The 826,316-nt window shown below is 40.9% G+C and overlaps 235 non-coding genes and 214 pseudogenes across 235 annotated transcripts; 288 read left to right on the top strand and 161 right to left on the bottom strand.

Annotated features, from left to right (window-relative positions):
* Nucleotides 1-1,504: 1,504 nt before the first annotated feature.
* LOC149938510 (5S ribosomal RNA) lies at nt 1,505-1,623 on the bottom strand. Its single transcript, XR_016482050.1, has one exon. It is a non-coding gene; the product is annotated as a 5S ribosomal RNA (ribosomal RNA).
* Nucleotides 1,624-2,775: 1,152 nt separating this feature from the next.
* On the top strand, nt 2,776-2,862 carry LOC149938509 (U2 spliceosomal RNA; annotated as a pseudogene).
* A 1,693-nt stretch (nt 2,863-4,555) lies between these two features.
* Nucleotides 4,556-4,747, top strand: LOC149938508 (U2 spliceosomal RNA). Its single transcript, XR_016481665.1, has one exon. It is a non-coding gene; the product is annotated as a U2 spliceosomal RNA (small nuclear RNA).
* A 1,971-nt stretch (nt 4,748-6,718) lies between these two features.
* LOC149938507 (5S ribosomal RNA) lies at nt 6,719-6,837 on the bottom strand. Its single transcript, XR_016482049.1, has one exon. It is a non-coding gene; the product is annotated as a 5S ribosomal RNA (ribosomal RNA).
* A 1,152-nt stretch (nt 6,838-7,989) lies between these two features.
* LOC149938506 (U2 spliceosomal RNA) lies at nt 7,990-8,181 on the top strand. Its single transcript, XR_016481496.1, has one exon. It is a non-coding gene; the product is annotated as a U2 spliceosomal RNA (small nuclear RNA).
* A 1,971-nt stretch (nt 8,182-10,152) lies between these two features.
* LOC149938505 (5S ribosomal RNA) lies at nt 10,153-10,271 on the bottom strand. Its single transcript, XR_016482048.1, has one exon. It is a non-coding gene; the product is annotated as a 5S ribosomal RNA (ribosomal RNA).
* Nucleotides 10,272-11,422: 1,151 nt separating this feature from the next.
* Nucleotides 11,423-11,504, top strand: LOC149938504 (U2 spliceosomal RNA; annotated as a pseudogene).
* A 1,482-nt stretch (nt 11,505-12,986) lies between these two features.
* Nucleotides 12,987-13,174, top strand: LOC149938503 (U2 spliceosomal RNA). Its single transcript, XR_016481617.1, has one exon. It is a non-coding gene; the product is annotated as a U2 spliceosomal RNA (small nuclear RNA).
* A 1,971-nt stretch (nt 13,175-15,145) lies between these two features.
* LOC149938502 (5S ribosomal RNA) lies at nt 15,146-15,264 on the bottom strand. The gene has a single exon (XR_016482047.1). It is a non-coding gene; the product is annotated as a 5S ribosomal RNA (ribosomal RNA).
* Nucleotides 15,265-16,413: 1,149 nt separating this feature from the next.
* LOC149938501 (U2 spliceosomal RNA) lies at nt 16,414-16,524 on the top strand (annotated as a pseudogene).
* Nucleotides 16,525-18,820: 2,296 nt separating this feature from the next.
* Nucleotides 18,821-19,003, top strand: LOC149938500 (U2 spliceosomal RNA). The gene has a single exon (XR_016481688.1). It is a non-coding gene; the product is annotated as a U2 spliceosomal RNA (small nuclear RNA).
* A 1,971-nt stretch (nt 19,004-20,974) lies between these two features.
* On the bottom strand, nt 20,975-21,093 carry LOC149938499 (5S ribosomal RNA). Its single transcript, XR_016482045.1, has one exon. It is a non-coding gene; the product is annotated as a 5S ribosomal RNA (ribosomal RNA).
* Nucleotides 21,094-22,243: 1,150 nt separating this feature from the next.
* Nucleotides 22,244-22,400, top strand: LOC149938498 (U2 spliceosomal RNA; annotated as a pseudogene).
* Nucleotides 22,401-23,968: 1,568 nt separating this feature from the next.
* On the top strand, nt 23,969-24,161 carry LOC149938497 (U2 spliceosomal RNA). The gene has a single exon (XR_016481681.1). It is a non-coding gene; the product is annotated as a U2 spliceosomal RNA (small nuclear RNA).
* Nucleotides 24,162-26,132: 1,971 nt separating this feature from the next.
* On the bottom strand, nt 26,133-26,251 carry LOC149938496 (5S ribosomal RNA). The gene has a single exon (XR_016481435.1). It is a non-coding gene; the product is annotated as a 5S ribosomal RNA (ribosomal RNA).
* Nucleotides 26,252-27,402: 1,151 nt separating this feature from the next.
* Nucleotides 27,403-27,594, top strand: LOC149938495 (U2 spliceosomal RNA). The gene has a single exon (XR_016481495.1). It is a non-coding gene; the product is annotated as a U2 spliceosomal RNA (small nuclear RNA).
* A 1,971-nt stretch (nt 27,595-29,565) lies between these two features.
* Nucleotides 29,566-29,684, bottom strand: LOC149938494 (5S ribosomal RNA). The gene has a single exon (XR_016482044.1). It is a non-coding gene; the product is annotated as a 5S ribosomal RNA (ribosomal RNA).
* A 1,152-nt stretch (nt 29,685-30,836) lies between these two features.
* On the top strand, nt 30,837-30,995 carry LOC149938493 (U2 spliceosomal RNA; annotated as a pseudogene).
* Nucleotides 30,996-32,780: 1,785 nt separating this feature from the next.
* LOC149938492 (U2 spliceosomal RNA) lies at nt 32,781-32,971 on the top strand. Its single transcript, XR_016481702.1, has one exon. It is a non-coding gene; the product is annotated as a U2 spliceosomal RNA (small nuclear RNA).
* Nucleotides 32,972-34,942: 1,971 nt separating this feature from the next.
* Nucleotides 34,943-35,061, bottom strand: LOC149938491 (5S ribosomal RNA). Its single transcript, XR_016482043.1, has one exon. It is a non-coding gene; the product is annotated as a 5S ribosomal RNA (ribosomal RNA).
* A 1,152-nt stretch (nt 35,062-36,213) lies between these two features.
* Nucleotides 36,214-36,372, top strand: LOC149938490 (U2 spliceosomal RNA; annotated as a pseudogene).
* A 1,785-nt stretch (nt 36,373-38,157) lies between these two features.
* LOC149938489 (U2 spliceosomal RNA) lies at nt 38,158-38,348 on the top strand. The gene has a single exon (XR_016481701.1). It is a non-coding gene; the product is annotated as a U2 spliceosomal RNA (small nuclear RNA).
* Nucleotides 38,349-40,319: 1,971 nt separating this feature from the next.
* LOC149938488 (5S ribosomal RNA) lies at nt 40,320-40,438 on the bottom strand. The gene has a single exon (XR_016482042.1). It is a non-coding gene; the product is annotated as a 5S ribosomal RNA (ribosomal RNA).
* A 1,149-nt stretch (nt 40,439-41,587) lies between these two features.
* LOC149938487 (U2 spliceosomal RNA) lies at nt 41,588-41,660 on the top strand (annotated as a pseudogene).
* Nucleotides 41,661-43,531: 1,871 nt separating this feature from the next.
* Nucleotides 43,532-43,710, top strand: LOC149938486 (U2 spliceosomal RNA; annotated as a pseudogene).
* A 1,971-nt stretch (nt 43,711-45,681) lies between these two features.
* Nucleotides 45,682-45,800, bottom strand: LOC149938485 (5S ribosomal RNA). The gene has a single exon (XR_016482041.1). It is a non-coding gene; the product is annotated as a 5S ribosomal RNA (ribosomal RNA).
* Nucleotides 45,801-46,950: 1,150 nt separating this feature from the next.
* On the top strand, nt 46,951-47,072 carry LOC149938484 (U2 spliceosomal RNA; annotated as a pseudogene).
* A 1,705-nt stretch (nt 47,073-48,777) lies between these two features.
* On the top strand, nt 48,778-48,956 carry LOC149938483 (U2 spliceosomal RNA; annotated as a pseudogene).
* A 1,963-nt stretch (nt 48,957-50,919) lies between these two features.
* Nucleotides 50,920-51,038, bottom strand: LOC149938482 (5S ribosomal RNA). Its single transcript, XR_016482039.1, has one exon. It is a non-coding gene; the product is annotated as a 5S ribosomal RNA (ribosomal RNA).
* Nucleotides 51,039-52,226: 1,188 nt separating this feature from the next.
* LOC149938481 (U2 spliceosomal RNA) lies at nt 52,227-52,364 on the top strand (annotated as a pseudogene).
* A 1,733-nt stretch (nt 52,365-54,097) lies between these two features.
* LOC149938480 (U2 spliceosomal RNA) lies at nt 54,098-54,273 on the top strand (annotated as a pseudogene).
* A 1,971-nt stretch (nt 54,274-56,244) lies between these two features.
* On the bottom strand, nt 56,245-56,363 carry LOC149938479 (5S ribosomal RNA). The gene has a single exon (XR_016482038.1). It is a non-coding gene; the product is annotated as a 5S ribosomal RNA (ribosomal RNA).
* A 1,150-nt stretch (nt 56,364-57,513) lies between these two features.
* Nucleotides 57,514-57,651, top strand: LOC149938478 (U2 spliceosomal RNA; annotated as a pseudogene).
* A 1,693-nt stretch (nt 57,652-59,344) lies between these two features.
* LOC149938477 (U2 spliceosomal RNA) lies at nt 59,345-59,523 on the top strand (annotated as a pseudogene).
* A 1,967-nt stretch (nt 59,524-61,490) lies between these two features.
* On the bottom strand, nt 61,491-61,609 carry LOC149938476 (5S ribosomal RNA). The gene has a single exon (XR_016482037.1). It is a non-coding gene; the product is annotated as a 5S ribosomal RNA (ribosomal RNA).
* A 1,150-nt stretch (nt 61,610-62,759) lies between these two features.
* Nucleotides 62,760-62,862, top strand: LOC149938475 (U2 spliceosomal RNA; annotated as a pseudogene).
* A 1,629-nt stretch (nt 62,863-64,491) lies between these two features.
* On the top strand, nt 64,492-64,683 carry LOC149938474 (U2 spliceosomal RNA). Its single transcript, XR_016481675.1, has one exon. It is a non-coding gene; the product is annotated as a U2 spliceosomal RNA (small nuclear RNA).
* A 1,959-nt stretch (nt 64,684-66,642) lies between these two features.
* LOC149938473 (5S ribosomal RNA) lies at nt 66,643-66,761 on the bottom strand. The gene has a single exon (XR_016482036.1). It is a non-coding gene; the product is annotated as a 5S ribosomal RNA (ribosomal RNA).
* Nucleotides 66,762-67,912: 1,151 nt separating this feature from the next.
* On the top strand, nt 67,913-68,024 carry LOC149938472 (U2 spliceosomal RNA; annotated as a pseudogene).
* A 660-nt stretch (nt 68,025-68,684) lies between these two features.
* Nucleotides 68,685-68,864, top strand: LOC149938471 (U2 spliceosomal RNA; annotated as a pseudogene).
* Nucleotides 68,865-70,831: 1,967 nt separating this feature from the next.
* On the bottom strand, nt 70,832-70,950 carry LOC149938470 (5S ribosomal RNA). The gene has a single exon (XR_016482035.1). It is a non-coding gene; the product is annotated as a 5S ribosomal RNA (ribosomal RNA).
* A 1,151-nt stretch (nt 70,951-72,101) lies between these two features.
* On the top strand, nt 72,102-72,293 carry LOC149938469 (U2 spliceosomal RNA). Its single transcript, XR_016481494.1, has one exon. It is a non-coding gene; the product is annotated as a U2 spliceosomal RNA (small nuclear RNA).
* Nucleotides 72,294-74,264: 1,971 nt separating this feature from the next.
* On the bottom strand, nt 74,265-74,383 carry LOC149938468 (5S ribosomal RNA). The gene has a single exon (XR_016482034.1). It is a non-coding gene; the product is annotated as a 5S ribosomal RNA (ribosomal RNA).
* A 1,151-nt stretch (nt 74,384-75,534) lies between these two features.
* LOC149938467 (U2 spliceosomal RNA) lies at nt 75,535-75,678 on the top strand (annotated as a pseudogene).
* A 1,421-nt stretch (nt 75,679-77,099) lies between these two features.
* LOC149938466 (U2 spliceosomal RNA) lies at nt 77,100-77,279 on the top strand (annotated as a pseudogene).
* Nucleotides 77,280-79,250: 1,971 nt separating this feature from the next.
* On the bottom strand, nt 79,251-79,369 carry LOC149938465 (5S ribosomal RNA). Its single transcript, XR_016482033.1, has one exon. It is a non-coding gene; the product is annotated as a 5S ribosomal RNA (ribosomal RNA).
* Nucleotides 79,370-80,519: 1,150 nt separating this feature from the next.
* Nucleotides 80,520-80,711, top strand: LOC149938464 (U2 spliceosomal RNA). The gene has a single exon (XR_016481493.1). It is a non-coding gene; the product is annotated as a U2 spliceosomal RNA (small nuclear RNA).
* Nucleotides 80,712-82,678: 1,967 nt separating this feature from the next.
* Nucleotides 82,679-82,797, bottom strand: LOC149938463 (5S ribosomal RNA). The gene has a single exon (XR_016482032.1). It is a non-coding gene; the product is annotated as a 5S ribosomal RNA (ribosomal RNA).
* Nucleotides 82,798-83,949: 1,152 nt separating this feature from the next.
* On the top strand, nt 83,950-84,141 carry LOC149938462 (U2 spliceosomal RNA). The gene has a single exon (XR_016481492.1). It is a non-coding gene; the product is annotated as a U2 spliceosomal RNA (small nuclear RNA).
* Nucleotides 84,142-86,112: 1,971 nt separating this feature from the next.
* Nucleotides 86,113-86,231, bottom strand: LOC149938461 (5S ribosomal RNA). Its single transcript, XR_016482031.1, has one exon. It is a non-coding gene; the product is annotated as a 5S ribosomal RNA (ribosomal RNA).
* A 1,151-nt stretch (nt 86,232-87,382) lies between these two features.
* On the top strand, nt 87,383-87,520 carry LOC149938460 (U2 spliceosomal RNA; annotated as a pseudogene).
* Nucleotides 87,521-89,213: 1,693 nt separating this feature from the next.
* On the top strand, nt 89,214-89,392 carry LOC149938459 (U2 spliceosomal RNA; annotated as a pseudogene).
* Nucleotides 89,393-91,359: 1,967 nt separating this feature from the next.
* LOC149938458 (5S ribosomal RNA) lies at nt 91,360-91,478 on the bottom strand. Its single transcript, XR_016482030.1, has one exon. It is a non-coding gene; the product is annotated as a 5S ribosomal RNA (ribosomal RNA).
* Nucleotides 91,479-92,629: 1,151 nt separating this feature from the next.
* Nucleotides 92,630-92,707, top strand: LOC149938457 (U2 spliceosomal RNA; annotated as a pseudogene).
* A 520-nt stretch (nt 92,708-93,227) lies between these two features.
* LOC149938456 (U2 spliceosomal RNA) lies at nt 93,228-93,405 on the top strand (annotated as a pseudogene).
* Nucleotides 93,406-95,372: 1,967 nt separating this feature from the next.
* Nucleotides 95,373-95,491, bottom strand: LOC149938455 (5S ribosomal RNA). The gene has a single exon (XR_016482028.1). It is a non-coding gene; the product is annotated as a 5S ribosomal RNA (ribosomal RNA).
* A 1,683-nt stretch (nt 95,492-97,174) lies between these two features.
* On the top strand, nt 97,175-97,362 carry LOC149938454 (U2 spliceosomal RNA). Its single transcript, XR_016481616.1, has one exon. It is a non-coding gene; the product is annotated as a U2 spliceosomal RNA (small nuclear RNA).
* Nucleotides 97,363-99,317: 1,955 nt separating this feature from the next.
* LOC149938453 (5S ribosomal RNA) lies at nt 99,318-99,436 on the bottom strand. Its single transcript, XR_016482027.1, has one exon. It is a non-coding gene; the product is annotated as a 5S ribosomal RNA (ribosomal RNA).
* Nucleotides 99,437-100,588: 1,152 nt separating this feature from the next.
* LOC149938452 (U2 spliceosomal RNA) lies at nt 100,589-100,780 on the top strand. Its single transcript, XR_016481490.1, has one exon. It is a non-coding gene; the product is annotated as a U2 spliceosomal RNA (small nuclear RNA).
* Nucleotides 100,781-102,747: 1,967 nt separating this feature from the next.
* Nucleotides 102,748-102,866, bottom strand: LOC149938451 (5S ribosomal RNA). The gene has a single exon (XR_016482026.1). It is a non-coding gene; the product is annotated as a 5S ribosomal RNA (ribosomal RNA).
* A 1,186-nt stretch (nt 102,867-104,052) lies between these two features.
* On the top strand, nt 104,053-104,199 carry LOC149938450 (U2 spliceosomal RNA; annotated as a pseudogene).
* Nucleotides 104,200-105,817: 1,618 nt separating this feature from the next.
* LOC149938449 (U2 spliceosomal RNA) lies at nt 105,818-105,997 on the top strand (annotated as a pseudogene).
* Nucleotides 105,998-107,968: 1,971 nt separating this feature from the next.
* On the bottom strand, nt 107,969-108,087 carry LOC149938448 (5S ribosomal RNA). The gene has a single exon (XR_016482025.1). It is a non-coding gene; the product is annotated as a 5S ribosomal RNA (ribosomal RNA).
* Nucleotides 108,088-109,239: 1,152 nt separating this feature from the next.
* Nucleotides 109,240-109,434, top strand: LOC149938447 (U2 spliceosomal RNA). Its single transcript, XR_016481769.1, has one exon. It is a non-coding gene; the product is annotated as a U2 spliceosomal RNA (small nuclear RNA).
* Nucleotides 109,435-111,846: 2,412 nt separating this feature from the next.
* LOC149938446 (U2 spliceosomal RNA) lies at nt 111,847-112,026 on the top strand (annotated as a pseudogene).
* A 1,971-nt stretch (nt 112,027-113,997) lies between these two features.
* On the bottom strand, nt 113,998-114,116 carry LOC149938445 (5S ribosomal RNA). Its single transcript, XR_016482024.1, has one exon. It is a non-coding gene; the product is annotated as a 5S ribosomal RNA (ribosomal RNA).
* Nucleotides 114,117-115,268: 1,152 nt separating this feature from the next.
* On the top strand, nt 115,269-115,406 carry LOC149938444 (U2 spliceosomal RNA; annotated as a pseudogene).
* A 1,693-nt stretch (nt 115,407-117,099) lies between these two features.
* LOC149938443 (U2 spliceosomal RNA) lies at nt 117,100-117,278 on the top strand (annotated as a pseudogene).
* A 1,967-nt stretch (nt 117,279-119,245) lies between these two features.
* On the bottom strand, nt 119,246-119,364 carry LOC149938442 (5S ribosomal RNA). Its single transcript, XR_016482023.1, has one exon. It is a non-coding gene; the product is annotated as a 5S ribosomal RNA (ribosomal RNA).
* Nucleotides 119,365-120,515: 1,151 nt separating this feature from the next.
* Nucleotides 120,516-120,707, top strand: LOC149938441 (U2 spliceosomal RNA). Its single transcript, XR_016481489.1, has one exon. It is a non-coding gene; the product is annotated as a U2 spliceosomal RNA (small nuclear RNA).
* A 1,967-nt stretch (nt 120,708-122,674) lies between these two features.
* Nucleotides 122,675-122,793, bottom strand: LOC149938440 (5S ribosomal RNA). Its single transcript, XR_016482022.1, has one exon. It is a non-coding gene; the product is annotated as a 5S ribosomal RNA (ribosomal RNA).
* A 1,150-nt stretch (nt 122,794-123,943) lies between these two features.
* Nucleotides 123,944-124,046, top strand: LOC149938439 (U2 spliceosomal RNA; annotated as a pseudogene).
* A 1,577-nt stretch (nt 124,047-125,623) lies between these two features.
* LOC149938438 (U2 spliceosomal RNA) lies at nt 125,624-125,803 on the top strand (annotated as a pseudogene).
* A 1,963-nt stretch (nt 125,804-127,766) lies between these two features.
* On the bottom strand, nt 127,767-127,885 carry LOC149938437 (5S ribosomal RNA). The gene has a single exon (XR_016482021.1). It is a non-coding gene; the product is annotated as a 5S ribosomal RNA (ribosomal RNA).
* A 1,680-nt stretch (nt 127,886-129,565) lies between these two features.
* LOC149938436 (U2 spliceosomal RNA) lies at nt 129,566-129,753 on the top strand. Its single transcript, XR_016481615.1, has one exon. It is a non-coding gene; the product is annotated as a U2 spliceosomal RNA (small nuclear RNA).
* A 1,963-nt stretch (nt 129,754-131,716) lies between these two features.
* Nucleotides 131,717-131,835, bottom strand: LOC149938435 (5S ribosomal RNA). The gene has a single exon (XR_016482020.1). It is a non-coding gene; the product is annotated as a 5S ribosomal RNA (ribosomal RNA).
* Nucleotides 131,836-132,984: 1,149 nt separating this feature from the next.
* Nucleotides 132,985-133,111, top strand: LOC149938434 (U2 spliceosomal RNA; annotated as a pseudogene).
* A 1,632-nt stretch (nt 133,112-134,743) lies between these two features.
* On the top strand, nt 134,744-134,922 carry LOC149938433 (U2 spliceosomal RNA; annotated as a pseudogene).
* Nucleotides 134,923-136,893: 1,971 nt separating this feature from the next.
* LOC149938432 (5S ribosomal RNA) lies at nt 136,894-137,012 on the bottom strand. The gene has a single exon (XR_016482019.1). It is a non-coding gene; the product is annotated as a 5S ribosomal RNA (ribosomal RNA).
* A 1,152-nt stretch (nt 137,013-138,164) lies between these two features.
* LOC149938431 (U2 spliceosomal RNA) lies at nt 138,165-138,308 on the top strand (annotated as a pseudogene).
* A 1,476-nt stretch (nt 138,309-139,784) lies between these two features.
* On the top strand, nt 139,785-139,972 carry LOC149938430 (U2 spliceosomal RNA). Its single transcript, XR_016481677.1, has one exon. It is a non-coding gene; the product is annotated as a U2 spliceosomal RNA (small nuclear RNA).
* A 1,979-nt stretch (nt 139,973-141,951) lies between these two features.
* Nucleotides 141,952-142,070, bottom strand: LOC149938429 (5S ribosomal RNA). Its single transcript, XR_016482017.1, has one exon. It is a non-coding gene; the product is annotated as a 5S ribosomal RNA (ribosomal RNA).
* A 1,153-nt stretch (nt 142,071-143,223) lies between these two features.
* On the top strand, nt 143,224-143,415 carry LOC149938428 (U2 spliceosomal RNA). Its single transcript, XR_016481488.1, has one exon. It is a non-coding gene; the product is annotated as a U2 spliceosomal RNA (small nuclear RNA).
* Nucleotides 143,416-145,394: 1,979 nt separating this feature from the next.
* LOC149938427 (5S ribosomal RNA) lies at nt 145,395-145,513 on the bottom strand. The gene has a single exon (XR_016482016.1). It is a non-coding gene; the product is annotated as a 5S ribosomal RNA (ribosomal RNA).
* Nucleotides 145,514-146,666: 1,153 nt separating this feature from the next.
* LOC149938426 (U2 spliceosomal RNA) lies at nt 146,667-146,858 on the top strand. Its single transcript, XR_016481487.1, has one exon. It is a non-coding gene; the product is annotated as a U2 spliceosomal RNA (small nuclear RNA).
* Nucleotides 146,859-148,837: 1,979 nt separating this feature from the next.
* LOC149938425 (5S ribosomal RNA) lies at nt 148,838-148,956 on the bottom strand. Its single transcript, XR_016482015.1, has one exon. It is a non-coding gene; the product is annotated as a 5S ribosomal RNA (ribosomal RNA).
* A 1,151-nt stretch (nt 148,957-150,107) lies between these two features.
* LOC149938424 (U2 spliceosomal RNA) lies at nt 150,108-150,299 on the top strand. The gene has a single exon (XR_016481486.1). It is a non-coding gene; the product is annotated as a U2 spliceosomal RNA (small nuclear RNA).
* Nucleotides 150,300-152,278: 1,979 nt separating this feature from the next.
* LOC149938423 (5S ribosomal RNA) lies at nt 152,279-152,397 on the bottom strand. Its single transcript, XR_016482014.1, has one exon. It is a non-coding gene; the product is annotated as a 5S ribosomal RNA (ribosomal RNA).
* Nucleotides 152,398-153,548: 1,151 nt separating this feature from the next.
* LOC149938422 (U2 spliceosomal RNA) lies at nt 153,549-153,726 on the top strand (annotated as a pseudogene).
* Nucleotides 153,727-159,126: 5,400 nt separating this feature from the next.
* Nucleotides 159,127-159,314, top strand: LOC149938421 (U2 spliceosomal RNA). The gene has a single exon (XR_016481614.1). It is a non-coding gene; the product is annotated as a U2 spliceosomal RNA (small nuclear RNA).
* A 1,979-nt stretch (nt 159,315-161,293) lies between these two features.
* On the bottom strand, nt 161,294-161,412 carry LOC149938420 (5S ribosomal RNA). The gene has a single exon (XR_016482013.1). It is a non-coding gene; the product is annotated as a 5S ribosomal RNA (ribosomal RNA).
* A 1,154-nt stretch (nt 161,413-162,566) lies between these two features.
* On the top strand, nt 162,567-162,703 carry LOC149938419 (U2 spliceosomal RNA; annotated as a pseudogene).
* Nucleotides 162,704-164,433: 1,730 nt separating this feature from the next.
* Nucleotides 164,434-164,609, top strand: LOC149938418 (U2 spliceosomal RNA; annotated as a pseudogene).
* A 1,971-nt stretch (nt 164,610-166,580) lies between these two features.
* Nucleotides 166,581-166,699, bottom strand: LOC149938417 (5S ribosomal RNA). The gene has a single exon (XR_016482012.1). It is a non-coding gene; the product is annotated as a 5S ribosomal RNA (ribosomal RNA).
* Nucleotides 166,700-167,851: 1,152 nt separating this feature from the next.
* Nucleotides 167,852-167,963, top strand: LOC149938416 (U2 spliceosomal RNA; annotated as a pseudogene).
* Nucleotides 167,964-168,623: 660 nt separating this feature from the next.
* LOC149938415 (U2 spliceosomal RNA) lies at nt 168,624-168,803 on the top strand (annotated as a pseudogene).
* A 1,963-nt stretch (nt 168,804-170,766) lies between these two features.
* LOC149938414 (5S ribosomal RNA) lies at nt 170,767-170,885 on the bottom strand. The gene has a single exon (XR_016482011.1). It is a non-coding gene; the product is annotated as a 5S ribosomal RNA (ribosomal RNA).
* Nucleotides 170,886-172,037: 1,152 nt separating this feature from the next.
* On the top strand, nt 172,038-172,229 carry LOC149938413 (U2 spliceosomal RNA). The gene has a single exon (XR_016481485.1). It is a non-coding gene; the product is annotated as a U2 spliceosomal RNA (small nuclear RNA).
* A 1,971-nt stretch (nt 172,230-174,200) lies between these two features.
* On the bottom strand, nt 174,201-174,319 carry LOC149938412 (5S ribosomal RNA). Its single transcript, XR_016482010.1, has one exon. It is a non-coding gene; the product is annotated as a 5S ribosomal RNA (ribosomal RNA).
* A 1,151-nt stretch (nt 174,320-175,470) lies between these two features.
* On the top strand, nt 175,471-175,662 carry LOC149938411 (U2 spliceosomal RNA). Its single transcript, XR_016481484.1, has one exon. It is a non-coding gene; the product is annotated as a U2 spliceosomal RNA (small nuclear RNA).
* Nucleotides 175,663-177,625: 1,963 nt separating this feature from the next.
* LOC149938410 (5S ribosomal RNA) lies at nt 177,626-177,744 on the bottom strand. Its single transcript, XR_016482009.1, has one exon. It is a non-coding gene; the product is annotated as a 5S ribosomal RNA (ribosomal RNA).
* A 1,151-nt stretch (nt 177,745-178,895) lies between these two features.
* LOC149938409 (U2 spliceosomal RNA) lies at nt 178,896-179,049 on the top strand (annotated as a pseudogene).
* A 1,492-nt stretch (nt 179,050-180,541) lies between these two features.
* On the top strand, nt 180,542-180,719 carry LOC149938408 (U2 spliceosomal RNA; annotated as a pseudogene).
* A 1,971-nt stretch (nt 180,720-182,690) lies between these two features.
* LOC149938407 (5S ribosomal RNA) lies at nt 182,691-182,809 on the bottom strand. The gene has a single exon (XR_016482008.1). It is a non-coding gene; the product is annotated as a 5S ribosomal RNA (ribosomal RNA).
* Nucleotides 182,810-183,958: 1,149 nt separating this feature from the next.
* Nucleotides 183,959-184,126, top strand: LOC149938406 (U2 spliceosomal RNA; annotated as a pseudogene).
* Nucleotides 184,127-185,760: 1,634 nt separating this feature from the next.
* Nucleotides 185,761-185,940, top strand: LOC149938405 (U2 spliceosomal RNA; annotated as a pseudogene).
* A 1,967-nt stretch (nt 185,941-187,907) lies between these two features.
* Nucleotides 187,908-188,026, bottom strand: LOC149938404 (5S ribosomal RNA). Its single transcript, XR_016482006.1, has one exon. It is a non-coding gene; the product is annotated as a 5S ribosomal RNA (ribosomal RNA).
* A 1,150-nt stretch (nt 188,027-189,176) lies between these two features.
* LOC149938403 (U2 spliceosomal RNA) lies at nt 189,177-189,320 on the top strand (annotated as a pseudogene).
* Nucleotides 189,321-192,551: 3,231 nt separating this feature from the next.
* Nucleotides 192,552-192,730, top strand: LOC149938402 (U2 spliceosomal RNA; annotated as a pseudogene).
* Nucleotides 192,731-194,697: 1,967 nt separating this feature from the next.
* On the bottom strand, nt 194,698-194,816 carry LOC149938401 (5S ribosomal RNA). The gene has a single exon (XR_016481461.1). It is a non-coding gene; the product is annotated as a 5S ribosomal RNA (ribosomal RNA).
* Nucleotides 194,817-195,967: 1,151 nt separating this feature from the next.
* LOC149938400 (U2 spliceosomal RNA) lies at nt 195,968-196,121 on the top strand (annotated as a pseudogene).
* Nucleotides 196,122-197,616: 1,495 nt separating this feature from the next.
* LOC149938399 (U2 spliceosomal RNA) lies at nt 197,617-197,794 on the top strand (annotated as a pseudogene).
* A 1,967-nt stretch (nt 197,795-199,761) lies between these two features.
* Nucleotides 199,762-199,880, bottom strand: LOC149938398 (5S ribosomal RNA). The gene has a single exon (XR_016482005.1). It is a non-coding gene; the product is annotated as a 5S ribosomal RNA (ribosomal RNA).
* A 1,150-nt stretch (nt 199,881-201,030) lies between these two features.
* Nucleotides 201,031-201,222, top strand: LOC149938397 (U2 spliceosomal RNA). The gene has a single exon (XR_016481483.1). It is a non-coding gene; the product is annotated as a U2 spliceosomal RNA (small nuclear RNA).
* A 1,963-nt stretch (nt 201,223-203,185) lies between these two features.
* On the bottom strand, nt 203,186-203,304 carry LOC149938396 (5S ribosomal RNA). The gene has a single exon (XR_016482004.1). It is a non-coding gene; the product is annotated as a 5S ribosomal RNA (ribosomal RNA).
* Nucleotides 203,305-204,455: 1,151 nt separating this feature from the next.
* Nucleotides 204,456-204,596, top strand: LOC149938395 (U2 spliceosomal RNA; annotated as a pseudogene).
* A 1,793-nt stretch (nt 204,597-206,389) lies between these two features.
* LOC149938394 (U2 spliceosomal RNA) lies at nt 206,390-206,579 on the top strand. The gene has a single exon (XR_016481709.1). It is a non-coding gene; the product is annotated as a U2 spliceosomal RNA (small nuclear RNA).
* Nucleotides 206,580-208,554: 1,975 nt separating this feature from the next.
* On the bottom strand, nt 208,555-208,673 carry LOC149938393 (5S ribosomal RNA). Its single transcript, XR_016482003.1, has one exon. It is a non-coding gene; the product is annotated as a 5S ribosomal RNA (ribosomal RNA).
* A 1,152-nt stretch (nt 208,674-209,825) lies between these two features.
* Nucleotides 209,826-209,928, top strand: LOC149938392 (U2 spliceosomal RNA; annotated as a pseudogene).
* Nucleotides 209,929-211,505: 1,577 nt separating this feature from the next.
* On the top strand, nt 211,506-211,685 carry LOC149938391 (U2 spliceosomal RNA; annotated as a pseudogene).
* Nucleotides 211,686-213,652: 1,967 nt separating this feature from the next.
* Nucleotides 213,653-213,771, bottom strand: LOC149938390 (5S ribosomal RNA). Its single transcript, XR_016482002.1, has one exon. It is a non-coding gene; the product is annotated as a 5S ribosomal RNA (ribosomal RNA).
* A 1,152-nt stretch (nt 213,772-214,923) lies between these two features.
* On the top strand, nt 214,924-215,069 carry LOC149938389 (U2 spliceosomal RNA; annotated as a pseudogene).
* Nucleotides 215,070-216,742: 1,673 nt separating this feature from the next.
* On the top strand, nt 216,743-216,921 carry LOC149938388 (U2 spliceosomal RNA; annotated as a pseudogene).
* A 1,973-nt stretch (nt 216,922-218,894) lies between these two features.
* On the bottom strand, nt 218,895-219,013 carry LOC149938387 (5S ribosomal RNA). The gene has a single exon (XR_016482001.1). It is a non-coding gene; the product is annotated as a 5S ribosomal RNA (ribosomal RNA).
* A 1,149-nt stretch (nt 219,014-220,162) lies between these two features.
* Nucleotides 220,163-220,274, top strand: LOC149938386 (U2 spliceosomal RNA; annotated as a pseudogene).
* Nucleotides 220,275-220,934: 660 nt separating this feature from the next.
* LOC149938385 (U2 spliceosomal RNA) lies at nt 220,935-221,114 on the top strand (annotated as a pseudogene).
* Nucleotides 221,115-223,085: 1,971 nt separating this feature from the next.
* On the bottom strand, nt 223,086-223,204 carry LOC149938384 (5S ribosomal RNA). The gene has a single exon (XR_016482000.1). It is a non-coding gene; the product is annotated as a 5S ribosomal RNA (ribosomal RNA).
* Nucleotides 223,205-224,355: 1,151 nt separating this feature from the next.
* On the top strand, nt 224,356-224,467 carry LOC149938383 (U2 spliceosomal RNA; annotated as a pseudogene).
* A 660-nt stretch (nt 224,468-225,127) lies between these two features.
* Nucleotides 225,128-225,307, top strand: LOC149938382 (U2 spliceosomal RNA; annotated as a pseudogene).
* Nucleotides 225,308-227,282: 1,975 nt separating this feature from the next.
* LOC149938381 (5S ribosomal RNA) lies at nt 227,283-227,401 on the bottom strand. The gene has a single exon (XR_016481999.1). It is a non-coding gene; the product is annotated as a 5S ribosomal RNA (ribosomal RNA).
* Nucleotides 227,402-228,554: 1,153 nt separating this feature from the next.
* On the top strand, nt 228,555-228,666 carry LOC149938380 (U2 spliceosomal RNA; annotated as a pseudogene).
* Nucleotides 228,667-229,326: 660 nt separating this feature from the next.
* LOC149938379 (U2 spliceosomal RNA) lies at nt 229,327-229,506 on the top strand (annotated as a pseudogene).
* A 1,975-nt stretch (nt 229,507-231,481) lies between these two features.
* LOC149938378 (5S ribosomal RNA) lies at nt 231,482-231,600 on the bottom strand. Its single transcript, XR_016481998.1, has one exon. It is a non-coding gene; the product is annotated as a 5S ribosomal RNA (ribosomal RNA).
* A 1,924-nt stretch (nt 231,601-233,524) lies between these two features.
* LOC149938377 (U2 spliceosomal RNA) lies at nt 233,525-233,704 on the top strand (annotated as a pseudogene).
* A 1,971-nt stretch (nt 233,705-235,675) lies between these two features.
* LOC149938376 (5S ribosomal RNA) lies at nt 235,676-235,794 on the bottom strand. The gene has a single exon (XR_016481997.1). It is a non-coding gene; the product is annotated as a 5S ribosomal RNA (ribosomal RNA).
* Nucleotides 235,795-236,947: 1,153 nt separating this feature from the next.
* Nucleotides 236,948-237,059, top strand: LOC149938375 (U2 spliceosomal RNA; annotated as a pseudogene).
* A 660-nt stretch (nt 237,060-237,719) lies between these two features.
* LOC149938374 (U2 spliceosomal RNA) lies at nt 237,720-237,899 on the top strand (annotated as a pseudogene).
* A 1,962-nt stretch (nt 237,900-239,861) lies between these two features.
* LOC149938373 (5S ribosomal RNA) lies at nt 239,862-239,980 on the bottom strand. Its single transcript, XR_016481995.1, has one exon. It is a non-coding gene; the product is annotated as a 5S ribosomal RNA (ribosomal RNA).
* A 1,152-nt stretch (nt 239,981-241,132) lies between these two features.
* On the top strand, nt 241,133-241,244 carry LOC149938372 (U2 spliceosomal RNA; annotated as a pseudogene).
* A 660-nt stretch (nt 241,245-241,904) lies between these two features.
* LOC149938371 (U2 spliceosomal RNA) lies at nt 241,905-242,084 on the top strand (annotated as a pseudogene).
* Nucleotides 242,085-244,055: 1,971 nt separating this feature from the next.
* Nucleotides 244,056-244,174, bottom strand: LOC149938370 (5S ribosomal RNA). The gene has a single exon (XR_016481994.1). It is a non-coding gene; the product is annotated as a 5S ribosomal RNA (ribosomal RNA).
* Nucleotides 244,175-246,044: 1,870 nt separating this feature from the next.
* Nucleotides 246,045-246,220, top strand: LOC149938369 (U2 spliceosomal RNA; annotated as a pseudogene).
* Nucleotides 246,221-248,191: 1,971 nt separating this feature from the next.
* Nucleotides 248,192-248,310, bottom strand: LOC149938368 (5S ribosomal RNA). Its single transcript, XR_016481993.1, has one exon. It is a non-coding gene; the product is annotated as a 5S ribosomal RNA (ribosomal RNA).
* Nucleotides 248,311-249,463: 1,153 nt separating this feature from the next.
* LOC149938367 (U2 spliceosomal RNA) lies at nt 249,464-249,655 on the top strand. Its single transcript, XR_016481482.1, has one exon. It is a non-coding gene; the product is annotated as a U2 spliceosomal RNA (small nuclear RNA).
* Nucleotides 249,656-251,622: 1,967 nt separating this feature from the next.
* LOC149938366 (5S ribosomal RNA) lies at nt 251,623-251,741 on the bottom strand. The gene has a single exon (XR_016481992.1). It is a non-coding gene; the product is annotated as a 5S ribosomal RNA (ribosomal RNA).
* A 1,152-nt stretch (nt 251,742-252,893) lies between these two features.
* Nucleotides 252,894-253,005, top strand: LOC149938365 (U2 spliceosomal RNA; annotated as a pseudogene).
* Nucleotides 253,006-253,671: 666 nt separating this feature from the next.
* LOC149938364 (U2 spliceosomal RNA) lies at nt 253,672-253,851 on the top strand (annotated as a pseudogene).
* A 1,973-nt stretch (nt 253,852-255,824) lies between these two features.
* On the bottom strand, nt 255,825-255,943 carry LOC149938363 (5S ribosomal RNA). Its single transcript, XR_016481991.1, has one exon. It is a non-coding gene; the product is annotated as a 5S ribosomal RNA (ribosomal RNA).
* A 1,150-nt stretch (nt 255,944-257,093) lies between these two features.
* On the top strand, nt 257,094-257,243 carry LOC149938362 (U2 spliceosomal RNA; annotated as a pseudogene).
* Nucleotides 257,244-258,932: 1,689 nt separating this feature from the next.
* LOC149938361 (U2 spliceosomal RNA) lies at nt 258,933-259,111 on the top strand (annotated as a pseudogene).
* A 1,979-nt stretch (nt 259,112-261,090) lies between these two features.
* Nucleotides 261,091-261,209, bottom strand: LOC149938360 (5S ribosomal RNA). Its single transcript, XR_016481990.1, has one exon. It is a non-coding gene; the product is annotated as a 5S ribosomal RNA (ribosomal RNA).
* A 1,150-nt stretch (nt 261,210-262,359) lies between these two features.
* Nucleotides 262,360-262,509, top strand: LOC149938359 (U2 spliceosomal RNA; annotated as a pseudogene).
* A 1,689-nt stretch (nt 262,510-264,198) lies between these two features.
* LOC149938358 (U2 spliceosomal RNA) lies at nt 264,199-264,377 on the top strand (annotated as a pseudogene).
* Nucleotides 264,378-266,348: 1,971 nt separating this feature from the next.
* LOC149938357 (5S ribosomal RNA) lies at nt 266,349-266,467 on the bottom strand. Its single transcript, XR_016481989.1, has one exon. It is a non-coding gene; the product is annotated as a 5S ribosomal RNA (ribosomal RNA).
* Nucleotides 266,468-267,619: 1,152 nt separating this feature from the next.
* LOC149938356 (U2 spliceosomal RNA) lies at nt 267,620-267,769 on the top strand (annotated as a pseudogene).
* A 1,689-nt stretch (nt 267,770-269,458) lies between these two features.
* On the top strand, nt 269,459-269,637 carry LOC149938355 (U2 spliceosomal RNA; annotated as a pseudogene).
* Nucleotides 269,638-271,604: 1,967 nt separating this feature from the next.
* Nucleotides 271,605-271,723, bottom strand: LOC149938354 (5S ribosomal RNA). The gene has a single exon (XR_016481988.1). It is a non-coding gene; the product is annotated as a 5S ribosomal RNA (ribosomal RNA).
* Nucleotides 271,724-272,873: 1,150 nt separating this feature from the next.
* On the top strand, nt 272,874-273,065 carry LOC149938353 (U2 spliceosomal RNA). Its single transcript, XR_016481481.1, has one exon. It is a non-coding gene; the product is annotated as a U2 spliceosomal RNA (small nuclear RNA).
* A 1,971-nt stretch (nt 273,066-275,036) lies between these two features.
* LOC149938352 (5S ribosomal RNA) lies at nt 275,037-275,155 on the bottom strand. Its single transcript, XR_016481987.1, has one exon. It is a non-coding gene; the product is annotated as a 5S ribosomal RNA (ribosomal RNA).
* Nucleotides 275,156-276,308: 1,153 nt separating this feature from the next.
* On the top strand, nt 276,309-276,457 carry LOC149938351 (U2 spliceosomal RNA; annotated as a pseudogene).
* Nucleotides 276,458-278,164: 1,707 nt separating this feature from the next.
* LOC149938350 (U2 spliceosomal RNA) lies at nt 278,165-278,356 on the top strand. Its single transcript, XR_016481661.1, has one exon. It is a non-coding gene; the product is annotated as a U2 spliceosomal RNA (small nuclear RNA).
* A 1,971-nt stretch (nt 278,357-280,327) lies between these two features.
* LOC149938349 (5S ribosomal RNA) lies at nt 280,328-280,446 on the bottom strand. Its single transcript, XR_016481986.1, has one exon. It is a non-coding gene; the product is annotated as a 5S ribosomal RNA (ribosomal RNA).
* A 1,151-nt stretch (nt 280,447-281,597) lies between these two features.
* On the top strand, nt 281,598-281,751 carry LOC149938348 (U2 spliceosomal RNA; annotated as a pseudogene).
* A 1,464-nt stretch (nt 281,752-283,215) lies between these two features.
* Nucleotides 283,216-283,403, top strand: LOC149938347 (U2 spliceosomal RNA). The gene has a single exon (XR_016481740.1). It is a non-coding gene; the product is annotated as a U2 spliceosomal RNA (small nuclear RNA).
* Nucleotides 283,404-285,374: 1,971 nt separating this feature from the next.
* LOC149938346 (5S ribosomal RNA) lies at nt 285,375-285,493 on the bottom strand. The gene has a single exon (XR_016481984.1). It is a non-coding gene; the product is annotated as a 5S ribosomal RNA (ribosomal RNA).
* Nucleotides 285,494-286,644: 1,151 nt separating this feature from the next.
* Nucleotides 286,645-286,836, top strand: LOC149938345 (U2 spliceosomal RNA). Its single transcript, XR_016481609.1, has one exon. It is a non-coding gene; the product is annotated as a U2 spliceosomal RNA (small nuclear RNA).
* A 1,971-nt stretch (nt 286,837-288,807) lies between these two features.
* LOC149938344 (5S ribosomal RNA) lies at nt 288,808-288,926 on the bottom strand. Its single transcript, XR_016481983.1, has one exon. It is a non-coding gene; the product is annotated as a 5S ribosomal RNA (ribosomal RNA).
* Nucleotides 288,927-290,077: 1,151 nt separating this feature from the next.
* LOC149938343 (U2 spliceosomal RNA) lies at nt 290,078-290,215 on the top strand (annotated as a pseudogene).
* Nucleotides 290,216-291,944: 1,729 nt separating this feature from the next.
* LOC149938342 (U2 spliceosomal RNA) lies at nt 291,945-292,120 on the top strand (annotated as a pseudogene).
* Nucleotides 292,121-294,087: 1,967 nt separating this feature from the next.
* LOC149938341 (5S ribosomal RNA) lies at nt 294,088-294,206 on the bottom strand. Its single transcript, XR_016481982.1, has one exon. It is a non-coding gene; the product is annotated as a 5S ribosomal RNA (ribosomal RNA).
* A 1,150-nt stretch (nt 294,207-295,356) lies between these two features.
* On the top strand, nt 295,357-295,494 carry LOC149938340 (U2 spliceosomal RNA; annotated as a pseudogene).
* A 1,693-nt stretch (nt 295,495-297,187) lies between these two features.
* On the top strand, nt 297,188-297,366 carry LOC149938339 (U2 spliceosomal RNA; annotated as a pseudogene).
* A 1,975-nt stretch (nt 297,367-299,341) lies between these two features.
* On the bottom strand, nt 299,342-299,460 carry LOC149938338 (5S ribosomal RNA). The gene has a single exon (XR_016481981.1). It is a non-coding gene; the product is annotated as a 5S ribosomal RNA (ribosomal RNA).
* A 1,150-nt stretch (nt 299,461-300,610) lies between these two features.
* LOC149938337 (U2 spliceosomal RNA) lies at nt 300,611-300,692 on the top strand (annotated as a pseudogene).
* Nucleotides 300,693-302,190: 1,498 nt separating this feature from the next.
* LOC149938336 (U2 spliceosomal RNA) lies at nt 302,191-302,368 on the top strand (annotated as a pseudogene).
* Nucleotides 302,369-304,343: 1,975 nt separating this feature from the next.
* On the bottom strand, nt 304,344-304,462 carry LOC149938335 (5S ribosomal RNA). Its single transcript, XR_016481980.1, has one exon. It is a non-coding gene; the product is annotated as a 5S ribosomal RNA (ribosomal RNA).
* Nucleotides 304,463-305,614: 1,152 nt separating this feature from the next.
* On the top strand, nt 305,615-305,717 carry LOC149938334 (U2 spliceosomal RNA; annotated as a pseudogene).
* A 1,629-nt stretch (nt 305,718-307,346) lies between these two features.
* On the top strand, nt 307,347-307,538 carry LOC149938333 (U2 spliceosomal RNA). Its single transcript, XR_016481673.1, has one exon. It is a non-coding gene; the product is annotated as a U2 spliceosomal RNA (small nuclear RNA).
* Nucleotides 307,539-309,497: 1,959 nt separating this feature from the next.
* On the bottom strand, nt 309,498-309,616 carry LOC149938332 (5S ribosomal RNA). The gene has a single exon (XR_016481979.1). It is a non-coding gene; the product is annotated as a 5S ribosomal RNA (ribosomal RNA).
* Nucleotides 309,617-310,768: 1,152 nt separating this feature from the next.
* LOC149938331 (U2 spliceosomal RNA) lies at nt 310,769-310,927 on the top strand (annotated as a pseudogene).
* A 1,786-nt stretch (nt 310,928-312,713) lies between these two features.
* On the top strand, nt 312,714-312,904 carry LOC149938330 (U2 spliceosomal RNA). Its single transcript, XR_016481699.1, has one exon. It is a non-coding gene; the product is annotated as a U2 spliceosomal RNA (small nuclear RNA).
* Nucleotides 312,905-314,859: 1,955 nt separating this feature from the next.
* LOC149938329 (5S ribosomal RNA) lies at nt 314,860-314,978 on the bottom strand. The gene has a single exon (XR_016481978.1). It is a non-coding gene; the product is annotated as a 5S ribosomal RNA (ribosomal RNA).
* A 1,153-nt stretch (nt 314,979-316,131) lies between these two features.
* On the top strand, nt 316,132-316,275 carry LOC149938328 (U2 spliceosomal RNA; annotated as a pseudogene).
* Nucleotides 316,276-317,761: 1,486 nt separating this feature from the next.
* Nucleotides 317,762-317,939, top strand: LOC149938327 (U2 spliceosomal RNA; annotated as a pseudogene).
* Nucleotides 317,940-319,914: 1,975 nt separating this feature from the next.
* LOC149938326 (5S ribosomal RNA) lies at nt 319,915-320,033 on the bottom strand. Its single transcript, XR_016481977.1, has one exon. It is a non-coding gene; the product is annotated as a 5S ribosomal RNA (ribosomal RNA).
* A 1,149-nt stretch (nt 320,034-321,182) lies between these two features.
* LOC149938325 (U2 spliceosomal RNA) lies at nt 321,183-321,332 on the top strand (annotated as a pseudogene).
* A 1,689-nt stretch (nt 321,333-323,021) lies between these two features.
* On the top strand, nt 323,022-323,200 carry LOC149938324 (U2 spliceosomal RNA; annotated as a pseudogene).
* Nucleotides 323,201-325,167: 1,967 nt separating this feature from the next.
* Nucleotides 325,168-325,286, bottom strand: LOC149938323 (5S ribosomal RNA). Its single transcript, XR_016481976.1, has one exon. It is a non-coding gene; the product is annotated as a 5S ribosomal RNA (ribosomal RNA).
* A 2,777-nt stretch (nt 325,287-328,063) lies between these two features.
* Nucleotides 328,064-328,243, top strand: LOC149938322 (U2 spliceosomal RNA; annotated as a pseudogene).
* A 1,971-nt stretch (nt 328,244-330,214) lies between these two features.
* On the bottom strand, nt 330,215-330,333 carry LOC149938321 (5S ribosomal RNA). The gene has a single exon (XR_016481975.1). It is a non-coding gene; the product is annotated as a 5S ribosomal RNA (ribosomal RNA).
* A 1,151-nt stretch (nt 330,334-331,484) lies between these two features.
* LOC149938320 (U2 spliceosomal RNA) lies at nt 331,485-331,622 on the top strand (annotated as a pseudogene).
* A 1,693-nt stretch (nt 331,623-333,315) lies between these two features.
* LOC149938319 (U2 spliceosomal RNA) lies at nt 333,316-333,494 on the top strand (annotated as a pseudogene).
* A 1,971-nt stretch (nt 333,495-335,465) lies between these two features.
* Nucleotides 335,466-335,584, bottom strand: LOC149938318 (5S ribosomal RNA). Its single transcript, XR_016481973.1, has one exon. It is a non-coding gene; the product is annotated as a 5S ribosomal RNA (ribosomal RNA).
* A 1,150-nt stretch (nt 335,585-336,734) lies between these two features.
* LOC149938317 (U2 spliceosomal RNA) lies at nt 336,735-336,837 on the top strand (annotated as a pseudogene).
* A 1,629-nt stretch (nt 336,838-338,466) lies between these two features.
* On the top strand, nt 338,467-338,658 carry LOC149938316 (U2 spliceosomal RNA). The gene has a single exon (XR_016481672.1). It is a non-coding gene; the product is annotated as a U2 spliceosomal RNA (small nuclear RNA).
* A 1,967-nt stretch (nt 338,659-340,625) lies between these two features.
* Nucleotides 340,626-340,744, bottom strand: LOC149938315 (5S ribosomal RNA). The gene has a single exon (XR_016481972.1). It is a non-coding gene; the product is annotated as a 5S ribosomal RNA (ribosomal RNA).
* A 1,151-nt stretch (nt 340,745-341,895) lies between these two features.
* On the top strand, nt 341,896-341,998 carry LOC149938314 (U2 spliceosomal RNA; annotated as a pseudogene).
* Nucleotides 341,999-343,627: 1,629 nt separating this feature from the next.
* Nucleotides 343,628-343,819, top strand: LOC149938313 (U2 spliceosomal RNA). The gene has a single exon (XR_016481671.1). It is a non-coding gene; the product is annotated as a U2 spliceosomal RNA (small nuclear RNA).
* Nucleotides 343,820-345,782: 1,963 nt separating this feature from the next.
* On the bottom strand, nt 345,783-345,901 carry LOC149938312 (5S ribosomal RNA). Its single transcript, XR_016481971.1, has one exon. It is a non-coding gene; the product is annotated as a 5S ribosomal RNA (ribosomal RNA).
* Nucleotides 345,902-347,055: 1,154 nt separating this feature from the next.
* On the top strand, nt 347,056-347,158 carry LOC149938311 (U2 spliceosomal RNA; annotated as a pseudogene).
* A 1,555-nt stretch (nt 347,159-348,713) lies between these two features.
* On the top strand, nt 348,714-348,902 carry LOC149938310 (U2 spliceosomal RNA). Its single transcript, XR_016481650.1, has one exon. It is a non-coding gene; the product is annotated as a U2 spliceosomal RNA (small nuclear RNA).
* A 1,955-nt stretch (nt 348,903-350,857) lies between these two features.
* On the bottom strand, nt 350,858-350,976 carry LOC149938309 (5S ribosomal RNA). The gene has a single exon (XR_016481970.1). It is a non-coding gene; the product is annotated as a 5S ribosomal RNA (ribosomal RNA).
* Nucleotides 350,977-352,127: 1,151 nt separating this feature from the next.
* LOC149938308 (U2 spliceosomal RNA) lies at nt 352,128-352,277 on the top strand (annotated as a pseudogene).
* Nucleotides 352,278-353,966: 1,689 nt separating this feature from the next.
* LOC149938307 (U2 spliceosomal RNA) lies at nt 353,967-354,145 on the top strand (annotated as a pseudogene).
* A 1,963-nt stretch (nt 354,146-356,108) lies between these two features.
* Nucleotides 356,109-356,227, bottom strand: LOC149938306 (5S ribosomal RNA). Its single transcript, XR_016481969.1, has one exon. It is a non-coding gene; the product is annotated as a 5S ribosomal RNA (ribosomal RNA).
* Nucleotides 356,228-357,378: 1,151 nt separating this feature from the next.
* Nucleotides 357,379-357,481, top strand: LOC149938305 (U2 spliceosomal RNA; annotated as a pseudogene).
* Nucleotides 357,482-359,895: 2,414 nt separating this feature from the next.
* On the top strand, nt 359,896-360,075 carry LOC149938304 (U2 spliceosomal RNA; annotated as a pseudogene).
* A 1,967-nt stretch (nt 360,076-362,042) lies between these two features.
* LOC149938303 (5S ribosomal RNA) lies at nt 362,043-362,161 on the bottom strand. The gene has a single exon (XR_016481968.1). It is a non-coding gene; the product is annotated as a 5S ribosomal RNA (ribosomal RNA).
* A 2,243-nt stretch (nt 362,162-364,404) lies between these two features.
* Nucleotides 364,405-364,583, top strand: LOC149938302 (U2 spliceosomal RNA; annotated as a pseudogene).
* A 1,963-nt stretch (nt 364,584-366,546) lies between these two features.
* On the bottom strand, nt 366,547-366,665 carry LOC149938301 (5S ribosomal RNA). Its single transcript, XR_016481967.1, has one exon. It is a non-coding gene; the product is annotated as a 5S ribosomal RNA (ribosomal RNA).
* Nucleotides 366,666-367,814: 1,149 nt separating this feature from the next.
* LOC149938300 (U2 spliceosomal RNA) lies at nt 367,815-367,892 on the top strand (annotated as a pseudogene).
* Nucleotides 367,893-369,607: 1,715 nt separating this feature from the next.
* On the top strand, nt 369,608-369,798 carry LOC149938299 (U2 spliceosomal RNA). Its single transcript, XR_016481657.1, has one exon. It is a non-coding gene; the product is annotated as a U2 spliceosomal RNA (small nuclear RNA).
* A 1,963-nt stretch (nt 369,799-371,761) lies between these two features.
* LOC149938298 (5S ribosomal RNA) lies at nt 371,762-371,880 on the bottom strand. Its single transcript, XR_016481966.1, has one exon. It is a non-coding gene; the product is annotated as a 5S ribosomal RNA (ribosomal RNA).
* A 348-nt stretch (nt 371,881-372,228) lies between these two features.
* LOC149938297 (U2 spliceosomal RNA) lies at nt 372,229-372,331 on the top strand (annotated as a pseudogene).
* Nucleotides 372,332-373,913: 1,582 nt separating this feature from the next.
* LOC149938296 (U2 spliceosomal RNA) lies at nt 373,914-374,093 on the top strand (annotated as a pseudogene).
* A 1,963-nt stretch (nt 374,094-376,056) lies between these two features.
* Nucleotides 376,057-376,175, bottom strand: LOC149938295 (5S ribosomal RNA). Its single transcript, XR_016481965.1, has one exon. It is a non-coding gene; the product is annotated as a 5S ribosomal RNA (ribosomal RNA).
* Nucleotides 376,176-377,325: 1,150 nt separating this feature from the next.
* Nucleotides 377,326-377,517, top strand: LOC149938294 (U2 spliceosomal RNA). Its single transcript, XR_016481479.1, has one exon. It is a non-coding gene; the product is annotated as a U2 spliceosomal RNA (small nuclear RNA).
* A 1,963-nt stretch (nt 377,518-379,480) lies between these two features.
* On the bottom strand, nt 379,481-379,599 carry LOC149938293 (5S ribosomal RNA). Its single transcript, XR_016481964.1, has one exon. It is a non-coding gene; the product is annotated as a 5S ribosomal RNA (ribosomal RNA).
* A 1,153-nt stretch (nt 379,600-380,752) lies between these two features.
* LOC149938292 (U2 spliceosomal RNA) lies at nt 380,753-380,930 on the top strand (annotated as a pseudogene).
* Nucleotides 380,931-382,474: 1,544 nt separating this feature from the next.
* Nucleotides 382,475-382,654, top strand: LOC149938291 (U2 spliceosomal RNA; annotated as a pseudogene).
* Nucleotides 382,655-384,617: 1,963 nt separating this feature from the next.
* LOC149938290 (5S ribosomal RNA) lies at nt 384,618-384,736 on the bottom strand. Its single transcript, XR_016481962.1, has one exon. It is a non-coding gene; the product is annotated as a 5S ribosomal RNA (ribosomal RNA).
* A 1,148-nt stretch (nt 384,737-385,884) lies between these two features.
* Nucleotides 385,885-386,076, top strand: LOC149938289 (U2 spliceosomal RNA). Its single transcript, XR_016481478.1, has one exon. It is a non-coding gene; the product is annotated as a U2 spliceosomal RNA (small nuclear RNA).
* Nucleotides 386,077-388,039: 1,963 nt separating this feature from the next.
* Nucleotides 388,040-388,158, bottom strand: LOC149938288 (5S ribosomal RNA). The gene has a single exon (XR_016481961.1). It is a non-coding gene; the product is annotated as a 5S ribosomal RNA (ribosomal RNA).
* Nucleotides 388,159-389,309: 1,151 nt separating this feature from the next.
* On the top strand, nt 389,310-389,412 carry LOC149938287 (U2 spliceosomal RNA; annotated as a pseudogene).
* Nucleotides 389,413-390,988: 1,576 nt separating this feature from the next.
* Nucleotides 390,989-391,168, top strand: LOC149938286 (U2 spliceosomal RNA; annotated as a pseudogene).
* Nucleotides 391,169-393,131: 1,963 nt separating this feature from the next.
* On the bottom strand, nt 393,132-393,250 carry LOC149938285 (5S ribosomal RNA). The gene has a single exon (XR_016481960.1). It is a non-coding gene; the product is annotated as a 5S ribosomal RNA (ribosomal RNA).
* A 1,151-nt stretch (nt 393,251-394,401) lies between these two features.
* On the top strand, nt 394,402-394,479 carry LOC149938284 (U2 spliceosomal RNA; annotated as a pseudogene).
* Nucleotides 394,480-396,194: 1,715 nt separating this feature from the next.
* LOC149938283 (U2 spliceosomal RNA) lies at nt 396,195-396,385 on the top strand. The gene has a single exon (XR_016481655.1). It is a non-coding gene; the product is annotated as a U2 spliceosomal RNA (small nuclear RNA).
* A 1,963-nt stretch (nt 396,386-398,348) lies between these two features.
* LOC149938282 (5S ribosomal RNA) lies at nt 398,349-398,467 on the bottom strand. Its single transcript, XR_016481959.1, has one exon. It is a non-coding gene; the product is annotated as a 5S ribosomal RNA (ribosomal RNA).
* A 1,150-nt stretch (nt 398,468-399,617) lies between these two features.
* LOC149938281 (U2 spliceosomal RNA) lies at nt 399,618-399,795 on the top strand (annotated as a pseudogene).
* A 5,400-nt stretch (nt 399,796-405,195) lies between these two features.
* LOC149938280 (U2 spliceosomal RNA) lies at nt 405,196-405,383 on the top strand. The gene has a single exon (XR_016481612.1). It is a non-coding gene; the product is annotated as a U2 spliceosomal RNA (small nuclear RNA).
* A 1,943-nt stretch (nt 405,384-407,326) lies between these two features.
* Nucleotides 407,327-407,445, bottom strand: LOC149938279 (5S ribosomal RNA). Its single transcript, XR_016481958.1, has one exon. It is a non-coding gene; the product is annotated as a 5S ribosomal RNA (ribosomal RNA).
* Nucleotides 407,446-408,600: 1,155 nt separating this feature from the next.
* LOC149938278 (U2 spliceosomal RNA) lies at nt 408,601-408,792 on the top strand. Its single transcript, XR_016481477.1, has one exon. It is a non-coding gene; the product is annotated as a U2 spliceosomal RNA (small nuclear RNA).
* A 1,971-nt stretch (nt 408,793-410,763) lies between these two features.
* On the bottom strand, nt 410,764-410,882 carry LOC149938277 (5S ribosomal RNA). Its single transcript, XR_016481454.1, has one exon. It is a non-coding gene; the product is annotated as a 5S ribosomal RNA (ribosomal RNA).
* A 1,149-nt stretch (nt 410,883-412,031) lies between these two features.
* On the top strand, nt 412,032-412,143 carry LOC149938276 (U2 spliceosomal RNA; annotated as a pseudogene).
* Nucleotides 412,144-412,803: 660 nt separating this feature from the next.
* Nucleotides 412,804-412,983, top strand: LOC149938275 (U2 spliceosomal RNA; annotated as a pseudogene).
* A 1,967-nt stretch (nt 412,984-414,950) lies between these two features.
* Nucleotides 414,951-415,069, bottom strand: LOC149938274 (5S ribosomal RNA). Its single transcript, XR_016481957.1, has one exon. It is a non-coding gene; the product is annotated as a 5S ribosomal RNA (ribosomal RNA).
* A 1,150-nt stretch (nt 415,070-416,219) lies between these two features.
* Nucleotides 416,220-416,297, top strand: LOC149938273 (U2 spliceosomal RNA; annotated as a pseudogene).
* A 1,715-nt stretch (nt 416,298-418,012) lies between these two features.
* LOC149938272 (U2 spliceosomal RNA) lies at nt 418,013-418,203 on the top strand. Its single transcript, XR_016481654.1, has one exon. It is a non-coding gene; the product is annotated as a U2 spliceosomal RNA (small nuclear RNA).
* A 1,963-nt stretch (nt 418,204-420,166) lies between these two features.
* LOC149938271 (5S ribosomal RNA) lies at nt 420,167-420,285 on the bottom strand. Its single transcript, XR_016481956.1, has one exon. It is a non-coding gene; the product is annotated as a 5S ribosomal RNA (ribosomal RNA).
* A 1,154-nt stretch (nt 420,286-421,439) lies between these two features.
* On the top strand, nt 421,440-421,581 carry LOC149938270 (U2 spliceosomal RNA; annotated as a pseudogene).
* Nucleotides 421,582-423,057: 1,476 nt separating this feature from the next.
* Nucleotides 423,058-423,235, top strand: LOC149938269 (U2 spliceosomal RNA; annotated as a pseudogene).
* Nucleotides 423,236-425,198: 1,963 nt separating this feature from the next.
* LOC149938268 (5S ribosomal RNA) lies at nt 425,199-425,317 on the bottom strand. The gene has a single exon (XR_016481955.1). It is a non-coding gene; the product is annotated as a 5S ribosomal RNA (ribosomal RNA).
* Nucleotides 425,318-426,466: 1,149 nt separating this feature from the next.
* Nucleotides 426,467-426,575, top strand: LOC149938267 (U2 spliceosomal RNA; annotated as a pseudogene).
* Nucleotides 426,576-428,033: 1,458 nt separating this feature from the next.
* LOC149938266 (U2 spliceosomal RNA) lies at nt 428,034-428,211 on the top strand (annotated as a pseudogene).
* Nucleotides 428,212-430,174: 1,963 nt separating this feature from the next.
* On the bottom strand, nt 430,175-430,293 carry LOC149938265 (5S ribosomal RNA). Its single transcript, XR_016481954.1, has one exon. It is a non-coding gene; the product is annotated as a 5S ribosomal RNA (ribosomal RNA).
* Nucleotides 430,294-431,443: 1,150 nt separating this feature from the next.
* LOC149938264 (U2 spliceosomal RNA) lies at nt 431,444-431,597 on the top strand (annotated as a pseudogene).
* Nucleotides 431,598-432,871: 1,274 nt separating this feature from the next.
* LOC149938263 (U2 spliceosomal RNA) lies at nt 432,872-433,052 on the top strand (annotated as a pseudogene).
* A 1,963-nt stretch (nt 433,053-435,015) lies between these two features.
* Nucleotides 435,016-435,134, bottom strand: LOC149938262 (5S ribosomal RNA). Its single transcript, XR_016481953.1, has one exon. It is a non-coding gene; the product is annotated as a 5S ribosomal RNA (ribosomal RNA).
* A 1,150-nt stretch (nt 435,135-436,284) lies between these two features.
* LOC149938261 (U2 spliceosomal RNA) lies at nt 436,285-436,394 on the top strand (annotated as a pseudogene).
* A 1,455-nt stretch (nt 436,395-437,849) lies between these two features.
* LOC149938260 (U2 spliceosomal RNA) lies at nt 437,850-438,029 on the top strand (annotated as a pseudogene).
* A 1,935-nt stretch (nt 438,030-439,964) lies between these two features.
* On the bottom strand, nt 439,965-440,083 carry LOC149938259 (5S ribosomal RNA). Its single transcript, XR_016481951.1, has one exon. It is a non-coding gene; the product is annotated as a 5S ribosomal RNA (ribosomal RNA).
* Nucleotides 440,084-441,232: 1,149 nt separating this feature from the next.
* LOC149938258 (U2 spliceosomal RNA) lies at nt 441,233-441,344 on the top strand (annotated as a pseudogene).
* A 660-nt stretch (nt 441,345-442,004) lies between these two features.
* LOC149938257 (U2 spliceosomal RNA) lies at nt 442,005-442,184 on the top strand (annotated as a pseudogene).
* Nucleotides 442,185-444,147: 1,963 nt separating this feature from the next.
* On the bottom strand, nt 444,148-444,266 carry LOC149938256 (5S ribosomal RNA). Its single transcript, XR_016481950.1, has one exon. It is a non-coding gene; the product is annotated as a 5S ribosomal RNA (ribosomal RNA).
* A 1,150-nt stretch (nt 444,267-445,416) lies between these two features.
* Nucleotides 445,417-445,519, top strand: LOC149938255 (U2 spliceosomal RNA; annotated as a pseudogene).
* A 1,581-nt stretch (nt 445,520-447,100) lies between these two features.
* LOC149938254 (U2 spliceosomal RNA) lies at nt 447,101-447,280 on the top strand (annotated as a pseudogene).
* A 1,963-nt stretch (nt 447,281-449,243) lies between these two features.
* Nucleotides 449,244-449,362, bottom strand: LOC149938253 (5S ribosomal RNA). The gene has a single exon (XR_016481949.1). It is a non-coding gene; the product is annotated as a 5S ribosomal RNA (ribosomal RNA).
* A 1,152-nt stretch (nt 449,363-450,514) lies between these two features.
* LOC149938252 (U2 spliceosomal RNA) lies at nt 450,515-450,663 on the top strand (annotated as a pseudogene).
* Nucleotides 450,664-452,453: 1,790 nt separating this feature from the next.
* On the top strand, nt 452,454-452,643 carry LOC149938251 (U2 spliceosomal RNA). Its single transcript, XR_016481708.1, has one exon. It is a non-coding gene; the product is annotated as a U2 spliceosomal RNA (small nuclear RNA).
* A 1,963-nt stretch (nt 452,644-454,606) lies between these two features.
* On the bottom strand, nt 454,607-454,725 carry LOC149938250 (5S ribosomal RNA). Its single transcript, XR_016481948.1, has one exon. It is a non-coding gene; the product is annotated as a 5S ribosomal RNA (ribosomal RNA).
* A 1,150-nt stretch (nt 454,726-455,875) lies between these two features.
* LOC149938249 (U2 spliceosomal RNA) lies at nt 455,876-455,953 on the top strand (annotated as a pseudogene).
* A 1,715-nt stretch (nt 455,954-457,668) lies between these two features.
* Nucleotides 457,669-457,859, top strand: LOC149938248 (U2 spliceosomal RNA). Its single transcript, XR_016481653.1, has one exon. It is a non-coding gene; the product is annotated as a U2 spliceosomal RNA (small nuclear RNA).
* A 1,967-nt stretch (nt 457,860-459,826) lies between these two features.
* Nucleotides 459,827-459,945, bottom strand: LOC149938247 (5S ribosomal RNA). The gene has a single exon (XR_016481947.1). It is a non-coding gene; the product is annotated as a 5S ribosomal RNA (ribosomal RNA).
* Nucleotides 459,946-461,094: 1,149 nt separating this feature from the next.
* Nucleotides 461,095-461,230, top strand: LOC149938246 (U2 spliceosomal RNA; annotated as a pseudogene).
* A 1,440-nt stretch (nt 461,231-462,670) lies between these two features.
* Nucleotides 462,671-462,856, top strand: LOC149938245 (U2 spliceosomal RNA). Its single transcript, XR_016481632.1, has one exon. It is a non-coding gene; the product is annotated as a U2 spliceosomal RNA (small nuclear RNA).
* A 1,991-nt stretch (nt 462,857-464,847) lies between these two features.
* LOC149938244 (5S ribosomal RNA) lies at nt 464,848-464,966 on the bottom strand. The gene has a single exon (XR_016481946.1). It is a non-coding gene; the product is annotated as a 5S ribosomal RNA (ribosomal RNA).
* A 1,149-nt stretch (nt 464,967-466,115) lies between these two features.
* LOC149938243 (U2 spliceosomal RNA) lies at nt 466,116-466,224 on the top strand (annotated as a pseudogene).
* Nucleotides 466,225-467,682: 1,458 nt separating this feature from the next.
* On the top strand, nt 467,683-467,860 carry LOC149938242 (U2 spliceosomal RNA; annotated as a pseudogene).
* Nucleotides 467,861-469,819: 1,959 nt separating this feature from the next.
* Nucleotides 469,820-469,938, bottom strand: LOC149938241 (5S ribosomal RNA). The gene has a single exon (XR_016481945.1). It is a non-coding gene; the product is annotated as a 5S ribosomal RNA (ribosomal RNA).
* Nucleotides 469,939-471,089: 1,151 nt separating this feature from the next.
* On the top strand, nt 471,090-471,192 carry LOC149938240 (U2 spliceosomal RNA; annotated as a pseudogene).
* Nucleotides 471,193-472,811: 1,619 nt separating this feature from the next.
* On the top strand, nt 472,812-472,989 carry LOC149938239 (U2 spliceosomal RNA; annotated as a pseudogene).
* Nucleotides 472,990-474,952: 1,963 nt separating this feature from the next.
* LOC149938238 (5S ribosomal RNA) lies at nt 474,953-475,071 on the bottom strand. Its single transcript, XR_016481944.1, has one exon. It is a non-coding gene; the product is annotated as a 5S ribosomal RNA (ribosomal RNA).
* Nucleotides 475,072-477,657: 2,586 nt separating this feature from the next.
* Nucleotides 477,658-477,837, top strand: LOC149938237 (U2 spliceosomal RNA; annotated as a pseudogene).
* Nucleotides 477,838-479,800: 1,963 nt separating this feature from the next.
* On the bottom strand, nt 479,801-479,919 carry LOC149938236 (5S ribosomal RNA). The gene has a single exon (XR_016481943.1). It is a non-coding gene; the product is annotated as a 5S ribosomal RNA (ribosomal RNA).
* A 2,590-nt stretch (nt 479,920-482,509) lies between these two features.
* On the top strand, nt 482,510-482,689 carry LOC149938235 (U2 spliceosomal RNA; annotated as a pseudogene).
* Nucleotides 482,690-484,636: 1,947 nt separating this feature from the next.
* LOC149938234 (5S ribosomal RNA) lies at nt 484,637-484,755 on the bottom strand. Its single transcript, XR_016481942.1, has one exon. It is a non-coding gene; the product is annotated as a 5S ribosomal RNA (ribosomal RNA).
* Nucleotides 484,756-485,904: 1,149 nt separating this feature from the next.
* LOC149938233 (U2 spliceosomal RNA) lies at nt 485,905-486,063 on the top strand (annotated as a pseudogene).
* A 1,784-nt stretch (nt 486,064-487,847) lies between these two features.
* LOC149938232 (U2 spliceosomal RNA) lies at nt 487,848-488,038 on the top strand. The gene has a single exon (XR_016481698.1). It is a non-coding gene; the product is annotated as a U2 spliceosomal RNA (small nuclear RNA).
* A 1,959-nt stretch (nt 488,039-489,997) lies between these two features.
* LOC149938231 (5S ribosomal RNA) lies at nt 489,998-490,116 on the bottom strand. Its single transcript, XR_016481940.1, has one exon. It is a non-coding gene; the product is annotated as a 5S ribosomal RNA (ribosomal RNA).
* Nucleotides 490,117-491,264: 1,148 nt separating this feature from the next.
* LOC149938230 (U2 spliceosomal RNA) lies at nt 491,265-491,373 on the top strand (annotated as a pseudogene).
* Nucleotides 491,374-492,831: 1,458 nt separating this feature from the next.
* LOC149938229 (U2 spliceosomal RNA) lies at nt 492,832-493,009 on the top strand (annotated as a pseudogene).
* Nucleotides 493,010-494,964: 1,955 nt separating this feature from the next.
* Nucleotides 494,965-495,083, bottom strand: LOC149938228 (5S ribosomal RNA). The gene has a single exon (XR_016481939.1). It is a non-coding gene; the product is annotated as a 5S ribosomal RNA (ribosomal RNA).
* Nucleotides 495,084-496,233: 1,150 nt separating this feature from the next.
* LOC149938227 (U2 spliceosomal RNA) lies at nt 496,234-496,377 on the top strand (annotated as a pseudogene).
* A 1,491-nt stretch (nt 496,378-497,868) lies between these two features.
* Nucleotides 497,869-498,046, top strand: LOC149938226 (U2 spliceosomal RNA; annotated as a pseudogene).
* Nucleotides 498,047-500,005: 1,959 nt separating this feature from the next.
* On the bottom strand, nt 500,006-500,124 carry LOC149938225 (5S ribosomal RNA). The gene has a single exon (XR_016481938.1). It is a non-coding gene; the product is annotated as a 5S ribosomal RNA (ribosomal RNA).
* A 1,151-nt stretch (nt 500,125-501,275) lies between these two features.
* On the top strand, nt 501,276-501,419 carry LOC149938224 (U2 spliceosomal RNA; annotated as a pseudogene).
* Nucleotides 501,420-502,840: 1,421 nt separating this feature from the next.
* On the top strand, nt 502,841-503,020 carry LOC149938223 (U2 spliceosomal RNA; annotated as a pseudogene).
* Nucleotides 503,021-504,955: 1,935 nt separating this feature from the next.
* LOC149938222 (5S ribosomal RNA) lies at nt 504,956-505,074 on the bottom strand. The gene has a single exon (XR_016481937.1). It is a non-coding gene; the product is annotated as a 5S ribosomal RNA (ribosomal RNA).
* A 1,149-nt stretch (nt 505,075-506,223) lies between these two features.
* Nucleotides 506,224-506,301, top strand: LOC149938221 (U2 spliceosomal RNA; annotated as a pseudogene).
* A 2,580-nt stretch (nt 506,302-508,881) lies between these two features.
* Nucleotides 508,882-509,064, top strand: LOC149938220 (U2 spliceosomal RNA). The gene has a single exon (XR_016481687.1). It is a non-coding gene; the product is annotated as a U2 spliceosomal RNA (small nuclear RNA).
* A 1,959-nt stretch (nt 509,065-511,023) lies between these two features.
* LOC149938219 (5S ribosomal RNA) lies at nt 511,024-511,142 on the bottom strand. Its single transcript, XR_016481936.1, has one exon. It is a non-coding gene; the product is annotated as a 5S ribosomal RNA (ribosomal RNA).
* Nucleotides 511,143-512,293: 1,151 nt separating this feature from the next.
* On the top strand, nt 512,294-512,402 carry LOC149938218 (U2 spliceosomal RNA; annotated as a pseudogene).
* Nucleotides 512,403-513,860: 1,458 nt separating this feature from the next.
* On the top strand, nt 513,861-514,038 carry LOC149938217 (U2 spliceosomal RNA; annotated as a pseudogene).
* A 1,963-nt stretch (nt 514,039-516,001) lies between these two features.
* On the bottom strand, nt 516,002-516,120 carry LOC149938216 (5S ribosomal RNA). The gene has a single exon (XR_016481934.1). It is a non-coding gene; the product is annotated as a 5S ribosomal RNA (ribosomal RNA).
* Nucleotides 516,121-517,269: 1,149 nt separating this feature from the next.
* On the top strand, nt 517,270-517,372 carry LOC149938215 (U2 spliceosomal RNA; annotated as a pseudogene).
* Nucleotides 517,373-518,927: 1,555 nt separating this feature from the next.
* On the top strand, nt 518,928-519,116 carry LOC149938214 (U2 spliceosomal RNA). Its single transcript, XR_016481649.1, has one exon. It is a non-coding gene; the product is annotated as a U2 spliceosomal RNA (small nuclear RNA).
* Nucleotides 519,117-521,079: 1,963 nt separating this feature from the next.
* Nucleotides 521,080-521,198, bottom strand: LOC149938213 (5S ribosomal RNA). Its single transcript, XR_016481933.1, has one exon. It is a non-coding gene; the product is annotated as a 5S ribosomal RNA (ribosomal RNA).
* Nucleotides 521,199-527,769: 6,571 nt separating this feature from the next.
* On the top strand, nt 527,770-527,957 carry LOC149938212 (U2 spliceosomal RNA). The gene has a single exon (XR_016481630.1). It is a non-coding gene; the product is annotated as a U2 spliceosomal RNA (small nuclear RNA).
* Nucleotides 527,958-529,920: 1,963 nt separating this feature from the next.
* Nucleotides 529,921-530,039, bottom strand: LOC149938211 (5S ribosomal RNA). The gene has a single exon (XR_016481932.1). It is a non-coding gene; the product is annotated as a 5S ribosomal RNA (ribosomal RNA).
* Nucleotides 530,040-531,188: 1,149 nt separating this feature from the next.
* Nucleotides 531,189-531,298, top strand: LOC149938210 (U2 spliceosomal RNA; annotated as a pseudogene).
* A 1,454-nt stretch (nt 531,299-532,752) lies between these two features.
* Nucleotides 532,753-532,930, top strand: LOC149938209 (U2 spliceosomal RNA; annotated as a pseudogene).
* Nucleotides 532,931-534,885: 1,955 nt separating this feature from the next.
* Nucleotides 534,886-535,004, bottom strand: LOC149938208 (5S ribosomal RNA). Its single transcript, XR_016481931.1, has one exon. It is a non-coding gene; the product is annotated as a 5S ribosomal RNA (ribosomal RNA).
* Nucleotides 535,005-536,154: 1,150 nt separating this feature from the next.
* LOC149938207 (U2 spliceosomal RNA) lies at nt 536,155-536,275 on the top strand (annotated as a pseudogene).
* A 4,800-nt stretch (nt 536,276-541,075) lies between these two features.
* On the top strand, nt 541,076-541,266 carry LOC149938206 (U2 spliceosomal RNA). Its single transcript, XR_016481721.1, has one exon. It is a non-coding gene; the product is annotated as a U2 spliceosomal RNA (small nuclear RNA).
* Nucleotides 541,267-543,225: 1,959 nt separating this feature from the next.
* Nucleotides 543,226-543,344, bottom strand: LOC149938205 (5S ribosomal RNA). The gene has a single exon (XR_016481930.1). It is a non-coding gene; the product is annotated as a 5S ribosomal RNA (ribosomal RNA).
* Nucleotides 543,345-544,493: 1,149 nt separating this feature from the next.
* LOC149938204 (U2 spliceosomal RNA) lies at nt 544,494-544,623 on the top strand (annotated as a pseudogene).
* Nucleotides 544,624-546,043: 1,420 nt separating this feature from the next.
* Nucleotides 546,044-546,223, top strand: LOC149938203 (U2 spliceosomal RNA; annotated as a pseudogene).
* Nucleotides 546,224-548,182: 1,959 nt separating this feature from the next.
* LOC149938202 (5S ribosomal RNA) lies at nt 548,183-548,301 on the bottom strand. Its single transcript, XR_016481928.1, has one exon. It is a non-coding gene; the product is annotated as a 5S ribosomal RNA (ribosomal RNA).
* A 1,149-nt stretch (nt 548,302-549,450) lies between these two features.
* On the top strand, nt 549,451-549,528 carry LOC149938201 (U2 spliceosomal RNA; annotated as a pseudogene).
* Nucleotides 549,529-552,108: 2,580 nt separating this feature from the next.
* On the top strand, nt 552,109-552,291 carry LOC149938200 (U2 spliceosomal RNA). The gene has a single exon (XR_016481686.1). It is a non-coding gene; the product is annotated as a U2 spliceosomal RNA (small nuclear RNA).
* Nucleotides 552,292-554,254: 1,963 nt separating this feature from the next.
* Nucleotides 554,255-554,373, bottom strand: LOC149938199 (5S ribosomal RNA). Its single transcript, XR_016481927.1, has one exon. It is a non-coding gene; the product is annotated as a 5S ribosomal RNA (ribosomal RNA).
* A 1,149-nt stretch (nt 554,374-555,522) lies between these two features.
* Nucleotides 555,523-555,652, top strand: LOC149938198 (U2 spliceosomal RNA; annotated as a pseudogene).
* A 1,420-nt stretch (nt 555,653-557,072) lies between these two features.
* Nucleotides 557,073-557,252, top strand: LOC149938197 (U2 spliceosomal RNA; annotated as a pseudogene).
* A 1,959-nt stretch (nt 557,253-559,211) lies between these two features.
* On the bottom strand, nt 559,212-559,330 carry LOC149938196 (5S ribosomal RNA). Its single transcript, XR_016481926.1, has one exon. It is a non-coding gene; the product is annotated as a 5S ribosomal RNA (ribosomal RNA).
* Nucleotides 559,331-560,478: 1,148 nt separating this feature from the next.
* Nucleotides 560,479-560,556, top strand: LOC149938195 (U2 spliceosomal RNA; annotated as a pseudogene).
* Nucleotides 560,557-563,136: 2,580 nt separating this feature from the next.
* On the top strand, nt 563,137-563,319 carry LOC149938194 (U2 spliceosomal RNA). The gene has a single exon (XR_016481685.1). It is a non-coding gene; the product is annotated as a U2 spliceosomal RNA (small nuclear RNA).
* A 1,955-nt stretch (nt 563,320-565,274) lies between these two features.
* Nucleotides 565,275-565,393, bottom strand: LOC149938193 (5S ribosomal RNA). Its single transcript, XR_016481925.1, has one exon. It is a non-coding gene; the product is annotated as a 5S ribosomal RNA (ribosomal RNA).
* Nucleotides 565,394-566,543: 1,150 nt separating this feature from the next.
* On the top strand, nt 566,544-566,652 carry LOC149938192 (U2 spliceosomal RNA; annotated as a pseudogene).
* A 1,458-nt stretch (nt 566,653-568,110) lies between these two features.
* LOC149938191 (U2 spliceosomal RNA) lies at nt 568,111-568,288 on the top strand (annotated as a pseudogene).
* A 1,963-nt stretch (nt 568,289-570,251) lies between these two features.
* On the bottom strand, nt 570,252-570,370 carry LOC149938190 (5S ribosomal RNA). Its single transcript, XR_016481924.1, has one exon. It is a non-coding gene; the product is annotated as a 5S ribosomal RNA (ribosomal RNA).
* A 1,149-nt stretch (nt 570,371-571,519) lies between these two features.
* LOC149938189 (U2 spliceosomal RNA) lies at nt 571,520-571,649 on the top strand (annotated as a pseudogene).
* A 1,421-nt stretch (nt 571,650-573,070) lies between these two features.
* On the top strand, nt 573,071-573,250 carry LOC149938188 (U2 spliceosomal RNA; annotated as a pseudogene).
* Nucleotides 573,251-575,213: 1,963 nt separating this feature from the next.
* Nucleotides 575,214-575,332, bottom strand: LOC149938187 (5S ribosomal RNA). Its single transcript, XR_016481923.1, has one exon. It is a non-coding gene; the product is annotated as a 5S ribosomal RNA (ribosomal RNA).
* A 1,150-nt stretch (nt 575,333-576,482) lies between these two features.
* On the top strand, nt 576,483-576,560 carry LOC149938186 (U2 spliceosomal RNA; annotated as a pseudogene).
* Nucleotides 576,561-579,140: 2,580 nt separating this feature from the next.
* LOC149938185 (U2 spliceosomal RNA) lies at nt 579,141-579,323 on the top strand. Its single transcript, XR_016481684.1, has one exon. It is a non-coding gene; the product is annotated as a U2 spliceosomal RNA (small nuclear RNA).
* A 1,963-nt stretch (nt 579,324-581,286) lies between these two features.
* Nucleotides 581,287-581,405, bottom strand: LOC149938184 (5S ribosomal RNA). Its single transcript, XR_016481922.1, has one exon. It is a non-coding gene; the product is annotated as a 5S ribosomal RNA (ribosomal RNA).
* Nucleotides 581,406-582,553: 1,148 nt separating this feature from the next.
* LOC149938183 (U2 spliceosomal RNA) lies at nt 582,554-582,691 on the top strand (annotated as a pseudogene).
* A 3,055-nt stretch (nt 582,692-585,746) lies between these two features.
* LOC149938182 (U2 spliceosomal RNA) lies at nt 585,747-585,933 on the top strand. Its single transcript, XR_016481629.1, has one exon. It is a non-coding gene; the product is annotated as a U2 spliceosomal RNA (small nuclear RNA).
* A 1,955-nt stretch (nt 585,934-587,888) lies between these two features.
* LOC149938181 (5S ribosomal RNA) lies at nt 587,889-588,007 on the bottom strand. Its single transcript, XR_016481921.1, has one exon. It is a non-coding gene; the product is annotated as a 5S ribosomal RNA (ribosomal RNA).
* Nucleotides 588,008-589,158: 1,151 nt separating this feature from the next.
* Nucleotides 589,159-589,334, top strand: LOC149938180 (U2 spliceosomal RNA; annotated as a pseudogene).
* Nucleotides 589,335-590,873: 1,539 nt separating this feature from the next.
* On the top strand, nt 590,874-591,066 carry LOC149938179 (U2 spliceosomal RNA). The gene has a single exon (XR_016481628.1). It is a non-coding gene; the product is annotated as a U2 spliceosomal RNA (small nuclear RNA).
* Nucleotides 591,067-593,013: 1,947 nt separating this feature from the next.
* LOC149938178 (5S ribosomal RNA) lies at nt 593,014-593,132 on the bottom strand. The gene has a single exon (XR_016481920.1). It is a non-coding gene; the product is annotated as a 5S ribosomal RNA (ribosomal RNA).
* A 1,147-nt stretch (nt 593,133-594,279) lies between these two features.
* Nucleotides 594,280-594,382, top strand: LOC149938177 (U2 spliceosomal RNA; annotated as a pseudogene).
* A 1,577-nt stretch (nt 594,383-595,959) lies between these two features.
* On the top strand, nt 595,960-596,139 carry LOC149938176 (U2 spliceosomal RNA; annotated as a pseudogene).
* Nucleotides 596,140-598,146: 2,007 nt separating this feature from the next.
* Nucleotides 598,147-598,265, bottom strand: LOC149938175 (5S ribosomal RNA). The gene has a single exon (XR_016481919.1). It is a non-coding gene; the product is annotated as a 5S ribosomal RNA (ribosomal RNA).
* Nucleotides 598,266-599,412: 1,147 nt separating this feature from the next.
* LOC149938174 (U2 spliceosomal RNA) lies at nt 599,413-599,550 on the top strand (annotated as a pseudogene).
* Nucleotides 599,551-601,284: 1,734 nt separating this feature from the next.
* LOC149938173 (U2 spliceosomal RNA) lies at nt 601,285-601,470 on the top strand. Its single transcript, XR_016481712.1, has one exon. It is a non-coding gene; the product is annotated as a U2 spliceosomal RNA (small nuclear RNA).
* A 1,963-nt stretch (nt 601,471-603,433) lies between these two features.
* Nucleotides 603,434-603,552, bottom strand: LOC149938172 (5S ribosomal RNA). Its single transcript, XR_016481917.1, has one exon. It is a non-coding gene; the product is annotated as a 5S ribosomal RNA (ribosomal RNA).
* Nucleotides 603,553-604,701: 1,149 nt separating this feature from the next.
* Nucleotides 604,702-604,845, top strand: LOC149938171 (U2 spliceosomal RNA; annotated as a pseudogene).
* Nucleotides 604,846-606,266: 1,421 nt separating this feature from the next.
* LOC149938170 (U2 spliceosomal RNA) lies at nt 606,267-606,446 on the top strand (annotated as a pseudogene).
* A 1,963-nt stretch (nt 606,447-608,409) lies between these two features.
* On the bottom strand, nt 608,410-608,528 carry LOC149938169 (5S ribosomal RNA). Its single transcript, XR_016481916.1, has one exon. It is a non-coding gene; the product is annotated as a 5S ribosomal RNA (ribosomal RNA).
* Nucleotides 608,529-609,681: 1,153 nt separating this feature from the next.
* Nucleotides 609,682-609,784, top strand: LOC149938168 (U2 spliceosomal RNA; annotated as a pseudogene).
* Nucleotides 609,785-612,841: 3,057 nt separating this feature from the next.
* Nucleotides 612,842-613,022, top strand: LOC149938167 (U2 spliceosomal RNA; annotated as a pseudogene).
* A 1,959-nt stretch (nt 613,023-614,981) lies between these two features.
* On the bottom strand, nt 614,982-615,100 carry LOC149938166 (5S ribosomal RNA). The gene has a single exon (XR_016481915.1). It is a non-coding gene; the product is annotated as a 5S ribosomal RNA (ribosomal RNA).
* Nucleotides 615,101-616,248: 1,148 nt separating this feature from the next.
* LOC149938165 (U2 spliceosomal RNA) lies at nt 616,249-616,347 on the top strand (annotated as a pseudogene).
* Nucleotides 616,348-617,812: 1,465 nt separating this feature from the next.
* On the top strand, nt 617,813-617,998 carry LOC149938164 (U2 spliceosomal RNA). The gene has a single exon (XR_016481611.1). It is a non-coding gene; the product is annotated as a U2 spliceosomal RNA (small nuclear RNA).
* Nucleotides 617,999-619,953: 1,955 nt separating this feature from the next.
* LOC149938163 (5S ribosomal RNA) lies at nt 619,954-620,072 on the bottom strand. The gene has a single exon (XR_016481914.1). It is a non-coding gene; the product is annotated as a 5S ribosomal RNA (ribosomal RNA).
* Nucleotides 620,073-621,222: 1,150 nt separating this feature from the next.
* Nucleotides 621,223-621,353, top strand: LOC149938162 (U2 spliceosomal RNA; annotated as a pseudogene).
* A 1,517-nt stretch (nt 621,354-622,870) lies between these two features.
* Nucleotides 622,871-623,059, top strand: LOC149938161 (U2 spliceosomal RNA). Its single transcript, XR_016481749.1, has one exon. It is a non-coding gene; the product is annotated as a U2 spliceosomal RNA (small nuclear RNA).
* A 1,955-nt stretch (nt 623,060-625,014) lies between these two features.
* LOC149938160 (5S ribosomal RNA) lies at nt 625,015-625,133 on the bottom strand. The gene has a single exon (XR_016481913.1). It is a non-coding gene; the product is annotated as a 5S ribosomal RNA (ribosomal RNA).
* A 1,150-nt stretch (nt 625,134-626,283) lies between these two features.
* LOC149938159 (U2 spliceosomal RNA) lies at nt 626,284-626,427 on the top strand (annotated as a pseudogene).
* Nucleotides 626,428-627,902: 1,475 nt separating this feature from the next.
* On the top strand, nt 627,903-628,080 carry LOC149938158 (U2 spliceosomal RNA; annotated as a pseudogene).
* Nucleotides 628,081-630,043: 1,963 nt separating this feature from the next.
* Nucleotides 630,044-630,162, bottom strand: LOC149938157 (5S ribosomal RNA). Its single transcript, XR_016481912.1, has one exon. It is a non-coding gene; the product is annotated as a 5S ribosomal RNA (ribosomal RNA).
* A 1,150-nt stretch (nt 630,163-631,312) lies between these two features.
* On the top strand, nt 631,313-631,456 carry LOC149938156 (U2 spliceosomal RNA; annotated as a pseudogene).
* A 1,485-nt stretch (nt 631,457-632,941) lies between these two features.
* Nucleotides 632,942-633,119, top strand: LOC149938155 (U2 spliceosomal RNA; annotated as a pseudogene).
* Nucleotides 633,120-635,082: 1,963 nt separating this feature from the next.
* LOC149938154 (5S ribosomal RNA) lies at nt 635,083-635,201 on the bottom strand. Its single transcript, XR_016481911.1, has one exon. It is a non-coding gene; the product is annotated as a 5S ribosomal RNA (ribosomal RNA).
* Nucleotides 635,202-636,349: 1,148 nt separating this feature from the next.
* On the top strand, nt 636,350-636,493 carry LOC149938153 (U2 spliceosomal RNA; annotated as a pseudogene).
* A 1,421-nt stretch (nt 636,494-637,914) lies between these two features.
* Nucleotides 637,915-638,094, top strand: LOC149938152 (U2 spliceosomal RNA; annotated as a pseudogene).
* A 1,959-nt stretch (nt 638,095-640,053) lies between these two features.
* On the bottom strand, nt 640,054-640,172 carry LOC149938151 (5S ribosomal RNA). The gene has a single exon (XR_016481910.1). It is a non-coding gene; the product is annotated as a 5S ribosomal RNA (ribosomal RNA).
* Nucleotides 640,173-641,323: 1,151 nt separating this feature from the next.
* On the top strand, nt 641,324-641,515 carry LOC149938150 (U2 spliceosomal RNA). Its single transcript, XR_016481476.1, has one exon. It is a non-coding gene; the product is annotated as a U2 spliceosomal RNA (small nuclear RNA).
* Nucleotides 641,516-643,482: 1,967 nt separating this feature from the next.
* LOC149938149 (5S ribosomal RNA) lies at nt 643,483-643,601 on the bottom strand. Its single transcript, XR_016481909.1, has one exon. It is a non-coding gene; the product is annotated as a 5S ribosomal RNA (ribosomal RNA).
* A 1,149-nt stretch (nt 643,602-644,750) lies between these two features.
* LOC149938148 (U2 spliceosomal RNA) lies at nt 644,751-644,860 on the top strand (annotated as a pseudogene).
* Nucleotides 644,861-646,400: 1,540 nt separating this feature from the next.
* Nucleotides 646,401-646,589, top strand: LOC149938147 (U2 spliceosomal RNA). The gene has a single exon (XR_016481748.1). It is a non-coding gene; the product is annotated as a U2 spliceosomal RNA (small nuclear RNA).
* A 1,943-nt stretch (nt 646,590-648,532) lies between these two features.
* On the bottom strand, nt 648,533-648,651 carry LOC149938146 (5S ribosomal RNA). The gene has a single exon (XR_016481908.1). It is a non-coding gene; the product is annotated as a 5S ribosomal RNA (ribosomal RNA).
* Nucleotides 648,652-649,800: 1,149 nt separating this feature from the next.
* On the top strand, nt 649,801-649,938 carry LOC149938145 (U2 spliceosomal RNA; annotated as a pseudogene).
* Nucleotides 649,939-651,671: 1,733 nt separating this feature from the next.
* LOC149938144 (U2 spliceosomal RNA) lies at nt 651,672-651,847 on the top strand (annotated as a pseudogene).
* Nucleotides 651,848-653,794: 1,947 nt separating this feature from the next.
* On the bottom strand, nt 653,795-653,913 carry LOC149938143 (5S ribosomal RNA). Its single transcript, XR_016481906.1, has one exon. It is a non-coding gene; the product is annotated as a 5S ribosomal RNA (ribosomal RNA).
* A 1,150-nt stretch (nt 653,914-655,063) lies between these two features.
* LOC149938142 (U2 spliceosomal RNA) lies at nt 655,064-655,201 on the top strand (annotated as a pseudogene).
* Nucleotides 655,202-656,934: 1,733 nt separating this feature from the next.
* Nucleotides 656,935-657,110, top strand: LOC149938141 (U2 spliceosomal RNA; annotated as a pseudogene).
* Nucleotides 657,111-659,069: 1,959 nt separating this feature from the next.
* On the bottom strand, nt 659,070-659,188 carry LOC149938140 (5S ribosomal RNA). The gene has a single exon (XR_016481905.1). It is a non-coding gene; the product is annotated as a 5S ribosomal RNA (ribosomal RNA).
* A 1,147-nt stretch (nt 659,189-660,335) lies between these two features.
* Nucleotides 660,336-660,444, top strand: LOC149938139 (U2 spliceosomal RNA; annotated as a pseudogene).
* A 1,458-nt stretch (nt 660,445-661,902) lies between these two features.
* LOC149938138 (U2 spliceosomal RNA) lies at nt 661,903-662,080 on the top strand (annotated as a pseudogene).
* Nucleotides 662,081-664,039: 1,959 nt separating this feature from the next.
* LOC149938137 (5S ribosomal RNA) lies at nt 664,040-664,158 on the bottom strand. Its single transcript, XR_016481904.1, has one exon. It is a non-coding gene; the product is annotated as a 5S ribosomal RNA (ribosomal RNA).
* Nucleotides 664,159-665,309: 1,151 nt separating this feature from the next.
* LOC149938136 (U2 spliceosomal RNA) lies at nt 665,310-665,418 on the top strand (annotated as a pseudogene).
* Nucleotides 665,419-666,875: 1,457 nt separating this feature from the next.
* Nucleotides 666,876-667,053, top strand: LOC149938135 (U2 spliceosomal RNA; annotated as a pseudogene).
* Nucleotides 667,054-669,020: 1,967 nt separating this feature from the next.
* LOC149938134 (5S ribosomal RNA) lies at nt 669,021-669,139 on the bottom strand. Its single transcript, XR_016481903.1, has one exon. It is a non-coding gene; the product is annotated as a 5S ribosomal RNA (ribosomal RNA).
* Nucleotides 669,140-670,289: 1,150 nt separating this feature from the next.
* Nucleotides 670,290-670,433, top strand: LOC149938133 (U2 spliceosomal RNA; annotated as a pseudogene).
* Nucleotides 670,434-677,266: 6,833 nt separating this feature from the next.
* On the top strand, nt 677,267-677,453 carry LOC149938132 (U2 spliceosomal RNA). Its single transcript, XR_016481659.1, has one exon. It is a non-coding gene; the product is annotated as a U2 spliceosomal RNA (small nuclear RNA).
* A 1,943-nt stretch (nt 677,454-679,396) lies between these two features.
* LOC149938131 (5S ribosomal RNA) lies at nt 679,397-679,515 on the bottom strand. Its single transcript, XR_016481902.1, has one exon. It is a non-coding gene; the product is annotated as a 5S ribosomal RNA (ribosomal RNA).
* Nucleotides 679,516-680,664: 1,149 nt separating this feature from the next.
* Nucleotides 680,665-680,767, top strand: LOC149938130 (U2 spliceosomal RNA; annotated as a pseudogene).
* A 1,576-nt stretch (nt 680,768-682,343) lies between these two features.
* Nucleotides 682,344-682,523, top strand: LOC149938129 (U2 spliceosomal RNA; annotated as a pseudogene).
* A 1,947-nt stretch (nt 682,524-684,470) lies between these two features.
* On the bottom strand, nt 684,471-684,589 carry LOC149938128 (5S ribosomal RNA). Its single transcript, XR_016481901.1, has one exon. It is a non-coding gene; the product is annotated as a 5S ribosomal RNA (ribosomal RNA).
* Nucleotides 684,590-685,736: 1,147 nt separating this feature from the next.
* LOC149938127 (U2 spliceosomal RNA) lies at nt 685,737-685,873 on the top strand (annotated as a pseudogene).
* A 1,734-nt stretch (nt 685,874-687,607) lies between these two features.
* On the top strand, nt 687,608-687,783 carry LOC149938126 (U2 spliceosomal RNA; annotated as a pseudogene).
* Nucleotides 687,784-689,730: 1,947 nt separating this feature from the next.
* Nucleotides 689,731-689,849, bottom strand: LOC149938125 (5S ribosomal RNA). Its single transcript, XR_016481900.1, has one exon. It is a non-coding gene; the product is annotated as a 5S ribosomal RNA (ribosomal RNA).
* Nucleotides 689,850-690,999: 1,150 nt separating this feature from the next.
* LOC149938124 (U2 spliceosomal RNA) lies at nt 691,000-691,143 on the top strand (annotated as a pseudogene).
* Nucleotides 691,144-692,671: 1,528 nt separating this feature from the next.
* Nucleotides 692,672-692,857, top strand: LOC149938123 (U2 spliceosomal RNA). Its single transcript, XR_016481620.1, has one exon. It is a non-coding gene; the product is annotated as a U2 spliceosomal RNA (small nuclear RNA).
* A 1,959-nt stretch (nt 692,858-694,816) lies between these two features.
* Nucleotides 694,817-694,935, bottom strand: LOC149938122 (5S ribosomal RNA). The gene has a single exon (XR_016481899.1). It is a non-coding gene; the product is annotated as a 5S ribosomal RNA (ribosomal RNA).
* A 1,149-nt stretch (nt 694,936-696,084) lies between these two features.
* LOC149938121 (U2 spliceosomal RNA) lies at nt 696,085-696,228 on the top strand (annotated as a pseudogene).
* A 1,503-nt stretch (nt 696,229-697,731) lies between these two features.
* On the top strand, nt 697,732-697,917 carry LOC149938120 (U2 spliceosomal RNA). The gene has a single exon (XR_016481619.1). It is a non-coding gene; the product is annotated as a U2 spliceosomal RNA (small nuclear RNA).
* Nucleotides 697,918-699,884: 1,967 nt separating this feature from the next.
* On the bottom strand, nt 699,885-700,003 carry LOC149938119 (5S ribosomal RNA). Its single transcript, XR_016481898.1, has one exon. It is a non-coding gene; the product is annotated as a 5S ribosomal RNA (ribosomal RNA).
* A 1,149-nt stretch (nt 700,004-701,152) lies between these two features.
* On the top strand, nt 701,153-701,279 carry LOC149938118 (U2 spliceosomal RNA; annotated as a pseudogene).
* Nucleotides 701,280-703,003: 1,724 nt separating this feature from the next.
* On the top strand, nt 703,004-703,192 carry LOC149938117 (U2 spliceosomal RNA). Its single transcript, XR_016481652.1, has one exon. It is a non-coding gene; the product is annotated as a U2 spliceosomal RNA (small nuclear RNA).
* Nucleotides 703,193-705,155: 1,963 nt separating this feature from the next.
* LOC149938116 (5S ribosomal RNA) lies at nt 705,156-705,274 on the bottom strand. The gene has a single exon (XR_016481897.1). It is a non-coding gene; the product is annotated as a 5S ribosomal RNA (ribosomal RNA).
* A 1,148-nt stretch (nt 705,275-706,422) lies between these two features.
* On the top strand, nt 706,423-706,525 carry LOC149938115 (U2 spliceosomal RNA; annotated as a pseudogene).
* Nucleotides 706,526-707,995: 1,470 nt separating this feature from the next.
* On the top strand, nt 707,996-708,173 carry LOC149938114 (U2 spliceosomal RNA; annotated as a pseudogene).
* A 1,963-nt stretch (nt 708,174-710,136) lies between these two features.
* Nucleotides 710,137-710,255, bottom strand: LOC149938113 (5S ribosomal RNA). The gene has a single exon (XR_016481895.1). It is a non-coding gene; the product is annotated as a 5S ribosomal RNA (ribosomal RNA).
* Nucleotides 710,256-711,404: 1,149 nt separating this feature from the next.
* On the top strand, nt 711,405-711,507 carry LOC149938112 (U2 spliceosomal RNA; annotated as a pseudogene).
* A 1,579-nt stretch (nt 711,508-713,086) lies between these two features.
* LOC149938111 (U2 spliceosomal RNA) lies at nt 713,087-713,266 on the top strand (annotated as a pseudogene).
* Nucleotides 713,267-715,233: 1,967 nt separating this feature from the next.
* On the bottom strand, nt 715,234-715,352 carry LOC149938110 (5S ribosomal RNA). Its single transcript, XR_016481894.1, has one exon. It is a non-coding gene; the product is annotated as a 5S ribosomal RNA (ribosomal RNA).
* Nucleotides 715,353-716,502: 1,150 nt separating this feature from the next.
* Nucleotides 716,503-716,654, top strand: LOC149938109 (U2 spliceosomal RNA; annotated as a pseudogene).
* A 1,547-nt stretch (nt 716,655-718,201) lies between these two features.
* On the top strand, nt 718,202-718,394 carry LOC149938108 (U2 spliceosomal RNA). The gene has a single exon (XR_016481680.1). It is a non-coding gene; the product is annotated as a U2 spliceosomal RNA (small nuclear RNA).
* Nucleotides 718,395-720,341: 1,947 nt separating this feature from the next.
* On the bottom strand, nt 720,342-720,460 carry LOC149938107 (5S ribosomal RNA). Its single transcript, XR_016481893.1, has one exon. It is a non-coding gene; the product is annotated as a 5S ribosomal RNA (ribosomal RNA).
* Nucleotides 720,461-721,608: 1,148 nt separating this feature from the next.
* On the top strand, nt 721,609-721,711 carry LOC149938106 (U2 spliceosomal RNA; annotated as a pseudogene).
* A 1,576-nt stretch (nt 721,712-723,287) lies between these two features.
* On the top strand, nt 723,288-723,467 carry LOC149938105 (U2 spliceosomal RNA; annotated as a pseudogene).
* Nucleotides 723,468-725,410: 1,943 nt separating this feature from the next.
* LOC149938104 (5S ribosomal RNA) lies at nt 725,411-725,529 on the bottom strand. The gene has a single exon (XR_016481892.1). It is a non-coding gene; the product is annotated as a 5S ribosomal RNA (ribosomal RNA).
* Nucleotides 725,530-726,677: 1,148 nt separating this feature from the next.
* On the top strand, nt 726,678-726,780 carry LOC149938103 (U2 spliceosomal RNA; annotated as a pseudogene).
* A 1,576-nt stretch (nt 726,781-728,356) lies between these two features.
* LOC149938102 (U2 spliceosomal RNA) lies at nt 728,357-728,536 on the top strand (annotated as a pseudogene).
* Nucleotides 728,537-730,499: 1,963 nt separating this feature from the next.
* On the bottom strand, nt 730,500-730,618 carry LOC149938101 (5S ribosomal RNA). Its single transcript, XR_016481891.1, has one exon. It is a non-coding gene; the product is annotated as a 5S ribosomal RNA (ribosomal RNA).
* Nucleotides 730,619-731,766: 1,148 nt separating this feature from the next.
* LOC149938100 (U2 spliceosomal RNA) lies at nt 731,767-731,908 on the top strand (annotated as a pseudogene).
* Nucleotides 731,909-733,384: 1,476 nt separating this feature from the next.
* On the top strand, nt 733,385-733,562 carry LOC149938099 (U2 spliceosomal RNA; annotated as a pseudogene).
* A 1,905-nt stretch (nt 733,563-735,467) lies between these two features.
* Nucleotides 735,468-735,586, bottom strand: LOC149938098 (5S ribosomal RNA). Its single transcript, XR_016481890.1, has one exon. It is a non-coding gene; the product is annotated as a 5S ribosomal RNA (ribosomal RNA).
* Nucleotides 735,587-736,726: 1,140 nt separating this feature from the next.
* Nucleotides 736,727-736,870, top strand: LOC149938097 (U2 spliceosomal RNA; annotated as a pseudogene).
* Nucleotides 736,871-738,291: 1,421 nt separating this feature from the next.
* On the top strand, nt 738,292-738,471 carry LOC149938096 (U2 spliceosomal RNA; annotated as a pseudogene).
* A 1,901-nt stretch (nt 738,472-740,372) lies between these two features.
* LOC149938095 (5S ribosomal RNA) lies at nt 740,373-740,491 on the bottom strand. The gene has a single exon (XR_016481889.1). It is a non-coding gene; the product is annotated as a 5S ribosomal RNA (ribosomal RNA).
* A 1,140-nt stretch (nt 740,492-741,631) lies between these two features.
* On the top strand, nt 741,632-741,785 carry LOC149938094 (U2 spliceosomal RNA; annotated as a pseudogene).
* Nucleotides 741,786-743,216: 1,431 nt separating this feature from the next.
* Nucleotides 743,217-743,402, top strand: LOC149938093 (U2 spliceosomal RNA). Its single transcript, XR_016481631.1, has one exon. It is a non-coding gene; the product is annotated as a U2 spliceosomal RNA (small nuclear RNA).
* A 1,901-nt stretch (nt 743,403-745,303) lies between these two features.
* LOC149938092 (5S ribosomal RNA) lies at nt 745,304-745,422 on the bottom strand. Its single transcript, XR_016481888.1, has one exon. It is a non-coding gene; the product is annotated as a 5S ribosomal RNA (ribosomal RNA).
* A 1,140-nt stretch (nt 745,423-746,562) lies between these two features.
* On the top strand, nt 746,563-746,743 carry LOC149938091 (U2 spliceosomal RNA; annotated as a pseudogene).
* Nucleotides 746,744-750,068: 3,325 nt separating this feature from the next.
* On the top strand, nt 750,069-750,248 carry LOC149938090 (U2 spliceosomal RNA; annotated as a pseudogene).
* Nucleotides 750,249-752,149: 1,901 nt separating this feature from the next.
* LOC149938089 (5S ribosomal RNA) lies at nt 752,150-752,268 on the bottom strand. Its single transcript, XR_016481887.1, has one exon. It is a non-coding gene; the product is annotated as a 5S ribosomal RNA (ribosomal RNA).
* A 1,140-nt stretch (nt 752,269-753,408) lies between these two features.
* LOC149938088 (U2 spliceosomal RNA) lies at nt 753,409-753,490 on the top strand (annotated as a pseudogene).
* Nucleotides 753,491-754,990: 1,500 nt separating this feature from the next.
* Nucleotides 754,991-755,168, top strand: LOC149938087 (U2 spliceosomal RNA; annotated as a pseudogene).
* A 1,897-nt stretch (nt 755,169-757,065) lies between these two features.
* LOC149938086 (5S ribosomal RNA) lies at nt 757,066-757,184 on the bottom strand. The gene has a single exon (XR_016481886.1). It is a non-coding gene; the product is annotated as a 5S ribosomal RNA (ribosomal RNA).
* A 1,140-nt stretch (nt 757,185-758,324) lies between these two features.
* LOC149938085 (U2 spliceosomal RNA) lies at nt 758,325-758,456 on the top strand (annotated as a pseudogene).
* Nucleotides 758,457-763,558: 5,102 nt separating this feature from the next.
* On the top strand, nt 763,559-763,745 carry LOC149938084 (U2 spliceosomal RNA). The gene has a single exon (XR_016481658.1). It is a non-coding gene; the product is annotated as a U2 spliceosomal RNA (small nuclear RNA).
* A 1,885-nt stretch (nt 763,746-765,630) lies between these two features.
* Nucleotides 765,631-765,749, bottom strand: LOC149938083 (5S ribosomal RNA). The gene has a single exon (XR_016481884.1). It is a non-coding gene; the product is annotated as a 5S ribosomal RNA (ribosomal RNA).
* Nucleotides 765,750-766,889: 1,140 nt separating this feature from the next.
* LOC149938082 (U2 spliceosomal RNA) lies at nt 766,890-767,084 on the top strand. The gene has a single exon (XR_016481768.1). It is a non-coding gene; the product is annotated as a U2 spliceosomal RNA (small nuclear RNA).
* Nucleotides 767,085-768,820: 1,736 nt separating this feature from the next.
* On the top strand, nt 768,821-769,011 carry LOC149938081 (U2 spliceosomal RNA). Its single transcript, XR_016481697.1, has one exon. It is a non-coding gene; the product is annotated as a U2 spliceosomal RNA (small nuclear RNA).
* Nucleotides 769,012-770,908: 1,897 nt separating this feature from the next.
* LOC149938080 (5S ribosomal RNA) lies at nt 770,909-771,027 on the bottom strand. The gene has a single exon (XR_016481883.1). It is a non-coding gene; the product is annotated as a 5S ribosomal RNA (ribosomal RNA).
* Nucleotides 771,028-772,167: 1,140 nt separating this feature from the next.
* On the top strand, nt 772,168-772,326 carry LOC149938079 (U2 spliceosomal RNA; annotated as a pseudogene).
* A 1,778-nt stretch (nt 772,327-774,104) lies between these two features.
* Nucleotides 774,105-774,295, top strand: LOC149938078 (U2 spliceosomal RNA). The gene has a single exon (XR_016481696.1). It is a non-coding gene; the product is annotated as a U2 spliceosomal RNA (small nuclear RNA).
* Nucleotides 774,296-776,227: 1,932 nt separating this feature from the next.
* On the bottom strand, nt 776,228-776,346 carry LOC149938077 (5S ribosomal RNA). Its single transcript, XR_016481882.1, has one exon. It is a non-coding gene; the product is annotated as a 5S ribosomal RNA (ribosomal RNA).
* Nucleotides 776,347-791,569: 15,223 nt separating this feature from the next.
* LOC149938076 (U2 spliceosomal RNA) lies at nt 791,570-791,758 on the top strand. Its single transcript, XR_016481732.1, has one exon. It is a non-coding gene; the product is annotated as a U2 spliceosomal RNA (small nuclear RNA).
* A 1,870-nt stretch (nt 791,759-793,628) lies between these two features.
* On the bottom strand, nt 793,629-793,747 carry LOC149938075 (5S ribosomal RNA). The gene has a single exon (XR_016481881.1). It is a non-coding gene; the product is annotated as a 5S ribosomal RNA (ribosomal RNA).
* A 1,743-nt stretch (nt 793,748-795,490) lies between these two features.
* On the top strand, nt 795,491-795,670 carry LOC149938074 (U2 spliceosomal RNA; annotated as a pseudogene).
* Nucleotides 795,671-797,575: 1,905 nt separating this feature from the next.
* On the bottom strand, nt 797,576-797,694 carry LOC149938073 (5S ribosomal RNA). Its single transcript, XR_016481880.1, has one exon. It is a non-coding gene; the product is annotated as a 5S ribosomal RNA (ribosomal RNA).
* A 1,743-nt stretch (nt 797,695-799,437) lies between these two features.
* LOC149938072 (U2 spliceosomal RNA) lies at nt 799,438-799,617 on the top strand (annotated as a pseudogene).
* Nucleotides 799,618-801,506: 1,889 nt separating this feature from the next.
* LOC149938071 (5S ribosomal RNA) lies at nt 801,507-801,625 on the bottom strand. Its single transcript, XR_016481879.1, has one exon. It is a non-coding gene; the product is annotated as a 5S ribosomal RNA (ribosomal RNA).
* Nucleotides 801,626-802,765: 1,140 nt separating this feature from the next.
* LOC149938070 (U2 spliceosomal RNA) lies at nt 802,766-802,919 on the top strand (annotated as a pseudogene).
* Nucleotides 802,920-804,319: 1,400 nt separating this feature from the next.
* LOC149938069 (U2 spliceosomal RNA) lies at nt 804,320-804,508 on the top strand. Its single transcript, XR_016481626.1, has one exon. It is a non-coding gene; the product is annotated as a U2 spliceosomal RNA (small nuclear RNA).
* A 1,905-nt stretch (nt 804,509-806,413) lies between these two features.
* On the bottom strand, nt 806,414-806,532 carry LOC149938068 (5S ribosomal RNA). Its single transcript, XR_016481878.1, has one exon. It is a non-coding gene; the product is annotated as a 5S ribosomal RNA (ribosomal RNA).
* Nucleotides 806,533-807,672: 1,140 nt separating this feature from the next.
* Nucleotides 807,673-807,831, top strand: LOC149938067 (U2 spliceosomal RNA; annotated as a pseudogene).
* Nucleotides 807,832-809,624: 1,793 nt separating this feature from the next.
* LOC149938066 (U2 spliceosomal RNA) lies at nt 809,625-809,815 on the top strand. Its single transcript, XR_016481695.1, has one exon. It is a non-coding gene; the product is annotated as a U2 spliceosomal RNA (small nuclear RNA).
* Nucleotides 809,816-811,704: 1,889 nt separating this feature from the next.
* LOC149938065 (5S ribosomal RNA) lies at nt 811,705-811,823 on the bottom strand. Its single transcript, XR_016481877.1, has one exon. It is a non-coding gene; the product is annotated as a 5S ribosomal RNA (ribosomal RNA).
* Nucleotides 811,824-812,963: 1,140 nt separating this feature from the next.
* On the top strand, nt 812,964-813,107 carry LOC149938064 (U2 spliceosomal RNA; annotated as a pseudogene).
* Nucleotides 813,108-814,679: 1,572 nt separating this feature from the next.
* LOC149938063 (U2 spliceosomal RNA) lies at nt 814,680-814,859 on the top strand (annotated as a pseudogene).
* A 1,918-nt stretch (nt 814,860-816,777) lies between these two features.
* On the bottom strand, nt 816,778-816,896 carry LOC149938062 (5S ribosomal RNA). The gene has a single exon (XR_016481876.1). It is a non-coding gene; the product is annotated as a 5S ribosomal RNA (ribosomal RNA).
* Nucleotides 816,897-826,316: the final 9,420 nt, after the last annotated feature.

Genomic DNA, 826,316 nt, shown 5'->3' with positions numbered 1-826,316 from the left:
AAGGAGTGGATGCTAGACTCCCCGTTTAGGGCAGAGGCAATGGCCGACGAGCGGGAGGCAAGTAAGAGGGGTAAAATAAAGGCGCGAAAAGAGGTTGTTCTGTGTTATTCCTGTGGTTTTATTCGTAACCCAAGGTTCGTAAATCGTGCATGTTCTAAGTGGTTGGCTGAAGGAACCGGTTTTCATAACGTAAATTCGCGGGTTTCGGTATGGTGGGTAGAGACAGCGCGCCCCTCATTTTTAGGTCATTGGGTTCCAGCCAAGATGTTCCGCGTAAAGAGAAAACACGAAATAAGCCCCTCTCCATTTTTTCTCTCTTCCCGTCTTCCGTGGACAGTGAGTCGCCGCCGGGGGCCCGCCGCCCGCGGCAGCTACATTACCAAGATATAAAGTGGCAAGGCTTATTTTTGGTAAGTACAAAATCATTTATTATATATTGCTCTATAATTAACTATATTTGGAATTAAACATTTTTGTTCTATTTATCTCAAAGTCATGATTATTCCTAACATTAATAGTATTAAACTTAATATGATATATCTTTTGTTAAAGTAGATTAGGAATTTATAATTTTAATATTTATAGAGGAGTTCGGATTTAAAATGTTATATTTTTTTAATAATGATCTCAAAGATCTGACTTTTGAAATGTTTGTTACTTTTTCTAAGTATCAATAAAACATGACATTAAATTTATATTGTGCCAAGGTTCATTTTTATATTTTACATAAACTACATCACCTAAAACAATTAATAGATAAAAGTTAGCTATATTATTTTGTTTAAAAAATATATCTCTGTCTCCGTTTTATTATTTAATTTCGTGGTTTGTTTTGATATTTTGTATTTTTGGGTTACTCCCCTAATCCATGCGGCTGTCCCATGATAAAACCTTCTATAAAACATTTTCCAAAAGTCCTTTTTTAGATTCAACTATTTAAATTACATTTAAGATTAAAATTTAGAACAAAAAATATATTTCACAATTAGAATTTGTTAATAAAATTTTAACTTTGGACTTCATTCCAAAACCAGAAAAGGCCATTTCAGAGTGGATTTTACCGCGGAAATGTTTTTGTTTAGAGATAAACGTTAGTTAGTTAGTTAGTTAGTTAGTTAGTTAGTTAATTAGTTAGTTAGTTAGTTAGTTAGTTAATTAGTTAGTTAGTTAGTTAGTTAGTTAGTTAGTTAGTTAGTTAGTTAGTAAGTAAGTAAGTAAGTAAGTAAGTAAGTAAGTAAGTTAGTACTATTTTAAGTACAAGCCTTAAGTAGAATAAAATGAAAACCAATTTTCTCGCCATTTTATTTTGTTCAATTTTGATACTAACATGTATTTTATTCACGGAAAGATGCTGCCAGTTGTTAAAAAAAGGCCAAGAGTTGACCGAAATAATATTATCGTCTGGGCGAACTTTTAATTGCATAAAAAAGCAGCGTCAAAATGATAGGATGAAGGTATTTTCCTGTTAAAAGACGCAAATCCCATCCCGCGAAAATAAATGAGTAGCCAACGGCACGCGGTGTTCCCAGGTGGTCTCCCTCCCAAGTACTGACCGCGCTCGACGCTGCTTAACTTCGGTGATCAGACGAGAACCGGTGTATTCAGCGTGATATGGCCGTTGCCGCTAGAGTGTAATTGATAGCGGTGGACAAGCCGCGACTAGCCAGGTCCTGGTAGGTTGGTGATCGCCGAGGGCCACCGGCTGCATGCGGCTCCAATAGAACGTTCTATACACTCTTTTTAGAAACGTTTACTGGGCGCCGATATTATCGTACAGACAACCAACGAGCAAGCCCTTTACCGCAGAAATTTCATCCCCCCCCCCCCCCCAAACCAGTTTTTTCATCACCCTCCCCGTAGACTGTAAGGTGATGGCGGTCGATTGGGAAGGCGCGTTTACGAATCTATAAAATTGGTGTGGTGTGCTTTCCCCCTTTGGAGTTCGGAGGAGGTGAAGGTTTGGCCGGTTTTTCGTCTTAGAGAAATATATTTATCTGGCAAACCCGTAAGAAATTGAGAGCAGTCAATTTTTATTAGTAGCGTAGTTGCTAGCCTAGGCTTCACATATTTCCGGCTTTGCTTTCCGCGCCTTTTTTCTTATTTTAAATGATTTTTGTAATAAATGTATGATGGCAAATAAGCAAAATTCTAGAAAATACTAGTCCCAAATCCACGTGTTTAAGATGAAACTTAGATCATGAAAATATCCTTAACCCCAAACATACTTCAACACCTAGGGTGCCTCCTACAACTCCTAAAAGGTACGTCTCTAAAATATTCATATAAAGACAGGACATAAGCCGAATTCTCTTAAACCAAAGAATAACAAAAGTTGTTAGTCCTGCTGAACCAGCTCTATAGTCTGTATGAAAAGTGACCGGTTATGGTCCACTTTTATAGAACGCTCTATTCGCTTATAATAAATTTTTCCTAAATGGTCATTTAAACGCGTTTGACGTTTCACGTAGAATCTAGTACACTTAATACGTTATTTATGGTCCTATAAACCACCATTTAGATTTTTTTTCCATACGGCCCGGTAAAGTGGCCCACTCTACTGTCTCTAGCCGATGACCCCAAAAGTGCCAGTCCGGGCCTGGCGGTGTACCTCTATTTCACGGATTCAAGATATCGTCTTCTCCTTTGTTCGCGCGATGGCTACAAACGTTGTCATCTCCCACCAGGACCAACATTCGGTGACGTAATTATGAAATATTTGAAATGCTCGAATTCTCTCTTTTTACTTTGTTAAACAGTGACGGCTCCTAGCGGGTTATCGCTTCTCGGCCTTTTGGCTAAGATCAAAGTGTAGTATCTGCTCCTTTTTTCGAAGCCAAAGGCTGGGAATCGTATTTACCCGTTCAACGGGAAGTTTACTTACCTGCCTTGCCGAGTCAGTATCCTGTTGCTACAAGTTCCAGTTCCAGTCCAGTCTTGGAGTCTCTACCTGAGGGATCGCCAGCTGGCGCATCCGGAAGTCCGCCAGTTTTCCTGTCGTCTGAAGAGCGGGTCATCATGTCTCCTATGACGACAATGATCCCGAATCAGCCAACCCCAGTTCCAGTTCCGGCTTCAGCTCCAGCTCTAGTTCCGTCTTCAGCTCCAGCTCCAGCACTCAGGGCCGCTACAGCCCGGATCAAGTTTGACGGTGTCAACGTGGAAGAACTAGCTTTAGCTCTTTTCGATCACGTTGGACCGAAGAATGTGACAGTCTTCCAGATGATCTCCAAATCGGAAGCCCAGATTACTTTCCGAGACCAAGCCAGCTTTCAGAAGGCTGTCGACTGTGGAATTGTCGTCAATGACAAACCACTTGATGTTGTAAGCGTAACCGATCCAGTATCGTACATAACAATAAAAGATGCCCCGAGTTGGTGGGAATTGGCCATATTCCAAAGGGCGTTAAAGTCAAGCTGTACCGTAATCTCCGAAACCTGGGAAACTTACCAGAGTGGCGTCCTAAAAGATCTCCGAACGGGAACTCGTCGGCTTCAAGTTAAGGTCAAGGGTCCAATCCCGAACCTGATGACTATCAATGGGCATAGAATACAAGTAACTTACCGTGGAGTCCAGCGGATGTGTTTTTTCTGTCACAAAGACACGCATCAGGTTCGGGATTGCCCGAGAAAGAAAAACCGGACTCAAAGAAATTCGGCCAGCCAGAAGCCACCAGCCGAAGATCCAGAGAACGTTAGGGAGGCAACACAGAGACCACCTGGGAATACCACCATTAATGCAGACAATCCCGAATCGAACATGGAGGTAGTAGCAGAGAACTCGGGGAGTCCCGGCGATGGCTGGGACTTGGTGACACCAGACTCTTCCCCTCAGAATCTGGAAAATGTGACGAAAGCCAAAGGTTACGCCGATGTGCTCAAGTCGCCAAACAAACAAGGCCCACCTGCGCCAGAATCTGGTAGAGAAGTAAAACATCACTGTGAAAAAGAATTTGAGTACTTCGTAGGTAGTTGGAACTGGGAAACCCTTCCTAGAGAAGATTTAGAAGAGTTCTGCCGGCGAGCCAAAGCCTTTATTTCAACTGACCCTCAAATCATGAAATCGATAAGCGAAGCATTGAGGGATGCACAACGTGCGCTTCAATGCCGATTCAAACGCCGTGGTAGTCCATCTCGGGAAAGTGACACCAAAAAGGGGAAGAAATAGGACACTGCCAGAGTAATTATATATTTTACGAATACGTTCTTATATTTTAAAGATTTTATTTTTAGAATATTTGTGTTATACAACCAGTAATGTTTTAAAAGTTTTATTTATAAAAAAAAAAACGTTTTAAACTTAACGTGTAGATTTTGAATCTTTAATACCCCGTAAAAATGGAAAAGAAATATTAGAAAATGATGCCTAAAAATGTGGTTACGCGTACCTTGTTGAAAAAATATAGTGAAAAACAGTTAAAAATTGTATATATACTTTGTTAAAAATATTGTGAAAAATAGTACTTACCTTGACGCCTTGTTGTACAAAAAAAAAGAAAAGAAAAAATTGCTGTTTGACAAATGTTCGCGCTAATTTAAACCTAATAACGCGAACAATTGTAACTTTTGACCAGAATTTCAAATAAACAAATTCAGTATCTGTTCTTATCAGCTTAATATCTGATACGGGTCCCATCGGGGCCCAAGATATTAAACTTATTTTTGGACGGCGGCGGAGTGGTCGGAGCTTGCTCCACCTCCGCCACGGGTCGGCCTGGTATTGCAGTAAATCCGGGATCGGCCCACTTCTCTCTTGAAATCAAAAATCAAACGCTCTTATAATGGCGCACTGCGCAACACAGTATTTCCGGGAAATGTTATTTGGCTGTCTTTATATATATTTCTTTATTATAATATATTGCCCCTCTGACGTCATAAGTGGTAAAATCCTTATTGTCGAATAGTTAATAATGAAGAATCGGAAAGATTCCAGTTTTTGAATTTTCTTTTACCTAGTTATACACTCTTTTTCGCGGTATTTTCACGGAGGATAGGAAGGGAGGCGAAGTAGGAGGGATGAATGGCGGCAAGATTGCGGCAGCTACGCTACGTCTAGCCGCCATTTTTCCGAAATTTTCCCGCCGCTAAGCTTCTTACAAGGATGCTGCCGCGTTCATCCCTCCTACTTCGCCTCCCTTCCTATCCTCCTTGGTATTTTCCTGGGCGCGTCCATGCTTGGTTTTCCCCCTTTCAGTCCTCTCCTCCATTATGGATACCCAAGGAGTGGATGCTAGACTCCCCGTTTAGGGCAGAGGCAATGGCCGACGAGCGGGAGGCAAGTAAGAGGGGTAAAATAAAGGCGCGAAAAGAGGTTGTTCTGTGTTATTCCTGTGGTTTTATTCGTAACCCAAGGTTCGTAAATCGTGCATGTTCTAAGTGGTTGGCTGAAGGAACCGGTTTTCATAACGTAAATTCGCGGGTTTCGGTATGGTGGGTAGAGACAGCGCGCCCCTCATTTTTAGGTCATTGGGTTCCAGCCAAGATGTTCCGCGTAAAGAGAAAACACGAAATAAGCCCCTCTCCATTTTTTCTCTCTTCCCGTCTTCCGTGGACAGTGAGTCGCCGCCGGGGGCCCGCCGCCCGCGGCAGCTACATTACCAAGATATAAAGTGGCAAGGCTTATTTTTGGTAAGTACAAAATCATTTATTATATATTGCTCTATAATTAACTATATTTGGAATTAAACATTTTTGTTCTATTTATCTCAAAGTCATGATTATTCCTAACATTAATAGTATTAAACTTAATATGATATATCTTTTGTTAAAGTAGATTAGGAATTTATAATTTTAATATTTATAGAGGAGTTCGGATTTAAAATGTTATATTTTTTTAATAATGATCTCAAAGATCTGACTTTTGAAATGTTTGTTACTTTTTCTAAGTATCAATAAAACATGACATTAAATTTATATTGTGCCAAGGTTCATTTTTATATTTTACATAAACTACATCACCTAAAACAATTAATAGATAAAAGTTAGCTATATTATTTTGTTTAAAAAATATATCTCTGTCTCCGTTTTATTATTTAATTTCGTGGTTTGTTTTGATATTTTGTATTTTTGGGTTACTCCCCTAATCCATGCGGCTGTCCCATGATAAAACCTTCTATAAAACATTTTCCAAAAGTCCTTTTTTAGATTCAACTATTTAAATTACATTTAAGATTAAAATTTAGAACAAAAAATATATTTCACAATTAGAATTTGTTAATAAAATTTTAACTTTGGACTTCATTCCAAAACCAGAAAAGGCCATTTCAGAGTGGATTTTACCGCGGAAATGTTTTTGTTTAGAGATAAACGTTAGTTAGTTAGTTAGTTAGTTAGTTAGTTAGTTAATTAGTTAGTTAGTTAGTTAGTTAGTTAATTAGTTAGTTAGTTAGTTAGTTAGTTAGTTAGTTAGTTAGTTAGTTAGTAAGTAAGTAAGTAAGTAAGTAAGTAAGTAAGTAAGTTAGTACTATTTTAAGTACAAGCCTTAAGTAGAATAAAATGAAAACCAATTTTCTCGCCATTTTATTTTGTTCAATTTTGATACTAACATGTATTTTATTCACGGAAAGATGCTGCCAGTTGTTAAAAAAAGGCCAAGAGTTGACCGAAATAATATTATCGTCTGGGCGAACTTTTAATTGCATAAAAAAGCAGCGTCAAAATGATAGGATGAAGGTATTTTCCTGTTAAAAGACGCAAATCCCATCCCGCGAAAATAAATGAGTAGCCAACGGCACGCGGTGTTCCCAGGTGGTCTCCCTCCCAAGTACTGACCGCGCTCGACGCTGCTTAACTTCGGTGATCAGACGAGAACCGGTGTATTCAGCGTGATATGGCCGTTGCCGCTAGAGTGTAATTGATAGCGGTGGACAAGCCGCGACTAGCCAGGTCCTGGTAGGTTGGTGATCGCCGAGGGCCACCGGCTGCATGCGGCTCCAATAGAACGTTCTATACACTCTTTTTAGAAACGTTTACTGGGCGCCGATATTATCGTACAGACAACCAACGAGCAAGCCCTTTACCGCAGAAATTTCATCCCCCCCCCCCCCCCAAACCAGTTTTTTCATCACCCTCCCCGTAGACTGTAAGGTGATGGCGGTCGATTGGGAAGGCGCGTTTACGAATCTATAAAATTGGTGTGGTGTGCTTTCCCCCTTTGGAGTTCGGAGGAGGTGAAGGTTTGGCCGGTTTTTCGTCTTAGAGAAATATATTTATCTGGCAAACCCGTAAGAAATTGAGAGCAGTCAATTTTTATTAGTAGCGTAGTTGCTAGCCTAGGCTTCACATATTTCCGGCTTTGCTTTCCGCGCCTTTTTTCTTATTTTAAATGATTTTTGTAATAAATGTATGATGGCAAATAAGCAAAATTCTAGAAAATACTAGTCCCAAATCCACGTGTTTAAGATGAAACTTAGATCATGAAAATATCCTTAACCCCAAACATACTTCAACACCTAGGGTGCCTCCTACAACTCCTAAAAGGTACGTCTCTAAAATATTCATATAAAGACAGGACATAAGCCGAATTCTCTTAAACCAAAGAATAACAAAAGTTGTTAGTCCTGCTGAACCAGCTCTATAGTCTGTATGAAAAGTGACCGGTTATGGTCCACTTTTATAGAACGCTCTATTCGCTTATAATAAATTTTTCCTAAATGGTCATTTAAACGCGTTTGACGTTTCACGTAGAATCTAGTACACTTAATACGTTATTTATGGTCCTATAAACCACCATTTAGATTTTTTTTCCATACGGCCCGGTAAAGTGGCCCACTCTACTGTCTCTAGCCGATGACCCCAAAAGTGCCAGTCCGGGCCTGGCGGTGTACCTCTATTTCACGGATTCAAGATATCGTCTTCTCCTTTGTTCGCGCGATGGCTACAAACGTTGTCATCTCCCACCAGGACCAACATTCGGTGACGTAATTATGAAATATTTGAAATGCTCGAATTCTCTCTTTTTACTTTGTTAAACAGTGACGGCTCCTAGCGGGTTATCGCTTCTCGGCCTTTTGGCTAAGATCAAAGTGTAGTATCTGTTCTTATCAGCTTAATATCTGATACGGGTCCCATCGGGGCCCAAGATATTAAACTTATTTTTGGACGGCGGCGGAGTGGTCGGAGCTTGCTCCACCTCCGCCACGGGTCGGCCTGGTATTGCAGTAAATCCGGGATCGGCCCACTTCTCTCTTGAAATCAAAAATCAAACGCTCTTATAATGGCGCACTGCGCAACACAGTATTTCCGGGAAATGTTATTTGGCTGTCTTTATATATATTTCTTTATTATAATATATTGCCCCTCTGACGTCATAAGTGGTAAAATCCTTATTGTCGAATAGTTAATAATGAAGAATCGGAAAGATTCCAGTTTTTGAATTTTCTTTTACCTAGTTATACACTCTTTTTCGCGGTATTTTCACGGAGGATAGGAAGGGAGGCGAAGTAGGAGGGATGAATGGCGGCAAGATTGCGGCAGCTACGCTACGTCTAGCCGCCATTTTTCCGAAATTTTCCCGCCGCTAAGCTTCTTACAAGGATGCTGCCGCGTTCATCCCTCCTACTTCGCCTCCCTTCCTATCCTCCTTGGTATTTTCCTGGGCGCGTCCATGCTTGGTTTTCCCCCTTTCAGTCCTCTCCTCCATTATGGATACCCAAGGAGTGGATGCTAGACTCCCCGTTTAGGGCAGAGGCAATGGCCGACGAGCGGGAGGCAAGTAAGAGGGGTAAAATAAAGGCGCGAAAAGAGGTTGTTCTGTGTTATTCCTGTGGTTTTATTCGTAACCCAAGGTTCGTAAATCGTGCATGTTCTAAGTGGTTGGCTGAAGGAACCGGTTTTCATAACGTAAATTCGCGGGTTTCGGTATGGTGGGTAGAGACAGCGCGCCCCTCATTTTTAGGTCATTGGGTTCCAGCCAAGATGTTCCGCGTAAAGAGAAAACACGAAATAAGCCCCTCTCCATTTTTTCTCTCTTCCCGTCTTCCGTGGACAGTGAGTCGCCGCCGGGGGCCCGCCGCCCGCGGCAGCTACATTACCAAGATATAAAGTGGCAAGGCTTATTTTTGGTAAGTACAAAATCATTTATTATATATTGCTCTATAATTAACTATATTTGGAATTAAACATTTTTGTTCTATTTATCTCAAAGTCATGATTATTCCTAACATTAATAGTATTAAACTTAATATGATATATCTTTTGTTAAAGTAGATTAGGAATTTATAATTTTAATATTTATAGAGGAGTTCGGATTTAAAATGTTATATTTTTTTAATAATGATCTCAAAGATCTGACTTTTGAAATGTTTGTTACTTTTTCTAAGTATCAATAAAACATGACATTAAATTTATATTGTGCCAAGGTTCATTTTTATATTTTACATAAACTACATCACCTAAAACAATTAATAGATAAAAGTTAGCTATATTATTTTGTTTAAAAAATATATCTCTGTCTCCGTTTTATTATTTAATTTCGTGGTTTGTTTTGATATTTTGTATTTTTGGGTTACTCCCCTAATCCATGCGGCTGTCCCATGATAAAACCTTCTATAAAACATTTTCCAAAAGTCCTTTTTTAGATTCAACTATTTAAATTACATTTAAGATTAAAATTTAGAACAAAAAATATATTTCACAATTAGAATTTGTTAATAAAATTTTAACTTTGGACTTCATTCCAAAACCAGAAAAGGCCATTTCAGAGTGGATTTTACCGCGGAAATGTTTTTGTTTAGAGATAAACGTTAGTTAGTTAGTTAGTTAGTTAGTTAGTTAGTTAATTAGTTAGTTAGTTAGTTAGTTAGTTAATTAGTTAGTTAGTTAGTTAGTTAGTTAGTTAGTTAGTTAGTTAGTTAGTAAGTAAGTAAGTAAGTAAGTAAGTAAGTAAGTAAGTTAGTACTATTTTAAGTACAAGCCTTAAGTAGAATAAAATGAAAACCAATTTTCTCGCCATTTTATTTTGTTCAATTTTGATACTAACATGTATTTTATTCACGGAAAGATGCTGCCAGTTGTTAAAAAAAGGCCAAGAGTTGACCGAAATAATATTATCGTCTGGGCGAACTTTTAATTGCATAAAAAAGCAGCGTCAAAATGATAGGATGAAGGTATTTTCCTGTTAAAAGACGCAAATCCCATCCCGCGAAAATAAATGAGTAGCCAACGGCACGCGGTGTTCCCAGGTGGTCTCCCTCCCAAGTACTGACCGCGCTCGACGCTGCTTAACTTCGGTGATCAGACGAGAACCGGTGTATTCAGCGTGATATGGCCGTTGCCGCTAGAGTGTAATTGATAGCGGTGGACAAGCCGCGACTAGCCAGGTCCTGGTAGGTTGGTGATCGCCGAGGGCCACCGGCTGCATGCGGCTCCAATAGAACGTTCTATACACTCTTTTTAGAAACGTTTACTGGGCGCCGATATTATCGTACAGACAACCAACGAGCAAGCCCTTTACCGCAGAAATTTCATCCCCCCCCCCCCCCAAACCAGTTTTTTCATCACCCTCCCCGTAGACTGTAAGGTGATGGCGGTCGATTGGGAAGGCGCGTTTACGAATCTATAAAATTGGTGTGGTGTGCTTTCCCCCTTTGGAGTTCGGAGGAGGTGAAGGTTTGGCCGGTTTTTCGTCTTAGAGAAATATATTTATCTGGCAAACCCGTAAGAAATTGAGAGCAGTCAATTTTTATTAGTAGCGTAGTTGCTAGCCTAGGCTTCACATATTTCCGGCTTTGCTTTCCGCGCCTTTTTTCTTATTTTAAATGATTTTTGTAATAAATGTATGATGGCAAATAAGCAAAATTCTAGAAAATACTAGTCCCAAATCCACGTGTTTAAGATGAAACTTAGATCATGAAAATATCCTTAACCCCAAACATACTTCAACACCTAGGGTGCCTCCTACAACTCCTAAAAGGTACGTCTCTAAAATATTCATATAAAGACAGGACATAAGCCGAATTCTCTTAAACCAAAGAATAACAAAAGTTGTTAGTCCTGCTGAACCAGCTCTATAGTCTGTATGAAAAGTGACCGGTTATGGTCCACTTTTATAGAACGCTCTATTCGCTTATAATAAATTTTTCCTAAATGGTCATTTAAACGCGTTTGACGTTTCACGTAGAATCTAGTACACTTAATACGTTATTTATGGTCCTATAAACCACCATTTAGATTTTTTTTCCATACGGCCCGGTAAAGTGGCCCACTCTACTGTCTCTAGCCGATGACCCCAAAAGTGCCAGTCCGGGCCTGGCGGTGTACCTCTATTTCACGGATTCAAGATATCGTCTTCTCCTTTGTTCGCGCGATGGCTACAAACGTTGTCATCTCCCACCAGGACCAACATTCGGTGACGTAATTATGAAATATTTGAAATGCTCGAATTCTCTCTTTTTACTTTGTTAAACAGTGACGGCTCCTAGCGGGTTATCGCTTCTCGGCCTTTTGGCTAAGATCAAAGTGTAGTATCTGTTTGCTCCTTTTTTCGAAGCCAAAGGCCGGGAACCGTACGCACCTGTAAAGGGAAGAATACTTACCTGTATTGCCGCTCCAGTCCGTCGCTGATCCAGCCGTTCCAGTTTACCGCCATCTTGGATCCACTACTCGAGGGATCGCCATCCGGCGGTTCCAGTTGCCACCCATCCAGTCAGATGTCGAAGCCAGACATCATGCCACCTGCATCGTCGAAAGCCGATAACCAGCCAGCTCCTGCTACATCCTTGGCATCAGCTCCAGCTCTCAAAGCCACCACAGCCCGAATTAAATTCAACGGTGTGGGAGTGGAGGATCTAGCGCAAGCTCTTCTCAACCACGTGGGCCCGAAGAACGTTACCGTGTTCCAAATGATTGCACAATATGAAGTTCAGGTCACCTTCCGGAATGCAGCGAGCTACCAGAAAGCCATAGACAGTGGAATAATCGTCGGCGAGAGGGCGCTAGATGTTATAGGGGTTGCTGATCCTGTCACCTACATAACGGTGAAAGACGCTCCTAGCTGGTGGGAGTTGACGACTTTCAAGAATGCGCTGAGGTCCTGCTGTGACGTCATCTCGGAAGTCTGGGAGACCTACCAGACAGGGGCTCTGAAAGACCTCTACACGGGAACTAGACGCCTGCAAGTAAAAGTCAAGGGACCAATCCCGAACCTGATGACCATCAATGGACATCAAATCCAAATCACCTATAGGGGAGTCCAAAGAATGTGTTTCTACTGCCACAAAGACACTCATCAGGTTCGGGATTGCCCGAAAAAAAAGAATAAGGCTCGAAAGTCTCAAGAATCCACTGGAGATCAGAACCCGCTACCAAAAGACGCTACAACAGTAAGAAATTCGACTCCTACTCCATCCGGGGGGAGTATCACCAACGCCACCATCCTTGAAGAAAACCTAAAAGAAAAACCAACACCAGAATTAAAACTTACCTTATCAGATGACTCCAAAAGTTCCGAAGAAAGCTGGACTTTGACCTCACCAGTGCCGTCCCGAAAGATCGTTGAACCTCCCGCTCAAACCATCTGTTACGCTGATGCTCTGAAAGCGCCACCACATCATGAACCTGCACCAGCAGCTGAAAGCGAACCTGAATCCGATGATCCTGAAAACAACTCCGGTCCTAGATACAATCCGACAACCTGGAAGTATGGTGAAATGCCAGACCTAAAACTGCTAACAAAATCCGAACTCCAGACTCTATCCGAAAAAATTAACTCCAGACCTCTCACACGTGCCAGCCATTTAAACCGACAAGCAGACGAACTACAAGACAGAATCAGCGAAATCTTGAAAAATTACCCAAAAAGACGACGAAGTTTAACTCCTGAAAAAGAACTCAAAAAAGGCAAAAATATGTATTAAATTTAATTTTAATTTTTTTAGTTTTATACACGATTTTAATATGCACTATAATACTTGTTCTCTTTAATAACGACTTCGCGTTAATTTAATTAATTTTAACACGCGAACAAAGCAAACGACAAAACCTGTAAATATGTAACCTTTACTGAAAATTAATAAACAAATTCAGTATCTGTTCTTATCAGCTTAATATCTGATACGGGTCCCATCGGGGCCCAAGATATTAAACTTATTTTTGGACGGCGGCGGAGTGGTCGGAGCTTGCTCCACCTCCGCCACGGGTCGGCCTGGTATTGCAGTAAATCCGGGATCGGCCCACTTCTCTCTTGAAATCAAAAATCAAACGCTCTTATAATGGCGCACTGCGCAACACAGTATTTCCGGGAAATGTTATTTGGCTGTCTTTATATATATTTCTTTATTATAATATATTGCCCCTCTGACGTCATAAGTGGTAAAATCCTTATTGTCGAATAGTTAATAATGAAGAATCGGAAAGATTCCAGTTTTTGAATTTTCTTTTACCTAGTTATACACTCTTTTTCGCGGTATTTTCACGGAGGATAGGAAGGGAGGCGAAGTAGGAGGGATGAATGGCGGCAAGATTGCGGCAGCTACGCTACGTCTAGCCGCCATTTTTCCGAAATTTTCCCGCCGCTAAGCTTCTTACAAGGATGCTGCCGCGTTCATCCCTCCTACTTCGCCTCCCTTCCTATCCTCCTTGGTATTTTCCTGGGCGCGTCCATGCTTGGTTTTCCCCCTTTCAGTCCTCTCCTCCATTATGGATACCCAAGGAGTGGATGCTAGACTCCCCGTTTAGGGCAGAGGCAATGGCCGACGAGCGGGAGGCAAGTAAGAGGGGTAAAATAAAGGCGCGAAAAGAGGTTGTTCTGTGTTATTCCTGTGGTTTTATTCGTAACCCAAGGTTCGTAAATCGTGCATGTTCTAAGTGGTTGGCTGAAGGAACCGGTTTTCATAACGTAAATTCGCGGGTTTCGGTATGGTGGGTAGAGACAGCGCGCCCCTCATTTTTAGGTCATTGGGTTCCAGCCAAGATGTTCCGCGTAAAGAGAAAACACGAAATAAGCCCCTCTCCATTTTTTCTCTCTTCCCGTCTTCCGTGGACAGTGAGTCGCCGCCGGGGGCCCGCCGCCCGCGGCAGCTACATTACCAAGATATAAAGTGGCAAGGCTTATTTTTGGTAAGTACAAAATCATTTATTATATATTGCTCTATAATTAACTATATTTGGAATTAAACATTTTTGTTCTATTTATCTCAAAGTCATGATTATTCCTAACATTAATAGTATTAAACTTAATATGATATATCTTTTGTTAAAGTAGATTAGGAATTTATAATTTTAATATTTATAGAGGAGTTCGGATTTAAAATGTTATATTTTTTTAATAATGATCTCAAAGATCTGACTTTTGAAATGTTTGTTACTTTTTCTAAGTATCAATAAAACATGACATTAAATTTATATTGTGCCAAGGTTCATTTTTATATTTTACATAAACTACATCACCTAAAACAATTAATAGATAAAAGTTAGCTATATTATTTTGTTTAAAAAATATATCTCTGTCTCCGTTTTATTATTTAATTTCGTGGTTTGTTTTGATATTTTGTATTTTTGGGTTACTCCCCTAATCCATGCGGCTGTCCCATGATAAAACCTTCTATAAAACATTTTCCAAAAGTCCTTTTTTAGATTCAACTATTTAAATTACATTTAAGATTAAAATTTAGAACAAAAAATATATTTCACAATTAGAATTTGTTAATAAAATTTTAACTTTGGACTTCATTCCAAAACCAGAAAAGGCCATTTCAGAGTGGATTTTACCGCGGAAATGTTTTTGTTTAGAGATAAACGTTAGTTAGTTAGTTAGTTAGTTAGTTAGTTAGTTAATTAGTTAGTTAGTTAGTTAGTTAGTTAATTAGTTAGTTAGTTAGTTAGTTAGTTAGTTAGTTAGTTAGTTAGTTAGTAAGTAAGTAAGTAAGTAAGTAAGTAAGTAAGTAAGTTAGTACTATTTTAAGTACAAGCCTTAAGTAGAATAAAATGAAAACCAATTTTCTCGCCATTTTATTTTGTTCAATTTTGATACTAACATGTATTTTATTCACGGAAAGATGCTGCCAGTTGTTAAAAAAAGGCCAAGAGTTGACCGAAATAATATTATCGTCTGGGCGAACTTTTAATTGCATAAAAAAGCAGCGTCAAAATGATAGGATGAAGGTATTTTCCTGTTAAAAGACGCAAATCCCATCCCGCGAAAATAAATGAGTAGCCAACGGCACGCGGTGTTCCCAGGTGGTCTCCCTCCCAAGTACTGACCGCGCTCGACGCTGCTTAACTTCGGTGATCAGACGAGAACCGGTGTATTCAGCGTGATATGGCCGTTGCCGCTAGAGTGTAATTGATAGCGGTGGACAAGCCGCGACTAGCCAGGTCCTGGTAGGTTGGTGATCGCCGAGGGCCACCGGCTGCATGCGGCTCCAATAGAACGTTCTATACACTCTTTTTAGAAACGTTTACTGGGCGCCGATATTATCGTACAGACAACCAACGAGCAAGCCCTTTACCGCAGAAATTTCATCCCCCCCCCCCCAAACCAGTTTTTTCATCACCCTCCCCGTAGACTGTAAGGTGATGGCGGTCGATTGGGAAGGCGCGTTTACGAATCTATAAAATTGGTGTGGTGTGCTTTCCCCCTTTGGAGTTCGGAGGAGGTGAAGGTTTGGCCGGTTTTTCGTCTTAGAGAAATATATTTATCTGGCAAACCCGTAAGAAATTGAGAGCAGTCAATTTTTATTAGTAGCGTAGTTGCTAGCCTAGGCTTCACATATTTCCGGCTTTGCTTTCCGCGCCTTTTTTCTTATTTTAAATGATTTTTGTAATAAATGTATGATGGCAAATAAGCAAAATTCTAGAAAATACTAGTCCCAAATCCACGTGTTTAAGATGAAACTTAGATCATGAAAATATCCTTAACCCCAAACATACTTCAACACCTAGGGTGCCTCCTACAACTCCTAAAAGGTACGTCTCTAAAATATTCATATAAAGACAGGACATAAGCCGAATTCTCTTAAACCAAAGAATAACAAAAGTTGTTAGTCCTGCTGAACCAGCTCTATAGTCTGTATGAAAAGTGACCGGTTATGGTCCACTTTTATAGAACGCTCTATTCGCTTATAATAAATTTTTCCTAAATGGTCATTTAAACGCGTTTGACGTTTCACGTAGAATCTAGTACACTTAATACGTTATTTATGGTCCTATAAACCATCATTTAGATTTTTTTTCCATACGGCCCGGTAAAGTGGCCCACTCTACTGTCTCTAGCCGATGACCCCAAAAGTGCCAGTCCGGGCCTGGCGGTGTACCTCTATTTCACGGATTCAAGATATCGTCTTCTCCTTTGTTCGCGCGATGGCTACAAACGTTGTCATCTCCCACCAGGACCAACATTCGGTGACGTAATTATGAAATATTTGAAATGCTCGAATTCTCTCTTTTTACTTTGTTAAACAGTGACGGCTCCTAGCGGGTTATCGCTTCTCGGCCTTTTGGCTAAGATCAAAGTGTAGTATCTGTTCTTATGGATTACACCGAGCGGGATCGTTGCGGCTTCCTTCTCGCTGTAGACTTCGAAAAAGCCTTCGACCGCGTTAATCACCAGTTTCTCTGGCAGACTCTCGCGCGTTTCGGCTTCGGTCAGCGTTTCGTCAGCATCCTGAAAAATATGTACGAAAAAAACATTAGTCAACTTACCATCAACTCGCATCCGTCGGAACCATTCCAGATCAAAAGGGGCGTTCGTCAAGGCTGTCCCCTATCACCCAGCCTGTTCTGCCTCGCTCTGGAGCCGCTCCTCTTTGCAGCGAGCCACAGTCTGGACATTCGTGGCCTCCACTGCCCGGGAACGGCCGTCTCTAGTCAACAAATTTATGCCGCTCACGCGGACGACGCCAATTTCATGTTGGAGGACATCGCTTCGGTTCGGGGTACGCTACGGCTCCTCGACGACTTTTGCGCTGTCTCCGGCAGCAAGTTAAACGCCACCAAGAGCCAACTTGCTCGAATCGGTGGCAAAGCCCTCGAGTTGATTCCCGCGACGTTACCAATAAAGGAAACCACAGAACCAGTGAAAATCCTAGGTGTACTGTTCTCAGCCCACGGAGTAGCCCATAGTAACGAGACTCGCTTTGTTGAGAAATTCTCAACTTCTTTGGACGCGTGGGCGGACAACACTTTTTGTTTCCGCACCCGCGTCCAACTCATCAAGCAAATCGCCCTACCAAAATTGACTTACCCAGTTCCTCTCGTGGTTTTCTCGCCTGCCACGATTGCAACAGTCAACAGGAAGATTTTCTCATTCGTTTGGGGAGACAAGCAAGAACTTATCGCGCGGCAAACTCTTTGCCTCGACTGTAACGATGGCGGCCTCGGGGTTCCGCTCCTCGAAAACGAGCTTCACGCTCTCGCCTTGACCCGGTATTCGTCGTGCTTAGCAGCGAAGGACCATCCAGTTAGCGCCACAGTTTCATTCCACCTTTCCACGAGTTCAAAGACAATTTTTAAAGTACCTTGGGACGTGTCCGCTATGCACGCTCGCGACGTTCATCCAAATTATGTACCTTCAAAAACAACGGCGGCTTTGGTTTTGAAGTCAAAACCCGACACTGATCTTCTCAAGATTTCTAACAAGAGTGTGAAAGCTCTTCTCCAGAGACCAGTTGTACCACGGATATTTACGCTTCAGCCGCACGTCAAGTGGAAAACGGCTTTTAGCCGACTTTCCAACAAAGCACTTACCGGTTCTCGTCGCGATTTCGCGTACAAAGTATTCCACGAAGTTGTCCCAGTTCGTGACGTTCTATACGACCGCAACATGTGCGCTACTCGCTCATGTCCGTTCTGTCCCAAAAATGAGACCATCCAGCACCTGTTATACGACTGCGACATAGCAAAACTCCTCAGAAACCGTGTCCGCGAGTTCTTGGGAGTTAAGTTTATCTCGTGGCAGACTGTGTGCCACTTCGTACCCCTTCCGGTTCCCGTGTCACTGATACACGCAACACTAGTATTGTTGGCGGAAATCAACTTCCAGATATGGAAAGCGAGAAACCGCTTAATTTTTGAAAAAAAACGTGACACTGCACTCGTCGTATTAGAACGCGTTCGCCTCCATATGGCTATGAGGGCACGGGCAGATAAATTACGTCTCTCACGAGACAAATTTGAAGAATACTGGCATAACCCTGTAAAACCTTTTTTTGCAATTCGTGATGACACAATTAAACTACTTTTTTAGCTTTTAACGCGTAAAGTTGTAAAAGTCTTTAATTATAGACAAACCCATAGTACAAATAACATAAACAATGTATAACAAAGGATTAAATCCACGTAACTGAAAAATGTTTAAAAAATAAAATAATATAAAATCGTACCTGCAATAAAAATGTAAAGAATTTAAACTTACCTGGAAAATTAATTAACTTAGCCTAACGTACCTGAAATTATAAAATGTTATTAAAATGAAAGTACCTGGAAAAAAAAATTTTACTTAGCTTAACTTACCTGAAATTTAATAAATGTTATTAAAATAAAAGTACCTGAAATACAAAATGTTCAAAATATTACACGTACCTGGCAAATATGATATAAACGTACCTGGAAAATGTTACACAAACGTACCTGTAAAATAGAAAATGCAAATTAAATGTATCTGAAAATTATTTGAGGGTACCTAAAGACGCACCTGAAAAATAAAAAAAATATATAAAAAGTAAAAATTTAAATTTAAAAGTTTAAACTTACCTTGAAAAATAAGAACTTGTTGTTAAAAATAGTCTATGCAAATATTAACTTTTCAAAATTTATCAATTAAATGTAAATATGTAAATTTCTTTAATCAATTTGTGTTCAGAATCCATATGAGGATCTGTTCATGTATATGTGCTTTTCTTTAATAAACTATTTCAGTATCTGTTCTTATCAGCTTAATATCTGATACGGGTCCCATCGGGGCCCAAGATATTAAACTTATTTTTGGACGGCGGCGGAGTGGTCGGAGCTTGCTCCACCTCCGCCACGGGTCGGCCTGGTATTGCAGTAAATCCGGGATCGGCCCACTTCTCTCTTGAAATCAAAAATCAAACGCTCTTATAATGGCGCACTGCGCAACACAGTATTTCCGGGAAATGTTATTTGGCTGTCTTTATATATATTTCTTTATTATAATATATTGCCCCTCTGACGTCATAAGTGGTAAAATCCTTATTGTCGAATAGTTAATAATGAAGAATCGGAAAGATTCCAGTTTTTGAATTTTCTTTTACCTAGTTATACACTCTTTTTCGCGGTATTTTCACGGAGGATAGGAAGGGAGGCGAAGTAGGAGGGATGAATGGCGGCAAGATTGCGGCAGCTACGCTACGTCTAGCCGCCATTTTTCCGAAATTTTCCCGCCGCTAAGCTTCTTACAAGGATGCTGCCGCGTTCATCCCTCCTACTTCGCCTCCCTTCCTATCCTCCTTGGTATTTTCCTGGGCGCGTCCATGCTTGGTTTTCCCCCTTTCAGTCCTCTCCTCCATTATGGATACCCAAGGAGTGGATGCTAGACTCCCCGTTTAGGGCAGAGGCAATGGCCGACGAGCGGGAGGCAAGTAAGAGGGGTAAAATAAAGGCGCGAAAAGAGGTTGTTCTGTGTTATTCCTGTGGTTTTATTCGTAACCCAAGGTTCGTAAATCGTGCATGTTCTAAGTGGTTGGCTGAAGGAACCGGTTTTCATAACGTAAATTCGCGGGTTTCGGTATGGTGGGTAGAGACAGCGCGCCCCTCATTTTTAGGTCATTGGGTTCCAGCCAAGATGTTCCGCGTAAAGAGAAAACACGAAATAAGCCCCTCTCCATTTTTTCTCTCTTCCCGTCTTCCGTGGACAGTGAGTCGCCGCCGGGGGCCCGCCGCCCGCGGCAGCTACATTACCAAGATATAAAGTGGCAAGGCTTATTTTTGGTAAGTACAAAATCATTTATTATATATTGCTCTATAATTAACTATATTTGGAATTAAACATTTTTGTTCTATTTATCTCAAAGTCATGATTATTCCTAACATTAATAGTATTAAACTTAATATGATATATCTTTTGTTAAAGTAGATTAGGAATTTATAATTTTAATATTTATAGAGGAGTTCGGATTTAAAATGTTATATTTTTTTAATAATGATCTCAAAGATCTGACTTTTGAAATGTTTGTTACTTTTTCTAAGTATCAATAAAACATGACATTAAATTTATATTGTGCCAAGGTTCATTTTTATATTTTACATAAACTACATCACCTAAAACAATTAATAGATAAAAGTTAGCTATATTATTTTGTTTAAAAAATATATCTCTGTCTCCGTTTTATTATTTAATTTCGTGGTTTGTTTTGATATTTTGTATTTTTGGGTTACTCCCCTAATCCATGCGGCTGTCCCATGATAAAACCTTCTATAAAACATTTTCCAAAAGTCCTTTTTTAGATTCAACTATTTAAATTACATTTAAGATTAAAATTTAGAACAAAAAATATATTTCACAATTAGAATTTGTTAATAAAATTTTAACTTTGGACTTCATTCCAAAACCAGAAAAGGCCATTTCAGAGTGGATTTTACCGCGGAAATGTTTTTGTTTAGAGATAAACGTTAGTTAGTTAGTTAGTTAGTTAGTTAGTTAGTTAATTAGTTAGTTAGTTAGTTAGTTAGTTAATTAGTTAGTTAGTTAGTTAGTTAGTTAGTTAGTTAGTTAGTTAGTTAGTAAGTAAGTAAGTAAGTAAGTAAGTAAGTAAGTAAGTTAGTACTATTTTAAGTACAAGCCTTAAGTAGAATAAAATGAAAACCAATTTTCTCGCCATTTTATTTTGTTCAATTTTGATACTAACATGTATTTTATTCACGGAAAGATGCTGCCAGTTGTTAAAAAAAGGCCAAGAGTTGACCGAAATAATATTATCGTCTGGGCGAACTTTTAATTGCATAAAAAAGCAGCGTCAAAATGATAGGATGAAGGTATTTTCCTGTTAAAAGACGCAAATCCCATCCCGCGAAAATAAATGAGTAGCCAACGGCACGCGGTGTTCCCAGGTGGTCTCCCTCCCAAGTACTGACCGCGCTCGACGCTGCTTAACTTCGGTGATCAGACGAGAACCGGTGTATTCAGCGTGATATGGCCGTTGCCGCTAGAGTGTAATTGATAGCGGTGGACAAGCCGCGACTAGCCAGGTCCTGGTAGGTTGGTGATCGCCGAGGGCCACCGGCTGCATGCGGCTCCAATAGAACGTTCTATACACTCTTTTTAGAAACGTTTACTGGGCGCCGATATTATCGTACAGACAACCAACGAGCAAGCCCTTTACCGCAGAAATTTCATCCCCCCCCCCCCCAAACCAGTTTTTTCATCACCCTCCCCGTAGACTGTAAGGTGATGGCGGTCGATTGGGAAGGCGCGTTTACGAATCTATAAAATTGGTGTGGTGTGCTTTCCCCCTTTGGAGTTCGGAGGAGGTGAAGGTTTGGCCGGTTTTTCGTCTTAGAGAAATATATTTATCTGGCAAACCCGTAAGAAATTGAGAGCAGTCAATTTTTATTAGTAGCGTAGTTGCTAGCCTAGGCTTCACATATTTCCGGCTTTGCTTTCCGCGCCTTTTTTCTTATTTTAAATGATTTTTGTAATAAATGTATGATGGCAAATAAGCAAAATTCTAGAAAATACTAGTCCCAAATCCACGTGTTTAAGATGAAACTTAGATCATGAAAATATCCTTAACCCCAAACATACTTCAACACCTAGGGTGCCTCCTACAACTCCTAAAAGGTACGTCTCTAAAATATTCATATAAAGACAGGACATAAGCCGAATTCTCTTAAACCAAAGAATAACAAAAGTTGTTAGTCCTGCTGAACCAGCTCTATAGTCTGTATGAAAAGTGACCGGTTATGGTCCACTTTTATAGAACGCTCTATTCGCTTATAATAAATTTTTCCTAAATGGTCATTTAAACGCGTTTGACGTTTCACGTAGAATCTAGTACACTTAATACGTTATTTATGGTCCTATAAACCACCATTTAGATTTTTTTTCCATACGGCCCGGTAAAGTGGCCCACTCTACTGTCTCTAGCCGATGACCCCAAAAGTGCCAGTCCGGGCCTGGCGGTGTACCTCTATTTCACGGATTCAAGATATCGTCTTCTCCTTTGTTCGCGCGATGGCTACAAACGTTGTCATCTCCCACCAGGACCAACATTCGGTGACGTAATTATGAAATATTTGAAATGCTCGAATTCTCTCTTTTTACTTTGTTAAACAGTGACGGCTCCTAGCGGGTTATCGCTTCTCGGCCTTTTGGCTAAGATCAAAGTGTAGTATCTGTTCCCAGCTATTTCGCTAAAATCTTGGCCGAAAGGCCGTCAAGCGAGTTTTCCCAGCTCTCCAGCTGGTTCCTGCGATGCTGTCTTACCTGCCGGTATCCTGACGTCACTGTTCCTGTTCCAGTTGCTGCTCCTGAAGCTGTCGCTGCTGTTGCCGGTTCCGTTGCTGTTCCTGACTCTGCTGCTGTTCCTGTTCCTGGTCCTGGTTCTGCTGCTACTTACCTGTCGCTGCTAGTTCCTGGTCTCCTCGCCGACGCCTCTCGGGGATCGCCCTCTGGTGGTTCCTTTGTCCGTCTCCCGTTGTCTCTTGACGTCCGCAGTGGTGGAAGCCATGCCCCCTGCTTCGTCCAAGATGCCTGACTTGTCCGCTGCTGATCTGAAAAAGAATACGGCGAGAATTAAGTTTGAAGATGTTCCAGTTGATGATCTGGCCTCGGCCCTTCTCAACCACATTGGCCAGCAATGCATTGACGTTTTCCAGTTAATCGGAAAGTCCGAAGTGCAAATCACGTTCAAGGACGTTGAAAGTTTTCAAAAGGCTGTCGACTCCGGAGTCATTGTCGGAGACCGTCATCTAGATGTCACGAGTATCGTAGACCCTGTCCGCTACATCACTGTTCAAGGAGTTCCAAGCTGGTGGGCCCTGTCAATACTAAAGACAGCCCTCCGTAACCACTGCGATGTCCAATCGGAGACATGGGAAACCTTCCAGAAAGGTCCTCTAAAGGGTCTCAAGACCGGCACGAGACGCTTGGCCGTAAAGTTCAGGTCCGCCATCCCGAACCTCATGACAATCCAAGGTCAACGTATTCAAATCACGTACGAGGGCGTGCACAGGATGTGCTTCTATTGCCGCAAGGACAGCCACCAGGTGCGTGACTGTCCGAAAAAACGCCGAAAGGCTCTCTCAGCTGGGGAGCCGAATAAGGAGTCACCACCCGAAAGCGACGGACCAAGTGGGGAAGACGCTGATGGCGGTGCTCCGGAGACCAAGGTCGGAGACGAAGTGGGGGAGATCCCGGACCGGCCAAATCTGGAAACTAGCGACAATACGGCTCAAGAGCATCACCCATCCGATTTATCCGTCAACAAAATAAGCAGACACTGCACCGATCTTATATGGACTGTTGAGGACGAAAACTTTCTTAAGAAGTTTTTGCCCAATGACTTCGAAAAATACGTGGCGGAACTCAACGCATTTAACGACTTATCATCGGCCAGGAGGCTTTTCCTGATCAAGCGAGCCACAGCCTTAAGAAAGACAATCAACAAAAGGCGCCAGAGTTCTTCTCCGGGGGATAAATCCAGGACTGAAAAGAGGGTTAACGTCGGAAGCAAGACCGCGGCCGACGCCGTTAAAGCGAAAACCAGTGCCGAGGTGTACGATGACTACGTAACGTACTGATTTTTATGAATTTTTTATATTTCGCGTTTTTTAGAAATATAGCTTGAATTGTTCAATATGCTTATTGTTTTTAGTTACATTATAAAAAGTAAAGTCTGAATGAGTTTTAAATTAATTGTACTTACCTGAATTTTACAAACAAAATACCTGTTAAAAAAAAAACATAGTTATACTTACCTTTTGTGACAACTCTGTAAAGAGAAAAATTGTATTAGTGTTTTTGAAAATTTGACCTGTTTTTTTCCGCGATAATTTAATTTTAATTTAACCGCGGAAAAATGTATTTTTGACAAGAATTTCAAATAAACAAATTCAGTATCTGTTCTTATCAGCTTAATATCTGATACGGGTCCCATCGGGGCCCAAGATATTAAACTTATTTTTGGACGGCGGCGGAGTGGTCGGAGCTTGCTCCACCTCCGCCACGGGTCGGCCTGGTATTGCAGTAAATCCGGGATCGGCCCACTTCTCTCTTGAAATCAAAAATCAAACGCTCTTATAATGGCGCACTGCGCAACACAGTATTTCCGGGAAATGTTATTTGGCTGTCTTTATATATATTTCTTTATTATAATATATTGCCCCTCTGACGTCATAAGTGGTAAAATCCTTATTGTCGAATAGTTAATAATGAAGAATCGGAAAGATTCCAGTTTTTGAATTTTCTTTTACCTAGTTATACACTCTTTTTCGCGGTATTTTCACGGAGGATAGGAAGGGAGGCGAAGTAGGAGGGATGAATGGCGGCAAGATTGCGGCAGCTACGCTACGTCTAGCCGCCATTTTTCCGAAATTTTCCCGCCGCTAAGCTTCTTACAAGGATGCTGCCGCGTTCATCCCTCCTACTTCGCCTCCCTTCCTATCCTCCTTGGTATTTTCCTGGGCGCGTCCATGCTTGGTTTTCCCCCTTTCAGTCCTCTCCTCCATTATGGATACCCAAGGAGTGGATGCTAGACTCCCCGTTTAGGGCAGAGGCAATGGCCGACGAGCGGGAGGCAAGTAAGAGGGGTAAAATAAAGGCGCGAAAAGAGGTTGTTCTGTGTTATTCCTGTGGTTTTATTCGTAACCCAAGGTTCGTAAATCGTGCATGTTCTAAGTGGTTGGCTGAAGGAACCGGTTTTCATAACGTAAATTCGCGGGTTTCGGTATGGTGGGTAGAGACAGCGCGCCCCTCATTTTTAGGTCATTGGGTTCCAGCCAAGATGTTCCGCGTAAAGAGAAAACACGAAATAAGCCCCTCTCCATTTTTTCTCTCTTCCCGTCTTCCGTGGACAGTGAGTCGCCGCCGGGGGCCCGCCGCCCGCGGCAGCTACATTACCAAGATATAAAGTGGCAAGGCTTATTTTTGGTAAGTACAAAATCATTTATTATATATTGCTCTATAATTAACTATATTTGGAATTAAACATTTTTGTTCTATTTATCTCAAAGTCATGATTATTCCTAACATTAATAGTATTAAACTTAATATGATATATCTTTTGTTAAAGTAGATTAGGAATTTATAATTTTAATATTTATAGAGGAGTTCGGATTTAAAATGTTATATTTTTTTAATAATGATCTCAAAGATCTGACTTTTGAAATGTTTGTTACTTTTTCTAAGTATCAATAAAACATGACATTAAATTTATATTGTGCCAAGGTTCATTTTTATATTTTACATAAACTACATCACCTAAAACAATTAATAGATAAAAGTTAGCTATATTATTTTGTTTAAAAAATATATCTCTGTCTCCGTTTTATTATTTAATTTCGTGGTTTGTTTTGATATTTTGTATTTTTGGGTTACTCCCCTAATCCATGCGGCTGTCCCATGATAAAACCTTCTATAAAACATTTTCCAAAAGTCCTTTTTTAGATTCAACTATTTAAATTACATTTAAGATTAAAATTTAGAACAAAAAATATATTTCACAATTAGAATTTGTTAATAAAATTTTAACTTTGGACTTCATTCCAAAACCAGAAAAGGCCATTTCAGAGTGGATTTTACCGCGGAAATGTTTTTGTTTAGAGATAAACGTTAGTTAGTTAGTTAGTTAGTTAGTTAGTTAGTTAATTAGTTAGTTAGTTAGTTAGTTAGTTAATTAGTTAGTTAGTTAGTTAGTTAGTTAGTTAGTTAGTTAGTTAGTTAGTAAGTAAGTAAGTAAGTAAGTAAGTAAGTAAGTAAGTTAGTACTATTTTAAGTACAAGCCTTAAGTAGAATAAAATGAAAACCAATTTTCTCGCCATTTTATTTTGTTCAATTTTGATACTAACATGTATTTTATTCACGGAAAGATGCTGCCAGTTGTTAAAAAAAGGCCAAGAGTTGACCGAAATAATATTATCGTCTGGGCGAACTTTTAATTGCATAAAAAAGCAGCGTCAAAATGATAGGATGAAGGTATTTTCCTGTTAAAAGACGCAAATCCCATCCCGCGAAAATAAATGAGTAGCCAACGGCACGCGGTGTTCCCAGGTGGTCTCCCTCCCAAGTACTGACCGCGCTCGACGCTGCTTAACTACGGTGATCAGACGAGAACCGGTGTATTCAGCGTGATATGGCCGTTGCCGCTAGAGTGTAATTGATAGCGGTGGACAAGCCGCGACTAGCCAGGTCCTGGTAGGTTGGTGATCGCCGAGGGCCACCGGCTGCATGCGGCTCCAATAGAACGTTCTATACACTCTTTTTAGAAACGTTTACTGGGCGCCGATATTATCGTACAGACAACCAACGAGCAAGCCCTTTACCGCAGAAATTTCATCCCCCCCCCCCCCCAAACCAGTTTTTTCATCACCCTCCCCGTAGACTGTAAGGTGATGGCGGTCGATTGGGAAGGCGCGTTTACGAATCTATAAAATTGGTGTGGTGTGCTTTCCCCCTTTGGAGTTCGGAGGAGGTGAAGGTTTGGCCGGTTTTTCGTCTTAGAGAAATATATTTATCTGGCAAACCCGTAAGAAATTGAGAGCAGTCAATTTTTATTAGTAGCGTAGTTGCTAGCCTAGGCTTCACATATTTCCGGCTTTGCTTTCCGCGCCTTTTTTCTTATTTTAAATGATTTTTGTAATAAATGTATGATGGCAAATAAGCAAAATTCTAGAAAATACTAGTCCCAAATCCACGTGTTTAAGATGAAACTTAGATCATGAAAATATCCTTAACCCCAAACATACTTCAACACCTAGGGTGCCTCCTACAACTCCTAAAAGGTACGTCTCTAAAATATTCATATAAAGACAGGACATAAGCCGAATTCTCTTAAACCAAAGAATAACAAAAGTTGTTAGTCCTGCTGAACCAGCTCTATAGTCTGTATGAAAAGTGACCGGTTATGGTCCACTTTTATAGAACGCTCTATTCGCTTATAATAAATTTTTCCTAAATGGTCATTTAAACGCGTTTGACGTTTCACGTAGAATCTAGTACACTTAATACGTTATTTATGGTCCTATAAACCACCATTTAGATTTTTTTTCCATACGGCCCGGTAAAGTGGCCCACTCTACTGTCTCTAGCCGATGACCCCAAAAGTGCCAGTCCGGGCCTGGCGGTGTACCTCTATTTCACGGATTCAAGATATCGTCTTCTCCTTTGTTCGCGCGATGGCTACAAACGTTGTCATCTCCCACCAGGACCAACATTCGGTGACGTAATTATGAAATATTTGAAATGCTCGAATTCTCTCTTTTTACTTTGTTAAACAGTGACGGCTCCTAGCGGGTTATCGCTTCTCGGCCTTTTGGCTAAGATCAAAGTGTAGTATCTGTTCTTATCAGCTTAATATCTGATACGGGTCCCATCGGGGCCCAAGATATTAAACTTATTTTTGGACGGCGGCGGAGTGGTCGGAGCTTGCTCCACCTCCGCCACGGGTCGGCCTGGTATTGCAGTAAATCCGGGATCGGCCCACTTCTCTCTTGAAATCAAAAATCAAACGCTCTTATAATGGCGCACTGCGCAACACAGTATTTCCGGGAAATGTTATTTGGCTGTCTTTATATATATTTCTTTATTATAATATATTGCCCCTCTGACGTCATAAGTGGTAAAATCCTTATTGTCGAATAGTTAATAATGAAGAATCGGAAAGATTCCAGTTTTTGAATTTTCTTTTACCTAGTTATACACTCTTTTTCGCGGTATTTTCACGGAGGATAGGAAGGGAGGCGAAGTAGGAGGGATGAATGGCGGCAAGATTGCGGCAGCTACGCTACGTCTAGCCGCCATTTTTCCGAAATTTTCCCGCCGCTAAGCTTCTTACAAGGATGCTGCCGCGTTCATCCCTCCTACTTCGCCTCCCTTCCTATCCTCCTTGGTATTTTCCTGGGCGCGTCCATGCTTGGTTTTCCCCCTTTCAGTCCTCTCCTCCATTATGGATACCCAAGGAGTGGATGCTAGACTCCCCGTTTAGGGCAGAGGCAATGGCCGACGAGCGGGAGGCAAGTAAGAGGGGTAAAATAAAGGCGCGAAAAGAGGTTGTTCTGTGTTATTCCTGTGGTTTTATTCGTAACCCAAGGTTCGTAAATCGTGCATGTTCTAAGTGGTTGGCTGAAGGAACCGGTTTTCATAACGTAAATTCGCGGGTTTCGGTATGGTGGGTAGAGACAGCGCGCCCCTCATTTTTAGGTCATTGGGTTCCAGCCAAGATGTTCCGCGTAAAGAGAAAACACGAAATAAGCCCCTCTCCATTTTTTCTCTCTTCCCGTCTTCCGTGGACAGTGAGTCGCCGCCGGGGGCCCGCCGCCCGCGGCAGCTACATTACCAAGATATAAAGTGGCAAGGCTTATTTTTGGTAAGTACAAAATCATTTATTATATATTGCTCTATAATTAACTATATTTGGAATTAAACATTTTTGTTCTATTTATCTCAAAGTCATGATTATTCCTAACATTAATAGTATTAAACTTAATATGATATATCTTTTGTTAAAGTAGATTAGGAATTTATAATTTTAATATTTATAGAGGAGTTCGGATTTAAAATGTTATATTTTTTTAATAATGATCTCAAAGATCTGACTTTTGAAATGTTTGTTACTTTTTCTAAGTATCAATAAAACATGACATTAAATTTATATTGTGCCAAGGTTCATTTTTATATTTTACATAAACTACATCACCTAAAACAATTAATAGATAAAAGTTAGCTATATTATTTTGTTTAAAAAATATATCTCTGTCTCCGTTTTATTATTTAATTTCGTGGTTTGTTTTGATATTTTGTATTTTTGGGTTACTCCCCTAATCCATGCGGCTGTCCCATGATAAAACCTTCTATAAAACATTTTCCAAAAGTCCTTTTTTAGATTCAACTATTTAAATTACATTTAAGATTAAAATTTAGAACAAAAAATATATTTCACAATTAGAATTTGTTAATAAAATTTTAACTTTGGACTTCATTCCAAAACCAGAAAAGGCCATTTCAGAGTGGATTTTACCGCGGAAATGTTTTTGTTTAGAGATAAACGTTAGTTAGTTAGTTAGTTAGTTAGTTAGTTAGTTAATTAGTTAGTTAGTTAGTTAGTTAGTTAATTAGTTAGTTAGTTAGTTAGTTAGTTAGTTAGTTAGTTAGTTAGTTAGTAAGTAAGTAAGTAAGTAAGTAAGTAAGTAAGTAAGTTAGTACTATTTTAAGTACAAGCCTTAAGTAGAATAAAATGAAAACCAATTTTCTCGCCATTTTATTTTGTTCAATTTTGATACTAACATGTATTTTATTCACGGAAAGATGCTGCCAGTTGTTAAAAAAAGGCCAAGAGTTGACCGAAATAATATTATCGTCTGGGCGAACTTTTAATTGCATAAAAAAGCAGCGTCAAAATGATAGGATGAAGGTATTTTCCTGTTAAAAGACGCAAATCCCATCCCGCGAAAATAAATGAGTAGCCAACGGCACGCGGTGTTCCCAGGTGGTCTCCCTCCCAAGTACTGACCGCGCTCGACGCTGCTTAACTTCGGTGATCAGACGAGAACCGGTGTATTCAGCGTGATATGGCCGTTGCCGCTAGAGTGTAATTGATAGCGGTGGACAAGCCGCGACTAGCCAGGTCCTGGTAGGTTGGTGATCGCCGAGGGCCACCGGCTGCATGCGGCTCCAATAGAACGTTCTATACACTCTTTTTAGAAACGTTTACTGGGCGCCGATATTATCGTACAGACAACCAACGAGCAAGCCCTTTACCGCAGAAATTTCATCCCCCCCCCCCCCCCAAACCAGTTTTTTCATCACCCTCCCCGTAGACTGTAAGGTGATGGCGGTCGATTGGGAAGGCGCGTTTACGAATCTATAAAATTGGTGTGGTGTGCTTTCCCCCTTTGGAGTTCGGAGGAGGTGAAGGTTTGGCCGGTTTTTCGTCTTAGAGAAATATATTTATCTGGCAAACCCGTAAGAAATTGAGAGCAGTCAATTTTTATTAGTAGCGTAGTTGCTAGCCTAGGCTTCACATATTTCCGGCTTTGCTTTCCGCGCCTTTTTTCTTATTTTAAATGATTTTTGTAATAAATGTATGATGGCAAATAAGCAAAATTCTAGAAAATACTAGTCCCAAATCCACGTGTTTAAGATGAAACTTAGATCATGAAAATATCCTTAACCCCAAACATACTTCAACACCTAGGGTGCCTCCTACAACTCCTAAAAGGTACGTCTCTAAAATATTCATATAAAGACAGGACATAAGCCGAATTCTCTTAAACCAAAGAATAACAAAAGTTGTTAGTCCTGCTGAACCAGCTCTATAGTCTGTATGAAAAGTGACCGGTTATGGTCCACTTTTATAGAACGCTCTATTCGCTTATAATAAATTTTTCCTAAATGGTCATTTAAACGCGTTTGACGTTTCACGTAGAATCTAGTACACTTAATACGTTATTTATGGTCCTATAAACCACCATTTAGATTTTTTTTCCATACGGCCCGGTAAAGTGGCCCACTCTACTGTCTCTAGCCGATGACCCCAAAAGTGCCAGTCCGGGCCTGGCGGTGTACCTCTATTTCACGGATTCAAGATATCGTCTTCTCCTTTGTTCGCGCGATGGCTACAAACGTTGTCATCTCCCACCAGGACCAACATTCGGTGACGTAATTATGAAATATTTGAAATGCTCGAATTCTCTCTTTTTACTTTGTTAAACAGTGACGGCTCCTAGCGGGTTATCGCTTCTCGGCCTTTTGGCTAAGATCAAAGTGTAGTATCTGTTTCCAATATCAGTTCTATACCGCGATCTTAGTCTAAGCCGAGAAGTGTTTATACGCCTTTAAGGCGAGTTATACGTGCCTGCTCGTCTACCTGCCAAGCTGATTCGGCATTCTACACCGACCCAGTTCCTGTGCCAGTTGAAGTTCCTGTTCCTGCTCCTGCGTTCCAGTCGCTGTTTGGCTCATCCCAGCGGTTCCTGAGTATCCGGTTTCCGCTTCGGCGGTCACCACCATCGTCGCCATGCCTGCCGTGTCGTCGCTGCCGTGTAAACCACAGTCCGAGCCTTCGTCCTCCAAGAAGGCCACGGCAAGAATCAAGTTCGACGGGGTCAATGTAGAAGATTTGGCTGTAGCTCTTTTCGACTGCATTGGCCCCAAGAGTATCACCGTCTTCCAGATGATTGGAAAAGCGGAATGCCAGATCACCTTTAAAGATGCTTTCTGCTATCAGAAGGCTGTGGATGCCGGCATTATTGTCGGTGACAAGCACCTCAACATCGTTGGAGTCGCCGATCCGGTTACGCAGATAACAATCAAGGATGCTCCCAGCTGGTGGGAGCTACCCTTTCTGAAATCTGCCTTAAAGAATTATTGTGAGGTACTCTCAGAAACATGGGAAACATTTCAAAAAGGCCCGTTAAAAGACGTCCGCAATGGAAATCGGCGGCTAGAAGTAAAGATCAAGAGTCCAATCCCGAACCTGATGACCATCAGCGGGCATCGCATCCAACTTGTCTATCAAGGTGTCCAGCGAATGTGTTTTTACTGCCGTAAAGACAGTCATCAGGTTCGGGATTGCCCGAAGAAGAAAAAGAAAAAGGCGCAATCAGCTCCAGAAGATTCGGACATCCTAGGGCATATTCCAGCCCCCGAAGACACTGGCAACTTACGAAACTCGACCCAGCACCACTGGCAGAACGGGAAACCGCTACCGATGCTGCTGACCATCAAGAACAGATGGACGAATCTATACCAGAAGTAGGGTGTTTTGAGGGGGGTGAAGATGGCTGGAGTCTCTCTTCGCCAAAGTCTTCCCTTAAAGCATCTGAATTGCCAAAAATGTCTAACGGCTACGCAAACGCTGTGAAGACTCCGCCACAGCGCACACCCGTTCCAGAGTCATCTCCCAACTCGAAACACCCAGTATACGAGAGTCCGATCTACGAACGAGATTGGCAGTTTTCAGAAATGACCGATTGCGAAATAGAGAACTTTTGCCAGCGTGCAGGAAACTTTGTCACGGAGTCACCTGAGCTACTCAGATGGCGTGAAGAATTCTTAACTGAGGCACGTCAAACTTTGCAGACTCGCAGGAAACGAGTACAGACTTCCCCATCAGGAACATTTACCAAAAAAGGGAAAAAATAGGCCCTTATGGTGATATGTAAATATGTTTTTAAATTACTTTCTTAGTTTTAAATACGCTTTTATTGTAAATTTTAACTTTACAATTTTAAAAGTTATTTTTATATAAATTTTAAAAGATTATTGTATGCTTAATATGAATAGCTCACCTGATACGTACCGCGGAACCTGTTTACCCTGTAAAAGAAAATTTAAAAATTATTTAGAACCTATTGTTAAAAAAAAAAAACTTACCTGATATACTTACCTTGAAAACTGTAGAACCTGAAAAACAAAAAGAAAAAATTAGAATTGTATGCTTAAATTTAAATTAATTTATAGGATACTAATACCTGAAGTAAATTATATTTACTTACCTTCACTCGACATGTAGATAACTGTAAATAGTATTGTAAATTATCGCGTCTAATTTTATTTTTGGAACAACAAGTATTTTTACGCTCGTTTAGCGCTTTGACTGATGTATGCAACAATCCATTTTTTTGTTTAATACAGTGTTCGCGATAATTTAAATTTTTTAATAACGCGGACACTTGTAACCTTGACAACGAATTTTAAATAAACAAATTCAGTATCTGTTCTTATCAGCTTAATATCTGATACGGGTCCCATCGGGGCCCAAGATATTAAACTTATTTTTGGACGGCGGCGGAGTGGTCGGAGCTTGCTCCACCTCCGCCACGGGTCGGCCTGGTATTGCAGTAAATCCGGGATCGGCCCACTTCTCTCTTGAAATCAAAAATCAAACGCTCTTATAATGGCGCACTGCGCAACACAGTATTTCCGGGAAATGTTATTTGGCTGTCTTTATATATATTTCTTTATTATAATATATTGCCCCTCTGACGTCATAAGTGGTAAAATCCTTATTGTCGAATAGTTAATAATGAAGAATCGGAAAGATTCCAGTTTTTGAATTTTCTTTTACCTAGTTATACACTCTTTTTCGCGGTATTTTCACGGAGGATAGGAAGGGAGGCGAAGTAGGAGGGATGAATGGCGGCAAGATTGCGGCAGCTACGCTACGTCTAGCCGCCATTTTTCCGAAATTTTCCCGCCGCTAAGCTTCTTACAAGGATGCTGCCGCGTTCATCCCTCCTACTTCGCCTCCCTTCCTATCCTCCTTGGTATTTTCCTGGGCGCGTCCATGCTTGGTTTTCCCCCTTTCAGTCCTCTCCTCCATTATGGATACCCAAGGAGTGGATGCTAGACTCCCCGTTTAGGGCAGAGGCAATGGCCGACGAGCGGGAGGCAAGTAAGAGGGGTAAAATAAAGGCGCGAAAAGAGGTTGTTCTGTGTTATTCCTGTGGTTTTATTCGTAACCCAAGGTTCGTAAATCGTGCATGTTCTAAGTGGTTGGCTGAAGGAACCGGTTTTCATAACGTAAATTCGCGGGTTTCGGTATGGTGGGTAGAGACAGCGCGCCCCTCATTTTTAGGTCATTGGGTTCCAGCCAAGATGTTCCGCGTAAAGAGAAAACACGAAATAAGCCCCTCTCCATTTTTTCTCTCTTCCCGTCTTCCGTGGACAGTGAGTCGCCGCCGGGGGCCCGCCGCCCGCGGCAGCTACATTACCAAGATATAAAGTGGCAAGGCTTATTTTTGGTAAGTACAAAATCATTTATTATATATTGCTCTATAATTAACTATATTTGGAATTAAACATTTTTGTTCTATTTATCTCAAAGTCATGATTATTCCTAACATTAATAGTATTAAACTTAATATGATATATCTTTTGTTAAAGTAGATTAGGAATTTATAATTTTAATATTTATAGAGGAGTTCGGATTTAAAATGTTATATTTTTTTAATAATGATCTCAAAGATCTGACTTTTGAAATGTTTGTTACTTTTTCTAAGTATCAATAAAACATGACATTAAATTTATATTGTGCCAAGGTTCATTTTTATATTTTACATAAACTACATCACCTAAAACAATTAATAGATAAAAGTTAGCTATATTATTTTGTTTAAAAAATATATCTCTGTCTCCGTTTTATTATTTAATTTCGTGGTTTGTTTTGATATTTTGTATTTTTGGGTTACTCCCCTAATCCATGCGGCTGTCCCATGATAAAACCTTCTATAAAACATTTTCCAAAAGTCCTTTTTTAGATTCAACTATTTAAATTACATTTAAGATTAAAATTTAGAACAAAAAATATATTTCACAATTAGAATTTGTTAATAAAATTTTAACTTTGGACTTCATTCCAAAACCAGAAAAGGCCATTTCAGAGTGGATTTTACCGCGGAAATGTTTTTGTTTAGAGATAAACGTTAGTTAGTTAGTTAGTTAGTTAGTTAGTTAGTTAATTAGTTAGTTAGTTAGTTAGTTAGTTAATTAGTTAGTTAGTTAGTTAGTTAGTTAGTTAGTTAGTTAGTTAGTTAGTAAGTAAGTAAGTAAGTAAGTAAGTAAGTAAGTAAGTTAGTACTATTTTAAGTACAAGCCTTAAGTAGAATAAAATGAAAACCAATTTTCTCGCCATTTTATTTTGTTCAATTTTGATACTAACATGTATTTTATTCACGGAAAGATGCTGCCAGTTGTTAAAAAAAGGCCAAGAGTTGACCGAAATAATATTATCGTCTGGGCGAACTTTTAATTGCATAAAAAAGCAGCGTCAAAATGATAGGATGAAGGTATTTTCCTGTTAAAAGACGCAAATCCCATCCCGCGAAAATAAATGAGTAGCCAACGGCACGCGGTGTTCCCAGGTGGTCTCCCTCCCAAGTACTGACCGCGCTCGACGCTGCTTAACTTCGGTGATCAGACGAGAACCGGTGTATTCAGCGTGATATGGCCGTTGCCGCTAGAGTGTAATTGATAGCGGTGGACAAGCCGCGACTAGCCAGGTCCTGGTAGGTTGGTGATCGCCGAGGGCCACCGGCTGCATGCGGCTCCAATAGAACGTTCTATACACTCTTTTTAGAAACGTTTACTGGGCGCCGATATTATCGTACAGACAACCAACGAGCAAGCCCTTTACCGCAGAAATTTCATCCCCCCCCCCCCCCCAAACCAGTTTTTTCATCACCCTCCCCGTAGACTGTAAGGTGATGGCGGTCGATTGGGAAGGCGCGTTTACGAATCTATAAAATTGGTGTGGTGTGCTTTCCCCCTTTGGAGTTCGGAGGAGGTGAAGGTTTGGCCGGTTTTTCGTCTTAGAGAAATATATTTATCTGGCAAACCCGTAAGAAATTGAGAGCAGTCAATTTTTATTAGTAGCGTAGTTGCTAGCCTAGGCTTCACATATTTCCGGCTTTGCTTTCCGCGCCTTTTTTCTTATTTTAAATGATTTTTGTAATAAATGTATGATGGCAAATAAGCAAAATTCTAGAAAATACTAGTCCCAAATCCACGTGTTTAAGATGAAACTTAGATCATGAAAATATCCTTAACCCCAAACATACTTCAACACCTAGGGTGCCTCCTACAACTCCTAAAAGGTACGTCTCTAAAATATTCATATAAAGACAGGACATAAGCCGAATTCTCTTAAACCAAAGAATAACAAAAGTTGTTAGTCCTGCTGAACCAGCTCTATAGTCTGTATGAAAAGTGACCGGTTATGGTCCACTTTTATAGAACGCTCTATTCGCTTATAATAAATTTTTCCTAAATGGTCATTTAAACGCGTTTGACGTTTCACGTAGAATCTAGTACACTTAATACGTTATTTATGGTCCTATAAACCACCATTTAGATTTTTTTTCCATACGGCCCGGTAAAGTGGCCCACTCTACTGTCTCTAGCCGATGACCCCAAAAGTGCCAGTCCGGGCCTGGCGGTGTACCTCTATTTCACGGATTCAAGATATCGTCTTCTCCTTTGTTCGCGCGATGGCTACAAACGTTGTCATCTCCCACCAGGACCAACATTCGGTGACGTAATTATGAAATATTTGAAATGCTCGAATTCTCTCTTTTTACTTTGTTAAACAGTGACGGCTCCTAGCGGGTTATCGCTTCTCGGCCTTTTGGCTAAGATCAAAGTGTAGTATCTGTTTCCAATATCAGTTCTATACCGCGATCTTAGTCTAAGCCGAGAAGTGTTTATACGCCTTTAAGGCGAGTTATACGTGCCTGCTCGTCTACCTGCCAAGCTGATTCGGCATTCTACACCGACCCAGTTCCTGTGCCAGTTGAAGTTCCTGTTCCTGCTCCTGCGTTCCAGTCGCTGTTTGGCTCATCCCAGCGGTTCCTGAGTATCCGGTTTCCGCTTCGGCGGTCACCACCATCGTCGCCATGCCTGCCGTGTCGTCGCTGCCGTGTAAACCACAGTCCGAGCCTTCGTCCTCCAAGAAGGCCACGGCAAGAATCAAGTTCGACGGGGTCAATGTAGAAGATTTGGCTGTAGCTCTTTTCGACTGCATTGGCCCCAAGAGTATCACCGTCTTCCAGATGATTGGAAAAGCGGAATGCCAGATCACCTTTAAAGATGCTTTCTGCTATCAGAAGGCTGTGGATGCCGGCATTATTGTCGGTGACAAGCACCTCAACATCGTTGGAGTCGCCGATCCGGTTACGCAGATAACAATCAAGGATGCTCCCAGCTGGTGGGAGCTACCCTTTCTGAAATCTGCCTTAAAGAATTATTGTGAGGTACTCTCAGAAACATGGGAAACATTTCAAAAAGGCCCGTTAAAAGACGTCCGCAATGGAAATCGGCGGCTAGAAGTAAAGATCAAGAGTCCAATCCCGAACCTGATGACCATCAGCGGGCATCGCATCCAACTTGTCTATCAAGGTGTCCAGCGAATGTGTTTTTACTGCCGTAAAGACAGTCATCAGGTTCGGGATTGCCCGAAGAAGAAAAAGAAAAAGGCGCAATCAGCTCCAGAAGATTCGGACATCCTAGGGCATATTCCAGCCCCCGAAGACACTGGCAACTTACGAAACTCGACCCAGCACCACTGGCAGAACGGGAAACCGCTACCGATGCTGCTGACCATCAAGAACAGATGGACGAATCTATACCAGAAGTAGGGTGTTTTGAGGGGGGTGAAGATGGCTGGAGTCTCTCTTCGCCAAAGTCTTCCCTTAAAGCATCTGAATTGCCAAAAATGTCTAACGGCTACGCAAACGCTGTGAAGACTCCGCCACAGCGCACACCCGTTCCAGAGTCATCTCCCAACTCGAAACACCCAGTATACGAGAGTCCGATCTACGAACGAGATTGGCAGTTTTCAGAAATGACCGATTGCGAAATAGAGAACTTTTGCCAGCGTGCAGGAAACTTTGTCACGGAGTCACCTGAGCTACTCAGATGGCGTGAAGAATTCTTAACTGAGGCACGTCAAACTTTGCAGACTCGCAGGAAACGAGTACAGACTTCCCCATCAGGAACATTTACCAAAAAAGGGAAAAAATAGGCCCTTATGGTGATATGTAAATATGTTTTTAAATTACTTTCTTAGTTTTAAATACGCTTTTATTGTAAATTTTAACTTTACAATTTTAAAAGTTATTTTTATATAAATTTTAAAAGATTATTGTATGCTTAATATGAATAGCTCACCTGATACGTACCGCGGAACCTGTTTACCCTGTAAAAGAAAATTTAAAAATTATTTAGAACCTATTGTTAAAAAAAAAAAACTTACCTGATATACTTACCTTGAAAACTGTAGAACCTGAAAAACAAAAAGAAAAAATTAGAATTGTATGCTTAAATTTAAATTAATTTATAGGATACTAATACCTGAAGTAAATTATATTTACTTACCTTCACTCGACATGTAGATAACTGTAAATAGTATTGTAAATTATCGCGTCTAATTTTATTTTTGGAACAACAAGTATTTTTACGCTCGTTTAGCGCTTTGACTGATGTATGCAACAATCCATTTTTTTGTTTAATACAGTGTTCGCGATAATTTAAATTTTTTAATAACGCGGACACTTGTAACCTTGACAACGAATTTTAAATAAACAAATTCAGTATCTGTTCTTATCAGCTTAATATCTGATACGGGTCCCATCGGGGCCCAAGATATTAAACTTATTTTTGGACGGCGGCGGAGTGGTCGGAGCTTGCTCCACCTCCGCCACGGGTCGGCCTGGTATTGCAGTAAATCCGGGATCGGCCCACTTCTCTCTTGAAATCAAAAATCAAACGCTCTTATAATGGCGCACTGCGCAACACAGTATTTCCGGGAAATGTTATTTGGCTGTCTTTATATATATTTCTTTATTATAATATATTGCCCCTCTGACGTCATAAGTGGTAAAATCCTTATTGTCGAATAGTTAATAATGAAGAATCGGAAAGATTCCAGTTTTTGAATTTTCTTTTACCTAGTTATACACTCTTTTTCGCGGTATTTTCACGGAGGATAGGAAGGGAGGCGAAGTAGGAGGGATGAATGGCGGCAAGATTGCGGCAGCTACGCTACGTCTAGCCGCCATTTTTCCGAAATTTTCCCGCCGCTAAGCTTCTTACAAGGATGCTGCCGCGTTCATCCCTCCTACTTCGCCTCCCTTCCTATCCTCCTTGGTATTTTCCTGGGCGCGTCCATGCTTGGTTTTCCCCCTTTCAGTCCTCTCCTCCATTATGGATACCCAAGGAGTGGATGCTAGACTCCCCGTTTAGGGCAGAGGCAATGGCCGACGAGCGGGAGGCAAGTAAGAGGGGTAAAATAAAGGCGCGAAAAGAGGTTGTTCTGTGTTATTCCTGTGGTTTTATTCGTAACCCAAGGTTCGTAAATCGTGCATGTTCTAAGTGGTTGGCTGAAGGAACCGGTTTTCATAACGTAAATTCGCGGGTTTCGGTATGGTGGGTAGAGACAGCGCGCCCCTCATTTTTAGGTCATTGGGTTCCAGCCAAGATGTTCCGCGTAAAGAGAAAACACGAAATAAGCCCCTCTCCATTTTTTCTCTCTTCCCGTCTTCCGTGGACAGTGAGTCGCCGCCGGGGGCCCGCCGCCCGCGGCAGCTACATTACCAAGATATAAAGTGGCAAGGCTTATTTTTGGTAAGTACAAAATCATTTATTATATATTGCTCTATAATTAACTATATTTGGAATTAAACATTTTTGTTCTATTTATCTCAAAGTCATGATTATTCCTAACATTAATAGTATTAAACTTAATATGATATATCTTTTGTTAAAGTAGATTAGGAATTTATAATTTTAATATTTATAGAGGAGTTCGGATTTAAAATGTTATATTTTTTTAATAATGATCTCAAAGATCTGACTTTTGAAATGTTTGTTACTTTTTCTAAGTATCAATAAAACATGACATTAAATTTATATTGTGCCAAGGTTCATTTTTATATTTTACATAAACTACATCACCTAAAACAATTAATAGATAAAAGTTAGCTATATTATTTTGTTTAAAAAATATATCTCTGTCTCCGTTTTATTATTTAATTTCGTGGTTTGTTTTGATATTTTGTATTTTTGGGTTACTCCCCTAATCCATGCGGCTGTCCCATGATAAAACCTTCTATAAAACATTTTCCAAAAGTCCTTTTTTAGATTCAACTATTTAAATTACATTTAAGATTAAAATTTAGAACAAAAAATATATTTCACAATTAGAATTTGTTAATAAAATTTTAACTTTGGACTTCATTCCAAAACCAGAAAAGGCCATTTCAGAGTGGATTTTACCGCGGAAATGTTTTTGTTTAGAGATAAACGTTAGTTAGTTAGTTAGTTAGTTAGTTAGTTAGTTAATTAGTTAGTTAGTTAGTTAGTTAGTTAATTAGTTAGTTAGTTAGTTAGTTAGTTAGTTAGTTAGTTAGTTAGTTAGTAAGTAAGTAAGTAAGTAAGTAAGTAAGTAAGTAAGTTAGTACTATTTTAAGTACAAGCCTTAAGTAGAATAAAATGAAAACCAATTTTCTCGCCATTTTATTTTGTTCAATTTTGATACTAACATGTATTTTATTCACGGAAAGATGCTGCCAGTTGTTAAAAAAAGGCCAAGAGTTGACCGAAATAATATTATCGTCTGGGCGAACTTTTAATTGCATAAAAAAGCAGCGTCAAAATGATAGGATGAAGGTATTTTCCTGTTAAAAGACGCAAATCCCATCCCGCGAAAATAAATGAGTAGCCAACGGCACGCGGTGTTCCCAGGTGGTCTCCCTCCCAAGTACTGACCGCGCTCGACGCTGCTTAACTTCGGTGATCAGACGAGAACCGGTGTATTCAGCGTGATATGGCCGTTGCCGCTAGAGTGTAATTGATAGCGGTGGACAAGCCGCGACTAGCCAGGTCCTGGTAGGTTGGTGATCGCCGAGGGCCACCGGCTGCATGCGGCTCCAATAGAACGTTCTATACACTCTTTTTAGAAACGTTTACTGGGCGCCGATATTATCGTACAGACAACCAACGAGCAAGCCCTTTACCGCAGAAATTTCATCCCCCCCCCCCCAAACCAGTTTTTTCATCACCCTCCCCGTAGACTGTAAGGTGATGGCGGTCGATTGGGAAGGCGCGTTTACGAATCTATAAAATTGGTGTGGTGTGCTTTCCCCCTTTGGAGTTCGGAGGAGGTGAAGGTTTGGCCGGTTTTTCGTCTTAGAGAAATATATTTATCTGGCAAACCCGTAAGAAATTGAGAGCAGTCAATTTTTATTAGTAGCGTAGTTGCTAGCCTAGGCTTCACATATTTCCGGCTTTGCTTTCCGCGCCTTTTTTCTTATTTTAAATGATTTTTGTAATAAATGTATGATGGCAAATAAGCAAAATTCTAGAAAATACTAGTCCCAAATCCACGTGTTTAAGATGAAACTTAGATCATGAAAATATCCTTAACCCCAAACATACTTCAACACCTAGGGTGCCTCCTACAACTCCTAAAAGGTACGTCTCTAAAATATTCATATAAAGACAGGACATAAGCCGAATTCTCTTAAACCAAAGAATAACAAAAGTTGTTAGTCCTGCTGAACCAGCTCTATAGTCTGTATGAAAAGTGACCGGTTATGGTCCACTTTTATAGAACGCTCTATTCGCTTATAATAAATTTTTCCTAAATGGTCATTTAAACGCGTTTGACGTTTCACGTAGAATCTAGTACACTTAATACGTTATTTATGGTCCTATAAACCACCATTTAGATTTTTTTTCCATACGGCCCGGTAAAGTGGCCCACTCTACTGTCTCTAGCCGATGACCCCAAAAGTGCCAGTCCGGGCCTGGCGGTGTACCTCTATTTCACGGATTCAAGATATCGTCTTCTCCTTTGTTCGCGCGATGGCTACAAACGTTGTCATCTCCCACCAGGACCAACATTCGGTGACGTAATTATGAAATATTTGAAATGCTCGAATTCTCTCTTTTTACTTTGTTAAACAGTGACGGCTCCTAGCGGGTTATCGCTTCTCGGCCTTTTGGCTAAGATCAAAGTGTAGTATCTGTTTCTATTATCAGTTCTATACGGAGGTCTTAGTCGGGGGGCGAGAAGTGTTTTTACGCCTGTTAGGCGAGTTTGCCTGCTCTGCCACGTTGAATCGTCAGTCGCTGCCGTTCCTGTCTCCAGTCCAGATCCAGTTCCGGCTACTGTTCCTGTTTTCCTGTTGCCGCCTGCTACAAGCCAGCGGTTCCTGAGTACCGGTCTCCGCTTCGGCGGTTTCCACAAACGTTCGCCATGCCTCCTGTAGCGTCGAAGTCGACTCCAGCGGAGTCCTCGTCTTCGAAACAGGCCACTGCACGAATCAAATTCGACGGGGTCAATGTAGAAGATTTGGCTTTTGCTCTTTTCGACTGCATTGGCCCCAAGAGTATCACAGTCTTCCAAATGATCGGGAAGTCTGAGGCGCAGATATCCTTCAAGGACATCGTATCGTACCAAAAGGCTGTTGACGCTGGTATAATCGTTGGGGAGAAGCATTTATCCATCGTTGGAGTGGCTGATCCTGTAACCCAAATCACCGTGAAAGGCGCACCTAGTTGGTGGGAATTAAGCTTTTTAAAGGCTGCTCTGAAAAATTACGGAGAGGTTTTGTCCGAAACATGGGAAACATTCCAGAAGGGACCGTTGAAGGACGTCCGTAATGGAAATCGGAGGCTGGAGGTCAAGGTCAAGAGCCCAATCCCGAACCTGATGACCATCAGTGGACATCGCATTCAAATTGTCTATCAAGGAGTCCAGCGAATGTGCTTTTATTGCCGAAAGGACAGTCATCAGGTTCGGGATTGCCCCAAGAAAAGGAAAAAAGTGCGTTCCGCTCCACAGGACGCGGATATTCAAGTCCAGATCCCGTCACCCGAAGGCTCAGACAAACCCGGAAGTGTGGTAATGCCACAAGTAGCAGACACTGCAGCTATCACGGACGCAGGTGAGGACCTGGAAAAAATGGATCAAGAGGAACAAGACGCAGGAAACTTCGTTGAGGGCGAAGATGGCTGGGGCCTTTCTCTGTCAGGACCTTCCCACAAGTCTTTTGACTCACCAAAAAATTCCGGGAGTTACGCCACAGTTGTAAAAACTCCATCACATCACGAACCTGATTCGAAGTCTTCACCGCAATCACAACATCCAGTATACGAAGAACCGATCTACGAACGAGATTGGCAGTTTTCAGAAATGACCGAAAATGAAATAGAGAACTTTTGTCACCGTGCACGGAACTTTGTGACAGAATCACCAGAACTACTTAGCTGGCGGGAAGAATTCCTGGCTGAAGCACGCCTCACCTTGCAAACTCGAAGGAAGCGAGTACAGACATCCCCATCCGGATCATATACCAAAAAAGGGAAAAAATAGGCCCTTATTGGGATATGTAAATATGTTTTTAAATTACTTTCTTAGTTTTAAAATCGCTTATATTGTAAATTTTAACTTTACAATTTTAAAATTCTCGTTACATACATTTTAATAGTTTATTGTATGTTTAAATGAAAAATTCACCTGAGATGTACCGCGGAACCTGTTTACCCTGTAAAAGAAAAATCAATAGACAAAATTATTTAGACCCTATTGTAAAAAAAAAAAAACTTACCTGATATACTTACCTGGAAAACTGTAGAACCTGGAAAAAGGGGGGGGGGAATTAGAATTGTATGGTTAAATATAATTAATTTATAGTATACTAACACCAGAAGTAAATAATATTTACTTACCTTCGCTTGACATATAGTTAATCTGTAAATAGTATTGTATTTTATCGCGTCTAATTTTTATTCTTGGAACGACAAGTATTTTTACGCTCGTTAATTGCTTTAACTGATATATGCAACTGTCTTTTTTTTCTTGTTTAAAACAGTGTTCGCGATAATTTAAATTTTTTAATAAACGCGGACACTTGTAACCTTGACCAGAATTTTAAATAAACAAATTCAGTATCTGTTCTTATCAGCTTAATATCTGATACGGGTCCCATCGGGGCCCAAGATATTAAACTTATTTTTGGACGGCGGCGGAGTGGTCGGAGCTTGCTCCACCTCCGCCACGGGTCGGCCTGGTATTGCAGTAAATCCGGGATCGGCCCACTTCTCTCTTGAAATCAAAAATCAAACGCTCTTATAATGGCGCACTGCGCAACACAGTATTTCCGGGAAATGTTATTTGGCTGTCTTTATATATATTTCTTTATTATAATATATTGCCCCTCTGACGTCATAAGTGGTAAAATCCTTATTGTCGAATAGTTAATAATGAAGAATCGGAAAGATTCCAGTTTTTGAATTTTCTTTTACCTAGTTATACACTCTTTTTCGCGGTATTTTCACGGAGGATAGGAAGGGAGGCGAAGTAGGAGGGATGAATGGCGGCAAGATTGCGGCAGCTACGCTACGTCTAGCCGCCATTTTTCCGAAATTTTCCCGCCGCTAAGCTTCTTACAAGGATGCTGCCGCGTTCATCCCTCCTACTTCGCCTCCCTTCCTATCCTCCTTGGTATTTTCCTGGGCGCGTCCATGCTTGGTTTTCCCCCTTTCAGTCCTCTCCTCCATTATGGATACCCAAGGAGTGGATGCTAGACTCCCCGTTTAGGGCAGAGGCAATGGCCGACGAGCGGGAGGCAAGTAAGAGGGGTAAAATAAAGGCGCGAAAAGAGGTTGTTCTGTGTTATTCCTGTGGTTTTATTCGTAACCCAAGGTTCGTAAATCGTGCATGTTCTAAGTGGTTGGCTGAAGGAACCGGTTTTCATAACGTAAATTCGCGGGTTTCGGTATGGTGGGTAGAGACAGCGCGCCCCTCATTTTTAGGTCATTGGGTTCCAGCCAAGATGTTCCGCGTAAAGAGAAAACACGAAATAAGCCCCTCTCCATTTTTTCTCTCTTCCCGTCTTCCGTGGACAGTGAGTCGCCGCCGGGGGCCCGCCGCCCGCGGCAGCTACATTACCAAGATATAAAGTGGCAAGGCTTATTTTTGGTAAGTACAAAATCATTTATTATATATTGCTCTATAATTAACTATATTTGGAATTAAACATTTTTGTTCTATTTATCTCAAAGTCATGATTATTCCTAACATTAATAGTATTAAACTTAATATGATATATCTTTTGTTAAAGTAGATTAGGAATTTATAATTTTAATATTTATAGAGGAGTTCGGATTTAAAATGTTATATTTTTTTAATAATGATCTCAAAGATCTGACTTTTGAAATGTTTGTTACTTTTTCTAAGTATCAATAAAACATGACATTAAATTTATATTGTGCCAAGGTTCATTTTTATATTTTACATAAACTACATCACCTAAAACAATTAATAGATAAAAGTTAGCTATATTATTTTGTTTAAAAAATATATCTCTGTCTCCGTTTTATTATTTAATTTCGTGGTTTGTTTTGATATTTTGTATTTTTGGGTTACTCCCCTAATCCATGCGGCTGTCCCATGATAAAACCTTCTATAAAACATTTTCCAAAAGTCCTTTTTTAGATTCAACTATTTAAATTACATTTAAGATTAAAATTTAGAACAAAAAATATATTTCACAATTAGAATTTGTTAATAAAATTTTAACTTTGGACTTCATTCCAAAACCAGAAAAGGCCATTTCAGAGTGGATTTTACCGCGGAAATGTTTTTGTTTAGAGATAAACGTTAGTTAGTTAGTTAGTTAGTTAGTTAGTTAGTTAATTAGTTAGTTAGTTAGTTAGTTAGTTAATTAGTTAGTTAGTTAGTTAGTTAGTTAGTTAGTTAGTTAGTTAGTTAGTAAGTAAGTAAGTAAGTAAGTAAGTAAGTAAGTAAGTTAGTACTATTTTAAGTACAAGCCTTAAGTAGAATAAAATGAAAACCAATTTTCTCGCCATTTTATTTTGTTCAATTTTGATACTAACATGTATTTTATTCACGGAAAGATGCTGCCAGTTGTTAAAAAAAGGCCAAGAGTTGACCGAAATAATATTATCGTCTGGGCGAACTTTTAATTGCATAAAAAAGCAGCGTCAAAATGATAGGATGAAGGTATTTTCCTGTTAAAAGACGCAAATCCCATCCCGCGAAAATAAATGAGTAGCCAACGGCACGCGGTGTTCCCAGGTGGTCTCCCTCCCAAGTACTGACCGCGCTCGACGCTGCTTAACTTCGGTGATCAGACGAGAACCGGTGTATTCAGCGTGATATGGCCGTTGCCGCTAGAGTGTAATTGATAGCGGTGGACAAGCCGCGACTAGCCAGGTCCTGGTAGGTTGGTGATCGCCGAGGGCCACCGGCTGCATGCGGCTCCAATAGAACGTTCTATACACTCTTTTTAGAAACGTTTACTGGGCGCCGATATTATCGTACAGACAACCAACGAGCAAGCCCTTTACCGCAGAAATTTCATCCCCCCCCCCCCCAAACCAGTTTTTTCATCACCCTCCCCGTAGACTGTAAGGTGATGGCGGTCGATTGGGAAGGCGCGTTTACGAATCTATAAAATTGGTGTGGTGTGCTTTCCCCCTTTGGAGTTCGGAGGAGGTGAAGGTTTGGCCGGTTTTTCGTCTTAGAGAAATATATTTATCTGGCAAACCCGTAAGAAATTGAGAGCAGTCAATTTTTATTAGTAGCGTAGTTGCTAGCCTAGGCTTCACATATTTCCGGCTTTGCTTTCCGCGCCTTTTTTCTTATTTTAAATGATTTTTGTAATAAATGTATGATGGCAAATAAGCAAAATTCTAGAAAATACTAGTCCCAAATCCACGTGTTTAAGATGAAACTTAGATCATGAAAATATCCTTAACCCCAAACATACTTCAACACCTAGGGTGCCTCCTACAACTCCTAAAAGGTACGTCTCTAAAATATTCATATAAAGACAGGACATAAGCCGAATTCTCTTAAACCAAAGAATAACAAAAGTTGTTAGTCCTGCTGAACCAGCTCTATAGTCTGTATGAAAAGTGACCGGTTATGGTCCACTTTTATAGAACGCTCTATTCGCTTATAATAAATTTTTCCTAAATGGTCATTTAAACGCGTTTGACGTTTCACGTAGAATCTAGTACACTTAATACGTTATTTATGGTCCTATAAACCACCATTTAGATTTTTTTTCCATACGGCCCGGTAAAGTGGCCCACTCTACTGTCTCTAGCCGATGACCCCAAAAGTGCCAGTCCGGGCCTGGCGGTGTACCTCTATTTCACGGATTCAAGATATCGTCTTCTCCTTTGTTCGCGCGATGGCTACAAACGTTGTCATCTCCCACCAGGACCAACATTCGGTGACGTAATTATGAAATATTTGAAATGCTCGAATTCTCTCTTTTTACTTTGTTAAACAGTGACGGCTCCTAGCGGGTTATCGCTTCTCGGCCTTTTGGCTAAGATCAAAGTGTAGTATCTGTTTTCAATAGTGCTATACCGAGATCTTAGTCGGGGGGCGAGAAGTGTTTTTACGCCTGTTAGGCGAGTTTTTACCTGCTCTCTACCACGCTGCCGCGCCAGAAATTTCCGTTCCTGCTGCCAGTCGAAGTACCAGTTCCAGCTGCTGTTCCTGCCTCCAAGTTGCCGTCTGCCTCTCCTCAGCGGTTCCTGAGATCCGGTCTCCGCTTCGGCGGTCGCCACCAGTCGCCATGCCTGCCGTGCAGTCTTTGCCGTCCGTTTCGCAGTCCTTACCTTCAACCTCGAAGAAGGCAACTGCAAAAATCAAGTTCGACGGGGTCAATGTAGAAGATTTAGCTATTGCTCTTTTCGACTGCATTGGCCCCAAGAGCATCACGGTTTTCCAGATGCTTGGAAAAACTGAAGCTCAGATAACGTTCAACAATCATGTCAGTTACCAGAAAGCTGTTGATGCTGGAATCATCGTCGGCGAGAAACATTTGAATATCGTGGGGGTCGCAGACCCAAAGTCTTATATCACAATTAAAGATGCTCCAAGCTGGTGGGAGCTTTCGTTTTTGAAATCCGCCCTAAGGAATTATTGCGAAGTTCTTTCTGAAACGTGGGAAACGTTCCAGAAAGGCCCACTTAAAGACGTTCGCAATGGGAATCGGCGTCTGGAAGTCAAGGTGAAGAGTCCAATCCCGAACCTGATGACCATCAGTGGACATCGTATCCAAATCATGTATCAAGGCGTCCAGCGTATGTGCTTCTACTGCCGCAAGGACAGTCATCAGGTTCGGGATTGCCCGAAAAAGAAAAACAAGGCTCGACCATCTCCAGATACCGCCACTTACCAGAACCCGTCCTCTAACGAACCAGAGAACGTTAGGAGCGGAACGCCGATTCCAGTCGAGGATGTCGAAGAAGCCAGCACCCACGACGAAACGATGGCGGAAACCTCACCATCACGAGAAGAGAATGGAGTAACCCCCTCACCAAGAGACTTTCAGGGTTCGAAAGAGGGTTGGTCGCTTGCAACGCCAGAGCCATCCCCCGAGAAACCTGAATCTTCCACTATAGTCAAAGGCTACGCCAATGCTGTCAAGTCACCCCAGAAGCAAGTCCACTGCACGCAAGAAACTGTTCCAAAGGAGCCTAAAGAGATACCAATTAATGAACGTCATTGGAACTTCGGGACCCTAACGAAAGACGAACTAGAGGATTTCTGTCGTAAAGTCAGCGAATTAAATAACACGGAACCTAAGGTCCTGGCGTGGTGCGAAAAAGCATTGGGAAAGGCAAAAAATCAACTCCATCTGCGTTCCAAACGACGGCATAGTCCTCCTAGTGAAAAAGATCCCAAGAAAGGGAAAAAATAGGTCTTATGCTAATTGTGTAATTATGTTTTTAATTATACCTTTTTCGTAACCATCTGTTGTAAATATATGCAAATAATTTTACAAGCCTTAATTGTTTTTATCATGTTAAAAGTATAATTTTAGTTTTACAAAACTCCGTGTGTTCGGTTTTTCTTAAATTGTTTTTAGCCTTAAATTTTATTGGATTTTCTCCGCCTTAATGCCCCTTTGTAGATTATGAAAAGTTATTCATTACTTATTTCAAGCTATTTAATTAAATTTGAAGTTAAAGAAAAAAAATGGAAAAAAGAAATATACTCACCTTGATGCATTGTAAAGATCCAAACCTGAAAAGAAACAAAAGATTATGACATTTTTATTTTTATTTGACAAATGTTCGCGCTAAATTAAAAAATTAATAACGCGAGCATATGTAACCATGACAAGAATTTCAAATAAACAAATTCAGTATCTGTTCTTATCAGCTTAATATCTGATACGGGTCCCATCGGGGCCCAAGATATTAAACTTATTTTTGGACGGCGGCGGAGTGGTCGGAGCTTGCTCCACCTCCGCCACGGGTCGGCCTGGTATTGCAGTAAATCCGGGATCGGCCCACTTCTCTCTTGAAATCAAAAATCAAACGCTCTTATAATGGCGCACTGCGCAACACAGTATTTCCGGGAAATGTTATTTGGCTGTCTTTATATATATTTCTTTATTATAATATATTGCCCCTCTGACGTCATAAGTGGTAAAATCCTTATTGTCGAATAGTTAATAATGAAGAATCGGAAAGATTCCAGTTTTTGAATTTTCTTTTACCTAGTTATACACTCTTTTTCGCGGTATTTTCACGGAGGATAGGAAGGGAGGCGAAGTAGGAGGGATGAATGGCGGCAAGATTGCGGCAGCTACGCTACGTCTAGCCGCCATTTTTCCGAAATTTTCCCGCCGCTAAGCTTCTTACAAGGATGCTGCCGCGTTCATCCCTCCTACTTCGCCTCCCTTCCTATCCTCCTTGGTATTTTCCTGGGCGCGTCCATGCTTGGTTTTCCCCCTTTCAGTCCTCTCCTCCATTATGGATACCCAAGGAGTGGATGCTAGACTCCCCGTTTAGGGCAGAGGCAATGGCCGACGAGCGGGAGGCAAGTAAGAGGGGTAAAATAAAGGCGCGAAAAGAGGTTGTTCTGTGTTATTCCTGTGGTTTTATTCGTAACCCAAGGTTCGTAAATCGTGCATGTTCTAAGTGGTTGGCTGAAGGAACCGGTTTTCATAACGTAAATTCGCGGGTTTCGGTATGGTGGGTAGAGACAGCGCGCCCCTCATTTTTAGGTCATTGGGTTCCAGCCAAGATGTTCCGCGTAAAGAGAAAACACGAAATAAGCCCCTCTCCATTTTTTCTCTCTTCCCGTCTTCCGTGGACAGTGAGTCGCCGCCGGGGGCCCGCCGCCCGCGGCAGCTACATTACCAAGATATAAAGTGGCAAGGCTTATTTTTGGTAAGTACAAAATCATTTATTATATATTGCTCTATAATTAACTATATTTGGAATTAAACATTTTTGTTCTATTTATCTCAAAGTCATGATTATTCCTAACATTAATAGTATTAAACTTAATATGATATATCTTTTGTTAAAGTAGATTAGGAATTTATAATTTTAATATTTATAGAGGAGTTCGGATTTAAAATGTTATATTTTTTTAATAATGATCTCAAAGATCTGACTTTTGAAATGTTTGTTACTTTTTCTAAGTATCAATAAAACATGACATTAAATTTATATTGTGCCAAGGTTCATTTTTATATTTTACATAAACTACATCACCTAAAACAATTAATAGATAAAAGTTAGCTATATTATTTTGTTTAAAAAATATATCTCTGTCTCCGTTTTATTATTTAATTTCGTGGTTTGTTTTGATATTTTGTATTTTTGGGTTACTCCCCTAATCCATGCGGCTGTCCCATGATAAAACCTTCTATAAAACATTTTCCAAAAGTCCTTTTTTAGATTCAACTATTTAAATTACATTTAAGATTAAAATTTAGAACAAAAAATATATTTCACAATTAGAATTTGTTAATAAAATTTTAACTTTGGACTTCATTCCAAAACCAGAAAAGGCCATTTCAGAGTGGATTTTACCGCGGAAATGTTTTTGTTTAGAGATAAACGTTAGTTAGTTAGTTAGTTAGTTAGTTAGTTAGTTAATTAGTTAGTTAGTTAGTTAGTTAGTTAATTAGTTAGTTAGTTAGTTAGTTAGTTAGTTAGTTAGTTAGTAAGTAAGTAAGTAAGTAAGTAAGTAAGTAAGTAAGTTAGTACTATTTTAAGTACAAGCCTTAAGTAGAATAAAATGAAAACCAATTTTCTCGCCATTTTATTTTGTTCAATTTTGATACTAACATGTATTTTATTCACGGAAAGATGCTGCCAGTTGTTAAAAAAAGGCCAAGAGTTGACCGAAATAATATTATCGTCTGGGCGAACTTTTAATTGCATAAAAAAGCAGCGTCAAAATGATAGGATGAAGGTATTTTCCTGTTAAAAGACGCAAATCCCATCCCGCGAAAATAAATGAGTAGCCAACGGCACGCGGTGTTCCCAGGTGGTCTCCCTCCCAAGTACTGACCGCGCTCGACGCTGCTTAACTTCGGTGATCAGACGAGAACCGGTGTATTCAGCGTGATATGGCCGTTGCCGCTAGAGTGTAATTGATAGCGGTGGACAAGCCGCGACTAGCCAGGTCCTGGTAGGTTGGTGATCGCCGAGGGCCACCGGCTGCATGCGGCTCCAATAGAACGTTCTATACACTCTTTTTAGAAACGTTTACTGGGCGCCGATATTATCGTACAGACAACCAACGAGCAAGCCCTTTACCGCAGAAATTTCATCCCCCCCCCCCCCCAAACCAGTTTTTTCATCACCCTCCCCGTAGACTGTAAGGTGATGGCGGTCGATTGGGAAGGCGCGTTTACGAATCTATAAAATTGGTGTGGTGTGCTTTCCCCCTTTGGAGTTCGGAGGAGGTGAAGGTTTGGCCGGTTTTTCGTCTTAGAGAAATATATTTATCTGGCAAACCCGTAAGAAATTGAGAGCAGTCAATTTTTATTAGTAGCGTAGTTGCTAGCCTAGGCTTCACATATTTCCGGCTTTGCTTTCCGCGCCTTTTTTCTTATTTTAAATGATTTTTGTAATAAATGTATGATGGCAAATAAGCAAAATTCTAGAAAATACTAGTCCCAAATCCACGTGTTTAAGATGAAACTTAGATCATGAAAATATCCTTAACCCCAAACATACTTCAACACCTAGGGTGCCTCCTACAACTCCTAAAAGGTACGTCTCTAAAATATTCATATAAAGACAGGACATAAGCCGAATTCTCTTAAACCAAAGAATAACAAAAGTTGTTAGTCCTGCTGAACCAGCTCTATAGTCTGTATGAAAAGTGACCGGTTATGGTCCACTTTTATAGAACGCTCTATTCGCTTATAATAAATTTTTCCTAAATGGTCATTTAAACGCGTTTGACGTTTCACGTAGAATCTAGTACACTTAATACGTTATTTATGGTCCTATAAACCACCATTTAGATTTTTTTTCCATACGGCCCGGTAAAGTGGCCCACTCTACTGTCTCTAGCCGATGACCCCAAAAGTGCCAGTCCGGGCCTGGCGGTGTACCTCTATTTCACGGATTCAAGATATCGTCTTCTCCTTTGTTCGCGCGATGGCTACAAACGTTGTCATCTCCCACCAGGACCAACATTCGGTGACGTAATTATGAAATATTTGAAATGCTCGAATTCTCTCTTTTTACTTTGTTAAACAGTGACGGCTCCTAGCGGGTTATCGCTTCTCGGCCTTTTGGCTAAGATCAAAGTGTAGATCGCTTCTCGGCCTTTTGGCTAAGATCAAAGTGTAGTATCTGTTTTTCAATAGTTCTATACCGAGATCTTAGTCGGGGGGCGAGAAGTGTTTATACGCCTTTGAGGCGAGTCATACGTACCTGCTCGTCTATCTGCCAAGCTGCGTCGGCATTTTACACCGACCCAGATCCTGTTCCAGTTGAAGTTCCTGTTCCTGCTCCTGCGTTCCAGTCGCCGTTTGGCTCATCCCAGCGGTTCCTGAGTATCCGGTTTCCGCTTCGGCGGTCTCCACCATCGTCGCCATGCCTGCCGTGTCGTCTCTGCCGTGCAAGCCACAGTCCGGGCCTTCGTCCTCCAAGAAGGCCACGGCACGAATCAAGTTCGACGGGGTCAATGTAGAAGATTTGGCTGTAGCTCTTTTCGACTGCATTGGCCCCAAGAGCATCACCGTCTTCCAGATGCTGGCTAAATCTGAATGTCAGATTACGTTCAAGGACGCCATCTGTTATCAGAAGGCCGTAGATGCCGGTATAATTGTCGGCGACAAGCATCTAAGCATCATAGGAGTTGCAGACCCGGTGACTCAAATTACCATGAAGGATGCGCCTAGCTGGTGGGATCTACCGTTCCTGCGAGCCGCTCTGAGGAACTACTGCGAAGTGGTTTCGGAAACATGGGAAACCTTCCAGAAAGGCCCGCTTAAAGATGTCCGAAACGGAAATCGCCGCCTTGAAGTCAAGGTCAAGAGCCCAATCCCGAACCTGATGACCATCAGCGGACATCGCATTCAGCTCGTATATCAAGGTGTCCAAAGAATGTGCTTCTACTGTCGTAAAGACAGTCATCAGGTTCGGGATTGTCCTAAGAAGAAAAGAAAGGCGCCACCAGCTCCAGAAAATTCGGTCATCCAGGGCCATATTCCGGCCCCCGAAGACGCTGTCAATCTATGGAGCGAAACCACACCACCACCACAGGAAGGGGCAGCTATCACAGACGCTGCCGTCCACGAAGAACAGATGGAAGAATCTGTACCGGAAGCAGGATGTTTTGAGGGGGGTGAAGATGGCTGGAGTCTCTCTTCACCAGGATCTTCCCTAAAACCATCTGATTTGCCGCAAATGTCCAACGGCTACGCAAACGCAGTGAAGACTCCGCCACAGCACACACCTGTTCTAGAGCTCTTTCCCATTTCGAAAAACCCAGCATATGAAGAACCGATCTACGAACGAGATTGGAATTGGTCGACAATGACCGAACAGGAAATAGAGAACTTTTGCCGTCGTGCACGAAGCTTGGTCACAGAGTCACCAGAAATACTTAGATGGCGTGAAGAATCACTGACTGAAGCGCGCCTCACCTTGCAAAGTCGCAGGAAACGACCACAGACTTCCCCTTCAGAATCGCACATCAAAAAAGGGAAAAAATAGGCCCTGAATATGATATGTAAATATGTTTTTAATGACTCTTTACGTTTTATCTTTAGTTTTAATACGCTTTTAACTTTACATTATTTAAAGTTTTGATTTTGTAAATATTAAATGTCTATAGTTTAAAAAAAAAATGGTATGCTTAAATGTTATACTTACCGTATACTTACCTCGGATCCTGTTTACCCTGTAAAAATGAAAAGAAAATTGTTAAAACTAAAAAAATATGCCTAGAATGTGAAATCAAAAAAAAAAACCACTTACCTTGACCAAAACAAATCGGTGAAAAAATAACTCTTTTGTATTTTAAAATGTTTCAGTCCCGTTTATACTTGAATAATTGTAAATACTTACCTTTTAACGATAGAGGCGACGTCAGAAATTCTGGAATTTTGTGTGTAAAACAGTGTTCGCGATAATTTAAATTTTTTAATAACGCGGACACTTGTAACCATGACAACGAATTTTAAATAAACAAATTCAGTATCTGTTCTTATCAGCTTAATATCTGATACGGGTCCCATCGGGGCCCAAGATATTAAACTTATTTTTGGACGGCGGCGGAGTGGTCGGAGCTTGCTCCACCTCCGCCACGGGTCGGCCTGGTATTGCAGTAAATCCGGGATCGGCCCACTTCTCTCTTGAAATCAAAAATCAAACGCTCTTATAATGGCGCACTGCGCAACACAGTATTTCCGGGAAATGTTATTTGGCTGTCTTTATATATATTTCTTTATTATAATATATTGCCCCTCTGACGTCATAAGTGGTAAAATCCTTATTGTCGAATAGTTAATAATGAAGAATCGGAAAGATTCCAGTTTTTGAATTTTCTTTTACCTAGTTATACACTCTTTTTCGCGGTATTTTCACGGAGGATAGGAAGGGAGGCGAAGTAGGAGGGATGAATGGCGGCAAGATTGCGGCAGCTACGCTACGTCTAGCCGCCATTTTTCCGAAATTTTCCCGCCGCTAAGCTTCTTACAAGGATGCTGCCGCGTTCATCCCTCCTACTTCGCCTCCCTTCCTATCCTCCTTGGTATTTTCCTGGGCGCGTCCATGCTTGGTTTTCCCCCTTTCAGTCCTCTCCTCCATTATGGATACCCAAGGAGTGGATGCTAGACTCCCCGTTTAGGGCAGAGGCAATGGCCGACGAGCGGGAGGCAAGTAAGAGGGGTAAAATAAAGGCGCGAAAAGAGGTTGTTCTGTGTTATTCCTGTGGTTTTATTCGTAACCCAAGGTTCGTAAATCGTGCATGTTCTAAGTGGTTGGCTGAAGGAACCGGTTTTCATAACGTAAATTCGCGGGTTTCGGTATGGTGGGTAGAGACAGCGCGCCCCTCATTTTTAGGTCATTGGGTTCCAGCCAAGATGTTCCGCGTAAAGAGAAAACACGAAATAAGCCCCTCTCCATTTTTTCTCTCTTCCCGTCTTCCGTGGACAGTGAGTCGCCGCCGGGGGCCCGCCGCCCGCGGCAGCTACATTACCAAGATATAAAGTGGCAAGGCTTATTTTTGGTAAGTACAAAATCATTTATTATATATTGCTCTATAATTAACTATATTTGGAATTAAACATTTTTGTTCTATTTATCTCAAAGTCATGATTATTCCTAACATTAATAGTATTAAACTTAATATGATATATCTTTTGTTAAAGTAGATTAGGAATTTATAATTTTAATATTTATAGAGGAGTTCGGATTTAAAATGTTATATTTTTTTAATAATGATCTCAAAGATCTGACTTTTGAAATGTTTGTTACTTTTTCTAAGTATCAATAAAACATGACATTAAATTTATATTGTGCCAAGGTTCATTTTTATATTTTACATAAACTACATCACCTAAAACAATTAATAGATAAAAGTTAGCTATATTATTTTGTTTAAAAAATATATCTCTGTCTCCGTTTTATTATTTAATTTCGTGGTTTGTTTTGATATTTTGTATTTTTGGGTTACTCCCCTAATCCATGCGGCTGTCCCATGATAAAACCTTCTATAAAACATTTTCCAAAAGTCCTTTTTTAGATTCAACTATTTAAATTACATTTAAGATTAAAATTTAGAACAAAAAATATATTTCACAATTAGAATTTGTTAATAAAATTTTAACTTTGGACTTCATTCCAAAACCAGAAAAGGCCATTTCAGAGTGGATTTTACCGCGGAAATGTTTTTGTTTAGAGATAAACGTTAGTTAGTTAGTTAGTTAGTTAGTTAGTTAGTTAATTAGTTAGTTAGTTAGTTAGTTAGTTAATTAGTTAGTTAGTTAGTTAGTTAGTTAGTTAGTTAGTTAGTTAGTTAGTAAGTAAGTAAGTAAGTAAGTAAGTAAGTAAGTAAGTTAGTACTATTTTAAGTACAAGCCTTAAGTAGAATAAAATGAAAACCAATTTTCTCGCCATTTTATTTTGTTCAATTTTGATACTAACATGTATTTTATTCACGGAAAGATGCTGCCAGTTGTTAAAAAAAGGCCAAGAGTTGACCGAAATAATATTATCGTCTGGGCGAACTTTTAATTGCATAAAAAAGCAGCGTCAAAATGATAGGATGAAGGTATTTTCCTGTTAAAAGACGCAAATCCCATCCCGCGAAAATAAATGAGTAGCCAACGGCACGCGGTGTTCCCAGGTGGTCTCCCTCCCAAGTACTGACCGCGCTCGACGCTGCTTAACTTCGGTGATCAGACGAGAACCGGTGTATTCAGCGTGATATGGCCGTTGCCGCTAGAGTGTAATTGATAGCGGTGGACAAGCCGCGACTAGCCAGGTCCTGGTAGGTTGGTGATCGCCGAGGGCCACCGGCTGCATGCGGCTCCAATAGAACGTTCTATACACTCTTTTTAGAAACGTTTACTGGGCGCCGATATTATCGTACAGACAACCAACGAGCAAGCCCTTTACCGCAGAAATTTCATCCCCCCCCCCCCCAAACCAGTTTTTTCATCACCCTCCCCGTAGACTGTAAGGTGATGGCGGTCGATTGGGAAGGCGCGTTTACGAATCTATAAAATTGGTGTGGTGTGCTTTCCCCCTTTGGAGTTCGGAGGAGGTGAAGGTTTGGCCGGTTTTTCGTCTTAGAGAAATATATTTATCTGGCAAACCCGTAAGAAATTGAGAGCAGTCAATTTTTATTAGTAGCGTAGTTGCTAGCCTAGGCTTCACATATTTCCGGCTTTGCTTTCCGCGCCTTTTTTCTTATTTTAAATGATTTTTGTAATAAATGTATGATGGCAAATAAGCAAAATTCTAGAAAATACTAGTCCCAAATCCACGTGTTTAAGATGAAACTTAGATCATGAAAATATCCTTAACCCCAAACATACTTCAACACCTAGGGTGCCTCCTACAACTCCTAAAAGGTACGTCTCTAAAATATTCATATAAAGACAGGACATAAGCCGAATTCTCTTAAACCAAAGAATAACAAAAGTTGTTAGTCCTGCTGAACCAGCTCTATAGTCTGTATGAAAAGTGACCGGTTATGGTCCACTTTTATAGAACGCTCTATTCGCTTATAATAAATTTTTCCTAAATGGTCATTTAAACGCGTTTGACGTTTCACGTAGAATCTAGTACACTTAATACGTTATTTATGGTCCTATAAACCACCATTTAGATTTTTTTTCCATACGGCCCGGTAAAGTGGCCCACTCTACTGTCTCTAGCCGATGACCCCAAAAGTGCCAGTCCGGGCCTGGCGGTGTACCTCTATTTCACGGATTCAAGATATCGTCTTCTCCTTTGTTCGCGCGATGGCTACAAACGTTGTCATCTCCCACCAGGACCAACATTCGGTGACGTAATTATGAAATATTTGAAATGCTCGAATTCTCTCTTTTTACTTTGTTAAACAGTGACGGCTCCTAGCGGGTTATCGCTTCTCGGCCTTTTGGCTAAGATCAAAGTGTAGTATCTGTTTCCAATAGAACTATACAGAGATCTTAGTCGGGGGGCGAGAAGTGTATATACGCCTTTAAGGCGAGTTTACCTGCTTCGCTACCTTACCTGCTCGTTCCTGTGTCCTGGCTCCGGTTCCTGCCGCCGTATCCTGTTTCCGGTTCCTGCCGCTGTATCCTGATTCCGGTTCCTGCCGCTGTACTGTTCCAGTTTTTCCGCCACCTTGGACCCACTTTTTGAGGGGTCGCCGCCTGGCGATACCCGAAGTCATCCGGTGATCTCGACGTCAAAGCCCGTCACCATGTCTTCGTCGTCGACGAAAATGGACAAAGTAGCTTCAGCTTCGGCTTCCGCTACAGCTTGTAAGGCTGCTACAGCCCGCATCAAATTTGACGGTGTCGCCGTGGAAGAATTAGCGCTAGCTCTTTTTGACCACGTCGGCCCCAAAAATATCACCGTATTTCAAATGATTGGCAAGTCCGAAGTACAGATCACCTTCCGGGACGCAGCTAGTTATCAGAAAGCCGTGGACTGCGGAATCGTCGTCGGTGAGAAGCCGCTCGATGTTATTGGAGTAGCTGACCCTGTTACTTACCTAACAGTGAAAGACGCTCCCAGTTGGTGGGATTTGGAGGTTTTCAAGAAGGCCTTCAGAACGAGCTGTGACGTTATATCCCAGACGTGGGAGACCTATCAGAAAGGGGTCCTGAAAGACCTTCGTACCGGAACACGACGTCTCCAAGTAAAAGTCAGGGGTCCAATCCCGAACCTGATGATCATCAATGGACATCGCATACAAGTCACGTACCGGGGAGTACAGAGAATGTGCTTCTTTTGCCACAAAGACACTCATCAGGTTCGGGATTGCCCGAAAAAGAAAAACAGGGTTCGCCCGCCTCTCCAGAACACGGGCCTTGAATCCCAACTTCCGCCACCAAATGATCCAGAGAGTTCAAGACGTTCGCCATCATCCGCAGAAGATGGAGATCAGGAAATTATGGAGGCTACTGATGATCAGTTAGCGATTAACGAAGATGTACCAAGTGCAGGCGACTTCGAGGAAGGTGATGAGGGCTGGCGGTTGCTATCGCCTACGTCATCCCCCAAGGTCACCGCAGCAGCAGCCAAGGGCTATTCTGAGGCAGTTAAATCGTCACCACAGAAAGTCATAGTCTCGCCAGGATTTGCTAAAAGAGTGGCAGATTTCGAACGCAATTTTAAATGGGCGGATCTTTCCGACGCCAAACTTGATCAATTTCTTCGGGACGCCAAGGATCATGACACTACGGACCCAGATAAGCTGATCTGGCGTGAGAAAGCGCGAACGGGCGCAATGACAGAAATCCAGAGGCGGGCTAAACGTCGACAGAGTCCATCCATTGAAAAAGACCCAAAGAGAGGCAAAAAATAGTTCTTACGATAATTGTGTAAATATGTATTTATTTATATCTTTTTCGTATCTATCTGTTGTAAATATAAGTAATTATTTTTACAAGTCCAAAATGTTTTTATCGTGTAGAGTATGATTTTAACTTTACAAATGTCGTGCTTTCGGGGTTTTAATTGTTTTAGCTTTAAATGTTATTGGACTTTTTCCGTCTTATTGCCATTTTTTATGGAAAATTATTTGTTATTTACCCAAAGATATTTATTTAAATTTAAAAAGAAAAAAGAAATATACTTACCTGACCGCATTGTACAAAAGAACTAAACCTGGAAAAAAGATCAGAGAATCAGACACCATTTTTTTTGACAAATGTTCGCGCTAAATTAAAATATTAATAACGCGAACATATGTATCAATGACAAGAATTTAAATAAACAAATTCAGTATCTGTTCTTATCAGCTTAATATCTGATACGGGTCCCATCGGGGCCCAAGATATTAAACTTATTTTTGGACGGCGGCGGAGTGGTCGGAGCTTGCTCCACCTCCGCCACGGGTCGGCCTGGTATTGCAGTAAATCCGGGATCGGCCCACTTCTCTCTTGAAATCAAAAATCAAACGCTCTTATAATGGCGCACTGCGCAACACAGTATTTCCGGGAAATGTTATTTGGCTGTCTTTATATATATTTCTTTATTATAATATATTGCCCCTCTGACGTCATAAGTGGTAAAATCCTTATTGTCGAATAGTTAATAATGAAGAATCGGAAAGATTCCAGTTTTTGAATTTTCTTTTACCTAGTTATACACTCTTTTTCGCGGTATTTTCACGGAGGATAGGAAGGGAGGCGAAGTAGGAGGGATGAATGGCGGCAAGATTGCGGCAGCTACGCTACGTCTAGCCGCCATTTTTCCGAAATTTTCCCGCCGCTAAGCTTCTTACAAGGATGCTGCCGCGTTCATCCCTCCTACTTCGCCTCCCTTCCTATCCTCCTTGGTATTTTCCTGGGCGCGTCCATGCTTGGTTTTCCCCCTTTCAGTCCTCTCCTCCATTATGGATACCCAAGGAGTGGATGCTAGACTCCCCGTTTAGGGCAGAGGCAATGGCCGACGAGCGGGAGGCAAGTAAGAGGGGTAAAATAAAGGCGCGAAAAGAGGTTGTTCTGTGTTATTCCTGTGGTTTTATTCGTAACCCAAGGTTCGTAAATCGTGCATGTTCTAAGTGGTTGGCTGAAGGAACCGGTTTTCATAACGTAAATTCGCGGGTTTCGGTATGGTGGGTAGAGACAGCGCGCCCCTCATTTTTAGGTCATTGGGTTCCAGCCAAGATGTTCCGCGTAAAGAGAAAACACGAAATAAGCCCCTCTCCATTTTTTCTCTCTTCCCGTCTTCCGTGGACAGTGAGTCGCCGCCGGGGGCCCGCCGCCCGCGGCAGCTACATTACCAAGATATAAAGTGGCAAGGCTTATTTTTGGTAAGTACAAAATCATTTATTATATATTGCTCTATAATTAACTATATTTGGAATTAAACATTTTTGTTCTATTTATCTCAAAGTCATGATTATTCCTAACATTAATAGTATTAAACTTAATATGATATATCTTTTGTTAAAGTAGATTAGGAATTTATAATTTTAATATTTATAGAGGAGTTCGGATTTAAAATGTTATATTTTTTTAATAATGATCTCAAAGATCTGACTTTTGAAATGTTTGTTACTTTTTCTAAGTATCAATAAAACATGACATTAAATTTATATTGTGCCAAGGTTCATTTTTATATTTTACATAAACTACATCACCTAAAACAATTAATAGATAAAAGTTAGCTATATTATTTTGTTTAAAAAATATATCTCTGTCTCCGTTTTATTATTTAATTTCGTGGTTTGTTTTGATATTTTGTATTTTTGGGTTACTCCCCTAATCCATGCGGCTGTCCCATGATAAAACCTTCTATAAAACATTTTCCAAAAGTCCTTTTTTAGATTCAACTATTTAAATTACATTTAAGATTAAAATTTAGAACAAAAAATATATTTCACAATTAGAATTTGTTAATAAAATTTTAACTTTGGACTTCATTCCAAAACCAGAAAAGGCCATTTCAGAGTGGATTTTACCGCGGAAATGTTTTTGTTTAGAGATAAACGTTAGTTAGTTAGTTAGTTAGTTAGTTAGTTAATTAGTTAGTTAGTTAGTTAGTTAGTTAATTAGTTAGTTAGTTAGTTAGTTAGTTAGTTAGTTAGTTAGTTAGTTAGTAAGTAAGTAAGTAAGTAAGTAAGTAAGTAAGTAAGTTAGTACTATTTTAAGTACAAGCCTTAAGTAGAATAAAATGAAAACCAATTTTCTCGCCATTTTATTTTGTTCAATTTTGATACTAACATGTATTTTATTCACGGAAAGATGCTGCCAGTTGTTAAAAAAAGGCCAAGAGTTGACCGAAATAATATTATCGTCTGGGCGAACTTTTAATTGCATAAAAAAGCAGCGTCAAAATGATAGGATGAAGGTATTTTCCTGTTAAAAGACGCAAATCCCATCCCGCGAAAATAAATGAGTAGCCAACGGCACGCGGTGTTCCCAGGTGGTCTCCCTCCCAAGTACTGACCGCGCTCGACGCTGCTTAACTTCGGTGATCAGACGAGAACCGGTGTATTCAGCGTGATATGGCCGTTGCCGCTAGAGTGTAATTGATAGCGGTGGACAAGCCGCGACTAGCCAGGTCCTGGTAGGTTGGTGATCGCCGAGGGCCACCGGCTGCATGCGGCTCCAATAGAACGTTCTATACACTCTTTTTAGAAACGTTTACTGGGCGCCGATATTATCGTACAGACAACCAACGAGCAAGCCCTTTACCGCAGAAATTTCATCCCCCCCCCCCCCAAACCAGTTTTTTCATCACCCTCCCCGTAGACTGTAAGGTGATGGCGGTCGATTGGGAAGGCGCGTTTACGAATCTATAAAATTGGTGTGGTGTGCTTTCCCCCTTTGGAGTTCGGAGGAGGTGAAGGTTTGGCCGGTTTTTCGTCTTAGAGAAATATATTTATCTGGCAAACCCGTAAGAAATTGAGAGCAGTCAATTTTTATTAGTAGCGTAGTTGCTAGCCTAGGCTTCACATATTTCCGGCTTTGCTTTCCGCGCCTTTTTTCTTATTTTAAATGATTTTTGTAATAAATGTATGATGGCAAATAAGCAAAATTCTAGAAAATACTAGTCCCAAATCCACGTGTTTAAGATGAAACTTAGATCATGAAAATATCCTTAACCCCAAACATACTTCAACACCTAGGGTGCCTCCTACAACTCCTAAAAGGTACGTCTCTAAAATATTCATATAAAGACAGGACATAAGCCGAATTCTCTTAAACCAAAGAATAACAAAAGTTGTTAGTCCTGCTGAACCAGCTCTATAGTCTGTATGAAAAGTGACCGGTTATGGTCCACTTTTATAGAACGCTCTATTCGCTTATAATAAATTTTTCCTAAATGGTCATTTAAACGCGTTTGACGTTTCACGTAGAATCTAGTACACTTAATACGTTATTTATGGTCCTATAAACCACCATTTAGATTTTTTTTCCATACGGCCCGGTAAAGTGGCCCACTCTACTGTCTCTAGCCGATGACCCCAAAAGTGCCAGTCCGGGCCTGGCGGTGTACCTCTATTTCACGGATTCAAGATATCGTCTTCTCCTTTGTTCGCGCGATGGCTACAAACGTTGTCATCTCCCACCAGGACCAACATTCGGTGACGTAATTATGAAATATTTGAAATGCTCGAATTCTCTCTTTTTACTTTGTTAAACAGTGACGGCTCCTAGCGGGTTATCGCTTCTCGGCCTTTTGGCTAAGATCAAAGTGTAGTATCTGTTCCCAGCTATTTCGCTGAAGTCTTGGCCGAAAGGCCGTTAAGCGAGTTTCCCAGCTTTCCAGCTAGTTCCTGAGATGCTGACTTACCTGCCGGTATCCTGTCGTGCCTGTTCCTGTTCCTGCTCTTGAAGTTGCCGCTGCTGTTTCCGGTTCCGTTGCTGTTCCTGATTCCGCTGCTGTTCCTGTTCCTGGTCCTGGTTCGGCTGCTACTTACCTGTCGCTGCTAGTTCCTGGTCTCCTCGCCGACGCCTCTCGGGGATCGCCCTCTGGTGGTTCCTGGGTCCGTCTCCCGTTGTCTCTTGACGTCCGCAGTGGTGGTAGCCATGCCCCCTGCTTCGTCCAAGATGCCTGTCTTGTCCGCTGATCTGAAAAAGAATTCTGCGAGAATCAAGTTTGAAGATGTTCCAGTTGACGATCTGGCTTCGGCCCTTCTCAACCACATCGGCCAGCAATGCATTGAGGTTTTCCAGCTAATTGGAAAATCTGAAGTGCAAATCACGTTCAAAGATGTTGAAAGTTTTCAAAAGGCTGTCGACTCCGGAGTCATTGTCGGAGACCGTCATTTGGATGTCATGAGTATCGTAGACCCTGTCCGCTACATCACTGTTCAAGGAGTTCCAAGCTGGTGGGCCCTGTCAATTCTAAAGACAGCCCTCCGTATCCACTGCGATGTCCAATCGGAGACATGGGAGACCTTCCAGAAGGGGCCTCTAAAGGGCCTCAAGACCGGCACGAGACGCTTGGCCGTTAAATTTAAGTCTGCCATCCCGAACCTCATGACAATCCAAGGTCAACGCATCCAAATCACGTACGAGGGCGTGCACAGGATGTGCTTCTATTGCCGCAAGGACAGCCACCAGGTGCGTGACTGTCCGAAGAAACGGCAAAAGGTTCTCTCAGCTGGGGAGCCGAATAGGGAGTCACCACCCGAAAGCGACGGACCAAATGGGGAAGACGCTGATGGCGGTGCTCCGGAGTCCAAAGTCGGAGACGAAGTGGGGGAGATCCCGGACCGGCCAGGTCAGAAACCTAGCGACAATACGGCTCAAGAGAGCGATACAGTAGAGCATCACCCATCCGATGCATCCGTCTACAAAACAAGCAGACACTGCACCGAGCTTATATGGACTAAAGAGGACGAAGACTACCTTAAGAAGTTTTTGCCTAATGATTTCGAAAAATACGTGGCGGCACTGAGCACCTATAACGACTTATCATCGGCTAGGAGGCTTTTCTTGATCAAGCGAGCCACAGCCTTAAGAAAGACAATTAACAAAAGACGTCAGAGTTCCTCCCCAGGGGATAAAGCCAGGACTGAAAAGAGGGTTAACATCGAAAGCAAGACCGCGGCCGACGCTGTTAAAGCGCAAACCAGTGCCGAGGTGTACGATGACTATGTAACGTATTGATTTTTAGGAATTTTTTATATTTCGCGTTTTTCGGAAATATAAATTAAATGGTTTACTACGCTTATTGTTTTTTAGTTACATTGTAAATAGTAAAGTCTGAAGGAGTTTTAAATTTATTGTACTTACCTGAATTTTACAAACATAATACCTGTTAAAAAGAAAAACCATAGTTATACTTACCTTTTTTGACTACTCTGTAAAGAGAAAATTGTATTAGTGTTTTTTGAACATTTGACCTGCTTCTTCCGCGATAATTTAACTTTAATTTAACCGCGGAAAAATGTATTTATGACAAGAATTTAAATAAACAAATTCAGTATCTGTTCTTATCAGCTTAATATCTGATACGGGTCCCATCGGGGCCCAAGATATTAAACTTATTTTTGGACGGCGGCGGAGTGGTCGGAGCTTGCTCCACCTCCGCCACGGGTCGGCCTGGTATTGCAGTAAATCCGGGATCGGCCCACTTCTCTCTTGAAATCAAAAATCAAACGCTCTTATAATGGCGCACTGCGCAACACAGTATTTCCGGGAAATGTTATTTGGCTGTCTTTATATATATTTCTTTATTATAATATATTGCCCCTCTGACGTCATAAGTGGTAAAATCCTTATTGTCGAATAGTTAATAATGAAGAATCGGAAAGATTCCAGTTTTTGAATTTTCTTTTACCTAGTTATACACTCTTTTTCGCGGTATTTTCACGGAGGATAGGAAGGGAGGCGAAGTAGGAGGGATGAATGGCGGCAAGATTGCGGCAGCTACGCTACGTCTAGCCGCCATTTTTCCGAAATTTTCCCGCCGCTAAGCTTCTTACAAGGATGCTGCCGCGTTCATCCCTCCTACTTCGCCTCCCTTCCTATCCTCCTTGGTATTTTCCTGGGCGCGTCCATGCTTGGTTTTCCCCCTTTCAGTCCTCTCCTCCATTATGGATACCCAAGGAGTGGATGCTAGACTCCCCGTTTAGGGCAGAGGCAATGGCCGACGAGCGGGAGGCAAGTAAGAGGGGTAAAATAAAGGCGCGAAAAGAGGTTGTTCTGTGTTATTCCTGTGGTTTTATTCGTAACCCAAGGTTCGTAAATCGTGCATGTTCTAAGTGGTTGGCTGAAGGAACCGGTTTTCATAACGTAAATTCGCGGGTTTCGGTATGGTGGGTAGAGACAGCGCGCCCCTCATTTTTAGGTCATTGGGTTCCAGCCAAGATGTTCCGCGTAAAGAGAAAACACGAAATAAGCCCCTCTCCATTTTTTCTCTCTTCCCGTCTTCCGTGGACAGTGAGTCGCCGCCGGGGGCCCGCCGCCCGCGGCAGCTACATTACCAAGATATAAAGTGGCAAGGCTTATTTTTGGTAAGTACAAAATCATTTATTATATATTGCTCTATAATTAACTATATTTGGAATTAAACATTTTTGTTCTATTTATCTCAAAGTCATGATTATTCCTAACATTAATAGTATTAAACTTAATATGATATATCTTTTGTTAAAGTAGATTAGGAATTTATAATTTTAATATTTATAGAGGAGTTCGGATTTAAAATGTTATATTTTTTTAATAATGATCTCAAAGATCTGACTTTTGAAATGTTTGTTACTTTTTCTAAGTATCAATAAAACATGACATTAAATTTATATTGTGCCAAGGTTCATTTTTATATTTTACATAAACTACATCACCTAAAACAATTAATAGATAAAAGTTAGCTATATTATTTTGTTTAAAAAATATATCTCTGTCTCCGTTTTATTATTTAATTTCGTGGTTTGTTTTGATATTTTGTATTTTTGGGTTACTCCCCTAATCCATGCGGCTGTCCCATGATAAAACCTTCTATAAAACATTTTCCAAAAGTCCTTTTTTAGATTCAACTATTTAAATTACATTTAAGATTAAAATTTAGAACAAAAAATATATTTCACAATTAGAATTTGTTAATAAAATTTTAACTTTGGACTTCATTCCAAAACCAGAAAAGGCCATTTCAGAGTGGATTTTACCGCGGAAATGTTTTTGTTTAGAGATAAACGTTAGTTAGTTAGTTAGTTAGTTAATTAGTTAGTTAGTTAGTTAGTTAGTTAATTAGTTAGTTAGTTAGTTAGTTAGTTAGTTAGTTAGTTAGTTAGTTAGTAAGTAAGTAAGTAAGTAAGTAAGTAAGTAAGTAAGTTAGTACTATTTTAAGTACAAGCCTTAAGTAGAATAAAATGAAAACCAATTTTCTCGCCATTTTATTTTGTTCAATTTTGATACTAACATGTATTTTATTCACGGAAAGATGCTGCCAGTTGTTAAAAAAAGGCCAAGAGTTGACCGAAATAATATTATCGTCTGGGCGAACTTTTAATTGCATAAAAAAGCAGCGTCAAAATGATAGGATGAAGGTATTTTCCTGTTAAAAGACGCAAATCCCATCCCGCGAAAATAAATGAGTAGCCAACGGCACGCGGTGTTCCCAGGTGGTCTCCCTCCCAAGTACTGACCGCGCTCGACGCTGCTTAACTTCGGTGATCAGACGAGAACCGGTGTATTCAGCGTGATATGGCCGTTGCCGCTAGAGTGTAATTGATAGCGGTGGACAAGCCGCGACTAGCCAGGTCCTGGTAGGTTGGTGATCGCCGAGGGCCACCGGCTGCATGCGGCTCCAATAGAACGTTCTATACACTCTTTTTAGAAACGTTTACTGGGCGCCGATATTATCGTACAGACAACCAACGAGCAAGCCCTTTACCGCAGAAATTTCATCCCCCCCCCCCCCCAAACCAGTTTTTTCATCACCCTCCCCGTAGACTGTAAGGTGATGGCGGTCGATTGGGAAGGCGCGTTTACGAATCTATAAAATTGGTGTGGTGTGCTTTCCCCCTTTGGAGTTCGGAGGAGGTGAAGGTTTGGCCGGTTTTTCGTCTTAGAGAAATATATTTATCTGGCAAACCCGTAAGAAATTGAGAGCAGTCAATTTTTATTAGTAGCGTAGTTGCTAGCCTAGGCTTCACATATTTCCGGCTTTGCTTTCCGCGCCTTTTTTCTTATTTTAAATGATTTTTGTAATAAATGTATGATGGCAAATAAGCAAAATTCTAGAAAATACTAGTCCCAAATCCACGTGTTTAAGATGAAACTTAGATCATGAAAATATCCTTAACCCCAAACATACTTCAACACCTAGGGTGCCTCCTACAACTCCTAAAAGGTACGTCTCTAAAATATTCATATAAAGACAGGACATAAGCCGAATTCTCTTAAACCAAAGAATAACAAAAGTTGTTAGTCCTGCTGAACCAGCTCTATAGTCTGTATGAAAAGTGACCGGTTATGGTCCACTTTTATAGAACGCTCTATTCGCTTATAATAAATTTTTCCTAAATGGTCATTTAAACGCGTTTGACGTTTCACGTAGAATCTAGTACACTTAATACGTTATTTATGGTCCTATAAACCACCATTTAGATTTTTTTTCCATACGGCCCGGTAAAGTGGCCCACTCTACTGTCTCTAGCCGATGACCCCAAAAGTGCCAGTCCGGGCCTGGCGGTGTACCTCTATTTCACGGATTCAAGATATCGTCTTCTCCTTTGTTCGCGCGATGGCTACAAACGTTGTCATCTCCCACCAGGACCAACATTCGGTGACGTAATTATGAAATATTTGAAATGCTCGAATTCTCTCTTTTTACTTTGTTAAACAGTGACGGCTCCTAGCGGGTTATCGCTTCTCGGCCTTTTGGCTAAGATCAAAGTGTAGTATCTGTTTCTTCTGCGACCAGGAGGGACATACGGCGTCCGCATGCGAGGCAAAAAAGGCCAGAAAGGAAGCAACCGAGAGGTCCGAGCACGTCCAGGAAGGGGAAAGCTTGGAAACCCAAGAAAAGATTGTGGCACCCAAGGAGCAAGAGCTCGCAACGGTATCAGCGGAATTGGCGGACCCACCCAGCGACCACCAGGAACCCCAGCCCAAGAAACGCAGCAACAGTACATATGTCCATCCGCAACAACTAGAGAAATTAAAGAACTATTCACAGGCAGAACTACGAGATTTTAGGGAATTCCTCGAGACTACCGAAACAATAGGCGACCGCAGGAAACAAGTGTATTTCGCGCTGATGAACAAGGAACAGGAAAAATTCTCCAAAAGACGAATGACCAACTCTCCAGGGAAATCAATAAAGAAAGGCAAGACAGAAGACGTTGAGAAGACATTCGCTAGCGCCACCAAAACCACACCGGAGCAAGATCTTTACGCAGATTACGTTACATACTGAATTTTTTAATTTTACTCAAATGTTTTAAAACCTGAAAAAATAGAAAAAAAGAAAACAAATACTTACCTTGATCGTATATGAACTTGGACACTCCTAGAAATTAGAAAATGTAAATACTTGATTTTTTTAGCTTATCCGACTTTGTTCGCGCTAATTTAACTAATTAAAAACGCGAACAAATATAACAAATGTAAAAATGTAAATATGTAAAATCAAACGAAGCTTTTAATAAACAATTAAAAGTATCTGTTCTTATCAGCTTAATATCTGATACGGGTCCCATCGGGGCCCAAGATATTAAACTTATTTTTGGACGGCGGCGGAGTGGTCGGAGCTTGCTCCACCTCCGCCACGGGTCGGCCTGGTATTGCAGTAAATCCGGGATCGGCCCACTTCTCTCTTGAAATCAAAAATCAAACGCTCTTATAATGGCGCACTGCGCAACACAGTATTTCCGGGAAATGTTATTTGGCTGTCTTTATATATATTTCTTTATTATAATATATTGCCCCTCTGACGTCATAAGTGGTAAAATCCTTATTGTCGAATAGTTAATAATGAAGAATCGGAAAGATTCCAGTTTTTGAATTTTCTTTTACCTAGTTATACACTCTTTTTCGCGGTATTTTCACGGAGGATAGGAAGGGAGGCGAAGTAGGAGGGATGAATGGCGGCAAGATTGCGGCAGCTACGCTACGTCTAGCCGCCATTTTTCCGAAATTTTCCCGCCGCTAAGCTTCTTACAAGGATGCTGCCGCGTTCATCCCTCCTACTTCGCCTCCCTTCCTATCCTCCTTGGTATTTTCCTGGGCGCGTCCATGCTTGGTTTTCCCCCTTTCAGTCCTCTCCTCCATTATGGATACCCAAGGAGTGGATGCTAGACTCCCCGTTTAGGGCAGAGGCAATGGCCGACGAGCGGGAGGCAAGTAAGAGGGGTAAAATAAAGGCGCGAAAAGAGGTTGTTCTGTGTTATTCCTGTGGTTTTATTCGTAACCCAAGGTTCGTAAATCGTGCATGTTCTAAGTGGTTGGCTGAAGGAACCGGTTTTCATAACGTAAATTCGCGGGTTTCGGTATGGTGGGTAGAGACAGCGCGCCCCTCATTTTTAGGTCATTGGGTTCCAGCCAAGATGTTCCGCGTAAAGAGAAAACACGAAATAAGCCCCTCTCCATTTTTTCTCTCTTCCCGTCTTCCGTGGACAGTGAGTCGCCGCCGGGGGCCCGCCGCCCGCGGCAGCTACATTACCAAGATATAAAGTGGCAAGGCTTATTTTTGGTAAGTACAAAATCATTTATTATATATTGCTCTATAATTAACTATATTTGGAATTAAACATTTTTGTTCTATTTATCTCAAAGTCATGATTATTCCTAACATTAATAGTATTAAACTTAATATGATATATCTTTTGTTAAAGTAGATTAGGAATTTATAATTTTAATATTTATAGAGGAGTTCGGATTTAAAATGTTATATTTTTTTAATAATGATCTCAAAGATCTGACTTTTGAAATGTTTGTTACTTTTTCTAAGTATCAATAAAACATGACATTAAATTTATATTGTGCCAAGGTTCATTTTTATATTTTACATAAACTACATCACCTAAAACAATTAATAGATAAAAGTTAGCTATATTATTTTGTTTAAAAAATATATCTCTGTCTCCGTTTTATTATTTAATTTCGTGGTTTGTTTTGATATTTTGTATTTTTGGGTTACTCCCCTAATCCATGCGGCTGTCCCATGATAAAACCTTCTATAAAACATTTTCCAAAAGTCCTTTTTTAGATTCAACTATTTAAATTACATTTAAGATTAAAATTTAGAACAAAAAATATATTTCACAATTAGAATTTGTTAATAAAATTTTAACTTTGGACTTCATTCCAAAACCAGAAAAGGCCATTTCAGAGTGGATTTTACCGCGGAAATGTTTTTGTTTAGAGATAAACGTTAGTTAGTTAGTTAGTTAGTTAGTTAGTTAGTTAATTAGTTAGTTAGTTAGTTAGTTAGTTAATTAGTTAGTTAGTTAGTTAGTTAGTTAGTTAGTTAGTTAGTTAGTAAGTAAGTAAGTAAGTAAGTAAGTAAGTAAGTAAGTTAGTACTATTTTAAGTACAAGCCTTAAGTAGAATAAAATGAAAACCAATTTTCTCGCCATTTTATTTTGTTCAATTTTGATACTAACATGTATTTTATTCACGGAAAGATGCTGCCAGTTGTTAAAAAAAGGCCAAGAGTTGACCGAAATAATATTATCGTCTGGGCGAACTTTTAATTGCATAAAAAAGCAGCGTCAAAATGATAGGATGAAGGTATTTTCCTGTTAAAAGACGCAAATCCCATCCCGCGAAAATAAATGAGTAGCCAACGGCACGCGGTGTTCCCAGGTGGTCTCCCTCCCAAGTACTGACCGCGCTCGACGCTGCTTAACTTCGGTGATCAGACGAGAACCGGTGTATTCAGCGTGATATGGCCGTTGCCGCTAGAGTGTAATTGATAGCGGTGGACAAGCCGCGACTAGCCAGGTCCTGGTAGGTTGGTGATCGCCGAGGGCCACCGGCTGCATGCGGCTCCAATAGAACGTTCTATACACTCTTTTTAGAAACGTTTACTGGGCGCCGATATTATCGTACAGACAACCAACGAGCAAGCCCTTTACCGCAGAAATTTCATCCCCCCCCCCCCCCAAACCAGTTTTTTCATCACCCTCCCCGTAGACTGTAAGGTGATGGCGGTCGATTGGGAAGGCGCGTTTACGAATCTATAAAATTGGTGTGGTGTGCTTTCCCCCTTTGGAGTTCGGAGGAGGTGAAGGTTTGGCCGGTTTTTCGTCTTAGAGAAATATATTTATCTGGCAAACCCGTAAGAAATTGAGAGCAGTCAATTTTTATTAGTAGCGTAGTTGCTAGCCTAGGCTTCACATATTTCCGGCTTTGCTTTCCGCGCCTTTTTTCTTATTTTAAATGATTTTTGTAATAAATGTATGATGGCAAATAAGCAAAATTCTAGAAAATACTAGTCCCAAATCCACGTGTTTAAGATGAAACTTAGATCATGAAAATATCCTTAACCCCAAACATACTTCAACACCTAGGGTGCCTCCTACAACTCCTAAAAGGTACGTCTCTAAAATATTCATATAAAGACAGGACATAAGCCGAATTCTCTTAAACCAAAGAATAACAAAAGTTGTTAGTCCTGCTGAACCAGCTCTATAGTCTGTATGAAAAGTGACCGGTTATGGTCCACTTTTATAGAACGCTCTATTCGCTTATAATAAATTTTTCCTAAATGGTCATTTAAACGCGTTTGACGTTTCACGTAGAATCTAGTACACTTAATACGTTATTTATGGTCCTATAAACCACCATTTAGATTTTTTTTCCATACGGCCCGGTAAAGTGGCCCACTCTACTGTCTCTAGCCGATGACCCCAAAAGTGCCAGTCCGGGCCTGGCGGTGTACCTCTATTTCACGGATTCAAGATATCGTCTTCTCCTTTGTTCGCGCGATGGCTACAAACGTTGTCATCTCCCACCAGGACCAACATTCGGTGACGTAATTATGAAATATTTGAAATGCTCGAATTCTCTCTTTTTACTTTGTTAAACAGTGACGGCTCCTAGCGGGTTATCGCTTCTCGGCCTTTTGGCTAAGATCAAAGTGTAGTATCTGTTCTTATCAGCTTAATATCTGATACGGGTCCCATCGGGGCCCAAGATATTAAACTTATTTTTGGACGGCGGCGGAGTGGTCGGAGCTTGCTCCACCTCCGCCACGGGTCGGCCTGGTATTGCAGTAAATCCGGGATCGGCCCACTTCTCTCTTGAAATCAAAAATCAAACGCTCTTATAATGGCGCACTGCGCAACACAGTATTTCCGGGAAATGTTATTTGGCTGTCTTTATATATATTTCTTTATTATAATATATTGCCCCTCTGACGTCATAAGTGGTAAAATCCTTATTGTCGAATAGTTAATAATGAAGAATCGGAAAGATTCCAGTTTTTGAATTTTCTTTTACCTAGTTATACACTCTTTTTCGCGGTATTTTCACGGAGGATAGGAAGGGAGGCGAAGTAGGAGGGATGAATGGCGGCAAGATTGCGGCAGCTACGCTACGTCTAGCCGCCATTTTTCCGAAATTTTCCCGCCGCTAAGCTTCTTACAAGGATGCTGCCGCGTTCATCCCTCCTACTTCGCCTCCCTTCCTATCCTCCTTGGTATTTTCCTGGGCGCGTCCATGCTTGGTTTTCCCCCTTTCAGTCCTCTCCTCCATTATGGATACCCAAGGAGTGGATGCTAGACTCCCCGTTTAGGGCAGAGGCAATGGCCGACGAGCGGGAGGCAAGTAAGAGGGGTAAAATAAAGGCGCGAAAAGAGGTTGTTCTGTGTTATTCCTGTGGTTTTATTCGTAACCCAAGGTTCGTAAATCGTGCATGTTCTAAGTGGTTGGCTGAAGGAACCGGTTTTCATAACGTAAATTCGCGGGTTTCGGTATGGTGGGTAGAGACAGCGCGCCCCTCATTTTTAGGTCATTGGGTTCCAGCCAAGATGTTCCGCGTAAAGAGAAAACACGAAATAAGCCCCTCTCCATTTTTTCTCTCTTCCCGTCTTCCGTGGACAGTGAGTCGCCGCCGGGGGCCCGCCGCCCGCGGCAGCTACATTACCAAGATATAAAGTGGCAAGGCTTATTTTTGGTAAGTACAAAATCATTTATTATATATTGCTCTATAATTAACTATATTTGGAATTAAACATTTTTGTTCTATTTATCTCAAAGTCATGATTATTCCTAACATTAATAGTATTAAACTTAATATGATATATCTTTTGTTAAAGTAGATTAGGAATTTATAATTTTAATATTTATAGAGGAGTTCGGATTTAAAATGTTATATTTTTTTAATAATGATCTCAAAGATCTGACTTTTGAAATGTTTGTTACTTTTTCTAAGTATCAATAAAACATGACATTAAATTTATATTGTGCCAAGGTTCATTTTTATATTTTACATAAACTACATCACCTAAAACAATTAATAGATAAAAGTTAGCTATATTATTTTGTTTAAAAAATATATCTCTGTCTCCGTTTTATTATTTAATTTCGTGGTTTGTTTTGATATTTTGTATTTTTGGGTTACTCCCCTAATCCATGCGGCTGTCCCATGATAAAACCTTCTATAAAACATTTTCCAAAAGTCCTTTTTTAGATTCAACTATTTAAATTACATTTAAGATTAAAATTTAGAACAAAAAATATATTTCACAATTAGAATTTGTTAATAAAATTTTAACTTTGGACTTCATTCCAAAACCAGAAAAGGCCATTTCAGAGTGGATTTTACCGCGGAAATGTTTTTGTTTAGAGATAAACGTTAGTTAGTTAGTTAGTTAGTTAGTTAGTTAGTTAATTAGTTAGTTAGTTAGTTAGTTAGTTAATTAGTTAGTTAGTTAGTTAGTTAGTTAGTTAGTTAGTTAGTTAGTTAGTAAGTAAGTAAGTAAGTAAGTAAGTAAGTAAGTAAGTTAGTACTATTTTAAGTACAAGCCTTAAGTAGAATAAAATGAAAACCAATTTTCTCGCCATTTTATTTTGTTCAATTTTGATACTAACATGTATTTTATTCACGGAAAGATGCTGCCAGTTGTTAAAAAAAGGCCAAGAGTTGACCGAAATAATATTATCGTCTGGGCGAACTTTTAATTGCATAAAAAAGCAGCGTCAAAATGATAGGATGAAGGTATTTTCCTGTTAAAAGACGCAAATCCCATCCCGCGAAAATAAATGAGTAGCCAACGGCACGCGGTGTTCCCAGGTGGTCTCCCTCCCAAGTACTGACCGCGCTCGACGCTGCTTAACTTCGGTGATCAGACGAGAACCGGTGTATTCAGCGTGATATGGCCGTTGCCGCTAGAGTGTAATTGATAGCGGTGGACAAGCCGCGACTAGCCAGGTCCTGGTAGGTTGGTGATCGCCGAGGGCCACCGGCTGCATGCGGCTCCAATAGAACGTTCTATACACTCTTTTTAGAAACGTTTACTGGGCGCCGATATTATCGTACAGACAACCAACGAGCAAGCCCTTTACCGCAGAAATTTCATCCCCCCCCCCCCCCAAACCAGTTTTTTCATCACCCTCCCCGTAGACTGTAAGGTGATGGCGGTCGATTGGGAAGGCGCGTTTACGAATCTATAAAATTGGTGTGGTGTGCTTTCCCCCTTTGGAGTTCGGAGGAGGTGAAGGTTTGGCCGGTTTTTCGTCTTAGAGAAATATATTTATCTGGCAAACCCGTAAGAAATTGAGAGCAGTCAATTTTTATTAGTAGCGTAGTTGCTAGCCTAGGCTTCACATATTTCCGGCTTTGCTTTCCGCGCCTTTTTTCTTATTTTAAATGATTTTTGTAATAAATGTATGATGGCAAATAAGCAAAATTCTAGAAAATACTAGTCCCAAATCCACGTGTTTAAGATGAAACTTAGATCATGAAAATATCCTTAACCCCAAACATACTTCAACACCTAGGGTGCCTCCTACAACTCCTAAAAGGTACGTCTCTAAAATATTCATATAAAGACAGGACATAAGCCGAATTCTCTTAAACCAAAGAATAACAAAAGTTGTTAGTCCTGCTGAACCAGCTCTATAGTCTGTATGAAAAGTGACCGGTTATGGTCCACTTTTATAGAACGCTCTATTCGCTTATAATAAATTTTTCCTAAATGGTCATTTAAACGCGTTTGACGTTTCACGTAGAATCTAGTACACTTAATACGTTATTTATGGTCCTATAAACCACCATTTAGATTTTTTTTCCATACGGCCCGGTAAAGTGGCCCACTCTACTGTCTCTAGCCGATGACCCCAAAAGTGCCAGTCCGGGCCTGGCGGTGTACCTCTATTTCACGGATTCAAGATATCGTCTTCTCCTTTGTTCGCGCGATGGCTACAAACGTTGTCATCTCCCACCAGGACCAACATTCGGTGACGTAATTATGAAATATTTGAAATGCTCGAATTCTCTCTTTTTACTTTGTTAAACAGTGACGGCTCCTAGCGGGTTATCGCTTCTCGGCCTTTTGGCTAAGATCAAAGTGTAGTATCTGTTCCCAGCTATTTCGCTGAAATCTTGGCCGAAAGGCCGTTAAGCGACGTTTACGCTTCTCAGCCTGTTCCTGCGATGCTGACTTACCTGCCGGTACTCTGACGTCTCTGTTCCTGTTCCTGTTTCTGCCGCTGCTGTTTCCGGTTCCTCTGCTGGTCCTGTTTCCGCTGCTGTTCCTGGTCCTGGTCCTGCTGACACTTACCTGTCGCTGCTGATCCTGGTCTCCACGCTGTATCCTGACTTGGCTGTTTCCTGCCACTGCTGCTTGACGCTGTTCCTTCCTGGGACTTGCCTTCATCCGACGATCCTCCCATAGCCATCATGGCTATGGAGGTGAAAAAACGCACTGCTCACCTTCAGGTCGACGCTGGATTCCTGGACGTCGCTCGGACCTTCCACGATAAGCTCGGCAGTGACTGCCTTGACACGCTACAACCTCTTGGTAAAGACAAGTTTTTAATAACTTTTACAACCCTGGCCTTCCTGCAACAGGCTCTCTCCTACAATGACCTCGTTATCAACGATAAACCTTGCCGACTCACCAGCGTCGAAGATGACGGCGTCTGGGTTACCATAAAAAACCTACCTCGCTGGATCCAATGGGACTCTGTCCTCACCACCATGAGACAGTATGGAACCATTAAAGCTCACCGTCTGGACGAGTACCCTCAACTGAAAGGACTCAAAAATGGAGACAGATCGGTAAAAATTAAAATTGAGAAACAAATACCCAATGTTGTTTTTTTTGGGCGTAGCCGAGCGCTAGTATATTACCAAGGGGTCGTGAAGAAGTGTTTCTTCTGCGACCAGGAGGGACATACGGCGTCCGCATGCGAGGCAAAAAAGGCCAGAAAGGAAGCAACCGAGAGGTCCGAGCACGTCCAGGAAGGGGAAAGCTTGGAAACCCAAGAAAAGATTGTGGCACCCAAGGAGCAAGAGCTCGCAACGGTATCAGCGGAATTGGCGGACCCACCCAGCGACCACCAGGAACCCCAGCCCAAGAAACGCAGCAACAGTACATATGTCCATCCGCAACAACTAGAGAAATTAAAGAACTATTCACAGGCAGAACTACGAGATTTTAGGGAATTCCTCGAGACTACCGAAACAATAGGCGACCGCAGGAAACAAGTGTATTTCGCGCTGATGAACAAGGAACAGGAAAAATTCTCCAAAAGACGAATGACCAACTCTCCAGGGAAATCAATAAAGAAAGGCAAGACAGAAGACGTTGAGAAGACATTCGCTAGCGCCACCAAAACCACACCGGAGCAAGATCTTTACGCAGATTACGTTACATACTGAATTTTTTAATTTTACTCAAATGTTTTAAAACCTGAAAAAATAGAAAAAAAGAAAACAAATACTTACCTTGATCGTATATGAACTTGGACACTCCTAGAAATTAGAAAATGTAAATACTTGATTTTTTTAGCTTATCCGACTTTGTTCGCGCTAATTTAACTAATTAAAAACGCGAACAAATATAACAAATGTAAAAATGTAAATATGTAAAATCAAACGAAGCTTTTAATAAACAATTAAAAGTATCTGTTCTTATCAGCTTAATATCTGATACGGGTCCCATCGGGGCCCAAGATATTAAACTTATTTTTGGACGGCGGCGGAGTGGTCGGAGCTTGCTCCACCTCCGCCACGGGTCGGCCTGGTATTGCAGTAAATCCGGGATCGGCCCACTTCTCTCTTGAAATCAAAAATCAAACGCTCTTATAATGGCGCACTGCGCAACACAGTATTTCCGGGAAATGTTATTTGGCTGTCTTTATATATATTTCTTTATTATAATATATTGCCCCTCTGACGTCATAAGTGGTAAAATCCTTATTGTCGAATAGTTAATAATGAAGAATCGGAAAGATTCCAGTTTTTGAATTTTCTTTTACCTAGTTATACACTCTTTTTCGCGGTATTTTCACGGAGGATAGGAAGGGAGGCGAAGTAGGAGGGATGAATGGCGGCAAGATTGCGGCAGCTACGCTACGTCTAGCCGCCATTTTTCCGAAATTTTCCCGCCGCTAAGCTTCTTACAAGGATGCTGCCGCGTTCATCCCTCCTACTTCGCCTCCCTTCCTATCCTCCTTGGTATTTTCCTGGGCGCGTCCATGCTTGGTTTTCCCCCTTTCAGTCCTCTCCTCCATTATGGATACCCAAGGAGTGGATGCTAGACTCCCCGTTTAGGGCAGAGGCAATGGCCGACGAGCGGGAGGCAAGTAAGAGGGGTAAAATAAAGGCGCGAAAAGAGGTTGTTCTGTGTTATTCCTGTGGTTTTATTCGTAACCCAAGGTTCGTAAATCGTGCATGTTCTAAGTGGTTGGCTGAAGGAACCGGTTTTCATAACGTAAATTCGCGGGTTTCGGTATGGTGGGTAGAGACAGCGCGCCCCTCATTTTTAGGTCATTGGGTTCCAGCCAAGATGTTCCGCGTAAAGAGAAAACACGAAATAAGCCCCTCTCCATTTTTTCTCTCTTCCCGTCTTCCGTGGACAGTGAGTCGCCGCCGGGGGCCCGCCGCCCGCGGCAGCTACATTACCAAGATATAAAGTGGCAAGGCTTATTTTTGGTAAGTACAAAATCATTTATTATATATTGCTCTATAATTAACTATATTTGGAATTAAACATTTTTGTTCTATTTATCTCAAAGTCATGATTATTCCTAACATTAATAGTATTAAACTTAATATGATATATCTTTTGTTAAAGTAGATTAGGAATTTATAATTTTAATATTTATAGAGGAGTTCGGATTTAAAATGTTATATTTTTTTAATAATGATCTCAAAGATCTGACTTTTGAAATGTTTGTTACTTTTTCTAAGTATCAATAAAACATGACATTAAATTTATATTGTGCCAAGGTTCATTTTTATATTTTACATAAACTACATCACCTAAAACAATTAATAGATAAAAGTTAGCTATATTATTTTGTTTAAAAAATATATCTCTGTCTCCGTTTTATTATTTAATTTCGTGGTTTGTTTTGATATTTTGTATTTTTGGGTTACTCCCCTAATCCATGCGGCTGTCCCATGATAAAACCTTCTATAAAACATTTTCCAAAAGTCCTTTTTTAGATTCAACTATTTAAATTACATTTAAGATTAAAATTTAGAACAAAAAATATATTTCACAATTAGAATTTGTTAATAAAATTTTAACTTTGGACTTCATTCCAAAACCAGAAAAGGCCATTTCAGAGTGGATTTTACCGCGGAAATGTTTTTGTTTAGAGATAAACGTTAGTTAGTTAGTTAGTTAGTTAGTTAGTTAGTTAATTAGTTAGTTAGTTAGTTAGTTAGTTAGTTAATTAGTTAGTTAGTTAGTTAGTTAGTTAGTTAGTTAGTTAGTTAGTAAGTAAGTAAGTAAGTAAGTAAGTAAGTAAGTAAGTTAGTACTATTTTAAGTACAAGCCTTAAGTAGAATAAAATGAAAACCAATTTTCTCGCCATTTTATTTTGTTCAATTTTGATACTAACATGTATTTTATTCACGGAAAGATGCTGCCAGTTGTTAAAAAAAGGCCAAGAGTTGACCGAAATAATATTATCGTCTGGGCGAACTTTTAATTGCATAAAAAAGCAGCGTCAAAATGATAGGATGAAGGTATTTTCCTGTTAAAAGACGCAAATCCCATCCCGCGAAAATAAATGAGTAGCCAACGGCACGCGGTGTTCCCAGGTGGTCTCCCTCCCAAGTACTGACCGCGCTCGACGCTGCTTAACTTCGGTGATCAGACGAGAACCGGTGTATTCAGCGTGATATGGCCGTTGCCGCTAGAGTGTAATTGATAGCGGTGGACAAGCCGCGACTAGCCAGGTCCTGGTAGGTTGGTGATCGCCGAGGGCCACCGGCTGCATGCGGCTCCAATAGAACGTTCTATACACTCTTTTTAGAAACGTTTACTGGGCGCCGATATTATCGTACAGACAACCAACGAGCAAGCCCTTTACCGCAGAAATTTCATCCCCCCCCCCCCCAAACCAGTTTTTTCATCACCCTCCCCGTAGACTGTAAGGTGATGGCGGTCGATTGGGAAGGCGCGTTTACGAATCTATAAAATTGGTGTGGTGTGCTTTCCCCCTTTGGAGTTCGGAGGAGGTGAAGGTTTGGCCGGTTTTTCGTCTTAGAGAAATATATTTATCTGGCAAACCCGTAAGAAATTGAGAGCAGTCAATTTTTATTAGTAGCGTAGTTGCTAGCCTAGGCTTCACATATTTCCGGCTTTGCTTTCCGCGCCTTTTTTCTTATTTTAAATGATTTTTGTAATAAATGTATGATGGCAAATAAGCAAAATTCTAGAAAATACTAGTCCCAAATCCACGTGTTTAAGATGAAACTTAGATCATGAAAATATCCTTAACCCCAAACATACTTCAACACCTAGGGTGCCTCCTACAACTCCTAAAAGGTACGTCTCTAAAATATTCATATAAAGACAGGACATAAGCCGAATTCTCTTAAACCAAAGAATAACAAAAGTTGTTAGTCCTGCTGAACCAGCTCTATAGTCTGTATGAAAAGTGACCGGTTATGGTCCACTTTTATAGAACGCTCTATTCGCTTATAATAAATTTTTCCTAAATGGTCATTTAAACGCGTTTGACGTTTCACGTAGAATCTAGTACACTTAATACGTTATTTATGGTCCTATAAACCACCATTTAGATTTTTTTTCCATACGGCCCGGTAAAGTGGCCCACTCTACTGTCTCTAGCCGATGACCCCAAAAGTGCCAGTCCGGGCCTGGCGGTGTACCTCTATTTCACGGATTCAAGATATCGTCTTCTCCTTTGTTCGCGCGATGGCTACAAACGTTGTCATCTCCCACCAGGACCAACATTCGGTGACGTAATTATGAAATATTTGAAATGCTCGAATTCTCTCTTTTTACTTTGTTAAACAGTGACGGCTCCTAGCGGGTTATCGCTTCTCGGCCTTTTGGCTAAGATCAAAGTGTAGTATCTGTTCTTATCAGCTTAATATCTGATACGGGTCCCATCGGGGCCCAAGATATTAAACTTATTTTTGGACGGCGGCGGAGTGGTCGGAGCTTGCTCCACCTCCGCCACGGGTCGGCCTGGTATTGCAGTAAATCCGGGATCGGCCCACTTCTCTCTTGAAATCAAAAATCAAACGCTCTTATAATGGCGCACTGCGCAACACAGTATTTCCGGGAAATGTTATTTGGCTGTCTTTATATATATTTCTTTATTATAATATATTGCCCCTCTGACGTCATAAGTGGTAAAATCCTTATTGTCGAATAGTTAATAATGAAGAATCGGAAAGATTCCAGTTTTTGAATTTTCTTTTACCTAGTTATACACTCTTTTTCGCGGTATTTTCACGGAGGATAGGAAGGGAGGCGAAGTAGGAGGGATGAATGGCGGCAAGATTGCGGCAGCTACGCTACGTCTAGCCGCCATTTTTCCGAAATTTTCCCGCCGCTAAGCTTCTTACAAGGATGCTGCCGCGTTCATCCCTCCTACTTCGCCTCCCTTCCTATCCTCCTTGGTATTTTCCTGGGCGCGTCCATGCTTGGTTTTCCCCCTTTCAGTCCTCTCCTCCATTATGGATACCCAAGGAGTGGATGCTAGACTCCCCGTTTAGGGCAGAGGCAATGGCCGACGAGCGGGAGGCAAGTAAGAGGGGTAAAATAAAGGCGCGAAAAGAGGTTGTTCTGTGTTATTCCTGTGGTTTTATTCGTAACCCAAGGTTCGTAAATCGTGCATGTTCTAAGTGGTTGGCTGAAGGAACCGGTTTTCATAACGTAAATTCGCGGGTTTCGGTATGGTGGGTAGAGACAGCGCGCCCCTCATTTTTAGGTCATTGGGTTCCAGCCAAGATGTTCCGCGTAAAGAGAAAACACGAAATAAGCCCCTCTCCATTTTTTCTCTCTTCCCGTCTTCCGTGGACAGTGAGTCGCCGCCGGGGGCCCGCCGCCCGCGGCAGCTACATTACCAAGATATAAAGTGGCAAGGCTTATTTTTGGTAAGTACAAAATCATTTATTATATATTGCTCTATAATTAACTATATTTGGAATTAAACATTTTTGTTCTATTTATCTCAAAGTCATGATTATTCCTAACATTAATAGTATTAAACTTAATATGATATATCTTTTGTTAAAGTAGATTAGGAATTTATAATTTTAATATTTATAGAGGAGTTCGGATTTAAAATGTTATATTTTTTTAATAATGATCTCAAAGATCTGACTTTTGAAATGTTTGTTACTTTTTCTAAGTATCAATAAAACATGACATTAAATTTATATTGTGCCAAGGTTCATTTTTATATTTTACATAAACTACATCACCTAAAACAATTAATAGATAAAAGTTAGCTATATTATTTTGTTTAAAAAATATATCTCTGTCTCCGTTTTATTATTTAATTTCGTGGTTTGTTTTGATATTTTGTATTTTTGGGTTACTCCCCTAATCCATGCGGCTGTCCCATGATAAAACCTTCTATAAAACATTTTCCAAAAGTCCTTTTTTAGATTCAACTATTTAAATTACATTTAAGATTAAAATTTAGAACAAAAAATATATTTCACAATTAGAATTTGTTAATAAAATTTTAACTTTGGACTTCATTCCAAAACCAGAAAAGGCCATTTCAGAGTGGATTTTACCGCGGAAATGTTTTTGTTTAGAGATAAACGTTAGTTAGTTAGTTAGTTAGTTAGTTAGTTAGTTAATTAGTTAGTTAGTTAGTTAGTTAGTTAATTAGTTAGTTAGTTAGTTAGTTAGTTAGTTAGTTAGTTAGTTAGTAAGTAAGTAAGTAAGTAAGTAAGTAAGTAAGTAAGTTAGTACTATTTTAAGTACAAGCCTTAAGTAGAATAAAATGAAAACCAATTTTCTCGCCATTTTATTTTGTTCAATTTTGATACTAACATGTATTTTATTCACGGAAAGATGCTGCCAGTTGTTAAAAAAAGGCCAAGAGTTGACCGAAATAATATTATCGTCTGGGCGAACTTTTAATTGCATAAAAAAGCAGCGTCAAAATGATAGGATGAAGGTATTTTCCTGTTAAAAGACGCAAATCCCATCCCGCGAAAATAAATGAGTAGCCAACGGCACGCGGTGTTCCCAGGTGGTCTCCCTCCCAAGTACTGACCGCGCTCGACGCTGCTTAACTTCGGTGATCAGACGAGAACCGGTGTATTCAGCGTGATATGGCCGTTGCCGCTAGAGTGTAATTGATAGCGGTGGACAAGCCGCGACTAGCCAGGTCCTGGTAGGTTGGTGATCGCCGAGGGCCACCGGCTGCATGCGGCTCCAATAGAACGTTCTATACACTCTTTTTAGAAACGTTTACTGGGCGCCGATATTATCGTACAGACAACCAACGAGCAAGCCCTTTACCGCAGAAATTTCATCCCCCCCCCCCCCCCAAACCAGTTTTTTCATCACCCTCCCCGTAGACTGTAAGGTGATGGCGGTCGATTGGGAAGGCGCGTTTACGAATCTATAAAATTGGTGTGGTGTGCTTTCCCCCTTTGGAGTTCGGAGGAGGTGAAGGTTTGGCCGGTTTTTCGTCTTAGAGAAATATATTTATCTGGCAAACCCGTAAGAAATTGAGAGCAGTCAATTTTTATTAGTAGCGTAGTTGCTAGCCTAGGCTTCACATATTTCCGGCTTTGCTTTCCGCGCCTTTTTTCTTATTTTAAATGATTTTTGTAATAAATGTATGATGGCAAATAAGCAAAATTCTAGAAAATACTAGTCCCAAATCCACGTGTTTAAGATGAAACTTAGATCATGAAAATATCCTTAACCCCAAACATACTTCAACACCTAGGGTGCCTCCTACAACTCCTAAAAGGTACGTCTCTAAAATATTCATATAAAGACAGGACATAAGCCGAATTCTCTTAAACCAAAGAATAACAAAAGTTGTTAGTCCTGCTGAACCAGCTCTATAGTCTGTATGAAAAGTGACCGGTTATGGTCCACTTTTATAGAACGCTCTATTCGCTTATAATAAATTTTTCCTAAATGGTCATTTAAACGCGTTTGACGTTTCACGTAGAATCTAGTACACTTAATACGTTATTTATGGTCCTATAAACCACCATTTAGATTTTTTTTCCATACGGCCCGGTAAAGTGGCCCACTCTACTGTCTCTAGCCGATGACCCCAAAAGTGCCAGTCCGGGCCTGGCGGTGTACCTCTATTTCACGGATTCAAGATATCGTCTTCTCCTTTGTTCGCGCGATGGCTACAAACGTTGTCATCTCCCACCAGGACCAACATTCGGTGACGTAATTATGAAATATTTGAAATGCTCGAATTCTCTCTTTTTACTTTGTTAAACAGTGACGGCTCCTAGCGGGTTATCGCTTCTCGGCCTTTTGGCTAAGATCAAAGTGTAGTATCTGTTCTTATCAGCTTAATATCTGATACGGGTCCCATCGGGGCCCAAGATATTAAACTTATTTTTGGACGGCGGCGGAGTGGTCGGAGCTTGCTCCACCTCCGCCACGGGTCGGCCTGGTATTGCAGTAAATCCGGGATCGGCCCACTTCTCTCTTGAAATCAAAAATCAAACGCTCTTATAATGGCGCACTGCGCAACACAGTATTTCCGGGAAATGTTATTTGGCTGTCTTTATATATATTTCTTTATTATAATATATTGCCCCTCTGACGTCATAAGTGGTAAAATCCTTATTGTCGAATAGTTAATAATGAAGAATCGGAAAGATTCCAGTTTTTGAATTTTCTTTTACCTAGTTATACACTCTTTTTCGCGGTATTTTCACGGAGGATAGGAAGGGAGGCGAAGTAGGAGGGATGAATGGCGGCAAGATTGCGGCAGCTACGCTACGTCTAGCCGCCATTTTTCCGAAATTTTCCCGCCGCTAAGCTTCTTACAAGGATGCTGCCGCGTTCATCCCTCCTACTTCGCCTCCCTTCCTATCCTCCTTGGTATTTTCCTGGGCGCGTCCATGCTTGGTTTTCCCCCTTTCAGTCCTCTCCTCCATTATGGATACCCAAGGAGTGGATGCTAGACTCCCCGTTTAGGGCAGAGGCAATGGCCGACGAGCGGGAGGCAAGTAAGAGGGGTAAAATAAAGGCGCGAAAAGAGGTTGTTCTGTGTTATTCCTGTGGTTTTATTCGTAACCCAAGGTTCGTAAATCGTGCATGTTCTAAGTGGTTGGCTGAAGGAACCGGTTTTCATAACGTAAATTCGCGGGTTTCGGTATGGTGGGTAGAGACAGCGCGCCCCTCATTTTTAGGTCATTGGGTTCCAGCCAAGATGTTCCGCGTAAAGAGAAAACACGAAATAAGCCCCTCTCCATTTTTTCTCTCTTCCCGTCTTCCGTGGACAGTGAGTCGCCGCCGGGGGCCCGCCGCCCGCGGCAGCTACATTACCAAGATATAAAGTGGCAAGGCTTATTTTTGGTAAGTACAAAATCATTTATTATATATTGCTCTATAATTAACTATATTTGGAATTAAACATTTTTGTTCTATTTATCTCAAAGTCATGATTATTCCTAACATTAATAGTATTAAACTTAATATGATATATCTTTTGTTAAAGTAGATTAGGAATTTATAATTTTAATATTTATAGAGGAGTTCGGATTTAAAATGTTATATTTTTTTAATAATGATCTCAAAGATCTGACTTTTGAAATGTTTGTTACTTTTTCTAAGTATCAATAAAACATGACATTAAATTTATATTGTGCCAAGGTTCATTTTTATATTTTACATAAACTACATCACCTAAAACAATTAATAGATAAAAGTTAGCTATATTATTTTGTTTAAAAAATATATCTCTGTCTCCGTTTTATTATTTAATTTCGTGGTTTGTTTTGATATTTTGTATTTTTGGGTTACTCCCCTAATCCATGCGGCTGTCCCATGATAAAACCTTCTATAAAACATTTTCCAAAAGTCCTTTTTTAGATTCAACTATTTAAATTACATTTAAGATTAAAATTTAGAACAAAAAATATATTTCACAATTAGAATTTGTTAATAAAATTTTAACTTTGGACTTCATTCCAAAACCAGAAAAGGCCATTTCAGAGTGGATTTTACCGCGGAAATGTTTTTGTTTAGAGATAAACGTTAGTTAGTTAGTTAGTTAGTTAGTTAGTTAGTTAATTAGTTAGTTAGTTAGTTAGTTAGTTAATTAGTTAGTTAGTTAGTTAGTTAGTTAGTTAGTTAGTTAGTTAGTTAGTAAGTAAGTAAGTAAGTAAGTAAGTAAGTAAGTAAGTTAGTACTATTTTAAGTACAAGCCTTAAGTAGAATAAAATGAAAACCAATTTTCTCGCCATTTTATTTTGTTCAATTTTGATACTAACATGTATTTTATTCACGGAAAGATGCTGCCAGTTGTTAAAAAAAGGCCAAGAGTTGACCGAAATAATATTATCGTCTGGGCGAACTTTTAATTGCATAAAAAAGCAGCGTCAAAATGATAGGATGAAGGTATTTTCCTGTTAAAAGACGCAAATCCCATCCCGCGAAAATAAATGAGTAGCCAACGGCACGCGGTGTTCCCAGGTGGTCTCCCTCCCAAGTACTGACCGCGCTCGACGCTGCTTAACTTCGGTGATCAGACGAGAACCGGTGTATTCAGCGTGATATGGCCGTTGCCGCTAGAGTGTAATTGATAGCGGTGGACAAGCCGCGACTAGCCAGGTCCTGGTAGGTTGGTGATCGCCGAGGGCCACCGGCTGCATGCGGCTCCAATAGAACGTTCTATACACTCTTTTTAGAAACGTTTACTGGGCGCCGATATTATCGTACAGACAACCAACGAGCAAGCCCTTTACCGCAGAAATTTCATCCCCCCCCCCCCCCAAACCAGTTTTTTCATCACCCTCCCCGTAGACTGTAAGGTGATGGCGGTCGATTGGGAAGGCGCGTTTACGAATCTATAAAATTGGTGTGGTGTGCTTTCCCCCTTTGGAGTTCGGAGGAGGTGAAGGTTTGGCCGGTTTTTCGTCTTAGAGAAATATATTTATCTGGCAAACCCGTAAGAAATTGAGAGCAGTCAATTTTTATTAGTAGCGTAGTTGCTAGCCTAGGCTTCACATATTTCCGGCTTTGCTTTCCGCGCCTTTTTTCTTATTTTAAATGATTTTTGTAATAAATGTATGATGGCAAATAAGCAAAATTCTAGAAAATACTAGTCCCAAATCCACGTGTTTAAGATGAAACTTAGATCATGAAAATATCCTTAACCCCAAACATACTTCAACACCTAGGGTGCCTCCTACAACTCCTAAAAGGTACGTCTCTAAAATATTCATATAAAGACAGGACATAAGCCGAATTCTCTTAAACCAAAGAATAACAAAAGTTGTTAGTCCTGCTGAACCAGCTCTATAGTCTGTATGAAAAGTGACCGGTTATGGTCCACTTTTATAGAACGCTCTATTCGCTTATAATAAATTTTTCCTAAATGGTCATTTAAACGCGTTTGACGTTTCACGTAGAATCTAGTACACTTAATACGTTATTTATGGTCCTATAAACCACCATTTAGATTTTTTTTCCATACGGCCCGGTAAAGTGGCCCACTCTACTGTCTCTAGCCGATGACCCCAAAAGTGCCAGTCCGGGCCTGGCGGTGTACCTCTATTTCACGGATTCAAGATATCGTCTTCTCCTTTGTTCGCGCGATGGCTACAAACGTTGTCATCTCCCACCAGGACCAACATTCGGTGACGTAATTATGAAATATTTGAAATGCTCGAATTCTCTCTTTTTACTTTGTTAAACAGTGACGGCTCCTAGCGGGTTATCGCTTCTCGGCCTTTTGGCTAAGATCAAAGTGTAGTATCTGTTTCCAATAGAACTATACAGAGATCTTAGTCGGGGGGCGAGAAGTGTATATACGCCTTTAAGGCGAGTTTACCTGCTTCGCTACCTTACCTGCTCGTTCCTGTGTCCTGGCTCCGGTTCCTGCCGCCGTATCCTGTTTCCGGTTCCTGCCGCTGTATCCTGATTCCGGTTCCTGCCGCTGTACTGTTCCAGTTTTTCCGCCACCTTGGACCCACTTTTTGAGGGGTCGCCGCCTGGCGATACCCGAAGTCATCCGGTGATCTCGACGTCAAAGCCCGTCACCATGTCTTCGTCGTCGACGAAAATGGACAAAGTAGCTTCAGCTTCGGCTTCCGCTACAGCTTGTAAGGCTGCTACAGCCCGCATCAAATTTGACGGTGTCGCCGTGGAAGAATTAGCGCTAGCTCTTTTTGACCACGTCGGCCCCAAAAATATCACCGTATTTCAAATGATTGGCAAGTCCGAAGTACAGATCACCTTCCGGGACGCAGCTAGTTATCAGAAAGCCGTGGACTGCGGAATCGTCGTCGGTGAGAAGCCGCTCGATGTTATTGGAGTAGCTGACCCTGTTACTTACCTAACAGTGAAAGACGCTCCCAGTTGGTGGGATTTGGAGGTTTTCAAGAAGGCCTTCAGAACGAGCTGTGACGTTATATCCCAGACGTGGGAGACCTATCAGAAAGGGGTCCTGAAAGACCTTCGTACCGGAACACGACGTCTCCAAGTAAAAGTCAGGGGTCCAATCCCGAACCTGATGATCATCAATGGACATCGCATACAAGTCACGTACCGGGGAGTACAGAGAATGTGCTTCTTTTGCCACAAAGACACTCATCAGGTTCGGGATTGCCCGAAAAAGAAAAACAGGGTTCGCCCGCCTCTCCAGAACACGGGCCTTGAATCCCAACTTCCGCCACCAAATGATCCAGAGAGTTCAAGACGTTCGCCATCATCCGCAGAAGATGGAGATCAGGAAATTATGGAGGCTACTGATGATCAGTTAGCGATTAACGAAGATGTACCAAGTGCAGGCGACTTCGAGGAAGGTGATGAGGGCTGGCGGTTGCTATCGCCTACGTCATCCCCCAAGGTCACCGCAGCAGCAGCCAAGGGCTATTCTGAGGCAGTTAAATCGTCACCACAGAAAGTCATAGTCTCGCCAGGATTTGCTAAAAGAGTGGCAGATTTCGAACGCAATTTTAAATGGGCGGATCTTTCCGACGCCAAACTTGATCAATTTCTTCGGGACGCCAAGGATCATGACACTACGGACCCAGATAAGCTGATCTGGCGTGAGAAAGCGCGAACGGGCGCAATGACAGAAATCCAGAGGCGGGCTAAACGTCGACAGAGTCCATCCATTGAAAAAGACCCAAAGAGAGGCAAAAAATAGTTCTTACGATAATTGTGTAAATATGTATTTATTTATATCTTTTTCGTATCTATCTGTTGTAAATATAAGTAATTATTTTTACAAGTCCAAAATGTTTTTATCGTGTAGAGTATGATTTTAACTTTACAAATGTCGTGCTTTCGGGGTTTTAATTGTTTTAGCTTTAAATGTTATTGGACTTTTTCCGTCTTATTGCCATTTTTTATGGAAAATTATTTGTTATTTACCCAAAGATATTTATTTAAATTTAAAAAGAAAAAAGAAATATACTTACCTGACCGCATTGTACAAAAGAACTAAACCTGGAAAAAAGATCAGAGAATCAGACACCATTTTTTTTGACAAATGTTCGCGCTAAATTAAAATATTAATAACGCGAACATATGTATCAATGACAAGAATTTAAATAAACAAATTCAGTATCTGTTCTTATCAGCTTAATATCTGATACGGGTCCCATCGGGGCCCAAGATATTAAACTTATTTTTGGACGGCGGCGGAGTGGTCGGAGCTTGCTCCACCTCCGCCACGGGTCGGCCTGGTATTGCAGTAAATCCGGGATCGGCCCACTTCTCTCTTGAAATCAAAAATCAAACGCTCTTATAATGGCGCACTGCGCAACACAGTATTTCCGGGAAATGTTATTTGGCTGTCTTTATATATATTTCTTTATTATAATATATTGCCCCTCTGACGTCATAAGTGGTAAAATCCTTATTGTCGAATAGTTAATAATGAAGAATCGGAAAGATTCCAGTTTTTGAATTTTCTTTTACCTAGTTATACACTCTTTTTCGCGGTATTTTCACGGAGGATAGGAAGGGAGGCGAAGTAGGAGGGATGAATGGCGGCAAGATTGCGGCAGCTACGCTACGTCTAGCCGCCATTTTTCCGAAATTTTCCCGCCGCTAAGCTTCTTACAAGGATGCTGCCGCGTTCATCCCTCCTACTTCGCCTCCCTTCCTATCCTCCTTGGTATTTTCCTGGGCGCGTCCATGCTTGGTTTTCCCCCTTTCAGTCCTCTCCTCCATTATGGATACCCAAGGAGTGGATGCTAGACTCCCCGTTTAGGGCAGAGGCAATGGCCGACGAGCGGGAGGCAAGTAAGAGGGGTAAAATAAAGGCGCGAAAAGAGGTTGTTCTGTGTTATTCCTGTGGTTTTATTCGTAACCCAAGGTTCGTAAATCGTGCATGTTCTAAGTGGTTGGCTGAAGGAACCGGTTTTCATAACGTAAATTCGCGGGTTTCGGTATGGTGGGTAGAGACAGCGCGCCCCTCATTTTTAGGTCATTGGGTTCCAGCCAAGATGTTCCGCGTAAAGAGAAAACACGAAATAAGCCCCTCTCCATTTTTTCTCTCTTCCCGTCTTCCGTGGACAGTGAGTCGCCGCCGGGGGCCCGCCGCCCGCGGCAGCTACATTACCAAGATATAAAGTGGCAAGGCTTATTTTTGGTAAGTACAAAATCATTTATTATATATTGCTCTATAATTAACTATATTTGGAATTAAACATTTTTGTTCTATTTATCTCAAAGTCATGATTATTCCTAACATTAATAGTATTAAACTTAATATGATATATCTTTTGTTAAAGTAGATTAGGAATTTATAATTTTAATATTTATAGAGGAGTTCGGATTTAAAATGTTATATTTTTTTAATAATGATCTCAAAGATCTGACTTTTGAAATGTTTGTTACTTTTTCTAAGTATCAATAAAACATGACATTAAATTTATATTGTGCCAAGGTTCATTTTTATATTTTACATAAACTACATCACCTAAAACAATTAATAGATAAAAGTTAGCTATATTATTTTGTTTAAAAAATATATCTCTGTCTCCGTTTTATTATTTAATTTCGTGGTTTGTTTTGATATTTTGTATTTTTGGGTTACTCCCCTAATCCATGCGGCTGTCCCATGATAAAACCTTCTATAAAACATTTTCCAAAAGTCCTTTTTTAGATTCAACTATTTAAATTACATTTAAGATTAAAATTTAGAACAAAAAATATATTTCACAATTAGAATTTGTTAATAAAATTTTAACTTTGGACTTCATTCCAAAACCAGAAAAGGCCATTTCAGAGTGGATTTTACCGCGGAAATGTTTTTGTTTAGAGATAAACGTTAGTTAGTTAGTTAGTTAGTTAGTTAGTTAATTAGTTAGTTAGTTAGTTAGTTAGTTAATTAGTTAGTTAGTTAGTTAGTTAGTTAGTTAGTTAGTTAGTTAGTTAGTAAGTAAGTAAGTAAGTAAGTAAGTAAGTAAGTAAGTTAGTACTATTTTAAGTACAAGCCTTAAGTAGAATAAAATGAAAACCAATTTTCTCGCCATTTTATTTTGTTCAATTTTGATACTAACATGTATTTTATTCACGGAAAGATGCTGCCAGTTGTTAAAAAAAGGCCAAGAGTTGACCGAAATAATATTATCGTCTGGGCGAACTTTTAATTGCATAAAAAAGCAGCGTCAAAATGATAGGATGAAGGTATTTTCCTGTTAAAAGACGCAAATCCCATCCCGCGAAAATAAATGAGTAGCCAACGGCACGCGGTGTTCCCAGGTGGTCTCCCTCCCAAGTACTGACCGCGCTCGACGCTGCTTAACTTCGGTGATCAGACGAGAACCGGTGTATTCAGCGTGATATGGCCGTTGCCGCTAGAGTGTAATTGATAGCGGTGGACAAGCCGCGACTAGCCAGGTCCTGGTAGGTTGGTGATCGCCGAGGGCCACCGGCTGCATGCGGCTCCAATAGAACGTTCTATACACTCTTTTTAGAAACGTTTACTGGGCGCCGATATTATCGTACAGACAACCAACGAGCAAGCCCTTTACCGCAGAAATTTCATCCCCCCCCCCCCCCAAACCAGTTTTTTCATCACCCTCCCCGTAGACTGTAAGGTGATGGCGGTCGATTGGGAAGGCGCGTTTACGAATCTATAAAATTGGTGTGGTGTGCTTTCCCCCTTTGGAGTTCGGAGGAGGTGAAGGTTTGGCCGGTTTTTCGTCTTAGAGAAATATATTTATCTGGCAAACCCGTAAGAAATTGAGAGCAGTCAATTTTTATTAGTAGCGTAGTTGCTAGCCTAGGCTTCACATATTTCCGGCTTTGCTTTCCGCGCCTTTTTTCTTATTTTAAATGATTTTTGTAATAAATGTATGATGGCAAATAAGCAAAATTCTAGAAAATACTAGTCCCAAATCCACGTGTTTAAGATGAAACTTAGATCATGAAAATATCCTTAACCCCAAACATACTTCAACACCTAGGGTGCCTCCTACAACTCCTAAAAGGTACGTCTCTAAAATATTCATATAAAGACAGGACATAAGCCGAATTCTCTTAAACCAAAGAATAACAAAAGTTGTTAGTCCTGCTGAACCAGCTCTATAGTCTGTATGAAAAGTGACCGGTTATGGTCCACTTTTATAGAACGCTCTATTCGCTTATAATAAATTTTTCCTAAATGGTCATTTAAACGCGTTTGACGTTTCACGTAGAATCTAGTACACTTAATACGTTATTTATGGTCCTATAAACCACCATTTAGATTTTTTTTCCATACGGCCCGGTAAAGTGGCCCACTCTACTGTCTCTAGCCGATGACCCCAAAAGTGCCAGTCCGGGCCTGGCGGTGTACCTCTATTTCACGGATTCAAGATATCGTCTTCTCCTTTGTTCGCGCGATGGCTACAAACGTTGTCATCTCCCACCAGGACCAACATTCGGTGACGTAATTATGAAATATTTGAAATGCTCGAATTCTCTCTTTTTACTTTGTTAAACAGTGACGGCTCCTAGCGGGTTATCGCTTCTCGGCCTTTTGGCTAAGATCAAAGTGTAGTATCTGAAGAGAGCTGGACTTTAACATCACCAGAACCATACAAGAGAAACGCAGAACCTCCAGTCCAAACAAGCCAATACGCCGACGCCTTGAAATCTCCACCACATCACGATGACCTAGAACCCGAAAGCGAACCCGAATCCATTGACTCCGACAACAACTCCAGACCCCGATTTGATCCATCAGAGTGGAATTATACCGATCCGTCACAACTACATTTACATCTATTGAGGAAAACCGAACTTCAAGCCCTTCTTGCAAAAATCAACTCCAGAGCACCCACACGTTCACCCATCCTAACCAAACGAGCAGAAGACCAAGCGGCACAAATCATCGAACTTTTAAAAAACTATCCAAAGAGACGACGTAGTAAAACTCCAGAAAAAGAAGTGAAAAAAGGCAAAAATATGTTTTAAATTTAATTTTTAAATTTTCACATAGTTCTTTACTCGTTTTTTTTTTTACAATGTTTCTTTTTATCTTTTAACGAGTGTTCGCGCTAATTTAAATTAACTTAAAACGCGAACAAATGACTTGAATGTAATTTTTGTAACGAAACGAATCTTTTAATAAACTATTAAAAGTATCTGTTCTTATCAGCTTAATATCTGATACGGGTCCCATCGGGGCCCAAGATATTAAACTTATTTTTGGACGGCGGCGGAGTGGTCGGAGCTTGCTCCACCTCCGCCACGGGTCGGCCTGGTATTGCAGTAAATCCGGGATCGGCCCACTTCTCTCTTGAAATCAAAAATCAAACGCTCTTATAATGGCGCACTGCGCAACACAGTATTTCCGGGAAATGTTATTTGGCTGTCTTTATATATATTTCTTTATTATAATATATTGCCCCTCTGACGTCATAAGTGGTAAAATCCTTATTGTCGAATAGTTAATAATGAAGAATCGGAAAGATTCCAGTTTTTGAATTTTCTTTTACCTAGTTATACACTCTTTTTCGCGGTATTTTCACGGAGGATAGGAAGGGAGGCGAAGTAGGAGGGATGAATGGCGGCAAGATTGCGGCAGCTACGCTACGTCTAGCCGCCATTTTTCCGAAATTTTCCCGCCGCTAAGCTTCTTACAAGGATGCTGCCGCGTTCATCCCTCCTACTTCGCCTCCCTTCCTATCCTCCTTGGTATTTTCCTGGGCGCGTCCATGCTTGGTTTTCCCCCTTTCAGTCCTCTCCTCCATTATGGATACCCAAGGAGTGGATGCTAGACTCCCCGTTTAGGGCAGAGGCAATGGCCGACGAGCGGGAGGCAAGTAAGAGGGGTAAAATAAAGGCGCGAAAAGAGGTTGTTCTGTGTTATTCCTGTGGTTTTATTCGTAACCCAAGGTTCGTAAATCGTGCATGTTCTAAGTGGTTGGCTGAAGGAACCGGTTTTCATAACGTAAATTCGCGGGTTTCGGTATGGTGGGTAGAGACAGCGCGCCCCTCATTTTTAGGTCATTGGGTTCCAGCCAAGATGTTCCGCGTAAAGAGAAAACACGAAATAAGCCCCTCTCCATTTTTTCTCTCTTCCCGTCTTCCGTGGACAGTGAGTCGCCGCCGGGGGCCCGCCGCCCGCGGCAGCTACATTACCAAGATATAAAGTGGCAAGGCTTATTTTTGGTAAGTACAAAATCATTTATTATATATTGCTCTATAATTAACTATATTTGGAATTAAACATTTTTGTTCTATTTATCTCAAAGTCATGATTATTCCTAACATTAATAGTATTAAACTTAATATGATATATCTTTTGTTAAAGTAGATTAGGAATTTATAATTTTAATATTTATAGAGGAGTTCGGATTTAAAATGTTATATTTTTTTAATAATGATCTCAAAGATCTGACTTTTGAAATGTTTGTTACTTTTTCTAAGTATCAATAAAACATGACATTAAATTTATATTGTGCCAAGGTTCATTTTTATATTTTACATAAACTACATCACCTAAAACAATTAATAGATAAAAGTTAGCTATATTATTTTGTTTAAAAAATATATCTCTGTCTCCGTTTTATTATTTAATTTCGTGGTTTGTTTTGATATTTTGTATTTTTGGGTTACTCCCCTAATCCATGCGGCTGTCCCATGATAAAACCTTCTATAAAACATTTTCCAAAAGTCCTTTTTTAGATTCAACTATTTAAATTACATTTAAGATTAAAATTTAGAACAAAAAATATATTTCACAATTAGAATTTGTTAATAAAATTTTAACTTTGGACTTCATTCCAAAACCAGAAAAGGCCATTTCAGAGTGGATTTTACCGCGGAAATGTTTTTGTTTAGAGATAAACGTTAGTTAGTTAGTTAGTTAGTTAGTTAGTTAATTAGTTAGTTAGTTAGTTAGTTAGTTAATTAGTTAGTTAGTTAGTTAGTTAGTTAGTTAGTTAGTTAGTTAGTTAGTAAGTAAGTAAGTAAGTAAGTAAGTAAGTAAGTAAGTTAGTACTATTTTAAGTACAAGCCTTAAGTAGAATAAAATGAAAACCAATTTTCTCGCCATTTTATTTTGTTCAATTTTGATACTAACATGTATTTTATTCACGGAAAGATGCTGCCAGTTGTTAAAAAAAGGCCAAGAGTTGACCGAAATAATATTATCGTCTGGGCGAACTTTTAATTGCATAAAAAAGCAGCGTCAAAATGATAGGATGAAGGTATTTTCCTGTTAAAAGACGCAAATCCCATCCCGCGAAAATAAATGAGTAGCCAACGGCACGCGGTGTTCCCAGGTGGTCTCCCTCCCAAGTACTGACCGCGCTCGACGCTGCTTAACTTCGGTGATCAGACGAGAACCGGTGTATTCAGCGTGATATGGCCGTTGCCGCTAGAGTGTAATTGATAGCGGTGGACAAGCCGCGACTAGCCAGGTCCTGGTAGGTTGGTGATCGCCGAGGGCCACCGGCTGCATGCGGCTCCAATAGAACGTTCTATACACTCTTTTTAGAAACGTTTACTGGGCGCCGATATTATCGTACAGACAACCAACGAGCAAGCCCTTTACCGCAGAAATTTCATCCCCCCCCCCCCCCCCAAACCAGTTTTTTCATCACCCTCCCCGTAGACTGTAAGGTGATGGCGGTCGATTGGGAAGGCGCGTTTACGAATCTATAAAATTGGTGTGGTGTGCTTTCCCCCTTTGGAGTTCGGAGGAGGTGAAGGTTTGGCCGGTTTTTCGTCTTAGAGAAATATATTTATCTGGCAAACCCGTAAGAAATTGAGAGCAGTCAATTTTTATTAGTAGCGTAGTTGCTAGCCTAGGCTTCACATATTTCCGGCTTTGCTTTCCGCGCCTTTTTTCTTATTTTAAATGATTTTTGTAATAAATGTATGATGGCAAATAAGCAAAATTCTAGAAAATACTAGTCCCAAATCCACGTGTTTAAGATGAAACTTAGATCATGAAAATATCCTTAACCCCAAACATACTTCAACACCTAGGGTGCCTCCTACAACTCCTAAAAGGTACGTCTCTAAAATATTCATATAAAGACAGGACATAAGCCGAATTCTCTTAAACCAAAGAATAACAAAAGTTGTTAGTCCTGCTGAACCAGCTCTATAGTCTGTATGAAAAGTGACCGGTTATGGTCCACTTTTATAGAACGCTCTATTCGCTTATAATAAATTTTTCCTAAATGGTCATTTAAACGCGTTTGACGTTTCACGTAGAATCTAGTACACTTAATACGTTATTTATGGTCCTATAAACCACCATTTAGATTTTTTTTCCATACGGCCCGGTAAAGTGGCCCACTCTACTGTCTCTAGCCGATGACCCCAAAAGTGCCAGTCCGGGCCTGGCGGTGTACCTCTATTTCACGGATTCAAGATATCGTCTTCTCCTTTGTTCGCGCGATGGCTACAAACGTTGTCATCTCCCACCAGGACCAACATTCGGTGACGTAATTATGAAATATTTGAAATGCTCGAATTCTCTCTTTTTACTTTGTTAAACAGTGACGGCTCCTAGCGGGTTATCGCTTCTCGGCCTTTTGGCTAAGATCATGTTACACTTACCTGACAAAAATGTTAAACTAACCTAACCTTAAAAAATGTTACACTTATCTGAAAAAACTGTTAAACTCACCTGGAAAAAATGTTAAACTTACCTGGAAAAAATTTTAAACTTACCTGGAAAAAATGTTAAACCCAGCTGGAAAAATGTTAAACTCACCTGAACATTTTTTAAATTTAACTGAAAAACGTTAATCTTCCCTGACAAAAATGAAAATTTTGATAGTTAACTTTAAACTTACCTGAAAAATTTATATGAATAAATTTAAACTTATCTGAAAAAAATGTTAAACTTCTACTCACCTGAAAACTAATACGTCACAATTAAACTTACCTGGAATATTAAATGTTAAATTAACCTAGCCTGCATCTCAAACGATAAAATTAAACTACCCGTTTGAACCCCTTTTTAAATTTCAGTCCAATTAATGTAAATACCTAATTAATGCGAATCAATTTCTGTCCATGATCTATTGAAAGATCTGTATCTGTATATATTTGTCCTTCATTAATAAACAATTTCAGTATCTGTTCTTATCAGCTTAATATCTGATACGGGTCCCATCGGGGCCCAAGATATTAAACTTATTTTTGGACGGCGGCGGAGTGGTCGGAGCTTGCTCCACCTCCGCCACGGGTCGGCCTGGTATTGCAGTAAATCCGGGATCGGCCCACTTCTCTCTTGAAATCAAAAATCAAACGCTCTTATAATGGCGCACTGCGCAACACAGTATTTCCGGGAAATGTTATTTGGCTGTCTTTATATATATTTCTTTATTATAATATATTGCCCCTCTGACGTCATAAGTGGTAAAATCCTTATTGTCGAATAGTTAATAATGAAGAATCGGAAAGATTCCAGTTTTTGAATTTTCTTTTACCTAGTTATACACTCTTTTTCGCGGTATTTTCACGGAGGATAGGAAGGGAGGCGAAGTAGGAGGGATGAATGGCGGCAAGATTGCGGCAGCTACGCTACGTCTAGCCGCCATTTTTCCGAAATTTTCCCGCCGCTAAGCTTCTTACAAGGATGCTGCCGCGTTCATCCCTCCTACTTCGCCTCCCTTCCTATCCTCCTTGGTATTTTCCTGGGCGCGTCCATGCTTGGTTTTCCCCCTTTCAGTCCTCTCCTCCATTATGGATACCCAAGGAGTGGATGCTAGACTCCCCGTTTAGGGCCGACGAGCGGGAGGCAAGTAAGAGGGGTAAAATAAAGGCGCGAAAAGAGGTTGTTCTGTGTTATTCCTGTGGTTTTATTCGTAACCCAAGGTTCGTAAATCGTGCATGTTCTAAGTGGTTGGCTGAAGGAACCGGTTTTCATAACGTAAATTCGCGGGTTTCGGTATGGTGGGTAGAGACAGCGCGCCCCTCATTTTTAGGTCATTGGGTTCCAGCCAAGATGTTCCGCGTAAAGAGAAAACACGAAATAAGCCCCTCTCCATTTTTTCTCTCTTCCCGTCTTCCGTGGACAGTGAGTCGCCGCCGGGGGCCCGCCGCCCGCGGCAGCTACATTACCAAGATATAAAGTGGCAAGGCTTATTTTTGGTAAGTACAAAATCATTTATTATATATTGCTCTATAATTAACTATATTTGGAATTAAACATTTTTGTTCTATTTATCTCAAAGTCATGATTATTCCTAACATTAATAGTATTAAACTTAATATGATATATCTTTTGTTAAAGTAGATTAGGAATTTATAATTTTAATATTTATAGAGGAGTTCGGATTTAAAATGTTATATTTTTTTAATAATGATCTCAAAGATCTGACTTTTGAAATGTTTGTTACTTTTTCTAAGTATCAATAAAACATGACATTAAATTTATATTGTGCCAAGGTTCATTTTTATATTTTACATAAACTACATCACCTAAAACAATTAATAGATAAAAGTTAGCTATATTATTTTGTTTAAAAAATATATCTCTGTCTCCGTTTTATTATTTAATTTCGTGGTTTGTTTTGATATTTTGTATTTTTGGGTTACTCCCCTAATCCATGCGGCTGTCCCATGATAAAACCTTCTATAAAACATTTTCCAAAAGTCCTTTTTTAGATTCAACTATTTAAATTACATTTAAGATTAAAATTTAGAACAAAAAATATATTTCACAATTAGAATTTGTTAATAAAATTTTAACTTTGGACTTCATTCCAAAACCAGAAAAGGCCATTTCAGAGTGGATTTTACCGCGGAAATGTTTTTGTTTAGAGATAAACGTTAGTTAGTTAGTTAGTTAGTTAGTTAGTTAATTAGTTAGTTAGTTAGTTAGTTAGTTAATTAGTTAGTTAGTTAGTTAGTTAGTTAGTTAGTTAGTTAGTTAGTTAGTAAGTAAGTAAGTAAGTAAGTAAGTAAGTAAGTAAGTTAGTACTATTTTAAGTACAAGCCTTAAGTAGAATAAAATGAAAACCAATTTTCTCGCCATTTTATTTTGTTCAATTTTGATACTAACATGTATTTTATTCACGGAAAGATGCTGCCAGTTGTTAAAAAAAGGCCAAGAGTTGACCGAAATAATATTATCGTCTGGGCGAACTTTTAATTGCATAAAAAAGCAGCGTCAAAATGATAGGATGAAGGTATTTTCCTGTTAAAAGACGCAAATCCCATCCCGCGAAAATAAATGAGTAGCCAACGGCACGCGGTGTTCCCAGGTGGTCTCCCTCCCAAGTACTGACCGCGCTCGACGCTGCTTAACTTCGGTGATCAGACGAGAACCGGTGTATTCAGCGTGATATGGCCGTTGCCGCTAGAGTGTAATTGATAGCGGTGGACAAGCCGCGACTAGCCAGGTCCTGGTAGGTTGGTGATCGCCGAGGGCCACCGGCTGCATGCGGCTCCAATAGAACGTTCTATACACTCTTTTTAGAAACGTTTACTGGGCGCCGATATTATCGTACAGACAACCAACGAGCAAGCCCTTTACCGCAGAAATTTCATCCCCCCCCCCCCCCCAAACCAGTTTTTTCATCACCCTCCCCGTAGACTGTAAGGTGATGGCGGTCGATTGGGAAGGCGCGTTTACGAATCTATAAAATTGGTGTGGTGTGCTTTCCCCCTTTGGAGTTCGGAGGAGGTGAAGGTTTGGCCGGTTTTTCGTCTTAGAGAAATATATTTATCTGGCAAACCCGTAAGAAATTGAGAGCAGTCAATTTTTATTAGTAGCGTAGTTGCTAGCCTAGGCTTCACATATTTCCGGCTTTGCTTTCCGCGCCTTTTTTCTTATTTTAAATGATTTTTGTAATAAATGTATGATGGCAAATAAGCAAAATTCTAGAAAATACTAGTCCCAAATCCACGTGTTTAAGATGAAACTTAGATCATGAAAATATCCTTAACCCCAAACATACTTCAACACCTAGGGTGCCTCCTACAACTCCTAAAAGGTACGTCTCTAAAATATTCATATAAAGACAGGACATAAGCCGAATTCTCTTAAACCAAAGAATAACAAAAGTTGTTAGTCCTGCTGAACCAGCTCTATAGTCTGTATGAAAAGTGACCGGTTATGGTCCACTTTTATAGAACGCTCTATTCGCTTATAATAAATTTTTCCTAAATGGTCATTTAAACGCGTTTGACGTTTCACGTAGAATCTAGTACACTTAATACGTTATTTATGGTCCTATAAACCACCATTTAGATTTTTTTTCCATACGGCCCGGTAAAGTGGCCCACTCTACTGTCTCTAGCCGATGACCCCAAAAGTGCCAGTCCGGGCCTGGCGGTGTACCTCTATTTCACGGATTCAAGATATCGTCTTCTCCTTTGTTCGCGCGATGGCTACAAACGTTGTCATCTCCCACCAGGACCAACATTCGGTGACGTAATTATGAAATATTTGAAATGCTCGAATTCTCTCTTTTTACTTTGTTAAACAGTGACGGCTCCTAGCGGGTTATCGCTTCTCGGCCTTTTGGCTAAGATCAAAGTGTAGTATCTGTTCTTATCAGCTTAATATCTGATACGGGTCCCATCGGGGCCCAAGATATTAAACTTATTTTTGGACGGCGGCGGAGTGGTCGGAGCTTGCTCCACCTCCGCCACGGGTCGGCCTGGTATTGCAGTAAATCCGGGATCGGCCCACTTCTCTCTTGAAATCAAAAATCAAACGCTCTTATAATGGCGCACTGCGCAACACAGTATTTCCGGGAAATGTTATTTGGCTGTCTTTATATATATTTCTTTATTATAATATATTGCCCCTCTGACGTCATAAGTGGTAAAATCCTTATTGTCGAATAGTTAATAATGAAGAATCGGAAAGATTCCAGTTTTTGAATTTTCTTTTACCTAGTTATACACTCTTTTTCGCGGTATTTTCACGGAGGATAGGAAGGGAGGCGAAGTAGGAGGGATGAATGGCGGCAAGATTGCGGCAGCTACGCTACGTCTAGCCGCCATTTTTCCGAAATTTTCCCGCCGCTAAGCTTCTTACAAGGATGCTGCCGCGTTCATCCCTCCTACTTCGCCTCCCTTCCTATCCTCCTTGGTATTTTCCTGGGCGCGTCCATGCTTGGTTTTCCCCCTTTCAGTCCTCTCCTCCATTATGGATACCCAAGGAGTGGATGCTAGACTCCCCGTTTAGGGCAGAGGCAATGGCCGACGAGCGGGAGGCAAGTAAGAGGGGTAAAATAAAGGCGCGAAAAGAGGTTGTTCTGTGTTATTCCTGTGGTTTTATTCGTAACCCAAGGTTCGTAAATCGTGCATGTTCTAAGTGGTTGGCTGAAGGAACCGGTTTTCATAACGTAAATTCGCGGGTTTCGGTATGGTGGGTAGAGACAGCGCGCCCCTCATTTTTAGGTCATTGGGTTCCAGCCAAGATGTTCCGCGTAAAGAGAAAACACGAAATAAGCCCCTCTCCATTTTTTCTCTCTTCCCGTCTTCCGTGGACAGTGAGTCGCCGCCGGGGGCCCGCCGCCCGCGGCAGCTACATTACCAAGATATAAAGTGGCAAGGCTTATTTTTGGTAAGTACAAAATCATTTATTATATATTGCTCTATAATTAACTATATTTGGAATTAAACATTTTTGTTCTATTTATCTCAAAGTCATGATTATTCCTAACATTAATAGTATTAAACTTAATATGATATATCTTTTGTTAAAGTAGATTAGGAATTTATAATTTTAATATTTATAGAGGAGTTCGGATTTAAAATGTTATATTTTTTTAATAATGATCTCAAAGATCTGACTTTTGAAATGTTTGTTACTTTTTCTAAGTATCAATAAAACATGACATTAAATTTATATTGTGCCAAGGTTCATTTTTATATTTTACATAAACTACATCACCTAAAACAATTAATAGATAAAAGTTAGCTATATTATTTTGTTTAAAAAATATATCTCTGTCTCCGTTTTATTATTTAATTTCGTGGTTTGTTTTGATATTTTGTATTTTTGGGTTACTCCCCTAATCCATGCGGCTGTCCCATGATAAAACCTTCTATAAAACATTTTCCAAAAGTCCTTTTTTAGATTCAACTATTTAAATTACATTTAAGATTAAAATTTAGAACAAAAAATATATTTCACAATTAGAATTTGTTAATAAAATTTTAACTTTGGACTTCATTCCAAAACCAGAAAAGGCCATTTCAGAGTGGATTTTACCGCGGAAATGTTTTTGTTTAGAGATAAACGTTAGTTAGTTAGTTAGTTAGTTAGTTAGTTAATTAGTTAGTTAGTTAGTTAGTTAGTTAATTAGTTAGTTAGTTAGTTAGTTAGTTAGTTAGTTAGTTAGTTAGTTAGTAAGTAAGTAAGTAAGTAAGTAAGTAAGTAAGTAAGTTAGTACTATTTTAAGTACAAGCCTTAAGTAGAATAAAATGAAAACCAATTTTCTCGCCATTTTATTTTGTTCAATTTTGATACTAACATGTATTTTATTCACGGAAAGATGCTGCCAGTTGTTAAAAAAAGGCCAAGAGTTGACCGAAATAATATTATCGTCTGGGCGAACTTTTAATTGCATAAAAAAGCAGCGTCAAAATGATAGGATGAAGGTATTTTCCTGTTAAAAGACGCAAATCCCATCCCGCGAAAATAAATGAGTAGCCAACGGCACGCGGTGTTCCCAGGTGGTCTCCCTCCCAAGTACTGACCGCGCTCGACGCTGCTTAACTTCGGTGATCAGACGAGAACCGGTGTATTCAGCGTGATATGGCCGTTGCCGCTAGAGTGTAATTGATAGCGGTGGACAAGCCGCGACTAGCCAGGTCCTGGTAGGTTGGTGATCGCCGAGGGCCACCGGCTGCATGCGGCTCCAATAGAACGTTCTATACACTCTTTTTAGAAACGTTTACTGGGCGCCGATATTATCGTACAGACAACCAACGAGCAAGCCCTTTACCGCAGAAATTTCATCCCCCCCCCCCCCAAACCAGTTTTTTCATCACCCTCCCCGTAGACTGTAAGGTGATGGCGGTCGATTGGGAAGGCGCGTTTACGAATCTATAAAATTGGTGTGGTGTGCTTTCCCCCTTTGGAGTTCGGAGGAGGTGAAGGTTTGGCCGGTTTTTCGTCTTAGAGAAATATATTTATCTGGCAAACCCGTAAGAAATTGAGAGCAGTCAATTTTTATTAGTAGCGTAGTTGCTAGCCTAGGCTTCACATATTTCCGGCTTTGCTTTCCGCGCCTTTTTTCTTATTTTAAATGATTTTTGTAATAAATGTATGATGGCAAATAAGCAAAATTCTAGAAAATACTAGTCCCAAATCCACGTGTTTAAGATGAAACTTAGATCATGAAAATATCCTTAACCCCAAACATACTTCAACACCTAGGGTGCCTCCTACAACTCCTAAAAGGTACGTCTCTAAAATATTCATATAAAGACAGGACATAAGCCGAATTCTCTTAAACCAAAGAATAACAAAAGTTGTTAGTCCTGCTGAACCAGCTCTATAGTCTGTATGAAAAGTGACCGGTTATGGTCCACTTTTATAGAACGCTCTATTCGCTTATAATAAATTTTTCCTAAATGGTCATTTAAACGCGTTTGACGTTTCACGTAGAATCTAGTACACTTAATACGTTATTTATGGTCCTATAAACCACCATTTAGATTTTTTTTCCATACGGCCCGGTAAAGTGGCCCACTCTACTGTCTCTAGCCGATGACCCCAAAAGTGCCAGTCCGGGCCTGGCGGTGTACCTCTATTTCACGGATTCAAGATATCGTCTTCTCCTTTGTTCGCGCGATGGCTACAAACGTTGTCATCTCCCACCAGGACCAACATTCGGTGACGTAATTATGAAATATTTGAAATGCTCGAATTCTCTCTTTTTACTTTGTTAAACAGTGACGGCTCCTAGCGGGTTATCGCTTCTCGGCCTTTTGGCTAAGATCAAAGTGTAGTATCTTTCTCGGCCTTTTGGCTAAGATCAAAGTGTAGTATCTGTTCTGCAATATTATACCGAGATCTTAGTCGAGGGGCGAGAAGTGTTTTCTACGCCTTGAAGGCGAGTTTTGCTGCACCGCTGCACGAGATGTTCCTGTCCTGAGCCGCTCTGCTGTTCCCTGTTTCCTGAAAGAAAGTTACTTACCTGTTCTTGGCTGTCCTGTTCCGGTCCCAGAAGAGTATCCAGTCTTGCATCGATCTTGCATTACCATCTCGACGACCGCAGACGTGCCTTAATGGCCCCTGCCCAGTCGACGATGTCCTCCTCTCCAGCTGAAGCCTTGAAAAAGATGACAGCTCGGGTCAAATACGAAGGCGTTGCTCTCAACGACCTTGTTCCAGCTCTCTTTGGTCTCGTCGGACCAAATGGAATCACCGTGTTCCAGCCTGTGGGAAAAGAAGTCGCTCAGGTGACCTTTAAAGACGCATCCTGCTTCCAGAAGGCCATTGAAGCCGGCATCATGGTCGGAGATAATCAAGTTGAAATCGTTGGTGTAGCTGATCCGATTTCATACATCACGTTGCGAGATGCCCCGAGTTGGTGGGAGCTATCTTTCCTCAAGACCGCTCTTCGATCCTTCTGCGATGTCCTCAGCGAATCCTGGGAAACTTACCAGGAGGGCCCTCTCAAAGACCTCAAGAACGGTACCCGCCGCCTTGAAGTCCGTATGAGGTCCACAATCCCGAACCTGATGACCATCAGTGGTCATCGTGTCCAGATTACATACCGGGGCATTCAGCGAATGTGCTTTTACTGTCGCAAAGACAGTCATCAGGTTCGGGATTGTCCGAAGAAAAAAATCAAGACTCGTACGACTCCAGAGAGCACGAATGATCAAAGGCAGATTCCGGCACCTAAAGGTGCTGACAACCCCGGAGGTTCTACAACCCCACAAGAAGCAGACACGGAAGCTGTCACTGACACCGGTGACAACTTAGAAATTATGGATGAAGAGGAACAAGCAGCAGAAAACTTCATTGAGGGAGAAGATGGCTGGCGCCTCTCTCCACAAGGGCCCCCCCGCAATACTTTGGAATCACCAAAAAAATCTGAGAGCTACGCAACGGTAACGAAAACTCCACCACAGCAAAAACCAGATTCGGAGTTCTCTCCAAATGCAAAACAACCAGACTCAGGAACTCCAATCTACAAACAAAAGTGGATTTGGTGGGAAATGTCCAACCAAGAAATAGAGGACTTTTGCCGTCGTGCACAGGACTTAGTCACCACATCACCTGGAATCCTTAGTTGGCGTACAACCTCATTGCGACAGGCGCACATAGTCTTGCAAAATCGCAAGAGACGCTCGCAGACTTCCCCAACTGGAACACTCGCCAAGAAAGGGAAAAAATAAGCCCCCAATGCAATATGTAATTATGTTTTTAAATTACTTTCTTAGTTTTAAATTCGCTTTTATTGTAAATTTTAACTTTACGATTTTAAAATTTTTTGTGTAAGTTTTAATAGTTAATAGTTTTAAAAAAAATGTATGCTTAAATTTAGTACTTACCTGATACTTACCGTGGAACCGGGTTACCCTGTATAAACGAAAAGAAATATAGGAAAAATATTTTTAGAACCTATTGTAAAAAACTTACCTGATATACTTACCTTTAAAAAAACTGTACATCTTGAAAACCTGTAAAAATCTGAAAAAATGCTTTAACAATGTTCGCGTTAAGTTAATTAATAATAACCGCGAACATTTGTAACCTTGACAATGAATTTCAAATAAACAAATTCAGTATCTGTTCTTATCAGCTTAATATCTGATACGGGTCCCATCGGGGCCCAAGATATTAAACTTATTTTTGGACGGCGGCGGAGTGGTCGGAGCTTGCTCCACCTCCGCCACGGGTCGGCCTGGTATTGCAGTAAATCCGGGATCGGCCCACTTCTCTCTTGAAATCAAAAATCAAACGCTCTTATAATGGCGCACTGCGCAACACAGTATTTCCGGGAAATGTTATTTGGCTGTCTTTATATATATTTCTTTATTATAATATATTGCCCCTCTGACGTCATAAGTGGTAAAATCCTTATTGTCGAATAGTTAATAATGAAGAATCGGAAAGATTCCAGTTTTTGAATTTTCTTTTACCTAGTTATACACTCTTTTTCGCGGTATTTTCACGGAGGATAGGAAGGGAGGCGAAGTAGGAGGGATGAATGGCGGCAAGATTGCGGCAGCTACGCTACGTCTAGCCGCCATTTTTCCGAAATTTTCCCGCCGCTAAGCTTCTTACAAGGATGCTGCCGCGTTCATCCCTCCTACTTCGCCTCCCTTCCTATCCTCCTTGGTATTTTCCTGGGCGCGTCCATGCTTGGTTTTCCCCCTTTCAGTCCTCTCCTCCATTATGGATACCCAAGGAGTGGATGCTAGACTCCCCGTTTAGGGCAGAGGCAATGGCCGACGAGCGGGAGGCAAGTAAGAGGGGTAAAATAAAGGCGCGAAAAGAGGTTGTTCTGTGTTATTCCTGTGGTTTTATTCGTAACCCAAGGTTCGTAAATCGTGCATGTTCTAAGTGGTTGGCTGAAGGAACCGGTTTTCATAACGTAAATTCGCGGGTTTCGGTATGGTGGGTAGAGACAGCGCGCCCCTCATTTTTAGGTCATTGGGTTCCAGCCAAGATGTTCCGCGTAAAGAGAAAACACGAAATAAGCCCCTCTCCATTTTTTCTCTCTTCCCGTCTTCCGTGGACAGTGAGTCGCCGCCGGGGGCCCGCCGCCCGCGGCAGCTACATTACCAAGATATAAAGTGGCAAGGCTTATTTTTGGTAAGTACAAAATCATTTATTATATATTGCTCTATAATTAACTATATTTGGAATTAAACATTTTTGTTCTATTTATCTCAAAGTCATGATTATTCCTAACATTAATAGTATTAAACTTAATATGATATATCTTTTGTTAAAGTAGATTAGGAATTTATAATTTTAATATTTATAGAGGAGTTCGGATTTAAAATGTTATATTTTTTTAATAATGATCTCAAAGATCTGACTTTTGAAATGTTTGTTACTTTTTCTAAGTATCAATAAAACATGACATTAAATTTATATTGTGCCAAGGTTCATTTTTATATTTTACATAAACTACATCACCTAAAACAATTAATAGATAAAAGTTAGCTATATTATTTTGTTTAAAAAATATATCTCTGTCTCCGTTTTATTATTTAATTTCGTGGTTTGTTTTGATATTTTGTATTTTTGGGTTACTCCCCTAATCCATGCGGCTGTCCCATGATAAAACCTTCTATAAAACATTTTCCAAAAGTCCTTTTTTAGATTCAACTATTTAAATTACATTTAAGATTAAAATTTAGAACAAAAAATATATTTCACAATTAGAATTTGTTAATAAAATTTTAACTTTGGACTTCATTCCAAAACCAGAAAAGGCCATTTCAGAGTGGATTTTACCGCGGAAATGTTTTTGTTTAGAGATAAACGTTAGTTAGTTAGTTAGTTAGTTAGTTAGTTAGTTAATTAGTTAGTTAGTTAGTTAGTTAGTTAATTAGTTAGTTAGTTAGTTAGTTAGTTAGTTAGTTAGTTAGTTAGTTAGTAAGTAAGTAAGTAAGTAAGTAAGTAAGTAAGTAAGTTAGTACTATTTTAAGTACAAGCCTTAAGTAGAATAAAATGAAAACCAATTTTCTCGCCATTTTATTTTGTTCAATTTTGATACTAACATGTATTTTATTCACGGAAAGATGCTGCCAGTTGTTAAAAAAAGGCCAAGAGTTGACCGAAATAATATTATCGTCTGGGCGAACTTTTAATTGCATAAAAAAGCAGCGTCAAAATGATAGGATGAAGGTATTTTCCTGTTAAAAGACGCAAATCCCATCCCGCGAAAATAAATGAGTAGCCAACGGCACGCGGTGTTCCCAGGTGGTCTCCCTCCCAAGTACTGACCGCGCTCGACGCTGCTTAACTTCGGTGATCAGACGAGAACCGGTGTATTCAGCGTGATATGGCCGTTGCCGCTAGAGTGTAATTGATAGCGGTGGACAAGCCGCGACTAGCCAGGTCCTGGTAGGTTGGTGATCGCCGAGGGCCACCGGCTGCATGCGGCTCCAATAGAACGTTCTATACACTCTTTTTAGAAACGTTTACTGGGCGCCGATATTATCGTACAGACAACCAACGAGCAAGCCCTTTACCGCAGAAATTTCATCCCCCCCCCCCCCCCAAACCAGTTTTTTCATCACCCTCCCCGTAGACTGTAAGGTGATGGCGGTCGATTGGGAAGGCGCGTTTACGAATCTATAAAATTGGTGTGGTGTGCTTTCCCCCTTTGGAGTTCGGAGGAGGTGAAGGTTTGGCCGGTTTTTCGTCTTAGAGAAATATATTTATCTGGCAAACCCGTAAGAAATTGAGAGCAGTCAATTTTTATTAGTAGCGTAGTTGCTAGCCTAGGCTTCACATATTTCCGGCTTTGCTTTCCGCGCCTTTTTTCTTATTTTAAATGATTTTTGTAATAAATGTATGATGGCAAATAAGCAAAATTCTAGAAAATACTAGTCCCAAATCCACGTGTTTAAGATGAAACTTAGATCATGAAAATATCCTTAACCCCAAACATACTTCAACACCTAGGGTGCCTCCTACAACTCCTAAAAGGTACGTCTCTAAAATATTCATATAAAGACAGGACATAAGCCGAATTCTCTTAAACCAAAGAATAACAAAAGTTGTTAGTCCTGCTGAACCAGCTCTATAGTCTGTATGAAAAGTGACCGGTTATGGTCCACTTTTATAGAACGCTCTATTCGCTTATAATAAATTTTTCCTAAATGGTCATTTAAACGCGTTTGACGTTTCACGTAGAATCTAGTACACTTAATACGTTATTTATGGTCCTATAAACCACCATTTAGATTTTTTTTCCATACGGCCCGGTAAAGTGGCCCACTCTACTGTCTCTAGCCGATGACCCCAAAAGTGCCAGTCCGGGCCTGGCGGTGTACCTCTATTTCACGGATTCAAGATATCGTCTTCTCCTTTGTTCGCGCGATGGCTACAAACGTTGTCATCTCCCACCAGGACCAACATTCGGTGACGTAATTATGAAATATTTGAAATGCTCGAATTCTCTCTTTTTACTTTGTTAAACAGTGACGGCTCCTAGCGGGTTATCGCTTCTCGGCCTTTTGGCTAAGATCAAAGTGTAGTATCTGCTCCTTTCTTCGAAGTCAAAGGCCGGGAACCGTATTTTCCTGCGCCGGGAAGTTTACTTACCTGCTTGTTGTGCCTGCCACGCTGTCTCGCCAGACGTCGCCGTTCCAGTACCAGTTCCAGTTGCAGTACCAGTTCCAGCTGCTGTTCCTGTGTTCCAGTTGCCGTTTGCCTCCATTCAGCGGTTCCTGAGCTCCGGTCTCCGCTTCGGCGGTCGCCACATTCGTCGCCATGCCTGCCGTGCAGTCCTTGCCAGCAGCATCGCAGTCCGCCTCTATGTCCTCGAAGAAGGCAACTGCGAGAATCAAGTTCGACGGGGTCAATGTAGAAGATTTGGCAGTAGCTCTTTTCGACTACACTGGCCCCAAGAGTATCACCGTCTTCCAGATGATTGGAAAAACGGAATGCCAGATCACGTTTCAAGACGGCTTTTGTTATCAAAAGGCCGTGGATGCCGGTATCATTGTTGGTAACAAGCACCTCAACGTCGTAGGCGTTGCCGATCCAGTTACCCAGATCACAGTCAAGGATGCTCCCAGCTGGTGGGAGCTATCATTTCTGAAATCAGCATTAAAGAATTACTGTGAGGTACTCACGGAAACATGGGAGACCTTCCAGAAAGGACCTCTGAAAGATGTCCGCAATGGAAATCGTCGCCTAGAAGTCAAGATAAAAAGCCCAATCCCGAACCTGATGACCATCAGTGGACACCGCATCCAGCTCGTGTATCAAGGCGTCCAGCGCATGTGCTTTTATTGCCGCAAAGACAGTCATCAGGTTCGGGATTGCCCGAGGAAACGAAACAAGACGCAACCAATTCCAGAGCAAAAGAACATTGCTGATCAGACTCCGGCCACCAATGATCCAGAGAACTCGACCCCACCACCTCCACTAGCAGGTGCTGAAGATGGCGCTGAGGAAACTCAAGTCGAGATGGAGAAAAGTCCATCAGAAACCAACGAACCCAAAGAGGGCGATGGCTGGTCCCTGCTGTCTCCAGTACCATCACCAAAGAAAACTGAACCCTCCACCATAGTCAAAGGGTACGCCGACGCCGTTAAGTCTCCTCAGCGTTCCCCGAAATCTGATCCTCCAACACCAAAGGAACCCAAACAAGAAGTAGAAATTTACGCCCGCGATTGGAATTTCGCTATAATGTCAAAACAAGAAATTGAAAACTTCATTCGGCGTGCTAAAGCATTAACATCCAAGGACACCAAAATCATAAACTGGCGAAGCAACACTCTAGCGATGGCTGAGAGAATACTGAAGAACCGTTCTAAACGACCTCATAGCCCTCCTCGTGACAAAGACCCAAAAAAAGGGAAGAATTAGTACCTCGTTTTGAGCTGTAAATATGTTTTTAATAACTCTTTTAAGTTTTATGTATACTTTTAATTCTTTAATTTTAAGTTTACATTTTTATATGTTTTGGGCCTTTTAATTGGTATTTAGTTATAAATAGGGGACGTTTTGTAATCTGGTACGCTGGATCTCTGTAAAAAAACATATGAATAATTTTTACGTTAAAGTTAAAAAGAAAAGGAAAAATACTTACCTTAGTTTAAAATACAGAAAAATAAAATATAGTTAAAATTTATACTTACCTTGTTAAAACATAGAGAAAAATAGTTAAAAATTATACTTACTTGCTTTGTTAAAAAAATATAGGAAAAATAGGTTAAACTCATACTTACCTGGACGTTTTTTACAAAAAACAAACCTGAAAAAAGAAATAACTGTTTTTTGACAATGTTCGCGCTAATTTAAATGTTAATAACGCGACCATTTTTGTAACCATGACAAAAGAATTTCAAATAAACAAATTCAGTATCTGTTTCTTCTGCGACCAGGAGGGACATACGGCGTCCGCATGCGAGGCAAAAAAGGCCAGAAAGGAAGCAACCGAGAGGTCCGAGCACGTCCAGGAAGGGGAAAGCTTGGAAACCCAAGAAAAGATTGTGGCACCCAAGGAGCAAGAGCTCGCAACGGTATCAGCGGAATTGGCGGACCCACCCAGCGACCACCAGGAACCCCAGCCCAAGAAACGCAGCAACAGTACATATGTCCATCCGCAACAACTAGAGAAATTAAAGAACTATTCACAGGCAGAACTACGAGATTTTAGGGAATTCCTCGAGACTACCGAAACAATAGGCGACCGCAGGAAACAAGTGTATTTCGCGCTGATGAACAAGGAACAGGAAAAATTCTCCAAAAGACGAATGACCAACTCTCCAGGGAAATCAATAAAGAAAGGCAAGACAGAAGACGTTGAGAAGACATTCGCTAGCGCCACCAAAACCACACCGGAGCAAGATCTTTACGCAGATTACGTTACATACTGAATTTTTTAATTTTACTCAAATGTTTTAAAACCTGAAAAAATAGAAAAAAAGAAAACAAATACTTACCTTGATCGTATATGAACTTGGACACTCCTAGAAATTAGAAAATGTAAATACTTGATTTTTTTAGCTTATCCGACTTTGTTCGCGCTAATTTAACTAATTAAAAACGCGAACAAATATAACAAATGTAAAAATGTAAATATGTAAAATCAAACGAAGCTTTTAATAAACAATTAAAAGTATCTGTTCTTATCAGCTTAATATCTGATACGGGTCCCATCGGGGCCCAAGATATTAAACTTATTTTTGGACGGCGGCGGAGTGGTCGGAGCTTGCTCCACCTCCGCCACGGGTCGGCCTGGTATTGCAGTAAATCCGGGATCGGCCCACTTCTCTCTTGAAATCAAAAATCAAACGCTCTTATAATGGCGCACTGCGCAACACAGTATTTCCGGGAAATGTTATTTGGCTGTCTTTATATATATTTCTTTATTATAATATATTGCCCCTCTGACGTCATAAGTGGTAAAATCCTTATTGTCGAATAGTTAATAATGAAGAATCGGAAAGATTCCAGTTTTTGAATTTTCTTTTACCTAGTTATACACTCTTTTTCGCGGTATTTTCACGGAGGATAGGAAGGGAGGCGAAGTAGGAGGGATGAATGGCGGCAAGATTGCGGCAGCTACGCTACGTCTAGCCGCCATTTTTCCGAAATTTTCCCGCCGCTAAGCTTCTTACAAGGATGCTGCCGCGTTCATCCCTCCTACTTCGCCTCCCTTCCTATCCTCCTTGGTATTTTCCTGGGCGCGTCCATGCTTGGTTTTCCCCCTTTCAGTCCTCTCCTCCATTATGGATACCCAAGGAGTGGATGCTAGACTCCCCGTTTAGGGCAGAGGCAATGGCCGACGAGCGGGAGGCAAGTAAGAGGGGTAAAATAAAGGCGCGAAAAGAGGTTGTTCTGTGTTATTCCTGTGGTTTTATTCGTAACCCAAGGTTCGTAAATCGTGCATGTTCTAAGTGGTTGGCTGAAGGAACCGGTTTTCATAACGTAAATTCGCGGGTTTCGGTATGGTGGGTAGAGACAGCGCGCCCCTCATTTTTAGGTCATTGGGTTCCAGCCAAGATGTTCCGCGTAAAGAGAAAACACGAAATAAGCCCCTCTCCATTTTTTCTCTCTTCCCGTCTTCCGTGGACAGTGAGTCGCCGCCGGGGGCCCGCCGCCCGCGGCAGCTACATTACCAAGATATAAAGTGGCAAGGCTTATTTTTGGTAAGTACAAAATCATTTATTATATATTGCTCTATAATTAACTATATTTGGAATTAAACATTTTTGTTCTATTTATCTCAAAGTCATGATTATTCCTAACATTAATAGTATTAAACTTAATATGATATATCTTTTGTTAAAGTAGATTAGGAATTTATAATTTTAATATTTATAGAGGAGTTCGGATTTAAAATGTTATATTTTTTTAATAATGATCTCAAAGATCTGACTTTTGAAATGTTTGTTACTTTTTCTAAGTATCAATAAAACATGACATTAAATTTATATTGTGCCAAGGTTCATTTTTATATTTTACATAAACTACATCACCTAAAACAATTAATAGATAAAAGTTAGCTATATTATTTTGTTTAAAAAATATATCTCTGTCTCCGTTTTATTATTTAATTTCGTGGTTTGTTTTGATATTTTGTATTTTTGGGTTACTCCCCTAATCCATGCGGCTGTCCCATGATAAAACCTTCTATAAAACATTTTCCAAAAGTCCTTTTTTAGATTCAACTATTTAAATTACATTTAAGATTAAAATTTAGAACAAAAAATATATTTCACAATTAGAATTTGTTAATAAAATTTTAACTTTGGACTTCATTCCAAAACCAGAAAAGGCCATTTCAGAGTGGATTTTACCGCGGAAATGTTTTTGTTTAGAGATAAACGTTAGTTAGTTAGTTAGTTAGTTAGTTAGTTAGTTAATTAGTTAGTTAGTTAGTTAGTTAGTTAATTAGTTAGTTAGTTAGTTAGTTAGTTAGTTAGTTAGTTAGTTAGTTAGTAAGTAAGTAAGTAAGTAAGTAAGTAAGTAAGTAAGTTAGTACTATTTTAAGTACAAGCCTTAAGTAGAATAAAATGAAAACCAATTTTCTCGCCATTTTATTTTGTTCAATTTTGATACTAACATGTATTTTATTCACGGAAAGATGCTGCCAGTTGTTAAAAAAAGGCCAAGAGTTGACCGAAATAATATTATCGTCTGGGCGAACTTTTAATTGCATAAAAAAGCAGCGTCAAAATGATAGGATGAAGGTATTTTCCTGTTAAAAGACGCAAATCCCATCCCGCGAAAATAAATGAGTAGCCAACGGCACGCGGTGTTCCCAGGTGGTCTCCCTCCCAAGTACTGACCGCGCTCGACGCTGCTTAACTTCGGTGATCAGACGAGAACCGGTGTATTCAGCGTGATATGGCCGTTGCCGCTAGAGTGTAATTGATAGCGGTGGACAAGCCGCGACTAGCCAGGTCCTGGTAGGTTGGTGATCGCCGAGGGCCACCGGCTGCATGCGGCTCCAATAGAACGTTCTATACACTCTTTTTAGAAACGTTTACTGGGCGCCGATATTATCGTACAGACAACCAACGAGCAAGCCCTTTACCGCAGAAATTTCATCCCCCCCCCCCCCCCAAACCAGTTTTTTCATCACCCTCCCCGTAGACTGTAAGGTGATGGCGGTCGATTGGGAAGGCGCGTTTACGAATCTATAAAATTGGTGTGGTGTGCTTTCCCCCTTTGGAGTTCGGAGGAGGTGAAGGTTTGGCCGGTTTTTCGTCTTAGAGAAATATATTTATCTGGCAAACCCGTAAGAAATTGAGAGCAGTCAATTTTTATTAGTAGCGTAGTTGCTAGCCTAGGCTTCACATATTTCCGGCTTTGCTTTCCGCGCCTTTTTTCTTATTTTAAATGATTTTTGTAATAAATGTATGATGGCAAATAAGCAAAATTCTAGAAAATACTAGTCCCAAATCCACGTGTTTAAGATGAAACTTAGATCATGAAAATATCCTTAACCCCAAACATACTTCAACACCTAGGGTGCCTCCTACAACTCCTAAAAGGTACGTCTCTAAAATATTCATATAAAGACAGGACATAAGCCGAATTCTCTTAAACCAAAGAATAACAAAAGTTGTTAGTCCTGCTGAACCAGCTCTATAGTCTGTATGAAAAGTGACCGGTTATGGTCCACTTTTATAGAACGCTCTATTCGCTTATAATAAATTTTTCCTAAATGGTCATTTAAACGCGTTTGACGTTTCACGTAGAATCTAGTACACTTAATACGTTATTTATGGTCCTATAAACCACCATTTAGATTTTTTTTCCATACGGCCCGGTAAAGTGGCCCACTCTACTGTCTCTAGCCGATGACCCCAAAAGTGCCAGTCCGGGCCTGGCGGTGTACCTCTATTTCACGGATTCAAGATATCGTCTTCTCCTTTGTTCGCGCGATGGCTACAAACGTTGTCATCTCCCACCAGGACCAACATTCGGTGACGTAATTATGAAATATTTGAAATGCTCGAATTCTCTCTTTTTACTTTGTTAAACAGTGACGGCTCCTAGCGGGTTATCGCTTCTCGGCCTTTTGGCTAAGATCAAAGTGTAGTATCTGTTTCCAATAGAACTATACAGAGATCTTAGTCGGGGGGCGAGAAGTGTATATACGCCTTTAAGGCGAGTTTACCTGCTTCGCTACCTTACCTGCTCGTTCCTGTGTCCTGGCTCCGGTTCCTGCCGCCGTATCCTGTTTCCGGTTCCTGCCGCTGTATCCTGATTCCGGTTCCTGCCGCTGTACTGTTCCAGTTTTTCCGCCACCTTGGACCCACTTTTTGAGGGGTCGCCGCCTGGCGATACCCGAAGTCATCCGGTGATCTCGACGTCAAAGCCCGTCACCATGTCTTCGTCGTCGACGAAAATGGACAAAGTAGCTTCAGCTTCGGCTTCCGCTACAGCTTGTAAGGCTGCTACAGCCCGCATCAAATTTGACGGTGTCGCCGTGGAAGAATTAGCGCTAGCTCTTTTTGACCACGTCGGCCCCAAAAATATCACCGTATTTCAAATGATTGGCAAGTCCGAAGTACAGATCACCTTCCGGGACGCAGCTAGTTATCAGAAAGCCGTGGACTGCGGAATCGTCGTCGGTGAGAAGCCGCTCGATGTTATTGGAGTAGCTGACCCTGTTACTTACCTAACAGTGAAAGACGCTCCCAGTTGGTGGGATTTGGAGGTTTTCAAGAAGGCCTTCAGAACGAGCTGTGACGTTATATCCCAGACGTGGGAGACCTATCAGAAAGGGGTCCTGAAAGACCTTCGTACCGGAACACGACGTCTCCAAGTAAAAGTCAGGGGTCCAATCCCGAACCTGATGATCATCAATGGACATCGCATACAAGTCACGTACCGGGGAGTACAGAGAATGTGCTTCTTTTGCCACAAAGACACTCATCAGGTTCGGGATTGCCCGAAAAAGAAAAACAGGGTTCGCCCGCCTCTCCAGAACACGGGCCTTGAATCCCAACTTCCGCCACCAAATGATCCAGAGAGTTCAAGACGTTCGCCATCATCCGCAGAAGATGGAGATCAGGAAATTATGGAGGCTACTGATGATCAGTTAGCGATTAACGAAGATGTACCAAGTGCAGGCGACTTCGAGGAAGGTGATGAGGGCTGGCGGTTGCTATCGCCTACGTCATCCCCCAAGGTCACCGCAGCAGCAGCCAAGGGCTATTCTGAGGCAGTTAAATCGTCACCACAGAAAGTCATAGTCTCGCCAGGATTTGCTAAAAGAGTGGCAGATTTCGAACGCAATTTTAAATGGGCGGATCTTTCCGACGCCAAACTTGATCAATTTCTTCGGGACGCCAAGGATCATGACACTACGGACCCAGATAAGCTGATCTGGCGTGAGAAAGCGCGAACGGGCGCAATGACAGAAATCCAGAGGCGGGCTAAACGTCGACAGAGTCCATCCATTGAAAAAGACCCAAAGAGAGGCAAAAAATAGTTCTTACGATAATTGTGTAAATATGTATTTATTTATATCTTTTTCGTATCTATCTGTTGTAAATATAAGTAATTATTTTTACAAGTCCAAAATGTTTTTATCGTGTAGAGTATGATTTTAACTTTACAAATGTCGTGCTTTCGGGGTTTTAATTGTTTTAGCTTTAAATGTTATTGGACTTTTTCCGTCTTATTGCCATTTTTTATGGAAAATTATTTGTTATTTACCCAAAGATATTTATTTAAATTTAAAAAGAAAAAAGAAATATACTTACCTGACCGCATTGTACAAAAGAACTAAACCTGGAAAAAAGATCAGAGAATCAGACACCATTTTTTTTGACAAATGTTCGCGCTAAATTAAAATATTAATAACGCGAACATATGTATCAATGACAAGAATTTAAATAAACAAATTCAGTATCTGTTCTTATCAGCTTAATATCTGATACGGGTCCCATCGGGGCCCAAGATATTAAACTTATTTTTGGACGGCGGCGGAGTGGTCGGAGCTTGCTCCACCTCCGCCACGGGTCGGCCTGGTATTGCAGTAAATCCGGGATCGGCCCACTTCTCTCTTGAAATCAAAAATCAAACGCTCTTATAATGGCGCACTGCGCAACACAGTATTTCCGGGAAATGTTATTTGGCTGTCTTTATATATATTTCTTTATTATAATATATTGCCCCTCTGACGTCATAAGTGGTAAAATCCTTATTGTCGAATAGTTAATAATGAAGAATCGGAAAGATTCCAGTTTTTGAATTTTCTTTTACCTAGTTATACACTCTTTTTCGCGGTATTTTCACGGAGGATAGGAAGGGAGGCGAAGTAGGAGGGATGAATGGCGGCAAGATTGCGGCAGCTACGCTACGTCTAGCCGCCATTTTTCCGAAATTTTCCCGCCGCTAAGCTTCTTACAAGGATGCTGCCGCGTTCATCCCTCCTACTTCGCCTCCCTTCCTATCCTCCTTGGTATTTTCCTGGGCGCGTCCATGCTTGGTTTTCCCCCTTTCAGTCCTCTCCTCCATTATGGATACCCAAGGAGTGGATGCTAGACTCCCCGTTTAGGGCAGAGGCAATGGCCGACGAGCGGGAGGCAAGTAAGAGGGGTAAAATAAAGGCGCGAAAAGAGGTTGTTCTGTGTTATTCCTGTGGTTTTATTCGTAACCCAAGGTTCGTAAATCGTGCATGTTCTAAGTGGTTGGCTGAAGGAACCGGTTTTCATAACGTAAATTCGCGGGTTTCGGTATGGTGGGTAGAGACAGCGCGCCCCTCATTTTTAGGTCATTGGGTTCCAGCCAAGATGTTCCGCGTAAAGAGAAAACACGAAATAAGCCCCTCTCCATTTTTTCTCTCTTCCCGTCTTCCGTGGACAGTGAGTCGCCGCCGGGGGCCCGCCGCCAGCGGCAGCTACATTACCAAGATATAAAGTGGCAAGGCTTATTTTTGGTAAGTACAAAATCATTTATTATATATTGCTCTATAATTAACTATATTTGGAATTAAACATTTTTGTTCTATTTATCTCAAAGTCATGATTATTCCTAACATTAATAGTATTAAACTTAATATGATATATCTTTTGTTAAAGTAGATTAGGAATTTATAATTTTAATATTTATAGAGGAGTTCGGATTTAAAATGTTATATTTTTTTAATAATGATCTCAAAGATCTGACTTTTGAAATGTTTGTTACTTTTTCTAAGTATCAATAAAACATGACATTAAATTTATATTGTGCCAAGGTTCATTTTTATATTTTACATAAACTACATCACCTAAAACAATTAATAGATAAAAGTTAGCTATATTATTTTGTTTAAAAAATATATCTCTGTCTCCGTTTTATTATTTAATTTCGTGGTTTGTTTTGATATTTTGTATTTTTGGGTTACTCCCCTAATCCATGCGGCTGTCCCATGATAAAACCTTCTATAAAACATTTTCCAAAAGTCCTTTTTTAGATTCAACTATTTAAATTACATTTAAGATTAAAATTTAGAACAAAAAATATATTTCACAATTAGAATTTGTTAATAAAATTTTAACTTTGGACTTCATTCCAAAACCAGAAAAGGCCATTTCAGAGTGGATTTTACCGCGGAAATGTTTTTGTTTAGAGATAAACGTTAGTTAGTTAGTTAGTTAGTTAGTTAGTTAATTAGTTAGTTAGTTAGTTAGTTAGTTAATTAGTTAGTTAGTTAGTTAGTTAGTTAGTTAGTTAGTTAGTTAGTTAGTAAGTAAGTAAGTAAGTAAGTAAGTAAGTAAGTAAGTTAGTACTATTTTAAGTACAAGCCTTAAGTAGAATAAAATGAAAACCAATTTTCTCGCCATTTTATTTTGTTCAATTTTGATACTAACATGTATTTTATTCACGGAAAGATGCTGCCAGTTGTTAAAAAAAGGCCAAGAGTTGACCGAAATAATATTATCGTCTGGGCGAACTTTTAATTGCATAAAAAAGCAGCGTCAAAATGATAGGATGAAGGTATTTTCCTGTTAAAAGACGCAAATCCCATCCCGCGAAAATAAATGAGTAGCCAACGGCACGCGGTGTTCCCAGGTGGTCTCCCTCCCAAGTACTGACCGCGCTCGACGCTGCTTAACTTCGGTGATCAGACGAGAACCGGTGTATTCAGCGTGATATGGCCGTTGCCGCTAGAGTGTAATTGATAGCGGTGGACAAGCCGCGACTAGCCAGGTCCTGGTAGGTTGGTGATCGCCGAGGGCCACCGGCTGCATGCGGCTCCAATAGAACGTTCTATACACTCTTTTTAGAAACGTTTACTGGGCGCCGATATTATCGTACAGACAACCAACGAGCAAGCCCTTTACCGCAGAAATTTCATCCCCCCCCCCCCCCAAACCAGTTTTTTCATCACCCTCCCCGTAGACTGTAAGGTGATGGCGGTCGATTGGGAAGGCGCGTTTACGAATCTATAAAATTGGTGTGGTGTGCTTTCCCCCTTTGGAGTTCGGAGGAGGTGAAGGTTTGGCCGGTTTTTCGTCTTAGAGAAATATATTTATCTGGCAAACCCGTAAGAAATTGAGAGCAGTCAATTTTTATTAGTAGCGTAGTTGCTAGCCTAGGCTTCACATATTTCCGGCTTTGCTTTCCGCGCCTTTTTTCTTATTTTAAATGATTTTTGTAATAAATGTATGATGGCAAATAAGCAAAATTCTAGAAAATACTAGTCCCAAATCCACGTGTTTAAGATGAAACTTAGATCATGAAAATATCCTTAACCCCAAACATACTTCAACACCTAGGGTGCCTCCTACAACTCCTAAAAGGTACGTCTCTAAAATATTCATATAAAGACAGGACATAAGCCGAATTCTCTTAAACCAAAGAATAACAAAAGTTGTTAGTCCTGCTGAACCAGCTCTATAGTCTGTATGAAAAGTGACCGGTTATGGTCCACTTTTATAGAACGCTCTATTCGCTTATAATAAATTTTTCCTAAATGGTCATTTAAACGCGTTTGACGTTTCACGTAGAATCTAGTACACTTAATACGTTATTTATGGTCCTATAAACCACCATTTAGATTTTTTTTCCATACGGCCCGGTAAAGTGGCCCACTCTACTGTCTCTAGCCGATGACCCCAAAAGTGCCAGTCCGGGCCTGGCGGTGTACCTCTATTTCACGGATTCAAGATATCGTCTTCTCCTTTGTTCGCGCGATGGCTACAAACGTTGTCATCTCCCACCAGGACCAACATTCGGTGACGTAATTATGAAATATTTGAAATGCTCGAATTCTCTCTTTTTACTTTGTTAAACAGTGACGGCTCCTAGCGGGTTATCGCTTCTCGGCCTTTTGGCTAAGATCAAAGTGTAGTATCTGTTCTTATCAGCTTAATATCTGATACGGGTCCCATCGGGGCCCAAGATATTAAACTTATTTTTGGACGGCGGCGGAGTGGTCGGAGCTTGCTCCACCTCCGCCACGGGTCGGCCTGGTATTGCAGTAAATCCGGGATCGGCCCACTTCTCTCTTGAAATCAAAAATCAAACGCTCTTATAATGGCGCACTGCGCAACACAGTATTTCCGGGAAATGTTATTTGGCTGTCTTTATATATATTTCTTTATTATAATATATTGCCCCTCTGACGTCATAAGTGGTAAAATCCTTATTGTCGAATAGTTAATAATGAAGAATCGGAAAGATTCCAGTTTTTGAATTTTCTTTTACCTAGTTATACACTCTTTTTCGCGGTATTTTCACGGAGGATAGGAAGGGAGGCGAAGTAGGAGGGATGAATGGCGGCAAGATTGCGGCAGCTACGCTACGTCTAGCCGCCATTTTTCCGAAATTTTCCCGCCGCTAAGCTTCTTACAAGGATGCTGCCGCGTTCATCCCTCCTACTTCGCCTCCCTTCCTATCCTCCTTGGTATTTTCCTGGGCGCGTCCATGCTTGGTTTTCCCCCTTTCAGTCCTCTCCTCCATTATGGATACCCAAGGAGTGGATGCTAGACTCCCCGTTTAGGGCAGAGGCAATGGCCGACGAGCGGGAGGCAAGTAAGAGGGGTAAAATAAAGGCGCGAAAAGAGGTTGTTCTGTGTTATTCCTGTGGTTTTATTCGTAACCCAAGGTTCGTAAATCGTGCATGTTCTAAGTGGTTGGCTGAAGGAACCGGTTTTCATAACGTAAATTCGCGGGTTTCGGTATGGTGGGTAGAGACAGCGCGCCCCTCATTTTTAGGTCATTGGGTTCCAGCCAAGATGTTCCGCGTAAAGAGAAAACACGAAATAAGCCCCTCTCCATTTTTTCTCTCTTCCCGTCTTCCGTGGACAGTGAGTCGCCGCCGGGGGCCCGCCGCCCGCGGCAGCTACATTACCAAGATATAAAGTGGCAAGGCTTATTTTTGGTAAGTACAAAATCATTTATTATATATTGCTCTATAATTAACTATATTTGGAATTAAACATTTTTGTTCTATTTATCTCAAAGTCATGATTATTCCTAACATTAATAGTATTAAACTTAATATGATATATCTTTTGTTAAAGTAGATTAGGAATTTATAATTTTAATATTTATAGAGGAGTTCGGATTTAAAATGTTATATTTTTTTAATAATGATCTCAAAGATCTGACTTTTGAAATGTTTGTTACTTTTTCTAAGTATCAATAAAACATGACATTAAATTTATATTGTGCCAAGGTTCATTTTTATATTTTACATAAACTACATCACCTAAAACAATTAATAGATAAAAGTTAGCTATATTATTTTGTTTAAAAAATATATCTCTGTCTCCGTTTTATTATTTAATTTCGTGGTTTGTTTTGATATTTTGTATTTTTGGGTTACTCCCCTAATCCATGCGGCTGTCCCATGATAAAACCTTCTATAAAACATTTTCCAAAAGTCCTTTTTTAGATTCAACTATTTAAATTACATTTAAGATTAAAATTTAGAACAAAAAATATATTTCACAATTAGAATTTGTTAATAAAATTTTAACTTTGGACTTCATTCCAAAACCAGAAAAGGCCATTTCAGAGTGGATTTTACCGCGGAAATGTTTTTGTTTAGAGATAAACGTTAGTTAGTTAGTTAGTTAGTTAGTTAGTTAATTAGTTAGTTAGTTAGTTAGTTAGTTAATTAGTTAGTTAGTTAGTTAGTTAGTTAGTTAGTTAGTTAGTTAGTTAGTAAGTAAGTAAGTAAGTAAGTAAGTAAGTAAGTAAGTTAGTACTATTTTAAGTACAAGCCTTAAGTAGAATAAAATGAAAACCAATTTTCTCGCCATTTTATTTTGTTCAATTTTGATACTAACATGTATTTTATTCACGGAAAGATGCTGCCAGTTGTTAAAAAAAGGCCAAGAGTTGACCGAAATAATATTATCGTCTGGGCGAACTTTTAATTGCATAAAAAAGCAGCGTCAAAATGATAGGATGAAGGTATTTTCCTGTTAAAAGACGCAAATCCCATCCCGCGAAAATAAATGAGTAGCCAACGGCACGCGGTGTTCCCAGGTGGTCTCCCTCCCAAGTACTGACCGCGCTCGACGCTGCTTAACTTCGGTGATCAGACGAGAACCGGTGTATTCAGCGTGATATGGCCGTTGCCGCTAGAGTGTAATTGATAGCGGTGGACAAGCCGCGACTAGCCAGGTCCTGGTAGGTTGGTGATCGCCGAGGGCCACCGGCTGCATGCGGCTCCAATAGAACGTTCTATACACTCTTTTTAGAAACGTTTACTGGGCGCCGATATTATCGTACAGACAACCAACGAGCAAGCCCTTTACCGCAGAAATTTCATCCCCCCCCCCCCCAAACCAGTTTTTTCATCACCCTCCCCGTAGACTGTAAGGTGATGGCGGTCGATTGGGAAGGCGCGTTTACGAATCTATAAAATTGGTGTGGTGTGCTTTCCCCCTTTGGAGTTCGGAGGAGGTGAAGGTTTGGCCGGTTTTTCGTCTTAGAGAAATATATTTATCTGGCAAACCCGTAAGAAATTGAGAGCAGTCAATTTTTATTAGTAGCGTAGTTGCTAGCCTAGGCTTCACATATTTCCGGCTTTGCTTTCCGCGCCTTTTTTCTTATTTTAAATGATTTTTGTAATAAATGTATGATGGCAAATAAGCAAAATTCTAGAAAATACTAGTCCCAAATCCACGTGTTTAAGATGAAACTTAGATCATGAAAATATCCTTAACCCCAAACATACTTCAACACCTAGGGTGCCTCCTACAACTCCTAAAAGGTACGTCTCTAAAATATTCATATAAAGACAGGACATAAGCCGAATTCTCTTAAACCAAAGAATAACAAAAGTTGTTAGTCCTGCTGAACCAGCTCTATAGTCTGTATGAAAAGTGACCGGTTATGGTCCACTTTTATAGAACGCTCTATTCGCTTATAATAAATTTTTCCTAAATGGTCATTTAAACGCGTTTGACGTTTCACGTAGAATCTAGTACACTTAATACGTTATTTATGGTCCTATAAACCACCATTTAGATTTTTTTTCCATACGGCCCGGTAAAGTGGCCCACTCTACTGTCTCTAGCCGATGACCCCAAAAGTGCCAGTCCGGGCCTGGCGGTGTACCTCTATTTCACGGATTCAAGATATCGTCTTCTCCTTTGTTCGCGCGATGGCTACAAACGTTGTCATCTCCCACCAGGACCAACATTCGGTGACGTAATTATGAAATATTTGAAATGCTCGAATTCTCTCTTTTTACTTTGTTAAACAGTGACGGCTCCTAGCGGGTTATCGCTTCTCGGCCTTTTGGCTAAGATCAAAGTGTAGTATCTGTTCCCAGCTATTTCGCTGAAATCTTGGCCGAAAGGCCGTCAAGCGAGTTTTCCAGCTATACAGCTAGTTCCTGCGATGCTGACTTACCTGCCGGTATCCTGACGTTCCTGTTCCTGTTCCTGCTTCTGAAGCTGCCGCTGCTGTTTCCGGTTCCTCTGCTGTTCCTGACTCCGCTGCTGTTCCTGGTCCTGGTCCTGCTGAGACTTACCTGTCGCTGCTGTTCCTGGTCACTACGCCGTATCCTGACTTGGCTGACTCCTGCCATTACCTTTTGACGCCGTTCCTTCTTGGGACTTACCTTCAACCGACGACCTCTCCACAGCCTTAATGGCTGCAGAGGTAAAAAAACGGACTGCCCGGCTTGAAGTCGACGCCGGATTCCTGGACGTCGCTCGGACCTTCTACGAAAAACTTGGACCACAGTGCTTGGAGACTCTTCAACCTGTTGGAAAAAGTTGTTACCTACTCACCTTTACCACTCTGGCCTTCCTCCAGCAAGCTGTCTCCTATGGAGAGCTGTCCATCAACGAAAAACTATGCAAGATTACCAGCATCGAAGACGACGGTGTCTGGCTCACAATAAAGAACCTCCCCTCCTGGATACAGTGGGACGCAATACTTACCACACTACGACAATATGGAACCATCAAAGCCCACCGTCTGGATGAATACCCCGAATTAAAAGGTTTAAAAAATGGTGACCGTTCGGTAAAAATAATCATGAGCAAAACTATCCCGAATGTCCTCTTTTTTGGACGAAGCAGGGCACTAATATACTACACAGGCGTCGTCAAAAAATGCTTTTTTTGCGACGAAGAAGGTCACAACTCTTCCACGTGTGAAGTCAAACGAGCCCGACTAGCAGAGCAGAACCAACCCATGGAGGAAGGCCAGAAAGAGTCTCCAAAGGAACAGCCCGAGCGCGTCCAGGAGCCACTCAACAGTACTTCTGCTAAAGAACACGATCCATTAGCAGAAGCAGCAACACCACAAGAGGCACCACCCAGCGACCCCCAGGACTCATACGTCAACCCAAAAGCTCTAGAAACCATCAGCAATTATTCACAAGCGCAACTTCAATCATTGAAAGAACACCTCGAGACCATGAACGGAACAACCGAAACCAGGAAACAGCTGTATTTAAAGATCGTCAGCAAGGAACAGGAAAAATTTTCAAAACGACGCATGTCCAACTCTCCAGGAATTGCTGCCAAGAAGGGAAAGACCCTGAACGACGAGAAGAAGACTTTCGCCAGTGCCACCAAATCCACGCCAGAACAAGATTTGTATATAGAATACGTCACATACTGAGTTTTGTAAATATATTTCTGATGCCTTTTAATATGCTTTTTTTAAAGTATATTTTAATGTATTGTTCATATATTTTATTTGCCACCTTTTTTAGTTTTTATCTCGATCATTTATAGTGTTTTGTTTTAAAAGTTTTTAACTTTACTCAACCCCTTTTGTTTTAAACCTGAAAAAAAAAAAAAGAAAATTAGTTATATGCTTAAAAACCTATAACAAAAGTGTATACTTACCTTGACTATGAACTTGACTCTGTTTCGCGATAATTTAATTAATTTAAAACGCGAACACATATAAAAAATGTAAAAATGTCCAATGTAAAAAACAACGAAGCTTTTAATAAACAATTAAAAGTATCTGTTCTTATCAGCTTAATATCTGATACGGGTCCCATCGGGGCCCAAGATATTAAACTTATTTTTGGACGGCGGCGGAGTGGTCGGAGCTTGCTCCACCTCCGCCACGGGTCGGCCTGGTATTGCAGTAAATCCGGGATCGGCCCACTTCTCTCTTGAAATCAAAAATCAAACGCTCTTATAATGGCGCACTGCGCAACACAGTATTTCCGGGAAATGTTATTTGGCTGTCTTTATATATATTTCTTTATTATAATATATTGCCCCTCTGACGTCATAAGTGGTAAAATCCTTATTGTCGAATAGTTAATAATGAAGAATCGGAAAGATTCCAGTTTTTGAATTTTCTTTTACCTAGTTATACACTCTTTTTCGCGGTATTTTCACGGAGGATAGGAAGGGAGGCGAAGTAGGAGGGATGAATGGCGGCAAGATTGCGGCAGCTACGCTACGTCTAGCCGCCATTTTTCCGAAATTTTCCCGCCGCTAAGCTTCTTACAAGGATGCTGCCGCGTTCATCCCTCCTACTTCGCCTCCCTTCCTATCCTCCTTGGTATTTTCCTGGGCGCGTCCATGCTTGGTTTTCCCCCTTTCAGTCCTCTCCTCCATTATGGATACCCAAGGAGTGGATGCTAGACTCCCCGTTTAGGGCAGAGGCAATGGCCGACGAGCGGGAGGCAAGTAAGAGGGGTAAAATAAAGGCGCGAAAAGAGGTTGTTCTGTGTTATTCCTGTGGTTTTATTCGTAACCCAAGGTTCGTAAATCGTGCATGTTCTAAGTGGTTGGCTGAAGGAACCGGTTTTCATAACGTAAATTCGCGGGTTTCGGTATGGTGGGTAGAGACAGCGCGCCCCTCATTTTTAGGTCATTGGGTTCCAGCCAAGATGTTCCGCGTAAAGAGAAAACACGAAATAAGCCCCTCTCCATTTTTTCTCTCTTCCCGTCTTCCGTGGACAGTGAGTCGCCGCCGGGGGCCCGCCGCCCGCGGCAGCTACATTACCAAGATATAAAGTGGCAAGGCTTATTTTTGGTAAGTACAAAATCATTTATTATATATTGCTCTATAATTAACTATATTTGGAATTAAACATTTTTGTTCTATTTATCTCAAAGTCATGATTATTCCTAACATTAATAGTATTAAACTTAATATGATATATCTTTTGTTAAAGTAGATTAGGAATTTATAATTTTAATATTTATAGAGGAGTTCGGATTTAAAATGTTATATTTTTTTAATAATGATCTCAAAGATCTGACTTTTGAAATGTTTGTTACTTTTTCTAAGTATCAATAAAACATGACATTAAATTTATATTGTGCCAAGGTTCATTTTTATATTTTACATAAACTACATCACCTAAAACAATTAATAGATAAAAGTTAGCTATATTATTTTGTTTAAAAAATATATCTCTGTCTCCGTTTTATTATTTAATTTCGTGGTTTGTTTTGATATTTTGTATTTTTGGGTTACTCCCCTAATCCATGCGGCTGTCCCATGATAAAACCTTCTATAAAACATTTTCCAAAAGTCCTTTTTTAGATTCAACTATTTAAATTACATTTAAGATTAAAATTTAGAACAAAAAATATATTTCACAATTAGAATTTGTTAATAAAATTTTAACTTTGGACTTCATTCCAAAACCAGAAAAGGCCATTTCAGAGTGGATTTTACCGCGGAAATGTTTTTGTTTAGAGATAAACGTTAGTTAGTTAGTTAGTTAGTTAGTTAGTTAATTAGTTAGTTAGTTAGTTAGTTAGTTAATTAGTTAGTTAGTTAGTTAGTTAGTTAGTTAGTTAGTTAGTTAGTTAGTAAGTAAGTAAGTAAGTAAGTAAGTAAGTAAGTTAGTACTATTTTAAGTACAAGCCTTAAGTAGAATAAAATGAAAACCAATTTTCTCGCCATTTTATTTTGTTCAATTTTGATACTAACATGTATTTTATTCACGGAAAGATGCTGCCAGTTGTTAAAAAAAGGCCAAGAGTTGACCGAAATAATATTATCGTCTGGGCGAACTTTTAATTGCATAAAAAAGCAGCGTCAAAATGATAGGATGAAGGTATTTTCCTGTTAAAAGACGCAAATCCCATCCCGCGAAAATAAATGAGTAGCCAACGGCACGCGGTGTTCCCAGGTGGTCTCCCTCCCAAGTACTGACCGCGCTCGACGCTGCTTAACTTCGGTGATCAGACGAGAACCGGTGTATTCAGCGTGATATGGCCGTTGCCGCTAGAGTGTAATTGATAGCGGTGGACAAGCCGCGACTAGCCAGGTCCTGGTAGGTTGGTGATCGCCGAGGGCCACCGGCTGCATGCGGCTCCAATAGAACGTTCTATACACTCTTTTTAGAAACGTTTACTGGGCGCCGATATTATCGTACAGACAACCAACGAGCAAGCCCTTTACCGCAGAAATTTCATCCCCCCCCCCCCCAAACCAGTTTTTTCATCACCCTCCCCGTAGACTGTAAGGTGATGGCGGTCGATTGGGAAGGCGCGTTTACGAATCTATAAAATTGGTGTGGTGTGCTTTCCCCCTTTGGAGTTCGGAGGAGGTGAAGGTTTGGCCGGTTTTTCGTCTTAGAGAAATATATTTATCTGGCAAACCCGTAAGAAATTGAGAGCAGTCAATTTTTATTAGTAGCGTAGTTGCTAGCCTAGGCTTCACATATTTCCGGCTTTGCTTTCCGCGCCTTTTTTCTTATTTTAAATGATTTTTGTAATAAATGTATGATGGCAAATAAGCAAAATTCTAGAAAATACTAGTCCCAAATCCACGTGTTTAAGATGAAACTTAGATCATGAAAATATCCTTAACCCCAAACATACTTCAACACCTAGGGTGCCTCCTACAACTCCTAAAAGGTACGTCTCTAAAATATTCATATAAAGACAGGACATAAGCCGAATTCTCTTAAACCAAAGAATAACAAAAGTTGTTAGTCCTGCTGAACCAGCTCTATAGTCTGTATGAAAAGTGACCGGTTATGGTCCACTTTTATAGAACGCTCTATTCGCTTATAATAAATTTTTCCTAAATGGTCATTTAAACGCGTTTGACGTTTCACGTAGAATCTAGTACACTTAATACGTTATTTATGGTCCTATAAACCACCATTTAGATTTTTTTTCCATACGGCCCGGTAAAGTGGCCCACTCTACTGTCTCTAGCCGATGACCCCAAAAGTGCCAGTCCGGGCCTGGCGGTGTACCTCTATTTCACGGATTCAAGATATCGTCTTCTCCTTTGTTCGCGCGATGGCTACAAACGTTGTCATCTCCCACCAGGACCAACATTCGGTGACGTAATTATGAAATATTTGAAATGCTCGAATTCTCTCTTTTTACTTTGTTAAACAGTGACGGCTCCTAGCGGGTTATCGCTTCTCGGCCTTTTGGCTAAGATCATGTTACACTTACCTGACAAAAATGTTAAACTAACCTAACCTTAAAAAATGTTACACTTATCTGAAAAAACTGTTAAACTCACCTGGAAAAAATGTTAAACTTACCTGGAAAAAATTTTAAACTTACCTGGAAAAAATGTTAAACCCAGCTGGAAAAATGTTAAACTCACCTGAACATTTTTTAAATTTAACTGAAAAACGTTAATCTTCCCTGACAAAAATGAAAATTTTGATAGTTAACTTTAAACTTACCTGAAAAATTTATATGAATAAATTTAAACTTATCTGAAAAAAATGTTAAACTTCTACTCACCTGAAAACTAATACGTCACAATTAAACTTACCTGGAATATTAAATGTTAAATTAACCTAGCCTGCATCTCAAACGATAAAATTAAACTACCCGTTTGAACCCCTTTTTAAATTTCAGTCCAATTAATGTAAATACCTAATTAATGCGAATCAATTTCTGTCCATGATCTATTGAAAGATCTGTATCTGTATATATTTGTCCTTCATTAATAAACAATTTCAGTATCTGTTCTTATCAGCTTAATATCTGATACGGGTCCCATCGGGGCCCAAGATATTAAACTTATTTTTGGACGGCGGCGGAGTGGTCGGAGCTTGCTCCACCTCCGCCACGGGTCGGCCTGGTATTGCAGTAAATCCGGGATCGGCCCACTTCTCTCTTGAAATCAAAAATCAAACGCTCTTATAATGGCGCACTGCGCAACACAGTATTTCCGGGAAATGTTATTTGGCTGTCTTTATATATATTTCTTTATTATAATATATTGCCCCTCTGACGTCATAAGTGGTAAAATCCTTATTGTCGAATAGTTAATAATGAAGAATCGGAAAGATTCCAGTTTTTGAATTTTCTTTTACCTAGTTATACACTCTTTTTCGCGGTATTTTCACGGAGGATAGGAAGGGAGGCGAAGTAGGAGGGATGAATGGCGGCAAGATTGCGGCAGCTACGCTACGTCTAGCCGCCATTTTTCCGAAATTTTCCCGCCGCTAAGCTTCTTACAAGGATGCTGCCGCGTTCATCCCTCCTACTTCGCCTCCCTTCCTATCCTCCTTGGTATTTTCCTGGGCGCGTCCATGCTTGGTTTTCCCCCTTTCAGTCCTCTCCTCCATTATGGATACCCAAGGAGTGGATGCTAGACTCCCCGTTTAGGGCAGAGGCAATGGCCGACGAGCGGGAGGCAAGTAAGAGGGGTAAAATAAAGGCGCGAAAAGAGGTTGTTCTGTGTTATTCCTGTGGTTTTATTCGTAACCCAAGGTTCGTAAATCGTGCATGTTCTAAGTGGTTGGCTGAAGGAACCGGTTTTCATAACGTAAATTCGCGGGTTTCGGTATGGTGGGTAGAGACAGCGCGCCCCTCATTTTTAGGTCATTGGGTTCCAGCCAAGATGTTCCGCGTAAAGAGAAAACACGAAATAAGCCCCTCTCCATTTTTTCTCTCTTCCCGTCTTCCGTGGACAGTGAGTCGCCGCCGGGGGCCCGCCGCCCGCGGCAGCTACATTACCAAGATATAAAGTGGCAAGGCTTATTTTTGGTAAGTACAAAATCATTTATTATATATTGCTCTATAATTAACTATATTTGGAATTAAACATTTTTGTTCTATTTATCTCAAAGTCATGATTATTCCTAACATTAATAGTATTAAACTTAATATGATATATCTTTTGTTAAAGTAGATTAGGAATTTATAATTTTAATATTTATAGAGGAGTTCGGATTTAAAATGTTATATTTTTTTAATAATGATCTCAAAGATCTGACTTTTGAAATGTTTGTTACTTTTTCTAAGTATCAATAAAACATGACATTAAATTTATATTGTGCCAAGGTTCATTTTTATATTTTACATAAACTACATCACCTAAAACAATTAATAGATAAAAGTTAGCTATATTATTTTGTTTAAAAAATATATCTCTGTCTCCGTTTTATTATTTAATTTCGTGGTTTGTTTTGATATTTTGTATTTTTGGGTTACTCCCCTAATCCATGCGGCTGTCCCATGATAAAACCTTCTATAAAACATTTTCCAAAAGTCCTTTTTTAGATTCAACTATTTAAATTACATTTAAGATTAAAATTTAGAACAAAAAATATATTTCACAATTAGAATTTGTTAATAAAATTTTAACTTTGGACTTCATTCCAAAACCAGAAAAGGCCATTTCAGAGTGGATTTTACCGCGGAAATGTTTTTGTTTAGAGATAAACGTTAGTTAGTTAGTTAGTTAGTTAGTTAGTTAATTAGTTAGTTAGTTAGTTAGTTAGTTAATTAGTTAGTTAGTTAGTTAGTTAGTTAGTTAGTTAGTTAGTTAGTTAGTAAGTAAGTAAGTAAGTAAGTAAGTAAGTAAGTTAGTACTATTTTAAGTACAAGCCTTAAGTAGAATAAAATGAAAACCAATTTTCTCGCCATTTTATTTTGTTCAATTTTGATACTAACATGTATTTTATTCACGGAAAGATGCTGCCAGTTGTTAAAAAAAGGCCAAGAGTTGACCGAAATAATATTATCGTCTGGGCGAACTTTTAATTGCATAAAAAAGCAGCGTCAAAATGATAGGATGAAGGTATTTTCCTGTTAAAAGACGCAAATCCCATCCCGCGAAAATAAATGAGTAGCCAACGGCACGCGGTGTTCCCAGGTGGTCTCCCTCCCAAGTACTGACCGCGCTCGACGCTGCTTAACTTCGGTGATCAGACGAGAACCGGTGTATTCAGCGTGATATGGCCGTTGCCGCTAGAGTGTAATTGATAGCGGTGGACAAGCCGCGACTAGCCAGGTCCTGGTAGGTTGGTGATCGCCGAGGGCCACCGGCTGCATGCGGCTCCAATAGAACGTTCTATACACTCTTTTTAGAAACGTTTACTGGGCGCCGATATTATCGTACAGACAACCAACGAGCAAGCCCTTTACCGCAGAAATTTCATCCCCCCCCCCCCAAACCAGTTTTTTCATCACCCTCCCCGTAGACTGTAAGGTGATGGCGGTCGATTGGGAAGGCGCGTTTACGAATCTATAAAATTGGTGTGGTGTGCTTTCCCCCTTTGGAGTTCGGAGGAGGTGAAGGTTTGGCCGGTTTTTCGTCTTAGAGAAATATATTTATCTGGCAAACCCGTAAGAAATTGAGAGCAGTCAATTTTTATTAGTAGCGTAGTTGCTAGCCTAGGCTTCACATATTTCCGGCTTTGCTTTCCGCGCCTTTTTTCTTATTTTAAATGATTTTTGTAATAAATGTATGATGGCAAATAAGCAAAATTCTAGAAAATACTAGTCCCAAATCCACGTGTTTAAGATGAAACTTAGATCATGAAAATATCCTTAACCCCAAACATACTTCAACACCTAGGGTGCCTCCTACAACTCCTAAAAGGTACGTCTCTAAAATATTCATATAAAGACAGGACATAAGCCGAATTCTCTTAAACCAAAGAATAACAAAAGTTGTTAGTCCTGCTGAACCAGCTCTATAGTCTGTATGAAAAGTGACCGGTTATGGTCCACTTTTATAGAACGCTCTATTCGCTTATAATAAATTTTTCCTAAATGGTCATTTAAACGCGTTTGACGTTTCACGTAGAATCTAGTACACTTAATACGTTATTTATGGTCCTATAAACCACCATTTAGATTTTTTTTCCATACGGCCCGGTAAAGTGGCCCACTCTACTGTCTCTAGCCGATGACCCCAAAAGTGCCAGTCCGGGCCTGGCGGTGTACCTCTATTTCACGGATTCAAGATATCGTCTTCTCCTTTGTTCGCGCGATGGCTACAAACGTTGTCATCTCCCACCAGGACCAACATTCGGTGACGTAATTATGAAATATTTGAAATGCTCGAATTCTCTCTTTTTACTTTGTTAAACAGTGACGGCTCCTAGCGGGTTATCGCTTCTCGGCCTTTTGGCTAAGATCAAAGTGTAGTATCTGTTTCTAATATCAGTGCTATACGGAGATCTTAGTCGGGGGGCGAGAAGTGTTTTTACGCCTTTAGGCGAGTTTGCCTGATCTCTGCCACGCTGAATCATCAGTCGCTGCCGTTCCTGTCTCCAGCCCAGTTCCAGTTCCGGCTGTTGTTCCTGTCTTCCTGTTGCCGCTTGATACAAACCAACGGTTCCTGAGTTCCGGTCTCCGCTTCGGCGGTTTCCACCAACTATCGCCATGCCTGCCGTACAATCGGTGCCGTCAGCATCGCAGTCAATGCCCTCGTCCTCGAAGAAGGCAACTGCAAAAATCAAGTTCGACGGGGTCAGTGTGGAAGATTTGGCTGTTGCCCTTTTCGACCACATTGGCCCCAGGAGTATCTCAGTTTTTCAGATGATCGGAAAATCTGAGGTGCAGATAACGTTCAAAGACAATCTCTGCTATCAGAAGGCTGTTGACGCCGGAATTGTCATTGGCGAAAGACATCTCAGCATCGTGGGAGTGGCGGATCCGGTGGCCCAAATCACTATAAAGGATGCGCCCAGCTGGTGGGATTTACCGTTCTTGAGAAACGCTTTAAAGAACTACTGCGAAGTCCTGTCGCAGACATGGGAGACCTTCCAGAAAGGTGCACTCATAGATGTCCGTAATGGCAATCGGCGCTTGGAAGTCAAGATTAAAAGCCCAATCCCGAACCTGATGACCATTAGCGGCCATCGCATTCAGATAGTATATCAGGGAGTGCAGCGTATGTGTTTCTACTGCCGAAAGGACAGTCATCAGGTTCGGGATTGTCCGAAGAAGAGGGAAAAAACACGTCAGATATCTGAAAATACGGAAATGCAAGAGCAGAATCCTGCACCGGAGGATCCTGAAAATTTAAGGAATTCGACACCACCACCAGCAGACCCGGTAGCCTTCACTAGCGATGGTGAATTCCAAGAAAAAATGGACGGCGAAATCTCAAGCGAAGGTCACTTCGAGGAGGGCGAAGACGGCTGGCGCCTATCCCCGCCAGGCTCTCTCCCCATCGTACTCGATACACCAGTAAATTCAAATGGTTATTCCAACGCAGTTAAAACTCCCCCGCGTCAAGACCCAGATTTGGAGTCTTCTCCAATCGCACAACATCCAGTTACAGAAATTCCGATATACAAACAAGAGTGGACCTGGTGGGAAATGTCCAACCAAGAATTAGAGGACTTCTGCCGTCGTGCACAGGACTTGGTCACCACATCACCAGGAATCCTTAGATGGCGTACAAAATCATTGCGTCATGCGAACATCATCTTGCAAAATCGCAGGAAACGTTCGCAGACTTCACCATCTGGAGCGCTCGCCAAGAAAGGGAAAAAATAAGCCCTCAATGTAATATGTAATTATGTTTTTAATTACTTTATTAGTTTTAAATATGCTTTTATTGTAAATTTTAACTTTACAATTTTAAAATTGTTTTTTGTGTAACTTTTAATAGTTTGTAGCTTAAAAATACAATGTATGCTTAAATATAGTACTCACCTGATACTTACCGTGGAACCGGGTTACCCTGTATTAACGAAAAGAAAAATAGGAAAAAAAAACTATTTTTAAAAAACTTACCTGATATACTTACCTTTAAAAAACTGTACACCTTGAAAACCTGTAAAAATCTTAAAAAAAATATTTTGACAATGTTCGCGCTAATTTAAAATTTTAATAACGTGAACAATTGTAAACTTGACAACGAATTTAAATAAACAAATTCAGTATCTGTTCTTATCAGCTTAATATCTGATACGGGTCCCATCGGGGCCCAAGATATTAAACTTATTTTTGGACGGCGGCGGAGTGGTCGGAGCTTGCTCCACCTCCGCCACGGGTCGGCCTGGTATTGCAGTAAATCCGGGATCGGCCCACTTCTCTCTTGAAATCAAAAATCAAACGCTCTTATAATGGCGCACTGCGCAACACAGTATTTCCGGGAAATGTTATTTGGCTGTCTTTATATATATTTCTTTATTATAATATATTGCCCCTCTGACGTCATAAGTGGTAAAATCCTTATTGTCGAATAGTTAATAATGAAGAATCGGAAAGATTCCAGTTTTTGAATTTTCTTTTACCTAGTTATACACTCTTTTTCGCGGTATTTTCACGGAGGATAGGAAGGGAGGCGAAGTAGGAGGGATGAATGGCGGCAAGATTGCGGCAGCTACGCTACGTCTAGCCGCCATTTTTCCGAAATTTTCCCGCCGCTAAGCTTCTTACAAGGATGCTGCCGCGTTCATCCCTCCTACTTCGCCTCCCTTCCTATCCTCCTTGGTATTTTCCTGGGCGCGTCCATGCTTGGTTTTCCCCCTTTCAGTCCTCTCCTCCATTATGGATACCCAAGGAGTGGATGCTAGACTCCCCGTTTAGGGCAGAGGCAATGGCCGACGAGCGGGAGGCAAGTAAGAGGGGTAAAATAAAGGCGCGAAAAGAGGTTGTTCTGTGTTATTCCTGTGGTTTTATTCGTAACCCAAGGTTCGTAAATCGTGCATGTTCTAAGTGGTTGGCTGAAGGAACCGGTTTTCATAACGTAAATTCGCGGGTTTCGGTATGGTGGGTAGAGACAGCGCGCCCCTCATTTTTAGGTCATTGGGTTCCAGCCAAGATGTTCCGCGTAAAGAGAAAACACGAAATAAGCCCCTCTCCATTTTTTCTCTCTTCCCGTCTTCCGTGGACAGTGAGTCGCCGCCGGGGGCCCGCCGCCCGCGGCAGCTACATTACCAAGATATAAAGTGGCAAGGCTTATTTTTGGTAAGTACAAAATCATTTATTATATATTGCTCTATAATTAACTATATTTGGAATTAAACATTTTTGTTCTATTTATCTCAAAGTCATGATTATTCCTAACATTAATAGTATTAAACTTAATATGATATATCTTTTGTTAAAGTAGATTAGGAATTTATAATTTTAATATTTATAGAGGAGTTCGGATTTAAAATGTTATATTTTTTTAATAATGATCTCAAAGATCTGACTTTTGAAATGTTTGTTACTTTTTCTAAGTATCAATAAAACATGACATTAAATTTATATTGTGCCAAGGTTCATTTTTATATTTTACATAAACTACATCACCTAAAACAATTAATAGATAAAAGTTAGCTATATTATTTTGTTTAAAAAATATATCTCTGTCTCCGTTTTATTATTTAATTTCGTGGTTTGTTTTGATATTTTGTATTTTTGGGTTACTCCCCTAATCCATGCGGCTGTCCCATGATAAAACCTTCTATAAAACATTTTCCAAAAGTCCTTTTTTAGATTCAACTATTTAAATTACATTTAAGATTAAAATTTAGAACAAAAAATATATTTCACAATTAGAATTTGTTAATAAAATTTTAACTTTGGACTTCATTCCAAAACCAGAAAAGGCCATTTCAGAGTGGATTTTACCGCGGAAATGTTTTTGTTTAGAGATAAACGTTAGTTAGTTAGTTAGTTAGTTAGTTAATTAGTTAGTTAGTTAGTTAGTTAGTTAATTAGTTAGTTAGTTAGTTAGTTAGTTAGTTAGTTAGTTAGTTAGTTAGTTAGTAAGTAAGTAAGTAAGTAAGTAAGTAAGTAAGTAAGTAAGTTAGTACTATTTTAAGTACAAGCCTTAAGTAGAATAAAATGAAAACCAATTTTCTCGCCATTTTATTTTGTTCAATTTTGATACTAACATGTATTTTATTCACGGAAAGATGCTGCCAGTTGTTAAAAAAAGGCCAAGAGTTGACCGAAATAATATTATCGTCTGGGCGAACTTTTAATTGCATAAAAAAGCAGCGTCAAAATGATAGGATGAAGGTATTTTCCTGTTAAAAGACGCAAATCCCATCCCGCGAAAATAAATGAGTAGCCAACGGCACGCGGTGTTCCCAGGTGGTCTCCCTCCCAAGTACTGACCGCGCTCGACGCTGCTTAACTTCGGTGATCAGACGAGAACCGGTGTATTCAGCGTGATATGGCCGTTGCCGCTAGAGTGTAATTGATAGCGGTGGACAAGCCGCGACTAGCCAGGTCCTGGTAGGTTGGTGATCGCCGAGGGCCACCGGCTGCATGCGGCTCCAATAGAACGTTCTATACACTCTTTTTAGAAACGTTTACTGGGCGCCGATATTATCGTACAGACAACCAACGAGCAAGCCCTTTACCGCAGAAATTTCATCCCCCCCCCCCCCCCAAACCAGTTTTTTCATCACCCTCCCCGTAGACTGTAAGGTGATGGCGGTCGATTGGGAAGGCGCGTTTACGAATCTATAAAATTGGTGTGGTGTGCTTTCCCCCTTTGGAGTTCGGAGGAGGTGAAGGTTTGGCCGGTTTTTCGTCTTAGAGAAATATATTTATCTGGCAAACCCGTAAGAAATTGAGAGCAGTCAATTTTTATTAGTAGCGTAGTTGCTAGCCTAGGCTTCACATATTTCCGGCTTTGCTTTCCGCGCCTTTTTTCTTATTTTAAATGATTTTTGTAATAAATGTATGATGGCAAATAAGAAAAATTCTAGAAAATACTAGTCCCAAATCCACGTGTTTAAGATGAAACTTAGATCATGAAAATATCCTTAACCCCAAACATACTTCAACACCTAGGGTGCCTCCTACAACTCCTAAAAGGTACGTCTCTAAAATATTCATATAAAGACAGGACATAAGCCGAATTCTCTTAAACCAAAGAATAACAAAAGTTGTTAGTCCTGCTGAACCAGCTCTATAGTCTGTATGAAAAGTGACCGGTTATGGTCCACTTTTATAGAACGCTCTATTCGCTTATAATAAATTTTTCCTAAATGGTCATTTAAACGCGTTTGACGTTTCACGTAGAATCTAGTACACTTAATACGTTATTTATGGTCCTATAAACCACCATTTAGATTTTTTTTCCATACGGCCCGGTAAAGTGGCCCACTCTACTGTCTCTAGCCGATGACCCCAAAAGTGCCAGTCCGGGCCTGGCGGTGTACCTCTATTTCACGGATTCAAGATATCGTCTTCTCCTTTGTTCGCGCGATGGCTACAAACGTTGTCATCTCCCACCAGGACCAACATTCGGTGACGTAATTATGAAATATTTGAAATGCTCGAATTCTCTCTTTTTACTTTGTTAAACAGTGACGGCTCCTAGCGGGTTATCGCTTCTCGGCCTTTTGGCTAAGATCAAAGTGTAGTATCTGTTCCCAGCTATTTCGCTGAAATCTTGGCCGAAAGGCCGTTAAGCGACGTTTACGCTTCTCAGCCTGTTCCTGCGATGCTGACTTACCTGCCGGTATCCTGACGTCTCTGTTCCTGTTCCTGTTTCTGCCGCTGCTGTTTCCGGTTCCTCTGCTGTTCCTGTTTCCGCTGCTGTTCCTGGTCCTGGCCCTGCTGACACTTACCTGTCGCTGCTGATCCTGGTCTCCACGCTGTATCCTGACTTGGCTGTTTCCTGCCACTGCTGCTCGACGCTGTTCCTTCCTGGGACTTGCCTTCATCCGACGATCCTCCCATAGCCATCATGGCTATGGAGGTGAAAAAACGCACTGCTCACCTTCAGGTCGACGCCGGATTCCTGGACGTCGCTCGGACCTTCCACGACAAGCTCGGCTCTGATTGCCTCGACACTCTCCAACCTGTTGGTAAAGACAAGTTTTTAATAACTTTTACGACCCTGGCCCTCCTGCAACAAGCGCTCTCCTACAACGACCTTGAAATTAACGATAAACCCTGCCGACTTACCAGCGTCGAAGATGACGGCGTCTGGGTGACCATCAAGAATCTACCCTCTTGGATCCAATGGGACTCCATACTTACCACTATGCGACATTACGGCACCATCAAAGCACACCGACTCGACGAATACCCTGAACTTAAAGGACTAAAAAATGGCGATAGATCGGTTAAAATTAAAATAGAAAAAACTATACCAAATGTTCTTTATTTCGGACGCAGCAGAGCGCTGGTCTACTACCAGGGAGTCGTAAAGAGATGTTTCTTTTGCGACAAGGAGGGACACAATGTGTCCTCATGCGAGGTGAAACAGGCTAGGAAGGAAGCCGAAGCGCGGAAAATCGCTGAAGGCCAGGAGATGGAACCAACAGAGAGGTCAGAGCACGTCCAGGCAGTGGACATGGTCGACCCGCCCCAGGCACCCGAGAAAATCAACGAAGACCACAACAGAGACCTATATGTCAGTCCCAAAAACCTAGAATACATAAAGAACTACTCGCAGCAGGAACTCAAAGAATTCATGGAATACCTAAGGACTACAGACGAATTGAACGACAGGCGGAAGCAGGTGTTTCTCACGCTCGCCAACCAAGAACTGGAAAAATATACAAAACGACACATGCCCAACTCTCCAGGCAAAGCCGCCAAGAAAGGAAAGACACAAGCCGAAGAGAAAAAGACATTCGCCACCGCCACCAAAAACACACCTGAGAAGGATGTATATACACAATACGTAACATACTAAATCTTTTTATCTCGTAATGACAAAATTTAATTTTAAATTATGCAGAACTCATTTTTATTCATTTACTTCTGTTTACACTTTTATTTGGTTTTAACTTTATTAACCCTGAAAGCAATTAGATTTTTTATTTTTAAGAAAAATAATTATACTCACCTTGTGATGTTAAAAGAAAAAAAACCAATTAATACTTACCTCGACGTTGGAAAAAAACCAAACCTAGGAAAAAAACGAAAAATGTAACAATTTTTAGCAATGTACGCGCTAATTTAATTTAATTAACCGCGAACATTTTAGAAATTTGTATTTTGACTGAAAATTAATAAACAAATTCAGTATCTGTTCTTATCAGCTTAATATCTGATACGGGTCCCATCGGGGCCCAAGATATTAAACTTATTTTTGGACGGCGGCGGAGTGGTCGGAGCTTGCTCCACCTCCGCCACGGGTCGGCCTGGTATTGCAGTAAATCCGGGATCGGCCCACTTCTCTCTTGAAATCAAAAATCAAACGCTCTTATAATGGCGCACTGCGCAACACAGTATTTCCGGGAAATGTTATTTGGCTGTCTTTATATATATTTCTTTATTATAATATATTGCCCCTCTGACGTCATAAGTGGTAAAATCCTTATTGTCGAATAGTTAATAATAAAGAATCGGAAAGATTCCAGTTTTTGAATTTTCTTTTACCTAGTTATACACTCTTTTTCGCGGTATTTTCACGGAGGATAGGAAGGGAGGCGAAGTAGGAGGGATGAATGGCGGCAAGATTGCGGCAGCTACGCTACGTCTAGCCGCCATTTTTCCGAAATTTTCCCGCCGCTAAGCTTCTTACAAGGATGCTGCCGCGTTCATCCCTCCTACTTCGCCTCCCTTCCTATCCTCCTTGGTATTTTCCTGGGCGCGTCCATGCTTGGTTTTCCCCCTTTCAGTCCTCTCCTCCATTATGGATACCCAAGGAGTGGATGCTAGACTCCCCGTTTAGGGCAGAGGCAATGGCCGACGAGCGGGAGGCAAGTAAGAGGGGTAAAATAAAGGCGCGAAAAGAGGTTGTTCTGTGTTATTCCTGTGGTTTTATTCGTAACCCAAGGTTCGTAAATCGTGCATGTTCTAAGTGGTTGGCTGAAGGAACCGGTTTTCATAACGTAAATTCGCGGGTTTCGGTATGGTGGGTAGAGACAGCGCGCCCCTCATTTTTAGGTCATTGGGTTCCAGCCAAGATGTTCCGCGTAAAGAGAAAACACGAAATAAGCCCCTCTCCATTTTTTCTCTCTTCCCGTCTTCCGTGGACAGTGAGTCGCCGCCGGGGGCCCGCCGCCCGCGGCAGCTACATTACCAAGATATAAAGTGGCAAGGCTTATTTTTGGTAAGTACAAAATCATTTATTATATATTGCTCTATAATTAACTATATTTGGAATTAAACATTTTTGTTCTATTTATCTCAAAGTCATGATTATTCCTAACATTAATAGTATTAAACTTAATATGATATATCTTTTGTTAAAGTAGATTAGGAATTTATAATTTTAATATTTATAGAGGAGTTCGGATTTAAAATGTTATATTTTTTTAATAATGATCTCAAAGATCTGACTTTTGAAATGTTTGTTACTTTTTCTAAGTATCAATAAAACATGACATTAAATTTATATTGTGCCAAGGTTCATTTTTATATTTTACATAAACTACATCACCTAAAACAATTAATAGATAAAAGTTAGCTATATTATTTTGTTTAAAAAATATATCTCTGTCTCCGTTTTATTATTTAATTTCGTGGTTTGTTTTGATATTTTGTATTTTTGGGTTACTCCCCTAATCCATGCGGCTGTCCCATGATAAAACCTTCTATAAAACATTTTCCAAAAGTCCTTTTTTAGATTCAACTATTTAAATTACATTTAAGATTAAAATTTAGAACAAAAAATATATTTCACAATTAGAATTTGTTAATAAAATTTTAACTTTGGACTTCATTCCAAAACCAGAAAAGGCCATTTCAGAGTGGATTTTACCGCGGAAATGTTTTTGTTTAGAGATAAACGTTAGTTAGTTAGTTAGTTAGTTAGTTAGTTAGTTAATTAGTTAGTTAGTTAGTTAGTTAGTTAATTAGTTAGTTAGTTAGTTAGTTAGTTAGTTAGTTAGTTAGTTAGTTAGTTAGTAAGTAAGTAAGTAAGTAAGTAAGTAAGTAAGTAAGTAAGTTAGTACTATTTTAAGTACAAGCCTTAAGTAGAATAAAATGAAAACCAATTTTCTCGCCATTTTATTTTGTTCAATTTTGATACTAACATGTATTTTATTCACGGAAAGATGCTGCCAGTTGTTAAAAAAAGGCCAAGAGTTGACCGAAATAATATTATCGTCTGGGCGAACTTTTAATTGCATAAAAAAGCAGCGTCAAAATGATAGGATGAAGGTATTTTCCTGTTAAAAGACGCAAATCCCATCCCGCGAAAATAAATGAGTAGCCAACGGCACGCGGTGTTCCCAGGTGGTCTCCCTCCCAAGTACTGACCGCGCTCGACGCTGCTTAACTTCGGTGATCAGACGAGAACCGGTGTATTCAGCGTGATATGGCCGTTGCCGCTAGAGTGTAATTGATAGCGGTGGACAAGCCGCGACTAGCCAGGTCCTGGTAGGTTGGTGATCGCCGAGGGCCACCGGCTGCATGCGGCTCCAATAGAACGTTCTATACACTCTTTTTAGAAACGTTTACTGGGCGCCGATATTATCGTACAGACAACCAACGAGCAAGCCCTTTACCGCAGAAATTTCATCCCCCCCCCCCCCCCCAAACCAGTTTTTTCATCACCCTCCCCGTAGACTGTAAGGTGATGGCGGTCGATTGGGAAGGCGCGTTTACGAATCTATAAAATTGGTGTGGTGTGCTTTCCCCCTTTGGAGTTCGGAGGAGGTGAAGGTTTGGCCGGTTTTTCGTCTTAGAGAAATATATTTATCTGGCAAACCCGTAAGAAATTGAGAGCAGTCAATTTTTATTAGTAGCGTAGTTGCTAGCCTAGGCTTCACATATTTCCGGCTTTGCTTTCCGCGCCTTTTTTCTTATTTTAAATGATTTTTGTAATAAATGTATGATGGCAAATAAGAAAAATTCTAGAAAATACTAGTCCCAAATCCACGTGTTTAAGATGAAACTTAGATCATGAAAATATCCTTAACCCCAAACATACTTCAACACCTAGGGTGCCTCCTACAACTCCTAAAAGGTACGTCTCTAAAATATTCATATAAAGACAGGACATAAGCCGAATTCTCTTAAACCAAAGAATAACAAAAGTTGTTAGTCCTGCTGAACCAGCTCTATAGTCTGTATGAAAAGTGACCGGTTATGGTCCACTTTTATAGAACGCTCTATTCGCTTATAATAAATTTTTCCTAAATGGTCATTTAAACGCGTTTGACGTTTCACGTAGAATCTAGTACACTTAATACGTTATTTATGGTCCTATAAACCACCATTTAGATTTTTTTTCCATACGGCCCGGTAAAGTGGCCCACTCTACTGTCTCTAGCCGATGACCCCAAAAGTGCCAGTCCGGGCCTGGCGGTGTACCTCTATTTCACGGATTCAAGATATCGTCTTCTCCTTTGTTCGCGCGATGGCTACAAACGTTGTCATCTCCCACCAGGACCAACATTCGGTGACGTAATTATGAAATATTTGAAATGCTCGAATTCTCTCTTTTTACTTTGTTAAACAGTGACGGCTCCTAGCGGGTTATCGCTTCTCGGCCTTTTGGCTAAGATCAAAGTGTAGTATCTGTTCTTATCAGCTTAATATCTGATACGGGTCCCATCGGGGCCCAAGATATTAAACTTATTTTTGGACGGCGGCGGAGTGGTCGGAGCTTGCTCCACCTCCGCCACGGGTCGGCCTGGTATTGCAGTAAATCCGGGATCGGCCCACTTCTCTCTTGAAATCAAAAATCAAACGCTCTTATAATGGCGCACTGCGCAACACAGTATTTCCGGGAAATGTTATTTGGCTGTCTTTATATATATTTCTTTATTATAATATATTGCCCCTCTGACGTCATAAGTGGTAAAATCCTTATTGTCGAATAGTTAATAATGAAGAATCGGAAAGATTCCAGTTTTTGAATTTTCTTTTACCTAGTTATACACTCTTTTTCGCGGTATTTTCACGGAGGATAGGAAGGGAGGCGAAGTAGGAGGGATGAATGGCGGCAAGATTGCGGCAGCTACGCTACGTCTAGCCGCCATTTTTCCGAAATTTTCCCGCCGCTAAGCTTCTTACAAGGATGCTGCCGCGTTCATCCCTCCTACTTCGCCTCCCTTCCTATCCTCCTTGGTATTTTCCTGGGCGCGTCCATGCTTGGTTTTCCCCCTTTCAGTCCTCTCCTCCATTATGGATACCCAAGGAGTGGATGCTAGACTCCCCGTTTAGGGCAGAGGCAATGGCCGACGAGCGGGAGGCAAGTAAGAGGGGTAAAATAAAGGCGCGAAAAGAGGTTGTTCTGTGTTATTCCTGTGGTTTTATTCGTAACCCAAGGTTCGTAAATCGTGCATGTTCTAAGTGGTTGGCTGAAGGAACCGGTTTTCATAACGTAAATTCGCGGGTTTCGGTATGGTGGGTAGAGACAGCGCGCCCCTCATTTTTAGGTCATTGGGTTCCAGCCAAGATGTTCCGCGTAAAGAGAAAACACGAAATAAGCCCCTCTCCATTTTTTCTCTCTTCCCGTCTTCCGTGGACAGTGAGTCGCCGCCGGGGGCCCGCCGCCCGCGGCAGCTACATTACCAAGATATAAAGTGGCAAGGCTTATTTTTGGTAAGTACAAAATCATTTATTATATATTGCTCTATAATTAACTATATTTGGAATTAAACATTTTTGTTCTATTTATCTCAAAGTCATGATTATTCCTAACATTAATAGTATTAAACTTAATATGATATATCTTTTGTTAAAGTAGATTAGGAATTTATAATTTTAATATTTATAGAGGAGTTCGGATTTAAAATGTTATATTTTTTTAATAATGATCTCAAAGATCTGACTTTTGAAATGTTTGTTACTTTTTCTAAGTATCAATAAAACATGACATTAAATTTATATTGTGCCAAGGTTCATTTTTATATTTTACATAAACTACATCACCTAAAACAATTAATAGATAAAAGTTAGCTATATTATTTTGTTTAAAAAATATATCTCTGTCTCCGTTTTATTATTTAATTTCGTGGTTTGTTTTGATATTTTGTATTTTTGGGTTACTCCCCTAATCCATGCGGCTGTCCCATGATAAAACCTTCTATAAAACATTTTCCAAAAGTCCTTTTTTAGATTCAACTATTTAAATTACATTTAAGATTAAAATTTAGAACAAAAAATATATTTCACAATTAGAATTTGTTAATAAAATTTTAACTTTGGACTTCATTCCAAAACCAGAAAAGGCCATTTCAGAGTGGATTTTACCGCGGAAATGTTTTTGTTTAGAGATAAACGTTAGTTAGTTAGTTAGTTAGTTAGTTAGTTAGTTAATTAGTTAGTTAGTTAGTTAGTTAGTTAATTAGTTAGTTAGTTAGTTAGTTAGTTAGTTAGTTAGTTAGTTAGTTAGTTAGTAAGTAAGTAAGTAAGTAAGTAAGTAAGTAAGTAAGTAAGTTAGTACTATTTTAAGTACAAGCCTTAAGTAGAATAAAATGAAAACCAATTTTCTCGCCATTTTATTTTGTTCAATTTTGATACTAACATGTATTTTATTCACGGAAAGATGCTGCCAGTTGTTAAAAAAAGGCCAAGAGTTGACCGAAATAATATTATCGTCTGGGCGAACTTTTAATTGCATAAAAAAGCAGCGTCAAAATGATAGGATGAAGGTATTTTCCTGTTAAAAGACGCAAATCCCATCCCGCGAAAATAAATGAGTAGCCAACGGCACGCGGTGTTCCCAGGTGGTCTCCCTCCCAAGTACTGACCGCGCTCGACGCTGCTTAACTTCGGTGATCAGACGAGAACCGGTGTATTCAGCGTGATATGGCCGTTGCCGCTAGAGTGTAATTGATAGCGGTGGACAAGCCGCGACTAGCCAGGTCCTGGTAGGTTGGTGATCGCCGAGGGCCACCGGCTGCATGCGGCTCCAATAGAACGTTCTATACACTCTTTTTAGAAACGTTTACTGGGCGCCGATATTATCGTACAGACAACCAACGAGCAAGCCCTTTACCGCAGAAATTTCATCCCCCCCCCCCCCCCCAAACCAGTTTTTTCATCACCCTCCCCGTAGACTGTAAGGTGATGGCGGTCGATTGGGAAGGCGCGTTTACGAATCTATAAAATTGGTGTGGTGTGCTTTCCCCCTTTGGAGTTCGGAGGAGGTGAAGGTTTGGCCGGTTTTTCGTCTTAGAGAAATATATTTATCTGGCAAACCCGTAAGAAATTGAGAGCAGTCAATTTTTATTAGTAGCGTAGTTGCTAGCCTAGGCTTCACATATTTCCGGCTTTGCTTTCCGCGCCTTTTTTCTTATTTTAAATGATTTTTGTAATAAATGTATGATGGCAAATAAGAAAAATTCTAGAAAATACTAGTCCCAAATCCACGTGTTTAAGATGAAACTTAGATCATGAAAATATCCTTAACCCCAAACATACTTCAACACCTAGGGTGCCTCCTACAACTCCTAAAAGGTACGTCTCTAAAATATTCATATAAAGACAGGACATAAGCCGAATTCTCTTAAACCAAAGAATAACAAAAGTTGTTAGTCCTGCTGAACCAGCTCTATAGTCTGTATGAAAAGTGACCGGTTATGGTCCACTTTTATAGAACGCTCTATTCGCTTATAATAAATTTTTCCTAAATGGTCATTTAAACGCGTTTGACGTTTCACGTAGAATCTAGTACACTTAATACGTTATTTATGGTCCTATAAACCACCATTTAGATTTTTTTTCCATACGGCCCGGTAAAGTGGCCCACTCTACTGTCTCTAGCCGATGACCCCAAAAGTGCCAGTCCGGGCCTGGCGGTGTACCTCTATTTCACGGATTCAAGATATCGTCTTCTCCTTTGTTCGCGCGATGGCTACAAACGTTGTCATCTCCCACCAGGACCAACATTCGGTGACGTAATTATGAAATATTTGAAATGCTCGAATTCTCTCTTTTTACTTTGTTAAACAGTGACGGCTCCTAGCGGGTTATCGCTTCTCGGCCTTTTGGCTAAGATCAAAGTGTAGTATCTGTTCTTATCAGCTTAATATCTGATACGGGTCCCATCGGGGCCCAAGATATTAAACTTATTTTTGGACGGCGGCGGAGTGGTCGGAGCTTGCTCCACCTCCGCCACGGGTCGGCCTGGTATTGCAGTAAATCCGGGATCGGCCCACTTCTCTCTTGAAATCAAAAATCAAACGCTCTTATAATGGCGCACTGCGCAACACAGTATTTCCGGGAAATGTTATTTGGCTGTCTTTATATATATTTCTTTATTATAATATATTGCCCCTCTGACGTCATAAGTGGTAAAATCCTTATTGTCGAATAGTTAATAATGAAGAATCGGAAAGATTCCAGTTTTTGAATTTTCTTTTACCTAGTTATACACTCTTTTTCGCGGTATTTTCACGGAGGATAGGAAGGGAGGCGAAGTAGGAGGGATGAATGGCGGCAAGATTGCGGCAGCTACGCTACGTCTAGCCGCCATTTTTCCGAAATTTTCCCGCCGCTAAGCTTCTTACAAGGATGCTGCCGCGTTCATCCCTCCTACTTCGCCTCCCTTCCTATCCTCCTTGGTATTTTCCTGGGCGCGTCCATGCTTGGTTTTCCCCCTTTCAGTCCTCTCCTCCATTATGGATACCCAAGGAGTGGATGCTAGACTCCCCGTTTAGGGCAGAGGCAATGGCCGACGAGCGGGAGGCAAGTAAGAGGGGTAAAATAAAGGCGCGAAAAGAGGTTGTTCTGTGTTATTCCTGTGGTTTTATTCGTAACCCAAGGTTCGTAAATCGTGCATGTTCTAAGTGGTTGGCTGAAGGAACCGGTTTTCATAACGTAAATTCGCGGGTTTCGGTATGGTGGGTAGAGACAGCGCGCCCCTCATTTTTAGGTCATTGGGTTCCAGCCAAGATGTTCCGCGTAAAGAGAAAACACGAAATAAGCCCCTCTCCATTTTTTCTCTCTTCCCGTCTTCCGTGGACAGTGAGTCGCCGCCGGGGGCCCGCCGCCCGCGGCAGCTACATTACCAAGATATAAAGTGGCAAGGCTTATTTTTGGTAAGTACAAAATCATTTATTATATATTGCTCTATAATTAACTATATTTGGAATTAAACATTTTTGTTCTATTTATCTCAAAGTCATGATTATTCCTAACATTAATAGTATTAAACTTAATATGATATATCTTTTGTTAAAGTAGATTAGGAATTTATAATTTTAATATTTATAGAGGAGTTCGGATTTAAAATGTTATATTTTTTTAATAATGATCTCAAAGATCTGACTTTTGAAATGTTTGTTACTTTTTCTAAGTATCAATAAAACATGACATTAAATTTATATTGTGCCAAGGTTCATTTTTATATTTTACATAAACTACATCACCTAAAACAATTAATAGATAAAAGTTAGCTATATTATTTTGTTTAAAAAATATATCTCTGTCTCCGTTTTATTATTTAATTTCGTGGTTTGTTTTGATATTTTGTATTTTTGGGTTACTCCCCTAATCCATGCGGCTGTCCCATGATAAAACCTTCTATAAAACATTTTCCAAAAGTCCTTTTTTAGATTCAACTATTTAAATTACATTTAAGATTAAAATTTAGAACAAAAAATATATTTCACAATTAGAATTTGTTAATAAAATTTTAACTTTGGACTTCATTCCAAAACCAGAAAAGGCCATTTCAGAGTGGATTTTACCGCGGAAATGTTTTTGTTTAGAGATAAACGTTAGTTAGTTAGTTAGTTAGTTAGTTAGTTAGTTAATTAGTTAGTTAGTTAGTTAGTTAGTTAATTAGTTAGTTAGTTAGTTAGTTAGTTAGTTAGTTAGTTAGTTAGTTAGTTAGTAAGTAAGTAAGTAAGTAAGTAAGTAAGTAAGTAAGTAAGTTAGTACTATTTTAAGTACAAGCCTTAAGTAGAATAAAATGAAAACCAATTTTCTCGCCATTTTATTTTGTTCAATTTTGATACTAACATGTATTTTATTCACGGAAAGATGCTGCCAGTTGTTAAAAAAAGGCCAAGAGTTGACCGAAATAATATTATCGTCTGGGCGAACTTTTAATTGCATAAAAAAGCAGCGTCAAAATGATAGGATGAAGGTATTTTCCTGTTAAAAGACGCAAATCCCATCCCGCGAAAATAAATGAGTAGCCAACGGCACGCGGTGTTCCCAGGTGGTCTCCCTCCCAAGTACTGACCGCGCTCGACGCTGCTTAACTTCGGTGATCAGACGAGAACCGGTGTATTCAGCGTGATATGGCCGTTGCCGCTAGAGTGTAATTGATAGCGGTGGACAAGCCGCGACTAGCCAGGTCCTGGTAGGTTGGTGATCGCCGAGGGCCACCGGCTGCATGCGGCTCCAATAGAACGTTCTATACACTCTTTTTAGAAACGTTTACTGGGCGCCGATATTATCGTACAGACAACCAACGAGCAAGCCCTTTACCGCAGAAATTTCATCCCCCCCCCCCCCCAAACCAGTTTTTTCATCACCCTCCCCGTAGACTGTAAGGTGATGGCGGTCGATTGGGAAGGCGCGTTTACGAATCTATAAAATTGGTGTGGTGTGCTTTCCCCCTTTGGAGTTCGGAGGAGGTGAAGGTTTGGCCGGTTTTTCGTCTTAGAGAAATATATTTATCTGGCAAACCCGTAAGAAATTGAGAGCAGTCAATTTTTATTAGTAGCGTAGTTGCTAGCCTAGGCTTCACATATTTCCGGCTTTGCTTTCCGCGCCTTTTTTCTTATTTTAAATGATTTTTGTAATAAATGTATGATGGCAAATAAGAAAAATTCTAGAAAATACTAGTCCCAAATCCACGTGTTTAAGATGAAACTTAGATCATGAAAATATCCTTAACCCCAAACATACTTCAACACCTAGGGTGCCTCCTACAACTCCTAAAAGGTACGTCTCTAAAATATTCATATAAAGACAGGACATAAGCCGAATTCTCTTAAACCAAAGAATAACAAAAGTTGTTAGTCCTGCTGAACCAGCTCTATAGTCTGTATGAAAAGTGACCGGTTATGGTCCACTTTTATAGAACGCTCTATTCGCTTATAATAAATTTTTCCTAAATGGTCATTTAAACGCGTTTGACGTTTCACGTAGAATCTAGTACACTTAATACGTTATTTATGGTCCTATAAACCACCATTTAGATTTTTTTTCCATACGGCCCGGTAAAGTGGCCCACTCTACTGTCTCTAGCCGATGACCCCAAAAGTGCCAGTCCGGGCCTGGCGGTGTACCTCTATTTCACGGATTCAAGATATCGTCTTCTCCTTTGTTCGCGCGATGGCTACAAACGTTGTCATCTCCCACCAGGACCAACATTCGGTGACGTAATTATGAAATATTTGAAATGCTCGAATTCTCTCTTTTTACTTTGTTAAACAGTGACGGCTCCTAGCGGGTTATCGCTTCTCGGCCTTTTGGCTAAGATCAAAGTGTAGTATCTGTTCTTATCAGCTTAATATCTGATACGGGTCCCATCGGGGCCCAAGATATTAAACTTATTTTTGGACGGCGGCGGAGTGGTCGGAGCTTGCTCCACCTCCGCCACGGGTCGGCCTGGTATTGCAGTAAATCCGGGATCGGCCCACTTCTCTCTTGAAATCAAAAATCAAACGCTCTTATAATGGCGCACTGCGCAACACAGTATTTCCGGGAAATGTTATTTGGCTGTCTTTATATATATTTCTTTATTATAATATATTGCCCCTCTGACGTCATAAGTGGTAAAATCCTTATTGTCGAATAGTTAATAATGAAGAATCGGAAAGATTCCAGTTTTTGAATTTTCTTTTACCTAGTTATACACTCTTTTTCGCGGTATTTTCACGGAGGATAGGAAGGGAGGCGAAGTAGGAGGGATGAATGGCGGCAAGATTGCGGCAGCTACGCTACGTCTAGCCGCCATTTTTCCGAAATTTTCCCGCCGCTAAGCTTCTTACAAGGATGCTGCCGCGTTCATCCCTCCTACTTCGCCTCCCTTCCTATCCTCCTTGGTATTTTCCTGGGCGCGTCCATGCTTGGTTTTCCCCCTTTCAGTCCTCTCCTCCATTATGGATACCCAAGGAGTGGATGCTAGACTCCCCGTTTAGGGCAGAGGCAATGGCCGACGAGCGGGAGGCAAGTAAGAGGGGTAAAATAAAGGCGCGAAAAGAGGTTGTTCTGTGTTATTCCTGTGGTTTTATTCGTAACCCAAGGTTCGTAAATCGTGCATGTTCTAAGTGGTTGGCTGAAGGAACCGGTTTTCATAACGTAAATTCGCGGGTTTCGGTATGGTGGGTAGAGACAGCGCGCCCCTCATTTTTAGGTCATTGGGTTCCAGCCAAGATGTTCCGCGTAAAGAGAAAACACGAAATAAGCCCCTCTCCATTTTTTCTCTCTTCCCGTCTTCCGTGGACAGTGAGTCGCCGCCGGGGGCCCGCCGCCCGCGGCAGCTACATTACCAAGATATAAAGTGGCAAGGCTTATTTTTGGTAAGTACAAAATCATTTATTATATATTGCTCTATAATTAACTATATTTGGAATTAAACATTTTTGTTCTATTTATCTCAAAGTCATGATTATTCCTAACATTAATAGTATTAAACTTAATATGATATATCTTTTGTTAAAGTAGATTAGGAATTTATAATTTTAATATTTATAGAGGAGTTCGGATTTAAAATGTTATATTTTTTTAATAATGATCTCAAAGATCTGACTTTTGAAATGTTTGTTACTTTTTCTAAGTATCAATAAAACATGACATTAAATTTATATTGTGCCAAGGTTCATTTTTATATTTTACATAAACTACATCACCTAAAACAATTAATAGATAAAAGTTAGCTATATTATTTTGTTTAAAAAATATATCTCTGTCTCCGTTTTATTATTTAATTTCGTGGTTTGTTTTGATATTTTGTATTTTTGGGTTACTCCCCTAATCCATGCGGCTGTCCCATGATAAAACCTTCTATAAAACATTTTCCAAAAGTCCTTTTTTAGATTCAACTATTTAAATTACATTTAAGATTAAAATTTAGAACAAAAAATATATTTCACAATTAGAATTTGTTAATAAAATTTTAACTTTGGACTTCATTCCAAAACCAGAAAAGGCCATTTCAGAGTGGATTTTACCGCGGAAATGTTTTTGTTTAGAGATAAACGTTAGTTAGTTAGTTAGTTAGTTAGTTAGTTAGTTAATTAGTTAGTTAGTTAGTTAGTTAGTTAATTAGTTAGTTAGTTAGTTAGTTAGTTAGTTAGTTAGTTAGTTAGTTAGTTAGTAAGTAAGTAAGTAAGTAAGTAAGTAAGTAAGTAAGTAAGTTAGTACTATTTTAAGTACAAGCCTTAAGTAGAATAAAATGAAAACCAATTTTCTCGCCATTTTATTTTGTTCAATTTTGATACTAACATGTATTTTATTCACGGAAAGATGCTGCCAGTTGTTAAAAAAAGGCCAAGAGTTGACCGAAATAATATTATCGTCTGGGCGAACTTTTAATTGCATAAAAAAGCAGCGTCAAAATGATAGGATGAAGGTATTTTCCTGTTAAAAGACGCAAATCCCATCCCGCGAAAATAAATGAGTAGCCAACGGCACGCGGTGTTCCCAGGTGGTCTCCCTCCCAAGTACTGACCGCGCTCGACGCTGCTTAACTTCGGTGATCAGACGAGAACCGGTGTATTCAGCGTGATATGGCCGTTGCCGCTAGAGTGTAATTGATAGCGGTGGACAAGCCGCGACTAGCCAGGTCCTGGTAGGTTGGTGATCGCCGAGGGCCACCGGCTGCATGCGGCTCCAATAGAACGTTCTATACACTCTTTTTAGAAACGTTTACTGGGCGCCGATATTATCGTACAGACAACCAACGAGCAAGCCCTTTACCGCAGAAATTTCATCCCCCCCCCCCCCCAAACCAGTTTTTTCATCACCCTCCCCGTAGACTGTAAGGTGATGGCGGTCGATTGGGAAGGCGCGTTTACGAATCTATAAAATTGGTGTGGTGTGCTTTCCCCCTTTGGAGTTCGGAGGAGGTGAAGGTTTGGCCGGTTTTTCGTCTTAGAGAAATATATTTATCTGGCAAACCCGTAAGAAATTGAGAGCAGTCAATTTTTATTAGTAGCGTAGTTGCTAGCCTAGGCTTCACATATTTCCGGCTTTGCTTTCCGCGCCTTTTTTCTTATTTTAAATGATTTTTGTAATAAATGTATGATGGCAAATAAGAAAAATTCTAGAAAATACTAGTCCCAAATCCACGTGTTTAAGATGAAACTTAGATCATGAAAATATCCTTAACCCCAAACATACTTCAACACCTAGGGTGCCTCCTACAACTCCTAAAAGGTACGTCTCTAAAATATTCATATAAAGACAGGACATAAGCCGAATTCTCTTAAACCAAAGAATAACAAAAGTTGTTAGTCCTGCTGAACCAGCTCTATAGTCTGTATGAAAAGTGACCGGTTATGGTCCACTTTTATAGAACGCTCTATTCGCTTATAATAAATTTTTCCTAAATGGTCATTTAAACGCGTTTGACGTTTCACGTAGAATCTAGTACACTTAATACGTTATTTATGGTCCTATAAACCACCATTTAGATTTTTTTTCCATACGGCCCGGTAAAGTGGCCCACTCTACTGTCTCTAGCCGATGACCCCAAAAGTGCCAGTCCGGGCCTGGCGGTGTACCTCTATTTCACGGATTCAAGATATCGTCTTCTCCTTTGTTCGCGCGATGGCTACAAACGTTGTCATCTCCCACCAGGACCAACATTCGGTGACGTAATTATGAAATATTTGAAATGCTCGAATTCTCTCTTTTTACTTTGTTAAACAGTGACGGCTCCTAGCGGGTTATCGCTTCTCGGCCTTTTGGCTAAGATCAAAGTGTAGTATCTGTTCTTATCCGCGGAGAGAGCAGACGTGCGTCCGCATCGCTCCGTCGACGCGTTTTTTCTCTCTCGTCTCGCGCGTCGTTGCCTTTTTCAAGGCGGCGGCCGTGTTTCCCGTTTTCGTTGCCCGGCGCTAAGCCTAGTTTCGCGTTTTACTGCGTTTTCGCGTTTCGTCGTATCTGGTGTGTTAATTTGTAACCCCTTTGGGGGAGTTTTATTTTTTGTGTCGTAGCTGTTCGTCATTAGTATGGCGACAGCGGAGAGGGCGCGGACTGCGCGTTTGGTGGCCGATAAGTCCACCTCTTGCGTGGATGTTGCGCGGGCTATTTACGCCCAGGCCGCCAACCGAGTACTGGATACCCTTCAGCCCTTGGGCAACGGCATCTTTTTGATTACGTTTTTGCAGCAAGCCATTTACGATCAGTTTATGGAAAGTAACTGTTTGTCAGTTAACGGGAAGGATTTTGAACTTCAGGAAATTGACTCGAATACCAGATGGATTACCATCCGCAACGTTCCGAAATGGATCCAGCCTAATACAATATGTACAGCCTTAAAAGTGTACGGGGAAGTTAAGTCCCATGAATTCGAGGTACACAAAGAGCCGGATTTGGCGGGAGTCCGTAACGGCAATCGGCGTGTAAAGATTAAGATGGCGAGGCCTGTCCCCAACATCTGGACCTTTAATCGCCAAAATTACCTGGTGACGTATTCCGGTGTAAAACAGCTGTGCTTTGGGTGTAAAGAACCTGGGCACAACAGGGCTAATTGCCCAAAGAAAAATAAAAACTTACCTGAGAAGGAGGTCCCGGATGTCGGCAACGCGGCAGCGAGCGGCGATCCCGAGGGCGAGACAGCCGTCAACACAACAGCGGTCACGGCAGCAGATGCTTCGGCCGGCGAAAGTTCGGAGAGTTTCATCTCCGTCGAGGAACAGGCGGGGCGCGATCTCACGGAGGAAGAGAAAGGAGAGGCAGCCGTTAATTTGTTCGACGCTATCATGGCTGAGAATATGGTTTCAAGCTACGCCAACATACTTTTGAGCCCTAAGAAAAATCAGAATGACGACCAACACCGTCCTGCACCTGTAATCCCTACCTTCACGACCCTAAAAAGGCACAAGACGTCTCCTACCTTGATCGGCCAGACAACTCCGAAGAAAATACGCAACGCATCTCCATCGAACATTGCACCCGGGTCTTCTAACGCGTCTCCCAAGAAACCAGGCAGCTGCTCCGACGGCGACTCGGATTGTGAGATAAGGTTTTAATTTGTTTTTTCTTTAGTATTTAAGTTTCATTAATTCGCTTGTCATGGTTAATTTCTTAATGTTAATTTTCGTATTTCTTAACTTAATTTTAATGTCCTATTATTTTCTAAATTTTTGCACTTTTAATGGTAATGGTTTGAGAAACAGACTCAAGGCTGTGGACACTGCCGCGTTCGTCAGTGCACACGGTCTTGACTTTGTTTTTCTCCAAGAAACTCATTGGTTGAACTCTGATAACTGGCTCACGATCCGATCGCTTTTCGCCGGTTATAAGATCTTTTACTCGGGCGCCGCCTCAGTATCTAGTTGCGGTTCGGCCATTTTGGTGCGTGACGTTTTCGCGCCCTCTGTCACTGGCTTCCGGTGTGACAACCAGGGGCGTGTTGTCAGTTTGAATGTTCGCGTTCATGACCAACTTTTCCGGATCGTTTCGGTCTACGCTCCTTGTCGGCCGAAGCAACGGCGCGCGTTTTTCGAACATCTCCCAGATTTTTTCGGCGGAAAGTTTGACACCCTCGTTCTCGGTGGTGACTTTAACTGCGTCATCGACCCGAACCTCGATCGCGACGTCCTTCCTGTTGGCCCTCCAGACCTCAGTGCTTCTTCCTTGGCTTCCGTCGTAACCGACTTGAACCTTCGCGATGCCTGGCGGCATCTCCATCCGACCGCCAGGGCCTACTCTTGGCATTCGAATCGGGCCAACTCGCGACTGGACACGTTTTTCGTTTCTATCAGCGATTATTTCGTCCCGTCACGCGCCGATTTTTTGCCTTTGCGCCATATTTCGGATCATGACGCAGTCCTTCTGTCCGTCCGTGTTTCACCACCACGTCCGCGCGGTGCAAGTGTTTGGCGCCTAAACACCGCTATTCTACTCGAAGACGATCGCGAAGCTCACAAAACCGAGCTTCGACGTATCCTTGCCAAGGTCGATTCTGTTTCCGCCTGGGAAGTCGCCAAGCTTGAATGCGCGGGTTATTTCCGTCGTGTCGGGAAAGAACGCGCGACGAAACATCGACAAGAGACCGCGTTCCTCAGATGGACGCTCCAGAAAGTTTCTCGGGTGACACCGGAAACCACCGAAACTGTCGCGGCCAAGGAGGAGATCCTGTCTCTTCTTCGCGCCGAATATCAATCGCAATTTCGCGACAAACAGGATCGCGCTTCGGCGACGATCTTAGCGGAAGAGGAAAATTTCAATTCTTCCTTCTATCGTAGAATGAAGGCCCCAAAACATCGTGTCGATATTACCTCGGTCACCACGGCAACCGGTATTTCGACCATTGACTCGGTTATTCACGATGAATTCGTTCACTTCTATGAGACTTTGTACAGAAAAGACAATTCGGTAATCGACGCAGACGCGTTCTTCGAGCGTCACACCGCCGCTTTACCGACTCTCACTGAAATCGACCGCGACTTTCTCGACCGTCCGATCGCGGAAGAAGAGTTAACTCGCGCGCTTCACCGCCTGAAAAACGGTAAAGCTCCCGGCCCAGACGGCTTACCCGCGGAGTTTTACTCGTTTATGTGGCCCGAATTACGTCCCATACTCACCAATGTTTTTAATGATTTCTTCGCCGGTTCGGACTTACCTGAATCGTTTAAGGATGGCAACGTAACGCTTCTCTGCAAGGACGAATCCCTGAAAGCGTCTCCCTCGGCTTGGCGACCTATCACGTTGATTAACAGCGATAGGAAGCTCTACGCGACGGTGTTGGACATCCGAGCTTCCAATGTTACTTCCACCATCATTGGACAAAACCAGACCTGTGGCGTCAGAGGCCGTCAACCTATTTATAACTTGGTGGCTCTCCGGGACATTCTTGAGGATTATCGAGAACGTCAGCAGGCGGGTTTTTTACTAGCGGCTGACTTTGAAAAGGCTTTTGACCGCGTCGACCATTCTTACCTTTGGAAGGTCCTCGGTCATTTCGGTTTCGGCGTACGTTTTACGAACGCCATCAAGATTATGTATAGCGACACCAGGAGTAGGCTCGTCATTTCCGGTCATCTTAGTGCCTCATTTTCCATCGAGCGCGGCGTCCGTCAAGGATGTCCGCTGTCCCCAAGCCTGTTTTGTCTGTCGATCGAGCCTCTCCTGTTCGCCGTAAGTCACTCCGCTACCATCAGAGGTCTTCACTGCCCAGGAACTCCAGCGTCTTCTCAGGAAGTTTACGCGGCTCACGCGGACGACGTTAACTTTCTCCAAGATGACATTGCATCCGTCCGCCACACCCTGTCGCTACTCTGTGAGTTTTGCACGGTCTCTGGGGGGAAATTAAACACCTCCAAGACTCAACTCGCTCGAGTGGGTACCGTCGCTCTGGAGAAAGTACCAGCCTCACTTCCTATAAAGGAGACCCGCGATCCGATCAAGATCCTAGGCATTTATTTCACGCCTTGCGGTGTGTCCTCCGACAACGACAAACATTTTATACAGAATTTCATGGACGCCCTTTCCTTATACCGAGAAAATCAATTCTGCTTCAGAACCCGAATCCAACTTGTGCAACAAATTGCCCTGCCCAAGTTAACTTACCCCGTCCCGTTAGTAACCTTTTCCGAGGAAGCTAAGACCACGATCACCCAGAGTATTTTCTCCTTCGTTTGGGGCACCAAACATGAGATGGTGTCCAGACGGACAATGCACCTCGACCCTAAAAACGGTGGCCTTGGCGTTCCCGATATCCACCGGGAAATAAGAGCGCTGACCTTCACCAGATACCAGTCTTGCCTGACCGCTACCGACCATCCAGTACGGGCGTCGATCTGTCACCACCTGTCGACGACCGCCAAGACACTTTTCGATATTCCTTGGACTTCAAGCGCCACTCACGCGGGCGAAGTCCACCCGACATACTTACCTCTGATGAACACTGCTACGCAACTCCGCACGACTAACCCAAAACTCGCCCTACTTCGAGTGACCAACAAAGGCGTTAAGCAAACGCTCCGTACGCCTCACGTGCCAAGAATCATCCGCCTCCAGCCCCACGTTAACTGGGACGTGGCTTTCGGGCGTCTGTCAAACAAGGCCATCACGGGTTCGCGTCGAGACTTCACTTTTAAAGTGATACACGACGTGGTCCCGGTTCGCGACGTCCTATTCGTTCGCAATATGGTGACGACGCGCGCGTGTCCTTTCTGCGGCAAGTCAGAATCGCTCGCGCATCTCCTGTACGAATGCGAAATTCCGACCTTGCTGAGGAATCGCGTTCGCCAGTTCCTCGGAGTGAACTACGTATCCCTCAACACCGTTTGCCATCTCGCGCCGCTTCCCGTTCCCAAAGAAATAATTTACGTGACGCTCATTCTACTCACGGAAATAAACCTCCAGGTTTGGAAGGCTCGCAACCGCCTACTTTTCGAAAACAAACGGGACACGGCCACCGTGGTCATGCACCGTGTCCGAAACCTCCTCGCCGCGCGTGCTCGTGCGGACCGACTTCGGTTCACGAAAGGAAAATTCCGAGAACTGTGGTGCCACGACTTAAAGCCTTTCGTCACCGATAATGGCGGTGAAATTTCGTTGTTGTTTTAAAATTAACCATATTTTAAGACAATGAACATACCTGAAAATAGTATAACGTTTAAAAAGGTATAAGAATACCTGCAAAAAAATGTTAAATTTACCTTAAAATTTTTTAAACTTACCTGAAAACAATGAAACTTACCTGAAAAAACTGTTAAACTTACCTGGAAAAATTCTAAACTTACCTGGAAAAATGTTAAACTTACCTGGAAAAATATTAAACCTACCTGAAAATATGTTACACTTACCTGACAAAAATGTTAAACTAACCTAACCTTAAAAAATGTTACACTTATCTGAAAAAACTGTTAAACTCACCTGGAAAAAATGTTAAACTTACCTGGAAAAAATTTTAAACTTACCTGGAAAAAATGTTAAACCCAGCTGGAAAAATGTTAAACTCACCTGAACATTTTTTAAATTTAACTGAAAAACGTTAATCTTCCCTGACAAAAATGAAAATTTTGATAGTTAACTTTAAACTTACCTGAAAAATTTATATGAATAAATTTAAACTTATCTGAAAAAAATGTTAAACTTCTACTCACCTGAAAACTAATACGTCACAATTAAACTTACCTGGAATATTAAATGTTAAATTAACCTAGCCTGCATCTCAAACGATAAAATTAAACTACCCGTTTGAACCCCTTTTTAAATTTCAGTCCAATTAATGTAAATACCTAATTAATGCGAATCAATTTCTGTCCATGATCTATTGAAAGATCTGTATCTGTATATATTTGTCCTTCATTAATAAACAATTTCAGTATCTGTTCTTATCAGCTTAATATCTGATACGGGTCCCATCGGGGCCCAAGATATTAAACTTATTTTTGGACGGCGGCGGAGTGGTCGGAGCTTGCTCCACCTCCGCCACGGGTCGGCCTGGTATTGCAGTAAATCCGGGATCGGCCCACTTCTCTCTTGAAATCAAAAATCAAACGCTCTTATAATGGCGCACTGCGCAACACAGTATTTCCGGGAAATGTTATTTGGCTGTCTTTATATATATTTCTTTATTATAATATATTGCCCCTCTGACGTCATAAGTGGTAAAATCCTTATTGTCGAATAGTTAATAATGAAGAATCGGAAAGATTCCAGTTTTTGAATTTTCTTTTACCTAGTTATACACTCTTTTTCGCGGTATTTTCACGGAGGATAGGAAGGGAGGCGAAGTAGGAGGGATGAATGGCGGCAAGATTGCGGCAGCTACGCTACGTCTAGCCGCCATTTTTCCGAAATTTTCCCGCCGCTAAGCTTCTTACAAGGATGCTGCCGCGTTCATCCCTCCTACTTCGCCTCCCTTCCTATCCTCCTTGGTATTTTCCTGGGCGCGTCCATGCTTGGTTTTCCCCCTTTCAGTCCTCTCCTCCATTATGGATACCCAAGGAGTGGATGCTAGACTCCCCGTTTAGGGCAGAGGCAATGGCCGACGAGCGGGAGGCAAGTAAGAGGGGTAAAATAAAGGCGCGAAAAGAGGTTGTTCTGTGTTATTCCTGTGGTTTTATTCGTAACCCAAGGTTCGTAAATCGTGCATGTTCTAAGTGGTTGGCTGAAGGAACCGGTTTTCATAACGTAAATTCGCGGGTTTCGGTATGGTGGGTAGAGACAGCGCGCCCCTCATTTTTAGGTCATTGGGTTCCAGCCAAGATGTTCCGCGTAAAGAGAAAACACGAAATAAGCCCCTCTCCATTTTTTCTCTCTTCCCGTCTTCCGTGGACAGTGAGTCGCCGCCGGGGGCCCGCCGCCCGCGGCAGCTACATTACCAAGATATAAAGTGGCAAGGCTTATTTTTGGTAAGTACAAAATCATTTATTATATATTGCTCTATAATTAACTATATTTGGAATTAAACATTTTTGTTCTATTTATCTCAAAGTCATGATTATTCCTAACATTAATAGTATTAAACTTAATATGATATATCTTTTGTTAAAGTAGATTAGGAATTTATAATTTTAATATTTATAGAGGAGTTCGGATTTAAAATGTTATATTTTTTTAATAATGATCTCAAAGATCTGACTTTTGAAATGTTTGTTACTTTTTCTAAGTATCAATAAAACATGACATTAAATTTATATTGTGCCAAGGTTCATTTTTATATTTTACATAAACTACATCACCTAAAACAATTAATAGATAAAAGTTAGCTATATTATTTTGTTTAAAAAATATATCTCTGTCTCCGTTTTATTATTTAATTTCGTGGTTTGTTTTGATATTTTGTATTTTTGGGTTACTCCCCTAATCCATGCGGCTGTCCCATGATAAAACCTTCTATAAAACATTTTCCAAAAGTCCTTTTTTAGATTCAACTATTTAAATTACATTTAAGATTAAAATTTAGAACAAAAAATATATTTCACAATTAGAATTTGTTAATAAAATTTTAACTTTGGACTTCATTCCAAAACCAGAAAAGGCCATTTCAGAGTGGATTTTACCGCGGAAATGTTTTTGTTTAGAGATAAACGTTAGTTAGTTAGTTAGTTAGTTAGTTAGTTAGTTAATTAGTTAGTTAGTTAGTTAGTTAGTTAATTAGTTAGTTAGTTAGTTAGTTAGTTAGTTAGTTAGTTAGTTAGTTAGTTAGTAAGTAAGTAAGTAAGTAAGTAAGTAAGTAAGTAAGTAAGTTAGTACTATTTTAAGTACAAGCCTTAAGTAGAATAAAATGAAAACCAATTTTCTCGCCATTTTATTTTGTTCAATTTTGATACTAACATGTATTTTATTCACGGAAAGATGCTGCCAGTTGTTAAAAAAAGGCCAAGAGTTGACCGAAATAATATTATCGTCTGGGCGAACTTTTAATTGCATAAAAAAGCAGCGTCAAAATGATAGGATGAAGGTATTTTCCTGTTAAAAGACGCAAATCCCATCCCGCGAAAATAAATGAGTAGCCAACGGCACGCGGTGTTCCCAGGTGGTCTCCCTCCCAAGTACTGACCGCGCTCGACGCTGCTTAACTTCGGTGATCAGACGAGAACCGGTGTATTCAGCGTGATATGGCCGTTGCCGCTAGAGTGTAATTGATAGCGGTGGACAAGCCGCGACTAGCCAGGTCCTGGTAGGTTGGTGATCGCCGAGGGCCACCGGCTGCATGCGGCTCCAATAGAACGTTCTATACACTCTTTTTAGAAACGTTTACTGGGCGCCGATATTATCGTACAGACAACCAACGAGCAAGCCCTTTACCGCAGAAATTTCATCCCCCCCCCCCCCCCCCAAACCAGTTTTTTCATCACCCTCCCCGTAGACTGTAAGGTGATGGCGGTCGATTGGGAAGGCGCGTTTACGAATCTATAAAATTGGTGTGGTGTGCTTTCCCCCTTTGGAGTTCGGAGGAGGTGAAGGTTTGGCCGGTTTTTCGTCTTAGAGAAATATATTTATCTGGCAAACCCGTAAGAAATTGAGAGCAGTCAATTTTTATTAGTAGCGTAGTTGCTAGCCTAGGCTTCACATATTTCCGGCTTTGCTTTCCGCGCCTTTTTTCTTATTTTAAATGATTTTTGTAATAAATGTATGATGGCAAATAAGAAAAATTCTAGAAAATACTAGTCCCAAATCCACGTGTTTAAGATGAAACTTAGATCATGAAAATATCCTTAACCCCAAACATACTTCAACACCTAGGGTGCCTCCTACAACTCCTAAAAGGTACGTCTCTAAAATATTCATATAAAGACAGGACATAAGCCGAATTCTCTTAAACCAAAGAATAACAAAAGTTGTTAGTCCTGCTGAACCAGCTCTATAGTCTGTATGAAAAGTGACCGGTTATGGTCCACTTTTATAGAACGCTCTATTCGCTTATAATAAATTTTTCCTAAATGGTCATTTAAACGCGTTTGACGTTTCACGTAGAATCTAGTACACTTAATACGTTATTTATGGTCCTATAAACCACCATTTAGATTTTTTTTCCATACGGCCCGGTAAAGTGGCCCACTCTACTGTCTCTAGCCGATGACCCCAAAAGTGCCAGTCCGGGCCTGGCGGTGTACCTCTATTTCACGGATTCAAGATATCGTCTTCTCCTTTGTTCGCGCGATGGCTACAAACGTTGTCATCTCCCACCAGGACCAACATTCGGTGACGTAATTATGAAATATTTGAAATGCTCGAATTCTCTCTTTTTACTTTGTTAAACAGTGACGGCTCCTAGCGGGTTATCGCTTCTCGGCCTTTTGGCTAAGATCAAAGTGTAGTATCTGTTTCCAATAGTTCTATACCGAGATCTTAGTCGGGGGGCGAGAAGTGTTTATACGCCTTTAAGGCGAGTTATACGTACCTGCTCGTCTATCTGCCAAGCTGAGTCGGCATTCTACACCGACCCAGATCCTGTTCCAGTTGAAGTTCCTGTTCCTGCTCCTGCGTTCCAGTCGCTGTTTGGCTCATCCCAGCGGTTCCTGAGTATCCGGTTTCCGCTTCGGCGGTCACCACCATCGTCGCCATGCCTGCCGTGTCGTCGCTGCCGTGCAAACCACAGTCCGGGCCTTCGTCCTCCAAGAAGGCCACGGCAAGAATCAAGTTCGACGGGGTCAATGTAGAAGATTTGGCTGTAGCTCTTTTCGACTGCATTGGCCCCAAGAGCATCACAGTATTTCAGATGCTGGCTAAATCTGAATGTCAGATCACTTTCAAGGACGCCATCTGTTATCAGAAGGCCGTTGATGCCGGTATAATTGTCGGCGACAAACATCTAAGTATCATTGGAGTTGCAGACCCGGTGACTCAGATCACTATGAAGGATGCGCCTTGCTGGTGGGATCTACCGTTCCTGCGAGCCGCTTTGAGGAACTACTGCGAAGTGGTGTCGGAAACATGGGAAACCTTCCAGAAAGGCCCGCTTAAAGATGTCCGAAACGGAAATCGCCGCCTTGAAGTCAAGGTCAAGAGCCCAATCCCGAACCTGATGACCATCAGCGGACATCGCATTCAGCTCGTTTATCAAGGTGTCCAAAGAATGTGCTTCTACTGTCGTAAAGACAGTCATCAGGTTCGGGATTGTCCTAAGAAGAAAAGAAAGGCGCCACCAGCTCCAGAAAATTCGGTCATCCAGGGCCATATTCCGGCCCCCGAAGACGCTGTCAATCTGGGGAACGAAACCACACCACCACCACAGAAAAGGGCAGCTATCACAGACGCTGCCGTCCACGAAGAACAGATGGAAGAATCTGTACCGGAAGCAGGATGTTTCGAGGGGGGTGAAGATGGTTGGAGTCTCTCTTCGCCAGGATCTTCCCTTAAACCATCTGATTTGCCGCAAATGTCCAACGGCTACGCAAACGCAGTAAAGACTCCGCCACAGCACACACCTGTTCTAGAGCTCTTTCCCATTTCGAAAAACCCAGCATATGAAGAACCGATCTACGAACGAGATTGGAATTGGTCGACAATGACCGAACAGGAAATAGAGAACTTTTGCCGTCGTGCACGAAGCTTGGTCACAGAGTCACCAGAAATACTTAGATGGCGTGAAGAATCACTGACTGAAGCGCGCCTCACCTTGCAAAGTCGCAGGAAACGACCACAGTCTTCCCCATCAGAATCGCACATCAAAAAAGGGAAAAAATAGGCCCTGAATATGATATGTAAATATGTTTTTAATGACTCTTTAAGTTTTATCTTTAGTTTTAATACGCTTTTAACTTTACATTATTTAAAGTTTTGATTTTGTAAATATTAAATGTCTATAGTTTAAAAAAAAATGGTATGCTTAAATGTAATACTTACCGTATACTTACCTCGGATCCTGTTTACCCTGTAAAAATGAAAAGAAAATTGTTAAAACTAAAAAATATGCTTAGAATGTGTAATCAAAAGAAAAACCACTTACCTTGACCAAAACAAATCAGTGAAAAAGTAACTCTTTTGTATTTTAAATTGTTTTAGTCCCGTTTATACTTGAATAATTGTAAATACTTACCTTTTAACGATAGAGGCGACGTCAGAAATTCTGGATTTTTTTGTGTAAAACAGTGTTCGCGATAATTTAAATTTTTTAATAACGCGGACACTTGTAACCATGACAACGAATTTTAAATAAACAAATTCAGTATCTGTTCTTATCAGCTTAATATCTGATACGGGTCCCATCGGGGCCCAAGATATTAAACTTATTTTTGGACGGCGGCGGAGTGGTCGGAGCTTGCTCCACCTCCGCCACGGGTCGGCCTGGTATTGCAGTAAATCCGGGATCGGCCCACTTCTCTCTTGAAATCAAAAATCAAACGCTCTTATAATGGCGCACTGCGCAACACAGTATTTCCGGGAAATGTTATTTGGCTGTCTTTATATATATTTCTTTATTATAATATATTGCCCCTCTGACGTCATAAGTGGTAAAATCCTTATTGTCGAATAGTTAATAATGAAGAATCGGAAAGATTCCAGTTTTTGAATTTTCTTTTACCTAGTTATACACTCTTTTTCGCGGTATTTTCACGGAGGATAGGAAGGGAGGCGAAGTAGGAGGGATGAATGGCGGCAAGATTGCGGCAGCTACGCTACGTCTAGCCGCCATTTTTCCGAAATTTTCCCGCCGCTAAGCTTCTTACAAGGATGCTGCCGCGTTCATCCCTCCTACTTCGCCTCCCTTCCTATCCTCCTTGGTATTTTCCTGGGCGCGTCCATGCTTGGTTTTCCCCCTTTCAGTCCTCTCCTCCATTATGGATACCCAAGGAGTGGATGCTAGACTCCCCGTTTAGGGCAGAGGCAATGGCCGACGAGCGGGAGGCAAGTAAGAGGGGTAAAATAAAGGCGCGAAAAGAGGTTGTTCTGTGTTATTCCTGTGGTTTTATTCGTAACCCAAGGTTCGTAAATCGTGCATGTTCTAAGTGGTTGGCTGAAGGAACCGGTTTTCATAACGTAAATTCGCGGGTTTCGGTATGGTGGGTAGAGACAGCGCGCCCCTCATTTTTAGGTCATTGGGTTCCAGCCAAGATGTTCCGCGTAAAGAGAAAACACGAAATAAGCCCCTCTCCATTTTTTCTCTCTTCCCGTCTTCCGTGGACAGTGAGTCGCCGCCGGGGGCCCGCCGCCCGCGGCAGCTACATTACCAAGATATAAAGTGGCAAGGCTTATTTTTGGTAAGTACAAAATCATTTATTATATATTGCTCTATAATTAACTATATTTGGAATTAAACATTTTTGTTCTATTTATCTCAAAGTCATGATTATTCCTAACATTAATAGTATTAAACTTAATATGATATATCTTTTGTTAAAGTAGATTAGGAATTTATAATTTTAATATTTATAGAGGAGTTCGGATTTAAAATGTTATATTTTTTTAATAATGATCTCAAAGATCTGACTTTTGAAATGTTTGTTACTTTTTCTAAGTATCAATAAAACATGACATTAAATTTATATTGTGCCAAGGTTCATTTTTATATTTTACATAAACTACATCACCTAAAACAATTAATAGATAAAAGTTAGCTATATTATTTTGTTTAAAAAATATATCTCTGTCTCCGTTTTATTATTTAATTTCGTGGTTTGTTTTGATATTTTGTATTTTTGGGTTACTCCCCTAATCCATGCGGCTGTCCCATGATAAAACCTTCTATAAAACATTTTCCAAAAGTCCTTTTTTAGATTCAACTATTTAAATTACATTTAAGATTAAAATTTAGAACAAAAAATATATTTCACAATTAGAATTTGTTAATAAAATTTTAACTTTGGACTTCATTCCAAAACCAGAAAAGGCCATTTCAGAGTGGATTTTACCGCGGAAATGTTTTTGTTTAGAGATAAACGTTAGTTAGTTAGTTAGTTAGTTAGTTAGTTAGTTAATTAGTTAGTTAGTTAGTTAGTTAGTTAATTAGTTAGTTAGTTAGTTAGTTAGTTAGTTAGTTAGTTAGTTAGTTAGTAAGTAAGTAAGTAAGTAAGTAAGTAAGTAAGTAAGTTAGTACTATTTTAAGTACAAGCCTTAAGTAGAATAAAATGAAAACCAATTTTCTCGCCATTTTATTTTGTTCAATTTTGATACTAACATGTATTTTATTCACGGAAAGATGCTGCCAGTTGTTAAAAAAAGGCCAAGAGTTGACCGAAATAATATTATCGTCTGGGCGAACTTTTAATTGCATAAAAAAGCAGCGTCAAAATGATAGGATGAAGGTATTTTCCTGTTAAAAGACGCAAATCCCATCCCGCGAAAATAAATGAGTAGCCAACGGCACGCGGTGTTCCCAGGTGGTCTCCCTCCCAAGTACTGACCGCGCTCGACGCTGCTTAACTTCGGTGATCAGACGAGAACCGGTGTATTCAGCGTGATATGGCCGTTGCCGCTAGAGTGTAATTGATAGCGGTGGACAAGCCGCGACTAGCCAGGTCCTGGTAGGTTGGTGATCGCCGAGGGCCACCGGCTGCATGCGGCTCCAATAGAACGTTCTATACACTCTTTTTAGAAACGTTTACTGGGCGCCGATATTATCGTACAGACAACCAACGAGCAAGCCCTTTACCGCAGAAATTTCATCCCCCCCCCCCCCCCAAACCAGTTTTTTCATCACCCTCCCCGTAGACTGTAAGGTGATGGCGGTCGATTGGGAAGGCGCGTTTACGAATCTATAAAATTGGTGTGGTGTGCTTTCCCCCTTTGGAGTTCGGAGGAGGTGAAGGTTTGGCCGGTTTTTCGTCTTAGAGAAATATATTTATCTGGCAAACCCGTAAGAAATTGAGAGCAGTCAATTTTTATTAGTAGCGTAGTTGCTAGCCTAGGCTTCACATATTTCCGGCTTTGCTTTCCGCGCCTTTTTTCTTATTTTAAATGATTTTTGTAATAAATGTATGATGGCAAATAAGCAAAATTCTAGAAAATACTAGTCCCAAATCCACGTGTTTAAGATGAAACTTAGATCATGAAAATATCCTTAACCCCAAACATACTTCAACACCTAGGGTGCCTCCTACAACTCCTAAAAGGTACGTCTCTAAAATATTCATATAAAGACAGGACATAAGCCGAATTCTCTTAAACCAAAGAATAACAAAAGTTGTTAGTCCTGCTGAACCAGCTCTATAGTCTGTATGAAAAGTGACCGGTTATGGTCCACTTTTATAGAACGCTCTATTCGCTTATAATAAATTTTTCCTAAATGGTCATTTAAACGCGTTTGACGTTTCACGTAGAATCTAGTACACTTAATACGTTATTTATGGTCCTATAAACCACCATTTAGATTTTTTTTCCATACGGCCCGGTAAAGTGGCCCACTCTACTGTCTCTAGCCGATGACCCCAAAAGTGCCAGTCCGGGCCTGGCGGTGTACCTCTATTTCACGGATTCAAGATATCGTCTTCTCCTTTGTTCGCGCGATGGCTACAAACGTTGTCATCTCCCACCAGGACCAACATTCGGTGACGTAATTATGAAATATTTGAAATGCTCGAATTCTCTCTTTTTACTTTGTTAAACAGTGACGGCTCCTAGCGGGTTATCGCTTCTCGGCCTTTTGGCTAAGATCAAAGTGTAGTATCTGTTTCTTCTGCGACCAGGAGGGACATACGGCGTCCGCATGCGAGGCAAAAAAGGCCAGAAAGGAAGCAACCGAGAGGTCCGAGCACGTCCAGGAAGGGGAAAGCTTGGAAACCCAAGAAAAGATTGTGGCACCCAAGGAGCAAGAGCTCGCAACGGTATCAGCGGAATTGGCGGACCCACCCAGCGACCACCAGGAACCCCAGCCCAAGAAACGCAGCAACAGTACATATGTCCATCCGCAACAACTAGAGAAATTAAAGAACTATTCACAGGCAGAACTACGAGATTTTAGGGAATTCCTCGAGACTACCGAAACAATAGGCGACCGCAGGAAACAAGTGTATTTCGCGCTGATGAACAAGGAACAGGAAAAATTCTCCAAAAGACGAATGACCAACTCTCCAGGGAAATCAATAAAGAAAGGCAAGACAGAAGACGTTGAGAAGACATTCGCTAGCGCCACCAAAACCACACCGGAGCAAGATCTTTACGCAGATTACGTTACATACTGAATTTTTTAATTTTACTCAAATGTTTTAAAACCTGAAAAAATAGAAAAAAAGAAAACAAATACTTACCTTGATCGTATATGAACTTGGACACTCCTAGAAATTAGAAAATGTAAATACTTGATTTTTTTAGCTTATCCGACTTTGTTCGCGCTAATTTAACTAATTAAAAACGCGAACAAATATAACAAATGTAAAAATGTAAATATGTAAAATCAAACGAAGCTTTTAATAAACAATTAAAAGTATCTGTTCTTATCAGCTTAATATCTGATACGGGTCCCATCGGGGCCCAAGATATTAAACTTATTTTTGGACGGCGGCGGAGTGGTCGGAGCTTGCTCCACCTCCGCCACGGGTCGGCCTGGTATTGCAGTAAATCCGGGATCGGCCCACTTCTCTCTTGAAATCAAAAATCAAACGCTCTTATAATGGCGCACTGCGCAACACAGTATTTCCGGGAAATGTTATTTGGCTGTCTTTATATATATTTCTTTATTATAATATATTGCCCCTCTGACGTCATAAGTGGTAAAATCCTTATTGTCGAATAGTTAATAATGAAGAATCGGAAAGATTCCAGTTTTTGAATTTTCTTTTACCTAGTTATACACTCTTTTTCGCGGTATTTTCACGGAGGATAGGAAGGGAGGCGAAGTAGGAGGGATGAATGGCGGCAAGATTGCGGCAGCTACGCTACGTCTAGCCGCCATTTTTCCGAAATTTTCCCGCCGCTAAGCTTCTTACAAGGATGCTGCCGCGTTCATCCCTCCTACTTCGCCTCCCTTCCTATCCTCCTTGGTATTTTCCTGGGCGCGTCCATGCTTGGTTTTCCCCCTTTCAGTCCTCTCCTCCATTATGGATACCCAAGGAGTGGATGCTAGACTCCCCGTTTAGGGCAGAGGCAATGGCCGACGAGCGGGAGGCAAGTAAGAGGGGTAAAATAAAGGCGCGAAAAGAGGTTGTTCTGTGTTATTCCTGTGGTTTTATTCGTAACCCAAGGTTCGTAAATCGTGCATGTTCTAAGTGGTTGGCTGAAGGAACCGGTTTTCATAACGTAAATTCGCGGGTTTCGGTATGGTGGGTAGAGACAGCGCGCCCCTCATTTTTAGGTCATTGGGTTCCAGCCAAGATGTTCCGCGTAAAGAGAAAACACGAAATAAGCCCCTCTCCATTTTTTCTCTCTTCCCGTCTTCCGTGGACAGTGAGTCGCCGCCGGGGGCCCGCCGCCCGCGGCAGCTACATTACCAAGATATAAAGTGGCAAGGCTTATTTTTGGTAAGTACAAAATCATTTATTATATATTGCTCTATAATTAACTATATTTGGAATTAAACATTTTTGTTCTATTTATCTCAAAGTCATGATTATTCCTAACATTAATAGTATTAAACTTAATATGATATATCTTTTGTTAAAGTAGATTAGGAATTTATAATTTTAATATTTATAGAGGAGTTCGGATTTAAAATGTTATATTTTTTTAATAATGATCTCAAAGATCTGACTTTTGAAATGTTTGTTACTTTTTCTAAGTATCAATAAAACATGACATTAAATTTATATTGTGCCAAGGTTCATTTTTATATTTTACATAAACTACATCACCTAAAACAATTAATAGATAAAAGTTAGCTATATTATTTTGTTTAAAAAATATATCTCTGTCTCCGTTTTATTATTTAATTTCGTGGTTTGTTTTGATATTTTGTATTTTTGGGTTACTCCCCTAATCCATGCGGCTGTCCCATGATAAAACCTTCTATAAAACATTTTCCAAAAGTCCTTTTTTAGATTCAACTATTTAAATTACATTTAAGATTAAAATTTAGAACAAAAAATATATTTCACAATTAGAATTTGTTAATAAAATTTTAACTTTGGACTTCATTCCAAAACCAGAAAAGGCCATTTCAGAGTGGATTTTACCGCGGAAATGTTTTTGTTTAGAGATAAACGTTAGTTAGTTAGTTAGTTAGTTAGTTAGTTAGTTAATTAGTTAGTTAGTTAGTTAGTTAGTTAATTAGTTAGTTAGTTAGTTAGTTAGTTAGTTAGTTAGTTAGTAAGTAAGTAAGTAAGTAAGTAAGTAAGTAAGTAAGTTAGTACTATTTTAAGTACAAGCCTTAAGTAGAATAAAATGAAAACCAATTTTCTCGCCATTTTATTTTGTTCAATTTTGATACTAACATGTATTTTATTCACGGAAAGATGCTGCCAGTTGTTAAAAAAAGGCCAAGAGTTGACCGAAATAATATTATCGTCTGGGCGAACTTTTAATTGCATAAAAAAGCAGCGTCAAAATGATAGGATGAAGGTATTTTCCTGTTAAAAGACGCAAATCCCATCCCGCGAAAATAAATGAGTAGCCAACGGCACGCGGTGTTCCCAGGTGGTCTCCCTCCCAAGTACTGACCGCGCTCGACGCTGCTTAACTTCGGTGATCAGACGAGAACCGGTGTATTCAGCGTGATATGGCCGTTGCCGCTAGAGTGTAATTGATAGCGGTGGACAAGCCGCGACTAGCCAGGTCCTGGTAGGTTGGTGATCGCCGAGGGCCACCGGCTGCATGCGGCTCCAATAGAACGTTCTATACACTCTTTTTAGAAACGTTTACTGGGCGCCGATATTATCGTACAGACAACCAACGAGCAAGCCCTTTACCGCAGAAATTTCATCCCCCCCCCCCCCCCAAACCAGTTTTTTCATCACCCTCCCCGTAGACTGTAAGGTGATGGCGGTCGATTGGGAAGGCGCGTTTACGAATCTATAAAATTGGTGTGGTGTGCTTTCCCCCTTTGGAGTTCGGAGGAGGTGAAGGTTTGGCCGGTTTTTCGTCTTAGAGAAATATATTTATCTGGCAAACCCGTAAGAAATTGAGAGCAGTCAATTTTTATTAGTAGCGTAGTTGCTAGCCTAGGCTTCACATATTTCCGGCTTTGCTTTCCGCGCCTTTTTTCTTATTTTAAATGATTTTTGTAATAAATGTATGATGGCAAATAAGCAAAATTCTAGAAAATACTAGTCCCAAATCCACGTGTTTAAGATGAAACTTAGATCATGAAAATATCCTTAACCCCAAACATACTTCAACACCTAGGGTGCCTCCTACAACTCCTAAAAGGTACGTCTCTAAAATATTCATATAAAGACAGGACATAAGCCGAATTCTCTTAAACCAAAGAATAACAAAAGTTGTTAGTCCTGCTGAACCAGCTCTATAGTCTGTATGAAAAGTGACCGGTTATGGTCCACTTTTATAGAACGCTCTATTCGCTTATAATAAATTTTTCCTAAATGGTCATTTAAACGCGTTTGACGTTTCACGTAGAATCTAGTACACTTAATACGTTATTTATGGTCCTATAAACCACCATTTAGATTTTTTTTCCATACGGCCCGGTAAAGTGGCCCACTCTACTGTCTCTAGCCGATGACCCCAAAAGTGCCAGTCCGGGCCTGGCGGTGTACCTCTATTTCACGGATTCAAGATATCGTCTTCTCCTTTGTTCGCGCGATGGCTACAAACGTTGTCATCTCCCACCAGGACCAACATTCGGTGACGTAATTATGAAATATTTGAAATGCTCGAATTCTCTCTTTTTACTTTGTTAAACAGTGACGGCTCCTAGCGGGTTATCGCTTCTCGGCCTTTTGGCTAAGATCAAAGTGTAGTATCTGTTCTTATCAGCTTAATATCTGATACGGGTCCCATCGGGGCCCAAGATATTAAACTTATTTTTGGACGGCGGCGGAGTGGTCGGAGCTTGCTCCACCTCCGCCACGGGTCGGCCTGGTATTGCAGTAAATCCGGGATCGGCCCACTTCTCTCTTGAAATCAAAAATCAAACGCTCTTATAATGGCGCACTGCGCAACACAGTATTTCCGGGAAATGTTATTTGGCTGTCTTTATATATATTTCTTTATTATAATATATTGCCCCTCTGACGTCATAAGTGGTAAAATCCTTATTGTCGAATAGTTAATAATGAAGAATCGGAAAGATTCCAGTTTTTGAATTTTCTTTTACCTAGTTATACACTCTTTTTCGCGGTATTTTCACGGAGGATAGGAAGGGAGGCGAAGTAGGAGGGATGAATGGCGGCAAGATTGCGGCAGCTACGCTACGTCTAGCCGCCATTTTTCCGAAATTTTCCCGCCGCTAAGCTTCTTACAAGGATGCTGCCGCGTTCATCCCTCCTACTTCGCCTCCCTTCCTATCCTCCTTGGTATTTTCCTGGGCGCGTCCATGCTTGGTTTTCCCCCTTTCAGTCCTCTCCTCCATTATGGATACCCAAGGAGTGGATGCTAGACTCCCCGTTTAGGGCAGAGGCAATGGCCGACGAGCGGGAGGCAAGTAAGAGGGGTAAAATAAAGGCGCGAAAAGAGGTTGTTCTGTGTTATTCCTGTGGTTTTATTCGTAACCCAAGGTTCGTAAATCGTGCATGTTCTAAGTGGTTGGCTGAAGGAACCGGTTTTCATAACGTAAATTCGCGGGTTTCGGTATGGTGGGTAGAGACAGCGCGCCCCTCATTTTTAGGTCATTGGGTTCCAGCCAAGATGTTCCGCGTAAAGAGAAAACACGAAATAAGCCCCTCTCCATTTTTTCTCTCTTCCCGTCTTCCGTGGACAGTGAGTCGCCGCCGGGGGCCCGCCGCCCGCGGCAGCTACATTACCAAGATATAAAGTGGCAAGGCTTATTTTTGGTAAGTACAAAATCATTTATTATATATTGCTCTATAATTAACTATATTTGGAATTAAACATTTTTGTTCTATTTATCTCAAAGTCATGATTATTCCTAACATTAATAGTATTAAACTTAATATGATATATCTTTTGTTAAAGTAGATTAGGAATTTATAATTTTAATATTTATAGAGGAGTTCGGATTTAAAATGTTATATTTTTTTAATAATGATCTCAAAGATCTGACTTTTGAAATGTTTGTTACTTTTTCTAAGTATCAATAAAACATGACATTAAATTTATATTGTGCCAAGGTTCATTTTTATATTTTACATAAACTACATCACCTAAAACAATTAATAGATAAAAGTTAGCTATATTATTTTGTTTAAAAAATATATCTCTGTCTCCGTTTTATTATTTAATTTCGTGGTTTGTTTTGATATTTTGTATTTTTGGGTTACTCCCCTAATCCATGCGGCTGTCCCATGATAAAACCTTCTATAAAACATTTTCCAAAAGTCCTTTTTTAGATTCAACTATTTAAATTACATTTAAGATTAAAATTTAGAACAAAAAATATATTTCACAATTAGAATTTGTTAATAAAATTTTAACTTTGGACTTCATTCCAAAACCAGAAAAGGCCATTTCAGAGTGGATTTTACCGCGGAAATGTTTTTGTTTAGAGATAAACGTTAGTTAGTTAGTTAGTTAGTTAGTTAGTTAGTTAATTAGTTAGTTAGTTAGTTAGTTAGTTAATTAGTTAGTTAGTTAGTTAGTTAGTTAGTTAGTTAGTTAGTTAGTTAGTAAGTAAGTAAGTAAGTAAGTAAGTAAGTAAGTAAGTTAGTACTATTTTAAGTACAAGCCTTAAGTAGAATAAAATGAAAACCAATTTTCTCGCCATTTTATTTTGTTCAATTTTGATACTAACATGTATTTTATTCACGGAAAGATGCTGCCAGTTGTTAAAAAAAGGCCAAGAGTTGACCGAAATAATATTATCGTCTGGGCGAACTTTTAATTGCATAAAAAAGCAGCGTCAAAATGATAGGATGAAGGTATTTTCCTGTTAAAAGACGCAAATCCCATCCCGCGAAAATAAATGAGTAGCCAACGGCACGCGGTGTTCCCAGGTGGTCTCCCTCCCAAGTACTGACCGCGCTCGACGCTGCTTAACTTCGGTGATCAGACGAGAACCGGTGTATTCAGCGTGATATGGCCGTTGCCGCTAGAGTGTAATTGATAGCGGTGGACAAGCCGCGACTAGCCAGGTCCTGGTAGGTTGGTGATCGCCGAGGGCCACCGGCTGCATGCGGCTCCAATAGAACGTTCTATACACTCTTTTTAGAAACGTTTACTGGGCGCCGATATTATCGTACAGACAACCAACGAGCAAGCCCTTTACCGCAGAAATTTCATCCCCCCCCCCCCCCAAACCAGTTTTTTCATCACCCTCCCCGTAGACTGTAAGGTGATGGCGGTCGATTGGGAAGGCGCGTTTACGAATCTATAAAATTGGTGTGGTGTGCTTTCCCCCTTTGGAGTTCGGAGGAGGTGAAGGTTTGGCCGGTTTTTCGTCTTAGAGAAATATATTTATCTGGCAAACCCGTAAGAAATTGAGAGCAGTCAATTTTTATTAGTAGCGTAGTTGCTAGCCTAGGCTTCACATATTTCCGGCTTTGCTTTCCGCGCCTTTTTTCTTATTTTAAATGATTTTTGTAATAAATGTATGATGGCAAATAAGCAAAATTCTAGAAAATACTAGTCCCAAATCCACGTGTTTAAGATGAAACTTAGATCATGAAAATATCCTTAACCCCAAACATACTTCAACACCTAGGGTGCCTCCTACAACTCCTAAAAGGTACGTCTCTAAAATATTCATATAAAGACAGGACATAAGCCGAATTCTCTTAAACCAAAGAATAACAAAAGTTGTTAGTCCTGCTGAACCAGCTCTATAGTCTGTATGAAAAGTGACCGGTTATGGTCCACTTTTATAGAACGCTCTATTCGCTTATAATAAATTTTTCCTAAATGGTCATTTAAACGCGTTTGACGTTTCACGTAGAATCTAGTACACTTAATACGTTATTTATGGTCCTATAAACCACCATTTAGATTTTTTTTCCATACGGCCCGGTAAAGTGGCCCACTCTACTGTCTCTAGCCGATGACCCCAAAAGTGCCAGTCCGGGCCTGGCGGTGTACCTCTATTTCACGGATTCAAGATATCGTCTTCTCCTTTGTTCGCGCGATGGCTACAAACGTTGTCATCTCCCACCAGGACCAACATTCGGTGACGTAATTATGAAATATTTGAAATGCTCGAATTCTCTCTTTTTACTTTGTTAAACAGTGACGGCTCCTAGCGGGTTATCGCTTCTCGGCCTTTTGGCTAAGATCAAAGTGTAGTATCTGTTCTTATCAGCTTAATATCTGATACGGGTCCCATCGGGGCCCAAGATATTAAACTTATTTTTGGACGGCGGCGGAGTGGTCGGAGCTTGCTCCACCTCCGCCACGGGTCGGCCTGGTATTGCAGTAAATCCGGGATCGGCCCACTTCTCTCTTGAAATCAAAAATCAAACGCTCTTATAATGGCGCACTGCGCAACACAGTATTTCCGGGAAATGTTATTTGGCTGTCTTTATATATATTTCTTTATTATAATATATTGCCCCTCTGACGTCATAAGTGGTAAAATCCTTATTGTCGAATAGTTAATAATGAAGAATCGGAAAGATTCCAGTTTTTGAATTTTCTTTTACCTAGTTATACACTCTTTTTCGCGGTATTTTCACGGAGGATAGGAAGGGAGGCGAAGTAGGAGGGATGAATGGCGGCAAGATTGCGGCAGCTACGCTACGTCTAGCCGCCATTTTTCCGAAATTTTCCCGCCGCTAAGCTTCTTACAAGGATGCTGCCGCGTTCATCCCTCCTACTTCGCCTCCCTTCCTATCCTCCTTGGTATTTTCCTGGGCGCGTCCATGCTTGGTTTTCCCCCTTTCAGTCCTCTCCTCCATTATGGATACCCAAGGAGTGGATGCTAGACTCCCCGTTTAGGGCAGAGGCAATGGCCGACGAGCGGGAGGCAAGTAAGAGGGGTAAAATAAAGGCGCGAAAAGAGGTTGTTCTGTGTTATTCCTGTGGTTTTATTCGTAACCCAAGGTTCGTAAATCGTGCATGTTCTAAGTGGTTGGCTGAAGGAACCGGTTTTCATAACGTAAATTCGCGGGTTTCGGTATGGTGGGTAGAGACAGCGCGCCCCTCATTTTTAGGTCATTGGGTTCCAGCCAAGATGTTCCGCGTAAAGAGAAAACACGAAATAAGCCCCTCTCCATTTTTTCTCTCTTCCCGTCTTCCGTGGACAGTGAGTCGCCGCCGGGGGCCCGCCGCCCGCGGCAGCTACATTACCAAGATATAAAGTGGCAAGGCTTATTTTTGGTAAGTACAAAATCATTTATTATATATTGCTCTATAATTAACTATATTTGGAATTAAACATTTTTGTTCTATTTATCTCAAAGTCATGATTATTCCTAACATTAATAGTATTAAACTTAATATGATATATCTTTTGTTAAAGTAGATTAGGAATTTATAATTTTAATATTTATAGAGGAGTTCGGATTTAAAATGTTATATTTTTTTAATAATGATCTCAAAGATCTGACTTTTGAAATGTTTGTTACTTTTTCTAAGTATCAATAAAACATGACATTAAATTTATATTGTGCCAAGGTTCATTTTTATATTTTACATAAACTACATCACCTAAAACAATTAATAGATAAAAGTTAGCTATATTATTTTGTTTAAAAAATATATCTCTGTCTCCGTTTTATTATTTAATTTCGTGGTTTGTTTTGATATTTTGTATTTTTGGGTTACTCCCCTAATCCATGCGGCTGTCCCATGATAAAACCTTCTATAAAACATTTTCCAAAAGTCCTTTTTTAGATTCAACTATTTAAATTACATTTAAGATTAAAATTTAGAACAAAAAATATATTTCACAATTAGAATTTGTTAATAAAATTTTAACTTTGGACTTCATTCCAAAACCAGAAAAGGCCATTTCAGAGTGGATTTTACCGCGGAAATGTTTTTGTTTAGAGATAAACGTTAGTTAGTTAGTTAGTTAGTTAGTTAGTTAATTAGTTAGTTAGTTAGTTAGTTAATTAGTTAGTTAGTTAGTTAGTTAGTTAGTTAGTTAGTTAGTTAGTTAGTAAGTAAGTAAGTAAGTAAGTAAGTAAGTAAGTAAGTTAGTACTATTTTAAGTACAAGCCTTAAGTAGAATAAAATGAAAACCAATTTTCTCGCCATTTTATTTTGTTCAATTTTGATACTAACATGTATTTTATTCACGGAAAGATGCTGCCAGTTGTTAAAAAAAGGCCAAGAGTTGACCGAAATAATATTATCGTCTGGGCGAACTTTTAATTGCATAAAAAAGCAGCGTCAAAATGATAGGATGAAGGTATTTTCCTGTTAAAAGACGCAAATCCCATCCCGCGAAAATAAATGAGTAGCCAACGGCACGCGGTGTTCCCAGGTGGTCTCCCTCCCAAGTACTGACCGCGCTCGACGCTGCTTAACTTCGGTGATCAGACGAGAACCGGTGTATTCAGCGTGATATGGCCGTTGCCGCTAGAGTGTAATTGATAGCGGTGGACAAGCCGCGACTAGCCAGGTCCTGGTAGGTTGGTGATCGCCGAGGGCCACCGGCTGCATGCGGCTCCAATAGAACGTTCTATACACTCTTTTTAGAAACGTTTACTGGGCGCCGATATTATCGTACAGACAACCAACGAGCAAGCCCTTTACCGCAGAAATTTCATCCCCCCCCCCCCCCAAACCAGTTTTTTCATCACCCTCCCCGTAGACTGTAAGGTGATGGCGGTCGATTGGGAAGGCGCGTTTACGAATCTATAAAATTGGTGTGGTGTGCTTTCCCCCTTTGGAGTTCGGAGGAGGTGAAGGTTTGGCCGGTTTTTCGTCTTAGAGAAATATATTTATCTGGCAAACCCGTAAGAAATTGAGAGCAGTCAATTTTTATTAGTAGCGTAGTTGCTAGCCTAGGCTTCACATATTTCCGGCTTTGCTTTCCGCGCCTTTTTTCTTATTTTAAATGATTTTTGTAATAAATGTATGATGGCAAATAAGCAAAATTCTAGAAAATACTAGTCCCAAATCCACGTGTTTAAGATGAAACTTAGATCATGAAAATATCCTTAACCCCAAACATACTTCAACACCTAGGGTGCCTCCTACAACTCCTAAAAGGTACGTCTCTAAAATATTCATATAAAGACAGGACATAAGCCGAATTCTCTTAAACCAAAGAATAACAAAAGTTGTTAGTCCTGCTGAACCAGCTCTATAGTCTGTATGAAAAGTGACCGGTTATGGTCCACTTTTATAGAACGCTCTATTCGCTTATAATAAATTTTTCCTAAATGGTCATTTAAACGCGTTTGACGTTTCACGTAGAATCTAGTACACTTAATACGTTATTTATGGTCCTATAAACCACCATTTAGATTTTTTTTCCATACGGCCCGGTAAAGTGGCCCACTCTACTGTCTCTAGCCGATGACCCCAAAAGTGCCAGTCCGGGCCTGGCGGTGTACCTCTATTTCACGGATTCAAGATATCGTCTTCTCCTTTGTTCGCGCGATGGCTACAAACGTTGTCATCTCCCACCAGGACCAACATTCGGTGACGTAATTATGAAATATTTGAAATGCTCGAATTCTCTCTTTTTACTTTGTTAAACAGTGACGGCTCCTAGCGGGTTATCGCTTCTCGGCCTTTTGGCTAAGATCAAAGTGTAGTATCTGTTTCCAGCTATTTCGCTGAAATCTTGGCCGAAAGGCCGTTAAGCGACGTATACGCTTCTCAGCCTGTTCCTGCGATGCTGACTTACCTGCCAGTATCCTGACGTTCCTGTTCCTGTTCCTGATTCTGAAGCTGCCGCTGCTGTTTCCGGTTCCTCTGCTGTTCCTGATTCCACTGCCGATCCTGGTTCTGCTGCTACTTACCTGTCGCCGCTGTTCCGGGTCCCCACGCCGTATCCTGACTTGGCTGTTTCCTGCCATTGGTACCTGACGCTGTTCCTTTTTGGGACTTACCTCCACCTGACGACCTCTCCACAGCCTTTATGGCTGCTGAGGTGAAAAAGCGGACAGCCCGGCTCGAAGTCGACGCCGGATTCCTGGACGTCGCTCGGACCTTCAATGATAAACTCGGCTCTGACTGCCTTGACACTCTCCAACCTGTTGGTAAAGAAAAATTTTTAATTACATTTACGACCCTGGCCTTCTTGCAACAAGCGCTCTCCTACAACGACCTCGAAATCAACAATCAACCCTGCCGACTTACCAGCGTCGAAGACGACGGCGTCTGGGTGACTATCAAGAATCTACCCTCTTGGATCCAATGGGACTCTATACTTACCACTATGCGACACTATGGCACCATCAAAGCACACCGACTCGACGAATACCCTCAACTTAAAGGACTTAAAAATGGCGACAGATCAGTGAAAATTAAAATCGAAAAAACCATACCAAACGTACTTTATTTCGGACGCAGCAGAGCGCTTGTCTACTACCAGGGAGTCGTAAAGAAATGTTTCTTTTGCGACAAGGAGGGACACACAGTGTCCTCCTGCGAAGTGAAACAGGCCAGGAAGGAAGCCGAAGCGCGGGCAGTCACAGAAAACCAGGAGATGGAAACAACTGAGAGGTCCGAGCACGTTCAGGAAGTGGACATTGTCGACCCGTCCCAGACAGATGAGAAGATCAAGGAGGATCATAACAGCGACCTATACGTCAGCCCGGAAATACTAGAAGACATCAGGAACTACTCCCAGGCACAACTTAAAGAATTCATGGAGTACCTCAAGAATACTGACGAAATAAACGATATAAGGAAGCAGATGTTTATCACACTCGTAACCAAGGAACAGGGAAAATTCTCAAAAAGACGTATGCCCAACTCTCCAGCAAAAGCAACCAAGAAGGGAAAAACACAAAACGAAGAAAAGACATTCGCCAGCGTCACCAAATCCACACCTGAGAAAGATATGTATAACGAATACGTCACATACTGAATTTCTGTAAATATATTTCTGATACATTTTTAATATATTTTTTTTAAGTATATTTTAATGTATTATTCATATATTTTATTTGTCACTTTTATTTTAAAATTCAGTTTTTATCCCGATCATTTATAGTGTTTTGTTTTAAAGTTTTTAACTTTACTTAACTCTTGATGTTTTAAACCTAGAAAAAGAAAAATTAATTATATGCTTAGAAACTATAAAAAAAAAGAATACTTACCTCGACGGATTATGAACTAGCCTTGTTCGCGATAATTTAACTAATTAAAACGCGAACAAATATAACGTATGTAAAAATGACCAATGTAAAAACGACAATCTTTTAATAAACAATTAAAAGTATCTGTTCTTATCAGCTTAATATCTGATACGGGTCCCATCGGGGCCCAAGATATTAAACTTATTTTTGGACGGCGGCGGAGTGGTCGGAGCTTGCTCCACCTCCGCCACGGGTCGGCCTGGTATTGCAGTAAATCCGGGATCGGCCCACTTCTCTCTTGAAATCAAAAATCAAACGCTCTTATAATGGCGCACTGCGCAACACAGTATTTCCGGGAAATGTTATTTGGCTGTCTTTATATATATTTCTTTATTATAATATATTGCCCCTCTGACGTCATAAGTGGTAAAATCCTTATTGTCGAATAGTTAATAATGAAGAATCGGAAAGATTCCAGTTTTTGAATTTTCTTTTACCTAGTTATACACTCTTTTTCGCGGTATTTTCACGGAGGATAGGAAGGGAGGCGAAGTAGGAGGGATGAATGGCGGCAAGATTGCGGCAGCTACGCTACGTCTAGCCGCCATTTTTCCGAAATTTTCCCGCCGCTAAGCTTCTTACAAGGATGCTGCCGCGTTCATCCCTCCTACTTCGCCTCCCTTCCTATCCTCCTTGGTATTTTCCTGGGCGCGTCCATGCTTGGTTTTCCCCCTTTCAGTCCTCTCCTCCATTATGGATACCCAAGGAGTGGATGCTAGACTCCCCGTTTAGGGCAGAGGCAATGGCCGACGAGCGGGAGGCAAGTAAGAGGGGTAAAATAAAGGCGCGAAAAGAGGTTGTTCTGTGTTATTCCTGTGGTTTTATTCGTAACCCAAGGTTCGTAAATCGTGCATGTTCTAAGTGGTTGGCTGAAGGAACCGGTTTTCATAACGTAAATTCGCGGGTTTCGGTATGGTGGGTAGAGACAGCGCGCCCCTCATTTTTAGGTCATTGGGTTCCAGCCAAGATGTTCCGCGTAAAGAGAAAACACGAAATAAGCCCCTCTCCATTTTTTCTCTCTTCCCGTCTTCCGTGGACAGTGAGTCGCCGCCGGGGGCCCGCCGCCCGCGGCAGCTACATTACCAAGATATAAAGTGGCAAGGCTTATTTTTGGTAAGTACAAAATCATTTATTATATATTGCTCTATAATTAACTATATTTGGAATTAAACATTTTTGTTCTATTTATCTCAAAGTCATGATTATTCCTAACATTAATAGTATTAAACTTAATATGATATATCTTTTGTTAAAGTAGATTAGGAATTTATAATTTTAATATTTATAGAGGAGTTCGGATTTAAAATGTTATATTTTTTTAATAATGATCTCAAAGATCTGACTTTTGAAATGTTTGTTACTTTTTCTAAGTATCAATAAAACATGACATTAAATTTATATTGTGCCAAGGTTCATTTTTATATTTTACATAAACTACATCACCTAAAACAATTAATAGATAAAAGTTAGCTATATTATTTTGTTTAAAAAATATATCTCTGTCTCCGTTTTATTATTTAATTTCGTGGTTTGTTTTGATATTTTGTATTTTTGGGTTACTCCCCTAATCCATGCGGCTGTCCCATGATAAAACCTTCTATAAAACATTTTCCAAAAGTCCTTTTTTAGATTCAACTATTTAAATTACATTTAAGATTAAAATTTAGAACAAAAAATATATTTCACAATTAGAATTTGTTAATAAAATTTTAACTTAGGACTTCATTCCAAAACCAGAAAAGGCCATTTCAGAGTGGATTTTACCGCGGAAATGTTTTTGTTTAGAGATAAACGTTAGTTAGTTAGTTAGTTAGTTAGTTAGTTAGTTAATTAGTTAGTTAGTTAGTTAGTTAGTTAATTAGTTAGTTAGTTAGTTAGTTAGTTAGTTAGTTAGTTAGTTAGTTAGTAAGTAAGTAAGTAAGTAAGTAAGTAAGTAAGTAAGTTAGTACTATTTTAAGTACAAGCCTTAAGTAGAATAAAATGAAAACCAATTTTCTCGCCATTTTATTTTGTTCAATTTTGATACTAACATGTATTTTATTCACGGAAAGATGCTGCCAGTTGTTAAAAAAAGGCCAAGAGTTGACCGAAATAATATTATCGTCTGGGCGAACTTTTAATTGCATAAAAAAGCAGCGTCAAAATGATAGGATGAAGGTATTTTCCTGTTAAAAGACGCAAATCCCATCCCGCGAAAATAAATGAGTAGCCAACGGCACGCGGTGTTCCCAGGTGGTCTCCCTCCCAAGTACTGACCGCGCTCGACGCTGCTTAACTTCGGTGATCAGACGAGAACCGGTGTATTCAGCGTGATATGGCCGTTGCCGCTAGAGTGTAATTGATAGCGGTGGACAAGCCGCGACTAGCCAGGTCCTGGTAGGTTGGTGATCGCCGAGGGCCACCGGCTGCATGCGGCTCCAATAGAACGTTCTATACACTCTTTTTAGAAACGTTTACTGGGCGCCGATATTATCGTACAGACAACCAACGAGCAAGCCCTTTACCGCAGAAATTTCATCCCCCCCCCCCCAAACCAGTTTTTTCATCACCCTCCCCGTAGACTGTAAGGTGATGGCGGTCGATTGGGAAGGCGCGTTTACGAATCTATAAAATTGGTGTGGTGTGCTTTCCCCCTTTGGAGTTCGGAGGAGGTGAAGGTTTGGCCGGTTTTTCGTCTTAGAGAAATATATTTATCTGGCAAACCCGTAAGAAATTGAGAGCAGTCAATTTTTATTAGTAGCGTAGTTGCTAGCCTAGGCTTCACATATTTCCGGCTTTGCTTTCCGCGCCTTTTTTCTTATTTTAAATGATTTTTGTAATAAATGTATGATGGCAAATAAGCAAAATTCTAGAAAATACTAGTCCCAAATCCACGTGTTTAAGATGAAACTTAGATCATGAAAATATCCTTAACCCCAAACATACTTCAACACCTAGGGTGCCTCCTACAACTCCTAAAAGGTACGTCTCTAAAATATTCATATAAAGACAGGACATAAGCCGAATTCTCTTAAACCAAAGAATAACAAAAGTTGTTAGTCCTGCTGAACCAGCTCTATAGTCTGTATGAAAAGTGACCGGTTATGGTCCACTTTTATAGAACGCTCTATTCGCTTATAATAAATTTTTCCTAAATGGTCATTTAAACGCGTTTGACGTTTCACGTAGAATCTAGTACACTTAATACGTTATTTATGGTCCTATAAACCACCATTTAGATTTTTTTTCCATACGGCCCGGTAAAGTGGCCCACTCTACTGTCTCTAGCCGATGACCCCAAAAGTGCCAGTCCGGGCCTGGCGGTGTACCTCTATTTCACGGATTCAAGATATCGTCTTCTCCTTTGTTCGCGCGATGGCTACAAACGTTGTCATCTCCCACCAGGACCAACATTCGGTGACGTAATTATGAAATATTTGAAATGCTCGAATTCTCTCTTTTTACTTTGTTAAACAGTGACGGCTCCTAGCGGGTTATCGCTTCTCGGCCTTTTGGCTAAGATCAAAGTGTAGTATCTGTTTTCAATAGTGCTATACCGAGATCTTAGTCGGGGGGCGAGAAGTGTTTCTACGCCTTTAAAGGCGAGTGTTCCTGCCTTGCCGCATGAGTTGTTCCAGTGCCGATCCATTCTGCTGCTATCCTGACGCTGTTCCTGAAAGTACTTACCTGGTACTTACCTGCCGTTCCTGCTGACGTGCTCCATCGACGCTGCTCCTGCTTGGGGCTTCTCTCACCAGACGACACTCTCCTAGCCTGAAATGGCTACGGAGGAGAAGAAAAGAACGGCTCGGCTGGAAGTCGATGCCGGCTTCCTAGACGTGGCTCAGACCATCTACGACCACCTTGGACCTAAGAGTATAGATACTCTACAACCTATGGGTAAAGAAATTTACTTGATAACGTTTACGACCCTGGCCTTTCTCCAGCAAGCACTCTCCTGTGATGACCTAAAAACGAATGGAAAAAAATGGAAACTTACCTCAATGGATGATGAAGGGATTTGGATTACAGTCAAGAACCTACCAAAGTGGATCCAATGGGATGCAGTTATCAGTACCCTCCGACAGTATGGTAACGTTAAAACCTACCGCTTCGATGAATATCCCCAGCTGAAAGGTGTAAAAAACGGAGACCGTTCGGTCAAAATCATAATGGAAAAATCGATTCCCAACGTTTTGTTTTTCGGGCGTAGCCGCGCATTAGTTTACTATCGAGGCGTAGTAAAAAAATGTTTCTTTTGTGAAGAAGAAGGTCACATGGCTTCATCCTGTGAAAAAAAGAAGTCACCACAAGCAGAAAGACACCCAATTCAGCTTGAGGGCCAGGGTCTGTCTCCGAACCTCGAGCCCGAGAACGTCCAGACGCCATTAGCCGATGACAACCCGACAGCAATATCACAACCGCAGAATGTAGCCGACTCCAGTAAACCTGACCAAGAGGCCGAGGCCGCCAACCTAGAAGAAAATCAAGTAAACCAACCAAGTAAACCACAAATACTTACCACAGCTGACGACTCCAGAGGCTCTGAAGAGAGCTGGACGTTGATGTCACCGGAACCTTCCAACAAGAACGCAGCACCTCCAGTCCAAACCAGCCAATACTCCGATGCCCTGAAAACGCCGCCACAACCTAACGAACCTGAAAATAAACCTGAAGCACCAAACAGTGAACCTAATCATACCGACTCCGAGACTAGCGACAACGAGACCACTACAACTACCGGGCCCAGGTGGGATCCAACTACCTGGACGAATGTTACGAGACCCGACCTTACAAAACTTACCAGAACGGAGCTTCAAATCCTCCACAAGCGTGTTGCAATGGAACCTTCCTCACATTGCAACCAGATGAATATAAGCCTCGACAGTTTCCAAGAGGAGATTGAAGAGCTCCTCAACAGCTACTCCAAACGTAGAAGAAGCACCACTCCCGTAAAAACATCAAAAAAAGGGAAACCTTCTCGGTAAAATTTAATTTTAAAATTTTAAACTTTAACTATACTTATTTTTATGCGCAACATTGTTTACTCAACCCGTAATGTTTTTTTTTAACCTGAAAAAAAATGGAAATAAATTAATTATATACCTAGGATCTATAACAAAAAAAGTATACTTACCTTGCTTGATTATGAACGTGGACACCCCTAGAAAGTTTAAATATTAATACTTATGTAAATACTTGTTTTTTTAGGTTTATCCGACTTGTTCGCGATAATTTAATTAATTAAAACGCGAACAAATATAACAAATGTACAAATGTAAATATGTAAAATCAAACGAAGCTTTTAATAAACAATTAAAAGTATCTGTTCTTATCAGCTTAATATCTGATACGGGTCCCATCGGGGCCCAAGATATTAAACTTATTTTTGGACGGCGGCGGAGTGGTCGGAGCTTGCTCCACCTCCGCCACGGGTCGGCCTGGTATTGCAGTAAATCCGGGATCGGCCCACTTCTCTCTTGAAATCAAAAATCAAACGCTCTTATAATGGCGCACTGCGCAACACAGTATTTCCGGGAAATGTTATTTGGCTGTCTTTATATATATTTCTTTATTATAATATATTGCCCCTCTGACGTCATAAGTGGTAAAATCCTTATTGTCGAATAGTTAATAATGAAGAATCGGAAAGATTCCAGTTTTTGAATTTTCTTTTACCTAGTTATACACTCTTTTTCGCGGTATTTTCACGGAGGATAGGAAGGGAGGCGAAGTAGGAGGGATGAATGGCGGCAAGATTGCGGCAGCTACGCTACGTCTAGCCGCCATTTTTCCGAAATTTTCCCGCCGCTAAGCTTCTTACAAGGATGCTGCCGCGTTCATCCCTCCTACTTCGCCTCCCTTCCTATCCTCCTTGGTATTTTCCTGGGCGCGTCCATGCTTGGTTTTCCCCCTTTCAGTCCTCTCCTCCATTATGGATACCCAAGGAGTGGATGCTAGACTCCCCGTTTAGGGCAGAGGCAATGGCCGACGAGCGGGAGGCAAGTAAGAGGGGTAAAATAAAGGCGCGAAAAGAGGTTGTTCTGTGTTATTCCTGTGGTTTTATTCGTAACCCAAGGTTCGTAAATCGTGCATGTTCTAAGTGGTTGGCTGAAGGAACCGGTTTTCATAACGTAAATTCGCGGGTTTCGGTATGGTGGGTAGAGACAGCGCGCCCCTCATTTTTAGGTCATTGGGTTCCAGCCAAGATGTTCCGCGTAAAGAGAAAACACGAAATAAGCCCCTCTCCATTTTTTCTCTCTTCCCGTCTTCCGTGGACAGTGAGTCGCCGCCGGGGGCCCGCCGCCCGCGGCAGCTACATTACCAAGATATAAAGTGGCAAGGCTTATTTTTGGTAAGTACAAAATCATTTATTATATATTGCTCTATAATTAACTATATTTGGAATTAAACATTTTTGTTCTATTTATCTCAAAGTCATGATTATTCCTAACATTAATAGTATTAAACTTAATATGATATATCTTTTGTTAAAGTAGATTAGGAATTTATAATTTTAATATTTATAGAGGAGTTCGGATTTAAAATGTTATATTTTTTTAATAATGATCTCAAAGATCTGACTTTTGAAATGTTTGTTACTTTTTCTAAGTATCAATAAAACATGACATTAAATTTATATTGTGCCAAGGTTCATTTTTATATTTTACATAAACTACATCACCTAAAACAATTAATAGATAAAAGTTAGCTATATTATTTTGTTTAAAAAATATATCTCTGTCTCCGTTTTATTATTTAATTTCGTGGTTTGTTTTGATATTTTGTATTTTTGGGTTACTCCCCTAATCCATGCGGCTGTCCCATGATAAAACCTTCTATAAAACATTTTCCAAAAGTCCTTTTTTAGATTCAACTATTTAAATTACATTTAAGATTAAAATTTAGAACAAAAAATATATTTCACAATTAGAATTTGTTAATAAAATTTTAACTTTGGACTTCATTCCAAAACCAGAAAAGGCCATTTCAGAGTGGATTTTACCGCGGAAATGTTTTTGTTTAGAGATAAACGTTAGTTAGTTAGTTAGTTAGTTAGTTAGTTAATTAGTTAGTTAGTTAGTTAGTTAGTTAATTAGTTAGTTAGTTAGTTAGTTAGTTAGTTAGTTAGTTAGTTAGTTAGTTAGTAAGTAAGTAAGTAAGTAAGTAAGTAAGTAAGTTAGTACTATTTTAAGTACAAGCCTTAAGTAGAATAAAATGAAAACCAATTTTCTCGCCATTTTATTTTGTTCAATTTTGATACTAACATGTATTTTATTCACGGAAAGATGCTGCCAGTTGTTAAAAAAAGGCCAAGAGTTGACCGAAATAATATTATCGTCTGGGCGAACTTTTAATTGCATAAAAAAGCAGCGTCAAAATGATAGGATGAAGGTATTTTCCTGTTAAAAGACGCAAATCCCATCCCGCGAAAATAAATGAGTAGCCAACGGCACGCGGTGTTCCCAGGTGGTCTCCCTCCCAAGTACTGACCGCGCTCGACGCTGCTTAACTTCGGTGATCAGACGAGAACCGGTGTATTCAGCGTGATATGGCCGTTGCCGCTAGAGTGTAATTGATAGCGGTGGACAAGCCGCGACTAGCCAGGTCCTGGTAGGTTGGTGATCGCCGAGGGCCACCGGCTGCATGCGGCTCCAATAGAACGTTCTATACACTCTTTTTAGAAACGTTTACTGGGCGCCGATATTATCGTACAGACAACCAACGAGCAAGCCCTTTACCGCAGAAATTTCATCCCCCCCCCCCCCAAACCAGTTTTTTCATCACCCTCCCCGTAGACTGTAAGGTGATGGCGGTCGATTGGGAAGGCGCGTTTACGAATCTATAAAATTGGTGTGGTGTGCTTTCCCCCTTTGGAGTTCGGAGGAGGTGAAGGTTTGGCCGGTTTTTCGTCTTAGAGAAATATATTTATCTGGCAAACCCGTAAGAAATTGAGAGCAGTCAATTTTTATTAGTAGCGTAGTTGCTAGCCTAGGCTTCACATATTTCCGGCTTTGCTTTCCGCGCCTTTTTTCTTATTTTAAATGATTTTTGTAATAAATGTATGATGGCAAATAAGCAAAATTCTAGAAAATACTAGTCCCAAATCCACGTGTTTAAGATGAAACTTAGATCATGAAAATATCCTTAACCCCAAACATACTTCAACACCTAGGGTGCCTCCTACAACTCCTAAAAGGTACGTCTCTAAAATATTCATATAAAGACAGGACATAAGCCGAATTCTCTTAAACCAAAGAATAACAAAAGTTGTTAGTCCTGCTGAACCAGCTCTATAGTCTGTATGAAAAGTGACCGGTTATGGTCCACTTTTATAGAACGCTCTATTCGCTTATAATAAATTTTTCCTAAATGGTCATTTAAACGCGTTTGACGTTTCACGTAGAATCTAGTACACTTAATACGTTATTTATGGTCCTATAAACCACCATTTAGATTTTTTTTCCATACGGCCCGGTAAAGTGGCCCACTCTACTGTCTCTAGCCGATGACCCCAAAAGTGCCAGTCCGGGCCTGGCGGTGTACCTCTATTTCACGGATTCAAGATATCGTCTTCTCCTTTGTTCGCGCGATGGCTACAAACGTTGTCATCTCCCACCAGGACCAACATTCGGTGACGTAATTATGAAATATTTGAAATGCTCGAATTCTCTCTTTTTACTTTGTTAAACAGTGACGGCTCCTAGCGGGTTATCGCTTCTCGGCCTTTTGGCTAAGATCAAAGTGTAGTATCTGTTCCCAGCTATTTTGCTGAAATCTTGGCCGAAAGGCCGTCAAGCGACGTTTACGCTTCTCAGCCTGTTCCTGCGATGCTGACTTACCTGCCGGTACCCTGACGTCTCTGTTCCTGTTCCTGCTTCTGAAGCTACCGCTGCTGTTTCCGGTTCCTCTGCTGTTCCTGAATCCGCTGCTGTTCCTGGTCCTGCTGACACTTACCTGTCGCTGCTGTTCCTGGTCACTACGCCGTATCCTGACTTGGCTGATACCTGCCATTACTAATAGACGCCGTTCCTTCTTGGAACTTACCTCCACCTGACGACCTCTCCACAGCCTGTATGGCTGCTGAGGTGAAAAAGCGGACTGCCCGACTCGAAGTCGACGCCGGCTTCCTAGATGTCGCTCGAGCCTTCCTCGAAAAACTCGGAGACGAATCCATCGAAACACTACAACCTGTTGGTAAGGAGTCTTTCCTACTTACCTTCACTACCATGGCTTTCCTTCAGCAAGCGGTCTCCTATGGAGAAATAACAATCGGTAACAAGCCCTGTAGAGTCACCAGCGTAGAAGAGGACGGCGTCTGGTTGACGATAAAAAATTTACCTCCATGGATCCAATGGGACGCAATACTGACCAACCTTCGACAATACGGAGAAATAAAAGCACATCGATTAGAAGAATACAAAGAGCTTAAAGGGATCAAGAATGGCGACCGAGCGGTTAAAATAAAAATGAACCAAACTATACCAAATGTGCTGTACTTCGGACGTAGCCGGGCCCTCGTATACTATACTGGGGTTGCGAAGAAATGCTTTTATTGTGAGCAGGAGGGGCACGTTGCCTCTAACTGCGTAAAAAAGATACCCCAGATGACCGAGAAGACAAAAACCGGAACCAAAGACGACTTACCCAAAGATCCTGAAATAACCAGAAGCTCAACACCTACACTTACCAACGCCACCACTCACGACGATAACCTGAAAGAAAAACAAGAAAAACAAACAAGCCAAATACCCATACTTACCTCTGCCAACGAATCAAAAAGCTCTGAAGAGAGCTGGTCACTAACATCACCAGAACCATCCAAGAAAAACGCAGAACCTACAGTCCCGACCAGTCAATACGCCGACGCTCTGAAATCTCCACCACATAAGGAACCTGAACCTGAACCAGAAGTGGCAATTTATGCCCGCTATTGGGATTTTGATGTTATGACGAAATCCGAAATTGAAGATTTCTGCCGGCGCGCTAAAGCATTAACCTCCAAGAAAAAGCTAATCATGGACTGGCGGGATAACACTCTAGTGATGGCCGAGAGAACCCTCCATAATCGCTCCAAAAGAAGTCAAAGTCCCCTAGATGTAAGAGACCCTAAGAAAGGGAAAAATATTTCATAAAATTTAACTTTTAAATTTTTGAGTTAGCTTCCAGCTCGTTTTTAAATTTTCCAATGTAAATTTTTATTTTAACGAATGTTCGCGTTAACTTAAATAATTAAAACCGCGAACAATAATGTCATATATGTATATAGTTTGTATCAAACCGACCTTTTAATAAACTATTAAAAGTATCTGTTCTGCAATATTATACCGAGATCTTAGTCGAGGGGCGAGAAGTGTTTTCTACGCCTTGAAGGCGAGTTTTGCTGCACCGCTGCACGAGATGTTCCTGTCCTGAGCCGCTCTGCTGTTTCCTGTTTCCTGAAAGAAGGTTACTTACCTGTTCTTGGCTGTCCTGTTCCGGTCCCAGAAGAGTATCCAGTCTTGCATCGATCTTGCATTACCATCTCGACGACCGCAGACGTGCCTTTATGGCTCCTGCCCAGTCGACGATGTCCTCCTCTCCAGCTGAAGCCTTGAAAAAGATGACAGCTCGGGTCAAATACGAAGGCGTTGCTCTCAACGACCTTGTTCCAGCTCTCTTTGGTCTCGTCGGACCAAATGGAATCACCGTGTTCCAGCCCGTAGGAAAAGAAGTCGCTCAGGTGACCTTTAAAGACGCATCCTGCTTCCAGAAGGCCATTGAAGCCGGCATCATGGTCGGAGATAATCAAGTTGAAATCGTTGGTGTAGCTGATCCAATATCATACATCACGTTGCGAGATGCCCCGAGTTGGTGGGAGCTATCTTTCCTCAAGACCGCTCTTCGATCCTTCTGCGATGTCCTCAGCGAATCCTGGGAAACTTACCAGGAGGGCCCTCTCAAAGACCTCAAGAACGGTACCCGCCGCCTTGAAGTCCGTATGAGGTCCACAATCCCGAACCTGATGACCATCAGTGGTCATCGTGTCCAGATTACATACCGGGGCATTCAGCGAATGTGTTTTTACTGCCGTAAAGACAGTCATCAGGTTCGGGATTGCCCCAAGAAGAAGAAAAAAGTACGTCCGATAACTGAACGTACGGATCAAAAACACGCCCCTGAAGATCCTGAAGTTGTAAGGAGCCAGACACCACCACCAGGAGTAGACCCGTCAGACTTCACTGGCGATGGTGTAATCATAGAAAAAATGGACGAAGGAGGCTCAGGAGAAGGAAACTTCGAAGGATGCGAAGATGGCTGGCGCCTATCCCCGCCAGGGTCTCTCCCTAAGGTCCTCGAGCCACCAGTAAAATCAAATGGCTACTCCAACGCAGTAAAAACTCCACCGCGTCAAGAACCAGATTTGGAGTCTTCTCCAATCTCAGAACATCCAGTTTCGGAAATTCCGATATACGAACGAGAATGGACCTTTTGGGAGATGTCCACCCAAGATTTAGAGGACTTTTGCCGTCGAGCACAGGACTTGGACACGACTTCGCCAGAAATCCGTAAATGGCGTGAAAACTCACTGAGGCATGCGCGCATATGCTTGCAAAATTGCGCGAAACGTACACGGACTTCACCATCTGGAACGCAAGCAAAAAAAGGGAAAAAATAAGCCATCAATATGATTTGTAAATATGTAATTATGTTTTTAATTATATATTTTTTTAGATTTTAAAATCCGCGTAAGGTTACAAGTAACTACGTCACAAATGTTTTAGTAAAATTTTAAATTTCATCATTTTAATTTTACATCTTTAAGTGTTTTGGCTTTCTAAGTGTTTTTTTTTTGTTATTTAAAAGCAAATGGTTATTTTGTACGGTATTGCCCTCGTTTTTTGTATCGATAGACATATATATTTTTTAACGTTAAACGCTAGAAAAGAAAAAAAATGAAATATACTTACCCTGTTAAAAAAGAAAATAGTAAAACAATACTTACCTTGACACCGTTTATAAAAAGACAAACCTGAAAAAAGAAATTAAGTTTTGACAATGTTCGCGCTAAATTAATAATTAATAACGCGAACATATGTAACCATGACAAGAATTTAAATAAACAAATTCAGTATCTGTTCTTATCAGCTTAATATCTGATACGGGTCCCATCGGGGCCCAAGATATTAAACTTATTTTTGGACGGCGGCGGAGTGGTCGGAGCTTGCTCCACCTCCGCCACGGGTCGGCCTGGTATTGCAGTAAATCCGGGATCGGCCCACTTCTCTCTTGAAATCAAAAATCAAACGCTCTTATAATGGCGCACTGCGCAACACAGTATTTCCGGGAAATGTTATTTGGCTGTCTTTATATATATTTCTTTATTATAATATATTGCCCCTCTGACGTCATAAGTGGTAAAATCCTTATTGTCGAATAGTTAATAATGAAGAATCGGAAAGATTCCAGTTTTTGAATTTTCTTTTACCTAGTTATACACTCTTTTTCGCGGTATTTTCACGGAGGATAGGAAGGGAGGCGAAGTAGGAGGGATGAATGGCGGCAAGATTGCGGCAGCTACGCTACGTCTAGCCGCCATTTTTCCGAAATTTTCCCGCCGCTAAGCTTCTTACAAGGATGCTGCCGCGTTCATCCCTCCTACTTCGCCTCCCTTCCTATCCTCCTTGGTATTTTCCTGGGCGCGTCCATGCTTGGTTTTCCCCCTTTCAGTCCTCTCCTCCATTATGGATACCCAAGGAGTGGATGCTAGACTCCCCGTTTAGGGCAGAGGCAATGGCCGACGAGCGGGAGGCAAGTAAGAGGGGTAAAATAAAGGCGCGAAAAGAGGTTGTTCTGTGTTATTCCTGTGGTTTTATTCGTAACCCAAGGTTCGTAAATCGTGCATGTTCTAAGTGGTTGGCTGAAGGAACCGGTTTTCATAACGTAAATTCGCGGGTTTCGGTATGGTGGGTAGAGACAGCGCGCCCCTCATTTTTAGGTCATTGGGTTCCAGCCAAGATGTTCCGCGTAAAGAGAAAACACGAAATAAGCCCCTCTCCATTTTTTCTCTCTTCCCGTCTTCCGTGGACAGTGAGTCGCCGCCGGGGGCCCGCCGCCCGCGGCAGCTACATTACCAAGATATAAAGTGGCAAGGCTTATTTTTGGTAAGTACAAAATCATTTATTATATATTGCTCTATAATTAACTATATTTGGAATTAAACATTTTTGTTCTATTTATCTCAAAGTCATGATTATTCCTAACATTAATAGTATTAAACTTAATATGATATATCTTTTGTTAAAGTAGATTAGGAATTTATAATTTTAATATTTATAGAGGAGTTCGGATTTAAAATGTTATATTTTTTTAATAATGATCTCAAAGATCTGACTTTTGAAATGTTTGTTACTTTTTCTAAGTATCAATAAAACATGACATTAAATTTATATTGTGCCAAGGTTCATTTTTATATTTTACATAAACTACATCACCTAAAACAATTAATAGATAAAAGTTAGCTATATTATTTTGTTTAAAAAATATATCTCTGTCTCCGTTTTATTATTTAATTTCGTGGTTTGTTTTGATATTTTGTATTTTTGGGTTACTCCCCTAATCCATGCGGCTGTCCCATGATAAAACCTTCTATAAAACATTTTCCAAAAGTCCTTTTTTAGATTCAACTATTTAAATTACATTTAAGATTAAAATTTAGAACAAAAAATATATTTCACAATTAGAATTTGTTAATAAAATTTTAACTTTGGACTTCATTCCAAAACCAGAAAAGGCCATTTCAGAGTGGATTTTACCGCGGAAATGTTTTTGTTTAGAGATAAACGTTAGTTAGTTAGTTAGTTAGTTAGTTAGTTAATTAGTTAGTTAGTTAGTTAGTTAGTTAATTAGTTAGTTAGTTAGTTAGTTAGTTAGTTAGTTAGTTAGTTAGTTAGTTAGTAAGTAAGTAAGTAAGTAAGTAAGTAAGTAAGTTAGTACTATTTTAAGTACAAGCCTTAAGTAGAATAAAATGAAAACCAATTTTCTCGCCATTTTATTTTGTTCAATTTTGATACTAACATGTATTTTATTCACGGAAAGATGCTGCCAGTTGTTAAAAAAAGGCCAAGAGTTGACCGAAATAATATTATCGTCTGGGCGAACTTTTAATTGCATAAAAAAGCAGCGTCAAAATGATAGGATGAAGGTATTTTCCTGTTAAAAGACGCAAATCCCATCCCGCGAAAATAAATGAGTAGCCAACGGCACGCGGTGTTCCCAGGTGGTCTCCCTCCCAAGTACTGACCGCGCTCGACGCTGCTTAACTTCGGTAATCAGACGAGAACCGGTGTATTCAGCGTGATATGGCCGTTGCCGCTAGAGTGTAATTGATAGCGGTGGACAAGCCGCGACTAGCCAGGTCCTGGTAGGTTGGTGATCGCCGAGGGCCACCGGCTGCATGCGGCTCCAATAGAACGTTCTATACACTCTTTTTAGAAACGTTTACTGGGCGCCGATATTATCGTACAGACAACCAACGAGCAAGCCCTTTACCGCAGAAATTTCATCCCCCCCCCCCCCCAAACCAGTTTTTTCATCACCCTCCCCGTAGACTGTAAGGTGATGGCGGTCGATTGGGAAGGCGCGTTTACGAATCTATAAAATTGGTGTGGTGTGCTTTCCCCCTTTGGAGTTCGGAGGAGGTGAAGGTTTGGCCGGTTTTTCGTCTTAGAGAAATATATTTATCTGGCAAACCCGTAAGAAATTGAGAGCAGTCAATTTTTATTAGTAGCGTAGTTGCTAGCCTAGGCTTCACATATTTCCGGCTTTGCTTTCCGCGCCTTTTTTCTTATTTTAAATGATTTTTGTAATAAATGTATGATGGCAAATAAGCAAAATTCTAGAAAATACTAGTCCCAAATCCACGTGTTTAAGATGAAACTTAGATCATGAAAATATCCTTAACCCCAAACATACTTCAACACCTAGGGTGCCTCCTACAACTCCTAAAAGGTACGTCTCTAAAATATTCATATAAAGACAGGACATAAGCCGAATTCTCTTAAACCAAAGAATAACAAAAGTTGTTAGTCCTGCTGAACCAGCTCTATAGTCTGTATGAAAAGTGACCGGTTATGGTCCACTTTTATAGAACGCTCTATTCGCTTATAATAAATTTTTCCTAAATGGTCATTTAAACGCGTTTGACGTTTCACGTAGAATCTAGTACACTTAATACGTTATTTATGGTCCTATAAACCACCATTTAGATTTTTTTTCCATACGGCCCGGTAAAGTGGCCCACTCTACTGTCTCTAGCCGATGACCCCAAAAGTGCCAGTCCGGGCCTGGCGGTGTACCTCTATTTCACGGATTCAAGATATCGTCTTCTCCTTTGTTCGCGCGATGGCTACAAACGTTGTCATCTCCCACCAGGACCAACATTCGGTGACGTAATTATGAAATATTTGAAATGCTCGAATTCTCTCTTTTTACTTTGTTAAACAGTGACGGCTCCTAGCGGGTTATCGCTTCTCGGCCTTTTGGCTAAGATCAAAGTGTAGTATCTGTTTCCAGCTATTTCGCTGAAATCTTGGCCGAAAGGCCGTTAAGCGACGTATACGCTTCTCAGCCTGTTCCTGCGATGCTGACTTACCTGCCAGTATCCTGACGTTCCTGTTCCTGTTCCCGCTTCTGAAGCTGCCGCTGCTGTTTCCAGTTCCTCTGCTGTTCCTGATTCCACTGCCGATCCTGGTTCTGCTGCTACTTACCTGTCGCTGCTGTTCCGGGTACCCACGCCGTATCCTGACTTGGCTGTTTCCTGCCATTGGTACCTGACGCTGTTCCTTTTTGGGACTTACCTCCACCTGACGACCTCTCCACAGCCTTTATGGCTGCTGAGGTGAAAAAGCGGACAGCCCGGCTCGAAGTCGACGCCGGATTCCTGGACGTCGCTCGGACCTTCAATGATAAACTCGGCTCTGACTGCCTTGACACTCTCCAACCTGTTGGTAAAGAAAAATTTTTAATTACATTTACGACCCTGGCCTTCTTGCAACAAGCGCTCTCCTACAACGACCTCGAAATCAACAATCAACCCTGCCGACTTACCAGCGTCGAAGACGACGGCGTCTGGGTGACTATCAAGAATCTACCCTCTTGGATCCAATGGGACTCTATACTTACCACTATGCGACACTATGGCACCATCAAAGCACACCGACTCGACGAATACCCTCAACTTAAAGGACTTAAAAATGGCGACAGATCAGTGAAAATTAAAATCGAAAAAACCATACCAAACGTACTTTATTTCGGACGCAGCAGAGCGCTTGTCTACTACCAGGGAGTCGTAAAGAAATGTTTCTTTTGCGACAAGGAGGGACACACAGTGTCCTCCTGCGAAGTGAAACAGGCCAGGAAGGAAGCCGAAGCGCGGGAAGTCACAGAAAACCAGGAGATAGAAACAACTGAGAGGTCCGAGCACGTTCAGGAAGTGGACATTGTCGACCCGTCCCAGACAGATGAGAAGATCAAGGAGGATCATAACAGCGACCTATACGTCAGCCCGGAAGTACTAGAAGACATCAGGAACTACTCCCAGGCACAACTTAAAGAATTCATGGAGTACCTCAAGAATACTGACGAAATAAACGATATAAGGAAGCAGATGTTTATCACACTCGTAACCAAGGAACAGGGAAAATTCTCAAAAAGACGTATGCCCAACTCTCCAGCAAAAGCAACCAAGAAGGGAAAAACACAAAACGAAGAAAAGACATTCGCCAGCGTCACCAAATCCACACCTGAGAAAGATATGTATAACGAATACGTCACATACTGAATTTCTGTAAATATATTTCTGATACATTTTTAATATATTTTTTTTAAGTATATTTTAATGTATTATTCATATATTTTATTTGTTACTTTTATTTTAAAATTCAGTTTTTTATCCCGATCATTTATAGTGTTTTGTTTTAAAGTTTTTAACTTTACTTAACTCTTGATGTTTTAAACCTAGAAAAAAGAAAAATTAATTATATGCTTAGAAACTATAAAAAAAAAATAATACTTACCTCGACGGATTATGAACTAGCCTTGTTCGCGATAATTTAACTAATTAAAACGCGAACAAATATAACGTATGTAAAAATGACCAATGTAAAAACGACAATCTTTTAATAAACAATTAAAAGTATCTGTTCTTATCAGCTTAATATCTGATACGGGTCCCATCGGGGCCCAAGATATTAAACTTATTTTTGGACGGCGGCGGAGTGGTCGGAGCTTGCTCCACCTCCGCCACGGGTCGGCCTGGTATTGCAGTAAATCCGGGATCGGCCCACTTCTCTCTTGAAATCAAAAATCAAACGCTCTTATAATGGCGCACTGCGCAACACAGTATTTCCGGGAAATGTTATTTGGCTGTCTTTATATATATTTCTTTATTATAATATATTGCCCCTCTGACGTCATAAGTGGTAAAATCCTTATTGTCGAATAGTTAATAATGAAGAATCGGAAAGATTCCAGTTTTTGAATTTTCTTTTACCTAGTTATACACTCTTTTTCGCGGTATTTTCACGGAGGATAGGAAGGGAGGCGAAGTAGGAGGGATGAATGGCGGCAAGATTGCGGCAGCTACGCTACGTCTAGCCGCCATTTTTCCGAAATTTTCCCGCCGCTAAGCTTCTTACAAGGATGCTGCCGCGTTCATCCCTCCTACTTCGCCTCCCTTCCTATCCTCCTTGGTATTTTCCTGGGCGCGTCCATGCTTGGTTTTCCCCCTTTCAGTCCTCTCCTCCATTATGGATACCCAAGGAGTGGATGCTAGACTCCCCGTTTAGGGCAGAGGCAATGGCCGACGAGCGGGAGGCAAGTAAGAGGGGTAAAATAAAGGCGCGAAAAGAGGTTGTTCTGTGTTATTCCTGTGGTTTTATTCGTAACCCAAGGTTCGTAAATCGTGCATGTTCTAAGTGGTTGGCTGAAGGAACCGGTTTTCATAACGTAAATTCGCGGGTTTCGGTATGGTGGGTAGAGACAGCGCGCCCCTCATTTTTAGGTCATTGGGTTCCAGCCAAGATGTTCCGCGTAAAGAGAAAACACGAAATAAGCCCCTCTCCATTTTTTCTCTCTTCCCGTCTTCCGTGGACAGTGAGTCGCCGCCGGGGGCCCGCCGCCCGCGGCAGCTACATTACCAAGATATAAAGTGGCAAGGCTTATTTTTGGTAAGTACAAAATCATTTATTATATATTGCTCTATAATTAACTATATTTGGAATTAAACATTTTTGTTCTATTTATCTCAAAGTCATGATTATTCCTAACATTAATAGTATTAAACTTAATATGATATATCTTTTGTTAAAGTAGATTAGGAATTTATAATTTTAATATTTATAGAGGAGTTCGGATTTAAAATGTTATATTTTTTTAATAATGATCTCAAAGATCTGACTTTTGAAATGTTTGTTACTTTTTCTAAGTATCAATAAAACATGACATTAAATTTATATTGTGCCAAGGTTCATTTTTATATTTTACATAAACTACATCACCTAAAACAATTAATAGATAAAAGTTAGCTATATTATTTTGTTTAAAAAATATATCTCTGTCTCCGTTTTATTATTTAATTTCGTGGTTTGTTTTGATATTTTGTATTTTTGGGTTACTCCCCTAATCCATGCGGCTGTCCCATGATAAAACCTTCTATAAAACATTTTCCAAAAGTCCTTTTTTAGATTCAACTATTTAAATTACATTTAAGATTAAAATTTAGAACAAAAAATATATTTCACAATTAGAATTTGTTAATAAAATTTTAACTTTGGACTTCATTCCAAAACCAGAAAAGGCCATTTCAGAGTGGATTTTACCGCGGAAATGTTTTTGTTTAGAGATAAACGTTAGTTAGTTAGTTAGTTAGTTAGTTAGTTAATTAGTTAGTTAGTTAGTTAGTTAGTTAATTAGTTAGTTAGTTAGTTAGTTAGTTAGTTAGTTAGTTAGTTAGTTAGTAAGTAAGTAAGTAAGTAAGTAAGTAAGTAAGTAAGTTAGTACTATTTTAAGTACAAGCCTTAAGTAGAATAAAATGAAAACCAATTTTCTCGCCATTTTATTTTGTTCAATTTTGATACTAACATGTATTTTATTCACGGAAAGATGCTGCCAGTTGTTAAAAAAAGGCCAAGAGTTGACCGAAATAATATTATCGTCTGGGCGAACTTTTAATTGCATAAAAAAGCAGCGTCAAAATGATAGGATGAAGGTATTTTCCTGTTAAAAGACGCAAATCCCATCCCGCGAAAATAAATGAGTAGCCAACGGCACGCGGTGTTCCCAGGTGGTCTCCCTCCCAAGTACTGACCGCGCTCGACGCTGCTTAACTTCGGTGATCAGACGAGAACCGGTGTATTCAGCGTGATATGGCCGTTGCCGCTAGAGTGTAATTGATAGCGGTGGACAAGCCGCGACTAGCCAGGTCCTGGTAGGTTGGTGATCGCCGAGGGCCACCGGCTGCATGCGGCTCCAATAGAACGTTCTATACACTCTTTTTAGAAACGTTTACTGGGCGCCGATATTATCGTACAGACAACCAACGAGCAAGCCCTTTACCGCAGAAATTTCATCCCCCCCCCCCCCAAACCAGTTTTTTCATCACCCTCCCCGTAGACTGTAAGGTGATGGCGGTCGATTGGGAAGGCGCGTTTACGAATCTATAAAATTGGTGTGGTGTGCTTTCCCCCTTTGGAGTTCGGAGGAGGTGAAGGTTTGGCCGGTTTTTCGTCTTAGAGAAATATATTTATCTGGCAAACCCGTAAGAAATTGAGAGCAGTCAATTTTTATTAGTAGCGTAGTTGCTAGCCTAGGCTTCACATATTTCCGGCTTTGCTTTCCGCGCCTTTTTTCTTATTTTAAATGATTTTTGTAATAAATGTATGATGGCAAATAAGCAAAATTCTAGAAAATACTAGTCCCAAATCCACGTGTTTAAGATGAAACTTAGATCATGAAAATATCCTTAACCCCAAACATACTTCAACACCTAGGGTGCCTCCTACAACTCCTAAAAGGTACGTCTCTAAAATATTCATATAAAGACAGGACATAAGCCGAATTCTCTTAAACCAAAGAATAACAAAAGTTGTTAGTCCTGCTGAACCAGCTCTATAGTCTGTATGAAAAGTGACCGGTTATGGTCCACTTTTATAGAACGCTCTATTCGCTTATAATAAATTTTTCCTAAATGGTCATTTAAACGCGTTTGACGTTTCACGTAGAATCTAGTACACTTAATACGTTATTTATGGTCCTATAAACCACCATTTAGATTTTTTTTCCATACGGCCCGGTAAAGTGGCCCACTCTACTGTCTCTAGCCGATGACCCCAAAAGTGCCAGTCCGGGCCTGGCGGTGTACCTCTATTTCACGGATTCAAGATATCGTCTTCTCCTTTGTTCGCGCGATGGCTACAAACGTTGTCATCTCCCACCAGGACCAACATTCGGTGACGTAATTATGAAATATTTGAAATGCTCGAATTCTCTCTTTTTACTTTGTTAAACAGTGACGGCTCCTAGCGGGTTATCGCTTCTCGGCCTTTTGGCTAAGATCAAAGTGTAGTATCTGTTCTTATCAGCTTAATATCTGATACGGGTCCCATCGGGGCCCAAGATATTAAACTTATTTTTGGACGGCGGCGGAGTGGTCGGAGCTTGCTCCACCTCCGCCACGGGTCGGCCTGGTATTGCAGTAAATCCGGGATCGGCCCACTTCTCTCTTGAAATCAAAAATCAAACGCTCTTATAATGGCGCACTGCGCAACACAGTATTTCCGGGAAATGTTATTTGGCTGTCTTTATATATATTTCTTTATTATAATATATTGCCCCTCTGACGTCATAAGTGGTAAAATCCTTATTGTCGAATAGTTAATAATGAAGAATCGGAAAGATTCCAGTTTTTGAATTTTCTTTTACCTAGTTATACACTCTTTTTCGCGGTATTTTCACGGAGGATAGGAAGGGAGGCGAAGTAGGAGGGATGAATGGCGGCAAGATTGCGGCAGCTACGCTACGTCTAGCCGCCATTTTTCCGAAATTTTCCCGCCGCTAAGCTTCTTACAAGGATGCTGCCGCGTTCATCCCTCCTACTTCGCCTCCCTTCCTATCCTCCTTGGTATTTTCCTGGGCGCGTCCATGCTTGGTTTTCCCCCTTTCAGTCCTCTCCTCCATTATGGATACCCAAGGAGTGGATGCTAGACTCCCCGTTTAGGGCAGAGGCAATGGCCGACGAGCGGGAGGCAAGTAAGAGGGGTAAAATAAAGGCGCGAAAAGAGGTTGTTCTGTGTTATTCCTGTGGTTTTATTCGTAACCCAAGGTTCGTAAATCGTGCATGTTCTAAGTGGTTGGCTGAAGGAACCGGTTTTCATAACGTAAATTCGCGGGTTTCGGTATGGTGGGTAGAGACAGCGCGCCCCTCATTTTTAGGTCATTGGGTTCCAGCCAAGATGTTCCGCGTAAAGAGAAAACACGAAATAAGCCCCTCTCCATTTTTTCTCTCTTCCCGTCTTCCGTGGACAGTGAGTCGCCGCCGGGGGCCCGCCGCCCGCGGCAGCTACATTACCAAGATATAAAGTGGCAAGGCTTATTTTTGGTAAGTACAAAATCATTTATTATATATTGCTCTATAATTAACTATATTTGGAATTAAACATTTTTGTTCTATTTATCTCAAAGTCATGATTATTCCTAACATTAATAGTATTAAACTTAATATGATATATCTTTTGTTAAAGTAGATTAGGAATTTATAATTTTAATATTTATAGAGGAGTTCGGATTTAAAATGTTATATTTTTTTAATAATGATCTCAAAGATCTGACTTTTGAAATGTTTGTTACTTTTTCTAAGTATCAATAAAACATGACATTAAATTTATATTGTGCCAAGGTTCATTTTTATATTTTACATAAACTACATCACCTAAAACAATTAATAGATAAAAGTTAGCTATATTATTTTGTTTAAAAAATATATCTCTGTCTCCGTTTTATTATTTAATTTCGTGGTTTGTTTTGATATTTTGTATTTTTGGGTTACTCCCCTAATCCATGCGGCTGTCCCATGATAAAACCTTCTATAAAACATTTTCCAAAAGTCCTTTTTTAGATTCAACTATTTAAATTACATTTAAGATTAAAATTTAGAACAAAAAATATATTTCACAATTAGAATTTGTTAATAAAATTTTAACTTTGGACTTCATTCCAAAACCAGAAAAGGCCATTTCAGAGTGGATTTTACCGCGGAAATGTTTTTGTTTAGAGATAAACGTTAGTTAGTTAGTTAGTTAGTTAGTTAGTTAATTAGTTAGTTAGTTAGTTAGTTAGTTAATTAGTTAGTTAGTTAGTTAGTTAGTTAGTTAGTTAGTTAGTTAGTAAGTAAGTAAGTAAGTAAGTAAGTAAGTAAGTAAGTTAGTACTATTTTAAGTACAAGCCTTAAGTAGAATAAAATGAAAACCAATTTTCTCGCCATTTTATTTTGTTCAATTTTGATACTAACATGTATTTTATTCACGGAAAGATGCTGCCAGTTGTTAAAAAAAGGCCAAGAGTTGACCGAAATAATATTATCGTCTGGGCGAACTTTTAATTGCATAAAAAAGCAGCGTCAAAATGATAGGATGAAGGTATTTTCCTGTTAAAAGACGCAAATCCCATCCCGCGAAAATAAATGAGTAGCCAACGGCACGCGGTGTTCCCAGGTGGTCTCCCTCCCAAGTACTGACCGCGCTCGACGCTGCTTAACTTCGGTGATCAGACGAGAACCGGTGTATTCAGCGTGATATGGCCGTTGCCGCTAGAGTGTAATTGATAGCGGTGGACAAGCCGCGACTAGCCAGGTCCTGGTAGGTTGGTGATCGCCGAGGGCCACCGGCTGCATGCGGCTCCAATAGAACGTTCTATACACTCTTTTTAGAAACGTTTACTGGGCGCCGATATTATCGTACAGACAACCAACGAGCAAGCCCTTTACCGCAGAAATTTCATCCCCCCCCCCCCCCAAACCAGTTTTTTCATCACCCTCCCCGTAGACTGTAAGGTGATGGCGGTCGATTGGGAAGGCGCGTTTACGAATCTATAAAATTGGTGTGGTGTGCTTTCCCCCTTTGGAGTTCGGAGGAGGTGAAGGTTTGGCCGGTTTTTCGTCTTAGAGAAATATATTTATCTGGCAAACCCGTAAGAAATTGAGAGCAGTCAATTTTTATTAGTAGCGTAGTTGCTAGCCTAGGCTTCACATATTTCCGGCTTTGCTTTCCGCGCCTTTTTTCTTATTTTAAATGATTTTTGTAATAAATGTATGATGGCAAATAAGCAAAATTCTAGAAAATACTAGTCCCAAATCCACGTGTTTAAGATGAAACTTAGATCATGAAAATATCCTTAACCCCAAACATACTTCAACACCTAGGGTGCCTCCTACAACTCCTAAAAGGTACGTCTCTAAAATATTCATATAAAGACAGGACATAAGCCGAATTCTCTTAAACCAAAGAATAACAAAAGTTGTTAGTCCTGCTGAACCAGCTCTATAGTCTGTATGAAAAGTGACCGGTTATGGTCCACTTTTATAGAACGCTCTATTCGCTTATAATAAATTTTTCCTAAATGGTCATTTAAACGCGTTTGACGTTTCACGTAGAATCTAGTACACTTAATACGTTATTTATGGTCCTCTAAACCACCATTTAGATTTTTTTTCCATACGGCCCGGTAAAGTGGCCCACTCTACTGTCTCTAGCCGATGACCCCAAAAGTGCCAGTCCGGGCCTGGCGGTGTACCTCTATTTCACGGATTCAAGATATCGTCTTCTCCTTTGTTCGCGCGATGGCTACAAACGTTGTCATCTCCCACCAGGACCAACATTCGGTGACGTAATTATGAAATATTTGAAATGCTCGAATTCTCTCTTTTTACTTTGTTAAACAGTGACGGCTCCTAGCGGGTTATCGCTTCTCGGCCTTTTGGCTAAGATCAAAGTGTAGTATCTGTTTTCAATATCAGTTCTATACGGAGATCTTAGTCGGGGGGCGAGAAGTGTTTTTACGCCTTTAGGCGAGTTTGCCTGCTCTGCCACGTTGAATCGTCAGTCGCTGCCGTTCCTGTCTCCAGTCCAGTTCCAGTCCCGGCTGCTGTTCCTGTTTTCCTGTTGCCGCCTGCTACAAGCCAGCGGTTCCTGAGTTCCGGTCTCCGCTTCGGCGGTTTCCACAAACTCTCGCCATGCCTCCTGTAACGTCGAAGTCGACTTCCGCGGAGTCCTCGTCTTCGAAGCAGGCCACTGCACGAATCAAATTCGACGGGGTCAATGTAGAAGACTTGGCTATTGCTCTTTTCGACTGCATTGGCCCCAAGAGCATCACAGTCTTCCAAATGATCGGGAAGGCTGAGGCGCAGATATCCTTCAAGGACATCGTAACATACCAAAAGGCTGTTGACGCTGGTATAATCGTTGGGGAGAAGCATTTATCCATCGTTGGAGTTGCTGATCCTGTAACCCAAATCACCGTGAAAGGCGCACCTAGTTGGTGGGAATTAAGCTTTTTAAAGGCTTCTCTGAAAAATTACGGAGAGGTATTATCCGAAACTTGGGAAACTTTCCAGAAGGGACCGTTGAAGGACGTTCGTAACGGAAATCGGCGGCTGGAGGTGAAGGTCAAGAGCCCAATCCCGAACCTGATGACCATCAGTGGCCATCGTATCCAGCTGGTCTACCAAGGGGTCCAGCGAATGTGCTTTTATTGTCGAAAGGACAGTCATCAGGTTCGGGATTGCCCCAAGAAAAGGAAAAAAGTCCGTCCCTCTCCGCACAACACGGATACTCAAGACCAGATCCCGGCACCCGAAGGCTCGGACAAACCCGGAAGTTCTGCAACGCCACAAGTAGCGGACAAGGAAGCTGTCACTGACGCAGGTGATACTCTTGGAAAAATGGACGACGAGGAACAGGAAGCAGGAAACTTCGTTGAGGGAGAAGATGGCTGGGGCCTTTCTCTATCAGGACCTTCCAACAAGTCTTTGGAATCACCAAAAATTTCCGGGAGTTATGCCACGATTTTAAAAACTCCACCACATAACGAATCTGATTCGAAGTCTTCTCCGAATTCACAGCAGTCAGCATACGAAGAACCGATTTACGAACGCGATTGGAATTGGTCGGAAATGACCGAAAATGAATTGGAGAACTTTTGCCATCGTGCACGGAACTTTGTCACAGAGTCACCAGAACTACTTAGATGGCGTGAAGAATTCTTGACTGAGGCACGCGCCACCTTGCAAACTCGCAGGAAACGGGTACAGACTTCCCCATCAGGAACATATACCAAAAAAGGGAAAAAATAAGCCCTTATTGTGATAAGTGATTATGTTTTTAAATTACTTTCCCAGTTTTAAATACGCTTTTATTGTAAATTTTAACTTTACAATTTTAAAAAGATCTGGTTATATAACTTTTGCTAGTTTATTGTATGCTTAAATGAAAAACTCACCTGATACGTACCGCGGAACCTGTTTACCCTGTAAAAGAAAATTTATTAGAAAAAACTATTTTGACCCTATCGTAAAATGAAAAAAAAAAAACTTACCAGATATACTTACCTTCAAACTGGAAAACCTGAAAAAAGGAAAAAAAAAAAAAAATTGTATGCTTAAATGTAAATTAATTTTATAGGATACAAATATCAGAATTTAATAATATTTACTTACCTTCGCTCGTCATGTAGATAATTTGTAAATAGTATTTTATATTATCACGTCTAATTTTTAAATCTTGGAACAAGAATTGTAACGCTCGCTAATGCTTTGACTGATGTATACAACAATTTTTTTCATCTTGTTTAAATACAGTGTTCGCGATAAATTAATTAATATTAACGCGGACATTTGTAACCTTGACCAGAATTTCAAATAAACAAATTCAGTATCTGTTCTTATCAGCTTAATATCTGATACGGGTCCCATCGGGGCCCAAGATATTAAACTTATTTTTGGACGGCGGCGGAGTGGTCGGAGCTTGCTCCACCTCCGCCACGGGTCGGCCTGGTATTGCAGTAAATCCGGGATCGGCCCACTTCTCTCTTGAAATCAAAAATCAAACGCTCTTATAATGGCGCACTGCGCAACACAGTATTTCCGGGAAATGTTATTTGGCTGTCTTTATATATATTTCTTTATTATAATATATTGCCCCTCTGACGTCATAAGTGGTAAAATCCTTATTGTCGAATAGTTAATAATGAAGAATCGGAAAGATTCCAGTTTTTGAATTTTCTTTTACCTAGTTATACACTCTTTTTCGCGGTATTTTCACGGAGGATAGGAAGGGAGGCGAAGTAGGAGGGATGAATGGCGGCAAGATTGCGGCAGCTACGCTACGTCTAGCCGCCATTTTTCCGAAATTTTCCCGCCGCTAAGCTTCTTACAAGGATGCTGCCGCGTTCATCCCTCCTACTTCGCCTCCCTTCCTATCCTCCTTGGTATTTTCCTGGGCGCGTCCATGCTTGGTTTTCCCCCTTTCAGTCCTCTCCTCCATTATGGATACCCAAGGAGTGGATGCTAGACTCCCCGTTTAGGGCAGAGGCAATGGCCGACGAGCGGGAGGCAAGTAAGAGGGGTAAAATAAAGGCGCGAAAAGAGGTTGTTCTGTGTTATTCCTGTGGTTTTATTCGTAACCCAAGGTTCGTAAATCGTGCATGTTCTAAGTGGTTGGCTGAAGGAACCGGTTTTCATAACGTAAATTCGCGGGTTTCGGTATGGTGGGTAGAGACAGCGCGCCCCTCATTTTTAGGTCATTGGGTTCCAGCCAAGATGTTCCGCGTAAAGAGAAAACACGAAATAAGCCCCTCTCCATTTTTTCTCTCTTCCCGTCTTCCGTGGACAGTGAGTCGCCGCCGGGGGCCCGCCGCCCGCGGCAGCTACATTACCAAGATATAAAGTGGCAAGGCTTATTTTTGGTAAGTACAAAATCATTTATTATATATTGCTCTATAATTAACTATATTTGGAATTAAACATTTTTGTTCTATTTATCTCAAAGTCATGATTATTCCTAACATTAATAGTATTAAACTTAATATGATATATCTTTTGTTAAAGTAGATTAGGAATTTATAATTTTAATATTTATAGAGGAGTTCGGATTTAAAATGTTATATTTTTTTAATAATGATCTCAAAGATCTGACTTTTGAAATGTTTGTTACTTTTTCTAAGTATCAATAAAACATGACATTAAATTTATATTGTGCCAAGGTTCATTTTTATATTTTACATAAACTACATCACCTAAAACAATTAATAGATAAAAGTTAGCTATATTATTTTGTTTAAAAAATATATCTCTGTCTCCGTTTTATTATTTAATTTCGTGGTTTGTTTTGATATTTTGTATTTTTGGGTTACTCCCCTAATCCATGCGGCTGTCCCATGATAAAACCTTCTATAAAACATTTTCCAAAAGTCCTTTTTTAGATTCAACTATTTAAATTACATTTAAGATTAAAATTTAGAACAAAAAATATATTTCACAATTAGAATTTGTTAATAAAATTTTAACTTTGGACTTCATTCCAAAACCAGAAAAGGCCATTTCAGAGTGGATTTTACCGCGGAAATGTTTTTGTTTAGAGATAAACGTTAGTTAGTTAGTTAGTTAGTTAGTTAGTTAATTAGTTAGTTAGTTAGTTAGTTAGTTAATTAGTTAGTTAGTTAGTTAGTTAGTTAGTTAGTTAGTTAGTTAGTTAGTTAGTTAGTAAGTAAGTAAGTAAGTAAGTAAGTAAGTAAGTAAGTTAGTACTATTTTAAGTACAAGCCTTAAGTAGAATAAAATGAAAACCAATTTTCTCGCCATTTTATTTTGTTCAATTTTGATACTAACATGTATTTTATTCACGGAAAGATGCTGCCAGTTGTTAAAAAAAGGCCAAGAGTTGACCGAAATAATATTATCGTCTGGGCGAACTTTTAATTGCATAAAAAAGCAGCGTCAAAATGATAGGATGAAGGTATTTTCCTGTTAAAAGACGCAAATCCCATCCCGCGAAAATAAATGAGTAGCCAACGGCACGCGGTGTTCCCAGGTGGTCTCCCTCCCAAGTACTGACCGCGCTCGACGCTGCTTAACTTCGGTGATCAGACGAGAACCGGTGTATTCAGCGTGATATGGCCGTTGCCGCTAGAGTGTAATTGATAGCGGTGGACAAGCCGCGACTAGCCAGGTCCTGGTAGGTTGGTGATCGCCGAGGGCCACCGGCTGCATGCGGCTCCAATAGAACGTTCTATACACTCTTTTTAGAAACGTTTACTGGGCGCCGATATTATCGTACAGACAACCAACGAGCAAGCCCTTTACCGCAGAAATTTCATCCCCCCCCCCCCCCCAAACCAGTTTTTTCATCACCCTCCCCGTAGACTGTAAGGTGATGGCGGTCGATTGGGAAGGCGCGTTTACGAATCTATAAAATTGGTGTGGTGTGCTTTCCCCCTTTGGAGTTCGGAGGAGGTGAAGGTTTGGCCGGTTTTTCGTCTTAGAGAAATATATTTATCTGGCAAACCCGTAAGAAATTGAGAGCAGTCAATTTTTATTAGTAGCGTAGTTGCTAGCCTAGGCTTCACATATTTCCGGCTTTGCTTTCCGCGCCTTTTTTCTTATTTTAAATGATTTTTGTAATAAATGTATGATGGCAAATAAGCAAAATTCTAGAAAATACTAGTCCCAAATCCACGTGTTTAAGATGAAACTTAGATCATGAAAATATCCTTAACCCCAAACATACTTCAACACCTAGGGTGCCTCCTACAACTCCTAAAAGGTACGTCTCTAAAATATTCATATAAAGACAGGACATAAGCCGAATTCTCTTAAACCAAAGAATAACAAAAGTTGTTAGTCCTGCTGAACCAGCTCTATAGTCTGTATGAAAAGTGACCGGTTATGGTCCACTTTTATAGAACGCTCTATTCGCTTATAATAAATTTTTCCTAAATGGTCATTTAAACGCGTTTGACGTTTCACGTAGAATCTAGTACACTTAATACGTTATTTATGGTCCTATAAACCACCATTTAGATTTTTTTTCCATACGGCCCGGTAAAGTGGCCCACTCTACTGTCTCTAGCCGATGACCCCAAAAGTGCCAGTCCGGGCCTGGCGGTGTACCTCTATTTCACGGATTCAAGATATCGTCTTCTCCTTTGTTCGCGCGATGGCTACAAACGTTGTCATCTCCCACCAGGACCAACATTCGGTGACGTAATTATGAAATATTTGAAATGCTCGAATTCTCTCTTTTTACTTTGTTAAACAGTGACGGCTCCTAGCGGGTTATCGCTTCTCGGCCTTTTGGCTAAGATCAAAGTGTAGTATCTGTTCCCAGCTATTTCGCTGAAATCTTGGCCGAAAGGCCGTCAAGCGAGTTTTCCAGCTATACAGCTAGTTCCTGCGATGCTGACTTACCTGCCGGTATCCTGACGTTCCTGTTCCTGTTCCTGCTTCTGAAGCTGCCGCTGCTGTTTCCGGTTCCTCTGCTGTTCCTGACTCCGCTGCTGTTCCTGGTCCTGGTCCTGCTGAGACTTACCTGTCGCTGCTGTTCCTGGTCACTACGCCGTATCCTGACTTGGCTGACTCCTGCCATTACCTTTTGACGCCGTTCCTTCTTGGGACTTACCTTCAACCGACGACCTCTCCACAGCCTTAATGGCTGCAGAGGTAAAAAAACGGACTGCCCGGCTTGAAGTCGACGCCGGATTCCTGGACGTCGCTCGGACCTTCTACGAAAAACTTGGACCACAGTGCTTGGAGACTCTTCAACCTGTTGGAAAAAGTTGTTACCTACTCACCTTTACCACTCTGGCCTTCCTCCAGCAAGCTGTCTCCTATGGAGAGCTGTCCATCAACGAAAAACTATGCAAGATTACCAGCATCGAAGACGACGGTGTCTGGCTCACAATAAAGAACCTCCCCTCCTGGATACAGTGGGACGCAATACTTACCACACTACGACAATATGGAACCATCAAAGCCCACCGTCTGGATGAATACCCCGAATTAAAAGGTTTAAAAAATGGTGACCGTTCGGTAAAAATAATCATGAGCAAAACTATCCCGAATGTCCTCTTTTTTGGACGAAGCAGGGCACTAATATACTACACAGGCGTCGTCAAAAAATGCTTTTTTTGCGACGAAGAAGGTCACAACTCTTCCACGTGTGAAGTCAAACGAGCCCGACTAGCAGAGCAGAACCAACCCATGGAGGAAGGCCAGAAAGAGTCTCCAAAGGAACAGCCCGAGCGCGTCCAGGAGCCACTCAACAGTACTTCTGCTAAAGAACACGATCCATTAGCAGAAGCAGCAACACCACAAGAGGCACCACCCAGCGACCCCCAGGACTCATACGTCAACCCAAAAGCTCTAGAAACCATCAGCAATTATTCACAAGCGCAACTTCAATCATTGAAAGAACACCTCGAGACCATGAACGGAACAACCGAAACCAGGAAACAGCTGTATTTAAAGATCGTCAGCAAGGAACAGGAAAAATTTTCAAAACGACGCATGTCCAACTCTCCAGGAATTGCTGCCAAGAAGGGAAAGACCCTGAACGACGAGAAGAAGACTTTCGCCAGTGCCACCAAATCCACGCCAGAACAAGATTTGTATATAGAATACGTCACATACTGAGTTTTGTAAATATAATTCTGATGCCTTTTAATATGCTTTTTTTAAAGTATATTTTAATGTATTGTTCATATATTTTATTTGCCACCTTTTTTAGTTTTTATCTCGATCATTTATAGTGTTTTGTTTTAAAAGTTTTTAACTTTACTCAACTCCTTTTGTTTTAAACCTGAAAAAAAAAAAAGGAAAATTAGTTATATGCTTAAAAACCTATAACAAAAGTGTATACTTACCTTGACTATGAACTTGACTCTGTTTCGCGATAATTTAATTAATTTAAAACGCGAACACATATAAAAAATGTAAAAATGTCCAATGTAAAAAACAACGAAGCTTTTAATAAACAATTAAAAGTATCTGTTCTTATCAGCTTAATATCTGATACGGGTCCCATCGGGGCCCAAGATATTAAACTTATTTTTGGACGGCGGCGGAGTGGTCGGAGCTTGCTCCACCTCCGCCACGGGTCGGCCTGGTATTGCAGTAAATCCGGGATCGGCCCACTTCTCTCTTGAAATCAAAAATCAAACGCTCTTATAATGGCGCACTGCGCAACACAGTATTTCCGGGAAATGTTATTTGGCTGTCTTTATATATATTTCTTTATTATAATATATTGCCCCTCTGACGTCATAAGTGGTAAAATCCTTATTGTCGAATAGTTAATAATGAAGAATCGGAAAGATTCCAGTTTTTGAATTTTCTTTTACCTAGTTATACACTCTTTTTCGCGGTATTTTCACGGAGGATAGGAAGGGAGGCGAAGTAGGAGGGATGAATGGCGGCAAGATTGCGGCAGCTACGCTACGTCTAGCCGCCATTTTTCCGAAATTTTCCCGCCGCTAAGCTTCTTACAAGGATGCTGCCGCGTTCATCCCTCCTACTTCGCCTCCCTTCCTATCCTCCTTGGTATTTTCCTGGGCGCGTCCATGCTTGGTTTTCCCCCTTTCAGTCCTCTCCTCCATTATGGATACCCAAGGAGTGGATGCTAGACTCCCCGTTTAGGGCAGAGGCAATGGCCGACGAGCGGGAGGCAAGTAAGAGGGGTAAAATAAAGGCGCGAAAAGAGGTTGTTCTGTGTTATTCCTGTGGTTTTATTCGTAACCCAAGGTTCGTAAATCGTGCATGTTCTAAGTGGTTGGCTGAAGGAACCGGTTTTCATAACGTAAATTCGCGGGTTTCGGTATGGTGGGTAGAGACAGCGCGCCCCTCATTTTTAGGTCATTGGGTTCCAGCCAAGATGTTCCGCGTAAAGAGAAAACACGAAATAAGCCCCTCTCCATTTTTTCTCTCTTCCCGTCTTCCGTGGACAGTGAGTCGCCGCCGGGGGCCCGCCGCCCGCGGCAGCTACATTACCAAGATATAAAGTGGCAAGGCTTATTTTTGGTAAGTACAAAATCATTTATTATATATTGCTCTATAATTAACTATATTTGGAATTAAACATTTTTGTTCTATTTATCTCAAAGTCATGATTATTCCTAACATTAATAGTATTAAACTTAATATGATATATCTTTTGTTAAAGTAGATTAGGAATTTATAATTTTAATATTTATAGAGGAGTTCGGATTTAAAATGTTATATTTTTTTAATAATGATCTCAAAGATCTGACTTTTGAAATGTTTGTTACTTTTTCTAAGTATCAATAAAACATGACATTAAATTTATATTGTGCCAAGGTTCATTTTTATATTTTACATAAACTACATCACCTAAAACAATTAATAGATAAAAGTTAGCTATATTATTTTGTTTAAAAAATATATCTCTGTCTCCGTTTTATTATTTAATTTCGTGGTTTGTTTTGATATTTTGTATTTTTGGGTTACTCCCCTAATCCATGCGGCTGTCCCATGATAAAACCTTCTATAAAACATTTTCCAAAAGTCCTTTTTTAGATTCAACTATTTAAATTACATTTAAGATTAAAATTTAGAACAAAAAATATATTTCACAATTAGAATTTGTTAATAAAATTTTAACTTTGGACTTCATTCCAAAACCAGAAAAGGCCATTTCAGAGTGGATTTTACCGCGGAAATGTTTTTGTTTAGAGATAAACGTTAGTTAGTTAGTTAGTTAGTTAGTTAGTTAATTAGTTAGTTAGTTAGTTAGTTAGTTAATTAGTTAGTTAGTTAGTTAGTTAGTTAGTTAGTTAGTTAGTTAGTTAGTAAGTAAGTAAGTAAGTAAGTAAGTAAGTAAGTAAGTTAGTACTATTTTAAGTACAAGCCTTAAGTAGAATAAAATGAAAACCAATTTTCTCGCCATTTTATTTTGTTCAATTTTGATACTAACATGTATTTTATTCACGGAAAGATGCTGCCAGTTGTTAAAAAAAGGCCAAGAGTTGACCGAAATAATATTATCGTCTGGGCGAACTTTTAATTGCATAAAAAAGCAGCGTCAAAATGATAGGATGAAGGTATTTTCCTGTTAAAAGACGCAAATCCCATCCCGCGAAAATAAATGAGTAGCCAACGGCACGCGGTGTTCCCAGGTGGTCTCCCTCCCAAGTACTGACCGCGCTCGACGCTGCTTAACTTCGGTGATCAGACGAGAACCGGTGTATTCAGCGTGATATGGCCGTTGCCGCTAGAGTGTAATTGATAGCGGTGGACAAGCCGCGACTAGCCAGGTCCTGGTAGGTTGGTGATCGCCGAGGGCCACCGGCTGCATGCGGCTCCAATAGAACGTTCTATACACTCTTTTTAGAAACGTTTACTGGGCGCCGATATTATCGTACAGACAACCAACGAGCAAGCCCTTTACCGCAGAAATTTCATCCCCCCCCCCCCCCCAAACCAGTTTTTTCATCACCCTCCCCGTAGACTGTAAGGTGATGGCGGTCGATTGGGAAGGCGCGTTTACGAATCTATAAAATTGGTGTGGTGTGCTTTCCCCCTTTGGAGTTCGGAGGAGGTGAAGGTTTGGCCGGTTTTTCGTCTTAGAGAAATATATTTATCTGGCAAACCCGTAAGAAATTGAGAGCAGTCAATTTTTATTAGTAGCGTAGTTGCTAGCCTAGGCTTCACATATTTCCGGCTTTGCTTTCCGCGCCTTTTTTCTTATTTTAAATGATTTTTGTAATAAATGTATGATGGCAAATAAGCAAAATTCTAGAAAATACTAGTCCCAAATCCACGTGTTTAAGATGAAACTTAGATCATGAAAATATCCTTAACCCCAAACATACTTCAACACCTAGGGTGCCTCCTACAACTCCTAAAAGGTACGTCTCTAAAATATTCATATAAAGACAGGACATAAGCCGAATTCTCTTAAACCAAAGAATAACAAAAGTTGTTAGTCCTGCTGAACCAGCTCTATAGTCTGTATGAAAAGTGACCGGTTATGGTCCACTTTTATAGAACGCTCTATTCGCTTATAATAAATTTTTCCTAAATGGTCATTTAAACGCGTTTGACGTTTCACGTAGAATCTAGTACACTTAATACGTTATTTATGGTCCTATAAACCACCATTTAGATTTTTTTTCCATACGGCCCGGTAAAGTGGCCCACTCTACTGTCTCTAGCCGATGACCCCAAAAGTGCCAGTCCGGGCCTGGCGGTGTACCTCTATTTCACGGATTCAAGATATCGTCTTCTCCTTTGTTCGCGCGATGGCTACAAACGTTGTCATCTCCCACCAGGACCAACATTCGGTGACGTAATTATGAAATATTTGAAATGCTCGAATTCTCTCTTTTTACTTTGTTAAACAGTGACGGCTCCTAGCGGGTTATCGCTTCTCGGCCTTTTGGCTAAGATCAAAGTGTAGTATCTGTTCTGCAATATTATACCGAGATCTTAGTCGAGGGGCGAGAAGTGTTTTCTACGCCTTGAAGGCGAGTTTTGCTGCACCGCTGCACGAGATGTTCCTGTCCTGAGCCGCTCTGCTGTTTCCTGTTTCCTGAAAGAAGGTTACTTACCTGTTCTTGGCTGTCCTGTTCCGGTCCCAGAAGAGTATCCAGTCTTGCATCGATCTTGCATTACCATCTCGACGACCGCAGACGTGCCTTTATGGCTCCTGCCCAGTCGACGATGTCCTCCTCTCCAGCTGAAGCCTTGAAAAAGATGACAGCTCGGGTCAAATACGAAGGCGTTGCTCTCAACGACCTTGTTCCAGCTCTCTTTGGTCTCGTCGGACCAAATGGAATCACCGTGTTCCAGCCCGTAGGAAAAGAAGTCGCTCAGGTGACCTTTAAAGACGCATCCTGCTTCCAGAAGGCCATTGAAGCCGGCATCATGGTCGGAGATAATCAAGTTGAAATCGTTGGTGTAGCTGATCCAATATCATACATCACGTTGCGAGATGCCCCGAGTTGGTGGGAGCTATCTTTCCTCAAGACCGCTCTTCGATCCTTCTGCGATGTCCTCAGCGAATCCTGGGAAACTTACCAGGAGGGCCCTCTCAAAGACCTCAAGAACGGTACCCGCCGCCTTGAAGTCCGTATGAGGTCCACAATCCCGAACCTGATGACCATCAGTGGTCATCGTGTCCAGATTACATACCGGGGCATTCAGCGAATGTGTTTTTACTGCCGTAAAGACAGTCATCAGGTTCGGGATTGCCCCAAGAAGAAGAAAAAAGTACGTCCGATAACTGAACGTACGGATCAAAAACACGCCCCTGAAGATCCTGAAGTTGTAAGGAGCCAGACACCACCACCAGGAGTAGACCCGTCAGACTTCACTGGCGATGGTGTAATCATAGAAAAAATGGACGAAGGAGGCTCAGGAGAAGGAAACTTCGAAGGATGCGAAGATGGCTGGCGCCTATCCCCGCCAGGGTCTCTCCCTAAGGTCCTCGAGCCACCAGTAAAATCAAATGGCTACTCCAACGCAGTAAAAACTCCACCGCGTCAAGAACCAGATTTGGAGTCTTCTCCAATCTCAGAACATCCAGTTTCGGAAATTCCGATATACGAACGAGAATGGACCTTTTGGGAGATGTCCACCCAAGATTTAGAGGACTTTTGCCGTCGAGCACAGGACTTGGACACGACTTCGCCAGAAATCCGTAAATGGCGTGAAAACTCACTGAGGCATGCGCGCATATGCTTGCAAAATTGCGCGAAACGTACACGGACTTCACCATCTGGAACGCAAGCAAAAAAAGGGAAAAAATAAGCCATCAATATGATTTGTAAATATGTAATTATGTTTTTAATTATATATTTTTTTAGATTTTAAAATCCGCGTAAGGTTACAAGTAACTACGTCACAAATGTTTTAGTAAAATTTTAAATTTCATCATTTTAATTTTACATCTTTAAGTGTTTTGGCTTTCTAAGTGTTTTTTTTTTGTTATTTAAAAGCAAATGGTTATTTTGTACGGTATTGCCCTCGTTTTTTGTATCGATAGACATATATATTTTTTAACGTTAAACGCTAGAAAAGAAAAAAAATGAAATATACTTACCCTGTTAAAAAAGAAAATAGTAAAACAATACTTACCTTGACACCGTTTATAAAAAGACAAACCTGAAAAAAGAAATTAAGTTTTGACAATGTTCGCGCTAAATTAATAATTAATAACGCGAACATATGTAACCATGACAAGAATTTAAATAAACAAATTCAGTATCTGTTCTTATCAGCTTAATATCTGATACGGGTCCCATCGGGGCCCAAGATATTAAACTTATTTTTGGACGGCGGCGGAGTGGTCGGAGCTTGCTCCACCTCCGCCACGGGTCGGCCTGGTATTGCAGTAAATCCGGGATCGGCCCACTTCTCTCTTGAAATCAAAAATCAAACGCTCTTATAATGGCGCACTGCGCAACACAGTATTTCCGGGAAATGTTATTTGGCTGTCTTTATATATATTTCTTTATTATAATATATTGCCCCTCTGACGTCATAAGTGGTAAAATCCTTATTGTCGAATAGTTAATAATGAAGAATCGGAAAGATTCCAGTTTTTGAATTTTCTTTTACCTAGTTATACACTCTTTTTCGCGGTATTTTCACGGAGGATAGGAAGGGAGGCGAAGTAGGAGGGATGAATGGCGGCAAGATTGCGGCAGCTACGCTACGTCTAGCCGCCATTTTTCCGAAATTTTCCCGCCGCTAAGCTTCTTACAAGGATGCTGCCGCGTTCATCCCTCCTACTTCGCCTCCCTTCCTATCCTCCTTGGTATTTTCCTGGGCGCGTCCATGCTTGGTTTTCCCCCTTTCAGTCCTCTCCTCCATTATGGATACCCAAGGAGTGGATGCTAGACTCCCCGTTTAGGGCAGAGGCAATGGCCGACGAGCGGGAGGCAAGTAAGAGGGGTAAAATAAAGGCGCGAAAAGAGGTTGTTCTGTGTTATTCCTGTGGTTTTATTCGTAACCCAAGGTTCGTAAATCGTGCATGTTCTAAGTGGTTGGCTGAAGGAACCGGTTTTCATAACGTAAATTCGCGGGTTTCGGTATGGTGGGTAGAGACAGCGCGCCCCTCATTTTTAGGTCATTGGGTTCCAGCCAAGATGTTCCGCGTAAAGAGAAAACACGAAATAAGCCCCTCTCCATTTTTTCTCTCTTCCCGTCTTCCGTGGACAGTGAGTCGCCGCCGGGGGCCCGCCGCCCGCGGCAGCTACATTACCAAGATATAAAGTGGCAAGGCTTATTTTTGGTAAGTACAAAATCATTTATTATATATTGCTCTATAATTAACTATATTTGGAATTAAACATTTTTGTTCTATTTATCTCAAAGTCATGATTATTCCTAACATTAATAGTATTAAACTTAATATGATATATCTTTTGTTAAAGTAGATTAGGAATTTATAATTTTAATATTTATAGAGGAGTTCGGATTTAAAATGTTATATTTTTTTAATAATGATCTCAAAGATCTGACTTTTGAAATGTTTGTTACTTTTTCTAAGTATCAATAAAACATGACATTAAATTTATATTGTGCCAAGGTTCATTTTTATATTTTACATAAACTACATCACCTAAAACAATTAATAGATAAAAGTTAGCTATATTATTTTGTTTAAAAAATATATATCTCTGTCTCCGTTTTATTATTTAATTTCGTGGTTTGTTTTGATATTTTGTATTTTTGGGTTACTCCCCTAATCCATGCGGCTGTCCCATGATAAAACCTTCTATAAAACATTTTCCAAAAGTCCTTTTTTAGATTCAACTATTTAAATTACATTTAAGATTAAAATTTAGAACAAAAAATATATTTCACAATTAGAATTTGTTAATAAAATTTTAACTTTGGACTTCATTCCAAAACCAGAAAAGGCCATTTCAGAGTGGATTTTACCGCGGAAATGTTTTTGTTTAGAGATAAACGTTAGTTAGTTAGTTAGTTAGTTAGTTAGTTAGTTAATTAGTTAGTTAGTTAGTTAGTTAGTTAATTAGTTAGTTAGTTAGTTAGTTAGTTAGTTAGTTAGTTAGTTAGTTAGTAAGTAAGTAAGTAAGTAAGTAAGTAAGTAAGTAAGTTAGTACTATTTTAAGTACAAGCCTTAAGTAGAATAAAATGAAAACCAATTTTCTCGCCATTTTATTTTGTTCAATTTTGATACTAACATGTATTTTATTCACGGAAAGATGCTGCCAGTTGTTAAAAAAAGGCCAAGAGTTGACCGAAATAATATTATCGTCTGGGCGAACTTTTAATTGCATAAAAAAGCAGCGTCAAAATGATAGGATGAAGGTATTTTCCTGTTAAAAGACGCAAATCCCATCCCGCGAAAATAAATGAGTAGCCAACGGCACGCGGTGTTCCCAGGTGGTCTCCCTCCCAAGTACTGACCGCGCTCGACGCTGCTTAACTTCGGTGATCAGACGAGAACCGGTGTATTCAGCGTGATATGGCCGTTGCCGCTAGAGTGTAATTGATAGCGGTGGACAAGCCGCGACTAGCCAGGTCCTGGTAGGTTGGTGATCGCCGAGGGCCACCGGCTGCATGCGGCTCCAATAGAACGTTCTATACACTCTTTTTAGAAACGTTTACTGGGCGCCGATATTATCGTACAGACAACCAACGAGCAAGCCCTTTACCGCAGAAATTTCATCCCCCCCCCCCCAAACCAGTTTTTTCATCACCCTCCCCGTAGACTGTAAGGTGATGGCGGTCGATTGGGAAGGCGCGTTTACGAATCTATAAAATTGGTGTGGTGTGCTTTCCCCCTTTGGAGTTCGGAGGAGGTGAAGGTTTGGCCGGTTTTTCGTCTTAGAGAAATATATTTATCTGGCAAACCCGTAAGAAATTGAGAGCAGTCAATTTTTATTAGTAGCGTAGTTGCTAGCCTAGGCTTCACATATTTCCGGCTTTGCTTTCCGCGCCTTTTTTCTTATTTTAAATGATTTTTGTAATAAATGTATGATGGCAAATAAGCAAAATTCTAGAAAATACTAGTCCCAAATCCACGTGTTTAAGATGAAACTTAGATCATGAAAATATCCTTAACCCCAAACATACTTCAACACCTAGGGTGCCTCCTACAACTCCTAAAAGGTACGTCTCTAAAATATTCATATAAAGACAGGACATAAGCCGAATTCTCTTAAACCAAAGAATAACAAAAGTTGTTAGTCCTGCTGAACCAGCTCTATAGTCTGTATGAAAAGTGACCGGTTATGGTCCACTTTTATAGAACGCTCTATTCGCTTATAATAAATTTTTCCTAAATGGTCATTTAAACGCGTTTGACGTTTCACGTAGAATCTAGTACACTTAATACGTTATTTATGGTCCTATAAACCACCATTTAGATTTTTTTTCCATACGGCCCGGTAAAGTGGCCCACTCTACTGTCTCTAGCCGATGACCCCAAAAGTGCCAGTCCGGGCCTGGCGGTGTACCTCTATTTCACGGATTCAAGATATCGTCTTCTCCTTTGTTCGCGCGATGGCTACAAACGTTGTCATCTCCCACCAGGACCAACATTCGGTGACGTAATTATGAAATATTTGAAATGCTCGAATTCTCTCTTTTTACTTTGTTAAACAGTGACGGCTCCTAGCGGGTTATCGCTTCTCGGCCTTTTGGCTAAGATCAAAGTGTAGTATCTGTTTCTTCTGCGACCAGGAGGGACATACGGCGTCCGCATGCGAGGCAAAAAAGGCCAGAAAGGAAGCAACCGAGAGGTCCGAGCACGTCCAGGAAGGGGAAAGCTTGGAAACCCAAGAAAAGATTGTGGCACCCAAGGAGCAAGAGCTCGCAACGGTATCAGCGGAATTGGCGGACCCACCCAGCGACCACCAGGAACCCCAGCCCAAGAAACGCAGCAACAGTACATATGTCCATCCGCAACAACTAGAGAAATTAAAGAACTATTCACAGGCAGAACTACGAGATTTTAGGGAATTCCTCGAGACTACCGAAACAATAGGCGACCGCAGGAAACAAGTGTATTTCGCGCTGATGAACAAGGAACAGGAAAAATTCTCCAAAAGACGAATGACCAACTCTCCAGGGAAATCAATAAAGAAAGGCAAGACAGAAGACGTTGAGAAGACATTCGCTAGCGCCACCAAAACCACACCGGAGCAAGATCTTTACGCAGATTACGTTACATACTGAATTTTTTAATTTTACTCAAATGTTTTAAAACCTGAAAAAATAGAAAAAAAGAAAACAAATACTTACCTTGATCGTATATGAACTTGGACACTCCTAGAAATTAGAAAATGTAAATACTTGATTTTTTTAGCTTATCCGACTTTGTTCGCGCTAATTTAACTAATTAAAAACGCGAACAAATATAACAAATGTAAAAATGTAAATATGTAAAATCAAACGAAGCTTTTAATAAACAATTAAAAGTATCTGTTCTTATCAGCTTAATATCTGATACGGGTCCCATCGGGGCCCAAGATATTAAACTTATTTTTGGACGGCGGCGGAGTGGTCGGAGCTTGCTCCACCTCCGCCACGGGTCGGCCTGGTATTGCAGTAAATCCGGGATCGGCCCACTTCTCTCTTGAAATCAAAAATCAAACGCTCTTATAATGGCGCACTGCGCAACACAGTATTTCCGGGAAATGTTATTTGGCTGTCTTTATATATATTTCTTTATTATAATATATTGCCCCTCTGACGTCATAAGTGGTAAAATCCTTATTGTCGAATAGTTAATAATGAAGAATCGGAAAGATTCCAGTTTTTGAATTTTCTTTTACCTAGTTATACACTCTTTTTCGCGGTATTTTCACGGAGGATAGGAAGGGAGGCGAAGTAGGAGGGATGAATGGCGGCAAGATTGCGGCAGCTACGCTACGTCTAGCCGCCATTTTTCCGAAATTTTCCCGCCGCTAAGCTTCTTACAAGGATGCTGCCGCGTTCATCCCTCCTACTTCGCCTCCCTTCCTATCCTCCTTGGTATTTTCCTGGGCGCGTCCATGCTTGGTTTTCCCCCTTTCAGTCCTCTCCTCCATTATGGATACCCAAGGAGTGGATGCTAGACTCCCCGTTTAGGGCAGAGGCAATGGCCGACGAGCGGGAGGCAAGTAAGAGGGGTAAAATAAAGGCGCGAAAAGAGGTTGTTCTGTGTTATTCCTGTGGTTTTATTCGTAACCCAAGGTTCGTAAATCGTGCATGTTCTAAGTGGTTGGCTGAAGGAACCGGTTTTCATAACGTAAATTCGCGGGTTTCGGTATGGTGGGTAGAGACAGCGCGCCCCTCATTTTTAGGTCATTGGGTTCCAGCCAAGATGTTCCGCGTAAAGAGAAAACACGAAATAAGCCCCTCTCCATTTTTTCTCTCTTCCCGTCTTCCGTGGACAGTGAGTCGCCGCCGGGGGCCCGCCGCCCGCGGCAGCTACATTACCAAGATATAAAGTGGCAAGGCTTATTTTTGGTAAGTACAAAATCATTTATTATATATTGCTCTATAATTAACTATATTTGGAATTAAACATTTTTGTTCTATTTATCTCAAAGTCATGATTATTCCTAACATTAATAGTATTAAACTTAATATGATATATCTTTTGTTAAAGTAGATTAGGAATTTATAATTTTAATATTTATAGAGGAGTTCGGATTTAAAATGTTATATTTTTTTAATAATGATCTCAAAGATCTGACTTTTGAAATGTTTGTTACTTTTTCTAAGTATCAATAAAACATGACATTAAATTTATATTGTGCCAAGGTTCATTTTTATATTTTACATAAACTACATCACCTAAAACAATTAATAGATAAAAGTTAGCTATATTATTTTGTTTAAAAAATATATCTCTGTCTCCGTTTTATTATTTAATTTCGTGGTTTGTTTTGATATTTTGTATTTTTGGGTTACTCCCCTAATCCATGCGGCTGTCCCATGATAAAACCTTCTATAAAACATTTTCCAAAAGTCCTTTTTTAGATTCAACTATTTAAATTACATTTAAGATTAAAATTTAGAACAAAAAATATATTTCACAATTAGAATTTGTTAATAAAATTTTAACTTTGGACTTCATTCCAAAACCAGAAAAGGCCATTTCAGAGTGGATTTTACCGCGGAAATGTTTTTGTTTAGAGATAAACGTTAGTTAGTTAGTTAGTTAGTTAGTTAGTTAGTTAATTAGTTAGTTAGTTAGTTAGTTAGTTAATTAGTTAGTTAGTTAGTTAGTTAGTTAGTTAGTTAGTTAGTTAGTTAGTAAGTAAGTAAGTAAGTAAGTAAGTAAGTAAGTAAGTTAGTACTATTTTAAGTACAAGCCTTAAGTAGAATAAAATGAAAACCAATTTTCTCGCCATTTTATTTTGTTCAATTTTGATACTAACATGTATTTTATTCACGGAAAGATGCTGCCAGTTGTTAAAAAAAGGCCAAGAGTTGACCGAAATAATATTATCGTCTGGGCGAACTTTTAATTGCATAAAAAAGCAGCGTCAAAATGATAGGATGAAGGTATTTTCCTGTTAAAAGACGCAAATCCCATCCCGCGAAAATAAATGAGTAGCCAACGGCACGCGGTGTTCCCAGGTGGTCTCCCTCCCAAGTACTGACCGCGCTCGACGCTGCTTAACTTCGGTGATCAGACGAGAACCGGTGTATTCAGCGTGATATGGCCGTTGCCGCTAGAGTGTAATTGATAGCGGTGGACAAGCCGCGACTAGCCAGGTCCTGGTAGGTTGGTGATCGCCGAGGGCCACCGGCTGCATGCGGCTCCAATAGAACGTTCTATACACTCTTTTTAGAAACGTTTACTGGGCGCCGATATTATCGTACAGACAACCAACGAGCAAGCCCTTTACCGCAGAAATTTCATCCCCCCCCCCCCCCAAACCAGTTTTTTCATCACCCTCCCCGTAGACTGTAAGGTGATGGCGGTCGATTGGGAAGGCGCGTTTACGAATCTATAAAATTGGTGTGGTGTGCTTTCCCCCTTTGGAGTTCGGAGGAGGTGAAGGTTTGGCCGGTTTTTCGTCTTAGAGAAATATATTTATCTGGCAAACCCGTAAGAAATTGAGAGCAGTCAATTTTTATTAGTAGCGTAGTTGCTAGCCTAGGCTTCACATATTTCCGGCTTTGCTTTCCGCGCCTTTTTTCTTATTTTAAATGATTTTTGTAATAAATGTATGATGGCAAATAAGCAAAATTCTAGAAAATACTAGTCCCAAATCCACGTGTTTAAGATGAAACTTAGATCATGAAAATATCCTTAACCCCAAACATACTTCAACACCTAGGGTGCCTCCTACAACTCCTAAAAGGTACGTCTCTAAAATATTCATATAAAGACAGGACATAAGCCGAATTCTCTTAAACCAAAGAATAACAAAAGTTGTTAGTCCTGCTGAACCAGCTCTATAGTCTGTATGAAAAGTGACCGGTTATGGTCCACTTTTATAGAACGCTCTATTCGCTTATAATAAATTTTTCCTAAATGGTCATTTAAACGCGTTTGACGTTTCACGTAGAATCTAGTACACTTAATACGTTATTTATGGTCCTATAAACCACCATTTAGATTTTTTTTCCATACGGCCCGGTAAAGTGGCCCACTCTACTGTCTCTAGCCGATGACCCCAAAAGTGCCAGTCCGGGCCTGGCGGTGTACCTCTATTTCACGGATTCAAGATATCGTCTTCTCCTTTGTTCGCGCGATGGCTACAAACGTTGTCATCTCCCACCAGGACCAACATTCGGTGACGTAATTATGAAATATTTGAAATGCTCGAATTCTCTCTTTTTACTTTGTTAAACAGTGACGGCTCCTAGCGGGTTATCGCTTCTCGGCCTTTTGGCTAAGATCAAAGTGTAGTATCTGTTTCTTCTGCGACCAGGAGGGACATACGGCGTCCGCATGCGAGGCAAAAAAGGCCAGAAAGGAAGCAACCGAGAGGTCCGAGCACGTCCAGGAAGGGGAAAGCTTGGAAACCCAAGAAAAGATTGTGGCACCCAAGGAGCAAGAGCTCGCAACGGTATCAGCGGAATTGGCGGACCCACCCAGCGACCACCAGGAACCCCAGCCCAAGAAACGCAGCAACAGTACATATGTCCATCCGCAACAACTAGAGAAATTAAAGAACTATTCGCAGGCAGAACTACGAGATTTTAGGGAATTCCTCGAGACTACCGAAACAATAGGCGACCGCAGGAAACAAGTGTATTTCGCGCTGATGAACAAGGAACAGGAAAAATTCTCCAAAAGACGAATGACCAACTCTCCAGGGAAATCAATAAAGAAAGGCAAGACAGAAGACGTTGAGAAGACATTCGCTAGCGCCACCAAAACCACACCGGAGCAAGATCTTTACGCAGATTACGTTACATACTGAATTTTTTAATTTTACTCAAATGTTTTAAAACCTGAAAAAATAGAAAAAAAGAAAACAAATACTTACCTTGATCGTATATGAACTTGGACACTCCTAGAAATTAGAAAATGTAAATACTTGATTTTTTTAGCTTATCCGACTTTGTTCGCGCTAATTTAACTAATTAAAAACGCGAACAAATATAACAAATGTAAAAATGTAAATATGTAAAATCAAACGAAGCTTTTAATAAACAATTAAAAGTATCTGTTCTTATCAGCTTAATATCTGATACGGGTCCCATCGGGGCCCAAGATATTAAACTTATTTTTGGACGGCGGCGGAGTGGTCGGAGCTTGCTCCACCTCCGCCACGGGTCGGCCTGGTATTGCAGTAAATCCGGGATCGGCCCACTTCTCTCTTGAAATCAAAAATCAAACGCTCTTATAATGGCGCACTGCGCAACACAGTATTTCCGGGAAATGTTATTTGGCTGTCTTTATATATATTTCTTTATTATAATATATTGCCCCTCTGACGTCATAAGTGGTAAAATCCTTATTGTCGAATAGTTAATAATGAAGAATCGGAAAGATTCCAGTTTTTGAATTTTCTTTTACCTAGTTATACACTCTTTTTCGCGGTATTTTCACGGAGGATAGGAAGGGAGGCGAAGTAGGAGGGATGAATGGCGGCAAGATTGCGGCAGCTACGCTACGTCTAGCCGCCATTTTTCCGAAATTTTCCCGCCGCTAAGCTTCTTACAAGGATGCTGCCGCGTTCATCCCTCCTACTTCGCCTCCCTTCCTATCCTCCTTGGTATTTTCCTGGGCGCGTCCATGCTTGGTTTTCCCCCTTTCAGTCCTCTCCTCCATTATGGATACCCAAGGAGTGGATGCTAGACTCCCCGTTTAGGGCAGAGGCAATGGCCGACGAGCGGGAGGCAAGTAAGAGGGGTAAAATAAAGGCGCGAAAAGAGGTTGTTCTGTGTTATTCCTGTGGTTTTATTCGTAACCCAAGGTTCGTAAATCGTGCATGTTCTAAGTGGTTGGCTGAAGGAACCGGTTTTCATAACGTAAATTCGCGGGTTTCGGTATGGTGGGTAGAGACAGCGCGCCCCTCATTTTTAGGTCATTGGGTTCCAGCCAAGATGTTCCGCGTAAAGAGAAAACACGAAATAAGCCCCTCTCCATTTTTTCTCTCTTCCCGTCTTCCGTGGACAGTGAGTCGCCGCCGGGGGCCCGCCGCCCGCGGCAGCTACATTACCAAGATATAAAGTGGCAAGGCTTATTTTTGGTAAGTACAAAATCATTTATTATATATTGCTCTATAATTAACTATATTTGGAATTAAACATTTTTGTTCTATTTATCTCAAAGTCATGATTATTCCTAACATTAATAGTATTAAACTTAATATGATATATCTTTTGTTAAAGTAGATTAGGAATTTATAATTTTAATATTTATAGAGGAGTTCGGATTTAAAATGTTATATTTTTTTAATAATGATCTCAAAGATCTGACTTTTGAAATGTTTGTTACTTTTTCTAAGTATCAATAAAACATGACATTAAATTTATATTGTGCCAAGGTTCATTTTTATATTTTACATAAACTACATCACCTAAAACAATTAATAGATAAAAGTTAGCTATATTATTTTGTTTAAAAAATATATCTCTGTCTCCGTTTTATTATTTAATTTCGTGGTTTGTTTTGATATTTTGTATTTTTGGGTTACTCCCCTAATCCATGCGGCTGTCCCATGATAAAACCTTCTATAAAACATTTTCCAAAAGTCCTTTTTTAGATTCAACTATTTAAATTACATTTAAGATTAAAATTTAGAACAAAAAATATATTTCACAATTAGAATTTGTTAATAAAATTTTAACTTTGGACTTCATTCCAAAACCAGAAAAGGCCATTTCAGAGTGGATTTTACCGCGGAAATGTTTTTGTTTAGAGATAAACGTTAGTTAGTTAGTTAGTTAGTTAGTTAGTTAGTTAATTAGTTAGTTAGTTAGTTAGTTAGTTAATTAGTTAGTTAGTTAGTTAGTTAGTTAGTTAGTTAGTTAGTTAGTTAGTTAGTAAGTAAGTAAGTAAGTAAGTAAGTAAGTAAGTAAGTTAGTACTATTTTAAGTACAAGCCTTAAGTAGAATAAAATGAAAACCAATTTTCTCGCCATTTTATTTTGTTCAATTTTGATACTAACATGTATTTTATTCACGGAAAGATGCTGCCAGTTGTTAAAAAAAGGCCAAGAGTTGACCGAAATAATATTATCGTCTGGGCGAACTTTTAATTGCATAAAAAAGCAGCGTCAAAATGATAGGATGAAGGTATTTTCCTGTTAAAAGACGCAAATCCCATCCCGCGAAAATAAATGAGTAGCCAACGGCACGCGGTGTTCCCAGGTGGTCTCCCTCCCAAGTACTGACCGCGCTCGACGCTGCTTAACTTCGGTGATCAGACGAGAACCGGTGTATTCAGCGTGATATGGCCGTTGCCGCTAGAGTGTAATTGATAGCGGTGGACAAGCCGCGACTAGCCAGGTCCTGGTAGGTTGGTGATCGCCGAGGGCCACCGGCTGCATGCGGCTCCAATAGAACGTTCTATACACTCTTTTTAGAAACGTTTACTGGGCGCCGATATTATCGTACAGACAACCAACGAGCAAGCCCTTTACCGCAGAAATTTCATCCCCCCCCCCCCCCCCAAACCAGTTTTTTCATCACCCTCCCCGTAGACTGTAAGGTGATGGCGGTCGATTGGGAAGGCGCGTTTACGAATCTATAAAATTGGTGTGGTGTGCTTTCCCCCTTTGGAGTTCGGAGGAGGTGAAGGTTTGGCCGGTTTTTCGTCTTAGAGAAATATATTTATCTGGCAAACCCGTAAGAAATTGAGAGCAGTCAATTTTTATTAGTAGCGTAGTTGCTAGCCTAGGCTTCACATATTTCCGGCTTTGCTTTCCGCGCCTTTTTTCTTATTTTAAATGATTTTTGTAATAAATGTATGATGGCAAATAAGCAAAATTCTAGAAAATACTAGTCCCAAATCCACGTGTTTAAGATGAAACTTAGATCATGAAAATATCCTTAACCCCAAACATACTTCAACACCTAGGGTGCCTCCTACAACTCCTAAAAGGTACGTCTCTAAAATATTCATATAAAGACAGGACATAAGCCGAATTCTCTTAAACCAAAGAATAACAAAAGTTGTTAGTCCTGCTGAACCAGCTCTATAGTCTGTATGAAAAGTGACCGGTTATGGTCCACTTTTATAGAACGCTCTATTCGCTTATAATAAATTTTTCCTAAATGGTCATTTAAACGCGTTTGACGTTTCACGTAGAATCTAGTACACTTAATACGTTATTTATGGTCCTATAAACCACCATTTAGATTTTTTTTCCATACGGCCCGGTAAAGTGGCCCACTCTACTGTCTCTAGCCGATGACCCCAAAAGTGCCAGTCCGGGCCTGGCGGTGTACCTCTATTTCACGGATTCAAGATATCGTCTTCTCCTTTGTTCGCGCGATGGCTACAAACGTTGTCATCTCCCACCAGGACCAACATTCGGTGACGTAATTATGAAATATTTGAAATGCTCGAATTCTCTCTTTTTACTTTGTTAAACAGTGACGGCTCCTAGCGGGTTATCGCTTCTCGGCCTTTTGGCTAAGATCAAAGTGTAGTATCTGTTTCTTCTGCGACCAGGAGGGACATACGGCGTCCGCATGCGAGGCAAAAAAGGCCAGAAAGGAAGCAACCGAGAGGTCCGAGCACGTCCAGGAAGGGGAAAGCTTGGAAACCCAAGAAAAGATTGTGGCACCCAAGGAGCAAGAGCTCGCAACGGTATCAGCGGAATTGGCGGACCCACCCAGCGACCACCAGGAACCCCAGCCCAAGAAACGCAGCAACAGTACATATGTCCATCCGCAACAACTAGAGAAATTAAAGAACTATTCACAGGCAGAACTACGAGATTTTAGGGAATTCCTCGAGACTACCGAAACAATAGGCGACCGCAGGAAACAAGTGTATTTCGCGCTGATGAACAAGGAACAGGAAAAATTCTCCAAAAGACGAATGACCAACTCTCCAGGGAAATCAATAAAGAAAGGCAAGACAGAAGACGTTGAGAAGACATTCGCTAGCGCCACCAAAACCACACCGGAGCAAGATCTTTACGCAGATTACGTTACATACTGAATTTTTTAATTTTACTCAAATGTTTTAAAACCTGAAAAAATAGAAAAAAAGAAAACAAATACTTACCTTGATCGTATATGAACTTGGACACTCCTAGAAATTAGAAAATGTAAATACTTGATTTTTTTAGCTTATCCGACTTTGTTCGCGCTAATTTAACTAATTAAAAACGCGAACAAATATAACAAATGTAAAAATGTAAATATGTAAAATCAAACGAAGCTTTTAATAAACAATTAAAAGTATCTGTTCTTATCAGCTTAATATCTGATACGGGTCCCATCGGGGCCCAAGATATTAAACTTATTTTTGGACGGCGGCGGAGTGGTCGGAGCTTGCTCCACCTCCGCCACGGGTCGGCCTGGTATTGCAGTAAATCCGGGATCGGCCCACTTCTCTCTTGAAATCAAAAATCAAACGCTCTTATAATGGCGCACTGCGCAACACAGTATTTCCGGGAAATGTTATTTGGCTGTCTTTATATATATTTCTTTATTATAATATATTGCCCCTCTGACGTCATAAGTGGTAAAATCCTTATTGTCGAATAGTTAATAATGAAGAATCGGAAAGATTCCAGTTTTTGAATTTTCTTTTACCTAGTTATACACTCTTTTTCGCGGTATTTTCACGGAGGATAGGAAGGGAGGCGAAGTAGGAGGGATGAATGGCGGCAAGATTGCGGCAGCTACGCTACGTCTAGCCGCCATTTTTCCGAAATTTTCCCGCCGCTAAGCTTCTTACAAGGATGCTGCCGCGTTCATCCCTCCTACTTCGCCTCCCTTCCTATCCTCCTTGGTATTTTCCTGGGCGCGTCCATGCTTGGTTTTCCCCCTTTCAGTCCTCTCCTCCATTATGGATACCCAAGGAGTGGATGCTAGACTCCCCGTTTAGGGCAGAGGCAATGGCCGACGAGCGGGAGGCAAGTAAGAGGGGTAAAATAAAGGCGCGAAAAGAGGTTGTTCTGTGTTATTCCTGTGGTTTTATTCGTAACCCAAGGTTCGTAAATCGTGCATGTTCTAAGTGGTTGGCTGAAGGAACCGGTTTTCATAACGTAAATTCGCGGGTTTCGGTATGGTGGGTAGAGACAGCGCGCCCCTCATTTTTAGGTCATTGGGTTCCAGCCAAGATGTTCCGCGTAAAGAGAAAACACGAAATAAGCCCCTCTCCATTTTTTCTCTCTTCCCGTCTTCCGTGGACAGTGAGTCGCCGCCGGGGGCCCGCCGCCCGCGGCAGCTACATTACCAAGATATAAAGTGGCAAGGCTTATTTTTGGTAAGTACAAAATCATTTATTATATATTGCTCTATAATTAACTATATTTGGAATTAAACATTTTTGTTCTATTTATCTCAAAGTCATGATTATTCCTAACATTAATAGTATTAAACTTAATATGATATATCTTTTGTTAAAGTAGATTAGGAATTTATAATTTTAATATTTATAGAGGAGTTCGGATTTAAAATGTTATATTTTTTTAATAATGATCTCAAAGATCTGACTTTTGAAATGTTTGTTACTTTTTCTAAGTATCAATAAAACATGACATTAAATTTATATTGTGCCAAGGTTCATTTTTATATTTTACATAAACTACATCACCTAAAACAATTAATAGATAAAAGTTAGCTATATTATTTTGTTTAAAAAATATATCTCTGTCTCCGTTTTATTATTTAATTTCGTGGTTTGTTTTGATATTTTGTATTTTTGGGTTACTCCCCTAATCCATGCGGCTGTCCCATGATAAAACCTTCTATAAAACATTTTCCAAAAGTCCTTTTTTAGATTCAACTATTTAAATTACATTTAAGATTAAAATTTAGAACAAAAAATATATTTCACAATTAGAATTTGTTAATAAAATTTTAACTTTGGACTTCATTCCAAAACCAGAAAAGGCCATTTCAGAGTGGATTTTACCGCGGAAATGTTTTTGTTTAGAGATAAACGTTAGTTAGTTAGTTAGTTAGTTAGTTAGTTAGTTAATTAGTTAGTTAGTTAGTTAGTTAGTTAATTAGTTAGTTAGTTAGTTAGTTAGTTAGTTAGTTAGTTAGTTAGTTAGTTAGTAAGTAAGTAAGTAAGTAAGTAAGTAAGTAAGTAAGTTAGTACTATTTTAAGTACAAGCCTTAAGTAGAATAAAATGAAAACCAATTTTCTCGCCATTTTATTTTGTTCAATTTTGATACTAACATGTATTTTATTCACGGAAAGATGCTGCCAGTTGTTAAAAAAAGGCCAAGAGTTGACCGAAATAATATTATCGTCTGGGCGAACTTTTAATTGCATAAAAAAGCAGCGTCAAAATGATAGGATGAAGGTATTTTCCTGTTAAAAGACGCAAATCCCATCCCGCGAAAATAAATGAGTAGCCAACGGCACGCGGTGTTCCCAGGTGGTCTCCCTCCCAAGTACTGACCGCGCTCGACGCTGCTTAACTTCGGTGATCAGACGAGAACCGGTGTATTCAGCGTGATATGGCCGTTGCCGCTAGAGTGTAATTGATAGCGGTGGACAAGCCGCGACTAGCCAGGTCCTGGTAGGTTGGTGATCGCCGAGGGCCACCGGCTGCATGCGGCTCCAATAGAACGTTCTATACACTCTTTTTAGAAACGTTTACTGGGCGCCGATATTATCGTACAGACAACCAACGAGCAAGCCCTTTACCGCAGAAATTTCATCCCCCCCCCCCCCCCAAACCAGTTTTTTCATCACCCTCCCCGTAGACTGTAAGGTGATGGCGGTCGATTGGGAAGGCGCGTTTACGAATCTATAAAATTGGTGTGGTGTGCTTTCCCCCTTTGGAGTTCGGAGGAGGTGAAGGTTTGGCCGGTTTTTCGTCTTAGAGAAATATATTTATCTGGCAAACCCGTAAGAAATTGAGAGCAGTCAATTTTTATTAGTAGCGTAGTTGCTAGCCTAGGCTTCACATATTTCCGGCTTTGCTTTCCGCGCCTTTTTTCTTATTTTAAATGATTTTTGTAATAAATGTATGATGGCAAATAAGCAAAATTCTAGAAAATACTAGTCCCAAATCCACGTGTTTAAGATGAAACTTAGATCATGAAAATATCCTTAACCCCAAACATACTTCAACACCTAGGGTGCCTCCTACAACTCCTAAAAGGTACGTCTCTAAAATATTCATATAAAGACAGGACATAAGCCGAATTCTCTTAAACCAAAGAATAACAAAAGTTGTTAGTCCTGCTGAACCAGCTCTATAGTCTGTATGAAAAGTGACCGGTTATGGTCCACTTTTATAGAACGCTCTATTCGCTTATAATAAATTTTTCCTAAATGGTCATTTAAACGCGTTTGACGTTTCACGTAGAATCTAGTACACTTAATACGTTATTTATGGTCCTATAAACCACCATTTAGATTTTTTTTCCATACGGCCCGGTAAAGTGGCCCACTCTACTGTCTCTAGCCGATGACCCCAAAAGTGCCAGTCCGGGCCTGGCGGTGTACCTCTATTTCACGGATTCAAGATATCGTCTTCTCCTTTGTTCGCGCGATGGCTACAAACGTTGTCATCTCCCACCAGGACCAACATTCGGTGACGTAATTATGAAATATTTGAAATGCTCGAATTCTCTCTTTTTACTTTGTTAAACAGTGACGGCTCCTAGCGGGTTATCGCTTCTCGGCCTTTTGGTTAAGATCAAAGTGTAGTATCTGTTTCTTCTGCGACCAGGAGGGACATACGGCGTCCGCATGCGAGGCAAAAAAGGCCAGAAAGGAAGCAACCGAGAGGTCCGAGCACGTCCAGGAAGGGGAAAGCTTGGAAACCCAAGAAAAGATTGTGGCACCCAAGGAGCAAGAGCTCGCAACGGTATCAGCGGAATTGGCGGACCCACCCAGCGACCACCAGGAACCCCAGCCCAAGAAACGCAGCAACAGTACATATGTCCATCCGCAACAACTAGAGAAATTAAAGAACTATTCACAGGCAGAACTACGAGATTTTAGGGAATTCCTCGAGACTACCGAAACAATAGGCGACCGCAGGAAACAAGTGTATTTCGCGCTGATGAACAAGGAACAGGAAAAATTCTCCAAAAGACGAATGACCAACTCTCCAGGGAAATCAATAAAGAAAGGCAAGACAGAAGACGTTGAGAAGACATTCGCTAGCGCCACCAAAACCACACCGGAGCAAGATCTTTACGCAGATTACGTTACATACTGAATTTTTTAATTTTACTCAAATGTTTTAAAACCTGAAAAAATAGAAAAAAAGAAAACAAATACTTACCTTGATCGTATATGAACTTGGACACTCCTAGAAATTAGAAAATGTAAATACTTGATTTTTTTAGCTTATCCGACTTTGTTCGCGCTAATTTAACTAATTAAAAACGCGAACAAATATAACAAATGTAAAAATGTAAATATGTAAAATCAAACGAAGCTTTTAATAAACAATTAAAAGTATCTGTTCTTATCAGCTTAATATCTGATACGGGTCCCATCGGGGCCCAAGATATTAAACTTATTTTTGGACGGCGGCGGAGTGGTCGGAGCTTGCTCCACCTCCGCCACGGGTCGGCCTGGTATTGCAGTAAATCCGGGATCGGCCCACTTCTCTCTTGAAATCAAAAATCAAACGCTCTTATAATGGCGCACTGCGCAACACAGTATTTCCGGGAAATGTTATTTGGCTGTCTTTATATATATTTCTTTATTATAATATATTGCCCCTCTGACGTCATAAGTGGTAAAATCCTTATTGTCGAATAGTTAATAATGAAGAATCGGAAAGATTCCAGTTTTTGAATTTTCTTTTACCTAGTTATACACTCTTTTTCGCGGTATTTTCACGGAGGATAGGAAGGGAGGCGAAGTAGGAGGGATGAATGGCGGCAAGATTGCGGCAGCTACGCTACGTCTAGCCGCCATTTTTCCGAAATTTTCCCGCCGCTAAGCTTCTTACAAGGATGCTGCCGCGTTCATCCCTCCTACTTCGCCTCCCTTCCTATCCTCCTTGGTATTTTCCTGGGCGCGTCCATGCTTGGTTTTCCCCCTTTCAGTCCTCTCCTCCATTATGGATACCCAAGGAGTGGATGCTAGACTCCCCGTTTAGGGCAGAGGCAATGGCCGACGAGCGGGAGGCAAGTAAGAGGGGTAAAATAAAGGCGCGAAAAGAGGTTGTTCTGTGTTATTCCTGTGGTTTTATTCGTAACCCAAGGTTCGTAAATCGTGCATGTTCTAAGTGGTTGGCTGAAGGAACCGGTTTTCATAACGTAAATTCGCGGGTTTCGGTATGGTGGGTAGAGACAGCGCGCCCCTCATTTTTAGGTCATTGGGTTCCAGCCAAGATGTTCCGCGTAAAGAGAAAACACGAAATAAGCCCCTCTCCATTTTTTCTCTCTTCCCGTCTTCCGTGGACAGTGAGTCGCCGCCGGGGGCCCGCCGCCCGCGGCAGCTACATTACCAAGATATAAAGTGGCAAGGCTTATTTTTGGTAAGTACAAAATCATTTATTATATATTGCTCTATAATTAACTATATTTGGAATTAAACATTTTTGTTCTATTTATCTCAAAGTCATGATTATTCCTAACATTAATAGTATTAAACTTAATATGATATATCTTTTGTTAAAGTAGATTAGGAATTTATAATTTTAATATTTATAGAGGAGTTCGGATTTAAAATGTTATATTTTTTTAATAATGATCTCAAAGATCTGACTTTTGAAATGTTTGTTACTTTTTCTAAGTATCAATAAAACATGACATTAAATTTATATTGTGCCAAGGTTCATTTTTATATTTTACATAAACTACATCACCTAAAACAATTAATAGATAAAAGTTAGCTATATTATTTTGTTTAAAAAATATATCTCTGTCTCCGTTTTATTATTTAATTTCGTGGTTTGTTTTGATATTTTGTATTTTTGGGTTACTCCCCTAATCCATGCGGCTGTCCCATGATAAAACCTTCTATAAAACATTTTCCAAAAGTCCTTTTTTAGATTCAACTATTTAAATTACATTTAAGATTAAAATTTAGAACAAAAAATATATTTCACAATTAGAATTTGTTAATAAAATTTTAACTTTGGACTTCATTCCAAAACCAGAAAAGGCCATTTCAGAGTGGATTTTACCGCGGAAATGTTTTTGTTTAGAGATAAACGTTAGTTAGTTAGTTAGTTAGTTAGTTAGTTAGTTAATTAGTTAGTTAGTTAGTTAGTTAGTTAATTAGTTAGTTAGTTAGTTAGTTAGTTAGTTAGTTAGTTAGTTAGTTAGTAAGTAAGTAAGTAAGTAAGTAAGTAAGTAAGTAAGTTAGTACTATTTTAAGTACAAGCCTTAAGTAGAATAAAATGAAAACCAATTTTCTCGCCATTTTATTTTGTTCAATTTTGATACTAACATGTATTTTATTCACGGAAAGATGCTGCCAGTTGTTAAAAAAAGGCCAAGAGTTGACCGAAATAATATTATCGTCTGGGCGAACTTTTAATTGCATAAAAAAGCAGCGTCAAAATGATAGGATGAAGGTATTTTCCTGTTAAAAGACGCAAATCCCATCCCGCGAAAATAAATGAGTAGCCAACGGCACGCGGTGTTCCCAGGTGGTCTCCCTCCCAAGTACTGACCGCGCTCGACGCTGCTTAACTTCGGTGATCAGACGAGAACCGGTGTATTCAGCGTGATATGGCCGTTGCCGCTAGAGTGTAATTGATAGCGGTGGACAAGCCGCGACTAGCCAGGTCCTGGTAGGTTGGTGATCGCCGAGGGCCACCGGCTGCATGCGGCTCCAATAGAACGTTCTATACACTCTTTTTAGAAACGTTTACTGGGCGCCGATATTATCGTACAGACAACCAACGAGCAAGCCCTTTACCGCAGAAATTTCATCCCCCCCCCCCCCCCCAAACCAGTTTTTTCATCACCCTCCCCGTAGACTGTAAGGTGATGGCGGTCGATTGGGAAGGCGCGTTTACGAATCTATAAAATTGGTGTGGTGTGCTTTCCCCCTTTGGAGTTCGGAGGAGGTGAAGGTTTGGCCGGTTTTTCGTCTTAGAGAAATATATTTATCTGGCAAACCCGTAAGAAATTGAGAGCAGTCAATTTTTATTAGTAGCGTAGTTGCTAGCCTAGGCTTCACATATTTCCGGCTTTGCTTTCCGCGCCTTTTTTCTTATTTTAAATGATTTTTGTAATAAATGTATGATGGCAAATAAGCAAAATTCTAGAAAATACTAGTCCCAAATCCACGTGTTTAAGATGAAACTTAGATCATGAAAATATCCTTAACCCCAAACATACTTCAACACCTAGGGTGCCTCCTACAACTCCTAAAAGGTACGTCTCTAAAATATTCATATAAAGACAGGACATAAGCCGAATTCTCTTAAACCAAAGAATAACAAAAGTTGTTAGTCCTGCTGAACCAGCTCTATAGTCTGTATGAAAAGTGACCGGTTATGGTCCACTTTTATAGAACGCTCTATTCGCTTATAATAAATTTTTCCTAAATGGTCATTTAAACGCGTTTGACGTTTCACGTAGAATCTAGTACACTTAATACGTTATTTATGGTCCTATAAACCACCATTTAGATTTTTTTTCCATACGGCCCGGTAAAGTGGCCCACTCTACTGTCTCTAGCCGATGACCCCAAAAGTGCCAGTCCGGGCCTGGCGGTGTACCTCTATTTCACGGATTCAAGATATCGTCTTCTCCTTTGTTCGCGCGATGGCTACAAACGTTGTCATCTCCCACCAGGACCAACATTCGGTGACGTAATTATGAAATATTTGAAATGCTCGAATTCTCTCTTTTTACTTTGTTAAACAGTGACGGCTCCTAGCGGGTTATCGCTTCTCGGCCTTTTGGCTAAGATCAAAGTGTAGTATCTGTTTCTTCTGCGACCAGGAGGGACATACGGCGTCCGCATGCGAGGCAAAAAAGGCCAGAAAGGAAGCAACCGAGAGGTCCGAGCACGTCCAGGAAGGGGAAAGCTTGGAAACCCAAGAAAAGATTGTGGCACCCAAGGAGCAAGAGCTCGCAACGGTATCAGCGGAATTGGCGGACCCACCCAGCGACCACCAGGAACCCCAGCCCAAGAAACGCAGCAACAGTACATATGTCCATCCGCAACAACTAGAGAAATTAAAGAACTATTCACAGGCAGAACTACGAGATTTTAGGGAATTCCTCGAGACTACCGAAACAATAGGCGACCGCAGGAAACAAGTGTATTTCGCGCTGATGAACAAGGAACAGGAAAAATTCTCCAAAAGACGAATGACCAACTCTCCAGGGAAATCAATAAAGAAAGGCAAGACAGAAGACGTTGAGAAGACATTCGCTAGCGCCACCAAAACCACACCGGAGCAAGATCTTTACGCAGATTACGTTACATACTGAATTTTTTAATTTTACTCAAATGTTTTAAAACCTGAAAAAATAGAAAAAAAGAAAACAAATACTTACCTTGATCGTATATGAACTTGGACACTCCTAGAAATTAGAAAATGTAAATACTTGATTTTTTTAGCTTATCCGACTTTGTTCGCGCTAATTTAACTAATTAAAAACGCGAACAAATATAACAAATGTAAAAATGTAAATATGTAAAATCAAACGAAGCTTTTAATAAACAATTAAAAGTATCTGTTCTTATCAGCTTAATATCTGATACGGGTCCCATCGGGGCCCAAGATATTAAACTTATTTTTGGACGGCGGCGGAGTGGTCGGAGCTTGCTCCACCTCCGCCACGGGTCGGCCTGGTATTGCAGTAAATCCGGGATCGGCCCACTTCTCTCTTGAAATCAAAAATCAAACGCTCTTATAATGGCGCACTGCGCAACACAGTATTTCCGGGAAATGTTATTTGGCTGTCTTTATATATATTTCTTTATTATAATATATTGCCCCTCTGACGTCATAAGTGGTAAAATCCTTATTGTCGAATAGTTAATAATGAAGAATCGGAAAGATTCCAGTTTTTGAATTTTCTTTTACCTAGTTATACACTCTTTTTCGCGGTATTTTCACGGAGGATAGGAAGGGAGGCGAAGTAGGAGGGATGAATGGCGGCAAGATTGCGGCAGCTACGCTACGTCTAGCCGCCATTTTTCCGAAATTTTCCCGCCGCTAAGCTTCTTACAAGGATGCTGCCGCGTTCATCCCTCCTACTTCGCCTCCCTTCCTATCCTCCTTGGTATTTTCCTGGGCGCGTCCATGCTTGGTTTTCCCCCTTTCAGTCCTCTCCTCCATTATGGATACCCAAGGAGTGGATGCTAGACTCCCCGTTTAGGGCAGAGGCAATGGCCGACGAGCGGGAGGCAAGTAAGAGGGGTAAAATAAAGGCGCGAAAAGAGGTTGTTCTGTGTTATTCCTGTGGTTTTATTCGTAACCCAAGGTTCGTAAATCGTGCATGTTCTAAGTGGTTGGCTGAAGGAACCGGTTTTCATAACGTAAATTCGCGGGTTTCGGTATGGTGGGTAGAGACAGCGCGCCCCTCATTTTTAGGTCATTGGGTTCCAGCCAAGATGTTCCGCGTAAAGAGAAAACACGAAATAAGCCCCTCTCCATTTTTTCTCTCTTCCCGTCTTCCGTGGACAGTGAGTCGCCGCCGGGGGCCCGCCGCCCGCGGCAGCTACATTACCAAGATATAAAGTGGCAAGGCTTATTTTTGGTAAGTACAAAATCATTTATTATATATTGCTCTATAATTAACTATATTTGGAATTAAACATTTTTGTTCTATTTATCTCAAAGTCATGATTATTCCTAACATTAATAGTATTAAACTTAATATGATATATCTTTTGTTAAAGTAGATTAGGAATTTATAATTTTAATATTTATAGAGGAGTTCGGATTTAAAATGTTATATTTTTTTAATAATGATCTCAAAGATCTGACTTTTGAAATGTTTGTTACTTTTTCTAAGTATCAATAAAACATGACATTAAATTTATATTGTGCCAAGGTTCATTTTTATATTTTACATAAACTACATCACCTAAAACAATTAATAGATAAAAGTTAGCTATATTATTTTGTTTAAAAAATATATCTCTGTCTCCGTTTTATTATTTAATTTCGTGGTTTGTTTTGATATTTTGTATTTTTGGGTTACTCCCCTAATCCATGCGGCTGTCCCATGATAAAACCTTCTATAAAACATTTTCCAAAAGTCCTTTTTTAGATTCAACTATTTAAATTACATTTAAGATTAAAATTTAGAACAAAAAATATATTTCACAATTAGAATTTGTTAATAAAATTTTAACTTTGGACTTCATTCCAAAACCAGAAAAGGCCATTTCAGAGTGGATTTTACCGCGGAAATGTTTTTGTTTAGAGATAAACGTTAGTTAGTTAGTTAGTTAGTTAGTTAGTTAGTTAATTAGTTAGTTAGTTAGTTAGTTAGTTAATTAGTTAGTTAGTTAGTTAGTTAGTTAGTTAGTTAGTTAGTAAGTAAGTAAGTAAGTAAGTAAGTAAGTAAGTAAGTTAGTACTATTTTAAGTACAAGCCTTAAGTAGAATAAAATGAAAACCAATTTTCTCGCCATTTTATTTTGTTCAATTTTGATACTAACATGTATTTTATTCACGGAAAGATGCTGCCAGTTGTTAAAAAAGGCCAAGAGTTGACCGAAATAATATTATCGTCTGGGCGAACTTTTAATTGCATAAAAAAGCAGCGTCAAAATGATAGGATGAAGGTATTTTCCTGTTAAAAGACGCAAATCCCATCCCGCGAAAATAAATGAGTAGCCAACGGCACGCGGTGTTCCCAGGTGGTCTCCCTCCCAAGTACTGACCGCGCTCGACGCTGCTTAACTTCGGTGATCAGACGAGAACCGGTGTATTCAGCGTGATATGGCCGTTGCCGCTAGAGTGTAATTGATAGCGGTGGACAAGCCGCGACTAGCCAGGTCCTGGTAGGTTGGTGATCGCCGAGGGCCACCGGCTGCATGCGGCTCCAATAGAACGTTCTATACACTCTTTTTAGAAACGTTTACTGGGCGCCGATATTATCGTACAGACAACCAACGAGCAAGCCCTTTACCGCAGAAATTTCATCCCCCCCCCCCCCCCAAACCAGTTTTTTCATCACCCTCCCCGTAGACTGTAAGGTGATGGCGGTCGATTGGGAAGGCGCGTTTACGAATCTATAAAATTGGTGTGGTGTGCTTTCCCCCTTTGGAGTTCGGAGGAGGTGAAGGTTTGGCCGGTTTTTCGTCTTAGAGAAATATATTTATCTGGCAAACCCGTAAGAAATTGAGAGCAGTCAATTTTTATTAGTAGCGTAGTTGCTAGCCTAGGCTTCACATATTTCCGGCTTTGCTTTCCGCGCCTTTTTTCTTATTTTAAATGATTTTTGTAATAAATGTATGATGGCAAATAAGCAAAATTCTAGAAAATACTAGTCCCAAATCCACGTGTTTAAGATGAAACTTAGATCATGAAAATATCCTTAACCCCAAACATACTTCAACACCTAGGGTGCCTCCTACAACTCCTAAAAGGTACGTCTCTAAAATATTCATATAAAGACAGGACATAAGCCGAATTCTCTTAAACCAAAGAATAACAAAAGTTGTTAGTCCTGCTGAACCAGCTCTATAGTCTGTATGAAAAGTGACCGGTTATGGTCCACTTTTATAGAACGCTCTATTCGCTTATAATAAATTTTTCCTAAATGGTCATTTAAACGCGTTTGACGTTTCACGTAGAATCTAGTACACTTAATACGTTATTTATGGTCCTATAAACCACCATTTAGATTTTTTTTCCATACGGCCCGGTAAAGTGGCCCACTCTACTGTCTCTAGCCGATGACCCCAAAAGTGCCAGTCCGGGCCTGGCGGTGTACCTCTATTTCACGGATTCAAGATATCGTCTTCTCCTTTGTTCGCGCGATGGCTACAAACGTTGTCATCTCCCACCAGGACCAACATTCGGTGACGTAATTATGAAATATTTGAAATGCTCGAATTCTCTCTTTTTACTTTGTTAAACAGTGACGGCTCCTAGCGGGTTATCGCTTCTCGGCCTTTTGGCTAAGATCAAAGTGTAGTATCTGTTTCTTCTGCGACCAGGAGGGACATACGGCGTCCGCATGCGAGGCAAAAAAGGCCAGAAAGGAAGCAACCGAGAGGTCCGAGCACGTCCAGGAAGGGGAAAGCTTGGAAACCCAAGAAAAGATTGTGGCACCCAAGGAGCAAGAGCTCGCAACGGTATCAGCGGAATTGGCGGACCCACCCAGCGACCACCAGGAACCCCAGCCCAAGAAACGCAGCAACAGTACATATGTCCATCCGCAACAACTAGAGAAATTAAAGAACTATTCACAGGCAGAACTACGAGATTTTAGGGAATTCCTCGAGACTACCGAAACAATAGGCGACCGCAGGAAACAAGTGTATTTCGCGCTGATGAACAAGGAACAGGAAAAATTCTCCAAAAGACGAATGACCAACTCTCCAGGGAAATCAATAAAGAAAGGCAAGACAGAAGACGTTGAGAAGACATTCGCTAGCGCCACCAAAACCACACCGGAGCAAGATCTTTACGCAGATTACGTTACATACTGAATTTTTTAATTTTACTCAAATGTTTTAAAACCTGAAAAAATAGAAAAAAAGAAAACAAATACTTACCTTGATCGTATATGAACTTGGACACTCCTAGAAATTAGAAAATGTAAATACTTGATTTTTTTAGCTTATCCGACTTTGTTCGCGCTAATTTAACTAATTAAAAACGCGAACAAATATAACAAATGTAAAAATGTAAATATGTAAAATCAAACGAAGCTTTTAATAAACAATTAAAAGTATCTGTTCTTATCAGCTTAATATCTGATACGGGTCCCATCGGGGCCCAAGATATTAAACTTATTTTTGGACGGCGGCGGAGTGGTCGGAGCTTGCTCCACCTCCGCCACGGGTCGGCCTGGTATTGCAGTAAATCCGGGATCGGCCCACTTCTCTCTTGAAATCAAAAATCAAACGCTCTTATAATGGCGCACTGCGCAACACAGTATTTCCGGGAAATGTTATTTGGCTGTCTTTATATATATTTCTTTATTATAATATATTGCCCCTCTGACGTCATAAGTGGTAAAATCCTTATTGTCGAATAGTTAATAATGAAGAATCGGAAAGATTCCAGTTTTTGAATTTTCTTTTACCTAGTTATACACTCTTTTTCGCGGTATTTTCACGGAGGATAGGAAGGGAGGCGAAGTAGGAGGGATGAATGGCGGCAAGATTGCGGCAGCTACGCTACGTCTAGCCGCCATTTTTCCGAAATTTTCCCGCCGCTAAGCTTCTTACAAGGATGCTGCCGCGTTCATCCCTCCTACTTCGCCTCCCTTCCTATCCTCCTTGGTATTTTCCTGGGCGCGTCCATGCTTGGTTTTCCCCCTTTCAGTCCTCTCCTCCATTATGGATACCCAAGGAGTGGATGCTAGACTCCCCGTTTAGGGCAGAGGCAATGGCCGACGAGCGGGAGGCAAGTAAGAGGGGTAAAATAAAGGCGCGAAAAGAGGTTGTTCTGTGTTATTCCTGTGGTTTTATTCGTAACCCAAGGTTCGTAAATCGTGCATGTTCTAAGTGGTTGGCTGAAGGAACCGGTTTTCATAACGTAAATTCGCGGGTTTCGGTATGGTGGGTAGAGACAGCGCGCCCCTCATTTTTAGGTCATTGGGTTCCAGCCAAGATGTTCCGCGTAAAGAGAAAACACGAAATAAGCCCCTCTCCATTTTTTCTCTCTTCCCGTCTTCCGTGGACAGTGAGTCGCCGCCGGGGGCCCGCCGCCCGCGGCAGCTACATTACCAAGATATAAAGTGGCAAGGCTTATTTTTGGTAAGTACAAAATCATTTATTATATATTGCTCTATAATTAACTATATTTGGAATTAAACATTTTTGTTCTATTTATCTCAAAGTCATGATTATTCCTAACATTAATAGTATTAAACTTAATATGATATATCTTTTGTTAAAGTAGATTAGGAATTTATAATTTTAATATTTATAGAGGAGTTCGGATTTAAAATGTTATATTTTTTTAATAATGATCTCAAAGATCTGACTTTTGAAATGTTTGTTACTTTTTCTAAGTATCAATAAAACATGACATTAAATTTATATTGTGCCAAGGTTCATTTTTATATTTTACATAAACTACATCACCTAAAACAATTAATAGATAAAAGTTAGCTATATTATTTTGTTTAAAAAATATATCTCTGTCTCCGTTTTATTATTTAATTTCGTGGTTTGTTTTGATATTTTGTATTTTTGGGTTACTCCCCTAATCCATGCGGCTGTCCCATGATAAAACCTTCTATAAAACATTTTCCAAAAGTCCTTTTTTAGATTCAACTATTTAAATTACATTTAAGATTAAAATTTAGAACAAAAAATATATTTCACAATTAGAATTTGTTAATAAAATTTTAACTTTGGACTTCATTCCAAAACCAGAAAAGGCCATTTCAGAGTGGATTTTACCGCGGAAATGTTTTTGTTTAGAGATAAACGTTAGTTAGTTAGTTAGTTAGTTAGTTAGTTAGTTAATTAGTTAGTTAGTTAGTTAGTTAGTTAATTAGTTAGTTAGTTAGTTAGTTAGTTAGTTAGTTAGTTAGTTAGTTAGTAAGTAAGTAAGTAAGTAAGTAAGTAAGTAAGTAAGTTAGTACTATTTTAAGTACAAGCCTTAAGTAGAATAAAATGAAAACCAATTTTCTCGCCATTTTATTTTGTTCAATTTTGATACTAACATGTATTTTATTCACGGAAAGATGCTGCCAGTTGTTAAAAAAAGGCCAAGAGTTGACCGAAATAATATTATCGTCTGGGCGAACTTTTAATTGCATAAAAAAGCAGCGTCAAAATGATAGGATGAAGGTATTTTCCTGTTAAAAGACGCAAATCCCATCCCGCGAAAATAAATGAGTAGCCAACGGCACGCGGTGTTCCCAGGTGGTCTCCCTCCCAAGTACTGACCGCGCTCGACGCTGCTTAACTTCGGTGATCAGACGAGAACCGGTGTATTCAGCGTGATATGGCCGTTGCCGCTAGAGTGTAATTGATAGCGGTGGACAAGCCGCGACTAGCCAGGTCCTGGTAGGTTGGTGATCGCCGAGGGCCACCGGCTGCATGCGGCTCCAATAGAACGTTCTATACACTCTTTTTAGAAACGTTTACTGGGCGCCGATATTATCGTACAGACAACCAACGAGCAAGCCCTTTACCGCAGAAATTTCATCCCCCCCCCCCCCCAAACCAGTTTTTTCATCACCCTCCCCGTAGACTGTAAGGTGATGGCGGTCGATTGGGAAGGCGCGTTTACGAATCTATAAAATTGGTGTGGTGTGCTTTCCCCCTTTGGAGTTCGGAGGAGGTGAAGGTTTGGCCGGTTTTTCGTCTTAGAGAAATATATTTATCTGGCAAACCCGTAAGAAATTGAGAGCAGTCAATTTTTATTAGTAGCGTAGTTGCTAGCCTAGGCTTCACATATTTCCGGCTTTGCTTTCCGCGCCTTTTTTCTTATTTTAAATGATTTTTGTAATAAATGTATGATGGCAAATAAGCAAAATTCTAGAAAATACTAGTCCCAAATCCACGTGTTTAAGATGAAACTTAGATCATGAAAATATCCTTAACCCCAAACATACTTCAACACCTAGGGTGCCTCCTACAACTCCTAAAAGGTACGTCTCTAAAATATTCATATAAAGACAGGACATAAGCCGAATTCTCTTAAACCAAAGAATAACAAAAGTTGTTAGTCCTGCTGAACCAGCTCTATAGTCTGTATGAAAAGTGACCGGTTATGGTCCACTTTTATAGAACGCTCTATTCGCTTATAATAAATTTTTCCTAAATGGTCATTTAAACGCGTTTGACGTTTCACGTAGAATCTAGTACACTTAATACGTTATTTATGGTCCTATAAACCACCATTTAGATTTTTTTTCCATACGGCCCGGTAAAGTGGCCCACTCTACTGTCTCTAGCCGATGACCCCAAAAGTGCCAGTCCGGGCCTGGCGGTGTACCTCTATTTCACGGATTCAAGATATCGTCTTCTCCTTTGTTCGCGCGATGGCTACAAACGTTGTCATCTCCCACCAGGACCAACATTCGGTGACGTAATTATGAAATATTTGAAATGCTCGAATTCTCTCTTTTTACTTTGTTAAACAGTGACGGCTCCTAGCGGGTTATCGCTTCTCGGCCTTTTGGCTAAGATCAAAGTGTAGTATGAAGAACCGATCTACGAACGAGATTGGAATTGGTCGACAATGACCGAACAGGAAATAGAGAACTTTTGCCGTCGTGCACGAAGCTTGGTCACAGAGTCACCAGAAATACTTAGATGGCGTGAAGAATCACTGACTGAAGCGCGCCTCACCTTGCAAAGTCGCAGGAAACGACCACAGTCTTCCCCATCAGAATCGCACATCAAAAAAGGGAAAAAATAGGCCCTGAATATGATATGTAAATATGTTTTTAATGACTCTTTAAGTTTTATCTTTAGTTTTAATACGCTTTTAACTTTACATTATTTAAAGTTTTGATTTTGTAAATATTAAATGTCTATAGTTTAAAAAAAAATGGTATGCTTAAATGTAATACTTACCGTATACTTACCTCGGATCCTGTTTACCCTGTAAAAATGAAAAGAAAATTGTTAAAACTAAAAAATATGCTTAGAATGTGTAATCAAAAGAAAAACCACTTACCTTGACCAAAACAAATCAGTGAAAAAGTAACTCTTTTGTATTTTAAATTGTTTTAGTCCCGTTTATACTTGAATAATTGTAAATACTTACCTTTTAACGATAGAGGCGACGTCAGAAATTCTGGATTTTTTTGTGTAAAACAGTGTTCGCGATAATTTAAATTTTTTAATAACGCGGACACTTGTAACCATGACAACGAATTTTAAATAAACAAATTCAGTATCTGTTCTTATCAGCTTAATATCTGATACGGGTCCCATCGGGGCCCAAGATATTAAACTTATTTTTGGACGGCGGCGGAGTGGTCGGAGCTTGCTCCACCTCCGCCACGGGTCGGCCTGGTATTGCAGTAAATCCGGGATCGGCCCACTTCTCTCTTGAAATCAAAAATCAAACGCTCTTATAATGGCGCACTGCGCAACACAGTATTTCCGGGAAATGTTATTTGGCTGTCTTTATATATATTTCTTTATTATAATATATTGCCCCTCTGACGTCATAAGTGGTAAAATCCTTATTGTCGAATAGTTAATAATGAAGAATCGGAAAGATTCCAGTTTTTGAATTTTCTTTTACCTAGTTATACACTCTTTTTCGCGGTATTTTCACGGAGGATAGGAAGGGAGGCGAAGTAGGAGGGATGAATGGCGGCAAGATTGCGGCAGCTACGCTACGTCTAGCCGCCATTTTTCCGAAATTTTCCCGCCGCTAAGCTTCTTACAAGGATGCTGCCGCGTTCATCCCTCCTACTTCGCCTCCCTTCCTATCCTCCTTGGTATTTTCCTGGGCGCGTCCATGCTTGGTTTTCCCCCTTTCAGTCCTCTCCTCCATTATGGATACCCAAGGAGTGGATGCTAGACTCCCCGTTTAGGGCAGAGGCAATGGCCGACGAGCGGGAGGCAAGTAAGAGGGGTAAAATAAAGGCGCGAAAAGAGGTTGTTCTGTGTTATTCCTGTGGTTTTATTCGTAACCCAAGGTTCGTAAATCGTGCATGTTCTAAGTGGTTGGCTGAAGGAACCGGTTTTCATAACGTAAATTCGCGGGTTTCGGTATGGTGGGTAGAGACAGCGCGCCCCTCATTTTTAGGTCATTGGGTTCCAGCCAAGATGTTCCGCGTAAAGAGAAAACACGAAATAAGCCCCTCTCCATTTTTTCTCTCTTCCCGTCTTCCGTGGACAGTGAGTCGCCGCCGGGGGCCCGCCGCCCGCGGCAGCTACATTACCAAGATATAAAGTGGCAAGGCTTATTTTTGGTAAGTACAAAATCATTTATTATATATTGCTCTATAATTAACTATATTTGGAATTAAACATTTTTGTTCTATTTATCTCAAAGTCATGATTATTCCTAACATTAATAGTATTAAACTTAATATGATATATCTTTTGTTAAAGTAGATTAGGAATTTATAATTTTAATATTTATAGAGGAGTTCGGATTTAAAATGTTATATTTTTTTAATAATGATCTCAAAGATCTGACTTTTGAAATGTTTGTTACTTTTTCTAAGTATCAATAAAACATGACATTAAATTTATATTGTGCCAAGGTTCATTTTTATATTTTACATAAACTACATCACCTAAAACAATTAATAGATAAAAGTTAGCTATATTATTTTGTTTAAAAAATATATCTCTGTCTCCGTTTTATTATTTAATTTCGTGGTTTGTTTTGATATTTTGTATTTTTGGGTTACTCCCCTAATCCATGCGGCTGTCCCATGATAAAACCTTCTATAAAACATTTTCCAAAAGTCCTTTTTTAGATTCAACTATTTAAATTACATTTAAGATTAAAATTTAGAACAAAAAATATATTTCACAATTAGAATTTGTTAATAAAATTTTAACTTTGGACTTCATTCCAAAACCAGAAAAGGCCATTTCAGAGTGGATTTTACCGCGGAAATGTTTTTGTTTAGAGATAAACGTTAGTTAGTTAGTTAGTTAGTTAGTTAGTTAGTTAATTAGTTAGTTAGTTAGTTAGTTAGTTAATTAGTTAGTTAGTTAGTTAGTTAGTTAGTTAGTTAGTTAGTTAGTTAGTAAGTAAGTAAGTAAGTAAGTAAGTAAGTAAGTAAGTTAGTACTATTTTAAGTACAAGCCTTAAGTAGAATAAAATGAAAACCAATTTTCTCGCCATTTTATTTTGTTCAATTTTGATACTAACATGTATTTTATTCACGGAAAGATGCTGCCAGTTGTTAAAAAAAGGCCAAGAGTTGACCGAAATAATATTATCGTCTGGGCGAACTTTTAATTGCATAAAAAAGCAGCGTCAAAATGATAGGATGAAGGTATTTTCCTGTTAAAAGACGCAAATCCCATCCCGCGAAAATAAATGAGTAGCCAACGGCACGCGGTGTTCCCAGGTGGTCTCCCTCCCAAGTACTGACCGCGCTCGACGCTGCTTAACTTCGGTGATCAGACGAGAACCGGTGTATTCAGCGTGATATGGCCGTTGCCGCTAGAGTGTAATTGATAGCGGTGGACAAGCCGCGACTAGCCAGGTCCTGGTAGGTTGGTGATCGCCGAGGGCCACCGGCTGCATGCGGCTCCAATAGAACGTTCTATACACTCTTTTTAGAAACGTTTACTGGGCGCCGATATTATCGTACAGACAACCAACGAGCAAGCCCTTTACCGCAGAAATTTCATCCCCCCCCCCCCCCCCAAACCAGTTTTTTCATCACCCTCCCCGTAGACTGTAAGGTGATGGCGGTCGATTGGGAAGGCGCGTTTACGAATCTATAAAATTGGTGTGGTGTGCTTTCCCCCTTTGGAGTTCGGAGGAGGTGAAGGTTTGGCCGGTTTTTCGTCTTAGAGAAATATATTTATCTGGCAAACCCGTAAGAAATTGAGAGCAGTCAATTTTTATTAGTAGCGTAGTTGCTAGCCTAGGCTTCACATATTTCCGGCTTTGCTTTCCGCGCCTTTTTTCTTATTTTAAATGATTTTTGTAATAAATGTATGATGGCAAATAAGCAAAATTCTAGAAAATACTAGTCCCAAATCCACGTGTTTAAGATGAAACTTAGATCATGAAAATATCCTTAACCCCAAACATACTTCAACACCTAGGGTGCCTCCTACAACTCCTAAAAGGTACGTCTCTAAAATATTCATATAAAGACAGGACATAAGCCGAATTCTCTTAAACCAAAGAATAACAAAAGTTGTTAGTCCTGCTGAACCAGCTCTATAGTCTGTATGAAAAGTGACCGGTTATGGTCCACTTTTATAGAACGCTCTATTCGCTTATAATAAATTTTTCCTAAATGGTCATTTAAACGCGTTTGACGTTTCACGTAGAATCTAGTACACTTAATACGTTATTTATGGTCCTATAAACCACCATTTAGATTTTTTTTCCATACGGCCCGGTAAAGTGGCCCACTCTACTGTCTCTAGCCGATGACCCCAAAAGTGCCAGTCCGGGCCTGGCGGTGTACCTCTATTTCACGGATTCAAGATATCGTCTTCTCCTTTGTTCGCGCGATGGCTACAAACGTTGTCATCTCCCACCAGGACCAACATTCGGTGACGTAATTATGAAATATTTGAAATGCTCGAATTCTCTCTTTTTACTTTGTTAAACAGTGACGGCTCCTAGCGGGTTATCGCTTCTCGGCCTTTTGGCTAAGATCAAAGTGTAGTATCTGTTCTTATCAGCTTAATATCTGATACGGGTCCCATCGGGGCCCAAGATATTAAACTTATTTTTGGACGGCGGCGGAGTGGTCGGAGCTTGCTCCACCTCCGCCACGGGTCGGCCTGGTATTGCAGTAAATCCGGGATCGGCCCACTTCTCTCTTGAAATCAAAAATCAAACGCTCTTATAATGGCGCACTGCGCAACACAGTATTTCCGGGAAATGTTATTTGGCTGTCTTTATATATATTTCTTTATTATAATATATTGCCCCTCTGACGTCATAAGTGGTAAAATCCTTATTGTCGAATAGTTAATAATGAAGAATCGGAAAGATTCCAGTTTTTGAATTTTCTTTTACCTAGTTATACACTCTTTTTCGCGGTATTTTCACGGAGGATAGGAAGGGAGGCGAAGTAGGAGGGATGAATGGCGGCAAGATTGCGGCAGCTACGCTACGTCTAGCCGCCATTTTTCCGAAATTTTCCCGCCGCTAAGCTTCTTACAAGGATGCTGCCGCGTTCATCCCTCCTACTTCGCCTCCCTTCCTATCCTCCTTGGTATTTTCCTGGGCGCGTCCATGCTTGGTTTTCCCCCTTTCAGTCCTCTCCTCCATTATGGATACCCAAGGAGTGGATGCTAGACTCCCCGTTTAGGGCAGAGGCAATGGCCGACGAGCGGGAGGCAAGTAAGAGGGGTAAAATAAAGGCGCGAAAAGAGGTTGTTCTGTGTTATTCCTGTGGTTTTATTCGTAACCCAAGGTTCGTAAATCGTGCATGTTCTAAGTGGTTGGCTGAAGGAACCGGTTTTCATAACGTAAATTCGCGGGTTTCGGTATGGTGGGTAGAGACAGCGCGCCCCTCATTTTTAGGTCATTGGGTTCCAGCCAAGATGTTCCGCGTAAAGAGAAAACACGAAATAAGCCCCTCTCCATTTTTTCTCTCTTCCCGTCTTCCGTGGACAGTGAGTCGCCGCCGGGGGCCCGCCGCCCGCGGCAGCTACATTACCAAGATATAAAGTGGCAAGGCTTATTTTTGGTAAGTACAAAATCATTTATTATATATTGCTCTATAATTAACTATATTTGGAATTAAACATTTTTGTTCTATTTATCTCAAAGTCATGATTATTCCTAACATTAATAGTATTAAACTTAATATGATATATCTTTTGTTAAAGTAGATTAGGAATTTATAATTTTAATATTTATAGAGGAGTTCGGATTTAAAATGTTATATTTTTTTAATAATGATCTCAAAGATCTGACTTTTGAAATGTTTGTTACTTTTTCTAAGTATCAATAAAACATGACATTAAATTTATATTGTGCCAAGGTTCATTTTTATATTTTACATAAACTACATCACCTAAAACAATTAATAGATAAAAGTTAGCTATATTATTTTGTTTAAAAAATATATCTCTGTCTCCGTTTTATTATTTAATTTCGTGGTTTGTTTTGATATTTTGTATTTTTGGGTTACTCCCCTAATCCATGCGGCTGTCCCATGATAAAACCTTCTATAAAACATTTTCCAAAAGTCCTTTTTTAGATTCAACTATTTAAATTACATTTAAGATTAAAATTTAGAACAAAAAATATATTTCACAATTAGAATTTGTTAATAAAATTTTAACTTTGGACTTCATTCCAAAACCAGAAAAGGCCATTTCAGAGTGGATTTTACCGCGGAAATGTTTTTGTTTAGAGATAAACGTTAGTTAGTTAGTTAGTTAGTTAGTTAGTTAGTTAATTAGTTAGTTAGTTAGTTAGTTAGTTAATTAGTTAGTTAGTTAGTTAGTTAGTTAGTTAGTTAGTTAGTTAGTAAGTAAGTAAGTAAGTAAGTAAGTAAGTAAGTAAGTTAGTACTATTTTAAGTACAAGCCTTAAGTAGAATAAAATGAAAACCAATTTTCTCGCCATTTTATTTTGTTCAATTTTGATACTAACATGTATTTTATTCACGGAAAGATGCTGCCAGTTGTTAAAAAAAGGCCAAGAGTTGACCGAAATAATATTATCGTCTGGGCGAACTTTTAATTGCATAAAAAAGCAGCGTCAAAATGATAGGATGAAGGTATTTTCCTGTTAAAAGACGCAAATCCCATCCCGCGAAAATAAATGAGTAGCCAACGGCACGCGGTGTTCCCAGGTGGTCTCCCTCCCAAGTACTGACCGCGCTCGACGCTGCTTAACTTCGGTGATCAGACGAGAACCGGTGTATTCAGCGTGATATGGCCGTTGCCGCTAGAGTGTAATTGATAGCGGTGGACAAGCCGCGACTAGCCAGGTCCTGGTAGGTTGGTGATCGCCGAGGGCCACCGGCTGCATGCGGCTCCAATAGAACGTTCTATACACTCTTTTTAGAAACGTTTACTGGGCGCCGATATTATCGTACAGACAACCAACGAGCAAGCCCTTTACCGCAGAAATTTCATCCCCCCCCCCCCCCCAAACCAGTTTTTTCATCACCCTCCCCGTAGACTGTAAGGTGATGGCGGTCGATTGGGAAGGCGCGTTTACGAATCTATAAAATTGGTGTGGTGTGCTTTCCCCCTTTGGAGTTCGGAGGAGGTGAAGGTTTGGCCGGTTTTTCGTCTTAGAGAAATATATTTATCTGGCAAACCCGTAAGAAATTGAGAGCAGTCAATTTTTATTAGTAGCGTAGTTGCTAGCCTAGGCTTCACATATTTCCGGCTTTGCTTTCCGCGCCTTTTTTCTTATTTTAAATGATTTTTGTAATAAATGTATGATGGCAAATAAGCAAAATTCTAGAAAATACTAGTCCCAAATCCACGTGTTTAAGATGAAACTTAGATCATGAAAATATCCTTAACCCCAAACATACTTCAACACCTAGGGTGCCTCCTACAACTCCTAAAAGGTACGTCTCTAAAATATTCATATAAAGACAGGACATAAGCCGAATTCTCTTAAACCAAAGAATAACAAAAGTTGTTAGTCCTGCTGAACCAGCTCTATAGTCTGTATGAAAAGTGACCGGTTATGGTCCACTTTTATAGAACGCTCTATTCGCTTATAATAAATTTTTCCTAAATGGTCATTTAAACGCGTTTGACGTTTCACGTAGAATCTAGTACACTTAATACGTTATTTATGGTCCTATAAACCACCATTTAGATTTTTTTTCCATACGGCCCGGTAAAGTGGCCCACTCTACTGTCTCTAGCCGATGACCCCAAAAGTGCCAGTCCGGGCCTGGCGGTGTACCTCTATTTCACGGATTCAAGATATCGTCTTCTCCTTTGTTCGCGCGATGGCTACAAACGTTGTCATCTCCCACCAGGACCAACATTCGGTGACGTAATTATGAAATATTTGAAATGCTCGAATTCTCTCTTTTTACTTTGTTAAACAGTGACGGCTCCTAGCGGGTTATCGCTTCTCGGCCTTTTGGCTAAGATCAAAGTGTAGTATCTGTTTCTTCTGCGACCAGGAGGGACATACGGCGTCCGCATGCGAGGCAAAAAAGGCCAGAAAGGAAGCAACCGAGAGGTCCGAGCACGTCCAGGAAGGGGAAAGCTTGGAAACCCAAGAAAAGATTGTGGCACCCAAGGAGCAAGAGCTCGCAACGGTATCAGCGGAATTGGCGGACCCACCCAGCGACCACCAGGAACCCCAGCCCAAGAAACGCAGCAACAGTACATATGTCCATCCGCAACAACTAGAGAAATTAAAGAACTATTCACAGGCAGAACTACGAGATTTTAGGGAATTCCTCGAGACTACCGAAACAATAGGCGACCGCAGGAAACAAGTGTATTTCGCGCTGATGAACAAGGAACAGGAAAAATTCTCCAAAAGACGAATGACCAACTCTCCAGGGAAATCAATAAAGAAAGGCAAGACAGAAGACGTTGAGAAGACATTCGCTAGCGCCACCAAAACCACACCGGAGCAAGATCTTTACGCAGATTACGTTACATACTGAATTTTTTAATTTTACCAATACTCAAATGTTTTAAAACCTGAAAAAATAGAAAAAAAGAAAACAAATACTTACCTTGATCGTATATGAACTTGGACACTCCTAGAAATTAGAAAATGTAAATACTTGATTTTTTTAGCTTATCCGACTTTGTTCGCGCTAATTTAACTAATTAAAAACGCGAACAAATATAACAAATGTAAAAATGTAAATATGTAAAATCAAACGAAGCTTTTAATAAACAATTAAAAGTATCTGTTCTTATCAGCTTAATATCTGATACGGGTCCCATCGGGGCCCAAGATATTAAACTTATTTTTGGACGGCGGCGGAGTGGTCGGAGCTTGCTCCACCTCCGCCACGGGTCGGCCTGGTATTGCAGTAAATCCGGGATCGGCCCACTTCTCTCTTGAAATCAAAAATCAAACGCTCTTATAATGGCGCACTGCGCAACACAGTATTTCCGGGAAATGTTATTTGGCTGTCTTTATATATATTTCTTTATTATAATATATTGCCCCTCTGACGTCATAAGTGGTAAAATCCTTATTGTCGAATAGTTAATAATGAAGAATCGGAAAGATTCCAGTTTTTGAATTTTCTTTTACCTAGTTATACACTCTTTTTCGCGGTATTTTCACGGAGGATAGGAAGGGAGGCGAAGTAGGAGGGATGAATGGCGGCAAGATTGCGGCAGCTACGCTACGTCTAGCCGCCATTTTTCCGAAATTTTCCCGCCGCTAAGCTTCTTACAAGGATGCTGCCGCGTTCATCCCTCCTACTTCGCCTCCCTTCCTATCCTCCTTGGTATTTTCCTGGGCGCGTCCATGCTTGGTTTTCCCCCTTTCAGTCCTCTCCTCCATTATGGATACCCAAGGAGTGGATGCTAGACTCCCCGTTTAGGGCAGAGGCAATGGCCGACGAGCGGGAGGCAAGTGTAAGAGGGGTAAAATAAAGGCGCGAAAAGAGGTTGTTCTGTGTTATTCCTGTGGTTTTATTCGTAACCCAAGGTTCGTAAATCGTGCATGTTCTAAGTGGTTGGCTGAAGGAACCGGTTTTCATAACGTAAATTCGCGGGTTTCGGTATGGTGGGTAGAGACAGCGCGCCCCTCATTTTTAGGTCATTGGGTTCCAGCCAAGATGTTCCGCGTAAAGAGAAAACACGAAATAAGCCCCTCTCCATTTTTTCTCTCTTCCCGTCTTCCGTGGACAGTGAGTCGCCGCCGGGGGCCCGCCGCCCGCGGCAGCTACATTACCAAGATATAAAGTGGCAAGGCTTATTTTTGGTAAGTACAAAATCATTTATTATATATTGCTCTATAATTAACTATATTTGGAATTAAACATTTTTGTTCTATTTATCTCAAAGTCATGATTATTCCTAACATTAATAGTATTAAACTTAATATGATATATCTTTTGTTAAAGTAGATTAGGAATTTATAATTTTAATATTTATAGAGGAGTTCGGATTTAAAATGTTATATTTTTTTAATAATGATCTCAAAGATCTGACTTTTGAAATGTTTGTTACTTTTTCTAAGTATCAATAAAACATGACATTAAATTTATATTGTGCCAAGGTTCATTTTTATATTTTACATAAACTACATCACCTAAAACAATTAATAGATAAAAGTTAGCTATATTATTTTGTTTAAAAAATATATCTCTGTCTCCGTTTTATTATTTAATTTCGTGGTTTGTTTTGATATTTTGTATTTTTGGGTTACTCCCCTAATCCATGCGGCTGTCCCATGATAAAACCTTCTATAAAACATTTTCCAAAAGTCCTTTTTTAGATTCAACTATTTAAATTACATTTAAGATTAAAATTTAGAACAAAAAATATATTTCACAATTAGAATTTGTTAATAAAATTTTAACTTTGGACTTCATTCCAAAACCAGAAAAGGCCATTTCAGAGTGGATTTTACCGCGGAAATGTTTTTGTTTAGAGATAAACGTTAGTTAGTTAGTTAGTTAGTTAGTTAGTTAGTTAATTAGTTAGTTAGTTAGTTAGTTAGTTAATTAGTTAGTTAGTTAGTTAGTTAGTTAGTTAGTTAGTTAGTTAGTTAGTAAGTAAGTAAGTAAGTAAGTAAGTAAGTAAGTAAGTTAGTACTATTTTAAGTACAAGCCTTAAGTAGAATAAAATGAAAACCAATTTTCTCGCCATTTTATTTTGTTCAATTTTGATACTAACATGTATTTTATTCACGGAAAGATGCTGCCAGTTGTTAAAAAAAGGCCAAGAGTTGACCGAAATAATATTATCGTCTGGGCGAACTTTTAATTGCATAAAAAAGCAGCGTCAAAATGATAGGATGAAGGTATTTTCCTGTTAAAAGACGCAAATCCCATCCCGCGAAAATAAATGAGTAGCCAACGGCACGCGGTGTTCCCAGGTGGTCTCCCTCCCAAGTACTGACCGCGCTCGACGCTGCTTAACTTCGGTGATCAGACGAGAACCGGTGTATTCAGCGTGATATGGCCGTTGCCGCTAGAGTGTAATTGATAGCGGTGGACAAGCCGCGACTAGCCAGGTCCTGGTAGGTTGGTGATCGCCGAGGGCCACCGGCTGCATGCGGCTCCAATAGAACGTTCTATACACTCTTTTTAGAAACGTTTACTGGGCGCCGATATTATCGTACAGACAACCAACGAGCAAGCCCTTTACCGCAGAAATTTCATCCCCCCCCCCCCCAAACCAGTTTTTTCATCACCCTCCCCGTAGACTGTAAGGTGATGGCGGTCGATTGGGAAGGCGCGTTTACGAATCTATAAAATTGGTGTGGTGTGCTTTCCCCCTTTGGAGTTCGGAGGAGGTGAAGGTTTGGCCGGTTTTTCGTCTTAGAGAAATATATTTATCTGGCAAACCCGTAAGAAATTGAGAGCAGTCAATTTTTATTAGTAGCGTAGTTGCTAGCCTAGGCTTCACATATTTCCGGCTTTGCTTTCCGCGCCTTTTTTCTTATTTTAAATGATTTTTGTAATAAATGTATGATGGCAAATAAGCAAAATTCTAGAAAATACTAGTCCCAAATCCACGTGTTTAAGATGAAACTTAGATCATGAAAATATCCTTAACCCCAAACATACTTCAACACCTAGGGTGCCTCCTACAACTCCTAAAAGGTACGTCTCTAAAATATTCATATAAAGACAGGACATAAGCCGAATTCTCTTAAACCAAAGAATAACAAAAGTTGTTAGTCCTGCTGAACCAGCTCTATAGTCTGTATGAAAAGTGACCGGTTATGGTCCACTTTTATAGAACGCTCTATTCGCTTATAATAAATTTTTCCTAAATGGTCATTTAAACGCGTTTGACGTTTCACGTAGAATCTAGTACACTTAATACGTTATTTATGGTCCTATAAACCACCATTTAGATTTTTTTTCCATACGGCCCGGTAAAGTGGCCCACTCTACTGTCTCTAGCCGATGACCCCAAAAGTGCCAGTCCGGGCCTGGCGGTGTACCTCTATTTCACGGATTCAAGATATCGTCTTCTCCTTTGTTCGCGCGATGGCTACAAACGTTGTCATCTCCCACCAGGACCAACATTCGGTGACGTAATTATGAAATATTTGAAATGCTCGAATTCTCTCTTTTTACTTTGTTAAACAGTGACGGCTCCTAGCGGGTTATCGCTTCTCGGCCTTTTGGCTAAGATCAAAGTGTAGTATCTGTTTTCAATAGTGCTATACCGAGATCTTAGTCGGGGGGCGAGGAGTGTTTTACGCCTTAAAGGCGAGTGATCCTGCTCGTTTGGTTTACCACGCTGCCTCGAAATTTGCTGCCGTTCCTGCTTCCAGCCCAGTCCGTGTTCCAGCTGTTGTTCCAGTGTTCCAGTTGCCGTCTGCCTCCATCCAGCGGTTCCTGAGGTCCGGTCTCCGCCTCGGCGGTCGCCACCAACGTTGTCATGGCTCCTGCCCAGTCAACGATGTCCTCCCCACCAGCTGCTGCAATGAAAAAAGCAACAGCTAGGATCAAGTTTGAAGGCGTGACCATCGACGCCCTTGCTACAGCTCTCTTCGAGCTCGTTGGTTCGCATGGAATCACTGTGTTCCAGCCTGTGGGAAAGGACGCAGCACAGGTCACCTTCAAAGACGCTACTTGTTTCCAGAAGGCCATAGAAGCCGGCCTTATGGTCGGAAACAGACAAGTTGATGTAATTGGGATTTCCGATCCGGTATCTTACATCACGTTACGAGATGCTCCGAGCTGGTGGGAACTATCGTTCATAAAAGCTGCTCTTCGCGCATACTGCGAGGTTATCTCCGAGTCCTGGGAAACCTATCAAGAAGGCCCGTTTAAAGATTTGAAGAATGGTACTCGTCGCCTTGAGGTCCGAATGAAGAGCACAATCCCGAACCTGATGACCATAAGCGGTCATCGTATCCAAATTACATACCGTGGAATACAGAGAATGTGTTTTTACTGCCGTAAAGACAGTCATCAGGTTCGGGATTGCCCGAAAAAGAACAAGAAGGCTCGACCAAATCCAGAAACTGTCGCTGACCAGAACCCGTCATATGAAGAACCAGAAACAGTAAGGAATGGAACGCCGATTCCGGTTGGGGATGCCGCAGACGTAAGCACCCACGACGACATAATGGACGAAACAGGACCTTCACGAGACTTCCAGGGCTCAAAAGAGGGTTGGTCGTTGGCAACACCAGAGTCTTCCCCAGGGAAACCTGAATCCCCCGCCAAAGTCACAGGCTACGCAGATGCGGTCAAGTCACCCCAGAGGCAAGTCCAAGACTCGCCGAAATCCGATCCTCCAACACCAGAGGAACCTGAAAGAAAAGTGGAAATTTTTGAACGAAATTGGGCATGGGATCACCTACCCAAGAATGAAATTGAGGACTTTTGTCGGCAGGCCAAAGTATTGACCTCAACCAAGCCCCATGTCCTATCCTGGCGGGATGACGCACTGGCAAAGGCACAAGAAGCACTCCAGCGCCGATTCAAACGTCGTCAGAGCCCTCCAATTGAAAAAGACCCTAAGAAGGGGAAGAAATAGGACAGTGGTGCACTTTTGTAAATATACTTCTGATATTTCTATATTTTTTAAATATTTATTGTGTTTTATGTTTTAATTGTCACCGTTAAAACGGGAAAGTTGGAACTATAAAAAATCATTTATTGTGATTAGTTTTTAAAAGTTTAAATTTAAGTTTATTTTTAAATGTTTAAGCGTTTACTAAAAAATGTACACTAATGAAATTTTACGTAAAATACTTACCTTGATTTCTGTTAACCCTGAAAAAAGAAAAAAAAAAATTAGTTCTAAAATTATTTTTCCTAAAAGTAATATGAAAAGTTAAAAATACTTACCTTGACGTAAAACACATAAGAACCTGTAAATATATTTAAAAATGTTATGACTCCTTTTATGATATGAAATATTGTTTTGACCAATACAATGTTCGCGATAATTTAATTTTTTTAATAACCGCGGACATTTGTAACCTTGACCAGAATTTTAAATAAACAAATTCAGTATCTGTTCTTATCAGCTTAATATCTGATACGGGTCCCATCGGGGCCCAAGATATTAAACTTATTTTTGGACGGCGGCGGAGTGGTCGGAGCTTGCTCCACCTCCGCCACGGGTCGGCCTGGTATTGCAGTAAATCCGGGATCGGCCCACTTCTCTCTTGAAATCAAAAATCAAACGCTCTTATAATGGCGCACTGCGCAACACAGTATTTCCGGGAAATGTTATTTGGCTGTCTTTATATATATTTCTTTATTATAATATATTGCCCCTCTGACGTCATAAGTGGTAAAATCCTTATTGTCGAATAGTTAATAATGAAGAATCGGAAAGATTCCAGTTTTTGAATTTTCTTTTACCTAGTTATACACTCTTTTTCGCGGTATTTTCACGGAGGATAGGAAGGGAGGCGAAGTAGGAGGGATGAATGGCGGCAAGATTGCGGCAGCTACGCTACGTCTAGCCGCCATTTTTCCGAAATTTTCCCGCCGCTAAGCTTCTTACAAGGATGCTGCCGCGTTCATCCCTCCTACTTCGCCTCCCTTCCTATCCTCCTTGGTATTTTCCTGGGCGCGTCCATGCTTGGTTTTCCCCCTTTCAGTCCTCTCCTCCATTATGGATACCCAAGGAGTGGATGCTAGACTCCCCGTTTAGGGCAGAGGCAATGGCCGACGAGCGGGAGGCAAGTAAGAGGGGTAAAATAAAGGCGCGAAAAGAGGTTGTTCTGTGTTATTCCTGTGGTTTTATTCGTAACCCAAGGTTCGTAAATCGTGCATGTTCTAAGTGGTTGGCTGAAGGAACCGGTTTTCATAACGTAAATTCGCGGGTTTCGGTATGGTGGGTAGAGACAGCGCGCCCCTCATTTTTAGGTCATTGGGTTCCAGCCAAGATGTTCCGCGTAAAGAGAAAACACGAAATAAGCCCCTCTCCATTTTTTCTCTCTTCCCGTCTTCCGTGGACAGTGAGTCGCCGCCGGGGGCCCGCCGCCCGCGGCAGCTACATTACCAAGATATAAAGTGGCAAGGCTTATTTTTGGTAAGTACAAAATCATTTATTATATATTGCTCTATAATTAACTATATTTGGAATTAAACATTTTTGTTCTATTTATCTCAAAGTCATGATTATTCCTAACATTAATAGTATTAAACTTAATATGATATATCTTTTGTTAAAGTAGATTAGGAATTTATAATTTTAATATTTATAGAGGAGTTCGGATTTAAAATGTTATATTTTTTTAATAATGATCTCAAAGATCTGACTTTTGAAATGTTTGTTACTTTTTCTAAGTATCAATAAAACATGACATTAAATTTATATTGTGCCAAGGTTCATTTTTATATTTTACATAAACTACATCACCTAAAACAATTAATAGATAAAAGTTAGCTATATTATTTTGTTTAAAAAATATATCTCTGTCTCCGTTTTATTATTTAATTTCGTGGTTTGTTTTGATATTTTGTATTTTTGGGTTACTCCCCTAATCCATGCGGCTGTCCCATGATAAAACCTTCTATAAAACATTTTCCAAAAGTCCTTTTTTAGATTCAACTATTTAAATTACATTTAAGATTAAAATTTAGAACAAAAAATATATTTCACAATTAGAATTTGTTAATAAAATTTTAACTTTGGACTTCATTCCAAAACCAGAAAAGGCCATTTCAGAGTGGATTTTACCGCGGAAATGTTTTTGTTTAGAGATAAACGTTAGTTAGTTAGTTAGTTAGTTAGTTAGTTAGTTAATTAGTTAGTTAGTTAGTTAGTTAGTTAATTAGTTAGTTAGTTAGTTAGTTAGTTAGTTAGTTAGTTAGTTAGTTAGTTAGTTAGTAAGTAAGTAAGTAAGTAAGTAAGTAAGTAAGTAAGTTAGTACTATTTTAAGTACAAGCCTTAAGTAGAATAAAATGAAAACCAATTTTCTCGCCATTTTATTTTGTTCAATTTTGATACTAACATGTATTTTATTCACGGAAAGATGCTGCCAGTTGTTAAAAAAAGGCCAAGAGTTGACCGAAATAATATTATCGTCTGGGCGAACTTTTAATTGCATAAAAAAGCAGCGTCAAAATGATAGGATGAAGGTATTTTCCTGTTAAAAGACGCAAATCCCATCCCGCGAAAATAAATGAGTAGCCAACGGCACGCGGTGTTCCCAGGTGGTCTCCCTCCCAAGTACTGACCGCGCTCGACGCTGCTTAACTTCGGTGATCAGACGAGAACCGGTGTATTCAGCGTGATATGGCCGTTGCCGCTAGAGTGTAATTGATAGCGGTGGACAAGCCGCGACTAGCCAGGTCCTGGTAGGTTGGTGATCGCCGAGGGCCACCGGCTGCATGCGGCTCCAATAGAACGTTCTATACACTCTTTTTAGAAACGTTTACTGGGCGCCGATATTATCGTACAGACAACCAACGAGCAAGCCCTTTACCGCAGAAATTTCATCCCCCCCCCCCAAACCAGTTTTTTCATCACCCTCCCCGTAGACTGTAAGGTGATGGCGGTCGAGATTGGGAAGGCGCGTTTACGAATCTATAAAATTGGTGTGGTGTGCTTTCCCCCTTTGGAGTTCGGAGGAGGTGAAGGTTTGGCCGGTTTTTCGTCTTAGAGAAATATATTTATCTGGCAAACCCGTAAGAAATTGAGAGCAGTCAATTTTTATTAGTAGCGTAGTTGCTAGCCTAGGCTTCACATATTTCCGGCTTTGCTTTCCGCGCCTTTTTTCTTATTTTAAATGATTTTTGTAATAAATGTATGATGGCAAATAAGCAAAATTCTAGAAAATACTAGTCCCAAATCCACGTGTTTAAGATGAAACTTAGATCATGAAAATATCCTTAACCCCAAACATACTTCAACACCTAGGGTGCCTCCTACAACTCCTAAAAGGTACGTCTCTAAAATATTCATATAAAGACAGGACATAAGCCGAATTCTCTTAAACCAAAGAATAACAAAAGTTGTTAGTCCTGCTGAACCAGCTCTATAGTCTGTATGAAAAGTGACCGGTTATGGTCCACTTTTATAGAACGCTCTATTCGCTTATAATAAATTTTTCCTAAATGGTCATTTAAACGCGTTTGACGTTTCACGTAGAATCTAGTACACTTAATACGTTATTTATGGTCCTATAAACCACCATTTAGATTTTTTTTCCATACGGCCCGGTAAAGTGGCCCACTCTACTGTCTCTAGCCGATGACCCCAAAAGTGCCAGTCCGGGCCTGGCGGTGTACCTCTATTTCACGGATTCAAGATATCGTCTTCTCCTTTGTTCGCGCGATGGCTACAAACGTTGTCATCTCCCACCAGGACCAACATTCGGTGACGTAATTATGAAATATTTGAAATGCTCGAATTCTCTCTTTTTACTTTGTTAAACAGTGACGGCTCCTAGCGGGTTATCGCTTCTCGGCCTTTTGGCTAAGATCAAAGTGTAGTATCTGTTTTCAATAGTGCTATACCGAGATCTTAGTCGGGGGGCGAGGAGTGTTTTACGCCTTAAAGGCGAGTGATCCTGCTCGTTTGGTTTACCACGCTGCCTCGAAATTTGCTGCCGTTCCTGCTTCCAGCCCAGTCCGTGTTCCAGCTGTTGTTCCAGTGTTCCAGTTGCCGTCTGCCTCCATCCAGCGGTTCCTGAGGTCCGGTCTCCGCCTCGGCGGTCGCCACCAACGTTGTCATGGCTCCTGCCCAGTCAACGATGTCCTCCCCACCAGCTGCTGCAATGAAAAAAGCAACAGCTAGGATCAAGTTTGAAGGCGTGACCATCGACGCCCTTGCTACAGCTCTCTTCGAGCTCGTTGGTTCGCATGGAATCACTGTGTTCCAGCCTGTGGGAAAGGACGCAGCACAGGTCACCTTCAAAGACGCTACTTGTTTCCAGAAGGCCATAGAAGCCGGCCTTATGGTCGGAAACAGACAAGTTGATGTAATTGGGATTTCCGATCCGGTATCTTACATCACGTTACGAGATGCTCCGAGCTGGTGGGAACTATCGTTCATAAAAGCTGCTCTTCGCGCATACTGCGAGGTTATCTCCGAGTCCTGGGAAACCTATCAAGAAGGCCCGTTTAAAGATTTGAAGAATGGTACTCGTCGCCTTGAGGTCCGAATGAAGAGCACAATCCCGAACCTGATGACCATAAGCGGTCATCGTATCCAAATTACATACCGTGGAATACAGAGAATGTGTTTTTACTGCCGTAAAGACAGTCATCAGGTTCGGGATTGCCCGAAAAAGAACAAGAAGGCTCGACCAAATCCAGAAACTGTCGCTGACCAGAACCCGTCATATGAAGAACCAGAAACAGTAAGGAATGGAACGCCGATTCCGGTTGGGGATGCCGCAGACGTAAGCACCCACGACGACATAATGGACGAAACAGGACCTTCACGAGACTTCCAGGGCTCAAAAGAGGGTTGGTCGTTGGCAACACCAGAGTCTTCCCCAGGGAAACCTGAATCCCCCGCCAAAGTCACAGGCTACGCAGATGCGGTCAAGTCACCCCAGAGGCAAGTCCAAGACTCGCCGAAATCCGATCCTCCAACACCAGAGGAACCTGAAAGAAAAGTGGAAATTTTTGAACGAAATTGGGCATGGGATCACCTACCCAAGAATGAAATTGAGGACTTTTGTCGGCAGGCCAAAGTATTGACCTCAACCAAGCCCCATGTCCTATCCTGGCGGGATGACGCACTGGCAAAGGCACAAGAAGCACTCCAGCGCCGATTCAAACGTCGTCAGAGCCCTCCAATTGAAAAAGACCCTAAGAAGGGGAAGAAATAGGACAGTGGTGCACTTTTGTAAATATACTTCTGATATTTCTATATTTTTTAAATATTTATTGTGTTTTATGTTTTAATTGTCACCGTTAAAACGGGAAAGTTGGAACTATAAAAAATCATTTATTGTGATTAGTTTTTAAAAGTTTAAATTTAAGTTTATTTTTAAATGTTTAAGCGTTTACTAAAAAATGTACACTAATGAAATTTTACGTAAAATACTTACCTTGATTTCTGTTAACCCTGAAAAAAGAAAAAAAAAAATTAGTTCTAAAATTATTTTTCCTAAAAGTAATATGAAAAGTTAAAAATACTTACCTTGACGTAAAACACATAAGAACCTGTAAATATATTTAAAAATGTTATGACTCCTTTTATGATATGAAATATTGTTTTGACCAATACAATGTTCGCGATAATTTAATTTTTTTAATAACCGCGGACATTTGTAACCTTGACCAGAATTTTAAATAAACAAATTCAGTATCTGTTCTTATCAGCTTAATATCTGATACGGGTCCCATCGGGGCCCAAGATATTAAACTTATTTTTGGACGGCGGCGGAGTGGTCGGAGCTTGCTCCACCTCCGCCACGGGTCGGCCTGGTATTGCAGTAAATCCGGGATCGGCCCACTTCTCTCTTGAAATCAAAAATCAAACGCTCTTATAATGGCGCACTGCGCAACACAGTATTTCCGGGAAATGTTATTTGGCTGTCTTTATATATATTTCTTTATTATAATATATTGCCCCTCTGACGTCATAAGTGGTAAAATCCTTATTGTCGAATAGTTAATAATGAAGAATCGGAAAGATTCCAGTTTTTGAATTTTCTTTTACCTAGTTATACACTCTTTTTCGCGGTATTTTCACGGAGGATAGGAAGGGAGGCGAAGTAGGAGGGATGAATGGCGGCAAGATTGCGGCAGCTACGCTACGTCTAGCCGCCATTTTTCCGAAATTTTCCCGCCGCTAAGCTTCTTACAAGGATGCTGCCGCGTTCATCCCTCCTACTTCGCCTCCCTTCCTATCCTCCTTGGTATTTTCCTGGGCGCGTCCATGCTTGGTTTTCCCCCTTTCAGTCCTCTCCTCCATTATGGATACCCAAGGAGTGGATGCTAGACTCCCCGTTTAGGGCAGAGGCAATGGCCGACGAGCGGGAGGCAAGTAAGAGGGGTAAAATAAAGGCGCGAAAAGAGGTTGTTCTGTGTTATTCCTGTGGTTTTATTCGTAACCCAAGGTTCGTAAATCGTGCATGTTCTAAGTGGTTGGCTGAAGGAACCGGTTTTCATAACGTAAATTCGCGGGTTTCGGTATGGTGGGTAGAGACAGCGCGCCCCTCATTTTTAGGTCATTGGGTTCCAGCCAAGATGTTCCGCGTAAAGAGAAAACACGAAATAAGCCCCTCTCCATTTTTTCTCTCTTCCCGTCTTCCGTGGACAGTGAGTCGCCGCCGGGGGCCCGCCGCCCGCGGCAGCTACATTACCAAGATATAAAGTGGCAAGGCTTATTTTTGGTAAGTACAAAATCATTTATTATATATTGCTCTATAATTAACTATATTTGGAATTAAACATTTTTGTTCTATTTATCTCAAAGTCATGATTATTCCTAACATTAATAGTATTAAACTTAATATGATATATCTTTTGTTAAAGTAGATTAGGAATTTATAATTTTAATATTTATAGAGGAGTTCGGATTTAAAATGTTATATTTTTTTAATAATGATCTCAAAGATCTGACTTTTGAAATGTTTGTTACTTTTTCTAAGTATCAATAAAACATGACATTAAATTTATATTGTGCCAAGGTTCATTTTTATATTTTACATAAACTACATCACCTAAAACAATTAATAGATAAAAGTTAGCTATATTATTTTGTTTAAAAAATATATCTCTGTCTCCGTTTTATTATTTAATTTCGTGGTTTGTTTTGATATTTTGTATTTTTGGGTTACTCCCCTAATCCATGCGGCTGTCCCATGATAAAACCTTCTATAAAACATTTTCCAAAAGTCCTTTTTTAGATTCAACTATTTAAATTACATTTAAGATTAAAATTTAGAACAAAAAATATATTTCACAATTAGAATTTGTTAATAAAATTTTAACTTTGGACTTCATTCCAAAACCAGAAAAGGCCATTTCAGAGTGGATTTTACCGCGGAAATGTTTTTGTTTAGAGATAAACGTTAGTTAGTTAGTTAGTTAGTTAGTTAGTTAGTTAATTAGTTAGTTAGTTAGTTAGTTAGTTAATTAGTTAGTTAGTTAGTTAGTTAGTTAGTTAGTTAGTTAGTTAGTTAGTAAGTAAGTAAGTAAGTAAGTAAGTAAGTAAGTAAGTTAGTACTATTTTAAGTACAAGCCTTAAGTAGAATAAAATGAAAACCAATTTTCTCGCCATTTTATTTTGTTCAATTTTGATACTAACATGTATTTTATTCACGGAAAGATGCTGCCAGTTGTTAAAAAAAGGCCAAGAGTTGACCGAAATAATATTATCGTCTGGGCGAACTTTTAATTGCATAAAAAAGCAGCGTCAAAATGATAGGATGAAGGTATTTTCCTGTTAAAAGACGCAAATCCCATCCCGCGAAAATAAATGAGTAGCCAACGGCACGCGGTGTTCCCAGGTGGTCTCCCTCCCAAGTACTGACCGCGCTCGACGCTGCTTAACTTCGGTGATCAGACGAGAACCGGTGTATTCAGCGTGATATGGCCGTTGCCGCTAGAGTGTAATTGATAGCGGTGGACAAGCCGCGACTAGCCAGGTCCTGGTAGGTTGGTGATCGCCGAGGGCCACCGGCTGCATGCGGCTCCAATAGAACGTTCTATACACTCTTTTTAGAAACGTTTACTGGGCGCCGATATTATCGTACAGACAACCAACGAGCAAGCCCTTTACCGCAGAAATTTCATCCCCCCCCCCCCCCCAAACCAGTTTTTTCATCACCCTCCCCGTAGACTGTAAGGTGATGGCGGTCGATTGGGAAGGCGCGTTTACGAATCTATAAAATTGGTGTGGTGTGCTTTCCCCCTTTGGAGTTCGGAGGAGGTGAAGGTTTGGCCGGTTTTTCGTCTTAGAGAAATATATTTATCTGGCAAACCCGTAAGAAATTGAGAGCAGTCAATTTTTATTAGTAGCGTAGTTGCTAGCCTAGGCTTCACATATTTCCGGCTTTGCTTTCCGCGCCTTTTTTCTTATTTTAAATGATTTTTGTAATAAATGTATGATGGCAAATAAGCAAAATTCTAGAAAATACTAGTCCCAAATCCACGTGTTTAAGATGAAACTTAGATCATGAAAATATCCTTAACCCCAAACATACTTCAACACCTAGGGTGCCTCCTACAACTCCTAAAAGGTACGTCTCTAAAATATTCATATAAAGACAGGACATAAGCCGAATTCTCTTAAACCAAAGAATAACAAAAGTTGTTAGTCCTGCTGAACCAGCTCTATAGTCTGTATGAAAAGTGACCGGTTATGGTCCACTTTTATAGAACGCTCTATTCGCTTATAATAAATTTTTCCTAAATGGTCATTTAAACGCGTTTGACGTTTCACGTAGAATCTAGTACACTTAATACGTTATTTATGGTCCTATAAACCACCATTTAGATTTTTTTTCCATACGGCCCGGTAAAGTGGCCCACTCTACTGTCTCTAGCCGATGACCCCAAAAGTGCCAGTCCGGGCCTGGCGGTGTACCTCTATTTCACGGATTCAAGATATCGTCTTCTCCTTTGTTCGCGCGATGGCTACAAACGTTGTCATCTCCCACCAGGACCAACATTCGGTGACGTAATTATGAAATATTTGAAATGCTCGAATTCTCTCTTTTTACTTTGTTAAACAGTGACGGCTCCTAGCGGGTTATCGCTTCTCGGCCTTTTGGCTAAGATCAAAGTGTAGTATCTGTTTTCAATAGTGCTATACCGAGATCTTAGTCGGGGGGCGAGGAGTGTTTTACGCCTTAAAGGCGAGTGATCCTGCTCGTTTGGTTTACCACGCTGCCTCGAAATTTGCTGCCGTTCCTGCTTCCAGCCCAGTCCGTGTTCCAGCTGTTGTTCCAGTGTTCCAGTTGCCGTCTGCCTCCATCCAGCGGTTCCTGAGGTCCGGTCTCCGCCTCGGCGGTCGCCACCAACGTTGTCATGGCTCCTGCCCAGTCAACGATGTCCTCCCCACCAGCTGCTGCAATGAAAAAAGCAACAGCTAGGATCAAGTTTGAAGGCGTGACCATCGACGCCCTTGCTACAGCTCTCTTCGAGCTCGTTGGTTCGCATGGAATCACTGTGTTCCAGCCTGTGGGAAAGGACGCAGCACAGGTCACCTTCAAAGACGCTACTTGTTTCCAGAAGGCCATAGAAGCCGGCCTTATGGTCGGAAACAGACAAGTTGATGTAATTGGGATTTCCGATCCGGTATCTTACATCACGTTACGAGATGCTCCGAGCTGGTGGGAACTATCGTTCATAAAAGCTGCTCTTCGCGCATACTGCGAGGTTATCTCCGAGTCCTGGGAAACCTATCAAGAAGGCCCGTTTAAAGATTTGAAGAATGGTACTCGTCGCCTTGAGGTCCGAATGAAGAGCACAATCCCGAACCTGATGACCATAAGCGGTCATCGTATCCAAATTACATACCGTGGAATACAGAGAATGTGTTTTTACTGCCGTAAAGACAGTCATCAGGTTCGGGATTGCCCGAAAAAGAACAAGAAGGCTCGACCAAATCCAGAAACTGTCGCTGACCAGAACCCGTCATATGAAGAACCAGAAACAGTAAGGAATGGAACGCCGATTCCGGTTGGGGATGCCGCAGACGTAAGCACCCACGACGACATAATGGACGAAACAGGACCTTCACGAGACTTCCAGGGCTCAAAAGAGGGTTGGTCGTTGGCAACACCAGAGTCTTCCCCAGGGAAACCTGAATCCCCCGCCAAAGTCACAGGCTACGCAGATGCGGTCAAGTCACCCCAGAGGCAAGTCCAAGACTCGCCGAAATCCGATCCTCCAACACCAGAGGAACCTGAAAGAAAAGTGGAAATTTTTGAACGAAATTGGGCATGGGATCACCTACCCAAGAATGAAATTGAGGACTTTTGTCGGCAGGCCAAAGTATTGACCTCAACCAAGCCCCATGTCCTATCCTGGCGGGATGACGCACTGGCAAAGGCACAAGAAGCACTCCAGCGCCGATTCAAACGTCGTCAGAGCCCTCCAATTGAAAAAGACCCTAAGAAGGGGAAGAAATAGGACAGTGGTGCACTTTTGTAAATATACTTCTGATATTTCTATATTTTTTAAATATTTATTGTGTTTTATGTTTTAATTGTCACCGTTAAAACGGGAAAGTTGGAACTATAAAAAATCATTTATTGTGATTAGTTTTTAAAAGTTTAAATTTAAGTTTATTTTTAAATGTTTAAGCGTTTACTAAAAAATGTACACTAATGAAATTTTACGTAAAATACTTACCTTGATTTCTGTTAACCCTGAAAAAAGAAAAAAAAAAATTAGTTCTAAAATTATTTTTCCTAAAAGTAATATGAAAAGTTAAAAATACTTACCTTGACGTAAAACACATAAGAACCTGTAAATATATTTAAAAATGTTATGACTCCTTTTATGATATGAAATATTGTTTTGACCAATACAATGTTCGCGATAATTTAATTTTTTTAATAACCGCGGACATTTGTAACCTTGACCAGAATTTTAAATAAACAAATTCAGTATCTGTTCTTATCAGCTTAATATCTGATACGGGTCCCATCGGGGCCCAAGATATTAAACTTATTTTTGGACGGCGGCGGAGTGGTCGGAGCTTGCTCCACCTCCGCCACGGGTCGGCCTGGTATTGCAGTAAATCCGGGATCGGCCCACTTCTCTCTTGAAATCAAAAATCAAACGCTCTTATAATGGCGCACTGCGCAACACAGTATTTCCGGGAAATGTTATTTGGCTGTCTTTATATATATTTCTTTATTATAATATATTGCCCCTCTGACGTCATAAGTGGTAAAATCCTTATTGTCGAATAGTTAATAATGAAGAATCGGAAAGATTCCAGTTTTTGAATTTTCTTTTACCTAGTTATACACTCTTTTTCGCGGTATTTTCACGGAGGATAGGAAGGGAGGCGAAGTAGGAGGGATGAATGGCGGCAAGATTGCGGCAGCTACGCTACGTCTAGCCGCCATTTTTCCGAAATTTTCCCGCCGCTAAGCTTCTTACAAGGATGCTGCCGCGTTCATCCCTCCTACTTCGCCTCCCTTCCTATCCTCCTTGGTATTTTCCTGGGCGCGTCCATGCTTGGTTTTCCCCCTTTCAGTCCTCTCCTCCATTATGGATACCCAAGGAGTGGATGCTAGACTCCCCGTTTAGGGCAGAGGCAATGGCCGACGAGCGGGAGGCAAGTAAGAGGGGTAAAATAAAGGCGCGAAAAGAGGTTGTTCTGTGTTATTCCTGTGGTTTTATTCGTAACCCAAGGTTCGTAAATCGTGCATGTTCTAAGTGGTTGGCTGAAGGAACCGGTTTTCATAACGTAAATTCGCGGGTTTCGGTATGGTGGGTAGAGACAGCGCGCCCCTCATTTTTAGGTCATTGGGTTCCAGCCAAGATGTTCCGCGTAAAGAGAAAACACGAAATAAGCCCCTCTCCATTTTTTCTCTCTTCCCGTCTTCCGTGGACAGTGAGTCGCCGCCGGGGGCCCGCCGCCCGCGGCAGCTACATTACCAAGATATAAAGTGGCAAGGCTTATTTTTGGTAAGTACAAAATCATTTATTATATATTGCTCTATAATTAACTATATTTGGAATTAAACATTTTTGTTCTATTTATCTCAAAGTCATGATTATTCCTAACATTAATAGTATTAAACTTAATATGATATATCTTTTGTTAAAGTAGATTAGGAATTTATAATTTTAATATTTATAGAGGAGTTCGGATTTAAAATGTTATATTTTTTTAATAATGATCTCAAAGATCTGACTTTTGAAATGTTTGTTACTTTTTCTAAGTATCAATAAAACATGACATTAAATTTATATTGTGCCAAGGTTCATTTTTATATTTTACATAAACTACATCACCTAAAACAATTAATAGATAAAAGTTAGCTATATTATTTTGTTTAAAAAATATATCTCTGTCTCCGTTTTATTATTTAATTTCGTGGTTTGTTTTGATATTTTGTATTTTTGGGTTACTCCCCTAATCCATGCGGCTGTCCCATGATAAAACCTTCTATAAAACATTTTCCAAAAGTCCTTTTTTAGATTCAACTATTTAAATTACATTTAAGATTAAAATTTAGAACAAAAAATATATTTCACAATTAGAATTTGTTAATAAAATTTTAACTTTGGACTTCATTCCAAAACCAGAAAAGGCCATTTCAGAGTGGATTTTACCGCGGAAATGTTTTTGTTTAGAGATAAACGTTAGTTAGTTAGTTAGTTAGTTAGTTAGTTAGTTAATTAGTTAGTTAGTTAGTTAGTTAGTTAATTAGTTAGTTAGTTAGTTAGTTAGTTAGTTAGTTAGTTAGTTAGTAAGTAAGTAAGTAAGTAAGTAAGTAAGTAAGTAAGTTAGTACTATTTTAAGTACAAGCCTTAAGTAGAATAAAATGAAAACCAATTTTCTCGCCATTTTATTTTGTTCAATTTTGATACTAACATGTATTTTATTCACGGAAAGATGCTGCCAGTTGTTAAAAAAAGGCCAAGAGTTGACCGAAATAATATTATCGTCTGGGCGAACTTTTAATTGCATAAAAAAGCAGCGTCAAAATGATAGGATGAAGGTATTTTCCTGTTAAAAGACGCAAATCCCATCCCGCGAAAATAAATGAGTAGCCAACGGCACGCGGTGTTCCCAGGTGGTCTCCCTCCCAAGTACTGACCGCGCTCGACGCTGCTTAACTTCGGTGATCAGACGAGAACCGGTGTATTCAGCGTGATATGGCCGTTGCCGCTAGAGTGTAATTGATAGCGGTGGACAAGCCGCGACTAGCCAGGTCCTGGTAGGTTGGTGATCGCCGAGGGCCACCGGCTGCATGCGGCTCCAATAGAACGTTCTATACACTCTTTTTAGAAACGTTTACTGGGCGCCGATATTATCGTACAGACAACCAACGAGCAAGCCCTTTACCGCAGAAATTTCATCCCCCCCCCCCCCAAACCAGTTTTTTCATCACCCTCCCCGTAGACTGTAAGGTGATGGCGGTCGATTGGGAAGGCGCGTTTACGAATCTATAAAATTGGTGTGGTGTGCTTTCCCCCTTTGGAGTTCGGAGGAGGTGAAGGTTTGGCCGGTTTTTCGTCTTAGAGAAATATATTTATCTGGCAAACCCGTAAGAAATTGAGAGCAGTCAATTTTTATTAGTAGCGTAGTTGCTAGCCTAGGCTTCACATATTTCCGGCTTTGCTTTCCGCGCCTTTTTTCTTATTTTAAATGATTTTTGTAATAAATGTATGATGGCAAATAAGCAAAATTCTAGAAAATACTAGTCCCAAATCCACGTGTTTAAGATGAAACTTAGATCATGAAAATATCCTTAACCCCAAACATACTTCAACACCTAGGGTGCCTCCTACAACTCCTAAAAGGTACGTCTCTAAAATATTCATATAAAGACAGGACATAAGCCGAATTCTCTTAAACCAAAGAATAACAAAAGTTGTTAGTCCTGCTGAACCAGCTCTATAGTCTGTATGAAAAGTGACCGGTTATGGTCCACTTTTATAGAACGCTCTATTCGCTTATAATAAATTTTTCCTAAATGGTCATTTAAACGCGTTTGACGTTTCACGTAGAATCTAGTACACTTAATACGTTATTTATGGTCCTATAAACCACCATTTAGATTTTTTTTCCATACGGCCCGGTAAAGTGGCCCACTCTACTGTCTCTAGCCGATGACCCCAAAAGTGCCAGTCCGGGCCTGGCGGTGTACCTCTATTTCACGGATTCAAGATATCGTCTTCTCCTTTGTTCGCGCGATGGCTACAAACGTTGTCATCTCCCACCAGGACCAACATTCGGTGACGTAATTATGAAATATTTGAAATGCTCGAATTCTCTCTTTTTACTTTGTTAAACAGTGACGGCTCCTAGCGGGTTATCGCTTCTCGGCCTTTTGGCTAAGATCAAAGTGTAGTATCTGTTCTTATCAGCTTAATATCTGATACGGGTCCCATCGGGGCCCAAGATATTAAACTTATTTTTGGACGGCGGCGGAGTGGTCGGAGCTTGCTCCACCTCCGCCACGGGTCGGCCTGGTATTGCAGTAAATCCGGGATCGGCCCACTTCTCTCTTGAAATCAAAAATCAAACGCTCTTATAATGGCGCACTGCGCAACACAGTATTTCCGGGAAATGTTATTTGGCTGTCTTTATATATATTTCTTTATTATAATATATTGCCCCTCTGACGTCATAAGTGGTAAAATCCTTATTGTCGAATAGTTAATAATGAAGAATCGGAAAGATTCCAGTTTTTGAATTTTCTTTTACCTAGTTATACACTCTTTTTCGCGGTATTTTCACGGAGGATAGGAAGGGAGGCGAAGTAGGAGGGATGAATGGCGGCAAGATTGCGGCAGCTACGCTACGTCTAGCCGCCATTTTTCCGAAATTTTCCCGCCGCTAAGCTTCTTACAAGGATGCTGCCGCGTTCATCCCTCCTACTTCGCCTCCCTTCCTATCCTCCTTGGTATTTTCCTGGGCGCGTCCATGCTTGGTTTTCCCCCTTTCAGTCCTCTCCTCCATTATGGATACCCAAGGAGTGGATGCTAGACTCCCCGTTTAGGGCAGAGGCAATGGCCGACGAGCGGGAGGCAAGTAAGAGGGGTAAAATAAAGGCGCGAAAAGAGGTTGTTCTGTGTTATTCCTGTGGTTTTATTCGTAACCCAAGGTTCGTAAATCGTGCATGTTCTAAGTGGTTGGCTGAAGGAACCGGTTTTCATAACGTAAATTCGCGGGTTTCGGTATGGTGGGTAGAGACAGCGCGCCCCTCATTTTTAGGTCATTGGGTTCCAGCCAAGATGTTCCGCGTAAAGAGAAAACACGAAATAAGCCCCTCTCCATTTTTTCTCTCTTCCCGTCTTCCGTGGACAGTGAGTCGCCGCCGGGGGCCCGCCGCCCGCGGCAGCTACATTACCAAGATATAAAGTGGCAAGGCTTATTTTTGGTAAGTACAAAATCATTTATTATATATTGCTCTATAATTAACTATATTTGGAATTAAACATTTTTGTTCTATTTATCTCAAAGTCATGATTATTCCTAACATTAATAGTATTAAACTTAATATGATATATCTTTTGTTAAAGTAGATTAGGAATTTATAATTTTAATATTTATAGAGGAGTTCGGATTTAAAATGTTATATTTTTTTAATAATGATCTCAAAGATCTGACTTTTGAAATGTTTGTTACTTTTTCTAAGTATCAATAAAACATGACATTAAATTTATATTGTGCCAAGGTTCATTTTTATATTTTACATAAACTACATCACCTAAAACAATTAATAGATAAAAGTTAGCTATATTATTTTGTTTAAAAAATATATCTCTGTCTCCGTTTTATTATTTAATTTCGTGGTTTGTTTTGATATTTTGTATTTTTGGGTTACTCCCCTAATCCATGCGGCTGTCCCATGATAAAACCTTCTATAAAACATTTTCCAAAAGTCCTTTTTTAGATTCAACTATTTAAATTACATTTAAGATTAAAATTTAGAACAAAAAATATATTTCACAATTAGAATTTGTTAATAAAATTTTAACTTTGGACTTCATTCCAAAACCAGAAAAGGCCATTTCAGAGTGGATTTTACCGCGGAAATGTTTTTGTTTAGAGATAAACGTTAGTTAGTTAGTTAGTTAGTTAGTTAGTTAGTTAATTAGTTAGTTAGTTAGTTAGTTAGTTAATTAGTTAGTTAGTTAGTTAGTTAGTTAGTTAGTTAGTTAGTTAGTTAGTAAGTAAGTAAGTAAGTAAGTAAGTAAGTAAGTAAGTTAGTACTATTTTAAGTACAAGCCTTAAGTAGAATAAAATGAAAACCAATTTTCTCGCCATTTTATTTTGTTCAATTTTGATACTAACATGTATTTTATTCACGGAAAGATGCTGCCAGTTGTTAAAAAAAGGCCAAGAGTTGACCGAAATAATATTATCGTCTGGGCGAACTTTTAATTGCATAAAAAAGCAGCGTCAAAATGATAGGATGAAGGTATTTTCCTGTTAAAAGACGCAAATCCCATCCCGCGAAAATAAATGAGTAGCCAACGGCACGCGGTGTTCCCAGGTGGTCTCCCTCCCAAGTACTGACCGCGCTCGACGCTGCTTAACTTCGGTGATCAGACGAGAACCGGTGTATTCAGCGTGATATGGCCGTTGCCGCTAGAGTGTAATTGATAGCGGTGGACAAGCCGCGACTAGCCAGGTCCTGGTAGGTTGGTGATCGCCGAGGGCCACCGGCTGCATGCGGCTCCAATAGAACGTTCTATACACTCTTTTTAGAAACGTTTACTGGGCGCCGATATTATCGTACAGACAACCAACGAGCAAGCCCTTTACCGCAGAAATTTCATCCCCCCCCCCCCCCCCAAACCAGTTTTTTCATCACCCTCCCCGTAGACTGTAAGGTGATGGCGGTCGATTGGGAAGGCGCGTTTACGAATCTATAAAATTGGTGTGGTGTGCTTTCCCCCTTTGGAGTTCGGAGGAGGTGAAGGTTTGGCCGGTTTTTCGTCTTAGAGAAATATATTTATCTGGCAAACCCGTAAGAAATTGAGAGCAGTCAATTTTTATTAGTAGCGTAGTTGCTAGCCTAGGCTTCACATATTTCCGGCTTTGCTTTCCGCGCCTTTTTTCTTATTTTAAATGATTTTTGTAATAAATGTATGATGGCAAATAAGCAAAATTCTAGAAAATACTAGTCCCAAATCCACGTGTTTAAGATGAAACTTAGATCATGAAAATATCCTTAACCCCAAACATACTTCAACACCTAGGGTGCCTCCTACAACTCCTAAAAGGTACGTCTCTAAAATATTCATATAAAGACAGGACATAAGCCGAATTCTCTTAAACCAAAGAATAACAAAAGTTGTTAGTCCTGCTGAACCAGCTCTATAGTCTGTATGAAAAGTGACCGGTTATGGTCCACTTTTATAGAACGCTCTATTCGCTTATAATAAATTTTTCCTAAATGGTCATTTAAACGCGTTTGACGTTTCACGTAGAATCTAGTACACTTAATACGTTATTTATGGTCCTATAAACCACCATTTAGATTTTTTTTCCATACGGCCCGGTAAAGTGGCCCACTCTACTGTCTCTAGCCGATGACCCCAAAAGTGCCAGTCCGGGCCTGGCGGTGTACCTCTATTTCACGGATTCAAGATATCGTCTTCTCCTTTGTTCGCGCGATGGCTACAAACGTTGTCATCTCCCACCAGGACCAACATTCGGTGACGTAATTATGAAATATTTGAAATGCTCGAATTCTCTCTTTTTACTTTGTTAAACAGTGACGGCTCCTAGCGGGTTATCGCTTCTCGGCCTTTTGGCTAAGATCAAAGTGTAGTATCTGTTTCCAATATCAGTTCTATACCGAGATCTTAGTCGGGGGGCGAGAAGTGTTTTACGCCTTTTAGGCGAGTTTGCCTGCTCTCCTACGCTGAATCGCCAGACACTGCCGTTCCTGTCTTCAGCCCAGTTCCAGATCCTGCTGCTTTTCCTGTGTTCCAGTTGCCGTTTGCCTCCATCCAGCGGTTCCTGAGTTCCGGTCTCCGCTTCGGCGGTCGCCACTAACGTCGACATGGCTCCTGCCCAGTCGACATTGTCATCACCTCCAGCATTACCTATGAAAAAAGTAACAGCTCGGATCAAGTACGCAGGCGTTGCCATTGATGACCTTGTTCCAGTTCTCTTCGAGCTTGTTGGTGCGAATGGAATCACTGTGTTTCAGCCTGTGGGGAAAGAAATAGCACAGGTGACGTTTAAAGATACCTCCTGCTATCAGAAGGCCATAGAAGCCGGCCTTATGGTCGGGGATAAACAAGTTGACATTCAGGGTGTTGCTGATCCGGTGTCATACATCACGCTTAAAGATGCCCCGGTTTGGTGGGAGCTATGCTTCATCAAGACTGCTCTACGTTCCTATTGCGATGTCCTCTCCGAGTCCTGGGAGACCTATCAGGAAGGCCCTCTGAAAGACCTCAAAAATGGTACCCGCCGCCTTGAGGTCCGTATGAAGACAACAATCCCGAACCTGATGACCATTAGTGGCCATCATGTGCAGATTACTTACCGTGGCATCCAGCGAATGTGCTTTTACTGCCGTAAAGACAGTCATCAGGTTCGGGATTGCCCTAAGAAGAAAAACAAGGCGCTGAAGACTCCACAGAGAAGCGACACTCAAGACCAGATTCCGGCAAACAAGGAACCCGAGAGCTCCGGGAGCTCGACCCCTCCACCACCATTAGCAGGCGCTGAGGGTAGCGTTGGGGAAAATCTTGCCGAGATGGAAGATACGGTAGTAGAAGCCAACCAACTCAAAGAGGGAGACGACGGCTGGTACTTGTCGTCACCAGAAGCGTCTCCTGGAACATCCGGAAAAAACCCCAAGGGTTACGCCGACGCCCTGAAATCACCAGGTCACCAAGCTCCATCTGTGCCAGAATTAACCAAGGAACCCGAGATTTATGAACGCGATTGGAATTGGGCTAAATTGTCGAGGCCCGAAATTGAAGATTTCTGTCGGCGTGCCAAGGCACTAAAATCCACGGATAAGCGTATCACGGAATGGCGGGATAACTGTCTTAAGTGTGCTGAGGGTGCACTCCATAAACGTTTCAAACGGAGTCAAAGTCCCTTAGATGCAAGAGATCCTAAGAAAGGGAAAAAATAGGACAATGGTGTGTGTTGTAAATATATTCTTGGTATATTTTAATTGACACTTTTAAATTTGAATTCGTTTTCTCTGGAATCACCTTTTGTGATTTAATTTTAAGGTTTCTCTAACATCTTAAATTTTTTTTAATTTTTTAATTTTAAAATTTTGTAGAAAAAAGATCTAATAGTTCTGTTATTTTAAATACTTACCTGCTATACTCACCTCGATATAGATAAAACCTGAAAAAAAGGGGGGACAAAAATAATATTAGAAAATTAATAAGCTCAAATTTACAACCAAAAGTAAATGATACTTACCTCGCCCAAGTATTGCCAAAATTCGAACCTGTAAATATAACAAAGATTTTAATACTTTCAAACGTTTGTACCTAGAAAAATGTTAACAATCTGAACGCCAGTCTTTTAACCCTCGTTAATATTTACGAAAGTGTACTATGCTAATACAGTGTTCGCGATAATTTAAATTATAATAATAACCGCGAACATTTGTAACTTTTGACCAGAATTTCAAATAAACAAATTCAGTATCTGTTCTTATCAGCTTAATATCTGATACGGGTCCCATCGGGGCCCAAGATATTAAACTTATTTTTGGACGGCGGCGGAGTGGTCGGAGCTTGCTCCACCTCCGCCACGGGTCGGCCTGGTATTGCAGTAAATCCGGGATCGGCCCACTTCTCTCTTGAAATCAAAAATCAAACGCTCTTATAATGGCGCACTGCGCAACACAGTATTTCCGGGAAATGTTATTTGGCTGTCTTTATATATATTTCTTTATTATAATATATTGCCCCTCTGACGTCATAAGTGGTAAAATCCTTATTGTCGAATAGTTAATAATGAAGAATCGGAAAGATTCCAGTTTTTGAATTTTCTTTTACCTAGTTATACACTCTTTTTCGCGGTATTTTCACGGAGGATAGGAAGGGAGGCGAAGTAGGAGGGATGAATGGCGGCAAGATTGCGGCAGCTACGCTACGTCTAGCCGCCATTTTTCCGAAATTTTCCCGCCGCTAAGCTTCTTACAAGGATGCTGCCGCGTTCATCCCTCCTACTTCGCCTCCCTTCCTATCCTCCTTGGTATTTTCCTGGGCGCGTCCATGCTTGGTTTTCCCCCTTTCAGTCCTCTCCTCCATTATGGATACCCAAGGAGTGGATGCTAGACTCCCCGTTTAGGGCAGAGGCAATGGCCGACGAGCGGGAGGCAAGTAAGAGGGGTAAAATAAAGGCGCGAAAAGAGGTTGTTCTGTGTTATTCCTGTGGTTTTATTCGTAACCCAAGGTTCGTAAATCGTGCATGTTCTAAGTGGTTGGCTGAAGGAACCGGTTTTCATAACGTAAATTCGCGGGTTTCGGTATGGTGGGTAGAGACAGCGCGCCCCTCATTTTTAGGTCATTGGGTTCCAGCCAAGATGTTCCGCGTAAAGAGAAAACACGAAATAAGCCCCTCTCCATTTTTTCTCTCTTCCCGTCTTCCGTGGACAGTGAGTCGCCGCCGGGGGCCCGCCGCCCGCGGCAGCTACATTACCAAGATATAAAGTGGCAAGGCTTATTTTTGGTAAGTACAAAATCATTTATTATATATTGCTCTATAATTAACTATATTTGGAATTAAACATTTTTGTTCTATTTATCTCAAAGTCATGATTATTCCTAACATTAATAGTATTAAACTTAATATGATATATCTTTTGTTAAAGTAGATTAGGAATTTATAATTTTAATATTTATAGAGGAGTTCGGATTTAAAATGTTATATTTTTTTAATAATGATCTCAAAGATCTGACTTTTGAAATGTTTGTTACTTTTTCTAAGTATCAATAAAACATGACATTAAATTTATATTGTGCCAAGGTTCATTTTTATATTTTACATAAACTACATCACCTAAAACAATTAATAGATAAAAGTTAGCTATATTATTTTGTTTAAAAAATATATCTCTGTCTCCGTTTTATTATTTAATTTCGTGGTTTGTTTTGATATTTTGTATTTTTGGGTTACTCCCCTAATCCATGCGGCTGTCCCATGATAAAACCTTCTATAAAACATTTTCCAAAAGTCCTTTTTTAGATTCAACTATTTAAATTACATTTAAGATTAAAATTTAGAACAAAAAATATATTTCACAATTAGAATTTGTTAATAAAATTTTAACTTTGGACTTCATTCCAAAACCAGAAAAGGCCATTTCAGAGTGGATTTTACCGCGGAAATGTTTTTGTTTAGAGATAAACGTTAGTTAGTTAGTTAGTTAGTTAGTTAGTTAGTTAATTAGTTAGTTAGTTAGTTAGTTAGTTAATTAGTTAGTTAGTTAGTTAGTTAGTTAGTTAGTTAGTTAGTTAGTTAGTAAGTAAGTAAGTAAGTAAGTAAGTAAGTAAGTAAGTTAGTACTATTTTAAGTACAAGCCTTAAGTAGAATAAAATGAAAACCAATTTTCTCGCCATTTTATTTTGTTCAATTTTGATACTAACATGTATTTTATTCACGGAAAGATGCTGCCAGTTGTTAAAAAAAGGCCAAGAGTTGACCGAAATAATATTATCGTCTGGGCGAACTTTTAATTGCATAAAAAAGCAGCGTCAAAATGATAGGATGAAGGTATTTTCCTGTTAAAAGACGCAAATCCCATCCCGCGAAAATAAATGAGTAGCCAACGGCACGCGGTGTTCCCAGGTGGTCTCCCTCCCAAGTACTGACCGCGCTCGACGCTGCTTAACTTCGGTGATCAGACGAGAACCGGTGTATTCAGCGTGATATGGCCGTTGCCGCTAGAGTGTAATTGATAGCGGTGGACAAGCCGCGACTAGCCAGGTCCTGGTAGGTTGGTGATCGCCGAGGGCCACCGGCTGCATGCGGCTCCAATAGAACGTTCTATACACTCTTTTTAGAAACGTTTACTGGGCGCCGATATTATCGTACAGACAACCAACGAGCAAGCCCTTTACCGCAGAAATTTCATCCCCCCCCCCCCCCAAACCAGTTTTTTCATCACCCTCCCCGTAGACTGTAAGGTGATGGCGGTCGATTGGGAAGGCGCGTTTACGAATCTATAAAATTGGTGTGGTGTGCTTTCCCCCTTTGGAGTTCGGAGGAGGTGAAGGTTTGGCCGGTTTTTCGTCTTAGAGAAATATATTTATCTGGCAAACCCGTAAGAAATTGAGAGCAGTCAATTTTTATTAGTAGCGTAGTTGCTAGCCTAGGCTTCACATATTTCCGGCTTTGCTTTCCGCGCCTTTTTTCTTATTTTAAATGATTTTTGTAATAAATGTATGATGGCAAATAAGCAAAATTCTAGAAAATACTAGTCCCAAATCCACGTGTTTAAGATGAAACTTAGATCATGAAAATATCCTTAACCCCAAACATACTTCAACACCTAGGGTGCCTCCTACAACTCCTAAAAGGTACGTCTCTAAAATATTCATATAAAGACAGGACATAAGCCGAATTCTCTTAAACCAAAGAATAACAAAAGTTGTTAGTCCTGCTGAACCAGCTCTATAGTCTGTATGAAAAGTGACCGGTTATGGTCCACTTTTATAGAACGCTCTATTCGCTTATAATAAATTTTTCCTAAATGGTCATTTAAACGCGTTTGACGTTTCACGTAGAATCTAGTACACTTAATACGTTATTTATGGTCCTATAAACCACCATTTAGATTTTTTTTCCATACGGCCCGGTAAAGTGGCCCACTCTACTGTCTCTAGCCGATGACCCCAAAAGTGCCAGTCCGGGCCTGGCGGTGTACCTCTATTTCACGGATTCAAGATATCGTCTTCTCCTTTGTTCGCGCGATGGCTACAAACGTTGTCATCTCCCACCAGGACCAACATTCGGTGACGTAATTATGAAATATTTGAAATGCTCGAATTCTCTCTTTTTACTTTGTTAAACAGTGACGGCTCCTAGCGGGTTATCGCTTCTCGGCCTTTTGGCTAAGATCAAAGTGTAGTATCTGTTTCCAGCTATTTCGCTGAAATCTTGGCCGAAAGGCCGTTAAGCGACGTATACGCTTCTCAGCCTGTTCCTGCGATGCTGACTTACCTGCCAGTATCCTGACGTTCCTGTTCCTGTTCCTGATTCTGAAGCTGCCGCTGCTGTTTCCGGTTCCTCTGCTGTTCCTGATTCCACTGCCGATCCTGGTTCTGCTGCTACTTACCTGTCGCCGCTGTTCCGGGTCCCCACGCCGTATCCTGACTTGGCTGTTTCCTGCCATTGGTACCTGACGCTGTTCCTTTTTGGGACTTACCTCCACCTGACGACCTCTCCACAGCCTTTATGGCTGCTGAGGTGAAAAAGCGGACAGCCCGGCTCGAAGTCGACGCCGGATTCCTGGACGTCGCTCGGACCTTCAATGATAAACTCGGCTCTGACTGCCTTGACACTCTCCAACCTGTTGGTAAAGAAAAATTTTTAATAACATTTACGACCCTGGCCTTCTTGGAACAAGCGCTCTCCTACAACGACCTCGAAATCAACAATCAACCCTGCCGACTTACCAGCGTCGAAGACGACGGCGTCTGGGTGACCATCAAGAATCTACCCTCTTGGATCCAATGGGACTCCATACTTACCACTATGCGACATTACGGCACCATCAAAGCACACCGACTCGACGAATACCCTCAACTTAAAGGACTAAAAAATGGCGACAGATCGGTTAAAATTAAAATAGAAAAAACTATACCAAATGTTCTTTATTTCGGACGCAGCAGAGCGCTGGTCTACTACCAGGGAGTCGTAAAGAGATGTTTCTTTTGCGACAAGGAGGGACACAATGTGTCCTCATGCGAGGTGAAACAGGCTAGGAAGGAAGCCGAAACGCGGAAAATCGCTGAAGGCCAGGAGATGGAACCAACAGAGAGGTCAGAGCACGTCCAGGCAGTGGACATGGTCGACCCGCCCCAGGCACCCGAGAAAATCAACGAAGACCACAACAGAGACCTATATGTCAGTCCCAAAAACCTAGAATACATAAAGAACTACTCGCAGCAGGAACTCAAAGAATTCATGGAATACCTAAGGACTACAGACGAATTGAACGACAGGCGGAAGCAGGTGTTTCTCACGCTCGCCAACCAAGAACTGGAAAAATATACAAAACGACACATGCCCAACTCTCCAGGCAAAGCCGCCAAGAAAGGAAAGACACAAGCCGAAGAGAAAAAGACATTCGCCACCGCCACCAAAAACACACCTGAGAAGGATGTATATACACAATACGTAACATACTAAATCTTTTTATCTCGTAAGGACAAAATTTAATTTTAAATTATGCAGAACTCATTTTTATTCATTTACTTCTGTTTACACTTTTATCGGGCTTTAACTTTATTAACCCTGAAAGCAATTAGATTTTTTATTTTTAAGAAAAATAATTATACTCACCTTGTGATGTAAAAAGAAAAAAACAATTAATACTTACCTCGACGTTGGAAAAAAACCAAACCTAGGAAAAAAACGAAAAATGTAACAATTTTTAGCAATGTACGCGCTAATTTAATTTAATTAACCGCGAACATTTTAGAAATTTGTATTTTGACTGAAAATTAATAAACAAATTCAGTATCTGATCTTATCAGCTTAATATCTGATACGGGTCCCATCGGGGCCCAAGATATTAAACTTATTTTTGGACGGCGGCGGAGTGGTCGGAGCTTGCTCCACCTCCGCCACGGGTCGGCCTGGTATTGCAGTAAATCCGGGATCGGCCCACTTCTCTCTTGAAATCAAAAATCAAACGCTCTTATAATGGCGCACTGCGCAACACAGTATTTCCGGGAAATGTTATTTGGCTGTCTTTATATATATTTCTTTATTATAATATATTGCCCCTCTGACGTCATAAGTGGTAAAATCCTTATTGTCGAATAGTTAATAATGAAGAATCGGAAAGATTCCAGTTTTTGAATTTTCTTTTACCTAGTTATACACTCTTTTTCGCGGTATTTTCACGGAGGATAGGAAGGGAGGCGAAGTAGGAGGGATGAATGGCGGCAAGATTGCGGCAGCTACGCTACGTCTAGCCGCCATTTTTCCGAAATTTTCCCGCCGCTAAGCTTCTTACAAGGATGCTGCCGCGTTCATCCCTCCTACTTCGCCTCCCTTCCTATCCTCCTTGGTATTTTCCTGGGCGCGTCCATGCTTGGTTTTCCCCCTTTCAGTCCTCTCCTCCATTATGGATACCCAAGGAGTGGATGCTAGACTCCCCGTTTAGGGCAGAGGCAATGGCCGACGAGCGGGAGGCAAGTAAGAGGGGTAAAATAAAGGCGCGAAAAGAGGTTGTTCTGTGTTATTCCTGTGGTTTTATTCGTAACCCAAGGTTCGTAAATCGTGCATGTTCTAAGTGGTTGGCTGAAGGAACCGGTTTTCATAACGTAAATTCGCGGGTTTCGGTATGGTGGGTAGAGACAGCGCGCCCCTCATTTTTAGGTCATTGGGTTCCAGCCAAGATGTTCCGCGTAAAGAGAAAACACGAAATAAGCCCCTCTCCATTTTTTCTCTCTTCCCGTCTTCCGTGGACAGTGAGTCGCCGCCGGGGGCCCGCCGCCCGCGGCAGCTACATTACCAAGATATAAAGTGGCAAGGCTTATTTTTGGTAAGTACAAAATCATTTATTATATATTGCTCTATAATTAACTATATTTGGAATTAAACATTTTTGTTCTATTTATCTCAAAGTCATGATTATTCCTAACATTAATAGTATTAAACTTAATATGATATATCTTTTGTTAAAGTAGATTAGGAATTTATAATTTTAATATTTATAGAGGAGTTCGGATTTAAAATGTTATATTTTTTTAATAATGATCTCAAAGATCTGACTTTTGAAATGTTTGTTACTTTTTCTAAGTATCAATAAAACATGACATTAAATTTATATTGTGCCAAGGTTCATTTTTATATTTTACATAAACTACATCACCTAAAACAATTAATAGATAAAAGTTAGCTATATTATTTTGTTTAAAAAATATATCTCTGTCTCCGTTTTATTATTTAATTTCGTGGTTTGTTTTGATATTTTGTATTTTTGGGTTACTCCCCTAATCCATGCGGCTGTCCCATGATAAAACCTTCTATAAAACATTTTCCAAAAGTCCTTTTTTAGATTCAACTATTTAAATTACATTTAAGATTAAAATTTAGAACAAAAAATATATTTCACAATTAGAATTTGTTAATAAAATTTTAACTTTGGACTTCATTCCAAAACCAGAAAAGGCCATTTCAGAGTGGATTTTACCGCGGAAATGTTTTTGTTTAGAGATAAACGTTAGTTAGTTAGTTAGTTAGTTAGTTAGTTAGTTAATTAGTTAGTTAGTTAGTTAGTTAGTTAATTAGTTAGTTAGTTAGTTAGTTAGTTAGTTAGTTAGTTAGTTAGTTAGTAAGTAAGTAAGTAAGTAAGTAAGTAAGTAAGTAAGTTAGTACTATTTTAAGTACAAGCCTTAAGTAGAATAAAATGAAAACCAATTTTCTCGCCATTTTATTTTGTTCAATTTTGATACTAACATGTATTTTATTCACGGAAAGATGCTGCCAGTTGTTAAAAAAAGGCCAAGAGTTGACCGAAATAATATTATCGTCTGGGCGAACTTTTAATTGCATAAAAAAGCAGCGTCAAAATGATAGGATGAAGGTATTTTCCTGTTAAAAGACGCAAATCCCATCCCGCGAAAATAAATGAGTAGCCAACGGCACGCGGTGTTCCCAGGTGGTCTCCCTCCCAAGTACTGACCGCGCTCGACGCTGCTTAACTTCGGTGATCAGACGAGAACCGGTGTATTCAGCGTGATATGGCCGTTGCCGCTAGAGTGTAATTGATAGCGGTGGACAAGCCGCGACTAGCCAGGTCCTGGTAGGTTGGTGATCGCCGAGGGCCACCGGCTGCATGCGGCTCCAATAGAACGTTCTATACACTCTTTTTAGAAACGTTTACTGGGCGCCGATATTATCGTACAGACAACCAACGAGCAAGCCCTTTACCGCAGAAATTTCATCCCCCCCCCCCCCCAAACCAGTTTTTTCATCACCCTCCCCGTAGACTGTAAGGTGATGGCGGTCGATTGGGAAGGCGCGTTTACGAATCTATAAAATTGGTGTGGTGTGCTTTCCCCCTTTGGAGTTCGGAGGAGGTGAAGGTTTGGCCGGTTTTTCGTCTTAGAGAAATATATTTATCTGGCAAACCCGTAAGAAATTGAGAGCAGTCAATTTTTATTAGTAGCGTAGTTGCTAGCCTAGGCTTCACATATTTCCGGCTTTGCTTTCCGCGCCTTTTTTCTTATTTTAAATGATTTTTGTAATAAATGTATGATGGCAAATAAGCAAAATTCTAGAAAATACTAGTCCCAAATCCACGTGTTTAAGATGAAACTTAGATCATGAAAATATCCTTAACCCCAAACATACTTCAACACCTAGGGTGCCTCCTACAACTCCTAAAAGGTACGTCTCTAAAATATTCATATAAAGACAGGACATAAGCCGAATTCTCTTAAACCAAAGAATAACAAAAGTTGTTAGTCCTGCTGAACCAGCTCTATAGTCTGTATGAAAAGTGACCGGTTATGGTCCACTTTTATAGAACGCTCTATTCGCTTATAATAAATTTTTCCTAAATGGTCATTTAAACGCGTTTGACGTTTCACGTAGAATCTAGTACACTTAATACGTTATTTATGGTCCTATAAACCACCATTTAGATTTTTTTTCCATACGGCCCGGTAAAGTGGCCCACTCTACTGTCTCTAGCCGATGACCCCAAAAGTGCCAGTCCGGGCCTGGCGGTGTACCTCTATTTCACGGATTCAAGATATCGTCTTCTCCTTTGTTCGCGCGATGGCTACAAACGTTGTCATCTCCCACCAGGACCAACATTCGGTGACGTAATTATGAAATATTTGAAATGCTCGAATTCTCTCTTTTTACTTTGTTAAACAGTGACGGCTCCTAGCGGGTTATCGCTTCTCGGCCTTTTGGCTAAGATCAAAGTGTAGTATCTGTTCTTATCAGCTTAATATCTGATACGGGTCCCATCGGGGCCCAAGATATTAAACTTATTTTTGGACGGCGGCGGAGTGGTCGGAGCTTGCTCCACCTCCGTCACGGGTCGGCCTGGTATTGCAGTAAATCCGGGATCGGCCCACTTCTCTCTTGAAATCAAAAATCAAACGCTCTTATAATGGCGCACTGCGCAACACAGTATTTCCGGGAAATGTTATTTGGCTGTCTTTATATATATTTCTTTATTATAATATATTGCCCCTCTGACGTCATAAGTGGTAAAATCCTTATTGTCGAATAGTTAATAATGAAGAATCGGAAAGATTCCAGTTTTTGAATTTTCTTTTACCTAGTTATACACTCTTTTTCGCGGTATTTTCACGGAGGATAGGAAGGGAGGCGAAGTAGGAGGGATGAATGGCGGCAAGATTGCGGCAGCTACGCTACGTCTAGCCGCCATTTTTCCGAAATTTTCCCGCCGCTAAGCTTCTTACAAGGATGCTGCCGCGTTCATCCCTCCTACTTCGCCTCCCTTCCTATCCTCCTTGGTATTTTCCTGGGCGCGTCCATGCTTGGTTTTCCCCCTTTCAGTCCTCTCCTCCATTATGGATACCCAAGGAGTGGATGCTAGACTCCCCGTTTAGGGCAGAGGCAATGGCCGACGAGCGGGAGGCAAGTAAGAGGGGTAAAATAAAGGCGCGAAAAGAGGTTGTTCTGTGTTATTCCTGTGGTTTTATTCGTAACCCAAGGTTCGTAAATCGTGCATGTTCTAAGTGGTTGGCTGAAGGAACCGGTTTTCATAACGTAAATTCGCGGGTTTCGGTATGGTGGGTAGAGACAGCGCGCCCCTCATTTTTAGGTCATTGGGTTCCAGCCAAGATGTTCCGCGTAAAGAGAAAACACGAAATAAGCCCCTCTCCATTTTTTCTCTCTTCCCGTCTTCCGTGGACAGTGAGTCGCCGCCGGGGGCCCGCCGCCCGCGGCAGCTACATTACCAAGATATAAAGTGGCAAGGCTTATTTTTGGTAAGTACAAAATCATTTATTATATATTGCTCTATAATTAACTATATTTGGAATTAAACATTTTTGTTCTATTTATCTCAAAGTCATGATTATTCCTAACATTAATAGTATTAAACTTAATATGATATATCTTTTGTTAAAGTAGATTAGGAATTTATAATTTTAATATTTATAGAGGAGTTCGGATTTAAAATGTTATATTTTTTTAATAATGATCTCAAAGATCTGACTTTTGAAATGTTTGTTACTTTTTCTAAGTATCAATAAAACATGACATTAAATTTATATTGTGCCAAGGTTCATTTTTATATTTTACATAAACTACATCACCTAAAACAATTAATAGATAAAAGTTAGCTATATTATTTTGTTTAAAAAATATATCTCTGTCTCCGTTTTATTATTTAATTTCGTGGTTTGTTTTGATATTTTGTATTTTTGGGTTACTCCCCTAATCCATGCGGCTGTCCCATGATAAAACCTTCTATAAAACATTTTCCAAAAGTCCTTTTTTAGATTCAACTATTTAAATTACATTTAAGATTAAAATTTAGAACAAAAAATATATTTCACAATTAGAATTTGTTAATAAAATTTTAACTTTGGACTTCATTCCAAAACCAGAAAAGGCCATTTCAGAGTGGATTTTACCGCGGAAATGTTTTTGTTTAGAGATAAACGTTAGTTAGTTAGTTAGTTAGTTAGTTAGTTAGTTAATTAGTTAGTTAGTTAGTTAGTTAGTTAATTAGTTAGTTAGTTAGTTAGTTAGTTAGTTAGTTAGTTAGTTAGTTAGTAAGTAAGTAAGTAAGTAAGTAAGTAAGTAAGTAAGTTAGTACTATTTTAAGTACAAGCCTTAAGTAGAATAAAATGAAAACCAATTTTCTCGCCATTTTATTTTGTTCAATTTTGATACTAACATGTATTTTATTCACGGAAAGATGCTGCCAGTTGTTAAAAAAAGGCCAAGAGTTGACCGAAATAATATTATCGTCTGGGCGAACTTTTAATTGCATAAAAAAGCAGCGTCAAAATGATAGGATGAAGGTATTTTCCTGTTAAAAGACGCAAATCCCATCCCGCGAAAATAAATGAGTAGCCAACGGCACGCGGTGTTCCCAGGTGGTCTCCCTCCCAAGTACTGACCGCGCTCGACGCTGCTTAACTTCGGTGATCAGACGAGAACCGGTGTATTCAGCGTGATATGGCCGTTGCCGCTAGAGTGTAATTGATAGCGGTGGACAAGCCGCGACTAGCCAGGTCCTGGTAGGTTGGTGATCGCCGAGGGCCACCGGCTGCATGCGGCTCCAATAGAACGTTCTATACACTCTTTTTAGAAACGTTTACTGGGCGCCGATATTATCGTACAGACAACCAACGAGCAAGCCCTTTACCGCAGAAATTTCATCCCCCCCCCCCCCCAAACCAGTTTTTTCATCACCCTCCCCGTAGACTGTAAGGTGATGGCGGTCGATTGGGAAGGCGCGTTTACGAATCTATAAAATTGGTGTGGTGTGCTTTCCCCCTTTGGAGTTCGGAGGAGGTGAAGGTTTGGCCGGTTTTTCGTCTTAGAGAAATATATTTATCTGGCAAACCCGTAAGAAATTGAGAGCAGTCAATTTTTATTAGTAGCGTAGTTGCTAGCCTAGGCTTCACATATTTCCGGCTTTGCTTTCCGCGCCTTTTTTCTTATTTTAAATGATTTTTGTAATAAATGTATGATGGCAAATAAGCAAAATTCTAGAAAATACTAGTCCCAAATCCACGTGTTTAAGATGAAACTTAGATCATGAAAATATCCTTAACCCCAAACATACTTCAACACCTAGGGTGCCTCCTACAACTCCTAAAAGGTACGTCTCTAAAATATTCATATAAAGACAGGACATAAGCCGAATTCTCTTAAACCAAAGAATAACAAAAGTTGTTAGTCCTGCTGAACCAGCTCTATAGTCTGTATGAAAAGTGACCGGTTATGGTCCACTTTTATAGAACGCTCTATTCGCTTATAATAAATTTTTCCTAAATGGTCATTTAAACGCGTTTGACGTTTCACGTAGAATCTAGTACACTTAATACGTTATTTATGGTCCTATAAACCACCATTTAGATTTTTTTTCCATACGGCCCGGTAAAGTGGCCCACTCTACTGTCTCTAGCCGATGACCCCAAAAGTGCCAGTCCGGGCCTGGCGGTGTACCTCTATTTCACGGATTCAAGATATCGTCTTCTCCTTTGTTCGCGCGATGGCTACAAACGTTGTCATCTCCCACCAGGACCAACATTCGGTGACGTAATTATGAAATATTTGAAATGCTCGAATTCTCTCTTTTTACTTTGTTAAACAGTGACGGCTCCTAGCGGGTTATCGCTTCTCGGCCTTTTGGCTAAGATCAAAGTGTAGTATCTGTTTTTCAATAGTGCTATACCGAGATCTTAGTCGGGGGGCGAGAAGTGTTTATACGCCTTTGAGGCGAGTCATACGTACCTGCTCGTCTATCTGCCAAGCTGAGTCGGCATTTTACACCGACCCAGATCCTGTTCCAGTTGAAGTTCCTGTTCCTGCTCCTGCGTTCCAGTCGCTGTTTGGCTCATCCCAGCGGTTCCTGAGTATCCGGTTTCCGCTTCGGCGGTCTCCACCATCGTCGCCATGCCTGCCGTGTCGTCTCTGCCGTGCAAGCCACAGTCCGGGCCTTCGTCCTCCAAGAAGGCCACGGCACGAATCAAGTTCGACGGGGTCAATGTAGAAGATTTGGCTGTAGCTCTTTTCGACTGCATTGGCCCCAAGAGCATCACCGTCTTCCAGATGCTGGCTAAATCTGAATGTCAGATTACGTTCAAGGACGCCATCTGTTATCAGAAGGCCGTAGATGCCGGTATAATTGTCGGCGACAAGCATCTAAGCATCATAGGAGTTGCAGACCCGGTGACTCAAATCACCATGAAGGATGCGCCTAGCTGGTGGGATCTACCGTTCCTGCGAGCCGCTCTGAGGAACTACTGCGAAGTGGTTTCGGAAACATGGGAAACCTTCCAGAAAGGCCCGCTTAAAGATGTCCGAAACGGAAATCGCCGCCTTGAAGTCAAGGTCAAGAGCCCAATCCCGAACCTGATGACCATCAGCGGACATCGCATTCAGCTCGTATATCAAGGTGTCCAAAGAATGTGCTTCTACTGTCGTAAAGACAGTCATCAGGTTCGGGATTGTCCTAAGAAGAAAAGAAAGGCGCCACCAGCTCCAGAAAATTCGGTCATCCAGGGCCATATTCCGGCCCCCGAAGACGCTGTCAATCTGGGGAGCGAAACCACACCACCACCACAGGAAGGGGCAGCTATCACAGACGCTGCCGTCCACGAAGAACAGATGGAAGAATCTGTACCGGAAGCAGGATGTTTTGAGGGGGGTGAAGATGGCTGGAGTCTCTCTTCACCAGGATCTTCCCTAAAACCATCTGATTTGCCGCAAATGTCCAACGGCTACGCAAACGCAGTGAAGACTCCGCCACAGCACACACCTGTTCTAGAGCTCTTTCCCATTTCGAAAAACCCAGCATATGAAGAACCGATCTACGAACGAGATTGGAATTGGTCGACAATGACCGAACAGGAAATAGAGAACTTTTGCCGTCGTGCACGAAGCTTGGTCACAGAGTCACCAGAAATACTTAGATGGCGTGAAGAATCACTGACTGAAGCGCGCCTCACCTTGCAAAGTCGCAGGAAACGACCACAGACTTCCCCATCAGAATCGCACATCAAAAAAGGGAAAAAATAGGCCCTGAATATGATATGTAAATATGTTTTTAATGACTCTTTACGTTTTATCTTTAGTTTTAATACGCTTTTAACTTTACATTATTTAAAGTTTTGATTTTGTAAATATTAAATGTCTATAGTTTAAAAAAAAATGGTATGCTTAAATGTTATACTTACCGTATACTTACCTCGGATCCTGTTTACCCTGTAAAAATGAAAAGAAAATTGTTAAAACTAAAAAAATATGCCTAGAATGTGAAATCAAAAAAAACCACTTACCTTGACCAAAACAAATCGGTGAAAAAATAACTCTTTTGTATATTAAAATGTTTCAGTCCCGTTTATACTTGAATAATTGTAAATACTTACCTTTTAACGATAGAGGCGACGTCAGAAATTCTGGAATTTTGTGTGTAAAACAGTGTTCGCGATAATTTAAATTTTTTAATAACGCGGACACTTGTAACCATGACAACGAATTTTAAATAAACAAATTCAGTATCTGTTCTTATCAGCTTAATATCTGATACGGGTCCCATCGGGGCCCAAGATATTAAACTTATTTTTGGACGGCGGCGGAGTGGTCGGAGCTTGCTCCACCTCCGCCACGGGTCGGCCTGGTATTGCAGTAAATCCGGGATCGGCCCACTTCTCTCTTGAAATCAAAAATCAAACGCTCTTATAATGGCGCACTGCGCAACACAGTATTTCCGGGAAATGTTATTTGGCTGTCTTTATATATATTTCTTTATTATAATATATTGCCCCTCTGACGTCATAAGTGGTAAAATCCTTATTGTCGAATAGTTAATAATGAAGAATCGGAAAGATTCCAGTTTTTGAATTTTCTTTTACCTAGTTATACACTCTTTTTCGCGGTATTTTCACGGAGGATAGGAAGGGAGGCGAAGTAGGAGGGATGAATGGCGGCAAGATTGCGGCAGCTACGCTACGTCTAGCCGCCATTTTTCCGAAATTTTCCCGCCGCTAAGCTTCTTACAAGGATGCTGCCGCGTTCATCCCTCCTACTTCGCCTCCCTTCCTATCCTCCTTGGTATTTTCCTGGGCGCGTCCATGCTTGGTTTTCCCCCTTTCAGTCCTCTCCTCCATTATGGATACCCAAGGAGTGGATGCTAGACTCCCCGTTTAGGGCAGAGGCAATGGCCGACGAGCGGGAGGCAAGTAAGAGGGGTAAAATAAAGGCGCGAAAAGAGGTTGTTCTGTGTTATTCCTGTGGTTTTATTCGTAACCCAAGGTTCGTAAATCGTGCATGTTCTAAGTGGTTGGCTGAAGGAACCGGTTTTCATAACGTAAATTCGCGGGTTTCGGTATGGTGGGTAGAGACAGCGCGCCCCTCATTTTTAGGTCATTGGGTTCCAGCCAAGATGTTCCGCGTAAAGAGAAAACACGAAATAAGCCCCTCTCCATTTTTTCTCTCTTCCCGTCTTCCGTGGACAGTGAGTCGCCGCCGGGGGCCCGCCGCCCGCGGCAGCTACATTACCAAGATATAAAGTGGCAAGGCTTATTTTTGGTAAGTACAAAATCATTTATTATATATTGCTCTATAATTAACTATATTTGGAATTAAACATTTTTGTTCTATTTATCTCAAAGTCATGATTATTCCTAACATTAATAGTATTAAACTTAATATGATATATCTTTTGTTAAAGTAGATTAGGAATTTATAATTTTAATATTTATAGAGGAGTTCGGATTTAAAATGTTATATTTTTTTAATAATGATCTCAAAGATCTGACTTTTGAAATGTTTGTTACTTTTTCTAAGTATCAATAAAACATGACATTAAATTTATATTGTGCCAAGGTTCATTTTTATATTTTACATAAACTACATCACCTAAAACAATTAATAGATAAAAGTTAGCTATATTATTTTGTTTAAAAAATATATCTCTGTCTCCGTTTTATTATTTAATTTCGTGGTTTGTTTTGATATTTTGTATTTTTGGGTTACTCCCCTAATCCATGCGGCTGTCCCATGATAAAACCTTCTATAAAACATTTTCCAAAAGTCCTTTTTTAGATTCAACTATTTAAATTACATTTAAGATTAAAATTTAGAACAAAAAATATATTTCACAATTAGAATTTGTTAATAAAATTTTAACTTTGGACTTCATTCCAAAACCAGAAAAGGCCATTTCAGAGTGGATTTTACCGCGGAAATGTTTTTGTTTAGAGATAAACGTTAGTTAGTTAGTTAGTTAGTTAGTTAGTTAGTTAATTAGTTAGTTAGTTAGTTAGTTAGTTAATTAGTTAGTTAGTTAGTTAGTTAGTTAGTTAGTTAGTTAGTTAGTAAGTAAGTAAGTAAGTAAGTAAGTAAGTAAGTAAGTTAGTACTATTTTAAGTACAAGCCTTAAGTAGAATAAAATGAAAACCAATTTTCTCGCCATTTTATTTTGTTCAATTTTGATACTAACATGTATTTTATTCACGGAAAGATGCTGCCAGTTGTTAAAAAAAGGCCAAGAGTTGACCGAAATAATATTATCGTCTGGGCGAACTTTTAATTGCATAAAAAAGCAGCGTCAAAATGATAGGATGAAGGTATTTTCCTGTTAAAAGACGCAAATCCCATCCCGCGAAAATAAATGAGTAGCCAACGGCACGCGGTGTTCCCAGGTGGTCTCCCTCCCAAGTACTGACCGCGCTCGACGCTGCTTAACTTCGGTGATCAGACGAGAACCGGTGTATTCAGCGTGATATGGCCGTTGCCGCTAGAGTGTAATTGATAGCGGTGGACAAGCCGCGACTAGCCAGGTCCTGGTAGGTTGGTGATCGCCGAGGGCCACCGGCTGCATGCGGCTCCAATAGAACGTTCTATACACTCTTTTTAGAAACGTTTACTGGGCGCCGATATTATCGTACAGACAACCAACGAGCAAGCCCTTTACCGCAGAAATTTCATCCCCCCCCCCCCCAAACCAGTTTTTTCATCACCCTCCCCGTAGACTGTAAGGTGATGGCGGTCGATTGGGAAGGCGCGTTTACGAATCTATAAAATTGGTGTGGTGTGCTTTCCCCCTTTGGAGTTCGGAGGAGGTGAAGGTTTGGCCGGTTTTTCGTCTTAGAGAAATATATTTATCTGGCAAACCCGTAAGAAATTGAGAGCAGTCAATTTTTATTAGTAGCGTAGTTGCTAGCCTAGGCTTCACATATTTCCGGCTTTGCTTTCCGCGCCTTTTTTCTTATTTTAAATGATTTTTGTAATAAATGTATGATGGCAAATAAGCAAAATTCTAGAAAATACTAGTCCCAAATCCACGTGTTTAAGATGAAACTTAGATCATGAAAATATCCTTAACCCCAAACATACTTCAACACCTAGGGTGCCTCCTACAACTCCTAAAAGGTACGTCTCTAAAATATTCATATAAAGACAGGACATAAGCCGAATTCTCTTAAACCAAAGAATAACAAAAGTTGTTAGTCCTGCTGAACCAGCTCTATAGTCTGTATGAAAAGTGACCGGTTATGGTCCACTTTTATAGAACGCTCTATTCGCTTATAATAAATTTTTCCTAAATGGTCATTTAAACGCGTTTGACGTTTCACGTAGAATCTAGTACACTTAATACGTTATTTATGGTCCTATAAACCACCATTTAGATTTTTTTTCCATACGGCCCGGTAAAGTGGCCCACTCTACTGTCTCTAGCCGATGACCCCAAAAGTGCCAGTCCGGGCCTGGCGGTGTACCTCTATTTCACGGATTCAAGATATCGTCTTCTCCTTTGTTCGCGCGATGGCTACAAACGTTGTCATCTCCCACCAGGACCAACATTCGGTGACGTAATTATGAAATATTTGAAATGCTCGAATTCTCTCTTTTTACTTTGTTAAACAGTGACGGCTCCTAGCGGGTTATCGCTTCTCGGCCTTTTGGCTAAGATCAAAGTGTAGTATCTGTTTCCAATAGAACTATACAGAGATCTTAGTCGGGGGGCGAGAAGTGTATATACGCCTTTAAGGCGAGTTTACCTGCTTCGCTACCTTACCTGCTCGTTCCTGTGTCCTGGCTCCGGTTCCTGCCGCCGTATCCTGTTTCCGGTTCCTGCCGCTGTATCCTGATTCCGGTTCCTGCCGCTGTACTGTTCCAGTTTTTCCGCCACCTTGGACCCACTTTTTGAGGGGTCGCCGCCTGGCGATACCCGAAGTCATCCGGTGATCTCGACGTCAAAGCCCGTCACCATGTCTTCGTCGTCGACGAAAATGGACAAAGTAGCTTCAGCTTCGGCTTCCGCTACAGCTTGTAAGGCTGCTACAGCCCGCATCAAATTTGACGGTGTCGCCGTGGAAGAATTAGCGCTAGCTCTTTTTGACCACGTCGGCCCCAAAAATATCACCGTATTTCAAATGATTGGCAAGTCCGAAGTACAGATCACCTTCCGGGACGCAGCTAGTTATCAGAAAGCCGTGGACTGCGGAATCGTCGTCGGTGAGAAGCCGCTCGATGTTATTGGAGTAGCTGACCCTGTTACTTACCTAACAGTGAAAGACGCTCCCAGTTGGTGGGATTTGGAGGTTTTCAAGAAGGCCTTCAGAACGAGCTGTGACGTTATATCCCAGACGTGGGAGACCTATCAGAAAGGGGTCCTGAAAGACCTTCGTACCGGAACACGACGTCTCCAAGTAAAAGTCAGGGGTCCAATCCCGAACCTGATGATCATCAATGGACATCGCATACAAGTCACGTACCGGGGAGTACAGAGAATGTGCTTCTTTTGCCACAAAGACACTCATCAGGTTCGGGATTGCCCGAAAAAGAAAAACAGGGTTCGCCCGCCTCTCCAGAACACGGGCCTTGAATCCCAACTTCCGCCACCAAATGATCCAGAGAGTTCAAGACGTTCGCCATCATCCGCAGAAGATGGAGATCAGGAAATTATGGAGGCTACTGATGATCAGTTAGCGATTAACGAAGATGTACCAAGTGCAGGCGACTTCGAGGAAGGTGATGAGGGCTGGCGGTTGCTATCGCCTACGTCATCCCCCAAGGTCACCGCAGCAGCAGCCAAGGGCTATTCTGAGGCAGTTAAATCGTCACCACAGAAAGTCATAGTCTCGCCAGGATTTGCTAAAAGAGTGGCAGATTTCGAACGCAATTTTAAATGGGCGGATCTTTCCGACGCCAAACTTGATCAATTTCTTCGGGACGCCAAGGATCATGACACTACGGACCCAGATAAGCTGATCTGGCGTGAGAAAGCGCGAACGGGCGCAATGACAGAAATCCAGAGGCGGGCTAAACGTCGACAGAGTCCATCCATTGAAAAAGACCCAAAGAGAGGCAAAAAATAGTTCTTACGATAATTGTGTAAATATGTATTTATTTATATCTTTTTCGTATCTATCTGTTGTAAATATAAGTAATTATTTTTACAAGTCCAAAATGTTTTTATCGTGTAGAGTATGATTTTAACTTTACAAATGTCGTGCTTTCGGGGTTTTAATTGTTTTAGCTTTAAATGTTATTGGACTTTTTCCGTCTTATTGCCATTTTTTATGGAAAATTATTTGTTATTTACCCAAAGATATTTATTTAAATTTAAAAAGAAAAAAGAAATATACTTACCTGACCGCATTGTACAAAAGAACTAAACCTGGAAAAAAGATCAGAGAATCAGACACCATTTTTTTTGACAAATGTTCGCGCTAAATTAAAATATTAATAACGCGAACATATGTATCAATGACAAGAATTTAAATAAACAAATTCAGTATCTGTTCTTATCAGCTTAATATCTGATACGGGTCCCATCGGGGCCCAAGATATTAAACTTATTTTTGGACGGCGGCGGAGTGGTCGGAGCTTGCTCCACCTCCGCCACGGGTCGGCCTGGTATTGCAGTAAATCCGGGATCGGCCCACTTCTCTCTTGAAATCAAAAATCAAACGCTCTTATAATGGCGCACTGCGCAACACAGTATTTCCGGGAAATGTTATTTGGCTGTCTTTATATATATTTCTTTATTATAATATATTGCCCCTCTGACGTCATAAGTGGTAAAATCCTTATTGTCGAATAGTTAATAATGAAGAATCGGAAAGATTCCAGTTTTTGAATTTTCTTTTACCTAGTTATACACTCTTTTTCGCGGTATTTTCACGGAGGATAGGAAGGGAGGCGAAGTAGGAGGGATGAATGGCGGCAAGATTGCGGCAGCTACGCTACGTCTAGCCGCCATTTTTCCGAAATTTTCCCGCCGCTAAGCTTCTTACAAGGATGCTGCCGCGTTCATCCCTCCTACTTCGCCTCCCTTCCTATCCTCCTTGGTATTTTCCTGGGCGCGTCCATGCTTGGTTTTCCCCCTTTCAGTCCTCTCCTCCATTATGGATACCCAAGGAGTGGATGCTAGACTCCCCGTTTAGGGCAGAGGCAATGGCCGACGAGCGGGAGGCAAGTAAGAGGGGTAAAATAAAGGCGCGAAAAGAGGTTGTTCTGTGTTATTCCTGTGGTTTTATTCGTAACCCAAGGTTCGTAAATCGTGCATGTTCTAAGTGGTTGGCTGAAGGAACCGGTTTTCATAACGTAAATTCGCGGGTTTCGGTATGGTGGGTAGAGACAGCGCGCCCCTCATTTTTAGGTCATTGGGTTCCAGCCAAGATGTTCCGCGTAAAGAGAAAACACGAAATAAGCCCCTCTCCATTTTTTCTCTCTTCCCGTCTTCCGTGGACAGTGAGTCGCCGCCGGGGGCCCGCCGCCCGCGGCAGCTACATTACCAAGATATAAAGTGGCAAGGCTTATTTTTGGTAAGTACAAAATCATTTATTATATATTGCTCTATAATTAACTATATTTGGAATTAAACATTTTTGTTCTATTTATCTCAAAGTCATGATTATTCCTAACATTAATAGTATTAAACTTAATATGATATATCTTTTGTTAAAGTAGATTAGGAATTTATAATTTTAATATTTATAGAGGAGTTCGGATTTAAAATGTTATATTTTTTTAATAATGATCTCAAAGATCTGACTTTTGAAATGTTTGTTACTTTTTCTAAGTATCAATAAAACATGACATTAAATTTATATTGTGCCAAGGTTCATTTTTATATTTTACATAAACTACATCACCTAAAACAATTAATAGATAAAAGTTAGCTATATTATTTTGTTTAAAAAATATATCTCTGTCTCCGTTTTATTATTTAATTTCGTGGTTTGTTTTGATATTTTGTATTTTTGGGTTACTCCCCTAATCCATGCGGCTGTCCCATGATAAAACCTTCTATAAAACATTTTCCAAAAGTCCTTTTTTAGATTCAACTATTTAAATTACATTTAAGATTAAAATTTAGAACAAAAAATATATTTCACAATTAGAATTTGTTAATAAAATTTTAACTTTGGACTTCATTCCAAAACCAGAAAAGGCCATTTCAGAGTGGATTTTACCGCGGAAATGTTTTTGTTTAGAGATAAACGTTAGTTAGTTAGTTAGTTAGTTAGTTAGTTAGTTAATTAGTTAGTTAGTTAGTTAGTTAGTTAATTAGTTAGTTAGTTAGTTAGTTAGTTAGTTAGTTAGTTAGTTAGTTAGTTAGTAAGTAAGTAAGTAAGTAAGTAAGTAAGTAAGTAAGTTAGTACTATTTTAAGTACAAGCCTTAAGTAGAATAAAATGAAAACCAATTTTCTCGCCATTTTATTTTGTTCAATTTTGATACTAACATGTATTTTATTCACGGAAAGATGCTGCCAGTTGTTAAAAAAAGGCCAAGAGTTGACCGAAATAATATTATCGTCTGGGCGAACTTTTAATTGCATAAAAAAGCAGCGTCAAAATGATAGGATGAAGGTATTTTCCTGTTAAAAGACGCAAATCCCATCCCGCGAAAATAAATGAGTAGCCAACGGCACGCGGTGTTCCCAGGTGGTCTCCCTCCCAAGTACTGACCGCGCTCGACGCTGCTTAACTTCGGTGATCAGACGAGAACCGGTGTATTCAGCGTGATATGGCCGTTGCCGCTAGAGTGTAATTGATAGCGGTGGACAAGCCGCGACTAGCCAGGTCCTGGTAGGTTGGTGATCGCCGAGGGCCACCGGCTGCATGCGGCTCCAATAGAACGTTCTATACACTCTTTTTAGAAACGTTTACTGGGCGCCGATATTATCGTACAGACAACCAACGAGCAAGCCCTTTACCGCAGAAATTTCATCCCCCCCCCCCCCAAACCAGTTTTTTCATCACCCTCCCCGTAGACTGTAAGGTGATGGCGGTCGATTGGGAAGGCGCGTTTACGAATCTATAAAATTGGTGTGGTGTGCTTTCCCCCTTTGGAGTTCGGAGGAGGTGAAGGTTTGGCCGGTTTTTCGTCTTAGAGAAATATATTTATCTGGCAAACCCGTAAGAAATTGAGAGCAGTCAATTTTTATTAGTAGCGTAGTTGCTAGCCTAGGCTTCACATATTTCCGGCTTTGCTTTCCGCGCCTTTTTTCTTATTTTAAATGATTTTTGTAATAAATGTATGATGGCAAATAAGCAAAATTCTAGAAAATACTAGTCCCAAATCCACGTGTTTAAGATGAAACTTAGATCATGAAAATATCCTTAACCCCAAACATACTTCAACACCTAGGGTGCCTCCTACAACTCCTAAAAGGTACGTCTCTAAAATATTCATATAAAGACAGGACATAAGCCGAATTCTCTTAAACCAAAGAATAACAAAAGTTGTTAGTCCTGCTGAACCAGCTCTATAGTCTGTATGAAAAGTGACCGGTTATGGTCCACTTTTATAGAACGCTCTATTCGCTTATAATAAATTTTTCCTAAATGGTCATTTAAACGCGTTTGACGTTTCACGTAGAATCTAGTACACTTAATACGTTATTTATGGTCCTATAAACCACCATTTAGATTTTTTTTCCATACGGCCCGGTAAAGTGGCCCACTCTACTGTCTCTAGCCGATGACCCCAAAAGTGCCAGTCCGGGCCTGGCGGTGTACCTCTATTTCACGGATTCAAGATATCGTCTTCTCCTTTGTTCGCGCGATGGCTACAAACGTTGTCATCTCCCACCAGGACCAACATTCGGTGACGTAATTATGAAATATTTGAAATGCTCGAATTCTCTCTTTTTACTTTGTTAAACAGTGACGGCTCCTAGCGGGTTATCGCTTCTCGGCCTTTTGGCTAAGATCAAAGTGTAGTATCTGTTTGCTCCTTTTTTCGAAGCCAAAGGCCGGGAACCGTACGCACCTGTAAAGGGAAGAATACTTACCTGTATTACCGCTCCAGTCCGTCGCTGATCCTGTTCCTGCCTAGCTGTTCCTGAAATCCGTAGTGTTGGATCCACCACGCAAGGGATCGCTGTCCGGCGGTTCCAGAAGTCCTCCTCTGATGCCATCGTCCGCAGAAGGTCTTGCCATGACTGCTGCAACGTCGAAGATACTGGAGGAACAAGCCCTTGTTCCAGTCTTGATGTCAGCTTCAGCTCTCAAAGCCGCTTCGGTCAAGGTGAAGTTCGATGGTGTCGACGTGGAAGACGTAGCACTTGCTCTGTTCAACCACGTTGGCCCAAAGAACGTTACCGTTTTCCAAATAATCTCCAAGAATGAAGCCCAGATCACCTTCAGAAATGAAGCCAGCTACCAGAGAGCCGTTGACAGTGGAATCGTCGTTGGAGACAAGCCACTGGATGTTATCAGCATAGTCGACCCTATATCGTATATCAACGTGAAAGATGCCCCGAGCTGGTGGGAGTTGGCCATCTTCAAAAAGGCGCTTAGAACATGCTGCGAAGTACTCACGGAAACTTGGGAGACATACCAGAACGGAGTTTTGAAAGACGTCCGAACCGGAACTCGGCGACTGCAAGTGAAAATTAAGGGTCCAATCCCGAACCTGATGATGATCAATGGGCATCGTATCCAAATTACCTACCGTGGCGTCCAAAGAATGTGCTTTTTCTGCCACAAAGACACTCATCAGGTTCGGGATTGTCCGAAAAAGAAGTCAAGAGCCCGTCAAACTTCAGAGTCAGCGAGAGACCCAAACCCGCTACTTGTAAATCCAGAGCATGGAAGAAACTCACCATCGCCTCAAGTTGGAAAGGAAACCGCCAGTGCCACCACCCGAGAAGACCTACAAGAAAACTTACCATACTTACCTGAAATACTTACCGAACCAAACGACTCCAGAACCTCCAACGAAAGCTTTTACTTGGCAACACCCTCTCCAAAGACCGTAGATCCTCCAGCCACAATCTGTTCCTTCGCCGACGCTTTGAAATCACCGCCACATCACGAACCTCAACCAGAAACTGAAAGCGAACCTGACTCCAACGAACATGACAGCCCCACAACCAGACCAAGATTCGATCCATTAGACTGGAACTATAACGAGGTGCCAGGCCTTAACCGACTGAAGAAAAACGAACTACAAGCCCTCCTCGGAAAAATCAATGCCAGAGCCCCCACACGTTCAATTAGCCTAACCCGGACAGCAGAAGACCTCGTCGTAAGAATAACTGACCTCCTGAAAAACTATCCCAAAAGACGACGGAGTAGAACTCCAGAAAAAGAAATTAAAAAAGGAAAAATATGATTTAAATTTAATTTTTAAATTTTTAACAGTTCTTTACTCGACTTTTATACGATGATCCTTTTTAAACGATTGTTCGCGCTAATTTAATTAATTAAACCGTGAACAAATATATAACAAATGAAAAATGTAAAAATGTAAAAAACGACAATCTTTTAATAAACAATTAAAAGTATCTGTTCTTATCAGCTTAATATCTGATACGGGTCCCATCGGGGCCCAAGATATTAAACTTATTTTTGGACGGCGGCGGAGTGGTCGGAGCTTGCTCCACCTCCGCCACGGGTCGGCCTGGTATTGCAGTAAATCCGGGATCGGCCCACTTCTCTCTTGAAATCAAAAATCAAACGCTCTTATAATGGCGCACTGCGCAACACAGTATTTCCGGGAAATGTTATTTGGCTGTCTTTATATATATTTCTTTATTATAATATATTGCCCCTCTGACGTCATAAGTGGTAAAATCCTTATTGTCGAATAGTTAATAATGAAGAATCGGAAAGATTCCAGTTTTTGAATTTTCTTTTACCTAGTTATACACTCTTTTTCGCGGTATTTTCACGGAGGATAGGAAGGGAGGCGAAGTAGGAGGGATGAATGGCGGCAAGATTGCGGCAGCTACGCTACGTCTAGCCGCCATTTTCCCGAAATTTTCCCGCCGCTAAGCTTCTTACAAGGATGCTGCCGCGTTCATCCCTCCTACTTCGCCTCCCTTCCTATCCTCCTTGGTATTTTCCTGGGCGCGTCCATGCTTGGTTTTCCCCCTTTCAGTCCTCTCCTCCATTATGGATACCCAAGGAGTGGATGCTAGACTCCCCGTTTAGGGCAGAGGCAATGGCCGACGAGCGGGAGGCAAGTAAGAGGGGTAAAATAAAGGCGCGAAAAGAGGTTGTTCTGTGTTATTCCTGTGGTTTTATTCGTAACCCAAGGTTCGTAAATCGTGCATGTTCTAAGTGGTTGGCTGAAGGAACCGGTTTTCATAACGTAAATTCGCGGGTTTCGGTATGGTGGGTAGAGACAGCGCGCCCCTCATTTTTAGGTCATTGGGTTCCAGCCAAGATGTTCCGCGTAAAGAGAAAACACGAAATAAGCCCCTCTCCATTTTTTCTCTCTTCCCGTCTTCCGTGGACAGTGAGTCGCCGCCGGGGGCCCGCCGCCCGCGGCAGCTACATTACCAAGATATAAAGTGGCAAGGCTTATTTTTGGTAAGTACAAAATCATTTATTATATATTGCTCTATAATTAACTATATTTGGAATTAAACATTTTTGTTCTATTTATCTCAAAGTCATGATTATTCCTAACATTAATAGTATTAAACTTAATATGATATATCTTTTGTTAAAGTAGATTAGGAATTTATAATTTTAATATTTATAGAGGAGTTCGGATTTAAAATGTTATATTTTTTTAATAATGATCTCAAAGATCTGACTTTTGAAATGTTTGTTACTTTTTCTAAGTATCAATAAAACATGACATTAAATTTATATTGTGCCAAGGTTCATTTTTATATTTTACATAAACTACATCACCTAAAACAATTAATAGATAAAAGTTAGCTATATTATTTTGTTTAAAAAATATATCTCTGTCTCCGTTTTATTATTTAATTTCGTGGTTTGTTTTGATATTTTGTATTTTTGGGTTACTCCCCTAATCCATGCGGCTGTCCCATGATAAAACCTTCTATAAAACATTTTCCAAAAGTCCTTTTTTAGATTCAACTATTTAAATTACATTTAAGATTAAAATTTAGAACAAAAAATATATTTCACAATTAGAATTTGTTAATAAAATTTTAACTTTGGACTTCATTCCAAAACCAGAAAAGGCCATTTCAGAGTGGATTTTACCGCGGAAATGTTTTTGTTTAGAGATAAACGTTAGTTAGTTAGTTAGTTAGTTAGTTAGTTAGTTAGTTAATTAGTTAGTTAGTTAGTTAGTTAGTTAATTAGTTAGTTAGTTAGTTAGTTAGTTAGTTAGTTAGTTAGTTAGTTAGTAAGTAAGTAAGTAAGTAAGTAAGTAAGTAAGTAAGTTAGTACTATTTTAAGTACAAGCCTTAAGTAGAATAAAATGAAAACCAATTTTCTCGCCATTTTATTTTGTTCAATTTTGATACTAACATGTATTTTATTCACGGAAAGATGCTGCCAGTTGTTAAAAAAAGGCCAAGAGTTGACCGAAATAATATTATCGTCTGGGCGAACTTTTAATTGCATAAAAAAGCAGCGTCAAAATGATAGGATGAAGGTATTTTCCTGTTAAAAGACGCAAATCCCATCCCGCGAAAATAAATGAGTAGCCAACGGCACGCGGTGTTCCCAGGTGGTCTCCCTCCCAAGTACTGACCGCGCTCGACGCTGCTTAACTTCGGTGATCAGACGAGAACCGGTGTATTCAGCGTGATATGGCCGTTGCCGCTAGAGTGTAATTGATAGCGGTGGACAAGCCGCGACTAGCCAGGTCCTGGTAGGTTGGTGATCGCCGAGGGCCACCGGCTGCATGCGGCTCCAATAGAACGTTCTATACACTCTTTTTAGAAACGTTTACTGGGCGCCGATATTATCGTACAGACAACCAACGAGCAAGCCCTTTACCGCAGAAATTTCATCCCCCCCCCCCCCCCAAACCAGTTTTTTCATCACCCTCCCCGTAGACTGTAAGGTGATGGCGGTCGATTGGGAAGGCGCGTTTACGAATCTATAAAATTGGTGTGGTGTGCTTTCCCCCTTTGGAGTTCGGAGGAGGTGAAGGTTTGGCCGGTTTTTCGTCTTAGAGAAATATATTTATCTGGCAAACCCGTAAGAAATTGAGAGCAGTCAATTTTTATTAGTAGCGTAGTTGCTAGCCTAGGCTTCACATATTTCCGGCTTTGCTTTCCGCGCCTTTTTTCTTATTTTAAATGATTTTTGTAATAAATGTATGATGGCAAATAAGCAAAATTCTAGAAAATACTAGTCCCAAATCCACGTGTTTAAGATGAAACTTAGATCATGAAAATATCCTTAACCCCAAACATACTTCAACACCTAGGGTGCCTCCTACAACTCCTAAAAGGTACGTCTCTAAAATATTCATATAAAGACAGGACATAAGCCGAATTCTCTTAAACCAAAGAATAACAAAAGTTGTTAGTCCTGCTGAACCAGCTCTATAGTCTGTATGAAAAGTGACCGGTTATGGTCCACTTTTATAGAACGCTCTATTCGCTTATAATAAATTTTTCCTAAATGGTCATTTAAACGCGTTTGACGTTTCACGTAGAATCTAGTACACTTAATACGTTATTTATGGTCCTATAAACCACCATTTAGATTTTTTTTCCATACGGCCCGGTAAAGTGGCCCACTCTACTGTCTCTAGCCGATGACCCCAAAAGTGCCAGTCCGGGCCTGGCGGTGTACCTCTATTTCACGGATTCAAGATATCGTCTTCTCCTTTGTTCGCGCGATGGCTACAAACGTTGTCATCTCCCACCAGGACCAACATTCGGTGACGTAATTATGAAATATTTGAAATGCTCGAATTCTCTCTTTTTACTTTGTTAAACAGTGACGGCTCCTAGCGGGTTATCGCTTCTCGGCCTTTTGGCTAAGATCAAAGTGTAGTATCTGTTCCCAGCTATTTCGCTGAAATCTTGGCCGAAAGGCCGTTAAGCGAGTTTCCCAGCTTTCCAGCTAGTTCCTGAGATGCTGACTTACCTGCCGGTATCCTGTCGTGCCTGTTCCTGTTCCTGCTCTTGAAGTTGCCGCTGCTGTTTCCGGTTCCGTTGCTGTTCCTGATTCCGCTGCTGTTCCTGTTCCTGGTCCTGGTTCGGCTGCTACTTACCTGTCGCTGCTAGTTCCTGGTCTCCTCGCCGACGCCTCTCGGGGATCGCCCTCTGGTGGTTCCTGGGTCCGTATCCCGTTGTCTCTTGACGTCCGCAGTGGTGGTAGCCATGCCCCCTGCTTCGTCCAAGATGCCTGTCTTGTCCGCTGATCTGAAAAAGAATTCTGCGAGAATCAAGTTTGAAGATGTTCCAGTTGACGATCTGGCTTCGGCCCTTCTCAACCACATCGGCCAGCAATGCATTGAGGTTTTCCAGCTAATTGGAAAATCTGAAGTGCAAATCACGTTCAAAGATTTTGAAAGTTTTCAAAAGGCTGTCGACTCCGGAGTCATTGTCGGAGACCGTCATTTGGATGTCATGAGTATCGTAGACCCTGTCCGCTACATCACTGTTCAAGGAGTTCCAAGCTGGTGGGCCCTGTCAATTCTAAAGACAGCCCTCCGTATCCACTGCGATGTCCAATCGGAGACATGGGAGACCTTCCAGAAGGGGCCTCTAAAGGGCCTCAAGACCGGCACGAGACGCTTGGCCGTTAAATTTAAGTCTGCCATCCCGAACCTCATGACAATCCAAGGTCAACGCATCCAAATCACGTACGAGGGCGTGCACAGGATGTGCTTCTATTGCCGCAAGGACAGCCACCAGGTGCGTGACTGTCCGAAGAAACGGCAAAAGGTTCTCTCAGCTGGGGAGCCGAATAGGGAGTCACCACCCGAAAGCGACGGACCAAATGGGGAAGACGCTGATGGCGGTGCTCCGGAGTCCAAAGTCGGAGACGAAGTGGGGGAGATCCCGGACCGGCCAGGTCAGAAACCTAGCGACAATACGGCTCAAGAGAGCGATACAGTAGAGCATCACCCATCCGATGCATCCGTCTACAAAACAAGCAGACACTGCACCGATCTTATATGGACTAAAGAGGACGAAGACTACCTTAAGAAGTTTTTGCCTAATGATTTCGAAAAATACGTGGCGGCACTCAGCACCTATAACGACTTATCATCGGCTAGGAGGCTTTTCTTGATCAAGCGAGCCACAGCCTTAAGAAAGACAATTAACAAAAGACGTCAGAGTTCCTCCCCAGGGGATAAAGCCAGGACTGAAAAGAGGGTTAACATCGAAAGCAAGACCGCGGCCGACGCTGTTAAAGCGCAAACCAGTGCCGAGGTGTACGATGACTATGTAACGTATTGATTTTTAGGAATTTTTTATATTTCGCGTTTTTCGGAAATATAAATTAAATGGTTTACTACGCTTATTGTTTTTTAGTTACATTGTAAATAGTAAAGTCTGAAGGAGTTTTAAATTTATTGTACTTACCTGAATTTTACAAACATAATACCTGTTAAAAAGAAAAACCATAGTTATACTTACCTTTTTTGACTACTCTGTAAAGAGAAAATTGTATTAGTGTTTTTTGAACATTTGACCTGCTTCTTCCGCGATAATTTAACTTTAATTTAACCGCGGAAAAATGTATTTATGACAAGAATTTAAATAAACAAATTCAGTATCTGTTCTTATCAGCTTAATATCTGATACGGGTCCCATCGGGGCCCAAGATATTAAACTTATTTTTGGACGGCGGCGGAGTGGTCGGAGCTTGCTCCACCTCCGCCACGGGTCGGCCTGGTATTGCAGTAAATCCGGGATCGGCCCACTTCTCTCTTGAAATCAAAAATCAAACGCTCTTATAATGGCGCACTGCGCAACACAGTATTTCCGGGAAATGTTATTTGGCTGTCTTTATATATATTTCTTTATTATAATATATTGCCCCTCTGACGTCATAAGTGGTAAAATCCTTATTGTCGAATAGTTAATAATGAAGAATCGGAAAGATTCCAGTTTTTGAATTTTCTTTTACCTAGTTATACACTCTTTTTCGCGGTATTTTCACGGAGGATAGGAAGGGAGGCGAAGTAGGAGGGATGAATGGCGGCAAGATTGCGGCAGCTACGCTACGTCTAGCCGCCATTTTTCCGAAATTTTCCCGCCGCTAAGCTTCTTACAAGGATGCTGCCGCGTTCATCCCTCCTACTTCGCCTCCCTTCCTATCCTCCTTGGTATTTTCCTGGGCGCGTCCATGCTTGGTTTTCCCCCTTTCAGTCCTCTCCTCCATTATGGATACCCAAGGAGTGGATGCTAGACTCCCCGTTTAGGGCAGAGGCAATGGCCGACGAGCGGGAGGCAAGTAAGAGGGGTAAAATAAAGGCGCGAAAAGAGGTTGTTCTGTGTTATTCCTGTGGTTTTATTCGTAACCCAAGGTTCGTAAATCGTGCATGTTCTAAGTGGTTGGCTGAAGGAACCGGTTTTCATAACGTAAATTCGCGGGTTTCGGTATGGTGGGTAGAGACAGCGCGCCCCTCATTTTTAGGTCATTGGGTTCCAGCCAAGATGTTCCGCGTAAAGAGAAAACACGAAATAAGCCCCTCTCCATTTTTTCTCTCTTCCCGTCTTCCGTGGACAGTGAGTCGCCGCCGGGGGCCCGCCGCCCGCGGCAGCTACATTACCAAGATATAAAGTGGCAAGGCTTATTTTTGGTAAGTACAAAATCATTTATTATATATTGCTCTATAATTAACTATATTTGGAATTAAACATTTTTGTTCTATTTATCTCAAAGTCATGATTATTCCTAACATTAATAGTATTAAACTTAATATGATATATCTTTTGTTAAAGTAGATTAGGAATTTATAATTTTAATATTTATAGAGGAGTTCGGATTTAAAATGTTATATTTTTTTAATAATGATCTCAAAGATCTGACTTTTGAAATGTTTGTTACTTTTTCTAAGTATCAATAAAACATGACATTAAATTTATATTGTGCCAAGGTTCATTTTTATATTTTACATAAACTACATCACCTAAAACAATTAATAGATAAAAGTTAGCTATATTATTTTGTTTAAAAAATATATCTCTGTCTCCGTTTTATTATTTAATTTCGTGGTTTGTTTTGATATTTTGTATTTTTGGGTTACTCCCCTAATCCATGCGGCTGTCCCATGATAAAACCTTCTATAAAACATTTTCCAAAAGTCCTTTTTTAGATTCAACTATTTAAATTACATTTAAGATTAAAATTTAGAACAAAAAATATATTTCACAATTAGAATTTGTTAATAAAATTTTAACTTTGGACTTCATTCCAAAACCAGAAAAGGCCATTTCAGAGTGGATTTTACCGCGGAAATGTTTTTGTTTAGAGATAAACGTTAGTTAGTTAGTTAGTTAGTTAGTTAGTTAGTTAATTAGTTAGTTAGTTAGTTAGTTAGTTAATTAGTTAGTTAGTTAGTTAGTTAGTTAGTTAGTTAGTAAGTAAGTAAGTAAGTAAGTAAGTAAGTAAGTAAGTTAGTACTATTTTAAGTACAAGCCTTAAGTAGAATAAAATGAAAACCAATTTTCTCGCCATTTTATTTTGTTCAATTTTGATACTAACATGTATTTTATTCACGGAAAGATGCTGCCAGTTGTTAAAAAAAGGCCAAGAGTTGACCGAAATAATATTATCGTCTGGGCGAACTTTTAATTGCATAAAAAAGCAGCGTCAAAATGATAGGATGAAGGTATTTTCCTGTTAAAAGACGCAAATCCCATCCCGCGAAAATAAATGAGTAGCCAACGGCACGCGGTGTTCCCAGGTGGTCTCCCTCCCAAGTACTGACCGCGCTCGACGCTGCTTAACTTCGGTGATCAGACGAGAACCGGTGTATTCAGCGTGATATGGCCGTTGCCGCTAGAGTGTAATTGATAGCGGTGGACAAGCCGCGACTAGCCAGGTCCTGGTAGGTTGGTGATCGCCGAGGGCCACCGGCTGCATGCGGCTCCAATAGAACGTTCTATACACTCTTTTTAGAAACGTTTACTGGGCGCCGATATTATCGTACAGACAACCAACGAGCAAGCCCTTTACCGCAGAAATTTCATCCCCCCCCCCCCCCCAAACCAGTTTTTTCATCACCCTCCCCGTAGACTGTAAGGTGATGGCGGTCGATTGGGAAGGCGCGTTTACGAATCTATAAAATTGGTGTGGTGTGCTTTCCCCCTTTGGAGTTCGGAGGAGGTGAAGGTTTGGCCGGTTTTTCGTCTTAGAGAAATATATTTATCTGGCAAACCCGTAAGAAATTGAGAGCAGTCAATTTTTATTAGTAGCGTAGTTGCTAGCCTAGGCTTCACATATTTCCGGCTTTGCTTTCCGCGCCTTTTTTCTTATTTTAAATGATTTTTGTAATAAATGTATGATGGCAAATAAGCAAAATTCTAGAAAATACTAGTCCCAAATCCACGTGTTTAAGATGAAACTTAGATCATGAAAATATCCTTAACCCCAAACATACTTCAACACCTAGGGTGCCTCCTACAACTCCTAAAAGGTACGTCTCTAAAATATTCATATAAAGACAGGACATAAGCCGAATTCTCTTAAACCAAAGAATAACAAAAGTTGTTAGTCCTGCTGAACCAGCTCTATAGTCTGTATGAAAAGTGACCGGTTATGGTCCACTTTTATAGAACGCTCTATTCGCTTATAATAAATTTTTCCTAAATGGTCATTTAAACGCGTTTGACGTTTCACGTAGAATCTAGTACACTTAATACGTTATTTATGGTCCTATAAACCACCATTTAGATTTTTTTTCCATACGGCCCGGTAAAGTGGCCCACTCTACTGTCTCTAGCCGATGACCCCAAAAGTGCCAGTCCGGGCCTGGCGGTGTACCTCTATTTCACGGATTCAAGATATCGTCTTCTCCTTTGTTCGCGCGATGGCTACAAACGTTGTCATCTCCCACCAGGACCAACATTCGGTGACGTAATTATGAAATATTTGAAATGCTCGAATTCTCTCTTTTTACTTTGTTAAACAGTGACGGCTCCTAGCGGGTTATCGCTTCTCGGCCTTTTGGCTAAGATCAAAGTGTAGTATCTGTTTCCAATATCAGTTCTATACCGCGATCTTAGTCTAAGCCGAGAAGTGTTTATACGCCTTTAAGGCGAGTTATACGTGCCTGCTCGTCTACCTGCCAAGCTGATTCGGCATTCTACACCGACCCAGTTCCTGTGCCAGTTGAAGTTCCTGTTCCTGCTCCTGCGTTCCAGTCGCTGTTTGGCTCATCCCAGCGGTTCCTGAGTATCCGGTTTCCGCTTCGGCGGTCACCACCATCGTCGCCATGCCTGCCGTGTCGTCGCTGCCGTGTAAACCACAGTCCGAGCCTTCGTCCTCCAAGAAGGCCACGGCAAGAATCAAGTTCGACGGGGTCAATGTAGAAGATTTGGCTGTAGCTCTTTTCGACTGCATTGGCCCCAAGAGTATCACCGTCTTCCAGATGATTGGAAAAGCGGAATGCCAGATCACCTTTAAAGATGCTTTCTGCTATCAGAAGGCTGTGGATGCCGGCATTATTGTCGGTGACAAGCACCTCAACATCGTTGGAGTCGCCGATCCGGTTACGCAGATAACAATCAAGGATGCTCCCAGCTGGTGGGAGCTACCCTTTCTGAAATCTGCCTTAAAGAATTATTGTGAGGTACTCTCAGAAACATGGGAAACATTTCAAAAAGGCCCGTTAAAAGACGTCCGCAATGGAAATCGGCGGCTAGAAGTAAAGATCAAGAGTCCAATCCCGAACCTGATGACCATCAGCGGGCATCGCATCCAACTTGTCTATCAAGGTGTCCAGCGAATGTGTTTTTACTGCCGTAAAGACAGTCATCAGGTTCGGGATTGCCCGAAGAAGAAAAAGAAAAAGGCGCAATCAGCTCCAGAAGATTCGGACATCCTAGGGCATATTCCAGCCCCCGAAGACACTGGCAACTTACGAAACTCGACCCCAGCACCACTGGCAGAACGGGAAACCGCTACCGATGCTGCTGACCATCAAGAACAGATGGACGAATCTATACCAGAAGTAGGGTGTTTTGAGGGGGGTGAAGATGGCTGGAGTCTCTCTTCGCCAAAGTCTTCCCTTAAAGCATCTGAATTGCCAAAAATGTCTAACGGCTACGCAAACGCTGTGAAGACTCCGCCACAGCGCACACCCGTTCCAGAGTCATCTCCCAACTCGAAACACCCAGTATACGAGAGTCCGATCTACGAACGAGATTGGCAGTTTTCAGAAATGACCGATTGCGAAATAGAGAACTTTTGCCAGCGTGCAGGAAACTTTGTCACGGAGTCACCTGAGCTACTCAGATGGCGTGAAGAATTCTTAACTGAGGCACGTCAAACTTTGCAGACTCGCAGGAAACGAGTACAGACTTCCCCATCAGGAACATTTACCAAAAAAGGGAAAAAATAGGCCCTTATGGTGATATGTAAATATGTTTTTAAATTACTTTCTTAGTTTTAAATACGCTTTTATTGTAAATTTTAACTTTACAATTTTAAAAGTTATTTTTATATAAATTTTAAAAGATTATTGTATGCTTAATATGAATAGCTCACCTGATACGTACCGCGGAACCTGTTTACCCTGTAAAAGAAAATTTAAAAATTATTTAGAACCTATTGTTAAAAAAAAAAAACTTACCTGATATACTTACCTTGAAAACTGTAGAACCTGAAAAACAAAAAGAAAAAATTAGAATTGTATGCTTAAATTTAAATTAATTTATAGGATACTAATACCTGAAGTAAATTATATTTACTTACCTTCACTCGACATGTAGATAACTGTAAATAGTATTGTAAATTATCGCGTCTAATTTTATTTTTGGAACAACAAGTATTTTTACGCTCGTTTAGCGCTTTGACTGATGTATGCAACAATCCATTTTTTTGTTTAATACAGTGTTCGCGATAATTTAAATTTTTTAATAACGCGGACACTTGTAACCTTGACAACGAATTTTAAATAAACAAATTCAGTATCTGTTCTTATCAGCTTAATATCTGATACGGGTCCCATCGGGGCCCAAGATATTAAACTTATTTTTGGACGGCGGCGGAGTGGTCGGAGCTTGCTCCACCTCCGCCACGGGTCGGCCTGGTATTGCAGTAAATCCGGGATCGGCCCACTTCTCTCTTGAAATCAAAAATCAAACGCTCTTATAATGGCGCACTGCGCAACACAGTATTTCCGGGAAATGTTATTTGGCTGTCTTTATATATATTTCTTTATTATAATATATTGCCCCTCTGACGTCATAAGTGGTAAAATCCTTATTGTCGAATAGTTAATAATGAAGAATCGGAAAGATTCCAGTTTTTGAATTTTCTTTTACCTAGTTATACACTCTTTTTCGCGGTATTTTCACGGAGGATAGGAAGGGAGGCGAAGTAGGAGGGATGAATGGCGGCAAGATTGCGGCAGCTACGCTACGTCTAGCCGCCATTTTTCCGAAATTTTCCCGCCGCTAAGCTTCTTACAAGGATGCTGCCGCGTTCATCCCTCCTACTTCGCCTCCCTTCCTATCCTCCTTGGTATTTTCCTGGGCGCGTCCATGCTTGGTTTTCCCCCTTTCAGTCCTCTCCTCCATTATGGATACCCAAGGAGTGGATGCTAGACTCCCCGTTTAGGGCAGAGGCAATGGCCGACGAGCGGGAGGCAAGTAAGAGGGGTAAAATAAAGGCGCGAAAAGAGGTTGTTCTGTGTTATTCCTGTGGTTTTATTCGTAACCCAAGGTTCGTAAATCGTGCATGTTCTAAGTGGTTGGCTGAAGGAACCGGTTTTCATAACGTAAATTCGCGGGTTTCGGTATGGTGGGTAGAGACAGCGCGCCCCTCATTTTTAGGTCATTGGGTTCCAGCCAAGATGTTCCGCGTAAAGAGAAAACACGAAATAAGCCCCTCTCCATTTTTTCTCTCTTCCCGTCTTCCGTGGACAGTGAGTCGCCGCCGGGGGCCCGCCGCCCGCGGCAGCTACATTACCAAGATATAAAGTGGCAAGGCTTATTTTTGGTAAGTACAAAATCATTTATTATATATTGCTCTATAATTAACTATATTTGGAATTAAACATTTTTGTTCTATTTATCTCAAAGTCATGATTATTCCTAACATTAATAGTATTAAACTTAATATGATATATCTTTTGTTAAAGTAGATTAGGAATTTATAATTTTAATATTTATAGAGGAGTTCGGATTTAAAATGTTATATTTTTTTAATAATGATCTCAAAGATCTGACTTTTGAAATGTTTGTTACTTTTTCTAAGTATCAATAAAACATGACATTAAATTTATATTGTGCCAAGGTTCATTTTTATATTTTACATAAACTACATCACCTAAAACAATTAATAGATAAAAGTTAGCTATATTATTTTGTTTAAAAAATATATCTCTGTCTCCGTTTTATTATTTAATTTCGTGGTTTGTTTTGATATTTTGTATTTTTGGGTTACTCCCCTAATCCATGCGGCTGTCCCATGATAAAACCTTCTATAAAACATTTTCCAAAAGTCCTTTTTTAGATTCAACTATTTAAATTACATTTAAGATTAAAATTTAGAACAAAAAATATATTTCACAATTAGAATTTGTTAATAAAATTTTAACTTTGGACTTCATTCCAAAACCAGAAAAGGCCATTTCAGAGTGGATTTTACCGCGGAAATGTTTTTGTTTAGAGATAAACGTTAGTTAGTTAGTTAGTTAGTTAGTTAGTTAGTTAATTAGTTAGTTAGTTAGTTAGTTAGTTAGTTAGTTAGTTAGTTAGTTAGTTAGTTAGTTAGTAAGTAAGTAAGTAAGTAAGTAAGTAAGTAAGTAAGTTAGTACTATTTTAAGTACAAGCCTTAAGTAGAATAAAATGAAAACCAATTTTCTCGCCATTTTATTTTGTTCAATTTTGATACTAACATGTATTTTATTCACGGAAAGATGCTGCCAGTTGTTAAAAAAAGGCCAAGAGTTGACCGAAATAATATTATCGTCTGGGCGAACTTTTAATTGCATAAAAAAGCAGCGTCAAAATGATAGGATGAAGGTATTTTCCTGTTAAAAGACGCAAATCCCATCCCGCGAAAATAAATGAGTAGCCAACGGCACGCGGTGTTCCCAGGTGGTCTCCCTCCCAAGTACTGACCGCGCTCGACGCTGCTTAACTTCGGTGATCAGACGAGAACCGGTGTATTCAGCGTGATATGGCCGTTGCCGCTAGAGTGTAATTGATAGCGGTGGACAAGCCGCGACTAGCCAGGTCCTGGTAGGTTGGTGATCGCCGAGGGCCACCGGCTGCATGCGGCTCCAATAGAACGTTCTATACACTCTTTTTAGAAACGTTTACTGGGCGCCGATATTATCGTACAGACAACCAACGAGCAAGCCCTTTACCGCAGAAATTTCATCCCCCCCCCCCCCCCCAAACCAGTTTTTTCATCACCCTCCCCGTAGACTGTAAGGTGATGGCGGTCGATTGGGAAGGCGCGTTTACGAATCTATAAAATTGGTGTGGTGTGCTTTCCCCCTTTGGAGTTCGGAGGAGGTGAAGGTTTGGCCGGTTTTTCGTCTTAGAGAAATATATTTATCTGGCAAACCCGTAAGAAATTGAGAGCAGTCAATTTTTATTAGTAGCGTAGTTGCTAGCCTAGGCTTCACATATTTCCGGCTTTGCTTTCCGCGCCTTTTTTCTTATTTTAAATGATTTTTGTAATAAATGTATGATGGCAAATAAGCAAAATTCTAGAAAATACTAGTCCCAAATCCACGTGTTTAAGATGAAACTTAGATCATGAAAATATCCTTAACCCCAAACATACTTCAACACCTAGGGTGCCTCCTACAACTCCTAAAAGGTACGTCTCTAAAATATTCATATAAAGACAGGACATAAGCCGAATTCTCTTAAACCAAAGAATAACAAAAGTTGTTAGTCCTGCTGAACCAGCTCTATAGTCTGTATGAAAAGTGACCGGTTATGGTCCACTTTTATAGAACGCTCTATTCGCTTATAATAAATTTTTCCTAAATGGTCATTTAAACGCGTTTGACGTTTCACGTAGAATCTAGTACACTTAATACGTTATTTATGGTCCTATAAACCACCATTTAGATTTTTTTTCCATACGGCCCGGTAAAGTGGCCCACTCTACTGTCTCTAGCCGATGACCCCAAAAGTGCCAGTCCGGGCCTGGCGGTGTACCTCTATTTCACGGATTCAAGATATCGTCTTCTCCTTTGTTCGCGCGATGGCTACAAACGTTGTCATCTCCCACCAGGACCAACATTCGGTGACGTAATTATGAAATATTTGAAATGCTCGAATTCTCTCTTTTTACTTTGTTAAACAGTGACGGCTCCTAGCGGGTTATCGCTTCTCGGCCTTTTGGCTAAGATCAAAGTGTAGTATCTGTTCCCAGCTATTTCGCTGAAATCTTGGCCGAAAGGCCGTTAAGCGACGTATACGCTTCTCAGCCTGTTCCTGTGATGTTGACTTACCTGCCGGTTTCCTGACGTGCCTGTTCCTGTTCCTGCTTCCGAAGCTGCCGCTGCTGTTCCTGGTTCCGTTGCTGATCCTGGTTCCGCTGCTGTTCCTGGTCCTGGTTCCGCTGCTACTTACCTGTCGCTGCTGTTCCGGACGTCTACGCTGTATCCTGACCTGGCTGGCTTTTGCCATTGCTACTTGACGCTGTTCCTTCCTGGGACCTAACTTCACCTGACGATCTCTCCATAGCCAGGATGGCTATGGAGGTGAGAAAACGAACTGCTCGACTGGACGTCGACGCCGGCTTCCTGGAAGTCGCTCAGGCTTTCCACGAGAAGCTCGGTCTTGAATCCATCGAGACGTTGCAACCTGTTGGTAAGGAGGCATTCTTACTTACCTTCGCAACCCTTGCCTTTCTACAGCAAGCGGTCTCTTACGGAGAATTAACAATCGGCAACAAGACCTGCAGAGTCACCAGCGTCGAGGATGATGGCGTCTGGCTGACGATCAAGAATTTACCACCATGGATCCAATGGGACGCCATATTGACAACCCTACGTCAGTACGGCGAAATAAAGGCTCATCGTTTAGATGAATATAAAGAACTAAAAGGAGTTAAAAATGGAGACAGAGCGGTAAAAATACGAATTACTCAAACTATACCTAATGTCCTTTACTTCGGCCGCAGTCGGGCTCTGGTCTACTATCCCGGCGTTTCAAAGAAATGCTTCTTCTGTGACCAGGAGGGGCACTTTGCCTCTGCCTGTGTCGCAAAGAAGGAAAAGACGGCAGACAAGCCGGTAGCCAAAAAAGACTTACCCAAAGATCCTGAACCACACCGAAGTTCCACATCTGCTCTTGCCAACGCCACCACACTAGAAAACAACCTGGAAGAAAATCAAGAACCCCAAACCAGCAAATCACCCATACTTACCGCATCCGACGACTCCAAAAGCTCTGAAGAGAGCTGGACTTTAACATCACCAGAACCATACAAGAGAAACGCAGAACCTCCAGTCCAAACAAGCCAATACGCCGACGCCTTGAAATCTCCACCACATCACGATGACCTAGAACCCGAAAGCGAACCCGAATCCATTGACTCCGACAACAACTCCAGACCCCGATTTGATCCATCAGAGTGGAATTATACCGATCCGTCACAACTACATTTACATCTATTGAGGAAAACCGAACTTCAAGCCCTTCTTGCAAAAATCAACTCCAGAGCACCCACACGTTCACCCATCCTAACCAAACGAGCAGAAGACCAAGCGGCACAAATCATCGAACTTTTAAAAAACTATCCAAAGAGACGACGTAGTAAAACTCCAGAAAAAGAAGTGAAAAAAGGCAAAAATATGTTTTAAATTTAATTTTTAAATTTTCACATAGTTCTTTACTCGTTTTTTTTTTTACAATGTTTCTTTTTATCTTTTAACGAGTGTTCGCGCTAATTTAAATTAACTTAAAACGCGAACAAATGACTTGAATGTAATTTTTGTAACGAAACGAATCTTTTAATAAACTATTAAAAGTATCTGTTCTTATCAGCTTAATATCTGATACGGGTCCCATCGGGGCCCAAGATATTAAACTTATTTTTGGACGGCGGCGGAGTGGTCGGAGCTTGCTCCACCTCCGCCACGGGTCGGCCTGGTATTGCAGTAAATCCGGGATCGGCCCACTTCTCTCTTGAAATCAAAAATCAAACGCTCTTATAATGGCGCACTGCGCAACACAGTATTTCCGGGAAATGTTATTTGGCTGTCTTTATATATATTTCTTTATTATAATATATTGCCCCTCTGACGTCATAAGTGGTAAAATCCTTATTGTCGAATAGTTAATAATGAAGAATCGGAAAGATTCCAGTTTTTGAATTTTCTTTTACCTAGTTATACACTCTTTTTCGCGGTATTTTCACGGAGGATAGGAAGGGAGGCGAAGTAGGAGGGATGAATGGCGGCAAGATTGCGGCAGCTACGCTACGTCTAGCCGCCATTTTTCCGAAATTTTCCCGCCGCTAAGCTTCTTACAAGGATGCTGCCGCGTTCATCCCTCCTACTTCGCCTCCCTTCCTATCCTCCTTGGTATTTTCCTGGGCGCGTCCATGCTTGGTTTTCCCCCTTTCAGTCCTCTCCTCCATTATGGATACCCAAGGAGTGGATGCTAGACTCCCCGTTTAGGGCAGAGGCAATGGCCGACGAGCGGGAGGCAAGTAAGAGGGGTAAAATAAAGGCGCGAAAAGAGGTTGTTCTGTGTTATTCCTGTGGTTTTATTCGTAACCCAAGGTTCGTAAATCGTGCATGTTCTAAGTGGTTGGCTGAAGGAACCGGTTTTCATAACGTAAATTCGCGGGTTTCGGTATGGTGGGTAGAGACAGCGCGCCCCTCATTTTTAGGTCATTGGGTTCCAGCCAAGATGTTCCGCGTAAAGAGAAAACACGAAATAAGCCCCTCTCCATTTTTTCTCTCTTCCCGTCTTCCGTGGACAGTGAGTCGCCGCCGGGGGCCCGCCGCCCGCGGCAGCTACATTACCAAGATATAAAGTGGCAAGGCTTATTTTTGGTAAGTACAAAATCATTTATTATATATTGCTCTATAATTAACTATATTTGGAATTAAACATTTTTGTTCTATTTATCTCAAAGTCATGATTATTCCTAACATTAATAGTATTAAACTTAATATGATATATCTTTTGTTAAAGTAGATTAGGAATTTATAATTTTAATATTTATAGAGGAGTTCGGATTTAAAATGTTATATTTTTTTAATAATGATCTCAAAGATCTGACTTTTGAAATGTTTGTTACTTTTTCTAAGTATCAATAAAACATGACATTAAATTTATATTGTGCCAAGGTTCATTTTTATATTTTACATAAACTACATCACCTAAAACAATTAATAGATAAAAGTTAGCTATATTATTTTGTTTAAAAAATATATCTCTGTCTCCGTTTTATTATTTAATTTCGTGGTTTGTTTTGATATTTTGTATTTTTGGGTTACTCCCCTAATCCATGCGGCTGTCCCATGATAAAACCTTCTATAAAACATTTTCCAAAAGTCCTTTTTTAGATTCAACTATTTAAATTACATTTAAGATTAAAATTTAGAACAAAAAATATATTTCACAATTAGAATTTGTTAATAAAATTTTAACTTTGGACTTCATTCCAAAACCAGAAAAGGCCATTTCAGAGTGGATTTTACCGCGGAAATGTTTTTGTTTAGAGATAAACGTTAGTTAGTTAGTTAGTTAGTTAGTTAGTTAGTTAATTAGTTAGTTAGTTAGTTAGTTAGTTAATTAGTTAGTTAGTTAGTTAGTTAGTTAGTTAGTTAGTTAGTTAGTTAGTTAGTAAGTAAGTAAGTAAGTAAGTAAGTAAGTAAGTAAGTTAGTACTATTTTAAGTACAAGCCTTAAGTAGAATAAAATGAAAACCAATTTTCTCGCCATTTTATTTTGTTCAATTTTGATACTAACATGTATTTTATTCACGGAAAGATGCTGCCAGTTGTTAAAAAAAGGCCAAGAGTTGACCGAAATAATATTATCGTCTGGGCGAACTTTTAATTGCATAAAAAAGCAGCGTCAAAATGATAGGATGAAGGTATTTTCCTGTTAAAAGACGCAAATCCCATCCCGCGAAAATAAATGAGTAGCCAACGGCACGCGGTGTTCCCAGGTGGTCTCCCTCCCAAGTACTGACCGCGCTCGACGCTGCTTAACTTCGGTGATCAGACGAGAACCGGTGTATTCAGCGTGATATGGCCGTTGCCGCTAGAGTGTAATTGATAGCGGTGGACAAGCCGCGACTAGCCAGGTCCTGGTAGGTTGGTGATCGCCGAGGGCCACCGGCTGCATGCGGCTCCAATAGAACGTTCTATACACTCTTTTTAGAAACGTTTACTGGGCGCCGATATTATCGTACAGACAACCAACGAGCAAGCCCTTTACCGCAGAAATTTCATCCCCCCCCCCCCAAACCAGTTTTTTCATCACCCTCCCCGTAGACTGTAAGGTGATGGCGGTCGATTGGGAAGGCGCGTTTACGAATCTATAAAATTGGTGTGGTGTGCTTTCCCCCTTTGGAGTTCGGAGGAGGTGAAGGTTTGGCCGGTTTTTCGTCTTAGAGAAATATATTTATCTGGCAAACCCGTAAGAAATTGAGAGCAGTCAATTTTTATTAGTAGCGTAGTTGCTAGCCTAGGCTTCACATATTTCCGGCTTTGCTTTCCGCGCCTTTTTTCTTATTTTAAATGATTTTTGTAATAAATGTATGATGGCAAATAAGCAAAATTCTAGAAAATACTAGTCCCAAATCCACGTGTTTAAGATGAAACTTAGATCATGAAAATATCCTTAACCCCAAACATACTTCAACACCTAGGGTGCCTCCTACAACTCCTAAAAGGTACGTCTCTAAAATATTCATATAAAGACAGGACATAAGCCGAATTCTCTTAAACCAAAGAATAACAAAAGTTGTTAGTCCTGCTGAACCAGCTCTATAGTCTGTATGAAAAGTGACCGGTTATGGTCCACTTTTATAGAACGCTCTATTCGCTTATAATAAATTTTTCCTAAATGGTCATTTAAACGCGTTTGACGTTTCACGTAGAATCTAGTACACTTAATACGTTATTTATGGTCCTATAAACCACCATTTAGATTTTTTTTCCATACGGCCCGGTAAAGTGGCCCACTCTACTGTCTCTAGCCGATGACCCCAAAAGTGCCAGTCCGGGCCTGGCGGTGTACCTCTATTTCACGGATTCAAGATATCGTCTTCTCCTTTGTTCGCGCGATGGCTACAAACGTTGTCATCTCCCACCAGGACCAACATTCGGTGACGTAATTATGAAATATTTGAAATGCTCGAATTCTCTCTTTTTACTTTGTTAAACAGTGACGGCTCCTAGCGGGTTATCGCTTCTCGGCCTTTTGGCTAAGATCAAAGTGTAGTATCTGTTTTCAATAGTGCTATACCGAGATCTTAGTCGGGGGGCGAGGAGTGTTTTACGCCTTAAAGGCGAGTGATCCTGCTCGTTTGGTTTACCACGCTGCCTCGAAATTTGCTGCCGTTCCTGCTTCCAGCCCAGTCCGTGTTCCAGCTGTTGTTCCAGTGTTCCAGTTGCCGTCTGCCTCCATCCAGCGGTTCCTGAGGTCCGGTCTCCGCCTCGGCGGTCGCCACCAACGTTGTCATGGCTCCTGCCCAGTCAACGATGTCCTCCCCACCAGCTGCTGCAATGAAAAAAGCAACAGCTAGGATCAAGTTTGAAGGCGTGACCATCGACGCCCTTGCTACAGCTCTCTTCGAGCTCGTTGGTTCGCATGGAATCACTGTGTTCCAGCCTGTGGGAAAGGACGCAGCACAGGTCACCTTCAAAGACGCTACTTGTTTCCAGAAGGCCATAGAAGCCGGCCTTATGGTCGGAAACAGACAAGTTGATGTAATTGGGATTTCCGATCCGGTATCTTACATCACGTTACGAGATGCTCCGAGCTGGTGGGAACTATCGTTCATAAAAGCTGCTCTTCGCGCATACTGCGAGGTTATCTCCGAGTCCTGGGAAACCTATCAAGAAGGCCCGTTTAAAGATTTGAAGAATGGTACTCGTCGCCTTGAGGTCCGAATGAAGAGCACAATCCCGAACCTGATGACCATAAGCGGTCATCGTATCCAAATTACATACCGTGGAATACAGAGAATGTGTTTTTACTGCCGTAAAGACAGTCATCAGGTTCGGGATTGCCCGAAAAAGAACAAGAAGGCTCGACCAAATCCAGAAACTGTCGCTGACCAGAACCCGTCATATGAAGAACCAGAAACAGTAAGGAATGGAACGCCGATTCCGGTTGGGGATGCCGCAGACGTAAGCACCCACGACGACATAATGGACGAAACAGGACCTTCACGAGACTTCCAGGGCTCAAAAGAGGGTTGGTCGTTGGCAACACCAGAGTCTTCCCCAGGGAAACCTGAATCCCCCGCCAAAGTCACAGGCTACGCAGATGCGGTCAAGTCACCCCAGAGGCAAGTCCAAGACTCGCCGAAATCCGATCCTCCAACACCAGAGGAACCTGAAAGAAAAGTGGAAATTTTTGAACGAAATTGGGCATGGGATCACCTACCCAAGAATGAAATTGAGGACTTTTGTCGGCAGGCCAAAGTATTGACCTCAACCAAGCCCCATGTCCTATCCTGGCGGGATGACGCACTGGCAAAGGCACAAGAAGCACTCCAGCGCCGATTCAAACGTCGTCAGAGCCCTCCAATTGAAAAAGACCCTAAGAAGGGGAAGAAATAGGACAGTGGTGCACTTTTGTAAATATACTTCTGATATTTCTATATTTTTTAAATATTTATTGTGTTTTATGTTTTAATTGTCACCGTTAAAACGGGAAAGTTGGAACTATAAAAAATCATTTATTGTGATTAGTTTTTAAAAGTTTAAATTTAAGTTTATTTTTAAATGTTTAAGCGTTTACTAAAAAATGTACACTAATGAAATTTTACGTAAAATACTTACCTTGATTTCTGTTAACCCTGAAAAAAGAAAAAAAAAAATTAGTTCTAAAATTATTTTTCCTAAAAGTAATATGAAAAGTTAAAAATACTTACCTTGACGTAAAACACATAAGAACCTGTAAATATATTTAAAAATGTTATGACTCCTTTTATGATATGAAATATTGTTTTGACCAATACAATGTTCGCGATAATTTAATTTTTTTAATAACCGCGGACATTTGTAACCTTGACCAGAATTTTAAATAAACAAATTCAGTATCTGTTCTTATCAGCTTAATATCTGATACGGGTCCCATCGGGGCCCAAGATATTAAACTTATTTTTGGACGGCGGCGGAGTGGTCGGAGCTTGCTCCACCTCCGCCACGGGTCGGCCTGGTATTGCAGTAAATCCGGGATCGGCCCACTTCTCTCTTGAAATCAAAAATCAAACGCTCTTATAATGGCGCACTGCGCAACACAGTATTTCCGGGAAATGTTATTTGGCTGTCTTTATATATATTTCTTTATTATAATATATTGCCCCTCTGACGTCATAAGTGGTAAAATCCTTATTGTCGAATAGTTAATAATGAAGAATCGGAAAGATTCCAGTTTTTGAATTTTCTTTTACCTAGTTATACACTCTTTTTCGCGGTATTTTCACGGAGGATAGGAAGGGAGGCGAAGTAGGAGGGATGAATGGCGGCAAGATTGCGGCAGCTACGCTACGTCTAGCCGCCATTTTTCCGAAATTTTCCCGCCGCTAAGCTTCTTACAAGGATGCTGCCGCGTTCATCCCTCCTACTTCGCCTCCCTTCCTATCCTCCTTGGTATTTTCCTGGGCGCGTCCATGCTTGGTTTTCCCCCTTTCAGTCCTCTCCTCCATTATGGATACCCAAGGAGTGGATGCTAGACTCCCCGTTTAGGGCAGAGGCAATGGCCGACGAGCGGGAGGCAAGTAAGAGGGGTAAAATAAAGGCGCGAAAAGAGGTTGTTCTGTGTTATTCCTGTGGTTTTATTCGTAACCCAAGGTTCGTAAATCGTGCATGTTCTAAGTGGTTGGCTGAAGGAACCGGTTTTCATAACGTAAATTCGCGGGTTTCGGTATGGTGGGTAGAGACAGCGCGCCCCTCATTTTTAGGTCATTGGGTTCCAGCCAAGATGTTCCGCGTAAAGAGAAAACACGAAATAAGCCCCTCTCCATTTTTTCTCTCTTCCCGTCTTCCGTGGACAGTGAGTCGCCGCCGGGGGCCCGCCGCCCGCGGCAGCTACATTACCAAGATATAAAGTGGCAAGGCTTATTTTTGGTAAGTACAAAATCATTTATTATATATTGCTCTATAATTAACTATATTTGGAATTAAACATTTTTGTTCTATTTATCTCAAAGTCATGATTATTCCTAACATTAATAGTATTAAACTTAATATGATATATCTTTTGTTAAAGTAGATTAGGAATTTATAATTTTAATATTTATAGAGGAGTTCGGATTTAAAATGTTATATTTTTTTAATAATGATCTCAAAGATCTGACTTTTGAAATGTTTGTTACTTTTTCTAAGTATCAATAAAACATGACATTAAATTTATATTGTGCCAAGGTTCATTTTTATATTTTACATAAACTACATCACCTAAAACAATTAATAGATAAAAGTTAGCTATATTATTTTGTTTAAAAAATATATCTCTGTCTCCGTTTTATTATTTAATTTCGTGGTTTGTTTTGATATTTTGTATTTTTGGGTTACTCCCCTAATCCATGCGGCTGTCCCATGATAAAACCTTCTATAAAACATTTTCCAAAAGTCCTTTTTTAGATTCAACTATTTAAATTACATTTAAGATTAAAATTTAGAACAAAAAATATATTTCACAATTAGAATTTGTTAATAAAATTTTAACTTTGGACTTCATTCCAAAACCAGAAAAGGCCATTTCAGAGTGGATTTTACCGCGGAAATGTTTTTGTTTAGAGATAAACGTTAGTTAGTTAGTTAGTTAGTTAGTTAGTTAGTTAATTAGTTAGTTAGTTAGTTAGTTAGTTAATTAGTTAGTTAGTTAGTTAGTTAGTTAGTTAGTTAGTTAGTTAGTAAGTAAGTAAGTAAGTAAGTAAGTAAGTAAGTAAGTTAGTACTATTTTAAGTACAAGCCTTAAGTAGAATAAAATGAAAACCAATTTTCTCGCCATTTTATTTTGTTCAATTTTGATACTAACATGTATTTTATTCACGGAAAGATGCTGCCAGTTGTTAAAAAAAGGCCAAGAGTTGACCGAAATAATATTATCGTCTGGGCGAACTTTTAATTGCATAAAAAAGCAGCGTCAAAATGATAGGATGAAGGTATTTTCCTGTTAAAAGACGCAAATCCCATCCCGCGAAAATAAATGAGTAGCCAACGGCACGCGGTGTTCCCAGGTGGTCTCCCTCCCAAGTACTGACCGCGCTCGACGCTGCTTAACTTCGGTGATCAGACGAGAACCGGTGTATTCAGCGTGATATGGCCGTTGCCGCTAGAGTGTAATTGATAGCGGTGGACAAGCCGCGACTAGCCAGGTCCTGGTAGGTTGGTGATCGCCGAGGGCCACCGGCTGCATGCGGCTCCAATAGAACGTTCTATACACTCTTTTTAGAAACGTTTACTGGGCGCCGATATTATCGTACAGACAACCAACGAGCAAGCCCTTTACCGCAGAAATTTCATCCCCCCCCCCCCCCCCCAAACCAGTTTTTTCATCACCCTCCCCGTAGACTGTAAGGTGATGGCGGTCGATTGGGAAGGCGCGTTTACGAATCTATAAAATTGGTGTGGTGTGCTTTCCCCCTTTGGAGTTCGGAGGAGGTGAAGGTTTGGCCGGTTTTTCGTCTTAGAGAAATATATTTATCTGGCAAACCCGTAAGAAATTGAGAGCAGTCAATTTTTATTAGTAGCGTAGTTGCTAGCCTAGGCTTCACATATTTCCGGCTTTGCTTTCCGCGCCTTTTTTCTTATTTTAAATGATTTTTGTAATAAATGTATGATGGCAAATAAGCAAAATTCTAGAAAATACTAGTCCCAAATCCACGTGTTTAAGATGAAACTTAGATCATGAAAATATCCTTAACCCCAAACATACTTCAACACCTAGGGTGCCTCCTACAACTCCTAAAAGGTACGTCTCTAAAATATTCATATAAAGACAGGACATAAGCCGAATTCTCTTAAACCAAAGAATAACAAAAGTTGTTAGTCCTGCTGAACCAGCTCTATAGTCTGTATGAAAAGTGACCGGTTATGGTCCACTTTTATAGAACGCTCTATTCGCTTATAATAAATTTTTCCTAAATGGTCATTTAAACGCGTTTGACGTTTCACGTAGAATCTAGTACACTTAATACGTTATTTATGGTCCTATAAACCACCATTTAGATTTTTTTTCCATACGGCCCGGTAAAGTGGCCCACTCTACTGTCTCTAGCCGATGACCCCAAAAGTGCCAGTCCGGGCCTGGCGGTGTACCTCTATTTCACGGATTCAAGATATCGTCTTCTCCTTTGTTCGCGCGATGGCTACAAACGTTGTCATCTCCCACCAGGACCAACATTCGGTGACGTAATTATGAAATATTTGAAATGCTCGAATTCTCTCTTTTTACTTTGTTAAACAGTGACGGCTCCTAGCGGGTTATCGCTTCTCGGCCTTTTGGCTAAGATCAAAGTTTTCCAGCTATACAGCTAGTTCCTGCGATGCTGACTTACCTGCCGGTATCCTGACGTTCCTGTTCCTGTTCCTGCTTCTGAAGCTGCCGCTGCTGTTTCCGGTTCCTCTGCTGTTCCTGACTCCGCTGCTGTTCCTGGTCCTGGTCCTGCTGAGACTTACCTGTCGCTGCTGTTCCTGGTCACTACGCCGTATCCTGACTTGGCTGACTCCTGCCATTACCTTTTGACGCCGTTCCTTCTTGGGACTTACCTTCAACCGACGACCTCTCCGCAGCCTTAATGGCTGCAGAGGTAAAAAAACGGACTGCCCGGCTTGAAGTCGACGCCGGATTCCTGGACGTCGCTCGGACCTTCTACGAAAAACTTGGACCACAGTGCTTGGAGACTCTTCAACCTGTTGGAAAAAGTTGTTACCTACTCACCTTTACCACTCTGGCCTTCCTCCAGCAAGCTGTCTCCTATGGAGAGCTGTCCATCAACGAAAAACTATGCAAGATTACCAGCATCGAAGACGACGGTGTCTGGCTCACAATAAAGAACCTCCCCTCCTGGATACAGTGGGACGCAATACTTACCACACTACGACAATATGGAACCATCAAAGCCCACCGTCTGGATGAATACCCCGAATTAAAAGGTTTAAAAAATGGTGACCGTTCGGTAAAAATAATCATGAGCAAAACTATCCCGAATGTCCTCTTTTTTGGACGAAGCAGGGCACTAATATACTACACAGGCGTCGTCAAAAAATGCTTTTTTTGCGACGAAGAAGGTCACAACTCTTCCACGTGTGAAGTCAAACGAGCCCGACTAGCAGAGCAGAACCAACCCATGGAGGAAGGCCAGAAAGAGTCTCCAAAGGAACAGCCCGAGCGCGTCCAGGAGCCACTCAACAGTACTTCTGCTAAAGAACACGATCCATTAGCAGAAGCAGCAACACCACAAGAGGCACCACCCAGCGACCCCCAGGACTCATACGTCAACCCAAAAGCTCTAGAAACCATCAGCAATTATTCACAAGCGCAACTTCAATCATTGAAAGAACACCTCGAGACCATGAACGGAACAACCGAAACCAGGAAACAGCTGTATTTAAAGATCGTCAGCAAGGAACAGGAAAAATTTTCAAAACGACGCATGTCCAACTCTCCAGGAATTGCTGCCAAGAAGGGAAAGACCCTGAACGACGAGAAGAAGACTTTCGCCAGTGCCACCAAATCCACGCCAGAACAAGATTTGTATATAGAATACGTCACATACTGAGTTTTGTAAATATATTTCTGATGCCTTTTAATATGCTTTTTTTAAAGTATATTTTAATGTATTGTTCATATATTTTATTTGCCACCTTTTTTAGTTTTTATCTCGATCATTTATAGTGTTTTGTTTTAAAAGTTTTTAACTTTACTCAACTCCTTTTGTTTTAAACCTGAAAAAAAAAAAAAAGAAAATTAGTTATATGCTTAAAAACCTATAACAAAAGTGTATACTTACCTTGACTATGAACTTGACTCTGTTTCGCGATAATTTAATTAATTTAAAACGCGAACACATATAAAAAATGTAAAAATGTCCAATGTAAAAAACAACGAAGCTTTTAATAAACAATTAAAAGTATCTGTTCTTATCAGCTTAATATCTGATACGGGTCCCATCGGGGCCCAAGATATTAAACTTATTTTTGGACGGCGGCGGAGTGGTCGGAGCTTGCTCCACCTCCGCCACGGGTCGGCCTGGTATTGCAGTAAATCCGGGATCGGCCCACTTCTCTCTTGAAATCAAAAATCAAACGCTCTTATAATGGCGCACTGCGCAACACAGTATTTCCGGGAAATGTTATTTGGCTGTCTTTATATATATTTCTTTATTATAATATATTGCCCCTCTGACGTCATAAGTGGTAAAATCCTTATTGTCGAATAGTTAATAATGAAGAATCGGAAAGATTCCAGTTTTTGAATTTTCTTTTACCTAGTTATACACTCTTTTTCGCGGTATTTTCACGGAGGATAGGAAGGGAGGCGAAGTAGGAGGGATGAATGGCGGCAAGATTGCGGCAGCTACGCTACGTCTAGCCGCCATTTTTCCGAAATTTTCCCGCCGCTAAGCTTCTTACAAGGATGCTGCCGCGTTCATCCCTCCTACTTCGCCTCCCTTCCTATCCTCCTTGGTATTTTCCTGGGCGCGTCCATGCTTGGTTTTCCCCCTTTCAGTCCTCTCCTCCATTATGGATACCCAAGGAGTGGATGCTAGACTCCCCGTTTAGGGCAGAGGCAATGGCCGACGAGCGGGAGGCAAGTAAGAGGGGTAAAATAAAGGCGCGAAAAGAGGTTGTTCTGTGTTATTCCTGTGGTTTTATTCGTAACCCAAGGTTCGTAAATCGTGCATGTTCTAAGTGGTTGGCTGAAGGAACCGGTTTTCATAACGTAAATTCGCGGGTTTCGGTATGGTGGGTAGAGACAGCGCGCCCCTCATTTTTAGGTCATTGGGTTCCAGCCAAGATGTTCCGCGTAAAGAGAAAACACGAAATAAGCCCCTCTCCATTTTTTCTCTCTTCCCGTCTTCCGTGGACAGTGAGTCGCCGCCGGGGGCCCGCCGCCCGCGGCAGCTACATTACCAAGATATAAAGTGGCAAGGCTTATTTTTGGTAAGTACAAAATCATTTATTATATATTGCTCTATAATTAACTATATTTGGAATTAAACATTTTTGTTCTATTTATCTCAAAGTCATGATTATTCCTAACATTAATAGTATTAAACTTAATATGATATATCTTTTGTTAAAGTAGATTAGGAATTTATAATTTTAATATTTATAGAGGAGTTCGGATTTAAAATGTTATATTTTTTTAATAATGATCTCAAAGATCTGACTTTTGAAATGTTTGTTACTTTTTCTAAGTATCAATAAAACATGACATTAAATTTATATTGTGCCAAGGTTCATTTTTATATTTTACATAAACTACATCACCTAAAACAATTAATAGATAAAAGTTAGCTATATTATTTTGTTTAAAAAATATATCTCTGTCTCCGTTTTATTATTTAATTTCGTGGTTTGTTTTGATATTTTGTATTTTTGGGTTACTCCCCTAATCCATGCGGCTGTCCCATGATAAAACCTTCTATAAAACATTTTCCAAAAGTCCTTTTTTAGATTCAACTATTTAAATTACATTTAAGATTAAAATTTAGAACAAAAAATATATTTCACAATTAGAATTTGTTAATAAAATTTTAACTTTGGACTTCATTCCAAAACCAGAAAAGGCCATTTCAGAGTGGATTTTACCGCGGAAATGTTTTTGTTTAGAGATAAACGTTAGTTAGTTAGTTAGTTAGTTAGTTAGTTAGTTAATTAGTTAGTTAGTTAGTTAGTTAGTTAATTAGTTAGTTAGTTAGTTAGTTAGTTAGTTAGTTAGTTAGTTAGTTAGTAAGTAAGTAAGTAAGTAAGTAAGTAAGTAAGTAAGTTAGTACTATTTTAAGTACAAGCCTTAAGTAGAATAAAATGAAAACCAATTTTCTCGCCATTTTATTTTGTTCAATTTTGATACTAACATGTATTTTATTCACGGAAAGATGCTGCCAGTTGTTAAAAAAAGGCCAAGAGTTGACCGAAATAATATTATCGTCTGGGCGAACTTTTAATTGCATAAAAAAGCAGCGTCAAAATGATAGGATGAAGGTATTTTCCTGTTAAAAGACGCAAATCCCATCCCGCGAAAATAAATGAGTAGCCAACGGCACGCGGTGTTCCCAGGTGGTCTCCCTCCCAAGTACTGACCGCGCTCGACGCTGCTTAACTTCGGTGATCAGACGAGAACCGGTGTATTCAGCGTGATATGGCCGTTGCCGCTAGAGTGTAATTGATAGCGGTGGACAAGCCGCGACTAGCCAGGTCCTGGTAGGTTGGTGATCGCCGAGGGCCACCGGCTGCATGCGGCTCCAATAGAACGTTCTATACACTCTTTTTAGAAACGTTTACTGGGCGCCGATATTATCGTACAGACAACCAACGAGCAAGCCCTTTACCGCAGAAATTTCATCCCCCCCCCCCCCCAAACCAGTTTTTTCATCACCCTCCCCGTAGACTGTAAGGTGATGGCGGTCGATTGGGAAGGCGCGTTTACGAATCTATAAAATTGGTGTGGTGTGCTTTCCCCCTTTGGAGTTCGGAGGAGGTGAAGGTTTGGCCGGTTTTTCGTCTTAGAGAAATATATTTATCTGGCAAACCCGTAAGAAATTGAGAGCAGTCAATTTTTATTAGTAGCGTAGTTGCTAGCCTAGGCTTCACATATTTCCGGCTTTGCTTTCCGCGCCTTTTTTCTTATTTTAAATGATTTTTGTAATAAATGTATGATGGCAAATAAGCAAAATTCTAGAAAATACTAGTCCCAAATCCACGTGTTTAAGATGAAACTTAGATCATGAAAATATCCTTAACCCCAAACATACTTCAACACCTAGGGTGCCTCCTACAACTCCTAAAAGGTACGTCTCTAAAATATTCATATAAAGACAGGACATAAGCCGAATTCTCTTAAACCAAAGAATAACAAAAGTTGTTAGTCCTGCTGAACCAGCTCTATAGTCTGTATGAAAAGTGACCGGTTATGGTCCACTTTTATAGAACGCTCTATTCGCTTATAATAAATTTTTCCTAAATGGTCATTTAAACGCGTTTGACGTTTCACGTAGAATCTAGTACACTTAATACGTTATTTATGGTCCTATAAACCACCATTTAGATTTTTTTTCCATACGGCCCGGTAAAGTGGCCCACTCTACTGTCTCTAGCCGATGACCCCAAAAGTGCCAGTCCGGGCCTGGCGGTGTACCTCTATTTCACGGATTCAAGATATCGTCTTCTCCTTTGTTCGCGCGATGGCTACAAACGTTGTCATCTCCCACCAGGACCAACATTCGGTGACGTAATTATGAAATATTTGAAATGCTCGAATTCTCTCTTTTTACTTTGTTAAACAGTGACGGCTCCTAGCGGGTTATCGCTTCTCGGCCTTTTGGCTAAGATCAAAGTGTAGTATCTGTTTCCAATAGAACTATACAGAGATCTTAGTCGGGGGGCGAGAAGTGTATATACGCCTTTAAGGCGAGTTTACCTGCTTCGCTACCTTACCTGCTCGTTCCTGTGTCCTGGCTCCGGTTCCTGCCGCCGTATCCTGTTTCCGGTTCCTGCCGCTGTATCCTGATTCCGGTTCCTGCCGCTGTACTGTTCCAGTTTTTCCGCCACCTTGGACCCACTTTTTGAGGGGTCGCCGCCTGGCGATACCCGAAGTCATCCGGTGATCTCGACGTCAAAGCCCGTCACCATGTCTTCGTCGTCGACGAAAATGGACAAAGTAGCTTCAGCTTCGGCTTCCGCTACAGCTTGTAAGGCTGCTACAGCCCGCATCAAATTTGACGGTGTCGCCGTGGAAGAATTAGCGCTAGCTCTTTTTGACCACGTCGGCCCCAAAAATATCACCGTATTTCAAATGATTGGCAAGTCCGAAGTACAGATCACCTTCCGGGACGCAGCTAGTTATCAGAAAGCCGTGGACTGCGGAATCGTCGTCGGTGAGAAGCCGCTCGATGTTATTGGAGTAGCTGACCCTGTTACTTACCTAACAGTGAAAGACGCTCCCAGTTGGTGGGATTTGGAGGTTTTCAAGAAGGCCTTCAGAACGAGCTGTGACGTTATATCCCAGACGTGGGAGACCTATCAGAAAGGGGTCCTGAAAGACCTTCGTACCGGAACACGACGTCTCCAAGTAAAAGTCAGGGGTCCAATCCCGAACCTGATGATCATCAATGGACATCGCATACAAGTCACGTACCGGGGAGTACAGAGAATGTGCTTCTTTTGCCACAAAGACACTCATCAGGTTCGGGATTGCCCGAAAAAGAAAAACAGGGTTCGCCCGCCTCTCCAGAACACGGGCCTTGAATCCCAACTTCCGCCACCAAATGATCCAGAGAGTTCAAGACGTTCGCCATCATCCGCAGAAGATGGAGATCAGGAAATTATGGAGGCTACTGATGATCAGTTAGCGATTAACGAAGATGTACCAAGTGCAGGCGACTTCGAGGAAGGTGATGAGGGCTGGCGGTTGCTATCGCCTACGTCATCCCCCAAGGTCACCGCAGCAGCAGCCAAGGGCTATTCTGAGGCAGTTAAATCGTCACCACAGAAAGTCATAGTCTCGCCAGGATTTGCTAAAAGAGTGGCAGATTTCGAACGCAATTTTAAATGGGCGGATCTTTCCGACGCCAAACTTGATCAATTTCTTCGGGACGCCAAGGATCATGACACTACGGACCCAGATAAGCTGATCTGGCGTGAGAAAGCGCGAACGGGCGCAATGACAGAAATCCAGAGGCGGGCTAAACGTCGACAGAGTCCATCCATTGAAAAAGACCCAAAGAGAGGCAAAAAATAGTTCTTACGATAATTGTGTAAATATGTATTTATTTATATCTTTTTCGTATCTATCTGTTGTAAATATAAGTAATTATTTTTACAAGTCCAAAATGTTTTTATCGTGTAGAGTATGATTTTAACTTTACAAATGTCGTGCTTTCGGGGTTTTAATTGTTTTAGCTTTAAATGTTATTGGACTTTTTCCGTCTTATTGCCATTTTTTATGGAAAATTATTTGTTATTTACCCAAAGATATTTATTTAAATTTAAAAAGAAAAAAGAAATATACTTACCTGACCGCATTGTACAAAAGAACTAAACCTGGAAAAAAGATCAGAGAATCAGACACCATTTTTTTTGACAAATGTTCGCGCTAAATTAAAATATTAATAACGCGAACATATGTATCAATGACAAGAATTTAAATAAACAAATTCAGTATCTGTTCTTATCAGCTTAATATCTGATACGGGTCCCATCGGGGCCCAAGATATTAAACTTATTTTTGGACGGCGGCGGAGTGGTCGGAGCTTGCTCCACCTCCGCCACGGGTCGGCCTGGTATTGCAGTAAATCCGGGATCGGCCCACTTCTCTCTTGAAATCAAAAATCAAACGCTCTTATAATGGCGCACTGCGCAACACAGTATTTCCGGGAAATGTTATTTGGCTGTCTTTATATATATTTCTTTATTATAATATATTGCCCCTCTGACGTCATAAGTGGTAAAATCCTTATTGTCGAATAGTTAATAATGAAGAATCGGAAAGATTCCAGTTTTTGAATTTTCTTTTACCTAGTTATACACTCTTTTTCGCGGTATTTTCACGGAGGATAGGAAGGGAGGCGAAGTAGGAGGGATGAATGGCGGCAAGATTGCGGCAGCTACGCTACGTCTAGCCGCCATTTTTCCGAAATTTTCCCGCCGCTAAGCTTCTTACAAGGATGCTGCCGCGTTCATCCCTCCTACTTCGCCTCCCTTCCTATCCTCCTTGGTATTTTCCTGGGCGCGTCCATGCTTGGTTTTCCCCCTTTCAGTCCTCTCCTCCATTATGGATACCCAAGGAGTGGATGCTAGACTCCCCGTTTAGGGCAGAGGCAATGGCCGACGAGCGGGAGGCAAGTAAGAGGGGTAAAATAAAGGCGCGAAAAGAGGTTGTTCTGTGTTATTCCTGTGGTTTTATTCGTAACCCAAGGTTCGTAAATCGTGCATGTTCTAAGTGGTTGGCTGAAGGAACCGGTTTTCATAACGTAAATTCGCGGGTTTCGGTATGGTGGGTAGAGACAGCGCGCCCCTCATTTTTAGGTCATTGGGTTCCAGCCAAGATGTTCCGCGTAAAGAGAAAACACGAAATAAGCCCCTCTCCATTTTTTCTCTCTTCCCGTCTTCCGTGGACAGTGAGTCGCCGCCGGGGGCCCGCCGCCCGCGGCAGCTACATTACCAAGATATAAAGTGGCAAGGCTTATTTTTGGTAAGTACAAAATCATTTATTATATATTGCTCTATAATTAACTATATTTGGAATTAAACATTTTTGTTCTATTTATCTCAAAGTCATGATTATTCCTAACATTAATAGTATTAAACTTAATATGATATATCTTTTGTTAAAGTAGATTAGGAATTTATAATTTTAATATTTATAGAGGAGTTCGGATTTAAAATGTTATATTTTTTTAATAATGATCTCAAAGATCTGACTTTTGAAATGTTTGTTACTTTTTCTAAGTATCAATAAAACATGACATTAAATTTATATTGTGCCAAGGTTCATTTTTATATTTTACATAAACTACATCACCTAAAACAATTAATAGATAAAAGTTAGCTATATTATTTTGTTTAAAAAATATATCTCTGTCTCCGTTTTATTATTTAATTTCGTGGTTTGTTTTGATATTTTGTATTTTTGGGTTACTCCCCTAATCCATGCGGCTGTCCCATGATAAAACCTTCTATAAAACATTTTCCAAAAGTCCTTTTTTAGATTCAACTATTTAAATTACATTTAAGATTAAAATTTAGAACAAAAAATATATTTCACAATTAGAATTTGTTAATAAAATTTTAACTTTGGACTTCATTCCAAAACCAGAAAAGGCCATTTCAGAGTGGATTTTACCGCGGAAATGTTTTTGTTTAGAGATAAACGTTAGTTAGTTAGTTAGTTAGTTAGTTAGTTAGTTAATTAGTTAGTTAGTTAGTTAGTTAGTTAATTAGTTAGTTAGTTAGTTAGTTAGTTAGTTAGTTAGTTAGTTAGTTAGTAAGTAAGTAAGTAAGTAAGTAAGTAAGTAAGTAAGTTAGTACTATTTTAAGTACAAGCCTTAAGTAGAATAAAATGAAAACCAATTTTCTCGCCATTTTATTTTGTTCAATTTTGATACTAACATGTATTTTATTCACGGAAAGATGCTGCCAGTTGTTAAAAAAAGGCCAAGAGTTGACCGAAATAATATTATCGTCTGGGCGAACTTTTAATTGCATAAAAAAGCAGCGTCAAAATGATAGGATGAAGGTATTTTCCTGTTAAAAGACGCAAATCCCATCCCGCGAAAATAAATGAGTAGCCAACGGCACGCGGTGTTCCCAGGTGGTCTCCCTCCCAAGTACTGACCGCGCTCGACGCTGCTTAACTTCGGTGATCAGACGAGAACCGGTGTATTCAGCGTGATATGGCCGTTGCCGCTAGAGTGTAATTGATAGCGGTGGACAAGCCGCGACTAGCCAGGTCCTGGTAGGTTGGTGATCGCCGAGGGCCACCGGCTGCATGCGGCTCCAATAGAACGTTCTATACACTCTTTTTAGAAACGTTTACTGGGCGCCGATATTATCGTACAGACAACCAACGAGCAAGCCCTTTACCGCAGAAATTTCATCCCCCCCCCCCCCAAACCAGTTTTTTCATCACCCTCCCCGTAGACTGTAAGGTGATGGCGGTCGATTGGGAAGGCGCGTTTACGAATCTATAAAATTGGTGTGGTGTGCTTTCCCCCTTTGGAGTTCGGAGGAGGTGAAGGTTTGGCCGGTTTTTCGTCTTAGAGAAATATATTTATCTGGCAAACCCGTAAGAAATTGAGAGCAGTCAATTTTTATTAGTAGCGTAGTTGCTAGCCTAGGCTTCACATATTTCCGGCTTTGCTTTCCGCGCCTTTTTTCTTATTTTAAATGATTTTTGTAATAAATGTATGATGGCAAATAAGCAAAATTCTAGAAAATACTAGTCCCAAATCCACGTGTTTAAGATGAAACTTAGATCATGAAAATATCCTTAACCCCAAACATACTTCAACACCTAGGGTGCCTCCTACAACTCCTAAAAGGTACGTCTCTAAAATATTCATATAAAGACAGGACATAAGCCGAATTCTCTTAAACCAAAGAATAACAAAAGTTGTTAGTCCTGCTGAACCAGCTCTATAGTCTGTATGAAAAGTGACCGGTTATGGTCCACTTTTATAGAACGCTCTATTCGCTTATAATAAATTTTTCCTAAATGGTCATTTAAACGCGTTTGACGTTTCACGTAGAATCTAGTACACTTAATACGTTATTTATGGTCCTATAAACCACCATTTAGATTTTTTTTCCATACGGCCCGGTAAAGTGGCCCACTCTACTGTCTCTAGCCGATGACCCCAAAAGTGCCAGTCCGGGCCTGGCGGTGTACCTCTATTTCACGGATTCAAGATATCGTCTTCTCCTTTGTTCGCGCGATGGCTACAAACGTTGTCATCTCCCACCAGGACCAACATTCGGTGACGTAATTATGAAATATTTGAAATGCTCGAATTCTCTCTTTTTACTTTGTTAAACAGTGACGGCTCCTAGCGGGTTATCGCTTCTCGGCCTTTTGGCTAAGATCAAAGTGTAGTATCTGTTCCCAGCTATTTCGCTGAAATCTTGGCCGAAAGGCCGTTAAGCGAGTTTCCCAGCTTTCCAGCTAGTTCCTGAGATGCTGACTTACCTGCCGGTATCCTGTCGTGCCTGTTCCTGTTCCTGCTCTTGAAGTTACCGCTGCTGTTTCCGGTTCCGTTGCTGTTCCTGATTCCGCTGCTGTTCCTGTTCCTGGTCCTGGTTCGGCTGCTACTTACCTGTCGCTGCTAGTTCCTGGTCTCCTCGCCGACGCCTCTCGGGGATCGCCCTCTGGTGGTTCCTGGGTCCGTCTCCCGTTGTCTCTTGACGTCCGCAGTGGTGGTAGCCATGCCCCCTGCTTCGTCCAAGATGCCTGTCTTGTCCGCTGATCTGAAAAAGAATTCTGCGAGAATCAAGTTTGAAGATGTTCCAGTTGACGATCTGGCTTCGGCCCTTCTCAACCACATCGGCCAGCAATGCATTGAGGTTTTCCAGCTAATTGGAAAATCTGAAGTGCAAATCACGTTCAAAGATGTTGAAAGTTTTCAAAAGGCTGTCGACTCCGGAGTCATTGTCGGAGACCGTCATTTGGATGTCATGAGTATCGTAGACCCTGTCCGCTACATCACTGTTCAAGGAGTTCCAAGCTGGTGGGCCCTGTCAATTCTAAAGACAGCCCTCCGTATCCACTGCGATGTCCAATCGGAGACATGGGAGACCTTCCAGAAGGGGCCTCTAAAGGGCCTCAAGACCGGCACGAGACGCTTGGCCGTTAAATTTAAGTCTGCCATCCCGAACCTCATGACAATCCAAGGTCAACGCATCCAAATCACGTACGAGGGCGTGCACAGGATGTGCTTCTATTGCCGCAAGGACAGCCACCAGGTGCGTGACTGTCCGAAGAAACGGCAAAAGGTTCTCTCAGCTGGGGAGCCGAATAGGGAGTCACCACCCGAAAGCGACGGACCAAATGGGGAAGACGCTGATGGCGGTGCTCCGGAGTCCAAAGTCGGAGACGAAGTGGGGGAGATCCCGGACCGGCCAGGTCAGAAACCTAGCGACAATACGGCTCAAGAGAGCGATACAGTAGAGCATCACCCATCCGATGCATCCGTCTACAAAACAAGCAGACACTGCACCGATCTTATATGGACTAAAGAGGACGAAGACTACCTTAAGAAGTTTTTGCCTAATGATTTCGAAAAATACGTGGCGGCACTGAGCACCTATAACGACTTATCATCGGCTAGGAGGCTTTTCTTGATCAAGCGAGCCACAGCCTTAAGAAAGACAATTAACAAAAGACGTCAGAGTTCCTCCCCAGGGGATAAAGCCAGGACTGAAAAGAGGGTTAACATCGAAAGCAAGACCGCGGCCGACGCTGTTAAAGCGCAAACCAGTGCCGAGGTGTACGATGACTATGTAACGTATTGATTTTTAGGAATTTTTTATATTTCGCGTTTTTCGGAAATATAAATTAAATGGTTTACTACGCTTATTGTTTTTTAGTTACATTGTAAATAGTAAAGTCTGAAGGAGTTTTAAATTTATTGTACTTACCTGAATTTTACAAACATAATACCTGTTAAAAAGAAAAACCATAGTTATACTTACCTTTTTTGACTACTCTGTAAAGAGAAAATTGTATTAGTGTTTTTTGAACATTTGACCTGCTTCTTCCGCGATAATTTAACTTTAATTTAACCGCGGAAAAATGTATTTATGACAAGAATTTAAATAAACAAATTCAGTATCTGTTCTTATCAGCTTAATATCTGATACGGGTCCCATCGGGGCCCAAGATATTAAACTTATTTTTGGACGGCGGCGGAGTGGTCGGAGCTTGCTCCACCTCCGCCACGGGTCGGCCTGGTATTGCAGTAAATCCGGGATCGGCCCACTTCTCTCTTGAAATCAAAAATCAAACGCTCTTATAATGGCGCACTGCGCAACACAGTATTTCCGGGAAATGTTATTTGGCTGTCTTTATATATATTTCTTTATTATAATATATTGCCCCTCTGACGTCATAAGTGGTAAAATCCTTATTGTCGAATAGTTAATAATGAAGAATCGGAAAGATTCCAGTTTTTGAATTTTCTTTTACCTAGTTATACACTCTTTTTCGCGGTATTTTCACGGAGGATAGGAAGGGAGGCGAAGTAGGAGGGATGAATGGCGGCAAGATTGCGGCAGCTACGCTACGTCTAGCCGCCATTTTTCCGAAATTTTCCCGCCGCTAAGCTTCTTACAAGGATGCTGCCGCGTTCATCCCTCCTACTTCGCCTCCCTTCCTATCCTCCTTGGTATTTTCCTGGGCGCGTCCATGCTTGGTTTTCCCCCTTTCAGTCCTCTCCTCCATTATGGATACCCAAGGAGTGGATGCTAGACTCCCCGTTTAGGGCAGAGGCAATGGCCGACGAGCGGGAGGCAAGTAAGAGGGGTAAAATAAAGGCGCGAAAAGAGGTTGTTCTGTGTTATTCCTGTGGTTTTATTCGTAACCCAAGGTTCGTAAATCGTGCATGTTCTAAGTGGTTGGCTGAAGGAACCGGTTTTCATAACGTAAATTCGCGGGTTTCGGTATGGTGGGTAGAGACAGCGCGCCCCTCATTTTTAGGTCATTGGGTTCCAGCCAAGATGTTCCGCGTAAAGAGAAAACACGAAATAAGCCCCTCTCCATTTTTTCTCTCTTCCCGTCTTCCGTGGACAGTGAGTCGCCGCCGGGGGCCCGCCGCCCGCGGCAGCTACATTACCAAGATATAAAGTGGCAAGGCTTATTTTTGGTAAGTACAAAATCATTTATTATATATTGCTCTATAATTAACTATATTTGGAATTAAACATTTTTGTTCTATTTATCTCAAAGTCATGATTATTCCTAACATTAATAGTATTAAACTTAATATGATATATCTTTTGTTAAAGTAGATTAGGAATTTATAATTTTAATATTTATAGAGGAGTTCGGATTTAAAATGTTATATTTTTTTAATAATGATCTCAAAGATCTGACTTTTGAAATGTTTGTTACTTTTTCTAAGTATCAATAAAACATGACATTAAATTTATATTGTGCCAAGGTTCATTTTTATATTTTACATAAACTACATCACCTAAAACAATTAATAGATAAAAGTTAGCTATATTATTTTGTTTAAAAAATATATCTCTGTCTCCGTTTTATTATTTAATTTCGTGGTTTGTTTTGATATTTTGTATTTTTGGGTTACTCCCCTAATCCATGCGGCTGTCCCATGATAAAACCTTCTATAAAACATTTTCCAAAAGTCCTTTTTTAGATTCAACTATTTAAATTACATTTAAGATTAAAATTTAGAACAAAAAATATATTTCACAATTAGAATTTGTTAATAAAATTTTAACTTTGGACTTCATTCCAAAACCAGAAAAGGCCATTTCAGAGTGGATTTTACCGCGGAAATGTTTTTGTTTAGAGATAAACGTTAGTTAGTTAGTTAGTTAGTTAGTTAGTTAGTTAATTAGTTAGTTAGTTAGTTAGTTAGTTAATTAGTTAGTTAGTTAGTTAGTTAGTTAGTTAGTTAGTTAGTTAGTTAGTAAGTAAGTAAGTAAGTAAGTAAGTAAGTAAGTTAGTACTATTTTAAGTACAAGCCTTAAGTAGAATAAAATGAAAACCAATTTTCTCGCCATTTTATTTTGTTCAATTTTGATACTAACATGTATTTTATTCACGGAAAGATGCTGCCAGTTGTTAAAAAAAGGCCAAGAGTTGACCGAAATAATATTATCGTCTGGGCGAACTTTTAATTGCATAAAAAAGCAGCGTCAAAATGATAGGATGAAGGTATTTTCCTGTTAAAAGACGCAAATCCCATCCCGCGAAAATAAATGAGTAGCCAACGGCACGCGGTGTTCCCAGGTGGTCTCCCTCCCAAGTACTGACCGCGCTCGACGCTGCTTAACTTCGGTGATCAGACGAGAACCGGTGTATTCAGCGTGATATGGCCGTTGCCGCTAGAGTGTAATTGATAGCGGTGGACAAGCCGCGACTAGCCAGGTCCTGGTAGGTTGGTGATCGCCGAGGGCCACCGGCTGCATGCGGCTCCAATAGAACGTTCTATACACTCTTTTTAGAAACGTTTACTGGGCGCCGATATTATCGTACAGACAACCAACGAGCAAGCCCTTTACCGCAGAAATTTCATCCCCCCCCTACCCCAAACCAGTTTTTTCATCACCCTCCCCGTAGACTGTAAGGTGATGGCGGTCGATTGGGAAGGCGCGTTTACGAATCTATAAAATTGGTGTGGTGTGCTTTCCCCCTTTGGAGTTCGGAGGAGGTGAAGGTTTGGCCGGTTTTTCGTCTTAGAGAAATATATTTATCTGGCAAACCCGTAAGAAATTGAGAGCAGTCAATTTTTATTAGTAGCGTAGTTGCTAGCCTAGGCTTCACATATTTCCGGCTTTGCTTTCCGCGCCTTTTTTCTTATTTTAAATGATTTTTGTAATAAATGTATGATGGCAAATAAGCAAAATTCTAGAAAATACTAGTCCCAAATCCACGTGTTTAAGATGAAACTTAGATCATGAAAATATCCTTAACCCCAAACATACTTCAACACCTAGGGTGCCTCCTACAACTCCTAAAAGGTACGTCTCTAAAATATTCATATAAAGACAGGACATAAGCCGAATTCTCTTAAACCAAAGAATAACAAAAGTTGTTAGTCCTGCTGAACCAGCTCTATAGTCTGTATGAAAAGTGACCGGTTATGGTCCACTTTTATAGAACGCTCTATTCGCTTATAATAAATTTTTCCTAAATGGTCATTTAAACGCGTTTGACGTTTCACGTAGAATCTAGTACACTTAATACGTTATTTATGGTCCTATAAACCACCATTTAGATTTTTTTTCCATACGGCCCGGTAAAGTGGCCCACTCTACTGTCTCTAGCCGATGACCCCAAAAGTGCCAGTCCGGGCCTGGCGGTGTACCTCTATTTCACGGATTCAAGATATCGTCTTCTCCTTTGTTCGCGCGATGGCTACAAACGTTGTCATCTCCCACCAGGACCAACATTCGGTGACGTAATTATGAAATATTTGAAATGCTCGAATTCTCTCTTTTTACTTTGTTAAACAGTGACGGCTCCTAGCGGGTTATCGCTTCTCGGCCTTTTGGCTAAGATCAAAGTGTAGTATCTGTTCCCAGCTATTTCGCTGAAATCTTGGCCGAAAGGCCGTTAAGCGAGTTTCCCAGCTTTCCAGCTAGTTCCTGAGATGCTGACTTACCTGCCGGTATCCTGTCGTGCCTGTTCCTGTTCCTGCTCTTGAAGTTGCCGCTGCTGTTTCCGGTTCCGTTGCTGTTCCTGATTCCGCTGCTGTTCCTGTTCCTGGTCCTGGTTCGGCTGCTACTTACCTGTCGCTGCTAGTTCCTGGTCTCCTCGCCGACGCCTCTCGGGGATCGCCCTCTGGTGGTTCCTGGGTCCGTCTCCCGTTGTCTCTTGACGTCCGCAGTGGTGGTAGCCATGCCCCCTGCTTCGTCCAAGATGCCTGTCTTGTCCGCTGATCTGAAAAAGAATTCTGCGAGAATCAAGTTTGAAGATGTTCCAGTTGACGATCTGGCTTCGGCCCTTCTCAACCACATCGGCCAGCAATGCATTGAGGTTTTCCAGCTAATTGGAAAATCTGAAGTGCAAATCACGTTCAAAGATGTTGAAAGTTTTCAAAAGGCTGTCGACTCCGGAGTCATTGTCGGAGACCGTCATTTGGATGTCATGAGTATCGTAGACCCTGTCCGCTACATCACTGTTCAAGGAGTTCCAAGCTGGTGGGCCCTGTCAATTCTAAAGACAGCCCTCCGTATCCACTGCGATGTCCAATCGGAGACATGGGAGACCTTCCAGAAGGGGCCTCTAAAGGGCCTCAAGACCGGCACGAGACGCTTGGCCGTTAAATTTAAGTCTGCCATCCCGAACCTCATGACAATCCAAGGTCAACGCATCCAAATCACGTACGAGGGCGTGCACAGGATGTGCTTCTATTGCCGCAAGGACAGCCACCAGGTGCGTGACTGTCCGAAGAAACGGCAAAAGGTTCTCTCAGCTGGGGAGCCGAATAGGGAGTCACCACCCGAAAGCGACGGACCAAATGGGGAAGACGCTGATGGCGGTGCTCCGGAGTCCAAAGTCGGAGACGAAGTGGGGGAGATCCCGGACCGGCCAGGTCAGAAACCTAGCGACAATACGGCTCAAGAGAGCGATACAGTAGAGCATCACCCATCCGATGCATCCGTCTACAAAACAAGCAGACACTGCACCGATCTTATATGGACTAAAGAGGACGAAGACTACCTTAAGAAGTTTTTGCCTAATGATTTCGAAAAATACGTGGCGGCACTGAGCACCTATAACGACTTATCATCGGCTAGGAGGCTTTTCTTGATCAAGCGAGCCACAGCCTTAAGAAAGACAATTAACAAAAGACGTCAGAGTTCCTCCCCAGGGGATAAAGCCAGGACTGAAAAGAGGGTTAACATCGAAAGCAAGACCGCGGCCGACGCTGTTAAAGCGCAAACCAGTGCCGAGGTGTACGATGACTATGTAACGTATTGATTTTTAGGAATTTTTTATATTTCGCGTTTTTCGGAAATATAAATTAAATGGTTTACTACGCTTATTGTTTTTTAGTTACATTGTAAATAGTAAAGTCTGAAGGAGTTTTAAATTTATTGTACTTACCTGAATTTTACAAACATAATACCTGTTAAAAAGAAAAACCATAGTTATACTTACCTTTTTTGACTACTCTGTAAAGAGAAAATTGTATTAGTGTTTTTTGAACATTTGACCTGCTTCTTCCGCGATAATTTAACTTTAATTTAACCGCGGAAAAATGTATTTATGACAAGAATTTAAATAAACAAATTCAGTATCTGTTCTTATCAGCTTAATATCTGATACGGGTCCCATCGGGGCCCAAGATATTAAACTTATTTTTGGACGGCGGCGGAGTGGTCGGAGCTTGCTCCACCTCCGCCACGGGTCGGCCTGGTATTGCAGTAAATCCGGGATCGGCCCACTTCTCTCTTGAAATCAAAAATCAAACGCTCTTATAATGGCGCACTGCGCAACACAGTATTTCCGGGAAATGTTATTTGGCTGTCTTTATATATATTTCTTTATTATAATATATTGCCCCTCTGACGTCATAAGTGGTAAAATCCTTATTGTCGAATAGTTAATAATGAAGAATCGGAAAGATTCCAGTTTTTGAATTTTCTTTTACCTAGTTATACACTCTTTTTCGCGGTATTTTCACGGAGGATAGGAAGGGAGGCGAAGTAGGAGGGATGAATGGCGGCAAGATTGCGGCAGCTACGCTACGTCTAGCCGCCATTTTTCCGAAATTTTCCCGCCGCTAAGCTTCTTACAAGGATGCTGCCGCGTTCATCCCTCCTACTTCGCCTCCCTTCCTATCCTCCTTGGTATTTTCCTGGGCGCGTCCATGCTTGGTTTTCCCCCTTTCAGTCCTCTCCTCCATTATGGATACCCAAGGAGTGGATGCTAGACTCCCCGTTTAGGGCAGAGGCAATGGCCGACGAGCGGGAGGCAAGTAAGAGGGGTAAAATAAAGGCGCGAAAAGAGGTTGTTCTGTGTTATTCCTGTGGTTTTATTCGTAACCCAAGGTTCGTAAATCGTGCATGTTCTAAGTGGTTGGCTGAAGGAACCGGTTTTCATAACGTAAATTCGCGGGTTTCGGTATGGTGGGTAGAGACAGCGCGCCCCTCATTTTTAGGTCATTGGGTTCCAGCCAAGATGTTCCGCGTAAAGAGAAAACACGAAATAAGCCCCTCTCCATTTTTTCTCTCTTCCCGTCTTCCGTGGACAGTGAGTCGCCGCCGGGGGCCCGCCGCCCGCGGCAGCTACATTACCAAGATATAAAGTGGCAAGGCTTATTTTTGGTAAGTACAAAATCATTTATTATATATTGCTCTATAATTAACTATATTTGGAATTAAACATTTTTGTTCTATTTATCTCAAAGTCATGATTATTCCTAACATTAATAGTATTAAACTTAATATGATATATCTTTTGTTAAAGTAGATTAGGAATTTATAATTTTAATATTTATAGAGGAGTTCGGATTTAAAATGTTATATTTTTTTAATAATGATCTCAAAGATCTGACTTTTGAAATGTTTGTTACTTTTTCTAAGTATCAATAAAACATGACATTAAATTTATATTGTGCCAAGGTTCATTTTTATATTTTACATAAACTACATCACCTAAAACAATTAATAGATAAAAGTTAGCTATATTATTTTGTTTAAAAAATATATCTCTGTCTCCGTTTTATTATTTAATTTCGTGGTTTGTTTTGATATTTTGTATTTTTGGGTTACTCCCCTAATCCATGCGGCTGTCCCATGATAAAACCTTCTATAAAACATTTTCCAAAAGTCCTTTTTTAGATTCAACTATTTAAATTACATTTAAGATTAAAATTTAGAACAAAAAATATATTTCACAATTAGAATTTGTTAATAAAATTTTAACTTTGGACTTCATTCCAAAACCAGAAAAGGCCATTTCAGAGTGGATTTTACCGCGGAAATGTTTTTGTTTAGAGATAAACGTTAGTTAGTTAGTTAGTTAGTTAGTTAGTTAATTAGTTAGTTAGTTAGTTAGTTAGTTAATTAGTTAGTTAGTTAGTTAGTTAGTTAGTTAGTTAGTTAGTTAGTTAGTAAGTAAGTAAGTAAGTAAGTAAGTAAGTAAGTTAGTACTATTTTAAGTACAAGCCTTAAGTAGAATAAAATGAAAACCAATTTTCTCGCCATTTTATTTTGTTCAATTTTGATACTAACATGTATTTTATTCACGGAAAGATGCTGCCAGTTGTTAAAAAAAGGCCAAGAGTTGACCGAAATAATATTATCGTCTGGGCGAACTTTTAATTGCATAAAAAAGCAGCGTCAAAATGATAGGATGAAGGTATTTTCCTGTTAAAAGACGCAAATCCCATCCCGCGAAAATAAATGAGTAGCCAACGGCACGCGGTGTTCCCAGGTGGTCTCCCTCCCAAGTACTGACCGCGCTCGACGCTGCTTAACTTCGGTGATCAGACGAGAACCGGTGTATTCAGCGTGATATGGCCGTTGCCGCTAGAGTGTAATTGATAGCGGTGGACAAGCCGCGACTAGCCAGGTCCTGGTAGGTTGGTGATCGCCGAGGGCCACCGGCTGCATGCGGCTCCAATAGAACGTTCTATACACTCTTTTTAGAAACGTTTACTGGGCGCCGATATTATCGTACAGACAACCAACGAGCAAGCCCTTTACCGCAGAAATTTCATCCCCCCCCCCCCCCCCCAAACCAGTTTTTTCATCACCCTCCCCGTAGACTGTAAGGTGATGGCGGTCGATTGGGAAGGCGCGTTTACGAATCTATAAAATTGGTGTGGTGTGCTTTCCCCCTTTGGAGTTCGGAGGAGGTGAAGGTTTGGCCGGTTTTTCGTCTTAGAGAAATATATTTATCTGGCAAACCCGTAAGAAATTGAGAGCAGTCAATTTTTATTAGTAGCGTAGTTGCTAGCCTAGGCTTCACATATTTCCGGCTTTGCTTTCCGCGCCTTTTTTCTTATTTTAAATGATTTTTGTAATAAATGTATGATGGCAAATAAGCAAAATTCTAGAAAATACTAGTCCCAAATCCACGTGTTTAAGATGAAACTTAGATCATGAAAATATCCTTAACCCCAAACATACTTCAACACCTAGGGTGCCTCCTACAACTCCTAAAAGGTACGTCTCTAAAATATTCATATAAAGACAGGACATAAGCCGAATTCTCTTAAACCAAAGAATAACAAAAGTTGTTAGTCCTGCTGAACCAGCTCTATAGTCTGTATGAAAAGTGACCGGTTATGGTCCACTTTTATAGAACGCTCTATTCGCTTATAATAAATTTTTCCTAAATGGTCATTTAAACGCGTTTGACGTTTCACGTAGAATCTAGTACACTTAATACGTTATTTATGGTCCTATAAACCACCATTTAGATTTTTTTTCCATACGGCCCGGTAAAGTGGCCCACTCTACTGTCTCTAGCCGATGACCCCAAAAGTGCCAGTCCGGGCCTGGCGGTGTACCTCTATTTCACGGATTCAAGATATCGTCTTCTCCTTTGTTCGCGCGATGGCTACAAACGTTGTCATCTCCCACCAGGACCAACATTCGGTGACGTAATTATGAAATATTTGAAATGCTCGAATTCTCTCTTTTTACTTTGTTAAACAGTGACGGCTCCTAGCGGGTTATCGCTTCTCGGCCTTTTGGCTAAGATCAAAGTGTAGTATCTGTTCCCAGCTATTTCGCTGAAATCTTGGCCGAAAGGCCGATAAGCGAGTTCTCCAGCTATACAGCTAGTTCCTGCGATGCTGACTTACCTGCCGGTATCCTGACGTTCCTGTTCCTGTTCCTGCTTCTGAAGCTGCCGCTGCTGTTTCCGGTTCCTCTGCTGTTCCTGATTCCGCTGCTGTTTCCGGTTCCTCTGCTGTTCCTGATTCCGCTGCTGTTCCTGGTCCTGGTCCTGCTGACACTTACCTGTCGCTGCTGTTCCTGGTCACTACGACGTATCCTGACTTGGCTGATTCCTGCCATCACTTTTGGACGCCGTTCCTCCTTGGGACTTACCTTCAACTGACGACCTCTAAACAGCCTTAATGGCTGCTGAGGTAAAAAAACGGACTGCCCGGCTCGAAGTCGACGCCGGATTCCTGGACGTCGCTCGGACCTTTTACGAAAAACTCGGACCACAGTGCTTGGAGACTCTTCAACCTGTTGGTAAACAATGTTATTTACTTACCTTTACCACTCTGGCCTTCCTCCAGCAAGCCGTCTCCTACGGGGAACTAACTATCAATGACAAACCCTGCCGAATTACCAGCATCGACGACGACGGTGTCTGGCTAACAATTAAGAACCTGCCCTCCTGGATTCAGTGGGACGCCATACTAACCACTCTACGACAATACGGAACCATAAAAGCCCACCGACTAGATGAATACCCCGAACTTAAAGGATTAAAAAACGGCGACCGCTCTGTAAAAATCATCATGACTAAAACTATTCCTAATGTCCTCTTTTTTGGCCGTAGCAGGGCATTAGTATATTATTCAGGGGTCGTAAAAAAATGCTTTTTTTGCGACCAAGAAGGCCATAACACCTCGACATGTCAACTCAAACGAGACAAACAAGCAGAACAAAACCAACCCAAGGAGGAAGGTCAGAAAGAGTCTCCAAAGGAACAGCCCGAGCGCGTCCAGGAGTCACTCAACAGTACTTCTGCTACGGAACAAGTGCCCATAGCAGAATCGGCAACATCACAAGGAGCACCACCAAGCGACCACCAGGTATCTCAGTCCGAGGATCCGAACAGCGACCTCTACATCAGCCCGGAAAATTTGGAAAGCGTCAGGAAATACTCCCAGACACAACTTAAAGGATTCATTGAATACCTGCGGACTACCGACGAATATAGCGACGAGAGGAGGCAGGTTTTTCTCGCGCTCGCCAACCAGGAACAAGAAAAATTTTCAAAAAAACGTATGCTCAACTCTCCAGGAAAGGCAACTAAGAAGGGAAAGACGCAAAACGAAGAGAAAAAGACATTCGCCAGCGCCACCAAAAACATACCTGAGAAGGATCTATATACTGAATACGTAACATACTAAATCTTTTTATGGCAACTTATTAATTTTAACTACGTGCAAAATTCTTTTATATTCATTTACTTTTGTTTACAATTTTTATCTGGTTTTAACTTTACGTTATCCCTGAAAAAGAAGGAAAAAATACTTACCATTTATACTTACCTCGACGATGGAAAAAACCCTTACCTAAAAAATGAAACCTGAAAACTTACTTTTTGTTCGCGCTAATTTAATTTAATTAAACGCGAACATCTGTAAATTTGTAAATTTGACTGATATTTAATAAACAAATTCAGTATCTGTTCTTATCAGCTTAATATCTGATACGGGTCCCATCGGGGCCCAAGATATTAAACTTATTTTTGGACGGCGGCGGAGTGGTCGGAGCTTGCTCCACCTCCGCCACGGGTCGGCCTGGTATTGCAGTAAATCCGGGATCGGCCCACTTCTCTCTTGAAATCAAAAATCAAACGCTCTTATAATGGCGCACTGCGCAACACAGTATTTCCGGGAAATGTTATTTGGCTGTCTTTATATATATTTCTTTATTATAATATATTGCCCCTCTGACGTCATAAGTGGTAAAATCCTTATTGTCGAATAGTTAATAATGAAGAATCGGAAAGATTCCAGTTTTTGAATTTTCTTTTACCTAGTTATACACTCTTTTTCGCGGTATTTTCACGGAGGATAGGAAGGGAGGCGAAGTAGGAGGGATGAATGGCGGCAAGATTGCGGCAGCTACGCTACGTCTAGCCGCCATTTTTCCGAAATTTTCCCGCCGCTAAGCTTCTTACAAGGATGCTGCCGCGTTCATCCCTCCTACTTCGCCTCCCTTCCTATCCTCCTTGGTATTTTCCTGGGCGCGTCCATGCTTGGTTTTCCCCCTTTCAGTCCTCTCCTCCATTATGGATACCCAAGGAGTGGATGCTAGACTCCCCGTTTAGGGCAGAGGCAATGGCCGACGAGCGGGAGGCAAGTAAGAGGGGTAAAATAAAGGCGCGAAAAGAGGTTGTTCTGTGTTATTCCTGTGGTTTTATTCGTAACCCAAGGTTCGTAAATCGTGCATGTTCTAAGTGGTTGGCTGAAGGAACCGGTTTTCATAACGTAAATTCGCGGGTTTCGGTATGGTGGGTAGAGACAGCGCGCCCCTCATTTTTAGGTCATTGGGTTCCAGCCAAGATGTTCCGCGTAAAGAGAAAACACGAAATAAGCCCCTCTCCATTTTTTCTCTCTTCCCGTCTTCCGTGGACAGTGAGTCGCCGCCGGGGGCCCGCCGCCCGCGGCAGCTACATTACCAAGATATAAAGTGGCAAGGCTTATTTTTGGTAAGTACAAAATCATTTATTATATATTGCTCTATAATTAACTATATTTGGAATTAAACATTTTTGTTCTATTTATCTCAAAGTCATGATTATTCCTAACATTAATAGTATTAAACTTAATATGATATATCTTTTGTTAAAGTAGATTAGGAATTTATAATTTTAATATTTATAGAGGAGTTCGGATTTAAAATGTTATATTTTTTTAATAATGATCTCAAAGATCTGACTTTTGAAATGTTTGTTACTTTTTCTAAGTATCAATAAAACATGACATTAAATTTATATTGTGCCAAGGTTCATTTTTATATTTTACATAAACTACATCACCTAAAACAATTAATAGATAAAAGTTAGCTATATTATTTTGTTTAAAAAATATATCTCTGTCTCCGTTTTATTATTTAATTTCGTGGTTTGTTTTGATATTTTGTATTTTTGGGTTACTCCCCTAATCCATGCGGCTGTCCCATGATAAAACCTTCTATAAAACATTTTCCAAAAGTCCTTTTTTAGATTCAACTATTTAAATTACATTTAAGATTAAAATTTAGAACAAAAAATATATTTCACAATTAGAATTTGTTAATAAAATTTTAACTTTGGACTTCATTCCAAAACCAGAAAAGGCCATTTCAGAGTGGATTTTACCGCGGAAATGTTTTTGTTTAGAGATAAACGTTAGTTAGTTAGTTAGTTAGTTAGTTAGTTAATTAGTTAGTTAGTTAGTTAGTTAGTTAATTAGTTAGTTAGTTAGTTAGTTAGTTAGTTAGTTAGTTAGTAAGTAAGTAAGTAAGTAAGTAAGTAAGTAAGTTAGTACTATTTTAAGTACAAGCCTTAAGTAGAATAAAATGAAAACCAATTTTCTCGCCATTTTATTTTGTTCAATTTTGATACTAACATGTATTTTATTCACGGAAAGATGCTGCCAGTTGTTAAAAAAAGGCCAAGAGTTGACCGAAATAATATTATCGTCTGGGCGAACTTTTAATTGCATAAAAAAGCAGCGTCAAAATGATAGGATGAAGGTATTTTCCTGTTAAAAGACGCAAATCCCATCCCGCGAAAATAAATGAGTAGCCAACGGCACGCGGTGTTCCCAGGTGGTCTCCCTCCCAAGTACTGACCGCGCTCGACGCTGCTTAACTTCGGTGATCAGACGAGAACCGGTGTATTCAGCGTGATATGGCCGTTGCCGCTAGAGTGTAATTGATAGCGGTGGACAAGCCGCGACTAGCCAGGTCCTGGTAGGTTGGTGATCGCCGAGGGCCACCGGCTGCATGCGGCTCCAATAGAACGTTCTATACACTCTTTTTAGAAACGTTTACTGGGCGCCGATATTATCGTACAGACAACCAACGAGCAAGCCCTTTACCGCAGAAATTTCATCCCCCCCCCCCCCCAAACCAGTTTTTTCATCACCCTCCCCGTAGACTGTAAGGTGATGGCGGTCGATTGGGAAGGCGCGTTTACGAATCTATAAAATTGGTGTGGTGTGCTTTCCCCCTTTGGAGTTCGGAGGAGGTGAAGGTTTGGCCGGTTTTTCGTCTTAGAGAAATATATTTATCTGGCAAACCCGTAAGAAATTGAGAGCAGTCAATTTTTATTAGTAGCGTAGTTGCTAGCCTAGGCTTCACATATTTCCGGCTTTGCTTTCCGCGCCTTTTTTCTTATTTTAAATGATTTTTGTAATAAATGTATGATGGCAAATAAGCAAAATTCTAGAAAATACTAGTCCCAAATCCACGTGTTTAAGATGAAACTTAGATCATGAAAATATCCTTAACCCCAAACATACTTCAACACCTAGGGTGCCTCCTACAACTCCTAAAAGGTACGTCTCTAAAATATTCATATAAAGACAGGACATAAGCCGAATTCTCTTAAACCAAAGAATAACAAAAGTTGTTAGTCCTGCTGAACCAGCTCTATAGTCTGTATGAAAAGTGACCGGTTATGGTCCACTTTTATAGAACGCTCTATTCGCTTATAATAAATTTTTCCTAAATGGTCATTTAAACGCGTTTGACGTTTCACGTAGAATCTAGTACACTTAATACGTTATTTATGGTCCTATAAACCACCATTTAGATTTTTTTTCCATACGGCCCGGTAAAGTGGCCCACTCTACTGTCTCTAGCCGATGACCCCAAAAGTGCCAGTCCGGGCCTGGCGGTGTACCTCTATTTCACGGATTCAAGATATCGTCTTCTCCTTTGTTCGCGCGATGGCTACAAACGTTGTCATCTCCCACCAGGACCAACATTCGGTGACGTAATTATGAAATATTTGAAATGCTCGAATTCTCTCTTTTTACTTTGTTAAACAGTGACGGCTCCTAGCGGGTTATCGCTTCTCGGCCTTTTGGCTAAGATCAAAGTGTAGTATCTGTTTTCAATAGTGCTATACCGAGATCTTAGTCGGGGGGCGAGGAGTGTTTTACGCCTTAAAGGCGAGTGATCCTGCTCGTTTGGTTTACCACGCTGCCTCGAAATTTGCTGCCGTTCCTGCTTCCAGCCCAGTCCGTGTTCCAGCTGTTGTTCCAGTGTTCCAGTTGCCGTCTGCCTCCATCCAGCGGTTCCTGAGGTCCGGTCTCCGCCTCGGCGGTCGCCACCAACGTTGTCATGGCTCCTGCCCAGTCAACGATGTCCTCCCCACCAGCTGCTGCAATGAAAAAAGCAACAGCTAGGATCAAGTTTGAAGGCGTGACCATCGACGCCCTTGCTACAGCTCTCTTCGAGCTCGTTGGTTCGCATGGAATCACTGTGTTCCAGCCTGTGGGAAAGGACGCAGCACAGGTCACCTTCAAAGACGCTACTTGTTTCCAGAAGGCCATAGAAGCCGGCCTTATGGTCGGAAACAGACAAGTTGATGTAATTGGGATTTCCGATCCGGTATCTTACATCACGTTACGAGATGCTCCGAGCTGGTGGGAACTATCGTTCATAAAAGCTGCTCTTCGCGCATACTGCGAGGTTATCTCCGAGTCCTGGGAAACCTATCAAGAAGGCCCGTTTAAAGATTTGAAGAATGGTACTCGTCGCCTTGAGGTCCGAATGAAGAGCACAATCCCGAACCTGATGACCATAAGCGGTCATCGTATCCAAATTACATACCGTGGAATACAGAGAATGTGTTTTTACTGCCGTAAAGACAGTCATCAGGTTCGGGATTGCCCGAAAAAGAACAAGAAGGCTCGACCAAATCCAGAAACTGTCGCTGACCAGAACCCGTCATATGAAGAACCAGAAACAGTAAGGAATGGAACGCCGATTCCGGTTGGGGATGCCGCAGACGTAAGCACCCACGACGACATAATGGACGAAACAGGACCTTCACGAGACTTCCAGGGCTCAAAAGAGGGTTGGTCGTTGGCAACACCAGAGTCTTCCCCAGGGAAACCTGAATCCCCCGCCAAAGTCACAGGCTACGCAGATGCGGTCAAGTCACCCCAGAGGCAAGTCCAAGACTCGCCGAAATCCGATCCTCCAACACCAGAGGAACCTGAAAGAAAAGTGGAAATTTTTGAACGAAATTGGGCATGGGATCACCTACCCAAGAATGAAATTGAGGACTTTTGTCGGCAGGCCAAAGTATTGACCTCAACCAAGCCCCATGTCCTATCCTGGCGGGATGACGCACTGGCAAAGGCACAAGAAGCACTCCAGCGCCGATTCAAACGTCGTCAGAGCCCTCCAATTGAAAAAGACCCTAAGAAGGGGAAGAAATAGGACAGTGGTGCACTTTTGTAAATATACTTCTGATATTTCTATATTTTTTAAATATTTATTGTGTTTTATGTTTTAATTGTCACCGTTAAAACGGGAAAGTTGGAACTATAAAAAATCATTTATTGTGATTAGTTTTTAAAAGTTTAAATTTAAGTTTATTTTTAAATGTTTAAGCGTTTACTAAAAAATGTACACTAATGAAATTTTACGTAAAATACTTACCTTGATTTCTGTTAACCCTGAAAAAAGAAAAAAAAAAATTAGTTCTAAAATTATTTTTCCTAAAAGTAATATGAAAAGTTAAAAATACTTACCTTGACGTAAAACACATAAGAACCTGTAAATATATTTAAAAATGTTATGACTCCTTTTATGATATGAAATATTGTTTTGACCAATACAATGTTCGCGATAATTTAATTTTTTTAATAACCGCGGACATTTGTAACCTTGACCAGAATTTTAAATAAACAAATTCAGTATCTGTTCTTATCAGCTTAATATCTGATACGGGTCCCATCGGGGCCCAAGATATTAAACTTATTTTTGGACGGCGGCGGAGTGGTCGGAGCTTGCTCCACCTCCGCCACGGGTCGGCCTGGTATTGCAGTAAATCCGGGATCGGCCCACTTCTCTCTTGAAATCAAAAATCAAACGCTCTTATAATGGCGCACTGCGCAACACAGTATTTCCGGGAAATGTTATTTGGCTGTCTTTATATATATTTCTTTATTATAATATATTGCCCCTCTGACGTCATAAGTGGTAAAATCCTTATTGTCGAATAGTTAATAATGAAGAATCGGAAAGATTCCAGTTTTTGAATTTTCTTTTACCTAGTTATACACTCTTTTTCGCGGTATTTTCACGGAGGATAGGAAGGGAGGCGAAGTAGGAGGGATGAATGGCGGCAAGATTGCGGCAGCTACGCTACGTCTAGCCGCCATTTTTCCGAAATTTTCCCGCCGCTAAGCTTCTTACAAGGATGCTGCCGCGTTCATCCCTCCTACTTCGCCTCCCTTCCTATCCTCCTTGGTATTTTCCTGGGCGCGTCCATGCTTGGTTTTCCCCCTTTCAGTCCTCTCCTCCATTATGGATACCCAAGGAGTGGATGCTAGACTCCCCGTTTAGGGCAGAGGCAATGGCCGACGAGCGGGAGGCAAGTAAGAGGGGTAAAATAAAGGCGCGAAAAGAGGTTGTTCTGTGTTATTCCTGTGGTTTTATTCGTAACCCAAGGTTCGTAAATCGTGCATGTTCTAAGTGGTTGGCTGAAGGAACCGGTTTTCATAACGTAAATTCGCGGGTTTCGGTATGGTGGGTAGAGACAGCGCGCCCCTCATTTTTAGGTCATTGGGTTCCAGCCAAGATGTTCCGCGTAAAGAGAAAACACGAAATAAGCCCCTCTCCATTTTTTCTCTCTTCCCGTCTTCCGTGGACAGTGAGTCGCCGCCGGGGGCCCGCCGCCCGCGGCAGCTACATTACCAAGATATAAAGTGGCAAGGCTTATTTTTGGTAAGTACAAAATCATTTATTATATATTGCTCTATAATTAACTATATTTGGAATTAAACATTTTTGTTCTATTTATCTCAAAGTCATGATTATTCCTAACATTAATAGTATTAAACTTAATATGATATATCTTTTGTTAAAGTAGATTAGGAATTTATAATTTTAATATTTATAGAGGAGTTCGGATTTAAAATGTTATATTTTTTTAATAATGATCTCAAAGATCTGACTTTTGAAATGTTTGTTACTTTTTCTAAGTATCAATAAAACATGACATTAAATTTATATTGTGCCAAGGTTCATTTTTATATTTTACATAAACTACATCACCTAAAACAATTAATAGATAAAAGTTAGCTATATTATTTTGTTTAAAAAATATATCTCTGTCTCCGTTTTATTATTTAATTTCGTGGTTTGTTTTGATATTTTGTATTTTTGGGTTACTCCCCTAATCCATGCGGCTGTCCCATGATAAAACCTTCTATAAAACATTTTCCAAAAGTCCTTTTTTAGATTCAACTATTTAAATTACATTTAAGATTAAAATTTAGAACAAAAAATATATTTCACAATTAGAATTTGTTAATAAAATTTTAACTTTGGACTTCATTCCAAAACCAGAAAAGGCCATTTCAGAGTGGATTTTACCGCGGAAATGTTTTTGTTTAGAGATAAACGTTAGTTAGTTAGTTAGTTAGTTAGTTAGTTAATTAGTTAGTTAGTTAGTTAGTTAGTTAATTAGTTAGTTAGTTAGTTAGTTAGTTAGTTAGTTAGTTAGTTAGTTAGTAAGTAAGTAAGTAAGTAAGTAAGTAAGTAAGTTAGTACTATTTTAAGTACAAGCCTTAAGTAGAATAAAATGAAAACCAATTTTCTCGCCATTTTATTTTGTTCAATTTTGATACTAACATGTATTTTATTCACGGAAAGATGCTGCCAGTTGTTAAAAAAAGGCCAAGAGTTGACCGAAATAATATTATCGTCTGGGCGAACTTTTAATTGCATAAAAAAGCAGCGTCAAAATGATAGGATGAAGGTATTTTCCTGTTAAAAGACGCAAATCCCATCCCGCGAAAATAAATGAGTAGCCAACGGCACGCGGTGTTCCCAGGTGGTCTCCCTCCCAAGTACTGACCGCGCTCGACGCTGCTTAACTTCGGTGATCAGACGAGAACCGGTGTATTCAGCGTGATATGGCCGTTGCCGCTAGAGTGTAATTGATAGCGGTGGACAAGCCGCGACTAGCCAGGTCCTGGTAGGTTGGTGATCGCCGAGGGCCACCGGCTGCATGCGGCTCCAATAGAACGTTCTATACACTCTTTTTAGAAACGTTTACTGGGCGCCGATATTATCGTACAGACAACCAACGAGCAAGCCCTTTACCGCAGAAATTTCATCCCCCCCCCCCCCCAAACCAGTTTTTTCATCACCCTCCCCGTAGACTGTAAGGTGATGGCGGTCGATTGGGAAGGCGCGTTTACGAATCTATAAAATTGGTGTGGTGTGCTTTCCCCCTTTGGAGTTCGGAGGAGGTGAAGGTTTGGCCGGTTTTTCGTCTTAGAGAAATATATTTATCTGGCAAACCCGTAAGAAATTGAGAGCAGTCAATTTTTATTAGTAGCGTAGTTGCTAGCCTAGGCTTCACATATTTCCGGCTTTGCTTTCCGCGCCTTTTTTCTTATTTTAAATGATTTTTGTAATAAATGTATGATGGCAAATAAGCAAAATTCTAGAAAATACTAGTCCCAAATCCACGTGTTTAAGATGAAACTTAGATCATGAAAATATCCTTAACCCCAAACATACTTCAACACCTAGGGTGCCTCCTACAACTCCTAAAAGGTACGTCTCTAAAATATTCATATAAAGACAGGACATAAGCCGAATTCTCTTAAACCAAAGAATAACAAAAGTTGTTAGTCCTGCTGAACCAGCTCTATAGTCTGTATGAAAAGTGACCGGTTATGGTCCACTTTTATAGAACGCTCTATTCGCTTATAATAAATTTTTCCTAAATGGTCATTTAAACGCGTTTGACGTTTCACGTAGAATCTAGTACACTTAATACGTTATTTATGGTCCTATAAACCACCATTTAGATTTTTTTTCCATACGGCCCGGTAAAGTGGCCCACTCTACTGTCTCTAGCCGATGACCCCAAAAGTGCCAGTCCGGGCCTGGCGGTGTACCTCTATTTCACGGATTCAAGATATCGTCTTCTCCTTTGTTCGCGCGATGGCTACAAACGTTGTCATCTCCCACCAGGACCAACATTCGGTGACGTAATTATGAAATATTTGAAATGCTCGAATTCTCTCTTTTTACTTTGTTAAACAGTGACGGCTCCTAGCGGGTTATCGCTTCTCGGCCTTTTGGCTAAGATCAAAGTGTAGTATCTGTTCCCAGCTATTTCGCTGAAATCTTGGCCGAAAGGCCGTTAAGCGAGTTTCCAAGCTCTACAGCTAGTTCCTGTGATGCGGACTTACCGGCCGGTATCCTGACGTCTCTGTTCCTGCTCTTGAAGTTGCCGCTGCTGTTTCCGGTTCCGTTGCTGTTCCTGAATCCGCTGCTGTTCCTGGTCCTGGTGCTGCTGCTACTTACCTGTCGCTGCTGTTCCGGGTCTCTACGCTGTATCCTGACTTGGCCGATTCCTGCCATTGCTACCTGACGCTGTTCCTTCTTGGGACCAACCCTCACCTGACGATCTCTCTACAGCCTATATGGCTGCAGAGGTGAAAAAGCGGACCGCCCGACTGGACGTCGACGCTGGCTACCTTGAAGTCGCTCGCACCTTCTTGGGAAAACTTGGACCTGCATGCATCGAAACACTACAACCTGTGGGTAACCAATCATTTCTTTTAACATTTACGACCCTGGCCTTCCTGAAACAAGCAGTCTCCTATGGAGAAATTAAAATAAAAGACTCGACGTGCAAAATCACCAGCATCGAAGATGACGGTGTCTGGTTGACGATTAAACAACTTCCATCCTGGATCCAATGGGATGCTATCCTGACGACACTTCGACAATACGGCGACATCAAGGCCCATCGCTTAGACGAGTATAAAGAACTGAAAGGGATAAGAAATGGTGATCGTTCAGTCAAAATTAAGATGCAAAAAACTATACCCAATGTCCTCTTTTTCGGGCGCAGCCGCGCACTTGTATATTATACAGGTGTCGCTAAAAAATGTTTCTTCTGCGACCAGGAGGGGCACGTTGCCTCTGCCTGCGACGCAAAGAAGAGTAAGACGGCAGACACAACTGGAGCCAAAAACGACCTACCTAACGATCCTGAAACACACCACAGTTCTCCACCTACTCCGAACCTAGAAGAAAAACAAGAAAACCAACCAAGTAACCAACAAATACTTACCACATCCGACGACTCAAAAAGCTCTGAAGAGAGCTGGACCCTGATGTCACCAGAACCTTCCAAAAAGAACGCAGCACCTCCAGTCCAAACCAGCCAATACTCCGATGCCCTGAAAACAACACCAAAGCCCGATAAACCTGAAAATAAACCCGAAACAACAAGCAACGAACCTGAACAATCCGAATCCGACAGCAGCAACGACGAGACCATTTCAGCCACCGGGCCCAGGTGGGATCCAAATACCTGGAAGCCGGGGGACAAACCAAACCTTAACAAACTGACGCACGCCGAACTACAAATCTTCTACAACCGCCTCGACAGAGAACCTCCCTCAGGAATCAGAACCCTTGACTGTTCCATCGACGACCTCCAGTTCCGGGTTACAGACCTTCTTCAAAGCTATTCCAAACGCAGACACAGCACCTCTCCTAAAAAAACAGCGAAAAAAGGAAAATCTTCAGTGAAAAATTAAAATTTTAAACTTTTAATGTTATCACTAACTAATATGTTTTTAAACTTTTGCAAAAGAAAAATATGACCTGCTCTAACTTAATTTAATTTAACAAGCAGGAAAAATGACAAGGGTACTGTACCAAATTTGATTTTTAATAAACAAATTCAGTATCTGTTCTTACTACACAGGCGTCGTCAAAAAATGCTTTTTTTGCGACGAAGAAGGTCACAACTCTTCCACGTGTGAAGTCAAACGAGCCCGACTAGCAGAGCAGAACCAACCCATGGAGGAAGGCCAGAAAGAGTCTCCAAAGGAACAGCCCGAGCGCGTCCAGGAGCCACTCAACAGTACTTCTGCTAAAGAACACGATCCATTAGCAGAAGCAGCAACACCACAAGAGGCACCACCCAGCGACCCCCAGGACTCATACGTCAACCCAAAAGCTCTAGAAACCATCAGCAATTATTCACAAGCGCAACTTCAATCATTGAAAGAACACCTCGAGACCATGAACGGAACAACCGAAACCAGGAAACAGCTGTATTTAAAGATCGTCAGCAAGGAACAGGAAAAATTTTCAAAACGACGCATGTCCAACTCTCCAGGAATTGCTGCCAAGAAGGGAAAGACCCTGAACGACGAGAAGAAGACTTTCGCCAGTGCCACCAAATCCACGCCAGAACAAGATTTGTATATAGAATACGTCACATACTGAGTTTTGTAAATATATTTCTGATGCCTTTTAATATGCTTTTTTTAAAAAGTATATTTTAATGTATTGTTCATATATTTTATTTGCCACCTTTTTTAGTTTTTATCTCGATCATTTATAGTGTTTTGTTTTAAAAGTTTTTAACTTTACTCAACTCCTTTTGTTTTAAACCTGAAAAAAAAAAAAAGAAAATTAGTTATATGCTTAAAAACCTATAACAAAAGTGTATACTTACCTTGACTATGAACTTGACTCTGTTTCGCGATAATTTAATTAATTTAAAACGCGAACACATATAAAAAATGTAAAAATGTCCAATGTAAAAAACAACGAAGCTTTTAATAAACAATTAAAAGTATCTGTTCTTATCAGCTTAATATCTGATACGGGTCCCATCGGGGCCCAAGATATTAAACTTATTTTTGGACGGCGGCGGAGTGGTCGGAGCTTGCTCCACCTCCGCCACGGGTCGGCCTGGTATTGCAGTAAATCCGGGATCGGCCCACTTCTCTCTTGAAATCAAAAATCAAACGCTCTTATAATGGCGCACTGCGCAACACAGTATTTCCGGGAAATGTTATTTGGCTGTCTTTATATATATTTCTTTATTATAATATATTGCCCCTCTGACGTCATAAGTGGTAAAATCCTTATTGTCGAATAGTTAATAATGAAGAATCGGAAAGATTCCAGTTTTTGAATTTTCTTTTACCTAGTTATACACTCTTTTTCGCGGTATTTTCACGGAGGATAGGAAGGGAGGCGAAGTAGGAGGGATGAATGGCGGCAAGATTGCGGCAGCTACGCTACGTCTAGCCGCCATTTTTCCGAAATTTTCCCGCCGCTAAGCTTCTTACAAGGATGCTGCCACGTTCATCCCTCCTACTTCGCCTCCCTTCCTATCCTCCTTGGTATTTTCCTGGGCGCGTCCATGCTTGGTTTTCCCCCTTTCAGTCCTCTCCTCCATTATGGATACCCAAGGAGTGGATGCTAGACTCCCCGTTTAGGGCAGAGGCAATGGCCGACGAGCGGGAGGCAAGTAAGAGGGGTAAAATAAAGGCGCGAAAAGAGGTTGTTCTGTGTTATTCCTGTGGTTTTATTCGTAACCCAAGGTTCGTAAATCGTGCATGTTCTAAGTGGTTGGCTGAAGGAACCGGTTTTCATAACGTAAATTCGCGGGTTTCGGTATGGTGGGTAGAGACAGCGCGCCCCTCATTTTTAGGTCATTGGGTTCCAGCCAAGATGTTCCGCGTAAAGAGAAAACACGAAATAAGCCCCTCTCCATTTTTTCTCTCTTCCCGTCTTCCGTGGACAGTGAGTCGCCGCCGGGGGCCCGCCGCCCGCGGCAGCTACATTACCAAGATATAAAGTGGCAAGGCTTATTTTTGGTAAGTACAAAATCATTTATTATATATTGCTCTATAATTAACTATATTTGGAATTAAACATTTTTGTTCTATTTATCTCAAAGTCATGATTATTCCTAACATTAATAGTATTAAACTTAATATGATATATCTTTTGTTAAAGTAGATTAGGAATTTATAATTTTAATATTTATAGAGGAGTTCGGATTTAAAATGTTATATTTTTTTAATAATGATCTCAAAGATCTGACTTTTGAAATGTTTGTTACTTTTTCTAAGTATCAATAAAACATGACATTAAATTTATATTGTGCCAAGGTTCATTTTTATATTTTACATAAACTACATCACCTAAAACAATTAATAGATAAAAGTTAGCTATATTATTTTGTTTAAAAAATATATCTCTGTCTCCGTTTTATTATTTAATTTCGTGGTTTGTTTTGATATTTTGTATTTTTGGGTTACTCCCCTAATCCATGCGGCTGTCCCATGATAAAACCTTCTATAAAACATTTTCCAAAAGTCCTTTTTTAGATTCAACTATTTAAATTACATTTAAGATTAAAATTTAGAACAAAAAATATATTTCACAATTAGAATTTGTTAATAAAATTTTAACTTTGGACTTCATTCCAAAACCAGAAAAGGCCATTTCAGAGTGGATTTTACCGCGGAAATGTTTTTGTTTAGAGATAAACGTTAGTTAGTTAGTTAGTTAGTTAGTTAGTTAATTAGTTAGTTAGTTAGTTAGTTAGTTAATTAGTTAGTTAGTTAGTTAGTTAGTTAGTTAGTTAGTTAGTTAGTTAGTTAGTAAGTAAGTAAGTAAGTAAGTAAGTAAGTAAGTTAGTACTATTTTAAGTACAAGCCTTAAGTAGAATAAAATGAAAACCAATTTTCTCGCCATTTTATTTTGTTCAATTTTGATACTAACATGTATTTTATTCACGGAAAGATGCTGCCAGTTGTTAAAAAAAGGCCAAGAGTTGACCGAAATAATATTATCGTCTGGGCGAACTTTTAATTGCATAAAAAAGCAGCGTCAAAATGATAGGATGAAGGTATTTTCCTGTTAAAAGACGCAAATCCCATCCCGCGAAAATAAATGAGTAGCCAACGGCACGCGGTGTTCCCAGGTGGTCTCCCTCCCAAGTACTGACCGCGCTCGACGCTGCTTAACTTCGGTGATCAGACGAGAACCGGTGTATTCAGCGTGATATGGCCGTTGCCGCTAGAGTGTAATTGATAGCAGTGGACAAGCCGCGACTAGCCAGGTCCTGGTAGGTTGGTGATCGCCGAGGGCCACCGGCTGCATGCGGCTCCAATAGAACGTTCTATACACTCTTTTTAGAAACGTTTACTGGGCGCCGATATTATCGTACAGACAACCAACGAGCAAGCCCTTTACCGCAGAAATTTCATCCCCCCCCCCCCCAAACCAGTTTTTTCATCACCCTCCCCGTAGACTGTAAGGTGATGGCGGTCGATTGGGAAGGCGCGTTTACGAATCTATAAAATTGGTGTGGTGTGCTTTCCCCCTTTGGAGTTCGGAGGAGGTGAAGGTTTGGCCGGTTTTTCGTCTTAGAGAAATATATTTATCTGGCAAACCCGTAAGAAATTGAGAGCAGTCAATTTTTATTAGTAGCGTAGTTGCTAGCCTAGGCTTCACATATTTCCGGCTTTGCTTTCCGCGCCTTTTTTCTTATTTTAAATGATTTTTGTAATAAATGTATGATGGCAAATAAGCAAAATTCTAGAAAATACTAGTCCCAAATCCACGTGTTTAAGATGAAACTTAGATCATGAAAATATCCTTAACCCCAAACATACTTCAACACCTAGGGTGCCTCCTACAACTCCTAAAAGGTACGTCTCTAAAATATTCATATAAAGACAGGACATAAGCCGAATTCTCTTAAACCAAAGAATAACAAAAGTTGTTAGTCCTGCTGAACCAGCTCTATAGTCTGTATGAAAAGTGACCGGTTATGGTCCACTTTTATAGAACGCTCTATTCGCTTATAATAAATTTTTCCTAAATGGTCATTTAAACGCGTTTGACGTTTCACGTAGAATCTAGTACACTTAATACGTTATTTATGGTCCTATAAACCACCATTTAGATTTTTTTTCCATACGGCCCGGTAAAGTGGCCCACTCTACTGTCTCTAGCCGATGACCCCAAAAGTGCCAGTCCGGGCCTGGCGGTGTACCTCTATTTCACGGATTCAAGATATCGTCTTCTCCTTTGTTCGCGCGATGGCTACAAACGTTGTCATCTCCCACCAGGACCAACATTCGGTGACGTAATTATGAAATATTTGAAATGCTCGAATTCTCTCTTTTTACTTTGTTAAACAGTGACGGCTCCTAGCGGGTTATCGCTTCTCGGCCTTTTGGCTAAGATCAAAGTGTAGTATCCCAGAGAGCACCGACACTCAAGACCAGATTCCGGCACCGAAAGAGCACGAGAACTCAAGGAGCTTGACCTCACCACCACCACTAGCAGGGGCCGAGGCTAGCGGTGGGGAAAACCTTGCTGAGATGGAAGAGGCGGTAGTGGAAACCAACCAACTCAAAGAGGGGGACGACGGCTGGTACTTGTCATCACCAGAAGCGTCCCCTGGAACATCAGGAAAAAACCCCAAAGGTTACGCCGACGCCCTGAAATCACCAGGTCACCAAGCTCCATCTGTGCCGGAAGCTGGTCCAGAATCAACCAAGGAGGTTGAGATTTACGAACGGGATTGGAATTGGGCGGTATTGCCGAGACATGAAATTGAAGATTTCTGTCGCCGTGCCAAAGCTTTAACGCACTCGGAAAAGCGAATCACGGACTGGAGGGATCAGACTTTAGCGAAGGCGGAGAGAGCACTTGAGAATCGCTTCAAACGACGTCATAGCCCTCTTCATGAAAAAGATTCAAAAAAAGGGAAAAATTAGGACCCTGGTTCGGTTCGAATTGTAAATATGTTTTTAAAATATTTTTTATTGACACTTTTAAGTCTACCTTCGGTTTTATCAAAATAACTTTTTGTAGTTATATTTAGGGAAATTTATTTACCTGTTATATACTTACCATGAAATAACGCTGTTAAATTAGATAAAATCAATTATAGTAAACTGAAAAGTCTTATAATGCTAAATGTTTTTAAAATTTTTAGTTTTAAACTAAAAACATTTCTTAAAAGTTAAAAATAAGAAAATGGTATTTGTATGTTAAAAATGATACTTACCTTTATACTTGCCTAAAAACCAGTTCACCCTGTAAAGAAAAAGTTAAAAAATATGCCTAAAAGTAAAATTAGAAAAGAAAACACTTACCTTGGGAAAAAAACCTAGTACCCATCGAACTAGTATTTGTGTTATGACGATTGTTGCTACTCCAGTAATCTATGACAATGTTTTCTTGATTTAAACTATGTTCGCGCTAAATTAATTAATTAATAACGCGGACATTTGTAAATATGACCAGAATTTTAAATAAACAAATTCAGTATCTGTTCTTATCAGCTTAATATCTGATACGGGTCCCATCGGGGCCCAAGATATTAAACTTATTTTTGGACGGCGGCGGAGTGGTCGGAGCTTGCTCCACCTCCGCCACGGGTCGGCCTGGTATTGCAGTAAATCCGGGATCGGCCCACTTCTCTCTTGAAATCAAAAATCAAACGCTCTTATAATGGCGCACTGCGCAACACAGTATTTCCGGGAAATGTTATTTGGCTGTCTTTATATATATTTCTTTATTATAATATATTGCCCCTCTGACGTCATAAGTGGTAAAATCCTTATTGTCGAATAGTTAATAATGAAGAATCGGAAAGATTCCAGTTTTTGAATTTTCTTTTACCTAGTTATACACTCTTTTTCGCGGTATTTTCACGGAGGATAGGAAGGGAGGCGAAGTAGGAGGGATGAATGGCGGCAAGATTGCGGCAGCTACGCTACGTCTAGCCGCCATTTTTCCGAAATTTTCCCGCCGCTAAGCTTCTTACAAGGATGCTGCCGCGTTCATCCCTCCTACTTCGCCTCCCTTCCTATCCTCCTTGGTATTTTCCTGGGCGCGTCCATGCTTGGTTTTCCCCCTTTCAGTCCTCTCCTCCATTATGGATACCCAAGGAGTGGATGCTAGACTCCCCGTTTAGGGCAGAGGCAATGGCCGACGAGCGGGAGGCAAGTAAGAGGGGTAAAATAAAGGCGCGAAAAGAGGTTGTTCTGTGTTATTCCTGTGGTTTTATTCGTAACCCAAGGTTCGTAAATCGTGCATGTTCTAAGTGGTTGGCTGAAGGAACCGGTTTTCATAACGTAAATTCGCGGGTTTCGGTATGGTGGGTAGAGACAGCGCGCCCCTCATTTTTAGGTCATTGGGTTCCAGCCAAGATGTTCCGCGTAAAGAGAAAACACGAAATAAGCCCCTCTCCATTTTTTCTCTCTTCCCGTCTTCCGTGGACAGTGAGTCGCCGCCGGGGGCCCGCCGCCCGCGGCAGCTACATTACCAAGATATAAAGTGGCAAGGCTTATTTTTGGTAAGTACAAAATCATTTATTATATATTGCTCTATAATTAACTATATTTGGAATTAAACATTTTTGTTCTATTTATCTCAAAGTCATGATTATTCCTAACATTAATAGTATTAAACTTAATATGATATATCTTTTGTTAAAGTAGATTAGGAATTTATAATTTTAATATTTATAGAGGAGTTCGGATTTAAAATGTTATATTTTTTTAATAATGATCTCAAAGATCTGACTTTTGAAATGTTTGTTACTTTTTCTAAGTATCAATAAAACATGACATTAAATTTATATTGTGCCAAGGTTCATTTTTATATTTTACATAAACTACATCACCTAAAACAATTAATAGATAAAAGTTAGCTATATTATTTTGTTTAAAAAATATATCTCTGTCTCCGTTTTATTATTTAATTTCGTGGTTTGTTTTGATATTTTGTATTTTTGGGTTACTCCCCTAATCCATGCGGCTGTCCCATGATAAAACCTTCTATAAAACATTTTCCAAAAGTCCTTTTTTAGATTCAACTATTTAAATTACATTTAAGATTAAAATTTAGAACAAAAAATATATTTCACAATTAGAATTTGTTAATAAAATTTTAACTTTGGACTTCATTCCAAAACCAGAAAAGGCCATTTCAGAGTGGATTTTACCGCGGAAATGTTTTTGTTTAGAGATAAACGTTAGTTAGTTAGTTAGTTAGTTAGTTAGTTAATTAGTTAGTTAGTTAGTTAGTTAGTTAATTAGTTAGTTAGTTAGTTAGTTAGTTAGTTAGTTAGTTAGTTAGTTAGTAAGTAAGTAAGTAAGTAAGTAAGTAAGTAAGTTAGTACTATTTTAAGTACAAGCCTTAAGTAGAATAAAATGAAAACCAATTTTCTCGCCATTTTATTTTGTTCAATTTTGATACTAACATGTATTTTATTCACGGAAAGATGCTGCCAGTTGTTAAAAAAAGGCCAAGAGTTGACCGAAATAATATTATCGTCTGGGCGAACTTTTAATTGCATAAAAAAGCAGCGTCAAAATGATAGGATGAAGGTATTTTCCTGTTAAAAGACGCAAATCCCATCCCGCGAAAATAAATGAGTAGCCAACGGCACGCGGTGTTCCCAGGTGGTCTCCCTCCCAAGTACTGACCGCGCTCGACGCTGCTTAACTTCGGTGATCAGACGAGAACCGGTGTATTCAGCGTGATATGGCCGTTGCCGCTAGAGTGTAATTGATAGCGGTGGACAAGCCGCGACTAGCCAGGTCCTGGTAGGTTGGTGATCGCCGAGGGCCACCGGCTGCATGCGGCTCCAATAGAACGTTCTATACACTCTTTTTAGAAACGTTTACTGGGCGCCGATATTATCGTACAGACAACCAACGAGCAAGCCCTTTACCGCAGAAATTTCATCCCCCCCCCCCCAAACCAGTTTTTTCATCACCCTCCCCGTAGACTGTAAGGTGATGGCGGTCGATTGGGAAGGCGCGTTTACGAATCTATAAAATTGGTGTGGTGTGCTTTCCCCCTTTGGAGTTCGGAGGAGGTGAAGGTTTGGCCGGTTTTTCGTCTTAGAGAAATATATTTATCTGGCAAACCCGTAAGAAATTGAGAGCAGTCAATTTTTATTAGTAGCGTAGTTGCTAGCCTAGGCTTCACATATTTCCGGCTTTGCTTTCCGCGCCTTTTTTCTTATTTTAAATGATTTTTGTAATAAATGTATGATGGCAAATAAGCAAAATTCTAGAAAATACTAGTCCCAAATCCACGTGTTTAAGATGAAACTTAGATCATGAAAATATCCTTAACCCCAAACATACTTCAACACCTAGGGTGCCTCCTACAACTCCTAAAAGGTACGTCTCTAAAATATTCATATAAAGACAGGACATAAGCCGAATTCTCTTAAACCAAAGAATAACAAAAGTTGTTAGTCCTGCTGAACCAGCTCTATAGTCTGTATGAAAAGTGACCGGTTATGGTCCACTTTTATAGAACGCTCTATTCGCTTATAATAAATTTTTCCTAAATGGTCATTTAAACGCGTTTGACGTTTCACGTAGAATCTAGTACACTTAATACGTTATTTATGGTCCTATAAACCACCATTTAGATTTTTTTTCCATACGGCCCGGTAAAGTGGCCCACTCTACTGTCTCTAGCCGATGACCCCAAAAGTGCCAGTCCGGGCCTGGCGGTGTACCTCTATTTCACGGATTCAAGATATCGTCTTCTCCTTTGTTCGCGCGATGGCTACAAACGTTGTCATCTCCCACCAGGACCAACATTCGGTGACGTAATTATGAAATATTTGAAATGCTCGAATTCTCTCTTTTTACTTTGTTAAACAGTGACGGCTCCTAGCGGGTTATCGCTTCTCGGCCTTTTGGCTAAGATCAAAGTGTAGTATCTGCTCCTTTCTTCGAAGTCAAAGGCCGGGAACCGTTTTATCCTGCGCTGGGGAAGTTTACTTACCTGCTCGTTGTGCCTGCCACGCTGTCTTGCCAGACGTCACCGTTCCAGTTCCAGTTGCTGATCCTGTCTCCCAGTTGCCGTTTGAATCCATCCAGCGGTTCCTGAGTTCCGGTCTCCGCTTCGGCGGTTGCCACCAACATCGCCATGGCTCCTGCGCAGTCAACGATGTCCTCCACGGCAGCTTCAGCTGCAGCCTTAAAGAAAACGACAGCTCGGATTAAGTTCCAAGATGTCGATAACCAAGATCTTGCTTCAGCTCTCTTTGATCTGGTCGGACGAAATGGAATCTCCGTGTTCCAGCCTATGGGAAAATATGAAGCACAAGTGACATTTCAAGATACTTCCTGCTATCAGAAGGCCATAGAAGGCGGCCTTATGGTTGGCGATAAACAAGTCGACATCATTGGGGTCACCGATCCAGTATCGTACATCACGTTGAGAGACGCGCCGAGTTGGTGGGATCTTCCCTTCATCAGAGCCGCTCTTAGATCCTTCTGTGATGTAATATCAGAGTCCTGGGAAACCTACCAGGAAGGCCCGTTCAAAGACCTCAAGAACGGCACTCGACGACTTGAAGTCCGTATGAGAAGCCCAATCCCGAACCTGATGACCATCAGCAGCCATCGTGTCCAGATTACTTACCAGGGTATCCAAAGAATGTGTTTTTATTGTCGGAAGGACACTCATCAGGTTCGGGATTGCCCGAAGAAGAAAAACAAGGCGTTGAAGACTCAACAGAGCACCGACACTCAAGACCGGATTCCGGCACACAAGGAACCCGAGAGCTCTAGGAGCTCGACCCCACCACCACCACTGGCTGGCGATGGGGAAAACCAGAACGAAATGGACGAGGGTACGTCAAGTACTAACAAGCGGAAGGAGGGCCAAGATGGCTGGTATCTGTCATCGCCGGAATCATCTCCTGAAAAATCCGAAACCAACCCCAAAGGTTATGCCGACGCACTTAAGTCTCCAGGTCAACTGACACGCTCCGGGCCGGAATCTGAGTCAAAATCAACTAAGGAACCTGAGATTTACAAACGCGATTGGAATTGGGCTAAATTGTCGAGGCCCGAAATTGAAGATTTCTGTCGGCGTGCCAAGGCACTAAAATCGACGGATACGCGTATCATGGAATGGCGGGATAACTGTCTAAAGCATGCTGAGAGTACACTTCGGATACGTTTCAAACGACGTCATAGTCCTCCTCAAGAAAAGGACTCAAAAAAAGGGAAAAATTAGAACCTTGGCTCGAGTTGTAAATATGTTTTTAATAACTCTTTTAAGTTAAAATACATGGTTTTAAATACGCCTTTAAATTCTAAATGTTTAAAAAACAAGTGCTAAAAAGTTTTTAATAATTTATTGTTAAAAAAATAAATTGTATGCCTAAATGTAATACTTACCCTATATTTACCTCGATATATGTTTACCCTGTTATACCTGAAAAAGAAATTGCATTAGTTTAAAATTTTTGAAGTAAAATACATCTAATTAGAATGTAAAAACTAAGTAAAAACTACTTACCGTGACCAACACTAACTAGTAGTCAAAGAAAAATATTAATTTTGTTTATTAAATGTAAATACTTACCTCTTAACGATTGATGCTACGTCCGAATCTAGAAAAGTGTTCTCTTGTTTTAAACAGTGTTCGCGCTAATTTAATGTCTAATAACGCGAACATTTGTAACTTTTGACCAGAATTTAAATAAACAAATTCAGTATCTGTTCTTATCAGCTTAATATCTGATACGGGTCCCATCGGGGCCCAAGATATTAAACTTATTTTTGGACGGCGGCGGAGTGGTCGGAGCTTGCTCCACCTCCGCCACGGGTCGGCCTGGTATTGCAGTAAATCCGGGATCGGCCCACTTCTCTCTTGAAATCAAAAATCAAACGCTCTTATAATGGCGCACTGCGCAACACAGTATTTCCGGGAAATGTTATTTGGCTGTCTTTATATATATTTCTTTATTATAATATATTGCCCCTCTGACGTCATAAGTGGTAAAATCCTTATTGTCGAATAGTTAATAATGAAGAATCGGAAAGATTCCAGTTTTTGAATTTTCTTTTACCTAGTTATACACTCTTTTTCGCGGTATTTTCACGGAGGATAGGAAGGGAGGCGAAGTAGGAGGGATGAATGGCGGCAAGATTGCGGCAGCTACGCTACGTCTAGCCGCCATTTTTCCGAAATTTTCCCGCCGCTAAGCTTCTTACAAGGATGCTGCCGCGTTCATCCCTCCTACTTCGCCTCCCTTCCTATCCTCCTTGGTATTTTCCTGGGCGCGTCCATGCTTGGTTTTCCCCCTTTCAGTCCTCTCCTCCATTATGGATACCCAAGGAGTGGATGCTAGACTCCCCGTTTAGGGCAGAGGCAATGGCCGACGAGCGGGAGGCAAGTAAGAGGGGTAAAATAAAGGCGCGAAAAGAGGTTGTTCTGTGTTATTCCTGTGGTTTTATTCGTAACCCAAGGTTCGTAAATCGTGCATGTTCTAAGTGGTTGGCTGAAGGAACCGGTTTTCATAACGTAAATTCGCGGGTTTCGGTATGGTGGGTAGAGACAGCGCGCCCCTCATTTTTAGGTCATTGGGTTCCAGCCAAGATGTTCCGCGTAAAGAGAAAACACGAAATAAGCCCCTCTCCATTTTTTCTCTCTTCCCGTCTTCCGTGGACAGTGAGTCGCCGCCGGGGGCCCGCCGCCCGCGGCAGCTACATTACCAAGATATAAAGTGGCAAGGCTTATTTTTGGTAAGTACAAAATCATTTATTATATATTGCTCTATAATTAACTATATTTGGAATTAAACATTTTTGTTCTATTTATCTCAAAGTCATGATTATTCCTAACATTAATAGTATTAAACTTAATATGATATATCTTTTGTTAAAGTAGATTAGGAATTTATAATTTTAATATTTATAGAGGAGTTCGGATTTAAAATGTTATATTTTTTTAATAATGATCTCAAAGATCTGACTTTTGAAATGTTTGTTACTTTTTCTAAGTATCAATAAAACATGACATTAAATTTATATTGTGCCAAGGTTCATTTTTATATTTTACATAAACTACATCACCTAAAACAATTAATAGATAAAAGTTAGCTATATTATTTTGTTTAAAAAATATATCTCTGTCTCCGTTTTATTATTTAATTTCGTGGTTTGTTTTGATATTTTGTATTTTTGGGTTACTCCCCTAATCCATGCGGCTGTCCCATGATAAAACCTTCTATAAAACATTTTCCAAAAGTCCTTTTTTAGATTCAACTATTTAAATTACATTTAAGATTAAAATTTAGAACAAAAAATATATTTCACAATTAGAATTTGTTAATAAAATTTTAACTTTGGACTTCATTCCAAAACCAGAAAAGGCCATTTCAGAGTGGATTTTACCGCGGAAATGTTTTTGTTTAGAGATAAACGTTAGTTAGTTAGTTAGTTAGTTAGTTAGTTAATTAGTTAGTTAGTTAGTTAGTTAGTTAATTAGTTAGTTAGTTAGTTAGTTAGTTAGTTAGTTAGTTAGTTAGTTAGTAAGTAAGTAAGTAAGTAAGTAAGTAAGTAAGTTAGTACTATTTTAAGTACAAGCCTTAAGTAGAATAAAATGAAAACCAATTTTCTCGCCATTTTATTTTGTTCAATTTTGATACTAACATGTATTTTATTCACGGAAAGATGCTGCCAGTTGTTAAAAAAAGGCCAAGAGTTGACCGAAATAATATTATCGTCTGGGCGAACTTTTAATTGCATAAAAAAGCAGCGTCAAAATGATAGGATGAAGGTATTTTCCTGTTAAAAGACGCAAATCCCATCCCGCGAAAATAAATGAGTAGCCAACGGCACGCGGTGTTCCCAGGTGGTCTCCCTCCCAAGTACTGACCGCGCTCGACGCTGCTTAACTTCGGTGATCAGACGAGAACCGGTGTATTCAGCGTGATATGGCCGTTGCCGCTAGAGTGTAATTGATAGCGGTGGACAAGCCGCGACTAGCCAGGTCCTGGTAGGTTGGTGATCGCCGAGGGCCACCGGCTGCATGCGGCTCCAATAGAACGTTCTATACACTCTTTTTAGAAACGTTTACTGGGCGCCGATATTATCGTACAGACAACCAACGAGCAAGCCCTTTACCGCAGAAATTTCATCCCCCCCCCCCCAAACCAGTTTTTTCATCACCCTCCCCGTAGACTGTAAGGTGATGGCGGTCGATTGGGAAGGCGCGTTTACGAATCTATAAAATATTTGAAATGCTCGAATTCTCTCTTTTTACTTTGTTAAACAGTGACGGCTCCTAGCGGGTTATCGCTTCTCGGCCTTTTGGCTAAGATCAAAGTGTAGTATCTGTTCCCAGCTATTTCGCTGAAATCTTGGCCGAAAGGCCGTCAAGCGAGTTTTCCAGCTATACAGCTAGTTCCTGCGATGCTGACTTACCTGCCGGTATCCTGACGTTCCTGTTCCTGTTCCTGCTTCTGAAGCTGCCGCTGCTGTTTCCGGTTCCTCTGCTGTTCCTGACTCCGCTGCTGTTCCTGGTCCTGGTCCTGCTGAGACTTACCTGTCGCTGCTGTTCCTGGTCACTACGCCGTATCCTGACTTGGCTGACTCCTGCCATTACCTTTTGACGCCGTTCCTTCTTGGGACTTACCTTCAACCGACGACCTCTCCACAGCCTTAATGGCTGCAGAGGTAAAAAAACGGACTGCCCGGCTTGAAGTCGACGCCGGATTCCTGGACGTCGCTCGGACCTTCTACGAAAAACTTGGACCACAGTGCTTGGAGACTCTTCAACCTGTTGGAAAAAGTTGTTACCTACTCACCTTTACCACTCTGGCCTTCCTCCAGCAAGCTGTCTCCTATGGAGAGCTGTCCATCAACGAAAAACTATGCAAGATTACCAGCATCGAAGACGACGGTGTCTGGCTCACAATAAAGAACCTCCCCTCCTGGATACAGTGGGACGCAATACTTACCACACTACGACAATATGGAACCATCAAAGCCCACCGTCTGGATGAATACCCCGAATTAAAAGGTTTAAAAAATGGTGACCGTTCAGTAAAAATAATCATGAGCAAAACTATCCCGAATGTCCTCTTTTTTGGACGAAGCAGGGCACTAATATACTACACAGGCGTCGTCAAAAAATGCTTTTTTTGCGACGAAGAAGGTCACAACTCTTCCACGTGTGAAGTCAAACGAGCCCGACTAGCAGAGCAGAACCAACCCATGGAGGAAGGCCAGAAAGAGTCTCCAAAGGAACAGCCCGAGCGCGTCCAGGAGCCACTCAACAGTACTTCTGCTAAAGAACACGATCCATTAGCAGAAGCAGCAACACCACAAGAGGCACCACCCAGCGACCCCCAGGACTCATACGTCAACCCAAAAGCTCTAGAAACCATCAGCAATTATTCACAAGCGCAACTTCAATCATTGAAAGAACACCTCGAGACCATGAACGGAACAACCGAAACCAGGAAACAGCTGTATTTAAAGATCGTCAGCAAGGAACAGGAAAAATTTTCAAAACGACGCATGTCCAACTCTCCAGGAATTGCTGCCAAGAAGGGAAAGACCCTGAACGACGAGAAGAAGACTTTCGCCAGTGCCACCAAATCCACGCCAGAACAAGATTTGTATATAGAATACGTCACATACTGAGTTTTGTAAATATATTTCTGATGCCTTTTAATATGCTTTTTTTTAAAGTATATTTTAATGTATTGTTCATATATTTTATTTGCCACCTTTTTTAGTTTTTATCTCGATCATTTATAGTGTTTTGTTTTAAAAGTTTTTAACTTTACTCAACTCCTTTTGTTTTAAACCTGAAAAAAAAAAAAAAAAAGAAAATTAGTTATATGCTTAAAAACCTATAACAAAATTGTATACTTACCTTGACTATGAACTTGACTCTGTTTCGCGATAATTTAATTAATTTAAAACGCGAACACATATAAAAAATGTAAAAATGTCCAATGTAAAAAACAACGAAGCTTTTAATAAACAATTAAAAGTATCTGTTCTTATCAGCTTAATATCTGATACGGGTCCCATCGGGGCCCAAGATATTAAACTTATTTTTGGACGGCGGCGGAGTGGTCGGAGCTTGCTCCACCTCCGCCACGGGTCGGCCTGGTATTGCAGTAAATCCGGGATCGGCCCACTTCTCTCTTGAAATCAAAAATCAAACGCTCTTATAATGGCGCACTGCGCAACACAGTATTTCCGGGAAATGTTATTTGGCTGTCTTTATATATATTTCTTTATTATAATATATTGCCCCTCTGACGTCATAAGTGGTAAAATCCTTATTGTCGAATAGTTAATAATGAAGAATCGGAAAGATTCCAGTTTTTGAATTTTCTTTTACCTAGTTATACACTCTTTTTCGCGGTATTTTCACGGAGGATAGGAAGGGAGGCGAAGTAGGAGGGATGAATGGCGGCAAGATTGCGGCAGCTACGCTACGTCTAGCCGCCATTTTTCCGAAATTTTCCCGCCGCTAAGCTTCTTACAAGGATGCTGCCGCGTTCATCCCTCCTACTTCGCCTCCCTTCCTATCCTCCTTGGTATTTTCCTGGGCGCGTCCATGCTTGGTTTTCCCCCTTTCAGTCCTCTCCTCCATTATGGATACCCAAGGAGTGGATGCTAGACTCCCCGTTTAGGGCAGAGGCAATGGCCGACGAGCGGGAGGCAAGTAAGAGGGGTAAAATAAAGGCGCGAAAAGAGGTTGTTCTGTGTTATTCCTGTGGTTTTATTCGTAACCCAAGGTTCGTAAATCGTGCATGTTCTAAGTGGTTGGCTGAAGGAACCGGTTTTCATAACGTAAATTCGCGGGTTTCGGTATGGTGGGTAGAGACAGCGCGCCCCTCATTTTTAGGTCATTGGGTTCCAGCCAAGATGTTCCGCGTAAAGAGAAAACACGAAATAAGCCCCTCTCCATTTTTTCTCTCTTCCCGTCTTCCGTGGACAGTGAGTCGCCGCCGGGGGCCCGCCGCCCGCGGCAGCTACATTACCAAGATATAAAGTGGCAAGGCTTATTTTTGGTAAGTACAAAATCATTTATTATATATTGCTCTATAATTAACTATATTTGGAATTAAACATTTTTGTTCTATTTATCTCAAAGTCATGATTATTCCTAACATTAATAGTATTAAACTTAATATGATATATCTTTTGTTAAAGTAGATTAGGAATTTATAATTTTAATATTTATAGAGGAGTTCGGATTTAAAATGTTATATTTTTTTAATAATGATCTCAAAGATCTGACTTTTGAAATGTTTGTTACTTTTTCTAAGTATCAATAAAACATGACATTAAATTTATATTGTGCCAAGGTTCATTTTTATATTTTACATAAACTACATCACCTAAAACAATTAATAGATAAAAGTTAGCTATATTATTTTGTTTAAAAAATATATCTCTGTCTCCGTTTTATTATTTAATTTCGTGGTTTGTTTTGATATTTTGTATTTTTGGGTTACTCCCCTAATCCATGCGGCTGTCCCATGATAAAACCTTCTATAAAACATTTTCCAAAAGTCCTTTTTTAGATTCAACTATTTAAATTACATTTAAGATTAAAATTTAGAACAAAAAATATATTTCACAATTAGAATTTGTTAATAAAATTTTAACTTTGGACTTCATTCCAAAACCAGAAAAGGCCATTTCAGAGTGGATTTTACCGCGGAAATGTTTTTGTTTAGAGATAAACGTTAGTTAGTTAGTTAGTTAGTTAGTTAGTTAATTAGTTAGTTAGTTAGTTAGTTAGTTAATTAGTTAGTTAGTTAGTTAGTTAGTTAGTTAGTTAGTTAGTTAGTTAGTAAGTAAGTAAGTAAGTAAGTAAGTAAGTAAGTTAGTACTATTTTAAGTACAAGCCTTAAGTAGAATAAAATGAAAACCAATTTTCTCGCCATTTTATTTTGTTCAATTTTGATACTAACATGTATTTTATTCACGGAAAGATGCTGCCAGTTGTTAAAAAAAGGCCAAGAGTTGACCGAAATAATATTATCGTCTGGGCGAACTTTTAATTGCATAAAAAAGCAGCGTCAAAATGATAGGATGAAGGTATTTTCCTGTTAAAAGACGCAAATCCCATCCCGCGAAAATAAATGAGTAGCCAACGGCACGCGGTGTTCCCAGGTGGTCTCCCTCCCAAGTACTGACCGCGCTCGACGCTGCTTAACTTCGGTGATCAGACGAGAACCGGTGTATTCAGCGTGATATGGCCGTTGCCGCTAGAGTGTAATTGATAGCGGTGGACAAGCCGCGACTAGCCAGGTCCTGGTAGGTTGGTGATCGCCGAGGGCCACCGGCTGCATGCGGCTCCAATAGAACGTTCTATACACTCTTTTTAGAAACGTTTACTGGGCGCCGATATTATCGTACAGACAACCAACGAGCAAGCCCTTTACCGCAGAAATTTCATCCCCCCCCCCCCCAAACCAGTTTTTTCATCACCCTCCCCGTAGACTGTAAGGTGATGGCGGTCGATTGGGAAGGCGCGTTTACGAATCTATAAAATTGGTGTGGTGTGCTTTCCCCCTTTGGAGTTCGGAGGAGGTGAAGGTTTGGCCGGTTTTTCGTCTTAGAGAAATATATTTATCTGGCAAACCCGTAAGAAATTGAGAGCAGTCAATTTTTATTAGTAGCGTAGTTGCTAGCCTAGGCTTCACATATTTCCGGCTTTGCTTTCCGCGCCTTTTTTCTTATTTTAAATGATTTTTGTAATAAATGTATGATGGCAAATAAGCAAAATTCTAGAAAATACTAGTCCCAAATCCACGTGTTTAAGATGAAACTTAGATCATGAAAATATCCTTAACCCCAAACATACTTCAACACCTAGGGTGCCTCCTACAACTCCTAAAAGGTACGTCTCTAAAATATTCATATAAAGACAGGACATAAGCCGAATTCTCTTAAACCAAAGAATAACAAAAGTTGTTAGTCCTGCTGAACCAGCTCTATAGTCTGTATGAAAAGTGACCGGTTATGGTCCACTTTTATAGAACGCTCTATTCGCTTATAATAAATTTTTCCTAAATGGTCATTTAAACGCGTTTGACGTTTCACGTAGAATCTAGTACACTTAATACGTTATTTATGGTCCTATAAACCACCATTTAGATTTTTTTTCCATACGGCCCGGTAAAGTGGCCCACTCTACTGTCTCTAGCCGATGACCCCAAAAGTGCCAGTCCGGGCCTGGCGGTGTACCTCTATTTCACGGATTCAAGATATCGTCTTCTCCTTTGTTCGCGCGATGGCTACAAACGTTGTCATCTCCCACCAGGACCAACATTCGGTGACGTAATTATGAAATATTTGAAATGCTCGAATTCTCTCTTTTTACTTTGTTAAACAGTGACGGCTCCTAGCGGGTTATCGCTTCTCGGCCTTTTGGCTAAGATCAAAGTGTAGTATCTGTTCTTATCAGCTTAATATCTGATACGGGTCCCATCGGGGCCCAAGATATTAAACTTATTTTTGGACGGCGGCGGAGTGGTCGGAGCTTGCTCCACCTCCGCCACGGGTCGGCCTGGTATTGCAGTAAATCCGGGATCGGCCCACTTCTCTCTTGAAATCAAAAATCAAACGCTCTTATAATGGCGCACTGCGCAACACAGTATTTCCGGGAAATGTTATTTGGCTGTCTTTATATATATTTCTTTATTATAATATATTGCCCCTCTGACGTCATAAGTGGTAAAATCCTTATTGTCGAATAGTTAATAATGAAGAATCGGAAAGATTCCAGTTTTTGAATTTTCTTTTACCTAGTTATACACTCTTTTTCGCGGTATTTTCACGGAGGATAGGAAGGGAGGCGAAGTAGGAGGGATGAATGGCGGCAAGATTGCGGCAGCTACGCTACGTCTAGCCGCCATTTTTCCGAAATTTTCCCGCCGCTAAGCTTCTTACAAGGATGCTGCCGCGTTCATCCCTCCTACTTCGCCTCCCTTCCTATCCTCCTTGGTATTTTCCTGGGCGCGTCCATGCTTGGTTTTCCCCCTTTCAGTCCTCTCCTCCATTATGGATACCCAAGGAGTGGATGCTAGACTCCCCGTTTAGGGCAGAGGCAATGGCCGACGAGCGGGAGGCAAGTAAGAGGGGTAAAATAAAGGCGCGAAAAGAGGTTGTTCTGTGTTATTCCTGTGGTTTTATTCGTAACCCAAGGTTCGTAAATCGTGCATGTTCTAAGTGGTTGGCTGAAGGAACCGGTTTTCATAACGTAAATTCGCGGGTTTCGGTATGGTGGGTAGAGACAGCGCGCCCCTCATTTTTAGGTCATTGGGTTCCAGCCAAGATGTTCCGCGTAAAGAGAAAACACGAAATAAGCCCCTCTCCATTTTTTCTCTCTTCCCGTCTTCCGTGGACAGTGAGTCGCCGCCGGGGGCCCGCCGCCCGCGGCAGCTACATTACCAAGATATAAAGTGGCAAGGCTTATTTTTGGTAAGTACAAAATCATTTATTATATATTGCTCTATAATTAACTATATTTGGAATTAAACATTTTTGTTCTATTTATCTCAAAGTCATGATTATTCCTAACATTAATAGTATTAAACTTAATATGATATATCTTTTGTTAAAGTAGATTAGGAATTTATAATTTTAATATTTATAGAGGAGTTCGGATTTAAAATGTTATATTTTTTTAATAATGATCTCAAAGATCTGACTTTTGAAATGTTTGTTACTTTTTCTAAGTATCAATAAAACATGACATTAAATTTATATTGTGCCAAGGTTCATTTTTATATTTTACATAAACTACATCACCTAAAACAATTAATAGATAAAAGTTAGCTATATTATTTTGTTTAAAAAATATATCTCTGTCTCCGTTTTATTATTTAATTTCGTGGTTTGTTTTGATATTTTGTATTTTTGGGTTACTCCCCTAATCCATGCGGCTGTCCCATGATAAAACCTTCTATAAAACATTTTCCAAAAGTCCTTTTTTAGATTCAACTATTTAAATTACATTTAAGATTAAAATTTAGAACAAAAAATATATTTCACAATTAGAATTTGTTAATAAAATTTTAACTTTGGACTTCATTCCAAAACCAGAAAAGGCCATTTCAGAGTGGATTTTACCGCGGAAATGTTTTTGTTTAGAGATAAACGTTAGTTAGTTAGTTAGTTAGTTAGTTAGTTAATTAGTTAGTTAGTTAGTTAGTTAGTTAATTAGTTAGTTAGTTAGTTAGTTAGTTAGTTAGTTAGTTAGTTAGTTAGTAAGTAAGTAAGTAAGTAAGTAAGTAAGTAAGTTAGTACTATTTTAAGTACAAGCCTTAAGTAGAATAAAATGAAAACCAATTTTCTCGCCATTTTATTTTGTTCAATTTTGATACTAACATGTATTTTATTCACGGAAAGATGCTGCCAGTTGTTAAAAAAAGGCCAAGAGTTGACCGAAATAATATTATCGTCTGGGCGAACTTTTAATTGCATAAAAAAGCAGCGTCAAAATGATAGGATGAAGGTATTTTCCTGTTAAAAGACGCAAATCCCATCCCGCGAAAATAAATGAGTAGCCAACGGCACGCGGTGTTCCCAGGTGGTCTCCCTCCCAAGTACTGACCGCGCTCGACGCTGCTTAACTTCGGTGATCAGACGAGAACCGGTGTATTCAGCGTGATATGGCCGTTGCCGCTAGAGTGTAATTGATAGCGGTGGACAAGCCGCGACTAGCCAGGTCCTGGTAGGTTGGTGATCGCCGAGGGCCACCGGCTGCATGCGGCTCCAATAGAACGTTCTATACACTCTTTTTAGAAACGTTTACTGGGCGCCGATATTATCGTACAGACAACCAACGAGCAAGCCCTTTACCGCAGAAATTTCATCCCCCCCCCCCCCCCCAAACCAGTTTTTTCATCACCCTCCCCGTAGACTGTAAGGTGATGGCGGTCGATTGGGAAGGCGCGTTTACGAATCTATAAAATTGGTGTGGTGTGCTTTCCCCCTTTGGAGTTCGGAGGAGGTGAAGGTTTGGCCGGTTTTTCGTCTTAGAGAAATATATTTATCTGGCAAACCCGTAAGAAATTGAGAGCAGTCAATTTTTATTAGTAGCGTAGTTGCTAGCCTAGGCTTCACATATTTCCGGCTTTGCTTTCCGCGCCTTTTTTCTTATTTTAAATGATTTTTGTAATAAATGTATGATGGCAAATAAGCAAAATTCTAGAAAATACTAGTCCCAAATCCACGTGTTTAAGATGAAACTTAGATCATGAAAATATCCTTAACCCCAAACATACTTCAACACCTAGGGTGCCTCCTACAACTCCTAAAAGGTACGTCTCTAAAATATTCATATAAAGACAGGACATAAGCCGAATTCTCTTAAACCAAAGAATAACAAAAGTTGTTAGTCCTGCTGAACCAGCTCTATAGTCTGTATGAAAAGTGACCGGTTATGGTCCACTTTTATAGAACGCTCTATTCGCTTATAATAAATTTTTCCTAAATGGTCATTTAAACGCGTTTGACGTTTCACGTAGAATCTAGTACACTTAATACGTTATTTATGGTCCTATAAACCACCATTTAGATTTTTTTTCCATACGGCCCGGTAAAGTGGCCCACTCTACTGTCTCTAGCCGATGACCCCAAAAGTGCCAGTCCGGGCCTGGCGGTGTACCTCTATTTCACGGATTCAAGATATCGTCTTCTCCTTTGTTCGCGCGATGGCTACAAACGTTGTCATCTCCCACCAGGACCAACATTCGGTGACGTAATTATGAAATATTTGAAATGCTCGAATTCTCTCTTTTTACTTTGTTAAACAGTGACGGCTCCTAGCGGGTTATCGCTTCTCGGCCTTTTGGCTAAGATCAAAGTGTAGTATCTGTTCTCGGCCTTTTGGCTAAGATCAAAGTGTAGTATCTGTTCCCAGCTATTTCGCTGAAATCTTGGCCGAAAGGCCGTCAAGCGAGTTTTCCAGCTATACAGCTAGTTCCTGCGATGCTGACTTACCTGCCGGTATCCTGACGTTCCTGTTCCTGTTCCTGCTTCTGAAGCTGCCGCTGCTGTTTCCGGTTCCTCTGCTGTTCCTGACTCCGCTGCTGTTCCTGGTCCTGGTCCTGCTGAGACTTACCTGTCGCTGCTGTTCCTGGTCACTACGCCGTATCCTGACTTGGCTGACTCCTGCCATTACCTTTTGACGCCGTTCCTTCTTGGGACTTACCTTCAACCGACGACCTCTCCACAGCCTTAATGGCTGCAGAGGTAAAAAAACGGACTGCCCGGCTTGAAGTCGACGCCGGATTCCTGGACGTCGCTCGGACCTTCTACGAAAAACTTGGACCACAGTGCTTGGAGACTCTTCAACCTGTTGGAAAAAGTTGTTACCTACTCACCTTTACCACTCTGGCCTTCCTCCAGCAAGCTGTCTCCTATGGAGAGCTGTCCATCAACGAAAAACTATGCAAGATTACCAGCATCGAAGACGACGGTGTCTGGCTCACAATAAAGAACCTCCCCTCCTGGATACAGTGGGACGCAATACTTACCACACTACGACAATATGGAACCATCAAAGCCCACCGTCTGGATGAATACCCCGAATTAAAAGGTTTAAAAAATGGTGACCGTTCAGTAAAAATAATCATGAGCAAAACTATCCCGAATGTCCTCTTTTTTGGACGAAGCAGGGCACTAATATACTACACAGGCGTCGTCAAAAAATGCTTTTTTTGCGACGAAGAAGGTCACAACTCTTCCACGTGTGAAGTCAAACGAGCCCGACTAGCAGAGCAGAACCAACCCATGGAGGAAGGCCAGAAAGAGTCTCCAAAGGAACAGCCCGAGCGCGTCCAGGAGCCACTCAACAGTACTTCTGCTAAAGAACACGATCCATTAGCAGAAGCAGCAACACCACAAGAGGCACCACCCAGCGACCCCCAGGACTCATACGTCAACCCAAAAGCTCTAGAAACCATCAGCAATTATTCACAAGCGCAACTTCAATCATTGAAAGAACACCTCGAGACCATGAACGGAACAACCGAAACCAGGAAACAGCTGTATTTAAAGATCGTCAGCAAGGAACAGGAAAAATTTTCAAAACGACGCATGTCCAACTCTCCAGGAATTGCTGCCAAGAAGGGAAAGACCCTGAACGACGAGAAGAAGACTTTCGCCAGTGCCACCAAATCCACGCCAGAACAAGATTTGTATATAGAATACGTCACATACTGAGTTTTGTAAATATATTTCTGATGCCTTTTAATATGCTTTTTTTTAAAGTATATTTTAATGTATTGTTCATATATTTTATTTGCCACCTTTTTTAGTTTTTATCTCGATCATTTATAGTGTTTTGTTTTAAAAGTTTTTAACTTTACTCAACTCCTTTTGTTTTAAACCTGAAAAAAAAAAAAAAAAGAAAATTAGTTATATGCTTAAAAACCTATAACAAAAGTGTATACTTACCTTGACTATGAACTTGACTCTGTTTCGCGATAATTTAATTAATTTAAAACGCGAACACATATAAAAAATGTAAAAATGTCCAATGTAAAAAACAACGAAGCTTTTAATAAACAATTAAAAGTATCTGTTCTTATCAGCTTAATATCTGATACGGGTCCCATCGGGGCCCAAGATATTAAACTTATTTTTGGACGGCGGCGGAGTGGTCGGAGCTTGCTCCACCTCCGCCACGGGTCGGCCTGGTATTGCAGTAAATCCGGGATCGGCCCACTTCTCTCTTGAAATCAAAAATCAAACGCTCTTATAATGGCGCACTGCGCAACACAGTATTTCCGGGAAATGTTATTTGGCTGTCTTTATATATATTTCTTTATTATAATATATTGCCCCTCTGACGTCATAAGTGGTAAAATCCTTATTGTCGAATAGTTAATAATGAAGAATCGGAAAGATTCCAGTTTTTGAATTTTCTTTTACCTAGTTATACACTCTTTTTCGCGGTATTTTCACGGAGGATAGGAAGGGAGGCGAAGTAGGAGGGATGAATGGCGGCAAGATTGCGGCAGCTACGCTACGTCTAGCCGCCATTTTTCCGAAATTTTCCCGCCGCTAAGCTTCTTACAAGGATGCTGCCGCGTTCATCCCTCCTACTTCGCCTCCCTTCCTATCCTCCTTGGTATTTTCCTGGGCGCGTCCATGCTTGGTTTTCCCCCTTTCAGTCCTCTCCTCCATTATGGATACCCAAGGAGTGGATGCTAGACTCCCCGTTTAGGGCAGAGGCAATGGCCGACGAGCGGGAGGCAAGTAAGAGGGGTAAAATAAAGGCGCGAAAAGAGGTTGTTCTGTGTTATTCCTGTGGTTTTATTCGTAACCCAAGGTTCGTAAATCGTGCATGTTCTAAGTGGTTGGCTGAAGGAACCGGTTTTCATAACGTAAATTCGCGGGTTTCGGTATGGTGGGTAGAGACAGCGCGCCCCTCATTTTTAGGTCATTGGGTTCCAGCCAAGATGTTCCGCGTAAAGAGAAAACACGAAATAAGCCCCTCTCCATTTTTTCTCTCTTCCCGTCTTCCGTGGACAGTGAGTCGCCGCCGGGGGCCCGCCGCCCGCGGCAGCTACATTACCAAGATATAAAGTGGCAAGGCTTATTTTTGGTAAGTACAAAATCATTTATTATATATTGCTCTATAATTAACTATATTTGGAATTAAACATTTTTGTTCTATTTATCTCAAAGTCATGATTATTCCTAACATTAATAGTATTAAACTTAATATGATATATCTTTTGTTAAAGTAGATTAGGAATTTATAATTTTAATATTTATAGAGGAGTTCGGATTTAAAATGTTATATTTTTTTAATAATGATCTCAAAGATCTGACTTTTGAAATGTTTGTTACTTTTTCTAAGTATCAATAAAACATGACATTAAATTTATATTGTGCCAAGGTTCATTTTTATATTTTACATAAACTACATCACCTAAAACAATTAATAGATAAAAGTTAGCTATATTATTTTGTTTAAAAAATATATCTCTGTCTCCGTTTTATTATTTAATTTCGTGGTTTGTTTTGATATTTTGTATTTTTGGGTTACTCCCCTAATCCATGCGGCTGTCCCATGATAAAACCTTCTATAAAACATTTTCCAAAAGTCCTTTTTTAGATTCAACTATTTAAATTACATTTAAGATTAAAATTTAGAACAAAAAATATATTTCACAATTAGAATTTGTTAATAAAATTTTAACTTTGGACTTCATTCCAAAACCAGAAAAGGCCATTTCAGAGTGGATTTTACCGCGGAAATGTTTTTGTTTAGAGATAAACGTTAGTTAGTTAGTTAGTTAGTTAGTTAGTTAATTAGTTAGTTAGTTAGTTAGTTAGTTAATTAGTTAGTTAGTTAGTTAGTTAGTTAGTTAGTTAGTTAGTTAGTTAGTAAGTAAGTAAGTAAGTAAGTAAGTAAGTAAGTTAGTACTATTTTAAGTACAAGCCTTAAGTAGAATAAAATGAAAACCAATTTTCTCGCCATTTTATTTTGTTCAATTTTGATACTAACATGTATTTTATTCACGGAAAGATGCTGCCAGTTGTTAAAAAAAGGCCAAGAGTTGACCGAAATAATATTATCGTCTGGGCGAACTTTTAATTGCATAAAAAAGCAGCGTCAAAATGATAGGATGAAGGTATTTTCCTGTTAAAAGACGCAAATCCCATCCCGCGAAAATAAATGAGTAGCCAACGGCACGCGGTGTTCCCAGGTGGTCTCCCTCCCAAGTACTGACCGCGCTCGACGCTGCTTAACTTCGGTGATCAGACGAGAACCGGTGTATTCAGCGTGATATGGCCGTTGCCGCTAGAGTGTAATTGATAGCGGTGGACAAGCCGCGACTAGCCAGGTCCTGGTAGGTTGGTGATCGCCGAGGGCCACCGGCTGCATGCGGCTCCAATAGAACGTTCTATACACTCTTTTTAGAAACGTTTACTGGGCGCCGATATTATCGTACAGACAACCAACGAGCAAGCCCTTTACCGCAGAAATTTCATCCCCCCCCCCCAAACCAGTTTTTTCATCACCCTCCCCGTAGACTGTAAGGTGATGGCGGTCGATTGGGAAGGCGCGTTTACGAATCTATAAAATTGGTGTGGTGTGCTTTCCCCCTTTGGAGTTCGGAGGAGGTGAAGGTTTGGCCGGTTTTTCGTCTTAGAGAAATATATTTATCTGGCAAACCCGTAAGAAATTGAGAGCAGTCAATTTTTATTAGTAGCGTAGTTGCTAGCCTAGGCTTCACATATTTCCGGCTTTGCTTTCCGCGCCTTTTTTCTTATTTTAAATGATTTTTGTAATAAATGTATGATGGCAAATAAGCAAAATTCTAGAAAATACTAGTCCCAAATCCACGTGTTTAAGATGAAACTTAGATCATGAAAATATCCTTAACCCCAAACATACTTCAACACCTAGGGTGCCTCCTACAACTCCTAAAAGGTACGTCTCTAAAATATTCATATAAAGACAGGACATAAGCCGAATTCTCTTAAACCAAAGAATAACAAAAGTTGTTAGTCCTGCTGAACCAGCTCTATAGTCTGTATGAAAAGTGACCGGTTATGGTCCACTTTTATAGAACGCTCTATTCGCTTATAATAAATTTTTCCTAAATGGTCATTTAAACGCGTTTGACGTTTCACGTAGAATCTAGTACACTTAATACGTTATTTATGGTCCTATAAACCACCATTTAGATTTTTTTTCCATACGGCCCGGTAAAGTGGCCCACTCTACTGTCTCTAGCCGATGACCCCAAAAGTGCCAGTCCGGGCCTGGCGGTGTACCTCTATTTCACGGATTCAAGATATCGTCTTCTCCTTTGTTCGCGCGATGGCTACAAACGTTGTCATCTCCCACCAGGACCAACATTCGGTGACGTAATTATGAAATATTTGAAATGCTCGAATTCTCTCTTTTTACTTTGTTAAACAGTGACGGCTCCTAGCGGGTTATCGCTTCTCGGCCTTTTGGCTAAGATCAAAGTGTAGTATCTGTTCTTATCAGCTTAATATCTGATACGGGTCCCATCGGGGCCCAAGATATTAAACTTATTTTTGGACGGCGGCGGAGTGGTCGGAGCTTGCTCCACCTCCGCCACGGGTCGGCCTGGTATTGCAGTAAATCCGGGATCGGCCCACTTCTCTCTTGAAATCAAAAATCAAACGCTCTTATAATGGCGCACTGCGCAACACAGTATTTCCGGGAAATGTTATTTGGCTGTCTTTATATATATTTCTTTATTATAATATATTGCCCCTCTGACGTCATAAGTGGTAAAATCCTTATTGTCGAATAGTTAATAATGAAGAATCGGAAAGATTCCAGTTTTTGAATTTTCTTTTACCTAGTTATACACTCTTTTTCGCGGTATTTTCACGGAGGATAGGAAGGGAGGCGAAGTAGGAGGGATGAATGGCGGCAAGATTGCGGCAGCTACGCTACGTCTAGCCGCCATTTTTCCGAAATTTTCCCGCCGCTAAGCTTCTTACAAGGATGCTGCCGCGTTCATCCCTCCTACTTCGCCTCCCTTCCTATCCTCCTTGGTATTTTCCTGGGCGCGTCCATGCTTGGTTTTCCCCCTTTCAGTCCTCTCCTCCATTATGGATACCCAAGGAGTGGATGCTAGACTCCCCGTTTAGGGCAGAGGCAATGGCCGACGAGCGGGAGGCAAGTAAGAGGGGTAAAATAAAGGCGCGAAAAGAGGTTGTTCTGTGTTATTCCTGTGGTTTTATTCGTAACCCAAGGTTCGTAAATCGTGCATGTTCTAAGTGGTTGGCTGAAGGAACCGGTTTTCATAACGTAAATTCGCGGGTTTCGGTATGGTGGGTAGAGACAGCGCGCCCCTCATTTTTAGGTCATTGGGTTCCAGCCAAGATGTTCCGCGTAAAGAGAAAACACGAAATAAGCCCCTCTCCATTTTTTCTCTCTTCCCGTCTTCCGTGGACAGTGAGTCGCCGCCGGGGGCCCGCCGCCCGCGGCAGCTACATTACCAAGATATAAAGTGGCAAGGCTTATTTTTGGTAAGTACAAAATCATTTATTATATATTGCTCTATAATTAACTATATTTGGAATTAAACATTTTTGTTCTATTTATCTCAAAGTCATGATTATTCCTAACATTAATAGTATTAAACTTAATATGATATATCTTTTGTTAAAGTAGATTAGGAATTTATAATTTTAATATTTATAGAGGAGTTCGGATTTAAAATGTTATATTTTTTTAATAATGATCTCAAAGATCTGACTTTTGAAATGTTTGTTACTTTTTCTAAGTATCAATAAAACATGACATTAAATTTATATTGTGCCAAGGTTCATTTTTATATTTTACATAAACTACATCACCTAAAACAATTAATAGATAAAAGTTAGCTATATTATTTTGTTTAAAAAATATATCTCTGTCTCCGTTTTATTATTTAATTTCGTGGTTTGTTTTGATATTTTGTATTTTTGGGTTACTCCCCTAATCCATGCGGCTGTCCCATGATAAAACCTTCTATAAAACATTTTCCAAAAGTCCTTTTTTAGATTCAACTATTTAAATTACATTTAAGATTAAAATTTAGAACAAAAAATATATTTCACAATTAGAATTTGTTAATAAAATTTTAACTTTGGACTTCATTCCAAAACCAGAAAAGGCCATTTCAGAGTGGATTTTACCGCGGAAATGTTTTTGTTTAGAGATAAACGTTAGTTAGTTAGTTAGTTAGTTAGTTAGTTAATTAGTTAGTTAGTTAGTTAGTTAGTTAATTAGTTAGTTAGTTAGTTAGTTAGTTAGTTAGTTAGTTAGTTAGTTAGTAAGTAAGTAAGTAAGTAAGTAAGTAAGTAAGTTAGTACTATTTTAAGTACAAGCCTTAAGTAGAATAAAATGAAAACCAATTTTCTCGCCATTTTATTTTGTTCAATTTTGATACTAACATGTATTTTATTCACGGAAAGATGCTGCCAGTTGTTAAAAAAAGGCCAAGAGTTGACCGAAATAATATTATCGTCTGGGCGAACTTTTAATTGCATAAAAAAGCAGCGTCAAAATGATAGGATGAAGGTATTTTCCTGTTAAAAGACGCAAATCCCATCCCGCGAAAATAAATGAGTAGCCAACGGCACGCGGTGTTCCCAGGTGGTCTCCCTCCCAAGTACTGACCGCGCTCGACGCTGCTTAACTTCGGTGATCAGACGAGAACCGGTGTATTCAGCGTGATATGGCCGTTGCCGCTAGAGTGTAATTGATAGCGGTGGACAAGCCGCGACTAGCCAGGTCCTGGTAGGTTGGTGATCGCCGAGGGCCACCGGCTGCATGCGGCTCCAATAGAACGTTCTATACACTCTTTTTAGAAACGTTTACTGGGCGCCGATATTATCGTACAGACAACCAACGAGCAAGCCCTTTACCGCAGAAATTTCATCCCCCCCCCCCCCCAAACCAGTTTTTTCATCACCCTCCCCGTAGACTGTAAGGTGATGGCGGTCGATTGGGAAGGCGCGTTTACGAATCTATAAAATTGGTGTGGTGTGCTTTCCCCCTTTGGAGTTCGGAGGAGGTGAAGGTTTGGCCGGTTTTTCGTCTTAGAGAAATATATTTATCTGGCAAACCCGTAAGAAATTGAGAGCAGTCAATTTTTATTAGTAGCGTAGTTGCTAGCCTAGGCTTCACATATTTCCGGCTTTGCTTTCCGCGCCTTTTTTCTTATTTTAAATGATTTTTGTAATAAATGTATGATGGCAAATAAGCAAAATTCTAGAAAATACTAGTCCCAAATCCACGTGTTTAAGATGAAACTTAGATCATGAAAATATCCTTAACCCCAAACATACTTCAACACCTAGGGTGCCTCCTACAACTCCTAAAAGGTACGTCTCTAAAATATTCATATAAAGACAGGACATAAGCCGAATTCTCTTAAACCAAAGAATAACAAAAGTTGTTAGTCCTGCTGAACCAGCTCTATAGTCTGTATGAAAAGTGACCGGTTATGGTCCACTTTTATAGAACGCTCTATTCGCTTATAATAAATTTTTCCTAAATGGTCATTTAAACGCGTTTGACGTTTCACGTAGAATCTAGTACACTTAATACGTTATTTATGGTCCTATAAACCACCATTTAGATTTTTTTTCCATACGGCCCGGTAAAGTGGCCCACTCTACTGTCTCTAGCCGATGACCCCAAAAGTGCCAGTCCGGGCCTGGCGGTGTACCTCTATTTCACGGATTCAAGATATCGTCTTCTCCTTTGTTCGCGCGATGGCTACAAACGTTGTCATCTCCCACCAGGACCAACATTCGGTGACGTAATTATGAAATATTTGAAATGCTCGAATTCTCTCTTTTTACTTTGTTAAACAGTGACGGCTCCTAGCGGGTTATCGCTTCTCGGCCTTTTGGCTAAGATCAAAGTGTAGTATCTGTTCCCAGCTATTTCGCTGAAATCTTGGCCGAAAGGCCGTCAAGCGAGTTTTCCAGCTATACAGCTAGTTCCTGCGATGCTGACTTACCTGCCGGTATCCTGACGTTCCTGTTCCTGTTCCTGCTTCTGAAGCTGCCGCTGCTGTTTCCGGTTCCTCTGCTGTTCCTGACTCCGCTGCTGTTCCTGGTCCTGGTCCTGCTGAGACTTACCTGTCGCTGCTGTTCCTGGTCACTACGCCGTATCCTGACTTGGCTGACTCCTGCCATTACCTTTTGACGCCGTTCCTTCTTGGGACTTACCTTCAACCGACGACCTCTCCACAGCCTTAATGGCTGCAGAGGTAAAAAAACGGACTGCCCGGCTTGAAGTCGACGCCGGATTCCTGGACGTCGCTCGGACCTTCTACGAAAAACTTGGACCACAGTGCTTGGAGACTCTTCAACCTGTTGGAAAAAGTTGTTACCTACTCACCTTTACCACTCTGGCCTTCCTCCAGCAAGCTGTCTCCTATGGAGAGCTGTCCATCAACGAAAAACTATGCAAGATTACCAGCATCGAAGACGACGGTGTCTGGCTCACAATAAAGAACCTCCCCTCCTGGATACAGTGGGACGCAATACTTACCACACTACGACAATATGGAACCATCAAAGCCCACCGTCTGGATGAATACCCCGAATTAAAAGGTTTAAAAAATGGTGACCGTTCGGTAAAAATAATCATGAGCAAAACTATCCCGAATGTCCTCTTTTTTGGACGAAGCAGGGCACTAATATACTACACAGGCGTCGTCAAAAAATGCTTTTTTTGCGACGAAGAAGGTCACAACTCTTCCACGTGTGAAGTCAAACGAGCCCGACTAGCAGAGCAGAACCAACCCATGGAGGAAGGCCAGAAAGAGTCTCCAAAGGAACAGCCCGAGCGCGTCCAGGAGCCACTCAACAGTACTTCTGCTAAAGAACACGATCCATTAGCAGAAGCAGCAACACCACAAGAGGCACCACCCAGCGACCCCCAGGACTCATACGTCAACCCAAAAGCTCTAGAAACCATCAGCAATTATTCACAAGCGCAACTTCAATCATTGAAAGAACACCTCGAGACCATGAACGGAACAACCGAAACCAGGAAACAGCTGTATTTAAAGATCGTCAGCAAGGAACAGGAAAAATTTTCAAAACGACGCATGTCCAACTCTCCAGGAATTGCTGCCAAGAAGGGAAAGACCCTGAACGACGAGAAGAAGACTTTCGCCAGTGCCACCAAATCCACGCCAGAACAAGATTTGTATATAGAATACGTCACATACTGAGTTTTGTAAATATAATTCTGATGCCTTTTAATATGCTTTTTTTAAAGTATATTTTAATGTATTGTTCATATATTTTATTTGCCACCTTTTTTAGTTTTTATCTCGATCATTTATAGTGTTTTGTTTTAAAAGTTTTTAACTTTACTCAACTCCTTTTGTTTTAAACCTGAAAAAAAAAAAGGAAAATTAGTTATATGCTTAAAAACCTATAACAAAAGTGTATACTTACCTTGACTATGAACTTGACTCTGTTTCGCGATAATTTAATTAATTTAAAACGCGAACACATATAAAAAATGTAAAAATGTCCAATGTAAAAAACAACGAAGCTTTTAATAAACAATTAAAAGTATCTGTTCTTATCAGCTTAATATCTGATACGGGTCCCATCGGGGCCCAAGATATTAAACTTATTTTTGGACGGCGGCGGAGTGGTCGGAGCTTGCTCCACCTCCGCCACGGGTCGGCCTGGTATTGCAGTAAATCCGGGATCGGCCCACTTCTCTCTTGAAATCAAAAATCAAACGCTCTTATAATGGCGCACTGCGCAACACAGTATTTCCGGGAAATGTTATTTGGCTGTCTTTATATATATTTCTTTATTATAATATATTGCCCCTCTGACGTCATAAGTGGTAAAATCCTTATTGTCGAATAGTTAATAATGAAGAATCGGAAAGATTCCAGTTTTTGAATTTTCTTTTACCTAGTTATACACTCTTTTTCGCGGTATTTTCACGGAGGATAGGAAGGGAGGCGAAGTAGGAGGGATGAATGGCGGCAAGATTGCGGCAGCTACGCTACGTCTAGCCGCCATTTTTCCGAAATTTTCCCGCCGCTAAGCTTCTTACAAGGATGCTGCCGCGTTCATCCCTCCTACTTCGCCTCCCTTCCTATCCTCCTTGGTATTTTCCTGGGCGCGTCCATGCTTGGTTTTCCCCCTTTCAGTCCTCTCCTCCATTATGGATACCCAAGGAGTGGATGCTAGACTCCCCGTTTAGGGCAGAGGCAATGGCCGACGAGCGGGAGGCAAGTAAGAGGGGTAAAATAAAGGCGCGAAAAGAGGTTGTTCTGTGTTATTCCTGTGGTTTTATTCGTAACCCAAGGTTCGTAAATCGTGCATGTTCTAAGTGGTTGGCTGAAGGAACCGGTTTTCATAACGTAAATTCGCGGGTTTCGGTATGGTGGGTAGAGACAGCGCGCCCCTCATTTTTAGGTCATTGGGTTCCAGCCAAGATGTTCCGCGTAAAGAGAAAACACGAAATAAGCCCCTCTCCATTTTTTCTCTCTTCCCGTCTTCCGTGGACAGTGAGTCGCCGCCGGGGGCCCGCCGCCCGCGGCAGCTACATTACCAAGATATAAAGTGGCAAGGCTTATTTTTGGTAAGTACAAAATCATTTATTATATATTGCTCTATAATTAACTATATTTGGAATTAAACATTTTTGTTCTATTTATCTCAAAGTCATGATTATTCCTAACATTAATAGTATTAAACTTAATATGATATATCTTTTGTTAAAGTAGATTAGGAATTTATAATTTTAATATTTATAGAGGAGTTCGGATTTAAAATGTTATATTTTTTTAATAATGATCTCAAAGATCTGACTTTTGAAATGTTTGTTACTTTTTCTAAGTATCAATAAAACATGACATTAAATTTATATTGTGCCAAGGTTCATTTTTATATTTTACATAAACTACATCACCTAAAACAATTAATAGATAAAAGTTAGCTATATTATTTTGTTTAAAAAATATATCTCTGTCTCCGTTTTATTATTTAATTTCGTGGTTTGTTTTGATATTTTGTATTTTTGGGTTACTCCCCTAATCCATGCGGCTGTCCCATGATAAAACCTTCTATAAAACATTTTCCAAAAGTCCTTTTTTAGATTCAACTATTTAAATTACATTTAAGATTAAAATTTAGAACAAAAAATATATTTCACAATTAGAATTTGTTAATAAAATTTTAACTTTGGACTTCATTCCAAAACCAGAAAAGGCCATTTCAGAGTGGATTTTACCGCGGAAATGTTTTTGTTTAGAGATAAACGTTAGTTAGTTAGTTAGTTAGTTAGTTAGTTAATTAGTTAGTTAGTTAGTTAGTTAGTTAGTTAATTAGTTAGTTAGTTAGTTAGTTAGTTAGTTAGTTAGTTAGTTAGTAAGTAAGTAAGTAAGTAAGTAAGTAAGTAAGTTAGTACTATTTTAAGTACAAGCCTTAAGTAGAATAAAATGAAAACCAATTTTCTCGCCATTTTATTTTGTTCAATTTTGATACTAACATGTATTTTATTCACGGAAAGATGCTGCCAGTTGTTAAAAAAAGGCCAAGAGTTGACCGAAATAATATTATCGTCTGGGCGAACTTTTAATTGCATAAAAAAGCAGCGTCAAAATGATAGGATGAAGGTATTTTCCTGTTAAAAGACGCAAATCCCATCCCGCGAAAATAAATGAGTAGCCAACGGCACGCGGTGTTCCCAGGTGGTCTCCCTCCCAAGTACTGACCGCGCTCGACGCTGCTTAACTTCGGTGATCAGACGAGAACCGGTGTATTCAGCGTGATATGGCCGTTGCCGCTAGAGTGTAATTGATAGCGGTGGACAAGCCGCGACTAGCCAGGTCCTGGTAGGTTGGTGATCGCCGAGGGCCACCGGCTGCATGCGGCTCCAATAGAACGTTCTATACACTCTTTTTAGAAACGTTTACTGGGCGCCGATATTATCGTACAGACAACCAACGAGCAAGCCCTTTACCGCAGAAATTTCATCCCCCCCCCCCCCCAAACCAGTTTTTTCATCACCCTCCCCGTAGACTGTAAGGTGATGGCGGTCGATTGGGAAGGCGCGTTTACGAATCTATAAAATTGGTGTGGTGTGCTTTCCCCCTTTGGAGTTCGGAGGAGGTGAAGGTTTGGCCGGTTTTTCGTCTTAGAGAAATATATTTATCTGGCAAACCCGTAAGAAATTGAGAGCAGTCAATTTTTATTAGTAGCGTAGTTGCTAGCCTAGGCTTCACATATTTCCGGCTTTGCTTTCCGCGCCTTTTTTCTTATTTTAAATGATTTTTGTAATAAATGTATGATGGCAAATAAGCAAAATTCTAGAAAATACTAGTCCCAAATCCACGTGTTTAAGATGAAACTTAGATCATGAAAATATCCTTAACCCCAAACATACTTCAACACCTAGGGTGCCTCCTACAACTCCTAAAAGGTACGTCTCTAAAATATTCATATAAAGACAGGACATAAGCCGAATTCTCTTAAACCAAAGAATAACAAAAGTTGTTAGTCCTGCTGAACCAGCTCTATAGTCTGTATGAAAAGTGACCGGTTATGGTCCACTTTTATAGAACGCTCTATTCGCTTATAATAAATTTTTCCTAAATGGTCATTTAAACGCGTTTGACGTTTCACGTAGAATCTAGTACACTTAATACGTTATTTATGGTCCTATAAACCACCATTTAGATTTTTTTTCCATACGGCCCGGTAAAGTGGCCCACTCTACTGTCTCTAGCCGATGACCCCAAAAGTGCCAGTCCGGGCCTGGCGGTGTACCTCTATTTCACGGATTCAAGATATCGTCTTCTCCTTTGTTCGCGCGATGGCTACAAACGTTGTCATCTCCCACCAGGACCAACATTCGGTGACGTAATTATGAAATATTTGAAATGCTCGAATTCTCTCTTTTTACTTTGTTAAACAGTGACGGCTCCTAGCGGGTTATCGCTTCTCGGCCTTTTGGCTAAGATCAAAGTGTAGTATCTGCTCCTTTCTTCGAAGTCAAAGGCCGGGAACCGTTTTATCCTGCGCTGGGGAAGTTTACTTACCTGCTCGTTGTGCCTGCCACGCTGTCTTGCCAGACGTCACCGTTCCAGTTCCAGTTGCTGATCCTGTCTCCCAGTTGCCGTTTGAATCCATCCAGCGGTTCCTGAGTTCCGGTCTCCGCTTCGGCGGTTGCCACCAACATCGCCATGGCTCCTGCGCAGTCAACGATGTCCTCCACGGCAGCTTCAGCTGCAGCCTTAAAGAAAACGACAGCTCGGATTAAGTTCCAAGATGTCGATAACCAAGATCTTGCTTCAGCTCTCTTTGATCTGGTCGGACGAAATGGAATCTCCGTGTTCCAGCCTATGGGAAAATATGAAGCACAAGTGACATTTCAAGATACTTCCTGCTATCAGAAGGCCATAGAAGGCGGCCTTATGGTTGGCGATAAACAAGTCGACATCATTGGGGTCACCGATCCAGTATCGTACATCACGTTGAGAGACGCGCCGAGTTGGTGGGATCTTCCCTTCATCAGAGCCGCTCTTAGATCCTTCTGTGATGTAATATCAGAGTCCTGGGAAACCTACCAGGAAGGCCCGTTCAAAGACCTCAAGAACGGCACTCGACGACTTGAAGTCCGTATGAGAAGCCCAATCCCGAACCTGATGACCATCAGCAGCCATCGTGTCCAGATTACTTACCAGGGTATCCAAAGAATGTGTTTTTATTGTCGGAAGGACACTCATCAGGTTCGGGATTGCCCGAAGAAGAAAAACAAGGCGTTGAAGACTCAACAGAGCACCGACACTCAAGACCGGATTCCGGCACACAAGGAACCCGAGAGCTCTAGGAGCTCGACCCCACCACCACCACTGGCTGGCGATGGGGAAAACCAGAACGAAATGGACGAGGGTACGTCAAGTACTAACAAGCGGAAGGAGGGCCAAGATGGCTGGTATCTGTCATCGCCGGAATCATCTCCTGAAAAATCCGAAACCAACCCCAAAGGTTATGCCGACGCACTTAAGTCTCCAGGTCAACTGACACGCTCCGGGCCGGAATCTGAGTCAAAATCAACTAAGGAACCTGAGATTTACAAACGCGATTGGAATTGGGCTAAATTGTCGAGGCCCGAAATTGAAGATTTCTGTCGGCGTGCCAAGGCACTAAAATCGACGGATACGCGTATCATGGAATGGCGGGATAACTGTCTAAAGCATGCTGAGAGTACACTTCGGATACGTTTCAAACGACGTCATAGTCCTCCTCAAGAAAAGGACTCAAAAAAAGGGAAAAATTAGAACCTTGGCTCGAGTTGTAAATATGTTTTTAATAACTCTTTTAAGTTAAAATACATGGTTTTAAATACGCCTTTAAATTCTAAATGTTTAAAAAACAAGTGCTAAAAAGTTTTTAATAATTTATTGTTAAAAAAATAAATTGTATGCCTAAATGTAATACTTACCCTATATTTACCTCGATATATGTTTACCCTGTTATACCTGAAAAAGAAATTGCATTAGTTTAAAATTTTTGAAGTAAAATACATCTAATTAGAATGTAAAAACTAAGTAAAAACTACTTACCGTGACCAACACTAACTAGTAGTCAAAGAAAAATATTAATTTTGTTTATTAAATGTAAATACTTACCTCTTAACGATTGATGCTACGTCCGAATCTAGAAAAGTGTTCTCTTGTTTTAAACAGTGTTCGCGCTAATTTAATGTCTAATAACGCGAACATTTGTAACTTTTGACCAGAATTTAAATAAACAAATTCAGTATCTGTTCTTATCAGCTTAATATCTGATACGGGTCCCATCGGGGCCCAAGATATTAAACTTATTTTTGGACGGCGGCGGAGTGGTCGGAGCTTGCTCCACCTCCGCCACGGGTCGGCCTGGTATTGCAGTAAATCCGGGATCGGCCCACTTCTCTCTTGAAATCAAAAATCAAACGCTCTTATAATGGCGCACTGCGCAACACAGTATTTCCGGGAAATGTTATTTGGCTGTCTTTATATATATTTCTTTATTATAATATATTGCCCCTCTGACGTCATAAGTGGTAAAATCCTTATTGTCGAATAGTTAATAATGAAGAATCGGAAAGATTCCAGTTTTTGAATTTTCTTTTACCTAGTTATACACTCTTTTTCGCGGTATTTTCACGGAGGATAGGAAGGGAGGCGAAGTAGGAGGGATGAATGGCGGCAAGATTGCGGCAGCTACGCTACGTCTAGCCGCCATTTTTCCGAAATTTTCCCGCCGCTAAGCTTCTTACAAGGATGCTGCCGCGTTCATCCCTCCTACTTCGCCTCCCTTCCTATCCTCCTTGGTATTTTCCTGGGCGCGTCCATGCTTGGTTTTCCCCCTTTCAGTCCTCTCCTCCATTATGGATACCCAAGGAGTGGATGCTAGACTCCCCGTTTAGGGCAGAGGCAATGGCCGACGAGCGGGAGGCAAGTAAGAGGGGTAAAATAAAGGCGCGAAAAGAGGTTGTTCTGTGTTATTCCTGTGGTTTTATTCGTAACCCAAGGTTCGTAAATCGTGCATGTTCTAAGTGGTTGGCTGAAGGAACCGGTTTTCATAACGTAAATTCGCGGGTTTCGGTATGGTGGGTAGAGACAGCGCGCCCCTCATTTTTAGGTCATTGGGTTCCAGCCAAGATGTTCCGCGTAAAGAGAAAACACGAAATAAGCCCCTCTCCATTTTTTCTCTCTTCCCGTCTTCCGTGGACAGTGAGTCGCCGCCGGGGGCCCGCCGCCCGCGGCAGCTACATTACCAAGATATAAAGTGGCAAGGCTTATTTTTGGTAAGTACAAAATCATTTATTATATATTGCTCTATAATTAACTATATTTGGAATTAAACATTTTTGTTCTATTTATCTCAAAGTCATGATTATTCCTAACATTAATAGTATTAAACTTAATATGATATATCTTTTGTTAAAGTAGATTAGGAATTTATAATTTTAATATTTATAGAGGAGTTCGGATTTAAAATGTTATATTTTTTTAATAATGATCTCAAAGATCTGACTTTTGAAATGTTTGTTACTTTTTCTAAGTATCAATAAAACATGACATTAAATTTATATTGTGCCAAGGTTCATTTTTATATTTTACATAAACTACATCACCTAAAACAATTAATAGATAAAAGTTAGCTATATTATTTTGTTTAAAAAATATATCTCTGTCTCCGTTTTATTATTTAATTTCGTGGTTTGTTTTGATATTTTGTATTTTTGGGTTACTCCCCTAATCCATGCGGCTGTCCCATGATAAAACCTTCTATAAAACATTTTCCAAAAGTCCTTTTTTAGATTCAACTATTTAAATTACATTTAAGATTAAAATTTAGAACAAAAAATATATTTCACAATTAGAATTTGTTAATAAAATTTTAACTTTGGACTTCATTCCAAAACCAGAAAAGGCCATTTCAGAGTGGATTTTACCGCGGAAATGTTTTTGTTTAGAGATAAACGTTAGTTAGTTAGTTAGTTAGTTAGTTAGTTAATTAGTTAGTTAGTTAGTTAGTTAGTTAATTAGTTAGTTAGTTAGTTAGTTAGTTAGTTAGTTAGTTAGTTAGTTAGTAAGTAAGTAAGTAAGTAAGTAAGTAAGTAAGTTAGTACTATTTTAAGTACAAGCCTTAAGTAGAATAAAATGAAAACCAATTTTCTCGCCATTTTATTTTGTTCAATTTTGATACTAACATGTATTTTATTCACGGAAAGATGCTGCCAGTTGTTAAAAAAAGGCCAAGAGTTGACCGAAATAATATTATCGTCTGGGCGAACTTTTAATTGCATAAAAAAGCAGCGTCAAAATGATAGGATGAAGGTATTTTCCTGTTAAAAGACGCAAATCCCATCCCGCGAAAATAAATGAGTAGCCAACGGCACGCGGTGTTCCCAGGTGGTCTCCCTCCCAAGTACTGACCGCGCTCGACGCTGCTTAACTTCGGTGATCAGACGAGAACCGGTGTATTCAGCGTGATATGGCCGTTGCCGCTAGAGTGTAATTGATAGCGGTGGACAAGCCGCGACTAGCCAGGTCCTGGTAGGTTGGTGATCGCCGAGGGCCACCGGCTGCATGCGGCTCCAATAGAACGTTCTATACACTCTTTTTAGAAACGTTTACTGGGCGCCGATATTATCGTACAGACAACCAACGAGCAAGCCCTTTACCGCAGAAATTTCATCCCCCCCCCCCCCAAACCAGTTTTTTCATCACCCTCCCCGTAGACTGTAAGGTGATGGCGGTCGATTGGGAAGGCGCGTTTACGAATCTATAAAATTGGTGTGGTGTGCTTTCCCCCTTTGGAGTTCGGAGGAGGTGAAGGTTTGGCCGGTTTTTCGTCTTAGAGAAATATATTTATCTGGCAAACCCGTAAGAAATTGAGAGCAGTCAATTTTTATTAGTAGCGTAGTTGCTAGCCTAGGCTTCACATATTTCCGGCTTTGCTTTCCGCGCCTTTTTTCTTATTTTAAATGATTTTTGTAATAAATGTATGATGGCAAATAAGCAAAATTCTAGAAAATACTAGTCCCAAATCCACGTGTTTAAGATGAAACTTAGATCATGAAAATATCCTTAACCCCAAACATACTTCAACACCTAGGGTGCCTCCTACAACTCCTAAAAGGTACGTCTCTAAAATATTCATATAAAGACAGGACATAAGCCGAATTCTCTTAAACCAAAGAATAACAAAAGTTGTTAGTCCTGCTGAACCAGCTCTATAGTCTGTATGAAAAGTGACCGGTTATGGTCCACTTTTATAGAACGCTCTATTCGCTTATAATAAATTTTTCCTAAATGGTCATTTAAACGCGTTTGACGTTTCACGTAGAATCTAGTACACTTAATACGTTATTTATGGTCCTATAAACCACCATTTAGATTTTTTTTCCATACGGCCCGGTAAAGTGGCCCACTCTACTGTCTCTAGCCGATGACCCCAAAAGTGCCAGTCCGGGCCTGGCGGTGTACCTCTATTTCACGGATTCAAGATATCGTCTTCTCCTTTGTTCGCGCGATGGCTACAAACGTTGTCATCTCCCACCAGGACCAACATTCGGTGACGTAATTATGAAATATTTGAAATGCTCGAATTCTCTCTTTTTACTTTGTTAAACAGTGACGGCTCCTAGCGGGTTATCGCTTCTCGGCCTTTTGGCTAAGATCAAAGTGTAGTATCTGTTCTTATCCGCGGAGAGAGCAGACGTGCGTCCGCATCGCTCCGTCGACGCGTTTTTTCTCTCTCGTCTCGCGCGTCGTTGCCTTTTTCAAGGCGGCGGCCGTGTTTCCCGTTTTCGTTGCCCGGCGCTAAGCCTAGTTTCGCGTTTTACTGCGTTTTCGCGTTTCGTCGTATCTGGTGTGTTAATTTGTAACCCCTTTGGGGGAGTTTTATTTTTTGTGTCGTAGCTGTTCGTCATTAGTATGGCGACAGCGGAGAGGGCGCGGACTGCGCGTTTGGTGGCCGATAAGTCCACCTCTTGCGTGGATGTTGCGCGGGCTATTTACGCCCAGGCCGCCAACCGAGTACTGGATACCCTTCAGCCCTTGGGCAACGGCATCTTTTTGATTACGTTTTTGCAGCAAGCCATTTACGATCAGTTTATGGAAAGTAACTGTTTGTCAGTTAACGGGAAGGATTTTGAACTTCAGGAAATTGACTCGAATACCAGATGGATTACCATCCGCAACGTTCCGAAATGGATCCAGCCTAATACAATATGTACAGCCTTAAAAGTGTACGGGGAAGTTAAGTCCCATGAATTCGAGGTACACAAAGAGCCGGATTTGGCGGGAGTCCGTAACGGCAATCGGCGTGTAAAGATTAAGATGGCGAGGCCTGTCCCCAACATCTGGACCTTTAATCGCCAAAATTACCTGGTGACGTATTCCGGTGTAAAACAGCTGTGCTTTGGGTGTAAAGAACCTGGGCACAACAGGGCTAATTGCCCAAAGAAAAATAAAAACTTACCTGAGAAGGAGGTCCCGGATGTCGGCAACGCGGCAGCGAGCGGCGATCCCGAGGGCGAGACAGCCGTCAACACAACAGCGGTCACGGCAGCAGATGCTTCGGCCGGCGAAAGTTCGGAGAGTTTCATCTCCGTCGAGGAACAGGCGGGGCGCGATCTCACGGAGGAAGAGAAAGGAGAGGCAGCCGTTAATTTGTTCGACGCTATCATGGCTGAGAATATGGTTTCAAGCTACGCCAACATACTTTTGAGCCCTAAGAAAAATCAGAATGACGACCAACACCGTCCTGCACCTGTAATCCCTACCTTCACGACCCTAAAAAGGCACAAGACGTCTCCTACCTTGATCGGCCAGACAACTCCGAAGAAAATACGCAACGCATCTCCATCGAACATTGCACCCGGGTCTTCTAACGCGTCTCCCAAGAAACCAGGCAGCTGCTCCGACGGCGACTCGGATTGTGAGATAAGGTTTTAATTTGTTTTTTCTTTAGTATTTAAGTTTCATTAATTCGCTTGTCATGGTTAATTTCTTAATGTTAATTTTCGTATTTCTTAACTTAATTTTAATGTCCTATTATTTTCTAAATTTTTGCACTTTTAATGGTAATGGTTTGAGAAACAGACTCAAGGCTGTGGACACTGCCGCGTTCGTCAGTGCACACGGTCTTGACTTTGTTTTTCTCCAAGAAACTCATTGGTTGAACTCTGATAACTGGCTCACGATCCGATCGCTTTTCGCCGGTTATAAGATCTTTTACTCGGGCGCCGCCTCAGTATCTAGTTGCGGTTCGGCCATTTTGGTGCGTGACGTTTTCGCGCCCTCTGTCACTGGCTTCCGGTGTGACAACCAGGGGCGTGTTGTCAGTTTGAATGTTCGCGTTCATGACCAACTTTTCCGGATCGTTTCGGTCTACGCTCCTTGTCGGCCGAAGCAACGGCGCGCGTTTTTCGAACATCTCCCAGATTTTTTCGGCGGAAAGTTTGACACCCTCGTTCTCGGTGGTGACTTTAACTGCGTCATCGACCCGAACCTCGATCGCGACGTCCTTCCTGTTGGCCCTCCAGACCTCAGTGCTTCTTCCTTGGCTTCCGTCGTAACCGACTTGAACCTTCGCGATGCCTGGCGGCATCTCCATCCGACCGCCAGGGCCTACTCTTGGCATTCGAATCGGGCCAACTCGCGACTGGACACGTTTTTCGTTTCTATCAGCGATTATTTCGTCCCGTCACGCGCCGATTTTTTGCCTTTGCGCCATATTTCGGATCATGACGCAGTCCTTCTGTCCGTCCGTGTTTCACCACCACGTCCGCGCGGTGCAAGTGTTTGGCGCCTAAACACCGCTATTCTACTCGAAGACGATCGCGAAGCTCACAAAACCGAGCTTCGACGTATCCTTGCCAAGGTCGATTCTGTTTCCGCCTGGGAAGTCGCCAAGCTTGAATGCGCGGGTTATTTCCGTCGTGTCGGGAAAGAACGCGCGACGAAACATCGACAAGAGACCGCGTTCCTCAGATGGACGCTCCAGAAAGTTTCTCGGGTGACACCGGAAACCACCGAAACTGTCGCGGCCAAGGAGGAGATCCTGTCTCTTCTTCGCGCCGAATATCAATCGCAATTTCGCGACAAACAGGATCGCGCTTCGGCGACGATCTTAGCGGAAGAGGAAAATTTCAATTCTTCCTTCTATCGTAGAATGAAGGCCCCAAAACATCGTGTCGATATTACCTCGGTCACCACGGCAACCGGTATTTCGACCATTGACTCGGTTATTCACGATGAATTCGTTCACTTCTATGAGACTTTGTACAGAAAAGACAATTCGGTAATCGACGCAGACGCGTTCTTCGAGCGTCACACCGCCGCTTTACCGACTCTCACTGAAATCGACCGCGACTTTCTCGACCGTCCGATCGCGGAAGAAGAGTTAACTCGCGCGCTTCACCGCCTGAAAAACGGTAAAGCTCCCGGCCCAGACGGCTTACCCGCGGAGTTTTACTCGTTTATGTGGCCCGAATTACGTCCCATACTCACCAATGTTTTTAATGATTTCTTCGCCGGTTCGGACTTACCTGAATCGTTTAAGGATGGCAACGTAACGCTTCTCTGCAAGGACGAATCCCTGAAAGCGTCTCCCTCGGCTTGGCGACCTATCACGTTGATTAACAGCGATAGGAAGCTCTACGCGACGGTGTTGGACATCCGAGCTTCCAATGTTACTTCCACCATCATTGGACAAAACCAGACCTGTGGCGTCAGAGGCCGTCAACCTATTTATAACTTGGTGGCTCTCCGGGACATTCTTGAGGATTATCGAGAACGTCAGCAGGCGGGTTTTTTACTAGCGGCTGACTTTGAAAAGGCTTTTGACCGCGTCGACCATTCTTACCTTTGGAAGGTCCTCGGTCATTTCGGTTTCGGCGTACGTTTTACGAACGCCATCAAGATTATGTATAGCGACACCAGGAGTAGGCTCGTCATTTCCGGTCATCTTAGTGCCTCATTTTCCATCGAGCGCGGCGTCCGTCAAGGATGTCCGCTGTCCCCAAGCCTGTTTTGTCTGTCGATCGAGCCTCTCCTGTTCGCCGTAAGTCACTCCGCTACCATCAGAGGTCTTCACTGCCCAGGAACTCCAGCGTCTTCTCAGGAAGTTTACGCGGCTCACGCGGACGACGTTAACTTTCTCCAAGATGACATTGCATCCGTCCGCCACACCCTGTCGCTACTCTGTGAGTTTTGCACGGTCTCTGGGGGGAAATTAAACACCTCCAAGACTCAACTCGCTCGAGTGGGTACCGTCGCTCTGGAGAAAGTACCAGCCTCACTTCCTATAAAGGAGACCCGCGATCCGATCAAGATCCTAGGCATTTATTTCACGCCTTGCGGTGTGTCCTCCGACAACGACAAACATTTTATACAGAATTTCATGGACGCCCTTTCCTTATACCGAGAAAATCAATTCTGCTTCAGAACCCGAATCCAACTTGTGCAACAAATTGCCCTGCCCAAGTTAACTTACCCCGTCCCGTTAGTAACCTTTTCCGAGGAAGCTAAGACCACGATCACCCAGAGTATTTTCTCCTTCGTTTGGGGCACCAAACATGAGATGGTGTCCAGACGGACAATGCACCTCGACCCTAAAAACGGTGGCCTTGGCGTTCCCGATATCCACCGGGAAATAAGAGCGCTGACCTTCACCAGATACCAGTCTTGCCTGACCGCTACCGACCATCCAGTACGGGCGTCGATCTGTCACCACCTGTCGACGACCGCCAAGACACTTTTCGATATTCCTTGGACTTCAAGCGCCACTCACGCGGGCGAAGTCCACCCGACATACTTACCTCTGATGAACACTGCTACGCAACTCCGCACGACTAACCCAAAACTCGCCCTACTTCGAGTGACCAACAAAGGCGTTAAGCAAACGCTCCGTACGCCTCACGTGCCAAGAATCATCCGCCTCCAGCCCCACGTTAACTGGGACGTGGCTTTCGGGCGTCTGTCAAACAAGGCCATCACGGGTTCGCGTCGAGACTTCACTTTTAAAGTGATACACGACGTGGTCCCGGTTCGCGACGTCCTATTCGTTCGCAATATGGTGACGACGCGCGCGTGTCCTTTCTGCGGCAAGTCAGAATCGCTCGCGCATCTCCTGTACGAATGCGAAATTCCGACCTTGCTGAGGAATCGCGTTCGCCAGTTCCTCGGAGTGAACTACGTATCCCTCAACACCGTTTGCCATCTCGCGCCGCTTCCCGTTCCCAAAGAAATAATTTACGTGACGCTCATTCTACTCACGGAAATAAACCTCCAGGTTTGGAAGGCTCGCAACCGCCTACTTTTCGAAAACAAACGGGACACGGCCACCGTGGTCATGCACCGTGTCCGAAACCTCCTCGCCGCGCGTGCTCGTGCGGACCGACTTCGGTTCACGAAAGGAAAATTCCGAGAACTGTGGTGCCACGACTTAAAGCCTTTCGTCACCGATAATGGCGGTGAAATTTCGTTGTTGTTTTAAAATTAACCATATTTTAAGACAATGAACATACCTGAAAATAGTATAACGTTTAAAAAGGTATAAGAATACCTGCAAAAAAATGTTAAATTTACCTTAAAATTTTTTAAACTTACCTGAAAACAATGAAACTTACCTGAAAAAACTGTTAAACTTACCTGGAAAAATTCTAAACTTACCTGGAAAAATGTTAAACTTACCTGGAAAAATATTAAACCTACCTGAAAATATGTTACACTTACCTGACAAAAATGTTAAACTAACCTAACCTTAAAAAATGTTACACTTATCTGAAAAAACTGTTAAACTCACCTGGAAAAAATGTTAAACTTACCTGGAAAAAATTTTAAACTTACCTGGAAAAAATGTTAAACCCAGCTGGAAAAATGTTAAACTCACCTGAACATTTTTTAAATTTAACTGAAAAACGTTAATCTTCCCTGACAAAAATGAAAATTTTGATAGTTAACTTTAAACTTACCTGAAAAATTTATATGAATAAATTTAAACTTATCTGAAAAAAATGTTAAACTTCTACTCACCTGAAAACTAATACGTCACAATTAAACTTACCTGGAATATTAAATGTTAAATTAACCTAGCCTGCATCTCAAACGATAAAATTAAACTACCCGTTTGAACCCCTTTTTAAATTTCAGTCCAATTAATGTAAATACCTAATTAATGCGAATCAATTTCTGTCCATGATCTATTGAAAGATCTGTATCTGTATATATTTGTCCTTCATTAATAAACAATTTCAGTATCTGTTCTTATCAGCTTAATATCTGATACGGGTCCCATCGGGGCCCAAGATATTAAACTTATTTTTGGACGGCGGCGGAGTGGTCGGAGCTTGCTCCACCTCCGCCACGGGTCGGCCTGGTATTGCAGTAAATCCGGGATCGGCCCACTTCTCTCTTGAAATCAAAAATCAAACGCTCTTATAATGGCGCACTGCGCAACACAGTATTTCCGGGAAATGTTATTTGGCTGTCTTTATATATATTTCTTTATTATAATATATTGCCCCTCTGACGTCATAAGTGGTAAAATCCTTATTGTCGAATAGTTAATAATGAAGAATCGGAAAGATTCCAGTTTTTGAATTTTCTTTTACCTAGTTATACACTCTTTTTCGCGGTATTTTCACGGAGGATAGGAAGGGAGGCGAAGTAGGAGGGATGAATGGCGGCAAGATTGCGGCAGCTACGCTACGTCTAGCCGCCATTTTTCCGAAATTTTCCCGCCGCTAAGCTTCTTACAAGGATGCTGCCGCGTTCATCCCTCCTACTTCGCCTCCCTTCCTATCCTCCTTGGTATTTTCCTGGGCGCGTCCATGCTTGGTTTTCCCCCTTTCAGTCCTCTCCTCCATTATGGATACCCAAGGAGTGGATGCTAGACTCCCCGTTTAGGGCAGAGGCAATGGCCGACGAGCGGGAGGCAAGTAAGAGGGGTAAAATAAAGGCGCGAAAAGAGGTTGTTCTGTGTTATTCCTGTGGTTTTATTCGTAACCCAAGGTTCGTAAATCGTGCATGTTCTAAGTGGTTGGCTGAAGGAACCGGTTTTCATAACGTAAATTCGCGGGTTTCGGTATGGTGGGTAGAGACAGCGCGCCCCTCATTTTTAGGTCATTGGGTTCCAGCCAAGATGTTCCGCGTAAAGAGAAAACACGAAATAAGCCCCTCTCCATTTTTTCTCTCTTCCCGTCTTCCGTGGACAGTGAGTCGCCGCCGGGGGCCCGCCGCCCGCGGCAGCTACATTACCAAGATATAAAGTGGCAAGGCTTATTTTTGGTAAGTACAAAATCATTTATTATATATTGCTCTATAATTAACTATATTTGGAATTAAACATTTTTGTTCTATTTATCTCAAAGTCATGATTATTCCTAACATTAATAGTATTAAACTTAATATGATATATCTTTTGTTAAAGTAGATTAGGAATTTATAATTTTAATATTTATAGAGGAGTTCGGATTTAAAATGTTATATTTTTTTAATAATGATCTCAAAGATCTGACTTTTGAAATGTTTGTTACTTTTTCTAAGTATCAATAAAACATGACATTAAATTTATATTGTGCCAAGGTTCATTTTTATATTTTACATAAACTACATCACCTAAAACAATTAATAGATAAAAGTTAGCTATATTATTTTGTTTAAAAAATATATCTCTGTCTCCGTTTTATTATTTAATTTCGTGGTTTGTTTTGATATTTTGTATTTTTGGGTTACTCCCCTAATCCATGCGGCTGTCCCATGATAAAACCTTCTATAAAACATTTTCCAAAAGTCCTTTTTTAGATTCAACTATTTAAATTACATTTAAGATTAAAATTTAGAACAAAAAATATATTTCACAATTAGAATTTGTTAATAAAATTTTAACTTTGGACTTCATTCCAAAACCAGAAAAGGCCATTTCAGAGTGGATTTTACCGCGGAAATGTTTTTGTTTAGAGATAAACGTTAGTTAGTTAGTTAGTTAGTTAGTTAGTTAATTAGTTAGTTAGTTAGTTAGTTAGTTAATTAGTTAGTTAGTTAGTTAGTTAGTTAGTTAGTAAGTAAGTAAGTAAGTAAGTAAGTAAGTTAGTACTATTTTAAGTACAAGCCTTAAGTAGAATAAAATGAAAACCAATTTTCTCGCCATTTTATTTTGTTCAATTTTGATACTAACATGTATTTTATTCACGGAAAGATGCTGCCAGTTGTTAAAAAAAGGCCAAGAGTTGACCGAAATAATATTATCGTCTGGGCGAACTTTTAATTGCATAAAAAAGCAGCGTCAAAATGATAGGATGAAGGTATTTTCCTGTTAAAAGACGCAAATCCCATCCCGCGAAAATAAATGAGTAGCCAACGGCACGCGGTGTTCCCAGGTGGTCTCCCTCCCAAGTACTGACCGCGCTCGACGCTGCTTAACTTCGGTGATCAGACGAGAACCGGTGTATTCAGCGTGATATGGCCGTTGCCGCTAGAGTGTAATTGATAGCGGTGGACAAGCCGCGACTAGCCAGGTCCTGGTAGGTTGGTGATCGCCGAGGGCCACCGGCTGCATGCGGCTCCAATAGAACGTTCTATACACTCTTTTTAGAAACGTTTACTGGGCGCCGATATTATCGTACAGACAACCAACGAGCAAGCCCTTTACCGCAGAAATTTCATCCCCCCCCCCCCCCCCCCAAACCAGTTTTTTCATCACCCTCCCCGTAGACTGTAAGGTGATGGCGGTCGATTGGGAAGGCGCGTTTACGAATCTATAAAATTGGTGTGGTGTGCTTTCCCCCTTTGGAGTTCGGAGGAGGTGAAGGTTTGGCCGGTTTTTCGTCTTAGAGAAATATATTTATCTGGCAAACCCGTAAGAAATTGAGAGCAGTCAATTTTTATTAGTAGCGTAGTTGCTAGCCTAGGCTTCACATATTTCCGGCTTTGCTTTCCGCGCCTTTTTTCTTATTTTAAATGATTTTTGTAATAAATGTATGATGGCAAATAAGCAAAATTCTAGAAAATACTAGTCCCAAATCCACGTGTTTAAGATGAAACTTAGATCATGAAAATATCCTTAACCCCAAACATACTTCAACACCTAGGGTGCCTCCTACAACTCCTAAAAGGTACGTCTCTAAAATATTCATATAAAGACAGGACATAAGCCGAATTCTCTTAAACCAAAGAATAACAAAAGTTGTTAGTCCTGCTGAACCAGCTCTATAGTCTGTATGAAAAGTGACCGGTTATGGTCCACTTTTATAGAACGCTCTATTCGCTTATAATAAATTTTTCCTAAATGGTCATTTAAACGCGTTTGACGTTTCACGTAGAATCTAGTACACTTAATACGTTATTTATGGTCCTATAAACCACCATTTAGATTTTTTTTCCATACGGCCCGGTAAAGTGGCCCACTCTACTGTCTCTAGCCGATGACCCCAAAAGTGCCAGTCCGGGCCTGGCGGTGTACCTCTATTTCACGGATTCAAGATATCGTCTTCTCCTTTGTTCGCGCGATGGCTACAAACGTTGTCATCTCCCACCAGGACCAACATTCGGTGACGTAATTATGAAATATTTGAAATGCTCGAATTCTCTCTTTTTACTTTGTTAAACAGTGACGGCTCCTAGCGGGTTATCGCTTCTCGGCCTTTTGGCTAAGATCAAAGTGTAGTATCTGTTCTTATCAGCTTAATATCTGATACGGGTCCCATCGGGGCCCAAGATATTAAACTTATTTTTGGACGGCGGCGGAGTGGTCGGAGCTTGCTCCACCTCCGCCACGGGTCGGCCTGGTATTGCAGTAAATCCGGGATCGGCCCACTTCTCTCTTGAAATCAAAAATCAAACGCTCTTATAATGGCGCACTGCGCAACACAGTATTTCCGGGAAATGTTATTTGGCTGTCTTTATATATATTTCTTTATTATAATATATTGCCCCTCTGACGTCATAAGTGGTAAAATCCTTATTGTCGAATAGTTAATAATGAAGAATCGGAAAGATTCCAGTTTTTGAATTTTCTTTTACCTAGTTATACACTCTTTTTCGCGGTATTTTCACGGAGGATAGGAAGGGAGGCGAAGTAGGAGGGATGAATGGCGGCAAGATTGCGGCAGCTACGCTACGTCTAGCCGCCATTTTTCCGAAATTTTCCCGCCGCTAAGCTTCTTACAAGGATGCTGCCGCGTTCATCCCTCCTACTTCGCCTCCCTTCCTATCCTCCTTGGTATTTTCCTGGGCGCGTCCATGCTTGGTTTTCCCCCTTTCAGTCCTCTCCTCCATTATGGATACCCAAGGAGTGGATGCTAGACTCCCCGTTTAGGGCAGAGGCAATGGCCGACGAGCGGGAGGCAAGTAAGAGGGGTAAAATAAAGGCGCGAAAAGAGGTTGTTCTGTGTTATTCCTGTGGTTTTATTCGTAACCCAAGGTTCGTAAATCGTGCATGTTCTAAGTGGTTGGCTGAAGGAACCGGTTTTCATAACGTAAATTCGCGGGTTTCGGTATGGTGGGTAGAGACAGCGCGCCCCTCATTTTTAGGTCATTGGGTTCCAGCCAAGATGTTCCGCGTAAAGAGAAAACACGAAATAAGCCCCTCTCCATTTTTTCTCTCTTCCCGTCTTCCGTGGACAGTGAGTCGCCGCCGGGGGCCCGCCGCCCGCGGCAGCTACATTACCAAGATATAAAGTGGCAAGGCTTATTTTTGGTAAGTACAAAATCATTTATTATATATTGCTCTATAATTAACTATATTTGGAATTAAACATTTTTGTTCTATTTATCTCAAAGTCATGATTATTCCTAACATTAATAGTATTAAACTTAATATGATATATCTTTTGTTAAAGTAGATTAGGAATTTATAATTTTAATATTTATAGAGGAGTTCGGATTTAAAATGTTATATTTTTTTAATAATGATCTCAAAGATCTGACTTTTGAAATGTTTGTTACTTTTTCTAAGTATCAATAAAACATGACATTAAATTTATATTGTGCCAAGGTTCATTTTTATATTTTACATAAACTACATCACCTAAAACAATTAATAGATAAAAGTTAGCTATATTATTTTGTTTAAAAAATATATCTCTGTCTCCGTTTTATTATTTAATTTCGTGGTTTGTTTTGATATTTTGTATTTTTGGGTTACTCCCCTAATCCATGCGGCTGTCCCATGATAAAACCTTCTATAAAACATTTTCCAAAAGTCCTTTTTTAGATTCAACTATTTAAATTACATTTAAGATTAAAATTTAGAACAAAAAATATATTTCACAATTAGAATTTGTTAATAAAATTTTAACTTTGGACTTCATTCCAAAACCAGAAAAGGCCATTTCAGAGTGGATTTTACCGCGGAAATGTTTTTGTTTAGAGATAAACGTTAGTTAGTTAGTTAGTTAGTTAGTTAGTTAATTAGTTAGTTAGTTAGTTAGTTAGTTAGTTAGTTAATTAGTTAGTTAGTTAGTTAGTTAGTTAGTTAGTTAGTTAGTTAGTTAGTAAGTAAGTAAGTAAGTAAGTAAGTAAGTAAGTTAGTACTATTTTAAGTACAAGCCTTAAGTAGAATAAAATGAAAACCAATTTTCTCGCCATTTTATTTTGTTCAATTTTGATACTAACATGTATTTTATTCACGGAAAGATGCTGCCAGTTGTTAAAAAAAGGCCAAGAGTTGACCGAAATAATATTATCGTCTGGGCGAACTTTTAATTGCATAAAAAAGCAGCGTCAAAATGATAGGATGAAGGTATTTTCCTGTTAAAAGACGCAAATCCCATCCCGCGAAAATAAATGAGTAGCCAACGGCACGCGGTGTTCCCAGGTGGTCTCCCTCCCAAGTACTGACCGCGCTCGACGCTGCTTAACTTCAGTGATCAGACGAGAACCGGTGTATTCAGCGTGATATGGCCGTTGCCGCTAGAGTGTAATTGATAGCGGTGGACAAGCCGCGACTAGCCAGGTCCTGGTAGGTTGGTGATCGCCGAGGGCCACCGGCTGCATGCGGCTCCAATAGAACGTTCTATACACTCTTTTTAGAAACGTTTACTGGGCGCCGATATTATCGTACAGACAACCAACGAGCAAGCCCTTTACCGCAGAAATTTCATCCCCCCCCCCCCAAACCAGTTTTTTCATCACCCTCCCCGTAGACTGTAAGGTGATGGCGGTCGATTGGGAAGGCGCGTTTACGAATCTATAAAATTGGTGTGGTGTGCTTTCCCCCTTTGGAGTTCGGAGGAGGTGAAGGTTTGGCCGGTTTTTCGTCTTAGAGAAATATATTTATCTGGCAAACCCGTAAGAAATTGAGAGCAGTCAATTTTTATTAGTAGCGTAGTTGCTAGCCTAGGCTTCACATATTTCCGGCTTTGCTTTCCGCGCCTTTTTTCTTATTTTAAATGATTTTTGTAATAAATGTATGATGGCAAATAAGCAAAATTCTAGAAAATACTAGTCCCAAATCCACGTGTTTAAGATGAAACTTAGATCATGAAAATATCCTTAACCCCAAACATACTTCAACACCTAGGGTGCCTCCTACAACTCCTAAAAGGTACGTCTCTAAAATATTCATATAAAGACAGGACATAAGCCGAATTCTCTTAAACCAAAGAATAACAAAAGTTGTTAGTCCTGCTGAACCAGCTCTATAGTCTGTATGAAAAGTGACCGGTTATGGTCCACTTTTATAGAACGCTCTATTCGCTTATAATAAATTTTTCCTAAATGGTCATTTAAACGCGTTTGACGTTTCACGTAGAATCTAGTACACTTAATACGTTATTTATGGTCCTATAAACCACCATTTAGATTTTTTTTCCATACGGCCCGGTAAAGTGGCCCACTCTACTGTCTCTAGCCGATGACCCCAAAAGTGCCAGTCCGGGCCTGGCGGTGTACCTCTATTTCACGGATTCAAGATATCGTCTTCTCCTTTGTTCGCGCGATGGCTACAAACGTTGTCATCTCCCACCAGGACCAACATTCGGTGACGTAATTATGAAATATTTGAAATGCTCGAATTCTCTCTTTTTACTTTGTTAAACAGTGACGGCTCCTAGCGGGTTATCGCTTCTCGGCCTTTTGGCTAAGATCAAAGTGTAGTATCTGTTTCTTCTGCGACCAGGAGGGACATACGGCGTCCGCATGCGAGGCAAAAAAGGCCAGAAAGGAAGCAACCGAGAGGTCCGAGCACGTCCAGGAAGGGGAAAGCTTGGAAACCCAAGAAAAGATTGTGGCACCCAAGGAGCAAGAGCTCGCAACGGTATCAGCGGAATTGGCGGACCCACCCAGCGACCACCAGGAACCCCAGCCCAAGAAACGCAGCAACAGTACATATGTCCATCCGCAACAACTAGAGAAATTAAAGAACTATTCACAGGCAGAACTACGAGATTTTAGGGAATTCCTCGAGACTACCGAAACAATAGGCGACCGCAGGAAACAAGTGTATTTCGCGCTGATGAACAAGGAACAGGAAAAATTCTCCAAAAGACGAATGACCAACTCTCCAGGGAAATCAATAAAGAAAGGCAAGACAGAAGACGTTGAGAAGACATTCGCTAGCGCCACCAAAACCACACCGGAGCAAGATCTTTACGCAGATTACGTTACATACTGAATTTTTTAATTTTACTCAAATGTTTTAAAACCTGAAAAAATAGAAAAAAAGAAAACAAATACTTACCTTGATCGTATATGAACTTGGACACTCCTAGAAATTAGAAAATGTAAATACTTGATTTTTTTAGCTTATCCGACTTTGTTCGCGCTAATTTAACTAATTAAAAACGCGAACAAATATAACAAATGTAAAAATGTAAATATGTAAAATCAAACGAAGCTTTTAATAAACAATTAAAAGTATCTGTTCTTATCAGCTTAATATCTGATACGGGTCCCATCGGGGCCCAAGATATTAAACTTATTTTTGGACGGCGGCGGAGTGGTCGGAGCTTGCTCCACCTCCGCCACGGGTCGGCCTGGTATTGCAGTAAATCCGGGATCGGCCCACTTCTCTCTTGAAATCAAAAATCAAACGCTCTTATAATGGCGCACTGCGCAACACAGTATTTCCGGGAAATGTTATTTGGCTGTCTTTATATATATTTCTTTATTATAATATATTGCCCCTCTGACGTCATAAGTGGTAAAATCCTTATTGTCGAATAGTTAATAATGAAGAATCGGAAAGATTCCAGTTTTTGAATTTTCTTTTACCTAGTTATACACTCTTTTTCGCGGTATTTTCACGGAGGATAGGAAGGGAGGCGAAGTAGGAGGGATGAATGGCGGCAAGATTGCGGCAGCTACGCTACGTCTAGCCGCCATTTTTCCGAAATTTTCCCGCCGCTAAGCTTCTTACAAGGATGCTGCCGCGTTCATCCCTCCTACTTCGCCTCCCTTCCTATCCTCCTTGGTATTTTCCTGGGCGCGTCCATGCTTGGTTTTCCCCCTTTCAGTCCTCTCCTCCATTATGGATACCCAAGGAGTGGATGCTAGACTCCCCGTTTAGGGCAGAGGCAATGGCCGACGAGCGGGAGGCAAGTAAGAGGGGTAAAATAAAGGCGCGAAAAGAGGTTGTTCTGTGTTATTCCTGTGGTTTTATTCGTAACCCAAGGTTCGTAAATCGTGCATGTTCTAAGTGGTTGGCTGAAGGAACCGGTTTTCATAACGTAAATTCGCGGGTTTCGGTATGGTGGGTAGAGACAGCGCGCCCCTCATTTTTAGGTCATTGGGTTCCAGCCAAGATGTTCCGCGTAAAGAGAAAACACGAAATAAGCCCCTCTCCATTTTTTCTCTCTTCCCGTCTTCCGTGGACAGTGAGTCGCCGCCGGGGGCCCGCCGCCCGCGGCAGCTACATTACCAAGATATAAAGTGGCAAGGCTTATTTTTGGTAAGTACAAAATCATTTATTATATATTGCTCTATAATTAACTATATTTGGAATTAAACATTTTTGTTCTATTTATCTCAAAGTCATGATTATTCCTAACATTAATAGTATTAAACTTAATATGATATATCTTTTGTTAAAGTAGATTAGGAATTTATAATTTTAATATTTATAGAGGAGTTCGGATTTAAAATGTTATATTTTTTTAATAATGATCTCAAAGATCTGACTTTTGAAATGTTTGTTACTTTTTCTAAGTATCAATAAAACATGACATTAAATTTATATTGTGCCAAGGTTCATTTTTATATTTTACATAAACTACATCACCTAAAACAATTAATAGATAAAAGTTAGCTATATTATTTTGTTTAAAAAATATATCTCTGTCTCCGTTTTATTATTTAATTTCGTGGTTTGTTTTGATATTTTGTATTTTTGGGTTACTCCCCTAATCCATGCGGCTGTCCCATGATAAAACCTTCTATAAAACATTTTCCAAAAGTCCTTTTTTAGATTCAACTATTTAAATTACATTTAAGATTAAAATTTAGAACAAAAAATATATTTCACAATTAGAATTTGTTAATAAAATTTTAACTTTGGACTTCATTCCAAAACCAGAAAAGGCCATTTCAGAGTGGATTTTACCGCGGAAATGTTTTTGTTTAGAGATAAACGTTAGTTAGTTAGTTAGTTAGTTAGTTAGTTAATTAGTTAGTTAGTTAGTTAGTTAGTTAATTAGTTAGTTAGTTAGTTAGTTAGTTAGTTAGTTAGTTAGTTAGTTAGTTAGTAAGTAAGTAAGTAAGTAAGTAAGTAAGTAAGTTAGTACTATTTTAAGTACAAGCCTTAAGTAGAATAAAATGAAAACCAATTTTCTCGCCATTTTATTTTGTTCAATTTTGATACTAACATGTATTTTATTCACGGAAAGATGCTGCCAGTTGTTAAAAAAAGGCCAAGAGTTGACCGAAATAATATTATCGTCTGGGCGAACTTTTAATTGCATAAAAAAGCAGCGTCAAAATGATAGGATGAAGGTATTTTCCTGTTAAAAGACGCAAATCCCATCCCGCGAAAATAAATGAGTAGCCAACGGCACGCGGTGTTCCCAGGTGGTCTCCCTCCCAAGTACTGACCGCGCTCGACGCTGCTTAACTTCGGTGATCAGACGAGAACCGGTGTATTCAGCGTGATATGGCCGTTGCCGCTAGAGTGTAATTGATAGCGGTGGACAAGCCGCGACTAGCCAGGTCCTGGTAGGTTGGTGATCGCCGAGGGCCACCGGCTGCATGCGGCTCCAATAGAACGTTCTATACACTCTTTTTAGAAACGTTTACTGGGCGCCGATATTATCGTACAGACAACCAACGAGCAAGCCCTTTACCGCAGAAATTTCATCCCCCCCCCCCCCAAACCAGTTTTTTCATCACCCTCCCCGTAGACTGTAAGGTGATGGCGGTCGATTGGGAAGGCGCGTTTACGAATCTATAAAATTGGTGTGGTGTGCTTTCCCCCTTTGGAGTTCGGAGGAGGTGAAGGTTTGGCCGGTTTTTCGTCTTAGAGAAATATATTTATCTGGCAAACCCGTAAGAAATTGAGAGCAGTCAATTTTTATTAGTAGCGTAGTTGCTAGCCTAGGCTTCACATATTTCCGGCTTTGCTTTCCGCGCCTTTTTTCTTATTTTAAATGATTTTTGTAATAAATGTATGATGGCAAATAAGCAAAATTCTAGAAAATACTAGTCCCAAATCCACGTGTTTAAGATGAAACTTAGATCATGAAAATATCCTTAACCCCAAACATACTTCAACACCTAGGGTGCCTCCTACAACTCCTAAAAGGTACGTCTCTAAAATATTCATATAAAGACAGGACATAAGCCGAATTCTCTTAAACCAAAGAATAACAAAAGTTGTTAGTCCTGCTGAACCAGCTCTATAGTCTGTATGAAAAGTGACCGGTTATGGTCCACTTTTATAGAACGCTCTATTCGCTTATAATAAATTTTTCCTAAATGGTCATTTAAACGCGTTTGACGTTTCACGTAGAATCTAGTACACTTAATACGTTATTTATGGTCCTATAAACCACCATTTAGATTTTTTTTCCATACGGCCCGGTAAAGTGGCCCACTCTACTGTCTCTAGCCGATGACCCCAAAAGTGCCAGTCCGGGCCTGGCGGTGTACCTCTATTTCACGGATTCAAGATATCGTCTTCTCCTTTGTTCGCGCGATGGCTACAAACGTTGTCATCTCCCACCAGGACCAACATTCGGTGACGTAATTATGAAATATTTGAAATGCTCGAATTCTCTCTTTTTACTTTGTTAAACAGTGACGGCTCCTAGCGGGTTATCGCTTCTCGGCCTTTTGGCTAAGATCAAAGTGTAGTATCTGCTCCTTTCTTCGAAGTCAAAGGCCGGGAACCGTTTTATCCTGCGCTGGGGAAGTTTACTTACCTGCTCGTTGTGCCTGCCACGCTGTCTTGCCAGACGTCACCGTTCCAGTTCCAGTTGCTGATCCTGTCTCCCAGTTGCCGTTTGAATCCATCCAGCGGTTCCTGAGTTCCGGTCTCCGCTTCGGCGGTTGCCACCAACATCGCCATGGCTCCTGCGCAGTCAACGATGTCCTCCACGGCAGCTTCAGCTGCAGCCTTAAAGAAAACGACAGCTCGGATTAAGTTCCAAGATGTCGATAACCAAGATCTTGCTTCAGCTCTCTTTGATCTGGTCGGACGAAATGGAATCTCCGTGTTCCAGCCTATGGGAAAATATGAAGCACAAGTGACATTTCAAGATACTTCCTGCTATCAGAAGGCCATAGAAGGCGGCCTTATGGTTGGCGATAAACAAGTCGACATCATTGGGGTCACCGATCCAGTATCGTACATCACGTTGAGAGACGCGCCGAGTTGGTGGGATCTTCCCTTCATCAGAGCCGCTCTTAGATCCTTCTGTGATGTAATATCAGAGTCCTGGGAAACCTACCAGGAAGGCCCGTTCAAAGACCTCAAGAACGGCACTCGACGACTTGAAGTCCGTATGAGAAGCCCAATCCCGAACCTGATGACCATCAGCAGCCATCGTGTCCAGATTACTTACCAGGGTATCCAAAGAATGTGTTTTTATTGTCGGAAGGACACTCATCAGGTTCGGGATTGCCCGAAGAAGAAAAACAAGGCGTTGAAGACTCAACAGAGCACCGACACTCAAGACCGGATTCCGGCACACAAGGAACCCGAGAGCTCTAGGAGCTCGACCCCACCACCACCACTGGCTGGCGATGGGGAAAACCAGAACGAAATGGACGAGGGTACGTCAAGTACTAACAAGCGGAAGGAGGGCCAAGATGGCTGGTATCTGTCATCGCCGGAATCATCTCCTGAAAAATCCGAAACCAACCCCAAAGGTTATGCCGACGCACTTAAGTCTCCAGGTCAACTGACACGCTCCGGGCCGGAATCTGAGTCAAAATCAACTAAGGAACCTGAGATTTACAAACGCGATTGGAATTGGGCTAAATTGTCGAGGCCCGAAATTGAAGATTTCTGTCGGCGTGCCAAGGCACTAAAATCGACGGATACGCGTATCATGGAATGGCGGGATAACTGTCTAAAGCATGCTGAGAGTACACTTCGGATACGTTTCAAACGACGTCATAGTCCTCCTCAAGAAAAGGACTCAAAAAAAGGGAAAAATTAGAACCTTGGCTCGAGTTGTAAATATGTTTTTAATAACTCTTTTAAGTTAAAATACATGGTTTTAAATACGCCTTTAAATTCTAAATGTTTAAAAAACAAGTGCTAAAAAGTTTTTAATAATTTATTGTTAAAAAAATAAATTGTATGCCTAAATGTAATACTTACCCTATATTTACCTCGATATATGTTTACCCTGTTATACCTGAAAAAGAAATTGCATTAGTTTAAAATTTTTGAAGTAAAATACATCTAATTAGAATGTAAAAACTAAGTAAAAACTACTTACCGTGACCAACACTAACTAGTAGTCAAAGAAAAATATTAATTTTGTTTATTAAATGTAAATACTTACCTCTTAACGATTGATGCTACGTCCGAATCTAGAAAAGTGTTCTCTTGTTTTAAACAGTGTTCGCGCTAATTTAATGTCTAATAACGCGAACATTTGTAACTTTTGACCAGAATTTAAATAAACAAATTCAGTATCTGTTCTTATCAGCTTAATATCTGATACGGGTCCCATCGGGGCCCAAGATATTAAACTTATTTTTGGACGGCGGCGGAGTGGTCGGAGCTTGCTCCACCTCCGCCACGGGTCGGCCTGGTATTGCAGTAAATCCGGGATCGGCCCACTTCTCTCTTGAAATCAAAAATCAAACGCTCTTATAATGGCGCACTGCGCAACACAGTATTTCCGGGAAATGTTATTTGGCTGTCTTTATATATATTTCTTTATTATAATATATTGCCCCTCTGACGTCATAAGTGGTAAAATCCTTATTGTCGAATAGTTAATAATGAAGAATCGGAAAGATTCCAGTTTTTGAATTTTCTTTTACCTAGTTATACACTCTTTTTCGCGGTATTTTCACGGAGGATAGGAAGGGAGGCGAAGTAGGAGGGATGAATGGCGGCAAGATTGCGGCAGCTACGCTACGTCTAGCCGCCATTTTTCCGAAATTTTCCCGCCGCTAAGCTTCTTACAAGGATGCTGCCGCGTTCATCCCTCCTACTTCGCCTCCCTTCCTATCCTCCTTGGTATTTTCCTGGGCGCGTCCATGCTTGGTTTTCCCCCTTTCAGTCCTCTCCTCCATTATGGATACCCAAGGAGTGGATGCTAGACTCCCCGTTTAGGGCAGAGGCAATGGCCGACGAGCGGGAGGCAAGTAAGAGGGGTAAAATAAAGGCGCGAAAAGAGGTTGTTCTGTGTTATTCCTGTGGTTTTATTCGTAACCCAAGGTTCGTAAATCGTGCATGTTCTAAGTGGTTGGCTGAAGGAACCGGTTTTCATAACGTAAATTCGCGGGTTTCGGTATGGTGGGTAGAGACAGCGCGCCCCTCATTTTTAGGTCATTGGGTTCCAGCCAAGATGTTCCGCGTAAAGAGAAAACACGAAATAAGCCCCTCTCCATTTTTTCTCTCTTCCCGTCTTCCGTGGACAGTGAGTCGCCGCCGGGGGCCCGCCGCCCGCGGCAGCTACATTACCAAGATATAAAGTGGCAAGGCTTATTTTTGGTAAGTACAAAATCATTTATTATATATTGCTCTATAATTAACTATATTTGGAATTAAACATTTTTGTTCTATTTATCTCAAAGTCATGATTATTCCTAACATTAATAGTATTAAACTTAATATGATATATCTTTTGTTAAAGTAGATTAGGAATTTATAATTTTAATATTTATAGAGGAGTTCGGATTTAAAATGTTATATTTTTTTAATAATGATCTCAAAGATCTGACTTTTGAAATGTTTGTTACTTTTTCTAAGTATCAATAAAACATGACATTAAATTTATATTGTGCCAAGGTTCATTTTTATATTTTACATAAACTACATCACCTAAAACAATTAATAGATAAAAGTTAGCTATATTATTTTGTTTAAAAAATATATCTCTGTCTCCGTTTTATTATTTAATTTCGTGGTTTGTTTTGATATTTTGTATTTTTGGGTTACTCCCCTAATCCATGCGGCTGTCCCATGATAAAACCTTCTATAAAACATTTTCCAAAAGTCCTTTTTTAGATTCAACTATTTAAATTACATTTAAGATTAAAATTTAGAACAAAAAATATATTTCACAATTAGAATTTGTTAATAAAATTTTAACTTTGGACTTCATTCCAAAACCAGAAAAGGCCATTTCAGAGTGGATTTTACCGCGGAAATGTTTTTGTTTAGAGATAAACGTTAGTTAGTTAGTTAGTTAGTTAGTTAGTTAATTAGTTAGTTAGTTAGTTAGTTAGTTAATTAGTTAGTTAGTTAGTTAGTTAGTTAGTTAGTTAGTTAGTTAGTTAGTAAGTAAGTAAGTAAGTAAGTAAGTAAGTAAGTTAGTACTATTTTAAGTACAAGCCTTAAGTAGAATAAAATGAAAACCAATTTTCTCGCCATTTTATTTTGTTCAATTTTGATACTAACATGTATTTTATTCACGGAAAGATGCTGCCAGTTGTTAAAAAAAGGCCAAGAGTTGACCGAAATAATATTATCGTCTGGGCGAACTTTTAATTGCATAAAAAAGCAGCGTCAAAATGATAGGATGAAGGTATTTTCCTGTTAAAAGACGCAAATCCCATCCCGCGAAAATAAATGAGTAGCCAACGGCACGCGGTGTTCCCAGGTGGTCTCCCTCCCAAGTACTGACCGCGCTCGACGCTGCTTAACTTCGGTGATCAGACGAGAACCGGTGTATTCAGCGTGATATGGCCGTTGCCGCTAGAGTGTAATTGATAGCGGTGGACAAGCCGCGACTAGCCAGGTCCTGGTAGGTTGGTGATCGCCGAGGGCCACCGGCTGCATGCGGCTCCAATAGAACGTTCTATACACTCTTTTTAGAAACGTTTACTGGGCGCCGATATTATCGTACAGACAACCAACGAGCAAGCCCTTTACCGCAGAAATTTCATCCCCCCCCCCCCCCCCCAAACCAGTTTTTTCATCACCCTCCCCGTAGACTGTAAGGTGATGGCGGTCGATTGGGAAGGCGCGTTTACGAATCTATAAAATTGGTGTGGTGTGCTTTCCCCCTTTGGAGTTCGGAGGAGGTGAAGGTTTGGCCGGTTTTTCGTCTTAGAGAAATATATTTATCTGGCAAACCCGTAAGAAATTGAGAGCAGTCAATTTTTATTAGTAGCGTAGTTGCTAGCCTAGGCTTCACATATTTCCGGCTTTGCTTTCCGCGCCTTTTTTCTTATTTTAAATGATTTTTGTAATAAATGTATGATGGCAAATAAGCAAAATTCTAGAAAATACTAGTCCCAAATCCACGTGTTTAAGATGAAACTTAGATCATGAAAATATCCTTAACCCCAAACATACTTCAACACCTAGGGTGCCTCCTACAACTCCTAAAAGGTACGTCTCTAAAATATTCATATAAAGACAGGACATAAGCCGAATTCTCTTAAACCAAAGAATAACAAAAGTTGTTAGTCCTGCTGAACCAGCTCTATAGTCTGTATGAAAAGTGACCGGTTATGGTCCACTTTTATAGAACGCTCTATTCGCTTATAATAAATTTTTCCTAAATGGTCATTTAAACGCGTTTGACGTTTCACGTAGAATCTAGTACACTTAATACGTTATTTATGGTCCTATAAACCACCATTTAGATTTTTTTTCCATACGGCCCGGTAAAGTGGCCCACTCTACTGTCTCTAGCCGATGACCCCAAAAGTGCCAGTCCGGGCCTGGCGGTGTACCTCTATTTCACGGATTCAAGATATCGTCTTCTCCTTTGTTCGCGCGATGGCTACAAACGTTGTCATCTCCCACCAGGACCAACATTCGGTGACGTAATTATGAAATATTTGAAATGCTCGAATTCTCTCTTTTTACTTTGTTAAACAGTGACGGCTCCTAGCGGGTTATCGCTTCTCGGCCTTTTGGCTAAGATCAAAGTGTAGTATCTGTTTTCAATAGAACTATACCGAGATCTTAGTCGGGGGGCGAGAAGTGTTTTTACGCCTTTAAGGCGAGTTTTGCTGCACCGCTGCATGTCGTAGTTTTCGGGCCGATACGTTCCACTGCTGCTCCTGAAAACGTACTTACCTGCTGTTCCAGTTCACCAGTTCCAGTCCTGTTGTTCCTGTCCAACGCCGTCTTGGATTCGCTACGCAAGGGATCGCTCCCTAGCGGTTCCGCAAGTCAACTTATGCTCCAGTCATCTGCAGAGCAAGTCACGATGTCTTCTGAGGCGTCGAAGTCACCACACGAGCGAGCTGCTGTTCCAGTTTCGGATCCAGTCCTCGCCCTCAAGACGGCTACAGCCCGCATAAAGTTCGACGGGGTCGGCGTGGAGGATTTAGCGACAGCCATTTTCAACCACGTCGGCCTAGAGAACGTCACAGTTTTTCAATTGGTCTCCAAGTTTGAAGTTCTTGTCACCTTCCGAGACGCTGCCAGCTTCCAAAAGGCGGTTGACAGTGGGATCATCGTCGGCGACAAGACTTTGGATGTAATCAGTGTCGCAGATCCTGTATCATACATTACCGTAAAAGACGCTCCGAGCTGGTGGGAGCTGGCGATTTTTAAAACCGCTCTGCGCTCATGCTGCGAAGTGCTCTCGGAAACCTGGGAGACGTACCAGACAGGAGTCCTGAAGGACTTACGCTCCGGAACTCGGCGCCTGAAAGTAAAGGTCAAAGGTCCAATCCCGAACCTGATGACCATTAGTGGACACCGTATACAAATCACGTATAGAGGTGTCCAACGAATGTGTTTCTACTGCCACAAGGATACTCATCAGGTTCGGGATTGTCCGAAGAAGAGGAACAAGGTTCGTCGGTCTCCAGAATCCAATGGAGACAAAAACCTAGTACCAAACGAAAATGAAGTTACCACCAACGCCACCTCTCGAGAAGAAACCCTGCAAGAAAAATCACCACGCATACCGGAAATACTTACCCAACCAAACGACTCCAAAACCTCTGACGAAAGTTTTTACTTGACAACACCTTCTCCAAAGACCGTAGATCCTCCAGCCAAAATCTGTTCCTTCGCCGACGCCTTGAAATCACCACCACACCACGATGACCTAGAAACCGAACCTGAATACGAATCTGACACCAACGAACATGACAGCCCCACAACCAGACCAATTTTCGATCCATTAGACTGGAATTATAACGAGGTGCCAGGCCTTAACCTACTTAAGAAAAACGAACTACAAGCCCTCCTCGAAAAAATCAATTCCAGAGCCCCCACACGTTCAATCAGCCTAACCCGGACAGCAGAAGACCTCGTCGTAAGAATAACCGAACTCCTGAAAAACTATCCCAAAAGAAGACGTAGTGGAACTCCTGAAAAAGAAATTAAAAAAGGAAAAAATATGTTTTAAATTTAGTTTTTAAAATTTTTAACTTAGTTCTTTTCTCGAATTTTATACAATGATCCTTTTTAAACGATTGTTCGCGCTAATTTAATTAATTAAACCGCGAACAAATATATAACAAATGAAAAATGTAAAAATGTAAAAAAAAACGACAATCTTTTAATAAACAATTAAAAGTATCTGTTCTTATCAGCTTAATATCTGATACGGGTCCCATCGGGGCCCAAGATATTAAACTTATTTTTGGACGGCGGCGGAGTGGTCGGAGCTTGCTCCACCTCCGCCACGGGTCGGCCTGGTATTGCAGTAAATCCGGGATCGGCCCACTTCTCTCTTGAAATCAAAAATCAAACGCTCTTATAATGGCGCACTGCGCAACACAGTATTTCCGGGAAATGTTATTTGGCTGTCTTTATATATATTTCTTTATTATAATATATTGCCCCTCTGACGTCATAAGTGGTAAAATCCTTATTGTCGAATAGTTAATAATGAAGAATCGGAAAGATTCCAGTTTTTGAATTTTCTTTTACCTAGTTATACACTCTTTTTCGCGGTATTTTCACGGAGGATAGGAAGGGAGGCGAAGTAGGAGGGATGAATGGCGGCAAGATTGCGGCAGCTACGCTACGTCTAGCCGCCATTTTTCCGAAATTTTCCCGCCGCTAAGCTTCTTACAAGGATGCTGCCGCGTTCATCCCTCCTACTTCGCCTCCCTTCCTATCCTCCTTGGTATTTTCCTGGGCGCGTCCATGCTTGGTTTTCCCCCTTTCAGTCCTCTCCTCCATTATGGATACCCAAGGAGTGGATGCTAGACTCCCCGTTTAGGGCAGAGGCAATGGCCGACGAGCGGGAGGCAAGTAAGAGGGGTAAAATAAAGGCGCGAAAAGAGGTTGTTCTGTGTTATTCCTGTGGTTTTATTCGTAACCCAAGGTTCGTAAATCGTGCATGTTCTAAGTGGTTGGCTGAAGGAACCGGTTTTCATAACGTAAATTCGCGGGTTTCGGTATGGTGGGTAGAGACAGCGCGCCCCTCATTTTTAGGTCATTGGGTTCCAGCCAAGATGTTCCGCGTAAAGAGAAAACACGAAATAAGCCCCTCTCCATTTTTTCTCTCTTCCCGTCTTCCGTGGACAGTGAGTCGCCGCCGGGGGCCCGCCGCCCGCGGCAGCTACATTACCAAGATATAAAGTGGCAAGGCTTATTTTTGGTAAGTACAAAATCATTTATTATATATTGCTCTATAATTAACTATATTTGGAATTAAACATTTTTGTTCTATTTATCTCAAAGTCATGATTATTCCTAACATTAATAGTATTAAACTTAATATGATATATCTTTTGTTAAAGTAGATTAGGAATTTATAATTTTAATATTTATAGAGGAGTTCGGATTTAAAATGTTATATTTTTTTAATAATGATCTCAAAGATCTGACTTTTGAAATGTTTGTTACTTTTTCTAAGTATCAATAAAACATGACATTAAATTTATATTGTGCCAAGGTTCATTTTTATATTTTACATAAACTACATCACCTAAAACAATTAATAGATAAAAGTTAGCTATATTATTTTGTTTAAAAAATATATCTCTGTCTCCGTTTTATTATTTAATTTCGTGGTTTGTTTTGATATTTTGTATTTTTGGGTTACTCCCCTAATCCATGCGGCTGTCCCATGATAAAACCTTCTATAAAACATTTTCCAAAAGTCCTTTTTTAGATTCAACTATTTAAATTACATTTAAGATTAAAATTTAGAACAAAAAATATATTTCACAATTAGAATTTGTTAATAAAATTTTAACTTTGGACTTCATTCCAAAACCAGAAAAGGCCATTTCAGAGTGGATTTTACCGCGGAAATGTTTTTGTTTAGAGATAAACGTTAGTTAGTTAGTTAGTTAGTTAGTTAGTTAATTAGTTAGTTAGTTAGTTAGTTAGTTAATTAGTTAGTTAGTTAGTTAGTTAGTTAGTTAGTTAGTTAGTTAGTTAGTAAGTAAGTAAGTAAGTAAGTAAGTAAGTAAGTTAGTACTATTTTAAGTACAAGCCTTAAGTAGAATAAAATGAAAACCAATTTTCTCGCCATTTTATTTTGTTCAATTTTGATACTAACATGTATTTTATTCACGGAAAGATGCTGCCAGTTGTTAAAAAAAGGCCAAGAGTTGACCGAAATAATATTATCGTCTGGGCGAACTTTTAATTGCATAAAAAAGCAGCGTCAAAATGATAGGATGAAGGTATTTTCCTGTTAAAAGACGCAAATCCCATCCCGCGAAAATAAATGAGTAGCCAACGGCACGCGGTGTTCCCAGGTGGTCTCCCTCCCAAGTACTGACCGCGCTCGACGCTGCTTAACTTCGGTGATCAGACGAGAACCGGTGTATTCAGCGTGATATGGCCGTTGCCGCTAGAGTGTAATTGATAGCGGTGGACAAGCCGCGACTAGCCAGGTCCTGGTAGGTTGGTGATCGCCGAGGGCCACCGGCTGCATGCGGCTCCAATAGAACGTTCTATACACTCTTTTTAGAAACGTTTACTGGGCGCCGATATTATCGTACAGACAACCAACGAGCAAGCCCTTTACCGCAGAAATTTCATCCCCCCCCCCCCAAACCAGTTTTTTCATCACCCTCCCCGTAGACTGTAAGGTGATGGCGGTCGATTGGGAAGGCGCGTTTACGAATCTATAAAATTGGTGTGGTGTGCTTTCCCCCTTTGGAGTTCGGAGGAGGTGAAGGTTTGGCCGGTTTTTCGTCTTAGAGAAATATATTTATCTGGCAAACCCGTAAGAAATTGAGAGCAGTCAATTTTTATTAGTAGCGTAGTTGCTAGCCTAGGCTTCACATATTTCCGGCTTTGCTTTCCGCGCCTTTTTTCTTATTTTAAATGATTTTTGTAATAAATGTATGATGGCAAATAAGCAAAATTCTAGAAAATACTAGTCCCAAATCCACGTGTTTAAGATGAAACTTAGATCATGAAAATATCCTTAACCCCAAACATACTTCAACACCTAGGGTGCCTCCTACAACTCCTAAAAGGTACGTCTCTAAAATATTCATATAAAGACAGGACATAAGCCGAATTCTCTTAAACCAAAGAATAACAAAAGTTGTTAGTCCTGCTGAACCAGCTCTATAGTCTGTATGAAAAGTGACCGGTTATGGTCCACTTTTATAGAACGCTCTATTCGCTTATAATAAATTTTTCCTAAATGGTCATTTAAACGCGTTTGACGTTTCACGTAGAATCTAGTACACTTAATACGTTATTTATGGTCCTATAAACCACCATTTAGATTTTTTTTCCATACGGCCCGGTAAAGTGGCCCACTCTACTGTCTCTAGCCGATGACCCCAAAAGTGCCAGTCCGGGCCTGGCGGTGTACCTCTATTTCACGGATTCAAGATATCGTCTTCTCCTTTGTTCGCGCGATGGCTACAAACGTTGTCATCTCCCACCAGGACCAACATTCGGTGACGTAATTATGAAATATTTGAAATGCTCGAATTCTCTCTTTTTACTTTGTTAAACAGTGACGGCTCCTAGCGGGTTATCGCTTCTCGGCCTTTTGGCTAAGATCAAAGTGTAGTATCTGTTTGCTCCTTTTTTCGAAGCCAAAGGCCGGGAACCGTATTTACCTGTATTGGGAAGTTTACTTACCTGCACTGCCGCTCCAGTCTCCTGCTGATCCTGTTCCGGTCCGTCTGTTCCTGAAATCCACAATCTTGGATCCACCACGAAAGGGATCGCTTCCCAGCGATTCCAGAAGTCCTCCAGCGATTCCGATGACCTCGGAGAGAGGCATCATGCCTCCTGCGCTACCGACGATCCTGAACCAGCAAGTTCCGGTTCCAGCTTTGGCTTCAGCTTCAGCTCTCAAGGCCGCTTCAGCCAGAGTTAAATTCGACGGAGTTGACGTGGAAGACGTAGCAAAAGCTTTGTTTAACCACGTCGAAGTGAAGAATGTTACCGTCTTCCAATTGGTCTCCAAGACCGAAGCTCAGATCACCTTTCGAGATGCAGCTAGTTTTCAGCGAGCCGTTGACAGCGGAATCGTCGTGGGTGACAAACAACTGGATGTCATCGGTGTAGTCGACCCAGTGGCGTATATCACTGTGAAGGATGCGCCGAGTTGGTGGGAGTTGGCTATATTTAAAAAATGGCTACGATCAAGCTGCGACGTCATCGCAGAATCTTGGGAGACTTACCAGGGCGGCGCTTTAAAAGATGTCCGAACCGGAACAAGGCGGCTGCAAGTTAAAGTCAAGGGTCCAATCCCGAACCTGATGACCATCAATGGGCATCGCATTCAGATCACTTACCGAGGCGTCCAGAGAATGTGTTTCTTTTGCCATAAAGACACTCATCAGGTTCGGGATTGTCCGAAAAAGAAGTCCAAGACTCGCCAGCCCCCAGAGTCCAACGGAGAAGTCATCCCAGCTCCCAGTAACTCGACAACTGCTCCCTTGGGGGTGATACTTACCAATGCCATCTCTCGAGAAGAAATCCTGAAAGAAAAACCATCACGCTCACCTGTAATACTTACCGAATCAAACGACTCCAGAACCTCCAACGAAAGCTTTTACTTGGCAACACCTTCTCCAAAGACCGTAGATCCTCCAGCCAAAATCTGTACCTTCGCCGACGCTCTGAAATCGCCACCACATCATGAACCTCAACCAGAAACTGAAAGCGAACCTGACTCCAACGAACATGACAGCCCCACAACCAGACCAAGATTCGATCCATTAGATTGGAATTATAACGAGGTGCCAGGCCTTAACCTACTAAAGAAAAACGAACTTCAAGCCCTCCTCGAAAAAATCAATGCCAGAGCCCCCACACGTTCAATTAGCCTAACCCGGACAGCAGAAGACCTCGTCGTAAGAATAACTGACCTCCTGAAAAACTATCCCAAAAGACGACGGAGTAGAACTCCAGAAAAAGAAATTAAAAAAGGAAAAATATGATTTAAATTTAATTTTTAAATTTTTAACATAGTTCTTTACTCGACTTTTATACCATGATCCTTTTTAAACGATTGTTCGCGCTAATTTAATTAATTAAACCGTGAACAAATATATAACAAATGAAAAATGTAAAAATGTAAAAAACGACAATCTTTTAATAAACAATTAAAAGTATCTGTTCTTATCAGCTTAATATCTGATACGGGTCCCATCGGGGCCCAAGATATTAAACTTATTTTTGGACGGCGGCGGAGTGGTCGGAGCTTGCTCCACCTCCGCCACGGGTCGGCCTGGTATTGCAGTAAATCCGGGATCGGCCCACTTCTCTCTTGAAATCAAAAATCAAACGCTCTTATAATGGCGCACTGCGCAACACAGTATTTCCGGGAAATGTTATTTGGCTGTCTTTATATATATTTCTTTATTATAATATATTGCCCCTCTGACGTCATAAGTGGTAAAATCCTTATTGTCGAATAGTTAATAATGAAGAATCGGAAAGATTCCAGTTTTTGAATTTTCTTTTACCTAGTTATACACTCTTTTTCGCGGTATTTTCACGGAGGATAGGAAGGGAGGCGAAGTAGGAGGGATGAATGGCGGCAAGATTGCGGCAGCTACGCTACGTCTAGCCGCCATTTTTCCGAAATTTTCCCGCCGCTAAGCTTCTTACAAGGATGCTGCCGCGTTCATCCCTCCTACTTCGCCTCCCTTCCTATCCTCCTTGGTATTTTCCTGGGCGCGTCCATGCTTGGTTTTCCCCCTTTCAGTCCTCTCCTCCATTATGGATACCCAAGGAGTGGATGCTAGACTCCCCGTTTAGGGCAGAGGCAATGGCCGACGAGCGGGAGGCAAGTAAGAGGGGTAAAATAAAGGCGCGAAAAGAGGTTGTTCTGTGTTATTCCTGTGGTTTTATTCGTAACCCAAGGTTCGTAAATCGTGCATGTTCTAAGTGGTTGGCTGAAGGAACCGGTTTTCATAACGTAAATTCGCGGGTTTCGGTATGGTGGGTAGAGACAGCGCGCCCCTCATTTTTAGGTCATTGGGTTCCAGCCAAGATGTTCCGCGTAAAGAGAAAACACGAAATAAGCCCCTCTCCATTTTTTCTCTCTTCCCGTCTTCCGTGGACAGTGAGTCGCCGCCGGGGGCCCGCCGCCCGCGGCAGCTACATTACCAAGATATAAAGTGGCAAGGCTTATTTTTGGTAAGTACAAAATCATTTATTATATATTGCTCTATAATTAACTATATTTGGAATTAAACATTTTTGTTCTATTTATCTCAAAGTCATGATTATTCCTAACATTAATAGTATTAAACTTAATATGATATATCTTTTGTTAAAGTAGATTAGGAATTTATAATTTTAATATTTATAGAGGAGTTCGGATTTAAAATGTTATATTTTTTTAATAATGATCTCAAAGATCTGACTTTTGAAATGTTTGTTACTTTTTCTAAGTATCAATAAAACATGACATTAAATTTATATTGTGCCAAGGTTCATTTTTATATTTTACATAAACTACATCACCTAAAACAATTAATAGATAAAAGTTAGCTATATTATTTTGTTTAAAAAATATATCTCTGTCTCCGTTTTATTATTTAATTTCGTGGTTTGTTTTGATATTTTGTATTTTTGGGTTACTCCCCTAATCCATGCGGCTGTCCCATGATAAAACCTTCTATAAAACATTTTCCAAAAGTCCTTTTTTAGATTCAACTATTTAAATTACATTTAAGATTAAAATTTAGAACAAAAAATATATTTCACAATTAGAATTTGTTAATAAAATTTTAACTTTGGACTTCATTCCAAAACCAGAAAAGGCCATTTCAGAGTGGATTTTACCGCGGAAATGTTTTTGTTTAGAGATAAACGTTAGTTAGTTAGTTAGTTAGTTAGTTAGTTAATTAGTTAGTTAGTTAGTTAGTTAGTTAATTAGTTAGTTAGTTAGTTAGTTAGTTAGTTAGTTAGTTAGTTAGTTAGTAAGTAAGTAAGTAAGTAAGTAAGTAAGTAAGTTAGTACTATTTTAAGTACAAGCCTTAAGTAGAATAAAATGAAAACCAATTTTCTCGCCATTTTATTTTGTTCAATTTTGATACTAACATGTATTTTATTCACGGAAAGATGCTGCCAGTTGTTAAAAAAAGGCCAAGAGTTGACCGAAATAATATTATCGTCTGGGCGAACTTTTAATTGCATAAAAAAGCAGCGTCAAAATGATAGGATGAAGGTATTTTCCTGTTAAAAGACGCAAATCCCATCCCGCGAAAATAAATGAGTAGCCAACGGCACGCGGTGTTCCCAGGTGGTCTCCCTCCCAAGTACTGACCGCGCTCGACGCTGCTTAACTTCGGTGATCAGACGAGAACCGGTGTATTCAGCGTGATATGGCCGTTGCCGCTAGAGTGTAATTGATAGCGGTGGACAAGCCGCGACTAGCCAGGTCCTGGTAGGTTGGTGATCGCCGAGGGCCACCGGCTGCATGCGGCTCCAATAGAACGTTCTATACACTCTTTTTAGAAACGTTTACTGGGCGCCGATATTATCGTACAGACAACCAACGAGCAAGCCCTTTACCGCAGAAATTTCCCCCCCCCCCCCCCCAAACCAGTTTTTTCATCACCCTCCCCGTAGACTGTAAGGTGATGGCGGTCGATTGGGAAGGCGCGTTTACGAATCTATAAAATTGGTGTGGTGTGCTTTCCCCCTTTGGAGTTCGGAGGAGGTGAAGGTTTGGCCGGTTTTTCGTCTTAGAGAAATATATTTATCTGGCAAACCCGTAAGAAATTGAGAGCAGTCAATTTTTATTAGTAGCGTAGTTGCTAGCCTAGGCTTCACATATTTCCGGCTTTGCTTTCCGCGCCTTTTTTCTTATTTTAAATGATTTTTGTAATAAATGTATGATGGCAAATAAGCAAAATTCTAGAAAATACTAGTCCCAAATCCACGTGTTTAAGATGAAACTTAGATCATGAAAATATCCTTAACCCCAAACATACTTCAACACCTAGGGTGCCTCCTACAACTCCTAAAAGGTACGTCTCTAAAATATTCATATAAAGACAGGACATAAGCCGAATTCTCTTAAACCAAAGAATAACAAAAGTTGTTAGTCCTGCTGAACCAGCTCTATAGTCTGTATGAAAAGTGACCGGTTATGGTCCACTTTTATAGAACGCTCTATTCGCTTATAATAAATTTTTCCTAAATGGTCATTTAAACGCGTTTGACGTTTCACGTAGAATCTAGTACACTTAATACGTTATTTATGGTCCTATAAACCACCATTTAGATTTTTTTTCCATACGGCCCGGTAAAGTGGCCCACTCTACTGTCTCTAGCCGATGACCCCAAAAGTGCCAGTCCGGGCCTGGCGGTGTACCTCTATTTCACGGATTCAAGATATCGTCTTCTCCTTTGTTCGCGCGATGGCTACAAACGTTGTCATCTCCCACCAGGACCAACATTCGGTGACGTAATTATGAAATATTTGAAATGCTCGAATTCTCTCTTTTTACTTTGTTAAACAGTGACGGCTCCTAGCGGGTTATCGCTTCTCGGCCTTTTGGCTAAGATCAAAGTGTAGTATCTGTTCTGCAGTATTATACCGAGATCTTAGTCGGGGGGCGAGAAGTGTTTATACGCCTTTTGGCGAGTTTGTTTCCTGCCTTGCTGCATGTTCCGTTCCTGTGCTGCTCCGTTCCGTTGCTGTTCCTGAAAAAAAATACCTACCTGGGACCTACCTGACGCCGCTCCTTCTTGGAGCTCTACTCACCAATCTACACTCTCCTAGCCTGAAATGGCTACGGAGGAGAAGAAAAGATCGGCTCGCCTGGAAATCGACGCTGGCTTCCTGGACGTTGCTCGGACTATCTACGACCACCTTGGACCGAAGAGTATAGACACTCTCCAACCTATGGGTAAAGGAATTTACCTGATTACTTTCACGACCCTGGCCTTTCTCCAACAAGCATTTTCATGTGACGAACTGCAAACCAATGATAAAAAATGGAAACTTACCTGTATCGATGACGACGGCATATGGATAACCATAAAGAACCTCCCCAAGTGGATCCAGTGGGATTCAGTTATAAGTACATTGCGCCAGTATGGTAATATAAAGTCCTATCATTTTGATGAATATCCGCAACTCAAAGGTGTCAAAAATGGAGACAGATCTGTCAAACTAATTATGACCAAACCCATACCTAATGTTATGTTTTTCGGGCGAATCCGCACCCTTGTATATTACAGAGGTGTTGTAAAAAGATGCTTCTTTTGCGACGAAATAGGCCACACGGCAACATCATGCGAAAGAAAGAAGGCAACACTAGAAGAAAAACAACCAGTCATACTTGAAGGCCAGGGTGCTTCTTCGGCCCAAGAGTCCGAGAACGTTCAGGCGATTAAAGCCAAAGACATCCCGCCCGACACGGCTAATCCACCGAAAACCACTGATTCCAGCCAAGCTGACCAAGAAGCAGCCGATCCCTCCGACCAATCCGAACAATCCGAAAATGAACCACTCAAGAGCGACACCGACACCGATACCGACACCGACACCAGTAAGGAGGGTACCAGCGCAACGACCGGCCAGAGGTGGGACCCAAAGACCTGGACTCAGGGAGACAACCCTGACCTAGAAAAGCTGACGCGAGCCGAACTCCAAATCCTTTCCAACCGCCTTGACAAAGAACCCGCCTCAGGAATTAGTTCCATTGATTTTTTCGTCGACGACCTCCAAGACCGAGTTAATGACATCCTCCGAAGCTACCCTAAGCGAAAGCACAGCACAACTCTTAAAAAGAAAACAAAAAAAGGAAAATCTACCCAGTGAAATTCAATTTTTAAACTTTTTGTTATTCTTTTAGACCATTAACTAATATGTTTTTAATCTTTTGCAAAAGAAAATTACGACCTGCTCTAACTTAATTTAATTTAACAAGCAGGAAAAATTGACAAGGGTACTGTACCAAATTTGATTTATTAATAAACAAATTCAGTATCTGTTCTTATCAGCTTAATATCTGATACGGGTCCCATCGGGGCCCAAGATATTAAACTTATTTTTGGACGGCGGCGGAGTGGTCGGAGCTTGCTCCACCTCCGCCACGGGTCGGCCTGGTATTGCAGTAAATCCGGGATCGGCCCACTTCTCTCTTGAAATCAAAAATCAAACGCTCTTATAATGGCGCACTGCGCAACACAGTATTTCCGGGAAATGTTATTTGGCTGTCTTTATATATATTTCTTTATTATAATATATTGCCCCTCTGACGTCATAAGTGGTAAAATCCTTATTGTCGAATAGTTAATAATGAAGAATCGGAAAGATTCCAGTTTTTGAATTTTCTTTTACCTAGTTATACACTCTTTTTCGCGGTATTTTCACGGAGGATAGGAAGGGAGGCGAAGTAGGAGGGATGAATGGCGGCAAGATTGCGGCAGCTACGCTACGTCTAGCCGCCATTTTTCCGAAATTTTCCCGCCGCTAAGCTTCTTACAAGGATGCTGCCGCGTTCATCCCTCCTACTTCGCCTCCCTTCCTATCCTCCTTGGTATTTTCCTGGGCGCGTCCATGCTTGGTTTTCCCCCTTTCAGTCCTCTCCTCCATTATGGATACCCAAGGAGTGGATGCTAGACTCCCCGTTTAGGGCAGAGGCAATGGCCGACGAGCGGGAGGCAAGTAAGAGGGGTAAAATAAAGGCGCGAAAAGAGGTTGTTCTGTGTTATTCCTGTGGTTTTATTCGTAACCCAAGGTTCGTAAATCGTGCATGTTCTAAGTGGTTGGCTGAAGGAACCGGTTTTCATAACGTAAATTCGCGGGTTTCGGTATGGTGGGTAGAGACAGCGCGCCCCTCATTTTTAGGTCATTGGGTTCCAGCCAAGATGTTCCGCGTAAAGAGAAAACACGAAATAAGCCCCTCTCCATTTTTTCTCTCTTCCCGTCTTCCGTGGACAGTGAGTCGCCGCCGGGGGCCCGCCGCCCGCGGCAGCTACATTACCAAGATATAAAGTGGCAAGGCTTATTTTTGGTAAGTACAAAATCATTTATTATATATTGCTCTATAATTAACTATATTTGGAATTAAACATTTTTGTTCTATTTATCTCAAAGTCATGATTATTCCTAACATTAATAGTATTAAACTTAATATGATATATCTTTTGTTAAAGTAGATTAGGAATTTATAATTTTAATATTTATAGAGGAGTTCGGATTTAAAATGTTATATTTTTTTAATAATGATCTCAAAGATCTGACTTTTGAAATGTTTGTTACTTTTTCTAAGTATCAATAAAACATGACATTAAATTTATATTGTGCCAAGGTTCATTTTTATATTTTACATAAACTACATCACCTAAAACAATTAATAGATAAAAGTTAGCTATATTATTTTGTTTAAAAAATATATCTCTGTCTCCGTTTTATTATTTAATTTCGTGGTTTGTTTTGATATTTTGTATTTTTGGGTTACTCCCCTAATCCATGCGGCTGTCCCATGATAAAACCTTCTATAAAACATTTTCCAAAAGTCCTTTTTTAGATTCAACTATTTAAATTACATTTAAGATTAAAATTTAGAACAAAAAATATATTTCACAATTAGAATTTGTTAATAAAATTTTAACTTTGGACTTCATTCCAAAACCAGAAAAGGCCATTTCAGAGTGGATTTTACCGCGGAAATGTTTTTGTTTAGAGATAAACGTTAGTTAGTTAGTTAGTTAGTTAGTTAGTTAATTAGTTAGTTAGTTAGTTAGTTAGTTAATTAGTTAGTTAGTTAGTTAGTTAGTTAGTTAGTTAGTTAGTTAGTTAGTAAGTAAGTAAGTAAGTAAGTAAGTAAGTAAGTTAGTACTATTTTAAGTACAAGCCTTAAGTAGAATAAAATGAAAACCAATTTTCTCGCCATTTTATTTTGTTCAATTTTGATACTAACATGTATTTTATTCACGGAAAGATGCTGCCAGTTGTTAAAAAAAGGCCAAGAGTTGACCGAAATAATATTATCGTCTGGGCGAACTTTTAATTGCATAAAAAAGCAGCGTCAAAATGATAGGATGAAGGTATTTTCCTGTTAAAAGACGCAAATCCCATCCCGCGAAAATAAATGAGTAGCCAACGGCACGCGGTGTTCCCAGGTGGTCTCCCTCCCAAGTACTGACCGCGCTCGACGCTGCTTAACTTCGGTGATCAGACGAGAACCGGTGTATTCAGCGTGATATGGCCGTTGCCGCTAGAGTGTAATTGATAGCGGTGGACAAGCCGCGACTAGCCAGGTCCTGGTAGGTTGGTGATCGCCGAGGGCCACCGGCTGCATGCGGCTCCAATAGAACGTTCTATACACTCTTTTTAGAAACGTTTACTGGGCGCCGATATTATCGTACAGACAACCAACGAGCAAGCCCTTTACCGCAGAAATTTCATCCCCCCCCCCCCCAAACCAGTTTTTTCATCACCCTCCCCGTAGACTGTAAGGTGATGGCGGTCGATTGGGAAGGCGCGTTTACGAATCTATAAAATTGGTGTGGTGTGCTTTCCCCCTTTGGAGTTCGGAGGAGGTGAAGGTTTGGCCGGTTTTTCGTCTTAGAGAAATATATTTATCTGGCAAACCCGTAAGAAATTGAGAGCAGTCAATTTTTATTAGTAGCGTAGTTGCTAGCCTAGGCTTCACATATTTCCGGCTTTGCTTTCCGCGCCTTTTTTCTTATTTTAAATGATTTTTGTAATAAATGTATGATGGCAAATAAGCAAAATTCTAGAAAATACTAGTCCCAAATCCACGTGTTTAAGATGAAACTTAGATCATGAAAATATCCTTAACCCCAAACATACTTCAACACCTAGGGTGCCTCCTACAACTCCTAAAAGGTACGTCTCTAAAATATTCATATAAAGACAGGACATAAGCCGAATTCTCTTAAACCAAAGAATAACAAAAGTTGTTAGTCCTGCTGAACCAGCTCTATAGTCTGTATGAAAAGTGACCGGTTATGGTCCACTTTTATAGAACGCTCTATTCGCTTATAATAAATTTTTCCTAAATGGTCATTTAAACGCGTTTGACGTTTCACGTAGAATCTAGTACACTTAATACGTTATTTATGGTCCTATAAACCACCATTTAGATTTTTTTTCCATACGGCCCGGTAAAGTGGCCCACTCTACTGTCTCTAGCCGATGACCCCAAAAGTGCCAGTCCGGGCCTGGCGGTGTACCTCTATTTCACGGATTCAAGATATCGTCTTCTCCTTTGTTCGCGCGATGGCTACAAACGTTGTCATCTCCCACCAGGACCAACATTCGGTGACGTAATTATGAAATATTTGAAATGCTCGAATTCTCTCTTTTTACTTTGTTAAACAGTGACGGCTCCTAGCGGGTTATCGCTTCTCGGCCTTTTGGCTAAGATCAAAGTGTAGTATCTGTTTGCTCCTTTCTTCAAAGCCAAAGGCCGGGAATCGTATGTACCTGTAAAAGGGTAGTATACTCACCTGTCCTGCTGATCCAGTACCACAGTTCCAGTCCTGCTGATCCAGTGCCATAGTTCCAGTCCAGTTGTTCCAGCCGTCCGCAGTCTTGGATCCACTACTCCGGGGATCGCCGCCTGGCGGTTCCAGTCATCACGCCGCAATCCTGACGTCAAAGCCAGCCACCATGCTTCCTGAGACGTCGACGGCTGTTAATCAGCTAGCTCCTGTTCCAACTTCAGCTCCAGCTTCTGCACTCAAGGCTACCACAGCCCGTATAAAGTTCGACGGTGTCGGCGTTGAAGATTTGGCGCAAGCCCTTTTCGACCACGTCGGCCTGAAGAAAATTACCGTCTTTCAAATGGTATCGAAGTCCGAAGCTCTGATCACTTTTCGAGATACTGCAAGCTATCAGAGAGCCGTCGATAGTGGCATCATCGTCGACAACAAGCAGCTAGATATCACTGGGGTGGCAGATCCGGTCTCTTACATAACAGTAAGGGATGCACCGAGCTGGTGGGATTTAGCTGTCTTCAAAAACGCCTTGAAGTCCTGTTGTGACGTCATATCAGAAGTCTGGGAGACCTACCAGACAGGGGCTCTGAAAGATCTCTACACGGGAACTCGTCGCCTGCAAGTAAAAGTCAAGGGGCCAATCCCGAACCTGATGACCATAAATGGACATCAAATTCAAATCACCTATAGGGGAGTCCAGAGAATGTGTTTTTATTGTCACAAAGACACGCATCAGGTTCGGGATTGCCCGAAAAAGAAGAAAAAGGCTCGCCAACCTCCAGAGTCCAACGGAGAAATTACGCCACCAGCCAAGCACCCGGAATCCAATGAGACCACCGTAGAAGACAACCTAAAAGGAAAAAATTTAAGTAAAAAAACAGTACTTACCCAGGCAGACGAATCCAAGACCTCCAACGAAAGTTTTTACTTGACGACACCTTCTCCAAAGACCGTTGATCCTCCCGCCAAAATCTGTTCCTTCGCCGACGCACTGAAATCACCACCACAGCAAGATGACCTAGAACCCGAACCTGAATACGAATCTGACACCAACGAACATGACAGCCCAACAACCAGACCAAGATTCGATCCATTAGATTGGAACTATAACGAAGTGCCAGGCCTTAACCTACTAAGGAAAAACGAACTTCAAGCCCTCCTCGAAAAAATCAATGCCAGAGCCCCCACACGTTCAATCAGCCTAACCCGGACAGCAGAAGACCTCGTCGTAAGAATAACCGAACTCCTGAAAAACTATCCCAAAAGAAGACGTAGTAGAACTCCAGAAAAAGAAATTAAAAAAGGAAAAATATGATTTAAATTCAATTTTTAAAAGTTTTAACATAGTTCTTAGCTCGACTTTTATACAATGATCCCTTTTAAACGATTGTTCGCGCTAATTTAATTAATTAAACCGTGAACAAATATATAACGAATGTAAAAATGTAAAAATGTAAAATCAAACGAAGCTTTTAATAAACAATTAAAAGTATCTGTTCTTATCAGCTTAATATCTGATACGGGTCCCATCGGGGCCCAAGATATTAAACTTATTTTTGGACGGCGGCGGAGTGGTCGGAGCTTGCTCCACCTCCGCCACGGGTCGGCCTGGTATTGCAGTAAATCCGGGATCGGCCCACTTCTCTCTTGAAATCAAAAATCAAACGCTCTTATAATGGCGCACTGCGCAACACAGTATTTCCGGGAAATGTTATTTGGCTGTCTTTATATATATTTCTTTATTATAATATATTGCCCCTCTGACGTCATAAGTGGTAAAATCCTTATTGTCGAATAGTTAATAATGAAGAATCGGAAAGATTCCAGTTTTTGAATTTTCTTTTACCTAGTTATACACTCTTTTTCGCGGTATTTTCACGGAGGATAGGAAGGGAGGCGAAGTAGGAGGGATGAATGGCGGCAAGATTGCGGCAGCTACGCTACGTCTAGCCGCCATTTTTCCGAAATTTTCCCGCCGCTAAGCTTCTTACAAGGATGCTGCCGCGTTCATCCCTCCTACTTCGCCTCCCTTCCTATCCTCCTTGGTATTTTCCTGGGCGCGTCCATGCTTGGTTTTCCCCCTTTCAGTCCTCTCCTCCATTATGGATACCCAAGGAGTGGATGCTAGACTCCCCGTTTAGGGCAGAGGCAATGGCCGACGAGCGGGAGGCAAGTAAGAGGGGTAAAATAAAGGCGCGAAAAGAGGTTGTTCTGTGTTATTCCTGTGGTTTTATTCGTAACCCAAGGTTCGTAAATCGTGCATGTTCTAAGTGGTTGGCTGAAGGAACCGGTTTTCATAACGTAAATTCGCGGGTTTCGGTATGGTGGGTAGAGACAGCGCGCCCCTCATTTTTAGGTCATTGGGTTCCAGCCAAGATGTTCCGCGTAAAGAGAAAACACGAAATAAGCCCCTCTCCATTTTTTCTCTCTTCCCGTCTTCCGTGGACAGTGAGTCGCCGCCGGGGGCCCGCCGCCCGCGGCAGCTACATTACCAAGATATAAAGTGGCAAGGCTTATTTTTGGTAAGTACAAAATCATTTATTATATATTGCTCTATAATTAACTATATTTGGAATTAAACATTTTTGTTCTATTTATCTCAAAGTCATGATTATTCCTAACATTAATAGTATTAAACTTAATATGATATATCTTTTGTTAAAGTAGATTAGGAATTTATAATTTTAATATTTATAGAGGAGTTCGGATTTAAAATGTTATATTTTTTTAATAATGATCTCAAAGATCTGACTTTTGAAATGTTTGTTACTTTTTCTAAGTATCAATAAAACATGACATTAAATTTATATTGTGCCAAGGTTCATTTTTATATTTTACATAAACTACATCACCTAAAACAATTAATAGATAAAAGTTAGCTATATTATTTTGTTTAAAAAATATATCTCTGTCTCCGTTTTATTATTTAATTTCGTGGTTTGTTTTGATATTTTGTATTTTTGGGTTACTCCCCTAATCCATGCGGCTGTCCCATGATAAAACCTTCTATAAAACATTTTCCAAAAGTCCTTTTTTAGATTCAACTATTTAAATTACATTTAAGATTAAAATTTAGAACAAAAAATATATTTCACAATTAGAATTTGTTAATAAAATTTTAACTTTGGACTTCATTCCAAAACCAGAAAAGGCCATTTCAGAGTGGATTTTACCGCGGAAATGTTTTTGTTTAGAGATAAACGTTAGTTAGTTAGTTAGTTAGTTAGTTAGTTAATTAGTTAGTTAGTTAGTTAGTTAATTAGTTAGTTAGTTAGTTAGTTAGTAAGTAAGTAAGTAAGTAAGTAAGTAAGTAAGTTAGTACTATTTTAAGTACAAGCCTTAAGTAGAATAAAATGAAAACCAATTTTCTCGCCATTTTATTTTGTTCAATTTTGATACTAACATGTATTTTATTCACGGAAAGATGCTGCCAGTTGTTAAAAAAAGGCCAAGAGTTGACCGAAATAATATTATCGTCTGGGCGAACTTTTAATTGCATAAAAAAGCAGCGTCAAAATGATAGGATGAAGGTATTTTCCTGTTAAAAGACGCAAATCCCATCCCGCGAAAATAAATGAGTAGCCAACGGCACGCGGTGTTCCCAGGTGGTCTCCCTCCCAAGTACTGACCGCGCTCGACGCTGCTTAACTTCGGTGATCAGACGAGAACCGGTGTATTCAGCGTGATATGGCCGTTGCCGCTAGAGTGTAATTGATAGCGGTGGACAAGCCGCGACTAGCCAGGTCCTGGTAGGTTGGTGATCGCCGAGGGCCACCGGCTGCATGCGGCTCCAATAGAACGTTCTATACACTCTTTTTAGAAACGTTTACTGGGCGCCGATATTATCGTACAGACAACCAACGAGCAAGCCCTTTACCGCAGAAATTTCATCCCCCCCCCCCCAAACCAGTTTTTTCATCACCCTCCCCGTAGACTGTAAGGTGATGGCGGTCGATTGGGAAGGCGCGTTTACGAATCTATAAAATTGGTGTGGTGTGCTTTCCCCCTTTGGAGTTCGGAGGAGGTGAAGGTTTGGCCGGTTTTTCGTCTTAGAGAAATATATTTATCTGGCAAACCCGTAAGAAATTGAGAGCAGTCAATTTTTATTAGTAGCGTAGTTGCTAGCCTAGGCTTCACATATTTCCGGCTTTGCTTTCCGCGCCTTTTTTCTTATTTTAAATGATTTTTGTAATAAATGTATGATGGCAAATAAGCAAAATTCTAGAAAATACTAGTCCCAAATCCACGTGTTTAAGATGAAACTTAGATCATGAAAATATCCTTAACCCCAAACATACTTCAACACCTAGGGTGCCTCCTACAACTCCTAAAAGGTACGTCTCTAAAATATTCATATAAAGACAGGACATAAGCCGAATTCTCTTAAACCAAAGAATAACAAAAGTTGTTAGTCCTGCTGAACCAGCTCTATAGTCTGTATGAAAAGTGACCGGTTATGGTCCACTTTTATAGAACGCTCTATTCGCTTATAATAAATTTTTCCTAAATGGTCATTTAAACGCGTTTGACGTTTCACGTAGAATCTAGTACACTTAATACGTTATTTATGGTCCTATAAACCACCATTTAGATTTTTTTTCCATACGGCCCGGTAAAGTGGCCCACTCTACTGTCTCTAGCCGATGACCCCAAAAGTGCCAGTCCGGGCCTGGCGGTGTACCTCTATTTCACGGATTCAAGATATCGTCTTCTCCTTTGTTCGCGCGATGGCTACAAACGTTGTCATCTCCCACCAGGACCAACATTCGGTGACGTAATTATGAAATATTTGAAATGCTCGAATTCTCTCTTTTTACTTTGTTAAACAGTGACGGCTCCTAGCGGGTTATCGCTTCTCGGCCTTTTGGCTAAGATCAAAGTGTAGTATCTGTTTCTTCTGCGACCAGGAGGGACATACGGCGTCCGCATGCGAGGCAAAAAAGGCCAGAAAGGAAGCAACCGAGAGGTCCGAGCACGTCCAGGAAGGGGAAAGCTTGGAAACCCAAGAAAAGATTGTGGCACCCAAGGAGCAAGAGCTCGCAACGGTATCAGCGGAATTGGCGGACCCACCCAGCGACCACCAGGAACCCCAGCCCAAGAAACGCAGCAACAGTACATATGTCCATCCGCAACAACTAGAGAAATTAAAGAACTATTCACAGGCAGAACTACGAGATTTTAGGGAATTCCTCGAGACTACCGAAACAATAGGCGACCGCAGGAAACAAGTGTATTTCGCGCTGATGAACAAGGAACAGGAAAAATTCTCCAAAAGACGAATGACCAACTCTCCAGGGAAATCAATAAAGAAAGGCAAGACAGAAGACGTTGAGAAGACATTCGCTAGCGCCACCAAAACCACACCGGAGCAAGATCTTTACGCAGATTACGTTACATACTGAATTTTTTAATTTTACTCAAATGTTTTAAAACCTGAAAAAATAGAAAAAAAGAAAACAAATACTTACCTTGATCGTATATGAACTTGGACACTCCTAGAAATTAGAAAATGTAAATACTTGATTTTTTTAGCTTATCCGACTTTGTTCGCGCTAATTTAACTAATTAAAAACGCGAACAAATATAACAAATGTAAAAATGTAAATATGTAAAATCAAACGAAGCTTTTAATAAACAATTAAAAGTATCTGTTCTTATCAGCTTAATATCTGATACGGGTCCCATCGGGGCCCAAGATATTAAACTTATTTTTGGACGGCGGCGGAGTGGTCGGAGCTTGCTCCACCTCCGCCACGGGTCGGCCTGGTATTGCAGTAAATCCGGGATCGGCCCACTTCTCTCTTGAAATCAAAAATCAAACGCTCTTATAATGGCGCACTGCGCAACACAGTATTTCCGGGAAATGTTATTTGGCTGTCTTTATATATATTTCTTTATTATAATATATTGCCCCTCTGACGTCATAAGTGGTAAAATCCTTATTGTCGAATAGTTAATAATGAAGAATCGGAAAGATTCCAGTTTTTGAATTTTCTTTTACCTAGTTATACACTCTTTTTCGCGGTATTTTCACGGAGGATAGGAAGGGAGGCGAAGTAGGAGGGATGAATGGCGGCAAGATTGCGGCAGCTACGCTACGTCTAGCCGCCATTTTTCCGAAATTTTCCCGCCGCTAAGCTTCTTACAAGGATGCTGCCGCGTTCATCCCTCCTACTTCGCCTCCCTTCCTATCCTCCTTGGTATTTTCCTGGGCGCGTCCATGCTTGGTTTTCCCCCTTTCAGTCCTCTCCTCCATTATGGATACCCAAGGAGTGGATGCTAGACTCCCCGTTTAGGGCAGAGGCAATGGCCGACGAGCGGGAGGCAAGTAAGAGGGGTAAAATAAAGGCGCGAAAAGAGGTTGTTCTGTGTTATTCCTGTGGTTTTATTCGTAACCCAAGGTTCGTAAATCGTGCATGTTCTAAGTGGTTGGCTGAAGGAACCGGTTTTCATAACGTAAATTCGCGGGTTTCGGTATGGTGGGTAGAGACAGCGCGCCCCTCATTTTTAGGTCATTGGGTTCCAGCCAAGATGTTCCGCGTAAAGAGAAAACACGAAATAAGCCCCTCTCCATTTTTTCTCTCTTCCCGTCTTCCGTGGACAGTGAGTCGCCGCCGGGGGCCCGCCGCCCGCGGCAGCTACATTACCAAGATATAAAGTGGCAAGGCTTATTTTTGGTAAGTACAAAATCATTTATTATATATTGCTCTATAATTAACTATATTTGGAATTAAACATTTTTGTTCTATTTATCTCAAAGTCATGATTATTCCTAACATTAATAGTATTAAACTTAATATGATATATCTTTTGTTAAAGTAGATTAGGAATTTATAATTTTAATATTTATAGAGGAGTTCGGATTTAAAATGTTATATTTTTTTAATAATGATCTCAAAGATCTGACTTTTGAAATGTTTGTTACTTTTTCTAAGTATCAATAAAACATGACATTAAATTTATATTGTGCCAAGGTTCATTTTTATATTTTACATAAACTACATCACCTAAAACAATTAATAGATAAAAGTTAGCTATATTATTTTGTTTAAAAAATATATCTCTGTCTCCGTTTTATTATTTAATTTCGTGGTTTGTTTTGATATTTTGTATTTTTGGGTTACTCCCCTAATCCATGCGGCTGTCCCATGATAAAACCTTCTATAAAACATTTTCCAAAAGTCCTTTTTTAGATTCAACTATTTAAATTACATTTAAGATTAAAATTTAGAACAAAAAATATATTTCACAATTAGAATTTGTTAATAAAATTTTAACTTTGGACTTCATTCCAAAACCAGAAAAGGCCATTTCAGAGTGGATTTTACCGCGGAAATGTTTTTGTTTAGAGATAAACGTTAGTTAGTTAGTTAGTTAGTTAGTTAGTTAATTAGTTAGTTAGTTAGTTAGTTAGTTAATTAGTTAGTTAGTTAGTTAGTTAGTTAGTTAGTTAGTTAGTTAGTTAGTAAGTAAGTAAGTAAGTAAGTAAGTAAGTAAGTTAGTACTATTTTAAGTACAAGCCTTAAGTAGAATAAAATGAAAACCAATTTTCTCGCCATTTTATTTTGTTCAATTTTGATACTAACATGTATTTTATTCACGGAAAGATGCTGCCAGTTGTTAAAAAAAGGCCAAGAGTTGACCGAAATAATATTATCGTCTGGGCGAACTTTTAATTGCATAAAAAAGCAGCGTCAAAATGATAGGATGAAGGTATTTTCCTGTTAAAAGACGCAAATCCCATCCCGCGAAAATAAATGAGTAGCCAACGGCACGCGGTGTTCCCAGGTGGTCTCCCTCCCAAGTACTGACCGCGCTCGACGCTGCTTAACTTCGGTGATCAGACGAGAACCGGTGTATTCAGCGTGATATGGCCGTTGCCGCTAGAGTGTAATTGATAGCGGTGGACAAGCCGCGACTAGCCAGGTCCTGGTAGGTTGGTGATCGCCGAGGGCCACCGGCTGCATGCGGCTCCAATAGAACGTTCTATACACTCTTTTTAGAAACGTTTACTGGGCGCCGATATTATCGTACAGACAACCAACGAGCAAGCCCTTTACCGCAGAAATTTCATCCCCCCCCCCCCCAAACCAGTTTTTTCATCACCCTCCCCGTAGACTGTAAGGTGATGGCGGTCGATTGGGAAGGCGCGTTTACGAATCTATAAAATTGGTGTGGTGTGCTTTCCCCCTTTGGAGTTCGGAGGAGGTGAAGGTTTGGCCGGTTTTTCGTCTTAGAGAAATATATTTATCTGGCAAACCCGTAAGAAATTGAGAGCAGTCAATTTTTATTAGTAGCGTAGTTGCTAGCCTAGGCTTCACATATTTCCGGCTTTGCTTTCCGCGCCTTTTTTCTTATTTTAAATGATTTTTGTAATAAATGTATGATGGCAAATAAGCAAAATTCTAGAAAATACTAGTCCCAAATCCACGTGTTTAAGATGAAACTTAGATCATGAAAATATCCTTAACCCCAAACATACTTCAACACCTAGGGTGCCTCCTACAACTCCTAAAAGGTACGTCTCTAAAATATTCATATAAAGACAGGACATAAGCCGAATTCTCTTAAACCAAAGAATAACAAAAGTTGTTAGTCCTGCTGAACCAGCTCTATAGTCTGTATGAAAAGTGACCGGTTATGGTCCACTTTTATAGAACGCTCTATTCGCTTATAATAAATTTTTCCTAAATGGTCATTTAAACGCGTTTGACGTTTCACGTAGAATCTAGTACACTTAATACGTTATTTATGGTCCTATAAACCACCATTTAGATTTTTTTTCCATACGGCCCGGTAAAGTGGCCCACTCTACTGTCTCTAGCCGATGACCCCAAAAGTGCCAGTCCGGGCCTGGCGGTGTACCTCTATTTCACGGATTCAAGATATCGTCTTCTCCTTTGTTCGCGCGATGGCTACAAACGTTGTCATCTCCCACCAGGACCAACATTCGGTGACGTAATTATGAAATATTTGAAATGCTCGAATTCTCTCTTTTTACTTTGTTAAACAGTGACGGCTCCTAGCGGGTTATCGCTTCTCGGCCTTTTGGCTAAGATCAAAGTGTAGTATCTGTTCCCAGCTATTTCGCTGAAATCTTGGCCGAAAGGCCGTCAAGCGAGTTTTCCAGCTATACAGCTAGTTCCTGCGATGCTGACTTACCTGCCGGTATCCTGACGTTCCTGTTCCTGTTCCTGCTTCTGAAGCTGCCGCTGCTGTTTCCGGTTCCTCTGCTGTTCCTGACTCCGCTGCTGTTCCTGGTCCTGGTCCTGCTGAGACTTACCTGTCGCTGCTGTTCCTGGTCACTACGCCGTATCCTGACTTGGCTGACTCCTGCCATTACCTTTTGACGCCGTTCCTTCTTGGGACTTACCTTCAACCGACGACCTCTCCACAGCCTTAATGGCTGCAGAGGTAAAAAAACGGACTGCCCGGCTTGAAGTCGACGCCGGATTCCTGGACGTCGCTCGGACCTTCTACGAAAAACTTGGACCACAGTGCTTGGAGACTCTTCAACCTGTTGGAAAAAGTTGTTACCTACTCACCTTTACCACTCTGGCCTTCCTCCAGCAAGCTGTCTCCTATGGAGAGCTGTCCATCAACGAAAAACTATGCAAGATTACCAGCATCGAAGACGACGGTGTCTGGCTCACAATAAAGAACCTCCCCTCCTGGATACAGTGGGACGCAATACTTACCACACTACGACAATATGGAACCATCAAAGCCCACCGTCTGGATGAATACCCCGAATTAAAAGGTTTAAAAAATGGTGACCGTTCGGTAAAAATAATCATGAGCAAAACTATCCCGAATGTCCTCTTTTTTGGACGAAGCAGGGCACTAATATACTACACAGGCGTCGTCAAAAAATGCTTTTTTTGCGACGAAGAAGGTCACAACTCTTCCACGTGTGAAGTCAAACGAGCCCGACTAGCAGAGCAGAACCAACCCATGGAGGAAGGCCAGAAAGAGTCTCCAAAGGAACAGCCCGAGCGCGTCCAGGAGCCACTCAACAGTACTTCTGCTAAAGAACACGATCCATTAGCAGAAGCAGCAACACCACAAGAGGCACCACCCAGCGACCCCCAGGACTCATACGTCAACCCAAAAGCTCTAGAAACCATCAGCAATTATTCACAAGCGCAACTTCAATCATTGAAAGAACACCTCGAGACCATGAACGGAACAACCGAAACCAGGAAACAGCTGTATTTAAAGATCGTCAGCAAGGAACAGGAAAAATTTTCAAAACGACGCATGTCCAACTCTCCAGGAATTGCTGCCAAGAAGGGAAAGACCCTGAACGACGAGAAGAAGACTTTCGCCAGTGCCACCAAATCCACGCCAGAACAAGATTTGTATATAGAATACGTCACATACTGAGTTTTGTAAATATATTTCTGATGCCTTTTAATATGCTTTTTTTAAAGTATATTTTAATGTATTGTTCATATATTTTATTTGCCACCTTTTTTAGTTTTTATCTCGATCATTTATAGTGTTTTGTTTTAAAAGTTTTTAACTTTACTCAACTCCTTTTGTTTTAAACCTGAAAAAAAAAAAAAAAAAGAAAATTAGTTATATGCTTAAAAACCTATAACAAAAGTGTATACTTACCTTGACTATGAACTTGACTCTGTTTCGCGATAATTTAATTAATTTAAAACGCGAACACATATAAAAAATGTAAAAATGTCCAATGTAAAAAACAACGAAGCTTTTAATAAACAATTAAAAGTATCTGTTCTTATCAGCTTAATATCTGATACGGGTCCCATCGGGGCCCAAGATATTAAACTTATTTTTGGACGGCGGCGGAGTGGTCGGAGCTTGCTCCACCTCCGCCACGGGTCGGCCTGGTATTGCAGTAAATCCGGGATCGGCCCACTTCTCTCTTGAAATCAAAAATCAAACGCTCTTATAATGGCGCACTGCGCAACACAGTATTTCCGGGAAATGTTATTTGGCTGTCTTTATATATATTTCTTTATTATAATATATTGCCCCTCTGACGTCATAAGTGGTAAAATCCTTATTGTCGAATAGTTAATAATGAAGAATCGGAAAGATTCCAGTTTTTGAATTTTCTTTTACCTAGTTATACACTCTTTTTCGCGGTATTTTCACGGAGGATAGGAAGGGAGGCGAAGTAGGAGGGATGAATGGCGGCAAGATTGCGGCAGCTACGCTACGTCTAGCCGCCATTTTTCCGAAATTTTCCCGCCGCTAAGCTTCTTACAAGGATGCTGCCGCGTTCATCCCTCCTACTTCGCCTCCCTTCCTATCCTCCTTGGTATTTTCCTGGGCGCGTCCATGCTTGGTTTTCCCCCTTTCAGTCCTCTCCTCCATTATGGATACCCAAGGAGTGGATGCTAGACTCCCCGTTTAGGGCAGAGGCAATGGCCGACGAGCGGGAGGCAAGTAAGAGGGGTAAAATAAAGGCGCGAAAAGAGGTTGTTCTGTGTTATTCCTGTGGTTTTATTCGTAACCCAAGGTTCGTAAATCGTGCATGTTCTAAGTGGTTGGCTGAAGGAACCGGTTTTCATAACGTAAATTCGCGGGTTTCGGTATGGTGGGTAGAGACAGCGCGCCCCTCATTTTTAGGTCATTGGGTTCCAGCCAAGATGTTCCGCGTAAAGAGAAAACACGAAATAAGCCCCTCTCCATTTTTTCTCTCTTCCCGTCTTCCGTGGACAGTGAGTCGCCGCCGGGGGCCCGCCGCCCGCGGCAGCTACATTACCAAGATATAAAGTGGCAAGGCTTATTTTTGGTAAGTACAAAATCATTTATTATATATTGCTCTATAATTAACTATATTTGGAATTAAACATTTTTGTTCTATTTATCTCAAAGTCATGATTATTCCTAACATTAATAGTATTAAACTTAATATGATATATCTTTTGTTAAAGTAGATTAGGAATTTATAATTTTAATATTTATAGAGGAGTTCGGATTTAAAATGTTATATTTTTTTAATAATGATCTCAAAGATCTGACTTTTGAAATGTTTGTTACTTTTTCTAAGTATCAATAAAACATGACATTAAATTTATATTGTGCCAAGGTTCATTTTTATATTTTACATAAACTACATCACCTAAAACAATTAATAGATAAAAGTTAGCTATATTATTTTGTTTAAAAAATATATCTCTGTCTCCGTTTTATTATTTAATTTCGTGGTTTGTTTTGATATTTTGTATTTTTGGGTTACTCCCCTAATCCATGCGGCTGTCCCATGATAAAACCTTCTATAAAACATTTTCCAAAAGTCCTTTTTTAGATTCAACTATTTAAATTACATTTAAGATTAAAATTTAGAACAAAAAATATATTTCACAATTAGAATTTGTTAATAAAATTTTAACTTTGGACTTCATTCCAAAACCAGAAAAGGCCATTTCAGAGTGGATTTTACCGCGGAAATGTTTTTGTTTAGAGATAAACGTTAGTTAGTTAGTTAGTTAGTTAGTTAGTTAATTAGTTAGTTAGTTAGTTAGTTAGTTAATTAGTTAGTTAGTTAGTTAGTTAGTTAGTTAGTTAGTTAGTTAGTTAGTAAGTAAGTAAGTAAGTAAGTAAGTAAGTAAGTTAGTACTATTTTAAGTACAAGCCTTAAGTAGAATAAAATGAAAACCAATTTTCTCGCCATTTTATTTTGTTCAATTTTGATACTAACATGTATTTTATTCACGGAAAGATGCTGCCAGTTGTTAAAAAAAGGCCAAGAGTTGACCGAAATAATATTATCGTCTGGGCGAACTTTTAATTGCATAAAAAAGCAGCGTCAAAATGATAGGATGAAGGTATTTTCCTGTTAAAAGACGCAAATCCCATCCCGCGAAAATAAATGAGTAGCCAACGGCACGCGGTGTTCCCAGGTGGTCTCCCTCCCAAGTACTGACCGCGCTCGACGCTGCTTAACTTCGGTGATCAGACGAGAACCGGTGTATTCAGCGTGATATGGCCGTTGCCGCTAGAGTGTAATTGATAGCGGTGGACAAGCCGCGACTAGCCAGGTCCTGGTAGGTTGGTGATCGCCGAGGGCCACCGGCTGCATGCGGCTCCAATAGAACGTTCTATACACTCTTTTTAGAAACGTTTACTGGGCGCCGATATTATCGTACAGACAACCAACGAGCAAGCCCTTTACCGCAGAAATTTCATCCCCCCCCCCCCCCCAAACCAGTTTTTTCATCACCCTCCCCGTAGACTGTAAGGTGATGGCGGTCGATTGGGAAGGCGCGTTTACGAATCTATAAAATTGGTGTGGTGTGCTTTCCCCCTTTGGAGTTCGGAGGAGGTGAAGGTTTGGCCGGTTTTTCGTCTTAGAGAAATATATTTATCTGGCAAACCCGTAAGAAATTGAGAGCAGTCAATTTTTATTAGTAGCGTAGTTGCTAGCCTAGGCTTCACATATTTCCGGCTTTGCTTTCCGCGCCTTTTTTCTTATTTTAAATGATTTTTGTAATAAATGTATGATGGCAAATAAGCAAAATTCTAGAAAATACTAGTCCCAAATCCACGTGTTTAAGATGAAACTTAGATCATGAAAATATCCTTAACCCCAAACATACTTCAACACCTAGGGTGCCTCCTACAACTCCTAAAAGGTACGTCTCTAAAATATTCATATAAAGACAGGACATAAGCCGAATTCTCTTAAACCAAAGAATAACAAAAGTTGTTAGTCCTGCTGAACCAGCTCTATAGTCTGTATGAAAAGTGACCGGTTATGGTCCACTTTTATAGAACGCTCTATTCGCTTATAATAAATTTTTCCTAAATGGTCATTTAAACGCGTTTGACGTTTCACGTAGAATCTAGTACACTTAATACGTTATTTATGGTCCTATAAACCACCATTTAGATTTTTTTTCCATACGGCCCGGTAAAGTGGCCCACTCTACTGTCTCTAGCCGATGACCCCAAAAGTGCCAGTCCGGGCCTGGCGGTGTACCTCTATTTCACGGATTCAAGATATCGTCTTCTCCTTTGTTCGCGCGATGGCTACAAACGTTGTCATCTCCCACCAGGACCAACATTCGGTGACGTAATTATGAAATATTTGAAATGCTCGAATTCTCTCTTTTTACTTTGTTAAACAGTGACGGCTCCTAGCGGGTTATCGCTTCTCGGCCTTTTGGCTAAGATCAAAGTGTAGTATCTGTTTCCAATATCAGTTCTATACGGAGATCTTAGTCGGGGGGCGAGAAGTGTTTTTACGCCTTTAGGCGAGTTTGCCTGCTCTGCCACGTTGAATCGTCAGTCGCTGCCGTTCCTGTCTCCAGTCCAGTTCCAGTCCCGGCTGCTGTTCCTGTTTTCCTGTTGCCGCCTGCTACAAGCCAGCGGTTCCTGAGTTCCGGTCTCCGCTTCGGCGGTTTCCACAAACTCTCGCCATGCCTCCTGTAACGTCGAAGTCGACTCCAACGGAGTCCTCGTCTTCGAAGCAGGCCACTGCACGAATCAAATTCGACGGGGTCAATGTAGAAGATTTGGCTATTGCTCTTTTCGACTGCATTGGCCCCAAGAGCATCACAGTCTTCCAAATGATCGGGAAGTCTGAGGCGCAGATATCCTTCAAGGACATCGTATCATACCAAAAGGCTGTTGACGCTGGTATAATCGTTGGGGAGAAGCATTTATCCATCGTTGGAGTTGCTGATCCTGTAACCCAAATCACCGTGAAAGGCGCACCTAGTTGGTGGGAATTAAGCTTTTTAAAGGCTTCTCTGAAAAATTACGGAGAGGTATTAGCCGAAACATGGGAAACTTTCCAGAAGGGACCGTTGAAGGACGTTCGTAACGGAAATCGGCGGCTGGAGGTGAAGGTCAAGAGCCCAATCCCGAACCTGATGACCATCAGTGGACATCGTATCCAGCTGGTCTACCAAGGGGTCCAGCGAATGTGCTTTTATTGTCGAAAGGACAGTCATCAGGTTCGGGATTGCCCCAAGAAAAGGAAAAGAGTCCGTCCCTCTCCGCACAACACGGATACTCAAGACCAGATCCCGGCACCCGAAGGCTCGGACAAACCCGGAAGTTCTGCAACGCCACAAGTAGCGGACAAGGAAGCTGTCACTGACGCAGGTGATACTCTTGGAAAAATGGACGACGAGGAACAGGAAGCAGGAAACTTCGTTGAGGGAGAAGATGGCTGGGGCCTTTCTCTATCAGGACCTTCCAACAAGTCTTTTGACTCACCAAAAAATTCCGGGAGTTACGCCACAGTTGTAAAAACTCCATCACATCACGAACCTGATTCGAAGTCTTCACCGCAATCACAACATCCAGTATACGAAGAGCCGATCTACGAACGAGATTGGCAGTTTTCAGAAATGACCGAAAATGAAATAGAGAACTTTTGTCATCGTGCACGGAACTTTGTGACAGAATCACCAGAACTACTTAACTGGCGGGAAGAATTCCTGGCTGAAGCACGCCTCACCTTGCAAACTCGAAGGAAGCGAGTACAGACATCCCCGTCCGGATCATATACCAAAAAAGGGAAAAAATAGGCCATTATTGGGATATGTAAATATGCTTTTAAATTACTTTCTTAGTTTTAAATGTTTTTATTGTAAATTTTAACTTTACAATTTTAAAACGTTCTGGTTATATAACTTTTACTAGTTTATTGTATGCTTAAATGAAAAACTCACCTGATACGTACCGCGAAACCTGTTTACCCTGTAAAAGAAAATTTATTAGAAAAAACTATTTAGACCCTATTGTAAAGAGAAAAAACTTACCTGATATACTTACCTTCAAACTGTAGAACCTGAAAAAAAAGGAAAAAAAAAAAGAATTGTATGCTTAAATGTAAAGTAATACAAATATCAGAAGTAAATACTATTTACTTACCTTCGCTCGACATGTAGATAATCTGTAAATAGTTTTTTTATCTGTAAATAGTTTTTTTTATATATAATCACGTCTAATTTTTTATTCTTGGAACAAGTATTGTAACGCTCGCTAATGCTTTGACTGATGTATGTAACAATTCTTTCATCTTGTTTAAATACAGTGTTCGCGATAAATTAATTAATATTAACGCGGACATTTGTAACCTTGACCAGAATTTCAAATAAACAAATTCAGTATCTGTTCTTATCAGCTTAATATCTGATACGGGTCCCATCGGGGCCCAAGATATTAAACTTATTTTTGGACGGCGGCGGAGTGGTCGGAGCTTGCTCCACCTCCGCCACGGGTCGGCCTGGTATTGCAGTAAATCCGGGATCGGCCCACTTCTCTCTTGAAATCAAAAATCAAACGCTCTTATAATGGCGCACTGCGCAACACAGTATTTCCGGGAAATGTTATTTGGCTGTCTTTATATATATTTCTTTATTATAATATATTGCCCCTCTGACGTCATAAGTGGTAAAATCCTTATTGTCGAATAGTTAATAATGAAGAATCGGAAAGATTCCAGTTTTTGAATTTTCTTTTACCTAGTTATACACTCTTTTTCGCGGTATTTTCACGGAGGATAGGAAGGGAGGCGAAGTAGGAGGGATGAATGGCGGCAAGATTGCGGCAGCTACGCTACGTCTAGCCGCCATTTTTCCGAAATTTTCCCGCCGCTAAGCTTCTTACAAGGATGCTGCCGCGTTCATCCCTCCTACTTCGCCTCCCTTCCTATCCTCCTTGGTATTTTCCTGGGCGCGTCCATGCTTGGTTTTCCCCCTTTCAGTCCTCTCCTCCATTATGGATACCCAAGGAGTGGATGCTAGACTCCCCGTTTAGGGCAGAGGCAATGGCCGACGAGCGGGAGGCAAGTAAGAGGGGTAAAATAAAGGCGCGAAAAGAGGTTGTTCTGTGTTATTCCTGTGGTTTTATTCGTAACCCAAGGTTCGTAAATCGTGCATGTTCTAAGTGGTTGGCTGAAGGAACCGGTTTTCATAACGTAAATTCGCGGGTTTCGGTATGGTGGGTAGAGACAGCGCGCCCCTCATTTTTAGGTCATTGGGTTCCAGCCAAGATGTTCCGCGTAAAGAGAAAACACGAAATAAGCCCCTCTCCATTTTTTCTCTCTTCCCGTCTTCCGTGGACAGTGAGTCGCCGCCGGGGGCCCGCCGCCCGCGGCAGCTACATTACCAAGATATAAAGTGGCAAGGCTTATTTTTGGTAAGTACAAAATCATTTATTATATATTGCTCTATAATTAACTATATTTGGAATTAAACATTTTTGTTCTATTTATCTCAAAGTCATGATTATTCCTAACATTAATAGTATTAAACTTAATATGATATATCTTTTGTTAAAGTAGATTAGGAATTTATAATTTTAATATTTATAGAGGAGTTCGGATTTAAAATGTTATATTTTTTTAATAATGATCTCAAAGATCTGACTTTTGAAATGTTTGTTACTTTTTCTAAGTATCAATAAAACATGACATTAAATTTATATTGTGCCAAGGTTCATTTTTATATTTTACATAAACTACATCACCTAAAACAATTAATAGATAAAAGTTAGCTATATTATTTTGTTTAAAAAATATATCTCTGTCTCCGTTTTATTATTTAATTTCGTGGTTTGTTTTGATATTTTGTATTTTTGGGTTACTCCCCTAATCCATGCGGCTGTCCCATGATAAAACCTTCTATAAAACATTTTCCAAAAGTCCTTTTTTAGATTCAACTATTTAAATTACATTTAAGATTAAAATTTAGAACAAAAAATATATTTCACAATTAGAATTTGTTAATAAAATTTTAACTTTGGACTTCATTCCAAAACCAGAAAAGGCCATTTCAGAGTGGATTTTACCGCGGAAATGTTTTTGTTTAGAGATAAACGTTAGTTAGTTAGTTAGTTAGTTAGTTAGTTAATTAGTTAGTTAGTTAGTTAGTTAGTTAATTAGTTAGTTAGTTAGTTAGTTAGTTAGTTAGTTAGTTAGTTAGTTAGTAAGTAAGTAAGTAAGTAAGTAAGTAAGTAAGTTAGTACTATTTTAAGTACAAGCCTTAAGTAGAATAAAATGAAAACCAATTTTCTCGCCATTTTATTTTGTTCAATTTTGATACTAACATGTATTTTATTCACGGAAAGATGCTGCCAGTTGTTAAAAAAAGGCCAAGAGTTGACCGAAATAATATTATCGTCTGGGCGAACTTTTAATTGCATAAAAAAGCAGCGTCAAAATGATAGGATGAAGGTATTTTCCTGTTAAAAGACGCAAATCCCATCCCGCGAAAATAAATGAGTAGCCAACGGCACGCGGTGTTCCCAGGTGGTCTCCCTCCCAAGTACTGACCGCGCTCGACGCTGCTTAACTTCGGTGATCAGACGAGAACCGGTGTATTCAGCGTGATATGGCCGTTGCCGCTAGAGTGTAATTGATAGCGGTGGACAAGCCGCGACTAGCCAGGTCCTGGTAGGTTGGTGATCGCCGAGGGCCACCGGCTGCATGCGGCTCCAATAGAACGTTCTATACACTCTTTTTAGAAACGTTTACTGGGCGCCGATATTATCGTACAGACAACCAACGAGCAAGCCCTTTACCGCAGAAATTTCATCCCCCCCCCCCCCAAACCAGTTTTTTCATCACCCTCCCCGTAGACTGTAAGGTGATGGCGGTCGATTGGGAAGGCGCGTTTACGAATCTATAAAATTGGTGTGGTGTGCTTTCCCCCTTTGGAGTTCGGAGGAGGTGAAGGTTTGGCCGGTTTTTCGTCTTAGAGAAATATATTTATCTGGCAAACCCGTAAGAAATTGAGAGCAGTCAATTTTTATTAGTAGCGTAGTTGCTAGCCTAGGCTTCACATATTTCCGGCTTTGCTTTCCGCGCCTTTTTTCTTATTTTAAATGATTTTTGTAATAAATGTATGATGGCAAATAAGCAAAATTCTAGAAAATACTAGTCCCAAATCCACGTGTTTAAGATGAAACTTAGATCATGAAAATATCCTTAACCCCAAACATACTTCAACACCTAGGGTGCCTCCTACAACTCCTAAAAGGTACGTCTCTAAAATATTCATATAAAGACAGGACATAAGCCGAATTCTCTTAAACCAAAGAATAACAAAAGTTGTTAGTCCTGCTGAACCAGCTCTATAGTCTGTATGAAAAGTGACCGGTTATGGTCCACTTTTATAGAACGCTCTATTCGCTTATAATAAATTTTTCCTAAATGGTCATTTAAACGCGTTTGACGTTTCACGTAGAATCTAGTACACTTAATACGTTATTTATGGTCCTATAAACCACCATTTAGATTTTTTTTCCATACGGCCCGGTAAAGTGGCCCACTCTACTGTCTCTAGCCGATGACCCCAAAAGTGCCAGTCCGGGCCTGGCGGTGTACCTCTATTTCACGGATTCAAGATATCGTCTTCTCCTTTGTTCGCGCGATGGCTACAAACGTTGTCATCTCCCACCAGGACCAACATTCGGTGACGTAATTATGAAATATTTGAAATGCTCGAATTCTCTCTTTTTACTTTGTTAAACAGTGACGGCTCCTAGCGGGTTATCGCTTCTCGGCCTTTTGGCTAAGATCAAAGTGTAGTATCTGCTCCTTTCTTCGAAGTCAAAGGCCGGGAACCGTTTTATCCTGCGCTGGGGAAGTTTACTTACCTGCTCGTTGTGCCTGCCACGCTGTCTTGCCAGACGTCACCGTTCCAGTTCCAGTTGCTGATCCTGTCTCCCAGTTGCCGTTTGAATCCATCCAGCGGTTCCTGAGTTCCGGTCTCCGCTTCGGCGGTTGCCACCAACATCGCCATGGCTCCTGCGCAGTCAACGATGTCCTCCACGGCAGCTTCAGCTGCAGCCTTAAAGAAAACGACAGCTCGGATTAAGTTCCAAGATGTCGATAACCAAGATCTTGCTTCAGCTCTCTTTGATCTGGTCGGACGAAATGGAATCTCCGTGTTCCAGCCTATGGGAAAATATGAAGCACAAGTGACATTTCAAGATACTTCCTGCTATCAGAAGGCCATAGAAGGCGGCCTTATGGTTGGCGATAAACAAGTCGACATCATTGGGGTCACCGATCCAGTATCGTACATCACGTTGAGAGACGCGCCGAGTTGGTGGGATCTTCCCTTCATCAGAGCCGCTCTTAGATCCTTCTGTGATGTAATATCAGAGTCCTGGGAAACCTACCAGGAAGGCCCGTTCAAAGACCTCAAGAACGGCACTCGACGACTTGAAGTCCGTATGAGAAGCCCAATCCCGAACCTGATGACCATCAGCAGCCATCGTGTCCAGATTACTTACCAGGGTATCCAAAGAATGTGTTTTTATTGTCGGAAGGACACTCATCAGGTTCGGGATTGCCCGAAGAAGAAAAACAAGGCGTTGAAGACTCAACAGAGCACCGACACTCAAGACCGGATTCCGGCACACAAGGAACCCGAGAGCTCTAGGAGCTCGACCCCACCACCACCACTGGCTGGCGATGGGGAAAACCAGAACGAAATGGACGAGGGTACGTCAAGTACTAACAAGCGGAAGGAGGGCCAAGATGGCTGGTATCTGTCATCGCCGGAATCATCTCCTGAAAAATCCGAAACCAACCCCAAAGGTTATGCCGACGCACTTAAGTCTCCAGGTCAACTGACACGCTCCGGGCCGGAATCTGAGTCAAAATCAACTAAGGAACCTGAGATTTACAAACGCGATTGGAATTGGGCTAAATTGTCGAGGCCCGAAATTGAAGATTTCTGTCGGCGTGCCAAGGCACTAAAATCGACGGATACGCGTATCATGGAATGGCGGGATAACTGTCTAAAGCATGCTGAGAGTACACTTCGGATACGTTTCAAACGACGTCATAGTCCTCCTCAAGAAAAGGACTCAAAAAAAGGGAAAAATTAGAACCTTGGCTCGAGTTGTAAATATGTTTTTAATAACTCTTTTAAGTTAAAATACATGGTTTTAAATACGCCTTTAAATTCTAAATGTTTAAAAAACAAGTGCTAAAAAGTTTTTAATAATTTATTGTTAAAAAAATAAATTGTATGCCTAAATGTAATACTTACCCTATATTTACCTCGATATATGTTTACCCTGTTATACCTGAAAAAGAAATTGCATTAGTTTAAAATTTTTGAAGTAAAATACATCTAATTAGAATGTAAAAACTAAGTAAAAACTACTTACCGTGACCAACACTAACTAGTAGTCAAAGAAAAATATTAATTTTGTTTATTAAATGTAAATACTTACCTCTTAACGATTGATGCTACGTCCGAATCTAGAAAAGTGTTCTCTTGTTTTAAACAGTGTTCGCGCTAATTTAATGTCTAATAACGCGAACATTTGTAACTTTTGACCAGAATTTAAATAAACAAATTCAGTATCTGTTCTTATCAGCTTAATATCTGATACGGGTCCCATCGGGGCCCAAGATATTAAACTTATTTTTGGACGGCGGCGGAGTGGTCGGAGCTTGCTCCACCTCCGCCACGGGTCGGCCTGGTATTGCAGTAAATCCGGGATCGGCCCACTTCTCTCTTGAAATCAAAAATCAAACGCTCTTATAATGGCGCACTGCGCAACACAGTATTTCCGGGAAATGTTATTTGGCTGTCTTTATATATATTTCTTTATTATAATATATTGCCCCTCTGACGTCATAAGTGGTAAAATCCTTATTGTCGAATAGTTAATAATGAAGAATCGGAAAGATTCCAGTTTTTGAATTTTCTTTTACCTAGTTATACACTCTTTTTCGCGGTATTTTCACGGAGGATAGGAAGGGAGGCGAAGTAGGAGGGATGAATGGCGGCAAGATTGCGGCAGCTACGCTACGTCTAGCCGCCATTTTTCCGAAATTTTCCCGCCGCTAAGCTTCTTACAAGGATGCTGCCGCGTTCATCCCTCCTACTTCGCCTCCCTTCCTATCCTCCTTGGTATTTTCCTGGGCGCGTCCATGCTTGGTTTTCCCCCTTTCAGTCCTCTCCTCCATTATGGATACCCAAGGAGTGGATGCTAGACTCCCCGTTTAGGGCAGAGGCAATGGCCGACGAGCGGGAGGCAAGTAAGAGGGGTAAAATAAAGGCGCGAAAAGAGGTTGTTCTGTGTTATTCCTGTGGTTTTATTCGTAACCCAAGGTTCGTAAATCGTGCATGTTCTAAGTGGTTGGCTGAAGGAACCGGTTTTCATAACGTAAATTCGCGGGTTTCGGTATGGTGGGTAGAGACAGCGCGCCCCTCATTTTTAGGTCATTGGGTTCCAGCCAAGATGTTCCGCGTAAAGAGAAAACACGAAATAAGCCCCTCTCCATTTTTTCTCTCTTCCCGTCTTCCGTGGACAGTGAGTCGCCGCCGGGGGCCCGCCGCCCGCGGCAGCTACATTACCAAGATATAAAGTGGCAAGGCTTATTTTTGGTAAGTACAAAATCATTTATTATATATTGCTCTATAATTAACTATATTTGGAATTAAACATTTTTGTTCTATTTATCTCAAAGTCATGATTATTCCTAACATTAATAGTATTAAACTTAATATGATATATCTTTTGTTAAAGTAGATTAGGAATTTATAATTTTAATATTTATAGAGGAGTTCGGATTTAAAATGTTATATTTTTTTAATAATGATCTCAAAGATCTGACTTTTGAAATGTTTGTTACTTTTTCTAAGTATCAATAAAACATGACATTAAATTTATATTGTGCCAAGGTTCATTTTTATATTTTACATAAACTACATCACCTAAAACAATTAATAGATAAAAGTTAGCTATATTATTTTGTTTAAAAAATATATCTCTGTCTCCGTTTTATTATTTAATTTCGTGGTTTGTTTTGATATTTTGTATTTTTGGGTTACTCCCCTAATCCATGCGGCTGTCCCATGATAAAACCTTCTATAAAACATTTTCCAAAAGTCCTTTTTTAGATTCAACTATTTAAATTACATTTAAGATTAAAATTTAGAACAAAAAATATATTTCACAATTAGAATTTGTTAATAAAATTTTAACTTTGGACTTCATTCCAAAACCAGAAAAGGCCATTTCAGAGTGGATTTTACCGCGGAAATGTTTTTGTTTAGAGATAAACGTTAGTTAGTTAGTTAGTTAGTTAGTTAGTTAATTAGTTAGTTAGTTAGTTAGTTAGTTAGTTAATTAGTTAGTTAGTTAGTTAGTTAGTTAGTTAGTTAGTTAGTTAGTTAGTAAGTAAGTAAGTAAGTAAGTAAGTAAGTAAGTTAGTACTATTTTAAGTACAAGCCTTAAGTAGAATAAAATGAAAACCAATTTTCTCGCCATTTTATTTTGTTCAATTTTGATACTAACATGTATTTTATTCACGGAAAGATGCTGCCAGTTGTTAAAAAAAGGCCAAGAGTTGACCGAAATAATATTATCGTCTGGGCGAACTTTTAATTGCATAAAAAAGCAGCGTCAAAATGATAGGATGAAGGTATTTTCCTGTTAAAAGACGCAAATCCCATCCCGCGAAAATAAATGAGTAGCCAACGGCACGCGGTGTTCCCAGGTGGTCTCCCTCCCAAGTACTGACCGCGCTCGACGCTGCTTAACTTCGGTGATCAGACGAGAACCGGTGTATTCAGCGTGATATGGCCGTTGCCGCTAGAGTGTAATTGATAGCGGTGGACAAGCCGCGACTAGCCAGGTCCTGGTAGGTTGGTGATCGCCGAGGGCCACCGGCTGCATGCGGCTCCAATAGAACGTTCTATACACTCTTTTTAGAAACGTTTACTGGGCGCCGATATTATCGTACAGACAACCAACGAGCAAGCCCTTTACCGCAGAAATTTCATCCCCCCCCCCCCAAACCAGTTTTTTCATCACCCTCCCCGTAGACTGTAAGGTGATGGCGGTCGATTGGGAAGGCGCGTTTACGAATCTATAAAATTGGTGTGGTGTGCTTTCCCCCTTTGGAGTTCGGAGGAGGTGAAGGTTTGGCCGGTTTTTCGTCTTAGAGAAATATATTTATCTGGCAAACCCGTAAGAAATTGAGAGCAGTCAATTTTTATTAGTAGCGTAGTTGCTAGCCTAGGCTTCACATATTTCCGGCTTTGCTTTCCGCGCCTTTTTTCTTATTTTAAATGATTTTTGTAATAAATGTATGATGGCAAATAAGCAAAATTCTAGAAAATACTAGTCCCAAATCCACGTGTTTAAGATGAAACTTAGATCATGAAAATATCCTTAACCCCAAACATACTTCAACACCTAGGGTGCCTCCTACAACTCCTAAAAGGTACGTCTCTAAAATATTCATATAAAGACAGGACATAAGCCGAATTCTCTTAAACCAAAGAATAACAAAAGTTGTTAGTCCTGCTGAACCAGCTCTATAGTCTGTATGAAAAGTGACCGGTTATGGTCCACTTTTATAGAACGCTCTATTCGCTTATAATAAATTTTTCCTAAATGGTCATTTAAACGCGTTTGACGTTTCACGTAGAATCTAGTACACTTAATACGTTATTTATGGTCCTATAAACCACCATTTAGATTTTTTTTCCATACGGCCCGGTAAAGTGGCCCACTCTACTGTCTCTAGCCGATGACCCCAAAAGTGCCAGTCCGGGCCTGGCGGTGTACCTCTATTTCACGGATTCAAGATATCGTCTTCTCCTTTGTTCGCGCGATGGCTACAAACGTTGTCATCTCCCACCAGGACCAACATTCGGTGACGTAATTATGAAATATTTGAAATGCTCGAATTCTCTCTTTTTACTTTGTTAAACAGTGACGGCTCCTAGCGGGTTATCGCTTCTCGGCCTTTTGGCTAAGATCAAAGTGTAGTATCTGTTTTCAATAGAACTATACGGAGATCTTGGTCAGGGGGCGAGAAGTGTTTATACGCCTATAAGGCGAGTTGCCTTTTTTGCCGCATGATCTGTTCCGGCGCTGATCCGTTCCGTTGCTGCCTTGTTGCCTGTTCCTGAAAAGAAGTACTCACCTGACGCTCCTGCTGACCTGCTCCACGGACGCCGCTCCTGCTTGGAGCTTCTCTCAGCGGACGATACTCTCCTAGCCTGAAATGGCTACGGAGGAGAAGAAAAGAACTGCTCGACTGGAAGTCGATGCCAGCTTTCTCGACGTTGCGCAAACCATATATAACCAACTTGGACCTAAGAGTATAGATACTCTGCAACCCATGGGTAAGGAAATTTACCTGATTACGTTTACGACCCTGGCCTTTCTCCAACAAGCGATGTCTTGCGATGACCTGAAAACAAATGGAAAAAAATGGAAACTCACCTGCATGGAAGACGACGGAATATGGATCACGATTAAGAACCTACCAAAATGGATCCAATGGGATTCAGTAATAAGTACTCTCCGGCAACATGGTAACGTTAAAACTTACCATTTTGATGAATATCAACAGCTTAAAGGCGTCAAAAATGGCGATCGCTCTGTTAAAATAATAATGACTAAACCCATCCCCAATGTTATGTTTTTCGGGCGAAGCCGCGCCTTAGTTTTTTACAGAGGCGTAGTAAAAAAATGCTTCTACTGCGACGAAGAAGGCCACTCAGTTTCAGCGTGTGAAAAAAAGAAGACAGCTTTAGAAGATAGACGCCCGGTCCTCCTTGAGGGCCAGGGTCCACCTTCAATCCCTGAACCCAAGATCGTCCAAGCAATGGACGCCACAGAAGACCCAACCATACTACCACAACTACAGGAAAATCAAGAACACCAATCAAGCAAATCACAAGTACTTACCACTTTCGACGACTCAAAAAGCTCTGAAGAGAGCTGGACCCTGACATCACCAGAACCTGCCAAGAAGAACCCAGAACCTCCAGTCAAAACCAGCCAATACGCCGACGCCTTGAAAACACCACCACAGCCCAATGAACCTGAAAATAACCCCGAATCAACAAGCAACGAGCCAGAACAATCCAAATCCGACAACAGCAACGACGAGACCTCTTCAGCCACCGGGCCCAGGTGGGATCCCAATACCTGGAAGCCGGGAGTCAAACCAGACCTTACCAAACTAACACACACCGAACTACAGATCCTCTACAGCCGCCTCGACAGAGAACCTCCCTCAGGAATCAGAACCATTGATTGCTCCATCGACGACCTCCAGTTCCAAGTCACCGACCTTCTTCAAAGCTACTCTAAACGCAGACACAGCATCTCTCCAAAAAAGAAAGCGAAAAAAGGAAAACCAACTTCTTAAAATTTATTATTTTTTAAATTTTAAACTTAACCATGGCTTTTATTCTATGCACTAATCGTATTTTAAACTTTTTATGAATACAATTAATGACCTGCTGTAATTTAAAATAATTTAAAAGGCAGGAAAAATAACATGACAAGGGTACTGTAACTCAAGTTTTTTAATAAACAAATTCAGTATCTGTTCTTATCAGCTTAATATCTGATACGGGTCCCATCGGGGCCCAAGATATTAAACTTATTTTTGGACGGCGGCGGAGTGGTCGGAGCTTGCTCCACCTCCGCCACGGGTCGGCCTGGTATTGCAGTAAATCCGGGATCGGCCCACTTCTCTCTTGAAATCAAAAATCAAACGCTCTTATAATGGCGCACTGCGCAACACAGTATTTCCGGGAAATGTTATTTGGCTGTCTTTATATATATTTCTTTATTATAATATATTGCCCCTCTGACGTCATAAGTGGTAAAATCCTTATTGTCGAATAGTTAATAATGAAGAATCGGAAAGATTCCAGTTTTTGAATTTTCTTTTACCTAGTTATACACTCTTTTTCGCGGTATTTTCACGGAGGATAGGAAGGGAGGCGAAGTAGGAGGGATGAATGGCGGCAAGATTGCGGCAGCTACGCTACGTCTAGCCGCCATTTTTCCGAAATTTTCCCGCCGCTAAGCTTCTTACAAGGATGCTGCCGCGTTCATCCCTCCTACTTCGCCTCCCTTCCTATCCTCCTTGGTATTTTCCTGGGCGCGTCCATGCTTGGTTTTCCCCCTTTCAGTCCTCTCCTCCATTATGGATACCCAAGGAGTGGATGCTAGACTCCCCGTTTAGGGCAGAGGCAATGGCCGACGAGCGGGAGGCAAGTAAGAGGGGTAAAATAAAGGCGCGAAAAGAGGTTGTTCTGTGTTATTCCTGTGGTTTTATTCGTAACCCAAGGTTCGTAAATCGTGCATGTTCTAAGTGGTTGGCTGAAGGAACCGGTTTTCATAACGTAAATTCGCGGGTTTCGGTATGGTGGGTAGAGACAGCGCGCCCCTCATTTTTAGGTCATTGGGTTCCAGCCAAGATGTTCCGCGTAAAGAGAAAACACGAAATAAGCCCCTCTCCATTTTTTCTCTCTTCCCGTCTTCCGTGGACAGTGAGTCGCCGCCGGGGGCCCGCCGCCCGCGGCAGCTACATTACCAAGATATAAAGTGGCAAGGCTTATTTTTGGTAAGTACAAAATCATTTATTATATATTGCTCTATAATTAACTATATTTGGAATTAAACATTTTTGTTCTATTTATCTCAAAGTCATGATTATTCCTAACATTAATAGTATTAAACTTAATATGATATATCTTTTGTTAAAGTAGATTAGGAATTTATAATTTTAATATTTATAGAGGAGTTCGGATTTAAAATGTTATATTTTTTTAATAATGATCTCAAAGATCTGACTTTTGAAATGTTTGTTACTTTTTCTAAGTATCAATAAAACATGACATTAAATTTATATTGTGCCAAGGTTCATTTTTATATTTTACATAAACTACATCACCTAAAACAATTAATAGATAAAAGTTAGCTATATTATTTTGTTTAAAAAATATATCTCTGTCTCCGTTTTATTATTTAATTTCGTGGTTTGTTTTGATATTTTGTATTTTTGGGTTACTCCCCTAATCCATGCGGCTGTCCCATGATAAAACCTTCTATAAAACATTTTCCAAAAGTCCTTTTTTAGATTCAACTATTTAAATTACATTTAAGATTAAAATTTAGAACAAAAAATATATTTCACAATTAGAATTTGTTAATAAAATTTTAACTTTGGACTTCATTCCAAAACCAGAAAAGGCCATTTCAGAGTGGATTTTACCGCGGAAATGTTTTTGTTTAGAGATAAACGTTAGTTAGTTAGTTAGTTAGTTAGTTAGTTAATTAGTTAGTTAGTTAGTTAGTTAGTTAGTTAATTAGTTAGTTAGTTAGTTAGTTAGTTAGTTAATTAGTTAGTTAGTTAGTTAGTTAGTTAGTTAGTTAGTTAGTTAGTTAGTAAGTAAGTAAGTAAGTAAGTAAGTTAGTACTATTTTAAGTACAAGCCTTAAGTAGAATAAAATGAAAACCAATTTTCTCGCCATTTTATTTTGTTCAATTTTGATACTAACATGTATTTTATTCACGGAAAGATGCTGCCAGTTGTTAAAAAAAGGCCAAGAGTTGACCGAAATAATATTATCGTCTGGGCGAACTTTTAATTGCATAAAAAAGCAGCGTCAAAATGATAGGATGAAGGTATTTTCCTGTTAAAAGACGCAAATCCCATCCCGCGAAAATAAATGAGTAGCCAACGGCACGCGGTGTTCCCAGGTGGTCTCCCTCCCAAGTACTGACCGCGCTCGACGCTGCTTAACTTCGGTGATCAGACGAGAACCGGTGTATTCAGCGTGATATGGCCGTTGCCGCTAGAGTGTAATTGATAGCGGTGGACAAGCCGCGACTAGCCAGGTCCTGGTAGGTTGGTGATCGCCGAGGGCCACCGGCTGCATGCGGCTCCAATAGAACGTTCTATACACTCTTTTTAGAAACGTTTACTGGGCGCCGATATTATCGTACAGACAACCAACGAGCAAGCCCTTTACCGCAGAAATTTCATCCCCCCCCCCCCAAACCAGTTTTTTCATCACCCTCCCCGTAGACTGTAAGGTGATGGCGGTCGATTGGGAAGGCGCGTTTACGAATCTATAAAATTGGTGTGGTGTGCTTTCCCCCTTTGGAGTTCGGAGGAGGTGAAGGTTTGGCCGGTTTTTCGTCTTAGAGAAATATATTTATCTGGCAAACCCGTAAGAAATTGAGAGCAGTCAATTTTTATTAGTAGCGTAGTTGCTAGCCTAGGCTTCACATATTTCCGGCTTTGCTTTCCGCGCCTTTTTTCTTATTTTAAATGATTTTTGTAATAAATGTATGATGGCAAATAAGCAAAATTCTAGAAAATACTAGTCCCAAATCCACGTGTTTAAGATGAAACTTAGATCATGAAAATATCCTTAACCCCAAACATACTTCAACACCTAGGGTGCCTCCTACAACTCCTAAAAGGTACGTCTCTAAAATATTCATATAAAGACAGGACATAAGCCGAATTCTCTTAAACCAAAGAATAACAAAAGTTGTTAGTCCTGCTGAACCAGCTCTATAGTCTGTATGAAAAGTGACCGGTTATGGTCCACTTTTATAGAACGCTCTATTCGCTTATAATAAATTTTTCCTAAATGGTCATTTAAACGCGTTTGACGTTTCACGTAGAATCTAGTACACTTAATACGTTATTTATGGTCCTATAAACCACCATTTAGATTTTTTTTCCATACGGCCCGGTAAAGTGGCCCACTCTACTGTCTCTAGCCGATGACCCCAAAAGTGCCAGTCCGGGCCTGGCGGTGTACCTCTATTTCACGGATTCAAGATATCGTCTTCTCCTTTGTTCGCGCGATGGCTACAAACGTTGTCATCTCCCACCAGGACCAACATTCGGTGACGTAATTATGAAATATTTGAAATGCTCGAATTCTCTCTTTTTACTTTGTTAAACAGTGACGGCTCCTAGCGGGTTATCGCTTCTCGGCCTTTTGGCTAAGATCAAAGTGTAGTATCTGTTTGCTCCTTTTTTCGAAGCCAAAGGCCGGGAACCGTATTTACCTGTATTGGGAAGTTTACTTACCTGCACTGCCGCTCCAGTCTCCTGCTGATCCTGTTCCGGTCCGTCTGTTCCTGAAATCCACAATCTTGGATCCACCACGAAAGGGATCGCTTCCCAGCGATTCCAGAAGTCCTCCAGCGATTCCGATGACCTCGGAGAGAGGCATCATGCCTCCTGCGCTACCGACGATCCTGAACCAGCAAGTTCCGGTTCCAGCTTTGGCTTCAGCTTCAGCTCTCAAGGCCGCTTCAGCCAGAGTTAAATTCGACGGAGTTGACGTGGAAGACGTAGCAAAAGCTTTGTTTAACCACGTCGAAGTGAAGAATGTTACCGTCTTCCAATTGGTCTCCAAGACCGAAGCTCAGATCACCTTTCGAGATGCAGCTAGTTTTCAGCGAGCCGTTGACAGCGGAATCGTCGTGGGTGACAAACAACTGGATGTCATCGGTGTAGTCGACCCAGTGGCGTATATCACTGTGAAGGATGCGCCGAGTTGGTGGGAGTTGGCTATATTTAAAAAATGGCTACGATCAAGCTGCGACGTCATCGCAGAATCTTGGGAGACTTACCAGGGCGGCGCTTTAAAAGATGTCCGAACCGGAACAAGGCGGCTGCAAGTTAAAGTCAAGGGTCCAATCCCGAACCTGATGACCATCAATGGGCATCGCATTCAGATCACTTACCGAGGCGTCCAGAGAATGTGTTTCTTTTGCCATAAAGACACTCATCAGGTTCGGGATTGTCCGAAAAAGAAGTCCAAGACTCGCCAGCCCCCAGAGTCCAACGGAGAAGTCATCCCAGCTCCCAGTAACTCGACAACTGCTCCCTTGGGGGTGATACTTACCAATGCCATCTCTCGAGAAGAAATCCTGAAAGAAAAACCATCACGCTCACCTGTAATACTTACCGAATCAAACGACTCCAGAACCTCCAACGAAAGCTTTTACTTGGCAACACCTTCTCCAAAGACCGTAGATCCTCCAGCCAAAATCTGTACCTTCGCCGACGCTCTGAAATCGCCACCACATCATGAACCTCAACCAGAAACTGAAAGCGAACCTGACTCCAACGAACATGACAGCCCCACAACCAGACCAAGATTCGATCCATTAGATTGGAATTATAACGAGGTGCCAGGCCTTAACCTACTAAAGAAAAACGAACTTCAAGCCCTCCTCGAAAAAATCAATGCCAGAGCCCCCACACGTTCAATTAGCCTAACCCGGACAGCAGAAGACCTCGTCGTAAGAATAACTGACCTCCTGAAAAACTATCCCAAAAGACGACGGAGTAGAACTCCAGAAAAAGAAATTAAAAAAGGAAAAATATGATTTAAATTTAATTTTTAAATTTTTAACATAGTTCTTTACTCGACTTTTATACCATGATCCTTTTTAAACGATTGTTCGCGCTAATTTAATTAATTAAACCGTGAACAAATATATAACAAATGAAAAATGTAAAAATGTAAAAAACGACAATCTTTTAATAAACAATTAAAAGTATCTGTTCTTATCAGCTTAATATCTGATACGGGTCCCATCGGGGCCCAAGATATTAAACTTATTTTTGGACGGCGGCGGAGTGGTCGGAGCTTGCTCCACCTCCGCCACGGGTCGGCCTGGTATTGCAGTAAATCCGGGATCGGCCCACTTCTCTCTTGAAATCAAAAATCAAACGCTCTTATAATGGCGCACTGCGCAACACAGTATTTCCGGGAAATGTTATTTGGCTGTCTTTATATATATTTCTTTATTATAATATATTGCCCCTCTGACGTCATAAGTGGTAAAATCCTTATTGTCGAATAGTTAATAATGAAGAATCGGAAAGATTCCAGTTTTTGAATTTTCTTTTACCTAGTTATACACTCTTTTTCGCGGTATTTTCACGGAGGATAGGAAGGGAGGCGAAGTAGGAGGGATGAATGGCGGCAAGATTGCGGCAGCTACGCTACGTCTAGCCGCCATTTTTCCGAAATTTTCCCGCCGCTAAGCTTCTTACAAGGATGCTGCCGCGTTCATCCCTCCTACTTCGCCTCCCTTCCTATCCTCCTTGGTATTTTCCTGGGCGCGTCCATGCTTGGTTTTCCCCCTTTCAGTCCTCTCCTCCATTATGGATACCCAAGGAGTGGATGCTAGACTCCCCGTTTAGGGCAGAGGCAATGGCCGACGAGCGGGAGGCAAGTAAGAGGGGTAAAATAAAGGCGCGAAAAGAGGTTGTTCTGTGTTATTCCTGTGGTTTTATTCGTAACCCAAGGTTCGTAAATCGTGCATGTTCTAAGTGGTTGGCTGAAGGAACCGGTTTTCATAACGTAAATTCGCGGGTTTCGGTATGGTGGGTAGAGACAGCGCGCCCCTCATTTTTAGGTCATTGGGTTCCAGCCAAGATGTTCCGCGTAAAGAGAAAACACGAAATAAGCCCCTCTCCATTTTTTCTCTCTTCCCGTCTTCCGTGGACAGTGAGTCGCCGCCGGGGGCCCGCCGCCCGCGGCAGCTACATTACCAAGATATAAAGTGGCAAGGCTTATTTTTGGTAAGTACAAAATCATTTATTATATATTGCTCTATAATTAACTATATTTGGAATTAAACATTTTTGTTCTATTTATCTCAAAGTCATGATTATTCCTAACATTAATAGTATTAAACTTAATATGATATATCTTTTGTTAAAGTAGATTAGGAATTTATAATTTTAATATTTATAGAGGAGTTCGGATTTAAAATGTTATATTTTTTTAATAATGATCTCAAAGATCTGACTTTTGAAATGTTTGTTACTTTTTCTAAGTATCAATAAAACATGACATTAAATTTATATTGTGCCAAGGTTCATTTTTATATTTTACATAAACTACATCACCTAAAACAATTAATAGATAAAAGTTAGCTATATTATTTTGTTTAAAAAATATATCTCTGTCTCCGTTTTATTATTTAATTTCGTGGTTTGTTTTGATATTTTGTATTTTTGGGTTACTCCCCTAATCCATGCGGCTGTCCCATGATAAAACCTTCTATAAAACATTTTCCAAAAGTCCTTTTTTAGATTCAACTATTTAAATTACATTTAAGATTAAAATTTAGAACAAAAAATATATTTCACAATTAGAATTTGTTAATAAAATTTTAACTTTGGACTTCATTCCAAAACCAGAAAAGGCCATTTCAGAGTGGATTTTACCGCGGAAATGTTTTTGTTTAGAGATAAACGTTAGTTAGTTAGTTAGTTAGTTAGTTAGTTAATTAGTTAGTTAGTTAGTTAGTTAGTTAATTAGTTAGTTAGTTAGTTAGTTAGTTAGTTAGTTAGTTAGTTAGTAAGTAAGTAAGTAAGTAAGTAAGTAAGTAAGTTAGTACTATTTTAAGTACAAGCCTTAAGTAGAATAAAATGAAAACCAATTTTCTCGCCATTTTATTTTGTTCAATTTTGATACTAACATGTATTTTATTCACGGAAAGATGCTGCCAGTTGTTAAAAAAAGGCCAAGAGTTGACCGAAATAATATTATCGTCTGGGCGAACTTTTAATTGCATAAAAAAGCAGCGTCAAAATGATAGGATGAAGGTATTTTCCTGTTAAAAGACGCAAATCCCATCCCGCGAAAATAAATGAGTAGCCAACGGCACGCGGTGTTCCCAGGTGGTCTCCCTCCCAAGTACTGACCGCGCTCGACGCTGCTTAACTTCGGTGATCAGACGAGAACCGGTGTATTCAGCGTGATATGGCCGTTGCCGCTAGAGTGTAATTGATAGCGGTGGACAAGCCGCGACTAGCCAGGTCCTGGTAGGTTGGTGATCGCCGAGGGCCACCGGCTGCATGCGGCTCCAATAGAACGTTCTATACACTCTTTTTAGAAACGTTTACTGGGCGCCGATATTATCGTACAGACAACCAACGAGCAAGCCCTTTACCGCAGAAATTTCATCCCCCCCCCCCCCCAAACCAGTTTTTTCATCACCCTCCCCGTAGACTGTAAGGTGATGGCGGTCGATTGGGAAGGCGCGTTTACGAATCTATAAAATTGGTGTGGTGTGCTTTCCCCCTTTGGAGTTCGGAGGAGGTGAAGGTTTGGCCGGTTTTTCGTCTTAGAGAAATATATTTATCTGGCAAACCCGTAAGAAATTGAGAGCAGTCAATTTTTATTAGTAGCGTAGTTGCTAGCCTAGGCTTCACATATTTCCGGCTTTGCTTTCCGCGCCTTTTTTCTTATTTTAAATGATTTTTGTAATAAATGTATGATGGCAAATAAGCAAAATTCTAGAAAATACTAGTCCCAAATCCACGTGTTTAAGATGAAACTTAGATCATGAAAATATCCTTAACCCCAAACATACTTCAACACCTAGGGTGCCTCCTACAACTCCTAAAAGGTACGTCTCTAAAATATTCATATAAAGACAGGACATAAGCCGAATTCTCTTAAACCAAAGAATAACAAAAGTTGTTAGTCCTGCTGAACCAGCTCTATAGTCTGTATGAAAAGTGACCGGTTATGGTCCACTTTTATAGAACGCTCTATTCGCTTATAATAAATTTTTCCTAAATGGTCATTTAAACGCGTTTGACGTTTCACGTAGAATCTAGTACACTTAATACGTTATTTATGGTCCTATAAACCACCATTTAGATTTTTTTTCCATACGGCCCGGTAAAGTGGCCCACTCTACTGTCTCTAGCCGATGACCCCAAAAGTGCCAGTCCGGGCCTGGCGGTGTACCTCTATTTCACGGATTCAAGATATCGTCTTCTCCTTTGTTCGCGCGATGGCTACAAACGTTGTCATCTCCCACCAGGACCAACATTCGGTGACGTAATTATGAAATATTTGAAATGCTCGAATTCTCTCTTTTTACTTTGTTAAACAGTGACGGCTCCTAGCGGGTTATCGCTTCTCGGCCTTTTGGCTAAGATCAAAGTGTAGTATCTGTTCCCAGCTATTTCGCTGAAATCTTGGCCGAAAGGCCGTTAAGCGAGTTTTCCAGCTTTCCAGCTAGTTCCTGCGATGCTGACTTACCTGCCGGTATCCTGACGTTCCTGTTCCTGTTCCTGCTTCTGAAGCTGCCGCTGCTGTTTCTGGTTCCGTTGCTGTTCCTGATTCCGCTGCTGTTCCTGGTCCTGGTCCTGCTGACACTTACCTGTGCTGCTGTTCCTGGTCAATACGCCGTATCCTGACTTGGCTAGTTTCTGCCATCACTTTTTGACGCCGTTCCTCCTTGGAACTTACCTTACCTGACGACCTCTCCACAGCCTATATGGCTGCCGAGGTGAAAAAACGGACTGCCCGGCTTGAAGTCGACGCCGGATTCCTGGACGTCGCTCGGACCTTCTACGAAAAACTTGGACCACAGTGCTTGGAGACTCTTCAACCTGTTGGTAAACAATGTTATCTACTTACCTTTACCACTCTGGCCTTCCTCCAACAAGCTGTCTCCTATGGGGAGCTGACCATCAATGATAAACCCTGCAAGATTACCAGCATCGAAGACGACGGTGTCTGGCTCACAATAAAGAACCTGCCCTCCTGGATACAGTGGGACGCAATACTTACCACGCTACGACAATATGGAACCATCAAAGCCCACCGACTGGATGAATACCCCGAATTAAAAGGTTTAAAAAATGGCGACCGATCGGTAAAAATAATTATGAGCAAAACTATCCCGAACGTCCTCTTTTTTGGACGTAGCAGGTCACTAATATATTATACAGGCGTCGTCAAAAAATGCTTTTTCTGCGACCAAGAAGGTCATAACTCCTCAACATGTGAACTCAAACGAGCCAAACAAGCAGAGCAAAACCAACCCAGGGAGGAAGGTCAGAAAGAGTCTCCAAAGGAGCAGCCCGAGCGCGTCCAGGAGTCACTCAACAACACTTCTGCTAAGGAGCAAGATTCAATAGCAGAAGTAGCAACACTACTAGAGGAACCACCCAGCGACCACCAGGAATCTCGGTCTAAAAAACACAAAGAAGACTTATATGTCAACCCGAAAGCTTTAGAAACTATCCACAACTATTCACAAACGCAACTTCAAACATTCAAAGAACACCTCGAAAATGAAGTGACCACGAACGACACAACCGAAGCCAGGAAACAGATGTATTTAAAGATCGTCAGCAAGGAACAGGAAAAATTCTCCAAAAGACGCATAAACAACTCTCCAGGAAAATCAGCCAAGAAGGGAAAGACCCAAAACGACGAGAATAAGACTTTCGCCAGCGCCATCAAATCCGTACCCGAACAAGATTTATATACAGAATACGTCACGTACTGAATTTTGTAAATATGTTTCTGATACATTTTTAATATATTTATTTTAAGTATATTTTAATGTATTGTTCATAATTTTTCGGTTACTTTTAATTTTAAATTCAGTTTTTATCTCGATCATCTATAGTGTTTTGTTTTAAAGTTTTTAAACTTTACATAACTCTTATTGTTTTAAACCCGGAAAAAAAATTATTATTAGTTATATGCTTAAACTTTATTACAAAGTATTCTTACCTCGTTTCACCATGAACTTGAATTTGTTCGCGATAATTTATTTAATTTAAAACGCGAACAAATATATAACAAATGTAAAAAATGTAAAAATGTAAAAAACGACAATCTTTTAATAAACAATTAAAAGTATCTGTTCTTATCAGCTTAATATCTGATACGGGTCCCATCGGGGCCCAAGATATTAAACTTATTTTTGGACGGCGGCGGAGTGGTCGGAGCTTGCTCCACCTCCGCCACGGGTCGGCCTGGTATTGCAGTAAATCCGGGATCGGCCCACTTCTCTCTTGAAATCAAAAATCAAACGCTCTTATAATGGCGCACTGCGCAACACAGTATTTCCGGGAAATGTTATTTGGCTGTCTTTATATATATTTCTTTATTATAATATATTGCCCCTCTGACGTCATAAGTGGTAAAATCCTTATTGTCGAATAGTTAATAATGAAGAATCGGAAAGATTCCAGTTTTTGAATTTTCTTTTACCTAGTTATACACTCTTTTTCGCGGTATTTTCACGGAGGATAGGAAGGGAGGCGAAGTAGGAGGGATGAATGGCGGCAAGATTGCGGCAGCTACGCTACGTCTAGCCGCCATTTTTCCGAAATTTTCCCGCCGCTAAGCTTCTTACAAGGATGCTGCCGCGTTCATCCCTCCTACTTCGCCTCCCTTCCTATCCTCCTTGGTATTTTCCTGGGCGCGTCCATGCTTGGTTTTCCCCCTTTCAGTCCTCTCCTCCATTATGGATACCCAAGGAGTGGATGCTAGACTCCCCGTTTAGGGCAGAGGCAATGGCCGACGAGCGGGAGGCAAGTAAGAGGGGTAAAATAAAGGCGCGAAAAGAGGTTGTTCTGTGTTATTCCTGTGGTTTTATTCGTAACCCAAGGTTCGTAAATCGTGCATGTTCTAAGTGGTTGGCTGAAGGAACCGGTTTTCATAACGTAAATTCGCGGGTTTCGGTATGGTGGGTAGAGACAGCGCGCCCCTCATTTTTAGGTCATTGGGTTCCAGCCAAGATGTTCCGCGTAAAGAGAAAACACGAAATAAGCCCCTCTCCATTTTTTCTCTCTTCCCGTCTTCCGTGGACAGTGAGTCGCCGCCGGGGGCCCGCCGCCCGCGGCAGCTACATTACCAAGATATAAAGTGGCAAGGCTTATTTTTGGTAAGTACAAAATCATTTATTATATATTGCTCTATAATTAACTATATTTGGAATTAAACATTTTTGTTCTATTTATCTCAAAGTCATGATTATTCCTAACATTAATAGTATTAAACTTAATATGATATATCTTTTGTTAAAGTAGATTAGGAATTTATAATTTTAATATTTATAGAGGAGTTCGGATTTAAAATGTTATATTTTTTTAATAATGATCTCAAAGATCTGACTTTTGAAATGTTTGTTACTTTTTCTAAGTATCAATAAAACATGACATTAAATTTATATTGTGCCAAGGTTCATTTTTATATTTTACATAAACTACATCACCTAAAACAATTAATAGATAAAAGTTAGCTATATTATTTTGTTTAAAAAATATATCTCTGTCTCCGTTTTATTATTTAATTTCGTGGTTTGTTTTGATATTTTGTATTTTTGGGTTACTCCCCTAATCCATGCGGCTGTCCCATGATAAAACCTTCTATAAAACATTTTCCAAAAGTCCTTTTTTAGATTCAACTATTTAAATTACATTTAAGATTAAAATTTAGAACAAAAAATATATTTCACAATTAGAATTTGTTAATAAAATTTTAACTTTGGACTTCATTCCAAAACCAGAAAAGGCCATTTCAGAGTGGATTTTACCGCGGAAATGTTTTTGTTTAGAGATAAACGTTAGTTAGTTAGTTAGTTAGTTAGTTAGTTAATTAGTTAGTTAGTTAGTTAGTTAGTTAATTAGTTAGTTAGTTAGTTAGTTAGTTAGTTAGTTAGTTAGTTAGTTAGTAAGTAAGTAAGTAAGTAAGTAAGTAAGTAAGTTAGTACTATTTTAAGTACAAGCCTTAAGTAGAATAAAATGAAAACCAATTTTCTCGCCATTTTATTTTGTTCAATTTTGATACTAACATGTATTTTATTCACGGAAAGATGCTGCCAGTTGTTAAAAAAAGGCCAAGAGTTGACCGAAATAATATTATCGTCTGGGCGAACTTTTAATTGCATAAAAAAGCAGCGTCAAAATGATAGGATGAAGGTATTTTCCTGTTAAAAGACGCAAATCCCATCCCGCGAAAATAAATGAGTAGCCAACGGCACGCGGTGTTCCCAGGTGGTCTCCCTCCCAAGTACTGACCGCGCTCGACGCTGCTTAACTTCGGTGATCAGACGAGAACCGGTGTATTCAGCGTGATATGGCCGTTGCCGCTAGAGTGTAATTGATAGCGGTGGACAAGCCGCGACTAGCCAGGTCCTGGTAGGTTGGTGATCGCCGAGGGCCACCGGCTGCATGCGGCTCCAATAGAACGTTCTATACACTCTTTTTAGAAACGTTTACTGGGCGCCGATATTATCGTACAGACAACCAACGAGCAAGCCCTTTACCGCAGAAATTTCATCCCCCCCCCCCCCAAACCAGTTTTTTCATCACCCTCCCCGTAGACTGTAAGGTGATGGCGGTCGATTGGGAAGGCGCGTTTACGAATCTATAAAATTGGTGTGGTGTGCTTTCCCCCTTTGGAGTTCGGAGGAGGTGAAGGTTTGGCCGGTTTTTCGTCTTAGAGAAATATATTTATCTGGCAAACCCGTAAGAAATTGAGAGCAGTCAATTTTTATTAGTAGCGTAGTTGCTAGCCTAGGCTTCACATATTTCCGGCTTTGCTTTCCGCGCCTTTTTTCTTATTTTAAATGATTTTTGTAATAAATGTATGATGGCAAATAAGCAAAATTCTAGAAAATACTAGTCCCAAATCCACGTGTTTAAGATGAAACTTAGATCATGAAAATATCCTTAACCCCAAACATACTTCAACACCTAGGGTGCCTCCTACAACTCCTAAAAGGTACGTCTCTAAAATATTCATATAAAGACAGGACATAAGCCGAATTCTCTTAAACCAAAGAATAACAAAAGTTGTTAGTCCTGCTGAACCAGCTCTATAGTCTGTATGAAAAGTGACCGGTTATGGTCCACTTTTATAGAACGCTCTATTCGCTTATAATAAATTTTTCCTAAATGGTCATTTAAACGCGTTTGACGTTTCACGTAGAATCTAGTACACTTAATACGTTATTTATGGTCCTATAAACCACCATTTAGATTTTTTTTCCATACGGCCCGGTAAAGTGGCCCACTCTACTGTCTCTAGCCGATGACCCCAAAAGTGCCAGTCCGGGCCTGGCGGTGTACCTCTATTTCACGGATTCAAGATATCGTCTTCTCCTTTGTTCGCGCGATGGCTACAAACGTTGTCATCTCCCACCAGGACCAACATTCGGTGACGTAATTATGAAATATTTGAAATGCTCGAATTCTCTCTTTTTACTTTGTTAAACAGTGACGGCTCCTAGCGGGTTATCGCTTCTCGGCCTTTTGGCTAAGATCAAAGTGTAGTTTCCGCTGCTGCTGTTCCTGAAAGAAAAAAAAAAACCCACCTGCTACGTACCTGCTACTCACCTGAAGCTGTATCTCCTGTGATCCTGCTCCTGTGAAGTCTCGTCTCTCCGCTGATCCTCTCATAGCCAGCATGGCTATGGAGGTAAGGAAACGAACCGCTCGCTTAGACGTAAGCGGTAGCTTCTTGGAAGTCGCTCAAGCCTTCCTCGAGAAACTTGGACCAGACAGTGTCGAAACACTGCAACCTGTTGGTAATACATCCTTTTTATTAACTTTTACGACCCTTGCATTCCTGCAACAAGCTGTCTCTTATGGAGAATTAATGGTAAACAACAAGCCCTGCAAAATCACGAGTGTAGAAGACGACGGCATCTGGCTTACCATAAAGCAGTTGCCTTCTTGGATTCAATGGGATTCCATTCTGACAACCCTGCGTCAATACGGGGAGATTAAAGCTCATCGCCACGATGAATATAAAGAATTAAAAGGGATAAGGAATGGCGATCGTGTAGTGAAATTGAAAATGAAACTAACTGTTCCTAATGTGCTTTATTTTGGACGGAGCAGGGCCCTGGTATACTATACCGGGGTTGCCAAGAAATGCTTCTTTTGTGAGCAGGAGGGGCACGTTGCCTCCACCTGCGAAAAAAAGAAAAACCAGAGGGCAGAGAAGAAGGAAAACGAAGACCGCGTGTTACCCCAAGATCCGGAAACCACCGCAAGTTCCACACGTACTCCTTTGGAGGTGGTAATCGTTAGCGCTACCACCCGAGAAGAAGACTTAAAAGAAAGCTCACCACGCATACCCTCAATACTTACTCAAGCAGACGACTCCAAATCCTCTGAAGAAAGCTGGACTTTAACATCACCAGAACCATACAAGAGAAACGCAGAACCTCCAGTCCAAACAAGCCAATACGCCGACGCCTTGAAATCTCCACCACATCACGATGACCTAGAACCCGAAAGCGAACCCGAATCCATTGACTCCGACAACAACTCCAGACCCCGATTTGATCCATCAGAGTGGAATTATACCGATCCGTCACAACTACATTTACATCTATTGAGGAAAACCGAACTTCAAGCCCTTCTTGCAAAAATCAACTCCAGAGCACCCACACGTTCACCCATCCTAACCAAACGAGCAGAAGACCAAGCGGCACAAATCATCGAACTTTTAAAAAATTATCCAAAGAGACGACGTAGTAAAACTCCAGAAAAAGAAGTGAAAAAAGGCAAAAATATGTTTTAAATTTAATTTTTAAAATTTTTAGCATAGTTCTTTGCTCGATTTTTTAACCATGTTCCCTTTATCTTTTAACGATTGTTCGCGATAAATTAAAATAATTAACACGCGAACAAAAATGACAAAATTGTAAAAATGTAAAAAAACGAAGCTTTTAATAAACAATTAAAAGTATCTGTTCTTATCAGCTTAATATCTGATACGGGTCCCATCGGGGCCCAAGATATTAAACTTATTTTTGGACGGCGGCGGAGTGGTCGGAGCTTGCTCCACCTCCGCCACGGGTCGGCCTGGTATTGCAGTAAATCCGGGATCGGCCCACTTCTCTCTTGAAATCAAAAATCAAACGCTCTTATAATGGAGCACTGCGCAACACAGTATTTCCGGGAAATGTTATTTGGCTGTCTTTATATATATTTCTTTATTATAATATATTGCCCCTCTGACGTCATAAGTGGTAAAATCCTTATTGTCGAATAGTTAATAATGAAGAATCGGAAAGATTCCAGTTTTTGAATTTTCTTTTACCTAGTTATACACTCTTTTTCGCGGTATTTTCACGGAGGATAGGAAGGGAGGCGAAGTAGGAGGGATGAATGGCGGCAAGATTGCGGCAGCTACGCTACGTCTAGCCGCCATTTTTCCGAAATTTTCCCGCCGCTAAGCTTCTTACAAGGATGCTGCCGCGTTCATCCCTCCTACTTCGCCTCCCTTCCTATCCTCCTTGGTATTTTCCTGGGCGCGTCCATGCTTGGTTTTCCCCCTTTCAGTCCTCTCCTCCATTATGGATACCCAAGGAGTGGATGCTAGACTCCCCGTTTAGGGCAGAGGCAATGGCCGACGAGCGGGAGGCAAGTAAGAGGGGTAAAATAAAGGCGCGAAAAGAGGTTGTTCTGTGTTATTCCTGTGGTTTTATTCGTAACCCAAGGTTCGTAAATCGTGCATGTTCTAAGTGGTTGGCTGAAGGAACCGGTTTTCATAACGTAAATTCGCGGGTTTCGGTATGGTGGGTAGAGACAGCGCGCCCCTCATTTTTAGGTCATTGGGTTCCAGCCAAGATGTTCCGCGTAAAGAGAAAACACGAAATAAGCCCCTCTCCATTTTTTCTCTCTTCCCGTCTTCCGTGGACAGTGAGTCGCCGCCGGGGGCCCGCCGCCCGCGGCAGCTACATTACCAAGATATAAAGTGGCAAGGCTTATTTTTGGTAAGTACAAAATCATTTATTATATATTGCTCTATAATTAACTATATTTGGAATTAAACATTTTTGTTCTATTTATCTCAAAGTCATGATTATTCCTAACATTAATAGTATTAAACTTAATATGATATATCTTTTGTTAAAGTAGATTAGGAATTTATAATTTTAATATTTATAGAGGAGTTCGGATTTAAAATGTTATATTTTTTTAATAATGATCTCAAAGATCTGACTTTTGAAATGTTTGTTACTTTTTCTAAGTATCAATAAAACATGACATTAAATTTATATTGTGCCAAGGTTCATTTTTATATTTTACATAAACTACATCACCTAAAACAATTAATAGATAAAAGTTAGCTATATTATTTTGTTTAAAAAATATATCTCTGTCTCCGTTTTATTATTTAATTTCGTGGTTTGTTTTGATATTTTGTATTTTTGGGTTACTCCCCTAATCCATGCGGCTGTCCCATGATAAAACCTTCTATAAAACATTTTCCAAAAGTCCTTTTTTAGATTCAACTATTTAAATTACATTTAAGATTAAAATTTAGAACAAAAAATATATTTCACAATTAGAATTTGTTAATAAAATTTTAACTTTGGACTTCATTCCAAAACCAGAAAAGGCCATTTCAGAGTGGATTTTACCGCGGAAATGTTTTTGTTTAGAGATAAACGTTAGTTAGTTAGTTAGTTAGTTAGTTAGTTAATTAGTTAGTTAGTTAGTTAGTTAGTTAATTAGTTAGTTAGTTAGTTAGTTAGTTAGTTAGTTAGTTAGTTAGTTAGTAAGTAAGTAAGTAAGTAAGTAAGTAAGTAAGTTAGTACTATTTTAAGTACAAGCCTTAAGTAGAATAAAATGAAAACCAATTTTCTCGCCATTTTATTTTGTTCAATTTTGATACTAACATGTATTTTATTCACGGAAAGATGCTGCCAGTTGTTAAAAAAAGGCCAAGAGTTGACCGAAATAATATTATCGTCTGGGCGAACTTTTAATTGCATAAAAAAGCAGCGTCAAAATGATAGGATGAAGGTATTTTCCTGTTAAAAGACGCAAATCCCATCCCGCGAAAATAAATGAGTAGCCAACGGCACGCGGTGTTCCCAGGTGGTCTCCCTCCCAAGTACTGACCGCGCTCGACGCTGCTTAACTTCGGTGATCAGACGAGAACCGGTGTATTCAGCGTGATATGGCCGTTGCCGCTAGAGTGTAATTGATAGCGGTGGACAAGCCGCGACTAGCCAGGTCCTGGTAGGTTGGTGATCGCCGAGGGCCACCGGCTGCATGCGGCTCCAATAGAACGTTCTATATACTCTTTTTAGAAACGTTTACTGGGCGCCGATATTATCGTACAGACAACCAACGAGCAAGCCCTTTACCGCAGAAATTTCTTCCCCCCCCCCCCCCCCAACCCAGTTTTTTCATCACCCTCCCCGTAGACTGTAAGGTGATGGCGGTCGATTGGGAAGGCGCGTTTACGAATCTATAAAATTGGTGTGGTGTGCTTTCCCCCTTTGGAGTTCGGAGGAGGTGAAGGTTTGGCCGGTTTTTCGTCTTAGAGAAATATATTTATCTGGCAAACCCGTAAGAAATTGAGAGCAGTCAATTTTTATTAGTAGCGTAGTTGCTAGCCTAGGCTTCACATATTTCCGGCTTTGCTTTCCGCGCCTTTTTTCTTATTTTAAATGATTTTTGTAATAAATGTATGATGGCAAATAAGCAAAATTCTAGAAAATACTAGTCCCAAATCCACGTGTTTAAGATGAAACTTAGATCATGAAAATATCCTTAACCCCAAACATACTTCAACACCTAGGGTGCCTCCTACAACTCCTAAAAGGTACGTCTCTAAAATATTCATATAAAGACAGGACATAAGCCGAATTCTCTTAAACCAAAGAATAACAAAAGTTGTTAGTCCTGCTGAACCAGCTCTATAGTCTGTATGAAAAGTGACCGGTTATGGTCCACTTTTATAGAACGCTCTATTCGCTTATAATAAATTTTTCCTAAATGGTCATTTAAACGCGTTTGACGTTTCACGTAGAATCTAGTACACTTAATACGTTATTTATGGTCCTATAAACCACCATTTAGATTTTTTTTCCATACGGCCCGGTAAAGTGGCCCACTCTACTGTCTCTAGCCGATGACCCCAAAAGTGCCAGTCCGGGCCTGGCGGTGTACCTCTATTTCACGGATTCAAGATATCGTCTTCTCCTTTGTTCGCGCGATGGCTACAAACGTTGTCATCTCCCACCAGGACCAACATTCGGTGACGTAATTATGAAATATTTGAAATGCTCGAATTCTCTCTTTTTACTTTGTTAAACAGTGACGGCTCCTAGCGGGTTATCGCTTCTCGGCCTTTTGGCTAAGATCAAAGTGTAGTTTCCGCTGCTGCTGTTCCTGAAAGAAAAAAAAAAAACCCACCTGCTACGTACCTGCTACTCACCTGAAGCTGTATCTCCTGTGATCCTGCTCCTGTGAAGTCTCGTCTCTCCGCTGATCCTCTCATAGCCAGCATGGCTATGGAGGTAAGGAAACGAACCGCTCGCTTAGACGTAAGCGGTAGCTTCTTGGAAGTCGCTCAAGCCTTCCTCGAGAAACTTGGACCAGACAGTGTCGAAACACTGCAACCTGTTGGTAATACATCCTTTTTATTAACTTTTACGACCCTTGCATTCCTGCAACAAGCTGTCTCTTATGGAGAATTAATGGTAAACAACAAGCCCTGCAAAATCACGAGTGTAGAAGACGACGGCATCTGGCTTACCATAAAGCAGTTGCCTTCTTGGATTCAATGGGATTCCATTCTGACAACCCTGCGTCAATACGGGGAGATTAAAGCTCATCGCCACGATGAATATAAAGAATTAAAAGGGATAAGGAATGGCGATCGTGTAGTGAAATTGAAAATGAAACTAACTGTTCCTAATGTGCTTTATTTTGGACGGAGCAGGGCCCTGGTATACTATACCGGGGTTGCCAAGAAATGCTTCTTTTGTGAGCAGGAGGGGCACGTTGCCTCCACCTGCGAAAAAAAGAAAAACCAGAGGGCAGAGAAGAAGGAAAACGAAGACCGCGTGTTACCCCAAGATCCGGAAACCACCGCAAGTTCCACACGTACTCCTTTGGAGGTGGTAATCGTTAGCGCTACCACCCGAGAAGAAGACTTAAAAGAAAGCTCACCACGCATACCCTCAATACTTACTCAAGCAGACGACTCCAAATCCTCTGAAGAAAGCTGGACTTTAACATCACCAGAACCATACAAGAGAAACGCAGAACCTCCAGTCCAAACAAGCCAATACGCCGACGCCTTGAAATCTCCACCACATCACGATGACCTAGAACCCGAAAGCGAACCCGAATCCATTGACTCCGACAACAACTCCAGACCCCGATTTGATCCATCAGAGTGGAATTATACCGATCCGTCACAACTACATTTACATCTATTGAGGAAAACCGAACTTCAAGCCCTTCTTGCAAAAATCAACTCCAGAGCACCCACACGTTCACCCATCCTAACCAAACGAGCAGAAGACCAAGCGGCACAAATCATCGAACTTTTAAAAAATTATCCAAAGAGACGACGTAGTAAAACTCCAGAAAAAGAAGTGAAAAAAGGCAAAAATATGTTTTAAATTTAATTTTTAAAATTTTTAGCATAGTTCTTTGCTCGATTTTTTAACCATGTTCCCTTTATCTTTTAACGATTGTTCGCGATAAATTAAAATAATTAACACGCGAACAAAAATGACAAAATTGTAAAAATGTAAAAAAACGAAGCTTTTAATAAACAATTAAAAGTATCTGTTCTTATCAGCTTAATATCTGATACGGGTCCCATCGGGGCCCAAGATATTAAACTTATTTTTGGACGGCGGCGGAGTGGTCGGAGCTTGCTCCACCTCCGCCACGGGTCGGCCTGGTATTGCAGTAAATCCGGGATCGGCCCACTTCTCTCTTGAAATCAAAAATCAAACGCTCTTATAATGGCGCACTGCGCAACACAGTATTTCCGGGAAATGTTATTTGGCTGTCTTTATATATATTTCTTTATTATAATATATTGCCCCTCTGACGTCATAAGTGGTAAAATCCTTATTGTCGAATAGTTAATAATGAAGAATCGGAAAGATTCCAGTTTTTGAATTTTCTTTTACCTAGTTATACACTCTTTTTCGCGGTATTTTCACGGAGGATAGGAAGGGAGGCGAAGTAGGAGGGATGAATGGCGGCAAGATTGCGGCAGCTACGCTACGTCTAGCCGCCATTTTTCCGAAATTTTCCCGCCGCTAAGCTTCTTACAAGGATGCTGCCGCGTTCATCCCTCCTACTTCGCCTCCCTTCCTATCCTCCTTGGTATTTTCCTGGGCGCGTCCATGCTTGGTTTTCCCCCTTTCAGTCCTCTCCTCCATTATGGATACCCAAGGAGTGGATGCTAGACTCCCCGTTTAGGGCAGAGGCAATGGCCGACGAGCGGGAGGCAAGTAAGAGGGGTAAAATAAAGGCGCGAAAAGAGGTTGTTCTGTGTTATTCCTGTGGTTTTATTCGTAACCCAAGGTTCGTAAATCGTGCATGTTCTAAGTGGTTGGCTGAAGGAACCGGTTTTCATAACGTAAATTCGCGGGTTTCGGTATGGTGGGTAGAGACAGCGCGCCCCTCATTTTTAGGTCATTGGGTTCCAGCCAAGATGTTCCGCGTAAAGAGAAAACACGAAATAAGCCCCTCTCCATTTTTTCTCTCTTCCCGTCTTCCGTGGACAGTGAGTCGCCGCCGGGGGCCCGCCGCCCGCGGCAGCTACATTACCAAGATATAAAGTGGCAAGGCTTATTTTTGGTAAGTACAAAATCATTTATTATATATTGCTCTATAATTAACTATATTTGGAATTAAACATTTTTGTTCTATTTATCTCAAAGTCATGATTATTCCTAACATTAATAGTATTAAACTTAATATGATATATCTTTTGTTAAAGTAGATTAGGAATTTATAATTTTAATATTTATAGAGGAGTTCGGATTTAAAATGTTATATTTTTTTAATAATGATCTCAAAGATCTGACTTTTGAAATGTTTGTTACTTTTTCTAAGTATCAATAAAACATGACATTAAATTTATATTGTGCCAAGGTTCATTTTTATATTTTACATAAACTACATCACCTAAAACAATTAATAGATAAAAGTTAGCTATATTATTTTGTTTAAAAAATATATCTCTGTCTCCGTTTTATTATTTAATTTCGTGGTTTGTTTTGATATTTTGTATTTTTGGGTTACTCCCCTAATCCATGCGGCTGTCCCATGATAAAACCTTCTATAAAACATTTTCCAAAAGTCCTTTTTTAGATTCAACTATTTAAATTACATTTAAGATTAAAATTTAGAACAAAAAATATATTTCACAATTAGAATTTGTTAATAAAATTTTAACTTTGGACTTCATTCCAAAACCAGAAAAGGCCATTTCAGAGTGGATTTTACCGCGGAAATGTTTTTGTTTAGAGATAAACGTTAGTTAGTTAGTTAGTTAGTTAGTTAGTTAATTAGTTAGTTAGTTAGTTAATTAGTTAGTTAGTTAGTTAGTTAGTTAGTTAGTTAGTTAGTTAGTTAGTAAGTAAGTAAGTAAGTAAGTAAGTTAGTACTATTTTAAGTACAAGCCTTAAGTAGAATAAAATGAAAACCAATTTTCTCGCCATTTTATTTTGTTCAATTTTGATACTAACATGTATTTTATTCACGGAAAGATGCTGCCAGTTGTTAAAAAAAGGCCAAGAGTTGACCGAAATAATATTATCGTCTGGGCGAACTTTTAATTGCATAAAAAAGCAGCGTCAAAATGATAGGATGAAGGTATTTTCCTGTTAAAAGACGCAAATCCCATCCCGCGAAAATAAATGAGTAGCCAACGGCACGCGGTGTTCCCAGGTGGTCTCCCTCCCAAGTACTGACCGCGCTCGACGCTGCTTAACTTCGGTGATCAGACGAGAACCGGTGTATTCAGCGTGATATGGCCGTTGCCGCTAGAGTGTAATTGATAGCGGTGGACAAGCCGCGACTAGCCAGGTCCTGGTAGGTTGGTGATCGCCGAGGGCCACCGGCTGCATGCGGCTCCAATAGAACGTTCTATACACTCTTTTTAGAAACGTTTACTGGGCGCCGATATTATCGTACAGACAACCAACGAGCAAGCCCTTTACCGCAGAAATTTCATCCCCCCCCCCCCAAACCAGTTTTTTCATCACCCTCCCCGTAGACTGTAAGGTGATGGCGGTCGATTGGGAAGGCGCGTTTACGAATCTATAAAATTGGTGTGGTGTGCTTTCCCCCTTTGGAGTTCGGAGGAGGTGAAGGTTTGGCCGGTTTTTCGTCTTAGAGAAATATATTTATCTGGCAAACCCGTAAGAAATTGAGAGCAGTCAATTTTTATTAGTAGCGTAGTTGCTAGCCTAGGCTTCACATATTTCCGGCTTTGCTTTCCGCGCCTTTTTTCTTATTTTAAATGATTTTTGTAATAAATGTATGATGGCAAATAAGCAAAATTCTAGAAAATACTAGTCCCAAATCCACGTGTTTAAGATGAAACTTAGATCATGAAAATATCCTTAACCCCAAACATACTTCAACACCTAGGGTGCCTCCTACAACTCCTAAAAGGTACGTCTCTAAAATATTCATATAAAGACAGGACATAAGCCGAATTCTCTTAAACCAAAGAATAACAAAAGTTGTTAGTCCTGCTGAACCAGCTCTATAGTCTGTATGAAAAGTGACCGGTTATGGTCCACTTTTATAGAACGCTCTATTCGCTTATAATAAATTTTTCCTAAATGGTCATTTAAACGCGTTTGACGTTTCACGTAGAATCTAGTACACTTAATACGTTATTTATGGTCCTATAAACCACCATTTAGATTTTTTTTCCATACGGCCCGGTAAAGTGGCCCACTCTACTGTCTCTAGCCGATGACCCCAAAAGTGCCAGTCCGGGCCTGGCGGTGTACCTCTATTTCACGGATTCAAGATATCGTCTTCTCCTTTGTTCGCGCGATGGCTACAAACGTTGTCATCTCCCACCAGGACCAACATTCGGTGACGTAATTATGAAATATTTGAAATGCTCGAATTCTCTCTTTTTACTTTGTTAAACAGTGACGGCTCCTAGCGGGTTATCGCTTCTCGGCCTTTTGGCTAAGATCAAAGTGTAGTATCTGTTTCCAATATCAGTTCTATACCGCGATCTTAGTCTAAGCCGAGAAGTGTTTATACGCCTTTAAGGCGAGTTATACGTGCCTGCTCGTCTACCTGCCAAGCTGATTCGGCATTCTACACCGACCCAGTTCCTGTGCCAGTTGAAGTTCCTGTTCCTGCTCCTGCGTTCCAGTCGCTGTTTGGCTCATCCCAGCGGTTCCTGAGTATCCGGTTTCCGCTTCGGCGGTCACCACCATCGTCGCCATGCCTGCCGTGTCGTCGCTGCCGTGTAAACCACAGTCCGAACCTTCATCCTCCAAGAAGGCCACGGCAAGAATCAAGTTCGACGGGGTCAATGTAGAAGATTTGGCTGTAGCTCTTTTCGACTGCATTGGCCCCAAGAGTATCACCGTCTTCCAGATGATTGGAAAAGCGGAATGCCAGATCACCTTTAAAGATGCTTTCTGCTACCAGAAGGCTGTGGATGCCGGCATTATTGTCGGTGACAAGCACCTCAACATCGTTGGAGTCGCCGATCCGGTTACGCAGATAACAATCAAGGATGCTCCCAGCTGGTGGGAGCTACCCTTTCTGAAATCTGCCTTAAAGAATTATTGTGAGGTACTCTCAGAAACATGGGAAACATTTCAAAAAGGCCCGTTAAAAGACATCCGCAATGGAAATCGGCGTCTAGAAGTAAAGATCAAGAGTCCAATCCCGAACCTGATGACCATCAGCGGGCATCGCATCCAACTTGTCTATCAAGGTGTCCAGCGAATGTGTTTTTACTGCCGTAAAGACAGTCATCAGGTTCGGGATTGCCCGAAGAAGAAAAAGAAAAAAGCGCAATCAGCTCCAGAAAATTCGGACATCCAAGGACATATTCCAGCCCCCGAAGACACTGGCAACTTACGAAACTCGACCCCAGCACCGCTGGCAGAACGGGAAACCGCTACCGATGCTGCTGACCATCAAGAACAGATGGACGAATCTGTACCAGAAGTAGGGTGTTTTGAGGGGGGTGAAGATGGCTGGAGTCTCTCTTCGCCAAAGTCTTCCCTTAAAACATCTGAATTGCCAAAAATGTCTAACGGCTACGCAAACGCTGTGAAGACTCCGCCACAGCGCACACCCATTCCAGAGTCATCTCCCAACTCGAAACACCCAGTATACGAGAGTCCGATCTACGAACGAGATTGGCAGTTTTCAGAAATGACCGATTGCGAAATAGAGAACTTTTGCCAACGTGCAGGAAACTTTGTCACGGAGTCACCTGAGCTACTCAGATGGCGTGAAGACTTCCTAACTGAGGCACGTCAAACTTTGCAAACTCGCAGGAAACGAGTACAGACTTCCCCATCAGGAACATTTACCAAAAAAGGGAAAAAATAGGCCCTTATGGTGATATGTAAATATGTTTTTAAATTACTTTCTTAGTTTTAAATACGCTTTTATTGTAAATTTTAACTTTACAATTTTAAAAGTTCTTGTTATATACATTTTAATAGTTTATTGTATGCTTAATATGAATAACTCACCTGATACGTACCGCGGAACCTGTTTACCCTGTAAAAGAAAAATCAAAATTATTTAGACCCTATTGTACCAAAAAAAAAACTTACCTGATATACTTACCTTCAAAACTGTAGAACCTGAAAAACAAAAAGAAAAAATTAGAATTGTATGCTTAAATTTAAATTAATTTATAGGATACTAATACCTGAAGTAAATTATATTTACTTACCTTTACTCGACATGTAGATAACTGTAAATAGTATTGTAAATTATCGCGTCTAATTTTATTCTTGGACCGACAAGTATTTTTACGCTCGTTTAGTGCTTTGCCTGATGTATGCAACAATCCCTTTTTTGTTTAATACAGTGTTCGCGATAATTTAAATTTTTTAATAACGCGGACACTTGTAACCTTGACAACGAATTTTAAATAAACAAATTCAGTATCTGTTCTTATCAGCTTAATATCTGATACGGGTCCCATCGGGGCCCAAGATATTAAACTTATTTTTGGACGGCGGCGGAGTGGTCGGAGCTTGCTCCACCTCCGCCACGGGTCGGCCTGGTATTGCAGTAAATCCGGGATCGGCCCACTTCTCTCTTGAAATCAAAAATCAAACGCTCTTATAATGGCGCACTGCGCAACACAGTATTTCCGGGAAATGTTATTTGGCTGTCTTTATATATATTTCTTTATTATAATATATTGCCCCTCTGACGTCATAAGTGGTAAAATCCTTATTGTCGAATAGTTAATAATGAAGAATCGGAAAGATTCCAGTTTTTGAATTTTCTTTTACCTAGTTATACACTCTTTTTCGCGGTATTTTCACGGAGGATAGGAAGGGAGGCGAAGTAGGAGGGATGAATGGCGGCAAGATTGCGGCAGCTACGCTACGTCTAGCCGCCATTTTTCCGAAATTTTCCCGCCGCTAAGCTTCTTACAAGGATGCTGCCGCGTTCATCCCTCCTACTTCGCCTCCCTTCCTATCCTCCTTGGTATTTTCCTGGGCGCGTCCATGCTTGGTTTTCCCCCTTTCAGTCCTCTCCTCCATTATGGATACCCAAGGAGTGGATGCTAGACTCCCCGTTTAGGGCAGAGGCAATGGCCGACGAGCGGGAGGCAAGTAAGAGGGGTAAAATAAAGGCGCGAAAAGAGGTTGTTCTGTGTTATTCCTGTGGTTTTATTCGTAACCCAAGGTTCGTAAATCGTGCATGTTCTAAGTGGTTGGCTGAAGGAACCGGTTTTCATAACGTAAATTCGCGGGTTTCGGTATGGTGGGTAGAGACAGCGCGCCCCTCATTTTTAGGTCATTGGGTTCCAGCCAAGATGTTCCGCGTAAAGAGAAAACACGAAATAAGCCCCTCTCCATTTTTTCTCTCTTCCCGTCTTCCGTGGACAGTGAGTCGCCGCCGGGGGCCCGCCGCCCGCGGCAGCTACATTACCAAGATATAAAGTGGCAAGGCTTATTTTTGGTAAGTACAAAATCATTTATTATATATTGCTCTATAATTAACTATATTTGGAATTAAACATTTTTGTTCTATTTATCTCAAAGTCATGATTATTCCTAACATTAATAGTATTAAACTTAATATGATATATCTTTTGTTAAAGTAGATTAGGAATTTATAATTTTAATATTTATAGAGGAGTTCGGATTTAAAATGTTATATTTTTTTAATAATGATCTCAAAGATCTGACTTTTGAAATGTTTGTTACTTTTTCTAAGTATCAATAAAACATGACATTAAATTTATATTGTGCCAAGGTTCATTTTTATATTTTACATAAACTACATCACCTAAAACAATTAATAGATAAAAGTTAGCTATATTATTTTGTTTAAAAAATATATCTCTGTCTCCGTTTTATTATTTAATTTCGTGGTTTGTTTTGATATTTTGTATTTTTGGGTTACTCCCCTAATCCATGCGGCTGTCCCATGATAAAACCTTCTATAAAACATTTTCCAAAAGTCCTTTTTTAGATTCAACTATTTAAATTACATTTAAGATTAAAATTTAGAACAAAAAATATATTTCACAATTAGAATTTGTTAATAAAATTTTAACTTTGGACTTCATTCCAAAACCAGAAAAGGCCATTTCAGAGTGGATTTTACCGCGGAAATGTTTTTGTTTAGAGATAAACGTTAGTTAGTTAGTTAGTTAGTTAGTTAGTTAATTAGTTAGTTAGTTAGTTAGTTAATTAGTTAGTTAGTTAGTTAGTTAGTTAGTTAGTTAGTTAGTTAGTTAGTTAGTAAGTAAGTAAGTAAGTAAGTAAGTAAGTTAGTACTATTTTAAGTACAAGCCTTAAGTAGAATAAAATGAAAACCAATTTTCTCGCCATTTTATTTTGTTCAATTTTGATACTAACATGTATTTTATTCACGGAAAGATGCTGCCAGTTGTTAAAAAAAGGCCAAGAGTTGACCGAAATAATATTATCGTCTGGGCGAACTTTTAATTGCATAAAAAAGCAGCGTCAAAATGATAGGATGAAGGTATTTTCCTGTTAAAAGACGCAAATCCCATCCCGCGAAAATAAATGAGTAGCCAACGGCACGCGGTGTTCCCAGGTGGTCTCCCTCCCAAGTACTGACCGCGCTCGACGCTGCTTAACTTCGGTGATCAGACGAGAACCGGTGTATTCAGCGTGATATGGCCGTTGCCGCTAGAGTGTAATTGATAGCGGTGGACAAGCCGCGACTAGCCAGGTCCTGGTAGGTTGGTGATCGCCGAGGGCCACCGGCTGCATGCGGCTCCAATAGAACGTTCTATACACTCTTTTTAGAAACGTTTACTGGGCGCCGATATTATCGTACAGACAACCAACGAGCAAGCCCTTTACCGCAGAAATTTCATCCCCCCCCCCCAAACCAGTTTTTTCATCACCCTCCCCGTAGACTGTAAGGTGATGGCGGTCGATTGGGAAGGCGCGTTTACGAATCTATAAAATTGGTGTGGTGTGCTTTCCCCCTTTGGAGTTCGGAGGAGGTGAAGGTTTGGCCGGTTTTTCGTCTTAGAGAAATATATTTATCTGGCAAACCCGTAAGAAATTGAGAGCAGTCAATTTTTATTAGTAGCGTAGTTGCTAGCCTAGGCTTCACATATTTCCGGCTTTGCTTTCCGCGCCTTTTTTCTTATTTTAAATGATTTTTGTAATAAATGTATGATGGCAAATAAGCAAAATTCTAGAAAATACTAGTCCCAAATCCACGTGTTTAAGATGAAACTTAGATCATGAAAATATCCTTAACCCCAAACATACTTCAACACCTAGGGTGCCTCCTACAACTCCTAAAAGGTACGTCTCTAAAATATTCATATAAAGACAGGACATAAGCCGAATTCTCTTAAACCAAAGAATAACAAAAGTTGTTAGTCCTGCTGAACCAGCTCTATAGTCTGTATGAAAAGTGACCGGTTATGGTCCACTTTTATAGAACGCTCTATTCGCTTATAATAAATTTTTCCTAAATGGTCATTTAAACGCGTTTGACGTTTCACGTAGAATCTAGTACACTTAATACGTTATTTATGGTCCTATAAACCACCATTTAGATTTTTTTTCCATACGGCCCGGTAAAGTGGCCCACTCTACTGTCTCTAGCCGATGACCCCAAAAGTGCCAGTCCGGGCCTGGCGGTGTACCTCTATTTCACGGATTCAAGATATCGTCTTCTCCTTTGTTCGCGCGATGGCTACAAACGTTGTCATCTCCCACCAGGACCAACATTCGGTGACGTAATTATGAAATATTTGAAATGCTCGAATTCTCTCTTTTTACTTTGTTAAACAGTGACGGCTCCTAGCGGGTTATCGCTTCTCGGCCTTTTGGCTAAGATCAAAGTGTAGTATCTGTTTGCTCCTTTTTTCGAAGCCAAAGGCCGGGAACCGTATTTACCTGTATTGGGAAGTTTACTTACCTGCACTGCCGCTCCAGTCTCCTGCTGATCCTGTTCCGGTCCGTCTGTTCCTGAAATCCACAATCTTGGATCCACCACGAAAGGGATCGCTTCCCAGCGATTCCAGAAGTCCTCCAGCGATTCCGATGACCTCGGAGAGAGGCATCATGCCTCCTGCGCTACCGACGATCCTGAACCAGCAAGTTCCGGTTCCAGCTTTGGCTTCAGCTTCAGCTCTCAAGGCCGCTTCAGCCAGAGTTAAATTCGACGGAGTTGACGTGGAAGACGTAGCAAAAGCTTTGTTTAACCACGTCGAAGTGAAGAATGTTACCGTCTTCCAATTGGTCTCCAAGACCGAAGCTCAGATCACCTTTCGAGATGCAGCTAGTTTTCAGCGAGCCGTTGACAGCGGAATCGTCGTGGGTGACAAACAACTGGATGTCATCGGTGTAGTCGACCCAGTGGCGTATATCACTGTGAAGGATGCGCCGAGTTGGTGGGAGTTGGCTATATTTAAAAAATGGCTACGATCAAGCTGCGACGTCATCGCAGAATCTTGGGAGACTTACCAGGGCGGCGCTTTAAAAGATGTCCGAACCGGAACAAGGCGGCTGCAAGTTAAAGTCAAGGGTCCAATCCCGAACCTGATGACCATCAATGGGCATCGCATTCAGATCACTTACCGAGGCGTCCAGAGAATGTGTTTCTTTTGCCATAAAGACACTCATCAGGTTCGGGATTGTCCGAAAAAGAAGTCCAAGACTCGCCAGCCCCCAGAGTCCAACGGAGAAGTCATCCCAGCTCCCAGTAACTCGACAACTGCTCCCTTGGGGGTGATACTTACCAATGCCATCTCTCGAGAAGAAATCCTGAAAGAAAAACCATCACGCTCACCTGTAATACTTACCGAATCAAACGACTCCAGAACCTCCAACGAAAGCTTTTACTTGGCAACACCTTCTCCAAAGACCGTAGATCCTCCAGCCAAAATCTGTACCTTCGCCGACGCTCTGAAATCGCCACCACATCATGAACCTCAACCAGAAACTGAAAGCGAACCTGACTCCAACGAACATGACAGCCCCACAACCAGACCAAGATTCGATCCATTAGATTGGAATTATAACGAGGTGCCAGGCCTTAACCTACTAAAGAAAAACGAACTTCAAGCCCTCCTCGAAAAAATCAATGCCAGAGCCCCCACACGTTCAATTAGCCTAACCCGGACAGCAGAAGACCTCGTCGTAAGAATAACTGACCTCCTGAAAAACTATCCCAAAAGACGACGGAGTAGAACTCCAGAAAAAGAAATTAAAAAAGGAAAAATATGATTTAAATTTAATTTTTAAATTTTTAACATAGTTCTTTACTCGACTTTTATACCATGATCCTTTTTAAACGATTGTTCGCGCTAATTTAATTAATTAAACCGTGAACAAATATATAACAAATGAAAAATGTAAAAATGTAAAAAACGACAATCTTTTAATAAACAATTAAAAGTATCTGTTCTTATCAGCTTAATATCTGATACGGGTCCCATCGGGGCCCAAGATATTAAACTTATTTTTGGACGGCGGCGGAGTGGTCGGAGCTTGCTCCACCTCCGCCACGGGTCGGCCTGGTATTGCAGTAAATCCGGGATCGGCCCACTTCTCTCTTGAAATCAAAAATCAAACGCTCTTATAATGGCGCACTGCGCAACACAGTATTTCCGGGAAATGTTATTTGGCTGTCTTTATATATATTTCTTTATTATAATATATTGCCCCTCTGACGTCATAAGTGGTAAAATCCTTATTGTCGAATAGTTAATAATGAAGAATCGGAAAGATTCCAGTTTTTGAATTTTCTTTTACCTAGTTATACACTCTTTTTCGCGGTATTTTCACGGAGGATAGGAAGGGAGGCGAAGTAGGAGGGATGAATGGCGGCAAGATTGCGGCAGCTACGCTACGTCTAGCCGCCATTTTTCCGAAATTTTCCCGCCGCTAAGCTTCTTACAAGGATGCTGCCGCGTTCATCCCTCCTACTTCGCCTCCCTTCCTATCCTCCTTGGTATTTTCCTGGGCGCGTCCATGCTTGGTTTTCCCCCTTTCAGTCCTCTCCTCCATTATGGATACCCAAGGAGTGGATGCTAGACTCCCCGTTTAGGGCAGAGGCAATGGCCGACGAGCGGGAGGCAAGTAAGAGGGGTAAAATAAAGGCGCGAAAAGAGGTTGTTCTGTGTTATTCCTGTGGTTTTATTCGTAACCCAAGGTTCGTAAATCGTGCATGTTCTAAGTGGTTGGCTGAAGGAACCGGTTTTCATAACGTAAATTCGCGGGTTTCGGTATGGTGGGTAGAGACAGCGCGCCCCTCATTTTTAGGTCATTGGGTTCCAGCCAAGATGTTCCGCGTAAAGAGAAAACACGAAATAAGCCCCTCTCCATTTTTTCTCTCTTCCCGTCTTCCGTGGACAGTGAGTCGCCGCCGGGGGCCCGCCGCCCGCGGCAGCTACATTACCAAGATATAAAGTGGCAAGGCTTATTTTTGGTAAGTACAAAATCATTTATTATATATTGCTCTATAATTAACTATATTTGGAATTAAACATTTTTGTTCTATTTATCTCAAAGTCATGATTATTCCTAACATTAATAGTATTAAACTTAATATGATATATCTTTTGTTAAAGTAGATTAGGAATTTATAATTTTAATATTTATAGAGGAGTTCGGATTTAAAATGTTATATTTTTTTAATAATGATCTCAAAGATCTGACTTTTGAAATGTTTGTTACTTTTTCTAAGTATCAATAAAACATGACATTAAATTTATATTGTGCCAAGGTTCATTTTTATATTTTACATAAACTACATCACCTAAAACAATTAATAGATAAAAGTTAGCTATATTATTTTGTTTAAAAAATATATCTCTGTCTCCGTTTTATTATTTAATTTCGTGGTTTGTTTTGATATTTTGTATTTTTGGGTTACTCCCCTAATCCATGCGGCTGTCCCATGATAAAACCTTCTATAAAACATTTTCCAAAAGTCCTTTTTTAGATTCAACTATTTAAATTACATTTAAGATTAAAATTTAGAACAAAAAATATATTTCACAATTAGAATTTGTTAATAAAATTTTAACTTTGGACTTCATTCCAAAACCAGAAAAGGCCATTTCAGAGTGGATTTTACCGCGGAAATGTTTTTGTTTAGAGATAAACGTTAGTTAGTTAGTTAGTTAGTTAGTTAGTTAATTAGTTAGTTAGTTAGTTAGTTAGTTAATTAGTTAGTTAGTTAGTTAGTTAGTTAGTTAGTTAGTTAGTAAGTAAGTAAGTAAGTAAGTAAGTAAGTAAGTTAGTACTATTTTAAGTACAAGCCTTAAGTAGAATAAAATGAAAACCAATTTTCTCGCCATTTTATTTTGTTCAATTTTGATACTAACATGTATTTTATTCACGGAAAGATGCTGCCAGTTGTTAAAAAAAGGCCAAGAGTTGACCGAAATAATATTATCGTCTGGGCGAACTTTTAATTGCATAAAAAAGCAGCGTCAAAATGATAGGATGAAGGTATTTTCCTGTTAAAAGACGCAAATCCCATCCCGCGAAAATAAATGAGTAGCCAACGGCACGCGGTGTTCCCAGGTGGTCTCCCTCCCAAGTACTGACCGCGCTCGACGCTGCTTAACTTCGGTGATCAGACGAGAACCGGTGTATTCAGCGTGATATGGCCGTTGCCGCTAGAGTGTAATTGATAGCGGTGGACAAGCCGCGACTAGCCAGGTCCTGGTAGGTTGGTGATCGCCGAGGGCCACCGGCTGCATGCGGCTCCAATAGAACGTTCTATACACTCTTTTTAGAAACGTTTACTGGGCGCCGATATTATCGTACAGACAACCAACGAGCAAGCCCTTTACCGCAGAAATTTCATCCCCCCCCCCCCCAAACCAGTTTTTTCATCACCCTCCCCGTAGACTGTAAGGTGATGGCGGTCGATTGGGAAGGCGCGTTTACGAATCTATAAAATTGGTGTGGTGTGCTTTCCCCCTTTGGAGTTCGGAGGAGGTGAAGGTTTGGCCGGTTTTTCGTCTTAGAGAAATATATTTATCTGGCAAACCCGTAAGAAATTGAGAGCAGTCAATTTTTATTAGTAGCGTAGTTGCTAGCCTAGGCTTCACATATTTCCGGCTTTGCTTTCCGCGCCTTTTTTCTTATTTTAAATGATTTTTGTAATAAATGTATGATGGCAAATAAGCAAAATTCTAGAAAATACTAGTCCCAAATCCACGTGTTTAAGATGAAACTTAGATCATGAAAATATCCTTAACCCCAAACATACTTCAACACCTAGGGTGCCTCCTACAACTCCTAAAAGGTACGTCTCTAAAATATTCATATAAAGACAGGACATAAGCCGAATTCTCTTAAACCAAAGAATAACAAAAGTTGTTAGTCCTGCTGAACCAGCTCTATAGTCTGTATGAAAAGTGACCGGTTATGGTCCACTTTTATAGAACGCTCTATTCGCTTATAATAAATTTTTCCTAAATGGTCATTTAAACGCGTTTGACGTTTCACGTAGAATCTAGTACACTTAATACGTTATTTATGGTCCTATAAACCACCATTTAGATTTTTTTTCCATACGGCCCGGTAAAGTGGCCCACTCTACTGTCTCTAGCCGATGACCCCAAAAGTGCCAGTCCGGGCCTGGCGGTGTACCTCTATTTCACGGATTCAAGATATCGTCTTCTCCTTTGTTCGCGCGATGGCTACAAACGTTGTCATCTCCCACCAGGACCAACATTCGGTGACGTAATTATGAAATATTTGAAATGCTCGAATTCTCTCTTTTTACTTTGTTAAACAGTGACGGCTCCTAGCGGGTTATCGCTTCTCGGCCTTTTGGCTAAGATCAAAGTGTAGTATCTGTTCCCAGCTATTTCGCTGAAATCTTGGCCGAAAGGCCGTTAAGCGACGTATACGCTTCTCAGCCTGTTCCTGTGATGTTGACTTACCTGCCGGTTTCCTGACGTGCCTGTTCCTGTTCCTGCTTCCGAAGCTGCCGCTGCTGATCCTGGTTCCGTTGCTGATCCTGGTTCCGCTGCTGTTCCTGGTCCTGGTTCCGCTGCTACTTACCTGTCGCTGCTGTTCCGGACGTCTACGCTGTATCCTGACCTGGCTGGCTTTTGCCATTGCTACTTGACGCTGTTCCTTCCTGGGACCTAACTTCACCTGACGATCTCTCCATAGCCAGGATGGCTATGGAGGTGAGAAAACGAACTGCTCGACTGGACGTCGACGCCGGCTTCCTGGAAGTCGCTCAGGCTTTCCACGAGAAGCTCGGTCTTGAATCCATCGAGACGTTGCAACCTGTTGGTAAGGAGGCATTCTTACTTACCTTCGCAACCCTTGCCTTTCTACAGCAAGCGGTCTCTTACGGAGAATTAACAATCGGCAACAAGACCTGCAGAGTCACCAGCGTCGAGGATGATGGCGTCTGGCTGACGATCAAGAATTTACCACCATGGATCCAATGGGACGCCATATTGACAACCCTACGTCAGTACGGCGAAATAAAGGCTCATCGTTTAGATGAATATAAAGAACTAAAAGGAGTTAAAAATGGAGACAGAGCGGTAAAAATACGAATTACTCAAACTATACCTAATGTCCTTTACTTCGGCCGCAGTCGGGCTCTGGTCTACTATCCCGGCGTTTCAAAGAAATGCTTCTTCTGTGACCAGGAGGGGCACTTTGCCTCTGCCTGTGTCGCAAAGAAGGAAAAGACGGCAGACAAGCCGGTAGCCAAAAAAGACTTACCCAAAGATCCTGAACCACACCGAAGTTCCACATCTGCTCTTGCCAACGCCACCACACTAGAAAACAACCTGGAAGAAAATCAAGAACCCCAAACCAGCAAATCACCCATACTTACCGCATCCGACGACTCCAAAAGCTCTGAAGAGAGCTGGACTTTAACATCACCAGAACCATACAAGAGAAACGCAGAACCTCCAGTCCAAACAAGCCAATACGCCGACGCCTTGAAATCTCCACCACATCACGATGACCTAGAACCCGAAAGCGAACCCGAATCCATTGACTCCGACAACAACTCCAGACCCCGATTTGATCCATCAGAGTGGAATTATACCGATCCGTCACAACTACATTTACATCTATTGAGGAAAACCGAACTTCAAGCCCTTCTTGCTAAAATCAACTCCAGAGCACCCACACGTTCACCCATCCTAACCAAACGAGCAGAAGACCAAGCGGCACAAATCATCGAACTTTTAAAAAACTATCCAAAGAGACGACGTAGTAAAACTCCAGAAAAAGAAGTGAAAAAAGGCAAAAATATGTTTTAAATTTAATTTTTAAATTTTCACATAGTTCTTTACTCGTTTTTTTTTTTTTTTTACACTGTTTCTTTTTATCTTTTAACGAGTGTTCGCGCTAATTTAAATTAACTTAAAACGCGAACAAATGACTTGAATGTAATTTTTGTAACGAAACGAATCTTTTAATAAACTATTAAAAGTATCTGTTCTTATCAGCTTAATATCTGATACGGGTCCCATCGGGGCCCAAGATATTAAACTTATTTTTGGACGGCGGCGGAGTGGTCGGAGCTTGCTCCACCTCCGCCACGGGTCGGCCTGGTATTGCAGTAAATCCGGGATCGGCCCACTTCTCTCTTGAAATCAAAAATCAAACGCTCTTATAATGGCGCACTGCGCAACACAGTATTTCCGGGAAATGTTATTTGGCTGTCTTTATATATATTTCTTTATTATAATATATTGCCCCTCTGACGTCATAAGTGGTAAAATCCTTATTGTCGAATAGTTAATAATGAAGAATCGGAAAGATTCCAGTTTTTGAATTTTCTTTTACCTAGTTATACACTCTTTTTCGCGGTATTTTCACGGAGGATAGGAAGGGAGGCGAAGTAGGAGGGATGAATGGCGGCAAGATTGCGGCAGCTACGCTACGTCTAGCCGCCATTTTTCCGAAATTTTCCCGCCGCTAAGCTTCTTACAAGGATGCTGCCGCGTTCATCCCTCCTACTTCGCCTCCCTTCCTATCCTCCTTGGTATTTTCCTGGGCGCGTCCATGCTTGGTTTTCCCCCTTTCAGTCCTCTCCTCCATTATGGATACCCAAGGAGTGGATGCTAGACTCCCCGTTTAGGGCAGAGGCAATGGCCGACGAGCGGGAGGCAAGTAAGAGGGGTAAAATAAAGGCGCGAAAAGAGGTTGTTCTGTGTTATTCCTGTGGTTTTATTCGTAACCCAAGGTTCGTAAATCGTGCATGTTCTAAGTGGTTGGCTGAAGGAACCGGTTTTCATAACGTAAATTCGCGGGTTTCGGTATGGTGGGTAGAGACAGCGCGCCCCTCATTTTTAGGTCATTGGGTTCCAGCCAAGATGTTCCGCGTAAAGAGAAAACACGAAATAAGCCCCTCTCCATTTTTTCTCTCTTCCCGTCTTCCGTGGACAGTGAGTCGCCGCCGGGGGCCCGCCGCCCGCGGCAGCTACATTACCAAGATATAAAGTGGCAAGGCTTATTTTTGGTAAGTACAAAATCATTTATTATATATTGCTCTATAATTAACTATATTTGGAATTAAACATTTTTGTTCTATTTATCTCAAAGTCATGATTATTCCTAACATTAATAGTATTAAACTTAATATGATATATCTTTTGTTAAAGTAGATTAGGAATTTATAATTTTAATATTTATAGAGGAGTTCGGATTTAAAATGTTATATTTTTTTAATAATGATCTCAAAGATCTGACTTTTGAAATGTTTGTTACTTTTTCTAAGTATCAATAAAACATGACATTAAATTTATATTGTGCCAAGGTTCATTTTTATATTTTACATAAACTACATCACCTAAAACAATTAATAGATAAAAGTTAGCTATATTATTTTGTTTAAAAAATATATCTCTGTCTCCGTTTTATTATTTAATTTCGTGGTTTGTTTTGATATTTTGTATTTTTGGGTTACTCCCCTAATCCATGCGGCTGTCCCATGATAAAACCTTCTATAAAACATTTTCCAAAAGTCCTTTTTTAGATTCAACTATTTAAATTACATTTAAGATTAAAATTTAGAACAAAAAATATATTTCACAATTAGAATTTGTTAATAAAATTTTAACTTTGGACTTCATTCCAAAACCAGAAAAGGCCATTTCAGAGTGGATTTTACCGCGGAAATGTTTTTGTTTAGAGATAAACGTTAGTTAGTTAGTTAGTTAGTTAGTTAGTTAATTAGTTAGTTAGTTAGTTAGTTAGTTAATTAGTTAGTTAGTTAGTTAGTTAGTTAGTTAGTTAGTTAGTTAGTTAGTAAGTAAGTAAGTAAGTAAGTAAGTAAGTTAGTACTATTTTAAGTACAAGCCTTAAGTAGAATAAAATGAAAACCAATTTTCTCGCCATTTTATTTTGTTCAATTTTGATACTAACATGTATTTTATTCACGGAAAGATGCTGCCAGTTGTTAAAAAAAGGCCAAGAGTTGACCGAAATAATATTATCGTCTGGGCGAACTTTTAATTGCATAAAAAAGCAGCGTCAAAATGATAGGATGAAGGTATTTTCCTGTTAAAAGACGCAAATCCCATCCCGCGAAAATAAATGAGTAGCCAACGGCACGCGGTGTTCCCAGGTGGTCTCCCTCCCAAGTACTGACCGCGCTCGACGCTGCTTAACTTCGGTGATCAGACGAGAACCGGTGTATTCAGCGTGATATGGCCGTTGCCGCTAGAGTGTAATTGATAGCGGTGGACAAGCCGCGACTAGCCAGGTCCTGGTAGGTTGGTGATCGCCGAGGGCCACCGGCTGCATGCGGCTCCAATAGAACGTTCTATACACTCTTTTTAGAAACGTTTACTGGGCGCCGATATTATCGTACAGACAACCAACGAGCAAGCCCTTTACCGCAGAAATTTCATCCCCCCCCCCCCCCAAACCAGTTTTTTCATCACCCTCCCCGTAGACTGTAAGGTGATGGCGGTCGATTGGGAAGGCGCGTTTACGAATCTATAAAATTGGTGTGGTGTGCTTTCCCCCTTTGGAGTTCGGAGGAGGTGAAGGTTTGGCCGGTTTTTCGTCTTAGAGAAATATATTTATCTGGCAAACCCGTAAGAAATTGAGAGCAGTCAATTTTTATTAGTAGCGTAGTTGCTAGCCTAGGCTTCACATATTTCCGGCTTTGCTTTCCGCGCCTTTTTTCTTATTTTAAATGATTTTTGTAATAAATGTATGATGGCAAATAAGCAAAATTCTAGAAAATACTAGTCCCAAATCCACGTGTTTAAGATGAAACTTAGATCATGAAAATATCCTTAACCCCAAACATACTTCAACACCTAGGGTGCCTCCTACAACTCCTAAAAGGTACGTCTCTAAAATATTCATATAAAGACAGGACATAAGCCGAATTCTCTTAAACCAAAGAATAACAAAAGTTGTTAGTCCTGCTGAACCAGCTCTATAGTCTGTATGAAAAGTGACCGGTTATGGTCCACTTTTATAGAACGCTCTATTCGCTTATAATAAATTTTTCCTAAATGGTCATTTAAACGCGTTTGACGTTTCACGTAGAATCTAGTACACTTAATACGTTATTTATGGTCCTATAAACCACCATTTAGATTTTTTTTCCATACGGCCCGGTAAAGTGGCCCACTCTACTGTCTCTAGCCGATGACCCCAAAAGTGCCAGTCCGGGCCTGGCGGTGTACCTCTATTTCACGGATTCAAGATATCGTCTTCTCCTTTGTTCGCGCGATGGCTACAAACGTTGTCATCTCCCACCAGGACCAACATTCGGTGACGTAATTATGAAATATTTGAAATGCTCGAATTCTCTCTTTTTACTTTGTTAAACAGTGACGGCTCCTAGCGGGTTATCGCTTCTCGGCCTTTTGGCTAAGATCAAAGTGTAGTATCTGTTCCCAGCTATTTCGCTGAAATCTTGGCCGAAAGGCCGTTAAGCGACGTTTACGCTTCTCAGCCTGTTCCTGCGATGCTGACTTACCTGCCGGTACTCTGACGTCTCTGTTCCTGTTCCTGTTTCTGCCGCTGCTGTTTCCGGTTCCTCTGCTGGTCCTGTTTCCGCTGCTGTTCCTGGTCCTGGTCCTGCTGACACTTACCTGTCGCTGCTGATCCTGGTCTCCACGCTGTATCCTGACTTGGCTGTTTCCTGCCACTGCTGCTTGACGCTGTTCCTTCCTGGGACTTGCCTTCATCCGACGATCCTCCCATAGCCATCATGGCTATGGAGGTGAAAAAACGCACTGCTCACCTTCAGGTCGACGCTGGATTCCTGGACGTCGCTCGGACCTTCCACGATAAGCTCGGCAGTGACTGCCTTGACACGCTACAACCTCTTGGTAAAGACAAGTTTTTAATAACTTTTACAACCCTGGCCTTCCTGCAACAGGCTCTCTCCTACAATGACCTCGTTATCAACGATAAACCTTGCCGACTCACCAGCGTCGAAGATGACGGCGTCTGGGTTACCATAAAAAACCTACCTCGCTGGATCCAATGGGACTCTGTCCTCACCACCATGAGACAGTATGGAACCATTAAAGCTCACCGTCTGGACGAGTACCCTCAACTGAAAGGACTCAAAAATGGAGACAGATCGGTAAAAATTAAAATTGAGAAACAAATACCCAATGTTGTTTTTTTTGGGCGTAGCCGAGCGCTAGTATATTACCAAGGGGTCGTGAAGAAGTGTTTCTTCTGCGACCAGGAGGGACATACGGCGTCCGCATGCGAGGCAAAAAAGGCCAGAAAGGAAGCAACCGAGAGGTCCGAGCACGTCCAGGAAGGGGAAAGCTTGGAAACCCAAGAAAAGATTGTGGCACCCAAGGAGCAAGAGCTCGCAACGGTATCAGCGGAATTGGCGGACCCACCCAGCGACCACCAGGAACCCCAGCCCAAGAAACGCAGCAACAGTACATATGTCCATCCGCAACAACTAGAGAAATTAAAGAACTATTCACAGGCAGAACTACGAGATTTTAGGGAATTCCTCGAGACTACCGAAACAATAGGCGACCGCAGGAAACAAGTGTATTTCGCGCTGATGAACAAGGAACAGGAAAAATTCTCCAAAAGACGAATGACCAACTCTCCAGGGAAATCAATAAAGAAAGGCAAGACAGAAGACGTTGAGAAGACATTCGCTAGCGCCACCAAAACCACACCGGAGCAAGATCTTTACGCAGATTACGTTACATACTGAATTTTTTAATTTTACTCAAATGTTTTAAAACCTGAAAAAATAGAAAAAAAGAAAACAAATACTTACCTTGATCGTATATGAACTTGGACACTCCTAGAAATTAGAAAATGTAAATACTTGATTTTTTTAGCTTATCCGACTTTGTTCGCGCTAATTTAACTAATTAAAAACGCGAACAAATATAACAAATGTAAAAATGTAAATATGTAAAATCAAACGAAGCTTTTAATAAACAATTAAAAGTATCTGTTCTTATCAGCTTAATATCTGATACGGGTCCCATCGGGGCCCAAGATATTAAACTTATTTTTGGACGGCGGCGGAGTGGTCGGAGCTTGCTCCACCTCCGCCACGGGTCGGCCTGGTATTGCAGTAAATCCGGGATCGGCCCACTTCTCTCTTGAAATCAAAAATCAAACGCTCTTATAATGGCGCACTGCGCAACACAGTATTTCCGGGAAATGTTATTTGGCTGTCTTTATATATATTTCTTTATTATAATATATTGCCCCTCTGACGTCATAAGTGGTAAAATCCTTATTGTCGAATAGTTAATAATGAAGAATCGGAAAGATTCCAGTTTTTGAATTTTCTTTTACCTAGTTATACACTCTTTTTCGCGGTATTTTCACGGAGGATAGGAAGGGAGGCGAAGTAGGAGGGATGAATGGCGGCAAGATTGCGGCAGCTACGCTACGTCTAGCCGCCATTTTTCCGAAATTTTCCCGCCGCTAAGCTTCTTACAAGGATGCTGCCGCGTTCATCCCTCCTACTTCGCCTCCCTTCCTATCCTCCTTGGTATTTTCCTGGGCGCGTCCATGCTTGGTTTTCCCCCTTTCAGTCCTCTCCTCCATTATGGATACCCAAGGAGTGGATGCTAGACTCCCCGTTTAGGGCAGAGGCAATGGCCGACGAGCGGGAGGCAAGTAAGAGGGGTAAAATAAAGGCGCGAAAAGAGGTTGTTCTGTGTTATTCCTGTGGTTTTATTCGTAACCCAAGGTTCGTAAATCGTGCATGTTCTAAGTGGTTGGCTGAAGGAACCGGTTTTCATAACGTAAATTCGCGGGTTTCGGTATGGTGGGTAGAGACAGCGCGCCCCTCATTTTTAGGTCATTGGGTTCCAGCCAAGATGTTCCGCGTAAAGAGAAAACACGAAATAAGCCCCTCTCCATTTTTTCTCTCTTCCCGTCTTCCGTGGACAGTGAGTCGCCGCCGGGGGCCCGCCGCCCGCGGCAGCTACATTACCAAGATATAAAGTGGCAAGGCTTATTTTTGGTAAGTACAAAATCATTTATTATATATTGCTCTATAATTAACTATATTTGGAATTAAACATTTTTGTTCTATTTATCTCAAAGTCATGATTATTCCTAACATTAATAGTATTAAACTTAATATGATATATCTTTTGTTAAAGTAGATTAGGAATTTATAATTTTAATATTTATAGAGGAGTTCGGATTTAAAATGTTATATTTTTTTAATAATGATCTCAAAGATCTGACTTTTGAAATGTTTGTTACTTTTTCTAAGTATCAATAAAACATGACATTAAATTTATATTGTGCCAAGGTTCATTTTTATATTTTACATAAACTACATCACCTAAAACAATTAATAGATAAAAGTTAGCTATATTATTTTGTTTAAAAAATATATCTCTGTCTCCGTTTTATTATTTAATTTCGTGGTTTGTTTTGATATTTTGTATTTTTGGGTTACTCCCCTAATCCATGCGGCTGTCCCATGATAAAACCTTCTATAAAACATTTTCCAAAAGTCCTTTTTTAGATTCAACTATTTAAATTACATTTAAGATTAAAATTTAGAACAAAAAATATATTTCACAATTAGAATTTGTTAATAAAATTTTAACTTTGGACTTCATTCCAAAACCAGAAAAGGCCATTTCAGAGTGGATTTTACCGCGGAAATGTTTTTGTTTAGAGATAAACGTTAGTTAGTTAGTTAGTTAGTTAGTTAGTTAATTAGTTAGTTAGTTAATTAGTTAGTTAGTTAGTTAGTTAGTTAGTTAGTAAGTAAGTAAGTAAGTAAGTAAGTAAGTAAGTTAGTACTATTTTAAGTACAAGCCTTAAGTAGAATAAAATGAAAACCAATTTTCTCGCCATTTTATTTTGTTCAATTTTGATACTAACATGTATTTTATTCACGGAAAGATGCTGCCAGTTGTTAAAAAAAGGCCAAGAGTTGACCGAAATAATATTATCGTCTGGGCGAACTTTTAATTGCATAAAAAAGCAGCGTCAAAATGATAGGATGAAGGTATTTTCCTGTTAAAAGACGCAAATCCCATCCCGCGAAAATAAATGAGTAGCCAACGGCACGCGGTGTTCCCAGGTGGTCTCCCTCCCAAGTACTGACCGCGCTCGACGCTGCTTAACTTCGGTGATCAGACGAGAACCGGTGTATTCAGCGTGATATGGCCGTTGCCGCTAGAGTGTAATTGATAGCGGTGGACAAGCCGCGACTAGCCAGGTCCTGGTAGGTTGGTGATCGCCGAGGGCCACCGGCTGCATGCGGCTCCAATAGAACGTTCTATACACTCTTTTTAGAAACGTTTACTGGGCGCCGATATTATCGTACAGACAACCAACGAGCAAGCCCTTTACCGCAGAAATTTCATCCCCCCCCCCCCAAACCAGTTTTTTCATCACCCTCCCCGTAGACTGTAAGGTGATGGCGGTCGATTGGGAAGGCGCGTTTACGAATCTATAAAATTGGTGTGGTGTGCTTTCCCCCTTTGGAGTTCGGAGGAGGTGAAGGTTTGGCCGGTTTTTCGTCTTAGAGAAATATATTTATCTGGCAAACCCGTAAGAAATTGAGAGCAGTCAATTTTTATTAGTAGCGTAGTTGCTAGCCTAGGCTTCACATATTTCCGGCTTTGCTTTCCGCGCCTTTTTTCTTATTTTAAATGATTTTTGAAATAAATGTATGATGGCAAATAAGCAAAATTCTAGAAAATACTAGTCCCAAATCCACGTGTTTAAGATGAAACTTAGATCATGAAAATATCCTTAACCCCAAACATACTTCAACACCTAGGGTGCCTCCTACAACTCCTAAAAGGTACGTCTCTAAAATATTCATATAAAGACAGGACATAAGCCGAATTCTCTTAAACCAAAGAATAACAAAAGTTGTTAGTCCTGCTGAACCAGCTCTATAGTCTGTATGAAAAGTGACCGGTTATGGTCCACTTTTATAGAACGCTCTATTCGCTTATAATAAATTTTTCCTAAATGGTCATTTAAACGCGTTTGACGTTTCACGTAGAATCTAGTACACTTAATACGTTATTTATGGTCCTATAAACCACCATTTAGATTTTTTTTCCATACGGCCCGGTAAAGTGGCCCACTCTACTGTCTCTAGCCGATGACCCCAAAAGTGCCAGTCCGGGCCTGGCGGTGTACCTCTATTTCACGGATTCAAGATATCGTCTTCTCCTTTGTTCGCGCGATGGCTACAAACGTTGTCATCTCCCACCAGGACCAACATTCGGTGACGTAATTATGAAATATTTGAAATGCTCGAATTCTCTCTTTTTACTTTGTTAAACAGTGACGGCTCCTAGCGGGTTATCGCTTCTCGGCCTTTTGGCTAAGATCAAAGTGTAGTATCTGATCTCCTGAACGGAGAGCCATTCCCAGAAACATTTCGCGAAGGCCACGTCGTCTTAATCTGTAAAGACACGGACAACAAAGCCTCCCCTTCCGCGTGGCGGCCTATTACGAAAATAAACACGGACAGAAAACTGTTCGCTAAGATCCTCGACTCGCGTTCATCCAAAGTCACCGGCACCATCATTGGCACTAACCAGACTTGCGGGGTTAGAGGGCGTCAGCCGCTATTTAACCTTGTTATGCTCCGAGATATCCTTGTGGATTACACCGAGCGGGATCGTTGCGGCTTCCTTCTCGCTGTAGACTTCGAAAAAGCCTTCGACCGCGTTAATCACCAGTTTCTCTGGCAGACTCTCGCGCGTTTCGGCTTCGGTCAGCGTTTCGTCAGCATCCTGAAAAATATGTACGAAAAAAACATTAGTCAACTTACCATCAACTCGCATCCGTCGGAACCATTCCAGATCAAAAGGGGCGTTCGTCAAGGCTGTCCCCTATCACCCAGCCTGTTCTGCCTCGCTCTGGAGCCACTCCTCTTTGCAGCGAGCCACAGTCTGGACATTCGTGGCCTCCACTGCCCGGGAACGGCCGTCTCTAGTCAACAAATTTATGCCGCTCACGCGGACGACGCCAATTTCATGTTGGAGGACATCGCTTCGGTTCGGGGTACGCTACGGCTCCTCGACGACTTTTGCGCTGTCTCCGGCAGCAAGTTAAACGCCACCAAGAGCCAACTTGCTCGAATCGGTGGCAAAGCCCTCGAGTTGATTCCCGCGACGTTACCAATAAAGGAAACCACAGAACCAGTGAAAATCCTAGGTGTACTGTTCTCAGCCCACGGAGTAGCCCATAGTAACGAGACTCGCTTTGTTGAGAAATTCTCAACTTCTTTGGACGCGTGGGCGGACAACACTTTTTGTTTCCGCACCCGCGTCCAACTCATCAAGCAAATCGCCCTACCAAAATTGACTTACCCAGTTCCTCTCGTGGTTTTCTCGCCTGCCACGATTGCAACAGTCAACAGGAAGATTTTCTCATTCGTTTGGGGAGACAAGCAAGAACTTATCGCGCGGCAAACTCTTTGCCTCGACTGTAACGATGGCGGCCTCGGGGTTCCGCTCCTCGAAAACGAGCTTCACGCTCTCGCCTTGACCCGGTATTCGTCGTGCTTAGCAGCGAAGGACCATCCAGTTAGCGCCACAGTTTCATTCCACCTTTCCACGAGTTCAAAGACAATTTTTAAAGTACCTTGGGACGTGTCCGCTATGCACGCTCGCGACGTTCATCCAAATTATGTACCTTCAAAAACAACGGCGGCTTTGGTTTTGAAGTCAAAACCCGACACTGATCTTCTCAAGATTTCTAACAAGAGTGTGAAAGCTCTTCTCCAGAGACCAGTTGTACCACGGATATTTACGCTTCAGCCGCACGTCAAGTGGAAAACGGCTTTTAGCCGACTTTCCAACAAAGCACTTACCGGTTCTCGTCGCGATTTCGCGTACAAAGTATTCCACGAAGTTGTCCCGGTTCGTGACGTTCTATACGACCGCAACATGTGCGCTACTCGCTCATGTCCGTTCTGTCCCAAAAATGAGACCATCCAGCACCTGTTATACGACTGCGACATAGCAAAACTCCTCAGAAACCGTGTCCGCGAGTTCTTGGGAGTTAAGTTTATCTCGTGGCAGACTGTGTGCCACTTCGTACCCCTTCCGGTTCCCGTGTCACTGATACACGCAACACTAGTATTGTTGGCGGAAATCAACTTCCAGATATGGAAAGCGAGAAACCGCTTAATTTTTGAAAAAAAACGTGACACTGCACTCGTCGTATTAGAACGCGTTCGCCTCCATATGGCTATGAGGGCACGGGCAGATAAATTACGTCTCTCACGAGACAAATTTGAAGAATACTGGCATAACCCTGTAAAACCTTTTTTTGCAATTCGTGATGACACAATTAAACTACTTTTTTAGCTTTTAACGCGTAAAGTTGTAAAAGTCTTTAATTATAGACAAACCCATAGTACAAATAACATAAACAATGTATAACAAAGGATTAAATCCACGTAACTGAAAAATGTTTAAAAAATAAAATAAAATAAAATCGTACCTGCAATAAAAATTTAAAGAATTTAAACTTACCTGGAAAATTAATTAACTTAGCCTAACGTACCTGAAATTATAAAATGTTATTAAAATGAAAGTACCTGGAAAAAAAATTTTACTTAGCTTAACTTACCTGAAATTTAATAAATGTTATTAAAATAAAAGTACCTGAAATACAAAATGTTCAAAATATTACACGTACCTGGCAAATATGATATAAACGTACCTGGAAAATGTTACACAAACGTACCTGTAAAATAGAAAATGCAAATTAAATGTATCTGAAAATTATTTGAGGGTACCTAAAGACGCACCTGAAAAATAAAAAAAATATATAAAAAGTAAAAATTTAAATTTAAAAGTTTAAACTTACCTTGAAAAATAAGAACTTGTTGTTAAAAATAGTCTATGCAAATATTAACTTTTCAAAATTTATCAATTAAATGTAAATATGTAAATTTCTTTAATCAATTTGTGTTCAGAATCCATATGAGGATCTGTTCATGTATATGTGCTTTTCTTTAATAAACTATTTCAGTATCTGTTCTTATCAGCTTAATATCTGATACGGGTCCCATCGGGGCCCAAGATATTAAACTTATTTTTGGACGGCGGCGGAGTGGTCGGAGCTTGCTCCACCTCCGCCACGGGTCGGCCTGGTATTGCAGTAAATCCGGGATCGGCCCACTTCTCTCTTGAAATCAAAAATCAAACGCTCTTATAATGGCGCACTGCGCAACACAGTATTTCCGGGAAATGTTATTTGGCTGTCTTTATATATATTTCTTTATTATAATATATTGCCCCTCTGACGTCATAAGTGGTAAAATCCTTATTGTCGAATAGTTAATAATGAAGAATCGGAAAGATTCCAGTTTTTGAATTTTCTTTTACCTAGTTATACACTCTTTTTCGCGGTATTTTCACGGAGGATAGGAAGGGAGGCGAAGTAGGAGGGATGAATGGCGGCAAGATTGCGGCAGCTACGCTACGTCTAGCCGCCATTTTTCCGAAATTTTCCCGCCGCTAAGCTTCTTACAAGGATGCTGCCGCGTTCATCCCTCCTACTTCGCCTCCCTTCCTATCCTCCTTGGTATTTTCCTGGGCGCGTCCATGCTTGGTTTTCCCCCTTTCAGTCCTCTCCTCCATTATGGATACCCAAGGAGTGGATGCTAGACTCCCCGTTTAGGGCAGAGGCAATGGCCGACGAGCGGGAGGCAAGTAAGAGGGGTAAAATAAAGGCGCGAAAAGAGGTTGTTCTGTGTTATTCCTGTGGTTTTATTCGTAACCCAAGGTTCGTAAATCGTGCATGTTCTAAGTGGTTGGCTGAAGGAACCGGTTTTCATAACGTAAATTCGCGGGTTTCGGTATGGTGGGTAGAGACAGCGCGCCCCTCATTTTTAGGTCATTGGGTTCCAGCCAAGATGTTCCGCGTAAAGAGAAAACACGAAATAAGCCCCTCTCCATTTTTTCTCTCTTCCCGTCTTCCGTGGACAGTGAGTCGCCGCCGGGGGCCCGCCGCCCGCGGCAGCTACATTACCAAGATATAAAGTGGCAAGGCTTATTTTTGGTAAGTACAAAATCATTTATTATATATTGCTCTATAATTAACTATATTTGGAATTAAACATTTTTGTTCTATTTATCTCAAAGTCATGATTATTCCTAACATTAATAGTATTAAACTTAATATGATATATCTTTTGTTAAAGTAGATTAGGAATTTATAATTTTAATATTTATAGAGGAGTTCGGATTTAAAATGTTATATTTTTTTAATAATGATCTCAAAGATCTGAATTTTGAAATGTTTGTTACTTTTTCTAAGTATCAATAAAACATGACATTAAATTTATATTGTGCCAAGGTTCATTTTTATATTTTACATAAACTACATCACCTAAAACAATTAATAGATAAAAGTTAGCTATATTATTTTGTTTAAAAAATATATCTCTGTCTCCGTTTTATTATTTAATTTCGTGGTTTGTTTTGATATTTTGTATTTTTGGGTTACTCCCCTAATCCATGCGGCTGTCCCATGATAAAACCTTCTATAAAACATTTTCCAAAAGTCCTTTTTTAGATTCAACTATTTAAATTACATTTAAGATTAAAATTTAGAACAAAAAATATATTTCACAATTAGAATTTGTTAATAAAATTTTAACTTTGGACTTCATTCCAAAACCAGAAAAGGCCATTTCAGAGTGGATTTTACCGCGGAAATGTTTTTGTTTAGAGATAAACGTTAGTTAGTTAGTTAGTTAGTTAGTTAGTTAATTAGTTAGTTAGTTAGTTAGTTAGTTAATTAGTTAGTTAGTTAGTTAGTTAGTTAGTTAGTTAGTTAGTTAGTAAGTAAGTAAGTAAGTAAGTAAGTAAGTAAGTTAGTACTATTTTAAGTACAAGCCTTAAGTAGAATAAAATGAAAACCAATTTTCTCGCCATTTTATTTTGTTCAATTTTGATACTAACATGTATTTTATTCACGGAAAGATGCTGCCAGTTGTTAAAAAAAGGCCAAGAGTTGACCGAAATAATATTATCGTCTGGGCGAACTTTTAATTGCATAAAAAAGCAGCGTCAAAATGATAGGATGAAGGTATTTTCCTGTTAAAAGACGCAAATCCCATCCCGCGAAAATAAATGAGTAGCCAACGGCACGCGGTGTTCCCAGGTGGTCTCCCTCCCAAGTACTGACCGCGCTCGACGCTGCTTAACTTCGGTGATCAGACGAGAACCGGTGTATTCAGCGTGATATGGCCGTTGCCGCTAGAGTGTAATTGATAGCGGTGGACAAGCCGCGACTAGCCAGGTCCTGGTAGGTTGGTGATCGCCGAGGGCCACCGGCTGCATGCGGCTCCAATAGAACGTTCTATACACTCTTTTTAGAAACGTTTACTGGGCGCCGATATTATCGTACAGACAACCAACGAGCAAGCCCTTTACCGCAGAAATTTCATCCCCCCCCCCCCCCAAACCAGTTTTTTCATCACCCTCCCCGTAGACTGTAAGGTGATGGCGGTCGATTGGGAAGGCGCGTTTACGAATCTATAAAATTGGTGTGGTGTGCTTTCCCCCTTTGGAGTTCGGAGGAGGTGAAGGTTTGGCCGGTTTTTCGTCTTAGAGAAATATATTTATCTGGCAAACCCGTAAGAAATTGAGAGCAGTCAATTTTTATTAGTAGCGTAGTTGCTAGCCTAGGCTTCACATATTTCCGGCTTTGCTTTCCGCGCCTTTTTTCTTATTTTAAATGATTTTTGTAATAAATGTATGATGGCAAATAAGCAAAATTCTAGAAAATACTAGTCCCAAATCCACGTGTTTAAGATGAAACTTAGATCATGAAAATATCCTTAACCCCAAACATACTTCAACACCTAGGGTGCCTCCTACAACTCCTAAAAGGTACGTCTCTAAAATATTCATATAAAGACAGGACATAAGCCGAATTCTCTTAAACCAAAGAATAACAAAAGTTGTTAGTCCTGCTGAACCAGCTCTATAGTCTGTATGAAAAGTGACCGGTTATGGTCCACTTTTATAGAACGCTCTATTCGCTTATAATAAATTTTTCCTAAATGGTCATTTAAACGCGTTTGACGTTTCACGTAGAATCTAGTACACTTAATACGTTATTTATGGTCCTATAAACCACCATTTAGATTTTTTTTCCATACGGCCCGGTAAAGTGGCCCACTCTACTGTCTCTAGCCGATGACCCCAAAAGTGCCAGTCCGGGCCTGGCGGTGTACCTCTATTTCACGGATTCAAGATATCGTCTTCTCCTTTGTTCGCGCGATGGCTACAAACGTTGTCATCTCCCACCAGGACCAACATTCGGTGACGTTATTATGAAATATTTGAAATGCTCGAATTCTCTCTTTTTACTTTGTTAAACAGTGACGGCTCCTAGCGGGTTATCGCTTCTCGGCCTTTTGGCTAAGATCAAAGTGTAGTATCTGTTTGCTCCTTTTTTCGAAGCCAAAGGCCGGGAACCGTATTTACCTGTATTGGGAAGTTTACTTACCTGCACTGCCGCTCCAGTCTCCTGCTGATCCTGTTCCGGTCCGTCTGTTCCTGAAATCCACAATCTTGGATCCACCACGAAAGGGATCGCTTCCCAGCGATTCCAGAAGTCCTCCAGCGATTCCGATGACCTCGGAGAGAGGCATCATGCCTCCTGCGCTACCGACGATCCTGAACCAGCAAGTTCCGGTTCCAGCTTTGGCTTCAGCTTCAGCTCTCAAGGCCGCTTCAGCCAGAGTTAAATTCGACGGAGTTGACGTGGAAGACGTAGCAAAAGCTTTGTTTAACCACGTCGAAGTGAAGAATGTTACCGTCTTCCAATTGGTCTCCAAGACCGAAGCTCAGATCACCTTTCGAGATGCAGCTAGTTTTCAGCGAGCCGTTGACAGCGGAATCGTCGTGGGTGACAAACAACTGGATGTCATCGGTGTAGTCGACCCAGTGGCGTATATCACTGTGAAGGATGCGCCGAGTTGGTGGGAGTTGGCTATATTTAAAAAATGGCTACGATCAAGCTGCGACGTCATCGCAGAATCTTGGGAGACTTACCAGGGCGGCGCTTTAAAAGATGTCCGAACCGGAACAAGGCGGCTGCAAGTTAAAGTCAAGGGTCCAATCCCGAACCTGATGACCATCAATGGGCATCGCATTCAGATCACTTACCGAGGCGTCCAGAGAATGTGTTTCTTTTGCCATAAAGACACTCATCAGGTTCGGGATTGTCCGAAAAAGAAGTCCAAGAATCGCCAGCCCCCAGAGTCCAACGGAGAAGTCATCCCAGCTCCCAGTAACTCGACAACTGCTCCCTTGGGGGTGATACTTACCAATGCCATCTCTCGAGAAGAAATCCTGAAAGAAAAACCATCACGCTCACCTGTAATACTTACCGAATCAAACGACTCCAGAACCTCCAACGAAAGCTTTTACTTGGCAACACCTTCTCCAAAGACCGTAGATCCTCCAGCCAAAATCTGTACCTTCGCCGACGCTCTGAAATCGCCACCACATCATGAACCTCAACCAGAAACTGAAAGCGAACCTGACTCCAACGAACATGACAGCCCCACAACCAGACCAAGATTCGATCCATTAGATTGGAATTATAACGAGGTGCCAGGCCTTAACCTACTAAAGAAAAACGAACTTCAAGCCCTCCTCGAAAAAATCAATGCCAGAGCCCCCACACGTTCAATTAGCCTAACCCGGACAGCAGAAGACCTCGTCGTAAGAATAACTGACCTCCTGAAAAACTATCCCAAAAGACGACGGAGTAGAACTCCAGAAAAAGAAATTAAAAAAGGAAAAATATGATTTAAATTTAATTTTTAAATTTTTAACATAGTTCTTTACTCGACTTTTATACCATGATCCTTTTTAAACGATTGTTCGCGCTAATTTAATTAATTAAACCGTGAACAAATATATAACAAATGAAAAATGTAAAAATGTAAAAAACGACAATCTTTTAATAAACAATTAAAAGTATCTGTTCTTATCAGCTTAATATCTGATACGGGTCCCATCGGGGCCCAAGATATTAAACTTATTTTTGGACGGCGGCGGAGTGGTCGGAGCTTGCTCCACCTCCGCCACGGGTCGGCCTGGTATTGCAGTAAATCCGGGATCGGCCCACTTCTCTCTTGAAATCAAAAATCAAACGCTCTTATAATGGCGCACTGCGCAACACAGTATTTCCGGGAAATGTTATTTGGCTGTCTTTATATATATTTCTTTATTATAATATATTGCCCCTCTGACGTCATAAGTGGTAAAATCCTTATTGTCGAATAGTTAATAATGAAGAATCGGAAAGATTCCAGTTTTTGAATTTTCTTTTACCTAGTTATACACTCTTTTTCGCGGTATTTTCACGGAGGATAGGAAGGGAGGCGAAGTAGGAGGGATGAATGGCGGCAAGATTGCGGCAGCTACGCTACGTCTAGCCGCCATTTTTCCGAAATTTTCCCGCCGCTAAGCTTCTTACAAGGATGCTGCCGCGTTCATCCCTCCTACTTCGCCTCCCTTCCTATCCTCCTTGGTATTTTCCTGGGCGCGTCCATGCTTGGTTTTCCCCCTTTCAGTCCTCTCCTCCATTATGGATACCCAAGGAGTGGATGCTAGACTCCCCGTTTAGGGCAGAGGCAATGGCCGACGAGCGGGAGGCAAGTAAGAGGGGTAAAATAAAGGCGCGAAAAGAGGTTGTTCTGTGTTATTCCTGTGGTTTTATTCGTAACCCAAGGTTCGTAAATCGTGCATGTTCTAAGTGGTTGGCTGAAGGAACCGGTTTTCATAACGTAAATTCGCGGGTTTCGGTATGGTGGGTAGAGACAGCGCGCCCCTCATTTTTAGGTCATTGGGTTCCAGCCAAGATGTTCCGCGTAAAGAGAAAACACGAAATAAGCCCCTCTCCATTTTTTCTCTCTTCCCGTCTTCCGTGGACAGTGAGTCGCCGCCGGGGGCCCGCCGCCCGCGGCAGCTACATTACCAAGATATAAAGTGGCAAGGCTTATTTTTGGTAAGTACAAAATCATTTATTATATATTGCTCTATAATTAACTATATTTGGAATTAAACATTTTTGTTCTATTTATCTCAAAGTCATGATTATTCCTAACATTAATAGTATTAAACTTAATATGATATATCTTTTGTTAAAGTAGATTAGGAATTTATAATTTTAATATTTATAGAGGAGTTCGGATTTAAAATGTTATATTTTTTTAATAATGATCTCAAAGATCTGACTTTTGAAATGTTTGTTACTTTTTCTAAGTATCAATAAAACATGACATTAAATTTATATTGTGCCAAGGTTCATTTTTATATTTTACATAAACTACATCACCTAAAACAATTAATAGATAAAAGTTAGCTATATTATTTTGTTTAAAAAATATATCTCTGTCTCCGTTTTATTATTTAATTTCGTGGTTTGTTTTGATATTTTGTATTTTTGGGTTACTCCCCTAATCCATGCGGCTGTCCCATGATAAAACCTTCTATAAAACATTTTCCAAAAGTCCTTTTTTAGATTCAACTATTTAAATTACATTTAAGATTAAAATTTAGAACAAAAAATATATTTCACAATTAGAATTTGTTAATAAAATTTTAACTTTGGACTTCATTCCAAAACCAGAAAAGGCCATTTCAGAGTGGATTTTACCGCGGAAATGTTTTTGTTTAGAGATAAACGTTAGTTAGTTAGTTAGTTAGTTAGTTAGTTAATTAGTTAGTTAGTTAGTTAGTTAGTTAATTAGTTAGTTAGTTAGTTAGTTAGTTAGTTAGTTAGTTAGTTAGTTAGTAAGTAAGTAAGTAAGTAAGTAAGTAAGTAAGTTAGTACTATTTTAAGTACAAGCCTTAAGTAGAATAAAATGAAAACCAATTTTCTCGCCATTTTATTTTGTTCAATTTTGATACTAACATGTATTTTATTCACGGAAAGATGCTGCCAGTTGTTAAAAAAAGGCCAAGAGTTGACCGAAATAATATTATCGTCTGGGCGAACTTTTAATTGCATAAAAAAGCAGCGTCAAAATGATAGGATGAAGGTATTTTCCTGTTAAAAGACGCAAATCCCATCCCGCGAAAATAAATGAGTAGCCAACGGCACGCGGTGTTCCCAGGTGGTCTCCCTCCCAAGTACTGACCGCGCTCGACGCTGCTTAACTTCGGTGATCAGACGAGAACCGGTGTATTCAGCGTGATATGGCCGTTGCCGCTAGAGTGTAATTGATAGCGGTGGACAAGCCGCGACTAGCCAGGTCCTGGTAGGTTGGTGATCGCCGAGGGCCACCGGCTGCATGCGGCTCCAATAGAACGTTCTATACACTCTTTTTAGAAACGTTTACTGGGCGCCGATATTATCGTACAGACAACCAACGAGCAAGCCCTTTACCGCAGAAATTTCATCCCCCCCCCCCCAAACCAGTTTTTTCATCACCCTCCCCGTAGACTGTAAGGTGATGGCGGTCGATTGGGAAGGCGCGTTTACGAATCTATAAAATTGGTGTGGTGTGCTTTCCCCCTTTGGAGTTCGGAGGAGGTGAAGGTTTGGCCGGTCTTTCGTCTTAGAGAAATATATTTATCTGGCAAACCCGTAAGAAATTGAGAGCAGTCAATTTTTATTAGTAGCGTAGTTGCTAGCCTAGGCTTCACATATTTCCGGCTTTGCTTTCCGCGCCTTTTTTCTTATTTTAAATGATTTTTGTAATAAATGTATGATGGCAAATAAGCAAAATTCTAGAAAATACTAGTCCCAAATCCACGTGTTTAAGATGAAACTTAGATCATGAAAATATCCTTAACCCCAAACATACTTCAACACCTAGGGTGCCTCCTACAACTCCTAAAAGGTACGTCTCTAAAATATTCATATAAAGACAGGACATAAGCCGAATTCTCTTAAACCAAAGAATAACAAAAGTTGTTAGTCCTGCTGAACCAGCTCTATAGTCTGTATGAAAAGTGACCGGTTATGGTCCACTTTTATAGAACGCTCTATTCGCTTATAATAAATTTTTCCTAAATGGTCATTTAAACGCGTTTGACGTTTCACGTAGAATCTAGTACACTTAATACGTTATTTATGGTCCTATAAACCACCATTTAGATTTTTTTTCCATACGGCCCGGTAAAGTGGCCCACTCTACTGTCTCTAGCCGATGACCCCAAAAGTGCCAGTCCGGGCCTGGCGGTGTACCTCTATTTCACGGATTCAAGATATCGTCTTCTCCTTTGTTCGCGCGATGGCTACAAACGTTGTCATCTCCCACCAGGACCAACATTCGGTGACGTAATTATGAAATATTTGAAATGCTCGAATTCTCTCTTTTTACTTTGTTAAACAGTGACGGCTCCTAGCGGGTTATCGCTTCTCGGCCTTTTGGCTAAGATCAAAGTGTAGTATCTGTTCCCAGCTATTTCGCTGAAATCTTGGCCGAAAGGCCGATAAGCGAGTTCTCCAGCTATACAGCTAGTTCCTGCGATGCTGACTTACCTGCCGGTATCCTGACGTTCCTGTTCCTGTTCCTGCTTCTGAAGCTGCCGCTGCTGTTTCCGGTTCCTCTGCTGTTCCTGATTCCGCTGCTGTTTCCGGTTCCTCTGCTGTTCCTGATTCCGCTGCTGTTCCTGGTCCTGGTCCTGCTGACACTTACCTGTCGCTGCTGTTCCTGGTCACTACGACGTATCCTGACTTGGCTGATTCCTGCCATCACTTTTGGACGCCGTTCCTCCTTGGGACTTACCTTCAACTGACGACCTCTAAACAGCCTTAATGGCTGCTGAGGTAAAAAAACGGACTGCCCGGCTCGAAGTCGACGCCGGATTCCTGGACGTCGCTCGGACCTTTTACGAAAAACTCGGACCACAGTGCTTGGAGACTCTTCAACCTGTTGGTAAACAATGTTATTTACTTACCTTTACCACTCTGGCCTTCCTCCAGCAAGCCGTCTCCTACGGGGAACTAACTATCAATGACAAACCCTGCCGAATTACCAGCATCGACGACGACGGTGTCTGGCTAACAATTAAGAACCTGCCCTCCTGGATTCAGTGGGACGCCATACTAACCACTCTACGACAATACGGAACCATAAAAGCCCACCGACTAGATGAATACCCCGAACTTAAAGGATTAAAAAACGGCGACCGCTCTGTAAAAATCATCATGACTAAAACTATTCCTAATGTCCTCTTTTTTGGCCGTAGCAGGGCATTAGTATATTATTCAGGGGTCGTAAAAAAATGCTTTTTTTGCGACCAAGAAGGCCATAACACCTCGACATGTCAACTCAAACGAGACAAACAAGCAGAACAAAACCAACCCAAGGAGGAAGGTCAGAAAGAGTCTCCAAAGGAACAGCCCGAGCGCGTCCAGGAGTCACTCAACAGTACTTCTGCTACGGAACAAGTGCCCATAGCAGAATCGGCAACATCACAAGGAGCACCACCAAGCGACCACCAGGTATCTCAGTCCGAGGATCCGAACAGCGACCTCTACATCAGCCCGGAAAATTTGGAAAGCGTCAGGAAATACTCCCAGACACAACTTAAAGGATTCATTGAATACCTGCGGACTACCGACGAATATAGCGACGAGAGGAGGCAGGTTTTTCTCGCGCTCGCCAACCAGGAACAAGAAAAATTTTCAAAAAAACGTATGCTCAACTCTCCAGGAAAGGCAACTAAGAAGGGAAAGACGCAAAACGAAGAGAAAAAGACATTCGCCAGCGCCACCAAAAACATACCTGAGAAGGATCTATATACTGAATACGTAACATACTAAATCTTTTTATGGCAACTTATTAATTTTAACTACGTGCAAAATTCTTTTATATTCATTTACTTTTGTTTACAATTTTTATCTGGTTTTAACTTTACGTTATCCCTGAAAAAGAAGGAAAAAATACTTACCATTTATACTTACCTCGACGATGGAAAAAACCCTTACCTAAAAAATGAAACCTGAAAACTTACTTTTTGTTCGCGCTAATTTAATTTAATTAAACGCGAACATCTGTAAATTTGTAAATTTGACTGATATTTAATAAACAAATTCAGTATCTGTTCTTATCAGCTTAATATCTGATACGGGTCCCATCGGGGCCCAAGATATTAAACTTATTTTTGGACGGCGGCGGAGTGGTCGGAGCTTGCTCCACCTCCGCCACGGGTCGGCCTGGTATTGCAGTAAATCCGGGATCGGCCCACTTCTCTCTTGAAATCAAAAATCAAACGCTCTTATAATGGCGCACTGCGCAACACAGTATTTCCGGGAAATGTTATTTGGCTGTCTTTATATATATTTCTTTATTATAATATATTGCCCCTCTGACGTCATAAGTGGTAAAATCCTTATTGTCGAATAGTTAATAATGAAGAATCGGAAAGATTCCAGTTTTTGAATTTTCTTTTACCTAGTTATACACTCTTTTTCGCGGTATTTTCACGGAGGATAGGAAGGGAGGCGAAGTAGGAGGGATGAATGGCGGCAAGATTGCGGCAGCTACGCTACGTCTAGCCGCCATTTTTCCGAAATTTTCCCGCCGCTAAGCTTCTTACAAGGATGCTGCCGCGTTCATCCCTCCTACTTCGCCTCCCTTCCTATCCTCCTTGGTATTTTCCTGGGCGCGTCCATGCTTGGTTTTCCCCCTTTCAGTCCTCTCCTCCATTATGGATACCCAAGGAGTGGATGCTAGACTCCCCGTTTAGGGCAGAGGCAATGGCCGACGAGCGGGAGGCAAGTAAGAGGGGTAAAATAAAGGCGCGAAAAGAGGTTGTTCTGTGTTATTCCTGTGGTTTTATTCGTAACCCAAGGTTCGTAAATCGTGCATGTTCTAAGTGGTTGGCTGAAGGAACCGGTTTTCATAACGTAAATTCGCGGGTTTCGGTATGGTGGGTAGAGACAGCGCGCCCCTCATTTTTAGGTCATTGGGTTCCAGCCAAGATGTTCCGCGTAAAGAGAAAACACGAAATAAGCCCCTCTCCATTTTTTCTCTCTTCCCGTCTTCCGTGGACAGTGAGTCGCCGCCGGGGGCCCGCCGCCCGCGGCAGCTACATTACCAAGATATAAAGTGGCAAGGCTTATTTTTGGTAAGTACAAAATCATTTATTATATATTGCTCTATAATTAACTATATTTGGAATTAAACATTTTTGTTCTATTTATCTCAAAGTCATGATTATTCCTAACATTAATAGTATTAAACTTAATATGATATATCTTTTGTTAAAGTAGATTAGGAATTTATAATTTTAATATTTATAGAGGAGTTCGGATTTAAAATGTTATATTTTTTTAATAATGATCTCAAAGATCTGACTTTTGAAATGTTTGTTACTTTTTCTAAGTATCAATAAAACATGACATTAAATTTATATTGTGCCAAGGTTCATTTTTATATTTTACATAAACTACATCACCTAAAACAATTAATAGATAAAAGTTAGCTATATTATTTTGTTTAAAAAATATATCTCTGTCTCCGTTTTATTATTTAATTTCGTGGTTTGTTTTGATATTTTGTATTTTTGGGTTACTCCCCTAATCCATGCGGCTGTCCCATGATAAAACCTTCTATAAAACATTTTCCAAAAGTCCTTTTTTAGATTCAACTATTTAAATTACATTTAAGATTAAAATTTAGAACAAAAAATATATTTCACAATTAGAATTTGTTAATAAAATTTTAACTTTGGACTTCATTCCAAAACCAGAAAAGGCCATTTCAGAGTGGATTTTACCGCGGAAATGTTTTTGTTTAGAGATAAACGTTAGTTAGTTAGTTAGTTAGTTAGTTAGTTAATTAGTTAGTTAGTTAGTTAGTTAGTTAATTAGTTAGTTAGTTAGTTAGTTAGTTAGTTAGTTAGTTAGTTAGTTAGTAAGTAAGTAAGTAAGTAAGTAAGTAAGTAAGTTAGTACTATTTTAAGTACAAGCCTTAAGTAGAATAAAATGAAAACCAATTTTCTCGCCATTTTATTTTGTTCAATTTTGATACTAACATGTATTTTATTCACGGAAAGATGCTGCCAGTTGTTAAAAAAAGGCCAAGAGTTGACCGAAATAATATTATCGTCTGGGCGAACTTTTAATTGCATAAAAAAGCAGCGTCAAAATGATAGGATGAAGGTATTTTCCTGTTAAAAGACGCAAATCCCATCCCGCGAAAATAAATGAGTAGCCAACGGCACGCGGTGTTCCCAGGTGGTCTCCCTCCCAAGTACTGACCGCGCTCGACGCTGCTTAACTTCGGTGATCAGACGAGAACCGGTGTATTCAGCGTGATATGGCCGTTGCCGCTAGAGTGTAATTGATAGCGGTGGACAAGCCGCGACTAGCCAGGTCCTGGTAGGTTGGTGATCGCCGAGGGCCACCGGCTGCATGCGGCTCCAATAGAACGTTCTATACACTCTTTTTAGAAACGTTTACTGGGCGCCGATATTATCGTACAGACAACCAACGAGCAAGCCCTTTACCGCAGAAATTTCATCCCCCCCCCCCAAACCAGTTTTTTCATCACCCTCCCCGTAGACTGTAAGGTGATGGCGGTCGATTGGGAAGGCGCGTTTACGAATCTATAAAATTGGTGTGGTGTGCTTTCCCCCTTTGGAGTTCGGAGGAGGTGAAGGTTTGGCCGGTTTTTCGTCTTAGAGAAATATATTTATCTGGCAAACCCGTAAGAAATTGAGAGCAGTCAATTTTTATTAGTAGCGTAGTTGCTAGCCTAGGCTTCACATATTTCCGGCTTTGCTTTCCGCGCCTTTTTTCTTATTTTAAATGATTTTTGTAATAAATGTATGATGGCAAATAAGCAAAATTCTAGAAAATACTAGTCCCAAATCCACGTGTTTAAGATGAAACTTAGATCATGAAAATATCCTTAACCCCAAACATACTTCAACACCTAGGGTGCCTCCTACAACTCCTAAAAGGTACGTCTCTAAAATATTCATATAAAGACAGGACATAAGCCGAATTCTCTTAAACCAAAGAATAACAAAAGTTGTTAGTCCTGCTGAACCAGCTCTATAGTCTGTATGAAAAGTGACCGGTTATGGTCCACTTTTATAGAACGCTCTATTCGCTTATAATAAATTTTTCCTAAATGGTCATTTAAACGCGTTTGACGTTTCACGTAGAATCTAGTACACTTAATACGTTATTTATGGTCCTATAAACCACCATTTAGATTTTTTTTCCATACGGCCCGGTAAAGTGGCCCACTCTACTGTCTCTAGCCGATGACCCCAAAAGTGCCAGTCCGGGCCTGGCGGTGTACCTCTATTTCACGGATTCAAGATATCGTCTTCTCCTTTGTTCGCGCGATGGCTACAAACGTTGTCATCTCCCACCAGGACCAACATTCGGTGACGTAATTATGAAATATTTGAAATGCTCGAATTCTCTCTTTTTACTTTGTTAAACAGTGACGGCTCCTAGCGGGTTATCGCTTCTCGGCCTTTTGGCTAAGATCAAAGTGTAGTATCAAGGCAAGCCCGGAGCTATACCGCGATCTTAGTCTGAGACGAGAAGTTACGTTACCTGCGTTTTACCTGGCACTTACCCGGTTCTGCGCTGCTCCAGTGCTGTTCCGTTCCTGACCCGGTGCCACTCCGGTGCCGTTCCTGCTAATCTCTCTGGTCATCCGGTTCTAATCTCGACTGTGGTACTCGTGGTTCGCTTCACCGGCGTTCCCGGGCCGCCACCCATCCATCTATCCAGACGTCTGGGGCTTGGTCACCATGCCTTCTACGATGTCGACCATGCCTGTTCCCTCAGCTGCTGCCGCAAAGAAAGCTACTGCAAGAATTAAGTTTGAAGGAGTTGCTCTGGAGGACTTAGCTTCGGCCTTGTTCGCTCTAGTTGGAGTCAAGAATATCGTCGTATTCCAGATCTTGGGAAAATCGGAGGCTCAGATTACGTTTTCCGACAAAGACAGTCATCAAAAAGCCGTGGAGGCCGGAATTATTGTCGGTGAAAGACATTTGAACATTGTCAGTGTTACTGACCCCGTATCGTATGTGACCATTAAAGACGCACCAAGTTGGTGGGAGCTCGCGTTTTTGAAGAACGCTCTACGCCAATACTGTGAAGTAGTTGCACAGACATGGGAACAGTTCCAGAAGGGGCCGCTCAAGGGCCTTCGCAACGGGACTCGTCGCCTGGAAGTAAAAATGAAAAGCCCAATCCCAAACCTAATGACTATTAGCGGCCATCGGGTGCAAATTTCGTACCAAGGAGTGCACCGTATGTGCTTTTACTGCAGAAAAGACAACCATCAGGTTCGTGATTGTCCAAAGCGCAAATCCAAGGCCCGTGGTGGCAATGAAGGTATCGAAGAACGTGGAGAACAAGAAGTCGAGGTCGTGGGTGAATCCACGCCTATCAACGTGCAGCCACAAGAAGTCGCTCCTGACTCAGCGGCTGTGATTGGGGAAGAATCTACCTTGACGCCGGAGAATACGTCCTTCGAAATGGATGGCAGCAACTCATCAGCCTTGGAGAACTTTTCTCCGGGGCCAACTTCGTCTCCAAAACAAGGGGACTTAGGAACGGGAATTATCCCGGGCAACGGTTCATACGCGAACGCAGTGACGAAAGATCCTACCACAGATTCGAAGTCACCTCAGCCTTCTCCGACGGCGGGGAGATCTGGAATGCCACGTCAAACTTCAGGAGCACCTAAAGCAAACAAGAGAGGTCCCTCTGAGCTTCCAGGAGGCTTGCCTAAAAAAAGCAAGTAATTGAACACTTCCTTGACTTTTATAGTAGTTAACTTTTGCCTGTATATAGCTTTTATTTTTTAACCTTGAATGCTTAATCTTAATATGGGAACTCTAAATATCAATGGTATGCGCGATATAAACAAACAATTGCGTGTGGCGGCTATGTTTACCCAAAGTAAATTAGACGTTTTATACTTACAAGAAACGCACATATTAGACTCAGACAATTGGCGGTCTCTACGTCGACAGTTTTGTTCGGAGTGTGTTTACTCTAGCCAGGGTTCGAACCGTGCGCGCGGGGTTATGTTGATTTTTAAAGACTATTTAAAATCCTACATAAAGAGTTTTCGCACTGACTATGATGGCCGTATTATCAGTGTCGATGTTATAGTATCTAATATTAGAATCCGTTTTTTGAATATTTACGCACCTTGTATACCCGCCCAGAGAAAGTTATTTTTTCACAAGTTGTACACCTTTTTAGATGGCCGTTATGATATTTTAATTTTAGGCGGTGATTTTAATTGCGTACTCGATCCGACCCTGGATAGGGAGGGTGGCAATGTTTACCCTGACCTTAGTGTGTTGAAATTGAATGGGATTACTTCGGCCTTGGGACTTATCGACGTTTGGCGACACCTGTATCCTGACACTCCGGGTTTCACTTGGGGAAATAATAGTGTCAGAAGTCGATTAGATCGTATCTATATAAGTAACACCTCGTCTGTAACTTTTGATAATGCTAATATCTTAGCTGTTCAGTGGTCGGACCATGCGCTCCTAGAAGTGTGTCTCTGTATCGGTGGGGGGGTTTCTCGGGGGAGGGGGGTTTGGCGTTTGAACGACAAGCTTCTCCACCCCGAGAGTGGCATTGGCGTTGAGATCGGTGATATGATCCGGTCACTTCTGGGAAATGTCACAACGGTGGGCGGTTGGGACTCCTTTAAAACTAGTATTGCCGGGTTTGTGAGGACCAAGGGGAAGGCGTTGGCGGCCGAAAAACGGAAGGCTATGTCAGTGTATAGATGGTTCCTGGGGCTTTTGAGTCGCGCCCCTGAGCGCAACACTTTCGCTGTTGCCGCTGAGGAGCACTTTCAGGCCCGCCTCCAGGAGCAGTACGATGAACAGTATAAGTATTTGACTGGTCTCCGGGACGGGGTGGCCATCGCCGGGGAAGAGCGATTCTCCGCGGAGTTTTACCTCCAGTTTAAAGGGGGCTCCAAGCGGGTGGAGATTGCGGAGGTCGAGGTCGATGGAGTCAGGAGTAATGACCCTGGCATCATCGAGGCCGCCTTCGTAGATTTCTATAGTGATTTGTATAAAGCCGACAGTGTAGGACAGTTTGAGTGTCCTCCTAATTTACCTCGTTTATCGAAGGAAGAGTGCACGCCTTTAGAGGATGACGTCACTGACGGAGAATTGCTCTATGCCCTGAAGTCCTTTAAAGCCGGCAAAGCGCCGGGTCCTGACGGCTTGACCGTCGCCTTTTACAAAACCTTTTGGGCTATAATTGGCCCCATACTTACCCTGGTAGTCAATTCCGCTCTCAAAGAAGGGTCCCTCCCCCCATCAATGCAGACAGGTATTATCTCCCTGTTATGCAAAGACGAGGTACGTAGGCATCTCGTGGGGTCTTGGCGCCCTATTACGCTTTTGAACGTCGATAGACGTTTAATTGCTAAGGTATTTGAGAATCGTCTAAAGGCCGTTACACCAAAATTAATTGGTGTAAACCAGTCTTGTGGGGTGAAAGGGCGTCTGCCCTTACATAACTTAACTTTACTTAGAGATACTATTGTTTCCCTCAAAGAGCGCCGCCAAGCGGGTTATCTGCTCGCAATCGATTTTAATAAGGCTTTTGATCGATTGGATCACTCGTTTATTTTTAACATTTTAACTTCGTTTGGGTTCGGTCCCAATTTTATATCATTTGTCAAAATTTTATATAAAAACAACACGAGCAACATTTTACTTAATAACTCCCTGAGCGGTGCTTTTTCCGTGAATAAGGGTGTAAGGCAGGGGTGTCCACTTTCGCCCATTTTATTTGTTTTATCAATAGAAACATTACTGTTTAACTTACGCTTAAATCCTTCTATTCGCGGCCTCCCTTCTCCGGGTGCCCCGATCGAGGACGCTCTGAAATTCGCAGCTCATGCCGACGATATAAATTGTGTCGAATCCGACTTATCTGGTATTAACGTCATTGCCTTAGAAACTGAAAAATTCTGTGCTATGTCAGGGAGCAAATTAAATGAGGAAAAAACAAAAATAATTAGACTTGGCGTTGGGCATACCGACTCTTCCGAACACAAACCTTTTATCATAAGTAATGGTCCAGTGAAAATTATGGGTATTCTTTTTAATGCTGCTGGTGTTGACCCCTTAAATGAAAATATTTTTAAAACACGCTTTACAAACACTATCGCCAATTGGCAGTCTTTGTCAATTTCGTTCGCCGGTAAAACGCAATTATTACGCCAGGTGGCGGTGCCGCGCTTGACTTACCCTGTACCACTCGTGAATTTTTCCTCGAAGACGCTGGTCGACCTGGAAAAAACGATGTTCTCGTTCCTGTGGAACAAGAAAACTGAACTTATTAATAGGAAAACACTCTACTTACCAGTCGAGGAAGGGGGAATTGGCATTCCCCACCTGAACACCATCATAGCATCTCTCACGTTGTCACGAGTTATCAGCTGCCTAAAAACTGAGATCCACGTTGTCCACAAGTCGGTCGCATATAATCTTTCGACGGCCGTCAAAACAGTGTTTGGTCTAAAATTAGATCTTAGAAGTCCACATGCAGCGGAAACTAGCGCCAACTATGTCGCCGCAAAAGTTACTGCCCTAATCGTCAAACCAACCTTAAAGGCGAATAAAACGCTATTAGATTTGAGTAACGCTGACATAAGTCGCAGGGTAGCGAACAAATACGTACCAAAAACTGTATCTCTCCAGCCCCACCTTAACTGGAGAACTATCTTTAAACGCGTTGGAAATCGTTCCATCGAAGGAACCCGTCGGGACTTCCTGTACAAAGTGGTATACGACGCCGTTCCTGTGCGGGACATTTTGTTCACACGTCATATAAGTAAAACTCGGGTGTGCCCTTTTTGCACCCAAAACGAATCGCTAGTACATTTATTGTATCAATGCACCAACGCCAAACTCCTTTTAAATCATCTGCGCAAATTTTTTAACTTAAAATTTTTATCTGTTAAAAGTGTTCTTTATCATGCTCCTCTACCTGTTTCATTATCACTTCTCTATGTATTTAATATTGTTTTAGCTGAAATTAAGTTCCAAGTATGGAAGGCTCGAAATGCCAAACTTTTTGAGAGTAAATTTGTAACTGCATCAATTGTAAACGAACGAGTTCGTACTCAGATTTTAAAACGGGCGCGGGCAGACCTACAGCGCCTCCAGCGGCCCGATTTCGAGACGAAATGGTGTGACGTCACCATCCCTATAGTTATATTAAAAGGCAATGGCGTAGAGTTATTGTATTAACTCCTCTAGGTGGAGCTTTTTTCTAGTTTCGTTATGTAGGCGCACTTATGCGCATCTACTTATCTTGTGCAACCATATATCTTACCAGGCTCCGTGCAATTTTTTTCCCATGTATAGGGTTTTTTTAGTGCAAAATTATTTTTATTTTTGTGAACTATATAATTATAGTACTCTATTTGGCTCAGTTCAATTTTTTCCCCTTAATGGGGTTTTTGTCTTGGTGTGATAAACTCATATTTATATGCACTAAACAATTGTTACCTTTTCGGGATCAGTGCAAATTTGTTGTTGTGTGTACAATTACCTAAGCAGTTATTTTTTAATCCGATAATTCACTTCTCAAAGTTCATATAATTAAGATCAATGTATTAGTATTATTTTTCCGAGGGAACTCCTTTAGTTTTTTATTACGTTAAAATGGTTGTTTTTAAACAAAACAACAAAATTAAGACAAAGTTAAAAAACTCTTTAATTTGACAATTTGTAACAAAGATATTTTCTTGATTACAATAATACCAGCAAAAACATAAATATGCCAGTAACTTACCTGTAATGACGCTAACAGTTCTTCTGAATTTTGTAAACTTTTTCTGCGATAATTTAATTAATAAGTAACCGCGGGAATTGTAACTTGTTTTTTGTACTTCAAATAAACAAATTCAGTATCTGTTCTTATCAGCTTAATATCTGATACGGGTCCCATCGGGGCCCAAGATATTAAACTTATTTTTGGACGGCGGCGGAGTGGTCGGAGCTTGCTCCACCTCCGCCACGGGTCGGCCTGGTATTGCAGTAAATCCGGGATCGGCCCACTTCTCTCTTGAAATCAAAAATCAAACGCTCTTATAATGGCGCACTGCGCAACACAGTATTTCCGGGAAATGTTATTTGGCTGTCTTTATATATATTTCTTTATTATAATATATTGCCCCTCTGACGTCATAAGTGGTAAAATCCTTATTGTCGAATAGTTAATAATGAAGAATCGGAAAGATTCCAGTTTTTGAATTTTCTTTTACCTAGTTATACACTCTTTTTCGCGGTATTTTCACGGAGGATAGGAAGGGAGGCGAAGTAGGAGGGATGAATGGCGGCAAGATTGCGGCAGCTACGCTACGTCTAGCCGCCATTTTTCCGAAATTTTCCCGCCGCTAAGCTTCTTACAAGGATGCTGCCGCGTTCATCCCTCCTACTTCGCCTCCCTTCCTATCCTCCTTGGTATTTTCCTGGGCGCGTCCATGCTTGGTTTTCCCCCTTTCAGTCCTCTCCTCCATTATGGATACCCAAGGAGTGGATGCTAGACTCCCCGTTTAGGGCAGAGGCAATGGCCGACGAGCGGGAGGCAAGTAAGAGGGGTAAAATAAAGGCGCGAAAAGAGGTTGTTCTGTGTTATTCCTGTGGTTTTATTCGTAACCCAAGGTTCGTAAATCGTGCATGTTCTAAGTGGTTGGCTGAAGGAACCGGTTTTCATAACGTAAATTCGCGGGTTTCGGTATGGTGGGTAGAGACAGCGCGCCCCTCATTTTTAGGTCATTGGGTTCCAGCCAAGATGTTCCGCGTAAAGAGAAAACACGAAATAAGCCCCTCTCCATTTTTTCTCTCTTCCCGTCTTCCGTGGACAGTGAGTCGCCGCCGGGGGCCCGCCGCCCGCGGCAGCTACATTACCAAGATATAAAGTGGCAAGGCTTATTTTTGGTAAGTACAAAATCATTTATTATATATTGCTCTATAATTAACTATATTTGGAATTAAACATTTTTGTTCTATTTATCTCAAAGTCATGATTATTCCTAACATTAATAGTATTAAACTTAATATGATATATCTTTTGTTAAAGTAGATTAGGAATTTATAATTTTAATATTTATAGAGGAGTTCGGATTTAAAATGTTATATTTTTTTAATAATGATCTCAAAGATCTGACTTTTGAAATGTTTGTTACTTTTTCTAAGTATCAATAAAACATGACATTAAATTTATATTGTGCCAAGGTTCATTTTTATATTTTACATAAACTACATCACCTAAAACAATTAATAGATAAAAGTTAGCTATATTATTTTGTTTAAAAAATATATCTCTGTCTCCGTTTTATTATTTAATTTCGTGGTTTGTTTTGATATTTTGTATTTTTGGGTTACTCCCCTAATCCATGCGGCTGTCCCATGATAAAACCTTCTATAAAACATTTTCCAAAAGTCCTTTTTTAGATTCAACTATTTAAATTACATTTAAGATTAAAATTTAGAACAAAAAATATATTTCACAATTAGAATTTGTTAATAAAATTTTAACTTTGGACTTCATTCCAAAACCAGAAAAGGCCATTTCAGAGTGGATTTTACCGCGGAAATGTTTTTGTTTAGAGATAAACGTTAGTTAGTTAGTTAGTTAGTTAGTTAGTTAATTAGTTAGTTAGTTAGTTAGTTAGTTAATTAGTTAGTTAGTTAGTTAGTTAGTTAGTTAGTTAGTTAGTTAGTTAGTAAGTAAGTAAGTAAGTAAGTAAGTAAGTAAGTTAGTACTATTTTAAGTACAAGCCTTAAGTAGAATAAAATGAAAACCAATTTTCTCGCCATTTTATTTTGTTCAATTTTGATACTAACATGTATTTTATTCACGGAAAGATGCTGCCAGTTGTTAAAAAAAGGCCAAGAGTTGACCGAAATAATATTATCGTCTGGGCGAACTTTTAATTGCATAAAAAAGCAGCGTCAAAATGATAGGATGAAGGTATTTTCCTGTTAAAAGACGCAAATCCCATCCCGCGAAAATAAATGAGTAGCCAACGGCACGCGGTGTTCCCAGGTGGTCTCCCTCCCAAGTACTGACCGCGCTCGACGCTGCTTAACTTCGGTGATCAGACGAGAACCGGTGTATTCAGCGTGATATGGCCGTTGCCGCTAGAGTGTAATTGATAGCGGTGGACAAGCCGCGACTAGCCAGGTCCTGGTAGGTTGGTGATCGCCGAGGGCCACCGGCTGCATGCGGCTCCAATAGAACGTTCTATACACTCTTTTTAGAAACGTTTACTGGGCGCCGATATTATCGTACAGACAACCAACGAGCAAGCCCTTTACCGCAGAAATTTCATCCCCCCCCCCCCAAACCAGTTTTTTCATCACCCTCCCCGTAGACTGTAAGGTGATGGCGGTCGATTGGGAAGGCGCGTTTACGAATCTATAAAATTGGTGTGGTGTGCTTTCCCCCTTTGGAGTTCGGAGGAGGTGAAGGTTTGGCCGGTTTTTCGTCTTAGAGAAATATATTTATCTGGCAAACCCGTAAGAAATTGAGAGCAGTCAATTTTTATTAGTAGCGTAGTTGCTAGCCTAGGCTTCACATATTTCCGGCTTTGCTTTCCGCGCCTTTTTTCTTATTTTAAATGATTTTTGTAATAAATGTATGATGGCAAATAAGCAAAATTCTAGAAAATACTAGTCCCAAATCCACGTGTTTAAGATGAAACTTAGATCATGAAAATATCCTTAACCCCAAACATACTTCAACACCTAGGGTGCCTCCTACAACTCCTAAAAGGTACGTCTCTAAAATATTCATATAAAGACAGGACATAAGCCGAATTCTCTTAAACCAAAGAATAACAAAAGTTGTTAGTCCTGCTGAACCAGCTCTATAGTCTGTATGAAAAGTGACCGGTTATGGTCCACTTTTATAGAACGCTCTATTCGCTTATAATAAATTTTTCCTAAATGGTCATTTAAACGCGTTTGACGTTTCACGTAGAATCTAGTACACTTAATACGTTATTTATGGTCCTATAAACCACCATTTAGATTTTTTTTCCATACGGCCCGGTAAAGTGGCCCACTCTACTGTCTCTAGCCGATGACCCCAAAAGTGCCAGTCCGGGCCTGGCGGTGTACCTCTATTTCACGGATTCAAGATATCGTCTTCTCCTTTGTTCGCGCGATGGCTACAAACGTTGTCATCTCCCACCAGGACCAACATTCGGTGACGTAATTATGAAATATTTGAAATGCTCGAATTCTCTCTTTTTACTTTGTTAAACAGTGACGGCTCCTAGCGGGTTATCGCTTCTCGGCCTTTTGGCTAAGATCAAAGTGTAGTATCTGTTTGCTCCTTTCTTCAAAGCCAAAGGCCGGGAATCGTATGTACCTGTAAAAGGGTAGTATACTCACCTGTCCTGCTGATCCAGTACCACAGTTCCAGTCCTGCTGATCCAGTGCCATAGTTCCAGTCCAGTTGTTCCAGCCGTCCGCAGTCTTGGATCCACTACTCCGGGGATCGCCGCCTGGCGGTTCCAGTCATCACGCCGCAATCCTGACGTCAAAGCCAGCCACCATGCTTCCTGAGACGTCGACGGCTGTTAATCAGCTAGCTCCTGTTCCAACTTCAGCTCCAGCTTCTGCACTCAAGGCTACCACAGCCCGTATAAAGTTCGACGGTGTCGGCGTTGAAGATTTGGCGCAAGCCCTTTTCGACCACGTCGGCCTGAAGAAAATTACCGTCTTTCAAATGGTATCGAAGTCCGAAGCTCTGATCACTTTTCGAGATACTGCAAGCTATCAGAGAGCCGTCGATAGTGGCATCATCGTCGACAACAAGCAGCTAGATATCACTGGGGTGGCAGATCCGGTCTCTTACATAACAGTAAGGGATGCACCGAGCTGGTGGGATTTAGCTGTCTTCAAAAACGCCTTGAAGTCCTGTTGTGACGTCATATCAGAAGTCTGGGAGACCTACCAGACAGGGGCTCTGAAAGATCTCTACACGGGAACTCGTCGCCTGCAAGTAAAAGTCAAGGGGCCAATCCCGAACCTGATGACCATAAATGGACATCAAATTCAAATCACCTATAGGGGAGTCCAGAGAATGTGTTTTTATTGTCACAAAGACACGCATCAGGTTCGGGATTGCCCGAAAAAGAAGAAAAAGGCTCGCCAACCTCCAGAGTCCAACGGAGAAATTACGCCACCAGCCAAGCACCCGGAATCCAATGAGACCACCGTAGAAGACAACCTAAAAGGAAAAAATTTAAGTAAAAAAACAGTACTTACCCAGGCAGACGAATCCAAGACCTCCAACGAAAGTTTTTACTTGACGACACCTTCTCCAAAGACCGTTGATCCTCCCGCCAAAATCTGTTCCTTCGCCGACGCACTGAAATCACCACCACAGCAAGATGACCTAGAACCCGAACCTGAATACGAATCTGACACCAACGAACATGACAGCCCCACAACCAGACCAAGATTCGATCCATTAGATTGGAATTATAACGAGGTGCCAGGCCTTAACCTACTAAAGAAAAACGAACTTCAAGCCCTCCTCGAAAAAATCAATGCCAGAGCCCCCACACGTTCAATTAGCCTAACCCGGACAGCAGAAGACCTCGTCGTAAGAATAACTGACCTCCTGAAAAACTATCCCAAAAGACGACGGAGTAGAACTCCAGAAAAAGAAATTAAAAAAGGAAAAATATGATTTAAATTTAATTTTTAAATTTTTAACATAGTTCTTTACTCGACTTTTATACCATGATCCTTTTTAAACGATTGTTCGCGCTAATTTAATTAATTAAACCGTGAACAAATATATAACAAATGAAAAATGTAAAAATGTAAAAAACGACAATCTTTTAATAAACAATTAAAAGTATCTGTTCTTATCAGCTTAATATCTGATACGGGTCCCATCGGGGCCCAAGATATTAAACTTATTTTTGGACGGCGGCGGAGTGGTCGGAGCTTGCTCCACCTCCGCCACGGGTCGGCCTGGTATTGCAGTAAATCCGGGATCGGCCCACTTCTCTCTTGAAATCAAAAATCAAACGCTCTTATAATGGCGCACTGCGCAACACAGTATTTCCGGGAAATGTTATTTGGCTGTCTTTATATATATTTCTTTATTATAATATATTGCCCCTCTGACGTCATAAGTGGTAAAATCCTTATTGTCGAATAGTTAATAATGAAGAATCGGAAAGATTCCAGTTTTTGAATTTTCTTTTACCTAGTTATACACTCTTTTTCGCGGTATTTTCACGGAGGATAGGAAGGGAGGCGAAGTAGGAGGGATGAATGGCGGCAAGATTGCGGCAGCTACGCTACGTCTAGCCGCCATTTTTCCGAAATTTTCCCGCCGCTAAGCTTCTTACAAGGATGCTGCCGCGTTCATCCCTCCTACTTCGCCTCCCTTCCTATCCTCCTTGGTATTTTCCTGGGCGCGTCCATGCTTGGTTTTCCCCCTTTCAGTCCTCTCCTCCATTATGGATACCCAAGGAGTGGATGCTAGACTCCCCGTTTAGGGCAGAGGCAATGGCCGACGAGCGGGAGGCAAGTAAGAGGGGTAAAATAAAGGCGCGAAAAGAGGTTGTTCTGTGTTATTCCTGTGGTTTTATTCGTAACCCAAGGTTCGTAAATCGTGCATGTTCTAAGTGGTTGGCTGAAGGAACCGGTTTTCATAACGTAAATTCGCGGGTTTCGGTATGGTGGGTAGAGACAGCGCGCCCCTCATTTTTAGGTCATTGGGTTCCAGCCAAGATGTTCCGCGTAAAGAGAAAACACGAAATAAGCCCCTCTCCATTTTTTCTCTCTTCCCGTCTTCCGTGGACAGTGAGTCGCCGCCGGGGGCCCGCCGCCCGCGGCAGCTACATTACCAAGATATAAAGTGGCAAGGCTTATTTTTGGTAAGTACAAAATCATTTATTATATATTGCTCTATAATTAACTATATTTGGAATTAAACATTTTTGTTCTATTTATCTCAAAGTCATGATTATTCCTAACATTAATAGTATTAAACTTAATATGATATATCTTTTGTTAAAGTAGATTAGGAATTTATAATTTTAATATTTATAGAGGAGTTCGGATTTAAAATGTTATATTTTTTTAATAATGATCTCAAAGATCTGACTTTTGAAATGTTTGTTACTTTTTCTAAGTATCAATAAAACATGACATTAAATTTATATTGTGCCAAGGTTCATTTTTATATTTTACATAAACTACATCACCTAAAACAATTAATAGATAAAAGTTAGCTATATTATTTTGTTTAAAAAATATATCTCTGTCTCCGTTTTATTATTTAATTTCGTGGTTTGTTTTGATATTTTGTATTTTTGGGTTACTCCCCTAATCCATGCGGCTGTCCCATGATAAAACCTTCTATAAAACATTTTCCAAAAGTCCTTTTTTAGATTCAACTATTTAAATTACATTTAAGATTAAAATTTAGAACAAAAAATATATTTCACAATTAGAATTTGTTAATAAAATTTTAACTTTGGACTTCATTCCAAAACCAGAAAAGGCCATTTCAGAGTGGATTTTACCGCGGAAATGTTTTTGTTTAGAGATAAACGTTAGTTAGTTAGTTAGTTAGTTAGTTAGTTAATTAGTTAGTTAGTTAGTTAATTAGTTAGTTAGTTAGTTAGTTAGTTAGTTAGTTAGTTAGTTAGTTAGTAAGTAAGTAAGTAAGTAAGTAAGTAAGTAAGTTAGTACTATTTTAAGTACAAGCCTTAAGTAGAATAAAATGAAAACCAATTTTCTCGCCATTTTATTTTGTTCAATTTTGATACTAACATGTATTTTATTCACGGAAAGATGCTGCCAGTTGTTAAAAAAAGGCCAAGAGTTGACCGAAATAATATTATCGTCTGGGCGAACTTTTAATTGCATAAAAAAGCAGCGTCAAAATGATAGGATGAAGGTATTTTCCTGTTAAAAGACGCAAATCCCATCCCGCGAAAATAAATGAGTAGCCAACGGCACGCGGTGTTCCCAGGTGGTCTCCCTCCCAAGTACTGACCGCGCTCGACGCTGCTTAACTTCGGTGATCAGACGAGAACCGGTGTATTCAGCGTGATATGGCCGTTGCCGCTAGAGTGTAATTGATAGCGGTGGACAAGCCGCGACTAGCCAGGTCCTGGTAGGTTGGTGATCGCCGAGGGCCACCGGCTGCATGCGGCTCCAATAGAACGTTCTATACACTCTTTTTAGAAACGTTTACTGGGCGCCGATATTATCGTACAGACAACCAACGAGCAAGCCCTTTACCGCAGAAATTTCATCCCCCCCCCCCCCAAACCAGTTTTTTCATCACCCTCCCCGTAGACTGTAAGGTGATGGCGGTCGATTGGGAAGGCGCGTTTACGAATCTATAAAATTGGTGTGGTGTGCTTTCCCCCTTTGGAGTTCGGAGGAGGTGAAGGTTTGGCCGGTTTTTCGTCTTAGAGAAATATATTTATCTGGCAAACCCGTAAGAAATTGAGAGCAGTCAATTTTTATTAGTAGCGTAGTTGCTAGCCTAGGCTTCACATATTTCCGGCTTTGCTTTCCGCGCCTTTTTTCTTATTTTAAATGATTTTTGTAATAAATGTATGATGGCAAATAAGCAAAATTCTAGAAAATACTAGTCCCAAATCCACGTGTTTAAGATGAAACTTAGATCATGAAAATATCCTTAACCCCAAACATACTTCAACACCTAGGGTGCCTCCTACAACTCCTAAAAGGTACGTCTCTAAAATATTCATATAAAGACAGGACATAAGCCGAATTCTCTTAAACCAAAGAATAACAAAAGTTGTTAGTCCTGCTGAACCAGCTCTATAGTCTGTATGAAAAGTGACCGGTTATGGTCCACTTTTATAGAACGCTCTATTCGCTTATAATAAATTTTTCCTAAATGGTCATTTAAACGCGTTTGACGTTTCACGTAGAATCTAGTACACTTAATACGTTATTTATGGTCCTATAAACCACCATTTAGATTTTTTTTCCATACGGCCCGGTAAAGTGGCCCACTCTACTGTCTCTAGCCGATGACCCCAAAAGTGCCAGTCCGGGCCTGGCGGTGTACCTCTATTTCACGGATTCAAGATATCGTCTTCTCCTTTGTTCGCGCGATGGCTACAAACGTTGTCATCTCCCACCAGGACCAACATTCGGTGACGTAATTATGAAATATTTGAAATGCTCGAATTCTCTCTTTTTACTTTGTTAAACAGTGACGGCTCCTAGCGGGTTATCGCTTCTCGGCCTTTTGGCTAAGATCAAAGTGTAGTATCTGTTCTGCAATATTATACCGAGATCTTAGTCGAGGGGCGAGAAGTGTTTACTACGCCTTTCAGGCACGTTCCTGCTCTGTCGCTGCTCATTCTTGTTACATCGCTGTACCTGCCTGCTCTGTCGCTGTCCTGTTCCACGCTGATCCAGCTCTACCGCTTGGTTCCGTCCACAGAAGCCGCTCCGCTCTAGGAGCTCCCTCTATCTTCACTCTATCCTTGGCCACTATGGCGGCCTCGGAAGAGAAAAAACGGACAGTCCGTCTGGAAGTTGACGCTCCCGTCCTTGATGTCGCCAAAATGTTCTATAAGGACTTTGGTCCCACAAAAATCGATACTATTCAACCTGCTGGTAAAAACCTGTTCCTGATCACCTTTACTACGCTCCAGTTCGTTCAGCAAGTTTTGCAAAATAACCTTACGGTACTCGGCAAGCAATGCACCGTCACTGCAGTTGAGGAAGAGGGTCAATGGATCACTATCAAGAATCTTCCAAAATGGGTTCAATGGGACTCAGTTTTGAGTACCCTAAAACAATACGGCAAAGTCACAGCCCACAAGTTCGACGAATACCCCAATATGAAAGGTCTCAAGAATGGCGATAGGTCTGTAAGGATCAAGATGACCACTAACGTTCCCAATGCCCTACAGTTCGGTAGGATCCGGGCCCTTGTCTTTTATCGAGGCATGGTTAAGAGGTGTTTCTTCTGTCAAGAAGAAGGCCATACAGTCTCCGCATGCGATAAAAAGCAGACACAGCAAGCACAGCGGGAACGCAGGGCGAATCCCGACGCTATGCCAGTACCACCCGTGGATCAGGAAGTAGAGATTCCAGATGCCGATAGTGCTACAAATACGAGCGCTAACCAAGAGGCAGATATTGCCTGCAAAGACATTACTGTCTCCTCGATGAATGTCTCGCAAGACAGCTCAGAGAGTTCCTTTTCGCCTACAGGCGAAAGTCCCGCTACCAAGACTTTTTCCAGCGCAGTTGAGAACGGTTACTGCGCTAACCCGAACTCCAACCCGATACCTGTTCCAATAGCAACAAAAGTACCTCATTCCGAATCACCTAACCAGAAACGGCCTCGAAGCCATTCCAAAGACAGCTCATCCAAGAGGGGCCGGTCAAAAACAAAGTCACCACCGAAAGGAAGTAAATAAACAAGTTTTATTTACTCACCTTCAAGAACAATCGTCCGAATACGAGAACCTGAAAGAAAAGAAAATTACCAAGGTTTTAATCAAGAGTTTTTTACTTACCTTTTTAATGACTAATACATTTACTTTTAAAACTGCAACGTTGAACGTCAACGGACTCAGAGATCGTAAAAAAATGGAAGCTGTAGCTGGCTTCATCATTACTATTAATTTCGACATTTTATTCTTACAAGAAACGCATTTTTGCGCCAGGGACGACTGGCGACAAATTCGTACTATTTTTCAAGGCTACAAAATTTACTACAGTAGTGCCCCGACGACATCCTCAGGGGGCACGGCAATCCTTCTAAAAAACAAGTGGATAACACATGTTACTGGCTTCCGTCCGGACAACGAGGGTAGAGTTACCAGCCTCAATATCCACATCAATGGACATAAGGCACGTATCGTCTCGGTCTATGCACCGTGCAAACCTACCGAGAGGCTCCGCTTCTTTTCAAACTTACACAATTTTTTCACGGGGACTTTTAATCTCATTATCATCGGGGGAGATTTCAACTGTATTAACGATCCGCTGCTCGACAAGGAAGGCGGGCGTCACTTCATTGATAAAAGCGTACCAGAGCTGAATTCAGTTTGTCAAGACTTCAGCCTTTTCGACACCTGGCGGGCTAAACACCCAACGACGAGACAATTTTCGTGGCGTTCAACTAGCGTAGCGACTCGACTGGACAAAATTTTTTGTTCCAACACCAACTACGTTCAGGTAACTGACTCTGAAATGGTTTCCTTAAACAGTACTGCTCAACTAGTATCCGATCACGACTGTGTCCTGTCCACCTTCAAAATTAACCCTCTGGAGCCGAAAGGCCCCGGAGTCTGGAGACTTAATCCGGCCATTTTTAAAGAAGATCAAGATGACAACCTGAAATCAAAACTTCAGGCCCTTATCAGCAAGGTGTCTAACCCTCAGGAGTGGGAAACCTTCAAATCCGAAGCCGCGGACTGTCTACGCAGTTTCTCCAAACATAGAGCCGCCGAGAAGCGAAAAAATCTCGCTTTTCTACGGTGGACGCTCCAAAAATTGTCTAATTTTAAAACCAATTCAATAGAAACACAAATTGCTATAACAGAAGTAAATGATCGAATTTCAGAAGTATACCATCACGCTTATCTCGAAAAACAGTCAAAACTTCTATCAGCCTGCCTTCACGATGAAGAAACTTTTTCCGGCAATTTCTACCGCCGAGCTAGTGCCCCGAAGAAAACCATCCGAATTACGTCTCTACTTACCAAGGAGGGACCAGTCCATGGCCAAGATGGAGTCACAAAAGCGTTTCGGCAATTTTACATGAACCTATATGAAAAAAAACAAGTCAGTACCTTAGAAAACCAAATACTTACCAACTTACCTCATTTATCCAGCGAAGACAGAAATCCACTAGCCCAGCAAATTACCAGCAACGAAATAACGAGCGCCATCAAGACTATGAAAACTGGTAGAGCTCCAGGTCCAGATGGGCTAAGCATAGAGTTTTACCTGTTCATTTGGGAGTTCATTTGCCCAATCCTCGTTCAACTTTTCAATACCATCATTCACGAGACTCAGCTCCCCGACTCTTTTCGACAAGGCCTAGTCACACTTCTATGCAAGGACACCGACCACAAAGACAATCCAGAATTCTGGCGACCAATCACCTTACTGAACCTCGACCGGCGCCTCCTGGCCAAGATCCTGGAAACTAGAATTTCCAAAATCGCTACCAACATTATTGGTACTAACCAGTCTTGTGGAGTGAAAGGACGTAATCCTCTCCACAACCTTGTCATGCTTCGAGATATCATGGAAAACACTATCAATAGGGGACAGTCCGGCTTCTTGGTGGCTGTGGACTTCCAAAAGGCATTCGACTCAATCGACCATGAATACCTGTGGAAAACTCTTAAACTCTTTGGCTTTGGTGAAGAGTTTATTGCCTTCCTGAAAACAATTTACACTAACAACGACAGTAATCTACTAATAAATAATGAACTCACCAAGTCTTTTCCAGTCCGTAGGGGGGTACGCCAAGGCTGCCCCCTATCGCCGATCCTTTTCTGCCTAGCGTTGGAACCCCTTCTGCGCTCAGTCACCTATTCGCCACTCATCTCCGGCCTTCACTGTCCTGGAACCAACGCCTCATTGGACCAAAAATATGCGGCTCACGCCGATGACTGCAATTTCTTCACTAACAACACCTCCAGTATCAGCCACATTTTCTACCTCATCACAGAATTCAGCAATATTTCCGGATGTCTGATCAACACTGACAAAACGAAGGTTATGCCGATCGGGTTTTCACCGCCCGACGTCCTGCCTTCATCCTGTCCCGTCAAAGTACTCTCTACCACAGTAAAAATCATGGGAATTGTCCTGAATTCAACTGGCATCTGCTCGTCCAACAATCGCACTCTTAATGACCGTTTCAAAAACACTCTAGAGCAATTCAACGACCACCAGCTGTCTATGCGAGCCCGAATCCAACTGGTTAAACAAGTCGCCTTACCTAAACTGACCTACGCTGTCCCTCTAGTCAACTTCACCAAGTCCTTCCTGGAAGCCTTAACAAGAGTGATATTCTTGTTCATCTGGAATAACACTCAAGAAACCGTTGCCCGTACCACAATGTACCTCCCTCCAGACAAGGGAGGTAGGGGAGTCCCGAACCTCCATCAAGAAATCAAAGCCTTGGAATTCTCACGTTACTCATCCTGTCTGCAAGCTAAAAACCACGCTGTAAAAAAGTCCGTCATTTTTCATCTCTCAACTACCAGTACCACCGTTTTCAAGATCCCATGGGACCACCATATGCCTCACGCTAGCTCAGTCAATCCCATGTATCAGTCATTCAGAGACACAGCACTCACCTTGAAGAAAATCGATCCAACCAGTAATCTCCTAGAAGCCAAAAACAAATCAATTAAAACAAAATTACAGACAACCATACCTACCACACCAAGAATCGTTTCCCTCCAGCCGCATATCAACTGGGGCGTCGCTTTCCGGCGGTGCACCAGTGTATTTCTCGAAGGCTCACGGCGAGACTTCGCATTCAAAGTTAACCACAACGTCCTTCCGACCAGAGATGTCTTGTTCACTCGTAACATGGCCACAACACGATCCTGCCCGTTCTGTACCTCAACGGAGACTCTTACTCACCTACTCTATGATTGCGCAATACCTAAACTTCTCAGGAACCACGCCAGAGTCTTCTTTGGCGCCCGCTTTCTATCATGGTCTACCATAAGTCATCTAACGCCACTCCCTGTGCCGAAGTCGGTCATATACATTGCCACTATCATAATCACCGAAATCAACTTCCAGGTCTGGAAAGCCAGAAACCGTCTACTTTTTGAAAACAAACGAGATGTCGCTAAAGTCGTTTTAGCACGTGTCCGGCTTCACCTTCAGCGGCGAGCGAGGGCGGACCGACACCATCTATCTGGAACATCGTTCAGCGAGAAATGGTGCGCACCGGAGCTTCCGGCCCTGCAACTCCACCAAAACGAAGAATTCAAACTTCTATTTTAAACAATTTTCATTGACTTTTAACTTTACAAAAAAAATACGTTAAAAATATAAAAAGTTTCCCTCTCCTAGTTTGTTCGCGTTAAGTTAAACTAAAAAATAAACCGCGAACAAAAAGTATAAAAGTGTAAAATATCTATATATGTAAAAATGTACTCCTCTTAACGACCTTTTAATAAACAATTAAAAGTATCTGTTCTTATCAGCTTAATATCTGATACGGGTCCCATCGGGGCCCAAGATATTAAACTTATTTTTGGACGGCGGCGGAGTGGTCGGAGCTTGCTCCACCTCCGCCACGGGTCGGCCTGGTATTGCAGTAAATCCGGGATCGGCCCACTTCTCTCTTGAAATCAAAAATCAAACGCTCTTATAATGGCGCACTGCGCAACACAGTATTTCCGGGAAATGTTATTTGGCTGTCTTTATATATATTTCTTTATTATAATATATTGCCCCTCTGACGTCATAAGTGGTAAAATCCTTATTGTCGAATAGTTAATAATGAAGAATCGGAAAGATTCCAGTTTTTGAATTTTCTTTTACCTAGTTATACACTCTTTTTCGCGGTATTTTCACGGAGGATAGGAAGGGAGGCGAAGTAGGAGGGATGAATGGCGGCAAGATTGCGGCAGCTACGCTACGTCTAGCCGCCATTTTTCCGAAATTTTCCCGCCGCTAAGCTTCTTACAAGGATGCTGCCGCGTTCATCCCTCCTACTTCGCCTCCCTTCCTATCCTCCTTGGTATTTTCCTGGGCGCGTCCATGCTTGGTTTTCCCCCTTTCAGTCCTCTCCTCCATTATGGATACCCAAGGAGTGGATGCTAGACTCCCCGTTTAGGGCAGAGGCAATGGCCGACGAGCGGGAGGCAAGTAAGAGGGGTAAAATAAAGGCGCGAAAAGAGGTTGTTCTGTGTTATTCCTGTGGTTTTATTCGTAACCCAAGGTTCGTAAATCGTGCATGTTCTAAGTGGTTGGCTGAAGGAACCGGTTTTCATAACGTAAATTCGCGGGTTTCGGTATGGTGGGTAGAGACAGCGCGCCCCTCATTTTTAGGTCATTGGGTTCCAGCCAAGATGTTCCGCGTAAAGAGAAAACACGAAATAAGCCCCTCTCCATTTTTTCTCTCTTCCCGTCTTCCGTGGACAGTGAGTCGCCGCCGGGGGCCCGCCGCCCGCGGCAGCTACATTACCAAGATATAAAGTGGCAAGGCTTATTTTTGGTAAGTACAAAATCATTTATTATATATTGCTCTATAATTAACTATATTTGGAATTAAACATTTTTGTTCTATTTATCTCAAAGTCATGATTATTCCTAACATTAATAGTATTAAACTTAATATGATATATCTTTTGTTAAAGTAGATTAGGAATTTATAATTTTAATATTTATAGAGGAGTTCGGATTTAAAATGTTATATTTTTTTAATAATGATCTCAAAGATCTGACTTTTGAAATGTTTGTTACTTTTTCTAAGTATCAATAAAACATGACATTAAATTTATATTGTGCCAAGGTTCATTTTTATATTTTACATAAACTACATCACCTAAAACAATTAATAGATAAAAGTTAGCTATATTATTTTGTTTAAAAAATATATCTCTGTCTCCGTTTTATTATTTAATTTCGTGGTTTGTTTTGATATTTTGTATTTTTGGGTTACTCCCCTAATCCATGCGGCTGTCCCATGATAAAACCTTCTATAAAACATTTTCCAAAAGTCCTTTTTTAGATTCAACTATTTAAATTACATTTAAGATTAAAATTTAGAACAAAAAATATATTTCACAATTAGAATTTGTTAATAAAATTTTAACTTTGGACTTCATTCCAAAACCAGAAAAGGCCATTTCAGAGTGGATTTTACCGCGGAAATGTTTTTGTTTAGAGATAAACGTTAGTTAGTTAGTTAGTTAGTTAGTTAGTTAATTAGTTAGTTAGTTAGTTAGTTAGTTAATTAGTTAGTTAGTTAGTTAGTTAGTTAGTTAGTTAGTTAGTTAGTAAGTAAGTAAGTAAGTAAGTAAGTAAGTAAGTTAGTACTATTTTAAGTACAAGCCTTAAGTAGAATAAAATGAAAACCAATTTTCTCGCCATTTTATTTTGTTCAATTTTGATACTAACATGTATTTTATTCACGGAAAGATGCTGCCAGTTGTTAAAAAAAGGCCAAGAGTTGACCGAAATAATATTATCGTCTGGGCGAACTTTTAATTGCATAAAAAAGCAGCGTCAAAATGATAGGATGAAGGTATTTTCCTGTTAAAAGACGCAAATCCCATCCCGCGAAAATAAATGAGTAGCCAACGGCACGCGGTGTTCCCAGGTGGTCTCCCTCCCAAGTACTGACCGCGCTCGACGCTGCTTAACTTCGGTGATCAGACGAGAACCGGTGTATTCAGCGTGATATGGCCGTTGCCGCTAGAGTGTAATTGATAGCGGTGGACAAGCCGCGACTAGCCAGGTCCTGGTAGGTTGGTGATCGCCGAGGGCCACCGGCTGCATGCGGCTCCAATAGAACGTTCTATACACTCTTTTTAGAAACGTTTACTGGGCGCCGATATTATCGTACAGACAACCAACGAGCAAGCCCTTTACCGCAGAAATTTCATCCCCCCCCCCCCAAACCAGTTTTTTCATCACCCTCCCCGTAGACTGTAAGGTGATGGCGGTCGATTGGGAAGGCGCGTTTACGAATCTATAAAATTGGTGTGGTGTGCTTTCCCCCTTTGGAGTTCGGAGGAGGTGAAGGTTTGGCCGGTTTTTCGTCTTAGAGAAATATATTTATCTGGCAAACCCGTAAGAAATTGAGAGCAGTCAATTTTTATTAGTAGCGTAGTTGCTAGCCTAGGCTTCACATATTTCCGGCTTTGCTTTCCGCGCCTTTTTTCTTATTTTAAATGATTTTTGTAATAAATGTATGATGGCAAATAAGCAAAATTCTAGAAAATACTAGTCCCAAATCCACGTGTTTAAGATGAAACTTAGATCATGAAAATATCCTTAACCCCAAACATACTTCAACACCTAGGGTGCCTCCTACAACTCCTAAAAGGTACGTCTCTAAAATATTCATATAAAGACAGGACATAAGCCGAATTCTCTTAAACCAAAGAATAACAAAAGTTGTTAGTCCTGCTGAACCAGCTCTATAGTCTGTATGAAAAGTGACCGGTTATGGTCCACTTTTATAGAACGCTCTATTCGCTTATAATAAATTTTTCCTAAATGGTCATTTAAACGCGTTTGACGTTTCACGTAGAATCTAGTACACTTAATACGTTATTTATGGTCCTATAAACCACCATTTAGATTTTTTTTCCATACGGCCCGGTAAAGTGGCCCACTCTACTGTCTCTAGCCGATGACCCCAAAAGTGCCAGTCCGGGCCTGGCGGTGTACCTCTATTTCACGGATTCAAGATATCGTCTTCTCCTTTGTTCGCGCGATGGCTACAAACGTTGTCATCTCCCACCAGGACCAACATTCGGTGACGTAATTATGAAATATTTGAAATGCTCGAATTCTCTCTTTTTACTTTGTTAAACAGTGACGGCTCCTAGCGGGTTATCGCTTCTCGGCCTTTTGGCTAAGATCAAAGTGTAGTATCTGTTTTTCAATAGTACTATACCGAGATCTTAGTCGGGGGGCGAGAAGTGTTTATACGCCTTTAAGGCGAGTTTGCCTGCCTTACCGCACGAGATGATCCTTTGCTGAGCCGTTCCGCTGCTGCTGTTCCTGAAAGAAAAAAAAAAACCCACCTGCTACGTACCTGTTACTCACCTGAAGCTGTATCTCCTGTGATCCTGCTCCTGTGAAGTCTCGTCTCTCCGCTGATCCTCTCATAGCCAGCATGGCTATGGAGGTAAGGAAACGAACCGCTCGCTTAGACGTAAGCGGTAGCTTCTTGGAAGTCGCTCAAGCCTTCCTCGAGAAACTTGGACCAGACAGTGTCGAAACACTGCAACCTGTTGGTAATACATCCTTTTTATTAACTTTTACGACCCTTGCATTCCTGCAACAAGCTGTCTCTTATGGAGAATTAATGGTAAACAACAAGCCCTGCAAAATCACGAGTGTAGAAGACGACGGCATCTGGCTTACCATAAAGCAGTTGCCTTCTTGGATTCAATGGGATTTCATTCTGACAACCCTGCGTCAATACGGGGAGATTAAAGCTCATCGCCACGATGAATATAAAGAATTAAAAGGGATAAGGAATGGCGATCGTGTAGTGAAATTGAAAATGAAACTAACTGTTCCTAATGTGCTTTATTTTGGACGGAGCAGGGCCCTGGTATACTATACCGGGGTTGCCAAGAAATGCTTCTTTTGTGAGCAGGAGGGGCACGTTGCCTCCACCTGCGAAAAAAAGAAAAACCAGAGGGCAGAGAAGAAGGAAAACGAAGACCGCGTGTTACCCCAAGATCCGGAAACCACCGCAAGTTCCACACGTACTCCTTTGGAGGTGGTAATCGTTAGCGCTACCACCCGAGAAGAAGACTTAAAAGAAAGCTCACCACGCATACCCTCAATACTTACTCAAGCAGACGACTCCAAATCCTCTGAAGAAAGCTGGACTTTAACATCACCAGAACCATACAAGAGAAACGCAGAACCTCCAGTCCAAACAAGCCAATACGCCGACGCCTTGAAATCTCCACCACATCACGATGACCTAGAACCCGAAAGCGAACCCGAATCCATTGACTCCGACAACAACTCCAGACCCCGATTTGATCCATCAGAGTGGAATTATACCGATCCGTCACAACTACATTTACATCTATTGAGGAAAACCGAACTTCAAGCCCTTCTTGCAAAAATCAACTCCAGAGCACCCACACGTTCACCCATCCTAACCAAACGAGCAGAAGACCAAGCGGCACAAATCATCGAACTTTTAAAAAATTATCCAAAGAGACGACGTAGTAAAACTCCAGAAAAAGAAGTGAAAAAAGGCAAAAATATGTTTTAAATTTAATTTTTAAAATTTTTAGCATAGTTCTTTGCTCGATTTTTTAACCATGTTCCCTTTATCTTTTAACGATTGTTCGCGATAAATTAAAATAATTAACACGCGAACAAAAATGACAAAATTGTAAAAATGTAAAAAAACGAAGCTTTTAATAAACAATTAAAAGTATCTGTTCTTATCAGCTTAATATCTGATACGGGTCCCATCGGGGCCCAAGATATTAAACTTATTTTTGGACGGCGGCGGAGTGGTCGGAGCTTGCTCCACCTCCGCCACGGGTCGGCCTGGTATTGCAGTAAATCCGGGATCGGCCCACTTCTCTCTTGAAATCAAAAATCAAACGCTCTTATAATGGCGCACTGCGCAACACAGTATTTCCGGGAAATGTTATTTGGCTGTCTTTATATATATTTCTTTATTATAATATATTGCCCCTCTGACGTCATAAGTGGTAAAATCCTTATTGTCGAATAGTTAATAATGAAGAATCGGAAAGATTCCAGTTTTTGAATTTTCTTTTACCTAGTTATACACTCTTTTTCGCGGTATTTTCACGGAGGATAGGAAGGGAGGCGAAGTAGGAGGGATGAATGGCGGCAAGATTGCGGCAGCTACGCTACGTCTAGCCGCCATTTTTCCGAAATTTTCCCGCCGCTAAGCTTCTTACAAGGATGCTGCCGCGTTCATCCCTCCTACTTCGCCTCCCTTCCTATCCTCCTTGGTATTTTCCTGGGCGCGTCCATGCTTGGTTTTCCCCCTTTCAGTCCTCTCCTCCATTATGGATACCCAAGGAGTGGATGCTAGACTCCCCGTTTAGGGCAGAGGCAATGGCCGACGAGCGGGAGGCAAGTAAGAGGGGTAAAATAAAGGCGCGAAAAGAGGTTGTTCTGTGTTATTCCTGTGGTTTTATTCGTAACCCAAGGTTCGTAAATCGTGCATGTTCTAAGTGGTTGGCTGAAGGAACCGGTTTTCATAACGTAAATTCGCGGGTTTCGGTATGGTGGGTAGAGACAGCGCGCCCCTCATTTTTAGGTCATTGGGTTCCAGCCAAGATGTTCCGCGTAAAGAGAAAACACGAAATAAGCCCCTCTCCATTTTTTCTCTCTTCCCGTCTTCCGTGGACAGTGAGTCGCCGCCGGGGGCCCGCCGCCCGCGGCAGCTACATTACCAAGATATAAAGTGGCAAGGCTTATTTTTGGTAAGTACAAAATCATTTATTATATATTGCTCTATAATTAACTATATTTGGAATTAAACATTTTTGTTCTATTTATCTCAAAGTCATGATTATTCCTAACATTAATAGTATTAAACTTAATATGATATATCTTTTGTTAAAGTAGATTAGGAATTTATAATTTTAATATTTATAGAGGAGTTCGGATTTAAAATGTTATATTTTTTTAATAATGATCTCAAAGATCTGACTTTTGAAATGTTTGTTACTTTTTCTAAGTATCAATAAAACATGACATTAAATTTATATTGTGCCAAGGTTCATTTTTATATTTTACATAAACTACATCACCTAAAACAATTAATAGATAAAAGTTAGCTATATTATTTTGTTTAAAAAATATATCTCTGTCTCCGTTTTATTATTTAATTTCGTGGTTTGTTTTGATATTTTGTATTTTTGGGTTACTCCCCTAATCCATGCGGCTGTCCCATGATAAAACCTTCTATAAAACATTTTCCAAAAGTCCTTTTTTAGATTCAACTATTTAAATTACATTTAAGATTAAAATTTAGAACAAAAAATATATTTCACAATTAGAATTTGTTAATAAAATTTTAACTTTGGACTTCATTCCAAAACCAGAAAAGGCCATTTCAGAGTGGATTTTACCGCGGAAATGTTTTTGTTTAGAGATAAACGTTAGTTAGTTAGTTAGTTAGTTAGTTAGTTAATTAGTTAGTTAGTTAGTTAGTTAGTTAGTTAATTAGTTAGTTAGTTAGTTAGTTAGTTAGTTAGTTAGTTAGTAAGTAAGTAAGTAAGTAAGTAAGTAAGTAAGTTAGTACTATTTTAAGTACAAGCCTTAAGTAGAATAAAATGAAAACCAATTTTCTCGCCATTTTATTTTGTTCAATTTTGATACTAACATGTATTTTATTCACGGAAAGATGCTGCCAGTTGTTAAAAAAAGGCCAAGAGTTGACCGAAATAATATTATCGTCTGGGCGAACTTTTAATTGCATAAAAAAGCAGCGTCAAAATGATAGGATGAAGGTATTTTCCTGTTAAAAGACGCAAATCCCATTCCGCGAAAATAAATGAGTAGCCAACGGCACGCGGTGTTCCCAGGTGGTCTCCCTCCCAAGTACTGACCGCGCTCGACGCTGCTTAACTTCGGTGATCAGACGAGAACCGGTGTATTCAGCGTGATATGGCCGTTGCCGCTAGAGTGTAATTGATAGCGGTGGACAAGCCGCGACTAGCCAGGTCCTGGTAGGTTGGTGATCGCCGAGGGCCACCGGCTGCATGCGGCTCCAATAGAACGTTCTATACACTCTTTTTAGAAACGTTTACTGGGCGCCGATATTATCGTACAGACAACCAACGAGCAAGCCCTTTACCGCAGAAATTTCATCCCCCCCCCCCCAAACCAGTTTTTTCATCACCCTCCCCGTAGACTGTAAGGTGATGGCGGTCGATTGGGAAGGCGCGTTTACGAATCTATAAAATTGGTGTGGTGTGCTTTCCCCCTTTGGAGTTCGGAGGAGGTGAAGGTTTGGCCGGTTTTTCGTCTTAGAGAAATATATTTATCTGGCAAACCCGTAAGAAATTGAGAGCAGTCAATTTTTATTAGTAGCGTAGTTGCTAGCCTAGGCTTCACATATTTCCGGCTTTGCTTTCCGCGCCTTTTTTCTTATTTTAAATGATTTTTGTAATAAATGTATGATGGCAAATAAGCAAAATTCTAGAAAATACTAGTCCCAAATCCACGTGTTTAAGATGAAACTTAGATCATGAAAATATCCTTAACCCCAAACATACTTCAACACCTAGGGTGCCTCCTACAACTCCTAAAAGGTACGTCTCTAAAATATTCATATAAAGACAGGACATAAGCCGAATTCTCTTAAACCAAAGAATAACAAAAGTTGTTAGTCCTGCTGAACCAGCTCTATAGTCTGTATGAAAAGTGACCGGTTATGGTCCACTTTTATAGAACGCTCTATTCGCTTATAATAAATTTTTCCTAAATGGTCATTTAAACGCGTTTGACGTTTCACGTAGAATCTAGTACACTTAATACGTTATTTATGGTCCTATAAACCACCATTTAGATTTTTTTTCCATACGGCCCGGTAAAGTGGCCCACTCTACTGTCTCTAGCCGATGACCCCAAAAGTGCCAGTCCGGGCCTGGCGGTGTACCTCTATTTCACGGATTCAAGATATCGTCTTCTCCTTTGTTCGCGCGATGGCTACAAACGTTGTCATCTCCCACCAGGACCAACATTCGGTGACGTAATTATGAAATATTTGAAATGCTCGAATTCTCTCTTTTTACTTTGTTAAACAGTGACGGCTCCTAGCGGGTTATCGCTTCTCGGCCTTTTGGCTAAGATCAAAGTGTAGTATCTGATCTCCTGAACGGAGAGCCATTCCCAGAAACATTTCGCGAAGGCCACGTCGTCTTAATCTGTAAAGACACGGACAACAAAGCCTCCCCTTCCGCGTGGCGGCCTATTACGAAAATAAACACGGACAGAAAACTGTTCGCTAAGATCCTCGACTCGCGTTCATCCAAAGTCACCGGCACCATCATTGGCACTAACCAGACTTGCGGGGTTAGAGGGCGTCAGCCGCTATTTAACCTTGTTATGCTCCGAGATATCCTTGTGGATTACACCGAGCGGGATCGTTGCGGCTTCCTTCTCGCTGTAGACTTCGAAAAAGCCTTCGACCGCGTTAATCACCAGTTTCTCTGGCAGACTCTCGCGCGTTTCGGCTTCGGTCAGCGTTTCGTCAGCATCCTGAAAAATATGTACGAAAAAAACATTAGTCAACTTACCATCAACTCGCATCCGTCGGAACCATTCCAGATCAAAAGGGGCGTTCGTCAAGGCTGTCCCCTATCACCCAGCCTGTTCTGCCTCGCTCTGGAGCCACTCCTCTTTGCAGCGAGCCACAGTCTGGACATTCGTGGCCTCCACTGCCCGGGAACGGCCGTCTCTAGTCAACAAATTTATGCCGCTCACGCGGACGACGCCAATTTCATGTTGGAGGACATCGCTTCGGTTCGGGGTACGCTACGGCTCCTCGACGACTTTTGCGCTGTCTCCGGCAGCAAGTTAAACGCCACCAAGAGCCAACTTGCTCGAATCGGTGGCAAAGCCCTCGAGTTGATTCCCGCGACGTTACCAATAAAGGAAACCACAGAACCAGTGAAAATCCTAGGTGTACTGTTCTCAGCCCACGGAGTAGCCCATAGTAACGAGACTCGCTTTGTTGAGAAATTCTCAACTTCTTTGGACGCGTGGGCGGACAACACTTTTTGTTTCCGCACCCGCGTCCAACTCATCAAGCAAATCGCCCTACCAAAATTGACTTACCCAGTTCCTCTCGTGGTTTTCTCGCCTGCCACGATTGCAACAGTCAACAGGAAGATTTTCTCATTCGTTTGGGGAGACAAGCAAGAACTTATCGCGCGGCAAACTCTTTGCCTCGACTGTAACGATGGCGGCCTCGGGGTTCCGCTCCTCGAAAACGAGCTTCACGCTCTCGCCTTGACCCGGTATTCGTCGTGCTTAGCAGCGAAGGACCATCCAGTTAGCGCCACAGTTTCATTCCACCTTTCCACGAGTTCAAAGACAATTTTTAAAGTACCTTGGGACGTGTCCGCTATGCACGCTCGCGACGTTCATCCAAATTATGTACCTTCAAAAACAACGGCGGCTTTGGTTTTGAAGTCAAAACCCGACACTGATCTTCTCAAGATTTCTAACAAGAGTGTGAAAGCTCTTCTCCAGAGACCAGTTGTACCACGGATATTTACGCTTCAGCCGCACGTCAAGTGGAAAACGGCTTTTAGCCGACTTTCCAACAAAGCACTTACCGGTTCTCGTCGCGATTTCGCGTACAAAGTATTCCACGAAGTTGTCCCGGTTCGTGACATTCTATACGACCGCAACATGTGCGCTACTCGCTCATGTCCGTTCTGTCCCAAAAATGAGACCATCCAGCACCTGTTATACGACTGCGACATAGCAAAACTCCTCAGAAACCGTGTCCGCGAGTTCTTGGGAGTTAAGTTTATCTCGTGGCAGACTGTGTGCCACTTCGTACCCCTTCCGGTTCCCGTGTCACTGATACACGCAACACTAGTATTGTTGGCGGAAATCAACTTCCAGATATGGAAAGCGAGAAACCGCTTAATTTTTGAAAAAAAACGTGACACTGCACTCGTCGTATTAGAACGCGTTCGCCTCCATATGGCTATGAGGGCACGGGCAGATAAATTACGTCTCTCACGAGACAAATTTGAAGAATACTGGCATAACCCTGTAAAACCTTTTTTTGCAATTCGTGATGACACAATTAAACTACTTTTTTAGCTTTTAACGCGTAAAGTTGTAAAAGTCTTTAATTATAGACAAACCCATAGTACAAATAACATAAACAATGTATAACAAAGGATTAAATCCACGTAACTGAAAAATGTTTAAAAAATAAAATAAAATAAAATCGTACCTGCAATAAAAATTTAAAGAATTTAAACTTACCTGGAAAATTAATTAACTTAGCCTAACGTACCTGAAATTATAAAATGTTATTAAAATGAAAGTACCTGGAAAAAAAATTTTACTTAGCTTAACTTACCTGAAATTTAATAAATGTTATTAAAATAAAAGTACCTGAAATACAAAATGTTCAAAATATTACACGTACCTGGCAAATATGATATAAACGTACCTGGAAAATGTTACACAAACGTACCTGTAAAATAGAAAATGCAAATTAAATGTATCTGAAAATTATTTGAGGGTACCTAAAGACGCACCTGAAAAATAAAAAAAATATATAAAAAGTAAAAATTTAAATTTAAAAGTTTAAACTTACCTTGAAAAATAAGAACTTGTTGTTAAAAATAGTCTATGCAAATATTAACTTTTCAAAATTTATCAATTAAATGTAAATATGTAAATTTCTTTAATCAATTTGTGTTCAGAATCCATATGAGGATCTGTTCATGTATATGTGCTTTTCTTTAATAAACTATTTCAGTATCTGTTCTTATCAGCTTAATATCTGATACGGGTCCCATCGGGGCCCAAGATATTAAACTTATTTTTGGACGGCGGCGGAGTGGTCGGAGCTTGCTCCACCTCCGCCACGGGTCGGCCTGGTATTGCAGTAAATCCGGGATCGGCCCACTTCTCTCTTGAAATCAAAAATCAAACGCTCTTATAATGGCGCACTGCGCAACACAGTATTTCCGGGAAATGTTATTTGGCTGTCTTTATATATATTTCTTTATTATAATATATTGCCCCTCTGACGTCATAAGTGGTAAAATCCTTATTGTCGAATAGTTAATAATGAAGAATCGGAAAGATTCCAGTTTTTGAATTTTCTTTTACCTAGTTATACACTCTTTTTCGCGGTATTTTCACGGAGGATAGGAAGGGAGGCGAAGTAGGAGGGATGAATGGCGGCAAGATTGCGGCAGCTACGCTACGTCTAGCCGCCATTTTTCCGAAATTTTCCCGCCGCTAAGCTTCTTACAAGGATGCTGCCGCGTTCATCCCTCCTACTTCGCCTCCCTTCCTATCCTCCTTGGTATTTTCCTGGGCGCGTCCATGCTTGGTTTTCCCCCTTTCAGTCCTCTCCTCCATTATGGATACCCAAGGAGTGGATGCTAGACTCCCCGTTTAGGGCAGAGGCAATGGCCGACGAGCGGGAGGCAAGTAAGAGGGGTAAAATAAAGGCGCGAAAAGAGGTTGTTCTGTGTTATTCCTGTGGTTTTATTCGTAACCCAAGGTTCGTAAATCGTGCATGTTCTAAGTGGTTGGCTGAAGGAACCGGTTTTCATAACGTAAATTCGCGGGTTTCGGTATGGTGGGTAGAGACAGCGCGCCCCTCATTTTTAGGTCATTGGGTTCCAGCCAAGATGTTCCGCGTAAAGAGAAAACACGAAATAAGCCCCTCTCCATTTTTTCTCTCTTCCCGTCTTCCGTGGACAGTGAGTCGCCGCCGGGGGCCCGCCGCCCGCGGCAGCTACATTACCAAGATATAAAGTGGCAAGGCTTATTTTTGGTAAGTACAAAATCATTTATTATATATTGCTCTATAATTAACTATATTTGGAATTAAACATTTTTGTTCTATTTATCTCAAAGTCATGATTATTCCTAACATTAATAGTATTAAACTTAATATGATATATCTTTTGTTAAAGTAGATTAGGAATTTATAATTTTAATATTTATAGAGGAGTTCGGATTTAAAATGTTATATTTTTTTAATAATGATCTCAAAGATCTGACTTTTGAAATGTTTGTTACTTTTTCTAAGTATCAATAAAACATGACATTAAATTTATATTGTGCCAAGGTTCATTTTTATATTTTACATAAACTACATCACCTAAAACAATTAATAGATAAAAGTTAGCTATATTATTTTGTTTAAAAAATATATCTCTGTCTCCGTTTTATTATTTAATTTCGTGGTTTGTTTTGATATTTTGTATTTTTGGGTTACTCCCCTAATCCATGCGGCTGTCCCATGATAAAACCTTCTATAAAACATTTTCCAAAAGTCCTTTTTTAGATTCAACTATTTAAATTACATTTAAGATTAAAATTTAGAACAAAAAATATATTTCACAATTAGAATTTGTTAATAAAATTTTAACTTTGGACTTCATTCCAAAACCAGAAAAGGCCATTTCAGAGTGGATTTTACCGCGGAAATGTTTTTGTTTAGAGATAAACGTTAGTTAGTTAGTTAGTTAGTTAGTTAGTTAATTAGTTAGTTAGTTAGTTAGTTAGTTAATTAGTTAGTTAGTTAGTTAGTTAGTTAGTTAGTTAGTTAGTTAGTTAGTAAGTAAGTAAGTAAGTAAGTAAGTAAGTAAGTTAGTACTATTTTAAGTACAAGCCTTAAGTAGAATAAAATGAAAACCAATTTTCTCGCCATTTTATTTTGTTCAATTTTGATACTAACATGTATTTTATTCACGGAAAGATGCTGCCAGTTGTTAAAAAAAGGCCAAGAGTTGACCGAAATAATATTATCGTCTGGGCGAACTTTTAATTGCATAAAAAAGCAGCGTCAAAATGATAGGATGAAGGTATTTTCCTGTTAAAAGACGCAAATCCCATCCCGCGAAAATAAATGAGTAGCCAACGGCACGCGGTGTTCCCAGGTGGTCTCCCTCCCAAGTACTGACCGCGCTCGACGCTGCTTAACTTCGGTGATCAGACGAGAACCGGTGTATTCAGCGTGATATGGCCGTTGCCGCTGGAGTGTAATTGATAGCGGTGGACAAGCCGCGACTAGCCAGGTCCTGGTAGGTTGGTGATCGCCGAGGGCCACCGGCTGCATGCGGCTCCAATAGAACGTTCTATACACTCTTTTTAGAAACGTTTACTGGGCGCCGATATTATCGTACAGACAACCAACGAGCAAGCCCTTTACCGCAGAAATTTCATCCCCCCCCCCCCAAACCAGTTTTTTCATCACCCTCCCCGTAGACTGTAAGGTGATGGCGGTCGATTGGGAAGGCGCGTTTACGAATCTATAAAATTGGTGTGGTGTGCTTTCCCCCTTTGGAGTTCGGAGGAGGTGAAGGTTTGGCCGGTTTTTCGTCTTAGAGAAATATATTTATCTGGCAAACCCGTAAGAAATTGAGAGCAGTCAATTTTTATTAGTAGCGTAGTTGCTAGCCTAGGCTTCACATATTTCCGGCTTTGCTTTCCGCGCCTTTTTTCTTATTTTAAATGATTTTTGTAATAAATGTATGATGGCAAATAAGCAAAATTCTAGAAAATACTAGTCCCAAATCCACGTGTTTAAGATGAAACTTAGATCATGAAAATATCCTTAACCCCAAACATACTTCAACACCTAGGGTGCCTCCTACAACTCCTAAAAGGTACGTCTCTAAAATATTCATATAAAGACAGGACATAAGCCGAATTCTCTTAAACCAAAGAATAACAAAAGTTGTTAGTCCTGCTGAACCAGCTCTATAGTCTGTATGAAAAGTGACCGGTTATGGTCCACTTTTATAGAACGCTCTATTCGCTTATAATAAATTTTTCCTAAATGGTCATTTAAACGCGTTTGACGTTTCACGTAGAATCTAGTACACTTAATACGTTATTTATGGTCCTATAAACCACCATTTAGATTTTTTTTCCATACGGCCCGGTAAAGTGGCCCACTCTACTGTCTCTAGCCGATGACCCCAAAAGTGCCAGTCCGGGCCTGGCGGTGTACCTCTATTTCACGGATTCAAGATATCGTCTTCTCCTTTGTTCGCGCGATGGCTACAAACGTTGTCATCTCCCACCAGGACCAACATTCGGTGACGTAATTATGAAATATTTGAAATGCTCGAATTCTCTCTTTTTACTTTGTTAAACAGTGACGGCTCCTAGCGGGTTATCGCTTCTCGGCCTTTTGGCTAAGATCAAAGTGTAGTATCTGTTTTTCAATAGTACTATACCGAGATCTTAGTCGGGGGGCGAGAAGTGTTTATACGCCTTTAAGGCGAGTTTGCCTGCCTTACCGCACGAGATGATCCTTTGCTGAGCCGTTCCGCTGCTGCTGTTCCTGAAAGAAAAAAAAAAACCCACCTGCTACGTACCTGTTACTCACCTGAAGCTGTATCTCCTGTGATCCTGCTCCTGTGAAGTCTCGTCTCTCCGCTGATCCTCTCATAGCCAGCATGGCTATGGAGGTAAGGAAACGAACCGCTCGCTTAGACGTAAGCGGTAGCTTCTTGGAAGTCGCTCAAGCCTTCCTCGAGAAACTTGGACCAGACAGTGTCGAAACACTGCAACCTGTTGGTAATACATCCTTTTTATTAACTTTTACGACCCTTGCATTCCTGCAACAAGCTGTCTCTTATGGAGAATTAATGGTAAACAACAAGCCCTGCAAAATCACGAGTGTAGAAGACGACGGCATCTGGCTTACCATAAAGCAGTTGCCTTCTTGGATTCAATGGGATTTCATTCTGACAACCCTGCGTCAATACGGGGAGATTAAAGCTCATCGCCACGATGAATATAAAGAATTAAAAGGGATAAGGAATGGCGATCGTGTAGTGAAATTGAAAATGAAACTAACTGTTCCTAATGTGCTTTATTTTGGACGGAGCAGGGCCCTGGTATACTATACCGGGGTTGCCAAGAAATGCTTCTTTTGTGAGCAGGAGGGGCACGTTGCCTCCACCTGCGAAAAAAAGAAAAACCAGAGGGCAGAGAAGAAGGAAAACGAAGACCGCGTGTTACCCCAAGATCCGGAAACCACCGCAAGTTCCACACGTACTCCTTTGGAGGTGGTAATCGTTAGCGCTACCACCCGAGAAGAAGACTTAAAAGAAAGCTCACCACGCATACCCTCAATACTTACTCAAGCAGACGACTCCAAATCCTCTGAAGAAAGCTGGACTTTAACATCACCAGAACCATACAAGAGAAACGCAGAACCTCCAGTCCAAACAAGCCAATACGCCGACGCCTTGAAATCTCCACCACATCACGATGACCTAGAACCCGAAAGCGAACCCGAATCCATTGACTCCGACAACAACTCCAGACCCCGATTTGATCCATCAGAGTGGAATTATACCGATCCGTCACAACTACATTTACATCTATTGAGGAAAACCGAACTTCAAGCCCTTCTTGCAAAAATCAACTCCAGAGCACCCACACGTTCACCCATCCTAACCAAACGAGCAGAAGACCAAGCGGCACAAATCATCGAACTTTTAAAAAATTATCCAAAGAGACGACGTAGTAAAACTCCAGAAAAAGAAGTGAAAAAAGGCAAAAATATGTTTTAAATTTAATTTTTAAAATTTTTAGCATAGTTCTTTGCTCGATTTTTTAACCATGTTCCCTTTATCTTTTAACGATTGTTCGCGATAAATTAAAATAATTAACACGCGAACAAAAATGACAAAATTGTAAAAATGTAAAAAAACGAAGCTTTTAATAAACAATTAAAAGTATCTGTTCTTATCAGCTTAATATCTGATACGGGTCCCATCGGGGCCCAAGATATTAAACTTATTTTTGGACGGCGGCGGAGTGGTCGGAGCTTGCTCCACCTCCGCCACGGGTCGGCCTGGTATTGCAGTAAATCCGGGATCGGCCCACTTCTCTCTTGAAATCAAAAATCAAACGCTCTTATAATGGCGCACTGCGCAACACAGTATTTCCGGGAAATGTTATTTGGCTGTCTTTATATATATTTCTTTATTATAATATATTGCCCCTCTGACGTCATAAGTGGTAAAATCCTTATTGTCGAATAGTTAATAATGAAGAATCGGAAAGATTCCAGTTTTTGAATTTTCTTTTACCTAGTTATACACTCTTTTTCGCGGTATTTTCACGGAGGATAGGAAGGGAGGCGAAGTAGGAGGGATGAATGGCGGCAAGATTGCGGCAGCTACGCTACGTCTAGCCGCCATTTTTCCGAAATTTTCCCGCCGCTAAGCTTCTTACAAGGATGCTGCCGCGTTCATCCCTCCTACTTCGCCTCCCTTCCTATCCTCCTTGGTATTTTCCTGGGCGCGTCCATGCTTGGTTTTCCCCCTTTCAGTCCTCTCCTCCATTATGGATACCCAAGGAGTGGATGCTAGACTCCCCGTTTAGGGCAGAGGCAATGGCCGACGAGCGGGAGGCAAGTAAGAGGGGTAAAATAAAGGCGCGAAAAGAGGTTGTTCTGTGTTATTCCTGTGGTTTTATTCGTAACCCAAGGTTCGTAAATCGTGCATGTTCTAAGTGGTTGGCTGAAGGAACCGGTTTTCATAACGTAAATTCGCGGGTTTCGGTATGGTGGGTAGAGACAGCGCGCCCCTCATTTTTAGGTCATTGGGTTCCAGCCAAGATGTTCCGCGTAAAGAGAAAACACGAAATAAGCCCCTCTCCATTTTTTCTCTCTTCCCGTCTTCCGTGGACAGTGAGTCGCCGCCGGGGGCCCGCCGCCCGCGGCAGCTACATTACCAAGATATAAAGTGGCAAGGCTTATTTTTGGTAAGTACAAAATCATTTATTATATATTGCTCTATAATTAACTATATTTGGAATTAAACATTTTTGTTCTATTTATCTCAAAGTCATGATTATTCCTAACATTAATAGTATTAAACTTAATATGATATATCTTTTGTTAAAGTAGATTAGGAATTTATAATTTTAATATTTATAGAGGAGTTCGGATTTAAAATGTTATATTTTTTTAATAATGATCTCAAAGATCTGACTTTTGAAATGTTTGTTACTTTTTCTAAGTATCAATAAAACATGACATTAAATTTATATTGTGCCAAGGTTCATTTTTATATTTTACATAAACTACATCACCTAAAACAATTAATAGATAAAAGTTAGCTATATTATTTTGTTTAAAAAATATATCTCTGTCTCCGTTTTATTATTTAATTTCGTGGTTTGTTTTGATATTTTGTATTTTTGGGTTACTCCCCTAATCCATGCGGCTGTCCCATGATAAAACCTTCTATAAAACATTTTCCAAAAGTCCTTTTTTAGATTCAACTATTTAAATTACATTTAAGATTAAAATTTAGAACAAAAAATATATTTCACAATTAGAATTTGTTAATAAAATTTTAACTTTGGACTTCATTCCAAAACCAGAAAAGGCCATTTCAGAGTGGATTTTACCGCGGAAATGTTTTTGTTTAGAGATAAACGTTAGTTAGTTAGTTAGTTAGTTAGTTAGTTAATTAGTTAGTTAGTTAGTTAGTTAGTTAGTTAATTAGTTAGTTAGTTAGTTAGTTAGTTAGTTAGTTAGTTAGTAAGTAAGTAAGTAAGTAAGTAAGTAAGTAAGTTAGTACTATTTTAAGTACAAGCCTTAAGTAGAATAAAATGAAAACCAATTTTCTCGCCATTTTATTTTGTTCAATTTTGATACTAACATGTATTTTATTCACGGAAAGATGCTGCCAGTTGTTAAAAAAAGGCCAAGAGTTGACCGAAATAATATTATCGTCTGGGCGAACTTTTAATTGCATAAAAAAGCAGCGTCAAAATGATAGGATGAAGGTATTTTCCTGTTAAAAGACGCAAATCCCATTCCGCGAAAATAAATGAGTAGCCAACGGCACGCGGTGTTCCCAGGTGGTCTCCCTCCCAAGTACTGACCGCGCTCGACGCTGCTTAACTTCGGTGATCAGACGAGAACCGGTGTATTCAGCGTGATATGGCCGTTGCCGCTAGAGTGTAATTGATAGCGGTGGACAAGCCGCGACTAGCCAGGTCCTGGTAGGTTGGTGATCGCCGAGGGCCACCGGCTGCATGCGGCTCCAATAGAACGTTCTATACACTCTTTTTAGAAACGTTTACTGGGCGCCGATATTATCGTACAGACAACCAACGAGCAAGCCCTTTACCGCAGAAATTTCATCCCCCCCCCCCAAACCAGTTTTTTCATCACCCTCCCCGTAGACTGTAAGGTGATGGCGGTCGATTGGGAAGGCGCGTTTACGAATCTATAAAATTGGTGTGGTGTGCTTTCCCCCTTTGGAGTTCGGAGGAGGTGAAGGTTTGGCCGGTTTTTCGTCTTAGAGAAATATATTTATCTGGCAAACCCGTAAGAAATTGAGAGCAGTCAATTTTTATTAGTAGCGTAGTTGCTAGCCTAGGCTTCACATATTTCCGGCTTTGCTTTCCGCGCCTTTTTTCTTATTTTAAATGATTTTTGTAATAAATGTATGATGGCAAATAAGCAAAATTCTAGAAAATACTAGTCCCAAATCCACGTGTTTAAGATGAAACTTAGATCATGAAAATATCCTTAACCCCAAACATACTTCAACACCTAGGGTGCCTCCTACAACTCCTAAAAGGTACGTCTCTAAAATATTCATATAAAGACAGGACATAAGCCGAATTCTCTTAAACCAAAGAATAACAAAAGTTGTTAGTCCTGCTGAACCAGCTCTATAGTCTGTATGAAAAGTGACCGGTTATGGTCCACTTTTATAGAACGCTCTATTCGCTTATAATAAATTTTTCCTAAATGGTCATTTAAACGCGTTTGACGTTTCACGTAGAATCTAGTACACTTAATACGTTATTTATGGTCCTATAAACCACCATTTAGATTTTTTTTCCATACGGCCCGGTAAAGTGGCCCACTCTACTGTCTCTAGCCGATGACCCCAAAAGTGCCAGTCCGGGCCTGGCGGTGTACCTCTATTTCACGGATTCAAGATATCGTCTTCTCCTTTGTTCGCGCGATGGCTACAAACGTTGTCATCTCCCACCAGGACCAACATTCGGTGACGTAATTATGAAATATTTGAAATGCTCGAATTCTCTCTTTTTACTTTGTTAAACAGTGACGGCTCCTAGCGGGTTATCGCTTCTCGGCCTTTTGGCTAAGATCAAAGTGTAGTATCTGATCTCCTGAACGGAGAGCCATTCCCAGAAACATTTCGCGAAGGCCACGTCGTCTTAATCTGTAAAGACACGGACAACAAAGCCTCCCCTTCCGCGTGGCGGCCTATTACGAAAATAAACACGGACAGAAAACTGTTCGCTAAGATCCTCGACTCGCGTTCATCCAAAGTCACCGGCACCATCATTGGCACTAACCAGACTTGCGGGGTTAGAGGGCGTCAGCCGCTATTTAACCTTGTTATGCTCCGAGATATCCTTGTGGATTACACCGAGCGGGATCGTTGCGGCTTCCTTCTCGCTGTAGACTTCGAAAAAGCCTTCGACCGCGTTAATCACCAGTTTCTCTGGCAGACTCTCGCGCGTTTCGGCTTCGGTCAGCGTTTCGTCAGCATCCTGAAAAATATGTACGAAAAAAACATTAGTCAACTTACCATCAACTCGCATCCGTCGGAACCATTCCAGATCAAAAGGGGCGTTCGTCAAGGCTGTCCCCTATCACCCAGCCTGTTCTGCCTCGCTCTGGAGCCACTCCTCTTTGCAGCGAGCCACAGTCTGGACATTCGTGGCCTCCACTGCCCGGGAACGGCCGTCTCTAGTCAACAAATTTATGCCGCTCACGCGGACGACGCCAATTTCATGTTGGAGGACATCGCTTCGGTTCGGGGTACGCTACGGCTCCTCGACGACTTTTGCGCTGTCTCCGGCAGCAAGTTAAACGCCACCAAGAGCCAACTTGCTCGAATCGGTGGCAAAGCCCTCGAGTTGATTCCCGCGACGTTACCAATAAAGGAAACCACAGAACCAGTGAAAATCCTAGGTGTACTGTTCTCAGCCCACGGAGTAGCCCATAGTAACGAGACTCGCTTTGTTGAGAAATTCTCAACTTCTTTGGACGCGTGGGCGGACAACACTTTTTGTTTCCGCACCCGCGTCCAACTCATCAAGCAAATCGCCCTACCAAAATTGACTTACCCAGTTCCTCTCGTGGTTTTCTCGCCTGCCACGATTGCAACAGTCAACAGGAAGATTTTCTCATTCGTTTGGGGAGACAAGCAAGAACTTATCGCGCGGCAAACTCTTTGCCTCGACTGTAACGATGGCGGCCTCGGGGTTCCGCTCCTCGAAAACGAGCTTCACGCTCTCGCCTTGACCCGGTATTCGTCGTGCTTAGCAGCGAAGGACCATCCAGTTAGCGCCACAGTTTCATTCCACCTTTCCACGAGTTCAAAGACAATTTTTAAAGTACCTTGGGACGTGTCCGCTATGCACGCTCGCGACGTTCATCCAAATTATGTACCTTCAAAAACAACGGCGGCTTTGGTTTTGAAGTCAAAACCCGACACTGATCTTCTCAAGATTTCTAACAAGAGTGTGAAAGCTCTTCTCCAGAGACCAGTTGTACCACGGATATTTACGCTTCAGCCGCACGTCAAGTGGAAAACGGCTTTTAGCCGACTTTCCAACAAAGCACTTACCGGTTCTCGTCGCGATTTCGCGTACAAAGTATTCCACGAAGTTGTCCCGGTTCGTGACATTCTATACGACCGCAACATGTGCGCTACTCGCTCATGTCCGTTCTGTCCCAAAAATGAGACCATCCAGCACCTGTTATACGACTGCGACATAGCAAAACTCCTCAGAAACCGTGTCCGCGAGTTCTTGGGAGTTAAGTTTATCTCGTGGCAGACTGTGTGCCACTTCGTACCCCTTCCGGTTCCCGTGTCACTGATACACGCAACACTAGTATTGTTGGCGGAAATCAACTTCCAGATATGGAAAGCGAGAAACCGCTTAATTTTTGAAAAAAAACGTGACACTGCACTCGTCGTATTAGAACGCGTTCGCCTCCATATGGCTATGAGGGCACGGGCAGATAAATTACGTCTCTCACGAGACAAATTTGAAGAATACTGGCATAACCCTGTAAAACCTTTTTTTGCAATTCGTGATGACACAATTAAACTACTTTTTTAGCTTTTAACGCGTAAAGTTGTAAAAGTCTTTAATTATAGACAAACCCATAGTACAAATAACATAAACAATGTATAACAAAGGATTAAATCCACGTAACTGAAAAATGTTTAAAAAATAAAATAAAATAAAATCGTACCTGCAATAAAAATTTAAAGAATTTAAACTTACCTGGAAAATTAATTAACTTAGCCTAACGTACCTGAAATTATAAAATGTTATTAAAATGAAAGTACCTGGAAAAAAAATTTTACTTAGCTTAACTTACCTGAAATTTAATAAATGTTATTAAAATAAAAGTACCTGAAATACAAAATGTTCAAAATATTACACGTACCTGGCAAATATGATATAAACGTACCTGGAAAATGTTACACAAACGTACCTGTAAAATAGAAAATGCAAATTAAATGTATCTGAAAATTATTTGAGGGTACCTAAAGACGCACCTGAAAAATAAAAAAAATATATAAAAAGTAAAAATTTAAATTTAAAAGTTTAAACTTACCTTGAAAAATAAGAACTTGTTGTTAAAAATAGTCTATGCAAATATTAACTTTTCAAAATTTATCAATTAAATGTAAATATGTAAATTTCTTTAATCAATTTGTGTTCAGAATCCATATGAGGATCTGTTCATGTATATGTGCTTTTCTTTAATAAACTATTTCAGTATCTGTTCTTATCAGCTTAATATCTGATACGGGTCCCATCGGGGCCCAAGATATTAAACTTATTTTTGGACGGCGGCGGAGTGGTCGGAGCTTGCTCCACCTCCGCCACGGGTCGGCCTGGTATTGCAGTAAATCCGGGATCGGCCCACTTCTCTCTTGAAATCAAAAATCAAACGCTCTTATAATGGCGCACTGCGCAACACAGTATTTCCGGGAAATGTTATTTGGCTGTCTTTATATATATTTCTTTATTATAATATATTGCCCCTCTGACGTCATAAGTGGTAAAATCCTTATTGTCGAATAGTTAATAATGAAGAATCGGAAAGATTCCAGTTTTTGAATTTTCTTTTACCTAGTTATACACTCTTTTTCGCGGTATTTTCACGGAGGATAGGAAGGGAGGCGAAGTAGGAGGGATGAATGGCGGCAAGATTGCGGCAGCTACGCTACGTCTAGCCGCCATTTTTCCGAAATTTTCCCGCCGCTAAGCTTCTTACAAGGATGCTGCCGCGTTCATCCCTCCTACTTCGCCTCCCTTCCTATCCTCCTTGGTATTTTCCTGGGCGCGTCCATGCTTGGTTTTCCCCCTTTCAGTCCTCTCCTCCATTATGGATACCCAAGGAGTGGATGCTAGACTCCCCGTTTAGGGCAGAGGCAATGGCCGACGAGCGGGAGGCAAGTAAGAGGGGTAAAATAAAGGCGCGAAAAGAGGTTGTTCTGTGTTATTCCTGTGGTTTTATTCGTAACCCAAGGTTCGTAAATCGTGCATGTTCTAAGTGGTTGGCTGAAGGAACCGGTTTTCATAACGTAAATTCGCGGGTTTCGGTATGGTGGGTAGAGACAGCGCGCCCCTCATTTTTAGGTCATTGGGTTCCAGCCAAGATGTTCCGCGTAAAGAGAAAACACGAAATAAGCCCCTCTCCATTTTTTCTCTCTTCCCGTCTTCCGTGGACAGTGAGTCGCCGCCGGGGGCCCGCCGCCCGCGGCAGCTACATTACCAAGATATAAAGTGGCAAGGCTTATTTTTGGTAAGTACAAAATCATTTATTATATATTGCTCTATAATTAACTATATTTGGAATTAAACATTTTTGTTCTATTTATCTCAAAGTCATGATTATTCCTAACATTAATAGTATTAAACTTAATATGATATATCTTTTGTTAAAGTAGATTAGGAATTTATAATTTTAATATTTATAGAGGAGTTCGGATTTAAAATGTTATATTTTTTTAATAATGATCTCAAAGATCTGACTTTTGAAATGTTTGTTACTTTTTCTAAGTATCAATAAAACATGACATTAAATTTATATTGTGCCAAGGTTCATTTTTATATTTTACATAAACTACATCACCTAAAACAATTAATAGATAAAAGTTAGCTATATTATTTTGTTTAAAAAATATATCTCTGTCTCCGTTTTATTATTTAATTTCGTGGTTTGTTTTGATATTTTGTATTTTTGGGTTACTCCCCTAATCCATGCGGCTGTCCCATGATAAAACCTTCTATAAAACATTTTCCAAAAGTCCTTTTTTAGATTCAACTATTTAAATTACATTTAAGATTAAAATTTAGAACAAAAAATATATTTCACAATTAGAATTTGTTAATAAAATTTTAACTTTGGACTTCATTCCAAAACCAGAAAAGGCCATTTCAGAGTGGATTTTACCGCGGAAATGTTTTTGTTTAGAGATAAACGTTAGTTAGTTAGTTAGTTAGTTAGTTAGTTAATTAGTTAGTTAGTTAGTTAGTTAGTTAATTAGTTAGTTAGTTAGTTAGTTAGTTAGTTAGTTAGTTAGTTAGTTAGTAAGTAAGTAAGTAAGTAAGTAAGTTAGTACTATTTTAAGTACAAGCCTTAAGTAGAATAAAATGAAAACCAATTTTCTCGCCATTTTATTTTGTTCAATTTTGATACTAACATGTATTTTATTCACGGAAAGATGCTGCCAGTTGTTAAAAAAAGGCCAAGAGTTGACCGAAATAATATTATCGTCTGGGCGAACTTTTAATTGCATAAAAAAGCAGCGTCAAAATGATAGGATGAAGGTATTTTCCTGTTAAAAGACGCAAATCCCATCCCGCGAAAATAAATGAGTAGCCAACGGCACGCGGTGTTCCCAGGTGGTCTCCCTCCCAAGTACTGACCGCGCTCGACGCTGCTTAACTTCGGTGATCAGACGAGAACCGGTGTATTCAGCGTGATATGGCCGTTGCCGCTAGAGTGTAATTGATAGCGGTGGACAAGCCGCGACTAGCCAGGTCCTGGTAGGTTGGTGATCGCCGAGGGCCACCGGCTGCATGCGGCTCCAATAGAACGTTCTATACACTCTTTTTAGAAACGTTTACTGGGCGCCGATATTATCGTACAGACAACCAACGAGCAAGCCCTTTACCGCAGAAATTTCATCCCCCCCCCCCCCAAACCAGTTTTTTCATCACCCTCCCCGTAGACTGTAAGGTGATGGCGGTCGATTGGGAAGGCGCGTTTACGAATCTATAAAATTGGTGTGGTGTGCTTTCCCCCTTTGGAGTTCGGAGGAGGTGAAGGTTTGGCCGGTTTTTCGTCTTAGAGAAATATATTTATCTGGCAAACCCGTAAGAAATTGAGAGCAGTCAATTTTTATTAGTAGCGTAGTTGCTAGCCTAGGCTTCACATATTTCCGGCTTTGCTTTCCGCGCCTTTTTTCTTATTTTAAATGATTTTTGTAATAAATGTATGATGGCAAATAAGCAAAATTCTAGAAAATACTAGTCCCAAATCCACGTGTTTAAGATGAAACTTAGATCATGAAAATATCCTTAACCCCAAACATACTTCAACACCTAGGGTGCCTCCTACAACTCCTAAAAGGTACGTCTCTAAAATATTCATATAAAGACAGGACATAAGCCGAATTCTCTTAAACCAAAGAATAACAAAAGTTGTTAGTCCTGCTGAACCAGCTCTATAGTCTGTATGAAAAGTGACCGGTTATGGTCCACTTTTATAGAACGCTCTATTCGCTTATAATAAATTTTTCCTAAATGGTCATTTAAACGCGTTTGACGTTTCACGTAGAATCTAGTACACTTAATACGTTATTTATGGTCCTATAAACCACCATTTAGATTTTTTTTCCATACGGCCCGGTAAAGTGGCCCACTCTACTGTCTCTAGCCGATGACCCCAAAAGTGCCAGTCCGGGCCTGGCGGTGTACCTCTATTTCACGGATTCAAGATATCGTCTTCTCCTTTGTTCGCGCGATGGCTACAAACGTTGTCATCTCCCACCAGGACCAACATTCGGTGACGTAATTATGAAATATTTGAAATGCTCGAATTCTCTCTTTTTACTTTGTTAAACAGTGACGGCTCCTAGCGGGTTATCGCTTCTCGGCCTTTTGGCTAAGATCAAAGTGTAGTATCTGTTTGCTCCTTTTTTCGAAGCCAAAGGCCGGGAACCGTATTTACCTGTATTGGGAAGTTTACTTACCTGCACTGCCGCTCCAGTCTCCTGCTGATCCTGTTCCGGTCCGTCTGTTCCTGAAATCCACAATCTTGGATCCACCACGAAAGGGATCGCTTCCCAGCGATTCCAGAAGTCCTCCAGCGATTCCGATGACCTCGGAGAGAGGCATCATGCCTCCTGCGCTACCGACGATCCTGAACCAGCAAGTTCCGGTTCCAGCTTTGGCTTCAGCTTCAGCTCTCAAGGCCGCTTCAGCCAGAGTTAAATTCGACGGAGTTGACGTGGAAGACGTAGCAAAAGCTTTGTTTAACCACGTCGAAGTGAAGAATGTTACCGTCTTCCAATTGGTCTCCAAGACCGAAGCTCAGATCACCTTTCGAGATGCAGCTAGTTTTCAGCGAGCCGTTGACAGCGGAATCGTCGTGGGTGACAAACAACTGGATGTCATCGGTGTAGTCGACCCAGTGGCGTATATCACTGTGAAGGATGCGCCGAGTTGGTGGGAGTTGGCTATATTTAAAAAATGGCTACGATCAAGCTGCGACGTCATCGCAGAATCTTGGGAGACTTACCAGGGCGGCGCTTTAAAAGATGTCCGAACCGGAACAAGGCGGCTGCAAGTTAAAGTCAAGGGTCCAATCCCGAACCTGATGACCATCAATGGGCATCGCATTCAGATCACTTACCGAGGCGTCCAGAGAATGTGTTTCTTTTGCCATAAAGACACTCATCAGGTTCGGGATTGTCCGAAAAAGAAGTCCAAGACTCGCCAGCCCCCAGAGTCCAACGGAGAAGTCATCCCAGCTCCCAGTAACTCGACAACTGCTCCCTTGGGGGTGATACTTACCAATGCCATCTCTCGAGAAGAAATCCTGAAAGAAAAACCATCACGCTCACCTGTAATACTTACCGAATCAAACGACTCCAGAACCTCCAACGAAAGCTTTTACTTGGCAACACCTTCTCCAAAGACCGTAGATCCTCCAGCCAAAATCTGTACCTTCGCCGACGCTCTGAAATCGCCACCACATCATGAACCTCAACCAGAAACTGAAAGCGAACCTGACTCCAACGAACATGACAGCCCCACAACCAGACCAAGATTCGATCCATTAGATTGGAATTATAACGAGGTGCCAGGCCTTAACCTACTAAAGAAAAACGAACTTCAAGCCCTCCTCGAAAAAATCAATGCCAGAGCCCCCACACGTTCAATTAGCCTAACCCGGACAGCAGAAGACCTCGTCGTAAGAATAACTGACCTCCTGAAAAACTATCCCAAAAGACGACGGAGTAGAACTCCAGAAAAAGAAATTAAAAAAGGAAAAATATGATTTAAATTTAATTTTTAAATTTTTAACATAGTTCTTTACTCGACTTTTATACCATGATCCTTTTTAAACGATTGTTCGCGCTAATTTAATTAATTAAACCGTGAACAAATATATAACAAATGAAAAATGTAAAAATGTAAAAAACGACAATCTTTTAATAAACAATTAAAAGTATCTGTTCTTATCAGCTTAATATCTGATACGGGTCCCATCGGGGCCCAAGATATTAAACTTATTTTTGGACGGCGGCGGAGTGGTCGGAGCTTGCTCCACCTCCGCCACGGGTCGGCCTGGTATTGCAGTAAATCCGGGATCGGCCCACTTCTCTCTTGAAATCAAAAATCAAACGCTCTTATAATGGCGCACTGCGCAACACAGTATTTCCGGGAAATGTTATTTGGCTGTCTTTATATATATTTCTTTATTATAATATATTGCCCCTCTGACGTCATAAGTGGTAAAATCCTTATTGTCGAATAGTTAATAATGAAGAATCGGAAAGATTCCAGTTTTTGAATTTTCTTTTACCTAGTTATACACTCTTTTTCGCGGTATTTTCACGGAGGATAGGAAGGGAGGCGAAGTAGGAGGGATGAATGGCGGCAAGATTGCGGCAGCTACGCTACGTCTAGCCGCCATTTTTCCGAAATTTTCCCGCCGCTAAGCTTCTTACAAGGATGCTGCCGCGTTCATCCCTCCTACTTCGCCTCCCTTCCTATCCTCCTTGGTATTTTCCTGGGCGCGTCCATGCTTGGTTTTCCCCCTTTCAGTCCTCTCCTCCATTATGGATACCCAAGGAGTGGATGCTAGACTCCCCGTTTAGGGCAGAGGCAATGGCCGACGAGCGGGAGGCAAGTAAGAGGGGTAAAATAAAGGCGCGAAAAGAGGTTGTTCTGTGTTATTCCTGTGGTTTTATTCGTAACCCAAGGTTCGTAAATCGTGCATGTTCTAAGTGGTTGGCTGAAGGAACCGGTTTTCATAACGTAAATTCGCGGGTTTCGGTATGGTGGGTAGAGACAGCGCGCCCCTCATTTTTAGGTCATTGGGTTCCAGCCAAGATGTTCCGCGTAAAGAGAAAACACGAAATAAGCCCCTCTCCATTTTTTCTCTCTTCCCGTCTTCCGTGGACAGTGAGTCGCCGCCGGGGGCCCGCCGCCCGCGGCAGCTACATTACCAAGATATAAAGTGGCAAGGCTTATTTTTGGTAAGTACAAAATCATTTATTATATATTGCTCTATAATTAACTATATTTGGAATTAAACATTTTTGTTCTATTTATCTCAAAGTCATGATTATTCCTAACATTAATAGTATTAAACTTAATATGATATATCTTTTGTTAAAGTAGATTAGGAATTTATAATTTTAATATTTATAGAGGAGTTCGGATTTAAAATGTTATATTTTTTTAATAATGATCTCAAAGATCTGACTTTTGAAATGTTTGTTACTTTTTCTAAGTATCAATAAAACATGACATTAAATTTATATTGTGCCAAGGTTCATTTTTATATTTTACATAAACTACATCACCTAAAACAATTAATAGATAAAAGTTAGCTATATTATTTTGTTTAAAAAATATATCTCTGTCTCCGTTTTATTATTTAATTTCGTGGTTTGTTTTGATATTTTGTATTTTTGGGTTACTCCCCTAATCCATGCGGCTGTCCCATGATAAAACCTTCTATAAAACATTTTCCAAAAGTCCTTTTTTAGATTCAACTATTTAAATTACATTTAAGATTAAAATTTAGAACAAAAAATATATTTCACAATTAGAATTTGTTAATAAAATTTTAACTTTGGACTTCATTCCAAAACCAGAAAAGGCCATTTCAGAGTGGATTTTACCGCGGAAATGTTTTTGTTTAGAGATAAACGTTAGTTAGTTAGTTAGTTAGTTAGTTAGTTAATTAGTTAGTTAGTTAGTTAGTTAGTTAATTAGTTAGTTAGTTAGTTAGTTAGTTAGTTAGTTAGTTAGTTAGTTAGTAAGTAAGTAAGTAAGTAAGTAAGTAAGTAAGTTAGTACTATTTTAAGTACAAGCCTTAAGTAGAATAAAATGAAAACCAATTTTCTCGCCATTTTATTTTGTTCAATTTTGATACTAACATGTATTTTATTCACGGAAAGATGCTGCCAGTTGTTAAAAAAAGGCCAAGAGTTGACCGAAATAATATTATCGTCTGGGCGAACTTTTAATTGCATAAAAAAGCAGCGTCAAAATGATAGGATGAAGGTATTTTCCTGTTAAAAGACGCAAATCCCATCCCGCGAAAATAAATGAGTAGCCAACGGCACGCGGTGTTCCCAGGTGGTCTCCCTCCCAAGTACTGACCGCGCTCGACGCTGCTTAACTTCGGTGATCAGACGAGAACCGGTGTATTCAGCGTGATATGGCCGTTGCCGCTAGAGTGTAATTGATAGCGGTGGACAAGCCGCGACTAGCCAGGTCCTGGTAGGTTGGTGATCGCCGAGGGCCACCGGCTGCATGCGGCTCCAATAGAACGTTCTATACACTCTTTTTAGAAACGTTTACTGGGCGCCGATATTATCGTACAGACAACCAACGAGCAAGCCCTTTACCGCAGAAATTTCATCCCCCCCCCCCCAAACCAGTTTTTTCATCACCCTCCCCGTAGACTGTAAGGTGATGGCGGTCGATTGGGAAGGCGCGTTTACGAATCTATAAAATTGGTGTGGTGTGCTTTCCCCCTTTGGAGTTCGGAGGAGGTGAAGGTTTGGCCGGTTTTTCGTCTTAGAGAAATATATTTATCTGGCAAACCCGTAAGAAATTGAGAGCAGTCAATTTTTATTAGTAGCGTAGTTGCTAGCCTAGGCTTCACATATTTCCGGCTTTGCTTTCCGCGCCTTTTTTCTTATTTTAAATGATTTTTGTAATAAATGTATGATGGCAAATAAGCAAAATTCTAGAAAATACTAGTCCCAAATCCACGTGTTTAAGATGAAACTTAGATCATGAAAATATCCTTAACCCCAAACATACTTCAACACCTAGGGTGCCTCCTACAACTCCTAAAAGGTACGTCTCTAAAATATTCATATAAAGACAGGACATAAGCCGAATTCTCTTAAACCAAAGAATAACAAAAGTTGTTAGTCCTGCTGAACCAGCTCTATAGTCTGTATGAAAAGTGACCGGTTATGGTCCACTTTTATAGAACGCTCTATTCGCTTATAATAAATTTTTCCTAAATGGTCATTTAAACGCGTTTGACGTTTCACGTAGAATCTAGTACACTTAATACGTTATTTATGGTCCTATAAACCACCATTTAGATTTTTTTTCCATACGGCCCGGTAAAGTGGCCCACTCTACTGTCTCTAGCCGATGACCCCAAAAGTGCCAGTCCGGGCCTGGCGGTGTACCTCTATTTCACGGATTCAAGATATCGTCTTCTCCTTTGTTCGCGCGATGGCTACAAACGTTGTCATCTCCCACCAGGACCAACATTCGGTGACGTAATTATGAAATATTTGAAATGCTCGAATTCTCTCTTTTTACTTTGTTAAACAGTGACGGCTCCTAGCGGGTTATCGCTTCTCGGCCTTTTGGCTAAGATCAAAGTGTAGTATCTGTTTTTCAATAGTACTATACCGAGATCTTAGTCGGGGGGCGAGAAGTGTTTATACGCCTTTAAGGCGAGTTTGCCTGCCTTACCGCACGAGATGATCCTTTGCTGAGCCGTTCCGCTGCTGCTGTTCCTGAAAGAAAAAAAAAAAACCCACCTGCTACGTACCTGTTACTCACCTGAAGCTGTATCTCCTGTGATCCTGCTCCTGTGAAGTCTCGTCTCTCCGCTGATCCTCTCATAGCCAGCATGGCTATGGAGGTAAGGAAACGAACCGCTCGCTTAGACGTAAGCGGTAGCTTCTTGGAAGTCGCTCAAGCCTTCCTCGAGAAACTTGGACCAGACAGTGTCGAAACACTGCAACCTGTTGGTAATACATCCTTTTTATTAACTTTTACGACCCTTGCATTCCTGCAACAAGCTGTCTCTTATGGAGAATTAATGGTAAACAACAAGCCCTGCAAAATCACGAGTGTAGAAGACGACGGCATCTGGCTTACCATAAAGCAGTTGCCTTCTTGGATTCAATGGGATTCCATTCTGACAACCCTGCGTCAATACGGGGAGATTAAAGCTCATCGCCACGATGAATATAAAGAATTAAAAGGGATAAGGAATGGCGATCGTGTAGTGAAATTGAAAATGAAACTAACTGTTCCTAATGTGCTTTATTTTGGACGGAGCAGGGCCCTGGTATACTATACCGGGGTTGCCAAGAAATGCTTCTTTTGTGAGCAGGAGGGGCACGTTGCCTCCACCTGCGAAAAAAAGAAAAACCAGAGGGCAGAGAAGAAGGAAAACGAAGACCGCGTGTTACCCCAAGATCCGGAAACCACCGCAAGTTCCACACGTACTCCTTTGGAGGTGGTAATCGTTAGCGCTACCACCCGAGAAGAAGACTTAAAAGAAAGCTCACCACGCATACCCTCAATACTTACTCAAGCAGACGACTCCAAATCCTCTGAAGAAAGCTGGACTTTAACATCACCAGAACCATACAAGAGAAACGCAGAACCTCCAGTCCAAACAAGCCAATACGCCGACGCCTTGAAATCTCCACCACATCACGATGACCTAGAACCCGAAAGCGAACCCGAATCCATTGACTCCGACAACAACTCCAGACCCCGATTTGATCCATCAGAGTGGAATTATACCGATCCGTCACAACTACATTTACATCTATTGAGGAAAACCGAACTTCAAGCCCTTCTTGCAAAAATCAACTCCAGAGCACCCACACGTTCACCCATCCTAACCAAACGAGCAGAAGACCAAGCGGCACAAATCATCGAACTTTTAAAAAATTATCCAAAGAGACGACGTAGTAAAACTCCAGAAAAAGAAGTGAAAAAAGGCAAAAATATGTTTTAAATTTAATTTTTAAAATTTTTAGCATAGTTCTTTGCTCGATTTTTTAACCATGTTCCCTTTATCTTTTAACGATTGTTCGCGATAAATTAAAATAATTAACACGCGAACAAAAATGACAAAATTGTAAAAATGTAAAAAAACGAAGCTTTTAATAAACAATTAAAAGTATCTGTTCTTATCAGCTTAATATCTGATACGGGTCCCATCGGGGCCCAAGATATTAAACTTATTTTTGGACGGCGGCGGAGTGGTCGGAGCTTGCTCCACCTCCGCCACGGGTCGGCCTGGTATTGCAGTAAATCCGGGATCGGCCCACTTCTCTCTTGAAATCAAAAATCAAACGCTCTTATAATGGCGCACTGCGCAACACAGTATTTCCGGGAAATGTTATTTGGCTGTCTTTATATATATTTCTTTATTATAATATATTGCCCCTCTGACGTCATAAGTGGTAAAATCCTTATTGTCGAATAGTTAATAATGAAGAATCGGAAAGATTCCAGTTTTTGAATTTTCTTTTACCTAGTTATACACTCTTTTTCGCGGTATTTTCACGGAGGATAGGAAGGGAGGCGAAGTAGGAGGGATGAATGGCGGCAAGATTGCGGCAGCTACGCTACGTCTAGCCGCCATTTTTCCGAAATTTTCCCGCCGCTAAGCTTCTTACAAGGATGCTGCCGCGTTCATCCCTCCTACTTCGCCTCCCTTCCTATCCTCCTTGGTATTTTCCTGGGCGCGTCCATGCTTGGTTTTCCCCCTTTCAGTCCTCTCCTCCATTATGGATACCCAAGGAGTGGATGCTAGACTCCCCGTTTAGGGCAGAGGCAATGGCCGACGAGCGGGAGGCAAGTAAGAGGGGTAAAATAAAGGCGCGAAAAGAGGTTGTTCTGTGTTATTCCTGTGGTTTTATTCGTAACCCAAGGTTCGTAAATCGTGCATGTTCTAAGTGGTTGGCTGAAGGAACCGGTTTTCATAACGTAAATTCGCGGGTTTCGGTATGGTGGGTAGAGACAGCGCGCCCCTCATTTTTAGGTCATTGGGTTCCAGCCAAGATGTTCCGCGTAAAGAGAAAACACGAAATAAGCCCCTCTCCATTTTTTCTCTCTTCCCGTCTTCCGTGGACAGTGAGTCGCCGCCGGGGGCCCGCCGCCCGCGGCAGCTACATTACCAAGATATAAAGTGGCAAGGCTTATTTTTGGTAAGTACAAAATCATTTATTATATATTGCTCTATAATTAACTATATTTGGAATTAAACATTTTTGTTCTATTTATCTCAAAGTCATGATTATTCCTAACATTAATAGTATTAAACTTAATATGATATATCTTTTGTTAAAGTAGATTAGGAATTTATAATTTTAATATTTATAGAGGAGTTCGGATTTAAAATGTTATATTTTTTTAATAATGATCTCAAAGATCTGACTTTTGAAATGTTTGTTACTTTTTCTAAGTATCAATAAAACATGACATTAAATTTATATTGTGCCAAGGTTCATTTTTATATTTTACATAAACTACATCACCTAAAACAATTAATAGATAAAAGTTAGCTATATTATTTTGTTTAAAAAATATATCTCTGTCTCCGTTTTATTATTTAATTTCGTGGTTTGTTTTGATATTTTGTATTTTTGGGTTACTCCCCTAATCCATGCGGCTGTCCCATGATAAAACCTTCTATAAAACATTTTCCAAAAGTCCTTTTTTAGATTCAACTATTTAAATTACATTTAAGATTAAAATTTAGAACAAAAAATATATTTCACAATTAGAATTTGTTAATAAAATTTTAACTTTGGACTTCATTCCAAAACCAGAAAAGGCCATTTCAGAGTGGATTTTACCGCGGAAATGTTTTTGTTTAGAGATAAACGTTAGTTAGTTAGTTAGTTAGTTAGTTAGTTAATTAGTTAGTTAGTTAGTTAGTTAGTTAGTTAATTAGTTAGTTAGTTAGTTAGTTAGTTAGTTAGTTAGTTAGTTAGTAAGTAAGTAAGTAAGTAAGTAAGTAAGTAAGTTAGTACTATTTTAAGTACAAGCCTTAAGTAGAATAAAATGAAAACCAATTTTCTCGCCATTTTATTTTGTTCAATTTTGATACTAACATGTATTTTATTCACGGAAAGATGCTGCCAGTTGTTAAAAAAAGGCCAAGAGTTGACCGAAATAATATTATCGTCTGGGCGAACTTTTAATTGCATAAAAAAGCAGCGTCAAAATGATAGGATGAAGGTATTTTCCTGTTAAAAGACGCAAATCCCATCCCGCGAAAATAAATGAGTAGCCAACGGCACGCGGTGTTCCCAGGTGGTCTCCCTCCCAAGTACTGACCGCGCTCGACGCTGCTTAACTTCGGTGATCAGACGAGAACCGGTGTATTCAGCGTGATATGGCCGTTGCCGCTAGAGTGTAATTGATAGCGGTGGACAAGCCGCGACTAGCCAGGTCCTGGTAGGTTGGTGATCGCCGAGGGCCACCGGCTGCATGCGGCTCCAATAGAACGTTCTATACACTCTTTTTAGAAACGTTTACTGGGCGCCGATATTATCGTACAGACAACCAACGAGCAAGCCCTTTACCGCAGAAATTTCATCCCCCCCCCCCCCAAACCAGTTTTTTCATCACCCTCCCCGTAGACTGTAAGGTGATGGCGGTCGATTGGGAAGGCGCGTTTACGAATCTATAAAATTGGTGTGGTGTGCTTTCCCCCTTTGGAGTTCGGAGGAGGTGAAGGTTTGGCCGGTTTTTCGTCTTAGAGAAATATATTTATCTGGCAAACCCGTAAGAAATTGAGAGCAGTCAATTTTTATTAGTAGCGTAGTTGCTAGCCTAGGCTTCACATATTTCCGGCTTTGCTTTCCGCGCCTTTTTTCTTATTTTAAATGATTTTTGTAATAAATGTATGATGGCAAATAAGCAAAATTCTAGAAAATACTAGTCCCAAATCCACGTGTTTAAGATGAAACTTAGATCATGAAAATATCCTTAACCCCAAACATACTTCAACACCTAGGGTGCCTCCTACAACTCCTAAAAGGTACGTCTCTAAAATATTCATATAAAGACAGGACATAAGCCGAATTCTCTTAAACCAAAGAATAACAAAAGTTGTTAGTCCTGCTGAACCAGCTCTATAGTCTGTATGAAAAGTGACCGGTTATGGTCCACTTTTATAGAACGCTCTATTCGCTTATAATAAATTTTTCCTAAATGGTCATTTAAACGCGTTTGACGTTTCACGTAGAATCTAGTACACTTAATACGTTATTTATGGTCCTATAAACCACCATTTAGATTTTTTTTCCATACGGCCCGGTAAAGTGGCCCACTCTACTGTCTCTAGCCGATGACCCCAAAAGTGCCAGTCCGGGCCTGGCGGTGTACCTCTATTTCACGGATTCAAGATATCGTCTTCTCCTTTGTTCGCGCGATGGCTACAAACGTTGTCATCTCCCACCAGGACCAACATTCGGTGACGTAATTATGAAATATTTGAAATGCTCGAATTCTCTCTTTTTACTTTGTTAAACAGTGACGGCTCCTAGCGGGTTATCGCTTCTCGGCCTTTTGGCTAAGATCAAAGTGTAGTATCTGATCTCCTGAACGGAGAGCCATTCCCAGAAACATTTCGCGAAGGCCACGTCGTCTTAATCTGTAAAGACACGGACAACAAAGCCTCCCCTTCCGCGTGGCGGCCTATTACGAAAATAAACACGGACAGAAAACTGTTCGCTAAGATCCTCGACTCGCGTTCATCCAAAGTCACCGGCACCATCATTGGCACTAACCAGACTTGCGGGGTTAGAGGGCGTCAGCCGCTATTTAACCTTGTTATGCTCCGAGATATCCTTGTGGATTACACCGAGCGGGATCGTTGCGGCTTCCTTCTCGCTGTAGACTTCGAAAAAGCCTTCGACCGCGTTAATCACCAGTTTCTCTGGCAGACTCTCGCGCGTTTCGGCTTCGGTCAGCGTTTCGTCAGCATCCTGAAAAATATGTACGAAAAAAACATTAGTCAACTTACCATCAACTCGCATCCGTCGGAACCATTCCAGATCAAAAGGGGCGTTCGTCAAGGCTGTCCCCTATCACCCAGCCTGTTCTGCCTCGCTCTGGAGCCACTCCTCTTTGCAGCGAGCCACAGTCTGGACATTCGTGGCCTCCACTGCCCGGGAACGGCCGTCTCTAGTCAACAAATTTATGCCGCTCACGCGGACGACGCCAATTTCATGTTGGAGGACATCGCTTCGGTTCGGGGTACGCTACGGCTCCTCGACGACTTTTGCGCTGTCTCCGGCAGCAAGTTAAACGCCACCAAGAGCCAACTTGCTCGAATCGGTGGCAAAGCCCTCGAGTTGATTCCCGCGACGTTACCAATAAAGGAAACCACAGAACCAGTGAAAATCCTAGGTGTACTGTTCTCAGCCCACGGAGTAGCCCATAGTAACGAGACTCGCTTTGTTGAGAAATTCTCAACTTCTTTGGACGCGTGGGCGGACAACACTTTTTGTTTCCGCACCCGCGTCCAACTCATCAAGCAAATCGCCCTACCAAAATTGACTTACCCAGTTCCTCTCGTGGTTTTCTCGCCTGCCACGATTGCAACAGTCAACAGGAAGATTTTCTCATTCGTTTGGGGAGACAAGCAAGAACTTATCGCGCGGCAAACTCTTTGCCTCGACTGTAACGATGGCGGCCTCGGGGTTCCGCTCCTCGAAAACGAGCTTCACGCTCTCGCCTTGACCCGGTATTCGTCGTGCTTAGCAGCGAAGGACCATCCAGTTAGCGCCACAGTTTCATTCCACCTTTCCACGAGTTCAAAGACAATTTTTAAAGTACCTTGGGACGTGTCCGCTATGCACGCTCGCGACGTTCATCCAAATTATGTACCTTCAAAAACAACGGCGGCTTTGGTTTTGAAGTCAAAACCCGACACTGATCTTCTCAAGATTTCTAACAAGAGTGTGAAAGCTCTTCTCCAGAGACCAGTTGTACCACGGATATTTACGCTTCAGCCGCACGTCAAGTGGAAAACGGCTTTTAGCCGACTTTCCAACAAAGCACTTACCGGTTCTCGTCGCGATTTCGCGTACAAAGTATTCCACGAAGTTGTCCCGGTTCGTGACGTTCTATACGACCGCAACATGTGCGCTACTCGCTCATGTCCGTTCTGTCCCAAAAATGAGACCATCCAGCACCTGTTATACGACTGCGACATAGCAAAACTCCTCAGAAACCGTGTCCGCGAGTTCTTGGGAGTTAAGTTTATCTCGTGGCAGACTGTGTGCCACTTCGTACCCCTTCCGGTTCCCGTGTCACTGATACACGCAACACTAGTATTGTTGGCGGAAATCAACTTCCAGATATGGAAAGCGAGAAACCGCTTAATTTTTGAAAAAAAACGTGACACTGCACTCGTCGTATTAGAACGCGTTCGCCTCCATATGGCTATGAGGGCACGGGCAGATAAATTACGTCTCTCACGAGACAAATTTGAAGAATACTGGCATAACCCTGTAAAACCTTTTTTTGCAATTCGTGATGACACAATTAAACTACTTTTTTAGCTTTTAACGCGTAAAGTTGTAAAAGTCTTTAATTATAGACAAACCCATAGTACAAATAACATAAACAATGTATAACAAAGGATTAAATCCACGTAACTGAAAAATGTTTAAAAAATAAAATAAAATAAAATCGTACCTGCAATAAAAATTTAAAGAATTTAAACTTACCTGGAAAATTAATTAACTTAGCCTAACGTACCTGAAATTATAAAATGTTATTAAAATGAAAGTACCTGGAAAAAAAATTTTACTTAGCTTAACTTACCTGAAATTTAATAAATGTTATTAAAATAAAAGTACCTGAAATACAAAATGTTCAAAATATTACACGTACCTGGCAAATATGATATAAACGTACCTGGAAAATGTTACACAAACGTACCTGTAAAATAGAAAATGCAAATTAAATGTATCTGAAAATTATTTGAGGGTACCTAAAGACGCACCTGAAAAATAAAAAAAATATATAAAAAGTAAAAATTTAAATTTAAAAGTTTAAACTTACCTTGAAAAATAAGAACTTGTTGTTAAAAATAGTCTATGCAAATATTAACTTTTCAAAATTTATCAATTAAATGTAAATATGTAAATTTCTTTAATCAATTTGTGTTCAGAATCCATATGAGGATCTGTTCATGTATATGTGCTTTTCTTTAATAAACTATTTCAGTATCTGTTCTTATCAGCTTAATATCTGATACGGGTCCCATCGGGGCCCAAGATATTAAACTTATTTTTGGACGGCGGCGGAGTGGTCGGAGCTTGCTCCACCTCCGCCACGGGTCGGCCTGGTATTGCAGTAAATCCGGGATCGGCCCACTTCTCTCTTGAAATCAAAAATCAAACGCTCTTATAATGGCGCACTGCGCAACACAGTATTTCCGGGAAATGTTATTTGGCTGTCTTTATATATATTTCTTTATTATAATATATTGCCCCTCTGACGTCATAAGTGGTAAAATCCTTATTGTCGAATAGTTAATAATGAAGAATCGGAAAGATTCCAGTTTTTGAATTTTCTTTTACCTAGTTATACACTCTTTTTCGCGGTATTTTCACGGAGGATAGGAAGGGAGGCGAAGTAGGAGGGATGAATGGCGGCAAGATTGCGGCAGCTACGCTACGTCTAGCCGCCATTTTTCCGAAATTTTCCCGCCGCTAAGCTTCTTACAAGGATGCTGCCGCGTTCATCCCTCCTACTTCGCCTCCCTTCCTATCCTCCTTGGTATTTTCCTGGGCGCGTCCATGCTTGGTTTTCCCCCTTTCAGTCCTCTCCTCCATTATGGATACCCAAGGAGTGGATGCTAGACTCCCCGTTTAGGGCAGAGGCAATGGCCGACGAGCGGGAGGCAAGTAAGAGGGGTAAAATAAAGGCGCGAAAAGAGGTTGTTCTGTGTTATTCCTGTGGTTTTATTCGTAACCCAAGGTTCGTAAATCGTGCATGTTCTAAGTGGTTGGCTGAAGGAACCGGTTTTCATAACGTAAATTCGCGGGTTTCGGTATGGTGGGTAGAGACAGCGCGCCCCTCATTTTTAGGTCATTGGGTTCCAGCCAAGATGTTCCGCGTAAAGAGAAAACACGAAATAAGCCCCTCTCCATTTTTTCTCTCTTCCCGTCTTCCGTGGACAGTGAGTCGCCGCCGGGGGCCCGCCGCCCGCGGCAGCTACATTACCAAGATATAAAGTGGCAAGGCTTATTTTTGGTAAGTACAAAATCATTTATTATATATTGCTCTATAATTAACTATATTTGGAATTAAACATTTTTGTTCTATTTATCTCAAAGTCATGATTATTCCTAACATTAATAGTATTAAACTTAATATGATATATCTTTTGTTAAAGTAGATTAGGAATTTATAATTTTAATATTTATAGAGGAGTTCGGATTTAAAATGTTATATTTTTTTAATAATGATCTCAAAGATCTGACTTTTGAAATGTTTGTTACTTTTTCTAAGTATCAATAAAACATGACATTAAATTTATATTGTGCCAAGGTTCATTTTTATATTTTACATAAACTACATCACCTAAAACAATTAATAGATAAAAGTTAGCTATATTATTTTGTTTAAAAAATATATCTCTGTCTCCGTTTTATTATTTAATTTCGTGGTTTGTTTTGATATTTTGTATTTTTGGGTTACTCCCCTAATCCATGCGGCTGTCCCATGATAAAACCTTCTATAAAACATTTTCCAAAAGTCCTTTTTTAGATTCAACTATTTAAATTACATTTAAGATTAAAATTTAGAACAAAAAATATATTTCACAATTAGAATTTGTTAATAAAATTTTAACTTTGGACTTCATTCCAAAACCAGAAAAGGCCATTTCAGAGTGGATTTTACCGCGGAAATGTTTTTGTTTAGAGATAAACGTTAGTTAGTTAGTTAGTTAGTTAGTTAGTTAATTAGTTAGTTAGTTAGTTAGTTAGTTAATTAGTTAGTTAGTTAGTTAGTTAGTTAGTTAGTTAGTTAGTTAGTTAGTAAGTAAGTAAGTAAGTAAGTAAGTAAGTAAGTTAGTACTATTTTAAGTACAAGCCTTAAGTAGAATAAAATGAAAACCAATTTTCTCGCCATTTTATTTTGTTCAATTTTGATACTAACATGTATTTTATTCACGGAAAGATGCTGCCAGTTGTTAAAAAAAGGCCAAGAGTTGACCGAAATAATATTATCGTCTGGGCGAACTTTTAATTGCATAAAAAAGCAGCGTCAAAATGATAGGATGAAGGTATTTTCCTGTTAAAAGACGCAAATCCCATCCCGCGAAAATAAATGAGTAGCCAACGGCACGCGGTGTTCCCAGGTGGTCTCCCTCCCAAGTACTGACCGCGCTCGACGCTGCTTAACTTCGGTGATCAGACGAGAACCGGTGTATTCAGCGTGATATGGCCGTTGCCGCTAGAGTGTAATTGATAGCGGTGGACAAGCCGCGACTAGCCAGGTCCTGGTAGGTTGGTGATCGCCGAGGGCCACCGGCTGCATGCGGCTCCAATAGAACGTTCTATACACTCTTTTTAGAAACGTTTACTGGGCGCCGATATTATCGTACAGACAACCAACGAGCAAGCCCTTTACCGCAGAAATTTCATCCCCCCCCCCCAAACCAGTTTTTTCATCACCCTCCCCGTAGACTGTAAGGTGATGGCGGTCGATTGGGAAGGCGCGTTTACGAATCTATAAAATTGGTGTGGTGTGCTTTCCCCCTTTGGAGTTCGGAGGAGGTGAAGGTTTGGCCGGTTTTTCGTCTTAGAGAAATATATTTATCTGGCAAACCCGTAAGAAATTGAGAGCAGTCAATTTTTATTAGTAGCGTAGTTGCTAGCCTAGGCTTCACATATTTCCGGCTTTGCTTTCCGCGCCTTTTTTCTTATTTTAAATGATTTTTGTAATAAATGTATGATGGCAAATAAGCAAAATTCTAGAAAATACTAGTCCCAAATCCACGTGTTTAAGATGAAACTTAGATCATGAAAATATCCTTAACCCCAAACATACTTCAACACCTAGGGTGCCTCCTACAACTCCTAAAAGGTACGTCTCTAAAATATTCATATAAAGACAGGACATAAGCCGAATTCTCTTAAACCAAAGAATAACAAAAGTTGTTAGTCCTGCTGAACCAGCTCTATAGTCTGTATGAAAAGTGACCGGTTATGGTCCACTTTTATAGAACGCTCTATTCGCTTATAATAAATTTTTCCTAAATGGTCATTTAAACGCGTTTGACGTTTCACGTAGAATCTAGTACACTTAATACGTTATTTATGGTCCTATAAACCACCATTTAGATTTTTTTTCCATACGGCCCGGTAAAGTGGCCCACTCTACTGTCTCTAGCCGATGACCCCAAAAGTGCCAGTCCGGGCCTGGCGGTGTACCTCTATTTCACGGATTCAAGATATCGTCTTCTCCTTTGTTCGCGCGATGGCTACAAACGTTGTCATCTCCCACCAGGACCAACATTCGGTGACGTAATTATGAAATATTTGAAATGCTCGAATTCTCTCTTTTTACTTTGTTAAACAGTGACGGCTCCTAGCGGGTTATCGCTTCTCGGCCTTTTGGCTAAGATCAAAGTGTAGTATCTGTTTTCAATAGAGCTATACCGAGATCTTAGTCGGGGGGCGAGAAGTGTTTTCTACGCCTTAAAGGCGAGTGTTCCTGCTCGTTTTGCCTGCCACGCTGCCTCGCCAGAAGTTGCCGTTCTTGCTGCCAGTCCAGCCTGTGGGAAAAGAAGTCGCACAGGTGACCTTTAAAGACGCATCCTGCTTCCAGAAGGCCATTGAAGCCGGCATCATGGTCGGAGATAATCAAGTTGAAATCGTTGGTGTAGCTGATCCGATTTCATACATCACGTTGCGAGATGCCCCGAGTTGGTGGGAGCTATCTTTCCTCAAGACCGCTCTTCGATCCTTCTGCGATGTCCTCAGCGAATCCTGGGAAACTTACCAGGAGGGCCCTCTCAAAGACCTCAAGAACGGTACCCGCCGCCTTGAAGTCCGGATGAGGAACACGATCCCGAACCTGATGACCATTAGCGGCCATCGCATCCAGATTACTTACCAGGGTATACAGCGTATGTGCTTCTACTGTAGGAAGGACAGTCATCAGGTTCGGGATTGCCCGAAGAAGAAAAAAAAGGCGCTGAAAACTCAAGAGAACACCGACAGTCAAGAACGGATTCCGACACATAAGGAACCCGAGGGCTCCGGCAGCCCGACCTCACCACCACCACTAGCTGGCGCTGAAGCCGGCGATGGGGATAGCCAGGTTGTAATGGACGAGGGTACGTCGAACACCGACAAGCCGAAGGAGGGTGAGGACGGCTGGTACTTGTCGTCGCCAGATTCATCTCCAAACACGTCTAAAGTAATCCCCAAGGGTTACGCCGACGCATTAAAGTCTCCGGGTCGCCTAGATACATCTGTGCCGGAACCCGAGATTTACAACCGCGGTTGGTCCTGGGTTGAAATGTCAAATGCAGAAATTGAAGATTTCATTCGGCGTGCCAAAGCACTAAAAACCACGGATCCACGTGTCATGGAATGGCGGGATGACTGTCTAGTGAAAGCCGAGAGTACCCTTCGGAATCGTGCCAAACGCCGTCATAGTCCTCCTCGTGAAAAGGACCCCAAGAAAGGGAAAAAATAAGACCATGTTCCGAGTTGTAAATATGTTTTTAATAACTCTTTTTAAGTTTATATATACTTTTAATTTTACAATTTTAAGTATTCGTTTTTTATATGATTTGGGTTTTTAATTGCGTGTGTTATAAAAAAAAAAAAAAAAAAAAAAAGGGGAACGAATTTGACATGTAAAAATATATCTGTATTTTTACGTTAAAGTTAAAAAGAAAGAATATTGATACAAAAAATACTTACCTGTTTAAAATATAGTTAAAATTACACTTACCTGTTTAAAATATAGTTAAAATTATACTTACCTGTTAAAAAGTATAGTTAAAATTATACTTACCTAGTTAGAATATAGAGGAAAATACTTACCCTGTTAAAATATAGCGAAAAATTATACTCACTGTTAAAAATATAGAAAAATGGTACTTACCTTGACGTTTTTTACTGAAACCTGGGAAAAAAGAATTAACTGTTTTTTGACAATGGTCGCGCTAATTTAAAGATTAATAACGCGATCAATTGTAACCTTGACAACGAATTTTAAATAAACAAATTCAGTATCTGTTCTTCAATAGTACTATACCGAGATCTTAGTCGGGGGGCGAGAAGTGTTTATACGCCTTTAAGGCGAGTTTGCCTGCCTTACCGCACGAGATGATCCTTTGCTGAGCCGTTCCGCTGCTGCTGTTCCTGAAAGAAAAAAAAACCCACCTGCTACGTACCTGTTACTCACCTGAAGCTGTATCTCCTGTGATCCTGCTCCTGTGAAGTCTCGTCTCTCCGCTGATCCTCTCATAGCCAGCATGGCTATGGAGGTAAGGAAACGAACCGCTCGCTTAGACGTAAGCGCTAGCTTCTTGGAAGTCGCTCAAGCCTTCCTCGAGAAACTTGGACCAGACAGTGTCGAAACACTTCAACCTGTTGGTAATACATCTTTTTTATTAACTTTTACGACCCTTGCATTCCTGCAACAAGCTGTCTCTTATGGAGAATTAATGGTAAACAACAAGCCCTGCAAAATCACGAGTGTAGAAGACGACGGCATCTGGCTTACCATAAAGCAGTTGCCTTCTTGGATTCAATGGGATTCCATTCTGACAACCCTGCGTCAATACGGGGAGATTAAAGCTCATCGCCACGATGAATATAAAGAATTAAAAGGGATAAGGAATGGCGATCGTGTAGTGAAATTGAAAATGAAACTAACTGTTCCTAATGTGCTTTATTTTGGACGGAGCAGGGCCCTGGTATACTATACCGGGGTTGCCAAGAAATGCTTCTTTTGTGAGCAGGAGGGGCACGTTGCCTCCACCTGCGAAAAAAAGAAAAACCAGAGGGCAGAGAAGAAGGAAAACGAAGACCGCGTGTTACCCCAAGATCCGGAAACCACCGCAAGTTCCACACGTACTCCTTTGGAGGTGGTAATCGTTAGCGCCACCACCCGAGAAGAAGACCTAAAAGAAAGCTCACCACGCATACCCTCAATACTTACTCAAGCAGACGACTCCAAATCCTCTGAAGAAAGCTGGTCCTTGACTTCACCAGTAACTTCCCCGAAAACCGTAATACCTCCAGCCGAAACCAAGCGGTACGCCGAAGCCTTGAAAAATCCGCCACAACCTAACGAACCTGAAAATAAACCTGAAGCACCAAACAGTGAACCTAATCATACCGACTCCGAGACTAGCGACGACGAGACCACTCCAGCCACCGAGCCCCGATGGGATCCAAATACCTGGACGTTATTTGAGAGACCCGACCTTACCAAACTTACCAGAACGGAACTTCAAATCCTCCACAAACGCGTTGCAAGGGAACCTCCTTCACAGACTGACTACTTCAACAGGAAAACCGACTACTACCAAGAGGAGATTGAAGAAATCCTCCAGAATTACTCCAAACGCAGAAGAAGCAACACCCCTGTAAAAACAACAAAAAAAGGGAAATCTTCCCGGTAAAATTTAATTTTAAATTTTAACTTTAACTATATTTATTTTATGAACTAAATTGTTTTTAAGACTTAATGTATATATAAAAAAAAAATGATCTGCTCTAATTTAAACTAATTTAAACAGCAGAAAAAAAATACGACAAGGGTACTGTATTTTATTTGAAATTATAATAAACAAATTCAGTATCTGTTCTTATCAGCTTAATATCTGATACGGGTCCCATCGGGGCCCAAGATATTAAACTTATTTTTGGACGGCGGCGGAGTGGTCGGAGCTTGCTCCACCTCCGCCACGGGTCGGCCTGGTATTGCAGTAAATCCGGGATCGGCCCACTTCTCTCTTGAAATCAAAAATCAAACGCTCTTATAATGGCGCACTGCGCAACACAGTATTTCCGGGAAATGTTATTTGGCTGTCTTTATATATATTTCTTTATTATAATATATTGCCCCTCTGACGTCATAAGTGGTAAAATCCTTATTGTCGAATAGTTAATAATGAAGAATCGGAAAGATTCCAGTTTTTGAATTTTCTTTTACCTAGTTATACACTCTTTTTCGCGGTATTTTCACGGAGGATAGGAAGGGAGGCGAAGTAGGAGGGATGAATGGCGGCAAGATTGCGGCAGCTACGCTACGTCTAGCCGCCATTTTTCCGAAATTTTCCCGCCGCTAAGCTTCTTACAAGGATGCTGCCGCGTTCATCCCTCCTACTTCGCCTCCCTTCCTATCCTCCTTGGTATTTTCCTGGGCGCGTCCATGCTTGGTTTTCCCCCTTTCAGTCCTCTCCTCCATTATGGATACCCAAGGAGTGGATGCTAGACTCCCCGTTTAGGGCAGAGGCAATGGCCGACGAGCGGGAGGCAAGTAAGAGGGGTAAAATAAAGGCGCGAAAAGAGGTTGTTCTGTGTTATTCCTGTGGTTTTATTCGTAACCCAAGGTTCGTAAATCGTGCATGTTCTAAGTGGTTGGCTGAAGGAACCGGTTTTCATAACGTAAATTCGCGGGTTTCGGTATGGTGGGTAGAGACAGCGCGCCCCTCATTTTTAGGTCATTGGGTTCCAGCCAAGATGTTCCGCGTAAAGAGAAAACACGAAATAAGCCCCTCTCCATTTTTTCTCTCTTCCCGTCTTCCGTGGACAGTGAGTCGCCGCCGGGGGCCCGCCGCCCGCGGCAGCTACATTACCAAGATATAAAGTGGCAAGGCTTATTTTTGGTAAGTACAAAATCATTTATTATATATTGCTCTATAATTAACTATATTTGGAATTAAACATTTTTGTTCTATTTATCTCAAAGTCATGATTATTCCTAACATTAATAGTATTAAACTTAATATGATATATCTTTTGTTAAAGTAGATTAGGAATTTATAATTTTAATATTTATAGAGGAGTTCGGATTTAAAATGTTATATTTTTTTAATAATGATCTCAAAGATCTGACTTTTGAAATGTTTGTTACTTTTTCTAAGTATCAATAAAACATGACATTAAATTTATATTGTGCCAAGGTTCATTTTTATATTTTACATAAACTACATCACCTAAAACAATTAATAGATAAAAGTTAGCTATATTATTTTGTTTAAAAAATATATCTCTGTCTCCGTTTTATTATTTAATTTCGTGGTTTGTTTTGATATTTTGTATTTTTGGGTTACTCCCCTAATCCATGCGGCTGTCCCATGATAAAACCTTCTATAAAACATTTTCCAAAAGTCCTTTTTTAGATTCAACTATTTAAATTACATTTAAGATTAAAATTTAGAACAAAAAATATATTTCACAATTAGAATTTGTTAATAAAATTTTAACTTTGGACTTCATTCCAAAACCAGAAAAGGCCATTTCAGAGTGGATTTTACCGCGGAAATGTTTTTGTTTAGAGATAAACGTTAGTTAGTTAGTTAGTTAGTTAATTAGTTAGTTAGTTAGTTAGTTAGTTAATTAGTTAGTTAGTTAGTTAGTTAGTTAGTTAGTTAGTTAGTTAGTTAGTAAGTAAGTAAGTAAGTAAGTAAGTAAGTAAGTTAGTACTATTTTAAGTACAAGCCTTAAGTAGAATAAAATGAAAACCAATTTTCTCGCCATTTTATTTTGTTCAATTTTGATACTAACATGTATTTTATTCACGGAAAGATGCTGCCAGTTGTTAAAAAAAGGCCAAGAGTTGACCGAAATAATATTATCGTCTGGGCGAACTTTTAATTGCATAAAAAAGCAGCGTCAAAATGATAGGATGAAGGTATTTTCCTGTTAAAAGACGCAAATCCCATCCCGCGAAAATAAATGAGTAGCCAACGGCACGCGGTGTTCCCAGGTGGTCTCCCTCCCAAGTACTGACCGCGCTCGACGCTGCTTAACTTCGGTGATCAGACGAGAACCGGTGTATTCAGCGTGATATGGCCGTTGCCGCTAGAGTGTAATTGATAGCGGTGGACAAGCCGCGACTAGCCAGGTCCTGGTAGGTTGGTGATCGCCGAGGGCCACCGGCTGCATGCGGCTCCAATAGAACGTTCTATACACTCTTTTTAGAAACGTTTACTGGGCGCCGATATTATCGTACAGACAACCAACGAGCAAGCCCTTTACCGCAGAAATTTCATCCCCCCCCCCCCCCAAACCAGTTTTTTCATCACCCTCCCCGTAGACTGTAAGGTGATGGCGGTCGATTGGGAAGGCGCGTTTACGAATCTATAAAATTGGTGTGGTGTGCTTTCCCCCTTTGGAGTTCGGAGGAGGTGAAGGTTTGGCCGGTTTTTCGTCTTAGAGAAATATATTTATCTGGCAAACCCGTAAGAAATTGAGAGCAGTCAATTTTTATTAGTAGCGTAGTTGCTAGCCTAGGCTTCACATATTTCCGGCTTTGCTTTCCGCGCCTTTTTTCTTATTTTAAATGATTTTTGTAATAAATGTATGATGGCAAATAAGCAAAATTCTAGAAAATACTAGTCCCAAATCCACGTGTTTAAGATGAAACTTAGATCATGAAAATATCCTTAACCCCAAACATACTTCAACACCTAGGGTGCCTCCTACAACTCCTAAAAGGTACGTCTCTAAAATATTCATATAAAGACAGGACATAAGCCGAATTCTCTTAAACCAAAGAATAACAAAAGTTGTTAGTCCTGCTGAACCAGCTCTATAGTCTGTATGAAAAGTGACCGGTTATGGTCCACTTTTATAGAACGCTCTATTCGCTTATAATAAATTTTTCCTAAATGGTCATTTAAACGCGTTTGACGTTTCACGTAGAATCTAGTACACTTAATACGTTATTTATGGTCCTATAAACCACCATTTAGATTTTTTTTCCATACGGCCCGGTAAAGTGGCCCACTCTACTGTCTCTAGCCGATGACCCCAAAAGTGCCAGTCCGGGCCTGGCGGTGTACCTCTATTTCACGGATTCAAGATATCGTCTTCTCCTTTGTTCGCGCGATGGCTACAAACGTTGTCATCTCCCACCAGGACCAACATTCGGTGACGTAATTATGAAATATTTGAAATGCTCGAATTCTCTCTTTTTACTTTGTTAAACAGTGACGGCTCCTAGCGGGTTATCGCTTCTCGGCCTTTTGGCTAAGATCAAAGTGTAGTATCTGTTTTCAATAGTTCTATACCGAGATCTTAGTCGGGGGGCGAGAAGTGTTTTTACGCCTTTAGGCGAGTTTGCCTGCTCTCTGCCACGCTGAAGCGTCAGAAGTTGCCGTTCCTGCTGCGTGTCCAGTACCAGTTCCAGTTGCTGTTCCTGCCTTCCAGTTACCGTCTGCCTCTCCTCAGCAGTTCCTGAGTTCCGGTCTCCGCTTCGGCGGTCGCCACCAACGTTGCCATGCCTGCCGTGCAGTCGCTGCCGACCAGTTCGCAATCCTCAAAGAAAGCCACTGCTCGTATCAAATTCGATGGTGTCCCTGTGGAAGATTTGGCTCTTGGCCTTTTCGACCACATTGGCCCCAAGTGTATTACGGTCTTCCAAATGATCGGGAAGGCGGAAGTCCAAGTCACGTTCAAAGACTTTATCTGCTACCAGAAAGCGGTAGATACCGGAATAATCATCGGCGAGAAACACCTCAACATCGTGGGCGTTGCCGATCCGGTGACTCAAGTCACAGTAAAAAATGCGCCTAGCTGGTGGGATCTCTCGTTCCTTAAAGCCAATCTTAAAAGCTATTGTGAAGTGATATCCGAGACGTGGGAGACCTTCCAACAAGGCCCTCTGAAGGATGTCCGAAACGGTAACCGCCGTCTTGAAGTCCGAATCAAGAGTCCAATCCCGAACCTGATGACCATCAGTGGACACCGAATCCAACTCGTTTATCAAGGCGTCCAACGCATGTGTTTTTACTGCCGCAAAGACAGTCATCAGGTTCGGGATTGCCCCAAGAAAAAGAACAAGGCTCATCAGACCACTCGGAACGCAAACTTCCAAGACCTGATTCCGCCAGCCAAAGAGTCCGAAAGTATACCCGCAGACGTTGGAGCTGACGCTAACACGGATGCTACTGACAACCAGGAAGTAATGGATGACGGATCAACGGGACCAGTCGACGATGACTGGCACTTAGCGTCAACAGAGTCCTCTCCCAAGACAAACGAAACCTCAGCCAAGGTCAAGCACTACTCCGACGTGTACAAATCCCCACCACAACAAGCCGTACAACCTATACAGGAATTTTCCGAAGATATCAAGTTTTTTAATCGCGAGTGGAATTTCGATACTCTCTCCTTAGAAGAACTAGAGGATTTCTGTCGTCGGGCCAAGGATTTGAAAGAAGCCCCTCCGGAAATGTTGGCCTGGGTTGATGAGGCACTAGGGAAGGCTCAAGCCAGGCTCCAGTGCCGATTTAAAAGACGACAGAGTACCACCGGTTCCAATGATCCCAAGAGGGGGAAAAAATAGGACGGTGGACATGGTGTAAATAAATTCTTAATTTTACACTTTTAAAGTTTAATTTCGTTTTTATCGAAATCATTTTCGTAGTTGATTTTAAAGATCATTTCTAGTTTTTATTTTTAATCTATATTTATGGCAAAATTTCTGTTTAAATGTAAAAAACCACTTACCTCTGGGTAACTTACCTTGCGATTCACTGTAACCTGAAAAAAAAAAAAAAAAAAAAAATATAATAATAATGTTAAAATTATTTGTCTAAAAGGAAAAAAATAACAATACTCACCTGGATTCAGTTTAAAAAACGTAACTGGCTAACTGATTATAGTTTTTTTGACAAATACTATGTTCGCGATAATTTAATTTTTAATAACGCGGACATTTGTATATTTTTTGACTATGAATTTCAAATAAACAAATTCAGTATCTGTTCTTATCAGCTTAATATCTGATACGGGTCCCATCGGGGCCCAAGATATTAAACTTATTTTTGGACGGCGGCGGAGTGGTCGGAGCTTGCTCCACCTCCGCCACGGGTCGGCCTGGTATTGCAGTAAATCCGGGATCGGCCCACTTCTCTCTTGAAATCAAAAATCAAACGCTCTTATAATGGCGCACTGCGCAACACAGTATTTCCGGGAAATGTTATTTGGCTGTCTTTATATATATTTCTTTATTATAATATATTGCCCCTCTGACGTCATAAGTGGTAAAATCCTTATTGTCGAATAGTTAATAATGAAGAATCGGAAAGATTCCAGTTTTTGAATTTTCTTTTACCTAGTTATACACTCTTTTTCGCGGTATTTTCACGGAGGATAGGAAGGGAGGCGAAGTAGGAGGGATGAATGGCGGCAAGATTGCGGCAGCTACGCTACGTCTAGCCGCCATTTTTCCGAAATTTTCCCGCCGCTAAGCTTCTTACAAGGATGCTGCCGCGTTCATCCCTCCTACTTCGCCTCCCTTCCTATCCTCCTTGGTATTTTCCTGGGCGCGTCCATGCTTGGTTTTCCCCCTTTCAGTCCTCTCCTCCATTATGGATACCCAAGGAGTGGATGCTAGACTCCCCGTTTAGGGCAGAGGCAATGGCCGACGAGCGGGAGGCAAGTAAGAGGGGTAAAATAAAGGCGCGAAAAGAGGTTGTTCTGTGTTATTCCTGTGGTTTTATTCGTAACCCAAGGTTCGTAAATCGTGCATGTTCTAAGTGGTTGGCTGAAGGAACCGGTTTTCATAACGTAAATTCGCGGGTTTCGGTATGGTGGGTAGAGACAGCGCGCCCCTCATTTTTAGGTCATTGGGTTCCAGCCAAGATGTTCCGCGTAAAGAGAAAACACGAAATAAGCCCCTCTCCATTTTTTCTCTCTTCCCGTCTTCCGTGGACAGTGAGTCGCCGCCGGGGGCCCGCCGCCCGCGGCAGCTACATTACCAAGATATAAAGTGGCAAGGCTTATTTTTGGTAAGTACAAAATCATTTATTATATATTGCTCTATAATTAACTATATTTGGAATTAAACATTTTTGTTCTATTTATCTCAAAGTCATGATTATTCCTAACATTAATAGTATTAAACTTAATATGATATATCTTTTGTTAAAGTAGATTAGGAATTTATAATTTTAATATTTATAGAGGAGTTCGGATTTAAAATGTTATATTTTTTTAATAATGATCTCAAAGATCTGACTTTTGAAATGTTTGTTACTTTTTCTAAGTATCAATAAAACATGACATTAAATTTATATTGTGCCAAGGTTCATTTTTATATTTTACATAAACTACATCACCTAAAACAATTAATAGATAAAAGTTAGCTATATTATTTTGTTTAAAAAATATATCTCTGTCTCCGTTTTATTATTTAATTTCGTGGTTTGTTTTGATATTTTGTATTTTTGGGTTACTCCCCTAATCCATGCGGCTGTCCCATGATAAAACCTTCTATAAAACATTTTCCAAAAGTCCTTTTTTAGATTCAACTATTTAAATTACATTTAAGATTAAAATTTAGAACAAAAAATATATTTCACAATTAGAATTTGTTAATAAAATTTTAACTTTGGACTTCATTCCAAAACCAGAAAAGGCCATTTCAGAGTGGATTTTACCGCGGAAATGTTTTTGTTTAGAGATAAACGTTAGTTAGTTAGTTAGTTAGTTAATTAGTTAGTTAGTTAGTTAGTTAGTTAATTAGTTAGTTAGTTAGTTAGTTAGTTAGTTAGTTAGTTAGTTAGTTAGTAAGTAAGTAAGTAAGTAAGTAAGTTAGTACTATTTTAAGTACAAGCCTTAAGTAGAATAAAATGAAAACCAATTTTCTCGCCATTTTATTTTGTTCAATTTTGATACTAACATGTATTTTATTCACGGAAAGATGCTGCCAGTTGTTAAAAAAAGGCCAAGAGTTGACCGAAATAATATTATCGTCTGGGCGAACTTTTAATTGCATAAAAAAGCAGCGTCAAAATGATAGGATGAAGGTATTTTCCTGTTAAAAGACGCAAATCCCATCCCGCGAAAATAAATGAGTAGCCAACGGCACGCGGTGTTCCCAGGTGGTCTCCCTCCCAAGTACTGACCGCGCTCGACGCTGCTTAACTTCGGTGATCAGACGAGAACCGGTGTATTCAGCGTGATATGGCCGTTGCCGCTAGAGTGTAATTGATAGCGGTGGACAAGCCGCGACTAGCCAGGTCCTGGTAGGTTGGTGATCGCCGAGGGCCACCGGCTGCATGCGGCTCCAATAGAACGTTCTATACACTCTTTTTAGAAACGTTTACTGGGCGCCGATATTATCGTACAGACAACCAACGAGCAAGCCCTTTACCGCAGAAATTTCATCCCCCCCCCCAAACCAGTTTTTTCATCACCCTCCCCGTAGACTGTAAGGTGATGGCGGTCGATTGGGAAGGCGCGTTTACGAATCTATAAAATTGGTGTGGTGTGCTTTCCCCCTTTGGAGTTCGGAGGAGGTGAAGGTTTGGCCGGTTTTTCGTCTTAGAGAAATATATTTATCTGGCAAACCCGTAAGAAATTGAGAGCAGTCAATTTTTATTAGTAGCGTAGTTGCTAGCCTAGGCTTCACATATTTCCGGCTTTGCTTTCCGCGCCTTTTTTCTTATTTTAAATGATTTTTGTAATAAATGTATGATGGCAAATAAGCAAAATTCTAGAAAATACTAGTCCCAAATCCACGTGTTTAAGATGAAACTTAGATCATGAAAATATCCTTAACCCCAAACATACTTCAACACCTAGGGTGCCTCCTACAACTCCTAAAAGGTACGTCTCTAAAATATTCATATAAAGACAGGACATAAGCCGAATTCTCTTAAACCAAAGAATAACAAAAGTTGTTAGTCCTGCTGAACCAGCTCTATAGTCTGTATGAAAAGTGACCGGTTATGGTCCACTTTTATAGAACGCTCTATTCGCTTATAATAAATTTTTCCTAAATGGTCATTTAAACGCGTTTGACGTTTCACGTAGAATCTAGTACACTTAATACGTTATTTATGGTCCTATAAACCACCATTTAGATTTTTTTTCCATACGGCCCGGTAAAGTGGCCCACTCTACTGTCTCTAGCCGATGACCCCAAAAGTGCCAGTCCGGGCCTGGCGGTGTACCTCTATTTCACGGATTCAAGATATCGTCTTCTCCTTTGTTCGCGCGATGGCTACAAACGTTGTCATCTCCCACCAGGACCAACATTCGGTGACGTAATTATGAAATATTTGAAATGCTCGAATTCTCTCTTTTTACTTTGTTAAACAGTGACGGCTCCTAGCGGGTTATCGCTTCTCGGCCTTTTGGCTAAGATCAAAGTGTAGTATCTGTTCCCAGCTATTTCGCTGAAATCTTGGCCGAAAGGCCGTCAAGCGAGTTTTCCAGCTATACAGCTAGTTCCTGCGATGCTGACTTACCTGCCGGTATCCTGACGTTCCTGTTCCTGTTCCTGCTTCTGAAGCTGCCGCTGCTGTTTCCGGTTCCTCTGCTGTTCCTGACTCCGCTGCTGTTCCTGGTCCTGGTCCTGCTGAGACTTACCTGTCGCTGCTGTTCCTGGTCACTACGCCGTATCCTGACTTGGCTGACTCCTGCCATTACCTTTTGACGCCGTTCCTTCTTGGGACTTACCTTCAACCGACGACCTCTCCACAGCCTTAATGGCTGCAGAGGTAAAAAAACGGACTGCCCGGCTTGAAGTCGACGCCGGATTCCTGGACGTCGCTCGGACCTTCTACGAAAAACTTGGACCACAGTGCTTGGAGACTCTTCAACCTGTTGGAAAAAGTTGTTACCTACTCACCTTTACCACTCTGGCCTTCCTCCAGCAAGCTGTCTCCTATGGAGAGCTGTCCATCAACGAAAAACTATGCAAGATTACCAGCATCGAAGACGACGGTGTCTGGCTCACAATAAAGAACCTCCCCTCCTGGATACAGTGGGACGCAATACTTACCACACTACGACAATATGGAACCATCAAAGCCCACCGTCTGGATGAATACCCCGAATTAAAAGGTTTAAAAAATGGTGACCGTTCGGTAAAAATAATCATGAGCAAAACTATCCCGAATGTCCTCTTTTTTGGACGAAGCAGGGCACTAATATACTACACAGGCGTCGTCAAAAAATGCTTTTTTTGCGACGAAGAAGGTCACAACTCTTCCACGTGTGAAGTCAAACGAGCCCGACTAGCAGAGCAGAACCAACCCATGGAGGAAGGCCAGAAAGAGTCTCCAAAGGAACAGCCCGAGCGCGTCCAGGAGCCACTCAACAGTACTTCTGCTAAAGAACACGATCCATTAGCAGAAGCAGCAACACCACAAGAGGCACCACCCAGCGACCCCCAGGACTCATACGTCAACCCAAAAGCTCTAGAAACCATCAGCAATTATTCACAAGCGCAACTTCAATCATTGAAAGAACACCTCGAGACCATGAACGGAACAACCGAAACCAGGAAACAGCTGTATTTAAAGATCGTCAGCAAGGAACAGGAAAAATTTTCAAAACGACGCATGTCCAACTCTCCAGGAATTGCTGCCAAGAAGGGAAAGACCCTGAACGACGAGAAGAAGACTTTCGCCAGTGCCACCAAATCCACGCCAGAACAAGATTTGTATATAGAATACGTCACATACTGAGTTTTGTAAATATATTTCTGATGCCTTTTAATATGCTTTTTTTAAAGTATATTTTAATGTATTGTTCATATATTTTATTTGCCACCTTTTTTAGTTTTTATCTCGATCATTTATAGTGTTTTGTTTTAAAAGTTTTTAACTTTACTCAACTCCTTTTGTTTTAAACCTGAAAAAAAAAAAAGGAAAATTAGTTATATGCTTAAAAACCTATAACAAAAGTGTATACTTACCTTGACTATGAACTTGACTCTGTTTCGCGATAATTTAATTAATTTAAAACGCGAACACATATAAAAAATGTAAAAATGTCCAATGTAAAAAACAACGAAGCTTTTAATAAACAATTAAAAGTATCTGTTCTTATCAGCTTAATATCTGATACGGGTCCCATCGGGGCCCAAGATATTAAACTTATTTTTGGACGGCGGCGGAGTGGTCGGAGCTTGCTCCACCTCCGCCACGGGTCGGCCTGGTATTGCAGTAAATCCGGGATCGGCCCACTTCTCTCTTGAAATCAAAAATCAAACGCTCTTATAATGGCGCACTGCGCAACACAGTATTTCCGGGAAATGTTATTTGGCTGTCTTTATATATATTTCTTTATTATAATATATTGCCCCTCTGACGTCATAAGTGGTAAAATCCTTATTGTCGAATAGTTAATAATGAAGAATCGGAAAGATTCCAGTTTTTGAATTTTCTTTTACCTAGTTATACACTCTTTTTCGCGGTATTTTCACGGAGGATAGGAAGGGAGGCGAAGTAGGAGGGATGAATGGCGGCAAGATTGCGGCAGCTACGCTACGTCTAGCCGCCATTTTTCCGAAATTTTCCCGCCGCTAAGCTTCTTACAAGGATGCTGCCGCGTTCATCCCTCCTACTTCGCCTCCCTTCCTATCCTCCTTGGTATTTTCCTGGGCGCGTCCATGCTTGGTTTTCCCCCTTTCAGTCCTCTCCTCCATTATGGATACCCAAGGAGTGGATGCTAGACTCCCCGTTTAGGGCAGAGGCAATGGCCGACGAGCGGGAGGCAAGTAAGAGGGGTAAAATAAAGGCGCGAAAAGAGGTTGTTCTGTGTTATTCCTGTGGTTTTATTCGTAACCCAAGGTTCGTAAATCGTGCATGTTCTAAGTGGTTGGCTGAAGGAACCGGTTTTCATAACGTAAATTCGCGGGTTTCGGTATGGTGGGTAGAGACAGCGCGCCCCTCATTTTTAGGTCATTGGGTTCCAGCCAAGATGTTCCGCGTAAAGAGAAAACACGAAATAAGCCCCTCTCCATTTTTTCTCTCTTCCCGTCTTCCGTGGACAGTGAGTCGCCGCCGGGGGCCCGCCGCCCGCGGCAGCTACATTACCAAGATATAAAGTGGCAAGGCTTATTTTTGGTAAGTACAAAATCATTTATTATATATTGCTCTATAATTAACTATATTTGGAATTAAACATTTTTGTTCTATTTATCTCAAAGTCATGATTATTCCTAACATTAATAGTATTAAACTTAATATGATATATCTTTTGTTAAAGTAGATTAGGAATTTATAATTTTAATATTTATAGAGGAGTTCGGATTTAAAATGTTATATTTTTTTAATAATGATCTCAAAGATCTGACTTTTGAAATGTTTGTTACTTTTTCTAAGTATCAATAAAACATGACATTAAATTTATATTGTGCCAAGGTTCATTTTTATATTTTACATAAACTACATCACCTAAAACAATTAATAGATAAAAGTTAGCTATATTATTTTGTTTAAAAAATATATCTCTGTCTCCGTTTTATTATTTAATTTCGTGGTTTGTTTTGATATTTTGTATTTTTGGGTTACTCCCCTAATCCATGCGGCTGTCCCATGATAAAACCTTCTATAAAACATTTTCCAAAAGTCCTTTTTTAGATTCAACTATTTAAATTACATTTAAGATTAAAATTTAGAACAAAAAATATATTTCACAATTAGAATTTGTTAATAAAATTTTAACTTTGGACTTCATTCCAAAACCAGAAAAGGCCATTTCAGAGTGGATTTTACCGCGGAAATGTTTTTGTTTAGAGATAAACGTTAGTTAGTTAGTTAGTTAGTTAGTTAGTTAATTAGTTAGTTAGTTAGTTAGTTAATTAGTTAGTTAGTTAGTTAGTTAATTAGTTAGTTAGTTAGTTAGTTAGTTAATTAGTTAGTTAGTTAGTTAGTTAGTTAGTTAGTTAGTTAGTTAGTAAGTAAGTAAGTAAGTAAGTAAGTAAGTAAGTTAGTACTATTTTAAGTACAAGCCTTAAGTAGAATAAAATGAAAACCAATTTTCTCGCCATTTTATTTTGTTCAATTTTGATACTAACATGTATTTTATTCACGGAAAGATGCTGCCAGTTGTTAAAAAAAGGCCAAGAGTTGACCGAAATAATATTATCGTCTGGGCGAACTTTTAATTGCATAAAAAAGCAGCGTCAAAATGATAGGATGAAGGTATTTTCCTGTTAAAAGACGCAAATCCCATCCCGCGAAAATAAATGAGTAGCCAACGGCACGCGGTGTTCCCAGGTGGTCTCCCTCCCAAGTACTGACCGCGCTCGACGCTGCTTAACTTCGGTGATCAGACGAGAACCGGTGTATTCAGCGTGATATGGCCGTTGCCGCTAGAGTGTAATTGATAGCGGTGGACAAGCCGCGACTAGCCAGGTCCTGGTAGGTTGGTGATCGCCGAGGGCCACCGGCTGCATGCGGCTCCAATAGAACGTTCTATACACTCTTTTTAGAAACGTTTACTGGGCGCCGATATTATCGTACAGACAACCAACGAGCAAGCCCTTTACCGCAGAAATTTCATCCCCCCCCCCAAACCAGTTTTTTCATCACCCTCCCCGTAGACTGTAAGGTGATGGCGGTCGATTGGGAAGGCGCGTTTACGAATCTATAAAATTGGTGTGGTGTGCTTTCCCCCTTTGGAGTTCGGAGGAGGTGAAGGTTTGGCCGGTTTTTCGTCTTAGAGAAATATATTTATCTGGCAAACCCGTAAGAAATTGAGAGCAGTCAATTTTTATTAGTAGCGTAGTTGCTAGCCTAGGCTTCACATATTTCCGGCTTTGCTTTCCGCGCCTTTTTTCTTATTTTAAATGATTTTTGTAATAAATGTATGATGGCAAATAAGCAAAATTCTAGAAAATACTAGTCCCAAATCCACGTGTTTAAGATGAAACTTAGATCATGAAAATATCCTTAACCCCAAACATACTTCAACACCTAGGGTGCCTCCTACAACTCCTAAAAGGTACGTCTCTAAAATATTCATATAAAGACAGGACATAAGCCGAATTCTCTTAAACCAAAGAATAACAAAAGTTGTTAGTCCTGCTGAACCAGCTCTATAGTCTGTATGAAAAGTGACCGGTTATGGTCCACTTTTATAGAACGCTCTATTCGCTTATAATAAATTTTTCCTAAATGGTCATTTAAACGCGTTTGACGTTTCACGTAGAATCTAGTACACTTAATACGTTATTTATGGTCCTATAAACCACCATTTAGATTTTTTTTCCATACGGCCCGGTAAAGTGGCCCACTCTACTGTCTCTAGCCGATGACCCCAAAAGTGCCAGTCCGGGCCTGGCGGTGTACCTCTATTTCACGGATTCAAGATATCGTCTTCTCCTTTGTTCGCGCGATGGCTACAAACGTTGTCATCTCCCACCAGGACCAACATTCGGTGACGTAATTATGAAATATTTGAAATGCTCGAATTCTCTCTTTTTACTTTGTTAAACAGTGACGGCTCCTAGCGGGTTATCGCTTCTCGGCCTTTTGGCTAAGATCAAAGTGTAGTATCTGTTTTCAATAGAGCTATACCGAGATCTTAGTCGGGGGGCGAGAAGTGTTTTCTACGCCTTAAAGGCGAGTGTTCCTGCTCGTTTTGCCTGCCACGCTGCCTCGCCAGAAGTTGCCGTTCTTGCTGCCAGTCCAGCACCAGTTCCAGTTACTGTTCCTGCCTTTTAGTCGCCGTCTGCATCTCCTCAGCGGTTCCTGAGTCCCGGTCTCCGCTTCGGCGGTAGCCACCAGTCGCCATGCCTGCCGTACAGTCCGTGCCAGCAGCCTCGCAGCCCTCCTCTATGTCCTCAAAGAAGGCCACTGCAAGAATAAAGTTCGACGGGGTCAATGTGGAAGATTTGGCTGTTGGCCTTTTCGACTGCATTGGCCCCAAGAGCATCACTGTCTTCCAATTGATCGGGAAGGCAGAAGTACAGGTCACCTTTAAAGATAACATCTGTTACCAGAAAGCGGTTGATGCCGGAATTATCATTGGGGAGAAACATCTCGACATCGTTGGAGTCTCCGATCCAGTAACTCAAGTTACCATGAAAAACGCGCCCAGCTGGTGGGATCTGGCGTTCTTAAGAACCAGTCTAAAGAACTACTGTGATGTCGTATCCGAGACGTGGGAGACCTTCCAACAAGGCCCTCTAAAAGACGTCCGCAATGGCAACCGCCGTCTTGAAGTAAAAATCAAGAGCCCAATCCCGAACCTGATGACCATCAGTGGACACCGCATCCAGCTCACATATCAGGGCGTCCAGCGCATGTGCTTCTATTGCCGCAAGGACAGTCATCAGGTTCGGGATTGCCCGAGAAAGAAAAACCGAACTCTAAGAAGTGCGGACATCCAGAAACCACCATCCAATGATCCAGAGAACGTAAGGAGGGCACCGGAGAGTCCACCGGGGAATACCATCACTAATCCTGATAAACCCGAATCAAACATGGAGGTCGTAGAGGAAAACTCGGGGAACTCCGGTGAAGGCTGGGACTTGGTGACGCCTGAATCCTCCCCCCAGAATCCTGAAAAGCCGTCGAAAACCAATGGTTACGCCGATGCGCTCAAATCGCCAAAGCAACAAGTCCCACCTACGTCAGAATCTGGTATAAAAGTAAAGCATCATTGTGAAAAAGAATGGGCGTATTTTGAAGGTACTTGGGATTGGAACATCCTGTCACGAGAAGACATAGAAGAATTCTGCCGGCGGGCCAAAGTCTTCACTTCAACGGACCCTCACATCATGGCAACATTAAGAGATGGAATGGTGGCGGCACAAAAAACGCTTCAGTACCGCTTCAAACGCCGGGGTAGTCCATCCCGGGAAAGCGATACCAAGAAAGGGAAAAAATAAGCCCTTGTTTCGAGTTGTAAATATGTTTTTAATAACTCTTCTAAGTTTTTTATTTACTTTTAATTTTACAATTTTAAGTATACGTATTTATATGTTTTTGAGTTCTTAAGTGAGTCGGAGTATAAAAAAGGGGGACTTAAGTTAATCGGGTCCGCTGTATCTCTGTAAAATATATAAATTTTTTACGTTAAAGTTAAAAAAGAATATCGAAAAATATACTTACCTGTTAAGATTTTTAGTTAAAGTTATACTTACCTTGTTAGACTATAGAAAAATTACCTACCTTGTTAAAATATAGAGAAACCTAGAAAAAATTATACTTACTGTTAAATTACAGCGAAACCTACTAAAAATTATATTTACTGTTAAAATATAGAAAAAATAGTTTAATGACATACTTACCTTGACGTTTTACAAAATCTGAAAAAAAAGGGATAACTGTTTTTGACAATGTTCGCGATAATTTAAATATTAATAACGCGGACACTTGTAACCATGACTACGAATTTCAAATAAACAAATTCAGTATCTGTTCTTATCAGCTTAATATCTGATACGGGTCCCATCGGGGCCCAAGATATTAAACTTATTTTTGGACGGCGGCGGAGTGGTCGGAGCTTGCTCCACCTCCGCCACGGGTCGGCCTGGTATTGCAGTAAATCCGGGATCGGCCCACTTCTCTCTTGAAATCAAAAATCAAACGCTCTTATAATGGCGCACTGCGCAACACAGTATTTCCGGGAAATGTTATTTGGCTGTCTTTATATATATTTCTTTATTATAATATATTGCCCCTCTGACGTCATAAGTGGTAAAATCCTTATTGTCGAATAGTTAATAATGAAGAATCGGAAAGATTCCAGTTTTTGAATTTTCTTTTACCTAGTTATACACTCTTTTTCGCGGTATTTTCACGGAGGATAGGAAGGGAGGCGAAGTAGGAGGGATGAATGGCGGCAAGATTGCGGCAGCTACGCTACGTCTAGCCGCCATTTTTCCGAAATTTTCCCGCCGCTAAGCTTCTTACAAGGATGCTGCCGCGTTCATCCCTCCTACTTCGCCTCCCTTCCTATCCTCCTTGGTATTTTCCTGGGCGCGTCCATGCTTGGTTTTCCCCCTTTCAGTCCTCTCCTCCATTATGGATACCCAAGGAGTGGATGCTAGACTCCCCGTTTAGGGCAGAGGCAATGGCCGACGAGCGGGAGGCAAGTAAGAGGGGTAAAATAAAGGCGCGAAAAGAGGTTGTTCTGTGTTATTCCTGTGGTTTTATTCGTAACCCAAGGTTCGTAAATCGTGCATGTTCTAAGTGGTTGGCTGAAGGAACCGGTTTTCATAACGTAAATTCGCGGGTTTCGGTATGGTGGGTAGAGACAGCGCGCCCCTCATTTTTAGGTCATTGGGTTCCAGCCAAGATGTTCCGCGTAAAGAGAAAACACGAAATAAGCCCCTCTCCATTTTTTCTCTCTTCCCGTCTTCCGTGGACAGTGAGTCGCCGCCGGGGGCCCGCCGCCCGCGGCAGCTACATTACCAAGATATAAAGTGGCAAGGCTTATTTTTGGTAAGTACAAAATCATTTATTATATATTGCTCTATAATTAACTATATTTGGAATTAAACATTTTTGTTCTATTTATCTCAAAGTCATGATTATTCCTAACATTAATAGTATTAAACTTAATATGATATATCTTTTGTTAAAGTAGATTAGGAATTTATAATTTTAATATTTATAGAGGAGTTCGGATTTAAAATGTTATATTTTTTTAATAATGATCTCAAAGATCTGACTTTTGAAATGTTTGTTACTTTTTCTAAGTATCAATAAAACATGACATTAAATTTATATTGTGCCAAGGTTCATTTTTATATTTTACATAAACTACATCACCTAAAACAATTAATAGATAAAAGTTAGCTATATTATTTTGTTTAAAAAATATATCTCTGTCTCCGTTTTATTATTTAATTTCGTGGTTTGTTTTGATATTTTGTATTTTTGGGTTACTCCCCTAATCCATGCGGCTGTCCCATGATAAAACCTTCTATAAAACATTTTCCAAAAGTCCTTTTTTAGATTCAACTATTTAAATTACATTTAAGATTAAAATTTAGAACAAAAAATATATTTCACAATTAGAATTTGTTAATAAAATTTTAACTTTGGACTTCATTCCAAAACCAGAAAAGGCCATTTCAGAGTGGATTTTACCGCGGAAATGTTTTTGTTTAGAGATAAACGTTAGTTAGTTAGTTAGTTAGTTAGTTAGTTAATTAGTTAGTTAGTTAGTTAGTTAGTTAATTAGTTAGTTAGTTAGTTAGTTAGTTAGTTAGTTAGTTAGTTAGTTAGTAAGTAAGTAAGTAAGTAAGTAAGTAAGTAAGTTAGTACTATTTTAAGTACAAGCCTTAAGTAGAATAAAATGAAAACCAATTTTCTCGCCATTTTATTTTGTTCAATTTTGATACTAACATGTATTTTATTCACGGAAAGATGCTGCCAGTTGTTAAAAAAAGGCCAAGAGTTGACCGAAATAATATTATCGTCTGGGCGAACTTTTAATTGCATAAAAAAGCAGCGTCAAAATGATAGGATGAAGGTATTTTCCTGTTAAAAGACGCAAATCCCATCCCGCGAAAATAAATGAGTAGCCAACGGCACGCGGTGTTCCCAGGTGGTCTCCCTCCCAAGTACTGACCGCGCTCGACGCTGCTTAACTTCGGTGATCAGACGAGAACCGGTGTATTCAGCGTGATATGGCCGTTGCCGCTAGAGTGTAATTGATAGCGGTGGACAAGCCGCGACTAGCCAGGTCCTGGTAGGTTGGTGATCGCCGAGGGCCACCGGCTGCATGCGGCTCCAATAGAACGTTCTATACACTCTTTTTAGAAACGTTTACTGGGCGCCGATATTATCGTACAGACAACCAACGAGCAAGCCCTTTACCGCAGAAATTTCATCCCCCCCCCCCCAAACCAGTTTTTTCATCACCCTCCCCGTAGACTGTAAGGTGATGGCGGTCGATTGGGAAGGCGCGTTTACGAATCTATAAAATTGGTGTGGTGTGCTTTCCCCCTTTGGAGTTCGGAGGAGGTGAAGGTTTGGCCGGTTTTTCGTCTTAGAGAAATATATTTATCTGGCAAACCCGTAAGAAATTGAGAGCAGTCAATTTTTATTAGTAGCGTAGTTGCTAGCCTAGGCTTCACATATTTCCGGCTTTGCTTTCCGCGCCTTTTTTCTTATTTTAAATGATTTTTGTAATAAATGTATGATGGCAAATAAGCAAAATTCTAGAAAATACTAGTCCCAAATCCACGTGTTTAAGATGAAACTTAGATCATGAAAATATCCTTAACCCCAAACATACTTCAACACCTAGGGTGCCTCCTACAACTCCTAAAAGGTACGTCTCTAAAATATTCATATAAAGACAGGACATAAGCCGAATTCTCTTAAACCAAAGAATAACAAAAGTTGTTAGTCCTGCTGAACCAGCTCTATAGTCTGTATGAAAAGTGACCGGTTATGGTCCACTTTTATAGAACGCTCTATTCGCTTATAATAAATTTTTCCTAAATGGTCATTTAAACGCGTTTGACGTTTCACGTAGAATCTAGTACACTTAATACGTTATTTATGGTCCTATAAACCACCATTTAGATTTTTTTTCCATACGGCCCGGTAAAGTGGCCCACTCTACTGTCTCTAGCCGATGACCCCAAAAGTGCCAGTCCGGGCCTGGCGGTGTACCTCTATTTCACGGATTCAAGATATCGTCTTCTCCTTTGTTCGCGCGATGGCTACAAACGTTGTCATCTCCCACCAGGACCAACATTCGGTGACGTAATTATGAAATATTTGAAATGCTCGAATTCTCTCTTTTTACTTTGTTAAACAGTGACGGCTCCTAGCGGGTTATCGCTTCTCGGCCTTTTGGCTAAGATCAAAGTGTAGTATCTGTTCCCAGCTATTTCGCTGAAATCTTGGCCGAAAGGCCGTTAAGCGACGTTTACGCTTCTCAGCCTGTTCCTGCGATGCTGACTTACCTGCCGGTACTCTGACGTCTCTGTTCCTGTTCCTGTTTCTGCCGCTGCTGTTTCCGGTTCCTCTGCTGGTCCTGTTTCCGCTGCTGTTCCTGGTCCTGGTCCTGCTGACACTTACCTGTCGCTGCTGATCCTGGTCTCCACGCTGTATCCTGACTTGGCTGTTTCCTGCCACTGCTGCTTGACGCTGTTCCTTCCTGGGACTTGCCTTCATCCGACGATCCTCCCATAGCCATCATGGCTATGGAGGTGAAAAAACGCACTGCTCACCTTCAGGTCGACGCTGGATTCCTGGACGTCGCTCGGACCTTCCACGATAAGCTCGGCAGTGACTGCCTTGACACGCTACAACCTCTTGGTAAAGACAAGTTTTTAATAACTTTTACAACCCTGGCCTTCCTGCAACAGGCTCTCTCCTACAATGACCTCGTTATCAACGATAAACCTTGCCGACTCACCAGCGTCGAAGATGACGGCGTCTGGGTTACCATAAAAAACCTACCTCGCTGGATCCAATGGGACTCTGTCCTCACCACCATGAGACAGTATGGAACCATTAAAGCTCACCGTCTGGACGAGTACCCTCAACTGAAAGGACTCAAAAATGGAGACAGATCGGTAAAAATTAAAATTGAGAAACAAATACCCAATGTTGTTTTTTTTGGGCGTAGCCGAGCGCTAGTATATTACCAAGGGGTCGTGAAGAAGTGTTTCTTCTGCGACCAGGAGGGACATACGGCGTCCGCATGCGAGGCAAAAAAGGCCAGAAAGGAAGCAACCGAGAGGTCCGAGCACGTCCAGGAAGGGGAAAGCTTGGAAACCCAAGAAAAGATTGTGGCACCCAAGGAGCAAGAGCTCGCAACGGTATCAGCGGAATTGGCGGACCCACCCAGCGACCACCAGGAACCCCAGCCCAAGAAACGCAGCAACAGTACATATGTCCATCCGCAACAACTAGAGAAATTAAAGAACTATTCACAGGCAGAACTACGAGATTTTAGGGAATTCCTCGAGACTACCGAAACAATAGGCGACCGCAGGAAACAAGTGTATTTCGCGCTGATGAACAAGGAACAGGAAAAATTCTCCAAAAGACGAATGACCAACTCTCCAGGGAAATCAATAAAGAAAGGCAAGACAGAAGACGTTGAGAAGACATTCGCTAGCGCCACCAAAACCACACCGGAGCAAGATCTTTACGCAGATTACGTTACATACTGAATTTTTTAATTTTACTCAAATGTTTTAAAACCTGAAAAAATAGAAAAAAAGAAAACAAATACTTACCTTGATCGTATATGAACTTGGACACTCCTAGAAATTAGAAAATGTAAATACTTGATTTTTTTAGCTTATCCGACTTTGTTCGCGCTAATTTAACTAATTAAAAACGCGAACAAATATAACAAATGTAAAAATGTAAATATGTAAAATCAAACGAAGCTTTTAATAAACAATTAAAAGTATCTGTTCTTATCAGCTTAATATCTGATACGGGTCCCATCGGGGCCCAAGATATTAAACTTATTTTTGGACGGCGGCGGAGTGGTCGGAGCTTGCTCCACCTCCGCCACGGGTCGGCCTGGTATTGCAGTAAATCCGGGATCGGCCCACTTCTCTCTTGAAATCAAAAATCAAACGCTCTTATAATGGCGCACTGCGCAACACAGTATTTCCGGGAAATGTTATTTGGCTGTCTTTATATATATTTCTTTATTATAATATATTGCCCCTCTGACGTCATAAGTGGTAAAATCCTTATTGTCGAATAGTTAATAATGAAGAATCGGAAAGATTCCAGTTTTTGAATTTTCTTTTACCTAGTTATACACTCTTTTTCGCGGTATTTTCACGGAGGATAGGAAGGGAGGCGAAGTAGGAGGGATGAATGGCGGCAAGATTGCGGCAGCTACGCTACGTCTAGCCGCCATTTTTCCGAAATTTTCCCGCCGCTAAGCTTCTTACAAGGATGCTGCCGCGTTCATCCCTCCTACTTCGCCTCCCTTCCTATCCTCCTTGGTATTTTCCTGGGCGCGTCCATGCTTGGTTTTCCCCCTTTCAGTCCTCTCCTCCATTATGGATACCCAAGGAGTGGATGCTAGACTCCCCGTTTAGGGCAGAGGCAATGGCCGACGAGCGGGAGGCAAGTAAGAGGGGTAAAATAAAGGCGCGAAAAGAGGTTGTTCTGTGTTATTCCTGTGGTTTTATTCGTAACCCAAGGTTCGTAAATCGTGCATGTTCTAAGTGGTTGGCTGAAGGAACCGGTTTTCATAACGTAAATTCGCGGGTTTCGGTATGGTGGGTAGAGACAGCGCGCCCCTCATTTTTAGGTCATTGGGTTCCAGCCAAGATGTTCCGCGTAAAGAGAAAACACGAAATAAGCCCCTCTCCATTTTTTCTCTCTTCCCGTCTTCCGTGGACAGTGAGTCGCCGCCGGGGGCCCGCCGCCCGCGGCAGCTACATTACCAAGATATAAAGTGGCAAGGCTTATTTTTGGTAAGTACAAAATCATTTATTATATATTGCTCTATAATTAACTATATTTGGAATTAAACATTTTTGTTCTATTTATCTCAAAGTCATGATTATTCCTAACATTAATAGTATTAAACTTAATATGATATATCTTTTGTTAAAGTAGATTAGGAATTTATAATTTTAATATTTATAGAGGAGTTCGGATTTAAAATGTTATATTTTTTTAATAATGATCTCAAAGATCTGACTTTTGAAATGTTTGTTACTTTTTCTAAGTATCAATAAAACATGACATTAAATTTATATTGTGCCAAGGTTCATTTTTATATTTTACATAAACTACATCACCTAAAACAATTAATAGATAAAAGTTAGCTATATTATTTTGTTTAAAAAATATATCTCTGTCTCCGTTTTATTATTTAATTTCGTGGTTTGTTTTGATATTTTGTATTTTTGGGTTACTCCCCTAATCCATGCGGCTGTCCCATGATAAAACCTTCTATAAAACATTTTCCAAAAGTCCTTTTTTAGATTCAACTATTTAAATTACATTTAAGATTAAAATTTAGAACAAAAAATATATTTCACAATTAGAATTTGTTAATAAAATTTTAACTTTGGACTTCATTCCAAAACCAGAAAAGGCCATTTCAGAGTGGATTTTACCGCGGAAATGTTTTTGTTTAGAGATAAACGTTAGTTAGTTAGTTAGTTAGTTAGTTAGTTAATTAGTTAGTTAGTTAGTTAGTTAGTTAATTAGTTAGTTAGTTAGTTAGTTAGTTAGTTAGTTAGTTAGTTAGTTAGTTAGTAAGTAAGTAAGTAAGTAAGTAAGTAAGTTAGTACTATTTTAAGTACAAGCCTTAAGTAGAATAAAATGAAAACCAATTTTCTCGCCATTTTATTTTGTTCAATTTTGATACTAACATGTATTTTATTCACGGAAAGATGCTGCCAGTTGTTAAAAAAAGGCCAAGAGTTGACCGAAATAATATTATCGTCTGGGCGAACTTTTAATTGCATAAAAAAGCAGCGTCAAAATGATAGGATGAAGGTATTTTCCTGTTAAAAGACGCAAATCCCATCCCGCGAAAATAAATGAGTAGCCAACGGCACGCGGTGTTCCCAGGTGGTCTCCCTCCCAAGTACTGACCGCGCTCGACGCTGCTTAACTTCGGTGATCAGACGAGAACCGGTGTATTCAGCGTGATATGGCCGTTGCCGCTAGAGTGTAATTGATAGCGGTGGACAAGCCGCGACTAGCCAGGTCCTGGTAGGTTGGTGATCGCCGAGGGCCACCGGCTGCATGCGGCTCCAATAGAACGTTCTATACACTCTTTTTAGAAACGTTTACTGGGCGCCGATATTATCGTACAGACAACCAACGAGCAAGCCCTTTACCGCAGAAATTTCATCCCCCCCCCCCCCCCCAAACCAGTTTTTTCATCACCCTCCCCGTAGACTGTAAGGTGATGGCGGTCGATTGGGAAGGCGCGTTTACGAATCTATAAAATTGGTGTGGTGTGCTTTCCCCCTTTGGAGTTCGGAGGAGGTGAAGGTTTGGCCGGTTTTTCGTCTTAGAGAAATATATTTATCTGGCAAACCCGTAAGAAATTGAGAGCAGTCAATTTTTATTAGTAGCGTAGTTGCTAGCCTAGGCTTCACATATTTCCGGCTTTGCTTTCCGCGCCTTTTTTCTTATTTTAAATGATTTTTGTAATAAATGTATGATGGCAAATAAGCAAAATTCTAGAAAATACTAGTCCCAAATCCACGTGTTTAAGATGAAACTTAGATCATGAAAATATCCTTAACCCCAAACATACTTCAACACCTAGGGTGCCTCCTACAACTCCTAAAAGGTACGTCTCTAAAATATTCATATAAAGACAGGACATAAGCCGAATTCTCTTAAACCAAAGAATAACAAAAGTTGTTAGTCCTGCTGAACCAGCTCTATAGTCTGTATGAAAAGTGACCGGTTATGGTCCACTTTTATAGAACGCTCTATTCGCTTATAATAAATTTTTCCTAAATGGTCATTTAAACGCGTTTGACGTTTCACGTAGAATCTAGTACACTTAATACGTTATTTATGGTCCTATAAACCACCATTTAGATTTTTTTTCCATACGGCCCGGTAAAGTGGCCCACTCTACTGTCTCTAGCCGATGACCCCAAAAGTGCCAGTCCGGGCCTGGCGGTGTACCTCTATTTCACGGATTCAAGATATCGTCTTCTCCTTTGTTCGCGCGATGGCTACAAACGTTGTCATCTCCCACCAGGACCAACATTCGGTGACGTAATTATGAAATATTTGAAATGCTCGAATTCTCTCTTTTTACTTTGTTAAACAGTGACGGCTCCTAGCGGGTTATCGCTTCTCGGCCTTTTGGCTAAGATCAAAGTGTAGTATCTGTTCCCAGCTATTTCGCTGAAATCTTGGCCGAAAGGCCGTTAAGCGAGTTTCCCAGCTTTCCAGCTAGTTCCTGAGATGCTGACTTACCTGCCGGTATCCTGTCGTGCCTGTTCCTGTTCCTGCTCTTGAAGTTGCCGCTGCTGTTTCCGGTTCCGTTGCTGTTCCTGATTCCGCTGCTGTTCCTGTTCCTGGTCCTGGTTCGGCTGCTACTTACCTGTCGCTGCTAGTTCCTGGTCTCCTCGCCGACGCCTCTCGGGGATCGCCCTCTGGTGGTTCCTGGGTCCGTCTCCCGTTGTCTCTTGACGTCCGCAGTGGTGGTAGCCATGCCCCCTGCTTCGTCCAAGATGCCTGTCTTGTCCGCTGATCTGAAAAAGAATTCTGCGAGAATCAAGTTTGAAGATGTTCCAGTTGACGATCTGGCTTCGGCCCTTCTCAACCACATCGGCCAGCAATGCATTGAGGTTTTCCAGCTAATTGGAAAATCTGAAGTGCAAATCACGTTCAAAGATGTTGAAAGTTTTCAAAAGGCTGTCGACTCCGGAGTCATTGTCGGAGACCGTCATTTGGATGTCATGAGTATCGTAGACCCTGTCCGCTACATCACTGTTCAAGGAGTTCCAAGCTGGTGGGCCCTGTCAATTCTAAAGACAGCCCTCCGTATCCACTGCGATGTCCAATCGGAGACATGGGAGACCTTCCAGAAGGGGCCTCTAAAGGGCCTCAAGACCGGCACGAGACGCTTGGCCGTTAAATTTAAGTCTGCCATCCCGAACCTCATGACAATCCAAGGTCAACGCATCCAAATCACGTACGAGGGCGTGCACAGGATGTGCTTCTATTGCCGCAAGGACAGCCACCAGGTGCGTGACTGTCCGAAGAAACGGCAAAAGGTTCTCTCAGCTGGGGAGCCGAATAGGGAGTCACCACCCGAAAGCGACGGACCAAATGGGGAAGACGCTGATGGCGGTGCTCCGGAGTCCAAAGTCGGAGACGAAGTGGGGGAGATCCCGGACCGGCCAGGTCAGAAACCTAGCGACAATACGGCTCAAGAGAGCGATACAGTAGAGCATCACCCATCCGATGCATCCGTCTACAAAACAAGCAGACACTGCACCGATCTTATATGGACTAAAGAGGACGAAGACTACCTTAAGAAGTTTTTGCCTAATGATTTCGAAAAATACGTGGCGGCACTGAGCACCTATAACGACTTATCATCGGCTAGGAGGCTTTTCTTGATCAAGCGAGCCACAGCCTTAAGAAAGACAATTAACAAAAGACGTCAGAGTTCCTCCCCAGGGGATAAAGCCAGGACTGAAAAGAGGGTTAACATCGAAAGCAAGACCGCGGCCGACGCTGTTAAAGCGCAAACCAGTGCCGAGGTGTACGATGACTATGTAACGTATTGATTTTTAGGAATTTTTTATATTTCGCGTTTTTCGGAAATATAAATTAAATGGTTTACTACGCTTATTGTTTTTTAGTTACATTGTAAATAGTAAAGTCTGAAGGAGTTTTAAATTTATTGTACTTACCTGAATTTTACAAACATAATACCTGTTAAAAAGAAAAACCATAGTTATACTTACCTTTTTTGACTACTCTGTAAAGAGAAAATTGTATTAGTGTTTTTTGAACATTTGACCTGCTTCTTCCGCGATAATTTAACTTTAATTTAACCGCGGAAAAATGTATTTATGACAAGAATTTAAATAAACAAATTCAGTATCTGTTCTGCAGTATTATACCGAGATCTTAGTCGGGGGGCGAGAAGTGTTTATACGCCTTTTGGCGAGTTTGTTTCCTGCCTTGCTGCATGTTCCGTTCCTGTGCTGCTCCGTTCCGTTGCTGTTCCTGAAAAAAAATACCTACCTGGGACCTACCTGACGCCGCTCCTTCTTGGAGCTCTACTCACCAATCTACACTCTCCTAGCCTGAAATGGCTACGGAGGAGAAGAAAAGATCGGCTCGCCTGGAAATCGACGCTGGCTTCCTGGACGTTGCTCGGACTATCTACGACCACCTTGGACCGAAGAGTATAGACACTCTCCAACCTATGGGTAAAGGAATTTACCTGATTACTTTCACGACCCTGGCCTTTCTCCAACAAGCATTTTCATGTGACGAACTGCAAACCAATGATAAAAAATGGAAACTTACCTGTATCGATGACGACGGCATATGGATAACCATAAAGAACCTCCCCAAGTGGATCCAGTGGGATTCAGTTATAAGTACATTGCGCCAGTATGGTAATATAAAGTCCTATCATTTTGATGAATATCCGCAACTCAAAGGTGTCAAAAATGGAGACAGATCTGTCAAACTAATTATGACCAAACCCATACCTAATGTTATGTTTTTCGGGCGAATCCGCACCCTTGTATATTACAGAGGTGTTGTAAAAAGATGCTTCTTTTGCGACGAAATAGGCCACACGGCAACATCATGCGAAAGAAAGAAGGCAACACTAGAAGAAAAACAACCAGTCATACTTGAAGGCCAGGGTGCTTCTTCGGCCCAAGAGTCCGAGAACGTTCAGGCGATTAAAGCCAAAGACATCCCGCCCGACACGGCTAATCCACCGAAAACCACTGATTCCAGCCAAGCTGACCAAGAAGCAGCCGATCCCTCCGACCAATCCGAACAATCCGAAAATGAACCACTCAAGAGCGACACCGACACCGATACCGACACCGACACCAGTAAGGAGGGTACCAGCGCAACGACCGGCCAGAGGTGGGACCCAAAGACCTGGACTCAGGGAGACAACCCTGACCTAGAAAAGCTGACGCGAGCCGAACTCCAAATCCTTTCCAACCGCCTTGACAAAGAACCCGCCTCAGGAATTAGTTCCATTGATTTTTTCGTCGACGACCTCCAAGACCGAGTTAATGACATCCTCCGAAGCTACCCTAAGCGAAAGCACAGCACAACTCTTAAAAAGAAAACAAAAAAAGGAAAATCTACCCAGTGAAATTCAATTTTTAAACTTTTTGTTATTCTTTTAGACCATTAACTAATATGTTTTTAATCTTTTGCAAAAGAAAATTACGACCTGCTCTAACTTAATTTAATTTAACAAGCAGGAAAAATTGACAAGGGTACTGTACCAAATTTGATTTATTAATAAACAAATTCAGTATCTGTTCTTATCAGCTTAATATCTGATACGGGTCCCATCGGGGCCCAAGATATTAAACTTATTTTTGGACGGCGGCGGAGTGGTCGGAGCTTGCTCCACCTCCGCCACGGGTCGGCCTGGTATTGCAGTAAATCCGGGATCGGCCCACTTCTCTCTTGAAATCAAAAATCAAACGCTCTTATAATGGCGCACTGCGCAACACAGTATTTCCGGGAAATGTTATTTGGCTGTCTTTATATATATTTCTTTATTATAATATATTGCCCCTCTGACGTCATAAGTGGTAAAATCCTTATTGTCGAATAGTTAATAATGAAGAATCGGAAAGATTCCAGTTTTTGAATTTTCTTTTACCTAGTTATACACTCTTTTTCGCGGTATTTTCACGGAGGATAGGAAGGGAGGCGAAGTAGGAGGGATGAATGGCGGCAAGATTGCGGCAGCTACGCTACGTCTAGCCGCCATTTTTCCGAAATTTTCCCGCCGCTAAGCTTCTTACAAGGATGCTGCCGCGTTCATCCCTCCTACTTCGCCTCCCTTCCTATCCTCCTTGGTATTTTCCTGGGCGCGTCCATGCTTGGTTTTCCCCCTTTCAGTCCTCTCCTCCATTATGGATACCCAAGGAGTGGATGCTAGACTCCCCGTTTAGGGCAGAGGCAATGGCCGACGAGCGGGAGGCAAGTAAGAGGGGTAAAATAAAGGCGCGAAAAGAGGTTGTTCTGTGTTATTCCTGTGGTTTTATTCGTAACCCAAGGTTCGTAAATCGTGCATGTTCTAAGTGGTTGGCTGAAGGAACCGGTTTTCATAACGTAAATTCGCGGGTTTCGGTATGGTGGGTAGAGACAGCGCGCCCCTCATTTTTAGGTCATTGGGTTCCAGCCAAGATGTTCCGCGTAAAGAGAAAACACGAAATAAGCCCCTCTCCATTTTTTCTCTCTTCCCGTCTTCCGTGGACAGTGAGTCGCCGCCGGGGGCCCGCCGCCCGCGGCAGCTACATTACCAAGATATAAAGTGGCAAGGCTTATTTTTGGTAAGTACAAAATCATTTATTATATATTGCTCTATAATTAACTATATTTGGAATTAAACATTTTTGTTCTATTTATCTCAAAGTCATGATTATTCCTAACATTAATAGTATTAAACTTAATATGATATATCTTTTGTTAAAGTAGATTAGGAATTTATAATTTTAATATTTATAGAGGAGTTCGGATTTAAAATGTTATATTTTTTTAATAATGATCTCAAAGATCTGACTTTTGAAATGTTTGTTACTTTTTCTAAGTATCAATAAAACATGACATTAAATTTATATTGTGCCAAGGTTCATTTTTATATTTTACATAAACTACATCACCTAAAACAATTAATAGATAAAAGTTAGCTATATTATTTTGTTTAAAAAATATATCTCTGTCTCCGTTTTATTATTTAATTTCGTGGTTTGTTTTGATATTTTGTATTTTTGGGTTACTCCCCTAATCCATGCGGCTGTCCCATGATAAAACCTTCTATAAAACATTTTCCAAAAGTCCTTTTTTAGATTCAACTATTTAAATTACATTTAAGATTAAAATTTAGAACAAAAAATATATTTCACAATTAGAATTTGTTAATAAAATTTTAACTTTGGACTTCATTCCAAAACCAGAAAAGGCCATTTCAGAGTGGATTTTACCGCGGAAATGTTTTTGTTTAGAGATAAACGTTAGTTAGTTAGTTAGTTAGTTAGTTAGTTAATTAGTTAGTTAGTTAGTTAGTTAGTTAATTAGTTAGTTAGTTAGTTAGTTAGTTAGTTAGTTAGTTAGTTAGTAAGTAAGTAAGTAAGTAAGTAAGTAAGTAAGTTAGTACTATTTTAAGTACAAGCCTTAAGTAGAATAAAATGAAAACCAATTTTCTCGCCATTTTATTTTGTTCAATTTTGATACTAACATGTATTTTATTCACGGAAAGATGCTGCCAGTTGTTAAAAAAAGGCCAAGAGTTGACCGAAATAATATTATCGTCTGGGCGAACTTTTAATTGCATAAAAAAGCAGCGTCAAAATGATAGGATGAAGGTATTTTCCTGTTAAAAGACGCAAATCCCATCCCGCGAAAATAAATGAGTAGCCAACGGCACGCGGTGTTCCCAGGTGGTCTCCCTCCCAAGTACTGACCGCGCTCGACGCTGCTTAACTTCGGTGATCAGACGAGAACCGGTGTATTCAGCGTGATATGGCCGTTGCCGCTAGAGTGTAATTGATAGCGGTGGACAAGCCGCGACTAGCCAGGTCCTGGTAGGTTGGTGATCGCCGAGGGCCACCGGCTGCATGCGGCTCCAATAGAACGTTCTATACACTCTTTTTAGAAACGTTTACTGGGCGCCGATATTATCGTACAGACAACCAACGAGCAAGCCCTTTACCGCAGAAATTTCATCCCCCCCCCCCAAACCAGTTTTTTCATCACCCTCCCCGTAGACTGTAAGGTGATGGCGGTCGATTGGGAAGGCGCGTTTACGAATCTATAAAATTGGTGTGGTGTGCTTTCCCCCTTTGGAGTTCGGAGGAGGTGAAGGTTTGGCCGGTTTTTCGTCTTAGAGAAATATATTTATCTGGCAAACCCGTAAGAAATTGAGAGCAGTCAATTTTTATTAGTAGCGTAGTTGCTAGCCTAGGCTTCACATATTTCCGGCTTTGCTTTCCGCGCCTTTTTTCTTATTTTAAATGATTTTTGTAATAAATGTATGATGGCAAATAAGCAAAATTCTAGAAAATACTAGTCCCAAATCCACGTGTTTAAGATGAAACTTAGATCATGAAAATATCCTTAACCCCAAACATACTTCAACACCTAGGGTGCCTCCTACAACTCCTAAAAGGTACGTCTCTAAAATATTCATATAAAGACAGGACATAAGCCGAATTCTCTTAAACCAAAGAATAACAAAAGTTGTTAGTCCTGCTGAACCAGCTCTATAGTCTGTATGAAAAGTGACCGGTTATGGTCCACTTTTATAGAACGCTCTATTCGCTTATAATAAATTTTTCCTAAATGGTCATTTAAACGCGTTTGACGTTTCACGTAGAATCTAGTACACTTAATACGTTATTTATGGTCCTATAAACCACCATTTAGATTTTTTTTCCATACGGCCCGGTAAAGTGGCCCACTCTACTGTCTCTAGCCGATGACCCCAAAAGTGCCAGTCCGGGCCTGGCGGTGTACCTCTATTTCACGGATTCAAGATATCGTCTTCTCCTTTGTTCGCGCGATGGCTACAAACGTTGTCATCTCCCACCAGGACCAACATTCGGTGACGTAATTATGAAATATTTGAAATGCTCGAATTCTCTCTTTTTACTTTGTTAAACAGTGACGGCTCCTAGCGGGTTATCGCTTCTCGGCCTTTTGGCTAAGATCAAAGTGTAGTATCTGTTCTGCAGTATTATTCCGAGATCTTAGTCGAAGGGCGAGAAGTGTTTCTACGCCTATAAGGCGAGTTTGCCTGCCTTGCTGCATGTTCCGTTCCTGTGCCGATTTGATCCGCTGATGCTCTGTTGCCCGTTCCTGAAAGAGAAAAACCTACCTGACGCCGCTGCTCCTGGAATCCTTTTCTGTGTGAGACGCTGCTCCCTTGGACTCTCTCCTTTGTAGATCCTCTCATAGCCACGATGGCTATGGAGGTGAAGAAGAAGACTGCTCGCCTTGAAGTTAACGCCGACTTCTTGGATGTTGCTCGTACTTTCCTCGACAAACTCGGACCCAACAGTATTGATACGCTGCAATCTGTTGGCAAAGAGTGCTTTCTACTCACCTTTACGACCTTGGCCTTCCTACAACAAGCGATCTCCTATGGAGAAATAACGGTGAACAACGCATCCTGTAAGATATCCAGTGTCGAGGATGACGGCACCTGGTTAACCATCAAACAGCTCCCATCATGGATACAGTGGGATTCAATTTTGACGACCCTACGTCAGTACGGAGATATAAAGGCACATCGCCTAGATGAATATAAGGAGCTAAAAGGAATAAAAAACGGCAACCGATCGGTAAAAATAAAAATTAATAAAACGATTCCTAACGTACTTTATTTCGGCCGCAGCCGGGCGCTGGTATATTATACCGGCGTCGCGAAAAAATGTTTCTTCTGCGACCAGGAGGGGCATATAGCCTCTACCTGCGAGAAGAAGAAAAACCAGATGGCAGACAAACCTGAAATCAACGACAACTTACCCAAGGATCCGGAAAGAAACAGAAGCTCAACACCTACACTAGCCAGCGCCACCACTCAAGACAATAACCTGAAAGAAAATCCAATAAGCAACTTACCCATACTTACCGCAACCGACGATTCAAAAAGCTCTGAAGAGAGCTGGACGATGACGTCACCCGAACCATCCAAGAAGAACCGAGACCCTCCAGTCCAAACCAGCCAATACTCCAATGCTCTGAAAACCGCTCCCAAACCCGATGAACCCGAAAATCAATCTGAATCAACAAGCAGTGAACCAAACAAGAACAACTCCGACTCCGGTACCACCTCAAAAAAGACCAACGCAACAACCAGACCTCTATACGATCCTACGACCTGGATACCGGGAACGAAACCGCCTCTAACCCAGTTAACCAAACAAGAACTACAGATGCTTTGCGAACGAGTCACGAAAGAACCTTATGGCCAGGACCGTGATATAAACTGGTCCATGTCCGAATACCTTGATGAAATAAAATTGGAACTCCAAAATTACCAAAAACGCCCACGCAGTACCACTCCCACCAAAGAAGCAAAAAAAGGAAAATCTTCACATTGAAGTTTTTTAATTTTAAACTTAACCTCGGTTTTACTTATATGGACTAATTAGTTTTTTACTTTTTAAATTCTTGTAACTATTTATTGACCTGTTTTAATTTAAACTAACTTAAAAAAACAGGAACTATCCGACAGGGTACTGTATTTTATTGAAATTTTAATAAACAAATTCAGTATCTGTTCTTATCAGCTTAATATCTGATACGGGTCCCATCGGGGCCCAAGATATTAAACTTATTTTTGGACGGCGGCGGAGTGGTCGGAGCTTGCTCCACCTCCGCCACGGGTCGGCCTGGTATTGCAGTAAATCCGGGATCGGCCCACTTCTCTCTTGAAATCAAAAATCAAACGCTCTTATAATGGCGCACTGCGCAACACAGTATTTCCGGGAAATGTTATTTGGCTGTCTTTATATATATTTCTTTATTATAATATATTGCCCCTCTGACGTCATAAGTGGTAAAATCCTTATTGTCGAATAGTTAATAATGAAGAATCGGAAAGATTCCAGTTTTTGAATTTTCTTTTACCTAGTTATACACTCTTTTTCGCGGTATTTTCACGGAGGATAGGAAGGGAGGCGAAGTAGGAGGGATGAATGGCGGCAAGATTGCGGCAGCTACGCTACGTCTAGCCGCCATTTTTCCGAAATTTTCCCGCCGCTAAGCTTCTTACAAGGATGCTGCCGCGTTCATCCCTCCTACTTCGCCTCCCTTCCTATCCTCCTTGGTATTTTCCTGGGCGCGTCCATGCTTGGTTTTCCCCCTTTCAGTCCTCTCCTCCATTATGGATACCCAAGGAGTGGATGCTAGACTCCCCGTTTAGGGCAGAGGCAATGGCCGACGAGCGGGAGGCAAGTAAGAGGGGTAAAATAAAGGCGCGAAAAGAGGTTGTTCTGTGTTATTCCTGTGGTTTTATTCGTAACCCAAGGTTCGTAAATCGTGCATGTTCTAAGTGGTTGGCTGAAGGAACCGGTTTTCATAACGTAAATTCGCGGGTTTCGGTATGGTGGGTAGAGACAGCGCGCCCCTCATTTTTAGGTCATTGGGTTCCAGCCAAGATGTTCCGCGTAAAGAGAAAACACGAAATAAGCCCCTCTCCATTTTTTCTCTCTTCCCGTCTTCCGTGGACAGTGAGTCGCCGCCGGGGGCCCGCCGCCCGCGGCAGCTACATTACCAAGATATAAAGTGGCAAGGCTTATTTTTGGTAAGTACAAAATCATTTATTATATATTGCTCTATAATTAACTATATTTGGAATTAAACATTTTTGTTCTATTTATCTCAAAGTCATGATTATTCCTAACATTAATAGTATTAAACTTAATATGATATATCTTTTGTTAAAGTAGATTAGGAATTTATAATTTTAATATTTATAGAGGAGTTCGGATTTAAAATGTTATATTTTTTTAATAATGATCTCAAAGATCTGACTTTTGAAATGTTTGTTACTTTTTCTAAGTATCAATAAAACATGACATTAAATTTATATTGTGCCAAGGTTCATTTTTATATTTTACATAAACTACATCACCTAAAACAATTAATAGATAAAAGTTAGCTATATTATTTTGTTTAAAAAATATATCTCTGTCTCCGTTTTATTATTTAATTTCGTGGTTTGTTTTGATATTTTGTATTTTTGGGTTACTCCCCTAATCCATGCGGCTGTCCCATGATAAAACCTTCTATAAAACATTTTCCAAAAGTCCTTTTTTAGATTCAACTATTTAAATTACATTTAAGATTAAAATTTAGAACAAAAAATATATTTAACAATTAGAATTTGTTAATAAAATTTTAACTTTGGACTTCATTCCAAAACCAGAAAAGGCCATTTCAGAGTGGATTTTACCGCGGAAATGTTTTTGTTTAGAGATAAACGTTAGTTAGTTAGTTAGTTAGTTAGTTAGTTAATTAGTTAGTTAGTTAGTTAGTTAGTTAATTAGTTAGTTAGTTAGTTAGTTAGTTAGTTAGTTAGTTAGTAAGTAAGTAAGTAAGTAAGTAAGTAAGTAAGTTAGTACTATTTTAAGTACAAGCCTTAAGTAGAATAAAATGAAAACCAATTTTCTCGCCATTTTATTTTGTTCAATTTTGATACTAACATGTATTTTATTCACGGAAAGATGCTGCCAGTTGTTAAAAAAAGGCCAAGAGTTGACCGAAATAATATTATCGTCTGGGCGAACTTTTAATTGCATAAAAAAGCAGCGTCAAAATGATAGGATGAAGGTATTTTCCTGTTAAAAGACGCAAATCCCATCCCGCGAAAATAAATGAGTAGCCAACGGCACGCGGTGTTCCCAGGTGGTCTCCCTCCCAAGTACTGACCGCGCTCGACGCTGCTTAACTTCGGTGATCAGACGAGAACCGGTGTATTCAGCGTGATATGGCCGTTGCCGCTAGAGTGTAATTGATAGCGGTGGACAAGCCGCGACTAGCCAGGTCCTGGTAGGTTGGTGATCGCCGAGGGCCACCGGCTGCATGCGGCTCCAATAGAACGTTCTATACACTCTTTTTAGAAACGTTTACTGGGCGCCGATATTATCGTACAGACAACCAACGAGCAAGCCCTTTACCGCAGAAATTTCATCCCCCCCCCCCCCAAACCAGTTTTTTCATCACCCTCCCCGTAGACTGTAAGGTGATGGCGGTCGATTGGGAAGGCGCGTTTACGAATCTATAAAATTGGTGTGGTGTGCTTTCCCCCTTTGGAGTTCGGAGGAGGTGAAGGTTTGGCCGGTTTTTCGTCTTAGAGAAATATATTTATCTGGCAAACCCGTAAGAAATTGAGAGCAGTCAATTTTTATTAGTAGCGTAGTTGCTAGCCTAGGCTTCACATATTTCCGGCTTTGCTTTCCGCGCCTTTTTTCTTATTTTAAATGATTTTTGTAATAAATGTATGATGGCAAATAAGCAAAATTCTAGAAAATACTAGTCCCAAATCCACGTGTTTAAGATGAAACTTAGATCATGAAAATATCCTTAACCCCAAACATACTTCAACACCTAGGGTGCCTCCTACAACTCCTAAAAGGTACGTCTCTAAAATATTCATATAAAGACAGGACATAAGCCGAATTCTCTTAAACCAAAGAATAACAAAAGTTGTTAGTCCTGCTGAACCAGCTCTATAGTCTGTATGAAAAGTGACCGGTTATGGTCCACTTTTATAGAACGCTCTATTCGCTTATAATAAATTTTTCCTAAATGGTCATTTAAACGCGTTTGACGTTTCACGTAGAATCTAGTACACTTAATACGTTATTTATGGTCCTATAAACCACCATTTAGATTTTTTTTCCATACGGCCCGGTAAAGTGGCCCACTCTACTGTCTCTAGCCGATGACCCCAAAAGTGCCAGTCCGGGCCTGGCGGTGTACCTCTATTTCACGGATTCAAGATATCGTCTTCTCCTTTGTTCGCGCGATGGCTACAAACGTTGTCATCTCCCACCAGGACCAACATTCGGTGACGTAATTATGAAATATTTGAAATGCTCGAATTCTCTCTTTTTACTTTGTTAAACAGTGACGGCTCCTAGCGGGTTATCGCTTCTCGGCCTTTTGGCTAAGATCAAAGTGTAGTATCTGTTTCCAGCTATTTCGCTAAAATCTTGGCCGAAAGGCGGTCAAGCGAGTATTCCAGCTATCCAGCTAGCTCCTGTAATGCTGACTTACCTGCCGGTACCCTGACGTCTCCGTTCCTGTTCCGGCTCTTGAAGTTGCCGCTGCTGTTTCCGGTTCCGTTGCTGTTCCTGATTCCGCTGCTGTTCCTGATCCTGGTGCCGCTGCTACTTACCTGTCGCTGCTGTTCCGGGTCTCCACGCTGTATCCTGACTTGGCTGTCTCTTGCCATTGCTTCCTGACGCTGTTCCTTCCTGGGACTGACATTAACCCGACGACCTCTCCGTAGCCATCATGGCTGCAGAGGTAAAAAAGAGAACCGCTCGACTGGATGTCGATTCTGGCTTCATTGACGTTGCTCGGGCTTTCCTCGAAAAACTCGGACCCGAGTCTATCGAAACGTTGCAACCTGTGGGTAAAGAGGCATTCCTACTTACCTTCACAACTCTGGCTTTCCTGCAGCAAGCGGTCTCCTATGGAGAAATATTAATCGGGAACAAATCATGTAAAGTTACCAGTGTTGAAGATGACGGCATCTGGCTGACGATCAAAAACTTACCATCATGGATTCAATGGGACGCCATTTTGACGAACCTAAGACAATACGGCGAAATAAAAGCTCACCGCCTGGACGAATACAAGGAGCTTAAAGGAATTAAAAATGGGGACCGTTCAGTAAAAATAAAAATGGCCAAAACAATACCTAATGTGCTTTATTTCGGGCGAAGTAGAGCACTTGTATACTATTCAGGAGTGGCAAAGAAATGCTTCTTTTGCGACCAGGAGGGGCACGTTGCCTCTACCTGTGAGGCAAAGAAGACCAAGGTGACGGACCAGTCGCAAAAGGCCACAGGAGTGCAGGGACACCCACTCACTACCCAAGACGAAGACCAAGAGAGAGAAGAACCCATAACAGAACCGGCAACACCACTAAAGACACCACCCAGCGAACACCAAGAACCACTGCCCCAAGAACATATCAAAGGACTTTATGTCAGCCCAGAAAAACTAAAAGCAATCAGCAACTACTCGCAGGCCCAACTTCGGGGATTTCTGAAATATATCCAGACCACGGACGAAATAAACGATATACGGAGGCAGATGTTTATCACGCTCATCAACAAAGAACAGGAGAAATTCTCAAAACGACGAATGCCCAACTCTCCGGAAAAAGCAACAAAGAAAGGGAAGACACAAAATGAAGAACAAACATATGCTAGCGCCACCGGAAGCACACCTGATAAAGACTTGTATGCAGCATACGTAACTTATTGAACTCTCTTATTTTTCATAAAAGGCAAAATTTAATTTCAAAAGCGTGCTAAATTCCATTTTTATTCATTTATATTCATTTACTTTTGTGTACTTTTATCTGGTTTTAACTCTATGTTATCCCTGAAAAAAAATTTTAATTTTAAGAAAATAATGATACTCACCTTGTTATATAAAAAACCATTTATACTTACCTTGACGTTTGAAGAAAAAAACCAAAACCTAAAAAACGAAAAATGAAACTAATTTTATCTTGTTCGCGCTAATTTAATGTAATTAAACGCGAACATTTGTAAATTTGTAAATTTGACTGAAAATTAATAAAATATTTCAGTATCTGTTCTTATCAGCTTAATATCTGATACGGGTCCCATCGGGGCCCAAGATATTAAACTTATTTTTGGACGGCGGCGGAGTGGTCGGAGCTTGCTCCACCTCCGCCACGGGTCGGCCTGGTATTGCAGTAAATCCGGGATCGGCCCACTTCTCTCTTGAAATCAAAAATCAAACGCTCTTATAATGGCGCACTGCGCAACACAGTATTTCCGGGAAATGTTATTTGGCTGTCTTTATATATATTTCTTTATTATAATATATTGCCCCTCTGACGTCATAAGTGGTAAAATCCTTATTGTCGAATAGTTAATAATGAAGAATCGGAAAGATTCCAGTTTTTGAATTTTCTTTTACCTAGTTATACACTCTTTTTCGCGGTATTTTCACGGAGGATAGGAAGGGAGGCGAAGTAGGAGGGATGAATGGCGGCAAGATTGCGGCAGCTACGCTACGTCTAGCCGCCATTTTTCCGAAATTTTCCCGCCGCTAAGCTTCTTACAAGGATGCTGCCGCGTTCATCCCTCCTACTTCGCCTCCCTTCCTATCCTCCTTGGTATTTTCCTGGGCGCGTCCATGCTTGGTTTTCCCCCTTTCAGTCCTCTCCTCCATTATGGATACCCAAGGAGTGGATGCTAGACTCCCCGTTTAGGGCAGAGGCAATGGCCGACGAGCGGGAGGCAAGTAAGAGGGGTAAAATAAAGGCGCGAAAAGAGGTTGTTCTGTGTTATTCCTGTGGTTTTATTCGTAACCCAAGGTTCGTAAATCGTGCATGTTCTAAGTGGTTGGCTGAAGGAACCGGTTTTCATAACGTAAATTCGCGGGTTTCGGTATGGTGGGTAGAGACAGCGCGCCCCTCATTTTTAGGTCATTGGGTTCCAGCCAAGATGTTCCGCGTAAAGAGAAAACACGAAATAAGCCCCTCTCCATTTTTTCTCTCTTCCCGTCTTCCGTGGACAGTGAGTCGCCGCCGGGGGCCCGCCGCCCGCGGCAGCTACATTACCAAGATATAAAGTGGCAAGGCTTATTTTTGGTAAGTACAAAATCATTTATTATATATTGCTCTATAATTAACTATATTTGGAATTAAACATTTTTGTTCTATTTATCTCAAAGTCATGATTATTCCTAACATTAATAGTATTAAACTTAATATGATATATCTTTTGTTAAAGTAGATTAGGAATTTATAATTTTAATATTTATAGAGGAGTTCGGATTTAAAATGTTATATTTTTTTAATAATGATCTCAAAGATCTGACTTTTGAAATGTTTGTTACTTTTTCTAAGTATCAATAAAACATGACATTAAATTTATATTGTGCCAAGGTTCATTTTTATATTTTACATAAACTACATCACCTAAAACAATTAATAGATAAAAGTTAGCTATATTATTTTGTTTAAAAAATATATCTCTGTCTCCGTTTTATTATTTAATTTCGTGGTTTGTTTTGATATTTTGTATTTTTGGGTTACTCCCCTAATCCATGCGGCTGTCCCATGATAAAACCTTCTATAAAACATTTTCCAAAAGTCCTTTTTTAGATTCAACTATTTAAATTACATTTAAGATTAAAATTTAGAACAAAAAATATATTTCACAATTAGAATTTGTTAATAAAATTTTAACTTTGGACTTCATTCCAAAACCAGAAAAGGCCATTTCAGAGTGGATTTTACCGCGGAAATGTTTTTGTTTAGAGATAAACGTTAGTTAGTTAGTTAGTTAGTTAGTTAGTTAATTAGTTAGTTAGTTAGTTAGTTAGTTAATTAGTTAGTTAGTTAGTTAGTTAGTTAGTTAGTTAGTTAGTAAGTAAGTAAGTAAGTAAGTAAGTAAGTAAGTTAGTACTATTTTAAGTACAAGCCTTAAGTAGAATAAAATGAAAACCAATTTTCTCGCCATTTTATTTTGTTCAATTTTGATACTAACATGTATTTTATTCACGGAAAGATGCTGCCAGTTGTTAAAAAAAGGCCAAGAGTTGACCGAAATAATATTATCGTCTGGGCGAACTTTTAATTGCATAAAAAAGCAGCGTCAAAATGATAGGATGAAGGTATTTTCCTGTTAAAAGACGCAAATCCCATCCCGCGAAAATAAATGAGTAGCCAACGGCACGCGGTGTTCCCAGGTGGTCTCCCTCCCAAGTACTGACCGCGCTCGACGCTGCTTAACTTCGGTGATCAGACGAGAACCGGTGTATTCAGCGTGATATGGCCGTTGCCGCTAGAGTGTAATTGATAGCGGTGGACAAGCCGCGACTAGCCAGGTCCTGGTAGGTTGGTGATCGCCGAGGGCCACCGGCTGCATGCGGCTCCAATAGAACGTTCTATACACTCTTTTTAGAAACGTTTACTGGGCGCCGATATTATCGTACAGACAACCAACGAGCAAGCCCTTTACCGCAGAAATTTCATCCCCCCCCCCCCCAAACCAGTTTTTTCATCACCCTCCCCGTAGACTGTAAGGTGATGGCGGTCGATTGGGAAGGCGCGTTTACGAATCTATAAAATTGGTGTGGTGTGCTTTCCCCCTTTGGAGTTCGGAGGAGGTGAAGGTTTGGCCGGTTTTTCGTCTTAGAGAAATATATTTATCTGGCAAACCCGTAAGAAATTGAGAGCAGTCAATTTTTATTAGTAGCGTAGTTGCTAGCCTAGGCTTCACATATTTCCGGCTTTGCTTTCCGCGCCTTTTTTCTTATTTTAAATGATTTTTGTAATAAATGTATGATGGCAAATAAGCAAAATTCTAGAAAATACTAGTCCCAAATCCACGTGTTTAAGATGAAACTTAGATCATGAAAATATCCTTAACCCCAAACATACTTCAACACCTAGGGTGCCTCCTACAACTCCTAAAAGGTACGTCTCTAAAATATTCATATAAAGACAGGACATAAGCCGAATTCTCTTAAACCAAAGAATAACAAAAGTTGTTAGTCCTGCTGAACCAGCTCTATAGTCTGTATGAAAAGTGACCGGTTATGGTCCACTTTTATAGAACGCTCTATTCGCTTATAATAAATTTTTCCTAAATGGTCATTTAAACGCGTTTGACGTTTCACGTAGAATCTAGTACACTTAATACGTTATTTATGGTCCTATAAACCACCATTTAGATTTTTTTTCCATACGGCCCGGTAAAGTGGCCCACTCTACTGTCTCTAGCCGATGACCCCAAAAGTGCCAGTCCGGGCCTGGCGGTGTACCTCTATTTCACGGATTCAAGATATCGTCTTCTCCTTTGTTCGCGCGATGGCTACAAACGTTGTCATCTCCCACCAGGACCAACATTCGGTGACGTAATTATGAAATATTTGAAATGCTCGAATTCTCTCTTTTTACTTTGTTAAACAGTGACGGCTCCTAGCGGGTTATCGCTTCTCGGCCTTTTGGCTAAGATCAAAGTGTAGTATCTGTTCCCAGCTATTTCGCTGAAATCTTGGCCGAAAGGCCGTTAAGCGACGTATACGCTTCTCAGCCTGTTCCTGTGATGTTGACTTACCTGCCGGTTTCCTGACGTGCCTGTTCCTGTTCCTGCTTCCGAAGCTGCCGCTGCTGATCCTGGTTCCGCTGCTGTTCCTGGTCCTGGTTCCGCTGCTACTTACCTGTCGCTGCTGTTCCGGACGTCTACGCTGTATCCTGACCTGGCTGGCTTTTGCCATTGCTACTTGACGCTGTTCCTTCCTGGGACCTAACTTCACCTGACGATCTCTCCATAGCCAGGATGGCTATGGAGGTGAGAAAACGAACTGCTCGACTGGACGTCGACGCCGGCTTCCTGGAAGTCGCTCAGGCTTTCCACGAGAAGCTCGGTCTTGAATCCATCGAGACGTTGCAACCTGTTGGTAAGGAGGCATTCTTACTTACCTTCGCAACCCTTGCCTTTCTACAGCAAGCGGTCTCTTACGGAGAATTAACAATCGGCAACAAGACCTGCAGAGTCACCAGCGTCGAGGATGATGGCGTCTGGCTGACGATCAAGAATTTACCACCATGGATCCAATGGGACGCCATATTGACAACCCTACGTCAGTACGGCGAAATAAAGGCTCATCGTTTAGATGAATATAAAGAACTAAAAGGAGTTAAAAATGGAGACAGAGCGGTAAAAATACGAATTACTCAAACTATACCTAATGTCCTTTACTTCGGCCGCAGTCGGGCTCTGGTCTACTATCCCGGCGTTTCAAAGAAATGCTTCTTCTGTGACCAGGAGGGGCACTTTGCCTCTGCCTGTGTCGCAAAGAAGGAAAAGACGGCAGACAAGCCGGTAGCCAAAAAAGACTTACCCAAAGATCCTGAACCACACCGAAGTTCCACATCTGCTCTTGCCAACGCCACCACACTAGAAAACAACCTGGAAGAAAATCAAGAACCCCAAACCAGCAAATCACCCATACTTACCGCATCCGACGACTCCAAAAGCTCTGAAGAGAGCTGGACTTTAACATCACCAGAACCATACAAGAGAAACGCAGAACCTCCAGTCCAAACAAGCCAATACGCCGACGCCTTGAAATCTCCACCACATCACGATGACCTAGAACCCGAAAGCGAACCCGAATCCATTGACTCCGACAACAACTCCAGACCCCGATTTGATCCATCAGAGTGGAATTATACCGATCCGTCACAACTACATTTACATCTATTGAGGAAAACCGAACTTCAAGCCCTTCTTGCTAAAATCAACTCCAGAGCACCCACACGTTCACCCATCCTAACCAAACGAGCAGAAGACCAAGCGGCACAAATCATCGAACTTTTAAAAAACTATCCAAAGAGACGACGTAGTAAAACTCCAGAAAAAGAAGTGAAAAAAGGCAAAAATATGTTTTAAATTTAATTTTTAAATTTTCACATAGTTCTTTACTCGTTTTTTTTTTTTTTTTTTACACTGTTTCTTTTTATCTTTTAACGAGTGTTCGCGCTAATTTAAATTAACTTAAAACGCGAACAAATGACTTGAATGTAATTTTTGTAACGAAACGAATCTTTTAATAAACTATTAAAAGTATCTGTTCTTATCAGCTTAATATCTGATACGGGTCCCATCGGGGCCCAAGATATTAAACTTATTTTTGGACGGCGGCGGAGTGGTCGGAGCTTGCTCCACCTCCGCCACGGGTCGGCCTGGTATTGCAGTAAATCCGGGATCGGCCCACTTCTCTCTTGAAATCAAAAATCAAACGCTCTTATAATGGCGCACTGCGCAACACAGTATTTCCGGGAAATGTTATTTGGCTGTCTTTATATATATTTCTTTATTATAATATATTGCCCCTCTGACGTCATAAGTGGTAAAATCCTTATTGTCGAATAGTTAATAATGAAGAATCGGAAAGATTCCAGTTTTTGAATTTTCTTTTACCTAGTTATACACTCTTTTTCGCGGTATTTTCACGGAGGATAGGAAGGGAGGCGAAGTAGGAGGGATGAATGGCGGCAAGATTGCGGCAGCTACGCTACGTCTAGCCGCCATTTTTCCGAAATTTTCCCGCCGCTAAGCTTCTTACAAGGATGCTGCCGCGTTCATCCCTCCTACTTCGCCTCCCTTCCTATCCTCCTTGGTATTTTCCTGGGCGCGTCCATGCTTGGTTTTCCCCCTTTCAGTCCTCTCCTCCATTATGGATACCCAAGGAGTGGATGCTAGACTCCCCGTTTAGGGCAGAGGCAATGGCCGACGAGCGGGAGGCAAGTAAGAGGGGTAAAATAAAGGCGCGAAAAGAGGTTGTTCTGTGTTATTCCTGTGGTTTTATTCGTAACCCAAGGTTCGTAAATCGTGCATGTTCTAAGTGGTTGGCTGAAGGAACCGGTTTTCATAACGTAAATTCGCGGGTTTCGGTATGGTGGGTAGAGACAGCGCGCCCCTCATTTTTAGGTCATTGGGTTCCAGCCAAGATGTTCCGCGTAAAGAGAAAACACGAAATAAGCCCCTCTCCATTTTTTCTCTCTTCCCGTCTTCCGTGGACAGTGAGTCGCCGCCGGGGGCCCGCCGCCCGCGGCAGCTACATTACCAAGATATAAAGTGGCAAGGCTTATTTTTGGTAAGTACAAAATCATTTATTATATATTGCTCTATAATTAACTATATTTGGAATTAAACATTTTTGTTCTATTTATCTCAAAGTCATGATTATTCCTAACATTAATAGTATTAAACTTAATATGATATATCTTTTGTTAAAGTAGATTAGGAATTTATAATTTTAATATTTATAGAGGAGTTCGGATTTAAAATGTTATATTTTTTTAATAATGATCTCAAAGATCTGACTTTTGAAATGTTTGTTACTTTTTCTAAGTATCAATAAAACATGACATTAAATTTATATTGTGCCAAGGTTCATTTTTATATTTTACATAAACTACATCACCTAAAACAATTAATAGATAAAAGTTAGCTATATTATTTTGTTTAAAAAATATATCTCTGTCTCCGTTTTATTATTTAATTTCGTGGTTTGTTTTGATATTTTGTATTTTTGGGTTACTCCCCTAATCCATGCGGCTGTCCCATGATAAAACCTTCTATAAAACATTTTCCAAAAGTCCTTTTTTAGATTCAACTATTTAAATTACATTTAAGATTAAAATTTAGAACAAAAAATATATTTCACAATTAGAATTTGTTAATAAAATTTTAACTTTGGACTTCATTCCAAAACCAGAAAAGGCCATTTCAGAGTGGATTTTACCGCGGAAATGTTTTTGTTTAGAGATAAACGTTAGTTAGTTAGTTAGTTAGTTAGTTAGTTAATTAGTTAGTTAGTTAGTTAGTTAGTTAATTAGTTAGTTAGTTAGTTAGTTAGTTAGTTAGTTAGTTAGTTAGTTAGTAAGTAAGTAAGTAAGTAAGTAAGTAAGTAAGTTAGTACTATTTTAAGTACAAGCCTTAAGTAGAATAAAATGAAAACCAATTTTCTCGCCATTTTATTTTGTTCAATTTTGATACTAACATGTATTTTATTCACGGAAAGATGCTGCCAGTTGTTAAAAAAAGGCCAAGAGTTGACCGAAATAATATTATCGTCTGGGCGAACTTTTAATTGCATAAAAAAGCAGCGTCAAAATGATAGGATGAAGGTATTTTCCTGTTAAAAGACGCAAATCCCATCCCGCGAAAATAAATGAGTAGCCAACGGCACGCGGTGTTCCCAGGTGGTCTCCCTCCCAAGTACTGACCGCGCTCGACGCTGCTTAACTTCGGTGATCAGACGAGAACCGGTGTATTCAGCGTGATATGGCCGTTGCCGCTAGAGTGTAATTGATAGCGGTGGACAAGCCGCGACTAGCCAGGTCCTGGTAGGTTGGTGATCGCCGAGGGCCACCGGCTGCATGCGGCTCCAATAGAACGTTCTATACACTCTTTTTAGAAACGTTTACTGGGCGCCGATATTATCGTACAGACAACCAACGAGCAAGCCCTTTACCGCAGAAATTTCATCCCCCCCCCCCCCAAACCAGTTTTTTCATCACCCTCCCCGTAGACTGTAAGGTGATGGCGGTCGATTGGGAAGGCGCGTTTACGAATCTATAAAATTGGTGTGGTGTGCTTTCCCCCTTTGGAGTTCGGAGGAGGTGAAGGTTTGGCCGGTTTTTCGTCTTAGAGAAATATATTTATCTGGCAAACCCGTAAGAAATTGAGAGCAGTCAATTTTTATTAGTAGCGTAGTTGCTAGCCTAGGCTTCACATATTTCCGGCTTTGCTTTCCGCGCCTTTTTTCTTATTTTAAATGATTTTTGTAATAAATGTATGATGGCAAATAAGCAAAATTCTAGAAAATACTAGTCCCAAATCCACGTGTTTAAGATGAAACTTAGATCATGAAAATATCCTTAACCCCAAACATACTTCAACACCTAGGGTGCCTCCTACAACTCCTAAAAGGTACGTCTCTAAAATATTCATATAAAGACAGGACATAAGCCGAATTCTCTTAAACCAAAGAATAACAAAAGTTGTTAGTCCTGCTGAACCAGCTCTATAGTCTGTATGAAAAGTGACCGGTTATGGTCCACTTTTATAGAACGCTCTATTCGCTTATAATAAATTTTTCCTAAATGGTCATTTAAACGCGTTTGACGTTTCACGTAGAATCTAGTACACTTAATACGTTATTTATGGTCCTATAAACCACCATTTAGATTTTTTTTCCATACGGCCCGGTAAAGTGGCCCACTCTACTGTCTCTAGCCGATGACCCCAAAAGTGCCAGTCCGGGCCTGGCGGTGTACCTCTATTTCACGGATTCAAGATATCGTCTTCTCCTTTGTTCGCGCGATGGCTACAAACGTTGTCATCTCCCACCAGGACCAACATTCGGTGACGTAATTATGAAATATTTGAAATGCTCGAATTCTCTCTTTTTACTTTGTTAAACAGTGACGGCTCCTAGCGGGTTATCGCTTCTCGGCCTTTTGGCTAAGATCAAAGTGTAGTATCTGTTCCCAGCTATTTCGCTGAAATCTTGGCCGAAAGGCCGTTAAGCGACGTATACGCTTCTCAGCCTGTTCCTGTGATGTTGACTTACCTGCCGGTTTCCTGACGTGCCTGTTCCTGTTCCTGCTTCCGAAGCTGCCGCTGCTGTTCCTGGTTCCGTTGCTGATCCTGGTTCCGCTGCTGTTCCTGGTCCTGGTTCCGCTGCTACTTACCTGTCGCTACTGTTCCGGACGTCTACGCTGTATCCTGACCTGGCTGGCTTTTGCCATTGCTACTTGACGCTGTTCCTTCCTGGGACCTAAATTCACCTGACGATCTCTCCATAGCCAGGATGGCTATGGAGGTGAGAAAACGAACTGCTCGACTGGACGTCGACGCCGGCTTCCTGGAAGTCGCTCAGGCTTTCCACGAGAAGCTCGGTCCTGAATCCATCGAGACGTTGCAACCTGTTGGTAAGGAGGCATTCTTACTTACCTTCGCAACCCTTGCCTTTCTACAGCAAGCGGTCTCTTACGGAGAATTAACAATCGGCAACAAGACCTGCAGAGTCACCAGCGTCGAGGATGATGGCGTCTGGCTGACGATCAAGAATTTACCACCATGGATTCAATGGGACGCCATATTGACAACCCTACGTCAGTACGGCGAAATAAAGGCTCATCGTTTAGATGAATATAAAGAACTAAAAGGAGTTAAAAATGGAGACAGAGCGGTAAAAATACGAATTACTCAAACTATACCTAATGTCCTTTACTTCGGCCGCAGTCGGGCTCTGGTCTACTATCCCGGCGTTTCAAAGAAATGCTTCTTCTGTGACCAGGAGGGGCACTTTGCCTCTGCCTGTGTCGCAAAGAAGGAAAAGACGGCAGACAAGCCGGTAGCCAAAAAAGACTTACCCAAAGATCCTGAACCACACCGAAGTTCCACATCTGCTCTTGCCAACGCCACCACACTAGAAAACAACCTGGAAGAAAATCAAGAACCCCAAACCAGCAAATCACCCATACTTACCGCATCCGACGACTCCAAAAGCTCTGAAGAGAGCTGGACTTTAACATCACCAGAACCATACAAGAGAAACGCAGAACCTCCAGTCCAAACAAGCCAATACGCCGACGCCTTGAAATCTCCACCACATCACGATGACCTAGAACCCGAAAGCGAACCCGAATCCATTGCCTCCGACAACAACTCCAGACCCCGATTTGATCCATCAGAGTGGAATTATACCGATCCGTCACAACTACATTTACATCTATTGAGGAAAACCGAACTTCAAGCCCTTCTTGCAAAAATCAACTCCAGAGCACCCACACGTTCACCCATCCTAACCAAACGAGCAGAAGACCAAGCGGCACAAATCATCGAACTTTTAAAAAATTATCCAAAGAGACGACGTAGTAAAACTCCAGAAAAAGAAGTGAAAAAAGGCAAAAATATGTTTTAAATTTAATTTTTAAATTTTCACATAGTTCTTTACTCGTTTTTTTTTTACAATGTTTCTTTTTATCTTTTAACGAGTGTTCGCGCTAATTTAAATTAAGTTAAAACGCGAACAAATGACTTGAATGTAATTTTTGTAACGAAACGAATCTTTTAATAAACTATTAAAAGTATCTGTTCTTATCAGCTTAATATCTGATACGGGTCCCATCGGGGCCCAAGATATTAAACTTATTTTTGGACGGCGGCGGAGTGGTCGGAGCTTGCTCCACCTCCGCCACGGGTCGGCCTGGTATTGCAGTAAATCCGGGATCGGCCCACTTCTCTCTTGAAATCAAAAATCAAACGCTCTTATAATGGCGCACTGCGCAACACAGTATTTCCGGGAAATGTTATTTGGCTGTCTTTATATATATTTCTTTATTATAATATATTGCCCCTCTGACGTCATAAGTGGTAAAATCCTTATTGTCGAATAGTTAATAATGAAGAATCGGAAAGATTCCAGTTTTTGAATTTTCTTTTACCTAGTTATACACTCTTTTTCGCGGTATTTTCACGGAGGATAGGAAGGGAGGCGAAGTAGGAGGGATGAATGGCGGCAAGATTGCGGCAGCTACGCTACGTCTAGCCGCCATTTTTCCGAAATTTTCCCGCCGCTAAGCTTCTTACAAGGATGCTGCCGCGTTCATCCCTCCTACTTCGCCTCCCTTCCTATCCTCCTTGGTATTTTCCTGGGCGCGTCCATGCTTGGTTTTCCCCCTTTCAGTCCTCTCCTCCATTATGGATACCCAAGGAGTGGATGCTAGACTCCCCGTTTAGGGCAGAGGCAATGGCCGACGAGCGGGAGGCAAGTAAGAGGGGTAAAATAAAGGCGCGAAAAGAGGTTGTTCTGTGTTATTCCTGTGGTTTTATTCGTAACCCAAGGTTCGTAAATCGTGCATGTTCTAAGTGGTTGGCTGAAGGAACCGGTTTTCATAACGTAAATTCGCGGGTTTCGGTATGGTGGGTAGAGACAGCGCGCCCCTCATTTTTAGGTCATTGGGTTCCAGCCAAGATGTTCCGCGTAAAGAGAAAACACGAAATAAGCCCCTCTCCATTTTTTCTCTCTTCCCGTCTTCCGTGGACAGTGAGTCGCCGCCGGGGGCCCGCCGCCCGCGGCAGCTACATTACCAAGATATAAAGTGGCAAGGCTTATTTTTGGTAAGTACAAAATCATTTATTATATATTGCTCTATAATTAACTATATTTGGAATTAAACATTTTTGTTCTATTTATCTCAAAGTCATGATTATTCCTAACATTAATAGTATTAAACTTAATATGATATATCTTTTGTTAAAGTAGATTAGGAATTTATAATTTTAATATTTATAGAGGAGTTCGGATTTAAAATGTTATATTTTTTTAATAATGATCTCAAAGATCTGACTTTTGAAATGTTTGTTACTTTTTCTAAGTATCAATAAAACATGACATTAAATTTATATTGTGCCAAGGTTCATTTTTATATTTTACATAAACTACATCACCTAAAACAATTAATAGATAAAAGTTAGCTATATTATTTTGTTTAAAAAATATATCTCTGTCTCCGTTTTATTATTTAATTTCGTGGTTTGTTTTGATATTTTGTATTTTTGGGTTACTCCCCTAATCCATGCGGCTGTCCCATGATAAAACCTTCTATAAAACATTTTCCAAAAGTCCTTTTTTAGATTCAACTATTTAAATTACATTTAAGATTAAAATTTAGAACAAAAAATATATTTCACAATTAGAATTTGTTAATAAAATTTTAACTTTGGACTTCATTCCAAAACCAGAAAAGGCCATTTCAGAGTGGATTTTACCGCGGAAATGTTTTTGTTTAGAGATAAACGTTAGTTAGTTAGTTAGTTAGTTAGTTAGTTAATTAGTTAGTTAGTTAGTTAGTTAGTTAATTAGTTAGTTAGTTAGTTAGTTAGTTAGTTAGTTAGTTAGTTAGTTAGTAAGTAAGTAAGTAAGTAAGTAAGTAAGTAAGTTAGTACTATTTTAAGTACAAGCCTTAAGTAGAATAAAATGAAAACCAATTTTCTCGCCATTTTATTTTGTTCAATTTTGATACTAACATGTATTTTATTCACGGAAAGATGCTGCCAGTTGTTAAAAAAAGGCCAAGAGTTGACCGAAATAATATTATCGTCTGGGCGAACTTTTAATTGCATAAAAAAGCAGCGTCAAAATGATAGGATGAAGGTATTTTCCTGTTAAAAGACGCAAATCCCATCCCGCGAAAATAAATGAGTAGCCAACGGCACGCGGTGTTCCCAGGTGGTCTCCCTCCCAAGTACTGACCGCGCTCGACGCTGCTTAACTTCGGTGATCAGACGAGAACCGGTGTATTCAGCGTGATATGGCCGTTGCCGCTAGAGTGTAATTGATAGCGGTGGACAAGCCGCGACTAGCCAGGTCCTGGTAGGTTGGTGATCGCCGAGGGCCACCGGCTGCATGCGGCTCCAATAGAACGTTCTATACACTCTTTTTAGAAACGTTTACTGGGCGCCGATATTATCGTACAGACAACCAACGAGCAAGCCCTTTACCGCAGAAATTTCATCCCCCCCCCCCAAACCAGTTTTTTCATCACCCTCCCCGTAGACTGTAAGGTGATGGCGGTCGATTGGGAAGGCGCGTTTACGAATCTATAAAATTGGTGTGGTGTGCTTTCCCCCTTTGGAGTTCGGAGGAGGTGAAGGTTTGGCCGGTTTTTCGTCTTAGAGAAATATATTTATCTGGCAAACCCGTAAGAAATTGAGAGCAGTCAATTTTTATTAGTAGCGTAGTTGCTAGCCTAGGCTTCACATATTTCCGGCTTTGCTTTCCGCGCCTTTTTTCTTATTTTAAATGATTTTTGTAATAAATGTATGATGGCAAATAAGCAAAATTCTAGAAAATACTAGTCCCAAATCCACGTGTTTAAGATGAAACTTAGATCATGAAAATATCCTTAACCCCAAACATACTTCAACACCTAGGGTGCCTCCTACAACTCCTAAAAGGTACGTCTCTAAAATGTTCATATAAAGACAGGACATAAGCCGAATTCTCTTAAACCAAAGAATAACAAAAGTTGTTAGTCCTGCTGAACCAGCTCTATAGTCTGTATGAAAAGTGACCGGTTATGGTCCACTTTTATAGAACGCTCTATTCGCTTATAATAAATTTTTCCTAAATGGTCATTTAAACGCGTTTGACGTTTCACGTAGAATCTAGTACACTTAATACGTTATTTATGGTCCTATAAACCACCATTTAGATTTTTTTTCCATACGGCCCGGTAAAGTGGCCCACTCTACTGTCTCTAGCCGATGACCCCAAAAGTGCCAGTCCGGGCCTGGCGGTGTACCTCTATTTCACGGATTCAAGATATCGTCTTCTCCTTTGTTCGCGCGATGGCTACAAACGTTGTCATCTCCCACCAGGACCAACATTCGGTGACGTAATTATGAAATATTTGAAATGCTCGAATTCTCTCTTTTTACTTTGTTAAACAGTGACGGCTCCTAGCGGGTTATCGCTTCTCGGCCTTTTGGCTAAGATCAAAGTGTAGTATCTGTTCCCAGCTATTTCGCTGAAATCTTGGCCGAAAGGCCGTTAAGCGACGTTTACGCTTCTCAGCCTGTTCCTGCGATGCTGACTTACCTGCCGGTACTCTGACGTCTCTGTTCCTGTTCCTGTTTCTGCCGCTGCTGTTTCCGGTTCCTCTGCTGGTCCTGTTTCCGCTGCTGTTCCTGGTCCTGGTCCTGCTGACACTTACCTGTCGCTGCTGATCCTGGTCTCCACGCTGTATCCTGACTTGGCTGTTTCCTGCCACTGCTGCTTGACGCTGTTCCTTCCTGGGACTTGCCTTCATCCGACGATCCTCCCATAGCCATCATGGCTATGGAGGTGAAAAAACGCACTGCTCACCTTCAGGTCGACGCTGGATTCCTGGACGTCGCTCGGACCTTCCACGATAAGCTCGGCAGTGACTGCCTTGACACGCTACAACCTCTTGGTAAAGACAAGTTTTTAATAACTTTTACAACCCTGGCCTTCCTGCAACAGGCTCTCTCCTACAATGACCTCGTTATCAACGATAAACCTTGCCGACTCACCAGCGTCGAAGATGACGGCGTCTGGGTTACCATAAAAAACCTACCTCGCTGGATCCAATGGGACTCTGTCCTCACCACCATGAGACAGTATGGAACCATTAAAGCTCACCGTCTGGACGAGTACCCTCAACTGAAAGGACTCAAAAATGGAGACAGATCGGTAAAAATTAAAATTGAGAAACAAATACCCAATGTTGTTTTTTTTGGGCGTAGCCGAGCGCTAGTATATTACCAAGGGGTCGTGAAGAAGTGTTTCTTCTGCGACCAGGAGGGACATACGGCGTCCGCATGCGAGGCAAAAAAGGCCAGAAAGGAAGCAACCGAGAGGTCCGAGCACGTCCAGGAAGGGGAAAGCTTGGAAACCCAAGAAAAGATTGTGGCACCCAAGGAGCAAGAGCTCGCAACGGTATCAGCGGAATTGGCGGACCCACCCAGCGACCACCAGGAACCCCAGCCCAAGAAACGCAGCAACAGTACATATGTCCATCCGCAACAACTAGAGAAATTAAAGAACTATTCACAGGCAGAACTACGAGATTTTAGGGAATTCCTCGAGACTACCGAAACAATAGGCGACCGCAGGAAACAAGTGTATTTCGCGCTGATGAACAAGGAACAGGAAAAATTCTCCAAAAGACGAATGACCAACTCTCCAGGGAAATCAATAAAGAAAGGCAAGACAGAAGACGTTGAGAAGACATTCGCTAGCGCCACCAAAACCACACCGGAGCAAGATCTTTACGCAGATTACGTTACATACTGAATTTTTTAATTTTACTCAAATGTTTTAAAACCTGAAAAAATAGAAAAAAAGAAAACAAATACTTACCTTGATCGTATATGAACTTGGACACTCCTAGAAATTAGAAAATGTAAATACTTGATTTTTTTAGCTTATCCGACTTTGTTCGCGCTAATTTAACTAATTAAAAACGCGAACAAATATAACAAATGTAAAAATGTAAATATGTAAAATCAAACGAAGCTTTTAATAAACAATTAAAAGTATCTGTTCTTATCAGCTTAATATCTGATACGGGTCCCATCGGGGCCCAAGATATTAAACTTATTTTTGGACGGCGGCGGAGTGGTCGGAGCTTGCTCCACCTCCGCCACGGGTCGGCCTGGTATTGCAGTAAATCCGGGATCGGCCCACTTCTCTCTTGAAATCAAAAATCAAACGCTCTTATAATGGCGCACTGCGCAACACAGTATTTCCGGGAAATGTTATTTGGCTGTCTTTATATATATTTCTTTATTATAATATATTGCCCCTCTGACGTCATAAGTGGTAAAATCCTTATTGTCGAATAGTTAATAATGAAGAATCGGAAAGATTCCAGTTTTTGAATTTTCTTTTACCTAGTTATACACTCTTTTTCGCGGTATTTTCACGGAGGATAGGAAGGGAGGCGAAGTAGGAGGGATGAATGGCGGCAAGATTGCGGCAGCTACGCTACGTCTAGCCGCCATTTTTCCGAAATTTTCCCGCCGCTAAGCTTCTTACAAGGATGCTGCCGCGTTCATCCCTCCTACTTCGCCTCCCTTCCTATCCTCCTTGGTATTTTCCTGGGCGCGTCCATGCTTGGTTTTCCCCCTTTCAGTCCTCTCCTCCATTATGGATACCCAAGGAGTGGATGCTAGACTCCCCGTTTAGGGCAGAGGCAATGGCCGACGAGCGGGAGGCAAGTAAGAGGGGTAAAATAAAGGCGCGAAAAGAGGTTGTTCTGTGTTATTCCTGTGGTTTTATTCGTAACCCAAGGTTCGTAAATCGTGCATGTTCTAAGTGGTTGGCTGAAGGAACCGGTTTTCATAACGTAAATTCGCGGGTTTCGGTATGGTGGGTAGAGACAGCGCGCCCCTCATTTTTAGGTCATTGGGTTCCAGCCAAGATGTTCCGCGTAAAGAGAAAACACGAAATAAGCCCCTCTCCATTTTTTCTCTCTTCCCGTCTTCCGTGGACAGTGAGTCGCCGCCGGGGGCCCGCCGCCCGCGGCAGCTACATTACCAAGATATAAAGTGGCAAGGCTTATTTTTGGTAAGTACAAAATCATTTATTATATATTGCTCTATAATTAACTATATTTGGAATTAAACATTTTTGTTCTATTTATCTCAAAGTCATGATTATTCCTAACATTAATAGTATTAAACTTAATATGATATATCTTTTGTTAAAGTAGATTAGGAATTTATAATTTTAATATTTATAGAGGAGTTCGGATTTAAAATGTTATATTTTTTTAATAATGATCTCAAAGATCTGACTTTTGAAATGTTTGTTACTTTTTCTAAGTATCAATAAAACATGACATTAAATTTATATTGTGCCAAGGTTCATTTTTATATTTTACATAAACTACATCACCTAAAACAATTAATAGATAAAAGTTAGCTATATTATTTTGTTTAAAAAATATATCTCTGTCTCCGTTTTATTATTTAATTTCGTGGTTTGTTTTGATATTTTGTATTTTTGGGTTACTCCCCTAATCCATGCGGCTGTCCCACGATAAAACCTTCTATAAAACATTTTCCAAAAGTCCTTTTTTAGATTCAACTATTTAAATTACATTTAAGATTAAAATTTAGAACAAAAAATATATTTCACAATTAGAATTTGTTAATAAAATTTTAACTTTGGACTTCATTCCAAAACCAGAAAAGGCCATTTCAGAGTGGATTTTACCGCGGAAATGTTTTTGTTTAGAGATAAACGTTAGTTAGTTAGTTAGTTAGTTAGTTAGTTAATTAGTTAGTTAGTTAGTTAGTTAGTTAATTAGTTAGTTAGTTAGTTAGTTAGTTAGTTAGTTAGTTAGTTAGTAAGTAAGTAAGTAAGTAAGTAAGTAAGTAAGTTAGTACTATTTTAAGTACAAGCCTTAAGTAGAATAAAATGAAAACCAATTTTCTCGCCATTTTATTTTGTTCAATTTTGATACTAACATGTATTTTATTCACGGAAAGATGCTGCCAGTTGTTAAAAAAAGGCCAAGAGTTGACCGAAATAATATTATCGTCTGGGCGAACTTTTAATTGCATAAAAAAGCAGCGTCAAAATGATAGGATGAAGGTATTTTCCTGTTAAAAGACGCAAATCCCATCCCGCGAAAATAAATGAGTAGCCAACGGCACGCGGTGTTCCCAGGTGGTCTCCCTCCCAAGTACTGACCGCGCTCGACGCTGCTTAACTTCGGTGATCAGACGAGAACCGGTGTATTCAGCGTGATATGGCCGTTGCCGCTAGAGTGTAATTGATAGCGGTGGACAAGCCGCGACTAGCCAGGTCCTGGTAGGTTGGTGATCGCCGAGGGCCACCGGCTGCATGCGGCTCCAATAGAACGTTCTATACACTCTTTTTAGAAACGTTTACTGGGCGCCGATATTATCGTACAGACAACCAACGAGCAAGCCCTTTACCGCAGAAATTTCATCCCCCCCCCCCCCCAAACCAGTTTTTTCATCACCCTCCCCGTAGACTGTAAGGTGATGGCGGTCGATTGGGAAGGCGCGTTTACGAATCTATAAAATTGGTGTGGTGTGCTTTCCCCCTTTGGAGTTCGGAGGAGGTGAAGGTTTGGCCGGTTTTTCGTCTTAGAGAAATATATTTATCTGGCAAACCCGTAAGAAATTGAGAGCAGTCAATTTTTATTAGTAGCGTAGTTGCTAGCCTAGGCTTCACATATTTCCGGCTTTGCTTTCCGCGCCTTTTTTCTTATTTTAAATGAATTTTGTAATAAATGTATGATGGCAAATAAGCAAAATTCTAGAAAATACTAGTCCCAAATCCACGTGTTTAAGATGAAACTTAGATCATGAAAATATCCTTAACCCCAAACATACTTCAACACCTAGGGTGCCTCCTACAACTCCTAAAAGGTACGTCTCTAAAATATTCATATAAAGACAGGACATAAGCCGAATTCTCTTAAACCAAAGAATAACAAAAGTTGTTAGTCCTGCTGAACCAGCTCTATAGTCTGTATGAAAAGTGACCGGTTATGGTCCACTTTTATAGAACGCTCTATTCGCTTATAATAAATTTTTCCTAAATGGTCATTTAAACGCGTTTGACGTTTCACGTAGAATCTAGTACACTTAATACGTTATTTATGGTCCTATAAACCACCATTTAGATTTTTTTTCCATACGGCCCGGTAAAGTGGCCCACTCTACTGTCTCTAGCCGATGACCCCAAAAGTGCCAGTCCGGGCCTGGCGGTGTACCTCTATTTCACGGATTCAAGATATCGTCTTCTCCTTTGTTCGCGCGATGGCTACAAACGTTGTCATCTCCCACCAGGACCAACATTCGGTGACGTAATTATGAAATATTTGAAATGCTCGAATTCTCTCTTTTTACTTTGTTAAACAGTGACGGCTCCTAGCGGGTTATCGCTTCTCGGCCTTTTGGCTAAGATCAAAGTGTAGTATCTGTTCTTATCAGCTTAATATCTGATACGGGTCCCATCGGGGCCCAAGATATTAAACTTATTTTTGGACGGCGGCGGAGTGGTCGGAGCTTGCTCCACCTCCGCCACGGGTCGGCCTGGTATTGCAGTAAATCCGGGATCGGCCCACTTCTCTCTTGAAATCAAAAATCAAACGCTCTTATAATGGCGCACTGCGCAACACAGTATTTCCGGGAAATGTTATTTGGCTGTCTTTATATATATTTCTTTATTATAATATATTGCCCCTCTGACGTCATAAGTGGTAAAATCCTTATTGTCGAATAGTTAATAATGAAGAATCGGAAAGATTCCAGTTTTTGAATTTTCTTTTACCTAGTTATACACTCTTTTTCGCGGTATTTTCACGGAGGATAGGAAGGGAGGCGAAGTAGGAGGGATGAATGGCGGCAAGATTGCGGCAGCTACGCTACGTCTAGCCGCCATTTTTCCGAAATTTTCCCGCCGCTAAGCTTCTTACAAGGATGCTGCCGCGTTCATCCCTCCTACTTCGCCTCCCTTCCTATCCTCCTTGGTATTTTCCTGGGCGCGTCCATGCTTGGTTTTCCCCCTTTCAGTCCTCTCCTCCATTATGGATACCCAAGGAGTGGATGCTAGACTCCCCGTTTAGGGCAGAGGCAATGGCCGACGAGCGGGAGGCAAGTAAGAGGGGTAAAATAAAGGCGCGAAAAGAGGTTGTTCTGTGTTATTCCTGTGGTTTTATTCGTAACCCAAGGTTCGTAAATCGTGCATGTTCTAAGTGGTTGGCTGAAGGAACCGGTTTTCATAACGTAAATTCGCGGGTTTCGGTATGGTGGGTAGAGACAGCGCGCCCCTCATTTTTAGGTCATTGGGTTCCAGCCAAGATGTTCCGCGTAAAGAGAAAACACGAAATAAGCCCCTCTCCATTTTTTCTCTCTTCCCGTCTTCCGTGGACAGTGAGTCGCCGCCGGGGGCCCGCCGCCCGCGGCAGCTACATTACCAAGATATAAAGTGGCAAGGCTTATTTTTGGTAAGTACAAAATCATTTATTATATATTGCTCTATAATTAACTATATTTGGAATTAAACATTTTTGTTCTATTTATCTCAAAGTCATGATTATTCCTAACATTAATAGTATTAAACTTAATATGATATATCTTTTGTTAAAGTAGATTAGGAATTTATAATTTTAATATTTATAGAGGAGTTCGGATTTAAAATGTTATATTTTTTTAATAATGATCTCAAAGATCTGACTTTTGAAATGTTTGTTACTTTTTCTAAGTATCAATAAAACATGACATTAAATTTATATTGTGCCAAGGTTCATTTTTATATTTTACATAAACTACATCACCTAAAACAATTAATAGATAAAAGTTAGCTATATTATTTTGTTTAAAAAATATATCTCTGTCTCCGTTTTATTATTTAATTTCGTGGTTTGTTTTGATATTTTGTATTTTTGGGTTACTCCCCTAATCCATGCGGCTGTCCCATGATAAAACCTTCTATAAAACATTTTCCAAAAGTCCTTTTTTAGATTCAACTATTTAAATTACATTTAAGATTAAAATTTAGAACAAAAAATATATTTCACAATTAGAATTTGTTAATAAAATTTTAACTTTGGACTTCATTCCAAAACCAGAAAAGGCCATTTCAGAGTGGATTTTACCGCGGAAATGTTTTTGTTTAGAGATAAACGTTAGTTAGTTAGTTAGTTAGTTAGTTAGTTAATTAGTTAGTTAGTTAGTTAGTTAGTTAGTTAATTAGTTAGTTAGTTAGTTAGTTAGTTAGTTAGTTAGTTAGTTAGTAAGTAAGTAAGTAAGTAAGTAAGTAAGTAAGTAAGTTAGTACTATTTTAAGTACAAGCCTTAAGTAGAATAAAATGAAAACCAATTTTCTCGCCATTTTATTTTGTTCAATTTTGATACTAACATGTATTTTATTCACGGAAAGATGCTGCCAGTTGTTAAAAAAAGGCCAAGAGTTGACCGAAATAATATTATCGTCTGGGCGAACTTTTAATTGCATAAAAAAGCAGCGTCAAAATGATAGGATGAAGGTATTTTCCTGTTAAAAGACGCAAATCCCATCCCGCGAAAATAAATGAGTAGCCAACGGCACGCGGTGTTCCCAGGTGGTCTCCCTCCCAAGTACTGACCGCGCTCGACGCTGCTTAACTTCGGTGATCAGACGAGAACCGGTGTATTCAGCGTGATATGGCCGTTGCCGCTAGAGTGTAATTGATAGCGGTGGACAAGCCGCGACTAGCCAGGTCCTGGTAGGTTGGTGATCGCCGAGGGCCACCGGCTGCATGCGGCTCCAATAGAACGTTCTATACACTCTTTTTAGAAACGTTTACTGGGCGCCGATATTATCGTACAGACAACCAACGAGCAAGCCCTTTACCGCAGAAATTTCATCCCCCCCCCCCCAAACCAGTTTTTTCATCACCCTCCCCGTAGACTGTAAGGTGATGGCGGTCGATTGGGAAGGCGCGTTTACGAATCTATAAAATTGGTGTGGTGTGCTTTCCCCCTTTGGAGTTCGGAGGAGGTGAAGGTTTGGCCGGTTTTTCGTCTTAGAGAAATATATTTATCTGGCAAACCCGTAAGAAATTGAGAGCAGTCAATTTTTATTAGTAGCGTAGTTGCTAGCCTAGGCTTCACATATTTCCGGCTTTGCTTTCCGCGCCTTTTTTCTTATTTTAAATGATTTTTGTAATAAATGTATGATGGCAAATAAGCAAAATTCTAGAAAATACTAGTCCCAAATCCACGTGTTTAAGATGAAACTTAGATCATGAAAATATCCTTAACCCCAAACATACTTCAACACCTAGGGTGCCTCCTACAACTCCTAAAAGGTACGTCTCTAAAATATTCATATAAAGACAGGACATAAGCCGAATTCTCTTAAACCAAAGAATAACAAAAGTTGTTAGTCCTGCTGAACCAGCTCTATAGTCTGTATGAAAAGTGACCGGTTATGGTCCACTTTTATAGAACGCTCTATTCGCTTATAATAAATTTTTCCTAAATGGTCATTTAAACGCGTTTGACGTTTCACGTAGAATCTAGTACACTTAATACGTTATTTATGGTCCTATAAACCACCATTTAGATTTTTTTTCCATACGGCCCGGTAAAGTGGCCCACTCTACTGTCTCTAGCCGATGACCCCAAAAGTGCCAGTCCGGGCCTGGCGGTGTACCTCTATTTCACGGATTCAAGATATCGTCTTCTCCTTTGTTCGCGCGATGGCTACAAACGTTGTCATCTCCCACCAGGACCAACATTCGGTGACGTAATTATGAAATATTTGAAATGCTCGAATTCTCTCTTTTTACTTTGTTAAACAGTGACGGCTCCTAGCGGGTTATCGCTTCTCGGCCTTTTGGCTAAGATCAAAGTGTAGTATCTGTTCCCAGCTATTTCGCTGAAATCTTGGCCGAAAGGCCGTCAAGCGAGTTTTTCCAGCTATACAGCTAGTTCCTGCGATGCTGACTTACCTGCCGGTATCCTGACGTTCCTGTTCCTGTTCCTGCTTCTGAAGCTGCTGCCGCTGTTCCTGGTTCCGTTGCTGATCCTGGTACCGCTGCTGTTCCTGATCCTGGTGCCGCTGCTACTTACCTGTCGCTGCTGTTCCGGGTCTCCACGCTGTTTCCTGACTTGGCTGTCTCTTGCCATTGTTTGCTGACGCTGTTCCTTCCTGGGACTGACATTAACCCGACGACCTCTCCGTAGCCATCATGGCTGCAGAGGTAAAAAAGAGAACCGCTCGACTGGATGTCGATTCTGGCTTCATTGACGTTGCTCGGGCTTTCCTCGAAAAACTCGGACCCGAGTCTATCGAAACGTTGCAACCTGTGGGTAAAGAGGCATTCCTACTTACCTTCACAACTCTGGCTTTCCTGCAGCAAGCGGTCTCCTATGGAGAAATATTAATCGGGAACAAATCATGTAAAGTTACCAGTGTTGAAGATGACGGCATCTGGCTGACGATCAAAAACTTACCATCATGGATTCAATGGGACGCCATTTTGACGAACCTAAGACAATACGGCGAAATAAAAGCTCACCGCCTGGACGAATACAAGGAGCTTAAAGGAATTAAAAATGGGGACCGTTCAGTAAAAATAAAAATGGCCAAAACAATACCTAATGTGCTTTATTTCGGGCGAAGTAGAGCACTTGTATACTATTCAGGAGTGGCAAAGAAATGCTTCTTTTGCGACCAGGAGGGGCACGTTGCCTCTACCTGTGAGGCAAAGAAGACCAAGGTGACGGACCAGTCGCAAAAGGCCACAGGAGTGCAGGGACACCCACTCACTACCCAAGACGAAGACCAAGAGAGAGAAGAACCCATAACAGAACCGGCAACACCACTAAAGACACCACCCAGCGAACACCAAGAACCACTGCCCCAAGAACATATCAAAGGACTTTATGTCAGCCCGGAAAAACTAAAAGCAATCAGCAACTACTCGCAGGCCCAACTTCGGGGATTTCTGAAATACATCCAGACCACGGACGAAATAAACGATATACGGAGGCAGATGTTTATCACGCTCATCAACAAAGAACAGGAGAAATTCTCAAAACGACGAATGCCCAACTCTCCGGAAAAAGCAACAAAGAAAGGGAAGACACAAAATGAAGAACAAACATATGCTAGCGCCACCGGAAGCACACCTGATAAAGACTTGTATGCAGCATACGTAACTTATTGAACTCTCTTATTTTTCATAAAAGGCAAAATTTAATTTCAAAAGCGTGCTAAATTCCATTTTTATTCATTTATATTCATTTACTTTTGTGTACTTTTATCTGGTTTTAACTCTATGTTATCCCTGAAAAAAAAATTTTAATTTTAAGAAAATAATGATACTCACCTTGTTATATAAAAAACCATTTATACTTACCTTGACGTTTGAAGAAAAAAACCAAAACCTAAAAAACGAAAAATGAAACTAATTTTATCTTGTTCGCGCTAATTTAATGTAATTAAACGCGAACATGTGTAAATTTGTAAATTTGACTGAAAATTAATAAAATATTTCAGTATCTGTTCTTATCAGCTTAATATCTGATACGGGTCCCATCGGGGCCCAAGATATTAAACTTATTTTTGGACGGCGGCGGAGTGGTCGGAGCTTGCTCCACCTCCGCCACGGGTCGGCCTGGTATTGCAGTAAATCCGGGATCGGCCCACTTCTCTCTTGAAATCAAAAATCAAACGCTCTTATAATGGCGCACTGCGCAACACAGTATTTCCGGGAAATGTTATTTGGCTGTCTTTATATATATTTCTTTATTATAATATATTGCCCCTCTGACGTCATAAGTGGTAAAATCCTTATTGTCGAATAGTTAATAATGAAGAATCGGAAAGATTCCAGTTTTTGAATTTTCTTTTACCTAGTTATACACTCTTTTTCGCGGTATTTTCACGGAGGATAGGAAGGGAGGCGAAGTAGGAGGGATGAATGGCGGCAAGATTGCGGCAGCTACGCTACGTCTAGCCGCCATTTTTCCGAAATTTTCCCGCCGCTAAGCTTCTTACAAGGATGCTGCCGCGTTCATCCCTCCTACTTCGCCTCCCTTCCTATCCTCCTTGGTATTTTCCTGGGCGCGTCCATGCTTGGTTTTCCCCCTTTCAGTCCTCTCCTCCATTATGGATACCCAAGGAGTGGATGCTAGACTCCCCGTTTAGGGCAGAGGCAATGGCCGACGAGCGGGAGGCAAGTAAGAGGGGTAAAATAAAGGCGCGAAAAGAGGTTGTTCTGTGTTATTCCTGTGGTTTTATTCGTAACCCAAGGTTCGTAAATCGTGCATGTTCTAAGTGGTTGGCTGAAGGAACCGGTTTTCATAACGTAAATTCGCGGGTTTCGGTATGGTGGGTAGAGACAGCGCGCCCCTCATTTTTAGGTCATTGGGTTCCAGCCAAGATGTTCCGCGTAAAGAGAAAACACGAAATAAGCCCCTCTCCATTTTTTCTCTCTTCCCGTCTTCCGTGGACAGTGAGTCGCCGCCGGGGGCCCGCCGCCCGCGGCAGCTACATTACCAAGATATAAAGTGGCAAGGCTTATTTTTGGTAAGTACAAAATCATTTATTATATATTGCTCTATAATTAACTATATTTGGAATTAAACATTTTTGTTCTATTTATCTCAAAGTCATGATTATTCCTAACATTAATAGTATTAAACTTAATATGATATATCTTTTGTTAAAGTAGATTAGGAATTTATAATTTTAATATTTATAGAGGAGTTCGGATTTAAAATGTTATATTTTTTTAATAATGATCTCAAAGATCTGACTTTTGAAATGTTTGTTACTTTTTCTAAGTATCAATAAAACATGACATTAAATTTATATTGTGCCAAGGTTCATTTTTATATTTTACATAAACTACATCACCTAAAACAATTAATAGATAAAAGTTAGCTATATTATTTTGTTTAAAAAATATATCTCTGTCTCCGTTTTATTATTTAATTTCGTGGTTTGTTTTGATATTTTGTATTTTTGGGTTACTCCCCTAATCCATGCGGCTGTCCCATGATAAAACCTTCTATAAAACATTTTCCAAAAGTCCTTTTTTAGATTCAACTATTTAAATTACATTTAAGATTAAAATTTAGAACAAAAAATATATTTCACAATTAGAATTTGTTAATAAAATTTTAACTTTGGACTTCATTCCAAAACCAGAAAAGGCCATTTCAGAGTGGATTTTACCGCGGAAATGTTTTTGTTTAGAGATAAACGTTAGTTAGTTAGTTAGTTAGTTAGTTAGTTAATTAGTTAGTTAGTTAGTTAGTTAGTTAATTAGTTAGTTAGTTAGTTAGTTAGTAAGTAAGTAAGTAAGTAAGTAAGTAAGTAAGTAAGTTAGTACTATTTTAAGTACAAGCCTTAAGTAGAATAAAATGAAAACCAATTTTCTCGCCATTTTATTTTGTTCAATTTTGATACTAACATGTATTTTATTCACGGAAAGATGCTGCCAGTTGTTAAAAAAAGGCCAAGAGTTGACCGAAATAATATTATCGTCTGGGCGAACTTTTAATTGCATAAAAAAGCAGCGTCAAAATGATAGGATGAAGGTATTTTCCTGTTAAAAGACGCAAATCCCATCCCGCGAAAATAAATGAGTAGCCAACGGCACGCGGTGTTCCCAGGTGGTCTCCCTCCCAAGTACTGACCGCGCTCGACGCTGCTTAACTTCGGTGATCAGACGAGAACCGGTGTATTCAGCGTGATATGGCCGTTGCCGCTAGAGTGTAATTGATAGCGGTGGACAAGCCGCGACTAGCCAGGTCCTGGTAGGTTGGTGATCGCCGAGGGCCACCGGCTGCATGCGGCTCCAATAGAACGTTCTATACACTCTTTTTAGAAACGTTTACTGGGCGCCGATATTATCGTACAGACAACCAACGAGCAAGCCCTTTACCGCAGAAATTTCATCCCCCCCCCCCCAAACCAGTTTTTTCATCACCCTCCCCGTAGACTGTAAGGTGATGGCGGTCGATTGGGAAGGCGCGTTTACGAATCTATAAAATTGGTGTGGTGTGCTTTCCCCCTTTGGAGTTCGGAGGAGGTGAAGGTTTGGCCGGTTTTTCGTCTTAGAGAAATATATTTATCTGGCAAACCCGTAAGAAATTGAGAGCAGTCAATTTTTATTAGTAGCGTAGTTGCTAGCCTAGGCTTCACATATTTCCGGCTTTGCTTTCCGCGCCTTTTTTCTTATTTTAAATGATTTTTGTAATAAATGTATGATGGCAAATAAGCAAAATTCTAGAAAATACTAGTCCCAAATCCACGTGTTTAAGATGAAACTTAGATCATGAAAATATCCTTAACCCCAAACATACTTCAACACCTAGGGTGCCTCCTACAACTCCTAAAAGGTACGTCTCTAAAATATTCATATAAAGACAGGACATAAGCCGAATTCTCTTAAACCAAAGAATAACAAAAGTTGTTAGTCCTGCTGAACCAGCTCTATAGTCTGTATGAAAAGTGACCGGTTATGGTCCACTTTTATAGAACGCTCTATTCGCTTATAATAAATTTTTCCTAAATGGTCATTTAAACGCGTTTGACGTTTCACGTAGAATCTAGTACACTTAATACGTTATTTATGGTCCTATAAACCACCATTTAGATTTTTTTTCCATACGGCCCGGTAAAGTGGCCCACTCTACTGTCTCTAGCCGATGACCCCAAAAGTGCCAGTCCGGGCCTGGCGGTGTACCTCTATTTCACGGATTCAAGATATCGTCTTCTCCTTTGTTCGCGCGATGGCTACAAACGTTGTCATCTCCCACCAGGACCAACATTCGGTGACGTAATTATGAAATATTTGAAATGCTCGAATTCTCTCTTTTTACTTTGTTAAACAGTGACGGCTCCTAGCGGGTTATCGCTTCTCGGCCTTTTGGCTAAGATCAAAGTGTAGTATCTGTTTTTCAATAGTGCTATACCGAGATCTTAGTCGGGGGGCGAGAAGTGTTTATACGCCTTTGAGGCGAGTCATACGTACCTGCTCGTCTATCTGCCAAGCTGCGTCGGCATTTTACACCGACCCAGATCCTGTTCCAGTTGAAGTTCCTGTTCCTGCTCCTGCGTTCCAGTCGCCGTTTGGCTCATCCCAGCGGTTCCTGAGTATCCGGTTTCCGCTTCGGCGGTCTCCACCATCGTCGCCATGCCTGCCGTGTCGTCTCTGCCGTGCAAGCCACAGTCCGGGCCTTCGTCCTCCAAGAAGGCCACGGCACGAATCAAGTTCGACGGGGTCAATGTAGAAGATTTGGCTGTAGCTCTTTTCGACTGCATTGGCCCCAAGAGCATCACCGTCTTCCAGATGCTGGCTAAATCTGAATGTCAGATTACGTTCAAGGACGCCATCTGTTATCAGAAGGCCGTAGATGCCGGTATAATTGTCGGCGACAAGCATCTAAGCATCATAGGAGTTGCAGACCCGGTGACTCAAATCACCATGAAGGATGCGCCTAGCTGGTGGGATCTACCGTTCCTGCGAGCCGCTCTGAGGAACTACTGCGAAGTGGTTTCGGAAACATGGGAAACCTTCCAGAAAGGCCCGCTTAAAGATGTCCGAAACGGAAATCGCCGCCTTGAAGTCAAGGTCAAGAGCCCAATCCCGAACCTGATGACCATCAGCGGACATCGCATTCAGCTCGTATATCAAGGTGTCCAAAGAATGTGCTTCTACTGTCGTAAAGACAGTCATCAGGTTCGGGATTGTCCTAAGAAGAAAAGAAAGGCGCCACCAGCTCCAGAAAATTCGGTCATCCAGGGCCATATTCCGGCCCCCGAAGACGCTGTCAATCTATGGAGCGAAACCACACCACCACCACAGGAAGGGGCAGCTATCACAGACGCTGCCGTCCACGAAGAACAGATGGAAGAATCTGTACCGGAAGCAGGATGTTTTGAGGGGGGTGAAGATGGCTGGAGTCTCTCTTCACCAGGATCTTCCCTAAAACCATCTGATTTGCCGCAAATGTCCAACGGCTACGCAAACGCAGTGAAGACTCCGCCACAGCACACACCTGTTCTAGAGCTCTTTCCCATTTCGAAAAACCCAGCATATGAAGAACCGATCTACGAACGAGATTGGAATTGGTCGACAATGACCGAACAGGAAATAGAGAACTTTTGCCGTCGTGCACGAAGCTTGGTCACAGAGTCACCAGAAATACTTAGATGGCGTGAAGAATCACTGACTGAAGCGCGCCTCACCTTGCAAAGTCGCAGGAAACGACCACAGACTTCCCCTTCAGAATCGCACATCAAAAAAGGGAAAAAATAGGCCCTGAATATGATATGTAAATATGTTTTTAATGACTCTTTACGTTTTATCTTTAGTTTTAATACGCTTTTAACTTTACATTATTTAAAGTTTTGATTTTGTAAATATTAAATGTCTATAGTTTAAAAAAAAAATGGTATGCTTAAATGTTATACTTACCGTATACTTACCTCGGATCCTGTTTACCCTGTAAAAATGAAAAGAAAATTGTTAAAACTAAAAAAATATGCCTAGAATGTGAAATCAAAAAAAAAAACCACTTACCTTGACCAAAACAAATCGGTGAAAAAATAACTCTTTTGTATTTTAAAATGTTTCAGTCCCGTTTATACTTGAATAATTGTAAATACTTACCTTTTAACGATAGAGGCGACGTCAGAAATTCTGGAATTTTGTGTGTAAAACAGTGTTCGCGATAATTTAAATTTTTTAATAACGCGGACACTTGTAACCATGACAACGAATTTTAAATAAACAAATTCAGTATCTGTTCTTATCAGCTTAATATCTGATACGGGTCCCATCGGGGCCCAAGATATTAAACTTATTTTTGGACGGCGGCGGAGTGGTCGGAGCTTGCTCCACCTCCGCCACGGGTCGGCCTGGTATTGCAGTAAATCCGGGATCGGCCCACTTCTCTCTTGAAATCAAAAATCAAACGCTCTTATAATGGCGCACTGCGCAACACAGTATTTCCGGGAAATGTTATTTGGCTGTCTTTATATATATTTCTTTATTATAATATATTGCCCCTCTGACGTCATAAGTGGTAAAATCCTTATTGTCGAATAGTTAATAATGAAGAATCGGAAAGATTCCAGTTTTTGAATTTTCTTTTACCTAGTTATACACTCTTTTTCGCGGTATTTTCACGGAGGATAGGAAGGGAGGCGAAGTAGGAGGGATGAATGGCGGCAAGATTGCGGCAGCTACGCTACGTCTAGCCGCCATTTTTCCGAAATTTTCCCGCCGCTAAGCTTCTTACAAGGATGCTGCCGCGTTCATCCCTCCTACTTCGCCTCCCTTCCTATCCTCCTTGGTATTTTCCTGGGCGCGTCCATGCTTGGTTTTCCCCCTTTCAGTCCTCTCCTCCATTATGGATACCCAAGGAGTGGATGCTAGACTCCCCGTTTAGGGCAGAGGCAATGGCCGACGAGCGGGAGGCAAGTAAGAGGGGTAAAATAAAGGCGCGAAAAGAGGTTGTTCTGTGTTATTCCTGTGGTTTTATTCGTAACCCAAGGTTCGTAAATCGTGCATGTTCTAAGTGGTTGGCTGAAGGAACCGGTTTTCATAACGTAAATTCGCGGGTTTCGGTATGGTGGGTAGAGACAGCGCGCCCCTCATTTTTAGGTCATTGGGTTCCAGCCAAGATGTTCCGCGTAAAGAGAAAACACGAAATAAGCCCCTCTCCATTTTTTCTCTCTTCCCGTCTTCCGTGGACAGTGAGTCGCCGCCGGGGGCCCGCCGCCCGCGGCAGCTACATTACCAAGATATAAAGTGGCAAGGCTTATTTTTGGTAAGTACAAAATCATTTATTATATATTGCTCTATAATTAACTATATTTGGAATTAAACATTTTTGTTCTATTTATCTCAAAGTCATGATTATTCCTAACATTAATAGTATTAAACTTAATATGATATATCTTTTGTTAAAGTAGATTAGGAATTTATAATTTTAATATTTATAGAGGAGTTCGGATTTAAAATGTTATATTTTTTTAATAATGATCTCAAAGATCTGACTTTTGAAATGTTTGTTACTTTTTCTAAGTATCAATAAAACATGACATTAAATTTATATTGTGCCAAGGTTCATTTTTATATTTTACATAAACTACATCACCTAAAACAATTAATAGATAAAAGTTAGCTATATTATTTTGTTTAAAAAATATATCTCTGTCTCCGTTTTATTATTTAATTTCGTGGTTTGTTTTGATATTTTGTATTTTTGGGTTACTCCCCTAATCCATGCGGCTGTCCCATGATAAAACCTTCTATAAAACATTTTCCAAAAGTCCTTTTTTAGATTCAACTATTTAAATTACATTTAAGATTAAAATTTAGAACAAAAAATATATTTCACAATTAGAATTTGTTAATAAAATTTTAACTTTGGACTTCATTCCAAAACCAGAAAAGGCCATTTCAGAGTGGATTTTACCGCGGAAATGTTTTTGTTTAGAGATAAACGTTAGTTAGTTAGTTAGTTAGTTAGTTAGTTAATTAGTTAGTTAGTTAGTTAGTTAGTTAATTAGTTAGTTAGTTAGTTAGTTAGTTAGTAAGTAAGTAAGTAAGTAAGTAAGTAAGTAAGTAAGTTAGTACTATTTTAAGTACAAGCCTTAAGTAGAATAAAATGAAAACCAATTTTCTCGCCATTTTATTTTGTTCAATTTTGATACTAACATGTATTTTATTCACGGAAAGATGCTGCCAGTTGTTAAAAAAAGGCCAAGAGTTGACCGAAATAATATTATCGTCTGGGCGAACTTTTAATTGCATAAAAAAGCAGCGTCAAAATGATAGGATGAAGGTATTTTCCTGTTAAAAGACGCAAATCCCATCCCGCGAAAATAAATGAGTAGCCAACGGCACGCGGTGTTCCCAGGTGGTCTCCCTCCCAAGTACTGACCGCGCTCGACGCTGCTTAACTTCGGTGATCAGACGAGAACCGGTGTATTCAGCGTGATATGGCCGTTGCCGCTAGAGTGTAATTGATAGCGGTGGACAAGCCGCGACTAGCCAGGTCCTGGTAGGTTGGTGATCGCCGAGGGCCACCGGCTGCATGCGGCTCCAATAGAACGTTCTATACACTCTTTTTAGAAACGTTTACTGGGCGCCGATATTATCGTACAGACAACCAACGAGCAAGCCCTTTACCGCAGAAATTTCATCCCCCCCCCCCCCAAACCAGTTTTTTCATCACCCTCCCCGTAGACTGTAAGGTGATGGCGGTCGATTGGGAAGGCGCGTTTACGAATCTATAAAATTGGTGTGGTGTGCTTTCCCCCTTTGGAGTTCGGAGGAGGTGAAGGTTTGGCCGGTTTTTCGTCTTAGAGAAATATATTTATCTGGCAAACCCGTAAGAAATTGAGAGCAGTCAATTTTTATTAGTAGCGTAGTTGCTAGCCTAGGCTTCACATATTTCCGGCTTTGCTTTCCGCGCCTTTTTTCTTATTTTAAATGATTTTTGTAATAAATGTATGATGGCAAATAAGCAAAATTCTAGAAAATACTAGTCCCAAATCCACGTGTTTAAGATGAAACTTAGATCATGAAAATATCCTTAACCCCAAACATACTTCAACACCTAGGGTGCCTCCTACAACTCCTAAAAGGTACGTCTCTAAAATATTCATATAAAGACAGGACATAAGCCGAATTCTCTTAAACCAAAGAATAACAAAAGTTGTTAGTCCTGCTGAACCAGCTCTATAGTCTGTATGAAAAGTGACCGGTTATGGTCCACTTTTATAGAACGCTCTATTCGCTTATAATAAATTTTTCCTAAATGGTCATTTAAACGCGTTTGACGTTTCACGTAGAATCTAGTACACTTAATACGTTATTTATGGTCCTATAAACCACCATTTAGATTTTTTTTCCATACGGCCCGGTAAAGTGGCCCACTCTACTGTCTCTAGCCGATGACCCCAAAAGTGCCAGTCCGGGCCTGGCGGTGTACCTCTATTTCACGGATTCAAGATATCGTCTTCTCCTTTGTTCGCGCGATGGCTACAAACGTTGTCATCTCCCACCAGGACCAACATTCGGTGACGTAATTATGAAATATTTGAAATGCTCGAATTCTCTCTTTTTACTTTGTTAAACAGTGACGGCTCCTAGCGGGTTATCGCTTCTCGGCCTTTTGGCTAAGATCAAAGTGTAGTATCTGTTTTTCAATAGTGCTATACCGAGATCTTAGTCGGGGGGCGAGAAGTGTTTATACGCCTTTGAGGCGAGTCATACGTACCTGCTCGTCTATCTGCCAAGCTGCGTCGGCATTTTACACCGACCCAGATCCTGTTCCAGTTGAAGTTCCTGTTCCTGCTCCTGCGTTCCAGTCGCCGTTTGGCTCATCCCAGCGGTTCCTGAGTATCCGGTTTCCGCTTCGGCGGTCTCCACCATCGTCGCCATGCCTGCCGTGTCGTCTCTGCCGTGCAAGCCACAGTCCGGGCCTTCGTCCTCCAAGAAGGCCACGGCACGAATCAAGTTCGACGGGGTCAATGTAGAAGATTTGGCTGTAGCTCTTTTCGACTGCATTGGCCCCAAGAGCATCACCGTCTTCCAGATGCTGGCTAAATCTGAATGTCAGATTACGTTCAAGGACGCCATCTGTTATCAGAAGGCCGTAGATGCCGGTATAATTGTCGGCGACAAGCATCTAAGCATCATAGGAGTTGCAGACCCGGTGACTCAAATCACCATGAAGGATGCGCCTAGCTGGTGGGATCTACCGTTCCTGCGAGCCGCTCTGAGGAACTACTGCGAAGTGGTTTCGGAAACATGGGAAACCTTCCAGAAAGGCCCGCTTAAAGATGTCCGAAACGGAAATCGCCGCCTTGAAGTCAAGGTCAAGAGCCCAATCCCGAACCTGATGACCATCAGCGGACATCGCATTCAGCTCGTATATCAAGGTGTCCAAAGAATGTGCTTCTACTGTCGTAAAGACAGTCATCAGGTTCGGGATTGTCCTAAGAAGAAAAGAAAGGCGCCACCAGCTCCAGAAAATTCGGTCATCCAGGGCCATATTCCGGCCCCCGAAGACGCTGTCAATCTATGGAGCGAAACCACACCACCACCACAGGAAGGGGCAGCTATCACAGACGCTGCCGTCCACGAAGAACAGATGGAAGAATCTGTACCGGAAGCAGGATGTTTTGAGGGGGGTGAAGATGGCTGGAGTCTCTCTTCACCAGGATCTTCCCTAAAACCATCTGATTTGCCGCAAATGTCCAACGGCTACGCAAACGCAGTGAAGACTCCGCCACAGCACACACCTGTTCTAGAGCTCTTTCCCATTTCGAAAAACCCAGCATATGAAGAACCGATCTACGAACGAGATTGGAATTGGTCGACAATGACCGAACAGGAAATAGAGAACTTTTGCCGTCGTGCACGAAGCTTGGTCACAGAGTCACCAGAAATACTTAGATGGCGTGAAGAATCACTGACTGAAGCGCGCCTCACCTTGCAAAGTCGCAGGAAACGACCACAGACTTCCCCTTCAGAATCGCACATCAAAAAAGGGAAAAAATAGGCCCTGAATATGATATGTAAATATGTTTTTAATGACTCTTTACGTTTTATCTTTAGTTTTAATACGCTTTTAACTTTACATTATTTAAAGTTTTGATTTTGTAAATATTAAATGTCTATAGTTTAAAAAAAAAATGGTATGCTTAAATGTTATACTTACCGTATACTTACCTCGGATCCTGTTTACCCTGTAAAAATGAAAAGAAAATTGTTAAAACTAAAAAAATATGCCTAGAATGTGAAATCAAAAAAAAAAACCACTTACCTTGACCAAAACAAATCGGTGAAAAAATAACTCTTTTGTATTTTAAAATGTTTCAGTCCCGTTTATACTTGAATAATTGTAAATACTTACCTTTTAACGATAGAGGCGACGTCAGAAATTCTGGAATTTTGTGTGTAAAACAGTGTTCGCGATAATTTAAATTTTTTAATAACGCGGACACTTGTAACCATGACAACGAATTTTAAATAAACAAATTCAGTATCTGTTCTTATCAGCTTAATATCTGATACGGGTCCCATCGGGGCCCAAGATATTAAACTTATTTTTGGACGGCGGCGGAGTGGTCGGAGCTTGCTCCACCTCCGCCACGGGTCGGCCTGGTATTGCAGTAAATCCGGGATCGGCCCACTTCTCTCTTGAAATCAAAAATCAAACGCTCTTATAATGGCGCACTGCGCAACACAGTATTTCCGGGAAATGTTATTTGGCTGTCTTTATATATATTTCTTTATTATAATATATTGCCCCTCTGACGTCATAAGTGGTAAAATCCTTATTGTCGAATAGTTAATAATGAAGAATCGGAAAGATTCCAGTTTTTGAATTTTCTTTTACCTAGTTATACACTCTTTTTCGCGGTATTTTCACGGAGGATAGGAAGGGAGGCGAAGTAGGAGGGATGAATGGCGGCAAGATTGCGGCAGCTACGCTACGTCTAGCCGCCATTTTTCCGAAATTTTCCCGCCGCTAAGCTTCTTACAAGGATGCTGCCGCGTTCATCCCTCCTACTTCGCCTCCCTTCCTATCCTCCTTGGTATTTTCCTGGGCGCGTCCATGCTTGGTTTTCCCCCTTTCAGTCCTCTCCTCCATTATGGATACCCAAGGAGTGGATGCTAGACTCCCCGTTTAGGGCAGAGGCAATGGCCGACGAGCGGGAGGCAAGTAAGAGGGGTAAAATAAAGGCGCGAAAAGAGGTTGTTCTGTGTTATTCCTGTGGTTTTATTCGTAACCCAAGGTTCGTAAATCGTGCATGTTCTAAGTGGTTGGCTGAAGGAACCGGTTTTCATAACGTAAATTCGCGGGTTTCGGTATGGTGGGTAGAGACAGCGCGCCCCTCATTTTTAGGTCATTGGGTTCCAGCCAAGATGTTCCGCGTAAAGAGAAAACACGAAATAAGCCCCTCTCCATTTTTTCTCTCTTCCCGTCTTCCGTGGACAGTGAGTCGCCGCCGGGGGCCCGCCGCCCGCGGCAGCTACATTACCAAGATATAAAGTGGCAAGGCTTATTTTTGGTAAGTACAAAATCATTTATTATATATTGCTCTATAATTAACTATATTTGGAATTAAACATTTTTGTTCTATTTATCTCAAAGTCATGATTATTCCTAACATTAATAGTATTAAACTTAATATGATATATCTTTTGTTAAAGTAGATTAGGAATTTATAATTTTAATATTTATAGAGGAGTTCGGATTTAAAATGTTATATTTTTTTAATAATGATCTCAAAGATCTGACTTTTGAAATGTTTGTTACTTTTTCTAAGTATCAATAAAACATGACATTAAATTTATATTGTGCCAAGGTTCATTTTTATATTTTACATAAACTACATCACCTAAAACAATTAATAGATAAAAGTTAGCTATATTATTTTGTTTAAAAAATATATCTCTGTCTCCGTTTTATTATTTAATTTCGTGGTTTGTTTTGATATTTTGTATTTTTGGGTTACTCCCCTAATCCATGCGGCTGTCCCATGATAAAACCTTCTATAAAACATTTTCCAAAAGTCCTTTTTTAGATTCAACTATTTAAATTACATTTAAGATTAAAATTTAGAACAAAAAATATATTTCACAATTAGAATTTGTTAATAAAATTTTAACTTTGGACTTCATTCCAAAACCAGAAAAGGCCATTTCAGAGTGGATTTTACCGCGGAAATGTTTTTGTTTAGAGATAAACGTTAGTTAGTTAGTTAGTTAGTTAGTTAGTTAATTAGTTAGTTAGTTAGTTAGTTAGTTAATTAGTTAGTTAGTTAGTTAGTTAGTTAGTTAGTTAGTTAGTTAGTAAGTAAGTAAGTAAGTAAGTAAGTAAGTAAGTTAGTACTATTTTAAGTACAAGCCTTAAGTAGAATAAAATGAAAACCAATTTTCTCGCCATTTTATTTTGTTCAATTTTGATACTAACATGTATTTTATTCACGGAAAGATGCTGCCAGTTGTTAAAAAAAGGCCAAGAGTTGACCGAAATAATATTATCGTCTGGGCGAACTTTTAATTGCATAAAAAAGCAGCGTCAAAATGATAGGATGAAGGTATTTTCCTGTTAAAAGACGCAAATCCCATCCCGCGAAAATAAATGAGTAGCCAACGGCACGCGGTGTTCCCAGGTGGTCTCCCTCCCAAGTACTGACCGCGCTCGACGCTGCTTAACTTCGGTGATCAGACGAGAACCGGTGTATTCAGCGTGATATGGCCGTTGCCGCTAGAGTGTAATTGATAGCGGTGGACAAGCCGCGACTAGCCAGGTCCTGGTAGGTTGGTGATCGCCGAGGGCCACCGGCTGCATGCGGCTCCAATAGAACGTTCTATACACTCTTTTTAGAAACGTTTACTGGGCGCCGATATTATCGTACAGACAACCAACGAGCAAGCCCTTTACCGCAGAAATTTCATCCCCCCCCCCAAACCAGTTTTTTCATCACCCTCCCCGTAGACTGTAAGGTGATGGCGGTCGATTGGGAAGGCGCGTTTACGAATCTATAAAATTGGTGTGGTGTGCTTTCCCCCTTTGGAGTTCGGAGGAGGTGAAGGTTTGGCCGGTTTTTCGTCTTAGAGAAATATATTTATCTGGCAAACCCGTAAGAAATTGAGAGCAGTCAATTTTTATTAGTAGCGTAGTTGCTAGCCTAGGCTTCACATATTTCCGGCTTTGCTTTCCGCGCCTTTTTTCTTATTTTAAATGATTTTTGTAATAAATGTATGATGGCAAATAAGCAAAATTCTAGAAAATACTAGTCCCAAATCCACGTGTTTAAGATGAAACTTAGATCATGAAAATATCCTTAACCCCAAACATACTTCAACACCTAGGGTGCCTCCTACAACTCCTAAAAGGTACGTCTCTAAAATATTCATATAAAGACAGGACATAAGCCGAATTCTCTTAAACCAAAGAATAACAAAAGTTGTTAGTCCTGCTGAATCAGCTCTATAGTCTGTATGAAAAGTGACCGGTTATGGTCCACTTTTATAGAACGCTCTATTCGCTTATAATAAATTTTTCCTAAATGGTCATTTAAACGCGTTTGACGTTTCACGTAGAATCTAGTACACTTAATACGTTATTTATGGTCCTATAAACCACCATTTAGATTTTTTTTCCATACGGCCCGGTAAAGTGGCCCACTCTACTGTCTCTAGCCGATGACCCCAAAAGTGCCAGTCCGGGCCTGGCGGTGTACCTCTATTTCACGGATTCAAGATATCGTCTTCTCCTTTGTTCGCGCGATGGCTACAAACGTTGTCATCTCCCACCAGGACCAACATTCGGTGACGTAATTATGAAATATTTGAAATGCTCGAATTCTCTCTTTTTACTTTGTTAAACAGTGACGGCTCCTAGCGGGTTATCGCTTCTCGGCCTTTTGGCTAAGATCAAAGTGTAGTATCTGTTTGCTCCTTTTTTCGAAGCCAAAGGCCGGGAACCGTATTTACCTGTATTGGGAAGTTTACTTACCTGCACTGCCGCTCCAGTCTCCTGCTGATCCTGTTCCGGTCCGTCTGTTCCTGAAATCCACAATCTTGGATCCACCACGAAAGGGATCGCTTCCCAGCGATTCCAGAAGTCCTCCAGCGATTCCGATGACCTCGGAGAGAGGCATCATGCCTCCTGCGCTACCGACGATCCTGAACCAGCAAGTTCCGGTTCCAGCTTTGGCTTCAGCTTCAGCTCTCAAGGCCGCTTCAGCCAGAGTTAAATTCGACGGAGTTGACGTGGAAGACGTAGCAAAAGCTTTGTTTAACCACGTCGAAGTGAAGAATGTTACCGTCTTCCAATTGGTCTCCAAGACCGAAGCTCAGATCACCTTTCGAGATGCAGCTAGTTTTCAGCGAGCCGTTGACAGCGGAATCGTCGTGGGTGACAAACAACTGGATGTCATCGGTGTAGTCGACCCAGTGGCGTATATCACTGTGAAGGATGCGCCGAGTTGGTGGGAGTTGGCTATATTTAAAAAATGGCTACGATCAAGCTGCGACGTCATCGCAGAATCTTGGGAGACTTACCAGGGCGGCGCTTTAAAAGATGTCCGAACCGGAACAAGGCGGCTGCAAGTTAAAGTCAAGGGTCCAATCCCGAACCTGATGACCATCAATGGGCATCGCATTCAGATCACTTACCGAGGCGTCCAGAGAATGTGTTTCTTTTGCCATAAAGACACTCATCAGGTTCGGGATTGTCCGAAAAAGAAGTCCAAGACTCGCCAGCCCCCAGAGTCCAACGGAGAAGTCATCCCAGCTCCCAGTAACTCGACAACTGCTCCCTTGGGGGTGATACTTACCAATGCCATCTCTCGAGAAGAAATCCTGAAAGAAAAACCATCACGCTCACCTGTAATACTTACCGAATCAAACGACTCCAGAACCTCCAACGAAAGCTTTTACTTGGCAACACCTTCTCCAAAGACCGTAGATCCTCCAGCCAAAATCTGTACCTTCGCCGACGCTCTGAAATCGCCACCACATCATGAACCTCAACCAGAAACTGAAAGCGAACCTGACTCCAACGAACATGACAGCCCCACAACCAGACCAAGATTCGATCCATTAGATTGGAATTATAACGAGGTGCCAGGCCTTAACCTACTAAAGAAAAACGAACTTCAAGCCCTCCTCGAAAAAATCAATGCCAGAGCCCCCACACGTTCAATTAGCCTAACCCGGACAGCAGAAGACCTCGTCGTAAGAATAACTGACCTCCTGAAAAACTATCCCAAAAGACGACGGAGTAGAACTCCAGAAAAAGAAATTAAAAAAGGAAAAATATGATTTAAATTTAATTTTTAAATTTTTAACATAGTTCTTTACTCGACTTTTATACCATGATCCTTTTTAAACGATTGTTCGCGCTAATTTAATTAATTAAACCGTGAACAAATATATAACAAATGAAAAATGTAAAAATGTAAAAAACGACAATCTTTTAATAAACAATTAAAAGTATCTGTTCTTATCAGCTTAATATCTGATACGGGTCCCATCGGGGCCCAAGATATTAAACTTATTTTTGGACGGCGGCGGAGTGGTCGGAGCTTGCTCCACCTCCGCCACGGGTCGGCCTGGTATTGCAGTAAATCCGGGATCGGCCCACTTCTCTCTTGAAATCAAAAATCAAACGCTCTTATAATGGCGCACTGCGCAACACAGTATTTCCGGGAAATGTTATTTGGCTGTCTTTATATATATTTCTTTATTATAATATATTGCCCCTCTGACGTCATAAGTGGTAAAATCCTTATTGTCGAATAGTTAATAATGAAGAATCGGAAAGATTCCAGTTTTTGAATTTTCTTTTACCTAGTTATACACTCTTTTTCGCGGTATTTTCACGGAGGATAGGAAGGGAGGCGAAGTAGGAGGGATGAATGGCGGCAAGATTGCGGCAGCTACGCTACGTCTAGCCGCCATTTTTCCGAAATTTTCCCGCCGCTAAGCTTCTTACAAGGATGCTGCCGCGTTCATCCCTCCTACTTCGCCTCCCTTCCTATCCTCCTTGGTATTTTCCTGGGCGCGTCCATGCTTGGTTTTCCCCCTTTCAGTCCTCTCCTCCATTATGGATACCCAAGGAGTGGATGCTAGACTCCCCGTTTAGGGCAGAGGCAATGGCCGACGAGCGGGAGGCAAGTAAGAGGGGTAAAATAAAGGCGCGAAAAGAGGTTGTTCTGTGTTATTCCTGTGGTTTTATTCGTAACCCAAGGTTCGTAAATCGTGCATGTTCTAAGTGGTTGGCTGAAGGAACCGGTTTTCATAACGTAAATTCGCGGGTTTCGGTATGGTGGGTAGAGACAGCGCGCCCCTCATTTTTAGGTCATTGGGTTCCAGCCAAGATGTTCCGCGTAAAGAGAAAACACGAAATAAGCCCCTCTCCATTTTTTCTCTCTTCCCGTCTTCCGTGGACAGTGAGTCGCCGCCGGGGGCCCGCCGCCCGCGGCAGCTACATTACCAAGATATAAAGTGGCAAGGCTTATTTTTGGTAAGTACAAAATCATTTATTATATATTGCTCTATAATTAACTATATTTGGAATTAAACATTTTTGTTCTATTTATCTCAAAGTCATGATTATTCCTAACATTAATAGTATTAAACTTAATATGATATATCTTTTGTTAAAGTAGATTAGGAATTTATAATTTTAATATTTATAGAGGAGTTCGGATTTAAAATGTTATATTTTTTTAATAATGATCTCAAAGATCTGACTTTTGAAATGTTTGTTACTTTTTCTAAGTATCAATAAAACATGACATTAAATTTATATTGTGCCAAGGTTCATTTTTATATTTTACATAAACTACATCACCTAAAACAATTAATAGATAAAAGTTAGCTATATTATTTTGTTTAAAAAATATATCTCTGTCTCCGTTTTATTATTTAATTTCGTGGTTTGTTTTGATATTTTGTATTTTTGGGTTACTCCCCTAATCCATGCGGCTGTCCCATGATAAAACCTTCTATAAAACATTTTCCAAAAGTCCTTTTTTAGATTCAACTATTTAAATTACATTTAAGATTAAAATTTAGAACAAAAAATATATTTCACAATTAGAATTTGTTAATAAAATTTTAACTTTGGACTTCATTCCAAAACCAGAAAAGGCCATTTCAGAGTGGATTTTACCGCGGAAATGTTTTTGTTTAGAGATAAACGTTAGTTAGTTAGTTAGTTAGTTAGTTAGTTAATTAGTTAGTTAGTTAGTTAGTTAGTTAATTAGTTAGTTAGTTAGTTAGTTAGTTAGTTAGTTAGTTAGTTAGTAAGTAAGTAAGTAAGTAAGTAAGTAAGTAAGTTAGTACTATTTTAAGTACAAGCCTTAAGTAGAATAAAATGAAAACCAATTTTCTCGCCATTTTATTTTGTTCAATTTTGATACTAACATGTATTTTATTCACGGAAAGATGCTGCCAGTTGTTAAAAAAAGGCCAAGAGTTGACCGAAATAATATTATCGTCTGGGCGAACTTTTAATTGCATAAAAAAGCAGCGTCAAAATGATAGGATGAAGGTATTTTCCTGTTAAAAGACGCAAATCCCATCCCGCGAAAATAAATGAGTAGCCAACGGCACGCGGTGTTCCCAGGTGGTCTCCCTCCCAAGTACTGACCGCGCTCGACGCTGCTTAACTTCGGTGATCAGACGAGAACCGGTGTATTCAGCGTGATATGGCCGTTGCCGCTAGAGTGTAATTGATAGCGGTGGACAAGCCGCGACTAGCCAGGTCCTGGTAGGTTGGTGATCGCCGAGGGCCACCGGCTGCATGCGGCTCCAATAGAACGTTCTATACACTCTTTTTAGAAACGTTTACTGGGCGCCGATATTATCGTACAGACAACCAACGAGCAAGCCCTTTACCGCAGAAATTTCATCCCCCCCCCCCCCCAAACCAGTTTTTTCATCACCCTCCCCGTAGACTGTAAGGTGATGGCGGTCGATTGGGAAGGCGCGTTTACGAATCTATAAAATTGGTGTGGTGTGCTTTCCCCCTTTGGAGTTCGGAGGAGGTGAAGGTTTGGCCGGTTTTTCGTCTTAGAGAAATATATTTATCTGGCAAACCCGTAAGAAATTGAGAGCAGTCAATTTTTATTAGTAGCGTAGTTGCTAGCCTAGGCTTCACATATTTCCGGCTTTGCTTTCCGCGCCTTTTTTCTTATTTTAAATGATTTTTGTAATAAATGTATGATGGCAAATAAGCAAAATTCTAGAAAATACTAGTCCCAAATCCACGTGTTTAAGATGAAACTTAGATCATGAAAATATCCTTAACCCCAAACATACTTCAACACCTAGGGTGCCTCCTACAACTCCTAAAAGGTACGTCTCTAAAATATTCATATAAAGACAGGACATAAGCCGAATTCTCTTAAACCAAAGAATAACAAAAGTTGTTAGTCCTGCTGAACCAGCTCTATAGTCTGTATGAAAAGTGACCGGTTATGGTCCACTTTTATAGAACGCTCTATTCGCTTATAATAAATTTTTCCTAAATGGTCATTTAAACGCGTTTGACGTTTCACGTAGAATCTAGTACACTTAATACGTTATTTATGGTCCTATAAACCACCATTTAGATTTTTTTTCCATACGGCCCGGTAAAGTGGCCCACTCTACTGTCTCTAGCCGATGACCCCAAAAGTGCCAGTCCGGGCCTGGCGGTGTACCTCTATTTCACGGATTCAAGATATCGTCTTCTCCTTTGTTCGCGCGATGGCTACAAACGTTGTCATCTCCCACCAGGACCAACATTCGGTGACGTAATTATGAAATATTTGAAATGCTCGAATTCTCTCTTTTTACTTTGTTAAACAGTGACGGCTCCTAGCGGGTTATCGCTTCTCGGCCTTTTGGCTAAGATCAAAGTGTAGTATCTGTTTGCTCCTTTTTTCGAAGCCAAAGGCCGGGAACCGTATTTACCTGTATTGGGAAGTTTACTTACCTGCACTGCCGCTCCAGTCTCCTGCTGATCCTGTTCCGGTCCGTCTGTTCCTGAAATCCACAATCTTGGATCCACCACGAAAGGGATCGCTTCCCAGCGATTCCAGAAGTCCTCCAGCGATTCCGATGACCTCGGAGAGAGGCATCATGCCTCCTGCGCTACCGACGATCCTGAACCAGCAAGTTCCGGTTCCAGCTTTGGCTTCAGCTTCAGCTCTCAAGGCCGCTTCAGCCAGAGTTAAATTCGACGGAGTTGACGTGGAAGACGTAGCAAAAGCTTTGTTTAACCACGTCGAAGTGAAGAATGTTACCGTCTTCCAATTGGTCTCCAAGACCGAAGCTCAGATCACCTTTCGAGATGCAGCTAGTTTTCAGCGAGCCGTTGACAGCGGAATCGTCGTGGGTGACAAACAACTGGATGTCATCGGTGTAGTCGACCCAGTGGCGTATATCACTGTGAAGGATGCGCCGAGTTGGTGGGAGTTGGCTATATTTAAAAAATGGCTACGATCAAGCTGCGACGTCATCGCAGAATCTTGGGAGACTTACCAGGGCGGCGCTTTAAAAGATGTCCGAACCGGAACAAGGCGGCTGCAAGTTAAAGTCAAGGGTCCAATCCCGAACCTGATGACCATCAATGGGCATCGCATTCAGATCACTTACCGAGGCGTCCAGAGAATGTGTTTCTTTTGCCATAAAGACACTCATCAGGTTCGGGATTGTCCGAAAAAGAAGTCCAAGACTCGCCAGCCCCCAGAGTCCAACGGAGAAGTCATCCCAGCTCCCAGTAACTCGACAACTGCTCCCTTGGGGGTGATACTTACCAATGCCATCTCTCGAGAAGAAATCCTGAAAGAAAAACCATCACGCTCACCTGTAATACTTACCGAATCAAACGACTCCAGAACCTCCAACGAAAGCTTTTACTTGGCAACACCTTCTCCAAAGACCGTAGATCCTCCAGCTAAATCTGTACCTTCGCCGACGCTCTGAAATCGCCACCACATCATGAACCTCAACCAGAAACTGAAAGCGAACCTGACTCCAACGAACATGACAGCCCCACAACCAGACCAAGATTCGATCCATTAGATTGGAATTATAACGAGGTGCCAGGCCTTAACCTACTAAAGAAAAACGAACTTCAAGCCCTCCTCGAAAAAATCAATGCCAGAGCCCCCACACGTTCAATTAGCCTAACCCGGACAGCAGAAGACCTCGTCGTAAGAATAACTGACCTCCTGAAAAACTATCCCAAAAGACGACGGAGTAGAACTCCAGAAAAAGAAATTAAAAAAGGAAAAATATGATTTAAATTTAATTTTTAAATTTTTAACATAGTTCTTTACTCGACTTTTATACCATGATCCTTTTTAAACGATTGTTCGCGCTAATTTAATTAATTAAACCGTGAACAAATATATAACAAATGAAAAATGTAAAAATGTAAAAAACGACAATCTTTTAATAAACAATTAAAAGTATCTGTTCTTATCAGCTTAATATCTGATACGGGTCCCATCGGGGCCCAAGATATTAAACTTATTTTTGGACGGCGGCGGAGTGGTCGGAGCTTGCTCCACCTCCGCCACGGGTCGGCCTGGTATTGCAGTAAATCCGGGATCGGCCCACTTCTCTCTTGAAATCAAAAATCAAACGCTCTTATAATGGCGCACTGCGCAACACAGTATTTCCGGGAAATGTTATTTGGCTGTCTTTATATATATTTCTTTATTATAATATATTGCCCCTCTGACGTCATAAGTGGTAAAATCCTTATTGTCGAATAGTTAATAATGAAGAATCGGAAAGATTCCAGTTTTTGAATTTTCTTTTACCTAGTTATACACTCTTTTTCGCGGTATTTTCACGGAGGATAGGAAGGGAGGCGAAGTAGGAGGGATGAATGGCGGCAAGATTGCGGCAGCTACGCTACGTCTAGCCGCCATTTTTCCGAAATTTTCCCGCCGCTAAGCTTCTTACAAGGATGCTGCCGCGTTCATCCCTCCTACTTCGCCTCCCTTCCTATCCTCCTTGGTATTTTCCTGGGCGCGTCCATGCTTGGTTTTCCCCCTTTCAGTCCTCTCCTCCATTATGGATACCCAAGGAGTGGATGCTAGACTCCCCGTTTAGGGCAGAGGCAATGGCCGACGAGCGGGAGGCAAGTAAGAGGGGTAAAATAAAGGCGCGAAAAGAGGTTGTTCTGTGTTATTCCTGTGGTTTTATTCGTAACCCAAGGTTCGTAAATCGTGCATGTTCTAAGTGGTTGGCTGAAGGAACCGGTTTTCATAACGTAAATTCGCGGGTTTCGGTATGGTGGGTAGAGACAGCGCGCCCCTCATTTTTAGGTCATTGGGTTCCAGCCAAGATGTTCCGCGTAAAGAGAAAACACGAAATAAGCCCCTCTCCATTTTTTCTCTCTTCCCGTCTTCCGTGGACAGTGAGTCGCCGCCGGGGGCCCGCCGCCCGCGGCAGCTACATTACCAAGATATAAAGTGGCAAGGCTTATTTTTGGTAAGTACAAAATCATTTATTATATATTGCTCTATAATTAACTATATTTGGAATTAAACATTTTTGTTCTATTTATCTCAAAGTCATGATTATTCCTAACATTAATAGTATTAAACTTAATATGATATATCTTTTGTTAAAGTAGATTAGGAATTTATAATTTTAATATTTATAGAGGAGTTCGGATTTAAAATGTTATATTTTTTTAATAATGATCTCAAAGATCTGACTTTTGAAATGTTTGTTACTTTTTCTAAGTATCAATAAAACATGACATTAAATTTATATTGTGCCAAGGTTCATTTTTATATTTTACATAAACTACATCACCTAAAACAATTAATAGATAAAAGTTAGCTATATTATTTTGTTTAAAAAATATATCTCTGTCTCCGTTTTATTATTTAATTTCGTGGTTTGTTTTGATATTTTGTATTTTTGGGTTACTCCCCTAATCCATGCGGCTGTCCCATGATAAAACCTTCTATAAAACATTTTCCAAAAGTCCTTTTTTAGATTCAACTATTTAAATTACATTTAAGATTAAAATTTAGAACAAAAAATATATTTCACAATTAGAATTTGTTAATAAAATTTTAACTTTGGACTTCATTCCAAAACCAGAAAAGGCCATTTCAGAGTGGATTTTACCGCGGAAATGTTTTTGTTTAGAGATAAACGTTAGTTAGTTAGTTAGTTAGTTAGTTAGTTAATTAGTTAGTTAGTTAGTTAGTTAGTTAATTAGTTAGTTAGTTAGTTAGTTAGTTAGTTAGTTAGTTAGTTAGTTAGTTAGTAAGTAAGTAAGTAAGTAAGTAAGTAAGTAAGTTAGTACTATTTTAAGTACAAGCCTTAAGTAGAATAAAATGAAAACCAATTTTCTCGCCATTTTATTTTGTTCAATTTTGATACTAACATGTATTTTATTCACGGAAAGATGCTGCCAGTTGTTAAAAAAAGGCCAAGAGTTGACCGAAATAATATTATCGTCTGGGCGAACTTTTAATTGCATAAAAAAGCAGCGTCAAAATGATAGGATGAAGGTATTTTCCTGTTAAAAGACGCAAATCCCATCCCGCGAAAATAAATGAGTAGCCAACGGCACGCGGTGTTCCCAGGTGGTCTCCCTCCCAAGTACTGACCGCGCTCGACGCTGCTTAACTTCGGTGATCAGACGAGAACCGGTGTATTCAGCGTGATATGGCCGTTGCCGCTAGAGTGTAATTGATAGCGGTGGACAAGCCGCGACTAGCCAGGTCCTGGTAGGTTGGTGATCGCCGAGGGCCACCGGCTGCATGCGGCTCCAATAGAACGTTCTATACACTCTTTTTAGAAACGTTTACTGGGCGCCGATATTATCGTACAGACAACCAACGAGCAAGCCCTTTACCGCAGAAATTTCATCCCCCCCCCCCCCAAACCAGTTTTTTCATCACCCTCCCCGTAGACTGTAAGGTGATGGCGGTCGATTGGGAAGGCGCGTTTACGAATCTATAAAATTGGTGTGGTGTGCTTTCCCCCTTTGGAGTTCGGAGGAGGTGAAGGTTTGGCCGGTTTTTCGTCTTAGAGAAATATATTTATCTGGCAAACCCGTAAGAAATTGAGAGCAGTCAATTTTTATTAGTAGCGTAGTTGCTAGCCTAGGCTTCACATATTTCCGGCTTTGCTTTCCGCGCCTTTTTTCTTATTTTAAATGATTTTTGTAATAAATGTATGATGGCAAATAAGCAAAATTCTAGAAAATACTAGTCCCAAATCCACGTGTTTAAGATGAAACTTAGATCATGAAAATATCCTTAACCCCAAACATACTTCAACACCTAGGGTGCCTCCTACAACTCCTAAAAGGTACGTCTCTAAAATATTCATATAAAGACAGGACATAAGCCGAATTCTCTTAAACCAAAGAATAACAAAAGTTGTTAGTCCTGCTGAACCAGCTCTATAGTCTGTATGAAAAGTGACCGGTTATGGTCCACTTTTATAGAACGCTCTATTCGCTTATAATAAATTTTTCCTAAATGGTCATTTAAACGCGTTTGACGTTTCACGTAGAATCTAGTACACTTAATACGTTATTTATGGTCCTATAAACCACCATTTAGATTTTTTTTCCATACGGCCCGGTAAAGTGGCCCACTCTACTGTCTCTAGCCGATGACCCCAAAAGTGCCAGTCCGGGCCTGGCGGTGTACCTCTATTTCACGGATTCAAGATATCGTCTTCTCCTTTGTTCGCGCGATGGCTACAAACGTTGTCATCTCCCACCAGGACCAACATTCGGTGACGTAATTATGAAATATTTGAAATGCTCGAATTCTCTCTTTTTACTTTGTTAAACAGTGACGGCTCCTAGCGGGTTATCGCTTCTCGGCCTTTTGGCTAAGATCAAAGTGTAGTATCTGTTCCCAGCTATTTCGCTGAAATCTTGGCCGAAAGGCCGTTAAGCGACGTTTACGCTTCTCAGCCTGTTCCTGCGATGCTGACTTACCTGCCGGTATCCTGACGACGCTGTTCCTGTTCCTGCTCCTGAAGCTGTTGCTGCTGTTTCTTGTTCCTGTGCTGTACCTGATCCCGCAGCTGTTCCTGGTCCTGGTCCTGCTGCCACTTAACTGTCGCTGTTGTTCCTGGACTCGATATTCCTGACAAAGTACTTACCTGGTACTTACCTGCCGTTGCTGCTGACCCGCTCCACTGACGCCGCTCCTCCTTGGAGCGTCTCCAACCAGACGATACTCTCCTAGCCTGAAATGGCTACGGAGGAGAAGAAGAGAACAGCTCGGCTAGAAGTCGAGGCTGACTTTCTAGACGTGGCTAAAACCATTTACGACCAGCTTGGACCAAAAAGCATAGATACTCTACAACCTATGGGTAAGGGAATCTTTCTGATTACGTTTACGACCTTGGCCTTCCTTCAAGAAGCTCTCTCATGCGATGACCTGAAAAGTAATGAAAAAAAATGGAAACTTACCTCCATGGATGATGATGGAATTTGGATTACCATAAAGAACCTGCCCAAATGGATCCAATGGGATTCAGTCCTAAGTACCTTGAGACAATACGGTAGTATAAAATCCTACCACTTTGATGAATACCAACAGCTAAAAGGAGTGAAAAATGGTGACAGATCTGTGAAATTAATAATGAATAAAACCATCCCCAACGTTTTATTTTTTGGACGTAGCCGCGCCTTGGTATACTACCGAGGCGTGGTGAAAAAATGCTTTTATTGTGATGAAGTGGGTCACACCGTTTCATCTTGTGAGCAGAAGAGGGCGTCGTTAGAAGCAAGACAGCCGGTCCCGCTGCAAGGCCGAAGTCCAGCTCTTAGCGAGTCCGAAAACGACCAAGAGCCAGAAGTCAAAGAAATTCCAGTCACAAAGACGAATCTTCAGGAAAAAACCAACGAGGATTCGACCATACCGCCAAAGCCCCATAAAACAGCCAATAGCAATATTCTGGACCAGATGGTAACACCCTTCATCTCCGACGTTTCCAGTAACGAACCTAATAGTAGCGACGCAGAAACCAGCGAAGAAGAAATCAACGCCAATACCGGCCCCAGATGGGATCCCAAGACTTGGAACTACGGCGACAAACCAGACCTCAACAAACTGACCAAAAACGAACTACAAGAACTCTTCGAGCGTGTTAACCGGACACCTGCAACCCGACCAGATTCAGCTAACTCGGAAATTGATGAACTTCTTGACAACATCAGTACAAGACTCCTTAACTATCCAAAACGCCGACGAAGCGCTACCCCAGTAAAAAAAGCCAAAAAGGGAAAATCAACGCGGTAAAATTAACTATTTTTAAATTTGAAAATTTAAAAATCGGTTTTTTTTTGTGTATGCAATTATTGTCTTTTTAAACCTTTTATACTTACCAAATGATCACAACGCCAGCTTAGCATTCTCACTTTTAACTCTTTTTGAAATAATTGGATTTTAATAATTTTTTTTTAACCCATTAAGGGACAATTTACGAGTTCAATTTTTAAACTTAAACTCGGTCTTTCCTATGAAATGAATTTTGTTATTTTGAACGACCTGCTGTAATTTAAAATTAATTTAAAAAGCAGGAAAAAAAATACGACGAGGGTACTGTATTTTTATTGAAAAAATAATAAACAAATTCAGTATCTGTTCTTATCCTCGGAGAGAGCAGTCGCACAGTTTCGAGCTCCGTCTTTTTCGTTTATTACAACGTTATTTTACGCAGTCCGCCATTTTTTGGGGGCGTATTCTCGGTTCAGGCATTAAGCCTAGTTTTATTTAATAGCTGCTTTTAACTACAATTTTAATTTTACTGTGTAATTTTTCAACTAAGTTCCCTTTTGGGAACAGTTTCGATACCACTGAGCCTCGTTTCTGGCTATCCCGCAGTCATGGCGGGTGCCACTGCGGAGCGTAAAAAGACTGGCCGTTTGGAAGCGGATTTCCCGTACCAAGATGTCCTTCGTGCGATCTATGAAAATATCGGACCGAGGACAGTCGACACCATTCAGCCGATGGGCAAAGGCATCTTTATGGTGACGTTTACCAATATCTCGAGTGCTGCGAAAGCTTTCGACTTGGGAAAAATCAGCGTTAATGGCCGAGATTGTCCATTAACAAGTTTGGATGATAGTGGGCGTTGGATCACTGTCCGAAATTTACCTCGTTGGCTCCAATGGGATTCTGTGAGCTCCTCGTTGGCGCCGTATGGCAAGGTTATAAGTCACAAATTTGAAGAGTATGGAGATTTCCCGGGAGTGAAGTCTGGCACTAGACTGATAAAGATCCAGATGACGAAACCGATTCCAAATGTAATGACGTTTTCCAAGGTTCATCGTGCCCTTATTTACTATAACGGGGTGGAAAAACGTTGTTTTGCCTGCAACGAAACGGGTCACACTAGAAAGGAATGCCCAGTAGTCAGAGACCGCCAGGCGCAGACAGCCAAAGAAAAGACTCCGGAGGAGACCTTGCTCAACACCACGGAGTTCCCGCCTTTATCCAGTGCAGAGGAGAAAGAACACCCAAAGGCTGTTGGTTCAGACCCCGAGGGAGAAGAGCCAACTCTCAGGTCGTCCGAATCAGGTGATAAGTCAACTGATGGAAACCTAATTATTGATGAAGGAAACACCAGCCCAAAATCGGCTAAGCCAACTAGGTTGTCGGAAAGCGAGGACTCCGACAGCAACATGGAGGACGCCGAGGACAACCTCGCAGAAGTCGTCAAGGATAGTACCGACAACATGGACGCTAACAGGTCGTATTCGGGAATAGCTCAGTCGACAACGCCTACTTCCGGTGTAGCTGTGCGTGAAACAAAAAAGAGAAACGCCAGTCCAGGGGTGTCAAGCCCGAACAAAAGAACAGTTAAAGGACCCTCCCGTGGTACGCGTAAGTAAAATTACCGTATTTTTAACTTATTGACTTTAAAAACAGTTATTTACAAGAAAGAGAGAACATTTATTTACATTTTAAGAACTATACAAACTTTTTATGACTAATCTAAAAATTGGAAGCCTAAACGTGAATGGTTTAAAATGCAAGAATAAACAGGCGGAAATAGCGTCAATTTTTCTGGGCGAAAACTTGGATATTTTGTTTCTACAGGAAACGCACTGGCGGCAATTAGACGATTGGAAATCCATCAGAAAAATATTTATAGATGGAGTAATTTTTTATAGTAGCGCCATATCGTCGCAATCATGCGGGGTAGCCATTTTAGTCAAAACTAAATACAAAGATAACGTTAAAAACATTCGTACAGATTATCAAGGACGAGTTTTAAGTTTAAATTTTAAATTTTTTAACAGAAGTATCAGACTTATCTCAATTTACGCACCTAATAAACCAAAAGAGCGTCGGTTGTTTTTTACTAATTTATTTGAATTTTTTGATGGTAAATACGATAATGTTATATTAGGGGGAGATTTTAATTGTGTTGAAAACCCCCCCTTAGACCGTATTGGTATAGGAATACCCAACGATTTAAGTGTTGTAGAGTTAAAAAATGTCGTTCAAGATTACGCGCTACTCGATATATATAGACTCAAATATCCGTCCAAGTTGGAATATACTTGGCGGAAAGATAATCTCGCATCCCGAATAGACAGGGTGTATGTATCCGATTCAGATACGCTTAAAATTAATTCGGCAGATATTGTTAAAATAGGTAGCCCAAATACTGTCATATCCGACCATGATCTAATTACAATTGGCTTGGGGGTCTCCGAGCTACAACCGAGGGGAGCGGGAATTTGGCGAATGAATAAATCGCTACTTACTGACAAAGAAATCGCGGCGCAGCTAAAACCTCAACTCGAAGCCACTCTGAGGGACGTGTGTACAGTAGACGACTGGGAAAATGCAAAATTAAGCGTTAAAAACATACTCGTACAATTAAGCAAGCAAGCGGCAGCCGATAAACGTCGACGTCTAGCTTTTCTGAGATGGGCGTTAGAGAAACTTTCACGTGTTGCTGTACAAACAATAGAAGTTGTATCGGCGAAAGACGAAATTCAAGCTTTAATTCACGAAGAGTACCACCGACAATACCAAGACCGATTAGACTCGGCCCAGGTAGAAGCGTTAACGGGGGAAGACACATTTTCAGCGGCATTCTATCGGAGATTCCGGCCTCCGAAGAAACGAATAGAAATTAGTTCCGTAAACACACCCCAGGGGATCAGTACGGAAAAAACCGTAATTGAAACTACATTTGTAGAATTTTATAGGGACCTTTATCGCGCAGAAAGAACTTCGGGTACCTTCCTGAATTCGTTGCCAGATACTCTACCTAAAGTCTTACCAGAAGATTCGGATTCGCTTACAGAACCACTCTTAGAGGCCGAACTCGACCAAGCTCTCAAACACATGAACAGTGGAAAAGCCCCAGGTGGAGATGGACTCCCGATGGAGCTGTATAAATTTATTTGGCCTACTCTTCGAGTTGTTCTTACGAGAATTTTTAATGCTATTCTTTGTACGAAGTCTTTACCACCCTCTTTCAGAAAGGGCGTCGTAACGCTCCTGTGTAAAGATGTGCCCAACAAAGCGGAACCGGCCAAGTGGAGGCCGATCACCCTCCTCAATTTTGATCGTAAACTCTTAGCGAAGGTAATCGAGCTACGAATTTCCCGATTCACGCAACAACTGGTCGGTGTGAACCAGTCATGTGGAGTACGAGGCCGCCAGCCAATTAACAATTTGGTAATGTTACGAGACATCATAAATTCCTACAACGAAAGGAGGCAATCGGGCTACCTGTTGGCCATTGACTTCGAAAAGGCGTTTGACCGTCTAGATCACCAATTTATCTGGAATGTTCTGAGGAAATTCGGATTTGGGACCGAGTTTATATCTTGGTTTCAGCTCCTGTACAAAGACAATACCAGTCAAGTTCTCGTGAATAATAACCTTACCGATGAATTTCCAGTACTACGTGGGGTGCGACAAGGCTGCCCTTTATCACCCGTCCTTTTCTGTTTGGCACTGGAACCAGTATTGATAGCCATAAAGGCGTCGCCTAATATACGAGGTCTGAATTGTCCAGGACATCCACAAGACGAAGAAAAATATATCGCGCATGCAGACGATGCCAATATGCTCTTGAATGACGCCCAGTCTGTGGTCGCGACGTTGGACGTTTTTTCCGAATTTTGCGCGGAGTCAGGGAGTAAACTTAACGTTGACAAGACAAGATTAATGGTCCTGGGAGTAAAGCCCACTGACGAAATACCGCAAGCAGTAACGGTCCATCTAACAACGGAGCCGATAAAAATCATGGGCCTCCATTTCAATGGACAGGGCGTGGACAAAAAAACTACGCTTCAGTTAATTCAGAAGTTTGTAGAGTCATTCCAAGCGTGGGCGAACCTACCCATGTCTTGGCGAACGAAAGTCCAACTAGTCCGACAGGTAGCGCTTCCGAGGCTAACATATGGCACCCCGTTTATAAAACTCAACGAAGTCCAACTAAAAGAAGTCACCCGTCAAATTTTCAAGTTTGTCTGGGATGGCCGACACGAAGCAATCGCGAGAACGACGACGAGTCTGCCTAAACCAGAAGGCGGCTTGGGAATTCCAGATGTCGCCTTGGAGATTAAATCACTCTCGCTCACACGGTACTTGGCATGTTTGAAAGCAGCACCGCACCCAGTAGCCCAGTCAATCGTATACAATTTATCAACGGCCAGTAAGTCGATTTTCAAGATACCATGGAATTTTCAGATATCTCATGCCGGAACTATACATCCCGCTTATAAGGACATGAAGAATTACGCAGTGGTTATTAACCAGAAAGACACTAACTTTGATTTTTTTAAAACCAGCAATAATCAGGTGAAGAATCTCCTGCGAACAGAAACCAGACCGAGAATCTGTTCCTTTCAGCCACAGCTTGACTGGAAGGTCACTTTCCAAAGGATTCACAATCCGCGCATCGAAAGTTCTCGAAGGGACCTGGCATACCGTATCGTTCATGACGCCCTGCCGACAAGGGATACCCTCGTGTCAAGACAGATCGGTAAAACGAGAAAATGCCCGAGATGTCCCGCCAACGAAACCCTAATTCACATATTTTACGAATGTGAAAACGCCAAACTATTGAGAAATCATCTACGAAACTTCATTAAAATACCCTTTATACAGTGGCGAACTATCATTTATTTGGCTCCTCTCCCAATACCACTTCCTTTGACAAATATACTAATTATACTTATAACTGAGATCAATTATCAGATCTGGAGAGTGCGCAACGAAGCGGTCTTTGACAATCGATTCGAGTCCGCTAAAGTTGTTTTGGAAAGAGTTCGAAGTAATCTTCTTCGAAAAGCCCGCTTGGACCAAAAACGTCTTCCCGAGGGGCAGTTTGGGGACCTTTGGGCCAACTTAGATCTCCCAATAATTGAGCGCCGTCAGTCGAAACTTAGAATTTTATTTTAATGTAATTTGGTTCTTAAAAATCAAAAATTTTTAGTGCGAAACTGAAATTGTAAATAAATATATATAGAAATGATTTTTTTAAATGTTTTTAAATAGACCGCAACTTGTGTAAATAGGAAATAATCAAAACAATTTAATTATCGCTATATCTAAAAGAAATTAATTGAGACCTAGATCTTTGGTGTTAACTTTTCTAGTGTAAAATTAGAACATACAAATCGGAATAAAAACAATATTGTAATGATGTATATAATTTTAAAAAAACCAGTGTAAATAGACTATGAAACATGTAAATAAGAGAATTCGACAAGTGCCATCTGTGCACAAATTCTGTAACTAGCGGAAAATTGTTTAATTTAAACTAAACCTAAAAACAATTTTAAAAACAAGTACTGTGCTGTAAACTTTTTGAAAATTAATAAAATACTTTAGTATCTGTTCTTATCAGCTTAATATCTGATACGGGTCCCATCGGGGCCCAAGATATTAAACTTATTTTTGGACGGCGGCGGAGTGGTCGGAGCTTGCTCCACCTCCGCCACGGGTCGGCCTGGTATTGCAGTAAATCCGGGATCGGCCCACTTCTCTCTTGAAATCAAAAATCAAACGCTCTTATAATGGCGCACTGCGCAACACAGTATTTCCGGGAAATGTTATTTGGCTGTCTTTATATATATTTCTTTATTATAATATATTGCCCCTCTGACGTCATAAGTGGTAAAATCCTTATTGTCGAATAGTTAATAATGAAGAATCGGAAAGATTCCAGTTTTTGAATTTTCTTTTACCTAGTTATACACTCTTTTTCGCGGTATTTTCACGGAGGATAGGAAGGGAGGCGAAGTAGGAGGGATGAATGGCGGCAAGATTGCGGCAGCTACGCTACGTCTAGCCGCCATTTTTCCGAAATTTTCCCGCCGCTAAGCTTCTTACAAGGATGCTGCCGCGTTCATCCCTCCTACTTCGCCTCCCTTCCTATCCTCCTTGGTATTTTCCTGGGCGCGTCCATGCTTGGTTTTCCCCCTTTCAGTCCTCTCCTCCATTATGGATACCCAAGGAGTGGATGCTAGACTCCCCGTTTAGGGCAGAGGCAATGGCCGACGAGCGGGAGGCAAGTAAGAGGGGTAAAATAAAGGCGCGAAAAGAGGTTGTTCTGTGTTATTCCTGTGGTTTTATTCGTAACCCAAGGTTCGTAAATCGTGCATGTTCTAAGTGGTTGGCTGAAGGAACCGGTTTTCATAACGTAAATTCGCGGGTTTCGGTATGGTGGGTAGAGACAGCGCGCCCCTCATTTTTAGGTCATTGGGTTCCAGCCAAGATGTTCCGCGTAAAGAGAAAACACGAAATAAGCCCCTCTCCATTTTTTCTCTCTTCCCGTCTTCCGTGGACAGTGAGTCGCCGCCGGGGGCCCGCCGCCCGCGGCAGCTACATTACCAAGATATAAAGTGGCAAGGCTTATTTTTGGTAAGTACAAAATCATTTATTATATATTGCTCTATAATTAACTATATTTGGAATTAAACATTTTTGTTCTATTTATCTCAAAGTCATGATTATTCCTAACATTAATAGTATTAAACTTAATATGATATATCTTTTGTTAAAGTAGATTAGGAATTTATAATTTTAATATTTATAGAGGAGTTCGGATTTAAAATGTTATATTTTTTTAATAATGATCTCAAAGATCTGACTTTTGAAATGTTTGTTACTTTTTCTAAGTATCAATAAAACATGACATTAAATTTATATTGTGCCAAGGTTCATTTTTATATTTTACATAAACTACATCACCTAAAACAATTAATAGATAAAAGTTAGCTATATTATTTTGTTTAAAAAATATATCTCTGTCTCCGTTTTATTATTTAATTTCGTGGTTTGTTTTGATATTTTGTATTTTTGGGTTACTCCCCTAATCCATGCGGCTGTCCCATGATAAAACCTTCTATAAAACATTTTCCAAAAGTCCTTTTTTAGATTCAACTATTTAAATTACATTTAAGATTAAAATTTAGAACAAAAAATATATTTCACAATTAGAATTTGTTAATAAAATTTTAACTTTGGACTTCATTCCAAAACCAGAAAAGGCCATTTCAGAGTGGATTTTACCGCGGAAATGTTTTTGTTTAGAGATAAACGTTAGTTAGTTAGTTAGTTAGTTAGTTAGTTAATTAGTTAGTTAGTTAGTTAGTTAGTTAATTAGTTAGTTAGTTAGTTAGTTAGTTAGTAAGTAAGTAAGTAAGTAAGTAAGTAAGTAAGTTAGTACTATTTTAAGTACAAGCCTTAAGTAGAATAAAATGAAAACCAATTTTCTCGCCATTTTATTTTGTTCAATTTTGATACTAACATGTATTTTATTCACGGAAAGATGCTGCCAGTTGTTAAAAAAAGGCCAAGAGTTGACCGAAATAATATTATCGTCTGGGCGAACTTTTAATTGCATAAAAAAGCAGCGTCAAAATGATAGGATGAAGGTATTTTCCTGTTAAAAGACGCAAATCCCATCCCGCGAAAATAAATGAGTAGCCAACGGCACGCGGTGTTCCCAGGTGGTCTCCCTCCCAAGTACTGACCGCGCTCGACGCTGCTTAACTTCGGTGATCAGACGAGAACCGGTGTATTCAGCGTGATATGGCCGTTGCCGCTAGAGTGTAATTGATAGCGGTGGACAAGCCGCGACTAGCCAGGTCCTGGTAGGTTGGTGATCGCCGAGGGCCACCGGCTGCATGCGGCTCCAATAGAACGTTCTATACACTCTTTTTAGAAACGTTTACTGGGCGCCGATATTATCGTACAGACAACCAACGAGCAAGCCCTTTACCGCAGAAATTTCATCCCCCCCCCCCCAAACCAGTTTTTTCATCACCCTCCCCGTAGACTGTAAGGTGATGGCGGTCGATTGGGAAGGCGCGTTTACGAATCTATAAAATTGGTGTGGTGTGCTTTCCCCCTTTGGAGTTCGGAGGAGGTGAAGGTTTGGCCGGTTTTTCGTCTTAGAGAAATATATTTATCTGGCAAACCCGTAAGAAATTGAGAGCAGTCAATTTTTATTAGTAGCGTAGTTGCTAGCCTAGGCTTCACATATTTCCGGCTTTGCTTTCCGCGCCTTTTTTCTTATTTTAAATGATTTTTGTAATAAATGTATGATGGCAAATAAGCAAAATTCTAGAAAATACTAGTCCCAAATCCACGTGTTTAAGATGAAACTTAGATCATGAAAATATCCTTAACCCCAAACATACTTCAACACCTAGGGTGCCTCCTACAACTCCTAAAAGGTACGTCTCTAAAATATTCATATAAAGACAGGACATAAGCCGAATTCTCTTAAACCAAAGAATAACAAAAGTTGTTAGTCCTGCTGAACCAGCTCTATAGTCTGTATGAAAAGTGACCGGTTATGGTCCACTTTTATAGAACGCTCTATTCGCTTATAATAAATTTTTCCTAAATGGTCATTTAAACGCGTTTGACGTTTCACGTAGAATCTAGTACACTTAATACGTTATTTATGGTCCTATAAACCACCATTTAGATTTTTTTTCCATACGGCCCGGTAAAGTGGCCCACTCTACTGTCTCTAGCCGATGACCCCAAAAGTGCCAGTCCGGGCCTGGCGGTGTACCTCTATTTCACGGATTCAAGATATCGTCTTCTCCTTTGTTCGCGCGATGGCTACAAACGTTGTCATCTCCCACCAGGACCAACATTCGGTGACGTAATTATGAAATATTTGAAATGCTCGAATTCTCTCTTTTTACTTTGTTAAACAGTGACGGCTCCTAGCGGGTTATCGCTTCTCGGCCTTTTGGCTAAGATCAAAGTGTAGTATCTGTTCCCAGCTATTTCGCTGAAATCTTGGCCGAAAGGCCGTTAAGCGAGTTTTCCAGCTATACAGCTAGTTCCTGCGATGCTGACTTCCCTGCCGGTATCCTGACGTTCCTGTTCCTGCTTCTGAAGCTGCCGCTGCTGTTTCCGGTTCCTCTGCTGTTCCTGACTCCGCTGCTGTTCCTGGTCCTGGTCCTGCTGACACTTACCTGTCGCTGCTGTTCCTGGTCTCCACGCTGTATCCTGACTTGGCCGATTCCTGCCATTTCCACTTGACGCTGTTCCTTCCTGGGACTTGACTTTACCCGACGACCCCTCTAAAGCCATCATGGCTGCAGAGGTGAAGAAGCGGACTGCCCGGCTTGAAGTCGACGCCGGATTCCTGGACGTTGCTCAAACCTTCTACTCTAAACTTGGACCTCAGTGTTTGGAGACTCTTCAACCTGTTGGGAAAAACTGCTACCTTCTTACCTTTACCACTCTGGCCTTCCTCCAGCAAGCTGTCTCCTATGGGGAGCTGATTATAAATGGGAAACCCTGCACGATAACCAGCATCGACGACGACGGTGTCTGGTTAACCATCAAGAACCTGCCCTCCTGGATTCAATGGGATGCCATACTTACCACATTACGACCATACGGAACCATCAAAGCTCACCGACTAGACGAATACCCCGAATTAAAAGGACTTAGAAATGGCGACCGCTCCGTAAAAATCATCATGTCGAAAACCATCCCTAATGTGCTCTTTTTTGGACGCAGCAGGGCGTTAATATACTATACAGGCGTCGTAAAGAAATGCTTTTTTTGCGACCAAGAAGGCCACAACACCTCAACTTGCGAAATCAAACGAGCCAGGCAAGCAGAGCGGAACCAACCCATGGAGGAAGGCCAGAAAGAGTCTCCGAAGGATGAGCCCGAGCGCGTCCAGGAGACAGGCGGCAGTACTTCTGCTAAAGAACACGATCCATTAGCAGAAGCAGCAGCACCACAAGAGGCATCACCCAGCGACCACCAGGAACCACGACCGAAATACCTACCCATCTCACCGTCCTCAGTAGAAACCATCAAGAAATATTCACAGGCAAAACTTCAAGAATTTAAGACACACGTTCAGACAGCAGACGACATAGACAATGCAAGGAAAAAGGAATGGATCGAGATCATCAACGCAGCACAAGCAAAATTTTCAAAACGGCGTATCCACACCTCTCCGGAAAGAGAGGCCAAGAAGGGAAAGACCCGGAACGAGGAGAAGAAGTCATTCGCCAGCGCCGCCAAAAGCACACCCGAACAAGATATATATGCAGAATACGTAACATACTGAATTTTGCACATATGTTTCTAATACACTTTTAATATATTTTTAAAATGTATTTTAGTGTATTATTCACATATTTTATTCGTCACCTTTAATTTTAAAATTAAGTTTTTTTATCTCGATTATTTCTTAGTGTTTTGTTTTAAAGTTTTTAACTTTACGTAACTCACTGTTTAAACCCTGCAAAAAAAAATTAATTATATGCCTAATAACTATACTTACCTTGATCGACTATGAACTTGACTTTTGTTCGCAATAATTTAATTAAGTAAAAACGCGAACAAATACAACAAACGTAAACATGTAAAAATGTAAAATTAACGAAGCTTTTAATAAACAATTAAAAGTATCTGTTCTTATCAGCTTAATATCTGATACGGGTCCCATCGGGGCCCAAGATATTAAACTTATTTTTGGACGGCGGCGGAGTGGTCGGAGCTTGCTCCACCTCCGCCACGGGTCGGCCTGGTATTGCAGTAAATCCGGGATCGGCCCACTTCTCTCTTGAAATCAAAAATCAAACGCTCTTATAATGGCGCACTGCGCAACACAGTATTTCCGGGAAATGTTATTTGGCTGTCTTTATATATATTTCTTTATTATAATATATTGCCCCTCTGACGTCATAAGTGGTAAAATCCTTATTGTCGAATAGTTAATAATGAAGAATCGGAAAGATTCCAGTTTTTGAATTTTCTTTTACCTAGTTATACACTCTTTTTCGCGGTATTTTCACGGAGGATAGGAAGGGAGGCGAAGTAGGAGGGATGAATGGCGGCAAGATTGCGGCAGCTACGCTACGTCTAGCCGCCATTTTTCCGAAATTTTCCCGCCGCTAAGCTTCTTACAAGGATGCTGCCGCGTTCATCCCTCCTACTTCGCCTCCCTTCCTATCCTCCTTGGTATTTTCCTGGGCGCGTCCATGCTTGGTTTTCCCCCTTTCAGTCCTCTCCTCCATTATGGATACCCAAGGAGTGGATGCTAGACTCCCCGTTTAGGGCAGAGGCAATGGCCGACGAGCGGGAGGCAAGTAAGAGGGGTAAAATAAAGGCGCGAAAAGAGGTTGTTCTGTGTTATTCCTGTGGTTTTATTCGTAACCCAAGGTTCGTAAATCGTGCATGTTCTAAGTGGTTGGCTGAAGGAACCGGTTTTCATAACGTAAATTCGCGGGTTTCGGTATGGTGGGTAGAGACAGCGCGCCCCTCATTTTTAGGTCATTGGGTTCCAGCCAAGATGTTCCGCGTAAAGAGAAAACACGAAATAAGCCCCTCTCCATTTTTTCTCTCTTCCCGTCTTCCGTGGACAGTGAGTCGCCGCCGGGGGCCCGCCGCCCGCGGCAGCTACATTACCAAGATATAAAGTGGCAAGGCTTATTTTTGGTAAGTACAAAATCATTTATTATATATTGCTCTATAATTAACTATATTTGGAATTAAACATTTTTGTTCTATTTATCTCAAAGTCATGATTATTCCTAACATTAATAGTATTAAACTTAATATGATATATCTTTTGTTAAAGTAGATTAGGAATTTATAATTTTAATATTTATAGAGGAGTTCGGATTTAAAATGTTATATTTTTTTAATAATGATCTCAAAGATCTGACTTTTGAAATGTTTGTTACTTTTTCTAAGTATCAATAAAACATGACATTAAATTTATATTGTGCCAAGGTTCATTTTTATATTTTACATAAACTACATCACCTAAAACAATTAATAGATAAAAGTTAGCTATATTATTTTGTTTAAAAAATATATCTCTGTCTCCGTTTTATTATTTAATTTCGTGGTTTGTTTTGATATTTTGTATTTTTGGGTTACTCCCCTAATCCATGCGGCTGTCCCATGATAAAACCTTCTATAAAACATTTTCCAAAAGTCCTTTTTTAGATTCAACTATTTAAATTACATTTAAGATTAAAATTTAGAACAAAAAATATATTTCACAATTAGAATTTGTTAATAAAATTTTAACTTTGGACTTCATTCCAAAACCAGAAAAGGCCATTTCAGAGTGGATTTTACCGCGGAAATGTTTTTGTTTAGAGATAAACGTTAGTTAGTTAGTTAGTTAGTTAGTTAGTTAATTAGTTAGTTAGTTAGTTAGTTAGTTAATTAGTTAGTTAGTTAGTTAGTTAGTTAGTAAGTAAGTAAGTAAGTAAGTAAGTAAGTAAGTAAGTTAGTACTATTTTAAGTACAAGCCTTAAGTAGAATAAAATGAAAACCAATTTTCTCGCCATTTTATTTTGTTCAATTTTGATACTAACATGTATTTTATTCACGGAAAGATGCTGCCAGTTGTTAAAAAAAGGCCAAGAGTTGACCGAAATAATATTATCGTCTGGGCGAACTTTTAATTGCATAAAAAAGCAGCGTCAAAATGATAGGATGAAGGTATTTTCCTGTTAAAAGACGCAAATCCCATCCCGCGAAAATAAATGAGTAGCCAACGGCACGCGGTGTTCCCAGGTGGTCTCCCTCCCAAGTACTGACCGCGCTCGACGCTGCTTAACTTCGGTGATCAGACGAGAACCGGTGTATTCAGCGTGATATGGCCGTTGCCGCTAGAGTGTAATTGATAGCGGTGGACAAGCCGCGACTAGCCAGGTCCTGGTAGGTTGGTGATCGCCGAGGGCCACCGGCTGCATGCGGCTCCAATAGAACGTTCTATACACTCTTTTTAGAAACGTTTACTGGGCGCCGATATTATCGTACAGACAACCAACGAGCAAGCCCTTTACCGCAGAAATTTCATCCCCCCCCCCAAACCAGTTTTTTCATCACCCTCCCCGTAGACTGTAAGGTGATGGCGGTCGATTGGGAAGGCGCGTTTACGAATCTATAAAATTGGTGTGGTGTGCTTTCCCCCTTTGGAGTTCGGAGGAGGTGAAGGTTTGGCCGGTTTTTCGTCTTAGAGAAATATATTTATCTGGCAAACCCGTAAGAAATTGAGAGCAGTCAATTTTTATTAGTAGCGTAGTTGCTAGCCTAGGCTTCACATATTTCCGGCTTTGCTTTCCGCGCCTTTTTTCTTATTTTAAATGATTTTTGTAATAAATGTATGATGGCAAATAAGCAAAATTCTAGAAAATACTAGTCCCAAATCCACGTGTTTAAGATGAAACTTAGATCATGAAAATATCCTTAACCCCAAACATACTTCAACACCTAGGGTGCCTCCTACAACTCCTAAAAGGTACGTCTCTAAAATATTCATATAAAGACAGGACATAAGCCGAATTCTCTTAAACCAAAGAATAACAAAAGTTGTTAGTCCTGCTGAACCAGCTCTATAGTCTGTATGAAAAGTGACCGGTTATGGTCCACTTTTATAGAACGCTCTATTCGCTTATAATAAATTTTTCCTAAATGGTCATTTAAACGCGTTTGACGTTTCACGTAGAATCTAGTACACTTAATACGTTATTTATGGTCCTATAAACCACCATTTAGATTTTTTTTCCATACGGCCCGGTAAAGTGGCCCACTCTACTGTCTCTAGCCGATGACCCCAAAAGTGCCAGTCCGGGCCTGGCGGTGTACCTCTATTTCACGGATTCAAGATATCGTCTTCTCCTTTGTTCGCGCGATGGCTACAAACGTTGTCATCTCCCACCAGGACCAACATTCGGTGACGTAATTATGAAATATTTGAAATGCTCGAATTCTCTCTTTTTACTTTGTTAAACAGTGACGGCTCCTAGCGGGTTATCGCTTCTCGGCCTTTTGGCTAAGATCAAAGTGTAGTATCTGTTTCCAATAGTTCTATACCGAGATCTTAGTCGGGGGGCGAGAAGTGTTTATACGCCTTTAAGGCGAGTTATACGTACCTGCTCGTCTATCTGCCAAGCTGAGTCGGCATTCTACACCGACCCAGATCCTGTTCCAGTTGAAGTTCCTGTTCCTGCTCCTGCGTTCCAGTCGCTGTTTGGCTCCTCCCAGCGGTTCCTGAGTATCCGGTTTCCGCTTCGGCGGTCACCACCATCGTCGCCATGCCTGCCGTGTCGTCTCTGCCGTGCAAGCCACAGTCCGGGCCTTCGTCCTCCAAGAAGGCCACGGCACGAATCAAGTTCGACGGGGTCAATGTAGAAGATTTGGCTGTAGCTCTTTTCGACTGCATTGGCCCCAAGAGCATCACCGTCTTCCAGATGCTGGCTAAATCTGAATGTCAGATTACGTTCAAGGACGCCATCTGTTATCAGAAGGCCGTAGATGCCGGTATAATTGTCGGCGACAAACATCTAAGTATCATTGGAGTTGCAGACCCGGTGACTCAGATCAATATGAAGGATGCGCCTTGCTGGTGGGATCTACCGTTCCTGCGAGCCGCTTTGAGGAACTACTGCGAAGTGGTGTCGGAAACATGGGAAACCTTCCAGAAAGGCCCGCTTAAAGATGTCCGAAACGGAAATCGCCGCCTTGAAGTCAAGGTCAAGAGCCCAATCCCGAACCTGATGACCATCAGCGGACATCGCATTCAGCTCGTGTATCAAGGTGTCCAAAGAATGTGCTTCTACTGTCGTAAAGACAGTCATCAGGTTCGGGATTGTCCTAAGAAGAAAAGAAAGGCGCCACCAGCTCCAGAAAATTCGGTCATCCAGGGCCATATTCCGGCCCCCGAAGACGCTGTAAATCTGGGGAACGAAACCACACCACCACCACAGGAAGGGGCAGCTATCACAGACGCTGCCGTCCACGAAGAACAGATGGAAGAATCTGTACCGGAAGCAGGATGTTTCGAGGGGGGTGAAGATGGCTGGAGTCTCTCTTCACCAGGATCTTCCCTCAAACCATCTGATTTGCCGCAAATGTCCAACGGCTACGCAAACGCAGTGAAGACTCCGCCACAGCACACACCTGTTCTAGAGCTCTTTCCCATTTCGAAAAACCCAGCATATGAAGAACCGATCTACGAACGAGATTGGAATTGGTCGACAATGACCGAACAGGAAATAGAGAACTTTTGCCGTCGTGCACGAAGCTTGGTCACAGAGTCACCAGAAATACTTAGATGGCGTGAAGAATCACTGACTGAAGCGCGCCTCACCTTGCAAAGTCGCAGGAAACGACCACAGTCTTCCCCATCAGAATCGCACATCAAAAAAGGGAAAAAATAGGCCCTGAATATGATATGTAAATATGTTTTTAATGACTCTTTAAGTTTTATCTTTAGTTTTAATACGCTTTTAACTTTACATTATTTAAAGTTTTGATTTTGTAAATATTAAATGTCTATAGTTTTTAAAAAAAAATGGTATGCTTAAAATGTTATACTTACCGTATACTTACCTCGGATCCTGTTTACCCTGTAAAAATGAAAAGAAAATTGTTAAAACTAAAAAAATATGCCTAGAATGTGAAATCAAAAAAAAAACCACTTACCTTGACCAAAACAAATCAGTGAAAAAGTAACTCTTTTGTATTTTAAAATGTTTCAGTCCCGTTTTTACTTGAATAATTGTAAATACTTACCTTTTAACGATAGAGGCGACGTCAGAAATTCTGGAATTTTGTGTGTAAAACAGTGTTCGCGATAATTTAAATTTTTTAATAACGCGGACATTTGTAACCATGACAACGAATTTTAAATAAACAAATTCAGTATCTGTTCTTATCAGCTTAATATCTGATACGGGTCCCATCGGGGCCCAAGATATTAAACTTATTTTTGGACGGCGGCGGAGTGGTCGGAGCTTGCTCCACCTCCGCCACGGGTCGGCCTGGTATTGCAGTAAATCCGGGATCGGCCCACTTCTCTCTTGAAATCAAAAATCAAACGCTCTTATAATGGCGCACTGCGCAACACAGTATTTCCGGGAAATGTTATTTGGCTGTCTTTATATATATTTCTTTATTATAATATATTGCCCCTCTGACGTCATAAGTGGTAAAATCCTTATTGTCGAATAGTTAATAATGAAGAATCGGAAAGATTCCAGTTTTTGAATTTTCTTTTACCTAGTTATACACTCTTTTTCGCGGTATTTTCACGGAGGATAGGAAGGGAGGCGAAGTAGGAGGGATGAATGGCGGCAAGATTGCGGCAGCTACGCTACGTCTAGCCGCCATTTTTCCGAAATTTTCCCGCCGCTAAGCTTCTTACAAGGATGCTGCCGCGTTCATCCCTCCTACTTCGCCTCCCTTCCTATCCTCCTTGGTATTTTCCTGGGCGCGTCCATGCTTGGTTTTCCCCCTTTCAGTCCTCTCCTCCATTATGGATACCCAAGGAGTGGATGCTAGACTCCCCGTTTAGGGCAGAGGCAATGGCCGACGAGCGGGAGGCAAGTAAGAGGGGTAAAATAAAGGCGCGAAAAGAGGTTGTTCTGTGTTATTCCTGTGGTTTTATTCGTAACCCAAGGTTCGTAAATCGTGCATGTTCTAAGTGGTTGGCTGAAGGAACCGGTTTTCATAACGTAAATTCGCGGGTTTCGGTATGGTGGGTAGAGACAGCGCGCCCCTCATTTTTAGGTCATTGGGTTCCAGCCAAGATGTTCCGCGTAAAGAGAAAACACGAAATAAGCCCCTCTCCATTTTTTCTCTCTTCCCGTCTTCCGTGGACAGTGAGTCGCCGCCGGGGGCCCGCCGCCCGCGGCAGCTACATTACCAAGATATAAAGTGGCAAGGCTTATTTTTGGTAAGTACAAAATCATTTATTATATATTGCTCTATAATTAACTATATTTGGAATTAAACATTTTTGTTCTATTTATCTCAAAGTCATGATTATTCCTAACATTAATAGTATTAAACTTAATATGATATATCTTTTGTTAAAGTAGATTAGGAATTTATAATTTTAATATTTATAGAGGAGTTCGGATTTAAAATGTTATATTTTTTTAATAATGATCTCAAAGATCTGACTTTTGAAATGTTTGTTACTTTTTCTAAGTATCAATAAAACATGACATTAAATTTATATTGTGCCAAGGTTCATTTTTATATTTTACATAAACTACATCACCTAAAACAATTAATAGATAAAAGTTAGCTATATTATTTTGTTTAAAAAATATATCTCTGTCTCCGTTTTATTATTTAATTTCGTGGTTTGTTTTGATATTTTGTATTTTTGGGTTACTCCCCTAATCCATGCGGCTGTCCCATGATAAAACCTTCTATAAAACATTTTCCAAAAGTCCTTTTTTAGATTCAACTATTTAAATTACATTTAAGATTAAAATTTAGAACAAAAAATATATTTCACAATTAGAATTTGTTAATAAAATTTTAACTTTGGACTTCATTCCAAAACCAGAAAAGGCCATTTCAGAGTGGATTTTACCGCGGAAATGTTTTTGTTTAGAGATAAACGTTAGTTAGTTAGTTAGTTAGTTAGTTAGTTAATTAGTTAGTTAGTTAGTTAGTTAGTTAATTAGTTAGTTAGTTAGTTAGTTAGTTAGTAAGTAAGTAAGTAAGTAAGTAAGTAAGTAAGTAAGTTAGTACTATTTTAAGTACAAGCCTTAAGTAGAATAAAATGAAAACCAATTTTCTCGCCATTTTATTTTGTTCAATTTTGATACTAACATGTATTTTATTCACGGAAAGATGCTGCCAGTTGTTAAAAAAAGGCCAAGAGTTGACCGAAATAATATTATCGTCTGGGCGAACTTTTAATTGCATAAAAAAGCAGCGTCAAAATGATAGGATGAAGGTATTTTCCTGTTAAAAGACGCAAATCCCATCCCGCGAAAATAAATGAGTAGCCAACGGCACGCGGTGTTCCCAGGTGGTCTCCCTCCCAAGTACTGACCGCGCTCGACGCTGCTTAACTTCGGTGATCAGACGAGAACCGGTGTATTCAGCGTGATATGGCCGTTGCCGCTAGAGTGTAATTGATAGCGGTGGACAAGCCGCGACTAGCCAGGTCCTGGTAGGTTGGTGATCGCCGAGGGCCACCGGCTGCATGCGGCTCCAATAGAACGTTCTATACACTCTTTTTAGAAACGTTTACTGGGCGCCGATATTATCGTACAGACAACCAACGAGCAAGCCCTTTACCGCAGAAATTTCATCCCCCCCCCCCCCAAACCAGTTTTTTCATCACCCTCCCCGTAGACTGTAAGGTGATGGCGGTCGATTGGGAAGGCGCGTTTACGAATCTATAAAATTGGTGTGGTGTGCTTTCCCCCTTTGGAGTTCGGAGGAGGTGAAGGTTTGGCCGGTTTTTCGTCTTAGAGAAATATATTTATCTGGCAAACCCGTAAGAAATTGAGAGCAGTCAATTTTTATTAGTAGCGTAGTTGCTAGCCTAGGCTTCACATATTTCCGGCTTTGCTTTCCGCGCCTTTTTTCTTATTTTAAATGATTTTTGTAATAAATGTATGATGGCAAATAAGCAAAATTCTAGAAAATACTAGTCCCAAATCCACGTGTTTAAGATGAAACTTAGATCATGAAAATATCCTTAACCCCAAACATACTTCAACACCTAGGGTGCCTCCTACAACTCCTAAAAGGTACGTCTCTAAAATATTCATATAAAGACAGGACATAAGCCGAATTCTCTTAAACCAAAGAATAACAAAAGTTGTTAGTCCTGCTGAACCAGCTCTATAGTCTGTATGAAAAGTGACCGGTTATGGTCCACTTTTATAGAACGCTCTATTCGCTTATAATAAATTTTTCCTAAATGGTCATTTAAACGCGTTTGACGTTTCACGTAGAATCTAGTACACTTAATACGTTATTTATGGTCCTATAAACCACCATTTAGATTTTTTTTCCATACGGCCCGGTAAAGTGGCCCACTCTACTGTCTCTAGCCGATGACCCCAAAAGTGCCAGTCCGGGCCTGGCGGTGTACCTCTATTTCACGGATTCAAGATATCGTCTTCTCCTTTGTTCGCGCGATGGCTACAAACGTTGTCATCTCCCACCAGGACCAACATTCGGTGACGTAATTATGAAATATTTGAAATGCTCGAATTCTCTCTTTTTACTTTGTTAAACAGTGACGGCTCCTAGCGGGTTATCGCTTCTCGGCCTTTTGGCTAAGATCAAAGTGTAGTATCTGTTCCCAGCTATTTCGCTGAAATCTTGGCCGAAAGGCCGTTAAGCGACGTATACGCTTCTCAGCCTGTTCCTGCGATGCTGACTTACCTGCCGGTATCCTGAAGTTGCTGTTCCTGTTCCTGCTCCTGCTGCTGCCGCTGCTGTGTCCGGTTCCGTTGCTGTTCCTGATTCCGCTGCCGATCCTGGTCCTGGTCCTGCTGACACTTACCTGTCGCTGCTGTTCCTGGTCTCCACGCTGTATCCTGACTTGGCCGATTCCTGCCATTTTCACTTGACGCTGTTCCTTCCTGGGACTTGACTTCACCCGACGACCCCTCTAAAGCCATCATGGCTGCAGAGGTGAAGAAGCGGACCGCTCGACTGGACGTCGATGCTGGCTACTTCGAAATCGCTCAGACCTTCCTCGGAAAGCTCGGATCCGATTCAATCGAAATGCTTCAACCTGTTGGTAAAGAATCTTACTTACTTACCTTCACAACCCTGGCCTTCCTGAAACAAGCAGTCTCCTACGGAGAATTAACGATCAACAATAAGACCTGTAAAGTCACCAGCGTCGAGGATGACGGCGTCTGGTTGACAATCAAGAATCTGCAACCATGGATACAATGGGATGCCATATTGACAAACTTACGACAGTATGGCGAAATTAAGGCCCATCGCCTAGATGAATATAAAGAACTCAAAGGGATCAAAAATGGAGATAGAGCGGTAAAAATCAGAATTAATAAAACTATACCTAATGTTCTTTATTTTGGCCGTAGTCGAGCCCTGGTTTACTACCCAGGTGTTTCAAAAAAGTGCTTCTTTTGTGATCAGGAGGGGCACATTGCCTCTGCCTGCGACGCAAAAAAGAATAACCAGACGACCGAGAAGACAAAACCCCGAACCAACGACGACTTACCCAAAGATCCTGACATAACCAGAAACTCCACACCTATACTCACCAACGCCACCACTCGAGACGATAACCTGAAAGTAAACCAAGAAAATCAAACAAGTAACTTACCTATACTTACCGCTGCCGACGAATCAAAAAGCTCTGAAGAGAGCTGGACGATGACGTCACCCGAACCATCCAAGAAGAACCCAGATCCTCCAGTCCAAACAAGCCAATACGCCGACGCCTTGAAATCTCCACCACAACCAGATGAACCTGAAAATAAACCCGAAACAACAAGCAACGACCCTGAACAATCCGAATCCGAATCCGACAGCAGCAACGACGAGACCACTACAGCCACCGGTCCCAGGTGGGATCCAAATACCTGGGAACTGGGGGATAAACAAGATTTTAAGAAACTCACCAAACAAGAACTCCAAATACTGTTAGAACGCATTAAACGAGAACCTCCAAGCCGCACCCCATACATCACCTGGCAAATAGACTATATAAAAAACGACATCACATCCATCCTCCAAAATTATCCTAAACGCCGTAACAGCACGACTCCAATAAAAAAAGTGAAAAAAGGGAAATCTTAAAATTAAAATTTTAAAATTTTATACGTAAACCTCGGTTTTAATTTTGTGAAATTATTAGTTTTCTACCTTTTATTTTTTGTGACTAATTATTGACCTGTTTTAATTTAAACTAACTTAAAAAACAGGAATATATGACAAGGGTACTGTACCAAATTTGATTTTTTAATAAACAAATTCAGTATCTGTTCTTATCAGCTTAATATCTGATACGGGTCCCATCGGGGCCCAAGATATTAAACTTATTTTTGGACGGCGGCGGAGTGGTCGGAGCTTGCTCCACCTCCGCCACGGGTCGGCCTGGTATTGCAGTAAATCCGGGATCGGCCCACTTCTCTCTTGAAATCAAAAATCAAACGCTCTTATAATGGCGCACTGCGCAACACAGTATTTCCGGGAAATGTTATTTGGCTGTCTTTATATATATTTCTTTATTATAATATATTGCCCCTCTGACGTCATAAGTGGTAAAATCCTTATTGTCGAATAGTTAATAATGAAGAATCGGAAAGATTCCAGTTTTTGAATTTTCTTTTACCTAGTTATACACTCTTTTTCGCGGTATTTTCACGGAGGATAGGAAGGGAGGCGAAGTAGGAGGGATGAATGGCGGCAAGATTGCGGCAGCTACGCTACGTCTAGCCGCCATTTTTCCGAAATTTTCCCGCCGCTAAGCTTCTTACAAGGATGCTGCCGCGTTCATCCCTCCTACTTCGCCTCCCTTCCTATCCTCCTTGGTATTTTCCTGGGCGCGTCCATGCTTGGTTTTCCCCCTTTCAGTCCTCTCCTCCATTATGGATACCCAAGGAGTGGATGCTAGACTCCCCGTTTAGGGCAGAGGCAATGGCCGACGAGCGGGAGGCAAGTAAGAGGGGTAAAATAAAGGCGCGAAAAGAGGTTGTTCTGTGTTATTCCTGTGGTTTTATTCGTAACCCAAGGTTCGTAAATCGTGCATGTTCTAAGTGGTTGGCTGAAGGAACCGGTTTTCATAACGTAAATTCGCGGGTTTCGGTATGGTGGGTAGAGACAGCGCGCCCCTCATTTTTAGGTCATTGGGTTCCAGCCAAGATGTTCCGCGTAAAGAGAAAACACGAAATAAGCCCCTCTCCATTTTTTCTCTCTTCCCGTCTTCCGTGGACAGTGAGTCGCCGCCGGGGGCCCGCCGCCCGCGGCAGCTACATTACCAAGATATAAAGTGGCAAGGCTTATTTTTGGTAAGTACAAAATCATTTATTATATATTGCTCTATAATTAACTATATTTGGAATTAAACATTTTTGTTCTATTTATCTCAAAGTCATGATTATTCCTAACATTAATAGTATTAAACTTAATATGATATATCTTTTGTTAAAGTAGATTAGGAATTTATAATTTTAATATTTATAGAGGAGTTCGGATTTAAAATGTTATATTTTTTTAATAATGATCTCAAAGATCTGACTTTTGAAATGTTTGTTACTTTTTCTAAGTATCAATAAAACATGACATTAAATTTATATTGTGCCAAGGTTCATTTTTATATTTTACATAAACTACATCACCTAAAACAATTAATAGATAAAAGTTAGCTATATTATTTTGTTTAAAAAATATATCTCTGTCTCCGTTTTATTATTTAATTTCGTGGTTTGTTTTGATATTTTGTATTTTTGGGTTACTCCCCTAATCCATGCGGCTGTCCCATGATAAAACCTTCTATAAAACATTTTCCAAAAGTCCTTTTTTAGATTCAACTATTTAAATTACATTTAAGATTAAAATTTAGAACAAAAAATATATTTCACAATTAGAATTTGTTAATAAAATTTTAACTTTGGACTTCATTCCAAAACCAGAAAAGGCCATTTCAGAGTGGATTTTACCGCGGAAATGTTTTTGTTTAGAGATAAACGTTAGTTAGTTAGTTAGTTAGTTAGTTAGTTAATTAGTTAGTTAGTTAGTTAGTTAGTTAATTAGTTAGTTAGTTAGTTAGTTAGTTAGTTAGTTAGTTAGTTAGTAAGTAAGTAAGTAAGTAAGTAAGTAAGTAAGTTAGTACTATTTTAAGTACAAGCCTTAAGTAGAATAAAATGAAAACCAATTTTCTCGCCATTTTATTTTGTTCAATTTTGATACTAACATGTATTTTATTCACGGAAAGATGCTGCCAGTTGTTAAAAAAAGGCCAAGAGTTGACCGAAATAATATTATCGTCTGGGCGAACTTTTAATTGCATAAAAAAGCAGCGTCAAAATGATAGGATGAAGGTATTTTCCTGTTAAAAGACGCAAATCCCATCCCGCGAAAATAAATGAGTAGCCAACGGCACGCGGTGTTCCCAGGTGGTCTCCCTCCCAAGTACTGACCGCGCTCGACGCTGCTTAACTTCGGTGATCAGACGAGAACCGGTGTATTCAGCGTGATATGGCCGTTGCCGCTAGAGTGTAATTGATAGCGGTGGACAAGCCGCGACTAGCCAGGTCCTGGTAGGTTGGTGATCGCCGAGGGCCACCGGCTGCATGCGGCTCCAATAGAACGTTCTATACACTCTTTTTAGAAACGTTTACTGGGCGCCGATATTATCGTACAGACAACCAACGAGCAAGCCCTTTACCGCAGAAATTTCATCCCCCCCCCCCCAAACCAGTTTTTTCATCACCCTCCCCGTAGACTGTAAGGTGATGGCGGTCGATTGGGAAGGCGCGTTTACGAATCTATAAAATTGGTGTGGTGTGCTTTCCCCCTTTGGAGTTCGGAGGAGGTGAAGGTTTGGCCGGTTTTTCGTCTTAGAGAAATATATTTATCTGGCAAACCCGTAAGAAATTGAGAGCAGTCAATTTTTATTAGTAGCGTAGTTGCTAGCCTAGGCTTCACATATTTCCGGCTTTGCTTTCCGCGCCTTTTTTCTTATTTTAAATGATTTTTGTAATAAATGTATGATGGCAAATAAGCAAAATTCTAGAAAATACTAGTCCCAAATCCACGTGTTTAAGATGAAACTTAGATCATGAAAATATCCTTAACCCCAAACATACTTCAACACCTAGGGTGCCTCCTACAACTCCTAAAAGGTACGTCTCTAAAATATTCATATAAAGACAGGACATAAGCCGAATTCTCTTAAACCAAAGAATAACAAAAGTTGTTAGTCCTGCTGAACCAGCTCTATAGTCTGTATGAAAAGTGACCGGTTATGGTCCACTTTTATAGAACGCTCTATTCGCTTATAATAAATTTTTCCTAAATGGTCATTTAAACGCGTTTGACGTTTCACGTAGAATCTAGTACACTTAATACGTTATTTATGGTCCTATAAACCACCATTTAGATTTTTTTTCCATACGGCCCGGTAAAGTGGCCCACTCTACTGTCTCTAGCCGATGACCCCAAAAGTGCCAGTCCGGGCCTGGCGGTGTACCTCTATTTCACGGATTCAAGATATCGTCTTCTCCTTTGTTCGCGCGATGGCTACAAACGTTGTCATCTCCCACCAGGACCAACATTCGGTGACGTAATTATGAAATATTTGAAATGCTCGAATTCTCTCTTTTTACTTTGTTAAACAGTGACGGCTCCTAGCGGGTTATCGCTTCTCGGCCTTTTGGCTAAGATCAAAGTGTAGTATCTGTTCCCAGCTATTTCGCTGAAATCTTGGCCGAAAGGCCGTTAAGCGACGTTCACGCTTCTCAGCCTGTTCCTGCGATGCTGACTTACCTGCCGGTATCCTGACGTGCCTGTTCCTGTTCCTGCTTCCGAAGCTGCCGCCGCTGTTCCTGGTTCCGTTGCTGATCCTGGTTCCGCTGCCGTTCCTGATCCTGGTGCCGCTGCTACTTGCCTGTCGTTGCTGTTCCGGGTCTCTACGCCTGTATCCTGACCTGGCTGATTCCTGCCAATACCATTCGACGCTGTTCCTTCCTGGGACTTGCCTTCTCCTGACGACCCCTCTAAAGCCATCATGGCTGCAGAGGTGAAAAAGAGAACTGCCCGTCTAGACGTCGACGCCGGCTTCCTTGAAGTCGCCCAGACCTTCCTCCGAAAAATCGGACCTAATTCAATCGAAACGCTCCAACCTGTTGGTAAAGAATCCTTTTTACTTACCTTCACAACCCTGGCCTTCCTGCAACAAGCGGTCTCCTACGGAGAATTAACCATCAACAACAAGACCTGTAAAGTCACCAGCGTCGAGGATGACGGCGTCTGGCTGACCATCAAACAGCTTCCATCATGGATCCAATGGGATTCCATTCTGACAACCCTGCGGCAATACGGAGACATCAAAGCTCATCGCCACGATGAATATAAAGAATTAAAGGGGATAAAGAACGGAGATCGTGTGGTAAAATTAAAAATGAAACAAACTGTTCCTAACGTACTTTATTTTGGCCGTAGCAGGGCCCTGGTATATTATACCGGGGTTGCCAAAAAATGCTTCTTTTGCGAGCAGGAGGGGCACGTTGCCTCTGACTGTGAAAAAAAGAAAAACCAGATAGTCGAGAAGAAAGAAACTGAAAAACCCGTATTACCAGAGGATCCTGTAACCACCAGAAGTTCAACACCCGCACTTACCAACGCCACCACTCGAGCCAATAACCTAGAAGAAAATCAAGAAAATCAATCAAGCAACTTACCCATACTTACCGCACCCGACGACTCAAAAAGCTCTGAAGAGAGCTGGACGCTAATGTCACCAGAACCTTCCAAAACGAACGTAGAACCTCCAGTCAAAACCAGCCAATACTCCGATGCCCTGAAAACAACACCAAAGCCCGATAAACCTGAAAATAAACCCGAAACAACAAGCAACGAACCTGAACAATCCGAATCCGACAGCAGCAACGACGAGACCACTTCAGCCACCGGGCCCAGGTGGGATCCAAATACCTGGAAGCCGGGGGACAAACCAAACCTTAACAAACTGACGCACGCCGAACTACAAATCTTCTACAACCGCCTCGACAGAGAACCTCCCTCAGGAATCAGAACCCTTGATTGTTCCATCGACGACCTCCAGTTCCGTGTTACAGACCTTCTTCAAACCTATTCCAAACGCAGACACAGCACCTCTCCTAAAAAAACAGCGAAAAAAGGAAAATCTTCAGTGAAAAATTAAAATTTTAAACTTTTAATGGTATCACTAACTAATATGTTTTTAAACTTTTGCAATAGAAAAATATGACCTGCTCTAACTTAATTTAATTTAACAAGCAGGAAAAAAATGACAAGGGTACTGTACCAAATTTGATTTTTTAATAAACAAATTCAGTATCTGTTCTTATCAGCTTAATATCTGATACGGGTCCCATCGGGGCCCAAGATATTAAACTTATTTTTGGACGGCGGCGGAGTGGTCGGAGCTTGCTCCACCTCCGCCACGGGTCGGCCTGGTATTGCAGTAAATCCGGGATCGGCCCACTTCTCTCTTGAAATCAAAAATCAAACGCTCTTATAATGGCGCACTGCGCAACACAGTATTTCCGGGAAATGTTATTTGGCTGTCTTTATATATATTTCTTTATTATAATATATTGCCCCTCTGACGTCATAAGTGGTAAAATCCTTATTGTCGAATAGTTAATAATGAAGAATCGGAAAGATTCCAGTTTTTGAATTTTCTTTTACCTAGTTATACACTCTTTTTCGCGGTATTTTCACGGAGGATAGGAAGGGAGGCGAAGTAGGAGGGATGAATGGCGGCAAGATTGCGGCAGCTACGCTACGTCTAGCCGCCATTTTTCCGAAATTTTCCCGCCGCTAAGCTTCTTACAAGGATGCTGCCGCGTTCATCCCTCCTACTTCGCCTCCCTTCCTATCCTCCTTGGTATTTTCCTGGGCGCGTCCATGCTTGGTTTTCCCCCTTTCAGTCCTCTCCTCCATTATGGATACCCAAGGAGTGGATGCTAGACTCCCCGTTTAGGGCAGAGGCAATGGCCGACGAGCGGGAGGCAAGTAAGAGGGGTAAAATAAAGGCGCGAAAAGAGGTTGTTCTGTGTTATTCCTGTGGTTTTATTCGTAACCCAAGGTTCGTAAATCGTGCATGTTCTAAGTGGTTGGCTGAAGGAACCGGTTTTCATAACGTAAATTCGCGGGTTTCGGTATGGTGGGTAGAGACAGCGCGCCCCTCATTTTTAGGTCATTGGGTTCCAGCCAAGATGTTCCGCGTAAAGAGAAAACACGAAATAAGCCCCTCTCCATTTTTTCTCTCTTCCCGTCTTCCGTGGACAGTGAGTCGCCGCCGGGGGCCCGCCGCCCGCGGCAGCTACATTACCAAGATATAAAGTGGCAAGGCTTATTTTTGGTAAGTACAAAATCATTTATTATATATTGCTCTATAATTAACTATATTTGGAATTAAACATTTTTGTTCTATTTATCTCAAAGTCATGATTATTCCTAACATTAATAGTATTAAACTTAATATGATATATCTTTTGTTAAAGTAGATTAGGAATTTATAATTTTAATATTTATAGAGGAGTTCGGATTTAAAATGTTATATTTTTTTAATAATGATCTCAAAGATCTGACTTTTGAAATGTTTGTTACTTTTTCTAAGTATCAATAAAACATGACATTAAATTTATATTGTGCCAAGGTTCATTTTTATATTTTACATAAACTACATCACCTAAAACAATTAATAGATAAAAGTTAGCTATATTATTTTGTTTAAAAAATATATCTCTGTCTCCGTTTTATTATTTAATTTCGTGGTTTGTTTTGATATTTTGTATTTTTGGGTTACTCCCCTAATCCATGCGGCTGTCCCATGATAAAACCTTCTATAAAACATTTTCCAAAAGTCCTTTTTTAGATTCAACTATTTAAATTACATTTAAGATTAAAATTTAGAACAAAAAATATATTTCACAATTAGAATTTGTTAATAAAATTTTAACTTTGGACTTCATTCCAAAACCAGAAAAGGCCATTTCAGAGTGGATTTTACCGCGGAAATGTTTTTGTTTAGAGATAAACGTTAGTTAGTTAGTTAGTTAGTTAGTTAGTTAATTAGTTAGTTAGTTAGTTAGTTAGTTAGTTAATTAGTTAGTTAGTTAGTTAGTTAGTTAGTTAGTTAGTTAGTTAGTTAGTAAGTAAGTAAGTAAGTAAGTAAGTAAGTAAGTTAGTACTATTTTAAGTACAAGCCTTAAGTAGAATAAAATGAAAACCAATTTTCTCGCCATTTTATTTTGTTCAATTTTGATACTAACATGTATTTTATTCACGGAAAGATGCTGCCAGTTGTTAAAAAAAGGCCAAGAGTTGACCGAAATAATATTATCGTCTGGGCGAACTTTTAATTGCATAAAAAAGCAGCGTCAAAATGATAGGATGAAGGTATTTTCCTGTTAAAAGACGCAAATCCCATCCCGCGAAAATAAATGAGTAGCCAACGGCACGCGGTGTTCCCAGGTGGTCTCCCTCCCAAGTACTGACCGCGCTCGACGCTGCTTAACTTCGGTGATCAGACGAGAACCGGTGTATTCAGCGTGATATGGCCGTTGCCGCTAGAGTGTAATTGATAGCGGTGGACAAGCCGCGACTAGCCAGGTCCTGGTAGGTTGGTGATCGCCGAGGGCCACCGGCTGCATGCGGCTCCAATAGAACGTTCTATACACTCTTTTTAGAAACGTTTACTGGGCGCCGATATTATCGTACAGACAACCAACGAGCAAGCCCTTTACCGCAGAAATTTCATCCCCCCCCCCCCAAACCAGTTTTTTCATCACCCTCCCCGTAGACTGTAAGGTGATGGCGGTCGATTGGGAAGGCGCGTTTACGAATCTATAAAATTGGTGTGGTGTGCTTTCCCCCTTTGGAGTTCGGAGGAGGTGAAGGTTTGGCCGGTTTTTCGTCTTAGAGAAATATATTTATCTGGCAAACCCGTAAGAAATTGAGAGCAGTCAATTTTTATTAGTAGCGTAGTTGCTAGCCTAGGCTTCACATATTTCCGGCTTTGCTTTCCGCGCCTTTTTTCTTATTTTAAATGATTTTTGTAATAAATGTATGATGGCAAATAAGCAAAATTCTAGAAAATACTAGTCCCAAATCCACGTGTTTAAGATGAAACTTAGATCATGAAAATATCCTTAACCCCAAACATACTTCAACACCTAGGGTGCCTCCTACAACTCCTAAAAGGTACGTCTCTAAAATATTCATATAAAGACAGGACATAAGCCGAATTCTCTTAAACCAAAGAATAACAAAAGTTGTTAGTCCTGCTGAACCAGCTCTATAGTCTGTATGAAAAGTGACCGGTTATGGTCCACTTTTATAGAACGCTCTATTCGCTTATAATAAATTTTTCCTAAATGGTCATTTAAACGCGTTTGACGTTTCACGTAGAATCTAGTACACTTAATACGTTATTTATGGTCCTATAAACCACCATTTAGATTTTTTTTCCATACGGCCCGGTAAAGTGGCCCACTCTACTGTCTCTAGCCGATGACCCCAAAAGTGCCAGTCCGGGCCTGGCGGTGTACCTCTATTTCACGGATTCAAGATATCGTCTTCTCCTTTGTTCGCGCGATGGCTACAAACGTTGTCATCTCCCACCAGGACCAACATTCGGTGACGTAATTATGAAATATTTGAAATGCTCGAATTCTCTCTTTTTACTTTGTTAAACAGTGACGGCTCCTAGCGGGTTATCGCTTCTCGGCCTTTTGGCTAAGATCAAAGTGTAGTATCTGTTTTCAATAGTGCTATACCGAGATCTTAGTCGGGGGGCGAGAAGTGTTTTACGCCTGTTAGGCGAGTTTTTGCCTGTTCTCTGCCACGCTGCCTCGCCAGAAGTTGCCGTTCCTGCTTCCAGCCCAGTCCGTGTTCCGGCTGTTGTTCCTGCCTTTCAGTTGCCGTTTACCTCTATCCAGCGGTTCCTGAATTCCGGTCGCCGCTTCGGCGGTCGCCACCATCGTCGCCATGCCTGCCGTGACGTCGAAGCCGTCCACATTGCAGTCCTTGCCGTCGACCTCGAAAAAGGCCACTGCAAGAATAAAGTTTGACGGGGTCAATGTAGAAGATTTGGCAATTGCTCTTTTCGACTGCATTGGCCCCAAGAGCATCACCGTTTTCCAGATGCTCGCCAAGTCCGAATGTCAAATAACATTCAAAGATGCCATCTGTTACCAGAAGGCCGTTGATGCTGGCATCATTGTCGGAGATAAACATCTGAATATCATAGGAGTGGCCGATCCGGTCACTCAGATCACAATCAAGAACGCTCCATGCTGGTGGGAACTACCATTTTTGAAATCTTCATTGAAGAATTATTGTGAGGTGCTCTCGGAGTCGTGGGAAACGTTCCAGAAGGGCCCACTTCAAGACATCCGGAACGGGAACCGTCGCCTTGAAGTAAAGATCAAGAGCCCGATCCCGAACCTGATGACAATCAGCGGACATCGCATTCAAATTGTATACCAGGGAGTACAACGCATGTGTTTTTACTGTCGTAAAGACAGTCATCAGGTTCGGGATTGCCCGAAGAAAAAAAACAAGGCACGCACGACTCCGGAGAGCACGGATATTCAAGGCCAGAATCCGGCATCCAAGGACTCCAAAAGCTTGATCCCGCCACCACCACTCGCAGACGCGGAAGCCGATGCTGAGGATAATCAAGCAAAGATGAACGAAAGTCCATCGGACACCAACCAGCTAAAGGAGGGAGACGATGGCTGGTACTTGTCATCGCCAGCATCTTCTCCGGACACATCGGAAACAGTCGTCAAAGGGTTCGCTGACGCACTGAAGATGCCAGTGCAACAAGCTCCATCTGTACCAGAAGAGTGTTTAGAGACAACCAAAGAACCCGTCGAAGAACTTGAGATTTACGAGCAAGATTGGAATTGGACTGAATTGTCAAGACAAGAAATTGAAGATTTCTGTCGGCGTGCCAAGGCATTGACGCACCCGGAAAAACGTATCACGGACTGGAGGGATCAGACTCTAGCGGTGGCCGAGAGAGTGCTTCAGAATCGTTCCAAACGACGCAATAGCTCTCCTCGTGATAAGGACTCAAAAAAAGGGAAAAATTAGAACCCCGGTTCAAGTTGTAAATATGTTTTAAATATATTTTAATTGATAATTTTAAGTTTACATCCGCTTTTATCAAAATCAGATTTTGTTATTTGATTTTAAAACTTAGTTTTAGTTTTTTACATATTCTGGCTTAAAAATAAGAAAAATAACCATTAGTGTGCTTAAATGAATTAAACTTACCTGTAATATACGTACCTTAAAATCCATGTACCCTAGAAAAAAAAGAAAAATAATTATAGTCTTAATGATATGATAGGAATTTAAAACCAAAAGTAACTGATACTTACCTCGACATACTGAACTAAGAAACTCGTAGAACTTGTTAATTCTACTTATTTCGTCAATGTTTTCACTATATAATTGACAAATGTTTTTTAAAAACGCTCGTGCCTTTTACGTAAGTGTATTTTCAACAGTGTTCGCGCTAATTTAATTAATTAGTAATAACGCGAACATTTGTAAACTTGTTTGACTTGAATTTAAATAAACAAATTCAGTATCTGTTCTTATCAGCTTAATATCTGATACGGGTCCCATCGGGGCCCAAGATATTAAACTTATTTTTGGACGGCGGCGGAGTGGTCGGAGCTTGCTCCACCTCCGCCACGGGTCGGCCTGGTATTGCAGTAAATCCGGGATCGGCCCACTTCTCTCTTGAAATCAAAAATCAAACGCTCTTATAATGGCGCACTGCGCAACACAGTATTTCCGGGAAATGTTATTTGGCTGTCTTTATATATATTTCTTTATTATAATATATTGCCCCTCTGACGTCATAAGTGGTAAAATCCTTATTGTCGAATAGTTAATAATGAAGAATCGGAAAGATTCCAGTTTTTGAATTTTCTTTTACCTAGTTATACACTCTTTTTCGCGGTATTTTCACGGAGGATAGGAAGGGAGGCGAAGTAGGAGGGATGAATGGCGGCAAGATTGCGGCAGCTACGCTACGTCTAGCCGCCATTTTTCCGAAATTTTCCCGCCGCTAAGCTTCTTACAAGGATGCTGCCGCGTTCATCCCTCCTACTTCGCCTCCCTTCCTATCCTCCTTGGTATTTTCCTGGGCGCGTCCATGCTTGGTTTTCCCCCTTTCAGTCCTCTCCTCCATTATGGATACCCAAGGAGTGGATGCTAGACTCCCCGTTTAGGGCAGAGGCAATGGCCGACGAGCGGGAGGCAAGTAAGAGGGGTAAAATAAAGGCGCGAAAAGAGGTTGTTCTGTGTTATTCCTGTGGTTTTATTCGTAACCCAAGGTTCGTAAATCGTGCATGTTCTAAGTGGTTGGCTGAAGGAACCGGTTTTCATAACGTAAATTCGCGGGTTTCGGTATGGTGGGTAGAGACAGCGCGCCCCTCATTTTTAGGTCATTGGGTTCCAGCCAAGATGTTCCGCGTAAAGAGAAAACACGAAATAAGCCCCTCTCCATTTTTTCTCTCTTCCCGTCTTCCGTGGACAGTGAGTCGCCGCCGGGGGCCCGCCGCCCGCGGCAGCTACATTACCAAGATATAAAGTGGCAAGGCTTATTTTTGGTAAGTACAAAATCATTTATTATATATTGCTCTATAATTAACTATATTTGGAATTAAACATTTTTGTTCTATTTATCTCAAAGTCATGATTATTCCTAACATTAATAGTATTAAACTTAATATGATATATCTTTTGTTAAAGTAGATTAGGAATTTATAATTTTAATATTTATAGAGGAGTTCGGATTTAAAATGTTATATTTTTTTAATAATGATCTCAAAGATCTGACTTTTGAAATGTTTGTTACTTTTTCTAAGTATCAATAAAACATGACATTAAATTTATATTGTGCCAAGGTTCATTTTTATATTTTACATAAACTACATCACCTAAAACAATTAATAGATAAAAGTTAGCTATATTATTTTGTTTAAAAAATATATCTCTGTCTCCGTTTTATTATTTAATTTCGTGGTTTGTTTTGATATTTTGTATTTTTGGGTTACTCCCCTAATCCATGCGGCTGTCCCATGATAAAACCTTCTATAAAACATTTTCCAAAAGTCCTTTTTTAGATTCAACTATTTAAATTACATTTAAGATTAAAATTTAGAACAAAAAATATATTTCACAATTAGAATTTGTTAATAAAATTTTAACTTTGGACTTCATTCCAAAACCAGAAAAGGCCATTTCAGAGTGGATTTTACCGCGGAAATGTTTTTGTTTAGAGATAAACGTTAGTTAGTTAGTTAGTTAGTTAGTTAGTTAGTTAATTAGTTAGTTAGTTAGTTAGTTAGTTAATTAGTTAGTTAGTTAGTTAGTTAGTTAGTTAGTTAGTTAGTTAGTAAGTAAGTAAGTAAGTAAGTAAGTAAGTAAGTTAGTACTATTTTAAGTACAAGCCTTAAGTAGAATAAAATGAAAACCAATTTTCTCGCCATTTTATTTTGTTCAATTTTGATACTAACATGTATTTTATTCACGGAAAGATGCTGCCAGTTGTTAAAAAAAGGCCAAGAGTTGACCGAAATAATATTATCGTCTGGGCGAACTTTTAATTGCATAAAAAAGCAGCGTCAAAATGATAGGATGAAGGTATTTTCCTGTTAAAAGACGCAAATCCCATCCCGCGAAAATAAATGAGTAGCCAACGGCACGCGGTGTTCCCAGGTGGTCTCCCTCCCAAGTACTGACCGCGCTCGACGCTGCTTAACTTCGGTGATCAGACGAGAACCGGTGTATTCAGCGTGATATGGCCGTTGCCGCTAGAGTGTAATTGATAGCGGTGGACAAGCCGCGACTAGCCAGGTCCTGGTAGGTTGGTGATCGCCGAGGGCCACCGGCTGCATGCGGCTCCAATAGAACGTTCTATACACTCTTTTTAGAAACGTTTACTGGGCGCCGATATTATCGTACAGACAACCAACGAGCAAGCCCTTTACCGCAGAAATTTCATCCCCCCCCCCCAAACCAGTTTTTTCATCACCCTCCCCGTAGACTGTAAGGTGATGGCGGTCGATTGGGAAGGCGCGTTTACGAATCTATAAAATTGGTGTGGTGTGCTTTCCCCCTTTGGAGTTCGGAGGAGGTGAAGGTTTGGCCGGTTTTTCGTCTTAGAGAAATATATTTATCTGGCAAACCCGTAAGAAATTGAGAGCAGTCAATTTTTATTAGTAGCGTAGTTGCTAGCCTAGGCTTCACATATTTCCGGCTTTGCTTTCCGCGCCTTTTTTCTTATTTTAAATGATTTTTGTAATAAATGTATGATGGCAAATAAGCAAAATTCTAGAAAATACTAGTCCCAAATCCACGTGTTTAAGATGAAACTTAGATCATGAAAATATCCTTAACCCCAAACATACTTCAACACCTAGGGTGCCTCCTACAACTCCTAAAAGGTACGTCTCTAAAATATTCATATAAAGACAGGACATAAGCCGAATTCTCTTAAACCAAAGAATAACAAAAGTTGTTAGTCCTGCTGAACCAGCTCTATAGTCTGTATGAAAAGTGACCGGTTATGGTCCACTTTTATAGAACGCTCTATTCGCTTATAATAAATTTTTCCTAAATGGTCATTTAAACGCGTTTGACGTTTCACGTAGAATCTAGTACACTTAATACGTTATTTATGGTCCTATAAACCACCATTTAGATTTTTTTTCCATACGGCCCGGTAAAGTGGCCCACTCTACTGTCTCTAGCCGATGACCCCAAAAGTGCCAGTCCGGGCCTGGCGGTGTACCTCTATTTCACGGATTCAAGATATCGTCTTCTCCTTTGTTCGCGCGATGGCTACAAACGTTGTCATCTCCCACCAGGACCAACATTCGGTGACGTAATTATGAAATATTTGAAATGCTCGAATTCTCTCTTTTTACTTTGTTAAACAGTGACGGCTCCTAGCGGGTTATCGCTTCTCGGCCTTTTGGCTAAGATCAAAGTGTAGTATCTGTTCCCAGCTATTTCGCTGAAATCTTGGCCGAAAGGCCGTTAAGCGAGTTTCCAAGCTTTCCAGCTAGTTCCTGCGATGCTGACTTACCTGCCGGTACCCTGACGTCTCTGATCCTGCTCTTGAAGTTGCCGCTGCTGATTCCGGTTCCGTTGCTGTTCCTGATTCCGCTGCCGTTCCTGGTCCTGGTCCTGCTGACACTTACCTGTCGCTGCTGTTCCTGGTCTCTTCGCCGTATCCTGACTTGGCTGACTCCTGCCATTACTTCCTGACGCCGTTCCTTCTTGGGACTTACCTCTACCTGACGACCTCTCCACAGCCTGTATGGCTGCTGAGGTTAAAAAGCGGACTGCCCGGCTCGAAGTCGACGCTGGCTTCCTAGATGTCGCTCGAGCCTTCCTCGAAAAACTCGGACCCGAGTCCATCGAAACGCTACAACCTGTTGGTAAGGAGTCTTTCCTACTTACCTTCACTACCCTGGCATTCCTTCAGCAAGCGGTCTCCTACGGAGAAATAACGATCTCGAACAAGTCCTGTAGGGTCACCAGCGTAGAAGATGACGGCGTCTGGCTGACCATAAAAAACTTACCACCATGGATCCAATGGGACGCCATATTGACCAACCTAAGACAATATGGCGAAATAAAGGCTCATCGCTTAGATGAATATAAAGAACTGAAAGGAATAAAAAACGGGGACAGAGCGGTAAAAATAAAAATGAATCAAACGATACCTAATGTTCTTTACTTCGGCCGTAGTCGGGCCCTGATCTACTATACAGGTGTTGCAAAAAAGTGCTTCTTTTGCGATCAGGAGGGGCACGTTGCCTCTGCCTGTGAAGCAAAGAAGAATAAGACGGCGGAAATGACAAAAACTGGAACCAGAAACGACTTACCTTTAGATCCTGAAACCCACAGAAACTCCACACCTACACCTGCCAACGCCACCAATCGAGACGACATCCTGGAAGAAAATAAAGAAAACCAAACAAGCAAAATACCAATACTTACCTCTGCCGACGAATCAAAAAGCTCTGAAGAGAGCTGGTCACTAACATCACCAGAACCATCCAAGGAAAACGCAGAACCTACAGTCCCGACCAGTCAATACGCCGACGCTCTGAAATCTCCACCACATAAGGAACCTGAACCTGAACCAGAAGTGGCAATTTATGCCCGCTATTGGGATTTTGATGTTATGACGAAACCCGAAATTGAAGATTTTTGCCGGCGTGCCAAAGCATTAACCTCCAAGAAAAAACTAATCATGGACTGGCGGGACAACACACTAGTGATGGCCGAGAGAACCCTCCATAATCGCTCCAAAAGAAGTCAAAGTCCCTTAGATGTAAGAGACCCTAAGAAAGGGAAAAATATTTCATAAAATTTAACTTTTAAATTTTTGACTTAGCTTCCAGCTCGTTTTTAAATTTTCCAATGTAAATTTTTTTATTTTAACGAATGTTCGCGTTAACTTAAATAATTAAAACCGCGAACAATAATGTCATATATGTATATAGTTTGTATCAAAACGACCTTTTAATAAACTATTAAAAGTATCTGTTCTTATCAGCTTAATATCTGATACGGGTCCCATCGGGGCCCAAGATATTAAACTTATTTTTGGACGGCGGCGGAGTGGTCGGAGCTTGCTCCACCTCCGCCACGGGTCGGCCTGGTATTGCAGTAAATCCGGGATCGGCCCACTTCTCTCTTGAAATCAAAAATCAAACGCTCTTATAATGGCGCACTGCGCAACACAGTATTTCCGGGAAATGTTATTTGGCTGTCTTTATATATATTTCTTTATTATAATATATTGCCCCTCTGACGTCATAAGTGGTAAAATCCTTATTGTCGAATAGTTAATAATGAAGAATCGGAAAGATTCCAGTTTTTGAATTTTCTTTTACCTAGTTATACACTCTTTTTCGCGGTATTTTCACGGAGGATAGGAAGGGAGGCGAAGTAGGAGGGATGAATGGCGGCAAGATTGCGGCAGCTACGCTACGTCTAGCCGCCATTTTTCCGAAATTTTCCCGCCGCTAAGCTTCTTACAAGGATGCTGCCGCGTTCATCCCTCCTACTTCGCCTCCCTTCCTATCCTCCTTGGTATTTTCCTGGGCGCGTCCATGCTTGGTTTTCCCCCTTTCAGTCCTCTCCTCCATTATGGATACCCAAGGAGTGGATGCTAGACTCCCCGTTTAGGGCAGAGGCAATGGCCGACGAGCGGGAGGCAAGTAAGAGGGGTAAAATAAAGGCGCGAAAAGAGGTTGTTCTGTGTTATTCCTGTGGTTTTATTCGTAACCCAAGGTTCGTAAATCGTGCATGTTCTAAGTGGTTGGCTGAAGGAACCGGTTTTCATAACGTAAATTCGCGGGTTTCGGTATGGTGGGTAGAGACAGCGCGCCCCTCATTTTTAGGTCATTGGGTTCCAGCCAAGATGTTCCGCGTAAAGAGAAAACACGAAATAAGCCCCTCTCCATTTTTTCTCTCTTCCCGTCTTCCGTGGACAGTGAGTCGCCGCCGGGGGCCCGCCGCCCGCGGCAGCTACATTACCAAGATATAAAGTGGCAAGGCTTATTTTTGGTAAGTACAAAATCATTTATTATATATTGCTCTATAATTAACTATATTTGGAATTAAACATTTTTGTTCTATTTATCTCAAAGTCATGATTATTCCTAACATTAATAGTATTAAACTTAATATGATATATCTTTTGTTAAAGTAGATTAGGAATTTATAATTTTAATATTTATAGAGGAGTTCGGATTTAAAATGTTATATTTTTTTAATAATGATCTCAAAGATCTGACTTTTGAAATGTTTGTTACTTTTTCTAAGTATCAATAAAACATGACATTAAATTTATATTGTGCCAAGGTTCATTTTTATATTTTACATAAACTACATCACCTAAAACAATTAATAGATAAAAGTTAGCTATATTATTTTGTTTAAAAAATATATCTCTGTCTCCGTTTTATTATTTAATTTCGTGGTTTGTTTTGATATTTTGTATTTTTGGGTTACTCCCCTAATCCATGCGGCTGTCCCATGATAAAACCTTCTATAAAACATTTTCCAAAAGTCCTTTTTTAGATTCAACTATTTAAATTACATTTAAGATTAAAATTTAGAACAAAAAATATATTTCACAATTAGAATTTGTTAATAAAATTTTAACTTTGGACTTCATTCCAAAACCAGAAAAGGCCATTTCAGAGTGGATTTTACCGCGGAAATGTTTTTGTTTAGAGATAAACGTTAGTTAGTTAGTTAGTTAGTTAGTTAGTTAATTAGTTAGTTAGTTAGTTAGTTAGTTAATTAGTTAGTTAGTTAGTTAGTTAGTTAGTTAGTTAGTTAGTTAGTTAGTAAGTAAGTAAGTAAGTAAGTAAGTAAGTAAGTTAGTACTATTTTAAGTACAAGCCTTAAGTAGAATAAAATGAAAACCAATTTTCTCGCCATTTTATTTTGTTCAATTTTGATACTAACATGTATTTTATTCACGGAAAGATGCTGCCAGTTGTTAAAAAAAGGCCAAGAGTTGACCGAAATAATATTATCGTCTGGGCGAACTTTTAATTGCATAAAAAAGCAGCGTCAAAATGATAGGATGAAGGTATTTTCCTGTTAAAAGACGCAAATCCCATCCCGCGAAAATAAATGAGTAGCCAACGGCACGCGGTGTTCCCAGGTGGTCTCCCTCCCAAGTACTGACCGCGCTCGACGCTGCTTAACTTCGGTGATCAGACGAGAACCGGTGTATTCAGCGTGATATGGCCGTTGCCGCTAGAGTGTAATTGATAGCGGTGGACAAGCCGCGACTAGCCAGGTCCTGGTAGGTTGGTGATCGCCGAGGGCCACCGGCTGCATGCGGCTCCAATAGAACGTTCTATACACTCTTTTTAGAAACGTTTACTGGGCGCCGATATTATCGTACAGACAACCAACGAGCAAGCCCTTTACCGCAGAAATTTCATCCCCCCCCCCCCAAACCAGTTTTTTCATCAGCCTCCCCGTAGACTGTAAGGTGATGGCGGTCGATTGGGAAGGCGCGTTTACGAATCTATAAAATTGGTGTGGTGTGCTTTCCCCCTTTGGAGTTCGGAGGAGGTGAAGGTTTGGCCGGTTTTTCGTCTTAGAGAAATATATTTATCTGGCAAACCCGTAAGAAATTGAGAGCAGTCAATTTTTATTAGTAGCGTAGTTGCTAGCCTAGGCTTCACATATTTCCGGCTTTGCTTTCCGCGCCTTTTTTCTTATTTTAAATGATTTTTGTAATAAATGTATGATGGCAAATAAGCAAAATTCTAGAAAATACTAGTCCCAAATCCACGTGTTTAAGATGAAACTTAGATCATGAAAATATCCTTAACCCCAAACATACTTCAACACCTAGGGTGCCTCCTACAACTCCTAAAAGGTACGTCTCTAAAATATTCATATAAAGACAGGACATAAGCCGAATTCTCTTAAACCAAAGAATAACAAAAGTTGTTAGTCCTGCTGAACCAGCTCTATAGTCTGTATGAAAAGTGACCGGTTATGGTCCACTTTTATAGAACGCTCTATTCGCTTATAATAAATTTTTCCTAAATGGTCATTTAAACGCGTTTGACGTTTCACGTAGAATCTAGTACACTTAATACGTTATTTATGGTCCTATAAACCACCATTTAGATTTTTTTTCCATACGGCCCGGTAAAGTGGCCCACTCTACTGTCTCTAGCCGATGACCCCAAAAGTGCCAGTCCGGGCCTGGCGGTGTACCTCTATTTCACGGATTCAAGATATCGTCTTCTCCTTTGTTCGCGCGATGGCTACAAACGTTGTCATCTCCCACCAGGACCAACATTCGGTGACGTAATTATGAAATATTTGAAATGCTCGAATTCTCTCTTTTTACTTTGTTAAACAGTGACGGCTCCTAGCGGGTTATCGCTTCTCGGCCTTTTGGCTAAGATCAAAGTGTAGTATCTGTTCCCAGCTATTTCGCTGAAATCTTGGCCGAAAGGCCGTTAAGCGAGTTTTCCAGCTATACAGCTAGTTCCTGCGATGCTGACTTACCTGCCGGTATCCTGACGTTCCTGTTCCTGCTTCTGAAGCTGCCGCTGCTGTTTCCGGTTCCTCTGCTGTTCCTGACTCCGCTGCTGTTCCTGGTCCTGGTCCTGCTGACACTTACCTGTCGCTGCTGTTCCTGGTCTCCACGCTGTATCCTGACTTGGCCGATTCCTGCCATTTCCACTTGACGCTGTTCCTTCCTGGGACTTGACTTTACCCGACGACCCCTCTAAAGCCATCATGGCTGCAGAGGTGAAGAAGCGGACTGCCCGGCTTGAAGTCGACGCCGGATTCCTGGACGTTGCTCAAACCTTCTACTCTAAACTTGGACCTCAGTGTTTGGAGACTCTTCAACCTGTTGGGAAAAGCTGCTACCTTCTTACCTTTACCACTCTGGCCTTCCTCCAGCAAGCTGTCTCCTATGGGGAGCTGATTATAAATGGGAAACCCTGCACGATAACCAGCATCGACGACGACGGTGTCTGGTTAACCATCAAGAACCTGCCCTCCTGGATTCAATGGGATGCCATACTTACCACATTACGACCATACGGAACCATCAAAGCTCACCGACTAGACGAATACCCCGAATTAAAAGGACTTAGAAATGGCGACCGCTCCGTAAAAATCATCATGTCGAAAACCATCCCTAATGTGCTCTTTTTTGGACGCAGCAGGGCGTTAATATACTATACAGGCGTCGTAAAGAAATGCTTTTTTTGCGACCAAGAAGGCCACAACACCTCAACTTGCGAAATCAAACGAGCCAGGCAAGCAGAGCGGAACCAACCCATGGAGGAAGGCCAGAAAGAGTCTCCGAAGGATGAGCCCGAGCGCGTCCAGGAGACAGGCGGCAGTACTTCTGCTAAAGAACACGATCCATTAGCAGAAGCAGCAGCACCACAAGAGGCATCACCCAGCGACCACCAGGAACCACGACCGAAATACCTACCCATCTCACCGTCCTCAGTAGAAACCATCAAGAAATATTCACAGGCAAAACTTCAAGAATTTAAGACACACGTTCAGACAGCAGACGACATAGACGATGCAAGGAAAAAGGAATGGATCGAGATCATCAACGCAGCACAAGCAAAATTTTCAAAACGGCGTATCCACACCTCTCCGGAAAGAGAGGCCAAGAAGGGAAAGACCCGGAACGAGGAGAAGAAGTCATTCGCCAGCGCCGCCAAAAGCACACCCGAACAAGATATATATGCAGAATACGTAACATACTGAATTTTGCACATATGTTTCTAATACACTTTTAATATATTTTTAAAATGTATTTTAGTGTATTATTCACATATTTTATTCGTCACCTTTAATTTTAAAATTAAGTTTTTTTATCTCGATTATTTCTTAGTGTTTTGTTTTAAAGTTTTTAACTTTACGTAACTCACTGTTTAAACCCTGCAAAAAAAAAAAATTAATTATATGCCTAATAACTATACTTACCTTGATCGACTATGAACTTGACTTTTGTTCGCAATAATTTAATTAAGTAAAAACGCGAACAAATACAACAAACGTAAACATGTAAAAATGTAAAATTAACGAAGCTTTTAATAAACAATTAAAAGTATCTGTTCTTATCAGCTTAATATCTGATACGGGTCCCATCGGGGCCCAAGATATTAAACTTATTTTTGGACGGCGGCGGAGTGGTCGGAGCTTGCTCCACCTCCGCCACGGGTCGGCCTGGTATTGCAGTAAATCCGGGATCGGCCCACTTCTCTCTTGAAATCAAAAATCAAACGCTCTTATAATGGCGCACTGCGCAACACAGTATTTCCGGGAAATGTTATTTGGCTGTCTTTATATATATTTCTTTATTATAATATATTGCCCCTCTGACGTCATAAGTGGTAAAATCCTTATTGTCGAATAGTTAATAATGAAGAATCGGAAAGATTCCAGTTTTTGAATTTTCTTTTACCTAGTTATACACTCTTTTTCGCGGTATTTTCACGGAGGATAGGAAGGGAGGCGAAGTAGGAGGGATGAATGGCGGCAAGATTGCGGCAGCTACGCTACGTCTAGCCGCCATTTTTCCGAAATTTTCCCGCCGCTAAGCTTCTTACAAGGATGCTGCCGCGTTCATCCCTCCTACTTCGCCTCCCTTCCTATCCTCCTTGGTATTTTCCTGGGCGCGTCCATGCTTGGTTTTCCCCCTTTCAGTCCTCTCCTCCATTATGGATACCCAAGGAGTGGATGCTAGACTCCCCGTTTAGGGCAGAGGCAATGGCCGACGAGCGGGAGGCAAGTAAGAGGGGTAAAATAAAGGCGCGAAAAGAGGTTGTTCTGTGTTATTCCTGTGGTTTTATTCGTAACCCAAGGTTCGTAAATCGTGCATGTTCTAAGTGGTTGGCTGAAGGAACCGGTTTTCATAACGTAAATTCGCGGGTTTCGGTATGGTGGGTAGAGACAGCGCGCCCCTCATTTTTAGGTCATTGGGTTCCAGCCAAGATGTTCCGCGTAAAGAGAAAACACGAAATAAGCCCCTCTCCATTTTTTCTCTCTTCCCGTCTTCCGTGGACAGTGAGTCGCCGCCGGGGGCCCGCCGCCCGCGGCAGCTACATTACCAAGATATAAAGTGGCAAGGCTTATTTTTGGTAAGTACAAAATCATTTATTATATATTGCTCTATAATTAACTATATTTGGAATTAAACATTTTTGTTCTATTTATCTCAAAGTCATGATTATTCCTAACATTAATAGTATTAAACTTAATATGATATATCTTTTGTTAAAGTAGATTAGGAATTTATAATTTTAATATTTATAGAGGAGTTCGGATTTAAAATGTTATATTTTTTTAATAATGATCTCAAAGATCTGACTTTTGAAATGTTTGTTACTTTTTCTAAGTATCAATAAAACATGACATTAAATTTATATTGTGCCAAGGTTCATTTTTATATTTTACATAAACTACATCACCTAAAACAATTAATAGATAAAAGTTAGCTATATTATTTTGTTTAAAAAATATATCTCTGTCTCCGTTTTATTATTTAATTTCGTGGTTTGTTTTGATATTTTGTATTTTTGGGTTACTCCCCTAATCCATGCGGCTGTCCCATGATAAAACCTTCTATAAAACATTTTCCAAAAGTCCTTTTTTAGATTCAACTATTTAAATTACATTTAAGATTAAAATTTAGAACAAAAAATATATTTCACAATTAGAATTTGTTAATAAAATTTTAACTTTGGACTTCATTCCAAAACCAGAAAAGGCCATTTCAGAGTGGATTTTACCGCGGAAATGTTTTTGTTTAGAGATAAACGTTAGTTAGTTAGTTAGTTAGTTAGTTAGTTAGTTAATTAGTTAGTTAGTTAGTTAGTTAGTTAATTAGTTAGTTAGTTAGTTAGTTAGTTAGTTAGTTAGTTAGTTAGTAAGTAAGTAAGTAAGTAAGTAAGTAAGTAAGTAAGTTAGTACTATTTTAAGTACAAGCCTTAAGTAGAATAAAATGAAAACCAATTTTCTCGCCATTTTATTTTGTTCAATTTTGATACTAACATGTATTTTATTCACGGAAAGATGCTGCCAGTTGTTAAAAAAAGGCCAAGAGTTGACCGAAATAATATTATCGTCTGGGCGAACTTTTAATTGCATAAAAAAGCAGCGTCAAAATGATAGGATGAAGGTATTTTCCTGTTAAAAGACGCAAATCCCATCCCGCGAAAATAAATGAGTAGCCAACGGCACGCGGTGTTCCCAGGTGGTCTCCCTCCCAAGTACTGACCGCGCTCGACGCTGCTTAACTTCGGTGATCAGACGAGAACCGGTGTATTCAGCGTGATATGGCCGTTGCCGCTAGAGTGTAATTGATAGCGGTGGACAAGCCGCGACTAGCCAGGTCCTGGTAGGTTGGTGATCGCCGAGGGCCACCGGCTGCATGCGGCTCCAATAGAACGTTCTATACACTCTTTTTAGAAACGTTTACTGGGCGCCGATATTATCGTACAGACAACCAACGAGCAAGCCCTTTACCGCAGAAATTTCATCCCCCCCCCCCCCAAACCAGTTTTTTCATCACCCTCCCCGTAGACTGTAAGGTGATGGCGGTCGATTGGGAAGGCGCGTTTACGAATCTATAAAATTGGTGTGGTGTGCTTTCCCCCTTTGGAGTTCGGAGGAGGTGAAGGTTTGGCCGGTTTTTCGTCTTAGAGAAATATATTTATCTGGCAAACCCGTAAGAAATTGAGAGCAGTCAATTTTTATTAGTAGCGTAGTTGCTAGCCTAGGCTTCACATATTTCCGGCTTTGCTTTCCGCGCCTTTTTTCTTATTTTAAATGATTTTTGTAATAAATGTATGATGGCAAATAAGCAAAATTCTAGAAAATACTAGTCCCAAATCCACGTGTTTAAGATGAAACTTAGATCATGAAAATATCCTTAACCCCAAACATACTTCAACACCTAGGGTGCCTCCTACAACTCCTAAAAGGTACGTCTCTAAAATATTCATATAAAGACAGGACATAAGCCGAATTCTCTTAAACCAAAGAATAACAAAAGTTGTTAGTCCTGCTGAACCAGCTCTATAGTCTGTATGAAAAGTGACCGGTTATGGTCCACTTTTATAGAACGCTCTATTCGCTTATAATAAATTTTTCCTAAATGGTCATTTAAACGCGTTTGACGTTTCACGTAGAATCTAGTACACTTAATACGTTATTTATGGTCCTATAAACCACCATTTAGATTTTTTTTCCATACGGCCCGGTAAAGTGGCCCACTCTACTGTCTCTAGCCGATGACCCCAAAAGTGCCAGTCCGGGCCTGGCGGTGTACCTCTATTTCACGGATTCAAGATATCGTCTTCTCCTTTGTTCGCGCGATGGCTACAAACGTTGTCATCTCCCACCAGGACCAACATTCGGTGACGTAATTATGAAATATTTGAAATGCTCGAATTCTCTCTTTTTACTTTGTTAAACAGTGACGGCTCCTAGCGGGTTATCGCTTCTCGGCCTTTTGGCTAAGATCAAAGTGTAGTATCTGTTCCCAGCTATTTCGCTAAAATCTTGGCCGAAGGGCCGTCAAGCGAGTTTTCCCAGCTCTCCAGCTGGTTCCTGCGATGCTGTCTTACCTGCCGGTATCCTGACGTCACTGTTCCTGTTCCTGTTGCTGCTCCTGAAGCTGTCGCTGCTGTTTCCGGTTCCGTTGCTGTTCCTGGTCCTGGTTCGGCTGCTACTTACCTGTCGCTGCTAGTTCCTGGTCTCCTCGCCGACGCCTCTCGGGGATCGCCCTCTGGTGGTTCCTGGGTTCGTCTCCCGTTGTCTCTTGACGTCCGCAGTGGTGGAAGCCATGCCCCCTGCTTCGTCCAAGATGCCTGACTTGTCCGCTGCTGATCTGAAAAAGAATACGGCGAGAATTAAGTTTGAAGATGTTCCAGTTGATGATCTGGCTTCGGCCCTTCTCAACCACATCGGCCAGCAATGCATTGACGTTTTCCAGTTAATCGGAAAGTCCGAAGTGCAAATCACGTTCAAGGACGTTGAAAGTTTTCAAAAGGCTGTCGACTCCGGAGTCATTATCGGAGACCGTCATCTAGATGTCACGAGTATCGTAGACCCTGTCCGCCACATCACTGTTCAAGGAGTTCCAAGCTGGTGGGCCCTGTCAATCCTTAAGACAGCCCTCCGTAACCACTGCGATGTCCAATCGGAGACATGGGAAACCTTCCAGAAGGGGCCTCTAAAGGGTCTCAAGACCGGCACGAGACGCTTGGCCGTAAAGTTTAAGTCCGCCATCCCGAACCTCATGACAATCCAAGGTCAACGCATCCAAATCACGTACGAGGGCGTGCACAGGATGTGCTTCTATTGCCGCAAGGACAGCCACCAGGTGCGTGACTGTCCGAAAAAACGGCGAAAGGCTCTCTCAGCTGGGGAGCCGAATAGGGAGTCACCACCCGAAAGCGACGGACCAAGTGGGGAAGACGCTGATGGCGGTGCTCCGGAGGCCAAGGTCGGAGACGAAGTGGGGGAGATCCCGGACCGGCCAAATCTGGAAACTAGCGACAATACGGCTCAAGAGCATCACCCATCCGATCCATCCGTCAACAAAATAAGCAGACACTGCACCGATCTTATATGGACTGTTGAGGACGAAAACTTTCTTAAGAAGTTTTTGCCCAATGACTTCGAAAAATACGTAGCGGAACTCAACGCATTTAACGACTTATCATCGGCCAGGAGGCTTTTCCTGATCAAGCGAGCCACAGCCTTAAGAAAGACCATCAACAAAAGGCGCCAGAGTTCCTCTCCAGGGGATAAATCCAGAACTGAAAAGAGGGTTAACGTCGGAAGCAAGACCGCGGCCGACGCCGTTAAAGCGAAAACCAGTACCGAAGTGTACGATGACTACGTAACGTACTGATTTTAATGATTTTTTATATTTCGCGTTTTTTAGAAATATAGCTTAAATTGTTCGATATGCTTATTGTTTTTAGTTACATTGTAAAAAGTAAAGTCTGAATGAGTTTTAAATTAAGTGTACTTACCTGAATTTTACAAACAAAATACCTGTTAAAAGAAAAACCATAGTTATACTTACCTTTTGTGACAAATCTGTAAAGAGAAAAATGTATTAGTATTTTTGAAAATTTGACCTACTTTTTCCGCGATAATTTAATTTTAATTTAACCGCGGAAAAATGTATTTTTGACAAGAATTTCAAATAAACAAATTCAGTATCTGTTCTTATCAGCTTAATATCTGATACGGGTCCCATCGGGGCCCAAGATATTAAACTTATTTTTGGACGGCGGCGGAGTGGTCGGAGCTTGCTCCACCTCCGCCACGGGTCGGCCTGGTATTGCAGTAAATCCGGGATCGGCCCACTTCTCTCTTGAAATCAAAAATCAAACGCTCTTATAATGGCGCACTGCGCAACACAGTATTTCCGGGAAATGTTATTTGGCTGTCTTTATATATATTTCTTTATTATAATATATTGCCCCTCTGACGTCATAAGTGGTAAAATCCTTATTGTCGAATAGTTAATAATGAAGAATCGGAAAGATTCCAGTTTTTGAATTTTCTTTTACCTAGTTATACACTCTTTTTCGCGGTATTTTCACGGAGGATAGGAAGGGAGGCGAAGTAGGAGGGATGAATGGCGGCAAGATTGCGGCAGCTACGCTACGTCTAGCCGCCATTTTTCCGAAATTTTCCCGCCGCTAAGCTTCTTACAAGGATGCTGCCGCGTTCATCCCTCCTACTTCGCCTCCCTTCCTATCCTCCTTGGTATTTTCCTGGGCGCGTCCATGCTTGGTTTTCCCCCTTTCAGTCCTCTCCTCCATTATGGATACCCAAGGAGTGGATGCTAGACTCCCCGTTTAGGGCAGAGGCAATGGCCGACGAGCGGGAGGCAAGTAAGAGGGGTAAAATAAAGGCGCGAAAAGAGGTTGTTCTGTGTTATTCCTGTGGTTTTATTCGTAACCCAAGGTTCGTAAATCGTGCATGTTCTAAGTGGTTGGCTGAAGGAACCGGTTTTCATAACGTAAATTCGCGGGTTTCGGTATGGTGGGTAGAGACAGCGCGCCCCTCATTTTTAGGTCATTGGGTTCCAGCCAAGATGTTCCGCGTAAAGAGAAAACACGAAATAAGCCCCTCTCCATTTTTTCTCTCTTCCCGTCTTCCGTGGACAGTGAGTCGCCGCCGGGGGCCCGCCGCCCGCGGCAGCTACATTACCAAGATATAAAGTGGCAAGGCTTATTTTTGGTAAGTACAAAATCATTTATTATATATTGCTCTATAATTAACTATATTTGGAATTAAACATTTTTGTTCTATTTATCTCAAAGTCATGATTATTCCTAACATTAATAGTATTAAACTTAATATGATATATCTTTTGTTAAAGTAGATTAGGAATTTATAATTTTAATATTTATAGAGGAGTTCGGATTTAAAATGTTATATTTTTTTAATAATGATCTCAAAGATCTGACTTTTGAAATGTTTGTTACTTTTTCTAAGTATCAATAAAACATGACATTAAATTTATATTGTGCCAAGGTTCATTTTTATATTTTACATAAACTACATCACCTAAAACAATTAATAGATAAAAGTTAGCTATATTATTTTGTTTAAAAAATATATCTCTGTCTCCGTTTTATTATTTAATTTCGTGGTTTGTTTTGATATTTTGTATTTTTGGGTTACTCCCCTAATCCATGCGGCTGTCCCATGATAAAACCTTCTATAAAACATTTTCCAAAAGTCCTTTTTTAGATTCAACTATTTAAATTACATTTAAGATTAAAATTTAGAACAAAAAATATATTTCACAATTAGAATTTGTTAATAAAATTTTAACTTTGGACTTCATTCCAAAACCAGAAAAGGCCATTTCAGAGTGGATTTTACCGCGGAAATGTTTTTGTTTAGAGATAAACGTTAGTTAGTTAGTTAGTTAGTTAGTTAGTTAATTAGTTAGTTAGTTAGTTAGTTAGTTAGTTAATTAGTTAGTTAGTTAGTTAGTTAGTTAGTTAGTTAGTAAGTAAGTAAGTAAGTAAGTAAGTTAGTACTATTTTAAGTACAAGCCTTAAGTAGAATAAAATGAAAACCAATTTTCTCGCCATTTTATTTTGTTCAATTTTGATACTAACATGTATTTTATTCACGGAAAGATGCTGCCAGTTGTTAAAAAAAGGCCAAGAGTTGACCGAAATAATATTATCGTCTGGGCGAACTTTTAATTGCATAAAAAAGCAGCGTCAAAATGATAGGATGAAGGTATTTTCCTGTTAAAAGACGCAAATCCCATCCCGCGAAAATAAATGAGTAGCCAACGGCACGCGGTGTTCCCAGGTGGTCTCCCTCCCAAGTACTGACCGCGCTCGACGCTGCTTAACTTCGGTGATCAGACGAGAACCGGTGTATTCAGCGTGATATGGCCGTTGCCGCTAGAGTGTAATTGATAGCGGTGGACAAGCCGCGACTAGCCAGGTCCTGGTAGGTTGGTGATCGCCGAGGGCCACCGGCTGCATGCGGCTCCAATAGAACGTTCTATACACTCTTTTTAGAAACGTTTACTGGGCGCCGATATTATCGTACAGACAACCAACGAGCAAGCCCTTTACCGCAGAAATTTCATCCCCCCCCCCCAAACCAGTTTTTTCATCACCCTCCCCGTAGACTGTAAGGTGATGGCGGTCGATTGGGAAGGCGCGTTTACGAATCTATAAAATTGGTGTGGTGTGCTTTCCCCCTTTGGAGTTCGGAGGAGGTGAAGGTTTGGCCGGTTTTTCGTCTTAGAGAAATATATTTATCTGGCAAACCCGTAAGAAATTGAGAGCAGTCAATTTTTATTAGTAGCGTAGTTGCTAGCCTAGGCTTCACATATTTCCGGCTTTGCTTTCCGCGCCTTTTTTCTTATTTTAAATGATTTTTGTAATAAATGTATGATGGCAAATAAGCAAAATTCTAGAAAATACTAGTCCCAAATCCACGTGTTTAAGATGAAACTTAGATCATGAAAATATCCTTAACCCCAAACATACTTCAACACCTAGGGTGCCTCCTACAACTCCTAAAAGGTACGTCTCTAAAATATTCATATAAAGACAGGACATAAGCCGAATTCTCTTAAACCAAAGAATAACAAAAGTTGTTAGTCCTGCTGAACCAGCTCTATAGTCTGTATGAAAAGTGACCGGTTATGGTCCACTTTTATAGAACGCTCTATTCGCTTATAATAAATTTTTCCTAAATGGTCATTTAAACGCGTTTGACGTTTCACGTAGAATCTAGTACACTTAATACGTTATTTATGGTCCTATAAACCACCATTTAGATTTTTTTTCCATACGGCCCGGTAAAGTGGCCCACTCTACTGTCTCTAGCCGATGACCCCAAAAGTGCCAGTCCGGGCCTGGCGGTGTACCTCTATTTCACGGATTCAAGATATCGTCTTCTCCTTTGTTCGCGCGATGGCTACAAACGTTGTCATCTCCCACCAGGACCAACATTCGGTGACGTAATTATGAAATATTTGAAATGCTCGAATTCTCTCTTTTTACTTTGTTAAACAGTGACGGCTCCTAGCGGGTTATCGCTTCTCGGCCTTTTGGCTAAGATCAAAGTGTAGTATCTGTTCCCAGCTATTTCGCTGAAATCTTGGCCGAAAGGCCGTTAAGCGAGTTTTCCAGCTATACAGCTAGTTCCTGCGATGCTGACTTACCTGCCGGTATCCTGACGTTCCTGTTCCTGCTTCTGAAGCTGCCGCTGCTGTTTCCGGTTCCTCTGCTGTTCCTGACTCCGCTGCTGTTCCTGGTCCTGGTCCTGCTGACACTTACCTGTCGCTGCTGTTCCTGGTCTCCACGCTGTATCCTGACTTGGCCGATTCCTGCCATTTCCACTTGACGCTGTTCCTTCCTGGGACTTGACTTTACCCGACGACCCCTCTAAAGCCATCATGGCTGCAGAGGTGAAGAAGCGGACTGCCCGGCTTGAAGTCGACGCCGGATTCCTGGACGTTGCTCAAACCTTCTACTCTAAACTTGGACCTCAGTGTTTGGAGACTCTTCAACCTGTTGGGAAAAGCTGCTACCTTCTTACCTTTACCACTCTGGCCTTCCTCCAGCAAGCTGTCTCCTATGGGGAGCTGATTATAAATGGGAAACCCTGCACGATAACCAGCATCGACGACGACGGTGTCTGGTTAACCATCAAGAACCTGCCCTCCTGGATTCAATGGGATGCCATACTTACCACATTACGACCATACGGAACCATCAAAGCTCACCGACTAGACGAATACCCCGAATTAAAAGGACTTAGAAATGGCGACCGCTCCGTAAAAATCATCATGTCGAAAACCATCCCTAATGTGCTCTTTTTTGGACGCAGCAGGGCGTTAATATACTATACAGGCGTCGTAAAGAAATGCTTTTTTTGCGACCAAGAAGGCCACAACACCTCAACTTGCGAAATCAAACGAGCCAGGCAAGCAGAGCGGAACCAACCCATGGAGGAAGGCCAGAAAGAGTCTCCGAAGGATGAGCCCGAGCGCGTCCAGGAGACAGGCGGCAGTACTTCTGCTAAAGAACACGATCCATTAGCAGAAGCAGCAGCACCACAAGAGGCATCACCCAGCGACCACCAGGAACCACGACCGAAATACCTACCCATCTCACCGTCCTCAGTAGAAACCATCAAGAAATATTCACAGGCAAAACTTCAAGAATTTAAGACACACGTTCAGACAGCAGACGACATAGACGATGCAAGGAAAAAGGAATGGATCGAGATCATCAACGCAGCACAAGCAAAATTTTCAAAACGGCGTATCCACACCTCTCCGGAAAGAGAGGCCAAGAAGGGAAAGACCCGGAACGAGGAGAAGAAGTCATTCGCCAGCGCCGCCAAAAGCACACCCGAACAAGATATATATGCAGAATACGTAACATACTGAATTTTGCACATATGTTTCTAATACACTTTTAATATATTTTTAAAATGTATTTTAGTGTATTATTCACATATTTTATTCGTCACCTTTAATTTTAAAATTAAGTTTTTTTATCTCGATTATTTCTTAGTGTTTTGTTTTAAAGTTTTTAACTTTACGTAACTCACTGTTTAAACCCTGCAAAAAAAAATTAATTATATGCCTAATAACTATACTTACCTTGATCGACTATGAACTTGACTTTTGTTCGCAATAATTTAATTAAGTAAAAACGCGAACAAATACAACAAACGTAAACATGTAAAAATGTAAAATTAACGAAGCTTTTAATAAACAATTAAAAGTATCTGTTCTTATCAGCTTAATATCTGATACGGGTCCCATCGGGGCCCAAGATATTAAACTTATTTTTGGACGGCGGCGGAGTGGTCGGAGCTTGCTCCACCTCCGCCACGGGTCGGCCTGGTATTGCAGTAAATCCGGGATCGGCCCACTTCTCTCTTGAAATCAAAAATCAAACGCTCTTATAATGGCGCACTGCGCAACACAGTATTTCCGGGAAATGTTATTTGGCTGTCTTTATATATATTTCTTTATTATAATATATTGCCCCTCTGACGTCATAAGTGGTAAAATCCTTATTGTCGAATAGTTAATAATGAAGAATCGGAAAGATTCCAGTTTTTGAATTTTCTTTTACCTAGTTATACACTCTTTTTCGCGGTATTTTCACGGAGGATAGGAAGGGAGGCGAAGTAGGAGGGATGAATGGCGGCAAGATTGCGGCAGCTACGCTACGTCTAGCCGCCATTTTTCCGAAATTTTCCCGCCGCTAAGCTTCTTACAAGGATGCTGCCGCGTTCATCCCTCCTACTTCGCCTCCCTTCCTATCCTCCTTGGTATTTTCCTGGGCGCGTCCATGCTTGGTTTTCCCCCTTTCAGTCCTCTCCTCCATTATGGATACCCAAGGAGTGGATGCTAGACTCCCCGTTTAGGGCAGAGGCAATGGCCGACGAGCGGGAGGCAAGTAAGAGGGGTAAAATAAAGGCGCGAAAAGAGGTTGTTCTGTGTTATTCCTGTGGTTTTATTCGTAACCCAAGGTTCGTAAATCGTGCATGTTCTAAGTGGTTGGCTGAAGGAACCGGTTTTCATAACGTAAATTCGCGGGTTTCGGTATGGTGGGTAGAGACAGCGCGCCCCTCATTTTTAGGTCATTGGGTTCCAGCCAAGATGTTCCGCGTAAAGAGAAAACACGAAATAAGCCCCTCTCCATTTTTTCTCTCTTCCCGTCTTCCGTGGACAGTGAGTCGCCGCCGGGGGCCCGCCGCCCGCGGCAGCTACATTACCAAGATATAAAGTGGCAAGGCTTATTTTTGGTAAGTACAAAATCATTTATTATATATTGCTCTATAATTAACTATATTTGGAATTAAACATTTTTGTTCTATTTATCTCAAAGTCATGATTATTCCTAACATTAATAGTATTAAACTTAATATGATATATCTTTTGTTAAAGTAGATTAGGAATTTATAATTTTAATATTTATAGAGGAGTTCGGATTTAAAATGTTATATTTTTTTAATAATGATCTCAAAGATCTGACTTTTGAAATGTTTGTTACTTTTTCTAAGTATCAATAAAACATGACATTAAATTTATATTGTGCCAAGGTTCATTTTTATATTTTACATAAACTACATCACCTAAAACAATTAATAGATAAAAGTTAGCTATATTATTTTGTTTAAAAAATATATCTCTGTCTCCGTTTTATTATTTAATTTCGTGGTTTGTTTTGATATTTTGTATTTTTGGGTTACTCCCCTAATCCATGCGGCTGTCCCATGATAAAACCTTCTATAAAACATTTTCCAAAAGTCCTTTTTTAGATTCAACTATTTAAATTACATTTAAGATTAAAATTTAGAACAAAAAATATATTTCACAATTAGAATTTGTTAATAAAATTTTAACTTTGGACTTCATTCCAAAACCAGAAAAGGCCATTTCAGAGTGGATTTTACCGCGGAAATGTTTTTGTTTAGAGATAAACGTTAGTTAGTTAGTTAGTTAGTTAGTTAGTTAATTAGTTAGTTAGTTAGTTAGTTAGTTAATTAGTTAGTTAGTTAGTTAGTTAGTTAGTTAGTTAGTAAGTAAGTAAGTAAGTAAGTAAGTTAGTACTATTTTAAGTACAAGCCTTAAGTAGAATAAAATGAAAACCAATTTTCTCGCCATTTTATTTTGTTCAATTTTGATACTAACATGTATTTTATTCACGGAAAGATGCTGCCAGTTGTTAAAAAAAGGCCAAGAGTTGACCGAAATAATATTATCGTCTGGGCGAACTTTTAATTGCATAAAAAAGCAGCGTCAAAATGATAGGATGAAGGTATTTTCCTGTTAAAAGACGCAAATCCCATCCCGCGAAAATAAATGAGTAGCCAACGGCACGCGGTGTTCCCAGGTGGTCTCCCTCCCAAGTACTGACCGCGCTCGACGCTGCTTAACTTCGGTGATCAGACGAGAACCGGTGTATTCAGCGTGATATGGCCGTTGCCGCTAGAGTGTAATTGATAGCGGTGGACAAGCCGCGACTAGCCAGGTCCTGGTAGGTTGGTGATCGCCGAGGGCCACCGGCTGCATGCGGCTCCAATAGAACGTTCTATACACTCTTTTTAGAAACGTTTACTGGGCGCCGATATTATCGTACAGACAACCAACGAGCAAGCCCTTTACCGCAGAAATTTCATCCCCCCCCCCCAAACCAGTTTTTTCATCACCCTCCCCGTAGACTGTAAGGTGATGGCGGTCGATTGGGAAGGCGCGTTTACGAATCTATAAAATTGGTGTGGTGTGCTTTCCCCCTTTGGAGTTCGGAGGAGGTGAAGGTTTGGCCGGTTTTTCGTCTTAGAGAAATATATTTATCTGGCAAACCCGTAAGAAATTGAGAGCAGTCAATTTTTATTAGTAGCGTAGTTGCTAGCCTAGGCTTCACATATTTCCGGCTTTGCTTTCCGCGCCTTTTTTCTTATTTTAAATGATTTTTGTAATAAATGTATGATGGCAAATAAGCAAAATTCTAGAAAATACTAGTCCCAAATCCACGTGTTTAAGATGAAACTTAGATCATGAAAATATCCTTAACCCCAAACATACTTCAACACCTAGGGTGCCTCCTACAACTCCTAAAAGGTACGTCTCTAAAATATTCATATAAAGACAGGACATAAGCCGAATTCTCTTAAACCAAAGAATAACAAAAGTTGTTAGTCCTGCTGAACCAGCTCTATAGTCTGTATGAAAAGTGACCGGTTATGGTCCACTTTTATAGAACGCTCTATTCGCTTATAATAAATTTTTCCTAAATGGTCATTTAAACGCGTTTGACGTTTCACGTAGAATCTAGTACACTTAATACGTTATTTATGGTCCTATAAACCACCATTTAGATTTTTTTTCCATACGGCCCGGTAAAGTGGCCCACTCTACTGTCTCTAGCCGATGACCCCAAAAGTGCCAGTCCGGGCCTGGCGGTGTACCTCTATTTCACGGATTCAAGATATCGTCTTCTCCTTTGTTCGCGCGATGGCTACAAACGTTGTCATCTCCCACCAGGACCAACATTCGGTGACGTAATTATGAAATATTTGAAATGCTCGAATTCTCTCTTTTTACTTTGTTAAACAGTGACGGCTCCTAGCGGGTTATCGCTTCTCGGCCTTTTGGCTAAGATCAAAGTGTAGTATCTGTTCCCAGCTATTTCGCTGAAATCTTGGCCGAAAGGCCGTTAAGCGAGTTTTCCAGCTATACAGCTAGTTCCTGCGATGCTGACTTACCTGCCGGTATCCTGACGTTCCTGTTCCTGCTTCTGAAGCTGCCGCTGCTGTTTCCGGTTCCTCTGCTGTTCCTGACTCCGCTGCTGTTCCTGGTCCTGGTCCTGCTGACACTTACCTGTCGCTGCTGTTCCTGGTCTCCACGCTGTATCCTGACTTGGCCGATTCCTGCCATTTCCACTTGACGCTGTTCCTTCCTGGGACTTGACTTTACCCGACGACCCCTCTAAAGCCATCATGGCTGCAGAGGTGAAGAAGCGGACTGCCCGGCTTGAAGTCGACGCCGGATTCCTGGACGTTGCTCAAACCTTCTACTCTAAACTTGGACCTCAGTGTTTGGAGACTCTTCAACCTGTTGGGAAAAGCTGCTACCTTCTTACCTTTACCACTCTGGCCTTCCTCCAGCAAGCTGTCTCCTATGGGGAGCTGATTATAAATGGGAAACCCTGCACGATAACCAGCATCGACGACGACGGTGTCTGGTTAACCATCAAGAACCTGCCCTCCTGGATTCAATGGGATGCCATACTTACCACATTACGACCATACGGAACCATCAAAGCTCACCGACTAGACGAATACCCCGAATTAAAAGGACTTAGAAATGGCGACCGCTCCGTAAAAATCATCATGTCGAAAACCATCCCTAATGTGCTCTTTTTTGGACGCAGCAGGGCGTTAATATACTATACAGGCGTCGTAAAGAAATGCTTTTTTTGCGACCAAGAAGGCCACAACACCTCAACTTGCGAAATCAAACGAGCCAGGCAAGCAGAGCGGAACCAACCCATGGAGGAAGGCCAGAAAGAGTCTCCGAAGGATGAGCCCGAGCGCGTCCAGGAGACAGGCGGCAGTACTTCTGCTAAAGAACACGATCCATTAGCAGAAGCAGCAGCACCACAAGAGGCATCACCCAGCGACCACCAGGAACCACGACCGAAATACCTACCCATCTCACCGTCCTCAGTAGAAACCATCAAGAAATATTCACAGGCAAAACTTCAAGAATTTAAGACACACGTTCAGACAGCAGACGACATAGACGATGCAAGGAAAAAGGAATGGATCGAGATCATCAACGCAGCACAAGCAAAATTTTCAAAACGGCGTATCCACACCTCTCCGGAAAGAGAGGCCAAGAAGGGAAAGACCCGGAACGAGGAGAAGAAGTCATTCGCCAGCGCCGCCAAAAGCACACCCGAACAAGATATATATGCAGAATACGTAACATACTGAATTTTGCACATATGTTTCTAATACACTTTTAATATATTTTTAAAATGTATTTTAGTGTATTATTCACATATTTTATTCGTCACCTTTAATTTTAAAATTAAGTTTTTTTATCTCGATTATTTCTTAGTGTTTTGTTTTAAAGTTTTTAACTTTACGTAACTCACTGTTTAAACCCTGCAAAAAAAAATTAATTATATGCCTAATAACTATACTTACCTTGATCGACTATGAACTTGACTTTTGTTCGCAATAATTTAATTAAGTAAAAACGCGAACAAATACAACAAACGTAAACATGTAAAAATGTAAAATTAACGAAGCTTTTAATAAACAATTAAAAGTATCTGTTCTTATCAGCTTAATATCTGATACGGGTCCCATCGGGGCCCAAGATATTAAACTTATTTTTGGACGGCGGCGGAGTGGTCGGAGCTTGCTCCACCTCCGCCACGGGTCGGCCTGGTATTGCAGTAAATCCGGGATCGGCCCACTTCTCTCTTGAAATCAAAAATCAAACGCTCTTATAATGGCGCACTGCGCAACACAGTATTTCCGGGAAATGTTATTTGGCTGTCTTTATATATATTTCTTTATTATAATATATTGCCCCTCTGACGTCATAAGTGGTAAAATCCTTATTGTCGAATAGTTAATAATGAAGAATCGGAAAGATTCCAGTTTTTGAATTTTCTTTTACCTAGTTATACACTCTTTTTCGCGGTATTTTCACGGAGGATAGGAAGGGAGGCGAAGTAGGAGGGATGAATGGCGGCAAGATTGCGGCAGCTACGCTACGTCTAGCCGCCATTTTTCCGAAATTTTCCCGCCGCTAAGCTTCTTACAAGGATGCTGCCGCGTTCATCCCTCCTACTTCGCCTCCCTTCCTATCCTCCTTGGTATTTTCCTGGGCGCGTCCATGCTTGGTTTTCCCCCTTTCAGTCCTCTCCTCCATTATGGATACCCAAGGAGTGGATGCTAGACTCCCCGTTTAGGGCAGAGGCAATGGCCGACGAGCGGGAGGCAAGTAAGAGGGGTAAAATAAAGGCGCGAAAAGAGGTTGTTCTGTGTTATTCCTGTGGTTTTATTCGTAACCCAAGGTTCGTAAATCGTGCATGTTCTAAGTGGTTGGCTGAAGGAACCGGTTTTCATAACGTAAATTCGCGGGTTTCGGTATGGTGGGTAGAGACAGCGCGCCCCTCATTTTTAGGTCATTGGGTTCCAGCCAAGATGTTCCGCGTAAAGAGAAAACACGAAATAAGCCCCTCTCCATTTTTTCTCTCTTCCCGTCTTCCGTGGACAGTGAGTCGCCGCCGGGGGCCCGCCGCCCGCGGCAGCTACATTACCAAGATATAAAGTGGCAAGGCTTATTTTTGGTAAGTACAAAATCATTTATTATATATTGCTCTATAATTAACTATATTTGGAATTAAACATTTTTGTTCTATTTATCTCAAAGTCATGATTATTCCTAACATTAATAGTATTAAACTTAATATGATATATCTTTTGTTAAAGTAGATTAGGAATTTATAATTTTAATATTTATAGAGGAGTTCGGATTTAAAATGTTATATTTTTTTAATAATGATCTCAAAGATCTGACTTTTGAAATGTTTGTTACTTTTTCTAAGTATCAATAAAACATGACATTAAATTTATATTGTGCCAAGGTTCATTTTTATATTTTACATAAACTACATCACCTAAAACAATTAATAGATAAAAGTTAGCTATATTATTTTGTTTAAAAAATATATCTCTGTCTCCGTTTTATTATTTAATTTCGTGGTTTGTTTTGATATTTTGTATTTTTGGGTTACTCCCCTAATCCATGCGGCTGTCCCATGATAAAACCTTCTATAAAACATTTTCCAAAAGTCCTTTTTTAGATTCAACTATTTAAATTACATTTAAGATTAAAATTTAGAACAAAAAATATATTTCACAATTAGAATTTGTTAATAAAATTTTAACTTTGGACTTCATTCCAAAACCAGAAAAGGCCATTTCAGAGTGGATTTTACCGCGGAAATGTTTTTGTTTAGAGATAAACGTTAGTTAGTTAGTTAGTTAGTTAGTTAGTTAATTAGTTAGTTAGTTAGTTAGTTAGTTAATTAGTTAGTTAGTTAGTTAGTTAGTTAGTTAGTTAGTTAGTTAGTAAGTAAGTAAGTAAGTAAGTAAGTAAGTAAGTAAGTTAGTACTATTTTAAGTACAAGCCTTAAGTAGAATAAAATGAAAACCAATTTTCTCGCCATTTTATTTTGTTCAATTTTGATACTAACATGTATTTTATTCACGGAAAGATGCTGCCAGTTGTTAAAAAAAGGCCAAGAGTTGACCGAAATAATATTATCGTCTGGGCGAACTTTTAATTGCATAAAAAAGCAGCGTCAAAATGATAGGATGAAGGTATTTTCCTGTTAAAAGACGCAAATCCCATCCCGCGAAAATAAATGAGTAGCCAACGGCACGCGGTGTTCCCAGGTGGTCTCCCTCCCAAGTACTGACCGCGCTCGACGCTGCTTAACTTCGGTGATCAGACGAGAACCGGTGTATTCAGCGTGATATGGCCGTTGCCGCTAGAGTGTAATTGATAGCGGTGGACAAGCCGCGACTAGCCAGGTCCTGGTAGGTTGGTGATCGCCGAGGGCCACCGGCTGCATGCGGCTCCAATAGAACGTTCTATACACTCTTTTTAGAAACGTTTACTGGGCGCCGATATTATCGTACAGACAACCAACGAGCAAGCCCTTTACCGCAGAAATTTCATCCCCCCCCCCCAAACCAGTTTTTTCATCACCCTCCCCGTAGACTGTAAGGTGATGGCGGTCGATTGGGAAGGCGCGTTTACGAATCTATAAAATTGGTGTGGTGTGCTTTCCCCCTTTGGAGTTCGGAGGAGGTGAAGGTTTGGCCGGTTTTTCGTCTTAGAGAAATATATTTATCTGGCAAACCCGTAAGAAATTGAGAGCAGTCAATTTTTATTAGTAGCGTAGTTGCTAGCCTAGGCTTCACATATTTCCGGCTTTGCTTTCCGCGCCTTTTTTCTTATTTTAAATGATTTTTGTAATAAATGTATGATGGCAAATAAGCAAAATTCTAGAAAATACTAGTCCCAAATCCACGTGTTTAAGATGAAACTTAGATCATGAAAATATCCTTAACCCCAAACATACTTCAACACCTAGGGTGCCTCCTACAACTCCTAAAAGGTACGTCTCTAAAATATTCATATAAAGACAGGACATAAGCCGAATTCTCTTAAACCAAAGAATAACAAAAGTTGTTAGTCCTGCTGAACCAGCTCTATAGTCTGTATGAAAAGTGACCGGTTATGGTCCACTTTTATAGAACGCTCTATTCGCTTATAATAAATTTTTCCTAAATGGTCATTTAAACGCGTTTGACGTTTCACGTAGAATCTAGTACACTTAATACGTTATTTATGGTCCTATAAACCACCATTTAGATTTTTTTTCCATACGGCCCGGTAAAGTGGCCCACTCTACTGTCTCTAGCCGATGACCCCAAAAGTGCCAGTCCGGGCCTGGCGGTGTACCTCTATTTCACGGATTCAAGATATCGTCTTCTCCTTTGTTCGCGCGATGGCTACAAACGTTGTCATCTCCCACCAGGACCAACATTCGGTGACGTAATTATGAAATATTTGAAATGCTCGAATTCTCTCTTTTTACTTTGTTAAACAGTGACGGCTCCTAGCGGGTTATCGCTTCTCGGCCTTTTGGCTAAGATCAAAGTGTAGTATCTGTTTTCAATAGAACTATACCGAGATCTTAGTCGGGGGGCGAGAAGTGTTTTTACGCCTTTAAGGCGAGTTTTGCTGCACCGCTGCATGTCGTAGTTTTCGGGCCGATACGTTCCACTGCTGCTCCTGAAAACGTACTTACCTGCTGTTCCAGTTCACCAGTTCCAGTCCTGTTGTTCCTGTCCAACGCCGTCTTGGATTCGCTACGCAAGGGATCGCTCCCTAGCGGTTCCGCAAGTCAACTTATGCTCCAGTCATCTGCAGAGCAAGTCACGATGTCTTCTGAGGCGTCGAAGTCACCACACGAGCGAGCTGCTGTTCCAGTTTCGGATCCAGTCCTCGCCCTCAAGACGGCTACAGCCCGCATAAAGTTCGACGGGGTCGGCGTGGAGGATTTAGCGACAGCCATTTTCAACCACGTCGGCCTAGAGAACGTCACAGTTTTTCAATTGGTCTCCAAGTTTGAAGTTCTTGTCACCTTCCGAGACGCTGCCAGCTTCCAAAAGGCGGTTGACAGTGGGATCATCGTCGGCGACAAGACTTTGGATGTAATCAGTGTCGCAGATCCTGTATCATACATTACCGTAAAAGACGCTCCGAGCTGGTGGGAGCTGGCGATTTTTAAAACCGCTCTGCGCTCATGCTGCGAAGTGCTCTCGGAAACCTGGGAGACGTACCAGACAGGAGTCCTGAAGGACTTACGCTCCGGAACTCGGCGCCTGAAAGTAAAGGTCAAAGGTCCAATCCCGAACCTGATGACCATTAGTGGACACCGTATACAAATCACGTATAGAGGTGTCCAACGAATGTGTTTCTACTGCCACAAGGATACTCATCAGGTTCGGGATTGTCCGAAGAAGAGGAACAAGGTTCGTCGGTCTCCAGAATCCAATGGAGACAAAAACCTAGTACCAAACGAAAATGAAGTTACCACCAACGCCACCTCTCGAGAAGAAACCCTGCAAGAAAAATCACCACGCATACCGGAAATACTTACCCAACCAAACGACTCCAAAACCTCTGACGAAAGTTTTTACTTGACAACACCTTCTCCAAAGACCGTAGATCCTCCAGCCAAAATCTGTTCCTTCGCCGACGCCTTGAAATCACCACCACACCACGATGACCTAGAAACCGAACCTGAATACGAATCTGACACCAACGAACATGACAGCCCCACAACCAGACCAATTTTCGATCCATTAGACTGGAATTATAACGAGGTGCCAGGCCTTAACCTACTTAAGAAAAACGAACTACAAGCCCTCCTCGAAAAAATCAATTCCAGAGCCCCCACACGTTCAATCAGCCTAACCCGGACAGCAGAAGACCTCGTCGTAAGAATAACCGAACTCCTGAAAAACTATCCCAAAAGAAGACGTAGTGGAACTCCTGAAAAAGAAATTAAAAAAGGAAAAAATATGTTTTAAATTTAGTTTTTAAAATTTTTAACTTAGTTCTTTTCTCGAATTTTATACAATGATCCTTTTTAAACGATTGTTCGCGCTAATTTAATTAATTAAACCGCGAACAAATATATAACAAATGAAAAATGTAAAAATGTAAAAAAAAACGACAATCTTTTAATAAACAATTAAAAGTATCTGTTCTTATCAGCTTAATATCTGATACGGGTCCCATCGGGGCCCAAGATATTAAACTTATTTTTGGACGGCGGCGGAGTGGTCGGAGCTTGCTCCACCTCCGCCACGGGTCGGCCTGGTATTGCAGTAAATCCGGGATCGGCCCACTTCTCTCTTGAAATCAAAAATCAAACGGTCTTATAATGGCGCACTGCGCAACACAGTATTTCCGGGCAATGTTATTTGGCTGTCTTTATATTTATTTCTTTATTATAATATATTGCCCCTCTGACGTCATAAGTGGTAAAATCCTTATTGTCGAATAGTTAATAATGAAGAATCGGAAAGATTCCAGTTTTTAATTTTCTTTTACCTAGTTATACACTCTTTTTCGCGGTATTTTCACGGAGGATAGGAAGGGAGGCGAAGTAGGAGGGATGAATGGCGGCAAGATTGCGGCAGCTACGCTACGTCTAGCCGCCATTTTTCCGAAATTTTTCCGCCGCTAAGCTTCTTACAAGGATGCTGCCGCGTTCATCCCTCCTACTTCGCCTCCCTTCCTATCCTCCTTGGTATTTTCCTGGGCGCGTCCGTGCTTGGTTTTCCCCCTTTCAGTCCTATCCTCCATTATGGATACCCAAGGAGTGGATGCTAGACTCCCCGCTAAGGGCAGAGGCAATGGCCGACGAGCGGGAGGCAAGTAAGAGGGGTAAAATAAAGGCGCGAAAAGAGGTTGTTCTGTGTTATTCCTGTGGTTTTATTCGTAACCCAAGGTTCGTAAATCGTGCATGTTCTAAGTGGTTGGCTGAAGGAACCGGTTTTCATAACGTAAATTCGCGGGTTTCGGTATGGTGGGTAGAGACAGCGCGCCCCTCATTTTTACGTCATTGGGTTCCAGCCAAGATGTTCCGCGTAAAGAGAAAACACGAAATAAGCCCCTCTCCATTTTTTTTCTCTTCCCGTCTTCCGTGGACAGTGAGTCGCCGCCGGGGGCCCGCCGCCCGCGGCTTCGCCCATGCGGCGGCTACATTACCAAGATATAAAGTGGCAAGGCTTATTTTTGGTAAGTACAAAATCATTTATTATATATTGCTCTATAATTAACTATATTTGGAATTAAATATTTTTGTTCTATTTATCTCAAAGTCATGATTATTCCTAACATTAATAGTATTAAACTTAATATGATATATCTTTTGTTAAAGTAGATTAGGAATTTATAATTTTAATATTTATAGAGGAGTTCGGATTTAAAATGTTATATTTTTCTAATAAGGATCTCAAAGATCTGACTTTTGAAATGTTTGTTACTTTTTCTAAGTATCAATAAAACATGACATTAAATTTATATTGTGCCAAGGTTCATTTTTATATTTTACATAAACTACATCACCTAAAACAATTAATAGATAAAAGTTAGCTATATTATTTTGTTTAAAAAATATATCTCTGTCTGTGGTTTGTTTTGATATTTTGTATTTTTGGGTTACTCCCCTAATCCATGCGGCTGTCCCATGATAAAACCTTATATGAAACATTTTCCAAAAGTCCTTTTTTAGATTCAACTATTTAAATTACATTTAAGATTAAAATTTAGAACAAAAAATATATTTCACAATTAGAATTTGTTAATAAAATTTTAACTTTGGACTTAATTCCAAAACCAGAAAAGGCCATTTCAGAGTGGATTTTACCGCGGAAATGTTTTTGTTTAGAGATAAACGTTAGTTAGTTAGTTAGTTAGTTAGTTAGTTAGTTAGTAAGTAAGTAAGTAAGTAAGTAAGTAAGTAAGTAAGTAAGTAAGTAAGTAAGTTAGTACTATTTTAAGTACAAGCCTTAAGTAGAATAAAATAAAAACCAATTTTCTCGCCATTTTATTTTGTTCAATTTTGATACTAACATGTATTTTATTCACGGGAAGATGCTGCCAGTTGTTAAAAAAAGGCCAAGAGTTGACCGAAATAATATTATCGTCTGGGCGAACTTTTAATTGCATAAAAAAAGCAGCGTCAAAATGATAGGATGAAGGTATTTTCCTGTTAAAAGACGCAAATCCCATCCCGCGAAAATAAATGAGTAGCCAACGGCACGCGGTGTTCCCAGGTGGTCTCCCTCCCAAGTACTGACCGCGCTCGACGCTGCTTAACTTCGGTGATCAGACGAGAACCGGTGTATTCAGCGTGATATGGCCGTTGCCGATAGAATGTAATTGATAGCGGTGGACAAGCCGCGACTAGCCAGGTCCTGGTAGGTTGGTGATCGCCGAGGGCCACCGGCTGCTTGCGGCTCCAATAGAACGTTCTATACACTCTTTTTAGAAACGTTTACTGGGCGCCGATATTATCGTACAGAAAACCAACGAGCAAGCCCTTTACCGCAGAAATTTCATCCCCCCAAAACCAGTTTTTTCATCACCCTCCCCGTAGACTGTAAGGTGATGGCGGTCGATTGGGAAAACGCGTTTACGAATCCATAAAATTGGTGTGGTGTGCTTTCCCCCTTTGGAGTTCGGAGGAGGTGAAGGTTTGGCCGGTTTTTCGTCTTAGAGAAATATATTTATCTGGCAAACCCGTAAGAAATTGAGAGCAGTCAATTTTTATTAGTAGCGTAGTTGCTAGCCTAGGCTTCACATATTTCCGGCTTTCCGCGCCTTTTTTCTTATTTTAAATGATTTTTGTAATAAATGTATGATGGCAAATAAGCAAAATTCTCGAAAATACTAGTCCCAAATCCACGTGTTTAAGATGAAACTTAGATCATGAAAATATCCTTAACCCCAAACATACTTCAACACCTAGGGTGCCTCCTACAACTCCTAAAAGGTACGTCTCTAAAATATTCATATAAAGACAGGACATAAGCCGAATTCTCTTAAACCAAAGAATAACAAAAGTTGTTAGTCCTGCTGAACCAGCTCTATAGTCTGTATGAAAAGTGACCGGTTATGGTCCACTTTTATAGAACGCTCTATTCGCTTATAATAAATTTTTCCTAAATGGTCATTTAAACGCGTTTGACGTTTCACGTAGAATCTAGTACACTTAATACGTTATTTATGGTCCTATAAACCACCATTTAGATTTTTTTTTCCATACGGCCCGGTAAAGTGGCCCACTCTACTGTCTCTAGCCGATGACCCCAAAAGTGCCAGTCCGGGCCTGGCGGTGTACCTCTCTTTCACGGATTCAAGATATCGTCTTCTCCTTTGTTCGCGCGATGGCTACAAACGTTGTCATCTCCCACCAGGACCAACATTCGGTGACGTAATTATGAAATATTTGAAATGCTCGAATTCTCTCTTTTTACTTTGTTAAACAGTGACGGCTCCTAGCGGGTTATCGCTTCTCGGCCTTTTGGCTAAGATCAAAGTGTAGTATCTGTTCCCAGCTATTTCGCTGAAATCTTGGCCGAAAGGCCGTTAAGCGACGTTTACGCTTCTCAGCCTGTTCCTGCGATGCTGACTTACCTGCCGGTACTCTGACGTCTCTGTTCCTGTTCCTGTTTCTGCCGCTGCTGTTTCCGGTTCCTCTGCTGGTCCTGTTTCCGCTGCTGTTCCTGGTCCTGGTCCTGCTGACACTTACCTGTCGCTGCTGATCCTGGTCTCCACGCTGTATCCTGACTTGGCTGTTTCCTGCCACTGCTGCTTGACGCTGTTCCTTCCTGGGACTTGCCTTCATCCGACGATCCTCCCATAGCCATCATGGCTATGGAGGTGAAAAAACGCACTGCTCACCTTCAGGTCGACGCTGGATTCCTGGACGTCGCTCGGACCTTCCACGATAAGCTCGGCAGTGACTGCCTTGACACGCTACAACCTCTTGGTAAAGACAAGTTTTTAATAACTTTTACAACCCTGGCCTTCCTGCAACAGGCTCTCTCCTACAATGACCTCGTTATCAACGATAAACCTTGCCGACTCACCAGCGTCGAAGATGACGGCGTCTGGGTTACCATAAAAAACCTACCTCGCTGGATCCAATGGGACTCTGTCCTCACCACCATGAGACAGTATGGAACCATTAAAGCTCACCGTCTGGACGAGTACCCTCAACTGAAAGGACTCAAAAATGGAGACAGATCGGTAAAAATTAAAATTGAGAAACAAATACCCAATGTTGTTTTTTTTGGGCGTAGCCGAGCGCTAGTATATTACCAAGGGGTCGTGAAGAAGTGTTTCTTCTGCGACCAGGAGGGACATACGGCGTCCGCATGCGAGGCAAAAAAGGCCAGAAAGGAAGCAACCGAGAGGTCCGAGCACGTCCAGGAAGGGGAAAGCTTGGAAACCCAAGAAAAGATTGTGGCACCCAAGGAGCAAGAGCTCGCAACGGTATCAGCGGAATTGGCGGACCCACCCAGCGACCACCAGGAACCCCAGCCCAAGAAACGCAGCAACAGTACATATGTCCATCCGCAACAACTAGAGAAATTAAAGAACTATTCACAGGCAGAACTACGAGATTTTAGGGAATTCCTCGAGACTACCGAAACAATAGGCGACCGCAGGAAACAAGTGTATTTCGCGCTGATGAACAAGGAACAGGAAAAATTCTCCAAAAGACGAATGACCAACTCTCCAGGGAAATCAATAAAGAAAGGCAAGACAGAAGACGTTGAGAAGACATTCGCTAGCGCCACCAAAACCACACCGGAGCAAGATCTTTACGCAGATTACGTTACATACTGAATTTTTTAATTTTACTCAAATGTTTTAAAACCTGAAAAAATAGAAAAAAAGAAAACAAATACTTACCTTGATCGTATATGAACTTGGACACTCCTAGAAATTAGAAAATGTAAATACTTGATTTTTTTAGCTTATCCGACTTTGTTCGCGCTAATTTAACTAATTAAAAACGCGAACAAATATAACAAATGTAAAAATGTAAATATGTAAAATCAAACGAAGCTTTTAATAAACAATTAAAAGTATCTGTTCTTATCAGCTTAATATCTGATACGGGTCCCATCGGGGCCCAAGATATTAAACTTATTTTTGGACGGCGGCGGAGTGGTCGGAGCTTGCTCCACCTCCGCCACGGGTCGGCCTGGTATTGCAGTAAATCCGGGATCGGCCCACTTCTCTCTTGAAATCAAAAATCAAACGGTCTTATAATGGCGCACTGCGCAACACAGTATTTCCGGGCAATGTTATTTGGCTGTCTTTATATTTATTTCTTTATTATAATATATTGCCCCTCTGACGTCATAAGTGGTAAAATCCTTATTGTCGAATAGTTAATAATGAAGAATCGGAAAGATTCCAGTTTTTAATTTTCTTTTACCTAGTTATACACTCTTTTTCGCGGTATTTTCACGGAGGATAGGAAGGGAGGCGAAGTAGGAGGGATGAATGGCGGCAAGATTGCGGCAGCTACGCTACGTCTAGCCGCCATTTTTCCGAAATTTTTCCGCCGCTAAGCTTCTTACAAGGATGCTGCCGCGTTCATCCCTCCTACTTCGCCTCCCTTCCTATCCTCCTTGGTATTTTCCTGGGCGCGTCCGTGCTTGGTTTTCCCCCTTTCAGTCCTATCCTCCATTATGGATACCCAAGGAGTGGATGCTAGACTCCCCGCTAAGGGCAGAGGCAATGGCCGACGAGCGGGAGGCAAGTAAGAGGGGTAAAATAAAGGCGCGAAAAGAGGTTGTTCTGTGTTATTCCTGTGGTTTTATTCGTAACCCAAGGTTCGTAAATCGTGCATGTTCTAAGTGGTTGGCTGAAGGAACCGGTTTTCATAACGTAAATTCGCGGGTTTCGGTATGGTGGGTAGAGACAGCGCGCCCCTCATTTTTACGTCATTGGGTTCCAGCCAAGATGTTCCGCGTAAAGAGAAAACACGAAATAAGCCCCTCTCCATTTTTTTTCTCTTCCCGTCTTCCGTGGACAGTGAGTCGCCGCCGGGGGCCCGCCGCCCGCGGCTTCGCCCATGCGGCGGCTACATTACCAAGATATAAAGTGGCAAGGCTTATTTTTGGTAAGTACAAAATCATTTATTATATATTGCTCTATAATTAACTATATTTGGAATTAAATATTTTTGTTCTATTTATCTCAAAGTCATGATTATTCCTAACATTAATAGTATTAAACTTAATATGATATATCTTTTGTTAAAGTAGATTAGGAATTTATAATTTTATTATTTATAGAGGAGTTCGGATTTAAAATGTTATATTTTTCTAATAAGGATCTCAAAGATCTGACTTTTGAAATGTTTGTTACTTTTTCTAAGTATCAATAAAACATGACATTAAATTTATATTGTGCCAAGGTTCATTTTTATATTTTACATAAACTACATCACCTAAAACAATTAATAGATAAAAGTTAGCTATATTATTTTGTTTAAAAAATATATCTCTGTCTGTGGTTTGTTTTGATATTTTGTATTTTTGGGTTACTCCCCTAATCCATGCGGCTGTCCCATGATAAAACCTTATATGAAACATTTTCCAAAAGTCCTTTTTTAGATTCAACTATTTAAATTACATTTAAGATTAAAATTTAGAACAAAAAATATATTTCACAATTAGAATTTGTTAATAAAATTTTAACTTTGGACTTAATTCCAAAACCAGAAAAGGCCATTTCAGAGTGGATTTTACCGCGGAAATGTTTTTGTTTAGAGATAAACGTTAGTTAGTTAGTTAGTTAGTTAGTTAGTTAGTTAGTAAGTAAGTAAGTAAGTAAGTAAGTAAGTAAGTAAGTAAGTAAGTAAGTTAGTACTATTTTAAGTACAAGCCTTAAGTAGAATAAAATAAAAACCAATTTTCTCGCCATTTTATTTTGTTCAATTTTGATACTAACATGTATTTTATTCACGGGAAGATGCTGCCAGTTGTTAAAAAAAGGCCAAGAGTTGACCGAAATAATATTATCGTCTGGGCGAACTTTTAATTGCATAAAAAAAGCAGCGTCAAAATGATAGGATGAAGGTATTTTCCTGTTAAAAGACGCAAATCCCATCCCGCGAAAATAAATGAGTAGCCAACGGCACGCGGTGTTCCCAGGTGGTCTCCCTCCCAAGTACTGACCGCGCTCGACGCTGCTTAACTTCGGTGATCAGACGAGAACCGGTGTATTCAGCGTGATATGGCCGTTGCCGATAGAATGTAATTGATAGCGGTGGACAAGCCGCGACTAGCCAGGTCCTGGTAGGTTGGTGATCGCCGAGGGCCACCGGCTGCTTGCGGCTCCAATAGAACGTTCTATACACTCTTTTTAGAAACGTTTACTGGGCGCCGATATTATCGTACAGAAAACCAACGAGCAAGCCCTTTACCGCAGAAATTTCATCCCCCCAAAACCAGTTTTTTCATCACCCTCCCCGTAGACTGTAAGGTGATGGCGGTCGATTGGGAAAACGCGTTTACGAATCCATAAAATTGGTGTGGTGTGCTTTCCCCCTTTGGAGTTCGGAGGAGGTGAAGGTTTGGCCGGTTTTTCGTCTTAGAGAAATATATTTATCTGGCAAACCCGTAAGAAATTGAGAGCAGTCAATTTTTATTAGTAGCGTAGTTGCTAGCCTAGGCTTCACATATTTCCGGCTTTCCGCGCCTTTTTTCTTATTTTAAATGATTTTTGTAATAAATGTATGATGGCAAATAAGCAAAATTCTCGAAAATACTAGTCCCAAATCCACGTGTTTAAGATGAAACTTAGATCATGAAAATATCCTTAACCCCAAACATACTTCAACACCTAGGGTGCCTCCTACAACTCCTAAAAGGTACGTCTCTAAAATATTCATATAAAGACAGGACATAAGCCGAATTCTCTTAAACCAAAGAATAACAAAAGTTGTTAGTCCTGCTGAACCAGCTCTATAGTCTGTATGAAAAGTGACCGGTTATGGTCCACTTTTATAGAACGCTCTATTCGCTTATAATAAATTTTTCCTAAATGGTCATTTAAACGCGTTTGACGTTTCACGTAGAATCTAGTACACTTAATACGTTATTTATGGTCCTATAAACCACCATTTAGATTTTTTTTTCCATACGGCCCGGTAAAGTGGCCCACTCTACTGTCTCTAGCCGATGACCCCAAAAGTGCCAGTCCGGGCCTGGCGGTGTACCTCTCTTTCACGGATTCAAGATATCGTCTTCTCCTTTGTTCGCGCGATGGCTACAAACGTTGTCATCTCCCACCAGGACCAACATTCGGTGACGTAATTATGAAATATTTGAAATGCTCGAATTCTCTCTTTTTACTTTGTTAAACAGTGACGGCTCCTAGCGGGTTATCGCTTCTCGGCCTTTTGGCTAAGATCAAAGTGTAGTATCTGTTTTCAATAGAGCTATACCGAGATCTTAGTCGGGGGGCGAGAAGTGTTTTTACGCCTTTAAGGCGAGTTTTCCTGCTTGCTGCATGTTCCGATCCTGTGCCTTGCCTAGTTGCTGTTGCCTTGCTGCTGTTCCTGAAAGAAAAAACCTACCTGGTACTCACCTGACGCTCCTGCTGAGTTCCTCCACTGACGCTGCTCCTGCTTGGGGCTTCTACCAACCGACGAAATTCTCCTAGCCTTCATGGCTACGGAGGAAAAGAAGAGAACGGCACGTTTGGAAGTCGATGCTGACTTTCTAGATGTTGCTCGAACCATCTACGACCACCTAGGACCGAAGAGTATCGACACACTTCAACCTATGGGTAAGGGAATATACCTGATAACATTCACGACCCTGGCCTTCCTTCAAGAAGCTCTTTTATGCAACGACCTGAAAACAAATAATAAAACCTGGAAACTCACCTGTATGGAAGACGACGGTATTTGGATAACGATAAAGAACTTACCAAAATGGATCCAGTGGGATTCCGTAATAAGTACTCTCCGGCAACATGGTAATATTAAAACTTATCATTTCGATGAATATCAACAACTTAAAGGCGTCAAAAATGGCGATCGCTCTGTTAAAATAATAATGACAAAACCTATCCCCAATGTTATGTTTTTCGGGCGAAGCCGCGCCTTAGTTTTTTACAGAGGCGTAGTTAAAAAATGCTTCTACTGCGACGAAGAAGGCCACTCAGTTTCAGCGTGTGAAAAAAAGAAGACAGTTTTAGAAGATAGACGCCCGGTCATCCTTGAAGGCCAGGGTCCACCTTCAATCCCTGAACCCAAGATCGTCCAAGCAATGGACGCCACAGAAGACCTAACCATACTACCACAACTACAGGAAAATCAAGAACACCAATCAAGCAAATCACCAGTACTTACCACTTTCGACGACTCAAAAAGCTCTGAAGAGAGCTGGACCCTGACATCACCAGAACCTGCCAAGAAGAACCCAGAACCTCCAGTCAACACCAGCCAATACGCCGACGCCTTGAAAACACCACCACAGCCCAATGAACCTGAAAATAACCCCGAATCAACAAGCAACGAGCCAGAACAATCCGAATCCAACAACAGCAACGACGAGACCACTTCAGCCACCGGGCCCAGGTGGGATCCCAATACCTGGAAGCGGGGAGTCAAACCAGACCTTACCAAACTAACACACGCCGAACTACAGATCCTCTACGGCCGCCTCGACAGAGAACCTCCCTCAGGAATCAGAACCATTGATTGCTCCATAGACGACCTCCAGTTCCAAGTCACCGACCTTCTTCAAAGCTACTCTAAACGCAGACACAGCATCTCTCCAAAAAAGAAAGCGAAAAAAGGAAAACCAACTTGTTAAAATTTATTATTTTTTAAATTTTAAACTTAACCATGGCTTTTATTCTATGCACTAATCGTATTTTAAACTTTTTATGAATACAATTAATGACCTGCTGTAATTTAAAATAATTTAAAAGGCAGGAAAAATAACATGACAAGGGTACTGTAACTCAAGTTTTTTAATAAACAAATTCAGTATCTGTTCTTATCAGCTTAATATCTGATACGGGTCCCATCGGGGCCCAAGATATTAAACTTATTTTTGGACGGCGGCGGAGTGGTCGGAGCTTGCTCCACCTCCGCCACGGGTCGGCCTGGTATTGCAGTAAATCCGGGATCGGCCCACTTCTCTCTTGAAATCAAAAATCAAACGGTCTTATAATGGCGCACTGCGCAACACAGTATTTCCGGGCAATGTTATTTGGCTGTCTTTATATTTATTTCTTTATTATAATATATTGCCCCTCTGACGTCATAAGTGGTAAAATCCTTATTGTCGAATAGTTAATAATGAAGAATCGGAAAGATTCCAGTTTTTAATTTTCTTTTACCTAGTTATACACTCTTTTTCGCGGTATTTTCACGGAGGATAGGAAGGGAGGCGAAGTAGGAGGGATGAATGGCGGCAAGATTGCGGCAGCTACGCTACGTCTAGCCGCCATTTTTCCGAAATTTTTCCGCCGCTAAGCTTCTTACAAGGATGCTGCCGCGTTCATCCCTCCTACTTCGCCTCCCTTCCTATCCTCCTTGGTATTTTCCTGGGCGCGTCCGTGCTTGGTTTTCCCCCTTTCAGTCCTATCCTCCATTATGGATACCCAAGGAGTGGATGCTAGACTCCCCGCTAAGGGCAGAGGCAATGGCCGACGAGCGGGAGGCAAGTAAGAGGGGTAAAATAAAGGCGCGAAAAGAGGTTGTTCTGTGTTATTCCTGTGGTTTTATTCGTAACCCAAGGTTCGTAAATCGTGCATGTTCTAAGTGGTTGGCTGAAGGAACCGGTTTTCATAACGTAAATTCGCGGGTTTCGGTATGGTGGGTAGAGACAGCGCGCCCCTCATTTTTACGTCATTGGGTTCCAGCCAAGATGTTCCGCGTAAAGAGAAAACACGAAATAAGCCCCTCTCCATTTTTTTTCTCTTCCCGTCTTCCGTGGACAGTGAGTCGCCGCCGGGGGCCCGCCGCCCGCGGCTTCGCCCATGCGGCGGCTACATTACCAAGATATAAAGTGGCAAGGCTTATTTTTGGTAAGTACAAAATCATTTATTATATATTGCTCTATAATTAACTATATTTGGAATTAAATATTTTTGTTCTATTTATCTCAAAGTCATGATTATTCCTAACATTAATAGTATTAAACTTAATATGATATATCTTTTGTTAAAGTAGATTAGGAATTTATAATTTTAATATTTATAGAGGAGTTCGGATTTAAAATGTTATATTTTTCTAATAAGGATCTCAAAGATCTGACTTTTGAAATGTTTGTTACTTTTTCTAAGTATCAATAAAACATGACATTAAATTTATATTGTGCCAAGGTTCATTTTTATATTTTACATAAACTACATCACCTAAAACAATTAATAGATAAAAGTTAGCTATATTATTTTGTTTAAAAAATATATCTCTGTCTGTGGTTTGTTTTGATATTTTGTATTTTTGGGTTACTCCCCTAATCCATGCGGCTGTCCCATGATAAAACCTTATATGAAACATTTTCCAAAAGTCCTTTTTTAGATTCAACTATTTAAATTACATTTAAGATTAAAATTTAGAACAAAAAATATATTTCACAATTAGAATTTGTTAATAAAATTTTAACTTTGGACTTAATTCCAAAACCAGAAAAGGCCATTTCAGAGTGGATTTTACCGCGGAAATGTTTTTGTTTAGAGATAAACGTTAGTTAGTTAGTTAGTTAGTTAGTTAGTTAGTTAGTAAGTAAGTAAGTAAGTAAGTAAGTAAGTAAGTAAGTAAGTAAGTAAGTTAGTACTATTTTAAGTACAAGCCTTAAGTAGAATAAAATAAAAACCAATTTTCTCGCCATTTTATTTTGTTCAATTTTGATACTAACATGTATTTTATTCACGGGAAGATGCTGCCAGTTGTTAAAAAAAGGCCAAGAGTTGACCGAAATAATATTATCGTCTGGGCGAACTTTTAATTGCATAAAAAAAGCAGCGTCAAAATGATAGGATGAAGGTATTTTCCTGTTAAAAGACGCAAATCCCATCCCGCGAAAATAAATGAGTAGCCAACGGCACGCGGTGTTCCCAGGTGGTCTCCCTCCCAAGTACTGACCGCGCTCGACGCTGCTTAACTTCGGTGATCAGACGAGAACCGGTGTATTCAGCGTGATATGGCCGTTGCCGATAGAATGTAATTGATAGCGGTGGACAAGCCGCGACTAGCCAGGTCCTGGTAGGTTGGTGATCGCCGAGGGCCACCGGCTGCTTGCGGCTCCAATAGAACGTTCTATACACTCTTTTTAGAAACGTTTACTGGGCGCCGATATTATCGTACAGAAAACCAACGAGCAAGCCCTTTACCGCAGAAATTTCATCCCCCCAAAACCAGTTTTTTCATCACCCTCCCCGTAGACTGTAAGGTGATGGCGGTCGATTGGGAAAACGCGTTTACGAATCCATAAAATTGGTGTGGTGTGCTTTCCCCCTTTGGAGTTCGGAGGAGGTGAAGGTTTGGCCGGTTTTTCGTCTTAGAGAAATATATTTATCTGGCAAACCCGTAAGAAATTGAGAGCAGTCAATTTTTATTAGTAGCGTAGTTGCTAGCCTAGGCTTCACATATTTCCGGCTTTCCGCGCCTTTTTTCTTATTTTAAATGATTTTTGTAATAAATGTATGATGGCAAATAAGCAAAATTCTCGAAAATACTAGTCCCAAATCCACGTGTTTAAGATGAAACTTAGATCATGAAAATATCCTTAACCCCAAACATACTTCAACACCTAGGGTGCCTCCTACAACTCCTAAAAGGTACGTCTCTAAAATATTCATATAAAGACAGGACATAAGCCGAATTCTCTTAAACCAAAGAATAACAAAAGTTGTTAGTCCTGCTGAACCAGCTCTATAGTCTGTATGAAAAGTGACCGGTTATGGTCCACTTTTATAGAACGCTCTATTCGCTTATAATAAATTTTTCCTAAATGGTCATTTAAACGCGTTTGACGTTTCACGTAGAATCTAGTACACTTAATACGTTATTTATGGTCCTATAAACCACCATTTAGATTTTTTTTTCCATACGGCCCGGTAAAGTGGCCCACTCTACTGTCTCTAGCCGATGACCCCAAAAGTGCCAGTCCGGGCCTGGCGGTGTACCTCTCTTTCACGGATTCAAGATATCGTCTTCTCCTTTGTTCGCGCGATGGCTACAAACGTTGTCATCTCCCACCAGGACCAACATTCGGTGACGTAATTATGAAATATTTGAAATGCTCGAATTCTCTCTTTTTACTTTGTTAAACAGTGACGGCTCCTAGCGGGTTATCGCTTCTCGGCCTTTTGGCTAAGATCAAAGTGTAGTATCTGTTTCCAATAGTGCTATACCGAGATCTTAGTCGGGGGGCGAGAAGTGTATTTACGCCTTTAAGGCGAGTGTTCCTGCTTGTCTTGCCTGCCACGCTCCCGCCAGAAGTTGCCGTTCCAGTTCCAGCTCCAATACCAGTTCCAGTTGCTGTTCCTGCTTTCCAGGTGCCGTCTGCCTCTCCTCGGCGGTTCCTGAGTTCCGGTCTCCGCTTCGGCGGTCGCCACCGAAGTCGCCATGCCTGCCGTGCAATCATTGCCGTCAGCATCGCAGTCAGTGCCCTCGTCCTCGAAGAAGGCAACTGCGAAAATCAAGTTCGACGGGGTCAATGTAGAAGATTTAGCTATTGCTCTTTTCGACTGCATTGGCCCCAAAACCATCACAGTTTTCCAGATACTTGGAAAATCTGAAGTCCAGATCACTTTCAACAATCATGAGAACTACCAGAAAGCTGTTGATGCAGGAATCATCGTTGGTGATAAGCATTTGAACATCGTGGGGGTTGCAGATCCTGTGACTCATATCTCTGTTAAAGATGCTCCGAGCTGGTGGGAGCTTTCGTTCTTGAAATCCGCCCTAAAGAATTATTGCGAAGTTCTTTCTGAAACGTGGGAAACGTTCCAGAAAGGCCCACTTAAAGACGTTCGCAACGGGAATCGGCGTCTGGAAGTCAAGGTGAAGAGTCCAATCCCGAACCTGATGACCATCAGTGGACATCGTATTCAGATCATGTATCAAGGCGTCCAGCGTATGTGCTTCTACTGCCGCAAGGACAGTCATCAGGTTCGGGATTGCCCGAAAAAGAATAAGAAGGCTCGACCAACTCCAGAAATTATCGTTGTCCAGAACCCGTCATCTGATGAACCAGATAATGTAAGGAGTGGAACACCTATTCCAGTGGGGGATGCCGCAGACACCGGCGCCAACGCCCATGGCGAAACGATGGATGAAGCAGGACCATCACTGGACTTCCATGGTCCAAAAGAGAGTTGGTCGTTGACAACGCCAGAGTCATCACCAAAGAAAACTGAATCAACAGCCACAGTCAAAGGGTACGCCGAAGCCGTTAAGTCTCCTCAGCGTACGCCGAAATCCGATCCTCCAACACCAAAGAAACTTAAGGAGTTACCAATTTACAGTCGTGAGTGGGACTTCTCGAGCTTATCGAAAGACGAACTAGAAGATTTCTGTTGTAAAGCCAACGCATTAACCAACACGGAACCACAGGTCCTGGCCTGGCGCGAAAACGCAGTACGAAAGGCCAAGCATCAGCTGCAGCAGCGATTCAAACGACGTCATAGTCCTCCACCTGAAAAAGAACTTAAGAAAGGGAAAAAGTAGGACCTAGTTTCGAGTTGTAAATATGGTTTTAATAACTCTTTTAAGTTTTACATATACTTTTAATTTTACAATTTAAGTATACGGTTTTATATGTTTGAGTTTTTAATTGTATTGGATTATAAAAAGGGGGGACTTAATTTAATCTGGTCCGCCGTATCTTTGTAAAATATATATATTTTTTTACGTTAAAGTTAGAAAGAAAGAATATTGAAAAGAAATATACTTACCTGTAAAAAATTTTTAAAGTTATACTTACCTTGTTAGATTGTAGAAAAATACTTACCTTGTTAAAATATAGATAAAAACCGTAAAAATTATACTTACTGTTAAAATATAGGAAAAATAGTTTAAAGATATACTTACCTTGACGTTTTAAAAAAAAAGAAACCTGAGAAAAAAAGAAATAACTGTTTTTGACAATGTTCGCGATAATTTAAATATTAATAACGCGAACAATTGTAACCTGACCAAGAATTTAAATAAACAAATTCAGTATCTGTTCTTCGCTGAAATCTTGGCCGAAAGGCCGTCAAGCGAGTTTTCCAGCTATACAGCTAGTTCCTGCGATGCTGACTTACCTGCCGGTATCCTGACGTTCCTGTTCCTGTTCCTGCTTCTGAAGCTGCCGCTGCTGTTTCCGGTTCCTCTGCTGTTCCTGACTCCGCTGCTGTTCCTGGTCCTGGTCCTGCTGAGACTTACCTGTCGCTGCTGTTCCTGGTCACTACGCCGTATCCTGACTTGGCTGACTCCTGCCATTACCTTTTGACGCCGTTCCTTCTTGGGACTTACCTTCAACCGACGACCTCTCCACAGCCTTAATGGCTGCAGAGGTAAAAAAACGGACTGCCCGGCTTGAAGTCGACGCCGGATTCCTGGACGTCGCTCGGACCTTCTACGAAAAACTTGGACCACAGTGCTTGGAGACTCTTCAACCTGTTGGAAAAAGTTGTTACCTACTCACCTTTACCACTCTGGCCTTCCTCCAGCAAGCTGTCTCCTATGGAGAGCTGTCCATCAACGAAAAACTATGCAAGATTACCAGCATCGAAGACGACGGTGTCTGGCTCACAATAAAGAACCTCCCCTCCTGGATACAGTGGGACGCAATACTTACCACACTACGACAATATGGAACCATCAAAGCCCACCGTCTGGATGAATACCCCGAATTAAAAGGTTTAAAAAATGGTGACCGTTCGGTAAAAATAATCATGAGCAAAACTATCCCGAATGTCCTCTTTTTTGGACGAAGCAGGGCACTAATATACTACACAGGCGTCGTCAAAAAATGCTTTTTTTGCGACGAAGAAGGTCACAACTCTTCCACGTGTGAAGTCAAACGAGCCCGACTAGCAGAGCAGAACCAACCCATGGAGGAAGGCCAGAAAGAGTCTCCAAAGGAACAGCCCGAGCGCGTCCAGGAGCCACTCAACAGTACTTCTGCTAAAGAACACGATCCATTAGCAGAAGCAGCAACACCACAAGAGGCACCACCCAGCGACCCCCAGGACTCATACGTCAACCCAAAAGCTCTAGAAACCATCAGCAATTATTCACAAGCGCAACTTCAATCATTGAAAGAACACCTCGAGACCATGAACGGAACAACCGAAACCAGGAAACAGCTGTATTTAAAGATCGTCAGCAAGGAACAGGAAAAATTTTCAAAACGACGCATGTCCAACTCTCCAGGAATTGCTGCCAAGAAGGGAAAGACCCTGAACGACGAGAAGAAGACTTTCGCCAGTGCCACCAAATCCACGCCAGAACAAGATTTGTATATAGAATACGTCACATACTGAGTTTTGTAAATATATTTCTGATGCCTTTTAATATGCTTTTTTTAAAGTATATTTTAATGTATTGTTCATATATTTTATTTGCCACCTTTTTTAGTTTTTATCTCGATCATTTATAGTGTTTTGTTTTAAAAGTTTTTAACTTTACTCAACTCCTTTTGTTTTAAACCTGAAAAAAAAAAAAGAAAATTAGTTATATGCTTAAAAACCTATAACAAAAGTGTATACTTACCTTGACTATGAACTTGACTCTGTTTCGCGATAATTTAATTAATTTAAAACGCGAACACATATAAAAAATGTAAAAATGTCCAATGTAAAAAACAACGAAGCTTTTAATAAACAATTAAAAGTATCTGTTCTTATCAGCTTAATATCTGATACGGGTCCCATCGGGGCCCAAGATATTAAACTTATTTTTGGACGGCGGCGGAGTGGTCGGAGCTTGCTCCACCTCCGCCACGGGTCGGCCTGGTATTGCAGTAAATCCGGGATCGGCCCACTTCTCTCTTGAAATCAAAAATCAAACGGTCTTATAATGGCGCACTGCGCAACACAGTATTTCCGGGCAATGTTATTTGGCTGTCTTTATATTTATTTCTTTATTATAATATATTGCCCCTCTGACGTCATAAGTGGTAAAATCCTTATTGTCGAATAGTTAATAATGAAGAATCGGAAAGATTCCAGTTTTTAATTTTCTTTTACCTAGTTATACACTCTTTTTCGCGGTATTTTCACGGAGGATAGGAAGGGAGGCGAAGTAGGAGGGATGAATGGCGGCAAGATTGCGGCAGCTACGCTACGTCTAGCCGCCATTTTTCCGAAATTTTTCCGCCGCTAAGCTTCTTACAAGGATGCTGCCGCGTTCATCCCTCCTACTTCGCCTCCCTTCCTATCCTCCTTGGTATTTTCCTGGGCGCGTCCGTGCTTGGTTTTCCCCCTTTCAGTCCTATCCTCCATTATGGATACCCAAGGAGTGGATGCTAGACTCCCCGCTAAGGGCAGAGGCAATGGCCGACGAGCGGGAGGCAAGTAAGAGGGGTAAAATAAAGGCGCGAAAAGAGGTTGTTCTGTGTTATTCCTGTGGTTTTATTCGTAACCCAAGGTTCGTAAATCGTGCATGTTCTAAGTGGTTGGCTGAAGGAACCGGTTTTCATAACGTAAATTCGCGGGTTTCGGTATGGTGGGTAGAGACAGCGCGCCCCTCATTTTTACGTCATTGGGTTCCAGCCAAGATGTTCCGCGTAAAGAGAAAACACGAAATAAGCCCCTCTCCATTTTTTTTCTCTTCCCGTCTTCCGTGGACAGTGAGTCGCCGCCGGGGGCCCGCCGCCCGCGGCTTCGCCCATGCGGCGGCTACATTACCAAGATATAAAGTGGCAAGGCTTATTTTTGGTAAGTACAAAATCATTTATTATATATTGCTCTATAATTAACTATATTTGGAATTAAATATTTTTGTTCTATTTATCTCAAAGTCATGATTATTCCTAACATTAATAGTATTAAACTTAATATGATATATCTTTTGTTAAAGTAGATTAGGAATTTATAATTTTAATATTTATAGAGGAGTTCGGATTTAAAATGTTATATTTTTCTAATAAGGATCTCAAAGATCTGACTTTTGAAATGTTTGTTACTTTTTCTAAGTATCAATAAAACATGACATTAAATTTATATTGTGCCAAGGTTCATTTTTATATTTTACATAAACTACATCACCTAAAACAATTAATAGATAAAAGTTAGCTATATTATTTTGTTTAAAAAATATATCTCTGTCTGTGGTTTGTTTTGATATTTTGTATTTTTGGGTTACTCCCCTAATCCATGCGGCTGTCCCATGATAAAACCTTATATGAAACATTTTCCAAAAGTCCTTTTTTAGATTCAACTATTTAAATTACATTTAAGATTAAAATTTAGAACAAAAAATATATTTCACAATTAGAATTTGTTAATAAAATTTTAACTTTGGACTTAATTCCAAAACCAGAAAAGGCCATTTCAGAGTGGATTTTACCGCGGAAATGTTTTTGTTTAGAGATAAACGTTAGTTAGTTAGTTAGTTAGTTAGTTAGTTAGTTAGTAAGTAAGTAAGTAAGTAAGTAAGTAAGTAAGTAAGTAAGTAAGTAAGTTAGTACTATTTTAAGTACAAGCCTTAAGTAGAATAAAATAAAAACCAATTTTCTCGCCATTTTATTTTGTTCAATTTTGATACTAACATGTATTTTATTCACGGGAAGATGCTGCCAGTTGTTAAAAAAAGGCCAAGAGTTGACCGAAATAATATTATCGTCTGGGCGAACTTTTAATTGCATAAAAAAAGCAGCGTCAAAATGATAGGATGAAGGTATTTTCCTGTTAAAAGACGCAAATCCCATCCCGCGAAAATAAATGAGTAGCCAACGGCACGCGGTGTTCCCAGGTGGTCTCCCTCCCAAGTACTGACCGCGCTCGACGCTGCTTAACTTCGGTGATCAGACGAGAACCGGTGTATTCAGCGTGATATGGCCGTTGCCGATAGAATGTAATTGATAGCGGTGGACAAGCCGCGACTAGCCAGGTCCTGGTAGGTTGGTGATCGCCGAGGGCCACCGGCTGCTTGCGGCTCCAATAGAACGTTCTATACACTCTTTTTAGAAACGTTTACTGGGCGCCGATATTATCGTACAGAAAACCAACGAGCAAGCCCTTTACCGCAGAAATTTCATCCCCCCAAAACCAGTTTTTTCATCACCCTCCCCGTAGACTGTAAGGTGATGGCGGTCGATTGGGAAAACGCGTTTACGAATCCATAAAATTGGTGTGGTGTGCTTTCCCCCTTTGGAGTTCGGAGGAGGTGAAGGTTTGGCCGGTTTTTCGTCTTAGAGAAATATATTTATCTGGCAAACCCGTAAGAAATTGAGAGCAGTCAATTTTTATTAGTAGCGTAGTTGCTAGCCTAGGCTTCACATATTTCCGGCTTTCCGCGCCTTTTTTCTTATTTTAAATGATTTTTGTAATAAATGTATGATGGCAAATAAGCAAAATTCTCGAAAATACTAGTCCCAAATCCACGTGTTTAAGATGAAACTTAGATCATGAAAATATCCTTAACCCCAAACATACTTCAACACCTAGGGTGCCTCCTACAACTCCTAAAAGGTACGTCTCTAAAATATTCATATAAAGACAGGACATAAGCCGAATTCTCTTAAACCAAAGAATAACAAAAGTTGTTAGTCCTGCTGAACCAGCTCTATAGTCTGTATGAAAAGTGACCGGTTATGGTCCACTTTTATAGAACGCTCTATTCGCTTATAATAAATTTTTCCTAAATGGTCATTTAAACGCGTTTGACGTTTCACGTAGAATCTAGTACACTTAATACGTTATTTATGGTCCTATAAACCACCATTTAGATTTTTTTTTCCATACGGCCCGGTAAAGTGGCCCACTCTACTGTCTCTAGCCGATGACCCCAAAAGTGCCAGTCCGGGCCTGGCGGTGTACCTCTCTTTCACGGATTCAAGATATCGTCTTCTCCTTTGTTCGCGCGATGGCTACAAACGTTGTCATCTCCCACCAGGACCAACATTCGGTGACGTAATTATGAAATATTTGAAATGCTCGAATTCTCTCTTTTTACTTTGTTAAACAGTGACGGCTCCTAGCGGGTTATCGCTTCTCGGCCTTTTGGCTAAGATCAAAGTGTAGTATCTGTTTGCTCCTTTTTTCAAAGCCAAAGGCCGGGAATCGTATGTACCTGTAAAAGGGTAGTATACTCACCTGTCCTGCTGATCCAGTGCCATAGTTCCAGTCCTGCTGATCCAGTGCCATAGTTCCAGTCCTGCTGATCCAGTGCCATATTTACAATCCAGTTGTTCCAGAAATCCGCAGTCTTGGATCCACTACTCCAGGGATCGCCGCCTGGCGATTCCAATCACCACGCCGCAATCCTGACGTCAAAGCCAGCCACCATGCTTCCTGCGACATCGACGGCTGTTAATCAGCTAGCTCCTGCTCCAGCCTCTGCACTCAAGGCTACCACAGCCCGTATTAAATTCGACGGCGTCGGCGTGGAAGATTTAGCGCAAGCTCTTTTCGACCACGTCGGCCTGAAGAAAATCACCGTCTTTCAAATGGTATCGAAGTCCGAAGCTCTGATCACTTTCCGAGATACTGCAAGCTATCAGAAAGCCGTCGATAGTGGCATCATCGTCGACAACAAGCAGCTAGATATCACTGGGGTGGCAGATCCTGTCTCCTACATAACAGTAAGAGATGCACCGAGCTGGTGGGATTTAGCTGTCTTCAAAAATGCCTTGAAAGCCTGCTGTGACGTCATCTCGGAAGTCTGGGAGACCTACCAGACAGGGGCTCTGAAAGATCTATACACGGGAACTCGACGCCTGCAAGTCAAAGTCAAGGGGCCAATCCCGAACCTGATGACCATCAATGGACATCAAATCCAGATCACCTATAGGGGAGTCCAGAGAATGTGTTTTTACTGTCACAAAGACACGCATCAGGTTCGGGATTGCCCGAAAAAGATGAAAAAGGCTCGCCAGCCTCCAGAGTCTAACGGAGTAATTAGCCCACCAGCCAAGCACCCGGAATCCAGCGAGACCACCGTACAAGACAACCTAAAAGAAAAATATACAAGTAAAAAAAAAGTACTTACCCAGGCAGATGAATCCAAGACCTCCAACGAAAGTTTTTACTTGACGACACCTTCTCCAAAGACCGTAGATCCTCCAGCCAAAATCTGTTCCTTCGCCGACGCCTTGAAATCACCACCACACCACGATGACCTAGAACCCGAACCTGAAGACGAATCTGACACCAACGAACATGACAGCCCCACAACCAGACCAAGATTCGATCCATTAGACTGGAATTATAACGAGGTGCCAGGCCTTAACCTACTGAAGAAAAACGAACTACAAGCCCTCCTCGAAAAAATCAATTCCAGAGCCCCCACACGTTCAATCAGCCTAACCCGGACAGCAGAAGACCTCGTCATAAGAATTACCGAACTCCTGAAAAACTATCCCAAAAGAAGACGTAGTGGAACTCCTGAAAAAGAAATTAAAAAAGGAAAAAATATGTTTTAAATTTAGTTTTTAAAATTTTAACATAGTTCTCTTCTCGAATTTTATACAATGATCCTTTTTAAACGATTGTTCGCGCTAATTTAATTAATTAAAACCGCGAACAAATATATAACAAATGAAAAATGTAAATATGTAAAAAACGACAATCTTTTAATAAACAATTAAAAGTATCTGTTCTTATCAGCTTAATATCTGATACGGGTCCCATCGGGGCCCAAGATATTAAACTTATTTTTGGACGGCGGCGGAGTGGTCGGAGCTTGCTCCACCTCCGCCACGGGTCGGCCTGGTATTGCAGTAAATCCGGGATCGGCCCACTTCTCTCTTGAAATCAAAAATCAAACGGTCTTATAATGGCGCACTGCGCAACACAGTATTTCCGGGCAATGTTATTTGGCTGTCTTTATATTTATTTCTTTATTATAATATATTGCCCCTCTGACGTCATAAGTGGTAAAATCCTTATTGTCGAATAGTTAATAATGAAGAATCGGAAAGATTCCAGTTTTTAATTTTCTTTTACCTAGTTATACACTCTTTTTCGCGGTATTTTCACGGAGGATAGGAAGGGAGGCGAAGTAGGAGGGATGAATGGCGGCAAGATTGCGGCAGCTACGCTACGTCTAGCCGCCATTTTTCCGAAATTTTTCCGCCGCTAAGCTTCTTACAAGGATGCTGCCGCGTTCATCCCTCCTACTTCGCCTCCCTTCCTATCCTCCTTGGTATTTTCCTGGGCGCGTCCGTGCTTGGTTTTCCCCCTTTCAGTCCTATCCTCCATTATGGATACCCAAGGAGTGGATGCTAGACTCCCCGCTAAGGGCAGAGGCAATGGCCGACGAGCGGGAGGCAAGTAAGAGGGGTAAAATAAAGGCGCGAAAAGAGGTTGTTCTGTGTTATTCCTGTGGTTTTATTCGTAACCCAAGGTTCGTAAATCGTGCATGTTCTAAGTGGTTGGCTGAAGGAACCGGTTTTCATAACGTAAATTCGCGGGTTTCGGTATGGTGGGTAGAGACAGCGCGCCCCTCATTTTTACGTCATTGGGTTCCAGCCAAGATGTTCCGCGTAAAGAGAAAACACGAAATAAGCCCCTCTCCATTTTTTTTCTCTTCCCGTCTTCCGTGGACAGTGAGTCGCCGCCGGGGGCCCGCCGCCCGCGGCTTCGCCCATGCGGCGGCTACATTACCAAGATATAAAGTGGCAAGGCTTATTTTTGGTAAGTACAAAATCATTTATTATATATTGCTCTATAATTAACTATATTTGGAATTAAATATTTTTGTTCTATTTATCTCAAAGTCATGATTATTCCTAACATTAATAGTATTAAACTTAATATGATATATCTTTTGTTAAAGTAGATTAGGAATTTATAATTTTAATATTTATAGAGGAGTTCGGATTTAAAATGTTATATTTTTCTAATAAGGATCTCAAAGATCTGACTTTTGAAATGTTTGTTACTTTTTCTAAGTATCAATAAAACATGACATTAAATTTATATTGTGCCAAGGTTCATTTTTATATTTTACATAAACTACATCACCTAAAACAATTAATAGATAAAAGTTAGCTATATTATTTTGTTTAAAAAATATATCTCTGTCTGTGGTTTGTTTTGATATTTTGTATTTTTGGGTTACTCCCCTAATCCATGCGGCTGTCCCATGATAAAACCTTATATGAAACATTTTCCAAAAGTCCTTTTTTAGATTCAACTATTTAAATTACATTTAAGATTAAAATTTAGAACAAAAAATATATTTCACAATTAGAATTTGTTAATAAAATTTTAACTTTGGACTTAATTCCAAAACCAGAAAAGGCCATTTCAGAGTGGATTTTACCGCGGAAATGTTTTTGTTTAGAGATAAACGTTAGTTAGTTAGTTAGTTAGTTAGTTAGTTAGTTAGTAAGTAAGTAAGTAAGTAAGTAAGTAAGTAAGTAAGTAAGTAAGTTAGTACTATTTTAAGTACAAGCCTTAAGTAGAATAAAATAAAAACCAATTTTCTCGCCATTTTATTTTGTTCAATTTTGATACTAACATGTATTTTATTCACGGGAAGATGCTGCCAGTTGTTAAAAAAAGGCCAAGAGTTGACCGAAATAATATTATCGTCTGGGCGAACTTTTAATTGCATAAAAAAAGCAGCGTCAAAATGATAGGATGAAGGTATTTTCCTGTTAAAAGACGCAAATCCCATCCCGCGAAAATAAATGAGTAGCCAACGGCACGCGGTGTTCCCAGGTGGTCTCCCTCCCAAGTACTGACCGCGCTCGACGCTGCTTAACTTCGGTGATCAGACGAGAACCGGTGTATTCAGCGTGATATGGCCGTTGCCGATAGAATGTAATTGATAGCGGTGGACAAGCCGCGACTAGCCAGGTCCTGGTAGGTTGGTGATCGCCGAGGGCCACCGGCTGCTTGCGGCTCCAATAGAACGTTCTATACACTCTTTTTAGAAACGTTTACTGGGCGCCGATATTATCGTACAGAAAACCAACGAGCAAGCCCTTTACCGCAGAAATTTCATCCCCCCAAAACCAGTTTTTTCATCACCCTCCCCGTAGACTGTAAGGTGATGGCGGTCGATTGGGAAAACGCGTTTACGAATCCATAAAATTGGTGTGGTGTGCTTTCCCCCTTTGGAGTTCGGAGGAGGTGAAGGTTTGGCCGGTTTTTCGTCTTAGAGAAATATATTTATCTGGCAAACCCGTAAGAAATTGAGAGCAGTCAATTTTTATTAGTAGCGTAGTTGCTAGCCTAGGCTTCACATATTTCCGGCTTTCCGCGCCTTTTTTCTTATTTTAAATGATTTTTGTAATAAATGTATGATGGCAAATAAGCAAAATTCTCGAAAATACTAGTCCCAAATCCACGTGTTTAAGATGAAACTTAGATCATGAAAATATCCTTAACCCCAAACATACTTCAACACCTAGGGTGCCTCCTACAACTCCTAAAAGGTACGTCTCTAAAATATTCATATAAAGACAGGACATAAGCCGAATTCTCTTAAACCAAAGAATAACAAAAGTTGTTAGTCCTGCTGAACCAGCTCTATAGTCTGTATGAAAAGTGACCGGTTATGGTCCACTTTTATAGAACGCTCTATTCGCTTATAATAAATTTTTCCTAAATGGTCATTTAAACGCGTTTGACGTTTCACGTAGAATCTAGTACACTTAATACGTTATTTATGGTCCTATAAACCACCATTTAGATTTTTTTTTCCATACGGCCCGGTAAAGTGGCCCACTCTACTGTCTCTAGCCGATGACCCCAAAAGTGCCAGTCCGGGCCTGGCGGTGTACCTCTCTTTCACGGATTCAAGATATCGTCTTCTCCTTTGTTCGCGCGATGGCTACAAACGTTGTCATCTCCCACCAGGACCAACATTCGGTGACGTAATTATGAAATATTTGAAATGCTCGAATTCTCTCTTTTTACTTTGTTAAACAGTGACGGCTCCTAGCGGGTTATCGCTTCTCGGCCTTTTGGCTAAGATCAAAGTGTAGTATCTGTTCTTATCCTCGGAGAGAGCAGTCGCACAGTTTCGAGCTCCGTCTTTTTCGTTTATTACAACGTTATTTTACGCAGTCCGCCATTTTTTGGGGGCGTATTCTCGGTTCAGGCATTAAGCCTAGTTTTATTTAATAGCTGCTTTTAACTACAATTTTAATTTTACTGTGTAATTTTTCAACTAAGTTCCCTTTTGGGAACAGTTTCGATACCACTGAGCCTCGTTTCTGGCTATCCCGCAGTCATGGCGGGTGCCACTGCGGAGCGTAAAAAGACTGGCCGTTTGGAAGCGGATTTCCCGTACCAAGATGTCCTTCGTGCGATCTATGAAAATATCGGACCGAGGACAGTCGACACCATTCAGCCGATGGGCAAAGGCATCTTTATGGTGACGTTTACCAATATCTCGAGTGCTGCGAAAGCTTTCGACTTGGGAAAAATCAGCGTTAATGGCCGAGATTGTCCATTAACAAGTTTGGATGATAGTGGGCGTTGGATCACTGTCCGAAATTTACCTCGTTGGCTCCAATGGGATTCTGTGAGCTCCTCGTTGGCGCCGTATGGCAAGGTTATAAGTCACAAATTTGAAGAGTATGGAGATTTCCCGGGAGTGAAGTCTGGCACTAGACTGATAAAGATCCAGATGACGAAACCGATTCCAAATGTAATGACGTTTTCCAAGGTTCATCGTGCCCTTATTTACTATAACGGGGTGGAAAAACGTTGTTTTGCCTGCAACGAAACGGGTCACACTAGAAAGGAATGCCCAGTAGTCAGAGACCGCCAGGCGCAGACAGCCAAAGAAAAGACTCCGGAGGAGACCTTGCTCAACACCACGGAGTTCCCGCCTTTATCCAGTGCAGAGGAGAAAGAACACCCAAAGGCTGTTGGTTCAGACCCCGAGGGAGAAGAGCCAACTCTCAGGTCGTCCGAATCAGGTGATAAGTCAACTGATGGAAACCTAATTATTGATGAAGGAAACACCAGCCCAAAATCGGCTAAGCCAACTAGGTTGTCGGAAAGCGAGGACTCCGACAGCAACATGGAGGACGCCGAGGACAACCTCGCAGAAGTCGTCAAGGATAGTACCGACAACATGGACGCTAACAGGTCGTATTCGGGAATAGCTCAGTCGACAACGCCTACTTCCGGTGTAGCTGTGCGTGAAACAAAAAAGAGAAACGCCAGTCCAGGGGTGTCAAGCCCGAACAAAAGAACAGTTAAAGGACCCTCCCGTGGTACGCGTAAGTAAAATTACCGTATTTTTAACTTATTGACTTTAAAAACAGTTATTTACAAGAAAGAGAGAACATTTATTTACATTTTAAGAACTATACAAACTTTTTATGACTAATCTAAAAATTGGAAGCCTAAACGTGAATGGTTTAAAATGCAAGAATAAACAGGCGGAAATAGCGTCAATTTTTCTGGGCGAAAACTTGGATATTTTGTTTCTACAGGAAACGCACTGGCGGCAATTAGACGATTGGAAATCCATCAGAAAAATATTTATAGATGGAGTAATTTTTTATAGTAGCGCCATATCGTCGCAATCATGCGGGGTAGCCATTTTAGTCAAAACTAAATACAAAGATAACGTTAAAAACATTCGTACAGATTATCAAGGACGAGTTTTAAGTTTAAATTTTAAATTTTTTAACAGAAGTATCAGACTTATCTCAATTTACGCACCTAATAAACCAAAAGAGCGTCGGTTGTTTTTTACTAATTTATTTGAATTTTTTGATGGTAAATACGATAATGTTATATTAGGGGGAGATTTTAATTGTGTTGAAAACCCCCCCTTAGACCGTATTGGTATAGGAATACCCAACGATTTAAGTGTTGTAGAGTTAAAAAATGTCGTTCAAGATTACGCGCTACTCGATATATATAGACTCAAATATCCGTCCAAGTTGGAATATACTTGGCGGAAAGATAATCTCGCATCCCGAATAGACAGGGTGTATGTATCCGATTCAGATACGCTTAAAATTAATTCGGCAGATATTGTTAAAATAGGTAGCCCAAATACTGTCATATCCGACCATGATCTAATTACAATTGGCTTGGGGGTCTCCGAGCTACAACCGAGGGGAGCGGGAATTTGGCGAATGAATAAATCGCTACTTACTGACAAAGAAATCGCGGCGCAGCTAAAACCTCAACTCGAAGCCACTCTGAGGGACGTGTGTACAGTAGACGACTGGGAAAATGCAAAATTAAGCGTTAAAAACATACTCGTACAATTAAGCAAGCAAGCGGCAGCCGATAAACGTCGACGTCTAGCTTTTCTGAGATGGGCGTTAGAGAAACTTTCACGTGTTGCTGTACAAACAATAGAAGTTGTATCGGCGAAAGACGAAATTCAAGCTTTAATTCACGAAGAGTACCACCGACAATACCAAGACCGATTAGACTCGGCCCAGGTAGAAGCGTTAACGGGGGAAGACACATTTTCAGCGGCATTCTATCGGAGATTCCGGCCTCCGAAGAAACGAATAGAAATTAGTTCCGTAAACACACCCCAGGGGATCAGTACGGAAAAAACCGTAATTGAAACTACATTTGTAGAATTTTATAGGGACCTTTATCGCGCAGAAAGAACTTCGGGTACCTTCCTGAATTCGTTGCCAGATACTCTACCTAAAGTCTTACCAGAAGATTCGGATTCGCTTACAGAACCACTCTTAGAGGCCGAACTCGACCAAGCTCTCAAACACATGAACAGTGGAAAAGCCCCAGGTGGAGATGGACTCCCGATGGAGCTGTATAAATTTATTTGGCCTACTCTTCGAGTTGTTCTTACGAGAATTTTTAATGCTATTCTTTGTACGAAGTCTTTACCACCCTCTTTCAGAAAGGGCGTCGTAACGCTCCTGTGTAAAGATGTGCCCAACAAAGCGGAACCGGCCAAGTGGAGGCCGATCACCCTCCTCAATTTTGATCGTAAACTCTTAGCGAAGGTAATCGAGCTACGAATTTCCCGATTCACGCAACAACTGGTCGGTGTGAACCAGTCATGTGGAGTACGAGGCCGCCAGCCAATTAACAATTTGGTAATGTTACGAGACATCATAAATTCCTACAACGAAAGGAGGCAATCGGGCTACCTGTTGGCCATTGACTTCGAAAAGGCGTTTGACCGTCTAGATCACCAATTTATCTGGAATGTTCTGAGGAAATTCGGATTTGGGACCGAGTTTATATCTTGGTTTCAGCTCCTGTACAAAGACAATACCAGTCAAGTTCTCGTGAATAATAACCTTACCGATGAATTTCCAGTACTACGTGGGGTGCGACAAGGCTGCCCTTTATCACCCGTCCTTTTCTGTTTGGCACTGGAACCAGTATTGATAGCCATAAAGGCGTCGCCTAATATACGAGGTCTGAATTGTCCAGGACATCCACAAGACGAAGAAAAATATATCGCGCATGCAGACGATGCCAATATGCTCTTGAATGACGCCCAGTCTGTGGTCGCGACGTTGGACGTTTTTTCCGAATTTTGCGCGGAGTCAGGGAGTAAACTTAACGTTGACAAGACAAGATTAATGGTCCTGGGAGTAAAGCCCACTGACGAAATACCGCAAGCAGTAACGGTCCATCTAACAACGGAGCCGATAAAAATCATGGGCCTCCATTTCAATGGACAGGGCGTGGACAAAAAAACTACGCTTCAGTTAATTCAGAAGTTTGTAGAGTCATTCCAAGCGTGGGCGAACCTACCCATGTCTTGGCGAACGAAAGTCCAACTAGTCCGACAGGTAGCGCTTCCGAGGCTAACATATGGCACCCCGTTTATAAAACTCAACGAAGTCCAACTAAAAGAAGTCACCCGTCAAATTTTCAAGTTTGTCTGGGATGGCCGACACGAAGCAATCGCGAGAACGACGACGAGTCTGCCTAAACCAGAAGGCGGCTTGGGAATTCCAGATGTCGCCTTGGAGATTAAATCACTCTCGCTCACACGGTACTTGGCATGTTTGAAAGCAGCACCGCACCCAGTAGCCCAGTCAATCGTATACAATTTATCAACGGCCAGTAAGTCGATTTTCAAGATACCATGGAATTTTCAGATATCTCATGCCGGAACTATACATCCCGCTTATAAGGACATGAAGAATTACGCAGTGGTTATTAACCAGAAAGACACTAACTTTGATTTTTTTAAAACCAGCAATAATCAGGTGAAGAATCTCCTGCGAACAGAAACCAGACCGAGAATCTGTTCCTTTCAGCCACAGCTTGACTGGAAGGTCACTTTCCAAAGGATTCACAATCCGCGCATCGAAAGTTCTCGAAGGGACCTGGCATACCGTATCGTTCATGACGCCCTGCCGACAAGGGATACCCTCGTGTCAAGACAGATCGGTAAAACGAGAAAATGCCCGAGATGTCCCGCCAACGAAACCCTAATTCACATATTTTACGAATGTGAAAACGCCAAACTATTGAGAAATCATCTACGAAACTTCATTAAAATACCCTTTATACAGTGGCGAACTATCATTTATTTGGCTCCTCTCCCAATACCACTTCCTTTGACAAATATACTAATTATACTTATAACTGAGATCAATTATCAGATCTGGAGAGTGCGCAACGAAGCGGTCTTTGACAATCGATTCGAGTCCGCTAAAGTTGTTTTGGAAAGAGTTCGAAGTAATCTTCTTCGAAAAGCCCGCTTGGACCAAAAACGTCTTCCCGAGGGGCAGTTTGGGGACCTTTGGGCCAACTTAGATCTCCCAATAATTGAGCGCCGTCAGTCGAAACTTAGAATTTTATTTTAATGTAATTTGGTTCTTAAAAATCAAAAATTTTTAGTGCGAAACTGAAATTGTAAATAAATATATATAGAAATGATTTTTTTAAATGTTTTTAAATAGACCGCAACTTGTGTAAATAGGAAATAATCAAAACAATTTAATTATCGCTATATCTAAAAGAAATTAATTGAGACCTAGATCTTTGGTGTTAACTTTTCTAGTGTAAAATTAGAACATACAAATCGGAATAAAAACAATATTGTAATGATGTATATAATTTTAAAAAAACCAGTGTAAATAGACTATGAAACATGTAAATAAGAGAATTCGACAAGTGCCATCTGTGCACAAATTCTGTAACTAGCGGAAAATTGTTTAATTTAAACTAAACCTAAAAACAATTTTAAAAACAAGTACTGTGCTGTAAACTTTTTGAAAATTAATAAAATACTTTAGTATCTGTTCTTATCAGCTTAATATCTGATACGGGTCCCATCGGGGCCCAAGATATTAAACTTATTTTTGGACGGCGGCGGAGTGGTCGGAGCTTGCTCCACCTCCGCCACGGGTCGGCCTGGTATTGCAGTAAATCCGGGATCGGCCCACTTCTCTCTTGAAATCAAAAATCAAACGGTCTTATAATGGCGCACTGCGCAACACAGTATTTCCGGGCAATGTTATTTGGCTGTCTTTATATTTATTTCTTTATTATAATATATTGCCCCTCTGACGTCATAAGTGGTAAAATCCTTATTGTCGAATAGTTAATAATGAAGAATCGGAAAGATTCCAGTTTTTAATTTTCTTTTACCTAGTTATACACTCTTTTTCGCGGTATTTTCACGGAGGATAGGAAGGGAGGCGAAGTAGGAGGGATGAATGGCGGCAAGATTGCGGCAGCTACGCTACGTCTAGCCGCCATTTTTCCGAAATTTTTCCGCCGCTAAGCTTCTTACAAGGATGCTGCCGCGTTCATCCCTCCTACTTCGCCTCCCTTCCTATCCTCCTTGGTATTTTCCTGGGCGCGTCCGTGCTTGGTTTTCCCCCTTTCAGTCCTATCCTCCATTATGGATACCCAAGGAGTGGATGCTAGACTCCCCGCTAAGGGCAGAGGCAATGGCCGACGAGCGGGAGGCAAGTAAGAGGGGTAAAATAAAGGCGCGAAAAGAGGTTGTTCTGTGTTATTCCTGTGGTTTTATTCGTAACCCAAGGTTCGTAAATCGTGCATGTTCTAAGTGGTTGGCTGAAGGAACCGGTTTTCATAACGTAAATTCGCGGGTTTCGGTATGGTGGGTAGAGACAGCGCGCCCCTCATTTTTACGTCATTGGGTTCCAGCCAAGATGTTCCGCGTAAAGAGAAAACACGAAATAAGCCCCTCTCCATTTTTTTTCTCTTCCCGTCTTCCGTGGACAGTGAGTCGCCGCCGGGGGCCCGCCGCCCGCGGCTTCGCCCATGCGGCGGCTACATTACCAAGATATAAAGTGGCAAGGCTTATTTTTGGTAAGTACAAAATCATTTATTATATATTGCTCTATAATTAACTATATTTGGAATTAAATATTTTTGTTCTATTTATCTCAAAGTCATGATTATTCCTAACATTAATAGTATTAAACTTAATATGATATATCTTTTGTTAAAGTAGATTAGGAATTTATAATTTTAATATTTATAGAGGAGTTCGGATTTAAAATGTTATATTTTTCTAATAAGGATCTCAAAGATCTGACTTTTGAAATGTTTGTTACTTTTTCTAAGTATCAATAAAACATGACATTAAATTTATATTGTGCCAAGGTTCATTTTTATATTTTACATAAACTACATCACCTAAAACAATTAATAGATAAAAGTTAGCTATATTATTTTGTTTAAAAAATATATCTCTGTCTGTGGTTTGTTTTGATATTTTGTATTTTTGGGTTACTCCCCTAATCCATGCGGCTGTCCCATGATAAAACCTTATATGAAACATTTTCCAAAAGTCCTTTTTTAGATTCAACTATTTAAATTACATTTAAGATTAAAATTTAGAACAAAAAATATATTTCACAATTAGAATTTGTTAATAAAATTTTAACTTTGGACTTAATTCCAAAACCAGAAAAGGCCATTTCAGAGTGGATTTTACCGCGGAAATGTTTTTGTTTAGAGATAAACGTTAGTTAGTTAGTTAGTTAGTTAGTTAGTTAGTAAGTAAGTAAGTAAGTAAGTAAGTAAGTAAGTAAGTTAGTACTATTTTAAGTACAAGCCTTAAGTAGAATAAAATAAAAACCAATTTTCTCGCCATTTTATTTTGTTCAATTTTGATACTAACATGTATTTTATTCACGGGAAGATGCTGCCAGTTGTTAAAAAAAGGCCAAGAGTTGACCGAAATAATATTATCGTCTGGGCGAACTTTTAATTGCATAAAAAAAGCAGCGTCAAAATGATAGGATGAAGGTATTTTCCTGTTAAAAGACGCAAATCCCATCCCGCGAAAATAAATGAGTAGCCAACGGCACGCGGTGTTCCCAGGTGGTCTCCCTCCCAAGTACTGACCGCGCTCGACGCTGCTTAACTTCGGTGATCAGACGAGAACCGGTGTATTCAGCGTGATATGGCCGTTGCCGATAGAATGTAATTGATAGCGGTGGACAAGCCGCGACTAGCCAGGTCCTGGTAGGTTGGTGATCGCCGAGGGCCACCGGCTGCTTGCGGCTCCAATAGAACGTTCTATACACTCTTTTTAGAAACGTTTACTGGGCGCCGATATTATCGTACAGAAAACCAACGAGCAAGCCCTTTACCGCAGAAATTTCATCCCCCCAAAACCAGTTTTTTCATCACCCTCCCCGTAGACTGTAAGGTGATGGCGGTCGATTGGGAAAACGCGTTTACGAATCCATAAAATTGGTGTGGTGTGCTTTCCCCCTTTGGAGTTCGGAGGAGGTGAAGGTTTGGCCGGTTTTTCGTCTTAGAGAAATATATTTATCTGGCAAACCCGTAAGAAATTGAGAGCAGTCAATTTTTATTAGTAGCGTAGTTGCTAGCCTAGGCTTCACATATTTCCGGCTTTCCGCGCCTTTTTTCTTATTTTAAATGATTTTTGTAATAAATGTATGATGGCAAATAAGCAAAATTCTCGAAAATACTAGTCCCAAATCCACGTGTTTAAGATGAAACTTAGATCATGAAAATATCCTTAACCCCAAACATACTTCAACACCTAGGGTGCCTCCTACAACTCCTAAAAGGTACGTCTCTAAAATATTCATATAAAGACAGGACATAAGCCGAATTCTCTTAAACCAAAGAATAACAAAAGTTGTTAGTCCTGCTGAACCAGCTCTATAGTCTGTATGAAAAGTGACCGGTTATGGTCCACTTTTATAGAACGCTCTATTCGCTTATAATAAATTTTTCCTAAATGGTCATTTAAACGCGTTTGACGTTTCACGTAGAATCTAGTACACTTAATACGTTATTTATGGTCCTATAAACCACCATTTAGATTTTTTTTTCCATACGGCCCGGTAAAGTGGCCCACTCTACTGTCTCTAGCCGATGACCCCAAAAGTGCCAGTCCGGGCCTGGCGGTGTACCTCTCTTTCACGGATTCAAGATATCGTCTTCTCCTTTGTTCGCGCGATGGCTACAAACGTTGTCATCTCCCACCAGGACCAACATTCGGTGACGTAATTATGAAATATTTGAAATGCTCGAATTCTCTCTTTTTACTTTGTTAAACAGTGACGGCTCCTAGCGGGTTATCGCTTCTCGGCCTTTTGGCTAAGATCAAAGTGTAGTATCTGCTCCTTTCTTCGAAGTCAAAGGCCGGGAACCGTATTTTCCTGCGCCGGGAAGTTTACTTACCTGCTTGTTGTGCCTGCCACGCTGTCTCGCCAGACGTCGCCGTTCCAGTACCAGTTCCAGTTGCAGTACCAGTTCCAGCTGCTGTTCCTGTGTTCCAGTTGCCGTTTGCCTCCATTCAGCGGTTCCTGAGCTCCGGTCTCCGCTTCGGCGGTCGCCACATTCGTCGCCATGCCTGCCGTGCAGTCCTTGCCAGCAGCATCGCAGTCCGCCTCTATGTCCTCGAAGAAGGCAACTGCGAGAATCAAGTTCGACGGGGTCAATGTAGAAGATTTGGCAGTAGCTCTTTTCGACTACATTGGCCCCAAGAGTATCACCGTCTTCCAGATGATTGGAAAAACGGAATGCCAGATCACGTTTCAAGACGGCTTTTGTTATCAAAAGGCCGTGGATGCCGGTATCATTGTTGGTAACAAGCACCTCAACGTCGTAGGCGTTGCCGATCCAGTTACCCAGATCACAGTCAAGGATGCTCCCAGCTGGTGGGAGCTATCATTTCTGAAATCAGCATTAAAGAATTACTGTGAGGTACTCACGGAAACATGGGAGACCTTCCAGAAAGGACCTCTGAAAGATGTCCGCAATGGAAATCGTCGCCTAGAAGTCAAGATAAAAAGCCCAATCCCGAACCTGATGACCATCAGTGGACACCGCATCCAGCTCGTGTATCAAGGCGTCCAGCGCATGTGCTTTTATTGCCGCAAAGACAGTCATCAGGTTCGGGATTGCCCGAGGAAACGAAACAAGACGCAACCAATTCCAGAGCAAAAGAACATTGTTGATCAGACTCCGGCCACCAATGATCCAGAGAACTCGACCCCACCACCTCCATTAGCAGGTGCTGAAGATGGCGCTGAGGAAACTCAAGTCGAGATGGAGAAAAGTCCATCAGAAACCAACGAACCCAAAGAGGGCGATGGCTGGTCCCTGCTGTCTCCAGTACCATCACCAAAGAAAACTGAACCCTCCACCATAGTCAAAGGGTACGCCGACGCCGTTAAGTCTCCTAAGCGTTCCCCGAAATCTGATCCTCCAACACCAAAGGAACCCAAACAAGAAGTAGAAATTTACGCCCGCGATTGGAATTTCGCTATAATGTCAAAACAAGAAATTGAAAACTTCATTCGGCGTGCTAAAGCATTAACATCCAAGGACACCAAAATCATAAACTGGCGAAGCAACACTCTAGCGATGGCTGAGAGAATACTGAAGAACCGGTCTAAACGACCTCATAGCCCTCCTCGTGACAAAGACCCAAAAAAAGGGAAGAATTAGTACCTCGTTTTGAGCTGTAAATATGTTTTTAATAACTCTTTTAAGTTTTATGTATACTTTTAATTCTTTAATTTTAAGTTTACATTTTTATATGTTTTGGGCCTTTTAATTGGTATTTAGTTATAAATAGGGGACGTTTTGTAATCTGGTACGCTGGATCTCTGTAAAAAAACATATGAATATTTTTTACGTTAAAGTTAAAAAGAAAAGGAAAAATACTTACCTTAGTTTAAAATACAGAAAAATAAAATATAGTTAAAATTTATACTTACCTTGTTAAAACATAGAGAAAAATAGTTAAAAATTATACTTACTTGCTTTGTTAAAAAAATATAGGAAAAATAGGTTAAACTCATACTTACCTGGACGTTTTTTACAAAAAACAAACCTGAAAAAAGAAATAACTGTTTTTTGACAATGTTCGCGCTAATTTAAATGTTAATAACGCGACCATTTTTGTAACCATGACAAATGAATTTCAAATAAACAAATTCAGTATCTGTTCTTAATACAGTGTTCGCGATAATTTAAATTTTTTAATAACGCGGACACTTGTAACCTTGACAACGAATTTTAAATAAACAAATTCAGTATCTGTTCTTATCAGCTTAATATCTGATACGGGTCCCATCGGGGCCCAAGATATTAAACTTATTTTTGGACGGCGGCGGAGTGGTCGGAGCTTGCTCCACCTCCGCCACGGGTCGGCCTGGTATTGCAGTAAATCCGGGATCGGCCCACTTCTCTCTTGAAATCAAAAATCAAACGGTCTTATAATGGCGCACTGCGCAACACAGTATTTCCGGGCAATGTTATTTGGCTGTCTTTATATTTATTTCTTTATTATAATATATTGCCCCTCTGACGTCATAAGTGGTAAAATCCTTATTGTCGAATAGTTAATAATGAAGAATCGGAAAGATTCCAGTTTTTAATTTTCTTTTACCTAGTTATACACTCTTTTTCGCGGTATTTTCACGGAGGATAGGAAGGGAGGCGAAGTAGGAGGGATGAATGGCGGCAAGATTGCGGCAGCTACGCTACGTCTAGCCGCCATTTTTCCGAAATTTTTCCGCCGCTAAGCTTCTTACAAGGATGCTGCCGCGTTCATCCCTCCTACTTCGCCTCCCTTCCTATCCTCCTTGGTATTTTCCTGGGCGCGTCCGTGCTTGGTTTTCCCCCTTTCAGTCCTATCCTCCATTATGGATACCCAAGGAGTGGATGCTAGACTCCCCGCTAAGGGCAGAGGCAATGGCCGACGAGCGGGAGGCAAGTAAGAGGGGTAAAATAAAGGCGCGAAAAGAGGTTGTTCTGTGTTATTCCTGTGGTTTTATTCGTAACCCAAGGTTCGTAAATCGTGCATGTTCTAAGTGGTTGGCTGAAGGAACCGGTTTTCATAACGTAAATTCGCGGGTTTCGGTATGGTGGGTAGAGACAGCGCGCCCCTCATTTTTACGTCATTGGGTTCCAGCCAAGATGTTCCGCGTAAAGAGAAAACACGAAATAAGCCCCTCTCCATTTTTTTTCTCTTCCCGTCTTCCGTGGACAGTGAGTCGCCGCCGGGGGCCCGCCGCCCGCGGCTTCGCCCATGCGGCGGCTACATTACCAAGATATAAAGTGGCAAGGCTTATTTTTGGTAAGTACAAAATCATTTATTATATATTGCTCTATAATTAACTATATTTGGAATTAAATATTTTTGTTCTATTTATCTCAAAGTCATGATTATTCCTAACATTAATAGTATTAAACTTAATATGATATATCTTTTGTTAAAGTAGATTAGGAATTTATAATTTTAATATTTATAGAGGAGTTCGGATTTAAAATGTTATATTTTTCTAATAAGGATCTCAAAGATCTGACTTTTGAAATGTTTGTTACTTTTTCTAAGTATCAATAAAACATGACATTAAATTTATATTGTGCCAAGGTTCATTTTTATATTTTACATAAACTACATCACCTAAAACAATTAATAGATAAAAGTTAGCTATATTATTTTGTTTAAAAAATATATCTCTGTCTGTGGTTTGTTTTGATATTTTGTATTTTTGGGTTACTCCCCTAATCCATGCGGCTGTCCCATGATAAAACCTTATATGAAACATTTTCCAAAAGTCCTTTTTTAGATTCAACTATTTAAATTACATTTAAGATTAAAATTTAGAACAAAAAATATATTTCACAATTAGAATTTGTTAATAAAATTTTAACTTTGGACTTAATTCCAAAACCAGAAAAGGCCATTTCAGAGTGGATTTTACCGCGGAAATGTTTTTGTTTAGAGATAAACGTTAGTTAGTTAGTTAGTTAGTTAGTTAGTTAGTTAGTAAGTAAGTAAGTAAGTAAGTAAGTAAGTAAGTAAGTAAGTAAGTTAGTACTATTTTAAGTACAAGCCTTAAGTAGAATAAAATAAAAACCAATTTTCTCGCCATTTTATTTTGTTCAATTTTGATACTAACATGTATTTTATTCACGGGAAGATGCTGCCAGTTGTTAAAAAAAGGCCAAGAGTTGACCGAAATAATATTATCGTCTGGGCGAACTTTTAATTGCATAAAAAAAGCAGCGTCAAAATGATAGGATGAAGGTATTTTCCTGTTAAAAGACGCAAATCCCATCCCGCGAAAATAAATGAGTAGCCAACGGCACGCGGTGTTCCCAGGTGGTCTCCCTCCCAAGTACTGACCGCGCTCGACGCTGCTTAACTTCGGTGATCAGACGAGAACCGGTGTATTCAGCGTGATATGGCCGTTGCCGATAGAATGTAATTGATAGCGGTGGACAAGCCGCGACTAGCCAGGTCCTGGTAGGTTGGTGATCGCCGAGGGCCACCGGCTGCTTGCGGCTCCAATAGAACGTTCTATACACTCTTTTTAGAAACGTTTACTGGGCGCCGATATTATCGTACAGAAAACCAACGAGCAAGCCCTTTACCGCAGAAATTTCATCCCCCCAAAACCAGTTTTTTCATCACCCTCCCCGTAGACTGTAAGGTGATGGCGGTCGATTGGGAAAACGCGTTTACGAATCCATAAAATTGGTGTGGTGTGCTTTCCCCCTTTGGAGTTCGGAGGAGGTGAAGGTTTGGCCGGTTTTTCGTCTTAGAGAAATATATTTATCTGGCAAACCCGTAAGAAATTGAGAGCAGTCAATTTTTATTAGTAGCGTAGTTGCTAGCCTAGGCTTCACATATTTCCGGCTTTCCGCGCCTTTTTTCTTATTTTAAATGATTTTTGTAATAAATGTATGATGGCAAATAAGCAAAATTCTCGAAAATACTAGTCCCAAATCCACGTGTTTAAGATGAAACTTAGATCATGAAAATATCCTTAACCCCAAACATACTTCAACACCTAGGGTGCCTCCTACAACTCCTAAAAGGTACGTCTCTAAAATATTCATATAAAGACAGGACATAAGCCGAATTCTCTTAAACCAAAGAATAACAAAAGTTGTTAGTCCTGCTGAACCAGCTCTATAGTCTGTATGAAAAGTGACCGGTTATGGTCCACTTTTATAGAACGCTCTATTCGCTTATAATAAATTTTTCCTAAATGGTCATTTAAACGCGTTTGACGTTTCACGTAGAATCTAGTACACTTAATACGTTATTTATGGTCCTATAAACCACCATTTAGATTTTTTTTTCCATACGGCCCGGTAAAGTGGCCCACTCTACTGTCTCTAGCCGATGACCCCAAAAGTGCCAGTCCGGGCCTGGCGGTGTACCTCTCTTTCACGGATTCAAGATATCGTCTTCTCCTTTGTTCGCGCGATGGCTACAAACGTTGTCATCTCCCACCAGGACCAACATTCGGTGACGTAATTATGAAATATTTGAAATGCTCGAATTCTCTCTTTTTACTTTGTTAAACAGTGACGGCTCCTAGCGGGTTATCGCTTCTCGGCCTTTTGGCTAAGATCAAAGTGTAGTATCTGTTTCCTATATCAGTTCTATACCGCGATCTTAGTCTAAGCCGAGAAGTGTTTATACGCCTTTAAGGCGAGTTATACGTGCCTGCTCGTCTACCTGCCAAGCTGATTCGGCATTCTACACCGACCCAGTTCCTGTGCCAGTTCAAGTTCCTGTTCCTGCTCCTGCGTTCCAGTCGCTGTTTGGCTCATCCCAGCGGTTCCTGAGTATCCGGTTTCCGCTTCGGCGGTCACCACCATCGTCGCCATGCCTGCCGTGTAAACCACAGTCCGAGCCTTCGTCCTCCAAGAAGGCCACGGCAAGAATCAAGTTCGACGGGGTCAATGTAGAAGATTTGGCTGTAGCTCTTTTCGACTGCATTGGCCCCAAGAGTATCACCGTCTTCCAGATGATTGGAAAAGCGGAATGCCAGATCACCTTTAAAGATGCTTTCTGCTATCAGAAGGCTGTGGATGCCGGCATTATTGTCGGTGACAAGCACCTCAACATCGTTGGAGTCGCCGATCCGGTTACGCAGATAACAATCAAGGATGCTCCCAGCTGGTGGGAGCTACCCTTTCTGAAATCTGCCTTAAAGAATTATTGTGAGGTACTCTCAGAAACATGGGAAACATTTCAAAAAGGCCCGTTAAAAGACGTCCGCAATGGAAATCGGCGGCTAGAAGTAAAGATCAAGAGTCCAATCCCGAACCTGATGACCATCAGCGGGCATCGCATCCAACTTGTCTATCAAGGTGTCCAGCGAATGTGTTTTTACTGCCGTAAAGACAGTCATCAGGTTCGGGATTGCCCGAAGAAGAAAAAGAAAAAGGCGCAATCAGCTCCAGAAGATTCGGACATCCAAGGGCATATTCCAGCCCCCGAAGACACTGGCAACTTACGAAACTCGACCCCAGCACCACTGGCAGAACGGGAAACCGCTACCGATGCTGCTGACCATCAAGAACAGATGGACGAATCTATACCAGAAGTAGGGTGTTTTGAGGGGGGTGAAGATGGCTGGAGTCTCTCTTCGCCAAAGTCTTCCCTTAAAGCATCTGAATTGCCAAAAATGTCTAACGGCTACGCAAACGCTGTGAAGACTCCGCCACAGCGCACACCCGTTCCAGAGTCATCTCCCAACTCGAAACACCCAGTATACGAGAGTCCGATCTACGAACGAGATTGGCAGTTTGCAGAAATGACCGATTGCGAAATAGAGAACTTTTGCCAGCGTGCAGGAAACTTTGTCACGGAGTCACCTGAGCTACTCAGATGGCGTGAAGAATTCTTAACTGAGGCACGTCAAACTTTGCAGACTCGCAGGAAACGAGTACAGACTTCCCCATCAGGAACATTTACCAAAAAAGGGAAAAAATAGGCCCTTATGGTGATATGTAAATATGTTTTTAAATTACTTTCTTAGTTTTAAATACGCTTTTATTGTAAATTTTAACTTTACAATTTTAAAAGTTATTTTTATATATATTTTAAAAGATTATTGTATGCTTAATATGAATAACTCACCTGATACGTACCGCGGAACCTGTTTACCCTGTAAAAGAAAATTTAAAAATTATTTAGAACCTATTGTTAAAAAAAAAAAAATAAACTTACTTGATATACTTACCTTGAAAACTGTAGAACCTGAAAAAACAAAAAGAAAAAATTAGAATTGTATGCTTAAATTTAAATTAATTTATAGGATACTAATACCTGAAGTAAATTATATTTACTTACCTTCACTCGACATGTAGATAACTGTAAATAGTATGGTAAATTATCGCGTCTAATTTTATTTTTGGAACGACAAGTATTTTTACGCTCGTTTAGCGCTTTGACTGATGTATGCAACAATCCATTTTTTTGTTTAATACAGTGTTCGCGATAATTTAAATTTTTTAATAACGCGGACACTTGTAACCTTGACAACGAATTTTAAATAAACAAATTCAGTATCTGTTCTTATCAGCTTAATATCTGATACGGGTCCCATCGGGGCCCAAGATATTAAACTTATTTTTGGACGGCGGCGGAGTGGTCGGAGCTTGCTCCACCTCCGCCACGGGTCGGCCTGGTATTGCAGTAAATCCGGGATCGGCCCACTTCTCTCTTGAAATCAAAAATCAAACGGTCTTATAATGGCGCACTGCGCAACACAGTATTTCCGGGCAATGTTATTTGGCTGTCTTTATATTTATTTCTTTATTATAATATATTGCCCCTCTGACGTCATAAGTGGTAAAATCCTTATTGTCGAATAGTTAATAATGAAGAATCGGAAAGATTCCAGTTTTTAATTTTCTTTTACCTAGTTATACACTCTTTTTCGCGGTATTTTCACGGAGGATAGGAAGGGAGGCGAAGTAGGAGGGATGAATGGCGGCAAGATTGCGGCAGCTACGCTACGTCTAGCCGCCATTTTTCCGAAATTTTTCCGCCGCTAAGCTTCTTACAAGGATGCTGCCGCGTTCATCCCTCCTACTTCGCCTCCCTTCCTATCCTCCTTGGTATTTTCCTGGGCGCGTCCGTGCTTGGTTTTCCCCCTTTCAGTCCTATCCTCCATTATGGATACCCAAGGAGTGGATGCTAGACTCCCCGCTAAGGGCAGAGGCAATGGCCGACGAGCGGGAGGCAAGTAAGAGGGGTAAAATAAAGGCGCGAAAAGAGGTTGTTCTGTGTTATTCCTGTGGTTTTATTCGTAACCCAAGGTTCGTAAATCGTGCATGTTCTAAGTGGTTGGCTGAAGGAACCGGTTTTCATAACGTAAATTCGCGGGTTTCGGTATGGTGGGTAGAGACAGCGCGCCCCTCATTTTTACGTCATTGGGTTCCAGCCAAGATGTTCCGCGTAAAGAGAAAACACGAAATAAGCCCCTCTCCATTTTTTTTTTCTTCCCGTCTTCCGTGGACAGTGAGTCGCCGCCGGGGGCCCGCCGCCCGCGGCTTCGCCCATGCGGCGGCTACATTACCAAGATATAAAGTGGCAAGGCTTATTTTTGGTAAGTACAAAATCATTTATTATATATTGCTCTATAATTAACTATATTTGGAATTAAATATTTTTGTTCTATTTATCTCAAAGTCATGATTATTCCTAACATTAATAGTATTAAACTTAATATGATATATCTTTTGTTAAAGTAGATTAGGAATTTATAATTTTAATATTTATAGAGGAGTTCGGATTTAAAATGTTATATTTTTCTAATAAGGATCTCAAAGATCTGACTTTTGAAATGTTTGTTACTTTTTCTAAGTATCAATAAAACATGACATTAAATTTATATTGTGCCAAGGTTCATTTTTATATTTTACATAAACTACATCACCTAAAACAATTAATAGATAAAAGTTAGCTATATTATTTTGTTTAAAAAATATATCTCTGTCTGTGGTTTGTTTTGATATTTTGTATTTTTGGGTTACTCCCCTAATCCATGCGGCTGTCCCATGATAAAACCTTATATGAAACATTTTCCAAAAGTCCTTTTTTAGATTCAACTATTTAAATTACATTTAAGATTAAAATTTAGAACAAAAAATATATTTCACAATTAGAATTTGTTAATAAAATTTTAACTTTGGACTTAATTCCAAAACCAGAAAAGGCCATTTCAGAGTGGATTTTACCGCGGAAATGTTTTTGTTTAGAGATAAACGTTAGTTAGTTAGTTAGTTAGTTAGTTAGTTAGTTAGTTAGTTAGTTAGTTAGTTAGTTAGTAAGTAAGTAAGTAAGTAAGTAAGTAAGTAAGTAAGTAAGTAAGTAAGTAAGTAAGTTAGTACTATTTTAAGTACAAGCCTTAAGTAGAATAAAATAAAAACCAATTTTCTCGCCATTTTATTTTGTTCAATTTTGATACTAACATGTATTTTATTCACGGGAAGATGCTGCCAGTTGTTAAAAAAAGGCCAAGAGTTGACCGAAATAATATTATCGTCTGGGCGAACTTTTAATTGCATAAAAAAGCAGCGTCAAAATGATAGGATGAAGGTATTTTCCTGTTAAAAGACGCAAATCCCATCCCGCGAAAATAAATGAGTAGCCAACGGCACGCGGTGTTCCCAGGTGGTCTCCCTCCCAAGTACTGACCGCGCTCGACGCTGCTTAACTTCGGTGATCAGACGAGAACCGGTGTATTCAGCGTGATATGGCCGTTGCCGCTAGAGTGTAATTGATAGCGGTGGACAAGCCGCGACTAGCCAGGTCCTGGTAGGTTGGTGATCGCCGAGGGCCACCGGCTGCATGCGGCTCCAATAGAACGTTCTATACACTCTTTTTAGAAACGTTTACTGGGCGCCGATATTATCGTACAGACAACCAACGAGCAAGCCCTTTACCGCAGAAATTTCATCCCCCCCCCCCCCAAAACCAGTTTTTTTCATCACCCTCCCCGTAGACTGTAAGGTGATGGCGGTCGATTGGGAAGGCGCGTTTACGAATCTATAAAATTGGTGTGGTGTGCTTTCCCCCTTTGGAGTTCGGAGGAGGTGAAGGTTTGGCCGGTTTTTCGTCTTAGAGAAATATATTTATCTGGCAAACCCGTAAGAAATTGAGAGCAGTCAATTTTTATTAGTAGCGTAGTTGCTAGCCTAGGCTTCACATATTTCCGGCTTTCCGCGCCTTTTTTCTTATTTTAAATGATTTTTGTAATAAATGTATGATGGCAAATAAGCAAAATTCTCGAAAATACTAGTCCCAAATCCACGTGTTTAAGATGAAACTTAGATCATGAAAATATCCTTAACCCCAAACATACTTCAACACCTAGGGTGCCTCCTACAACTCCTAAAAGGTACGTCTCTAAAATATTCATATAAAGACAGGACATAAGCCGAATTCTCTTAAACCAAAGAATAACAAAAGTTGTTAGTCCTGCTGAACCAGCTCTATAGTCTGTATGAAAAGTGACCGGTTATGGTCCACTTTTATAGAACGCTCTATTCGCTTATAATAAATTTTTCCTAAATGGTCATTTAAACGCGTTTGACGTAGAATCTAGTACACTTAATACGTTATTTATGGTCCTATAAACCACCATTTAGATTTTTTTTCCATACGGCCCGGTAAAGTGGCCCACTCTACTGTCTCTAGCCGATGACCCCAAAAGTGCCAGTCCGGGCCTGGCGGTGTACCTCTCTTTCACGGATTCAAGATATCGTCTTCTCCTTTGTTCGCGCGATGGCTACAAACGTTGTCATCTCCCACCAGGACCAACATTCGGTGACGTAATTATGAAATATTTGAAATGCTCGAATTCTCTCTTTTTACTTTGTTAAACATGTTTTAATAGTTTGAAATTAATTTTTACCAAATATTATACTCGAAGTATAACTGTACGTGGCTTTATTAAGTTAGGGAATAGCGAATACTCTATTTAAGAAATATTCAGTGTACGTGTTATGAAACGAGAATTTAATTACCCTGCACGCCATATGCTCAAATATAACAAATGATTTTGTATGCTTAAATTTAACAACAAAGGTAAACAATACTCAACTCGAACACGGTTCACCCTAAAAAAGGAGATATAATAGTGTTTACCCTGGACGTTAAATACTAAAATATAAAGGATACGAAATGTATTTATATGTTTAAATGTTATATCAATAGTTAATTATGGAAACAAATATAGGAAAGTACATTTCCAGTCTTATGTTCTTCAACGCTGAATTCAACATCAACAAAGTAGGATGGATTAAGCAATCAATCAATAAAAGCTTTATTATAACGATATTCAGATTTATAATTTGAAACACTATATAGAACCAACGTTATCATAACAAAACAATACACATAACATAACTGTATAAAATGTCAATATCGTTCTTAATCATTAACACTGCGTTAGTTTTCACCATGGCTGTGTCTCCGCAAGGGCATTAAACGGTTTCAGTTTACCCACTCCTGCAGTCGGTTTAGTTGATCTCGCTCGTTAATTCGAGGCTATGTTTGGGTCCGCGCCATTTGTTGCTTGCAACCGATGCCCTCCGATCGCTTCGATGTCTCGTTCACCTTCCAACGTTTCTTTGATGCCATGATCGACTCTAACACGATGACTTTAAAGGTCAGGCCTGCCCAATCTCTTCCGTCTACCTCCGTCGGGTCACTTTCGTCTTGAGGGGGATCCCAGGTTACGCCGATGCCGCTTCCATTGCCACCAGTTTACGTCAATTTGGAAACGTTCTCGCCTGTAAGTTCGTCAGCACCCCGGATTTTCTTAACCGGACCAACGGGACCAGGCAGATCCTTATGCGCTACGGAATCCCGAATATCATCGAAGGCTGGAACAAGGCTAGGTGGACCATCACTCACGCCGGTGTCGGGTCTATGTTTCAAACGCCACAAGCTGGGTCAGGTGGCCTTTGCATGCACGGAACGTGGCCGCCGATCTAATTGCTCTGAAACAACTGCTGATGGCGTTGTCGACGCAGATAAAGAGTCAGCGACCATTGATCCTGCTCCTCTTTAGGACAAAGCTTCTCGAGATGCATCGACAGCGGCTTCCGGCTCCGATGCATCGGCGTCAGTTTTGCAACTAGATCCCTCCGCAGGTGTTGCCATGGCTGTTTCAAGCTCTGCCCAATTTTGAATTTATTCATCTTTGTTCTTGGCAGCCGATGCCATGTATATTTTTTCGTTTTCTTAAATAAACAAATTCAGTATCGGTCTTACCAACTTAATATCCGATACGGGCCCCATTAGGGCCCAAGATATGAAACTTATTTTGGGATGGCGGTGGAGACGCTGGAGCTTCTAGCTGTGACGTAGCAATGGGTCTGAAAGACGTTAACAATCTTTTAGACTTTTCGTATGTGCGTACGAATTTAATACACTGCGCGCTATTAGTTAAACGTTTAAAAACGATTTTCTAAGGTTAAGTTAGAACATATATAAAAGAATACTTACCTGGTCTTATGTTGTTTAACTTGAACTTCAACACCAGGAAATTATGATGAAATAACGAAGCGATCATTATTAAAAATGAACTTCTTTAGTTCAAATAAAATAAATCCTCTTAATGTATTACATCGGCATATAAAGATGACGGAGTGGTACAATAATGGAAACTCGACGTACTAAATTCAGCGAACCAAATGAAGTTACACATAGGGGGAGTATATATATATTTCATAAAAAAGCGGTATCGTTAAGAACTATGTACAATCGATAGATTTCAGGGCGTATTGTTAAAAAATTCCTTATCGTTCTTAATTTAAAGAAATGCCAATTCACAAATTACTCGAAAATTTATAACTGTTATCATACTTGTGACATGTACACTCTGTTCAAAAAGTCTTTGCCCGTGGGAGATTTCGAACATTTTCGTCCGTCATTTCTTTTATAGTTGCATCAAGTCGAAGCGGACATCGGTAAAAGATTAATAAAATGTTTAGCTACAAATTGGCCAAAATCATTTTCTGGATAGATTTATAATTTGGCCTATTTTGGCCTAAAAGAGGGGGTGTCAACTTTTTTATTTTGGATCTCAGGTCGTTTTAAACCCGATTTTCGTGTTCTTCGGGGTTGATTTATATTTAGAAAGTGTTGGAATTATTCAAATCGACGCATTGGTTCAAAAGATATTCACCAAAGAAGTTTTCACAGAAATTGAGAAATATCTAAACATCTTACCAAGCCATTTAAAATAATAAATGTTGACGGGTTTTGTCGCCATCTATAGTTCCTAGAAGTAAACTTTTTTGTTTAATTCTAAATATGTAACAAATTGAAGGTTAACATAAATATTTTCTTGTGCTCATTTGAGAAACGAACAGGGGCGACGCCAGAAAAAAATTTAGGTGTAGGCAAAGATTTTTTAAAGTTCCTCAAATACTTAAAAATTAAATTTTTAGAAGTTTTTTTTATATATTGAAAATGGTTTAAAATTTATTTTACAAGTGTTAACTAACTTTAAAATATAAATTTTAAATATAGTGTTTATTTTAGTTACAAATTTGAAAGTCGAGATAAAATTTGGGTAGCATTTTCGTTGAGCCGAGTTCCCACTTGCTTACTTTTGTTAGTTTCGCGACGAATTCAATTTTCGCCCTAGTAATTTTATGCGTAGGCGTCAGTCCGATTAAAGAAAATTGGATTTGGCGCCACGTTGGAATAAGGCTTTGAGCATTTTCAGGAAGTTAACTAGAAATCGCCGGGGCAGCTCCAGACTAACTTATGGGGGGGGGGGGGGGGTACCGTATTGGTTTTATATTGAAAAACGTAAAGAAATAGAAACCTACAATCCCGTGTGGTATATATCAATTGTTACCCCCCCCCCCCTCCACGGTGCCGCGCCGGGTAATCAGCAAAATATGTAGCAAATACCAATTACAAAAATCTTAAAATTACGCCTAACCAGGGCTACGAACGACTTCAAACGTTTATTTACGTATGTTAGTAAACACTTAACTTCATATGTGTTTAATACGTTTACGTTATCGTTATTACTAATATAGGACCGTATGGCTATTTGCTAGGCTGAAGCTGAGATTGCGTTAGACTGGTTATTTTAAAGATCAATTAAAGGTCCGCGCCGAGTAGCGACTTTCGATAGCTCCTTTAAATCCAAACACATTTACCCTGCTCGAATATAAAGAGTAACCTTATAGCTATGTCGGAATATCGGGACATACTGAGATTCCAAAGCTGTGGGAGGCTTTCTTAAATGTAACTACCCGCGTTAGCCATACGCGTTTCAAATAGGTAAATAAAGCAAAAGCGATATTTTTGATCACATATTTTATCTCGAATCACAATAGACAAATAAATATGCTTATCTTATATGTTACATTTGTAAAAATATTAATAGGGAATCATTTCTCCCCTCCTTCTTTGACATTTCGTCAGCCTACGACGAAAAGAGTCGGTTAATATTCTAGCGTAATCATTAGGAATAGCATTAAACGCCGCTGTTATCATATTTCTTAAGTCATCCCTTGATGTTGGTATTCTTTTTTCCATGAGTTGGAGAATTTTAGACCACAGGTTTTCGATAGGGTTCAGGTCGGGGAGTTCGGCGGCCAATCCAAAACTTCAATACCTTCATTTTCCAAAAAGTTCTGGACGATCCGAGCGCAATGAGCTGGACAGTTATCGTGCATAAAAGTAAACCTATACAAACAATGCTAATTGTTTAGTTATTTCACTTACCCAATTGTTTTATAAAGAATACCTCGAACCATTTTGTAATCCGAATATGGTCGCAGCCGATGGTATCATGGCCTCTCTCAAAATCCCGATATAATTTGCCCCGTTAAGTCTACCTTGAACTTCATGAAGGATACCTATTTTACCGTCACCGATGCAGCACCACACATTAACAGAAAATCTTCCACTGGTTTGAGTGCGATGCATCATGGCCGGCTTTGACCTTTGCCCTTTCTTCTAGTCATCCAAACGGTAGGAGAAGACGCCGAACTTTGAAAGGTCTGTTAAAAATCGAATGTTAGTTAGGTAAAAAGAACTCAGGACCATACCTTATTTTTATACACCTTTTCATCGGATTAAAGAATAAGTCTCCGTAAGTCATTTCTGGGCCAGCGCAGAAGGTCGTTACAAAACTGGCGTCTAAGAATCTTGTGACGATTTGTTAAAAAAGGCTTACATAAAGCACGGCGTCTTCGAAGACCATTGGCTTTTAACCTATTCCAAATAGTTGTGTGCACAGCCCTAACGCCGTAGATTTCCTCCCATCTATCCCTCAGTTTTCCTAATGATAAATGTTTGTTCCTCGTTGCTTCTCGAACGAGATTTCGATCGTCTCTCCTTGCTGTTGCCAGTGGGCGCCCAGGTCTTGGTAAATCCTAAAAGCCGTATATAAATATTAATATAGAGAAAGTAAAGATTACTTTTAAAACAAAAATTAATTACCTGAATTCTGCCGTGATTTCTGAATCTTGAATAAGTATTCTTCGCACCTCTTTCCGAACAACCAACTTGATTTTCAATATTTCTCCAACTTTCACCGTTTTCCCTCACGGTAATAATTTGTAAACGTTGGGCTTCGTTGATTCGGGGCATTTTAAAGCTGAATCACTTACTTAAACTGCAAGGTTCGCGCATTTTATACCGAAAAATTACGAAGAGGGTATATGCATTTAGAAGAGCTAGGATCGTGACATATTGATTCAAGCAGGGTAAATGTGTATGGATTTAAAGAAGCTATCGAAAGTCGCTACTCGGCGCGGACCTTTAATTGACCTTTAAAATAACCAGTCTAACGCAATCTCAGCTTCAGCCTAGCAAATATCCATAGGACCTATATTAGTACTAACGATAACGTAAACGTATTAAACACATATGAAGTTAAGTGTTTACTAACAATACGTAAATAAACTTTTGAAGTCGGCCGTAGCCCTCGTTAGGCGTAATTTTAAGATTTTTGTAATTGGTATTTGCTACATATTTTGCTGATTACCCGGGGCGGCACCGTGGAAGGGGGGGGGTAACAATTGATATATACCACACGGGATTGTAGGTTTCTATTTCTTTACGTTTTTCAATATAAAACCAATACGGTGCCCCCCCCCCCCATTAAGTTAGTATGGAGTTGCCCCGGCGATTTCTAGTTAAGTTCCTGAAAATGCTCAAAGCCTTATTCCAACGTGGCGCCAAATCCAATTTTCTTTAATCGGACTGACGCCTACGCATAAAATTACTAGGGCTAAAATTGAATTCGTCGCGAAACTAACAAAAGTAAGCAAGTGGGAACTCGGCTCAACGAAAATGCTACCCAACTTTTATCTCGGGGCGTCGAAATTGCATAGCAGACGATACTACCTTCAATTATCTATTTCGATTTTAACCTGTTACCTTAAGCGCCTCTCACTTTTCAGGGTGTAGCGCGGAGATTTGTTTACGTCGTCTTAGGATGCCTTCACGCGCTGCTGCGACATTAGTTAATTGTAAAGGTTTAAAAACCACAACATTATATTTTTTTTTATAAAATTTCTCGACTTTCAAATTTGTAACTAAAATAAACACTATATTTAAAATTTATATTTTAAAGTTAGTTAACACTTGTAAAATAAATTTAAAACTATTTTCAATATATAAAAAAAACTTCTAAAAATTTAATTTTTAAGTATTTGAGGAACTTTAAAAAATCTTTGCCTACACCTAAATATTTTCTGGCGTCGCCCCTGTTTGTCTCTCAAATGAGCACATGAAAATATTTATGTTAACCTTCAATTTGCTACATATTTAGAATTAAACAAAATGATTACTTCTAGGAACTATAGATGGCGACAAAACCCTTCATTATTTATTATTTTAAATGGCTTGGTAAGATGTTTAGATATTTATCAATTTCTGTGAAACTTCTTTGGTGAATATCTTTTGAACCAATGCGTCGATTTGAATAATTCCAACACTTTCTAAATATAAATCAACCCCGGAGAACACGAAAATCGGGTTTAAAATGACCTGAGATAAAAAATACAAAAGTTGACACCCCCTCTTTTAGGCCAAAATAGGCCAAATTATAAATCTATCCAGAAAATGATTTTGGCCAATTTGTAGCTAAACATTTTATTAATCTTTTACCGATGTCCACTTCGACTTGATGCAACTATAAAAGAAATGACGGACGAAAATATTCGAAATCTCCCACGGGCAAAGACTTTTTGAACAGAGTGTACATGTCACAAGTATGATAACAGTTATAAATTTTCGAGTAATTTGTGAGTTGTCATTTCTTTAAATTAAGAACGATAAGGAATTTTTTAACAATACGCCCTGAAATCTATCGATTGTACATAGTTCTTAACGATACCGCTTTTTTTATGAAATATATATATACTCCCCCTATGTGTAACTTCATTTGGTTCGCTGAATTTAGTACGTCGAGTTTCCATTATTGTACCACTCCATAAAAAAGTTGACACCCCCTCTTTTAGGCCAAAATAGGCCAAATTATAAATCTATCCAGAAAATGATTTTGGCCAATTTGTAGCTAAACATTTTATTAATCTATTACCGATGTCCGCTTCGACTTGATGCAACTATAAAAAATGACGGACGAAAATGTTCGAAATCTCCCACGGGCAAAGACTTTTTGAACAGAGTGTACTCCGATTGTGTAAAGCATAAGTAACCATAAGTGAGCCAATTAATTATTTTATTCAAAATTTAAAGAAACACATTTGCGTGACGATACCTGATCATTTCGTTTTGGCATCGAATTTAAATAACATAACCGAGGGACTGATCACTCCGCGTAATCGGTGTACAGAGCCGTACCTTCGACTGTACTAATGAGATTACGCGTAATCTTTGAAGTCCCTGTCTTTGGCAGTGCTAATCTAAGCGTAATCCGGTGTACAGACTTTCTAAGAGTGGTTAGCCCCTCGCACATAACATCCATTCGAATCCCATTTTAAGAGACATTTCCTCTTCCAGTGCCGTGGTCGAGGATCAGACCCACGCTGATGACGTCACTTTCGTCAATCGTGATCTTAGACTACGTTGAAGAAGCAGTAGGGAAGGAGGAACGCTACTGTACTTGGCCAGACACGAGTCTTAAATAATTTGAGAAGAGTTAGGCCATTGCCAAATTGGTGAAGATATGCCGGTAAACATAAGCAATGGCCGTCTTCAAGATTCTGGGTGTAGTGTTTAATGCAAAGTACCTAGCCTCGAGTAATGAGACAATGTAAAAAATGATGTGTAAGAAAGGATTGAAAAGTGTACATATTAATTAATTTAAATTCATTTAAAGCGCAATTAGCGCGCTAGGTGGCGGTAACAAGGTAACCTCTCGGTACAATTAGTTAATTTAATAAAATGAACCTTAATGGAACTGCTAAAATAATATAAAGGTTCTTCTGGTGCTATAAAACTGAATCTGTATATAGAACAACCACGTGCTTGCCTGTTTGCGAAGGACATTAATACGCGAAATTGAACAACAGAGGTAACTACCCTCAAATGGTTGTGAATTATCAAATGTATAAACGAAGAAAATTTAATTAAAGCGTCGCTCACTTACCATCTATCTACTTCTGCAAAAACAGTTTTCGGCGCGCGTCGGGAACCATAATATCCCACGCGGCCGACGTTGGCCAGAACTACGTAGATATAAAAGACTTTTCTGTTGCGGCGAAACGTTTAGTCAAAAAAGCCCAGCATGTCTTAGATTTAAATAACTCCGAATATCCCGTAAAATTAGCCACTGAAAAAACTACCTGTATTGTCTCAACGAGATTAGAACTAAAATTTGGAAAACAGAATTCGTTAGAAGAGGGTCGTGGTTGATCGAAGCTGTCTGACGCGACTTCTTATTCAAAGTTGCGCACGACGGACTTTCTGCCAGAGATTTGTTATACAACATAAATATGGCGTATAGAAAAGGATATCTATTTTGCAAAAGCAACGAAACTTTTATTATAACCTTGCGAAAGCGCGAAACAATTTTTGAACCATTTAATAAACTTTCTTTGAGATTAATTTTATTCCTGTCAAATGTGTAATATCCTTTGCCCCTCTGCCAGTGATTTTTCCGCTTATATATGTTCTCTCGTTAATTCTAAGCGAAATAAAATTTAAAATCGGGAAAGCCAGAAATATCCAACTTTTCGAAAACAAACGCGTCCCCACTTATGTTTGAGAAGAGAGAGTTCGAATGGAAACCCTTAAACGCGTGAGGGCGCGTTTTGTCATCTTTCCCACCTTATACCTTCACGCTGCATTGTTGTGATCCGAAAACACCCGTTATTAAAATAGAACATAATAATTTAATATTAAATTATTGAAATACAACTATTTACTACGGTTTTTATTGAATGAAAACTCTTTTCTAAGGTAATTATTAAAATAAAACTCTTTACTTACGCATTGATTCGTGTTTTGTCTATTTTATTTAAAAAAAGTATAAAATATACTATTTATGTCGTACCTTAAATAAATCGTATGTAAGGATGAAACAATAGTTACCTGAAATACTTACTTTGACTCTGACAAATTTGAATGATGTACATAATTTTAAAGACTACCTGACAATTTTGGTAATATGTGTTAGCGCCTTCGCAGCCAAATTTAAAGTTTCCAAATCAAGTTGTATACCCAAAGGTTCAAAATTTAAGGGTTGTAAAATTTTAATAACATTAAACGAAATCACGTAACATACAAACAAAATACCTACCTTGAGGCTATCGAATAATGTGGACGCTTCTTACAATATTTTATGAACAGTACGCGTAAACGTTAACGCTAAGCATATTATTTTATTAATCATATTGTAAAATTGAAAAAGCGACTACTTACCTTAGATTTTATGAACTTCTGCTTATACGTTTCTTAAGGCTTTTATCTATTTTTTACCCTTACGTATTGTGCCAAAAACACAAGGTACTTGTTACGTAAAAGCTAACTATACAAAGTTCAAACATGAAAAAGTTTGATAAATCACTGAACGCGATTTTGAGAAGAAAAACAAATAATCTGAAAGAGTTAAAATAACAAATTTCAAAAAGATAAATTTCCTTCTCCTGTTTTTTACTTGGAAATTTTCCTTATTTCTTAATAATAAATCTTTGGTCAACCATTATTATTCTAACGGATTTGCGGAAGTTGTCAATGGCCTGTTCTGAAAGGCATTTTATCGTTTCTCGCTCTGAAATAATGCTATATTTGGCAACATTGTTTGGATGTATTGCAGAAGATCGCTTTGTTTAGCGGGATATAGTTCTTCTGCCTTAGGAACGTTGCAAATTTTAGTATCTTTTCGGCTGCTAAACTATTTTTTTGCGTTAATTTCAAAGTTTACGACAACTGACCCGATTTTTATTGGACTTTCGATTTTTGGACTTGCGATTTGTTTTGGGTTTTTTTACAAGTTTTTTGGCCACCCATCAGGTGTGCCATTCGTCCCTTTTTTGCCTTCGTTTCGGCGTCGGTGTTATTTTTCGCCATGGCTATTGCTCCGCAACGCCAGTTAACCGCTTCAGTTTACCCGCCCAAGTCAGTCGGTTTCCTTGATCTCGCTCGTGAATTCGAAGCTATGTTTGGCCCTCGCGCCGTTTGTTGTATCCAGCCAATGCCCTCAGACCGCTTTGATGTCTCGTTCACCTCCCAACGTTTCTTTGATGCCATGATGGAGTTGGACTCGATGACTGTGAAAGGTCACGCCTGTCCAATCTCTTCCCTCGACGCCCGTCGGGTCACCCTCTTCTTGAGGGGGGCTCCAGCTTACGCCGATGCCGCTTCCATTGCCACCCGTTTACGTGAATTTGGCGACGTTATCTCCTGGGAGTTCGTTTTCCACCAGGATCATCCTTCCGTGACTAACGGGACCAGGAAGATCCTGTTTCTGATGCGCCGCCGAATCCCTAACATCATCGAGGGCTCGAACAAGGCTAGGTGGACCATCACTTACGCCGGTGTCGAGTCTCTCTGTTTCAAATGCCGCAAGCCTGGTCACGTAGCGTCTGCATGCGTGGAACGTGGCCGCCGTTCTACTCGTTCCGGTTCAAATGAGAATGGCGCTGTCGGCACACGTCAAGAGCCTGCGATCATTGATCCAGTTCCTTCTAAGGACAACGCCACTCCAAATGCATTGACTGCGGCTTCCGGCTCCGAAGCATCGGCGCCAAATCCGCAACCAGATCTCTCCGCTGATGTTACCCTGGCTGCTTCAATCTCTACCCATCGTGAGGATGACGCCGTCTACTCCGTTGGCGACGCTGAGATGGAGGATGTTCCAGAGACTCAGCCATTGACACCAGTCTTTCTTCCACCAAGCTTTCAACCAGAGACGTCTCATCCGGTTGATAAACCAAACTACAGTTCCGTCGTTCTTACGCCACCTCGAACTGAGGAACGTCCAAATCACTCTACGCAGTCGATGGGACTCATCAAGCTCACGCCACGCAAGAAGCTGAAGAGTAACGCGGTGGACTGATGACGGTACGTCTTCGAGTCGGAACTTTTAACGTTAACGGTCTTCGCTCGGCACGGAAGTTGGAACGCGTTGCGGCTTGGTTTCGGTCCTCGGAGATAGATGTACTCTGTCTTCAAGAAACTCATTTATTTTCGGTTCTCGATCGCCGCCGTGTTATGACTTCCTTTTTCACGTCACGGGTGTACATGAGCGCGGGCTCATCTTATTCTTGTGGCGTGATGATTATTTTACGCTCTAGTTCCCGAATTTCGCCTTTGTCTTTTCGGACTGATTCTGCTGGCCGTGTCGTTAGTTTGGACGTCCTTGTCGACGGTGACCGTGTTCGCTTTCTCGGTATATACGGACCGAGTATTCCCGCGGAAAGGAGTGGCTTTTTCCAGTCTCTGACTCGTTATTTAGACGGTCCCTTTAGCCATTTTATTTTGCTTGGCGACTTTAATTGCGTGTTGGACTCGGCGGATAGAGTTGGTGGTACGGGTTTACCGGATTCCCGCGTTGAAGATCTCTCAGCATTTGTGTCTGACATGGCTGTGGTTGACAGTTTTAGAGTTTCGCAACCTGGTGATCCTGGTTTTACGTGGTCAGGTCGTGGCATACAATCACGAATCGATCGCGTGTACGTCTCGCGCCGCCTCTCCGATGCAATTATATCCGCTTCGGTCGACTTATTAGGAACACCTTACGACAGGGTATCAGACCATTCGGCTTTGGTCATATCGTTTCGTTCTTTCGCGTCCATGCCTCGAGGCCCTGGCGTGTGGAGACTGAATGAATCGTTGCTCCAGGACGTCACCATACGAGACCGTGCGCGTGCGACGTTTGTTGCCCACTTGGACACTGTGTCCTTACTTGATCCGGTTTCACGATGGCTTTCCTTCAAACGTTTTGCAGCAGAGTTTTTTCGAGCGGAAGGTCGAACGCGGGCAAACGCTTCTCGCGTCGAACTTTCGTTTCTTCGACGAACTCTGGCTCTGGTTCTCCGTTCGCCCATTCGAAATTCCGAGTTTTTTCGGGAGGTCCATGACTTGCAGTCAGCCATCGAGTCCCGGCAATTGTCATCGTACCGTCACGCCGTCACCACGTCGTCTGCTGTCACCCTCGACGGTGAAACCCAATACACCGCGGCATTCTATCGTCGTTTTAAGGCCGACCGCTTATCCACGGACTTTCCATCCGACTCGCTTGATGACACTGCGATTTCAGTCCCTGCCGTGTTGCGTCGGGTTTCGGGTTACTACGCAGATTTATACTCTCATCGCCCCGTTGATAACTCAGTGTGGCCGGCATTGTGTGCATCTTTGCCTCGCCTCTCGCATGATTCTTCGCGGGATTTGACCTCTAGTTTAACTGTAGCCGAACTTCAGCTCGCGTTGCGTGCGTTAAAGACGGGTCGTTCCCCTGGACTCGATGGCCTCCCGGTGGCTTTTTATTCGGTTTTTTGGGACTTGGTTGGACCTCTATTGTTGGCCTTTTACCAAGACTGTCTCGCTCGCGGTCGATTTCCGGAAGAAACCAATGGCGGTGTTTTGGCCCTATTGCCCAAAAGTACCCCTCCGTCTTCGTCGCTAGATCTCTGGAGGCCTCTAACCTTATTGAACGCTGATCGTCAGATTTTCGCGAAAGCCTTATCTTTTCGTGTCGCGCAGGTGCTCCCGTCTCTCGTCACGCCGTCACAAACCGGCGCGGTGCGTGGTCGCACAGTCCACGACAGCCTGATGTTTTTGCGGGACGCGTTGTATCACGTCCGCTCATCTTCGTCTCCCGGATATTTGGTGTCGCTGGACATGAGCAAAGCCTTTGACCGGGTGAGTCACGCGTTCATGTTTTACGTCCTCAATAGGTACGGTTTTCCGGTGGAATTTACCGCAATGGTCCGTCTCTTATACGCCTTTCCCACCAGTCGCGCTCGCGTCAATGGTTGGTTAACTGACCCCTTTCCCGTTTCGAGTGGGGTTCGCCAGGGTTGCCCGCTGTCGCCAGCCTTGTTCATCCTGACTCTCGAGACGTATTTACGATCCCTCTCCTCGTCGGCTGTGATACGTCCGCTCTCGCTTCCCGCTTCGGTCGCGACTTCATCGGTATCGCATATGGATGACTGTTCGCTACTCTTAGCGGACACTGACTCTGTCGTCGGTGCTTTTGCTCTAATGCGGGAGTACTGTGCCGGAACTGGAGCGTTGCTCAATGCCACCAAGACCAGGATTCTCCGTTTGGGGCGAATCGATTATTTGACTTGGCCAACGACATTACCTCCGCTTTGGACAGGAGAGGTGAAGATTCTCGGTGTCTGGTTTAGCGCTTCTGGTCCATCGCCCGCTAATGAGGAGGGATGTCGCCACGCTGTTTCGGCGTTTCTGTCGCAGGTTGGTTCCGTGCCGCTCTCGATGCGCAGTCGGGCGAAGCTCTTGGCCACCATGCTCTACCCGAAGCTGACGTTCTTCGCCGGGATAATTGCGTTCTCGTCACCTTTCTTGATTTGGCTCGCTAAGACTTGTCACGCCTACCTGTGGTCCGGGAAAGCCGAATGGGTCTCTCGCCGTACGGTGTCTCTTCCGGTTTCACAGGGAGGTCTCGGACTGTCGGACATCGCTACCATGTTGCGTTCGCTTTCGGTCGTGCGCTCCTTACACGCTCTCTTCGTTCGGGGTCATCCCGTCTCCGCGTTCCTTCGCTATCTGCTTTCAACCAGTACGCGCACTTTGTTCGCTCTTCCGTGGTCCAATGCCGAACCTCATTTGGCCCACGTCGCGCCGCAATACTCCGGATTTATCGACTCGTGTCGCTCTCTTCGTTCCCGCCACAATGGTCCGATACCTTGGTCGACGATCCTCCACTCGTGGGTCTACGACAAGCTGCTTGAGCCTCACCCGCTGCGGGTCGTCCTGACGTCTCCTACGGTCAACTGGTGTGCGGTTTGGCGTTCGGTCTCGTTTCCCGCGAGCGTCGGAACTCGATTCGATCTTCTTTGGCGGTTGGCCCACGATGTCCTGCCAACTCGCGATTTTTTGTATCGTCACGCTATGGCGCGGTCGTCGGCTTGTCCTTTTTGCGGGTCGCTGGAAACTGCGGCCCACCTGTTTTTTCATTGCCGCCACAGTCGTGGAATCATCGGACTCGTGGTCTCGACTTTCGGCCTCCGCTTCCTTTCCGTTGACACGGTTCTTCGGGGCACGTCGATTCCTGTTCCTGCTCGCCTCCGGTATGCCTTCCACGTGGTCCTCGCGGAGGTACGTTACCAGCTGTGGCTTTCCCGTAACCGATTTATTTTTGAACGTACTCTCGACTCTTCGGTGGTGGTGCGCGAGCGCGTCCGGTACCATCTCCGCCATCGCATCCGCCTGGATTTCCATCGCTTCGCTCGTCCACTGTTCCTGTCTCGTTGGTGTGATCCCGTTCGACCGCTGGTGTCCTGGGTTGATGACCTCGACTTTATTTTGCATTTCTAAAGTTTTTCGGTTTTGATTTTTGCCGCTGAGGCCTTGTAATGTTTCTTGTTCTTTCCAATAAACAATTTTGAGTATCTGTTCTTATCAGCTTAATATCTGATACGGGTCCCATCGGGGCCCAAGATATTAAACTTATTTTTGGACGGCGACGGAGTGGTCGGAGCTTGCTCCACCTCCGCCACGGGTCGGCCTGGTATTGCAGTAAATCCGGGATCGGCCCACTTCTCTCTTGAAATCAAAAATCAAACGGTCTTATAATGGCGCACTGCGCAACACAGTATTTCCGGGCAATGTTATTTGGCTGTCTTTATATTTATTTCTTTATTATAATATATTACCCCTCTGACGTCATAAGTGGTAAAATCCTTATTGTCGAATAGTTAATAATGAAGAATCGGAAAGATTCCAGTTTTTAATTTTCTTTTACCTAGTTATACACTCTTTTTCGCGGTATTTTCACGGAGGATAGGAAGGGAGGCGAAGTAGGAGGGATGAATGGCGGCAAGATTGCGGCAGCTACGCTACGTCTAGCCGCCATTTTTCCGCCGCTAAGCTTCTTACAAGGATGCTGCCGCGTTCATCCCTCCTACTTCGCCTCCCTTCCTATCCTCCTTGGTATTTTCCTGGGCGCGTCCGTGCTTGGTTTTCCCCCTTTCAGTCCTATCCTCCATTATGGATACCCAAGGAGTGGATGCTAGACTCCCCGCTAAGGGCAGAGGCAATGGCCGACGAGCGGGAGGCAAGTAAGAGGGGTAAAATAAAGGCGCGAAAAGAGGTTGTTCTGTGTTATTCCTGTGGTTTTATTCGTAACCCAAGGTTCGTAAATCGTGCATGTTCTAAGTGGTTGGCTGAAGGAACCGGTTTTCATAACGTAAATTCGCGGGTTTCGGTATGGTGGGTAGAGACAGCGCGCCCCTCATTTTTACGTCATTGGGTTCCAGCCAAGATGTTCCGCGTAAAGAGAAAACACGAAATAAGCCCCTCTCCATTTTTTTTCTCTTCCCGTCTTCCGTGGACAGTGAGTCGCCGCCGGGGGCCCGCCGCCCGCGGCTTCGCCCATGCGGCGGCTACATTACCAAGATATAAAGTGGCAAGGCTTATTTTTGGTAAGTACAAAATCATTTATTATATATTGCTCTATAATTAACTATATTTGGAATTAAATATTTTTGTTCTATTTATCTCAAAGTCATGATTATTCCTAACATTAATAGTATTAAACTTAATATGATATATCTTTTGTTAAAGTAGATTAGGAATTTATAATTTTAATATTTATAGAGGAGTTCGGATTTAAAATGTTATATTTTTCTAATAAGGATCTCAAAGATCTGACTTTTGAAATGTTTGTTACTTTTTCTAAGTATCAATAAAACATGACATTAAATTTATATTGTGCCAAGGTTCATTTTTATATTTTACATAAACTACATCACCTAAAACAATTAATAGATAAAAGTTAGCTATATTATTTTGTTTAAAAAATATATCTCTGTCTGTGGTTTGTTTTGATATTTTGTATTTTTGGGTTACTCCCCTAATCCATGCGGCTGTCCCATGATAAAACCTTATATGAAACATTTTCCAAAAGTCCTTTTTTAGATTCAACTATTTAAATTACATTTAAGATTAAAATTTAGAACAAAAAATATATTTCACAATTAGAATTTGTTAATAAAATTTTAACTTTGGACTTAATTCCAAAACCAGAAAAGGCCATTTCAGAGTGGATTTTACCGCGGAAATGTTTTTGTTTAGAGATAAACGTTAGTTAGTTAGTTAGTTAGTTAGTTAGTAAGTAAGTAAGTAAGTAAGTAAGTAAGTAAGTAAGTTAGTACTATTTTAAGTACAAGCCTTAAGTAGAATAAAATAAAAACCAATTTTCTCGCCATTTTATTTTGTTCAATTTTGATACTAACATGTATTTTATTCACGGGAAGATGCTGCCAGTTGTTAAAAAAAGGCCAAGAGTTGACCGAAATAATATTATCGTCTGGGCGAACTTTTAATTGCATAAAAAAAGCAGCGTCAAAATGATAGGATGAAGGTATTTTCCTGTTAAAAGACGCAAATCCCATCCCGCGAAAATAAATGAGTAGCCAACGGCACGCGGTGTTCCCAGGTGGTCTCCCTCCCAAGTACTGACCGCGCTCGACGCTGCTTAACTTCGGTGATCAGACGAGAACCGGTGTATTCAGCGTGATATGGCCGTTGCCGATAGAATGTAATTGATAGCGGTGGACAAGCCGCGACTAGCCAGGTCCTGGTAGGTTGGTGATCGCCGAGGGCCACCGGCTGCTTGCGGCTCCAATAGAACGTTCTATACACTCTTTTTAGAAACGTTTACTGGGCGCCGATATTATCGTACAGAAAACCAACGAGCAAGCCCTTTACCGCAGAAATTTCATCCCCCCAAAACCAGTTTTTTCATCACCCTCCCCGTAGACTGTAAGGTGATGGCGGTCGATTGGGAAAACGCGTTTACGAATCCATAAAATTGGTGTGGTGTGCTTTCCCCCTTTGGAGTTCGGAGGAGGTGAAGGTTTGGCCGGTTTTTCGTCTTAGAGAAATATATTTATCTGGCAAACCCGTAAGAAATTGAGAGCAGTCAATTTTTATTAGTAGCGTAGTTGCTAGCCTAGGCTTCACATATTTCCGGCTTTCCGCGCCTTTTTTCTTATTTTAAATGATTTTTGTAATAAATGTATGATGGCAAATAAGCAAAATTCTCGAAAATACTAGTCCCAAATCCACGTGTTTAAGATGAAACTTAGATCATGAAAATATCCTTAACCCCAAACATACTTCAACACCTAGGGTGCCTCCTACAACTCCTAAAAGGTACGTCTCTAAAATATTCATATAAAGACAGGACATAAGCCGAATTCTCTTAAACCAAAGAATAACAAAAGTTGTTAGTCCTGCTGAACCAGCTCTATAGTCTGTATGAAAAGTGACCGGTTATGGTCCACTTTTATAGAACGCTCTATTCGCTTATAATAAATTTTTCCTAAATGGTCATTTAAACGCGTTTGACGTTTCACGTAGAATCTAGTACACTTAATACGTTATTTATGGTCCTATAAACCACCATTTAGATTTTTTTTTCCATACGGCCCGGTAAAGTGGCCCACTCTACTGTCTCTAGCCGATGACCCCAAAAGTGCCAGTCCGGGCCTGGCGGTGTACCTCTCTTTCACGGATTCAAGATATCGTCTTCTCCTTTGTTCGCGCGATGGCTACAAACGTTGTCATCTCCCACCAGGACCAACATTCGGTGACGTAATTATGAAATATTTGAAATGCTCGAATTCTCTCTTTTTACTTTGTTAAACAGTGACGGCTCCTAGCGGGTTATCGCTTCTCGGCCTTTTGGCTAAGATCAAAGTGACGACTCCAAATCCTCTGAAGAAAGCTGGACTTTAACATCACCAGAACCATACAAGAGAAACGCAGAACCTCCAGTCCAAACAAGCCAATACGCCGACGCCTTGAAATCTCCACCACATCACGATGACCTAGAACCCGAAAGCGAACCCGAATCCATTGACTCCGACAACAACTCCAGACCCCGATTTGATCCATCAGAGTGGAATTATACCGATCCGTCACAACTACATTTACATCTATTGAGGAAAACCGAACTTCAAGCCCTTCTTGCAAAAATCAACTCCAGAGCACCCACACGTTCACCCATCCTAACCAAACGAGCAGAAGACCAAGCGGCACAAATCATCGAACTTTTAAAAAATTATCCAAAGAGACGACGTAGTAAAACTCCAGAAAAAGAAGTGAAAAAAGGCAAAAATATGTTTTAAATTTAATTTTTAAAATTTTTAGCATAGTTCTTTGCTCGATTTTTTAACCATGTTCCCTTTATCTTTTAACGATTGTTCGCGATAAATTAAAATAATTAACACGCGAACAAAAATGACAAAATTGTAAAAATGTAAAAAAACGAAGCTTTTAATAAACAATTAAAAGTATCTGTTCTTATCAGCTTAATATCTGATACGGGTCCCATCGGGGCCCAAGATATTAAACTTATTTTTGGACGGCGGCGGAGTGGTCGGAGCTTGCTCCACCTCCGCCACGGGTCGGCCTGGTATTGCAGTAAATCCGGGATCGGCCCACTTCTCTCTTGAAATCAAAAATCAAACGGTCTTATAATGGCGCACTGCGCAACACAGTATTTCCGGGCAATGTTATTTGGCTGTCTTTATATTTATTTCTTTATTATAATATATTGCCCCTCTGACGTCATAAGTGGTAAAATCCTTATTGTCGAATAGTTAATAATGAAGAATCGGAAAGATTCCAGTTTTTAATTTTCTTTTACCTAGTTATACACTCTTTTTCGCGGTATTTTCACGGAGGATAGGAAGGGAGGCGAAGTAGGAGGGATGAATGGCGGCAAGATTGCGGCAGCTACGCTACGTCTAGCCGCCATTTTTCCGAAATTTTTCCGCCGCTAAGCTTCTTACAAGGATGCTGCCGCGTTCATCCCTCCTACTTCGCCTCCCTTCCTATCCTCCTTGGTATTTTCCTGGGCGCGTCCGTGCTTGGTTTTCCCCCTTTCAGTCCTATCCTCCATTATGGATACCCAAGGAGTGGATGCTAGACTCCCCGCTAAGGGCAGAGGCAATGGCCGACGAGCGGGAGGCAAGTAAGAGGGGTAAAATAAAGGCGCGAAAAGAGGTTGTTCTGTGTTATTCCTGTGGTTTTATTCGTAACCCAAGGTTCGTAAATCGTGCATGTTCTAAGTGGTTGGCTGAAGGAACCGGTTTTCATAACGTAAATTCGCGGGTTTCGGTATGGTGGGTAGAGACAGCGCGCCCCTCATTTTTACGTCATTGGGTTCCAGCCAAGATGTTCCGCGTAAAGAGAAAACACGAAATAAGCCCCTCTCCATTTTTTTTCTCTTCCCGTCTTCCGTGGACAGTGAGTCGCCGCCGGGGGCCCGCCGCCCGCGGCTTCGCCCATGCGGCGGCTACATTACCAAGATATAAAGTGGCAAGGCTTATTTTTGGTAAGTACAAAATCATTTATTATATATTGCTCTATAATTAACTATATTTGGAATTAAATATTTTTGTTCTATTTATCTCAAAGTCATGATTATTCCTAACATTAATAGTATTAAACTTAATATGATATATCTTTTGTTAAAGTAGATTAGGAATTTATAATTTTAATATTTATAGAGGAGTTCGGATTTAAAATGTTATATTTTTCTAATAAGGATCTCAAAGATCTGACTTTTGAAATGTTTGTTACTTTTTCTAAGTATCAATAAAACATGACATTAAATTTATATTGTGCCAAGGTTCATTTTTATATTTTACATAAACTACATCACCTAAAACAATTAATAGATAAAAGTTAGCTATATTATTTTGTTTAAAAAATATATCTCTGTCTGTGGTTTGTTTTGATATTTTGTATTTTTGGGTTACTCCCCTAATCCATGCGGCTGTCCCATGATAAAACCTTATATGAAACATTTTCCAAAAGTCCTTTTTTAGATTCAACTATTTAAATTACATTTAAGATTAAAATTTAGAACAAAAAATATATTTCACAATTAGAATTTGTTAATAAAATTTTAACTTTGGACTTAATTCCAAAACCAGAAAAGGCCATTTCAGAGTGGATTTTACCGCGGAAATGTTTTTGTTTAGAGATAAACGTTAGTTAGTTAGTTAGTTAGTTAGTTAGTTAGTTAGTAAGTAAGTAAGTAAGTAAGTAAGTAAGTAAGTAAGTAAGTAAGTAAGTAAGTTAGTACTATTTTAAGTACAAGCCTTAAGTAGAATAAAATAAAAACCAATTTTCTCGCCATTTTATTTTGTTCAATTTTGATACTAACATGTATTTTATTCACGGGAAGATGCTGCCAGTTGTTAAAAAAAGGCCAAGAGTTGACCGAAATAATATTATCGTCTGGGCGAACTTTTAATTGCATAAAAAAAGCAGCGTCAAAATGATAGGATGAAGGTATTTTCCTGTTAAAAGACGCAAATCCCATCCCGCGAAAATAAATGAGTAGCCAACGGCACGCGGTGTTCCCAGGTGGTCTCCCTCCCAAGTACTGACCGCGCTCGACGCTGCTTAACTTCGGTGATCAGACGAGAACCGGTGTATTCAGCGTGATATGGCCGTTGCCGATAGAATGTAATTGATAGCGGTGGACAAGCCGCGACTAGCCAGGTCCTGGTAGGTTGGTGATCGCCGAGGGCCACCGGCTGCTTGCGGCTCCAATAGAACGTTCTATACACTCTTTTTAGAAACGTTTACTGGGCGCCGATATTATCGTACAGAAAACCAACGAGCAAGCCCTTTACCGCAGAAATTTCATCCCCCCAAAACCAGTTTTTTCATCACCCTCCCCGTAGACTGTAAGGTGATGGCGGTCGATTGGGAAAACGCGTTTACGAATCCATAAAATTGGTGTGGTGTGCTTTCCCCCTTTGGAGTTCGGAGGAGGTGAAGGTTTGGCCGGTTTTTCGTCTTAGAGAAATATATTTATCTGGCAAACCCGTAAGAAATTGAGAGCAGTCAATTTTTATTAGTAGCGTAGTTGCTAGCCTAGGCTTCACATATTTCCGGCTTTCCGCGCCTTTTTTCTTATTTTAAATGATTTTTGTAATAAATGTATGATGGCAAATAAGCAAAATTCTCGAAAATACTAGTCCCAAATCCACGTGTTTAAGATGAAACTTAGATCATGAAAATATCCTTAACCCCAAACATACTTCAACACCTAGGGTGCCTCCTACAACTCCTAAAAGGTACGTCTCTAAAATATTCATATAAAGACAGGACATAAGCCGAATTCTCTTAAACCAAAGAATAACAAAAGTTGTTAGTCCTGCTGAACCAGCTCTATAGTCTGTATGAAAAGTGACCGGTTATGGTCCACTTTTATAGAACGCTCTATTCGCTTATAATAAATTTTTCCTAAATGGTCATTTAAACGCGTTTGACGTTTCACGTAGAATCTAGTACACTTAATACGTTATTTATGGTCCTATAAACCACCATTTAGATTTTTTTTTCCATACGGCCCGGTAAAGTGGCCCACTCTACTGTCTCTAGCCGATGACCCCAAAAGTGCCAGTCCGGGCCTGGCGGTGTACCTCTCTTTCACGGATTCAAGATATCGTCTTCTCCTTTGTTCGCGCGATGGCTACAAACGTTGTCATCTCCCACCAGGACCAACATTCGGTGACGTAATTATGAAATATTTGAAATGCTCGAATTCTCTCTTTTTACTTTGTTAAACAGTGACGGCTCCTAGCGGGTTATCGCTTCTCGGCCTTTTGGCTAAGATCAAAGTGACGACTCCAAATCCTCTGAAGAAAGCTGGACTTTAACATCACCAGAACCATACAAGAGAAACGCAGAACCTCCAGTCCAAACAAGCCAATACGCCGACGCCTTGAAATCTCCACCACATCACGATGACCTAGAACCCGAAAGCGAACCCGAATCCATTGACTCCGACAACAACTCCAGACCCCGATTTGATCCATCAGAGTGGAATTATACCGATCCGTCACAACTACATTTACATCTATTGAGGAAAACCGAACTTCAAGCCCTTCTTGCAAAAATCAACTCCAGAGCACCCACACGTTCACCCATCCTAACCAAACGAGCAGAAGACCAAGCGGCACAAATCATCGAACTTTTAAAAAATTATCCAAAGAGACGACGTAGTAAAACTCCAGAAAAAGAAGTGAAAAAAGGCAAAAATATGTTTTAAATTTAATTTTTAAAATTTTTAGCATAGTTCTTTGCTCGATTTTTTAACCATGTTCCCTTTATCTTTTAACGATTGTTCGCGATAAATTAAAATAATTAACACGCGAACAAAAATGACAAAATTGTAAAAATGTAAAAAAACGAAGCTTTTAATAAACAATTAAAAGTATCTGTTCTTATCAGCTTAATATCTGATACGGGTCCCATCGGGGCCCAAGATATTAAACTTATTTTTGGACGGCGGCGGAGTGGTCGGAGCTTGCTCCACCTCCGCCACGGGTCGGCCTGGTATTGCAGTAAATCCGGGATCGGCCCACTTCTCTCTTGAAATCAAAAATCAAACGGTCTTATAATGGCGCACTGCGCAACACAGTATTTCCGGGCAATGTTATTTGGCTGTCTTTATATTTATTTCTTTATTATAATATATTGCCCCTCTGACGTCATAAGTGGTAAAATCCTTATTGTCGAATAGTTAATAATGAAGAATCGGAAAGATTCCAGTTTTTAATTTTCTTTTACCTAGTTATACACTCTTTTTCGCGGTATTTTCACGGAGGATAGGAAGGGAGGCGAAGTAGGAGGGATGAATGGCGGCAAGATTGCGGCAGCTACGCTACGTCTAGCCGCCATTTTTCCGAAATTTTTCCGCCGCTAAGCTTCTTACAAGGATGCTGCCGCGTTCATCCCTCCTACTTCGCCTCCCTTCCTATCCTCCTTGGTATTTTCCTGGGCGCGTCCGTGCTTGGTTTTCCCCCTTTCAGTCCTCTCCTCCATTATGGATACCCAAGGAGTGGATGCTAGACTCCCCGCTAAGGGCAGAGGCAATGGCCGACGAGCGGGAGGCAAGTAAGAGGGGTAAAATAAAGGCGCGAAAAGAGGTTGTTCTGTGTTATTCCTGTGGTTTTATTCGTAACCCAAGGTTCGTAAATCGTGCATGTTCTAAGTGGTTGGCTGAAGGAACCGGTTTTCATAACGTAAATTCGCGGGTTTCGGTATGGTGGGTAGAGACAGCGCGCCCCTCATTTTTACGTCATTGGGTTCCAGCCAAGATGTTCCGCGTAAAGAGAAAACACGAAATAAGCCCCTCTCCATTTTTTTTCTCTTCCCGTCTTCCGTGGACAGTGAGTCGCCGCCGGGGGCCCGCCGCCCGCGGCTTCGCCCATGCGGCGGCTACATTACCAAGATATAAAGTGGCAAGGCTTATTTTTGGTAAGTACAAAATCATTTATTATATATTGCTCTATAATTAACTATATTTGGAATTAAATATTTTTGTTCTATTTATCTCAAAGTCATGATTATTCCTAACATTAATAGTATTAAACTTAATATGATATATCTTTTGTTAAAGTAGATTAGGAATTTATAATTTTAATATTTATAGAGGAGTTCGGATTTAAAATGTTATATTTTTCTAATAAGGATCTCAAAGATCTGACTTTTGAAATGTTTGTTACTTTTTCTAAGTATCAATAAAACATGACATTAAATTTATATTGTGCCAAGGTTCATTTTTATATTTTACATAAACTACATCACCTAAAACAATTAATAGATAAAAGTTAGCTATATTATTTTGTTTAAAAAATATATCTCTGTCTGTGGTTTGTTTTGATATTTTGTATTTTTGGGTTACTCCCCTAATCCATGCGGCTGTCCCATGATAAAACCTTATATGAAACATTTTCCAAAAGTCCTTTTTTAGATTCAACTATTTAAATTACATTTAAGATTAAAATTTAGAACAAAAAATATATTTCACAATTAGAATTTGTTAATAAAATTTTAACTTTGGACTTAATTCCAAAACCAGAAAAGGCCATTTCAGAGTGGATTTTACCGCGGAAATGTTTTTGTTTAGAGATAAACGTTAGTTAGTTAGTTAGTTAGTTAGTTAGTTAGTTAGTAAGTAAGTAAGTAAGTAAGTAAGTAAGTAAGTAAGTTAGTACTATTTTAAGTACAAGCCTTAAGTAGAATAAAATAAAAACCAATTTTCTCGCCATTTTATTTTGTTCAATTTTGATACTAACATGTATTTTATTCACGGGAAGATGCTGCCAGTTGTTAAAAAAAGGCCAAGAGTTGACCGAAATAATATTATCGTCTGGGCGAACTTTTAATTGCATAAAAAAAGCAGCGTCAAAATGATAGGATGAAGGTATTTTCCTGTTAAAAGACGCAAATCCCATCCCGCGAAAATAAATGAGTAGCCAACGGCACGCGGTGTTCCCAGGTGGTCTCCCTCCCAAGTACTGACCGCGCTCGACGCTGCTTAACTTCGGTGATCAGACGAGAACCGGTGTATTCAGCGTGATATGGCCGTTGCCGATAGAATGTAATTGATAGCGGTGGACAAGCCGCGACTAGCCAGGTCCTGGTAGGTTGGTGATCGCCGAGGGCCACCGGCTGCTTGCGGCTCCAATAGAACGTTCTATACACTCTTTTTAGAAACGTTTACTGGGCGCCGATATTATCGTACAGAAAACCAACGAGCAAGCCCTTTACCGCAGAAATTTCATCCCCCCAAAACCAGTTTTTTCATCACCCTCCCCGTAGACTGTAAGGTGATGGCGGTCGATTGGGAAAACGCGTTTACGAATCCATAAAATTGGTGTGGTGTGCTTTCCCCCTTTGGAGTTCGGAGGAGGTGAAGGTTTGGCCGGTTTTTCGTCTTAGAGAAATATATTTATCTGGCAAACCCGTAAGAAATTGAGAGCAGTCAATTTTTATTAGTAGCGTAGTTGCTAGCCTAGGCTTCACATATTTCCGGCTTTCCGCGCCTTTTTTCTTATTTTAAATGATTTTTGTAATAAATGTATGATGGCAAATAAGCAAAATTCTCGAAAATACTAGTCCCAAATCCACGTGTTTAAGATGAAACTTAGATCATGAAAATATCCTTAACCCCAAACATACTTCAACACCTAGGGTGCCTCCTACAACTCCTAAAAGGTACGTCTCTAAAATATTCATATAAAGACAGGACATAAGCCGAATTCTCTTAAACCAAAGAATAACAAAAGTTGTTAGTCCTGCTGAACCAGCTCTATAGTCTGTATGAAAAGTGACCGGTTATGGTCCACTTTTATAGAACGCTCTATTCGCTTATAATAAATTTTTCCTAAATGGTCATTTAAACGCGTTTGACGTTTCACGTAGAATCTAGTACACTTAATACGTTATTTATGGTCCTATAAACCACCATTTAGATTTTTTTTTCCATACGGCCCGGTAAAGTGGCCCACTCTACTGTCTCTAGCCGATGACCCCAAAAGTGCCAGTCCGGGCCTGGCGGTGTACCTCTCTTTCACGGATTCAAGATATCGTCTTCTCCTTTGTTCGCGCGATGGCTACAAACGTTGTCATCTCCCACCAGGACCAACATTCGGTGACGTAATTATGAAATATTTGAAATGCTCGAATTCTCTCTTTTTACTTTGTTAAACAGTGACGGCTCCTAGCGGGTTATCGCTTCTCGGCCTTTTGGCTAAGATCAAAGTGTAGTATCTGTTTTCAATAGTGCTATACGGAGATCTTAGTCGGGGGGCGAGAAGTGTTTTTACGCCTTTAAGGCGAGTTTTCCTGCTTGCTGCATGTTCCGATCCTGTGCCTTGCCTAGTTGCTGTTGCCTTGCTGCTGTTCCTGAAAGAAAAAACCTACCTGGTACTCACCTGACGCTCCTGCTGAGTTCCTCCACTGACGCTGCTCCTGCTTGGGGCTTCTAACAACCGACGAAATTCTCCCAGCCTCCATGGCTACGGAGGAAAAGAAACGCACAGCTCGGCTGGAAGTCGACGCTGGTTTCATGGACGTCGCTCATACCGTCTATGACCTTCTGGGACCTAAGAGTATAGACACTCTTCAACCAATGGGTAAAGGAATTTACTTGCTAACGTTCACGACCCTGGCCTTCCTCCAACAAGCACTTTCATGTGACGATCTGAAAACAAACGACAAAAAATGGAAACTTACCTGTGTAGAAGACGATGGAATATGGCTAACGATCAAGAATTTGCCCAAGTGGATCCAATGGGATTCAGTCATAAGTAATCTGCGACAATACGGTAATATAAAAAGCTACCACTACGATGAATATCCCCAATTGAAAGGTGTCAAAAATGGTGACCGATCCGTTAAAATTATAATGACTAAACCCATTCCCAACGTTTTGTTTTTTGGGCGTACCCGCGCCTTAGTGTACTACAGAGGTGTAGAAAAAAAATGCTTTTTTTGTGACGAGGTAGGTCACACTGCTTCTTCATGCGAAAAGAAGAAAGCGACACTAGAAGACAGAAGACCGCTCCTTCCTGAAGGCCAGGGTCGTTCTGGTAACGAAACTGAGAAGAATCCAGAGACTGAAACTAAAGATGACCAGACCACATTGCCGAATCCACCGACAGCCACTGTTTTCAGCCAAGCAGACGACTCCAAAACCTCTGAAGAAAGCTGGTCCTTGACTTCACCAGTAACTTCCCCGAAAGCCGTAATACCTCCAGCCGAAACCAAGCGGTACGCCGAAGCCTTGAAAAATCCGCCACCACCTAACGAACCTGAAAATAAACCTGAAGCACCAAACAGTGAACCTAATCATACCGACTCCGAGACTAGCGACGACGAGACCACTCCAGCCACCGAGCCCCGGTGGGATCCAAATACCTGGACGTTATTTGAGAGACCCGACCTTACCAAACTTACCAGAACGGAACTTCAAATCCTCCACAAACGCGTTGCAAGGGAACCTCCTTCACAGACCGACTACTTCAACAGGAAAACCGACTACTACCAAGAGGAGATTGAAGAAATCCTCCAGAATTACTCCAAACGCAGAAGAAGCAACACCCCTGTAAAAACAACAAAAAAAGGGAAATCTTCCCGGTAAAATTTAATTTTAAATTTTTAACTTTAACTATAGTTATTTTATGAACTAAATTGTTTTTAAGACTTAATGTATATAGAAAAAAATGATCTGCTCTAATTTAAACTAATTTAAACAGCAGAAAAAAAAATACGACAAGGGTACTATATTTTATTTGAAATTATAATAAACAAATTCAGTATCTGTTCTTATCAGCTTAATATCTGATACGGGTCCCATCGGGGCCCAAGATATTAAACTTATTTTTGGACGGCGGCGGAGTGGTCGGAGCTTGCTCCACCTCCGCCACGGGTCGGCCTGGTATTGCAGTAAATCCGGGATCGGCCCACTTCTCTCTTGAAATCAAAAATCAAACGGTCTTATAATGGCGCACTGCGCAACACAGTATTTCCGGGCAATGTTATTTGGCTGTCTTTATATTTATTTCTTTATTATAATATATTGCCCCTCTGACGTCATAAGTGGTAAAATCCTTATTGTCGAATAGTTAATAATGAAGAATCGGAAAGATTCCAGTTTTTAATTTTCTTTTACCTAGTTATACACTCTTTTTCGCGGTATTTTCACGGAGGATAGGAAGGGAGGCGAAGTAGGAGGGATGAATGGCGGCAAGATTGCGGCAGCTACGCTACGTCTAGCCGCCATTTTTCCGAAATTTTTCCGCCGCTAAGCTTCTTACAAGGATGCTGCCGCGTTCATCCCTCCTACTTCGCCTCCCTTCCTATCCTCCTTGGTATTTTCCTGGGCGCGTCCGTGCTTGGTTTTCCCCCTTTCAGTCCTATCCTCCATTATGGATACCCAAGGAGTGGATGCTAGACTCCCCGCTAAGGGCAGAGGCAATGGCCGACGAGCGGGAGGCAAGTAAGAGGGGTAAAATAAAGGCGCGAAAAGAGGTTGTTCTGTGTTATTCCTGTGGTTTTATTCGTAACCCAAGGTTCGTAAATCGTGCATGTTCTAAGTGGTTGGCTGAAGGAACCGGTTTTCATAACGTAAATTCGCGGGTTTCGGTATGGTGGGTAGAGACAGCGCGCCCCTCATTTTTACGTCATTGGGTTCCAGCCAAGATGTTCCGCGTAAAGAGAAAACACGAAATAAGCCCCTCTCCATTTTTTTTCTCTTCCCGTCTTCCGTGGACAGTGAGTCGCCGCCGGGGGCCCGCCGCCCGCGGCTTCGCCCATGCGGCGGCTACATTACCAAGATATAAAGTGGCAAGGCTTATTTTTGGTAAGTACAAAATCATTTATTATATATTGCTCTATAATTAACTATATTTGGAATTAAATATTTTTGTTCTATTTATCTCAAAGTCATGATTATTCCTAACATTAATAGTATTAAACTTAATATGATATATCTTTTGTTAAAGTAGATTAGGAATTTATAATTTTAATATTTATAGAGGAGTTCGGATTTAAAATGTTATATTTTTCTAATAAGGATCTCAAAGATCTGACTTTTGAAATGTTTGTTACTTTTTCTAAGTATCAATAAAACATGACATTAAATTTATATTGTGCCAAGGTTCATTTTTATATTTTACATAAACTACATCACCTAAAACAATTAATAGATAAAAGTTAGCTATATTATTTTGTTTAAAAAATATATCTCTGTCTGTGGTTTGTTTTGATATTTTGTATTTTTGGGTTACTCCCCTAATCCATGCGGCTGTCCCATGATAAAACCTTATATGAAACATTTTCCAAAAGTCCTTTTTTAGATTCAACTATTTAAATTACATTTAAGATTAAAATTTAGAACAAAAAATATATTTCACAATTAGAATTTGTTAATAAAATTTTAACTTTGGACTTAATTCCAAAACCAGAAAAGGCCATTTCAGAGTGGATTTTACCGCGGAAATGTTTTTGTTTAGAGATAAACGTTAGTTAGTTAGTTAGTTAGTTAGTTAGTTAGTTAGTAAGTAAGTAAGTAAGTAAGTAAGTAAGTAAGTAAGTAAGTAAGTAAGTAAGTTAGTACTATTTTAAGTACAAGCCTTAAGTAGAATAAAATAAAAACCAATTTTCTCGCCATTTTATTTTGTTCAATTTTGATACTAACATGTATTTTATTCACGGGAAGATGCTGCCAGTTGTTAAAAAAAGGCCAAGAGTTGACCGAAATAATATTATCGTCTGGGCGAACTTTTAATTGCATAAAAAAAGCAGCGTCAAAATGATAGGATGAAGGTATTTTCCTGTTAAAAGACGCAAATCCCATCCCGCGAAAATAAATGAGTAGCCAACGGCACGCGGTGTTCCCAGGTGGTCTCCCTCCCAAGTACTGACCGCGCTCGACGCTGCTTAACTTCGGTGATCAGACGAGAACCGGTGTATTCAGCGTGATATGGCCGTTGCCGATAGAATGTAATTGATAGCGGTGGACAAGCCGCGACTAGCCAGGTCCTGGTAGGTTGGTGATCGCCGAGGGCCACCGGCTGCTTGCGGCTCCAATAGAACGTTCTATACACTCTTTTTAGAAACGTTTACTGGGCGCCGATATTATCGTACAGAAAACCAACGAGCAAGCCCTTTACCGCAGAAATTTCATCCCCCCAAAACCAGTTTTTTCATCACCCTCCCCGTAGACTGTAAGGTGATGGCGGTCGATTGGGAAAACGCGTTTACGAATCCATAAAATTGGTGTGGTGTGCTTTCCCCCTTTGGAGTTCGGAGGAGGTGAAGGTTTGGCCGGTTTTTCGTCTTAGAGAAATATATTTATCTGGCAAACCCGTAAGAAATTGAGAGCAGTCAATTTTTATTAGTAGCGTAGTTGCTAGCCTAGGCTTCACATATTTCCGGCTTTCCGCGCCTTTTTTCTTATTTTAAATGATTTTTGTAATAAATGTATGATGGCAAATAAGCAAAATTCTCGAAAATACTAGTCCCAAATCCACGTGTTTAAGATGAAACTTAGATCATGAAAATATCCTTAACCCCAAACATACTTCAACACCTAGGGTGCCTCCTACAACTCCTAAAAGGTACGTCTCTAAAATATTCATATAAAGACAGGACATAAGCCGAATTCTCTTAAACCAAAGAATAACAAAAGTTGTTAGTCCTGCTGAACCAGCTCTATAGTCTGTATGAAAAGTGACCGGTTATGGTCCACTTTTATAGAACGCTCTATTCGCTTATAATAAATTTTTCCTAAATGGTCATTTAAACGCGTTTGACGTTTCACGTAGAATCTAGTACACTTAATACGTTATTTATGGTCCTATAAACCACCATTTAGATTTTTTTTTCCATACGGCCCGGTAAAGTGGCCCACTCTACTGTCTCTAGCCGATGACCCCAAAAGTGCCAGTCCGGGCCTGGCGGTGTACCTCTCTTTCACGGATTCAAGATATCGTCTTCTCCTTTGTTCGCGCGATGGCTACAAACGTTGTCATCTCCCACCAGGACCAACATTCGGTGACGTAATTATGAAATATTTGAAATGCTCGAATTCTCTCTTTTTACTTTGTTAAACAGTGACGGCTCCTAGCGGGTTATCGCTTCTCGGCCTTTTGGCTAAGATCAAAGTGTAGTATCTGTTTCCTATATCAGTTCTATACCGCGATCTTAGTCTAAGCCGAGAAGTGTTTATACGCCTTTAAGGCGAGTTATACGTGCCTGCTCGTCTACCTGCCAAGCTGATTCGGCATTCTACACCGACCCAGTTCCTGTGCCAGTTCAAGTTCCTGTTCCTGCTCCTGCGTTCCAGTCGCTGTTTGGCTCATCCCAGCGGTTCCTGAGTATCCGGTTTCCGCTTCGGCGGTCACCACCATCGTCGCCATGCCTGCCGTGTCGTCGCTGCCGTGTAAACCACAGTCCGAGCCTTCGTCCTCCAAGAAGGCCACGGCAAGAATCAAGTTCGACGGGGTCAATGTAGAAGATTTGGCTGTAGCTCTTTTCGACTGCATTGGCCCCAAGAGTATCACCGTCTTCCAGATGATTGGAAAAGCGGAATGCCAGATCACCTTTAAAGATGCTTTCTGCTATCAGAAGGCTGTGGATGCCGGCATTATTGTCGGTGACAAGCACCTCAACATCGTTGGAGTCGCCGATCCGGTTACGCAGATAACAATCAAGGATGCTCCCAGCTGGTGGGAGCTACCCTTTCTGAAATCTGCCTTAAAGAATTATTGTGAGGTACTCTCAGAAACATGGGAAACATTTCAAAAAGGCCCGTTAAAAGACGTCCGCAATGGAAATCGGCGGCTAGAAGTAAAGATCAAGAGTCCAATCCCGAACCTGATGACCATCAGCGGGCATCGCATCCAACTTGTCTATCAAGGTGTCCAGCGAATGTGTTTTTACTGCCGTAAAGACAGTCATCAGGTTCGGGATTGCCCGAAGAAGAAAAAGAAAAAGGCGCAATCAGCTCCAGAAGATTCGGACATCCAAGGGCATATTCCAGCCCCCGAAGACACTGGCAACTTACGAAACTCGACCCCAGCACCACTGGCAGAACGGGAAACCGCTACCGATGCTGCTGACCATCAAGAACAGATGGACGAATCTATACCAGAAGTAGGGTGTTTTGAGGGGGGTGAAGATGGCTGGAGTCTCTCTTCGCCAAAGTCTTCCCTTAAAGCATCTGAATTGCCAAAAATGTCTAACGGCTACGCAAACGCTGTGAAGACTCCGCCACAGCGCACACCCGTTCCAGAGTCATCTCCCAACTCGAAACACCCAGTATACGAGAGTCCGATCTACGAACGAGATTGGCAGTTTGCAGAAATGACCGATTGCGAAATAGAGAACTTTTGCCAGCGTGCAGGAAACTTTGTCACGGAGTCACCTGAGCTACTCAGATGGCGTGAAGAATTCTTAACTGAGGCACGTCAAACTTTGCAGACTCGCAGGAAACGAGTACAGACTTCCCCATCAGGAACATTTACCAAAAAAGGGAAAAAATAGGCCCTTATGGTGATATGTAAATATGTTTTTAAATTACTTTCTTAGTTTTAAATACGCTTTTATTGTAAATTTTAACTTTACAATTTTAAAAGTTATTTTTATATATATTTTAAAAGATTATTGTATGCTTAATATGAATAACTCACCTGATACGTACCGCGGAACCTGTTTACCCTGTAAAAGAAAATTTAAAAATTATTTAGAACCTATTGTTAAAAAAAAAAAAAATAAACTTACTTGATATACTTACCTTGAAAACTGTAGAACCTGAAAAAACAAAAAGAAAAAATTAGAATTGTATGCTTAAATTTAAATTAATTTATAGGATACTAATACCTGAAGTAAATTATATTTACTTACCTTCACTCGACATGTAGATAACTGTAAATAGTATGGTAAATTATCGCGTCTAATTTTATTTTTGGAACGACAAGTATTTTTACGCTCGTTTAGCGCTTTGACTGATGTATGCAACAATCCATTTTTTTGTTTAATACAGTGTTCGCGATAATTTAAATTTTTTAATAACGCGGACACTTGTAACCTTGACAACGAATTTTAAATAAACAAATTCAGTATCTGTTCTTATCAGCTTAATATCTGATACGGGTCCCATCGGGGCCCAAGATATTAAACTTATTTTTGGACGGCGGCGGAGTGGTCGGAGCTTGCTCCACCTCCGCCACGGGTCGGCCTGGTATTGCAGTAAATCCGGGATCGGCCCACTTCTCTCTTGAAATCAAAAATCAAACGGTCTTATAATGGCGCACTGCGCAACACAGTATTTCCGGGCAATGTTATTTGGCTGTCTTTATATTTATTTCTTTATTATAATATATTGCCCCTCTGACGTCATAAGTGGTAAAATCCTTATTGTCGAATAGTTAATAATGAAGAATCGGAAAGATTCCAGTTTTTAATTTTCTTTTACCTAGTTATACACTCTTTTTCGCGGTATTTTCACGGAGGATAGGAAGGGAGGCGAAGTAGGAGGGATGAATGGCGGCAAGATTGCGGCAGCTACGCTACGTCTAGCCGCCATTTTTCCGAAATTTTTCCGCCGCTAAGCTTCTTACAAGGATGCTGCCGCGTTCATCCCTCCTACTTCGCCTCCCTTCCTATCCTCCTTGGTATTTTCCTGGGCGCGTCCGTGCTTGGTTTTCCCCCTTTCAGTCCTATCCTCCATTATGGATACCCAAGGAGTGGATGCTAGACTCCCCGCTAAGGGCAGAGGCAATGGCCGACGAGCGGGAGGCAAGTAAGAGGGGTAAAATAAAGGCGCGAAAAGAGGTTGTTCTGTGTTATTCCTGTGGTTTTATTCGTAACCCAAGGTTCGTAAATCGTGCATGTTCTAAGTGGTTGGCTGAAGGAACCGGTTTTCATAACGTAAATTCGCGGGTTTCGGTATGGTGGGTAGAGACAGCGCGCCCCTCATTTTTACGTCATTGGGTTCCAGCCAAGATGTTCCGCGTAAAGAGAAAACACGAAATAAGCCCCTCTCCATTTTTTTTCTCTTCCCGTCTTCCGTGGACAGTGAGTCGCCGCCGGGGGCCCGCCGCCCGCGGCTTCGCCCATGCGGCGGCTACATTACCAAGATATAAAGTGGCAAGGCTTATTTTTGGTAAGTACAAAATCATTTATTATATATTGCTCTATAATTAACTATATTTGGAATTAAATATTTTTGTTCTATTTATCTCAAAGTCATGATTATTCCTAACATTAATAGTATTAAACTTAATATGATATATCTTTTGTTAAAGTAGATTAGGAATTTATAATTTTAATATTTATAGAGGAGTTCGGATTTAAAATGTTATATTTTTCTAATAAGGATCTCAAAGATCTGACTTTTGAAATGTTTGTTACTTTTTCTAAGTATCAATAAAACATGACATTAAATTTATATTGTGCCAAGGTTCATTTTTATATTTTACATAAACTACATCACCTAAAACAATTAATAGATAAAAGTTAGCTATATTATTTTGTTTAAAAAATATATCTCTGTCTGTGGTTTGTTTTGATATTTTGTATTTTTGGGTTACTCCCCTAATCCATGCGGCTGTCCCATGATAAAACCTTATATGAAACATTTTCCAAAAGTCCTTTTTTAGATTCAACTATTTAAATTACATTTAAGATTAAAATTTAGAACAAAAAATATATTTCACAATTAGAATTTGTTAATAAAATTTTAACTTTGGACTTAATTCCAAAACCAGAAAAGGCCATTTCAGAGTGGATTTTACCGCGGAAATGTTTTTGTTTAGAGATAAACGTTAGTTAGTTAGTTAGTTAGTTAGTTAGTTAGTTAGTAAGTAAGTAAGTAAGTAAGTAAGTAAGTAAGTAAGTTAGTACTATTTTAAGTACAAGCCTTAAGTAGAATAAAATAAAAACCAATTTTCTCGCCATTTTATTTTGTTCAATTTTGATACTAACATGTATTTTATTCACGGGAAGATGCTGCCAGTTGTTAAAAAAAGGCCAAGAGTTGACCGAAATAATATTATCGTCTGGGCGAACTTTTAATTGCATAAAAAAAGCAGCGTCAAAATGATAGGATGAAGGTATTTTCCTGTTAAAAGACGCAAATCCCATCCCGCGAAAATAAATGAGTAGCCAACGGCACGCGGTGTTCCCAGGTGGTCTCCCTCCCAAGTACTGACCGCGCTCGACGCTGCTTAACTTCGGTGATCAGACGAGAACCGGTGTATTCAGCGTGATATGGCCGTTGCCGATAGAATGTAATTGATAGCGGTGGACAAGCCGCGACTAGCCAGGTCCTGGTAGGTTGGTGATCGCCGAGGGCCACCGGCTGCTTGCGGCTCCAATAGAACGTTCTATACACTCTTTTTAGAAACGTTTACTGGGCGCCGATATTATCGTACAGAAAACCAACGAGCAAGCCCTTTACCGCAGAAATTTCATCCCCCCAAAACCAGTTTTTTCATCACCCTCCCCGTAGACTGTAAGGTGATGGCGGTCGATTGGGAAAACGCGTTTACGAATCCATAAAATTGGTGTGGTGTGCTTTCCCCCTTTGGAGTTCGGAGGAGGTGAAGGTTTGGCCGGTTTTTCGTCTTAGAGAAATATATTTATCTGGCAAACCCGTAAGAAATTGAGAGCAGTCAATTTTTATTAGTAGCGTAGTTGCTAGCCTAGGCTTCACATATTTCCGGCTTTCCGCGCCTTTTTTCTTATTTTAAATGATTTTTGTAATAAATGTATGATGGCAAATAAGCAAAATTCTCGAAAATACTAGTCCCAAATCCACGTGTTTAAGATGAAACTTAGATCATGAAAATATCCTTAACCCCAAACATACTTCAACACCTAGGGTGCCTCCTACAACTCCTAAAATGTACGTCTCTAAAATATTCATATAAAGACAGGACATAAGCCGAATTCTCTTAAACCAAAGAATAACAAAAGTTGTTAGTCCTGCTGAACCAGCTCTATAGTCTGTATGAAAAGTGACCGGTTATGGTCCACTTTTATAGAACGCTCTATTCGCTTATAATAAATTTTTCCTAAATGGTCATTTAAACGCGTTTGACGTTTCACGTAGAATCTAGTACACTTAATACGTTATTTATGGTCCTATAAACCACCATTTAGATTTTTTTTTCCATACGGCCCGGTAAAGTGGCCCACTCTACTGTCTCTAGCCGATGACCCCAAAAGTGCCAGTCCGGGCCTGGCGGTGTACCTCTCTTTCACGGATTCAAGATATCGTCTTCTCCTTTGTTCGCGCGATGGCTACAAACGTTGTCATCTCCCACCAGGACCAACATTCGGTGACGTAATTATGAAATATTTGAAATGCTCGAATTCTCTCTTTTTACTTTGTTAAACAGTGACGGCTCCTAGCGGGTTATCGCTTCTCGGCCTTTTGGCTAAGATCAAAGTGTAGTATCTGTTCCCAGCTATTTCGCTGAAATCTTGGCCGAAAGGCCGTTAAGCGACGTATACGCTTCTCAGCCTGTTCCTGTGATGTTGACTTACCTGCCGGTTTCCTGACGTGCCTGTTCCTGTTCCTGCTTCCGAAGCTGCCGCTGCTGTTCCTGGTTCCGTTGCTGATCCTGGTTCCGCTGCTGTTCCTGATTCCGCTGCTGTTCCTGATCCCGGTGCCGCTGCTACTTACCTGTCGCTGCTGTTCCGGGTCTACTCGCTTTATCCTGACTTGGCCGATTCCTGCCATTGCCACTCGACGCCGTTCCTGTTGGGACTTGTCTTCACCTGACGACCCCTCTAAAGCCATCATGGCTGCAGAGGTAAAAAAGAGGACCGCTCGTCTAGACGTCGACGCTGGCTTCCTTGAAGTCGCTCGGGCTTTCCTCGAAAAACTCGGACCCGAGTCTATCGAAACGCTGCAACCTGTGGGTAAGGAGTCATTCCTGCTTACCTTCACAACCCTGGCTTTTCTGCAACAAGCGGTCTCCTACGGAGAAATTACAATCGGAAATAAATCATGTAAAGTTACCAGCGTCGAGGATAACGGCGTCTGGCTAACAATCAAAAACTTACCATCATGGATCCAATGGGACGCCATATTGACGAACCTAAGACAATACGGCGAAATAAAAGCACACCGCTTAGACGAATATAAAGAGCTCAAAGGGATCAAGAACGGCGACCGAGCGGTAAAAATTAAAATGAACCAAACTATACCTAATGTACTTTATTTCGGGCGCAGCCGGGCCCTTGTATACTACACAGGGGTGGCCAAGAAGTGCTTTTTTTGTGAACAAGAGGGGCACGTAGCCTCCTCTTGCGAAACAAAGAAAAACCAGATGGCAGAGAAGATACGGGTTTCTGCAGAGATCCAGGAACAACCCCCGACGACCGCACAGGAAAGCGCCAATTCCAGTCAACCAGACTCCGACAAAAGTACTTCTGCTAAGGAGCATGATCCGAAAGTAGAAGCAGCAATACCACTAGAGGCACCATCCAGCGACAACCAGGAACCACGACCGAAATACCTACCCATCTCACCGTCCTCAGTAGAAACCATCAGGAAATATTCACAGGCAAAACTTCAAGAATTTAAGACACATGTCCAGACAGCAGACGACATAGACGATGCAAGGAAAAAGGAATGGATCGAGATCATCAACGCAGCACAAGCTAAATTTTCAAAACGGCGTATCCACACCTCTCCGGAAAGAGAGGCCAAGAAGGGAAAGACCCAGAAAGAAGAAGGGAAGACATTCGCAAGCGCCACCAAATCCACTCCTGACCAGGACTTGTACTCGGAATATGTAACATACTAAACTTTTGTAAATAGGTTTCGGATACACTTTTAATATACTTTTATATATTTTAGTGTACTGTTCAAATGTTTTATTTGTCACCTCTAGTTTAAAATTAAGCTGTTTATCTCGATAATTTTTTAGTGTTTTGTTTTAAAGTTTTTAACTTTACTTAAACTCTCAATGTTTTAAACCTGAAAAAAAAAAAAAAAATTAATCGTATGCTTAAAATCTATACTTACCTTGTTTGACTATGAACTAGACTTTGTTCGCAATAATTTAATTAATCTAAACGCGAACAAATTTAACAAATGTTAAAATGTAAAATGTAAATATTAACGAAGCTTTTAATAAACAATTAAAAGTATCTGTTCTTATCAGCTTAATATCTGATACGGGTCCCATCGGGGCCCAAGATATTAAACTTATTTTTGGACGGCGGCGGAGTGGTCGGAGCTTGCTCCACCTCCGCCACGGGTCGGCCTGGTATTGCAGTAAATCCGGGATCGGCCCACTTCTCTCTTGAAATCAAAAATCAAACGGTCTTATAATGGCGCACTGCGCAACACAGTATTTCCGGGCAATGTTATTTGGCTGTCTTTATATTTATTTCTTTATTATAATATATTGCCCCTCTGACGTCATAAGTGGTAAAATCCTTATTGTCGAATAGTTAATAATGAAGAATCGGAAAGATTCCAGTTTTTAATTTTCTTTTACCTAGTTATACACTCTTTTTCGCGGTATTTTCACGGAGGATAGGAAGGGAGGCGAAGTAGGAGGGATGAATGGCGGCAAGATTGCGGCAGCTACGCTACGTCTAGCCGCCATTTTTCCGCCGCTAAGCTTCTTACAAGGATGCTGCCGCGTTCATCCCTCCTACTTCGCCTCCCTTCCTATCCTCCTTGGTATTTTCCTGGGCGCGTCCGTGCTTGGTTTTCCCCCTTTCAGTCCTATCCTCCATTATGGATACCCAAGGAGTGGATGCTAGACTCCCCGCTAAGGACAGAGGCAATGGCCGACGAGCGGGAGGCAAGTAAGAGGGGTAAAATAAAGGCGCGAAAAGAGGTTGTTCTGTGTTATTCCTGTGGTTTTATTCGTAACCCAAGGTTCGTAAATCGTGCATGTTCTAAGTGGTTGGCTGAAGGAACCGGTTTTCATAACGTAAATTCGCGGGTTTCGGTATGGTGGGTAGAGACAGCGCGCCCCTCATTTTTACGTCATTGGGTTCCAGCCAAGATGTTCCGCGTAAAGAGAAAACACGAAATAAGCCCCTCTCCATTTTTTTTCTCTTCCCGTCTTCCGTGGACAGTGAGTCGCCGCCGGGGGCCCGCCGCCCGCGGCTTCGCCCATGCGGCGGCTACATTACCAAGATATAAAGTGGCAAGGCTTATTTTTGGTAAGTACAAAATCATTTATTATATATTGCTCTATAATTAACTATATTTGGAATTAAATATTTTTGTTCTATTTATCTCAAAGTCATGATTATTCCTAACATTAATAGTATTAAACTTAATATGATATATCTTTTGTTAAAGTAGATTAGGAATTTATAATTTTAATATTTATAGAGGAGTTCGGATTTAAAATGTTATATTTTTCTAATAAGGATCTCAAAGATCTGACTTTTGAAATGTTTGTTACTTTTTCTAAGTATCAATAAAACATGACATTAAATTTATATTGTGCCAAGGTTCATTTTTATATTTTACATAAACTACATCACCTAAAACAATTAATAGATAAAAGTTAGCTATATTATTTTGTTTAAAAAATATATCTCTGTCTGTGGTTTGTTTTGATATTTTGTATTTTTGGGTTACTCCCCTAATCCATGCGGCTGTCCCATGATAAAACCTTATATGAAACATTTTCCAAAAGTCCTTTTTTAGATTCAACTATTTAAATTACATTTAAGATTAAAATTTAGAACAAAAAATATATTTCACAATTAGAATTTGTTAATAAAATTTTAACTTTGGACTTAATTCCAAAACCAGAAAAGGCCATTTCAGAGTGGATTTTACCGCGGAAATGTTTTTGTTTAGAGATAAACGTTAGTTAGTTAGTTAGTTAGTTAGTTAGTTAGTTAGTTAGTTAGTTAGTTAGTAAGTAAGTAAGTAAGTAAGTAAGTAAGTAAGTAAGTAAGTAAGTAAGTAAGTAAGTAAGTTAGTACTATTTTAAGTACAAGCCTTAAGTAGAATAAAATAAAAACCAATTTTCTCGCCATTTTATTTTGTTCAATTTTGATACTAACATGTATTTTATTCACGGGAAGATGCTGCCAGTTGTTAAAAAAAGGCCAAGAGTTGACCGAAATAATATTATCGTCTGGGCGAACTTTTAATTGCATAAAAAAAGCAGCGTCAAAATGATAGGATGAAGGTATTTTCCTGTTAAAAGACGCAAATCCCATCCCGCGAAAATAAATGAGTAGCCAACGGCACGCGGTGTTCCCAGGTGGTCTCCCTCCCAAGTACTGACCGCGCTCGACGCTGCTTAACTTCGGTGATCAGACGAGAACCGGTGTATTCAGCGTGATATGGCCGTTGCCGCTAGAGTGTAATTGATAGCGGTGGACAAGCCCCGACTAGCCAGGTCCTGGTAGGTTGGTGATCGCCGAGGGCCACCGGCTGCATGCGGCTCCAATAGAACGTTCTATACACTCTTTTTAGAAACGTTTACTGGGCGCCGATATTATCGTACAGACAACCAACGAGCAAGCCCTTTACCGCAGAAATTTCATCCCCCCCCCCCCCCAAAACCAGTTTTTTTCATCACCCTCCCCGTAGACTGTAAGGTGATGGCGGTCGATTGGGAAGGCGCGTTTACGAATCTATAAAATTGGTGTGGTGTGCTTTCCCCCTTTGGAGTTCGGAGGAGGTGAAGGTTTGGCCGGTTTTTCGTCTTAGAGAAATATATTTATCTGGCAAACCCGTAAGAAATTGAGAGCAGTCAATTTTTATTAGTAGCGTAGTTGCTAGCCTAGGCTTCACATATTTCCGGCTTTCCGCGCCTTTTTTCTTATTTTAAATGATTTTTGTAATAAATGTATGATGGCAAATAAGCAAAATTCTCGAAAATACTAGTCCCAAATCCACGTGTTTAAGATGAAACTTAGATCATGAAAATATCCTTAACCCCAAACATACTTCAACACCTAGGGTGCCTCCTACAACTCCTAAAAGGTACGTCTCTAAAATATTCATATAAAGACAGGACATAAGCCGAATTCTCTTAAACCAAAGAATAACAAAAGTTGTTAGTCCTGCTGAACCAGCTCTATAGTCTGTATGAAAAGTGACCGGTTATGGTCCACTTTTATAGAACGCTCTATTCGCTTATAATAAATTTTTCCTAAATGGTCATTTAAACGCGTTTGACGTAGAATCTAGTACACTTAATACGTTATTTATGGTCCTATAAACCACCATTTAGATTTTTTTTCCATACGGCCCGGTAAAGTGGCCCACTCTACTGTCTCTAGCCGATGACCCCAAAAGTGCCAGTCCGGGCCTGGCGGTGTACCTCTCTTTCACGGATTCAAGATATCGTCTTCTCCTTTGTTCGCGCGATGGCTACAAACGTTGTCATCTCCCACCAGGACCAACATTCGGTGACGTAATTATGAAATATTTGAAATGCTCGAATTCTCTCTTTTTACTTTGTTAAACATGTTTTAATAGTTTGAAATTAATTTTTACCAAATATTATACTCGAAGTATAACTGTACGTGGCTTTATTAAGTTAGGGAATAGCGAATACTCTATTTAAGAAATATTCAGTGTACGTGTTATGAAACGAGAATTTAATTACCCTGCACGCCATATGCTCAAATATAACAAATGATTTTGTATGCTTAAATTTAACAACAAAGGTAAACAATACTCAACTCGAACACGGTTCACCCTAAAAAAGGAGATATAATAGTGTTTACCCTGGACGTTAAATACTAAAATATAAAGGATACGAAATGTATTTATATGTTTAAATGTTATATCAATAGTTAATTATGGAAACAAATATAGGAAAGTACATTTCCAGTCTTATGTTCTTCAACGCTGAATTCAACATCAACAAAGTAGGATGGATTAAGCAATCAATCAATAAAAGCTTTATTATAACGATATTCAGATTTATAATTTGAAACACTATATAGAACCAACGTTATCATAACAAAACAATACACATAACATAACTGTATAAAATGTCAATATCGTTCTTAATCATTAACACTGCGTTAGTTTTCACCATGGCTGTGTCTCCGCAAGGGCATTAAACGGTTTCAGTTTACCCACTCCTGCAGTCGGTTTAGTTGATCTCGCTCGTTAATTCGAGGCTATGTTTGGGTCCGCGCCATTTGTTGCTTGCAACCGATGCCCTCCGATCGCTTCGATGTCTCGTTCACCTTCCAACGTTTCTTTGATGCCATGATCGACTCTAACACGATGACTTTAAAGGTCAGGCCTGCCCAATCTCTTCCGTCTACCTCCGTCGGGTCACTTTCGTCTTGAGGGGGATCCCAGGTTACGCCGATGCCGCTTCCATTGCCACCAGTTTACGTCAATTTGGAAACGTTCTCGCCTGTAAGTTCGTCAGCACCCCGGATTTTCTTAACCGGACCAACGGGACCAGGCAGATCCTTATGCGCTACGGAATCCCGAATATCATCGAAGGCTGGAACAAGGCTAGGTGGACCATCACTCACGCCGGTGTCGGGTCTATGTTTCAAACGCCACAAGCTGGGTCAGGTGGCCTTTGCATGCACGGAACGTGGCCGCCGATCTAATTGCTCTGAAACAACTGCTGATGGCGTTGTCGACGCAGATAAAGAGTCAGCGACCATTGATCCTGCTCCTCTTTAGGACAAAGCTTCTCGAGATGCATCGACAGCGGCTTCCGGCTCCGATGCATCGGCGTCAGTTTTGCAACTAGATCCCTCCGCAGGTGTTGCCATGGCTGTTTCAAGCTCTGCCCAATTTTGAATTTATTCATCTTTGTTCTTGGCAGCCGATGCCATGTATATTTTTTCGTTTTCTTAAATAAACAAATTCAGTATCGGTTTACCAACTTAATATCCGATACGGGCCCCATTAGGGCCCAAGATATGAAACTTATTTTGGGATGGCGGTGGAGACGCTGGAGCTTCTAGCTGTGACGTAGCAATGGGTCTGAAAGACGTTAACAATCTTTTAGACTTTTCGTATGTGCGTACGAATTTAATACACTGCGCGCTATTAGTTAAACGTTTAAAAACGATTTTCTAAGGTTAAGTTAGAACATATATAAAAGAATACTTACCTGGTCTTATGTTGTTTAACTTGAACTTCAACACCAGGAAATTATGATGAAATAACGAAGCGATCATTATTAAAAATGAACTTCTTTAGTTCAAATAAAATAAATCCTCTTAATGTATTACATCGGCATATAAAGATGACGGAGTGGTACAATAATGGAAACTCGACGTACTAAATTCAGCGAACCAAATGAAGTTACACATAGGGGGAGTATATATATATTTCATAAAAAAGCGGTATCGTTAAGAACTATGTACAATCGATAGATTTCAGGGCGTATTGTTAAAAAATTCCTTATCGTTCTTAATTTAAAGAAATGCCAATTCACAAATTACTCGAAAATTTATAACTGTTATCATACTTGTGACATGTACACTCTGTTCAAAAAGTCTTTGCCCGTGGGAGATTTCGAACATTTTCGTCCGTCATTTCTTTTATAGTTGCATCAAGTCGAAGCGGACATCGGTAAAAGATTAATAAAATGTTTAGCTACAAATTGGCCAAAATCATTTTCTGGATAGATTTATAATTTGGCCTATTTTGGCCTAAAAGAGGGGGTGTCAACTTTTTTATTTTGGATCTCAGGTCGTTTTAAACCCGATTTTCGTGTTCTTCGGGGTTGATTTATATTTAGAAAGTGTTGGAATTATTCAAATCGACGCATTGGTTCAAAAGATATTCACCAAAGAAGTTTTCACAGAAATTGAGAAATATCTAAACATCTTACCAAGCCATTTAAAATAATAAATGTTGACGGGTTTTGTCGCCATCTATAGTTCCTAGAAGTAAACTTTTTTGTTTAATTCTAAATATGTAACAAATTGAAGGTTAACATAAATATTTTCTTGTGCTCATTTGAGAAACGAACAGGGGCGACGCCAGAAAAAAATTTAGGTGTAGGCAAAGATTTTTTAAAGTTCCTCAAATACTTAAAAATTAAATTTTTAGAAGTTTTTTTTATATATTGAAAATGGTTTAAAATTTATTTTACAAGTGTTAACTAACTTTAAAATATAAATTTTAAATATAGTGTTTATTTTAGTTACAAATTTGAAAGTCGAGATAAAATTTGGGTAGCATTTTCGTTGAGCCGAGTTCCCACTTGCTTACTTTTGTTAGTTTCGCGACGAATTCAATTTTCGCCCTAGTAATTTTATGCGTAGGCGTCAGTCCGATTAAAGAAAATTGGATTTGGCGCCACGTTGGAATAAGGCTTTGAGCATTTTCAGGAAGTTAACTAGAAATCGCCGGGGCAGCTCCAGACTAACTTATGGGGGGGGGGGGGGGGTACCGTATTGGTTTTATATTGAAAAACGTAAAGAAATAGAAACCTACAATCCCGTGTGGTATATATCAATTGTTACCCCCCCCCCCTCCACGGTGCCGCGCCGGGTAATCAGCAAAATATGTAGCAAATACCAATTACAAAAATCTTAAAATTACGCCTAACCAGGGCTACGAACGACTTCAAACGTTTATTTACGTATGTTAGTAAACACTTAACTTCATATGTGTTTAATACGTTTACGTTATCGTTATTACTAATATAGGACCGTATGGCTATTTGCTAGGCTGAAGCTGAGATTGCGTTAGACTGGTTATTTTAAAGATCAATTAAAGGTCCGCGCCGAGTAGCGACTTTCGATAGCTCCTTTAAATCCAAACACATTTACCCTGCTCGAATATAAAGAGTAACCTTATAGCTATGTCGGAATATCGGGACATACTGAGATTCCAAAGCTGTGGGAGGCTTTCTTAAATGTAACTACCCGCGTTAGCCATACGCGTTTCAAATAGGTAAATAAAGCAAAAGCGATATTTTTGATCACATATTTTATCTCGAATCACAATAGACAAATAAATATGCTTATCTTATATGTTACATTTGTAAAAATATTAATAGGGAATCATTTCTCCCCTCCTTCTTTGACATTTCGTCAGCCTACGACGAAAAGAGTCGGTTAATATTCTAGCGTAATCATTAGGAATAGCATTAAACGCCGCTGTTATCATATTTCTTAAGTCATCCCTTGATGTTGGTATTCTTTTTTCCATGAGTTGGAGAATTTTAGACCACAGGTTTTCGATAGGGTTCAGGTCGGGGAGTTCGGCGGCCAATCCAAAACTTCAATACCTTCATTTTCCAAAAAGTTCTGGACGATCCGAGCGCAATGAGCTGGACAGTTATCGTGCATAAAAGTAAACCTATACAAACAATGCTAATTGTTTAGTTATTTCACTTACCCAATTGTTTTATAAAGAATACCTCGAACCATTTTGTAATCCGAATATGGTCGCAGCCGATGGTATCATGGCCTCTCTCAAAATCCCGATATAATTTGCCCCGTTAAGTCTACCTTGAACTTCATGAAGGATACCTATTTTACCGTCACCGATGCAGCACCACACATTAACAGAAAATCTTCCACTGGTTTGAGTGCGATGCATCATGGCCGGCTTTGACCTTTGCCCTTTCTTCTAGTCATCCAAACGGTAGGAGAAGACGCCGAACTTTGAAAGGTCTGTTAAAAATCGAATGTTAGTTAGGTAAAAAGAACTCAGGACCATACCTTATTTTTATACACCTTTTCATCGGATTAAAGAATAAGTCTCCGTAAGTCATTTCTGGGCCAGCGCAGAAGGTCGTTACAAAACTGGCGTCTAAGAATCTTGTGACGATTTGTTAAAAAAGGCTTACATAAAGCACGGCGTCTTCGAAGACCATTGGCTTTTAACCTATTCCAAATAGTTGTGTGCACAGCCCTAACGCCGTAGATTTCCTCCCATCTATCCCTCAGTTTTCCTAATGATAAATGTTTGTTCCTCGTTGCTTCTCGAACGAGATTTCGATCGTCTCTCCTTGCTGTTGCCAGTGGGCGCCCAGGTCTTGGTAAATCCTAAAAGCCGTATATAAATATTAATATAGAGAAAGTAAAGATTACTTTTAAAACAAAAATTAATTACCTGAATTCTGCCGTGATTTCTGAATCTTGAATAAGTATTCTTCGCACCTCTTTCCGAACAACCAACTTGATTTTCAATATTTCTCCAACTTTCACCGTTTTCCCTCACGGTAATAATTTGTAAACGTTGGGCTTCGTTGATTCGGGGCATTTTAAAGCTGAATCACTTACTTAAACTGCAAGGTTCGCGCATTTTATACCGAAAAATTACGAAGAGGGTATATGCATTTAGAAGAGCTAGGATCGTGACATATTGATTCAAGCAGGGTAAATGTGTATGGATTTAAAGAAGCTATCGAAAGTCGCTACTCGGCGCGGACCTTTAATTGACCTTTAAAATAACCAGTCTAACGCAATCTCAGCTTCAGCCTAGCAAATATCCATAGGACCTATATTAGTACTAACGATAACGTAAACGTATTAAACACATATGAAGTTAAGTGTTTACTAACAATACGTAAATAAACTTTTGAAGTCGGCCGTAGCCCTCGTTAGGCGTAATTTTAAGATTTTTGTAATTGGTATTTGCTACATATTTTGCTGATTACCCGGGGCGGCACCGTGGAAGGGGGGGGGTAACAATTGATATATACCACACGGGATTGTAGGTTTCTATTTCTTTACGTTTTTCAATATAAAACCAATACGGTGCCCCCCCCCCCCATTAAGTTAGTATGGAGTTGCCCCGGCGATTTCTAGTTAAGTTCCTGAAAATGCTCAAAGCCTTATTCCAACGTGGCGCCAAATCCAATTTTCTTTAATCGGACTGACGCCTACGCATAAAATTACTAGGGCTAAAATTGAATTCGTCGCGAAACTAACAAAAGTAAGCAAGTGGGAACTCGGCTCAACGAAAATGCTACCCAACTTTTATCTCGGGGCGTCGAAATTGAATAGCAGACGATACTACCTTCAATTATCTATTTCGATTTTAACCTGTTACCTTAAGCGCCTCTCACTTTTCAGGGTGTAGCGCGGAGATTTGTTTACGTCGTCTTAGGATGCCTTCACGCGCTGCTGCGACATTAGTTAATTGTAAAGGTTTAAAAACCACAACATTATATTTTTTTTTATAAAATTTCTCGACTTTCAAATTTGTAACTAAAATAAACACTATATTTAAAATTTATATTTTAAAGTTAGTTAACACTTGTAAAATAAATTTAAAACTATTTTCAATATATAAAAAAAACTTCTAAAAATTTAATTTTTAAGTATTTGAGGAACTTTAAAAAATCTTTGCCTACACCTAAATATTTTCTGGCGTCGCCCCTGTTTGTCTCTCAAATGAGCACATGAAAATATTTATGTTAACCTTCAATTTGCTACATATTTAGAATTAAACAAAATGATTACTTCTAGGAACTATAGATGGCGACAAAACCCTTCATTATTTATTATTTTAAATGGCTTGGTAAGATGTTTAGATATTTATCAATTTCTGTGAAACTTCTTTGGTGAATATCTTTTGAACCAATGCGTCGATTTGAATAATTCCAACACTTTCTAAATATAAATCAACCCCGGAGAACACGAAAATCGGGTTTAAAATGACCTGAGATAAAAAATACAAAAGTTGACACCCCCTCTTTTAGGCCAAAATAGGCCAAATTATAAATCTATCCAGAAAATGATTTTGGCCAATTTGTAGCTAAACATTTTATTAATCTTTTACCGATGTCCACTTCGACTTGATGCAACTATAAAAGAAATGACGGACGAAAATATTCGAAATCTCCCACGGGCAAAGACTTTTTGAACAGAGTGTACATGTCACAAGTATGATAACAGTTATAAATTTTCGAGTAATTTGTGAGTTGTCATTTCTTTAAATTAAGAACGATAAGGAATTTTTTAACAATACGCCCTGAAATCTATCGATTGTACATAGTTCTTAACGATACCGCTTTTTTTATGAAATATATATATACTCCCCCTATGTGTAACTTCATTTGGTTCGCTGAATTTAGTACGTCGAGTTTCCATTATTGTACCACTCCATAAAAAAGTTGACACCCCCTCTTTTAGGCCAAAATAGGCCAAATTATAAATCTATCCAGAAAATGATTTTGGCCAATTTGTAGCTAAACATTTTATTAATCTATTACCGATGTCCGCTTCGACTTGATGCAACTATAAAAAATGACGGACGAAAATGTTCGAAATCTCCCACGGGCAAAGACTTTTTGAACAGAGTGTACTCCGATTGTGTAAAGCATAAGTAACCATAAGTGAGCCAATTAATTATTTTATTCAAAATTTAAAGAAACACATTTGCGTGACGATACCTGATCATTTCGTTTTGGCATCGAATTTAAATAACATAACCGAGGGACTGATCACTCCGCGTAATCGGTGTACAGAGCCGTACCTTCGACTGTACTAATGAGATTACGCGTAATCTTTGAAGTCCCTGTCTTTGGCAGTGCTAATCTAAGCGTAATCCGGTGTACAGACTTTCTAAGAGTGGTTAGCCCCTCGCACATAACATCCATTCGAATCCCATTTTAAGAGACATTTCCTCTTCCAGTGCCGTGGTCGAGGATCAGACCCACGCTGATGACGTCACTTTCGTCAATCGTGATCTTAGACTACGTTGAAGAAGCAGTAGGGAAGGAGGAACGCTACTGTACTTGGCCAGACACGAGTCTTAAATAATTTGAGAAGAGTTAGGCCATTGCCAAATTGGTGAAGATATGCCGGTAAACATAAGCAATGGCCGTCTTCAAGATTCTGGGTGTAGTGTTTAATGCAAAGTACCTAGCCTCGAGTAATGAGACAATGTAAAAAATGATGTGTAAGAAAGGATTGAAAAGTGTACATATTAATTAATTTAAATTCATTTAAAGCGCAATTAGCGCGCTAGGTGGCGGTAACAAGGTAACCTCTCGGTACAATTAGTTAATTTAATAAAATGAACCTTAATGGAACTGCTAAAATAATATAAAGGTTCTTCTGGTGCTATAAAACTGAATCTGTATATAGAACAACCACGTGCTTGCCTGTTTGCGAAGGACATTAATACGCGAAATTGAACAACAGAGGTAACTACCCTCAAATGGTTGTGAATTATCAAATGTATAAACGAAGAAAATTTAATTAAAGCGTCGCTCACTTACCATCTATCTACTTCTGCAAAAACAGTTTTCGGCGCGCGTCGGGAACCATAATATCCCACGCGGCCGACGTTGGCCAGAACTACGTAGATATAAAAGACTTTTCTGTTGCGGCGAAACGTTTAGTCAAAAAAGCCCAGCATGTCTTAGATTTAAATAACTCCGAATATCCCGTAAAATTAGCCACTGAAAAAACTACCTGTATTGTCTCAACGAGATTAGAACTAAAATTTGGAAAACAGAATTCGTTAGAAGAGGGTCGTGGTTGATCGAAGCTGTCTGACGCGACTTCTTATTCAAAGTTGCGCACGACGGACTTTCTGCCAGAGATTTGTTATACAACATAAATATGGCGTATAGAAAAGGATATCTATTTTGCAAAAGCAACGAAACTTTTATTATAACCTTGCGAAAGCGCGAAACAATTTTTGAACCATTTAATAAACTTTCTTTGAGATTAATTTTATTCCTGTCAAATGTGTAATATCCTTTGCCCCTCTGCCAGTGATTTTTCCGCTTATATATGTTCTCTCGTTAATTCTAAGCGAAATAAAATTTAAAATCGGGAAAGCCAGAAATATCCAACTTTTCGAAA

The sequence above is a fragment of the Leiobunum rupestre genome, chromosome 6 (genome assembly GCF_980474605.1).
Source record: "Leiobunum rupestre chromosome 6, qqLeiRupe1.1.hap1, whole genome shotgun sequence".
Classification (NCBI taxonomy): Eukaryota; Metazoa; Arthropoda; class Arachnida; order Opiliones; family Sclerosomatidae; genus Leiobunum; species Leiobunum rupestre.
The sequence above is the reverse complement of the archived record's forward strand: the minus strand, read 5'-3'. Positions and strand labels throughout refer to the sequence as shown.